This window comes from Staurois parvus, unplaced genomic scaffold, assembly GCF_062004578.1.
Source record: "Staurois parvus isolate SC_StPar_1 unplaced genomic scaffold, SC_StPar_1.0 ptg000423l, whole genome shotgun sequence".
Taxonomy (NCBI): Eukaryota; Metazoa; Chordata; class Amphibia; order Anura; family Ranidae; genus Staurois; species Staurois parvus.
The window spans coordinates 2,455,001-3,550,000 of NW_028318219.1; the positions used below are offsets into that span (position 1 = coordinate 2,455,001).

General features: G+C 42.8%; 3 protein-coding genes, 1 long non-coding RNA gene and 1 pseudogene across 6 annotated transcripts; 2 read left to right on the top strand and 3 right to left on the bottom strand.

Annotated features, from left to right (window-relative positions):
- Nucleotides 1–44,189: 44,189 nt before the first annotated feature.
- On the top strand, nt 44,190–71,118 carry RABAC1 (Rab acceptor 1). The gene is made up of 6 exons (XM_089687350.1): nt 44,190–44,289; nt 56,020–56,116; nt 56,377–56,586; nt 60,125–60,222; nt 65,960–66,061; nt 69,718–71,118. Exons 1-6 carry the CDS (start codon nt 44,205–44,207, stop codon nt 69,801–69,803), a joined length of 678 nt encoding a protein of 225 aa, XP_089543476.1. The 5' UTR covers nt 44,190–44,204; the 3' UTR covers nt 69,804–71,118.
- A 4,121-nt stretch (nt 71,119–75,239) lies between these two features.
- Nucleotides 75,240–207,393, bottom strand: ATP1A3 (ATPase Na+/K+ transporting subunit alpha 3). The gene is made up of 23 exons (XM_089687351.1): nt 207,164–207,393; nt 139,131–139,250; nt 136,912–136,971; nt 134,071–134,274; nt 124,506–124,619; nt 119,654–119,788; nt 112,410–112,527; nt 107,340–107,608; nt 101,511–101,709; nt 100,020–100,129; nt 99,706–99,840; nt 94,876–95,068; nt 94,362–94,537; nt 90,530–90,666; nt 88,556–88,706; nt 87,976–88,144; nt 87,737–87,891; nt 86,050–86,173; nt 85,813–85,958; nt 82,234–82,364; nt 81,306–81,407; nt 78,386–78,477; nt 75,240–77,158 (listed from the first exon to the last, which is right to left on the bottom strand). Exons 1-23 carry the CDS (start codon nt 207,167–207,169, stop codon nt 77,130–77,132), a joined length of 3,075 nt encoding a protein of 1,024 aa, XP_089543477.1. The 5' UTR covers nt 207,170–207,393; the 3' UTR covers nt 75,240–77,129.
- A 213,996-nt stretch (nt 207,394–421,389) lies between these two features.
- Nucleotides 421,390–956,721, bottom strand: GRIK5 (glutamate ionotropic receptor kainate type subunit 5). 3 transcript variants are annotated; one of them, XM_089687354.1, is made up of 21 exons: nt 956,707–956,721; nt 955,162–956,034; nt 744,837–744,979; nt 683,232–683,396; nt 634,626–634,723; nt 566,130–566,295; nt 552,420–552,598; nt 551,661–551,714; nt 540,708–540,869; nt 537,824–537,976; nt 533,607–533,711; nt 532,522–532,629; nt 529,283–529,486; nt 502,989–503,102; nt 475,951–476,060; nt 459,126–459,299; nt 457,598–457,763; nt 457,129–457,354; nt 434,504–434,632; nt 430,437–430,558; nt 421,390–422,536 (listed from the first exon to the last, which is right to left on the bottom strand). In XM_089687354.1, exons 3-21 carry the CDS (start codon nt 744,925–744,927, stop codon nt 422,081–422,083), a joined length of 2,982 nt encoding a protein of 993 aa, XP_089543480.1. In that variant the 5' UTR covers nt 744,928–744,979; nt 955,162–956,034; nt 956,707–956,721; the 3' UTR covers nt 421,390–422,080. The 3 variants fall into 3 exon arrangements, with proteins under 3 accessions (XP_089543480.1, XP_089543479.1, XP_089543478.1); XM_089687353.1 differs by lacking the exon at nt 956,707–956,721 and adding an exon at nt 956,423–956,467; XM_089687352.1 differs by lacking the exon at nt 956,707–956,721 and having other exon boundaries at nt 955,162–956,467.
- Nucleotides 768,565–768,847, bottom strand: LOC149454575 (signal recognition particle RNA; annotated as a pseudogene).
- A 59,067-nt stretch (nt 956,722–1,015,788) lies between the features above and the next one.
- Nucleotides 1,015,789–1,033,575, top strand: LOC149454576 (uncharacterized). Its single transcript, XR_016314189.1, has 3 exons — nt 1,015,789–1,015,903; nt 1,028,289–1,028,384; nt 1,033,384–1,033,575. It is a non-coding gene; the product is annotated as an uncharacterized LOC149454576 (long non-coding RNA).
- The last annotated feature ends 61,425 nt before the right edge of the window (nt 1,033,576–1,095,000 follow it).

Below are 1,095,000 nucleotides of genomic sequence, written 5' to 3' on the forward strand. Positions count from 1 at the left end.
ATGGCAGTCAAGGTGCCATTGTCTAGCCTGTAGAGGTCTATGTATCCCTCCATGGATATGCCTCCCCAGATCATCACTGACCCACCACCAAAACGGTCATGCTGAACGATGTTACAGACAGCATAAGGTTCTCCACAGCTTCTCCAGACCCTCTCACGTCTGTCACATGGGCTCAGGGTGAACCTGCTCTCATCTGTGAAGAGCACAAGGCTCCAGTGGTGGACCTGCCAATTCTGGTGTTCGATGGCAAATGCCAGTCAAGCTCTATGGTGCCAGGCAGAGAGCACAGGGCCCATTAGAGGACGTCAGGCTACCCTCATGAAGTCTGTTTCTGATTGGTCAGAGACATTCACACCAGTGGCCTGCTGGAGGTCATTTTGTAGGGCTCTGGCAGTGCTCATCCTGTTCCTCCTTGCACAAAGGAGCAGATATCGGTCCTGCTGATGGGTTAAGGACCTTTTACGCTCCTGTCCAGTTCTCCTAGAGTAACTGTCTGTCTCCTGGAATTTCCTCCATGCTCTTGAGACTGTGCTGGGAGACACAGCAAACCTGGCAATAGCACAGGGCTTGAAAAAGCCGCTTGCCTGCTCGCCAAATGCGAGCAGAAATTCTCTACCGGCGAGCACAGATGATGGAGCGGCTGCGCTCCGAGCCTCATTGGGAAGCCGAGTTCTGGTTTCCAAGTTCCGGTTTCCGGCTTCTTCGGCACCGCCGCTGAGGGGACAGGTGCAGGAGAGGTCCGCTCTCCTCCGCTGAGAGGAGACACCCTCTCCACCGCCACAGGGGACTCAAGGAGTAAGTACTGTATACATGTCAAATCACTATAATGGAGTACAGGGGAGCTGGGAGATACATACTATATACATGTCATATCACTATAATGGGGTACAGGGGAGCTGGGATATACATTACTTTATACAGTTTTATATTTTGAACTCTTTATTATAAAGAAAAATGTAATTTTATAAGCTTTAAGGGAGCGTGGTTGGGGGCGGGGTTGGAGGTGGGCTGGGGGTGGGGTTGGAGGCGGACCTGGGCAAGGTTGGGTGGGGCAACTGGTGGAGAGTAAGGTTTGTGCCTGGCTAGTAGGTCTAGATTTTAAGCCCCGCAATAGCACATATTGATGTGCCATCCTAGAGGAGTTGGACTGCCTGTGAAACCTCTGTAGGGTCCAGGTATGGCCTCATGCTACCAGTAGTGACACTGACCCTAGCCAAATGCAAAGCTAGTGAAAAACAGTCAGAAAAGATGCGTAGGGAAAAAATGTCAGTGGCCTCCACTTGTAAAACCATTCTTGATTTGGTGGGTTGTCTCATTGTTGCCCATCTAATGCACCTGTTGTTAATTCCATTAACACCAAAGCAGCTGAAACTGATTAACAACCCCCTCTGCTACTTCACTGACCAGATCAATATCCCAGGAGTTTAATTGAGTTGATACTATACTCTGATTAAAAAGTGTTCCTTTAATTTTTTGGAGCAGTATATATATATATATATATATATATATATATATTCCAGTGAAAGAGGCACTTCCAGCCTTATTGTTGAACCAGTTAACTTTTTAAATATTTTTTACAGATAAGTAAACCATGCAAAGTTCTGTTCACAGGAGGTTTGGCGAACATGGGAAAAAGTCCACTAATCATAACATAGCACTGAACACCACTCAAGTCAATGGTAGCAGAATCTTGATATTTTTTTGCCAAGCCAATTTGCATGTTTAAAAAAAAATGTCATGGGTAGCTGAGCACTGCCATTGGGGACATGTACCAATGGAAAAAAAAAAAATATATATATATATAATTTAGCAGGGAGTTGATCTTTTAATGTGGCTTAAAGGGAAACATTAAAATCCACAAATAAATAACATGCTTGATAACATGCTTGGGGGATACCTAAGCCCTACACATGAAGTTGCAGAGCAATACAATATACTCCTTTAAAAGTGAAATTGTCTGTATACACAGTGGTTGAGGATCTGTCATTTAGCAGCAAAAGCTCCAGTAAATTTTCATAGTATGGGTTTTTTGATAAACAACATTGCTTTACATATATCACAGCATTCACACAGCCACCCTGAATAATCCCCCAATGAGTCTAGTATTTATTTCCTATGATTGCCAGCTCCATCTGGTGGCCATAATTGTATTTTCCCAATAGAGGTATTTAGGAGAAAATAATGTTATTTAGCCACTAGATGGAGCTGACGATCATAGAAAATAAAATAAATATATTAGACACAATACAGGGATAAATGATGGCCGCTGTGCGAATGCTGTTACATTCGTACAGTGCTTTTTATAGACCTCCAAATAGAACCCCCCACAAAGTATTTACAGTACTATATGCTGTGTGTATATATATATATATATATATACAGATATGTTTTATCTATCTATCTATCTATTGGAGGTACATAGTGGATATATGGACATTGGACATATATGAGACAGGCATGAAATATCTGTGCCTATAGGATACATACATACATGATGGAAAATGGAAACAATGTAGGTGTATGGATACACAAGTGAGATGGATGGACAGGCATGACAGATAAAAGATAAATAGCAGTGTTTTTTTCCATGACTGAACTCAATGGACATAGGTCTTTTCCAGCCATGTATCTATGACTGTTATTGATAGATATGAGGAAGGTGAGTGGTGGATAGATATTGATGTTAGTCAATAATATAGACAGCAACTGAATTTATCAGCTGGATGGATTTGATCTATAGATATGAAGGATAGATTGGTCACATGGATTGATATGATTAAAATGCTGAGCACACACATTGATTTTTTTGACAAAAAATTTCAGACAAAATAATTGTCCATGTACTGGAGTTGGAGCATCAAAAGAGTGGATGGTCTGAGCAATTAGATTGCAACATGAGTGGGCACTGTACTGAATGACTGATCGAATGGACAGATATAGACAAGAGAAAGTCTGATGGTTAGGTGTATGGGTAAGTGATCAATATAAATATATACAATTAACTGACAGATAGATAGATAGATAGATAGATAGATAGATAGATAGATAGATCTAAATAAAGAGATAGATAGATAGATAGATAGATAGATAGATAGATAGATAGATAGATAGATAGATAGACAGACCTAAATAAATAGATAGATAGATAGATAGATAGATAGATAGATAGATAGACCTAAATAAATAGATAGATAGATAGATAGATAGATAGATAGATAGATAGATAGATAATAGATAGATAGATAGATAGATAGATAGATAGATAGATTGATTGATAGACCTAAATAAATAGATAGATAGATAGATAGATAGATAGATAGATAGATAGATAGATAGATTCATAGATAAATGGACTAATAGATAGATAGACAGACTGGCAAGATAGATAGATAGATAGATAGATAGATAGATAGATAGATAGATAGATAGATAGATAGATAGATAGATAGATAGGTAGATAGCAGGGGCGGACTGACCATTTGGAAACTCGGGCACTGCCCGAGTGCCCGGGGTCAGTAGGGGGCCCCATGAGATGCCCCTGGTACCTTTTCCATAGGCTTTTTTGAGTTTGGACACAGGGGCCCCATGATCCCCTATTGCCCAGGGGCCCCATGAGTTGTCAGTCCGCCCCTGGTAGATAGATGAATAGATAGACAAAAGCTGGATAGATGAATAGATAGATAGATGAATAGATAGATAGATAGATAGATAGATAGATAGATAGATAGATAGATAGATAGATAGATAGAGAGATATTTGATAAGACAGATAGATAGATAGATAGATAGATAGATAGATAGATAGATAGATAGATAGATAGATAGATAGATAGATAAATTCATAGATAAATGGACTAATAGATAGATAGACAGACAGGCAGATAGATATAGACTGGCAGATAGATGAATAGATAGACAAAAGCTGGATAGATGAATAGATAGATAGATAGATAGATAGATAGATAGATAGATAGATATAGACTGGCAGATAGATGAATAGATAGACAAAAGCTGGATAGATGAATAGATAGATAGATAGATAGATAGATAGATAATAGATAGATAGATTTTTCATAGTTTTTGCACAGTGAATTCTGACGCTATAACACAACACAACACGCTGTCATTCGTAGAGCTAAATAGAATTTAATTGCTGGGGGAACATTTCATTGTATGTTTATAATACATTGCAGAGCATGCGCTCTTCGGACACCTGCGCGCACATCATGAGCACCTTAGCGCACCCGCTGATGTAAGCGTACCCTCAATGAATAGCACTTGTAATTTCTACCATTGCTTAGACATTATAAGTCGACGCACAAATTCCACCAAGACGATCGAAAATCGTAAAAAAAAAACTCGCCGCGAAATTGATGCGTCTGTAGCCGGCGCTAGACGGATGGGTATAGTGAGGTGCGATCGATCCGGCAGACGGCCGGCTATAAGATGAAGACATGGGAGTGATAGGTAGATTTGATGGATAGATGTAGATATGAGTGATTGATCTGATGGATGGAGAGAACACGGTGGAATGGAGAGTGTCTCTGTAATATGAAACAAGTCGATCCGGCACGCGCGCACACAGGCCGGGACACGGAGGAGGAGAGAGTGTTTCGGCGGCACTGCGAGAATCCCATCTTTCCAAACTCATTTCTTTTACCATTTTTTCTCATCATTTGTGAGTGCCCCCCCTCCTCCCCCCTCCGCTGGTTTAAGGATTAAATCTGTCACTTTGTATTCCTCAATCCCCTGAGGATCCCCCACTCCCTCCCATCCTCCGCAAGACACGTTGGTAACTGCTTTCTCTCTGACCCCGGGCGGCCTCTTAACCCTTCCTCTGCCAGGCGGGGCACCGATGCCGAGAGGAGCAGAAAATCAGTTCTCTTAGCCGCTAATTTCTAATTTTATTTACGCGGTGGCTCGGTAATAACCGATCATTATTGGCGCGGCGTCTGATCTGAAACGTGAGCTGGCACCGTATGACACAGTACGTAACAAAATTTCCAAGAGATGTAAAGGTATTGATAAGTACCTATATTTTGCCAATTAGTATGAGCTGCTGTAGGGAGTAGCAGAATTGGGAGTTTTCATTTGCACGAAATTTGTGCAAAAATTTGAGAAATTTAGCCAATTTTAGGCAAAAGGTAAAAAAGTACTTGAGTCAATGGAGAAAGGGGAATTACATTGGTTTTTAACAATGCAACAGGCTTTAAATTATTCCTAAAGGGCATCACTGGGCTGAGGGGTAGGCAGAGGAGGAGCCTGATATGGATACTTCCGTGGGAAGAGGGTGCAAAAAGGGCAACACACGCAACCACCTGTACTGCTGAGGTTGTTCACAGCTCCTAAGGGGATGGGGACACAGCTGGCCTTTTGACCTTGAGTGCACTTTGGCCTTTTCGTCTTGGGTGCAGTTTGGCCTTATTGCTTTGGGTGCTCTATGGCCTTTTTGCCTTGGCTGCTGTTTGGCCTTTTTGCCTTGGGTGAACTTTTGCCTTTTCGCCTTGGGTGCACTTTGGCCTTATTCCTTACATGGACAAAGACAGCGAATGGGGCATTCCTCTTCCAACTGACCACAAACCCCAGGGTCCTTTCATGGACAAAGATAGTTAGTGGGGCATTCTTCTTCCTATTGACCTCAAACCCCTGGGCATTATTCCTTTCATGGACAAACATGGTTTGGTAGGGCATTCTTCTTCCCACTGATCACAAACCCTGGGGCCATTGACCACAGATCCCAGGGTCCTTTCATGAACAAAGACAGTTAGTGGGGCATTCTTCTTCCCATTGACCAAAGACCCGGGGCATTATTCCTTCCATGGACAAAGACAGTAATTGTGGAATTTTTCCTTTCAATGACCATAAATTTGGGACATTCTGCCAGTGACCACAGACCTCAAGGCATTCTTCCCTCTGACCTCAAACCCCATGGCATTATTCCTTCCATGGACAAGGAGAGTTAGTGGGGCATTCTTCTTCCCACTTACCACAGACTCCAGGGCCCTTTCAAGAACAAAAGACAGTTAGTTGGGCATTCTTCTTCCCATTGACCACAGACTCCCGGACATTATTCCTTCCATGGACAAAGACAGTAATTGGGGCATTTTTCCTTTCACTGACCATGAACTTTGGGGCATTCTCCCACTGACCACAGACCTTGAGGCATTTTTCCCACTGACCTCAAACCTAGGGCATTATTCCTTCCATGGACAAGGAGAGTTAGTGGGGCATTCTTCTTCCCACTGACCACAAACCCCAGGGTCCTTTCATGAACAAAGACAGTGGGTCATTCTTCCATACACTGACCACAGACCCCAGGGTTCTTTATGGACAAAGACGGTTAGTGGGGCAGTCTTCTTCCCACTGACCACAAACCCCAGGGTCCTTTCATGAACAAAGACAGTGGGGCATTCTTCCATACACTGACCACAGACCGCAGGGTTCTTCATGGACAAAGATGGTTAGTGGGGCAGTCTTCTTCCCATTGACCTCAAACCCTGGGGCATTATTCCTTCCATGGACAAGGAGAGTTAGTGGGGCATTCTTCTTCCCACTGACCACAAACCCCAGGGTCCTTTCATGAACAAAGACAGTGGGGCATTCTTCCATACACTGACCACAGACCCCAGGGTTCTTCATGGACAAAGACGGTTAGTAGGGCAGTCTTCTTCCCATTGACCTCAAACCCTGGGGCATTATTCCTTCCATGGACAAACATGGTTTGGTGGGGCATTCTTCTTCCAACTGACCACAAACCCTGTGGCATTAATCCTTCCATGGACAAAGAAAGTTAGTGGGGTATTCTTCTTCCCACTGACCACAAACTCCAGGGCTCTTTCATGAACAAAGATGGTTAGTGGGGCAATCTTCCTCCCACTGACCACAGACCCCTGGGCATTATTCATTCCATGGACAAAGACAGTAATTGGGGCATCTTTACTTCCACTGACCATACATTTTGGGACATTCTTTCTCCCACTGACCACAGACCTCGAAGCATTCTTCCCACTGGCCTCAAACACTGGGGCAGTCTTCCTCCCATGTCCAAAGAAGGTTGGTGGAGCATACTTCCTCCCACTTACCACCAAGTCAGGGACATTGAAAACCAGACTAATCAACACCAATGCTATAGGGGTAACACACCACTGACCATCAACATTACTCCTGAACTCTGCGATCTATAATGTGTACTGTTCAATTAAATAGTCCTGACCTCTACACTCTGACCTCTGCACTTTTTATGCTATGTTGTGTGTTACATACTCCTGACCATTGCACAAAACTGCAAAATGAGAATCTTAACAGTAAAAGCACAATTTATTATAACCTACTATAAATATAAAAATAAATATAGATAATAAAATATGTATGTTTAGAACAGTTTCAAAAAATATACTGGAAATAATATTGATAACTATACAGTATGTGTAGGTAAATCCAGCATCAAAGATAAATAAAAGGATAATATGAAACATCAAATCATCAAATTAAAAAAAATAATCATAAAATGAGAATTACATGAAGTAAGTGGAATCAATAATAAGAAAAATCAATATCTATAATAATTAATAAGTTGCTCAAAATACTGAATATAGTAATCAATGTGAATTATAATAATCAGTCAATGTTGTAATGATCAGCAATATAATATTCAGTCAATATAGTAAGCATTATTAATTATTCCATCAATAATAAAAACAAAATAATAAAAAAAACAAAACTAAAATGCCCATACGGGTTCTGGCTCACTTATTTTTTCCAGTTGTTATATCGAACTGTATCAGATTACTTTTGTTCTTATGTATGCAGCCAACTAGTGGTGGTTTAGGGGCACTACAACTTGTTTACTTATGTTATTTGGTATCTCCCTCTGTTCTCCCCTTCTCTTTAGTGCTAGTTAGTTCAGTCCGAGATAGACAATCCCTGTTTCTTCCATGCCCCCTCCATCACCATCAGTGTAAGTTCTTTGCTGACAGGGCTTAAGAAAGACACTCTTGTACACTTCAAAAGCTGAAAAAACATACATTTACTGCACTCATCTAAAGCACAATTACAATGGATTAAACTTCTTTGTCTCATTGAAGAATTAAGCTGTCTGTGAATGGTGCCATGGCAGCAGGTGAGTATACTGTCCAGACAGACTGGGTCTATGGAGGTATATCAGTAAATAAAGGGGCATTTGCAATGGAACAGCCAGTGCCGGGAAAAAGATATCTAGCGCCCAGGACAAAGATGCCAAACAGTGCCCCGCCTCCCACCCCCCCCCCCCCCAAATGTTTGAGCATTGTCTGTCAGCAACAACCCTCTCCCCCCAAAAAAAAGAAATTCAAGCACTAATCTTCACACTTACCCCCCAAGCAAAAATTCCCTTTGCATGTCAAAATCCTCTCTAAACAACAAATGTACCCTCTTCCAGTACAAATCTCCCCTCCCTGCTCAAATCCGCTCCCTCCCCAAATCTCCCCTCCTAGCACGAATTCTCTACTTCTCAAATTTCCCCTCTGAGCATAAATCATCTTTTTCTCCAAATCTCCTTCTCCCATCACAAATTCACTCAAATTTCCTCTCCTAGCATTAATCCTCCCCCAAATTTCCCCTCCTAGCACAAATCCCCAGTAATCCCTAATAGTACAAATCCTTCCCCCCAAATTCCTCTTCCTAACACAAATCCATCCTCCTAGTAAAAATCCACCCCTCCAAATCACCCCTTCTAGCACAACCCTCCAAATCCCCAACCGTGCCCAGGGCAGCCGCCCCTCCTGCCCACCCCTTGTCCCTGCCCTGGGAACAGTGCCATAATATATGTTGCACCCTCCTAGTTTAGCTAGGGGAAGCTAGACCATAATGGTTAGTTAGGAGCTGATTAACAGCTCAGGTGAGATAGCCAGAGGGGTCAAATTCTGGTCAGAGCTGTGAGAGTCTGCAGGCCAGCTCCTCTGGAATTTCCCCCTGCTCTGAGGCTTTTGGAGGAGGTCCTGGGAGGCAGTGGATGGATCTGAGGAGTGGCTGGCTACACTCTTGAGGGACCTCAGCCAATCCTCAACAGGATGTTTGGCAAGGGGCTGGAGCCCCTTTAAAAGTGGAAGAGCCTGCTCTGTAGCAGGAGTGTGGTGATGGGAAAGGAGTGAGAAGCAGGAAGATATTAGGCTGGAGGAGGAAGGCCTGCATGTGAGCCTGGGGCTGGAAAGGAGGAAATCTCAGGACTCACTGGCCCCCTGAGAGAGGACCACCTGTATGACAGGAAAGGAGCAGCCCAGCTGATAGGCCTGGTAGCAGCAGCCATTCCACAAGCAGTACAGGAGAGGATCTGAGCGAGTACACCTGCACCCCCTGGATGGATAGGGGAAGGAGCACTCTGGTGGGAATCCAGATTAGCCCTCTTCTAGTGACTGTTAACCATATAAAGGAATAGAAGCCAGATCCCCTGCTCAGGAAAAGAGTCTCCAGATTATTGGGTGAAGAGGAGTTCATCTAGGGTCTGGGGTGGTACAACTGGAGCTGCTGGCTAGCACTCCAACAGCGACTGCATCAGAGAAGAGAAGCTGTGAATAGTTCAGGAAGTTGTCCTCAGATTTCAGTTCCATTGGGCATCCTATACACCCCTCTACCCTATCCAAGTTTAATTCTCTCAATAAAATAACAAAACAAATGGTCAAGGACTGATATCTGTCTGTGGATGAAAGCTTGTGTGGCAAATGTTCAGTGACTGGCTGTGCAGGGCTATAGGGGAACCCAAATTCATCAGCAATCCCTAAAGGGGTAGTGCTACATATAGTATATAGTTATGTAAATTTTTAGCACCCACAAAATGCAATGAATTCTGACCTCTTGTCATAAAAAATAAACTTTTGCTGAGCTCATCTAAGTTTTTGTGTCCCTCTCGTACTTTATATGCTGTATCTATGGAGGGAGGCAAGGTTGTGGCCCAGGCTGCTCTCCTGATAGGGGCTCCAAACCAGATCTTCATCTCCTAATCTCTATTAGTCTCGGCTCACACTACTGCGACCTGAAAGTCGCACAACTTGCAGTGTGATTTTGCCAGACGGTTTCCTGGCGACTTGAATACTACTTTGATACGACTTTGAAGCAACTTTCAGGGAATGCCTGGGTAATCTTCCTGTAATGTCAGATCCAAATCTCATCAATATAAATGAGGATCCAATTTGGAGGCGACTTCCATTAACCGGTTCAATGCCGCCCTATAGCAGAAATACTGCTACAGGGCGGTACTGGTGCGCAAAATCATATATACAGATATATATATACAGTCATGGCCGAAATTGTTGGCACCCTTGATATTTTTCCTGAAAATCAAGTATTTCACACAAAAAAGGTATTGCATTAACACATGTTTTGCTATACACATGTTTATTCCCTTTGTATGTATTGGAACAAATATAAAACAGAGGCAGAAAAGCAAATATGACATAATGTCACACAAAACCCCAAAAATGGGCTGGACAAAAGTATTGGCACCCTTAACTTAATATTTGGTTGCACACCCTTTGGAAAACATAACTGAAATCAGTCGCTTCCTATAACCATCAATAAGCTTCTGACACCTCTCACCCGGAATTTTGGACCACTCTTCCTTTGCAAACAGCTCCAGGTCTCTCTTATTGGAAGGACACCTTTTCCCAACAGCAATTTTAAGATCTCTCCACAGGTGTTCAATGGGATTTAGATCTGGGCTCATTGCTGGCCACTTCAGAACTCTCCAGCGCTTCTTTGCCATCCATTTCTGAGTGCTTTTTGACGTATGTTTGGGGTCATTGTCCTGCTGGAAGACCCAGGATCTTGGACGCAAACCCAGCTTTCTGACACTGGGCCCTACAGTGCGACCCAAAATCCTTTGGTAATCCTCAGATTTCATGATGCCTTGCACACAGTCAAGGCACCCAGTGCCAGAGGCAGCAAAACAACCCCAAAACATCATTGAACCTCCACCATATTTTACCGTAGGTACTGTGTTTTGTTCTTTGTAGGCCTCATTCCGTTTTCGGTAAACAGTAGAATGATGTGCTTTACCGAAAAGCTCTATCTTGGTCTCATCTGTCCACAAGACGTTTTCCCAGAAGGCTTTTGGCTTACTCAAGTACATTTTGGCAAACTGTAGTCTTGCTTTTTTATGTCTCTGTGTCAGCAGTGGGGTCCTCCTGGGTCTCCTGCCATAGCGTTTCATTTCATTTAAATGTCGACGGATAGTTCGCGCTGACACTGATGCTCCCTGAGCCTGCAGGACAGCTTGAATGTCTTTGGAACATGTTTGGGGCTGCTTATCCACCATCCGGACTATTCTGCGTTGCAATCTTTCATCAATTTTCCTCATCCGTCCACGACCAGGGAGATTAGCTACAGTGCCATGGGTTGCAAACTTCTTGATAATGTTGCGCACTGTGGACAAAGGCAAATCTAGTTCTCTGGAGATGGACTTGTAACCTTGAGATTGTTGATATTTTGCCACAATTTTGGTTCTCAGGTCCTCAGACAGTTCTCGTCTCCTCTTTCTGTTGTCCATGCTTAGTGTAGCACAGACAGACACACAATGCAAAGGTTAAGTGAACGTCTCTCCTTTTTATCTGCTTTCAGGTGTGATTTCTATATTGCCCACACCTGTTACTTGCCCCAGGTGAGTTTACAGGAGCATCACATGCTTGTAACATTCTTATTTATCCGCAGTTGTGAAAGGGTGCCAATACTTTTGTCCAGCCCATTTTTGGAGGTTTGTGTGACATTATGTCGAATTTGCTTTCTTTCCTCCCTTTTTTTGTTTTGTCCCAATACACACAAAGGGAATAAACATGTGTATAGCAAAACATGTGTTAATGCAATACGTTTCGTGAGAAATACATGATTTCCTGGAGAAATATCAAGGGTGCCAACAATTTCGGCCATGACTGTATATATATATATTTATATACTATATATATATATATATATATATATATATACACAATATACATATATATATATATATATATATATATATAAAATGTATATATACGTGATTTTGCAGTTCCGGGTAAGGGGCACATGCGTGGCCTCAGCTGTCAATCGCCGGATTCCGGCCGGTGATTACTCACTGGCAAGCGGTGATCACCGAGTATTTCCGACAGGAGAGAGACCTGTGTATAAACAACACAGATCTCTCTCCTGTCAGCTCCTGCACATTGCTTTGTATGGCTCTGCATAGCACAGCCATACAAAGCAGTGTGCTTACAGTGAAACACACACACAGCCCACGTAGTAAAACCGCACACAGCACACAGTTAACCCTTTGATCACCCCAGATGTTAACCCATTCCTGCCCAATGCCATTACTACAGTGGCAGTGCTCTTTATTAGCACTGATCACTGTATTGGTGTCACTGGGGATGTCAGTGACACCAAGTCAGTTCCCCCAAGTTTCAGAATGCCCGCCGCAGTCCATCTATAAGTCGCTGATCGCCGCCATTACTAGTAAAAAAAAAAAAAATCCCAGTATCTATACCACCATTTGTAGACGTTGGCAAAGACATGTCGAAGAATACATTTTGGCTTAAATTTATGATGAAATTTGATTTTTACTTTTTTTTTTACTGTTTAATAGCAAAAGTCAAAAATATAGTTTTTTTTCCTCAAAATTGTTGTTTTTTTTTTGGTTTATAGCGTGAAAAATAAAAAACACACAGGCGATCAAACACCACTGAAAAGAAAGCTCCATTTGGGTGCAGTGTTGCATGACGGCCCAATTGTCAGTTAACCACTCCCGTCTGGCCCATGTAGAAAAACAGTCGATCGGGAACACTGCCAAAGCTGGTGGACATTTATAAACGTCCTCCCGCATCCTTTGCTTGTGCGCGATCCCTGGGAGTGCGTGGCATCATGATCGGTGCCCGCTGTGTCCGGAGGACACAGATCGCTGTACGGGACCTCTGTGTGAGGTCCCGATCATGTGATCACTGATTGGCCAATCAGTGATCACATGAATAGTAGTAAACAAGATATCACTTCTGTCATCATTGCTTACTACTAGTGAAATCTGTGAATGATCACAGAGGTCACATGGTACAAGGCTATTCACAACAGCCTCCTACCATGTGACAAGCTGTGACCAATCACAGCTCACACAGTATTTCTCAATGGCTACAGGAATGCAGCCAGAGAGAAGGAGAAATTATTGCTTTTACAGCCTTTATGGGTGTAAAAGCAATCAGTGTAAATAAAGGAAAAAAAAAAATTTCATCCACCCCCACAAGTAGCAGTGTCACTATGGTGACACTGTACTGCTAGGGTGACAGTATGTTAAAAAAAACCAAAACACAAATAATAATATAAAAAAAAAAAAAATTTAAAAACATTTTTTGAAAAATTATAATTTTCGGTTATAAACTGATTTGGGTTATTTTTATTTTTTACTAAAAAGATAGATGAATACATTTACATTAATACATTCTTACATTAAGAATTATGAAGAAAGATTATTTATTTGCAAAATTTTATAAGAAAAACTTTTTTTTCAAACTTTTTGGAATTTTTTATTTATATAGCAAAAAAAGTAAACTTCCCAGTGGTTAATAAATACCATCAAAATAAAGTTTTATCTGTCTCAAAAAAATGCTAAATAATTCATATGGGTACAGTGTTGCATGAATGTGCAGTTGTCATTCAAAGTGTGATAGCACTGAAAGCTGAAAATTGGCCTGGACAGGAAGGGTGTAAAGTAATGCAACCCCATTTTGCAAAAAATGGCCTGGTCAGGAAGGGGGGTAAATCCTCTGGCGGGCAAGTGGTTAAAGTCTATGGGCACAAGTCAGATAAAAGTCGCCTTGAAGTAGTACAGGAACCTTTTCTAAAGTTGGAGCGACTTCAGCAGTGCTAATTAGGACCGCTTTCATTGACTATATATAACTTTCTTTCATATGCTATCTATATCATACAAAACTCCCCAAATGTGAAAATAAGGAATATATAAAAAAATGTCCAAAAATGAAGCAATAATATCCAAATAAAGTCAATATATAAAAATCATGCACTTGTGTCCTCAGAAAAATATAAAGTCATTAAATGGTGATTCCAAATAACTCCAGGTGCTTGAGCCTTCCAAATGGTTCCCACGAATATAGTAAACCTCAAAAAAAGGAAAATGTACGTAGTGCGTTATCCTTAATAAACCAATACATAAGTAATACACTGTGTAAAAATATATAATACACTGTGTAAAATCACACGTGACCACTATCAGTGAAAAAGTGAACTGGTGTGTCAACCGTGACAGTGAATCACTCTCAGTGCAAAAGAAAACATCAAACAGCAAGTGTCAGTATCTGTGTGCACTTCTATTTTGTAAGGAATGAATACCCTTACCAAAATAAAATACTAATCACGCCTTAATACCACCAGGGTATGATATAATTCCAAAGATAGCCCTCCTGAGAAAAGATCTTTAACATGTCATCACAGCCTTATGGGTATAACGCCTTGGCAGGGGCGGACTGACCGTTTGGAAACTCGGACACTGCCCGAGGGCCTGGGGGCCCGGGGTCAGTAGGGGGCCCCATGAGATGCCCCTGGTACCTTTTTCATAGGCTTTTTTGAGTTTGGGCAAGGACACAGGGGCCCCATGATCCCCTATTGCCCGGGAGCCCCATGAGTTGTCAGTCTGCCCCTGCTCCTTGATGTCATCTGGGTTAGTTAAGCCTGAATACTCCACACTCCTCCTGATACCAAGCTCCACAGATGTACACAATATATAAAAACAATATAGTGTAATACCGGAACACACCTTTAAAATATACTTTAATACTGTGCTTACATCACAACAGCTTTAAAAACGCCATATTTCCAAACACCAAACCTCTATGTAGTCCAGGTAACATCCACGAGTGTTTGGTAAGGTTTTGCCAATTTCCAAGATGGCCGTTCTGTCACTTCCGGTTTCGGCGTGTGCGTCTGACGTCACTTCCCTTGACGGGTTTCATCATCGGACTTACTCATAAGGGATGCGTTCATCAGACAGGATGGTCCTACTTATACTCCTCCTCCACATGGTGCCGAGCCGAGACCCTCCTCACATGTAGGAGATACAGGGGCGGACTGACAACTCATGGGGCCCCCGGGCAATAGGTGATCATGGTGCCCCTGTGTCCTTGCCCAAACTCAAAAAATCCTATGAAAAAGGTACCAGGGGCATCTCATGGGGCCCCCTACTGACCCCAGGCCGTAGGGCAGTGCCCGAGTTTCCAAATGGTCAGTCTGCCCCTGGTGAGATATTTCCACAACCTGGCCGCATTCAGAAACCCAACAACCAAGTAGCACCTTCAGGCATTCTGATGATCAATTGACCAGAACATCTACGATGTTTACAAAACTGCAGAGGAGGAAGTGTAGCCGTCTGAGGTATGGTTCAGCAAATCAAGTAAGGGCAATTCCCTCCTAGGCAATTGCTACCATAAAAAGTGTCCCCATTGGAAAGTTCTCTTCTCCTGATTCAAAGACAGCTGTAGAAATTTGGCTTTGCTATTAATTTCATTCCCCTTGACAATGGTCACCAAGAGAAGTAGAGGATAAATCTCCCCGATGGGGACAAAGGCAGCAATTCCACACTTCATCCAAAACAAAACAAAAAAATTGGTTATAGATAAACTTTAAGGCTCTGTTCACACTTGTGCGACTCCAAAGGCGTGCGATTTCCATCGTGACCTTGCTGCAACTTTGGATGGGTGCCGCTTGGATGTAACTTTGGCTGTTGATTTTGGCTCTGACCAGGGGCAGACTGACCATTTGGAAACTAATAGATAGATAGACAGACTGGCAAGATAGATAGATAGATAGATAGATAGATAGATAGATAGATAGATAGATAGATAGATAGATAGATAGATAGATAGCAGGGGCGGACTGACCATTTGGAAACTCGGGCACTGCCCGAGTGCCCGGGGTCAGTAGGGGGCCCCATGAGATGCCCCTGGTACCTTTTTCATAGGCTTTTTTGAGTTTGGCCAAGGACACAGGGGCCCCATGAGTTGTCAGTCCACCCCTGGCTCTGACTGCTGCATAACTGTCATATTGATAACATTAAGTTGTGGATTTCATGTGATTTTTGAGCGTTTACATTGCAGTCTATGGCACTCAAGTTGCATGAAATTCGCAGAAAAGTAGTGTCGATGCGACTTTAACTTGCATAGATTTGAACAGCTTCCATTGAAATACATTGGCTGCGACTTGTCATGTGACTTTATAGGGTTTATGTACTAAAGCTGGTTCACTCAGAATCTGGTGCACTTCTGCATGGAAACCAATAAGCTTCCAGGTTGTATTGAGAAAGCTTCATGGAACAAGCTGAAGCTAGAAGCCGATTGGCTGCCATGCACAGCTGCATCAGATTCTGCATTCTTCAGTTTTAATTAGCCCCGGTTCATATATATGCGGCCGTGCGGGCCACGTTTTTGCGCGGACAAGAGAGCCCATTCATTTGAATGGACTCCCATGCCCTGGGACACGCAGAGAAGAAGTCCCTGCACTTCTTCCGAAAATGCAGCCTGCACGGGAACCTTGGTTCCCAGTACAGTTGTGATTTCCATTGCGTCCACGGGTCCGCATTTCTCTGCGTGGGTGGTGCAGCTGCACAGATTTTTGTGTGGATCCGCAGTGGCACCACCCGCACATATGTGAACCGAGCCAGGGGCGGACTGACAACTCATGGGGCCCCCGAGCAACAGGGGATCATGGGGCCCCTGTGTCCTTGCTACAGGGCGGTACGGGTGCGCAAAATCACATACATATATATTTATATATGTATATATATATATATATATATATATATATATATATATATAATGTATATGTACGTGATTTTGCAGTTCCGGGTAAGGGGCACATGCATGGCCGGGTTCCGGCTGGTGATTACTCGCCGGCAACCGGTGATCACCGAGTATTTCCGACAGAGAAGAGACCTGTGTATAAACAACACAGATCTCTCCCCTGTCAGCTCCTGCACATTGCTTTGTATGGCTCTGCATAGCACAGCCATACAAAGCAGTGTGCTTACAGTGAAACACACACACAGCCCACGTAGTAAAACCGCACACAGCACACAGCACACAGTTAACCCTTTGATCACCCCAGATGTTAACCCATTCCTGCCCAGTGCCATTAGTACAGTGTCAGTGCCAGGGGCGGACTGACCACTCATGGGGCCCCCGGGCAATAGGGGATCATGGAGCCCCTGTATCCTTGCCAAAACTCAAAAAAGCCTATGAAAAAGGTACCAGGGGCATCTCATGGGGCCCCCTACTGACCCTGGGCCCTCGGGCAGTGCCCGAGTTTCCAAATGGTCAGTCCGCCCCTGAACCGTGCCTAAATCAACCCCATTGCATCCAAGTGTGAATGGAGCCTGAATCTGACCTCCGGCCATCCATTACTTCCTTCACAGTTGTACCGGCTCCTCTCCTGTAATGAAATGATTTATTCGGATTTCGCTGCACACTGTGAGCTTCTCATACTGTGCATTAGAAGCTGTGGTTAGTCAGACAGAGGCCACCTCATTCCCTGCATCATCTTACCCTTTCCTCCCCTGCCTGGCCCATCTCTTTAATTCATTGGATTTCCGTTTCTACAATCAACGAGGCTCGGCATCACATATTGGTGTTGCCTAGGGTGGTCTGCATGCAAATACAACCTGCCTAGGAATGTCCACTGCCTCCAGACTGACATCACCCATCAAGGTATTTTAATATTTGCATAACTCCTCCCAAGAGCCAGCCCACTGTGTGCATGGGGACTGAGAGCTCTTCAGAGGGGCTGTGATGTTTTCAGGAAGCTATCTACTGCACCCTGCTGGCCCCTCCTACCAGCCATGATCTGCCAGCATTGCATAGAGAAGCACAGAGACTCAGTGATTACATCACTGAGTCTAAAATAAGGTTTGTAATGAAAGCGGAAATGTTTTATTTAAAAATGTCATTAGCTTGTTGATGAGGGAGGAAAGGAAGAACCATGCAAGCCGATTAAACTTCAGCTTTAAATCTAACACATATAGTGGTTAACCACAACACTTTAGGATCTCCGATGGTTCCAATCATTTATTTTTTTTTCCATTACAGGTCCTGATGACAACACGCACTATGGAATCTTCTGGACAAATGTAACTTTGCAGACATAATAAAATTAGGGCAATAATAGTGAGGGTTGCCCCGGCGGGGGTTGTCCTGACAACCTTGGAACATTGCTGCTCCTTTAATATGAAGAGCTGTGAGGTCATATAGAAAATGACAGCTCAGGAAACCAGCGAGGAGGAAAACATATGCGGCGATCTTACCCATTTGGAAATTTGACAGCAATAAGTCCTATTGTAGAGGGCGTTATGTATGTACACACATTCAAAAATTACATTTCAGAGACGTTTGTGTCCAGTTGGTTTAAATCCATTTCTGGTATTTATTCATCAGTCATGGATGGCGGCAGATATTGCGAATGATTCAAGAAAAGCTGTCATGACTTTTGCATCATATTTTTCTTTTTTTTTTACAAATGTGCTGTCTGTTTTTTCCTCTCAAAATTGACTATTCACATCCATGTGGGTATTTATTTATACTTTTTTTTTGGGGGGGGGGGGCTGGTAAAAATTTTCCGCATGCATATTCTTACATTCATTTTTGTGCACAATTTTCTTAAAGTGACACTAAATGATATCCTTATCCAAAAATAATCCATATACATCTACTACTTAATGGCCCTGTAATCTATTTTTTAATGAAATTGTTTCTTACTGTGTGTTTCTGCTTCCTTACAATGTCCTTTGTGAGCTCATGAACCTCTCCTTTTCCCTCTCACTTTCCCTTGTTTGACACAAGCACTGCTCTATGCATACTACAAATGCCATAGTCCATAGTCTATCTTGGGAGTGAGCAAGAGAGGGTGGCTACATTCCTACACACAGTATTACAATACATACAGACAGCATTTATTTTTCTGCTGTGATCCAGCTCCTTGGTTATGGTGGCTATGTTCGTTCTTCATGGTCCCACTCAGGGGCGGACTGACAACTCATGGGGCCCCTGGGCAATAGGGGATCATGGGGCCCTTTGTCCTTGCCCAAACTCAAAAAGGCCTATGAAAAAGGTACCAAGGGCATCTCATGGGGCCCCCTACTGACCCCGGGCCCTCGGGCAGTGCCCGAGTTTCCAAATGGTCAGTCCGCCCCTGGTCCCACTGTATGTAGGAATGTAGTCACCCTCTAACAAGGAGTTGGCCCACAGCAGAAAATAAAACTGTGTTAAGACTACAAAACACCTCCTTCTCTTTTTTTCATAACATGGGAAGGGGTTTTGTAGTTCAGGGAACAGTGATAACCAGGGGTGGACTGACAACTCATGGGCCCCCCGGGCAATAGGGGATCATGGGGTCCCTGTGTCCTTGCCCAAACTCAAAAAAGCCCATGAAAAAGGTACCAGGGGCATCTCAGGGGGCCCCCTACTGACCACGGGCCCTCGGGCAGTGCCCGAGTTTCCAAATGGTCAGTCCGCCCCTGGTGCTAACTGATAACAGTCCAAAGGCAGAGAACACAGGATGTTATCAACTCACAGGATTTCAGGTTGGATGAACAGCTTTTTTGTTTTTTGCATTTGCCGAACAGATTTAATAAAACACTTTCGATGGGACAATTAACAGACCAAAAAGGAGCAAGAAAGAGAATTTTATTCACACTTTAGGCCCGTCACACTGGTGGGAAGTAGACTGTAAGGTCTAACTAGCTATATAAATCCTGTATTATAATAATAATTAAATATATATATATATATATATATATATATACTGTACATATATATATATATATTATTTTTTTTTCAACCAATTCAATACCGGGCAATTTTACACCTTCCTGCCCAGGCCATTTTTCAGGTTTCAGCGCTCTCACACTTTGAATGATAATTGCGCGGTCATACAACATTGTACCCAAACTAAAATTTTATCATTTTCTTCACACAACTAGAGCTTTCTTTTGGTGGTATTTAATCACCGCCGGGGTTTTTATTTTTTACTAAATTAACAAAAAAAGACCAAAAATTTTGAAGAAAAAACCCATTTTTCTTTGTTTCTGTTATAAAAGTTTACAAATAAATAATTGTTCTTCATAAATTTAGGCCGAGATGTATTCTACTACATGTCTTTGGTGAAAATAACCCAAATTAGGATGTATTTTTTAGTTTGTAGGAAAGTTATAGAGTTCACAAACTATGGGATAGATCTGAATATTGATCAATCCTGAAGTACTGACAGCCAATCTAATTTCTTGAGGTCCAAGAATGTCAGAACAGTACAGATATCCCCCAAATGTCAGGACAGTACAGATATCCCCCAAATGACCCCTTTTTGTAAAGTAGACAGTCCGACGTACTTCATAAGAGGCATGGCGAGTTTTTTGAAGTTGTATTTTTTTTGTCATAATTTTTCGGATTTTTACATACTGTCACCAGTGCACTACAGCGTCATCATATAACTGGCATGGCGGTGAACAGGGACACTGACTGGTGACAGTATGAAAAAAAAATATATATATTTTTTTTTTTATTATTGTATTTTATTTTTTTTTATTATTTTTTATTACATTTTTTTTTATTTTTTTTTAAGTTTTTTTTTTCATATTTTACTATGACCAAAGTAGTACAATGTTACCATAGTAACATTGTACTACTTTGGGGAAGTGATCAGTATTTTTTTTTTTTTTTACACAATTTGCTTATAGCAAAGAATTACTTTGCTATAAGCAAGCATTTACCTGAATGACATCGATTCATTCAGGTTTTTTTTTTTTTTTTTGTGCTTAGCTGTGATTTGGCCTCAGCTAATCACATGACATGTGCATGTGACCTGCTGTGGCCATTCACAGCTAGACACTAGTATACAATGGATGGCATGAATGAAGCCATCCATTGTATACAACTGTCATGTGACCTGCTGTGATTGGTCACAGCAGGTCACATAGTACCGGCAACAGGGGCCGGTACTCAGATCTGTCATCAGCCGTGTCCGAGGTACACGGCCGGTGACAGATCGCGCCGCTACGTGGCTCTGCAACCGCACGAACTGCGCATGTGCGGGAGGACGCCAAATGGCGTACACCCCGGAAAGGTAATGCATTTTTGCGGCCGCCAAACGGCTATAGGCCGGGCGGCAAATGGTTAAATATATATATATAACTACTGTGCTATATATAAAAAAAATGTATGAATGTGAGTTAGGGACCTTAGATTGTACAAACCTTGAAGGTTAGGGACTGATGTGAATGTAGAATATATATGTAAAGTGCTGCGGAAACTGATGGCGCTATATAAGTGCCTGAAATAAAAAATAATAATAAATATATATATATATATATATATTTAAATGTGTGTATTTTAGGTATAATAAAAAATATACACAGTATATATTATAATATGAATATTATACATCAATCAGCTATAACATTATGACCACTGACAGGTAAAGTGAATAACACTGATTATCTCATTACAATGGCTTTTGAAAGTCAGTGGGACAGCAGGTAAACAGGTTGTCCCTGAAGTTGATATGTTGTAAGCAGAAAAAATTACCATCGCATTTAGTTACATATGGGGCTGCATAGCTGCAGGCCAGTCATGGTGTCCATGCAAGACATGTACGCTTCATTTTGTAACAAATCGATTTTCGTCTTAATGGGATATGCTGGAAAAACAAGTCCAATGCCTCTATGGGTCAGGGCTGTTTTGGTGGCAAAAGGGGGACATACTCAGTATCATATGGGTGGTCATAAAGTTATGACTAATTGGTGTTCTATTGGATCTAGATCAGGTGAGCATGGGGGCCATTCAATGGTATCAATTCCATCATCCTCCAGGAACTGCCTACATACTCTCTCCACATGAGGCTGGATATTGTCATGCACCAGGAGGAACCCAGGACCCACTGCAGCAACATAGGGTCCAACAATGGGTCCAAGGATTTCATCCTGATACCTAATGGCAGTCAGGGTGCCATTGTCTAGCCTGTAGAGGTCTGTGCGTCACTCCATGGATATGCCTCCCCAGACCAGCACTGACCCACCACCAAAACGGTCATGCTGAATGATGTTACAGACAGCATAATGTTCTTTATGGCTTCTCCAGACCCTTTCATGTCTGTCACATGCAGGGGCGGACTGACCATTTGGAAACTTGGGCACTGCCCGAGGGCCAGGGTCAGTAGGGGGCCCCATGAGATGCCCCTGGTACCTTTTTCTTAGGCTTTTTTGAGTTTGGGCAAGGACACAGGGGCCCCATGATCCCCTATTGCCCGGGGGCCCCATGAGTTGTCAGTCCGCCTCTGGTCACATGTGCTCAGGGTGAACCTGCTCTCATCTGTGAAAAGCACAGGGTGCCAGTGGTGGACCTGCCAATTCTGGTGTTCAGTGGCAAATGCCAATCAAGCTCTATGGTGCCGGGCAGTGAGCACAGGGCCCACTAGAGGACGTCAGGCCCTCAGGCCACCCTCCATGAAGACTGTTTATGATTGTTTGGTCAGAGACATTCACACCAGTGGCCTGCTGGAGGTCATTTTGTAGGGCTCTGGCAGTGCTCATCCTGTTCCTCCTTGCACAAAGGGGCAGATATCGGTCCTGCTGATGGGTTAAGGATCTTTTATGACCCTGTCCAGGTCTCCTAGAGTAACTGCCTGTCTCCTGGAATCTCCTCCATGTTCTTGAGACTGTGCTGGGAGACACAGCAAACCTTCTGGCAATGGCACGTATTGATGTGCCGTCCTGGAGGAGTTGGACTGCCTGTGCAACCTCTGTAGGGTCCAGGTATGGCTTTATGCTACCAGTAGTGACTCTGACCCTAGCCAAATGCAAAACTAGTGAAAAACAGTCAGAAAAGATGAGTAGGGGAAAAAAGGTCAGTGGCCTCCACCTGTAAAACCATTCCTGTTTTGGGGGTCATCTCATTGTTGCCCATCTTCTGGCAATGGTACATATTGATGTGCCATCCTGGAGGAGTTGGACTGCCTGTGCAACCTCTGTAGAGTCCAGGTATCGCCTCATGCTACCAGTAGTGACACTGACCCTAGCCAAATGAGTGCTGATGAGTAGGGAAAAAAATGCCAGTGGCCTCCACCTGTAAAACCATTCCTGTTTTGGGGGTCATCTAATTGTTGCCCATCTAATGCACCTGTTGTTAATTTAATTAACACCAAAGCAGCTGAAACTGATTAACAACCCCCTCTGCTACTTCACTGACCAGATCAATATCTCGGGAGTTTAATTGACTTGATGCTATACACTGATTAAAAAGTGTTCCTTTAATTTTTTTGAGCAGTGATAATTGTATTATATTATTTTTTATATTACTATGGGAAACACAATGAGAGAAAGCAAAATACTAATTTATTGCTATGAGGAACTCAGTAGAAAAAAAAGGAAAATGTTGATTGTTTGCTCAGAAGCACAAAGTACGACATTAATGACTGTTTTTAATGAAGAATAGAGTTTTCTCTGACACTTTTCCATACACAAGGCTCAGTGTGAATTCACACGTGTTATATTTAGAGAAAACTTAGATATGTGTAGTGCTAATCTTGTATACATGAACAATGTATCAGCTGGTGTGATAATAAGATAATATAAACTTGAAAGAAAAATAAACGTAACACTAAAAAATAGTGCTAATCAACTGCAGTGAACACAGATCATAGAGTGTCAAACAAAAACAAACAGTTCATAAATACAGTGAAAGTAAGGAGTATAGAGTCGGCAACTCATCCTTCCGAAGAGTTACTTTATTACATTGAGTAGAGTACACAGGTAAATCTTCCCTACGCGTTTCGGCAATAAACCTTAATCATATCCAAGCGCCAGAAATAAATTAAAGTATAACTAGAGGCATTTTTATTTTCAGTTTGGAGAGGGGTTAGAACTCTGTTAGGTTTTTATTCCTGTTATGGAGATGCACCCTCTTGATTTGTCCTGGTGATCATTATCACCAAGAGCGTAATCAAAAGAAAATCCCAAATTTTGAGTTGTCACCAGAACAGGAATAGAGAGGAAATAACCACTGGTCTATTTATGAAACATTTGTTGCATGAATGTCACACATGTTCACGTAGGCTGGACAAATTTCTTTCCCCGTAATTTTTGTGATAGATGAATTCCTATGATCATCAACTCCATCTAGTGGCCAAAATGTGATATGTTTTCTCATTGAGGTATTTCAGAAAACTAGACTTAATTTTGGTCACTAGATGGCAATCATAGGAAAAAAGTATAACTACAGGCAAAACTTTTTTTTTTTCGTTTGGTTAGAGTGGAGATGGATTAGAACCCCTGTTACTTTTCATTGTTGTCTGTTTCCCCGTTAGGGAGATTCCCCCTCTCTTTGTCCTGTTTACCATTTTTATTGAAAATTGAAAGTAAAAGAAAATCCCACATTTTTGAGTTGTCTCCAGAAAAGTGATAGAGGGGAAATTTTCCAATGGGGACACTAGTTCTGGTGACCTGAGGGGTCCCAAGGGATTCCCTTAATTTGCAGGGATTTATTCTCATATCCTGTTCCGGCTGTGGGACAGGAAGTGAAGGGGAATCTCCCAAATAAGACACAGATGGCAATTTAAAAAAAAAAAAAACTGACAGGGGTTATAGCGTTTTGTTATCCAAAATGTAAAAAAAAGTTTTGCCTTTAGTTCTTCTTTAATCCATTTTCAGAAAATACATGGAAAAAATTGCGTGACAAATGTGCGTGACATCTCTCAACAAATGTTTTCTAAAAAGACCTAAATTTTGGGTTGTCCCCAGAACAAACATAGAGAGGAAATCTTCCAATGGGGACACTAATTCTGGTGACTCCAATGACACACAGGATTCCCTCATTTTGGGGGATTTCCTCTCACTTCCTGTTTAAGCTATGGGACAGGAAGTGAAGGGAAATCTCTCCAATGGGAAAAAAAAAACAAAAAACGAACCCTCCGTCATTCTATCCAAAATGAAAAAAAGTTTTGATTTTATTTCTATTTTAAAAGCAGGCAAAAAAAAATGTTGATATAGTGTATAATGATCCATCCAGTAATGAATGAATAATGACGTTCTGATCGGGTCTGCCTGCCCATTTTTCAGGCGGACCCGATTGGAACCTCCATTCTCCTCTATGGAGTGGCGGGTGTAAACGGGCATGTGTCCGTTTACACCCACCAGCATCCAATCCGATCCACCAAAAAGGGACAGATGTTGATCCAATTCCCCTTCCGTCCGTCAGATCGGGTCAGATGAAAACGGACAGGTGGTCTGACCACCCATTGAGGAGAGCGAGCAGCTCTGTGTCTGCTCTGTAGCAGTGGAACGGACACAGAGCTGTCATCCGCTTGCTCAGCGGAGAGATCCCCCACTGCGCAAATGGATCCGCTAAATGGGTCCGCTCCGTGTGAAAGGACCCTAAATCTCCTCTGTAGTCACACGTGTCCAACCAGCACCTCTGTGGAGATGTATCATCCTAGCTCCACTGACATTTGTGTGATGCAGGAATGCAAGCAAAATTGTGCAACTGCAAAAAAAATGTGCGTTTACGTGTGCTGCAGTTCCAATAATTCCCACCAGCACTTACCTAGCACAGTATCTTCCTAACATGTGTGAGAAATGACATGCCAACACGCATAGTAACATAATACCATGTGACTTGGTGCAGCGCAATTCTAACAACTTCCTTACCGCACTATAGCTGAAAGACAGCTATTGCACGGCTCTGTTGTTCCAGGAGGGCGTCCATGGACATCCTTCTGGAACCACGCTCCACGCATGACCCTTATGGTGTGCTCCTGGCGCACTCTGTGATTGGTCCTTTTGACACAGCTGATCACATATCGCAGAAAAGGGCCAATCACAGGGGCCCTTTACCATGTGATACGTTGTGTCCAATCACAGCTGATCACAACGTAGACACACGGCAGTACTTCTGCGCTGGCACAGCATGAGGAGAGGAGAGCTGGTAACCGGAAAGTGTGACAGAGGCATGTACACAGATAATCAGGGCACTGATCATCAGTGCAGCCCCATCAGTGCTGCCTATCAGTGCCTCCTTATCAGTACTGCCTATCAGTCCCATCAGTCCCCCCTATCAGTTCCCATCGTTACCACCTATCAGTGCCCATCAGTACTGCCTCCTTATCAGTGCTGCCTATCAGTGACATCAGTCCCCCCTATCAGTACTACCTATCAGTGCCCATCAGTGCCACATATCAGTGCTTACCTTATCAGTACCCATCAGTGTTGTCTCATCAGTGCCATCTCATCAGTGTCCATCAGTACCGCCTCATCAGTGCCCATTGGTGCAGCTTATCAGTGCCCATCAGTGCTTCATATCAGTGCAGCCTCATCAGTGCTTTCTTATCAGTACCCATCAGTGTCATCCAGGGGCGGACTGACAACTCATGGGGCCCCTGGGCAATAGGGGATCATGGGGCCCCCATGTTCTCACCCACACCCAAAAAAGCCTATGAAAAAGCCAATGAAAGGTACCAAGGGCATCTCATGGGGCCCCCTACTGACCCCGGACCCTCGGGCGGTGCCTGAGTGCTCGAATGGTCAGTCCGCCCCTGGTGTCATCTCATCAGTGCCACCTCATCAGTGTCCATCAGTACCACCTCATCAGTGCTGCCTCATCAATGCCCATCAGTGCTGCATATCAGTGCAGCCTCATCAGTGCTTTCTTATCAGTACTCATCAGTGTCGTCTCATCAGTGCCACCTCATTGGTGTCCATCAGTACCGCTTCATCAGTGCCCATCAGTGCCACCTCATTGGTGTCCATCAGTACCGCTTCATCAGTGCCCATCAGTACCACCTCATCAGTGCCCATCAGTGCAGCTTATCAGTGCCCATCAGTGCAGCCTCATCAGTGCTTTCTTATCAGTACTCATCAGTACCACCTCATCAGTACCCATCAGTGCAGCTTATCAGTGTAGCCTATCAGTGCCCATCAGTGCAGGAGAAAAATGACTTGTTTGCAACATTTTATAACAGAAATGAAGATAAAGCGTTTTTTAGTCAATTTTTTTTTGTATTTTTTTCATTTGTTTAGCAAAAAAATAAAAACCGCAGGGAGTGAAAGCGTCCAGTAGGCAAGTGGTTTAAAAAAGGTACTTGCCCTTTTCTTTGTACAGTTTAGGGTGGCCTATTGCATCGAATGGGCTACTTTAAATTTAACGCACAAAATTGCACGCTCACCGTCATACCTGTACAGGCGTAAACGGAGCCTAAGGGCTCAGTCGTATGTGAGGCAGGGACAGCCACTTCTCTGACAGGTGATCCATGCTCAGATCTCTTTTCAGAGGTGTTTGGCAGGCAGCGAGGAAAGCATCCTCATGGCCTGTTTTAACCCCTCAGACCCTGCAGTAGTGTGCTGTAACTACAGCCGTATGCTTGCAGAGTGGCGCCATTTACTTGAATGGGTCATGAACAGCGGGCACTACAGGGAGCAGGGGCGGACTGACCATTTGGAAACTTGGGCACTGCCCGAGGGCCCGGGGTCAGTAGGGGGCCCCATGAGATGCCTCTGGTACCTTTTTCATAAGCTTTTTTGAGTTTGGGCAAGGATACAGGGGCCCCATGATCCCCTATTGCCCAGGGGCCCCATGAGTTGTCAGTCCGCCCCTGACAGAGAGTATAATTCCTGTTGCAGCCATGAAGCAAAGCATGCGTACATCCCCGACTGCTGCCTCTGCAGATAAAGTGGGAGCGATTGGGCAGAAGCCGGCTTCGTCTTTGTTGCTTTCTGATGCCTTCCCCTATGTGCCATTATCAAATCCCACTTATGCGCAGACCGCAGTGAGCCTTACTTTGGGTTACAAGTTGCCTTTTATTTTTTTACCCCATCCGATGTCACTAGTCACATGGGGTATCAGGAGGGAAAGGAAGCATTGTGGGGTAGTGCGCATTGCTGGGGAAGCTGCTGCTCTGCAGCTCTCGCGATGACTTGGGTGTTGGGATTAAGCTTCTCAAGGAGCATGCACAAAGTGTTATTACACTAATGTCTATAGAAGGAGAATCTTTTGGAGGATTTCATTCTACATCAATGAGACACAAAACACTTGTTGATATGGGGAAGTGTAAATGTTGAGTTCCCCTTTAACCCCTTCACGCCTAAGGGTAAAACAAATCTAAATGCCTAAGCACAATTCTGCAACGTTGTAAAACCGTACATATCATCACAACTACTTTGTACATCCAGGTGGATTATACCTTGATTTTTTTTCAGGATAAATTGGGCCTTCATTTGGTAGTAAATGGTAATGGATAGTTCCTAATTTTTTTTTATTATCAAAGGAAAACTGACCCAAAATAGTAAAAAATAATTTTTTTTTATTTAGTTGTGTGTTTCTTGTTACGACCATAACCTACCACCAAAGAACAACCCAAAATAAATTTTTCAGCTCTTGACGATCGCAGCGATACCATATACTGTATGTGTATGTTATTTGTTGTTTGTACCTGTATTACAGCCCCGAAACAATAGTGTGCACTTTGATATTTGTTTACCTAAAACACACTGACACTGACGCTAACTGACTCTAATACCAATTTAAAAAAAAAAATCCTGACCTTGTATTTATTTATTTTATTTCAGGTACTTATATAGCGCCGTCAATTTACGCAGTGCTTTACATATATATTGTACATTCACATCAGTCCCTAACCCTCAATGGGTATACAATCTAAGGTCCCTAACTTACATTCATACATACACATACTAGGGCCAATTTAGACCTTTTGACCTTTGACCCTGACCTTGACCCAAACACTCACCCAGGTACTGAACTAGATCAGGTATTTTTTTTTTATTTTTTATTTAATTTTTTTATATTTATTTATCTGTTTTTGGGTTTTATTTAACAAACATTCCCCCCCCCCACCTCTATGCCAGGAGTTAGAGCGATACAATGTATCTCTCTCCTCCATTCATAGAGAGAGAAAAAAAAACAAGGGGGCTGGGCTGTACAGTGACTGATCACTGTGACAGCCAATCAGAGGCTATCACAGTGATCATGTGACCCGGAATCTGGAGTCCCAGGTCCCGATCATTAGAACAGGACCGGGGCTCTTAGTGACACCCTGGTTTTTTTTATGCGGCCTCACAGAACTGCGGCATGCTCCCAGCAGAAAGACAGGTACGCAAATACAGTATGTGGCCCCATGGAAAAAAGCCCAGTTCTGTGAGGCCGCATATTTGTGTTACGTCACCGTCAAGGGATTAAAGTAGAATAAAACCTAAAAATCTAAAAAAAACACTGGCAGGTAGGATTTTGATAAGAAAAAAGATCGAATGCCAGACCATCTAATCTAATGTCCATATATTCTTGACTAGGACTTGACATTAGGCAGACAAGCAGTGCCCAACGCGTTTCGTTTTCCCAAGTATCCCCTTCATCAGGGCTCCATCAGAAGACAAGCATGGCACAGTGGCTCTGTAATGAAACTGCAGGTTACTAGTAACCTTTACAGGTTATTATTATGGAGCCAACCGTGGATGGTGGTCCTAGACATATTACTCTCTGAAATGTTTGGCACAACTGTTTACACGTGTGTGCCCTGTGTGCACGTCTGCATTCTTGTGTATGTGCGTGGCAATAGAGGTGCTTTCATGTTTTTAATTAATATTTGTATTTATTTTATTACAATGTATTTTTTTAACACTTTAAAAAATATATAATCTAACAAGCCCCTTTGTGATAGCATGGGCAGATGGCAGTAATGACAGTAATGTCACCTTACTAGAATAGTCAGCGTTGTATAATGAGGATAACTCACATCTACATTTTCATAGCAATCCCTACAACCAATGGATGATGCTCCAGGCTTAAAGGTCCTGCTGTCTGTCACCATAAAGGGGTACACCTTCTCCTCTGGTAACAGGCTAAACTGTTGAGCAAAAGTGGCAGTTACAGGAAATCCCTGTCTCAGCTGCTCAGTTGTCAGATCAAGCAGCAGGGGGAAGTGACTGATTGTATAAAATCACAGGTTGACCACTGCCCTGCAGCACTGGATTCTGGTTGCCACCATATTAAAGAAGGCCTCAGAGAGAGAAGACATTGGCAGGATCAACAAGTATTTATTAAACATTTACTCACATCAATATAAATAAAAAACTCACACAATTACATTTACATGACGAAATGGGAGCAATTTGCATAACTTATATTTGGATTTAAGCTTGAAATGCAATCAGCTGGTCTTTTGATTAGGCTCCGGTAATATAAATGTGACATTTTCATTTTTTAAACACAAACCCTTTTATTTACTTCTATAATGCAGATTTACAGATTAATTTACACACCCGGCTCTCTGTTTATTCGGGTGTAAAATGAAATGCTGACCCATATCCAGCCATTCACCTTTTTTTCCCCTAGCTGCTTAATTGATCAATTAGCTGTTAATTGGAGAAATTGTAAAGCAGTGTCACAAGCCAGAACGGTGACACGACTGATTGGGCTGCCGCCACCTACAACACGGAAACGCAAAGCCTGATGGAAAACAGCTACTACCTTCCCCTATGGTGTCCTGGCCTTCAGAATTTTAGGAATTCCAGAAAAAAAATTTGGAGAGGGAATGAGATTCTTACGCTTATTTAAATATGGGAAATCTTCAAATAAGTTAGCTGGCAACTCCAAATACAAACATACCTCCCTAAATAGGTGCCAAAGAATGGCAGATGAACACAAATGAGTCCAATAATTCTAATAGGTAAAAATTTGACCAATGCATTTTGAGGGACACAGCACTCCCCCTTCATCAGGGCTTAGAATAAGATATATGCACTTGAATGGACACCTTCTCTTGAAGGGCCTTCCTCAATGGATGACAAAGAATGGATCCAGTAGTACACAAATATAAATGGGCCCCAGACCATAAGGTGAAAGAGTCCAAGAAGAATTTTAATAGTTAGAATTTTAATATACAAACATGTTTCAAGGGCCACAACTGTCAGGAGCCGCCACGATCCGCGGCCCGGCGCAGGCGCACTGTGCCCGTTCACACTAGTGTACGGGCACTAGGTCCTGGCCGGCAGCAATATTTAAATCGCCCTGCGCTGACATGTATTGCCGTTTGGTCTCCCTGTGTTCCTGATCCTGTTACCGTGATTCTTTATCGTTGCTGACTCAGATTGTTCCTGACCTTGCTGTTCTCTCCTGCTCTGACCCCTGGCTTGCCTGACCTCCCTCCTGGATGCCCCCTTGTGGATCTGATCTTCTGTTGCTGACCTGGCATGTGACCCGACCATTCTCTGCCCGCTGCTTTGTACCGCACTGCTCCTACGGCTACCGACTGTCTGACCACACTCTTGCTCATCCATCCAGCTTGCCCTGCCCCGCCTCTTCACATCAGGCTCTCACCCTGCAGGAACCTCTGGCGGATTCCTCTACCACAGGTAGGTGTACTCAGGAGCCGCGACCTGGTCTCAGTTCGCTCCAAGTCCATCCCCACCATCAGGGGCCCTGGTGAACAAGCGGACCGGGACTTAGACTCCGCGCTCTGGGGAAACCTGACCAGTGGGCTGCTAGAGGTACCTCCAGGTGGTTCCTCACAACAACAGTCCTCCTTCATCAGGGTTTAGAAGAAAAATACACTTAAATGGACACTCCCCCCTTTAAAGGCCTTTTTGAAATTTTTGAATGTGTTCCAAAGGTTGAATCCAATGGTAAACAAACATAATGGGCTCCAGACCACAAGATGAAAGAGTCCAAGAAGAATTTTAATAGACAACATGTTTCGGAGGCCACGGTATTCCCCCTTCATCAAGGCTTAGAAGAAGAAATATACACTTGAATGGACATCCTCCCTTGAAGGGTCTTCCTCACTGGGTGCCAAAGAATGGATCTAATGGTAAACAAATATAAATGGGTCCCAGACTATATGGTGAAAGGATCCAAGACAAATTTTATTAGATGTTTAATAGGCCAATGCGTTTCAGGGGCTACAACACTCCCCCTTCATCAGGACTTATAAGAAGATATATACACTTGAATGGACACACTTCTTTAAAAGACCTTCCCCAATGGGTTCCAAAGAATGGATCTAATGATAAACAAGCATTGGTATATTTTAATATACCAATGTGTTTCAGGGGCCACAACACTCCTCCTTCATCAGAGCTTAGAAGAAGAAATATACACTTTAATGGACACCCTCCCTTGAAGGGCCTTTCCCATTGGGTGCCAAAAGAATGGATCAAATCATAAACAAACATAAATGGGCCCCAGACCACAAGGTGAAAGAGCCCAAGAAAAATGTTATTAGACGTTTAATAGACCAACCTGTTTCAGGGGCTGCAACACTCCCCCTTCATCAGGACTTATAAGAAGATCTATACACTTGAATGGACACACTTCTTAAAAAGACCTTCCCCAATGGGTTCCAAAGAATGGATCTAATGATAAACAAGCACAAATGGGCCCCAGACCATAAGGTGAAAAAGTCAAAGAAACATTTTAATAGACCAACACATTTCAGTGCCACAACACTCTCCCTTCATCAGGGCATAGAAGAAGATATATACACTTGAATGGACACAACATGTTTCTGGAGCCACAACATTCCCCCTTCATCAGGGCTTAGAAGAAGATATACACACTTATATTTTCTTCTAAGCCCTGTTGCAGGGGAGTTGTTGAAGCCCCCGAAATGCATTGGATGTTCTTTATGGTCAAGTTGTGAACTATTAAAAATCTCCTTTGACTTGGTTTGGTGCCCATTTGTGCTCTTTTACCCTTAGATGCACTTTTTGGCATCCATTGAGGGAGTCCTTTCAAGGGAGGGAGTCCATTCAAGTGGATATATCTTCTTCTAAACCCCGATGAAGGGTATGTCTTGTGGTCCCCATAACCCTTTGGATGTGTTTTATGGCTGAATTACTAAGATTCTTCCATTCTTTCACCTTATGGTCTGGCTCCTAATTGTGTCAGTTTACTTCTGTGTTCAAAGGGAAACAATAGCCTTTGAAAGCGGAACAGAACCCACCGATTTATTATTTTCCAAAACATTTACAATCAAGGCATTCTGTGAATAATGAACTGTCACAGTTGCTTGTGCAAAACCATCAAATGGCTGGTGTCATAACTGATCACATGTACAGCACTATGGCAACTGCAGATCAGAGGCTAAGATGGCAGCTTTCTTGGGTGTAAAGGATAGGATGGTTTAGTTCCACTTTAAAGCTGAGATGTAGGCAAGCAGCAAAAAGCTATAGGTGGAATATTTTATCTGACAATGGATTGATAATTCTGTTTAGCCAAGTTTGTGATCTAGATACCCCTGCCAGATCCCACACCCAGGTCCTCAATATCTACTGTGCCTGGAAGAGCCCATCCCTTCTTACCCTAGGTTCACACCTAAGCGTTTTCTGCAGCTTTTTGCATTTGCAGAAATGCAGTACAGTCCATTTAACATGATTTTCTACGGGACAGGTTCACATCTCCGCATTTTTACCCAGTGCATTTTTGGAAAGGGTCAGGGACTTTTTTGAATGCAAAAAGTTGCATTTTTTTGTTCTATAGACTTCAATGAGATTGCTGAAGAAAAGCATGTTTTGCGTTTTTGCTGCATTTTTGCTGTGTTTTTGATTCGTTTTGCATTTAAAATCTGCCTAGCAACAAAAAAATTTAAAAAAAAACCAAAAACTGCAAAACGCAGCAAAAATGCAAATGCAAAAATGCAAAACACAATGCAGAAATGCCTCAAATGCAACCTGCATAGGTACAAGCCTAGACTTAAAGGTACAGGGATGCAAGTGACGCCCAGCTTTAATAAAATGACAGTAAAGGCATCCAGTGCGTCTCTGCATCCAAATTAGCCAACTACACAAAAAAATGGCAACCGTCCCAACCTATAACCAGCCTTAGCAGTAATGTCACATGGAACCCATCCATTGATACATGTGCTCCTACTCTGGAGGCTTTGGAAATTTTGGTTAGGTCCCCAGTATACAGAGGACCCTTGACGTGGGACTTATGCACGTATTTGCAAATGTGTACAAACAAAACCTTCTGTTTTTAACACAAACTGTTAGAGCCAAATTGGTTGTTTCACAGGCTGGCTGGTAAGTGTTGCTGGGAAATCCTTTGTTTCTTTGTAATTTCGCTTATTGACCATCAGAATGGCAAATACTGACTGCTGATTGGTTGCTGTGGTTATAGCATTTTGCACAATCCTATACATAGTGCCCGGTCACCCCGGTGCGATTTCAGGTGCCATTTGCAAATTGAAATCGCATCTAATGAATGTAAATGTCAGTGTCTTAACACGTGCGATTTGCTGCAGTGCCATTTCTAAAGCAGTTCTTGCATTAGCCCCCGTTCACATCAAGCTCGACTTTGAAATTGCACGACTTACAGTGAAGCCGCACGATTTCAAAGTTGGGGGACCCGCCGATTTCAAATGCAATTTGCAAGACATCTGATCAGGGGCAGACTGACAACTCGTGGGGCCCCCGGGCAGTAGGGGATCATGGGGCCCCTGTGTCCTTGCCAAAACTCAAAAAAGCCTATGAAAAAGGTACCAGGGGCATCTCATGGGGCCCCCTACTGACCCCGGGCCCTCGGGCAGTGCCCGAGTTTCCATATGGTCAGTCCGCCCCTGCATCTGATACAGATGTCTATGCAAACCGTACCAAAAGTAGTGCATGTACTACTTTTGAAATTGGTGCAGCTCCGACCAAGTCAGAACCGCACTGATATGATCGCTCTAATTGCGGACAAAAGGGTGCGACTTGGCATGCGATTTGCAAGTTGCAGGGCATGCAAATCGCATGCCAAGTTGCACCAATGTGAACAGGAGTGATGCGTTATCATGTGCTGTGTGCAGTGATCAGCTCAGGCGTGTTTGGACGAGGATCTGATCCAGTGTGTGTTAGCCACCAGGAAGCGATCACCTGAGTCTTGGGCATTCCCGTTTTTCCTGGCTGCAGATAATTGGCCCATAAGTCATTGGTCACACTGCTGCGATTAAAAATCATGAAAATATGTAAATTCTGAAGACTTTATTGAAGCAACAACTTCTTGCAATTTGCAGTGCGATTTCCATTATCTTATATGTATGTGAAATCCAGGGGCGGACTGACAAGTCATGGGGCCCCCGAGCAATAGGGGATCATGGGGCCCCTGTGTCCTTGCCCAAATTCAAAAAAGCCTATGAAAAAGGTACCAGGGGCATCTCATGGGGCCCCCTACTGACCCCGAGCCCTCGGGCAGTGCCCGAGTCTCCAAATGGTCAGTCCGCCCCTGGTGAAATCACAACAGAACTGAAGTAAAAGTAATGCAAGAACTACCGGTCATACCGGAGTGATTTGGGATTTAAAATCGCACCCGAAATTGAATCTAATGAATGTGAATGTCGGTGTCTTAACTTTTGTGATTTGCTGTAGTGCAATTTCTAAAATAGTTCTTGCATTACTTTTTCTGCAGTTTTGTTGCGATTTCACATACATAGAATATAATGGAAATTGCGCTGCAAATTGCAAAAAATCATTGAAAATCTTCACACGTATCCATCAGAAATTGCACCTGAAATTGCACACAAATCACGAGATTTTAACTATTTGGAAACTCGGGCACTGCCCAAGGGCCCGGGGTCAGTAGGGGTCCCAATGAGATGCCCCTGGTACCGTTTTCATAGGCTTTTTTGAGTTTGGGCAAGGACATAGGGACCCCATGATCCCCTATTGCCCGGGGGCCCCATGAGTTGTCAGTCTGCCCCGATGACTAAGAAAACATAGCAGATATCCTCTTGCAACTTTGCAAAAGATATGGCGCTGTCCCCCAAAGGTCTTCATTTGGATCGTAGGGGATGGGCTCTCTCTAGTGGCTACTTTTGTGAATTACAACCAACACAAAAGCATTTCTGGAGGTGAGTGGTGATTTATGATTCTGCTCTGCACTTCATATGGCTGTGAAATGCACTTGGCAGCCAATAAAAGAGCATGCCAACAGCAAATCAATGTTCATCTACAGAAGTCCAAACACACTTGAGGTTCAAACAAGCCTAAAAATGAAAATGCCGTATTGTAAATAAAAACTCCAGGCAACAGACGAAACCATCCTGTGAACTTCTAATGCAATCCAGCAGGAAGTGCAGCTGTGTTAAAGTCTGAAAATTAACTCGGTAATTCTTACGGCTGAATTCCAGGCAAACAGCTAAATACGCAGATCAAAATACACATATGAGAGCTGCTGTACCTGCCAAATGATTTTTACTTACAGAATACCCATCCAGTCTAAAGATTCACACAGCCTTGTCACACAGTACAGTCCTGTCTGGGAGCACTAGGGACCTGATTTTTCTCTGCTGTAGTCAGGGGACACTTATAGGTCCTGACCCTTCCCCAGCTTGTGACGACTGGACAGTGAAAGAAGGAGCAGAAGACTGATAAGATAATCTCTCTGCACTCTCCTCCTATCACAGTGTTCCTTGTTAACATGTATGCACTGCAGCATTGCTAACAGGCTGTCTGTGCTGCTTCTGCCTCTCCAAGTTTAAGCTCTGCTATAAAGCGGATTGTAAGCACCAGATATCAGTTATGCAGTGTATCTGTAGTCTCTTACCATCTCCTGTTGTATGTATGCAGTCCCTGACTATTTCCTGTAAGATTCTGCAGTCTCTGACCATTTCCTGTATCATGTCAGCAGTCTCTGACCATCTCCCGTATCATGTCTGCAGTCTCTGGCCATCTCCTGTATCATGTCTGCAGTCTCTGACCATCTCCTGTACTATGTCTGCAGTCTCTGACCATCTCCTGTACTATGTCTGCAGTCTCTGACCATCTCCTGTATCATATCTGCAGTCTCTGACCATCTTCTGTACCATGTCTGCAGTCTCTGACCATCTCCTGTATCATGTCTGCTGTCTCTGACCATCTTCTGTACCATGTCTGCAGTCTCTGACCATCTTCTGTACCATGTATGCAGTCTCTGACCATGTCCTGTACCATGTCTGCAGTCTCTGACCATCTCCTGTACTATGTTTGCAGTCTCTGACCATCTCCTGTATCATATCTGCAGTCTCTGACCATATTCTGTACTATGTCTGTAGTCTCTGACCATCTCCTGTAGTATGTCTGCAGTCTCTGACCATCTCCTGTGCTATGTCTGCAGTCTCTGACCATCTCCTGTAGTATGTTTGCAGTCTCTGACCATCTCCTGTATCATATCTGCAGTCTCTGACCATCTTCTGTACTATGTCTGTAGTCTCTGACCATCTCCTGTAGTATGTCTGCAGTCTCTGACCATCTCCTGTGCGATGTCTGCAGTCTCTGACCATCTCCTGTAGTATGTCTGCAGTCTCTGACCATCTCCTGTATCATGTCTGCAGTCTCTGACCATCTACTGTATCATGTCTGCAGTCTCTGACCATCTCCTGTATCATGTCTGCAGTCTCTGACCATCTCCTGTATCATGTCTGCAGTCTCTGACCATCTCCTGTAGCATGTCTGCAGTCTCTGACAGTGGTGTATTTAAGTTTCATGCTGCCCTAGAGGTCTGTGCGTCCTTCCATGGATATGCCTCCCCAGACCATCACTGACCCACCACCAAAATGGTCATGCTGAACGATGTTACAGACAGCATAACATTCTCCACGGCTTCTGCAGACCCTTTCATGTCTGTCACATGTGCTCAGGGTGAATCTGCTCTCATCTGTGAAAAGCACATGGCGCCAGTGGCGGACCTGCCAATTCTGGTGTTCAATGGCAAATGCCAATCGAGCTCTATGGTGCCGGGCAGTGAGCACAGGGCCCACTAGAGGACGTCGGGCCCTCAGGCCACCCTCATGAAGTCTGTTTCTGATTGGTCAGAGACATTCACACCAGTGGCCTGCTGGAGGTAATTTTGTAGGGCTCTGGCAGTGCTCATCCTGTTCCTCCTTGCACAAAGGAGCAGATACTGGTCCTGCTGATGCGTTAAGGACCTTCTATGGCCCTGTCCAGCTCTCCTGGAGTAACTGCCTGTCTCCTGGAATCTCCTCCATGCTCTTGAGACTGTGCTGGGAGACACAGAAAACCTTCTGGCAATGGCATGTATTGATGTGCCATCCTGGAGGAGCTGGACTGCCTGTGCAACCTCTGTAGGGTCCAGGTAGCGCCTTATGCTACTAGTGACACTCACCCTAGCCAAATGCAAAACTAGTGAAAAACAGTCAGAAAAGATGAGTAGGGAAAAAATGTCAGTGACCTCCACCTGTAAAACCATTCCTGTTTTGGGGGTCATCTCATTGTTGCCCATCTAGTGCACCTATTGTTAATTTCATTAACACCAAAGCAGCTGAAACTGATTAACAACCCCCTCTGCTACTTCACTGACCAGATCAATATCCCAGGAGTTTCACTGACTTAATGCTAGACTCTGATTAGAAAGTGTTTCTTTAATTTTCACCTGTTTGCCTGCAATTCAGTTTTAAAGGTTAACTCCACCTTCCTGACCATTTTGTACAGTGGGGAAAATAATTATTTTATCCCATGCAGATTTTGTAGGTTTGCCCACTTACAAAGGAATGAAGGGTCAATAATATCAACCACAAATCCAGAAAAAAACACAATACGAATGTTACATCCATTCATATTATACCCTGGAACATGGTTATGATCCATAGCCCTCCACTTCCAAATTGCCCCCCCATTACTAAATCCGGGGGTGCCCTGTCATTTTTCTAATATGGTGTGGCTCCGCCCTTTACACCCACATCATTGATTCACAGGTCCAGCATTGTATGGCCACGCAACTGCCAGTTAAAGTAGTGCAGTGCTTAATAGCAAAAAATTGCCTGGTAATGAAGGGGGTAAAATGTTTTGGAACTTAAGTGGTTAATCAGTGTGGGTGCACATATTTATTTTTGTGCAAAAGATGGACCATGGCTTAAAAGAATCCCCTAAATTGACTTCGATAATTCAAGCATGAAGATGAAATAAATCTACAAATCAATATATGCCTGTTACTAATACTTAAAAGTGTTACTAGACCCACAACAGTAAAATCAGTTTGTATATGCAGTAAAACATGCTTGTGATACTCACTGTGGAACCTAAGGGGTTAATCTTCCTCACTGTGTAAAAAGGCTGTTTGATCCTGTCTTCTTTGATCCTCCCCTTCTTCCTGTGCCCTCCTCTAATCTCCTGATAAGACAGACTGAACCCATAGCCATTCTGCACATGCTCAGTTTGGTGATTATTTTTAGACAGGTTTTTTTTCTTGAGAGAGTGCATGTGATCAGCACAGGGGCAATCAGTGCTGTCCAGACAGAGGTCAGGGGTTCTGCATCCTCCTAGAGCAGAAAGAAAACTCCTCCTACAAGCGTTAACCAGTGCTCTGCTGAATGTGAATGTAGGGTCCGGGGAGACTGGATATAGTAGATGCCGGGTCCGGGGAGACCGGATATAGTAGATGCAGGGTCCGGGGAGACCGGATATAGTGAATGCAGGGTCCGGGGAGACCGGATATAGTGGATGCAGGGTCCTGGGAGACCAGATATAGTGAATGCAGGGTCCTGGGAGACCAGATATAGTGAATGCAGGGTCCGGGGAGACCAGATATAGTGAATGCAGGGTCCGGGGAGACCGGGTATAGTGGATGCAGGGTCCGGGGAGACCGGATATAGTGAATGCAGGGTCCAGGGAGACCGGATATAGTGGATGCAGGATCCTGGGAGACCGGATATAGTGAATGCAGGGTCCGGGGAGACCAGATATAGTGAATGCAGGGTCCTGGGAGACCGGATATAGTGGATGCAGGGTCCGGGGAGATCGGATATAGTGAATGCAGGGTCCGGGGAGACCGGATATAGTGGATGCAGGGTCCGGGGAGACCGGATATAGTGAATGCAGGGTCCGGGGAGACCGGATATAGTGAATGCAGGGTCCGGGGAGACCGGATATAGTGAATGCAGGGTTCGGAGAGACCGGATATAGTGGATGCAGGGTCCGGGGAGACCGGATATAGTGAATGCAGGGTCCGGGGAGACCGGATATAGTGGATGCAGGGTCCGGGGAGACCGGATACAGTGGATGCAGGGTACGGGGAGACCGGATATCGTGGATGCAGGGTACGGGGAGACCGGATTTAGTGGATGCAGGGTCCGGGAGACCGGATATAGTGAATGCAGGGTCCTGGGAGACCGGATATAGTGAATTCAGGGTCCGGGGAGACCGGATATAGTGGATGCAGGGTCCGGGGAGACCGGATATAGTGGATGCAGGGTCCGGGGAGACCGGATATAGTAGATGCAGGGTCCGGGGAGACCGGATATAGTGAATGCAGGGTCCGGGGAGACCGGATATAGTGAATGCAGGGTCCGGGGAGACCGGATATAGTGAATGCAGGGTACGGGGAGACCGGATATAGTGAATGCAGGGTCTGGGGAGACCAGATATAGTGAATGCAGGGTCCGGGGAGACCGGATATAGTGAATGCAGGGTCTGGGGAGACCAGATATAGTGAATGCAGGGTCCAGGGAGACCAGATATAGTGAATGCAGGGTCCGGGGAGACCGGATATAGTGAATGCAGTGTCCGGGGAGACCAGATATAGTGAATGCAGGGTCCGGGGAGACCGGATATAGTGGATGCAGGGTCCGGGGGGACCAGATATAGTGAATGCAGGGTCCGGGGAGACCGCATATAGTGGATGTAGGGACCTTAGGTTAGTACCACTTTAAGTCCGTTATAAATCAATAAACGTTGGCCTTACATATTGAATAAAACAACTTTATTCTCTACAAAGAAATCATGAAAAACATGCTCAGAAAAGTGAATGAGCCTCAGTATCTTTGTGCTCAGTGCTGCCACTGGTGGTCTTAAAGTGGAACTACACAACCGTGCCAGTTGCAGTCCATGCTCAGTGCTGCTGGTGGTGGCCATACAGCAGAACTACACCACCGAGCCATTCTCCGTACATGCTCAGTGCTGCCACTGGAGGTAAGGGCCAGTTCACACTGCATGCATTTAAGTTGCTATTTTTCTGCATCCAAAACACACAGAAAGTAGGTTATATGGTGTTCAATGTCATAGTTCACATCAGTGCTTACAGTTCCAGTGCGTTCTGGTTGCAGAAAAAAAAGTAGAACAGGCTGCATTTTTTCTGCACAGAATTGTACTGGAACGTGGTAAAACGCATCAAAAACACACCGAAACACACATGTCCCTATTTAAACCGAAGAAAAAGAGAGGGGACAAAAATGAACCTGAAAGCATCAAAAACGCACCAAAACTGCACCGGAACGTGGAAATTTGGAAATGCATCTGGAACGCATTTGGACTGCGTTTCTACAGTGTGGATCTGCCCTAAGGGGATCTGTGCATTTAAGTAGCTTTTTTCCAGCATCCAAAATGCACAGAAAGTAGGTTATATGGTTGTCAGTGTCATCAGTGCTTGCAGTTCCAGTGCATTCTGGTTGCAGAAAAGTAGAACAGGCTGCATTTTTCCTGCACAGAACTGTACTGGAACGCACCAACATGCACCAAAAACACACATGTCCCTATTAAAATTGAAGAAAAATAGGGGAAAAATAAACTGGAATACATAAAAAAAGCTCCGAAACGCGTCAAAAAGTGTGCATGTGAAAACACATCCAGAACGCATCTGGACTGCGTTTATTTAGTGTGAATCGGCACTAAAACATCAAAAACGCACTGGTACACACAGGGGCGGACTGACAACTCATGGGGCCCCCGGGCAATAGGGGATCATGGGGCCCCTGTGTCCTTGCCCAAACTCAAAAAAGCTTATGAAAAAGGTACCAGGGGCATCTCATGGGGCCCCCTACTGACCCCGGGCCCTGGGGCAGTGCCCGAGTTTCCAAATGGTCAGTCCGTCCCTGGGAATGCACCAAAACACATAAAAAAACACACCGGAACACACATGTCCCTATTTAAGGCTAGGTTCACACCTATGCAGGTTGCATTAAAGCCGTTTCTGCATTGCGTTTTGCGTTGCATTTTTGCACATGCGTTTTTGACACGTTTTTGATGCATTTTGCTTTTTTTTCCTTGTTACTAGGCAGACTTAAAACGCAAAATGCATCAATAACGCGGGAGAACCACAGCAAAAACGCACTACATGCTGTTCTGCAGCGTTTCCATTGACCCTGGGTTCACATCTGTGCAGGTGCTGCCGCTGCGGATCCACACAAAAATCCGTACAGCCACACCATCCGCATAGAGGAAAGCGGACCCGCGGGTGGGTGCTATTAGTTCCAATGGCACGCCGCCTGCACTGGAAAACACAACCGTACTGGGAACCGAGGTTCCTGTGCGGGCTGCGTTTTCGGAAGAAGTGCAGGGACTTCTTCCCTGCGTGTCACGGGGCATGGGAGTCCATTCAAATGAATGGCCTTTGGTGCCCTGCTAAACGCGGCCCACACGGCAGCATATATATGAACCGGGGTAAGTCTATAGAACCAAAAATGCAACTTTTTGTGTTAACCACTTCCCGACTGGCCGTTGTATATAAACGGCCAGACGGTGGCAGTGCAGGGTCGGGTGGCCGTTAATAAATGGCCTTCCAGCACCCTGCTTGTGCGCGCTCCCCAGGAGCGCGCAGCACCGCGATCCGGTGCCCGCTGTGTCCTCTGGACACAGTGAAACACTGATCGTTGGACGGGACCTCTGTACGAGGTCCCGATCATGTGATCACTGATTGGCCAATCAGTGATCACATGCAAAGTAGTAAGCAAGATGTCACTTCTGACATCATTGCTTACTACGTATGAAATCTGTGAATGATCACCGAGGTCACATGGTACAAGGCTATTCACAACAGCCTTGTACCATGTGACAAGCTGTGACCAATCACAGCTCACTCAGTAGTTCTCAATGGCTGCAAGAATGCAGACAGAGAGAAATGATTGCTTTTACATCCTATATGGGTTTAAAAGCAATCAGTGTAAAAAAAAAATCTTCATCACCCCCCAAAAGTAGTACAGTGTCACCATAGATGTACTGCTAGGGTGACAGTATGTAAAAAATAAATAAATAAATAAAATAAATAATAATATAAAAATGTAAAAAACAAAATGTTTAAAAATTATAATTTTTGGTTATAAACTAATTTGGCATATTTTTGTTTTTACTAAAAAGATAACGGAATACATTTTGGCCAAGATTTATGATGAAATATTATTTATTTGCAAAATTTTATAAGAAAAACACTTTTTTTCAAAATTTTTGGACATTTTCATTTACATAGCAAAAAAAAAAAATCCCAGCGGTGAATAAATACCACCAAAATAAAGTTTTATCTGTCTCAAAAAAATGATAAAAAATTCATATGGGTACAGCATTGCATGACTGCGCAATTGTCATTCAAAGTGTGATAGCGCTGAAAGCTGAAAATTGCCTTGGACAGGAAGGGGGTGAAAGTATCCGGACTGGAAGTGGTTAAAAAGTCCCCAACCCTTTCCAAAAAACACATCGGGTGAAAACGCAGAGATGCGAACCTGTCCCATAGGAAATCATGTTAAATGGACTGCTGTGCGTTTCTGCAAAACGCTGCAGGAAACGCTTAGGTGCAGGGGCGGACTGACCATTCGACCACTCGAGGGCCCGGGGTCAGTAGGGGGCCCCATGAGATGCCCCTGGTACCTTTCATAGGCTTTTTTGAGTTTGGGCAAGGACACAGGGGCCCTATTATCCCCTATTGCCCGGGGGCCCCATGAGTTGTCAGTCCGCCCCTGCTTAGGTGTGAACCTGGAGTACATTGAAGAAAAAGAGGGGAAGAAATGAACTGGAATACATAAAAAAACACACTGGAACGTGTCAAAACGGGCAATGAAGAACCGCATGTGGACCGCATCTGGACTGCGTTTCTATAGCGAACCTCTGTTCACGATCAGTGCTGCCACCAGTGGTCATACGGCGCATCTACACCTCCTAGCTTCGCACAATAGCGAAACTCTTTCCAAGGCGAGACCGACAGCAGCCTGAATCTCTCTCCTCCAATGGGAAACCGACACAGCCGGAATCCCGCCCACTCCACGTCTCGCATAGCACAACCCTGCCCCCATCCTGAAAGCTGAGAGCGAAGCTCTGCCCCTCATCTGCCTGAATATCTTTTCTCCAATGGGGAACGGACACAGCCGTAATCCCACCCACTCCACGTCTCTCATCGCACGACCCCGCCCCGATCCTGGAAGCTGCGAGCCAAGCTACTCCTCTCAGGCTCCTGATGTCATCACGCTGCCGCCGTGGCTCCGGTTGCTATGGTATCCAGAGGAGAGAATGTTTTCCTTTACAGGCTTCTTCCTGTCACTGCCAGATCACTTCCGGTGGGAGAGGAAGAAGCAGGTATGATGCTGGGGGGGATTAGGGATGCGGTTCTGTGCCGTATTATGTCAGGCTGAGCAGACTTCAGTGTTGTCTATAGACCGCTCTGTGTGGAGTCCCTGCCATGTCTGGTATTGTTGGTTCACTCCAGTAGAAGAAATATTATCACTTCTATGGTGACCTATTGAAACCAGTGTTCTTCCTCACTGCAACGCATGTTAACACATCACAACACTGCGAATCCAGCCCCTCCCCTCTGTGGTGGCCTTGTCCCCCGCCTTCCCTCCATCGGTCTCTTCAGCCTCTGGTACTGCTGGGTGTGTTTGTGTCCACCCCTGCTACATGCTGTGGTACATTCCTCTGTCCCCTCTGTCCTGGAGAGTTGTGGGGGTCAGTGGATGGAACCACAGCGCGTGGCAGGGGTGGGAGACATCAGATACACACAGAAGTGGTGAGCGATGAAGTGAATGATGGAGGTTTCAGTGAGGGAAGTTGGGGGACTCGGGCCGCTGGAGAGGCAAGTATTATACTGGATAGACGTGTACACCAGAAAGTTTCAGATACATTTGTTAATTGAAGAATTTTGTTTTGTCATCTTCGTTGAACCAATTCGTTTTCGGAATTTGTTTCTATCTTCAGCATTTGTTTTCGTATATTCGTTGGTCCTGATGGATTCAAAATAATTTTTTTTTTCAGGAGATTTCTATATGTTCTATATACAGTGAGGAACAGAAGTATTTGAACACCCTGCAATTTTGCAAGGTCTCCCACTTAGAAATCATGGCGGGGTCTGAGATTCACATTGTAAGTGCATTCCCACTCTGAGAGACAGAATTTTTAAAAGAAATTCAGGAAATCACATTGTATGATTTTTAAAGAATGTATTTGTCTTGCACTGCTGAACAGAAGTATTTGAACACCTAAGAAACAGCAAGAATTCTGGCTCTCAAAGACCTGTTACTGTGCCTTTAAAAAGTCCACCTCTACTCCACTCATTAATCTAACTTAGTAGCACCTGTCTGAGCTCTTTAAAGACACCTGTCCACCCCACAGTCAGTCAGACGCCAACTACTACCATGGGCAAGACTAAAGAGCTGTCAAAAGACACCAGAGACAAAATTGTGGACCTCCACAAGGCTGGAAAGGGCTACGGGGCAATTGCCAAGCAGCTTGGTGAAAATAGATCAACTGTTGAAGCAATTGTTAGAAAATGGAAGAGGCTAAAGACGACTGTCCGTCTCCCTCGGACTGGGGCTCCATGCAAGATCTCACCTCGTGGGGTATCACTGATGATAAGAAAGGTGAGGAATCAACCCAGAACTACAAGGGAGGAGCTGGTCAATGACATGAAGAGAGCTGGGACCACAGTTTCAAAGGTCACTGTCGGTAGAACACTACGCCGTCATGGTTTCAAATCATGCATTGCATGGAAGGTTCCACTGCTCAAGTCATCACATGCCCAGGCCCGTCTGAAGTTTGCCAATGACCATCTGGATGATCCAGAGGAGGCATGGGAGAAAGTCATGTGGTTAGATGAGACCAAAATAGAACTTTTTGGTCTAAGCTTCACTCGTCATGTTTGGAGGAAAAAGGATGAGTTGCATCCCTAGAACACCATCCCTACTGTGAAGCATGGGGGTGGTAACATCATGCTTTGGGGGTGCTTTTCTGCGAAGGGGACAGGATGACTGCACTGTATTAAGGAGAGGATGAATGGGGCCATTTATTGTGAGATTTTGAGCAACAACCTCCTTCCCTCAGTCAGAGCATTGAAGATGGGTCGTGGCTGGGTCTTCCAACATGACAACGACCCGAAGCACACAGCCAGGATAACCAAGGAGTGGCTCCGTAAGAAGCATATCAAGGTTCTGGAGTGGCCTAGCCAGTCTCCAGACCTAAATCCAATAGAACATCTTTGGAGGGAGCTGAAACTCCGTGTTGCTGAGCGACAGCCCCGAAACCTGACAGATCTAGAGGAGATCTGTGTGGAGGAGTGGGCCAGAATCCCTGTTGCAGTGCAAACCTGGTCAAGGACCTCTGGAATTGCAAAAAAAGGCTTCTGTACCAAATATTAACACTGATTTTCTCAGGTGTTCAAATACTTATGTTCAGCAGTGCAAGACGAATACATTCTTTAAAAATCATACAATGTGATTTCCTGAATTTTTTTTTTTAATTCTGTCTCTCAGAGTGGGAATGCACCTACAATGTGAATTTCAGACCCCTCCATGATTTCTAAGTGGGAGAACTTGCAAAATCGCAGGGTGTTCAAATACTTCTGTTCCTCACTGTAAGGACCATTATTCCTACTAACCACCAATGTAAGGAGCATTCTTCCCATTGACACCTAATATATTGACCATTCTTCCTACTAATCACCAATGTAAGGAGCATTCTTCCCATTGACACCTAATGTAAGGACCATTCTTCCTACTAACCACCAATGTAAGGAGCATTCTTCCCATTGACACCTAATGTAAGGACCATTCTTCCTACTAACCACCAATGTAAGGAGCATTCTTCCCATTGACACCTAATATAAGGACCATTCTTCCTACTAACCACCAATGTAAGGAGCATTCTTCCCATTGACACCTAATATAAGGACCATTCTTCCTACTAACCACCAATGTAAGGAGCATTCTTCCCATTGACTACCAATGTAAGGAATTATAAGGTTGGAGGTGTTGTCATAGGGTGGTGCTATGGAAACCAGAAATTACTTGTGCCACATCCCAAAATTCAATCCATAATATATAAGTCCTTGACCGTGGACCTTATAGGCACATACACTCTACAACAAAATTTGTGTCTAAAAGTTAACATCTTTATTACAATAGAAATATTACACAAGAAAACCATACAATGACTCAAAAAACTTCTTCCATTCAGATTGTTGCAATGTATTTAGCACCAAAGACTACGGATCACCTAAATTGATTGGAAAGCTACCCCCTACATAATTCAAATTATTAGGATATCAATGAGGTGCCCAAAATGGCCACTCGTGTAGTTGATGATTGCGTCCAAATGGGAAATATTCCAATTCTTTGCTCAGCATGTTTCACGACAGGAGCTGATATGGTGCATCTCCATAGAGAAACTAAAGTGCATTTATTTCTTCTTGATGTAGACATTGTAAACACTTGTTCCAAGACAATGGGAAAATAGTACATATTACTCACAATTGTAACCAGACAAAATAAAACTAGGTTGTAACAGTAGAGAGTTCCCATTGAACACCATGTCAAATTGTCTGAACAAGGGGGCTCACCAGGGAGCTGTAAACAGCACCATGAAAGGTATAACAAACATATAGAAATATGAGAATAATAATATAGCAGTAATTAGAATTATATGTAGTCTGTAAATTAAGAAATAAAAGCATACATGTGTATATAATTACCACACTGAATTAGTTTGAAGACTCAAAGTTGATTCTGGTTGATAACAGAGACACAGGTATCACCAAATATATATCGTACAGCTAAAAAGATAAAAAGGAATAACCGCGGCCAGCAGAGAAAGTTATTGTTGAGCTATAAAAAATATATAGAGAGCAGGACACAATTTTAAAGGGATAGGCTTCTATGTAACTGTTTAGAAAAATTTAGCTTGTGGGTATTCAAACCTAAAGATGATTACCTGCAAGGAGGTTACACCACAGAGGCTGACATGCTAATGATATTAGGGCTCAGCGGGTTGATTGTTTAAAAAATAAGCACTCTTCAAATATAATAACACAGGAGAGAAGTATATTCTAAAGGTGGCTCCCAATAACCGCACAGATTGAAGGGAACTCAAGAAAGAGAGAGAAACAAAACCATATCCAAAATAAGCCTTTAAGATGCAGGTCCGAAGTATGATAAAGGACAAATATGGCTACAAAACACATTTGCATCAGATACCAGCACTGGAGTTTCCATTGATGTCCACAGCTCTCTAGCGAAGCCAATGCCTGGAATGGAAATGACATGGTGCTGCTAAATAGTCCAGCCAGGGCACACAAACGCCGGTGTTTCCGGCATGTGACGTCACCTGGTCTGGCCAGAGTACTGCGCACGCGGACTAGCAACCCCGAACCTCAGAAACAGAGGTCAATGGGAGAAGGGGGCCGGCGCGATGTAGAGCAGCGCACATGCAGATGGGAGTCAGGGATGATATAGAAAACCCCCCTAATACGCCGCTGCGTAGACAGGCTGCGGACACACGCCTTCCAGAGGGGGACCGCATGCACTGCCATGTCAAAACACAGCGGCCTTTCCGGCCACCTTTGCAGATGACCAGACCATGACATGCACCCAGATCCCTGCTGGAAATACAAATAAAAGTAGTTTACAAATTAATAAAACACTCAACAATGAAAACATAGGATTGGGCATTTCAATAACACTAAGTACCAGTAAACATTTGTGGCAGCTGAAATGGATCATTGAACTAATGGCCGTAATTATATGGAAATCCAACAAGAAGGCGTTGGTAAAGGCCGTAAGAGATACTGGTAAAGTGTATAACATCCAGGCACAAAAATATAAATAAATCCAGGATAGGTTATTCACAACCAGCCAACCTGGGGTCAACAAGACCCAATTTTCAATATTTATATGATGTATACAAACCATTTGTAAGTTATATGGATAAAACCTATAGTGTATTACCTGACACAAGAAAATGACAAAAATGGTTTGTAGGATAGGATCTCGTTGATCCCTGGAGGCTGGGCGGCTTTGAGATGTTCAATCCATATTGTCTCTTTTTGGAGAATGTTTTTGTCCCAGTTTCCACCACGTGGATCTGGGCTCACCACTTCTAATACCATGAATCGTACATACAGTTAGGTCCGTATATATTTGGTACACAGGCACAGTTTTCATACTTTTGGCTCTGTATGCCACCAGAATAAATTAAAATGAAACAATCCAAATGAATTTGAAGTGCAGACTTTCAGCTTTAATTCAAGAGGTTGAACATAAATATCAAGTACAAATTTTAGGAACTGCAACCATTTTTATACACAGTCCCTCCATTTTCAGGGGCTCAAATGTAATTGGACAAATGAATATAATCATTAATAAAATGTTCATTTTTAATATTTTGTTCAGAATCTTTTACTGGCAATGACTGCCTGAAGTCTAGAACCCATGGACATTACCAAAGACTGGGTTTCCTCCTTTCTGATGCTTTGCCAGGCTCTAACTGCAACTGTCTTCAGTTGTTCTTTGTTTGAGGGTCTTTCTGCCTTTTAGTTTTGCCTTCAGCAAGTGAAATGCATGCTCAATTGGGTTGAGATCAGGTGATTGACTCGGCCATTGCAGAATATTCCACTTCTTTTCCTTTCAAAGCTCCTGTGTTGCATTTGCAGTGTGTTTTGGATCATTGTCCATCTGTACTGTGAAGCGCCGTCCAATCAACTTTGCTGCATTTGGCTGAATCTGGGCTGACAGTATATCTGTAAACACTGCAGAATTCATCCGGCTGCTTCTGTCTTCTGTCACATCATCAATAATCACCAATGACCCAGTGCCACTGGAAGCCATGCATGCCCATGCTATCACACTGCTTCCACCATGTTTGTGACATTGTGTTCTTTGGATCATGAGCTGTTCCAAGCCTCCACACTTTTTTTCTCCATCATTCTGGTACAGATTAATCTTAGTTTCATTCATCCAAGGAATGCTTTTCCAGAACTGGCCTGGCTTTTTTAGATGTTTTTTTTGGCAAAGTCTAATCTGGCTTTTCTGTTCTTCAGGGTTATGAATGGTTTGCACCTTGTAGTGAAACCTCTGTATTTGCTCTCATGAAGTCTTCTCTTGATTGTAGACTTTGACAATGATACGCCCAAATCCTGGAGAGTGTCCACTTGTCTGGATATTGTGGGTGGGTTTTTCTTTACCATGGAAAGGATCCTGCGATCATCCACCACTGTTGTCTTCTGTGGACCTCCATGCCTTTTTATGTTGCTGAGCTCACCACTGCGTTCTTCTTTCCTCAGAATGTACAAAACTGTTGATTCCAAATGCAAATACCACACTTAGTATCAACTCCAGACCTTTTACCTGCTTAATTGATGAAGAAATAATGAAGGAGTAGCCCACACTTGGCCATAAAACATCTTTTGATTCAATTGTCCAACTACTTTTGTTCCCTTGAAAAATGAGGGATGGCTACACTTAAGAGCTGTAATTCCTAAATCCTTCCTTCAATTTGGATGTACATACCCTCAAATTAAATATGAGAGTGTGCACTTTCAGCCCATATCCATTATATAACTATAGCTTGAATATGTTTTGGTAAATACCTGAAAAATCTAAAATTGTGCCTGTGTCCAAATATATATGGACCTAACTGTATGTAGTGTCAAACTTGTGATATAGGCCTAGATATCGACTGACAGCAGACGGCATCTTGCCATTGCTGGAGTAATATATGTGATCATGGAGTTGTCTGAATTGATGAATGGTTTTGCCAATGTAGTGCACATCACATTGCCAGGGCATTACATAAATGACACCCCGTGTTCCACAATCAGCATGGAAACGCTGAGTGAAAAATTCTCCATTAGGAAGTCAGAATTATGTGCCTTCATGGATCCAAGGACAATAGGAGCATTGTCCACATTTAAATACTCTTCTCTCAGTGGTAAAATCTAGCTGATGTGTTGTATAATAACTGCTTGTCATCCTATCTACCAGGGATGTTGTTTTTCAAAAGACAATTTCAGGACGGTCCTTAATATCTGACTAACATGGCATCCTCACAAAGTAGGTACCAGTGTCATTGTAACAATGTACAGAATTGTAAATGCTGGGCCGAGTTCCCCACACACGGCTAATGTGTAAGGTAAAGTCTATGGGCTTGAAAAAAATCTGTATGTAAATGGATAGAAAACTGGATAAAAGATCATATTCAAAGAGTAGTGGTTAATGATTCATACTCTGAATGGTCTAGGGGTGTCAGTGGTGTACCCCAAGGTTCAGTGTTGGGACCCTTACTTTTTAATATATTTATAAACAATATAGGATCTGGGACTAAAAATCCCTTTTCAGTCTTTGCAGATGACACCAAGCTGTGCAGTGGAATAACGTCCTTACAGGATGTCTCCAATTTACAAGCCGACCTCAATACACTGTGTAATTGGGCAACTATGTGGCAAATGAGGTTTAATGTTGATAAATGTAAGGTTCTGCACTTGGGGGCTAAGAATATGCATGCATCATACATACTGGGGGGGGGGGGGGGTCAATGGTGGAGAAGGATCTGGGAGTTCTGGTAGATCACAAGCTTAATAATGGCATGCAATGCCAAGCTGCGGTTTCTAAAGCAAGCAAAATCCTCTCTTGTATTAAAAGAGGTATAGACTCCAGAGAGAGAGATATCATTTCCCCCGGTACAAATCATTAGTAAGACCTCATCTGGAATATGCAGTTCAGTTTTGGGCATCAATTCACAAAAAGAACATTGGGGAACTGGAGAAAGTAAAGAGAAGGGCAACTAAACTGATGAGGCATGGAGGAGATCAGCTATGAGGAAAGCTTAGAGGAACTGAATTTATTCTCTCTTGAGAAGAGGAGATTAAGGGGGGATATGATCAACATGTATAATACATAAGGGGGGATATGATCTCCATGTATAATACATAAGGGGGGATATGATCTCCATGTAGAATACATAAGGGGGGGATATGATCTCCATGTATAATACATAAGGGGGGATATGATCTCCATGTATAATACATAAGGGGGGATATGATCACCATGTATAATACATAAGGGGGGATATGATCTCCATGTATAATACATAAGGGGGGGATATGATCTCCATGTATAACACATAAGGGGGGATATGATCTCCATGTATAATACATAAGGGGGGATATGATCTCCATGTATAATACATAAGGGGGGATATGATCTCCATGTATAATACATAAGGGGGGATATGATCTCCATGTATAAATACATCAGTGGTTCATATAGTGAACTTGGTGTAGAGCTAATCACCCTGAGGTCATCACAGAGGACAAGGGGGCACTCTTTACTTCTGGAGGAAAAGAAATTTAATCTCCAAACATGGAAATGTTTCTTCACAGTGAGAGCTGTGAAAATGTGGAATAGACTCCCTCAAGAGTTGGCTCTGGCCAGCTCAGTGGATTGCTTTAAAAAAAAAGTCCTGGATTCTTTCCTAGATACACAGAATATAACTGGATATAACATTTATAGGTAAAGTAGATCCAGGGAATATCCGATTGTCTCTCGGGGGATCAGGAAGGATTTTTTTTCCCTGCAGGAGCAAATTGGATCATGCTTTGCTGTTTTTTTTGCCTTCCTTTGGATCAACTGTGGGTATAGGATTAGAACTTTTTTTTTTTCTATGGTTGAACTGGATGGACTTTTGTCTTTTTTCAGCCAGATTAACTATGAGTATTTCAGTAATAAATTTGACAGTAGATTGATGAGCTTTAGGTGTACAAACCTGATATAGTAGAGATGTTCTTGTTTTGCCTAGGGGTTGATTTATATGCCCTACGTAACAGGGATTTACCATAACCTTTGTGTAATAATCATTAACACAGTTGCGCAGCCTGTGCCTTAAAGTCACACAACTGCATGCAATTACATCATATTCGGATGTATTGTGCGTATGGTATACAGCGAATTAAATTCATTATTAGGAATGCACCAAATTTTCAGCGGCTGAAACAACAACTGAAAATTTCCATTTTGCCGAAAGGAAAAAGTGAGCAAATACAGGTGCTGATAATGACCGGCCCCAGTGAGAGTGGACTGTCTATTTGGCGGGGTTTTTGGGGGGGGGGGGCAGGCTGTGAGTACTGCAAATGGGGGGGGGGGTCGGGCGGAGGAGAGGCAGGAGAACAGGTAAGCAGTGTATACAGACAGGCTCCCTCACTTGCAGTCACTAAAGTTTTAAATGCAATTACCGGCTTCTTTTTTTCTTCACTATAGCTCCAAAAAGGAGCTGTCATTCATTCTGCCGCTAAAGTAAACAAAGGGGCGCGGTCACCCAGGAGGTGGGTTTCTCTGCTGGCCGTGGTTATTCCTTTTTATCCTTTTGGCTGTACGATATATACACTATATTGCCAAAAGTATTGGGATAGTCCTCTAAATCATTGGTGTTACAACCACCTCCATGGCCACAGGTGTATAAAATCAAGCACCTAGGCATGCAGACTGCTTCTACAAACATTTGTGAAAGAATAGGTCGCTCTCAGGAGCTCAGTGAATCCAAGCGTGGTCCCGTGATAGGTTGCCACCTGTGCAATAGGTCCATCCGTGACATTTCCTGGCTACTAAATATTCCACGGCCAACTGTTAGTGGTATTATAACACAGTGGAAGCAACTGGGAACAACAGCAACTCAGCAATGAAATGGTAGGCCACGTAAAATGACAGAGCGGGGTCCGCGCATGCTGAAGCGCACAATGTGCAGAAGTCGCCAACTGCAGAGTCAGTAGCTAAATACCTCCAAACTTCATGTGGCCTTCAGATTAGCACAACAACAGTGTATAGAGAGCTTCATGGAATGGGTTTCCATGGCCGAGCAGTTGCATGCAAGCTTTACATTATCAAGTGCAATGCAAAGCGTCGGATGCAGTAGTGTAAAGCACGCCGCCACTGGACTCTAGAGCAGTGGAGACATGTTCTCTGGAGTGATGAATCACGCTTCTCTGTCTGGCAATCTGGTTGCCAGGAGAACGGTACTTGCCTGACAGCATTGTGCCAAGTGTAAAGTTTGGTGGAGGGGGGGGATTATGGTGTCGGGTTGTTTTTCAGGGGTTGGGCTTGGCCCCTTAGTTCCAGTGAAGGGAACTCTTAAGGCGTCAGCATACCAGGATATTTTGGACAGTTTCATGCCCCCGGCTTTGTGATAACAGTTTAGGGGATGGCCTCTTCCTGTTCCAACATGACTGCTCACCAGTGCACAAAGCAAGGTCCATAAAGACATGAATGAGTGAGTTTGGGGTGGAGGAACTTGACTGGCCTGCACAGAGTCCTGACCTCAACCCGATAGAACACCTTTGGGATGAATTAGAGCGGAGACTGTGAGCCAGGCCTCCTCCCCCGACATCAGTGCCTGACCTCACAAATGTGCTTCTGGAAGAATGGTCAAACCTTCCCATAGACACCCTCCTAAATCTTGTGGACGGCCTTCCCAGAAGAGTTGAAGCTGTTATGGCTGCAAAGGGCGGGGCCAACTCCATATTGAACCCTACGGACTAAGACTGGGATGCCATTAAAGTTCATGTGTGTATAAAGCCGGCCGACCAATACTTTTGGCAATGTAGTGTATTTGGTGATACCTGTGTCTCTGTTATCAACCGGAATCAATTTTATTTCTGTGAGTCTTCAACTATTTAAGTGTGGTAATTATATACACACTTATGCTTTTATTTTTACATTTACATGAGCTACATATAATTCTAATTACTGCTATAATATTATTCTCATATTTCTATATTTTTAATATACCTTTCATGGTCCCAAAAAATTAATTTTGGGACGTGGCACAAGTAATTATATTCTGGTTTCCATAGCACTACCCTATGGCAACACCTCCAACCTTGTAATTCATTACATTGGTGGTCACTGGGAAGAATGGTCCTTACATTGGTGGTCACTGGGATAAGTGGTCATTAAATTAGATCTCACTGGGATGCTTCTTACATTGGTGGTTAGTAGGAAGAATGGTCCTTATGTTAGGTGTCAATGGGAAGAATGATCCTTACATTGGTGGTTAGTAGGAAGAATGGTCCTTATATTAGGTGTCAGTGGGAAGAATGATCCTTACATTGGTGGTTAGTAGGAAGAATGGTCCTTATATTAGGTGTCAATGGGAAGAATGATCCTTACATTGGTGGTTAGTAGGAAGAATGGTCCTTATATTAGGTGTCAATGGGAAGAATGATCCTTACATTGGTGGTTAGTAGGAAGAATGGTCCTTATATTAGGTGTACACCAATGTTTGCATGTGAGTATTCTTCCCACTTTTCTCCAATGTATGAGGACCTTACACTGACCACTGTTTTCATTGGCATTTTTCTTGCAGACTACCAGTGTGACAGGATTCTCTTTCCACTGACCATCACTAAAAGGAAACCCTTCTCTCATTTACCAACAAATTTGGGTTGGCTAAAGTACTATGAGCTTATATAATTTATTTTAGAAGGGGTCCCCTGAGACCTGAATATTATTTCAAGGGTTCCTCCATGGTAAAATAGAACATTTGACAAAGGCTGATCTAGTTGCTAGAAGATGCAAGTTTCATCACATAGGCTGACTTAAAGCTGAACTCCAGGCAAACATATACAAAAAATAAATATAGCTTTGTATTATTTTATACATCATTAAATGAAAGTAGTATAGGTACGTGGATCTGACCTGGTATCAGACTTCTACTGTACTTTTGCTGAGCGGGAGAGAGACAAAATTGGGAGCCAGACACTTGTGCTGCATGCATGCTGGCAAGAGCATTCTTATAGGAGGAAAGAGCAGAAAGATGACCTCATCGGTCTGCTGCCGCACCTTCATTATTCAGTCAGCATGAATGTGGAGGAAGAACATTCCAGTATTTCTCCTAGTAGCTATAATTGGTGTCAGTCATGTTAGTGTTGTGTGGCAGAGCTGTGTAAATCTCAGGACTGAATAGACAAAAATGCAAATGTATGTATTTCATCTGCTTTGTTAGCTATTTGCCTGGAGTTCAGCTCTGTGTTTTTCTTTATTCCTCTCACAGGAGGCTCAGTATTGCCAGAACACCTAAACATGGCAGGCAAGAATGGGGAAGTTTTAAATGGAGGAGCAGAAGAGGGACCTCCTGGAATTATTAACAAGTAGGCTCACTGAATGACTTATCATTATTCATTTAAATTAATCATTCACATCATTTTATTGATCATCAGTCCAGTAGTGGCCAAAATGACTTCTGACATAATCCTCTGTAATTTCTTATTAATAAAGTTGTATTTAATGTTTTTTTTTGCAAGAATGTGTGTGATCTCTGAGCCACCTATGAATGTGGCTTTAAAGGTACATCCAGTCAGCCAGATGATATTCTTGTCCTCTTATTCGCTTCTTGCTTTTCCTTTGGCAGGATATTTCCCAAGATGATCAGTCCGAGCACAGCCAAGGACTGGTTCGACAGACGTCGGGCTCACATCCGCCCATGGAACAACTTTGTCGACCAGAGACGCTTCTCCCGGCCGCAGAACTTTGGTGAGCTGTGTAAGCGGGTGACGCGGAATGTGGAACACTTCCAGAGCAATTACATCTTCATTTTCCTGGGCCTCATCCTTTACTGCATGTGAGTTTCTGAGCATTGAAAATAGGATAAAATCCTCCTGCGCGCAACAGATATAATTAAATATATCAATAAATAAATATATATTAGACTGCAAATTAATCTGTGAATTAGTGATAAATCCTTCAAGGTACTAAATACGTGACACATCAAGTGATAATGTGCAAAACCTGGTCCCAAATTTGGACCTATATTAAAGTGCAAATAAACACACACACAATCCCAAATAGGGATAAGTAAAGTGATACAGTGAGTACCAAACGATGGAATCGCTGAAAGTGACTAGTGCTATTACCTCCCAATAAAAAAACTGGTAAATACGTATGAAATAAACCAGGGTGGATAAAAATCAATGATTTTTTAAAAAAATCAAAAAAATTTGATTTTTTTTATTTAAATCGGATTTTTTTTATTTAAATCGGATTTTTTTGAATAAAATGCTTTTTGAGGAAAATATATTACCATCCAAAGGTTATTCCATCATGAAATAAAGATTAGTTTTTTTAATTATGTAGAATAAGGCTGTATATGTTTAAATTTTTGGTAAATAAATTCCATGAATCCATTCACAATGTCATGCTCTTCCAGAGGTTTTTGTAAGATTATTGGGCAGTTTCTCTGCCTACAAAATATTATCACAGATGTTTGGTTTACTTTTGCAGTTCTCAAAACTGAATTTGACTCAGCGGAGATCACATGCCTCTTCTACACAGCAAAAATGTTATAACATGAACAGAGTTAAGAAAAAGACCTTCATCCTAACTTCTACAAACCTATGAATACAGAATCAACCCCTTCAGTGCTAAGTTTCAAGAAGTTCAGTGAATAGAATAGAAACAATATTTTTCTGATTGTTTGGAGTGGAATAGATCTGCACAAGAAGAAAGTGAAACTAAGTGTGAGGGGGAAGGGGCTGACAGTCTAAGTTACTTAAAATATATATATTTTGTTTAGCCAAATTAGTTAACAAACATGGATGTTTAAGCAAATCACATATGCTGGAATGTTATTGTTTCAGTTGAATAAATCTATTTAAATTGTTATTATTAAGGTAATGATTATTTTTCTCCTTCCTAAGTACAACAGAAAAGTTGTCCAAATATGAATGATTAACCTATTAAACTGGGGATAAAAAAACTAATATGAAAAGTTGTTATTCTAAAAATCTTCATCTACTTGTATATTAAAGTTATACCAGCAAGAATTAGTCTTTATGTAGAAAACTAGGATTTAAATCAAGCCTTACTGACTAGTGATTTAAATTGTGATTTAAATCAGTTTGATTTAAATCAAATCCACCCTGAAATAAACACATCAAGTAATAATGTGCAAAACCTGGTCCCAAATTTGGACCTATATTAAAGTGCAAAAAAACACACACAATCCCAAAATAGGGATAAATAAAGTGATATAGTGAGTACCAATCAATGAACTTACTGAAAGTGACTGGTGCTACTACCTCCCACAATATCTAAAAAAACTGATAGATACATATGAAATAAATAACTAGCAATCAGTAAAGTCCAAAAAATGTGCAAAAAATATGTGCAGAAAAATCAGTGCAAAAATGCACAATTATTTATATACGTATTTACCAGTTTTTTTATTGGGAGGTAATAGTGCTAGTCACTTTCAGCGATTCCATCGTTTGGTACTCACTGTATCACTTTATTTATCCCTGTTTGGGATTGTGTGTGTGTTTATTTGCACTTTAATATAGGTCCAAATTTTGGACCAGGTTTTGCACATTATCACTTGATGTGTCACGTATTTAGTACCTTGAAGGATTTATCACTAATTCATGGATTCATTTGCAGTCTAATATATATTTATTTATAGTTTCTGAGCATTATCTTGCATGGTATTTAGAGCATTTATATGAAACCTCTGGTGTCTCATTCATATGATTGTGCAGCCTGTATTGCACTGTCTACAGCCACTGGTCAAACGTCCGATGCCTGCTGAGTGTTTGAGACTCTAAAAAGAATCTGACATTTTGCCCAAAGTGACAGGTTCTTTTGACATATGCTCCACCTTCCTAGCTAAAGCTGCGTTCCACCCAAAAAGGGAAGTTCCGCTTTAATGCTTTGTCCCCTGCTCCCCATTAAGGATTGGCACCTTTGGGGAGCGGGTACCCAAATTTGGCAGGTACCTGCTCCCACTTCCGCTGCGATCGCCTAGGCGCAAGCTGTCACAGCCGGGTGCCTGCGCTAAAGATGCCGGTGCCAGGGAGAGAAGACGGCCAGTGAAACCAGGAGTGGTGGGGGCACCACTGGACTGAGGGACAGGTGAGTGGCTGTATTTTAAAAGTCAGCAGCTACAGTTTTTGTAGCTACTGACTTTTTATTTTATTTTTTTTCTTCAGCTGGAACTCCGCTTTAAATAGCTAATACCTTCCCCATGCTATTCCTACTCACACTGTTGTCTGTTGGAGTCTTGAGTCTAATTCTTGTGTAAGCTCCCTATTTCAGAGCTTGCAGAGACACTATCATTTTATGTTGCATGTGGACAGTGACAGCTTCTCTTTAAGGCCGCCGTCCACGCAAAAAAAAAAAAATATTTATATAACCAGCAGGGCCCTCTGTTTCCTCTTATACCAAATTGTATTGTAACTGAAAGGTCTACCTTCATTTTGTAAAGTGCTGCGCAAACTGGTTCTAAAGGTTTTTTTGGTTTTTTTTACCTTCATGCATTCTCTGCATGAAGGTAAAAAACCTTCCAATACCTGTTCACCCCCACATGCCTAAAAACTTACCTGTGTCCTCTCACAATCCAGCTCTGTCCCTGGCTGCAGTGTCTCTGCTTTCTCTTCCTGGTCTCACAGGAGTCTCTGAGAGCAGCAGGAGAAATAGGCTCCTGCTGCTGTCAGTCGAATTTTGTAAGGAGGGAGCGGGGGGGGTGGCCAAGCCACGCTGGGTGAGTCCATGGACACACAGTCCAGCACAGGAGCTCGTCCACATGGGTGCCCCCATAGCACACAGCTTGCTATTCGGGACTCCTACAGCAAAAAGGAGTGGACAGTACCAGCGAGGGACTCCAGAAGAGGAGGTAAGTGGCTGCTCTATGCAAGTATACCATCATTTTTATTTTATAAATATAAATAAACTTTTTAATATCAGTTCACATCACTTTCCTCTTACATCAATGTTATATTTCTGGAATACCAGAGATCAGATTATTATTATACAGGATTTATATAGCGCCAACAGTTTGCTCAGCGCTTTACAATATAAAGGGAGACAATACAGCAACAATACAGTTCAATACAAGAGGGTTAGGAGGGCCCTGCTCCTTGGAGCTTACAATCTAAGAGATAAATGCTTCTCAGCTCCATGACGTGACCACAGTTTACAGACGTAAGTTTCGTTCTTCCTTTTGGATTTTTACTGTGTTATACATTATAGAAGTTACTGCAGGAGGAGTCTTTCTCCATTTTACAGGCAGGAGGGAGGAACTTCAGCAGAAGTGATCTTACCACTGCAACCCAAGGCCAGAACATCATTAGGGCCCCAAGTAAACAACTTTCTTCTCTCATTCACAGCATCACCAGCCCAATGCTGCTTATTGCCCTGGCTGTTTTCTTTGGAGCCTGTTACATTGTTTACCTGAAAACCCTCCAGTCCAAAATGGTTCTGTTTGGTAAGTTGTGCTGTGTCTTCCATAGCAGATCTGTTAGATATGATCGGGATGCCAGCAGCGTGCACATCATTTATAAGCTGATAAAATAATTATACTCCAATCCTGCCCAGGATTTTGTACAGGACTTTTTCTTTCCATTACAGTACACTATAGTCACCCAGGACAGGGAATACAGTTATCTGCCAACACAGTAATTATCCCACATGTACCTGCATTTTACAGATTATTTATAAAATGCAGAGACGATGTTGTGTGCACAAGGCAGCACTGTAGCCATAGTAAGACAATACGATTGCTTTATAACTGGACACCTATTTTGTCAGTTGCCAACACAGAAGAGATTGTTTGTTTGTTTTTTCTTGATTTGTATGGAAGGGGCGGTGGTTCATGAAAGAATTGTTGGTTGCTGTTTCTCTGCATCTGACCACACACTCTGTAATCTAATGCCGGCCATAGACGGTTCGTAAATCGGGCGGAAAAAAAAAAACTGTCCTATTTTCGCATTGTTAGTGCGTTAAATGGTTGGCCATTTTTCAGTTTTTTTGCACTTTATCGGTCATGTTGGAAAATTCGCAGCCGATTTGGACGATCGGCTGATTTTCCCGGCAATGATGGTCAAATCAGCCAATCGTTTTAACGATAAAAAATCGGCGCATGAGCCGTGACCTGCAAGGGACAGAAGTTATGGGGTGAACTTTATGATTTAGTCGGCCGATTTTTTTCATCGTTGGTGGTAACGTCGAACGAACGACTGATTCTTTTGTTTATCGTTCAAAAAATCGGCCGCTGTTCGACCCGTCTATGGCCTGCATAATTGTACTCTGGTGTCCATCTGTATAACAGACAATGGATTTTGATTATTTGATTTTGAGTATGAGCCCTCTAGTGGTGTGTTTGTAGAAAAGCAGGCAATGTGCTCATTCTTGTCCCTTGATTGGTCTGCATTCATTGTCGTTTTTTGGCATACATCATCTGTAATGAAATCCCTGGCACTTCTGGGTATGAAATAAGAAAAGAACCAAACCAGGGGAAAGAGAATCCACTGACATAGAGGTCCTAATAAGAACAAACTGCGGCTAGAAAAAATTAAATTTATTAACAAAGTCAAACTAACACAAATCAAAAGCAGACAACCTCCACCTAACATATTATTATTATTATACAGTATTTATATAGCGCCAAAGGGTTTGCTCAGAGCTGTGCAGTAGCAAGGGGGACAGAACATGAGACAAGACAGTAACAATACAATACACGAGGGGTTCGAGGGCCCTGCTCTTTCGAGCTTACAATCTAGGAGGCATAGACAAATGAAATAAAATGACAACGCTGTCAAGCAAAAGACAACCCACGTTCCGGGATCCCGGCTCCACTGACATGCACACATTCACACACAAAAAAGTCAATCTACAAAATGTAGAATAATGAGCTCAAAGAGTATAAATAGAGCAATGCAGATGAGAAAACAGGGATAAGGTAAAAAAAATAGAAAGTGAGTTGACAAGATGAAGCAGAATATGGAAACAACAGGTACAGCAGTATCCATACACCGCAATAACACTAGATAGAGATATAGGCTAATAGAATCTCTAAGAGTTCATATCAGTGAATGATGTTGACTATAAAGGAATTATCCAATATTGGACTGATATGAGGTGGCTCCCCAATTAAGGCTGAAGGGTCACTCAATACTGCCAAATTCTTCCATCTTGAAAATGTCCTCATGCAGAGGTAGAGTATTTACCATTGTAGTAAAGGGTGTTTAGTGAGCGCTACCTTAAAACAGAAATGAAAGTGTATATATATATGTATACACAACAATGTCAATAAGCAGCTGATACACCGAAAAAGGTAACCAAGAAAAACCTCTAATAATACATGTATATCCAGATAAGGTGGTGCAGCGCTAAATGATAGTACACGATTAATACACACAATATGCTAATTCAAACTTATGCGAATACGTGATGTCACTCAGAAGGTGATCAATAAATATTTTAAAAAGTTCAATGTGATGGTGTGGATCATAGAGAGATCACAATTCCAGGTGAGTGGACGTCCTGATCCGGGAGTGATAATTGGTGCAAACCACACAAATGGGTGAAAAACGCACTCACCAGATGTGCATTTAAAATACGCAATATATAATCCTGCGTCACCAGGCCATAGATCGGTCATCAGATCTCGGATCGGGTTACCCACGGATCACCATCCAGGTTCCACAGAGACAAGGTCACCAGAAACTGCTACCAGGTATCACCACCAGGGTCATGATTCCTCCAGATGGGCACTGCGAATGATAGCACTCACACAGAGTGCCCAATGAGAGACCACATAGCGTGATACTGCTTAACCCCTTGACGCCGACGTAACACAAATATGCGGCCTCACGAACCTGGGCTTTTTTCCGTGGGGCCGCATATTTGCGTACCTGTCTTTGTGCTAGGAGCGCGCCGCTCGGCGCGCTCCCAGCACCAAGACCGCGGTGTCACTGAGAGCCCCGGGTCCCGTTCTAACGATCGGGACCCGGGACTCCCGATTCCGGGTCACGTGATCGCTGTGATAGCCTCTGATTGGCTATCACAGTGATCAATCACTGTGCAGCCCGGCCCCCTTGTTTTCTCTCTCTCTATGAATGGAGAAGAGAGATACATTGTATCTCTCGAACTCCTGACACAGAGAGAGAAAAAAAAGTTTGTAAAAAAAAATAAAAATAAATAAATATTAAAAAATAAAAGAAAAAATAAAGAAAAATACGTAGATCAAGGTTTGATCTAGTTCAGTACCAGGTTTGGGTCAAGGTCAGGGTCAAAGGTCAGGGTCAAGGGCAAAGGTCAGGGTCAAAGGTCAGGATTTAAAAAAAAAAATTGGTATCAGTGTCAGTTAGTGTTAATGTCAATGTCAGTGACAGTGTGTTTTATATAAAAAAAAAAAGACAAAAACAAAATGCGCACTGTTGTTTCTGGACTGTACTACGGGTACAAACAACAAATAACATACACATATATGGTATCGCTGCGATCGTCAAGAACTGGAGAATGTATTTTGAGTTGTTCTTTGGTGGTAGGTTATGGTCGTAACAAGAAACACACAGTTAAATTTAAAAAAATGATTTTTTTTTACTATTTTGGCCCAGTTTTCCTTTAATAATAAAAAAAAATTAGGAGCTATCCATGACCATTTACCACCAAATGAAAGCCCAATTTGTCCTGAAAAAAACAAGGTATAATCCACCTGGATGTACAAAGTAGTTGTGACGATATGTATGGTTTTACTAACACGTCAACGTTGCAGAATTGTGCTTAGGCATTTAGATTTGTTTTACCCTTAGGCGTGAAGGGGTTAAGGTACCTTTATTCAGGGTTGGTTGGTGTATAATACATAAAAAGATTTCCAAACGTTACTGACCATAGATTCCAGGGTGTCCACCTGCGGTGGTTAGATGTCCTGTTGCTGCTGCCCCTCTCACGCGTTTCCGTGCGATGCACGTAATCATAGGGATAAGGGCTTGCAAACTGGACATCTGTATTGGTGCTATTTATATTTGTAAATATTTATTGATCACCTTCTGAGTGACATCACGTATTCGCATAAGTTTGAATTGGCATATTGTGTGTATTAATCGTGTACTATCATTTAGCGCTGCACCACCTTATCTGGATATACAGAGTATTTACCATTGTTGGTGCTGTATCAATTGTATGGAGAAGCAGTGATTGACTATATTTGGCGATCACTGCAACAATTGGCAATTAACTACCTGCCGACCGCAGATAGCCGAATGACGGCTGCACTGCGGCCAGCCAGTTCTGAGTGGACGTCATATGACGTCCTCCCAGAACGCGCTCTCCTGCGCGCCCCCTGTGTCCTACAGACACAGCTGATCACGTGACGTGGTAAAAGGCCAATCACAGCAGCCTTTTACCACGTGATCAGCGGTGTCCAATGAGGGAAATGCAAGTGCCGGTTCTCGGCTGCACTTTCCTCACGCTGTCAGATCGTGAGGAAAGTACTGCCGAGAATCGGCAGTTGTCAGAGCGGGGATCGGCACCGATCATCAGGGCACTGATGATCAGTGCCCTGATGATCGGTGCCCAGCAGTGCCACCCGCAAGTTCCGCCCACCTGTGCCCAGTAGTGCGCCCACTAGCTCCGCCCACCTGTGCCCAGCAGATCACCCACCTGTGCCCAGCAGTGCACCCACCTGTGCCCACCCACCTGTGCCCAGCAGTGCCACCCACCTGTGCCCACAAGTGCCACCCACCTGTGCCCACCCACCAGTGCTGCCCACCAGTGCCACCCACCAGTGCAGCCCAGCAGTGCTGCCAGTCAGTGCCACCAGTCAGTGCCCAGGGGTTGTGCCAGTCAGTGACGCCAGTCAGTGCCCAGCAGTGATGCCAGTCAGTGCCGTCTATCAGTACCCATCATCAGTGTTACCTATCAGTGCCGCCTATCAGTGCTGCATATTAGTGCCGCCTATCCGTGACGCCTCATTAGTGCTGTCTATCAGTGCCGCCTATCCGTGCCACCTCATTAGTACTGCCTATCAGTGCCCTTTAGTGCCGCCTATCAGTGCCCATCAGTGCTGCCTCATCAACGCACATCAGTGAAGGAGAAAAAATACCTGTTTGAAAAATTTTATAATAGAAACAAAGAAACTTTTTTTTTTTTTTTTAATTTTTTGCACTTTTTTTATTTATAGCGCAAAAAGTAAAGCGCCCAGTGGCGATTAAATACCACCAAAAGAAAGCTCTATTTGTGAGAAAAAAATTCTCAAAATTTCATATGGGTACAATGTTGCATGACCGCGCAATTGTCATTCAAAGTGCGGCAGCGCTGAAAGCTGAAAATTGGCCTGGTAAATAAGGGGGTATAAGTGCCTGGTAGGCAAGTGGTTAATTAGCAGGGCATAGGTAGAGCTGGTATGATGCAGATAGTTGATGATGGTATGTATAGGAAGTCTAACAGTATACATCTGACACATCATATGAGTGTCGTTCATATCAATGAATGATGTTGACTAGAAAGGAATTATCCAGTGATAGAATGATATAAAGTGGCTCCTCAATAAGGGGTGAAGGGTCACTCAATACTGCCAGATTCTCCCATCCTCTATGCCAGTGGATTCTCTTTCCCCTGGTTTTGTTTTTTTCTTATTGTATGCTATACGGTTCTGAGGACACCACCGCTGGACCTGGTGAGTCAGCAATACTATTATTATGTAATTTTTGAGATTTCCTCCTTTTTATCTGAATCTAATTTTTCTTGTGAGGCATCCCAGTTTTATGTTATTTTCCTACACTTCTGGGTATGAGTACGTTTGTGGCATTTTCCCTCTCTCCCATGTAACAGTACAGGTGCTTTGTGTTAGATTCAGAGCTCTCACATGGAGGCAATAAAGGAATCTTTTGTAAGCATCCACAAGTCAGTTTGGAACTTACAAGGGTTTTCTTTCCATGGTCCCCATGGCCGCACATAGCATTGTGAGAGTGAGGATGGAGGCAGCTGACCCTTTTACTTTGCCCTGCATGGGCAAAGGAAAGGGTCTCTTTTTAAAAAAGTTTAGAATCCCTTTAAAAGAAAAGGACTTCTGGTTTGTGTATGGCTACACAGTGGACACCCTTGCCCTGTAAATATTTGACATTTCTAAACAAAGTGTATGTAGAATTTATTAGCTTTTCATATATATATCATTTTGCTCTAGACTTAGAGGACCTGCAGTAACTATCCTTTCATTACAGGTCGGGAATTGAGTATGGCCAATCAGTATGGCTTGGCTGGGGCTGTCTCTTTCCCCTTCTTCTGGCTCGCTGGTGCCGGAGCTGCGGTTTTCTGGGTGCTGGGTAAGAACTAGTGCTATCTTCTGGCTCTCATTGATTATTATCATTGTCCTAGAGGAGAAATAAGGCATCTGGTGTTCCCTTTGTTAGCCATAAAAGACTCCTCTATGTTCCTCTTTGAAGCTAGGTGCTTGACTTCAGGACCAAGCCAATTGCTTCTCCTCTGTTAAGTCATTATGTCTTACATGCTGGGTAGACAGGGAAAGTCTAATCTATTTCAGAGAGGTGCACATAGGTTTTTAAGGCTAACAAAGATAATGGCAAATTTGCCTATATTTGTTGAGCTTTAGGCTTTTGGGATCAAAGTGAACCTGTCTTCATTTCCTTGGGTCACCAACTTGAAACAAATATGTTTCACATAAAGTTACTGCATAGTTGTCAACTTAATCACTCTGAAATTTTGAAGCCAGAGGATTACTATATCAGCTAGTCATGTGACTTTTCCAAAATGAGCTCAACAATTGCAACCGTACATATATGTCTCATGACAATTCTCTTAAGTTTTTTTTTAAATGGTAATATGGGAGCTGCCATTATTGAATAAGTCTTGCAAGGATCTCCCAGACTGCCATTCTCATTCTTGCTACTACTTAAAGTGGTTGTAAAGGCAGAAGTTAAAAAAAAAACCTTTAGAGAGCAGAGGTGGCTCGGGAGTGAGCCCGCAGAAGTGCCCCTAGAGCAAGCAGCTTGCTATGGTGGGCACTTGGCGGGGGCAGGGGTCAAGAGCTCCAGTGGGGGACCCGAGAAGAGGCGGATCAGTGCGGCTCTGTGCAAGACCACTGCACAGAGCAGGTAAGTATGTAATATCCAGCCGTATTCAATCAGCGCAATACGTGGCAAAAGTTATGTATAAAAATCAAATAAAATAGTATGAAAACAGTATAAAACAAGCCCACCCCCTTGTTCCTTGCTGAACACAGATAAAGTGAATCTCACCTCACTCTCATTAGATACTCATAAGAGAGTGCAGTGCAACTCCCTATATTCAACCCTCTTCCTAAACAATGCTTCTACCCCTACCAATAGTGAATGGTGATTAACAGTCGCGATCAATAACGTCCTATCAACACAAAGTCCATGCAATACACCTATTGGTTGTTAACACCAATAGGTATATTGCATGGACTTTAAGTATATAATATTTTTTTGTAAAAAATAATATATGTTTTTTTTTTTTTTATGAACATTTAGAATCACTTTAATTAATGAATAACCAAGAACAAGTACGTGAATTTATGCCCTTACCCTATACTGCATGCCATGTTCTAGGTTGGTGACCCTTGAGTGGTAATGTTGATATCCCTGAAGTCTTGTCCTTTAAATACATTTCAGCAATGGCACCTCTTATATTTCTAAGTTGATCCTTTCTCACGGTCTTTATTAGCATTTCCTAGCATGAGGTCCCTTGTTGGAGATATGTTAATAAAGGTGCCACTTTTGAAAGCCAGCAGCCAACATTGTGTGTGACAGCTTGGGTTCCCACTAACAATTAGGAAGCAATCAGGAAGGTTTCTGAGCACAATGTCCTGTATGTCCCATAGAGGAAGCAGAGAAACTGGCCACCCTAGCATGGAACTGCTTCCATGCTTAGTGGGGTCAGGAGCAAACAGGAAAGGCTTCATATACAAGGGGACGGACAGGATTACTGGGTTTTAATGTTTCTACTCCTTATCGACATACAGTAGTATGTTAATTTTGAAGGACAGTGGAAAGTAATCCTTACATTTTCTAATAAAGGTTTATATACACTTTAACCCCTTTAACGGCCCTTTAACAGTTTCAGAAGCAGGGAAGCGATTGGGGTTTTAGGGTCATGTGACCACCTTGATTTGCTGTCATGGCGGTCACATGATCAGAAAAGGTCCAGATTGCAAGGGGACCTTTCACGGACATGTGTGCTGGGAGTGCGCAGAACACGAGTTCTCAGCACATATGTATTTTCTAATGGCACAAAAATATGCGGCCGCTCGGCGTCAAGGCCCAGACGCCTAGAGGCCGTATATTTGCATGCAGAATGGAAGAAATGCCCACTCACCGGAACTACACTTGGTACAGTGCAGTGTATGAATATTATTCCCTGGTGTCACTGGAAGTGTACATCTGGTTCAGCACTTCTTCCAAGTGACTTCTTCCAATCTTCCAAGTGCTGAACCAGATGTACACTTCCAGTGACACCAGGGAATAATATTCATACACTGCACTGTACCAAGTGTAGTTCCGGTGAGTGGGCATTTCTTCCATTCTAAATTGAGGAACATCCACTGATCGGGAATTACTGAGGACTATTAATTTAAGCACTGCACTATTTCTTAGAGCTTAAGATCTGAGTGCATTTCTGGCAGATCAACGAGTATTTTTCTGTACTTGCAGGGCCTTTAAAGAAATAAAATGCGGGGGAGATGTGTATGTATTGCAGAGATGTACTGCCTTTTTTTTGTTTGCCCTGGCATACACTTTTTATTTTTTAATTCTTTTATTCCGCTTTTATAGTTAAGTACGAAAACAAACCCAAGTGAAAAAGGCCATAAATGGCCCCAATTGTGGTCACATAGGATCAATAATAAAACCTATACAAACAAACACAGGTTATATAATCCCAGTCCCCCTACCTCTCTCCGTGCAACCTCCTCCCCATAGTAACTGAATGTGGGCAGACCCGTGCAACAAAGCACTCATTATGGCTAACGGGATTCACCTTTCATAAATGCACTAAACAGGTTTTGGTCCTCCAGTACAACATGACAACATCAGATATAGGTTTCAGAGGCTAGGCAGCAGACTAGCTGACCCTACCCCCTAGCACTCAGTCAAGGGAGACTCCTGAAGATAAGAGCAGGTGACCATACAGTGACTAGCAGTGGGATACGACTATCTATTTGTGGCTTCTGTGGATGTCTAGCTTCCTCAGGCCTTTTCAAATTTTCGTGGGCAACCTCTATTCAGGTATGTGGCTTTATAAAATGGTATTTTCCTTACATACACTTTAAAGGATACGTTCATCTTTGGGAACATGTTACATGTTTCACCCATTTTTAGGGTGGAACATGTAACATGCTCACAATGCTGCAGTCGCTGCCCGTTGCTCCCCCCTCCCTCTGACAGAAGTACAGGGAGAAGTTCCCCCCTACTATCTGTCGGATTTGAAAACAGCATGGCTGTGCAGGGCTCCGCCTACACGGACGTGTCATTCATTCAGAGGTCTATGATTGAATACACTACAAGTCCCAACAGTCTTAGCGACTGTCAGCTTGCAGTTCTCAATGAACTACCACGGCGCTGTGGAGCACCATGATATTTAACTGAATCTTCCTGTCAGTATATCTGCTTGCTCGTTCATCCTGTATTGGCAAGCAGATATACTGACAGATCCTCAGGACACTTGCATGGCACCAGTGATCTATTGATCACTAGTGCAATGCTTTATAGGCTCCTGCAGACCAAAATAAAAAATGCTCTTTTTTTTGCAAAAAACCCTTAAAAAAAAGTGCATTTATTATTTTTGTGCAAAAGCTGAACTTATCCTTTTAAAGAATAAAAAATGGGTCATAAAAACAGTTCCTAACATCTTTACTTTTCTGAGCTCGGCCTTTAAATTTTGTATCCTTGTGTCGATTAAAATAGGTTCTCTCTTGCTCTCTCTCTTTGAATTGTCTGCACAGGTGCCACACTTGTCATCATCGGATCTCATGCATCTTTCCATGAGATTGAGGGGGACTTTGAGGAGCTGCAGATGGAACCAGTCTAAGAAGCTGTCCCTGGGGACTTTGAGGGGCACTATTGGAGTGTTCTCTTCATTTCTTGCCATATTACGTCATCCCTTTCCTCCCTCTTCACCAAATGCAACCCCTCTCTTCCCTGACATGCACTTTGCAGCAGCCTTTGCACAGTATCTGAATAAAACCAGGAACTGCTTGATCAACAACTGCCAAATAATCATGTACACAGTATAGAATTGGGATGTAGATGTGTTATTCTGGTGGGACAAATGAAAGCATTGCAGAAAAGTATAGTGGACAAATAATAATATTTTCTAGATTGAGATTGATACTGAGTTACAGTATAAAGCAAGCCTAAAATAAGACACATATTTAATGCAGTCCAATACAATTAGCCATCTTCAGCAATCTTTGTTTTTTTTTTTTTTTTCCAATAGTGATATAGTAAATATTGTTTCTATGTACCTTTTTTTATCTTAAGTGATCATGTGACTGGTGATACCTTGCTCCCGTTTAAGAAGGTGGGCAGTCCATACTCCTAACATACCACCCTTACGGCGCTCACTCTCTACAATGCCTCTAAGGTGGATGTGCAGTGTTTCACCACAGAGATGAATGGTTAGACACAGATCAGAGAGCCGACGTTGCTGCAAATGAGCAGTGGTAACAAAAGAAATGGAGGGATAACCACATCACTGGCAGGATTAACAGGTAACTTACCTGGGAATGATGGGACTGTTATGAATAGCAGGTTTATATATTAGGGAATACAAGCATGATTTTTTTCTTTCTGTACATTTTGCCTGGAGTTCCACTTTAAAGTGAACCCTACTCAGTTTTATACTTTTAAAATGAAATATCCCTCCAAAAAGCAGACATCACGAAATGCCCAACATTATCTTTTTAGTCGTAAAAGGCATCTCTTTGTGCCCCTCTCTGATGTACTTTGACTTTTGTTACTGGGCTTGGCTTGTTGGCAAATATTCACCAACTGTCATTCCACTGTCCAACCAGAGTGCCTTCACTGACCACTAAATCAGTCTCATTGGACATTGGAATAGAATTATTGGGGCTCAATCATGAAGTTAGATGAAGACAGGCCTCCAGTAACAGAGTGAAACTAAAGAGCTACATGGAAGAAGTGTTTCAGTGTTCGTGATAACAGCCGGAATCTTGTGGTGTCTGCTCTTTGGTAGCACATTAACCTATGGGTTCACTTTAAATAAAATGGAGTTTGGTCATCAGAACACAATCTGATTCGTGGTAAATTTGCTCATGAGGTTGTCTGAGTCTCTTTGTTATGTGTATCTCTTTATAATATATAATAAACGTAATTTAAATGTACTTTTTGGTTGTTGATCATCTTATTTTTAACAGAACATTTAAAAGAATGTTCCATTCAAAACTAAAGATGAATTGTAATGTTAAGGGAAATGCACATAGCATGTACATCCTACTGGCTCAGGGTGTTCTTTTTCATCCAGGCATCCTTGTAGTGCCCCCCCCCCCTTTTTTTTTTTTTAATTTCATGACATGGGAACCATTTTGGTTAACCTATTTGTAAAGCGGGAGAGGTATTGCAACAATACACCCACCATAGACTCTTTGCTGTCCCAGTTATAGAAAACCTAATAGTTCAAACTGTTTAGGAAGCTTCTAATGGCAACCAATCACAGACCTGCCTTCTCACCGCCGCCAATCACAGACCTGCCTTCTCACCGCCTCCAATCACAGACCTGCCTTCTCACCGCCTCCAATCACAGACCTTATTTATCTATAATCAAAAGCACCCTTATAATGGAGTACAAGTCTAATGAAGACAATAAGTATAAGCCGAGGGTGGGAAATGAGGCACCTACTAGTCAATGTAAAAAATAAAGTGGGAGGAATAGTGCCCCATCATTAGTATCAGTGGGAGGAATAGTGCTCCATCGTTGGTGTCAGTGGGAGGAATAGTGCCCCATCATTGGTATCAGTGGGAGGAATAGTGCCCCATTGTTGGTGTCAGTGGGAGGAATAGTGCCCCATCGTTGGTATCAGTGGGAGGAATAGTACCCCATCATTGGTGTCAGTGGGAGGAATAGTGCCCCATCATTGGTATCAGTGGGAGGAATAGTGCCCCATCATTGGTGTCAGTGGGAGGAATAGTGCCCCATCATTGGTATCAGTGGGAGGAATAGTGCCCCATCATTGGTGTCAGTGGGAGGAATAGTGCCCCATCATTGGTGTCAGTGGGAGGAATAATGCCCCATCATTAGTATCAGTGGGAGGAATAGTGCCCCATCATTGGTGTCAGTGGGAGGAATAGTGCCCCATCGTTGGTGTCAGTGAGAGGAATAATGCCCCATCATTCGTATCAGTGACACCAATGATGCGGCACTATTCCTCCCACTCACACCAATGACACTTGCTGACCCCTGTTGCAGTATGGTGCTGCTGCAGCTAGCATATGTGGTTGCAGCAGCACCTCTGCACTGCACACTTACCGGCTTTTCCCTCACTCGATTTTCGCGGGTCCGCTCGGCTCCGCCTCCTCGCCCGTGATTGGCCGCCTGTGTACCTTTCCTGAGCTACAGTTCTGGCGGCCAATCACCGGTGAGGAGGCGGAGCTGAGCAGCAGGAGTGAGGGAGTGGCCGGAGTGACGGAAGGAGCAGCGCTTCCTGGATGGATCATCGTGGGAGCCAGGTAAGAGACAGCAGCCCTCTGCCCACCCCTGTACGCGCCCCCCTTGACGGAGCCTCGCGCCCCCCCTGGGCAGACGTTGACTCGAGTATAAGCCGAGGGGGGCGTTTTTCAGCACAAAAAATGTGCTGAAAAACTCGGCTTATACTCGAGTATATACGGTAATTATCTTTGGCATATTAATCATATTACAGATATAGTCATTACTAAATTCACATACAATGCATAAGTGGCAGTATTGTATTGTTATTTAATTATCTCGTTTTTAGCTGGTTCCTGGGCACTTGGTATTAGTCTTCTTACAGCTGAGTATATTTACCCAGCTTGTATGAAAAGATCAATGGCAAAATGGCGTCAATGCACTCGCGCATGCGCAGTAGCCGATCACTGGCAAAATGGCGCCGATGCGCAGTAGCCGATCTTTGGCAAAATGGCGGTGGCACGAAAATACAAGCGCCCGGTCTATTTAAACACAGGCAATGTATGGGCAGTAGTGTTGACATTCCTCTGAAGATGTGCGGTTGCACGAAAGGCCTAAGGAATCAACACGCTGTGACGTTTAGCCGCTGGAGCCACATGCTGGTCCGGCGGCCATCTTAACTACTGGTCAGTGTACCTATTTTATTGTGAAACTTTCTGAATTTAATAAATGTATTACTTTTGGCAATATTACGCCATGAGCACTTTTCTTATGACTCCTTTACGGAGCCTTTAAGTATGCAGAACCTGGGAAGTTCTTCAATATCCAGAGGAGGGGAATTCCTGTAACCAGGTGGCTGACCCTGCTGATCCTTAAGGAGACCTCTGGAGCAGACATCACCCATTTACTGCAGAGCTGTCCAATAGGAGACGGATGTCCCAGATACATACCTTACTACTCTGATGCTCCTGTTTTTGTATATATCAATGCGCATTATCTATGCGCTTCTGGTAAGTGCATAATTTTATCATTTGCTTGGAGCACCATTAAGAAGGATACGCTTACTGGCACTATTCATAGCACCGACTGTGTAGTGAATTATATTGGGACTTTAGTTTCATTTATTTAGCGCTGCACTTTATTCTTATTCACTAATCACAGACCTGCCTTGGCTGTTTGAATTTGACTTGTGATACAGCAAGCAGAGCCAGAGAAAGACGAAGCAGTAACAGTTTATCTGCAGGATCCATTGACCTAAATAGGCTAGAGAAGGGATAGGAAACCTTCAACACTTGTGGAATTACATATCCCAAAAGGCATTGCAAAATTCTGACATCCACAGGAATGACTCCCAGAGGCAGGCACATGGCGGAATTTGTAGTTTCAGCTGAAGTGCTGAACACTGCCTACTCCTGGGCTAGAACCTATTTAGGAGATTTTCATTAGGTGGTTTTTGGCCTATTGATCGACTGGTGGGGGATGACACCATCTCATACATGTGCATAGGAGTCAGTCATTCTGGCACAACCAGCATATGCCTGGAATGCACACTGAACTGTGCATGTACAATCTCGTTGTCCATTCAACAGAAAATTGCAAGCAGGCAGGTGTGTATTATTGCAGAAGGGACATAGCATGTCTTTTTAGCAATAAAGAGCCTCCTGCTGTTAGATTTATACAAGCTAGGTTAAGTTCCAGTTTAAATGCAAATTGATTTTAACATTTTCACTCTCTCAGCAGTCAGGTATTCCTACGTTGTATTAGTAGCAATGACTACCTTGTGGGATTGAAAAAACTCTATTTTAGAAAAAGTAAGTTAGTGAGAAAATAAAAAGACTTGTTTTTTTGTGCTTAGGGCTGGGAATTTTAGAGATTTAATAGAATCCTGAAGTTGAGCTTTAAGCACAGATTTATGAGTGCAGAATCGGGGGGGATTCTGCACTCATAAATCTGTGCTTAAAGCTCAACTTCAGGGGGGGGCCTTTTTGCCTAAACAGTATAGGACCAGCTGTCCATCTGTGCAAAATCGTTATGAAAAGGTAAACTACATGGGTGACTTACGGTAATGGTTCTCAAGGCCCTAGTCGTGCCCACTGCTGGGCTATGGTCTCCCTTCCTTCCTAGCCCCCAGTCAACTGCAGATCCCCTAACCTACCACAGTGCCTTCCACCTCCCATAGCACCCCCAACCTCCCATAACTGCCTGCTTGACCACCCAGAGAGCCCCTAACCCCCACAGTGCCCCCCCTCGCATCTCCCTGAAAAGCCCGCTACAGAAACCTCATTACCCCCCATAGTGACACCCAGCCCCTTCCAGCATTTTAATACATATTTTGCATTGCCATTTTTTTTTTTTTTTTTTTTTTAGCTGGCCTGCTTTGTTACCGATAAGTAATTGCAGGAAAAAAGTCTGTGTATGTGTTTTTGGTCATTGGCTCAAAGTATGGAACCCAGAGGGTAAACCTGAGCAGGGTTCTAACCCTTCACCACGTAAATTGGCCATATAAATTGACGGCGCTATATAAGTACCTGAAATATACTATACAATCTGATTGTAAAATCTCCTTCAGTGGTAACAAAATTACAAAATACAAGGACAAACCTAAACAACAAATTTCATTAGCATCATGTACTACACAGTTGATGGTAGATCTAAAGGAAATTGTACAATCAGATTGGTGAGCCTTAAAGAAAAGTATTGGCTGGCGTTCCATTATATGCTTTTTGACACTTAATTTGAACAAGCCGGTTATTGAGTCCTATAGTTATTTGTCCAGCCCTGTCTCTATTTGCAGTAGCCGTACCTGTAAAAAGATAATTTATACCCGTACCTTTTGTTCATCCAAAAACAGAAATCAGACAGTTTGCAGTTTTTTGGGGTATTTTTTTATTATTATTTATTTTTGTAAATCACAGAAAATGGCAGGAAAACACAAGATAAAAAAAGTCTGACAACCTGACAAAAACTAATGCAAGAGGGGGGAGGGGGGTGGAGACACATAACAGACACAAACTGCACTCAACCCCTCCACCTATTAAGAGGTACCAGGGTCACTCTTCAACCTATCAACATCCAGCTCTGGTCCACCCACACACCTCTCTGTTTCATATCGCCCATTCTGTGCCCTCCTTTTATTGCTTGCTGGCTCTCAGCTACTTCTCTTCCACCACCTTTTCAGCATCATTCATCTGTTAGCTCTGTGGTTTCTTCCCCCTTCCACCAATCACCTGTGACCAGGCAACTGCCACTAGTCTCAAACCAGCTTCCAAAATAAGGCAAGTTGTACACGTCTGTCTGCAACCCGTCTACCCCGTCATATTTTATTGAAAGCACAGCGGGCTTACTGAAGACAGAACGTTGCTCCTCTATGCATTTATGAACTGATTTGTTTTTTTGTTTTTGATTTTTCGTTACATAACTATGACAAAGGGTAGGTTGGAACTGCAGACATATGCATGAAACAGCCCTACCATTTGCATTTTGTTCTCCTAATGTCTTGGTGTCACCATGTACTTTATGTTCCCCAACTGTCTGTTGACAACACTTTAACTCATGTCTTTTCTCCTCTACTGTAACTACTCAGTAGTACTTGAGTAGTTATTAAAACTGTTGCCCATCACATAGATCTAGGCCTGGCTACTTTACCCTTCCAAACAGACCCCCCAGCCCTCTCCATTTCTCTAGCATATGACGTTCTGTACCTCCACCCTGATCACAATGAGACACACACTCGCCACTCCCTCCTAATACACAGACATCAGGACAAGGTACCTATCACCCCCTTCTAATACACAGACATCAGGACGTTTAGCTCTCACCCCCTCCTAATAACAGAGACAAAATACATGTACCTCTCACGCCCATAAAGACTGAGTACATCAGATATGGAGGAATATTAAGTGGGGTGGTTGGGTGAAGGGGGTATTTATTACACAGATGAGACTTCGATATGAGACTCTTCGGGTCTCTCTAGAAGTCAAAGGGCCCTAATAATGCCCCGTAAAGACCCTACGCTGTACACCAGACATTGTTCATGAGGTGTCATGTGACCACAGTACCGGTGCCCTCGCAAATCCCCGGATTAACCCTATAGCTGATGAAGCAGCACATTACTGGTATATGTACGTAGAGCGGTGTGTTCTGAAGCCTTTGGCAGCATAGAGGTTGTTAGGAAGAGAGTTTGTACAGCCCTCCCCCCTTTATTCAATGGTTTCTCCACTTTTCCTTCCCATTCTTTGTCCTGGCACTCCAATACCAGATTTCCCAAGAGTGAAGAGCTTAAAATCTATATTATTCTCCATCCAAAAATTTTTAGACCCTCCACTCGATCACCTTCTCTGTTACAATCCTCTCTCTCCCCCTCCTTTATATTAAAACATTATAGAAGCAAATAATAATAAAAAAAAAAGAAAGAAAATCCTGGTTCTATTTATATTTATATATAATATATATTTATATATATATTTATAATTTTACAGAAAAAAAGTGGGGGAGAGAAATGACTTGAAAAAAACCAACATGGAATCTGGAACAGAAGGCTTGGCAGGTGGGAGTTATGGCGACTTTTGTAATTCTTAGAATCCGGTGGAGCTTGTTGCTGTTTTATTTTGGGGGTTTTTTTTTTTGTTTTCAATTATGTTCTTGTTATGTTTTTTGTTTTTTTGTTTTTTTCTTCGTTTTTGTTTGATTCAAAGGGGAGGGGGATTCGGAGGTTGGAGAGGGTCCAGGTCTGGGAGATGCGTCTCTGCGAATTTAATAATAGGATTCTTTTTCTACCCAACCTGTAAGAGAAAAAGGAAATAAAGATCATCATTATTATATCAGCTTATTCAACACACAGGGAGAGATACCTTCTCTTTAGCATTGATCGGATGTCAAGGTATTTAGTCATGTACATGGCTGCCGTGAAGTCACTGGCTTTAAAGTGGGATGCCAAAAATGATTGCAGTTATATTTTCCTTAGTTACACTATATGGCCAAACGTTTGTGGACCCCTAACCATTACAACTATGAGATTGTTGGACATCCCATTTCAAAACCATGGGTATTAGTATAGAGTTGGCCCTTCGCTTTGTTGCTGCAAGAGCCTCCACTCTTCTGAGAAGGCTTTCCATAAGAAAAATGTGTCTGTGGGGTTTTTGAGGGTATCCAGCCAAACCAACATTTGTGAGTTCAGGAACTGATGTTGGGTGAGCTGGCTTGCAATCGGTTTTCCCATTCTTTCCAAATTGATCAGTAGGGTTGAACTTAAGGCTTTGTGTGGGCCACTCGAGTTCCTTCCCACCAAACTTATCCAACCGTGTATTTATGGAGATGGCTTTGTGAACAGGTACTGGAACAAACAAGGGTCTTCCACAAACTGTTGCCACAAGGTTGAACACATACAGTTGTCTATAATGACTTTCCATGCCTTAGCATTTTTTTAGTACCCTTCATTGGAAACAGCTAAACATAGTAATTTGGAGCTATGCCCACATACGTCTGGCCATACTCTACCTTAATCTTAGAGCTGCAACTCTCCTTTATATACCTCTACACCCTTCGCTCCTAAAATCAAGGTCATGGAAATCATCCATTATTATTATTACCCATATGAGTAATTAGAGAATTAACAATAGGTGGTCAATTTCTAATTCCTATTGTACATTCCAGCAATGTACAGTAGAGCAATAGCAGCACATTGTGGAGGCCATATCTGTACTGTCTCCTCCTGTAAGTATGTTCAGTGTTAGACTAACAAGAAATGAGCGAAGCAATAGGGTCTGATTTACTGAGAGTGCTTCTAGGCAGACAATTATGATCGGTTGATATCAGGACAAGTGCCAGTAGTATATAAAATGCATTCATTATTTTATTTGCTCCTAGTTTGGGGGACAGGGGGCAAGCAGTCTTCGTTTAACAAAAAGACTGCTTAAAACTATCATATAGGTAACAGGATTAGCTGCTGTGAGTGCAGCCTATATACAATGCAAAAAACAGAGCTCGGACTGCATGCCACACTGACTTACCTCCTGGGTGTCGCCTAAGGATAAGTTTCCGGATCTCATCATATATAAAGATGAGGAAGCTGTATGGGAAGGCACAGAACCACCAGCTGGGCCTGGATAAAGAAATAAAATGCAGTTTATTAAACCCAATCTCATTTTAAATATGTGCTTTTTCTAGCTTGAAGAAAATTAGTTATTTTTGTTTTGGAGAAACAAGGATGAGTAAATACTTCTGTCAAGTCTTTATAGCTTTCTGGGACAATTGAGTAAGGATGAGCTTGGGTTTGGTCCAAACCCATGTTCGACCAAACCCAGAAGGCTGTTGTCAGTACCAATTAGCTGCGGTCAGGGCATTCCCCGCCCAGCAGCTTCATGTACACAGAGGGATGCTGGTGACATCATTGACCTAATATAGCCATTTTATGTAAATGTTACTAACTTAATATGGCCATATTAAGTCAATGATGTTACAAGCATAACAGCCCCTTTGTGTACATGCAGCTCCAGGGCTGGGAATGGTCTGGGCAACAGCTTCTTGGCCTGGTACTGACAGCTTCCTTCCGGGTTCATGGTTTAATCTGAACCCAAGCTTATCCTTAATGGAGTCACAGAAAGCTGGTACTGACAGCTTCCTTATGGGTTTGGCCAAACATGGGCTTGGACCAAAGCCAAGCTCATCTTTACCTTTTACTCAATGAAGTTAATTGAGAAAACATGACAGAAGGATCCTATACTGAGAGACCTACAGTATGGAAAGTGGTCATTGCTGACCCTGTCAGAAAATGCTAGCTTCCAGTACTTTCTCAGACACTAAACCAGAACTTACATACAGAACATATCCTTATTTGCATACTCATCTTAGGTCATTGACTCAAATAATATTGAGTGAATTCAATCTTTAAGGGGTTGGGCATTTATTATTTTCAGAAGGAGATGAGCAATGGCAACCTACACATTGCTCTCAGCATATATTCCCTTTATTACCAGCACAAGCAGTTCAGTGCATGTCGTGTGAGTTGCCTGTAGGCGATAAACCGGCATTTAATAAAATATTGATTGTACATTTCTTGCTCAGAGTTCAGGGAAAATGCTTAAACTTTTACAAACTGTACAATCAACAGTTAAAGAAGGTCTATCATGAGGGAAACACAGACACTGCCAATGCTGATATGGCTTTCTGAAAATGCTAGGCGCCTAGATGTCATTGCTGAACCTCTCCCTTCAATACTTTAAAACACAGACACAGAAAAGTGTGTAAATGAGGACTTTTTCTCTTTCCTGATCTGCATACTTGCTTCAGGTCAATGATTCAGAAAGTATTAAAGCTAATACATCCACATAAAAGTCAACCTATTAGCATTTCCAGAAGGGGGTTAAAAATGACAGACTTAATATTTGTCATGACAGGTTCACTTTATTTTGATGCCCATGTCCTGAGGTGCAGTGATTTCAGATTTACATACACAGTTGTTGCATTGATTGAGAAATATTTGGCATGGTGCAATATTCGACAGTATAGATGCAGGGGGGATTTGGAACCTTTAGCTGTGGGGCAGCGGAACACAACCAATTGGTCCCTTCATAGTAGGAATACATTACTGTGGCCAAGAAAAAGGATGAATGCAAAGTGTGGCATGGTGCAGTAGTGTTTGGTGGGCATGATGAAAGGTACTAGTTCCTAAATGTAGACATTCCATGGCAAATAGAAGGTCCTATCCATGTAGACATTCCATGGCAAATAGAAGGTCCTATCCCCTTCCCTCAGCTCGAAAAATGCCTTGTCCCCATCCTACAATGTTTTCAGGAGGAACAAGTAGCGTCACCACTGCTTCCTGGCAGAACGAAGAACTCAAAATCCAATGAGAATGCAGTGTTGCAATGGGTTGAGGTGCACTCTCAACTCTGCCGGAAGGCAGGGTGTCATCACCTGGAATAGTCTGAGGCCAGAGGTAGTATTTTTTGGAGGGGCTGTTAACAAACAGCTTTTTAAAGCCACTTGTGTTGGGGGGCAGGGGGCTGGCCAAAAAGTGGACCTTCCATTTGCCATGTTTTTAGCAACACCCTTTTTCTTACCATGCTCAATCACTGCAGTGCCATGCAACACTTTGCATTGCACACTTTCTTTAGCCCACAGAAATATGCCCCTACCATGAAAGCACCATTTGCAATTGCAGGTCTACTTTAAGGACATAGTTTACTCTGACACAATTCAGGATCAGCTTCCTTTGTGGCTCTTGGCAGCCAGTCATATAACATCTTAGAGCCACAAAGGAAGGTCATGTCTGAAGACTTCCCTCTGCCATATGCTGTGATAAAAGATATAAAATCAGAATAGACCACTAAATGATGCCCGGCAGCTCTCACTGACTGTAGACCTATGGGGGGCCACCAAAAAGTCTTCTATGTACTCGATCCTCTGATCCCTTTGTTGTTCTCCTCCTTCTCCTAATGGTCTGGTTTGTGGATTGTCCCTTGGCATCCTCACATCCAATCCACATCCAAACAGGTCTATGAGATCTGCTTTGGTCTTCATGGTGCCAGATGGCATCATGTCATAGGGGAGAAGAGGCTGTGAGCGCTGGTCTTACAACATGGAGGAGACTGGGGAAGCATAGGATCAGGTAAGTAAAAATGCTTTTTGTGGTCCCACCTACTTCAAGGAAGGATTTTTGTTTTTCGTGGAGTTCAGCTTTGACTCACGCCAAAACAATGGTGTGGGGAGTGTGGTATTTTCTGGCACAATAGGTTTCATGGTCAGGAGTTGGATTTCACTGGAAACTTGCTTACTCTGGATTAGCCTTCACAAAATACAGTAGCCTGAGACAGCCAGGCAACTAATCAAGCCAGCAATGGAAGTCCACAGATATAGTATCTCCCATTACAGGTTTCCTTTACTGTCACACATGCATCACAACTGAACCTTGGCACGTAACGGACTTACTTTAGTGGATACATTCTCAGTGCAATGTCCATTCCAGGGCAATACGACAAGAAAGCTGCTAACGCTGTTTCTTCAAAAAGACCGAAAATTAGGATTTTATTCCTGCAATGACAAACAAGCGTTCAGGGTTATCAAGATGGTAGATCCTATATATACAATCTATTATCTCAAATTTTCTTAAAAATAATTGATGTATTTAAATGCTACAGAAGCCATCTTTCCATGTCAGTCTATATACCCAGTTATGTTTTTGTAAATCTGGCCAAACTGTCTATTTTTTCTTGTAACTGTGGCAATAGTACAGTATATACAGTGCAAACCTTCCCAAAGTCCCCAACCCCTTGCTTTTTTAATTGGTTCATTACAGTGTACATAGAACATGCAATCAAACTAAAGGCATTCCCAACTTTCATGCACTTGAATTTAAATCTCTAATAAGAAATTGGGGAATAATGTTGCACATCTAAATGGATACAGGGAGGTGGGTTTTTTTTTTGGGTGTGGGGGGGATGATCATGTCTAATAGGTCAACCCAATGACTACACTACAAAGCCATATCTTATACAGTATGCGAGTGGGTGTGTTTGTTTTTGTTAACAAAAATGGAGCAGGGCTGGGACAAGGGGTGTGCAAGAGGGGCAGATGCCCCAGGCGCATTATTTTTATGTGGTGATGGGGGATCAGTATGACCATCCCCACTAAGGCTACTTGCCCTGCCCTGGTGCCCAACAGGTGGACCAACTTGTCCTGGGCTAGGTCTGCTTCACATTTTGGGCACCTTGCAGATTGGCCATAGGGCACTAGAATGAAGTCACCACTACTGTCCACTCAACAGTAGAAGTATAGTGCAAACATCTTCGCCCTGGGCACTGGATGACCTTGTACCGGCATATTACAGAGAATGAGAAATGTTCATGTTTTTCCTTACTTCATGCCCTGCTGGAATACTGAGTTTCTTCTGGTCTTACAGATGATGACATCAGCCCATTGTACAACCACAATACTGACGAAGAAGGCAGTGTGACAAGTGAATTCCACAATCTTGCGCTGCTCATATGTCTAAAGCACAGAGAAGGGAAAACGTATTATAATGTTGGTTCTCAGTGGGTTTCTAACAGATGTATATACATTTCCTTTATCAGTTATGTTTAGCAATACAACGCAAAAATGACTTGTGAGGCAAGGACATATTAGGTATGCCTGGAAAAACTTCAGTAAAGCCCCCCTAGTACATCCCCCCCAGTATAATCTAAGCCCTCAGTTTGACCTCTAAGTTTCCCATCCATGCACAGAAGTGGATATGAGAGTGTCAGGGTCCGCCGCGGCGTCTGTCCCAGCACATGCGCAGTCGCGACGGCTCGCGCCGGGATACGGGCACTAGGTCTCGCCGGCCGCGGCTGAAGGAGACTCGCACATGTGCAGTAGGTGCCGCAAGTACACGATGGGCAACCAATGACAGCGCAGGGCGCGGTATTTAAAGGTGCCCTGCGCTGTCACAAATTGCCGCAAGGTCTTTCCTGCTACCTGTGTTCCTGTACCCTGAGTTCTGTTCCTGTTTTGACCCGGATTGCCCTGACTACGCTGCCTTCTCCTGTTTTTGACCCGGATTGCCCTGACTACACTGCCTTCTCCTGTTTTTGACCCGGATTGCCCTGACTTCGCTGCCTTCTCCTATCCTGACCCCTGGCTTATCTGACCTCTCTGCGGTCTGACCACCCCGGTATTGACCCTGCGTGTGACCCGACCATCCTTTGCCTGCCGATTCTGTACCTCGCTGCTCCCACGGTAACGACTGGGCTGTCTGACTGCGATCCATCCATCCATCCATCCCGCCTGAGCCTGCCGGTCTCTTCACATCAGGCTCTCCTCCTGTATCCATCCCCTGTGGTCCCCTCTGCCACGGGTGGGAGTGCTCAGAGGTCGTGACCTGGTCCTGGTCTGCTTCAAGTCCATCCCCACCATCAGGGGCCCTGGTGAATACGCAGACCGGGACTTAGACTCCACGCTCTGGGTAATCCTGTCTGGTGGGCTGCCAGAGGTACCACCTGGCGGATCATAACAGAGAGCTACCTACTTTACTGATCACTGTAACAGCTTGTTCTTAATAGAATTAATAGGAGCAATGTGGCCATTTTGTTACATTGTAATTGCAGCTGTTATGAACAGATCACAAGGCTTGTCCTCTAATATGTTGGTTAATTACGTGCAGCAAACCTGTAAATGTATACTTTTTTGACCCATGAATAATGTTTAGTTAACCTTTGTTGACTTAAAGTGAGCCCGTTGCAAACAAAAAACTCCCTGTAAAAGCAAAAATTCTAAATATGTACCTCTCTCCTGCTATCCATGCTACTAAACATTGCTTTGATGAAGAGGAATCGTCCCCTACTATCTGTTGGGAAATTGACACTTCCAAGAGTGTCAATCACCCTTGTCCCCGCTGTGCTTTATTTGTTTCTCCCATTGACTTCCTCACAACAGTGATTTGGCGGTCCGCTAGAGTGCTGCTGCGGAAATAGGAGATTGACCCTTCCCAGAGGTATCGGTTTCCCAGCAGATTTTCGGGAAAGATTGTTCTTCCAACAAATCAACATTTGGCACTGTGGACAGCAGAGGAGGTAAGTATTCACATTCTTTTGCAGGCAAGTGTTTTTTCGGCAGTTTAATATTATCTACAGGGTCACTTTAAATATCCACTTCCTGTCCCTCTTTCTCTACCTTATGTTCATATATTTTTACAGTTTTTTATGCTTTTTACCTTTTTTGTTTCATTCATTTTTTTATAATAAAAAGTTGCATTTTTTGGAAAGAAAATTGAAAATAAAATGACCAAAAAGTATGATAGTTTCCCCTAAACTGCAAAAGTCTATAAAATAAAATGCAGCATTATATATGTATATAATATATGTATGTTTATATATGACCTAAAGATGGCAGGGCACAAATAAGCTACTAAATCCATGTGATTTCCAGGAGTCTAGTTTAGTTATGGGGTGTGGTGGGTATATAGCCTTCCCTCCCAACAGCTTGTGTGCTCGAATTTGTGATGGCCCATAGACCACTAATTGCCCATTTATTTATAAGGGTCTGCAATTATTGTATGAAAGTTTCAAATACTGTAGGTATAGGCCAGGCTGAGTCCCTTCTTCAGTGCAGAAGTCCATAGGTTGTAGATAAAAATTAATATACAGGATTTATATAGCGCCAACAGTTTGCGCAGCGCTTTACAATATAAGGGAGACAATACAATTACAATACATTTCAGTACAGAAGGAATGTGAGGGCCTTGCTCGTGGAGCTTACAATCTAAAGGAAGGGGGAGGTGGTACAAAAGGTGATAGCTGCGGGGGATGATCTGGCGGAGGTGATTCAAGTACAGTTCTTAGGTGGAGGTGGGGTAGGCTTCCCTGAAGAAGTTAGTTTTCAAAGATTGCCTAAAGGCAGACAGGGTGGGGGCTGACCGGACATGCTGTGGTAGGGAGTTCCAGAGGATGGGAGAGGCTCTGGAGAAGTCCTGAAGGCGAGCGTGGGAGGAGGTGATGAAGGAGCTATAGAGGAGGATATCATGGGAGGAGCGGAGTGGGCGATTTGGGTGGTATCTGTGGATGAGGTTGGTGATGTAGCTAGGGGCAGTGTTGTGGATGGCTTTGTAAGCTGTGGTTAGTATTTTGAATTTTATACGTTGGGTTAGTGGAAGCCAGTGGAGGGATAGGCACAGAGGGGCAGCAGTCACTGATCGGTTGGTAAGGTGTAGGAGTCTAGAAGCAGCATTCATAATAGACTGAAGGGGGGATAGCCTGTGTAACGGTAGACCAATGAGGAGGGAGTTGCAGTAATCGAGGCGGGATATAACCAAGGCGCGGATGAGTTGTTTTGTGGTGTCATTGGTCAGGAAGGGGCAGATTTTGGAAATGTTCCCGGAGGCTGAGGCGGCAGGATTTAGCCAGTGAGTGGATGTGGGGCCCAAAGGAGAGGTCAGAGTCTAGGATTACGCCTAGCACCCTGGCATGAGGGAAGGACCAATGGTAGTGCTGTTGATCTTAATGGTAAAGTCATGAGTGGGGGATTGGGGAGGAGGAAATATTACAAGCTCAGTTTTGGAAAGATTGAGTTTGAGGTGGTGAAGTGACATCCATGCTGATATGTCGCTTAGTAGATTTGTGATACGTGAAGAGATTGAGGGGGTGAGCTGGGGAGTGGAGAGATAGATCTGGGTGTCATCAGCATAGAGGTGGTATTGTAAGCCATGTGAGGTTATTAGTTGGCCCAGGGAGGAGGTATAGAGAGAGAAAAGGAGGGGCCCAAGAACAGAACCTTGGGGTACCCCAACAGAAAGAGGCAGCGGAGGAGGAGGAGTTGTATGTGACACTGAAAGTGCGCTAAGAAAGGTAATAAAAATCCAAACTGACCTTCCACTAGAATCTATAGTGTTAGTTTAGGCCAGACTTCAATTTTTGTTAAGACTTGGCGGTACCCAAAACTTCTCAGGAAATAGCTGACAACTCACCCACTGTTGGCCATAGCTGTCTTCCAGGTCATTAACTGTCCTGTCATCCCAGTTTAGCCGAATGCCCACCAAGTGAGATGGCAAGAAACCATTTTCTGCCAGAATGACGAAGTAGGAGAAAAAGCCACCAAGAGCCTGAATCATACCTATAGTGGTGGAAACATTGTTACAGGTGACAATCAAATAAAATAAATTTAGGAGATATTATTTTAGCAATAATCTGGGATAGGGACTCACCAATCTGCCCGTAAGCCATGCTAATTAATCTTTCGTTCACCAGTTTGTCTGTACGGGGATTTCTTGGCTGTCTCTTCATAATGTCACTCTCAGCTGCCTCATAGGCCAAGGAAATAGCAGGAACCTGGGGAAGTAGTTGATGCAAGTGTCATTATATACAGAGCATTGAAATGTAGGATATAGTTAAAACAAATAAACAAATTGATTAGACCAGCCTTTCTCAACCAGGGTGCCCAGGTCATGTCAATTGAACTGCCCATGGAGTGCTGTGTATGGTGCTAGTTCCTCTCTCCTTTACCTCCAGTAATAAGGATCCAATGTTTTCAAGTTTTTTTTCCCCAGCATCTTGTGACAATTTATCATATTAAAAGTGACTACTTTGGCCATCTGCCCTTCCTCAGTGCAATTATATACTCACCGCAACTCTTCTCCATAATGGACATTAACTGTAACACATTTGAGGGAGGAAGAGGTGTAGTTGCGAAGGTGGCATGGTTTTTGCTGAAAGGCTTTTGCCAAACTGACAGTCCAACATAGCCAACTAATCTTGCGTTTTGCCTAAAAAATTAACTGCAGTGACCAATGCCTAAGCACTGCTCATGTGACTGGCTGCCAGATGTATCCAGAATTTTATTCACAAAACGGTACATTTCACAAAGTCTTATTATCCTCATCGTATACAGTGCATTGTAAAATGAATCCCACTATTTAAAAAAAAAAAAAAGGCCGGAATTACTACAATAATAATGAACAGGCACTTCAGACCTTTATGTGACCCACCCAACACCCGAAATCCAGCCATTGTTACATGCCAGTTTTAATATTATTTGGTAGTGTATGCAGTTCAGCTCCAGACCATCCCCCACATACATGTGCCCATTGACTCCCACAATGCAAAGCATCTATGATGACAATGGTAGGTTACAGGTTCCCAAGATTTGGGTTACCCTGGGAGCTATAAGGTATGTGTAGGCACCAATGTGCCGCTGTAGCCTGTTCTGTACCATTTTGTTTCTGACAGGTTTACATTAAATATAGGACTGCTTTGAAGTGCATCTGTGAAAAAAATGTGGGCTGCCATCGCTGGCTTCCTTTTAAATATTCTAGTTGCCCAGCTGACCCTTTAGGTCTTATTTACTAAAGCTGGAGAGTGTAAAATCAGGCTCACCTCTGTATAGAAACCAATTAGCTTCTAAACTCAGCTTATTCAATTAAGCATTGGCAATAAAACCTGGAAGCTGATTGGTTTCTATGCAGAGGTGAGCCTGATTTTACACTCTCCAGCCTTAGTGAATAAACCTCTTTGAGTCACTGACTTGGAAACTAATGTGCAAGTTGGAAGAGTTGGAGTAAAGTCCTTTTTAGCATACCAGTTCTGGGTCAGTAACTCACACCATTGAAGCTAGAGGTGTGGCAACTAGAAAATGAAGATTTACATCAGGAAAGGATGGAAATGGAAGCCTTCCTTTTTCTCATGGTGGTATTCCTTTATGGAGCAATACTAATGGACATTCCGCTTTCCTTTAGGTTTGGAAGACTGTCAGTAGCTTGCACATACTGGGTCATTGGATGGAATGTACATGATAGCCATCCTGGTTCTAACCTGTTATGGAAACTCTTTGATTGCTCTGGGTACCAAATATTTTTTCCTTCCACTTACATCAATGTGCCACTATGGTCTACTCACCATGTCAGTGCCCAGATCAATGCACAGGATGGTGATGGTGCCCAGAGGCAGGGGGATGTTGGCCATAATGAAGAGCAGGAAGGGGGTGATCTCTGGAATGTTACTGGTCAGGGTGTAGGCAATTGACTTCTTCAGGTTGTCAAAGATAAGGCGACCTGTTGATGAGTGGACAGTGTTACACAAGTTGCAGCCTATATTCATGTAGAGTGTACTCCAGCTATTACAGAGTGTCCCCTTACCCTCCTCAACACCAGTGACGATTGAAGCAAAGTTATCATCCAGAAGAATCATGTCAGCAGCCTGTTTGGAGACATCAGAGCCAGCAATGCCCATAGCTACCCCAATGTCGGCCTTCTTTAGGGCAGGGGAGTCATTCACACCATCACCAGTCACAGCCACAATAGCGCCCTAAATTTGGAGAACACTAGGGTGTCAATCAAAAGAATTAAAGGAACACTTCCAAATTTAAGAATAGATATAACAACAACTACAACAGTATAGTTATGGCTTTTAAAATGATCTGTTTTATCCTGCAGCCAATTAAAATAATATCTTCACTGCAACCATGGCAATGGTACCCTGTGTACTTGTCTGGACAACATTCCAACCCCCCATTCAAGGGACTGGCTCACTGCTTTTCCCAGACATTGCATTCATACTATAAAATCCCCAGCATGACTAGTTCAGACTAATGGGATAATTTCAAACAGTCTTAAAATGTATAGGGATGTTGTAATATAAAACACCAAGTCTGATTATGTGATAATAGTAAAACCATGCCCTTCCACATATTGTACATTGGGCTACAATGGTCTTTACCTGTCTCTGGCATCCTTCCACAATGATCAGCTTCTGCTGAGGAGATGTGCGGGCAAAGACAATCTCTGTGTGGTTCTGAAGGATCTCATCAATTTGTTCGGTGCTCATGTCCTTCAGGTCTGTTCCATGGATTACACAAGCCTTGGCATCCCTAGTAAGAAATTAAAAATGACTGAGCTATAAAAAATCATCACAATTAAAGTAAGAGCTAATCTCTGTCTACATTGGAATACATATGAGGAACAGTTGGTAGGTACACTCTATGGTCAGAATTTTGGTAACAACAGATCATCACACCTATATGAGCTTATTGGACATTCTATTCCAAAACCATGGATATTACTATGGAGTTATCACCCTTCCTCTTTGAGCTATACCATCTTGTACTCTTCCGGGAAAGCTTTCCACAAGATTTTATAGTGTGTTTGTGGGAACTTGTGCCTATTTAGCCAAAAGAACATTGGTGAGGTGAGGTACTGATGTTGGACAAGAAGACCTGGCTTTCCATTTCATCCCAAAGGTGTTCAGTAGGTGTAGGCTGTGTGGTAGCTGTGTAGGCCGCTTAAGTTTCCTCGCACCAAACTCATCCAACTTCAAACTATGTCCCTATGAAGCCGGCTTTGGAGTGTAATCTTGTTAGAACAGAAAGGGCCTTCTTTAAACTGTTGCCACAAGATTGGAAGCACACGATTGGTATGCTGTAGAATTATTGGTACCCTTTACAAGAAATACCTCAAAATTTGGAGGGGTTTCCATGTACATATGGCTATATAATGTGATGGTCAAGTGTTCATAGACCTTGGAACATACTGTATAATATATTTTTACAGCATGGATCCTTCCTGACTTGAGTCAGTGGTTTAGTCTAACCATGATTCTAGAATGGTGGTGGCCTTACATCCCCAAGCAACATGCTTGGTGTCTTGTTAACTTCATTTTACAAGAAAGACAGTCTATTCTAAAACCTAAATGTATGGGTTCTCTACAGGTGGAGAACAGGATCTGAAGCCTTCTTTCACCCACTACATTCACATTCATGCAACAGGGAGTCACCATTTTGATGGAATTTTACATATTAACTAATTTACATAAAAGATTACAGGGGACCTTCATTTCTGTTATTTTGGAAAACCTTATCAGCTTGACTCTAAAATACCCCATTGTAGAATGCAAAGATTAATGTCTCTACACATTGCACAAGATACTCCAAGGAGATGGAACAACAATTTATTCCATCAATATCTTAATGGCTGCTATTTTTTTGAGGTCTACTGTAGCCTGACAAGCCAATCATGTGTCTTGTACCATTCTATCCACATGCTGAACCGAATGATACAGGTTTGGGGGGCATTACTTTTTTCAGTTTTGGGCTACATATGTTAATATGTAAAATGTTCATGTTTTGGAGGTCCTACAGGGGAACTGTCCAGGTGTGGAACCTAAATTCTTCCTTTTTGGTCAAGAGGCCAGGGCCTCACCTCACTTGCCAGAAGATCTCTGTGTACATAATTTCTCTGTTTTCTAATCTTTACTTTTACTTTGTAACTTTGTTATTCTAAAAAAAAACTTTCAAAGCTTTTCACCGTAGGCAGAGATTGTTGATTTCCTTATTTCTTTAATTTGCACAATTTCTGTCAATTTCTTAGATCTCTCGGACACTATTGGTGAAATCTCTGTTTCCAAGTCTGCTTTGGCCATTATAAGGGAACCCCACTCTCCTCACTGGATTTTTATTTATTTTATGTTATGGAGACTGTAAAAAATTGACAATAAAACACAAAGGAGGACGGGAACACCTAAAAATGTGGTTGGGCAGGAACATTCAGAAGAGATGGCAACAAGATCTAAGCCATTAGGAAGCCAGGAGATAACCAAGCTTTTTGACAGTTCTAACTTTGATTTTGTCACCTATCATGCCATCTCACGTTTTATCATTATCACTTTACCTTGGCTGGTTGCATCTTTTTTCCATACCTGGGATTAACCTGGGACACAGGGATGTTGAGTCTGGCTGCAATGTCCTCCACTGTCTCATTACCCTCTGAGATGATGCCCACACCCTTCGCAATTGCCTTTGCTGTGATTGGATGATCTCCAGTTACCATGATAACCTAAGGAAAATCATAAATAAATAAATAAGCAAGAGCAATGTATACTCAATATTAAACAGCCCTCTAAATATTTAATAGAAGCTTTCCATATTCACTGCTTTATTTTAAAGCTGAATTCTAGGGAAAAAGGCTAAATATTCAGATGAAATACATATTTATCCACCAAAGGATTTGTATTTGTCCATCCAGTCCTGCCACACAGCACATTCCAGTCTTTCATAGCAGGAGACCTAACTCTTTTTTCTGCTGCTGCTGAGTAACATTTACAGGTCTTGTTCCTCCCCCAGCCTTTGACTGGACAGACGAAGCAGCAATTCATCTATCCATGCTCTGCTCTCTTCTTCTAACAGCATGCAGGGATTATGTTAGCACATGAGAACTGCAGCACAAGTGACTGGTTCTTTGCACTGATTCTCTCTATCCCAGTCAGCTCTGCTGTACAGGGATTACAAGAGGTTTATACCAAGTCACATTCAGATACTTACAGTTCTTGTATGAAAAAGTATATTTATTTATACCTAGTTAATGGAGAGTGTGACGAGGCTGAGGCATTATGGGTGGAATTGCACATGGAGGTGCGTACTACAAAGGTAATCATTGGAGTTTGTTATAGGCCTCCCAGTGTTAATAAGGAGGTGGAGACTCAACTCCTTGCACAGATCAAAAGGGCTGGGACAGTGATAATAATGGAGGATTTTAACGACCCGGAAATTGACTGAAGTAATGGTACTGCAGGAACAGTTAAAGGGCAAAAATGTATAAACCTACTATAGGACAATTTTATGGTACAGTTCATAGAAGCCCCTACTAGTAATGATGCTCTGCTGGACCTGGTAATCTCAAACCATGCAGAGCTTATTACGAATGTCCATATAAAAGAACATCTGGGTAGCAGTGACCATAACCTGATTTAATTTATTGTTAGCTGTAAACAGCAAGCACCTATGGGAAAAATAAAAAAGCTCAATTTTAAGAGAGCTAATTTCCCAAGGCTGAGAGCTGCTCTCCAAGACTTAGACTAGGAGGGAATATTGGCATTGATGAACACAACACAGAAATGGGAGTTCTTCAAAAAGACTGTATGTGAAAACACTGCAAAATATGTTCCCATGGGCAACAAGATTAAAAGGCTAAAAATCAAACCTATGTGACTTACAGTCAAAATTAAAAAGGCTATAGATAATAAGAAAAGAGCTTTTATTAAATATAAAAATTAAGGAACACTATCATCGTTTAAACATTACAAAGAATATAACAGAATATGCAAAAAGGAACTAAAGACCGCAAAAACGAACAAGATTCCAAAAAATAGCAGGACCAACCCCAGAAAATTCTTCAAATATATTAACAGTAAAAAGGTTCAGTCCGAGCATGTAGGCCCTTTACAAAATAATGTAGAGTGGGTGACTGGGGAGAAAGAGAAGGCAAATTTATTAAATACCTTCTTCAGCTCTGTGTATACAAAGGAGCATGGGGGAGCTCTTGTCCATAATGGTCATGGTATTGACACAGCTCCAGATAATCCATAGTGGCTCACAATTGATATGATCCAAAACTATTTAGACAGAATAAAGGTGAATAAAGTATCTGGACTGGATGGCATACACCCACGGGTCCTTAAAGAATTGAGCTCTGTCATTTCAAAGCCATTATTTCTAATTTTAGGGATTCTTTAATGACTGGCATAGTACCACTGGATTGGCGTAAGGATAATGTGGTGCCAATATTTAAAAAGGGGTCAAAATCTTTACCAAGTAATTATAGACGTGTTAGTTTAACTTCTATAGTTGGGACAATACTGGAGAGTTTAATAAAAGACCACATAGATGAGTTCTTGCTGGAAAAAATATTTTAAGCAACAGAGAGTATGGATTCATGAAAAACAGAAGTTGTCAAACAAATCTGATTTCTTTTTATGAGGAAGTAAGCAAAACCTTGGACAGAGGGGTGGCGGTGGACGTGGTATACTTGGACAGAGGGGTGGCAGTGGACGTGGTATACTTGGACAGAAGGGTGGTGGTGGATGTGGTGTACTTGGATTTTGCAAAAGCGTTTGACACAGTTCCCCACACACGGCTAATGTGTAAGGTAAAGTCTATGGGCTTGAAAAAAATCCGTATGTAAATGGTTAGAAAACTGGCTAAAAGATCATATTCAGAGAGTAGTGGTTAATGATTCATACTCTGAATGGTCTAGGGGTGTCAGTGGTGTACCCCAAGGTTCAGTGTTGGGACCCTTACTTTTTAATATATTTATAAACAATATCGGGTCTGGGAATAAAAATCCCATTTCAGTCTTTGCAGATGACACCAAGCTGTGCAGTGGAATAACGGCCTTACAGGATGTCTTCACCTCACAAGCTGACCTCAATGCTCTGTATAATTGGGCAACTATGTGGCAAATGAGGTTTAATGTTGGTAAATGTAAGGTTATGCACTTGGGGGGCTAAGAATATGCATGCATCATACATACTGGGGGTGGGGTACAACTGGGGGAATCAATGGTGGAGAAGGATCTGGGAGTTCTTATAGATCACAAGCTTAATAATGGCATGCAATGCCAAGCTGCGGTTTCTAAAGCGAGCAAAATCCTCTCTTGTATTAAGAGGTATAGACTCCAGAGAGAGAGATATCATTTCTCCCGGTACAAATCATTCCTTCAAGAGTTGGTTCTGGCCAGCTCAGTGGATTGCTTTAAAAAAAAGCCTGGATTCTTTCTTGGATACACAGAATATAACTGGATACTAACATTTATAGGTAAAGTTGATCCAGGGAATATCGGATTGCCTCTTGGGGGATCAGGAAGGAATTTTTTTCCCAGCAGGAGCAAATTGGATCATGCTTTGCTGTTTTTTTTTGCCTTCCTCTGCATCGACTGTGGGTGTAGGTTATAACTTTTTTTGTATGGTTGAACTGGATGGACTTTTCTCTTTTTTTCAGCCAGACTAACTATGTAACTATTGACGCCATATTAAGTACATAGTTCAGCTTTCCAGTGGTTGTAAACCTCAGACATGAAATACGAACAAATCATGTCCTTCTACAGTGTGTACTTGTCTCAATTTAGAGTGCTAGATGTCATTTCTCTCTGTTGCCTTGTTTCTCTGCTATCAGCATGAGTCACTTCTATCATGTTTTCCTGACACCAAGAGAAAAAAGGTGACAGGGGAGGGACCTTCAGCTTACAGCTTGTGATTGACAGCCTCAGCTCTGTTCCTGTGTGAAGGTGGGTGTGTCCCATCCCTCCAATTAAGGCTCAGAGCTCCCCTCACTGAGCTCTGCAGAGTGTAACTTCAGCTCTCCACCCCTTGATTTTCAGGGCTGAGAGATTCTGCACTTTCAATAGCTGTAGAGAAGAGATGGCTGCAGAAAAACAGGTGCAACTAATATAGGAGGATTTGTTTCATCTCTGTGTATCACCTGCGGGCAGTCACATCACTGAGTATATGTAAAGGTTTATAACCACTTTATAAAAAGATGGGAAAGCTTCAACTCATTAAAGTTCTTGGCATTTGTTAGCATAAGGTTTTGGTTGTTAATCAGATGGTGGGATAGTCTGCTCTTACTTCCAGGTCATGGACTATAGGTAAAGAAAAAATGCTTGGCTCAAGACCTCCTGTCAAATTGACTTCCTCACCCTTCGGAAAACTGGGATACCTTAGTATGTAACCATTTTTATCAGCCTACTCGGCTTACCTTGATGCCTGCACTTCTGCACTTGCCCACAGCATCAGGCACAGCAGCTCTAGGTGGGTCAATCATAGACATGAGCCCCACAAAGCACAGGTTCTCAGTGCTGAAATTAAGGTCTTCGGTATCAAAAGCAAAGCCCTTTGGGTGCAGCTCCTCGGGGAAGTAGTAGTGGCAAAAGCCTGGAGGTAAGAAGATAATAAAAATTTAGGGTCATTGACTTATTACATGGGGAGTCCCCCCAACAAAGCAACATTGCTGATCATTGTGTCTTGGGAACACCAGCAATGTGGAAAAGTCATCACTGAAAATACCAGAAATAAAGGGGTATCTGTATTGCCCTTGGCAGCCAGTTAGTTACACAATATTTCATTGCCAGGACTAACTGGAAAATTAAGGGGAAAAAGAAAGAAAGGGATTGGGTGGCAATGCACACAAAGACAGTTCTACATTCAAACATTTTCAATAACCCGGTCCTCTTTTCCTTTTCCAGTTTCCCCAGTGTTATATGTCTACTCACCTAATACTCTCTCGCCAAGTCCCCCCAGCTCCAAGTATGCATTCTGGAAAGCCTCTCTCATCTCATCGTCCAATTGCTGCTCTTTTCCTTGGATCAAGATGGTGGAGCAGACATCCAGAATCCTTTCTGGGGCTCCCTTCATTACCAACAGGTAGCGGTTATCATTGGGGTCTTCGGTTTCATGGATTGACAGCTATTGAGGAAGAAATGGCAAGAAGCAGATAAGATGATCTTACTATAGTTAGTGGGTGACTCAGTATAAGGGCCTATGTACATTACTACTGATCTGTGTCTTCACAAATGCATTTTGACACCTGGTAGAGGCTGGAATATCAACACTTGGAAGAGCCATTAGAATTGCACCAATGGTTTTCTTAGCTGTCTGTAAGGAAGGAATTCTCGCAACCACTGTAAAAGGTGTTCTTCTTGTTAGGGACACGCTCCCAATTTCCCCCTAAGATTAATAATTTCTAGAAGGGATTCTCTGAGACCTGAAAATTATTCTAAGGATTCCAATGGGGTAAAAATTGAGAAAAGATCATATACTCAAATATTTTCCTATATATTCTTTAAAAATCTTACAAAACCTCTCCATTAGGGGCGGCAACAAAATGGAAGCACAGCTTGACCATGGCAAGGCTGTACACGCCAGGCATGAATGGGTTATTCCCAAGCAACCTGCAGTCACAGCGCTCCGGGACAGTCCAGGGAGGCAGAGTTAAAAAAGCTTTTATGTTATTATGAAATGAATGTTAAGAAGGATCAGGCTGGGATCCTACAGCAGCTGGGACTAATCTGTGCAGAGAGAGATTGACAAAAGCAGAGCAGGAGGGTGAGGGGCAGGATTGAAGGGCCAATGAGGAAAATGCCGGTAAGGAAGTACAGGTGGACAGAGGTAATATGTCAGCCTTTCTCAACCCGGGTTCTTTCAGAGGTTGATAGGGTTTCCTTTAGCAATGTGCAATTTCTGCCTCTCAAAATTGTAACAACTGACCAATGATCATTTTAGCTAGATATACAGGGAGGCATTCTTCCGACCAAAAATGTAAGAGGCACTCTACCTACTGAACACTAATGTAAGTGACGTTCTTCCCACTTATCACCAATGTAAGAGGCATTCTATCTACTGACCACCAATGTAAGTATCAATCTTCCTACTGACCTCCAATGTAAGTGGCATTCTACCTACTGACCACCAATGTAATGTACATTCTTCCCACTGATAACCAATGAAGGAACAATCTTCCCACTTACCCCCAATGTAAGGGACATTCTACCCATTGACTTCCAACATAAGGGGCATTCTTCCCACTTATCACCAATGTAAGGGACATTCTACCCATTGACTTCCAACATAAAGAGCGTTCTTCCCACTGACAACCAATGTAAGGGAAATTCTCCCCAATGACATCTAACATAAGGGGCATTCTTCCCACTCACCACAAATGTAAGGAGTTTTCTTCCTACTGAACACCAATGCAAGGGGCATTCTACCCACTGACCACCAATGTAAGGTACATTCTTCCCACTGAACACCAATGTAAGGAAAATTCTTCCCACTTATCACCAATGTAAGGGACATTCTACCCATTGACTTCTAACATAAGGGGCATTCTTTTCACTGACCACCAATGTAAGGAGTATTCTTCCCACTGACCACCAATGTAAGGGATATTCTACCCATTGACTTCCAACATAAGGGGTATTCTTTCCACTGACCATCAAAGTAAGGAGTATTTTTCCCACTGACCACCAATGGAAGGAGTATTTTTCCCACTGACCACCAATGGAGGGATTATTCTTCCCACTGATCACCAATGGAAGGAGTATGTTTCCCACTGTCCACCAATGGAGGGAGTATTCTTCCCACTGATCACCAATGGAAGGAGTATGTTTTTCCACTGACCACCAATGGAGGGAGTATTCTTCCCACTGATCACCAATTGAGGGAGTACTCTTCCCATTGACTACCAATGTAAGGACATTTCTACCCATTGACTTCCAACATAAGGAGCGTTCTTCCCAGTGACAACCAATGTAAGGGAAATTCTCCCCAATGACATCTAACATAAGGGGTATTCTTCCCACTCACCACAAATGTAAGGGGTTTTCTTCCGACTGAACACCAATGCAAGGGGCATTCTACCCACTGACCACCAAGGTAAGGTACATTCTTCCCACTGACCACCAATGTAAGGAACATTCTTCCCACTTATCACCAATGTAAGAGACATTCTACCCATTGACTTTTAACATAAGGGGCATTCTTTTCACTGACCACCAATGTAAGGAGTATTCTTCCCACTGACCACCAATGTAAGGGATATTCTACCCATTGACTTCCAACATAAGGGGTATTCTTCCCACTGACCATCAAAGTAAGGAGTATTTTTCCCACTGACCACCAATGGAAGGAGTATTTTTTCCAATGACCACCAATGGAGGGATTATTCTTCGCACTGATCACCAATGGAAGGAGTATGTTTCCCACTGTCCACCAATGGAGGGAGTATTCTTCCCACTGTCCACCAATGGAGGGAGTATTCTTCCCACTGATCACCAATGGAAGGAGTATGTTTCCCACTGTCCACCAATGGAGGGAGTATTCTTCCCACTGACCACCAATGGAAGGAGTATGTTTCCCACTGACCACCATTGGAGGGAGTATTCTTCCCACTGATCACCAATTGAGGGAGTATTCTTCCCACTGACCACCAATTGAGGGAGTATTCTTCCCACTGACCACCAATTGAGGGAGTATTCTTCCCACTGATCACCAATTGAGGGAGTATTCTTCCCACTAACCACCAATTGAGGAAGTATTCTTCCCACTGTCCACCAATGGAGGGAGTATTCTTCCCACTGACCACCAATGGAAGGAGTATGTTTCCCACTGACCACCATTGGAGGGAGTATTCTTCCCACTGACCACCAATTGAGGGAGTATTCTTCCCACTGACCACCAATTGAGGGAGTATTCTTCCCACTGATCACCAATTGAGGGAGTATTCTTCCCACTAACCACCAATTGAGGAAGTATTCTTCCCACTGACCACCAATTGAGGGAGTATTTTTCCCACTGATCACCAATTGAGGGAGTATTCTTCCCACTGACCACCAATTGAGGGAGTATTCTTCCCACTGATCACCAATTGAGGGAGTATTCTTCCCACTAACCACCAATTGAGGAAGTATTCTTCCCACTGACCACCAATTGAGGGAGTATTTTTCCCACTGATCACCAATTGAGGGAGTATTCTTCCCACTGACCACCAATGTAAGGACATTTCTACCCATTGACTTCCAACATAAGGAACATTCTTCCCACTGATCACCAAACTAATGGACTGTGAGCTGTGGATATAGTAAATATTGACAGGGGTTCCCTGAGATCTAAAAGGTCTTGTCAGGGGTTCTTCTGTGTTAAAGATAAAGGTTGAAAAATGTTGGAATACGACAGTGAAAGCACTAGTGATCATTTGCGATGTGCAGCAAAGCAGTATTGTAAGGTGATCAATCATAACATTTCTGTTGCAGATTTTGGCAAATCAACAAAAGACATGTTATGCAGTAACTTATGGAAACCAAAGGACTATGATAGCATCTGAGAGATCTGGAGGTGTATGCCCAATCTGTACAACAAATGCTGCATTTATAATTGGCTAGTTGTATATAGCATTTAGAGATGGCCCCTGTTCACAGAAAGCTTGGGTTCCCCTTTAAAATAGTTACAAACCCCAAATGAATGACAGCTTGTGGTGATGGCTCAAGGATTTTTTCACAGTGGGATATTGATGGTCACAGCAGTGAACCACGCCTGCGTAATGCATGTGAAAAGAGCCATGTGTAGTCTCCATCGGAAGATGAGACTACACGTGGCAAGGTGACCAAGTAGGAGCACAAGCAGGAGATAGGGACAGATGGTTTTCAGGGATAGCAAATGCTCGTACAATAAGGGCAGTGACTGCCCCTCCCATGAAAATCAATCCACACTCATATTGCTTTTCAGAGGTGTTGGACAGGCAGTGAGGAGGCAATATGTTGCCTCTTCAAAACCTGATTTAACTCTATAATTGCCATACTACTGTGCCGGAATCACATGTATTGCACATCACTGCAGTCCGGTTGCGGGGTGGCCTCAAAGAACTATATTAGTAATCTTTGCCAGCACCATCACAATCAAAATGCTGTTTCAATTTTGCCATTACTGTGGCATGTGTACAGCCTTGAGTGCTCTGTTAGTGCTCAGGGGGGCTGTAAAACCTCAGCTCAACCCCCTGGTTTTACTGCCCTCAGTCACATGTGTGAACAAGCCCTACAGCATAGAAATTTCTGTGACCCCTTAGAGTATTTTCACTTTTTGTTGTTGTGACACCCATACCAGCAATGTGTGTGTGTGTGTGTGGGAAATTCACTGGGATGGGAAGACATAAATATAAATGTTTGGATCCTCTTCATGACATGGAAATGTATTGCTGGCAGCAGCATTATAGGGGTTATTTATATGTAAACAATTGCAGTATGATATCTAATTGGCTCAATATGTTTATTTCCTATGACTGTCAGGGCCACTTAGTGGCTATATTGAGGTATTTTCCTGAAATAGCTCAACCAGGGATATACTGCATTATGGCCACTAGATGGAGCTGACGATCATAGGAAGTAAATATATCAGGCAAAGAATAAGGATTGTTTGTGAGGGCATTCACACAACAATTTTTTTTCATAAATAGACCCTTCAGTGTGCAATGTCTGTTCACTACGCAGGCATTTCTGGTGCCATAGACTGCAGCTTGTATAGACTTTGCAGAAATGTGGCCCTGCACTCACCTGGTACTTATTGGTGGAATTGAAAGGAATCTCTGCAACTTTCTTGCTCTTCTCCCTCATGGCCTTAACCGATCCACAGGATAGCTCAATGCATTTTAGGAGAGCTGATTCAGAGGCGTCACCTGCCACATCCCTCTGGGAAGCAGAAACATACCCTGTTACCTATGGAAACTAACACTCGCATGCATATTAACACACAGTGAGGCCGATATACAGAAACACATACACGGTAAGCGGGACATACGACAAGACGAGCAGCCACACACAGTGACACAATGCTACACAGCTCCCGTCGAGGCACTAACGTCACACACCTTCAGAACGGGAATGTTGTCGTTTCCTGCTTTGAAGACAGCGCGGTTGCATAAGGCAGCGATCCGAGCCAAGGCCACCCAGGTGGGGGAACTCTTATCGAATGAGGCACCTGAGATAGGACACAAGTGAGGAGAAAGGAAACCGGTGAGATGAGGGTGAGAGGTTACAGCAGTCTTTCTCAACCAAGATTCCATGGATCCCAAATGTTCCTCCAGAGGTTGCTTGGGGTTCCTTGAGCAATTAGCAAATCTGACTCCCAGATAACTTCCCACTAACAACAATGACCTGTATCACCCTTCTACTTAGCTAGGGGCAGCTAGCCAATTATTTTTTCATTTAGAAGGATGAAGAGTAGCCTGGGTGATAGAGGGTCAAATTTTGGTCAGGGTTGAAAGGCTCTGCAGATCAGTTCATACTGATACCTCCCCCTGATCTAGAGACTTGGAGAAGTCTCTAGAACTCAGTGGGTGAGAGTGAGGAGGAACTGGTCTGCACTCTCGAGGGATCCTGGCTAATCCCCAGGCAGGAGGCTTGGCATTGGGAAAGGACAACCCTTAAGAGTGTCTGTGCCTTCCCATCAGGTGAGTTTGGGTGGAAGATGGAGTAAAAGTATGAGATGTAGAAGCCTAGGAGAAGCCCAGTGGGAAGGGGCCTACCTACAGGCTGGGATCTGGACAGGAGGATCACTCAGCCTCACCAGTCCCTGGAGGGAGGACTACTTTGTGAAGCCATGATAGGATCCAGCCCAGAAGAAGGCCTGAAGGCAGCAACCTACCTAAAGCAGCTCACAGGAAAGAGACTAAGTGAGTAATCCTACACCCTCTGGGCCAGCTTAGGAGAAAAGAGCACTCTGGCGGGAAACCTGATTAGCTCCTTACCCAGGACTATTCATCTTAAAGTAGCAGGTACTGGATCACCTTACCCAGAGATACCTTCAGACAGCTGGGTAAAGAAGAGGATTTATCTGGGGTCTGGGGTGTTACATCAGGAGAGGCTAGAGATCTCTCCCAGAAGAGTTTTGCTGTGTAAAGATTTGGAAATAGTTGCCAGGAAATTGTCCTCAGTTTACAGTTCCTTGGGCATCCCATGTATCCCTCAACCCCATCCAAGTATATTATCCCTAAAAAAATCCCCAAAAATAAGTTCAAGGACTGTTTACTATCTCTGGAATGCAAGTCTGCGGAAAATGCGCGTTGCCTGACTGTGCAGGACTATAGGGGGACCCATATCTTCAGCGACTCCTAAGGGGGTAGTGCTACAGGTCTATTTAGCTATCTGTAAACAGGAGATTCCTCCCTATGACCATAAATGTAAGGAACATTTTTCCCAGTGGCCATCACACTAAAGTACAGTGAGCCGTAAATATGGTAAGTATTAGCAAGGGGTCCCTGAGACCAGAAAGTTATTTCAAAGTTTCCTCTGTGATAAAAAGGTTGAGAAAGACAGGGTTACACTGTAGAAAGGCTCAATGCTGCCTAAGACTCCCAGACCTGACTGGTCCTCTGTGGTGTCCGCCTCATGGATCTGGTTATCAAACCACATATGAGCCACCGTCATACGGTTTTGTGTCAGTGTTCCGGTCTTATCAGAGCAGATGGTAGATGTAGACCCCAAGGTTTCTACAGCTTCCAAGTTCTTCACTAGGCAGTTTTTGCGAGCCATTCGTTTGGCGGTTAGGGTTAGACATACCTGTGAAGGAAAAACAATACCCGTTATGGCTTCCACTCATAAATGTCATTCATGACTGTAATCTTTAAAAGATGTGATAGCAAAACTATCAAAATGTTACCCAGAAATCTTAAAGTGGTTATAAACCTCAGACATGAAATATGAATAAAGCATATCCCTCCATACTGTGTACTTGTCTCTATCCAGAGCATTCAGTGTCATTTCTGTCTGCTGCCTCGTTTGTCTGCAATAAGCATGAGTCACTTCTGCCTTTTCTGCAGTTTTCCTGACACCAAGAGAACAATGATGGCAGGGGAGGGAACAACCTCTGCTTGACAGTCTCAACTTTGTTCCTGCGTGCTGTGTGAAGGGAGGTGTGTCCCTTCCCTCACTAATATACAGTCAGGTCCATAAATATTGGGACATCGACACAATTCTAACATTTTTGGCTCTATACACCACCACAATGCATTTGAAATGAAACAAACAAGATATGCTTTAACTGCAGACTGTCAGCTTTAATTTGAGGGTATTTACATCCAAATCAGGTGAACGGTGTAGGAATTACAACAGTTTGCATATGTGCCTCCCACTTGTTTAGGGACCAAAAGTAATGGGACATAATAATAATCATAAATCAAACTTTCACTTTTTAATACTTGGTTGCAAATACTTTGCAGTCAATTACAGCCTGAAGTCTGGAACGCATAGACATCACCAGACGCTGGGTTTCATCCCTGGTGATGCTCTGCCAGGCCTTTACTGCAACTGTCTTCAGTTCCTGCTTGTTCTTGGGGCATTTTCCCTTCAGTTTTGTCTTCAGCAAGTGAAATGCATGCTCAATCGGATTCAGGTCAGGTGATTGACTTGGCCATTGCATAACATTCCACTTCTTTCCCTTAAAAAACTCTTTGGTTGCTTTTGCAGTATGCTTTGGGTCATTGTCCATCTGCACTGTGAAGCGGCGTCCAATGAGTTGTGAAGCATTTGGCTGAATATGAGCAGATAATATTGCCCGAAACACTTCAGAATTCATCCTGCTGCTTTTGTCAGCAGTCACATCATCAATAAATACAAGAGAAGCAGTTCCATTGGCAGCCATACATGCCCACGCCATGACACTACCACCACCATGCTTCACTGATGAGGTGGTATGCTTAGGATCATGAGCAGTTCCTTTCCTTCTCCATACTCTTCTCTTCCCATCACTCTGGTACAAGTTGATCTTGGTCTCATCTGTCCATAGGATGTTGTTCCAGAACCGTGAAGGCTTTTTTAGATGTCGTTTGGCAAACTCTAATCTGGCCTTCCTGTTTTTGAGGCTCACCAATGGTTTACATCTTGTGGTGTACCCTCTGTATTCACTCTGGTGAAGTCTTCTCTTGATTGTTGACTTTGACACACATACACCTACCTCCTGGAGAGTGTTCTTGATCTGGCCAACTGTTGTGAAGGGTGTTTTCTTCACCAGGGAAAGAATTCTTCGCTCATCCACCACAGTTGTTTTCCGTGGTCTTCCGGGTCTTTTGGTGTTGCTGAGCTCACCGGTGCATTCCTTCTTTTTAAGAATGTTCCAAACAGTTGTTTTGGCCACGCCTAATATTTTTGCTATCTCTCTGATGGGTTTGTTTTGTTTTTTCAGCCTAATGATGGCTTGCTTCACTGATAGCGACAGCTCTTTGGATCTCAACTTGAGAATTGACAGCAACAGATTCCAAATACAAATAGCACACTTGAAATGAACTCTGGACCTTTTATCTGCTCATTGTAATTGGGATAATGAGGAAATAACACACACCTGGCCATGGAACAGCTGAGAAGCCAATTGTCCCATTACTTTTGGTCCCTTAACAAGTGGGAGGCACATATGCGAACTGTTGTAATTCCTACACCGTTCACCTGATTTGTATGTAAATACCCTCAAATTAAAGCTGACAGTCTGCAGTTAAAGCACACCTTGTTCCTTTAATTTCAAATCCATTGTGGTGGTGTATAGAGCCAAAAATGTTAGAATTGTGTTGATGTCCCAATATTTATGGACCTGACTGTAACTTCAGTTCCATGCCCCCTAATTTTCAGAGCTGAGAGATCCTTTGTAAATTCTGCACTTTGAATGGATGTAGTGGAAAGAATACTGTAGATAAACAGGTACAACGTATGTAGGAGGATTTATTTAATCTCTGTGTATCACCTGAGGTCATTCACTTCACTGGGTATATGTGAGGGTTTACAACCAGTCAAAGTTAAGTTGCAAACTCCCTTTTACTAGCCAGAAGATTTGTAAATCCCTTCAGGTCTGGTATGGATTTTAAGGGGGAACAAACACCAAAAAAGGAGGTCCCGCTCAATTTCCATACCAGGCCCTTATCCAAACATGCAGCCTGGCAGCCCAGGAAAGGGGGAGATGAACAAGCTTCCCCCCTCCTGAACCATACCAGGCCGCATGCCCTCAACATGGAAGGAGGTGTTTTGGGTGCCCCCCCCAAAGAATGTGTACCCATCTTGATGAGGACAAAGGCCTGTTCCCCACAACCCTGGTCCAGTAATTGTGGGGGTACAGGGGTAACTGTGGGGGTACAGGGGTAACTTATCTAAATCTGGAAGCCCCCTTTGACAAGGGGCCGCCCGATCCCAGTCCCCCATGTGAGTGAATATGGAATAGTAGTCAATCATGCTCAACACTGGCTGCCAACCCATACGAAAAAAAGGGCATGTGCTGAACATGACTGCTCCCACTGCTGACACTCGTTGACTGAAAGTTATTTCCCTCCAGGTCACTAAATAAACATGGTGGCGGGGTCACCCAGTGGGGGAAAAAAACAGCTGTCAGTTGGTGAGTGTCAGTGGTGGGAGCACTTGTGTTTGTGGGCGGTAATGAAAGAGTTGTAGGTCGGCAAGTGTCAGCAATGGGAGCGGTTGTGTTTTTTTTTTTATCGTGCGGGTCGGCGACCAGCATTCATCGTAATTGACAATGGATTTACATCAGGAAACAGAGATCAGTCACAGAAGTAAACTCACATCTCAAAATCACATGTGAACCACATCAATTCGCAGGACAGCTGCCCCTTGAAATCGCACTAGAAATGGGATTAAAATCACACTGCATCATATATATATATATATATATATATATATATATATATATATACACACAGTTAGGTCCATATATATTTGGACACTGGCACAATTTTAGTTTTTTTCAGGTATTTACCAAAACATATTCAAGCTATAGTTAGAGGAAGGGTCTAGAAATTACAGCTCTTAATAGTAGCCATCCCCCCTTTTTCAAGGGACCAAAAGTAATTGGACAATTGTATCAAAAGCTGTTTCATGGCCAGGTGTGGGCTACTCCTTCGTTATTTCTTCATCAATTAAGCAGGTAAAAGGTCTGGAGTTGATTCTAAGTCTGGTATTTGAATTTGGAATCTATTGCTGTGAACCTACATCATGCGTTCACAGGAGCTGTCCATGCAAGTGAAACAGGCCATTGTAAGGCTTCAAAAACAAAATAAATCCATCAGAGCAATAGCAGCAACATTAGGAGTGGCCAAATCAACAGTTTGGTACATTCTGAGGAAAGAAGAACGCACTGGTGAGCTCAGCAACATAAAAAGGTATGGACGTCCACAGAAGACAACAGTGCTGGATGATCGCAGGATCCTCTCTATGGTAAAGAAAAACCCATCCATAACATCCAGACAACTGAAGGACACTCTCCAGGAGGTGGTATCATTGTCAAAGTCTACAATCAAGAGACTTCACAAGAGCAAATACAGAGGGTTCACCACAAGGTGCAAACCATTATAAGCCTGAAGAATAGAAAAGCCAGATTAGACTTTACCAAAAAACATCTAAAAAAGCCAGACCAGTTCTGCAAAAGCATTCTTTGGATGGATGAAACTAAGATTAATCTGTACAAGAATGACGGAGAGAAAAAAGTGTGGAGGCTTGGAACAGCTCATGATCCAAAGCACACAACGTCATCTGTAAAACTTGGTGGAGGCAGTGTGATGGCATGGGCATGCATGGCTTCCAGTGGCACTGGATCATTGGTGTTTATTGATGATGTGACAGAAACAGCCGGATGAATTCTACAGTGTTTACAGATATACTGTCAGCCCAGATTCAGCCAAATGCAGCAAAGTTGATCAGATGGCGTTTCACAATACAGATGGACAGTGATCCAAAACACACTGCAAAAGCAACCCGGGAGCTTTTAAAGGAAAAGAAGTGGAATATTTTGCAATGGCCGAGTCAATCACCTGATCTCAACCCAATTGAGCATGCATTTCACTTGCTGAAGGCAAAACTAAAGGCAGAAATACCCACAAACAAAGAACAACTGAAGACAGTTGCAGTTAGAGCCTGGCAAAGCATCAGAAAGAAGGAAACCCAGTCTTTGGTAATGTCCGTGGGTTCCAGACTTCAGGCAGTCATTGCCAGTAAAGGATTCTCAACAAAATATTCAAAATGAGCATTTTATTTATTATTATATTAATTTGTCCAATTACATTTGAGCCCCTGAAAAATGGAGGGACTGTGTATAAAAATGGTTGCAGTTCCTAAAACGTGTACTTGATGTTTATGTTCAACCCCTTGAATTAAAGCTGCAAGTCTGCACTTCAAATTTATTTGGATTGTTTTTCGTTTTAATTTGCTCTGGTGGCATACAGAGCCAAAAGTATGAAAACTGTGCCTGTGTCCAAATCTATATGGTCCTAAATGTATATATACACATATACAGTATATCAAATACATCAGCGGTTTATATAGTGAACTCGGTGTAGAGTTATTCACCCTGCGGTCATCACAGAGGTCTGGAGGAAAAGAAATTTAATCTCCAAACACGGAAATGTTTCTTCACAGTAAGAGCTGTGAAAATGTGGAATAGACTCCCTCAAGAGTTGGTTCTGGCCAGCTCAGTGGATTGCTTTAAAAAAGTCCTGGATTCTTTCTTAGATACACAGAATATAACTGGATACTAACATTTATAGGTAAAGTTGATCCAGGGAATATCCGATTGCCTCTCGGGGGATCAGGAAAGTATTCTTTCCCCTGCAGGAGCAAATTGGATCATGCTTTGCTGTTTTTTTTTCTTCCTCTGGATCAACTGTGGGTATAGGATTATAACTTTTTTTTTTTTAATGGTTGAACTGGATGGACTTTTGTCTTTTTTCAGCCAGACTAACTATGTAACCATGTATACACACACACACACACACACACATATATATGCATACATACATACATACATACATACACTGTATATATAGGTAAAGAAGAATTCCAGGATTGCATGAAGTGGGGCCATGCTCTCCACCTCAAAGCATTTATTCATTCAGAAAATACAAAGCATGAATGAATGGCAGCCGTCCTGAGTGGCCGACTTCTGTATTCTGAATGTATCAGCAGGCCAGCGGTTCAGCACAGAACCCTGAAACAGGTGAAGATCATTGGAGCAGTGGTGTCTATTTCAGTGACTTCCAGGCAGATATGGTATATACATACGTAGTTATATTAGTCCATTCGGAACTCATATAACTACATAAAAACATACCATAGCTGGAATTATTTTTTAAATCCATTAATTTGCAACTTAGACAAACACAAACACCATACATTTGTAGAGGTAATAGCTATTTATAACTCACAGTGACAGTGGCCAAAAGTCCCTCTGGTACGTTGGCCACAATGATTCCAATGAGAAAGATGACAGCCTCCAGCCAAGAGTAGCCCAAGATGAGTGAGAGGATGAAGAAGGTGATGCCCAGGAACACGGCCACACCAGTGATCAGATGGATAAAGTGCTCAATTTCTTTCGCAATTGGGGTCTTCCCAACTTCCAAACCAGAAGCTAGGGTGGCAATACGACCCATCACAGTTCTGTCCCCTGTGGCAATGACCACACCACGAGCCGTCCCTGAAAAGTAATAGAGATCGTGAACCTATAAAATGTCTTTCAAACATGGTAGATAAACATCTTGGGGTAATGTATTAATAAAAGCTACTCGCAGAGAAAGTAGACATATAAAGCAATCTCTAGTGTTTAGATTGGTCAACATAGTACATGTGGTCATGTGTTTTGGGACTTCTACTTCCTTAGGATCATAAATGCTATCAATGAGTTCCCAGATTTCATAGACACTTAGCATATAACAATGATTCAGGTCTTCAGTGGAATTTCATTGGAGTCAAGAACCCCTTTAGTTTGCTTAAGCTTTCATAGGTGGGTGCTGGCAGTTGGCTCCTCTATTTGTAGGGTTTGGAGAACCTCTACTGTAGAGAAGTTCACAATTTTAATTATTATTACTCAACAGAACCAGCTTATGGGAAAGGTTGGGGAAGCTGATGCACTAGTTAAAGATAGGTAGGATTATATTCTTAAAATTAGGAAGATTTGTCCATAGGATTTCTGTAGGAGAGCACCGGATTTAGTATATCAGGATGGCAGGTGAACACTCAAAGGTTGGAACCTTAAAGTAGTTGTAAAGCCTGAAGGTTTTTTATCTTCAGTATGCAATTTCCCCAGTAGCCCCCCTTATACTTACCCAAGTCTGATCTAGTGATGACAAGGAGAAAGGCTACTGTCCCGGCTCTCTGCATCCTCACTGGCTTAGAGACAGCTGATTGGTCCTCACTGCTGTCAATCACATCCAGTTGGGAGGGAGTGGGGGGTGGGGTTCAGACCTGTTCTGTGCGTACATTGGCTCCCACTGCTGTCAATCATGGCCAGATAGGAGGGAGAGGGGTGGGGTTCAGCCCTGTTCTGTGTGTCCATTGGCTCCCACTGCTGTCAATTATGTCCAGATAGGAGGGATGGGGTGGGGTTGAACCCCATTCTGTGTGTCTTATGGAGACACAGGACAGGGCTCAGGAGCGAGCATGCATGAGTGCCCCCATAGCAAGAGGCTTGCTATGGGGGCATTCCGCAAGGCAGCGTGGAGGAATCCAGAACGCTGGCGGGGGACACAAGAAGAGGAGGATCTGTGCTGCTCTGTGGCAAACTATTTCACAGAGCAGGTAAGTTTGTTATTTAACCACTTGCCCTCCTGAGGATTTACCCCCCTTACTGACCAGGCCTCTTTTTGCTACTCGGCACTGCACTAATTCAACTGATAATTGCGCGGTCATGCAATGCTGCACCCAAACGAAATTTACGTCCTTTTTTTCACACAAATAGAGCTTTCTTTCGATGGTATTTGATCACCTGTGCGCTTTTTATTTTTCACGCTATAAATAAAAAAAGACCAAAAATTTTGAAGAAAAACTATATTTTTCACTTCAGCTATAAAAAATATATAGTAAACTCAAAGTTAGTTATAAATTTAGGCCAAAATGTATTCTGCTTCATGTTTTTGGTAAAAAAAATCCCAATAAGTGTATATTGATTGCTTTGTGTGAAAGTTATAGCGTCTACAAACTATGGTATAGATACTGCAATTTACGCCATTTTTTTGCTATACAGCGCTGCGCTAGTTTAACGGACAATTGCGCGGTCATGCAAAACGGTACATAAATGAAATGTACATCCTTTTTTTCCCACAAATTGAGCTTTCTTTCGGTGGTATTTGATCGCCTGTGCGTTTTTTATTTTTTGCGCTATAAAAAAATAAATGCTGACAATTTTGAGGAAAAAAACAATATTTTGGACTTTTTGCTATAAAACATGTCCAGTAAAAAAAAATGTAAAAATTAAATTTAGTCATTTTAAATTTCATTTAAAATTTCTGCAAAAATGTATTCTGCGGCATTTGCTAAAAAAAAAAAACCCAATACGTGTAAATTAATTGGTTTATGTGAAAGTTATAGCGTTTACAAATGGCGGGAAAGATACTGGGATTTTACATTTTTTTATATACTAACAATGGCGGCGATCAGCGACTTATGGCGGCGATCAGTGACTTATGGCGGCGATCAGCGACTTATGGCAATACTGCAGGACTGCAGCGGACATTCTGACACTGGGGGGGAACTGACTTGGGGTCACTGACATCCCCAGTGACACCAATACAGTGATCAGTGCAAAAAAAAAAACACTGACACTGTACTAATGGCACTGGGGAGGAAGGGGTTAACTTTTTTATTTACTGAAAGGGTTAACTGTGTGAGGGGAGTGTTTTAATAGGGGGCAGGGGTGTGTACTGCACGGGGGACAAGCTGATCGGGAGAGATAAACTCTTCTCTCCGGATCAGCATGTCAGGTGCTGACAAGGAACTGACAGAAAGCACGGCTGCAGTGTAAAGACTGCAGCTGTCCTCTCTGTCAGTGATTGCCGGTAATCGCCGGGACACGGTAGGTAATGACCGGCCGTGACCCGGCGGCTGGCACCCACGGCCGCGATCGGCAGGATGGGTAGGGCGGGCACGCTCGTCGCGCGCGCCCCCTACCTGTTTTGCAAACGCATGTTTTAAAACGTGGTTTTGCCCAGCCGTGCCGACCTGCCACCGTATTTCTACAGTGGCTGGTCGGCAAGAAGGTAAAATAGAAAGCCTTTAGTATCACTTTAAATTGGTTTAGAATCTCTATGCATTGGTCCTAGCATTGCTGCACACTTTTATTTTTACATTTAGTACATTGTATTCCACAACAGTGTCAGGGGGAAACTTGTGCAAATGCATTTAGGCCATCTTGAACTCTTCCTATGACCAAGTAAAACCACAATCTTTAAAACATTATTTAAACGCCAAATCAAACATTTTATCTACAGATGTACCTCGGTTTACGAACGCCTCGGTTAACATAATTTTTGGATTACAAATGAAAATCCATTGAAAATAATGGCTTGGTTTACAAATTGTTTTTCGCAATACGAACAGATTAAATGGTTTTCAATACATTTACGATTTTTTTTTTTAATCATGTCCCTGTACAGTATTTATGCCTTTAAAGTGCACTTTATAAAGAGTTTTGAACAGATAAGACTTTTTTTTACTTTTTTCTAACCTCCGGAACGGATTAATTGGTTTTCAATGCATTTACACATTTTTTTTGCAATACGACCGGATTAGTTAGTTTTCAATGCATTTACAAATTAATTTTTAATCATGTCCCTGTACAGTATTTATGCCTTTACAGTGCACTTTATAAAGAGTTTTGAACAGATAAAAGATTTTTTTAAACTTTTTTCTGACCTCCGGAACAGATTAATTGGTTTTCAGTGCATTCCTATGGGAAACCGCGTTCGGGTTTACGAATTTTTCGCAATACGAAAAGTCCCTGAGAACACATTAAATCCGTAAACTGAGGTATGCCTGTATTACAGTTTGCCAGTCCTTAGATTTGGTGGCTGCATTCATTTTCCATTTCCAGCTTTTTTCCGTCATTTTCACTTGGTAAACCTGTGAATAATTCACTTCCTCTCCTAGAGTGGCTACATTCATTTTTCCACTTTATGGATGGAGGAAAGGTTGTCACCTAGGATGCTCGCGTGATTTAGACCACAAATAGGTATTCTTCTATTCATCTCCATTACATGGGGGGTGAGGTAATTAGTAGTTTACAACTCGGAATGTACATAACATTCTTTATGCTTTCTTTTTCAACTGAAAGGAAATGACAAGGTGACTAAGGGGGAGATTTACCAAAACGGATGTACTCAGAATCTGGTGCAGCTGTGCATGGTAGCCAATCAGCTTCTAACTTCAGTTTGTTCTATAAGGCCTGGTTCACATATATGCGGCCGTCCGGGCTGCGTTTTGCGTGGGCACGCGAGCCCATTATTTGAATGGACTCCCGTGCCCCATGACACGCAGGGAAGAAGTCCCTGCACTTCTTCTGAAAACGCAGCCCGCACAGGAACCTCGGTTCCCAGTACGGTAATGTTTTCCAGTGTGGGCGGAACTAATGGCACTCACCAGCGGGTCCTCATTCCTCTGTGCGGGTGGTGCGGCTGCACGGATTTTCGTGCGGATCTGCAGTGGCACCACCCGCACATATGTGAACCGAGCCTTAAGCTTTGACAATTAGGCCCCTTTCAGACGGGCGGACTCCATCAAGTGGATCCGCCTGCTCAGCGGGGGGATCTCTCTGCTAATCCCCACTGAACAGGCGGATGACAGGTCACTGTTTTCTATTGGGCGGTCAGATGGAAACAGACTGCCTGTCCGTTTCCATCTGTCTGTCATCTGATTTGCCCCATTCATCTGTTTTAAGCGAACAGGGTCGGATGCCGGTGGGTGTCAGCAGGGGTGGACTGACAACTCATGGGGCCCCCGGGCAATAGGGGATCATGGGGCCCCTGTATCCTTGCCCACACTCAAAAAAGCCTATAAAAAAGGTACCAGGGGCATGTCATGGGGCCCTCTACTGACCCCGGGCCCTCGGGCAGTGCCCGAGTGCTCGAATGGTCAGTCCGCCCCTGGGTGTCAGCATACACATGTCCATTCATACTCGCCGATGCAAAGAGCACTGTAGATGGTCGGATCGGGTCCGCCTGAAAAACTGACAGACGGACCCAATCGGACTGTTAGTGTGAAAGGGGCCAATACCTGGAAGCTGATTGGTTTCCATGCAAAGTTGCACCAGATTTTGCACTCTTCAGTTTTAGTAAGCAACCCCACATTTCTGGTAAGATCAACAGTATTTTCTGTACTTGCTGAAAAAAAAAAGCAAAACTAATGCATCCACCACATCTAAAGAATGGTGCATTGCAATATATTAAATATTTTTTTCATGTGTTTAAATATCCTGTATCATCGTTCAGGGCACTCTGCAAGGTTACCTTCTACACAGTTGGTGGAGAAGAAGGTGACGTTTCTTGTCTCCAGAGGGTTTTCATGTGTGCAGTCAGGTGACCTTGTCTGGGGCTCAGATTCACCCGTCAAGGAGGAGTTATCTACCTGTAGGTAGGAAAAGGTGGAAGGAGAAACGAGGGAAAGAAAACGACAAAGTGAGAAAGGGAAGTGGAAGCTTTGCAGGAGGAACTGAATTCTAGAAAGAGAAGAAGAACGGACATAAGCCAAGGGTTACAGATTGCTTTCAAAATGCTCTCCTATTGAACTTTCAGTTTAATTTCGATAACTACGTTCCAGTGGTATTAAAAACAAGAGATGTGAAGAGTCTTACAACCGGAGCAGGGGCGGACTGACCATTTGGAAACTCGGGCACTGCCCGAGGGCCCGGGGTCAGAAGGGGGCCCCAGGAGATGCCCCTGTTACCTTTTTCATAGGCTTTTTTGAGTTTGGGCAAGGACACAGGGGCCCCATGATCCCCTATTGCCGGGGGGCTCCATGAGTTGTCAGTCCACCCCTGTTATGGTATCATTTGAAATGATGGTATGATAGCAATTTATGGTATGATATGTTATCATAACAAATAATGGTATTATATTAAAAGATGGTATGATATGGTAGCATATGAAATGATGGCATGATAAGAAATGAAAGCAAATGATGGTATGATTTGAAATTAGGATATTATATGGTAGCAATGGAAATGATAGTATGTCATGGTATGATATTAAATGATGGTATGATAGGTTAGGATATTAAATGATACTATGACAGCAGATGATGGTATGATGTGGCATGATAGTAAATTATGGTATTATACAGTGGGGCAAAAAAGTATTCAGTCAGCCACCAATTGTGCAAGTTCTCCCACTTACAAAGATGAGAGAGGCCTGTAATTGGCATCATAGGTAGACCTCAACTATGAGAGACAAAATGAGAAAACAAATCCAGACAATCACATTGGCTGATTTGGAAAGAATTTATTTGCAAATTATGGTGGAAAATAAGTATTTGGTCAATATGAAAAGTTCATCTCAATACTTTGTTATATATCCTTTGTTGGCAATGACAGAGGTCAAACGTTTCCTGTAAGTCTTCACAAGGTTGGCACACACTGTTGCTGGTATGTTGGCCCATTCCTCCATGCAGATCTCCTCTAGAGCAGTGATGTTTTGGGGCTGTCGCTGGGCAACACGGACTTTCAACTCCCTCCAAAGGATTTCTATGGGGTTGAGATCTGGAGACTGGCTAGGCCACTCCAGGACCTTGAAATGCTTCTTATGAAGCCACTCCTTCGTTGCCTGGGCAGTATGTTTGGGATCATTGCCATGTAGGAAGACCCAGCCACGTTTCATCTTCAATGCCCTTGCTGATGGAAGGAGGTTTGCACTCAAAATCTAACGATACATGGCCCCATTCATTCTGTCCTGTACATGGATCAGTCGTCCTGGTCCCTTTGCGGAGAAACAGCCCCAAAGCATGATGTTGTCACCCCCATGCTTCACAGTAGGTATGGTGTTCTTTGGATGCAACTCAGCATTCTCTCTCCTCCAAACACGACGAGTTGTGTTTCTACCAAACAGTTCTATTTTGGTTTCATCTGACTATATGACATTCTCCCAATCCTCTTCTGGATCATCCAAATGCTCTCTAGCAAACTTCAGACGGGCCCGGACATGTACTGGCTTAAGCAGGGGGGACACGTCTGGCACTGCAGGATCTGAGTCCCTGGCGGCGTAGTGTGTTACTGATGGTAGCCTTTGTTACGTTGGTCCTGGCTCTCTGCAGGTCATTCACTAGATCCCCCCGTGTGGTCCTGGGATTTTTGCTCACCGTTCTTGTGATCATTTTGACCCCACGGGGTGAGATCTTGCTTGGAGCAGATCGAGGGAGATTATCAGTGGTCTTGTATGTCTTCCATTTTCTAATTATTGCTCCCACAGTTGATTTGTTCACACCAAGCTGCTTGCCTATTGCAGATTCAGTCTTCCCAGCCTGGTGCAGGTCTACAATTTTGTTTCTGGTGTCCTTCGACAACTCTTTGGTCTTCACCATAGTGGAGTTTGGAGTGTGACTGTTTGAGGTTGTGGACAGGTGTCTTTTATACTGATAACAAGTTCAAACTGGTGCCATTGATACAGGGAATGAGTGCAGGACAGAGGAGCCTCTTAAAGAAGAAGGTACAGGTCTGTGAGAGCCAGAAATCTTTCTTGTTTGTAGGTGACCAAATACTTATTTTCCACCATAATTTGCAAATAAATTCTTTCCAAATCAGCCAATGTGATTGTCTGGATTTTTTTTCTCATTTTGTCTCTCGTAGTTGAGGTCTACCTATGATGCCAATTACAGGCCTCTCTCATCTTTTTAAGTGGGAGAACTTGCACAATTGGTGGCTGACTAAATACTTTTTTGCCCCACTGTATAAATTGTTGTTATGATATGTAAGATATGAAATGATGAGTAGAAAAGCCAGCCCCCTGCCAGCAGCCGCAGAGAAGGACTCTGTTCTCTTTGTGGAAGTAGTAGTACAGGTCTGACCCCCCCCCCCCCCCACTGATTTAGAGCCAGAACTATCCAATCAGAAGTAAGCATGGAGCATGGACAAGCAGCATTAAACCCAAAAGCAAACGTTTATTACATTGCAGCTTACAAACTCTTAGATGTGATGGCTGCGTTAGTTCTCTTTTTTTAGGCTTTTTTCCCCTGGTGATTTGGCCAGTAAGTCTGTCGTTTTTCTACAGAACAAGCTGTCCTCCAGATGTAGCAGATAGGTTGAGACAAACCATTTACTACTGCTTACAATGATCAGCTTTTATTTTTGTAAAACCTTTATTCCAAAAGGAAAAAAAAAACTGTTTGCTGTACCTGCTTATAAAGTGTGAGCTGGAGTTTGGCTTCTGTTTGTTATTGTGTATAAATCTACCAATACATTTAACACTCCTCTCCCCCCATAATAACAATGCTTCTGTCCAAAGGTGTCTCCTGTGCTCCTTCATTCAGAGTGGGGGCACTCTAATACAGGAGGTGTGTTAGTGGACGGATCACCAAGTGAAAAAAGCCCAAAAAAATAAAACTAATGCAGCCACCACATCTAAGAATTTGTAAGCTGCAATATAATACATTTTTGGTTTGGGGTTTAATATCGCTGTCACAGTGGATGTGTTGATATGTAAGAATGAGTAATCTTGTTTTGCAGGATTTGAATTTCCTGGTGACAGGCTTCCCTACTTATTTATTTCAGGTACTTATATAGCCATCAATTTACACAGCGCTTTACATATATATTGTACATCACATCAGTCCTTAAGGCCCCTTTCACACAGGCGTTCTGTATGTCCATTTTTCATCTGTTCGTTTATAGAATGGACTTGCGGATGTAAACAGATGAACATCTTTTTACATCCGTTAATATCCGCATCCGTTAACCACTTCCCGACCGGCCGTTGCATATAAACAGCCGGACGGTGGAAGTGCAGGGTCAGGTGGCCGTTTATAAACGGCCTCCCCGTACCCTGCTTGTGCGCGCTCCCTGGGAGCGCGCAGCACCGCGATCGGGTGCCCGCTGTGTCCTCTGGACACAGTGAAACACCGATCGTCGGACGGGACCTCTGTGCGAGGTCCCGATCATGTGATCACTGATTGGCAAAGTAGTAAGCAAGATGTCACTTGTGACATCATTGCTTACTACGTGTGAAATCTGTGAATGATCACAGAGGTCACATGGTACAAGGCTATTCACAACAGCCTTGTACCATGTGACAAGCTGTGACCAATCACAGCTCACTCAGTACTCCTCAATGAGTGCAAGAATGCAGACAGAGAGAAAGAGAAATGATTGCTTTTACATCCTATATGGGTGTAAAAGCAATCAGTGTAAAAAAAAAATATATCTTCATCACCCCCCACAAGTAGTACAGTGTCACCATGGTGACCCTGTACTGCTAGGGTGACAGTATGTAAAAAAAAAAAAGAATAATATAAAAAAATAAAATAAAAATGTAAAAAAAAAATGTTTAAAAATTATAATTTTTGGTTATAAACTAATTTGGATTTTTTTTTTTACTAAAAAGATATCGGAATAAATTTTGGCAAAGATTTATGATGAAATATTATTTATTTGCAAAATTTTATAAAAAAAACACTTTTTTTCAAAATTTTTGGACTTTTTCATTTACATAGCAAAAAAAATAAAAATCCCAGCGGTGAATAAATACCACCAAAATAAAGCTTTATCTGTGTCAAAAAAATGGTAAAAAATTCATTTGGGTACAGTGTTGCATGACCGCGCAATTGTCATTTAAAGTGTGATAGTGCTGAAAGCTGAAAATTTCCCTGGTCAGGAAGGGGGTAAAAGTGTCCGCACTGGAAGTGGTTAACATTTGTTTTTTTGAACAGAAGAAAACCCTATTTTTCTTCAATAAAAAACCCCAGAACGGATGAAAAACGGATGTCAACGGATGTAAACGGACCACAAACGGATGAAAACGGATGAAAAACGGATTTAAACGGATCTATACGGATGAAAAACGGATGTAAACCAATGTAAACGGATGAAAAACAGATTTAAGCGGATCTAAACAGATGAAAAACGGATGCAAACCAATGTAAACGGATGAAAAACGGATGAAAAACAGATGGAAAATGGATGTAAACTAATGAAAAAACGGATGTAAACTTATCCGTTTTTTTTTTTAAAAACGTGACTGAACTGAAGAAAAAAAACGAACCACCTGTGTGTAAGAACCCTAACCCTCAAGGGGTGTACAATCTAAAGTCCCTAAGGCCCCTTTCACACAGACGTTCTGTATTTTTTCTATAGTTCAGTCACGTTTTTTTTTTTTTTTAAAAATGAGTTTACATCCGTTTTTCATGTTTTTTCAGCCATTTTTCATCCGTTTACATCCGTTTTTCAATCCGTTTTTCATCCTTTTACATCCGTTTTTTCATCAATGTTTTCATCCGTTTACATCCCTTTTTCAGCCATTTTTCCTCCATTACATCCATTTTTCATCTGTTTACATTGGTTTACATCCGTTATTCATCTGTCTAGATTTGTTTAGACCTGTTTAGATCCGTTTTTTCATCGGTTTTCACCGGTTTTTGGTCCGTTTACATCCGTAGACATCCTCCATTCTGGGGTTTTTTGCAAAAGAAAAATAGGGTTTTCTTCCGTTAAAAAAAATCGGATGTTAATGGATGCGGACATTAACGGATGTAAAGATGTTCATCCGTTTACATCCGCAAGTGCATAGAAATACATAGGGGTCTGTTTTTCATCTGTAAACGGACAAATGAAAAATGGACATACGGAACGCCCGTGTGAAAGGGGCCTTACTCACATTCTTCCTTCCCTTCTTCCGGGGGGGGGGGCAGTGCTGCTCCCCCTGAAAAATGCCGCCCTAGGCAAATGCCTTGTTTGCCTTGTGTTAAATACACCCCTGGGCATGCCAGACCTTTGGAGAGAGACCACTGCTTCCACACAGAGGAAAAGGGTACTTTTGTTGCAGCACACTGGCAGGCAATAGGCCTTTCTACTCAGGCTGTGGCTGTTTTCTAAAGAAACACAACTTTTTGTTTTCAATCACCCACCTGTAATGTATTTAGATGATTTAAACTGAAAGTTTAGATTCATTTAAATTAATAAATTGAAACAATAGTTGGCTAATGAAAACATCACACTTATGTCCATAAGAACACTAGACTATACAGTACAACCAGTAAGGCCATTCTCCAGCCAATTTTGTAAAATGGGTTGGTTTGCAGCATGACGAGTCATTTCTGTTCTCAGGCACTTTGATGAATGATCCCCATTAAATGTGCATTTTCGAGCAAGCAAACCTTAAAGCTAACCTATATTTTTTAACCCCCCCCTCCCCCCTTGCTATTTTACAACTACTATGGTGGCAGCACAGTGTTTAAATGCTTAGCATTTCCGCCTGGCAGTACTAGGGTCATGGGTTTGAATCCCAACCCCGCACCAACTGCCTGGAGTTTGCATGTTTTCTCTGTGCCTGCGTGGGTTTCCTCCGGGTACTCCGGTTTCCCCCCACACTCCAAAAACATGCTGGTATGTTAATTGGCTCCTGTTTAAATTGTCCCTAGTATGTGTATATATGAATGTGAGTTAGGGACCTTAGATTGTACGCCCCTTGAGGGTTAGGGACTGATGTGAATGTACAATATATATATGTAAAGCGCTGTGTAAATTGACGGTGCTATATACGTACCTGAAATAGATAAAAAAAATATCTATCAGCAGATCCATACTCTCTAGCTGGCTTGCTTTGCCTGAGCATTACCCGTTAGGCAAATGGCCTTCAATTGAAAGGAGCCTGAAGCTGTTGGTAGATACCTTATATGCTATATGGATGCATGGAGTTTGCATATACTGTATTTCCTATGTGTGTGAGTTTCTTCCCGTTATTCACAAACATGCTAGAACTGTTTAATCAGCTTCCACCCACTTTGCCAGAATCACGGAGGTGCAGCTACCACTCTACCTAATCCTCCCTTACTGGCCGAAATGTGTCAGTATCTCAATTCACTGGCAAGGAAGCAAAACATTGAGATTTGAAGCTAAAGCTGATTTAAACCCAAAAGCAAACATTTTTTAAATTGCAGCTTGCCGATTCTTAGATATGGTGGCTGCATTGATTTTCTATTTTAGGTTTTCTTTTTTCTATTTTCATCTGGTGATCCAACCAGTAAGTCTGTTGTTTTTTCAAAAGATCAAGCTCTCTTCCAGATGTATCAGTTTACAGAGATGAGTCAAACCATTTAGCACTGGCAGGGGTGTTTAAAATGTTCAGTTTTTAATTATGTAGAACCTTTATCCCCATAGGAAAAAAAAGGGTGTGATGTAACTGATTATAAAGTGTATGAGCTGGAATTTGGCTTCAAGAAGTTAGTTTATTTAAATCTGCTGGTGCATTTAACATCCCTCCCCCCCCCCAGACTGGCAATTCTGCAGCCTGCTGTGCCCCCTGTACTCCTTCATCCAGAATGGAGGAGGTGTGTTACTGGAAAGACCACCAGAAGAAAACAGAGGGGAAAACACCTAAAAAAAAAGAAAACAAACGCAGCCACCACATCTGATGATTGGTAAGCTGCAATATTCTACATTTTTGGTTTTAGAGTGAATATTGCTTGTACAGGTTTCAATAATTATTCAAAATATGTGCTCAATAAAATGCACTATAGTATCCCTCTGACCAATAAATCAGTCAAAACGTACCTTGCAGCCATGGGCAGAGATGATCCTTAGGTCAGCGGGTACTCTGTCTCCACCTTTAATCTCCACCAGGTCACCCACCACCACCTCCTCTGCATTCATCTGCATCTTCTCTCCTTCTCGGATGACTAAAGCTTGCTGGCAATTGTAAAAGGAAAAGGTAACAGTGAAAAAAAAAACAATGTTCAAAAAGGCAAAAAAAAAGACGTTAGACTCAATTCACCAGGCCTTAACACAGGATCCAAATCTGGAAAGGTGTCTTCACAGTAAGAGCGGTGAAAAATGTGAAATAGACTCCCTCAAGAGCTGGTTCTGGCCAGTTCAGTGGATTGTTTTAGGAAAAGCCTGGAATCTTTCCTAGATACATATAATATAACTGGATACTAATATTTATAATAAAGTTGATCCAGGGAATATCTGATTGCCTCTCGGGGGATCAGGAAGGAATTTTTTCCCAGCAGGAGAAAATTGGATAATGATTAATTGGGGTTTTTTTCCTTCCTCTGTCTGGATCAACTGTGGATATGGGATAGTGTGTGGTTTTCTGTTTGTGTGTTTTTTTTCTGTTGGTTGAACTGGATGGACTAATGTATTTTTAACTACATTAACTATGAGAGTAGTTATTCTTAACCATGTGTAGATCATAGTGGCTGCAATTCACATTCATTTATCAATACATGTAAAATGTCCAGTATTGATATATTTACATGTATTAAAAAATCTATCTATCTATCTATCTATCTATCTATCTATCTATCTATCTATCTATCTATCTATCTATCTATCTATGAATCTATCTATCTATCTATCTATCTATCTATCTATCTATCTATCTATCTATCTATCTATCTATGAATCTATTTATCTATCTATCTATCTATCTATTTATGAATCTATTTATCTATCTATCTATCTATCTATCTATCTATCTATCTATCTATCTATCTATCTATCTATCTATCTATCTATCTATCTATCACTGCCAGCTCCCAGCACCATTAGCAGAAGGTACCAGAAAGCTCCCAATGCCTACTTGCGATAGGGAGCTTTACTATCATGTGACCGCTGTAACTGCCAATCACAGTGGTCACATGATCAAAATGCCCACCTCTGCCTACAGGCATTTAGAACCTCATAAAAGGCAGGGAGGCGGAGGCAGGAAGGGGTTAATGACAATATTTATGTGTTTTGGGGCCCCAGCTTAGCACACAGTTAAAAACACATATATTATGTCACTTGTCCTTAGAAGTGTATAAAAAAAGACATGATAATATGATAATAGTATTATTTAGTGGTCAAGGTTGTGTGTATGTATATATATATATATATATATATATATGTCTTTAGAAAGATGGACTGAGCTTCATCAAAATGTTGACAATAAAAACACTGCTGTTTTTGGTCTTCCTCCTCTAAACCAGGTTTGGAGGTATATATATCTCCAAACCTGGTTTAGAGGAGGAAGACCAAAAACAGCAGTGTTTTTATTGTCAACATTTATATATATATATATATATATATATATATATTTGCATTGCTTTAATGTGATTTGTACATTTTTTTTACTTGGACATACAAGTAAAGTAAGCAATTATTATATCTGGACTCCAAATCTCTTGATTGATTATATAGCGCCTGCCTGATTTGGATGTCCAGTCTTATTGTTTGGAACTGTAACACCCTGCAGAAATACTGGGTGCAGGATGTTAAATGGACACAAGATGGCATTGTTCTGCACCTCAGCTACACAGACTCGGTCTAAAAAAAGCTTTGTGGGACTTGTAGGCTGATATCAGGACTTCACTGTTTACTGTAGAGCCGACAAACTACATATCCCAGAGGATCTGGCTGGGGGTGGGGGCAGATCAATACCAAAGCCCGGGAACCCAAGGAGGGAGTGGACAGTGAGAGCTGGAGAGGGAAGGTGTGCAAAACGAAAGCTGTGTGGGATGCTGGAGGCCTGTTCTGGGACAAAACCACAGAGAGTGATGGAGTGAGGAAGAGTTGCTTATCGCTGGAAAGCTGGATGGGAACCCTCACGAACAGGAGGACTGGAGTGCTGTCATCTGGAGTGATCTGTGTCAGAGGAATCCAGAGAACACGGGGCCCCCTATTTGCAGATCACTACCTGATCACAGCCATGGATCTGGTGAGAGAGCTCCATACCCCAAGTTACTTAAGTTACAGAGGATGTTGCTAAACTCAGTTATGCTTTGCTCAGTCTAGCATCCTTTACTTCACAAGTTGCACATTTACGGCCTAGCTTGCTATGGCCTACTGATCATTGTACACTGTCAACATATTAATTCACAAGAGCCTGCTGCAATATCTGCACCCTGTGGGTCAAGCTGCATTAGTGCTTTTGTTTCAGTTTCTACTATTCACCAAGGAACTTCCCTATCACTATAGTTTGTGGCCCTTCCTCAGTCTCAGGCTAATATTAGGGTTCCACCATGGGTGTGCTAAAGGACATCCAAATTCAGCATCTCCTAAAGGTGCATCTTCCATTTCTTTGTGTTTACTCTCTTTTGGAGAATTCCTACCTTTACATCAAGAGAGATTTAAATTGTTATGTGCACCAACCAGGGCCCCATCAAGTGCACAGAAGACTGGACACTGCACTTTAAAGGGACTTTGACCCATCCAGCTACAAACTCTTTCTTTCTCAGAATTAAACCCAGCCACCAGTACCTGAGAGCCCAATGTGGGTTAACCTGTCCACTTAATGGCTCCCATTCTGCTCACTTGGCAAGAAAGATCTCAGGACTGGGGCTACCATTTGAATTCTGAATTGCAGGACATCTAAAATTGATTTGAGTGTACTATGTTGAAATCCTTATCCTAGTTCATTAAGAGTGTTAGTTGTCATTTCATGCACATATTTTCTTGTTTTCCTTGTCATTTTACTGTGATTCTAATTTGATCTCAATATAATTACAGTGTCAGTTCACTGTGTTTGAGTCTATTTTATGGTAACGACCAATGGTCTAAGATGGTGTCAGCAGGCACTGAGCTTCCAAAGTGGGCTCAGAGGAGGACAGGGAACCTGAAAACAACTCAGCGGCCCTCAAGGGGTAGGGCTTCAGAACTATAAGTGTGACTCACCCATAAGTGCATAGATAGAGATGATTATAAATGTTAAGTCACCCTAATTGAGAGTTTTTAGACATCAAAATAGTATATTGCTTATATATACACAGTTCAGTAAAAGTAATCTTATCAATGTGTATTATTATAAAAAGAATCAAATTTGCCATTTATATATCGATTATATACAGCATGTACATAGGGTAGTCATATTTGCTTAATTTCTATGGAGGCCCTTTCCCCTGATTTACAAAGCTACACAATGGTTGAGCTCCACTGCTCCTAAAGCTCTTCACTGCTCACAATGCAAAGTTATGATTTGGCATAGTCATTGAAGACAATGCTCTCCCTGTGCAGCTGATGTCTCTACAGGTGTTAGGCAGATGGGGTGATTGAGTCAAATACAGAGCTCCCTCTAGTGGGCAAACTGTAAATTTCTTAATTTAATATCATATCAAAATATGGAAGAACAAACATGTACAAATTTGAAGATCACATAAAAAAAATCACTTTGAAAAATCAAATGTTTTTGATATGCATACTTGTAGGTCAGTGATGAAGTATTAAAGCCAGGGGTCTGCATAACTGCCAACCAGCCAGATTTTAGAAGGATGCAGGCCCTGCATTTTTACTAGGAAAGATTCACTTGTAGGCAGGTGCAGTCTGTAGTCTCCACTGCAGGTGGATTGGCAATGCAGCGGGGAGAGGAAATGGAGGAAAACGTGGTTTCTGAGTCACACAGGTCAGTGATCTGGTTGGATGTTTTGGTCCCATGTGACCCAGGCAGCCATTATGGGTCTATTGAAGACTTAGAACCTGGGTTTTGGCATGCTTTATGTGAGTAGCTACAGTAGGGACAGTTTCCCCATTTGTCAGGGAGAGTGCTAGCGATAGGGGAAGGTTCCGGAGGAGTAGGGAAAGAGCAGGGACCAGGGGCGGACTGACAACTAATGGGGCCCCTGGGCAATAGGGGATCATAGGGCCCCTGTGTCCTTGCCCAAATTCAAAAAAGCCTATGAAAAGGTATCAGGGGCATCTCATGGGGCACCCTACTGACCCCGGGCCCTCGGGCAGTGTCCAAGTTTCCAAATGGTCAGTCCGCCCCTGGCAGGGACTATGTCAACCTTCTCAGGAAGCTTTCCCTTTGGGTTAGACCAGCTAGGCCACACACCAGTACTCGTGGCAGATGCTGTTGGCATCACTGATTCTTCCTGTTGCTGTTGCTGCACTGCAATCCTGTGAGTGTTCCTGTTCGGATGAGCCTACCTGCCAGGACTGACGGTACTGTTGAATTACTTTTACAATACATCGCCTTTTGCAAATCAGGACTCTGTGTGCTTACTGCCTGCCACACCAAACTGCACCTACTCAACACGCTGAACTGGTGGAAGAGTCCCTCTACATATTTATAGTTTCCTGCAGAGATTGCAGAATACCCCAAAGTGAAATAAAGTGCAAGCTAGTATGTAAAATGCACTTTTGTGCCTCAAAACCCAGAAATATTGTTATTGACTCCTTAAACTGGTATAAGATCCCTTTTGATAAAGCTCAAGTGACCACTTTTGACAAGTTCTTAGAGACCTTCACAACACGTAACATCCAGAAATGAAAGTTACCATGAATGAAAAGAGTATCAGTGGAAAAAATTGCAAATAGAACACATTCAGTATCACATTATTAATTACTGTAGATATATAGATGTAGAAAGCATACGTTAAGAGAGCTATGAGCTGAAAGATTGTGACTACATAGATACCATCGTACTCACCTGGGGCACCATGTTTTTGAAGGATTCCATGATCTTCGAGCTCTTGGCCTCCTGGTAGTAAGAAAAGCAGCCAGTGATGATGACGACTGCAGCCAACACGATACCCAGATACAACTGAAAGAGAAATGGCAATAAGTTTTATACATCACTATTCTTGAGACTGGGTTAATGAATTCCCATGAAATTCATCAAAGATGTCCAACAGAAAAAGTCAGATTTATCATTTGACTTACAAATTACAAATGTTCTGTTGTGTCAGTATACCATGAGTCTAACCCATCTGCTTGTGTGCATAAGGCTGGAGTTTTCCAGTAGCACAATCACACTTTCAAAATTGCTAGCGCAAAATTGCAAGAAGTAGAATTGCTTGTTAAACAGATGGAACAAAGGGCTTGGAACTTGGGTAAGCTATCCAAGTTGCATGCATTATCATGTAGTAGCAATCATTTTCAAAGGATTCATGCACATGTCATAATGTGAGATTTAGGCCTACTACAGGCCTACTACTACAGGCCTACAGGCCTAGTTACTTGTGTAATTTCCAGAATAGGGATCAACTTGTTTAATCTGTTTAACAACCAATTGCTACTCCTAGCAGCACTGACTTATTAAAATTGTTATAGCTCCAGGGTGTGCACACAGATGAATAGATTAGTGAATTGCACAGAAATGGGAAGACCAGATAACTATGACCTTACATGGGAAAACTGTAATTTGCAAAAGTGGTTATCTTGTTATCTCTTTATCTTGTAATCCTTGTTCACTATAATACGTAGTAATATCTACCTTTGCATAGAAACAACGAATTGGAAAGATGTTGAAAAAACTGAGTTTAGATAACTTTGGCCCAGATAATGTGGACATCCTATATGACCATGAGAATGTGGACACTCCCAAATTATTGGATTTCCAAGGAAGGTATTGTTACTGCAGTATACAAAGACATTTTAGATAATTGCACTCTTCCAACCTTGTAGTAACAGTTTGGGGAACACTATTTTCTGTTCCAGCATGACTGTGTCCCTGTGCAATAAGTCATCTTCACAAAGACATGGCTTGATGAGTTTGGTGTGGAGGAATTTGAGTGGCCTACACAGAACCCTGACCTCAAGCCTACTGAACACCCATTTAGGGCAAAGTGACAGTCTTCTCTTCCAACATTAGTAACATAAACACATGGTTTGAGGTGTTTGATGTGGAGGAAAGCAAGCTGCATGTACAAAGCCTTGACGTCAACCCTACTGAACACCCATTTAAGGCAAAGTGACAGTGGGATAATGCCAGGTCTTCGCTTCCACCATCAGTAACATAAAGACATAGTTTGAGGAGTTTGATGTGGAGGAAAGAAAGCTGCGTGTACAAAGCCTTGACGTCAACCCTACTGAACACCCATTTAAGGCAAAGTGACAGTGGGATAATGCCAGGTCTTCACTTCCAACATCAGTAACATAAAGACATGGTTTGAGGAGTTTGATGTGGAGGAAAGCAAGCTGCTTGTATAAAGCCTTGACGTCAACCCTACTGAACACCCATTTAAAGCAAAGTGAAAAAGTCCCTTCTGACTAATGATGAGCCATAGGGGAGCCTCCAGCAGGTTTGGCTCGAGTTTTAGATCATTACTACTCCTGACCCACTGATACTCAGGACAATTCCCCACCAATTTTTCCTCCATCTCAGCCATGGTAAAAATACTCAGTAATTATGTGTATGGAAGAGCATGTAACTTGCCCCATATGACAATGCTTAGGTCTAGTGGCCAGAACTCCCTGTAGGCCCTGACATCAGCCTACAATGGGTATTTTGGTGCTGGCTGTGTTGGAGAAAGAAGTATAAGGGGATAGCTGTGAAGATATGCATCAGTATATTTTTTTTTGGGGGGTGGGGGGATTTTCACAGACACCTAAATGGGCAAAGTGACAGTTTCTCTTCAAAACAAGTCAGCAACTGCAGCACCGTATTTCTTTTCTCAGAACAGATTTACAGTATTTAAGTAAATTAGCCTATGGCAACCCACCTTCTGTGCCAGTAACCTTTAGCAATGCTAGACTCGAAAATGTATTAAACCACCAGATGAAGATTTAAGCTGTGCCTGTCCTCCAGCTGTTCTGTCCTACTGCAAAAATATGCTAAAACAAATGTTTATATCACCAGGTTTTTGTTGTCCATTCAATGAAGATTAAAACCAGTTACTAATATTGGATGTCCAGGAACAGGTGGTTCTATATTTTTCCTAAAATAATTCCTCTAGAAATGAGTGAGCAGAGCTAGAAAGGGAGATTAGGGAACCAGACTCTGTTACCGGCTCAATAGAGGTCAGGCAGGCTGCCAAAATGTTTAGTGACCAACGAGAGGCAGACATACTGTCCCAGTTGACTCCGATTGGCTATGTAGACTCTCAATCTTTTAAAATGAAAAAAAAAAAAAAATAGCAGCAATGAAATCCAAAGCAGCTGGATATTTTACATGACTACTATGGGATGTCTAATTTGGAACTCTTAAAACATGTAAATTATAGTTTGGGTGCTTGAACTATTTTACCTTAATGACTAGAAATGAGTTGAGGGACTTGGCTACACTGATTTTGCCACAAAATTACTAACTTTGCTGAAAATGTGCAGTGGATTTACTAACGGCAAATAGACTGTGTACTCTGCATGGCAAATAGACTGTGTACTCTGCAATGCAAATAGACTGTGTACTCTGCAAGTGCAGCTGCTCCAGAGCTTAATAAAGGATTGGTAGCTCTGCTGACTTCCATCATTCAATCTTGTGTAAGCAAAATTGATGTTTTTTTTTTTAATTTTCATTGAATGTGATTGGGTATGCTTTCCAAATTGAAGCTTCATCTCATTTAAAGGCTATGTTCACCTTTTGGACAAAAATAATAAATGCACATTTTTTTGCAATTCAAATTATTTTTGTCCAAAGAAGCCTATAAAGCATTGCACCAGTGATCAGTAGATCAGTGATGCCATGTGGGTCTCCTGTAGACCTGTCAGAATATCTGCTAGCTGTACAGGATGTATGGGATGTACGGTCAAGGAGATATTCTGACACAGCGCCATGGTAGTTCATTGAAAACTACAAGCCCACAGATGCTAAGGCTCCTGGGACGTGAAGGCACTTATTCACAGAATTGACTGATGCGTCCATGTGGGCGGAGCCCCGCACAACCATGCTGTTTTCAAATCTGACAGATAGTACGAGGAAACTTCTCCCCATGCTATCTGTCAGAGGGGAGGGGCGGCGGTCGCTGCTGCGGCTATGGGCACATGTCACATGTTCCACCCTAAAAATAGGTGGAACCAGGGGCGGACTGACCATTAGGAAACTTGGGCACTGCCTGAGGGCCCGGGGTCAGTAGGGGGCCCCATGAGATGCCCCTGGTACCTTTTTCATAGGCTTTTTTGAGTTTGGGCAAGGACGCAGGGGCCCCATGATCCCCTATTGCCCGGGGGCCCCATGAGTTGTCAGTCCGCCCCTGGGTGGAACCTAATATATTCCAAAGGTGTACTTATCCTTTAATAAGCTCTGGAGCAACAGCACTTGCATAGTCTATTTGCCTTTAGTAAATCCATCCCAGAAACTCTCTAGTTCATTCATCAATCACTGGAATGTAAAGAGTGGTGCAAAAGTTAGGCAAGTCTTCCGGAACCCTCAGATAGGCTGTATGGCCATGAGACTGGACCGAGAGGCAAAAAGGGAATTGCCATCTGTAGGGAATGTTTCGGGAGCGAAAAGAGTCCAGCAGGGGACAAAGTTTCCCTTCTTTGTTGCAAAGTTAGATTGGAAAGATCTAGAAATAACTGAATTTCAGTTCCACAATGTAAAAGGCACCGTTTCTCTCTAGCGCGTCTTAAGATGTCTTCTTTGAGTGGGAAACTAACAAGACAGCAGACAGTGTCTTGTGGGGGGTCACTGTTTCTGCACCTGGGGTGGACAGATCTATGTACGCGTTCCATTTCAATGGGAGTTGCAGGTGGGCAGCCTAGCAGGTCGTTGAAGATTGCCACCACAGCATTAGGGATGTCACCCGGCTCTACAGCTTCTGGTAGACCGCATATTCTGATGTTATGTCTGCGTCTGCGATTATCCAGTTCTTCTAGGTGCCTATAGAAGTCACGGATATGTTGCGAATGAGATGTGGTCACTTGTTGTATCTGTTGTATAGTGTCCGCTTGCTTTCTGGTAGTAAGTTCAACTCCTTCTAATTTGTTGCCCAGTGTTTGTAGGTCACTACGTAGGTCTGTTAGGGCTGTGGGTAATGTATCTTTTATGTCAGCAGCCACTGCTTGGAGGTCCCTCAGGGAGAGGGTGTGGGTCTCTGAGCAGAGATCATGCTGCAGCATGTTATCTCTCACAGGCAGGGGCGTACTGACTACTCATGGGGCCCCCGGGCAATAGGAGATCATGTGTCCTCGCCCACACCCAAAAAAGCCTATGAAACAGCCAATGAAAAGTACCAGGGGCATCTCATAGGGCCCCCTACTGACCCATGGCCCTCAGGCAGTGCCTGAGTGCTCGAATGGTCAGTCCGCCCCTGTTCACAGGGCTCTGCATGCATGCTGATGCTGCTGGAGAAGGAGGGGAGGAAGATGGCATTGGTGTGTCCCTCTGCTGGGAGTGGAAGAGCTCCGTAATATGTCAGGACTGCTGCGTGTTAGAAACCCGGGGAGAGCAGGATCGGGAACCGGGGGTGTTCTAGTCCGCTTTCCCCATGTTGTGGCACTACTGCGCTCACCCATTCCTCCATCTGTCAGGGATGCAGATCCTCAGTTGGCAGGAGCTCCTAGGCTAAGCGGCCATATTGGATCACTGCCATACCATGCCCCCCCCAGTTCATTCATTGAGCTGCTGATGCGAATTCTGCTTGAAAAAAAAATGGAGCACCTACCCTTTGCTCTTTCTATTCAAACAAATTCTCCAGTGAACAGTTGGTCCTCCTTCCGGGGGGAGTCGAGGTGTGTCTGGGGGTTCCCAGGCTCCTGATCCCAATTTTTTGAGTTCATTTAATAAAAGGTATAGGTTATTATAAAAGAATGTAATATATACTGTACATTAATCGTATTTTTGCTGGAATGGTGCCTAATTGTTGTCTATAGTTTCACAGAACCTGAAGAAGTGGGATTTGAGACCCACAAAATGCATTGTGATATATCATTCTACTCTCCTCAGCAAGACTTTATCTCACAGCGTTAACCTTCGGAAAAAATCAAGAAGTCAAGTTACATTGTGTAAGGTGGGGCAAATAACGATATGTTGTGAAACATGTAGAATGTTTATGTATTACATGTTTGTATACATGAAAATCTTCATTCATCATATGTTTGTACACATGAAACAGAAGTGTTGTTAGGCAAAATACGCCATATTGGACAATAGTATGTACTCTCCAGAGCTCCGGGAATCAATTGCCAAAGGAAGGCCAGGGGCACCAGGCCTAAAGGTGGCCTATGGATAGCATTTCGGAGATGCAGCCCTCCTCAGACAGGGAAATCAACAACTGTAAAAGTGCAAACAGGTGGCGCAAACACCTAATGCATTATCCAGGGTTTATTAAAAAGTAAAAAAGACGAAAACATACTCACAGACATAGCATGTGTGTAGAGCTTTGTATGATAATAAAGATGGCCACAACAATGGGCAGGGTGTTCCTACTGTCAGTGTGGATGGCTTTCTGACGTGTTTTGGGGTGAATCTCTTTCCTCAGAGCTAATGCAAATTGCCCTTAGCTCTGAGGAAAGGGATTCATCCCCGAAATGCGTCAGTAAATTGCCATTAGCTCTGAGGAAAGGGATTTGTCCCCGAAATGCATTAACAAATTGCCATTAGCTCTGAGGAAAGGGATTCATCCCCGAAACGCATCAGTAAGACGACCACACTGACAGTCGGAACACCCTGCCTATTGTTGTGGCCATCTCTATTATAATACAAAGCTCTACACACATGCTTTGTCTGTGAGTATGTTTTTGTCTTTTTTACTTTTCAATAAAACTTGGATAATGCAATAGGTGTTTGTGCCACCTGTGTGATCTTTTCTTTTAAAATACGCCATACAGTATGTCTTAATAGCTTTACAATAAATGGATGAATTTTAATAGTATGGTACTGTATGTGAATTGCATTGTTAGGCACTTCTAAAGTCTTGTGTTTAAGGAAACTATTTTGACTATTTGTATATTTAGGGATGTTGGTGCAACCCTGGATACATACACATATAAGAAAGATAAATATCTCTCAAGTAAGGTGCTATCCTTAAAGATCACAAAATATACATTTCTGTAAGTGCTGTCCCTTTTAAACACCAATGTGATCATTTTAAACAATAGGAGGGATCCCTGAGCAATGCTGCGGGGTAATCCCGAGTGTAGCTGGGGGTTACCGCTTCTGGTACTGAAAGTTAACCCTGAGCTACACTCGGGAATACCACCAGGGGGGTTAATAATGGAGGTCAGATAGCACTTCTTGTCATATAAATGATTTCCATGAACCATAGATTCCTTGCTCTAGACCCACATGGATGGCTCCCAGGGTGTGCGGAGCATGCTCATATATTACAATCAACATACTGTATAATATTACAATCAATATATAAAACAAAGTGTCCATGTCATTCCACTTCACTCACAAATCATCCATTTCTTGCTATTCCCAGGAAAAAAACTTTAAGCTCCCTTCTGGTTGGTATTATTGGTTGCTGTATTACTCTATGTGCAGTGTGCTTGCTTTTTGATTCTATGGTTCGTGTTGTGAAGCCAGAAAAACTGATCTGGAGCAAGACTCTGTGATCACATTGACACAATTCGCAAGGACATTGCCGCAACTCACACGCCCTCTCAACCCGTCCCCTCTCACACAGCTACCCCCTCATCTCCCCTCTCCCTCAACATACTTCGTCGCTGCTCAAAATCCCTCCAACCCCGTTCCCCCTCACTCAGCTACCCCCTCATCACCCCTCTCCCACGGCCCCACCACTGCTCTGACCTCCACTTCCACCCCACCCTACATTCCTCATACTGAAGCCCCCCCAACACTCCGCACCTTTGACCTTACTACCATCGAGGAAGTCTCCAAGATCCTCTCTGATGCCGCCTCACCAACTGCCCCCTAGACCCTATCCCCTCACAACTCCTACGACCTCCCTCCCCCTCCATCCTACGCTCCCTCACCCACATCTTTAATCTCTCCCTCTCCTCCGGCACTTTCCCCTCCCCTCTGAAACATGCACACATCACCCCCATACTTAAAAAGCCCTCCCTGGACCCCAATGACCCGAACAACCTCAGACCCATCTCCCTGCTCCCATTTACATCTAAACTCCTCGAGCGCCTAGTCTACACCCGCCGAAGCTCTCACCTCAATGAAAACAACCTCCTCGATCCCCTACAGTCCGGCTTCCATCCCCTACACTCCACCAAAACTGCCTTACTCAAACTCTCCAACGACCTGCTAACCGCCAAAGCTAATGGTCACTATTCAGTGCTCCTACTCCTTGACCTCTCTGCGGCCTTCGACACAGTCGACCACCCCCTCCTCCTCAAAATACTACACTCCCTTGGCCTCAGAGATTCTGCTCTCTCCTGGCTCTCATCCTACCTGTCACAACGCTCTTTCAGCGTTACCTATAATGCTACCACCTCCCCCTCACTCCCCCTCTCTGTTGGGGTCCCTCAAGGCTCTGTCCTCGGGCCCCTTCTCTTCTCAATCTACACCTCCTCCCTTGGCCAACTCATACACTCTCACGGCTTCAACTACCACCTCTATGCCGACGACACACAAATCTATCTCTCAACCCCCCACCTCACCCCCTTGGTCTCCGCTCGAATCACACACCTACTGAGCGACATATCAGACTGGATGTCGCTCCACTTCCTTAAACTGAACCTCTCCAAAACTGAGTTTCTTGTCTTCCCACCAGCCCGGACATCACCCCCCATTGACTTCTCCGTCACATCCAACAACGCCACCATCAAACCCGCCCCGCAGGCCAGAGTACTTGGTGTCATTCTGGACTCCAACCTATCCTTCCAGCCCCAAGTCCAATCTTTAACAAACTCGTGCAGACTCCACCTCCGCAACATCGCCAAAATATGCACGTTCCTAACCCCAGAAACCCCTAAACAGCTCATCCACTCCCTCATCATATCACGACTCGACTACTGCAACTCCCTCCTCACTGGCCTGCCTCGCCGCTGGCTATCCCCGCTTCAGTCGATCCTGAATACGGCTGCCAGACTCATTCACCTTTCCAACCGCTCCATCTCCGCCATCCCACTCTGCCAATCCCTCCACTGGCTTCCGATTGCGCAACGGATCAAATTCAAAATCCTAACACTGACGTACAAAGCTGTCCACCATACTGCCCCGAACTACATCACTGACCTAATATCCAAGTATCACCCAACACGCACACTCCGCTCCTCACAAGACCTCCTTCTCTCTAGTTCCCTGGTCTCCTTCTCCCATGCCTGCCTCCAGGACTTCTCCAGGGTGTCACCCATCCTCTGGAACTCCCTGCCCCAACCCATCAGATTATCACCTACTCTCCTCTCCTTTAGGCGCACCCTGAAATCCCATCTCTTCAGGGAAGCCTACCCCACCCCCTGCTAACCTGCTGACCTCCTCCACTCTCCCTACCACTCCATCCCCCACAGCTTTCTCCTCCTGTGCCACCATCCCCTCCCTCCTAGATTGTAAACTCGAAAGAGCAGGGCCCTCAATCCTCTCATGTTTTGCATTGTATTGGTATTGTTCTGTCACATGTTCTGTCCTCCTTTGTTATGTACAGCGCTGAGCGAACTATTGGCGCTTTATAAATACTGTATAATAATAATAATAATCCCTGTGAACCATTCATGTGATCTCTGGGAAAAATCCGTGTGGGTCTGGACCAAGGAATCTGTGGTTTGTGGAATTTATTTATATGATGAGCGCTTTCTGACCTCCATTATTAAAGGGGTTAGACTAGGGGTGTCAAACTGGTGGCCCTCCAGCTGTTGCCAAACTACAATTCCCATCATGCCTCTGCCTTTGGGAGTCATGCTTGTAACTGTCAGTCTTGCAATGCCTCATGGGATTTGTAGTTTGGCAACAGCTGTAGGGCTGCCAGTTTGACTATCCGTGCGTTAGACTGTAAGGTAAGGAGTTTTTCTGGTGGCAGTGTTAGATCCAAATAATTGGTGTCCTGGCATGGGAAAATATCAACTCTTGTGTAATGAATGCACTTTCTGCATGGACTTGTTTTTGGGAATATTTTTGTGGATAATAGTGTTTAAAATTATCACATTGGTCTTTGTTGGGCATTTAAAGGGACAGCACTTCTATAAACGTATATTGTGTGATTTTTAAGGATAGCGCCTTAGATGAGCGCCATTTAGTATTTTGAAATATCTGTATGTGGATATTTGTGTAGGCAGCTTTCCTTTTATATGATTTTGAGGTTTGGTTTTGTTGCATTGAAATATTCGAAAAATAGTTTTTTCACTAAGAAACGTTTTTATGCTTTTCATTAGCGCAGAGTTTGACTGAATTTTTTATTGCATATAAGAAAAATAGATGTGCTCACATTGTCACCTGCGGGGTCATCCTCTGTAGCCGCCTGGATGCCATAGGCCAGGAAACAAAGGATAGCTCCGATCCACAGCAGGATGGAGAAACCTCCGAAGAGCTGGCGGCAAAACTTGATCCACTCGGGTGTAGTTGGAGGGGGAGTCAAAGCATTGGGTCCATCCCGGGCTAGAATCTCTGCTGCTTTGCTGAGTGTCAACCCCTAAAAACAAAGGATAAGTAATTATTAGGGAGAGTTTCAAATAAAAATGATGAGAGAAGAAAACAGAAGAACTTTCTAAGCAAACTCCTGGTCTGAAGAGGTGTTCTTTCAGTTAAAACCCTTAAAGTGTTACTAAACCCATAACAGTAAAATCAGTCTGTATATGCAGTAAAGCATGCTTGTTATACTCACTGTGGAGCCTAAGGGGTTAATTCTCCACATTGTTTAAAAACAACAAGGGGATCCTCCCCTTTTTCTACTGTCCCCAATCCATCTGCTCGTAAAACAGATCCTTGGGGCAAGCTGCACATGCTCAGTTTGGTGTGTATTGCTAGAGAGTTTTGTTTTTTTCGTGGGAGAGTGCATGTGATCAGCAGAGGGCCAATCAAAACTGTCCACACAGAGGGTCAGGGGTCCTGAAGCCTCATAGGACAATCAGGGGAGAATGAAAACTTCTCCTACAAGCTGTAACCAAGCGCTCTGCTGGACACTGATAGAAGTCACAAAACTGCTATATACTGCTGATGAGAAAAGGTATTGAGCAGTTTATATTTACTAAAATAATGGCAATTCCATGTTCTGTGTACTGTGGAGGACCAGATATAGTGAATGCAGGGTCCGGGGAGACCGGATATAGTGAATGCAGGGTCTGGGGAGACCAGATATAGTGAATGCAGGGTCCGGGGAGACCAGATATAGTGAATGCAGGGTCCGGGGAGACCAGATATAGTGAATGCAGGGTCTGGAGAGACCAGATATAGTGAAGGCAGGGTCCAGGGAGACCAGATATAGTGAATGCAGGGTCCAGGGAGACCGGATATAGTGAATGCAGGGTCCGGGGAGACCAGATATAGTGAATGCAGGGTCCGGGGAGACCAGATATAGTGAATGCAGGGTCCGGAGAGACCAGATATAGTGAAGGCAGGGTCCAGGGAGACCAGATATAGTGAATGCAGGGTCCTGGGAGACCGGATATAGTGAATGCAGGGTCCGGGGAGACCGGATATAGTGAATGCAGGGTCCAGGGAGACCAGATATAGTGAATGCAGGGTCCTGGGAGACCGGATATAGTGAATGCAGGGTCCAGGGAGACCAGATATAGTGAATGCAGGGTCCGGGGAGACCAGATATAGTGAATGCAGGGTCCGGGGAGACCAGATATAGTGAATGCAGGGTCCGGGAGACCGGATATAGTGAATGCAGGGCCAAGGGAGACCGGATATAGTGAATGCAGGGTCCGGGGAGACCGGATATAGTGAATGCAGGGCCAAGGGAGACCGGATATAGTGAATGCAGGGTCCCGGGTTTAGTAGTACTTTAATGTTTCAATCCCTATCTATTGTTTGTTCTTCGAGCTTTTCATTTACCAAGCAGGATATGACTGGATATATGATCTCTGGTCTGGTATGGTGTGGTCTGTAGCCCTTAGACATAATCTGCATGGAGTTTGCATATTCACCCTGTGCTTGAATAGGTATCATTCCTCAATCCAAAGACAAGATGGTAGATAAATTGGCCTTAGTATGATATTCTACTGTGTGCACGCAGGATGGCAAACCTTTTGTTTTGTCCAAATGGTAGATTGCACACATTGGGACATCTCTGTCATAGGAGAGCCTACCTGAACTATCCATTCAAAAGAGATGGGCACAACAGAAAAATTTGTTTTGTTTCCATTCCATTCGTTAATTATATAGTGATGTCATATTCATTATGTTAGAATAATTCATTTTTGGAATTAGTTTCATATGTTCAGATTTGTTTCATATATTCATTATTTTTAAATCAATGAGAATATTGAAATGGATTTGAAATTTGAATTTCAAAAAATGGCTATATATGTTCTATTCTATTCTATTTTTTTCTATTCTATTCTTTTACATTCTATTCTTTTATTTTCTATTTTATTGTTCTTTATTCTATTCCTTTATTTTCTATTCTATTATATTTTAATATATTCTGTTCTTTTATTATTATTTTCTATTATGTTTTCTGGTCTTTTTTTCCTTTCTATTCTATTCTGTTTTATCCTATTTCTATTCCATTCCTTTATTTTCTATTCTATGTCTTTGTATTCTAGTCTATTCTGTTTTATTCCAATACTTTCTTTTTTTCTATTCTATTCTTTTCAATTCCATTCCTTTATTTTCTATTCTATTCTTTTCTATTTCTTTATATTCTATTACTTTATATCTTATTCTGTTCTGTTTTATTCTATTCTATTCCTTTAAATTAAATTCTATTATATTCTTTAAAACAGACTAAATAGGAATCATCATCTTATTTCACTATTATACCTTACTGTATTTATTGCAACATGTTTTCATTTTTAAATTTGGATAATTTGTTTGGTTATCATTTATTTCAGGTTCGTTTAAATTCATTACTATTGTGATTTCGATATTCGGATACATCCAAATCTCCAAATAATGAAAATTTCGTCCGAATTTTGATTAATAACGAAATGAATCGCACATGTCTACCATTCAATTTCTAGTTGATCTAAAGTAGATTGTAACATGTTTGGGCAACTTTACGGTTTACCAGGTACTTAGATGAACCTAGGAAAGGGCAAAAAATGAAATAATATTGGAAAGGATGTTAGGTTAATAATAAAAGTGTGTAAAAGAGGATCACCTGGACGCAGTCTGTGTTGTATTTCCGGCACACCTCTTCCACTGACATCCTGTGCTCTGTCTGAGGTCAAAGAGAAATGTGAATGAGAAAAGTTTTTGCACAATGCTCACATAACGGCAGCATTGAACGCCATACTGGAACACACACACACACTGGGGAAACGAATGACCAAGGTAACCAATGTAACATGTAGGACATGGAAGACTAAGTTCAATATCAGGGCAGCGACCATGTATAATGGGGTCACATAGAAAACCTATCAAGGGGTCTCTTGTCTCTCTAATCTCTATCCTAAAGGGTAATTCTCCAGAGATATACAGTGGAATGCTAATGGATTTCATAGCAATCATACTGAGGCTCCCAAACTATATATACTAAATTTGCTCTTGTTACTTGCATTTATCCCTGTATAGCCAGATAGTAATGAGCCCCATGGCAGTCGCACAGTGTGCCGTAGCAGGGGCGAACTGACCATTTGGAAACTCAGGCACTGCCCGAGGGCTCGGGGTCAGTAGGGGGCCCCATGAGATGTCCCTGGTACCTTTTTCATAGGCTTTTTTGAGTTTGGGCAAGGACACAGGGGCCTTATGATCCCCTATTGCCCGGGGGCCCCATGAGTTGTCAGTCCGCCCCTGTACCGTAGTTTTAGGTATACCATTGTAGACATATGGTCCTGTATACCCTAAAAGCGCTAAGTATACTACATTCTTCTGCCACTTTGCTCTGCATAGAAAACAATTAAAGAATATGTAAACCCAGCATTTCATTTTCCTGATATGTGCCTGCTGTACCATGTATGAAAAATTATCCTGTTCTCTTTGCTTTGTTTCCTTTGTGTGAAATCCCTGATGTTCTAGCCAGTTCCCCTGGGTTCCTATTAAAAACTGACCACACTAGGCATGAGAAAATAGTGTAGTCAGTTCTCTAGCTGTGCTGAGAACTCAGTGTGCTCTCCTCTAAGGATCAGACTTCTCCTGATAACACCCCCCCCCCCACCACACACACTTTCCTGCACAGCTATTCACTGGGAAGACAAGTGTACTGCTGTTTCCTCTCCCCCAGCTCTTATGCTGTTGAGAACAGAAGGTATGTGATCACTTTTAAAAAAAGAAAAAAAGGTATTTATAGTGTTTTTTTATATTTAAACACAAATGTTTTACCTTTAGCTTCTATTTTAAACTGAATGGGTTGTTTTAAAAGGTGAGGGTTTACATACTGTATACTTTAAGCCTCTCCCAAGTAAAATTAATCAGCCAGGGGCGGACTGGCAACTCATGGGGCCCCAGGCAATAGGGGATCATGGGGCCCCTGTGTCCTTGCCCAAACTCAAAAAAGCCTATGAAAAATGTACCAGGGGCATCTCATGGGGCCCCCTACTGACCCTGGGCCCTCGGGCAGTGCCCGAGTTTCCAAATGGTCAGTCCGCCCCTGGCATCAGCTGCTATTATGACCCGATAACTCCCTATCAGCATTACTGGCTGAAAGTATTGAAGCCTAGGTATGGCAGCCCAAGTATTGTTTCAGTTCAAATCAGCTAAATATGTTCCATGTGCATCAAAATAAAAGGTGTACAAAGTCTTACTCATTAGAAAGAGTAGAAAGGCCTGTCCCCCGCCAGCATGCTGCAGAAAAATACTCTTGCTCTCTGTGTGGAACACACCCCTGCTGAGTCAGGGCTAGAGCTTATCCAATCAGCAGGAAGCATGGACTTCACAAAGGAAGTGTTGATAAGTAAGAATGAGTAATCTTTTTTTCAGGCTGCTACTGTTTGAATCTGAGTTCCTTGGTGACAGGGTTCCTTCAAGAAAGAGTATAGTGTAGCTATGATACATTATCATGGAAGATCTCCTAATTCTAGATTAGGGACAATCTGGGTAGCTCTGAGAAATCTAGAGATAATATTTCACCTTTGGGGTCCTTGAGAACCATGGGAGCCAAAATGTAATTTAGAATAGATAGATAGATAGATAGATAGATAGATAGATAGATAGATAGATGGACAGACATATAGATAGAGAGATAGACAGACAGACAGACAGACAGACAGACAGACAGACAGACAGACAGACAGACAGACAGATAGATAGATAGATAGATAGATAGATAGATAGATAGATAGATAGATAGATAGATATTAGATAGATATAAAGATAGATAGATAGATAGATAGATAGATAGATAGATAGATAGATAGATAGACAGACAGATAGATAGATTACCATGGCCACTTCTTTCTTAAGATCATCCATCTCTTTCTTCACCCCCTTCGCCTTTTGGGGAGATTCGTTGTCTTTATTATCTTGCGTGGTAGCCACGCGATAACTATCTGACCGACCGTACTGTAGAAGAAAAAAATAGGAGAAATTACCATTATTATATGAAGCTTACACTGTGTATTCTAAACCATCAAGCATTGTAGAAAGCATGACATTTTTCAAGCCAGAATTAGCACCAAAAAAGAAAATAATTAAAAACCCAATAATGCAATCAACACAAATAACATCCTGTGAATCAAAACAACTAATCAGAAGTCCTTCTTCAACATGCTATAGGTACATGCATTGTTCTTTGCCACTAGTAATAGTTAACCACCTTCAACTTGACTTGCTTTGTAATGTTGAAGACATTTTGGGGTTTATTCACTAAAGCTGGAGCTTGCAAAATCAGGTTCACTCCTGCATAGAAACCAATCAGGTTCCAGGTTTTATTTCTAAAACTTAATTGAACAAGCTGAAGTTAGAAGCTGATTGGTGTTTAGGCAGAAGTGAGCCTGTATTTGCACGCTCCAGCTTTAGTAAATAAACCCCTTTGTAGCTTCTCCAAGCCACTACTTGTGTTCTTGGAGAAGATATGAAACATCTTCAGCATTACAGAACAATTTCAGCTGAATGGCTAACTACTGCTTCTTATACCACGACCTGGATGAATGAGAACCTTAACAGACATATGCTTTAACAAACTCAAGAATGCTTTAAACAGTACATAGATCCAACCACATGGAACGGGAAGCAACAGTGACTAATAAGTCACATACCTGGGCTGATTTGGGTTTAAAGCCAGTTAACCTACCAAGACGACCAGGAACACATAGGGGAGCATACCCTACAAACTGCATGGATGTATCGCACGTCCCAACACTATAAAATCAGTGTTACCTTCAACCCAAAAAGGTTTTTTATTAGTTCCTAATTTAGTATAGAATGGCTAAAGTTAAGCAACTCACGTTTTCAGGTTTATTTCTGATGCGTAAGGCCTGGTTGGTTCCTTTTTTTTCTAATTTCCTGTCCCAATGATAACAAGTGAACAAAATCCTTAATGGGAACGCAGACTGCAATACAACCTACTGGACTATCTAGCTTTCTTCTACAAAAAAATGTGTTTTTATTGTTGTCCATGTCCATATTGGAGATTTCCTTTGAGTTCCTGTCCAATTGTCATCAAGACAGGAAGTGGGGGAAATCTCCCCAAATGAGCACCAGGCAGCAATAACTGCAAAGGATCTAAATATTCAAAACCCTTTCCCTTCCCCTGGATATACTCTTTAACAGCTTAGTCTATAAACCACATAAACATTAAAGCAATATCAGATAATGGTGCTGGGAGTTCTGCTAGATTTCTGTGTGAGGATCTTGGTATCAGGGGCGAACTGACCATTTGGAAACTCGGGCACTGCCCGAGGGCCCGGGGTCAGTAGGGGGCCCCATGAGATGCCCCTGGTACCTTTTTCATAGGCTTTTTTGAGTTTGGGCAAGGCCACAGGGGCCCCATGATCCCCTATTGCCCGGGGACCCCATGAGTTGTCAGTCCGCCCCTGCTTGGTATATATATAACCTAACCTCAAAACAAGACCTTAACACCCCCATTCCTAACACTTACTTAACCATTAGTCTTTACCTTAACACCCCAACTCTAACACTTTAACTAACCCATAAACCATGCCATTAAGCTCCAGCCCCAACACTTGACCCATAAAACACTGAATCCCTAAACCTAATGCTAACCTCACATCCAAACTAAACCCTAAGACTAGTTGACCCTACGCTGATGCAAACTAATTTCATCCTGTACTGAGAATCTGTGTGCCAATGGCCGACGCTGATAGTATACAATTCCAGTACCAAAATCATATTCTAAAATTGCAGTGCAAGAAAAATCTGCTTCACTACAGTATCACCAACTACCGCCCAAAGCAAAAAGTGAAAACACAAAAGCACCATGTCAAACTATCATATGACAAATGTTGGTAAATTGACTTTTTCTACAACTGAGTTCTATTGAGTTCAGATTGATCAAGCCGATATTTGAACTTTTTCTAACTCTTGCCATGAAATACTTAGGTTTAAAATTCCATAAGGATATTGTCTGCATGCAGTTTGAATATTCTCCCCAGTTTTCTTTTGGTTTGCACCCACATGTAAAAAAAAATTTAGGTAAGTTAACTGCCATCCTCCGACACTGGCTTTGTGGTAGGGACATTACATTGCAAGGTCCTTTGAAGATGTTAACCTTGGTGGTAGGTTGTTCATATTAAGGCCATCACAAAAGATATGGAGGAGTAAAAGAGGTTTAAACCCAACATATGGAAAGACTTCTTTACAGTAAGAACTGTGAAATATGTAATAGTCTTCCAAAGGAGTTTATTCTTCCCGCATCTGTACATTCCTTGAAAAAAGAGCTGGATGTGTTTCTGAATGTATGAACTGCATACACGGACACTGGGCCTACTAAACACACACCCACAGAAACTTCATTCAAGTACAGAGGGCATATGTAGTATAAACTTTCCTTCTGCCCTATTGTTGATCCGCACGTTGCATTTACCAGCAATTCCAGACTGTCAAAATGACAGCTGAGATTCACTGTGTAAACTCACTAGCTGTCAAAGATGCTGCTGGTGTTTTTTTTCACTTGTACCTACAGGTAAGCCTATAATAAGGATTACCTGTAGGTACTGTAAATATCGCCACCGTTTAGGAGATATTTCTTTGTAAAGGAAACCGGCGCATGCGCTCTGAAGAAACGGCATGCCCGTGCCATTCCTTCAGAGTTGTGTGCCATCAAAAAGTGACTCCCATATGCATGCGCGGCAGTGACGTCATGATGGCTCAGCCATTCAAGCTGCTGGAGCCCGCGAACCCGGAAGAAGGAACGGGTGAAGATGGAAGTGCTGTCAGCGGTGACAGGGCACCGTTGGAAGGTTTCGTTTTAAGGTAAGTTTCACATAATGTGCTAGTATGAGATGCATACTATCACATTATGTCATTGCCTTGCAGGTTTTATTTTTTAAAAAGGTCACGGTTTACGACTGCTTTAATCTGCAGATCAAAGGGATGAACTTCCAGTTACATATAATATCACTCACAAGCAGGGGCGGACTGACAACTCATGGGGCCCCCGGGCAATAGGGGATCATGGGGCCCCTGTATCCTTGCCCAAACTCAAAAAAGCCTATGAAAAAGGTACCAGGGGCATCTCATGGGGCCCCCTACTGACCCCGGGCCCTCGGGCAGTGCCCAAGTTTCCAAATGGTCAGTCTGCCCCTGCTCACAAGTAAAAAAATTGACTCTTCCTCTCTTTTCTTTTTATTTTTCTAACCATTATTTTGTAAATGTTTTTTTTGCCTTGTTCATTTATTTTGTTTCCAGTGTTCCAGTGCACAATTGAAAGAAAAAAAATGTATTGCTTGTAGCTTTGTAGCAGGATCAATATTTTAAATATGAGAAATTAAAGAATAAAATGTATACTTTTATATACAGTAAAACTGTTGTTTTTACTGATTTTGTTTTTAGCTCTGTTACATTTTTTGTGTATGGACAGCTTAAAAAAATCATCTTAGATTGTAGGCTCCAAGGAGCAGGGCCCTCCTATCCCTCTTGTATTGAACTGAATTGTTGCTGTATTGTCTCCCTTTATATTGTAAAGCGCTGAGCAAACTGTTGGCGCCATATAGATCCTGTATAATAATAATAATCAAAAGCCTTGTTTGTCCCAAAATAAAATTATATATGTATTACTTTGTTATCTTCGGTAATGACAAAGTTATTGCCAAAGTAATATGCCGACAGCAGAAATGTAAAACAAATTCTGGCCTATAGGGGATATCCAGGTGTGAGAGCTGATGTTGGTTATATCAATAAGTAATTACAGTACCTTGTAGAATGTTTGTATGGGGATTTCTGATTGCTGTGGAGATCAGGAAGTAACAAGTAGCCCTTGGGGGAAAGGTTGGGGTTCTATCATATCATAGACTGACTCCAGAAGGAATAGACCTCAAATATCAGTTGGAAAAGAACAAGACAATAAATTGTGTTAATTCAGGTATTGTGGGCTCTTCTAAAAGGTCAATTGTCTATCTAGAAAGGAACGCATTCATTTATTGTTGGAGGTAATTCAGTTTCATTTCATTTACAGAGATCAAGTGCAGGAGAAGGCAACAACAATTAAGCCAAATGAGAATGAAATCTCCACAATACCCTGCTGGTAAGAATCGATGTTGCCAATTTACGTTTTTCTGGGGGGCATTTCAAATGTTGTTCTGTCCAAATCACTTGTTGGAGGAAGCCAAGATACAAGTTGTGTCAGGCTAGATTGTTCTACATGCCGATGACTAGAAGACATGCCATTAACTTGACTGGCGTAGGATTGTTAGTCAGTTTTTGCTTTGGGATCAATGCAAGTACATAATCATTTATAAAGCATTTATAGACTCATCCACCTTACTGATCATTCTGTATCTGCCACCCCTCTCTGCCAATCCCTCCACTGGCTTCCCATTGCCAAACGGATAAAATTCAAAACTTTAACAATAACATATAAAGCCATTTATAACTCTGCCCCAAATTACATCACCAATCTTGTCTCCAAATATCACCCGAACTGTCCTCTCCACTCCTCGCATGACCTCCTGCTCTCTAGCTCCCTTGTCTCCTCCTCCAATGCTCATCTTCAGGACTTCTCCAGAGCTTCCCCCATCCTCTGGAACTCTCTACCCCAATTTATCAGACTATTGCCTACTCTGCTCACTTTTAGGTGACCTCTGTAAACCTATCTCTTCAGGGAAGCCTATCCTGCCCTCAGCTAATAATGGAATCTTCTACTCCTCCTACCAGTCCATCCCCCACAGTTGCTACCTTTTGTACCACTAGCCCCTCCCTCTTATATTGTAAGCTCCAAGGAGCAGGGCCCTCCTAACCCTCTTGTATTGAACTGTATTTTTGCTGTATTGTCTCCCTTTATATTGTAAAGCGCTGAGCAAACTGTTGGCGCTATATAAATCCTGTATACTAATAATAAAGCAACAACTTGCAAATGATAGCAACGAGCATCTACAAAAAAGACGTGGGTAGTTCCGTAGACGTGAGATGATCCAGAGGGAGTTATTTACTAAGACTGCAGAGGGCAAAATCTGGTGCAGCTCTGCATAGAAACCAATCAGCTTCCAAGTTTTCTAGTCGAAGCTTAACTGAACAAGCTGACGTTAAAAGCTGATTGGCTACCAATTGCACCAGATTCTGAATGCTCGGCTTTTAATATATCTACCCCAAACTGTCCACTAAAGCTTACCACGTATGTTGCAATCTGGTTGTACAATCCCATTTAGCTCTACTAACAATTACAGTATGTAGTGCAATGGTCTACCTGAGTGATTGCATGGTTCAATGGGTTTTGGTAATTCTTATGGAGATTGTACAGATATTGTAAATCAGATTTCAACATATATGGCCAGCTGTAGAAATTCATTGATGGAGACATAACCTAGCAAGAGCCATTGTCTGAACTGCCACGTTGGCTCTTATGTATGCCACACTGACATGCATGATGTAGCAGAGCTTTAAACATACCCCTCCCCCACCACCATTGCTTTGAACCCATCTTCCATATGTACTATTGTGACCCTCATCTCAGTAAGCATTCTTACTTAATCACCGGCCCAATTAATATTTGAAGATGCTATCAGTCTGGAACCAATAGAGAGTCCTTTTATTGCCAAGAGCATCTGCAACTTTCTCAATCACTGGTTTGGACCTGATCATGGCTGCAACCACTGTAATAAAGGCACAAAACACCAATCCATACAGGTATGTGTTCATTACAAAATCATTGGATATATTTTAAAAGCAACTGAATGTGACTTGGTGTCAGCCACTTGCCATCCTACAGTATGAAGAGAAGAGCTCAGACTGAGAGAGGGAGGGGTAGCACAAGGAGTACTTATGTGCTAGACTAGAGCATGTGAAAGAGCAGAGATTTTAGCCCATTGGTCTGCTGCTTTTCATCCACTGTCCAATCACAAGCTGGAGGTGGGGCAAGACCTGTTGAATTACTGACCTGAAGTAGAGAAATGTCAGGTTATGTAACTGAGTTGTGTAAATCTCAGGAACGAATGGATATAAATACAGATTTCATTGAAAGGGAAGACAGCTCCAATACATGTATTTCAACAGTTTATTTGATTGCTTTGCTCTTCAGCTTTCAGCTATTTTAGAACAGGGAGTAGATAAGGCAGGAGTGGTACTTGCTAACCTAGGATAAAATGGCATTGCAAAAAAATTGAAAATATGTTATTATTAGGACAAGTAACAACAGTTAGCTTAGTAAATTGAGCCCAATGCTTGTTCCAGTGTCTTCTCTACCCTGGCTAACCAAAATGATCATTTCTAGATATTCCTATTACAATTACACTTTTTACAGTATAGCAGAAACAGGGAAATGTAGGATGGTTGCCATCTGGTCACTATGAGTTATCATAAACTTTCCCTATTAAAATTAGCCTGCTGGTATTCTTGGGAAGCCATAGTCCTACATGCTCCTCCATCTTCAATACGTGATACTTGTCATTCATTACTGGAAGAACATCTGGGATTTTAGCTATGGAACACATTCTATATAATTATTTCCTGTACTATTAGAAGCAGACTAATTGGAAGGGAATAATCTGTTGAATAGCAGATGAGTTTCCAGAATGAGCTAATCATTAGGGACAAGCCTTGATGGTAACAGACACATCAAGGAAGGAAGACAATACACGATAATGAGGGTAAAAAACATAAATGACATAATGAACCAGGAAGGGCAGAGGAGGATTAATAAGCAACAAGAGAATTAAAAAATGTATCACCCCTCACAGAAAGAAGACAAACACTTGGTCAATGTATAGGGGTTATACTTTCAGTTTAGTGGTAGAAAGGAGATTAAAGTATACATAAAACCATTAATAAAATTTAAAAAATTTTATTTAATCACCATGGAAAATGGTTAAAGCCAGGTAATTTGTTTTTGCATACAGAATAAGGAATAGATGTGCCAGTCCATATATAAAATTCCAGAATATGTTTTATTTAAAGCAGAGTTCGGTCCGAAAGTGGAAGCTCCCCTTATCTGCCTCCCCCCCCCCCCTCTGCTGCCACATATGGCACCTTTTGCGGGAAGCGGGTACCTGGTTTTGACAGGTACCCACTCCCACTTCTAGCTCAGATTGCCCCGGCTAACTGAGCCAGAAGTTCGGGCCTCCCCGCAGCCCCTCTGGGACATTTCACAGGTCCCAGAGGACTGCGGCCCATTCACAAAGCGCAGTGCGCCTCACACATCTGCAAGCTGCAAGGCTTCACTGCTGGTTTCCCTTAGTCAAGATGGAGGTGCCAGCACCCGACATCAGATTGAATAACCGGCTCGGGGTGAGGACATCACTGGAACCCTGGAAAGGAAAATGCCATAATATTAAAAGTCAGCAGCTACAGTATTTGTACTTTGGTGGGAGGCCTGGGGGCTGGAACTCCGCTTTACAATCACTAAGAAAAACCAATGTCTTTGTGGGCCTATAAAAATCCCTCTTCTTCGGGCTCTAAGGGATCAAGAATCTGAAATATGAATTGAACAATATTAGCATACCATGAAATATTTATGGGGTCTTCAGGAGCACTGCTTGTCTCACTTCAGTCTGGCAGTGACTAAACCATTGGCATTTAAAGTTTCACATCTCTATTATTGTTCAAGCTAGATTTTAGACCCTTGACTGCTCTCAACCCTTCAACCCCAATATTCTGCAGTTCCTAACTCTGTACCTTTTTTTTTATAATTTTGAGAGCCTCCATAGTAGAAGCACATATATAAATGGATAGACTGGGGGCAGGTGAGCCTGAGAGAGCCCACCGCTCCTTAAAGGTATAGAGGAGCACTGGACACCCAGCATATAGTACAAAGGCAGCCAGGGTGTCCAGTGCACCCCCTCACCTGCAAATCAACAGTACAATGATTTGCTGGTGAGGGGGCTGCCTCTGTACCTTTAGGGAGGAGTGGGCTCCCTCAGGGTCACCTGCCCTCAGTCTATCCATTTATACATGTGCTTCTACTATGGAGGCTCTCAAAATGTATAAAGTTAGGAACTCCAGAATATTGGGGTGTCATGAAGAGGCTCTGCAACTTACGCATGTATTTGCAAAGGTGTGCTAACTAAAACCCCTATTTTTAACACAAACTGATAGACAGGACAATTTGGGTTGTTTGCAAGCTGGGTGGTAAGCTGAACTGGGAATTTTTCTTTGTTATTGTTTGACATGGTCCCTGTTTCAACCAAAAAATTATGGCTAATTGGGCTTTGTTATTCCATATGCTGGTCACTACAGGTCACAGTAGTTAGGTAGGGGTCAGTGGATGGAATCACAGAGTGCACTGGGATGGCATGCATCCAACACACAAAAGATTTCACAGCAACAAATTTGGCTTAAGGGCTCATTTTAGGGGTTTGATTGACGATTAGAGAGAGTTTAGCTGGCCATAAATAAGTGGAATTTCAAACAAAAAATCTTAGAATTCATGTGGCAAATGAGGTTTAATGTTGATAAATGTAAGGTGATGCACTTGGGGGCTAAGAATATGCATGCATCATACATACTAGAGGGGGTACAATTGGGGGAATCAATGGTGGAGAAGGATCTGGAAGTTCTGGTAGATCACAAGCTTAATAATGGCATGCAATGCCAAGCTGTGGTTTCTAAAGCTAACAAAATCCTCTCTTGTATTAAAAGAGGTATAGACTCCAGAGAGAGAGAGATCATTTCCCCCGGTACAAATCATTAGTAAAACCTCATCTGGAATATGCAGTTCAGTTTTGGGCACCAATTTACAAAAAGAACATTGGGGAACTGGAGAAAGTACAGAGAAGGGCAACCAAACTGATAAGAGGCATGGAGGAGCTCAGCTATGAGGAAAGATTAGAGGAACTGAATTTATTCTCTCTTGAGAAGAGGAGATTAATGGGGATATGATCTCCATGTATAATACATAAGGGGGGATATGATCTCCATGTATAATACATAAGGGGGGGGATATGATCTCCATGTATAATACATAAGGGGGATATGATCTCCATGTATAATACATAAGGGGGGATATGATCTCCATGTATAATACATAAGGGGGGGATATGATCTCCATGTATAATACATAAGGGGGGATATGATCTCCATGTATAATACATAAGGGGGGATATGATCTCCATGTATAATACATAAGGGGGGATATGATCACCATGTATAATACATAAGGGGGGATATGATCATCATGTATAATACATAAGGGGGGGATATGATCTCCATGTATAATACATAAGGGGGGATATGATCTCCATGTATAATACATAAGGGGGGATATGATCTCCATGTATAATACATAAGGGGGATATGATCTCCATGTATAATACATAAGGGGGGATATGATCTCCATGTATAATACATAAGGGGGGATATGATCTCCATGTATAATACATAAGGGGGATATGATCTCCATGTATAATACATAAGGGGGGGATATGATCTCCATGTATAATACATAAGGGGGGATATGATCACCATGTATAATACATAAGGGGGGTATGATCTCCATGTATAATACATAAGGGGGATATGAGCTCCATGTATAATACATAAGGGGGGATATGATCTCCATTTATAATACATAAGGGGGATATGATCTCCATGTATAATACATAAGGGGGGATATGATCTCCATGTATAATACATAAGGGGGGATATGATCACCATGTATAATACATAAGGGGGGATATGATCTCCATGTATTATACATAAGGGGGGATATGATCTCCATGTATTATACATAAGGGGGGATATGATCACCATGTATAATACATAAGGGGGGATATGATCTCCATGTATAATACATAAGGGGGATATGATCTCTAAGTATAATACATAAGGGGGGATATGATCTCCATGTATAATACATAATAAGGGGGGATATGATCACCATGTATTATACATAAGGGGGGGATATGATCTCCATGTATAATACATAAGGGGGGATATGATCTCCATGTATAATACATAAGGGGGGATATGATCTCCATGTATAATACATAAGGGGGGATATGATCAACATGTATAAATACATCAGTGGTTGATATAGTGAACTCGGTGTATTCACCCTGAGGTCATCACAGAGGACAAGGGGGCACTCTTTACATCTGGAGGAAAAGAAATTTAATCTCCAAACACGGAAAGGTTTCTTCACAGTGAGAGCTGTGAAAATGTGGAATAGACTCCCTCAAGAGTTGGTTCTGGCCAGCTCAGTGGATTGCTTTAAAAAAAGTCCTGGATTCTTTCTTGGATACACAGAATATAACTGGATACTAACATTTATAGATAAAGTTGATCCTGGGAATATCTGATTGCCTCTCGGGGGATCCGGAAGGAATTTTTTTCCCTGCTGGAGCAAATTGGATCGTGGTTTGCTGGTTTTATTTTTACCTTCCTCTGGATCAACTGTGGGTATAGGATTATGACTTTTTTTTTTTTTAATGGTTGAACTGGATGGACTTTTGTCTTTTTTCAGCCAGACTAACTATGTAAACTATGTAAATTTTCAACTGCAGTGACATGAAAATTCAGAAGAGAAGGATGGATATTTTTTCTTGAATGAACAAATTTCTAACAGTGTATGTGGTTTTCATTCAGTAAAGTCTATTCATTTCAAAATCAAATGTAAAAAGCAAAAAAAAAGAATCTTTCAAATGACATTTTGAGAACGAGAATGGTCTGATAATTTTCATACAGGTTTTTCCCAAGACTTTCCCTAATAATTTTCATTCAAAAATCTATCCATCTCTGGCCAGCTTTAAGCTTTAATTAAGAAGAAGATTACGGGGGAGATTAAGAAATCATTTTAGTGTTAGGCTTCTAGTTACAGAATGTCAGGTAGATTTAAGGGTGTGTTAGTATTTTCACTTGTTCTGGAATCTGAAAACCCCACTGGACATGCTGTGAAAATCCAGCCTATGGTTTGTAATGAAATTGGCAAATTTAATCTAAGATTTCTAGAGTCATCAAGGCTGTATTTACCACAATTTACTCATGGTCCTGTGCCTATTGCTTTAGAGGTGCAGGGACAGAAAGACTAAAATAAAAATTGAATGTTCAGCTAAGGAAGCAGATTTATAGAGAAACATGGAAAAACTGAGGGTTTAATACTACTTTAAACCATCTATAAAGGGATGTATATATTCTATGGCTCTACCAGAAATAATGGAAAAGTGGGCATAACTTTTTTTCTATTAACTTGCATAGATTGTTGAAATTTCACATGCTGGCAGAGTAACGTTTCCGCTATAGTTACATAGTCTGGTTGAAAAAAGACAAAAGTCCATCCAGTTCAACCAATAAAAAAAAAAAAAAAAGTTATAATCCTATACCCACAGTTGATCCAGAGGAAGGCAAAAAACCCAGCAAAGCACGATCCAATTTGCTCCTGCAGAGAGAAACATTCCTTCCTGATCCCCCAAGAGGCAATCGGATATTCCATGGATCAACTTTACCTATAAATGTTATATCCAGTTATATTCTCTGTATCTAAGAAAGAATCCAGGACTTTTTTAAAGCAATCCACTGAGCTGGCCAGAACCAACTCTTGAGGGAGTCCATTCCACATTTTCACAGCTCTTACTTTGAAGAAACCTTTCCGTATTTGGAGATTACATTTCTTTTCCTTCAGACGTAAAGATTGTCCCCTTGTCCTCTGTGATGACCTCAGAGTGAATAACTCTACACCGAGTTCACTATATGAACCACTGATGTATTTATAGATGGAGATCATATCCCCCCTTATGTATTATACATGGAGATCATATCCCCCCTTATGTATTATACATGGAGATCATATCCCCCTTATGTATTATACATGGAGATCATATCCCCCCTTATGTATTATACATGGAGATCATATCCCCCCTTATGTATTATACATGGAGATCATATCCCCCCTTATGTATTATACATGGAGATCATATCCCCCCTTATGTATTATATATGTTGATCATATCCCCCCTTATGTATTATACATGGAGATCATATCCCCCCTTATGTATTATACATGGAGATCATATCCCCCCTTATATATTATACATGGAGATCATATCCCCCCTTATGTATTATATATGTTGATCATATCCCCCCTTATGTACTATATATGTTGATCATATCCCCCTTAATCTCCTCTTCTCAAGAGAGAATAAATTCAGTTCCTCTAATCTTTCCTCATAGCTGATCTCCTCCATGCCTCTTATCAGTTTGGTTGCCCTTCTCGGCCTTTCTCCAGTTCCCCAATGTTCTTTTTGTGAATTGGTGCCCAAAACTGAACTGCATATTCCAGATGAGGTGTTACTAATGATTTGTACCAGGGGAAATGATATCTCTCTCTCTGGAGTCTATACCTCTTTTAATACAAGAGAGGATTTTGCTCACTTTAGAAACCGGAGCTTGGCTTTGCAAGTAACTCTTCTTCTACTTTATCATGGCAGGTAAATAATGGATTGCAAGCAGAAGCAACTTGCCGTAAATGAGTTCTTGAGGAAGAATGGGTGCAGGTTTGACATCTGCAGAAGGCTGCAGAATATTTACAGAGATGATGTTGACAAGAGCAATGTTTGCAGATGGATGAAGAAGTTCAAGGGGAAGAGGAGACCAGCACTGAAGACAAGAGAGAGACCATGAGTGTTAGAGAGCCTGCACTCCTCCTTCATCAAGAACATGATGATGGCACATTGCTTCTGCTTACAATCCATTTTTTACCTACAATTAAAAAGAAGTTACTATCAATGAAGAGTTACTCTACCAATGTGAAATTTGAATGACCTATGTAAGTTAATAAAATAAGTTAGGTAATTTTTTTTATAATTTTTTGGGGGTATATGGACCTCTGTTGTCACATCTCAGTCAGGTTGTACAGATATCTTTCAGATGTGGTTTAGCAAATGTAACAATTGTATTTACCCCCAAAACATTTTTACGAGGCTTTTTTGCACTTTACATGCTATTGAGATTGCCTCTCCCTTTTGCTTTACTGAATGAGCCTATATCTTTTTTAGCAAGTTGGTTATTTTAGTTACAGCAGTCCCAGCACTTCCTGATCAATAATTTGTATTGATAACGTAACCTATTTCTAGCCCATGTCCTCCCAGCGAGCCTGGTCAGAGGAGAATACCCATCACAAGAGACAACGGAAAGTGATGTCACTGGACTAAACAAAGACAAAGAGTTGCCGCTATCCCTCCATGATACTATTTATAAAACACTCACTATTGATGCCGATTGCTGTCCTTTGCTGCTGGTGTGTTTTTCCACTATCAGCTACAATTTACTGTAACTCATGTTTTTTTAATGAGGATAAAAAGAAACATTTTCAATAAAATGACATGCTGCATAATGTGAGATTACAGCAAAAAAATGTAATTGACAGATAGAGCCACATTAAGAAAATTGCAGGAGCCATTGTGTTATATTCATTTAAAGGTGAACTCCCTTCTGTTCTGTCTGTCTAGCACTGTGATGTACACAGCTCACCTAGCCAGCAGAGCCAAGTTGGTGACCTGACATTTTTCTACTGCAATTAAGAATTGTAGTGTGGTCAGCTCCCTGCCCACTACATATGACTGGACAATAATAGGAACAATAATAGACTAAATAGTGCAGCCCTTTGCTCTCTCCTCCTATCAGCATGTTCCTTGTCTGAATATTTGCATGCAACACACCTTAGCACCAAATACTGCCCCTCCCTCTTCCAGTCTGAGTGCTACTTTACAAAGCATTAAAGGAAGCTTATACGGAGTCAAATTCAGGTACCTACACTGCTTGAATTTCCATTTAAAAATATTTATTAAATGCATTAATTTGTGTTTTCTTAATACCGGCTTGGAGTTTAGCTGTAAAGGCCATCATCTGCCCTAGTATGGTTACTAAGGGCCAGGGGCGGACTGACAACTCATGGGGCCCCCGGGAAATAGGGGATCATGGGGCCCCTGTGTCCTTGCCCAAACTCAAAAAAGCCTATGAAAATGGTACCAGGGGCATCTCATGGGGCCCCCTACTGACCCGGGCCCTCGGGCAGTGCCCGAGTTTCCAAATGGTCAGTCCACCCCTGCTAAGGGCTCAAGATGCTGTGGAATGGACAGCTCTACTCTGACATATCTGATGCAGTATGCCTTGCCTTATATATTATTTTTTTGTTTCCCTACATAATTACCCAAAAAGTACTTCATAAGTGTCATTATCCTTTAAACATCATGGAGAAAATAAAGACTACACAGCAGCAACCATGCACGACATCCCAAGAATAAATTAAAAGATTGGTATGAAATTATATTACTAGTAACAATTAAGGTTTTAATAAATCAAAAGGATTTTCACATTACAATACAGAATGAGAGAATGAAAAGGAAAAAAGGAAGAGAGAGGACAGAGAAATAGGGAGACCGAGATAACAGAGAGAAGAAGAGAGAGAGATAACGAAGAGAAGAAGAGAGAGAGACAACGGAGAGAAGAAGAGAGAGAGATAACAGAAAGAAGAAGAGACAGAGATAACGGAGGGAAGAAGAAAGAGAAAAAACAGGGAGAAGAAGAGACAGAGATAATGGAGAGAAGAAAAGACAGAGATAACGGAGAGAAGAAGAGACAGAGATAATGGAGAGAAGAAGAGACAGAGATAATGGAGAGAAGAAGAGACATAGATAACAGAGAGAAGAAGAGACAGAGATAATGGAGAGAAGAACAGACAGAGATACAGAGAGAAGAAGAAAGAGAAATAACAAAGAGAAGAAGAGACAGAGATAATAGAGAGAAGAAGAGACAGAGATAATGGAGAGAAGAACAGACAGAGATAACGGGGAGAAGAAGAGACAGAGATAACAGAGAGAAGAAGAGAGAGATAACAGAGAGAAGAAGAGACAGAGATAACAGAGAGAAGAAGAGAGAGAGAGATAACAGAGAGAAGAAGAGAGAGAGATAACGGAGAGAAGAAGAGACAGAGATAATGGAGAGAAGTAGAGACAGAGATAACAGAGAGAAGAAGAGACAGAGATAATAAAGAGAAGAAGAGACAGAGATAATGGAGAGAAGAAGAGACAGAGATACAGAGAGAAGAAGAAAGAGAAATAACAAAGAGAAGAAGAGACAGAGATAATAGAGAGAAGAAGAGACAGAGATAATGGAGAGAAGAACAGACAGAGATAACGGAGAGAAGACGAGACAGAGATAACAGAGAGAAGAAGAGAGAGATAACAGAGAGAAGAAGAGACAGAGATAACAGAGAGAAGAAGAGAGAGAGAGATAACAGAGAGAAGAAGAGAGAGAGATAACGGAGAGAAGAAGAGACAGAGATAATGGAGAGAAGAAAAGACAGAGATAACGGAGAGAAGAAGAGACAGAGATAATGGAGAGAAGAAGAGACAGAGATAATGGAGAGAAGAAGAGACATAGATAACAGAGAGAAGAAGAGACAGAGATAATGGAGAGAAGAACAGACAGAGATACAGAGAGAAGAAGAAAGAGAAATAACAAAGAGAAGAAGAGACAGAGATAATAGAGAGAAGAAGAGACAGAGATAATGGAGAGAAGAACAGACAGAGATAACGGAGAGAAGAAGAGACAGAGATAACAGAGAGAAGAAGAGAGAGATAACAGAGAGAAGAAGAGACAGAGATAACAGAGAGAAGAAGAGAGAGAGAGATAACAGAGAGAAGAAGAGAGAGAGATAACGGAGAGAAGAAGAGACAGAGATAATGGAGAGAAGTAGAGACAGAGATAACAGAGAGAAGAAGAGACAGAGATAATAAAGAGAAGAAGAGACAGAGATAATGGAGAGAAGAAGAGACAGAGATACAGAGAGAAGAAGAAAGAGAAATAACAAAGAGAAGAAGAGACAGAGATAATAGAGAGAAGAAGAGACAGAGATAATGGAGAGAAGAACAGACAGAGATAACGGAGAGAAGAAGAGACAGAGATAACAGAGAGAAGAAGAGAGAGATAACAGAGAGAAGAAGAGACAGAGATAACAGAGAGAAGAAGAGAGAGAGAGATAACAGAGAGAAGAAGAGAGAGAGATAACGGAGAGAAGAAGAGACAGAGATAATGGAGAGAAGTAGAGACAGAGATAACAGAGAGAAGAAGAGACAGAGATAATAAAGAGAAGAAGAGACAGAGATAATGGAGAGAAGAAGAGACAGAGATAACAGAGAGAAGAAGAGACAGAGATAATAAAGAGAAGAAGAGACAGAGATAATGGAGAGAAGAAGAGACAGAGATAACAGAGAGAAGAAGAGACAGAGATTACAGAGAGAGAAGAAGAGACAGAGATAATGGAGAGAAGAACAGACAGAGATAACAGAGAGAAGAAGAGACAGAGATAATAGAGAGAAGAAGAGACAGAGATAATAGAGAGAAGAAGAGACAGAGATTACAGAGAGAGAAGAAGAGACAGAGATAATGGAGAGAAGAACAGACAGAGATAACAGAGAGAAGAAGAGACAGAGATAATAAAGAGAAGAAGAGACAGAGATAACGGAGAGAAGAAGAGACAGAGATAACAGAGAGAAGAGACAGAGATTACAGAGAGAGAAGAAGAGACAGAGATAATGGAGAGAAGAAGAGACAGAGATTACAGAGAGAGAAGAAGAGACAGAGATAATGGAGAGAAGAACAGACAGAGATAACAGAGAGAAGAAGAGACAGAGATAATAGAGAGAAGAAGAGACAGAGATAATAGAGAGAAGAACAGACAGAGATAACGGAGAGAAGAAGAGACAGAGATAACAGAGAGAAGAAGAGAGAGAGAGATAATGGAGGGAAGAAGAGACAGAGATAGCAGGGAGAAGAAGAGACAGAGATAACAGAGAGAAGAAGAGACAGATAATGAAGAGAAGAAGAGAGAGAGAAAACAGAGAGAAGAAGAGGAAAGAACGAAAGAAAGAAACAGAGAGATAAAGGTGTGGGGGGGGGGGGGGGCACAGAAAAATGAGAGAGATAAAGAGTGACAAAATGAATAGTGATACATAGTGAGGAAAAAAATAGGTGGAGAGGTAATGAAAGAAAAAAGCAAATTATATAAAAGGGGAAGGACAAACAAAATATAGATAGAAAGAAAGAAAGAAAGGGAGGAAGTCAGGGAGGAAAGAGACAGAGTACAAGCAGGGTCATATTTACCACAAGGCAAACAAGGCATTTGCCTATGGCGGCATTTTTCAGGGGGGGCAGCTGCATATTTTAGGGGGCAGCGTTGCCCCCCCAGAAGAAGGGATGGAAGCAGGGACACACGCAGCAAGTAGACCAGTTGAGATCCAAGAGAGGCTGCGGGCTGCTTAATGGTGTATGCAGAGCCTGACTCTTGTTAATGGAGATGTCCGGAGCTTTGAAGGTGAGTGTCTTCTCTCTCTCGCTGGGGTGGGGGTGGGGATGTGGTGGCAAGTGTATGGGTGGTGGTAGTGGAAGGCTCTCTCGGGTGGGTCGGGTGGGACTGATGCGTTGTTGGTCAATGTCAGGCTCTCTTCATGGGGGAGGGGGTGTTGGTCGGTGTCAGGGGGGTCTCCCCGAGGGGGGGGGGGGAGATGATTATTGTGTTGCCTAGGGCAGCACGAAACCTAAATACACCAATGAGTACAAGAGAAGGAACATATGTGAAAAAGAAAGTGAAAAAAAAGATGAATGGAAAAAAAATAGGGAGCGATAATGAGAGGGTGAGATAAAAAGATAAAGGAAGAGAAATGGGGTGACCGATAAAAAGAGAGAGAAGAAATAAGAGGAAAAAGAGGGAGAGAGATACAAAAAGAGAAAGAACTGAAAGAAAAATAAGAGAGAGAGAGAAATAAAGGAGATATTAAAGGGAGATAGAAAGAAAGTGAGACAAGGAATATAGGTCAGAAGGAGAAAACGAGGAAGAAGACACAGAAGAGAAAGAGAGAGGGAAAGAATGAGGGGGTGCGTGAGCGAGGGGGCGACAGAGCAAATGAAGGGATGTGACTCAGCTACACATTAAACATGACTGCAATGACAAATATCTCAGCTTTCAGTATCAATCAATGCAAGCATCCGAAGTATTCTACATCAACGTATCAGAGCACATCATTCATTGTTCTGATTATTCCATGCTGAGGAAAGAGCTTGATAAAGTTCAATGGGGGAGATTTACTAAAACCGGAGCACTCAGAATCTGGTGCAGCTGTGCATGGTAGCCAATCAGCTTCTAGCTTCAGCTTGTTCAATGAAGTTTTAGCAATAAATCCTGGAAGCTGATTGGTTTCTATGCAGAACTGCACCAGATTTTGCACTCTCCAGTTTTAGTATATAACCCCCAATGTATTCATCTTATTGCTCTTTGCAGGTTTTCCTCCAATGGGGCAGAAATGCAGATAAATAGGGGATAAGTAGAGATTAGTAACTGATAACTTATTTATCGCCTCTTCTTTTTAATGCAAGTCAAAGCTTTAGTATTTCTGACTTCTAATTGTACAGTTTCAGAAGGCAGAACATAATCGGCAAACGAGCGCCTTGATATTACACAGCCTTGCTGTAGCAGAACAGGTTAATCGCAGCAAAAGAGCCAAGGAAGGAGCAGGAAGATCAACATCCTAAAATGGCGCTGCAAGAAAAAGGCAGCCACGGACGAATGGGCAGCGGAGACGCAGAGGCAGACCCCCCTCTCCTCCCTGTCCGCCTTCTATCTTCCATAATACCTCTGCACTGCTCTCTCATCCCTCCTCGCCTGTCCTCATGTAGCATCCCTATGTCTGTGTCACATTTACTTTAGTTAAAGCATACCTAAACCCAAGAAAAAAACCCATAATACTGTACATTGCAGTTTACTAGTCCTTTGATGTGGTGGCTTCATTAGTTTTCTTTTTTTGGCTTTTTTTTACTTTATTTTACTTTTTTATTTTACCTACCAGTAAAATAACTTTCTAACACAAGAACAAACGGGACGATGGATTCAGATTTTCTAAGCATCATTGAAATTGTTACTTGGGACACTGTTTTTTAGTTTGGCAGCACTCCATAAAACAGGGAAACCCCTCAGGAACAGGGAAAGAGCTCAGAGTAGAGAATTCACATACATACTGTTCAATGAGAGTGCTAAACAAATGCCCGAGTCCAAGGAAATTTAATTTGATTCATAACAGAAAAAAAATGCGTTTCGGAGGACAAACACACTCCCCCTTCATCAAGGCTTGACTTTTATATTCACAATTTTTTTACTTTATTTTTATGTTTATTCTCACAACTTTTTTTTTACTTTTATATGCATGACCTTTGAATTTGTACTTGTTTTGTAGCCTTGATGAAGGAGGATTTTGTTTGGCAATCCAAAATGGGACAGTTTTCTGCTATAGATTAATTTGATCATTAACAATCTTTGGACTCTTGGATGTTTGTTTAGTGCAGTCGTTGAATTGTAAGATATTTCCGGTTCATAGGTGACAATGCTCACTCACCAGACTGTTTCAGGAAAAGAGAAACAGGACAAGACTGCAAAAACCTCCCCCTCTCCTCCATACCAGGGGCGGACTGACAACTCAAGGGGCAATAGAGGATCATGGGGCCCCTGTATCCTTGCCCAAACTCAAAAAAACCTATGAAAAAAGGTACCAGGGGCATCTCATGGGGCCCCCTACTGACCCCGGGCCCTCGGGCAGTGCCCGAGTTTCCAAATGGTCAGTCCGCCCCTGCTCCGTACCATACAAAAGAGTAGCATTAGAGATAACTGGGATCAATGTGATGAATAGGAATGCAACAGAAAAAGTCCGCCCACTAGATTTCTGGCAGGATCAACAAGTCTTTTTTGGACTTATCAAAGAAATCCAGCCCAGGCTACATGGGTTGGATTAAGGGTCTGGTATGGATTTCTAGGGGGACCTTACACATTTTTATTTATTTAAGCAATTCATTTTTGTTTCTTTGTAAATATAATTTTTGCTGAAGCACATCCTCCAAAAATGAGACCCTTTGAGTCTGGTATGGGTTTTTAAAGAAACCTTACACATTTTCTATTTATTTTTTGCATGAGGGTGTGCAACAGCAAAAAAAAAAAGCAGGGTTCCCCCAAAAATGCATAGCAGACCCTTTGAGTCTGGTATGGATTTTTAGGGAGACCATACATATTTTTATTTATTTTTTGCATGAGGGTGTGCAACAGCAAAAAAAAAAAGCATAGCGTTCCCCCAAAAATGCATAAGTCTGAGTCTGGTATGGATTTTTAGGGAGACCATACATATTTTTATTTATTTTTTGCAAGAGGGTGTGCAACAGCAAAAAAAAAAGCATAGCGTTCCCCCAAAAATACATAACAAACCCTTTGAGTCTGGTATGGATTTTTAGGGAGACCATACATATTTTTATTTATTTTTTGCATGAGGATGTACTACAGTAAAAAAAAAAAAAAACAAAATTGCATAGAACGCCCCCAAAAATGCATGCCAGACCCCTTGAGTCTGGTATGGATTTGAGCAAGTACTTCACGCAAAAAAAAAAAAAGAACAAAAATGCATAAGGTCCCTCTAAAAATCTATACCAGACTCAAGGGATCTGGTATGCATTCTGGGAGAAACATTTTTTTCTGTAGGATGAGCTACAGCAAAAATGATATTCACAAAAAAAAAACAAAAATGACAGTTTAAATTGCTGGCAAACAAAGAAATATACCAACTCTTTCAATGGTATTTTAGTAGACCAAAAGGGAGAAAATTAGATACGTTAATTGTCAGGGTTTATATATTGCAACACTTTTGGGGTGTATAATGCAAAGCAGTTAAAGGGAACCTGTCAGAGTTCAAGGTCAGCAACTTAAAATATTTAAGTGAGAGTGTTACCATCAGAGATAAGCGTCAAATATTTAGGGCACTTGGTGTGCACCAAAGCGACAGCTTCCGGCTGTCAATGGTTGCTAAGGAAGCAGCAGCAGCCGCTGCATCCTTACCAACGACTGACGTCATCCGGCCTATTCACTTTCATGGCTCAGAATCCCTAACCACATAAGCAAAAGGGTTAGGAATGGAGCAGGTTACCTCCTTCCCTAAATATGGTTGTATGGCCATTTTTGGGTGATGATGTCACCACTATCCTGGCTGTCAATGGTTGTTAAGGAAGCAGTGGTTGCTTGCACCTAATGTGTACTTACCAATTACTGATTTGCCCATTCAATTACATTCCCAAGAATCCCCAGCCATGTAAGCACATGGATGGGGAATGGAGCCACGTGGTCATATTTGGGCAATATCGTTGATCATATTTGGCTATGGGCATGTATGGACAATTTCCTTGCTCCTCCCTTTATATAGACGACAACTGACAGCTCAGGGAGTCACGGATCAGCCATGTGTGGTGGGTCTTTTTTTTTTTCTTTTTTCTGATGGCAAGTTGGAGTGCATCATGGATGAAGGAGGATTTACTATGTGGGACATTTTTGGGGGATTTTTATTTTTTTTCAATAAAGAACTTCTCAAATATATGGGTGTCTTTATTTCTACCCCATAATCATATGCACTTGGGGGGTGGTATCTGGGGGCCCCCTTATCCAGATATCAATGAACCCCCTCGCCCACAGGCCCCATAACTACCAGGCAAGGCACACCTCTCCCCATGTTGAAGTGGCCAACTATCGTTCAGTAGACACTCACTGTCCCCACTTTCCTGGCCAGCCAGGCTACATTGGTTGGATTAAGGGTCTGGTATGGATTTCTAGGGGGACCTTACACATTTTTATTTATTTTATATTCATTTAAGCAATTCATTTTTGTTTCTTTGTAAATATCATTTTTGCTGTAGCACATCCTACAGAAATGCGACCCTTTGAGTATAGATATGGATTTTCAAAGGGACCTTACACATTTTTATTTATTGAGGGTGTGCAACAGCAAAAAAAGCATAAATATCCCCCAAAAATGCATAACATACCCTTTGAGTCTGGTGTGGATTTTTAGGGAGACCATACATATTTTTATTTTTTGTATGAGGATGTGCTACAGTAAAAAAAAATTGCATAGAGCGCCCCCAAATGCCAGACCCAATGAGTCTGGTATAGATTTGAGCAGGTATCTCGCGCATAAAAAAAAAAAAAGAACAAAAATGCATAAGGTCCCTGTAAAAATCTATACAAGACTCAAGGGATCTGGTATGCATTATGCGGAAAAATTTTTTTTCTTTTGTCTTTTTTCAGTCAGACTAACTATGTAACTATTGGATACTAACATTTATAGGTAAAGTTGATCCAGGGAATATCTGATTGCCTCTGGGGGGATCAGAAAGAAATTTTTTCCCCTGCAGGAGCAAATTGGATCATGCTTTGCTGTTTTTTTTGCCTTTCTCTGGATCAACCTTCGGTATAGGATTATAACTTTTCTTTTTAAATGGTTGAACTGGATGGACTTTTGTCTTTTTTCAGCCAGACTATGTACTTATTGGATGAGCTACAGCAAAAATGATATTAACAAAAAAATAAAAATGACAGTTTAAATTGCCGGCAAACAACACTGCATTTCTGGCTTCTTAAAAAAAAAGAAAAAGCACACAGACCCCTCCAAAGTTTCCCCACAATACATACCAGACCCCTAGGCACTTACTATGGATTTTGGCACACCTTTGGGGTCTGGGTGCTGATAATTTAAAACTTGTCTTTCCTTTGTAAATATCAATACTAAAAAGTACTGCTCCCAGCCACGTGGATTTTTTTTTATGCATTGGTACATGTTAGGGGTAATGGTAGGGGCAGGATAGTCCCCCCGTCCCCAATGCTATTTTTTGAAACCCCTTTTAGCCTATTAGCCCAGAAAATGGCCATTTTTAATTTGACAGATTTGGCTCCCGCTGATTTCAATGGGGATTGGGTTCGCCATCTATACCATTTTTAAAGCTTGGCAAAAACCTGCCATACTGAACCTCAGCTCATCCCTAGTCACAATGACTGCCAGAAAAACAGCATTTTCAGAAGCTGTGAAATCTCATTTTCTCCAATGACAGGTTTACTTTAATTACAGTGTATAGTAACCTAACTAGACAGATTATCATCGTCCCTTTCAGCCTATTTCATATTTCGGCTAAACACCAGGCAGATTCAAGACAAACGAATGCAGTTCTGTGTTCAGTATACACCATCCAATGTATTATGTATGTTTATGCAAGCAGTGCAAACACTTGAATTCATCAGCTTCCTGCAGTTGCTGCCAGGGGTGGACTGACAACTCATGGGGCCCCCGGGCAGTAGGGGATCATGAGGCCCTTGTGTCCTTGCCCAAACTCAAAAAAGCCTATGAAAAAGGTACCAGGGGCATCTCATGGGGCCCCCTACTGACCCCGGGCCCTCGGGCAGTGCCCGAGTTTCCAAATGGTCAGTCCGCCCCTGGTTGCTGCACAGCAGACCTTAGACTGGGGAAGGGAGAAGCTGCACAATGAGCCAATCAGATGTGCTGCAGTACAAGCAGCATACCAATAGGAGGAGACAGCAGAGTGACAGAGAGATATGCTTATACGTGTGCTGCTTTTGCTTTCACTGTCTAGTTGCATAGTGTCCGTAAGGATGACACCTGTAAGTGGAAGTGAAACTGCAGCATGGAAAAATCAGGTCCCCTGCCAGGCAAAATGTAATGTGTGGCAGAGCTGTCTAAATCTCAGGACTGGATGGACAAAATTTCAAGCATGTTGTTTGGCATTTGAAACAACTTACCAATACAGAATATATATATATATATTATTATTATTACACAGTGTTTATATAGCGCCAAAAGGTTTGCTCAGCACTGTACATTATAGTGGGGGACAGAACAATACAGTAACAAAACAATACACGAGGGGTTCGAGGGCCCTGCTCTTTCGAGCTTACACACACACATATATATATATATATATACAGTATATTGCATTGTTGACTGCAAATTGGACCTGGGGCCTAAAAAGTGAAAAAAAAATCCATGGTGCGCACAGCAGCCAATCAGATTCCCTTTAAACACAGAGAGGAAGGTTGGCAGGTCAGGTTCAGGTTACAGTCAATCTAAAACTCACCACACACGATACAATTGGATTGTACAATCTCCATAACATCTACCAACCACTATGCAGTGCAAGGGTCTGTCTGATTGGATACAAATTGATTGGATAGATTAGGTAGGTCCTCATCAGCGGCGGACTGACCATTTGGACACTCGGGCACTGCCTGAGGGCCCGGGGTCAGTAGGGGGCCCCATGAGATGCCCCTGGTACCTTTTTCATAGGCTTTTTTGAGTTTGGGCAAGGACACAGGGGCCCCATTATCCCCTATTGCCCAGGGGCCCCATGAGTTGTCAGTCCGCCCCTGGTCCTCATATTAGATAGCTTTGGTAAACTACAACCTGTATAGTGAATCTTACACAGTTCAGTCAAATCTTAAAACAAACCTACTTACACTTTGGGCTCTTTTCTTTGGTCGGAAGTGTCTGCCAACCTCTGATCTGCAGTGGATCGCTTATCAGAGGGTGGTAGAGCAGCAGTTGGTAGGTGTTCAGGAGGCGATACTGCCCCTTCTAAATGTCTTTTTTTTTCTAAATAGCATGCCGCATTCATAGGCCATCAACAAACTGGTGCCCGTCTGCAAACTGACAGCGACTCCTTGTTGTACAAATGTGAATGAAATAGATACTATGGCCTCAGCTCCTGGTCTCCACCTGTAGAGAACTCCTCAGACGCATTTCGCCTTTTTCAGGGCTTACTCGTAGAGCAATCACAAGCCAAACATTTGTCTCGCCATTGTGGCGCACTCCTACTGATCCTACTTTACAAGTTCAGTACGGTGTAGAGCTATTCACCCTGAGGTCATCACAGAGGACAAGGGGGCGCTCTTTACATCTGGAGGAAAAGAGATTTAATCTCCAAACACAGAAAGGTTTCTTCACAGTAAGAGCTGTGAAAATGTGGAATAGACTCCCTCAAGAGTTGGTTCTGGACAGCTCAGTGGATTGCTTTAAAAAAGTCCTGGATTCTTTCTTGGATACACAGAATATAACTGGATACTAACATTCATAGGTAAAGCTGATCCAGGGAATATCCGATTGCCTCTTGGGGGATCAGGAAGGAATTTCTTCCTCTGCAGGAGCAAATTGGATCATGCTTTGCTGGGGTTTTTTTTGCCTACCTCTGGATCAACTGTGGGTGTAGGATTAGAACTTTTTTTTTTTAATGGTTGAACTGGATGGACTTTTGTCTTTTTTCAGCCAGACTAACTATGTAAATTTGCAAAGCTCTGCAAATCGAGTTAAAAGTGCCGCAGCTGCAAAGCCTCAGCTCCGTTCACACTTGTGTGACATGTCATGCGCCTTTGGACCAGGGGCGGACTGACCATTTCAGCATTCAGGCACTGCCTGAGGGCCCAGGGTCAGTAGGGGGCCCCATGAGATGCCCCTGGTACCTTTTATTGGCTTTTTCATAGGCTTTTTTGGGTGTTGGCAAGGACACAGGGGCCCCCTGATCCCCTATTGCCCGGGGGCCCCATGAGTTGTCAGTCTGCCCCTGCTTTGGACACATAAAACTGAATGACAAGTCACAGCCTGTTGTTTTCAATGGTACATGTTTGAATCTATGCAACTGAATGTCACAGGGAATTTGAAAAGGTTACTGCATTGCTTTGATGCAACTTGAGCGATACAGAGTGTAAAATTGCATCAAAGTTGCATTAGAAATTGCACGACTTTGAAGTTGCACAACTGTGAAGAGAAACTCATGGGCGCAGCATGTGTATAGTCACATATGGCTGTAATGGTAGAATTTATGTGGCCAGTGAGGGGGTGGTGAAACACATCCAAAAGCATTTAAACGCCCATTAAAGTGGTTGTAAACCCTTATACTGTATATGCCCAGTGAAGTGACTGGCCTCAGGTGATACACAGAGATGAAACAAGTCATCCTACATAAGTTGTACCCAGGGGCGGACTGACCATTTGGAAACTCGGGCACTGCCCGAGGGCCCGGGGTCAGTAGAGGGCCCCATGAGATGCCCCTGGTACCTTTTTCATAGGCTTTTTTGAGTTTGGGCAAGGACACAGGGGCCCCATGATCCCCTATTGCCCGGGGGCCCCATGAGTTGTCAGTCCGCCCCTGGTTGTACCTGTTTATCTGCAGCAGTCTGTCCCCTACATTCATAGTGCAGAATTTACACAGGACTTCTCGGCTCTGAAAAGCCGGGGGCAGAGAGCTAAAATGGCATCAGTGAGGAGACCTCTGAGAGCTGCATGGAGGAAAGAGACATGCCCCCCTTCGCACAGTTGAGGCTGTCAATCTACTGGAAGTCCCTCCCCCGTCACCATTTTTCTCTTGGTGTCAGAAAAACTTGTCAGAAGTGATTCATGCTGATAGCGAAGGAATGAAGCAGCGGACAGAAATGATACTTAGTGATCTGGATTGAGACCAGGGGCGAACTGACCATTTGGAAACTCGGGCACTGTCCGAGGGCCCAGGGTCAGTAGGGGGCCCCATGAGATGCCCCTGGTACCTTTTTCATAGGCTTTTTTTTAGTTTGGGCATGGACACAGGGGCCCCATGATCCCCTATTGCCCGGGGGCCCCATGAGTTGTCAGTCCACCCCTGGTACTCTTGGTATATTGGTGAAGGGCACACTGGACACCTTTGCTGGCATTGTGCTATATGCTGGGTGTCCAGTGTGCCCCTGTGCTTTTAAGAAAGGGTTGGCTCCCTCCAGGCATACCTGCCCTCAATCTTTCCATTATTATACCTGTGCATCTACTATTGGTGAAGGGCACACTGGATACCTTTGCTGCCTTTGTAGGGGTTGTCTCCCTCCAGGCATACCTGCCCTCAATCTTTCTATTATTATACATGTGTGTCTACTATGGAGGCTATCAAAATGAATAGAGTTAGGAACTGCAGAATACTGGGGTGCCATAAAGTGGCTCTGCAGCTTATGTATAAATTTGCAAATGTGTGCAAACTAATGATCCCCTATTGCCCGGGGGCCCCATGAGTTGTCAGTCCGCCCCTGATTGAGACTGAGACACGTACACATTATAGAGGGAAGTGCTTTGTTCATATTTCATGTCTGAGGTTTACAACCACTTTAATTCAAGGCATGTTTAGCGCTTGAGCATTAATTCATTTCAATGGCCAGAATAAATTATTATTTTGGCAAAGGAAATGAAATAATGCCCAAGTTCTGGACATGCCTTATATGCATTTTTTTTTCTGCCAAAACCCTGCAATAGCAAAATTGTCCAGTGTGCATGAGGCCTAAATAGAACATGAAGTCTTGGGTAATCTTGCTTTTGGAGGACAGGTATATTATGGACAGTTGACAGCCCCTCATAATAGAAGCCAGGAGCCGCTGATTTCTCCTTTCCTGGCTGTGTGGCTTTTGCCGGCCTTCCTCTGCTGCTGTCTGCTCCCAGATATAACCTTGGTCATTATAATCCCATTATGACCTTGTCGCTGCAGCACACTGCGGGAGAACCAGCGCCGGTGACAAATAGACGGAGCGGGGGAAAGTCCTTTGGCTCTAGGCCAGCACTGCAGCAATTCCACCATTATCTGTGTATGCAGTAATCCTAGGATGGGGCTGAGATCTCTCCATCTTATCCCGATTATTCCAAAACTACTATTACATATTAATAAACGACTAACAAAGTTGAGCTATTCAGACCATGAACAGCTCAACGGTGCAAAAAAAAAACTCTGATCCCATCTGTCCCCTAAAATCTGTCTTTTCCCCAGCAGGGGGTGGATGATTGCTCCCACCCTCACCCCTCATTTAACTGCTTTCTGCCAGCATGCTGTAAAGAAGGACCTTTGCCCTTTGTATGGAAGCAGTGGTCTGTCTGCTGAAGTTCAACATGTTCCCTGCTGAGCAGGGGCGGACTGACAACTCATGGGGCCCCGGGCAATAGGGGATCATAGGGCCCCTGTGTCCTTGCCCAAACTCAAAAAAGCCTATGAAAAAGGTACCAGGAGCATCTCATGGGGCCCCCTACTGACCCTGGGCCCTCGGACAGTGCCCGAGTTTCCAAATGGTCAGTCCACCCCTGCTGCTGAGTCAAAGCTAAGGCTGTACAGCAGGCAGGGAAAATGAGTTTTATTGACTGCATTGCTCTAGGCTTGACATAGTAGGGGTATTGTGGACCTCTGCAGAGAGGCCACTCCTTCCCCACAGAGTGGCAGGGGAGAGACTTTTCTACTTTGTCTGTGGCGGCTTTAAACAAATGAGCAGTGAGCCTTTTCACATCCTTTGTTTTATTTTGATGCCGGGGCATGTCAGACCTCTACAGAGAGACCGCTGCTTCCACATAAAGAGCAAGGGCACTCTCCATCAAATGCAACAGGAGCAACCACATCCTGGGCTTCAGTCGATCCTGAATACGGCTGCCAGACTCATTCACCTTACCAACCGCTCCATTTCCGCCACCCCCCTCTGCCAATCCCTCCACTGGCTTCCGATTGCGCAACGGATCAAATCAAAATCCTAACACTGACGTACAAAGCCGTCCACCATACTGCCCCGAACTACATCACTGACCTAATATCCAAGTACCGCCCAGCACGCACACTCCGCTCCTCACAAGACCTCCTTCTCTCTAGTTCCCTGGTCTCCTCCTCCCATGCCCGCCTCCAGGACTTCTCCAGGGTGTCACCCATCCTCTGGAACTCCCTGCCCCAACCCATCAGATTATCACCTACTCTCCTCTCCTTTAGGCGCACCCTGAAAACCCACCTCTTCAGGGAAGCCTACCCCACCCCCTGCTAACTTGCCGACCTCCTCCACTCTTCCTACCACTCCATCCCCCACAGCTATCTCCTCCTGTGCCACCATCCCCTCCCTCCAAGATTGTAAGCTCGAAAGAGCAGGGCCCTCGATCCCCTCATGTTTTGCATTGTATTGGTATTGTTCTGTCACATGTTCTGTCCCCCTTTGTAATGTACAGCGCTGAGCGAACCATTGGCGCTTTATAAATACTGTATAATAATAATGTGAACACCCCAGTCCGCTGTCTTGCCAGCTTAAGAGGGGCGGTTGGGGATGCTAAAAATGTGGTTCAACCATACGTTTTTAAGGCTCCATTCACACTTGTGTGACTTATCATGTGCCTTTGAATACCTAAAGTCGCATGACAAGTTGCAGCCCATGTATTTCAATGGAAGTCATTCAAATTTATGTGACTTAAAGTTGCAGCAACTTGAAAAAGGTTGCTGCACTACTTTGATGTGACTCGAGTGCCATAGACTGCTATGTAAATTCTCAAAAGCCGCATGAAAGTTACATCTTAATGTTGTCAATGTGACAGTTGTCAATCAAAGCCACAGTTGCATCCAAGTCGCACCCATCCAAAGTTGCTTCAAAGTTGCAGCAAAGTCACAATGGAAATCGCACAACTTTGGAGTTGCTCAAGTGTGAATGGAGCCGTAGGCCCACTAAATTTTGCATCAAGGGAAAATTCTAGCTCTCACTTGCTGTATCTGTTCATCCTTACACTGAACATTTTTCAATTTAGGAATGATTCCAATTTAGGAATGGATGGCATCATATATATTGCCAAAGAGCAAAACATTACTGAAACTCATAATGGTCTTCATCTGCCCTCAATCAATATGTTGTGCCATTCTGTGCAGTGATGACTCTACTGTAGAGCTTAGCCATGCTCAGCTTTCAGCACCCCGCTATTGACGTAAGTCTTTCTGGATCACATGAGACAACATGAAGGTCAACATGAACATGATCAACCTGGAACAGGCCCAACATCTTCTTCTTGACTCAAGATTCCTGGCAGTTAGAGACCTGTATTAGGTCACATAGCCACAGCTATCAATACCAAGACCAAGGATATTCTGGTGGGACCACAGGCCTGCTTTCTAAGCAGATAGAAACAAAAAAGTACTGAACACCTCATAATTTGCTTGGAGCCCCATTGAGGCTTAACTTGAGCACCCAGAAGACAGTAGAAAACAGAAAGCTGAGTGTGGAATACACATCGCCTTTAATGGCCAAGCTAAGGACAATGACTGGCTACAGAATTTATTCATAGACGAGGCATTGATAGAAGACTTTTCCTTAAAGTGATTCTACAGCATTGATATGTGGCTATGCTTGGGTGGTAATCCATGTCTTGTATTTTCTGTGATTTAAGATGACCAGCATCCACATTCTCCAGAAGAAGATAATTGATCTTTGTGGGACATGTAAAACAGCCTTTCTCAACCTTTTTACCATGGAGGACCCCTTGAAATAACTTTCCAGCCTAAGGGAACCCCTGCTGATAATTTCTGTATCTACAGTTCATGGCACATTAGTGTGATGGTCACTAGGAAGAATGCTCCTTACAGTTGTGGTCATTGAGAAGAATCCACCAGGACCCTTACAGATAGCTAAAAAGCTAATTGGTGTTATGGGTACTCATTTGAGAGGCAAAAGGTTTTCATTGTTCGAAGAACCCCTAGCAACCTCTGAAGCAACCCTAGTTGAAAATGACTGGTGTATTTACTGCTACAGCCACGGCAATCCGCACATCCCAACACACATAGAGTGATATGATGTCATATTTGTGGAGGAGATACTTAGTGGATGGGGTTTTGCATTTTTTCTATTGCCCATAATGTAAATTGTATAAGCCACTTCTATATCTACAGTATGGATTTTTTTAAAAAACAATTCAATCAATGCAGGGTTTTAAATGATGATTCCATTATAGATCTTTTAGGGTTCCAGGATAGTCCCATATTTTGTATTGGGTGGCAAAGATATTTTGCATATATAACAGAAATGGTGCTACCCCCCACCACTACGTAGATTTTTCTCATGTAATAGATGGAGGAAGTAGGTTTGCAGGAGTTAAGCCAGCTATAGATGGTTCAAATCTCTGGTTCAGCAGGAATTGACCGAGATTCAAACCATCTATGGCCAGGCTGATTGCAACCAATTCAATTATTGTACGACTTGTGTACATCCAGCTTGACTGATATTTCATGCGATTATTGCCAGCAGCTATAGTCGCTAGCAAAAATCACTGTGTTCTACTGGCAGGGATGGCTCTTCTCCCCCCACTGGGAGAACACAATAGCTCTGCGGGAAGGATTTCCCCATCAACACTGGCTGTGTTGATGAGGGGGATTGAGTGATTTTCTTTCCTGCAGCCCGTGGTTGCAGGAAAGAAAATCGCATCATCTATGGTCGGCTTTAGAAAAGAGTACTGAACACCTAGGAATTTGTTTGGGGGCACAGATAGCTTAGTATCTTTCTTATGAGGTCATTAGTTTAGTTTTATTTGGATTATTAGCAGGAGTGGACTGGGACTCTGGGGACCACAGGGGATAGGGAGCAAGGGGACCCACAATAAAATTTGGGTGTGGTGCGTAACATGTTACAATCCAGACTCCAGCACAGTATAAAGTTAGTCCTCGATAATCCTCCATATTGGGATACTCACTCCTCCACAGGCTGCAAGAAACAGAAATTGTAAAGAACTCATTCTCAACCTTTGAACCCTTGAAAATAATTTTCAGGTCTTAGGAAACCTCTGTCTAAATTAGGCATCACCGGGTGACCTCGCCTCTATGTTTACCTGTCATGCTGAATTTGTCCCCGGGTAGGACACGTTGTGGTCAGCAGGCAGACTTTTTTTTTTTTGTGCGGGTTGACATTCATCGTGATTAACACTGGATCAACTTCAGAGGACATTTATTTTTTAGGGGGGGGGGGGGTTGGTAAAGGAACTGTCTCTGTTTTATTTTCTATTCTGGACACTTCTTTTCGTGAATGACTAGGGGTACTACGTATTCATTCACATGGGGGAGTGTGGGATCTGGGGGCCAGATCCCAATAAGCCCCCCTGCCCGTAGACCCTCACAACCATCGCCCAGGTTTGTGGGGAAGAAATCCTTGGTCCCTCCTCCCTCCAAAGCACCTGGTCTGGTATGGTTTGGGGTGGGCGCTTAGTGGTCCCCTCCTTTCCTGGCCTAATAGACTACATGTACAGATTATTATTATACAGGATTTATATAGCGCCAACAGTTTGCTCAGCGCTTTATAATATAACGGGAGACAATACAGCAACAATACAGTTCAATACAAGAGGGAGAGGAGGGCCCTGCTCCTTGCAGTTTACAATCTAGGAGGGAGGGGATAAGGGACTGGTGTGGATTTTTTTTGGGGGGGGGCAACCCAAAGTGTTTTTCAATGCACTTTGCCTTACTCGGTTCCCAGACAGGCCCCCAACCACCCCTCAAGGTGCTTCTTAATGCATTTTTTTGATATATACACTGGGGATTCCCCTGTCCTTCTGCAGGCCAGTCCATCTCTGGTTGTGGGTCTCGTGCGGGGATAAGCAGGTGAACAATGTGGCTTTTATGGTGGTCAAATTTTGATAAATTGATTTCTTTTCCAGTCAATCTCTCCCAACTCCATTCAATCAATAGGACACAATAGGAAGTGAATTTCAATAGACAGTTATCGATAGCCATTATACAGAAGAAAGCCCCCAGGGGACTTAATAGGAAATCTCATGAATATAGAGATTTAAAAGGCAAATGCCAATCTTTGTTACAAAAGTAGTAAACAAGCAATAAAATTGTGCCAAACAGTAAAGGGTTATGACATAAAAGTACAACATATTACAGTACATGATCAGGGATACCCTTGTTGTCCAAGATATACCAAAAGGAACTGCCCACAAGAAGTTTGTTTTTTGGCAGTTCCTTTTGGTATATTTCGGACAAGAAGGGTATCGCTGATCATGCACTGTAATATGTTGTACTTTTATGTACTCACTTTTTTTTTGTTTGTTCAGCGCCATTTTATTGTTTTTTTCTACCAAAGATTGGCATTCGCCTTTTAAAGGTGAATCACTTTTCAAATCCCCCCTAATGTGAGTCCTCCTTTCCCTCAGAGTCTCCCCCCTTACATCAGGGTTCCCATAACAGTCCTTCTTACTTTAGGGTCCCCATCTGTGTCCCCTTTGTATTAAAGTGTCCATCAGAGTCCCCCTTGCATCAGGGTCACCATCAGAGTGCCCCCTTACATCAAGGCCCCCATCAGAGTGCCCCCTTACATCAGGGTCCCCATCAGAGTTCCCCCTTCCATCAAGATCCCCATCAGAGTGCCTCCTTACATCAGGGTCCCCATCAGAGTTCCATCAGGGTGCCCATCAGAGTTTCCCCTTACATCAGGGTCCCCATCAGAGTTCCCTCTTACATCAGGGCCCCATCAGAGTGGCCCCTTACATCAGGGTCCCCATCAGAGTTCCCCCTTCCATCATGGTCTCCATCAGAGTGCCTCCTTACATCAGGGTCCCTATCAGAGTTCCCCCTTACATCAGGGTCCCTATCAGAGTTCCCCCTTACAATAGGGTCCCCATCAGAGTTCCATCAGGGTGCTCATCAGAGTGTCCCCTGACATCAGGATTCCAATCAGAGTCCCCTCTTACATCAGGGTCCCCATCAGAGTGTCCCCTTACATCAGGGTCCCCATCAGAGTGCCTTCTTGCATCAGAGTTCCCCTCAAAGCACCCCTTACATCAGATTTCCCCTTACATCAGGGTTGCCATCAGGGAGTCCACTTTACATGAAGGTCCTAGTCAGAGTCCCTATCAGAGTCACCCTTCTATCAGGTTGAAGCAGAGACCATAGGCAGCCTCTGCTCTAAACAGGGGTAGACTGACCATTTGGAAACTCGGAAACTGCCCAAGGGCCTGGGGTCAGTAGGGGGCCCCATGAGATGACCCTGGTACCTTTTTCACAGGCTTTTTTGAGTTTGGGCAAGGACACAGGGGCCCCATGATCCCCTATTGCCCGGGGGCCCCATGAGTTGTCAGTCTGCCCCTGGCTCTGAATGCTCAATCTGTGCACAGAGACAGACCACTGCCCTTAGCTGCAGGCCATTTAAAGTTATGTATGAGGCTGGATATGACCCTATGGACATAGTTTGGAGACCCCTGATCTACTGCAACCAACTCTTGCAGGCGAGGAGCTGGAGCTCCCAACAAAGTCTGGTAAGACAAAACAGAGCAGAGCGGCATAAACACGACCATGACATAGTACATAGCGGTGTATGTGCCACTCTCCTGTGTTTTTTCTCTATACTAGTACACAGGTACTGTCTGTGCAGGCTTCTAATTCACAGATCTTATTGTAATTTAAATTTTCACTTTTATTAACAAAATCCAGCCAAAACATTTCATTTTTTTGGCTTTGGGTAATATGGCAAGGGACTAGCATGGCGGGGTTTTTATTTATAGTCTTTGGGAGATTCGCCCTTATTACCTGTTGGGATGAAAAATGATGGGAAATCTCTCCCAACAAAACATTTTTCTTCAGTAAAGAGGGAAGGGTTAGAACCTCTGCCTTTATGTATTTATTGGACAATATAAACAGCACTATCGTCCACATTTTGTACTCTGTTTGGTTATTAATACTGTTTGGGTCCTCTTGTCCCATGACAACCAATCTCCTCATTACCTTTACTGTTGTCACAAGAACAGGGCACCAGATGAATACTACCCAGAAATATCACACATTAGACAGAATTATTTGCCCTATCTAGAGTATCTAGAGTAGTGGCCTATACTTGTAGGAGTCTATGTACTTTTCCCTAAGTGGTCCAGAACACAGGGGTCTCTAAATCTCTAAATTCAGGGGTCAGAACATAGATGAAATGCATATGTGGGGTCTGTTTTATCTGCCAAAGGATTTGTTATTTTGTCCATCCAATCCTGATGTTTACACAGCTCTGCCATAAAGCACAGCACTGTCTGACAGGACAGCAGATCTGATTTTTCTCTGTTACTGTTAAGTATCACTTTAAAGTGTTACTAAACCCACAACAGTAAAATCAGTCTGTATATGCAGTAAAGCATGCTTGTTATACTCACTGTGGAACCTAAGGGGCTAATCCTTGGTATTGTGTAAAAAGGCTGTTTGATCCTGTCTTCTCTGATCTTCCCCTTCTTCTATTGTTCCCAATCCATCTGCTGATAGTACAGAGCTCTAGGAGTCACTCTGCACATGCTCAGCAGAGGGCCAATAAACACTTTCCAGAAGGTCTCATAGAACAATCAGGGAAGAATGAAAACTCCTCCTACCAGCTTTAACCAGTACTCTGCTGGACACTGATAGAAGTCACAAGATTGCTATATACTGCTGATGAGAAAAGATATTTAGCAGTTTATATTTACAAAAATAATTGCATTTCCATGTTGTGTGTACTGTGGGAGACCTAATAAGGTGAATGCAGTCTCCTGGGTTTAGTAACACTTTAAGGTCTTATCTCTCCCCTAGCCTGTGACTGGAGAGTGAAAGGAGAAACAGAGGACTGATGAGCTAATTTCTCTGTCACTCTACTCTCTAATCCTATCAGCACCCTCCTTGATAGCACTACAGCACAATTGAATGGCTCCTTCTGCTGCTTCCCCCCTCCCTAGTTTGAGCTCTGCTGTACAAGGATTTCAGGTGGCTGATACTAATAGAAATTGAGGTATGTACACGACTTGCATTAAAAAAATACAATTAAACATATAGAGAATTTAAGCACAGCAGTGCTAAATTAACTGTTCTGCTCACAGTAACCATCATATTTCTAGAGTATGAAAATAAAATGTACAATTGACAGGTTGCCCTGGTCTACAGCACTACTTTCACTAAACTAGTGCTTGAAAATAAGTAATAATTATGGGGTGAATGATATCAGAGTCAAGAACAATATATCTCTTATATAGGGAAACGGCACAAGATGTACACTATAATAATGACAATTTTTATTTTGCTCAAAGCCGAAGCTTAAACTCTTTATATTTTGCCTTTCCTAGTTCTTCCTTTCCGTTCTGATCAACATGCCAAATGTTGAATATTTTATTTTTTGTATTACATACCTTAATTTAGACCCAGTGAAATCATCACTGGGTCTCAGTGCTTCTTTATGCAATACAGGAAGATCATGGCTGGTGGGCGAGGCCACCAGGGTCCTGTACATAGCTCCCTGAGAACATGAAGATAAGGTAATGTTCACATGTGATGCCGAGCTCTCATGATTGAAGGAACTGAAATTCAATCAATGAAAAAGGTGGGCCAGGAACAGTCAGGCTCGGGAGGAAGGCACTACACAATGCTGGGTGTTCTCCAGCTAGGAAATGTCAGAGACAGGCTGGAAAGGAAGATGAGGTAGATGATTCTGGGTGTCCCAAGGCCAGCGAGTGCAGTGGGCTCTATCTGACTCACTACAGACTCTAAAGCACTTTGTAAAAAGCTCACAGTGTGCAGTGAAATCAGAGTAAATTTCAAGTACGATAGAGGAGCCTGTACAACTGTGCAAAATGGAAAGTAAGACTGGCGTTTGGCTTTAACATGATGACATGGTATGTTTATGTAGTAGCCAACATTGCTTATACAGATCTGTAGAGGAAAGAGTAGAGGGCCAAAATATGGGTAGTAGAGTTGAGGAACATTTGAAATGGAGCTGAATATCTGAGTATTGACCACCATGTTCCATAAAGCACTGCTGACTTCCAGATGGTTATTAACAAATAATGTGAACATATATTTCCAGCTTCTGATCGTTTCCCTATGTTACTACATTATGAAAATAATAGTTGTGTTGCATTCCAGCTTATAGAACAGCTAACGATTGCCTTAAGGTTGGAGCTGGTCCACCCAACCAAACGCTGAATTCTGACCAGTACTGTGGTCTGGCCTGCTAAAAGAGGTGGGCTCAGGCATGGTTCCTTGCACTCATTGTGAACACAAGCCAATGGGTGAGTGGGGAGGAAGAATGATTATATCTGGGCATGGCTCAGTTTACTGGGTCCTGGTTGACTGAAACAAGTGGGCTCAGTTAGAACCTAGTCAGGGTGGGGTGGAAAGATCATGCTTGATGCGCTTCAGTCTAATATTCCCTAGCCTGATGAAACAGGTTGGCTCAGGCCTGGTTCAGTTGGACTCAATAAAAGCATAGGTGAATTGTGCTTGGGCATGTTCCAGTGTATTGTGCCCTGACTCGCTGAAAGAGGTGGGCTTGGGCATGGTTTAGTTGGACTCAATCTGAGCGCGGGCAAATATAGGGATGGGGATCGAGAACAATCATGCTTGGATATGGCTCAGTGTACTATACAATGGCCGCTGAAAGAGGTTGGCTCCAGCATGGTTCAGTTGAACTCATTGTGATCACAAGCCAATAGGTGAGTGGGGAGGGAGAACAATTGCACTCGGGCATGGTTCAATGTACTGTGTCCTGGTTGACTGAAACAGGTTGGCTCAGCAAGGTTCAGCTGGACTCAATGTGAACCCAAGCCAATGTAGGGGTTAGGGGGACCGTGCTTGATGCACTTCAGTCTAATATGCCTTGGCCTGCTGAAAGAGGTTGGCTCAGGCATGGTTCAGACGAACTCAATGAATGCATAGGCCAATTGTGCTTGGGCATTTTTCAGTGTATTGTGCCCTGATCCACTGAAAGAGGTGGGCTTGGGCGGACAGTTGTGCTTGGGCATGGTTCAGTATACTGTTCCCAGTGTGGGATCAGGCATTATTCAGTTGGATTCAATGTGAGCACAGGTAAGTGTATGGGTGGGGAGGGAGGACAATTGTGCTTGGCGTAGTTCACTGTACAGTTCCTTGACTGGCTGAAAGGGGTAGGCTTGGGCATGGTTCAGTTGGACTCCATGAAAACATGGGCCAATTGGGATGGGGGGAGGGAATGTGTACTATGTACTATGCCCTGGCCACTTAAAGAGGTGGGCTCAGGTATGGCTCAGTGTGAGTGCAGGGCAATGGAATGGGGGATGGAGGACAATCATGCTTGAACATGGCTCAGTCTACTGTGCCCAGCATGGGGTCGGTTCAGTAGTTCAGTTTAGTTGTGTGAGCACATGTAAATGTAGGGGTGGGAAGGGGGGACAATTGCGACTGTGACAATGGTTCAGCATACTTCTCCCTGGCTGGCTAAAAGAGTTTGGCTTGGGCATGGTTTAGTTGTACTCTATGTAAGCATGGGCCAATGGGTGGGGCCAAGTGTGCTTGGGCATGGTTCAGTTTATTGTGACCTGACCTGCTCAGGCACAGTTCAGTTGGGACTCAAAGTGAGTGTAAGTCCACATGGGTGGGGGTTGGAATTCAGGAGGTGGGACAATCTTGTTCTGGCATCCTACAAGGCAACCATGCCTAGTGTGAACACAGCCTTAGAATCACTCAGCATCTACAGCATGTTCTCTAAGTGGGCATAAAGGCAGGCATTTGTATGCATGGAATGCACCTTTAAGTAGAGAATAGAGAAGACAAATAGTTTATTGGTGTGATGGAAATGTGACAACCCTAGGTTCTTGCTGCCAGAAATAACACCTTTTGCCATCAGTCTCAATTCCAGTGAATACTGTATTTCTCTATTGCTCAAAAAAGGAAAAGATTTCCAGATAATCCCTAATAACAGTGATAATGCGTGAAAGCAACTGCTGGAAACACGCAATCTGTTTTTCAGCAAAATGTCAGGATTTCACATTGCCAAGCAAATGTTAACAGAGAAAGGTGAAGCAACATCATTCCAACAAAATAAGCCTGTGTCTGAAGACTCTCAGTTATCCAGGTCAAGGTATACCTAGTAGTAGTTAGGCATGTTCAATAGGTCTTGTTCTGTAATGCTGAAGATGTCGCTTCTCCAAGCCAAGCCAAGTTCCAAACTGAAGAAGAGGCTTGGACAAGCTAAGAAATGTCTTCAAAATTACAGAACAAGTCCAGTTGGATGTGACCAACCACTACTAGATAAACCTTCCATATATTCTCAAGTATCAAAGTGCAGGGTGCTGTGATGTAGACTTTACATTTTTAGTACACCAGGCTGCTACTGAGCAAAATGATTCCCAGAGGCATTGCGGCTTCAACACTTAGGACTCATTCACACAGTGACAGTAAAAGCTGGTGGCTGAGCTGAGGTTTTACTGCCTCTCTGACCACCCGCCTGCTGCTCAGGGCTGTACACATGCCATAGCCATGATGCTTTGCTGTGCAGCTGCTGCAATAATGAAATATAATTTTGCTTTTGGGAGGTGGTAAAGTGAAGGGAAAATGATCAGAGAGCTGGGTGGCCCACTTAAAACATCAAGGCCCCTCTCCAACGGGGACAGAAAAAATCACTTAGGCAAGAAACTAGGAACTACAGAAGAAGTACCAAACCAAACAGTAAACAAGTCCAAATCACTTTGATGTTTCACACATAAAACAGCCAACTCGTTTTGAGGGTACAAACACACTCCCCTTCATCAGGGCTTAAAATAATCATCTTTTTACCCACTTTAGAAGTTTACCTTTTTGGCCATGTTTCTTTTCACACCTATAGTTATGGTGTAACCTGAAACAGTTACAGTTTGCAGCCCCTCCCCACCTCAAAATCATCCCCCCCGCTTACAGAATCAAGGGGGTCTCCTCCCTACAAGCTTCTATTGTTATATGCATTTGGTGTGGCTGTAGGTGGCTCCACCTGCAGAGATCTGTGAATGGGAAGACTACAAGTCTCATCTGCCATAAGGGATTCCTAGTTCTTAATAGAGAACAGATGCGGTGATACAACTGCAGTTGTAGTCCATTAATACTTAATTCAGTCACCATAACTGAAGGTCCATATCTCTTTACAGACCTGTGGCTGGAGGAATAGTCTGCAGAATCCCAAGCATTGCCTCACCTCTGTAATCTACTGATCAATGCTTTGCAGGCTCCAATGCACTTTTTTATTCATTTATCTGGGTACATTTATTAGTTATTTTGCAAAAGGTGGATTTAGCCTTTAATTCACCTTATTGCTTGCCACAAAGTTAAAGTATACAAACTGGTTGTTGGAGGGAGAAGAGACTGAGGAAATTCTTCTTCCTGCCTGCAGCAGACTGATGACAAACTTTCAGACAAGGCAAAGCCAATGATTGGAGATTAAAGTGTATGTCAACCCTCGCCTTGTAAAACAGTTTGAAATAGAAATGAAAGGCAAAACATCTGTGTATAGATATACACATAGAATATTATAAAAAAGCTTTTTTATATATGTAATCACATCTAAGTTGCATAAAGAGCTGGAAGAGGAGAAACAGCAGTTCACTAATCTTCCTAGCGAATGGCTGTGCGGAGGGGGGGGGGTGTCAGCAGAAGTCCAATCACTGGAGAGCACACAGAGTTCCCAGCACAGCCTGAGAACTGACCATGGTGTGCTGTCCTGCCTAGTGTGGTCAGCAGAGTGACTGGGAGGAGCACAAGGGATTTCACGCAAAGGAAGCAATGCAAAGAGAACAGGAGACTTTTTCATGTAAGTCCATGGTAGAGCAGGCACATAGCAGGAATATGAAATGTTGGGTTTACATATTCTTTAAGGACTTTTGTTCAATGATAAGTGGTGGGGATTTTAGATACATTGCTGCTGTATATTGCAACAGATTGGGAATTTATCTATGCAGACTTGTAAAGCTACTGAAAGATCCAGTAAAAAAAACAAAACAAATATGTTTGAACGGCAATACTTAATTTGAATTTTGGAAGACAAAGAATTTGAGGGAGGGATTTCCTTGTAAAGGAGGTTTATTCGATTAACAGCTGGAGACAATAGGAGGGATGGCATACAAGACACATTCATAAATACGAGCCAGGGGGCCTCCTTCATCAATGCAAAAAGCAAATCATTTCTATTCCCCATGGCAGATAATCATCATCCAGCTGCCACTGGGCTGTTCAGTATTTACTGCAATATGTGCCTTTTAGTTGTAATTTGCAATTTGCTAAACTAATTTTACTAAAGGTATACTAAGGTATAGATTGGTACAGTTTTATAAAATTATTTGATTGTTTTGCAGACTGGCTGGTAAGTGTGCTGGCAAATCTTTTGTTTGTTACATAGTTACATAGTTAGTCTGGCTGAACAAATGCAAAAGTCCATCCAGTTCAACCATTAAAAAAAAAAAAGTTATAACCCTTGATATTTACAAAGGAAAGAAAAGTTTTAAATTATTAGCACACAGACCCCAAAGGTGCCCCAAAATACATAGTAAGTGCCTAGCAGGGGCGGACTGACAACTCATGGGGCCCCCAGGCAATAGGGGATCATGAGGCCCCTGTGCCCTTACCCAAACTTAAAAAAGCCTATGAAAAAGGTACCAGGGGCATCTCATAGGGCCCCCTACTGACCCCGGGCCCTCGGGCAGTGCCCGAGTTTCCAAATGGTCAGTCCACCCCTGGTGCCTAGGGGTCTGGTATGTATTGTGGGGAAACTTTGGAGGGGTCTGTGTGCTTTTTCTTTTTTTTAAGAAGCCGGCAATGCAGTCTTGTTTGCTGGAAATTTAAACTGTCATTTTTGTTTTTTTGTTATTATAATTTTTGCTGTAGCTCATCCAATAGTTACATAGGTAAATAGTTAGTCTGGCTGAAAAAAAAACAAAAGTCCATCCAGTTCAACCATTAAAAAAATAAGTTATAATCCTATACCCACAGTTGATCCAGAGGAAGGCAAAAAAACCAGCAAAGCAAGATCCATTTTGCTCCTGCTGGAAAAATATAATTCCTTCCTGATCCCCCGAGAGGCCATCGGATATTCCCTGGATCAACGTTACCTATAAATGTTAGTATCCAGTTATATTCTGTGTATCTAGAAAAGAATACAGGACTTTTTTAAAGCAATCCACTGAGCTGACCAGAACCAACTCTTGAGGGAGTCTATTCTACATTTTCACAGCTCTCACTGTGAAGAAACCTTTCCATGTCTGGAGATGAAATTTCTTTTTCTCCAGATGTAAAGAGTGCCCCCTTGTCCTCTGTGATGACCTCAGGGTGAATAACTCTACACCAAGTTCACTATGTTTGTCTACGATGTTCATTGCTGTTCCTTGTGCACCTTACTACATAGGTCAGTTATAGGGTGGGGTGGTTGCCATTTTTTTGTTCAATTGGTTGAATTTGGTGAACGGACATTCTAGATACCTTCGCTGTCATTGTGCTATTACTGGGAATCATGTGCGCCCCTGTATCTTTAGGGATTGGTGGGATCCTTCCAGGTACACCTGCCCTTAACCTATCCATTGTTATATGTGCAAATCCAACACAACAAACACTTTACTCCTGCGCTAGGAAAGGACTCAGTAGACCCAATAGGAATGTTCTGGAATTTTCTGGAATATGCACTGCTTGCTGCCCTCAACAGACCAGGGTGGTCCAAATGCACTGGATACAAATGGAGAAACAGAAAAAGGGCACACCGACCTAGTGCATTATCGTCTGCCCAGACTCCTGTAGTGTTGGCTCTGAGGATGTGGCTGTGTCCTCGAAACGCGTTAGCCAGTTGGTCATCCAGGGTTCCATCGTATGGACTCAGATGTTGTTTGGATCATACATCTTGTTCAGTTTGACATTCCTGTGTTAATATGTCCATTGTGAGCATGATACCTATTTTGTTTCTTCAATAAATTATTTTAAACGATAATGCACTAGGTCGGTGCACCCTTTTTCTGTTTCTCCATTTGTATCCATTGTTATATGTGCTTCTTCTATGGAGAAATTAGGACCATAGTACATACAGATGTCCCTTGTCATGGTCTTAGGTATATATTTGCAAATGAGTGCAAACAAAACCCTCTGCTTTGAACCTAAACTTTTGGACAGGGTTAATTTGGTTGTTTTGTGTCCTGGCTGATAACTGTGCTGGGAAATCTTTTGTTTGTTTGGGATGTGCGTTGCCCTTCCATGTGCACCTTAATGCAAAGACTAGTTATAGGTTGGGGTGGTTGCCATTTTTTTTACAGTTTTATAAAATAACCAAAACAAACTCACGTGTACCCAAGTTTCTCCTAACCATTGTTAAAGTCAGAAGCGGTCTGCTGTATACTAACTCAAAAACATATCCAAAATATGAAGAAGCCCATATCGTGTACACAGGAAGAGAAAGTACGCACACAAACTGGTTGAGAAAGTTCTTTCTCTATTCAGTAACTTACCACTTTAATACAGTTAAGAGATAAGGTTAGATCATGTGCCAATTGCCTGAAAACAATATAGTTCAATGCCTTAGCAGATTCTCAAGATCAATGCTGGCTATATGCCTAGAAATACAAAAGATTATCTTCTAGTTTCTAATGAGAACACAGCTGAAGAAAGGAAGCATTAAAGGAGAACCCTATATATAACCAAAATAAAATAGAGTCTCTTAAAGCATAATTCTGAGCTAGGCCCCGTTGCTCTCCATGAATCCCTGCTGAAGATAAGGCATGTTAAAAGACATCTATCAAGATAGCTGTTACTTGCCATAGCTACCTATAAGTCTTATAGGCATTGATATGGCGCCAACATGTCAGCTCTTTACATGCTATTCCTTCCCTCAAGGAGCTTACAATATAAGGTCACCATCTCACATACTTATACTAGGACCAACATGGACAGGAGATAATTAACCTACCAGCCATGACAACTCATGGGGCCCCCGGGAAATAGGGGATCATGGGGCCCCTGTGTCCTTGCCCAAACTCAAAAAAGCCTATGAAAAAGGTACCAGGGGCATCTCATGGGGCCCCCTACTGACCAAGGGCCCTCGGGCAGTGCCCGAGTTTCCAAATGGTCAGTCCGCCCCTGCTACCAGCAAGTATTTAGAGTGTGCGAGGAAACCAGAGTGCCCACAAGCAAAGGAAGAACATGCAACCCCCATGCAGAGTATGCTTTGAACCAAGGCCCTACAAAGCAGAAGTGCTAACCACCAATCCACTGTGCTGTCCCCTATAGACAATGCTGACTCCATGGCAGGGACATTGCTGTGTGTGATGCTAAAGAAGTGTGGAGCAAGTCAAGAGTTGACAAGTTTCTTTGGAAGGATAATGGATTTTGTCCGCATTCAATAAAGAATGTTACATAGCTACATAGTTAGTCTGGCTGAAAAAAGACAAAAGTCCATCCAGTTCAACCATTAAAAAAAAAAAGTTAAAATCCTACACCCACAGTTGATCCAGAGGAAGGCAAAAAAACCCAGCAAAGCATGATCCAATTTGCTCCTGCAGGGAAAAAATTTCCTTCCTGATCCCCCGAGAGGCAATCTGATATTCCCTGGATCAACTTTACCTATAAATGTTAGTATCCAGTTATATTCTGATGTGTATTCATTGTCTTCAGTCTAAATATTTTAAGTCATCGCAGGCTATCCCTTCTTCAGTCTGTCATGAATGATGCTGCCAGACTCATCCACCTTACTAACTGTTCTGTATCAGCCACCCCTCTCTGCCAATCCCTCCACTGACCTCCACCCCTCTCTGCCAATCCCTCCACTGACCTCCACCCCTCTCTGCCAATCCCTTCACTGGCTTCCCATTGCCCAACGGATAAAATTCAAAGCATTAACAATAACGTATAAAGCCATTTATAACTCTGCCCCAAATTACATCACCGATCTTGTCTCCAAATATCACCCAAACCATCCTCTCTGCTCCTCCCATGACCTCCTGCTCTCTGACTCCCTTGTCTCCTCCTCCCATGCTCGTCTCCAGGACTTCTCCAGAGCTTCCTCAATCCTCTGGAACGCTCTACCCCAATTTATCAGACTATCGCCTACTCTGCTCTCTTTTTTAGGTGTTTTCTGAAAACGTATCTCTTCAGGGAAGCCTATCCTGCCCTCAGCTAATAATGGAATCTTCTACTCCTCCTACCAGTCCATCCCCCACAGTTGCTACCTTTTGTACCACTAGCCCCTCCCTCTTAGATTGTAAGCTCCAAGGAGCAGGGCCCTCCTAACCCTCTTGTATTGAACTGTATTGTTGCTGTATTGTCTCCCGTTATATTGTAAAGCGCTGAGCAAACTGTTGGCACTATATAAATCCTGTATAATAATAATTCAATGACTCTGTAAGCAAGTTTAAAACTGGATGTGTTGAAAAAAAGGCAACCTTTGTAGTTGGACCCCCTCTGCACTGCAAGAGTCAAATGCTCCTTTTGTCTAGAGGAGTTAGAATATGGTGAAATACCTACCTTATCCTTACTCATGCAAGCTTCATCCTCCTCCTTATAGGACCGGTCTATCTAAGCCAGGGATGTCAAACTGGCGGCCCTCCAGCTGTTGGAGGACTACAAGTCCCATCATGCCTCTGCCTTTGGGAGCAATACTTGTAACTGTCAGCCTTGCAATGCCTCATGGGACTTGTAGTTTAGCAACAGCTAGAGGGCCGCCAGTTTGACACCCCTGATCTAAGCTGTTCCTCTTCGCTGCAATAAATAAGTGAAACCTCTCGAGCACGGCAAACTCAGCTCTTATACAATATTTCATCAATATATTCTACTCAGCGAAAGCTGCTCACACTTTATATATACTCATATTAATGTGCTATAGAACAAAAACTCAAAAAATGTGCCGCGCTTTCTCCTTAAAATACTAATATCCAAACCCATATGTGTCATCAAATTACCACACAACTGTGTATATAATCTATTCAATATGATAAAAATGAACATTAAAAAAATGAACACAGAATAACAATTATTTTAAACCATTAAAGGCCCATAAAAAAGTGTAATTCTTTTAATTATAGTAAATAATAAAAATAATAAAATAAAATAATAAAAGTGTAATTCTGTTTTAATATAGTGCCTCCAATCAATGAATATCCAATATATATGCTCAAATCTTCTCTCAGTTTGTGCAGCTTCATCAACACACTCGATGTTCTCTCACCTGGAGCTTTTTACCTCATATATACAGTTGTGCTCAAAAGTTTGCATACCCTGGCAGAAATTGTGAAATTGTGGAATTGATATTGAAGATATGACTGATCATGCCAAAAAATGCTCTTTTATTGAAGGATGATGATCACATGAAGCCATTTCTTATCAAATAGTTCTTTTTAAATCATAATGATAACAGAAATCACCCAAATGGCCATGATCAAAGTTTCCATCCCCTGGAATGTTTGGCCTTGGTACAGACACACAAGGTGACACACACGGGTTAAAACGCCAATTAGAGGTTAATGTCCCACATCTGTGGCTTTTTAAATTGAAATTAGTGTCATTGTATAAATAGTCAATGAGTTTGTTAGCTCTTATATGGAAGCACTGACTAGGCTAGATACTGAGCCATGCGAATCAGAAAAGAACTGTCAAAAGTCCTGTGTAACAAGGTAATGGAACTATATAAAGATGGAAAAGGACATAAAAATATGTCCAAAGGAGCCAAACAACTGTTTGATAATAAATGGCTTCATATGATCATCATCCTTCAATAAAAGAACATTTTTTGCCATGATCAGTCATATTTTCAATATCAATGCCAACATTTCACAATTTATGCCAGTGTATGCAAACTTTTGAGCACAACTGTATAATGTTTGGTCAAATAATGCTTGTGTCCCTTTAATTGGACTTAGTAATGATGTCTCCTAGATAATGATTCACTCTTGTGGGCAGATCGAACTCTCTATGTACAACCTCCTCCTACAACCTCCTCCTTCTACCTACATCGCTCAGCATGAAGAAAAAAATGGGCAAAACATAGTGCTTTATCGATTAAAACACCTTTTTTCCAAAACACAAAAGCCTAAAAATAAGCCACTCACATTTCCTTAGTGCTCAATCATACCAGATACAGCCAGCATGTGTAACAGCAATATATCCTATATAATATTATCGGCGTTCTCGTGTTACCAATCCCTTTGACACGGTGAGCGTCATGACGTCTTCAAGCCCTTCCCCTGTTCCTTTTCACTACCCAACAGGCCACAGCTCTCCAATGTCTTCACATACAGTGCAGGACCACTTGGTGTGGAGGATGAGGATGTCAAGGGTCTGCCCACACCCCAGAGACTGCCGGAGGATGAAGGAACACGGAAACACAAGGCCCAGGGGCCAAGTCAGCCCCCCCCCCAGGTCATTTCATGTGGCCCTCTTACCACTCCTGCAACTGCAGCATCCCCCTCGTCTCTGCCCCCACCTTCTCTCAGCAGAGAGGAAGACAGAACTCCTCTGCCAGATCCTGTGCTTCACCAAGCAGCTGCAGAGACGCTCATCTCTGCAACCCCCTCCCCCCCCCATTTCAGCAGTTGGCAGCAGAGAGGAGAACAGAACTCTTCCTACAGTTGCAGTACCCCCTCATCTCCGCCTACCCTGGTCACATTCAGCAGATTCCAGCAGCTGACTCCAGCCCTCCTCTAGTCCTCCTCCAGACTCTGCACTTTCTGCTTACCAGCTCCTCACCCAGCTTCTTCTTTGCAGATGCACAAGGTAAGAGGGGTGCACTGTGATGTAAGGCTCTTGACTTCTGATGGTGAGGGGGGGGGGGGGCTCTTGACATCTGATGTAAAGGGGGGGTGCTCTGGACATCTAATCTTAAAGATACAAACAGCCTTTTGAGGGCAACTATAATGCTGATGCAGCCCAAGATGACACCCCTGAGCTAAGTAATTCTGATATTTACACAGTTACACACCACACCGCACTGCACAGCCCTGTCTAGCAGGGAAGGGGACCTGATCTTTCTCCTGAGCAGTTTCACATTCACTTACAGGCCCCCCACCTCGTGACTGAACAGCGATAGAAGAAGCAACACACAGACCTAACCTAGAGAGATCCCCCTGAATTTTGAAATGAGATATCCTGCTCTTTGTTCTGTAATATACCGGTACCTAATAAAACTGTTCATCTTCACTGCTTTTGCCCCACAAAAGACATGATGCATTGACCTCTTGGTTAAATAAAATCATAGATGATGGGGAATCCCAACCTCTAATCCAGTGGTTCTCAACCTTCCTAATGCCGTGACCCTTTAATACAGTTCCTCATGTTGTGGTGACCCCCAACCATAACATTTTTTACCCAGTAATTATAATTCATGAGTGTCGTTTTACCTCCAATACTGCTGCTTTCAACACAGTAGCTGCTTTTAACAGAGTAGCTGCTTTCAACACAGCAGCTGCTTTCTACACAGTAGCTGCTCTTTACACATTGGAAATATGTGTTTTCTGATGGTCTTAGGGGACCCCTGTGAAAGGGTCGTTCGACCCCCAAAGGGGTCGCGACCCACAGGTTGATAACCACTGCTCTAATCCCTTACACCCTTCAAGACTTTCATTGAATTTCATACACTCACAGACCCAAAGTCCTTGGGTGTAGGGTGGTGGCCCACACTCGGGGATCTGATGGACATGTTTATGAGTGCACCTAATGGAGGCTGAATTGGCAATCCACAGCACACAACTACATACAGATGTGAACCTGGAGTTAGGTGAACTGATTGGCTCATTACCACTTGTGGACTTGATGGTCTCTATCGGCTAATAAATACAACTTGATGATAAATCTGAGGGAGCAAATAGGGAAGGATAAGTATTCTTGAATCTGCGTAGGAGCTGAACCAATGACCAGGGTAGTAATGCTTGCTAAAGGCAAAATACAAATGAGCAGAGAATGCACCAACACAGCAATTTATTTTAATGGAGGTAACACAGCATTGGGGGGTTAGTACTGTAATATGCCAGGAGTGCTGGGACTGGTGGTCATGTTGGCGTGATCTCTGCTGTTTGTATTTTGCCTTAAGCCCCAGTTCACATCTATGTGGCCGTGCAGGCTGCGTTTTGCGTAGCCATGAGAGCCCATTCATTTGAATGGACTCCCGTGCCCTGTAGGGAAGAAGTCCCTGCACTTCTTCTGAAAACACAGCCCGCACGGGAACCTCGGTTCTCAGTATAGTTGCATTTTCCAGTGTGGGCAGCTTGCCATTAGAATTAAAGGCACCCACAGGTCCACATTCCTCTGTACAGGTGGTGCGGCTGCACAGATTTTCATGTGGATCCACAGCGGCACCACCCGCACAGATATGAACCTAGCCTTAGTTCACCTGTGTGCATTCCTGCAGGTGCATTTTCTACAGGCATGAAAGCCCATTCATTTATTTATTTCAGGTACTTATAAAGCGCCATCAATTTACACAGCGCTTTACATACTGTATATATTGTACATTCACATCAGTCCCTAACCCTCAAGGGGCATACAATCTAAAGTCCCTAATTCACATTCATACATATACAGTCAGGTCCATAAATATTGGGACATCGACACAATTCTAACATTTTTGGCTCTATACACCACCACAATGGATTTGAAATGAAACGAACAAGATGTGCTTTAACTGCAGACTGTCAGCTTTAATTTGAGGGTATTTACATCCAAATCAGGTGAACGGTGTAGGAATTACAACAGTTTGCATATGTGCCTCCCACTTGTTAAGGGACCAAAAGTAATGGGACAGAATAATAATCATAAATCAAACTTTCACTTTTTAATACTTGGTTGCAAATCCTTTGCAGTCAATTACAGCCTGAAGTCTGGAACGCATAGACATCACCAGACGCTGGGTTTCATCCCTGGTGATGCTCTGCCAGGCCTCTACTGCAACTGTCTTCAGTTCCTGCTTGTTCTTGGGGCATTTTCCCTTCAGTTTTGTCTTCAGCAAGTGAAATGCATGCTCAATCGGATTCAGGTCAGGTAATTGACTTGGCCATTGCATAACATTCCACTTCTTTCCCTTAAAAAACTCTTTGGTTGCTTTTGCAGTCTGCTTTGGGTCATTGTCCATCTGCACTGTGAAGCGGCGTCCAATGAGTTGTGAAGCATTTGGCTGAATATGAGCAGATAATATTGCCCGAAACACTTCAGAATTCATCCTGCTGCTTTTGTCAGCAGTCACATCATCAATAAATACAAGAGAAGCAGTTCCATTGGCAGCCATACATGCCCACGCCATGACACTACCACCACCATGCTTCACTGATGAGGTGGTATGCGACGGATCATGAGCAGTTCCTTCTCCATACTCTTCTCTTCCCATCACTCTGGTACAAGTTGATCTTGGTCCCATCTGTCCATAGGATGTTGTTCCAGAACTGTGAAGGCTTTTTTAGATGTTGTTTGGCAAACTCTAATCTGGCCTTCCTGTTTTTGAGGCTCACCAATGGTTTCCATCTTGTGGTGAACCCTCTGTATTCACTCTGGTGAAGTCTTCTCTTGATTGGTGACTTTGACACACATACACCTACCTCCTGGAGAGTGTTCTTGATCTGGCCAACTGTTGTGAAGGGTGTTTTCTTCACCAGGGAAAGAATTCTTCGCTCATCCACCACAGTTGTTTTCTGTGGTCTTCCGGGTCTTTTGGTGTTGCTGAGCTCACCGGTGCGTTCCTTCTTTTTAAGAATGTTCCAAACAGTTGTTTTGGCCACGCCTAATGTTTTTGCTATCTCTCTGATGGGTTTGTTTTGTTTTTTCAGCCTAATGATGGCTTTCTTCACTGATAGTGACAGTTATTTGGATCTCATCTTGAGAGTTGACAGCAATAGATTCCAAATGCAAATAGCACACTTGAAATGAACTCTGGACCTTTTATCTGCTCATTGTAATTGGGATAATGAGGAAATAACACACACCTGGCCATGGAACGGCTGAGAAGCCAATTGTCCCATTACTTTTGGTCCCTTAATAAGTGGGAGGCACATATGCAAACTGTTGTAATTCCTACACCGTTCACCTGATTTGAATGTAAATACCCTCAAATTAAAGCTGACAGTCTGCAGTTATAGCACATCTTGTTTGTTTCATTTCAAATCCATTGTGGTGGTGTATAGAGCCAAAAATGTTAGAATTGTGTCGATGTCCCAATATTTATGGACCTGACTGTACATATTAGGGCCAATTTAGACAGGATCCAATTAACCTACCAGCATGTCTTTGGCGTGTGGGAGGAAACCGGAGTATCTGGAGAAAACCCATGCAAGCACAGGGAGAACATGTAAACTCCATGCAGGAGGCGCCATGGTCAGGAATCGAACCCATGACCCATTTACTGCAAGGCAGACGTGCTAACTACTAAGCCACTGTGCCGTGCATTCATTTGAATGGACTCCCATGCCCCGGGACATGCAGGGAAGAAGTCCCTGCACTTCTTCTGAAAACGCAGCCCGCACGGGAACCTCGGTTCCCAGTACGGTTGCGTTTTCCAGTATTGGCGGCATGCCATTAGAATTAATGGCACCCGCCCGTGGGTCCACATTCTTCTGTGCGGGTGGTGCAGCTGCACAGATTTATGTGTGGATCCTCAGTGACACCACCCACACAGATGTGAACCTAGCCTTAGCCCTGGTTCACATATATGCGGCTGTGAGGGCTGCATTTTCCATGGACACGAGAGCCCATTCATTTGAATGGACTCCCTTCACCCGGGACATGCAGAATTAGAATTAATGGCACCCGCCCAAGGGCCCGCATTCTTCTGTGCGGGTGGTGCGGCTGCACAGATTTATGTGCGGATCCTCAGTGACACCACTCGCACAGATGTGAACCTAGCCTAAGAGTATTGAATGTTCTTTCTAGGACATGCATTTAGAGAGCTGCAAGATCTGTGTGGTGCCCAAAGGTAATCCCATTGTTGAAAAAGTATTCCTCCAACTGTGTTTTATGTTCTTGATACTTTTATCTCCATTTTTGCTTAGTAATGCTTCCTACCTGTTTTTATGCTGCTACGTGTCTCTAGACCCCCCCTTAAGCAATATGAAGACCAACTCCATAACTGTACTACAGAAGGTATTAGTAGTGACCAAAGCAAAGTTCTTTTTTCAGACAATTACTTTTGATAAATGAATTCTGTTGCATGGAACCTCCCGATTGATTAACACAAATACAATACCCATATGGAAGAGAAATATATTTCCAATATATTTAGAAACAAAATTATATATACGACATATATTTACAATACATTGGCCTAAGTGAATATATTTTAACACGTATTTCCAAACATTTCAATTAAAATATATTTTCTAAAGGCATATATTTTTGAAAATATATTTTCCAGATAATTTTGAACAGCTAAAAAAATGCATTTAAAAATAGATTTTTCAATATACTGTACTTGTAAATGCATTCTAAATTAAACTTTGAAATACATTTTAGCATGTGTTATTTTTAATAATATATTCACAAATATATTGAAATATATTTTTGAAATATATTGAATATGGCTAAAACTGTAGTATTTGAAATATATGTCAATATATTTGGGAAGAATATATTAAGAATGTATTTTTAAAATATATTTAAAATATATTTTTCTTCCATGTGGGTAAAAGCATGGACTAAAACTCAAGACTATGATGCTGTCTTATATTTATATTTTAAGCTACTGAGCTCAAGATATCTACATTAGTTGTCATCTGTACATCAAACAGGACAGTCAAGAAAACCAGTTACAGGATAAAGCACCAGCAAACAGTATGGCTTTCAATAAAAACACAATGACTGTAGACCTAACAGAACTGCACTTCATCTGAGCACCAAAAACCAAAAACACTTTTTATTTCATTTTTAATATTCAAAGCAAACTCCCCCATAAATCCATGTCTTCATGATTTATTTTGCTGAGAAATCATTTTGGAAAAACATCTCCCTAGTATTTCTGTCCGTAGCCATCTTGAGTGAGGGCAGATGATTATTGTAGCATTTATTTCCTGGAATCCATCTGCCCTTAGCTCAGGCATGCAGGCAGGAGGGCGCGCTTAGCTGAGAAGACCCCTCCTCCACTCCTTAGGACTACTGAGATGTATAACATCATTTGCCTAGGCATGGAAACCAGGAAGTAACCGAAGAAATGTAAAAAAAAATTAAAACAATGATATGCTTTCCTATCTATTTACCAATGCTGACAGCTTATTGAGAGAGTGAAATTCCACTTTAAGGACTCTTCACTATGCTACTGTTAAGAAAGAAGCCTAATATGTCCCCATATGGTCTACCAGCAAGCAGCTGCTGTTTGTCCTGCCACAAATTAAAAGAGGAGGTGCTAAAATAAATGTATCTAAATATGTATCAGCTGGTTTTGGTGTCTTTCACATGTAAGTTGATTACACTTTTACCATCTTTAAAGTAACTGTAAAAGTAGTTTTTTTAAATATTATTTTTATATTTTTTTAAATGATATTATTTTATAATTGTTATTATTATTATTATTAATAATAATAATATACTTACCTGCTCTGTGCAACAAGCATTGCACAGAGCAGGTAAGTATATTATTATCATTATTATGCTCCTAATTCTCCTCTTCTTGGGTCCCCTACTGGCACTTCTGGCTCAGGGGGTTCCAAGTGCCCCCATTGCAAGCCACTTGCTATGGAGGCACTCATGCAGGCTTGATCATAACCTATGTTCCATGACACACACAGCGCAGGTCGGCCCCACTCCCATTCCCGCCTCATGGGCTGTGATTGCCCATATGGAAGAAAAATATATTTGAAATATGTTTTAAAAATATTCTTCCCAAATATATTGCCATATATTTGAAATGCTACAATTTTGGCCATATTCAATATATTTTAAAATATATTTCAATAAATAAATATACATATATATATACTGCATTTCAAATATACTGTATGTCTTTAAAAATACAAATCTACATTTTTAGAATGCATTTACAAATATATGTAAAAATATATGTCAAAATTACTTTTTTATATATTAAAAAAATCTGTACGATATATTTAAAAATATATATTTTTAAAAGTATATATTTTTTAAATATATTCTTCAGATTTTTTTTTTCAAATATATGGCATTGTATTTGGGAAGAATATTTTTTTTAAAATTATATTTCAAATATATTTTTCTTCCATATGGGTGACAGCAGCAGGAGCCAATGGCTTCCATTGCTTCCTCCACGCCCAGTGAGGAAGGAGAGAGGAAAGAGCTGCTGCTCAATATTTTTTTCCATTTTGGATAGAGTAAGGGAGGGTTAAAACCCCTGTCAGTTTTTTTTACCATCCCATTGGGGAGATTTCCCTTTACTTCCTGCCCCATAGCCAAAACAGGAAGTGAGAGGAAATCCCTGCAAATTAAGGGAATCCCTTGGGGACCCCAGGTTCCCATTGGAAGATTTCCCATCTATTACTTTTCTAGGGACAACTCAAAAATTGTGACGTTCTTTTATTTTCACTTTCAATGATAAACAGGGGCACCAACAGCAGTAAAAACCAGACGGGTGTTCTAATCCCTCTCCCTTCAGTCCAAAACAAAAAAGGTTACCTTTGGTTATACTTTAACTATGCATGGTGTGCTGTGTGATGGTGCAAGAATTCTAATAGATATGGCGCAAAGTGTAGTAGACTGCCGTGGTTGAAAATTCTTTGGATGGGACTATTTACCCCCTATGCTTAGTGGTGTCACAAACCAGACTATCAAATACAAGCTCTATTATTTCATGCTCGTGTAAGTTACCTAATTTGTGTGCACTTGTTATTGTTGTATATGCTACACTTATGCAGGCCATAGATGGTTGAAAAGCGACTGATTTTTCAGCCGAAAAAAAAAAATCGGACGATTTTCACACCATTAATGGGTTAATTGGTCAGCCGTTTTTCGGGGTTTTGCCACATTTTTTTTATCGGTGAAGTTGGAAAAAAATAGGCCGATTTTGCCGATCGGCCGATTTTGCTGGCAATGATGGGCAAATCGGTCGATCTTTTTACCGATAAAAAATCTGCACATGAGCCGTGGCCTGCAAGAAGAAGAAAAAGAAGACGAAAAAGAAGAAGAAGAAAAGAAAAAGAAGAAGAAAAGAAGAAAAAGAAAAAGAAGAAGAAAAAGAAGAGGAAGAAGAAGAAAAAGAAGAAGAAAAAAAAGAAGAAGAAAAGAAAAAGAAGAAGAAAAAGAAGAAGAAGCAGAAGAAGAAAAAGAAGAGGATAAAGAAGAAGCAGAAAAAGAAGAAGAAAAAAAATAGAAAAAGAAGCAGAAGAAAAAGAAGAAGCAGAAAAAGAAGAGGAAAAAGAAGAAGCAGAAAAAGAAGAAGAAGAAGAAGAAAAAATAGAAAAAGAAGCAGAAGAAAAAGAAAAAGAAGAAGAAAAAGAAGAGTAAAAAGAAGAAGCAAAAAAAGAAGAAAAAGAAGAAGAATAAGAATTCCAGTCCGCTATTATATTTGACATGAAAAAGTAATGCGGTTGCAACAATGTATCTATTTGTATCCGAATAAAAACATCTGTATTTGAAATGGATACAAAATGGATACATTGTTGCAACTTCAATACTTTTTCATGTCAAATATAATAGCGGAGCTCTCTGCAGGGACAGAAGTAATTAAATGCTGGCCATAGACGGGACGAAAATCGGCCGATTTGTTTTACCGTTGGTGGTAACGTCGGCCTATTGAACGACCAATTTTTCATTTTCTTTTTTAAAAAATGGCTGGTTTTTGACCCGTCTATGGCCTGCATAAGTTTGGTCCCCCCCTGGTGTCCACTCAGTTTCATAGGCAAACCCAGCTGACAGCACTCTTCATTCTGGATTCTGTCTCCCTGCTGTACTGAGATCCCAATTTTGGGATGAGTGTACTTTTAACTGTCTATATGTGAGTTGCCAATTGTCTTTTTCCACAATAAATGTAAGGTTACTACGCTCAGATTGCGCCCTCGTTTCTCCTTATCTGTGCTGTGTGATGGGACTGTGTAAATCTCAGGACTGGATGGACAGGCTACAAATTCTCTGGCAGGTAAACAGCTCCTATATATGCATTTAGTGATTTGACAAAAGACCAGGTTGCAAAAAAACAAAAAATAATAGATCCCTTTCATCGTTTCTCTGACTGGTTTCAATCAGTTCTCATTGTCCCTTTCAGTCCTTCATTCCTTATGGAAATTCTAAGCATCTCTGTATTTTTCCATCAGAACCAGTTTAAGTTAAATTCTTTGTTCTTAATCCGAATTCTACTCTGCATCCCTTCTCTATATCACATGCTGCAAATCCTCCAGTGGATAACCTCATCATTATCAGAGCATTATTCAGCAGGATTAAGCCATACTATATGTACATTTGACCTCGCCTACAAATGACTTCTGTCCATTAATCACGATAGGTAAATGGGCCACCTCTGCTGGGGATGACATCAGAAAAACTGCTACTTCATTATATCATATGTGTGAGGCTTGATCTGCAATACCCAGAAGGCACCTGAAGGGAGGCCAACACACATAGGGTATAATATAACTCCATTTAACCAATACATGTCATTCTCTTCTCAATCTTCTATGGATTAACTGAGATCCTCCTGAATTATAGAGAAAACTACCAAGGAGTATCAACCGGTTGAATTTAAAGTGGAACTATTAGTAACTTTACACATAAATCCCAGGCATGTCAAAATATACAGCAATTGTATATTTAAAAAAAAAGAAAAAAATATATACAGTTTATCATTAAAACTCAATCCTTGTGATCCAGCCCATTGACCTTGTCTAGGCTGTGATGATGTTATCAGTTTGCTGCAGGCAATCCCTCAGTCTTTTTTCCTCCAGTGATCACTTAGACTGTGCACTATAACTGTGTAGCGATCTGCAAGGTGAGAGGCTGTAGCAGGGGCTGATCTGTGTCAAACATTTGTGAGCACAGCCAAGACTGCACAGACTCCAGGAATTACTGAGTCATCTTTGATTTATCAACTCAGCCCCAGGGAGTAGATCCGACCTTTAAAGTGTTACTAAACCCACAACAGTAAAAGTCTTTATATGCAGTAAAGCATGCTTGTTATACTCACTGTAGAACCTAATGGTTTAATCCTCTGCATTGTGTAAAAAGGCTGTTTGATCCTGTCATCTCTGATCCTCCCCTTATTTTGCTGTCCCCAATCCACCTGCCATAGTACAGAGTCTGCACATGCTCTGTTTGGTGTATATTGCTAGAGAGCGGGGGCGGACTGACCATTTGGAAACTCGGGCACCGCCCGAGGGCCTGGGGTCAGTAGGGGGCCCCATGAGATGCCTCTGGTACCTTTTTCATAGGCTTTTTTGAGTTTGGGCAAGGACACAGGGGCCCCATGATCCCCTATTGCCCGGGGGCCCCATGAGTTGTCAGTCCGCCCCTGCTAGAGTGGTTATTTTTTTGGGGGGAGGGTGCATTTGATTGGCACAGGGCCAATCAGCACTGTCCAGACGGAAGGTCAGGGGTTATGCAGCCTCATAGGACAGTCAGAAGATAATGAAAACTCCTCCTACAAGATTAACCAGTGCTCAGCTGGACACTAATAGAAGTCACAAGACTGCTATATACTGCTGATGAGAAAAGGTATTGTATTTAGCAGTTTATATTTACTAAATAATTTCATTTCTATGCTTTATATACTGTGGAAGCCCAGATATAGTGAATGCAGGGTCGTGGGTTTAGTAACACTTTATGTTCCCTTAACAAAAATGGCTTCATTATAAAAAAAAAAAAACAGATGAGGGCATTTTCAGGGGGAGTATTGTGATCTCTGTAAAAAGTAATTTATACCTGTATGTGTTGCACTTAGTATGCATGCACTTAACTAGAAAACTATATTAAAATCTTTGTTCCAGCCATTCTCAAGTAGTTCTTTGGGATCCTATAGTTCCTCCAGAGGTTGTAAGGGGTTCCTTAAGCTATGGCTGCTTGACCTCCCATCTGATGGTGTCTGCATAGTTCCAGGACTAACCCCACTTGACAAAGCCATCAACAAGACACCAATGGCCTTTTTAGCTGTCTGTAAGGGAGGTGACCACCATTGCAAGGGTTGCATTCTTCCTATTGACCACCAGCATGAGCAGCATTCTTAACAAACACCCGAGATGAATTGGTTTGCTAAGGATTCTCTAATATAAGAAAATTATTTTAGAGGTAAAAAGTTATAAAGGGCTGTATTGTCCTATTGAAAAAATGATGAGTAACTAGGCATAGGGGACAATGAGAAATTTTTGCTTGAGAAACTGGAGAAGGATTTCCTGTCTTTCTAATCCCCCCAACAAGAGTTTACCAATGGGATTGGGGTCCTTTAAGATACATTAATATTGAAAAAAATGATGAGTAACTAGGCATAGGGGACAATGAGAAATTTTTGCTTGAGAAACTGGAGGAGGGTTTCCTGCCTTTCTGTTCCCCCCAACAAGAGTTTACCAATGGATTTGGGTCCTTCAAGATACATTAATATTGTCAAAGCTTATGTCCAGCCAAAAACAGTTTTTGAAAAAAGTGGGGGAGACTTTATTGCTGTCTGTGTCCTTACTGGAGGTTTTCAATGACTTCCTGTTCCAGTGTCACTCCATCACAGAGACAGAAAGTGACTAAAAATCTCTTTACCAGTACCAAAGATATAATCATCACAGGGGACAAGGGGCCACTGTTTACGTCTGGATAAAATGAGATATAGATAGGGATCTTTACAGTAAAAGTTGTGAAAATGTGCAAGAGACACCCTCAAGAGTTGGTTCTGGCCAGCTCAGTAGATCGTTTTAAAAAAGGTGGATTCTTTCTTGGGTGCACATAATATAACTGGATACTAATATAGGTAAAGTTGATCCAGGGAATATCCTATTGCCACTTGGGGGATCAGGAAGAAATTATTTCCCCCCTGCTGGAGCCAATTGGATCATGCTTTATTGGGGTTTTTTTTTGCCTTCCACTGGATCAACTGTGGGTATAAGATAAGATATAGGATTGTACAACTTCTATTGTTTGAACTGGACGGACATGTTTTCAACTAGACTACTGTAATTATGTACTATGTGAATGAAACCCTTTGTTCCATTATATTGAAACAAGGTTGTTTTTATTGCAGGGTGTCACCTGGACAGGAAGCAAAGAAAAAATCTCCACATATGGAGACACTGACAGCATGAAATCCTGACTGGAGTTCTATCCCTTCTTCAGTCTAAAAGAGAAAAAAAAAATTGGCCAGATTTCCACTTTTGACAACACAGTGGAACAATTTAGCTAGCAAACGCTGTAAAACTCAATGGGCACAGCTTCGTAGCAGCTGTTTGTTCTCTGCCCAATTTTACGTTAATTCTGGTAACATATTTCCAAATCGCCCATATAGTTTTAGCCTTTCAACAATTACTATTGCTGCATTTATAGTATCAGCTGTTATTACAGTTCACAGCTGTTGCCATTGCTAAAATTACTCTTCCTATTGCATTGTATTTCTATAGTCACTATATGACCAAGTCTTTGGATACCTAGACATCACAACTACATGAGCTTGTTGGATATCACCTTCCAAAACCATGGAGATGACCTCTTTGGTAGCTATAACATCCTTCACTCTTCTTGTAAAGCTTTCCACCAGATTTTGGAGTGTGTCTGTGGGAATTTGGACCCATCTATCCAAAAGAGCATTTGTGGGATCAGGTACTGATGTTGGACGAGAAGACCTGGCTCATAATTGGCGTTCTAATTCATCTCAAAAGACATTCAGAGGGTTGAGGTCAGGGCTCTGTACAGGTCACTCTAGTTACTATACACCAAACTCATCAAATCATGTCTTTGTAGAGCTGGCTTTGTGCACAGGGACACAGTCATGGTGGAACAGACAAGGACCTTCACCAAAATGTTCCCACAAGGTTGGATGTGCACAATTGTCCAAAATATATTTGTATGCTGTAGCACTAACAGTGATCTTTATTGGAAAAAGTCTAGAATTGCATTCTTTTGTAATTTATCAGTTGATTTATAATGGGAAATAATTAATATTACGTATTATTACCACTGATATTAATATTACCAAAGTTGTTAGAGCACTGCTATGGCATCTTTTATTATCCCATGGCATGCTTCCATTTAATGGCCTCTAATACGTTCTAAGGAGACATTTTATTTACCAGTTTTATTTCTTTACAATTTCACTGCACTTCGCAGAGTTCACAAATCATACATATAGGTCTCTGTTCCCAAATGAGCTTAGTATCTAATGGCTTACACATTACTTAACATAATAAACATTACTTAACATACTAGGACCACATTTGGGTGGAAACATCTAGTATGATTTTTTTGGTTATTGTAGTGCAGAAAAAAAAAGAGTACTGGAAAAAGCCCCCATAAAATTAGGAAATTAGGAAAACAATAGAAAGCTCTATATACATAATGTTCCTGTTTGGAACATAAAGGACCGGTCCACCCGACAGCCTTATTTAATTATTGAAGCCTAATGGGTTGAGCCAACCCCTAGATTTGTATGTCTTGGAAACACTAGCTGAATGCTCCCTGCCATAATGCCTAATACTGTTCCCTTCCACTGGGGAGTGTTTAGTATTTTCACCTGCCTTCATGTGTCTCAGGTCTACCTCTTACATTTTGCCTAATATCAAAATATTAAAAACTCAATGAGAACGTGGATGAGAACCTCTAATGATGGGCATAGCAGTGGTGCAGATGAAGAAGTTCAAACACCAATGTCTCTCCAAATGAGTCTCAGAAAGGCAGTTTTAATTTCCAGAATATATCAAAAGAATAAATATTCATTTTGGATGGACTGAAGCTTTAACCAAGATCCTCAACACTGCCAGGCTTGAGCACAAACCACCAAGTCACCATGCTGCCCCACAGATATTATCAGTGACACAGTACAATCGCCCTTATCCATTACAATGCGTATCACTATTCTGAATGCTGTTATTTTTAAAGTACACATAGAATTAGTATAACATGTATAATTACTAGTTCACAAGGGCGTACTGACAACTCATGGGGCCCCCGGGCAATAGGAGATCATAGGGCCCCTGTGTCCTTGCCCAAACTCAAAAAAGCCTATGAAAAAGGTACCAGGGGCATCTCATGAGACCCCCTACTGACCCCGGGCCCTCGGGCAGTGCCCAAGTTTCCAAATGGTCAGTCCGCCCCTGCTAGTTCATCATCTAATACAAAATCCTCTGAGGCACTTATTAGCCACACAACAATAGCAATTCAACATCCTACCAATTGCAGATTTTATTATTATAGAGGTGACTCTGTCAATCACTAAAAGTACTATCCTTCACTTAGTGTGCTTGAATTTGGACAAGGTCTTGACAACAAGCAACATTAAAACTTTTCCCATTGGTTGCATTGGAGGATTCCACTGGAGAGCCTAATGTGGACTCACTGTGCAACAATAAAAAAAAGAACAGTTGCAAGTTCTCCCTGAACCTCTCACCCTGCGCGTCACTGTTCATAGATACAAGATTTTCACCCAAATCAGCCATCTCCTCTTGGGCAATTTCAGATCTATAGGAATCCTGAAGATAGATGCCCCTCACCACCATAGTCCCTGGAGTTAGTAGTGTTCCCATTCCTCCTGTTCCCACTCCATATTATAAAAAAAAATAATTTGCTAAAGCATTCTGTATCAAACAATTGCATTTTTTTGAAATAGTTTTTTTGTTTTTTTTCCTTTTTAGATCTTAGTTGCCCTTCAATGCAGATGATCTACAACCGTTTTGTTGCAGCTAGTTCTTGTCTATATGCACTTCATAGGGGGGTTTCCTGAGGGTGACAAAAGTGGATCATGCCTGTGCAATGTTTTGTCACTGATACTTTTAGTCTTCATTGGGCACACGTGCAACTAGATGACAATGTAGAAGAACTGGGACAGAGGCACAGAGTGTTGTTATACAAGGAAGTACCTGAAAAAGGACCTTCACATCAGGATCAACAGTTATCATTTTAAGAAAGAATTAAACATATAGACAGGGGCAGACTGACAACTCATGGGGCCCCCGGGCAATAGGGGATCATGGGGCCCCTGTGTCCTTGCCAAAGCTCAAATAAGCCTATGAAAAAGGTACCAGGGGCATCTCATGGGACCCCCTACTGACCCCGGGCCCTCGGGCAGTGCCCTAGTTTCCAAATGGTCAGTCCGCCCCTGCATATAGAATATTTTAGAGATTTTAGTCATTCGGTTTACATACTCTCAAGTTTTGCACTGACTGACCCTCAATATAATGATCATGCATATTGTCAATACAAAATACATGACCAAGCCTACTGCTATGATATTTCAATGTTACTTGAAAGTGTGTGCAAAACTCAGACATGAAATATGAACAAATCATATCCCTCTATAGTGTGTACTTTTCTCAATCCAGAGCACTAAGTGTCATTTCTATCTGCTGCCTCCTTCCCCTATCTGTACGAGTCACGTCTGACAAGTTTTCCTGGCACCAAGAGAAAAATGGTGACCGGGGGGGATCTCCAGTGGATTGACAGCCTCAGCTCTGTTCCTGTGTGCTGTGTTAAGGGGGGTGTCTCTTCCCTCCAATCAGATGTCAGAACTCTCCTCATTGAGCTCTGCAGTGTGTAACATCAGCTCTCCACCCCACTTTTTCTGAACTCTCAGATAGCCTTATACAATCAGCCCTTTGAATCGATGTAGAGGGGAGAAAACTGCAGATAAACAGGTACAACCTATGTAGTAGGAATTGTTTAATCCCTGTGGGTATAGGATTATAACTTTTTTTTTCTATGGTTGAACTGGATGGACTTTTGTCTTTTTTCAGTCAGACTAACTATATGTATCACTTCACTGTGTATATGAAAGGGTTTACAACCACTTTCAGCTTAAAAAAAACAATTAAAAATGAAGTTGCTTATTTAATAAATCAAAGGTCATAAATGAGTAAACTATCTAAATTTCAATGATTTGTATTGCTGGCATCTCTTCAGGTTTAAACATTCAAACTGCCTTCTATTTCAGGTCTGACGGGTACTATTAAGTAACACAGACAGTTTCCATTGCAGACCCTGTGATAAGTGTCATGCTGTACCCCACAGTAATAATCTTGTCCCATCTGCTCCACACCGCCAGATGAAAATGGACTGGCTGCTGTGGCTTACAGCACTTTCCATGCCATCTTGGCTATCTGTGCTGCTTTACATATCAGCTGGCTCACCTCTTTAAAGGCAGTCGGTCATAAAGCAAAGCTATTTAAAGACTCTGAAGCAGCCAAACTCTGCATTCTAGTTCCTGGTGCAGAGAAGGTTAATCCACTCACCCAAGTGACTTCCCTGGAATTACAACGTGGTCCATGGATGCCTGCTTCAATCAGAGCTTTCTCACACAGGTGTTCTGACTTGTGACAGAAGCCTTTGAACACCAAGGAGCCAGGATGTACAAACTGACTCATAAATAAATTATGAAGAAGCAGATGCACACACTGTTTTGGCATGACACAAGTGACCTGCTGAGCTGGCAATCTGTATGATACAGTGTTTTCCGATATGCACACGTCATAGCACAACATTTGCAGTAAGGGGGACCTCTAGTGTATGTCTCCGCACAGTGCTAATGACACACGCAGCCACAGAGCGGTTAAGCCTAAATCCCAGTTAATGTGAACACGAGAGAGCCTAGTTCGGGTGACACCAGCCATTTTGGAATTCTGTCACTACAATTATTATTTAAAATCCATTTAACCATTTAATAACCACATGCTTATAAATTTCAAGCTGTTCCCAGTCCTAGTCCTTGATCCTATTCCATGTTTTCAGCTCGTTACTCCAATTTTTTTTATCTTTTAGGCTTATAACCAATCATACCTGATTCTCTCTTTGTACCTATGGACTGTGCTTTGTATATATACACACACACACACACATGCCCGCACACACATACATACATACATACATACATACATGCATTCTGTGTGCTACTGTGCAACAATGGGACAACGCAACTGGAGAACAACCCATAATGTACAGAAGTCCAGACAAGCTTGAAAAAGGGCATGGAAGGATTGGGCCATGGAAAGTGGTTCTAAAGGCTGAAGGTTTTTTTTTTTTACCTTCATGCAGTTTATACATGAAGGTAAAAAAAAACCTTCAGTGCGCACCTTTCCCCTCCAATACCAAGCCCAATTGCAATCCAGCGATGTGCAAAAGAGTGGTTGCTTTCCCAGGTCTCTGCTGTCATTGGCTCCCTCTGCTGTCAATCATAGCCAGTGAGGAGGGGGCACGGGTGGGGCCAAGCCCCGTTCTGTGTGTCCCAGAACAAGTGGCTTGCCATATGGACATTTAGAGAAGAGGTGGAGCCAGAAGCACTGGTGGGGGACCTGAAAAGAGGAGGATCAGGGCTGCTGTGTGCAAAACTATTGCACAGAGCAGGTAAGTAGGACATTGATGATTTTTTTTTCAATATTTAACCTTTAATATAACTTTAAAACTTTAAAACTTAATATAACTTTAAAACTGATGCTGTTTTTTCTATTCAATGTGGACTGAATAAAGAATAGAGCTGTCCCATTAAACTAGCGTGAGAACCATGAGCTAGAAAAAGCCCTGGACCCATTCTAAAGTTAACTAACTACTGAAATTTAAAAAAATAATATATATATATATATATATATATATATATATATGAATATATACACACATACACACACACTTACACATGCCACCAAGCCATTATGACCACTGACAGGTAAAGTGAGCAGAATTGATTATCTTGTTATGGTGGCATCTGAAAGTTGGTGGGAATAGATTAGGTGGCAAGTGACCATGTTGTCCCTGAAGTTGAAGTTGAAAGAAGGAAACATGGGCAAGCGTAAGCATTTGAGTTACTTTGAAAAGAACAAATTGTAATGGTTAGACAATCGGGTCACAGTAACTCCAAAACTGCAGCTCTTCTGGGATGTTCCTGGTCTACAGTGCTCCGTACCTACCAAAAGTGGTTTAAGAAAGGAAAACCAGTCAAGGTTCACTGATGCACAATGGGAGTGAAGGTTGTCCTGTGCAGTCTGAGCCAATAGTATATCTAGCTCAAATTACAGAAGATATTAATGCTGATTCTGATAGAAATATGCCTGAACACACAGTGCTTCGCAGTAGGTTGTGTATGGAGCTGCGTAGCCACAGGGTGCCTGTGCTGACCCATGTCCACAGCCAAAAGTGCCTAAAATGGTCATGTGAGCATCAGAAATGGACCATCAAGCAATGGTCTGATGAATCACATTTTGTGTTTTGCATCAAGTGGATGGCTGGATGTATGCGCATCACTTGCCTGGAGAGGTGGCACCAGGATGCATTATGGGAAGAAGGCACGCTGGTGGAGGTAGTGTGAGGTTTTGTTTAGTGCATTAGTACTATTCCTTGTCTTTTAGCATTTTATACTACATCCACAGTGTACATGTATGATATGCCACCCTATATCCTAATTATTCTCCTGCCTCAATCACTGCATTTTGCAATCAACTGCTTCAATACTGTCTCCTGATGCTTATCTGTGTGTGCAAGCTATAAAACATTAATGGCATGCTTCATTATGGCTAATCATTCCATATATATATAAATATATATATATACATATTAATGTTGCAGTCTAGTTTATAAATTCTTTACACCTTCCTCTTCTCTATTTTATCTTTGTCAGATACCCAGTCTGTATCTGACATCTCTCTTTGATCTTTTGTCATATTGGAAACAGAGAATTGTATCCACCCCCCTCTTCCATTCTAGTGGGGGGGATTATCCTCACTCGTTTCCATGCCATATGTCACTCCCCCAGCCCCCATACTCTGTCTCCTGGGAGGGGAGAGTACGAGGGGTAGAGCATGCGCAATGCAACAGCAAAGCCTTACATAAAGCATCCATGTACTGTACTGCTTCCATAGATGGGTCACCTTTCCTCTGCTCAAAGAATCAACTTCCATTTGTCCTTTAGATTAGGCTTTTAGGCACAAGAAGCATCTGTGGCTTTTAAAAGGCAATTATCTTCCTGCCAGTGCCGGTGTGCAAAAAGCAGGCATGTTTTACTCTATGTGCAGATTTTATGCATTTGTCCCCTGGCATCTTGCTGAGTACCCAGGTTTAGATGGCAGGATGTCCATATATGCTTGCTGACTGAGGGAGGGCAGCCTTTGGAGGAATATAAGCAAGCTGGCTACATGACCTTGATCAATGACATACAACACCCTTGGGCCTTATGCAGTCAATTTTAAAAATATTTATACAATATATTAGGCAATACAATACAATACATCTCAATGTAAGGACACTATCAATTAACCAGAAATCTACTAAAAAGTATGCATTTCCTGTTTTTGTAACATAATTTGCAGCATAGAAAATTTTTTCTCAAAACATGCTCATGCAACATGGCCGAATGCTGTCCTCTAGATTCCATGCTTTTACCATCTGGTAGCTAAATGGTTAAAAGCATGAAACTATGTCAAGCTTACTCCAAATCCCTATCCAGCCGCCTGTATCCTCTATGTTCCATCACCAGCTTTCAATTTTTCTATACACCCCTCCTAATTCAGTGGCCTGCAGGTGCTTTGCTATGCATCATACAAAAGGCCTGGCTCTGCTATCTCAAAGGTCATAATCTATATTATCAACTTGTATCCAAGCCCCATCCTTCACTTGACTGACAACATGTCAAAATTGATAGCTCTACAGAATTACTGATCAGATAAGGCACAAAACAATACTCCTTTGAGCAACAGTCATCAATGAAGTATAGAAAATAATGCATTGCTGTATACAGAAAATACAATAATAATAAGCACAAAAAGGCAGATGGAGTTTTAGGAGGAATTGGACATCCCCATTGCACCAAACTAACCCTCTGACCTTCAAGTGCCCTTCTTCCATTTGGACTGGGTACCACCCCAGGGGCTTGCCAGTGTTTTTCCACACAGGCTTTCCTCATTCTAAGCCTTTAATTGCCAGTCTGTTGTGTAGATGAGTCAGGGGATATGATTTTACGATTCCTCATTCATCAGCCACTCCTTTGCTAAGTATCATCACCACCACCGACCCCCACCATCTTCCTTCTCTCACCTGCCCGGTCTCCATCTCTCGCCTCTCACTGTCCCTCTCTGCTCCACTCCCCTCCACCATCTTCTTCCCTTCTCCTCCATCTTTTTTCCTCTCTCTCTGTAGCAAATGACCTCATCCTTTTTTTTCCCAAGGCTTCTCCATCTCTGCTTCTACTGTGTGCTGACAGACTGACAGACACCGCAATGCGCTGTGCACACAATTATCCACAAGCCGGTACATGGTATGTCAGCCATTAACCCTGCACCTGCTAATCCCACAAACATGACATCACTGGTTAACCAGTGGAGAGCTTCAGGGTTATTCTACATAGGAGAATCCATTCAGGATCATAGACAGCTCTAAGGTGGAAGGAGATACCTTCAACCAAACACTTCAGGTCAATTCTACATGGGAGGAGCTGTTCAGGACCATGTACAGCTCTAGGGTGGAAGGGGATGCCTTGAAATCAACAATTGAGGTCTTTCCTAATTGCAGGATCCCTTCAGGGCCACGGCCAGCTCTAAGATGGAAGGGAATACCTTTTACCCAACAATTCAGATCTATTCTACTTTGAAGGTTCCATTTAGGACTGTGGACAGCTCTAAGGTGGATGGATGTACCTTCAACCCAGTTCAGGTATATTCTACAGTGGAGGACCCTTCAAGACCACAGACAGCTCCAAGAGAAGGAGATATGTTCAACCAAGCAAGTGAGGTCCATTTCTAAATTTGAGGATCCTTTCCATGGACAGCTCTAGGGTGGAAGGAAATACCATCAAACCATCAAATGAACAAAAGAAAAACGAGGTAGTAAGGACCAATTCAGCATTTGATGAGGCTCCTACAGCACAATTCTAATGAGAGCTATGAAAAATGACATTTTAGGGGAACACAGGTCTAGTGTTAGGTCAAAGATTGACTGAATGAGCAGATCTGATCAATAGAGGAAAAAGACAGCGGCTATACAGAACTTCAGCATAATGGATAGAGGCTCCCAACCCTTGCTAGACTTCAGCACCATAGACAGAGGCGTCCAGCCATTGCTAGACTTCAGCACCATGGACAGAGGCGTCCATCCATTGCTGGACTTCAGCACCATGGACAGAGGCGTCCATCCATTGCTGGACTTCAGCACCACGGACAGAGGCGTCCAGCCATTGCTACTCTTCAGCACCACGGACAGCTACATCCATCCATTGCTACTCTTCAGCACCACGGACAGCTACATCCATCCATTGCTACTCTTCAGCACCACGGACAGCTACATCCATCCATTGCTACTCTTCAGCACCACGGACAGCTACATCCATCCATTGCTACTCTTCAGCACCACGGACAGCTACATCCAGCCTTCGCTAGATTTCAGCACCGTGGGCAGCTATGTCCAGCCATTGCTACATTACAAGGATGGGGAAATCTAGAGCAATGTATGCACACTATACTCACCCCCATGGCTTTATCTCAGGCAGGGAATAGATGTGGCCGGAATCCTCTGCAGGGGGAAGGGAGGGAACAGAGACTTGAGCCCCAGAGAGAAAGGGAAGGAGACAGAGAGAAAAGAAAAGAGGGGAAGAAAGAGAGAGAGAGAGAGAGGAGGAGAGGTAGAGGCAGCTGAGGATGAAGCCGACTCAGCTCTGTGTTAAAGGGAGGCTTCTGCTCTCACATCCCTCTCTCTCCCCCCTCTAACACAGTTGGTCCCTCATATGCTGCAGTCATATAGGCCACTCCCCCAGGAGGCTGTCAGCCAATGGAAGGCTGGCATCCATCCTCCCCACTTCTCACCCTGATGCTCCCTCCCCTTTTATTGCAGCTGTTACCTTCTTGAAGGTGAGTGCAAGTGTGGAAGTGAGTGCTGGGAGCAAGTGGGAGGCAGAGGGGACCAAGTGAGTGTGTGCCCATGTGTGCTACGGGAGATGGGGGGGGGAGTGCAGCCTGGAGGAGGGGTGTGTGTGTTTCTCTGTGTGTGTTTCTGTGTGTGTGCAAGCAGCAGGATGCGTGGGCAAGTGGAAGGGTGTGGAAGGTGGAATGTGCAACTCTGTGCATACAGGTGTGACAGTGTCTAGTCTGAATGGAAGAGAGGGACAAAACAAGAGAGAGAGAGAAACATGAGTTGAAAGAGACAGAGAGAGCAACAAGCACAAAGACAGGCAGAGAGGCACATACGAATAGAGAGAGAGAAGGATAAATAGATAGGAGAGAGAGAGAGAGAGAGAGAGAGAGAGATTGTGAAAGAGACAGAGAGAGAGAAGGATAAAGAGACAGGAGAGAGAGAAACAAGGATAAAGAGACAGGAGAAGTGGAGAGAGAATAAAAGAGGGAAAGACAAGGATAAAGAGACAGGAGAAAGAGAGAGGATGCACGAGAGAGAGAGAGAGAGAGAGAGAGAGAGAGAGAGAGAGGGAGAGAGGGGTTGTGAAAGAGACAGAGTGACAAGCATAAAGAGACGAGAGAGAGAGAAAACACAAGAGAGCAAGAGAAAGATTGAACGAGAGAGGGAGAGAGAGAGAGGGGTTGTGAAAGAGACAGAGTGACAAGCATAAAGGGACGAGAGAGAGAGAGAGAAAACACAAGAGAGCAAGAGAACGATTGAACGAGAGAGAGTGTGGGGGGGGGGAGAGAAGGGGGACAGAGAGAGAGACAAGGATAAAGAGACAGGAGAGAGAGAGATAGCACGAGAGAGAGAGATTGAAAGGGAGAGAGAGAGAGAATACATGAGAGAAAGAGAGAGACAGGGATTGAGAAAGAGACAGAGAGAAAAATGTAGATAAAGAGACAGGAGAAAGTCAGCCACAAGGATAAAGAAACAAGAGAGAGTGCACGTGAGAGAAAATAGTATATATATATATATATATATATATATATATATCTCGATCAACAGACAGAGAAGAGAAAAGAGACAAGGATAAAAATACAGGGAGAAAGGGGTAGAGATTGAGGGAGAGAAAGCATGAGATGGAGATATAAATTGAGAGAAAGAAAAACAAAAAACAGTAGACAGAGAAAAGAAAAACAGAGAAAATGTGAAGAGAAAGAGTGAGGGAGAGAGAGCAGGGACAGAGAGAAAAGGAGGAGATAGGAGACAAATAGGAAGACAGGGTCATAAGTAAAATAAAGAACTGAGAGGGAGGTACAAAAATGAAAGAGTGGAATGAGACAGGGAAGTAGAGAAACAGAAACAGATGAGGAGAGAGGAGAAAAAAAGGAGGGAGGAAAAGAAAAAAAAGAGGCGAAATAGTTGGCAGAGACAGAATGAGGGAGAGAAACAAGGAGTGAAACAAAATTGAAAAGAAATGAAGGGATAAGGGAGAGAAAAATATATAGAGCTGAGAGACATACAGATGAGAAAGAGAGTATAAAAAGAGAAAGAGAGATCAGGAAAGTAAGATGGGCAAAAAAAAGAAAAGCAAAAGAGAGAATGAGGGTTAGAAAGAGAAAGACGGCAGGGAGAGAGAAAAAAAATGAGAGAAGGAAAGAGAGAGAAGAGAAAGAGGAGAGAGAGACAGAGAGATGAAGGAAATGAGAGAGCAAGGGAAAGTGAAAGAGAGAGATATGAGAGTGTGTGAGGGACAGATATATATGAGAAAGGAAAGAGGGGGGAAAAATTAGAGGAAAGACAGCAAAGAGAGAAAAAAAATAGCATGGGAGAAAAATAGAAAAACGTAGACATGGAAGGAGAAAAAGATGAGAGAGAGAGAGAGAGAGAGAGAGAGAGAGAGAGAGACATAGATATGAATGAATGAGAGATGAGAGTGGGGAGGAGAGATGGGGATGAGATGGAATTTTGGGATCTGTGCAGTGAGTGATAATTAGTCCATGTTCACATTCTAAGTGCATTATCCAATGCCAAATATATTGTTTCTGATACATTTCTGTAACTATATAAAAGTTGGGATGGGTGTATGTGTGTCAATACGTATCTATGCAGGTCAAGTATATTTTTGCACTTTTAAAATGTAAGTGTTGAACAATGTGTGTACAACACTAAGTTTGTATAAAAGTCAGCAACATCCTTCACCACTGGGCAGTAATCCATATCAAGTAGAATCTACTAACAGTTTAAAGCAAAACCAGAAGTCCCATCATGCCTCTGCCCTTGGAAGGCATGCTTGTAACTGTCAATCTTGCAATGCCTCATGGGACTTGTAGTTTGGCAACAGCTGGAGGGTCGCCAGTTTGACACCCGTGGTTTAAAGCAATTAGAGGGACCAATGGGTTCAATTGATGACCTGTCACTGAGAAAAGACCACTTGGACCTACAATGGAACATTAGCCTAAAGCTAAAGCTGGCCATACAGTGGATTTTTTGTTTAATTTAGCCCGCAGACTGAAAGAAAAAATAAATGAATGGATTCCTCCATCCATGCTATTCGTCACATACTGTATGGAAAAATCTCCCACTGAGGCTTTTTTTATTTTGACAATTGTCCCCACCAGCTGTCAGAATACCCATACAGCAGCTGCATCTGAATGGATACAGCTGCTGTTGTGTTGAACATTCTCCTACTGCTTCCTTCAACAATCAAGAGAATAATCCAATTTTGATGAACAGAGCAGGGCCAGCAGGCACATTTTAGTTGGTTCCTGAGGAAATACTCAATGCATAGTCAGATTTGGTCTGTTAGTTTTTAAATTAAAGTGCTAGACTACCAAAAATTGATCAGTTAGGTATACGTGAAGCCTGGTGGGTGGAGTCAACCCATCCTAAAATGTATATCATTCCAAAAATAAAAATATACTTCAGTTTGCCAGTCATTAGATTTGGTGGCTGCATTCATTTTCTTTTTTACTCTTTTTCACTTTAATTTCTCTTGGTAATTCTGCAGGGAACACTCTTCCTGTCCCTTTGTGTCTACACCCACTTTTCCCTGGATCTATGAAGGGAGCCATGTATGTCACACAGGTTGGATGTCAAACATGTTTGCCTTCATCTCCGTTACATGGTGGATTAAAGAGACTAGTGATAATTCACACAATAAAGATACAGATGTTGGTTCTTTCTTTAAATCTTATGGGAAATGACAAGGACATTGCATTTCCAGCAAGATTAACAGGTATTTTCTGTACTTGCTGAAAATGTTCTTAAGTTGGCCATAGATGGATGGAATCTGGGTCGGTTCAGCAGGTGCTGAAAGGAAAGAAATTTTGTATAATCTATGGCTCTATAAAAAGAAAACTGAACTGATGCAGCTACCACAGCTGAGGACTAGTAAGCTGCAATATAATACATTTTTGTCTTTGGGTTTAGATACGCTTTAATATACATCTTGAGGATTCCAAAAGCAAAATCTCCCACCTGGGAGTTTTGCATTTCAGCTCTTCCTGTTGCACTATTCATAAAATAAAACAAAAATAAAAATCCATCAGGCAGAGGGGGAGTGCCTTATAATGGGCCCCACAGGTGTGCAGGACTTGGGAATTTAACACCAATGGGGTCCCTGAGTGACATAAAAAAGTGTGGTAATTTAACTCTTCACCATCCACCCAAATTATAAAATCAGTTCTTTGAATGTAATATAACATCTTATTTTAATGCAGAATGTCTGACTCAATGCATACTTACATAGTTAGTCTGGCTGAAAAAAAACAAAAGCTCATCCAGTTAAACCATAAAAAAAAAAAAAGTTACAATCCTATACCCACAGTTGATCCAGAGGAAGGGAAAAAAACCCCCAGCAGAGCACGATCCAATTTGCCTTCCTCTGCTGGGAAAAAAATTCCTTCCTGATCCCCCAAGAGGCAATCGGATATTCCCTGGATCAACCTTACCTATAAATGTTAGTATCCAGTTATATTCTGTGTATCGAGGAAAGAATCAAGGATTTTTTGAAGCAATCCACTGAGCTGGCCAGAACCAACGCTTGAGGGAGTCTATTCCACATTTTCACAGCTCTTACTGTGAAGAAACCTTTCTGTGTTTGGAGATTAAATTTATTTTCCTCCAGACGTAAAGATTGTCCCCTTGTCCTCTGTGATGACCTCAGGGTGAATAGCTCTACACCGAGTTCACTATATGAACCACTGATGTATTTATACATGGAGATCATATCCCCCCCTTATGTATTATACATGGTGATCATATCCCCCCTTATGTATTATACATGGTGATCATATCCCCCCTTATGTATTATACATGGAGATCATATCCCCCTTATGTATTATACATGGAGATCATATCCCCCCTTATGTATTATACATGGTGATCATATCCCCCCTTATATATTATACATGGTGATCATATCCCCCCTTATGTATTATACATGGAGATCATATCCCCCCCTTATGTATTATACATGGTGATCATATCCCCCCTTATGTATTATACATGTAGATCATATCCCCCCTTATGTATTATACATGGAGATCATATCCCCCCTTATGTATTATACATGGTGATCATATCCCCCTTATGTATTATACATGGTGATCATATCCCCCCTTATGTATTATACATGGTGATCATATCCCCCTTATGTATTATACATGGTGATCATATCCCCCCTTATATATTATACATGGGGATGATATCCCCCCATTATGTATTATACATGGAGATCATATCCCCCTTATGTATTATACATGGTGATCATATCCCCCCTTATGTATTATACATGGTGATCATATCCCCCCTTATGTATTATACATGGAGATCATATCCCCCTTATGTATTATACATGGAGATCATATCCCCCCTTATGTATTATACATGGTGATCATATCCCCCCTTATATATTATACATGGTGATCATATCCCCCCTTATGTATTATACATGGAGATCATATCCCCCCCTTATGTATTATACATGGTGATCATATCCCCCCTTATGTATTATACATGGAGATCATATCCCCCCTTATGTATTATACATGGAGATCATATCCCCCCTTATGTATTATACATGGTGATCATATCCCCCTTATGTATTATACATGGTGATCATATCCCCCCTTATGTATTATACATGGTGATCATATCCCCCTTATGTATTATACATGGTGATCATATCCCCCCTTATATATTATACATGGGGATGATATCCCCCCATTATGTATTATACATGGAGATCATATCCCCCTTATGTATTATACATGGTGATCATATCCCCCCTTATGTATTATACATGGAGATCATATCCCCCCTTATGTATTATACATGGAGATCATATCCCCCTTATGTATTATACATGGTGATCATACCCCCCCTTATATATTATACATGGTGATCATATCCCCCCTTATGTATTATACATGGAGATCATATCCCCCCCTTATGTATTATACATGGAGATCATATCCCCCCTTATGTATTATACATGGAGATCATATCCCCCCTTATGTATTATACATGGAGATCATATCCCCCCTTATGTATTATACATGGTGATCATATCCCCCTTATGTATTATACATGGTGATCATATCCCCCCCCTCCTTATGTATTATACATGGAGATCGTATCCCCCTTATGTATTATACATGGAGATCGTATCCCCCCTTATGTATTATACATGGAGATCGTATCCCCCCTTATGTATTATACATGGAGATCATATCCCCCCTTATGTATTATACATGGAGATCATATCCCCCCTTATGTATTATACATGGAGGTCATATCCCCCCCATATGTATTATACATGGAGATCATATCCCCCCTTATGTATTATACATGGAGATCATATCCCCCCTTATGTATTATACATGTTGATCATATCCCCCCCTATCTATTATACATGGAGATCATATCCCCCCTTATGTATTATACATGTTGATCATATCCCGCCGTATGTATTATACATATTGATCATATCCCCCCTTATGTATTATACATGGAGATCATATCCCCCCTTATGTATTATACATGTTGATCATATCCCCCCTTATGTATTATACATGTTGATCATACCCCCCCTTATGTATTATACATGGAGATCATATCCCCCGTATGTATTATACATGGAGATCATATACCCCCTTATGTATTATACATGGAGAACATATCCCCCCTTATGTATTATACATGGTGATTATATCCCCCCTTATGTATTATACACGGTGATAATATCCCCCCTTATGTATTATACATGTTGATCATATCCCCCCTTATGTATTATACATGTTGATCATATCCCCCCTTATGTATTATACATGGAGATCATATCCCCCTTTATGTATAATACATGGAGATCATATCCCCCCTTATGTATTATACATGGTGATCATATCCCCCCTTATGTATTATACATGGAGATCATATCCCCCCTTATGTATTATACATGGAGATCATATCCCCCTTTATGTATAATACATGGAGATCATACCCCCCCTTATGTATTATACATGGAGATCATATCCCCCCTTATGTATTATACATGGAGATCATATCCCCCCTTATGTATTATACATGGAGATCATATCCCCCTTATGTATTATACATGGAGATCATATCCCCCCTTATGTATTATACATGGAGATCATATCCCCCTTATGTATTATACATGGTGATTATATCCCCCTTATGTATTATACATGGAGATCATATCCCCCCTTATGTATTATACATGGAGATCATATCCCCCTTATGTATTATACATGAAGATCATTTCCCCCTTATGTACTATACATGGAGATCATATCCCCCCTTATGTATTATACATGGAGATCATATCCCCCTTATGTATTATACATGGAGATCATATCCCCCCCTTATGTATTATACATGGTGATCATATCCCCCCCTTATGTATTATACATGGAGATCATATCCCCCCTTATGTATTATACATGGAGATCATATCCCCCTTATGTATTATACATGAAGATCATATCCCCCTTATGTACTGTACATGGAGATCATATCCCCCCTTATGTATTATACATGGAGATCATATCCCCCTTATGTATTATACATGGAGATCATATCCCCCCCTTATGTATTATACATGGTGATCATATCCCCCCCTTATGTATTCTACATGGAGATCATATCCCCCCTTATGTATTATACATGGTGATCATATCCCCCCTTATGTATTATACATGGAGATCATATCCCCCCTTAATCTTCTCTTCTCAAGAGAGAATAAATTCAGTTCCTCTAATCTTTCCTCATAGCTGAGCTCCTCCATGCCTCTTATCAGTTTGGTTGCCCTTCTCTGTACTTTCTCCAGTTCCCCAATGTTCTTTTTGTGAATTGGTGCCCAAAACTGAACTGCATATTCCAGATGAGGTATTACTAATGATTTGTACCGGGGGAAATGATATCTCTCTGGAGTCTATTCCTCTTTTAATACAAGAGATGCAGATTTCTAGTATATAGCTGAAGATTTAACTAAAAGACTTAGGCTCAGTTCACACTAGTGTCGGCAGTGCTACCCGCATTTGTGGGGGCATGGCAGCCTATTCATTTAAATTGGCTGCTGTGCATGCGTTTCATGCAGGGAAAAGGTGCATGCACCTTTTCCAAAAAGCATCTGCAGGGGAACCGCATGGTTCCAGCACCCGTGATCATGCTGCGGGATGATGTGCAAGAGAAACACAATGCAAGTGCAGGTGGTTGCGGGCATGGGAATCGCATTGATTCTTGCACCTGCAACCAGCCCACATCATGCCAGCTAGTGTGAACATTGCCTTAGAAATTAACTGGGCTATGTGAGCCAGAAAGCTCAACATTATACGACATATCCTACAGCATCAGGAGTCTCCAAACTATGGCTCATGTACAGAATCCAGCCTGCTGAAGATTTTATCTGACCCACAGCTAGGGTCAGTGGCCACTTACACAAGTTTTCAGGTCAGCTGATGGTCCGTTTCTCTCCAACATCCACAACCCCTACTAAGGACTTAAGGGGGATCCTGATGGGGACCCTGGTGACAGAGGTGACTCTGATGGGGTCCCTGATTAAAAGGGCGACTCTGATGGGGACCATGGTCAAAAGGAGTGACTTTTATGGGGACTCTGATGAAAGGGGTGACTATGATAGGGACTCTGATTAAAAGGGGCGACTCTGATGGGGACCCTGATAAAAAGGGGTGACTCTGATGGGGACTCTGATGGGGACCCGGATTAAAAGGGGTGACTCTGATGGGGACCCTGATTAAAAGGGGTGACTCTGATGGGGACTCTGATGAAAGGGATTACTCTGATGGGGACCCTGATTAAAAGAGCGACTCTGATGAGGACCCTGATTAAAAGGGCTGACTTCTATGGGGACCCTGATGAAAGGGGTTACTCTGATGGGGACCCTGATGAAAGGGTTTACTCTGATGGGGACCCTGATGAAAGGGGTACTCTGATGGGGACCCTGATTAAAAGGGCGACTCTGATGGGGACCCTGATTAAAAGGGGTGACTCTGCTGGGGACCCTGATTAAAAGGGGTGACTCTGATGGGGATCCTGATGGAGACCCTAATTAAAAGGGCAACTCTGATGGAGACCCCGATTAAATGGGCAACTCTGATAGGGAAGTTTATTAAAAGGGCGACTCTAATGGGGACCCTGATTAAAAGGGCAACTCTGATGGGGAACCTTAACAAAAGGGGTGACTCTGATGGGGACCCTGATGGAGAACCTGATTAAAAGGACTACTCTGATGGGGACACTGATTAAAAGGGGTGACACTGATGGGGACCCTGAGTAAATGGGTGACTCTGATGAGGACCCTGATTAAAAAGGGTGACTCTGATGGGGACCCTGACGAAAGGGGTGACTCTGATGGGGACCCTTATTAAAAGGGGTGACTCTGATGGGGACCTTGATTAAATGGGTGACTCTGATGGGGACCCTTATTAAAATGGGTGACTCCGATGGGGACCCTGATTAAAAGTGCGACTCTGATGAGGACCCTGATTAAAAGGGGTTACTCTGATGGGGACCCTGATGAAAGGGGTTGCTCTAATGGGGACCCTGATTAAAAGGGGTGACTCTGATGGGGATCCCAATGGAGACCCTAATTAAAAGGGCAACTCTGATGGAGATCCTGATTAAAAGGGGTGACGCTGATAGAGCCCTTGATTAAATGGGCAACTCTGATGGGGAAGTTTATTAAAAGGGCGACTCTGATGGGGACCCTTAACAAAAGGGGTGACTCTGCATGGGACCCTGATGGAGAACCTGATTAAAAGGGTTGACTCTGATGGGAACCCTGATGAAAGGGATTACTCTGATGGGGACTCTGATTAAAAGGAGTGACTCTGATGGGGACCCTGATGAAAGGGGTGACTCTGATGGGGACCCTGATGAAAGGGGTGACTCTGATGGGGACCCTGATTAAAAGGGGTGACTCTGCTAGGGACCCTGATTAAAAGGGGTGACTCTGATGGGGACTCTGATGGAGACCCTAATTAAAAGGGCAACTCTGATGGGGACCCTGATTAAAAGGGGTGATCCTGATGGGGAACTTGATTAAATGGGTGACTCTGATGGGGACGCTTATTAATAAGGCGACTCTGATGGGGACCCTGAATAAAAGGGGGACACTGATGGCGACCCTGATTAAAAGGGAAACTCTGATGGAGACCCAGATTAAAAGGGGTGACTCTGCTGGGGATCCTGATTAAAAGGGGTAACTCTGATGGGGACCCTGATGGAGACCCTAATTAAAAGGGAAATTCTGCTGGGGACCCTGATTAAAAGGGGTGACTCTGATGGGGACCCTGATTAAAAGGGGTGACACTGATGGGGACTCTGATTAAAAGGGAAGACTCTGATGGGGACCCTGATTAAAAGGGGTGACTTTGATGGGGACCCTGATGAAAGAGGTTACTCTGATGGGGACTCTGATTAAAAGAGCGACTGTGATGAGGACCTTGATTAAAAGGGGTGACTCTGATGGAGACCCTGTTGAAAGAGGTTACTCTGATTGGGACCCTGATTAAAAGGGCGACTCTGATGGGAACCCTGATTAAAAGGGTTGACTCTGATAGGGACCCTGATTAAATGGGTGACTCTGATGGGGACCCTGATTAAAAGGGGTGACTCTGATGGGGACTCTAATTAAAAGGGGTGACTCTGATGGGAACCCTGATTAAATGGGCGACTCTGATGGAGACGCTTATTAAAAGGGCAACTCTGATGGGGACCCTGAATAAAAGAGCAACTCTGCTGCGGACCCTGATGGAGAACCTGATTAAATGGACGACTCTGCTGGGGACCCTGATTAAAAGGGGTGACACTGATGGGGACCCTGATGAAAGGGATTACTCTGATGGGGACTCTGACTAAAAGGAGTGACTCTGATGGGGACCCTGATTAAAAGGGGTGACTATGATGGAGACCCTGATGAAAGGGGTGACTCTGATGGGGACCCTGATTAAAAGGGCAACTCTGATGGGGACCCTGATTAAAAGGGGTGACTCTGCTAGGGACCCTGATTAAAAGGGGTGACTCTGATGGGGACTCTGATGGAGACCCTAATTAAAAGGGCAACTCTCATGGGGACCCTGATTAAAAGGGGTGATGCTGATGGGGACCTTGATTAAATGGGCAACTCTGATGGGGACCCTGATTAAAAGGGGTGACTCTGATGGAGACCCTGATGAAAGGGGTGACACTGATGGGGACCCTGATGGAGACCCTAATTAAAAGGGAAACTCTGCTGGGGACCCTGATTAAAAGGGGTGACTCTGATGGGGACCCTGATTAAAAGGGGTGACACTGATGGGGACTCTGATTAAAAGGGAAACCCTGCTGGGGACCCTGATTAAAAGGGGTGACTCTGATGGGGACCCTGATTAAAAGGGGTGACACTGATGGGGACTCGGATTAAAAGGGAAGACTCTGATGGGGACCCTGATTAAAAGGGGTGACTTTGATGGGGACCCTGATGAAAGAGGTTATTCTGATGGGGACTCTGATTAAAAGAGCGACTTTGATGAGGACCTTGATTAAAAGGGGTGACTCTGATGGGGACCCTAATTAAAAGGGGTGACTGATGGGGTCCCTGATTAAATGAGTGACTCTGATGGGGACCCTGATTAAAAGGGGGACACTGATGTGGACCCTGATTAAAAAGGCAACTCTGATGGGGACCCTTAATAAAAGGGGTGACTCTGATGGGGACCCTGATGGAGAACCTGATTAAAAGGGCAACACTGATGGGGACCCTGATTAAATGGGTGAGTCTGAAGGGGACCCTGATGAAAGTGGTTACTCTGATGGGGACTCTGATTAAAAGAGCGACTCTGATGAGGACCCTGATTAAAAGGGGTGACTCTGATGGGGACCCTGATTAAAAGGGGTGACTCTAATGGAGACCCTGATTGAAAGGGTAACTCTGATGGGGACCCTTATTAAAAGGGGTGACTCTAATGGGGATCCTGATTAAAAGGGGTGACTCTGATGGAGACCCTGATGGAGACCCTGATTAAAAGGGCAACTCTGATGGGGACCCTGATTAAAAGGGGTGATGCTGATTGGGACCCTAATTAAATAGGTGACTCTGATGGGGGCGTTTATTAAAAGCGCGACTCTGATAGGGACTCTGATTAAAAAGGAAGACTCTGATGGGGACCCTGATTAAAAGGGGAAACTCTGATGGGACCCTAATTAAAAAAGCTGACTCTGATAGGGACTCTGAATAAAAGGGAGACTCTGATGGGGAGCCTGATTAAAAAGGGTGACTCTGATGGGGACCTTGATTAAAAGGGGCAACTCTGATGGGGACCCTGATTAAAAGAGGTGACTCTGATGGGGACCCTGATTAAAAGGGGTGACACTGATGGGGATCCTTATTAAATGGGTGACTCCGATGTGGACACTTATTAAAAGGGTGACTCTGATGGGGACTCTGACTAAGAGAGGGACACTGATGGGGACCCTGATTTATAAGGGAAGACTCTGATGTGGACCCTGATTAAAAGGGGAAACACTGATGGGGACTCTGATTAAAAAAGGTGACTCTGTTCGGGACTCTGAAAAAAAGGGAGACTCTGATGGGGACCCTGATTAAAAGGGGAGACTCTGATGGGGACCCTGATTAAATGGGGAGACTCTGATGGGGACCCTGATTAAAAGGGGTGACTCTGATTGGGACATTGATGAAAGAAGTAACTCTGATGGGGACCTTGATTAAAAGGGGGGAGTCTGAGGGGACCTTGATGAAAGGGGGGAGTCTGATGGGACCCTGATGAAAGGGGGACCCTGAATAAAGGGGGGTGTGAGGGGGAATGGTTTAAAGGGGGCACTCATGAGAACCCTGATGAAAGGTGGGATGCTCAAGGGGACCCAGATGAAAGGAGGGACTCTCATGGGGCCCTAATGAAAGGGGGAACTCTGAAGGGAATCCTGATGAAATTTGGGACTCTCATGGGACCCTGATAAAAGGGAGGACCTTTGACAGGGATCCTGATGAAAAGGAGGACCTCTAACAGAAACCTTGATTAAAGGGGGGACCTCTGACAGGGACCCTGATGAAAGGAGGGACTCTGATGTAAGGGTAACTGATGTAAGGGCAGACTTTGATGGGGACCTTGATATAAAGGGGGAATTCTGATGTAAATGTAGTTGACTTTGATGGGGGCTCCAATGCAATTGGAACTCTCAAGGGGTCCCCACTGGGATCCAGTTTATATGGAATTTCTTTGCTTTGTTTTACTGAATTTCTTTCTTTCTGTGTTGTTCAGAAACAACTGATTAGGAAAAAAAATAAATAAAGCTCCAGTTGTAATTAAATATTCTTCATTCATTTATAAAAGTGTGAACATTTGTGAAATATACATAATGGCCCCCAGGGGCGGACTGACAACTCATGGGGCCCCCGGGCAATAGGGGATCATAGGGCCCCTGTGTCCTTGCCCAAACTCAAAAAAGCCTATGGAAAAGGTACCAGGGGCATCTCATGGGGCCCCCTACTGACCCCGGGCCCTCGGGCAGTACCCGAGTTTCCATATGGTCAGTCCGCCCCTGATGGCCCCAATACTGAGGGGTTTGGAGACTCCTGCCTTAGAGCATTGCAGTCCCGGGTTCTGTGCTCGTTGAGGACATTAAGCCTTCACTCATGCTATTGCGGACCATGTGGTCCACGTGCAGGGGCGGACTGACCATTTGGAAACTTGGGCACTGCCCGAGGGCCCGGGGTCAGTAGGGGGCCCCATGAGTTGTCAGTCCGCCCCTGTGCTGGGGTGTAGATTTCATCACCCAGGGAGTTGCCCGTACCACATACAGCTGCCAATACAAATGAATGGCTGCACACAGCCAAGCTCAGGTAGACACCAATGGCTTTTCCATCTGTGCTTACCCACGCATGTGCATATGGCGCTTTCTACCAAACATGCAACTTTCACGTTTGGGGAGAAGCGCCACATGTGCATGCGTGGGTACATGGACAAGCCATCTGCATTTACCGAGCACAGCCGTGTACAGCCATTCACTTGTATTGGCGGCTGTAAGCATGGCCGCCTACAGCCATTCCTGTGCGGGACTCCCGGGGTGCCAGAGAGCACTGAGGATTTCAAGCCTCTACACACAAGAACAGGAAGGTGCCCCCAGTACATGAGGTCTTATATTGAGAGGCAAGCACTTGTATGGGGGCATTGTATGATGTGAGCGCTGCCATTTATTTGTAGGTATAATCCTTCACAGAGGATAGAACAATGCTGCGATCCTCGAAGGCTGTGCTTTAGTCAATTCCTTCTTGCTGTTCTACTGATTTTAATTTTTCACTGCTGATTACTCTGCAATAGTAGCAAAAATTTAAACAGTTAAAAGTAGTTGCAAACGTGAATACAACAAATAATAATATCTCCTGCGCATAAGTGTGGGGGACAGAAGGCAGTGACCTTGATAAAGCTCAAGTAAATGTATGTATGGATAAGACAGTCATCCGGTATATCCGGTAAATGTATGTATCAGGATGTCCCACGGATGGACTAAGCCTTGCTGCTCTCACTCACGACTGGGGTAGTCCAGACCAAACTGCAAAGAGACAAAGCGAGAGTGTGCTGGCCTAGCGCAATATCAAAAGACAGCCACTTGGTACTATGACCGTTGGGGGGCCAATGGACCCCGACATCTAGATAAGAACCATCCTATGGCCAATTACGACTGACGCATTTTGAGGGCAACCCTCTTCCTCAAAACACGTCAGCCGTATTTGGCCATAGGATGGTTCTTATCTGGATGTTGGGGTCCATTGGCCCCCACTGTATTTGGCCATAGGATGGTTCTTATCTGGATGTTGGGGTCCATTGGCCCCCACTGTATTTGGCCATAGGATGGTTCTTATCTAGATGTCAGGGTCCATTGGCCCCCCACTGTATTTGCCCATAGAATGGTTCGTATCTAGACGTCGGGGTCCATTGGCCCCCCACTGTATTTGGCCATAGGATGGTTCTTATCTAGATGTTGAGGTCCATTGGCCCCCACTGTATTTGGCCATAGAATGGTTCGTATCTAGATGTCGGGGTCCATTGGCCCCCCACTGTATTTGGCCATAGGATGGTTCTTATCTAGATGTTGAGGTCCATTGGCCCCCCACTGTATTTGGCCATAGGATGGTTCTTATCTGGATGTCGGGGTCCATTGGCCCCCCACTGTATTTGGCCATAGGATGGTTCTTATCTGGATGTCGGGGTCCATTGGCCCCCCACTGTATTTGGCCATAGGATGGTTCTTATCTAGATGTCGGGGTCCATTGGCCCCCACTGTATTTGGCCATAGGATGGTTCTTATCTGGATGTTGGGGTCCATTGGCCCCCCCACCGGTCATTGTACCAAGTGGCTGTCTTTTGTTATGCGAAGTGTCATCACATGTGAGAATGTTTTCATCTTTACTACAACAAACATTTTTAAGGATAATGCTCTAGGCTGGCGGGCTCTTGCTTTGTCTCTTTGCAAAGTAGTTGTAAACCCTTACCTATACCCAGTGACGTGATTAGTCTAAGGAAATACACAGAGATGAAACAAATCCTACTATATAAGTTGTACCTGTTTATCTGCAGTATTCTCTTCTTTACAGCCATTCAAAGCGCAGAATTTATACAGCTTGTCTAGGCTTTCAGAAAACAAGTGGTGGGGAGCTGAAATTACACACTGCAGAGCTTAGTAAGGAGAGAATTTAAGTAAGAGCTGATTGGAGGGAAGGGACACTCCCCCTTCCCACAGAACACAGGAACAGAGCTGAGGCTTTCAAACATAGGCTGTGTGCTGGAAGTCCTTCTCGTCACCTTTTTTCTCTTGGTGTCAGGGAAATGTTCCAGAAGTGACTGATAGCAGATAGCGGTAGAACAAGGGAGCAGACAGAAATGAGACTAAGTGCCCGATCATACCGGTGCAATTTCAGGTGCGATTTGCAAATTTAAATTGCACTGAAATGCAATTGCGCTATGGACGCTTCCCTTTGATTATTCCTATTGCACATCTCTGTGGCGGAGGAGGAGAAGTGGAACCTTTTTTCATTGGGAGAATCCCATCACATTGGGAGGACCTCATCACAGTGAATAATCCATTACAGTGGTTCCCAGGAGGAACGCACCTAAACAAGTGCTTTTGACCCACCTATTCATAGGGAGTCAACATTTTGCGGTGAGTGCGGTTCTGGAGGGGGAACACGAGTGTCAGCACAGATCACTAGCTATATATTATTGGCACCGGTTTCATCACCAAGTCACCAATTGCTTTTGTAGTATGTGGAAGGTGTCTTGTAGTACAGGGACACTGTTTACTCTATAAGGAATGAACTGGTTTAAAATATTGAACATTGTTTTTGATACATGGACATTTGTGCAAGTTGTGATAGGGGGAGGTGCATTGTAGCACCTGTCATAGACACTAATTAATTTAACTTCAAATTTATTTTATATTAATTTAATAGTTGATTTGGTATATTGATTGGTTCACCTAACACACACACTATATTACCAAAAGTATTGGGCCCGCCCTCCAAATCTTTGGATTCCGGTGTTCCAATCACCTCAGTGGCCACAGAATCAAGCACCTAGACATACAGATTGCTTCTACAAACATTTGTGAAAGAATGGGTCGCTCTCAGGAGCTCAGTGACTCCAAGCGTGGTACCGTGATAGGTTGTCACCTGTGCAATAAGTCCATCCATGAAATTTCCTGGCTACTAAATATTCCACGTTCAACTGTTAGTGGGATTATAACAAAGTGGAAGTAACTGGGAACAACAACAACTCAGCCACCAAGTGGTAGGCCACGTAAAATGACAGAGCGGGCTCAGTGCATGCTGAAGCGCACAGTGCGCAGAAGTCACCAACTGTCTGCAGAGTCAATAGCTAAAGACCTCCAAACTTGGTGTGGCCTTCATATTATCACAACAACAGTGTGTAGAGAGCTTCATGGAATGGGTTTCCATTGCTGAGCAGCTGCATCCAAGCCTTACATCACCAAGTGCAATGCAAAGCATCAGATGCAGTGGTGTAAAGCACGCCGCCACTGGACTCTAGAGCAATGGAGACGTGTTCACTGGAGTGACCAATCATGCTTTTCTGTCTGGTAATCAGATGGACATGTCTGGGTTTGGCAGTTGCCAGGAGAATGTTACTTGCCTGACAGCATTGTGCAAGTGTAAAGTTTGGTGGAGGGGGGATGATGTGGGGTTGTTTTTCAGGGGTTGGGCTTGGCCCCTTAGTTCCAGTGAAGGGAACTGTTAAGGCGTCAGTATACCAAGACATTTTGGACAATTTCATGCTCCCAACTTTGTGGGAAGAGTTTGGGGATGGCCCCTTCCTGTTCCAACATGACTGCGCACCAGTGCACAAAGCAACGTCCATAAAGACATGGATGAGCAGGTTTGGGGTGGAGGAACTTGACTGGTCTGCACAGAGTCCTGACCTCAACCCCATAGAACACCTTTGGGGTGAATTAGAGCGGAGACTGTGTAGCCAGGCTTCCTCCCCCGACATCAGTGCCTGACCTCACAAATGTCCTTCTGGAAGAATGGTCAAACCTTCCCATAGACACCCTCCTGAACCTTGTGGACGGCCTTCCCAGAAGAGTTGAAGCTGTTATAGCTGCAAAGGGCGGGGCCAACTCAATATCGAACCCTACAGACTAAGACTGGGATGCCATTAAAGTGAATTGTAGCCGCATGTCTCCCTTATCCCAGGTTCACATCTAAGCGTTTTCCGCAGCATTTTTCAGAAATGCACTACAGTCCATTTAACATGATTTCCTGTGGGAAACGTTCACCTGGTGTGGTTTTTTGGAAAGGGTCAGGAAATTTTTTGAGCACAAAAAGTAGCATTTTTGGTTCTATAGACTTCAATGGAAATACTGCAGAAAAGCGTGTTGTGCATTTTTGCCACGTTTTTGGATCATTTTTGATGCATTTTAAATCTGCCTAAGAACAAAAAATGTTTTTTTAAAAATGCAAAATGTGGCAAAAACACATCAAAAATGCAGGTGCAAAAAGGCAATGCAAATTGCAATGCAGAAACGGGTCAAACGCAAACTGCACAGGTGTGAACCTAGCCTTAAGGCTCAAAACGCAGTTTTACCAATGCACACGTTCCTGCAAATTGCTATTCAGCATTGTCGGGTGCTGTAGCGCCCACAGGCTGGGAACCATAGAAAATCCAAGTGAAGAAATGTCCAAGAATTCTTCAGATGGGTCCAAAGCTTTATTTCCTGGTCACATGATAAATGGCATAAAGACAACGTTGCAGGGCCCCTTCGTCAGGCAAGTGGCGTCACTTGCCTGACGAAGGGGCCCGCATGGCTCCGAAACATTGCCTTTAGGTTTATCACATGGCCAGCTCAGTGGATTGCTTTAAAAAGTCCTGGATTCTTTCTCGGATACACAGAATATAACTGGATACTAACATTTATAGGTAAAGTTGATCCAGGGAATATCCGATTGCCTCTCGGGGGATCAGGAAGGAATGTCTTCCCCTGCACGAGCAAATTGGATCATGCTTTGCTGGGTTTTTTTGCCTTCCTCTGGATCAACTGTGGGTGTAGGATTATAACTTTTTTTTTTTTTTATGGTTGAACTGGATGGACGTTTGTCTTTTTTCAGCCAGAATAACTATGTAAGCACGAAAAAAAGCTTTGGACCATTGGAGGAATTCTTAGTATGCTGGGGACATTTCTTCACTTGGATTCCCTTAAGTCCTGTTCACACATCATGGTTGAGCTGTGTTTATTCTGCCCCCCCAACCGCTAACTTCTTTAGCTGCCTTCCTCTGGATCAACTGTGGATGTAGGATTATAACCTTTTTTTTCTATGGTTGAACTAAACGGACTTTTGTCTTTTTTTAGCCAGACTATCTATGTAACTATGTAACTACGAAATAAAGCTTTGGACCCATCGGAGGAATTCTTGGTGTGCTGGGGACATTTCTTCACTTGGATTCCCCTACGGCTTTTTCACATGTGAGGTTGGGGGGGCATGGTTGAGCTGTGCTTTTTCTGCCCCCCCCCCCCCAATTGCTAACTTCTTTAGCTGCCTTCCTCTGGATCAACTGTGGGTGTAGGATTATAACCTTTTTTTTTCTATGGTTGAACTAAATGGACTTTTGTCTTTTTTCAGCCAGACTAACTACGTAACTATGTAAGCACGAAAAAAAGCTTTGGACCATTGGAGGAATTCTTAGTATGCTGGGGACATTTCTTCACTTGGATTCCCTTAAGTCCTGTTCACACGTCATGGTTGAGCCGTGTTTATTCTGCCCCCCCCAACCGCTAACTTCTTTAGCTGCCTTCCTCTGGATCAACTGTGGGTATAGGATTATAACCTTTTTTTTTCAATGGTTGAACTGGATGGACTTTTGTCTTTTTTCAGCCAGACTATCTATGTAACTATGTAACTACGAAATAAAGCTTTGGACCCATCGGAGGAATTCTTGGTGTGCTGGGGACATTTCTTCACTTGGATTCCCCTATGGCTTTTTCACATGTGAGGTTGGGGGGGCATGGTTGAGCTGTGCTTTTTCTGCCCCCCCCCCCCCAATTGCTAACTTCTTTAGCTGCCTTCCTCTGGATCAACTGTGGGTGTAGGATTATAACCTTTTTTTTTCTATGGTTGAACTAAATGGACTTTTGTCTTTTTTCAGCCAGACTAACTACGTAATTATGTAACCACGAAATAAAACTTTGGACCCATCGGAGGAATTCTTGGTGTGCTGGGGACATTTCTTCTCTTGGATTCCCCTACGGCTTTTTCACATGTGAGGTTGGGGCGGGGCATGGTTGAGCTGTGCTTTTTCTGCCCCCCCAATTGCTAACTTCTTTAGCTGCCTTCTTCTGGATCAACTGTGGATGTAGGATTATAACCTTTTTTTTTCTATGGTTGAACTAAATGGACTTTTGTCTTTTTTCAGCCAGACTAACTATGTAACTATGCAGAGTTAGTGGCTGGGAATGCACACGTCGCAGCTGTGATGCTTTGCTCCGTGGCAGGAAATATACCCCCCGCCGCTGCCCACCAAAGGCAACCCATTCAAGTTAATGCGTGCAGTGCATGTGACTGCGGTGCGCTAGTGGGCTTCAAGCAGTTAAAGCAGATATTTTCTAAATGCGTCGGGTTTACTACAGCATGTCGTGTACTATTATGCTGCTTACTTAAATATGCATTGTTTTTTTGTTTTTTTTTACATAGTGCGAAGAGCAGCGGAGTACAGTAACCCCCAATGGCCAGACGGGCCTTGTTAAATAATGCAACGACTAAGGTGTACAGAGCAGCAACTTGCCACAATCAGCATTCACTCCTCTGAACCGATGAAAGGTGAAATCTGTTTTTCCCCCCCGTCTCATGGCATATCATTGGATTTTGTGCTGAATTATTAAGTAAGCAGAAATATGTTAGCAGTCTGGTGTAGAGAGACTAAACAATGCGGATTCCCAATGGCTTGCCATGGCTTATTACACATCCAATATGTACTTCATAAACCCAACGAATCCCTTCACACCATCCATGTGTGTGATTGTATATTTCCTTATGCCATACGAGATGTGATTTTGTAATCATGCATTGTTAAAGCTGAACTCAGGTTGACCTTGATAAATATGTTTTGTGTGTCCTCCAGGAGTTAAAGCTGAACTCTGCAATTTTCAATTACCGTATTTTTCGGCGTATAAGACGACTTTTTACCCCTTGAAAATCTTCTCAAAAGTCGGGGGTCGTCTTATACGCCGGTATATGGCATGCTGACACTTTTTAGGGGGGCGGCGCGGTGCCGCCGCCGCCCCCCCTTCCTTCCAAGGGGCACTAAGTACAGGGGTGGGCAGGGGCTGCTGTTTCTTACCTGGCTCCGGTCCCACGATGATCAGGTCCAGAAAGCGCGGCTGCTCCTTCATTCGGTTCGGCTACTGGATGTTTGCGCGGCTGCTCGGCTCCGCCTCCTCACCGGTGATTGGCCGCCAGGCACACAGGCGGCCAATCACCGGCGAGGAGGCGGAGCCAAGCGGCCCCGCGAAAATCGAGTAAAGGAGCGGCCGGTAAGTGTGCCGTACAGAGGTGCTGCTGCAACCACATATGCTGGCTGCAGCAGCACCATACTGGAACAGGGGTCAGAAAGTGTCATTGGTGTCAGTGGGAGCAATAGTGCCCCATCATTGGGGCATTATTCCTCCCACTGACACCAACGATGGGACACTTTTCCTCCCCCCCACTGAAACCAACGATGGGGCACTTTTCCTCCCCCCCACTGACACCAACGATGGGGCACTATTCCTCCCCCCCCCCACTGACACCAATGATGGGGCACTATTCCACCCCCCACTGACACCAACGATGGGGCACTATTTCCCCCCCCCACTGACACCAATGATGGTGCACTATTCCCCCCCCCACTGACACCAACGATGGGGCACTATTCCTCCACCCCCCACTGACACCAATGATGGAGCACTATTCCTCACACTGACACCAATGATGGGGCACTATTCCTCCCACTAACACCAATGATGGGGCACTATTCCTCTCACTAATACCAATGATGGGGCACTATTCCTCCCACTAATACCAATGATGGGGCACTATTCCTCCCACTAATACCAATGATGGGGCACGATTCTTCTCACTGGTGTGCATTGGAAGAGGGGTAGTCTTATACGGCGAGTATAGCCCAAACACTACATTTTAACAGGAAAAGTAGGGGGTCGTCTTATACGCCAGAAAATACGGTATATATATTCCTCAATAGCCGCAAAGAATAGAAATCTACTCTGTGTGTACCAAATGCCTTTGTAAACCCAGATATTGCCTTGTAAATGTAGTAGTGACATCATCACTGTGCTGAGCACAGCCTGCACAGAGAGCAGGGATTTGGGAGGGGCTTAGAAGCTCCACCCACTGCAATCGAACCGGATATCGTATGTACTCTCCAGCGCCTCAGGATATGCACATCCAAAAGGGAAGCCAATGGTACCAGGACAGCGACAACCAAAGGAGATGCTTCAGGGGTGCAGCCCTCCTCCAATCAGCCACTGGATAAAGAGAAAACAGGTGGCGCACACACCTAGTGCATTATCCAAGGTTTATTGTAGGAGTGAAAGAATAATAAAAACATACTCACAGACGAAGCATGTATCTAAAAAGCATAGAAGAATGACAATGGCCACAACGGCAGGCAAGGTGTTCTCACTGTCAGTGCGGTCAAATGGCTGACGCGTTTCGGGGACGAATCCCTTTCCTCAGAGCTGATGACCAGCCTCTGATGCAGATGTATGATGAATGGAAAGTAGGAGCCTTGCTGTTGATGCCTGACATCAACAGCAAGGCTCCTACTTTCCATTCATCACACATCTGCATCAGAGGCTGGTCATCAGCTCTGAGGAAAGGGATTCGTCCCTGAAAGGCCCCATTGTCATTCTTCTATGCTTTTTAGATACATGCTTCATCTGTGAGTATGTTTTTATTATTCTTTCACTCCTACAATAAACCTTGGATAATGCACTAGGTGTGTGCGCCACCTGTTTTCTCCACCCACTACAGCCTGCCTACAGGAAAACTGCAGGAGGGGCGGAGACCAGACCAGTCACCCTGCACAAGGAGAGAAGGCAGCAGTGAGCGGTCTTTATTACAGGAAGTTTCACTCTGGATTGCTGCACAGATCTGGAAGAAGCACACACAACACAAGATTCAGGTAAGAATATGAATAGTACGTAGACAATATTTTCTTATCTTGGAGCTGGATATAACTGGATACTAACATTTATAGGTAAAGCTGATCCAGGGAATATCCGATTGCCTCTCGGGGGATCAGGAAGGAATTTTTGTTCCCAGCAAGAGCAAATTGGATCATCCTTTGCTGTTTTTTTTGCCTTCCTCTGGATCAACTGTGGATATAGGATTATAACTTTTTTTTTTAATGGTTGAAGTAGATGGACTTTTGTCTTTTTTCAGCCAGACTAACTATGTAACTATGTAACCACGAAATAAAGCTTTGGACCCATCGGATGAATTCTTGGTGTGCTGGGGACATTTCATCACTTGGATTCAGATTAAATACATGTTTAGTCTAGTGGAGGTGTAAGTTGGAGGAATTCATTGCTCCTGCAGGCGTCCTCCCCATCACCAGATCTGGTCTTGTGCAGCGAGTTCCATTCCATTCTATTGTGTGGCCTCCCTTCTCCTAATGAGATCATGTACAATGCAGAGTCTGCGGACCTGCATTGTATGTTAGGGCATCAGGGGCCCATCCACATGAGGAAAAAAATATATAGTACGCTACTATACACCCTACAGTCTATATGCACTGGGTGGGGGGGGAGCGACAATAATTATGTTTAAGGTCCATGTACAGCCAAAACTGAGTTTTATTTTGATTAAGTCTAGGTTCACACATACGCACTTTGCGTTTGAGCCATTTCTGCATCGCGTTTTGCATTTTTGCACTTGCGTTTTTTTGTGTTTTGTGATTTTTTTATTTTTTTTTCCAGATCTTAAAATGTTCTTGCTAGGCAGATTTACAACACAAACATTGAAAACGTGGCAAAAATGCATCAAAAACACAATACATGCTTTTCTGCTACATTTCCATTGAAGTCTATAGAAGTAAAAACGCAATTTTTTGCATTCACAAAAGTCCTTGACCCTTTCCAAAAAACGCACCGGGTGAAAACATGGAGATGTGAGCGTGTCCCATAGGAAACCATGCTAAATGGAGTGTACTGCGTTTCTGCAAAATGCTGAAGAAAATGATTAGGTCTGAACCTGGGGTAAGGGAGGAGCTAAGTTTAATCTGATTATATTTTGTCATCCCCAGTTCCCCATTTCCCCGCTCATCAACATGCTCATCAACAAATAAAACTTGTTTTTATTACGTACCTTATTGTATACCCAGAGGTATCACTGGGTCTCTGTGCTTCTCTGTGCTATACGGGCAGATGATGGCTGGTGAGAGGGGCCAGCAAGGTGCTGTACATAGCTTTCTGAGCACCCTGCCTCAGTACTCATCTCAAGAACCCTCAGTCCCAATGCAATCAGTAGGTTGGTACTAGGGAGGAGTGATGCAAATATCAAAATGCCCTAATGGGTGGATGTCAGTCTGGAGCAGGGGCAGACTGACCATTTGGAAACTCGGGCACTGCCCGAGGGCCCGGGGTCAGTAAGGGGCCCCATGAGATGCCCCTGGAACCTTTTTCATAGGCTTTTTTGAGTGTGGACAAGGACACAGGGGCCCCATGATCCCCTATTGCCCGGGGACCCCATGAGTTGTCAGTCCGCCCCTGGTCTGGAGGAGTGGTGGTGTCTAGACAGACTGCCTAAGGTAACACCCACATGTTGATGCCGGCCCTTCGTGATTGAATGAACTGATATCCAGTGAATGAAAGGGGCGGGTACGGGACAGTAATCCTGGGAAGGGAAAAGCTAGATGATGCTGGGAGTCCTCAAGCCATGAAATGGGACGGGCTGTATTTAAATTGCTGCGGCTTCAAATGCATATTGTGAGAAGCTCACAGTGTGCAGACCTTTTAGTTATATGTATACCTTCTTTTTTTGTGTTTCATACTTTTTTTTAAATTTCATTTAGATGTGTGCCTATTTTAAAAGCTGCTTGTACAGGTATACGTACTATACATTTGTCTTATAATGTATACTTTTTTTTTTTCTCTGAACATGCAGAGAATATTGCTGGATTGTGTCTGTGAAGTAAAATAAAGCACACCAAACTTTCATGCAAGTTTTGTATGTTTTTGTTATGTAGTATTTTAACTCTAATTTATACCAGCTTATTATTAGTACAATACTTCAGTCTGGTAAAAGCCTTCATACGGTTTATGTTCATTGTACACGATTATATATATATATATATATATATATATATATATAGAAATGTACACACACACACACATATATATATATATATATATATATATATATATATATATATATACACACACAAAGTTTAAGGCTGGTACACACCAGTGTGGGTCATGCTGCCCACAGTTGCTCAGGCACCCTACATGGAAGAAGAATATATTTGAAATATATTTAAAAAAATATTCTTCCCAAATATGTTGACTATATATGAAATACTACAATTTTGGCCATATTCAATGTATTTCAAAATATATAAAATAAAATAAATATAAATATATATGTATATATATATATATATATATATATATATATATATATACTGTATGTTGAAATCCATTTTTATTACAAAATATATGAAAAATATTTTTAAAAATACATTTCAAATATATTGTATGTCTTTAAAAATACAAATCTACATTTTTGGAATGCATTTATTATTTATATAAATGACATTTTTATATGTTAAAAAAAATCTGAAGAATATATTTAAAAATATATATATTTTAAAAAATATATATTTTTAATATATTCTTCAGATTTTTTTGGAAGGTGTATACAAATATATGTGAAAATATATGTTAAAATTACTTTTTTATATGTTAAAAAAAATCTGAAGAATATATTTAAAAAAAATATATTTGAAAAAATATTTATTTTTTAAATATATTCTTCATATCCAATCCAAAAAGGAACGCCACCTAATCCCAGTGAAAAACACCATCTGAAACCTTTTTTTTTCAGTTTTGAATAGAATAAGAAAGAGATCCGTTGGGTAATTTTGTAATTTCCTAAAGGGTAACTCCACTCACATCCTGTTTTGTTGACCACTCCAGAACACAGACAGGTTTTTTGACTTCTTCCTATGCAAGAAGCACATCACCCACCTGAGAGCATCCATGTCAGAGAATTCAGGATTGGGACCACAGAGTTGCATGGGAACAGGGGTTTTAGAGAGTTTTCAAGTGACCACTTATATCCTGTGACTATGGAGAATTGTGTGCCTTACCCCAAGGGATGACATAACAAGGCATTCTGTTTTTCCATTTTTATTTTTACTAAATACCCATATAACTTTTTCTGAACCAACAACTACAATATATGAGGGTCCTTCAAGTCAAACCAGGACTTTAAAATTTACAGGTATATAAGGGATGGCGATACTACACACAATAGTAAGTGGCAAGTGTGCCCTATTACTGATCGGTGGTGCACAAGTAGCGGGTCAGTCCAGAGACTTGTAAAAAAGTTGGCAGACAAGTGTTAGTGTGAGCATGGAACAGTACATGGTGATGAAGTTTCTTGTGAACGAACGTGTAAAACCCACAGGTGTCTACAGAAGACTTTGAGCACAGTACCGTGATGAGACGCTCAGCCGCAGTAAGACATTTGAATGGTGTAAACATTGCAAAGATGGCGGACGTTAGTCAATGATGATCCCGGCCATGGTGGCTCCCAGCCCACAGCAGTCATTCATGTGAACATTCACCATGTGTAATGCCTGATTCAGAATAATCGATTCATAACCTGTCATGAAATTGCAAGAGACGAATCTTTCTATGGGAATGGTGAACACAATGAAGAAGTGAAGCAGACTGTCCTAGGATGGTTCAGGGGTACTGACAAATCTTTCTATGCTGAAGCTTTCCATGCATTAGTTAAACACGGGAAAAAGTGTATAAATGTAGCAGGGGAGTATGTAAAAATATAAATACAGTTTCCACTCATTGAAATTTGTTCTATTATATAAACTCAAAAGTCCTGGTTTGACTTAAACACCCCATGTAGGTATGCACTACACTATAAGGACTCTCCTGCCTACTCTTATTTTTCCAGTTGGCTCTTGGAACTATTTCATGGTTCTTCTTTTTGCCTCTTAGGCTTGACCTTTGAGAACTCGATGGACCGCCACCTCTACCTCTAGTATCCTACACCAGAAGTGAGAAGGACCTCCCCAGTGAGGACACAGACACACTAAAAATGTAACATAGGTTCTAACCTTTCCTTACGTTATTAATAATCTTTCAAAGTTTTGGGCCTATACCAGGAAATGAGGCCTGGCTATGTCTAGTAGGGGATTGGGCTGCCAATAGCCATGGATTGGGAGAACTGCCACAGGTTATGTATCAGGTTATATTTCATTCAAGGTCATATTAGTTTAATGAAAACCTCAAAAAAAAACCCAAAAGAATGGACCTATAGGGAGTAAACCAGCTCACCCATGTTGGTGTGGTTTCTGTAACCAAAATACCAAAGATATCCATGGACCCTATCACAGAACACCCCCCTCCCCCTTCCCTCATATTCATTTAGTACATGTATAAATAAGTGGAATGTCCTATACCACTCAAGCCCAATAAAAAAACATGAGCAAATGAATGCTGAAACTCCTGCGCTGGACGGTGAGCTCCACAATGTCAGTAACCCCACATGGAGTACTTTTTGGGAATGCAAGACTTACTGCCCTCAACGGACCAAGGAAATCCAAAGGAGCTGTGTGCAAAGAAACAAACAGAGGGTGCACGGGCCTAGTACATTACCTTATAAAAATGAGATTTATTGAATAAAAGTAGTATACTCACAAAAGAATAAAATCAAAGGCACATCACAAAAAAGACAGCATGGTCCATTCTCCCTAGATGGCGGCTGTTGGGGGAACCTCTTCCTCGAAACGCGTCAGTTTTGGAGGCCTACAGTCCCCCAACAGCTGCCATCTAGGGAGATTGGACTATGCTGTCTTTTTTGTGTTGTGCCTTTGTGATTTTATTCTTTTGTGAGTATACTACTTTTATTCAATAAATCTCATTTTTATAAGGTAATGTACTAGGCCCGTGTGCCCTCTGTTTGTTTCTTTGCACACACACCGCTCAAGCCCAACCCCTGACCCTTTGACACTTTTTGTGTGGTCACCAGGACCCCTGCAGACCATAGATTGTGTTTCCCTATTGCCCTATAGTAGCAGTGATCTCTACCAGTCTCAACTGTCGCAACTGCTGTCAAGTTGTTACTTAACGTGGCATCTTCAATATTGGTTCTAATACAGCCCTGATGAAGGAGCAGTGGTGTTGCCCCCCGAAACACACTGGGGTCGATTTACTAAAACTGAAGAGTGCAAAACTGGTGCAGCAGTGCATAAAAACCAACCAGCATCTAACTATAGCTTGTTGAATTAAGCTTTGACAATAAAACATGGAAGCTGATTGGTTTCTATGCAAAGCTGCACCAGATTTTGTACTCTCCAGTTTGGGTAAATCAATCCCTCTGAATGTTTTTAAATGACTTTTACCAACAATTATAATTAACTTGGAGATTTGTATCCAGCTTTGGTCTGGCATTCTTTTCTGTATTTCTATTGTCTGAGCTACCATTGGGTACGCATTAAGGGAAGCCTTATTGTGTAGCAGTCCCCTCACCAGAGCTATTGACCTTCTTTGAAGTTTTCCATTATCTGACTTCCCAGCACCTCAGAATATGTTATTCTGGAGCCCATTCTATGAATGTCTCCTGAAGCATGTCTCCAGTCTCCAACATCTCTTATAGCATATTGGCAGTTTCTGTCACGTACCGGGATAGTGAGCGTGACGTGAAGAGGAAGGCCTCCCGTACAACTCCGGCTCAAAGACCGATGGTGGGACAGCGGCCACAGGGGCGTGGTAGGGTATGAGTGCCTGTGATCAGTCCAGTAGCAGCTGGTAGGCAAGTGAGCTGCAGGGCAGGCTGAAGTCAGGGAGCATGATCTGGATGCAGCCGTGCTGGATGGATGGATCACTGAGGAGTGTGTTTGAGGACGCAGGGTCAGATGAGCTGGGTTCGGTAGCAGTTGGGCAGATCAGGCATAGATGGCAGGAGGAAGCATAGTCGGGTCGCAGGCTAAGTCAGCAGCGGAACATCAATCAGACAAGAGCAAGAGATGGAAGGGTAATCCAAGGCAAACCAGAGGTCAGGGCAGATAGCAGTCAAGCGGAGGTCAGGAACAAGCTGGTTCGGTATCAGGAGTCAATGACAGGAATCAGGAAATACAAGCAGGTATAAGAACAAATGGCAATGAGACATTTACTGCAGCCAGTTTAAATAGCCCTTTTGGCGCCAGCATTAGTGACAGGCGCACACCTGGATGCGTGAGTGCGCCTATGCCCAAACACCCACGCATCTGCCCGGTTCGCCATAGTTCTGCGCATGCACATATTTGTGCACTGTGGATCCCCCCTCCCTCCACTCAGCTCATGGGAACAGAGCTGAGGCTGTCGATCTTCTGGAGGTACTCCCCTGTCACCATTTTTGTCTTAGTGTCAGGAAAGCTCATGCACCCCTCCTCCCCCCAAATGCATGGAGTCCTCTACAATGGTCCATGACGGCATTTGACTCATACTGTACCTGCAAGAACAGCCTCCCACTCAAATTTATGGGAAAGCAGAGGGTTCCCATATTGATTGATGTCTGTGAAGGTTCTCATCCATCAGGTCAAGGGATATCTAGTAGTAGTTAGTCACATTCAGCTGGACTTCATTCAATGATGAAGGCATTTTGTAGCTTGTTCAAGCAATCTCAGTTCTAAGTTAGACCTGAAGAAGGGGCTTGGAGAAGCCATGAAATGCCTTCAGTATTAAAGGACAAGTTCAGTTAAATGTGACTGACTACTACTAGACATATTAATGAATGAAGTTAGACCTGAAGAAGTGGCTTGGAGAAGCTACAAAATGTCTTCAAACATTACATAACAAGTCCTATTGAATGTAACTGACTATTACTAGATGTATTGATGGATGAAGTTAGACCTGAAGAAATGACTTGGAGAAGCTGCAAAACATCTTCAGCATTAAAAGAACAAGTCCAGTTAAATGTAACTACCTACTACTAGACATAATGATGGATGACACCCTATGAGGATGCTAGACTGATCAATGTTTGGAGGTACTGTGCCAAGTTTGGAGCTTACATTATGTGTGTGTGTGTCATGGGGAGCACCTTGAGTGAAGACTTGTACATATGAAGATTAATTTCCAGTTTTTATTGTTATAACAGTAAATTCAATACTTTTTTACTAAAGCACCAATAAAGTCTGAAACTGAACTTTCTTCTGTACAGCTGTCTAGTTAAGGTGTGTCTCATCACATACACACAGAAGCTCTCAGATCTATGGGCAGCTGAAGTTCTCTGGTGATGTGTTTTCAGATTCATTAACTTTTATTGTAAGTCAAAAAGTAACCATGTATCCTGCTCATTTGTCGTCATTAAACTCCAGTACCTATTTCCAAACTGAAGATTACAGTGGACAACAAAGATCAGTTTGACCAATCATTAGTCTACAGTTGGCCGTACTGAACTCTCAAGTATTGCCTCCTGGCCCTGAGGCAAAGATGACATCACATTCCCAATTGGCTAGATCATGGGGAATGCAGAAAAAGATGATCCTGCAATGGACTAGAGTAGCCTTTCTCAACCTTTTCAACACAGAGGAACCTTTGAAATAAATTACAGTCTCAGGGAACCCCTACTAAATATTACTATATCTACAACTCATGATACATTAGTGTGTTGTCAGTTGGAAGAATGCTCCTTATTCTTGTGGTCATTGAAAAGAATTTCCCCTTACAGATAGCTAAAAAAAAAATCAATGGTGTCCATAGGAACGTATTGAAGAGGCATATATTTCTCACTGCTCAAAGAACCAGTAGCAATCTCTACAGGAAGACCATGGTTCCATGGAACCCTGAGTGAGAAACTCTGGACTATAGTGTTTTCTTGCAAGATTTCACCTGTTCTGCATTCCCAAGGAACCTTCTTGAAAAAGATAGTGATATCACGTCCAGCAATGCAGAAGACAGGTATAATGTTAATACAAATCCAACTTTTTCTTTAGTTACATTTTGAAACTACTGACATAATGGGGGCTGGATATTATACACAGAGCTTGCATTATACTTCTTTCATGAATGTGCATAATTCATAATACTCTGTTTTATACACTGCAGCAATAAACTTCCTCCATAAAACACTCTCAGAAATAGACACCTTTTTCTATATAATATATGCCATCCATTTGCCATGATAATATTTTCTGCAATATACATCATGTCAGTTCTTGGTGGCCTATTCAATTCATTGAAACACATACACTGCTTGTGTCAACCTGTTCCATACAATGCAGAGCGAGTTGGAAAAACCCAAGTATCCTTTGTAAAACAAATCTCTTTTTTTTGCAGCGCAATACCAGCTGTAATACATATGGCTTTGTAAGATAGACTTTATTCTTTGTAGTTCAAATTAGACAGCTTCTGAAAGTATTCTATACAATACATCAAACTTCCCCCAGTATAGAGAATTCTTTACAATGCAAATCAGTCCACAATAGATGCTGTATTTCATTACTCAAACCACTCTCTGAACTTCCGAACTCAGCATAATGGAGTTTTTTCTTTCAAGATTGAATTTTGTATGGCTGTTCAAGTCCCCTCGTTAATGAAGTTTTTGGGTCTGAACAAATCTGTGTACTATTGCAGTGCAGTTAAAGTGTGTCCAAAACCCAAGAAAAAGATAATACAGTCATGGCCAAAAATATTGGCACCCCTGCATTTCTGTCAGATAATGAACCACTTCACCTAGAAAATTGTTGCAATTACAAATGTTTAGGCATTCTCATGTTTATTTCTTTTGTTCGTATTTGGTATGACACAAAAAAGTGGAAAAACAAAAAGCTTAATCTGACACATTTCATGCAAAACCCCAATAATAGACTGGACAAAATTATTGGCACCCTCAATTTAATATTTGTTAGCACATCCCTTGGAGCAAAATTTAAATCAATGGCTTCCTGTAATCATCAATGAGTTTCTTACACCTCTCTACTGGAATTTTGGAGCGCTCTTTATTCGCCAACTGCTCCAGGTCTCTCAGATTGGAAGGGTTCCTTTTTCCAACTGCTGTTTTGAGATCTCTCCAAAGGTGCTCTATGGGATTGAGATCTGTACTCTTTCCTGGCCAGTTCAGTATTCTCCAGCGCTTTGTCTGAAACCATTTCTGGGTTCTTTTTGATGTGTTCTTTGGGTCATCATCCTGCTGTAAGACCCATGACCTCTGACAGAGACCCAACTTTCTGACACTGGGCCCTACATTGCACCCCAGAATTCTTTGGTAGTCTTCAGATTTCATAAGGCCATGAACACGGTCAAGACATCCAGTGCCTGAAGCAGCAAAGCCACCCCAAAACCTCAGTGAACCTCCATCATGTTTGAATGAAGAGACTGTATTCTTTTCTTTAAAGGCCTTGTTACTTTTTCTGAAAACAGTAGAATGATGGGCGTTAGCAAAAAGCTGTCATTTTGTTTTGTCTGTCCACAGCACATTCTCCCAAAACTATTTTGGCTTCTTCAGGTAAGTTTTGCCAAACTCTAACATGGCTTTTTTACATATCTGTGTCAGCAGTGGGGTCCACCTGGGTTTCCTACTATAGCGTCCCTTTTCATTCAGATGGTGATGTAGAGTACGAGCTGACACCCTGTGTCTGAGGTTTGCTTGAATTTCTTTGGAAGTAGATTGAGGTTTTTTATCCACCATTCGAACAATCCTTCCTTGCAATCTTTGATCATTTTTATATCTTTCATCCACGTCCAGGAAAATTAGCTATGGTGCCATGGGCTGTAAACTTCTTGACAATGTTGCACACAGTGGGCACAGGAACGTTAAGATCTATTCATTGATACAAGTGAGTTTAAATACAAATTACAGAAGCATCACAAACTTGGAATGCAATTTTTTTTTACAATTTTGAGAAGTAAATGATAATAATTTTGTCCAGTCTATTTTGGGGTTGTGTGTGGAATGTGTCAGATTGGGCTTTTTGTTTTTCCACTTTTTTATGTCATACCAGTACAAATAAATGAAATAAACATGAGAATGCCTAAACATTTGTAATTTCAACAATTTTCTGGGCAAAGTGGTGCATTATCTGACAAAAATGCAGGGGTGCCAATATTTTTGGCCATGACTGTATATTGCAGCTTGCTGGTCCATTTTCTTTACTCTGGGCTTTTATTGCCCTTTATTTTCGCATGGCGAGCCTGCCAGTAACACATTTCCTGTTCTGGGGTGACAACACTCAGTTTACTGTATCTATGGAGAATTAACGTTATCATTCTAGGACAGGACTATGATAACCACCCCCTCTCCACTTCTCCATGACATTGGAGGAAACAATAACTATTTAGAATCTGCAAAGATTTCAAGACATTATCAGCTTACAAGATTTATGTTATAAATAAACGGGATTTATTGCACTTATTGAACAGATGTAACAAAATGCTTTTAAAAGACCAAAAGGGAGCCAAAGTGTATTTAAAAGACAAAAAAATGGAGCAAATAAGAGTTTATTATTAGGGGTTACATACCCTTTAAAGAGAATCAATGACAGGTAGGTTTTTGCTCTCCTTGTCTATCACAGCCAAGTGATGGGTAGATTGCGATTTCACTGTGCCAGCTCCTGGCCCTGCCTCTCAGACCTCAAAATTGACCTCGGATCGGCAAAGGGGCATTGCAGAGCTGAGGGAAGTACTAAACTTCTCCTCAGCTCTGAAGCACCCACTGGAAGATCTGGGGTTACTCCCCTTACACTGCATCCAAAGTCTGGTGATTGAACATTACCAAGTGCTGCGGATGATTGCAGCTTGAGGGGTAGATATTTGTACTGGAAGGGGGGTATTTTTCTTGTGGGGGTAGATTTGAGTTAGTTACTCCTCAACATTATGCATTATATACTATTGACCACTGTACTGTGTGTTACTACTAACCTCTGCACTTTGCATCATTACTCTTGACCCACAACATGTGAATTATAAACAACTGACTTTTGAACTCTTCTACTGATCCCCGAATTCTGTGTTACTTACTCCTGGCCCTCTTCACTGTGTGTGATATGCTGCTGACCTTAGCATTCAGCATTACTTACTGCTGACCTTAGCACTCTGCATTACTTGTGTCTAACCTCTACATTCTGTATTACCAATGCCTGCAATGTACATTACATACTACTGACTCTGCATTCTGTGTTACTTACTCCTGACCCCTGCACTGTGCTCTACTACTGACCTCTAAACTCTGTTTTGTTAACTACTGACCTCTAAACTCTGCATCACTTACTCCTGGCCCTCTGCACTCTGTGTGACATGCTGATGACCTTAGCACTCAGCATTACTTACTGCTGATCTTAGCACTCAGCATTACTTACTGCTGACCTTAGTACTAGCAGGGGGGAATTAGGGGGAAATGGTGCTAGGAGAGGGGAGGGAGAGTTGTAGGTGGTTGTGCTAGGAGTAGGGATTTGGGGGGGGGGGGTTTGTACTAATGTGGAGGGGAGGATTTGTACTAAGAGGGAGTATTGGGGGCGATTTGTGCTAGGAAGGGGGTTTGGGGGGAATATTTGAATTAGGAGGGGAGATTTGGGGGGAGTATTTGTGCTAGGAGGGGGGTCTGGGGGGAATATCTGTATTAGGAGGGGAGATTTGGGGAGAGGATTTCAGCTAAGAGTGGGATTTGGGAGATTTGTACTAGGAGGGGGAATTTGGTAAGGGAGTTAGATGTTTTTGGGCATGGAAGATTTGTTGGGAATTGGAGAGGATTTGAGCTGGAAGGTGGGACTAGGGGGAAAATATTTGTGTTGGGAGGAGGATTTGGACTGTGAGGAAGGTTTTTTGGTTGGATAGAATTTGGGCTTGCTTAGGGGGTGAACGTGTTGATTAGTGCTGCTTTTTTGGGGTGGGGGATGGAAGGTGTCAACTGTGCCTTGAGTGCTAGATGACCTGGTCCTGGCACTGCCTGCACTGCACACAAGGCACTCAACAGACCTTCTCCTCCCCACATAACACATAGCTCAGATCAGATTCCCTAAGAGACACAGCATCAATGCGCACAATGTGTAGCTGGCTGCTATGTTGCAGTTCTGACCTGTGAAATTCTCTGATTGGATTGGCAATAGCCAGCTACACACTGTGTGGAGGGATACCGATCTCAGCTATGTGCAGTGTGGGGAGGAGGAGATCTCTTAAGTGCCCTGCCAGCAGTGACCCTGTCCTCAACTCTGCTGATCACTGTCTTCTACCATGTTGAACCCTGTCCTGATGACCCCTGTTCTCTGTCCTGTTGACCCCTGTCCTCTGTCCTGTTGACCCCTGTCCTCTGCCATGCTAACCTCTTTCCTCTGCCATGCTAACCCCTGTCCTCTGCCAGGCTAACCTCTGTCCTCTGCCATGCTAACCTCTGCCCTCTGCCAGGCTAACCCCTGTCCTATGCCAGGCTAACCTCTGTCCTCTGCCATGCTAACCCCTGTCCTCTGTCCTGTTGACCCCTGGCCTCTGTCCTGTTGACCCCTGTCCTCTGTCCTGTTGACCCCTGTCCTCTGCCAAGCTAACCCCTGTCCTCTGCCATGCTAACCTCTGTCCTCTGCCATGCTAACCCCTGTCCTCTGTCCTGTTGACCCCTGTCCTCTGCCATGCTAACCCCTGTACACTACAGTGGATGTCACCATTAACTCACTTACCTAATGAAAAAGCCAAAGGTCCTTGCAACTATGACAAAAAACTGTGGAGTAGAAAAACAAGGGTATAGCATGTCTATCTTCATGCTGCCCCTCTGTATTTGTACTAGTGGGATGCAGCTAAGGGTTATGAATGGCTATCCCTGTCTTCTACTGACCCTAGAAGGCTCCTTTCCAAACCAACTATTCACATGGTCTTGTAGTTGGAATGGCCCAGACTATGAAAATATCACCTAACAAATACAACCCTTGCTGCTTGTTAAGGCTTCTACAGTCACATGTGAACACCTTAAAATACATTGTAGAGCAGATGTGCATCACAAGTATTTCTAAGAATAGTTAGTGTTAAGCTCTGAAAGTTGTTCAGCACATGACGCAAATGCTGTCTTGGTGGCATACATTAATAGTATTATCACTTCAGTGACTCTCTGCAGAATTGCGCGACTCAGCAACTGTGAAGTCTGACTCTCTGATACTATCATTAGTCATAGACATTTTAGCACATTTCTGAGTTATTGCAGACTGTGAATTACAGCATTTCTTATATGTGGTCAGGTTGTTTGGATTTCAAAAAATTTTGAGGGGTGTGAGTTCTCATGGCCCTCCTTTGCTGCAGATTGGCAGTTGATGGTCAGATACTTGTACACACCACTTTATAATAAGTATAGGTTGATTAGGGGCATGAAGGAGCTCAGCTATTATGAGAAGAGATCACTTACTTCTCTGGTGTCACATAAAAGGTTCTTTATATCCTGAAGAGTAAGTGCAAGAGAAAAAAACTCTAGGCTTTATTTTTAACAATCCCTACTCTATCAAAACAAAAACAAAAATTATTTTAAAGCAGGGGTAGGTAACACAGGAGAAGTGGAGATCTACATGAAGAACAACAAGAGTAACTATCTTTTTGTTTAGGGTAATAACTAGAGATGAGCGAAGAAATGAAAAATTCGATTCGACTGATTCGGCGAATTCGTGGACAATATTCGATTCGAGTCGAATAAATTCGCTGTGAATTTAACTTAAAAAAGGGTGTTTCTAGGCTTCAGAGAGACTTAATATTAGTGCAGAACACTGTACCTTTAATTTAAATGCCCTTGGAGTCTGCTGGGGAAGAGAAATAATACTGTCAGTCAGTATGACATGCAGATGAGTGCCGTCGATCTTAGAATCACCGCACACTTCACTCATTTGGGCAGTCACGGGGCCAAAACCAGAGTGTGGAGCCACAGTGTGGCGGTGGAGGCAGCAGCAATGGGAGGCCATACAGCACCCTATGACAAAAATGGAAACCACCAGCAGTGTGAGGAGACCTGAAAGTGGCACATGGCAGAGTGTGGCGATAGAGACAGCAGCAATGGGAGGCCGTACAGGGACCCATGACACACTCTGGACCTGGCAGCAGCATGAGGAGGCGGTACAGGGGCCCATGACAGATTACGGGCCTGGCAGCAGCATGAGGAGTCGGTACAGGGGCCCATGGCAGATTACGGGCCTGGCAGCAGCAATGGGAGGCCGTACAGGGACCCATGACACACTCTGGACCTGGCAGCAGCATGGGGAGGCGGTACAGGGGCCCATGACAGATTACGGGCCTGGCAGCAGCATGAGGAGTCGGTACGGGGGCCCATGACACACTCTGGACCTGGCAGCAGCATGAGGAGGCGGTACAGGGGCGCATGACAGATTACGAGCCTGGCAGCAGCAACTTGGACAGGAGGACGTTCAGCTTCTGCACCGTCGGGTGCGTGCTCGCAAACTGTTGTCTCTTGGAAACGGATTCCAAGAAAGACTGCTGACGGAATCCGTGAAGAGGAGTAGCAGGAGAAGGAGCATCTGAACGAGCGGAATATGCCAACAAGCGACAACAGGGGCCCATGACAGATTACGGGCCTGGCAGCAGCATGAGGAGTCGGTACGGGGGCCCATGGCAGATTACGGGCCTGGCAGCAGCTATGGGAGGCCCGTAATCTGCCAGCACCCTATGACAAAAAATGGAACCCACCAGCAGTGTGAGGAGACCTGAAAGTGGCACATGGCAGAGTGTGGCGATGGAGACAGCAGCAATGGGAGGCCGTACAGGGACCCATGAGAGACTCTGGACCTGGCAGCAGCATGAGGAGGCGGTATAGGGGCCCATGGCAGATTAGGGGCCTGGCAGCAGCTATGGGAGGCCCGTAATCTGCCAGCACCCTATGACAAAAAATGGAACACACCAGCAGTGTGAGGAGACCTGAAAGTGGCACATGGCAGAGTGTGGCGATGGAGGCAGCAGCAATGGGAGGCCGTACAGGGACCCATGAGAGACTCTGGACTTGGCAGCAGCATGAGGAGGCGGTATAGGGGCCCATGGCAGATTAGGGGCCTGGCAGCAGCTATGGGAGGCCCGTAATCTGCCAGCACCCTATGACAAAAAATGGAACACACCAGCAGTGTGAGGAGACCTGAAAGTGGCACATGTTTGGGGCATGATTCATGGCGGATTTAGTCAGTTGTGTCAGGAACTGGTGGTTTGAAATCCAGACTAATCCACGCCTGATTCATTTTCACAAACGTGAGTCTCTCCACACTTTGGGTGGACAGTCGTGTCCTCCGCGGAGTTGCAATACCTCCTGCCGCACTAAACACGCGCTCCGATGCCACGCTACTGGCCGGGCATGACAGCCTTTCAAGGGCAAATTCAGCTAGTTGGGGCCAAAGGTCAAGTTTCGTTGCCCAGTAGTCAAGGGGATTGTCTACCTCGGTTGGCAGGGTGCTGTCCAAGTAGGCCTAAGCCTGTTGTTTGAGGTCCTGCTCCAGGTCCACCTGATGCTGCTGCTGCTGCTGCGGCTGGTTAGTAGTTTCCTCACTGCGCTGGTGAAGAAAGCTACTCATCATCGACTGCAGACTGAGGCAGCCGCTGCTGGTGGAGCTGCCACTGCTCCTACCACCCCACCCCTCCCCTGCTGCCATGGCAGCGGAACACGAGCGCACAGGGCCCACAGTGTCTGAGGATGGACGTTGGCGCAGACAGGCAGAGACCAGCTGACTACATAGGTGTTTTTTATAGTACGTTATTTTGGCCTCCCTCTCAGCAGGTGTGAAAAAGGCCACCATTTTTGAACGGTAGCGAGGGTCCAACAAGGTGGACAGCCAAAAGTCATCCCTCTGTCTGATGGTTATTATTCGGCTGTCGCTACGCAAGCAACCGAGCATGCTATGGGCCATTTGTGCCAAGGAATGCGAGGGACTCCCTGCCTCCATCTCCACAGCATACTGCCACGGTGCGTCTAGGTCCTCTGTCTCCTCTTCCTCCTCCTCTACCAGATGCTCCTGCTCCTCCACTCCTGTCCGCTGAGTGGAAAAACCACCCATTTCACTCAATAATTCCTGAGCACCAATGTCCTCCTCTACCTCCTCCTCTTCTTCCAGTCCTGCCCCCACAGGGGCCATGTGGCGTTGAGATCTGTGCGCCACGTCTACCGCACCCTGACCAGCCATTGTTAACAGCATTTGTTCCAGGACGTGCAACAGAGGAATGACGTCGTTCATCCCATAGTCCTGCCGACTCACGAATAGCGTGGCCTCCTCAAAGGGCCTGAGCAAGCGCAGGTGTCACGCATGAGCTGCCAATGGCTGACATCTAAGTTACACAGGGAGTACCTTTATCTGCTTTTAACATCAGGAAATGTGTGATGGCCTTTTGCTGTTCGTAAAGGCGGTCTAACATATGTAGGGTTGAATTCCACCTTGTTGCAACGTCACAGCATGAGGAGGCGGTATATAGGGGCCCATGGCAGATTAGGGGCCTGGCAGCAGCTATAGGAGGCCCGTAATCTGCCAGCACCCTATGTCAAAAAATTCAACACACCAGCAGTGTGAGGAGACCTGAAAGTGGCACATGGCAGAGTGTGGCGATGGAGACAGCAGCAATGGGAGGCCGTACAGGGACCCATGACAGACTCTGGACTTGGCAGCAGCATGAGGAGGCGGTATATAGGGGCCCATGGCAGATTAGGGGCCTGGCAGCAGCTATGGGAGGCCCGTAATCTGCCAGCACCCTATGTCAAAAAATTCTACACACCAGCAGTGTGTGAGGAGACCTGAAAGTGGCACATGGCAGAGTGTGGCGATGGAGACAGCAGCAATGGGAGGCCGTACAGGGACCCATGACAGACTCTGGACTTGGCAGCAGCATGAGGAGGCGGTATATAGGGGCCCATGGCAGATTAGGGGCCTGGCAGCAGCTATGGGAGGCCCGTAATCTGCCAGCACCCTATGTCAAAAAATTCAACACACCAGCAGTGTGTGAGGAGACCTGAAAGTGGCACATGGCAGAGTGTGGCGATGGAGAAAGCAGCAATGGGAGGCCGTACAGGGACCCATGAGAGACTCTGGACCTGGCAGCAGCATGAGGAGGCGGTATATAGGGGCCTATGGCAGATTAGGGGCCTGGCAGCAGCTATAGGAGGCCCGTAATCTGCCAGCACCCTATGTCAAAAAATTGAACACACCAGCAGTGTGTGAGGAGACCTGAAAGTGGCACATGGCAGAGTGTGGCGATGGAGACAGCAGCAATGGGAGGCCGTACAGGGACCCATGAGAGACTCTGGACCTGGCAGCAGCATGAGGAGGCGGTATATAGGGGCCTATGGCAGATTAGGGGCCTGGCAGCAGCTATAGGAGGCCCGTAATCTGCCAGCACCCTATGTCAAAAAATTCAACACACCAGCAGTGTGAGGAGACCTGAAAGTGGCACATGGCAGAGTGTGGCGATGGAGACAGCAGCAATGGGAGGCCGTACAGGCACCCATGAGAGACTCTGGACCTGGCAGCAGCATGAGGAGGCGGTATATAGGGGCCTATGGCAGATTAGGGGCCTGGCAGCAGCTATGTGAGGCCCGTAATCTGCCTGCACCCTATGTCAAAAAATTTAACACACCAGCAGTGTGAAGAGACCTGAAAGTGGCACATGGCAGCAGAGTGTGGCGATGGAGACAGCAGCAATGGGAGGCCGTACAGGGACCCATGAGAGACTCTAGACTTGGCAGCAGCATGAGGAGGCGGTATATAGGGGCCCATGGCAGATTAGGGGCCTGGCAGCAGCTATGTGAGGCCTGTAATCTGCCTGCACCCTATGTCAAAAAATTTAACACACCAGCAGTGTGAAGAGACCTGAAAGTGGCACATGGCAGCAGAGTGTGGCGATGGAGACAGCAGCAATGGGAGGCCGTACAGGGACCCATGACAGACTCTAGACTTGGCAGCAGCATGAGGAGGCGGTATATAGGGGCCCATGGCAGATTAGGGGCCTGGCAGCAGCTATGTGAGGCCCGTAATCTGCCTGCACCCTATGTCAAAAAATTTAACACACCAGCAGTGTGAAGAGACCTGAAAGTGGCACATGGCAGCAGAGTGTGGCGATGGAGACAGCAGCAATGGGAGGCCGTACAGGGACCCATGACAGACTCTAGACTTGGCAGCAGCATGAGGAGGCGGTATATAGGGGCCCATGGCAGATTAGGGGCCTGGCAGCAGCTATGTGAGGCCCGTAATCTGCCTGCACCCTATGTCAAAAAATTTAACACACCAGCAGTGTGAAGAGACCTGAAAGTGGCACATGGCAGCAGAGTGTGGCGATGGAGACAGCAGCAATGGGAGGCCGTACAGGGACCCATGACAGACTCTAGACTTGGCAGCAGCATGAGGAGGCGGTATATAGGGGCCCATGGCAGATTAGGGGCCTGGCAGCAGCTATGTGAGGCCCGTAATCTGCCTGCACCCTATGTCAAAAAATTTAACACACCAGCAGTGTGAAGAGACCTGAAAGTGGCACATGGCAGCAGAGTGTGGCGATGGAGACAGCAGCAATGGGAGGCCGTACAGGGACCCATGACAGACTCTAGACTTGGCAGCAGCATGAGGAGGCGGTATATAGGGGCCCATGGCAGATTAGGGGCCTGGCAGCAGCTATGTGAGGCCCGTAATCTGCCTGCACCCTATGTCAAAAAATTTAACACACCAGCAGTGTGAAGAGACCTGAAAGTGGCACATGGCAGCAGAGTGTGGCGATGGAGACAGCAGCAATGGGAGGCCGTACAGGGACCCATGAGAGACTCTAGACTTGGCAGCAGCATGAGGAGGCGGTATATAGGGGCCCATGGCAGATTAGGGGCCTGGCAGCAGCTATGTGAGGCCCGTAATCTGCCTGCACCCTATGTCAAAAAATTAAACACACCAGCAGTGTGAAGAGACCTGAAAGTGGCACATGGCAGCAGAGTGTGGCGATGGAGACAGCAGCAATGGGAGGCCGTACAGGGACCATGACAGACTCTGGACTTGGCAGCAGCATGAGGAGGCGGTATATAGGGGCCCATGGCAGATTAGGGGCCTGGCAGCAGCTATGTGAGGCCCGTAATCTGCCTGCACCCTATGTCAAAAAATTTAACACACCAGCAGTGTGAAGAGACCTGAAAGTGGCACATGGCAGCAGAGTGTGGCGATGGAGACAGCAGCAATGGGAGGCCGTACAGGGACCATGACAGACTCTGGACTTGGCAGCAGCATGAGGAGGCGGTATATAGGGGCCCATGGCAGATTAGGGGCCTGGCAGCAGCTATGTGAGGCCCGTAATCTGCCTGCACCCTATGTCAAAAAATTTAACACACCAGCAGTGTGAAGAGACCTGAAAGTGGCACATGGCAGCAGAGTGTGGCGATGGAGACAGCAGCAATGGGAGGCCGTACAGGGACCATGACAGACTCTGGACTTGGCAGCAGCATGAGGAGGCGGTATATAGGGGCCCATGGCAGATTAGGGGCCTGGCAGCAGCTATGTGAGGCCCGTAATCTGCCTGCACCCTATGTCAAAAAATTTAACACACCAGCAGTGTGAAGAGACCTGAAAGTGGCACATGGCAGAGTGTGGCGATGGAGACAGCAGCAATGGGAGGCCGTACAGGGACCCATGAGAGACTCTGGACTTGGCAGCAGCATGAGGAGGCGGTATATAGGGGCCCATGGCAGATTAGGGGCCTGGCAGCAGCTATGTGAGGCCCGTAATCTGCCTGCACCCTATGTCAAAAAATTTAACACACCAGCAGTGTGAAGAGACCTGAAAGTGGCACATGGCAGCAGAGTGTGGCGATGGAGACAGCAGCAATGGGAGGCCGTACAGGGACCCATGACAGACTCTAGACTTGGCAGCAGCATGAGGAGGCGGTATATAGGGGCCCATGGCAGATTAGGGGCCTGGCAGCAGCTATGTGAGGCCCGTAATCTGCCTGCACCCTATGTCAAAAAATTTAACACACCAGCAGTGTGAAGAGACCTGAAAGTGGCACATGGCAGCAGAGTGTGGCGATGGAGACAGCAGCAATGGGAGGCCGTACAGGGACCCATGAGAGACTCTAGACTTGGCAGCAGCATGAGGAGGCGGTATATAGGGGCCCATGGCAGATTAGGGGCCTGGCAGCAGCTATGTGAGGCCCGTAATCTGCCTGCACCCTATGTCAAAAAATTAAACACACCAGCAGTGTGAAGAGACCTGAAAGTGGCACATGGCAGCAGAGTGTGGCGATGGAGACAGCAGCAATGGGAGGCCGTACAGGGACCATGACAGACTCTGGACTTGGCAGCAGCATGAGGAGGCGGTATATAGGGGCCCATGGCAGATTAGGGGCCTGGCAGCAGCTATGTGAGGCCCGTAATCTGCCTGCACCCTATGTCAAAAAATTTAACACACCAGCAGTGTGAAGAGACCTGAAAGTGGCACATGGCAGCAGAGTGTGGCGATGGAGACAGCAGCAATGGGAGGCCGTACAGGGACCATGACAGACTCTGGACTTGGCAGCAGCATGAGGAGGCGGTATATAGGGGCCCATGGCAGATTAGGGGCCTGGCAGCAGCTATGTGAGGCCCGTAATCTGCCTGCACCCTATGTCAAAAAATTAAACACACCAGCAGTGTGAAGAGACCTGAAAGTGGCACATGGCAGCAGAGTGTGGCGATGGAGACAGCAGCAATGGGAGGCCGTACAGGGACCATGACAGACTCTGGACTTGGCAGCAGCATGAGGAGGCGGTATATAGGGGCCCATGGCAGATTAGGGGCCTGGCAGCAGCTATGTGAGGCCCGTAATCTGCCTGCACCCTATGTCAAAAAATTAAACACACCAGCAGTGTGAAGAGACCTGAAAGTGGCACATGGCAGCAGAGTGTGGCGATGGAGACAGCAGCAATGGGAGGCCGTACAGGGACCATGACAGACTCTGGACTTGGCAGCAGCATGAGGAGGCGGTATATAGGGGCCCATGGCAGATTAGGGGCCTGGCAGCAGCTATGTGAGGCCCGTAATCTGCCTGCACCCTATGTCAAAAAATTTAACACACCAGCAGTGTGAAGAGACCTGAAAGTGGCACATGGCAGCAGAGTGTGGCGATGGAGACAGCAGCAATGGGAGGCCGTACAGGGACCATGACAGACTCTGGACTTGGCAGCAGCATGAGGAGGCGGTATATAGGGGCCCATGGCAGATTAGGGGCCTGGCAGCAGCTATGTGAGGCCCGTAATCTGCCTGCACCCTATGTCAAAAAATTTAACACACCAGCAGTGTGAAGAGACCTGAAAGTGGCACATGGCAGCAGAGTGTGGCGATGGAGACAGCAGCAATGGGAGGCCGTACAGGGACCATGACAGACTCTGGACTTGGCAGCAGCATGAGGAGGCGGTATATAGGGGCCCATGGCAGATTAGGGGCCTGGCAGCAGCTATGTGAGGCCCGTAATCTGCCTGCACCCTATGTCAAAAAATTTAACACACCAGCAGTGTGAAGAGACCTGAAAGTGGCACATGGCAGCAGAGTGTGGCGATGGAGACAGCAGCAATGGGAGGCCGTACAGGGACCATGACAGACTCTGGACTTGGCAGCAGCATGAGGAGGCGGTATATAGGGGCCCATGGCAGATTAGGGGCCTGGCAGCAGCTATGTGAGGCCCGTAATCTGCCTGCACCCTATGTCAAAAAATTTAACACACCAGCAGTGTGAAGAGACCTGAAAGTGGCACATGGCAGAGTGTGGCGATGGAGACAGCAGCAATGGGAGGCCGTACAGGGACCCATGAGAGACTCTGGACCTAGCAGCAGCATGAGGAGGCGGTATATAGGGGCCTATGGCAGATTAGGGGCCTGGCAGCAGCTATAGGAGGCCCGTAATCTGCCAGCACCCTATGTCAAAAAATTAAACACACCAGCAGTGTGAGGAGACCTGAAAGTGGCACATGTTTGAGGCATTATTCATGGCGGATTTAGTCAGTTGTGTCAGGAACTGGTGGTTTGAAATCCAGACTAATCCACGCCTGATTCATTTTCACAAACGTGAGTCTCTCCACACTTTGGGTGGACAGTCGTGTCCTCCGCGGAGTTACAATACCTCCTGCCGCACTAAACACGCGCTCCGATGCCACGCTACTGGCCGGGCATGACAGCCTTTCAAGGGCAAATTCAGCTAGTTGGGGCCAAAGGTCAAGTTTCGTTGCCCAGTAGTCAAGGGGATTGTCTACCTCGGTTGGCAGGGTGCTGTCCAAGTAGGCCCAAGCCTGTTGTTTGAGCTCCTGCTCCAGGTCCACCTGATGCTGCTGCTGCTGCTGCGGCTGGTTAGTAGTTTCCTCACTGCGCTGGTGAAGAAAGCTACTCATCATCGACTGCAGACTGAGGCAGCCGCTGCTGGTGGAGCTGCCACTGCTCCTACCACCCCACCCCTCCCCTGCTGCCATGCCAGCGGAACGCGAGCGCACAGGGCCCACAGTGTCTGAGGATGGACGTTGGCGCACAAAGGCAGAGACCAACTGACTACATAGGTGGTTTTTATAGTACGTAATTTTGGCCTCCCTCTCAGCAGGTGTGAAAAAGGCCACCATTTTGGACCGGTAGCGAGGGTCCAACAAGGTGGACAGCCAAAAGTCATCCCTCTGTCTGATGGTTATTATTCGGCTGTCGCTACGCAAGCAACCGAGCATGCTATGGGCCATTTGTGCCAAGGAATGCGAGGGACTCCCTGCCTCCATCTCCACAGCATACTGCCACGGTGCGTCTGGGTCCTCTGTCTCCTCCTCCTCCTCCTCTACCAGATGCTCCTGCTCCTCCACTCCTGTCCGCTGAGTGGAAAAACCACCCATTTCACTCAATAATTCCTGAGCACAAATGTCCTCCTCTACCTCCTCCTCTTCTTCCTGTCCTGCCCCCACAGGGGTCATGTGGCGTTGAGATCTGTGCGCCACGTCTACCGCACCCTGACCAGCCATTGTTAACAGCATTTGTTCCAGGACGTGCAACAGAGGAATGACGTCGTTCATCCCATAGTCCTGCCGACTCACGAATAGCGTGGCCTCCTCAAAGGGCCTGAGCAAGCGGCAGGTGTCACGCATGAGCTGCCAATGGCTGACATCTAAGTTACACAGGGGAGTACCTTTATCCGCTTGTAACATCAGGAAATCGGTGATGGCCTTTCGCTGCTCGTAAAGGCGGTCTAACATGTGTAGGGTTGAATTCCACCTTGTTGCAACGTCGCAGATCAGGCGATGCTGTGGAATTCCGTTCTGCCGCTGCAGCTCAATGAGGGTGTTCTTTGCGGTGTAGGAATGGCTGAAATGCATGCACAGTTTACGTGACATTTTAAGGATGTCTTGCAGTGGGATGGTGGATTTTAGGAACCGCTTGACAACCAGATTGAACACGTGAGCCATGCATGGCGCATGGCACAACCTTCCTTGACGCAGAGCAGACACCATGTTCTTTCCGTTGTCAGTCAACATGGTTCCGATTTTTAGTTTGCGCGGAGACAGCCATCTGTCGATTTCTCTGTTCATTACACTCAGCAGTTCCTCCCCTGTGTGACTACGTTCGCCAAGGCATACCAGGTGCAGCACAGCGTGACACCGTTGCGCCCTGCACATGTGATATGCCGGTCGGGTAATGGGACTTGGCACGGGGGTGGCGGCTGAGGACACGGCGGAAAAAGAGGTGGTAGAGGCGGACATGCTTGCTGGACCAAGGACGTGCAAACGTGGAGGCAAAAGCGTCGTGACCTGTCCAAGTTGCTGGTGCGGCTGTGCCGGCACCACGTTCACCCAGTGGGCCGTAAATGACATGTACTGTCCCTGACCGTAGTTACAGCTCCACACGTCGGCGCTGCCGTGCACTTTGGCAGAGACCGACATGCTCAAAGACTGGCCCACCATCTCTTCTACATGTGAATGCAGGGCTGGCACTGCCTTTTGGGCAAAGAAATGACGGCTTGGCACTCTCCACCGCGGCGCGGCACAAGCCATCATTTCTCGGAAAGGTGCTGAGTCCACCAGTTGGAAAGGGAGGGACTGCAGCACCAGCAACTTGGACAGGAGGACGTTCAGCTTTTGCACCGTCGGGTGCGTGCTCGCAAACTGTTGTCTCTTGGATACGGATTCCAAGAAAGACTGTTGACGGAATCCGAGAAGAGGAGTAGCAGGAGAAGGAGCATCTGAACGAGCGGAAGATGCCAATGAGCGACAACTCCCCTCAGCAGAGGTGTTGGAGCCTTGACTGGCTGATAGAGGGCGATTGACGACGTCGGGTGACGGAGCAAGTAACGGAGCGGGTGATGGAGCGGGGGCTGGGGCAGGCAGAACCGCCGTATGTTTATCACGGTTTTCCCAGGCCACCGAATGGTGACGCTGCATATGCTGACGCAACGCTGTAGTCCCAACATGGGCCCCCTGGCCACGCTTGCATTTCTGGCCACATAGTCGACATACGGCTACGTTTACTTCCTCGGGCGGCTTGAGGAAAAATTGCCACACCACCGAGTAGGAAACTTTGCCCCCGCTACTCTTCACTGGCTGACTGCTACTTCCTCCGTGCGCACCGGCACCACTACTGGCCGTGGTGGTAGGCTGCAGTGGAGCTGGTGCTCTACTCCGTGGACGTTTGGCTCCACTGACACTGATGCGACCCTGCTGCTGTCTCCTGGGCAACCCACCGACTGTTTTGCTCGCTGCCAAGCTGCCACCCTCTTCTCCTGATGATGCGGAAGAAATTGCCTGATGACGACGAGGCTGCCAAGTGCGATCAACCTCCTCATCATCAAGTAGGGTCTCCGCCTCACTACTAGCCCCCTCGGCTGCGTCTGGGTCAGGAGACAGACCTGTCTCTAGACCGGCTACCGAGCCACTCTCCTCGCCAGTACTTGTTCGCTTGGCTGCTGAAAAGGCCGATGTCTCCCCCCGTTCCTGACCGCCCTCTGTTAGCTCTTCCTCACTGTACAGTGGGGCTGAGCCCACAGCATGCGATACTTCGCTTGGTGAGGGAACAGCAAAGGACAGGGGCAGGTAGAGGACACGTGATTTCAGTGGGCTTGGTCCCGGGCCATGCCAACTAACGGTTGTGTCTGACGTACCCACCGACCGTTGGCTGTAGGTGTCAGAGGTGACCTGGGAAGAGGAAGACGACCGAGCCAACCAATCAATGACGGCAGGGTTGTCGGTGGAGACACGACCGCTGGATGACACCGGGAGCACTGGCCTCTGGCTGCGAATACTGCTGCCTCGACCCCTTCCTCTGCTGCCACGTCTGCTCGCTCCTAAAACATTGCCTCCTCTGCCACTCCTCTGCATGTTGTCTGACATACTATTTAATTCAACGATTAGGTGTCCCTGAATAACAATTCTCTGGCACTCAGTAACAATTCTGTCTGTCCCTGAGTATGAATTCTGTGGCCCTGAGTAACAATTCTGTGTCTGTGCGAGTAACAATTCTGTGTCTGTGCGAGTAACAATTCTGTGTCTGTGCAAGTAACAATTTTGTGTCTGTGCGAGTAACAATTCTCTGGCACTCAGTAACAATTCTGTCTGTCCCTGAGTAACAATTCTCTGGCACTCAGTAACAATTCTGTCTGTCCCTGAGTAACAATTCTCTGGCACTCAGTAACAATTCTGTCTGTCCCTGAGTATGAATTCTGTGGCCCTGAGTAACAATTCTGTGTCTGTGCGAGTAACAATTCTGTGTCTGTGCAAGTAACAATTTTGTGTCTGTGCGAGTAACAATTCTCTGGCACTCAGTAACAATTCTGTCTGTCCCTGAGTAACAATTCTCTGGCACTCAGTAACAATTCTGTCTGTCCCTGAGTAACAATTCTCTGGCACTCAGTAACAATTCTGTCTATCCCTGAGTATGAATTCTGTGGCCCTGAGTAACAATTCTGTGTCTGTGCGAGTAACAATTCTGTGTCTGTGCAAGTAACAATTTTGTGTCTGTGCGAGTAACAATTCTCTGGCACTCAGTAACAATTCTGTCTGTCCCTGAGTAACAATTCTCTGGCACTCAGTAACAATTCTGTCTGTCCCTGAGTAACAATTCTCTGGCACTCAGTAACAATTCTGTCTGTCCCTGAGTATGAATTCTGTGGCCCTGAGTAACAATTCTGTGTCTGCGCGAGTAACAATTCTGTGTCTGTGCAAGTAACAATTTTGTGTCTGTGCGAGTAACAATTCTCTGGCACTCAGTAACAATTCTGTCTGTCCCTGAGTAACAATTCTCTGGCACTCAGTAACAATTCTGTCTGTCCCTGAGTAACAATTCTCTGGCACTCAGTAACAATTCTGTCTGTCCCTGAGTAACAATTCTCTGGCACTCAGTAACAATTCTGTGTCTGTGCGAGTAACAATTCTGTGTCTGTGCAAGTAACAATTTTGTGTCTGTGCGAGTAACAATTCTCTGGCACTCAGTAACAATTCTGTCTGTCCCTGAGTAACAATTCTCTGGCACTCAGTAACAATTCTGTCTGTCCCTGAGTAACAATTCTCTGGCACTCAGTAACAATTCTGTCTGTCCCTGAGTATGAATTCTGTGGCCCTGAGTAACAATTCTGTGTCTGTGCGAGTAACAATTCTGTGTCTGTGCAAGTAACAATTTTGTGTCTGTGCGAGTAACAATTCTCTGGCACTCAGTAACAATTCTGTCTGTCCCTGAGTAACAATTCTCTGGCACTCAGTAACAATTCTGTCTGTCCCTGAGTAACAATTCTCTGGCACTCAGTAACAATTCTGTCTGTCCCTGAGTATGAATTCTGTGGCCCTGAGTAACAATTCTGTGTCTGTGCGAGTAACAATTCTGTGTCTGTGCAAGTAACAATTTTGTGTCTGTGCGAGTAACAATTCTCTGGCACTCAGTAACAATTCTGTCTGTCCCTGAGTAACAATTCTCTGGCACTCAGTAACAATTCTGTCTGTCCCTGAGTAACAATTCTCTGGCACTCAGTAACAATTCTGTCTGTCCCTGAGTAACAATTCTCTGGCACTCAGTAACAATTCTGTGTCTGTGCGAGTAACAATTCTGTGTCTGTGCAAGTAACAATTTTGTGTCTGTGCGAGTAACAATTCTCTGGCACTCAGTAACAATTCTGTCTGTCCCTGAGTAACAATTCTCTGGCACTCAGTAACAATTCTGTCTGTCCCTGAGTAACAATTCTCTGGCACTCAGTAACAATTCTGTCTGTCCCTGAGTATGAATTCTGTGGCCCTGAGTAACAATTCTGTGTCTGTGCGAGTAACAATTCTGTGTCTGTGCAAGTAACAATTTTGTGTCTGTGCGAGTAACAATTCTCTGGCACTCAGTAACAATTCTGTCTGTCCCTGAGTAACAATTCTCTGGCACTCAGTAACAATTCTGTCTGTCCCTGAGTAACAATTCTCTGGCACTCAGTAACAATTCTGTCTGTCCCTGAGTATGAATTCTGTGGCCCTGAGTAACAATTCTGTGTCTGTGCGAGTAACAATTCTGTGTCTGTGCAAGTAACAATTTTGTGTCTGTGCGAGTAACAATTCTCTGGCACTCAGTAACAATTCTGTCTGTCCCTGAGTAACAATTCTCTGGCACTCAGTAACAATTCTGTCTGTCCCTGAGTAACAATTCTCTGGCACTCAGTAACAATTCTGTCTGTCCCTGAGTAACAATTCTCTGGCACTCAGTAACAATTCTGTGTCTGTGCGAGTAACAATTCTGTGTCTGTGCAAGTAACAATTTTGTGTCTGTGCGAGTAACAATTCTCTGGCACTCAGTAACAATTCTGTCTGTCCCTGAGTAACAATTCTCTGGCACTCAGTAACAATTCTGTCTGTCCCTGAGTAACAATTCTCTGGCACTCAGTAACAATTCTGTCTGTCCCTGAGTATGAATTCTGTGGCCCTGAGTAACAATTCTGTGTCTGTGCGAGTAACAATTCTGTGTCTGTGCAAGTAACAATTTTGTGTCTGTGCGAGTAACAATTCTCTGGCACTCAGTAACAATTCTGTCTGTCCCTGAGTAACAATTCTCTGGCACTCAGTAACAATTCTGTCTGTCCCTGAGTAACAATTCTCTGGCACTCAGTAACAATTCTGTCTGTCCCTGAGTATGAATTCTGTGGCCCTGAGTAACAATTCTGTGTCTGTGCGAGTAACAATTCTGTGTCTGTGCAAGTAACAATTTTGTGTCTGTGCGAGTAACAATTCTCTGGCACTCAGTAACAATTCTGTCTGTCCCTGAGTAACAATTCTCTGGCACTCAGTAACAATTCTGTCTGTCCCTGAGTAACAATTCTCTGGCACTCAGTAACAATTCTGTCTGTCCCTGAGTAACAATTCTCTGGCACTCAGTAACAATTCTGTCTGTCCCTGAGTAACAATTCTCTGGCGCTCAGTAACAATTCTGTCTGTCCCTGAGTATGAATTCTGTGGCCCTGAGTAACAATTCTGTGTCTGTGCGAGTAACAATTCTGTGTCTGTGCAAGTAACAATTTTGTGTCTGTGCGAGTAACAATTCTCTGGCACTCAGTAACAATTCTGTCTGTCCCTGAGTAACAATTCTCTGGCACTCAGTAACAATTCTGTCTGTCCCTGAGTATGAATTCTGTGGCCCTGAGTAACAATTCTGTGTCTGTGCGAGTAACAATTCTGTGTCTGTGCAAGTAACAATTTTGTGTCTGTGCGAGTAACAATTCTCTGGCACTCAGTAACAATTCTGTCTGTCCCTGAGTAACAATTCTCTGGCACTCAGTAACAATTCTGTCTGTCCCTGAGTAACAATTCTCTGGCACTCAGTAACAATTCTGTCTGTCCCTGAGTAACAATTCTCTGGCACTCAGTAACAATTCTGTCTGTCCCTGAGTAACAATTCTCTGGCGCTCAGTAACAATTCTGTCTGTCCCTGAGTATGAATTCTGTGGCCCTGAGTAACAATTCTGTGTCTGTGCGAGTAACAATTCTGTGTCTGTGCAAGTAACAATTTTGTGTCTGTGCGAGTAACAATTCTCTGGCACTCAGTAACAATTCTGTCTGTCCCTGAGTAACAATTCTCTGGCACTCAGTAACAATTCTGTCTGTCCCTGAGTAACAATTCTCTGGCACTCAGTAACAATTCTGTCTGTCCCTGAGTAACAATTCTCTGGCACTCAGTAACAATTCTGTCTGTCCCTGAGTAACAATTCTCTGGCACTCAGTAACAATTCTGTCTGTCCCTGAGTAACAATTCTCTGGCACTCAGTAACAATTCTGTCTGTCCCTGAGTAACAATTCTCTGGCACTCAGTAACAATTCTGTCTGTCCCTGAGTAAAAATTCTGTGGCCCTAATAACGTTTCTGTGGCCCTAAGTAACAATTCTCTGGCACTGAGTAACAATTCTGTCTGTCCCTGAGTATGAATTCTGTGGCCCTAACTAGCGTTTCTTTGTCCCTAAATAACGATTCTGTGGCCCTCATTAACAAGTCTGTGTCCCTGAGTAATGGTTCTCTGTCCCTAAGTAACTTCTCTCTGTCCCCAATTCTCGTTTCTGTGGCCCTAACTCTGTCCCTGTCCCTAGTACAGAGCGGTCTGCCTCTGTTCAATGACTGCAGGCAAATGAAGATTTCCAAAATGGCCGCTATATATACCTCGACCATTACACAGTGCTGGCTGGCTGGCTGCTGATTGGCTGATGCGATCACATGTCGTTGAGGAATGCATTATGGGGCAGCGCGCCTTGTCTGCGCGCCTTCCCCGACATCCCCGCTCCGTCGCCGCACATGTCAGCCGCCATTTTCGGAAAAATTTCGATTCGCGCGTCCGAATTAGGCTGTTTTTCGGATTCGGCACGAATCGAAATTTTTCCGATATTCGACTCGAATTCCACTTCGGATACTTCGATTCGCTCATCTCTAGTAATAACATAGAAAGGCCCCATTAAAAGCTATGGAAGGTCTGAAGCATTTAGGGGGTCAGTAGTAACTAATGCAGAGTTCAGGGGTCATCAGATAATACAACAGATTTCAGAGATCAGTTGTAAGGAATGCAGAAGTCAGTAGTAACACAGATTGCAGGAGTCAGTAATATGTAATGTACATTGCAGGAATCAGGTGCTAGAATGCAGGGGTCAGAAGTAAATAATAGAGGTAATAAGGTAATACAGAGTGCAGATGTCCAGAGTAAGTAATGCTGAGTGCTAAGGTTAGCAGTATGTCACACAGAGTGCAGAGGGCCAGGAGTAAGTGATGCAGAGTTCAGGGGTCAGTAGTTAACAAAGCAGAGTTTACAGGTCAGTAGTAGAGCACAGTGCAGGGGTCAGGAGTTACTGCTACTGCTGACCTTAGCACTCAGCATTACTTACTGCTGACCTTAGCACTCAGCATTACTTACTGCTGACCTTAGCACTCTGAGTTACTTGCGTCTGACCTCTACATTCTGCATTACCGACTCCTGCAATATACATTACGTATTACTGACTCTGCACTCTGTGTTACTCCTGACCCCTGCACTGTGCTCTACTACTGACCTGTAAACTCTGCTTTGAGGTTTTAGGGTCATGTGACCGGTCGCATGATCGGGGAAAGGTCCCTATCGCAAGAGGAGATCGGGACCTTTCCGTGAGTAACGGACATGTGTGCTGGGAGCGCGTTTTTCTTAATTGCATGCAAATGTGCGGCCGCTCTGTGTCAAGGCCCAGACGCCAGGAGGCGGCATATTTGCGTACGACCGGCGCCAAGAGGTTAAGCACGTTGAATTTACATATTTTTATTATTTTTATTTATTTTATTTATTACAGGTACTTATATAGTGCCGGCAATTTACGCACCGCTTTACATACATATTTTACATTCACATCAGTCCCTAACCCTCAAGGGATGTACAATCTAAAGTCCCTAACTTACATTCATACATACACACAGGGGCGGACTGACAACTCATGGGGGCCCGGGGCAATAGGGGATCATGGGGCCCCTGTGTCCTTGCCCAAACTCAAAAAAGCCTATGGAAAAGGAACCAGGGGCATCTCATGGGGCCCCCTAATGACCCCGGGCCCTTGGGCAATGCCCGAGTTTCCAAATGGTCAGTCCTCCTTTGCATACACATACTAGGGCCAATTTAGACAGGATCCAATTAACCTACCAGCATGTCTTTGGAGTGTGGGAGGAAACCGGAGTACCTGGAGGAAACCCACACAGGCACAGGGAGAACATGCAATCTCCAGGCAGGTGGTGCCGTGGCTGGGATTTGAACCAACGACCCTAGTAATGCCAGGCAGAAGTGCTAACCATTTAGCCACTGTGCTGCCCCATATTGGTTTATTTATGATTTAGTCACTGGGGAGGAGGGATATAACTGTCAGCCCACAGGGCATTGTAGTATACGCACATTGGTAGGGATCCTTTATGTAGTAGGGAGTTCATTTATTTATTTATTTTTTTATTTAAAGTATTTCTTGGGGAGAGGTGGTGCAGCAATTTTTATGTTTGCACTCACACATTTGTTCACCGGTACACATTTGTGATTTTGCTAGCAGCAGCCAGTCTAATTGATCAGTCCTCTGCGCAGGATATACTCACACAATGATTAAAGTAGCTCTACACCCAATCACTAAAATCTTATATAAACCTTAATTTGTGAATGTAATTTTAAAAGTCATTTTCACTATTTTTATGTCTTCTGTTTTCCTTAACCACTTCAAGTCTGGACACTTTCACCCCCTTCCAGCCCAGGCCGATTTTCATCTTTCAGCACTATCACACTTTGAATGACAAATGCAACACTGTACCCATATGACTTTTTTGGCATTTTTTTGAGACGGATACAACTTTATTTTGGTGGTATTTATTCAGCACTGGGATTTTTAGTTTTTTTTTTTGCTATATAAATAAAAAAGTCCAAAAATTTTGAAAAAAAAAAGTGTTTTTCTTATAAAAGTTTGCAAATAAATAATCTTTCTTCATAAATCTTGGCAAAAATGTATTCAGCTATATTTTTAGTAAAAAAAAAACCCAAATTAGTTTTTAACCAAAAATTATAATTTTTTAAAACTTTTTTTACATTTTTCTTTTTTGTTATATTATTATTTATTTTTTTAATAAAGTGACACTGTACTACTTGTGGGGGGTGATAAAGATTTTTTTTTTTTTTACACTGATTGCTTTTATACCCATAAAGGCTGTAAAAGCAATTATTTCTCATTTTCTCTGACTGCATTGTTGCAGCCATTGAGAAGTACTGTGAGAGCTGTGATTGGGTAATCCTTGTCACATGGTACAAGGCTGATGTGAATAGCCTTGTACCATGTGACCTCTGTGATCATTCACAGATTTCACTAGTAGTAAGCAATGATGTCAGAAGTGAAATCTTGCTTACTACTATTCATGTGATCACTGATTGGCCAATCAGTGATCACATGACCGGGACCTCACACAGAGGTCCTGTACAGCGATTGGTGCGCGCGCTCCCAGGGAGCACACACAGGCAGGGAAGCAGGGAGGACATTTATGAATGGCCACCCACCCCTGCACTGCTCCTGTCTGGCCGTTTATATACATGGGCTGGATGGGAAGTGGTTAAAGTATTTTTTGGTAGAGGCAGCGCAGCAATTTTTATGTTTGCACTCACACATTTGTTCGCCAGTACAAATTTGTAATTTTGCTAGCAGCAGCCAATCTAATTGATCAGTCCTCTGCGCAGGTTATACTCACAAACTGATTAACGTAGCTCTACACCCAATCACTAAAATCTTGTATAAAATTTAATTTGTGAATGTAATTTCAAAAGTGATTTTCACTATTTTTAGATCTTCGGTTTTACTTAAAACAATTCCTGGTGATCCTGCATGAAGGTCTTTGTTCAGGCACTTCCTGTTATAGGGTGACAACACTACCTATTTCTGCCAGGTTGTCACCCAGTCACATCAGCTTCCAATGGGGACTACAAGTGGCTTTTCAACACCCGTTATGCCGGCATGGTCCATTGTTCTCCCCATCAGTAAACCCACAAGGGTTGCCATGCAGTCATCAATGCATTGTGTATACTTAGGAAATGGCTAAAAAGAGACTGTAGGGGGTTAGCATAGCTTAGATCAGGGGCGGACTGACCATTTGGAAACTCGGGCACTGCCCGAGGGCCCGGGGTCAGTAGGGGGCCCCATGAGATGCCCCTGGTACCCTTTTCATAGGCTTTTTTGAGTTTGGGCAAGGACACAGGGGCCCCATGATCCCCTATTGCCCGGGGGCCCCATGAGTTGTCAGTCCGCCCCTGGCTTAGATATAACAAAGAATGAAAAAAGTTGTAAACAAGTCCTATTTAAAAAAAAATGCAATTGCACAGTAAGCTAGCAAACTAACTGCCATTTATTTAGAGTTTACATCTAATTTAATCAGCTGCACATCACAGCTTTCCCATCTGGTGAAATATCTTCCATTAGCCTATAGTCTGCCTATGCACATCAGCGTCTCTTTGCCGAGATATGAATTAGAGCTTTCAAAGGGGATTACACGGATCTTTTTAAAACAGAACAAAAATGCTACAAAATGCAGAGAGCAATTACAGAAAGCAGCAGGCGAGGATATACAGGCATTCTCACAATACAAAAGAGGCCACTTCAAGGAGTTTTTGGAGGCATTTAAGGATTACACAGTAGGATCTGCAAAGCAACACAAAAGAGAGGGTTCTGGAGCCGTTTTAAATACATTGTGATTTCATGGTTAGTACGGTTTTATGATCCTTGCATCCTTTTACTTTCTTAAAGATGTAGTCCAGTTTATGTTTTCAAGCAAAAAAAACAAACAAAACATGCCTCTATATAATTATCTTCTTATAACCACTTTTACCCCCTTCCTGCCCAGGCCAATTTTCAGCTTTCGGTGCTGTCACACTTTGACAATTGTGCAGTCATGCAACACTGTATCCAAACTAAATTTGTATTTTTTTTTGAGACAAATAAAACTTTCTTTTGGCAGTATTTAATTACCACTGGGGTTTTTATTTTTTGCTAAACAAACAAAAAAAAGACCAAACATTTTGAAAAAAAAAGTTTTTCTTAGTTTCTGTTATAAGGTTTTGTAACTAAGTGATTTTTCTTCTTCACCTATGTGTGCTGATGAGGCTGCACTGATAAGTGGCACTGATAGGCGGCAAAGATGGGCACTGACAGGCATCACCGAAGAGGCACTGATAGCCAGAACTGATGGCCACTGAAAGCCAGCACAGATGGGCACTGATAGCCAGCACAGATGAGCACTGATAGACAGCACAGATGGGAACTGATAGCCAGCACAGATGGGAACTGAAAGCCAGCACAGATGGAAACTGAAAGCCAGCACAGATAGGAACTGAAAGCCAGCACAGATGAGCACTGATAGCCAGCACAGATAGGAACTGAAAGCCATCACAGATAGGAACTGAAAGCCAGCACAGATGAGCACTGATAGCCAGCACAGATAGGAACTGAAAGCCAGCACAGATGAGCACTGATAGCCAGCACAGATAGGAACTGAAAGCCAGCACACATGGGCACTGATAGCCAGCACACATGGGCACTGATAGCCAGCACAGATTGGCAGTGATAGCCAGCACAGATTGGCAGTGATAGCCAGCACAGATGGCAACTGAAAGCCAGCACACAGGGCACTGAAAGCCAGCACAGATGGCAACTGAAAGCCAGTACACATGGGCACTGAAAGCCAGCACAGATGGGAACTGAAAGCAAGCAAAGATGTAAACTGAAATCCAGCACACATGGGCACTGATAGCCAGCACAGATGAGCACTGATAGCCATCACAGCAGGGAACTGAAAGCCAGCACACATGGGCACTGATAGCCAGCACAGATGGGCACTGATAGACAGCGCACATGAGAACTGAAAGCAAACACACATGGGCACTGATAGCCAGCACAGATTGGCAGTGATAGCCAGCACAGATGGCAACTGAAAGCTAGCACACATGGGCACTGAAAGCCAGTACAGATGGGAACTGAAAGCAAGCACAGATGGGAACTTATAGCCAGCGCAGATGGGAACTGAAAGCCAGCACAGATGGGAACTGAAAGCCAGCACAGATGGGTACTGATAGCCAGCACAGAAGGGAACTGAAAGCCAGCACAGTTGGCTTCAGTTCCACATTGTATTTCCATTATTTCTAGCCTATTCCTATTAATCCGAACAGTCTTAAAGTTTGTAAAATTTTGTGACACAATCACTATGCCCTGTAGGTAGGCAAAGCTGTGTCACACATTTCACAGAACCCACCTTCTGAGCTACAGATGTTCTGAGAGGAGGAGTTTAAGGAGGCGGAGTCAGTCCTGGAATCAATGATTGCAGGCAGCAAGGTACCATGGGATGTGTAGTCCTTAGAAACACAGCAGAAGCTGCAAAGCATGTAGGGAACAAAGGAAGTTCTGGAAAGAGACAACCAGCAGAAAGGCACTCACAACATGAAAGGAGATTCTTCAGCAAGTTTATATTGGATTGTCAAAGATAACTTTTGTTTGTATTTATATTACAATGTGATAACATGAATTGCCATGACCATAAATTTCCTTTAAAAAGGTCATTCTATCCAACATAATCTTTCAGTTATATATGGAGGAAGCTGGGCTGAGCCACTTTTTGCCTTTTACAGTGAAGGAAATAAGTATTTGATCTCCTGCTGATTTTGAATGTTTGCCCACTCACAAAGAAATGATCGGTCTAAAAACCCAATGGTAGGTGTATTGTAACACTGAGAGACAAAATAGCAAAAAAAATTCAAAATTAATGCATGTCTAACAAATGATGACTGATTTGCATGTTCATGAGGGAAATAAGTATTTGATCCCCTTCACAAAACATGACTTAGTACTTGGTGGGAAATCCCTTGTTGGCAATTAGAGAGGTCAGACGTTTCCTGTAGTTGGCCACCAGGTTTGCACACATCTCAGGAGGGATTTTGACCCACTGCTCTTGGCAGATCCTCTCCAATTCATTAAGGTTTGGTGGCTGACGTTTGGCAACTCGAACTTTCAGCTCCCTCCACAGATTAACAATCGAATTAAGGTCTGGAGACTGGCTAGGCCACTCCAGGACCTTAATGTGCTTCTTCTTCAGCCACTCCTTTGTTGCCTTGGCTGTGTGTTTTGGGGAGACTGACAGTTGTTTTGTGTTTCTTCCGTTTGCGAATGATTGCACCAACTGTTGTCACCTTCTCACTAAGCTGCTTGGCGATAGTTTGGTAGTCCAGTCCAGCCTTGTGTAGGTCTACAATCTGGCCCCTGACTTCCTTGGACAGCTCTTTGGTCTTTGCCATGGTGGAGAGTTTGGAATCTGATTGTTTGATTGCTCCTGTGGACAGGTGTTTTTTATACAGGTAACAAAATGAGATTAGCAGCACTCCTTTTAAGAGGCTGCTTCTAATCTAAGCTTGTTGCCTGTATGAAAGACACCTGGTAGCCAGAAATCCTGCTGAATGATAGGGGATCAAATACGTATTTCCCTCATGAACATGCAAATCAGTGCATCATTTGTTAGACATGCATTTCTTTTGAATTTTTTGTTGCTATTCTGTCTCTCAGTGTTACAATATATTCTGTCTCTCAGTGTTACAATATACCTACCATTTGATTTTTAGACTGATCATTTCTTTGTGAGTGGGCAAACATTCAAAATCAGCAGGGGATCAAATACTTATTTCATTCACTGTATATCTTGAGGACTTCAGCAGCTGAATCTCCCTTTACTCTACCTTGAAGATGTTGGGTGTCCCCAACCTTTAATGTATAAAATAAATCACAAGTGCAACATGGCCGGCCTGGGAACTCAAGCACAGAGCTCATCACTGATGCAGTCTATAAGAGATGAGAAATTCTTTTACAGACTTTAGGCATATGAGGTACACCTTAACAAGGCTCTGTTTAAGTGCCTTGGACATATGTTGTATGCTTTGATCTTCTCCCCTTGCTACAGTCACTGTACCCAGCAGAATTATTAGGACTATTAGGATGACAGGGGCGGACTGACAACTCATGGGGCCCCTGGGCAATAGGGGCTCATGGGGCCCCTGTGTCCTTGCCCAAACTCAAAAAAGCCTATGAAAAATGTACCAGGGGCATCCAATGGGGCCCCCTACTGACCCCGGGCCCTCGGGCAGTGCCCGAGTTTCCAAATGGTCAGTCCGCCCCTGATTAGGATCCCATCCTCAACGTCAGGAGATCACACAGCAGTTTCCGCATACATATTTGTTAGCTTCACTGATGAATACAATGTAACAATATTATTGTGAAAATATATACATTGGTTTATAGTGCTTTTGAACTCCCTTCAGTTTTTTCAATTTTGTTATGTTGCAGCCTGATACTACAGATGTTTACATTCATTTTTTCCTCATTATTCTACACTCAGTGCCCCATAATGACAAAGTGAAAACAGATCTTTAGAAATTTTTTCAAATGTATGAAAAGAAAAAAACTGAAATATCACATTGGCACATGTATTCAGACCTTTTGCAACAACACTTGAAATCTAGCTCAGGTGCCTCCCATTTCTCTTGATCATTGCGGAGATGTTTCTGCACCTAGACTGGAGTCCACCTGTGGCAAATGAAATTGACCAGACATGATTTGGAAAGGCACACACCTCTCTATAAAAGGCCCCACAGCTGACAATAGATAATGTATTAGAGCAAAAGCTATGTGTTCAAAGGAACTGCCTGCAGAGCCAGGCTTCCCCCAAAAAATTAAAAAGCAGCAGCTACAAATACAGGAAATTTTTTTGTTTCATACAAGTACATGGTATAGCAGGCACATATCAGGAATATGAAATGTTGGGTTTGCATGTTCTTTAACTCCATACTCCCCTTTGACCCTTTAGCTATTATGTTTATGGTTTTATTTCTTATTTATTTTAGCTATCCATATGTAAATATTTTTTTTTGCATCATGGTAAATTATAAAAGGAAGTACACTAAATATAAAAAAAACCCTTATTCTAAAGATTTTGCTATGTGTTGTACCAGATACACAAACTTAGTGTTTAAAAAAAAAAAAGAATTACAGAATTGTTACAGTAAATTAAAAATAATGCTAGTCAATCAGTCATTTCTGTAAATAAAAAGGGCGGAAAATTAAAACTAACACTAGTTAAGCAGTCATTTTGAAGTTTGTATTTTATTAAAACATTTTTAATTTGTTTTATTTTTTGTAAACAAAGTTTTTTGCAAGACACTATAAACCAACGAAAGTCTTTGCTGCCTCTCCCCCTCAAAAATTATTTTGATAATTATGATAATTTAGTACATATAAAGGTAAAATGTCTGCCAGATCAATAGGCCTACAGTGGAAATGTAAAATGTGTAAAAAGTTCATAACAGCAATACAATACTGAAACTAGAGCAAAAAAAATAATAATTTTGAATGTATCCAACAGGCTTCACAGACACCAGTAATCACTATCTTAGATCACTGGGTAAGGAATACAATTTTTTACCGATTTTCTTTTGCAGTCTATTACCTCATTGGGTAGATTTTGTCTTATTTCCTGAATGGACACTGAAATAGGAAAAGGAGGGGAAATATCCCTAGTTGAAACACAGACAGCAATGAAGAAAGGTTTCAACACTTTCCAACTGTATCCAAAATCTACAAAATGATTCAGCTAAAATCAACCCTGCATTAATTGTAGGATGAGACCTGGGCTTTTATTGAATGGGGCTCACCAGTTTAATTGGATAACACATAAGGGTCAGTACAGACAGACATTTGTGTTTTACCGACATATAATGCAGGACTGTGAAATGCTTCCTTTCCTTTCAGAAACAACATTTTCTATGGGACACGATACTACAAAATCCTCCCACAGATGCGGGCCATTGATTGCAAACAAGATTTGTTAATTTGCACACACAAAAAAAGTATTTTTCCTAACAAACGCATTCATGATTATGTTGCAAAAATGAATACACCCCAACAGGGGCGGACTGACCATTTGGAAACTCGGGCACTGCCCGAGGGCCCGGGGTCAGTAGGGGGCCCCATGAGATGCCCCTGGTACCTTTTTCATAGGCTTTTTTGAGTTTGGGCAAGGACACAGGGGCCCCATGATCCCCTATTGCCCGGGGGCCCCATGAGTTGTCAGTCCGCCCCTGATCCCAAACAATTCTTCTGGCAGTTGCGGCTTCCATCTTTCTTGGACTACCTGACCTTGGTTTGGTGTCAAGAAGATATCCCTGAATTTTCCAATTCTTAATAAGTGATTGGACAGTACTGACTGGCATACTTAAGGCTTTGGATATCCTTTTATTCTTTTTAGAGCTCCATTACCTTGTTGCGCTTTTGACAGTTATTTTCTGCTCCCCATGGCTCAGTATCTAGCCTGCTCAGTGCATCCAAGTGAGAGCTAACAAGCTCATTGACTATTGATACACAGACACAAGAAAGGTGAAGGCTACAAGAAGATCAGCAAAGCTTTACTTATCAGTCAGAATACTGTAGCAGAAGTGGTACAAAAATTTAACAAAGATGGAACTGCAACCATCTCACAGACACATCCAGGTCATCCATAGAAGTTAACACCTCAACAGGAGCATCTTCTGACAAGAAGGGTTGAAGAAAATCACCATGCAAGTTCACTGCAGTTAGCTAAAGTAGAAAGCCAAACTGGGGTGATTATTACCTGTGACACAATATGGCGTACACTGCAGAGAAATGACATGCATGGATGTGGTCTACAATGGAAGCCTCTCCTAAAGAACATGCAAGAAAAGCCTGCCTAGAATTTGCCAGGGCCCATGATGAAAAAGACTACTGGGACTCTATACTGTGGAGCGATGAGACCAAGATAAATGTTTTTGGAACTGTTGGCTTCTAAACTCTATGGTGTTGCAAAGGTGAGGAGTACAAAGAAAAATGCATGGTGCCTACAGTGAAACATGGTGGTGGCAGTGTCCTGCATGAGTGCTGCTGGTATCAGGGAGCTGCATTTCATTGATGGTATCATGAATTCACAGATGTACTGCTCTTTATTGAAAGTGAAGATGCTACCATCACTCCGTGCCTTTGGTCGTCGTGCACTTTTCCAACATAACAATGATCCAAAGCACCTAGGGCCATCTAAGGCCACTGTTGCATTTCTGAAGAAGAACAGGGTGACAGTGACTCAGTGGCCAAATATGTCTCCTAATCTGAACCCAATCGAACACCTATGGGGAATTCTGAAGAGACAAGTTCAACATCACTCTCCACCCAGCATCCAGGCTCTAAAAGAGGTCGTTCTTGAAGAATGGAAAAAGATAGATGTTGCAATATGTCTCCAATTTGTTCATTCCATGCCTAGAAGACTTGTGCTGTCCTTACAAATCATGGAGGTCATACAAAATACTAGATAGAGCATTTTTGTTGTGGAGTGTATTAATTTTTGCATCATATATTTTGTGTAAAACTGAAGATTTTGTAATCTAAGTTATATTAGTAACCTTACATTCATGTAATGAGCTAAACAAATGTTCTATAAAACTCAGCTTTGTCAAAATTTTGGACATTGTTCTTGTGTTCATTGAGATATTGAATAAATATAAAATAAAAATACCTATATAAATACTGTATAATAATATGTGTTTTACCTGTCATTGTATCTGTGTCCATCCATTCCTGATGTTCTGTTTCAAGCGCCGCTTTATGCATTGGCCTACCTCCTTTAGTGCATCTGGCCAGTATGGTCATCTGCTGAATATGTACCTTCTACAGACAGCTTAACTCTCCAATAAGTCACAGCAGTTTTACTTGTTAAAATGCAGTACATGGGATGTTCATCAGTCATATCGAAGTGTAAAGAGACAATGATCTAAGCCTCACGCCCACTATGAAAGGCTGGTAACTGAGGGAACATGGGGAGGAAGGGAGGGGTGCATCAAAGGACTAAACCCAGAGGCGTCATTAAGGTTGGTGTCACCCGGTGCGGTAACATGTGGTGTCACCCCGGAGGGAGTTGGAAGGATGTCCTGTGCAGGGACCGGCCAGTGATGTGTGATGCAGAGGGGCGGGCTCTTGGTGGGGTCATTACCATTCATGAACTGACATGTAGAGTAGGAGCCGTCCAATCAGAGGGAGGGGGAGGGCTCCACTCCGGTGTACAGGGGGTAGGCTTGGTGTGAATTGGCCTGCAGCAGCCGCTGTGATCCTGGGGATCGGACCCCCTGCCGGGACCCTACATCTCACCCCCCGCATGGCACGACTGTTCCTAGGGCTGCTGGAGGGATGAGGAGCCCTGGTACCCTGGGTGAGGATGGGGGACCTTCCACTCAGATGGATAACAGCCACTGACAGCTCTTCTTTTCATTTTGGTGTCACACCCTGTGATGGTGTCACCTGGCACCCCTGCACCCCCCTAGTGACAACACTGACTAAACCTAACTGACCCCAACATACAGGTTAACTGGAATATGACATTGTACAAATGAAGTAATAACAAGTTCCAGTTACACTGAATTATCATTAGATGTCAGATATTTCTGCAATACATAATGAAATCCAATGCAAAGGCGATGGATACACAATAAGTGTCAGAGAACAACTGAGATTTACACAACTCCTATCTGCCAGAGCAGGTGAGCTGATTTTGTCTGCAGCAGTTACAAAGCAAGTCTTGTGTCACCCCCAGCCTGTGACCGCTCAGTGAAACAAGAAGCAGCAGATGGATGAGCTCACCTCTCTTTCACTCTGCTCTCTCCTCCAATCAGCATGCTCCTTGCAATGCGATATTACTGATACAACTGTGCTGCTACACCCTCCCCCAAGGGCTGTAGGTGTACCCTCCCCTACACCCTCCCCCAAGGTGTACTCCCTGAGCTCTGCTGTACAGGGAGTACACCTGCTAGAGGCTGATACAGGTTAGATTCAGGTATTTAGCTGATCATGAACATAGCTGTATTCATTTGTGTCTTTCACATCTCCCTGGAATTCTGGTCATTTTAGAAAATGTTCAGAATAGATCACAGGATATGGAATCATACGGTCACTTCCACTAGAATCCCTGACTTTGCTTCTTCTTTCACCATGTGTTAGTAAACTAGTCAGCTCCCCAGCTGAATTTTTCTATTACTCGTATGGAAAATTCAGTGCGAGAAATGCAAATACTTCACTCTGCCTGAAGCCAAACAACATAATAACATCTGTGTTTGGGGACAAAGTTAGGCACTTTGGTGGAGAGAATTATTGCTCCTGTTATCTAGAAGGGTTCTAAGCAGCTGGCGTGTGCTGCGCTCCCTTGGCACCGATGCAATATTGGAGTAATTATTTAAAGTGGAACTCCAGGTTATTTGAATGTTTTTCTAAATATACTACATGCTTCAAATAGCCAATCAATAAAGTATTTTTCTATGAGTTCATGTGTGTCTTAGTACTTACCTTTTGATCCTGCCGGTGCTGCTATGCGGCTTTTATTTCCTACGCAGGGCTGACAACGTTGCTGAATTTTCAGTAGCGTTGTCAGCCCTTTGATCCACGTCAAGCAACCTCTTTCAGCAGTGACATCATCATGCCAGAAACCACAGCGCTATGAGCCTTATGGGTCAGCAGGTAGTCCATACCCTCCCTCCGGTAGTGCAAGGGAATGAAGCCAGAGGTTTGCAGTTATGTCATCGCATAGAAAGACTAAAATTAACATGTTTATATGGCAGGAGTGTCAGACCATCGGAGACTCAACAGGTAGGTTTGTGATGCCTTTCCACTAACATTAGGGTTGATCCAGAGGCATAGCTTGAAGCTTATGGGCCCCGGTGCAAAAGTTGACCTAGTGCCCCCCACTACCACATGCCATTTCCACTAGGTGCCAAGAGACTGCCATTATGTGCCCCCACCATCCTGGTAAGGACATGCCCCCTCTTCCCACACGTACATGGTAATGTTATGCCAACCCCCTCCCCCACCATCCTAGTAATGACATGCCACCCCCCCTCCCTCCACCATCCTAGTAATGACATGTCCCGCTCCCCCCCCCACCATCCTAGTAATTACATGCCCCCCCACCATCCTAGTAATTACATGCCCCCCCACCATCCTAGTAATTACATGCCCCCCCTCTCCCCCACCATCCTAGTAATGACACCCCCCCTCCCCCCACCATCCTAGTAATGACATGTCCCGCTCCCCCCACCATCCTAGTAATGAGATGTCCCGCTCCCCCCACCATCCTAGTAATGACATGCCCCCCCTCTCCCCCACCATCCTAGTAATGACATGTCCCGCTCCCCCCACCATCCTAGTAATGACATGTCCCGCTCCCCCCACCATCCTAGTAATGACATGTCCCGCTCCCCCCACCATCCTAGTAATGACATGTAATACTCCTCGCACCATCCTAGTAATGACATGTCCCGCTCCCCCCACCATCCTAGTAATGACATGTCCTGCTCCCCCCACCATCCTAGTAATGACATGTCCTGCTCCCCCCACCATCCTAGTAATGACATATCTCGCTCCCCCACCATCCTAGTAATGACATGTCCCACTCCCCCACCATCCTAGTAATGACATGTCCCGCTCTCCCCACCATCCTAGTAATGACATGTCCCGCTCTCCCCACCATCCTAGTAATGACATGTCCCGCTCCCCCCACCATCCTAATAATGACATGCCCTCCCTCTCCCAGTAATGGCATACCACCCTCCACCATCCTAGTAATGACATGTCCCGCTCCCCCCACCATCCTAGTAATGACATGTCCCGCTCCCCCCACCATCCTAGTAATGACATGTCCCGCTCCCCCCACCATCCTAGTAATGACATGTCCCACTCCCCATACCATCCTAGTAATGACATGTCCCGCTCCCCCCACCATCCTAGTAATGACATATCCCACTCCCCATACCATCCTAGTAATGACATGCCCTCCCTCTCCCGGTAATGGCATACCACCCTCCACCATCCTGGTAATGACATGCTCTCCCCCAGCCCCCTCCATTTGCTGCTGAAATTGACAAAATGAAATCTAGGGCCCCTGGAGCCTGCAGCCACTTTTCTGTAAGTACTGGCAGGCCAGGTTGTCTGTTCCAAGCTGTCACTCCCACATGAGCAGGCACCCCAAAAAGAGGAAGTATAGAAAATCCTCTTTAGGTGTTGACCTGAGCAGAGCAGTGTCTTTTACCAGAGTTACGGTCCTGTTCTGGCTCTCAGGCACCGTTCTCCTCCTGCCTGACTTTGTGTGACTGAGAATCAGCTCACTGTCCCTCCTGCCGTTGTCAGCACATTGTCACCACATTTCCTTGCCCTAGGCTGCTCACCATCCTCCACTGAGTCCACTCCATTCAGGAAACTCGGGCACACATGGCTTCTTCCCAGCCAATGAGAATGGGAGAGGGGTGTGGACTTGGGAGAAGGCAAACTGGAAGCTTGGGACTGGATTGCAGAGCTTGTCTGGGGCCCTGGGAGAGAGGGTGGATCGAACCTGGATTCTATCTTCTGGATTTTGTGGGGAAAAAATACAGCACATAAGATGATAGCAGGGAGCCGCAGGCCATCTGGAGCTAAACACTGGGTCGCAATTGTGACCCCTGCGACCCCTGATGCTACATTCATGGGTAGATCTATCCTTAAAACAAATGTTTTATTTTTCCTTCATTTGTAACCCTGCAAAAGAAAAGTCTGCAATCATGTACAGTTGTGTTCAAAATAATAGCAGTGTGTTGAAAAAAGTGAATAAAGCTCAAAATCCTTCTAATAGCTTTTATTTCCATCCACACAAATGCATTGGGAACACGACACATTCTATTCCAAATCAAAACATGAAGAAAAATATATCAAATGTGTGTTGTTCCTCTAAACAAAATTGAAGAAAAGTGAATATTAGACTGTTCAAAAAAATAGCAGTGTTTGTATTCTTCTTTACAAACTCAAACATTCACTATATAAACTGAAAAATGTTTGAAGATTTTGTTTTCCTTTGAATCACTTCATGAATATTTGGTTGCAGTCGCACTGTTTCTGAGAACTGCTGTACATCTGTGTTGCATGGAGTCACCCAACTTCTGGCCCCTGTGATCAGGTATTCCAGCCCAGGATGATTGGACTACATTCCACAGTTCTCTATTTCTTGGTGTTGCCTCAGAAACTGCATTTTTGATGTCACCCCACAAGTTTTCTATTGGATTAAGATCCGGGGATTGGGCTGGCCACTCCATAACGTCAATCTTGTTGGTCTGGAACCAAGATGTTGCACGTTTACTGGTGTGTTTGGGGTCGTTGTCTTGTTGGAACACCCATTTCAAGGGAATTTCCTCTTCAGCATAAGGCAGCATGACCTCTTCAAGTATTCTGATGTATTCAAACTGATCCATGATCCCTGGTATGCGATCAATAGGCCCAACACCGTAGTATGAGAAACATCCCCATCTCATGATGCTTGCACCACCATGCTTCACTGTCTTCACAGTGTACTGTGGCTTGAATTCAGTGTTTGGGGGTCGTCTGACAAACTGTCTCCGGCCACTAGACCCAAAAAGAACAATCTTACTTTCATCAGTCCACAAAATGTTGTGACATTTCTCTTTAGGCCAGTCAATGTGCTCTTTGGCAAATTGTAACCTCTTCAGCACGTCTTTTTTTCAACAGTGGGACTTTGCGGGGGCTTCTTGCAGATAGCTTGGCTTCACATAGGCGTCTTCTAATTGTAACAGTACTCCCAGGGAACGTCACACCTTCTTTGATTTTCCTGGAGCTGATTGTTGGCTGAGTCCTTGCCATTTTGGCTATTCTTCTATCCATTCGAATGGTAGTTTTTCGCTTTCTTCCACGTCTTTCAGGTTTTGGTTGCCATTTGAAAGCATTCGCGATCATTTTAGCTGAGCAGCCTATCATTTCTGCACTTCTTTATATGTTTTCCCCTCCCCAATCAACTTTTTAATCAAGGTACGCTGTTCTTCTGAACAATGTCTGGAACGACCCATTTTCCTCAGAATTTCAGAGAGAAATGCACTGTAACCAGCATGTACAACATTTGCTGCCTTCCTTCCTTAAATAAGGGCAATAATTGCCACCTGCTTTTCAAAGAATGAATGACCTCACTGCTATTATTTTGAACATGGCCCTTTCAATTAGTGATTCAATTACACAGAATCAGCAGCATGCATGTCATGACTGTTGGGTCTGTTGGATTTCTATTACTCTACTACACCTGCTAGTAAATTATTTGCCATGTAGGAATATCATTTCTACCAAAAACAGTGATTGATCCGGTTAGTGATGTCTGACTGCTATTATTTTGAACACAACTGTATGTGTGCAATAAACCTTTAAAGGATAAATTCACCTTTGAAACATGTTCAATAAATGAATGTACAGTACAGCAGGCCACCACTGCAGACGGCTTGTAGTTCTCAATGAGTTGCGAGAGTGCTGGTGGAGTGCACCATAGTTTATTGATTCTTCCTGCAATTTAGTAACTGTTTGTCCATATGGGAGGTATGGATAGACAGTGTACTGAGGGTCTCCAAGAGTCTGACATTACACCCAAAATCTGTAAATATGCATTACAGGCTGCACTGAAAAAAAATAATGGTGAAATTATCCTTTAAAAGCCCATTAACTGTGTGTTATAAGAATTTTTAAATAATGCTGATATTTGTTCGGCACTTTACAGACCTACCACCAAGTACAGTCTTTCCCTCCCACAACCACCCCCCACTATAGCTTCTCCCCCCTATGAAATCCACTCACCAGACCAGGCATTAGTGTTGCCTAGAGTAGCACCACTGGCTGTGTCATGTGACCAAAGTCAAGGAGGAAATGAGGAGATTCTCCCTCCCTCTGAACTGCCATTTCCCGTTTCGTAGTTCTGATGAGTGGCACCTGCAATTCTTCTGCAGTGCAGCAACTGTCAGTGGTAGCTGCGGCACAACGGAAGCCCTGGAGGGAGGATATGGACCCCTTTCCCTCAATATCTATGTCCTCTGTTTGGAATTAAGGTTAAGGGTTAATGTTTGGGGTTGAGGCAGGGGCTATGTGTTAGGGACAGTTTAGGTATTAGAATTAGTGTTAAGAAATGGGCTCTTTCAGTTAATCTAGGGCAGGAATCTCCAAACTTTATACGCAAAGGGTCAGTTTACTATCCTTCAGACTTTAGGGGGCCGGACTGTGGCCAGAGGGAGTAGAAAATGCCCCAGCATTAGTGCCCCATTGATGGTGTCAAGCTGGTGGAATAGTGCCCCAAGGGCCACATAAAGGCAAACAAAGGGCCACATCTGGTTGGAGACTGCCAATTTAGGAGACAGATTACTTATTAGGGTTTTAGTGATGGGAGAATTTGAATGTTAGAGTCAGACTGGGGATAAGGTTGAGGTTAGGTATGTGTAGGTTGGAGGGGGGGTGCTTACCTTTCCTCTAAAGTTTACATACTCTGGAATGTTTGGCCTTGGTACAAACACACAAGATGACACACAGGTTAAAATGGCAATCAATGATCAGTTTCCCACATCTGTGGCTTTTAAAATTGCAGTTAGTGTCTGTGTATCAATAGTCAATGAGTTTGTTAGCTCTCACTTGGATGCACTGAGCAGGCTAGATACTGAGCCATTGGGAGCAGAAAAGAACTGTCAAAAGCGTAACAAGGTAATGGAGCTCTAAAAAGAATAAAAGGATATCCAAAGCCTTAAATATGCCAGTCAGTACTGTCCAATCACTTATTAAGAATTGGAAAATTCAGGGATATCTTCTTGACACCAAACCAAGGTCAGGTAGTCCAAGAAAGATGGAAGCCACAACTGCCAGAAGAATTGTTTGGGATCAGGGGCGGACTGACAACTCATGGGGCCCCTGGGCAATAGGGGATCATGGGGCCCCTGTGTCCTTGCCCAAACTCAAAAAAGCCTATGAAAAAGGTACCAGGGGCATCTCATGGGGCCCCCTACTGACCCCGGGCCTTTGGACAGTGCCTGAGTTTCCAAATGGTCAGTCTGCCCCTGTTTGGGATACAAAGAAAAACCCTCAGGTAACCTCAGGAGAAATGCAGACTGCTCTGGATAAAGATGGTGTGGTTGTTTCAAGGAGCAAAACACGATGATACTTGAACAAACATTAGCTGCATGGTCGAGTTTCTAGAAAGAAGCCAATGCTACAAAAAAAGCCCAGTTACAATATGCCCAACAACACCTTGACGTTATGTTTGCAATGGGGTCATCGAGGACTATAGCAACAAGAATACCAACCCCACTGTGAAGCATGGTGGTGAATCACTGATGTTTTGGGGTGTGTGAGCTCTAAAGGAACAGGGAATTTTGTAGAAATTGATGGAAAGATGAATGCAACATGTTATCAGCAAATACTGCCAATTTGCATTCTTCTGCACAAAAGCTACGCATGGGATGCTCTAGGACTTACCAGCACAACAAGGACTCTAAGCACAAGGCCAAGTGGTTAGAGCAGAAAAAATGTGAAGGTTCTGCAGAAGCCATCACAGTCTCCTGTCATTAATATCATTGAGCCACTGTGGGAAGATCTCAAACGAGCAGTTCATGTAAGATGACCAAAGACTTTGCATGACCTGGAGGCATTTTGCCAAGAAAAATGGGCAGCTTCACCACCTGCAAGAACTCAGGGCCTCATAGACTACTATTACAAAAACTGCACACTGTCATTGATGTTAAATGGGACAATACACAGTATTACGAATTAAGGGTTCATACCTTTCATTTCATTTGATTACTTGTTGCCATGTTTTGTTTTAGGATTGTGCCATTCTGTTATGACCTAGTTGAATAGGAATCCTATAAGAAAAAAAAGAAATGCACAGTAGCTAATGGTTAGCACTTCCACCTGGCAGTACTAGGGTCATTGGTTGGAATCCCAGCCATGGCATCTCCTGCCTAGAGTTGGCATGTTCTCCCTGTGCCTGTGTGGGTTTCATCCAGGTACTCCGGTTTCCTCCCACCTCCAAAGACATGCTGGTAGGTTAATTGGATCCTGTCTAAATTGTCCCTAGTATATGAATGAATGTGAGTTAGGGACCTTAGATTGTACGCCCCTTGAGGGTTAGGGACTGATGTGAATGTACGATATATATGTAAAGCGCTGCTTAAATTGATGGCACTATATAAGTATCTGAAATAAATAAATAAATGCATTTTGCCTGCTCACTCAAGTTTTCTTTAAAAATGGTACATACTGTATATTACCAATTCTCCAAGGGTATGCAAACTTTTGAGCACAACTGTATAATATGAAAGGGTAAATGACATAATACAGGAGGGGGCTGAATCAGAATATATATGGCAGAAAGGCCAGTAGTGTGATCATCCTGACATTAGCACAGTGTTGGAGCTGGGTGATTTAGGATGTATATTATGGAAGGACCAGTAGTTTGGTTTTCCACACATTGACACAGAACAGAAGCTAGAAGAATCCAGATGTATATGATGGAAAGATCAGTATAGTGATTGCTCTGACATCAGCACAGTATAGACATAAGGAAGACAGAAGAAAATCGCAGACCGTGAAATGTCAGCGGTAAATTTGTTCTGGCATTGCCATATCCTAAGCTAATATCTGAACAGAATCAGAATATAAATTATGAAAGGGTTGGGACTGTTATTGTTCTGACATTGGCACAGCACAGAAGCAGATATCAGAACATGATCAGAGTCAGAAGTGTGATTTCTCCGCCATTAGCATGGGGCAGGATATTAGAGTCCATTAAGGATATGCAGGATGATAGGACCAAAAATAGGACAGCAATGGCACGGCAGAGCATCAGCACAGACTAAAGTGAAGCAAAATCACTGGGGTTATTCTAATGGCTCATGCACACCTTAATTACCATAACCTTTTCTTCATATTTTCTGTCCCATTTGCATCATAAAATTATTTTAGTAAACCTAATGCTGGAATGGACGCAGCATGTTGTCAATTTTATATTTGCAGCCACACCAACAAGCAGCAGAAAGTAGAGGCAGGTTTCCTATTTGTTGAACTATTTATTTATTTATTACAGGTACTTACAGTGAAGGAAATAAGTATTTGATCCCCTGCTGAATGTTTGCCCACTCACAAAGAAATGGTCAGTCTAAAAATCGAATGGTAGACGTACTCTCCACTCCTTGCAAGACCTCCTACTCTCTAGTTCCCTGGTCTCCTCCTCCCATGCCCATCTCTAGGACTTCTCCAGGGCTTCCCCTATCCTCTGTAACTCCCTACACCAATCCATCCGACTATCACCTACCCTTCTCTCTTTTAGGCGCACCCTGAAAACCCATCTCTTCAGGGAAGCCTACCCCGCCCTCAGCTAATTGCCGATCTCCTCCACTCCTACCACTCCATCCCCCACAGCTATTTCCTCCTGTACCACTATCCCCTCCCTTCTAGATTGCAAGCTCCAAGGAGCAGGGCCCTCAAACCCCTCGTGTATCGAATTGTATTGTTACTGTACTGTGTTGTGTACTGTCTCCCATTGTAATGTACAGCACTGAGCAAACTGTTGGCGCTATATAAATGCTGTATAATAATAATAATAATAATAATATTGTAACACAGAGACAAAAAAGCAACAAAAAATTCAAAAGAAATGCATGTCTAACAAATGATGCACTGATTTGCATGTTCATGAGGGAAATAAGTATTTGATCCCCTATCATTCAGCAGGATTTCTAGCTACCAGGTGTCTTTCATACAGGTAACAGGCTGAGATTAGAAGCAATCTCTTAAAGGGAGTGCTGCTAATCTCATTTTGTTGTCTGGTCAATTTCATTTGCCACAGGTGGACTCCAGTCAAGAGGCAGAAACATCTCCGCAATGATCAAGAGAAATGGGAGGCACCTGAGCTAGATTTCAAGTGTTGTTGCACAGGGTCTGAATACATGTGCCAATGTGATATTTCAGTTTTTCCCTTTTCATACATTTGAAAACATTTCTATAGATCTGTTTTCACTTTGTCATTTTGGGGCACTGAGTGTAGAATAATGAGAAAAAAATGAATGTAAACATCTGTAGTATCAGGCTGCAACATAACAAAATTGAAAAAGGAGGATTTCTGGCTACCAGGTGTCTTTCATACAGGTAACAAGCTGAGATTAGAAGCAGTCTCTTAAAGGGAGTGCTGCTAATCTAATTTTGTTGTATGGTCAATTTAATTTGCCACAGGTGGACTCCAGTCAAGATGCAGAAAGATCTCAGCAATGATCAAGAAAAAAGGGATACAACGCATGGTGTGGCAGTCCATGTATGTTTGATGAGTTCCAAATGGGCAGGAATAAGGGTAGTCCAGTAGGCACTAAGGGCAAGCTGCTTGAAGAAAGAGCGCGCCTGGACTCCTCTCGTCCTGCACATGCTCAGAAATGCGACGCATTTTGATGATGTCAGACGTCACGCGTGCTCATCCCGGACATCTTGGAGATTCCACCAGGCTTACCATCCATGTTGCACATGCACAGCACCATCTGCTGGCGGATTCAATCGATCTCGTCTCTGGATCAGTCACTCAACATTTGGCTATAGACATCTCACCGTCTTACCGATGAGCCTGTTTTTAAATTCTAAGATGTGAGTTACTACTTATCTTTCTATTAAATACCTTCACAGTACACACTTAGAGGCGCTGTGTTTCTTTGTTTCTAATCTCATTTTGTTACCTGTATAAAAGACACCTATCCACAGGAGCAATCAAACAATCAGATTCCAAACTGTCCACCATGGCAAAGACCAAAGAGCTGTCCAAGGATGTCAGGGACAAGATGGTAGACCTACACAACGCTGGACTGGGTTACCAAACTATCACCAAGCAGCTTGGTGAGAAGGTGACAACAGTTGGTGCAATCATTCGCAAATGGAAGAAACACAAAACAACTGTCAGTCTCCCTTTGGACATTCGGCCAGGGCAACAAAGGAGTGGCTGAAGAAGAAGCACATTAAGGTCCTGGAGTGGCCTAGCCAGTTCCCAGGCGTCTCATGTTGCACTTTTTATTTATTTTATACATTAAAGGTTGGGGACTCAGTCTGGAGTGGGCAAAACACCCACAATCTTCAAGGTAGAGTAAAGGGAGATTCAGATGCTGAAATCCACTTGGCAGATCCTCTTGGCTGAAAACAATGTAAATGATTACAGTGAGGCACAGGCAGAGAACACAAGAAGTTATCAGTTGACAAGATTTTTGGCAGGATCAGCGGGTAGTTTTTGTTGCACATTTTGAACGGACATAGCCAAGCCCTTGCAATTGTATATTTAATAGACCAAAAGGAAGTAATTAAAAGTTCATTTGGGGGGTTTATACACTTTAATTCAGCATATTCGCTATAGTGGTGAATGTGTGCATAGGCTGTTGAAAAGAGTCAGAATACACTTTATAGTGTCTTATATAGGGGCAGCACAGTAGCTAAATGGTTAGTGCCTCCACCTGGCAGCACTAGTGTTGTTGGCTCAAATCCCAATCACAGCACCTCCAGCATGGAAATTGCATGTTCTCCCAGTGCCTGCGTGGGTTTCCTCTGGGTACTCCAGTTTCCTCCCACACTCCAAAGACATGCTGGTAGGTGAATTGGATCCTGTCTAAATTGGCCCTAGTATGTGTATGTATGAATGTGAATTAGGAATCTTAGATTTTACACAGGGGTGGACTGACCATTTGGAAACTCGGGCACTGCCCAGGGCCCGGGGTCAGTAGTGGGCCCCGTGAGATGCCCCTGGTACCTTTTTCATAGACTTTTTTGAGTTTGGGCAAGGACACAGGGGCCCCCTGATCCCCTATTGCCCGGGGGCCCCATGAGTTGTCAGTCCGCCCCTGATTGTATGCCCTTTGAGAGTTAGGGACTGATGTGAATGTACTATATATATATATATATATATATATATATATATATGTATATGTAAAGTGATACATAAATTGAAGGCACTATACCTGTAATAAATAAATAAAATATGTTATATACTATTGTCTTTTTTAAGAAATTGTATTAATAAAGATTGTGAATTTTAATTCAGTTGTTTGTATTCTTGGCGCCAATTCAAAATCTCAGGCCACTAATTTACCTTTTTGATCCAAATGCATAGGGATGTGGCACCTTGAAATTACTGTAGGTCTAATTAAGATTATTAATTATATATAATTACATGACTAGTGCATAAGATATGCTAGTTAAGACCCCCTACACCACCGTCTCACTCTCTCACATACCCCCGAGTTTACAACACCGAGTAAAATGGCCAACACGGTCTTTTATTAACAATTCAACTTCAATACACAAAACATTCCTTAAAACAGAAACATACAGGAGATGTTGTTGGTCTTCGAAGGCACCAAACAAAACCTATACCCCCCTGCGGAACCAATATTATAACTAGGCCTTCAGCCACAACGAACCAGCTCAGAGACAAATACCATCCGCAGTGCAGAACCTCCACCTTCCAGTTAAACCTCGGTTAACCGGAATGCACCCGGGCACACCATACCACCGATGGGTCCCAACAATTAGCTTTGGCTGAAAAGTATGTGCCGCCTCCAAAGACCAACAACTGCCCCCGGAACCAGAACAAAACCTGGAATCGACAAAACACCCACACACACCCCAAGGGAGGGTGGGATGGAAGCTCGCTCCACAGCTGTCTCCTCCTGCAATGATCTGGATGACTCTCCCATCCACACCCAAAGGTGTCGAAGACCCCACCCTGCACACCCCTCACCAATATTCTAACTCCCACCTTTTTCCTTTAACCCTTTCCTCTCTTTCCTACTACCCTCTTAACCTAGTCATGTCTGCCCTGCACTATTTTTCTTTTTCTTCCTTTTCGCTACGGGCATCTCTGGAGGTGTGTTACTGACCAGATCACCAGATGAAAACAGAAAAGAAAAAAACAAGGAAAAGAAAACTGATGCAGCCACCACATCTAATGATCGGTAAGCTGGAACATAATATAACATTTTTGGTTTAAGGTTTAATATCTTTGTGGGCAGCACAGTGGCTAAATGGTTAGCACTTCTGCCTAACAGTACTAGGGTTGTCAGTTCGAATCCCAACCACAGCACCACCTGCCTGGAGTTTGCATGTTCTCCCTGTGCCTGCGTGGGTTTCCTCCGGGTACTCCGGTTTCCGCCCACACTCCAAACACATGCTGGTAGGTGACTTGGTTCCTGTCTAAATTGGCCCTAATATGTGTATGTATGAATGTGAGTTAGGGACCTTAGATTGCACACCCTTGTGGGTTAGGGACTGATGTGAATGTACAATATATATTGAAAGCGCTGCGTAAATTGACAGTGCTGAAATGAATAAAATAACAATACAAAATAAATACCGCTTTAAGGGCTTGTGCATATGTACATACAAGGGGCATGCAATGGAAAAATCAGTTGTTTTTCCAAGCCAGGGAAGCCTAGGTGCTGCATACAGCCACCCATAGGCATGAATGACTGTCTGCGGTTGTTTGCTTATATACACATAAACCCCTATGTAAAGAAACCCCCAATGGCTAAACAGTCTGTCCTGGGAGTGATACGCCAGCTCATGCTGTGGGGGTTGGGAGTGTCCGGGGGGGGGGGGGGTGTAGGAGGGGGTTATTGCTGCAGTGGAGCCATGCCCTCTGGAGGGGTTTTCTTTGGGGTGGGGCCGGTTTTTAGGCGGACGGTGGGGGGAGGGAATGTATGGGATGTGCATTGTCATTTTTTACTTTCACTAAATATATCCCGTTCATTAGCCATTGAGGTGCTTTATCCTTTCTTTCTTGTGGGTTATTTATACACATAAACCCCTGTATAAAATATATATATTCCATGAATGCACAAAGTCTGCATTCAGGGGATATGTCTGTACACCAAGTGGACGTGCATGAATACTGAAGTATACCCTCATACAGCTATGCAGTACCTATGCTTCCACGGCACAAACCCCCCCCCAGAATTTTACAATGCATGCCCCTAATATACCCATGTGCATGAGTCCAAAACCATAAATATTCAGAAGTGTCCAAAAGAGGTAAAAAATAAAAGCAGCAAATTCATTTATTACAGGCATGTATATAGTGCCAGCAATTTACATTCACATCAGTCCCTACCTTCAAAGAGCTTACAGTCTAAGGTATCCATCTCACACATACTAGGGACAATTTAGGCAATCTACCAGTGTGGGAGGGCCGGGAGAACTTGCAAGCTCCAAGCACATAGCATACGGCTGGGATTTGAACCAAGGATCCCAGTGCTGCAAAGCAGGAGTGCTAACCACTAAGCCACTGTGCTGCAAAGGGTAAGTTTGCAAATGATGTATGTACTGGTCTACCAGTGCTCATAATGGAAAATACAGCCTTGTGCACAGTACAGAACAAAAAGATCTAGTCCATAGCAAACACTCATCAGGGACTGCCATGGCACTATTCTAGTCTGGTTATTACAGCATCATACAGAGAATGAGATGGTCTCGCCTCCTGTGCTCTTCTCTGTCATATATATGTATAATCACCTTAGAGGAGCTCTCCACCCACACAGCAAGAAGGAGACAGACGTGACAGACTGGCAATCCCGGGTGACATGGAGCGTGGGGGGGGGGGAGGTATAGGGTGATTTACTGATGATTGGAGAGCACAGAGCCGGTCACTGGGTGGGGAGGGCCGGGATTCCCTCTTCTGAAAGGCATTAAGCTGATTAAATGCAGCCTCTGTGATAACAAATGGACTCTGCATCAGTAACGTGTCCCCTTGTGGTTTCAGCACCAGCGTACCACGGACAGCTCATAAGAAGAGTGCGTCAGTCAGCGCCCGCCAAAGCCCTGCGGATCACTTTCATGGGCGCTTTACTCATTTAAGCTGGCCATACACTGTGCGAATGTCGCCTGGTACCTGATGACTAGCTGCTTAACCCTTACTTATCAGGCAGAGGCAGGACTTGGCACTGGCAGAGCATTCCTTGTAATGGATGGTGACAGCTGCTGCCTCTACCATCCCGTCTCTGACCTTCAAATGTCCTGTGCAGAGATGGGAGAGGCGAGGAAGAGATGGAGGGATGCGATGGGGTAGAGGGGGAAGCTGAATGCAGGAAGGGAGGAGGGAGACGCGCTAAACTAGCAATTGAAGAGGAAAGAAAGAGGAGAGGGCTAAGGAGGAGACAGCAATAGAGTGGAAGGAGAGAGAGAGAGAGCAAGAGAGAAGGAACACGAGACAGGGTGGAAAGAGAGAAGATATGGAGGATAGAAAAGATGGAAGAAAAAAGTGTAGAGGAGAATAGAGAGGAGAGAGAGAGGAAAGAGAAAAGAGAAGCAAACTGAAGAGGGAAGAACGAGAGAAAGAGAGAGATGAGAGACAGAGAAATGAGAGAGATATGAGAGAGACAGAGAGACGAGAGAGAGACAGAGATAGAGACAGAGATGAGAGAGAGAGAGAGACGAGAGAGTGAGTCAGACAGGTGAGAGAGAGAGAGAGAGAGAGACGAGAGATACGAGAGACGGAGAGAGATTAGAGAGAGAGAAAAGAGAGAGAGCTGAGAGAGAGAGAGACAGCGAGAAAGAGAGAGATGTACAGACTGAGCACCCACAGTCTGGAAATCAAATTAGGGTGACACAGACAGACCTAAAAGCCCAGGGAAAGCACACTGTGCCTGCAATGTGACCAGGGGGTCCTGGAGGATGAGGACTTTCTGTTACAGTGCCCCAAGTTCAATTCAATTCAGCTTTATTGGAAGAACCAAATACATTTTAGCATTGCCAAAGCAGTTGAGTTTGTATGGGAAGGGGGGGGGGGATAGTTCTAGGGCAGCTTTGGGAGAGGGTAGGAGATAATATAAAAGGGGATAGGGGGTGAGTCCATGTAATGGATTTTTAACTCCTCAGTTTTTCATGTACCTTTCAGTCTGTGACATGTTGTCACATATTGTACAGATATTTTTACTATTGGCTCCTCTTCTCCCAATAGAATTTGAAGTTTCTTCCTCTCTTCTATGGAAGTGAATTCCAGGATGAGAGCGTAGAGTCTCTGGAATTGAGTGTCCCTCACTGATGAGTGCTTGGGGCACTGTAGCAGGTAGTGGGTCTCATCCTCCAGGACCCCCTGGTCACATTGCTGGCATAGTCTACTTTCCCTGGGCTTGAAGGTCTCTCTGTGCAGTCCAAAATTCATTTTCAAGCTGTGGGTGCTCAGTCTGTACAGGCTCTGGCTCTGTCTGTCTTTGGTGTCTTGTAGCACCTCCAGGTATACGGCCAATTTGTAGTCTTTCTGCTTTGACTGGTAAACAGTTTTTTGGAGTTTATTTAATTTCTCCTTTTTTCAACATATTTTCCTTTGGAATCATTCATTATGGTTTTTTTTATTTGAGATTTTGTCAGGCCAAATTGTTGGGAGTTTTGGATAGACAAGACGCTGATGAGTTATTGCAGGCCATATATCTTGGACTGGTCCTTATTGGTTAGTAAGGCTTTATGGTAGTATGAGTTGGGACTGCTGTTTTATAGGTGGTCTTCTGTACGCTGAAAAGTAAGGAAAATCTGCCCAGCTTAGATCGGCAAGTTCTGTTGGAGAAGGTCCGGTGGACTTGGAGGAGCATGGAGAGGATAGAACAGCCTCCCTCAACCAGTGTTTCCTGGATTTTTCCAGAGATTGCTGGGGGTTCCTTGGTCAATAAGCAATTTTAGACTTTCAAATAAGTATTCTGACCCATCTATGTAAGGGAGGATTTTACTGACCACCAATGAAGTTTATATAATATACGTGCACATGTCTCAACTGACTAACCATTCGCACCATGAGCTGTAAAGTATTAGCAAGAGATTCTCTGAGACCAGAAATTTTTTTAAAAGATTCCTTCACATTAAAAGGTTGAGAAGAGCTGAGATAGAGCAAGAAGAGTGAGACAGACAGAGAGAAGATAGAGAAAAGAAAGAGAGATAGTGTGAGAGAGAAAGGGAGAGAGAGAGAGAGAGAGAAGAAGACAGAAAGATAAGAGAATGGGAGATGGAGAGGGAAATAGAAGGAGCAAGAGGGGGATATATCGAGGAAGAAGGTAGGGGAGATAAACAAGAGAAGGTAAATGTGGGGGTGTAGAATGGAAATAGACAGAGAGAAAGAAAGAGAGACACACACAGGGGATAGACAGGGAGAGAAGAGAGGCAGATGTTAGGGAAAATAGTTAACTTGACATTAAAGGTAACATTTTTTAAATAAAAAAATAACACACGTCATACTTGCTATGTGTAATGATTTTGCACACAGAAGCCTCCTCTTTTCGTTGTCCCCTGCCACTCTCCTGGCTCCTAACCCTTGCTGTGTGCCCCCCAGCGCAAACCACCTGCTCTGGGGGCACGCGGGCGTGCTTGCTCCCATACTGCTGTGTCTCAGCCATGGTCTGCTGTGTCTCAGCCAATCAGGAGAGAGAGACCCAGGAGAGCCAAGGCTTCCATGCAAACCGTTGGATCGCGATCGGACTAAGTATTAAGGGGGGCTGCAAGGAAAGCCACAGACTGAAGGCTATTTATCTTCATGCATTGAATGCCTGCATGTTAAACAAACCTTCAGCCTTTATAACCACTTTAAGAGAGAAGATAAAGGGAAAATCAGAAATAGAGAGAGAGTACAATAGAATGGGAGTAGACAGTGAGAGGGCTTGGTGAGAGAAAGGAAAGGGACATAGATATAACAGAGAGATAGAGAAGGAGATTGTGACAGACCCAACCAGGACAGGGGCTTTTGGAGGAGACTGCAGGCTAGCCTCTTGCCTACTGACTATGGGCCTTGGCAATTGAGGCATGTGAATGGCAGACATCTTGGAGTAGTTTTACTATGCATTCAAGTCCATGTCTCCCCAAAACACACAGACTCTGAGAACTGAAGGACCCAGATACAGATTTGGGGCCTCTGTGCCCAAATCAGCACTGACTCTCCAACCCCCCTGCTGTAATCTGTTTACTAAGGTGTTATGTGTTAACCGTTGTGTATTTGTTCCATTGTTTCTGTTTGTTGGCTAATCTTCCTGGAGGTTCCTACATGATGGGGTTAGTCTTTTGCCAACTTGACCTCGTCACCTAATCAGTGTGGGAAGTTTATCTCAATGTGTAATGTTTGTTTTTATTGTTCATGTGGAGACTGGCCCCAGTATCAGTTGCACCTAAGCTAGTGCAGTCTAGTCCTTGGGTGGAATGCCCAGCTATAATACCTTGATTCTGTGTCCCAGCAGCAAAGAAGCAGTTCTCTGATGCAAGCACCCAGGCGCTCCATCACAGAGGTAATAAAAAAATATATAGAAGAAAGCAGCAGGGAAATGATAGAGGGGACTGGACTAAAACTAGACATTGTATGGGTATTAAAAACAGAAAAGTATGTATGTGACAGTTGAGGGAAGAGGTGTAAGGCTGACCATACACTATACCAAAAATGTAATATAAAGACAAAACTATGTTATATGATCATAATGTCCATCGATTTACTCTCCCAGTAAAAAATATGATTGGAAGATCAAAAAAGGTGTCTGATGCACCACACGCCCAAATAAATATTTATCTATCTGCTTTCCAGAGATCAGATTTTCTGTGTACACTAATCAGAATAGATTCAATGAAATTAACTGAATTTGCTCAAAATTGACCAATGACATAGTTAGTATGTGTTTCGATAAATCATAAATTCTAATATTATATCATAATATCTGATTCTGTGAAGAATCGTTCTACAATATCAGATCATTACGGGGATCATACACATAAGACAGAGAGAGATAGAGAAAATTTAAGATGAGAGGTGGAAAAGAGCAGAAAAAGAGAACATAGAGACATAACAGAACGTATGAGGACATCTCTCCAAATTAAGAGAAATCTGAGGAAGAAGGGAAATTTTATTTTTTTTCACTGAATAGTTACTGAATAGTGTGCCTAATGGAGGATTGAACCTCTATCGACATTTCCGTGACAACACATAATTTTGCATATTCTCCCTTTCGTTCCTGGTGACAGTATTTCCTAGAACAAATAGAGAAGGTGAATCTCTACACTCAGGACACAGACAACAGTGAGAACCTAAGAGGGGTTAACCCTCCCACACTTTATCCAAACTTAGTTGACTTTACATACAAAATAATTTGGAGGAGGAAACAAATTGAAAAAATAGTTTAGATAGCTAATTTAAAATGTGCATAACCTGGAGCAGCTCTGCATAGAAACCAATCAGTTTCCAGCTTTTATTGTCAAATGTTAATTGAAGAAGTTAAAGTTAGAAGCTGTTTGGCTACCATGCACAGCTGCATCAGATTTTGCACTCTCCAGTTTTAGTATATCAACCCCCATGTGTCTATAAAACTTAGATGGAATAAATGAGATGAGATGAGACAAAGAAATACAAAAATGTAATATGAAGACAAAACAAAATAGAAGACTTGTAAAATGAGAAGACATATAACATTATGTCTAACTGCAAACAAAGATTATATCAGAAAACTAAAATGTGGAATATATTTTAAAGTCAATTTTAAATCAAATGGATTCTATAAAAAGTAGTTTAAGCAAGCGTGGAATAGGAAAAAACAAAATGATGGCATATTTACCACAACAAAAGGAAGAATGTTAAAGTAGACGATCACACCATGTCCGACCACTGCCAAAAATGTCTTTGTCCTCCTCAAACTTGAGGGACCAGCCAGACTCCAAAGCCCAGGAGCCAGCTTTTACTCCACACTGCACTTCAAACGTAAGAAACCGCACCACACACCGATGTCGTCTTGGAAATCCAATTGGTTTTACTGAACAAGCAAATAACTTCCAGCAGACGCTGCAGACCTTAACCTCAAGCCACCTCAAATGGCTTAAGGTAGAAGGTTCACAAGGTGTGCTGGAAGTTATTTACTTGTTCAATTTAAAAAAAATGGATTTCCAAGCTAAAACATCTGCTAGATCAAGGGGTTAAATGAACCCTTTGATCTCATAAATAATCTGTTGTATTGAAACACGAGGGGTAAATAATTGGTGCATTCTCTCAGGGCTGAAATACTCTGTGGAACCATAGGACCCTACAATCCACTGCAAAACCTTACCTCCCCAAAACAAAGGTGGGATTGGCGTACTCGATGTCATATTACATTGGTGGACATGCCAGTTGACTAGAATGGTAGAAAGGAATGTCTACTTTTCCCCTAAAGACTGAGTCCCTCTTGCACATGTTATTTCAGCCCTCTTACTGTGTTCCACATCTTGGATACAGAGGAAATACATATCTTCTATTCTGTAAGCAGAAAACTCAACACTTCTCTGTTGAGTCCCAGACTCAACAGAAAATTTCCCTCAACCTTTTAGCTACATGATGACCTTCACCCATTAAATTGACTTGATCTTTTTTTTTTATTTCAAACAAGGGTAATTTCTTGATCTCACTAACCTATTTGTGCAACGGAACCAACCCAGACTGCCATTGAGTACTTTCGTTAGAATACCGCTTCCCCATTCGAACACTGACAACAGACACCACAACTGACCATACAAGACTAGACGACACCAGTCTTGAAGTAATCCAAAGGTAAACTACTTTATTTGAACACAGATAGAAGATATATACACTCAGGGAACAATCCCCCCTCCCTGCATAATGACACAAGGCAGGGCAATCTACATTTAGTAACAAGAGACACACAGGTATTCAAACTTCACACCAGCAGACAGTCCCATCAGTAGGGAGGGCTGCTGGAGACACCCCCCCCCCCACTAAGCTAATACACATGAACACATACATCCCATAATAGTTTGCTCCCAAGCCAGACACACAATAGAACAATGGGATGCAACCACATGACATTAAACAATCAACAACCCCCACACAATATTAGGACAAATCACCCTGTACCCCTAACAGGCACAGGGTGACTTACACATAAGAGGGATGTGGGGAGCTGAGACAGGGGTCTCCCCACCTCTCCAAAGTGAGATGGGTTCCATGGGCCCTCCACCCAAAGTGACTCCCATCACAGTTTGCCAACTCAGAAGATGGCAAAACACCTTGACATACTTCCAACTGCTTCACTTTCCTTATTCCCCGGGGAATAGGCGCCACTACACTATATGTCTCATGACCTTTAACGTTCTCTGTACATTAACCACCTCACTTCAATATCAGAGCTCTCAAATGTACTCTAGCTATTTTCAGGACACTTCTCCTGAAAGTGACTAAGCTTCCCAAGTATAGGAGTGAGATCTGCATTACTACTTTTCAGAGGGAGAATGGCAATATTGGAATACCATTCTACCCAAAGGTTCCACAAACGTAAACATACAAGAAACAAATTACAAAATTATTCACTAGGTTGTACTGCACAGCAGATGTCTATGGAACTTGGTCCCAGAATAATTTTTAGAACATCTGAAACAGGTATCTCTGAATTATTGAGTATGATATCGAAGTGGAGAAATTGACTTGATGTATCAAATGACATACGAGTAAGATAAGTGGACCTTTATTCCATATTTGAATTGCACAAAAAAGCTTATGTATTTTTGATTTGCTTCTGGGGAAAATTTCCTTGCAAAGTGCAACTTCCCTTTGCAGAGTTAACAGTCTATTTGCATTTAGTAAGTCAATGCCATTGTCTAGCACTGTATTTTAATACACATTTTGCTAATATCCAAGCACCTCAGGAATCCACTAGAGATGAGCACTCCTCTGAAAATTTTCTTCAGTTGAGATTCAGCCAAACTTTTCAAATATGCAAATTTGGAATTTCTGAATTGTATGAACCATTGAAGTCAATGAGAATCTGAACCAAGCTCAACATATGTATAATGCAATGGTTTAAGAAGCTTCTGGCAGATCAGCTTACCAAGTTAGTTGATGGGCCAACAAAAATACAGTCTGAGATACTTCCAGGATCCAGGATACTAAGAGTAAGACCAGGTGGAACTGGTAGTCAAGCTAAAGATGCAAATATAAAAAGCATGGAGCATCTTTGATCCCTTTCTCCCAAAAGCATTTTTGAAATCTGAACTGTCAAAAATAATTCCAAAATCCTGAATCTGAATATAAAAAATTTGGTCTGAATCTAACTTTATCTGAATTTCACTATAAACCCCATCATCAAACCCAACGCAATATGTTTAACATTGCTAAAAAAATTTAAATTGATAAGAATGTAACAGCTGGATTTATATCTCGGACCAGCAGTTTGAATGTTCCCTCACAGGCTTATAAGAGTAGCAATTTCATTGGTTAAATGTTTGCTGTAAGCAGATATTGTTCAAAGTTTTCACCAAATAGGTCTCGGCAACAATGGCTTAGGTTCAAAAACTGCCGGATTATCAGTCTTTTATTTATTCTACCATTCTGATAGGTATCAATTCCAGATGGCTCAGCTGAGATAACACAATGTCTTGGATCTGCTTTTAAAGGTTGACATTTCACTAGATAAAAAGCCTCCAGATATGTCACCTCCTGTTGTAAAGCGTAATATGATTTTTGTAAAGGGATAGGAGGAAGTGTTCTTAGCATAGGTCTTGCCGTTTTCATACAAAAAAAAAAAAAGGTACATTACATGGAGGGACCCATTTGCATTTTATATATAGCCTTGGAACTGTTTGTGGCTGCTCATTCCCCAAACATGTAGCAGGTAGCCAAACATCTACAATCCCTGGCAAAAAAAGTATGGAATCACCACCCTTGGAAAATGTTCATTGAATTGTTTAATTGTCTAGAAAAAAATCACAAAACTATTTTCATTTAACATTTTAACCTTCTGACTTTAAGAAACACTTAAAAAAAGAAAGGAAAGGAAAGTTTTTGCAGATCAAGCAGAGGGAAAAAATATGGAATCACTCAATTCTGAGGAAAATATTATGGAATCATAAAGAAAAAACACTACAGTACACAACTAGTACTTTGATGCACTACCTCTGGCTTTTGTAAAAGCTTGAATTCTCTGAGGCATGGATTTAACTATTGACACACAGTATTCATCACCAATTTGGCTTCAACTTTCCTTATTGAAGTTGCCAGATCAGCTTTGCAGATTGGAGCCTTGTCATGGACTATTTTCTTTCATTTCCACCATAGATTTTCAATTGAATTGAGGTCTGGACTATTTGCAGGCCATGCCATTGACATTATTGGGTAGATTAACTTAAACCTGTGCACTCAGAATCTGGTGCAGCTGCGTGTGGTAGCCAATCAGCTTCTAACTTCAGATTGTTCAATTAACCTCCCTGGCGGTATGATTATGTCAATATTTTTGTGCTCAAAGCGGTACATTTTTTTGCATGGAAATATGTCGTTTTTTATTGTAGGCCTGTAACTTTTAGGAATAACTCACTGAAATCTGTCCGAACAAGAGTCTAGTAAACATTCCGGGTAGGATAAAACTTGAAACACGAAATCATAAATTATAATTTAATAAATAATCATAAAAAATACTATCGCTGTTCTCTAGCTGGTCTAAAACCGCTTTTGACATAAAAGGGACGTTTTTTTGGACGCCATGGACGTTTCTCAGTTTCCAGGCAGAAAACACAGTAAAAATGCAGGCAGAGCATAGGACAAAGCAGTAGGGACAAAATGTATGTGAAATGCTTTGAAACAGTAATGTTTTACTATGTAATATTCGTTTACAAGAAAATGACAGTTTTTAGAATTTTTAAATTTGCCGCCGGTTCCCGATGCTCGCAGGGACCGCAACACGGAAGCCGGATGCTGGCATCGGCTGGAGGAGATGTGTCAGGAATGGACTTGCCAATGGTGGTGGGACTCACCTGCCTTGTGGGCTGCAGTACCGGGGCTGGCCAGCGGGTGCTCTCAGCAACCAGAAGCTCACTCCTGCAGTCAGCCATCACCTGAGGCTGATTGCAGGAGGTGTATTTAAGGAATGGCCAGACCTGCAGTCAGTGCCTTGGTGTATGTTTCCCATGAGCCCCTGTACCTGCATCCTGTCTGCTTCCTGCCTGATTCCTGATTCTGCTTGATCCTGACCCTGAATGAACTCCACCTGTCCTGACCTCGGCTATTCCTGACCACTCTCCAGCCTGCTCCTTTGGTACCTTGTCTGCCTGATTGTTCCTGACCCGGCCCGTCTGACTACGCTCTGCCTACTCCTTTGTGTCTTGTCTGCCCGATGATTCCTGACACGGCCCGCCTGACCACTCCACCTCACCAGCCCTGATTGCTCTTATCTGTGTACATTCCATTATCAGTTGGAGGTTTGGTTTTGTTATATTGTGCGTTATATTTGTGTATAACCCTTAATAAATTATATTGTTACACCATACTTGAGCCTGCGTTTCCCTGTGTCAGTTCACGCATCTCTGGTCTTACCGGGAGCCCTGGCAAGATGGCTGGGGACGATGCAGGGGACGCATCGTGGGAGTGAAGGACAAGGTAAGCGCTGCAGGGAATCCCTGAACAATGCCACATGGTTAGCCCGAGTGTAGCTCGGGGTTACCGCTTTTGGTACTGAAACTTTACCCCGAGCTACACTCAGGAACACCGCCAGGGAGGTTAAGCGTTGGCAATAAAACCTGGAAGCTGACTGGTTTCTATGCAGAGCTGCACCAGATTTTGCACTGTTCAGTTTTAGTAAATAGCCCCCTATATGACTTTCTTGAGGGAAAGATTTCACGTCTTTAGCCCTATGGCAAGATGCATTATCATCCTGAAAAATGATGTCATCATCACCAAACATCCTTTCAATTGATGGAATAAGAAAAGTGTCCAAAATCTCAATATAAACGTGTGCATTTATTAAACATTTAATGACTGTCATCTCCCTCGTAGCTTAACCTGACATGCAACCCCATATCATCAATGATTGTGGAAATGTGCATGTTTTCTTCAGGCATTCGTCTTTATACATTTCATTGGAATGGCACCAAACAAATGTTCCAGCATCATCACCCTGCCCAATGCAGATTCATGATTCATCACTGAATATCACTTTCATCCAGTCATTCACAGTCCATGAGTGCTTTTCTTTAGCCCACTGTAGCCTTGTTTTTTTCTGTTTAGGTGTTAATGATGGTTTTCGTTTGGCTTTTCTGTATGTAAATCCCATTTCCTTCTATGTCTTACAGTTCGGTCACAGACATTGACTCCAGTTTCTGCTCATTTGTTCCCTTATTTGTTTTGTTGTGCATTTTTTTTTTAGTTTTCAAGGCATATTGCTTTAAGTTTTCTATCTTGACGCTTTGATGTCTTCCTTGGTCTACCAGTATGCTTCCCTTTTTACAACATTCCCATTCGATTTGTACTTGGTCCAGATTTTAGGCACAGCTGAGTGGGAACAACCAATATATTTTGCAACATTCCGTGATAATTTACCTTCTTGAAGAAGTGTTATAATCCTCTCATTTGTTTCAACTGACCTCTCTTGTGTTGGAGCCATGATTCAGGTCAATCAACTTGGTGCAATAGCTCACCAAAGTGTGCAAGCGCTCTTTTTTAACTGCAGAATAATTGTAACTGCAGATGTAATCTGATGCAGATGTTTGTTTTAGAACTGCAAAGTACATGGTGATTCCATAATATTTTCCCCAGAATTAAGCGATTCCATATTTTTTCCTCTGCTTGATCTGCAAAAACAGTTGCAATTGACTGAAGTTTTCTTTCTTTTTTTATTTTTTTTAAGTGTTTCTTAAAGCCAGAGGGTTAAAATGTTAAATAAAAATAGTTTTGAGGCATGTCCGTGATTCGTTTTTTTTTTTCAACGCGATTAAACAATTCAAGGGTGGTGATTCCATACTTTTTTTGCCAGGGATTGTAGATGTTTGGCTACCTGCTACATGGTTGGGGAACGAGCAGCCGCAAACAGTTCCAAGGCTATATATAAAATGCAAATGGGTCCCACATGTGATGTGGAGTTGTAGCAATTTCAGAAGAAGGTCAACAATGGTAACATCAAAATTTCCACTAATATTAGCAATTTCCTTTAAAGCTCAATTTCACAAAATATTTTTTTTCTACTTTTCGGTTGAGTGGAGATCATCTGTCACATTTTTATTGATGTGATCTTCAGGGAAGATTTCTTCTCACGTCTTCTCTTGTTGACACCAGGAAAAGAAATGAGGACAACAGGTCTTACAGAATGACACAGGCAGCAAACAAAAACCTTGAATTAGGTTTAACCCTTCCCCATGCTACTAAATAAAATTAGATTTTTTTTGCAGTCATTACCCCCAAATTGTAGAGATATCTTATGATTTCTTGTCCTGGTGACGCCCTGTTCCTAGAATAAGAAGTGAAGGTATGTTTTCTTAATGGAGACATCATATCTCACAGATGTTGCTCTCCTTCTACACTGTAACATAAAAAAAGCCTTTGGCTAGACTTAGACTATAAAGTGGTTGTAAACCCTTACCTATACCCAGTGAAGTGACTGGCCTCAGGCGATACAGAGATGAAACAAATCCTCCTACATAAGTTGTACCTGTTTATCTGAAGGCATTTATCTTGTACATCCTTGTAAAAAAAAATAGATGTGAAAAGGATTTTTCACAGGCTCACAAAGCAGGAGGTAGAGAGTTGAAGTTGCACACTATAGAAGAGCTCTGAGAACTGATTCGAGAGAAGGGACACACATCCCTTCACACAGCACTAAGGCAAAGAGATGAGGCTGTCAATCACATGCTGTGTACTGGAGGTCCCTCCCCTGTCACCTTTCTTCTCTTGGTGTCAGGAAAACTTGTCAGAAGTGACTTATTATGATAACAGAGGAACAAGGCAGCAGGCAGGAATGACACTTAGTGCTTTGGAGAGAGGCATGTAAACATTATAGAAATATGTGCTCTGTTCAGATTTCATGTAGGAAGATTACAACCACTTTAATTACCTGAAATTCAGGCCCAGGGCTTGTTTATACTCTCTTGGTTATGTGCTGCTCCTTGCTTTATTGTTAATGGAGGACATACATTGCAACCAAACAAATAAATCTTGTCTGTGCTAATAGCACAATATTGGCTGCCAGCAACAAGGAATAGTATACATGTTCCCAAAGCTAAAATCAAACAATAGTAGTTGCAACACCAGGACTGAAACTCTGTCTCATTCAGTCAATTAAACACTTTCCACAAATTATAACCTTTATGTATCAAATTAAATGAAGAGTGTCACGTACCTGATAGGAGACTGAATTGACGAGGTCGGCCTCACTTGTGTCACTAGCCCTGACCCCGCTGAGGTTGGAACAGAGGGAGTCTAGGGACCAGGGGGACAAGAGCGCCAGTGATGTTGCTTGCGGCTCTTGCAGATGATGGCCTGGAAAGGCAGCGTATCCTCTGATTGGAATACTGTAGTAGCAGACAGAGCAGGTTCTGGGTAATGCCTGATGTGCAGCAGAGCAAGTAGGTAGCCAGGACACAGAACAGGAGCAGGGTCAAAGGAAGCCAAGGTCATCAACAGTTGGGCAGCGAGGTACAGAATCAGTAGGAGAAGACAAGATCAGGAGCAGAGCCAAAGTCAGGAACCAGGAGCAGGAGAGTAATCAGAGTCTGGTCAGGAACAAGCCGGGTCAGCACCAAAGGAATCGCACAGGAAAAAAGCAGGACACTGGGGGAATCTGAAGACCAGTCAGCACTAAATGAGCACCAAGGTGCTCTTTAAATAGCCCGCCCAGCGCAGACAGGCGCGCCCGGGTCCTAGTGCCTGCCCGTTCCGTCATTGGTGACAGGTGCGCCTTGGTCCTAGTGCCCGCCTGCCTGTAAGCCTTGTCGGGATCCTGCGCATGCGCAGATTCATGCGCTGCGGCGATCTTCTTGTTCCCTGACAAAGAGCATGAGAAAGAATAAAAAAGGAATGATAATAAAGTTCAGAAAGAAGATTAGATTGTTCTCTAGAGAAGCCTTTCTCAACCAGGATGTGAGCTGCCTTGACGTTTCTTTAGGGGTGCCTTGGCAAAATGTCTAAAAATTGCCCAAAACTTGTATACAAGCCAGCAGGTGGAACAAGCCACAGGTTTTCATTGCGCACCATTACAACCTTCTAGCCACCGGCATCCTGACAACCAATGACATCATCAGTTGATAAGGAGGTTGTCAGCTGTCTGCGCAGCATCCTTGTTTGACCCTCCCCTGCCCCTCTCCATCAGTGTTGGGGTCACATTAGCTCAGCGATGGAGAAAGACTGAGGGAGAAGAGAAACAGTGGAATACTAGTCAGTACCAGTGTGCAAAAGTGTATTTGCTGTGGAAGAATAAATCACCTCTAACATTAGGTGTCCTACATGTGTGGATATTGCTGCGTTATATAAAACTATTAGAATAATTTTTCACATTTTACAATGGGGTGCCCTTTTAAAATTATAAACAGCCTTGAGGCACCCCATTTTAGAATGGGGTGCCTCAAGACTGTCCATAATTGTAAAGGGTGCCTTGACTGAAAAAAGGTTGAGAAACACTGCTCTAGTGTATGTCCCTTTGTGACAGAACACCAGGTGAAACGTCAAACATGAAAAACACACTTACCAGATGTTAAACCCCCAAAATCTAGGGTATCATCTGCCTGTGACTGGACCATGTTAACATAATGCATATAGAGAATGGAGCCAAGCCAATGACGTTATCCCATGGACATCTTTGATTATGATGTGGTGAGCTGTGAATGCCTAACAATACAAGCCTTGCTGTTTTTATTCTTGTAAGTTTTTTTTAAATCTTTTTGGGCCTAAATAAATTGTTTAAATGGAGAGCACTATGGGTCTGTTTTTCTGTTTTATGGTTACTAGTATGGTCACACTGATACTGTAAGAGTGAGCTCATGAACCCACAAGAGGACCATGAAGGGGGATATAAGTGCGCTTGACTTTTGAGTGTTTGACCTTTTGCAGGAGGCCAAACATTGAGGTGAGCAGGTTGTTTGCATATTTGGTGGAGGCATGCATGGTACATTTTGAAGATTTCATTATCACTGCGGTGACATGATTATATCACAATTTATGGACTGGGTTTTAATGGACTTTAAGGACTGTTAGTTGCGCTACACTTTTTATCAGTTTTTGACATACAGAGGAGTTGTGGAATCACCTGCATGGTGTTTGAAGCAACTAATATTATTTGGGCTTTTATGTATGATTTTGGTGATTGTGTAGATTCATTTTGGACCATGTTACATGTACCACCCGAATTATGGGTGTAATATGTAACATGTCATGAAAGGTGAACTTATCTTTTAAGCTTTTGAGTCACTACTGGGAGGTGGGTCAGGGTGAGCTGAGCTACTGCTGGGAGGTGGACCAGGGTGAGCTGAGCTATTGCCGGGAGGTGGGTAAGGGCAAGCTGAGCTACTGCCGGAAGGTGGGTCAGGGTGAGCTGAGCTACTTCTAGGAGGTGGGTCAGGATAAGTGGAGCTGCTTCCGGGAGGTGGATCAGGGTGAGCTGAGCTACTACTAGCAGGTGGGTCAGGGTAATCTGAGCTAGTGCCGGCAGGTGGGTCAGGGTAAGCTGAGCTAGTGCCGGCAGGTGGGTCAGGGCGAGCTGAGCTACTGCTGGCAGGTGGGTCAGGGTGAGCTGAGCTACTGCCAACAGGTGGGTTAGAGCGAGCTGAGCTACTGCCCGCAGGTGGTTCATGGCGAGCTGAGCTACTGCCGGAAGTTGGGTCAGGGCAAGCTGAGCTACTGCTGGAAGGTGGGCCAGGTGAGCTGAGCTACTGCTGGAAGGTGGGAGAGGGTGAGCTGAGCTACTGCTGGGAGGTGGGAGAGGGTGAGCTGAGCTACTGCTGGGAGGTGGGAGAGGGTGAGCTCAGATACTGCCGGGAGGTGGGTCTGGGTGAGCCGAGCTACTTCCGGGAGGAGGGTCAGGACAAGCTAAGCTACTGCCGGGAGGTGGGTCAGGGTGAGCTGAGCTACTGCTAGGAAAGAGTACTGAGCTGCTGAGAGATAATGATTTGAACAACTTCAGTGCATCTGCTGTGACAAAGGTCAGTATGTAATTGTTTTAAGCATATTTACGGTTTGTTAACACTATGCAAATTCTGCAATGTCCATAGCCTGGCCAAGGGTTGACTTGAAACCCAGAGGTAAATAGGTAAACCTTTTACAGAGAGGTAGAATGAGTAAGGCATGAAAAAAGATAATACAAGAACAGGCATTATAGTTAAGGAAGAGATGTGAAATATGGAACAGTACAAAATGATAAAATGAAAGGAGCAGATCATTAATCCAGCCTGTATCAGAAAGCACAATAACATTGACATGAGACAGGAAAGCAGATGGGAACACAGCGATATGATGAATACATACGATAAGGAAATCCCCTGCAGTCTCTGTTCATCTCTCATAAAATGCAGATTTAAAATTTACCTTCACAGTTCAGCTTTAGAAATTTGTACATCTATAGCCTCATGTGCCCAGGTGGTTTAAACCCTACAGGGTACAATCCTGGCATTTTTGGGTGCCCAGGAGGCCAAGGTGCAAAGTATAGCCCGCTACCAATAGTAATACCAATGGCAAGCCGAAATATGCGTCAGATGTTCTGAGCAGTTCTTACGCTTAGGGTGCTATGTGTTCAGGGATGTATGATGTCTAAGTGAATAGGAGTCATGGATCCACCTCCTTGGGGCCAGAAAAATCTACAACCGGCTGAAATGTGAGGGTTGTAGGATGTATGAGTTCAGGGAGGAATGCGTACCTATGTCCCTGAACGCATAACTCCCCTGAACATAGTACTGCTCAGAACAGTGTACTGCCTCTGTGTGTTTCGACCTGTCATAGACTTTGCTGGCTTATATTGAAGTGGGGCCATGACACCTATGAATTCATATGTACATCCCTGAACAGGGTTTAGAGAGCAGCAGGGGGTGGAGACTGCAGGGGAGGTAGGGGAATGTCAGCCGGAGGCAAAGAAACAGCAGTACACTGATTGTGTACAGCAATTAGCTATGCAGGGGGTGCATCACCACAAGTATGACCACTGAATTACATGCAAGCTGTGTTCCCAAATAGAATGCAAGCAAGAAAATCTACCACGCTGGGAACGTATACAGACCCAAATGTGAGTACTGCTTAGAACAGTGTACAGCCTCTGTGTGATTTAGCCTGTTATAAATTTGTTGGCCCCTAAAAAAGTTGGACCATGACGCCTTTTGTATTCATGGTATGTTCTCAGTCTTCGATTTTGAATGATGCTGAGCTGAGGACATTTTTAGTAAAAGAGAAGAAATGCAAGTAACTAAATTGAATGTGAGTATTGCAGCTAGAGCCTGTCTAGGGTGCTAGGTCAATTAGTTTTTGGCTTTTGCTATAGTCACAGGAGCTGTGATTGTTTAGTTTGGTCTCTTCAGGTCTTCAGTCTGAGAATTTGGTTACTTCCTCTGCCTCTAGGAGAAGCTTTTAAAGCTTAAGACTAAGAATTCAGATGTTCATCCTGAATATTCAACAGGGCCTAGCCAATCCCTGAAGAGATGTGCCCAGATGGTGGTTGGGCTACTCTTAAATAGTCTAAAGCCCTGAGATTATCTTTCCCAGTATGGAAATGGGTCTGTGAGCTTCAGGGGGCCACATGCCAGGGCCTTGTGAGTAGAGCCTCTATGCTACATGCACCTTGCCTGGTCTCCAACTGTGCACAATCCATTCTATAACTACTTGTAGCACCCTCCTAGTTTAGCTAGGGGGAGTTAGATCTGAATGGTTAGACAGGAGCTGACTAGCAACTCAGGTGTAATAGCCAGAGAGGTCAAATTGTGATCAGGACTGAGAGACTCTGCAGACCAGCCCCTCTGGAGTTTCCCCCTGCTTTGAGGCTTCTGGGAGAAGGCCTTGGAGGCAGTGGGTGGATCTGAGGAGTGGCTGGCTGCATTTTTGAGGGACCTCAGCCAATCCCCAGCAGAAGGCTTGCCAAGGGACTGGGACTCCTTTAAAAGCATTGGAGCCTGCTCAATGGCAGGAGGAGTTGGATGGAAGGAGAGGAGTGTGGAGAGGAAGAATGTGAGACTAAGGAAGGAGACTGCCAGAAGGCCTAGTGGAATGGGGCCTTGCTGTGAGCCTGGAGCTGGAAAGGTGGAAAGCTTGGAGTTCACTAGCCCCCTGAGTGAGGACCACCTGTACGACAGTGAAGGAGCAGCCCAGCTGATATGCCTGGTAGCAGCAGCCAACCTGCAAGCAGTACAGGAGAAGATCTCAGAGAATACACCTGCACCCCCTGGGCGGATAGGGGAAGGAGCACTCTGGTGGGAAACCAGATTAGCCCTCTACTAGTGACTGTTCACCTCATTTAAAGGGACAGGAGCCAGATCCCCTCCTCAGGAAAAGTATTTAGATTGCTGGGTGAAGAGGAGTTCATCTAGGGTCTGGGGTGGTACAACAAAGACATTCTGGCTAGCTCTCCAACAGAAACTGTGTCACAGAAGAGAAGCTTGTGAATAGTTCCAGGAAGTTTGTCCTCCATTATCGGTTCCCTAGGGCAGTGGTGGGCAACCTTTTTTTTCAACTGAGCCAAATCTCGCCAAAACCACGATTGAAATTTATTTTGAGAGCCACATTTTTAAAACTGAAAATACATAGGATGGTACACTGTTTTTAGTTTCAATAAGTTTTTATAGTAATTCATCCCCCATATAGTAATTCATCCCCCATAGTAATTCATCCCCCATATAGTAATTCATCCCCCCTATAGTAATTCATCCCCCATATTAATTCATCCCCCATATTAATTCATCCCCCATATAGTAATTCATCCCCCATAGTAATTCATCCCCCATAGTAATTCATCCCCCATATAGTAATTCATCCCCCATATAGTAATTCATCCCCCATATAGTAATTCATCCCCCATAGTAATTCATCCCCCATAGTAATTCCTCCCCCATAGTAATTCCTCCCCCATATAGTAATACATCCCCCATAGTAATACATCCCCCATATAGTAATGCATCCCCCATATAGTAATGCATCCCCCATAGTAATTCATCCCCCATAGTAATTCATCCCCCATATTAATTCATCCCTTATATAGTAGTAGTAAGTAAGTTGCAAGTAGTAAGTCAAGTCCCTCCTGTGTCAATTCACTTACCTTTGCTCCGCGCGTTCCTCTCGCCGTGCTCCCTGCGCCGTTCCGGTCTTCAGGGCGGACTGTGAGAGGAGCCTAGCTCCCCTCACGTTCGTCACGCTGCCCCGCCTACACACATCCTGACAGCCAATCACTAGCTATCAGGATGTGAGTGGCAGCGAGACTGGCCAATCATTGGTGGGCTAGCTGCAGAGTCCTCGGCCACCCGAGAGGAGGGAGGGGAGGGGAGCGGCCGCCCGAGAGGAGGGAGAGGAGGGAGGGGAGGGGAGGGGAGCGAGCGCCCGGCACACAGAAGAGCCGCATTAAAATGTGTAAAGAGCCGCGGCTTGCCGACCACTGCCCTAGGGCATCCTATACTTCCCTTACCTTGTCCCAGTTCAAATCCCCTCAATAAACAACAAAACAAAAGCTCAAAGCTGATTTCTGACTCTGAAAAAAAGTATAACAAAATTAACAAATGCATTTGTTCCGTTTATTTCATTTGTTTTGAAATTGTTTAATAATTCAGATAACAAATACATCAGAATTTTGTTCCATTCATTATTTGAATGCACATGATACCAGTCGATATTGTCCAATCTGCTCATGCCATTTCTCCTGGTGGGTTGGCCTACTGCTTGAAAATATCAAATTATTCCGATTTGAATCCGTCCCATTCAAATATATCAAATATATCTAATATATAGCAATCTTTCAGAAAAACTACAACATTTTTCTAACCCACCCGGATCAACGAATACATGAACCAAATGCCAAAGATACGAATGCCGAAAAGGAATCGGGTCAGTATAACTAATATGACGATAACAAAATTCTGTAGTGAACGAATGCATCCGAAATGAAAATTTCCATTGTGCACATCTATAAATATCAAAAAGACATCCCCTAGACTGATTTTTGAGCCGGCATGAGTGTTCCTGGCTGCCTCTTCACTGATACTGTATGTAAATCTACATCAGCTGCTATGGGGGTAGCACTGCAGGGGTTTTAGAATGGACAACATTTCATTTTGGGCAGCACAATGGCTAAATGGTTAGCACTTCCACCTGGCAGTACTAGGGTCTCTGGTTCAAATCCCAACCACGGCACCACCTGCCTCGAGTTTGCATGTTTTCCCTGTGACTGCGTGGGTATCCTCCGGGTACTCAAGTTTCCTCCCACACTCCAAAGACATGCTGGTAGGTTAATTGACTCCTGTGTAAATTGGCCCTAGTATGTGTATGTATGAATGTGAGTTAGGTACTTGTACACCCCTTGAGGGTTAGGGACTGATGTGAATGTACAATATATGTATGTAAAGCACTGCGTAAATTGACGGCGCTATAGAAGTACCTGAAATAAATAAATATTAAGGCCCACTGTCAGGGCTCCCGGGTATGACCAGAGGTGTGTGACTGACGCAGGGAAACGCAGACTTCAGATATGTTATAAACAATGTAATTTATTAACACTAACCATACAAACATAAACGCAGTGCAATACTAAAACATAACACAGTGCAAACAAACCAACCACCCACAGATAACAGTACATACAATGCAAGCGTCGTCAGGCAGGCCGGGTCAATATCAGTCGGGCAGGTAGGTACAGGGGGAGCAAGCGGAGAATGGTCGGGGTCACAGGCCAGGTTCAGCAGGTAGCGGGCAGCGTGGTACAGAGGGTCAGGCAGAGGAGAATGGTCAGACAAGCCAGGGATCAGAGCAGGGTCAGCAGAGAATCAGACAGGAACAGAGAGCAGGAACAGGATACAGGGCCCAAGAGAAACACAACACCAAGGCAGAGTCTGCAGGTCTGAATGTCCCTTAAATACACCAGTATAATTAGTTCCAGGTGTTTGACTGGCTGCAAGGTTGAGTCTCTGATTGCTGGGAGCACCCGCTGGCCAGCCCTGGTACTGCAGCTCATAAGGCAGCTGAGTCCCACTATTGCTGGCCAGTCCATTCCTGACACCCACTCTGGGATACTCAGGTGACATAAACCATTTAAATCCTGCTGTCTTTTTAGTGTATAGCTGTGTTTACAATTGCCTGATGCAGCCCACATGGAAGAAAAAGATATTTTAAAAATATTCTTCCCAAATATATTGACATATATTTGAAATGCTACAATTTTGGTCATGTTCAATATATGTCTATATATATATATATATAAATATATACAGGGCTTAAAATTTCAAGTCCTGAGTCACTAGCCAGGCCGTAGAGTTACTCGCCACCTACAAACAGAGACACCTGTACACACACAGACATGTACATACACACACACACATACACACACACACAGAAACATGTATACACACGCACAGAGACACATGTACACACACACACACACACACACACACATACAGACACATGTATACACACACAGGCACGTACAGACATGCATACACACAGATACATGTACATACACAGAAATACACACGCACAGACACATGTACATACATACAGACACATGTACATACATACACAAACACATGTACATACATACACAAACACATGTACATACATACACACAAACACACACACACGTACATACACACACACACATACATACATGTACATACATGCAGACACATGTACAGATACACACATGTACATACACAAAGACACGTACAATTGTACATGTATACACAGACACACACAAACACACACACATGCATGCATGTACACGTACACACACGTACACACACACACACACACACCCATAAAAAGTTGCAGTACTTCATTGTTCACTCACAGATCCGGGTACTGCACTCTAGGGGGAGGCAGAGAGCACAGCACACACTCCTTGGTTTGCTTTCACTGTGCTCAGCTATTGAGCAGTCTGACAGCTCCCAGTGCCAATGACAGATCCGGCCTGAGCTCCGAGCCTGCTCAGCAAGACAGCCCTGGGGGATTCACTCGCCCCCACCATAATTTCCACTCACCATTGGCGAGCAGGCGAGTGGAGATTTCAAGCCCTGTGTATATATATATATATATATATATATATATATATATATATATAATACTGCATGTTGAAATCTATGAAAAATATTTTTAAAAATAGATTTCAAATATATGGTAATATAAAAACACAAATCTACATTGTAGGAATGCATTTACATATCTATGTAAAAATATATATTAAAATTACTTTTTTATATGTTAAAAAAAATCTGAAGAATACATTTTAAAAATATATATTTTTAGAAATGTCAGTTATAATTTTCTTCCATATGGGAGACCAGCCTTGCTGTAGCCTTTCACCTTCTGACTTGCTACAAGGTTATACTGTACAGTCTGATCAATGAGAGACAGGAGGCTGAAAAAATGGATCCTTGCATCTGCAGCAAAATGATGGTATCATCTCAGCCTAGACACAGTCACTGGACTGGAGCTCAAACATGACAAATGATAAATAGTGGAGATTTTCTGAAACATTATACTGTTACATGACCTTTCAGCAATACACAGTATTCATGCAGACTTATAAAATGACTAAAAGGTTCACTTTAATTAAGCACTTGTGCTAGTTCCAATGAACACGTAGTTGGAAGCTAGACACTTGTAGTTGGATGAGGAGTTCCTCAGCCAAATAAGTTTTTTTTTTTCCGCAGTACCAAAAATGATTGACAACCTTCTGTTTTCTAATAGTTTGTACGTCTCCATCGATCTCCCTCTCGACCTTGTTCTCATGGCATGAGTAAGAGGCAATGTCTGTAAGGTATTTAAAGTAATCCTGATTAGCCTCTCACTTACCTGAGACTTCTCCCACCTGAGATTAATGTTTCAGGTCACAGATTGTTAAAGTGTGAAAACACAGCCACTGCCCACAGCTTTAAAAAGGTTGTGACAGGATGAACCTGCATCATTAACCTGTGACTTTATCCCATGATCTAAAACCTGGATTGAACAGAGAGATACAGGACTCCTATATTAAAGATTTATTGTGACTTTTTTCCATACAGAGTTATATTGCATTTTGGTACAGAGTACCGAGGGGCAGGGGCGGACTGACCATTTGGAAACTCGGGCATTGCCCGAGGGCTCGGGGTCAGTAGGAGGCCCCATGAGATGCCCCTGGTACCTTTTTCATAGGCTTTTTTGAGTTTGGGCAAGGACACAGGGGCCCCATGATCCCCTATTGCCCGGGGGCCCCATGAGCTGTCAGTCCGCCCCTGCCGAGGGGAAATAACATGAGACTGAACAGGGCGCATGTAATAAAGTGTAATCTGTACATTGATCTGTCTGCTTGTAGCATCCCTCCTCTTTCCTTTGCAATTTACATTGTATCATTACCAGAGGCAAGATATGAAGCCTTTGACTGGTATGGAAATGAGTATAAACATATCAATTGTCATACTTCATATCTGGCTCACACAAACCCTTGAAAGAAAACCAGTCAGGAAAAGTTACAGTTGCTTACTGGTTATTAAAGTGGTTGTAAACCAGTTATAGTACTTATAGCCACATAAAAACCCTGAAAGTCAGTCATTTTATAGGGATTATGTATGGGCAAAACACACTTTAAAGTGGTTGTTAAACTCAGACATAAAATATGAACAAAGCATACCCCTCTATAGTGTGTGCTTGTCTCAATCCAGAGCACTAAGTGTCATTTCTATCTGTTGCATCCTTCCTCTACTATATGAGTCACTTATGACTGGTGACAGGGAAAGCCACAGCCTGTGATTGCAAGCCTCAGCTCTGTTCCTGTGTGCTGTGAAAGGGGGGGGGTGTCCCTTCCCTCCAATCAGCTCTCAGGGCTCCCCCCACTGAGTGTAACAACAGCTCCCCACCCCCTGCTTTTCAGTGCTGAGATATCCTGTGTAAAATCTGTACTTTGAATGGATGTAGGAGAAAGACTATTGTAGATAAACAGCTACAACTTATGTAGGAGGATTTGGTTTATCTCTGTGTATCACCTGAGGCCCTGTGTAAGGGTCAACTCCAGGATATTAGCAAGCCACTTTCCATGGGTAAGTGCTTTACATACTGTACAGTCACATCACTCCCTGCCCTCAAGGAGCCTAAAATTTTAGGTCCCTATCTCACATGCATACGTGCATACTGGGGCCAATCTGGAAAAGAGCAAAATAACCTACCAGCATTGTCTTTGTAGTGTGAAAGCAAACCTACATATGCAGAGAGTGAACATGCAAACTCCATGCAGATAGTGCCCTGACCAAATGTAAACAAGGGACCACAGTGCTTGAAAAAATAGACAAATTAGATAGATAAATCTCACTTATCTGTTAAACAAAATAGGTAAATCCCCCAAAAAGTCCAAAATTGTTCCTATGAGAGTAAATGCTCAACTAAAAGATACTAAAGTACAGTGCAGTTAACCATAAAAAGCACTAAAAGTCAACTTGTGCTTTATGCACACAACACAAAAACACAGGGTGTCTTTAATAGCTATCCCCCTCCCCATAACTAGCTATCCCCCTCCCCATAACTAGCTATCCCCCTCCCCATAACTAGCTATCCCCCTGCCCATAACTAGCTATCCCTCTCCCCATAACTAGCTATCCCCCTCCCCATATCTAGCTATCCCCCTTCTCATAACTAGCTATCCCCCTCCACATAACTAGCTATCCCCCTCCCCATAACTAGCTATCCCCCTCCCCATAACTAGCTATTCCTTCTCCCCATAACTAGCTATCCCCCTCCCCATATCTAGCTATACCCCTTCTCATAACTAGCTATCCCCCTCCACATAACTAGCTATCCCTCTCCCCATAACTAGCTATCCCCTCCCCATAACTAGTTATCCCCCTTCCCATAACTAGCTATCCCTCTCCCCATAACTAGCTATCCCCCTCCCCATAACTAGCTATCCCCCTCCCCATAACTAGTTATCCCCCTTCCCATAACTAGCTATCCCTCTCCCCATAACTAGCTATCCCCCTCCCCATAACTAGCTATCCCCCTCCACGTAACTAGCTATCCCCCTCTCCATAACTAGTTAAACCCCTTCCCATAACTAGCTATCCCCCTCCCCATAACTAGCTATCCACCTCCCCATAACTAGCTATCCCCCTCCCCATAACTAACTATCCCCCTCCCCATAACTAGCTATCCCTCTCCCCATAACTAGCTATCCCCCTCCCCATAACTAACTATCCCCCTCCCCATAACTAGCTATCCCTCTTCCCATAACTAGCTATCCCTCTCCCCATAACTAGCTATCTTCCTTCCCATAACCACCACCAACTGCTTATACTCATCTTGAAATCATGAAAGCACAGCACACAGCTTACAGTAAAACAGCACACAGTTAACCCTTTGATCGCTCCAGATGTTAACCCCTTCCTGCCCAGTGCCATTAGTACAGACACCAAGTCAGTTCCCCGGCAGTGTCAGAATGCCCGCCGCAGTCCCAGTATAAGCCACTGATCGCCGGGAAAAAAAAATTACAGTATCTATACCGCCATTTGTAAACGCTATAACTTTCACGCAAACTAATTCATTTACACATATTGGGATTTTTTTTTAGCAAAGACATGGAGCAGAATACAATTTAACCAAAATTTATGATGAAATTTGATTTTTTCAAATTTTTTTACTGGACCTGTTTAACCACTTGCCTACCGGGCACTTATACCCACTTCCTGCCCAGGCCAGTTTTCAGTTTTCAGAGCACTTTGAATGACAACTGCATGGTCATGCAACACTGTACCCATATGAAATTTTTATAATTTTTTCACACATATAGAGCTTTCTTTTGGTGGTATTTACTCGCTGCTGGTTGTTTTATTTTTTGCTTTATAAACAAAAAAAGAGCAAAGAATTAAAAAAAAAAGTTTTTCTTTGTTTCTATTATAAAATTTTGCAAACAGGTAATTTTTCTCTTTCACTGATATGCGTTGATGAGGCTGCACTGATAGGCAGCACTGATGGGCACTGATAGGCGGTATTGGTGGGCACCGATAGGCAGCACTGATAAGGTGACACAGATAGGCGGCACTGATGGGCAGCACTGATAGGGGGCACTGATGGGCACTGATAGGTGGCACCGACAGGTGACACTGAAGAGCTGGCACTGATGAAGTGGCACTGATGATGGGCACAGATAATCAGCACGGATTGACACCGACTGGCGGCAGTGCTGGGCACTGACTGGCGGCACTGCTGGGCAGCACTGCTGGGCGGCACTGCTGGGCTGCACTGATTGGCACTGGTGGGCATTGATGGGCACAGGTGGGTGGCACTGCTGGACACTGATGGGCACTGATAGGCGGTATTGGTGGGCACTGATAGGCAGCACTGATAAGGTGACACAGATAGGCGGCACTGATGGGCAGCACTGATAGGGGGCACTGATGGGCACTGATAGGTGGCACCGACAGGTGACACTGAAGAGCTGGCACTGATGAAGTGGCACTGATGATGGGCACAGATAATCAGCACGGATTGACACTGACTGGCGGCAGTGCTGGGCACTGACTGGCGGCACTGCTGGGCGGCACTGCTGGGCTGCACTGATTGGCACTGGTGGGCATTGATGGGCACAGGTGGGTGGCACTGCTGGACACTGATGGGCACGGGTGGGTGGCACTGCTGGGCACTTGTGGGTGGCACTGGTGGGTGGCACTGCTGGGCACCGATCATCAGGGCACTGATCATCAGTACCCTGATTATTATTATTATACAGGATTTATATATCGCCAACAGTGTGCTCAGCACTTTACAATATAACAGGAGACAATACAGCAACAGTACAGTTCAATACAAGAGGGATAGGAGGGCCCTGATCTTGGGAGCTTACAATCTAGGAATGATCAGAGCCGATCCCTCCTCTGACAACTGCTAGTTCTCGGCAGTACTTTCCTCACGCTGTGACAGTGTGAGGAAAGTGCAGCCGATAATTGGCAATTGCATTTCCCGGTGATCAGTGTGTCATTGGACACGGCTGATCACGTGGTAAAAGGCCGCTGTGATTGGCTCTTTACCACATCACGTAATCAGCTGTGTCTGTAGGGCGCACAGGAGAGCACGTTCTGGGAGGACGTCATATGACACCCTCCCAGAACTGGCCGGCTGCAGTAAAGCCATCATTAGGCTATCTGCGGTTGGCAAGTGGTTAATAGCAAAAAGACAAAAATATTGGGGTTTTTTGTCAAAATTGTCGGGGTTTTTTTTTATAGCGCAAAAAATAAAAACCACACAGGCAATCAAATACCACCAAAAGAAAGCTCTATTAGTGGAAAAAAAGGACATACATTTAATTTGGGTGCAGCGTTGCATGACCGTGCAATTGTCAGTTAAAGTAACGCAGCGCCATAAGGCAAAAAATGACCTGGTCAGGAAGGAGAGGAAATCCTCTGGAGGGCAAGGGGTTAATCAGCCGCTTCTGTTTTGTGTCATTAGTCCTCATGTATCAGGGCTGAATTGGATTCCTTTGAGCCTGTTCCTCCGCCACATACTCGACATCTGTAAATCGGTAGAAGTTTCGTTCTAACTACCCATCCATATGCCAAAGGGAATTTCAATATGGAGTAGAGCACCTGCTTCCTCGTCATTAAACGCAGTATAGATCTCTCTTCCCGGGTCTCTGTAGGGAGCCTATTCACTTACATATGTCTCTCTGTAGATTGTGTTGTCTCTGTGCAGCTCAGCATGCTGGTGCTCGTCCCTGACAAGCCGCGTAGACTGAAGGTCACATGCACAGTTGCAGAAGAAATAACTTTGTGTTATATGGAGCACTAGCAGCCCTTGATTGAGTCGAGTTTTGAAAACATTTTGTTCCGCTGGGTTTTATTACCTGGCAAAATGTCCAACATGGCTATGCGAACTTGCACAGGAACGTGCGCAGGCATATTTGAACAGTGCTGGGTCACGCTTCTGCATGTTGGCGCATGCCACGCACTATAGTTCCTAGAGCCATATGGCCTTTATAAGGATGGCAGACACACTCAGACGTTGCTGATTGGTCTTCAGCTTTCTGTATCTTGTGTTCCTGTGTGCTCAATATTCTTGGATCTCCTGTTACCGACTTATCTTCTGCTTCTCTTCTGGCTCTGAGACCAGATTGCTTCTATGGACTTGCTCTTGTCTGCTCCCTGTGTGACCCCCAGCTTGCTTTTGACTACACTCCTAATCAGGGGCTTACTGACCCCTCATGGGGCCCCCGGGCAATAGGGGATCATGGGGCCCCTGTGTCCTTTCCCAAACTCATAAAAGCCTATGAAAAAGGTACCAGGGGCATCTCATGGGGCCCCCTACTGACCCCGTGCCCTCGGGCAATGCCCGAGTTTACAAATGGTCAGTCCGCCCCTGCTCCTAATTATGCTCTTGCTTGACTACCGTATCTGACCTCAGCTCCATTTCCTGACCACGTCCCTTGTCCGGTCCTACTGATCTGAACACGTCTACACATGCTGGTGTCACCTGATCCAGATGCCATTACAGCCTGTCTTCAGAAGCGCAAACATACATATTCACCAGCACTCCATGGATTTCCAATATGGTCCAAAAAGGTCAAGGCACACCATGGATCTGCAGTATGGTCCAAAAAGGTTTTTACTGCAAAAAGTACAATGTGATACGTTGCACTCTCTTTCGTGATGTAATATTTTTTGCAATAAAAACCTTCTTGGGCCATATTGGAGATCTATGGTGTGCTGGCGAACATGTACGATGATGCCTATGATGTTTCCAGTCTCAGCTGGTAGTCGCTACAGCACCCAACATTAATGAGCCATACTTCCAGAAATGTCTGCGATAGGAATATAGACAGGGGCGGACTGCCAACTCATGGGGCCCCCGGGCAATAGAGGATCATGGGGCCCCTGTGTCCTTGCCCAAACTCATAAAAGCCTATGAAAAAGGTACCAGGGGCATCTCATGGGCCCCCCTAGTGACCCCGGGCCCTTGGGCAATGCCCGAGTTTACAAATGGTCAGTCCGCCCCTGCTCCTAATTATGCTCTTGCTTGACTACCGTATCTGACCTCAGCTCCATTTCCTGACCACATCCATTGTCCGGTCCTACTGATCTGAACACGTCTGCACATGCTGGTGTCACCTGATCCAGATGCCATTACAGCCTGTCTTCAGAAGCACAAACATACATATTCACCAGCACTCCATGGATCTCCAATATGGTCCAAAAAGGTCAAGGCACACCATGGATCTGCAGTATGGTCCAAAAAGGTTTTCATTGCAAAAAGTACAATGTGATACGTTGCACTCTCTTTCATGATGTAATCTTTTTTGCAATAAAAACCTTCTTGGGCCATATTGGAGATCTATGGTGTGCTGGTGAACATGTACGTTCACATGTATGATGATGCCTATGATGTTTCCAGTCTCAGCTGGTAGTCACTACAGCACACAACATTAATGAGCCATACTTCCAGGACTGTCTGCGATAGGAATATAGACAGGGGCGGACTGACAACTCATGGGGCCCCCGGGCAATAGGGGATCATGGGGCCACTGTGTCCTTGCCCAAACTCAAAAAAGCCTATGAAAAAGGTACCAGGGGCATCTCATGGGGCCCCTACTGACCCCGGCCCTCGGGCAGTGCCCGAGTTTCCAAATGGTCAGCCTGAATATAGATAAAGATATCTTCAGAAGAGGTCTTATCACTGCAGATCCATCTGGCAGCAGTACAGCTGGCAGTCCATGCTTCTTTGGGTTTTAGCATCCCCTGTCACCATCCTCAGGGGTGTTATGCACTCAGCCACATGGGAAGCCCTCTCACGACTTCAGCCTCAGAACAGGTACATGACATACAATCGAGTTACAGGACTTCACTTCTCTACACCTGTGCCAGCATCCTTAGTTTTCCCAACCAAAAGTTCACAGTGAGAAGACCTTTACTCTATGGGAAGCAAACATAGTCCTCTTACATGTAGCTTATAATTGACTATTGCATTTTTCCTAACCCCCAGGACACCTTCATGTCATCAAGGCCTACATCGCTCATTTAAGTCCAACATTACTAGATATTTTCACTAGCTTAAATGTTCTTTTATAGAAAGAGAATGTCTGTAGGCTTGCATGCAGAAACTTGGATTTCTGTTAGCTTCATCAGCTACTGTATTTTACAGGGCGGTAAAGCAGACCAAAGCATTTATTCCTTGCAGATAGTGTCAAATATGGAAACATGCCCAGGGGAGCACCAGGCTTTTATACAATGAACACTCCCCAGGATCCACCAATACCCAGGTAGACTGCTTATTAGAAGAAGACGTCTCCACAGCTGTCATGGATTGTCCCCACTGCAGGAGAAAAGGTAATTGCTCAGTAAGACCCCTACAACACACTGACTTTGAGTACCACACTGCGAGCAGTTCCCTTTGTCTCCTACGTCCACTTACAAACTCCAGATTTTTCTGTAGAAGTTTCTTCCTTTTCATATCTAATAGTCAAGGATATGCCATGGGATGTCTCTACAACACTCTATCCTGTTTTTTTCAGACCTCCTCTAGTACTCCATTACATTATTTCCATGTTGCTTTTGTGTCCCTTTTCACTTTCTTTTAGATATTCTTTCAGATGATCAATGTAACAAACTCATGGTTACATTTGCAGGACTCTTTATACTGTTTTTCCAGGCCAATATCATTAGGAAGCTCATTCTTCGATAGTTTAGGCCTGCTCTTCAGGCAAAATAATGTTTCTGCCAATCTTAATTCTAAGGCACTTAGTTAGGGACAAAGGATAGCCAGTAGGCCATTGTCTAGTCTTATTTGGGTCCAGCTAAATAACCCATCCTATACCAATTGATCTGTTTTTTGAAGTACTATGATTTCCGAGCTAGATGTTACATCAAGACACAAAATCACATTTCATTTTTGCATGGAGATTAGCTTTAAGAATGACTAGTATGTGCCCTGAAAAGTATAATAGAGGCAAAGTCCACATCATCGTTAATCTCATGCCTGGATTAGTGAAGGGCACAGTACATGCCTGAAGGTCATCAAGCATGGGATAGGTGACAGGGGGCTACTCAGCTGTTCAAAATTCACTACAGTTGAGTGTCTTCTTTTGATCTGTAATTCTTTAAACATTATATCCGTTTCCTCTGTGTATGAGTCTATTCATCTATTTTCACATTGCCCTATACATAATATTACACAGGAATAGCCAGCAGGCCAGTTGGACGCAGAAGAGGAACACCAGGGTAATAAATGGAATACAGTGCTGTATTGGAACAGTGATAAATAACATGTCACAATCAATGCTTCTGGTGCTAAAGCAAGATTACTCTCATCGCTCCAATTCCTTGTGTTTTCTTAATCTCAGCCCTGGGTCTCCAGCCTGCTAGCTTTTAAAAAACAGCCCGCTGAACAGCTGGATACAGGGCTTTTATTATGGTAATTGTGACCTTTCTCTAATACTTCTGCTGATTGCAACTATTTTTGCACTGTATCTTCAACCCATGACTTGCCAGATTCAGAAGGTAATTTAGAAATGCTTACAATAGCTGGGGAGGGAATATTATATTTGCAGAGGGTTAAAGAGGAATTCCAGTAAATACCATGTTTCTTAAATAATGCATAGCTCCCAACTGTCCATCATTTGAAGGGCCTGTCCCTCTTTTGGAACCAAATCCCTCTGTCTCATTTCTGCGTTTTGATGTATGGATACCTATAGCAAAATGTACCATTATATAACATAATCCTCCCAACCAACCAGAATTGTTGCATTTTTTTTTTCATCCAATGCATCATAAAGCATTATGAAAAAAAGCACTGATGGATTCTAACATTAATTTTTGGATATGGTGTGGCAGGGTTGTCTCCTTTTTCTCCACAATTTGTGCTAAAAGGTGTCTCTTTCTCAGCAAGTTGGGAGTATAATTGATGTAAAATGGCAACCCGTTTACCTGCTGAAGCACATTACAATAAAAAGTTGCTTATTTCCTAAACTCAAAGGAATCGCGTCATCTTGTCTTACACAACATTTAAGGTCCTGATAAAGGACAAATAAAAATCCTGAAATGTGTTGGCTGTAACATCTTGGGTCACTTCACTTAAGAAAAAAAAGCATACCCTTTGGACCCAACAGCAATTGGTTTGTTGCTTCTAATATCTTCTCTAGCTTTGGATTCTCTGATAGCCGCTGGTGGTGGGGTCTTCCTACCCAGAACATTGAGCTTCACAAACTTGGCCTTGTTTTCTACCAATGAATTACATAGTTACATAGTTAGCCTGGTTGAAAAAAAAACCACAAGTCCATTAAGTTCAATCAATAAAAAGGAAAAAAAATGATACAATCCCATATACACACTTCTATTGTATACCCACAGTTGATCCAGAGAAAGGCAAAAAAAAACCCAGCAAAGCATGATCCAATTTGCTCCTGCAGGGAAAAAAATAGGATATGCCCTGGATCAACTTTACCTATAATTATTAGTATCAAGTTACTAATTGTAAGCTCCAAGGAGCTCGAAAGAGCAGTGCCCTCCAATCCCTCTTGTATTGAACTGTATTGTTACTGTACTGTCTCCCTCCATAATGTAAAGCGCTGAGCAAGCTGTCAGTGCTATATAAGTCCTGTATAATAATAATAATAATAATATTATATGCATTTAGGAAAGAATCCAGGCCTTTTTTTATATGCAATCTACTGAGCTGGCCAGAACCAACTCTTGAGGGAGTCTATTTCCTGACCCTCTGTCTTGATAACGCTGATTGGCCCTGTGCTGATCACCCAAAGAAAAAAAAAAACACTCTAGCAATACAAACCAAACTGAGCATCTGCATCTTGCCCCCAAGGCTCTGTTCTATCAGCAGATGAATTGGGGACTGTGGAAGAAGGTGAGGATCAGAGAAGACAGGATCAAACATCCTTTTTACACAATACAGAGGATTAACCCCTTAGGTTCCACAGTGAGTATAACAAGCATAATTTACTGCAGATACAGACTGATTTTACTGTTGTGGATTTAGTAACACTTTACACTAACAGGTCTATAAGTTGCCTGGTAAAGACTTTGACCCCTTTTAAATATTGGCACCACATTGGCCTTATGCCAATCCAATAGTACTCTGCCAGTCAATAAAGAGTTAAAATATTATTAACAATGGCTTTGAAATAACAGAGCTCAATTCTTTAAGGACCCGTGGGTGTATGCCATCCGGTCCAGGTACTTTATTCACTTTTATTCTGTTTAAATATTTCTGGACCAGATCGATTTTGAGCCATTGCGGATCATCTGGAGCTGTGTCAAAATCATCCCCATTATGGACACGAGCTCCTCCAGGCTCCTTTGTACACACAGAGCTGAAGAAGGTATTTAATACATTTGCCTTCTCTTTGTCCCCAGTCACCCACTCTAGATTATTTTGTAAAGGGTCTATATGTTAATATCTGACTTTTTTACTATTAATATATTTAAAGAATTTTGGGGGGTTTGTCAAGCTATCTTTTGCAATTTGTTATTTTGAATTTTTGCAGCCCCGATTTCCTTTTTATGCATTCTGTTATATTCCTTGTAGCGATTAAATGATGATAGCGTTCCTTCATTTTTATATTTTTTAAAAGCTCTTTTCTTATTATTTATAGCTTTTTTAACTTTGGCTGTGAGCCACATAGGTTTGATTTTTAGCCTTTTCAATTTATTGCCCATGGGAATATATTTTGCAGTGTGTTCACATACGGTCTTTTTGAAGAATTCCCATTTCTGTTCTGTGTTCATCAATGCTAATATTCCTTTTCCCCTTCATCAATGCTAATATTCCTAACTCTTGGAGAACAGCCAAAAAAGCCAAACACAATGTATTTTATGCCGATAGGTACCTTTAGAAAAGTGGGAGACTCTAACATACTGTACAGCAGGGGGTAGGCAACTTTACAGAGGTGGAGATCTACCTGAATAACTTGGGTGAAGTCAAAGATCACTGGGCACAGTGTCTCCCAGTGTCACCTCCTCACACCGGATATAAACCTTTAAGTGCTGTACTACCATGTCGCAATTGTGTGCATTGCAAGACAATTATGAGTTTAAATCACATGGTGAGGAGGCAACACACTTGTATTGCTTTTCAGAGGAGCAGCAATTCCTGCTGCAATTGTGAATGAGCCCTTAGTTGCATTCGGCAACGGCACCTTTTAGGGCTTGTTGAGGGGTGGTAAAATCCTCTAGTTTATCTGCAGTTTTACTGCCCCCAATCCCTACCCCCTTTAACTGCAGATGCAGTAGCCAAAGGTGTTTACATGTCACAGAAGGAATTAAACCCCCCCCCCCCCCGTTGCCTTTGGTGGGTGCTATCGCCATCTAACCATAACCCATTGAAGTATATAGGGCCACTCTGCAAACACCCCACAACTGTATGCTTATGCGGGGTCTAAGGGGTTAAAGCAGGTGATGAGAAAGCAACAAGCTGCCTGCTTTAACCCCTTGTTTGCTATACTGCACAAGGTTGCAGGGCACTTGCAGAGTGGCCTCATTTACTTGAGGTCATATAGTCATCTATTGCAGTGACCAGGGATGCCCGTGTGATTCGAGACCTTTTGTGGGGGTTTCTGCTGCTCGCCCCCCAGCTTCATGAGGCGACATTTCTGAAGCATTTATGTCTTTTAGCAATTATCCATTTTGCATTTTCATATAGTGTAAGTATATCTACAGATTACAAGGTATTATATGTTGTTTTGTATTATACATGGAGATCATATCCCCCCTTATGTATTATACATGGAGATCATATCCCCCTTATGTATTATACATGGAGATCATATCCCCCTTATGTATTATACATGGAGATCATATCCCCCCTTATGTATTATACATGGAGATCATATCCCCCCTTATGTATTATACATGGAGATCATATCCCCCTTATGTATTATACATGGAGATCATATCCCCCCTTATGTATTATACATGGTGATCATATCCCCCCTTATGTATTATATATGGATATCATATCCCTCTTATGAATTATACATGGAGATCATATCCCCCCTTATGTATTATACATGTTGATCATATCCCCCTTATGTATTAAACATGGAGATCATATCCCCCCTTATGTATTATACATGGAGATCATATCCCCCCTTATGTATTATACATGGAGATCATATCCCCCCTTATGTATTATACATGGAGATCATATCCCCCCCTTATGTATTATACATGGAGATCATATCCCCCCCTTATGTATTTTACATGGAGATCATATCCCCCCCTTATGTATTATACATGGAGATCATATCCCCCCCTTATGTATTTTACATGGAGATCATATCCCCCCCTTAGGTATTATACATGGTGATCATATCCCCCCCCCTTATGTATTATACATGGAGATCATATCCCCCATTATGTATTATACATGGTGATCATATCCCCCCTTATGTATTATACATGGAGATCATATCCCCCCCTTATGTATTATACATGGAGATCATATCCCCCCTTATGTATTATACATGGAGATCATATCCCCCTTATGTATTATACATGTTGATCATATCCCCCCTTATGTATTATACATGGTGATCATATCCCCCCTTATGTATTATACATTGAGATCATATCCCCCCTTATGTATTATACATGGAGATCATATCCCCCTTATGTATCATACATGGTGATCATATCCCCCCTTATGTATTATACATGGAGATCATATCCCCCCTTAATCTCCTCTTCTCAAGAGAGAATAAATTCAGTTCCTCTAATCTTTCCTCGTAGCTGATCTCCTCCATGCCTCTTATCAGTTAGGTTGCCCTTCTCTGAACTTGCTCCAGTTCCCCAATGTTCTTTTTGTGAATTGGTGCCCAAAACTGAACTGCATATTCCATGTTCAGTTCTGTATGTCTTTGTGTTATCACCTTTTTTGACAAATGAAATTTGTACTTTTTTAATACTTCTAGTACCTTCTAAGCCCTTAAAGTCCCAGTGTCAGGGGGTCTCTCTTTTTTTCCAATCATTCACTTGAATAGGTCATGCTTGCAAGGTGCTACACCCACCAACTATGAGAGGGCATATAACTCCTGCTGCATCTGCACATATGTGCAGCTAAAGGGAGTGCAGTTGAGCCAGGGGTAATAAAAACACATCTTAACTATGGGCTGTTTCCACCCCCCAAACTTCAAATGTAAATGAACCCTTCCTGTTCTGAGCCCACTAAAAGGCAGCTTTCATACAGATGCGCTGTAGTTTTCCTGCACTGTGGGGGCAGTGCAGTGCATCTGCGACTTTCCTGGGTTAGATGTGCTTTGCCATAGACTTCTATTATATCCTGCAGGTGTGGTGCACTTTCTTAGTTTCAGAAGTTTTGGTGCACTTTCACAAAGTGCACCAAACCTGCAGGATATAATAGAAGTCTGTGGTTAAGCGCAACAAACCTGCAGGAAATCTGCAGATACACTGCTCTGCACCCGCGTTGGGGGCAAATCGCAGCACATCAGTGTGAAAGCAGCCCTATGCTATTATGGTCAGTGTATTGATCTATTGCAGTAATGCTGACCTAATATGCTAGGCTATTATCCCTGATGAGGGAACACTACAAGGCCATCTGAAGGAAACAGGGAGGTCTAATTAATTAATCAATATATACACAATATGGTCGAACGTATGTGGAATCTCTCCAAATTATTGAGATCAGGTGCACAAAGCTAGGTCCATAAAGACCAGTGCGTTTAGTGCTTTTTGCAGAAACGCACTACAGTCCATGTAACATGGTTTCCTATGGATCATGTTCACATCTATGCTTTTTTGAGTTGATGCATTTTTGGAAAGGGTCAGGGACTTTTTTAAAAGCATAAAGCAGCATTTTTGCTACAATAGAGTTCAATGGAGAATCTGCTGAAATGCACAGTAGCGCATTTGTGCCGTGTTTTGCATTTTTATTCTACCCAGCAACAAAAGAATTCCACTTTAACAGAAAAAAAAGAGCTGAACAAAACACATCAAAAACGCATGTAGAGAAACGCAAAACAAACTGCGAAAAGCTCTGCAAAATGGACAAAAACCAAACTACATAGGTGTGAACGGTGCCTTAGTGTGGTGGGACTCAAGTGGCCTGCACAGAACCCTGACTCCAGCCCCACTGTACAACTTTGGGATAAACTGGAACTTGTGAGTCAGGTCTTCTCATCCAATATCTGTACCGGATCACAGAAATGGCTGAATGGGCTCAACTTTTCTACACACTTCAAAATCTATTGGAAAGCCTTCACAGAGGAGTGAAGGCCATTATTTAATGAGATATCCAACAAACACATACAAGTGTGATGGTTAGGAATCCAAGAGTTTCCTCAAGAAAGGTAAGTTATGACTTGCCGAAAAGTTAATGTAATAAAATTACCATTTCATTAGCCCTGTTACCCTTTGGAATCCCTGAGAGTGCCTACTACATCTGTTGTTATATTGCCATACCTGTGGTATAGATAGATACTAAATTATATATATATATATTTCTATATGATATATATATATATATATACACATCCACAAGGTTTAGGAGGGTGTCTACGGGAAGGTTGGACCATTCTTCCAGAAGCACATTTGTGAGGTCAGGCACTGATGTCGGGGGAGGAGGCCTGGCTCACAGTCTCCGCTCTAATTCATCCCAAAGGTGTTCTATCGGGTTGAGGTCAGGACTCTGTGCAGGCCAGTCAAGTTCCTCCACCCCAAACTAGCTCATCCATGTCTTTTTGGACCTTGCTTTGTGCACTGGTGCGCAGTCATGTTGGAACAGAAAGGGGCCATCCCCAAACTCTTCCCACAAAGTTGGGAGCATGAAATTGTCCAAAATGTCTTGGTATGCTGATGCCTTAACAGTTCCCTTCACTGGAACTAGGGGTTCAAGCCCAACCCCTGATAAACAACCACACACCATAATCCCCCTCCACCAAACTTTACACTTGCACAATGCAGTCAGGCAAGTACCGTTCTCCTGACAACCTCCAAACCCAGACACATTCATTGGATTGCCAGACAGAGAAACGTGATTGGTCACTCCAGAGAACAACATCTCCACTGCTCTAGAGTCCAGTGGCGGCATGCTTTACACCACTGCATCTGACGCTTTGCATTGCACTTGAGGATGTAAGGCTTGGATGCAGCTGCTTGGCCACGGAAACCCATTCCATGAAGCTCTCTATGCACTGTTGGTGTGCTACTCTGAAGGCCAAATGAAGTTTGGAGGTCTTTAGCTATTGACTCTGCAGATAGTTGGTGACTTCTCCATACTGTGCGCTTCAGCATGCGCTGACCCCGCTCTGTCATTTTACGTGGCCTACCACTTGGTGGCTGAGTTGCTGTTGTTCCCAGTTGCTTCCACTTTGTTATAATCCCACTAACAGTTGGTCATGGAATATTTAGTAGCCAGGAAATGTCACGGATGGACTTCTTGCACAGGTGGCAACCTATCATGGTACCACACTTAAATTCACTGAGCTCCTGAGAGCGACCCATTCTTTCACAAATATTTGTAGAAGCAGTCTGCATGCCTACATGCTTGATTTTATATACCTGTGGCCATGGAGGTGATTGGAACACCTGAATCCAAGGATTTGGAGGCCTGGCCCAATACTTTTGGCAATATAGTATACACACATAAATACTAAAGCACTATAGGTACCGGATATTTGTTGTGTTTCACAACCTTGTACAAACAAGCAGTTAATACATGACAAATGAGTCTCAGAGAACTATGGGTTAGCTAAAGAGACAGCACAGCAGAAGCAGCCTATCTTGAACTGAGGCAGGATTTGTCTGATTCAGATATAGAATGAGCTGTCCTATAAGGGGTGAATCACATCACTGGCTCACTGGTCACTTATGTTAATTTGAGCTATTGAGCTCTATAAAACTGTGTGGCAACGAAAAAGGAAAATGTGAAAAAAGCCATTAGCGCCATCTGCTGTCTGACTGTATTCAATACAACAGATTATTTGTATAAAATATTTCATTTTCAAACATTTTAGTCCTGACTATCATAAAGAAAACATAAAAAACACTAAATATTCCTTTTTTTCCCTTTCCTCAGGGGGCCTTACACTGTGTGGTATCTCTGTGTCTCATAATGAGTGAGCTATGAGTGACAGTTGGTGATGAGACACAAAGCATTGTCTGGAAAGGTGGGTGTATCTCAGGAGAAGACTAATATATCATGAATCACACTCCTGATCAAGCTCCGTAATAATGACACAGCAACAATCCTGATGTATTATTAAAGGATGAGGCAGAAAAATAACAAGCAGGCATAGTCAGTGTGTTAGATGATTAAGGGCCTGAATCAATTACCATACTGAGCCAACAAGCACAGAAATGGGGGCGGAAAACTAGGGAATATTTAATGTATAGAAATGACACTGCTAGAGTTCAGCAGGGAGAACCTACTATATACTAGAAATGTCTCACCCTTTCAGTGCCAGAAAAATCAATGCCATTTAAAGTTACATTTACAGAATTTGTAAACTTTCCTCCATGTGCCCATACATGTAAGGCTATAAGCACATGGCCCATCAGCATCAAATCCTAATGTTTTCACACTGTGAGCTTTACAGTGTGCATTAGAAGCTAGTCGAAGCTTAACTCATTTCCTTCTCGAGAATGTCCAGCATTGCCTAGCTCTTTCCTTCCCAGCTTGACTGTCCCTGAACCACCCCTAATGTAGTCAGGTGCTGGGTAGAGACAGCGAGCAATTTAGGTACTGTGCTGCAGAGCTCTCAATGGACTTCAGCTGAATAGGTTAACACGACCTCACCTCCATCCACCAGGGGGAGCTGAAAAGCAGAAGGAGCTCCAGAGACTTGATTGTTGGCAGCAAAGAAAAAAAAAATACTAAAGAATAAGGCTGGCTCACTTTGGGCCCTTCGAAGGTTCAAATCTGAGATAAAGAAAGAGCTCCCCAACTAGGAAGGTTAAACTCCCTTTAACTGTAGTTACATAGTTAGTCTGGCTGAAAAAAGACAAAAGTCTATCCAGTTCAACCATTAAAAAAAAAGTTTTATTCCTATACCCACAGTTGATACAGAGGAAGAAAAAGATTTGCGTGCTTGTTGGGGCCCAGTTGGTACACTACAAAAATTTAGATCTCCTTGGTTACAACAGGTGGAAGTCCCTCAAAAGGATGTAGACCAGCACAGACATTATCTATTTCAGTGGTATTTAACTTAGGCAGTACCTGATTATCAGTGCAGCCCCCAAAGTGCCCAACAGTGTTGCCCATCAGTGCCCGTCAGTGCCACCAGTCAAAGCCTTTCAGTGCCACCAGTCACTGCCCTTCAGTGCCGCCAGTCAGTGCCCTTCAGTGCCACCTCATCAATGCCCACCAGTGCCACCAGTCAGTGCCCCTCAGTGCCGCCAGTCAGTGCCCTTCAGTGCCACATCATCAGTGCTGCTTATTAGTGCCACTTCATCAGTGCATATCAGTGCAGCCCCAAAAGTACCCAACAGTGCTGCCCATCAGTGCCACCAGTCAGTGCCCTTCAGTGCCGCCAGTCAGTACTCTTCAGTGCTGCCTCATCAATGCCCACCAGTGCCACCTCATCAGTGCTGCTTATTAGTGCCACCTCATCAGTGCATATCAGTGCTGCCTATCAGTGCAGCCTGATCAATGCAGATCAGTGAAGGAGGAAGTACCTGTTTGGAAAACTTTATAATACAAAAACCTTTTTTTCCCCCAAATTTATTTGTTTGTCTTTTTTCATTTGTTTAACAAAAATAAATCACCCAGTGGCGATTAAATACCACCAAAAGAAAGCTTTTGAGTAATCACTGCCCGGAACCCGGTGATTGACGCCGAGGCCACAAATGGCAGCTTGGGCGCGCACCCCCTACCCAGAACTGCAAAATCACCTATATATACGTGATTTTGCGCACTCGTGCCGCCCTGTAGCAGGATTTCTGCTATAGGGCGGCGCAGAGCCGGTTAACAATGTATAGATAAATACAGAGCTGTGTATTTTAGATCCGTAGGGGAGATTTGCCAAAACTGGAGCACTCAGAATTTGGTGCAGCTGTGCATGGTAGCCAATCAGCTTCTAACTTCAGCTTGTTCAATGAAGCTTTGGCAATAGAACCTGGAAGCTGATTGGTTTCTATGCAGAGCTGCACCAGATTTAGTAAATAGCCCCCAATGATGCTGAATTCATTCGATTGTGCCATTTTGCTCATATCTAAAGTCTCAAAGCTCCAGCCTTTGTTTTAAAGGACAACAACTCTTTCCATTGTCCAAGCATTCTAGCCAATTGTTTTATAGAAAATGCATCTGATCTTTGCACATAAGAAATTTCCTGCTCTGATCACAATGTTGTATTAGCAGACGTGTCTCTCTTTTTTTTTTTTCTCCATTTTAAAAGGTAAAGCTTGCTTTTAAAAGATGCTTTATGGATCAGGACCACCAGGATGAGCTGTACTGCTGATTGCACTTCAAATGAATAATAGCCGGCAGCCCGGACTTCCAGCATGTGCCGGATAGAGATAATCTGAACGAGTTACGTTTCTCTGCAGATAATAGGACAATCCGCATTATTACATCCACCGAGTCAAAGTCAGCCGCCAGAAATCTGTCAATTCATTTCCACTTATGTTAACACTTGGAAATGCACTGGCGACATTTGTGTTTTGAACTTGAAGAAAAAGACGATAATGTAAAATCGTACATGAAAACTCAAACGGTAATGATGTAGGGAACTCAGAGGATTTCATCAAAGCTCACAGGACAACCCGCTGGCAGCAGGGGGATATTATAGTGAAGGACACAAATCTTCTCGGCTTATTCAATCATGCAAAGCGAGGTGCAGAATGCAGCAAAATACAGTCAAGACTTTTGGTCCACCAATGGATTACTGGCATACCTGGAAATATGTAGAAGGATCTGTGGTTGGGGGTGGCTATTAGCAGAGCTGCTGTTAGAAACCACGGGGCCCCTTACAGCCAATCTGACAGGGCCCCATACAGCCAACCTAACAGGGCCCCATACAGCCAACCTAACAGGGCCTCCCCATCCCCACAAAAAAACCCACAGTTTACTATGCTTCAGTTATGAATGAACACAGCGAGTGATCGGTACCGATCACTCATTGTGTTCATTCAGGAATGGAAAATATGCCAAAGAAGATAAGAAGCTGAAACAGAGTTCAGATGCAAAACTGGACTGCAGTCAGGTGTTATCAAACACTCTATTCTATGCATTTCTGAGCAGTTATTAACAAATTAAAACACAGTGCTGGCTGACGTTGAATATTAAAGCAAAACTCCAGCCAAAAATAAGAAAAATTTAATTAAACTAGCTTTGCTACAATATTCATTTTCAGTCCAAAGACATCCCCTGCAGTACATTTTGTCTGCCACTAGATGTCCTCAGTCCGATGGCCAGCATCATTAAATTCACTTCCTCTGAGCTCAGATTGTGACTGGACAGTGAAGGGAAAAGCAGTAGTTTGATGAGCTGATCTCTCTGTCACTTTGCTCTCTGCTCCTATCAGCCTGCCTCTTGTCAACACATGAACTGATTGGCTCCTTGCAGGCGGTAATATCAGGTCAAATTCAGGTACTTACACGTCTTGCATTTAATAAGATGCATTTAACCACTTGCCCTCCAGAGGATTTACCCCCTATCCTGACCAGGCCATTTTTTGCATTATGGCGCTGCGTTACTTTAACTGACAATTGCACAGTCATGCAGCGCTGAACCCAAATTAAATTTACATCCTTTTTTCCCCAGGAATAGAGCTTTCTTTTGGTGGTATTTGATTGCCTGTGCGTTTTTTTATTTTTTGCGCTATGAACAAAAAATGACTGACAATTTTGAGAAAAAAAAACAGCTGCTGCAGAGAGCCATACAGGGATTGGTTTCAGTAATTGCCTGCTCACCCTTCCTGCCCAGATCAAATTCACCCAGCTGCCTGGGCCCCCCTGCTGGCCTGGGCCCCATACAGGAGGACTGGTGGTACCCCCTTATCCACGGCCCTGGCTATTAGACACTTGCACGCACGCCTATCGGATGCACTTGTTAATTGATGAATTTAGTTTCATCATATTCCTAATGTTGAACGATTCATTTTTGGAATTCGTTTTGTATCTTCTGCATTTGTTTCGTATATTTGTTGGTCCATGTGGATTCGAAAAAAAGTTGCAGTTTTTCCAGAATATTGCTATAAATTCAATACATTATCGAATTGGACAGATTCAAAATTTTCAGATGCTAGTCCATCCCACCAAGAGAAATGGCATGAGCTGTTTGGACTATATTGAGTAGCATTGTGTGCACCCAAATTAACGAATGGAATGAAATTTGGATCCATTCAGTATCTGAATCATTGAACAAATTTGAAAATTGAATTATTTCCCCATGGGTCCAGCCCGTTGCATCTAAATCTCTGGGAATTACATTTTCATCCGAGAAACAAAACAAATCACACATGTCTAATGGATATACTAGTGCACCTATAGTGCCAATTGTGAAGAGCAACAGCAACATGCATGGCACAGCACAGGTTAATTCGGATGAAATATTTGAGATGTAAGGGGCATGGACTGAAAATAACACGTCGACAGTAATTCAAATATGTGTAGCAGCCTGGGATGAGTCAGCCTGGGAGTGAGGCAGAGTTCACCTTAGGAAAGGCTGGGAGGCTCTATAGGTCAGGGCTTCTGGAGCCCTCCCACCCTTCCAAAAACTGCTGGAACTTTCTGGAAGAGGGGCAGGGAAGGCCAATTCCCAGGCAGGAAGCCAGGCATGGTGGCAAGGAGCAACCCTTAAATGGGAGAGAGCAAGTGTAGCAATGGAGTGTTGGAGTTTGGTGGAAGATGGACTGAGAAAAGGTTGTGGAGTGTGGAGCCTGGAAAGGGGCCTATCTACAGACTGGTGCTGGATGGAAGGATCTCCACTGTGCCACAAGTTTCCTAGGGAGGACATCCTGTCAGTCGGGAAGGAGCCAGCCCAGCATAACGGCTCGTTCACACTAGGCTGTTTTGCCAACGCTTGCCAAACGCCCCTATAGCGTTTGGCAAGCGTTGGTCCGGCGTTTGCAGAGCGTTTTTTAACGCTCGGCAAACGCTCCGCAAACGCCGCATGCGCGGTTTAGTGGCGGTTGCTAGGCGTTTGCCGAGCGTTAATAACGCCCCACAAACGCCTATAATGCAGTTTGAGTGGTGTTACCGCTCCGCAACCGCGTCGCAACCGCACCGCAAACGCCGGCCGGGCGTTTGCGGAGCGGCACCATAGACGAGAATAGGAGGCTTCAAAGCCTCCTGACTCATCCAGAGGCGTCCGTTTTGCCGCGACGCAACGCGACGCGACGCAAACGCTCCCGTTAGAACAGCACCATGTGCTGTAATGTGCAGAATTGGCAGAGGCGTTTGGGAAGCGGTAAAAACGCTTCCCAAACGCCTCTCTGCCGCCTGCACACAAGGCTAGTGTGAACGTAGCCTTAGACCTGAAAGCAGCTGCAGCCCACAGGACAGGACAGTGTGAGTATTCCTACACCCCCTGGGTCAAAGAAAGGAGGGGGCAGTCAGGTGCAATACCAAACTAGTTCTCACCTGGGACTACTTAATTGGAGATCTTGGAATTTCTTGCCAAGGGATACCCTCAAGACAGCCGGGTGAAAGAGAAAGGATTCATCTGGAGTCTGAGGAGGTACACCAGAGGGGGCACCAATGCTCCTTAACCTCCTCGGCGGTATGATTATTTTCGATTTTTTGTGCTGAAAGCGGTACCCTTTTTATGCATGGAAATATGTATTTTTTTATTGTAGGCTGTAATTTTTAGGAATAACTCACTGAAATCTGTATGAACAAGAGTCTAGTAAACATCCCGGGTAGGATAAAATTTGAAACACGAAATCATAAATTATAATTTAATAAATAATCATAAAAAATAATAATATAATAATAAATTTAATTCAATAATATAATCAAACCAAAAACACTGAAATTTGAAATACAGAGGCAAATTCGCACATCACTGAGCAAACTCGCAAAATCGTTTTCAGTGTCTGATGACGAATTTCCCCACGAATCATTATCACTCAATTCTGCAAGTGGTTCTGATTTACTATCGCTGTTCTCTAGCTGGTCTAAAACCGCTTTTGACGTAAAGGGGCGCTTTTTGGACGCCATGGACTTTTCTAAGTTTCCAGGCAGAAAGAACAGTCAAAATGCAGGCAGGGCACAGGACAAAGCAGTAGGGACAAAATATATGTGAAATGCAATATATGTAATAATCATGAAATTTTTTCAAAATTTCAAATTTGCTGCCGGTTCCGGCGCCCGTACGTCCCGACGTCACAGGGACCGCAACACGGAAGCCGGATGCCGGCATCGGCTGGAGGAGATGGCCGGGGATGCTGCAGGGGACACATCGTGGGAACGAAGGACAAGGTAAGTGCTGCAGGGACTCCCTGAGCAACGCCGCATGGTAAGCCCGAGTGTAGCTCGGGGTTACCGCTCTTGGTACTCAAATTTTACCCCGAGCTACACTCAGGAATACCGCTAAGGAGGTTAAAGAGACAGTTGCTATTTTTTTTTATTCCACTCTTTTGTACAGTTTGCTGAGAAGTTCATCCTCAAGTTTGCAGTGCCTTGGGCATCCCATATACCCCTAGACCCCATCCAAGTTGTTAGCCCCTTAATAAAAACATCAAAAACAAGCTCAAGGACTGTTTACCAACTCTGTGTGTGAAGATGTGGAAAATGCATATTGCCTGGTTGTGCAGAGCTTAGGGGGGACCCAAAAATATCAGCGGCCCCTAACGGGGTGAGCAGTATATGCAGTAATATACAGTCAACAAACAGCACTGACATGGTCATATAGACCATAACGCTAAAGCTGGCTAAATACTGAGCCTGCAGGCTAACAAAAACAAAAAAACACAACAAAAGATTCCTCCATCCACAATATCAGCAGGGAAGGATGAAGGTTGACCCTCCCGCTGTGCCTATGGCTGTCAAAAAAACAGAACAGAGGGTGCATTTGATCAGATGTAGCTGATTTTCAACCAACAAGTTTCTGCCTGGCTTCTTTGATTTTTCAATCTGGGGATGTCGAGTGAGAAGCAGCTGATAGGGCCACTCATTAAGCAAAATTTGTATTTTGTAAGATGAGGTTGCAAATGGCCAATTGTTGCAAAATATGGGCAATTGTAACAATATATAGGCAATACAATCCAGTGACATTACAGGAGCCCAGGAAGTAGAAGCAATAGGTGTTCTCGGGCCATGTATTTTATTTATTTCAGGTACTTATATAGCACCATCAATTTACACAGTGCTTTACATATATATTGTACATTCACATCAGTCCATAACCCTCAAGGAGCGTACAATCTAAAGTTCCTAACTCATATTCATACATACACATACTAGGGACAATTTAGACAAGAGCAAGTTAACCTACCAGCATGTCTTTGGAGTGTAGTAGGAAACTGGAGTACCCGGAGGAAACCCACGCAGGCACAGGGAGAACATGCAAACTCCAGGCAGGAGGTGCCGTGGCTGGGATTTGAACCAACGACCCAAGTACTGCCAGGTGGAAGTGCTAACCATTTAGCCACTGTGCAGCCTATGTATTAAAGAGTTAGTCCACCTTTACCAAAAAATTGACTATGCAGTTAAAGTGGTTGTAAAGGCTGAAGACTTTTTTAACTTCATGCATTCTATGCATGAAGGTAAAAAACCTTGTGTGTGCAGCAGTGCCCCCCAGCCCATAAGTAGTTACCTGAACCTCTTCGCGATCCAGCAATGTGAATGACAGCCTCGGCTGTCCCAGGTCTCGGCCTCCTCATTGGCTGGGATAGCAAGAGGGAGCCTTTGGCTCTCACTGCTGTCAATCACAACCAGTCAATCAATGAGGAGAGAGGGGACGAGGAGAAGCCACGGCTCCATATGTGGGGGCACCCGACAGACAGGAGAATCCAGGAGAGCCTGCAGGGGACCTGAGAAGAGGAGGATCCGGGCTGCTCTGTGCAAAACCACCGCACACAGGAGGTAAATATAGACAACAAATATAGAAAACAAAAATGAACCTGTAGAATCGCTTTATGAGGTGCCTGTAGATAAACTGTGCAGCTTTGACTAAAGTTGAATAATGCACTTACTAAAGGTTTAGGCCATTTACAAACCTTCCAAAGCCTGGCCAAAAAAACTCTAGAGAGGGCATCATCCCAGCCTGCCTTGCTAGGACCTTGCTAAGACACACACAGCCAATACTGCTCACCCTCGCTGGAGCAAGCTCTCAAACTCTCGTACATGTGTGGTCTCTTCTCCACCCAGGGGCGGACTGACCATTTGGAAACTCGGGCACTGCCCGAGGGCCAGGGGTCAGTAGGGGGCCCCATGAGATGCCCCTGGTACATTTTTCATAGGCTTGTTTGGGCAAGGACACAGGGGCCCCATGATCCCCTATAGCCCGGGGGCCCCATGAGTTGTCAGTCCGCCCATCTCCACCACAATATTGTTGAGCTCCGAGCTACTGGGGCAGGGGAGAGAGCTCATGTGAACAGATTGAATCGACTGGGAGTGTCTTTTTTTTTTTTTGTATCAAATAATTTTTATTGAAAGTTTTAATTTACATTTACATACATAATACTGTATATTCCATACATACAAATAACATAACATACCTTCCCCACTTTCCCACACATACATTGGTGTATCACCCTTTTACCCATATTTTTCAATTAGGGCCATTTTTCCAAATATAAACATAATTTACAGTGCATCCAGAAAGTATTCACAGCACTTAACTTTTGCCACATTATGTTACAGCCTTATTCCAAAATGGATTAAATTCATTTTTTCCCTCAACATTCTACAAACAATACCCCATAATGACAACATGAAAGAAGTTTGTTTTGAAATCTTTGCAATTTGTTAAAAATAAAAACGAAAAAAAAACCCCACATGTACATAAGTATTCACAGCCTTTGCTCAATACTTTGTTGAAGCACCTTTAGCACCAATTACAGCCTCAAGTCATGTTGAGTATGATGCTGAAAGCTTGGCACACCTATTTTTGGGCAATTTCTCCCATTCTTCTTTGCAGTACCTCTCAAGCTCCATTAGGTTGGATGGGGAGCGTCAGTGCACAGCCATTTTCAGATCTCTCCAGAGATGTTCAATCGGGTTCAGGTCTGGGCTCTGGCTGGGCCACTCCAGGACATTTGCAGAGTTGGCTCGTAGCCACTCTTGTTATGTGGGCTTTGTGCTTAGAGTTGTTGTCACGTTGAAAGATGAACCGTCGCCCCAGTCTAAGCTCCAGAGCACTCGAACAGGTTTTCATCAAGGATGTCTCTGTACATTATTGTATTTATCTTTCCTTAGATCCTGACTAGTCTCCCAGTTCCTGCCGCTGAAAAAACATCCCCACAGCATGATGCTGCCACCACCATGGTTCACTGTAGGGATGGTATTGGCCAGGTGGTGAGCGGTGCCTGGTTTCCTCCAGACATGACGCTTGGCATTCAGGCCAAAGTGTTCAATCTTTGTTTTATCAGACCAGAGAGTTTTGTTTCTTGTGGTCTGAGAGTCCCTCAGGTGCCTTTTGGCAAACTTCAGGTGGGCTGCCATTTGACTTTTACTGAGGAGTGGCTTCCGTCTGGCCACTCTACCATACAGGGCTAGTTGGTGGAGTGCTGCAGAGATGGTTGTTCTTCTGGAAAGTTCTCCTCTCTCCATAGAGAAACACTGGAGCTTTTTCAAAGTGACCATCGAGTGCTTGGTTACCTCCCTGGCTAAGGCCTTCTCCCTCAATCGCTCATTTTGACCAGGCGTCACGCTCTAGGAAGATTCCTGGTGGTTCCAAACTTCTTCCATTTATGGATGATGGAGGCCACTAAGCTCATTGGGACCTTCAATGCTGCAGAAATTTTTCTGTACCCTTCCCCAGATCTGTGCCTTGATACAATCCTGTCTCGGAAGTCTACAGACATTTCCTTGGCTTGGTTTGTGCTCTGACATGCACTGTTAACTGTGGGACCACCTGGGAGCAACACAGGCCTGCACTCTTTGTGTGGGATGCCGCCACGTCATGAATGATCCTCCAGCTGAGAGGAGGGGCGGCAGAGAGGAGGAGAGTACAGAAAAGGACAGAGAAAGATGCCTGATTTCTGGGGCCAGTGTAGCAGTTGAGCTGCCACTCCTTCCAGTGTTCCTCTCAGACGCAGTCCCTTACTACAAGCCAGCTGGCGGCTGCTGATCACTGTGGAGTTCCAGCCCTTCTCTTCATGTTCATCAGCAGAGGTGGAGCTGTGCCTGCAGAAGAAGGTAATGTCTGACTCTGATGTCTCGTGTCTGTGTGAGTGTGACCCGGCTGACCATCCATCACATGTGCAATGTGTCAGTGAGTGATGACATCATCACAACCCCAAAGCCTTCTCTTCTAGTGCCTGCTGATCTGTGTCAGTGTTGGTAGTGGTGTGTTGTGTCGGATCTGTCACTGTGTGAGATCGCTCAGTTCAGATGTTCTCTTTGTGTGTGGGGGGCTGGGCTGCCTGCTGTCACAGCATTTTCTCTCCCCCCATTGCCTGGGGAATTCTGGCCTGGGATCTGTCAGAGAGTGAATCCATTATCCTCCACTCATTGCAACTGGGACCCTGTCACTGCCAACCACAGATACAGTCGTGACACCGATTTTGTCTCTAATATTGGTGCTGGTGGCATCTTATGGCACTTATTTTTGCAGATGTAAAGAAATTTAAGTTTAATGTTTTGATGATTTAATATTTTCTACTGTTTAAAATATTTTTTTTGGGGGGGGGCATGTAGCTGGTCTTTCCTAGGGCTCAAAATATTCTAGTACCAACTCTGCGGGTGGGAGCCTATCCATCTTCACATCCAGCACCATATTAAAGTCCCCCACCATTAATACTGGCACCCCAGGTTTGTCTGCAATAAATCACATCAAAGGAAGCAAAATATTGCTTTTAAATAGTGGAGGAATATACACATTTGCCAATATACACACAATGTTTTCAAAAGGACAATAAAGAAAGACATGCCATCCCCTAACATCAATACAGGATTGCGTGCAGGAAAAAAAAACACATCTGACCCAATCAGGACACTCACTCCTCTAGAGTATAAATGGAATGATAGTGTAAAATAAAATTTGTATGTTTTAACTGATCAAAAGTGTCCTTGACCAGGTGTGTCTCCTGCAGGCAAAGTACTGAAGCATTATATGTTTTTGCTGCAGAAAAAATGCCATTCTCTTCACAAGGTCCCCCAAACCCCAGACATCCCACGAGCATATATTTATGGTTTTACAGATGGTTTTATAGATGAATTTCAAATATGCAGATATTGGATAAATTACCCCACACACAAAAAGAAAAAAAAACAGTAAAAAATAGAATACATCTGGCTGTGTTTTCCATCTCCCTCTCTCTTTCAACATAATACTCAACCATAAAATAAAAATATAATAGTATAATAGTAATCAAGCTGTGCTCTTATCTCCCTTCTAGTTAATCTAGTAGATACATCTAGTCATGGCCAAAAATATTGGCACCCCTGCATTTCTATCAGATAACGCACCACTTCGCCCAGAAAATTGTTGCAATTTCAAATGTTTAGGCATGTTCATGTTTATTTCTTTTGTTTGTATTGGTATGACACAAAAAAAGTTATGAAACAAAAAGCCAAATCTGACACATTCCACGCAAAACCCCAAAAATGGACTGGACAAAATTATTGGCACCCTCAATTTAATATTTGGTAGCACACCGCTTTGGAAACAATAACTGAAATCAATCGCTTCCTGTAATCATCAATGAGTTTCTTCCACCTCTCTACTGGAATTTTTGACCACTCTTATTTCGCCAACTGCTCCAGGTCTCTCAGATTGGATGGGTTCCTTTTCCCATCTTTGCGCTATTATTTGTGATTTGTATATTTTTCACGTTTTTATTATTCCTTTAACTGCTGTTTTGACATCTCTCCACAGGAGCTCTATGAGATTGAGATCTGGACTCTCCAGCGCTTTGTCTGAAACAACTACTTTTTCGTGTCATACCAATATAAACAAAATAAATAAACATGAGAATGTCTAAACATTTGTAATTGCAACAATTTTCTGGGTGCAGTGCATTATCTGACAAAAATGCAAGGGTTCCAATATTTTTGGTCATGGCTGTATATCATTATAAAGAACTGTGAATAAGTGTAATCTTTTAAAGCATTTATATCCCAGTCTACCTTTTACTAATGATACACTTCCTAAAGAAGGAATCAAACAAAAAAAAGAGCCTATGTAAAAAGCAACAAAAAAAAGAAGGAAATAAAGAAAACAATAGCAACCAAGGAAAAAGGAAAATGAAGAAAAAAATAAAGAAAAGGAGAAAAAAGAAAGAACAAAACATTTTTTTTGTTCGAATTTCGCACCATTAGTGGGCTATAGAAATGGCCAATTTTCGTGCGAGCATTGAGTTTGAGTGATTGAGAATGTTGGAGATTTTTTTAAAAACGAACAAATTTCTTATCAATGATGGGAGAATCATGCAAGAAATATATTCGAAAAAGAAACGAGCATGAGCTGTGACCTAGAAAGAAAAGAAAATGATTGGCCATGAAAATTCTTTTCTGTAGCAACACGTACAATTGAAGACTTGATTGGTCACATTTTGAAATCAATGGTGGCACCATTGGATTACAAAACGCACAAAATTTCCAATTTTCTAAAAAAAATTTGTTTAGAATTCGACAAATGTATGGCCTGCATTAGGATGTCAGAGCAGGAGCAGGGCTGCACACCTACACTCACATTAGCTCCTGTCTACACCCCTCCGGGAGTGTCGTAATGTCCTAGCAACAAGGCAGGATGGGTTGATGCCATTTTTGGGAGTTTTTCAGCCAGGCTTTCGGAGGTACATACATGGCCTACACCTATGGCATTATTCAAGTTTGATCAAAACTAATGTAATATAAAAGCATTAATAATTTCATAATACCATTATGGTGGTTGTTATTAATATTAATATTATTATTGTTATTATTATTTCTATTATGAATTTTATCCAAAGCTGATCTGTAAAGATCAATGACTCTTATTGACACAGTTACAGAGAAATCTAAAAATCTAAATTTTGCAATAATTTGTAGTTACACCCTGATTTTATGATAAGAGTCTGAATAAAATGGAATCTGGGCTTTAGTTGGTCTTCTTTCGGTACTTTCCTCATTACAGGAAACCAATGTGCCTCTTACCAGAACTTATTTAAATCCAACTCTCCACCTATAGGCAGGGATCTACTTCTCTCTCTGGCCACCCCATGCCCTTGGTAGTCACAGGAAGGTGCTACAGTAGGAGAGAGCAGAGCCGTGCTTCTTTCTGCCTCTGCCCTCCTCTGCAGTGCTGGCCGCCGTTCGATTAGGAGCAACGATCTGGAGGACCTGTTATCAGACTAATTAGCTTTTGTCTCATGCCGAAATGCAGAGTTTCCAGCTATCGAATACGAACATTTACTACATAGTAGGCATGGAACAATCGTGCAGCAAATGAAAGCTAGGGTTGAGGTATAGTTGGACTGAAAATTACTCATGTCCCTAAACCCTGAAAACAAGGCAAAAATACCTTATAAAGTATGGTTTCTTTTTGTTATAACAGTAAAATAAATAATTTTCTGTTGCCCAACGCCAATTAGAAGATCCCTGCATCAACCAACAGGGCATTAATAGCCACAACTTGTTTTATGAATTTAGAAACACATCCAACCTTTTATGAAGCAATCTACTGAGCTGGTTAGAACTAGTTCCTATGAAAGACTATTACATTTTTTACAGCTGTTACTATAAAGAAGCCTTTTTGTATTCAGAGGTCAAACCTATGCTTTCCTTCCAATAATAGAGATGTGCTTGGGCATCCTCCAGCCAAACTGTGAACTTGTGCTCTTTTTTTACTCCAAAAAGTTATGGGGGAAGATCATTCCCACACTGCAGCTCACCTTTTTTACTGACCTGAGATATGGAGCGGGAATAACTGGAGTAAAAGGAGAGCAGAAGTTTGGGTAGAGATAAGTTCAGAGGATGCCCGAGCTCCACCAGATATGAAGAATGTCCTCTTGCCTGGCAGTGACCTTAAAGGATATGTTCATGTAACATGTTACAATCGGGCCAGCCCCCCCCCCCCCCCCCCCCCCCCCATTGTGACAGCTAATAAGGGATCTTCTCTTCCCCGCTAGCTGTCACAATTTTAAAAAAACGTGGCCGTGTGAGGCTCCGCCCACCTGGTCACGTCACTCATTCACAGTATTCTGTGAATGGGAAAACCACAAGTTCCAACAGCCTTTGCAGCTGTCGGCTTGAAGTTTTCAATAAACTACCACGTCACTCCATAGCACCGTAGTAGTTAATTGAGTCTTCCTGTCAGTAAGTATCTGCTTGCCCATATGGGATGTACGGGCAAGCAGTCATACTGACAGGTCAGGGAGAGACTTGCATGGCACCAGCGATTTGCTGATCACTCATGCAATGCTTTAGAAGCTCCAGAAACAACATATAATAAGTGAAGAAATTTTTACCTGCAAAAAAAATGTGCATTTATTATTTTTTGTTAAAAGGTGAACTTATCCTTTACAGTGAACATGTAGAGTATACTATATGGACTGTTATATTTAGGCTTTGTGATTATATCCTCCCTAATCACCTTTTTTAATTAATAAATTCCGGCCAGCTAATCTTTCCTCAATGCCTAGATTAGTTTAATAACTGTTCTCAACACTCCTTCCAGTTTCACAAAGTCTTTTGATAACTGGCACCCACAAATGAAATGCATATTCAGTATGGGGTCTTATTAATGCTAAAGGCAAGGTTAAGAAAGCCTCTTGTTCACTCTAGAAGCTGATGATTACGCAAACTGCTTTTCTCTATTCCTGTTTAAGATTTTCTCAAGCTATTATCATGAAGGAACTCTTGATATAACTTTCTGGTATCACAGAAGGGAAGAACATCCCTTAGGCTACGTTCACACTAGCTTTGTCAGACAGGCATTTGGGAAGCTTTTTTAATGCTTCTCAAACGCCTATGAAAATTCTGCACATGGCAGCACACAGTGCTGTTCACACTGAAGCGTTTGCGTCGTGTTGCGTTGCGTCATGGCAAAACTGACGCCTCATGTCGAGTCAGGAGGAGTTGAAGCCTCCCATTCAAGTCTATGGTGCCGCTCTTCAAACACCTGGCAGGCGTTTGCGACGCAGTTGCGAGGTGTTTGCAGAGCTTAATACCATTTAACTTCATTATAGGCATTTGTGGTGCGGGTTTAACGCTTGACAAACACCTATCAATTGCCTCAAAATCGTGCATAGGGCATTTGGGGAGCGTTTGAGGAGCGTTAAAAACGCTTCCCAAATGCCTGTCAAATGCTATAGGGGCATTTGACATGAGTTAGAAATAAAGTCAAGTGTGAACGAGCCCTTACATTGGTGGTCAGTGGGATGAATGCCCGTTATGTTTGTGGTCAGTGGGAAGAGAGTCCCTTACGTTTGTGGTCAGTGGGAAGAATGTCCCTTGTGTTGGTGGTCAGTGGGAAGAATGCCCCTTAAGTTGGTGGTCAGTGGGAAGAATGTCCCTTACGTTGGTGATCAGTGGGATGAATGCCCCTTACGATGGTGGTGAGTGGGATGAATGCCCCTTGCATTGGTGGTCAGTAGGAAGAGTGTCCCTTACATTGGTGATCAGTGGGAAGACTGTCCCTTACGTTGGTGGTAATTGGGAAGAATGTCCCTTACATTGGTGGTCAGTGGGAAGAATGCCCCTTACATTGGTGGTCAGTGGGATGAATGCCCCTTACATTGGTGATCAGTGGGATGAATGCCCCTTACGATGGTGTTCAGTGGAATGAATGCCCCTTATTTTGGAGGTCAGTGGGATGAATGACCCTTACATTGGTGATCAGTGGGAAGAATGTCCCTTACATTAGTGGTCAATGGGAAGAATGTCCCTTAAGTTGGTGGTCAATGGGAAGAATGTCCCTAACATTGGTGATCAATGGGAAGAATGTGCCTTACATTGGTAGTCAGTGGGAAGAATATCCTTTTGCACTGGTGGACAACAGAAGAATGTTCCTTACGTTGGTTGTCAATGGGAAGAATGCCCCTTATATTGGTGATCAATGTGAAGAATGTCCCTTATATTGGTGGTCAATGGGAAGAATATCCCTTACGTTGGTGGTCAATGGGAAGAATGTCCCTAACATTGGTGATCAATGGGAAGAATGTGGCTTACATTGGTAGTCAGTGGGAAGAATATCCTTTTGCACTGGTGGACAACAGAAGAATGTTCCTTACAATTGTGATCATTGAGAAAAATGCCCCCTTATGGATAGCTTCAAACATTATTGTTGTCAGTATTTGCTTATTGGAAAGGCAGAAATTGCTCTTTGCTCAAAGCATCCCTAGCTGCCTCTGGGGGAACCCTTGTTGAGAAGGCTGTTTTGGACAGACCTGAAGGAATTAAATGCACAGAGAGGCTACATGACTGACAGATGAACTGTCTTGGAAAAGGTGATTTAAAATAAATAATAAAAAGGCAAAAGTGCATTAAAAAAATGGGGCCTTGCCTAATGGGCGGTTGATGGTCAGATGATAGATCAGATTGCAAGGAGGAGCCTTGAAAAGGTCAGAGAGTTTGGCATCTGAATGAAGGATTGTCATGCCAGCTGAGCGAGTTAGGGGGTCTTTGAAAAAGCAAAATGGTTACAAATGGGAGACTAGATGGCAGCGGTGCTTCCCCTATAGCTTGTTTGTTCTATCAGAGGCTCAGTTCAGTGGATAAGACAGAAAATGTTCACTTTTAGAACTCTCCTGGAGCCAGTATGGTTGGCTGGGAAGAAAGGTGGATCTATGTCAAGCCTGTAAGCTGACAGACACTCAAAGACCCCCTCCTAGCAACATTTCCCAATAGTTGGCATGTCATTTATCTGTTATGATCTAATGTTGTAATTTATGTAATTGTTCACTGGTTAAAAAAAAAAGGTGCCGAGGCCAGTGTAAATCCATACCAAGCAGTCCAAATGCCTATTTTGGGTCACGAAGGGAGGGATACATTGACACATCCATCAGTCATTAGTTTGGCCAGGCCACTTTTGGCTGCTGATGCGAAATCTCTGTGACGGGAACAGAGACAGAAAAAAACCACATTTATAGTACAGTGGGGAAGAGTTAGAACCTCTGACAATATTGTAATTGCTGTCTGTACCCTTTTGTCCTGATGACAGTGACTGAGATCATAGACAAAAATAAAAACCTGACATAAGTTACCAATCTTCTGTACTCAATCCAAAATTAAAGACTTTAAAGGATCTACACTACAAGCATACTTATTCTTTAAAGTCCACCTCTGATTACCTTCCCCTCTCTGGAGCAACGCCATAGCCCCTTATTTTTTTTATTTTAATCTTCTTTACCTTCTTCTTCTAGTGGTGGGCAGATCCTTAATGCTGCTTTATATTACACTGCTCTCTGCAGCATTTTCCAGGGCATGGAGCCATGATGTTCTGGGCTTGCAGGAGGGTCGAATGAGACTAGGTGTATTTCACCCAGGTAGATGAGTGGTGCAGGATCGAAGATTGTTTGAGTTTGTGGGCGACAGCAACAGAGAGGACGATGTATAGCAGCTGCTTTTTTAATGGCTGGTCTGGAATCATTTGCTGTTTTTTGCCCCGCTTTTTATTTTTTTCCCAAGTAGGAGGAGTTGTTTTGCATTTTTTTTGCCCAAGCGAGAGTTGGCTTTTTCTTTTCTGCCCAAGTGAGAGTTGGCTTTTTTTTGCCCAAGCAGGAGTTGGTGCTTTTTTTTGCCCAAGCAAGAGTTGGCGCTTTTTTTTGCCCAAGCAAGAGTTGGCGCTTTTTTTTGCCCAAGCAAGAGTTGGCGCTTTTTTTTGCCCAAGCAAGAGTTGGCGTTTTTTTTTTCCCCAAGTGAGAGTTGGCTTTTTTTTTTTGGCAAACGGGAATTGGCTTTTTTTTTTGCCCAAGAGAGAGTTGGCCTTTGTTTTGCCCATGTGAGAATTGGGCTTTAAACTTCACAGTGCCCAGCACAGCTCTAAAACAACCATTCCAGATGACAACAAAGCAATATTACAGCCTGCCATTTGCTCCACATCCTTTATACTCCTCTTGGTTCCATGAACAGGCCTCTTCTTTGAACCACATTAGAAGAAACATAAGTAGGAATTGGATTAATACTACTGGGGTGGATACTGGAAATTCAGATGGAAATATTCAGGAACCATACACAAAGGTGTTATCTTTTGATGTGTGCCTTTGAAATGGTAAGCAGTTCTCATTGTTTAGAGGTTTAATTTTCCAGGAAAGGAGATATTATGATGAACGGAGAAGAACCAAATTTCCACATCAATGGCGGTCACACATGAAAAAGGGTGATGAGACCTTAGGAAATGATATGAAAGATTACAAAGGGCTTTTTAAGTAAAATAGTAAGAAGACATTTGCCCAAAACCCACCAGGAGCCTTTCAAGAAATATCAACTTAGAAGGTTAAGATGTATGAGCGCTATGATAGATCTATGAATGGATTATCATTAGTCTCGGTAGGTTTGTGGTTATGGATATGAGAAAGGGAAGAAAATAAGCATCATTTTCCTATGAAAATAATGTTGTTTAGAAGATCTGATCCTAGAAAGAATGCTGCTTTGGATACCAAAGGTCCTTTGCACACTGGGACGTCTAGGAGTGGCTAGACCGGGCTGAATTCTGTACACAGTGTTTAGGGGCCCTGTGCATTTAAGGACAATAGTTCAGAACACAGAAGATTTTTGTCCCTGAACACAGAGGGTCCTGAATGTACTGTAGGTGCCACAGCCGGTACAGCAGTCAACCCCATCCAGTCCTGGGTGGACTAAAAAGCCGGGAGGGATGTACTGCTCCTAGATGGTGCCATGTGCACCGGGCCAAAAGGTTGCGTCTACAGACAGTGATGGAGAGCCTTGTTAGTATACAGTATCACCTCTGGCTTGCTCTAAAGTGACTGCATTTTAAAGATTTCTATATCCTTACATTACAGAGAAAGAGATCATATCCCCCCTTATGTATTATACATGGAGATCATATCCTCCCTTATGTATTATACATGGAGATCATATCCCCTCTTATGTATTATACATGGAGATCATATCCCCCCCTTATGTATTATACATGGAGATCATATCGCCCCTTATGTATTATACATTTAGATCATATCCCCCTCATGTATTATACATGGTGATCATATCCCCCCTTATGTATTATACATGGATATCATATCCCCCCCTTATGTATTATACATGGAGATCATATCCCACAGTTTAAAGCAGTAATTACCAGGGGCGGACTGACAACTCATGAGGCCCCCAGGCAATAGGGGATCATGGGGCCCCTGTGTCCTTGCCCAAACTCAAAAAAGCCTATGAAAAAGGTACCAGGGGCATCTCATGGGGCCCCCTACTGACCCCGGGCTCTCGGGCAGTGCCCGAGTTTCCAAATGGTCAGTCCGCGCCTGGTAATTTCATTTCTCAACTGTAACTGAATCCTAAGCAGTACAGCCAACAGAGCTCAAGCAAAATCATCAGGAAAGAGGGCATGTCAGGTCAGTTAGGAGATAGTTAGGGAAAATAAAAGAGCAAGCTGGGTGAGCAGGTCAAGTCAGGTGGAGCTATTCCCGGGATCAACTGAACAATCACTCAGCATTAAATCCAGATGAAGGGATCCTTATGTATGGATTACGTAGAGCTGTGGAATATTTTGTGTATAGATGCACATCAATGTTCTATTTCCTGTTTTTTGGGGGGGAATCACATTGTTGCCAGACTGACAGCTGAAGACCACAGAAAAATGTTCTTCAATATAGCATGAGTTGCGTAAAAGATCACTCTACCCAGAACTTATGTTTTAGCTTTTGGTTAGAAAATGGAGATGATCACCTGACAGCTTCATAGAGTTCTGCACTAAGTTTGCTGTTAGTCTAGGTTCACACGCAGGTTGCATTTGAGGCATTTCTGCATTGGGTTTTGTGTTGCATTTAGTGTTTTTGCATTTGCGTTTTTGTTTTTAATGCATTTTTTTTCTTTTTTTTCTTGTTGCTAGGCAGATTTTAAACGCAAAACGCATCAAAAACACGACAAAAACGCAGCAAAAACACAATACATGCTTTTCTGCAGTGTTCCCATTGAAGTCTATAGAACCAAAAACGCAACATTTTGCGTTCAAAAAAGTCCCTGACCCTTTCCAAAAAACGCGGAGATGTGAACATTTCCCATAGGAAATCATGTTAAATGGACTATAGTGCGTTTCTGCCAAACGCAGCAGAAAACACTTAGGTGTAAACCTAGGGTTAGGAGAGGGTCCTGGTCTCCCCATTGGGTTCTCTTATATTTATTTTATATTATGGAAAACATAACAGACGGTTCTAGAACACAGAACAGAAGGTGGGAGAATCCATCAGAATGATGGGTCAATAGTATGTTGTAAATCTAAAATTCTGTTTTAGAAACTGAATCATGCTACTAAAATTTTCTGGCTGTAAGGCTGCATTCACACCTATGCAGATGCAAGGGAGTGTGCAAGTTTTTGCATGTTATTATTATTATACAGGATTTATATAGCACCAACAGTTTGCTCAGCGCTTTAGCATGTCACATTCTTTTTTTTAAAAGATAAGTTCACCTTTTAGTGAAAAATACTAAACTCGCATTTTTTGCTGGTAATAAAATGTGCATTTATTATTTTTGTCTGGAGGAGCCTGTAATGCATTGCACCAGCATTCAGATGTGCCATGCAGGTCTCCTGCATATCTGTCAGTATATCTGCTTGCCTGTATGGGATGTACAGGAAGAATCAATGACTACCACCGCGCTCCACAGCATCCATTGGTAGTTCATTGAGGACGACAAACTGACAGTCACTAAGGCTGTTGAGACTCGTAGTCTTTTATTCAAAGAGGACTGTGAATGATTGAAATGATGTGAAAAATATGACAGTGAGGGGGGATAAGATCTCCCGCTAGCAGTCAAAGTGGCCAGTCTGATCTTAACATGGTACATGTTACACCCTGAATATGGGTGTAACATGTAACACGTTACAAAAGGTGAACTTATCCTTTAAAATAACAAACATGTTATACTTTCCTACTCTGTGCAATGGTTTTGCCCTCTTCTCGGGTCCCTCGCCAGCCCTCCTGGCTCCTCCCCCCCGACACAGTGCCCCCATATATTTTGAATAGGGCAGGCCATTGAAAATAATAAGTTGCCTTAAAGTGAATGCAAAGGCGGAAGGGTTTTTACCTTCATGCATTTTATGGGTGTAACTGGAACCTATGGGGCCCCGGTGCAAGAAACCATGAAGGGCACCCCTAAACTCCAGCCAGAGCCCTTCCCACTGCTCCCTGGGCCCTTTACTCCCCTTTATTACAGTTCTGCAGTGGGACCCTTTCACATGTTCTGCATATACTGTATGTCTTTAAAAATACAAATATACATTTTTGGAATGCATTTACAAATATATGTAAAAATATGTTAAAATTACTTTTTTATATATGTTAAAAAAATCTGGAGTATATTTAAAAAATATATATTTTTAAAAATATGTATTTTTAAAATATATTCTTCAGGTTATTTTTAACATATAAAAAACTCATTTTAACATATATTTTTACATATATTTTTAAAATGTTTGTAAATGGATAGTACTGCTTGGACCTTGAAGAAGAGGACACTCCCCGAAAACTTGTCCTCAAAATTGTATGTTAGTGCAAATAAAAAAAGTATCACGGACAGTACTCAGTTTTTTTCTGTTGCAAATGCACTAATACGGCTACAATCATCTCAAGCTTCCACACTCCAAAGACATGCTGGTAGGTTAATTGGATCCTGTCTACATTGGCCCTAGTATGTGTATGATATGAATGTTAGTTAGAGAACTTAGATTGTACACCCCTTGAAGGTTAGGAACTGATGTGCAATATTCTGTATATGTAAAGCATTGTGTCAATTGACGGTGCTTAATAAGTACCTGTAATAAAATAAAATACATTTCCATCTTGTGATCCAGCCAGCAAGTCTATTGTTTTTAAAAAGAACAAGCTGTCCTGCAGAATGTATCAGTTTACATGAATGAGACAAACCATTTAAAGAATATGTCAACCCAACATCAAATACTTTTGATATGTCCCTGATGTTCCATGTACTTGAATGGAAAAGTATCCAGTTCTCTTTGTATTGCTTCCTTTGTGTGCGATCCCTGGTGTTCCTGCCAGTCCCTTGTGCTGTTATGTTTTTGGGGTTGTATTCGAAATGTGCAAAGAGAGATCACACAAGTACTTATAAGAATAACATTTAATAAAAGTAATGACAGATACAGGTAACAAATATTAGGAAATATAACAATAATACTTAAAGCGGAGCTCCACCCAAAATGCAAACTTCCACTTTAAGCCTTTGTCCCCCACTCCCCATTAAGGATTGGGACCTTTGGGGAGTGGGAGCAGGTACCTGAATATGACAGGTACCCACTCCTACATCCGCTGCGATCACCTAGTCGATCGGAAACAAAAATTGTGCTATCCCTCCCCATAGTCTTCTGGGACACATGACAGGTCCCAGAAGACTACAGGGCCATTCACAAAGTGCAGCGCTTCTCGCACATGTGCAGTGGGCACCCAGCTGTTAAGCTGTCACAGCCAGGTGCTACACTGAAGATGCCGACGCCAGGGAGAGAAGATGGCCAGTGAAACCAGCCATGGTGAGGACACCGCTGGATCGAGTCAGAAGCGGTTTTAGACCGGCTAGAGAACAGCGATAGTAAATTAGAACCACTTGCAGAATTGAGTGATAATGATTTGTGGGGAAATTCGTCATCAGACACTGAAAACGATTCTGCGACAGTGATGTGAGAACTTGGCGCTATATTTCAAATTTCAGTGTTTTGGTTTGATTATATTATTGAATTAAATGTATTATTATTATATTATTATTTTTTATGATTATTTATTATATTATTATTTATGATTTCGTGTTTCAAATTTTATCATACCCCGGATGTTTACTAGACCCTCGTTCGGACAAATTTCAGTAAATTATTCCTAAAAATTACGGGCCTACAATTAAAAAACGACATATTTCCATGCAAAAAAATGTACCGCTTTGAGCACAGAAATATTGGCATAATCAGACTGCTAGGGAGGTTAAAAAAATTTGACCACACCAGGCATGAGAGCACAGCATGGTCAGTTTTCTTTTTGGCTATGCTGGGAACTCAGCCTGCTCTTCTCAATTAATCAGCATTCTGTTGATTCCCCTTCCCCGCACAGCCATCAGTATGCTTCTGTTTCTCCTTCCCTAGCTCTTAGGCAGATGAGAACAGATGGTATATAATCACTTATAAAAAAAAATTAAAAAAGAGTTTTATAACTTTTTATATATATATACATAAATGGTTTGCCTTTCATTTCTATTATAAACTCAATGGGGAGGCCATCCTGGTAGCAGGACTTGATCCAAGTCTCAGTATGTTGGCTGGAGGGTCGGGGGCAGGGGCGGACTGACCATTTGGAAACTCGGGCACTGCCCAAGGGCCCGGGGTCAGTAGGGGGCCCCATGAGATGCCCCTGGTACCTTTTTCATAGGCTTTTTTGAGTTTGGGCAAGGACACAGGGGCCCCATGATCCCCTATTTCCCGGGGGCCCCATGAGTTGTCAGTCTGCCCCTCGTCGGGGGTACTGTCTCCTGCGGTTGCAGCGACAGACTTAGGCAGATGGTCTGGCCCAATGACCCAACCATCTGGTGGAACAGAGGGGCATCAAGCAGTGGACATGGTAGGCAAGGGTGCCAAAACTTCTCTGGCATAGCGGAAAGAGTACCCGCAGCTCCTCCTTGGGACCAACCTGTTAACCCCTATCTTCCCGTTCAGGGCAGCCCTTAACTAATCAGTTTCAACTTGCCTACATGCTAATAAATTTAACACTTTGCTCCCTCCCCCCCCCCCAGGCTGACAATGTTACTGTCTGCTGCGTTTCCTGTGCTCCTTCATCCAGAGTGGTTATTCACTAATACAGGAGGTGTGTTACTGGCTATATCACCAGTTGGAAACAGAAGGAAAAAAAGCAAAAGAAAGGAAAACTAATGCAGCCACCACATCTAATGATTGGTAAGATGCAATATATGACTGTTTTGGGTTTAATAACGCAGTGCCCTGGGTGTATGCATGCCGCAACCATGATGCTCTGGCATTCAGGAATGAACCCCACTGCCACATTCAGGAGGCACTGCGCTTCAACCACCCTGCTACCGCGCACATTGTGCGGTAGTGTGGCCTTTAAGGGGTTAAGGCAGGCCTTTAGTGATTGATTTCTGTTCTTCATGATTAATTGCTAACTTTTTTAGTAGCCTGGCTGAGCTATAAAAATCAATCTTTTAGCCTTTGGGGTTGAGCCTGAGGTTAATGATTCTGCCTGGGAAGATGAGATTTATGGCAGAGATTCATTTGGGGTCGAAACACATCTTTGCAATCGGGTGTGTTGTGATAACAGTACATTTCTATAAATGTGTATTACTGCATAGTGGTGCCATTTAGTTTGAATGCAACCCCCCCCCCAATTCACTAAGGGCATATAGTGCTGACACACATGCATTGCAGTGCATTACACCCCATAGTAACACGCTGCCGTGCAATGTGATGTGCCAAGTTGGAAAAAGTTCTGCATATCCACTTTCCGTTCATTCCTATGCATTGGCAGCCCATTCAAAAACAACATGCAATGCACATTAGCGCATAACAAATACATGATATTGGTGCTGAAAATCCATATATCAAACTGACCTCCAGAAGTTTTTACCCCCTTCATGACCAGGGCATTTTTTTTGCTATTCAGCACTATGCTACTTTAACTGGCAATTGCACGGTCATGCAACACTGTGCGCAAATTAACTATATATAATTTTTATGACACAAATAGTGTTTCTTCTGGTGGTAGTTGATCACACCTGGGTTTTTGTATTTTTTTGTATATAAATAAAAAAATACCAAACATTTTGGGAAAAAAAACATTTTCTACTTTCTGCTATAAACCATATCCAATAAAATAAAAAAATAAAAAAATAACTGGTTTGTGCAAAAATTATAGTGATTACAAACAATGGTATATATACTGGAATTTCCGCAGCTATAGACGTTATACTGGTAATGGCAGTGATCAGTAGATTGTAAGCTCCAAGGAGCAGGGCCCTCCTATCCCTCTTGCATTGAATTGTATTGTTGCTGTATTGTCTCCCGTTATATTATAAAGTGCTGAGCACACTGTTGGCGCTATATAAATCCTGTATTATAATAATATTAATCAGTGACTTATAGTGGGACTGTGATAGTGTGGAGGGCAATCTTGCGCTAGCTGACACTGGCTGGGAGGTACATTAACTGACCAACTGACTTTGACATCAATAGTGACACTAAAACAGTGATCAGTGCTAATACTGTACACTGTCAGTGTACTAATGACACTGGCTGGGAAGGGGTTTTCTAGGGGCAATGAAAGGGTTAACTGTGTACCTAACAATGTGTAATGTTTGTATAATATTGCACAGCCAAAATCATTGGCTGAGATCAGCTGCCGAACTTGTGCTGTGTCCAATGACAGCACAGGTCGGAAGAGGGCATGCATGTGCTGCCCCAAACCCAGAAGAAGGCCGACCACGTTCATGTACGTGATCATGTCTGCGCCTGCCACCCGCTCGCAATATATTTACTATGAGCGGTCTGCAGTTGGTAAAACAAGCATGCCAAGAAGACTAAAAATGAATCCTAAGTTCTGCTCTCATTCACAACTCTGTTAAGAGGCCCGGGGCCCACATGGAAGAAAAATATATTTAAAAATATTCTTTCCAAATATATTGCCATATATTTGAAATACTACAATTTTGGCCGTATTCAATATATTTCAAAATATATGTTAAAATGACTCTTTTATATGTAAAAAAAAATCTGAAGAATATATTTAAAAAATGTAAAATATTTTTAAAAATATATATTTTTTAACTATATTCTTCATATTTTTTTTAACATCTAAAAAAGTCATTTTAACATATATTTTTACATATACTTCTAAATGCATTCCAAAAATGTAGAATTGTAATTTTAAAGACATACAGTATATTTGAACTGTATTTTTAAAAATATTCGTCATATTTTGTAATAAAACCGCATTTCAGCATGCAGTGTGTATATATATGTATATGTGTATATATATATATATATATATATATATATATATGTGTGTGTGTGTGTGTATATATATATATATATATATATATATATATATATATATATATATATATGTTTTTTTTTTTAATATATTGAATATGGCCAAAAATGTAGCATTTCAAATATATGGCAATATATTTGGGAAGAATATTTTTTAAATATATTTCAAATATATTTTTCTTCCATATGGGGATCTCCACACCTGTTGTACCCATTGTGAGAGGTTCCCAACATCCCTGCTGAATTTTTATTTTTAAGTACTGAGAAGATAATAGGAGTTGCTGGAACGTACAGAGGTGGTTGGGAACACCCAAAATGCCCAAGTGGACAAGAACAGGAGTCATGTTAGAAAAATCTCAATGTTAGAGTATGTAGAATGCACAGCTGTGATTAAAAAGTTTGCATACCATTGGAGAATTGGTGATATACAGAATGTACCATTTTTAAATAAAAGATGAGTTAGCAGACAAAACACATTTCTTTTATTTCAGAATGGCACAATCATAAAACAAAACATGGCAACAAGTAAACAAATGAAGTGACTCCTGTTCAAAACTCTGCATCCCCTTAGTTCTTAATACTGTGTATTGTCCCATTTAGCATCAATGACAATGTGCAGACTTTTGTGATAGTTGTCTATGAGGCCCCTGAATACCTGAAGGTGGTAGAGCTGCCCATTCATCTTGGCATCCAGGTCATGCAAAGCCGTTGGTCGTCTTGCATGAACCGCACGTTTGAGATTTCCCCGGAGTGGCTTGATGATATTAAGATCAGGAAACTGTGATGGCTTCTCCAGAACCTTCACCTTTTTCTGCTGTAACCACGGAAGGGTCAACTTGGCCCTGTACTTAGGTTCCTTGTCATGATGGAAGGTCCAAGAGCATCCCATGCAATTGCTAAAAGAATGCAAATTGTCTGCCGGTATTTTCTGATAACATGTTGCATTTATCTTGCCATCAATTTTCACAAGATTTCCTGTGCCTTTAGAGCTCACACACTCTCAGTGATCCACCACCATGCTTCACAGTAGGGATGGTATTCTTGTTGCTTAGGCCTTGTTGACCCCTCTCCAAACATAGCACTTACTGTATGGTTGTAACCATAAAGCTCTATTTTGGTCTCATCACTCCAGATTACAGTGTGAGGCATGTCAAGGTGGTGTTGAGCATATTGTAACCAGGCATTTTTGTGGCATTGGCGCAGTAAATGCTTCTGTTTGGTAACTCAATCATGCAAATCATTTTTGATCAAGTATCAAATATTTGTTCAAGAGAAGCCTGTATTTCTCTTGAGGTTGCCTGTGGGTTTCTCTTTGTATCCCAAACAATTCGTCTGGCAGTTGTGGCTGCAATCTTTCTTGGTCTTCCTGACCTTGGCTTGGTATCAAGAGATCCCCGAATTTTCGACTTCCTAATAGGTGATTGAACAGTACTGACTGCCATATTCAAGGCTTTGAATATAATTTTATATCTTTTTCCATCTTTATAATGTTCCATTACCTTGTTATGCAGGTCTTTTCACAGTTCTTTTCTGCTCCTCATAGCCTTGGAAGCCCAACCCCTGCTGACACCACCTTGATCCTTTGGCCGAAGGAACTTTCTGCCATAAAATTAGACTCACACACAGGTTAGAGTGAACTGACACTTTGATTATTTTCAGATCAAATGGTGAGTATGGTAAAATTAAGCACAATAAGATGATAAGAAAAGATGTGCAAGAAATGACAGTTAATGCTCTTGATAAACTCAAACAAGGGTTGCAACATAGCACGCTCAAATCAGTTTTTTTTGTATGTCCTGCAATTCAGAATTCAAACAGTAATCTCAGCCCTGAGATGTTTTCTCTCAAGTAAGCAGAATGGAAAGTAATTAAATTGAAGGACTAACTCACATTGGGCCCTCAGGTACCGGTGGCTGGGTTTAATTCTGAAAGAGGAAGAGCTCCGTAAAATGATGTATATCCTTTTAAACTGCAATGTTCAATCTTCTGCACGCTTGATGAGGCCCTGGTTGGTGCACATAAAGACTGAAATGTCTCTTGATGCAAGGATAGATGTTCTCCAAAGAAGGTCAACATAAAGTGAGGGGAGCTGCTCTCTTAAATGATGCTGAATTAGGATAGTGTCCCTTCAACACTCCTGGGGCAAAACTATAGGATTAGGCTGAGAATGGGAGAAACAGGGAGGGGGCAGAACACACTTCTGTAGTAGAATGAGAAGGTTCCGTGGTGAGTGGTGCAAACTGAGCCTGAGGCACCAAGGCTACTTGACCCGCCAGGTGCAAATATTGCAGTAGGCTCTTATGATTTAGTAGGTTGAGAGTGTGTAATGATTAGTAGGTCGCAAGGCAAGATGGGCCAAACATTTTAACACTTGTAACTTGTAGGATGGAGAATACTTAACTGAGAATGGAGTAACTAAGTTTAGCAATGTCTTTTCTAACTTAGATAATTTGGGGAATGGAGTTTCCTCACCCAATCTGTGGCTGTGGTCAGGCAATGGATAGCCTCTCTGCAGATGGAGGCCTCTGTGTTCTCCAGATTCCTCTGACACCGATCACTCCAGATCACAGAACTTTGATCTGCCCATTTGCTAGGTGGCCAATCCAGCTCTCCAGGGGTCAGCAGTCTCCAGCTCTTTCTTCCTCCTTCGCTCTCTCTCTGGTTTTGGCCCAGTCTGGACCTCCAGCGTTCCACACAGCTTTCCTCTCCAGCTCTCACTGTTCACCTGGCTTTGCTACTTATCTGCCCCTGCCCATCAGCTAGCTCCTATGGGAAATGTAGTTTGTCATCTCCACAATAAACAACAAAGTCCCGCTAGAAGCCTACAAGTCCCACAAAGCTCTTCTTTTATCAGAGTCTGTCTAACTGGGCTGCAGAACACTGCCATCTTGTGTCTGTTTAACATTCTGCACCCAATATTTCTGCAGGGTGTTACACCTGTTTATGTGGCTGTTGCTGTGGGAAGGGAACTTGAGTGGGGGGAGTAGGGGTCTGTGGGGATTGATGTCATATAAAGCTAATGTTTTTGTTTCTGCTTCCCTAGCAAACTCTAAAGGATTGAGAAAGCAGCTGTATGGCTCTACAGACACCACCACCACCAGATTAGACAATCAGCTCATCTAACTGTAAGTGCTTCACACCAATATACCACACACACACACACTTTGTCTTTGCAGCCTACTGTAGTGGGCAACATAGACAAAACTACATGATTTTCTTTCTTTTCTTTTTTAGACACCTTGCAAGACTCCACATCCACAACAATATTCACACTTGATGCATCTGTCCAATTGCAGCTAGCATGTTCTATTAGTACAATTCTTCAGAAAATTCCTAAAGATCATTTTCCATTAACTATAGCTTTCCTGACTTTCATGTACACATACAGGCATCTGCAGCACACAAGGCATTACTAGAGCAGGTTACACAGTCATTGTCTTTTTACTGAAAAGTAAGATGGCTCATTCAGGGTTGGTTTGACCGTAGTTTCCCGTATGGAAGAAAAATATATTTGAAATATATTTTAAAATATTCTATATTGACATATATTTGAAATACTACAATTTTGGCCATATTCAATATATTTCAAAATTTACTTCAATAAATAAATATATATATATATATATATACACACACACGCTGCATGTTTAAATGCGTTTTTTATATATTACAAAATATATGAAAAATATTTTTTAAAATATATATTTTTTAAATATATTCTTCAGATTTTTTTTAACATATAAAAAAGTCATTTTAACATATATTCTTACATATATGTGTAAATACATTCCAGAAATGTAGATTTGTATTTTTGAAGACATACAGTATATTTGAAAACTTATTTTTAAAAATATTTTTCATATATGTTGTACTAAAAACACATTTCAGCATGCAGTGTATGTATGTATGTATATATATATATATATATATATATATATATATATTTTGAATATGGCCAAAATTGTAGCATTTCAAATATATTTTTCTTCCATATGGGAGGCATCGGTCAGCTCACATATATAACTGCAAAAGAGAGCCCTGAGCATCAGTTAGCTCATGCATATACAGTAAATGCTTGTGGACAGATCTGGGTACCAGGTAAGATGGGACCTAAGGATGGAGGCTTTACCCCCACACAAAGCTCTACAAAGACTCCAGGGTCTAGGACCTAGAAAAGAACTTGTTGAAACAAAAATTTTGCTTTCTACACACCAATCATAAACCCTGGGGCCCCTCACCATGTGTAGGTGAGAAACCCAGGTGAAACATAGACACCATGCAAAATCTTGGCAGCAGGTGCCTCGCACTATAAACAGAACATGTAGGCATGTGCAATCTGTACTCCCCACTGTAGGTGACGCTAAACTGAAGCTGCAATACAGAAGGGCAAGGAGGTTGTGAGAAACTTGGCTCCTCTATGGTTCCCTGCAGTCACTAGGAGAACAGCTGTCCGATTAGACGCTGGGGCCCTTTGTGACCTTAGTGGCCATCTTGGGTGGAGGCAGAGCTCATTTAAAATGGAACTTTAGTCAGAATATTAAAGTCCTCCTAGATCACTTCAGGTTGTCCCCTTTTGCAGGTATAGCCATGTAAAACGTTAAAAATAAGTGTCAACTGTTTAAAATCCAGTAAAACACTTTCTCACTCTGCTCTGTACATGCTCAGTTGCTTTCTTTTCTATGCACTGTGCCAAAAATCAGAGCCACTATAGGTCGATCTGTTGACAGCTTTAAGATTTATTGTTACTGAATAGGTATATTAAGAGCATAAAAGCAACATGAATGACACAGACTGTGCCAAGAGAACATAGAGTAGGGAGGGAGGAGAGAAAACAGGAGAGGTTACAGGACAAACTCTGCTGCCAGGGAGACACGAAAGAGTTAAACTTACAAGGATAGTATCTTATCTTCCTGATATTCTCTCCTTTTCCCTCATGGCAGCCTATGAACTTCAGCATTGTAAAGCTTCTGTCAGCCTTCCTCCCTAGCAGAAAAGAACAAAACAGGGTGCACTCTCTTCGTGCATTACCATAATAATGTGAAATTTATTTTAAAAAGCAAAAACATACTCACAAGCCAAAAAGGTCATAAAAACTGAGACAAAAAGTCAAATAATGCCAGTTGTGGACAGCATGGGTCCTCGGGTAAACACATGTTGTCCATGACTGGCATCCTTTGACTTCTTGTCTCAGTTTTTATGACCTTTTTGGCTTGTGAGTATGTTTTTGCTTTTTAAAATAAATTTCACATTATTATGGTAATGCACGAAGAGAGTGCACCCTGTTTTGTTCTTTTCTGCTAGGGAGGAAGGCTGACAGAAGCTTTACAATGCTGAAGTTCATAGGCTGCCATTTTTAAAAAAAAATTCACATTATTACGGTAATGCACGAGGAGAGCACTGTTTTGTTCTTTTCTGCTAGCATCGAGATTCCCCGATCTACCAAGGGCGGCACCTCAGCAAGTGCAAGATTCAATTTTGAGTGCAGCAAGAAAGAGTTCAGCGCCGGTTTCTGGCTACTGTTAGCCTTCCTCCCTAGCTGAGCCAAGACATACAGTCAAGGCTGATAATGCAGATTTTAATTGAAGACAGTGACATTTAGTTTTTGAGACCAAGGAGAGTTCTCAATAAGGAAGTGACTGATTTGGGCTTCAAGAAAATGGAGGCATTTTTGCAAAGTGGTTAATGTAGGGACAGGTTCCCTGTCTGCCCGGGACAGCAAATAGCAACATGGAAAGGTTCCAGAGGAGCAGGGAAAGTGCAAGGAATACGCTATCCCCACTTAGGAAGCCTCCCAGTTGAGTTGGACTTGAGTTGCACTTGCCAGGCTGCATTCCCACACCTCATTGCAGAAGGTGCCGGCATGAAAGTTGCTCCAGATTGTTGTGCTCACCTGGTTGCACTTTGTTGAAACATTCTACAATATACAGTTCATAATACTTCCCCACGGTGGGATTCCTCCTGCCGACTCACCAGTCTGGAGCCTGCTCACAAACAGCTGAATAAAAATCATAACAATTTTATCATATCTATTTATATAAAAATAGCTAACCACAAATCCACAAAGTAGCTACAAGTAATAGGATCCTTGCTGATGTTTTTGTGCAATCAAATGAAATCAAGGTCCAGGGACTGGCAGTGTTACTCGCAGACCACGTGACCCATCAAGCTGATACTCCACTGTGTGTTTAGTGTCAATAATACAGAGAATCTTGCTTTTAATTCTTTGGGGATTATACCAAGATTCAGTCCCATATCCCCATGATTTTGTTCCTGTATTTCCAGTAAGGATATCCCTGGTTATGAAACAAGGAAAACAAGAAGATCCTGATATTGTGTGCAGCATGCTTGTTACATCTCTCATTTGCCCTAACACACAGAATGTACAGCTGCCACAATGAGTATTTGCCAACATCTCTGAACATAATTTCAAAGGACACGTTGACGGGAGAATGTATGTATAAGTGCGTCATTACATGAAATATCTGGAGACCCGGGGGCCCAACAGCCGTCCTCATAACGTGCTCACTGATCACAGTTGTCCCTTGAATGGATTTGAAACACTGTTCTTAAATTAGAAATAAATAAAAGGATCGCATTCCGGAAATCTTCATCTCGTTTTGGAAGCATTCGCTCATTGAAGAATTGCTTTTTGTCATATTTGTTATGTTGAACCGATTCATTTTTGGAATTCGTTGCGTACCTTCAGCAGTTATTTTGTACATTAGCTGGTCAGGGCGAATTAAAAAAATTTGCAGTTTTTACGGAAGATATATATATATTCAATATATTATTGAATCGGTTGGATTGGTATCTGATATTTTCAGGCACTAGTCCAACCCACCAAGAGAAATTACATAAACTGACTGGACAATATCGACTTGCGTAATATGCATCCGAATTAACAAATGGAATGAAATTCTATTTGTTATCCAAATCTGAATTGTCAAACGAATTTGAAAATTTTTAATTAATTTCCCCAATGGGCCCAAACTACTATAGCATCACATGGTGTCATCTGAATGGAACAAATTAACCGCTTTATTAAAGGCTTACCTGTAGGTAAAATTAATATCTACTAAACGTGAACCGTTTAGAAGATATTAGCCCTTTCTGATAGAAACACGTGTGCGCGGGAGTGACGTCATCGTGGCTCGGCCAGTCAGCCAGCCAGAGCTTGCGAATGAAGACCTGGTGAAGATGGAAGCCCCGAGGAGTCGTGACAACGCTCCTCTGCAGGGCTTTGTTTCAAGGTAAGTCCTTCATAATGTACTAGTATGCAACACACACTAGTACATTATGCCTTTACGTTGTAGGGGGTGTTTTTTCTTTTTTTTTTGTATGCTGTTTACTACCACTTTAATTTCGTTATCTTTTTTCGGATTCGTTTACATTCGTTCTCCATTCGTATACATCCAAATATCCAAAAATGAAATCTGTGTCCAAAAAATTAATCAAAACAAAACTAATTGCACGTCTACAAGCTGGGAAAGCCCTGGCTTCCTAAATAGAGAAAGAATAAATAGGTAAATCTGCAGTGAAAAGGAAGCACTCCACCCAAAGCTACTGATTCGGTTTTTGATGGGGATTCAAAGAGCTTCCTGTGTTTAAAGTGAAAATGTATTTTGCCCTTGTAGGGAAATTTAAAGGATTAATTTTAATGGCAGTCTTACCAGCTGCTTATACTTAAAATTAAACTAAACTATCTGAGCACCACAAATTGAAAACATTATTTAGTCCATTTTTAATATTCAATGCAAACTCATCCATCCATGTCTCCATGCTTTATTTGGTTTAGAAAGCAATATAGTATTTCTTACCATAGCCATCTTGAGTAAGGGTAGATGATTAATGTAGCATTTGCTTCCTGGAATCCATCTACTCTTAGCTCAGGCATACTGGCAGAAGGGTGTGCTCAGATAAGAAGGCCCCTTCTCCCCTCTTCCAGATGTAAGAAAATGTCCACAAAGACTCCTGCGAAGTATGACATAATTTTGGCCTAGGTGAGAAACCAAGAAGCAACCGAGGAGATGTAAAAAAAAATCACAAAAAAACAAGTAAATATAATATACCTTCCTATCTATTTACTAATGCTAGCAGCATAAGGATTGAAAAATAGTTCATGTTGACTGAGTTTTAATTTAAAATGATCAAAGCTGCACAAAGCAGCCTTGATCCTCCTCTTCTCAGGTCCCCTACCAGCACTCCTGGCTCCTCCCCCCTTCGAAGTGCCCTCATAGCAAGCCACCTGCTATGGGGGCACTCATGAGGGCTCGATCCCAAGCCACGCTCTATGTATCTATTGACATACAGAGCACAGCTTGGGCCCCCACTCTCCACTTACTGGCTGTGATTGACCAGCAAAGGCTCCTGTTGCTGCCTTTTTGTCCAGTGAGGAGAGAGAGAGCCGAGAGAGTCACTCCTCTCATGCATGGCACTAGATCAAAATCGGGCTCAGGTAAGTATAGGGGGGAGCTGGGGGAGACTATCCCCCTGGTTTCCCAGGTGGCTGCATGACCAGGCTCACAGAACAGTAGGAGGGCTGGTCTGGTGCAACATCAACAGCTAGCTGTCTGAACCCTGAAGAGATAGTCAGCTGAACAGGGCCAATATGGTGGCACAGGAACTGGGCTAAGTCACCTGAACAGCATTTCGCAGTGGGAGTATTGGCACTAGACTGTACAGTGGAGAATCACATGACAGTGATTTCTGATAAATTAAAAAGGACTTTGAATTATTATTATTATTATTGTTATTATTATTATTATTATTGTTATTATTATTAAGGATGTTTAACTTGTCATGCACACATAAACCATTTTCAGCCTCAAATGATGCCCTTCAGACCTTAGGTTAGCCTCAGTGCATGAACCTAGACCTCAGATCAGCCCAATGCATACATTACATCTCAGAGAATAGGTGCAGGAACTCCCCCCTTCTGAGTCGCCAAGTTTCATTTTGTCCTAAGCAATTTGTAAGCAGTTTAATGATAACAAGAAAAGCAGTAAAATAGATCCCCTGCAGCCAGCAACAATAGACCCCCCCAGCAACAATAGATCTCCCTATCACAATAGACCCCCCCTGCAGCAATGGACCTCCCTCAACACAATACTATCCCAGTAACAATAGAACTCCAGCAGCAACAAAAGATATCCAAGCAGCCAGTATCAATAGAGCATCCAGTAGCCAACATCATTAGACCTCTCCTTCAAAAGTAGATCCCTCTCAGCAACAACCCCCCCACAATAATATATCCCCCACCAGCAACAATAGACCTTTCCAAAAACAATAGGCCCTCACACCAAAAAATCCCCTCCAGTGACAATAGATCCCCCAGCAACTAGCATCAATAGGCCTTCTACCACACCCTAGCACCCCTTGCTATTACATACATTCAGGCTGGTGGTGACAGAACTGCGTTCCCGCTGAAAAAAAAGCCCTGCATTTCAGACCTCAGATCAGCCCCAATGCATAAACGTGAGACCTCAGATCAGCCCAATGCATGCATTTCACACCTCAGATCAGCCCAATGCATACTTTTCAGAGCTCAGATCAGCCCCAATGAATGCACTTCAGACCTCAGATCAGCCCCAATGCATACATGTGAGACCTCAGATCAGCCCAATGCATGCATTTCACACCTCAGATCAGCCCAATGCATACTTTTCAGAGCTCAGATCAGCCCCAATGAATGCTCTTCAGACCTCAGATCAGCCCCAATGCATACACGTGAGACCTCAGATCAGCCCAATGCATACACATGAGACCTCAGATCAGCCCAATGCATACACTTCAGACCTCAGATCAGCCCAATGCATGCATTTCACACCTCAGATCACCCCAATGAATACACTTCAGACGTCAGATCAGCCCCACGCATGCACTTCAGACCTCAGATCAGTCACAATGAATACACTTCAGACCTCAGATCAGTCACAATGAATACACTTCAGACCTCAGATCAGCCCAATGCATACACTTCAGACATCACATGAGCCCAATGCATGCAATTCAGACATCAGATGAGCCCAATGCATACACTTCAGACCGCAGATCATCCCAATGCATATACTTCAGACCTCAGATCAGCCTAATGCATGTACTTCAGATGTCAGATCAGCTCAATTCATACATTTCAAAACCCAGATGAGCCCAATGCATACACTTCAGACGTCAGATCAGCCCAATGCATACACTTCAGACCTCAGATCAGCCCAATGCATACACTTCAGATGTCGGATCAACTCAATGCATACACTTCAGACGTCAGATCAGCTCAATACATATACTTCAGACCTCAGATCAGCCCAATGCATACACTTACGACATCAGATCAGCTCAATACATATACTTCAGACCTCAGATCAGCCCAATGCATACACTTCAGACCTCAGATCAGCCCAATGCATACACTGCATACCTCAGATCAGCCCAATGCATACACTGCATACCTCAGATCAGCCCAATGCATACACTGCATATCTCAGATCAGCCCAATGCATACACTGCATACCTCAGATCAGCCCAATGCATACACTGCATACCTCAGATCAGCCCAATGCATGCACTGCATACCTCAGATCAGCCCAATGCATACACTACAGAACTCAGATCAGCCCAAGGCATACACTTCAGACCTCAAATCAGCACAATGCATACACTTCAGACCTCAAATCAGCCCAATGCATACACTTCAGACCTCAAATCAGCCCAATGCATAATACACTACAGAACTCAGATCAGCTTCAACGCATAAACTTCAAACCTCAGATCAGCCCCAAATGCCGTACCTTTAGGAAAGTAGGGTAGCGCTCTATGTGTGCGGGATGTCTTCTTCTGCATGTCACGTTCCCTAGCTGCCAATGGGCTTTTAGTGACATCAGAGAGGTGAGTAGGCCAGGATTTAAAACTGACAGCCTAATGAGCTGCCAATTACAACCAATGGCAGTAGGTGCCAGTGCAAGCGGCATTGATTTCCCGCCCAGACACATGTGCCAGGGGTTGCCGAATCCCAGCCTAAAAGACTAGGATGGCCCGGAGCACCTCACCTGTGTCCTCTGTGTTCCAGGTTGTGGTCCCTGTGTGCACTCGAATCCATACATTTCCTTTAAAACTATTTTTATCTCTGTTCCTTTATCCCCAGGTGTCTCCTATTATAAGTCTGACAATAAGAGGAATCTTGAGTCTCTTCCATTGAAGCCCATGGTGACCTCCTCCTCCTCTTTATACTGATTACAGCGGAGCTGTCACTATACACAGCTGATTCACTCTATAGCACTGGGGAGAACAGCTATTTTTAGGCCACTGTGCATGAAAGAGCAATGCTTTTTCCTCCCCCATCTTTGGAAGAGTCAGAAAATTCTTATATGGTTTCCGAAGAGTTTTACAAAGAGTAACTCAGCGGTTAGAACGCTTCTAAAAACAAATCCAGCGGTGCATTGAATCTCTTTGTAACAATAGGAGGACAACTGAAAGGACCAGCCATGGAGGAAGAAGGCTAGGGGTGTTTTATTATGTTGAACAGACGCTCATATGGACTTCACTGTTAAAGCCCAACTCTAGCCAGATCTTTGGTTTAGATTTTGAAAAGAAAGTGAAAGGGTTAGAACAGCAATGGGCAAACTACGGCCCGCGGGCCGTATACGGCCCGGCGGACCTTTTAATCCGGCCCGCGGAGCGTGATACATTGGCTGTCAGGATGTGTGTAGGCGGGGCAGCGTGACGAACGTGAGGGGAGCTAGGCTCCTCTCACAGTCCGCCCTGAAGACCGGAACAGCGCGGGAACACGGCGAGAGGAACGCGCGGAGCAAAGGTAAGTGAATTGACACAGGGGGGACTTGGCTTACTACTTGGGGGGGAATAGTACTGTGGGGGATGAAATACTATATGAGGGATGAATTAATATGGGGGATGAATAAATATGGGGAATGAATTACTATAGGGGGGATGAATTACTATAGGGGGGATGAATTACTATATGGGGGATGAATTACTATGGGGGATTAATTACTATATGGGGGATGAATTACTATGGGGGATGAATTACTATATGGGGGATAAATTACTATGGGGGATGAATTACTATATGGGGGATTAATTACTATGCTTACTATGGGGGAATATTACTATACTTACTATGGATGACACATACACATCATTCATCTACTCTTGGTCCGGCCCCCGGGTCTAATATATGAACCCATTGCGACCCTCAAGTCAAAAAGTTTGCCCACCCCTGGGTTAGAACCACTGTCCATTTCATGTTGCTGTGCCTCTTTATAGGAGATTCTCCTTATTTACTATTTGATTGGTGTCAGACAAAACAAGAAGTGAGGTCATATTTCTCCAATTCCTATTTGGTGGGTAGTGTTGGAATATAAGTTCGACTCGAATATCAGGTGTTCGCGTGTTTGTCGAACACGCGAACGATAAGGGCGTTTATCAGGCTCTTTGCCCACCGAGCACCCCACAATGCACTGTGAGTCATGACTGGCCAAAGCAATGCACCTGACCACAGGTCAGGTGCAATGCTTTGGTCAATCACAGCACAATGATGCACTGTGAAAGCCATGATTGGCCAAAGTCAAGGTGATACTGATACTGCCTCCCCCCTTGTAAATGAGCAAGGGCACTTGTACCCCTACCCATTCACTAAAGGGTTAAAATTAGAAAATATAAAGGGGTACAAGCAGGGGCGGACTGACCATTCAATCACTCGGGCACTGCCTGAGGGCCCGGGATCATTAGGGGGCCCCATGAAATGCCCCTGGTACCTTTTTTATACTCTTTTTTTGGGTGTGCTTTGAGTGTGGGCAAGGACACAGGGGCCCCATGATCCCCTATTGTCCGGGGGCCCCATGAGTTGTCAGTCCACCCCTGGGTACAAGTACCCCTTGCTCATTCACAATTGAGGCAGCATCAGGGTGTCCCCTTATTTAAAGAGGTACCCTGATGCTAATGAGTCCCCCTGCCCACAGACCCCCACAACCACCTGGCCAGGGTTGTGGGGAAGAGGCCCTTGTCCCTATTGGCATGGGGACACCACCTCAAAGCCAAGGGCACATGGCCTGGTAAGCAGCAGGGAGGGGGGGCACTCAATCGCCCCCCACCTTTCCTGCACTGCCAGGCCTATACTCAGATCAAGAATCTGGTAGGAATTTGGGAGGACCCCATGCTTTTCCCCTCTATTTTTTGGGAGAGGGTTTCCCCTTAAAAGTCCTACCAGGTCTAAAGGGCCTGGTTTGGCTTTTAGGGGGAACTCCACGCACTTTTTGGGGGGGAATTTTTTACTATGGAGTCACTCCTAGTCTTCCTACCAGACCCAAAGGGCCACGCTTTAAATAAAAATGTCATTTTTAAAAAATGTCAGTCCTGCAGCAGCAGCAGCAGCACATTTTACAGATGTGCAACTTTGCATGTAGTTTAAGGGGACACCCCAGGCATGATGTTTAAAGGAATTTTTCATTTTTTTTTTTACTTTAAGCAATGAAAAATGACTGCCCCTTTAACAACGGTACTTTTTGAAAATGTTTGCACTGATTCATGTCCCTCAGGGTGGCACCCGAGTCCCCATACACCTTTTACGAACTAGTAAATTCAAAAGTGCCCATTTTGAAGGTTTATATGCAAGTTATTAGCCTTCAAAATGGGCACTTTTGAATTTACTATTTCGTATACCATAGACTTGCATTGAGTTTCGAAGTTCACAGTCGAATGTTCATTAGGTTTGAACGTTCGACTGCGAACCAAACGAGGGGGTGTTCGGCCCATCAGTGGGTGTCAGACAGAAGAGGAAATACGAGACAAATCTCCCCAAGGGACCAATTTCCAAGTAGAGAGAGGAAGGGTAAACTATCTGTGAGGGTTTTAATGCTCATTCAAGAAATAGCCAGCACACCAAAAATGAACCATAAAAGTCCAAAAATGTATTGAGGTTGAACAGCAATGAAGTTACGGGCAAAAAAGCAATCATATCACATCATGGACTCCAAACATACACAGATAGGTTTCCTTATTGCACTTTACTATTTGCTATTCATGCATTTCAAACTCAAAGTTTTGCATTTTTGAGGTTCAAAGGCAATGGAGTAATGTGCAAAAAAGCTGGCATATCCACCAATGTTTCAGGGTCATACCAGACCCCTTTCTCAAGGTGTCATGGCCTCCAAACATAGATGAATGTGTCTGCTTATTGCACTTTACTAATTGCTATTTATGAGTTTAAACCCTTAAATTTTATGATTTTTGAGGTTCAAATGCAATGAAGTAATGTGTAAAGACCTAGCATATCCACCAATGTTTCAGGAACATACAGTATGGGCCCCCCCTTCTCAAGGTATCACAGGTCATGTCTGTTACCATGTGAAAGGAGACTCAGCATGGACTCCAAACATAGATGGATATGATATTACATTTTACTAATTGCACTTTATGCTCTTTGAATACATTTTTGGATTTTTTGAGGTTCGTTTTTGGTATGTTGGCTATTTCTTGAATGGGCTATAATACGGTATTATGATGAGCCATGAACTTCCAAATAGGGGGAATAAGGTATGATGATGGCTTGACTGCTACAGTAATAAATTCCTCACCAACAAATGTAAGAAACTGGTTATAGTTGCTGCAACCATCTTGTAGACAGGTGCACTTAGCTATTTTGCCATTAGGTGGCTCTGTGCCAAAATAGGTTACAGCACAGAGAGTCATCAGGTGATAGGTCCGGGGCGGACTGACAACTCATGGGGCCCCCGGGCAATAGGGAATCATGGGGCCCCTGTGTCCTTGCCCAAACTCAAAAAAGCCTATGAAAAAGGTACCAGGGGCATCTCAAGGGGCCCCCTACTGACCCCAGGCCCTCGGGCAGTGCCCAAGTTTCCAAATGGTCAGTCCGCCCCTGGTTAGGTCCCTTTTAGTTAGAGCCCTCCTGCCTTGATGTCAGGGGTGAGTCATTGCCCAGTTATAAGGCCAGGTTGGGAGGAGCCCGAATGCACTTGGGGCATGAGAGACAAGCACCCCACACCAGCACAGATGTAACCAGCACATAGAGGCCTTTTAGAGTGCAACAGGCAGGCAAGGAGTAGACCTGCACGCAGGAGAGCCAGCTGTAGACCTTCTGGTACTAATGGAGGTAGGGGATAGATTGCTAAAGGCCTTTTTGGTCAGGCCAAGAGCTCCGTGAGTGAGGATATTTCCCTGGAGGGTCCCGAGAGAGGTATACCTACGGAGGAGTTATCTACAGAGAGCCCTGTCCTATGAGCACTAATGACTGTGGGTGGAAGGAGAGATTATTAGAGGGAGATGACTGCTTAAAGTTCTACATATGCTTTCACATATGACTACTGCAGACCGTCCACTAAATGTGATTGACTATGTATTGTCAAGTGACACCGGAGGGAATGTCAACAATGTGATGTGACTGTTATGCCATTCCCTGGATCCCATCAGTAAAGTGCAGCAAATTCTATTCATATATGTGGACATTCCTTCCTTGGGATATGAAGGTCAACAGCTGGGAATATTGTGTGAAGATGTCTGGCATAATGTGAGACATAATATGGCCTCAGCAGGAGGGGCAGTGTTCCAGCTGGACAGGAGTGGGGGTAGAGGCACCAACTCTACAGTTCATTAGCTAATAAGTCTATACACATTTAATTTCTTTAAAGCCCCAATGAAGGGACAAGGCTTGTCTTCAGAAACGCATTGGCTTTTTGTGTATAATCTTTCATCTGATATCACATTGGAGTAACATTTGTATGTGGATCCACTTCCCACTGACTTTCCATGACTTCATTCATCCTCCATAACCTTGTCCCTTTATCCTGCAAGATGCAGGATCTGGTACTCTAGCATATCCTCCTGAAAAAAAACATCTTCCCATACTTAAAGGAGTAGGAGTAGTAGGAGATGCTCTAGAAGGGGTCCCTGCTATCTGAACCACTGGTGGTTACATAGTCTGGCTGAAAAAAGACAAAAGTCCATCCAGTTCAACCAAAAAAAAAAAGTTATAATCCTATACCCACAGTTGATCCAGAGGAAGGCAAAAAACCCAGCAAAGCATGATCCAATTTGCTCCTGCAGGGGAAGAAAATTCCTTCCTGATCCCCCGAGAGACAATCGGATATTCCCTGGATCAGCTTTACCTATAAATGTTAGTATCCAGTTATATTCTGTGTATCTAGGAAAGAATCCAGGCCTTTTTTTTAAGCAATCCACTGAGCTGGCCAGAACCAGCTCCTTGGTGGTAAATATCCTGTCCTTAGTAGGCTTAGAGGTTGCAGTGCAGCGCCTCCTTGTGGTAGAGTATTAAAACACTCATTTCATTTACCAGTGGCAAACTAGAAGGAGAATGGTAATTTAAATTGTGGACCCAATGGGGTTGATTTACTAAAGGCAAATAGACTATGCACTTTGCAAAGAGCAGCTGCTGCAGGGCTTAGTAAATAAGCAGAGGTTCTGCTGACTTCCATCATCCTATTACTGTATGTGCAAGCAAAAATGCTATTTTTTTTCCATGCAGGTGATTGAGTATTCTTTGCAAAGTGAAGTTTTACCCACTAAGCTCTGGAGAAACTGCACTTTGAAAAGTGCAAAGTCTATTGGCCTTTAATAAATCAACTTCAGTGTGTCCACTACAGTAGCCTCCAGTGCCATTATGGACATTTTTGGCAATATCGGGTGCAGAGTTTGTCTAGCCATAGATCAATAACTTCCAACAGGCCACGTTTTGGGAATTTCCCTGAGAACTTTTTTCATACATATGGCAGTGCTTACTAAACCCACAACAGTAAAATCAGTCTGTATATGCAGTAAGGAATGCTTGTTATACTCACTGTGGAACCTAAGGGGTTAATCCTCCGCATTGTGTATAAAGGATGTTTGATCCTGTCTTCTCTGATCCTCCCCTTCTTCTACTATCCCCAATCCATCTGCTGATAGAACTGAGCCTTGAGGGCAAGCTGCACATGCTCAGTTTGGTATGTATTGTTACCAAAGAGATTTTTTTTCTTGGGAGGGTGCATGTGATCAGCACTGGGCCAATTAGCGCTGTCCAGACAGAGGGTCAGGGGTCATGAAGCCTCAAAGGACAATTGGGGGAGAATAAAAACTCCTACAAGCTTTAACCTGTACTCAGCTGGACACTGATAGAAGTCACAAGACTGCTATATACTGCTGATGAGAAAAGGGATTTAACAGTTTATATTTACTAAAATAATTGCATTTCCATGTTGTGTGTACTGTGGGAGACCAGTTATAGTGAATGCAGGGTGCGGGGGGACCAGGTATAGTGAAGGCAGGGTCCAGGGAGATCAGATATAGTGAATGCAGGGTCCTGGGAGACCAGATACAGTGAATGCAGGGTCCGGGGAGACCAGATATAGTGAATGCAGGGTCCGGGGAGACCAGATATAGTGAATGCAGGGTCTGGGGAGACCAGATATAGTGAATGCAGGGTCCTGGGAGCCCAGATATAGTGAATGCAGGGTCCTGGGAGCCCAGATATAGTGAATGCAGGGTCTGGAGAGACCAGATATAGTGAATGCAGGGTCCAGGGAGACTAGATATAGTGAATGCAGGGTCCAGGGAGACCAGATATAGTGAATGCAGGGTCCAGGGAGACCAGATATAGTGAATGCAGGGTCCGGGGAGACCAGATATAGTGAATGCAGGGTCCGGGGAGACCAGATATAGTGAATGCAGGGTCCGGGGAGACCAGATATAGTGAATGCAGGGTCCGGGGAGACCAGATATAGTGAATGCAGGGTCCAGGGAGACCAGATATAGTGAATGCAGGGTCTGGGGAGACCAGATAAAGCGAATGCAGGGTCCAGGGAGACCAGATATAGTGAATACAGGGTCCTGGGGTTAGTAACACTTTAATGGATTTCTTTCCAGTGGGCAGTATAGAGCAGCAACTGGCAAGTGTTTGGAGGTGATTCTGCCACCTCCTTGATGTCTGATTTTTTATTTTTTTTAATGCAATGAGGATTTTGTAAAAAAAATAAGCATTCCAACTATGAGCCAAGCGTTTCAGTCATGGTTGTGGCACGCCCCCATTGACCTCAGCGGGCGAGTTTGACAGGCGTTGCTGCCTATCAAACTCTACAGGCTTGGTTTAAATCGCCACAAAGTATCGTGCTTGTGGGATGTGTACAGCTTTGTCTGGCTATGATGTTAGAATTTAGGTGGGCAGCTGGTAGAAGGGGGTGTTGTAAAAGAATGGCTCAGCCACCTGTTTTTACTGCCCCTCTGTCCCCTTCTGGAAAGAGCCCTTGGGTCTCTTTCAAATGGGTGGCTGGGGGGGGGGTAAAAACAAGCAGCTGAACTGCCCACCCAAACTGTAAAATAACAGCCAGATGGGGCTGTACACATATCAAAGCTGCAGTGTTCTGCTTTGTGGGAAATAAATCCAAAAAACCAAAGCTCTGTCTGCCAAGAGGCGTGAGATCGTCTGCCTGATCCGGCCTTGTGATATTCTTGCATACTGCAGCTTGAGAAAGCTCAGTACAGCGTTTATTTTTTATTTTGTAGCCTATTATTTACAATGTGCCTGTGCACACAGGCGTGTAAACAAGTGCTGCGTATTCCTCACTAAAAAAATATTTACAGGGAAATCTGCATTTTTTGGTCAGTAATTTACGCCCTGCATATGCATAAATATGAATGCATGTTCCCTAAGAATATATTGTGTGCACAAGTGTGCGCGAATACGCACATATGCGCAAAACAAACGCCACAATTTTGTCTGAAAAAGTAAATGCACAAACATCAGTACTGTGCGCACGAGGCCTAAGACAGCAGAGCGTACAGCAGTGGTAAATAGGACCCCTTTAACAGGACAGATGGCAGAGAGGTTGTGACGTTGGCACTTTACTGTCCCACCTTTTAGAAGCACAAATGTAGAACATCACTTTACCGCCAGGAAGTAAAAATCGCACACCACCGCAAAGCCACCCACACTGCTTTGTCCAAGGCTCCCCTTGAATAACCTCTGTAATTAAACACATCACGTCTCCGATCCTCCACGGCTCTTATCTCCGGGCCAATGTCAGGCTTCCGGAGGGGCGGGCGGCAGATAACGTGTAGCCTCCAATATCCTGGGAGCACGCTGTTAATGTAGCAGAATCAATGTTTCAGGTATAATTAAGTACATCTGCCGATAGTTTGGAACATGCCCTTCAAGGCAAAGAGGACCTGTCTGAGGATGACCTCCATACCTGGAGGGAACAATAAAGGACAGAGCGACTAGATCCTTAACATCTGTTCAAACAACAAGGTCACGAGATGCTTAACCGCTACTATGCCGGTGTGACGGGAGACTCTTCCTCCTACACCACAGTCTTTTTCTGAGTTTCTATGACAATCAATGTCAACCAATGGGCAGTTGCCATCGGGGCAGAAGATGCTGCCATGGTAACCAGGAAGGCCTGCTTCTTCAGCGGTCCAGCCAAGTCCATGGTAACAGGAGGCAAGGTTGCCGTGGTAACATCAGGGGCAGGTCTCTTGTTATCAAGTAGACTGGGAAGGGAGAGTAGGTGCAGGTTTAAGGACTATACACAGATTGTAACCTCTAACACACAGACTTGGAAAGAGGCCTTACGTTTAGAGGATAACATAGAAACATGGCTGGCAATGGCAATTAAAGGTTAATGAAGATTACTGGTTAGTGATTTCAAACACACACATATACACAAATATAAAAAAAAATAAAATAAAATTATATATATAAAGAAGGGAAAAAAATCTATATGTATATATATATATAAATATGTATATATATATATTTGTGTGTATATATAAATATATATGTGTGTATATATATATATATATATATATATATATATATATATTTATATATTTTTATATATATATATATATATGTAAAGAGTATTAAAAAATATACCCATCTGTAGGAGTATTTAAAAAAATGTGTGTGTGTGTGTGTGTGTGTATATATATATATATATCTATTTATTTTTAATAATTTGTAACTTACAGAATTATTTTCTTTAAATATTATATATATATATATATATATATATATATATATACCTTTATATATATATATATATATATATATACCTTTATATATATATATATATATATACACCTTTATATATATATATATATATATATATATACACCTTTATATACATATATATATATATACCTTTTTATATATATATATATATGTATGTCTGTATAGATATAGATATATGTGTGTGTGTTGTATAAATAAAAATGATTTTAAAATAATAGATATACATAAAAATGATTAACTGGGAAAAAAAAAATATGATTATGTGCTTCGCACGAAACGCGTCAGTTAGAAAGGGCTACAGCATCCTGATGTCCCCGCCGCAGTTGGTGGCCATCTTTATACACATGGTCAGTTTCCTGATTTATCCTTTCCTTGTATAATTTTTATCTTTGTTGGAATAAATTACCCCATTAAATGCAGTATCACGCTATGTGGCATTATTCTTTGGTTGTCTGCGAGTCTCACCACTCGCAGAGACCAGTTTAGAGGTGTCCCGAGATCGTGATACCATTGGAGAGGTCCTCAAAGACACCAACGTGGGAACCAGCAAACACAAATGCTCCTGCGCTTGGGGATGGACTCGATGCAGGCTACAACCACATTAAGAATGTCCTGGAACATGCACACCTTGCTGCCCTCAAATGGACCGGGGAAATCCAAATATACTGAATGGGGAAAGAACAAAGAGAGGGCGCACAGGCCTAGTGCATTACCATAAAAAATGTTTAATAAAAAATAAAGTAGGTGTTGTACTCACAAACGACAATATAGTCAAGGCACATCATAAAAGAACAGCTGGGTCAACACCGCGCTGAGTAACAGTCCGCAATAGGGAGTTTAGACATCCAAAAGGCTGACGCGTTTCGAGGACTTGCCTCTTCCTCAGAGCCCTCAGAGGAAGATGTCTAAACTCCCTATTGCGGACTGTTACTCAGCGCGGTGTTGATCCAGCTGTTCTTTTATGATGTGCCTTGACTATATTGTCGTTTGTGAGTACAACACCTACTTTATTTTTTATTAAACATTTTTTATGGTAATGCACTAGGCCTGTGCACCCTCTCTTTGTTCTTACACCAACGTGGGAACCTGACTACGCCTCGAAGGAATTATCCTGACTGACCTGATCAGACAATTATGATCTCAAATGCGTTTTGATAACGCACTTCTGGTGAGTGCGCAATTCATTCATTTATTTTCATGATTTTCTCATACTATCAAATAGAAGGAGCTACAGTCCTTTAATTTTGATCTGACAGGACTCAGAGTTTACAAACTGAATTCAGTGACTTTAACCACTGACATGTGGTAATATACTATTGTCTGTACTCATTTTTCACTCATAACACTTTTGTATTTATATTAATACTATTTTACACACAGCGCTGCACTATTCTCTGTATACTATTTATTCTAAGGGTTCTGTGGTACCTTTAAGTGTCCAAGCTGCTGTCATTTTATATTAGCGCTCGCATATTCCTATTGCTTAATATATATATACAGTTGTGACCAAAATTATTCAACCCCCAATGCTGTAAAGGGGTTTAGGGACTATAGTGTACATTTGGAATTGTATTCAGAATCAAATCCTACAAGGACGTTGTAACTACCCAAATGCAACTAAAATGACATCAATTGTTTATGTAATACAGTAGTAAATGGTTCTTATGTGGTTTCTTCATTGCCACAATTATTCAACCCCTTAAAGACTACCACTCTGAAGAACAGAGGTTCATACAGGTGCTTTCCATCAGGTATTGAAAACACCTGTGGATGTCACCGAGCAGCAATCAAGCATAATAAGCACCAATTAGGCAGCTTTAAAATGACTGTGATACTCAGCTCCTTCTAGACATTTACTGGTGTGGTTACAAACATGGTGAAGGCAAGAGAATGGTCCAGGAAGACAAGAGAAGAGGTGATTTCTCTTCACAGGAAGGGCAATGGCTATAAGAAGATTGCAAAGATGTTAAACATACCAAGAGACACCTTAGGAAGCATCATTCGCAAATTCAAGGCAAAGGGCACTGTTGAAACGCTACCTGGTCGTGGCAGAAAGAAGATGCTGACTTCGACTGCTGTGCGCTACCTGAAGCGTAGAGTGGAGAGAAGTCCCCGTGTGACTGCTGAGGAACTGAGAAAAGATTTGTCAGATGTGGGTACAGAAGTTTCAGCCCAGACAATAAGACGCACACTGCGTAATGAAGGCCTCCGTGCCAGAACTCCCAGGCGTACCCCCTTGCTGTCTCCAAAGAATAAGAAGAGTCGACTGCAGTATGCCAAAAGCCATGTGGACAAACCACAAAAGTTGTGGGATAGTGTTCTGTGGACTGATGAAACAAAATTAGAACTGTTTGGGCCCATGGATCAACGCTATGTTTGGAGGAGGAAGAACAAGGCCTATGATGAAAAGAACACCTTGCCTACTGTGAAGCATGGTGGAGGGTCAATCATGCTTTGGGGCTGTTTTGCTTCTGCAGGTACAGGGAAGCTTCAGCGTGTGCAAGGTACCATGAATTCTCTTCAGTACCAGGAGATATTGGATGGAAACGTGATGCAGTCCGTCACACACCTGAGGCTTGGGAGACGTTGGACCTTTCAACAGGACAATGATCCCAAGCATACCTCCAAGTCCACTAGAGCATGGTTGCAGAGGAAAGGCTGGAACATTTTGGAGTGGCCATCGCAGTCACCAGACTTAAATCCGATTGAGAACCTCTGGTGGGACTTAAAGAAAGCAGTTGCAGTGCGCAAGCCTAAGAATGTGACTGAACTGGAGGCCTTTGCCCATGAAGAATGGGCGAAGATACCCGTAGATCGCTGCAAGACACTTGTGTCAAGCTATGCTTCACGTTTAAAAGCTGTTATAACTGTAAAAGGATGCTGTACTAAGTACTAAGATTGAATGTCACTTGGGGGTTGAATAAAACTGATAATGCTGTGAGCACAGAAAAGACATTTGTGGTTATTTCATTATAACTGTTATGTTATATTTGTCTGACCTACAAGTGCCTCTTTAATGTAAATGTAAGCAAGATGACTGAATGATCAAAAGCAATGTCAAACTGGCCAAAACACTCAATTTCAGTGGGGGTTGAATAATTTTGGTCACAACTGTATATATATATATATATATATATATAAAAATCAGACGTAGTGAAATAAAATGTTACATTCAATAAATATATATTTTAACATATTTTATCTGTATCATATTGTCTATTTGCTACATATATATTTTTTTTTCCTCCTAATATACAGTATATATATATATACTGTATATTAGGAGGAAAAAAATATATATATAGCAAATAGACAATATGATGCAGATAAAATATGTTAAAATATATATTTATTGAATGCAACATTTTATTTCACTACGTCTGATTTTTTTAATTTGAGTTATAGATCAGAGCACTTGCTTCCCCAATCCATGTTTCGCACATCACACGTAAACCACAGATCTGCATGTACATACGTCCGAGGATTCCCCTTCATCCAGATAGAAGACCCTTTCTCATGACACTCCGCTTTTCCGCTGTGTTACGGGTATAAAAATAGAAATTATGTCAGCAGTTACTATGGAAACGTGGAAGATTTGACTTCCATGTCACGATTGCCCCCCCCTTCCCTTCCCTCCTTCCTTCGCCTCCTTCCAGTGGTATCCCCCAGTTCCCCCATTACACACCAGTAAGGGGAGGGCTCCTGGAATCTCCAAGGCCAAGACAGAGAGGAGGGAGAAGAAGGAGGGGGGGAGAGAGAAGACGCTGTTAACCCTTCTAATACCATGAATGATTGCTCTGGGAGGATGCAGCGACACTGCTGAGCTGTTATAACGACTTGCCTCTCCAATTATAATTACTAAGGAATGTGGTTTCCGCTATTATCTGGTCTAATCATGTTCGGCGTGACACCTGCAATCCCCATAGGAAGGAGCGCTTGCAGAAAAATTAATTTATGTTGCGGTTAATACCATAAAATCATTGCCAGAGGTCAGGATTAACTCTTAAAGTGATACTAAACACACTCTGCTTCATTTACATTATCCATTCTCTTTCTGTATGTGGATGATGGCATTGTAATTAATAAAAAAAATCACATTTTTTTGATACACAGCTGTCACATGTCCAGGGGTGGACTGACAACTCATGGGGCCCCCGGGCAATAGGGGATCATGGGGCCCCTGTGTCCTTGCCCAAACTCAAAAAAGCCTATAAAAAATGTACCAGGGGCATCTCATGGGGCCCGCTACTGACCCCGGGCCCTTGGGCAGTGCCCGAGTTTCCAAATGGTCAGTCCGCCCCTGGTTAACCCTTTGATCACCCCCAGACATTAACTCTTCCTGCCCAGTGTCATTAGTACAGTGTCAGTGCTTTTTATTAGCACTGATCAATGTATTATTGTCACTGGGGATGTCAGTGGCAGTCAGTTCCCCCCAGTGTCAGAATGCCCACCGCAGTCCCACTATAAGTCGCTGATCGCCATCATTACTAGTAAAAAAAAATAAAAATAAAAATTCCAGTATATATACCGCCATTTGTAAATTATATAACTTATAAATTATATAACTTATAACTTATATAACAGTGCCCAAGTTTCCAAATGGTCAGTTCGCCCCTGCACATGTTCCAGCTCTTTCTTAACCTCCCTGTAGGGAAACAGTGGCAAGAGGAGCTTCCAGTCCTCTGCTGATGGTCACATGTTAAAAATAAAGAAACAGCCTTCAGGATACAGAATAAAAATAAATCATTTATAATGTTTTAAATTGGCATACAAATATATATTTTCAAATCTTTATTATTTTTTGGCAATAACATAGCGTGAGCAGATTTCTGCCAGTCACAGGCTGTGTCACACCCTTCCAGCTTGTGTCTTAGAATAACAGGGAGGTGAAACCTCCATCAATCAAGATGTAATATGGAGGAGGAGGGAGGGAGGGAGGGAGGGAGGGAGGGAGGGAGTGGGATGTCATTTACCACTGTGTATACGCCCTCATGTCTGACTCTATAGTCACATGGGCTGCTCAGATGTGATAGGAAGGAAATGCTCCGGGTAGTAATACATTGAAAATTGAGCATGTGCACTAGTCGCTCTGCAAAATCCCCAAATGCACTGGGAATTTGGATAGGAGGGGATAAAGAACAGCAGGATCAACCAGAATTTTTGCAGAATACAGAAATCACAGATTGACTGAGTGAGTATAAACAGCGTGTAAAACACCATTTATTGATAGTTTTTAATGATGTGGGTTTAATGACACTTTAAATGAAAATATTTAATGGTGTAGTGTAACAGGTTCCAGCCTTTCCTAAAGTAGATAGGGTAAGGGAGGGTTACAACCTCCCGTCCGTTGTTTTTTTGCCATCTGTGTCCCCTTGAGGAGATTTCCCTTCACTTCACAGGAATTGAGAGGAAATCCCTGCAAAGTGAAGGAATCCCTGGTTGTCACCAGAACTAGTGTCCCCATTGGAAGATTTCCCCTCTATTCCTGTTCTAGTGGCAACTCAAAACTTGGGCTTTTCTTTTACTTTTGGTGATAATGGTAAACAGGACAAATAGAGAGGGGGGACCTCCTTAACAGGGGCACAGACAGCAATAAAAACCTGACAGGGGTTCTAATCCCTCTCCACTCTATTCTGAAATATACTTTAACAACATCCCACCCAGCCTTGGTGTACCTTTTAGTTGGGCTATTATGCCTGGGGTGGGGGAATGAACTGCCTGATCATGTGAGCATTGTCATTGGCTGTCACAGTGGTCACATAATCAAGTGCCAGTCCCGCCAGCTCCAAATCATTACTAAAGAGCGGGAGCTGTCTTCCACAGCTCAGTCACTGTGCTGAGAACATTCTCAGCACAGTAACCTCTGCCGTCCATGGTCATGTATTAAAGTCGACCCCCTTCGTCACTGTAGGTAGGCGTTACAAGTTAAGTGTAGCGACTTCCTGATTAGCTAGGGGGAGCTAGGGTCCTGATTGATAGAGAAGATGGCTGAGTATCAGCCTGAGTGTAATAGCTAGAAGGTCAAATTGTGGTCAGGATCTAAGAGGCTCTGCAGGCCAGCTCCTCTAGAATTTCCTCCTGCTCTAGAGCTTTGGAGGAAGATCTAGAGGAAGTAGGTGGATATGAGGAGTGGCTGGCTTGCACTCTTGAGGGATCCTAGCCAATCCCGGACAGGAGGCTTGGCAAGGAGCTAGCACACCCTTAAAAGTGTTGGAGTCTGCTCAGTGGGAGAGGAGAGTTTTGGTGGAAGATAGTGAGGAAGATGTAAGGCTGAAGGCAGGAGGAGGAGGCCCAGTGGGATGGGACCTACCTGCAGGCCTGGAGCTGTAAAGGAGAAAAGCTCTGAGCTTTATTGGCCTCAGAGCTAGAACCACTATGGCAGGGAAGGAGCAGCCCAGCTGATAGGACTGGTAGCAACCACCAACCCACCAGCAGTACAGAAGAGTATCTGAGTGAGTACACCTGCACCCCCTGGATGGATAGGGAAAGGAGCACTCTGGTGGGAAATCAGATCCCCACCTGCCAGAGACTGTCCATCTCTTAAAGTGACAGGAACTGGATCCCCTGTTCAGGGATACCTCTAGATTGCTGGGTGAAGAAGGGGAGTTCATTTCGGGTCTGGGGTGGTTTATTAGGAGATGCTGGCTAGCTCTCCAACAGAGACTGTGCTGCAGAGAAGACTTGTAAATAGTTCCAGGAAGTTGTCCTCAGTTCATCAGTCCCCTTGGGCATCCTGTACACCCCTAACCCTATCCCACTTCAAATTCTCTAAACAAAACAACAAAACCAAAGCTCAAGGACTGATTTCTGACTCTGGATGCAAGTCTTTGTGAAGATGTGTGATGCCTGGCTGTGCAGGACTATACAAGGGAAACCAAATCTTATAGACTCCTAAGGGGGTAGTGCTACATGAGCAATGCCTCATTTGCCATTAATGTGTTGCAGAAGAGTTGAGGGGTCATGGCAACAAAGACTTTAGTGTCTACCAACGCCTCAATAGCCAATGCCCACTGATTGGTTGTTCCCTTCCCTTTAATTATTTAAAGGAAACCCAACTTGAGTGGTAGATGCATGCAACTTTTGCCGAGCTCCTCCTGAAAATGCTCATTGCCTGGCTGCCTCTGGCTTTAGTGCTTCCTGAGTGTCTCATCTAGGACAATCAGGCATCCAGTGCCTTAAAGCTTTGATGAAGAAGGGACCCCCTTCGAAACGTGTCAACCTCACTTTGAGAGTCTACCCTCGTGATGTGACTCACATTGGTTCTACTGTCACAAGTTCCTTTGAGGACCTTTAATGCTTGTTATACTTCTTTGAGAGCATTATTCGTTATTCAATAAAATCACAGTTTACTGATGTAATGCGCAAGGTTGGTGCGCTCTCTTTTTGTTTCACTTTACAGTATCGGTTGGGCTTCCCAGCCTTGTTCTAGAGCTGCACAATCTTCCAAGCATTGGTGGTCGCAATTTCTCAAACTTTTCTCAAACTTTTTCAAGGTTCCCTTCCATCCTTCCACCCCTGTTCTGAGTCCTAGGTGTTGTTTCTTTTTCCACAGAAATTATGATCTGCCATACTTGTTTAATGTCAATGACTTACGGTAAGGCACGCTCTTTATTTATTGGATTGCAGGTCTCCTCTTAAAGTGAAACTTTTCGGCAAAAATTAAACATGGGTGAATAGGCAGGATTTTTAATGTAGAAAAGATATGCCAATGTCTCTTAAAATTACCTACCTGTCTGTCAGCCCCATACTGTGAGCTGCACATGTGCAACTCATTTTACAGATGCAGCAATGCCGAGCTCACTGAACGCCTGTGCACGCGCAGGAGTGACGTCGTCTCAGCCCAGCCAGTGAAAACGACCGGCGATCGATACCTGGAAGCTGCCCATTCACAGATGTCAGAGGCCGGAGGGGAGCTCCAGGATGCCACATCACTGGACTGTAGGTGAGTATATTTCCGCTTTGGGGGCCTCTTCGCACTTTTCTGAGCAGTACAGTGTCACACTTGCATTAAAGTGATTGTAAAGGCATAGCTTTGATTTTTAAAAAATAACAAACATGTCATACTTACCTGCTCTGTATAATAGTACTCTACAAAACAGCCCCGATCCTCTTCTTCTGGGGTTCATTACTGCAAAGGGAGATAATTATTCCACAGATTTGGATTTGATCTTTGGCTCTTTAAGTTCTACATAACCCTTAAAGCTGTGCTCTCCATACTGTGGCTCACAAGCCACATCTGGCCATCTAGGAGATTTTTTTGGGGCTTCAGCTAGGGCCAGTGGCATATCCTCAGTGTGCACTGATTGAGCATAACGTCAGCAAAGGCTGTCTATGATCTCTGCTACTGATGTAAGGGAGGACTCTGATAGGGATCCTGATGTATGTGGGGACCCTGATATAAGTGTGGACTCTAATGGGGATCCTGATGTAAGTGTGGACTCTAATGGGGATCCTGATGTAAGTGTGGACTCTAATGGGGATCCTGATATAAGTGTGGACTCTAATGGGGATCCTGATGTAAGTGTGGACTCTAATGGGGATCCTGAAGTAAAAGGGGGCTCTGATGTGGACATTGATGTAGCACAGTGGCTAAATGGTTAGCACTTCCGCCTGGCAGTACTAGAGTTGTTGGTTTGAATCCTAGCCACGGCACCACCTGCCTGGAGTTTGCATGTTCTCTCTGTGCCTGCGTGGGTTTCCTCCGGTTTCCTCCCACAAACCAAAGACATGCTGGTAGGTTAATTGGCTCCTGTCTAAATTGGCCCTAGTATGTGTATGTATGAATGTGAGTTACAGACCGTAGATTCTATGCCCCTTGAAGGTTAGGGACTGATGTGAATGTTCAATATATACAGTGGGGATTGAAAGTTTGGGCACCCCAGCTAAAAATTTGTATTAATGTGCATAAAGAAGCCAAGGAAAGATGGAAAAATCTCCAAAAGGCATCAAATTACAGATTAGACATTCTTATAATACTTATATATAATATATAAGTACCATATTTGTACAAGTATCTCTTTATAGTGGAATAGTGTACCACAACTCCAGTGTCTGCCAGATCTTTCTGGAGGGATCGTGCAGTCAAATGTGGGTTTTGAATTGTTTTTCTCACAATCCTGCGAGCTGTTCTGTCTGATATTTTTCTTGGTCTTCCAGATCTTGCTTTAACTTCCACTGTTCCTGATGACTGCCATTTCTTAATTACATTCCGAACAGAGGATATTGACATCTGAAAACGCTTTGCTATCTTCTTATAGCCTTCTCCAGCTTTGTGAGCGTCAGCTATTTTCAGTTTCAGTTTTCTAGACAACTGCTTAGAAGAATCCATGGTGCTGATTGTTGGGGCAAGGTCAGATGAGTCTGGGCATTTAAAACCTTCGAGATTGACATCACCTGGTCTTCCCAGACGATGATTGAGAACAATCCATGACACTGGCAGGTCTCAGCTTTGCAAAGGGGGCAGTGCATGCTATAAATTCTGCAGGGTGCCCTCAATTCTGCAGGGTGCCCAAACTTTTGCAGACGCCATTTTTTTGTTTTCTGTTATTTTGAAAGTGGAAATGATGGAAATAAAATCTAACTTTTGTTGACATATTATAAGAATTTCTAATCTGTAATTTGATGCCTTTTGGAGATTTTTCCATCTTTCCTTGGCTTCTTTATGCACATTAATACAAATTTTTAGCTGGGGTGCCCAAACTTTAGATCCCCACTGTATGTAAAGCGCTGCGGAAATTAACAGTGCTATACAAGTACCCGAAATAAATAAATAATAAATAAATGTAAGCAGGGACTCTGATGGGGATCCTGATGTAAGTTGGGATTCTGATGGGGAACCTGACATAAGTGAGGACTCTGATGGCGATCCTGATGTGTCAGGGGACTCTGATGGGGACCCTGATGTAAGTGGGAAACTTATGGGGACTCTGGTGTAAGTAGGGAATCTTATGGGAATCCTATGTGAGGGTTTTAATATGGACCCCAGGGGCGAACTGACCATTCGTGCACTCGGGCACTGCCCGGGGGCCCCATGAAATGCCCCTGGTACCTTTTATAGGCTTTTTTTGGTTTTGCTTTGAGTGTGGGCAAGGACACAGGGACCCCATGATCCCCTATTGCCCAGGGGCCCCATGAGTTGTCAGTCCGCCCCTGATGGACCCTGATGTACAGCCCTGGCCAAACATTTTGAGAATGATACAAATATTAAATTTAACAAAGTTTGCTGCTTCAGTGTTTTTAGATCTTTTTGTCAGATGTTACTATGGTATACTGAAGTATAATTACAAACATTTCATAAGTGTCAAAGGCTTTTACTGACAATTACATTACATTTATGCAATACAGTCAATATTCGCAGTGTTGACCCTTCTTTTTCAAGACCTCTGCAATTTCACCCTGTCATGCAATCAATCTTCTCCTGGGCCACATCCTGACTGATGGCAGCCAATTCTTGCATAATCAATGCTTGGAGTTTGTCAGAATTGTTGGGTTTTTTTGTTCAACTGCCTCTTGATGATTGACTACAAGTTCTCAATGGGATTAAGGTCTGGGGAGTTTCCTGGCCATGGACCCAAAATTGTGATGTTTTTTCCCTAAACCACTTAGTTATCACTTTTTCCCTATGGCAAGGTGCTCCATCCTGCTGGAGGAGGCATTGTTCGTTACCAAACTGTTCTTAGATGGTTGGGAGAAGTTGCTCTCGGAGGATGTTTTTGGACCATTCTTTATTCATGGCTGTGTTCTTAGGCAAAATTGTGAGTGAGCCCACTACCATGGCTGAGAAGCGACCCCACACATGAATGGTCTCAGGATGCTTTACTGTTGGCATGACACAGGGCTGATGGTAGCACTCACCTTTTCTTCTCCGGACAAGGTTTTCTCCCAATGAGAAAATGACTCAGCAGTCCAATCCCTGTACCTTTTGCAGAATATTAGTCTGTCCCTGATGTTCTTCCCTAGAGAAAAGTGGCTTCTTCGCTGCCCTTATTGACACCAGGCCATCCTCCAAAAGTCTTCTTCCAATTGTGCATGCAGATGCATTCAAACCTGCCTGCTGCCATTCCTTAGCAAGTTCTGCACTGGTGGTGTCCCGATCACACAGCTGAATCAACTTTAGGAGACGGTCCTGGCGCTTGCTGGACTTTTTTGGGTGCCATGAAGCCTTCTTCACAACAGTTGAACCTTTCTCCTTGAAGTTCTTGATGATCCGATAAATGGCTGATTTAGGTGCAATCTTAGTAGCAGCCACATCCATGACACTGAATCCCAATTTGTACAAAGCAATAATGACTGCACATGTTTCCTTGCAGGAAAATTAATATCTGTGTCATTCTCAAAACATTTGGCCAGAGTTGTAAGTGGGAACTTTAATGGGGACCCTGCTGTAAGTGGGGACTCTTTTGAGGACCCTGATGTAAAAAGGGGCTCTGGTGTGGACACTGATGGAAGAGCCACTCTGATGGGGATTTTTTTCACAGATATTTGTAAATATATGATGTGGCCCTCGTATTGGAAAGTTTGGAGACCCCTGCCTTAACCGCTTCCCATCCACGCTACAGCAGAAGTATGGGTGCACAAAATTATATATATATATATATATATATATATATATATATATATATATATAGTTTCAAGAAAAAGTATGTGAACCCCTTGGGATTACGTGGAGTTTTGCATGAATTGGGCATAAAATGTGCTCTGAACGTCATCTAAGTCACAACAATAGAAGAACACAGTCTGCTGAACATAATACTACACAAACAATACTACACAGCCATGCAAAGCAGTGTGCTTACAGTGAAGCACAAACACGGCACACAGCACACAGTTAACCCTTTGATCGCCCCACATGTTAACCCCTTCCTGCCCAGTGCCATTAGCACAGTATCAGTGCTTTTTATTAACACTGATCACTGTATTGGTGTCACTGGGGATGTCAGTGACACCAAGTCAGTTCCCCTCCAGTGTCAGAATGCCTGCTGCAGTCCCACAGTCCCGCTATAAGTCTTTGATTGCCGTCATTACTAGTAAAAATTAAAAAAAATTTTATAGCCATTTGTAAATGCTATAACTTTCTTACATTTTTCTTTCTTTCATAAACCAATTCATTTACACGTATTGGGATTTTTTTTAGCAAAGACATGTAGCAGATTTTCTGTGAAGGTGAACTTACACTTTAAGGTAGGCTCAGTAAGTCAGCCCATCTATCAGTGTTTTTTTTTTTTTGTTCAATCAGCGGGTTGAACAAAAGAAAAAATCGGATTCCCACGACCACACGTTAGATATACAGGTAGATACGTATCCATCATGCCATACCATCAGGGAGGAGTGTGATTGGCCCCAAATTTATTCTGCAGCAGCACAATGACCCCAAACATGCACACAATGTTATTAAAAACTATCTTCAGTGTAAAGAAGAACAAGGAGTCCTGGAAATAATGGTTTGGCCCCCACAGAGCCCTTATCTCATCATCATTGAGTCTGCATTGGATTACATGAAGCCTGGCTTCACATATATGCGGTGCAGTCAATTGCATGTGATTCGCACAGGAACCGCACCGCATTCCTGTGCAAATCACATATGATTTGTGTGTGGTGCGATTGGAGCCGTACATTTTGTATGGCTCTAATCGCACCGCACCCATACCAAAAACATGCAGAACACTTCTTTGGTCTGCACTAGAATCGGATCGCATGGGTATTCACACCTAGGCGATCCGATTCTGCACATCACACCGCGTTTTGCGGACCACTTTCGGGGTGTTGTTAACTTAACATGCACACCCGCAGTGGCTCTCATGGATAGGGTGCAATTCTGATGCGGTGCGGAATTCGCAGTGAAACGTTGCACGTTCCACAGTGCATCAGTGTGAACCAAGACAAAGAGACGGAAGGATTTGAGGCAGCCTGTGACGAACGCGGCGTCAGAGTCCAGCCCTTCTCACCAAACTCGTGACCGAAGGATTAGCCAATCTAAAACCGTGATGTCACGTGCTTAACAATGCCACACCCAGCTGCACCCTGCACAACAATTTTCCAGCTAATTGGACCACAATCTATGTACCGACAGCCTGAGCGATTGTTACTGGGTCAGGTTAATTACGCAATTAACCCTTCACACTGCCACCACCTCCTTTTTGTACAGAGAAAGAGGAAACTCAGCAATATCAGCTATAACACTATAATGGTTGAGATAATCGCCTGTATAACACGGTCACCGTAGGCCGGTTATACAGAGGGTTAAACAAACACAGTAACGCTCTTTTTAAATTGAAATTAAAAGCTATAGAAACACTTCAACACTTTCAGAAGGAAAGATTTATTACTAAAAGGTCAAAAAGGGTGCAATAAAAATATTTACAGAAAAAAGATGTAACCAATATATATTATAAATATACAGAGAACAGCACAGCAAAGAGGTAACAGAAGGAGGTTAAAGGGTTAAAGTACTTGCCAATCAGCCTTGGGTTTGCAGATCAAGTTTCAGAGCTAAAGGGTACGGGTTTCCCCAGGTGGTTCTGATGTTAAAATGGGAGACTTCTTCAACTTAACTCTTCTTAAGCCTGACAACCCAATTTGTAGTTCCCCAGCAGGGGGTGTCTCTGAAGTCAAGGACTAATACCCCGTTTAGGGCGGGAAGGTCTGGGCGTAGACCTAAACTAGAGCCAAAATCTCTTCTAGTTCATATTTTGGCTCATAACTTTTCATATGCACAAGTGACACTCCACCCGCAGGTAAATTATTATGCAGACACGTCTGAGGATTGATTAGACATGAAATAGGAAATTCTACACTGAATGGTTCATGAGATCTACTTTTCTGCTTTCCTATGTATTCCAACCACGGAGAGTGACCTATCAAACTGCTCGCCTCCTCTTGGCCAATCTGAGGATATGCCTGGTTTTTATGTAAGTCTCTCAAGATTCCAAGATATGAGACATAGGGGAAAAATGGATTTTAAAAAAGGTTATCTGGTCCTGCTTCCTTTGAATGTCTTTTGAACTCCTGGGAAGGCTGGTGTTATCTTTTTACGAGGTGTTAGATTGCACAGGTTCTTTGGACAGCGAGGCCCCAGCTCCCTTGGGGATTTTATAGCTCCTAGCCCCCTGCTGGGCTCTGGCCTCCTGTGACACTCCTAACACACACTGGTCAAATGTCACTGTGCCTCTCAGAGAGGGAGGGGGGGTGGAATGAGGGGAGAACTCTTAACAAAATGCCTGCCTCTGGTGCGCACGTTCGCAACACAGCCTACATCCTCAGAAGATCTGCGGTTAGTGCTCCAAGATGATTGCACGGTGTGTAAGTATACCTGGAAGAACTGATGCTGTTTGGAAGGAAGAGGTTGATCACACAAATATTGATTTGATTTGGATTTCTCTGCTGTTCATTTACTTTCCATTTTGTTAATTGATAAAATTACACTATTACACTTCTATTTCTGAAAACATTCTTAATTTACAGCATTTTTTCACACCTGTTAAAGACGTTTGCACAGTACTGTATATACTGTATATTTTATCAGGACATAACGAAGTAACATTGCATTGCAGGTAGGATTGGCTATCCTGCTACTGAACAAAAATACAATTTTTTTTTCTGGCTGGTCCTGTTTTTCTGTGTTGAGTATATTGGTTGTTTTAACCACACCCACTCACAGTAAGCCACACCCGCATTTTACTGCATGATGCTGCCCGTGCCCCTCATGGGTGGGCCTTCACTCTTGTTTTCTCTGCTGAGCCTATGGCACCCTACTCCAACACTGCCTAGACCAGGGGCATATTTGCCGCGCGGCAAACAAGGCGTTTGCCTAGGGCGGCACTTTTCAGGGGGGAATAGTGCCTCATCATTGGTGTCAGTGTGGGAGGAATAGTGCCCCATTGTTGGTGTCAGTGGGAGGAATAGTGCCCCATCGTTGGTGTCAGTGAGAGGAATAGTGCCCCAATTGTTGGTGTCAGTGAGAGGAATAGTGCCCCACCATTGTTGTCAGTGGGAGGAATAGCACCCCATCATTGGTTTCATTGTGGGATGAATAGTGCCCCACTGTTGGTGTCAGTGAGAGGAATAGTGCCCCACCATTGTTGTCAGTGGGAGAAATAGTGCCCCAACGTTGGTGTCAGTGGGAGGAATAGTGCCCCATTGTTGGTGTCAGTGGGAGGAATAGTGCCCCATCATTGGTGTTAGTGTGGGAGGAATAGTGCCCCACCATTGTCAGTGGGAGAGATAGTGCCCCAACGTTGATGTCAGTGAGAGGAATAGTGCCCCATTGTTGGTGTCAGTGGGAGGAATAGTGCCCCATCATTGGTGTCAGTGGGAGGAATAATGCCCCACCATTGTTGTCAGTGGGAGAAATAATGCCCCATCATTGGTGTTAGTGTGGGAGGAATAGTGCCCCACCATAGTTGTCAGTGGGAGGAATAGTGCCCCACCATTGTTGTCAGTGGGAGGAATAGTGCCACATCGTTGTTGTCAGTGGGAGGAATAGTGCCCCAACGTTGGTGTCAGTGAGAAGAATAGTGCCCCATTGTTGGTGTCAGTGGGAGGAATAATGCCCCATCATTGGTATTAGTGTGGGAGGAATAGTGCCCCATCATTGGTGTTAGTGTGGGAGGAATAGTGCCCCATCATTGGTGTCAGTGGGAGGAATAGTGCCCCATCCTTGGTGTCAGTGAGAGGAATAGTGCCCCACCGTTGTTGTCAGTGAGAGGAATAGTGCCCCACCATTGTTTTCAGTGGGAGGAATAGTGCCCCATCATTGGTATCAGTGTTGGAGGAATAGTGCCCCATCCTTGGTGTCAGTGAGAGGAATAGTGCCCCACCATTGTTGTCAGTGGGCAGAGCCCTAACAGGTAGAGGTGGAGCCTAAAGAGGAAGGGGTGGAGTTTACATATGAAGGGGTAGGTCTTAAACAGGAAGGGGTGGGGAAAATTTAGATGGGGGGGGTTGCCCGATTTTAGTTTTGCCTAGGGCAGCACAAAACCAAAATACACCTCTGGCCTAGGCTATAGCTCTGCTTTAACAAAGTCCTACCAAGTCTACAGCTTCCCTCTGTTTGCACCATAACAGCTCTCACTGGAGTTACTCCCATACTCCGGCAGTTCATCTAAGACCCAAAATCAGAAGAAAAAAAACTGAACAGCCTAAGCAGGCTCTGTGCGAAGAGCTCATATGGTGTTATTCCTATCACGTGTTAATGCACCTAGCCTCCATACAATACAATGCAGCTTCACACCTCTCCATTCTGCTCAGTACTGCAATGCACCTCTCATCCACAGCAGCCCCTTATCTCTCCAGCACAACCGGCTTTCCGGCCACCAAACCATTAAATTGCACTTCTAGCTACTTTCATCGGTTCAATACAATACGCAGAACACAAAACGTTATCAAAAATATATGTAAATGTGCGGCACGGAAGACGAGAGAATAGTCACCGTAATCGCGTATGTAGAGGTTGCATTGGTACGTATTAGTTATGCTGCGTCCAAAACAGACTCATAATCAGGTCTGTATTCACAATTCATGATGCCTTAGACACATACAAATGAGTGTTCATTCCATACCAGCCCAATTGTCACGAGCCGTACTGCATTGTAAACCGTTGTGGCCCTTAAAAGAGCAATCCACCCAAACAGCATAATTTAGTTGCAGGTGGATCAAGGCTTCTTATGTCTTCTGGGGATTCTAAACAGTGAGAACTTACTGCTGTAGCTCCTGACTCCTTGTTCCATCCACCATAACCTTTTAGGTGTGATAATCTACATGCTGACCTTTAGGAAGGTTAAAGGGAATGTACTGTATAGTCTTCTTAATATTTTTTCAATGTGTGTTTGTGATAGGGCTGAACTGATAGAAGTGAGAGTTGGTTCTGATGAGTATACAATGGCATGCATTTCCTTCAAGGAACCAGATTCGAGGTGGAACCAGGGGCGGACTGACCATTCGGGCAGCCGGACACTGCCCGAGGGTCCAGGGTCAGTATGGTGCCCAGGGGTGTATTTACCACAAGGCATTTGCCTAGGTCGGCATTTCTCAGGGGGGGCAACACTGCCCCTCGGAAGAAGGGACACACGTTGTATGGGGACCTGTTGGGTTCCGAGAGAGGATGCGGGTTTCATGATGGTGTATGCACAGCCCAACTCTTGTTCCCGGGGATGTCCAGAGCTGTTGAGTGTCTCTCTCTCGCCATGGGGGATGGTGGCTGGTGTATAGGGGGGCAGTGGTAGTTCCACTGGTTCAGGTGGGAGGCAGGGGTGTTTTTGGTCAATGTCAGGCTCTCTCATCGGGGGCGCCATTTTTTTTGTTGCCTAGAGCAGCACAAAACCTAAATACACCACTGATGGCGCCCCATGAGATGCCCCTGGTACCGTTCATAGGCGTTTTTGGGTGTGGTTGGAGTGTGGGCGAAGACACAGGGGGCCCCATGATCCCCTATTACCCAAGGGCCCCATGAGTTGTCAGTCTGCCCCTGGGTGGAATTGTAGTGTATATCAGAGTTTCTCAACCTTTTTAGCACAAAGGAACCCTTGAAATAGCTTACAGGTCTGTGAGAACCCCAACCAAAAATTGCTATATCTGCAGCTCACGGTACAATAGCCTGAGGGTCAGTGGAAAGAATGTTCCTTACATTGGTGGTCATTGAGAATAATTCCCTTTACTTTGATGGTCAGTACGAAGAATGTTCCTTACATTCGTGGTCAGTGGGAAGAATGTTCCTTACATTGGTGGTCATTGAGAATGCCCTTTACTTTGATGGTCAGTACGAAGAATGTTCCTTACATTGGTGGTCATTGAGAAGAATGCCCTTTACTTTGATGGTCAGTACGAAGAATGTTCCTTACATTCGTGGTCAGTGGGAAGAATACTCCTTACATTGATGGCTAGTGGGAAGAATGTTGCTTATATTAGTGGTCAGTGGAAAGAATGTTCCTTACATAAGGGTTCAATGGGAAGACTGCTCCTTACATTGGGGGGGTCAGTGGGAAAAATGCTGCTTACTAGTGATGGGCCGAACACCCCCTTGTTTGGTTCGTGGTCGAACATTCAAAATCTAACAAAAATTTGATTGCAAACTTCGAACTCAATGCAAGTCTATAGGACTCGAACTTGTAAATTCAAATTTGCCCATTTTGGAAGCTTATATGCATGGTAGTGGCCATGAAAGGGGTATAGGGATACTGCCCTGAGGGACATAAATCAGTAAAAAAAAATGAAAAATGAAAAATAAAATTTTTAAAGGAACAGTCATTTTTCATTGATTAAAGTAAATTAAAAAAAATGTCCAATTTATAGAACTTGCTGAAGCAGGACTAACATGTTTTTTTAAAAAAATGACATTTTTATATAAAAAAACAGTGTGGGGTTTCCCCCCCCTAATTTATACCAGACCCTTTAGGTCTAATAGGAAGGTTAGGAGGAACCCCACAGTAAAAAAAATTGCGTGGGGTTCCCCCTAAAAGCCATATCAGGTCCTTTGGGCCTGGTAGGACCTTTGAGGGTAGCCCCACCCCCAAAAAATGGAGTAAAAAACGTATGGGGTCCCCCTAAAAGCCATACTAGGCCCTTTGGGCCTGGTAGGACCTTTGAGGGTAGCCCCACCCCCAAAAAATGGAGTAAAAAACGTATGGGGTCCCCCTAAATTCCTGCCAGACCCTTGATCAGAGCACAGGCCTGGCAGGGCAATAAAGGGGGGCATCGAGCTCTTCAACACCGCCCCCCCGTGCCCTTTTAGGCTACGTGCCCTCGGCATTGGGACAGTGTCTCCATGCCGATAGGGAAAAGGCCTCTTCCCCACAACCCTGGCCCAGTGGTTGTATGGGATCTGCAGGCAGGGGGACTCATTAGCATCAGGGTACCCCTTTAAATACGGGGGCACTCTGATGCTGCCCCCCCTTGTGAATGAGTAAGGGGTATGTGTACCCCTACCAATTCACTAAAGGGTTAAATTCAGTAAAAATAAAGAGACCAGTCTTTTGAAAAATTCCTTTAATTGAACAAAAAACAAAACAACAGTTTTTGACAAGTAATTTAATAAAAAAAACACTGGCTTTGATGGTATTTTGCAAGATTGCTTCTTACATTGGTGTTAAGTGATAAGAATGACTCTTACATTGGTGGCCAAAGGGATGAATGCTTCTTAAATTGGTGGTCAGTGGGAAAAATGCTCCCCATACTGATAGCTTAAAAGATCTTTAGTGTTAGTGATTATTCATCTGAGAGTCAGAACTTGCCGATTGCTCAAGAAACCCTTAGCAGTCACTGCAGGAACCCTAGGATTCCCTGGTTGAGAAAGCCTGGTGTTTGTGGGCTTTGTTCTGGACCTAAGCTGGTACCTTTCTAATCAGAACAAGAGGATCCTTCATCATACAATAAACTCTTGGATCTGTACTGAAGAGCACCTACTACAAATATTGATAACACTTAAAAGTCTTTTTTGAAATGTGTGTTTGTTAAGAGCATCTAAAATATCCAATGAATTTCAGGGATGAAAAGCACCCCCCCCCCCCCTTCTGAGCAGATGATGTTATTGGAATCAAGATAGAAATGGAAAGCACTAGAGGAACTACGTTAAGAATTGATAAAGGCTAATGTCTCCTAATGACCTTAAGGAATGGGAGGCTTTTTCCCCTGAAATGCATTGGATGTGTTTGATGCTCTTAACCAATAAACCTTTTCAAAAGACCTTTAAATGATGTAATGACTAGTACTAGGTGCTCATTAGTACACATCAAAGACAATATTTTTTTCAGATATCCATTTAAAAGTCATCAGCTTGATGTAAGTCATCTTATCAATGTGTTATAACCTTTTATTATGGTTTGTTTGTATATAGAGTCATGTGAAAGGGTCAGTACACCCCATGGAAATTGTGGCCTTCTCAACATATGTGAACAGGCAAACTTTAGATCAACAAATAAAGGTGATATACTTGGATAAGAACACAAAAAAAAAATTGCAGTTTCAATACATTTTTCAAGAAAAACATCATTAGGTGTAATGGTGTACTGTTGTCCTCAAAAGGTGGTATGGCCCCCTTCAGCAGAAATTGCTTCTTGTAAGGGTTCTGCATAACTGCCCTCCAGTCTCCAGTGTGAAACTGACCACTCCTCCATACAAAGTTCCTTCAGTTGTAAGATGTTGAGTTCTTGTATAAAAGGTCCATTTCAAATCCCCCACAACATTGCAATGGGAATCAAATCACGGTTTTGACTAGGCCAGCCCATAACCCCCCAATATTATTAACCATGGATTTGCTAGTGTGCTTCGGGTCATTATCATGCTGAAAGATCCATTTCTTGTTACCGTCAACTGTCAACGACTGCAAGTCCCCAAGGTCCTTAAGCAGCAAAGTGACCCCAAGCCTTCACATTTCCACCACCATGCTTTACAGTTGGTTTGAGGTCCTTCACCAGAAATCTCCAGAGGTTTTTGTTTTGTGCCACAGAGAATTTCTATTGTATTTATCACACTTCTTACAGGCTCATACACAGTTTTTGTAGGTTGCTGTAATGAATTGGTGGATGATGTCAAAATAAAATAGGGATCTTCACCAGCATAGTGAAAAACTTGTCCTTTATTTACGTACTTAAAATAACATGCATCAAAGGCCAACGTTTCGGGACCTCAAGGGATCTCTTTAACAGGGTAGAGTGCTGTTTTGTGCCAGACATACTTCAGGGGAATTTATGAAACCTGGGGCAGACCCAATCTAGAGCAGCTGTGCATGGCAACCAATCAACTTCTATCTTCAATTTTCAAAAAGTAACTGAACAAGCTGAAGATAGAAGCTGATTGGCTGCTATGCACAACTGCACCAGATTGTGCCTGCTTCAATTTTGATAAATTCTCTCCATCCACTGTTACTGTGACCATACAACTCTATCTTTGGTTCAAGTCCACAGCAAATTGTTCCTGAAGGCCTGTTCTATGCATATATGTTGAATGGCAAACTGTTTTGGGGCCTTTATTATAGGAATGCCTGTTAAATAATGTTTCTTTCTTCCTCTTTTTCCCTTTTTACTTCTTCCTTTGCTAGCTTGCCCCTTACGTGGGTATAGTAGGACTTCTTTTATGGAGAATTACTGGGGGTTATATAGATTTAGGTGTGAGTTGTATAGCAATTTGCCTGTCGTTTTTAGGTTACAAACATGAATATAAAAAATGGGGTGATACAAACACCTGGAGAGGCTTGGATCTGTTCTCTTAAAGGTACAGACATATTTAATGTATGCCCCTTCTATATTGTAAATCTATCACTACAGGTATAAAGCCCCTCTCTCTGTTTCCTCCCCATTGATGTTTCCAGATTTAATTGTGTCACAGTTAGTACGGTTATTTTTGTATTAAATTGTAGTTGGAAACCTGCGTATGGTGGTGGCCCTCGCCTCCCTCTCCCCTCTATTTGGCCCAGTGCCGGCGTTCCCTCCCCTTTTTACATGGGGGTAGGGTTTATAGGCATCCAGTGTGTCATCTCCCTATGAGCCAACAGCTATTGCATAGTTGTGATTGATACTGTGGTAAGCTATGAGTATTGTTGAATACTGTGTGAACAAAATAGTTATGATTGTATAATTTGTTTTGTACTGTCAGGTATTTTTTTTAAAATTCTTTAGAAGGTCCCGCAATGTCCCCAATGAAGCAGATGTGAACTGCGAAACGTGTCGGCATATTCTAGCAGGACATAACAGTGCTAAAACAGTTGCCTAATTATGTGATTTCAATGTTCACCACTGTATTATATTGTAGTTGGAAACCTGCGTATGGTGGTGGTCCTCGCTTCCCTCTCCCCTCTATTTGGCCCAGTGCCGGTGTTCCCTCCCCTTAATACATGGGGGTAGGGTTTATAGGCATTCAGTGTGTCATCTCCTTATGAGCCAACAGCTATTGCATAGTTGTGAATGATACTGTGGTAAGCTATGCGTATTGTTGAATACTGTGTGAAAAAATTGTTATAATTGTATCATATTTTTGTACTGTTAGGTATTTTTTTTAAATTCTTTAGATGGTCCCGCAATGTCCTCGATGAAGCAGATGTGATCTGCGAAACGTGTTGGCATATTCTAGCAGGACATAACATTGCTGTTGCCTAATTATGTGATTTTAATGTTCAACAGTATGCAACATTGGAAACATATTGTGGTTATATATTGTCCACCTTTTTAATGGATTTTAATATATTATGTGTATTTATATAACACACCATATATATCCAGGTAAAAAATATATATATATAAATACATATATATTCTACCTTTCTGAATACAAACTGCGCCCCAAATAATAAATATGTAAATTATAATGATAATAAAAATAGCTGCTACTTTCTACTGTGAGCAAACAATTGTAACAAATAAATAATATTTTGAAATAACAAAATATATATGCAGCGCTCTGTAAATCATATAAATCATATAAAAATAATCATAAACAAAAAGTCCATCAATAAAGTCCTTTTTGAAATCACCATGTGACTGTAAATACATTTCCAAACAGTGCTGTGCTCCCCCTTTAGGTATGCAGTCACCAACTTTATTTGCCTCCCATTCTCATGGTTGGCAAAAATCGCTTTTGGTATAAACATATATTTCTCCAGACAAGGATGTTCACTCATATACAACGATTTTTCCTCAGAATGGTTCCAACATTCCAAATCAATAGCCTCTCTAACTGACTCTCCAAAGCTACTCTCCCAGAATGGCTCCAACACTCCAGATCTACAATCTCTGGTAATGACTCTCCATATCATATGAAAGAAAGGAAATAGAGACCCGACATGGTAAAGTATCATTTCATCTCTGCTTTAAGGAAACTCACTTACAAGAAAAAAATGCAAGATAAGCCCAAAGATATATATCTGCCTTTGTGAAGGTAATGGCAGAGAGGGAAGACCGCACATCGCTCTCACCACTGCCGGTCCTCACTCTCAGACAGTCCCACATCACTTCCGGTTCCAAAGTACGTCACTTGCGGTTCTCACTTAGCCAATCATTCTGATTTTAGATACATGTACTTTGACCCCAACTGTTGCGAAAGTTACCAACAAAAGAAATTTTGGGATTCTTGGAGACTTTAGCATCAAACAGTCAACATTTGGGCCAATCCTTGACAAATTAGCAGTAATAGGAAATCTACACCAATTGTATAATATTTTCCTTTCAGTGGAATGATTGAATTTAAATATTTTGGTGATCTTTTTAAATCCTTTGCTAGACTCAAGGACATCCACAACTTTCTTTCTGAGGATCTTGGAGATCTCTATTGATCGTGGCATGATGACACCACACATCAGTGGTCACCTTAGACCCTAGATATCGAAAGTTTAACCTCCCTAGCAGTCTGATTATGTCAGTATTTCTGTGCTCAAAGTGGTACATTTTTTGCATAGAAATATGTTGTTTTTTTTATTGTAGGCCTGTAATTTTTAGGAACAACTCACTGAAATCTGTCCGAACAAGAGTCTTGTACAGATCCCGGGTATGTTACAATTTGAAACACGAAATCATAAATTATAATTTAATACATAATCATAAAAAATAATATTATAATAAATTTAATTCAATAATGTAATCAAACCAAAAACACTGAAATTTGAAATCTAGCGCCAAGTTCGCACATCACTGAGCAAAGTTGCAAAATCGTTTTCAGTGTCTGATGATGATTGATTTCTCCACAAATCATTATCAATCAATTCTGCAAGTGGTTCTGATTTACTATCGCTGTTCTCTAGCCGGTCTAAAACCGATTTTGACCTAAAGGGACGCTTTTTGGACGCCATGGACGTTTCTCAGTTTCCAGGCAGAAAGAACAGTAAAAATGTAGGCAGGGCACAGGACAAAGCACTCGGGACAAAATGTATGTGAAATGGTTTGATACAGGAATGTTATACTATGTGATTTTAGTGTATTTAGTGAATGTCACTTCTTGTCATTTTCAAATTTCCCGCCATTCCGTCCCCGTATGTCCAGACACTCGCAGGGGACGGAACCCAGATGACAGATGCCGGCATCCACCGAAGGACATTACAGGGGACACTGCAGGAGGGACATCGCGGGAGCGCAGGACAAGGTAAGTGAAGAACAGATCCTGGAGCAGCGCCGCATGGTAAGCCCGAGTGTAGCTCGGGGTTACTGCTTGTGGTGCTGAAACTTTACCCCGAGCTACACTCGGAAATACCGCCAGAGAGGCTACACGAGGCTCCTCCAGCATAGTCCCTAAGGAGGCTATAATTATTAGCACATAATATGGAACTCCCAATTTTAATTTCATGGATTTGAAATGGTGGTAAATATAGGGGTGCACTTTTTCTACAAGATAAATCTGCATTTTTGTTTAGATTTAGAAAATAAATACATGATGTAAATTTTGTCATTTGTTGCAGGATATTACTTATATCAGTAGTCACTGTTCTTTTGTTTAAATTTGTTGAAAAAGTCAAATATTTCCATTGAATGTATTTACTTTTCACATGACTATGAAAGACATGAAATATGAACAAAGCATATCCCTCTATAATGTATACTTGTCTCAATTAAGAGCACTAAGTGTCATTTCTGTCTGTTGCTTTATCCTCCTTCAGCATAAATCACTTCTGACACCAAGAGAAAAGTGGTGACAGGGGAGGGAGATCCAGCAGATTGACAGCCTCAGCTCTGTTCTTGTGAGCTGTGTTGAGGGGGTTGGGGGTGTTTCTTCCCCTCAATCAGTTCTCAGAGTCTCTTCACTGAGCTCTGCAGAGTGTAACTTCAGCTCTCTGCCCCTGTTTTCCGTACTCTCAGACAAGCTTTATAAATTCAGCACCTTGAGTGGATGTAGAGAAGAGAGGCTGCAGATAGACAGCTACAACATATGTGGGAGAATTTGTTTCATCTCTGTGTATCACCTGAGACCAGTCACTTCACTGGTGTAGCACTACCCCCTTAAGAGTCGCTGAAGATTTGGGTCCCCCCTACAATCCTGCACAGCTAGGCAACACACATTCTTCACAGTCTTACATTCCAGAGACAGTAAACAGTCCTTGAACTTGTTTTTTTGTGATTTTATTAAGGGGTTGATAACTTGGATGGGTATGAGGGATACATGGGATGCCCAAGGAACTGTTAAACTGAGGAAAACTTCCTGGAACTATGTACAAGTGCTCATAAGGGTTTCTCTTCCTTGGAGAGCTATCCAGCCTCTCCTGGCACACCACCTCAGACCCCAGATGAAATCTTTTCACCCAGCTGCCTGAGGGAATCCCTGGGCAAGAGGACCCAGAATCTGACACCTTAAGATCAGCAGTCCCAGATAACGGCTAGTCAGGTTTCCCACCCAAATGCCCTTCTCTTATCTGGCCCAGGAGGTGTGGGATTACTCACTCAGTCCTCTCCTGCAAGCGTATGGGTTGGTGACTGTGTTCAGGCCTTACGCTGGCTGGCTCCTTCCCTGCTTTCCAGGCTGTCCTCTCTCAGGGGATGGTGAAGCAGAGAGATCCTCCCTTCCCTCCTCTGCCTGTAGGTAGGCTCTTCTCCTGGACCCCTCCCAAGCTCCACACTCTATCCTGCTCACTCCATCTTCCACCCGAACTCTCCTGCTGCTGAGCAGGTGCAGGCACTCTAAAGGGCTGTTCTGACCCCATGCCAAGCCTTCTGTTTGGGGATTGGTCAGGATCCCTTAAGAGTGCAGACCAGCTCCTCCTCACCCCTGCCCACTGAGTTCTAGAGACTTCTCCAAGTCTCTAGATCAGGGGGAGGCATCAGTGAGCTGATCTGCAGAGCCTCCCAGCCCTGACCCCAATTTGACACTCTGACTATTTCTTCCTGGCTGCTATTCTGCCTTCTAAGAAAAAAAAGGAGGGTGCTACACTGGGTATATGTAAGGGTTTACAACCACTTTAACATATATCAAATGTAAACAGCATGCTGCAATTGTTAGTTTAGCAGCCTGCCAGATCCAGAGCACCTTGCATGCTTTTTCTATATAATTCCAAGATCTAATGACATGTTCGGATTGGATATGGCCCAGTCTTTTTAAGCCCTGATGAAACACCTCAGAGTCCCTGAAATGTATTGGCTTTTAATTGGACTATTAAAAAAACTTGACACTCTCTTTTTTGCAAATTCTGAGATTTATACAACATGGCAGCCAGGTAACTAGCATTTGTATCAAAAATAGTCAGCCATTTAAATCTACATGTTTTCTTATTACAAGAAGAGGATTTGTCACAATCCAGGCAAACTGACATTTTCTCTTTGTAAGAACAACCCTCCATTCACTGATACTTTTGCTCACTGCTTAGTCAGTCTGAATGGAAAAGTAAGACTTACACTTGATGATTTGGGGCAGTAAAAACAGATGGTTGAGCCACATTTTTGTCATCCTGCAAGCTACCTGTGTGGGGGTAAAAAAAAATGATCCCCCGTCGCAGTTGCTGACAGCACTGCCCACAAAATGCTCCATTTAAGTCAATGGAGCTACACGGCTTAGAGGGGTTAAAACAGGCGGTAGGGAGGAAACTTCATGCCTTCTCAACACCTGTCATGCTCCCGAATAAAGGTGATCAACTGTATATCATCCTTCAGAGAGCTATAACAAATGTAAGGGAGCCCTTGCTATCCTTCCAAAAAGCAAATGATTTTCAGAGCCGTTTGACAGGCGGTGGGAAGGCTATAGGTCACCTGAGTGACTGCATGCCTATGTTCAGGTAGTTGATCAAACCGTCTGTTTTTACAGCCCCTTGGCCACACATGGGAATGAACAACCCTTACAGAATCTCAAACTGAATATGTGGAAGATTCCACTGAGAGCTCCCTCTAGTGGCTATTCTATGAAGACCTTTATTTAAAACAGTAATAAAAATATGGTAGTGTTAGCATGTAGAAAAGTGAAGATTGCAACAAAAATTATTTTATGGTGAACACTGCAATAATAAGTCAAATAACATGTCTAAATATGTGCCGGCCAAACATAAATTGCACTTTCCCTTTTAGCGCACCAGCATCTCTGAGCAGCTGAAATATTGCTGTCTGATGGCCTGCCCTGGATGTTCTAAGGCTCTATATTTTATTAGGGTGATGTGATGAGCATTGGAACACACATCACATTTATTAATAGAAAGTTCAGTGTGTCTCACCCCTAATAGGTGGCATGAGATCTACACTGGCTTGCAGGATGGTCACTCTCTCTAATACACAAGCATAGGCGAGAGCAATTATCTGGCAAAAACCGCTACAGTTTTCTCCTTACGCTTGTGTGGCAGCCAGAGATTGATGTAAATTCATGGCCTCGTTGGGCTCCAAAGTAGTTTTCTGTTAATTAAAGTGCAGAATTTGCAAATACCAATCATCACCCTTGGTTATAATTGGGCTGTGCTGTCTGCCAATCAAATTCAATTACACGATTGTCAAGGTGGCCAGACTAGCAGATATATAATTAATAAAAAATTCTTATCTTAATTTCCTTTTCCCATATGGTCATAGTTGTCAACTTTTCATAAAAGGCAACCTTTAAATTCTTTACAACAGGCGTAGCTTGAAGCTTGTGGGCCCCAATGCAAACGTTCACCTGGGGCCCCCCACTACCTTCCAGCATGCGCCAAGATGCTCCCACCGCACTCCAAGATATGATAGCTGTATGATGGCTGTCTCTCTCTCTTCTCTCTCTCCTGCTGCCATCTGCACATGCATACAAGGTGGGACAGGTAGGCCACACTCAGAGTTGTAGGATGAAAGCGGTAGGTTTGTATGTAAAAGAAGACACTCAGTAGGCCCTCTGACTTCCAGATCCACATACACCCCACCGCTGTCACCCAGCAGATCACAGTGTGGTCTGCCTGCCCCCGTGTGCACGTGCGGGGCTGAGCAGGGGCGGGAGGGGAGTACTGTTCTGGGCTGGGTGGGGGGCTGATTAGAGAATGTGCCACTGCAGATATCTCACCTTTTTTTTAAATTATATTTTCGTTCTTAAATAGCACCCAGTTACATCCCTCATGGCCAGGCTGCAGTGATATGGAGGTGCAAGATATTAGGAAAAGTAACACCCCCCTTCCTGGTAATGACACATGCCCTCCTGCCTCCTCTTGGTATTGACAGATGAACCCTCCTTAAAGAGCCCCCACATCAGCTAATTATAGATGACCCCTCCTCCTGTAAAGACAGATGACTTCCCCACAAGGTAATGACACATGACCCCCTCCCCCCGCCAGGTAATGACAGATGACCATTAACCCTACGCCCCCCCACCAGGTAATGGCAGATGACCCTTCCCCGCACACCAGGTAATGGCAGATGAGTGCCTCCCAGGTAATAACAGATGACCCACTCCAGGTAGTGATAGATGACTCCCCTCTCCCCTGCCAGGTAACGACAGATGACCCCCCCGGTCATGACACATGACCCTCCCCCACCGGGTAATAACAGATGACCCCCTGCTCCAACAGGTAATGACAGATGACCTCCCCACCAGGTAATGACAGGTGACCCCCCCTCCCCCACCAGGTAATAACAGATGACCCCTCCCCTACTAGGTAATGACAGATGACCCCCCCTCTCCCACCAGGTAATGACAGATGACCCCCCCTCTCCCACCAGGTAATGATAGATGACCCCCCCACCAGCTAATGAAAGATACCCCCTCCCTCACCAGGTAATGACAGATACTCCCTCCCCCACCAGCTACTGATAGATGACCCCCTTCCCCACCAGGTAATGACAGATGACCCCCTTCCCCACCAGGTAATGACAGATGACCCCCTTCCCCACCAGGTAAAGACAGATGACCCCCACCTTCAGGTACCCTCCTCCTAGTAACGACACATTTCCCCCAAGGGAATTACTAATCCCTTCCCCCCCCCCCCCCACCATCCTGGTAATGTCACATTATCCCCCCCCCATGCTGACATTGACAGATTGCCCATCCAGTGCCCCCTCTGCTCATCCTACTCAAACTGTCACAGTAAAATCTCCAGCCTCTGGAGCCTGCAGACACTTGGGGGCCCCTTGGGAGGTGTCACGGGATTTTGTGAGAATTTTTATGTGAGTGTCAGCAGGAGTGGTAAGTAAAGGTGGGGCGGTGCGTGTCTGTTCTCTGCACAGATCCGACCAGTATCTCTTTTCCTCCCCGATGACAGCAATACCAGCTTCTGTACGGTGCTCTCCCCCTCACTTGCTCAGCCCGGTGACAGCTCAGTGTCCATCTCTACCTGGTTGTCAGCACTGACATTTTCCCCTCCAGCGGGGCTGGCCTCACCCTGTTTTTCCTCCGCTACTCTCCGGTTCAGAACTTGAAAATGGAGCCAAAAGCTCAGAGCTTCTGCTTTGCTCCAGATTCCACTTTGCCCATGATAATGACAGGAAGACAGCACTAGCGCCCCTGGAGCATGAGTGGGGTCACAATTGTGACCCCTGAGACCCCTGATGCGACGCCCATGTTTTCAATATGTATCTACCTTCACAGTCAGCTGTAGGTTATTTGACTGCATGATAAATCCCAGTTTCCAGACGGGCCCTCTCAATCCTCCTGTATAATTCTGGACCTGAGAGTCTGAGAGTCTGCGAGTGGCGGAGAAGCATGGAAAAGTAGCTTCAGGGTAAGATTATCAGATGTTTACTATATCTTCAAAATTAAATCCAGGGCCACCTTACTGACCATGCGCATGTCTAACCACACCTACAGAATCACACCCCCCAGTTGTTGCCAAAAAATACCAAAAATCAATAAGGCATGGAAAAGCCTGCCCAAGAATAAATTGCCATGCATGGATCCAGCAACACCATACTGGGGTGGCACCATCCCTAACATGGCTACTTGGCAGCACAAGTTAGAATTTTGGCAGTATTGTGAAAGACCTGGGGCAGCCTTGGACATGGCGAAAAGAGTAATGATATAACGTAGCTCACTGCTGCAAATGTTGGGTGTGGATAAGTTGTGTGAACAGTGGCCGGGGCTTATAGGGGTAAGGTTAAATAAAACCTGAGCCGACTCTTCTCTGGGTCAAGAATGCATAATGCACAGAGTACAAGGGTAAGGAGTGTATTAAAACACTCAGTGCAGGGTAAAGAGTGAGTAACACACGTAGAGTGAGAAACACAGAGCGCAGGGGTCAGGGGTGTGTAGTACACAGGGTGCAGGGATCTAGAGTGTGTAATACACAGAGCGCAGGGATCAGGGGTGTGTAGTACACAGGGTGCAGGGATCTAGAGTGTGTAATACACAGAGCGCAGGGATCAGGGGTGTGTAGTACACAGGGTGCAGGGATCTAGAGTGTGTAATACACAGAGCGCAGGGGTCAGGGGTATGTAGTACACAGGGTGCAGAGATCTAGAGTGTGTAATACACAGAGCGCAGGGGTCAAGGGTATGTAGTACACAGGGTGCAGAGATCTAGAGTGTGTAATACACAGAGCACAGGGGTCAGGGGTGTGTAGTACACAGGGTGCAGAGATCTAGAGTGTGTAATACACAGAGCGCAGGGGTCAAGGGTATGTAGTACACAGGGTGCAGAGATCTAGAGTGTGTAATACACAGAGCACAGGGGTCAGGGGTGTGTAGTACACAGGGTGCAGAGATCTAGAGTGTGTAATACACAGAGTGCAGGGGTCATGAAAGTGTAACACACAGACTGCTGGGATCAGGATTGTGTAATGCACAGAGCATAAGTGTCAAGAGTAAGTACCTCACACCCAACTTTTCCCTTTTGAATTATACATCCAATCATAAATTCTTGCTAAAATTACTGCTTTGTAATATCTTTTAATATCTGGCAATCCCAATCCCCCCTTGTCTTTATTCCTGCTTAACAATTCATAGGATATTCTTGAAAATGAATTTAGTGGAACTAGTTTGAGTAAAATTATATGGGTGCCAGCACAGAATAGAGGAATTAAAGGTAGCACAAGTCTTTACACTTTAAATGTTTTAAGGGTCTGGGATAATTTGCACAAAAATATGAAGTGGGATTTCAATTCTATATTAATGCCACTAGGAAACACAGAGTTTTTCCCTCCAGGCAGAGACGAGATAACAGGGAAATGGTTTAAAAAGGAGGATGTTCAATTTAGAGATATATTGGTGGAGAGGGAATTGAGACCACTTAAAGACTTGGAAGAGAAAAAGGGAGAGATCTTCATTAGGATAGATGAGTGGAGATATCATCAATTAAAATGTTTTATTGGGATTCTCCCGAAACCCTTGAGATTAAAAAAGGATTGGAATTTGTTTGAAAGGTTGTTGGAGACACGAGGGGATGGGAAGCACGATATTGCCAAAGTATATAGAATACTCACTGAATTAGACACGAATACAAAGCTAATTTTTATAACAAAATGGGAAAATGATATGGGGGTGGTTATAGATGAGGATAAACAGAAAAAGATAAATAGATTAACTCACGAGAATGTAAGTATGAGAGAGGTGGAAATAAATTATAGGTGTTTGACAAGATGGCACATCACATCGAATGTTGAGCACAGGATGAGTGTGGAGAATTCAAAGTGGTGTTGGCGGGGGTGTGGAGGGATTGGCACGGTGTTTCACATATGGTGGGAATGTCCGAAAACTCTGGAAGTTTTCTGGAAGTCAATAGTTAAATTGATTGAAATGATAACTGGGATTGACATAGGGTTGGATCCAACGATTTGTCTCTTACATAATATTGAGCTATCGTTAAATAAATATAAAGAATCAGGTATATGGTACTATCTAAATGCTGCAAAAGGCTTGATACCCACGTTTTGTCGGAAAACAGAGGTGCCGAAGGAGGAAGACTGGGTTAATAGAGTGAATCAGATTAGTAGGATGGAAAAACTTTATCATATGCAGGAAGACAAGATGGGGCTATACTATGAGAAATGGGAAAAATTGGAAAAATCTGGATTGAAAGCGAAATATAGGAAGTTATAATTTAGGATGATAGATAAGGTCCTCTTGCTTTAATAGAAAAGAGTGGGGAGAATGCAGAGGGGAAGGAGGGGGGTGGGGCTGGGGGAATGGTGGGGAGGAGGGAGGGTTGGGGGAGGGAATAGTTTTAGAGAGGGAAATGTAGAATGGTTTTGGATATTTAAGTGTGTTTATGATGGAAATTTGTAATAATATGAAAAATCAAAAAATTGTAACACACAAAATGTAGGGGTCAGGGGTGTGTTGAACACAGAATGCAGGGATCTGGAGTGGGCAACACACAGCGTGCAAGGGTCATGACAGAATAACACACACAATGCAAGGTCCAGGAGTGCGCAACACACAAAGGCAGGAGTCAGGAGTGTGTAACACACAGAGGGTAGTAGTCAGAAGCATGTAACACACAGAGTTTAGGGGTCAGGAGTAGGTACTGCTCTGGGTGTCTCCCAAGTGTTGGTTTCACCTATATGTGAATTATGCAACTGCATAAAACACAGGCAATCAGCATCGAGACTCCGGGCACCTGCTGGTGGCATCACCAGGAACCTTTGATTGCCTAGGACTGACCACTAAAAAGGGGGACTATCCCCAGCAATTGGTGATAAATGGAAATCTAACTTAAGGGGTCTAGTCATGCAATGTAGAGGAAGCCTGCAATAAGGTAAGTATTTCCAACAGACAAAGATGGGGGGGGGGGGGTGCAGCATTGCATGGTAAACCATACAGCATCCCAGAGCTAGTTTTTATATCCCAACTGCAGCCAAAAATGTCTTAGTTTGTGATAGATCAAGGAGTTGGTGGTCCTGTATCCCCACTGAAGAGATTTCCCCTCGCTTCTTTCAGAGCTACTCTGGCCTTGTCATTTTACAACCAGCCCTAGAAAATGACTATTGGATTCTGAGAAGATTTTGTGGTCCCTTGCCTTGAAAGCACATGACCTCCAATGTTTCTACATCAAGTTGGCTAAGTAAATTAAATCAATAAAATTGCTCTAGTCAGCATAGAATGTTTATATTGATTTGAAAGTTTAAGAATACCATGTGTGGCTGAAAATTTGTGGACTTCTGATCACCACACTTAGTTAGACTTCCTATGCCAAAATCATGGGCATTGATATAGAATTGGGCCTCCACTTTGTGCCTATACCGTCCTCCACTTTTCTGGGAAGACTTTCTACAAGAATTTGGAGCGTGTCTGTGGGGAACTGTGCCCATTCATCCACCAGGTCAGGTATAGATGATGGAGGAGAAGACCTGGCTCTCAATCTGCATTCCAAATCATACCAAAGGTGCTCATTAGGGTTGAGGTCAGAGCTGTGTGTAGGACATTTGGGTTCCTCCACGCCAAACTCATCAAATCATGTAAATCTGGCTTTGTGTACAGGGGCCACGTCATGCTAGAACAGAAAAGTCTTGTATGCTGTAGCATTCACAGTCCCTTTCCTAAAAACATCTGAACGTAATCATTTGGAAAGGTGACCACATCCTTTTGGCCATATAGGTGTGATGGTCAGGTGTCCACAAACGTTTAACCATATAGCTTTTGCCTCTTCGGTTATCCATCTCCTTAAAAAATGAAAAAAGTCAGCTCAAACCTGCCACAAACTCCCAATACTCCTCCCTACCATCTGCTGTAAGTTGCAGTTGTGACTCACAAGTTGGAAGGCTGGACGGTCCCGAGTCCTTTAAGTCATTTCCCATTGATACAAATACTTACAGGCAACAAAAGCACAGATTTCGGCCTCATCTCCTGCATTTCAGGATAGTCTCTTTAAACCTTGTATATCTCTCTACCTTTCCTATGACAAACATATCTAGTTCTTTCCACATTACTCCGTGTTTGCTTTGTTAAATGACCCTCTAATGTTCACACTAGGAACAGCTGCTATGTCCTGATGAGGTGTGAAATTTGCAAGTCAGCCAAATGCTAACTTAATTTGGAATGAATAACTAGTTCCTGCCATCCAACACATCGACCTTCAAAATGTACACTTGTGCGAAATGAAGGCACCTGCCTCAAGCTCATTAGATTGTTGGTTTTCTTCAAGAGAATGTGGACCAAATATCAATACAACATAAATTGCTTCAAAGATTAAAGCCCAACTCCACATAAAACTCATTGCAACACTCCCTCCCTCCATTTAGGCTCATCCACACTCTTCATTTTTTATTTCAACTATTTTTTAGAAAAAAATCCTTAGACTGCAATGCATATTTATTTGGTGGTAAAACATTTGGTTGTGCCAGGATGATGCCAGAAGCTGCAGGCATCATCCCAGTATTGTTTTTTTCAGGAGGCGGTTGGCTTTTTTGCAAAAGCCATTGTAGCGGCTATGTAGCTGCTATATTGCTTTTTCAGGCGGCGGCCGGGCTCTTCATCCCACTAGAGAACCCAGAACTGAAGCCGGCTTACCAGAGAGTTTTTTAAGGACCGGAATCAAAGGTATAGGAAACCGGAAGCAGCTAGTACTTTGTCACTTCTGGTTTCCCCGGATGTAAACAGCGCCATTTTTAAATTGGGAAAGCTTGTAAGGGAAGAGGAGACATCTGGGGTTTAATAGAGCCCAGAAGAAGAGTAGAATAGAAGAGTACTTGTCACTGCCTATTGCTGTCACAAGGGATGTTTACATTTCTTGTAACAGCAATAATAGTGATTAAAAAAAAAAAATCTAAAGAAACAGTGTCAAAATAAAAAAAAATTTAAGGTGCCACCCTCCCACACCTCTGTGCTCATGAACAAAGGCAAGTGAATGTGTTGTCCTGCCAGCATATGTAAATGGTGATTGTACCACACAAGTGAGATATCGCCAGAAACATCAAAGCGACCCTGCATTCACTATATCCGCTCTCCCTAAACCCTGCATTCACTATATCTGGTCTCCCCGGACCCTGCATTCACTATATCCGCTCTCCCTAAACCCTGCATTCACTATATCTGGTCTCCCCGGACCCTGCATTCACTATATCTGGTCTCCCCGGACCCTGCATTCACTATATCTGGTCTCCCCAGACCCTGCAATCACTATATCTGGTCTCCCCGGGCCCTGCATTCACTATATCCGGTCTCCCCGTACCCTGCATTTGCTATATCCGGTCTCCCCGGACCCTGCATTCACTATATCCGGTCTCCCGAGACCCTGCATTCACTATATCTGGTCTCCCGGGACCCTGCATTCACTATATCCGGTCTCCCCAGACCCTGCATTCACTATATCTGGTCTCCTCGGACCCTGCATTCATTATATCTGGTCTCCCCGGACCCTGCATTCACTGTATCTGGTCTCCCCGGACCCTGCCTTCACTATATCTTGTCTCCCTGGGCCCTGCATTCACTATATCTGGTCTCCCTGGGCCCTGTATTCACTATATCTGGTCTCCCACAGTACACAGAACATGGAAGTGCATTTATTTTAGTAAATATAAACTGCAAAATACCTATTCCCATCAACAGTTAGAGCAGTCTTGTGACTTCTATCTGTGTCCAGCCCACCACCATTAGCTAAAGCTTGTAGGAGGAGTTTTCTTTCTGCTCTAGGAGGATGGAAATCCCCTGACCTCTGTCTGGACAGTGCTGATTGGCCCTGTGCTAATCACATGCACTCTCCTAAGAAAAAAAAAAAAATCTCTAGCAATACACACCAAACTGAGCATGTGCATGCCTACGGTTCAGTCTGGAGATAAGAGGTGGTCCCTTGAAAAAGGGGAGGAACAGAGAAGAAAGGATCAAACAGCCCTTTTACACAATGCAGAGGATTAACTCCTTAGTTTCCACAGTGAGTATAACAAGAAAGCTTTACTGCATATACAGACTGATTTTACTGTTGTGGGTTTAGAAACACTTTAGAAGTTTATTTTACTGGAACTAGGGGGCCAAGCCCAACTCCCGAAGAACAACCCCACACCATAATCCCCCCTCCACCAAACTTTACACTTGGCACAATGCAGTCAGGCAAGTACCATTCTCTTGGCCACCGCCAAAACCCAGACACGTCCATTGGATTGCCAGACAGAGAAGCATGATTTGTCACTCCAGAGAACATGTGTCCACTGGTCTAGAGTCCAGTGGCGGTGTGCTTTACACCACTGCATCCAACGCTTTGCATTGCACTTGGTGATGTAAGGCTTGGATGCAGCTGCTCGGCCATGGAAACCCATTCCATGAAGCTCTCTACACACTGTTGTGATAATCTGAAGGCCACACAAAGTTTGGAGGTCTTTAGCTATTGACTCTGCAGACAGTTGGCGACGTCTGTGCACTGTGCGCTTCAGCATGCACTGACCCTGTTCTGTCATGTGATGTGGCCTACCACCTTTTGGCTGAGTTGTTGTTGTTCCCAGTTGCTTCCACTTTGTTATAATCCCACTAACAGTTGAGCGTGGAATATTTAGTAGTCAGGAAATGTCACGGATGGACTTATTGCACAGCTGACAACCTATCACGGTACCACGCTTGGAGTCACTGAGCTCCTGAGAGCGACCCATTCTTTCACCAATGTGTGTAGAAGCAGTCTGCATGCCTAAGCGAAGATTTTATACACCTGTGTCCATGGAGATAATTGGAACACCTGAATCCAATGATTGATAATGTTCCAATACTTTTGGCAATATAGTGTATATTGTAAAACCTTCGTCAGATCTACCAACAAATATGTAGCTCAAAGAAAATGTAACACAGTGTGCAGGTGTGAGGAGTGCATAAGGAATTGCGTGTAGGGGGTCAGGAGTGTGTAATAGACAGATTGCAGGGGTCAAGAAAGTGCAACACACAGACAGCAGGTGTCAGGAGTGAGTAACACAGATTGCAGGGGTCAGGGGACTGTAACACACAGAGCGCAAGGGTCAGAAAAATGTAACACACAGAGTGCACGGGTCAGGAGTGTGTAACACACAAATTGCAGGGATCAGGAAAGTGTAACAGACAGAGTAAAAGTGTAACACATAGAGTGTAGGCGTCAGATAAGTGTAACACACAGAGCGCAGGGGTCATGAGTGTGTAACACACAAATTGCAGGGATCAGGAAAGTGTAACAGAGTAAAAGGGTCTGGAAAGTGTAACACATAGAGTGCAGGGGTCAGATAAGTGTAACACACAGAATGCAGGGGTTAGAAAAGTGTAACACACAGAGCGCAGGGGTCAGGAGTGTGTAACACACAAATTGCAGGAATCAAGAAAGTGTAACACAGAGTACAAGGGTCAGGAAAGTGTAACACATAGAGTGTAGGCATCAGATAAGTGTAACACACAGAGTGCAGGGGTCAGAACAGTGTAACACACAGAGCGCAGGGGTCAGGAATGTGTAACACACAAATTGCAGGGATCAGGAAAGTGTAACAGAGTAAAAGAGTCTGGAAAGTGTAACACATAGAGTGTAGGCGTCAGATAAGTGTAACACACAGAGCGCAGAGGTCAGGAGTGTGTAACACACAAATTGCAGGGATCAGGAAAGTGTAACACACAGAGTAAGAGTCTGGAAAGTGTAACACATAAAGTGTAGGTGTCAGATAAGTGTAACACACAGAATGCAAGGGTCAGAAAAGTGTAACACACAGAGCGCAGGGGTCAGGAATGTGTAACACACAGAGCGCAGGGGTCAGGAGTGTGTAAGACACAAATTGCAGGGATCAGGAAAGTGTAACAGAGTAAAAGGGTCTGGAAAGTGTAACACAGAGTGCAGGGGTCAGAAAAGTGTAACACACAGAGTGCAAGGGGTAGGAGTGTGTAACACACAGATTGCAGGAGTATGGAATGTGTAATGCACAGATTGCAGGGGTCAAGTTAGTGTAACACACAGACTGCAGGGGTCAGAAAAGAGTGTAAGGGTCAGGAGTGTGTAACACACAGAATGCAGGGGTAAGGAGCGACCATACACTATACAGTTGCAAGAAAAAGTATGTGAACCCCTTGGGATTACGTGGAGTTTTGCATGAATTGGGCATAAAATGTGCTCTGAGCGTCATCTAAGTCACAACAATAGAAGAACACAGTCTGCTGAACATAATACTACACAAACATTAGATGTTGCCATGGTTTAATTGCACATAACATGTAAACATTCACAGTGCAGGGAGGAAAAAGTATGTGAACCTTTGGACTTAATAAATGGTTGACCCTCCTTTGGCAGCAATAACCTCAACCAAACGTTTCCTGTAGTTGCAGATCAGACCTGCACAACGATCTGGAGTCATTTTGGACCACTCCTCTTCACAAAACTGTTTCAGTGTAGCAATATTCTTGGGATGTCTGGTGTGAATCGCTCTCTTAAGGTCATGCCACAGCATTTCAATCGGGTTGAGGTCAGGACTCTGACTGGGCCACTCCAGAAGGCGTATTCTGTGCTGTTGCAGCCATTGTTTTGTTGAATTACTTGTATGCTTTGGGTCATTGTCCTGTTGCATCACCCATACTCTGCGGAGCTTCATTTGGCGGGCAGATGGTCGTACGTTTTCCTGCAAAATGTCTTGATAAACTCCGGAATTCATTTTCCCATCAATGACAACAATCCGTCCAGGCCCTGAGGCAGCAAAGCAGCCCCAAACCATGGTGCTCCCTCCGCCATGTTTTACAGTGGGGATGAGGTTTTGATGTTGGTGTGCTGTGCCTTTTTTTCTCCACACATAGTGTTGTGTGTTCTTCCCAAACAACTCAATCTTGGTTTCATCTGTCCACAGTATATTTTGCCAGAGTGCTGTGGAACATCCAGGAGCTCTTTTGCAAACTTCAAGCGTGCTGCAATATTCTTTTTGGACAGCAATGGCTTCCTCTGTGGTGTCCTCCCATGTACTCCATTCTTGTTTAATGTTTTCCTTATTGTAGATGTGTCAACAAAAATGTTAGCATGTGCCAGAGATTTCTGTAGGTCTTTAGCTGACACTCTGGGATTCTTCTTTGCTTCATGCAGCATTCTGCGCTGTGCTCTTGCAGTCATTTTTACAGGACGACAACGCCTAGGGAGAGTAGCAACAGTGCTAAACTTTCTCCATTTGTAGACAGTCTATCTTACCGTGGACACATGAACATCAAGGCTTTTGGAGATACTTTTGTAACCCTTTCCAGCTTCATGCAAGTCAACAATTCTTGATCGTAGGTCTTCTGAGAGCTCTTTTCTGCGAGGCATGGTTCACATCAGACAGTGCTTCTTGAAACCAGTAAACCCAAAACAGGTGTGTGTTTTTTAAGGGCAGGACAGCTGTCAGCAACACATCCAATATCATCACACTGATTGGAGTCAAGGTTGGCTCACTCCTGGCTCCAATTAGCTCTGGGAGAAGTCATTAAGCTAGGGTCTCACATACTTTTTACTCCCTGCACTGTGAATGTTTACATGTTATGTGCAATTAAACCATGGCAACATCTAATGTTTGTGTAATATTATGTTCAGCAGACTGTGTTCTTCTATTGTTGTGACTTAGATGACGTTCAGAGCACATTTTATGCCCAATTCATGCAAAACTCCACGTAATCCCAAGGGGGTCACATACTTTTTCTTGCAACTGTACAATATGACTGTACTATCTCCATTAGATCAGCCAACATGTAGATCAAAGGGTCTGCCTGACTGGATACAAATTGATTGATAGATTATGTAGGTTGTACAGAGATTGTACAGTCAATAGGTAACATGTATGGTGAACCTGAAAGAACCATATATACTAAGATCTAATTCTACAAGGCTCTACAATAGAAAATGAGACACAGTGACTGGGACTCTTTAAAGATGATACATTTTTATGGTTTGGGTAGTGTAAGGAATGGTTAAAACCCCTGTTTTTTGGGTGAGGGGTTGATGTCTGTGACCCATTGGGGAGACTGTCCCTCATTTTATGTATTGGTGACAAACAAGGACGTTTTCAGCAAAACAGAAGTCTTTATTAGAAGATCTTCTCTTACCTTCAGCAATAACTAAAATGTTCGATTTTCCATCACATTCTGTCCCGGCAACATGACTCACAAGTATAAATAGAAAGGGTAAATCTCTTCAGTCGGCACACAAAGAATAATAGTAATAAGCTGACAAAGGTTCAACCCCTCCCCCACTTTATCCCCCCCCCCCCCCAAAAAAAGGTCTTTAGATTCACTTGAAGGTGCCTGCAGGAAGCGTGGTCCTCTCTGGGAGAGTTTAGGTCTCTTACTGGTAGCTCCCTCTGGTGGGCATATGCTTTCACTGCAGGTGTAAAGTCATTTTGCTGGGCGATGTCATACAATCCAAAGAAATGATTTGACCAGCTATCCAAAATGTTCCAGAGCCAGGAACCCAACCAAAATATTGTTGTAGTATAGGTTAAATGTTTTCTGGAACATGTGTTTCATTATTTAATGTGGCATGTGTGTGACATTTATAAATGTCATCAAATGTGCTTCTTCTCTTTTTAATAAACAAAGGCTGGTGGTAGGAAAAAGACCTGTAAGTAAAAGTGAAACTGCAGCAAATAGATATCAGGCCCCCTACTCTGCGAGACATGACTGTGCCTTGTGGCAGAGCTGTGTAGATCTCAGTACTGGATGGAAAAAAAAAGACAAAACGTTCGGCAGTTTAAATGTCCAGTAAACATGTATTTTATCGGTGTATTGGTTGTTTGCCTGGAGTTCAGCTGTGAAGCCTTCCACAGTTGCACTAGCTGCATCATGGATGAGGGCTCTTGAGAGGAGTACTGAAGCAGGATGTCCTCCCGCCAAGAATTGATGTGGCCTCGATCTGACTTGCTACAGCTTTTTATTCACATTGTGAGAAGTTCACAGTGTGCAGTGAAATCAAAGTAAGCAATTTCAGTACAGGAGAGAATTCGGTACAACTGTTCAAGACTGAAGGGAAGGCTGACATATTTAATAGATTATAGCAATAATTAATAGACATGTGCAAAACAAAAAAATTTGTTTTGTTTCGATTCAAAATCTAACAAATTACATGTAGTTGGATTTGGTAAATTCATTCGATTTGTTTTTGGGTATGTTAGGGTAATTCAAATTCAATTCGAAAAGATTTCGACCAAATTCGAAAAGTCGTTCACATTCGAAATTGATTAACAACTTCCAGTCCGGACACTTTTACCCCCTTCCTGTCCAGGGCAATTTTCAGCTTTCAGCGCTATAACACTTTGAATGACAATTGCGCGGTCATGCAACACTGTACCCATATGACTTTTTTACCATTTTTTTAGAAAGATAAAGCTTCATTTTGGTGGTATTTATTCACCGCTGGGATTTTTATTTTTTTTTGCTATATAAATGAAAAAGTCCAAAAATTTTAAAAAAAGTGTTTTTCTTATAAAATTTTGCAAATAAATAATATTTCATCATAAATCTTGGCCAAAATTTATTCCGTTATCTTTTTAGTAAAAAAAAAATACGCCAAATTAGTTTATAACAAAAAATCATAATTTTTAAACATTTTTTTTACATTTTTATTTTATTTTTTTATATTATTTGGGTTTTTTTTTGTTTTTTTTTACATACCGTCACCCTAGCAGTACAGTGTCACCATGGTGACACTGTACTACTTGTGGGGGGTGATGAAGATTTTTTTTTTTTACAGTGATTGCTTTTACACCCATATAGAATGTAATCATTTCTCTTTCTCTCTGTCTGCATTCTTGCAGCCATTGAGAAATACTGTGTGAGCTGTGATTGGTCAGAGCTTGTCACATGGTACAAGACTGTTGTGAATAGCCTTGTACCATGTGACCTCTGTGATCATTCACAGATTTCACACGTAGTAAGCAATGATGTCACAAGTGACATCTTGCTTACTACTTTGCATGTGATCACTGATTGGCCAATCAGTGATCACATGATCGGGACCTCGTACAGAGGTCCCGTCCGACGATCGGTGTTTCACTGTGTCCGGAGGACACAGCGGGCATCGGATCACGGTGCTGCGCGCTCCCAAGGAGCGCGCACAACTAGAAATAGCGGGTGCCGTTTATGAACGGCAGCCCGCCCCTGGAGTGGCACTGCCCTGCCGTTTAAAAACAGCAGGCAGACGGCAAGTGGTTAAACCAAATTCGGAAAGTCGTTTGAAATCGAAAAGATTTCAACCGAAATTGAAAAAATTCGACCAAATTCAAAAAGTTAAGCTGGGCATACACATGTAGATTTGAAAAAAGTAAATAAATAAAAGCAGCTACAAAAAAGTCAGCTGCTGACTTTTAAAAAACGGACACTCACCTGTCCCTCGATCCTGTGGTGTTGTCCCCCACCCCCACGCAGCCTGTTTCACCGGCCTCCCTGTGTTTCCAGCGTTGGCATCTTCATCAGGGACACCCGGCTGTGACAGCTCACTGTGCATGCGCAAGTAGCGCTGGGCTTTGTGAATGGTCTTGTAGTCTTCTGGGATCTCAGAAGACTACAGGGAGAGAGGGGGGAGGATAACTTTCGCCTCCAATCGCCTTGGTAGCTGTCAATTTCCGGTACTTTCTCTCCCCCCAGCTTCCCAAAGGTGCCAATCCTTAACAGGGAGCAGGAGGCCAGTCCTTAAAGCAGAACTTCCCCTTTTGGGTGGAGCTCCTCTTTAAATTGATTTACGAATGGTTGTTCGATTTTGTTTTTGAATTTGTTTGCGATTGTGTTTTCAAATTGAATTTTGGCCAAATTTCATTTTGTTATTTCTGATTCATTTAAATTCATTATTTTTGTCATTTGGAATTCTGATATATCCGAATAACGAAAAAATTCATCCAAAATTTGATTCAGAATGAAATGAACCACACATGTCTAATGTTTAATACCTCTTTCCAACAGCTTATCAACTGTAAAGATACAATATCAGGCACACAGGAAGGGCATTGTTCTCAGTTAGTTGGTGGACTCATAGACATGCTATAGGGAGAAGGATAGGAAGCAGTGACATGTTGCACTTCCATATTTTTATTATTGTATGAAATATACAGATCAGCCACTAGAGGGAGCTCTGCATTTGTCTCTGCCTCATCCAATCTCTCTGCCTAACAACTATTGAGTTATCAGCCGCACATGGGGTGCGTTGTTCTCAGTTAGTTGGTGGACTCATAGACATGCTATTTGGAAAGGATAGAGAGCAGTGACATGTTGCACTTCCACAGTTTTATTATTGTATGAAATATACAGATAATCCACTAGAGGGAGCTCTGCATTTGACTCTGCCTCATCCAACCTCTCTGCCTAACAACTGTTGAGTTATCAGCCGCACAGAGAGTGCGTTGTTCTCAGTTAGTTGGTGGACTCATAGACATGCTATAGGGAGAAGGATAGGGAGCAGTGACATGGTGCACTTCCATATTTTTATTATTGTATGAAATATACAGATAAGCCACTAGAGGGAGCTCTGCATTTGACTCTGCCTCATCCAACCTCTCTGTCTAACAACTGTTGAGTTATCAGCCGCACATGGAGAGCATTGTTTCTAATGGATGAGCTGACTCCAAGATTTGCACTGAAGAAAAAGCAGGAAAACACAACCATTGTGTAGCACCACAAAACAGGCAGCAGAACCCGCTTAAGCAACTGAAAATAATCGCTGTGTCTTTACCTCTTACACAAATATTGTACAGAATTATGTTTTGGGGTTTTTTTTTTTAAAGATTAACCCACATTGATATGATTATTTAACCCCTCTCTGCTGGCTGTTAAAAGAAATCCTAACACCTGAAGCAAAGGAGAGGCATTTTATGGGCTTCCCAATCCTGTGATCGCTGTGATTGGCTTATATATTTTCCAGCACATGGATCCTTGAGTAATGTCTAAATGCTTTTATTCAAAGAAATCCCATCACAACAGAAAAGTGCAATGATCTGGGGCCACACAGGACACCTCCTATGGACCTCCAGCTGTTGAAGTACTACAAGTCCCATCATGCCTCTGCCTCTTGGTGTCTTGACTGTGAATGTCTTGCAAGACCTCATAGGACTTGCAGTTCCTCAACACCTGGAGGGCCATAGTTTGGACACCCCTGTGCTATGATGTTTCCATTTCCCAGCTGGTTGTTGCTGCAGCCCCCCACTTAGTATCTCAGCCTACTCCAGGAATGTATGCGATGGGAATTGCATTTATTGCTCGCTGTGGTTGGTCACAGTGATCCTGTTATCAGGAGCCCATCCTACCAGCCCCCAGTCACCTCGCAGTAACCATGAGCTGTCGGTGACAGCATGGTCACATTTTTGGGGTCCTGCGATTGAGCAAACAGCATCTATGCATACATATGGCAGCACAGAGTAAAGGCCTCCGCTCCATGCTGCTACATATGCCGGGAAAGGGTTAAAATGATATTGATCTCTTGTACATGTATATCTAAAAATCATAGCTATACATTTCCTTTCAGCCTAAATGGAGCCATGCTTCATGACACATACATTCATACATTCGTGCATGAAACCAATAGCTAGTTGCAATGGAATTGTCTCCGATGGATTAAGGATTAAGTGCTTACAATCAAATTCAGGAATGGTGATCTGTGAGTAATTCCTCTGGACGAGGATGTGATGATGCAAACAGTCCAACACAGCTGAAGGATTACTGTATATGACATATTGATGGAGGTATGATTCAACGGGGTTGATTTACTAAAGATAGAATAGACCGTGTACTATGCTAGTTTAGTAAATGAAGGGAAGCTTCACTTTGCAAAGAATACCCAAATATATGCAAGGAAAATGTAAAAAATGGCATTTTTGCTTGCATATGATTGAGTGATGACAGTTAACAGAGCTTTCCCTCATTTACTAAGCTCTGAACCAACTGCCCATGCAGAGTGCACAGTCTACTTGCCTCTAGTCAATCAACCCCAATGATTTCAAGTTATGAGTATACAAGGATTACCTTGATACAAATAATTTTATTGTTTTTTGTGTAGTACCCCTTCAGTTAGCTTGGGGGAGCTAGCTAGGTTTTTTTTAGGCAGTCTGAATAGCAGCCTGGCCAAGAGTCAGCATGGGTGTGAGTCAGCCAGGTCACCTTGGGTCTGGGCTCTGCAGATCAGTTCCCTGATATCTCCCCCTGCTCCAGAGACTTGAGAAGTTTCTAGAAGGCAGTGGGGGAGGGAAAGGAGGGGCTAATCTGCATGCCTGAGGGACCCTGACCAACCCCCAGGAAGGAGGCTTGGCATGAGGTCAGGACTGCCCTCAGATATAATTCAGCCTGATCAGTAGAAAGTGGTCAGAGTGTGTCGGATGGAAGATGGAGTAGGAGGTTACAGTGTGGAGCCTGGAAAGATGCCCGGGAACAGGTCTACCTACAAGCAGGTGCTTGAAAAGGGGACCTTCATTGAGCCACCATCTACTAAGAGGGATAGCCTGAGCAGCAGGGAAGCAGCCAGACCAGAAGAAGGCCTGAAGGCAGCCACTAACCCATAAAGCTATCAGGAAGGACAGTGTGAGTAACCTTACACCCCCTGTGTCGGATGGGGGGAGAAGGCAGTCAGGTGGAGAACCCAACTAGCTCCTCCTGTTTAATCTTTGGCAGCTTCTGGATGCCCAGGGAATACTGGGAATACTGCTGGGTGAAGAGGAGGATCCATCTGGAGTCTAAGGAGGTACACTGAAGAGCTGTAGAGCTGTCAAAGAAAAGACAGATTTTGCTTTCTGTCCATAGACATGTACATAGTTTGTCCTCACAGTTCACAGTTCCTTCGGCATCTCATGCATCCTTCAACCCCATCCAAATTTATTACCCCTTAATAAAATCACAAAAACAAGCTTAAGGATTGGTTGCTGCCTCCGTGTGCAAGTGTGGAGGAAGAAAATATGTGTTGCCTGGCTGTGCAGGACTATAGGGGGAAACAAAAACTTAGCGACTCCTAAGGGGGTAGTGATACATTTGTTTAAAATAAAATGATGTTTCCTTATACAGTTTATAATTTTATGTGTATCAAGGCAGACATATTTACTTATTACACAAACAGGCTTTGTTGTGCTGCTGCTTCTTCTCACAATGCAAGTCTATAGGTCAGCCAACCCACTAAAAACAATGATCTCCCTAAATGGGTAATAATGGTTCGTAGGTAGGGAGGTTGAATGCTGTCAACTTGTGTCCGAGTCCTAGCGACTTGATGAATGAGAGTTCTAAAAAGAAGTCAGGTTTGCGCTAGATTGGTGAGATCTTCCAGTGTCATCCCTAAAAAATGTACCCAACCATATAGTAGCTGGTCTCTCTCCGCCTGGTGCCTTCGATCTTCTCAAACATTAATATTTAATTGTAGAGAAATAGTATGCGAGCGCTATCTGAAACTACAGAGAATAGCCGCTAGAACACCAAAAAGGTAACCAAGGACAAACCTTCCAATCAATTTGTATAAAGAAAAGGTGCAGCTCTAGATGTAAATATAACTAAACACAATGAAACAACATGATAAATGGACATGAAGAAGACATAGAATAACAATAAAATCAAGTGTAAATTGGTGAATTACACTGAGTGAATTAAAATGAGTGAATGTCCCAAAATGATTCAAACGCCCACATGGGGAACCAATAGATCCAATTGAAGTGCGTGGAATGGAAATCCGGTGTATCACACAGTGGATATGGGTATAAAAAATGCGCACTCACCAGAAGTGCTTCAAAAATGTGCATATAAGGTATCCTTTCTCATCAGGTAGTGGTCATCTACTGCCAGAACAGGGTCAGAGTAATGCACCATCCAATCTCATCCAGGGTAGGTACTCCAATAAGGCCTTAACACTGTGTCACCGTCTGTGGTCCCTCTAAACCAGTTTCTGCAAGTGGGGACTATCTCCAGGATCCTCCAGTCTTCCAAGTGTGCCCCCGTTTCTCACATCACACGGAGCGTGATGAGAGAGGATACCTTATATGTGCATTTTTGGCACACTTCTGGTGAGTGCGCATTTTTTATACCCACATCCACTGTGTGATACACCGGATTTCCGTTCCACGCACTTCAATTGGATCTATTGGTTCCCCATGTGGCCGTTTGAATCATTTTGGGACATTCACTCATTTTAATTCACTCAGTGTAATTCACCAATTTACACTCGATTTTATTGTTATTATATGTCTTCTTCATGTCCATTTATCATGTTGTTTCATTATGTTTAGTTATATTAATATTTAATTATCTGGTGATCTCTCTCTTCTAACAGAGTGACCAAATTAGGACAGTTGTAACTTCATCATTTGGGCTTCTAGTGATATAGCTGGTTTGATCTCATCCAACATTGAAATATTAGTTGTTGTAAAAGGCTGCACTAGAGGGAACTGTGCCTTTATCAACCATGGTTCCATGGAACCCTATGGTTCCTCCAGAGGTTGCTAGGGCTTGCCCATGCAATGAGCAATTTCTGCCTCTCAGATAAGTACCTACTGACAACGGCGATCCTATTAGCTCTCTGTAAAGGCAGGGTTTCCCTATTCCCTATGTGACCACAAGTGCAAGACGCATTCTCTCCATTTTCACAATAATGCACCGTGAGCAGGTAGCCAATCAGCTTCTAAGTTCAGCTTGTGAATTAAGCTTTGACAAAAAAACATGGAAGCTGACTGGTTTCTATGCACAGTTACACTAGATTTTGCACTTTCTAGTTTTAGCAAATCAACCACATAATATATATTAACAGGTTAGCAATTGTTCACTGGGATGGGAAAGTTATTTCAAGGATTCCTTCATATTAAAAAGATTGAGAAGGTCTGATCTAGTGCCTAATCTGCAAATCTGTATATTTAACAGAATAAAAATATTATGGAAAAGCAAACATATCGCTGCCCTCTAACCACTGTCACAAATGCCAGATGAGAGGGTGATAGGGTGACATTGTCTCTTGGTGCCACCGGAATGATATGAAATACCTTTGGGTTCCTCACAACAGGTCAGTGTACAGATCATCTTTGTGGATGCCAACTGCTGATGTCTGACCCGTAGCTCCACATGGTCGTCCATACTGTATTACGTAATCCTTGCCATTTTACTGGTGCAGTACTTGAAAACCCTTTCTGAATTGTGTAAAAGGCCAGAAGGTCACCTCCAAACCTCAATATATCCACTTTGCTAGTGGATGTGATAGTTTAAAAATGATAAAAGTCTCCACATTTTAATAAAGTATCCCTATAACCAAACCTGTATAGTTTTAAATGAGATTGGAAAGTGTTAGAGCCCTTCTCAGGTTTTATGGTGTCTGTGTCCCCTTTGTGGAGATAAACCTTCATATTTTGTCCTGAATACCATTGTCACTGGAATAGGAAGTGATGGGTAATCAAAAAATGTTATGGTTAGCACCAGAACAGGAAATTAGGGAAATGTATTTAATATGGACATTTGCTCCAATAACTGTCATGGGAATAAGAGGGGATTTTGTCTCACTCTATGGAGATTTTTTCTCCTTTCCTGTTGTGCCTCCAGAACAATTGATGGAAAATCTCAATAGGACAAAGACAACAAACACTAACAAAAAATTTTAGCTTTAGATATCCAGTGTTGTTTTAATGGCCTTCCCATTCTGTCAATCCTCTCAATCAAACCTCCATTTCCTTTTCAGTTTTAACCTAATGTTATCCAATACCAGCCTTTCTCAAACCTTTGCTCACAATGGAACTATTGAAATAATTTTCTAGTCTCAGGAAACCCCTGTTAGGATTAGTCTATCGAGGGCATTGGGATAATGACCCTTATATTGATGGTCAGTGGGAAGTATGCCCTCCTTACAGTGGTTGCCAAAATGCCACACTTATAGTCAGTTAAAACAATATTTGATGTCATGCCGTTGAGTCTGCCAAGTGACTTTGGACCTGGAGCTACTGTATCAATGGGAGGGCAATCAATAACAGCTCAAGGAACCCCCGGCAACCTCTGGAGGAACCTTTGAGTTCTATGGAACGCTCTATAAAAATGAACACAAGAGGGTGCATCAGCCTAGTGCACTATCCCACAACATTTAATAAAAATTACCCTAAGTTCTACTCACAAGCTTATACAATAAAATTGCTTATCAAGCCACTTGTCCATAGCTAAATAGTCCTGGATTAAACTACCTCCAGAGTGTAGGGGGACCTTACCAGGATCCCGGCTGGCTGACACATTTCAAAGGCTTTTTTGGCTCTGAAGAAGAAGGGAATTCCTTCAAAACACATCAGCCAGCTGGGATCCCTGTGAGGTCCCCCTATACTCTGGAGATGGCTGAGTCCTGGACTACTGAGTTATAGACGAGTGGCTCGATAAGCGATTTTAATTCATATGTTTGTGAGTAAAACTTACAATTATTTTTAATAAATATAGTGGGATAATGCACTAGGCTGGTGCACCCTCTTTTGTTCAATTTTATAGAGGCTTCAGGCCATCCCCAGTTTTAGAGGGCAGTAAGACTTGGAGCGATTACCCCTGTGATGTGGAGTACCATCTACACCTGTACTGGGCAATCACACTTACACTATATTGCCAAAAGTATTAGGATGCCTGCCTTTACACTCACATGAACTTTAATGGCAGTCTTAGACCATAGGGTTCAATATTCAGTTTGCCCATCCTTTGCATCTATAACAGCTTCAACTCTTTTGGGAAGGCTGTTCACAAGGTTTAGAGGGATGTCTATGGGAATGTTTGATCATTCTTCCAGAAACGCATTTGTGAGGTCAGGCACTGATGTTGGTCGAAAAGGCCTGGCTCACAGTCTGCACTCTAATTCATCCCAAAGGTGTTCTATCATGTTGAGATCAGGACTCTGTGCAGGCCAGTCAAGTTCCTCCACCCCAAACTCGCTCATCCATGTCTTTATGGGCCTTGCTTTGTGCACTGGTGCGCAGTCATGTTGGAACAGGAAGGGGCCATCCCCAAACTGTTCCCACAAAGTTGTGTTGTGCTTTACACCACTGCATCCGATGCTTTGCATTGCACTTGGTGAAGTAAGGCTTGGATGCAGCTGCTCGGCCATGGAAACCCATTCCATGAAGCTCTCTACGCATTGTGCTAATCTGAAGGCCACATGAACTTTGGAGGTCTTTAGCTATTGCTATCTACAGACAGTTGGCAACTTCTGTACACTGTGCATACGTTGTTCCCGCTCTGTCATTTTACGTGGCCTACCACTTCGTGGTTGAGATGCTGTTGTTCCCAGTTGTTACACCTTTGTTATAATATCACTAACAGTGGACTGTAGAAACAAGGAAATTTCATGGATGGAGTTATTGCACAGGTGGCAAACTATCACGGTACTACGCTTGAATTCACTGAGCTCCTGAGAGAAACCCATTCTTTCACAAATGTTTGTAGAAGCAGTCTGCATGCCTAGGTGCTTGATTTAATACACCAGTGGCCATGGAAGTAATTGAAACACCTGAATCCAATGATTTGGAGAGGTGTCCCAATACTTTAAGCAATATAGTATATGTGCAGGAGATAATTTTTGCTGTTGGGAATTTTCTATGGAACCCTGGCTAAGAATAGCTGATCTATACAGCAATCATAAATGACAGCCTTTGGTACTCTAACACAGCACAGCACATGTGAAGGTTTGCTTTCCAGGAGTCTCTTTCCTTGAACTGTAAAATAGTAGACAGTAGTAACTGCAAAATATATGAACGTGAAAGGCAAATATTAACTGAAAGATTCAAATCTCTTGGAGCTCAGCCCTAGAATATACACTATAAGGCCAAAAGTATATTGAAACACCTCCAAATAATGGCGCTCAGGTGTCTCCAGTGAAGGGTACTGGTAATGCTACAGCAAAGACAACTGCACACTTCCACTTTGAGCAACAGTTTGGTGAAGGTCCTTTTCTGTTCCAATATAACTGTGCCCATAGCTATAAAGACATTGGGAGGTGATTTACTAAAACTGGAAAGGGCAACATCTGGTGCAGCTCTGCATGGTAGCTAATCAACTTCTAACTTCAGCTTGTTCAATTAAGTTTTGACAAAAAAAAAAATGAAGCTGATCGGTTTCTCTGTAGAGCTGCACCAGATGTTGCACTCTCCAGTTTTAGTAAATCAACCCCCTGGTTTGTTAAGTTTGGTACGGAGGAACTCAGGTGGTCTGTACAAAGCCCTGACCTCAACCCTACTGGACACCTTTGGAACAGTGATTGAAAGTTATATTTTCTCCTCTGGCATCAGTGCCTGACTTCACAAATGCTCTTTTGTCTGAATGGGGACAAATTCTTTCAGAAACATTCCAAAATCTTGTGGAAAACCTTCCCAGAAAAGTGGAGATTGTTATAGCACAGGGGGATACTATTGTTTTATTGGCCATAGTTTTAAAGTGTGTTGGCCAGTTGTCCACACACATTTGGCTTTATAGTGTATTACATCCTGTATCATTTAAAATCACATCTATATTTTGGTCATTCTTTTACACTCTTATAAGGACAGATCAGCAGTGACCAGGGGCAGACTGACCATTTGGGAACTCGGGCACTGCCCGAGGGCACGGGGTCAGTAGGGGGCCCCATGAGATGCCCCTGGTACCTTTCATAGGCTTTTTTGGGTGTGGTTTGAGTGTGGGTGAGGACACAGGGGCCCCATGATCCCCTATTGCCCGGGGGCCCCATAAGTTGTCAGTCCGCCCCTGGCAGTGACATAGCTGCAGCTCTGCTTAGGATTCTCCTAATATTGAGCCACAATATTGAGCCTTATCAGTGTTTAGTTTCCAGCTCCCTCTCTTTCTGGCTAACAAAGTGGGTGCATGTCTTCTAACTATACCTGGATATCTTGGGGAACAAAGTACAACCTTTTTTTGTCTGATTTTCCCAGCATAGATGGTCCATTCCATGTTGCCTGGAAAGACTTTTTTTGGATTTGTTATTTTTAATGACAGATCCCTTTAAGGCAATGAAAAAAAGACAGACACCACGCAACGCTCCACTTAATTCATTTGTATCAAAGCTGTACGTTGTATCATAATCAATCTCCCAAACACCTACGACACTCCCATGTCCTCTCACGGATATGCAGATATAAAAAGAAAAGGGTAAACAGCAATACGGATATTGCTGATATAGAGATCAACAAAAACACACAGCACCTAGGTTATGTTTCTAAACCCGGCTGAGCATTCTAGATAGGTGTGATTTTGGAAGTCAGCAAATCGGAGCGGCAGAAGTCACCTTCCGGCAGATGTAGCGTTCCATGTGCCGTGCCGCTGTTGCTAGGTTAATGCATGTGGTGAAAACTGAGACCCTGAGCTGGGACAAACGTCCTGGGTTTGCCCCATCTACACACTCTAATCAATGCTGGGGCACCTTGAGAGGACAGGGCACTGACAAATGGTAGAGGTGACAACAGTACATGTAGTGTCAGGAGGGGGGGCAGTCTATTTTTCGCACGCACAGCGTACATTGTAAAATACTGAGGCATCGCAGTGTTTCTGATGAATGCAGAGGAGGCTTCGTCAGGATCCCCCACCCCAAAACATTAGGGGGTACAGGGGGGAGAGGAACGTGCGTCCAGGGTCCAAAAGCCCCCATGTTCTCTTCCTTTAATACCTCTTCTTCTCCTCCTCTTACACTAAAGGTCCATACAACTAGTCTCCATGACCCCTTTTACATCACTCAGGGGCACTGGCATCTAAGGGATCTGCCAGTCTCCGATGATGTGAGAGGGGTGTCAGATCTTCTGGAGGAGGAGGGGGTGGTGGTTTGGGAGACTGGGGTGGTCTCGGCAGCGGTGGTGGCCCCCTCAGAGTCTGTATCCTCCGACACTCCTGGCAGATTCTGAAATGGGCGCACCCTCCCCGACCTGAGGAAGACGTGGGGTCCTCGTGGAGCCTCTGGGCACCTGGGGCTGGTGGAGGGTGAGGTGGCGCTGGAGGGTGCTGGTGGGTCTGATACAGTCGCCCATTACAAAGGCGTGTCTCCCTGGTGGCACGGGGCGGCCGGCTAAGGGAGAGAAGAGTCCTTCCGTGCAGGTGGCGAGGCGGCCTACGGCGATGGCGAGAGCGGGAGGTCTTCTTGCAAGACACGGCGCTGCGAAGTTCACTCAGCATCTCTTGGCATACGGAAATCTGCAGCACAGGGAAAAAAATCATTAAGTTAAAGAAGACCTCCTCAATTGACTCTTTCAAATAAAAGACCTTAAACATATACCATATAGTCATTTGAGAAATTCTACAGCTCTGGCAAAAAAGTATCAGTATCCCATCATTTTCAACTTTCAGGTAAACTGATACACTACATTTGCATCTATATTGTACTTTTTGGCAGTCACCTATTCTTGCTTCTTTAGCTGACCATGGCCCCATTCACACCTGAGCGTTTTGTAGCACGAAGCTCCAAAATGCTCAGGGAGAAAAAATCAATTATTATCTATGGAAATGGTTCACATCTCCACTCCAAGTCACCTAAAGCCAAACACCTGAAGCTCATAAAAGTTTTGGAGCTACTTTAATAGCTTGATTTGGGCAGATTGGTACGGTTTGAAGCAGTTTTTTGTCCATAGAAATGCATTAAAAGACAAGATTTGCTGAGCTGTGAGAGCTGATTGGGGGGAAGGGACACACCCTCCTTCACACAGCTCACATGAACAGAGTTGAGGTTGTCAATCACAGACTGTGCCCTCCCTTGTCACCATATTTCTGTTGGTGTCAGGAAAATCTGTGAGAAGTGACTTATGCTGATAGCAGAGGATTGAGTCAGAAGAAAGAAATAACCCTTCTTGCTCTGGATTGAGACAAGTACACACTATAGAGAGATATGCTTTCTTCAGATTTAATTTCTGGGGTTTACAACCACTTTAAGGTAGCCAATTAATTTGAAAGAGTTGCCAATGCAGGGCAATAAAAGGGAAACCAGTCTTGCACCTTTCTTTTAATACAGCACACAACAATGCTTGGCACGTGCGTTGTGGTGTATTACAAGGTAGGTGTGTTGGTCCCTTCTGTACTTGTGCATTCAGGTGACATGAAATGACTACATAGATAAGGCATAAAGAGTGTCAAAGGACCATCTTAAGTGTTACTTATTAGAAATGATAAGGCAACCAACATGTTTTGGGAACCAAAAATCCCCCTTCAACAGAAAAGAAAGCTGAAGTTTAGTTTAAAAAAATTATTCTCTACAACTTTAGCTACATTGCTTACTGCTAATGAGGTATGCCCCATGAGGTGCAGGCTGCTAAATTCTATAGAAGTCTTCACTGCAGGGCTGCCCTTTCCTCTTCCTGCTGCTGCTGAGAAAAGTTATTTCCAGAGGCATAACTAGAACCTTCAGGATCCCTGTGCAAGAATTCATGAAGTGCCCCCGACCCCTGGCCAGAGCTCTTCCTTTCAAACCTGGTGGCAGAACACCAGGGCCCGGTCGCAATTACAACCCTTTGCAACCCTGGTAGTTCTGCCACTGGTGTGAGTGTTTTTTTTATTTTTGTTATTTTATTTTTGTATTATTTTTTCCCCATTGTATTTTTTTTTTTTTAATATTATTTTTTATAATTTCCTATAATTTTTTTAGGAGCCTCAATCACTGACTAAATTACATATTTACTGGTTCCTTCCCTGCTCTGTACTGTATCCTGACACATCCCCAGCATCAGCTGGCGGGAGAGGAGAGGGGGGGAACCCAGCAGTGCTGTGGGGGCCTACAGAGAGCACGGGGCCCAGAGGCAGCACAAGGAAGCTGGATATTAGAGGTGGCGGGGGCAGCATAGAAAGGAACCCATCCCTTCATTTTCCTCCTGCAGTCCCTGAATACCTGCAGGGGGGGAGGAGGGGGAGTAGAAGACATTCAGAAGCTGCAGGAGGAAAATTGCAGGGATCGATTCCTCCATATGTTGCCCCCACCACCCCCCCTATCCAGGTGTACAGGGGAGCTGCACGGGCCCCCTTGAGCATGGGAATGGGTCACAATTGCGACCCCTGAGACCCTTGTAGTTACTCTTCTGGCTCTTTCACTACTACACAGTCTGGAACGTGATTGGTGAATGGGGGAGAGGCCGATCAGTCACAGGATTCTCTCCTCCATTCATAGGTTGTGTTACAGACAGTGTAATCAAATAAAGATCTTTTCCCAATAGAGGAAGTGGCAGGAGGGGACGTATCACCCTCAGATCATCATTAGTGCAGCTGGACCTGAAGACATGAAGCTGTTAACCCTCACATCGCTGAAAGTTCAGCGGTAGGAGGAGGACAGGGTAGCCCTGCAGTGAAGATTTCTACAGAATCCAGCAACCTGCACATCGTACATGGGACATACATTTTTACTGGTAAGTAATGTAACTTAAACTGTAAAGAAAACATTTTTTTCAGCTTTAAGCAATGTAGCAAACGTATCACTTGTACTCAAAACAGAAACTCCTGGGTAAAAGTTTGACAGGAGAAAATAATCATAGGTGATTGCACCTGCATTAGTGGCCAAGTAATTCGAAATGGATGGCACAGCAATGCACCACACAAAGTAATTGCTGAGCAGTGGCTATAAAAGTGCTTCACATTTTCTGATTCTAAAGTGCCTTCAAGTGTTCCAGCACTTTCCCAGCAGATAGGTAGGTGTGTGCCTCTGACCATTTGATTGCTGCTACTATTGCCTTTTGATTTGTTTCTGTGTCATTTTATCTCTATGAGTACGTTATACAATCTACACAGAACTGAACTTTAGATATGACAGATGGAAAAGAGAAAAAAAAAGCAGAATGGAAAAAAATGAGAGTATAGAGAGTTGGATGACAGGATGGAGAATAAGAAAGAGGAAAGGAAATAATGGCCGTGTGGGAAGCGGAGAGCAGAACAGCAGAACAAACACAAGCGGCAGGGGACGGGAAGAGTGGGCGAAGAATATGCACTGACCCCTTCAGGGAGTCCGCTCAGAAAATCCAATGCAAAAAAAAAAGACCAAGCTTATGAAACAATAAAATACCCCATGTGTGCTCATAGCAGGGGAGTCTGAGATGGAAAGGTTTCATTTATATCTTATAAAGGAGTAACAAAGAGAATATGGAGCTGAACTGTATACAAAGTTGTGCATTTCATTACAGTACTACATGAACTAATCTGGCATATGCAAGTGTGATAAACTACAACTCAACCTTTCTCAATGTCAAAAAGGAAAAACCCTGAACTCACAAAAGAAAATTTGTCCATGAAATCCATAATATGGAGAAAAGTCGACTCAATAGTTTCAAGCACCTCCCACTCCTTGATCCTTCAGTTACGCAAGGTACCCACCCAGGACTGTGTGCCCACTGTACAGACTCACCATCAAAAGGAAATAAATGGGCCACGCAGTGATGTTTAATTCAGTGACAAAGGTTCACAACATGTGTTTCCGCCTGTCCCGTTCCTGCCTTTGGCTCAAGGAAGGGCCTACTCACGTAGATGTAGCACCCTCCTAGTTAGCTAGGGGGAGCTAGCTGATTATTTTTTTAGTTAGAAGGCTGAGTAGCAGCCTGGGTGATAGTCAGAGGACTCAAATTCTAGTCAGGTCTGAAAGACTGCAGATCAACTCACCGATACCTCCCCCTAATCTAGAGACTTGGAGAAGTCTCTAGAACGTAGTGGGTGAGGGTGAGGAGCTGGACTGCACTCTTGAGGCATCCTGGCCAGGGTAGGGAGGCTTGATATGAAGTCAGCATAGCCATAAAAGTGACTGCGCCTGCTCAGAAGCAGAAGAATTCAGGTAGAAGATGTAGAGAAGGCTGAGATATAGAGACATGGGAGGGGCTCAGTGGGAAGGGGCCTACCTCTGGGTAGGGTTGCTGGAAAAGAGGATCACTCAACCTCACAAGTCCCCTCAGAGAGGACCACCTGTGCAGCAGGGAAGGAGCCAGCCCAGCGGAAGGCCTGAAGGCAGCCACCAACCCAACAAGCAAACAGGAGAGGAAGAGTGAGTAATCCTACACCCCCTGGGCCAGTTAAGGGGAAAGGAGTGGTGGGAAACCTGACTAGCTCTTCATCCGGGACTGTTTCAACAGTGGCAAGCACTGGATCCCCATACCAAGGGATTTCCTCTAGATAGCTGGATGAGAAGAGGATTCATCTGGGGTCTGGGGTGGTACCCTAGGAGAGGTCTCCCAGAAGATTTTTGCTGTGTAAAGACTTGGACATAGTTGCCAGAAAGTTGTCCTCAATTTACTGTTCCTTGAGCATCCCATCCATCCCTCACTCCATCCAAGTTCAAATACCCCTAATAAAACTTAAAAACCAAGCTCAAGGACTGTTAACTGTTTCCTGTGTGCAAGCTGAAATGCAAGTCTGAATAAAATGCGTGTTGCCTGGCTGTGCAGGACTATAGGGGGACCAAAATATTCAGCAAGTCCCAAGAGGGTAGTGCTGCAGAGACATGAACAGGAGGAGCACAGGTGGAAAGTGAGGACATGTGAACCTCTGTCACTGGATTAAAATGTTTTTAGTACTGGTGACAAAATTAGTGTACAGTCTGTTTATTACCTTTTGGCAGCGAGTCTGTAGAGTGGGTACGCACTCTTGGGTGGGCACCTGATAGAAGCTGAAGGTTCAAGGAGAAGGAAGCACTTGGAGCAACATGGATCATTATTGGGTCAACGTTTCTCAATATTATAGAAAGATTTTCTTTTGGGAGTTCAAGGCCAACACAGACTGTGGCAGAATGAATCCTATAAAGACTTCTGATATTTCTTGGCAACTACAGGGTTCTCAGTTCTGCTCAATTGCTATAGAATTACTAAACAAAGGTCACACCCCCTAGAGGATTCTTCATAATAATTCTCAATAAATTATGGGGGAATCAGCCTAGGAGAGGGTGAGACCTTCCTTATGGATATGTGGGAGGAGCAATGTACCCCTAGAACAGATTTTCTCAACTTGGGTTCTGTGAGTTCCTAGGGTTCATCCAGAGGTTGCTAGGTGTTCCTTGAGCAATGAACATTTCCCGTCTCTCAGATTAGTAACCACTGATGTAAATGATCACTTTAGCTATCTGTGAGTGGAGGATTTTTCCCACTGGCCACAAATGTAAGAGGGTGTGAGATGGGGAAACAGCTCTCATTGTTTGAATACTGTTTGTGTGGAAGTAAATTCATGTTTTGACTGACATTCTGCGGTTTAGCCACAAGATGTCACTGTTTTTCTAACAGCCTCAGACTGCATAGATATTTGTATATTCATGAAGAGGTGGGGCTTTTGCAGACAGAGTTGGAGAGAACAGGAAGGAGAGAGAGAAGCCATGTTTTGGAGCATGGTGAATAAGGGGCCCTGTGAGCTGAGAATCTGATGACATCCAGGTGTGAAAGCGTCCCTCCGTAACCAGAGCTGCAGCTACGTGAAGTTGATGAGATTGCTGCCAGGAAGCTGATGAGATTGCTGCCAGGAATGCTGATGAGATTGCTGCCAGGAATACTGATGAGAGCAGAGGAACTAAGCAACATATACGGCGAGACCGCATGCTTGTTGGAGAGACATTTGTTCTGTTGAGACTGAGTCCAGGCCTATAGTTAGTTAGGGTCTCTGTTTGTGTCAGGCCACAAGTGTTGTTACTGATCATTGGAAGGACTCCACAACTTAAAGTGACATTTCAAATTGGAGAGCTGATAAAATCCTACAAACTCAAGCCATACTGGCGTTTTGCTCACAAGGAATACTCAGGCACGTGCTACAGGACCAGTTATGGGAGGGGGAATACTGTAGATTTGTGTAAGATTGTAAGCTGTTGTGCTGCACCGCAGGCTAGCCGATACCATACACCCATACACTGATTCCTGCTCTTTTAGGGTAATAACAGGTAAGGTGTGGCAGCTTAGTTGTGCCCACCAGTAGGTAAATTACTTCACTTTCTACCTTCATCCATCAGAAGGCGACGTACTATGCAGCACGGATGTCTCAGCCTTTGGGCTGAGTGTATGTAAATTTATTGTATGTTTCCAGCATTTGTGGTTGTGTTTATTTGCCACATCTAAGTAAAATTCTGTTGTGGCAAAAGCTGGTGTTGGGGTTGCTTTCCTCGTTCGTGACTTCACTGTATCCTGGGGAGCCCACCCAGGTACACGGCTTACAAGGGCACTCTTTGCAGTGACATTTAATAAACAGACATTCCCCAGTTTAGGAGTTCAAAGCTGTCTTCACTGGGGCCAGGATCTTTCCACTCTTCAAATTCCTGGCACCTTGGCATCTTGGCTATGGGATCTGGCTGTGTCTTCCTACTGTTTCACAGCTGGCTCCCTATTGCACATGCACAAGATTATGCTGAGCTGTTAGATTGGTCCCGCAGACACATCACATGTCCCAGGAGGCTGTGGGCCAATCTTACAGTGCAGCAGGAGATGGGCAAGCCTATCAGAAAACAGTACCCACTTCTCCACTAAAAAAAAATCTTCTTTGTCTCTATATCTACAAGCATTGGGGAGAAATTTGTTTTCAAAGTTCATAGAAACCTTAGCTATTCTGTTACATAAGTATCTTGGCAGCCAGCCCTTTAAAGTAAACACAGAGCTGATGTTTCTAAGCTGTTGACTGCTGACACCAATTTTTTTATTCAGCCACTTGAAAGGGGTATTCTGACCACCAATTTACAGAACATTTGTCCCACTGACTACTATTGTAATAGGGCCCTTCTCCACTGACCAATGTAATGGGTGACTTTTTCCACTGACCACCGTGTCAGGTTGCACTACAGTTCTTACCACCTGATTTTTTTCTTCAGGCCAGTATTAATATTTGCTTTATTTAATTTTTATTACTAAAAAATATTTTCCAAAAGAGCAGCCTTGGGTGTCAAATATGCTAAGTACACTACATTTTTATTTATTCTTAGACCTGCAACATAATGTGTATACTGATGTCTCCTGAGCCTTAGATATAATAATTATTAGCCGGGGTTTCCTAAGACATGAATGTCATTGCAAGGGTTCTTCCATGGTAAAAAGATAGAAAAAGCTTGCTCTAGGGAGTCTTTGTTGTGAGCATATTGAGAAAGAAAAATGTCACATTTAAAGCAGCCAGGGAAGCAAGAGATGGTCGGTTTTAAAGATTTTTACTGCGTGCAAAGAGCTTGCAAATAGTTTAATGTCCATAGTCTTGGCACAAGTGCACTTCAGAGTGACATTGTTATTCGAAAAAAGTATGGAGGCTACCATTGCTGGCCCTCTTTTGAAAATGCTAGTTCCCACGTAATTTATCATATATTTCATATATAATGGTCAATGAAAAGATGATTAGCATATTGCGAGACACCACTACAAGATGTGAGAGGGTCTGGAACCCGTGGAAACTCTATCTACGATCCCCTTCTTAATAATGTTAGTTCTGGTGGCTGGGTTTGGGATGTGGATGGACTGTATCTTCTTCACTAGTTCTATTCTTTTCTGCTCTCTTTTTCCTTCTGCTTTACTCTTCTCCACTGCAGGTATAGCAACCTATCCTTATTTGTAATTGGTTACATTGTATTATGAAGGTCATGCTTTCGTCATTTCCCGGTGCGGCATAAAGTGGGTATCGGTCTCCGGCCTACTTAGTCACCTTTTATTGACTTAGAATACCAGCTTCTCAGCCATTGCTTTGCTTGTTCTTGGTTGTTTAATGACAGTATATTTTGATTTGCATAAATCCACTGTACATACAGTGTACACATCTGTTACATATTTCCTGCAGTTGTGCCTCGCCTGCGTTGCAAGACTTTGTTTTAATCTGCTATCAAACGCGTACATCTTGTTACTCTATTGTTTAAAATTTTAATAAACAGAAACATAAAATTCTAGTTGCCTAGTTGTGTTTGAGTTCAATATCTTTGAGTCACAGCCCCAAAGCACAAGCATGCTGTAAATAATCAGAAAAGTGTCAGAAGTCCTTATGTCTATACTTTTTTCAGGTCAGGGAATCAGAAATAATTAAACAAGCATTAGCACTGGCTGCCATGGGGAGTACTGTGTGGCAGAGCTGTGAAGGCAGAAAAACACTTGACTGCGATGTACTGTACTTTTTCCATTTTGCCAACAAGCCTCCTCACCTCCTCATTGTCCACTGAACGTCTTGTTGACCAGACGAACTCCATAATGGCCACAAACACAGCAATGATTAGACCGCAGATCAAAACCACAAAGATACCTCCGATGTTCTCCATCCCCAGCCCTGTAAATTGAAAGCAAAGTATGAACAAAAGGGTGTTCTTCCAATCATTGATCAAAACATGGGAATAGCTGTATTAAAACCCAAACTACCCAAGCAACTAGAACATGATTTTGAGCCATATGACTGGAAATGTCTGCAACTAGTTACAACATTCCTATTACCATCCACTCCAACCTGATCTCCTTTGATTTGGGTTTTAGGTTATTGCCCATTGGTCCAATCTTCCCATAATGGTCCTCTGATTGTGTGTGTTTGTGTAGTTCTGGGGCAATCACTGCAACATGGCTTCTTCTAGTGATCACAAGAAGTTAAAGTCTATCTATCAATAGATCTATTTATCTCTGTCCTTACCAGGTAGATTCATCCTCTCTACTTGTCCTGGTGAACGTTGTTTCTGCAGCAGAAAACCAAAATTTTAGAGTGGTCTCAAGAATGGGGTTTCAGGGGAAATCTTTTGATGGGGACAACTGTGCTTGTGACACTTTGGAGAATTTTTTTCCCCAGCTTCTTATTGTGTCTCTTGGACAGGAAATAAGAGGAAATATCCCAGATGGGACACAAACTGCCAGGAATCTTAACCACTCCTTACTGTAATTAAAATAAAAACAAAAATTGACTTTACATACACTTTACAGCCGAATTCCAGGAAATCGACAACTTTGCAAAAAAGTGCAGGCACATGATGAGTTTATTCCAACCAGATGCCTGCCACATTGTGGGCTTATCTCTACTATTTATATCTGCAAGCTTTATTAGGCTCCAGCAAGATAGCTTCTGGAGCTCCAAGGCTGCATGGCTCTGGTCTCAGCTCCTTCATGTGTGCAGCTACTATGACCTAGCCTTCCTCCTCCTGCCCAATCACAGAAGCCTTTGTATTGTGTGAACTCAAAATACAAAGGCTGCTGTGAATGGGCAGCAGAGGGGAGGGTGGTTATAGCTGCTATGTATGACTCTCTTATGTCTTTATCAGCCCTGAGTGTCTCAAAGTATCCTTGGCAAAGCCATAAATCTGTGAGATATACATAATAGAGATAATTCCATGTGACAGGCACCTTGTTGGAGTTAAAGTGTTACTAAACCCCAGACCCTGTATTCACTATGTCTGGTCTCCCACAGTACACAGAACATGGAAATGCAATTATTTTAGTAAATATAAACTGCTAAATACCGTTTCTCACCAGCAGTTAGAGCAGTCTTGTGACTTCTATCAGTGTCCAGCCCACCACTGGCTAAAGCTTGTAGGAAGAGTTTTCATTCTGCTCTAGGAGGATGGAAATCCCTTGACCTCTGTCTGGACAGTGTTGATTGGCCCTGTGCTAATCACATGCACTCTCCCAAGAAAAAGAAAAACCTCTCTAGCAATACACACCAAACTAAGCATGTGCATGCCTACAGTTAAGTCTGGAGATGAAGAGGTGGTCCCTTGAAAAAGGGGAGGAACAGAGAAGAAAGGATCAAACAGCCTTTTTACACAATGCAGACGATTAACCCCTTAGGCTCCACCACGAGTATAACAAGCATGCTTTACTGCATATACAGGCTGATTTTAATGTTGTGGGTTTAGTAACACTTTAACTCATTGTGTGCCTGCAGTTTTTACAAAGTTGCTGAATTCCTGGAATTCAGCTTTAAAGCTTAATTCTGGTATTTTTTGGCTGTTGACTTGGATGATATGAAGAATGGTTAGATCAAATATGTATTGTCATCTCTATTCCAGAACCAGAAGTGAGGGGAACTCTCCTGAACGGGAACAAAGAAAGCTATAAAACATGACAGTGGTTCTAACCCGCATGCTGAACAAATATAAAAACATTTGGCTGGAGTCATGTTTTTAAAGGAAACCAAGGGGGGGGGGGGTTACTAAAACTGGTGCAATCAGAATCTGCTGCAGCTGTGCATAGTAACCAATCAGCTTGTTCAATTAAGCTTTATCAATAAAATCTGGAAGCTGATTGGTTTCTATGCAGATCTGCACCAGATTTTGCACTCTTCAGTTTTAGTAAATAACACCCCAAGGTTCATAAATAGATTACAGAAGAAATTCCAGTCACGTGACTGAAAATCACCCGGGCTTTAGTGTGGTCTGTAGCAGTTTCAGCTAAATGCATTCAATGACATAGGCACATGGGAGAAATGGGTAGCAGCCATGATGGTCTAGCAGCATTCTTCCCCTGTAGGACAGTCATTGTTGTCACATTTTCCTCTTCTGAGAACTACATTGACATCTGTTAAGTGATGTTTGTAGAGGGCAATGATAACCCCTAATATAGGTGCACTGCATAGTGACCATTTATTGTACTGTATGTTCAACATTATCAGTGTCACTGGTAAACAAAGGAAAGGCCTGATGAAAACCCTACTTCCACAGGATGTCATAAGAAGGACAGTTTGGTAAAAAACATTGTCACCTAATTTGATATAGACTTTGATATTAATCTTTAGAAGGGCTACTTTTAAAATCATAGGAACCTGTAGTACACCCCAGAGTCAAATAATGCACAAAGCAATGTAGGTAGGACCTTATAGTCCAGGGGCCCCACATACAATCCCCATTCTCCTGTACTAAACCAGGAGATACAATTGGTCAAAGCTGCCTGTAACTTCACAAGGGAGGATGTACCTGTAGGTGGTTGGTGTCTGACAGGGACTTGCCAGTTTAGAAAGAGCAAATGGCATCTATAGTAATCTTTACCAATGTAACTCATAAAGACGGGGGAGGGGGAAATGGGTGGCAAAGCTGCTCTCTAGCCCAAGACCCCATTCCGCTTTAATCTTTATGTGTTACATTTCAGGAACCTTAGATGCAACCATACACGGAGGGGAAACACAAGGCACCAAATAATAGACAGTAGGCCTAACCAGTGTATGAGAATTCAGTTGTATTATGATGAAAATTGTCAATGTGTTTAGAAGGTTTTAAATTACCCCGATTATTCATGTCTTACAGAAGAGGAACATACAGCCTAAGACTTACATCTGTCACTTGTCAATTGTGCCAATCAATCACACATGCTACACAGGTAATGACTATTCTGCAATCAACAGTCCACGGCTGTATGCTCTTCTTCTATAAGCCACGAGGAAGGGGGTATGTTAAAAATCCCAAAATGCGTTGGAACTTTACATTCACATCAAAAATGGGATTGTTTATATACTAGTTTTGCCTGCTGCCTTTTATTTGGTGCTCCATGTTCTTCCTCCCTTTAAGGATAGATGTTAAATGACTGTCTTCCCCATCAGGCCCATGTTGGTACATTGTCTGTGGGGAAAGGTTGGACAACCTTGAACATTCTCATGGAACAAAATAATTGGGCAGGCTAGATGACCTTGTCTGACTGCTATTGACCACAGAAGACATCAGAGGTTTCTGTTTGTACAGCATGAGGGAACTTTCACTGCAATAGGACTAACAGTCCCTGTATCTTCCACAAACATCAGGCATGAGCATAGAAGATTGGAATGGTGCCTGGATCCCTCTAGCTGTATGCCTGGAGTTCCGCGTTAATGTCTCATGTTTTTTTTATGATGAAGTCTTGAAATAGTTTCCAAAATTTCTTCAAACGGGCAAGCTCCAGCACACTTACAGCATATCTCAGTATACAATCATTAGATCTGTAACAGAAAGGTACATGGAAGAAGATGCAGGACAGAGATGATGTGAGAGACTGGAGTAGGCAAAAGAAAGCATGAAACCAAAGCTGAGCTGACTGGTTGAGAAGCAATATTGTTTAGCTGTGCAGTAACAAGCTAATGCTATGAGTTACCAGCATGAGACGGGGTGACAGATGATCCAGTAGAGGCAGTTTCTCTATTCCAGTCTGAGATAGCAAGAAGGAGAATGTGCAATGAGATTGAAACAACATGGAAAGATAAATAGAATAGATAGGATTGGTACTTTGGTTCTGAACAGAAACATGAGGCTACAAAGCTCTTAAGACCTCTGACCTTTGGCTCGATGGTCCTCTTCTTTGGGACACTTGCTGCCTTCCCACCACTTGCGTTTTAGTATCTCTAAGCGATTGTTCTCTTGAAGCTGAAGAATCGCGAGTGTGATCTCATCTCTGTATGGTGATTCTGAGGGAACAAAGAGAAAAACATGTTGTAATCACATTTTAGAAGTACATTTTCTAGCCATTACTAGAGTGCATAAATGCAGTTAGAAAGTAGTGGTAAACAAATTGTAGAAGATCACTGGCCTATGAGTCTGGGAAGAGAAATAATTCTTCTACCCTTAATCCTGCTGGATTGGGATTTTTCCACCAAAAGCTATCATTTGATAGAATAAAGTAGGAAAAGTCTCAATCCCCTGCTGGGTCTTCATTACTGTCTGTGACTCCACCTCCCCGCATATACAGAACTACTATGGTATCCAAGTTGTGACCACAAACTGAATTTCCTGGTTCTCCCTCTGGTGCTCCATTTTTTTCTATGGAGAATCCATCAGGGTACTGGTGTCATCAGCATTAAATTATTGTTGCCAGTAGACCCTCTTGGCAAAGCACCTTCGTAGAGAAAGGCTCACTGTTTAGATTAAAGAACCTTTGTCGGTCATTAATTTTGCACAATATTATCTAAAGCAGACATTTTTCGCTGTACTCCCTCCTGCAGAAATAAATATACAGTACATGAACAGTAACTTGAACATGCATGTTTATGCCTAGAGCTGTCAAAAAGAACCATGCCCAATGGCTTTTGTACATAAATATACATATGTCTCCTGGGAACTATGGCTACGTCTGTGATAAAACATGCAATAGTTTCTCTTATACCATAACTGTACCTACATACAGTATATCTACTTATAGCTACCATTTGTCCCTCAATTGGAGAGACTGTTGCCTTTTTAAAACAAAATCCCTCTGTCTCTACTTTCTTCGTTTTGGTTCAGTGTATGGACCTTTATAGAAAAAAAAAAAACTATTTAACCACCAAAAGTATTATACATCACTAAACATTTTATTCAGCACCTAAATCAGCCATTCCCAACCAGGGTTCTGTGGAATCCTGGGCTCCTCCATAGGTAGCTGGATGTTCCTTGAGCTGATCGACCTCTAATTTGTTGTTGCTAGACATGTGCATTTAGTTTCTACGAATCTCTGAATGGACATAGGAGCGAATGTCAACAAATGTGAAAAAAAGGTAGAACAAAATTAACAAATGCATTTGTTCTATTCGGATGATGTTACGTGATGCAATGGTAGTTTGGGCCCAAGCGGAAGTTAATTCAAGTTTTAAATTTGGTCATTTGGATAACAAATAGATCCAAATTTTGTTCCGTTTGTTAATTTGGATGCGCATGACGCCAGTTGAAAATGTCCAATCAGCTCATGCCATTTCTCTTGGTGGGTTGCACTAGCGTACACAAATATATCAAATACTGTATATAGCAATCTTCTGGTAAAACTGTAAATGTTTTTAGAATCCACCCAGGCCAAAGAATATACAGTATGAAATTAATGCAGAAGATACAAAATGAATTACGAAAACAAATTGGGTCAACATAATGAATATGACTAAATTAAATTCATCAATAAATGTTAGTATCCAGTTATATTCTGAGTATCTAGGAAAGAATCCAAGTCTTTTTTAAAGCAATCCAAGTCTTTTTTAAAGCAATCCACTGAGATGGCCAGAACCCTCTTGAGGGTGTCTATTCCACATCTCTCACTGTGAAGAAACCTTTCCGTGTTTGGAGATTAAATCTTTTTTCCTCCAGACGTAAAGAGTGCCCCCTTGTCCTCTGTGATGACCTCGGGGTGAATAACTCTACATTGAGTTCACTATATGAACCACTGATGTATTTATACATGTTGATCATATCCCCCCTTATGTATTATACATGGAGATCATATCCCCCCTTATGTATTATACATGGTGATCATATCCCCCCTTATGTATTATACATGGTGATCATATCCCCCCTTATGTATTATACATGGAGATCATATCCACCCTTATGTATTATACATGGAGATCATATCCCCCCTTATGTATTATACATGATGATCATATCCCCCCCTTATGTATTATACATGGAGATCATATCCCCCCCCCTATGTATTATACATGGAGATCATATCCCCCCCTATGTATTATACATGGTGATCATATCCCCCCTTATGTATTATACATGGAGATCATATCCCCCCTTATGTATTATACATGGAGATCATATCCCCCCTTATGTATTATACATGGAGATCAAATCCCCCCTTATGTATTATACATGGTGATCATATCCCCTCTTATGTATTATACATGGAGATCATATCCCCCCTTATGTATTATACATGGTGATCATATCCCCCCTTATGTATTATACATGGTGATCATATCCCCCCTTATGTATTATACATGGAGATCATATCCCCCCTTATGTATTATACATGGTGATCATATCCCCTCTTATGTATTATACATGGTGATCATATCCCCCCTTATGTATTATACATGGTGATCATATCCCCCCTTAATCTCCTCTTCTCAAGAGAGAATAAATTCAGTTCCTCTAATCTTTTCTCGTAGCTGAGCTCCTCCATGCCTATCAGTTTGGTTGCCCTTCTCTGCGCTTTCTCCAGTTCCCCAATGTTCTTTTTGTGAATTGGTGCCCCAAACTGAACTGCATATTCCAGATGAGGTCTTGCTAATGATCTGTACCGGGGGAAATGATATCTCTCTTATATTACCTTTACTAATATTATCTTTGCTATTTTGAAAAGTGGCAATGAAAACAGTACTTTAGGGGTTTAACTAATCCTTTTCTGTATTTGTATTCTTCACGTTTCGTATAACTGGATGCATGGCAGTGATGTGTCCTTTGCCTTCATAATTTGTGATAAAAGGGCCGAGCTTCATAAATTGCCTTCATAATGTGTCCCTCTTTCTCATTTCAGAAAATTGGGAGGTATTCTTTCACAATAGGCCACATGTTTTCACATAGGCTCTTCACTTTATGCAATCAATCTCTGGAAACGTGAATCAGATTAAACGCCTAAATCCCTTTTACCAGCAACTGAAGTTCTCTACAGAGAGTTAAGTTTTCAGCTGTCGAGAGACTACTGGCATGCAGTGCCAGCAAAGACCACCTGCTTCCATTGTATGCTTGCGCTGTGGACTTACTGTGAGTCGCTTTCCCGCTTGCGCTATCTTAATTACTATATTTTTTAGGGACATTGATGCACCATCAACCCAGATGGTCGAAAAGTTCCCAGGAAGAGTGGCCATCTGCCAGAAAGCAATTAATTGAAACAGCTTGAGAGGAAAGCAGCAGTGAAAAGAATTAGCATGCAACAGCCTCAGAACTGTAATATACTGCCCCTTGTTCCTTTTAAGTAGCATTAAAACAAACTCCCTGTCCCGGTAAGACTTTGCGGCTCCTGGCCTTGCAGCCACTGTGAAAGTCAACAATGATGTCGCACTTCTGGTAACATTTTTGGCAAAAAAAAAAAGTTACAAGAAATCTACATAAAAAAGCAAAACTCTTAAAGCTGAACACCAGGCAATCCGCTAAATGCACGGAAAACAAAACATACACTCACCGGCCACTTTATCAGGTACACCTTGCCAGTATCGGCTTGGACCCCCTTTTACCTTCAGAACTGCCTTCATTCTTAGTGGCATAGATTCAGCAAGGTGTTACAAACATTCCTCAGAGATTTTGGTATGACATGAGCTACTGTTGCCTTTCTATCATATCGACCCGGTCTGCCCATTCTACTCTGACATCTGGCATCAACAAGACATTTTCATCCACACAACTGCTGCTCATTGGATAATTTCTCTTTTCCAGACCATTCTCTGTAAACCCTAAAGATGGTTGTGCGTGAAAATCCCAGCAGATCAGCAGTTTTTTAAACACTCAGACGAGCCCATCTGGCACAAACAACCATGCCACGTTCAAAGTCACTGAAATCCCCTTTCTTCCACATTTTGATACTTGGTTTGAACTTCAGCAAGTGATCTTTACCATGTTTAGATGCCTAAATGCATTAAGTTGCTGCCATGTGATTGACTATTTAGCAATTTGTATTACCAAGCTATTTAACAGGTGAATCTAATAAAGTGGCCGGTGAGAGTATACGCGAGTTGTTTTACCTGCTGTAGAATTTATATTCCTGAGATTTATGAAGCTCTGCCACTTAGCACAGTCCTGTCTGGGAAGACAGGAGACCTGAAATTTCTAAGGTGCAGTTAAGTAACACTTACAGGTCTTGTCCCTTCCTCAGCTTGTGATTGGATGGTGAAAGGAGAGGCAGGAAACTGATGAGTTCATCTCTCTGTCACACTGTTTTCACCTCCTATCAGCATGTTCCTTGTTAGCACATGAGCACTACAGTACAATGGATTAGCTCTTTGTGCTGCTTCTGTCTCTTCCAGTATAGACTCTGCCAGGGGCGGACTGACAACTTATGCCCCAACTCATGCCCCGGGCAATAGGGGATCATGGGGCCCCTGTGTCCTCACCCACACTCAAACCACACCCAAAAAAGCCTGTGAAAGGTACTAGGGGCATCTCATGGGGCCCCCTAATGATCCTGGGCCCTCGGGCAGTGCCCAAGAGCCCAAATGATCAGTCCGCCCCTGGACTCTGCTGTACAGTGCACCTCAAATGCCAAGCTAATACATCAGTGGACCTCAAATACCAAGCTAAATTCAGGTACTTACACTGCTTGTTAATTAACACTTACAGGTCATGTCCCTATCCCAGCTTGTGAATGGACAATGAAAGGACCCACATGGAAGAAAAATATATTTGAAATATATTTTGAAAATATTCTTCCCAAATATATTGACATATATTTGAAATGATACAATTTTGGCCATATTCAACATATTTCAATTAAAAAATAAATAAATCACTTCTGTATGGACCAGGGGCGGACTGACCATTTGGAAACTCGGGCACTGCCCAAGGGCCCGGGGTCAGTTGGGGGCCCCATGAAATGCCTCTCATACCTTATTCATAGGCTTTTTTGAGTTTGGGCAAGGACACTGGGGCCCCATGATCCCCTATTGCCCGGGGGCCCCATGAGCTTTGAGTCCGCCCCTGGTTATGGACCTTAGATTGTACACCCCTTGAGGGTTAGGGACTGATGTGAATGTACAATATATATGTAAAGTGCTGCGTAAATTGACGGCGTTATATAAGTACCTGAAATAAATAACTAAATAGATGCTCCAACAGTAAGACCTCATTCCAGACCTTTTCACTGTCCCTGCCCAACTTTGTGTGTTCCAGCTCCTCCAGTTACATTTTCCATGATATAAAATAAATACTCAGCAGGGGAGTGTAAACCCCTCATAATGGGCACAGCAGGCACACAGACTCGGGAAATCATGATATCTCACTCTTTGGGGTTAAATTACTAAGGGCAAATAGGTCGTTCACTTTGAAGTGAAATTGCTCTTAGTTTGGCGAATGAAGTAAAGTAAAGGCTGACTTCCGTCATCAAGTTATGTGCATGCAAATCGCAAAAAAAAAGTTTACTAATAATGTCCTTGCACATGATTGGGTGTTGTTCACAAAGTGAATTTTCACGACATTCAGCAAGCTAATGGAATATTCCCTTGCAAAGTTCATTGCAAAGCAAAACACTTCTTCGCCATTAGTAAGTGAACTGGATAAAGTTCCCAAGGAATATTAGAAGTTATCAAGTTAACTTTAGAGCAGGGGTCTCTATACTTTTTAGTGCGAGGGCCACATTGTATATTTTACAAATATTTGCAGGCCAAAATATAAGTTTTATAAATCATTAAATAATAAATTATTAAATATGATTTACTTGGATATTGTTTTTAAATCAGCATGATATGATTCAGAACAAAAGAGAAATAGTGTAAGTAAAACAAAGCAAATCCCCCTTTGCATGAGAGTCCTAATCAGAGTTCCCATTTACATCAGAATCACCATCAGTACCCTCTTACATCAGAGTCCACCTTAGGAGTGTCCCCTTACATCAGAGTCCTCATCAGACTCCCCCCTATATCAGAGTCCTCACCATCACAGTCCCCCTTTACATCATTGTCCCCATCAGAGTTCCCCCTACATCAGGATCCCCATCAGTACCCTCTTACATCAGAGTCCACCTTAGGAGTGTCCCCTTACATCAGACTCCCCCTTATATCAGAATCCCAACCATCACAGTCCCCCTTTACATCAGGGGCCCCATAAATGTCTCCTTTACATCATTGTCCCCTTCAGTGTTCCCCCCTACATCAGGATTCCCATCAGTACCCTCTTACAGAGTCTTATCAGAGTCCACCTTAAGAGTGTCCCCGTACATCAGAGTCCCCATCATATTCCCCCCATATATCAGATTTTTCACCAATACAGTCCTTCTTTACATCAGGGGCACCATCAAAGTTTCCCTTTTCATCATTGTCCATGTACATCAAAGTTCCCCCTTCAGCAGGGTCCCCATCAGTACCCTCTTACATCAGAGTCCACCTGAGGAGTGTCCCTGTACATCAGAGTCCTCATCAAAATACCCCCTTATATTAGAGTCCCCACCATCACAGTCCCCCTTTACATCAGGATCCCATTACATCAGGGACCCCATCAAAGTTCCCCTTTACATAATTGTCCCCATCAGAGCCCCTTCTTACATCAGGGCTCTCATTAGTAGAGACCAACTGATCTGAATCCTTAGTCTGTCCATAGTTTGGAGACCTATGCTCTAGAGTAGGCCTTCTCAACCAATGTTCAATGGAACCTTAGAGTTCCTCCAGAGGTTGCTAGGGGTTCCTTCAGCTGTGGATGAATATTCTCCAATCTGATGGTGCCAGTAGAGTTCCAAGTCCAATGCCACTTGGCAGTGTCAGCTCCATGACACCAATGATCTTTTTACTGTCTATAAGAAGGGAATTCTTCCCACTGACCACCATTTTAAGGAGCATTTTTCCCAACGACCCTTGATGAATTTACTTTAGCAGGGGTTCCCGGTAAAATTATTTTAAATGTTCCTATGGGTGAAAAGATTGAGAAAGGCTACTCTAGAGCACCCACCAAAGGAAGAAAGTATCAATTTTGCATGGACTGACCCTTACAGTAACGGGCAAATGACAATTACGGTTCTTAATAATCTTATCGGGAAATTAAATTCACAATTGTGTGTATTTTACATGAAACAACAATTATTTTTATATAGTAACCAGTTCCATATTTGTTCTGCAGGTCTTAAACCGCAAGCATTGAAAGCCTTCAAAATTGTAGACCTGGTATTCCACCAGTTGCACCACAAGGGGGCACCAGCGCACTGTACACAGGCCAGTGTCTCATATTGCATCAATTGGCACCCATCAATCTGGCAGGCAACATTTCCTTCACAAGGGTGGCAGACTGGTGATTTGACTGCAAAACCTGACAGCGCAGGAGAAGAACAATGCCAGGCAGAGCGTACAGGTCACACTTCACCAGCAGTTACAATGAATGCTCGAGCTTACAGCAGAGGGATCATCAACGTATAAAAGAATGGATAGCTATGCAGCGTCCTGTTGCTTCTTTGGGGGGAGCACAGCTTCCTAACGTGCACCTGTAATCTACAAACACAAAAGACAGCCATTTTGTTGGCTATCAGCTTTGTAGCTGCTCTCCAATTTTTGTAAATCAACACCAAAGCATTCAATTTATTCTTAGCTCTACCAACACCAACGAACAGTAATTTAAAAAAGACTGGGGTTGATTTACTAAAACTGTAGAGTGCAAAATCTGGTGCAGCTGTGCATGGAAGACAATCAACTTCTAACTCCAGCTCAGGGGCGGACTGACAACTCATGGGGCCCCCGGGCAATAGGGGATCATGGGGCCCCTGTGTCATTGCCCAAACTCAAAAAAGCCTATGAAAAAAGGTACCAGGGGCATTTCATTGGGCCCCCTACTGACCCCGGGCCCTCGGGCAGTGCCCGAGTTTCCAAATGGTCAGTCTGCCGCTGCTCCAGCTTGTTCAATCAAGCTTTAACAAAAAAGCCTGGAAGCTGATTGGTTTCTATGCAGAGCTGCACCTAATTTTGCAGTTTTAGTAAATCAACCCCATTGAACCGGAAACCTCTGTGTCCAAGTACATGAGTGGTTGTGAAAGTGATTTTGCAGCAGTTATTTTTTTCTTGCATTGTTCACAGAGGGAAGTTGAGAGGCTGCAACTCCCTTCTTGAAACATTCAAGTTCTCCCTTAAACACACCTAGACTATTTTCTCATTGTGGATTTCAACCATGTTGCACCTTACAATGGAATTCTTTCCCCTTTCTCTCTCAGTTTCTTCTAGTCTTGAGAGATTCAACACCCCTAAATGAAGTTATATTGGTGGACCACTGGAAAGTCCAACGGTGGGCACTGCATTTGCATATAAAAACAAAAACTATTCAGGTGGACCCAAGTTGATACAAACTGCCCAGCAGAAGAGGCACTCTCGGGTCTTGTATCGAAGTAAAACAGACAGAGAAGGAAGGCGCTTCTAAGCGCCTGGATGTGACATCAAAATGGGAGCGGTAACGCATTTTGGAGCATACTCAGAAGGTTCTTCTTCAGACCTAAAACTGCCATCTTGGTTCCTGCGTTCCAACATTCCAGCAGCTGCTGGCTGGCCAAGTGAGCCCTTATCGATACTGATAGGAGCTTGGTTGGTTTTTGATGAGCCTGTACCCTTTGTTACCATTTAACTGTTTTTAATCTTATGTGTCCTACAGGGGCGGACTGACAACTTATGGGGCCCCCGGGCAATAGGGGATCATGGGGCCCCCGTGTCCTTGCTCAAACTCAAAAAAGCCTATGAAAAAGGTACCAGGGGCATCTCATGGGGCCCCTACTGACCCCGGGCCCTCGGGCAGTGCCCGAGTTTCCAAATGGTCAGTCCGTCCCTGGTGTCCTAATAAACTGCCTAAGCTGCTGCACTTAGAAGTGTCTTCCTTCTGTGTCTATTTTCAATGTCAGAGTCTGCTTCTATTGAATGAAGAGCTGCTCAAGTGCCCTTTTAGTTCCTGCATATCCCCCTTCTCCTAGGGTTACCAAGAATACCAGCATCCTAGAGGTCCGGTTCATGCAGAAGCGCCCTATGAACTTTTCAGTACTCTTGTATCGAAGTAACAGTCACACTTTTTGGTCAACACTTTGACAAGGCTTTGCTTTTCTTTCTCAATTGGGCATTAGGATTTTGGTAGGTCTTTTGGATCTGTTGATATTTTAATTAAGAGTCTGCTCTCTAAGATCCAATGGATACAAGGAGGAGGTTCCCCAAACTGACAGAAGTATGTTTAGCGGGGTTAGGAGAGCTCCATATGTATGGCTGACAGTCCAGTTTAATTTTTATTCCTCATGCAAGCTGCTAGGCTAGCCATCGGAGAAGGCCCTTGATCCATGCTAGAGATAAAATCTACTCCCAGATACCCACTCTCAATCCAGCTTTCTTCCAGTCCTCACCTACACAAGCCTTGGTCAAGTGGGATCAGTTAAGAATGGTGGAATTTAAAGAGGCTATAAAGCTTCTTAGATACCACCTAATCTCAGCCAGCTTTCTCCTCCACTGTGAACATAATTCTTTCTTTCCTTTTACACACCTGCATACTGATAATATCTGTTCTCACTGCCTCCTCCTGTTTCCCTATTACTTTTCTGTCTTCAACTTATTCCTTGTGGTCCTCAAGTTTCAACAGATGTCTTTGATGCCAGCAATTTAAATTCTAACTGGATGACATTTAGTTTGCTAAATCATAAACAGTTGCCATATTAATGACCTGGCACTTACACAAGGCTTTCTCTCTTTATCTTGGGAGGGGAACTGAGCTTTGGTCGAGTAAAGACAAGGTAAATATAGGCAGTGGGGAAAGGTGTCAGTTAGGGGAAGAGGGATGGGCAAAATTCAGGTTCACCTGAAGCCTCTTAAAACGTCAAATTATGACAGGCCATGCAAAAGCAAAACACCCGCTCCATGGGTTTTCACATGACCTTTGTAGAAATAAGCGAGTGTCAAGTTGGCATTGAGTGAACTTGAATGTTTGGTCTTTCATGAAAAAAAGAGGCAAGCACAGAGATGCTGGCTTATCTTGAATAAAATATTTTACATGCAGAAAAGGTTTTCAGTAAGAGCTGTACAAATGTGAAATGGCTTTCCACAGGAGTTAATTCTAGACAATTCTAGATTATTTCAAAAAGGGCTGGACTGGATAAATGCAACAAATATAATTGACTGGTAATATTTATTTTTTAAAAAAGTAAATGTTTGATCCAGGGAGTATCCAATAACTTCGAGAATCTGTAAGGAATTTTTCTTGTTATTTCAACCCACCTAACTATGTAACTACACTAAATAGCTAAAAGGACGTGCAGACCCCTCCAAATTATTACGTTCAGATGTTTCCATCATCAAAGGCATGTTCATTTCCAAACTTGTGGAAATAATGTGAGGAAGGTCCTTTACTCTTCCAGCATGACTCTGTTCATGTGCACAAGGTCGGCTCCATAAAAAACATGGAAGCTTCTGTAACCCCCAGGATTCCTTTAAATCCTGTTGTACCCTGAAATATTCCCAAAAATCAGCTCAATTTTGACTCCAATGCTATTTGTTAATTATGGTGAAATTTTAACACTAAACTACAACATCTGATGAAAATGAAAACTATGTACCCCATACTTATTTTATCCAGATTCTTATAATCCCCACCCTCAGACCTTTTTTTAAATTTATTTATATTAATGAGGATACAGGCCTCTTACCCACAACCCTAGCTGGTGGTTGTGGGGAAGAGGCCCTTATCAATATATATGTAAATAAAAAAAAAAGCAGAGAAACCCATCCAAAGGTTCCCCAAAACACATAGCGGACCCTTGGAGGGGTCTGTGTGTGTTTTTTTAAGAAGTTGTTAATGACACGTCATTTGCTGAAATGTTAAACTTTGCATATGGCTGGAAATTTTTTTCTTTGCAAATGTCGATGCTGTTGCAGCATTTTCTGTACATCATAGAGATGAGCCCCTTCATGAGCAAGACACCCCCCTCCACCCCACCCCAAGCAATTTATTTAAAGACATTGGGCATTTTTAATGGTTTAATTTAAGCATTTAAAAAAATGACTGTTTCTAATCGATCTGAATTTTTTTGCATTGGTATATGTTCCTCATCCCTGGCCATGCGGGATCTCCTGCATGGTAGGGGTTGCGGACCTGGCAACCTACCCTGTAAAAATAATTGCTAAGAGAATTCATGGAAAAAGTCGCTTACGAGTGACGGTCCATGCAACCATCAAGGGAATGGATAGATAGATAGATAGATAGATAGATAGATAGATAGATAGATAGATTCCTCAGCCCAGAAAATGGGCATTTTTAATTTAACAGATTTGGCTCCTATTGATTTCAACGGGATTCAGGTTTGGGATCCCAGGGCAGTTCAGGCTCATCCCTAGTTCTGATAAATGATTTTTTCGCCAGCTAAAGTCTTGCTCCTAATTTTCCGGTATTTTTCCCTGTTTATTTTTTGTATGGGCTTTTGATGCAGTCCAGGACCAAATGTTTACCCCTCCTAAATCTACCAGGGTGAAGATAGCAGGTACACTTGATTGAAACAGTGTTGCTCGTTGACTGATAATGCTGGCGGCTTCTCTGTGTGAACATTGTCAACATGCACCGTGAAGTTGGATGCCTGAAATGATAACAGTGCCGAAGCATTGTAAACAAAGAGCCAGCACAGTGTGCAACCTCCACCAAGCCTGCTTTCGGAACTTCTGTTGCCTCTGGCGTATTGGAAAGAAGGCTCCCCTCCCCCTCTTCCCTTTCCTCTCTGTGTAATGTTCACAATGCTGCCGCCGACTCCTGGGGGTTAATGCAAATTGTGACTCGATCAGACAGATGTACGTCAAAATTAGAGAAAACATCTCAACCATAATTTAGATGTTAACCCCGAGGAACGGCTTGATTTAAGCTATTGACAACACAAATGTATTCAGGGATTCAGTCGGGGAGAGACCGTTAAACCCAATACGCCATGGCAGAGGCTGTGCAGATCCCTTTCATGTCGAGGTAGCTGTATTAATCTGTGGTTTTCCACTGTCCACGCATTATTCTAAGGAAGGGAAAAAAAGGGAAATCAATAGCAGGGGATGACAGGGAAGACCAGAAATATGTTCTCTTGTCAGGATAATAGAACATCGGTAGAATATAAAGAATAAGAGAGCGATTTAAAATGCACCTCTAGCCATTGAAGGAACAACAAGCTGTAAAGAAGTCAAGTAGGGAAGGTTGAGTTGTCAGATTTTGGAGCATTTTGGAAAATTGACATTTGTCTCATTTAAGCCCACCTCTTGTAACAGTTAAAGTAAACCCGTCACCGTCAATAATAGACACGTGCGTTTCGTTTCATTTTATTTTGTTACAATTTGTTTTTCGGAACAAAATGTCATTTTTGGAGTCTGATGTATACAAATCTCTGAATGGACATAGTAACAAATGTCAACAAATCCAAAAAAAAGTTATAACGAAATTAACTAATGCATTTTTTTTTTTAATGGTTGAACTGGATGGACTTTTGTCTTTTTTCAGCCATACTAACTATGTGACTATACATTGGTTTCATTCAGATGGCATCACATGATGCAACAGTAGTTCGAGCCCATAGAGAAATTAATTCAATTTTCAAATTTGATTGATAATTCGGATCCGGCTAACGAATGGATCAAAATTTCTTTCCATCTGTTAACCTCCCTGGCGGTATTCCCGAGTGTAGCTCGGGGTGAAATTTCAGTACCAAAAGCAGTATCCCCAAGCTACACCCTGCAGCGCTTACCTTGTCCTTCGCTCCCGTGATGTCCCTCCTGCAGCGTCCCCGGCCATCTCCTCCGGCCGATGACGGCATCCGGCTTCCGTGTTCCGGTCCCTGTGCCGTTGGGACGTACGGGGGCCGGAGCCGGCAGCAAATTAAAATATTTTAAAAACTAATTTTTTTGGAAACGAATATTACATAGCAAAACATTGCTGTTTCAAAGCATTTCACATACATTTTGTCCCTACTGCTTTGTCCGGCGCCCTGCCTGCATTTTGACTGTTCTTTCTGCCTGGAAACTTAGAAAAGTCCATGGCGTCCAAAAAGCGTCCTTTTAGGTCAAAAGCGGTTTTAGACCGGCTAGAAAACAGCGATAGTAAATCAGAACCACTTGCAGAATTGAGTGATAATGATTCGTGGGGAAATTCGTCATCAGACACTGAAAACGATTTTGCGACTTTACTCAGTGATGTGCGAACTTGGCCCTATATTTCAAATTTCAGTGTTTTTGGTTTGATTATATTATTGAATTAAATTTATTATTATATTATTATTTTTTATGATTATTAAATTATAATTTATGATTTTGTGTTTCAAGTTTTATCATATCCGGAATGTTTACTAGACTCTTGTTTGGACAGATTTCAGTGAGTTATTCCTAAAAATTACAGGCCTACAATAAAAAAACTACATATTTCCGTGCAAAATAATGGTACCGCTTTCAGCACCAAAAATCTGAAATAATCATACCGCCAGGGAGGTTAATTCATATACACCAGTCAATGTTGTCCAATCAGCTCCTGCCATTTCTCTTGGGTGGTCACACTAGTGTCTAAAATATCAAATTTGTCCGATTCGATAATATATTAAATAAATAGCAATCTTCCAGAAAAACTGCAAAATGTTTCAAATCCACCCAGACCAACGAATATACAAAACGAATACCGAAGATACAAAACAAATTCCGAAAACAAATCGGTTCAACATAACGAATGTGATAAAACAAAATTCTTCAAAGAACGAATGCATTGGAAACGAGACTTTCCAGTGTGCACATGTCTAATAATTAATTTAAAGTAAACTTGTCAAAAACCAAGGCAATTCCAACTGAATACATGACTGATGTGTGTGATAGCGCTGGACCTCTAGAAATGAAAGTGGATTACAATTAATCTACCGTAAAGTGATTTTTCCTTCAAAGAAGCAGACCAGCATTTCAGATATAGTAAAAGTGGCCCTGTTCTGGTACTAGACTGCTAATTCTCTGATAGCGACAGAGGAAGTGCTCTCCAGATGGCCAATTCTGTGTGCACTGAGGAGCGCCTGGTACAAAAGTCCATCTCACTTGAAAGCCTTTTTGAAACATTTAATGGTTAAGAGCATCAAATGCATCCAACCCATGTTGAGGGAAAAGAGCCTCCCCCTTCTTCAGGGCTTGAGCATTCGATGTTAATGAAATCATGACAGGATGCACTAGGGGACCCATGTTAAGGCTTGATGAACACTAATGTCTTCTGATGGCACTAAAGGCAGTTGACGGAGTACATGAAGCCATGTGTTAAAACGATTTGTAGGTCCAAATATATAGACAAACAATGATATATACAAATCTTGGCTTTCCCTTGTAAAAGTTCTGTAATAGTGCTTGGCTTTGTCCCCTCCAACCTCCAGAGCCACCATGTTGGTCCATGGATGTGCTGGATAGCCCCATTAACCAACAAGGGAGGCTTGGAGGAGGTAGGACAATTGAAATGTCTATCCGTTTTCTCCAATTTTTATGTTTTTTTTTTCCTATACAGGCATCAGTTGAAAGGAGCTTCTGTAAACTCCAGGAGCCATTTAAAGCCCACTATACCTTTAAAAATCACCCAAACCACCTCAATTTTGAAGTTAGCACCAAAAGTACAAAATTCTGTGCGAATGTAAACTTTCAGTTTTCGCCATCCCTAGTTATTATTAGAGATTACATTTACCAGATGAACTAATTCAACGCATACAATTATTATCACTAATCATTTGCCCTATAGGCATTAATTCCAGCATGCTGTAGAAGGGGACACTTGTGTGGAAGCAGTTATCTCTTTGCAGAGGTCTTACCCTCCACCTACTCAGGTAGAGCCAGAGCTCTCCAATCAGAAGGAAGCATGAGCTTTGCTGACTGCAGAGCTAAGGGCTCATGTACACTGCAGCTGATAAACTCACTTTTAGGAGCTGTTCAGTGTTTTTTTCAGCAGTCGCTGAACTCTCCCTAATGTTTTCCGATGTGTCCATTTACACATCTTCTTTTACAGTCGTTTACAGGCATGTAAGTTTACAGTCGCTTTTTTGAACGCAGGAAACTTGCATTCAGCAGTCAATTTTATCAGCGTTTCAAACGCAAAATGCTTGTAAACACTGCTAAATGCGGCAAATCGCGTTTACAAGCGTTTGCGGTTGAAATTTTTTTTTTTCTCTTCCAGTTCCCGATGCTGTCCAGAGCCTTTTTTCATCATGAAAAATGCATGCAAAACGTTTTCAAGGTACTCAAATGGACAAAACACTGAACACAGTATGTTCCCACCAAGCTTGTCACACATTGTAATGACCAATTCACACCTCAGACCTCTCCCACCCTTGGAAACAAAATATATGTTAATGACCATTCACACCTCAAATTCCTCATGAAGACCCCTTGCCAGATGGCCTTAATGACTCCCTCCACCAGACATGTTTCCCACCCTTGGAAACAAAAGAAATGTTAATGAGAAACTCACACCTAAGCTAATCTCAACACATCCTGCTGTCTCTGCTTCTACTCTCTGAATTTCTCTGAAACAGTCTGAAATAGTTAATAATTTACCACTTTTCAGTGAATTCTGGGCACTCGGGAGGTTCTCCTGTGCTTATCTTTAAAAAACGTTTCTAAACGCAAATGAGCATAAAAGCTCATAACCGCGTTATGCAAACGCGGCTAAACAGACTTTTTTTAACCTACATTTTCCAGCAGTCAGTTTCCATCGTTCAGAAGTGTCATGGAGCCTTAAGGTCTGACTTAACAAGTGGAAAGTTGGACCTCTGCAGAGAGACCACTGCTTTTACATAAAGAACAAGGGTCTTTCTCCAAAGCATGTTGGCAGGGGACAGACTTTTCTATTCTACTCTACTAAGACCTTATGCCTTAGATTTTGATGCACCGAGAATTTATGCTGCTGATGTAAGCTGAAGGTTCAGACGGGCTTTAAAGGATAAGTGTATTTTAAAACAAAGTAGAGTTATACCTTTTTGACCACTTCCCCGACCCAAGTTTAGAGTTACACTTTTTGACCACTTCCCCGACCCAAGTTTAGAGTTATACTTTTTGACCACTTCCCCGACCCAAGTTTAGAGTTACACTTTTTGACCACTTCCCCGACCCAAGTTTAGAGTTACACTTTTTGACCACTTCCCCGACCCAAGTTTAGAGTTATACTTTTTGACCACTTCCCCGACACAAGTTCAGAGTTATACTTTTTGACCACTTCCCCGACACAAGTTCAGAGTTATACTTTTTGACCACTTCCCCGACCCAAGTTCAGAGTTATACTTTTTGACCATTTCCCCGACCCAAGTTTAGAGTTATACTTTTTGACCACGTCCCCGACCCAAGTTTAGAGTTATACTTTTTGACCACTTCCCCAACTCAAGTTTAGAGTTATACTTTTTGACCACTTCCCCGACACAAGTTCAGAGTTATACTTTTTGACCACTTCCCCGACCCAAGTTTACCCGCCTTCCACAGATGCAAATTTATCATGAGGCAATAGTTCTGTTGTCTGTTTATATTTAGCAGCGAAAGCCATCACTGTACTGGCCGTGCCTGCCCATTACAGCCCCATAGACTTCTAATGGAACATCAGTAATCGTCTCAGGCCTCAAGACACAGCCTCATAGAGTTCTATGGGCCACCAACCTGCAGGCGCAGCTCAAAAACTGAAGACTTCGAATCAAGATAAGTATGCCTTGTGGAGGGGGAGAGTGGCTAAGGTGAGGTCGGGGGAGGGAATCAAAAATATGCACTTATCCTTTAATTATTTCTGCGCTCTCTTTATTTCAGTTCGATGTGTATACAGTAAATCCTTAGATGGGATTTATAGTGTTATGTTTATATAGCTTCTTATTTATTAAAGTCAGGACTATTTTTTCCATCAGGTGAATATGATATATTGCACAACATTTGCGTTTAAAACATATACATCCATAAACAGATTTTATAGTGTTTTGGTATATATTTTCTTACTTATTATATTCAGGGCTCTAAAAATACAAAATTGTATTTTTTAATTTATTTTGAGTCAGGGAAACATGAAATATTGCATATAAATATTTAATATTCACCACTGGCAGCCAGAGGCAAAGCATCAGCTTTTTTGATGACTGATTTACAGCCGTGAATTCCTTGAATAGTCTATAGTGTGAATAGACCTACAGAGCAGGAGATCAAATGACTTTCACACAGCTGAATGACTTGCCAGGGAGAGATAGGGTGTGTCTGCATTAGTCAATTAGACACAGGCAGCTGACAAGTATTCAGTTTGTGCTGAGCTTTCTGATGAGGGCGTGTGTCATGGACAACTGCTGTTATATGTGTGTTTGTTAAATAAAGAATTGATGAAAAAAAATTATAAAACATCAATTATATTTGTGCACCAAAATATACTGGCAAATATACTTTCCCTTAAAGCGGTAGTAAACTGCGAAAAGAAAATTCTAAAAAATCTTCTCCCTCCAAGTTAAGAACATAATGTGCTAGTATGCATTGCATACTAGCACATTATGAGAGAATTACCTGAAAACGAAGCCCTCCAGTGGAGCGCTGTCACGGCTCCCCGATGCTTCCATCTTCACCCAGTCTTCCTTCTGGGTTCGTGAGCTGTGGTCATCTGATTGACTGAGCCATGATGCTGCCACTCACGCGCATGCGCAAACAGAGTTTTGGCCGCAGAACGGATCTCTCAATGGACAGCACGCCATCCATTGAGAGCGCAGTGCGCACATGCTGGTGGCATCACTGCCCCTTCTACAGTAAATATCTCCTACATGGTGCACGTTTAGGAGATGTTTACAGTACCTACAGGTAAGCCCTATTAAAGGGAATTTAAAGTAAATCTACTGTCACAGCATACACTTTCATTTTTACATCAGCATTGTAATGCCAATACAAACAATAGTATATCTACTTGATGCCAAATCATGTACATGTACATCATTTGGCTTTAAGTGGTTGTACCTGGATGATGCCTGCACCTTCAGGCAACATCCTGGTATAATTTTTTTTTAAGCCAGTGGCCAGCAGGTAGAGCCTGGAGAGGCACCAGCGGGTGACAGGAAGGGGGAGATGACCCATCCTGCCGCCTGTAAAAGCCATCCAGCGGCACATTTCCTGCTAGGATGGCTTTTACAGGTGGCAGGAGAAGTCATCTCCCCCTTCCTGATGACCATTGGTGCCTCTCCAGGCTCTACCGTCCCACCAGAAAACCAGAATGAAAGCAGGGACTTACCACAGAGATCTCAGAGGACCGGAAGGTCCCCGATGATCTCTATGGTATAGGAAACCGGGAGGTAAACGGTGGGAAAGCATCTGAGTACACCGATCTTGGTGTGATTAGATGCTTTTTCCAATCTCTCCTTAGTCTACCTCCATCAGTTATGCAAGAAAAATGACTCTACATTTGGTTCAAAATCTCACCTCGCCCGAAATCTCACGGATCAGACTGATCTTGGTCTGATCTGATGCTGTTAAGGGCGGAGAAGACATCTAGGGTGTATTAAACCCCAGATGTCTCAATAAAGAGTACCTGTCACTGCTATTGCTGTTGCAAGGGATGTTTACATTCCTTGTGACAGCAATAAAAATGATAATAAAAAAGAAAGAAACAGCGTAAAAAAAAAATAAAAAAAAGTAATAATACATTTTTTTTTAAAGCACCCCTGCCCCCCGTGCTTGCTCGCAAAGATGAACACACGAATTGGTCCTCTGCACATATGTAAACAGCTGTAACTAAACTGGTAACCTATAAAGTGAGTGAGTTTTTCAGCGTTTTTGCATTGGCGTTTAGCTGCATTTTTTCCCGTTTTGCGTTTTCAGCTTTTTTCCCCCCCAAATTTTTTTTTTGCTCAAAAAAAGTCCAAAAACACCGGTTTGCCGTGATTTAGTGCACTTTACAGTGGTTTACTGCGTTTTGCCACATATTTCAGTGTTAGAGCGGTTTTACAGTTTTCCAGCCAAAAAATGCCCCTGCCAAAAAACGTTGATTATAGTCTATGTGTGCATGAACACATAGTATAACATGATGGAGGATTTACTGGCTGTAGAAAAAATTGTCAAACGCCAAAACAGCCGCTGTAAAAACGTCCAGTGTGCATGAGGACATATAGAGTACAACAGCCTCTGCAACATTCATTTTTACTAATATAAAAGGCAGACCAAAATAGAACAGATTGATAGGCAACTAGAATGTGTTAGCTTTGTTAGTCTATGTTGAGTATATGAGCCACTCGCTGTTGTTCTTTTACATTGTATTGTACTGTACAGGTTATATAAAACACAGTGGACAATATACTGGATAATATGACAGGTGTTCAGATTTACAGTACATTTACTCTGAGCTCTAATGTACACTCATTCTGTACTCTTGAATCTATGTTTGCATGTGATCAATATTCTTTTGTTAATTGGAAATATAATAAAAAAAATCTCCTTTTTAAAAAATATACTAAGTGAACTGCTAATGCTAGGAAACAATGCCTCGATGGTCTGGAGAGCAAAGAAATGACACTATAGAAATAGGTGAATGGTTTCTTCTAATAGAAACACAGAAACATAAAGAGACTTTAGAAAGTGATGCTGTTGCTGGGGAGTTGCGGGCATCAACAGAATTGCTATTGTGTCATTGGCTTTAATGTAAGATGTATTTAATAGAACACAACTTGATTTATCAAGATGGATGGGATTGTAACATCCTGTCACATGATTATGTGCTTCCTCTTTCTCCAGTGTGTAAAAGTGATCCTAAAACCAAAAACACTCTGGGATGCATTTTACACAGGCTGAACATCTGGGCCATTTAGAACATCAGAGTACTATTTGTGACAGCTGCCAGTATGATGTCATATGGGGGTTTATTTACTAAAGCTGGAGAGTCCAAAATCAGACTCCCTTCTGCATAGAAACCAATCAGCTTCTAACCTCAGCTTGTTCAATGAAGCTTTGGCAATGAAACCTGGAAGCTGATTGGTTTCTATGCAGAAGGGAGTCTGATTTTGGACTCTCCAGCTTTAGTAAATAAACCCCATGATGTCCTGGATTTTCCGTGGTTATACCAGGGTGATGGCTGCAGCTACAGGCATCATCACAGTATTGTTTTTTAGGGCTGGCGATTCTCTTTTATGTAAAAGCCATCCTAGCAGCTAATTAGCCACTGAATGGCTTTTACAGGTGGCGGGAAGCACCCGCTGCCCTCCAATGCCTCTCCGGGCTTTCCCTTTTGCCAGCTTACCATAGAGCTGATCGGGGAGCGGAATGTGCTTGATCATCTCTATGGTATTAGAAACTGAAAGCAATAAGTATTTGTCATAAAAGTGAAATCTTGTGAGCTGCTATACCAACTGTTCAGTGCCAATAAATTATTAATTTATATGGATATTAGCAGATCGCTTGCACCTTACATATACCCATACAAAGGTGCCAATCCTACTTAAATATCAAAAATTGTGCCACGCTCCACTAAAACAAACAAATATATGTATATATATCTTCAAAATTCATATAAATCTTCCAAAAATTAAGTCAATGCCCATATTCCATCCGTGATCTCTGCAGTTACAATGGTGTAATCTGAACAGCTGTAGCTCGATTCACCTCTGGTTTATTAGCAAACCAATCACTCGTGTACCTTCACCAGTTGTGCTCTCACCTTATATATACTGTATATGACCAAACCGTTAAGTGAGGTCATATAAAGCTTTTGTCCCTTGTATGCACTGAATCTATTGTTATCCTAAGGGGTCTGGATTCCTTTGAATCCTCTAGTAGTCCACCTCCATCAGTTATGCAAGAAAAATGACTCTACATTTGGCTCAAAATCTCACCTCACCCGAAATCTCACGGATCAGACTGATCTTGGTCTGGTCTGATGCTGTTAAGGGCAGAGAAGACATCTAGGGGTTTATTTACTAAAGCTGGAGAGTCCAAAATCAGACTCCCTTCTGCATAGAAACCAATCAGCTTCTAACCTCAGCTTGTTCAATGAAGCTTTGGCAATGAAACCTGGAAGCTGATTGGTTTCTATGCAGAAGTGAGTCTGATTTTGCACTCTCCAGCTTTAGTAAATAAACCCCCTAGGGTCTATTAAACCCCAGATGTCTCAATAAAGAGGACGTGTAGCTGTTGACTGTTGTCACAAGGGATGTTTGCATTCCTTGTGACAGCAATAAAAGGAATTAAAAAAATTAAATTAAAGAGACAGTGTAAAAATGAAAAAATAAATAAATAATAAATAAAATTTTTAAAGCTCCCCCGTTACACCATTCTCATGCACAAAGGTGAACGCATGTGTCGGTATGCTTAGGTATCATGGCAAATGTAAGAGCGAGAGCAATAATTCTAGCACCAGCCTTCCTGTGTGTCGCGTGTAAAGATTTTTAGGTACCGTAGTTTGGTACCGTTCCACAGGCATGCACAATAAAAAGTGTGACACGTTAGGTATTTATTTACTCAGTGTAATATCATCTTTAATAATTTACCAAAAAATGGGGGATTATATTGCATTTGTGTGTACTAAAATTCATTAAAGTGGAATTCCAGTGAAAATGTACAAAAATAAAACTCAGCAGCTACAAAAACTATAGCTGCTGCCTTTAGAAAACAGTGCCCCCCCCCGCAGCTCATTTCATCGGCCGCCCTGTGTTCCCGATGCCGGCATCTTCAGTGTGGGCACCCAGCTTTGACAACTTGTGGCTTCACAGATGGGTGCCCACTGCACATACGCAGGTAGCACTGAATGGTCCCGTAGTCTTCTGGGACCTGTCAAGTGTCCCAGAAGACTACGGGGAGCGAGGGGGGGGGGGGGACAGCTTCCACTTCCGATCAGCTAGGCAATCACAGTGGACCTGTCAATTTTGGGTATCCGCTCCAGCCCCCCCCGGCTCCCCAATGGTGCCAATCCTTAACAGGGAGCGGGTGACCAGTCTTTAAAGCGGAACTTCCCCTATAGGGTAGAGCTTTGCTTTAAAGTGTTTTTTTTCCCAAAAATAAAAAAAAAAGCTGCACAAATACCAAGTAACATAAAAAACTGCAACGCCCACCATTTTATTCTCTATTTAAGCCTCTACTTAAAAAAATTAGAGTAAATTGTATATATATATATATATATAATGTTTGGGGGTTCTATGTAATTTTCTAGCAAAAAAAAAAAAAGATGTTTTTTACATGTAGAAGAGAAAGTTCAGAATTGGCCTGGGTCGGAAGTGGTTAAAGACACTCAGTGGACAGGTAGTAACCTCTGGGACAAGTATATCAGAAATGTTCGTGTTTGTATTCTAAAACTCCTATTTCATCAGCGCACCTTTAAAATGGTATGTTGATGAGCAATAATTAGCAGTAATCCAAAGCAACCAATCAGGTTTATAGCCTGGAGCAGTCAGTAATCAAATAATGCTTTATGACTGGTTGCAGTGGTTTAATTCACTATGCACATTCACCTATTAGAACACAAAAGTGAACTAATTTATCATGTAGTCACATCAGAGCCAAATGGTGCTGTGGAACTGAAGTTGCTAAGAAAGTGAATAGACAGAATCTTGCCTTACCTAGTGGCATGCCGATACCATAGCCCTTTGTATCAAGTAATCCCCCAATTTGGGTGAGATTGCAGTTGAGCCTGCGGTGGTACTCATTCATGGTGGACTCCAGTAGAAAAGCATAGCGAGAGTTCAGGACACGGGCTATTCCCTCCTCCGTGCTCTTCACAAACACACTGGGCTGCTTGGAATTCATGTAGTTCCACATGCGCTGGTAGGTTTGATATCGGGAATTCTGGGGGAACACAATTGTCAAAAAAGCTATATAGCCTGACCATGATAACATATAGACAAGTGACCTATTAAACCTACAGTATATACTAAGAAGCAAAATGTATGATTAGATGAGGAAAAGTGCAATCAAGAACCCAACTTCAACTCCAACCCAACTTGACTAATGCTATATAATTTAACTTGGAAGGTCCAACAAGTCAAAAAGTGTTATGGATTTGGTATATAAGAATAGAGATGTACAAACCTGGAAGAAGGTCATGGTGGACCCACCATGAATGGTTCCATATTCTATATTGGTTTGATCAGCAAGGTCATCAGCTGATTCGATAGGGACTTCCATTCTTTGTACGGTCAGGAAGGCAGCAAGGTTGGCAGTGTAGGAGGAGATGATGATAAGTGTGAAGGCCCACCTAGAGAAAAGCCCATGAGTAAGACAAACAATTCCGTATATACCAATCACCTATAGAATTCCATTTAAGAGCTGGATTTAGATAAAGTGATGCCTAGTAATAAAAATTATTTTTATACAGTATATTTAAAAATCTCCTATCCAGCCAAGTGGCTGTTTGTGATCATAATACCCTTAAATTAGATACGTTAGATCTGTTCAAAAAGAAAAAAAAATGTCCTGAGATCGATTCTTCTTAGCATAAGTTAAAATTTTTCTCCACTTTTTGCCCATACTAAGCAGTCCCAAGATAGGTAGAGCCCCAGGCAAATGCCTCATTTGCCGTACCCTAATGTCTATTGGCCATGTGAAAAAACCTATTGCAAGGATGTACTATTAATAGTAGGATTAAGCCACCATAGACAGCTACATTCCTCGATGGCAATCCTGCAGCTCCTTAACTTACATCCTACCAGTAGTGATACTACAGGCACTGGTATATAATTAGATTAATACAATTATCATCATACAGCATTATCTTTCAGTCTGCGTTAAACCTGACCCAGATAGCCAAAGAGAACTGAAAGATGCTATGGTATGTTGTTTTATTTTCAAAATTCATAGCCCAAAAGACAATTCTAATATTCTTACCACAGGAGCAAGTACATCATTGCAGTTTATACAGTATAGTAGATCTTTCTTTTTCTCAGAAAATCTGGAATATTTTGTATTGTGTTTATAGCTAAACCTTTTGGATAGAGTAGACAAGTATTGGAACCCCTATCAGGTTTTTTGCTGTCCGTGCCCCCACTGAGGAGATATATTATCTTTATTTGTCCTTATATCGACCAAAATAAAAAGTGATATAAATTCCAACAATTTATAGTCGTCACCAGAACAGGAGATGAGGGGAAATCTTCCAACAGGAACACCTGTTCCAGTGAAAGCCGTCTAAGAGGAGTATTTAACCATCTTATTTTAATTAAAATGAAAAAAAAGTGTGCAGCCCTCTCCCCCGCAGATACATATCTAAGCCTGATGTTGATCCAGTGATGTGCATGACAGACGAGGCTCTCTCGGCTCCCTTGCTCCTCATTGGATCAGATACAGCAGCTGGAGCCATTGGCTCTCGCTGCTGTTAATTAGAGCCAGTGATGAGGAGCGAAGGGCAGGACCGAACCCCACTTTGTGTGTCTTATGGACACACAGACCAGCACTCGGGAGCGAGCACACACGAGTGCCCACAGAGTAAGCAACTTACTCTGGGGGCACTCAGCGCGGGGGGTGGGGGTGGGGTTGGATGTGTGGAGCACTGCTGGGAGACTCAAAAAGAGGAGGATCTGGGCTGTCTCATGCAAAACCAAAAACAAAGGATGAAACTTACCAGACACCACTGACGCATCTTGTCGACAAAGCCCTGGGCATGACCTCTGACCCCTGCTGCATAAAGCCTCCTACAGGGAACCACAGGCTGTTCCCCAGTGTGTATTGGTTCTCAAGGATGTGGTGGCGCTCACGAAGGCATGGGTGTGGGTTGTACCACTCATAGGGACTCAGTCTGGTGGAGAAAGAGGAAAAACCATTACCCAGTTACACATTTTAAATAATAACAAGGGTTATAAAAGCATACAAGCTGTTTTGGGACTGCTGGTTGCAACATTCCAACACCTAGACAGGATAGTTCTCTTCCACTTATGAAACTGGGCCAAGGTTTCCTAGTAGACATCTGCTTTAACTATACCTAGTTGGTTCTACCTATGGTACCTTTCACCCGCCCTACGCAGACATCATTGCCTGTATGATGAGTTTTATATCCTCTGCTACTCGTATATGTCATTTTAGTGCCATTAGCTATGTACCTGCATGATTACACCTTGCTATTTGATGCTACCTCTTTTTGTTTGTATAGAATGTTCTACAAGTGCCCTTTAGTCCTTTTGGACCATTCTTTTTAAATATTTGTTAGTCGCACCTATTTTTATGTACAATGAGCTTTGTTTTCCTTTGTATAATGTCTCTATAATGTCTCTCCACTGTGCTCATATGTAAACAGGGTCTTAAAGTGTCCCAGATGCTAAACAAGTTTCACCAAAGCTTCTTTCTCGAGCTGAATATCAAGCGGTATCGGCCAGTTTAACAGAAACCAGCTGACATTCGAACCTTGTGTACGGCAGCAGGTCCGGCTTCTTTCGAAGGGGCATTACAGAAAAAGATCTGCTGATCAGCTTTCGATCAGCACTCTCAGCCAATGGCTGAGAGTGCTGAGCGGTGCGTTCTCGTGGGGTGAGGGGGTGGACAGTCCCTCCGTCCAGGGGTGGACTGACTACTCATGGTGCCCCTGGGCAATAGGGGATCATGGGGCCCCTGTGTCCTTGCCCAAACTCAAAAAAGCCTTTAAAAAAGGTACCAGGGGCATCTCATGGGGCCCCTACTGACCCCGGGCCCTCGGGCAGTGCCCGAGTTTCCAAATGGTCAGTCCTCCCCTGCCTCCGTCAGAACACAATAGCACCATTTGTGTTAGTACAGTGATCTGTCAGTTTGTTTTCATTCAGCCCGCTGTGTTGAACGAAAAAAAAAAACAACTAATAGTGTGTACAAGGCATAAGGCTGCCCACACATGCATTCTGATTGTTTGATCTCCTTTAACTCCATCACTGAATGGATTTAATGGCTAGGGGTACTGGGGTGTGTTGGAGGGTCTATTGATAATGGGTGCTAGTTGATCTGCTGTCACTTGGGGGATCTATTGTTGCAAGGGGTCCACTGTTGCTGATGGAGGATCTATTGCTGCTTGTGGTGGGCCTATTGTGGCTGGAGTGGGGCTTATGTTGCTGGGAGGGATCTACTGTTGAGGAAGGGGTTTATTTTTGCCAATGGATGATCTTTTGCTGCTTGTGGTGGGTATATTATTGCTGGAGGGGGTCTTATGTTGCTGGAAGGGATCTACTGTTAAGGTTAAGGAAGGGGTCTATTTTTACTAATGGAGGATTGCTGCTTGTGGTGGGTCTATTATTGCTGGAGGGGTCTTATGTTGCTGTGAGTGATCTACTGTGGAGGAAGGGGTCTGTTTTTACTAATGGAGAATCTACTGCTGCTTGTGGTGGGTATATTATTGCTGGAGGGGGTCTTATGTTGCTGGAAGGGATCTACTGTTGAGGAAGGGGTCTATTTTGTTAATGGAGGATCTATTTCTGCTTGTGGTGGGTCTATTATTGCTGGGGGGGGTATTATGTTGCTGGGAGGGATCTACTGTTGAGGAAGGGGTCTATTTTTGCTAATGTAGGATCTATTGCTGCTTGTGGTGGGTCTGTAATTGCTGGAGGGGGTCTTATGTTGCTGGGAGAAATCTACTGTTGAGGAAGGGGTCTACTGATGCTGGCTGCTGGGAGATCAGTTGTTTCTGGCAGGGGTCTAATCTTGCTGAAGGGGTATATTGTTGCAGGGGGGTGTCTATTTTCTCTTGGGGGTGCCCTACTGTTGCTGGCAGCAGGACAAGTTCTTCCCTTCAGCACGATGGTTTGACAGTTCCGTGTTTGTGGGGCTCATCTTTAGGGGTCCTTCCTGCCCTTTCAGTGGTTATGGGTGGTTTATTGGATGGAAGTGTTCCTGTGTTTTGTAAGGGTTTGCTTGTTTTCTGGGTGTCTTTGTCATGGCAACTGGCACGGGTCTCAGGGTCTTGGAAGGCATTGATGGGTTTTATTATTTTGGTGAATGGTGGGTTGGGCCCATCACAGGTATGGGTGTACCTACCCTAGCAGATTTACTGCAGTAATGGTGCAGGAGTAAGTTGGTTGTATCAATGTTAATTTTAGGAAATTGTCCTCGAGTCCGTGTATTTGCAGCTGGGGGCCTTGAAGTCTATGTTGGTGGTAGATACAGCCGGTTGGTCAATATATGTCGCCTTCTAAGACCCTAGACTTTAAAGAGGTAATCCGGAGTAACAGGAAGGGGAGCAGTGATTAGGTGAGTTATTGCAAAGAATGTGTAATTTTGGAAAAATGCTGTTACATAGTTAGTCTGGATGAAAAAAGACAAAAGTCCATCCAGTTCAACCATAGAAAAAGTTATAATCCTATACCCACAGTTGATCCAGAGGAAGGAAAAAAAAACCCAGCAAAGCATGATCCAATTTGCTCCTGCTGGGAAAAAATTCCTTCCTGATCCCCCGAGAGGCAATCGGATATTCCCTGGATCAACGTTACCTATAAATGTTAGTATCCAGTTATATTCTGTGTATCTAAGAAAGAATCCAGGACTTTTTTGAAGCAATCCACTGAGCTGGCCAGAACCAACTCTTGAGGGAGTCTATTCCACAAGTCTATTCCTTTTCGTGTTTGGAGATTAAACTTCTTTTGCTCCAGACGTAAAGAGTGCCTCCTTGTCCTCTGTGAAGACAAGGGGGCACTCTTTAATAAAAATGGCTGCTATGGCCTTTAAACTCCAATGCGGCTCAGTGTCGTTTATGATCGCGGAAGTCACAGGTTTAGGTGGGGAGTTTAAAAGGTTTAGGAACAGCCGTAATATCTGCTATACCTTAGTCATGTAGAATCAGAGTTGGGTGGTGCAGGCAGCAGGACAGGTAAGTATTAACATTTTTTTAGGGAAGCTTTTTTATTCCAATATATAGTCGTTTTAAGAGTACTTATCTACAGAGCGTTGTACAACAGACCTAACAAGAGTGACGGAGGGACAGAGGGACTTACATCTGAATGAGGGACATCTGGGAGCTGAACCGTGTCACTCCTATAGAATCTGGCATTAAGATGTTTTTATGCAGCCCTCCGAATAAGCATCTGCACAGCTCAGCGAAGGCAATTATTCACAGCACACCTCCTTGAACACCATCATCCCATGGACAGCATGATCATCAACATGCAAATTTACTATCATGCTCTCAGGACTTTGATGAATAGGCCCCATAATCTTTTACAGTACACTGCCTTTTCCATTTCAGCCGCCTTTTTCTCTCGCTAGTCTGATGTTACTGCCACGGCAATGGATGTTTTGGAACCTAAATAGCCTGAGATCAATACATTATTATACCCCGTGTGACTGATAAACCTATGGGATGAAGTGCTGGCTGAAGAGAATATACTTATAGGAGCTTGTGTCATTTTGGAAGATTAAAAATATGAGGCAAAAAAAAAAAGAAGAAAGTAAAGAGAATCTGAAAGACAGGCATTGACATTCTTCTGTTTTACTATGTAAGTTTTAAAGCGATAATAAACCCCAAACCAAAAATTTAATATATTGCAGATTACCAATTCTTAGATGTGGTGGTTGCATTAGATTTCTTTTTTTTTAGGATTTTTTGCCTTTATTTTTACTTGATGATCTGGCCAGTAAGTCTGTTAGTTTTCAAACTCGTTTAACCACTTGAGCTCCAGAAGGTTTTATCCCCTTCATGAGCAGGGCAATATTTTTGCTATTCAGCACTGTACTACTTTAATTGCCAATTGTTCAGTCATGCAACACTCTACCTAAATGAAATTTATATCTTTTTTTCACACAAATAGAGCTTTCTTTTGGTGGTATTTGATCGCCACTGGGTTTTGTTTTGTTATTGTAATTATATGAATGAAAAAAGACAGAAGATTTTAAAAAAAGAAAAAAACACAAAACCCCATATTTTATACTCTCTGTTTTAAAACATATCTAATAAAAAAATGAAAAAAAAAATCAAATTTCTTCATATATTTAGGCCAAAATGTATTCTGCTACATGTCTTTGGTAAAACAAAAAAAATCCCAATAATCGGATATTAATTGGTTTGTGTGAAAGTTACAGTGTCTACAAATTACAGTATATAGATGGAATTTACACAGCTAGGATATTATACTGGTAATGGTGGTGATCTTAGATTGTACGCTCCTTGAGGGTTAGGGACTGATGTGAATTACAATATATATGTAAAGCACTGTGTAAATTGACAGCGCTATATAAGTACCTGTAATAAATAAATAATAAATAATCAGTGAATGGGACTGCAATAGCGTGGTGGGCAATCTGGCACCAGCTGGTGCTGGCTGGGAGGTACACTGACACTGACATCAATAGTGACACTAATACAATGATACAATATATTACTGTACACTGTCACTGTACTAATGACACTGGCTAGGAAGGGGTTCATCAAGGGGCAATCAAGGGGTTAACTGTGTGCCTAACAAGTGTAATGTCTGTATTATGTGCTGTTTCTACTAAGAGATGTAACTGTTGTACAGTCTCCTGTGCTTTCCAGGGAGAACAAACAGCCAGATCGCTACACTGTGTACAGAATCCTGTTTGTAAACTGTGATTTGATTGGGCATAGCTGATCAGTAGGTCTCTGCCATACATCATTGGCTGACACCTGCTGACAAAATCATGCTGTGTCCAACCACAGAGTGAGTCAGCAGGGGGTACATGCATGTGTACTCCGAACCCGGAAGCAAGCCAGCATCATCTATTTACAGTGCTGAGCCTGCAGTTGCCGCCCAGTAAATCTACTGTGACTGGGTGGCAAGTGGTTAGCAGACCAAGCTGTCCAGTAAAAATGGCAGTTAGGGCTTCTTCAGGCATGTGGCCAGGGGGTGATAAAAGCAGTCAGTTGAGGTGCGGTTTTACTACTTCCCCAACCGCAACTCACCTAAACAAGGGCATGCAATGACTCAGGGTTGGACGTGCCACAGCAGCAGCAAATATTAAAAGACATGTTTTATTCACCGGGCGGTACTGCCAACAAACATAACCCATTCAAGTGAACAGGGCTGTGCTGAAACCACGTGGCATGTGGTTTCTATGCCGCCAGTCAGACTTTTTTGGGGGGTTGAAAAAGGCCTCCTTGCCACCTGTCAAAAAAAGTTGGAGTTTGGATTTATCAGTTAGTCAATTCCATCTAAATCTGCTAGTCCATTTAATACTTCTCTCTCCCCAGATTGACAATGCTGCTGGTCAAAGGTGTCTCCTTTGCTCCTCTGGTGAAGTGGAGACACTCTAAGTCAGGAAATATTTAACTGGCTGAATTATCAGGTGGAAACACAGGAAAAAAGCCTTAAGAACACTAATGCAGCCACCACATTCAAGGATTGCTAAGCAGTAATATTTGAAATCATCTGGCCAGATCATTAGAGAAAAAATGCCTAAAAAAAGAAAACTAATGGAGCTTGCACATCAATTGATTGGTAGGCTGCAATATTTTATTTTGGATTTCAGTTTAACACCACCGTAAGAGCCTATTGCCATTTGCCCAATTTCAAGCAGCAAAACATTTCCTGAAATGCTTCATGAAAATGTATGTCAAGTAAAAATCACATTATTTCCTATGTGGCTTGTTTACTATACACTGCAGTTAAGCGAAACTCTAAGGGCCCATTCACACATTGATGTAAGCATTACCATGCGTACTGTGTGTACACAGGACAGTGTAAATCCAATATTAGGGTCCTTTGGAAGACTGACATTAAAATGGAACTTCGGCTTTGTTGTGGCACACTATTTGATTTATTATTATTTCTCTGTGACCATCACTTGTTTATTATTGCTCTGTGTCTTTAAGCTGTCTCCTTCTGTCTAAGCTGAGCTCTTTCTCTCACCGTACTTGTGTATACTCCTCCCCCCTGCCTCTCTCTGTAATCATTCCACTGTATCCTGTCTTCCTGAATGCATCTTTCATGAGGCTACAACATTAACATTTTTCTACCTATGAATATTCTCCATTAAACAGAACATTCAAATGGGTTTCCTCATCTGACTTCCTCAACATGTGAGTTTATTCATTGAGTTAAACTATCTGACCCAATGCAAGTGATAAATTCAACACCACGTGGTATAGCTGTACACATCCTTGGAGATAAGGTTTATCATCCTTTAGTTGAGTCAGAATAGGCTTGGTCCCTGTTTGCAGATACCTCTCACAATGGAGAAACCCCCCACCATTTATATATTTAAAAAAAAGTAAAAATGTATATTTAGCATGAGAATTGGGACATCAAAGTGACACTAAACAATATCCTTATGTCTCAAAAATAATCCTTTCACATCCACTACTTAATGGCTCTGAGGAATCCAGAGAGTGTGGTGGCTGCAGGATACAGCAGAGGTTCCTAAGCGGTTCAGCCTGTGGAGTTTCTGGATTACTATAAAGCCTATTATATTGGGAAAGTTGGTAAGGGTATCCTTACTGCATTTAGAAGTGTACACTTTTCTGAATTTGAGTTTTTTTGATGTGGCACTAAAAGAGTGTTATATACACTGATGGGATATTCACTGTAGGAAGTATATATAAAAGTTTTTTTTACATATACACTGTATAATTTTACAAAAGATAATGCACTATATGAGTTCTCTTTTCTTTGAGGTGGACTGTTTATGAATATCGTTGGAAGAATTGATTGGATATTTTAGTGAACTTGAAAAAGAATTGTAGTGGACTGTATATTGGTAGTGGATTTATATAATTTTGAAAAAATTTGGGGATTAAGGTGATTGTAGTATTATTTTTTGGAGTATTTGTTAATAACACTGTCACTTATATAATAATTAATATATCTACCAGTCATGGCACGTTGACACGAACATTAGTTGGTTAAGTTGTGCCCACTTACATCAGAAGTCAATGAAATTCTCCTTTACATACAGTATATGGTCAGTGGAGACAGACTCCCTTAGATTGGTAGTCAGTGGGAGAAGGGTCCTTTTAAATTGGTGGTAAATGGGAAAAGTCCCATTACTCTGGTGGTTAGTGGGAAGGATGCTCCTTACATTAGTGGTTAGCAGAAATAATGCTTCGGTGGCCAGAGGATAGAACATTCCTCACATTGGTGGTCAACGGGAAGAATGCTTCCTGTACAGATAGCTCAAAGTGTCAATGGTGTCAGTGCCGCAGCTACTTATCTGAGATTGGTAGTCATTGGGAGATGACTACCAATTAAATTGGTGGTAATTGGAATGAGTCCCAATACTTTGGTGATCAGTGAGAAGAATGCTCGCTACATTGGTGGTCAGTGGAAAGAATGCTTCTTACATTAGTGGTCAGTGAGAAGAATGCTCCTTACATTGGTGGTTAGTGGGAATAATGCCCCTTACATTGGTGGCCCGTGGAATAAGCATTCCCCACATTAGTGGTCAACGGGAAGAATGGTTTCTGTACAGATAGCTCAAAGATTACTAGTGTCAGTGGTTATGTATCTGAGATTGGTAATCAGTGGAAGAAAGCTCCCTTTAAACTGGTTGTAATTGCAAAGAGTTCCATTACTCTGGTGGTCAGTGAAAAGAATGCTCCTCACATTGGTGGTCAGTGAGAAGAATGCTCCTTACATTGGTGGTTAATGGGAAGAATGCTCCTTATATTGGTTGTTAGTGGGAAGAATGCTCCTTACATTGGTGTCAGTGAGAAGAATGCTCCTCTCATTGGTGGACAGTGAGAAGAATGCTCCTTACATTGGTGGTTAATGGGAAGAATGCTCCTTACATTGGTGGTTAGTGGGAAGAATGCTCCTTACATTGGTGTCAGTGAGAAGAATGCTCCTTACATTGGTGGTTAATGGGAAGAATGCTCCTTACATTGGTGGTTAGTGGGAAGAATGCTCCTTACACTGGTGATCAGTGAGAAGCATGCTTCTCACATTAGTGGTTAGTAGAAAGGATGCTCCATACATTGGTGGCCAGATGAAAGAACATTCCTCACATTGATGGTCAAAGGAAAGAATGCTTCCTGTACAGATAACTCAAAGGTCAGTGGTGTCTGTGCCGTTGTTACTCATCTAAGATTAGTAGTCATTAGAAGAAGGCTCCCTTTAAATAGATGGTAATTGGACAGAATCTCACTACTCTGGTGGTCAGTAGGAAGAATGCTCTGTACATTGGTGACCAGTGGATAGAACATTCCTTACACTGGTGGTCAATGGGACGAATGCTTCCTGTACAGATAACTCAAAGATCATTGGTGTCATTGGTTAATTATCTGAGGTTCAGTAATTGCTAATTTCTCAAGGAACACTTGGCACCCTCTAGAGGAACCCTACTTGAGACAGTCTGCCCTAACAGGAAGTCAGATCTAAAAATGAAATCTGGAGAGTTGAAGTAGGCTGAAAGCAATAAAAGGTACATTCTTTCATAGATTTTTTTTTTAAACTAGAATTTAGCGTTGCTTTAATGATATCCAATTTGTACAAAAGAATCCAGTCAGTTATTGTATCATAACTACTACTTTGTTATATTTTATTTAAAAAAGCGTAAAAAAAACATGACTAAGCTCTGGGGGCAAAGCAAAACGCGTTGGAGGTGTGGCCTGGTTGTAGCCTGGGATGAGGTTCTTACACTCTCACACACAGGGCTTGCAGCAATGTGCGGCTCACAGGACATTTTCTTCCTAATTAAAAAATATTGCATTATGCAAAGAGATCAGTCTTCTGATAATACTGTACATATTGTAAACAACAATCTGCATTCTCTATGAGTTGTATAGACCTTCAACATTTTGTAATTGATTACTACTGTTTGAAATGCAAATGTTCTGACACAATTCTTCAGAGGAAGATATAATACCAGGACATAGATCTACAAAAGTATGTAATGGTGGAAATCTATACAACTTTTACACAATGTTGATGGTTGAATGTTGACAATATGTAATATCAAAATGACCGATCTTCACACAATGCTGCTGAGTTATTTTTTAATGCTTTTAATGATTTTGTTGAATAAAATATAACTAAGTGGTTCAATAATTTATTAACAGAATGGATTTGTTTGTGCACGTTAGGTGCAATTATAGTCTCAAATCTCAAGCTAGGAGAAAAATACATTTTTACAAAAGATGTGGGTATTGTACACCTAAATGTGAGGATCCATATATATAAAAAAAATGCTGTACAAATGTGTCAACTATTTACACAGGCATGAGTAATTTGCCTAATATGTTTATTTACTAGGATCGTCAGCATCATCTAGTGCAGTGGTTCTCAACCTGTGGGTCGTGACCCCTTTGGGGGTCGAACAACCCTTTCATAGGGGTCGCCTGAGACCATTGGAAAACACATATTTCCGATGTGTAAAGAGCAGCTACTGTGTAGAAAGCAGCTGCTGTGTTGAAAGCAGCTACTCTGTTAAAAGCAGCTACTGTGTTGAAAGCAGCCGTATTGGAGGTAAAACGACACTCATGAATTATAATTACTGAGTAAATAATTTTATGGTTGGGGGACACCACAACATGAGGAACTGTATTAAAGGGTCGTGGCATTAGGAAGGTTGAGAACCACTGATCTAGTGGCAATAATGCAGCAGTTTTCTTGAAATACCATAATCAGAAACAATTACCACTTTATTGCTACTAGATGGCGCTCATGGTCATAGGAGATAAATGCATTAAGCAAATAATGGTGAAGATTTGTTGCGCCTTTACAAATAACTGACATATTAGTTAAACAAAAATAATTTTTATACATAGACCCCATAGTGACCTGTTTAGTTATATAGATCCGTACATCTTTAAACATTATATACATATCTTTTTACTAGCTGTCTTTGGTCCAATTGTGTGATCTCATGGGTGTCTTCCTCCTATGGTGAAAGAAAGGTCCAGACACCTGCCACATAATGATGTGGCAGATTTTCATTCTCTGCTGCATGCTCCTATAAGCCCGGGCCAGTTTGATAATATACCCCCCCCCCCCCCCCCCATGGGTCAGGCTCACGACAACATGGGATCACAGGAAGCGGTTTGAATTCTGCTGTTTGTCATCCATCCAGGCAGACAAGCAGAAAATGATTGGAGAGGAATACTGGGAGGAGATGAGTATTGCATAATTTTTAGTTTTTTTAAATGCACTGGAGCACTGAGTATTTTGTGTTGGCTGCAATAGAAGAAGCAATGGAACACTAAGAGGTTGATTTACTAAAGGCAAATAGACTGTTCACTTTGCTAAGGAAGTTGCACATTGCAAGGGGAATTTTCCCCGGAACTTAGTGAATGTGGAGAAATTTCACTTTGCAAAAATTCCCAATCACTTGCAAGAAACAAAAAATGCATTTTGCTTGCTTATGATTGGATGATGGAAGGCAGCATAGCTTCACCACATTCACTAAGCTCTGGAGAAATTTCCCTTGCAAAGTGAGCAGCTTATTTGTCTTTAGTAAATCAACCCCTCTGCCCCTTTTCTCTGGATGACATGGGGGTTGATGTACTAAAGGCAAGCAAGCTGTTTTGCAAGGAAAATTTCACTTTGCAAAGGTATTTACCCCAGAGCTTAGTGAATGAGGTGATATTTTACTTTGCATAGAATACCCAACTTGAAAGAAACATAACAAGTGCATTTTTGCTTGCACATGATTGGATGATGGAAGTCATTAAAGCTTCGCCTCTTTCACTAAGCTCCGGGGAAAGTTCCCTTTCAAAGTATAATTTCCCTTGCAAAGTGAGCAGTCCATTTGTCTTTAGTGAATCAACCCCACTGTCACTTTGCTCTGGATCGTCAAGGTGACATGGGGGTTGATTCACTAAAGGCAAACAGGCTGTTCACTTTTCAAGGCAAGTTGCACTATGCATGGGAACTTTCCCCAGAGCTTAGTGAAAGAAGCGAAGCTCTGCTGTTTGCTTTTAGTAAGTCATTCCCTATGTCATCCAATGCGAAGTGACAGTTGGGTTGATTTATTAAACACAAACAGACTATTCACGTTGCAAAGGAAGTTCTAATTTTCCCCAGAGATTAATGAATGTGGTGAAATTTCTCTTTGCAAAGAATACACAATTGAATGCAAAGAACTATTAAAACAAACAGTATTTTTAGTTGTACATGAATGGATGATGAAAATCAGCAGAGCTTCATCTCATTCACTAAGTTCTGGGGAAAATTCACTTGCAAAGTGCAACTTCCCTTGTAAAACGAACTGCCTGCTTCCCTTTAATAAATCAACCCCATGGTCTCTTTAATATGTGTTTTCTGCAGTTGTGTATTTAACAGTTGTGCCAGATATAAATGAGTGAAAGCTGGATATGAATGAGTGAGCGCGTATTTTGTCCGATACGCGTTGTTTACTCTTCCTGTGTTTTGAGGAGCGCATCCAGCATCTAAATTCCAAAACAAACAGAACTATGTGGGGAAATTAGTCGTGTTTTGTGCCTCGGGCTTCTGATGTCTCGCATTCGGCAACCTAACAAGTTTTAATTTAGCAGACGGATTTCCGAATAGGTCAAATATATTGTAAATCTAAATAGGGCTTTCGTAGGCAAAAGCTGCAATTTATTCCTAACCCATTCTTTCCCGGAGAGACTTTTTTTCTGTTACATCATATCAGGGCCGATGTATAAAAACCAAAGAAAATTGGAAATTTAAAGGTCTATGCTGACTGTTACCAATTTGAACTATTTTTTTTCTGCAACCAATCAGGTTGCTTCATTCATTCTTAAAGTGACACTAAACTCAGTTTAAATACATTTCTATTCCAGTATGTATTTTTAAAGAAGAACTAAATCCATCAATTACATAGTTTCAATAAATAGTTACTGTACATTCCCTACACGTGCAGAGAACGTATCTGTCACTTTTGCTTGTGCTCTTCACCAAACTGTCAAACCATCAAATAGCTGGTGTCATAACTGATCACATGTGCAGCATCATGGCACTTGAAGATCAAACAGAAGCTAAGATGGCAGCCTCCATGGCTGAAAAGAAAAGGAGGGTTTAGTTCAGCTTTAACTCAAAATGTCCATTCTATTGCTCTCAGCCTTCTCCAGATCTTCAAATTCATTTTTTTTTGCTGCTGTGACTTCCTGTTAGAGAGTGGCTATGTTTATTCTCCATGGTCCCACTGTATGTAGGAACCCTCTCTTGCCCGTTCCTGAGATTAACTATGACCTATGGGATTTGTAATGTGCATAAAGCAGTGTAGATGACCACAAATAGTGTCCACTGCTAGTTACAAATAAATGGAAGTGAGGGGGAAAAGAAGTCGGGAATCCATGGAGGATGGTACAAGGAGGTGGAAAAACAATAAGAAACAATTTTATGAAAAATAGATGACAGGGCCATTAAAGAGGAACTTCAGTTTAAAAAAAAATTAAAAGTAAACAGCTACTATTACAGTAGCTGCTGACTTTTAATATAAAGACACTTCTTCAGGTCCGCGGTGCCGCCATGTTGACTGTGAGAAGCTGGCTGTGACTTCCTGCAACTTCACAGCTAGCTCCTCATTGCCCATGTGTGAGCAGTTCTGCATTCCATGAATGTTCCTGGAGCCTCCTGGGACCTGTAACGTGTCCCAAGAGGTTGCTGGCTGTAGAGGTCAAACTTCCGCTCAGATCGCATAGGTAATCCAATCAGATGTGGGAGTGGGTATCTGTCAAGACAAGGTACCCAATCCCAGAAAGAAAAATATCTAAGTCCTGTGGGGGGGGGGGGTGGCAGACAATCAGTGGAACTGCCTTTAGTAAGTGAAGTTCCACTTTAAGTACTAGTTGTACATGGATTATTTTTGAAGAATAGGCATATTATTTATTATCACATTAGGCTGCCCATACATGGAGCATATACCCGCTGAAACTCGTTTACTGCCCGCCACCCTTCGAGTGCAAAATTGTCAGCTCAACAGAACAAAATACAATAGCCACAGCAGATTCGTTCATTTGTGCTATTTAGCATGGATAGAGAAAAATATATATATATATTATATATATACAACCACATGGAAGAAAAATATATTTGAAGTATATTTAAAAAATATTCTTCCCAAATATATTGCCATATATTTGAAATGCTACAATTGTGGCCATATTTAATATATGAAAAATATATTTTAATAAATAAATATATATATATATATATATATACAGTATATATATATATTTATATACTGCATGTTGAAATGCGTTTTTATTACATAATATATGAAAAATATGTTTAAAAATACATTTCAAATATACTATATGTCTTTAAAAACACATCTATATTTTTGGAATGCATTTACAAATATATGTAAAAATATATGTTGAAATTACTTTTTTATATGTTAAAAAAATCTGAAGATATTCAAAAAATATAGATTTGAATCCAATCCTTACATCACCAAGTGCAATGCAAAGCGTCAGATGCAGTGGTGTATAGCACACTACCACTGGACTCTAGAGCAATGGAGATGTGTTCTCTGGAGTGACCAAACACATTTCTCTATCTGGCAATCTGATGGATATGTTTGGGTTTGGCGGTTGCCAAGAGAACGGTACTTGCCTGACTGCATTGTGCCAAGTGTAAAGTCTGGTGGAGGGGGGATTATGGTGTGGGGCTGTTTTTCAGGGGTTGGGCTTGGCCCCTTAGTTCCAGTGAGAGGAACTCTTAAGGCGTCAGCATACCAAGACATTTAGAACAATTTCATGCTCCCAACTTTGTGGGAACAATTTGAGGATGGCCCCTTCCTGTTCCAACATGACTGCGCACCAGTGCACAAAGCAAGGCCCATAAAGACATGGATGAGTGAGTTTGGGGTGAAGGAACTTGACTGGCCTGCAGAGTCCTGACCTCAACCCGACAGAACACCTTTGGGATGAATTAGAGTGGAGACTGTGAGCCAGGCCTTCTCATCCGACATCAGTGCCAGACTTCACAAATGTGCTTCATGAAGAATGGTCAAACCTTCCCATAGACACACTCCTAAATCTTGTGGATGGCCTTCCCAGAAGAGTTGAAACTGTTATAGCTGCAAAGTGTGGGCCAACTCATTATTGAACCCTACAGACTAAGACTGAGATGCCATTAAAGTCCATGTGCATGTAAAGGCAGGCCGACCAATACTTTTGGCAATATAATATATGTATGTGTGTGTATATATATATATATATATATATATATATATTTTATATGTGCCTGCTATGGGTTTCCTTTGGATACTCTGGTTTACTCCCACACTCCAAACGCATGCCGATAGCTTAATTGGCTCCTGTCTAAATTGCCCCTAGGATGTTTGAATGTGAGTTAGGGACCTTAGATTGTAAGCTCCTTGAGGGCAGGGACTGATGTGAATCTACAATATAGATGTAAGGCACTGCAAAAATTGAATATAAATACCTGTAATAATAATATGTGTATATACCTGTATATACCATTTATATAGCACCAGTGTGTTCAGACATGTAATTAATTCCTCCATTGCTACTTTTTTTTCTGCAGGAACACATACAGTTTTTCTGTACAATGCATATTATTTCCTGCTTTCCTGTTTTACACAGTTTATATTTCACTCTTTAGTTTTCAGCCACTCAATATAATGACAAATTGCTAGTCCTTTTTGGTGTTAGTGGAGCAATTATTGGCTTCAGTCAGACAAAAGCAATTGATCTGCTGAATTTCTCTGTTTGCAGAGAAAAGGTCAGCTCAGTCGTCAAAAAAAACAAGAATCCGGGATGTTCTGGACTGATGAAAAAGAGGAAAATCATCAGGCAGCCTTGACAGTAAAATCTCATGTCCCGTCTTTATTCCACATTAAATTGTACAGAGTTAAGAACAGAGCCTCAGAGACTCTAATTGTCTACTTGTAACTGTTTCAGTAGTGCCGAGTCTAAGTAGACTTCACTTAGTCCCACATGTGAAATGTATATAAATAGTCTCCAGTAAAAGGGTAAATGATCTCCAGGTATATATCATTTTAGACAGCAAGACAGTAAGTGAAAGCCCAGACCTCTGGTGTCCTCCACTTGGATTAGTTGTTCTCTATACATTTCTCATGCAGCGTTACAACTCACCCTAAACATATTGCAGTTAAATCATTTCTATGGAACTTCTCATGCTTATTTATACTACCAGCCTTATGATATTTTTTTATTTAATTTGAATTTCTAATGAGACCCACTATACTGACACAGTGTTGTCCAATGCAATAGAAAAACAGTGTGACCAAAGAATGTATGCAAGGTTTATTTCATAATGTGACCAAACATTTTGCACACCTGACCAATACACCTATTAATTGGGCTAAACATATGTTACCAAACCTTCATGTTATTGAGTTCAGTTGTTAGATGTGAAAAGTACTGCTAATGTGACACCATAAAAATAGATTTTTTTGACAGTTGTGCACTTCCATTTTGTGGCAACAATTTGGGAAGACCATTTTTTGTTTCAGCACGACTGCCCCTGTATTCAAAGTAAGCTCTATAAAAATATGATTTGATGATTCGTGTGACTTGCATCTAAATCCTACTTAACACTTTTGGGATGAATTAAAAAGCCAATTACATTGTTAGAATGGGCACCAATTCCCACAGACACACTAAAAAATCTTCTGGAAAGATGTCCCATAAGAATGATGGCTGTTATAGCCTCAAAGATGGGGGGCAAATCCATATCAATGCCCTTGGTTTTGAAATGTGATGTGCAGCAAACCCATATAGGTGGGACTGTCAGGGTTCCACAAACTTTTGGCCATATAGTATATAGTACCTTCAGCAAAGAAAGAAATGCAGGTATTGCCTACAACTACCATGCAGTCTTTATATTTCATTATTATGGACAATATCCATGTTTTTCTAGCATGTCTATCAGAGCCCTAATTACCTTAATATATTGCCTTTTTAAATTTGGGTTACTGAAGGCATTCCAGAGGCTGATTGTGATAAACTTCACTAGACCAAGCATGGACATCTAGGACACCTTCTAAATTTTTTGGAACTATCCTAGTACTGCCATTCCCCACCAGCGAACAGCTACCGGCTGCTGACACCTGAGCTACATACAGTAAGTTAATTTGAATCTGTGATATATTGTATCATAAAATGAGTCCAGTATTTTCAGGTGGCAGACATTAATAGCTTGGACAATAAGGTACCATAATGGGTGCTGCACCTGGTCCAAGTTACATTTGTTTGTTTAGAAGAAGATAAAATCTAGTGCTACAAACAGTTGAATAATGTTTAATGAATACAATGCCTCAGGAGGTAAGATGCTTGATATTTCAGAAATCTGCATGGCATATAGAGCAAATAAATTAACATTTTTTTTCAGTGCATTATTATACATAAAATATCCAAGCTTACTAAGGTTTTCACAACTAAAAATGTATTACGATGCACAGGGATCATGCAAAAGTTCTGGAATGTCAGGCTGCACAGAACATTTAGGTGCATAGGGCTCAGCATACTAAAGGTGATAAGGGTTCAGCACATTAGAGGTACACAGGGCTCATTACAGCAGATGTATATATAGTTCAGTGCACAGGGAGGTTGGATAAACAGGGGTTATTACCTGGCTGCCAAGAACAGCACACAGCTGACGGCCAGATAAGCCAACAACATGAAGAGCCAGACAGCAGGAGAGAAAGGATCCAAGAAGGAGAAGTACCCAGGCTTCCGGCCCTGTGGGAGACATGGGAATATATACAGGAGGGAACATATGTATACGAGAGGCACACTGCGAGGCTTAGGGTGCACAAATACAAGGAGAGAGCACAGCGAAAAGGGTATACATGTATATGAGATGTCACACTATGAAGTCTATAGCTCTAAGGGAAAAATCACTTATGTCATGTGTATATACAGCAAATGTGCATGCATGGGAATATCATGTGTCATGTGTGTACAGTTATGTATTTATAGAAGGAAGATTACAGTTTCAAATTCATACCACTAAACATGAAAATGCAGTGTAAACTGGGTACACAATAAACACGAGGCCAGGGGGGAAACTATAGCCACAGTAGTCCGTGCAACTGCTCTGAGGCCTAGCAGTACAGGTGGACAACCCTATCTATAATATACTTTACCTGGACACCTTTTGGATAAATTAATAAATATGTAATATTGCTAAAATTGTCTTGCCCCCCTAGGCCATCTGTTCCATCCTCCTACCTTAGCTGATTGACTAGCCTAAGCTCTGATTCACACATCCTATATAGTCCAGCAGCAAGAATTAGTCAGTTTTTGTGGCTGGAATCACAGGTGGTTGCAGACAACTGCAACCAGCTACTGTGTACAAGGCAATGACTGACTGACAGGCAACACCACTCTCCACCACTGTTTGCATATATCTGCACATCCTGAGGTCATCTGTGGCTAAGATCAGATGGCCAGCCCTGGACAAAGGTGGACTGAATCCAGAGCTGGCAGTCTGACCCTAGTCAAAGGTAACCGCTGGATGTGTAGATGCATATGAACAGCGGTGGACAGCTGTGGAAGGCATCTTAGCTATGGCTGTCCCACGGGCGGACTAGCAACTCATGGGGCCCCCAAGCAATAGGGGATCATGGGGTCCCTGTGTCTTTGCCCACACTCAAACCACACCCAAAAAAGCCTATGAAATGTACCAGGGGCATCTCATGGGGCCCCCTACTGACCCTGGGCCCTCGGGCAGTGCCTGAGTGCAGGAATGGTCAGTCTGCCCCTGGGCTGTCCACAACCACATGTAATTCCAGCAGCAAGACACTGCTAATTCTTGCCTCAGGAACTGAATGTCCAGATCTTACAGGATGTTTGAATGAGGGTAAGTTTAACAAAACCAGATGTTATAGCTACACAAGGCATGCCGAGGCAGGACTGTCATCCTAACCTACTAGCATAATTTTCCAACAACAAAATGGTAAATCATGCAGGGACAGGAAGAATAAATATACAGTCAGGTCCATAAATATTGGGACATCGACACAATTCTAACATTTTTGGTTCTATACACCACCAGAATGGATTTGAAATGAAACGCACAAGATGTGCTTTAACCACAGACTGTCAGCTTTAATTTGAGGGTATTTACATCCAAATCAGGTGAATGTGCTTCGCAGTCCTCCTCCCTAACCACTAGACCACAGGCCTCTGCCTTCAAATCAGGTGAATGGTGTAGGAATTACAACAGTTTGCATATGTGCCTCCCACTTGTTAAGGTACCAAAAGTAATGGGACAATTGGCTTCTCAGCTGTTTCATGGCCAGGTGTGTGTTATTCCCTCATTATCCCAATTACAATGAGCAGATAAAAGGTCCAGAGTTCATTTCAAGTGTGCTGTTTGCATTTGGAATCTGTTGCTGTCAACTCTCAAGATGAGATCCAAAGAGCTGTCACTATCAGTGAAGCAAGCCATCATTAGGCTGAAAAAACAAAACAAACCCATCAGAGAGAGAGCAAAAACATTAGGCGTGGCCAAAACAACTGTTTGGAATATTCTTAAAAAGAAGGAACGCACCGGTGAGCTCAGCAACACCAAAAGACCCGGAAGACCACGGAAAACAATTGTGGTGGATGACCGAAGAATTCTTTCCCTGGTGAAGAAAACACCCTTCACAACAGTTTGCCAAATCAAGAACACTCTCCAGGAGGTAGGTGTATGTGTGTCAAAGTCACCAATCAAGAGAAGACTTCACCAGAGTGAATACAGAGGGTTCACCACAAGATGTAAACCATTGGTGAGCCTCAAAAACAGGAAGGCCAGATTAAAGTTTGCCAAACGACATCTAAAAAAGCCTTCACAGTTCTGGAACAACATCCTATGGACAGATGAGACCAAGATCAACTTGTACCAGAGTGATGGGAAGAGAAGAGTATGGAGAAGGAAAGGAACTGCTCATGATCCTAAGCATACCACCTCATCAGTGAAGCATGGTGGTGGTAGTGTCATGGCGTGGGCATGTATGGCTGCCAATGGAACTGGTTCTCTTGTATTTATTGATAATGTGACTGCTGACAAAAGCAGCAGGATGAATTCTGAAGTGTTTCAGGCAATATTATCTGCTCATATTCAGCCAAATGCTTCAGAACTCATTGGACGTCGCTTCACAGTGCAGATGGACAATGACCCAAAGCATACTGCAAAAGCATCCAAAGAGTTTTTTAAGGGAAAGAAGTGGAATGTTATGCAATGGCCAAGTCCATCACCTGACCTGAACCCAAATGAGCATGCATTTCACTTGCTGAAGACAAAACTGAAGGGAAAATGCCCCAAGAACAAGCAGGAACTGAAGACAGTTGCAGTAGAGGCCTGGCAGAGCATCACCAGGGATGAAACCCAGCGTCTGGTGATGTCTATGCGTTCCAGACTTCAGGCCGTAATTGTCTGCAAAGGATTTGCAACCAAGTATTAAAAAGTGAAAGTTTGATTTATGATTATTTTTCTGTCCCATTACTTTTGGTCCCTTAACAATTGGGAGGCACATATGCAAACTGTTGTAATTCCTACACCGTTCACCTGATTTGGATGTAAATACCCTCAATTAAAGCTGACAGTCTGCAGTTAAAGCACATCTTGTTAGTTTCATTTCAAATCCATTGTGGTGGTGTATAGAGCCAAAAATGTTAGAATTGTGTCAATGTCCCAATATTTATGGATCTGACTGTATATGGCACTGGCAGGTAGGCCAGAACCTTGGAACCTATTATTATACATGTGTTACTGACATGACACATTAGTGGTTGTTTGCCGTCCCTGGCATCCCTGCTGCCTTAGGCTGCAACCTATGTTAACTATGTTAAATTCAGCCCTATGTCTACTGGTAATTAGCGTACTGCAGTGATGATAATGCTGCTAGAATGGCACAAGCAGAAGTTGATAAAAGTGAAACCCCAGGAACGTCTTATATTTTGATCACCGTGGATAAGGGTTAGAACCCCTGCCATATTTTTATTGATATTGTGCTGGGGAGAAATCTTGGTAGTTCACAGTCAGAAGGACAGAAAACAGGAAGATATCCCTTCATTGGGTACACGGACAGCAGCAAAAACACCTTTTTCGTAGAGTATGGGAATATTTAAAGCCAACATTGCATATTCCTGATATGTGCCTGCTGTACCATGTACATGTATGAAAAAGTGCCCTGTTCTCTTTGTATTGCTTTGTGTGAAATCCCTGGTGTTCCTGCCAGTCCCTCTGCTTTCCTATTAAAAACTGACCACACTAAGCAGGAGAACAGCATGTGGTTAGTTCTCTAGCTGTGCTCTCCTCCAATGAGCAGACTTGTCCTGACAGCCCTCTTACCCCTGCACAGTCTTTCACTGGGAAGTTCAGTGTGCTTCTGTTTCTTTTCCTCCCAGCTGAGAACAGAGGAAATGTGATCACTTACAGTTGTGTTCAAAATAATAGCAATGTGTTGAAAAAAGTGAATAAAGCTCACAATCCTTCTAATAGCTTTTATTTGCATACACACAAATGCATTGGGAACACAACACATTCTATTCCAAATCAAAACATGAAGAAAAATAGATCAAATTTGTGTTGTTCCTCTAAAAAAATTGAAGAAAAGTGAATATTAGACTGTTCAAAAAAATAGCAGTGTTTGTATTCTTTACAAGCTCAAACATTCACTATATAAACTGAAAAATGTTTGAAGATTTTGCTTTCCTTTGAATCACTTAATGATTTTTTAGTTGTATAAGCACTGTTTCTGAGAACTGCTGTACATCTGTGTTGCATGGAGTCACCCAACTTCTGGCATCTGTGAACAGGTATTCCAGCCCAGGATGATTGGACTACATTCCACAGTTCTTCTCTATTTCTTGGTTTTGCCTCAGAAACTGCATTTTTGATTGGGCTGGCCACTCCATAACGTCAATCTTGTTGGTCTGGAACCAAGATGTTGCACATTTACTGGTGTGTTTGGGGTCGTTGTCTTGTTGGAACACCCATTTCAAGGGCATTTCCTCTTCAGCATAAGGCAGCATGACCTCTTCAAGTATTCTGATGTATTAAAATGCGTTAAATAGGCCCAACACCGTAGTATGAGAAACATCCCCATATCATGATGCTTGCACCACCATGCTTCACTGTCTTCACAGTGTACTGTGGCTTGAATTCAGTGTTTGGGGGTCGTCTGACAAACTGTCTCCGGCCACTAGACCCAAAAAGAACAATCTTACTTTCATCAGTCCACAAAATGTTGCACCATTTCTCTTTAGGCCAGTCAATGTGCTCTTTGGCAAATTGTAACCTCTTCAGCACATGTCTTTTTTTCAACAGTGGGACTTTGCGGGGGCTTCTTGCAGATAGCTTGGTTTCACATAGGCGTCTTCTAATTGTAACAGTACTCACAGGGAACGTCACACCTTCTTTGATCTTCCTGGAGATGATTGTTGGCTGAGTCCTTGCCATTTTGGCTATTCTTCTATCCATTCCAATGGTAGTTTTTTGCTTTCTTCCACGTCTTTCAGGTTTTGGTTGCCATTTTAAAGCATTTGCGATCATTTTAGCTGAGCAGCCTATCATTTTCTGCACTTCTTTATATGTTTTCCCCTCTCCAATCAACTTTTTAATCAAGGTACGCTGTTCTTCTGAACAATGTCTGGAACTACCTATTTTCCTCAGAATTTCAGAGAGAAATGCACTGTAACCAGCATGTACAACATTTGCTGCCTTCCTTCCTGCCACCTGTTTTTCAAAGAATGAATGACCTCACTAATAGAACTCCACACTGCTATTATTTTGAACATGCCCCTTTCAATTAGTGATTCAATGACACAGAATCAGCAGCATGCATGTCATGACTGTTGGGTCTGTTGGATTTCTATTTTTTTTTTTTTTTTTTTTTAAATCACATTATTACAAAATTTCCATAAGAAGAGACACAATACATATAAATATCAATACATTTCTACTCTGTCCCTTCTATTTACCACTTTTATTTCCCTTCCCTCCCAACCCACCATTTCCCCCCTTCCCCCCCTCCCTCCCCTCTGCAAGGTCTCCAGTCTCTCTAGTCCCAGTAACTTCGAATAGCTTCCTAGTTTAGAGTTTTCTATATTTCTCTTTCAATCCCGATTTTTCCCATTTTTCCCATCGTGAATAGTATATTTTCATCCTGTCTTCCTGCATATGATAAGATTTTTCCATTCTGCTAATCTGGTTTACCCTATTGATCCAATCCTCCTCCGTTGGTACCTCTGTCTTCCGCCAAAACTTGGGGATCAACCCTTTTGCTGCACTTAAGTAGTACCATACACCTGATTCTTTATATTTATTTACTGTTGTCTCAACACTATGTAGGAGACACATGGTTGGGTCTAATCCTATGTCATTTCCAGTTATTATTTCTATTAATTTGACTATTGTCTTCCAGAAAACCTGAATTTTTGGACATTGCCACCATATGTGAAACACCGTGCCCTCTTCCCCACATCCTCTCCAACACATTTTTGAATTCTCCCCCCTCATCCTGTGCTCAGTACTCGGTGTAATATGCCATCGTGTCAAACATTTATAGTTAATCTCAACGTCTCTCATACTAACACTCTCGTGAACTAATCTAAATATCTTATTCTGTTGATCTTCATCTATCCCCACCCCCATATCTCTTTCCCAATTTGTTATGAAAATTAACTTTGTGTCTGTGTCTAGTTCTGTAAGTATTCTATACATTTTTGTAACACCGTGTTTCCCATCTCTACGTGTTTCTAATAGCCTTTCAAACATATCTGTTGGATTTCTATTACTCTACTACACCTGCTAGTAATTTATTTACCATATAGAAATATCATTGCTACCAAAAAGAGTGATTGATCAGGTTAGTGATGTCTGACTGCTATTATTTTGAACACAACTGTATAAAAAAAAAGTATTTATAGCATTCTCTATATCTATACGCAAATGCTTTGCCTTTCATTTTTATTTTAAACTGGATGGGCTGTTTTACAAGGTAAGGATTTACATATACTTTAACCATCTCCCTCCCAGCCTATAGACAAATGATGGCAGAGCGGGAGTTCCACTATCCTGGGTGGACGTCATATGACAACCTCCCAGCTTAGGGCTGTGCTGCAGTGTGATCTGTCACCTGCTGTGCCCATCGGCTTCCATTCATTGTGTACTATTGTGTTTATCTCTGTGCTTGGTCACATTGATTACATGGCAGGGGTGGACTGACCATTTGGAAACTCGGGCACTGCCCGGGGGCCCAGGGTCAGTAGGGGGCCCCATGAAATGCCCCTGGTACCTTTTTCATAGGCTTTTTTGAGTTTGGGCAAGGACACAGGGGCCCCATGATCCCCTATTGCCCGGGGGCCCCATGAGTTGTCAGTCCGCCCCTGTTACATGGTACAGACAAGGTCAATCACAGCCCATCTGTATCATGTGATTGTGGCCAAGAAAATTATTACTGTTGCCTGTGGCTCTGTTGTGGAGATTTTCTTCCCTTCATGCCCCAATGACAATGGTCACCAAGACAGGAAGTGATGGGAAATGTCCCTGTACAGGACACAGACAGTAATAAATTAAACAGGAAACATTTTGTTGGATTTCCATTTTTACTTTAACATGGTCTTTGGAGAGGTAAGAAAAATAATTGAAGTGATGTGCAACGGATTTCTATTACATTGAATTACACTCCTAGACAAAGTACATGGTCAGGATTAATCTGGACATACACCAGTAGGATTTTGTTAAAAATGTTTCATTTCAAGAGCATTCATTTGATTCTCTAATCATTAGCGGGGCCAAATCGGCATTCACTTTCAACCACAGTGACAAGAAAATTTGAAAGAGCTATATGGAATTTTTTTTGTGAACAAATTATCTAACAGTGTATGTGGTTTTCTTTTGGAAAAGTCCATTCATTCCAAAATGGAATGTTAAGAGTAAATGAAATTTTGAAGTACTTTTGAACAACATTCAGGAAGACATCAAGATTTTCTTGTATTTGAAGTATTTTGAAGAATGTTCACACAATTGTTTGAAAATGTACTAGTGTAAGACCAGCTACTCAGTAAAGCAGGGCAAAAGAGTAATGGTGATGGGTCAAAGTTCAGAGACCTAAAGCAACCAACCAGAAATTATTTTAATAACTGATCTGACTGCAGTAACGTGAAAAATGACTGACTCTTTTCACTGCCTTCTTGACTACTCCTGGATGAACACTATATATGAATAGAAATGAGCACACACACGAAACATTGTCAAGTATGCAGATCACATTGTGCTGGGTATACACTTTGAGGGAAGGAGAGTTCTAGGGAATGGATTGTGTATATGCCAATAAAAAGTATACATATCCAACATGTCTGAAGGGTGTACACATCCTGCAAAAAACGTGTACATGGGATGGAGCACAGTACAAGGTATGAACAATAATAGCTGATAGTATAAATCTGAAGCCTAAGGGTCCTTGCACAGGACCATAAAACATGCAACTTTTCTTTTTAGTATACAGAATCTGAACACAGTGCATTGTTTTCTATGAGTCAGTACACACACAATGAGTTATGATCACTGCGCTGTGCTCAGATCTGTAAAACAAAAATTGAAAAATGTGCGCTTGCGGTAAGTAATTTATGCATGTAGGCATCTCTATGCATATAAATGCATCTACATGGGTACATGTAATCCGTGGTTAAAAAAATGAATGTAAAAAGAATTTCATGGATGTGTACACAGACTGTATTTGCATTTTTCCACAGGATATTTCTGCTAGCCTCTTCCAACAAGATCCTATGTAAGTACATCAGTCATTTATTATACTCTTGTGCCAAGACACTAAATGGGAATAAGAAAGGTAATAGCAGTAGAGGAGGTAGTAACGGCAGGTGCGGGATCTACATATATATACCAGCAGAGAGGGTGCATTACGTAGATAGATAGTTAGATGGACAGACAAATGTAACCTGATGCTGTCCCTGATGTTGTATATAGTATTTGTATAGTGCATTCTATAGAGTTCTTTTTTTATATAGATGTGCATAAGGATAGATAGATAGATAGATAGATAGATAGATAGATGAACTGCCAGACTGACAGACAGATGTACTCTGATGTCTGATGCTGTCCCTGATGTTGTGTATGGTATTTGTATAGTGCATTTCATATGGTTATTTTATGTATATACAGTAGGCACAGTGGCTTAGTGGTTAGCACTTCCGTCTGGCAGTACTAGGGTTGTTGGTTCAAATCCCAACCACCTGTCTGGAGTTTGCATGTTCTCCCTGTGGCTGCGTGGGTTTCCTCCGGGTACTCCGGTTTCCTCCCACACTCCAAAGACATGCTGGTGGGTTACTTGGATCCTGTCTAAATTGGCCCTAGTATGTGTATGTATGAATGTTAGTTAGGGACCTTAGATTGTACACCCCTTGAGGGTTAGGGACTGATGTGAATGTACAATATATATATATATATGTATATATGTAAAGTGCTGAGTAAATTGACGGCGCTATATAAGTACCTGAAATAAATAAATAAATAATGTGCATAAGGATAGATAGATAGATAGATAGATAGATAGATAGATAGATAGATAAAAAGACATGTACTCTGATGCTGTCCTTGATGTTGTGCATACAGTCAGGTCCATAAATATTGGGACATCGACACAATTCTAACATTTTTGGCTCTATACACCACCACAATGTATTTGAAATGAAACGAACAAGATGTGCTTTAACTGCAGACTGTCAGCTTTAATTTGAGGGTATTTACATCCAAATCAGGTGAACGGTGTAGGAATTACAACAGTTTGCATATGTGCCTCCCACTTCTTAAGGGACCAAAAGTAATGGGACAATTGGCTTCTCAGCTGTTCCATGGCCAGGTGTGTGTTATTCCCTCATTATCCCAATTACAATGAGCAGATAAAAGGTCCAGAGTTCATTTCAAGTGTGCTATTTGCATTTGGAATCTGTTGTTGTCAACTCTCAAGATGAGATCCAAAGAGCTGTCACTATCAGTGAAGCAAGCCATCATTAGGCTGAAAAAACAAAACAAACCCATCAGAGAGATAGCAAAAACATTAGGCGTGGCCAAAACAACTGTTTGGAACATTCTTAAAAAGAAGGAACGCACCGGTGAGCTCAGCAATACCAAAAGACCTGGAAGACCGCGGAAAACAACTGTGGTGGATGACCGAAGAATTCTTTCCCTTGTGAAGAAAACACCCTTCACAACAGTTGGCCAGATCAAGAACACTCTCCAGGAGGTAGGTGTATGTGTGTCAAAGTCAACAATCAAGAGAAGACTTCACCAGAGTGAATACAGAGGGTTCACCACAAGATGTAAACCATTGGTGAGCCTCAAAAACAGGAAGGCCAGATTAGAGTTTGCCAAACGACATCTAAAAAAGCCTTCACAGTTCTGGAACAACATCCTATGGACAGATGAGACCAAGATCAACTTGTACCAGAGTGATGGGAAGAGAAGAGTATGGAGAAGGAAAGGAACTGCTCATGATCCTAAGCATACCACCTCATCAGTGAAGCATGGTGGTGGTAGTGTCATGGCGTGGTCACGTATGGCTGCCAATGGAACTGGTTCTCTTGTATTTATTGATGATGTGACTGCTGACAAAATCAGCAGGATGAATTCTGAAGTGTTTCAGACAATATTATCTGCTCATATTCAGCCAAATGCTTCAGAACTCATTGGACGCCGCTTCACAGTGCAGATGGACAATGACCCAAAGCATACTGCAAAAGCAACCAGAGACTTTTTTAAGGGAAAGAAGTGGAATGTTATGCAGTGGCCAAGTAAATCACCTGACCTGAATCCGATTGAGCATGCATTTCACTTGCTGAAGACAAAACTGAAGGGAAAATTCCCCAAGAACAAGCAGGAACTGAAGACAGTTGCTGTAGAGGCCTGGCAGAGCATCACCAGGGATGAAACCCAGCATCTGGTGATGTCTATGCGTTCCAGGCTTCAGGCTGTAATTGACTGCAAAGGATTTGCAACCAAGTATTAAGAAGTGAAAGTTTGATTTATGATTATTATTCTGTCCCATTACTTTTGGTCCCTTAACAAGTGGGAGGCACATATGCAAACTGTTGTAATTCCTACACCATTCACCTGATTTGAATGTAAATACCCTCAAATTAAAGCTGGCAGTCTGCAGTTAAAGCACATCTTGTTCGTTTAATTTCAAATCCATTGTGGTGGTGTATAGAGCCAAAAATGTTAGAATTGTGTCGATGTCCCAATATTTATGGACCTGACTGTAGTATTTGTATAACGCATTTTATAGGGTTTTTTATATAGATGTGCATAAGAATGGATGGATGGTTGGATTGATGGTTAGATAGATAGATGTACTCTGACTCTGTCCCTGATGCTGTGTATGGTATTTGTATAGTATATTTCATAAGGCCAATTTTTTCTATAGATGTGTAATAGCGGAAGCACCCTACTTCTGCAGAACATCTGGGGCAGCATTAGCGAGATTATAAAATGGAACGACAATTGTTAGGCGGCAGAGGACACATGTAGGACAGAGGACATGGTGTGACAGACAAATGACAGCACACACTGATGGATGTGTCAAGAAAGGACATCATATTCAGAAGTGTCAGACTAGTCTGTATAGAAAGAGGGAGGCTTGATAAATTTGCTGCATTACACAGAAATATACTGAAAATGGGTAAACAGTAACTGAGGACAAGGTGAGCACATACTTGTTTTATTTTGCAAGAACGCGACAGATGGAGTATAAATGGTCCTGACCTGGTTCATCTCAACTCACCATGTCATTATAAAATATCTACTCATATATTGGGCTTTTAAAGTTACACCAATTGAAAAGCTACTGGGAGGCAGTAACTGGTGATACATTTCTATAATTGATATGAAAAATATTGGATCGATATGTGTTTTGTAAAAATCATATAGGCATCAATGGGTTATTAAGGAGGCTGCATGTCACTGCTGAACACCCCACAGATATATTACAGGTTACTATAACCCAGGGGCGGACTGACAACTCATGGGGCCCCTGGGCAATAGGGGATCATGGGGCCCCTGTGTCCTTGCCCACACTCAAAGCACACCCAAAAAAGCCTATAAAAAGGTAACAGGGGCATTTCATGGGGCCCCCTACTGACCCCGGGCCCTCGGGCAGTGCCCGACTGCTCGAATGGTCAGTCCGACCCTGCTATAACCTATAGTATATACTGTGTAGTACCTATAATAACTATAGTACCTATAATGGTAACCCTATAAAAACAAAAATTTCCATTATCTCGATGGCCTTTTTTTAATAGGGTTTTATGTGTGTGCAAAGCGCATTCCAATCACTGTAGACATATTTTGACATTTAGTGTGAAGTGTACTTAATCTGGCTATACATAGTTAGATTTTTGTTCCAACATTCATAGGAAAATCATTCGTCAGAACATTCTTTCTTGCCATCAATGGGTCCAATCATTTCTTTTGAAAGCTCGTATACATATATAATAGGTTTCAATACAATATGTGCATTTTTCACCAAAAGAAAACCACATTTACAGTTAGAATTTCACTTATGAAGAAGGGCAGCAACAGGGAAAGGGACTTTTTAGGCACCAAAAACTAAATAAATAGAATAAAAAATTATCTTTATTATAGAAAATATTAAAAATTGCACGAAACCCAATGCATATAAAAGGACATTATAAGTAAATGGGTCCAGACAGCATACATAAGCCACCATAAGATACATTAGCATAAACAAAAATATGCAAATTATAACTTACGCATTTCAACTTTTGACATTCTTCAGAGGGATGTATCGTGTTGGTGTCATAGGACCTAAACTGGCAACTGCAACATACTTCCTAGGGCGATGGGTAAAATCCCCAAGCCAGGGAATGGCTCTGTCTTGTAAAATGCGAAGGATGCCAAAAAATCCCACTGCTCTGTAGTGTTCATAAAGCGTATCTATAAAGCTCCATGAGGATGGAAAGTGGTAACTGCGTCCAATACAAAAGCCAGGCAATTCAGCCAATAGAGGGAGAGTGGGGCAGAGCAGCACTAGATAATCAATGGAATTAGGGAGCATCTGTCTGTTTGTATTGGACACACTTTCCATCCTCATGGAGCTTTATAGATATGCTTTATAAACACTCCAGAGCATTGGAATTTTTTTGGCGTCCTTTGCACTTTTACAAGACAGAGCCTTTCCACGGTGTGATTTTTACCTTCCTCCCAGGAAGTATATTGCTGTTGCCAGTTTAGATCCTATGACACCAATACCATGCATCCCTCAAGAGTTGAAACACGTCGGGTTTTATATTGTATATTATTGTTTATGCTCATGTATCTTATGGAGGCCTATGTATACTCTATGGACCCATTTACATTTTATATACATATACAAGGGCAGACTGACCATTTGGAAACTCGGGCACTGCCCGGGGTCAGTAGGGGGCGCCAAGAGATGCCCCTGGTACCTTTTTCATAGGCTTTTTTGAGTTTGGGCAAAGACACAGGGGCCCCATGATCCCTTTTTTCCCGGGGGCCCCATGAGTTGTCAGTCCACCCCTGTACATATATATACAGTTGCGCTCAAAAGTTTGCATACCCTGGCAGAAATTGTGAAATTTTAGCCTTTATATTGTAAATATGGCTGATCATGCCAAAAAATGCTCTTTTATTGAAGGATGATGATCATATGAAGCCATTTATTATCAAATAGTTGTTTGGCTCCTTTTTAAATCATAATTATAACAGAAATCACCCAAATGGCTATGATCAAACGTTTCCCTCCCCTGGAATGTTTGGCCTTGGTACAGACACACAAAGTGACACACACGGGTTAAAATGCCAGTTAGAGGTTAATGTCCCACATCTGTGGCTTTTTAAATTGCAATTAGTGTCAGTGTATAAATAGTCAATGAGTTTGTTAGCTCTTACATGGAAGCACTGACTAGGCTAGATACTGAGCCATGGGGATCATCTAAAGAACTGTCAAAAGTCCTGCGTAACAAGGTAATGGAACTTTATACAGATGGAAAAGGACATAAAAAGATGTCCAAAGCCTTGAATATGCCAATCAGTACTGTTAAATCACCTCTTAAGAAGTGGAAAGTTCAGGGATCTCTTGATACCAAGCCAAGGTCAGGTAGACCAAGAAAGATTGCAGCCATAACTGACAGAAGAATTGTTCAGGATACAAAGGGAAACCCATAGTTAACCACGAGAAAAATACAGGCTGCTCTGGAAAAAGACAGTGTAGTTGTTTTGAAGGAGCACAATATGATGACACTTGAACAAAAATGAACTGCATGGTGGAGGTGCCAGAAAGAAGCCTTTACTGCATCAATGACACAAAAAGGCCCGGTTAGGTATGTCAAGGTGTTGTCAGGCATATTGTAACCGGGCTTTTTGTGGCATTGGTGCAGTAAAAGCTTCTTTCTGGCACCTCGACCAAACACCTAATTTTTGTTCAAGTATCACCGTATTGTACTCCTTAAAATAAACCACACCATCTTTTTCCAGAGCAGCCTGTATTTCTTTTGAGGTTTCCTGTGGGTTTTTCTTTGAATCCCGGATAATTCTTCTGTCAGTTATGGCTGCAATCTTTCTTGGTCTACCTGACGTTGGCTTGCTATCAAGAGATCCCCAAACTTTCCACTACTTAATAGGTGATTTAACAGTACTGATTGGCATATTCAAGGCTTTGGACATCTTTTTATGTCCTTTTCCATTTTTACAAAGTTCCATTACCTTGTGACGCAGGACTTTTGACAGTTCTTTTCTGATCCCCATGGCTCAGTATCTAGCCTAGTCAGTGCTTCCATGTAAGAGCTAACAAACTCATTGACTATTTATACACTGACACTAATTGCAATTTAAAAAGCCACAGATGTGGGACATTAACCTCTAATTGGCATCTTAACCCGTGTGTGTCACCTTGTGTGTCTGTACCAAGGCCAAACATTCCAAGGTAAGGAAACATTTGATCCGGGCCATTTGGGTGATTTCTGTTATCATTATGATTTAAAAAGGAGCCAAACAACTATTTGATAATAAATGGCTTCATATGATCATCATCCTTCAATAAATGAGCATGGAGGAGGAGGAACTGGCTCACTTCTCTGTCATGGCAGCTTCCACAGCTCTGAACTAATCCCATTGAAGCGGCTGTGGTGTCCTCCCTCAGTGGAGAGTTCTCTGTGATTTTCCCGTTCAGTTATCACCGGAGGAAGGAGAGCCGTGTGTTATCTGAGCGACCATCCTTCCCACACAGGAGACAGACCCCAGGTGCACTACCAGGATTAGAGGAGGGAACCAGTGACCAGACCCTACCCATTCCAGGGTGTCTAGAAGGGACATCTCCATTACCCAAATTTGCAGAGGAGAGGATCCTGCTCCAGGCTGCACCATCAAGGGAACCCATGCTCCTGTTTATCTGATTCTTGAGCAACAAGATTGCGCTTCCGGTGAGTGGGCAATCTTTCTATATCCACTGTGATCGCACTTTACCGGATTTCCAGATTTATGCACACGGGGAGTTATTTAAGGACGGTCCATCATTTACCAGTGGATAAACCACCACCATCTGATTGGCTATATTCTGGACACTACACAGTATATGTAAATTTGTAATTTACAGTTTCCAGTGGGAATAAACAATGCCCTGTCTTTGGGTGGACTATAGTGCCCCATTACTATCAGTGGGAGAAATAGTGCCCAGTCTTTGGTGTCAGGGGGAGGAATAGTGCTGAATTGTTGGTGTCAGGGGAAGGAATAGTGCACTATCATTTTTATTATTGGGAAGAATTGTGCCCCATCGTTGACATCAGTGGGAGGAATTGTGCCCCATTGTTGGTGTCAGAGACAGGAATTATGCCACATTGTTGGCGTCAGTGGATGGAAAAGGGCCCCAAAGGCAAGATAAAGGCAAGAAACAGGCCTCATCCAGCCCCTGAGCTGAAATTAGAGACCTCTGATCTACATGAACCCCAAAGCAATTTTTCTTCTGCGTCTTGTGCCATGCTATCACCAAAACTAACACTGCAGCATACCCGTTGTCTTTTTAGCAATCTGGTACAGCTTTCCTAAACTATACAGTATGTTCTCATTTGCTTGTATAATATGAAGGACTGGCCAATCAGAATAGTAATAAGCACTGGACCTTTTTAGGGGTCAAGAGTTATCACAAGATCAGCAGTCAGGTGAATAGATGTCTATAGAAGAAGACAAGTAGAGGGTGGAAATAGAAGTTTTTGGTGAATTATTATTGGACCACAGACCTTCATGACAGTCCTATCCTATAACACTCATAATATAGAGCAGACTATAAGCTAACAAATTGATAGTGAACTAAGGTCACATTTCACACATTTGTGGAGGTTATGTGTTAACAATTTCCATTGAAAAAAAAAAATAGCACCAGCAATAAGGATATAGGAGGCAGAGAGGGTCAGGGAATAACTGCACTGCCAAAGTCAAGAATTGCATAATAGCTCCCCTCAGGTTCCAGGGCTCCTGGGGTGCTCCAGCAGGTATCCAGTGATATATCCATATGGAGGTGCCTGCTTTACACTCCTGCTCTTAGTTAAATTTGTTTATTGTGAGAACAAACTTACTAAAGAGGACCTATTACTGAAGGTATAGGGGGACGTGAGAACATCTCAACTCCTTGCCTCCCTCCATGACCCCTGGTCACCCAATGAGACGAGCGGGTCCCAGTTTTAGGGCTTTTGAGACAAGAATCTTCTTTAAAATCAATGTCCTGATAAACAAGAAGTATTCTGCATTTTTGAAGATAAACATGGGTGCTTGTAGGCACAACAGCCTGCCTGCAATAATGTATCCTTGGACCAGATCAGGGTCACCTAAAATGTGGAAGCAGTGGTCTCTCAGCAGAGGTCTGGCATACCCCATGCTGAGTCAGAGCTATAGCTCTCCAATAAGCATGGACATGAGCCTTCCTGACTGCAGAGCTATAGGCTTCACCTCTGCAAAGAGACCACTGCCTCCTTCTCTGCAGCATGCTGGCAGGAGACAGGCTTTTCTACTTAGGCCCTGTCTACTTTCTAAAGAAAAAGAAAGCCAACTTTAAAGGCTTGATTACACTTGTGTTCCTTTTTTTTGATAGTTGAATGGGCTTCAACAAAGGCAATAATTCTCCACAACCTTCTGCAAACCTGGTTGTGGTGATGCTTTCACTTTCTCTTGAATAGGTGCATTTGGTGGCGATACTGTCTACTGAACGTGCCAAGGGGAATGTTTGCGCATTTGAATGTTTTGTGTAATTTGCTGTGACACAAAACATCATGGCCGTGGCATGTGTGTACCACTAAAAGGCTAACTTTGCAGCTGAAGGAGGGGGAGGTGGCAGTTGAATGGAGGTGTCACATGGCTCAACCATCTATTTTTACTTCTCTACAACTGCAACTGTAATTGAGCCTAGGTTCACACTACTGTGGACTGTGCGGACCGCATTTGCTCAGCATGGCATGGCAGCCAATTAATTTGAATGGGCTGCTGTGCCCATGTATCCTGCAGAAAAAAGGTGCTTGCACCTTTTTTAATATGTGGTCATAGGGAAACTGCAGTCTTTTTCCCTGTGGTTCCCTCACAAGCAAAAGTGCTGTGGGCTGAGATGAATGGAGGTGCCATTCAGAATGAATGGCAGCCTCGTACGCCTCATAAGAGCAATGCGATTTGGCTGTGGGTGAAGAACAGGTGCGACTCTTGCACCCGCAACCACCCGTGGATTGTGAGCACGTGTGAACCTAGCCTTAGGCCTAAAACTTTGAACACCATTTATTTTGATTTTGGGCTAATTTGTATTGGACCTTGAGTGTATTTAGCAAATTTAAACTGAAATTTACAGTAATTTGGGCTTTAAGGAAAAATATAAATAGACAACAATATGTACAAATCTGTAGATTCTCCTGCGCTCCTATTGTTTTGCATTTGCCATGAAGATGCAGTTCAGTCTCACAGAGCTCCACTGCTTGAATGTATAGGAAAGAAGGGGCAAAGGTGGGGTGACTTCTGAGCCTTCTGCTCTACAGTTTTTTAGCCTTCAAAGTCTATAGTGAATTCCCAAACGCTTCGAGAGATAGCTAAGAGGCACACAGCATGCAGAAATGTTTGAGGATGGAAATCTGTGAATAGAGATAAGTGAAGCTGACACTGTTATAGTCTTCTCACACCATGATTCAAATCCACTGAGCTATTGAAGTTCTTCTTTAAAAGGGATGATGTTTAGATGGCTGCTCTTTGGTAACAATGTACAGAATGGAGAACCTAAATATGTATGGGAGACAATGTAAGATATACCTATTGTGTATGTGGATGTGTGTATTCTAAGCAATAGACGCAAAGCATGGAGTGATGCCCACATACAAGAGACAGATGGGCTGTGAAGAGGAAGGAAAGGGTAAACACATGTATACATTGGGGTTGATTTACTAAAACTGGATAGTGCAAAATCTGAACCAATCAGCTTCCAGGTTTTATTGTCAAAGCTTAATTGAACAAGCTGAAGTTAGAAGCTGATTGGCCACCATGCACAGTTGCAACAGATTTTGCACTCTCCAGTTGTAGTACATCAATCCCATTGTTTTAAGAGACCAATAAACCTAAAATCTGCAGTGCCTTTTGTTACAATGAACCTGTGTATCATTATTCAAATGGAACATTTCTTGCTGTGACTTTTATTCACCAGAAAACTCTCTTATGTGCTCCTCTCTGATATAGTTTGATTTTATTACTGGGGCCTCATTTTCCTGATCAATCAGCTTAATTCAACGAGCAGAAACACTACTTTCATTGGATAAGAGGATGACCGATACTAGAGCTTGGCGATGAAGTCAGTGAAAAATCAGAACCTAGTAACTAAGTGGAACTAAATATGATGGGGGCACAATGAAGGCTTTTCTGGCCAATAAAGGTTCTAGCATGCATTTTGTGGTGTCCGCTCTTTTAAAATGCAGTACAGGTTTACTTGAAAAAGCTCCAAGACATTCACAAACACAAAGCACTGATCAAATCTGATCATATTTATTATTAAAGAGCGATTGTAACCAAAACCAGGCACAGTCACTAGGAGGACCTCAACCTTGACTTTAGGTAGGGTACCTGGCACAGCTCTTGCCATCCCAGAATACAGTGCTCTAAGGTGAGTGGGCTGCAAAAGCCTGTCAGGTAAGAGTACCCAAGGCACCCAAGGTTCATCTAAAAAGTTTTGTTATGGTTCCTACACAAATATTCTTGTTTTTAAGATGTGTCAAAACAGTTTATAAAAATGGTCAGACTGTGCAGCAATATTTATTTTATTACTATACTCTATATTATAACTTTGATGTGTATAATAGTTATAAGTGCTACAAATTTTTATGTGTATTTTAGCCCTGATGAAGGGGGTGCAACACGTTGGTTTTGTAAACAATGTATGTTTGGTATCTTTCTTTTGGATTCAAATATTACGATGGCACTTCAATTCTAGATTTGCCTAGACCACACCAATGTCCAATCATTTGCTCATGCTTGCGGCCATCATTGTGTCTACGGGTCCTTTTAGGGACCTTGTAGTCTGCTTGCATCACTTAGCCAGGATGTTTTTAGAACAGAGTCAGTCTTGTGCCTTTAATATATTTTCCGAAACCATACAAATAATAGCAAGGTGAAGAGAATCAGGACTGGTTTTTACACCATAAAATAATTAGGAGTAACTAGGAATATTTTGTAAGCAAGGTCTACTTAAAAAGAACATGTGTTTGGCCATGAAGGGCAAAGGGACACGTTCACTTAATTGCCAACCCAGCAGCTGCTAACATTCACCATACTTTTGCTCCTCCACTGCTCCATTTATCCATCAAACTGCCAAGTATGGTACAGGGGATTAAGCAGATCTGGGTGCCTGAGCAGCCAATGGTCAGGCCTGAATGCTGTCATAGCAGGGTGGAAAGGGGTCTTTAGCCTAGTGTAAGCTCTGACCAGAATGGCCAGGCGATTACACTTGACCTCTTCTCTTCACCCTCAAGAGCAGTAGGTGAGTAAATAAAAGGTGAATATATACCAGGAACAGGAGAGCAATTAAGTCCTGCATGGCCTCTCTTGGTTATGCCCTTCCCAAGCAAGACAGTAACTACAGCCATAGTAGACCACATGAATGCTATAGGACTCAGACTCTTTTACTAAACAGTGATTTATGCAGGTTATAGTAGTTTAAGAAATAAAGTGAATGTACTTGAGGTTTGGGAACTTCTAATCAATGAGAACAAATAACATTCTGTATCACTAGAGGATTTGGCTTCAAGATTAGAGATCCAGGGGCCAGTGGTTTGGTTGTGGAGCATCTTTACACACAGCTACAACCCCTGACAAAGAGTATGGAATCCCCAATTTTGGAAAATGGTCTTTCAATTGTTTAATTGTGTAGAAAAAAAACAATCACAGACGTGCCTCAAAACTATTTTCTTTTAACATTCCAACCTTCTAGATTTAAGAACCACAAAAAAAATTAAAAAGAAAGAAAACTGTAGTCAGTTGCAACTGTTTTTGTAGATCAAGCACAGGAAAAAAAAACATGGAATCACACAATTCTGAGGAAAATATTATAGAATCAAGAAAACAAAAGCACTCGAGTACACCACTAGTACTTTGTGACACCTCTTCTGGCTTTTATAACAGCTTGAATTCTCTGAGGCATGGATTTAGCTATCGACAAACAGTATTCTTCATGAATCTGGCTCCAACTTTTTCTTATTGCAGTTGCCAGATCAGCTTTGCTGGTTGGAGCTTTTTCATAGACCATTTTCTTTCATTTCCACCATAGATTTTCAATTGGATTGAGGTCCGGACTATTTGCAGGCCATGCCATTGACATTATGGGGTTTATTTACTAAAGCTGGAAAGTCCAAAATCAGACTCCCTTCTGCATAGAAACCAATCAGCTTCTAACCTCAGCTTGTTCAATGAAGCTTTGACAATGAAACCTGGAAGCTGATTGGTTTCTATGCAGAAGTGAGTCTGATTTTGCACTCTCCAGCTTTAGTAAATAAACCCCTATATGTCTGTCTTGAAGGAAAGTTTTCTTGTTTGCTCTATGACAAGATGCATTATCATCCTAAAAAATTATGTTATCATCACCAAACATCCTTTCAATTAATGGAATAAGAAAAGTCTCCAAAATCTCAATATAAACTTGTGCATTTATTGAAGATTTAATGACTGTCATCTCCCCCTTACCTTTACCTGACATGCAACCCCTTATCATCAATGATTGTGGAAATTTGCATGTTTTCTTCAGGCAGTCGTCTTTATACATTTCATTGGAATGGCACCAAACTAAAGTTCCAGCATCATCACCCTGTCCAATGCAAACTCGTGATTCATCACTGAATATCACTTTCATCCAGTCATCCACAGTCCATGATTACTTTTCTTTAGCCCACTGTAAGCTTTTTTTGTGTTTAGGTGTTAATGATGGTTTTCATTTGGCTTTTCTGTATGTAAATTTAATTTCCTTTAGGCAATGTTTTACAGTTCGGTCACAGACATTGACTCCAGCTTCTGCCCATTTGTTCCTCATTTGTTTTGTTCTGCATTTTCTGTTTTCAAGGCATATTGCGTTAAGTTTTCTATCTTGACGCTTTAATGTCTATCTTGGTCTACCAGTGCGTTTCCCTTTTACAAATGCCATTTGATTTGTACTTGGTCCATATTTTAGACACAGCTGACTGAGAACAACCAACATCTTTTGCAACATTCTGTGGTGATTTACCTTCTTGAAGAAGTTTTATAATGCTCTCAACTGACATCTTAACCAACATCTCTTGTGTTGGAGCCATGATTCATGTCAATCAGCTTGGTGAAATAGCTCACCAAGGTGTGCAAGCGCTCTTTTAATTGCAGACTAATTAGCATATATAATCTAATGCAGATGTTTGTTTTAGAACTGCAAAGTACATGGTGATTCCATAATATTTTCCTCAGCATTGAGTGATTCTATATTTTTTTCCTCTGCTTGATCTGCAAAAACAGTTGCAATTAACTAGTTTTCTTTCTTTTTTCTTTTTTTAAGTTTTCTTAAAGCCAGAAAGTTGGAATGTTAAATAAAAATAGTTTTGAGGCATGACTGTGATTGTTTTTTTTAATACGCAATTAAACAATTGAATGAACATTTTCCAAGAGTGGTGATAACATACTTTTTGTCAGGGGTTGTATAGTTACTTGTTCCAAGTACACTTGTAGCTAGGCCTGCATTTTAAAGTAATTTCAAAGGCCAGTAAAAGAGGAACTTGTCCCATTATACAATACGTTTGTGAATGTTCTTCCACCTTTATTTTAGGTTCAGAGGTCCCATAACCATAAAAATATTTTGCATTCAATCACAATAAACTGAGCAAAAACTGTACAATATATATATACATTACCCTGCAGAAAAGGTTACATACGACATTAAAAAAAACTATCTGATGAGCTATCCTGAAGGTAATTACTGGGTAAAGAGATGTTTCATGCAATGTTTGCTGGAAAATGTATGCAAATAATCCTGTCCATAAATGGAAAGACTTCTGGGTAAATGTCCTTTTTTTTACCAAAGTCACCTGTCTATGTTGTCCCAATATGGCCCAATATGCTTCAAAAGAGTAATACTTAGAACATAGCCCCACCATCCTAAAATAAAGAATGAGGTGGATGAAGTCTATCTAAAACTAAAATTAAAAATTGTGAATTTTCATGATATGAATTACCCACTGGTTCCTTAGATTACAATTCCAACCACTAGTGCTTTGTTTTGGATAGAGTAGGGAAAGAGTAGCTCTTCTGTCAAGTTCCTATAGATGTTGGGGTCTCAACTGGGGAAATTTCCTCTCACTTCCTGTCTTTGTCACTGGGACAAATGGCAATAAAAACCTTGGAAACAAGTTTGTATTGGTTGACCACCATCAGAGGAGAAAATGCTAATAGTATCTCAATATAACACCGAAAACCTTCAATACATTTATATGATAATAATTGGTCGGGGGACAGCCAGAACCAATACAATGTGAAAAGAGGACATAGGAAAACATTGACTTATTTTATCTTACGGACCCAAGAAGAATATGTTACAAAAATTTACATAAAATTGTTGAAATGGTTTATTTGATAAATCTAAAAGCCTATGTAAACTATCTCAATAATATCTCAATAATATAAATGATACTAGTAGTGTAAAGTATGCCACATATATAGTCATCTATCCCAATCTAATGACTGATATTATAGCTTCTGTATCTATCCAAATATATCTTAAACAGACATATAGAAATATTTCAATCTCTCAACAAATCTAGCACTGTAGCAGGCTCCAGGTTAAACGTCTTCACAAGGGTTCTTATAATGGATGCAACGTTGAAAATATTAGGTCGACGTTCAAGTGCTACAGTGCGAGATGAAGGCCAGGTCAAGTTGCTGCAAAGAGGTGATGCTGACTCTCAGCCCTATTGAAGGCTACAAAGACCTTCTCTTCCCGATAACAATAAATACTACTACTCATGCCCTGGAGAAGAGGGAGTCCAATTTCCCCGAAACACGTTGACTGCATGAGACATTTCTGTTCAAACAAACCTCCAAGTGGGGTTTTTGCCAGGCCCTCCTAGCCACATATCTAGGAGTTTACCTAGATGAGTGATCTGCCTATTGCATAGAGGCAGTACATCCGAACACCAGGTCCACAAGCAGGTCCAACACACCAGGTCCACACACATCACTGTTATCATGGGTTTACCCCCTCCAAGGAGCACTCCCCCATCTCTTGTTGGATTTACAGTAAAACAATTTCCATCCTTTCCGGTCCAGGGCTATCACAATCTACCACTACTCTATCCTGACTGCAACAACAGGTAGGAGACGTTGGGGACACCGGGATAGGGATATCACAACAGACCCAAAGACACATGTGAAACCAGTGAGCAGTTCATCCTATTGGCCAATTCTGACCCTACAGGCTTAGTCAAATATAAATATCAGATAATCTTTTCCCGAATGGTACCAGATTAAATGTATGAAGGAAAAAATATATAAATATATATGCTTTAAATATATATTTTTGTAAATGTTTTCAGCCTCTGGTTTTAGGCAGGGTTCACAGTATAGTGGACAAACAAAACAAAAAAAAGGAGCCGTGAAATGCAAATAAACAGCTGCTGGAGGGGTAAAGCGCTCTGGCAGCTGTCCGTTTGCATCACACTGCTCCTTTTTTTGTTTTGTTTTGTACAAACTTTATTTGACATGTATAAAATATACACTTCATTCTGTATGATGTGCTGTTATAATATGTAGCATGGCTGCATTGCAGTGTGAATGGGACACACAGGAAACAATTGTTTCCATGCGCTGACCCACGTTTTAACAGTGCTCTAACATGCAGGTCAGCGCAGTAGTGTAAATTGGCCCTTGGAACCAGGTAGTAAAACAATCAAAATGAAGTTTTCAAATTAATATGGTATAATATATGTAGAATGTAATGTACTGTATATAATGTATAATATAGACTGTAAAATATGTAATATATGAATAATAGTATAATATACAGTATATGTATAATGCTATAACATATGTATGATGTATAATATATAATAATGTATAATACACTACTCAAAAAAATTAAGGGAACACTTTTTAATCACAGTATAGCATCAAGTCAATTAAACTCCTTGGATATTGATCTGGTCAGTTAAGTCAGAGGGGGTTGTTAATCATTTTCAGCTGTTTTTGTGTTAATGAAATGAACAACAGGTGAACTAGATGGGCAACAATGAGACGACCCCCAAAACAGGAACGGTTTTACAGGTGGATGCCATTGACATTTTTTTTCCCTATTCATCTTTTCGGACTGCTTTTCACTAGTTTTCCATTTGGCTAGGGTCAGTGTCACTACTGGTAGCATGAGGCGATACCTAGACCCTAAATAATAAAAGTGCACATGCGCTAATGGATGTGCCACAATCAACAAAAGAAATGAACCTTTTGCAGAAGTCCTCTACTTGTGTTCAAATGTCACAATGAAATTGTAATAGGAAAAACAAATGGACCATGCATAATCAAACATATGCATATGTCCAACATAACATAAAGCAGTCCGAAATTAGTGAAACAAGTGCATATGCTTGTGCTCAACCTATTTTTTATATCTTGATTGACAAATCATCTCCAAAATGTGTTCCACTGTGCTCGACAAAAGTGCCCCACTTGGACTGACACTCACCCCTATCCAATGACCATCTATGTCTAGAATGGTCCTTCATGCTTTAGGGACATTCCCCAGGGATCGGTTGTCTCCAGATCCTGGGCCTGTGACCATCTATCCCAGAGGTGGTCCGTTTTGCTTTGCGGGACAATTTCCAAAGGGCCAGTTGTCTCCACACCCCCGCAAGTTAAGAAAAAAGTATATCACCATATACACAGGAAAAAGAGGGGACATTCCATAGTGTAAAACTGTATAGTATATTTATTGGGGGCAAATTTTAAAAAAATACACTCACAAGAGAAGCGCCTAGGCCCAGCACCTGGTGTACTCAGCTTTGTTACTCCTACAAATGGAAGCTGCTAGACTAAACACTCCACGGAGCGGCATGAGTTCCACAGGGAAGATGTGACATCTCCAGAAGTTGCGTCATCAAACCTTGACGCATTTTGATACAAGATTGTCCTCATGAAGTGCAAAATCCGCCATTTTGGTAATGGTATTTATACCCTTCGGCCAGATATTAGTTTGATACAACTACCCGCAACATTGCTCAGTGTTACACATTCATGGGCTTCATATTAATTATTGCTGACATTACTCAAGCCTAACCCGTAAATGCAAGCTAAAATAATAACAATAAAAATAATAAACTAAGTGAACCTTCCATGTTATATCACAAGCACTATCTCCTTAAAGGGGAACCAGCTCAAATAAAATAGACCCAATAAGGTTCATAAAATAGGTATTCTATATTTCTACACATATAAAATTCCTAACCCTAAATAAATAAACATGAAGCTGTAATAAATGAAATAGCCTCAGTGATACCAGGACCCTACAGAGGTTGCACAGGCAGTCCAACTCCTCCAGGATGGCACATCAATACGTGCCATTGCCAGAAGGTTTGCTGTGTCCCCCAGCACAGTCTCAAGAGCATGGAGGAGATTCCAGGAGACAGGCAGATACTCTAGGAGAGCTGGACAGGGCCATAGAAGGTCCACCCATCAGCAGGACTGGTATCTGCTCCTTTGTGCAAGGAGGAACAGGTTGAGCACTGCCAGAGCCCTACAAAATGACCTCCAGCAGGCCAATGGTGTGAATGTCTCTGACCAATCAGAAACAGACTTCATGAGGGTGGCCTGAGGGCCTGACATCCTCTAATGGGCCCCATGCTCACTGCCCAGCACCAGAACTCGATTGAAATTTGTCATTGAACACCAGAACTGGCAGGTCCACCACTGGTACCCTATGCTTTTCACAGATGAGAGCAGGGTCACCCTGAGCACATGTGACAGACATGAAAGGGTCTGGAGAAGCCGTGAAGAATGTTATGCTGCCTGTAACATCGTTCAGCATGACCGTTTTGGTGGATGGACAGTGATGGTCTGGAGAGACATATTCATGGAGGGATGCCCAGACCTCTACAGGCTAGACAATGGCACCCTGACTGCCATTAGGTATCAGAATAAAATCCTTGGACCCATTGTCAGACCCTACGCTGGTGCAGTGGGTCCTGGGTTCCTCCTGGTCCACGGCAATGCCAGGCCTCGTGGCGAGAGTATGCAGGCAGTTCCTGGAGGATGAAGGAATTGATACCATTGAATGGCCCTCCACGCTTGCCTGACCTAAATCTAATAGAACACCTCTGGGATATCATGTTTCGGTCCATCTGACGACGCCAGGTTGCACCTCAGACTGTCCAGGAGCTCAGTGATGCCCTGGTCAAGATCTGGAAGGAAATACCACAAGATACCATCCGCCGTCTCATTAGGAGCATGTCCCGACGTTATCAGGCATGCATACAAGCAAGTGGGGGCCATACAAACTACTGAGGACCATTTTGAGTTGCTGCAATGAAATTTCAGCAAACTGGACTAGCCTGCTGCATCATTTTTTCACTTTGATTTTCGGGGTGTCTTTGAATTCAGTCCTCTGTAGGTTGATAATTTTCATTTCCATCAAACGATGGAGCATCCTTACACATTACCCAGTCCGTATCAGTATAGATATCCAGCATGAGATTTTTCCCCATTGAGATTTGATGTGTTTTCAAAGTGTTCCTTTAATTTTTTGGAGTAGTGTGTATGTATATTGATATAAAATATAGATGTATAATGTATATTGGTATAACATATGTATAATGTATAATATATATGAATAATGATATTAATATATAATGCATAATATACAGTATGTTTAATGGTACAATATAATGGTAGCTTTTACCCAGAAACCTCTGATACTTCGGTAGAAATTTATTTGCATAGTCAAACCAAACAAAAAAGAAATCCACTGTGTTTTGGGGTAGTGATTTTTTTCTCTGCACTCTTTGGATCTTTGTTTCACAAAGAATATGTTGTACATTTGCTGAAGAACACGTATGAATTAGTTATATGAAGGGAGGTGAAGGAAAGGTCTGTATGACAGGATGCGAGCAGTTTCTTACCATCTGTACTCGGTACAAGATGCTTATCCCCAGAGTCATGAATGGCTTGGAGAAGTCGATGACTTTTTCCCGTTCGGCTGTGATGGTGAACGCAGCAACCGCCAGGTCTGCTTTCTGTAAGGAAAGACGGAGAGTAAGAACCCAATTAAAGAACAACGATCAAATACATGTTTATGAATGAAAACTGTTACTAGTATGTGTAGTTTACCAAAAGAAAAGCAATACTTTTTTCAGTGCAGTTAAAGAGATCAGTTTGCCCAATGAGGAAAACTGATAGGTCCTCTTATTGGGGCACTACCCATTCTAGTGATACAATGATACTTGCCTTTCCTGCTTTCTCCCCCTTTGCTCCCTTTCTCTGTATAAGCCCTCAAAAATATTCAGTACTTTCAGGTATGGGGGAGCATGTGACCTCCTTATTTTCCTCCCAGGATGCAGTGCTCAGCAGAGCCGGGACAAGGGTGGACAAGAGGGACGGCTGCCCTGGGCACAACGGTTTACTGTATAAATGGGGGTGCCAGTGAGCTCATTCTGATACAAGGCATTTTGACAAGTGGATGACTGACTGCTTGCACATAATGAAGGGGAGGGGCACAGTTTGGCTTTTTTGCCATTGGTGCTGGATGGCCTTGTCCCGACACTGGTGCTCAGGCTTGATCATTATCACATAGGGGACAGGAGAAGGTAGTTAACCCTTTGTAAACTCTGACACAGGCTGACATGAAACTTAGACAGGGATTAGACTCAGGGCTCCGACAGGTGAACAAGCAAAGACAAGCATTAGCATGTGGGGATGGAGGTTGGATGGTTCTCTATCAAGGGAAACTGTCCTGGATCACCATTAGATTCCCCTTGTAATGTGAGTTCCTGAAATCTATCCTGATAGCTGAAATAATGGGAGTGCCTCCTGGATATGCTAACCCACATGGAAGAAAAATATATTTGAAAAATATTTGAAAAATATACTTCCCAAATATATTGCCATATTTTCGAAATGCTACATTTTTGGCCATATTCAATATATTTCAAAATATATTTATTTATATATATATATATATATATATATATATATATATATATATATATAAATGTGTTTTTATTACAAAATATATGCAAAATATTTTTAAAAATACATTTCAAATATACTGTATGTCTTTAAAAATACAAATCTACATTTTTGGAATGCATTTACAAATATATGTAAAAATATATGTTAAAATGACTTTTTTTTATATGCTAAAAAAAATATATTTTTAAAAATAAATTCTTCAGATTTTATTTAACATATAAAAAAGTCATTTTAACATATATTTTTACATATATTTGTAAATGCATTCCAAAAATGTAGATTTGTATTTTTAAAGACATACAGTATATTTGAAATGTATTTTTAAAAATATTTTGCATATATTTTGTAATGAAAACACATATCAACATGCAGTATGTGTATATGTGTATATATATATATATATATATATATATATATATATATATATATATATATCTTAGATTGTAAGCTCCAAGGAGCAGGGCCCTTCTAACCCTCTTGTATTAAACTGTATTGTTGCTGTATTGTCTCCCGTTATATTGTAAAGCGCTGAGCAAACTGTTGGCGCTATATAAATCCTGAATAATAATAACAAAATTGAAATATATTGAATATGGCCAACATTGTAACATTTCAAATATATGGCAATATATTTGGGAAGAATATTTTTAAAATATATTTGAAATATATTTTTCTTCCATATGGGAATGTGCAGGGAAGGGTAGGTGGGCGTACAAGAGGAAAGTTCCAAGTTGAGTGATAATCCTTAATAGCGAAAAGAACAGGCAGCAGATAGGGATGAGCTAGAAAACTGCATACGAACAAATCTGAAATATAATGTCACCATCGTCATGCTATGTATCCTATAGAACAGTAGAAGGTGGAATGACATGAATAAGTGCACTACTTTACAAATCCATTGCCAGTTTTTAAAAAAAAGAACTCCTATATGCATATTTCAGTTGCCTATTTAAGTGTCTGGAGTCACCCTTTAATGAGAAATAATGGTTGTCATACAATCCTGGAGGCTATCCTCATTAGCTTTCATCTGCCATAGCAAACCAATGCCTGCTAATAATCTACTGATGTCTCCGGCGGCTGCAGTGATGGTCTTGGAGTTCTCTCATCTTCTTGTAGTGACAGTATCAGTACGTAGGATGGAAGGAATGATCCGTATATATCCCTTAGGTTGATGGGAAAGTACATGACCGGAATTAATGCACTAATAAATTGCCCATCAAGGGCACGCACAGTGCATTTTGCTTAGCTGTATGCAAACAATGCAATTATAGGTTTACTATGGGTAAACACTCCGACAACTTCCCATGATATCTTCAGCTGGAAGCTATAATTCAACAAATACCCATTTCCCAACCCCCATCTTCTGTTTACACCGTGCTTCTCATTCATGCACCCTTTAAGAGCCCACTACAATTCCAACGCCATTTTATATTTTTCACCCTGCTTCTTAGTCATGCCCACCTTAAAGTGAGCTGACCATTCGCTTCCCATCTTTTATTTCATACCCTGCTTCATTCTCGCACACCTATAAGTGGACCAACAATAATTCCCACTCCGTCTTTTATTTTATACCCACAATTTTAATTTTTTTTTCTCCGTCATACAACCTTTAAAGCGGAGTTCTGCCCCGCCGCCAAAAAAAAAATAAAAGTCAGCAGCTTCAAATACTGTAGCTGCTGACTTTTAATATTAGAGCACTTACCGTACCTGTCCAGGGATCCAGTGGTGCCCACGTGGAAGAAAAATATATTTTAAATATATTTTAAAAATACATTCTTAACCTCCCTAGCGGTCTGATTATGTCAGTATTTCTGTGCTCAAAGCGGTACATTTTTTTGCATGGAAATATGTTGTTTTTTTATTGTAGGCCTGTAATTCTTAGGAATAACTCACAGAAATCTGTCCGAACAAGAGTCTAGTAAACATCCCGGGTATGATAAAATTTGAAACACGAAATCATAAATTATAATATAATAAATAATCATAGAAAATAATATATTTAATTCAATAATGTAATCAAACCAAAAACACTGAAATTTGAAATATAGCGCCAAGTTCGCACATCACTGAGCAAAGTCGCAGAATCGTTTTCAGTGTCTGATGACGAATTTCCCCACGAATCATCATCACTCAATTCTGCAAGTGGTTCTGATTTACTATCGCTGTTCTCTAGCCGGTCTAAAACCGCTTTTGACCTAAAGGGACACTTTTTGGACGCCATGGACATTTCTCAGTTTCAAGACAGAAAGAACAGTAAAAATGCAGGCAGGGCACAGGACAAAGCACTCGGGACAAAATGTATGTGAATGCTTTGATACAGTAATGTTATACTATGAGAATTTAGTGTATTGCGTGAATGTCACATTTTTTAATTTCCCGCCGGTTCCGTCCCCCGTACGTCCCGACACTTGCAGGGAACGGAACCCGGAAGACGGATGCCGGAGGAGATGGCCGGGGATGCTGCAGGGGGGACATTGTGGGAGTGAAGGACAAGGTAAGTGCTGGAGGGAATCCTTGAGCAACGCTGCAGGGTATTCCCGAGTGTAGCTCGGGGTTACCGCTTCTGGTACTGAAAGTTAACCCCGAGCTACACTCGAGAATACCACCAGGGGGGTTAATATATTCTTCCCAAATATATTGACATATATTTCAAATACTACAATTTTGGCCATATTCAATATATTTAAAAATATATTTTAATATATTTGTGAATATATTATTAAAAATATATTCAGAAAACATGCTGCAATATGTATCAAAGTGTAATTTGGAATGCATTTACAAGTATATTTAAAAATCTATGTTAAAAAGCATTTTTTTGGATGTTCAAAAATATCTGAAAAATATATTTTGAAAAATATATTTTTAAATATATGCCTTTGAAAAATATATTTTAATTTACATTTTTGGAATACATATTAAAATATATTCATGTAGGCCAATATATTGTAACTATATGTCGCATGTATAATTTTATTTTCTAAATATATTTCTAAAAATATATCTTTTCCATATGGGTTTCTTCGCCCCGAGCCGACGCTTTAATCGGCTGTTGGGTGCTGATGACGCCATCTTGACTAAGGGAAATTGGCAGTGAAGCTTTGCGGTTTCACAGCTGGCTTCCTACTGCGCATGCAGGAAGCGTGCTGTGCTTTGTGAATGGCCCGCAGTTGTTTTGGATCTGTGAAGTGTCCCAGAGGGCTACAGGGGGGGATGGGGGGTGCCGCTGCAAACTGAGCCGGAAGTGGGAGCGGGTTCCTGTCAAAACCAGGTACCCGCTCCACCCCCCAAAAGGTGCCATGCCAAATGTGGCAGCAGAGGGGTTAGGATGCAGATAAGCAGAGATTCCACTTTTGGGTGTAACTCAAAGCTTTAAAGTGGGCCTATTCCAACTATCAGCATCATATTCTAGTTTGCATACTACTTCGTAGTCATGTACAAGGTGGTATTAAAATGTTTCGAGCTTAGTTCTGTAACACACCAACAGATGGCAACACAAGGCTGCACGCGCAGTCACAGGGAGCACAAACATACATAAGTCAGTGTGCCAAAAGACATTGTCCCGTGTACATCGGGAGCTGTGCAACTGGTTCTGTTCTGATCATGTTCATTACCACATCTGCTATTTCATCATGGACAGCAAGTTAGAACAAATGTGAAATTCTGCGTGAGACTAGGCAAATCTGCCACAGAGACGTTTGACATGGTTCGGCAAGTTTACGGTGATGCTGCAATGAGTCGTATCGAGGTATTTTGAGTGGCACGCGTGCTTCAAGAGCAGAAGAACATGACTGGAAGATGACGAGAGACCAGGAAGACGTCTTCCCGAAGATGAAAGTTGATCCAGGGAATATCCTTTTTTTATTGTTTTTTTTTTAATGGGTGAACTGGATGGACGTATGTCTTTTTTCAGCCAGACTAACTATGTAACTATGAACATCCAGATCAAAGTTTGCCATTTTGACAGCATTGCTGAGATCCAGCACTTTGCCCAGTTTCACGCAGAATTTCATGTTTGCTCTTTGTTCTAACTTGCTGTCCATGATGAAACAGCAGATGTGGTAATGCAGGTGGTCAGAATAGCACCTGTTGAACAGCTCCTGATGTACACGGGAAGTTGTATTTTGGCACACTGACTAATGAACGTTGGTGTTCTCTGTGACTTGCGTGCTGCCATCCGTTGACGTGTTACAAAATTAGTCTCGAAACCTTTGGATACCACCTCATATACACACCTTAAATAAATGTTTCTATTACAATTATCATCCTCATCATCTGTTTACACCCTACTTCATTGTAGACATGTGTACAATTTTCATTTCATTTTGGATGCATTCATTTGTTTGTTTCGTCATATTCGTTATGTTAAAATGAAAATTGGCTTATTGCGTCATTTCCACTTCCGAAAATTCTAGTGAATGGAATGCAGATGGTCTTAGGGAGTAATATATGCACCATAGCTTGTGTAGTAAGCAAGCATCAATATCCGGTAAATGGATTTTAATTGTTTTTAAGCTTTGAATAATAACAGGATTATGGTGCTGGAGGCTGCCTCTGGCTTTGGTTCTCTCATACATGCATGCCCCTCCCCCCACCTCTGGAGAGGAACAGTGGGAAGGTTCTGGAACCGAAGGAGCTGAGAAAACCTGCGTTTAAAGTGCTTAAGACCTTCTCACGGAATATAAGAGATTAAAGATTCTCAGTGAGTGCGGTACAATAGGAGGGGAGCATGGAGTGTATTGCACAGAGCATGGAAGAATATTGCACAAGTCACTTTCATTCCAAAATAAATTTATTGCATAATAGACTGTGATATTGGAACTTTTTATATATTTTTAATTTTTTTGTATCGATCACAGAAAGGATTAAGCACGAGTCACTTTTTATTTTGCACAATTGTATTTTTTTTGTATCTTTGCACTTTTGTATAGTATTTGTTACAGCTCTGAAGCTTGTATGCTGTGTATGAATATTGGAGTCAAGAAGCACTTTATTCGCAGTTTTGTAGATTTGCACAGAAATTGATTGAAGATTACTCAGACTCATTGTCTACATGCAGGACATAAGTATTAGCAGATACTGAGCACTTAAAAAAAAATTTCTTATGCAGCACTTTCAATTTTTTATGAAATATTGTAGTGTTTAACAGTACTCATATGATGAACCTTTTGATAGAATCTAATTGGTAATTATAGTAAGCACCACAGCAATTTTCGTTTTATTTTGGATTACCACCTTTTTAGACGAGTAATCAGGGTGCAGTCAGCTACAGAATTATAAATAAATTCCAACAGTGCGGAGTCTTTATATGTTTTAGATATTTGTTATGTTGAACTGATTTGTTTTTGGAATTTATTTTGAATCTTTGGCATTTGTTTCATGTATTCATTGGTCCAGGTGGATTCAAAAAATTTAACAGTTTTCCAGAAGATTGCTATATATTCAACATATTATCGAATCGGATGGATTGGAATCGGAAGGATTCAATATTTTCAAACTCTAGTCCAATCCACCAAGAGAAATGGAATGAGCTGATTGGACAATATTCACTGGCATCATGTGCATCCGAATTAACTCACATGGAAGAAAAATATATTTTAAAAATATTATTCCTAAATATATTGACATATATTTGAAATAATACAATTTTGGCCATAGTCAATATATTTCAAAATATATTTCAATAAATATATATATATTTATTTCAGGTACTTATATAGCGCCGTCAATTTAAACAGTGCTTTACATATATATTGTACATTCACATCAGTCTCTAACCCTCAAGGGGTGTACAATCTAAGGTGTATATATATATATATATATATATATATACACAGTTGTGCTCAAAAGTTTGCATACCCTGGCAGAAATTGTGAAATTTTGGCATTGATATTGAAAATATGACTGATCATGCCAAAAAATGCTCTTTAATTGAAGGATGATGACCATATGAAGCCATTTATTGTCAAATAGTTGTTTGGCTCCTTTTTAAATCATAATCATAACAGAAATCACCCAAATGGCCCGGATCAAAAGTTTCCATACTGTACCCTGGAATGTTTGGCCTTGGTACACACACACAAGGTGACACACACGGGTTAAAATGCCAATTAGAGGTTAATGTCCCACATCTGTGGCTTTTTAAATTGCAATTAGTGTCAGTTTATAAATAGTCAATGAGTTTGTTAGCTCTTACATGGAAGCACTGACTAGGCTAGATACTTAACCATGGGGATCAGAAAAGAACTGTCAAAAGTGCTGTGTAACAAGGTAATGGAACTTTATAAAGATGGAAAAGAACATAAAAAGATATCCAAAGCCTTCAATATGCCAATCACTACTGTTAAATTACCTATTAAGAAGTGGAAAGTTTGGGGATCTCTTCATATCAAGCCAAGTAGAGGTAGACCAAGAAAGATTGCAGCCATAACTGACAGAATAGCTATTTTTACGTTTTGTTTTTATTTTCTAGAAAGAAGATAGAACACAGTGTGGTTGATTTACTAAGAGAGCAAAATCTGATGCAACTGTGCATGGTGTGATAGCTAATCAGCCTCTAACTTCATCTTGTTCAGTTGAACTTTGACCAAAAAAGCCGATTGGTTTCGACTACCAAATTTTTCACTCTCTACGTTTGGTAAATAAACCCCAATTTTGGAAAATTTTGAATTCTGTATGCAAAGAATGTAACAGAACAAGTTACAAGCAGGGGCGGACTGACCATTTGGAAATTGCCCGAGGGCCCGGGTCAGTAGGGGGCCCCATGAGATGCCCCCGGTACCTTTTTCATAGGCTTTTTTGAGTTCGGGCAAGGACACAGGGGCCCCATGATCCCCTATTGCCCGGGGGCCCCATGAGTTGTTAGTCCGCCCCTGGTTACAAGCCACACACCAGAATAGGAAAAAAGGTAAAAAAAAATAGCGGGTAACATCATGCCGCTATTATCACTTTGGTTTAAAGCTGAGGAATAAGCATTTCTTCTGCTGCAACTCATAGCACCCATTCCCCTCTCTTCTGTAACAATGGCGAACCAGCTTGGCCAGAGAAAAATGCCCTTCACACCTACAAAGTGACAGGTACTCAGTCTGTATCCGATAAAGAAATCAGATTTGTATCTAGGCCCTCAGGCTGGACATTTATATTATGGTATACATTAAGTAAAATGTCGCTTTAAAGGGCACTGGTTTGTTAATGGTAAATATGATGCTGTAAAGAAGGGAGCTAATAAAGATACCAGTGATGAAAATGTTATTTTATTCTGAAAATGTCATATTTAAGTCTCTCCTAAAGCAAACTTTGGGACGTAAAAACATAACAAGAGAATCTAGCTGCCTACATTTACATCTGTTTATCAATTCAGCACATCCAGTGACTAGAATCAGGGGGCACTTTGGTACACAAATATAAACCTAGCTTTTGGTGGCTGAGAGCTGGACACTCCTCTCTTACCTTCTAAGGCATGGTTTCTCAACCAGGGTTCCTCCAGAAGTTGCTAAGGGTTCCTTGAGCAATGAGCAATTCCTGCCCCTCAAATAAGTTCCCACTGACACCTTTGATCTTTTTAGCTATCTGTAAGGGGTAATCATTGCCAATCAGGGGAGGACTGACAACTCATGGGGCCCCCGGGCAATAGGGGATCATGGGGCCCCTGTCTCCTTGCTCAAACTCAAAAAAGCCTATGAAAAAGGTACCAGGGGCATCTCATGGGGCCCCCTACTGACCCCAGGCCCTCGGGCAGTGCCCAAGTTTCCAAATGGTCAGTCCGCCCCTGTTCCCAATGACTACGAGTGTGAGGAGCATTCTTCCCACTGACCATCACACTAAAGTATCATAAGCTGAAGATATAGTCATTTTTAGAAGAGGTTCCCTGAGATCAGAAAGCTGTTTAAAGGGTTCCTCTGTACTGAAATGGTTGAGAAAGGCTGTTCTAAGGTGATCTTGACAATGGTGGCAAATCACCAACATTGGATTTGCAAAGAGGCTGCCTATCAGTCTCTATGGAATTGCTCCTTGGGAAGTGGGACAAGTGGGATGTCACTCCCCTTTTGCTCCTTGTCAGGAAAGGCTTGCTGATAGTAAAGGTGAATACTCGTAGCGCACAAATATGCGCATGCGCAGAACAATGACAGGCCGGACAGATGTGCATGTTCTTGGGAATAGGCACGCACACTTGTGTATCCAGGCACATGCCTGTCACTAATGTTGGCGCCAAAAGGACTATTTAAACTGGCTGCAGTTAATGTCTCCTTGCCGTCTGGTCTTTAGCCTCTGCATGTGTATCCTGATCCTTGTGCTAATCCTTGTGCTTGTCTTGTGCTTGTGATACTGAACCAGCTTGTTCCTGACCTCCGCTTTTCTGCTACCTGCCCTGACTTCTGGCTTCTCTTGGATTACTCTTCTGTCTCCTGCTCTTTTCCACTTGATCCTCTGCTGCTGACCTGGCCTGTGACCCGACTATGCTACCTCCTGCCGTCTATGCCTGATTCGCTACCAACCCGGCTCGTCTGACCTCGCATCCTCCACCTTGCTCTCCAGCGATCCATTCACCTAGCACGGCTGCACCCGGATCCTGCTCTCTGCCATCAGTCTGCCCTGCTGTTTCGTCTGCCTGCTGGCTACTGCTGGAACACCAACTACTGGACTGATCACAGGCACTCATACCTTGCCGTGCTCCTGTGGCCGCTGTCCCACTATCAGTAGCCCTCGAGCCAGAGCTGTATGGGAGGCCTGCCTCTTCACATCAGGCTCACTATCCAGGTACATGACACTCCTTCTCTAGAGAGTCAGATTTGGCAGCAATCGAGGCCAATGAGGAAATTATTTCACAGAGATAAGTGGAAAGCTATCCAGCATGTATTACTAGCAGCAGTGTCTGCCGAGAGGTAGCCTAAGCCTCCCTTTTGACTATTTTTTGTAATGGGTGGCCTCATTGGCAAACAACGAGGAATAGAGGGCAGAAAGGGCTAGGCTTTCATCCAGAAAATAAGATTGACTGTTATTTTCAGTTAAGAACCAATATGTTTTAAAAATTGCTCTCACATAGCTGAAAATAAAGACCCTTTCCTTGTGTTAGAGACCTAAAGTCAGTGATTGAAAATACCCAAAAAAAACATACATGTAAAAGAAGACTGTGAATACTTACCTTGCTGAAAACAGTTTCAATCTGGAGAAAATTTCTGATGAAGTCTACCAGGAAACAGTGTCAATCTCTTGGGTCCCACACAGCTCTTCCTGTCTCCTGCTGACCTCCATGTCTTTACAGTGTCCTGCACTGACTAGAAGGCCAGTAGGAGGAATTTATGAGAGCTTCAGGGTACTAAAAGGATAAGCACTCCCGGAAGACTCTGGAGCCAAAAAAGACCCCCCAAAAGCCATACCTATGGAAGAAGAATGTGAATACTTACCCTGCCCATGCCACTGAAAACTGTTTTGATCTGGGGAAAGAGGAGGAATCAGTGACTGCTGTAGGGAACCAAAAGAGCAGCACAGTGGCTAAATGGTTAGCACTTCCGCCTGGCAGTACTAGGGTTGCTGGTTCAAATCCCAACCACGACACCACCTGCCTGGAGTTTGCATGTTCTCCCTGTGCCTGCATGGGTTTCCTCCAGGTACTCTGGTTTCCTCCAACTCTCGAAAGACATGCTGGTAGGTTAATTGGCTCCTGTCTAAATTGGCCCTAGTATATGGATGTGAGTTAGGGACCTTAGATTGTACACCCCTTGAGGATTAGGGACTGATGTGAATGTACAATATATATGTAAAGCACTATGTAAATTGACAGTGCTATATAAGTACCTGAAATAAATAAATATAATAAATAAAAGATAGAGACTCCTGGAAATGCTTCCCAGCAGACTATGGAGACAATTTCTCTGGAGCAATGTTTGAGAATCGGGAAAGATAAGTATTCAGTCTTCTGTTACATATATGCCTTTTTGGGGATCTTTTTAGTTGAAGCGAACCTTCAGTCAAAAATTATACTTTCTGCGATCCCAATCCTTCGTCCTCCAAAATTTAAAATAGCAGAGTGTTTCCTTTTTTTAATTATTTATATTTCCTTTTTTTGACAGGCGGTGAGGAGGAGATATATCATCTCCTCACTGCCTGTTTTAAGCCTATAAAGGTTGAATCACTGCACTGCATGCAATGTATGTGGCGGCAGTGCAGCTTCATACGCTTACATGGGTTGCTTTCGATGACGCTACCGCCCACTGAATGTGACATTGCATTTTATTTTGCTGCGATTGCGAAGCAAAGCATATGTGGTATGTGTACAGTGGCTGCATGCCCTTTTTTTTGAGGGTGGTCAGGGGACAGTAAAACTGTGGCCTTACTCATGTGTAGGACTCCCCCTGACTCCATTCTCACCTAAGTTTGAGCCTCCTGTGATATAGACGTCACGTATTCCAGGAGGCATCCACAGAACCATGAAAAGACAGTTAGTTCCTGATTATGTACAAGAAAAAGATGGCTGTCTGGAAAAGGACTTGTAGTATAGGAGCCATGCATTAGGAGAATTCTGTTTTTCGGGCCATGTTCATATATTTATGCAGCATACAGGGGCGACTGACAACTCATGGGGCCCCCGGGCAATAGGGGCTCATGGGGCCCCTGTGTCCTTGCCCAAACTCAAAAAAGCCTATGAAAAAGGTACCAGGGGCATCTCATGGGACCCCCTACTGACCCCGGGCCCTCGGGCAGTGCCCGAGTTTCCAAATGGTCAGTCCGCCCCTGGCAGCATAAAAAAACACAAAGCCTAAAGGGCACATAAACTATAAGAACTATAATCTTCTTCAATGGCAGGGTCATATTAAAGCTTTGTGAATTGATCCTTTTGCGTACTACTACATATCCTGAACACTATAATAAATATACCAGTTAGAACAGCTTTCCTATTAAAATCAGACATGTGACGTAGTAGAGCAAAAGTATGTATGTGTATATATATATATATATATATATATATATATATATATAGTGTGATATATAATCACGATAATTGTGTCCCTTTATCATAATATAAGGAGGAGTTGCTTTTCATACAAAGCTATATAACTCTTTTAGGACCAGTTAACCACTCCTGAAGTTAGCCGCATTAATTACCAAGGATCAGTTATATGACCCAGGTGTACCACTGACTGAAATGATAGCCCCCTCCCTGTCATCTTTTATTAGAGACAGCAGCCAGTTTTTTCCTGCAGTGCCATCATCATCGCCATCATCATTGAAGTCTCCTGGCGAGAACAAGCAAATCCTCACATTGCTGCAACCAGCAGGCCTCAAGGCCTTTCCAGTCTCTACTGCCAGGCCAGACAGATGAGCCTTCTGCCTCCACCCACAGCGTGTTCATTAATAAAATCTTGTTCGCTGTCACCATGCCAGAATGTAGGGGCATTAGCAGGTGATTAATGGCGGGAATTCTGATCAATCGGAGATGGTGATTCTCTTGAATGCCCTGGATTGCTGCTGTTTTGGTCGGCAATAAATATTAATTAAAATGAGGATTCTTGCAGGAATGCTTAAAAGCCAGCCAAGAATGGAAAACATGGGGGGTGGGGCGAAAATTATAATGCATTCGAACTGTGAAGCAGGGAATGTAAGAATGGTTGAAGCCTGGCAGAATTGGAGGCATTTAGGGGCAAACGTAAAGGGGTGCCTCCAGTAAAGCTGAATATTCATTAAGACATTTTTCAAAGAAATAGTTACCTGTGACTATTTTTTTGTCCATATAGCAGGTGAGTCCACCAACATGCCAAAGGAAATGAGGAGTATTACCTCTGTTTGGTTAAAGGGAGGTCTCAATTTCAGGAACCTCCTGTGGGAGGAACCTACTTTTCATGTGCATGTGAATACACTTGCAAATGTTTTCGGGAATCCTAACTAAGTGTACAAGGATGGGCATGTGCACACGAAAAGTGTGCGCATGCACACGCAAGCATGTCCACAACAGATTCTTGTGTCTAGTTGCCTGCATGGGATCATTGCTGGATGGTCTTTCAGCTTGTTTCTCCGATATCCCTGATCCTGAATCTGCTTGACTCTGTTATTGACTCTGATGGCTGTTGGCTTTCATCGACCTGCCTCTGCCACCTGGTTGTTTATGTCTGCTGCCTACTTGTGTTACCGACCCCGGCCTGGACTTTTGACCAAGATTTTGCCCTTTGATTCTGTACCTCGCTGCCTGCATGTTGCCAACCTCTGTTTACCTCTGACCTTGATCCTGCTTGTAATTTGGTGCCTTCCTGCCCAGGTGTTACCGGACTCGCCTCTGTTCTTAACTGCTCTGGGTGAATTTGAGGTGACCTTATCGCTGCAGTTCTGCTTGCCTGACACCAACACTCCCAAATTCAAGTTCAAAGGTCCAGCTTCCTGACACCTGTTCCCTGTCATTACCTTAGCAGTCAATATCTGAAACTCCCGGGGTGCTCGTATGGGAATTTTGCAAGAGACCACCTCACCATCTCAGGCTCCTTATACAACGCTACATACAATACTCAAGATGCTGACTAAAAAAAAGATGACACAATATGAATTTGAGTTGGTTGCTGGTGGACATATTTCAAGCACAACCTTGCTTTCATTCTTGGTCATTAAATAATTTGCTCCCTTCTCCTGTTGTGCGTTACTGCTCCATCTCACAATGCAGGTCGAAGAGTGATATCAGTGCACTTTGTGTCTGGCTTATATCTTATCTCAGCTGTTGTTAAACAGTTTGGAAGAGTTATTGTAACAACTAGAGCTGGCCATACATGTAGAGATTTCTCCAGTGATAACCCCATCCATGCTAAACAGCATAGATGAATGGATCTTACCCTGCCGTCTATTGGCAGTGGACTGTTGCTGCATTCATAAACACTAGCTTAACTTGCCCTCCTGAAACTGTTCAAATCCTTAAATCACAGTGCAAATATATTTGGTATCTAGCTGAGTCCCTTTAATCACTTGTGCTCCGGAAGGTTTGACCCCTTTCATGACCAGACCATTTTCGTTATTTTGCACAGAGCTACTTTAACTGGTAATTGTTTGGTCATGTAACAAAGAAATAAAACTGTATATCAGTTTTTCACACAAATAGTTTTATTTTGGTGGTAATTAATCACCACTGGGTTTTTTTATTTTTTACAATAAAAACAAAAAAAGACCAAAAATCTTGAAAAAAAATATGTGTATATTGATTGGTTTGTGAGAAAGTGTCTACAAACTGTGATAGAGCGGTGGGCAATCTGGCACTAACTGACAATGGGTGGGAGACAGACTAACTGACACTGACATCATTAGTGACACTAATATAGTGATCAGTGATAATACTATATACTTTCACTGTAGTAAGGACACTGGCTGGGAAGCTGTTAATATCGTGGGGTAATCAAGGGGTAAAGTGTGCCTGACAAGAGTTAATGTGTGTAATATGTGCTGCTTTTTACTAAAGATCAGTTGGTTTCTTCTCCACAGATTGTTCTCTCTGTACAGAACCCTGTGTTATTTGTCCTGGTTCACACTTGTGCGGGCCATGCGGCCCGTGTTTGAGTGGGTACAGCAACCCATTCATTTGAATGGGCTGCCATGCCTACTTTTTCCACAAAAAACAGGACTTATTCGACCCAAGACAGGGGTCGGATAAGTTCTATGTAATATATATAATTGCGTAAATCAGTCCGTCAACTTAGGGAAGACCTTCTTACGGGTGTCGAGATCCTCATTCTACTCTCTGTCTTCCATCCCCTCTATATCTGTCACCTATTGACGCAATTTTAGCAACCAAGGGGGTAAGGAGAAAATTATAAAATGTATAGGTTAGTTTTTCGGGATCATCGCCAAAAACAATTTCCAACAGGGGCACAGGCAACAACTCTGGATATGTGTTAGGAAATTGGGTCCTTACAGTATGTCAGAGTTGGATATAACAAAACAACATGTAAAAGAGAATTTGTCTTCTAGTGCAAATGTTAGAGGCCTACAGAGTTTGGTAAGGATGCCAGTTCAGGTATATAAGTTCAGGTATATATTTGTTGTGTCATAGAGGGGTGAATGCATGCAGGTTAGGGAGATTTAGTTCAGACACGGCCACTTCAAAGACACATTGATAATGGTACAGAAGGCTAGCATGGTTAAGAGTCATATTAGTACACCTTGCAGGACAACCTGCAGGGGGTGAAGTGTAGGATATGTAGCGGGTTCACAAATTATAGTCTGGTACCTTAATTTGTTTGACTTATCCACATGGTAGAAATTAAGATGATGGGATAAGTAGATGCTGGGCCACGGGGTAATACAAAAATGTGGTAATACAGCTCTTCCTAGGATCAATGGATTTTTAAGGACATGCCAGGGTAGTTTGTGTCTGCTATTGCCCCAATCAAAAGCTCTAAGAATAGTATCCATAATCCTAAAGAACTTCAAGGGTAAATAAATGGTACAGGTTGCACAGAATTGTGGGTAGCAGAACCATCTTAATCAGATTAATTCTCCCCATCGGTGCCCATCTCTTTGGGCATAGAGAGGTTTTTTTATCCAATGACATATAATCAGTGGGTGACCTGGTGGTGCATACCCCTAAATATTGCAGTAAGATTACTCTAGCAAAGGGAAGAGATGCCTGTTCCCTAGATGACAGAAATCTAGGACTTGTCCCAGTTGGTTTTTAGGCAAGAGTATTCCTCTGATTGCTGTAAAATTTGTAGGACAGCTGGTAGTGAGGGGCCAGAATCTTCCAGGTAAAGAAGCATATCATCGGCATACAGTCCTAGGTCACACCACCAAATGACCCAGATGTAATCCCTGCACCGAGGGGTTAGACCTGATAGAGATCACTAGGGATTCTGCAGCCAGGGCATATAGGAAGGGGGAGAGTGGGCAACCCTGGTGTATGTCCCTAAAAAGGGGTAGACCCAGCCATTTGCACAAAGCTTAGCTAATGGGGCCTGATATAACAACTGCAGGTCAAGGTGATTTAAACTACATTAAGGTATTGTATTGTACTTGCAACATCACCCCTCATTTTTTGTTCTGCTATTACAGGGAGAGGAAGCATGGTAAGATTTCCTTAACTGGGTCATAGACATCAATAAAAACTTTGCAAAAGTTCTCCATATGGCCAAAGTTATATGGACACTCCTCCAAATTATGGAATGCATGGTTCAATGCCATTTGGTGTGGAGAGACACAAGTACCCTGCCCAGAGCCCTGACCTCAACCTAAATGAACAACTTTGGCTTGAACTGGTACACCTATTGGAAGCCAGGTCTTCTGACCGAACATCAGTACCTGACCTCACAAATGTTCTTTTGGTTAAATTAGCACAGATTCTAACAGACACCCTCCAAAATCTTGTGGAAAGTCTTCCCAGAAGAATGGAGGCTGTTATAACTGCAAAGGAAGGGCCAACTTCATGTTAAAGTGTTACTAAACCCACAGCAGTAAAGTTTTTAATCTTACTATTTTGAGTTTAGTGCTCACTTACCTTGTTGTTTACAGTAAAATCAGTTTGTATATGCAGTAAAGCATGTTAGTTATACTCACTGTGGAACCTAAGGGGTTAATCCTCTGCATTGTGTAAAAAATTGGTTTGATCCTGTCTTCTCTGATCCTCCCTTTCTTCCACAGTCCCCAATCCATCTGCTGATAGACCATAGCCTTGGGGCAAGCTGCAACATGCTCAGTTTGGTGAGAGAGGTTTTTTTTTTCTTGGAAGAGTTCATGTGATCAGCACAGGGCCAATCAGCACTGTCCAGACAGAGAATCAAAGGACAATCGCAGGAGAATGAAAACTCCTCCTACAAGCTTTAATCAGTGCTCTGCCGGACACTGATAGAAATCACAAGACTGTTCTAACTGCTGATAACAAAAGGTATTTAGCAGTTTATGTTTACTAAAATAATTGCATTTCCATGTTCTGTGTACTGTGGGAGATCAGATATAGTGAATGCAGGGTCCGGGTTTACTAACACATTAAGCCCACAGTTTTGGAAAAGGATATCCAAAAAGTTCATATACTGTAGGTGTAATGGTCAGTTATCCACAAACATTTGCCATTATAGTGTATTACCCTTCTTAAATCTACCCCAGACTTGTATAAATGAAGGATTTCTTGTTGTAAGTATAGAATTAGTAGAGTACTGTTCCGTGTTAGCCATTGACTTATGTAAATATGGCAAAGCGAGGATGGAGAAATGTGAAAGTCAAAGATCACTTTAAGGTAATTGTTATAATAATAATTCAAATTATGTACTCGCTGAAAAAAATACTTTTGTTTCCCTTTAGCTGTAACCTTGCAGGTCCTCAGAGCAGTTATATTGACATTTCCACTGCGGTACAAACCCTTTAATTATCCTACATTACAGCTGGTGCATTGCCTATATCTACTCTAAGTTCTCGGAATATATTACCTTGCTTAGTAGTGAGTTTGGTTGAAAATTATTATTATTTGTATTGACCTCTGTGGATTAAAATGTAGCAAAACTCATAAACTACATTTATTAGTTTTCATGGGAATGTCTTCATTCTACAAACTAACTCATTAGAGTCCTATGTGCATGTTTTCCAGGCACGTATCAAGTACTGAAGAGAAAGGTCAGAAACTGAGGACTAAATCCTATAAAAAGGTACCCATACACCTAAAACGGAAGAGTAGACTTACAAATTAACATGTAATTTATATTATTTTTCCATCATGTTTATGAAATAAATATGTTTCAAATAAATATTTAATACAGGTCACATCTGTGCCACTGCAGAGAAATTAGACAAGACAGAAATGCCTGTTCACTTTTTGGCTACTTCTTTAAAACTGAAAATCTATACAGCTCTAGGGCTAGGAAAGGTGGAGGATGTGTCCCTCCCCTGACAGGAAAGGTTTCACCCCCTTCATGACCAGGGCATTGCTATTCAGCGCTGTGCTACTTTAACTGGCTATTGCTTGGTCATGCAACACTGTACCCAAATGAAATTTCCATAATTTTTTCTCAAAAATAAAGCATTCTTTTAGTGGTATTTAATCGCCAGAGTGTTTTCTATGTTTTGCTACATAAACGAAAAAATAACAAAAATGTTTTAAAAAATAAAAGTTTTCTTAGCTACTGTTATAAAGTTTTGCAAATAAATAATCTTTTTTTATAGATTTAGGCCAAAATGTATTCTGCTACATTTCTATGGTAAAAAAATTACCCAGATCAGTGTATATTATTTAGTATGTTTTAAAGTTAAAGTCTGCAAACTAGGGTATATATATATTTGAAAATTGATAAATCCTGATGTACTGATGGCGTATCTCATTTCTTGAGGCCCTAATGCCAGAACAGTACATATCACACTGACATTGGTCAGCCTGAGAGCAACAGGCAGGATCGGAGTGCCGGATCCACAGGACTGATCGGGGAAGTGTGATCTCTGGACTGAACGTCACCATCATCCGGGGAGAAGTTGAAGGTGTCAGAGCTGCACCAGGATGCACCATGAGGAGGTCTCCCCCCTGCTACGACCCCGATATGGCTAATGGCGTTCAATTGAAATGCCAGTGTAAAGCCTGTATTTGCCTCCTGTGATTTGGAGTCTTTGATGACCCACCGTGAGAGGGATGCCCACCACTTGGTCTTCGATGGATCTGACATCTGCGATGATTATTTCTACATCCGCATAATCCATGCGTTTCTGGTGAGTACTATTATTTGAAGCAGTAAAATTCTGGAAGTTTTCATCAAATCCAGACAACACCGCAGATATCGCATAGACTTTATACTGCCTTTAATTCATTTTGAGCGCTGCACTGTTATTATTTACATTTATAAGTACATATACCTCTCAAATTACCCCTTTTTGGAAGTAAACAGCGCAAGGTATTTAGTAAGAGGCATGGCAAGTTTTTTAAAGTTGTAATTTTTGGTCACAATTTTTTTTGAAAATTGAGAAATTAAAACATTTTTTTCACATTTTTTTAAATACTTTTACAAATGCAGTATAGCATCAGATTCATCATATGACTGGTGTGGTGGTGATGGTCTATCTCATTTCGTGAGGTCCTAATGCCAAAACAGTACATATACCTCCCAAATTACCCCTTTTTGGAAGTAAACAGCCCAAGGTATTTAGTAAGAGGTATGGCAAGTTTTTTTAAAGTTGTTATTTTTTGTCACAATTTTTTTGAAAATTGAGAAATTTTCACTTTTTTTTAAATACTTTTACAGGTGCAGTATAGCATCATCATATGACTGGGGTGGCGGTGATCAAGGACACTGACTGGTGAGAGTATGTAAAAAAAAATAATAGATCATTTTGTATTTAATTTTAAACAGGTTTTTTTTACTATTTTTTTTTTACATACTTCCATCATAGTAGTGCAGTGTCACCATAGTGATACTGTACTACTCTGGGGGAGATGATCATGGGTTTTTTTTACACTGTTATTGCTTATACAGTGATGATCACTGTATAAGCAGTAGTGTTAGCTGTCAAGAATGGGGTAACATTCATGAACAGCTTGCTTACAGTTGTGATCTGTGATTGGCTACAGCTAAAAACATGGTGCAGGTAGCCAGGTACCATGTGATTGCTGTGGGCCAATCATAGATTACAACTGTAAGGAAGTTTATTTATATTATTATCATGTGATCGCTAAGATTAGTCATAGCAATCAGATGATACCCCAACCGCTCATAGCGGCCAGGTACCGAGCACTGTGATCCGCTGTATCTGATAATTGTACCTGTTCATGCTGCCCCTCCCGCAGTAAAAGTACTGTGAGCGGTCAGCAAGAGGTTAAACAATTCACTGCCAGAGCTGTTTTTGCATTCTTTTGCTTATGTATTTAAAAAGTAACTGTAGGCCTGAAGCTTGCTTAAAACCTCCAACAATTAAATCGTTTTTGAAAGCCATAAAAGCGGTAAAAGTATTTTTTTTTTAAATGTGAAAAAAAATTACAGCAGTTCCAATTATATAATGTCACATAATATTTGTGCACCAGTTTAACAGGAGCAAATTCTCAGTAAAAAATATTGTAGGGCACACAAGCATAATATTTTACCAAATTTTTGCTGATTTATAAAATAAGAGGTTGTGCCATGTAAGTAGATACCAAACATGTCAAGCTTTAAAATTTCAAGTGCTGGTAAAAAGATGATGAACTTCAGTAGTATAAATTTGCCATTGGTGATGCTGTAAAAGCAGGAAGAAGGGTCAGCCGCACACCGGAGGATTGATGAATATAGTGTATATTTATTGATCCATAGGACACACAAAACACCAGGACATGAATACAGGACCTGTTAACGCATTTCACACGATCTCGTGCTTAATCATAACATAGAAAACAACAAAAATGTACACTATATTAATCAATCCTCCGGTGTGTGGCTGACCCTTCTTCCTGTTGTATCGTGTGTGGTGGCGAGCCAGAGCCTGCCCCTGTTGTAGATTGATCTCTAATGTTTGCCTGAGCGGTATACCTCTGTTCTTTGGATGCTGTAAAAGCCCCTCTGGGTCATCAGTTTAGAGTTACTGTGAACAATGGCCCTAGAATTAATGCTTTCACTTTGACATGTGTGCCAATATGTAACATATGTAGCATGCATGATGTTTTCATACATAGGCAACGTGTATGTGATGGCAGGACAGGAAGGGCTCAAAATAAATTTCTGGTGGGTTTTTTAAGTGCTTGGGTGTAACTTTTGACTTTTTTTTTTCACCAAAAGTTTATTAAAATTACATAGGGGACAAAACGTCCTACCTTTTGCTGTTCCATTTCTGTCTGCAGACCCCAAGGCACTGTAAGACATATTAGTGAAGTAGGGGTCATCGGGAAGACCCATAGTGGCCACAAGGGGACCTGGTGTTTGACCAGCCAGAGGAGTAGAATTGGATTGGTGTTGAGATGTTTGCTACAGTGTGAAATGTTATCAAAATTGCCAATGAACTAATATTTATGAAGCCGTTTTCTTTCCAGGATAGTTCTTTTGTACTTCTGTAAACCTAACATCAGGGTTACTTTAAATTGTACAAATTTAGTGCTAATGAACTTAAACTATGCTCAGCCTGCCCTAATTGCAGCTCAATGTGGCCAATTCCTTCCCCTTTCAGACAAAGCCTACACTCACCCAAAACTCAAAGACCAAAGACTGTTAAGAATTGTATTTCTGACCCTATTAACCTGTATTATCTCTCCTGAGGCTCGTCTCTGTTTGCTGCCTCCCAACAGGAAGGAATCTGATACACTGGCACAGACATGCTGAATATATAATTCTCACGGGTTCCGCCAGTAATATTTCCACCGCCTGAACAGCTTCATGTAATCTCTGCTCGTTATCATCAATAATTACCGACCTTATGCACATATCACTGACTGCATGATTAAACACGCCAACATCGCATGGCTGCCAACACATTAGGAGAGCGAGAGTGTAATGGCAAATTAAAGGGCCTGAAGTCAGATGGAAATGACCTTTAAGGCAAATGGCAATATACAAAGTGCATTTACCCTTAACAAATAATCAGAAATCACGCATAATTAGTTTCCCATTGGAGTGCGGAAAGGTAAAACCTGATTGGCTGTTAAAAACTAATCATCCTTCTGAACAGAGTAATACAGACATATGCTTAGGCAGGGGCCATATACAGTGAGGAACAGAAGTATTTGAACACCCTGCGATTTTGCAAGTTCTCCCACTTACAAATCATGGAGGGGTCTGAAATTCACATTGTAGGTGCATTCCCACTCTGAGAGACAGAATTAAAAAAAAAATTTCAGGAAATCACATTGTATGATTTTTAAAGAATTTATTTGTCTTGCACTGCTGAACATAAGTATTTGAACACCTAAGAAACAGCAAGAATTCTGGCTCTTAAAGACCTGTTACTGTGCCTTTAAAAAGTCCACCTCTACTCCACTGATTAATCTAACTTAGTAGCACGTGCCTGAGCTCTTTAAAGACACCTGTCCACCCCACAGTCAGTCAGACGCCAACTACCACCATGGGCAAGACCAAAGAGCTGTCAAAAGACACCAGAGACAAAATTGTGGACCTCCACAAGGCTGGAAAGGGCTACGGGGCAATTGCCAAGCAGCTTGGTGAAAATAGATCAACTGTTGGAGCAATTGTTAGAAAATGGAAGAGGCTAAAGACGACTGTCAGTCTCCCTCGGACTGGGGCTCCATGCAAGATCTCACCTCGTGGGGTATCACTGATGATAAGAAAGGTGAGAAATCAGCCCAGAACTACAAGGGAGGAGCTGGTCAATGACATGAAGAGAGCTGGGACCGCAGTTTCAAAGGTCACTGTTGGTAGAACACTACGCCGTCATGGTTTCAAATCATGCATTGCACGGAAGGTTCCCCTGCTCAAGTCATCACATGTCCAGGCCTGTCTGAAGGTTGCCAATGACCATCTGGATGATCCAGAGGAGGCATGGGAGAAAGTCATGTGATCAGATGAGACCAAAGTAGAACTTTTTGGTCTAAACTTCAGTCGTCGTGTTTGGAGGAAAAAGAAGGATGAGTTGCATCCCAAGAACACCATCCCTACTGTGAAGCATGTGGGTGGTAACATCATGCTTTGGGGGTGCTTTTCTGCGAAGGGGACAGGATGACTGCACTGTATTAAGGAGAGGATGAATGGGGCCATTTATTGTGAGATTTTGAGCAACAACCTCCTTCCCTCAGTCAGAGCATTGAAGATGGGTCGTGGCTGGGTCTTCCAACATGACAACGACTCGAAGCACACAGCCAGGATAACCAAGGAATGGCTCCGTAAGAAGCATATCAAGGTTCTGGAGTGGCCTAGCCAGTCTCCAGACCTAAATCCAATAGAATATCTTTGGAGGGAGCTGAAACTCCGTGTTGCTCAGCGACAGCCCCGAAACCTGACAGATCTAGAGGAGATCTGTGTGGAGGAGTGGGCCAGAATCCCTGTTGCAGTGTGTGCCAACCTGGTCAAGAACTACAGGAAGCGTTTGACGTCTGTAATTGCAAACAAAGGCTTCTGTACCAAATATTAACACTGATTTTCTCAGGTGTTCAAATACTTATGTTCAGCAGTGCAAGACAAATAAATTCTTTAAAAATCATACAATGTGATTTCCTGAATTTTTTTTTAAATTCTGTCTCTCAGAGTGGGAATGCACCTACAATGTGAATTTCAGACCCCTCCATGATTTCTAAGTGGGAGAACTTGCAAAATCGCAGGGTGTTCAAATACTTCTGTTCCTCACTGTAACAAAAGTCTCAATGCCTTAACGTATAAATAAAAGGCAAAACTTTAATTTTTAGTTTTGGATAGAGCAAAGAGGGATTAGAACACCTGTCGGGTTTATATTGCTGCCTGTGCCCCTTTAGGGAGATTCGCCTTCTCTATTTTTTCTGGTGACTTTTATCACTTAGAGTTACAAAATCCCAACCAGAACTGGAATACAGGGAAAATCTTCCAATGGATACAATAGTTCTGGTGACAACTACTTTGTTTATGGGATAGGAAGTGAAGGGAAAACTCCCAATGGGTCACAGCTGGCAACTGCCCCCTTTACTTACTTACTTACTTACTTACTTTACTAATGAAAAAAAATGTGCACTTAAAGCTGGACTCCAGCAGATATAAAATATGTATTTTTAATTTTTTATTGTAAATACATGCAGTGTAAGTACCTGAATATAACTAAGTATCAGCCTCTTGCATGTGGGGAGGGAAATGCAACACACAGAGCTAATTAGTTGTGCGTAGTGCAAGGAGCATGCTGGTAGGAGTAGTCAGCACAGTGAATCTAGGTTCACACCTCTGCGTTTTCCGTTGCGTTTTGCAGAAACACACAGCAGTCCATTTAACATGATTTCCCATGGGACAGGTTCACATCTCTGTGTTTTCACCCAGTGCGTTTTTTGGAAAGGGTCAGGGAGTTTTTTAAATGCAAAACGTTGCATTTTTGGTTTTATACACTTCAGTGGAGATGCTGCAGAAAAGCATGTGGTGTGGTTTTTATGCGTTTTTGATGCATTTTGCATTTGAATCTGCCCAGCAACAAGTTGGAAAACAAAAAACAAAACACATCAAAATACAAAAAAAATGCATGTGAAAAATGCAAAACGCACCGGAAAAAGCACTGCAGAAACAGATCAAACAAACTGATAGGTGTGAACCTGGCATGAGAGAGAGCTAAGCTTATCAGTGTGCCGCTTCTCCTTTCCTTGTCCAGTCAAAGGCTGGGGGAGAGAAAAGGCCTGAAAATGTTACCAAACTACAGCAGAGAAAAATCATGTCTTTTGCTCTGCATGACAGAACTAGATAACCAGAAATATAAATCTTTTGTCAGGTAAAAAAAGCTGACATACTTTATCTGTATGTATTTTTTTTATGCATTCATCTGCTTTGCTCAGTGCTGAAATTTAAAGATACCATAAAGAGAATTACACAAATAAACAAATTAAAATGTATAAGAAAATATAAATGTATAAGATATTATATTATATTCATAAATAGTCTAGTGTAGACTAGTGATGGTCAAATTTCTTGATATAGGGGATCTCAAGTGCATCCACCAACAGGGCTGCGCAAAAAAAATCAGTGAATATTCATTCCTAGAGATAGCAGACACACAACAGGATGAAGTAAAAGGCTATGGGCATGATCCAAGAGATAGTTAGAGAATGTGGACATTATACAGGACATGATCAGACACTGTGGACATAACACAAGACATGGTCAGAGATTGAGGACATGATGCAAGAGAGAATGTGAACATGCTATCAGAGTTGTTGGAGACTGGGGACATGCTTCAGGAGATAGCCAAAGACTGGAGACATATTACATTAGGCTTCTAGAAAATCACTACTATAATAGGGCAATAGGAAACAGAGATTAGTGTCTTCAAGGGCCCCAAGGGCTGCACCAAAAAATGAAAAAGGGCTGCAGATTGGGCACCAGGGGTCTAGAAACTTCAACATTTCATCATTTTCCCATTAAGGGACAACACTGTTTCAATGCACCCATTCCTGATTCAGTATGAATTCCCTACAGCAGTCATTGATATATTGCATGTGTTTTATATTTTACTCCATCACTTTCATCTGCATTTGCAAAGAGTAGATGTTCATCTATCAATGCATACGTGTTTTGGGGAAAGAATAATCAGAATGATCATTAAATCAAGGTATCCAAAATAACTTAACACGTATAATCTATCCTAGTCAATGTCCAAGTTTTAGACTGTCAACCCATGCAAAGGGACTAGAAAGATGAAAGGACAGATAGAATAATCCCATATACAGTATATAAATGAAGTGTAGGGAAGAGGTTTTCAATATATACCTCCACCAACATATGCCTTGTTGTACATATTGGGTGATGGGAAGAAGGGGCAGCAGACAAGCACAGAGAAGATAAGTAGCAGTGGAAGTGGGCAATCAAGAGAACCTTGTGCTTTGCCCATTTAGGTCAAAATGATAGGTTCAGTCTGAATTGGTCACTTTTTTACATAAGCACACACCTGCAAATATATGAAAACAGCAACTAGCACAGCGGTTTAACATAACAAATGCCTAATATTGTGGCAGCAACCCAGAGCAGCCAATCAAATATGTTAGCCGTAGGTGGGACAATTCTCAGCTGATGAAAAGTGACATCCCATGGTTCTTTTGAATTGGTATAATTTAAAAATCATTGCTTTTTCTATTACTTACATTTAAAACAAACCCAGAAATAGTTTTACCTGCAAAACGATTTGGAATGTAATGGACTTAATATTTTGATCCACCAGCCCCTGCTGTGCTAGAAGCTGGATTGCATAACAAGGTTTCCTGGCCTGCAGTTTGGAAGACGCCATAATCATTGCCAGCCTTCTGATTGCCCATTGGACTGCTATTGCACATCATTCACTACCATGCTTTCTCTGGGCTCTCAACCTCTTTTAAACCCATATAAGGACCTCCCCCTCCCACCTACCAGCCTACATAGTAGACACTGAAAGCCTGATTTTAGCTGTGGGTGATATCTCAGTATAGATACTGTACATGTCGGACATCACACACACTGGTTGAATTAACACAACATCATTGTATGGCTTTTGAAGGAATGAATAAGCCAACTAAGAGTTTATTGTATATTTTATCCTTGTATGGATTCTTATCCATGTTGTTGTCTTTTAAGCAGTTATTCTTCAGACTCCTGGCCTCACTGACCAAGTCAACATTTTATTCTTAGTGAGCAAATACAAGAATACAACTGCCAAAATTGAATCAGTTGTCACCACCTACCCGGTTTATCAGCTCTCCCACCATCCCTGTCCAAGATCCGTTGGGCTCTGGGGCTCCATACAGTCCATCCTCCACAAGTTTTATCTTGTAGTTGAACCTCAGAAGAGCAGCTAACTCCATCAACATCTCAGCACAGAAGCCCTCATACTGGTCATTGCCGGATAAAGAACGGAAATTCGGTTTACGCATCATGTATGGATTCTCCTGAAGAAAGGCGATGGAAAATCAGTGAGGAAGAGGTGAAAGGGATAACATGAAATTAAACCCACTTTTACGTTAGGGGAAACAGGGATGTGACTGCATTTAGTAAGTTCATTAGCAAGTTTAAGGGTCATGAGCAAGTTCAGGGGTGGATTATGGAGTGTGACTGTTGTGGTTAAAGCCCGAATCCAGCCATATTTTTGGCAGAGCGAAAGATTGATTAGAGCAGAAATTCATTGCTGTCTGTGCTTCTATTGGGGAAATCTCTATTTGCTTTCCAAAAGGAAGTGTCATAAATGTTTTTTGTGCCTTCCTGTCCTGGGGCACTGGGAGCACCTCCCATCACTCCCTCACTTCTTGTAACAGAAATGGAAACTAAAGTGCATAACCAGCATGGCTAAAAGGGCCAGCTACAATGGTGTTTCAATAAAAGTTAGGGGGACAATCCAAAAATTGTTTGAATTGCCTCACTGACTTTTATTAGAATAAAATTGTATCTGGCCCATTTAACAGTGGTGTGGATCTTCAAATTCCATTTTTGTTACATCACACTACTAGCCAAGGAGACCGTGGACATCCTCAGAGGTGTAGAAGCCGCCTGCCCAGAAACCAGATTATTTACATAAACATTAATACTTTAAGCAGTGGCAGAACTACCAGGATTCCAAAGGTCGCACTTGCATCTGGGCCCTTGGTGTTCCGCCACCATAAGAGGGCCCCAAGATGGCAGGAAGGAGGACCACTGCAGAAAATGTGAAAGAGTCCTGCTGCAGGACCATAATAAAGGGCCCCATGATGGCAGTAAAGGGCCTCAGGATCAGTGGGATCGGCACCATCAGATGGCCTCAGCTGGGGGTCAGAGGGGCCTTTCATTGTTTGTGGCACCAGGGCCCTGAAGGATCTAGTTACACCTCTGACTTTAGAAGATAGCCAGTGAGGCAAAATATCCCTAACAGGATCATGGGGAAATAAAGACCTGATAGAAACAAAACACTTCTCCACTCTATACAAACTAAAAATAACTGGATAACTGGAGATAGGTTTATAGGGTTTTTCAGGAAAATAGGAATGCCCTGTTTATGTGGGACATCTCTACCACAACCTTTCCTTGTGGTGCACCCATGTTTTTAAAACCAAGAGTTGTAATTTTAGATTTACTTTCAGCATCATATTCTGGAAAAATTATTGTTATACCATAATGGAATACAACAGTTCTCCAAAAAAAAAAACCACTAATACTTGCCCCTTGGAATCCAAGTAATATCACCACAGAGGAACAGAGATCTCACAGTTGTTTACAGGGAGCTTAAGTGGGGCTTCTTGCTTCAAATATTCAATGTTAATATTACTTGGACATTCCCTTGAAAAGTCAAAAAGAAAAAAGGAAACACTGCCGCTGACCTCCCTTGACGTAGATCACATTGGCTCTGGCTACCAGGAGCATTGTTATTTTATGCCATCCTACACAGCAGAGACAGACCCTGCCTGGCAGCAATTTATTACGGTTAGCAGCAAAAGATTTAGAGCAAAACCTTGTATTTGTACTAAGCAAATACTGTATGATAGCTCTTATGCACATATATTTGCCATCTATACAAAGAAACAAGGTAATGCACATTGATAAGATTTTTCAAATTAAGCTAATGTGTTTCAAGAGCATAGTTAAACGCTAAAAAGATTATCACTGCTCTATAAATATATGACTCAAAGGGCTTGGTACATTTATTTCAGTTAGGTTCATACATCGATATAGTTATAAGTAATAAAACTTTATTATATTCACTAAAATAGAAGAGAAAGCAAGGATGTGTGGATGTGATACTTCAATAATAAATAATCTTCCTATTACCTTTATGCTTTCTGGCAGGCTGTGTTACGGCACTAGTTAGAATGAGACTGTCATTTTAAACATTCAGAGCAAAGCCTACACAGGACTAAGGACCTTACTCTGACCCTCACAAATCATTGGCCACACTGGCACTCATTGATATACAGTATGATGGTAGAGGGTCCCATGCTTCCCATATTCTGGAGTACTGGGTATTTCGCAGGGCTGAGGCTAGCTAGGGAATGCAAGTATGTACAACCGAGGTGGTAGCCAGTCTAGTGAACTTGTTTCTTTTTCCTGAGTAGGAAAATAAACAGGATGCACTGTAAATTTCCCTTGATGGGGACACCAAGACAGCAAGAAAATGTAAATTTTAACCCTTCACCATTCTATGCAAAAGTAAAGATTTGGCTGGGTTTGAGCATCAAAATTCTTGGTCCTCTTATCATGTAGACCCCCTCTCCTTCTCCATGTATTAAAGAAAAAAACAGATTAGAAGAGAACCTCACAAGCAATTTTGAATGGGCAATGGACCTTTAATGAGTTTCTGGGAATGTTGAGGTGCCCACTCCCCTTGAGAAATCAATTCAGCACTGTGCAGGAGCATCTTCCCATGATTTCAGGGATCCTCAACTTTCACAGATTCCTGAGAGAAGACTCAGTGTTGTCACCCTTGCGTGATTACTTTAAAAAGTGGGGTGGAAAGTTGAGTGGTTTTTCTTTCACTTTTTTCTTCTATTTTTTTTTTTTAGTTTACTTTTTAGCATGGGGGATGAGGATCAACAAGATAGACAGACCTCACATTTTTAAGCAAGGTCCTCTTTAGGAAGAAGGTGTAAGCCTAAAAGCCATGAAGTGCTCAGTCTTGCCATTTGAGTACCAACAGTCAAAAGAAGACCAGAAATTTGTGATTACCATCAGAAGAAGGGACATAAGAACAAATAACACTCCTGAGAGATAAAAAAACTCCAAAATAAATACACTGGAAAATTAGCCTGTCAGACCCGATTCCATAAACTTCTTTTATACTGTTGGTAGTGAAAAGATAACATCTAGAACAACCAGAGGAAATTTACAGAGACAGTAAAATATTTATATGGAAGCTCGCTATGACACATAAAAATCGCTGCAGATGATAAACACTTAGTTGACAAGTCAAAGACATCACAAGTTTAGGTGAATTTACAAGGTTTGCTTTAAAAGAACGCACCAGAATTGTGGTGACCACCAGAGTTTTGTTCTCTAGAGTGTCTGACACGTTGATGTCCAGGCTGGTGGCATTCATTGCCAAGGTGCGGTTTGAATACCAAACTCCAACCTGTGAAGGAAGAAGAAATGGAACAAGCAACATCAGTTAATGAACTGGTATTATCATTCAGGAAATTTTGCTAAAGTTCTGTATGATCCAGTGCAGTTGGGCAGATTTTTGGTACTTCTGAGAAGAATGTAGCTTTTCATCAGCTGACTGTGTTCTATGCAACCTTCCTCTCTGAGGCCTATAGAGGATGGTACATGGGATTCATTCAGCCATGGCCATTTAGAAACTGTGATAATGACAAGTGTATGGATTTAGTAAGCAAGGAGGCCACTAAGCAGATGGGTTGCATCTATTTTATACAAAATTTCATGTCTGACTAGAGTGTAACTCTTGCTTATTTATATAATTTTTGATATACTATGGAATGATTAGATCCTTGGTCAAAATTTTACTACTGTCTCCACTGGGGAGTTTCCTTTATTCCTTGTCCTGGAAATAGGAAGTCAAAAGAAACCTCCCCAGTGGAGACAGCTATAAAAACCTGAATTGCCAGAAACCAAACTGCAAAGCCTTCCCTAATCTATAAAAGTTGAATATATTGGTGGCTTGTTGGTTAAAAATGATAAGATTTAAAATGTACTGTCTTCATGGACTTTGGACTTTAAAAAAAAATTTTTTAGGGCTTCTTAAAAGTTCTCCAGTTTCTTTGCACGCTCATCAAAAAAATTATAAATACACTGAATAGCTTTTATACACTCACCGGCCACTTTATTAAGTACACCTGTTCAATTTCTAGGTAATAGAAATTGCTAATCAGCCAATCACATGGCAGCAACTCAATGCATTTAGGCTTCTAAATGTGGTGAAGATGACTTTCTGAAGTTCAAACCCAGCATCAGAATGGGGAAGAAAGGGGATTTAAGGGACATTGAATCTGGCAGTGTTGTTGGTGCCAGACCGGTTGGTCTGGGTATTTCAAAAACTGCTGACTGGTGAGTGTAGTTGTCCCTAGATTGTCCATAGACTATGTCATTTACCTCTCGGTGACCATCTCCAGCCTTCTCCAAGATACGCAGGGTGTAATTTGTCCTCTGACCTTTGCTGTTAAACTCTACCCGTCCAGTCAGTCCATCGTACTCTACCTGATAGATAGTAAAAGAAGAAGAATGATGGAAGAAAACATTTCAAATTAAGAAGCGATGAATAGTACTGTGCCGGTGATTAAGCTCTGGAGATCATTTAAAGTGAACCTATGTTTTATCTATGTAGAGAAATGCTCACCTTAATGGAAGTTCACCTTAATGGCAGCAACTTAAAGCTCCAGTACAGTAAATATTTCTCCATTGCAGTGGGGCTGCCCCCACACTGGAAAGATTGAGTACTCGTTTAGGTCTATAGGACTGGAAAAAAATGTTTTACTTAGCTGATCCACCAGTCCTGCAGACTTTATTGTACTGGCAGCCTCATCTCCCCTATATTTTAGTGGTCGCTTGCCCCCTAACAAAATCAAGACTGATGCAGGGTCACTGCAATGGACAGGAGAATGCTACGGAACACTGCACTGCCAGATCATACAGGAGGAGTGGAGAATCAGATTAATAAAATTGGTTTAGCTGTCCCTAGATATAGACAAGGATTTAACCCTTGCAGTGTGAGAACAGCCCTACTGCAAGGGTGGATCTGTACTTTTCCTAGATTTGGGCTTTAACCTCACTTTCCCCTTGCTGCCATACCACTTCATTTAGATTCTTTGAGCAAAGAAAAATACCCAGTAATTCCGTGTTTTGGGAGCATGTGACTCACTCCCTTTCCCGGGTAGTCACATGGGAGGAGATACAGACATGTCTCCTTTCCTTCTTTTGTACTAATTAAAATCAGTATAATTTACACTGACACAAGCTTGTTCTGTTGTTGATACAATGTACACTATTATTTATTTATTTATTTCATGTACTTATATAGCGCCGCCAATTTACACAGCGCTTTACATATATATTGTACATTCACATCAGTCCCTAACCCTCAAGGGCCTTACTATAATTGCCAAAAGTATTGGTCGGCCTGCCTTTCCACGCACATAAACTTTAATGACATCCCAGTCTTAGTCCGTAGGGTTCAATATCGAGTTGGCCCCGCCCTTTGCAGCTATAACAGTTTCAACATTTCTGGGAAGGCCGTCCACAAGGTTTAGGAGGGTGTCTATGGGAAGGTTTGACCATTCTTCCAGAAGCACATTTGTGAGGTCAGGCACTGATGTCGGGGGAGAAGGCCTGGCTCGCAGTCTCCACTCTAATTTATCCAAAAGGTGTTCTATCAGGCTGAGGTCAGGACTCAAGTTCCTCCACCCCAAACTCGCTCATCCATGTCTTTATGGACCTTGCTTTGTGCACTGGTGTGCAGTCATGTTGGAGCAGGAAGGGGCCATCCCTAAACTCTTCCCACAAAGTTGGGAGCATGAAATTGTCCAAAATGTCCTGGTATGCTGATGCCTTAGGAGTTTCCATCACTGGAACTAGGGGGCCAAGTACAACCCCTGAAAAACAACCCCACACCATAATCCACCCTCCACCAAACTTTACATTTAGCACAATGCAGTCAGGCAAGTACTGTTCTCCTAGCAACCACCAAAACAAGACACATCCATCAGATTGCTGGACTGAGAAGCATCATTTGTCACTCCAGAGAACATGCCTCCACTGCTCTAGAGTCCAGTGGCAGTGTGCTTTACGCTACGGCATCCGATGCTTTGCATTGTACTTGGTGATGTAAGGCTTGGATGCAGCTGCTCGGCCATGGAAACCCATTCCATGAAGCTCTCTATGCACTGTTGTTGTGCTAATCTGAAAGCCACATGATGTTTGGAGGTCTGTAGCTATTGACTCTGCAAACAGTTGGTGACTTCTGCGCACTGTGTGGTTCAGCATTTGCTGACCCCGCTCTGTTATTTTACGTGGCCTACCACTTCGTGGCTGAGTTGCTGTTGTACCCAGTTGCTTTAACTTTGTTATAATACCTCTAACAGTTGACTGTGGAATATTTAGTAGCCAGGAAATGTCACGGATGGACTTGTTGCACAGTTGGCAACCTATCACGGGACCACGCTTGAATTCACTTAGCTCCTGAGAGCGATCCATCCTTTCACAAATGTTTGTAGAAGCGGTCGGCATGCCTAGGTGCTTGATTTTATACACCTGTGGTCATGGAGGTGATTGGAACACCTGAATCCAACGATTTGGGGGAGTGTCCCAATACTTTTGGCAATATAGTGTATATGGGATATAAAGCCCCATCGAAGTCAGTAGGGGCAGAGAAATAAGCATTAATACTTATCTTATTCCTTGCTCTGAGGATTTCCCCTAGCTGCAAGACTGGTTCCCTGAAGCTGCTTTGCTGCTCAGCTTGTTTCAGGCTTTATGACATCATCACATACTGTGCAAGATCATCAGTCCTGCATTGTACAGTATATGAGATTGGTGAGGGCCTGCCCATACTTTGAGAACGCTGGAGAGCACAGGAAAGTGCCAGGTATCATGGAAGCAAATAATTAGATAGAGGTTTGCACTTATTTCAATCCCTCTAGACAAAATGAACATTTAACCATTGCAATGAGCGGAAGCCCCACTGCAAAGGTAATTTTGTTATTACAGTTACTGAATAAAGTAATTACTGATTTTTACATACCATATGTTTTATTATTTCATTAAATGCAGAGATTTATACATTAGCCACTAAAGGCAGAAAAGGTTAGCGACAATAAAACCTTTCTGAAATATAATAATATAACACTTTTGCCTAACTGTAACTGCAGAGATAAGACTTCAGTTACACAGGGAGCGGATCATTTTCTAAGAGTCATCCAACTCAAAGACTTACATTGTTAGAAGGAGCAGTAAAGCACAACCATGGTGTAGCACTGCAAAGCAAAGCTGTTGTATGTAATTAATTGAAATGGCTGCCCCAGAACCACATCATCCACAAAGCAACCTTGAAGCCCTGGACCTGGCAGATGTTCAGAGTGCCAGCTAAAACTTTCATGCTGGAAACTAGGAGGAGAAGACAGCTGGTCAAAACTGTGCATCTGCCTGTCACTTTACAATAAAGGATGTAGTTGCAGGCATTTGGCGTCTGATGGGTCTATTCCAGTACAAATAATCCAGATGGGGTCATTTTTCTGTGTCTATATGAGCTTTTCTCATTCTTTTTATTTTAGGAGGAGCCCTTAAAATTACTTTCAGGTCATGGGGAACCCCAGATAACAATGAATTACCGTATCTACAGCTCATGGCATGTTGGCGTGAAGACTAAGTCAATTGAACTGTGCCCTCTTACATCAGCAATCAGTGAAATCCTCCCTTATATAAATGGTCAATGCAGACAGACTGCCTTAGATTGGGAGTCAATAGGAGAAGGGTACCTTTAAGTTGGTGTTTACTGGAAGATGAGTCCCATTACTCTGCTGGTCAATGGGAAGAATGCTCTTTACATTAGTGGCCAGGGGACAGAATGTTCCTCACATTGGTGGTCAATAGGAAGAATGCTTACTCTGTATATATTATTATTATTATACAGTATTTATAAAGCGCCAATAGTTCGCTCAGCGCTGTACATTACAAAGGGGGACAGAACATGTGACAGAACAATACCAATACAATGCAAAACATGAGGGGATTGAGTGCCCTGCTCTTTCGAGCTTACAATCTAGGAGGGAGGGGATAGTGGTACAGGAGGAGATAGCTGTGGGGGATAGAGTGGTAGGAAGAGTATATCTAAAAAGATCACTGGCCCAAGTGGTTACTTATCTAAGAGGCAGATTACTCATTTCTCAAGGAACCCCTAGCAGCCTCTAGAGAAGCCCTAGGGTTCCATGGAACTCTGGTTGAGAAAGGCTGGTCTAAAGCAATCCTTATTAATTTCAATCAAAGGGAGGTGGGGAGGCAAAAGTGATACCTTGCCTAGAACCCTATTCTACCCTTATTCATCTCTTTGCTGCCCTATGTACATATAAAGTCACAAACTATACACAATAATAGGACAGAGCGTAGTCACCCTATAAGAGCTGCCTAAACAAATTCCTGCATGGAAGGGTCACCAAATGTTATTTTAATGAAAGCTACAGAATAAAAATATTCAAAATTACTTTTGACGTTGCATGAACATGGTAAAACTTTAATGAGATTTTACTGATTGGGTTTACTTGTAGTTAACAGTGTGAAGGCAAATGAGGCGACTGGTCACTTTTGGTTATGCCTATTACCATGCGGAGGTAGTTCATCAGACTGGTCCCATGTTGCCAGATTTGTGATGTGCTACAAGACAGCTGCTTGACACCGATTTCCTGGCTCCGGTTCAACTCTCGCACCGCACTGACTACTACGTGGACAGCGTCAAACATGAGCGCTGCAGACAGCTGAAGGAAACAGAGAGAAACATAATAAGTGAGCTCTTTTCACAACTAAACGGTGTGCTTATTATCTGCTCCTGGCATATAATGATCATTATTATCTCAGGTCTTTCTCCTGCCACCCACTCCACTTCCATCTGCAACAATCACTATTCAAAAGATGCCTTTACTGTCCCAACCAATAACCATACTCATTACAAGCCCAGTGTGCTGGTATAATACTGTTGTAAATATATGACGTCAATACTGCAATACCTACTATAGGGTGTTTAAGCCAGCTAGAAGAAAGCAGAGATGTCGTCCACAGCAACTAACCAGATCCAATCTTTTTTGATTTCCAGGTTAGATAATTAAAATTGCCTTCTGATGGGTCATTGCTGGCAACACCTTTGTTTGCCGCAATGAAGAATTCTAAATTATCATATAGATAGAATTCAATAAAGGCACTGTTAAAGTCTGTAATATTATTGTGTATCAATTATTTTTGGTTTACTGGCTATGGGAGAGATGATGATATGAAAGCTAACAGCTCTCTGACTCTGACTCCTTCATAATATACTGGCTTTTTGAATAAACACTCCAAGGGGCAAAATGTAGTTGCTCATAATAGTCAACTCTTGCCAGCACCAACATTTATATCTGGTTAGCAGGATATCAAGGCCTGCCCTGATATCAGATAGAGGATTCATGGCCGTTGAGTTGTTTTCTTTTCCCCAACCATGAAGGAGGGGTGTCTCTCTTTGGGAGAGCCCCCCACCAAATACTTGGACGACCAGCTTTGGCAGGTCCCTTAGGAGAGGGGTCACCCTGGCTTTGGCTTAGGTGGCCATAAAATGCCTTGCCCATTTTTTTAAGGAGCCTTGCATTGTGGTGGGTTCAGAGATATAGGCCCTTCCTCTTCAAAGGTTAGACCATTATTTTCCCTTCGTGCACTTTTTTTTGTGCTGTTATTTCAGGGGTCACTTTTTATCACAGGGAATCAAATTAGCACCATGCCCCTGAGCTCTGAAAAGAAAATATCTTCATCTGGTGTTCTTCTGGGTTTGGGATCTTCACCCACCTTGGTTGGCCACATTGGCTGATGTAATTCCACCCATGAGATTATTAATCCTGACACCTGGCAGATACCAGCATAGTACACTGAGGTGAGCAAGTGTACATACATTCTTAAGACGATTGTGAATAGGCTTTATTGTGGAAGAGACATTGGGGTTAATTTACTAAAACTGGAACGTGTAAAGTCTCATGCTTCTAACTTCAGCTTGTTCAATTAACCTTTGACACAAAAATCATGGAAGCTGATTAGTTTCTGTGCAGAGCTTCACCACATTTTGCACTCTCCTGTTTTAGTAAATCAACCCCATAGTATATCTCTTCTGCAATAAAATACCTAGCTGTTCACAAATGTTCAATTTGTATGTAAAGTTCTGCTCTAGGCATGCTCTCCCCCAACAATTCTACCTACATGCACAGTTTGGCTACGCATGGACCTGGGGAGTCTGCAGAAGGCAAATAAATGTTAAAATATAAAATAAAACATCTGAAAGCGTAGAAAACACAATTAGCAATTGTTTTGCCGCCATTTAAATGTTTTTTTGTTTTCCTAGTCAAATAATAAATTAATTCCGATTCCAGCTAAAACAATATATTATGACATAAGGCCATGCAGAGTAATATTTGTATGGTAATGAGACTGTTGCCGCTGAGATGTGATGAATGCTGACAGAAATCATTTGCAAATTAACAAAGGAGGAAAAAGTTGCTAAGAACAACTTTTAATTTAGCTGTCACTTTGGAGCTGTCATTATCATGGCACTCCCACGAGGCTTCTTCATGGCACCAAACCCCATTTTTGCAAAAAAAAAGTTGTTGACCATTTAGATATCTTAAGTTTTTTTAGTGATAAAGGGAAGGAAGAACTTGTTAGAAGAACTTTGACGTTATTGATTATTTATGTATGTATGGCAATCACAATACAAGTTTTGAAAAGTTGTGTCTGTTTTCTGATCTGCCAACTTCCATTATAAGAGTTGGCCTGAGACTCATCTGAGAGTTTGCAGCATAATCTTCTGTTTCCTTCTCTCATTCCAGAGATACCCAGTAGTTCAAGGTATGGGGGAGCATGTGACCTACTGCAAGTGATAAAAGTGGTCTAATCAATGGAAAGTGCAGGAAGTCAGATAAGACTCACTTTTAAGACTCACTTTATTCCCTGCCCAAGGACATCCATAATCATCTAGTCCTTTCCTCTCCAGCCTGAATGTCCCTGGCCCATCCCTTCCATTAACAGGACAAACATCTTTAGTGAAAGCTAGGCTTCACACATGAGTGTTACCTAGGGTGGTCTACATACAAATGCAGCCTGCCTTGGAATGCCCACTCTCCCACACTGACATCCACCCATCAAGGCATTTTAATATTTGGATAAATTATTTGAAGAGCCAGCCAACTACTTGCATAAGGGCTGAGGGCTTTTGAGAGGAATACTGCGATGTGATGTTTTCAGGAAGCTATGTACAGCACCCTGTCGAACCCTTCCAGAATCCATGATCAGCATGCATTGCATGGAGAAGCAGAGAGACCCAGTGATGACACTACTGGGTCTAAAATAAAATATGTAATGAAAACAGAAAAGTTTTAATGAAGGCAACACATAACCTTCAGCTTTAATTAAACTGTCTGGCCTATAAGATATTTCTAAATGAGCAAGCCATATTTAAGTTACACGATAACTTACCGCAGGTCCCAGGTAGGTAGTGAGTTCACAGTTCTCCCTCCAAGACATGTTGAGGCTCCTCAGGAACTCCAGATAGAATGGATGGCTACTATTGTACATGGAAAACCCTAGAATATTGGAATGGTCACTCACCACCCCTTCCAGGGACAACAAAGGGAAGTCCTGAAAAAAACAAACAAAGCATAGTCACTGTATAATAGAAGTTACCCATACACCATTACATTGGTTTCTGTCTCTGACCCCAAATTATCTGTCTATATCTTCACCAAATCTGTAATTGGCTTAAAAGAGAAAGAATGGGCAATGCTTCTTCTCTTGAGAGTGAACTTACTTGTGCTTTACTATGACCTATAATCCAGTGACAGTGTCACTGAGCTGCTCCAGGCTCTGGAAGGATCCCAGCCATATTGTTGGGATCCAACAAGCTGCCCAATTGACAGATGGCTCAGGTTCTCAGCGTGCGGCTGAGAGCCTAAGCCAGCTGCGCCCCGGTGAATGCTGCAGGGGCAGAGCACACAGCGGAGACTGTCAATCACTGCTCTCTACTCCGAGAAGAATAAGAACTGAAAAATCAGCAGTCATGCGATCTCCCCTTATGTATTCTGACAGTCAGCACCAGCGGCTGTCAGAACACCCAAACGGTGCCTGCATCTGATTTGATGCAGGCGCTGTTCAGCTGAGAATTTTCTGCCCAGTTCCCTCAATGTTCAGACCAAAGGATGTCAAGCCAGATGGTGTTGACAGGACCACCCATGACTCCTATTTTGGCAGATTCAGATCAGAGACCATCAGAAATTTACTCGTGTATGGCCCTTTTTTTATATATGAAGTCAACAAATTAAAAGGAGATCACCAGCTAATCAGGAATGGGCAAAAAATGTTTTCTTGCTAGTAAAGGTTATAGCATCCTATTGTGTCTGTTCTTAGGCAGCATTCACACTGAGCGATTTGTAGCTTGAAGCTCGAAGCTCCAAAAAATGCTCAAACTTAAAAAATCAATTGTTCTCTATGGTGCCTGTTCACTCAATCAGGTGTGAACAAGCATCATAGAGAACAATTGATTTTTTTAAGTTTGAGTGTTTTTGGAGCTTCGAGTTTCAAGTCACTCAAGTGTGAATGCAGCCTTAGGGCTAGTTCACACCATGCCTGCACAGGAATCGCACAGGAAAGCACTGTGTTCCTGTGCGATTTCACATGCAGTTCTGTGCAGTGTAATTTCAACCCATGCATTTTGAATGGGCTAAAATTGTACTGCACCGCACCGAAAGAAGTGCATGCACTATTTTTAGCAACACACTACAAACGGACTGCATAGCACTTTTGCACCATGCGATCTGGTGCAGGCAGACGCACTGCATTTGCGACCTGCATTTGGGGTATCATTAACTATTATTATTATACAGGATTTATACATCACCAACAGTTTGCACAGCGCTTTACAAATAGAAGGGAGACAATACAGTTACAATACAATTTGGTACAAGAGGAAACAGAGGGCCCTGCTTGTTAGAGCTTACAATCTAAGAAACACCTGCTGCAGATTGCATCACAGTGCGTTTTGAATACAATGCAGGAAATGCGTTCTGGAGTGGACCGACCCTTAGGCAGAACATATTTAAATGTAGAAAAGATTCACTTTTACGCCTGATTCACATATATGCGGCCATGCGGGCTGCGTTTTGGGCGGGCACGAGAGCCCATTTATTTGAATGGACTCCCGTGCCCCATGACAGGCAGGGAAGAAGTCCCTACACTTCTTATGAAAACACAGTCAACACGGGAACCTCGGTTCCCAGTACGGCTGCGTTTTCCAGTGTGGGCGGTGTACCATTAGAATTAATGGCACCCACCCGCGGGTCCGCATTCCTCTGTGCGGGTGGTGCGGCTGCACGGATTTTCGTGCGGATCTGCAGCTGCACCACTCGCACACATGTGAACCTAGTCTAAGACGGGCACAGTGGCTAAATGGTTAGCACTTCCACCTGGCAGTACTAGGGTCATTGGTTCAAATCCCAACCACAGCACCACCTGCTTAGAGTTTGCATGTTCTGCCTGTGTGGGTTTCCTCTGACTGCTCAGGTTTCCTCCTACACTCCAAAGACATACTGGTAGGTTAATTGGATCCTGTCTAAACTGGCTCTAGTATGTATATGAATGAATGTGAGTTAGGGACCTTAGATTGTACACCCCTTGAGGGTTAGGGACTGATGTGAATGTATAATATATATATGTAAAGCGCTGCGTAAATTGACAGCACTATATAAGTATCTGAAATATTTATTTATTTATAGCACCATCAATTTACGCAGCGCTTTACATATATATATTATACATTCACATCAGTCCCTAACCCTCAAGGGGTGTACAATCTAAGGTCCCTAACTCACATTCATACATACATATACTAGGACAATTTAGACAGGATCCAATTCACTTACCTGCATGCCTTTGGAGAGTAGGAGGAAACCGGAGTACCTGGAGGAAACCCACGCAGGCACAGGGAGAACATGCAAACTCCAGGCAGGAGGTGCCGTGGCTGGGATTGGAATCAACGACCCTAGTACTGCCAGGAGGAAGTGCTAAGAAGCAAGAAAAGAAAGAAAGAAAGAAAGAAAGAGAGAAAAAAAAAGAAAGAAAGGAAAGAAAAAAGAAAGAGAAAGAGAAAGGAAGAAATAAGACATCTCCTTTTCATACAAAGTAGATGTGTGTGGTTATATTATTCCTAAGAAGAAAGAAAAGAAAGAAAAAGAACGAAAGAGAGAAAGAGGGAGAGAAAGAGAAAGAAAGAGAGAGAGAGAAAGAAAGAAAGAAAGAAAGAAAGAAAGAAAGGAAGAAATAAGACATCTCCTTTTCATACAAAGTAGATGTGTGTGGTTATATTATTCCTAAGAAGAAAGGAAGAAAGAAAGAAAGAAAGCAAGAAAGAAAGAAAGAGAGAGAGAAAGAGAAAGAAAGAGAGAAAGAGAGAGAGAAAGAACGAAAGAAATCAGACATCTCCTTTTCATACAAAGTAGATGTGTGTGGTTATATTTGGAAAACGTCTTTATAATATAATTGGAAAACGTCTTTTGTAAATATGTGCAATGAGTTGTCATGAAGGAATAGATAGCAAATTTGGAACAATATATTCCTTTGGAGAGCTTCAAGTATTAAAGTGAGATTTAAAAGAGTCCCTCTTCTCCCACTTGCCGCTCTACATGGCCCCCCCTTCCCCAGGTACACAGGGGGGGTTGAGACAAATATGCATTATAAAGCTGAAGTGAACTTCAGGCAGATAACAAAATACTACTTTTCAACCCAATTGTGTTTTTGTTTAAAAAAAAATATATTTTTTTTTAAATGGTACACATACTCTATATCCTCTTTATATCTGCTTCCCGTATTCGGGAGCTCAGCGGGACTCACACAATGTAGGGCAGCACTAGTTGAGGATGTGTTTGTTTGGGCTGTTATTTCATTTAAAATAGTGTACTTGCTGGTATTTATCTTTTCCACCTTTCTTTGTTGATCTTCATATAGATTAGATTAGCTCAGCACCACCTTCTTCTTTGTTGTTCAGACCTAGCTTAAAGGCATTTAGAGTTTATCCTTTCCACACGGGTGCTCTTTGTAACACTTTGAACCTTTTTATGTTGTAACCTTTTTTCGTGCCCCAAAAAAGGTTTCTTCAATTTTTATGAGCCAAGAACTTAGCAGCACGCATTTATTTTTTTGTCTTCTTTCCTAAGATATCTGCATAAGACATCAAACGTTTCTATTAAGTGGCAAGCCAGCCAGGGGATTTGTACATACTGATATGCTTCTTGCTCACAGTGGCCGGCTGGAAGGAATTCTTATCACAGGATCTGCAGGTTGATAAAACTTAACACTGATGAAAAAAGTATAATACGAAAGGCACACTCCAGTCAAGCTCGGAAAAGTATCAAGGAAATACACTGAAGAGTTACACAGCCTACTTCTCAAGGGCTTTTGTTTTTTATTCTGGCAATGACTTTCTACTCAAATGAGCCCTGCTATACAAAATTGGCTGTTTCTCCCAAACCTGCAGGCTAGAAATTCAGCAAAATCGCTATGGAATGTAAGTTTTTCTATTAATTCTACTAGTTCAGCTCTCGCACCTGTATACCATTTATGGACCAGATACATTTTTTACAATATCTGCTAAGAACCAGTTTATTTGGTGATAACTTTACTTAAAAGTGGTTGTAAACCTCAGACATGAAATATGAACAAAGCACATCTCTCTATAGTGTGCACTTGTCTCAATCCAGAGCACTAAGTGTCATTTCTGTCTGCTGCTTCGTTCCTCTACTATTTTCATGAGTCACTTCTGAAAAGTTTTCCTGACACCAAGAGAAAAATGGTGACAGGGGAGGAACCTCCAACAGACAGACAGCCTCCGCTGTGTTCCTGTAAGCTGTGTGAAGGGGAAAGTGTCCATTTCCTCCAATCAGCTCTCAGATCTCTCCTCACTCATGTAACATCAGCTCCCTGCCCCTTGCTTTTCAGAGCTGAGAGATCCTGTGTAAATTCTGCACTATGAATGGATGTAAGGGAGAAATGGCTATAGATAAACAGGTACAACGTATTTACAAGGATTTGTTTAATCTCTGTATATCACCTAAAGCCAGACGCTTCACTGGATATAGGTAAGGGTTTGCAACCTCTTTAAAGCAGTATTTATATTATTACAGATGACCATTTCTTAGATGTGATGGCTGCATTGGTTTTCTTTATTTAGGATTTCTTTCTACTATTTTCACCTGGTAATGCAGCCAGTAAGTCTGTTGTTTTTCAAAAGCACAAGCTCTCCTGCAGAATGTATCAGTTAGGCTCCATGTACACGGGACACTTCTGAACGATGGAAACTAACTGCTGGAAAATGTGGTTTAAAACGTAGGTTAAAAAACGTCTGTTTAGCTGCGGTTGCATACCGCGTTTATGAGCTTTTGCTTTTAGAAGCATTTTTTAAAGATAACATCAGGAGACCTTCCAAAATGCCCAGAATACACTGAAAAACAGTAAAAAAATTAACTATTTCAGACATTTTGAGAGAAATAGAGAAAGCAGAAGCAGAGATTTGTTGAGATTAGCTTTGATGTGTTCCAGCTCATTTCTGTGCAGAAATGATTGCAACGTGTTTTCTTTCATACAAAACCTCTTCATGATGAAAAAAGGCTGTGGACAGCATCTGGAAATGGAAGAGTTAAAAAAATTTCCAAACGCAAGCGCTTTATAAACACGGTTAGCCGCGTTTACAAGCATTTGGTGTTTGAAATGCTGATAAAATCAACTCCTGAACACAAGTTTGGTGCGTTCAAAAAAACGACTGCAAACTAAACTGCCTGTAAATGACTGTAAAGGACGATGTGTACATGGACACATAGGAAAACATTAGGGAGAGTTCAGGGGCTGCTGAAAAAAACGCTGAACAGTTCCTAAACGTCAGTTTATCAGCTGCAGTGTACATGGAGCCTTACAGAGGTGAGACACACAATTGACCACTGACAGGGGTGCTTACAATGATCAGCTTTTATATATTTATGTAAAACCTTCATCCCGAAAGAAGAAAAAATTACTGTAACTGCTTATAGAGTGTGAGCTGGAGTTTGGCTTCAATTTGTTAGTGTATTTTAATCTGCTAGTCCAGTGGTCTCCAAACTGTGGCCCGAGGGCCGGATGCAGCCCTTTGCTTCATTTTATCCGGCCCTTGGGGCATTCTTCCCTTACTGTCAACAGCAGTGGGGCATAGTTCCTGCCACTGACACCAATCACACCAAACTATTCCTCCCACTGATACCAATAATGTGACACTGTTCTACTGATACCAATCATAAGGCATTGTTTACTGCCACTGACACCAGGACTTTTTCTACTCCCATTGGCCACGGTCCAGCCCCCCTAAAGATTGAAGTAAACTAGCCTTTTGTTTGGAAGTTTTGGAGACCCCTGTACTAGTCCATCCAACACTACCCCCCCTCCCCCTAGACTGACAATACTGCTGTCCAAAGGTGCCTCCTGTGCTCCTTCCTCCAGAGTAGGGGCACTCTAATACAGGAAGAGTGTTACTGGCCAGATCACAGGTGAAAACAGAGGGGGAAAAAGAAAACTAATGCACCTACCACATCTAAGGATCGGTAAGCTGCAATATATTACATTTTGATTTGGGGTTTAATACAGCTTTAAAGTGAATCTTCACTCAATTTTACATCTTCATTGCATTGCATCTTTTTTTAGGGAGATACCCTTTTCTTCGGAGTGCAGCCCATGCTTCTCCTTTAGTAAGTATGATATTCCCCCCCTCCCCCCAATCTGAAGCGTCTTGGGATACCTACATCAAGCATACCAGGAGGCTTCAGGGAACTATGTAGAACACAATGCATGTGTGCAATCATCAGGGCCGGCTGTAGGACCCAGGCAGGGGCGGACTGACAACTCATGGGGCCCCTGGGCAATAGGGGATCATGGGGCCCCTGTGTCCTTGCCCAAACTCAAAAAAGCCTATGAAAAAGGTACCAGGGGCATCTCTTGGGGCCCCCTACTGACCCCGGGGCCCTCGGGCAGTGCCCGAGTTTCCAAATGGTCAGTCCACCCCTGGACCCAGGAGAGACAGCCGAACTTCCAACAACATCAGCAAAGAGATGCCTGCATAGGGCCCGACGTTTGTTGGCTTTTAACCGATAACAGGAGGACAAAACTGAAATCTCTGACTGGGTGAGTATGTTACTTCAGCTCAACCCAGAGAACAAGGTAAGGGGGTAATATCAAAATTAACCCTAAAGAGAGTAAAGTTCCTTTTTTAGGATAACCAAGTAATACATAAATTGTTTTTTTTCCAAGATAAAATATTTTCTTTTGGTAATATTGTTATGCAAAAATCATTTAATTTTCTATGCAGTCTACAGGTAAACATGTAAAAAAAAAGCAAAACAAAGAAAAAACTATTTTTGTTCAATTTTGACCACTGTTAATTTAGCAAAAAATTATGAAATTATGTGTTACTTTAAATAAAAAGCATACTTTTTTTTCAATATTTTATCCCATTTATAATGTAGAATTATTAATATTAAAATCTGTGTTTAAGTGCCACATCCCTAATATTGTAAATATATACCAAAAAAAAAGACCTGAAAATGGGGAATTTTGAGGCACAACAGAAGCATAAAAACCTTATTAGCCCAGGTTCACACTGATGCGGTGCAGAATTTGCAGCGTTTTCTGTGCGAATTCCGCACCGCATCACAATCGCAGCCCGTTCATGTGAACCGCTGCGGGTGTGTATGTTAAGTTAACAACACCTCAAAATTGGTTTGCAAAACACAGTGCGATGTGCAGAATCGGATCGCATAGGTGTGAATACCCATGCGATTTGATTCTATTGAAGACCAAAAAAAGGATCCTGCACCTTTTTGGTGCGGATGCAGTACGATTTGAGCCATACAAAATGTATGGCTCCAGTCGCACCGCATAGAATTTGCATGTGATTTGCACAGGAATGCGGTGCGGTTCTTGTGCGAATCACATGTGATATGCCGCACCGCAAAAGTGTGAACCTGGGCTTAAAGCCAAAAGCATCGTCATGACATTCAAGGATATAGCATTCTCAAAGGAAAGTTTAACAATGGCAGCCTCTATTATTCTCCTATAAACAAGTCCCTTTAGACCTCATGCATACTCAGGCTTTTGTAAACGCTTTTTTCCAAGCAGCAGAAAAGCAGCTTCGAATACCCGCCTAAGCCGCATTTTGGCAAATACATTTAGGCATGTTTAGGCGCATTAAGCACTTGGGCATTTATTCATTTCACTGGCAAGAATACATTGAAATTAAAAAGGCGCTTAATTGCTAAATGCGCCTAGCACTTAGGCGTGTTTAGCCATGTTTATTTGCTTTTACATGTGTTTAGTTGATTTTTGGCATTTCAACCAAAACCTCCTCTCTTGAATGCATAAGTGATTTTTTTAACTGCCTCTATACTCCTGTAAATGCCGATGTGTGCATGGACAGATAGGCTTACATAGAGGGGCGTTTAAAGGCAGAAAAAAAATGTAAACGCCTTTAAAACAGGTATTTTTGAGCTCAAATGTGCATGAGGCCTTAACGTGTTCAGTCAAAACTAGACAAAACTAGAAATTTTTGTTTCAGATAAATCAGTTCATTCAAGAATTTGTTAGTCATATTCGTTACTTTGAACCAGTTCGTTTTCGGGATTTGATTTGTATCTTTGGCATTTGTTTCATATATTTGTTGGTCTGGGTGAATTAAAAAAATTCTGTAGTTTTTTTGGAAGATTGCTATTTATTCTATATATTCGGGTGCATTCAAACTGAAAAGAATCCATATTTTTGGAAGCTATCCGAACCCACCAAGAGAAGCCAATCAGTGGCATCCTTAGGTGGGCGTACCGGGTGACACCTATCTCACGGGGTGACACCAAAAAGTTTTACAGCAAGCCGACGATCCCCGCAAGATGCATCGCATCCAGGGGCGGACTGACCATTTGGAAACTCGGGCACTGCCTGAGGGCCCGGGGTCAGTAGGGGGCCCCATGAGATGCCCCTGGTACCTTTTTCATAGGCTTTTTTGAGTTTGGGCAAGGACACAGGGGCCCCATGAACCCCTATTGCCCGGGGGCCCCATGAGTTGTCAGTCCGCCCCTGATCGCATCTGCAGTAACATGTGGTGTCACCCCTCCAGAGGTGGGTGGTCCCTACTGTGCACACACAGCCTGGTTCTTCCCCTCCCTGTGTCCCTGTCATACCTCCCGGATTGGTGTTGCAAGATCAGTTAACCCAGTATAAGTTGCAAGCTGACGATCCCCGCAATCGGGGACACAGAGAGGGGAAGAGCCAAGCTGTGTGTGCACGACAGGTACCGGCCACCTCTCGGGATAGGTGACACCAAGTGTTACCGCACCGGGTGACACCAACCCTAGGGACGCCCCTGTGGACAATATCAACTGGCGTCATGTGCATCCGAATTAACAAATAGAACAAAATTCGGATCCATTCATTATCTGAATTATCAAACAAATTTTAAAATTTAATTAATTTCCCCATGGGCCTGAACTACTATTACATCAGGTGACATCATCCAAATGGAACGAATGAAACAAATGCATAATTATAATGTTTTGTCCTTTTCGGAATTCATTTCGTATCTTCGGCATTCGTTTCGTACATTCGTTGGTTGGTTCGGGTGGATGTGAAAAATTTTACAGTTTTTTCAGAAGATTGCTATATATTTCTGGTGGATTCGATATCCATATATCAAAACTATTCAGAAAGATTCAATATGTTCGGACGCAATGAAATAAATAATAAAAAAAATTTGGCTCCCGCAAATTTTTCAAACCTAAGAATTGCATTAGCCTGTTCAACTGAACTGACTGTGACAATTACAAATTCAATTTAGATCACAAATTTACTTGAATCCAAATTATCGAAGTAATTTGAAAATTAAGTTCATTTCCCTATGGTGAGGAAGGAGAGTTCAAACTTGACACTTCAGCGCTCAGAAATTAATAGAAACACCCATCGCATAAACCAAATATCACATGTTCTTAACACCAGGACTGGAAAGAAATGGCGGCGCAGTCCTCCTCAGATTGGGGAAATCCAACAGTAAACAAAACATAAAAACAAAGAGGGTGCAAATGCCTAATCCTTGACACTTTTTTCCAAAATGTAAGAGACAAAAAATATACCCACACATCTAGTGAGCTAAAGACACATAGATGCATAAAGCACACAATATAAGAGTCCACTCTCCACCTCTGCCTGGAAACAGGATGAAAAAAAGCAACTGATGTGTTTTGGGAACCCAATCCCCTTCCTCAGATCTGTCTCCTCGAAACACGTCAGTCAGTTTTGTCATCCTGTCTCTAGGCAGAGGTAGAGAACGGACTCTTATATTGTGTGCTTTATGCATCATCATGCCTTTAGCTCACTAGACTTGTGAGTATATTTTATGTCTCTTACATTTTGGAATAAAGTGTCAAGGATAATGCGCTAGGTATTTGAGCCCTCTTTGTTTTTAGGTTACATTTCCCAAACTAATATCGCATCATTTGACGTCATCTGAATGGAACAAATACATTCTTTAATTTCATTATAACTTTTTAGGGATTCCTTGGCATTCGTTCCTATGTCCATTCAGAGATTCGTATACATCCGAATCTCTGAAAATCGCATTTTCATCTGAAAATCGATCGGTGAAAAACAGTTTCATTTTGTTTTGGATGAAGCGGGGAAAGGTTAGAACGTCTTTCTGGTTTATCTATCCAGAGCTCCATTAGAGGGTTTTCACTTCATTTTCTGTGCAGCTTACAACACTTTCACCAGATATTCTGCAACACGAAATCACAGGCGTAAAATTGCAGTAAAAACCAAGTAAGGTCTTTCACCCTTCTCCCCACTTTATACAAAACTAAAATAAAAATAATTGACTGCTTATTTGCTTTAATTTTAGACAACCCTCCTGTCTTGTACCCTATTGCAATCTATGGGCCGTAGATTTATTTGAGGGGTTACATAGCAAAGAACTACTGGCAAGAGGCTGCAGTCCCAAGCAGAAGCCCTGTTTATTATGGCAAATTTAAATGTAGAGTATGTGAATGGAGAGGACTTTGACTGTAGCTTCAATTTCTGCATTTCCTAGACAGCAGCTCACCAATTTAATTCACTTCACTTCAACGTGCTTGAAGTTTTTTCTTTTTCAAACTGCCATTTATCTAGTTCTTCTACAGCAAGAAACATTTAGTGGAAATTTCCTCCCGATAAAATATAATTTTGTTCTTTGCTGTCCTCATAAAACCTTGTTTTCCTCCGATCTTTTTCATGACTGTCCTTGTATTGGCAATTGGCAGCAAATTATTTGATTGTTATTTATAAAACAATTCCAATTCAATTTACTGAAAACCACCTCTATATTCTCCCCTTTAACTATAGTCTTACCATTGTTGTCAGAATATATTTGTAGTGGGCAGACGTCATACCAAGCTCAGAGGCCTGCGGGAGAAGGAACAAAAAATAGGTGAGTGGAAAATAATCAGAGAAAATAAGAGTTAGAACAACAGAAATGGGAAGTTTGCTTTATTATTATTATTATACAGTATTTATATAGCGCCAAAGGGTTTGCTCAGCGCTGTACAAAAGCAGGGGGACAAGACATGAGACAAGACAGAGACAGTGCGATACACGAAGGGTTCGAGGGCCCTGCTCTTTTGAGCTTACAATCTAGGAGGGAGGGGAAAGTGGTACAGGAGGAAGTGGCTGTGGGGGATGAGGTGGTGGGAGGAGTGGAGGTCAGATGTTAGGTGAGGGAGGGGTAGGCCTCCCTGAAGAGGTGGGTCTTCAGGGTGCGCCTGAAGGTGGTGAGGGTGGGTGACAGTCTGATGGATTGGGGTAGGGAATTCCAGAGGATGGGGGAGGTCCTGGATAAGTCTTGCAGTCGGGCGTGGGAGGAGGAGATCAGGGAGCTAGAGAGTAGGAGGTCCTGAGAGGAGCGAAGGGCACGGGTAGGGTAGTATTTGGGTATCAGGTCGGTTAAGTAGGTTGGGGCAGCAATCACAATACGGCTGTAATTTCTCTAGTATTTTGGTGAATGAATGCTAACCTCTAATTGGCTGCTAGATGTAACCTTTCAATAGATCAGTCCCAGAGAAAGGAGGATCCCAGAGGAAGAATGCTACGAATTCTGACTTAGCTACTGACCTTTTTAAGAATGAGGTGGGACACTGTTGCATTGGCATCAATAATGATGGTGGATACTTTGTCATCACGGATTTCCTTTAATAACGGCGTTGGATCATTGGTGTCATCCAACATTCGGACAGACAAGGTGTCTTTTGATATTAGGAATTGGCGGACCAGTTCCTCTAGCCGGAGTAAACCTGAAGAAAGAAAAGACGACAAGGCTATAGATAGCATTGATAATATGTTATTAGAAAGGCTGTTGTTAAAAGGGAACTCTACTGGACTATATTTGTTTCTAAACCACTAAACAGAACTAAGCCCCTACATGTCTACACGTTCTCTAGTGTTGGCTACATGGTATCTCTCAAGGCAAATTTCCTGATGGTGACAATAGTTGACAAATATGTGTTCAAAAAAATATTTGTAGTCCCCATTGGAAGCCCATGGGATAGGGTGACAACCCAGTAGCACAGTTGGAAGGCAGGGACAATGTGTCACCCTACAACAGAAAGTCACTAAACAATACCCTTAATGGCAGGATCGCCAGGTATTATTTTAGACCCTATACGCTTATGTCTCCTGGCCCTTTAAGAGCTTCTAGATGCCGGGAGGCACAGTCAAGCATTCAGGTCATGTGGCTGCTGTGATTGGCTGTCCTAGCAGTCACATGATCAGAAAGCTCCTGATTATTATCAAGGTATTATTTTAATGAAACTTTTTATTTTGAAGTGGTTGGAAACCTCAGACATGAAATATTAACAAAGCATATCCCTTTGTAGTGTGGACTTGTTTCAGTCTAGAGCACTAACTGTCTTCTGACTCATCCTTCTATCAGCATGAATCACTTTTGACAAATGTTTCTCACACCAAAACAAAAAGATGACAGGTAGATATTTGCACGTTGGAAATCTTCATTTTGTTTCAGATGCATTCATTTATTGAAGAATTTTGTTCGTTATGCTGAACCAATTCATTTTTGGGATTTAACCAATTCAATACCGGGCAATTTTACACCTTCCTGCAAAGGCCAGTTTTCAGGTTTCAGCGCTCTCACACTTTGAATGACAATTGCGCGGTCATACAACACTGTACCCAAACTAAAATTTTATCATTTTCTTCACACAACTAGAGCTTTCTTTTGGTGGTATTTCTTTGTTTCTGTTATAAAAGTTTGCAAATAAATAATTGTTCTTCATAAATTTAGGCCGAGATGTATTCTGCTACATGTCTTTGGTGAAAATAACCCAAATTAGGATGTATTTTTTAGTTTGTAGGAAAGTTATAGAGTTCACAAACTATGGTATATATCTGAATATTGATCAATCCTGAAGTACTGACAGCCAATCTAATTTCTTGAGGTCCAAGAATGTCAGAACAGTACAGATATCCCCAAATGACCCCTTTTTGCAAAGTAGACAGTCTGACGTACTTCATCAGAGGAATGGCGAGTTTTTGAAGTTGTATTTTTTTTGTCATAATTTTTCGGAAAATGAAAAAATTAAAGAAATTAGTTTCACTATTTGTTTTTACATACTGTCACCAGTGCAGTACAGCGTCATCATATAACTGCATGGCGGTGATCAGGGACACTGGTGACAGTATGAAAAAAAAATTATATATTTTTTTAAATTTTTAAAAAAAAAATTTATTATTTCTTATTACATTTTTTTTTCTTTTTTTAAGATTTTTTTTCATATTTCACTATGACCAAAGTAGTACAATGTTACCATAGTAACATTGTACTACTTTGGGGAAGTGATCAGTATTTTTTTTTTTTTTTTACACAATTTGCTTATAGCAAAGAATTACTTTGCTATAAGCAAGCATTTACCTGAATGACATCGATTCATTCAGGGTTTTTTTGGGGGTTTTTTTTGTGCTTAGCTGTGATTTGGCCACAGCTAATCACATGACATGTACATGTGATTAGCTGTGACCATTCACAGCTAGGCAGTAGTATACAATGGATGGCATGAATGAAGCCATCCATTTTATACAACTGTCATGTGACCTGCTGTGATTGGTCACAGCAGGTCACATGGTACCGGCAACGGGGCTGATACTCAGATCTGTCATCGGCCGTGTCCGAGGTACACGGCCGGTGACAGATCGCGCTGCTGCGCCGCTCTGCAGGAGCGCAATCTGCGCATGTGCGGGAGGATGCCATATGGAGTCCACCCGGAATGCTGATGACATTTGCCGCCCGCCATTCGGTCATAGGGCAGGCAGCAAATGGTTAATTTGTATCTTTGGCATTTGTTGCATATATTTGTTGGTCCGGGTGAATTCAAAAAATGTTGTAGTTTTTTTGGAAGATTGCTATTTATTTTATATATTCGGGTGGATTCAAATCGAAAAGATTCCATCTTTTTGGATGCTAGTTCAACCCACCAAGAGAAATGGCATGAGCTGATTGGACAATATCAACTGGCGTCATGTGCATCCAAATTACGACTTGAACGAGATTCGAATCCATTCATTATCGAAATCTGAGTTATTGAACAAATTTGACAATTGAATCAATTTCTCCACACTACTATCATATCATGTGATGGCATCCGAATGAGACATGAAACAAATGCATTAGTTAATTTTGTTATTACTTGTTTTTGGTTTCTTTGACATTCATTACTATGTCCATTCTGAGATTGGTATACATCCGAATCCAAAATGAAATTTCCAACCAAAAAATAATCGTACCCAAATGAAACGCACATGTTTATTGATAAGGGAGGGATCTCCAGCACACACAGCCTGTGACAGCCTCGGTTGTGTAGGGGGGGGGGTGTCCCTAACCTCCAATCAGCTCTCACTGAACTCTGCAGAGTGTGAATTCAGTGAAGAGTGTAAATTCAGCTCCCCACCCCCTTTTTTGAACTCTCAGACACGCTTTATAGATTCAGCACTTTTAATGGATGTAGAGAAGAGAAGACCGCAGATAAACAGGTACAACTTATGTAGGAGAATTTCTTCATCTCTGTGTATCACCTGAGGTCAGTCACTTCATTGGGTATATGTAAGGGTTTCCAACCACTTTAATAAAAAAAAAATAGAAAATAACATTTGCAATGACATTAAAGGCCCATTCACATCAGATGCGGCGAGGCTGGATTAGCAAATATTTCCATCATAGCGCCAATGCATAGACAAGGCAATACGCGTTGCAGCAGTGTGCACTGAAAAGTACTGTATGTATTACTTTTTTAGCAAAGCAAGTTGAGATGTGAGCCACAACATCGCCGCGGTACAAAAACTGTTGAAATGCCACTGGTGGCATTTCAATAAAGTTTTGTGATAAAAGTAAAGCGGACAGGCACACTGGCACTGTGTCACATAGCGCAAACCAGCGGCTGTGCCTTTAGTGCAGCTCGCTGGTATTAATAGGTGCAAAAACTCTAAAGGTTATTTGAGATTTTGGTAATTGGGTTTACGTTTACTTTAATTGCCCTGGCAGTTCTAGTCTCTTTCTTATAGACAGACTAATGAGCCATTTTCAACCAGGGTGCCATGGAATGCTAAGGTTCCTCCAGGGGTTGCTAGGGGTTCCTTGAGCTGTGACTGATTGACTGCCCCTTTGATGGTGCCTCCATAGTTCAAAAGTCAATGGCATTTGGCAGAACACGCTGCATGACACCAATTGTCTCTTTAGTGGTCTGTAAATGTGACATTCTTACCACCACCCTAAGCGTGTTGTTTTTCCCAATATCTTCCGTCACGGCCATTTTCCCCAATAACCACCAATGTCAAGGGCATTTTTCCCTATAACCACCAATTTCAAGGGCGTTTCCCCTCCAAAACCACCAATGTCGGAGGCATATTCCCAATAACCACCAATGTCAAGGGCAGTTTTCCCAGCAACCACCAATGTCAAGGGCATTTTTCTCAATAACCATCAATGTCAAGGGCATTTTTCCCAATAACCAGCAATGTCAAGGGCTTTTTCCCCATAACCACCAATTTCAAGGGTATTTCCTCCCCAAAATCACCAATGTTAGGGGCATTGTTCCCAAAAACCACCAATGTCATGGCAGTTTTCCCAACAACCACCAATGTCAAGGGCATTTGTCCCCAAAACCACCAATGTCGGGGGCATATTCTCAATAACCACCAATGTCAAGGGCAATTTTCCCAACAAGCACCAATGCCAAGGGTATTTTTTCTCAATAACCACCAATGCCAAGGGCATTTTCCCCAATAACCACCGATGTCAAGGGCATTTTTCCCAATAACCACCAATGTCAAGGGCATTTTCCCAATAACCACCAATGTCAAGGGCATTTTTCTCAATAACCATCAACGTCAAGGGCATTTTTCCTAATAACCAGCAATGTCAAGGGCATTTCCCCCCCAAAACCACCAATGTCAGGGGCATTGTTCCCAATAACCACCAATGTCAAGGGCAGTTTTCCCAACAACCACCAATGTCAAGGGCATTTGTCCCCAATCCCCACCAATGTAAGGGTCATTTTTGCAAATAATCACTAATGTAAGGAGCATTTTTCACAATCCCCACCAATGTAAGGCGCATTTTTGTTAATACCACCAATGCAAGGGGTATTTTTTCCCACTGCTTAACAATATAAGGGGCATTTTTTTCTCACTGACCACCAATATAAGGGACATTTTTCCCACTAGCCACCAATGAATTGGTTCTTGAACAGATTGCATGAGATCTGAAAATTATTTCAAGGGTTCCTCTGGGGTTAATAAGTTGAGAAAGACTGGTTTACTGCATATAATAAGGTCAGAGCTGACAATGCCTTGTGATGTGAGGGAAGCAGTACATTGCAATTATGGAAAGCAAAGCCAAATATGGCTACCTTTATGTATAATACGCTCTGTCTATATATATATATAAAGAATTGTATGCATATTACATCTATTAATATACCGTATATTGTGTATACACACTCCATATATAGTCATTACACACTACATGGAAACAAGGTTATTTAAACATGACATTGATGAATGTACAGCACATACATTAAGCAAAGTCCATGAATACATATACCTTCTTTTTCTTTAAATAAAAGCTATAGATGTGTTTTATTAATACACATCTGAAATGAATGGGTAGGAAAGGAGAGTGAGTAATGAAGGGAGCATAAAAGGGTGAATAGTTGACATAACAGGACAGAACAGTGTAACATCCGCATTCTATTCTAATTTTATTCTTAGCATCTGACATGAATTTTATTTGACACATAGCACACGAGTTTCACAGCCAGCCATATCTCCACAGCGCACATATTTCTGAGAACGAGGAAGGTTGTTTTTTTTATACAACACAAAATAAATTTAAAAAATCGGGATACAAAGATGGAAATTGTAAGCTACAAGAAAACGTAGATCACATGTAAAAAATGTTTATAACAAAGCATATCAAAGATGACCTCTGCTAAATACTATTTGCCCATGTATTGCTATTTCAGTGATTCTACAATAAACAACCCTTTGTGTGGAAATAAAAGCTGTTTCTAAGGTTCTAACAGCTTTGAACATGTGGAAGAATTTTCAATAAATTTTTGTGGTCCCTCTTTCTCAGCATGTCGTATCTGAATGACGTTGGACCAATGAAAAAAAGGACTAGGTTGGTCAGCGGGATGGAATAGGGAATTGGTGGGTGCAGGTACACACGTGTTATAACGTGTAGCTGATCAATCTTTGCGAAAGAAGGATAGAGAGAAAACAGGTGGCGCACACACCTAGTGCATTATCCAAGGTTTATTGTAGGAGTGAAAGAATAATAAAAACATACTCACAGACGAAGCATGTATCTAAAAAGCATAGAAAAATGACAATGGCCACAACGGCAGGCAAGATGTTCTCACTGTCAGTGCGGTCAAATGGCTGACGCGTTTCGGGGACGAATCCCTTTCCTCAGAGCTGATGACCAACCTCTGATGCTGATGTATGATGAATGGAAAGTAAGAGCCTTGCTGTTGATGCATCAGAAACGTGTCAGCCATTTGACCGCACTGACAGTGAGAACACCTTGCCTGCCGTTGTGGCCATTGTCATTTTTCTATGCTTTTTAGATACATGCTTCGTCTGTGAGTATGTTTTTATTATTCTTTCACTCCTACAATAAACCTTGGATAATGCACTAGGTGTGTGCGCCACCTGTTTTCTCTCTATCCAGTGGCTGATTTCCCCGTCTGAGGAGGGCTGCACCCCTGAAGCATTTCCTTTGGTTGTCGCTGTCCTGGTACCCTTGGCTTCCCTTTTGGCTGTGCATATCCTGAGGCGCTGGAGAGTACATACGATATCCGGTTTGCGAAAGAAGGATTTAAAATGATTCTATTGGCAATTTTGAAGGCTGGACATTTGTAAAGAGAACCTGTCACCTTGCTCATAAAAGGCAAAATTAAAGGACCTGTTTAATGCCAAAAAGTTTCACCTTTCCTGAACGTCCATGCACTTCTGTTGCAGTCAACGCAAGTTAACCATTGATTCCAGGTTTGAAGGAGAATGTGACCTTCTCCCATGATCACAGTGCTCTTGCCTAATGCCAATCACTAACCCTGAACACTATCAAATGATAGAGGGGGTGTTGTCATGAATTCCTGTAAGCTCTAACACCAAACAACACAGAGTATTTTGTGGCAGATGCGAAGGGGAACAAAGTGGCAAGGGTTGTTGTGATGGTAGACGCAGTTGGGTTAGGTAAGAGAACCTGTCACTTTGCCCTCAATGGGTACGTTGACAGGGTCTTTTTAAACAATATCCTATGTTTTCATTAGTCCAGAGTTTTTCTTTTCAATCTGAACTTTTTACTGGAATATCACAAGAAATCTCAATATGCTAAAAGAAGACTCTGAACATAAGGAACAAGCTCAGACCCCAAGGCATGGTGAGTCAGTTTGTCAGTATTCACATATCTTTGCAGAAGTGCAAAGCCTAGTTCTTGACTTTGATACATGACCACAGTCAGGCCATGTTACCCTAAAATAACAGAATGCAATCTATGAAAATGGAATTAACATTTATGAACCTCCAGTTATTCATCTCAACAGCATATAATTTTAGAAACAGGTACCATGAAGTCAATATGGAATTGGGGCTTCAGAGAAGGAGCTACAAAGTTAGAATGATGTCTTCCAGATGTTCTCCACTAGCACCCCAGGAAAGTAGCAGCAGATGAATGACTTGGGGTTGATTTACTAAAACCGGAGAGTGCAAGATCTGTTACTGGAAGGTTCCTTCTCAATGTTAAAAACATTAGATTCATTCACCTTCACTAACCAAAGAGCATTCTAGTATTAACAGGGGCACTTTCTCTTTAGGCCACTCACTTCATGGACTAGGAACTCTCCCACCTTCCCTTAAAGCGGAGTTCCAGTCCCCAGAATACATTTTTTTGAAAAGTTGACGTAGGATTGCCTTTTCAAGAACATTAACAATTGGATAAAGTTATAAGTTATAGCCTTCTAATTCATTTTAAATATGTAAATCTTTACCTTGATCTCGGAAGCAGGCAGGCGCCATGATGGCTGTGGGCATCTGAAGCCCGCAAGGCTTTTTTTCCTGGAGTTGGTGCTGCTGGTTATCCCAGCATGCACCACTCGATCTCGTGCCTGCGCAGTACTGACACTGCTCGGCGCTACTTGTATAGAACAGGTTGCCATAACAAAGGAGGAGACGGCAGAAGTTCCCACCCCCTTATGGCAACCTGTCCATCAAATCATACTAGGGGGAAGGCAAGTGAGGTCTGGAAATGGAGCAAGCCCAGCAACAATAATTAGAACAGCACAGATCTTATACTTTCTTCCCACACTGGACTCCGATAAAATGGAACCAAACTTCACCCATTTGCGTCACTTCCGGTTTTGAAGTAATGCGATATTCAGTCACTAGGAACCCAAAGGACTCCTGGGATACAGGAAAAGACATCCCAGGAGATGTTGCAAATCGCCTTAACACATCATCGCCTAGGCGGCTGGGACCGAAAGTGCAGTCCTGAAATATGATTTTAAGGTATTTACCATATTTTCCGGCATATAAGGCGACTGGGTATATAAGACGACCCCCTAATTTTCCAGTTAAAACCTAGGTTTTGGGCTATACTCGCCGTATAAGACTACCCCCCTTCCGAGGCAACACCATTTAAAAACATCATATTTTTTATTTGAAATGGTTATGACTTACCGGTACTTAAAATCCTTCAAAATCCTCATGTTCATCCTCTGACATCATAAGTTCATGAATGGCATCTTGTGATACATTTGTAAGACAGTCATCATATGGATCAAATTCCAAGTCAGATGGTTCCCGCTGGATGTGCGGTAATCCGGTAGCTTCGGCTACATACAGTATACAGTATATATACAGCCCTCTGGATGTGCAGTAATGTACATACAGTATACCGTGCTGAGCCAAGCTGGCTCAAAACAAAAGTCCCTATGACATTTTAATCTGTCAGCCCGCTGGATGTGTGGTATATACAGTATACTGAGCCAAGCTGTTTCAAAACCTGTGACATAATCAGCCCACCTTTCTGACTCAGCCAATCCGAGCAGGCTTTGTATTCATTAGTAGAATACATCACTCGCCGTGATTGGCCCAGTGTATACTGTATGTAGCCGCAGCTACCGTACATACACGCATCCAGCGGGCTGATTACAGTAGGGAAGTACCGGTACGTTTTGAAAGCGCTTGGCTCAGCGCAGTATACTGGATATACCGCACATCCAGCAGGCTGGCAGATTCATCTGTCATAGGGACATTTGTTTTGAGCCAGCTTGGCTCAGCACGGTATACTGTATGTACAGTATTACCACACATCCAGCCAGCTTGACCCAAACAAACTCAAGGTTCGCATTTTATACCCCGCGTATAAGACGACCCCCAATTTTTGGGGTATATTTTGAAGTATAAAAAGTAGTCTTATACGCCAGAAAATACTGTACATTAAGAAATAAAAAATGTTTCCAAATCGTGCTGGACAACACACAAACCATGTAATGAGAGGAAATTTAAAAAATGGGTGGAACTTCTCTTTAAATCTGTAGAGGATGAAAACGGCAAAAATCCCCAGTGGGATCATGGCCAACTATGTGATACTCTATTAGGGTGCAGGACCTCAAAAAATTGAAATATATGAATTATTGTAATTAGAAATTGTTTAGTTACTTATTCTTGTTTAATTCTAAATTCTTGTATTATCAGCACTGCCAGCAACAGAAGCACTTTCTCTTTAGGCTGCTTGTTCCACATGGCGGACCAAAAACTGGACTGGAAAACCCCTAGTGGTAGCATAGCCAATGATGCCATACTCTATCAGGATAGAGGACCTCAAATAATTAAAATATGTAAAGTACTGAAATTAAAAATAGTTTAATTACTAAGCACTGTAAAGAACAAAATGTTGCTAAGACTACAGTCATTTTACGTAGATTCATTGTTCTGTTAACAAGAAGACCGCAAGAACATTGTTTAGCCTATAGTCTCAGCATTGTTCCGGTAAAATGTGAAATAAGGACGTTCCGCTCTCCTGAACAGCTTTTTAAAGATAATAATTGTCAGCAAAGGAACGGGGTAGTGACCATGCTGGGCAGATTTGGTTAAATATAAACGCTCTAGTTATTTAAGCCATATAATTTAGCCCAGTATGGTGATTAATGCCTAATTGTGGGTTTACCCACTCCTGAATAAAAAAAAAAGACAGATTTTGCTCAGTGTCCATAAAACAGAAAATAAAAGCCTTTCTTACAACTGACATGATCCCACTAGCACTTAATGTAAGAGAACGTTTTAACGTTACTGAGGTTACAAAATCAGACGTGTTCAATGAATTTCACAGATTTCATTTCGGCTCCCCAGTAGAAGGCAAATCAGCCCAAGCTTCAAGAAAGGCACAACAGGCTTCGCTTTAAATAAAACTACAAAAAGCCAACCTCTACAGGAAGGTCAGCAACAAGAATGTATCCATAAACAGCAAATGATAGCTGTGCAATCTGTCTGATTTTGATAAGGTTGGATGACAACGTCTGCATGTCCTTGGTTACCATATGACTGTAGAAGATGCTTGGGCCCAGTTTACATTAGTGCGGCCCTTGCGGCCCGTGTGTGCACCAGCACATCAGCCCATTTATTTGAATGGGCTGCTGTGTCCGCGGTGCACACAAAGAAAAGGTGAAACGCATCTGCACAGAAACCATGTTTTTTTTCACCTTTTCACCTTTTACTGCAATCGCATTGCGGGATGAGATGCGGGGGGGTGCCATTCTTGCATGAGAAGTGCCATGCGACTGAAGGTGGATGCAAGTGCAGAGTGCGGGCTAGTGTGAACCTAGCCTCAGGCTGCTTTCACGCTGATCCATTTTTCTTCAGTTTTTGCATTTAAAAAAAGCAGAAGAAAAACGTGTGACCATGTTTTCCTATGGAACTCTTCACACTGATCAGTTGTGGGTCCATTGAATTTTTCAAAGTCCTGCTTGCTGCATTTCTGTTGCGGTGAAAAAAAGCACATCCCCATTGAAACCAATTGAAAGCGTGGCAAAAATGCATAAAAAATGCATTTTTTATAAGGTTGGATGACAAAGTCTGCATGTCGTTGGTTACCATATGACTGTAGAAGATGCTTAGGCCCAGTTTACATTAGTGCGGCCCTTGCGGCCCGTGTTTCCACCAGCACATCACCCCATTCATTTGAATGGGCTGCTGTGCCCGTGGTGCACGCAAGGAAAAGGTGCATGCACCTTTTCTAAAACGCATCTGCACAGAAACCACATGGTCTTTTTCACCTTTTCACGCTATTGCATTGTGGGATGAGATGCGGGGGGGAGTGCCATTCTTACAAGAGAAGTGCCATGCGACTGAAGGTGGATGCAAGTGCAGAGTGCAGGCTAGTATGAACCTAGCCTTAGGTTGCTTTCACAGTGATCCATTTTTCTTCAGTTTTTGCATTTAAACAAAGCAGAAGAAAAACGTGTGACCATGTATTCCTATGGAACTCTTCACATTGATCTGTTGTGGGGCCGCTGCATTTTTCAAAGTCCTGCTTGTTGCATTTTTGGTGCGGTTAAAAAAAAGCACCTTCCCATTGATATAAATTGGAAGCATGGCGAAAATGCATAAAAAATGCATCTGCACTGTATTTTTGGTGCAGTTTTTGACCTTTAAAAAAACTCACAGTAAACGTGGTAAAAACATGGCAAAGGTGCAGTAAAAATGCAAATGTGTATATGCCAAGGATCAGTGTGAAAGTAGTATTAGCCTTTTCAAATTTTTGATAAATAACTGATTGGCCAGATAAAGCTGAGGTTGGGGTACTTGCTGCTAGGAGCATGTGTGTATGATGCATAGGCTGACCATACATGATTGTACAGCTTCTAAACAATCTCTTTTATAAGAAATGTATCTTATAGTGGCATACACTATAACATTTGATTGTACAATCTTTTCCCATCAACTATGTACTGGTCTTGCCTAATTGAGTACAGCTTGAATGGATTATTTAGTTGTGTCCTCATATTGCATAGCTGTGGTAAACGCAATGCCAACCATACATGTTACAATCTGGCTGTACAATCTTCTTTAGATTAACCAAAACTATGTAATATGTGGATCTCCCTAAACTATCTATTCAGTTTGTATCCAATGAGAAAGACCCTTAACCTCCCTGGCGGTATTCCCGAGTGTAGCTCGGGGTAAAATTTCTATACCAAAAGCGGTAACTCCGAGCTACACTCGGGCTTACCATGCAGCACTGCATAGGGAGTCCCTGCAGCACTTACCTTGTCCTTCGCTCCCGCGATGTGTCCCCTGCAGCATTCCCGGCCATCTCCTCCGTCTGATGTCGGCATTCGGCTCCTGTGTTCCGGTTCCCGTGACGTCGGGACGTACAGGCGCCGGCGGCGGAGGGAAATTTGAAAATTTAAAAAAATGTCATTTTTTTCAAAATGATTCTAAATAGTAAAACATTGCTGTTTCAACCCATTTCACATACATTTTGTCCCGAGTGCTTTGTCCTGTCCCCTGTCTGCATTTTGATTGTTCTTTCTGCCTGGAAACGTAGAAAAGTCCATGGCGTCCAAAAAGCGTCCCTTTAGGTCAAAAGCGGTTTTAGATCAGCTAGAGAACAGCGATAGTAAATCAGGACCACTTGCAGAATTGAGTGATAATGATTTGTGGGGGAAATTCGTCATCAGACATTGAAAACAATTTTGCGACTTTGCTCAGTGATGTGCGAACTTGGCGCTCTATTTCAAATTTCAGTGTTTTTGGTTTGATTATATTATTGAATTAAATGTATGATTTAGAATCTTGTTCAGACAGATTTCAGTGAGTTATTCCTAAAAATTACAGGCCTACAATAAAAAAACTACATATTTCCATGCAAAATAATGGTACCGCTTTCAGCACCAAAAATCGGAAAGAATCATACCGCCAGGGAGGTTAAAGTAGTTGTAAAGCCTTACATATACCCAATGAACTGACTAGCCTCAGGTGATACAGAGACAAAACAAATCCTCCTTCATAAGTTGTATTTGTTTATCTGAAGCCCTTCGTCTCTAGAGCTGTTCAAAGTGCAGAATTTACACAGCTCCAGTAAGCAGGGGGCAAAGATCTGATATCACACACTGGACACACAGAAATTAGAGTTGAGTGTAAACTGAGATCTGAGTGGAGGGAAAGGACACACCCACCCCTACACAATCTCATAGGGATACATGCTGTCAATTACCTCCTGTGTGCTGGGGGTGGGGAGGGGGGTTGCCTTGGTGTTGGCATAAACTGTCAGAAGTGACTCATGCAGATAGCGGAGGAAGGAGACAGCAGCCAGAAAGCACACTAGGTGCTTTGGATTGAGGCAAGTAAACACTATAGAGGGATGTGCTTTGTTAATTTTTAATTTTATAGGTTTGCAATCACTTTAAAGCGGTATTAAACCCAAAACCTAAAATTTAATATATTGCAGTTTGCCAATCATTAGATGTGGTGGCTGCATCAGTTTTCTTTTTTTAAGGCTTTTTTCCCTCTCTTTTCAACTAATGGTCTGGCAAGTAGCAGACCTCCTGTATTAGTGAGATATTACTCTGGATTGATGAGTGCAAGAGATACAGTAAACAGCAGCATTGTCAGCCTGGGGGATGCGAGTGTTAACTGTATTAACAGATTTAAAAACAGTAACTAATTGAAGCCAAACTCTGGCTCACACTTTATAATCACTTACAGAAACCTTTATTTTCCTTTTGGGCTAAAGGTTTTACATTGATAACTAAAAGCTGATCATTTCAATCACACCTGTCAGTGATAAATGGTTTGTCTCATCCATGTATACAGTACATTCTGCTGGAGAGCTTGAGCTTTTGAAAAACAACAGACTTACTGGCCTTATCACCAGATGAAAGTAGAAGAAAGAAAGCTTTAAAAAGGAAACAAATACAGCCATCACATCTAAGAATTGGTAAGCTGCAATATAAAAAATGTTTGCTTTTGGGTTTAATACTGCTTTAAGGCTGCACAGGGAAAATTTTAAATCATACAAATGCTCATTGGTGGACCTCCCTCCTTCACTGGCTATTTTACAATTTCTTCTGTGGCTGCAAGTGAAGAGCATGGGGGCTCACAGGGCTACAGTAACCTTACATGACACTGGCAAATATATGCTAAAATCTTTGTCATAGGAAAAATGGAGAACGCTGCCTACCGCCCCCCTATGTCCTACAGCGCGACGTTTTGTTTATTAATAAAAGAACATGTGCTGTTTAAATGACTTACATTCGGCCTTGGCACAGATAAGGCTGGTGGAAGGGTTGTGGAAGGACTTCAGGATATGGGAGACAGCCAAGCTGATGTCTTCATTACTCGGATACAGACTGACAGACGCAAAGCGCAGGTATTGGAGCTTGGGGGCTTCTTCCGGTCCCACCTTTATGTGAGGGATCTATAGGAGAGAGCAAGAAAAATATGAGTAGGCTGTACTTTTGCTATCTGCCAACTGCAAATTAGTTATGTTCTCATATACAGGTATACATGTTATATACAATGTGGACATCTCAATACACATAAGTAAAGTAGTAAACTTTACCTGAAAGACATTTAGCACTGAAAGCACTGTGCTTTATAAACAATTGCCATTTAAAAAAAAATAAAATTCTTTATTTTCACACTTATTCATCTTTTTTTGCATCTCAGTGACGTTGATCTCCTGCAGCCGCTACATACTGTGCATTAAAGTGATAGCTGTACATTATTCATAAGCAGGGGCGGACTGACCATTTGGAAACTCGGGCACTGCCTGTGGGCCGGGGGTCAGTAGGGGGCCCCATGAGATGCCATTGGTACCTTTTTCATAGGCTTTTTTGAGTTTGGGCAAGGACACAGGGGCCCCATGATCCCCTATTGCCCGGGGGGCCCCATGAGTTGTCAGTCTGCCCCTGTTCGTAAGAGTGGCTTTCAAGATGGTAACAACACTGAACATGAATGTGCTACTAGTCTACACTGATCCTGTGATGGGGTGACAGCTCAGGAGAACAATTCGGAGTCAGGGATAGAACACAGTCACCCTATAACAGGAAGTGTCTAAACAAGAACTTTCATAGCAGGATCTCCAGGTATTATTTTAATGAAATCTGTAGATTTAAAAATATTTAAAATTACTTTTGAAGTTCCATTGACAGGTTAAAGTTTAAATATGTGTAGCGCTACCCTCATGGGGGCCGCTGTGTTGTGGGTACCCCTAAGCTTCTCTCTTCATTGCTAGGCAACAGGTATTTCTCACACAGACTTGCATCCAAGAGTCCATGAGCTTGGTTTTGTTGTTTTATCGGGGGAAATCAACTTGGATAGGGAAATAGGGATTATCGAATGCCCAGTTTGGCTTGAATCAACTTCCTTCTTATGTACAAAGGCAGATCCTAGATCTTGAACGCCGCCAGTCATTGCAGATCAGTAGCAGCTGCCTTTTATGGCAAGGAACTAGCAACCCTTCAAAAATCAGCTTAACGTCTCCTAACTACATGCAGGGATATCTTCTCTCCCCCTTGTAGAGCTGCTCCCAACGCCATGGTCTGCAAACACTACCAGCCCCCCTGGCTTCTCTGGAGATCTCCCAGGACAAGAATAAAGGATTGATCCCAGAGCTGTCTTTAGAAAGCTTGCTACGTGTGGCAGTCTTTCCCCTTGTAGATCCCAGGGAGTGCTGCTGTACTCACTCTGTCCTCTTTGCTCCTTGCTGCTCTGGGTCTATATCCCATTCATGCTACACTGCTGAATGTATCCTCCCGAGTCAGCCCAAATACAGCCTGAAGGTCACCCCCCCAGACCTCGAGAACCCTCACAGGCACCAACAGTCTCCTCAGCACTCCATCTTCCCTCTGACTTCCTTGTCAGCCTGACTCTCCAATATTTATGGGCCAGTTCACCACTCTACCAGGGCCTCCAAGCCTGGGATTCCAATAAATATGCAGATTAGGTCTCTACCCCTTCCTACTTACCAACTTCTGGAAAGTTCTATGGTCCTCCAGAGTCAGGAGAAGGCATTAGAGCCACAACCTGTTATCATCCAGCTAACCTGCAGTAACCCGACCTCAATCACAGACTCACACAGCTACCATGAGTCATACACAGGGATGGACTGACCATTCGAGCACTAGGGCACTGCCCGAGGGCACAGGGTCAGTAGGGGGCCCCATGAAATTCCCCTGGTACCTTTTTATAGGCTTTTTTGGGTGTGCTTTGAGTGTGGGCAAGGACACAGGGGCCCCATGATCCCCTATTGCCCGGGGGCCCCATGAGCTGTCAGTCCGCCCCTGGTCATACACAATGATTTTACCTACAATACACTACCTTATTCTAGTAGCACACTAAAGGGTACTACATATGCGTCAAAGGGTATCAAAAGATATCAAAGACTCCCATTAATTCAAGTACTGTATATGTTTATTAAACTTTTACATTTATACTTAAAGCTGACCTCCAGCCTTCCCTTCAGTCCTGCACAGTTGTTCAGGCTTTTCTCCTCTATTTAAACTGCTCACTTTGATTTCACTGTATACAGTGAGCTTCTCACAATGCGCATTAAAGCAGCTGTAAAGTTTAACAGCTTTTTTTTCTAAAAAAAACCCCAGCACGTCATACTTACCTGCTCTGTGAAATGGTATTGCAGAGTAGCCCAGAACCTTCTTTTCTAGGGTCTCCCTCAGGTGCTCTAGGCTCCACCTCTTCTCAGCGCACCACCATAGAAAGCCACCTTCTATGGGGACGCACTTGCAGGCTCACTCCTGGTCCAGGCTGTGTGCATCTATTGACACACATAGCATGGCTTGGCCCTGCCCCTTGCCTCCTCGTCACAGGATTTGATTGACAGCAGGAGGAGCCAATGGCTCCCTCCACACCAGAGTCTCCTGTGAGAAGAAATAGAGGGGAGAAAAGCTGCTGCAGATGGGCCCAGCGCTGGATCGAGATAGGATTCAGGTGAGTATAATGGGGAGTGAGGGGACAATATAAACGCTGGGACATTTTTTGCCTTAAAGTGTCTGTAAAGGCCAAATGTTTTTTTACACACTAGAGCAGCGGCTCTCCTGGCTCTCTCCCTCCTCATTGGTCATTGACTCCAGCTGCTGTCAATTACAACCAGTGAGGAGGGAGTGGGGAGGGGCTGAGCCAGTAATGATATGGTATGTAAGAAAAGAACATTTTATTTAGGGCCCTGTTTACCGTGCGGCCCATGTTTGCTCGGGCAGGGCAGCCCACTAATTTTTATGGTCTGCTTTGCCCATGCTTCATTCAATCACCTTTTCCAAAACACATCTGTCTGGAAACCGCATGGTCTTTTTGACCATGTGCATTTCGTGCAGTTCCCACACCCGCAACTGTGCTGTGTGGGATGAGATTCTGAATGGCACCCCCCCGCCCACATCTCGCAAGAGAAACATGATGCAGCTGCAGGTGGTTGTGGGTAAGGGTTGGCTTGTGTGAGCCCAGCCTCCAAGTTTCATTCATGTGCCGATAGGGAAAAGGAGGGGAGAAACAGAGAAGATGAAATATAAGCAGAAGATACTTAAGCTTTAATTAGCCCTCAGTCTGCCTTTGAACTCATAGCCTCCAGTGATCTTCTGTACGTCAGATCTTTGAAAAGGGAAAAGACAGCTCTGTGAACCAATCAGCCCATCTACTGCATCATGATGGCTGACAGGACAACTTCCATAATGCAAACCAGGGGAGATTCCTATCAGGGGCGGACTGACAACTCATGGGGCCCCCAGGCAATAGGGGATCATGGGGCCCCTGTGTCCTTGCCCAAACTCAAAAAAGCCTATGAAAAAGGTACCAAGCAGGGGCAGACTGACAACTCATGGGGCCCCCAGGCAATAGGGGATCATGGGGCCCCTGTGTCCTTGCCCAAACTCAAAAAAGCCTATGAAAAAGGTACCAGGGGCATCTCATGGGGCCCCCTACTGACCCCGAGCCCTCGGGCAGTGCCCGAGTTTCCAAATGGTCAGTCTGCCCCTGGTTCCTATTATCTAGAGCTGATATTTGTTTTTCGGGTTCAGGTCTGCTCAATTAAGATGAGATAAAGCAGAGGACTGTTCCAGGTCCTTCATTAAATCCTCCAGATGTGCCTGATTCACAGAGTACTCCATGAACAGTAACACTTTTTTATTCACATAAAAGGGCTAATGTCTAAAATAATAATGATGTTATGTTAGGTAACTGGTTTCAAATGCATAAAGTCCAAATCAGGCCAAAAATTATTTCCTTGGAGTTGGTATTCCTATGGGGGGATTTCCTGTCACTTCCTGTGTTGGTGACACCCTCACCTAAAATAAGAATTATCCCCCCCACGAGAACACAGACTTCAATAAACACTGGACTGAATTATAATATTCTATCCAAAGCTAAAAACAGATGTTGACTGGGTTGGATTTAATGGATAGTGTTCATCCTTTTGGTTGGATTTAGACTCTTGTTTCCATGGACCAAATGTTCTGTGCTGCCCAAACTGAGCAGGAAAAGGTGTGCTCAAAACAGATAGCTGGATGCAGTCAAGAGATACAAGGGGTATAATATAATTGTACCGAATAATGTTGATGGGTTGGAAGAACAGCAGGCTATCATTGAAGCACACACACCACATCCCCAAAGAACAGAATAATCAAATAGAGCACAGTAATATACCAAAATTATTTCAGGTGCTACTTAGAACACTTAGACAATTTATAGTCAGTAGTCATATGTTTATTATTTATATCATCAATAAAATCTTACAACGTTCATATATGATGTGCTACTTAAATACTGATATCACAGTTCCAATCTGTGATCAGTATTCTGCAAAATCATATATGATTTCACACAACTATACGATTAATAAAGTGGCTGTGTAAGCATCATTTATCATCCACAAAGAGAAGTGAGGGTACTGATGCTTCAATGCGTTTCACCTGCATAATACCAACTTCATTTGGAAAAGGCGGGATAAAAATGTAAAATATATATATATATATATATATATATATATATATATAATGAACAAGATATGTTGGCTAGACAGTGATCCATAGCAAATGGTGGACAGAAACATCAAGCGAGTATACACGGTCAACCCCACAGCTCCAAATTTGGTTACTCAAAAGGCCTTCACATGCAGGAATAAAGCCAATCACATATGTCCCAGGTGTGTTATGGGATATAACTAGAGATGAGCGAATCGAAGTATCCGAAGTGGAATTCGAGTCGAATATCGGAAAAATTTCGATTCGTGCCGAATCCGAAAAACAGCCTAATTCGGACGCGCGAATCGAAATTTTTCCGAAAATGGCGGCTGACATGTGCGGCGACGGAGCGGGGATGTCGGGGAAGGCGCGCAGACAAGGCGCGCTGCCCCATAATGCATTCCTCAACGACATGTGATCGCATCAGCCAATCAGCAGCCAGCCAGCCAGCACTGTGTAATGGTCGAGGTATATATAGCAGCCATTTTGGAAATCTTCATTTGCCTGCAGTCATTGAACAGAGGCAGACCGCTCTGTACTAGGGACAGGGACAGAGTTAGGGCCACAGAAACGAGAATTGGGGACAGAGAGAAGTTACTTAGGGACAGAGAACCATTACTCAGGGACACAGACTTGTTAATGAGGGCCACAGAATCGTTATTTAGGGACAAAGAAACGCTAGTTAGGGCCACAGAATTCATACTCAGGGACAGACAGAATTGTTACTCAGTGCCAGAGAATTGTTACTTAGGGCCACAGAAACGTTATTAGGGCCACAGAATTTTTACTCAGGGACAGACAGAATTGTTACTGAGTGCCAGAGAATTGTTACTCAGGGACAGACAGAATTGTTACTGAGTGCCAGAGAATTCTTAGGGCCACAGAATTCATTCTCAGGGACAGACAGAATTGTTACTCAGGGACAGACAGAATTGTTACTGAGTGCCAGAGAATTGTTACTCAGGGACAGACAGAATTGTTACTGAGTGCCAGAGAATTGTTACTCAGGGACAGACAGAATTGTTACTGAGTGCCAGAGAATTGTTACTCAGGGACAGACAGAATTGTTACTGAGTGCCAGAGAATTGTTACTCAGGGACAGACAGAATTGTTACTGAGTGCCAGAGAATTGTTACTCAGGGACAGACAGAATTGTTACTGAGTGCCAGAGAATTGTTACTCAGGGACAGACAGAATTGTTACTGAGTGCCAGAGAATTGTTACTCGCACAGACACAAAATTGTTACTTGCACAGACACAGAATTGTTACTCGCACAGACACAGAATTGTTACTCAGGGCCACAGAATTCATACTCAGGGATAGACAGAATTGTTACTGAGTGCCAGAGAATTGTTACTCAGGGACAGACAGAATTGTTACTGAGTGCCAGAGAATTGTTACTCAGGGACAGACAGAATTGTTACTGAGTGCCAGAGAATTGTTACTCGCACAGACACAAAATTGTTACTTGCACAGACACAGAATTGTTACTCGCACAGACACAGAATTGTTACTCAGGGCCACAGAATTCATACTCAGGGACAGACAGAATTGTTACTGAGTGCCAGAGAATTGTTACTCAGGGACAGACAGAATTGTTACTGAGTGCCAGAGAATTGTTACTCAGGGACAGACAGAATTGTTACTGAGTGCCAGAGAATTGTTACTCAGGGACAGACAGAATTGTTACTGAGTGCCAGAGAATTGTTACTCAGGGACAGACAGAATTGTTACTGAGTGCCAGAGAATTGTTACTCGCACAGACACAAAATTGTTACTTGCACAGACACAGAATTGTTACTCGCACAGACACAGAATTGTTACTCAGGGCCACAGAATTCATACTCAGGGATAGACAGAATTGTTACTGAGTGCCAGAGAATTGTTACTCAGGGACAGACAGAATTGTTACTGAGTGCCAGAGAATTGTTACTCAGGGACAGACAGAATTGTTACTGAGTGCCAGAGAATTGTTACTCGCACAGACACAAAATTGTTACTTGCACAGACACAGAATTGTTACTCGCACAGACACAGAATTGTTACTCAGGGCCACAGAATTCATACTCAGGGACAGACAGAATTGTTACTGAGTGCCAGAGAATTGTTACTCAGGGACAGACAGAATTGTTACTGAGTGCCAGAGAATTGTTACTCAGGGACAGACAGAATTGTTACTGAGTGCCAGAGATTTGTTACTCGCACAGACACAAAATTGTTACTTGCACAGACACAGAATTGTTACTCGCACAGACACAGAATTGTTACTCAGGGCCACAGAATTCATACTCAGGGACAGACAGAATTGTTACTGAGTGCCAGAGAATTGTTACTCAGGGACAGACAGAATTGTTACTGAGTGCCAGAGAATTGTTACTCAGGGACAGACAGAATTGTTACTGAGTGCCAGAGAATTGTTACTCAGGGACAGACAGAATTGTTACTGAGTGCCAGAGAATTGTTACTCAGGGACAGACAGAATTGTTACTGAGTGCCAGAGAATTGTTACTCGCACAGACACAAAATTGTTACTTGCACAGACACAGAATTGTTACTCGCACAGACACAGAATTGTTACTCAGGGCCACAGAATTCATACTCAGGGATAGACAGAATTGTTACTGAGTGCCAGAGAATTGTTACTCAGGGACAGACAGAATTGTTACTGAGTGCCAGAGAATTGTTACTCAGGGACAGACAGAATTGTTACTGAGTGCCAGAGAATTGTTACTCGCACAGACACAAAATTGTTACTTGCACAGACACAGAATTGTTACTCGCACAGACACAGAATTGTTACTCAGGGCCACAGAATTCATACTCAGGGATAGACAGAATTGTTACTGAGTGCCAGAGAATTGTTACTCAGGGACAGACAGAATTGTTACTGAGTGCCAGAGAATTGTTACTCAGGGACAGACAGAATTGTTACTGAGTGCCAGAGAATTGTTACTCGCACAGACACAAAATTGTTACTTGCACAGACACAGAATTGTTACTCGCACAGACACAGAATTGTTACTCAGGGCCACAGAATTCATACTCAGGGACAGACAGAATTGTTACTGAGTGCCAGAGAATTGTTACTCAGGGACAGACAGAATTGTTACTGAGTGCCAGAGAATTGTTACTCGCACAGACACAAAATTGTTACTTGCACAGACACAGAATTGTTACTCGCACAGACACAGAATTGTTACTCAGGGCCACAGAATTCATACTCAGGGATAGACAGAATTGTTACTGAGTGCCAGAGAATTGTTACTCAGGGACAGACAGAATGTTACTGAGTGCCAGAGAATTGTTACTCAGGGACAGACAGAATTGTTACTGAGTGCCAGAGAATTGTTACTCGCACAGACACAAAATTGTTACTTGCACAGACACAGAATTGTTACTCGCACAGACACAGAATTGTTACTCAGGGCCACAGAATTCATACTCAGGGACAGACAGAATTGTTACTGAGTGCCAGAGAATTGTTACTCAGGGACAGACAGAATTGTTACTGAGTGCCAGAGAATTGTTACTCAGGGACAGACAGAATTGTTACTGAGTGCCAGAGATTTGTTACTCGCACAGACACAAAATTGTTACTTGCACAGACACAGAATTGTTACTCGCACAGACACAGAATTGTTACTCAGGGCCACAGAATTCATACTCAGGGACAGACAGAATTGTTACTGAGTGCCAGAGAATTGTTACTCAGGGACAGACAGAATTGTTACTGAGTGCCAGAGAATTGTTACTCGCACAGACACAAAATTGTTACTTGCACAGACACAGAATTGTTACTCGCACAGACACAGAATTGTTACTCAGGGCCACAGAATTCATACTCAGGGACAGACAGAATTGTTACTGAGTGCCAGAGAATTGTTACTCAGGGACAGACAGAATTGTTACTGAGTGCCAGAGAATTGTTACTCGCACAGACACAAAATTGTTACTTGCACAGACACAGAATTGTTACTCGCACAGACACAGAATTGTTACTCGCACAGACACATAATTGTTACTCAGGGCCACAGAATTCATACTCAGGGACAGACAGAATTGTTACTGAGTGCCAGAGAATTGTTACTCAGGGACACCTAATCGTTGAATTAAATAGTATGTCAGACAACATGCAGAGGAGTGGCAGAGGAGGCAATGTTTTAGGAGCGAGCAGACGTGGCAGCAGAGGAAGGGGTCGAGGCAGCAGTATTCGCAGCCAGAGGCCAGTGCTCCCGGTGTCATCCAGCGGTCGTGTCTCCACCGACAACCCTGCCGTCATTGATTGGTTGGCTCGGTCGTCTTCCTCTTCCCAGGTCACCTCTGACACCTACAGCCAACGGTCGGTGGGTACGTCAGACACAACCGTTAGTTGGCATGGCCCGGGACCAAGCCCACTGAAATCACGTGTCCTCTACCTGCCCCTGTCCTTTGCTGTTCCCTCACCAAGCGAAGTATCGCATGCTGTGGGCTCAGCCCCACTGTACAGTGAGGAAGAGCTAACAGAGGGCGGTCAGGAACGGGGGGAGACATCGGCCTTTTCAGCAGCCAAGCGAACAAGTACTGGCGAGGAGAGTGGCTCGGTAGCCGGTCTAGAGACAGGTCTGTCTCCTGACCCAGACGCAGCCGAGGGGGCTAGTAGTGAGGCGGAGACCCTACTTGATGATGAGGAGGTTGATCGCACTTGGCAGCCTCGTCGTCATCAGGCAATTTCTTCCGCATCATCAGGAGAAGAGGGTGGCAGCTTGGCAGCGAGCAAAACAGTCGGTGGGTTGCCCAGGAGACAGCAGCAGGGTCGCATCAGTGTCAGTGGAGCCAAACGTCCACGGAGTAGAGCACCAGCTCCACTGCAGCCTACCACCACGGCCAGTAGTGGTGCCGTTGCGCACGGAGGAAGTAGCAGTCAGCCAGTGAAGAGTAGCGGGGGCAAAGTTTCCTACTCGGTGGTGTGGCAATTTTTCCTCAAGCCGCCCGAGGAAGTAAACGTAGCCGTATGTCGACTATGTGGCCAGAAATGCAAGCGTGGCCAGGGGGCCCATGTTGGGACTACAGCGTTGCGTCAGCATATGCAGCGTCACCATTCGGTGGCCTGGGAAAACCGTGATAAACATACGGCGGTTCTGCCTGCCCCAGCCCCCGCTCCATCACCCGCTCCGTTACTTGCTCCGTCACCCGACGTCGTCAATCGCCCTCTATCAGCCAGTCAAGGCTCCAACACCTCTGCTGAGGGGAGTTGTCGCTCATTGGCATCTTCCGCTCGTTCAGATGCTCCTTCTCCTGCTACTCCTCTTCTCGGATTCCGTCAACAGTCTTTCTTGGAATCCGTATCCAAGAGACAACAGTTTGCGAGCACGCACCCGACGGTGCAAAAGCTGAACGTCCTCCTGTCCAAGTTGCTGGTGCTGCAGTCCCTCCCTTTCCAACTGGTGGACTCAGCACCTTTCCGAGAAATGATGGCTTGTGCCGCGCCGCGGTGGAGAGTGCCAAGCCGTCATTTCTTTGCCCAAAAGGCAGTGCCAGCCCTGCATTCACATGTAGAAGAGATGGTGGGCCAGTCTTTGAGCATGTCGGTCTCTGCCAAAGTGCACGGCAGCGCCGACGTGTGGAGCTGTAACTACGGTCAGGGACAGTACATGTCATTTACGGCCCACTGGGTGAACGTGGTGCCGGCACAGCCGCACCAGCAACTTGGACAGGTCACGACGCTTTTGCCTCCACGTTTGCACGTCCTTGGTCCAGCAAGCATGTCCGCCTCTACCACCTCTTTTTCCGCCGTGTCCTCAGCCGCCACCCCCGTGCCAAGTCCCATTACCCGACCGGCATATCACATGTGCAGGGCGCAACGGTGTCACGCTGTGCTGCACCTGGTATGCCTTGGCGAACGTAGTCACACAGGGGAGGAACTGCTGAGTGTAATGAACAGAGAAATCGACAGATGGCTGTCTCCGCGCAAACTAAAAATCGGAACCATGTTGACTGACAACGGAAAGAACATGGTGTCTGCTCTGCGTCAAGGAAGGTTGTGCCATGCGCCATGCATGGCTCACGTGTTCAATCTGGTTGTCAAGCGGTTCCTAAAATCCACCATCCCACTGCAAGACATCCTTAAAATGTCACGTAAACTGTGCATGCATTTCAGCCATTCCTACACCGCAAAGAACACCCTCATTGAGCTGCAGCGTCAGAACGGAATTCCACAGCATCGCCTGATCTGCGACGTTGCAACAAGGTGGAATTCAACCCTACACATGTTAGACCGCCTTTACGAGCAGCGAAAGGCCATCACCGATTTCCTGATGTTACAAGCGGATAAAGGTACTCCCCTGTGTAACTTAGATGTCAGCCATTGGCAGCTCATGCGTGACACCTGCCGCTTGCTCAGGCCCTTTGAGGAGGCCACGCTATTCGTGAGTCGGCAGGACTATGGGATGAACGACGTCATTCCTCTGTTGCACGTCCTGGAACAAATGCTGTTAACAATGGCTGGTCAGGGTGCGGTAGACGTGGCGCACAGATCTCAACGCCACATGACCCCTGTGGGGGCAGGACAGGAAGAAGAGGAGGAGGTAGAGGAGGACATTTGTGCTCAGGAATTATTGAGTGAAATGGGTGGTTTTTCCACTCAGCGGACAGGAGTGGAGGAGCAGGAGCATCTGGTAGAGGAGGAGGAGGAGACAGAGGACCCAGACGCACCGTGGCAGTATGCTGTGGAGATGGAGGCAGGGAGTCCCTCGCATTCCTTGGCACAAATGGCCCATAGCATGCTCGGTTGCTTGCGTAGCGACAGCCGAATAATAACCATCAGACAGAGGGATGACTTTTGGCTGTCCACCTTGTTGGACCCTCGCTACCGGTCCAAAATGGTGGCCTTTTTCACACCTGCTGAGAGGGAGGCCAAAATTACGTACTATAAAAACCACCTATGTAGTCAGTTGGTCTCTGCCTTTGTGCGCCAACGTCCATCCTCAGACACTGTGGGCCCTGTGCGCTCGCGTTCCGCTGGCATGGCAGCAGGGGAGGGGTGGGGTGGTAGGAGCAGTGGCAGCTCCACCAGCAGCGGCTGCCTCAGTCTGCAGTCGATGATGAGTAGCTTTCTTCACCAGCGCAGTGAGGAAACTACTAACCAGCCGCAGCAGCAGCAGCAGCATCAGGTGGACCTGGAGCAGGAGCTCAAACAACAGGCTTGGGCCTACTTGGACAGCACCCTGCCAACCGAGGTAGACAATCCCCTTGACTACTGGGCAACGAAACTTGACCTTTGGCCCCAACTAGCTGAATTTGCCCTTGAAAGGCTGTCATGCCCGGCCAGTAGCGTGGCATCGGAGCGCGTGTTTAGTGCGGCAGGAGGTATTGTAACTCCGCGGAGGACACGACTGTCCACCCAAAGTGTGGAGAGACTCACGTTTGTGAAAATGAATCAGGCGTGGATTAGTCTGGATTTCAAACCACCAGTTCCTGACACAACTGACTAAATCCGCCATGAATCATGCCTCAAACATGTGCCACTTTCAGGTCTCCTCACACTGCTGGTGTGTTTAATTTTTTGACATAGGGTGCTGGCAGATTACGGGCCTCCTATAGCTGCTGCCAGGCCCCTAATCTGCCATAGGCCCCTATATACCGCCTCCTCATGCTGCTGCCAGGTCCAGAGTCTCTCATGGGTCCCTGTACGGCCTCCCATTGCTGCTGTCTCCATCGCCACACTCTGCCATGTGCCACTTTCAGGTCTCCTCACACACTGCTGGTGTGTAGAATTTTTTGACATAGGGTGCTGGCAGATTATGGGCCTCCTATAGCTGCTGCCAGGCCCCTAATCTGCCATAGGCCCCTATATACCGCTTCCTCATGCTGCTGCCAGGTCCAGAGTCTCTCATGGGTCCCTGTACGGCCTCCCATTGCTGCTGTCTCCATCGCCACACTCTGCCATGTGCCACTTTCAGGTCTCCTCACACACTGCTGGTGTGTTACATTTTTTGACATAGGGTGCAGGCAGATTACGGGCCTCACATAGCTGCTGCCAGGCCCCTAATCTGCCATGGGCCCCTATATACCGCCTCCTCATGCTGCTGCCAAGTCTAGAGTCTCTCATGGGTCCCTGTACGGCCTCCCATTGCTGCTGTCTCCATCGCCACACTCTGCTGCCATGTGCCACTTTCAGGTCTCTTCACACTGCTGGTGTGTTAAATTTTTTGACATAGGGTGCAGGCAGATTACGGGCCTCACATAGCTGCTGCCAGGCCCCTAATCTGCCATGGGCCCCTATATACCGCCTCCTCATGCTGCTGCCAAGTCCAGAGTCTCTCATGGGTCCCTGTACGGCCTCCCATTGCTGCTGTCTCCATCGCCACACTCTGCTGCCATGTGCCACTTTCAGGTCTCTTCACACTGCTGGTGTGTTAAATTTTTTGACATAGGGTGCAGGCAGATTACGGGCCTCACATAGCTGCTGCCAGGCCCCTAATCTGCCATGGGCCCCTATATACCGCCTCCTCATGCTGCTGCCAAGTCTAGAGTCTCTCATGGGTCCCTGTACGGCCTCCCATTGCTGCTGTCTCCATCGCCACACTCTGCTGCCATGTGCCACTTTCAGGTCTCTTCACACTGCTGGTGTGTTAAATTTTTTGACATAGGGTGCAGGCAGATTACGGGCCTCACATAGCTGCTGCCAGGCCCCTAATCTGCCATGGGCCCCTATATACCGCCTCCTCATGCTGCTGCCAAGTCCAGAGTCTCTCATGGGTCCCTGTACGGCCTCCCATTGCTGCTGTCTCCATCGCCACACTCTGCTGCCATGTGCCACTTTCAGGTCTCTTCACACTGCTGGTGTGTTAAATTTTTTGACATAGGGTGCAGGCAGATTACGGGCCTCACATAGCTGCTGCCAGGCCCCTAATCTGCCATGGGCCCCTATATACCGCCTCCTCATGCTGCTGCCAAGTCTAGAGTCTCTCATGGGTCCCTGTACGGCCTCCCATTGCTGCTGTCTCCATCGCCACACTCTGCTGCCATGTGCCACTTTCAGGTCTCTTCACACTGCTGGTGTGTTAAATTTTTTGACATAGGGTGCAGGCAGATTACGGGCCTCACATAGCTGCTGCCAGGCCCCTAATCTGCCATGGGCCCCTATATACCGCCTCCTCATGCTGCTGCCAAGTCCAGAGTCTCTCATGGGTCCCTGTACGGCCTCCCATTGCTGCTGTCTCCATCGCCACACTCTGCTGCCATGTGCCACTTTCAGGTCTCTTCACACTGCTGGTGTGTTAAATTTTTTGACATAGGGTGCAGGCAGATTACGGGCCTCACATAGCTGCTGCCAGGCCCCTAATCTGCCATGGGCCCCTATATACCGCCTCCTCATGCTGCTGCCAAGTCTAGAGTCTCTCATGGGTCCCTGTACGGCCTCCCATTGCTGCTGTCTCCATCGCCACACTCTGCTGCCATGTGCCACTTTCAGGTCTCTTCACACTGCTGGTGTGTTAAATTTTTTGACATAGGGTGCAGGCAGATTACGGGCCTCACATAGCTGCTGCCAGGCCCCTAATCTGCCATGGGCCCCTATATACCGCCTCCTCATGCTGCTGCCAAGTCCAGAGTCTGTCATGGGTCCCTGTATGGCCTCCCATTGCTGCTGTCTCCATCGCCACACTCTGCTGCCATGTGCCACTTTCAGGTCTCTTCACACTGCTGGTGTGTTAAATTTTTTGACATAGGGTGCAGGCAGATTACGGGCCTCACATAGCTGCTGCCAGGCCCCTAATCTGCCATGGGCCCCTATATACCGCCTCCTCATGCTGCTGCCAAGTCTAGAGTCTGTCATGGGTCCCTGTACGGCCTCCCATTGCTGCTGTCTCCATCGCCACACTCTGCTGCCATGTGCCACTTTCAGGTCTCCTCACACTGCTGGTGTGTAGAATTTTTTGACATAGGGTGCTGGCAGATTATGGGCCTCCTATAGCTGCTGCCAGGCCCCTAATCTGCCATAGGCCCCTATATACCGCCTCCTCATGCTGCTGCCAGGTCCAGAGTCTCTCATGGGTCCCTGTACGGCCTCCCATTGCTGCTGTCTCCATCGCCACACTCTGCCATGTGCCACTTTCAGGTCTCCTCACACACTGCTGGTGTGTAGAATTTTTTGACATAGGGTGCTGGCAGATTATGGGCCTCCTATAGCTGCTGCCAGGCCCCTAATCTGCCATAGGCCCCTATATACCGCTTCCTCATGCTGCTGCCAGGTCCAGAGTCTCTCATGGGTCCCTGTACGGCCTCCCATTGCTGCTGTCTCCATCGCCACACTCTGCCATGTGCCACTTTCAGGTCTCCTCACACACTGCTGGTGTGTTACATTTTTTGACATAGGGTGCAGGCAGATTACGGGCCTCACATAGCTGCTGCCAGGCCCCTAATCTGCCATGGGCCCCTATATACCGCCTCCTCATGCTGCTGCCAAGTCTAGAGTCTCTCATGGGTCCCTGTACGGCCTCCCATTGCTGCTGTCTCCATCGCCACACTCTGCTGCCATGTGCCACTTTCAGGTCTCTTCACACTGCTGGTGTGTTAAATTTTTTGACATAGGGTGCAGGCAGATTACGGGCCTCACATAGCTGCTGCCAGGCCCCTAATCTGCCATGGGCCCCTATATACCGCCTCCTCATGCTGCTGCCAAGTCCAGAGTCTCTCATGGGTCCCTGTACGGCCTCCCATTGCTGCTGTCTCCATCGCCACACTCTGCTGCCATGTGCCACTTTCAGGTCTCTTCACACTGCTGGTGTGTTAAATTTTTTGACATAGGGTGCAGGCAGATTACGGGCCTCACATAGCTGCTGCCAGGCCCCTAATCTGCCATGGGCCCCTATATACCGCCTCCTCATGCTGCTGCCAAGTCTAGAGTCTCTCATGGGTCCCTGTACGGCCTCCCATTGCTGCTGTCTCCATCGCCACACTCTGCTGCCATGTGCCACTTTCAGGTCTCTTCACACTGCTGGTGTGTTAAATTTTTTGACATAGGGTGCAGGCAGATTACGGGCCTCACATAGCTGCTGCCAGGCCCCTAATCTGCCATGGGCCCCTATATACCGCCTCCTCATGCTGCTGCCAAGTCCAGAGTCTGTCATGGGTCCCTGTATGGCCTCCCATTGCTGCTGTCTCCATCGCCACACTCTGCTGCCATGTGCCACTTTCAGGTCTCTTCACACTGCTGGTGTGTTAAATTTTTTGACATAGGGTGCAGGCAGATTACGGGCCTCACATAGCTGCTGCCAGGCCCCTAATCTGCCATGGGCCCCTATATACCGCCTCCTCATGCTGCTGCCAAGTCTAGAGTCTGTCATGGGTCCCTGTACGGCCTCCCATTGCTGCTGTCTCCATCGCCACACTCTGCTGCCATGTGCCACTTTCAGGTCTCCTCACACTGCTGGTGTGTAGAATTTTTTGACATAGGGTGCTGGCAGATTATGGGCCTCCTATAGCTGCTGCCAGGCCCCTAATCTGCCATAGGCCCCTATATACCGCCTCCTCATGCTGCTGCCAGGTCCAGAGTCTCTCATGGGTCCCTGTACGGCCTCCCATTGCTGCTGTCTCCATCGCCACACTCTGCCATGTGCCACTTTCAGGTCTCCTCACACACTGCTGGTGTGTAGAATTTTTTGACATAGGGTGCTGGCAGATTATGGGCCTCCTATAGCTGCTGCCAGGCCCCTAATCTGCCATAGGCCCCTATATACCGCTTCCTCATGCTGCTGCCAGGTCCAGAGTCTCTCATGGGTCCCTGTACGGCCTCCCATTGCTGCTGTCTCCATCGCCACACTCTGCCATGTGCCACTTTCAGGTCTCCTCACACACTGCTGGTGTGTTACATTTTTTGACATAGGGTGCAGGCAGATTACGGGCCTCACATAGCTGCTGCCAGGCCCCTAATCTGCCATGGGCCCCTATATACCGCCTCCTCATGCTGCTGCCAAGTCTAGAGTCTCTCATGGGTCCCTGTACGGCCTCCCATTGCTGCTGTCTCCATCGCCACACTCTGCTGCCATGTGCCACTTTCAGGTCTCTTCACACTGCTGGTGTGTTAAATTTTTTGACATAGGGTGCAGGCAGATTACGGGCCTCACATAGCTGCTGCCAGGCCCCTAATCTGCCATGGGCCCCTATATACCGCTTCCTCATGCTGCTGCCAAGTCCAGAGTCTCTCATGGGTCCCTGTACGGCCTCCCATTGCTGCTGTCTCCATCGCCACACTCTGCTGCCATGTGCCACTTTCAGGTCTCTTCACACTGCTGGTGTGTTAAATTTTTTGACATAGGGTGCAGGCAGATTACGGGCCTCACATAGCTGCTGCCAGGCCCCTAATCTGCCATGGGCCCCTATATACCGCCTCCTCATGCTGCTGCCAAGTCTAGAGTCTCTCATGGGTCCCTGTACGGCCTCCCATTGCTGCTGTCTCCATCGCCACACTCTGCTGCCATGTGCCACTTTCAGGTCTCTTCACACTGCTGGTGTGTTAAATTTTTTGACATAGGGTGCAGGCAGATTACGGGCCTCACATAGCTGCTGCCAGGCCCCTAATCTGCCATGGGCCCCTATATACCGCCTCCTCATGCTGCTGCCAAGTCTAGAGTCTGTCATGGGTCCCTGTACGGCCTCCCATTGCTGCTGTCTCCATCGCCACACTCTGCTGCCATGTGCCACTTTCAGGTCTCCTCACACTGCTGGTGTGTAGAATTTTTTGACATAGGGTGCTGGCAGATTATGGGCCTCCTATAGCTGCTGCCAGGCCCCTAATCTGCCATAGGCCCCTATATACCGCCTCCTCATGCTGCTGCCAGGTCCAGAGTCTCTCATGGGTCCCTGTACGGCCTCCCATTGCTGCTGTCTCCATCGCCACACTCTGCCATGTGCCACTTTCAGGTCTCCTCACACACTGCTGGTGTGTAGAATTTTTTGACATAGGGTGCTGGCAGATTATGGGCCTCCTATAGCTGCTGCCAGGCCCCTAATCTGCCATAGGCCCCTATATACCGCTTCCTCATGCTGCTGCCAGGTCCAGAGTCTCTCATGGGTCCCTGTACGGCCTCCCATTGCTGCTGTCTCCATCGCCACACTCTGCCATGTGCCACTTTCAGGTCTCCTCACACACTGCTGGTGTGTTACATTTTTTGACATAGGGTGCAGGCAGATTACGGGCCTCACATAGCTGCTGCCAGGCCCCTAATCTGCCATGGGCCCCTATATACCGCCTCCTCATGCTGCTGCCAAGTCTAGAGTCTCTCATGGGTCCCTGTACGGCCTCCCATTGCTGCTGTCTCCATCGCCACACTCTGCTGCCATGTGCCACTTTCAGGTCTCTTCACACTGCTGGTGTGTTAAATTTTTTGACATAGGGTGCAGGCAGATTACGGGCCTCACATAGCTGCTGCCAGGCCCCTAATCTGCCATGGGCCCCTATATACCGCCTCCTCATGCTGCTGCCAAGTCCAGAGTCTGTCATGGGTCCCTGTATGGCCTCCCATTGCTGCTGTCTCCATCGCCACACTCTGCTGCCATGTGCCACTTTCAGGTCTCTTCACACTGCTGGTGTGTTAAATTTTTTGACATAGGGTGCAGGCAGATTACGGGCCTCACATAGCTGCTGCCAGGCCCCTAATCTGCCATGGGCCCCTATATACCGCCTCCTCATGCTGCTGCCAAGTCTAGAGTCTCTCATGGGTCCCTGTACGGCCTCCCATTGCTGCTGTCTCCATCGCCACACTCTGCTGCCATGTGCCACTTTCAGGTCTCTTCACACTGCTGGTGTGTTAAATTTTTTGACATAGGGTGCAGGCAGATTACGGGCCTCACATAGCTGCTGCCAGACATGTAATCTGCCATGGGCCCCCGTACCGACTCCTCATGCTGTGACGTTGCAACAAGGTGGAATTCAACCCTACATATGTTAGACCGCCTTTACGAACAGCTAAAGGCCATCACAGATTTCCTGATGTTAAAAGCGGATAAAGGTACTCCCTGTGTAACTTAGATGTCAGCCATTGGCAGCTCATGTGTGACACCTGCGCTTGCTCAGGCCCTTTGAGGAGGCCACGCTATTCGTGAGTCGGCAGGACTATGGGATGAATGAGGTCAAATCGGCCATGGGCCCCCGTACCGCCTGTTCACGCTGATGCTGGTCCCACAGTGTGACCTGGGTCCCTGTACGGCCTTCCATTGCTTCCACTCTGCCATGTGCCACTTTGAAATCTCCTCACACTCCTGCGGTTGTCCATTTTGTCATAGGTTGCTGGCAGATTACAGGCCTTCCATAGGTGCCACCAAGCCCCATATCGGCCATGGGCCCCCGTACCGCCTGGTCACGCTGCTGCTGGGCCCATAGTGTGACCTGGGTCCCTGTACCGCCTCCCATTGCTCCCACTCTGCCATGTGCCACTTTCAGGTCTCCTCACGCTCCTGCTGGTTTCCATTTTGTCATAGGTTGCTGTATGGCCTCCCATTGCTGCTGCCTCCACCGCCACACTGTGGCTCCAAACACTGGTTTTGGCCCCGTGACTGGCCAAAGGAGTGAAGTGTGCAGTGATTCTAAGATCGACGGCACTCATCTGCATGTCATACTGACAGACAGTATTATTTCTCTTCCCCAGCAGACTCCAAGGGCATTTAAATTAAAGGTACAGTGTTCTGCACTAATATTAAGTCTCTCTGAAGCCTAGAAACACCCTTTTTTAAGTTAAATTCACAGCGAATTTATTCGACTCGAATCGAATATTGTCCACGAATTCGCCGAATCAGTCGAATCGAATTTTTCATTTCTTCGCTCATCTCTAGATATAACACAGAAATGACCCAATATTTCTTCATGGATGCTCTGCAGAGCCTTGCTGCGCAACCATGGGATAACCATTCTGTAAACATGGGGTGGTATGTTCCTGGTGGCACCCAGTGTCATTGCTGATGTTGAAGGGTTGCTGGAGTATGGAGATAGTAATTCTGTTAGATTTTGAGTTTCCAGGGGGATTAGCATGCCAGTATTGGCTTAGTAGCCAAAACAATATACATATTTATAGCAATTATGGCAATTTTCACCTATTGGCCTTCTGAAGCAAGTACCTTGGTGATCACTCACAATACTTGTTGGTCTTATTAATTGTGCTGAGCAAAAGTGGAGTCTGTTCATAAAGAATAATAACCATCTTCCTAGTCCTACTGTTTAATTTTGGTGCATACAATGAGAAGGTACTGTAAAAGTGCCCCATTGTATTTCCCTTGTTTCCAATCAAACGTCACTATAGCTAGCAGTGAGTTAGTCCCTGGGATTCTAATACTTTAAGGAATCCTATGCCTTGACCCTGCCAGTAGAGGGAAATGCTGTATATGATTTAGGTATATTGTTCCCAGGGGTTTCAATAGCCAGCCTTGCCAGAAGGATAAGGATTCTCTGAAGTGCACCAGGACAAGATACTTCATGAAGGTGGGAACCCTGGATAGAAACCTCCCACCTAGGGGGAAAGCTGGGAGTAGCCAGCTAGGCTGTTGTGTTCTAAAGACTAATGCTTTTCAGAGTACTCAGCTAAAGCTTCTGACTTTATCAAAGGACCAGTGCTTTTGGAACAAGATTCTGGGATAGCCATCCAGATATTACGGGTCTTAAAAATCTCTCCTCTTAATATTTTACCTACTATGTAATCTAAAGAATGTGTTTCCTCCATCTAGAAGGATGAATGGACTCATTGTAAGAATTCCTATGTTCTGTTTCGTAAAGCAAAGACCAAAAGCATCTATTGTATGAGTATTCCTTTATTCTGACCCTAGATGGGAGCATATCTGATGATATATGCTGGGGAACAGGCAGGCCCCACACTAAAGTATCGTTGTGGGCCTTAATAATTATAGGAAGGTCAGCTAACAAGGGGGTTAAAGTGCATATGTGCTCTCCCACCTCTCATCTTCAGTGCACAAGAGACTGCATGCAGCCAAACACACATTTCCAATACATTACAGTACCTTTGCTTCTTACGCACACCCAAATCTCCAGCTCAATGAAAGTTCAGGATTGTAATGGAACATAGAGCCAAGGCTGTATTCACCATCATGACTTTAGTAGGCCAGAGCGTAGGGCTAAAAAAGTAAAGAGGGCAATACCTAGCCTCAATATTTACAAACTGAACATTTGTGGCTGTATTTAGTAAGTTAACTATAGCAGGGTTTGCGTTCAAGGCAGGGGTGTATTTGCCACAAGGCATTTGCCTAGGGCGGCATATTTCAGGGGGGCAGCACTGCCCTCTGGAAGAAGGGACACACGTGGCATGGGAACCAGGTGGGAATTCTGATAGGCTGCAGGCTGCGTGATGGCGTATGCAGAGCCCAGACTCTCGTTCCCAGGGATGTTCGGAGCTTTGCAGATCAGTGTCTTTCTCTCTCCACGGTGGCCAGTGTATGGGGGGTGGTAGTAGAAGGCTCTCTCAGATGGGGGGGGGGGGGCAGGGGTGTTGTTGGTGAATGTCAGGCTCTCTCTGTGGGGGGTCATTGGCATCAGGCATCAGTTTTTTTTTACTAAAATAATCATGACATAAGGCAGGGCTTGACAAACTTGCTTTGAATCTAAGAGCCAGCTAAAAAGTTAGGAGCCAAACTTCAGTACCCTTTATTTTCTTGACACTTTAAAATCCCCCTATAGGTCATCAATTTAGCGGAGGAGGACTGGTGTTAGAATTATTGCTCTCATTCCAGCTTTCACAGAGATATGTGACATGTATTAAACATCAATTAATGTTTTCATGTGTAGGCAACCAACACATGCGTGTGATGTTTTTTTGGTGACAGGTTCTCTTTAATGAGACATGCAGGGTCTAAAAGACCTTGCATGTCTCCCCTGTGCTCTACTGAATGTAAAGTAGTACAGATCGCACTGTATTACATTTTTTCCCAACCATACTGGCCAGGGAAATTATCAACGGGGACCCAGAAGTGGCATCATACACATTGCTTCCAGGTCAGGAACAAGATGCAGAGGAGAGCACATGTATGTCTACTCTCCTCCCTCCCCTCTACCCTGCATTACCTGATATGCCGGTCCCTGGCAAGCAGATACCAAGCAGGGGCAGTACATAGGGGGGGCACTTTACCTGCGTATGTGGAAGCAATCAGGAGGCAGCGGAGCCACCAGAATGTTTCCACCTGAAAAGGGAGCCCTGATGCTTGCCCGCAGCAGGGCTAAATGTATACAAAAACTACCTGCCCAGCGCCCAGAACTGAATATGCCAGGCGTCGGGTGATACAAATTGTGCATTACTGCGACAGTGAGTGGGCTGGCAAAAGCCCAAGCGCCAGGATGCAATTTCTAGTCGCCATTGCAAGCTGGCGCCTGGGATTTGTTAAGCCCGGGCATAGATAATTAGAGCTTGCACACAAGGTGTAATTGTTAAATCAAACTTATAATAAACAAAATCTGATAAACTAAATGCATGCCTGCTGCAATATGCTGAAAAACTAAACCTACCGATATTCTATTCAAAGTGCCACCAGAACCTCCAAAAACAACCCAATTTCTTGGTTACAGCAGGAGCAGACATGACTCCACTTTCCACCCACAACGCATCTCTCTAAGATGAGCAAACCAAGCCCAAACAGGGTCACAATGGGAGAGCTGGAGCTGCTTACACAAATGTCAACCTTCAGAACATTGCTATTTGCATAGGATCACTAAAAGGTTCCAGCATTTTTTTGAAGACATTTGCAATAACAGTGCTTTTTTGGACAAAAAGGCTTTTAGGCTTTTAGTAGGTCTAAACCCAGTCACTGAAATCTCATAATAGCCTCCGGCATTAATGTCATTTCAAGAGTTGTGTTCAGGCTCATTTAATCTCACAAAATTAATACCTGGTGATACTGATTGAAGGTCCTTGCGCAGGATGTTCTTGTTATGTCGGGACAACTGTCTGTCAACTGTACTCCAGCTTTGTGATCGTATGTAGAATATGTGCCTGGTGGATGCTACATGGGATCGTGCCTATTCACATTGCACAGGTATGGTCCATGGTTGCTACTATGAGGAAGCCTGTCCAGAGCAGTGATGAGCAGCAAGCGCACATAGACAGGAAGGGGTTTATTTACTAAAGCTGGAGAGTCCAAAATCAGACTCCCTTCTGCATGGAAACCAATCAGCTTCTAACCTCAGCTTGTTCAATGAAGCTTTGGCAATGAAACCTGGAAGTCTGATTTTGGACTCTCCAGCTTTAGTAAATAAACCCCGAAGTGACTGATAGAGGTGAGAGGGGATCAGCAGCACCGAGATAAAGAAAAAGGACTGAAAAAAGTTAAAAACAGTATGCTTACAACATACAGTATGATGCTTTGAAGCCGAACTCCACGTATGGCCGTTACTGCACACCTACATACAATGAAATTAAAGGAGACCTAAACCCTAAATGAATGAGAGGTACTTTGTTAAAGTTGAACTCCAGGCAGGTCTGGCATTAGAAATTGTGGGCCCTGTACAGTCTGCCTGAGCATAAGGGTCTGGCCTTTCCTGGTGTATTGACATAGAAGAGGAGGGTGAAACTTTAATTGTTGGAAGCTGCTGCAAGGATTACTCTGCCTGCTCCCAAAAATTAACAAATAGTCCCTTTCTGTCCCCGACCATTGCTTATGAACTGATGGGGTCCAGGGAACTTTTATTTAATTGCTAAGAACTACTGCCCCTGAGATCATTTTGCATGCCCCCAAAGATTTAAAGAGTCCCCTCTTTCCCTCTGAGCTTCGTGCTGAACTAATGGGACTTGGGTCCATTGCAGGAGGGCCAGCTCTATCCCAGAATTGACAGCCCTGACTCAAGTTATCTTTATTGCACACATCCAGTGGTCCAGTTTGGCACAACTTGACTATGCATAGCTCATACCTGAAGAATCCCTGAAGAAGCAACAAATCACTGCAATTACTGGCACTGTAACAGTGATAGATGTGATCTTCTTGATCATCCTCAGGTTCTATGCAAGCACTGACCTCAGGGGGCTTCTTGCTCATCACCGCCACCATTCATAGAACAAATTCTACTTTTTTTCAGTAAATGAGCCTATGGCACGCCATAAATGAATAGATTTTAATTTTTTCCACCTTTCCTTCCATTCCCCCATCCACCCACACTGACTGTGTTGATGGGGGAATCGAGCAGTTTTCTTTCCTTTCGCCATGAGTGGAATCAAAGAAAATCACTAAATCCCCCCATCAACATAAGGGAATGCTTGATGAATGTCCAAGGGTGAATGCTTTCCACAGAGCTATTTTGTTCTACTAGGGGGGTGGGGGGGGGCATTGGGAGCCTTCCTGGCTGGCAGAACACAATGATTACTGCTAGTGGCTATAGTCGCAGGTAGTAATCATATGCTAAAAATCCGACAGGCTTATTGTACCAAGCCAATTGATGGAATCAGTCTGCCCATAGATTGATCAAATCTTGGCCAGTCCCTGCTGAACCGGCCGAAATTCAATCTATCTATGGCTGAAAAGGCAGTCTCTGACTGGTGAGGTGGAAATCATGACATTACTGCCCCTCCTTACCAACTCTTCCAATCAGAGAACACCTTGTATTCACTGAAAAAAATACAAGGTGTTCTAAAAATGGTAGTAATGCTAAGAAAGTGACCCTCTGTAGGACAGTCACTCACATAGAACCTTAGCTGGACCCCAAAGATTGCAGCAATCACTGTAATAGTGCCGACTACTACAGTCACTTCCAGCTACCCTGGTGATCTATCAGGTATACGTTATGTATAGCTACCTTGTGCCATGCTGGACCAATGTCAGCATCCAATAAAGATCATATCTGGAGTTCAGTTTTAACAAACTACATCATATTGGTAGGGTTTAGATCTACTTTACTCTCATTTTACGTTCCCTATATGTGCAGTGAAAAGAGATTTTTCACTGGGCGGGTAGTTCTTTTTTCTGAAATGACACTGCAGTCATTTTGTATGGCCAGTTTAGATGCAATAGGAGCTTCTTTTTGAAGGTTTTCTTTACTATGTGAATGCCTTTTCTAGCCCCCTTTCATTATATCTCAGTGCAGTTTCTTAGTATTGCGTCTTCCATTGTGCGGCTGATCGCCGTGCTAAGTAATTATCTCGTGTGTGCCTAGAGAGGCAGCTAGCTGATATGTCCTTTTTGCTGTGTATGGGCTCAGACTATTTCCTCTGCTTCATTTCACTGCCTCTCTCCACCGCCGCTGCTGGAAAGGAAAGCAATAATTACTTTTTAATAATCCTATTTACTTTTAAACACTGCCTTAATTAATCTACTGTAGTGTATCTCTTTGTTCCATATGTGTGATGTTTGTGTGAAATTTAATTTTTTTTTTTGTTCCTTCAACATTACAGCAATAAGCCTTTCAGTAAAGTAATGAGATTTAAAGAGACTCTGTCACTTTTTAAATATCTTGTTCATCATTTGCTCTAATGTAAGTTTTGGAAAATTTTTGAAAGAGTCAACTTTGAAAAAATGGCAATTTTCAGAGTGACCTTTTTCCATGGTTGGCCTTCACCAATGGGGACTGAAATATACTGCAGCCATGGTGGACCTATATCATACCTGTCAACTTTCTGAGATGGGAAAGAAGGACATCTTTTGGCATAAAATATGTAGGCAAACGGCATCTTGAGGATTTTGTTAATGGTGAGGCACCCATGTGTGATGGAAGTAGCATGGGCAGCCTTAGAGTTTTGTCAATGTGAGGGTATGCATGTGCAATGGCCCTAGCACAGGTCGCCCAATAATTTTATTAATGGTAGAGCACTCGTGTGCGATGGCCCTAACACAGTCAACCTTGGGATTTTGGTAATGATAGAGAACCCATGCAAGATGGCTTTAGCACAGGCAGCCATGAGATTTAGGTAATGGTAGAGCACCCATGTTTGATGACCCTAAAACTGTCAACCCTGGGATTTTGTTATTGGCAGGGCACCCATGCACGATAGCCCTAACATAGGCAACCCTGAGATTTTGTTAATGGTAGAGCACCCATGTGTGATGACCCTAACACAGGCAGCCCTGGGATTTGTTAATGGCAGGGCACGTATGTGCAATGGCCCTAGAACAGGCACAAGAATTGTGTTATTGGGGAAGGATCCATGTGTAATGACCCTAGCACAGGAAGCTCTGGGATTTTGTTAATGGTTGAGCACCAATGTGCGATGACCCAAACAGAAGCAGCCCTGGGATTTTATTAATGGTACAGCACGCATGCACGATGGCCCTATTTTGTCCGTGGCCGGGCAGGCATGTGTATTGGCCCTAGCACAGGTAAACCAAGGATTTTGTTAACGATAGAGCACCCATGTTCGCTGACCAAAGCATAGGTAGCCCTAGGATTTTGTTAATGGAAGAGCACCCATGTGCTCTGGCCCTAGCAGAGGTAGCCCAAGGATTTTACTTAATTGGTGGGGCATATATGTGTGATGACCCTAGCACAGACAGCCCGGGGATTTTGTTAATGGTAGAGCACCCATGCATGATGACCCTAGCACAGACAACCTGAGGATTTTGTCAATGGTAGGGCATGCATGTGCAATTGCTCTAGCACAGGTAGCCCAAGAAGTTTGTTAATAGTAGAGCACCCATGCACGATGGCCTTAGCACAGGTAGCCCAAGGATTTTCTCAATGTCTGGGAACACATGCGCAATAGTGCTAGCATAGGTAGCCTGGAGATTTTGTAAATGGCGGAGCACACTGCTATTATTCTGCTGAAACTAAAACATGCATTCCAGTCGCTTCCTGCTTCCTGAGTGCTGGGTGGGATAGTCTACCTGCTATGGTAACATGATCTGTGCCAGTTATGTGATGGGAGGAAAACTGCTGGTAAAAGCAAGTGGGCCAATTACGTAAAATGAGTTGTCAGGGGGCATTCTGTACAAATGCAGTGTACAGAATGTCCTGATTTTTGTCATAGTTGCCATGGTTACAGAAAAGCAGTATTTAAATATTTTCAGCAGTTGGAAATTCAAATGATTGCAGATCAAAGCCTAACCCTGCCAAAACTGTTTTTTGGGAAGGAAGACATACAACCCCTGTAAGATTTTCATTCTAGCCCATGCCCCATATAAACTGCAAGAAACACTGCAAAAAAAGAACTGCAAAAAAAACACAATTTTTCAGTAAAATGGCGAAGGATTAGAACCTCTGTTAAGTTATGATTCCTCTCTGTGACTTTTTGCGCCCTACATTCTTTTGTCATTTACAATAATAAAAAAATTATAAAACTATTTACTTTTTTCAATGTCTGCCCAAGATAAAGTTTGGCTTTAAAACGAAAAGGTCACTTTTGAGAACATTAAATTAAAAAAATTGCTTATTTTAAAAAAATGATTATTTTTTTTAACATTTGTGGTCCCAATGCCATAAATCTATTCTTGGTTTTACTGCATTCTCCAGTACTGGAGGCTGTTCTGTTCCATCCCTTAGCTTCAGTCTCTTGGGAACTTTATCAAGTCTCTTATGCATAACGAAGAGAGAGCTGTGGGCGAAGGTTTACCCTTTTGTGCCGAGCAATGGAGCTGATTCAGCAGATTAAACAGACTGAAGAACTTGGGGGAACAGAAGGGAGTTTATGTTATATGGTGTGTAAAGGTTTGGGGGGTTTAAAGTGGCAGGTGGTGGTTATATGTGAGCTTTATATTTAAGGTTTATACCTTATTTTTCTATGGTCGATCAACTTGAATTTTTATTGAGAAGTAGAAAAAATGTTTAACCCTTTAGTGAAGAAAGGTCACTAATGTCCAGATGCCCGCGCCAAATTTAGCATGCATCCGTTAACCTGACAATAAGTCTATGGCTAATTTGAATACATATATTCTGATAAAATGTGTATACCTTTTAATTTATATATTATATACATTGTACTTTGGCAGCTTTTTGTTGCCCTGTACCAACTTTTTGGAGATATATTGCTGCCATCAATTTTAAAATAACCTTATTTTTTATTTAAAATGGTACACTTTCTCAGTTGATATGTTTTGTATTTTCTATTGTGAATAAAATATGGATTTGTGAGATTTGTAGATCATTGCATTTTGCTTTTATGTAGATTTTGCACAGCATCCCAACTTTTTTGGAATTAGCGTTTTGTATATACAGTGGGGCAAAAAAGTATTTAGTCAGCCACCAATTGTGCAAGTTCGCCCACTTAAAAAGATGAGAGAGGCCTGTAATTGGCATCATAGGTAGATCTCAACTATAAGAGACAAAATGAGAAAAAAAATCCAGACAATCACATTGGCTGATTTGGAAAGAATTTATTTGCAAATTATGGTGGAAAATAAGTATTTGGTCAATATCAAAAGTTCATCTCTATACTTTGTTATATATCCTTTGTTGGCAATGACAGAGGTAAAACATTTCCTGTAAGTCTTCACAAGGTTGGCACACACTGTTGCTGGTATGTTGGCCCATTCCTCCATGCAGATCTCCTCTAGAGCAGTGATGTTTTGGGGCTGTCGCTGGGCAACACGGACTTTCAACTCCCTTCAAAGGTTTTCTATGGGGTTGAGATCTGGAGACTGGCTAGGCCACTCCAGGACCTTGAAATGCTTCTTACAAAGCCACTCCTTCATTGCCCGGGTGGTATGTTTCGGATCATTGTCATGTTGGAAGACCCAGCCACGTTTCATCTTCAATGCCCTTGCTGATGGAAGGAGGTTTGCACTCAAAATCTCATGATACATAGCCCCATTCATTATGTCCTGTACATGGATCAGTTGTCCTGGTCCCTTTGTGGAGAAACAGCCCCAAAGCATGATGTTGCCACCCCCATGCTTCACAGTAGGTATGGTGTTCTATGGATGCAACTCAGCATTCTCTCTCCTCCAAACACGACGAGTTGTGTTTCTACCAAACAGTTCTATTTTGGTTTCATCTGACCATATGACATTCTCCCAATCCTCTTCTGGATCATCCAAATGCTCTCTAGCAAACTTCAGACGGGCCCGGACATGTACTGGCTTAAGCAGGAGGACACGTCTGGCACTGCAGGATCGGAGTCCCTGGCGGCGTAGTGTGTTACTGATGGTAGCCTTTGTTACGTTGGTCCCAGCTCTCTGCAGGTCATTCACTAGGTCCCCCCGTGTGGTCCTGGGATTTTTTCTCACCGTTCTTGTGATCATTTTGACCCCATGGGGTGAGATCTTGCGTGAAGCCCCAGATCGAGGAAGATTATCAGTGGTCTTGTATGTCTTCAATTTTCTAATTATTGCTCCCACAGTTGATTTGTTCACACCAAGCTGCTTGCCTATTGCAAATTCAGTCTTCCCAGCCTGGTGCAGGTCTACAATTTTGTTTCTGGTGTCCTTCGACAGCTCTTTGGTCTTCACCATAGTGGAGTTTGGAGTGTGACTGTTTGAGGTTGTGGACAGGTGTCTTTTATACTGAGTTAGTTGAGCACAACTAACCTCCTCCACTCCTCCCACCACTCCATCCCCCACAGCCATCTCCTCCTGTACCACCTTCCCCTCCCTACTAGATTGTAAGCTCGAAAGAGCAGGGCCATCGCACCCCTCGTGTATTGTATTGTTACTGTCTTGTCTCATGCTCTGTCCCTCTTGCTACTGTACAGCGCTGAGCATACCCTTTGGCGCTATATAAATACTGTATAATAATAATAATAATAAGTTCAAACAGGTGCCATTGATACAGGTAATGAGTGCAGGACAGAGGTGCCTCTTAAAGAAGAAGGTACAGGTCTGTGAGAGCCAGAAATCTTTCTTGTTTGTAGGTGACCAAATACTTATTTTCCACCATAATTTGCAAATAAATTCTTTCCAAATCAGCCATTGTGATTGTCTGGATTTTATTTCTCATTTTGTCTCTCATAGTTGAGGTCTACCTATGATGCCAATTACAGGCCTCTCTCATCTTTTTAAGTGGGAGAACTTGCACAATTGGTGGCTGACTAAATACTTTTTTGCCCCACTGTATATACTGTATGTATATATATATATATATATATATGGTCTTCCAAAAGTTTCCATATATATATATATATATATATATATATATATATATATTACATAAGATATATATATATATACTGTATATATATATATATATATCTATATATAGAGAGAGAGAGAGAGAGAGTTTAAAAAAGTGTGGAAATCTTTTGAAGAAACCGTATATATATATTTTTATATATATATATATAGATATATATATATAGATATATATACATGCATATACACACATTAAATTATTTATTCCAAGCAAATGATTCCCAGAGCACTATGGATTACCTACACAAACAGTACAGGTTTTTCCCTTTCAGGTTATCTCTAATTGAAACCACACATGGAGGTTTATGCCTCCTGCACATGATGAGAATATTGGATAAATGATCGTCGTCTTCTTTTTTTTTTCCATGCTAGTCTCATATTGAAAAAGAATAGGTTACTAAAGTTACAAAAATTCTAGTAAGACAGAATACAATTTCAAAAGTGATGGAATGTACTGTATTGTAATGTATTCTTTCATTGCTGAGCATGCGCGGTCTTGAGCACTCGATTTTTTTCGTACAAATAATATACAGTCTGTGTATCTTACATGAATATTGTTCCTTCTGTTATCTTACAAGAAAAGTTTTTTGCTTGTCCCTTTGGATATTTTTGCATGAACTGTCGTGATTAGCTCTTGAAAGCTGTGTACAATCAGATTACTGGACGAAATTTGGCGTTTACATACTGTATTCTTTAAGAAGCATGCAATTGTAAAAAAGGATCACGCATATGGCTTCAGACAAATGTTGGCAGAAAAAAGGATCAGTAGAGCTATAATTTTCTATACATTTTCCGTACAACAAACAATTTATTTAAACACTTGTTTTTCCATCTATAGATAATAAAATGATTTTACACAAAATGAATGTGCATTTCGAGAAAGCAGAAGTATCATTTCGATATTATCTGGCAACATTTGCTGAATATAGAATTTATCTGGTTAAGAAATAATTTCTGGTCTCAGATGGCCATAAATCTGCTAAGCTCTGTTTTGCATTTATCAAAGACACATGGAAGATCTATAACAGTAAAGAGAGGCTGTCATTTTGCTCTTTAGGGTAAAGTGACAGTGCCTTCTGATAGCACACCCTCCTCAGCAATTGCCCCATCTCTGCTCTCTTGCAGCCTCTTCACTTCACTCCATTGAAGCTCTATCTCTATTGTCTAAACACTGTGACATGGTGGGTCCAATGGCATCCTCCAGTGACACCATCTGGCACCAGAGCCTATTCTTGCTGTGGGGAGGTGGACAGAGCCCAAACATGGGTGAGTACACCGCACTGGAATGCAGGTGGGCTATCAGGAGGCGCTGACATTTTGCCCTCAAGCTGTCCCATGCAGTACCCCTTCTTGGCCACAAGATTTCCTCAGTTTCGTGATGCCCAATTGGAGACTTAGGGCATTACTGTGGATGCAGGGGGTTACGGTCCCTACCTCCCAGGCAAACATCATCCTGTGACCAACCTAAAGACTATGGAAAAGGTAAGTATCTAAGAAATTGCAAAACCATGCTGGGGAACATTACTGAAAGGAGGGGGCTGCCTGGGTGGGAAGTATGGAGCCTGGGGTAAGGCTTTAACACTACGCCCTTGCATCTTATGGTGTGTTTTTTTTCCTGCATCTTCAGTGTTGTAAACACATGTATAGAAATTAAAGTGGTTCTAAAGGCTGAAGGTTTTTTTTTTTACCTTCGCGCATTCTATGCATGAAGGTAAAACACTTTCGGTGTGCCCCCCCCCCCCCCCCTTAGCCCCTTGGAGGGAAGGGGGCTGAGTCGAATTCTGTGTATCTTATGGACACACATGAGTGCACCCAAAGCAGGCAGCTTGCTATGAGGGCACTCGGAAGGGAGAAGGAGTGAGGAATGCCAGTGGGGGAACCCAAGAAGACCATTGCACAGAGCAGGCAAGTATAACATGATTGATAGTTAAAAGAAAGCTGAACCTTTAGTACCACTTTAGGCTGGCCATACAGATTAAGATTTCTCTCCCTCAGCCATGTGCCCTGATTAAGACAAATTATTATTATTATTATTATTATTATTATTATTATTATTATACAGGATTTATATAGTGCCAACAGTTTGGGCAGCACTTTACAAAATGAAGGCAGACACTACAGTTACAATACAATTTGGTACAAGAGGAAACAGAGGGCCCTGCTCGTTAGAGCTTACAATCTAGGAGGAATCACTTGGTTCCCAAATCCAGTGTGGATAGAGGAATCTGCAATGCTGGCTATTATATTCTGATAGATGGTATCCCCGATTGTCAAAATACCCAAATAGTGATTGGGTCCAGGTGTTGTTCGACCAAGAATATCCCACCCGACTCCTTCAACAAAAGTGAATTGAAAAACCAACTTCTGTCAAGATGGGTGGCTTCAAAAAGCCACCCATGGAATGAATTTTGGCCGATTCAGAAGAAATCGTCTGAAAATCAGCCCACGTATGGCCAGCTTTAGAAATCAACTGAAAATCGCTCCACATATGGCCAGCTTTAGGTATAGTCTGTGTTTCTGGCAGGATCAACAGATATCGTTTACTAACAATGGTGGTCTAACAAAGAAATAATAGAGGTATAATGAGGATGTGTGGACAAGAGGTTTGATGGAGACAACTTGCCAATGTAATTTAGACCCAGAGTAGCAATAGAAAAGCATGGACACAGAGCTGACATGACTAAGTTAAAAGGGGTTTGGAACAGGAGTGTTTTTTCTTTTGGTTTAAATACATTGGAATCAAGGGTATATACCAGATTGGTGTGTCAGGCAAGAACAGGAAAGGCTTCAGGGGGTGGCCAGTAGGAGGATAATAGGAAGTCTTTTTTGGAAGTGAGCAGGCCTCAGGAAAACCTACAACCTTTCCTCCCATCTTTACTTTTGGTGGAAGATTATGAATTCTATTGGGTACAGTTATGGGTTTGATGTGTATATGTCATAGCAGCTGGCAGGGTACAGGGACTTTGAAGGTGGTCATTATAGGCAAAATGTACATTGGAAGGGACCCATCTCATGTACATTTATCTTGCATGGTTCAGGGACAGTGAACTGTGAGTTGTTCAAAGTTGTGTCTGCAATTATTGGTGTTATTGTCTCCAAGTCATTGTTTTTGCAACTGGAGGACTACCTTTTGGTTTTACACAGGTACTCTGTTAAGTAGAGATGACTACTAGGTCCTTGAGGCTCCATTCATACTGTATTGAATGCTCATAAGTTTTTTTTTATACAAAGTGTTAATATAAGGGCTGGTATGGCCATTAAACTCCAGTTTGTGTCATGTGGGGTTACTTAGGTATGGATAAATAAGGAGTGGTGGTCAAGCAATATTGAAGACAAAACATCTTTAATACCATAGTCTAGAACTGCTAAAAGTATAAAAAAAAAATAATAAGCAAACACCTCTTTGCTTGCTTTATCCCATGCTGGCCAGATGAGCCAGGCGATTATACCTTGATGAGCGAAATGCAGCAGGATGTAACAGCAAGGGAGCAATGCATGCGGACATGTGTTTCATAGTGCTGTATAGAGTTGATGGTAGGGGGTTGATGGGTTCACCATGGCCTTAAGACTGTGAGGCATGGTACTACATGAGGTTCATGTCACATGACCATGACTTTTAGATACATATGCTGCTTAATTGAATTGCTGAACCAATCTCACCATAATGTTACATACAAAGTGATATACAAACACCAACAGAGGTGCTAAAATTGACAGATGGATAGCAGAAAACACTGTGAATAGCAGAATAGATGTATGAATGAATAGTGATACCCTGTGTAATTCCTGTAGGAATAATTGTGTATACATTATTTCAACTTAGATTTTAAACCGAGTCTCACTTGATGTGGTTTGCAGGCAGTGGATATTGAAGGGCCCCTTGATCTATTGAAAAAGGGAACCTTGAAAGCAAGTGAGAATGTGGCCAAACTCCTACCAGCAAGTTGCTGGGGAATACAGAGCATGGAGCATACTGGAGCATCTTCATTTGCGATTTAGCCTGCTCTGCGTTCCCCTGAAAGTTTCCAAGAACAGTCACAGCTAGAATTTTGGCTGATTCAGAATTAAGCAGCTGAAATTTGAGCAGTGCATGGCCAGCTTAACTTTTTTCCTTATATGTACCTTTTGTGCATACTATCAAAAGGCAAATTGTTTACGGGGGAGGGGGGGGGTACAGAAATTGTAAGCAGACCTTGCATTGTACTGCAAGGTCTTTTTACATGGACATGGAAAAGGCTGTGTTTATCTCCCACACTCACTTTATTAGGTACACTTTGCTAGTACTGGACAGGGGCGTATTTACCACAAGGCAAACAAGACATTTGCCTAGGGTGGCATTTTTCAGGGGGGCAGCCCCCCTGGAAGAAGGGATGGAAGAAGGGACACATGCAGCATGGGGACTAGATGGGGTCTGAGAGAGGCTGCGGGCTGCTTGACTCTCGTTCCAAGGGATGTCCAGAGCTGTGAAGGTGAATGTCTTTCTCTCTCTCACCAGTAGGAGGCAGGGGTGTTTTTGGTCAATGTCAGGCTCCCTTCATGGGACGGGGGGGTGGTTTGGTTGCTGTCAGGCCATCTCCTGAAGGGGGGGGGGGAGGATGGATTTTGTGTTGCCTTGGGCAGCATAAAACCTAAATACACCACTGGTACTGGGCTGGACGCCCTTTTGCCTTTAGAACTGTCTTAATTCTTGATGGCACAGATTCCATAGTGTTGAAAACATTCCTCAGAGATTTTGGTCCATATTGACACGAGTTACTGTTGCCTTTCTATCATCTCGAACTAGTCTGCCTATTCTCCTCTGACATCAGCAAGGCATTTTCATCCACACAACTGCCGCTCACTGGATATTTTATTTTTCGGACCTTTCTCTAAAAACACTAGAGATGGTTGTGCGTGAAAATCCCAGTAGATCAGCAGTTTTTCAAATACTCAGACAAACCTGTCTGGCACCAACAACCATGCCATGTTTAAAGTCACTTAAATCCCTTTTCTGCAATCATTCTGATGTTGTTTGAACTTCAGCTAGTCGTCTTCACCACATCTAGATGCCTAAATGCATTGAGTGGCTGCCATGTGATTGGCTGATTAGCAATTTGTGTTACTAAGCAATTGAACAGATGTACCTAATAAAGTGGCCGGTGGGTGTAAATCTGACATGAATGCTATGAAGGCCATACACCCTATGGGTTCTTTCACACAAGTGTCTACTGCCCCTGAAAATAAATATCTGTTTTTTTTCTGCGTTTCAGAGGGTGGTAGAATGGTGGCTGACAGATGATCAGGTGGAAATCTTTTTTTTTTATCCCAAGGAGGGTTCTGTATTAAAATACCCCACTGCAGCCTTGATCCAGTTGTGGTTGCAGTCTTGGTGCATTCCCATTGAATTTAATGGGCACATTTTACAGGTGAGCCACCTGTTTAATGCTGCAAGCCACATTAAGCCAACATTCACACAAGTGGGGTTTTTTTAGTGCTTTTTGCACAAACGGCACTACAGCCCATTTAACATGGTTTCCTATGGAACATGTTCATATCTGTGCTTTTTTGAGCTGCTGCATTTTTGGAAAGGGTCAGGGACTTTTTTAAAAGCAAAAAGAGTTCAATAAAGAAGCTTCTGAAATGCATGGTAGTGCATTTTTTGCTGCATTTTTGACACATTTTGCACTTTTATTCTGCCCAGCAACAAAATAAAATTTACTTTAACAAAAAAAGAGCTGAACAAAACGCAAAATGCGGTAAAAACAGGCCAAAAAAAGTGGAGAAAAATGCAAAACAAACTGGAGAAAGCCTCAAACACATGCATATATGTGAACCACGCCTAAAACTGCCATGGCCATGAAGTAAAAGATTGCGGCCATAGCATGTGTACAGCCCCATTCAGCTGCCATGGTAGAATTTTGGTCCTATTCACACTTGAGATTGAGACTGTGTGTGGTTACATAAGGGGACCCCAGTGGGAGTTCCTGGCGATTAGCTTCATGGAAAAAAAAACATTGAAAGCAATAGGAGGCTGACAGCTCCCACAGCTATTGGTGGCTCCAGCAGCGATTACCTGCAAATGATCGGCCCTGGACGCAGAGGGGAAATTACTAAAATTGGAGCACTCAGAATCTGGTGCAACTGTACATGATAGTCAATCAGCTTCTAGCTTCAGCTTGTTCAATTAATCTTTGGCAATAAAACCTGGAAAGCCAAAGTGGATAGTGTCACATGAAAACCTGTGTAACAAATTGCGCTCACCCCCAGGAAAATGTCAACTGTAGTTTAAATAGCTGCGATGAGCCCAATAAGGCTCCCCAGTAGCTGAACGATTGTCAGAGCCTGATTAGGATTGTGCCAGTGTAATGAAAAAACAATAAAATCCTAAAAATGAGGCTGAAAATAAATAAATCAGTCCAACAGTACAATATACGTATAATAAATGATAAAAACATACAAATAGTAAAAAAGCAATATAGTTATAATAATATTATATAAAAGCGGGTAGCCCAGATTGAAAAACAGTCCAAAAGCTGCTATAACTAAGAGGGTGCTGCTGCAGAGTTGCATGCAAACCTATGTAAAACAAAAAAGGCGAGAGGAGCGCACACCTCATAGTGTAGCATGCACAAGGAAGTTTAATGGGAAAAATAAAATCAATGGTTGCACTCACAAACAACTATGGAATATAGTGGCTTGGAGGATAAGTCCAAAGTCAGTGTATAAGTTATTCCAGATCCCTGTCTTGGCTACTGGCTGGGGAAAGCATGGGCTGAAGTTAAAATGACACTGTTGGCAGAGATGGATGGAGCTGCTGCAAGGTCTGGAGACCAAAAGCCTCCTGCAGTCACTGCTGTGTACCCCAATATACAGGGATGCATTTTGAAGCAATTCTACTTATTTAATAAACCTCATAAAGCAGGATTTCTTTCAAATATTCAGCCTACCCAGATGTAATGCCCTCTACGTAAGCTAGATAGGATTTTTGTTAGTTAGAGGCTGGGTAGCAGACTGGGATGAGTCAGCCTGGGATTGAGGTAGTGCGTTCACCTCAAAACAGGCTGGAAGGCTTTACAGGTCAGGGCTTCTGGAGCCCTCCCACCCTTCCAGAGATCTAGAGAACTTTCTGGAAGAGTGGTGGAGGCCCAGATCTTCATGTTTGAGAGACCTTGGCCAATGCCCAAGCAGGAGACCAGGCATGATGACCAAGGGCACCCCTTAAGTTTTGCAGAACCTAAATAGCAGGGGAATCGGGTGGAAGAACATTTTGAGAAAAGGCTAGAGTGCGAAGCCTGGGAGGAGGCCTCAGAAAAGGGAGCCTAACTACAGGCTGGTTGGTGGAAAGGAGGATCTCCACTGCCAAAGTCTCCTAGGGAGGACATCCTGAGCAGCAAGGAAGGAGCCAGCCCAATGAAAGGCCTGAAGGCAGCTACCAACTCACCACGTTGACAGGACAGGACAGTGTGAGTACTCCTACACCCTCTGGGCCAGATAAAGGGAGAGGGAAGTCAGGTGCAAGACCCAACTAATTCTCACCCGGGACTACTTAACTGTTATATCTTGAAATATCTTGCCCAGGGATACCTTCAGTGCAGCTGAGTGAAGGGGAATATTCATTTGGGGTCTGAAGAGGTACACAGTCTGAAGGGGACTACAGTGCTCCTTAACAAAGACAGTTGCTATTTTTGATTCACATTTTTGTACAGTAAGTTTGCAGTTCCTGGGCATCCCATATACTCCCAGACTCCATCCAAGTTGTTAACTCCTTTAATAAGAGAAGAAAGATGTAGGGTGTCAAGTTGTTCCTAAGCACGAGTAGATTGACAACTTATGGGTCCCCCGGGCAATAGGGGATCATGGGGCCCCTGTGTCCTTGCCCATACTCAAAGCACACCCAAAAAAGCCTATAAAAGGTACCAGTTGAATTTCATTGGGCGCCATACTGACCCCAGGCCCTCGGGCAGTGCCCGAGTGCTCGAATGGTCAGTCCGCCCCTGTTCCTAAATTTTTTTTTGCCGGAGGTGGTGAACATGGGAGTCCGTCTGGAACACCAGAGAGGATTTGCGCTTGGTCTGATTGAAAAAATGGAGAGAATTTGCCTTATTTGTCCTGGCTGCAGGAAGCCCACCCCCTTGGACAGTGGCTGAATCAAGTGCAGGCACTGTGGAGAGATGCTCACTAAGCTGATACCCAGCAACCCGGCACATTGCACCTACAGTGTGGACCTGCAATCGGGTCTATGTTCAGAGCAGTTGGAAAAGCAAACTTGAAAATCTAGAAGATATTTGGAGTTTGGAGTGCAGAGCAGGATTGAGTCCCAAGACCGCGAAGAGAACTAAAGCGGAGATGGCCACCTGGCGTCATCTATTACCCACCCGGAGCTGTTGCTTAAAGGCCAGTGCCCACCAGTGCTGCTCAGTTCGACCCAGCAGACATCCTGGAACAGCTGGATGCGCCCACCAACTCTGGCAGCCCCATCTGGAAGGAGCCCAACTGTGAGGAAGTATTGTCCTCAGGTGAGCCTGCAAAGAGTGTAATTGGTGGGGGGATAGATTGAGAATCGCCCAGACTGTAAGCTGAGTATGGGTTCCTAGAGGCTGTCTCTGAGGACTTGTCCCCAGATGATACTGAAGAGGAATGTGACTGAGAGGGAAACTACAGAAGACTTAGACTCGCTGACGGGACCGTTGGGTTGCTCCCACACGACAGACCCAGCTGGAGGTTCTAGGAGGTCAGAGCCTGTCTGGATATCATCTCAAGCCCAGCCAAAATTTTCTACCTCTTGGCATAAGACCAGAGCCAAAAATTCATCCCTCAAGATATGGATCCTTCGCACCCACGGTCCTGCGTGCAGCCTGGGCAGGGCAGGAAACAAGAGCTCCCCTGGTTCTCCCATTTGCAAAGAGAGGTACAGAGAAGCGTGGCTCTGGAGTGGGGACTGGACTATCCATATGTTGCACAGGACATTATGGACACTATTGAAAAACCCAGGTCACAATGGGAATATGGCTTCTAGGACTACATGCATGTCCCCAGACCTTTAAGGGGCCTCATACCGAAGAGGTCTAGATTAGATTCCAGGACATTAAACAGGATTGGAGCAGGGGCCGGGCTATATTCAAAGATCATGTGGTGGTTGTAAAAGCCAGACAGCCAAACTGAAGTTACTCAATAGCTGTCCAGAAGCCTGATGGCACAATAGCTTGGCTGCCTGGCCTCTGGAAGTACTACTGAAATATGGCTGATGCAGGATTCCAGCCCAGCAGACTCTATTGCTCTTATTTCTTTCGGACTAGGCTGGACTCCTGTTTCTTCTCTTCCCCAGTGTGCTGTTGCCAGGGGGAAGCTATCGATGCCACCTAACATTACCACTTTATAGGGATGGGCTCCTACCCACGATCTTTGCTATGGACTTTCTTTGAAAAAAAAGACATTTGATTTGCTGAAGTGCCTATTCAGTTAGCTAGTCAGATTTAGGACTGTGATGTGTGTTTTGTTGCTTGTTTTTCTTCCCACTGTTATGCAAGTATCTGAGGGCAGCTTTCTCTCCTGCATAGGAAGAAGAAGATTTGTGATTGCTATGAAGGGTTTCCCTTAAGGGAAAAGTGCTTCATATCCATTTGAAAGCACTTTGTATATACATTGCCATGTGTCTATTATACATTGCCATGTGTCTATGTTCCTGTTTTTTCTTTCCTGCTGATAGCTACAGGGAGCTGTAGTCAGGCTGTAAATATGCTAATGTTGCCAATGTAAATATGGAAAGTGTACATACTCTATTTTTCCATGGATTTATTTATTTGTACATATTCCCTTTCAAGTTTGCTCTCTTTTCCCCTCCATTTTTCAGTATGGGATGCCATTTTTTTGTTCCCAGGCAGTGAGGACATGGCTGTTTTGTTGTGGGGGGGGAATGTAACGCCCTCTAGGTAAGCTAGATAGGATTTTTGTTAGTTAGAGGCTGAGTAGTAGCCTGGGATGAGTCAGCCTGGGAGTGAGGTAGTGCGTTCACCTCTAGACAGGCTGGAAGGCTTTACAGGTCAGGGCTTTTTGTTAGTTAGAGGAGTTAGTTTTTTGTTAGAGTTAGAGTAGCAGCCTGGGAGTGAGGTAGTGAGTTCACCCCAAGACACCAAGACAGGCTGGGAGGCTCTACAGGTCAGGGCTTCTAGGGCCCTCTCACCCTTCCATAAATTTAGAGAACTTTCTGGAAGAGGGGAGGAGGAGGGCTTGAGGCCTAGATCTACATGTTAGAGGGACCTTGGCCAATCCCCATGCAGGAGGCTGGGCATAGTGACAAAGGACAGCCCTTAAATTTGGCAGAGCCTGAGTAGCAGGGGAGGCAGGTGGAAGATGGATTGAGAGTAGGCTGGAGTGCGGAGCCTGGGAGGGGGCCCCAGGGAGGGGAGCCTACCTACAGGCTGGTTGCTGGAAAGGAGGATCTCCACTGCCCAAAGTCTCCTAGGGAGGACACCCTGAGCAGCAGGGAAGGAGCCAGCCCAATGAAAGGCCTGAAAGCAGCTACCAACTCACCATGTTGATAGGAGAATGTGAGTACTCCTACAACCCCTGTGCCAGATAAAGGGAGAGGGTGGTCAGATACAAGACCCAACTAGTTCTCATCCGGGACTATTTAACTGCAAGATCTTGAAATCCCTTGCCCAGGGATAGCCCAGAGCAGCTGGGTGAAGAGAAGGATTCATCTGGGGTCTGAGAAGGTACACCAAGGGGACTTCAGTGCTCCTTAACAAAGACAGTTGCTATTTTTGATCCACACTTTTGTACAGTATTGTTGCTAAGACGTTTGTCCTTAAGTTTCCAGTTCCGTGGGCGTCCCATATTCCCCTAAACCCCATCCAAGTTGTTAACTAAAAACTAGCTCAAGGACCGTTTACTGACTTTGAATGTGCAAGTGTGGAAAATGCATGTTGGCTGGACATGCAGAGCTTAGGGGGACCCAAAAGAAATTCAGGGGCCCTCAAGAGGGCAGTGTTTCACATACATGGTTTGAATCTGGGCCGGTCCCTGCTCAAGCAGCTGAGATTCAAAGCTTCTATGGCCGGCTTTAGATAGTTACATAGTTAGTCTGGCTGAAAAAAGACAAAAGTCCATCCAGTTCAGCCATTAAAAAAAAAAAAAAAAAAAAAAGTCATAATTCTATACCTACAGTTGATCCAGAGGAAGGTGAAAAAAAAACCTCAGCAAAGCATGACCCAATTTGCTCCTGCAAGAGAAAAAATTCCTTCCTGATCCCCCGAGAGGCAATCGGATATTCCCTGGATCAACTTTACCTATAAATGTTAGTATCCAGTTATACTCTGTGCATCTAGGAAAGAATCCAGGACTTTTTTAAAGCAATCCACTGAGCTGGCCAGAACCAACTCTTGAGGGAGTCTATTCCACATTTTCACAGCTCTCATTGTGAAGAAACCTTTTCGTGTTTGGAGATTAAATTTCTTTTCCTCTAGACATAAAGAGTGCCCCCTTGTCCTCTGTGACGACCTCAGGATGAATAGCTCTACACCGCGTTCACAATATGACCACTGATGTATTTACTGTATACATGAAGATCATATCCCCCCTTATGTATTATACATGGAGATCATATCCCCCCTTATGTATTATACATGGTGATCATATCCGCCCTTACATATTATACATGGAGATCATTTCCCCCCTTATGTATTATACATGGTGTTCATATCCCCCCTTATGTATTATACATGGAGATCATATCCCCCCTTATGTATTCTACATGGAGATCATATCCCCCTTATGTATTATACATGGAGATCATATCCCCCCTTATGTATTATACATGGAGATCATATCCCCCCTTATGTATTATACATGGAGATCATATCCCCCCTTATGTATTATACATAGAGATCATATCCCCCTTATGTATCATACATGGAGATCATATCCCCCCCTTATGTATCATACATGGTGATCATATCCCCCCCCCCTTATGTATTATACGTGGAGATCATATCCCCCTTATGTATTATATGTGGAGATCATATCCCCCCTTATGTATTATACATGGAGAACATATCCCCCCCTTATGTATTATACATGGAGATCATATCCCCCCTTATGTATTATACATGGAGAACATATCCCCCCCTTATGTATTATACATGGAGATCATATCCCCCCTTATGTATTATACATGGAGATCATATCCCCCCTTATGTATTATACATGGAGATCATATCCCCCCTTATGTATTATACATAGAGAACATATCCCCCCCTTATGTATTATACATGGAGATCATATCCCCCTTATGTATTATACATGGTGATCATATCCCCCTTATGTATTATACATGGAGATCATATCCCCCCTTATGTATTATACATGGAGATTATATCCCCCCCTTATGTATTATACATGGAGCTCATATCCCCCTTATGTAATATACACGGAGATCATATTATTATACAGGATTTACTGCATATGGCGCCAACAGTTTGCACAGCGTTTTACCATATAAGGGAGACAGTACAATTACAATACATTTCAGTACAGAAGGAATGTGAGGGCCCTACTCGTTACAGTCTAAAGGATCATATCCCCCCTTAATCTCCTCTTCTCAAGAGAGAATAAATTCAGTTCCTCTAATCTTTCCTCATAGCTGAGCTCCTCCATGCCTCTTATCAGTTTGGTTTCCCTTCTCTGTACTTTCTCCAGTTCCCCAATGTTCTTTTTGTGAATTGGTGCCCAAAACTAAACTGCATATTCCAGATGAGGTGTTACTAATGATTTGTACCGGGGTAATATGATATCTCTCTCTCTCTGGAGTCTATACCTCCTTTAATACAAGAGGGGATTTTGCTAGCTTTAGAAACCGCAGCTTGGCATTGCATACCATTATTAAGCCTGTGATCTACCAGAACTCCCAGATCCTTCTCCACCGTTGACGTACTAGATAGATAGATGTACTAGCAGATCTAAATACAATAACAGATTGAAGCCATATTCCAGCTTAGGCTAGGTTCATATCTATGCAGTTTGTGTTTGATCCTTTTCTGCAGTGATTTTTGTGGTGCGTTTTTGATGCATTTTGCTGGGTTTCTATTTTTTTGCTAGGCAAATTAAAATGCAAAACGCAGCAAAAATGCACTACACGCTTTTCTGCAGTGTCTCCATTAAAGTCTATAAAACCAAAAAACACAGATAAACGCTATGCATAAAAAACCTGAAAACCGCAGAAAATCTAGCTTTTTTAACGCGACTGTTATCCAGCTAATGCTAGCAGTGTGAGGAAATGTCAAGTGTGCACGAGGGTTAAGTGCAGGGGCGGACTGACCATTTGGAAACTCGGGCACTGCCCGAGGGCCCAGGGTCAGTAGGGGGCCCCATGAGATGCCCCTGGTACCTTTTTCATAGGCTTTTTTGAGTTTGGGCAAGGACACAGGGGCCCCATGATCCCCTATTGCCCGTGGGGCCCCATGAGTTGTCAGTCCGCCCCTGGTTAAGTGTTAACATGAGATAGGTGCGTGATTCATATAATTCATTGAAATTGTCAGGCCAGCACAAGCTACGCAGGAATCCTGTATATAATCCTGTATATATGTTTATTAAAAGAGTTATAAAAATAGGCAGAAATGTGGAAATTACAGCTGTAATAGAATCAGCAGTTTTGCCCCAGAAAGCAAGGTGCGCAGGATATAATGAGCTTGTAACAGCACACATATGTAAATTGGAGAAATGTAATGTAGCCTCGTTATATCCTTCGATTGACCACCACAAGGGACGGCAGGCAATTACAAGCTTCTTGGAAAGCGGAGACTGGGGAATTGCCACATAAAGGCTCCTTGTGATCAGCCTTCGCTTTTATTTTACAATGCATTCATCTATTGACCCCACAGTACGTTCTGCCTTCTGCGGTCGTGCGCCTTAGTGGGCCCCATCTAGATTTCTATCTACATCAATAGACGTGACGCATTGTGGCGTGATTAAGCAAGACCTGACAGTTTTGAAATATCTCACTCAAGATATGACATTTTCTAATGTTCTTTATTCTTTTATTTATTAAAAAAAGGCTGGGAGCGCTTTATAGCTGACTCTGCTGAGAGCCTGACCTATGGTGGCCATGCGCACCTCTGATCCTCATCAGTTTTCTCAGTCACCACCCTCTTTTATAATGCATAAAGCGTATCTAAACCCAAGAGCAAAAATGTAATAAATTGCAGCTTACCAGTGCTTAGATGGGGCGGCTGCGTGCTGCTCGCCGGATTTAGATTACCATTACCTCGCCTCTTTAATGCCCCATACACATGATAAGAAAATTAGACAAAACATTTTGCGGAACCACTGATCGAACGATTTTCTCTTCGTTGATGAGCAGGATGTTTTAACCGATAACGATATTGTGAATGAAAAAATCCGCTTGAACAACAGTGAAAAATGTTGTCGTTTCACATACGAACGACCAATTTTCTATGCGGTGGTATGACGGTCGTACGAAAAAAATCTATCAAGCGCTATCACGCATGAGCGGAAACAGAAGATGACCCAGATGTTTATATCCAAGGAATCTTCGTAAACACAAACGAAAAATTCAAATGTTAAAAGTAGATTGACCTAATGAGATAATGAACCCAGAATTCTGCAGATTATAATTTATGTATCACTATTTATGTATATAGGTCATGTAATAAACGATATTATACTCATTGCTGGTCATTGTGTATATCGCTCGTTCTGGCCGGAAGGGCGTGGCTACAAGGTCACACGCACACTGCATCACTGCCACTTGTACGGAAGACGTCAACACTACATATTGCCCGACGAACATTTATTTAGATTGGTTAATGTGGGCCACGATTTTGACCAACGAACGAACGCCTCTCGGTCGTCGGATGACCGATCAGTCGATTTTCTAATCATGTGTTCCCACCTTTAGTCTAGGTTCACACCTATGCAGGTTGCAATTGAGGTGTTTCTGCAATGCGTTGCGTTTTTGACGCGTTTTGCATTTTCTTTTTTTTTTTTGTATATTATAAAGACAAAACGCAGCAAAAACGCAACACATGCTTTTCTGCAGCATTCCCGTTGAAGTCTATAGAACCAAAACCGCAATGTTTTGCGTTCATAAAAGTCCCTGACCCTTTCCAAAAAAACGCATTGTGTGAAAATGTGGAGATGTGAACATGTCCCATAGGAAATCATGTTAAATGGATTGTACTGCGTTTCTGCAAAACGCGGCAGCAAACGCTTACGTGTGAACCTAGGGTGATATGGTGGGGTGTTCTGTAGTTCACAGAGGATAGCTGTGGCCTGTGGATCTGCAGAGGAAAGCAGATATCATTGTCTGAGATTTCAGTGCAGTGCACAGGAAGTTAGTGCTCTTTCAGATGGGGGTTGGTAACAACATAGGGAGACTGAGCCATGGTTTAACCTCTTCCCATCTGGCCCATGTCAATAAACGGCCGGACGGGAGCACAGACAATGCCTTTTCTAAACGTCCGCCTGCATCCATTACCTGTGCATGCTCCATGCAAGTGCGCGATACCGTGATTGGTGCCGACACAGTGGAACACAGGTCACTGTGTGAGGTCCCGATTCATGTGATCACTGGTTGGCCAATCAGTGATCACATGAATAGTAGTAAGCAAGATGTCACTTCTGACATCATCGTTGCTTACTACTAGTGAAATCTGTGAAAGCTCACAGAGGTCACATGGTACAAGGCTATTCACAACAGCCTTGTACCATGTGACAAGCTGTGACCAATCACAGCTCTCATAGTATTTCTCAGTGACTGCAAGAATGCAGCCAAAGAGAAGGAGAAATGATTGCTTTTACAGCCTTTATGGATGTAAAAGCAATCAGTGTAAAAAAGAAAAAAAATTCTTCATCACCCCCCACAAGTAGTACAGTGTCACTATGGTGACACTGGACTGCTAGGGTGACAGTATCTTTAAAAAAATAACATAAATAATAATATTAAAAAATAAAATTAAAATATAAAAAAAATTTGGAAAATTATAATTTTTGGTTATAAACTAATTTGGGTTATTTTTTTCTACTAAAAAGATAAATGAATACATTTTGGAAAAGATTTATGAAGAAAGATTATTTATTTGCTACATTTTACAAGAAAAACACTTTTTTTTCTAAATTTTTGGACTTTTTCATTTATATAGCAAAAAAATAAATCCCAGTGGTGAATAAATACCAACAAAATAAAGTTATATCTGTCTCAAAAAAATGCGACAAAATGCATAAAGGTACAGTGTTGCATGACCGCACAATTGTCATTCAAAATGTGATAATGCTGAAAGTTGGCCTGGACTGGAAGGGGGTGAAAGTGTCCAGACTTGAAAAGGTTAAACACCCCTGGCCGCCCACCCGAACTGTCCCAATTCAGCCAGATGGGGCAGTACCAGGGGCGGACTGACCATTTGGAAACACGGACACTGTCCGAGGGCCCGGGGTCAGAAGGGGGCCCCATGAGATGCCCCTGGTACCTTTTTCATAGGCTTTTTTGAGTTTGGGCAAGGACACAGGGGCCCCATGATCCCCTATTGCCCGGGGGCCCCATGAGTTGTCAGTCCGCCCCTGATCCGAACTGTGTTTTTGTAGTGTGAACTGACCCTTAGATATGATAAAAGCACGCTTTAAAGAGAATTAGACACAACTAGCCTGCACAGATCCAAATATTAAAGTATAATTGAACGCAAAACTCTGCCTTCATATTTTGAATAAAATGTAGAGGAATTAGCACACTTGTCAGGTTTGTATTGCTGTCTTTGTCTCCTGTTAAGCTTTTCACTATGGCAGCCGTTTCCACTGTTTTGAAAAGCAATCCACTGCAGTGGATCGTTTTTCAGAGGCTTTGACTGCCAATAAACACAACCCTTTCAAGTGAACGGGACTACGCTTCATCAGCCCTGTAGCCACAGGCAATGCACATGGTTGCGGCACAGTGGTGCTACATTTTTAGGGTTAAACAGGCAGTGAGGAGGTGATATCTCACATCCTCACCCCCTGTTCTAATGCTAAAAATGCATCCTAGATTGTAAGCTCCAAGGAGCAGGGCCCTCCTATCCCTCTTGTATTGAATTGTATTGTTACTGTAGTGTCTCCCACTATAATGTAAAGCGCTGAGCAAACTGTTGGCGCTATATAAATCCTGTATAATAATAATAATAATAATCCCCACTGTGCCGCAACCATGTGCATTGCCTGTGGCTACAGGGTGGATGAAGCGTAGTCCTGTTCAATTGAATAGGTTGCAGCAGGGGAAAGTTATGGCAGCGGCCTTGAAGAAAAGCATTGTGTCGCAGCATGTGTATAACCCTGGCTGCCTTTGCAGTTTCAGCCTGGTTCCACACTGATGCGGTGCAGAATTTACAGCGGTTTTGCAGGCCATAGATGGGGCGAAAACTGGACGTTGTTTTAAAAAAAAAGACGAAAAATCGGTCGTTCAATCAGCCGACGTTACCACCAACGGTAAAAACAATCGGCCGATTTTCGTCCCGACTACGGCTGGCAAATATAATAGCGGAGTATTACTTCTGTCCCTGCAGAGAGCTCCGCTATTATATTTGACATTAAAAAGTATTGTGGTTGCAACATTGTATCTATTTGTATCCATTTCGGATATAGATGTTTTTATTCAGATACAAATAGATACATTGTTGCAACCGCTATACTTTTTAATGTCAAATATACAGTAATAGTGGACTGGAATTCTTTTTCTTTTCTTCTTCTTTTTCTTCTTCTTTTTCTTGTTCTTCTTTTCTTCTTATTATTCTTTTCTTCTTCTTTTTCTTCTTCTTCTTTTTCTTCTTCTTTTTCTTCCAGGTCACGGCCCATGAGCAGATTTTTTATCGGTAAAAAGATCGGCTGAATTGCCAATCATTGCCGCGAAAATCAGCCGATCTGCAAAATTGGCCGATTTTTTTTCCAACTTTACCGATAAAAAAAATCTGCCAAATTCCCGAAAAACAGCCGACCTATTAACCCACTAACGATCTGAAAATCGGCCAAATTTCGGCTGAAAAATCGGCCAATTTTCAACCCATCTATGGCCTGCATTTCTGTGCGAATTCCACACCGCGTCACAGTCGCACCCAGTTCATGCGAACCGCTGCAGATGTGTATGTTAACAACAACCAGAAATCGGTCCACAAAATGCAGTGCAATGTGCAGAATCGCATCGCATAGGTGTGAATACCCATGCAATCCAATTCTAGTGCAGACTACAAAAGGGCTCTGCACCTTTTTGGTGAGGATGCAGTGCGATTTCAGCCATATAGAATGTGTGGCTCTAATCTCACCGCACAGAATTTGCATGCGATTTGCACAGGAATGTGGTGCGGTTCCTATGCGAATCACATGTGATTGACCGCACCACCCAAGTGTGAACCCAGGCTAAAGGTGGGGCAGTAAAAAAAGTCCTGAATTCAAAATGCAGTGATTCCCTGCAGATGTTCGGCCCTGAAAACCCTGTAACCCTAGGTTCACACCTAAGTATTTCCTGCAGCGTTTTTCATTTTGCAGAAACGCACTACAGTCCATTTAACATGCTTTCCTATGGGACAGGTTCACATCTGTGCGTTTTCACGGGGGGCGTTTTTTTTTGGAAAGTTTTTTTTTTATGAATGCAAAACATTGTGTTTTTGGTTCTATAGACTTCAATGGGATGGTATAAGAAAGGCTCTGTATCTCTTCCTATACGCACTATATTGCAAAAAGTATTGGGCCATACCTCCAAATCATGTGATTCAGGTGTTCCAATCACCTCCATGGCCACAGGTGTATAAAATCATCACCTAGGCATGCAGACTGCTTCTACAAACATTTGTGAAAGAATGGGTCGCTCTCAGGAGCTCAGTGACTCCAAGCGTGGTCCCGTGATAGGTTGTCAGCTGTGCAATAAGTCCATCCGTGACATTTCCTGGCTACTAAATATTCCACGCTCAGCTGTTAGTGGGATTATAACAAAGTGGAAGCAACTGGGAACAACAGCAACTCAGCCACAAAGTGGTAGGCCACGTAAAATGACAGAGTGGGTCAGTGCATGCTGAAGCGCACAGTGCACAGAAGTCGCCAACTGTCTGCAGAGTCAATAGCTAAAGACCTCCAAACTTCATGTGGCCTTCAGATTAGCACAACAACAGTATGTAGAGAGCTTCATGGAATGCGTTTCCATGGCCGAACAGCTGCATCCAAGCCTTGCATCACCAAGTGCAATGCAAAGCATAGGATGCAGTGGTGTAAAGCACGCCGCCACTGGACTCTAGAGCAGTGGAGACATGTTCTCTGGAGTGACAAATCACACTTCTGGCAATCTAATGGGTGAGTTTGGCGGTTGCCAGGAGAACCATACATATGCGCTTCTGGAAGAATGGTCAAACCTTCCCATAGACACACCTTGTGGACGGCCTTCCCAGAAGAGTTGAAGCTGTTATAGCTGCGGGCCAACTCAATATTGAACCCGATGGACTAAGACTGGGAAGCTGTTAAATGCTCCTGTGCGTGTAAAGGCACGCCGACCAATACTTTTGGCAATATAGTGTAGGTGCAATAGGCAAGAAAGGTGATAGATTACATGGAGAATGAATGCAAGCTGAATGAGATGTTTTGTTAAGAATAATGTTCTCTGATAGAAGCATTTTCCTAGGAGTGCCATGGATTTCATGCTACATACCACTCATAGGCTTGAGCAAGCAGGATTTGCTGTGCTAATCTTAACTGGCATCAGCACCTGGTCTGGTAGCTTCATTCAGCATTGCTATCAGCCTTATACTGCGCACTCTTTATCCTTCTGCTACGGCTAGGCCTGGTCGATGGAAACAGACATCGGAACTGACGTACAATAAATGAAGCAAGAGAGAAAAAACTGAGGCGTTGCCCAAAGCAACCTATCAGTTTCTGGTAGGCACGCTAGGAAATTAGACATTGCCATCTAAACTGGCCATGTAAAATGAGTCTGGTGCTTCAGAAAAAAGGAACGTTTTGTGCCAAAACACAGTGGAGTTGATTTACTAAAACTAGAGAGTGCAAAATCTGGTGCAGCTCTGCATAGAAACCAATCAACTTCCAGGTTCAAACCAATCAGATTTCAGGTTCAAACTGAAGTTAGAAGCTCATTGGCTGCCATGTACAGCTGCACCAGATTCTCAGTGATCCAGTTTAATCTCCCCCATTGTCTTTGAGGTCCATGTTGCTCTAACAGCCAGGAACATAGGGCCAATGGGTGGTCATTCTTACTCCTGAGTATGCCCCAGCTGAGCAGGTTGGAATTAAAAAAAAAGCAAAAAAAAAAAAAAGCTCACATGATACAATAGAGAAATCGCCTATTTACCTCTCTGCAAACTATATTACCTGTTAGCATTGTGTAATGGAGGGGCAGGTCCAGTCAATGTATTTTCAAGGTTTTAGGGACTGAATTGAAAACTGTTGTCAGTCATGATTTTAAAGAGCTTTTAAGGTCTATGTTTTACCTTAATCCATTCTCTGCAATAAGGTAAAAAAAACTCCATACTATATTTCCTACACCCCCTCCCCTATACTTCAACACTTACCTGAATTCTGTCACCACTCCAGCTCCAGCACTGCTCTTCTAACTTCCTGGTCTCACAGGAGACACTGAAAGCAGCTGGAACCATAGGCTCCTCATGCTCTCAGTCAAACTCCTGTTAGGAGGGACCAGGGGTTTGAATTACCGGCTCTGTATGTGTCTATGGATGCACACAGTCCAGCTTGGGAGCATGTGTGCACAGGTGTCTCCATAGTACGCAGCTTGCTAAAGAGGCACCCAGAGGAAGGAGTAGTTGACCGCGCTAGTGAGGAACTGCCAAAAAAGTAATGAACCAACATCATTGAGCAGGTAAGTAAAACCTGTTTTTCATTTTAATTTAAACTCTAGGAGACATATAATGAAGGAAAAAGTGCCTTCAATTGAAGCAGCTAGAGGTTTTATTAAAAATGCCGGCAAGGTGGCCACTTGGCAACCTCTGGGACCAGAGGCCATGTTGCACAACTTATGGATCCAGAGCTGCTGGTTGGCTATTAGGATCGGGGACAATGCTGCTGCTGCAGAAGGAGGATACACACCTAGTATTTTTAATCCTTTTTATTATAATAAAATCTCTGGATGCTACAGTTAGAGGCGTTTTTTCCTTATTATATAGTCACATGACCTAATCTACCGATTTCAGATCAAGTGACCTGCAACTGGTATCTCCACCTGAACTCTCCCACATTACCATCAAGTAAAACTAAAAAGGCAAATGTAAATCTCCCATTAAAAATAATACACAAATATAATAAATGCTGAACCCCAGGAAGACAGCTAAGTACCTTGTAGTTTAGAGCAATTGTCTCTAAACTGCAGCCCGCAGGGCAGATGTGGCCCTTTGCTTACCATGATCTGGTCCTTGGGCACCATTCCTCCCATAGACACCAACAATAGGGCACCATTCATCCCATGGCATCAAGGATGGGGCACCATTCTTCCCATGGCACCATGGATGGGGCACCATTCTTCCCATGGCACCATGGATGGGGCACCATTCTTCCCATGGCACCAAGAATGGTGCACCATTCTTCCCACGGCACCAAGAATGGTGCACCATTCTTCCCATGGCACCAGTGATGGGCCACAATTCCTCCCATGTAACCAATGATGGGGCACATTTCCTCTAATGATACCAATGATGAGCCAGCATTCCTCCCATGGCACCAATGATAGGCCACCAATCCTCCCATGACATCAATGATAGGCCAGGTTTCCTCTCATGACACCAGTGATGGGCCAGCATTCCTCCCAGGACACCAATGATGGGGCACCATTCCTCCCACCGATGCCAACTATAAACCACTATTCTTCCCACAAAAACTAATGGTGGGGCAATGTTTACTCCCACTGACGCTGGGGTATTTTCTACTTACACTGTCCACAGTCCGGCCCACTAAAGCCTGAAGGACAGTAAACTGGCCCTTTGTTTAGAAAGTTTGGAGATATCTGGTTTAGAGGGATGTAGACAAATATAGGACATTCATGGAAACAGTGTATGCAGCTATTCAACAACAACTGGGAAACAAGTGTCCTCTAACCTCTGAAACATAAGGGTCACCATACATGTTACAATCTGACTATACAATTTCTCTACAATCAATCAAACTGTAATATGAGGACCTTCCTAGTCCATCTAAACAATTTGTAATCAGGCAGGCCCTTGCCCTGCATAGTTGTTGGAAGCTCTAAAGGCGATTGCACAATCAAGTTGTAAAATGTGTGGTGAGCTTCAGGCTCAGAGAAAAGCTGCTAAGCTATAATGATTTTTTTCCACAATGACATTATATTCAGCATTGACAGCATAACAACTAAATATAACATTCATATGAAGCCCACTCAAAATGACCCACTCCACAAAGCACAAAATAGTCATGAACCTCTCTCAATGAACTATTGCATTTAACTGTCACATGATTTAAATTCTGTCAATGAATTCCAGTTTATTTAACTGTCAGGTGATTTAAATCATAAAAGTAAAAAGAAGCTCAGAAGCAATGGAATGTATACCTTGTAGAACAGGCCATGTTGGCGTCATCATGGAGGATCGCACATGATGTGGCCTGGTTAATTAAGCCTAAATCTAAAAAGGAGCATTTCTATCTTCCATAAAGAAGCCTGCACAGTTATAAAAAAAGCTGAACTTTAAGCAAACAGCTAAATACAGAGATGAAACACATACAGTTGTACTCAAAAGTTTGCATCCCCTGGCAGAAATAATTACATTTTGGCATTGATATTGAAAATACCGTATTTTCCGGCGTAAAAGACGACTGGGCGTATAAGACGACCCCCTACTTTTCCTGTTAAAATATAGGGTTTGAGCTATACTCGCCGTATAAGACTACCCCTCTTCCAACGCACACCAAATAAAAATGAAAAAACATCAGATTTGATTTCAATATGGTATGCTATTTCAGTATGGTATTCCAATGATGGGGTGCTATTCCTCCCACTGACAAGAATGATGGGGCAGGATTCCTCCCACTGATACCAATGATGAGGCACTACTCCTCCCACTGACACCAATGATGGGGCACGATTCCTCTCACTGATACCAATGATGGGGCACTATTCCTCCCACTGACACCAAAGATGGTGCCCCATCATTAGTGTCAGTGTGTGAGGAATAGTGTCCCATCATTAGTGTCAGTGGGAGGAATAGTGCCCCATCATTGGTGTCAGTGGGAGGAATAGTGTCCCATCATTAGTGTCAGTGGGAGGAATAGTGCCCCATCATTAGTCAGTGGGAGGAATAGTGCCCCATCATTGGTGTCAGTGGGAGGAATAGCACCCCATCATTGGTGTCAGTGGGAGGAATAGCGCCCCATCATTGGTGTCAGTGGGAGGAATAGCACCCCATCATTGGTGTCAGTGGGAGGAATAGCGCCCCATCATTGGTATCAGTGGCAGGAATTGCGCCCCATCAATGGTGTCAGTGGGAGGAATTGCGACCCATCATTGGTGTCAGTGGGAGGAATAGCGCCCCATCATTGGTATTAGTGGAAGGAATAGTGCCCCATCATTGGTATCAGTGGGGAGAATAGTGCCCCATCGTTGGTGTCAGTGGGGAGGAGGAAGAGTGCCCCATCGTTGGTGTCAGTGGGGGAGGAATAGTGCCCCATCATTGGTATCAGTGGGGAGAATAGTGCCCCATCATTGGTGTCAGTGGGGAGAATAGTGCCCCATCATTGGTGTCAGTGGGGAGGAGGAATAGTGCCCCATCATTGGTATCAGTGGGGAGAATAGTGCCCCATCATTGGTGTCAGTGGGGAGGAGGAATAGTGCCCCATCGTTGGTGTTAGTGGGGGAGGAACAGTGCCCCATCGTTGGTGTCAGTGGGGAGGAGGAATAGTGCCCCATCGTTGGTGTCAGTGGGGGAGGAACAGTGCCTCATCGTTGGTGTCTGTGGGAGAGAGGCTGCTCCTTCTTTCAGTTCGGCCGCTCGATTTTCGTGGGGCCGCTCGGCTCCGCCTCCTCGCCGGTGATTGGTCGCCTGTGTGCCTTTCCAGTGCTGGTGCCCAATCACCGGTGAGGAGGCAGAGCCGAGCGGCCGCGCGACCATCGTGCGGCCGAACTGAAAGAAGGAGCAGCCGCTTCCTGGACCGGATCGTCGTGGGACCGTGACCGGAGCCAGGTAAGGTACAGCAGCCCCTCTGTCCACCCCTGTACTTAGTGTCCATTGGAGGAGGAGGGGTGGGCGGCGCCGCGCCGGCCCTCGAAAAAGTGCCGCCCTGACACCGGCTCACCGTATACCGGCGTATAAGACGACCCCCGACTTTTCAGAAGATTTTCATGGGTTGAAAAGTCGTCTTATACGCCGGAAAATACGGTATGACTGATCATGCCAAAAAAAATTTTTATTTAAGGATAGTGATCATATGAAACCATTTATTATCACATAGTTGTGTGGCTCCTTGTTAAATCATAATAACAGAAATCACCCAAATGGCCATCATCAAAAGTTTACATACAGTTGCAAGAAAAAGTATGTGAACCCCTTGGGATTATGTGGAATTTTGCATGAATTGGGCATAAAATGTGCTCTGAACGTCATCTAAGTCACAACAATAGAAGAACACAGTCTGCTGAACATAATACTACACAAACATTAGATGTTGCCATGGTTTAATTGCACATAACATGTAAACATTCACAGTGCAGGGAGGAAAAAGTATGTGAACCTTTGGACTTAATAACTGGTTGACCCTCCTTTGGCAGCAATAACCTCAACCAAACATTTCCTGTAGTTGCAGATCAGACCTGCACAACGATCTGGAGTATTTTGGACCACTCCTCTTCACAAAACTGTTTCAGTGTAGCAATATTCTTGGGATGTCTGGTGTGAATCGCTCTCTTAAGGTCATGCCACAGCATTTCAATCGGGCTGAGGTCAGGACTCTGACTGGGCCACTCCAGAAGGCGTATTCTGTGCTGTTGCAGCCATTGTTTTGTTGAATTACTTGTATGCTTTGGGTCATTGTCCTGTTGCATCACCCATCCTCTGCGGAGCTTCAGTTGGCAGACAGATGGTCGTACGTTTTCCTGCAAAATGTCTTGATAAACTCTGGAATTCATTTTCCCATCAATGACGACAATCCGTCCAGGCCCTGAGGCAGAAAAGCAGCCCCAAACCATGATGCTCCCTCCGCCATGTTTTACAGTGGGGATGAGGTTTTGATGTTGGTGTGCTGCGCCTTTTTTTCTCCACACATAGTGTTGTGTGTTCTTCCCAAACAACTCAATCTTGGTTTCATCTGTCCACAGTATATTTTGCCAGTAGTGCTGTGGAACATCCAGGTGCTCTTTTGCAAACTTCAAACGTGCTGCAATATTCTTTTTGGACAGCAATGGCTTCCTCCGTGGTGTCCTCCCATGTACTCCATTCTTGTTTAATGTTTTCCTTATTGTAGATGTGTCAACAAAAATGTTAACATGTGCCAGAGATTTCTGTAGGTCTTTAGCTGACACTCTGGGATTCTTCTTTACCTCATGCATCATTCTGCGCTGTGCTCTTGCAGTCATTTTTACAGAACGACCACGCCTAGGGAGAGTAGCAACAGTGCTAAACATTCTCCATTTGTAGACAGTCTGTCTTACCATGGACACATGAACATCAAGGCTTTTGGAGATACTTTTGTAACCCTTTCCAGCTTCATGCAAGTCAACAATTCTTGATCGTAGGTCTTCTGAGAGCTCTTTTCTGAGAGACATGGTTCACATCAGACAGTGCTTCTTGAAACCAGTAAACCCAAAACAGGTGTGTGTTTTTTAAGGGCAGGACAGCTGTCAGCAACACATCCAATATCATCACACTGATTGGAGTCAAGGTTGGCTCACTCCTGGCTCCAATTAGCTCTGGGAGAAGTCATTAAGCTAGGGCCTCACATACTTTTTCCTCCCTGCACTGTGAATGTTTACATGTTATGTGCAATTAAACCATGGCAGCATCTAATGTTTGTGTAGTATTATGTTCAGCAGACTGTGTTCTTCTATTGTTGTGACTTAGATGACGTTCAGAGCACATTTTATGCCCAATTCATGCAAAACTCCACGTAATCCCAAGGGGTTCACATACTTTTTCTTGCAACTGTAGCCTGGAATGTTTGGCCTTGGTACAGATACACAAGGTGACACACACAGGTTAAAATGGCAATTAAAGGTTTATTTCCTACATCTGTGGCTTTTTAAAATTGCAATGAATGTCTGTGTATAAATAGTCAATGAAAAAATGAACAAAAAAGCTTCCTAGAGCCAAATCCTACTGAAATTAAGAGAAAAAAAGCCGAACACTAAGTACTGCAAAAATATTGGATTCTTTGGGCATGGTGAGAGTAAAATAATCACAGCCATTTATTGACATAAAAGAGTCACATATTATTTATAGGACTCATGATACAAACATACCCCCAAAGAGGGGCCAGGAATAGAAAAACATACTTATAAACAAAGTACCTCCCTCGCATATATGTTAATCACTAAGCACATAATTACAATAACTGCTATATACATTGATCAAAGAACGGTCAATGCATTTCACCTGTGCATTTGGCTTCTTCTGGACTGTAACTCAAATGTCAGGGAGATTAGTGCTACTGCATGTAAGAATATACAAAATAAGTATACAGACAAATACATATAGTAAACAAGTAAACGTGTGTTTGTTAGCCCTCACATGGATGTACTGAGCAGGCTAGATACTGAGCCTTGGGGAGCAGAAAAGAACTGTCAAAAGACCAGCATAACAAGGTAAAGGAACTTTATAAAGGACATAAAAAAGTATCCAAAGCCTTGAATATGCCAATCAGTACTGTTAAATCACTTAATAAGTGAAAAATTCAGGGATCTCTTGATAACAAGCCAAGGTCAGGTAGACCAAAAAAGATTGCAGCCACAACTGCCAGAAGAATTATTTGGGATTTAAAGAAAACCCCACAGGTAAACTCAGGAAAAATACAGGCTGCTCTAGAAAAAGATGCTGTGGTTGTTTCAAGGTGCACAAAACGATACTTGAACAAAATGAGCTGCATAGTTGAGCTGCCAGAAAGAAGCTTTTACTGCTCCAATGCCATAAAAAAGCCCAGTTACAATATGCTCGACAGCACCTTGACACACCTCACCATATATTGATTGGTTTGCATGAAAGTTATAGTGTCTACAAGCTATGGTATATACTGTATATTGTTTTTTTTTTATACTACTAATGGCGGTGATCAGTGACTTATAGTAGGACTGCGATAGTGCGGCAATCAACTTGACACTGACGCTGGAGGGGATATGACTAACTGCCACTGACATCACCAGTGACCCTAATAGATTGATCAGTGATAATACCCACTGGTGTATTTAGGTTTTTTGCTGCCCTAGGCAACACAAAAATCAATTGCCAACTCTCCCCCCCCCCCCCCGGGCGAGGCAGAGAGAGCCTAACACCGACCAACACCAGATCCCCTACCCCCCCTCCCGGAGAGAGCCTGACAGTGACCAACAACAACACTCCTGCCCCGCCCAACCCGAGAGAGCCTTCCACTAACACCCCCTCCCCCCAACAACAGAGAGGAAGATGCTCACCTACACAGCTCCGGATCCGGACATCCCCGGGAATGAGAGTTGGGCTCTGCATACACCTTCAAGCAGCCCGCAGCCTCTTTCGGATCCCACCTGGTCCCCATGCCACATATGTCCCTTCTTCCTGGGGGGATGTTGCCCCCCAGAAAAATGCCGCCCTAGGCAAATGCCTTGTTTGCCTTGTGGTAAATACACCCCTGATAATACCATGCACTGTCACTGTACTAATGACACTGGCTGGGAAGGCTTTGCAGGAATAAGAAACAGAGAGATTTTTCCCTCTGTACAGAGCTCTGTGTTAATTGTCAACACAGGTCTCTGGGCTGTAATTGGGCACAGCCGAAGAGCATGAATCATTGGCCAGGTCTTACTGACAGACTCCCGCTATGCACAATAACAGTGGATGTTGGCGGGGGGGGGGGCGCGTATGTGTGCCCTAAACCCAGAAGCAGGCTGCAAGCAGGTGCCAGATGGACAACCTTGTGTTCACACACTGACATCACTGCCTTGCCTCTCCACTTCACCCAACCAGAGAATGCTTGTCATTCATCAAGAGGATGCAAAGTGTTCTCTGAATGGCACCCATGCCAGATGGACAACCTCGTGTTCACAATGCAACAGGGCAGCCACTTGGAATGAAACCTAGAGGTTGTTGGAGATCACCGAAGTGGCAGTGCCTACTATAGTGATTGATGTTGGTTTTGTGGTCCAGTGCTGAGCCGCTGCCCTGTTGTTACTGAACACAGGTGGTTGACTGCTCCACAAGGGTGCCATTCAGAGGACACTTCGCCCTTTCTCGATGAATGCTAAGTGTTCTCTGATTTGATGAGGTTAAGACTATGACATCACTGCCTTGCCTCTCCACTTCATCCAACCGGAGAATGCTTGTCATTCATCAAGAGGATGCAAAGTGTTCTCTGAATGGCACCCATGCCAGATGGACAACTTTTTGTGTTCACAATGCAACAGGGCAGCCACTTGGAATGGGACCTGGAGGATGTTGGAGATCACCGTAGTGGCAGTGCCTACTACAGTCAATGATGTTGGTTTTGTGGTCCAGTGCAGAGCCGCTGCCCTGTTTACTGAACACAGGCGCTTGACTGCTCCACAAGGGTACCATTCACAGGACACTTTGCCCTTTCTCGATGAATGCTAAGTGTTCTCTGATTTTGATGAGGTTAAGACTATGACATCACTGCCTTGCCTCTCCACCTCATCCAATCAAAGAATGCTTGTCATTCATCAAGAGGATGCAAAGTGTTCTCTGAATGGCACCCGTGCCAGATGGACAACTTGTGTTCACAATGCAAAAGGGCAGCCACTTGGAATGGGACCTGGGTTGTTGGAGAGGCAAGGGAGAATGTCACCAGCACACCAAGGATCACCAATATGGGTCCAAACGTTTTAATAAACGATTACATAGTTACAGCAAGGCAACGTTTCGGAGTCTCGCAGGACTCCGAAATGTTGACCTGCTGTAACTATGTAATCGTTTATTAAAACTTTTGGACCCATATTGGTGATCCTTGGTGTGCTGGTGACATTCTCCCTTGCTGATTCTGTTCGGTTCCAGCCAAATGTCGCTGCAGCACCCACTTATACACACCGCCATTTTTAACACAGGAAAGTATGCGTTTGGATTGTACACTTGCATTCTGAGTTGTTGGAGATCACCGTAGTGGCAGTGCCTACTACAGTGATTTCCAGCTTCCATGGGGATCAGCCAGGTACGGCACCTACATACTTAGATTGATCCAAGCTAGACCAATGTAACTATGTATAAATTTCCATACCTTTAACAGTACAGCATGTAAGAAACACTGCGATGTCTACTATGGGATTACTGACAGTTCTAAGCTGAGGTAAACAGTCCTATTTTACCTTATCTTACCTATTTAATTTTTTATAAAATAGCTCTTGAAGGAATTCAAGTCTCTCAATGCAGCACATTAAGTATTTTATCGCCGGAAACCTATGAACTCAATTTTATCGCATTAAAAACATCAAATTTTCTTTTTTCGCTTTTATTTCGTTATAATGTACTCTTCTTGCCAGATATAACTTCTTATTTTCTTAGGAAGAAATGAATGCTATATATTTTATTTCAATGCAGATAAGAGCACTCTTAAAAAGCGCATTGGAATATGTTTTGGAATATTACACGGGCCTGGGAGAGGCAATTTTGGACAAAGATAGCAAAAACACGGACTTCTCTATTACTCCCATTTGCATAAACTGGTCCCTGCTTGCGGTAAAAGCTGCTGGCAAAGGATGCAGGATGTTAAGCTTGTCTTCAATGTATCCTTTTGCATAATGATGTGCATTGGGAAAAAAAAAATAATATAAATGGCATAGTGTATAGGCAAGCAGGAGCGCATCCACCGCAAAACACCATCTGGGAATAAAATGGATTTCTTCATTATGGCATTGTCCTATTAAGGGCAGGTTTTGCATAAGCGAGATGCGAGTTGCGCCAAGGACATTAATAGACTTGTAATCTGTAAGGACAGAGCAGTGACTGGGAATAGAGCTGAAATAATAGCGCACAGACCTGCTCTGTTGTGTGCCGAATTATACCGTGTGATCTGTTTTGAGAGCCGGAGAAGAATGCAGCTTTTGTGACAGGATCTCCACTATAGAACTAAAGATTAAAGCAGAACTCCGACCCAAAATAATATGATAAAAATGAATAGCCCATTGGGATTTAAAATTTAAGAACAGCTTTTGCTGCAATATTCTTCCTCAATCCAGAGATTTCTTCTGCAAGACTTTTTTTCTGGTGCTATATGTCTTCAGCCTGATATCATTTAACCCACTTCTTCTTCTTCAGGTTGTTCTGGACCCACCCCCAGCCTGTGATTGGACAATGAAATGAGAAGAAGCACAATGATGAGCTCATCTATCTGTCACTCTGCTCTCTCCTCCTATCAGCATGCTTCTTGTCAGCACATAAACTGATTGATAGGTGTGTCTGAGGGCCACAACCTGGTAGAACCAGGAAAGTCCATCACCTCTTGCAGCATGCTCTGGTGAAGTGGATCCATGACACACTCACATAAGCCCTTCTTGTAACCCCCACTAGATATGTGCGCACTGCAAAATTTTGTTTTGTTTTCGGATCCATTCGTTGAATGAAGAATTCATTTTCGGATGCATTCGTTAATGGACCGATTCGTTTATGGAATTTGTTGTCTATCTTCGGCATTTGTTTAATTTCATTTGGAATAGTGCTGCTTGTTAAGGAGCGGGCAGCTGGCCAGTGCCACGTCCTCAACAACCACGACTCTTCTGCTGTTAGTGGGATTACCCGTTGTCAGCAAAATGTAAACAAAACAAAATTTTAAACAAAACAGCGTGGGGTCCCACCATCCATACCAGGTCCTTCGGGTCTTTTCTGGATTTTAAGGGGAACTCCATGCCAAAATATAAAAAAATAGGCGTGGAGTCCCCCAAAATCCAAACCAGACCCTTATACAAGCATGCAACTAGGCAAGCCTGAAAATGGGGGTGGACGAGAAAGCATGGGGCATATGACCCCCACCATACCAGGCCACATGCCCTCAACATATGGGGGGTGCTTTGGGGGAGGGAGGCTGCCCCCCAAAGCATCTTGTCTCCATGTTGATGAGGGCAAGGGCCTCTTCCCTACAACCCTCGTACAGTGGTTGTGGGGGGTCTACGGGTGGGGAGTTTATCGGAATGTGGAAGTCCCGCTTAACAAAAGTGGTCCTGCCCCCCCATGTGAATAGGAATGAGGTACATAGTAACCCTACACTTTTACCAAAAAAAGTGTCAAAAGTAAAAATAACAAACACACTTTTGGACAAGTCCTTTATCAATCGCAATAAATGCTGACCCGCACAAAAAATTATCCCGCTGCTCGCTGAAAAAGTCCACTCCTGTGTCCTGTCACAAGCTGAATGACAGGTAAACATGGAAGCAGGATCATCTGGTGACACCGGCGTTTGTTTTGTTTACATTCTGCTGTCAGCAGGGGAATCCGTTTGCACTGAAGACTATTCTCTCTGTACTTATACTGTAGATACCGGTGCCTGATTTTTAGTGCCAGAACCTCCTATTTCATGGGGACTAATATACATGGCTCTAGGTACTCTGAAAGCACTGTGTAATATGTTGGTGTTATATCAATAAATGCAATAAAGAATTTTTAAGATGGGAAAATGAAATGTCTTCTAGCGCTAAACTTTTTAGGCAGTGCTTTTATCGTTGCCAGATGATTTATCATTAGATATAAAATGGCTGATCATCAATATTCATGTGCAAAAGACACATTTTCATGTACTGACAGAGACCTACGAAGATGAATATCCTTATCAAAACTTTTTTAACCTCCCTAGCGGTCTGATTATGTCCATATTTCTGTGCTCAAAACGGTACATTTTTTTGCATGGAAATATGTAGTTTTTTTATTGTAGGCCTGTAATTTTTAGGAATAACTCACTGAAATCTGTCCGACCAAGAGTCTAGTAAACATCCCGGGTAGGATAAAACTTGAAACAGGAAATCATAAATTATAATTTAATAAATAATCATAAAAAAATTATAATATAATAACAATAATAGATTTAATTCAATAATATAATCAAACCAAAAACACTGAAATTTGAAATATAGCACCAAATTCGCACATCACTGAGCAAACTCGCAAAATCGTTTTCAGTGTCTGATGAAGAATGTCCCCACAAATCATTATCACTCAATTCTGCAAGTGGTTCTGATTTACTATCGCTGTTCTCTAGCCGGTCTAAAACCACTTTTGACCTAAAGGGACGCATTTTGGACCCCATGGACGTTTCTCAGTTTCCAGGCAGAAAGAACAGTAAAAATGCAGGCAGGGCGCAGGACAAAGCACTCGGGACAAAATGTATGTGAAATGGTTTGATACAGTAATGTTTTACTATGTTATTTTAGTGTATTTAGTGAATGTCACTTTTTGTCATTTTCAAATTTCCCGCCAGTTCCGTCCCCGTATGTCCCGACGTCGCAGTGGACGGAACCGAGAAGACAGATGCCGGTATCCGCCAGAGGACATTACAGGGGACACTGCAGGAGGGACATCGTGGGAGCGCAGGACAAGGTAAGAGAAGAACAGATCCCGGAGCAGCACCGCATGGTAAGCCCGAGTGTAGCTCGGGGTTACCACTTTTGGTACGGAAACTTTACCCCGAGCTACACTCGAAAATACCACCAGGCAGGTTAATAAAAGTGCTATTAAAAAAGGTGACTATAATAGCTGAACAGCATTGCTCTCCTGTAGTGACAACAAGAATCTGCTGCCTGTTGGGCCAATTAACGGGTGTGGGTGTGTTGCAATGGTAGGGTGGATGGGATAATGGTCATGTCCTCCATGTTTTCTAATTAACCTGTTGGGTGCCAAGATTGGGGAACATGAGAGGCTTACCCCGAGGTGGGTTCTTCTGGACTATGCTAGGTACATGAGACAGGATCACTCTACTACACATGGGATACCTTTTGCTTTAGTGCCATTTCATCAATGCCTTGGAACAATGCTGAGGTTGCCATTAAGGAATACTCAACCCTAAGGTCGGCCTCTGACTTTAGATACTTTGTACACTTGCACAACAACTGTTTTCCAGTTAACTCTCAGGTCTCCATGTAAATATACATTTTTCCACTGTAGCTTGCAATTAGGCGGGCTGTGCCAAAACACTGACCACAGCCACCTCTCCAACTTCCATATGGGACCTCTGCAGTGCAGTTCCATTCTGGTTGCTATGGAAGATGGAATGTATGGTCAAATTCTGCCTCGCGGCTAGAGGCATTTCCACCTGTAACAGGCACATGTTTACGACAGGCTACTTGCTGACTGTAAATTCATTGCTCATGGCAACTACATGCATACCTAGAATTACTCTTAACGTGCTGACTCTTCAGCTGGTGTCTTCGGGGCGAACACCAAGTTCTGACAACTTCACATTCAGGTAGTAGAGAGTGACATTCTACTCCTTTAGGGTGAGGCTCTCTGGTCCTCTCCTTGAGGCTGCATTCACACTTGAGTGTTTTGCAGCTTGAAGCTTGAAACTCGAATCAGTTGTTCTCTATGGTGCTTGTTCTCACCTGATCTCACAAACAGGCATCATAGAGAACAATAGATTTTTTAAGCTTGAGCTTTTTTGGAGCTTCGAGCTTCAAGCTACAAAACACTCAAGTGTGAATGCAGCCTTATGGGGTTCTTTCTTACAGGTTCTCAGCTCTCCTTGAGGAATTGCTCTTCCGAACCACTGTTCCTCTTTTATATCACAGGCTCAGGGGGTCAGACTTAGAGATAACCCACCGAAAACCGAAGACCTGGGAAAGGTATTATCCCCTATCCCTCCAGTCCGGGGCAGCACCTATCTTACTAATTTCAATCTACAGGTGGGTCACAGAAGGAATAGTGATGTCAGCATGTCATCAATCCCTTCAGTAAATACATGCAAGAATTTATATAACCGGTGGTAGGTGTGCTAAAAAGCCCCAAAGCCCATATGTAGCTGATCCTGTGCTATTGATTCAGTTGAGTGTACTTTCAGCTTCTACTCCCAGTCTTCTGTGGTTCAAGTTTTCTGCAGTTCCAATGTCCCACAATTCCAATTCCTTGTTCCAGTATTCTGTTGCCTGCATCTGTCCATGAGGCCTTCATTCCCCTTCACTACCATCTTAGCTGGAAGAGCGACCCTGGGCTGGGTGGCAACTAGGAAGACTTCAAAACAGTTCTGGCTTGGTGAGAGGTCTACTGGCTACCTTAGTGTGCTACTGTTGCCATTGTCACTTGCAAGGAGTTCTGCCAAAATGAGACTGTGCTTTTCATTATGCAATGGACTACAAATTTCCCCACTGGGAAAGGAGCACCCCACTGCGAGGAATGGGCCCCAATGCCAGCATATGTAATGCTCTTTTGGCCAGAGGTTAGGCAGGGGGCAGGGCTGACAGGGCAGGGCTGACACCAAGTCTTGCCATTTCAGCCCCCAAAAGGCATAAGGTGTGATTCCACAAGAGGATAGATGGAGATGAGTGCATTTCTGGCAGATGAACGGGTATTTTTCTGTACTTGCAGAGTCTTTAAAGGATAAAATGGGGAAATGTGTATGTATTGTAGAGATGTATTGCATATGTTTCTTTTTATTTTGTCCTGATGTACACTTTATGAAGGAGCGACAAACATTTGTCTGCTGTGTGGAGTAGCAAAGAAAAGACCTCTGTATGATTACTGGGTCTTGTGTCTATATGCTTTAAAGTGTTCATAAAAGAAAAAACTCAATAGCTAAAGTGTTGTAAACTCTAGAAAGCCAAGGACACAAACATAGTGAATTCCAGTAACCATAAAGTCTAAAACTGTATGAAGTAATACCCGAAACTAGGAACAGGCACAAATAATAAACTCTATAGCAGTATTCAATTTCACTTTTTTTTTAGTGGGCCCCCAGGAGGTTTATGCCATAATGTGTTAGTATGCACTAGACATGTTTACGCCAGAAATTTTAATTTCAGATGCATTTGTTCATTGAAGAATTTCATTTAGTCATATTCATTCTGATTAACCAAATTTTTTTGAGCAATATTTCATTTCTTTAGCATTCATTTCCTATATTTGTTGGTCCGGATGGATTCGAAAAATATTGCAGTTTTTTCAGAAGATTGTTTTATAATAATGAATCGTATGGATTTGAATTGGAAGGATTCGATTTTTTCGGATGCTAGTCCAACCCACCAAGAGAAATGGTATGAGCTGAGTGAATAAAATTGACTGTTGTCATCTGCATCTGAAGTAATGAATGAAAAGAAATTTGAATCCATTCATTATCCGAATTATCAAACAAATTTGAAAACTGAATTAATTTCCACATGGGCCCGAACTGCTATCGCATCAAGTGACATCATCCAAATGGAACAAATGAAACAAACACATTCGTTAACTTCATTATAATGTTTTTTCAAATTAATTGACATTTGTTATTATGTCCATTTGGACATTCATATAAATCCAAATCTCTGAAAATGACATATTTGACCGAAAAGCGCATCATAGTGTACACAGCATATTAGCACATTATGGCAGACTTACCTTCCAAACTAGCCTTCCCCTAATGTGCTGTCACCGATCCAGCTGTCCCCGGCGCTTCCATCTTTGCCAAGTCTTCTTTGTTTGCTCTCTCTGGCTGCTTGAATAGCCACGCCATGGTAATGCTTGGTAATCAGGGGCGGACTGACAACTCATGGGGCCCCCTGGGAAATAGGGGATCATGGGGCCCCTGTGTGTCCTTGTCCAATCTCAAAAAAGCCTATGAAAAAGGTACCAGGGGCATCTCATGGGGCCCTCTACTGACCCCGGGCCCTCGGGCGGTGCCCGAGTTTCAAACAAAGGGGCAGTTTACTGTCTTTCAAAATTTAAAGTGGTTGTAAACCTCATACATGAAATGTGAACAAAGCATATAACTCTATAGTGTGTACGTGTCTCAATCCAAAGCAATAAGGGGGTTATTTACTAAAACTGGAGAGTGCAAAATTTGGTGCAGCTCTGCATAGAAACCAATCAGCTTCCAGGTTTTATTGTCAAAGCTTAAATGAACAAGCTGATATTGGCTACCATGCACAGCTGCACCAGATTCTGAGAGCCTCAGCTTTAGTAAATCCCTCCCTAAGTGGCATTTCTGTCTGCTGGTTCATTCCTCTTCTAACAGCATGAGTCACTCCTGACAGGTTTTCCTGACACCAAAAGAAAAATGATGACAGGGGAGGGACCTCCATAAGAGTGACAGCCTCCGCTTTGTTCCTGTGAGCTGTGTGTGTATGTGGGAGGGAAAGGGGGGCTCTTCCCTTCAATCTGCTCTCAGAACTGTCCTCAGTGAGCTCTGCAGAGTATAACATTAGCTCTTCACCCCCTTTTTATTGAACTCTCAGACCAAGTTTTAAAATTCAACACTTTGTATGGATGTAGAGAAGAAAAAACTGCAGATAAACCGGTACAACTTATGTAGGAGGATCTGTTTAATCTCTGTGTATCACCTGAGGCCACTCACCTCACTGGGTATATGTAAGGGTTTACAACCACTTTAAGGGGGGCCAGACTGTGGCCAGTTGGAATAGAAAATGCTCCTGCATAAATGGGAGTAGACAATGTTTCAGACTTGGTCATTAGTGGAAGTAAATAAAATACATGGCACCTGTGGTCAGGAGGAGGAGAAATAGTACCCAATAACGGGTACCATTGGGAGAAATAATGCCCCATTGTTTACCGTCAGTGGGAGGAATGGTACCCCACTGTTGGTGTCAGTGGAAGGAAAGGTGCCTCATTGTTGGTCAATGGGAGAAATAGTGTCCCATATCAATTGAGGAATAGTTCCCCAAGGGTCAGATAAAGGAAATCAAAGGACAACAGTTTGGAGATCACTGAATTAGACAATATGTTCCAGTTTGAGGATGGTGTTAACCAAATTCCTCTACTGCCAGCTTTTGACAGGGTTAACTGGCTTAGAAAAAAAGTAAAATTCAGGAGTGAATAAGGAGTAATGATATATACACGTCAGCTTTGTGCTTTTAGATGTGCAGTTGGGAAGACAGTAATATTCATAACACGTTGGCTCTGTGCCAGGAAATTAAGCATACTTTCAACAATGTCTTGACACTGAGTAGCTGTTACTTCAATGTCATTGCAACCTTCTCCCCATCTATAATGCCAAGTGTATCTAGCCAATTTTTTTTTTTTTTTAATTTTGGATTGGTGGAGTGGTGAGAGGTTAGAGCACTGTTGGGTTTTTATTGCTGTCTTTCTACTTGTTAGGTTTCTTTCACACGGGTGGCAGGCTATGAAAAGCTATCCATGGTGGATTGCTTTCAGATCACGATTTAGAGCCGTTCAGGAGGTGATAACACCGCCTCTTGGATCGCCTGTTTTTTTTTTTTATCCCGAGGGGGTAATATATACTGTATACTGATTGGAGTGCTTTAAAGTCCAATTCCAGAATTTAGACAAAATCTACCCCCTTTTCCCATACTGCAAGGGTTATATGCGTGTTACATTTAGAGGGAACAGCAGGGCTGCTGTTAAAAACCACGGGGCTTCATACAGCCAACATGACAGGGCCCCCTCCCCAAACAAAAGCACAGTTTACTATGCGGCAGTTATGAATGAACACAGTGAGTGATTGGTACCGGTCTCTCATTGTGTTCATTCAGGAATGGAAAGGGCTGGTAAATGTGACATATTTATCGGAACCTTCCCCCACTTTCCATCCTGAAGGATCCTATTGTGTGCTTGCAGCTGCTGATGGGAAGGAGAGGAGAGAAGCCAGCAGCACTGCAGAGGTGGGGCCACACAGGGGGGCCAAGGCAGCAGGGGGAAAATGTATTGTACACAGTGAGGCTGATGTGTGTGGTGGGGGGGGGGCAATTACTGGAACCAATCCCCTGTATAGCTCTCTTTGCAGCAGCTGAAACCCAGCAGGAGGGAGAGGAGAAGAAGCCAGCTTTCAGGTGCTACAGAGAGAACCATACAGGGGATTAGTTCCAGTAATTGACCCCTCACCCCCTACCACTATGCCAATCACCCTTCATGCCCACATCCGATTAACCCAGCTGCCTAGGTCCATTTTCTGGTATGGGCTCTGCACAGGAGCTCTGGTGGTGCCCCCTTATCCACAGCCCTGTGAAGAGGCTGCATTACTTACCTTACCCCCACTCTGATCGGCTCAGGTGCTCTCTTCCTCTCTCTCTAGCACTCCAAGATATGGGAGGTCCCTCAGTGTCATCATGTACAATGCAGGGCTATTAACCCTCTGGTTGGCATCTCATTCCCACATTCCTAGACTATAGGAGTACTATTGCAGTGTGGAGGAAGGGGGTGGGCACCTTAAGTAGATTTTAGGATGTAAAATGATATGTACAAATTAGTGGGACTTATGGAGCTCTGTTATATAGATGGATGGTTAAGACTCTTTCAGTGCTAGTTTGTGTGTTTCTAAGGCCAACCAGAGTACTGGGGTAGGTGGAAGTAGCATAAGACAGTTGGCTTAGAGAAGTATAAACCCAGCATTGTATGTGTACCCCGCGCCTGCTTCTTTTGAGTAAAACCAAGCATGTTACTTCCGAATATGGAACACAACCTGAATTCAGAACACAGGTCAATGAAGAAAGTCATTTATAATCAGACCACTCACCTCTTTTTCTCCACATATATGGCTGACTGTGGATGCAGAAGCTGGACTGGCGGAGGGTCCTAGGACAGAGACCACACCTTTCGGTAGAATTTGACACACTGCAAAAAAAAAAAAAAATTAAGGCAAGGGTGACAGTAAGACAGAGACCATACTATGCGTATGGTTGGGTCAGATGTTTATGTGTTACATAGTTAGGTAAAAAAAAGACCTAAGCTCATCTAGTTCAACCAATAGAAAAAAACAAAAAAATAGGAAACCGTGCTACACAGAATCTTATACCTACAGTTGATCCAGAGGAAGTAAATAAAAACTCTATAAAGCATGGTTCAATTTGCTCTGGTGGGGGAAAAAAATCCTTCCTGATTCCCCAGAAGGCAATCTGATATTCCCTAGATCAACAATCTACAGTCTTAATACCAAGGCTCCTGTTAGAAACCACGGGGCCCCATACAGCCAATATGACAGGGCCCCCCTCCTCAAACAAAAGCACAGTTTACTATGCTTCAGTTATGAATGAACACAGTCAGTGGTTGGTACCGATCACTCATTGTTCATTCAGAAAAGGAAGGGACTGGTAAATGTGACATATTTACCGGAACCTTCCCCCACTTATTATCCTGAAGGATCCTATTGTGTGCTTGCAGCTGCTGGTGGGAAGGAGAGGAGAGAATCCAGCAGCACTGCAGGGGTGGGGGCACACAAGGAGGCCAGGGCAGCAGGGGGAAAGCATATTGTACACAGGGAGGGTGATGTATGCAGTGGGGGGGTCAATTACTGGATCCGATCCCCTGTATAGCTCTCTCTCTGCAGCAGCTGAAAGCCAGTGGGAGGGAGAAGAATCCAGCTTTCAGCTTCTGCAGAGAGATTCATAGAGGGGATCAGTTCCAGTAATTGACCCCCCACCACCATGCCGATCACCCTCCCTGCCCACATCTGATTAACCCAGCTGCCTGTGCCCCCTTGCTAGCCTGGGCCCTGTACATGAGGACTGGTGGTACCCCCTTATCTACAGCCCTGCTTATTACTCATCAATGACAGTATCAAGGGCCCTGTACATGAGGACTGGTGGTACCCCCTTATCTACAGCCCTGCTTATTGCTCATCAATGACAGTATCAAAATATTTTTGTGAATTTAGAAATGCATCCAGGCCTTTTTTAAAGCAATCTACTGAGCTGGCCAGAACTAGTTCTTGAGGGAGTCTATTTCACATTTTCACAGCTGTTTCTGTGAAGAAGCCTTTCCCTATGTGGAGGTTAAATCTCCTTTTCTCCAGATGTAAAAAGTGCCCCCTATCCTTTTTTCAATGACATATTGGAGGGAAATCTATCAAATCTGGAGCAACTGTTTATGGCAACTAAACAGCTTCTATCTTCAGCTTGTTCAGGTAAGCTTTAAAAATTAAAGATCTGACCTCCATCAGGGGTTCATGTAACAGCGTGACAACGGAGGAGCACAGTTGGGAGACAGGAGAATGGCTTGCTCACCAGGTATTAAAATAAAAACTGTAGATTTAAAAAGATTGAAAACCATTTTTGAAATAACATTAACATGTTAAACCTTCTATGAAAATGTGATTATTGGGTTTAGAGCTTTCTAATTGCAGTCTAGTTGAAGGAGCACCTAAAATTGGACTGGTTGTCTATGGCAACAATTCTGTTTTCTTCAAATTCTTGACATTTGTGCGTTCCTATTTCTTTCTCTTCATATCTGTTTATTGGTTACTGGTACTTTCGGATATAAAGTTCACTTTTTAAGGAAGAAAAATATGCGGATGAAATACAATAGTCACTTCACCTTATACGCTTTTCGACTTTCTGGATAAAAGTTCACACTTATCCATTGTTTGCTCTTTTTAGGACTTATGGCGGAACTTGTTTGATAAACCAATTTATATTTGTATTTTTACTATTGTTTGTTTTTTTTTGTTATTACAGTATAGGTTTATCTCTGATTGGTGGTATATGGCCTTCTTATCTTTATCTATGTGTTACTGGCTGCAGCCCCTTGGTTGTCCTATCCTTTTTTTTTGGGGGGGGGGCGTTTGCCCCCCTCCCACAACTCCCAGAGCAGATACCCATTGGTTTGCTGCAATATCATCTACTACATAAAGATCTGTAAGTAGGGGACCCTGTTATATAATATATTAATTAAAGTAGTTTTTCCCTCCCTTTATTGTAGGGGGTATATTGCTTTATATCTCTATCAATAGCATCTACTCCTGAGGAAGTGAACTAGGTTCACAAAACACATTGAGAATTGGTATGTTTTTGATTTTGGCTTTGATAATTATTATCATGTATAATTTTAACCACTTGCCTTCCGCCTACTGTTTTTAAACGGCAGGACAGTGTCACTCTAGGGGCGGGTTGCCGTTCATAAACGGCACAAACATTTTCTAGTTGTGCGCGCTCCCTCGGAGCGTGCAGCACCACGATCCGGTGCCCGCTGTGTCACACAGTGGAACACCGATCGTCGGACAGGACCTCTGTGTGAGGTCCCAATCATGTGATCACTGACTGGCCAATCAGTGATCAGTGATCAGTGAATCATATGCAGAGTAGTAAGCAAGATGTCACTTGTGACATCATTGCTTACTACTAGTAAAATCTGTGAATGATCACAGAGGTCACATGGAACAAAGCTATTCACAACAGCCTTGTACCATGTGACAAGCTGTGACCAATCACAGCTCACTCAGTATTTCTCAATGGCTGCAAGAATGTAGACAGAGAGAAAGAGAAATGATTGCTTTTACATTCTATATGGGTGTAAAAGCAATCACTGTAAAAGAAAAAAAAAATCATCACCCCCCACAAGTAGTACAGTGTCACAATGGTGACACTGTACTGCTAGGGTGACAGTATGTAAAAAAACAAAAAAAAACAAATAATAATATAAAAAAAAAATAAAAATGTAATAAAAATGTTTAAAAATTATAATTTTTGGTTATAAACTAATTTGGCTTATTTTTACTAAAAATATAATGGAATACATTTTGGCCAAGATTTATGATGAAAGATTATTTATTTGCAAAATTTTATAAGAAAAACACTTTTTTTCAAAATTTTTGGACTTTTTCATTTACATAGCAAAAAAAATAAAAATCCCAGCGGTGAATAAATACCACCAAAATAAAGCTTTTTCTGTCTCAAAAAAAAGGTAAAAAAATTCATATGGGTACAGTGTTGTATGACCGCGCAATTGTCATTCAAAGTGTGATAGCGCTGAAAGCTGAAAATTGCCCTGGACAGGAAGGGGGTAAAAGTGTCTGGACTTGAAGTTGTTAATATGCATACTTATGTGTTAATTTTGGAGTTCCAATTATAGCAGACATGTTTTTTTTTTAGGCATGTTTTTTAGACTTCATGTAATAAACTTTCCCGTCTTTTTTCAACTGTACTGTTGTCTGTGCTGTACTTCATATAAAGTCTCATGGGCATTTGAATTATTATTGTTGTTCTGTCTCCAGCAGGGAAATGTATGTGTTCTCTCTGCAATATTGAATTTGGCCGCAGGATGGAACCTACAATAAATTTACTGTTGTGCGGAAACCAGAATCTATTTAGTTAATAAAAGCTCCCATCATCCTCCATTCTAAGAAAAGGAAACAGGTGCATCCTGGGAGCTTGGAATTGAGGAAAAGGAAGCAGCCATAATTATCTGCAGCACCTGTCACAGACTGAATTTACATCCCCTACAGGCAGCATTGCTGTTGGCCATGGACATATTGCCATCTGCAGCCTAATTATTTCATTGTGTTTTGTATGTTTAATACATTAATTGTATGTATTTTTCATTTGTTTTTCCCAATAGTTTCACCCACCCTGTTTTGTTAATATTACATCAAGATTACATTCAGTCTGGCTTATTGCAGAATAGGAGGGTTAGCTGCATGTCGAGGTACACACAGGGAAACGTGTTACATGGACAGAACGACTGTATAATCCTGCTTCCTTGATTCCAGTTGTTATAAGGGCCTCAACAGGCTTTGGTACACTTCAAACGTGGTTTGCATTCTCTTACAAGTCTATAGGAACCCAAATCCCACCTGAAGCAGGTCAGATAAAGGTAAAAAAGTAAATTGCAGGTCAGATGCACATGTCAATGAATTCTGAAGGATCTCAGAACATCTGAAATTGATGTTCGACTGATGCTATGGACACAAACCCGAAAATCATAAAACAAAATTATCCTGTGGCTAGTCAAACACTCGGCAATTTTCTTAATCCTTGCTTACACCAAATTTGATTCTTAATTACACCAAATTATTTGGTAGCTTGAAACCAGGAGATTATCAAAACACTGAAGGCACAGTGAGCCATTTGGTTTCACATAATTGGATAGCTCCTTCTCAAATGGCCCTTCAGTCTGATGTCTACAGTTCCATAAAATGTACTTTTTAATTACCAAAAGTGTTTAGCAACCCTTCCCAATGGAGATGTGTCTCTAATAAATTTAGAATGTGTTAGCTGATATTTACTTTTTCAGAGTTCTGTATGGTTTCCCTAAGCCTGGTGGGTTAATTTCTTCAGCCAGTTGCTGGATGGAGATTTCAGTAATCAGTGTAAAAACAATGGTCTAGGGAAATAACTGTTTGGGAGTACCTTACCAGAATGCCCTCCGACCTATGGCGTCTACCTGGGAGGAGGCCTGTATGAAGGACTGTTGTCAGAGCCTGGCCTCAGCATGAACCATGTGAAGTGGAAGCCTGAAGGGCTGAGCAGAGATACTCTTGTCTGAAGAGTTTGAAGTTGCCACCTGGCTCTTGGAAGAGGGATCTTTGCCCATGGACTCCAACATTGAGATTGAAAAGTGAACTGTGAGTACAATCTGTGTGAGGGGAAGACTCAGCCCTAGACTTCCCCTCTCTTCCTCAGAACCCCCCAAGAGCCTCTCAGTCTCCTAAGATTCATCATTTAACTACTCCCTGACCACCCACCAGATCAGGGAGATGCATCCACTCAAAGCTGTATGCTTGTTGTGGCTTTGCTTCATGGCCACACCAAAAATAAAATGGCATGTTGCATTCGTCGGGCAGTACCACCGCCTAATGTGACCCATCCAAGTGTATAGAGTCACGTGGCAAGTACCCTGCAACTGTGCAGTGAGCTGACATTTTCAAGGTTACAACTCACTGCCTGTCAAACACCTTCTAAAAAGCAGACCATTTCTGTTTGAAGGACATAATGATAGCCACACATCTGAGCAAACCCTTTCATCCCCCCGCTTCCCTCTGATTCCCCCTGAAGCCTTTTAGTTCCATGCACACCTAAGAGCTAGCTCCCCTCCCCAACTTCATCCTACTGACAAAGATCCTTAGATTGAAATCGGCAACACAGGAACATTTTTTTCTCAACTGACATGCATCACCATTTTTCTTTTTAGCATCACCATTGACTGAGACAGGGCAATTTTTCCTTCCAGTAACACCACCAACACAGGGCTGTTTTAACGTCCAGTGACACCACCAACACAGGGCCATTTTTACCTCCAGAGACACCACCAACACAGGGCCATTTTTACATCCAGTGGCATCACCACCACAGGGCCATTTTTCCTTCTAGTGACACCATCAGTAAGGGCCATTATTGCTTCCAGTGATGCCCCCGACACAGGGCCATTTTACTTCCAATGCACCACCAACACTGGGCCATTTTTACTTCCAGTGACAACACCAACACAGGGCCACTTTTACTGCCAGTGAAACCACCAACACAGGGCTATTTTTACTTCCAGCAACACCCCCAACACAAGGCCATTTTAACTTCCTGTGGCATCACCAACATAGGGCCATTTTTACTTCTAGTGACACCATCAAAACAGGGCCATTTTTACTTCCAGTGGCACCATCAACACAGGGCCAATTTACTTCCAGTGGCACCACCAACACAGGGACAGTTTTCCTTCTAGTGACATCACCAATGCTGAGATCTTTTTTGCCTTTAGTGACACTTCCGGCACAGGGTCATTTTTAACACCTCATATTTGTGCACTGATTTTAAACAATTTATATATTGTGATGTACCACAACTATTGGTACTACTTTAGCCTGGGCACCGGGTGACGTTATCCCTTTACTGGTTATAACATACTAAGCCTTTAGAAAATAAATGGTGAAGAAAAAAGCACTAGCAGGCTTAGCTAATCATTTTTGTCAATCAGATTTTCATTGCGTGATCTTTGTCTACAGATTTTGTGCAGAAAGACATCCCTTTGTTTCATCTCGGTCGGAAGTATAGTTCCAGAAAATTGTCAAATATTTCTCCAATAAGATGTCTACACTTTTCGAGTTAAACCAACATGGTTCCTCAGAGATGTCATTAACTTTGAATCAATCTCATAAACGTTCGATTGTAAGCACACAAAATGGCCGCCATTGCGGTGCAAAAATCACTGGAATATTGCTGGCTTCCCTCTATCATTACCCGCCACAGCGTTGCAGTGCCCCATAAAAGTCAATACACTTCACAGGCTTGACTAAACGTCAATGATTCATTCAGCATATGTATATAAACGCAGACATCTCTAGTGAAAGGTCTCCGTCCAGGCGATAATGTCTGTCTGTCGATTTTATTCACCTCATTAATTTCCCCTCAGTTTATGGCTCGTTTTTCTTCTTAGATTGCCGCACATTCATTTCGCATCAGTTTCTGGGCTGACTTGTGTGTGTTATTTGCTCACAATGTAAACCGATCGGCTCCTGATTAAACGTCGGGTTCTAGGTCACATTTGATAATTAGGTCCTAGGCATTCTATCCTTGTTTCACCCATCTCAGGCGCCTCATGTAACGCTTCAGTAACACACGGGATATTGCCAGCGCATCCGAGACCACAGCGCACTCATTAAGGCACAATGAAGAATACTGAATCATGTTTATGAAAATAACAGACAAAGGAAGGTGATTCGTAGACCCACAGGCCTGTTTAATAAGGTAGTGCAAAGTGCAATGGCGGTTTGCAAAGTGGTGTTAGCGGCAGCAAACAGATGGGTAAGAATGGAGGTTGGATTGGTTGATTAAAATGGCTGCACTTTCCACATTTACATTTACCTTGTACTACTGCGCTAACGAGTCCTGCAGATTTATCTCAAGTTCTATAGCTGTAAATGGACGTATTTTTGTTGTTGTTGTTTTTTTTTTGTAACATGACTCCAGCTGGTAAAAAATCAATAATAATATTCTACGCTACAAATCCCAATAAAGGACAAAAATAAATATGAGCTGCGCGCTCGGCAAGTGTGTAATCAAAAACAATGAGCCCAATATGTTTAGGCCAGATTCAGACCTTTGGGGTCTGTAATGCATATACATGTATATCAGGCCAAAAATGATTTTTTTTTTCTAGATTAGGATAGCGTGGGGAAGAATTAGAAATCCTTTTGGGTTTTTACTGCCGTCTGGTACTCAGTTTAGGGCTCGCTCAGAAGTATGGCTGGGATGAGGGGAGAGTACAAGCAGATGGTTGAACCATGGTTTTACCGGCTGCATTCGGGCCTGGTTGAAATTTTAAGGGGAACCTCATTCTGTTTTTTAAGGGAGAATACACATTAAAGTGGTTCTAAAGGCTGAAGGTAAAAAGGTAAAAAACATTCAGTGTGTGTAGCTTCCCCTGCAGCTGCCCCTAAAACTTACCTGAGCCTGATCCCAATCCAGTGATGTGCATAAGAGCAGCAGCTCTCCAGAGTCTCTCCCCCCTCATTGGCTGAGACACAGCCATTAGCTCCCGCTGCTGTCAATCACAGCCAGTGAGCAGGGAGTGGGGGGTGGGGCCAAGCCGCTTTCTGTGCATCTCACACAGAGGCTGCTCGGAAACGAGGACACAGAAGAACGCAAAACCATCGCACAGAGCAGGTAAGTATGTTTTTTTTTAATATGAATTTTTAATATCACTTTAAAGTATATGTTGACCTTCACCTTCTAAAACACCCCATTTAGTTTAAAATAGAAATGAAAGGCAAATTTTGAATACCCTTTTTCCTTTATGTACAAGTGATCACATGATCTGTTCTCTGTTGCATGAGAAGCTCAGGGAGGAGAAACAGCATCACACTGGTTTCCCAGTGTATGGCTGTAGGGGGGGGGGGGAGGTTGCAGCACAAGCCTCATCACTGGAGGAGAGCAGGCTGAGTTCCCAGCACAGCTAGAGTACTGACCACACTGTGCTCTCATGCCTAGTATAGTCTGTTTTTAATAGGAAAGCAGAGGGACTGGCAGGAACACCAGGGTTTTCACACAAAAGAAGCAATACAAAAAGAACATGATATGCTTTCATACAAGTACGTGGTACAGTAGGCACATATCAGGAATATGAAATGTTGGATTTACATATTCTTTAAAAAGGAAGCATCAGGTTCCTCTCAATGTTCCAACCAGGTCTTTATTCAAGCATTCAGCCTGTGCGGTCAGTAGAGGCAAGGCAGCAAGTGTGCGGCCCTCCCTTCCTCAACCACACATGTCCACATGCTTTTCAATATTAGGAGGTACCTTGCAATGGGAGGCAGCTAAGCCTCCCCTCCTTCCAAGGCACCTCGTCCCCATGTTGAAGGCCATAATAAGGGCCTTTTACCCATATCATGTTCCCCAAAAAGAATGTGGGAGGGCGTTATAAAAATCTCTCAGTCCCTTTAATATAAGTTGGCTCATGGGTATCTACCCCTTCCAAAGGAAGTTAATACAGCGGGACCTTAGTACTCCTTATTAATAACCCCCCCCCAAAAAAAAGTGACAAGTAAATAAAGACACTTAAACCATTAAAAATGTCCTTTAACCTCCCTAGCGGTCTGATTATGCCCATATTTCTGTGCTCAAAGAGGTACATTTTTTTGCATGGACATACGGTATGTATTTTTTTTATTGTAGACTGTAATTCTTAGGAATAACTCACTGAAATCTGTCTGAACAAGAGTCTAGTAAACATCCCGGGTATATTAAAATTTGAAACAGGAAATCATAAATTATAATTTAATAATCATAAAAAATAATAATATAATAATAAATTTAATTCAATAATATAATCAAACCAAAAACACTGAAATTTTAAATATAGCGCCAAGTTCGCACATCACAGAGCAAAGTCGCAAAATCGTTTTCAGTGTCTGATGACGAATTTCCCCACGAATCATTATCACTCAATTCTGCAAGTGGTTCTGATTTACTATCGCTGTTCTCTAGCCGGTCTAAAACCGATTTTGACCTAAAGGGACGCTTTTTGGATGCCATGGACGTTTCTCAGTTTCCAGGCAGAAAGAACAGTAAAAATGCAGGCAGGGCGCCGGACAAAGCACTCGGGACAAAATGTATGTGAAATGGTTTGATACAGGAATGTTTTACTATGTGATTTTACTGTATTTAGTGAATGTCACTTTTTGACATTTTTAAATTTCCCGCCGTTCCGTCCCCCGTACGTTATGACGTCGCAGGGAACGGAACCCAGAAGACAGATGCCGGCATCCGCCGGAGGACATTACAGGGGACAATGCAGGAGGGACATCGCGGGAGCGCAGGACAAGGTAAGTGACCAAGGCAGCGCCGCATGGTAAGCCCGAGGGTAGCTCGGGGTTACCACTTGTGGTGCTGAAACTTTACCCCGAGCTGCACTCGGAAATACCGCCAGGGAGGTTAATAGCCAAAAAAATGTAATTAATGTCCCACAGTGTATATCCATTATCATTGTCCAGCTTTGTAAATCTATTGCCAATCATGACAACCCCCTTTCCAGCAATGCTTTCCCTCCACACTACCACTGTTAAATGACCGATAAAGAGCAGGTGGCGCAAGCGCCTAGTGCAGTGGTGGGCAACCTTTTTTTTCAACTGAGCCAAATCTCGCCAAAACCATGATTGAAATTTATTTTGAGAGCCACATTTTTAAAACTGAAAATACATCTCCCATATAGTAATTCATCCCCCATAGTAATTCATCCCCCATATAGTAATTCATCCCCCATAGTGTAATTCATCCCCCATAGTGTAATTCATCCCCCATAGTGTAATTCATCCCCCATAGTAATTCATCCCCCATAGTAATTCATCCCCCATAGTAATTCATCCCCCATAGTAATTCATCCCCCATATAGTAATTCATCCCCCATATAGTAATTCATCCTCCATATAGTAATTCATCCCCCATAGTAATTCATCCCCCATATAGTAATTCATCCCCCATAGCAATTCATCCCCCGTATAGTATTTCATCCCCCGTATAGTATTTCATCCCCCATATAGTATTTCATCCCTCATATAGTATTTCATCCCCCATATAGTAATTCATCCCTCATATAGTATTTCATCCCTCATATAGTAATTCATCCCTCATATAGTATTTCATCCCCCCATATAGTAATTCATCCCTATATAGTATTTCATCCCCCCATATAGTATTTCATCCCCCCATATAGTAATTCATCCCTCATATAGTATTTCATCCCCCCATATAGTATTTCATCCCCCCATATAGTATTTCATCCCCCCATATAGTATTTCATCCCCCCATATAGTATTTCATCCCTCATATAGTAATTCATCCCTCATATAGTAATTCATCCCTCATATAGTATTTCATCCCTCATATAGTATTTCATCCCCCATATAGTATTTCATCCCCCCATATAGTATTTCATCCCCTCATATAGTATTTCATCCCTCATATAGTATTTCATCCCCCCATATAGTATTTCATCCCTCATACAGTAATTCATCCCTCATATAGTAATTCATCCCCCATATAGTATTTCATCCCTCATATAGTATTTCATCCCCCATATAGTATTTCATCCCTCATATAGTAATTCATCCCCCCATATAGTATTTCATCCCCCCATATAGTATTTCATCCCTCATATAGTAATTCATCCCTGATATAGTAATTCATCCCTCATATAGTATTTCATCCCTCATATAGTATTTCATCCCCCCATATAGTATTTCATCCCTCATAAAGTAATTCATCCCTCATATAGTATTTCATCCCCCACAGTACTATTCCCCCCCCCCCCCTTCTAGTAAGCCAAGTCCCCCGTGTCAATTCACTTACCTTTTGCGTTCCTCTCGCTGTCTTCCCGCGCCGTTCGGGTCTTCAGGGCGGACTGTGAGAGGAGCCTAGCTCCCCTCACGTTCGGCACGCTGCCCCGCCTACACACATCCTGACAGCCACATCCGCAGGCCGGATTAAAAGGTCCGCGCGGACTTTTGGGGCTGCCAACCGAGAGGAGGCAGGGGAGCGGCCGACCGAGAGGAGGGAGGGGAGCAGGCGCCCGGCACACAGAAGAGCCGCATTAGACTGGGTAAAGAGCCGCATGTGGCTCGCGAGCCGCGGCTTGCCGACCACTGGCCTAGTGCATTATCCAAGATTTATTCAAAGGTGTAAAAGAATCTATTTATTTATGTAATTATGTATTTGACCTATCATAGCACTTTAAATAACCCCCTCTAACTCCTCCCCTTCTAACGAACAGAGGAGGTGGAGCATTGCTCCCAAGGCTATTTATAGCATGACCTTCATGCAGGCTAATCAGTAGATCTGAGAAAAGAGATTGGTCCCCAAAACGCAACAGCCACCTGACTGCACTGACAGTCGGAACCCCTTGCCTGTTGTTGTGGCCATCTCCATTATGCAAAGCTTTTTATACATGATTTGTCTGTATGTTTTTATCTTTTACACCTTTGAATAAATCTTGGATAATGCACTAGGTGTTTGCGCCACCTGTCTGCTCTTTTTCGAGTGGTTGATTTACCCCTCTGAGGAGGGCTGCATCCCTGAAGCATTACCTTTAGGCCACTCCTGTCCTGGTTCCCTTGGCCTCCCTTTGGCAATTTATTTCCTGGAGCGCTGGAGAGTACACACGGTTAAATGACAGATCCCTGACTGCTAAAATGTAGACAAGGATCCTTGGTTAAGTCATTGACCACATTTGAAAAAAAAAAAGACAATCTGCTACCCAATTATGTTTCCCAGCTGCCACAATGATCTGCCTGCCATCCATCAATGTTTCTTTGCCATGCTACCACTACTAAGTCACCGGACACACCGTGCAATTTAAAATTGCAAAATATGTGTGCAATTTCAGCGCAATTTCAGGTGCGATTTCAGAAGACTTTATTGCTACTTGTGAAAATTTTCAGCGATTTCCTATAATTTGCAGTGCTATTTCCATTATATTCTATGTATGTGAAATCGCAACAAAAATTCAGAAAAAGTAACGCAAGAACTACTTTAGAAATCACGCAGCAGCAAATTGCACATGTTAACCTCCCTGGCGGTATTCCCGAGTGTAGCTCGGGGTAAAATTTCAGTACCAAGAGCGGTAACCCCGAGCTACACTCGGGCTTACCATGCGGCGTTGCTCAGGGAGTCCCTGCAGCACTTACCTTGTCCTTCACTCCTGCGATGTGTCCCCTGCAGCGTCCCCGGCCATCTCCTCCGGCCGATGCCGGCATCCGGCTTCCGTGTTCTGGTCCCTGTAACGTCGGGAAGTACAGGCGCCGGTACCGGCGGCACATTTGAAATTTTTAAAAAATGTCATTTTTTAAAAAATTATTATTATATAGTAAAACATTGCTGTTTCAATGCATTTCACATACATTTTGTCCCTACTGCTTTGTCCTGTGCCCTGCCTACATTTTGACTGTTCTTTCTGCCTGGAAACTTAGAAAAGTCCATGGCGTCCAAAAAGCGTCCCTTTATAGGAGATTTACTAAAACTGGTTGACTCAGAATCTTGGGCACCTGTGCATGTTAGCCAATCAGCTTCTAACCTTAGCATGTTCAGTTAAGCTTCAGCAATAAAACCTGGAAGCTGATTGGTTTTTATGCAGAAGTGGATAAGATTCTGAGTCAACCAGGCTTAGTAAATAAACCCCTTTATGTCAAAAGCGGTTTTAGACCGGCTAGAGAACAGCGATAGTAAATTAGTACCACTTGCAGAATTGAGTGATAATTAGAGATGAGCGAAGTATTCAAAAATTCAATTCGGCTGATTCGGCGAATTCGAGGAATAAATTCGATTCGATGCAAATATATTCGCTGCGAATTTAACTTATAAAAAGGGTGTTTCTAGGCTTCAGAGAGCCTTTATATTAGTGCAGAACACTGTACCTTTAATTTAAATGCCCTTGGAGTCTGCTGGGGAAGAGAAATAATACTGTCAGTCAGTATGACATGCAGATGAGTGCCGTCGATCTTAGAATCACCGCACACTTCACTCATTTACGCAGTCACGGGGCCAAAACCAGAGTGTGGAGCCACAGTGTGGCGGTGGAGGCAGCAGCAATGGGAGGCCATACAGCACCCTATGACAAAATGGAACCCACCAGCAGTGTGAGGAGACCTGAAAGTGGCACATGGCAGAGTGTGGCGATGGAGACAGCAGCAATGGGAGGCCGTACAGGGACCCATGAGACACTCTGGACCTGGCAGCAGCATGAGGAGGCGGTACAGGGGCCCATGACAGATTACGGGCCTGGCAGCAGCATGAGGAGTCGGTACGGGGGCCCATGGCAGATTACGGGCCTGGCAGCAGCAATGGGAGGCCCGTAATCTGCCAGCACCCTATGACAAAATGGAACCCACCAGCAGTGTGAGGAGACCTGAAAGTGGCAAATGGCAGAGTGTGGCGATGGAGACAGCAGCAATGGGAGGCCGTACAGGGACCCATGAGACACTCTGGACCTGGCAGCAGCATGAGGAGGCGGTACAGGGGCCCATGGCAGATTACGGGCCTGGCAGCAGCAATGGGAGGCTCGTAATCTGCCAGCACCCTATGACAAAATGGAACCCACCAGCAGTGTGAGGAGACCTGAAAGTGGCACATGGCAGAATGTGGCGATGGAGACAGCAGCAATGGGAGGCCGTACAGGGACCCATGAGACACTCTGGACCTGGCAGCAGCATGAGGAGGCGGTACAGGGGCCCATGACAGATTACGGGCCTGGCAGCAGCATGAGGAGTCGGTACGGGGGCCCATGGCAGATTACGGGCCTGGCAGCAGCAATGGGAGGCCCGTAATCTGCCAGCACCCTATAACAAAATGGAACCCACCAGCAGTGTGAGGAGACCTGAAAGTGGCACATGGCAGAGTGTGGCGATGGAGACAGCAGCAATGGGAGGCCGTACAGGGACCCATGAGACACTCTGGACCTGGCAGCAGCATGAGGAGGCGGTACAGGGGCCCATGGCAGATTACGGGCCTGGCAGCAGCAATGGGAGGCCCGTAATCTGCCAGCACCCTATGACAAAATGGAACCCACCAGCAGTGTGAGGAGACCTGAAAGTGGCACATGGCAGAGTGTGGCGATGGAGACAGCAGCAATGGGAGGCCGTACAGGGATCCATGAGACACCCTGGACCTGGCAGCAGCATGAGGAGGCGGTACAGGGGCCCATGGCAGATTACGGGCCTGGCAGCAGCAATGGGAGGCCTGTAATCTGCCAGCACCCTATGACAAAATGGAACCCACCAGCAGTGTGAGGAGACCTGAAAGTGGCACATGGCAGAGTGTGGCGATGGAGACAGCAGCAATGGGAGGCCGTACAGGGACCCATGAGACACTCTGGACCTGGCAGCAGCATGAGGAGGTGGTACAGGGGCCCATGGCAGATTACGGGCCTGGCAGCAGCAATGGGAGGCCCGTAATCTGCCAGCACCCTATGACAAAATGGAACCCACCAGCAGTGTGAGGAGACCTGAAAGTGGCACATGGCAGAGTGTGGCGATGGAGACAGCAGCAATGGGAGGCCGTACAGGGACCCATGAGACACTCTGGACCTGGCAGCAGCATGAGGAGGCGGTACAGGGGCCCATGACAGATTACGGGCCTGGCAGCAGCATGAGGAGTCGGTACGGGGGCCCATGGCAGATTACGGGCCTGGCAGCAGCAATGGGAGGCCCGTAATCTGCCAGCACCCTATGACAAAATGGAACCCACCAGCAGTGTGAGGAGACCTGAAAGTGGCACATGGCAGAGTGTGGCGATGGAGACAGCAGCAATGGGAGGCCGTACAGGGACCCATGACACACTCTGGACCTGGCAGCAGCATGAGGAGGCGGTACAGGGGCCCATGGCAGATTACGGGCCTGGCAGCAGCAATGGGAGGCCCGTAATCTGCCAGCACCCTATGACAAAATGGAACCCACCAGCAGTGTGAGGAGACCTGAAAGTGGCACATGGCAGAGTGTGGCGATGGAGACAGCAGCAATGGGAGGCCGTACATGGACCCATGAGACACTCTGGACCTGGCAGCAGCATGAGGAGGCGGTACAGGGGCCCATGGCAGATTACGGGCCTAGGAGCAGCATGAGGAGTCGGTACGGGGGCCCATGGCAGATTACGGGCCTGGCAGCAGCAATGGGAGGCCCGTAATCTGCCAGCACCCTATGACAAAATGGAACCCACCAGCAGTGTGAGGAGACCTGAAAGTGGCACATGGCAGAGTGTGGCGATGGAGACAGCAGCAATGGGAGGCCGTAAAGGGACCCATGAGACACTCTGGACCTGGCAGCAGCATGAGGAGGCGGTACAGGGGCCCATGACAGATTACGGGCCTGGCAGCAGCATGAGGAGTCGGTACGGGGGCCCATGGCAGATTACGGGCCTGGCAGCAGCAATGGGAGGCCCGTTATCTGCCAGCACCCTATGACAAAATGGAACCCACCAGCAGTGTGAGGAGACCTGAAAGTGGCACATGGCAGAGTGTGGCGATGGAGACAGCAGCAATGGGAGGCCGTACAGGGACCCATGACACACTCTGGACCTGGCAGCAGCATGAGGAGGCGGTACAGGGGCCCATGGCAGATTACGGGCCTGGCAGCAGCAATGGGAGGCCCGTAATCTGCCAGCACCCTATGACAAAATGGAACCCACCAGCAGTGTGAGGAGACCTGAAAGTGGCACATGGCAGAGTGTGGCGATGGAGACAGCAGCAATGGGTGGCCATACAGGGACCCATGACACACTCTGGACCTGGCAGCAGCAAGAGGAGGCGGTACAGGGGCCCATGGCAGAGTGGCGAAGCGTAAGCAGCTTAAATTGAAGGCCATACAGAGGCCTATGTTAAAAATAATAACATGTTTGGGGCATGATTCATGGCGGATTTAGTCAGTTGTGTCAGGAACTGGTGGTTTGAAATCCAGACTAATCCACGCCTGATTCATTTTCACAAACGTGAGTCTCTCCACACTTTGGGTGGACAGTCGTGTCCTCCGCGGAGTTACAATACCTCCTGCCGCACTAAACACGTGCTCCGATGCCACGCTACTGGCCGGGCATGACAGCCTTTCAAGGGCAAATTCAGCTAGTTGGGGCCAAAGGTCAAGTTTCGTTGCCCAGTAGTCAAGGGGATTGTCTACCTCGGTTGGCAGGGTGCTGTCCAAGTAGGCCCAAGCCTGTTGTTTGAGGTCCTGCTCCAGGTCCACCTGATGCTGCTGCTGCTGCGGCTGGTTAGTAGTTTCCTCACTGCGCTGGTGAAGAAAGCTACTCATCATCGACTGCAGACTGAGGCAGCCGCTGCTGGTGGAGCTGTCACTGCTCCTACCACCCCACCCCTCCCCTGCTGCCATGGCAACGGAACGCGAGCGCACAGGGCCCACAGTGTCTGAGGATGGACGTTGGCGCAGAAAGGCAGAGACCAACTGACTACATAGGTGGTTTTTATAGTACGTTATTTTGGCCTCCCTCTCAGCAGGTGTGAAAATTTTTTGAACGGTAGCGAGGGTCCAACAAGGTGGACAGCCAAAAGTCATCCCTCTGTCTGATGGTTATTATTCGGCTGTCGCTACGCAAGCAACCGAGCATGCTATGGGCCATTTGTGCCAAGGAATGCGAGGGACTCCCTGCCTCCATCTCCACAGCATACTGCCACGGTGCGTCTGGGTCCTCTGTCTCCTCCTCCTTCTCCTCCTCTACCAGATGCTCCTGCTCCTCCACTCCTGTCCGCTGAGTGGAAAAACCACCCATTTCACTCAATAATTCCTGAGCACCAATGTCCTCCTCTACCTCCTCCTCTTCTTCCTGTCCTGCCCCCACAGGGGTCATGTGGCGTTGAGATCTGTGCACCACGTCTACCGCACCCTGACCAGCCATTGTTAACAGCATTTGTTCCAGGATGTGCAACAGAGAAATGACGTCGTTCATCCCATAGTCCTGCCGACTCACGAATAGCGTGGCCTCCTCAAAGGGCCTGAGCAAGCGGCAGGTGTCACGCATGAGCTGCCAATGGCTGACATCTAAGTTACACAGGGGAGTACCTTTATCCGCTTGTAACATCAGGAAATCGGTGATGGCCTTTCGCTGTTCGTAAAGGCGGTCTAACATATGTAGGGTTGAATTCCACCTTGTTGCAACGTCGCAGATCAGGCGATGCTGTGGAATTCCGTTCTGCCGCTGCAGCTCAAGGAGGGTGTGCTTTGCGGTGTAGGAATGGCTGAAATGCATGCAAAGTTTACGTGACATTTTAAGGATGTCTTGCAGTGGGATGGTGGATTTTAGGAACCGCTTGACAACCAGATTGAACACGTGAGCCATGCATGGCGCATGGCACAACCTTCCTTGACGCAGAGCAGACACCATGTTCTTTCCGTTGTCGGTCAACATGGTTCCGATTTTCAGTTTGCGCGGAGACAGCCATCTGTCGATTTCTCTGTTCATTACACTCAGAAGTTCCTCCCCTGTGTGACTACGTTCGCCAAGGCATACCAGGTGCAGCACAGCGTGACACCGTTGCGCCCTGCACATGTGATATGCCGGTCGGGTAATGGGACTTGGCACGGGGGTGGCGGCTGAGGACACGGCGGAAGAAGAGGTGGTAAAGGCGGACATCTTTGCTGGACCAAGGACGTGCAAACGTGGAGGCAAAAGCGGCGTGACCTGTCCAAGTTGCTGGTGCGGCTGTGCCTGCACCACGTTCACCCAGTGGGCCGTAAATGACATGTACTGTCCCTGACCGTAGTTACAGCTCCACACGTCGGCGCTGCCGTGCACTTTGTCAGAGACCGACATGCTCAAAGACTGGCCCACCATCTCTTCTACATGTGAATGCAGGGCTGGCACTGCCTTTTTGGCGAAGAAATGACGGCTTGGCACTCTCCACCGCGGCGCGGCACAAGCCATCATTTCTCGGAAAGGTGCTGAGTCCACCACTTGGAAAGGGAGGGACTGCAGCACCAGCAACTTGGACAGGAGGACGTTCAGCTTCTGCACCGTCGGGTGCGTGCTCGCAAACTGTTGTCTCTTGGAAACGGATTCCAAGAAAGACTGCTGACGGAATCCGTGAAGAGGAGTAGCAGGAGAAGGAGCATCTGAACGAGCGGAAGATGCCAACGAGCGACAACTCCCCTCAGCAGAGGTGTTGGAGCCTTGACTGGCTGATAGAGGGCGATTGACGTCGGGTGACGGAGCAAGTAACGGAGCGGGTGATGGAGCGGGGGCTGGGGCAGGCAGAACCGCCGTATCTTTATCACGGTTTTCCCAGGCCACCGAATGGCGACGCTGCATATGCTGACGCAACGCTGTAGTCCCAACATGGGCCCCCTGGCCACGCTTCACTTTCTGGCCACATAGTCGACATACGGCTACGTTTACTTCCTCGGGCGGCTTGACGAAAAATTGCCACACCGCCGAGTAGGAAACTTTGCCCCCGCTACTCCTCACTGGCTGACTGCTACTTCCTCCGTGCACACCGGCACCACTACTGGCCGTGGTGGTAGGCTGCAGTGGAGCTGGTGCTCTACTCCGTGGCCGTTTGCCTCCACTGACACTGCTGCGACCCTGCTGCCTCCTGGGCAACCCACCGACTGTTTTGCTCGCTGCCAAGCTGGCACCCTCTTCTCCTGATGATGCGGAAGCAATAGCCTGATGACGACGAGGCTGCCAAGTGCGATCAGCCTGATCATCATCAATTAGGGTCTCCGCCTCACTACTAGCCCCCTTGGCTGTGTGTGGGTCAGGAGACAGACCTGTCTCTAGACCGGCTACCGAGCCACTCTCCTCGCCAGTACTTCTTCGCCTGGCTGCTGAAGAGGCGGATGTCTCCCCCCGTTCCTGACCGCCCTCTGTTAGCTCTTCCTCACTGTACGGTGGGGCTGAGCCCACAGCATGCGATACTTCGCTTGGTGAGGGAACACCAAAGGACAGGGGCAGGTAGAAGACACGTGATTTCAGTGGGCTTGCTCCCAGGCCATGCCAACTAACGGTTGTGTCTGACGTACCCACCGACCGTTGGCTGTAGGTGTCAGAGGTGACCTGGGAAGAGGAAGACGACCGAGCCAACCAATCGATGACAGCAGGGTTGTCGGTGGAGACACGACCGCTGGATGACACCGGGAGCACTGGCCTCTGGCTGCGACTAGTGCTGCCTCGACCCCTTCCTCTGCTGCCACGTCTGCTTGCTCCTGAAACATTGCTTCCTCTGCCACTCCTCTGCGTGTTGTCTGACATACTCTTTAATTCAACGATTCTGTGTCCCTGAGTAACGATTCTGTGTCCCTGAGTAACAATTCTGTGTCCCTGAGTAACAATTCTGTGTCCCTCAGTAACAATTCTGTGTCCCTCAGTAACAATTCTGTGTCTGTCCCTCAGTAACAATTCTGTGTCTGTCCCTGAGTAACAGTTCTGTGTCCCTGAGAAACAGTTCTGTGTCCCTGAGTAACAATTCTGTGTCCCTGAGTAACAGTTCTGTGTCCCTGAGTAACAATTCTGTGTCCCTGAGTAACAATTCTGTGTCCCTCAGTAACAATTCTGTGTCCCTCAGTAACAATTCTGTGTCTGTCCCTGAGTAACAATTCTGTGTCCCTCAGTAACAATTCTGTGTCTCTCAGTAACAATTCTGTGTCCCTCAGTAACAATTCTGTGTCTGTCCCTGAGTAACAGTTCTGTGTCCCTGAGTAACAGTTCTGTGTCCCTGAGTAACAATTCTGTGTCCCTGAGTAACAATTCTGTGTCCCTCAGTAACAATTCTGTGTCCCTCAGCAACAATTCTGTGTCCCTCAGTAACAATTCTGTGTCTGTCCCTGAGTAACAATTCTGTGTCTCTGAGTAACAGTTCTGTGTCCCTGAGTAACAATTCTGTGTCCCTGAGTAACAGTTCTGTGTCCCTGAGTAACAATTCTGTGTCCCTCAGTAACAATTCTGTGTCCCTCAGTAACAATTCTGTGTCCCTGAGTTACAATTCTGTGTCCCTCAGTAACAATTCTGTGTCTGTCCGTGAGTAACAATTCTGTGTCCCTGAGTAACAGTTCTGTATCCCTGAGTAACAATTCTGTGTCCCTTAGTAACAGTTCTGTGTCCCTGAGTAACAATTCTGTGTCCCTGAGTAACAATTCTGTGTCCCTCAGTAACAATTCTGTCTGTCCCTGAGTAACAATTCTGTGTCTCTCAGTAACAATTGTGTGTCCCTCAGTAACAATTCTGTGTCTGTCCCTGAGTAACAATTCTGTGTCCCTGAGTAACAGTTCTGTGTCCCTGAGTAACAGTTCTGTGTCCCTGAGTAACAATTCTGTGTCCCTGAGTAACAATTCTGTGTCCCTCAGTAACAATTCTGTGTCCCTCAGTAACAATTCTGTGTCTGTCCCTGAGTAACAATTCTGTGTCCCTGAGTAACAGTTCTGTGTCCCTGAGTAACAATTCTGTGTCCCTGAGTAACAGTTCTGTGTCCCTGAGTAACAATTCTGTGTCCCTGAGTAACAATTCTGTGTCCCTGAGTAACAATTCTGTGTCCCTCAGTAACAATTCTGTGTCTCTCAGTAACAATTCTGTGTCTGTCCCTGAGTAACAATTCTGTGTCCCTGAGTAACAGTTCTGTGTCCCTGAGTAACAGTTCTGTGTCCCTGAGTAACAATTCTGTGTCCCTGAGTAACAATTCTGTGTCCCTGAGTAACAATTCTGTGTCCCTCAGTAACAATTCTGTGTCCCTCAGTAACAATTCTGTCTCTGTCCCTGAGTAACAGTTCTGTGTCCCTGAGTAACAATTCTGTGTCCCTGAGTAACAGTTCTGTGTCCCTGAGTAACAATTCTGTGTCCCTGAGTAACAATTCTGTGTCCCTCAGTAACAATTCTGTGTCCCTCAGTAACAATTCTGTGTCTGTCCCTGAGTAACAATTCTGTGTCCCTCAGTAACAATTCTGTGTCCCTCAGTAACAATTCTGTGTCTGTCCCTGAGTAACAATTCTGTGTCCCTGAGTAACAGTTATGTGTCCCTGAGTAACAGTTCTGTGTCCTTGAGTAACAGTTCTGTGTCCCTCAGTAACAATTCTGTGTCTGTCCCTGAGTAACAATTCTGTGTCCCTCAGTAACAATTCTGTGTCCCTCAGTAACAATTCTGTGTCTGTCCCTGAGTAACAGTTCTGTGTCCCTGAGCAACAGTTCTGTGTCTCTGAGTAACAGTTCTGTGTCCCTGAGTAACAGTTCTGTGTCCCTGAGTAACAGTTCTGTGTCCCTCAGTAACAATTCTGTGTCCCTCAGTAACAATTCTGTGTCTGTCCCTGAGTAACAATTCTGTGTCCCTGAGTAACAGTTCTGTGTCCCTGAGTAACAATTCTGTGTCCCTGAGTAACAATTCTGTATCCCTAAGTAACGATTCTGTGTCCCTAAAGTATCTGTGGCCCTAACTCTGTCCCTAATACAGAGAGGTCTGTCTCTCTTGAATGACCGGAGGCAAATGGAGAATTGTAAGATGGCCGCTATTTATAGCTCGACCATTACACAGTGCTAGCTGGCTGGCTGCTGATTGGCTAATGCGATCACATGTCATGAATGAATGCATTATGGGTCAGCGCGCCTTGTCTGCGCGCCTTCCCAGAGATCCCCGCTCCGTCGCCACACATGTCGCCGCCATTTTTTGGAAAAATTTCGATTCACGCATCCAAAGTCTGCTAATTTTCCTATCGAATTTTTCCTAATATTCGAAACGAATTCCACTTCGCCAAGTTCGATTCGCTCATCTCTAGTGATAATGATTAGTGGGGGAAATTCGTCATCAGACTGAAAACGATTTTGCGACTTTGCTCAGCGATGTGCGAATTTGCCTCTGTATTTCAAATTTCAGTGTTTTTGGTTTGATTATATTATTGAATTAAATTTATTATTATATTATTATTTTTTATGATTATTAATTACATTATAATTTATGATTTCGTGTTTCAAGTTTTATCATACCCGGGATGTTTACTAGACTCTTGTTCAGACAGATTTCAGTGAGTTATTCCTAAAAATTACAGCCTACAATAAAAAACTACATATTTCCATGCAAAAAAATGGTACCGCTTTCAGCACCAAAAATCGGAAATAATCATACCACCAGGGAGGTTAAGGCACTGGCATTCACAGTCATTAGATGCAATTTCAGGTGCAATTTCAATTTGCAAATCACATCGGCATGACCAGGCACCTAAGGGTCATACCTGGAACTGCTGTAAAGTAAGAAATAGCACTGGGGATCCCAGGTGACGTCATTGACCAAGTAAGGTCATGGCCATATTTGGTAAATGCTGTCACTCAGGGTTCCCGGACATTTTTATATACAGCAGCTGGAGAATTGGACAGGCAAACAAGATGCGCCCAGTCCATAAACAGTGCGGGTTCAAGAAGAACCCAAATCTCATCGCTAGTAAGGAGGAAGAGAGGCTCGGAGACTCTGAATGTACTTTATCCAGCACGTCAGGCTCAAGCTGCCCACTCATCACTGGTAGAAATAAAAAGGGATGCTACTGATAGGGTGAGTGCTAACATGTGACCGTGTTTACATTATGGTGTTTTCTGTATTCTGATAATGCATTGCGAATTCTAAATGTTTATGTGTCAAAATTAGAAGATCCTTCTATGGTATTGGTCTCTACTTCTGTCCCCATCTCAGAGTTATAAGATTAATGTGATGACATCACTACCAGTATTCTGTAAAAAAAATGGACATTATGGGAGAAATACAGACTCAGCCTTTTCACTAATTTGAATTTAAAAATGCTATTTATCACAGCACGCAGTCGGAGCACCTGTAACCCAGAAATCTGTATAATACTTAAGAGATTATCATAAAATCAATTTGACAAGGTAGTCTTTCTAAATTTCTATTCCTGGTCTCATGCATCAGCAATTTAGACTGGCAGCACATTTTCTATCATATATGCATGTATAATATATGTGAAATTAAAGTACGTTGATTTCATAGTTTCGTCAGCTGCAGAATGAGTCTAACACGGTCCCTTTTATTAAAGAGAAACTCCTGAAAGTTCCCAAATCACTTTACTGCGTATATCAATGGGATTTTATCCAGGAAAATAGTTTACAAGACACCTGATATGTATATATATATATATACAGTCATGGCCGAAATTGTTGGCACCCTTGATATTTCTCCAGGAAATCATGTATTTCTCACGAAACGTATTGCATTAACACATGTTTTGCTATACACATGTTTATTCCCTTTGTGTGTATTGGGACAAAACAAAAAAAGGGAGGAAAGAAAGCAAATTCGACATAATGTCACACAAACCTCCAAAAATGGGCTGGACAAAAGTATTGGCACCCTTTCACAACTGCGGATAAATAAGAATGTTACAAGCATGTGATGCTCCTGTAAACTCACCTGGGGCAAGTAACAGGTGTGGGCAATATAGAAATCACACCTGAAAGCAGATAAAAAGGAGAGACGTTCACTTAACCTTTGCATTGTGTGTCTGTCTGTGCCACACTAAGCATGGACAACAGAAAGAGGAGACGAGAACTGTCTGAGGACCTGAGAACCAAAATTGTGGCAAAATATCAACAATCTCAAGGTTACAAGTCCATCTCCAGAGAACTAGATTTGCCTTTGTCCACAGTGCGCAACATTATCAAGAAGTTTGCAACCCATGGCACTGTAGCTAATCTCCCTGGTCGTGGACGGATGAGGAAAATTGATGAAAGATTGCAACGCAGAATAGTCCGGATGGTGGATAAGCAGCCCCAAACATGTTCCAAAGACATTCAAGCTGTCCTGCAGGCTCAGGGAGCATCAGTGTCAGCGCGAACTATCCGTCGACATTTAAATGAAATGAAACGCTATGGCAGGAGACCCAGGAGGACCCCACTGCTGACACAGAGACATAAAAAAGCAAGACTACAGTTTGCCAAAATGTACTTGAGTAAGCCAAAAGCCTTCTGGGAAAACGTCTTGTGGACAGATGAGACCAAGATAGAGCTTTTCGGTAAAGCACATCATTCTACTGTTTACCGAAAACGGAATGAGGCCTACAAAGAACAAAACACAGTACCTACGGTAAAATATGGTGGAGGTTCAATGATGTTTTGGGGTTGTTTTGCTGCCTCTGGCACTGGGTGCCTTGACTGTGTGCAAGGCATCATGAAATCTGAGGATTACCAAAGGATTTTGGGTCGCACTGTAGGGCCCAGTGTCAGAAAGCTGGGTTTGCGTCCAAGATCCTGGGTCTTCCAGCAGGACAATGACCCCAAACATACGTCAAAAAGCACTCAGAAATGGATGGCAAAGAAGCGCTGGAGAGTTCTGAAGTGGCCAGCAATGAGCCCAGATCTAAATCCCATTGAACACCTGTGGAGAGATCTTAAAATTGCTGTTGGGAAAAGGTGTCCTTCCAATAAGAGAGACCTGGAGCTGTTTGCAAAGGAAGAGTGGTCCAAAATTCCGGGTGAGAGGTGTCAGAAGCTTATTGATGGTTATAGGAAGCGACTGATTTCAGTTATGTTTTCCAAAGGGTGTGCAACCAAATATTAAGTTAAGGGTGCCAATACTTTTGTCCAGCCCATTTTTGGGGTTTTGTGTGACATTATGTCATATTTGCTTTTCTGCCTCTGTTTTATATTTGTTCCAATACATACAAAGGGAATAAACATGTGTATAGCAAAACATGTGTTAATGCAATACCTTTTTTGTGTGAAATACTTGATTTTCAGGAAAAATATCAAGGGTGCCAACAATTTCGGCCATGACTGTATATATATATATATATATATATATACACAGTATAAAAGGTTTTTTTCAGCTGAAACGTGGGGGAACACAGTTCCATAACCTGCAGTACCTCAAGCACTGAATGTGGGGTCTTGGGGTGTGCTGGAGGGTCCATTATTGTTGGCTGACTGGAGATCAATTGTCACTAGGGGGATCTGTTGTTACAGTGGGGATCTATTGTTGCTGGGATAGGGGGTCTTAGGTTGATGTGGGCTAAATTGTTTTGGGCAGGGATCTACTGTTGAGGGAGGGGTCTGTTATTGCTGGCTGCTGGGGGATCTATTAATGACGGTTGCTGGGAGATCTATTGTCGCTGTTGGGGGTTTTGTTCCCATGGTGGATCTATTGTCGAAGCAGGGTGTTTTATGGAGGGAGGTCTAATGTTGCTGGGGAATCTCTGGTTGCTGGCTGGAGGGGATCTATATTACAGATTTTCTTGTTATCATTAACAAATTCTATACAAATTACTCCACAAAATGAAACTTGGCCTTGTATTCTCTAAAAGGGGTGGCATTGAGAGGTGGGTAGGCAGTGGAACCAAGGGTCCATGCTCATAGGTGGAGAGGGGGCAGAGACAAGAGGTGACATAGAACGGGGGAGCACCCCTGCACCTGTTCTCTGAGAAAAAATCCCTGTGTGTGTGTATGTATATATATATATATATATATATATATATATATATATACATATACTGTTTTTTTCCTCCCAAAAAATTTGTAATTTAGTCCACCCAGTCCCGAGAGCTACAGATCTGCTATTTCAGCTCCTTCCAATTTTTCTATATCAATAGGAGTCTTACTTTGAGCTATCATTGTGCAACCACCATAGCTGCATTTGGCACAATGTCATGGCAAGGTCCCATTGACCGCAGAGGGTAAGTTTGATAAATTATGCCATCAGCATGGGGAGTTAAATTTGTCCCACCATGAAGCAAAGAATTTAGGCTGTGGCAATGAGATCTTACCCTTCCAACTACCATACTGGTGGCAGAAGGGTGGTAAATAGAGGCAGCGGATCCACGTTCTTACCACCTATCTCCAAATTTACATAGCAGTTGGAGGGGTAAGATCTCACTGCCACAGCTTAAATGTTTTGGTTCATGGTGGGACAACTTTAACTCAGCATGTTGAGTTTGATTGATGACACTGTTTATTAAACTCGCCCACTGAAGTCAGTGGCACCATGCCACAAACTTGTGCCAAATGCAGCTATGGCAATGGTCCCATTGACTTCAGTGAGCAAGTTTGATTGAAAAACTACCATCAGTAAACATCAACAGTTAAAGTTGTCTCACCATGAAGCTAAACATAAAAGCTGTGGCAATGAGATCTTACCCCTCCATCTGCCATGTAAATTCAGAGATAGGGGATAAAATGGTGGATTATCACCTTTTATTTACCACCCTCTTCCACCAGTGTGAACTATGCCTAACGGTTTACATCTACTTTTAATAATTATTTTTATAACAGATTGTGTTTTTGCCATCACATAAACACAACCATACATTCAAGTCAGACCAGTTAAATCACACATCTAGGAATCAGTTGTTCCTTTGCTCAGTAAGAGACTAAATGTATTTCTACTTCAGCTAATGCATATTTCACCATAATCACCCGAGAAATAACATCTAAGCAGGTAGGTAACCATTCATTTTTTAAAGTGATACCTCCACTTTTATGGACTTTAGGGATGAACTGGAGCTGCAGTTAAAAACAAATACCTGTATCTCAACCCCCTGGTCCTCGTAAAATAGGATTACAGACCTCAGATGAAGGCATGATCGACTTTAATTGCTGCGCCTTTCCCAAGGTCAGACAAGATTTATAGATTGCATCGTTCTTGGTGGTACTCTGAAAAGTCGCCCATGTGCTCGGCCTGGCCATAAAAAAATATGCACATGCCAAGAAGAATTCGGACACTACCTTGCTATGAAAAGCCAATAAACTCTATATTTGAGTTCTCTAATACTATGCTAATGCTTTTACAATATATTGACAAGGACCTGAGGGGTCCACATGTTTTACAGTTCCACTTTAAATGAAAAATGAAAATGTTTTGGGTCAGTTTTCTATTGCTGTGCCTAAATGCCCCAATCTTCTAACATTGCCCATTTCAGCGTTACCTATAGTGCTACCACCTCCCCCTCACTCCCCCTCTCTGTTGGGGTCCCTCAAGGCTCCGTCCTCGGGCCCCTTCTCTTCTCCATCTACACCTCCTCCCTTGGCCAACTCATACACTCTCACGGCTTCAACTACCACCTATATGCCGACGACACACAAATCTATCTCTCAACCCCCCACCTCACCACCTCAGTCTCCACCCGAATCACACATCTACTGAGCGACATATCAGACTGGAGTATGTCTTGGAAATTCGCTTTTAACGAATTTCTCCTTACCGTGAGTACTCGCAGTTGGATGCGCAGCAATCCCCCATAAAGCTGTGCGAATCTCGCTTACCGCAACTGCAGCTTAGCTCCACGATTCATGCGCCTCCAACTGGGTTAGCTATCTCAGAATTGTGGGGAAATGGAGCTCCAGTTACCTGGGAATGATCACACGACACTCTCAGGTTGCTGTTGGAATTCACATAGAGGCTGGCTTCAGACTCAGCCCCCGGTTTTATTACACACACACGCCCCCCACATGAGTCAGGTCAATCCCCTCCCACAGAACAATGCATGGGGAGTGCCTATACACAGGATGTACATTCCGATTGGAGCGTAGCCTTTCCTCTTATCTATCACCAGTCCTCCCCTCCCTCCATGAGCTCTCTGAGGGAAGCAACCTTCCCCCTCCTATTAGCTCCTAGTGGTATGTAAATTCTCTGTACAAGCATTCCCTAGATTAAACAGTGCCAGTCTGTATCTGAATGGGCCCGATACGATCTTTATTAAAACACATCCATCCAGATACAGTTTCAGGTCGATAATGGCTTGTAAGATATACATGAGCCTACACACGGAGTTCGCACTGCTTGGCGCCTTGCGGTACGATGTCCATGTGGTACTATGCTGCTGATATGTGGATACAGGCCCGCGGCCTACCACCGGCAGCATTCGCATCGAATGCCGTGGTGGTATACACGCCGGTCTATAAGCGCAGATCTGCCATCTCATCCGTTACCGAGCTGAGTACGGTAATACATACATTGTACATGCGCATGGCCCAATTGCAGTCTTCAGAGCTTTAATTAAGCCACACGAGAGACATATGAATAACACTAATATATGACACATTTAAAGTTCAACCTGTAAATACAAAATTTCCATGACAAGTATGACAATCTAAAATTTGACCACTGATCAATTTTTTTAACCAAAAATTTCCTGAAATATTTTGTCCTGACAAAATCATTGTTGATGAATCACTAATCCACTTCACCGGGAGGCTGGGCATAAAACAATACATCCCAAGCAAACTAGTCAGATATGTGGTAAAGATGTAAAAATCTTGTAAACCACAGAGTATGTAAACAATTTCCGGGTTTATGAAGGAAAGGACAGCAAGCTGAACCCCCCTGATTGCCCAACGTATATGGGGACCAGCGGTAGAATTGTCTGGGACCTTGTATTCCCCCTCTTCAAGAAGGGCTAACACCTTTGTGTGCACAATTTTTATACAAGCTTGCCCCTTTTCCGACACCTTTACCTCAACAAAAATGTAGCCTGCTGTACAGTTTGACCCAGTTGAAAGGGCTTCCCACAATAACTAGCTGCCACCAGGCTGAACAAGGGGCAGTCAGCCAGTTTGAGAAATGAGGAGATCTTGGCCCTTAAGTGGCGAGACAAATGAGATGTGTATGTCCTTTCCTCTATCCACAACAGTAGCTCACTGGAAATTCAAACAAGGCACAGTCCCATCCAAAAACCCCAGTGCATACACATTACAACCAGTTCATGGGGTGGGGAGTGGATTTAAATAATCAGATGTTACAGCCCTACTTAGCCACCAGAAGATAGATCCACTTTCACATGGCACTGTACAATTTCTATGTAGTCTATCAGAAGTCCACACAAAGAACCATCATCTTCTTACACTATCAGGAAGAGATTGTCACATTCCTCATCTATCAAGAAATAACCGCACCTGAACAAATTTGCTCTGGTGCAGTGAGCAGACTACACGAAAGACATTTTCCCAATATTCTCTTCCCTCCCCCCAACAGACCGCAAACCCCAAAGAAGATGTTTTGTATGTTTCAAAAACAGAATTCGCCATGACACCCGATACTATTGTCCCCAATGCCCTGACTAGCCTGGAGAGTGCTTCCATCTATATCACACTTCAATTCGATATTGACGAAGGTATGGTGATGATAATGAAATTTCCCTTGTTACTACTTGCCTTTTCCCTGCCATGTTTCTGCCTGCTACCTGGACTCATTTGCCTGCCTCTGTCTGCCAACTGAACTGACCCTGGCTGGTTCATTAACTATGCTTCTGCCTGCCATCTGAACTGTCTATCCACCAAGTTTCTGACTTCTTCCTGAACTGACCTCGGCCTGTTAATCGATCATGCCTCTGCCTGCCACCTGAACTGACCTCGAGCCAGTTAAGTGATGAGGTTTTTGCCTGACAACTGGACTGATCTTTTGCCCTGCCACTCTAGTAGATTTAAGACAACACAGAGGTTGTCTGGACCAATCCTTTGACCATGTCTCTGCCTGGCAGCAGTACTGGCCCATCTGCACATCCCTCTACATTCGTGCAAAACACCAGTGCCACCCATCTTCTGCAGACGACTACATTACTGAAACCACTTTAGTTTACCCTTTGTTAAACCTTCTGTACTTTCTGGGCAGTGAACATAGTGCTATGTGGGCAGCCACGGAACAGCAGGTAGTCAAGAAATTAGATGGTGGATTTATGCCTCTAGATCACACATGTGGTATCACCATACTCAGAAGTAGCAGAATGTGTTTTAAGGTGTAATTTTAAGTATTCCTATCTGTGTATTAGAAATATCTTATTAACTGACCAACTTCGCATAAAAACATACATTTTTAATTTCTTTCCACATTTTCTAAAACTTTTGTAAAAAAATAAAGTCTTCAGAAGATTCCCCATGCTTCCTAAATTATATCTTGGGGTCTTTTCTTTCCAAAACATGGTCATTTTGTGGGTGTTTCCACTGTTCTGGTGCTCCAGGACCTCAAAAAATGTGATAGGTAGTCAAGAAATTAGATGTGTCATTTTTGCCCCTAGAATGCCCAGTGGTGCTTATTGGATGTGGGGCTCTATGTGGCTAGGCTGTAAAAAAGTGTCACACATGTGGTATCGACATACTCAGGAGGAGTTAGATAATGTGTTTTTAGGTGTAATTTTAAGTATGCCTATGCTGTGTATTAGAAATATCTTACTAATTACTAAACTTTCCACATTTTCCAAAAACATGTAGCAAAAATGAAGTCTTCAGAAGAGCCCACATGCCTCTTAGAACATACCTTTGGGTATTTGCTTTCTAAAATGTGGTCATTTTGTGGGTGTTTCCACTGTCCTGGTGCTCCAAAGCTTCCAAAAATGTGATAAGTAGTAAAAAAATTAGATGTGTAATTTTTGCCCCTAGGATGCCTAACGGTGCTTATTAGATGTGGAGCCCCTCTATGTGGCTAAACAAGCAAGAAACTCAATGTGAAAACAATCAACGCAAAGCGCTACCACCCAGCTATTAACCACTTCCCGACCGGCCGTTGTATATAAACGGCCGGACGGTGGCACTGCAGGGTCGGGTGGCCGTCTATAAACGGCCTCCCCGCACCCTGCTTGTGCGCGCTCCCTGGGAGCGCGCAGCAACGCAATCCGGTGCCCGCTGTGTCCTCCGGACACAGTGAAACACCGATCGTCCGACGGGACCTCTGTACGAGGTCCCGATCATGTGATCACTGATTGGCCAATCAGTGATCACATGCAAAGTAGTAAGCAAGATGTCACTTCTGACATCATTGCTTACTACGTGTGAAATCTGTGAATGATCACAGAGGTCACATGGTACAAGGCTATTCACAAAAGCCTTGTACCATGTGACAAGCTATGACCAATCACAGCTCACTCAGTTCTTTTCAATGAGTGCAAGAATGCACACAGAGAGAAAGAGAAATGATTGCTTTTATATCCTATATGGGTGTAAAAGCAATCAGTGTAAAAAAAAAAAAAAAATCTTCATCACCCCTCACAAGTAGTACAGTGTCACCATGGTGACACTGTACTGCTAGGGTGACAGTATGTAAAAATAAATAAATAAATAAAACATAATAATATAAAAAAATAAAATAAAAATGTAAAAAAAAATGTTTAAAAATTATAATTTTTGCTTATAAACTAATTTGGATTTTTTTTTTTTACTAAAAAGATAACGGAATAAATTTTGGCTAAGATTTATGATGAAATATTATTTATTTGCAAAATTTTATAAAAAAACTTTTTTTCAAATTTTTTGGACATTTCATTTACATAGCAAAAAAATACAAATCCCAGTGGTGAATAAATACCACCAAAATAAAGCTTTATCTATCTAAAAAAAATGGTAAAAAATTCATTTGGGTACAGTGTTGCATGACCGCGCAATTGTCATTCAAAGTGTGATAGCGCTAAAAGATGAAAATTGCCCTGGTCAGGAAGGGGGTAAAAGTGTCCGGTCTGGAAGTGGTTAAGGACTTTAAAAGAGTCCAAAAGTCCAACGTAGGGCTACAAGAGTCCATATAGCACTAGGGCAAGCTTCATGTAGTAGTAGCAAACTCTGTATAGAATAGAGAAGAGAAGAAGCGCCTCTAAGTGTAGTATAGGTAACTTTAATGAATAACAAATGTAGAACAAACTTGGTCTTCCAAGTGCAGACGCGGCTGACACAGCATGGACACAGACGTCCTCCCATCTTTTTGAGCTTGCTTTTATCATGCAATATGTGAGTTGTTCTACATTTGTTATTCATTAAATTACCTATACTACACTTAGAGGCGCTTTTTCTCTTCCCTCTATGTGGCTAGGCTGTGAAAAATGTTCATACATGTGGTATCGCCCTACTCAGGAGGAGTTATAGAATGTGTTTTGGGGTATATTTTTAAGTATGCCTATGCTGTGTGAGAGAAATAGCTTGTTAATATAACACAAAAAAAAACTGATTTTGTTCTGTTTTAATCATAGTCCAAAAAATGGCAAAAAAGTGCAACTTCAGAAAACTCACCATTCCTCTAATTAAATACCTCAGACTGTCTACTTTCCAAAAAGGGGTCATTTGGAGGGTATTTTTTACTGTCCTGGCATTTCAGGGCCCCAAGAAATGATATTAGATGGTAGTCAGTGCATCAGGACTGATCAGTTTTCAAATATGTATACCATGGTTTGTGCACTCTATAAGCTTCACACAGACTAAATAATATATACTTTTTTGAGTTATTTTTACCAAAAAGGGTAGCAGAATACATTTGGCTTAAATTTATGAAGTAAGTGTATTTATTAGTAAAATGTGATAACAAAAACGCATTTTTTTCAAACTTTTTGGTAATTTTTCGTTTATATACCAAAAAATTAAAAACCCAGCGCTAAATAAATACCACCAAAAGAAAGCTCTGTCTGTCTCAAAAAAATTATACAAATTTAATTTTGATACAGCGTTACATGCCAGAGTACTTTTCATTAAAACTGTGATAACGCTGACAGCTGAAAATTAGTCTGGACCGGAAGGGGGTGAAAGTGTTCGGTCTTGAAGTGTTTAATCTAGTTCATGCTATTCTAACATAAACCTCCTACATTGCTCTTGAAGTACAGTTGATCTAAGAAACACGCAGATAATCTAGAATTTTACCATCAACTATTTTTATTTGACTGTGACATCAGTGATATCAATATGATACACTATACCACCCATTCCCAACTAGGGTTCCTCCAGATGTTACTAGGGGTTCCAGGAGCTGTAGCTGACTAACCTTCCACTTGTTGATGCCTACACAGTTCTGCAGCTAATGCCACTTGGCAGGGCTATCTGGATGACACCAATAATCTTATTAAGTGTATGCAAGGGGGGAATTTTCCCACTGACCCCAATTAATTTGTTGTAGCAGGGGTTCCTTGATGTCTGAAAATTATTTCAAGGGTTCCTCTAGAGCAGTGGTTCTCAACCTGTGGGTCGCCACCACTTTGGGGGTCGAACGACCCTTTCACAGGGGTCGCCTAAGACCATCAGAAAACACATATTTCCGATGTGTAAAGAGCAGCTACTGTGTAGAAAGCAGCTGCTGTGTTGAAAGCAGCTACTCTGTTAAAAGCAGCTACTGTGTTGAAAGCAGCAGTATTGGAGGTAAAACGACACTCATGAATTATAATTACTGGGTACATAATTTTATGGTTGGGGGTCACCACAACATGAGGAACTGTATTAAAGGGTCACATCATTAGGAAGGTTGAGAACCACTGCTCTAGAGAAAAAAAAGTTAGGAAAAGCTGCATTCGATGAGTAGTGTGTTTAATGGGTTCATATTAAGGTTAACAGAGGAGTGTAACATTGTGCTTACCATAATGTCTATGGGTGGTGAAAAGCATTTATAATATTTCAAAAGATGTAGTAAAAGTACAATATTGTAATATTTACTGGAGTTTTGATTTATTAGGTACCACACAAAAATCTAAAATTTTGTCCATGGGATGTCAGTACACCCTTAAAGGGATATCATAACTTATCTGTACTACTATATTTAACTGATCATTATTTGGAAACCTCAATTCAGTAGGTGACATTGTGATAAGGAAATAACTTCAAATTCAGGATGATAGATATAGTGAAGTCCCAAGTGTTATTCCATAAGTGCTTTTCAGAAGACACTGTAAGTATCCGATCAGCAAATTAGATAGCATGTCTGATTTCACAAAGTTCAAACTTTATCTTCTACATTGTATAAGCGCATAAAAGTACAGTGTACCCTAAACCTTGGCACAGTTTTTTTATGCTTGAGCCAGATAAAAAGTAAACACAGAAAATACTTCTTTGAATTTTAATTGGATGAATGCCCTTTGGCAAGGTTTCTAAACACACCTGATAATATGAGAAATGGGATGATTTTACTACAAATGATGTTTACCGAACGACAGATGTACTAAAATTAAAACATGATCTTCATTATTTTGATGGATGGCATGTAAACTAATTATCTTTGCCTTGTTAAACAGTTTGGGTCAGCTACAGAGTCCTTGTCTAAGGGCACAGGTTGTTTTTTTCCTAACAAGGATACATTATACCATCCTAATTGGTAATGCAACTGCTTGATATAAATTTTATTTTTTACGGTAACAATACTTGAATGACCTAGACTTTAGCCCAGAATTTGCACATAAGTAGAGTTTCATATTAATTTAAAAACTGGATATAATGGATATAAAATGGGTAGTCTGGTTTCCTCCCACATTCCAAAGACATGGCAGTAGGTTAATTGGCTCCTGTCGAAATTGTCCCTAGTATGTATATATGAATGTGAGTTAGGGATTGTACACCCTTTGAGGGTTAGGGACTGATGTGAATGTACAACATTTATGTAAAAAGCACTGCGTCAATTGACAGAGCTATTTAGGTACCTGAAATAAAAATTAACTATTTAAAAAAATAAAATAAAAGGGGGGCATAAAAGAAGACAGGTAGTATACCTATTTAAAAATGGTGGACAAATTCTTCTTTTTTAGCCTCACTTATTTTATTTTGACTAGGCTGGGAAAGGGGGTTGACCTTCACATGAAGGGCTACGAAAAGTTGTAAATGCTTGTTTATGGATCAAAGCCTACACTACTCTGGCTAAAGTGGAGAAATCAATTTTCCAATGAATCCTACTGTTATTCAACTTCAATATCTAAACTTCTTAATGTGTGTCTTCCTAATTATGTTTATGAAACCAAAGTATAGAAGAAAGAACAGACCATCAAATTTCACGTGCAAGCGCAAAGTGTTTGCAATCACCAACAATGATCAACATAGAAAATAGTTATTAATACAATATATTTCATTCTTGTAGCCCTAGAAGGGAAAAGAAAAAGAAGAAAAAAAAGAATAAAGTATAAAAGTTCACCCTACACCCCAGCTTATGGTTTGCACCATGTCACTGAGCCTTTTCCATGGGACCCTGAAAAAAAGATTGAGAGTACAAATCTTGCTCCTGCACAGTGCTGGAATGATTTGGGCTCCTCAGCATTTCCAGTATCCCAGGAAATGACTACTTTTCATACAGAATGCTATCTAATGGTACTGATTAACAAATATGCCAAGAACCACTTTTGGCTTTTCTACAACTTTTTTGATCTGCATATTTGTTCTGGATAGGGGACTCAGGAAGTATTATGGTCAGACAATCAGTTAAACAGGCAGTTGTATGTACTTAGATTTCCCTTATGAGAGGTTAACTTTAAATTAATTCTGCAACGGGTTCTCTTAACAACAGACCTACACAGATACACATACCTTCCTTTTATTCCTTCGGCTCATTCAGCCACCATAAGTAAAAAGGAATAAGCAATAGTAAGCTCTAAGTCATGGGCTGAGGGCACTTTCAGTTCTGGGTGCCTGAGCTGCCAAACACCAAGTAACGGCACTGTCATATAGGTCAAAGTGGATACCATGACACTAGCAATGGCACCTAGATGCCTTTACCATTGTGAATATATGTTGAGATGCCATTAAGGAATACATTTCATGCTAGCTAGCAGCATTAAATGCACAGGTTCACTTGAGACCTTGTCAGCAACTATAAGAATTGCAGGTAAAAGCACAGAAAAATCAAACAATTTAAATGAATTCTTCATTTGCAGTGTTTTTCTTTTCCAGTGAAAAGGAAAAAAACTTGCAATGTGCCTTTAAAATTGTTAGAAAACTTTACTTTGCTAAGATTTTCCTGGCAAAGCCCCCATCTTTCATACATGTCATAGCCCTGTCCTCTTCTGGTAGTGTCTAATTACCCTCTGTGCTGATCCAGCTCCACCACCCCTGCCTTACGTAGCTCCTGGCGGAGGAGTGAAGAGGAATACCATAGAGCATCCATAGTCAACCTGGGTTCTGTGGAACCCTAGGGTTCCTCCAGATGTTGCTAGGGGTTCCCTGAGCAGTGGCTAAATTACCTCCCATTTGATGGTACTTGCATAGTTCCAGGGTCAACACCACTTGGCAGAGCGAGCTCCATGACTACAATGATCATTTTAGTGGTCTGTAAAGGTGGTGTTCTCTTTTTTTTATAAAACATTTATTTATTTAGTTCAAGGAGAAGTACACACATCGAACAAATGGCCTAAAGCATACAATAGTTACAACTGAAGGCGAGACCATTCCATATCAATTAAATTTGTATTTGGGCAATTTGTATTCATCACAACACCTATTGTATGGCATTTATGTCTTCATGTCAATGTCATTCAAAGAACAGACTGTTCAGCAGTAGTTGTTCCAGGAACTTCTCCTCAGCTTTTATTATAAACACAATAAAGAGGGTTAGTATGAGGGGTATGGGATTTGGAATGTGGTCAGGGGATAGGTTGGTCAAGTGGGGGGAAAGACCAAGAAATGGAAGGGATTGTCCATATTTTGTAGGAATCAGTGGAAAAATTGAACGGTGGCAAAAGAAAAAAAAAGAATTGGGAGAGGAAGGAAAGGGCCCTAGGGGTGTGGGGTGGTTGGAAAGGTGAGTGACCATTGTTCATGCATTATGTAGCAGAGCATTATATAACAGACAGGGTGATGTACCAGCAGTCCAGGTCTAAAGTTAGAGTTTGTGCTTATATTTGTCTGAGCATTTAAATTCCTCCCAGTAAAACCTTTTTTGAGTTTGGTCTGTGCTCTTGTCCCCCAGAGTCACAGTAAGGCCTTTCATTTCTTGGATGTTATTCACCCTTGCAATACTTTAGAGGAGATGGACTAATCTGTTTCCAGAAGTTTGGGATGCAAGCCTTGGTGGCATTCAGGAGTGATTTATTTATACTTCTTTTGAGACATAGGGCTAAAGTGAAGCAAGACTACTTCCGGTTTACCATGTAAATCAAAGCCTGAGGACTGAATGCCAGAATGGGCGTAGAATAGGCCAATCACAGAACATGTGTAGGAGGGTGCCTGGTTGAGCACCACAATGCCGGCAGTGTGGGTTGCGGAAAACTTTTTTCTAGCTAGGACTACTGGAGTCCGATACCATCTAGTCACTAATTTGTAGATCTCCTACTATTTGTTGCAAACAGAGGCTTTGTGGGCAGAAAATAAGATACGGTTTCTTTGTTTTTCTGATAATTTGAGTCGCAAGTCCCTTTCTCATTTGTTAAGAAATATAGGGTCTGTAGAAAAATTGACATTTGTTAAGAGTTGGTAGGAAAAAGTGAGTGAGCATTTACTGGTGGCGCTACATAAAGGTGGGATTCTCACTATCACTGTAAGGGGCACATTCTTCCCATTAAGCACTAATACAAGGTGTATTTTTCCCACTGACCCCAATGAAATGGTTTTAGCAAGGGATCCCTGAGATCTGAAAATAATTTCAAGGGTTCCTCTGGGGTAAAAAGGTTAAGAAAGGCTGCTATAGAGGGTCATTTGAGTGACAACTCTGAGTCTGCTGGGACTGCTGATATCAAATCCAATATGGCGGCTTCCAGCAGCAGTCTCAAGACTTGAGGATGCCTACAAAAATGGAGACTTTACAGGTTTTATCAAACCTGAGAGAGACAGGCAATTGTTTTTTCCTTTTATTTGTTTTTTTTTTATTGTAGAACTAGTGTGTCCTTTACAGGCATTCATAAAATACATTAAATGCACATCTAGTCTTAGTTTTTTGTTGAAATGAATGGTCTGTTGACAGGTTCTCTTTAATTGATTGTGCATTTTTATAGATTATGTTTTGTAAGTGTGATATGTTTTTTAGAGTGAAGTTTAAAACATTACATTTGATATACAGTATACCAATCAGCCATACCTTTATGACCACCCATTTAATATTGAGTAGGCCCTTCTTTTGCCACCAAAACAACCCTGGCTCATTGAGGCCAGTAGACCTCTGAAGGTTTGCTGTTGAATATGGCACCAAGCTGTCAGTAGCAGATCCTTTAAGTCTCATAAGTTGCAAGGTGGAGCCTCCATGGATCGGACTTGTTTTTTGAGCACATCCCACAGATGCTCGATTGGACTGAGATATGGTAAATTTTGAGGCCAAGTCAGCATCTCAAACTTGTGTTCTCAAACCATTCTTGAACCATTTGTGCAGTGTGGCAGGACACTTTATCCTGTTAAAAGAGGCCAGTGCCATCAGGGATTACCATTTTCATGAAGGAGTGTGTTTACTTAGCAACAATGTTTAGGTATGAGTTTAAGTAACCTCCACATGAATGGCAGGATCCAAGGCTTTCCAGCAGAACATTCCCTAAATCATCACACAGCCTCCGCCAGCTTGCCTTTTTCCCATACTGTATCTTGGTGCCATCTTTTCCCCAGGTAAGCTACGCGCACACACCTTGCCATCCACATAATGTAAAAGAAAACATTATTCACCAGACCAGGCAACCTTCCTCCATTACTCCGTTGTGCAGCTCTGATGCTCATGTGCCCATTGTAGGTGCTTTTGGTTGTGGACACGGGTCAACAAGGGCACCCCCATGAACAATAAACTGTGATGATCATATTTTCTGCTTTCAACACATCCGCTTCATGGACAACATGTTTACTTGCTGCCTAATTTATCTCACTGACTTTTAGATTCCATTGTCACTTATTTGTCAGTGGTCATATAATTATGGCTAATCGGTGTAAATGTTAGGCTAAGTCTACAAGTGCAGCTAAACTGCCACATCTGTGAAATGCAAACAAGCTTCAGATTCCTTTTCAGAGGCATTTGACAAACTGTTAGGCGGCAATATATTTCTTCCTCACTGCTTGTTTTCTCCCCAAATGCTGAACCAACCTAGGTGTTTGTAGCGCATTCCCATCTACACTGCCCATCGAACACCCCAGAAGTGATCATTTTGCAGCATGGGCAAAGTAAAGCATTACGACTGTGGAATGTGAATGCCCCATCCAATGCCTTTGCAGGTTAAAAGAGGGGGGGTAGCTCAACCACATGTTTTCAAAGCCCTCCTCCAACTGTACTGTATGTCTAAAAGAGCCCTTAGTTAATTCTACTCACAATTAGTAAAAAATCATCAGCAACATTTTTTAAACAAATACAATTGTTCCATAAGCACGGAAATTAGATACTATTTGAGATTACGGCCAATTTCTTTCCCCTAAAAGTCATTAGTAGAATGGATGTCTTATCATGGGCCAAACTGCAGAAAATCATTCACTAACACAGAGTTTCGTCTTTCCAAACTAGAAGACTGCAGTCCTCACATGAGGAATAAAATCACTGTGTCACACTTTGTGATTTCACATCTGTTACAGAGCAGGCCCCAAGCCTGTACCGCTAGCATCGCTATGGCAACCACTGGCAGCTCTTACTAACAAATTAAACTTTACACTGTATCAGCTCAAGCCTGTAGAGAGAATTAAGAAAAGCGGCAATAAAAGGGCTTCAAAAATAGCATTAGCGTTTACAGTTTGAAAGAGGCTTTTGTGAAATGATATTATCGAAGACAACGATGTGCCAAACAGCTCAGTCGTAAAGATATAAATCCAGATTACAAATATTAAAATTGTGATATTATACAGCCAACTGTAAAAGCGTATTATAGCATCGGGAGATGACATGTAAACAGATAATACTAAAAAATGAAAGCAGAAATATCCATTCTGCATATTGTAAATATTGGGCTAATTTAGAGAAAAAAAAACAACTTTTGCTTTAAAATATATATATATACATTATATAAACACTGTATATAATTGCTACACAAGCCATTTTATAATTTAACAGTAATAAATATTACTAATAATTAAAGCTGCCAAAAACCTTGTGTTCACAAAAAGCCATAGGGAAAGAGGGGTGAGGGTAGGGGTTGGCATTGCCCAAGTCACACTGTGGCAATTGGTGGGTTTGGGTCAATAGGCATAGTTTAACAGCTGTGATTTAGAGGCATGATATACCATCTTGTTGGTGGTTAAAATTGCATGGGTTGTTTAGATTTCTATTATTTCTGTGTTGGAACCCTGGCATAAGAACCATTGGAAAGGCTGTACAGGTAATATGCAAACCTGATCCCCATATTTAAAAAAACACCAGTGTTGTCAGGGTTATATTGGCAAGCAAACTACATAAGAAGACACCAAGATGCAACTCTTGCCCTCACCTAAAGCCCAGGGACCCCCTACTCGAGAAGTATCAGCTTCATCCCCAACATCATTTTCCCTTCTCCGGAAAGCACCAAACCATTAGACATCCCAAGATGAAGCTGTTGCCTCGCCAACATTCCCAGCTATCAACTCCTATCTCTTCACCTTGAAGTCAAAGCTTCACCTTCAACGGTGTATTCTCATGTACCTTTTATGTCTATGCCTATTCGTAAAACAGCCCTTCAGCTGCAAAGCTCCCTTGCCTATACTACCACAAACCTTTCACTCCTGCTATGGCAGAGCTATTGTCTCACCAATTCCTCCTTTACTGCCTTGCAAATTAATTTGTAGAGTACCTATCATCCTGGCAGACCACAATCCCGATTCACCAGCTTGCCTATTCTCTACACCCATCACTGGCCTGTTAAATCTTTTTCATATTGCTGTAACAAACTGTTGAGGTGGGACACATTTTCCCTTGATGACAGGACACACTCCTAAGGTGACTGTCCTCCAGTCATGGTACAACCACACACGTGAACTACTTGTAATCAACTACACCAATCAGGCTTTAAATCAAGCTGCCCCATCTTTTTGAACACATAACTTTGCATTTGCAGATCTGACAATTTGCACATTTATCCACAGATAAAGCTATTTTCAATGTTTCACAAAAGAAATTGGGACTTATAAGACATAGAACCTGAGAACCCAACCTACAGCTGGTTTCAAACCCACAAAGGTGCTTACTGCATTCCTCTCACCAATCGGCTGCCTTTGGCACAAAGTCACCATTATGCACATATCTAACAGAGTCTTATGTAAATAGACAGCTGAAAAGTAGAGGACATGAAGAGGTTTCTCTATGGTTCCCTCAGTTCAGGTTGGCTACCCTGCATCCAGGTGACCCTGGTGGCCATTTTGGGTCAAGCAGAGTTTTTTTAAGGCTCTGCCCCTACGTTTTGGCACACATTTGCAAAGTGCCTAGTGTATGGAGAGCATACCCATCTGCCAGGGACAGCACTAGTGATAGAGACAGGTTCTGGAAGACTAGGGATAGCTCCGGGCCTGCACTTCAGCAAGCTCCCTTTTGGGCTGGACCATTCAAGCCAAATTCCACCCCATTTGGCAAGTGCTGTCTTCAGTTCGGTCCACTACCGCTGACTGTCCGCTGCATTGACTGTAAGTTCCCAGTTGTGTGAGCTCTCCCGCCTGGTTGTTGTACTGTTTACAAGTTCTTCAATACATTGGTTACTGCACTCCAGGCCTTTGTATGTTTACTGTTGCACCACACTGCACCTACCTAACATGCAGGCATATTTTTTTGGCTAAATGGAGTCCTGATGTCCTGTCCAGGGGAAAACTCTGAGTGACGATTCTATAAGACCCATCTTTAGAGCTGCAGCGTAACCATGGAGAGGCATCTAGAGAAATTTCCACTACCTAGCATGATCAATACCTAGAGAAGGCTTTCCCTCTGCCTTATGGCCATCCCCCATAAACCACAAGTGGCGCCTATATTCAATCATCCCAAAGAAGTGCACTGTGAAGCCAACGCCATGACAGCGTTTGTGTGTATTGACCCCCTCAGCTCAATACAATCCTTTCATCCTGCCAGCCAGTGAATATTCAGAGAACGTTCCCTGAATTATATGGATATTCTTTTTTGGCTGTATTCCATCTACATGTAAAATGCATCAAGACTGGAGTGCTGTGAACCCTCATACAAGCATAGTAGAATGTATTTTTAATGCAGCTGGCACTCAGATCAATATGACCGTCCACACTCCCAATGAATATTACATGTGTTGAAACTGCCATGGATGCGTGTAAACACAACACAGCCAAAGCACGTCCTATGTTGTATTACAAGTCAATGTTTATTTGCAAAAAATCAAAGAAAAGGTACAGCTTCCCACCGACTGTTTGTCACATTTATGTTCTTAGAAATCATAGCTGTGGGGAGGGCATGCCTGGTTGGCATCCCTAATCAATTCACTTGCTACTCTCGAAATGTTTTATAAACTTGGAAGTAATTTTGCAAACTTTTATATTTTTTTCCCCGTTAGGGGAACCCTTTGTGGTTAATGAGTTATAATGATTTAGGTTTCTAGTAAAGCACAATGGTTTCTCCCCGCTGGTATATTTTAGAGACTAGAAGAGTATATATCAAAGGATTACAACTATGCAAATCACAGAGAACGGTAAAAAAAGGAACATGAAACACTTTTTTGTGGATAATTAGGACTAATTTATCTTGCTGGTTCTACGTTTTAGTGTTCTTTAATCAAGGCAGCTGTAATGTTTTGAAGATGAACCTGTTCTACTCCATAGCAGCATCACCTCTAACAACCCGTCAATCTTAGCACTGCTGAGCTCTGATGAGTTATCAAGCTTCACGTAGCCCTTGGCTCTCCTGTGGACAGTGGCAGGACAAGGTCTTTTAGCAGCCAAATGTGAAAAAGTCAAAAGTGAGTCCTGCCATAAGCTGTGAACTAACCCAGCTGCTTAGGTTGCAGGTCCTTTCCTTTCTGTGCACCTCCCCCTCCTGTTGAAGCACCCAAGGCAACTTCATCTTCTGCCTGCCCCTTTGCCTGGCCACAGGCAGACTGACCATTTGGACCCTGGCCAGGACCCAGTAAGAGGCCCCGTGAGCAGGGCCATCCTTTTTTTGCACTGGCCTCCAGGTGCATGGGACCCCTGCATCCCCCCTTAGTAGGGGGGATTGTGTGTGGATAAAGCGGGTGATCAATAAAGCGGGTAGGGGAATACCTGAAAACAATCTTTTGTGGCTCTCAGCTGAAAGCCAACATCTCCTGCTCCAGTTGCTGCAGTAAAAGACATACAAGATTGATTCCAGTTATTTCCCCCACCCACTGCACTAATCAGACTAACAAGCCACACTCAATATGTGGCATAATTTTGCTGGTCATCATCTCCCTGGCAAGGGCCCCGGAGAATTACCCTGCCCAAGGGCCCATGATGTTAAGGTGGCACTACTCATGAGAGGCTCCTGGTACTTTTATTGGATCACAAGCTTTAAGTCTCCGGCCACTTTGCATGTCGCCAAGCTCGGTGCTCCTCGGCACATGCCTACCACATTAATGTTGCGTCATAAAGATGGTTGCCTAGTGGTGGCCATCTTTAAACCTGGGGACCCCATGATCAACTATTGCCCAGGGGCCCCATGAGTTGAATGCCTGACCCAGCTAATGAAAGTTTGTTAGCTGAAGGCTGTACGTTATTGAGCAAGTGGAAAAGATCTATAGCTAAACCCATGAACATACAGATGTAAGACATATAAAAGAACTATATTGCTTGCAAAATATTGTGTATCACTGTTCATTTAATCTTTTGCTGTACACAGACTTGCCACACAACACAGCAAAGCATATGAATACAACAGGATCACCACATCAAGTAAATATCCTAAGTATCCTAAATGTTTTATTGGTTCTTTAACAGGATCACACCAAACCAAACTGGGACAACACAACTCCCCCTTCATCAGGGCTTAAAATTTTAGAAATTAAATGAACTCAAACTGCACTTTAATATACTGATCTGTGGAAAGTGTATATATGATTCAGTGGTCAGTGAAGTGATATGCCAGCAGTAATTACAGTAAAGCTTTAGTTAACTGCCGCTGACACTGACACATCGTTCCTTGATCACTGTGACATGTGAGAAGAGGGAGGGCCAAGCCTGCCCTCTGAATAGTTCATACATATGTTTCTGCAATTGATTTATAGCACTGGTTAAGTTCATGGTAGAAACGTTTTTATCTTAAAGTGATATTAACCTCCCTGGTGATAATCCCGAGTGTGACTTGGGGTCAGGGGCGGACTGACAACTCATGGGGCCCCCGGACCATAGGGGATCATGGGGCCCCTGTGTCCTTGCCCAAACTCAAAAAAGCCTATGAAAAAGGTACCAGGGGCATCTCATGGGGCCCGTTACTGACCCTAGGCCCTTGGGCGGTGCCCGAGTTTCCAAATGGTCAGTCCGCCCCTGCTCGGGGTTAATTTTCAGTACCAAAAGTGGTAACCTCGAGCCACACTCAGGATTACACTGTAGTGTGTGTGTGTACTGTAACTTACCTTGTCCCTGCGATCCCCCGATGTCCTCCCACTGTGTCCTCTGGCCTATGCCGGCATCCGTCTTCTGGGTTCCTGTCCCTGCGAGCACCGTGACACATGGGGGCGGAACCAGCGGGAGATTCAAAAACGTAAAAATATGACATACACAGAATACATTGTAATCTTTTAGGATTACATTACTGTATCAAACCATTTCACCTCAATTTTGTCCCTAGTGCTTTGTCCAGTGCCTTGCCTGCAATAAGAAGAAGGGTCAGCTGCACATCGGAGGATGAATATAGTGTGTATTTATTGATCCATAGGACACACAAAACACCAGGATATGAATACAGGACCTGTTAATGCGTATCACACGATCTCGTGCCCTGCCTGCACTTTTACCGTTCTTTCTGCCTGGAAACTTGAGAACGTCCATGGTATCCAAAAAGCATCCCTTTAGGTCAAAATCGTTGTTAGACTAGAAAACAGTGATAGTGAATTAGAATCACTTGCAGAACTGAGCGATAGTGATTCGTGGGGAAATTCGTCATCAGACATTGAAATTTCCATGTAAAACAATGTACCACTTTGACATTCAAAAATATTGACATAATCAGACAGCCAGGAAGGTTAAAGGCAATTTAAAAAAAATAACAAACATGTCATACTTACCTGCTCTGTGCAGTGGTTTTACACAGTGCAGCCCTGATCCTCCTCTTCTCGAATACCCAGCTGGAATTCCTGGTCCCTCCCTCCTGCCATGTGCCCCCACAGCAAGCAGCTTGCTACGAGGGCACCCAAGTAGGCTTGCTCCCGAGCAACTGCTCTGTGTGTCCATTCACACACAGAGCCACAGCTCGACCCTGCACTTTATCTCTCAAAGGCTCACTGGCTGTAATTGACAGCATCAGCAGCCAATGGCTTTTATTTGTTCATGTAAAACCTTTACCTCCAAAGGAAAAAAACTGTTTGCTGTAGCGGTCTTAGCTGGAGTTTGACGTCAATACTACCCTCCCCCCAGACTGTCAATGCTGCTGTCCAAAGATGTCCCCTGTGTTCAGTCCCCCAAAGTGGTATCTCACTAATACAGGAGGTGTATTACTGGCCAGATCACCAGGTGAAAACCAAAAAAAGCCAAAGAAAAGTTATGCAGCCACCACATCTATTGATTATTAAGCAGTAATATATTACATTTTTGGTTTTGGGTTTAATATTGCATTAAGACTTTCATAAGAAACTCATGTAAAAAAAATATTTTTGAAACAGGGCACAGTGTTCCAGACCCAAAATCTCATCATCCAAACCTCCAGCCTACTTTTCCTCTCTGTAAAACAAAGACTGTTTGGCAGTAATCCTCTATGTGCCTGAGGTCTCCAAGCAGGAAAAGCCGCAACCTTAGATCTCTGTCTGGAGCATAATTCTACAAGTGGCTGCCTCTAGTGTATGACACCCAAGGGAGCCCTTTAAAAGGCTGGCAAAGGTAGTAAACAATGCACTCGAAAAAGCGAAACCGTGATAGCCTGACTTTCTCCCAGTAGACTTGGCAGCTGCAATGAATCCCTCTTCAGGTCTTGCGATGTATCACTTTATTTCAAAGGGGCTCCTGGCACCTTATTTATGTCTCTTCTATTTATAAAGAAAAGAATATGAAAAAAAAACAACTCTCCTTGTTAACCCCCGAAGGGGAAAAACTGAGGCCATTCTCAGATGCCCGTGTAAAAAAGACAGAGCCAATGTGCGCCACTTCCATTAGCGAGGTCTGGCATGTCATGGAACTCCCTTGGGGGACTTGTGCGCTAAACATACAGCAGCACCATCTGCTTTTCCTTAGTTTACTTCACAGTGAAATACATCACTTCACCTTAGAGGATTTCAAACATGTTTCAACATAAATAGAACCAAAGCAGATGCTGATTATATATTCTGTTTATTTTTTATGCAGTATGTCTTGTACAGGTAAGGCAACATGCTATGATAATCCAACAAGGACTTTTTCTTTTCGCCAAAGGTCTTGCCAGCCTTCTTGTCTTTCCTGTACTGCGGCAAAGCTTGCCAAATGTGAGCTGTAGCCTCATATTTTATTACTTCCCGTAGAACCCATATTCTGAAACTCTTTACACAGAACTATTGACATCAGTTATTGTCCCTGAGGAACTTACTATCTAATTTCCCTACAGCAGTTATAACAGCGTACAGTTTGGTCCCAAGCCAGTTCCTTGGCTGTCTTTGAGATTCTATTCTAATGGAAAATTTGTATATTATTTTGAAGAGAAACCAATGTTTTTCATTAACCACCTCAATGCCAGCATGTTTCTTCATTTCCAAAAAAAGTGGCAAAAAAATTAGATCTTTGAGTGCCTACCTTCCAAAAAGGGTCATTTTTAGGGTGTTCATAGTGACCTGGCATTTTTATTCTCAATGTTTTATAACAAAAAGTAAGAGAAACATATTCCAAAGTTTTGGCCTTTAATTCTTTTTATAATAAAAAGCCAGTGGTTATTAAAATAGAAGTATAGCCAAAGCTTTCTTGGCCATACTTCTCTTGTCGGTCACTGGAGTGTAGTTCTCCTGTGACCTGAAACTGGCCAACAGCTGGATAAATATCGCTGTTGGTTGATGTCACAGGGACACTCCAGGCTACTGGAAGGATCCCGACAATAATGTCAGGATCTGCCCAAATGCCTGATCGCCAGATGGCTCAACCTCTTAATGCGCCGATGAGAGCCTAAGCCAGTCATTCCCACCCAGTCCCCATTTCAGCACTTCGGTGAGCACTGGAGAGGCAGAGTGGACTGAGAACTGAGCAATCAGTGGTAATGTGATTGCTCAGTTCTTGGGCTTAGAGCTGACAGGGACTTCACCTTCCTGTCTCTTTGCCTCGTCCAATCAGAGGACACATTGCATTTATTCACAAAATGCAAAGCATTCTCTGAATGGTGCCTGTGTTTAGCAGTCAACCTCCTGTGTTCAGTAAGGACTGTAGCCACTAAGCAAGGGACCCAGAAACAAGAGTAGATTACTGAAGTAGCTGTCACGCATCATTTCAAGCATCAACTACTCTTTTGGTAAAACATACTTTCTTAGCAGAACATCCCTCCTGCTAATTTGAGGTCAACTCTTTGTGTTCTTGATCATCTTTCATATTGAAAAGCCTGCAGTCCTGAACAATATTCACCCCCTTGATGTATTTAAAGATTTCAATCATGTGTCCCCTTTCCCTTCTTTCTTGCAGACTGCACATATTAAGTTCCTGAAGTTTCTCCTGATATCCTTTTATCCCTCAGACCTTTCACCATTTTAGTAGTTTATCTCTGGACTTGTTCTAATTTATCAGCAGGGACCGACCAAGATTCAATCCTTCTATGGGCAGGCTGGTTGTACTGAAGTCGATCCATTGAACGACCTTAGTACAACCAGCCTGTCAGATTTTTTTCATGTAATCATTGCCAGCGGCTATAACCGCCAGCTGTAATCATGGTGTTCGGCTAGCAGGGAGGGCTCCCAGCCGACAGAACACAACAGTGCTTTGGGAGGGATTCCCCCATCAACGCTGACTGTGTTGATGGGAGAATCAAGCCATTTTCTGTGGTGGAAGGAAAGAAAAACTGCATAATCAATAGGCTAAGCAAAGGTCTAATTAAAGATCTATATAGGAGAATTAGGATCTTCTGACTCATGTTGGTGAGCCCTCTTGTGATAACTAAAGAGCTATAAATAGGAATCAGGACCTCCTTCCTCCTGCTGGTGAACTCTTTAGTGATGCATCCTATTGGCTTTTTCCGCTGCCTGGTCACACTGTTTCCTCATTTTGCAATCATCTGAAATAAGTTCCCCAAATTTTTTTCCTTTGTAGTTCTGGCCATCACTGAACCCCCATTATTGTACTCTATCAAGGCATTCTTTTTCCCCAGGTGCGTTAGTTTACATTTAGAAATATTGAACTACTGTTTCCACTGCTTTGACCAATTTTCCAGCAATGTTAAATAATGTTCCATGTTACAAACACCTCCAGGGATATCAACTTTATTGCACACCTTTGCGTTATCGGCAAAAAGACATACCTTACTCACAAAACCTTTTTTAGTTATATCACATACATATAGATTAAACAGAACCTAGTACAGAGCCTTGCGGTACACCTCTAGTTACTGGTCTCTGTTCCCGAATGAACCACATTTACAACCACACTCTGGTATCTATCCTTTAGCCAACTGCTATCCACTAATCTACCCAAGGGTTAAGTCCAAGCTTGTACTACTTTTTTATTGGATCATTATGTGTAACTGTATCAGATGCTTTCTTGAAATCAAGATGTCCACAGCACCACCCTAGTTAAAACTAGATGAAACTAGACATTTTGATACTCACTTGTATCTGTAGTCTCGTACTGACTGTCTCTCTGCAATTCAAAGATCTCCACTTCAACCCGAGCGTTGGACCCTCCTTGCGTGTGGCTGTTGATATGTTCTCGAGCGAGCGCAAGTGCCAACCTCTCGCCACGCCCGCAAATAGTCTGATCGTCAAGGATTGCGGCTGGAAAAAAAACAGACCTGGTATGTAAGTATTTTATATAGACAGCGTTAATGTGTATGTAAACCTTAACAATAAACCTCCCTTATTTGCTCTTTTTTGGTTTGTTAAATATACAGTAATGAAAGCATTTTGTTATATAGGTTCAGTAAGCACAGAAAGTATGGGCTTAACCCACCAGAAATCCAGTGAACTTTTTTTCAAACCTCAAACAGTGTTATCAGCCCTGCTAAGTTCATCTAAATGAACTGCAGAACAGAAAACCCCCCCTCCATGTTATGGAGAAGATTTGAGGGGGGGATGTTCCATAGTCAAGAAAGCTTCCTGTTCTAAGCTAACACTTGGCTACTTGGCTACTTGGCTACTTGTACCCCTGACTTTTAATGAAACCTCTTAGCCGCGGTGTGGTGCTTCACGTTCGATTCTTGTTACATTGAAGCAAATAAGGCAGGAAAAATGAAGGTGGTTTATGATGTTTTTGAGGTTGCAATGGGCTTCAAATAGCTCCGTAAGGCTACAGAAGCTCCATTGAACTATCCTGAAACTGCTTTTGTCACAAAATTAACCCTTCATTAGCCTAAATATTTTACTTTTTTCACAGAAAATAAATGCAAATTCTAAATTGGGAGTACACAATTGATAATCATATATAGTTACATAGTTACAGTTAGTCTGGCTGAAAAAAGAAAAAAGTCCATATAGTTCAACCATAAAAAAAATAAAAGTTATTCTATACCCATATTCCCTGGATCAACTTTACCTATAAATGTTAGTAACCAGTTATATTCTGTGTATCCAAGAAAGAATCCAGGCCTTTTTTAAAGCAATCCACTGAGCTGGCCAGAACCAACTCTTGTCTATTCCACGTTTTCACAACTTCTACTGTAAAGAAACCTTTCCGTATTTGGAGATTAAATTTATTTTCCTCCAGATGTAAAGAGTGTCCCTTTGTCCTCTGTGATGACCTCAAGGTGGATACATGTTGATTATATCCCCCTTAATCTCCTCTTCTCAAGAGAGAATAAATTCAGTTCCTCTAGTCTTTCCTCATAGCTGATCTCCTCCATGCCTCTTTTCAGTTTGGTTGCCCTTCTCTGTACTTTCTTCAGTTCCCCAATATTCTTTTTGTGAATTGGTGCCCAAAATTCAATTGCATATTCCACATGAGGTCTTACTAATGATTTGTACCAGGGAAAATGATATCTGTCTCTCTGGAGTCTATACCTCTTTTAATACAAGAGAGGATTTTGCTCGCTTTAGAAACCGCAGCTTGGGATTGCATGCCATTATTAAGCTTGTGATCTACCAGAACTCCCAGATATTTCTCCACCATTGATTCCCCCAGTTGTACCCCCCTAGTATGTATGATGCATGCATATTCTTAGCCCCCCAGTGCAGAACCTTACATTTATCAACATTAAACCTCATTTGCCACATAGTTGCCCAATTAAACAGTGCATTGAAGTTGGCTTGTAAGTTGGAGACATCCTGTAAGGACGTTATTCCACGGCACAGCTTAGTGTCATCTGCAAAGCCTGAAATGGGATTTTTAATCCCAGACCTTATATCGTTTATAAATATATTAAAAAGTAAGGGTCCCAACACTGGACCTTGGAGTACACCACTGACAACCCTAGACCAGTGGTCGGCAAGCCGCGGCTCGCGAGCCACTTGCGGCTCTTTACACACTTTAATGCGGCTCTTCTGTGTGCCGGGCGCCCGCTCCCCTCCCTCCTCTCGGGCAGCCGCCCCAAAAGTCAGGACTCTGCAGCTAGCCCAGCAATGGGCAAACTACGGCCCGGCGGACCTTTTAATCCGGCCTGCGGAGCGTGATCCAAAAAAAAACAGCCAGGGCAGCGCGCTCAAATGCAATGATTGGCCAGTCTCGCTGCCACTCACATCCTGATAGCCAGTGATTGGCTGTCAGGATGTGTGTAGGCGGGGCAGCGTGACGAACGTGAGAGGAGCTAGGCTCCTCTTACAGTCCGCCCTGAAGACCGGGAACACGGCGAGAAGAACGCGCGGAGCAAAGGTAAGTGAATTGACACAGGGGGGACTTGGCTTACTACTTGCTACTTACTTACTACTACTATCTGAGGGATGAATTAATATGGGGGATGAATTACTATATGGGGGATGAATTACTATATGGGGAATGAATTACTATGGGGGATGAATTACTATATGGGGGATGAATTACTATATGGGGGATGAATTACTATATGGGGGATGAATTACTATATGGGGGATTAATTACTATGGGGGATGAATTACTATATGGGGGATGAATTACTATATGGGGGATTAATTACTATAGGGGGGATGAATTACTATGGGGGATGAATTACTATATGGGGGATGAATTACTATATGGGGGATTATTACTATGGGGGATGAATTACTATATGGGGGATGAATTACTATATGGGGGATGAATTACTATGGGGGATGAACTACTATATGGGGGATGAATTACTATATGGGGGATGAATTACTATGGGGGATGAATTACTATAAAAACTTATTGAAACTAAAAACAGTGTACCATCCTATGTATTTTCAGTTTTAAAAATGTGTCTTGGCGAGATTTGGCTCAGTTGAAAAAAAAAGGTGCCCACCACTGCCCTAGACCATTCAGAGTATAAATAATTAACCGTTACTCTCTGAATACGATTTATTAGCCAGCTTTCTATCCATTTACATATGGATTTTTCCAAGCCTGTACCTTACACATCAGCCATGTGTGGGGAACTGTGTCAAACGCTTTTGAAAAATCCAAGTATACTACATCCACCGCCACCCCTCTGTCCAAGGTTTTACTCACCTCCTCAAAAAAGAAAACAGATTTGTTTGACAACTTCTGTCTTTCATGAATCCATGCTGTCTGTTGCTTAAAATATTTATTTCCAGCAAGAACTTATCTATGTGGTCTTTTATTAAACTCTCCAGTATCTTCCCAACTATAGAAGTTAAACTAACAGGTCTATAATTAATTGGTAAAGATTTTGACCTCTTTTTAATTATTGACACCACATTGGCTTTACACCAATCTAGTGGCACCATGCAAATATGCAAATCAATTCATATTTTTGAAAGTTATTTCAGAAGATTTGGATTCATTCCTTATGTCGTTATGTTATTTCTGTGAATTGCTTGCAACTTCAGTGCAATTTATGCCAATCCAGTGGTACCATGACAGTCATTAAAGAGTCCCTAAAAATTAGAAACAATGGCTTTGAAATGACAGAGCTCAATTCTTTAAAGACCCGGTCCAGGTGCTTTATTCGCCTTTATTCTGTCTAAATATTTCTGGATCATATCAATTGTAAGCCAATGTGGATCATCTGGAGCTGTCAATACCATGCACATTATGGACAAGAGCTCCCCCATGCTCCTTTGTATACACCGAGCTGAAGAACGTATTTAATAAATTTGCCTTCTCTTTATTCCCAGTTACCCACTCTAGATTATTTTGTAAAGGGCCTACATGCTCGGACTGAACCTTTTTACTATTAATATATTTGAAGAATTTTTTGGGGTTGGTCCTGCCATCTTTTGCAATCTGTCATTTATTTTCAATTTTTGTGTCCTTTATTTCCTTTTTGCATATTCTGTTAAATTCTTTGTAATGTTTAAACGAGTATAACATTCCTTTATTTTTATATTGAATAAAAGCCTTTTAAACTTGTTGCCCATGGGAATATATTTTGCAATGTGTTCACATACAGTCTTTTTGAAGAACTCCCATTTCTGTGTTGTGTTCATCGATGCCAATATTCCCTCTCAGTCTAAGTCTTGAAGAGCAGCTCTCAGCCTTGGAAAATTAGCTCTCTTAAAGTTGAGCGTTTTTATTTTTCCTGTGTGTGCTTGTTGTTTACAGCTAATAATAAATGAAATCACTTATGGTCACTGATACCCAGATGTTCTTGTATATGGACATTTGTAATAAGGTTTGAGATTACCAGGTCCAGCAGAGCATCATTCCTAGTTGGGGTCTCTATTAACAGTACCATAATATTGTCCTGTAGTAGGTTTATACATTTTTGCTCTTTAACTATTTCTGCAGTACCATTACTCCAGTCAATTTCTGGGTAGTTAAAATCCCCTATTATCACTGTCCCAGCCCTTGCAGCCCTTTCTATCTGTTGAAGGAGCTGAGTCTCCACCTCCTCATTAACACTGGGAGGCCTTTAGCAAACTCCAATGATTATCTTTGTAATATGCACCCCCATGTGCAGTTCCACCCATAATGCTTTAGCCTCATCACACTCTTCATTACCTATGTCCTCTTTCACACTTGCTCTGAGATCACTTCTCACATAGAGACAGACGCCACCACCTTTCCTTTTTACCCTGTCTCTCCGAAAGAGAACATAGCCAGGAATATTAATAGCCCAGTCATGTGAAGAATGAAGCCAAAATTCAGCAGTGCAAATTAAATCATAGTTCTGTTCATGCACCAAAGCTTCTAACTCACCTGTTTTGCTTGGCAAACTTCTGACATTGGTGAACAAACACTTTAGTTCATTGACACTTTGTGCACACATATTTTGCATATTTTATATTTTCATACAAATGGTACCAATTCCACTGGTTGTTTGTAGCATGGGAACCTTCTTATCATCTGCCATAGCTCTCCACCCATATTTCCACGTTCCACCCACCAATAGGTACTGACCCCTGTCTGATCTGTCTACCCCCTTATAATCTAATTCTCCCCCCCCCCTCAATCCTAGTGTAAATACTATTCCAATCTCCCCATAAACCTCTCCCTCAGCACAGCAGACCCCCCTTCCATTTAGGTGCAAACCATCGTTAGCATATAGGTTGCACCCCAATGAAAAGCCAGCCTAGTGCTATAGAAAATAAAATCCTTCCCTCTTACATCAGGTCTTTAGCCATGCATTTAGTTCTCTAATCTCCCCCTGTCTTTCCTGAGTTGCGCATGGCACAGGTAATATTTTAGAGAATATCACTTTGGTTGGTAAAAATGGGACTTCATGCCAATGTTAACAATAAAGAACAGATCATAAGCAGTGAGATGGGGCCCCATAGCTAAACCATTAGGGGCATTCCTAAAGGCATTTCCTTGAGTCATACAGAAAACAAATTGTTATTATAGTAATTGTACAGAGGCCAGAGACGTTTGTAGGCCGGTGCCTAAAAGGGGTTAATGTTTTTTCTGTATTGACTAATTTTCTGCAGTTTTCTGGGATAAGTCAGCTGTCTTTCCTGAGAGATTGTTATAATGTTGATGCATGAAGGTTCTGAGGAATTGATTGGCTAGATTTTCCCACCAATTTTCTAGGGATCCACATTCAGCGCCCCATTAGAGAGCTGCTGGAAACACTGTCAAAATGAGGGCTGCCATGCTGCTGGACTGTGCCCCCAGCTAAGGGGGCCATTCGAGGTTTCCTGAGGGACTGGGAACCTGAAGGCTCTTACCTACCATGCTTGGACTTACAGCCTTTAAGGATTTTTCCTAAACATGGACTATATGGACTTTGTGCTGCCTCTTGTGGATTATTTCTCAATCATTGACACTTGTCTCTAAAGGACCATGGACTCTGCTGTTATTCAGGTATGATTACATTAAGGGCACTAAAGCACCTTTGTACAGGAATTCTTGTGAGAATGTGCTTTACCAGAACTGTTCTTGTATGTTGCCTTTCTTCAGTAAAGTTACCATTAACTGTTTAATGCTTGGTCTGCAGTTCCTCTCGTAAGTGATGTATTGCATGGCATATCCAAAGAACATGGTTTGTGACATGGGGACTATAGGTTAGAGAAGATACAGTGCATTTTAGTCCAGCATGTAGTTTGCTGTCTAGTGTAGGCTATATTGCTGTTGCTAAGAACAACCGTACATGTATCATTGCTTAAGGCAACCAACCAGCCAAGGAATGGGTGACTGACGTAGGGTGACAGTACTCTGGTAGTGAAGGGGTGATGTGCTTGTCCCCTTAACTAGCAGTTGGTTCCCCATGAATTGGAATCAGACCAGTGGCACATAGTACCTGGGGATCTAGCTAGGGAGTTATGGGAGAGTTTATGTAGAGGAGCCCCTGAGAGAGAGAAATCAAGCCCGTAGTTTCAGAGTGAGGTTAATTTCCTGTATCCATTAGTAATTGTGGATATGACACTGGGAGTGAGGAGACCGGTATTGTTGGGTTGGTGGATGCCAGTGTAGGCTCTGCAGTGCCAGTTCCTAAATGCTGCACACCAGGACATTGGTGTTCCCTAACTGTGGTTGTGTCTGTAGTGCTTAATGTTCACAGTACAGCCAGTTAGCAATGGGTTAATAGAGCGTTAACTGTGTTCATTGCAGCTCTTTTGTAAGTTTGGATGTGTGCTTTAATGCTGATTTCACATGATGGCAAATTCCTGCCTAGAATCTAGGCAGTTAGTGAGTGTAGTTCTAGTGTCCCCCACTAGGGTGCCTAAGCCCCACCCATAAGCTGCCAGTCACATCACAGGACAAATCAAAAGGTTTGGGAGACAGAAGTCTGTGGCAAGGCAGACGCACACAAAAATTAGTTGAACAGAGAGATGAACTCATCCGTCCACTGCTTCTTCTTTCACAGTCCAATCACAGGCTGGAGGAAGGAGAAGACCTATCAATGTAACTTAATTGCAGCAGAGAAAAATCAGGTCTCCAGCCCTGTCAGACATAGTTGTGCTGTGCGGTAGAGTTTTGTGCATCTGTGGACTGGATAGACATAAATACAAAACTTTTGGCAGATAAAAGTTCTTTCATGTATGTATTTTCTATGTGTATTTAGCTGTTTCCCTGGAGCTCAGCTTTGAAGTGAACACAGTTATGGCAAGCATAGACAACACATTTTTCTAGTTTTATTAGATCAGCTACTTTGCATATTAAATGCCCTTCCACCTTCCAAAACTGAGACAAATCTGATATTTAGTTATATTAGAGATGTAAACTGAACCACAGTCAGAAATTGCTGGAACTATTTATTTAGACTTGATGTATTAATTTATTTGGCTTTTCTGCCACTGAATGAATAAGTTGTAAGGGCCAGATACTCCAAATCTCTGAGCTCTTACGTCAAGTAAGACAAGCGCATCCCTTTCTGTCCTTTGCAGACTAGACTCAGGCCTATGCTCTGTAGGGAGATGGGGGGGGGAGGGTGTAACGGATCCTTTGATGCTTTTCATCTTCGTTCCTTATTCAGGATTTATTACATTTCTTTCTTCTGGATTTTTTGATATGTTAATTCTCACAAATTGTGGAGTATTAAATGTGTGTCTTTTTATTACAGCTTTTATGAGCCGAGCAGAAGGACACAAAACATCTGAAAGCCGCCCCCACCCTTGTAATAACCTTTCCTCGCAGGCTCTTCCGCCGGCTGTAACAACACAATTAGAGGAACATTGGCCCAGCACCTTTCACTCCCTCTGGAGAAATTCACAAGAGAGGCAGCTGGCAATCGTGAGTGCAGTTTCCTTTTATATACAGGTAGAGCCTTAGAGAGCAGAGGTACTCAACATTTTTCATGTTGTGGCCCCAAGTGTCAGGGTGCCTTTAGCTGACAGTTTGCCTCTGTAAATGGTAACTCAAAAAACAGGATTCTTCCTGGAGCTGTGGAAAGAGTTTGCCATTAGTTTGAAACCATGGCTTTCCAGATTAAGGTAGTAGGATTGGGTTCGAAAGGGTTGTGTGCGAACTGAAAGTCATCATTGGTTGACTTCTAAATAAACAAATAGGAAATACAACAACGCACACACTCCAACACCAAGGTCTGCAGAACAAGGTATCAAATGTAGCCTCTTCTACCCTACTTGGCTCCACATCTTAGATAAGAGGAAAGACCCGGTTGTTCAACACTGCAGCTGCAGTATCAGCCTGGCTGGACTCTAACTGATGTGCCATCTACTCCTTCTCCGCTTCCTGGACTTCGCTACTAGCTCCATGGAAAGTGACTGCTTAAACCCTTTGTTACTGGTCTTATACAATATTTTTGATTCCTACTAATGGTGGTCTAGGTTTCTAATGTTACAGCCAGTTTTTGCACCACATAATGGAGCCTTCTACTGGCTTCCTGGGACTTCTCCATAGTCTCTTGGCAATACAATTTCCCAGTTCCATTCAAAGAACGGCTTGTATTTTTTTTAAAATATGCAGTAAAGATCATTCCTGGAGATCCGCACAAGGGAGGTCTAAACAACAGATTTAAAACTTGACAACAGCACAATGTCTGCTTTGGCCAATGATTTACTGGGGGCTCTTTAGAATCACCAGAATGTAATTAACGTTTTTACATATTTACTGTGACACGTGAAATAAACAATATCTTAACTGTCAATCATACTTTGGTGCTCCCTTTTTCTAAAAAAAAAAAAATTGAGACATCATGCTAGGGCCATGTAAGCGGAACTTGGATGCTTCCTCAAAAAGAGCTGTTATATCATCTTGGACATCACTTGCACAATGGTCCAATTCCCCAACATTTCAATTCTTTAGAGAGAAATACGAAGGCTGTCATTGCTAGTTTCATTCCACTAATGCAATTTGCCTGGCCTGCTCATTCTGTAACTACAATGCTTTCAGAGTTACTAACCTGAAATATGTAAGCAGCCTATGAGGTCAAATCACAACTCCTTATAGTCATACTTGTCCTAGGTCGTTAACTCAGGAAGCAACAGAACTGAGACCATGGAAGGGTTTGCAGAAGAGCAAAGAGATGGTATTGACACACAACTCAGAGGGCTGTTTGGTGTAAGTGTTCTGTGTGTAGCACAATGATTGATTACTCATGGCCTTTATTGATTGTTTGTAGTTTATATTTTTGCTGACGTTTGTACGTTCTAAGCTGCTGGGTAAATTGCAAATTACAGATTGCTATATTACAGGGTTTTATTGATACTCATTGTAATGCAAGGATCTCAAAAGTATTGTGAAATTGCAGCTGGTTGAGTATATAGGTCATAGAACAGTGGCTGCTCCTCATTTTGAAGTCATGATAAACCACATGACACGTAATATCATGCTTCCAGTTTACAGGCTCAGGAAAGCAACTCCACAAACCTTAATTCAAGCTCCATGCTACATAGTTACATAGTTGAAAAAAGTACATCTAGTTCAACCAATAAAAGCGGAAAAAATGTTATACAATCCTATATACACAATCCTATACCCACAGTTGATCCCGAGGAAGGCAAAATATCATATCCCCCCTTAATTTTATCTTCTCAAGAGAGAATACATTCTGTTCCTTTAATCTTTCCTCATATCTGAGCTCCTCCATGCCTCTTATCAGTTTGGTTGCCCTTCTCTGTACTTTCTCTAGTTCCCTGATATCCTTTTTGTGAATTGGTGACCAAAATTGAACTGCATTTTCCAGATGAGGTGTTACTAATGATTTGTACCGGGGGAAATTATATCTCTCTCTCTGGAGTCTATACCTCCCTTAATACAAGAGAGTGTTTTTCTTGCTTTGGAAACCGCAGCTTGGCATTGCATGTTATTATTAAGCTTATGATCTACCAGAACACCCAAATTCTTTTCCACCATTGATTTCCCCATTTGTACTTCCCCTAGTATGTATGATGTATGCATATTTTTATCCCCTAAGTGCATAACTTTACATTTATCAACATTAAACCTCATTTGCAACACAGTTGCCCAATTACACAGAGCATTGAGGTCGGCTTGTAAATTGGAGTTGTTCTGTAAAGGCGTTATTCCACTGCATAGCTTGGTGTCATCTGCAAAGACTGAAATGGTACTTTTAATCCCAGACCCTATATCATTTATAAATGTATTGTGGCGCTACCCCCAGCAGGAGCCGCCTATTTGTTGCCCTGGTTTCCCCTTACTTCGCCCCACAGCCAGGCACAGTGTATTTCCGCAGCCAAATACACTCACACACACTTCAGCTCATTGTCTTCAATGACCAGTCTAGGGGATGTTTTGTTTTTGGAGTTTATTGTAGAACTGGGGATAGGGATGGGGAATGTAGTAGGATACTCCAAATCATAACTATTCACATTGAGGACATCTAGCTGATCTCTTAGTTGAACACTGTAGAAGTCTTGACTGACTGTAGACAGCAGAAGTACCTTTGACATATATAGCAGCAAGTAGTTTAGGATTGAACAAAGTCCCTTCAGCAGTAGTAGTAGTTACAGGGCAGAGGTCCTCAACTAATAAGCCAGTTACAACTGCGACAGCCCAAAGGTAACATAGCTAGGTAAAGTCCTTTGCAGTAGTAGCACTTGGACAATCTTTTTGGAATGCTAGCCAGTGTTCCCTATTTCCAGACCCATGCTGACTATCAACCCCAGGGCAGGTAGCAAGCACACAGCGTCCCCAAGTTCCTCAATGTCAGTACTCACAAGTCCCAAGGATAGAATGGCTGCCTCCTTCCAATCTTCCAGTGATACCAGACAGAGCCTTGGCAGACAACTCCCCATAGCTTCCTGCAAGATCAGGGTCTCTCTCTCTCTAGCTTCAGGCCCTCAGGTCAACCCACCTGAGGCCACATGACAGCAGTTGGTAGGCAAAGCAGCCTGCCTCCAGACTGGCTGGTGCAATCCACTCCCAGGAAAGACACTGAACCCATGTGCTTTCAGAATATAAATACCACTCCCAGCATGCAATGGGACTGCCTTCCCTGCAATTGGCCAGGGCTGCATCCATATTCATGTTGTTCCTTTGCCTAGCCCCTACCCATGTTCTGGAAGGCTCTCATAGCTTCCTGAAGGCGGGCAGAACTCAGACACTCTCCAACAGCACCACAGCAGCATGAGCAGACCTACCTATTAATCAATCACATCACTCTGTTAAGCAGAATGCCACAATTAATTTACCTGACAGCCTCTCTGGTAAGCAGAGAATCACAGCTAAGCTTAACATCCTAGTACCTAACTAGGAGGGTGCTACACAATTAAAAAGTAAGGGTCCCAATACTGAACTTTGGGGTACACCAATAACAACCCTAGACCATTCAGAGTATGAAACATTAACCGCTACTCTATGAATACAGTCTTTTAGCAAGTTTTCTATCCATTTACAAACTTGATTTTTCCAAGCCTGTAGATTAGATGTTAATCTCACTCACACCGACATGGAATCCTCATCTTTAGGTGACATCCAAACAGTCTGAAAGAAATGTTGGCTCATGTAGATTCCTCGAAATATCCTTTATTAAAACATCAAGTGACGGAGGAAAGCACTGCTACTTCAAGTGCAAACATCAAATTAGTGTATTATGTTGGAAAGACCTTACAGTCACTCAGTAGCCATTAGTTCCTTGGTGGCCCATGGTGGTCCAGAGGTCTTTTGGCACTTATATATGGCCATCAGGGTCTCTACAGACAGTATTCTGCATTTTGGTGCTTACGTAAGTGAAGAAAATATTTTCTTTATACTGGATTCTGGTGGTTAAAAGGTTTGGATTTTTTACACTTACTTTTTTCTGTCCTGTCCATCCCTTCTCATTTTTTTTCTCTCATCTTTTTTTTTTGTATTCCGTCTTTATTAGTGTTTTATGAAATGTTTACAAAAAGAAAAAATATATCAAGTACAAAATATGATACAAAAAAAAAATAGAAATTAAACATACTTTCACTTAAGCATTCCAAGTACGCAGAAGATCAGAATGCTGGGTCCTTGGGGTAGTCCTACAAAGATGTATGAACATACATGGAGAAACATAATTCAAAAGGTTGCAGAGGATCATGTCTAGCATAAACTCTACCATAATGGGAGTAAATTGGCCCGTGCCAGAGATCCCAGAGTTTAAGGATGTAGGAAGGCCCAAGTTCAGAAGAAAAAAAAATCTTTCATCTTTATAATAGATCTTTTTGGGAATAATATCAAATGTGGCACTAATAATTTTAAAGGGGACTTTAGGCAGAACACATGTGCAAGAATTGATTTGCAAAGAAGCTGTAATAGCATTGATCTTTAGCAGTCTCATATTATCCTCAGTCTATGACTAACATCTGAAGCAAGTCTCCAGTCTGCAGCAAATCCTATAGTGTGTTCACAGTCTATGGCAGTCCCAAATTACAAGACTTAAAGGCATTCCAGGGCATGTTAAGGAAAAATATGAGGGGGCACATGCAGCACATTGTAGCAAGTTGTGGGTGTTGCAAAACTGCACAGTGGGAGAAACTTAAACTTGAGCCTATATTCAGAGTGCAGGGGTCAGAATAAAGTTATGTACAGAATGAAGGTGTATGTAATTTAATTAATGCAGGGGTCAAGTGTATGTAATGTACAGAGTGCAGGGGTCAGATCTATGTAGCATACACAGTGCGGGAGTCAGTAGTATATACACTCCAGCACCCCCTATGATTCATTTTGTCATGAGCCTCTTATGCATAGCACAGAAGTACCTGCTACTGAAAACACTGCATACACACCGACAGACACACATTGAACACACAGACATACTAAATGCACACAATACACATACACGCTGTTATACCCATAAACACTCTGTACACATGCTGTATGTACATGTAACACCCTGTTACAAGTGTTTGATGCAGGATGTTAAAGCGAGCACAAGATGGCAGTGTCCTGCAAAACAGTGGCATTCACACTCTGTAGAGCAGCCCCATGGAACTTGAATGCCGAACCACAGGACTTTACTAAAGAGCAGTGTAGTTAGGAACTACATTTCCCAGAGGAGCTGGTGTGTTGGTGGATATATTTATATGAGGAAGAGAGAGGGGTGAGATCTGGAGAGAGAAATGCACTGAATGCAGGTCATGGAAAGAGAGAGAAGAGAGGCAAGAAGAGTCTGCTGATCGCTGACCTTGCCACATTGTCCAGAAAGGTAATCTGAGGAGAGAGAAAGTCCACCAGAATTCGCCAGATGCCATCCCTCAGGTGAGAGAGTCCCAAGCATTACCAAGGAAAGGGCGGACTGACACTAGCTCCATGTTTTATTTTATTTTCCTGCACAGAGTTGCAGACATTGCATATAGTTATTATAGGTTGCAGCCTAGTTCCTCCAGCCGCTATTGCTTGACCACACTCAACACAGTCTTATCATCAGAGCTGATAGCAGGACAGTCATTCCACAGGCTTTGCCACCACCTTCATCAATTTACTTTATTAGAGACCTTTTCCTGTTGGCCAATAGTCCTGCAGTCTGCCCTGTGTCAACAAACACTTCTGCCAGCTTAACATCTTATTGCTTTAGATCTACTAGTGACTAGTGCTTTAAAGGGCCATTACACAAGTCAATTGCTACTTTCAGGGGGAATGCTGTTCTTCCCTTTCTTTATTGCATTGTTCCTCAGAGAACCATCATTCACACTTCCTCTCATTGTGCACCAATTGGGCCCCATCACGCATGCAAAAGACTCTTCACTGCATTTAAGAGAACATTGGGTGTTTTGGAGTAAAGAGCTCTTTTCTTATTTCAGGTTACCTCCCTGCCATCGGGTCCTGAGGGCCAGAAGTGAGCTAGTCTACCTGTTTGATAGTTCTCTCTGCTCACTGGGGACCGTAAACACAACTGAGACTCTGTGATAAGTGTTGTCTTTTTCTTGTTTAACATTGACAGTAATAACTAACTCTGCACATGCCAATTCTGTTTATGCTGTGTAACCAAGCTACATTGAAGTTTGCTATAAAACACCAGTTTATTCTGAACAGTGTGTGAATCTACTTTTTGGTGGTGATTTATTCCGGTTAAGAGTGTACTGTGGTGTCTGCAGGGGTTAGGCTTTCAGAGAGGGGTCCAGAGCAACAAGGAGCCTGAAAATATTCCAGCAACTCCTAAGGGGGTAGTGCTACACACATACACACACTATTATATTCATACATACTGTACACAAACTGGATACACAGTCTATGCCCACCTCATGCCTGTATAGAAAAAACATGGCTGCCCAGAAGCAACATGTTGGGCAGCCACAGATAACAGAGAAACCTGGTCGGCAGTAGCATAGAGACCCAGAGCACTAGTCAAGAGATGCATGGCACATGACCTGGGTGCTAGCAAGACAGACGTGTCCTGGCTTTTAGTAGAATTACATTCACCGAATGTGTAGAGTTTTGGCAATGTCAGAGGTACACTCAAGGTCCCCTATATCAAGTAGACCACCACTTGAGCAATGCCTAAACTGCCCTTATACACTTAAATGTATTGGAAAAGCTCAACACAAGTACTCAGTGAAGACTGAAATGTAATTCGTGCTGTGACACCTTAAAATGAACACAGATTGCACACCCTCTGGGCAGTGAAGCTTCAGGCCCCATTCATCTGCTCTATCTCTATGAGAGAGTATTTAACACAGGCTGATGGTGGTATTTTCTGTGCCTCTGCCTCCAGCACCTGTGTACAAGCTCTAACCCAGTCCATCAATTGAAAAGTAACTAGTGAAGCTGTCAAAAAATCCCCCCTTAGTATTTCAATACAAACAAAATTAAGCGCGTAATGAAAAAGAGAATAGTTCCTCCGGAATGTAATTTGCATATTAAATGTTTTGATGTGTAAAGAATTAAGTGTGTGGATTTTTCCTGTTTTTGTGTTCTTTTTATTTTTTTCTAGAATATTCTAAAATTCAGCAAGGGAATGGTTTGAAAACCTGGAGCGTGTGACTAAACAGCAAGCTTCCAAAATGGTGCCCAATGGAATATCCTAGAGAGAGTGCTCCTGGGTAAGGTCCAGAAACCATTTTCTGCAGCACACAAGCTCCTCAGTCCGGAACCGATTTCAGACAGAATTCCGCATGCAGAGGCCAGAAACCATCTAATCACTAACACATGGCGTTTGGCAGCCATAAGAATGAAGAGTTTGCTCTATCCAAGCTTGACAAGAACTGGCATTCCCACAACAAACACCACGTTGGATGTGCTATAGACAAACCAGCAAAGGCCTTATAGTGCTGTCTATCCATAGATAGGCCTGTATTGCACATAATTTGTTGATCATAAAAAAAAAATCTGCCCTCCACCAATTACTTTAATGACCAATTAAATAATAAGACCACTTTTTCTCTTTATAGTCTTATGCTGCCATATATTTTTTTATTTTATTTTATTTTCAAATGCTCTTCCTAACTTACTACTCCAGTGCTCTGTGCTGGCATAGATAATGACAGCTACAGGTTCCCTAGGACCAGCTGCAGATGGGGAAAAGTTTTGGGCAGTTCCATGGTGTGCACAGGGAGCCATCGAGGTCCGGGCCCACTGTGAGGTAGGCACCTATCAGGATCTGCACTGTCCGCAGGGCTGGGTGAGCTCTGCAGGGTGAGTGAGGTCAGGGGGTGCCAGTGGAGGGCCTGTGGAGGAAGAGGAAGAAGAGGATGAGGTTGGGGGGGAGATCCTGGTGCAGATGGGACACAAACTCAGCTTCCTGGAACCAGATCCCGACACCATCTGGAGGAGCCACTGAATGCCAGGTAAAAACTTGAAGGACTGATGCTTTCCCACTGCCCCTCCTATCATGCTGTCCCTCTCCTGTCCCATTACCCCCCAACTGTCACGCTGCCCCCTCCTTTCCTGTTTCCCCCACTATCAAACTGCCTCCTTCCTGTCTCGCTGCCCCCCTCCTTTCCTGTTACCCCCCATCTGTCCCACTGTCCCCTTCCTGTCCCACTGCCCCTTCCACCTGTCCCGCTGCCCCCCTCCCGCCCCATAGTCCTCTGGCAAGTTGCCTCCCTCCTGTCACACTTCCCTCCTCCTGTACTGTCCTGAAGGGGTGGATCTTAAGCAGGAAGCGGTGGGACAAAATTAGATGGGGGGTGCCCAAATTTAGTCTTGTCTAGGGCAGCAAAAAAACTAAATACATCACTAGGTAGAAATGGGGTGTGCCTGACTACGTCTATTTGATGGCAAAGTGCACAGCACAGCTGGGCCAAAGCCTGGTGCCCAACGCACTGTGCCGCCATATTTGTTTGGATAAGACTGTGAAAATAGACAATATTAGTACATTGTGTATCTGATTGAATATCTATTTCTGTGACTTCAATTGGTTTTTAGGCCTTTTGCCCCTTGGGCCATCTATTAGCGGCATGTCCCTTCTGGCTTTTTCGTGCACGTGGGAGGAACAAGTGCATTATCCAGAATGGTTAGAGGCAGCCTGCCAAAGTCAATAATAGGGTGTGATTGGTTGGGGCTCAATTCTGTACCAAGTGGCTTAATGTTTCCATTCTAATGTTGCGATTCCCTTCAACGAGTTGGGTAATTGTTGGTTTAGCAATGCATCATTGTTCATGAACAAGTTCTGAGGTTTGGTCAGAAATTAAACACTTCACGATAATGATAAGTACAGCTAAAGCCGGTAACATCATTGGCAGATATTGCTGCCTGTATGTCCGCCAAGCCACACATCACTTAGAAAATGTTTTATTTTTTCTTAATCACTAAGCATCAGTTTGCCAAAAAAAAGATAGGAAGGTATAATATATTTTTATTTACTAGTTTTGAACTTTTACTGTACATTTCTTTAGTTGCTTCCTGATTTCTGGCCTAGGCCAGTGATGTCCTACATGCCATGAGTCTTCATGGGCATTTTTTTACTTTCATCTGGAAGAGAGGCTTTCTCAGCTAAGCACACCTTCCTGCCTGCATGCTTGAGCTAAGGGCAGATGAATTCCAGTAAGTAAATAATACATATGTAGGGGGGTGCATTCCATTTTCTCCACTTTAGGTGACGCTCAACTGGAGCGGTACTGCAGCTGGAGAGGAAGGCAGAAGAAACCTTGTTTCTCTATGGTTTCCTGAGTCCAGTGGAGCAGCCTTCTGGCTGGCTACTCTGCTTCTAGGTAACCCTGGCAGCCATCTTGAGTCAACCATAGTCTTTTAAGTCCCTGTCCCCAGGTTTTGGTGAACATTTACAAAGTCGCTAGTGTAAGGAGAGCTATCAGAGACCGCCAGGCCACCTGGACAGGAGAGGCGGCCGGGCAGCATGTAGAGGACCGTGCTCTATGTTCCACCCAGTTGCTTGTCCTATGCATCTCCTGAAGGCTGCATGCCCTGGGCTCCTGTATACCTTCCCACGGCCGCCCCCCCTCATCCCCCAGAGCACTGCGAGGGGGGGGGATCTGCCAGTATATGCAATCCCCAGTACTGACAATTCCCCGCCCACCACAGATGGCAGAGGAGAAAGAAAGCTTCCCCTCCTCCTGCCCTCTCCACCTGTATTTCCCCCTCCCACACTCCCAGCCAGTCTTGTGTCTTCTCTCCTGTTTCTCTCCTGTTCTTTCTTTCTCCTGTTTCTCAAATTTTTTCTTTCTTTCTTTTCCTTTCTTTCTTTCTTTCTTTCTTTCTTTCTTTCTTTCTTTCTTTCTTTCTTTCTTTCTTTCTTTCTTTCTTTCTCTCTCTCCTGTTTCTCTCCTTTCTTTTTTTCCTTTCTTTCTCTCTGTCTCCCGTTTCTCTCATTTTCTTCTTTCTCTCTTTCTGTTTTCTTTCTTTCTTTTTCACTTTCTTTATTTCTTTGCCCCTCCCACACTCCCAGCCAGCCTTGTGTCTTCTCTCCTGTTTCCCTGCTTCCTTCTTTCATTCGCTCGTTCTTTCTTTCCCTCCTTCTTTATTTCCCTCTTTCCTTCTTTCTCTCCTTCCTTCTTTCCCTATTTCCTTTCTCTCTTTCTTTCCCTCCTTCTTTTTGTCCTACAAAAATAATGTAAAAAAATAATAAAATTGTAAAAAATGTAATAAAAATAAAAACCTACTGACACTAGTGGTGGAACTACCAGGGTCGCAAAGGTTGCTCTTGTGACTGGGCCCTGTCGTTCTGCCACCGTGCTCCAAGGAAAGGGTCCCTGGGCTTTGGGCTGCTCAGCCCAAAATGCCTGGGCCTATTTTTTGTCCCAGTCTGGGCATGGAGACAGCACTAGCAGTATGGAAAGAGCAGGGCCTACGCCTTCATCTCCTCGAGTGCCCTCTTGGCTGGACCGGCCACGACACACTCCACCTTCTTTGGTAAGCGCTCTCTTCAGCTCGAGTTTACTAGTGCTGAATTTTTGCTGCATTGACTGTGAGTTTCCAGTTGGGTGTTCCACCCCTCCAGGCTGTGTATTTTTCTGCAAGTTCTTTAATGCATCATTTTCAGCACTTTGGGCCTCAGTGTGATTACTGTTGCAGCACCATGCTGCACCTACCCCACACATAAATCATCTGCTGTTACTCAAGATGGGCAGGCTAAAAATTCTAGGGAGGTGTTCTTCAAAGTGATTTCAATAAAAAAATAAAGCATAGAGACGTGGATGGGTGTGTGTGAGTGGGTGGGTGGGTTTGCGTTGAATATTAAAATTAATCAAGTAGCATTTTCAGTTTGTGGTGCTTAGATATAGTTTAGTTCCTCTTTATGTATTTTGTACATCCAACAGTCTTGGGTAACCAATAGAGACAGGTCTATTTTTATAAAAGTACATGAGTTTTGTAAGTTTCAGGGCACAAGGAGAACAGGAGATCCTAGATAAGACCATCTTAATGGGTTGGTACGTGTACAATTGACAGGTAGTGAGTATTAGTTCAAGCGGTTGTAAAGGCTCAAGGTTTTTTACCTTCATGCATTCTATGCATGAAGGTAAAAAACCTTCTGTGTGCAGCAGTGCCTCCAGCCCTCTCAATACTTACCTGATCCCCATCGAGATCCAGCGATGTGCACAACAGCCTTGGCTTTCCCGGGTCTCTGCCTCCTCATTGGTTGAGACACCAGATCCCGACATTGGATCCCACTGCTGTCAATCACACCATTCAGCCAATGAGGAGAGGGGGTGGGGCCAAGCCCCGGCTCCATGTGTGAATGGACACACGGAGCAGCGGGTACCTCCATAGCAAACTGCGTACTATGGGGGCACCCAACAGAAAGGAGGAGTCAGGAGAGCCTGCGGGGGACCCGAGAAGAGGAGGATCCAGGCTGCTCTGTGCAAAACCACTGCACACACAGCAGGTAAGTATAGACATGTTTGCTAATTTACAAAAAAAAATTACCTTTACTATTGCTTTAAAGATAAAATGCAGTTGACTGTTGCATTCTTCTGTTTCTTGTATAAACTGCTAATTCCATCAATCCAATATATGATGTAAATGAATAAAGGCAGACATGTTTGAAGTCAAGCCAGAGTGATAATCATAACTCCCAATGGAGAAATGATTGTAGACACAAAAGAAGAGGAAAGGTGTTATTCACAAGATTACCAGGTAAAAATAAAGAGGAAAAAAAAACCTAAAAAATAAAATGAATGCAGCCACCTATTCCAAGGACTGGTAATCTGTAATATATTACATTTTTGTATTTGGTTTATATACACTTTAAGTGGAGGTTTATTATGTATTAGCATGGTAGACTTGTTGTTTGTGTAGCACGTGCAGGCAGTCCCCAAGTTACATACATCAGACTTTCATATGACTCATACTTACAAATGGAGGGAGACAACAGGAAGTGAGAGCAAATCTACCCCTAGGAACAGGGGCGGACTGACAACTTATGGGGCCCTGGGCAATAGGGGATCATGGGGCCCCTGTGTCTTTGCTCACACTCACACCACACCCAAAAAAGCCTATGAAAGGTACCAGGGGCATCTCATGGGGCTGACCCCGGGCCCTCGGGCAGTGCCTCAGTACCTGAATGGTCAGTCCACCCTTGCCTAGGAAGGGACATTCACTCCTGTAAGAGTTATCATGTGAAAAAGGTGTCTCCACTGAAGCTTTCTCACCAATGCTTATTTCCACGACAACCCATTTTCAAAATCCAATTGTCACAGACAAAAAAAAGGTGAAATCTTCTGTACAGGGGCACTGACAGTAAAACAAACATTACAAGGGTGTTAACCCTTCCCTATGCTATGCAAAAAATGTAAAAAGTATTTTTTTGGATGGAGTTACACATAACAAATGTACCTGTTTCAACTTACATACAAATTCAACTGAAGAACAAACCTAGAGAACATTGTTTATTATAACTAGAGATGAGCGAATCGAACCTGGCGAAGTGGAATTCGTTTCGAATTTCAGGAAAAATTCGATTCGCATCGAATCCGAATTTTAGCAAACTTCGGGTGCACAAATCGAATTTTTCCCGATCAGCCGGCAAAAGTGTCACTGCAGAGAGCTCCGCTATTTCTGACAGTTCTGACAGTTCATTTACAGCGGTTGAAACATTGTATCTATTTGTTTCCATTTGGGATACAGATGTTTTTATTCGGAAATAAATAGATACAATGTTTCAACCGCTGTAAATGTGAAGGAACTGTCAGAGAACTGTCAGAAATAGCGGAGCTCTCTGCAGATACACTTTTTGCTGTACTGGAATACTTCTTCTTTTCATTCTTCTTCTTCTTTTCATTCTTCTTCTTCTTCTTCTTTTCATTCTTCTTTTCATTCTTCTTCTTCTTCTTTTCATTCTTCTTCTTCTTCTTTTCATTCTTCTTTTCATTCTTCTTCTTCTTCTTTTCATTCTTCTTCTTCTTCTTTTCATTCTTCTTTTCATTCTTCTTCTTCTTTTCATTCTTCTTCTTCTTCTTTTCATTCTTCTTCTTCTTTTCATTCTTCTTCTTCTTCTTTTCATTCTTCTTTTCATTCTTCTTCTTCTTTTCATTCTACTTCTTCTTCTTTTCATTCTTCTTCTTCTTCTTTTCATTCTTCTTCTTCTTCTTCTTTTCATTCTTCTTTTCATTCTTCTTCTTCTTCTTTTCATTCTTCTTCTTCTTCTTTTCATTCTTCTTCTTCTTCTTTTCATTCTTCTTTTCATTCTTCTTCTTCTTTTCATTCTTCTTCTTCTTCTTTTCATTCTTCTTCTTCATTTCATTCTTCTTTTCATTCTTCTTCTTTTCATTCTTCTTTTCATTCTTCTTCTTCTTCTTTTCATTCTTCTTCTTCTTCTTTTCATTCTTCTTCTTTTCATTCTTCTTTTCATTCTTCTTCTTCTTCTTTTCATTCTTCTTCTTCTTCTTCTTTTCATTCTTCTCATTCTTCTTTTCATTCTTCTTTTCATTCTTCTTCTCATTCTTCTTTTCATTCTTCTTCTTCTTCTTTTCATTCTTCTTCTTCTTCTTTTCATTCTTCTTTTCATTCTTCTTCTTCTTTTTTTCATTCTTCTTCTTCTTCTTTTCATTCTTCTTCTTCTTCTTTTCATTCTTCTTCTTTTCATTCTTCTTCTTCTTCTTTTCATTCTTCTTCTTCTTCTTTTCATTCTTCTACTTCTTCTTTTCATTCTTCTTTTCATTCTTCTTCTTCTTCTTTTCATTCTTCTTCTTCTTCTTTTCATTCTTCTTTTCATTCTTCTTCTTCTTTTTTTCATTCTTCTTCTTCTTCTTCTTTTCATTCTTCTTTTCATTCTTCTTCTTCTTCTTTTCATTCTTCTTTTCATTCTTCTTCTTCTTCTTTTCATTCTTCTTCTTCTTCTTTTCATTCTTCTTTTCATTCTTCTTATTCTTCTTTTCATTCTTCTTCTTCTTTTCATTCTTCTTCTTCTTCTTTTCATTCTTCTTTTCATTCTTCTTCTTCTTCTTTTCATTCTTCTTCTTCTTCTTTTCATTCTTCTTTTCATTCTTCTTTTCATTCTTCTTCTTCCTCTTTTCATTCTTCTTCTTCTTCTTTTCATTCTTCTTTTCATTCTTCTCATTCTTCTTTTAATTCTTCTTTTCATTCTTCTTTTCATTCTTCTTCTCATTCTTCTTTTCATTCTTCTTCTTCTTCTTTTCATTCTTCTTCTTTTCATTCTTCTTCTTCTTCTTCTTCGTCGTGCCCCGTGACTGCCCAAATGAGTGAAGTGTGCGGTGATTCTAAGATCGACGGCACTCATCTGCATGTCATACTGACTGACAGTATTATTTCTCTTCCCCAGCAGACTCCAAGGGCATTTAAATTAAAGGTACAGTGTTCTGCACTAATATAAAGGCTCTCTGAAGCCTAGAAACCCTTTAAATAAGTTAAATTCGCGGCGAATAAATTCGTATCGAATCGAATTTCTCCCGCAAATTCGGCGAATCAGCCGAATCGAATTTTTGAATAATTCGCTCATCTCTAATTATAACCCATGGACTGCCTGTAAATGAATAAACCTCTCAGTAATGCTATTTCTAGGCTGCAGCTAGAGGGAGCTCTAACAACTTGCAGTGCGACTTCAGCAGACTAACAACAACAAGCTCACATTAAACTTACAATGTGCAAGTGAGCAACATGTGTTTTGTGCTTTCCTCTTTGATACTGGTTAGTCACACTTTTTTAATGCTATCTTTGTTCAGCTTTGTGTTTGTTATGACATTCATTTTCTATGTTTAGTATCCTATATGTTAGTAATGGTAATTCTCTAATACAAATTGATGTGCTTTTCCATGTGGCCTCGGCTGCATTTTTGTTTAACACATTAAACTCAGAATGAGCAAGTGAACAACATGTGTTTTGTGCTCTCCACTAAGATCAAGGAAAATCCTGTAATATTTGCTCTTAAAAAAATGCTCCCTGCAAATGAAAAATATTGATACTTACCTCTCCAGATAATTAGTCCTAGCTTTTTTTCTCCTCTAGAACTATAATGGTTGAAGAATCTTGCTGTGCTCCTTCCTGCCAGCTGCTACATCAGTACTGTGTAAAGAAGCAGCAAGCAGAAGTGTGTAAGTTACTGAAGAGTCTTCAGGCCCCATAGCTCTCAAAGAGATCGAAGTTAAAGACTCACCATCTGCCTAGGAGGTAAACATTAATAGTATTCTTCAGAAAAAAATATTTTTGGACCACAGAGTTGCTTTAACTTGTGCAACAAGCCCCTTTCAAGACCTTCTTGATGAACGTGGGGAGGCAGAGAGACTCTTCAAGTATCCTGATACAAGTGAGACTCTGATAAAAAGCTAAGCCTGGAAAGTCTGGATCCCCTGCCGCTCCACTCTCTGTATTGCACAAAACCAAGGGGATAGCGCCAATTATGGTGGATCATTAACATAAATTGCATGTTCTGGAGAGTTGTGATGCTATGCCTACTTAAGGCCACAGGACTCTAACGCGGGCCATAGATGAGATGAAAAACGACCGAAAATCGGCTGGATAAAATCGCCCGATTTTCGGATCGTTAGTGCGGTAATCGGTCGGCCGTTTTTCAGGATTTTTGACCTTTTAGATTATCGGTCCGGCTGGAAAATAATCGCCCAAATTTGTCGTTCTGCCGATTTTCATGGCAATGATAGACAAATTTGCCGATCTTTTTCTGATATTTAAAAATGCGCATGAGCAGTGACATGAAAGAAGAAGGAAAAGAAGAAAAGGAAAAAAATAGAATATGAATGAAAAGAAGAAATAGAATATGAAGAAGAGGAAGGAAAAAAAAGAATTTCAGTCCGATATTATATTTGACATTTAAAAGTATAGCAACATTGTATCTATTTGTATCTGAACAGAAACATCTGTATCCGAAATGGATACAAATAGATACAATGTTGCAACTTTTTCTTCTTCTGCATATTCTATTTGTTCTTTTTATTTGTATTCTATTTCTTCTTCATATTCTATTTCTTCTTCTTCTGCATATATTCTATATAATTGCCAGCCCGAGACGGGACGAAAATCAGCCAACCTTTTTTTACCAATAGTGGTAATGTCGGCTGATTGAACGACCGATTTTTTGGTTTTCAAAAAAAAAACATCCGTTTTTCTCCCCATCTGTGGCATAAGTTCTCTTAGGTAAGATACTAACATCAGGTGCTTACAGACAGACAGTGCATCCTAGGTCATAATGAAAAGTTCATTTTCTTTAGATTGAAATTATTGTTGAATTGTTAAGGTTATCATGAGTTCACATCTAACCTAGAACACTTTTTAATTGTCTGCTTCAGAGTTGCCTTTATGAATAACAAGTATGGCTAATTGATGGTGCAAAAATACATTTTTCATCTATAAGTCTACACAACTAATTTAAAAAAAGCATCCATATTCTTGTATAATCCAATTTATTGGTTTAAAATCAAACCTGAGAGCTATTTGAAATTTTTAAAAGTAAATGTCCTGCTTAAGAGTAGGTACTAAAACATAGGTCTAAGATAAAACCATACATTACCTCTCTGCATGTGGTTCTCTTTATTAAAGCGAAACGACATTGTAACTGAGCACCACATACCAAAAGTTTTATTTAATTTTTTTTACTATTCAAAGCAAACTCACCAATCCATCAATGTCTCCATGCTTCATTTTGCTGAGAAATCACTTAGAAAAACACCCTCTAGCATTTCTGGCCGTGGCCAGCTTGAGTAAGGGCAGATGATGCCTGTAGCAATTACTGGTATCCATCTGCCCTTCGCTCAGGTATGAAACCCCTCCTCCCCTCCTGAAGACTCCTGGGATGTATGACATAATTTGCCTAGGCATGGAAAATAGGAAGTAGCTAAAGAAGTGTAAAAAACAGTTTAAAACAAGTAAATATAATATACTTAAAAGAAAAAAGGGGGTGTTGTTGCGCTTAGGAAAAATAAATAAATTAACATATATGTGAAAGAATTTAACTATATATAAGATAGCTATATAGCAGCAGTCCTAAATGTGAATTCCTAAACACAAAGTCTTATATATTTAAAAAATGGACTGCGCTAAAGTTACAAATAGACAAAATAAACTTAATGTTTAAAGTGATAGCACTGAGCAAAATACAAATACAATATTAATATTCAGTCCCAAAATGTGAATAATTGGTGCAATGGTGCTGTACCTTTAACGGTGATACTCCATATTGAAATGACAAGTGCTTCACTGTGTTCACACTGGTGCCCCACATAGATGTAAACTCACTGTCACTTCATGACCACCTATGTCTAGGTAAATCACACTCGCTTTTTGGGACTATCCCAGTCTGCAATCCGGTCCTGATGGCAGATATTCCTTTGCCCTTATAACCGTGGTTGCTGGTAGTAACCAATAGCTTTCCACAGGATCTGCATCAATGTTAGGCAACTCCTCTCATCTACAGGCAGTAGTTCATATTTTCAGCATAAATCAAAACAAAACCAGACACCCCATAGTGTAAAACTGTATAAAACGTTAATATGGGGTCAAACAATAGAAATGCCATTCACAAAAAAAGTGCCTTTCCTGGCACTAGGTGCATTCAGCTTTGTATATTATGAATGGGAATTAAGATGGCAGCCGCATTCCAGCATGTGTTCCAAATCCCGGAAGTGACATCAACGGAAGTTGTGTCATAAGCCCTCGACTAGTTTCGTACAATAGATCGTCCTCAGGAAGTATCATTCCAGGATTTGGAACACATGCTGGAATTTGGAACACATGCTGAAAATATGAAATACTGCCTGTGGATGAGAGGAGTTGCCTAACATTGACGCAGATCCTGTGGAAAGCTATTGGTTACTACCAGCAACCACGGTTATAAGGGCAAAGGAACCGGATTGCAGACTGGGATAGTCCCAAAAGGCGAGTGTGACTTACCTAGAGATAGGTGGTCATGAAATGATGGTGAGTTTACATCTATGTGGGGCACCAGTGTGAACACAGTGAAGCACTTGTCATTTCAATATGGAGTATCACCGTTAAAGATACAGCACCATTGCACCAATTATTCACATGTTGGGACTGAATATTAATATTGTATTTGTATTTTGCTCAGCGCTATCACTTTAAAGATTAGGTTTATTTTGTCTATTTGTGACTTTAGCGCGGTCCATTTTTGAAATATATAATATATTATACTTGCCTATCTATTTACTAATGCTAGCAGCATAAGGATTAAAAAATAGTCAATGTTGATTGATAAGAGTGAAATTCAACTTTATGCTATCCATATCTAATTGTTCCAGACCTCTCTCTGACATGTTCTGGCCAACATGGGGCTTTATCATGGAGATCACATGGTACCTTTCCCTGTTCCCCTCTGATCCTGGATTTTCTCTTTTGTTTGACTACCATCCGTTCTTTTTCCAGTAAGAGTCCAGCAACTGATCACTAAGGCATCATTATTGGACAAGGGGTTGGTGGGGGACAGTCCCTTAGTTCCAATGGTCTGCCTCAAAGACAAGGAAATCAACTTGAAGGGTACACAGGAAAGGATTTTTTGGCTACGATAAACTACTCAGACAAAAGTATTTTCTGGCAGGGCCGTTTTGCTTTTTTTTGTACAAATGTTAAAATATTTAAGCATGAAGATTAGGTAAAACCCTAAAACATTGCATCTGAAAGCAAAGACCCTGGAAAATAAAATGGTAGTAGTTCTATTTTTGTATGTCACACAATATCAGCGCAACAGTTTTTCAAATGCAAATGTTCGGTAAACAATACATTATTGGTACATTTTATGCACACACATGCAATATACAGTATTACCCAATTTTTGGATAAAATATAAAAGTGGATCTTGCACCAAGTACTATAAATTGATACCAAACATATCAAGCCTAAAAAATGGTGTGTGCCTGTGAAATGACAAAATTCGGTACCCAAAATTATCCATAGGCAACATTTTAAAGGACCTTACAGCTCATTAGTTTAGAGTTAACTGTGAATAATGGCACTAGAATTATTGCTCTCGCATTCTGTCAAGAATGCTGATTGAATTGTGAAGTTGAAAGGATCTGATGTTTGTACTTTTGGGAAGAAACCTTCCAGTAAAGCGAGTATACATATATTACTCACATGCACCATAGAGATGATCTGACTGAGGTAAGACTGGCAATCATAAGGGGAATAGATTGACAATGGCAGAAGAGAGACCGAGAGTATAGAGTTTTTTAAAGGTCTGGGATTAAGCAACAGGACAAAGGTAACCTGTGGAAGAAGTTGACCAGATCTGGAGACCTTATTTGATGCAAGTTGATAGTTTCCCCTATAAGGAGATGAGAGAGAGAGAGATAGGATTCCAGCTGTCTTCAACTAGAGGGGAACTAGTGGAGAGGTGAGGAGTGTGAGGCCTATCCATGATAGTAGAGCTTTTTTGTGCAATCTTTAGCATGTGGTAGCCATCTGTGGCTGCTGTTGTATGGTGTTATTAGAGAGCATTGACAAAGATTTTATGTGGCATAATTACTACTATTTAGGCCTTCTCCCTCAGTCTTGTGTGGTTGCTGCCCTTTGGATCCCCAAGTTCCATACTGATGTTACATGCACATTTTAAGCCTTCATGGTGCCCCCTATGCCCCTACTGCCCTAGGAATCAGCCACTGGGTACCTTATAGTATACAGGCCCATAATTGAGGGTTAATATGGCCTAGCAGAATACTCTTCTTGCCACTATACTGACATGGCCCAGTTGAATACAAAGCCAATTGTTCATTGCTCCAACTCACAGTGGTGATAAATATATTGAGTCATTAATCCCACATTAGCAGGATCGTGTGAACAAGTGCGTTGCCAGAGACAGCATGATCTTTATGCAGCAACTTAAGGGACTGACAAGAATAGCAACACTCTGTATCAGCTTAGTGAACAGCACAACAGGATGATATACACAGCAAGAGCCCGGCCCAGCTTGCAGGCCTCTCCCTATCTGCCGCTCTTTAAGAAACAGGCAGTGGAAAACAAATAGCCTAAATTAGAGCACTTCTTCCCTCCTGTCATGAAATCTCCAGGTGCTTTCAAGCCCATTATCTCAGCCAGCAGCCCCAAAAAAAAATGAAATGTGAAAAAAAAAAAAAAAGAAAACACGGCCATAAAAACAAGAACCAAGAATGGATCATAGAGCAGCACAGGCTGGCCTGAATCATAGATATATATTAGGAGTCAAACCAGAGCAGATTGCAAAGGGCTAGAGAGGGAGGAGGAGAAAAAAATGCTGTCTTAAAAGGCTGCTAACACTGGAGACTCTAAGGACCTCCCGAATGGTGTATTAATCAACTGATCAATCATTTTGATAGACATAAAGGTTTTCTCCCCTGGGATTGCAGTATTGCACCACTCCAGAGCCCTGAGATCGTTGAAGAATTCTGCTAAGCATTATCCGCATCTGCACTGGCCACATAGCTGTACATCCCCTCCAGGGAAAGACTGAGTTTTCATTGATGTTTGCGTGTTGTGTAGGAGTTTATCAGGACTCTGAAAGCTTCTAGCAATTTTCCTCTTCTTGAGTGAGCTAAATGGCTACAATTTTTTGGACCCTGAAATGGTTAATGAAGAAAGCCCTTTACTGCAGGGTGAGAGAAGTTGGATTAGACTTTAGTGACTGGGCTGGTTATCATAGGCTGAATACACAGATTAAATGCATTTATGGAAGCTGTTTTTCCATAAAATGTATGTTACTGTCTATACAGTATGTGTTGACTGTATAGCCAACCTGGTGATCTGACAGGCCGGTCACCTCTTTACCTCCAGCCTGTTACTGGATAGTGAAGGAGCAGCAACAGACAAGGGAGCTTATTCCACTCCTCACCTGATTGTACTACCCCTCCCTCACCCATTCTGAGTGGTGATGTACAGGAGATTACAAGAAGATGATGTCAAGTCAAATTCAGGTACTCACATCAATTTTCAAATCAATAGAATGATTTTTAATAAATACACAGCTGCATAAAATTATGTTTTTATATCTGCCTGGAGTTCAAATAATGTTGAAAATATCCCCAAATAAACTCCCACCACCAACATCAGACCTAGGCACCCTCTAGTGCTTATACTACCATACTTCCAGTGCCTACACTTCCATACTTCTATACTGCTGGTTGGATGCCCACTGCCACTTCCTATAAAGTCACCAGTTATCACTGGCAATACAATGTAGTTGACATTGGCTAGTATTTTGCACAACTGCACACCGAATAGCTAGCACTAGGGATGCACTGATGCCGATACCGAGTATGTTCACAAGTACACGTACTTGTGAAAATGCTCCTGATACTGGAAACCAATACTTTGCGGTGCAATTTGCGTCAATACAAATTGTGCCACAAAGATTAGCATGCGATTTTAACAGGACTGCGATTCCTGTCCAAATCGCATGCAGTTTCCCCACTGCTCCTGTGTGAACCCAGGCTTGTCGTAGTCTGAGTCCACACAGGAATAGTGCTGGAAACCTCCCTGCAGGAATCCCTTGCTGAGCGGACAGTGGGGTAGTGGGGGTGTATACTAAGAAGGCAGATGGTCCATATTCTTAGCGGTAGAAGAGAGAAAGCATTAGGGAATTGAAATCCCTGCTGCTTTCTTTCTTCTCCTTGCAAGGATGACAGTTTGGGCTAGAGGGCTTTTGATTGGTCAGTACCGTCACATCGACAGCCCGTACTATCATCGCTGCAAGAAGAGGAGAGAAAGCCTTGGGGATTTGAAATCCCCAGACTTGTGAAGCATGATTCTCTCCTCTCCTTGCAGCAATGGTAGTTCAGGCTAGACAGCATCTGATTGGTCAGCACCGTTCATTTGACAGTGCTGACCAATCAAAAGTTCTCTAGCCTGAACTGTCATCCCTGCAAGGAAAGGAAAGAGACCGGGGGGATTTCAAATCCCCGTCATTTTCTCTCCTCTGCTACCACTGAGAATATGGAGCATCTGCCTCCATAGTATACATCCCCACATGCCCATTTCTGCTGCGGGAAACCTCCCTCCATTTCTCCTGTGTGAAGTCAGGCTATCGCATGCTATTCCTTGCAGTGCAATTTGTGTCCATACATTTTGTATTAATGCAAATTGCCACGCAAAGTATCGGTAATTAGTATTGGTGAGTACTTGACCGAAAGTATTGTTACTCACACTCGCCGATTTAAAAAACCCATTATCAGTGCATTCCTAGCTAGCACCCTACACACATGGATGGGGCATGCCGATTGGCCATTTAAAGTCTAAGAGCTGCATTGTGAGAAGGCAGGTCACATGCTTCTCTATATCTGAAGTGGTGGGAAACCAGTAATATTGATCATTTAGGCACATAAGGGTGGATTGACCAATTTTTGTTTGTTTTACAGTTATTGAGGAAAGCAATACAGGAGCGGTCCTTGCCAACTTTTTTCATTTTGAAAGTGCAGGTTCCAGGGCTGTCCTTCATACTTAAAAGAGGCTTGCATTCAATTCTCAGCAAATAATCGGGTGTCATTAGATAACTTCCACCACTCGCATGCTTGAACACACCTTTAGACGGTCTCAAATGCCCCACAATCCAGGTATTCTATTATGCAAACACAGCTCTCGTTCACAGAGATGGAACATTAGGGAGGTGTAATAAATGGGCTAGGGTTTGACTTCAGGAACTAAAGATGGCATTTGCACAACAGAAAGAATACGTTAGTTAGTTTTGGTCAGTGAGCCAAGTGAGAACAAGTATGCCGAAGGTTCTACTTTTATTGAATGCTTACTCAGGTCAGTAATTTACTAAGTGGTAAACCAAGGATGTCAGAGCTTATGCCCCTAAAAACCAGTCAGCAGTGGGAGCCACAATATTTCACATTTTCCTTCCCTTAAATTGGGAGGTTATAGAAGGGACTGAGGAACTCCAATTAGCTATAGGCACTAGTGGTCAAGTACTTCTTATCCCTTCTTGCCCTTCATTTCCATTTTGTTTCCAGATCTTTCCTTATGTTTCCTTTATGTTCTTCCTCCTGTTTTCTTTCATGCTTAATAAATGTATGGCCATGTCTATCCAAGGACACTGGTATCTGAGTCTAAAGACTTGGTGGTACTAGACACAGATGGAGACACAGATGGAGAATAGTAATAATGGACTACATCAAGCACTTTGCTTTGTATGTTTAGTTTACATTTATGTTATATACAGCATATACAGGAAAGTCTGGATCCATACACAAAAATGTATTTAAAGGATAATTTCACCTTTTGGACAAAAATAATAAATGCACATTTTTTTGTAGGTAAAAAAATGTGCATTTATTATATTTGTCTACAGAAGCCTGGAAAGCATAGCACCAGCGATCAGTAGATCAACGATGCCATGCAGGTCTCCTGCAGACCTGTCAGAATATCTGCTTGCTGAAGGGGATGTACGAGCAAGCAGATATTTTGACAGGAAGCTTCAACATACTACCACGGCGTTCCATGATGGTTCATTGAAAACTACCAGCCGACTGCCGCTAACGCTGTCATAACTTTCAGTTCATTCATTCACAGAAGTCTGTGAATGATTGGCGCAGCCCCGAACGGCCACGCTGTTTTCAAATTTGACAGATAGTACAGGGAGAAGTTTCCCCGTACTATCTGTCAGAGGGACAGGGGGTGGCAGGCGCGGCTATGGGAACATGTTACATGTTCCACCCTAAAAACAGGTGGAACATGTAACATGTTCGCAAAGGTGAACTTATCCTTTAAAGATTTTATTACAGTAAATTCTCAAATTGACAGCCTTGGAATTTAGACACTTGTACATATGCTTAATACAAGAATGCTGAACATTTCTTAATGTAGAAGAATTGATTGTTACATGCAGAGATGATTTCCTTAGTGCTATTATTATTTGGGTTGGTTCTAATAGACTACTGACTTAAATTGACCCCAAGGAAAAAGGTTGAGTGGTGTTCGGTCCAGAGACCTAGGAGGCCGTTCCACTGGACCTCATTTTCTGATCCACTTGTTTGGAAAGGTTTGAGGTATAAAATAGCAAAGTTTGGTGGGGCATGGCATTGCTGAAAACACCATTTTTGTTATTCCAAGAAAGGTATGCAATCTAATTGAGAAAAAAAAAATGTTGTAATGCACAGAGGTACATTTTCCTTGTTATATTACTATATGAAATATGGCCCAGTCATACTGTCATCAATTATCCATATTCACACCTTAATTAATGGATTCGTTTTAAAATGTCCTTCATCCATCCAGTAAGGTGCCACCAGAATAGCTCCCAACTGTCCCTGATTTTAAGGGACTGTCCCTGACTTGGAACAAAGTCCCTTTGTCCCTCTTTCCTCCTCATTTATCCCCCGTTTTGGTCTGATCTATATAGTTGTATATAAAATGCACTTTTGATCTTTCAAAAAGTGTTTCCCAGTGCTAAACCTTTCATCCAATTCCTAAATTGCTGCCTTCGTAAATTTCAAAAGCCAGTATAGGATTAAATACTAAAGTGTGGGGTCTTGTGAACTACTATGGTGTATACAGAGTGTTGATAAATAATTAAATATTATAATAATTTTCAATTCCCCTTGATGAAGCCACATGACCCAGTGACGTAACGCGTAGGGAAGGGGCTCTGCCGTCACGACTCTTAAAGCAACACACAGCAAGTATTCAGCAATATTGAAAAATACATTGTGGATCCAAATTTCAACATTTTAATGCATTTTTAACTTGAAATACATGTGAGTGCACTACTTTATTTAATAAAATCATTTTAAAGAGGATAAGGAACTATATTTCTTCGTTAAATTTTATGGCTATTATACCTATGGAGAAAAATTCCTAAGGAAGCAAGGAGACCCTCTAGTGGGAAGAGGGATAATTCCATCGATCCATTCGACTCCAGGAAAATCCATAAGGAAGCAAGGAGACCCCCTGCTGGGAAGAGAGAACACTCCGTCCATCCATCCATCCCAAGGAAAGAGGGATAATCCTATCCATTTATCACTAAGTCCAATTAAATGGACACAGGCTTTTTATGACCTCACTTAACGGTCTGGCCATATACACCAGGTGAGAGCACAACCGGTGAAGGTGTACAATATCTTTTTATGATTGGTGGACTGCACTTTTATTATTTTGTATCACAGCACTAGAAGAAGTGTCAAAGTCACATACTTAATAAGGATATGTTTGCAGCATTGATATTGAGATACAGTATATATATATATATATATATATATATATATATATTTATTTATTTATTTATTTTTTATGCTGGATTATTATTTATTTAATATTTATTTATTCACACTTTTTATTATTGCAATTGGTAGTGGAGCGCGACACTATTTTTGATCTTATTCAGTAAAGAATTATTAGTGGTTAAAAAAAAAGCACTCGTGGGTTTAACTAACCTTCTTTTTTTTTTTTTTTTGCATAATTCTTCTTTAAGGGGACGTGGCAAGGGATGTGTTCATACTTTTGCTAATAGGTGTCCCACGTTCCCATCTCATAAAGTTGGGAGGTATGCACCAGTTACCACTACCAATGAGATAAAATGAGGCTTCATTACTGTAAAACCCCATTAATCCCTGTTGTTGCAAGAACCACACAATATTCCATATGCCTACCTTTGTTATCACCAGACAGCTCCTGAACCAGCTGCACTTTTATAGGGATGAAAAATTATCATTTCCAATATTGATTGCCTATGGATCCAAACTTTTGGGACCCCCTGTGTAACGGAATCGGACCCCGAGTGCGCTAGGGTATTTCCGTTATACTCTCGCTTCCCCGTCTGAACACCATCCATGGACCCCACCACTGATCATGCAGGAAATAGACAGCACCAGGCTCTCTTAAGACAGGAAGTCAACTGATTTATTTTTACACAAACACAAGTTATATACACAGAGCGGGAAATACCACCAGGAACAGGAAACACATCAGCAGGCCATCCCATCAGGAGGGAAGGGCTGCCAGAAACACCCCCCACCAAACCAAGACACACAATAGAACAAGAGATACACCAGGTGGCAGTATACAATAAGGGAACACATGCATCCCATAATAGTTTGCTGGCAAGCCAGACACAATAGAACAATGAGGCAACCACCTGGCAGTGAACAATGGACAACCCTCACACCCAACCTATGCATGTCTACACAATATCCCGACAGAGCACCCTGTGCCCCTAACAGGCACAGGGTGGGTTACACATACGAGGAACAACAGGGGTCCCCCCACCCACAAAAGTCACTCCCGTCACACCCTGTATATGCTTTTTAAATACATTTGTACATTTACAAACCCATAGCCTAACCTTCAGAATATTAAAGTTTTACTAAACTCACAACAGTAAAATCAGTCTGTATATGCAGTAATCTACGCGTGTTATACTCACTGTGGAACCTAAGGGGTTAATCCTCAGCATTGTGTAAAAAGGCCCTTTGATCCTTTCTTCTCTGTTCCTCCACTTTTTTAAGTGACCACCTCTTATCTGCACATGCCCAGTTTGGTGTGTATTGCTGGAGAGGGGTTTTTTTTTCTTGGGAGAGTGCATGTGATCAGCACAGGGCCAATCAACACTGTCTAGACAGAGGTCAGGGGTTTTGCATCCTCCTAGAGCAGAAAAAAAAACTTCTCCTACAAGCTTTAGCTAGCACTCTGCTGGACACTGATAGAAGTCACAAGACTGTTCTAACTGCTGATGAACAGTTTGTGAGTACCATTCCTTTACTAATAAATTTTGGTTACTGAGGTAATGGGCAAGGTTGGTGCGCTTCTTGTTTTTTTCACTTTGCACTAACTGCTGATGAGAAAAGGTATTTAGCAGTTTACACGTACTAAAATAATTGCATTTCCATGTGTAAAAGATGTGCACAAAAACTTTCATGTAAATTTACAGTATTCCTCAATAGCCACAGAGGATATAAATCCACTTTGTGTGCATAAAATGCTTTTAAAATTCAGATACTACCCTGTAAAAGTAGCTGTGTCATCATCACTGGGTTGTGCATAGCCTTTGAAGACAGCAGAGCTGTGGGAGGGACCCAGGAGGTCCACCCACTACAGGCTGCCTATAGAAATCTACAGGAGGGGGCGGAGACAAGACCAGTTACCCTGCACAAGAAGAGGGAGCAGTAGTGACCAGCAGGGGCAGACTGACCACTTGGAAACTCGGGCACTGCATGAGGGCCCGGGGTCAGTAGGGGGCCCCATGAGATGCCCCTGGTACCTTTTTCATAGGCTTTTTTGAGTTTGGGCAAGGACACAGGGGCCTCATGATCCCCTATTGCCTGGGGGCCCCATGAGTTGTCAGTCTGCCCCTGGTGACCGGTCTTTACAACATGAAGCATTTGCACAGAACAAAGTTGAACACTAGACCGCAAAGGTCTGGAAGAAATACACAAATCTAACCAAGATTCAAGTACAGCTTGCAACACACATATAGATTTTTGTTCGTTCAGCATGCAGATGGGGAATTGCTCCCCCCCTCCCATCTCCCTTTCACTGGGCTATTGCACCATCGGCTGTCAGAATACATAAACAGTGCTTTTGCATCTGACTGGTTGCAGGTGCTGTTCAGCCAATCATTTTTTCAAAGGCTCCTTTCAGAAAAGCTGAATTAACCAATCGACTTTTGACGAATGGAGCTGCAGGGTCATACACTACTCAAACTTTAGGCAAGCTAGCAGGAATCAATTGAAATTCATGCAGTGTATGGTCAGCCTAGAAATGTCTCCTGTATATAGACAATATTGGCTTACCCTGGAGCCCGGATTTAAAGTGTAAGTTCACCTTTAAAAAAAAAATTAAAAGTGAACACCCTACACCCTCCCCACCCTCCCAGTCTCCGCTGTACTTCCCCGGTGCCTCATTCCTGGGGTATGAAAACCGAGGTTAACCGAGGTAAGGTTTTTTTTTTTTTCTTGGGAGAGTGCATGTGATCAGCACAGGGCCAATCAGCACTATCCAGACAGAGGTCAGAGGTTCTGCATCTTCCTAGAGCAGAATGAAAACTCTTCCTACAAGCTTTAACATGTGCTCTGCTGCACACTGATAGAAGTCAAGGACTGCTCTAACTGCTGATGAGAAAAGGTATTTAGCAGTTTATATTTCTAAAAATAATTGCACTTCCAGGTTGTACTGTGTACTGTGGGAGACCAGATATAGTGAATGCAGGGACCTGAGTTTAGTAACACGGACTGGGGAGAGTGTAGGGTTTAATTTTTTTTCTTTAAAGGTAAATTAATCCTTTAACCTCCTTAGCGGTATTCCCGAGTGTAGCTCGGGGTAAAATTTCAATACCAAGAGCGGTAACCCCGAGCTACACTCGGGCTTACCATGCGGCGTTGCTCAGGGGGTCCCTGCAGCACTTACCTTGTCCTTCGCTCCCGCGATGTGTCCCCTGCAGCATCCCCGGCCATCTCCTCCGGCCGATGCCGGCATCCGGCTTCCGTGTTCCGGTCCCTGTGACGTCACGACGTACGGTGGGAAATTTGACATTTTTGCTGTCATTGCTGTTTCAATGCATTTCGCATATATTTTGTCCCTACTGCTTTGTCCTGTGCCCTGCCTGCATTTTGACTGTTCTTTCTGCCTGGAAACTTAGAAAAGTCCATGGCGTCCAAAAAGCATCCCTTTACGTCAAAAGCGGTTTTAGAACAGCGATAGTAAATCAGAACCACATGCAGAATTGAGTGATGATGATTCATGGGGGAAATTCGTCATCAGACACTGAAAACGATTTTGCGACTTTGCTCAGCGATGTGCGAATTTGCCTCTGTATTTCAAATTTCAGTGTTTTTGGTTTGATTATATTATTGAATTAAATTTATTATTATTATATTATTATTTTTTATGATTATTTATTAAATTATAATTTATGATTTCGTGTTTCAAGTTTTATCATACCCGGGATGTTTACTAGACTCTTGTTCGGACAGATTTCAGTGAGTTATTCCTAAAAATTACAGCCTACAATAAAAAACTACATATTTCCATGCAAAAAAATGGTACCGCTTTCAGCACAAAAAATCGGAAAGAATCATACCGCCAGGGAGGTTAAATAAAAACAAGCACATAATTGGGCTCTTATAAATCAGTAAAGAAAAAAGTACAAATGTAGAAATTACATCCAGTATGCTATAGAAGCCATCTGGTGAATCCAGGGAGAGGTCAATGGGCTGTTTATCATGCTGTGTTTGATCATTACGTTAAATGCTATTGAACAGTGTTAATAGCCTTTACCTAGTGTTTGCCCTGGCCTTGTCAAACTGTAACTGAGGAGTTTTTATATTCTCCATATGACAGGGCCAAGGTGATTTTAATTTGTTAACGTTGAATGGCATCTTTCACTAGCAAGCCTGCTGCTGGATTCCTAGAAAAACAACCAAGCAAAAGTCCAGGCATTGTCTTCAAACTAGATCTAAATTCAACCATTAAAAATATCAAAAAGTCTTTAACTACTCCAATATCGGGCACTTTTACCCCATTCCTGCCCAGGCTAATTTTCAGCTTTTAGTGCTGTCGCATTTTCATTGACAATTGTGCAGTCATGCAACACTGTACCCATATGAAAGTTTTATCATTTTGTTCACACAACTAGAGCTTTCTTTTGGTGGTATTTATTCACCACTGTGTTTCTTATTTTTTGCTAAATAAATGGAAAAAGACTGAACATTTTAAAAAGCATGTTTTTCTACATTTCTGTTATAAAATGTTGCAAATAAATAATTGTTCTTCATAAATTTAGGCCAAAATGTCCACAAACTATGGTATATATTTGAAAATTGACCAATCCTGATGTACTGATGGCCTGTCTAACCACTTGACCTACAGAGGATTTACCCCCCTTAATGACCAGGCCTCTTTTTGCTACTGGGGGCTGCACCAATTCAACTGATAATTGCGCGGTCATGCAATGCTGCACCCAAACAAAATTTACATACTTTTTTCACACAAATAGAGCTTTCTTTCAGTGGTATTTGATCACCTGTGTGCTTTTTATTTTTCACACTATAAACAAAAAAATGCCAAAAATTTTGAAGACAAACAATATTTTTTAGTTTCAGCTATATAAAAAATATATAGTAAACTCAAAGTTGGTTATAAATTTAGGCCAAAATATATTCTGCTCCATGTTTTTGGTAAAAAAAAATCCCAGTAAGTGTATATTGATTGCTTTGTGTGGAAGTTATAGCGTCTACAAACTATGGTATAGATACTGCAATTTACGCCATTTTTCTGCTATACAGCGCTGCGCTAGTTTAACGGACAATTGCGCGGTCATGCAATACGGTACATAAATGAAATTTATATCCTTTTTTTTCCCACAAATTGAGCTTTCTTTTGGTGGTATTTGATCGCCTGTGCGCTTTTTATTTTTTGCGCTATAAAAAAAAGGCTGATAATTTTGAGGAAAAAAAACAATATTTTGGACTTTTTGCTATAAAACATGTCCAGTAAAAAAAAATTTAAAAATCTAATTTAGTCATAAATTTCTGCCAAAATGCATTCTGCGACGTCTTTGCTAAAAAAAAAAAAAACCCAATACGTGTAAATTAATTGGTTTATGTGAAAGTTATGGGAAAGATACTGGGATTTTTAGGTTTTTTATATACTAATAATGGCGGCGATCAGCGACTTATGGCGACTTATGGCGGCGATCAGTGACTTTTGGCGGCAATCAGCGACTTATGGCGGGACTGCGGCGGACATTCTGTCATTGGGTGGTACTGACTTGGGGTCACTGACATCCCCAGTGACACCAATAGAGTGATCAGTGCAGAAAAAAAAACCCACTGACCCTGTAGTAATGGCACTGGGGGAGGAAGGGGTTAAGTTTATTTTTCAGGGAAAGGGTTATCTGTGTGAGGGGGAGTGTTTTACTAGGGGGCGGGGGTGTGTACTGCAGGGAACACCGCTGATCGGGAGAGAGAAACTCTTCTGTCCCGATCAGCTTGTCCTGGAGCTGTCAGGGAACTGACAGAAAGCACAGCTACTGCAGCTGTGCTCTCTGTCAGCGATTGCCGCCGATCACCGGGACATAGCCGGTAACGACCGGCTGTGACCCGGCAATTGACATCCGCGGCTGTGATCGGCGGGACAGGTAGGGCGGAGGCGCGGCTCGCGCGCGCCCCCTACCTGTTTACAAAACACACGTTTTAAAATGTGCTTTTGCCCAGCCGTGCCGCCCTGCTGCCGTATTTATACAGTGGCTGGGCGGCATGTGGCTAATTTTTTGAGGCCCAAAAATGTCAGGATAGTACAGATATCCCCCAAATTACCCCTTTTTGGAAAGTAGACAGTCTGCGGTATTTAGTAAGAGGCATGGCAAGTTTTTTGAAGTTATGGTTTTTCTTCATAATTTTTTGGAAAATAAAGAAATAAAAAAAAAAACAATTGTTACCGTTTTGTTTTTTTTTACATACTGTCACCAGTGCAGTGCAGCGTCATCATATAACTGGTGTGGTGATGATCAGGAACATTGACTGGTGACAATATGAAAAAAAAATTATTATTATAATTTTTTTTTCAAATATTTTTATTTTTTAACTTTGTATTACTTTGTTTTTCTTTTTGTTTACAATTTTGCTTTTATAAAAGACTGTGACCAGAGTAATATAATGTTACCATAGTAACATTGTACTTATCTGGGATAGTGATCAGTAATTTTTTTCCACATTATGATTGCCTATAGCAGTGAATTTCACTGCTATAGGCAAGCATTTAACTGAATGAAATCAATTAATTCAGTGTTTTTTGTTGTAAAATAAACAATCAAGCGAGCGCTTCTTAAGAATAGAAATAAAAGCAGCTTGCATAAGGAAAAACCTCTAAATCCTTTAAACCATATATATAAAAAATGCAGCGCTAACACACATATAAATATCAATAGATCTTAAATAAAATGAAATGCAATGTGATAAATGATAAATCAAAGCGCTAAAGATGACCAATAAAGTGACAATAGTGCGTCGTCTTAAATTAGATGAATTGCAGTAAGATAAATGCATATTATAAACGTATAGCAGTCCCAAAACATAGTAGAAACAACTTTTTCTTATATTTATTTATTATAGGTACTTGTATAGCGCCGTCAATTTACACAGCACTTTTCATATATATTGTACATTCACATCAGTCCCTAACCCTCAAGGGGTGTACAATCTAAGGTCCCTAACTCACATTCATACATACACATACTAGGGCCAATTTAGACAGGAGCCAATTCACCTACCAGCATGTCTTTGGAGAGTGGGAGGAAACCAGAGTACCCGGAGGAAACCCACGCAGACACAGGGAGAACATGCAAACTCCAGGCAGGTGGTGCTGTGGTTGGTATTTGAACCAATGACCCTAGTACTGGAAGTGCTAACCATTTAGCCACTGTGCTGCCCCATAGGTGCATAAATCATCCAGTGTCTGGGGATAATGGTCGCTCTCACTGGAATTACATTAATAAGGTGCTCGTGACTTCTGTGGATAAGAAAAGAGGTGTGCTTGCACTCACCAGACGCACAATACAATTGCGCATGTATATGACACTCAGAAGGGCACTAGTGGTCATCTAGGAACCGATAAAGGTGAGGCACTTCTCAGGCACTTAGTACACCCTGGGAATGGACTCCAGACCTGTCAGTGGGACGCTCACAGCAAACTGGGACAGCTCCTTGGTTTCACTTACACCCGGCTTCAAATCAGGTCAGCACCAATGGATATCCACCATTAAGCAACTCCTCTTCTGCCACTTCCAGCAATGTCTTCTCTTCTTTGTACTACATGTCCCAGGGTGTACTAAGTGCCTGAGAAGTGCCTCACCTTTACCGGTTCCAAGATGACCACTAGTGCCCTTCTGAGTGTCATATACATGTGCAATTATATTGTGCATCTGGTGAGTGCAAGCATATCTTTTTTCTTATCCACAGAAGTCACGAGCACCTTATTAATGTAATTACAGTGAGAGCGACCATTATCCCCAGACACTTGATGATTTATGCACCTATAAGAAAAAGTTGTTTCTACTATGTTTTGGGACTGCTATACGTTTATAATGTGCGTTTATCTTACTTCAATTCGTCTAATTTAAGACACACTATTGTCACCTTATTGCACTCATCTTTAGTGCTTTGATTTATCATTTATCACTTGTCACTTTGCATTTCATTTTATTTAATATTTATTCATATTTATATATGTTTTAGCTCTGCATTTTTGATATATAGTGTTTTTTGTTGTGATTAGCTGTGATTGGCCACAGCTAATCACATGACACAGATGGGCTGTGATTGGTCCAGTCTGTACCATGTGATCACTGTGATCAATCACAGCTAGCAACAGAATTGTTTATGATTGTCATGTGACCTTCTGTGAGTGGTCACAGCGGTAGCATGGTACTTGCAATGGGCCAAAACACAGATCGGTCAGGGCTTAAAGACCCTGTTAAAGGGACATTGGGGCTGAGTGGGAAGGGGTTAACAAACTATTTGTTATTCTGTTGCAGTTTCTGCTTTAGGAAAGTTCTGAAAATATAGAAGCTAATTTACTAAAACTGCATGGTGCTAAATCTGGTGCAGCTCTGCGTAGAAACCAATCAGCTTCTAACTTCAGCTTGTTCAATTCATCTTTGCCAATAAAACCTGGAAGCTGATTGGTTTCTATGCAGAGCTGCACCAGATTTTGCACTCTCCAGTTTTAGTGAATCAACCCCATACTGTGTGGATTATGAAAATTACTCAGTTATAGGCATACCAACATCCGAAATGCATCATATAAATGCTGTACATACAAAGAGGAACACATGGGGCTTTTAGGCCCCATTCACACCAGAAACTACAGATTTACAGCACGTGTTTTCATGCATGTTGTCATGTGCTTTACGCACGGTTTTATGCACATTGTATGTGTTCTTCCCTAAGCATTCGGCTTTTGAGGTCACTTTCTTGTTCTTTCTTTCTCTTTTCTGTTATGTGCACTGCGATGCCTTGTGGTGCGTTTGCGCACTTTTACATGCATTTAAACATGTTATTGCTCATGTGCAGTGTGGAAAAATGCAGCTTGCTGTACTTTTTTCCACTGCACTGTAATGGTACACCACCTATGCCCATAGGATAACATGGATTTTTCACTGTCTATGCAGAGGCAATCCAGTCAAAAATGCCTCTGACATCATCTGGTGTGAATGGACCTTTAAAGTAATAAGAAAAAATGTTATTTCAAATGTCGTTGTTATAAATGCTCAAATTTAACATGTATAATTTAACATAATAAAAATATATAGTGGATTGAGAAATATTTGACTAGGTGTAAATGATAGGAAGATGTTTCTTAGACCAATGGTCAAATGCATCAGGGGAACACAGAAGGCAAATGTCTAAAATCATACAAATATAATAATATTGCATAAGAGCCAATACCATTCATATGCAAAAATCATGGATCAATATGAACTTACATATAAACCATTAAGATAATCAATACTGATGTATAAAAATCCTTGTCACCACTTGTACATGCAACATTCCGTGTGTCTGGGGAGTGAAGGAGATCATTGGAAGGCACTGTACACTATATATAATCTGTGATATGATGACAATAATGGATCAACAATTATTTTATCTATATCAAAGGGTCAGAATATGCATCTATGATCCCATTTCTAAAGGTTACCCACTTTTGCTGGATATAGAGACTGTAATATGAGCACAATAATAGATCAACAATTTCCATATCTATGTCAAATGGCCAAAATATGCATCTATGAGCCCATTTATAAAGACTGTCCACCTATGCTGGTGGTACAATCAACCTATCCCCCCACCAAAGTCAAAATAAGTGACTTTACATCATAATAGATATATAATCGTAGGCAGCCCCTACCAGATCTTCTGCAGTCTCTTTAGTTTGTGGGATGAAGGTTGGACATGGATGGGGATTTCTTTCTGTTTGACCTCAATTAATGTATTACTATACAGAATCATTACTTACATTACTTATATTGTTTTACTTGGATGCATCTGAACATACATACAACCACTATGGATGGGGTCATTTCATCCCTGTCTTCCCAAAATCTCTCCTTGAACTATCCTTTCCCATTTCCAACTATCCTTCCCTCCTTTCCCAACCTTCTGTTTGCCTAAATCTTTCAATTATACCATTGTTATCTATGGCCAGCTCTATACTCTTGTTGCGAGGTGCAGTGTGGTGCGGTGGCACTAAATGCATGAAGTCCAATTGCAGGATCAGAACTTCTATTAAAGTCAAAGTTCAACATTACAAACAGCCTGGCAGTAAGGCACCTGATCGGGAACACTTACAGGTCGTAACGGCAATGTAGAACGGTGCAGGTCTTGAGTGTGCCGACAGCGTCTGTCTCAGAGGGAGTAATGCAGCCTGGCCAGACTGCACCCAAATGGGAGGATTCCAGAACATATGGCCTCTCCCTATCCAGTCTCTACCCATCTGGAACTTTTCCCTACCTCTATTCACTTTCCCTGACAGACAGGTGAACACTACCCACTCACAAAATGCACTCTAAACCTGGAAGCAGGCACCTTACATAGACTACCTGAGCCAAGATGGCCACCAGAGTCACATAAGGCAGAAGCAGTCAACCGGATACCTTCCCCAGTTACCCAGGAAACCATAGAGGAGTTTGTACCTCTCAACTTCCTCTCCCTCTGCAATTGAGCACCACCTGTAGTGGAGAAGGTAGACTGCACCTGCCTACACTCTCCTTTCTTCTTAGTTTCTGGTGTTTGACGTAACATGACAAGATCGGCTAACCTCATATCCAGCTTAATCAAATTCGACACAAACTTAATGAAGCAAACTAAGTGTGCATTAATATCAATCAAATGACATATACACTGTATATTGCTTGATATGATTGTATCTGTGAATTCCTGTATATGTTACAAGTTTAATCCTTCTTATATGCGTATAATACAACATTTCAGGCTATCTATTACTACAATTCTTTATAAAATGTTGCAGCTGTCCTGTCATGGCACCTTTGCTGTGTCTGGTGATGTTTCTTCTGGCTGAGCCACCTGGAATGCTGGACAGCTCCCTGGACAATTCCATGAACAATCCTGCCTTGAACCTTGTTTGTCATGAACTTTGAATCATTGCTCCTCCCATGGACATCTTGATTTTACCCAAGTCTCTACGCTTCCTGTTTGCCAGATTATTGTACTCACTACAGCCAATATCTCGCTCTAGCCTTTCATGCTGCTGTCCTTATCTTTGCTACCACTTGTTACCAACCTTTGGCTTGCTCCTCAGCTACCCTTCTGCCTAATCCCAGTCTGCATCTACTTGTTACCGACCTTTGGCTTATTTACTGACTATGCTTCTGTTTGATCCTTACCTGCCTTATCCGCTACTGGACCCCAGCTTTTGCACCTCCTGTTGGGGTGATCCAGAGGACTGCAACCTGCTACTAATACGCAGCAAAAAAACCATCTCTACCATCAGGAGCGACCTGCTTGCATACCGATTCTGCTTGTCGGTGGGAGTCCCTCTACTGCTATAGCTACTGGTCTCTGACCCTGACCCCTGACTGTGACCTATCCCTTTCCACTTTCTTTGAAAAACCAATAAAGTAACATTGAAACAAATATGGTCATAGGCACATATTTTGATTATTTGATATAGATATAATAATGGTAAATCCATTATTGTGATCATATTACATACTCCATATTTGGTGGACAATGCCTTCCCAATGATCTCCTGCAGTCTCCTCCCTAGACATACATGCTTGTACATATGGTGACAAGGATTTTAATATAGTGGTATTGATTGTTACAGTCATTTATATGCAAATTCATATTGATCCATGTGTTTTGCATATGAATGGTATTGGTTCATGTGTAATCATCTATTTGTATATATTTTTGATTTTCCTCCTGGGATCTCCTGACAAAGTGAACCATTGTTCTACGAAACATGTAGAGAGTTAATCATCTCCCTATAATTTAGTCCTATTTAAATATTTCTCATTAGGATGTAAAATGATGTAATATATTGATTTAGATATTTGTCATTAATATGAAAATAGGTATAATGGGTTAGATGTAGAGGTGTCATACTATGCAATCATCAAACAGCTTCAATGTCCTGTTTTTTATGATGTTTTGTATGGTTTATTTTTTTTTTTTAACATAAAATTCTAATGTGTTTTTCTTAGTATGTATCTACTTTAAGAAAGACAAAACTGCATTCCTACACATTGTTATATGACTGCCCAATATCTATACTGTATGCTGTGCTCTTTCGCTTTAAAATTTACCGGTAAGTTTGGACCGCCACTACCTGAGCCTCTTTATTAAGCCTTTAAGTTGATAGGTGGCATCACTGACCAATAAGATAGTTTGGAAGGCAGGAACATTGTGAGAACAAAGTGCTATCAATATAAATTTGGTTCCCTATATATCTGTATTTTTTCTTATGACATACATTGGGATTGGTCCAGCTTTATTCAGTAAGGTAATGTGCTACAATGAGTACTCTGAGAAACCCACCAGCTTCTATTCTGGTTACAGTAGAGTGATATGAGTTACTATAGGTCACTGCCTTACAACTTATTATTAAAGTGTTACTAAACCCAGGACTCTGCATTCACTATATCTGGTCTTCCACAGTACACAGAACATGGAAATGCAATTATTTTAGTAAATATAAACTTCAACATACCTTTTCTCATCAGCAGTTAGAGCAGTCTTGTGACTTCTATCAGTGTCCAGCAGAGCACTGGTTAAAGCTTGTAGGAGGAGTTTTCATTCTCTCCTGATTGTCCTATGAGGCTGCATAACCATGACCCTGTGTCTGGACAGCACTGATTGGCCCTGTGCTGATTACATGCACTCTCCCAAGAAAAAAAAACCTCTCTAGCAATACACACCAGACTGAGCATGTACAGCTTGCCCCCAAGGCTCTGTACTATCAGCAGATGGATTGGGGACAGTAGAAGAAGGGAAGAATAAGAGAAGACAGAATCAAACATCCTTTTTACACAATGCAGAGGATTAACCCCTTAGGTTCCACAGTGAGTATAACAAGCATGCTTTACTTCATTTACAGACTGAAAAAAAAGGGGGGAACTTGGGAGCTGCTATTGTTGTCTTGTTTGTAAAGGCGCAGACCTCTGGAACATCATTGAGGAGTGACCTGAACAGGCATGCAGCCAGTGGAGTCTAGTCTTAGTTTGTTCTTCTAAATTATCACTAAAGGGAAAGGTTTCAAGTGACAAAATGGCTAGCAATGGACTGCAGGTGCAGTGTCATTACTAGGATATGGTACCTGGGCACTGGCCCCAAGTCTCCAGTAAAGTGTTCGGGGGTCTCATGCTTAGAAGCATAGTACTAACAGACAACTTCTTGGAGTTTCATGGCAACAGCCAAAACCTCTTATAGAGAGTCATAGTGCTAACAGCCAAGTGCTCCTAGCCCCATGCCTACAGCTACAATCTCTTAGATAAGTGCTAACAGCTTGTGTCCAGGGCAGCCTTTTTCAACCAGGGTGCCCAGACACCCTGGGGTGCCTTCAGGTTCCTTCAAGGGTGCCTTGGTAAAATTCTTAAAAATTATCCAAAGACTGTATAATAGCCAGCAGGTTGATAAAGCCTACCTTTTAGTTACACAAAGCCACAGATTTTCTATTGCACACAATTACAACTTTCCAGCTGTCGGCAACAAACCAATGATGTCATCAGTTGATAAGAAGGACATTGGGCACCTGCACAGCATCCTTGCTTGCCCCCTCTTTGTCATCACTGGGGTCAAATTAGCTGAGTGAGAGAGAGAAACTGAGGGAGAAGAGAAACAACGGCATACTAGTAAGTACCAGTGTGCAAAGATTTATTTGCTTTGGAAGAATAAATAACCTCTAATATTGAGTGTCCTACATGTACAGATGTGGCTGCGTTCTGTAAAACTATTCATCTCGATTTTTTACATTTTGTAATGGGTGCCTCAAGATTGGGCAGAATTTTAAAAGCTGCCTCAAGACAGTGCTGAATCTTAAAGGGTGCCTTGAGCTTGTGCAGAATTCTAAAGGGTGCTTTGAGATGATGCAGAATTTTAAAGAGTACCTTGAATGAAAAAGGTTGAGAAACGCTGGTCTAGAGAAGTGTAGCTTTATGTGTAACAGACACATAGGCATCCCTGAGTTCAGTTCAGCATCTAGTGATGGGCAGAAAGTGTATTACAATCTTTCAGCAGATATACTGTCTCTTTACTTAGGAGAGAGCAATGCACATGGTACTAGGAAAGAGACACTGGTAGAAAGAACAAATAAAAAGAGCAAAAAGAGAAACTAGAAAACAACATGAGCCATGTTCACACTGTTTCCCTTAAGTTGGGTGCCCAGATGTTCCCTGGGTCTTTTGGAACCTCAGCAAGGCCATGGACATTGGGCATCTCAGCAAAACCTTCTTCACAATTGCTCTTGTGATAGGGGGTGGTCTTGAGACATGCTTTTGAATTTGTTCCCCTTTTCATACTTCTTTAAAAAATAGACCCTAGGCACTGTGCCAACTGGAAGAAAATAGCTGCTGAATCTGTAGGAAAGTATCTAGAGGTGGCTAGACAAAGCAAACGTAAAAGACAATTAGATGCCAAATGAAATTGATATACAGTATTTTGTTGTTGATCTCCCTGATTCCTCCGCACCAAAGTGCCTTTTGTCAGCAGGTTTGAGCTACAGATGTCCGCATTGTGCAGGATCACATGGATTCAGGTTGATGTATTGTTGACCAGATTGGATGATCCATCATGTTTTGTGATGTAAACACTGACTACACCATGACACGTGCACAACCCTCCTGTCTGCACAACCACAGACTGAGGTCAGCGGTGAAAGAATTAGATATTTGGCAGGATGAGTGATATATGAGACTTCTGCCCCCGCACCAATGACCAGAGAATAAATATCTTCCAGAATAATCAATATTCCTAATGAGGGAGGGGAGCACTTTTTTTAACACTTTAAATCCACAGAAAAGGAAAAGGGTCCAACAAACGCTAAGCTTAGAAATTCATCAGATGGACTTCTGGAAGTACATATGTACTAATAATCTTTTTAAGCAGTTCCATCTGGTACTGTGGATGAATCACCAGGGATTGGAAAAGGACAAGCTGGCCGTCACTTATATCTGGCACGGCCTGGTGTGACCACTGGGCAAGACCATTTACAAAGTCTGTCACGTGTGTACAGAAAAATAGTTTTCAGCAGATGTTATCTTTAAAACAAATCTTTGAAATGTAAAACAAGAAAAATATTGAAGAGCAAAGACTATAATTAGTTTTTTCCTAATTTCTAAAACATGCCAAGTATTCAGCTATGGAAAATTAGCTATTTTTTATAGCTGTGTAATACAGCTATTTTTGTGGGTTTTTTTATTTAAAGAATAACTCCACCTCGTGAAAAAATATAGCAAATTAACAAAATAATATATCATATACCAGTGGTCTCCAAACTGCTGCCCACTGGCCCTTGGAGCGCAATTCCACCATTTGACACCAATGATGGAGCACCATTCCCCCTACTGACACCATCAATAGGGCACTATTCTTCTCACTGATATCACCAAGGGGACACTATTCCTCCAATTAAAACCAATGATGATCCACTGATGCCAAGGCATTTTCTACTCCCACTGGCCAGTCCAGCCCCCCCAAACCTGAAGGACAGTAAACTAGCCCTTTGCTTAGAAAGTTTAGAGACCCCTGTTATATACAATTACTGCACATGCCATGTAATTTAAAGTGGTTCCAAAGTCAAAAATATTTTTACCTACGATAACTTATAACTAAAAGCAAAGCTTTTTTTTAGTTTTGGATAGAGCAGAGAGGGATTAGAATATGTCAGGTTTTTATTGCTGTCTGTGCCCCTGTTAGGGAGATTCACCCTCCCCATTTGTCCTGTTTATCATTATCAATGAACGTGAAAGTAAAAGAAAATCCTGAGAAAAGCCCAATCTCAGCAATCAGATATTCATACTGGAGGTTTTTGAGACAATACAAGGCATATTTATACTACTTCTTCCGATATTATTAGTATTCTGTATAATTTTTATACTGAGTTATTTACATCCAATCTGAAATATGCCCCTGGTGATTTACAATCATTCCTGGATCATATTAATATGCCATATTTTAGTAGCGAGGATAAGGCACACCTTGACTCTCCTTTGACGCTCCAGAAGTTGAAGTTGGCCGTGGCAAGTTTCCCTAATTGTAAGTCTCCAGGCCGTGATGGCTTGCCATTTGAAATTTACAATTAATATGGGGATACGCTTCTGCCGTTTCTCCTTCAGATTTTTAATGAGGCATCCAGGTTAGGTTATCTTCCTGACTCTATGTATAATGCCACAATAGTGATGATCTCTAAGAAAGATAAAGACTCTACGACACTTGATTTGCATCGCCCCATTTCTCTTCTTTCAGTCGATAATAAAATACTAGCTAAAACTCTTGCCAATGGATTGAATCAGATGAAAACTAGTATTATACATTCTGATTAGACAGATTTTATACCTACGTTGTCTACTGCAATTAATATTAAGTGAAATATTAAGTTAATATTAAGTGAAAAGGCTTTGGGCACTTTTTTTGCGAGTTGCATTTTTATAGTCTGTCCCCACCATTAAAGCTTTTACGGTTTTACACTATGGGATGTCCGCTTTTGTTTTTATTGTAATGCTGAATACTTGAATACTGCCTGTGGAGGAGAGGAAGATTTGCGATATTGATATAACCCCTGTGGAGGATTACCGGTTACCATTAGCAACGCTGCTTAAGGTTTATGAAAGAACATCGGTTATTATTACCACATTGCATACTGGAATAGTCCCAAAAACACATTTGACCATCCTAGAGAGAGGTGGTCATGGGATGAAGGTGAGTGCAAATCCATGTAGGGCACCAGTCTGAGCACAATGAAGCACCCCTCACCTTAATATGGAGTTCACAAGCAAGGACTGAGCACCATTGCACTTTATTCACATACTGGGACTGATTTATATTACCAGTATAAGTTATGTTTTTTTTATATCACCAAACATTTATTTATTGTCACAAAGTTTATTGCTTGCACAGCCCAAGCGTGGTCTATATGGTATCTGCAGTTAATATTAGACTTGTTTTTTTCAATATGCAAATCCCAACAGATTCCCTGGGGAATAGAGCCCTTCTTGCTATTGATGCCTCTAAGGCATTTGACAGCATAGAATGGGAGTACAATTGGGCAGTTCTTGAGAAATTTGGGTTTGGTAAGAATTTGCTTTCTTGGCTTTGTCTTTTTTATGCTAAACCACAGGTTTTGGCTCATGCAAATGGTCTTTTTTCTCCTTATTTGTTTGTTACAGTAAGGGAAAAAGGCAAGGGTGCCCCGTGTCGCCCCTTTTTTTTTGCGGTTGGTATTGAACCATTGGCATATTTACTGCACCAGACCACTAGAGTTGTTAGGTTTTGTAGAGCTCAGAAGGAGGAAAAGCTTACTCTCTTTGCGAACGACATGCTCCTCTTTCTCTCTGATACACAATCCTCCCCCCACCAGGCTATGTCCCTGATTGCTGAACTTGGAGTTTTTTCAGGATTAAAAATTAATTGGGAGAAGTCTTCTCTTCTTCCTCCAGATCCCCTTCCAGTAACCTTAACAAGTCCATTCTCCCATATTAAGGTTGTTTCTCAGTTTAAATATTTGGGTATTATGATCTCTCCTAAATAGTTGATTGTATTACCCTTAACCTGGTTCCATTGATTTCACGTTTCAGGTTGCAGCTTACATGCTGGTGTACAGTAAGTTACCAATCTCTATGGTGGGACATAACAATTTGATTAAGATGATTTGGATGTCTCAACTATTATATATATTACTTAACTCCCTATGTTGGATCCCCCTTACATTTTTTAAACTTTTGTCTGTTATCTTTAGAGATTTTATTTGGAAGAGGAAACCACTAAGGATTAGACTAGAACTCCTTCCATACTCCAGGGATATGGGAGGCCTGGCAGTACCATATCCATGGTTGTACTTATTGGCAACACAACTCCAACATTTGAACGGTTGGGAAAGCTGCTCCTCCAAAAAATCTCTTACAAATGGATTAAAGGGGTGTATAAAGGGATATTTCCACAGTATGCCTTGGAGTGTTCATCATATCTCAAATCTACATTACAGCTCCCTACTGTTTGTTTGATAGGACGTGTCTGGGCATCTGCGAAGGAGTTACTTGGTATTATTGGTTATACCAGGTTTACCCCTTGTTGTTGTTGTGGGGGCTTCATGCTTGGGCCAGAAGTGGCATTCTAACAATTTCCCATCTATGTGAAAATCCGTTTTCCAAATCATTTCAGCCATTGCAGTTAGAATTTTCTTTAGATAAAAGGTTTTTCTATCAGTATCTTCAAATCAAAATGGCTCCCTTAGCTTCTCAAATGCAGATACTCTGTTATTTGATAAAATTTTTGGGATGCGTGATTCAAAGGGCCTCATTTCAGAAATTTACGAGTAACTTTTATCTAAATTTTTGTTCAGACATTCAGATCCATGTAAACAGAAATGGGAACAAGAGCTAGGTCAAATTCCTGATGAAGTCTGGGACCAGGTTCTGCAAAGGCTCCCTCTTGTCTCTCCTTTCCCCTATATCAGTTAATGCAACAGTTTATTATCTATCAAGTATATCGGACTCCACATTTTCTTTGTAGTATAGATTTATGGCAAGAATCTTGCTGTAACAGACGTGGTCAATGGCAGGGAGACCTGATTCACCTGCTGTGGGTCTGTCCGAAGCTTAAACAATAGTGGACAGAAGTTATCCAAATTGTAATGTAACAGGTCTTTCTCTTAAAGTTGGAGAAAACTTCCTTGGTTGATTTTTACCTATAGGTAAGCCTATCATAAGGCTTACATATAAGTACAGTAAATACCTCCTAAACTTGCACTGTTTAGGAGATATTTACTGTAGAAGCAGCTGATGACATTACCATTCTGAAGGAATAGCATACCATACCATTCCTTCAGAGCTCTGTGCCGTCAACAGTGACTCCTATGTGCATGCGCAGGAGTGACATCATCGTAGCTCGGCTACTCATACTGCCGAAGTCCACAAACCCAGAAGGAAGACCAGGTGAAGATGGAAGCGCCTACAGCGGTGACAGTGCACCGCTGGAGGGTTTCGTTTTTGGGTAAAACTGTCATAATGTGCTAGTATTGCCCAAAGAATGATCATTGTTAAATGGGTTTCAGTCTCTCCCCCTATATTATCTGATTGGGTTCAATACTTGAATAAGGGTATTGCATACGTGAAACAATGCCATGTTTAAATTTGAACATATATGGAAATGCTGGTTAGAGGTTTTTTTTTGTCATTTAGAAACCATGTAACTGATATGTACTTTTTGTAGTTTATTCTTTATAATTTCTTTTAATGGATCTGTGGTGTGATGGGAGGGTATGCTGTTTTCTATGTATTATTTAAGTTGTGTCTTTTTGATTGTTATTTGTATATATGTCTTTTATTTTCATGGGAAAAAAGGGAATTTTTTTTTAATAAATATAATCTGATTTAAAAAAAAAAAAAAGTAAGAAAAAAAAGAAAATCCTAAATTTTGGGTTGTCCCTATAACAGAAATTGTAGGTCTATTAGACCACAGATCTCTCCTCTGGCCAATGCAGCTGATCAGACACAGATCGATCTGATCAGCTGCTTTTCTGGTTCCTAACTACAAAGTAAACAAAGAGCCAAAACCAGAAGTGACAATATCCTCGTCACCTCCGGTTTCTGGGGTCACCGAGAGAGAGGAAAAATGTCAGTTCCTCTCTGTTCTCTACTGCAGATGCTGCCGGTCAGATTGGTCCCAGGCTCCTGATCAGATGGGAGAGCCCCTGGAAGATGACAGTGGTGGAAGGGGCTCCCCCCTTCCGCCGCCTGCAGAAGTTATTGAGTGGCTGTTCAGCCACTTGAATCACTTCTACTTTAAAGGGCATCAGCTGCTTTAAATTATGATACCAGGATGATACCTGCAGATGCAGGCGTCATCCCGATATAACCACATCACTACCAGGACACCATATGACGTCCACCCGGGGAAATGGTTAAGGTAAAAAAATCCCAACAAGTTGTTTCCACCCCCATGTCCCCAAACACTTACCTAGATCCTCTCACCAATCCAGCGCTGTCCCTCTGCAGCACTGCTCTTGCAACTGAAAGTCAAACAACTGTGAGGAAGGATTGGGGGCATGGCTTACCAGCACTGTGTGTGTCTATGGCCCACATGGGTGTCCACACGGGTGCCCCCTTAACACAGGGCTTGCTGAGGGGGCACCTGGAGGAAGAAGGAGTAGCCAGAGCCAGCGGGGGACTCCAAAAGAGAAGGTAAGTATAACCCAGGGGTGGACTGACCATTTGGAAACTCGGGCACTGCCCGAGGGCCCGGGGTCAGTAGGGGGCCCCATGAGATGCCCCTGGTACCTTTTTCATAGGGTTTTTTGAGTTTGGGCAAGGACACAGGGGCCCCATGATGCCCTATTGCCCAGGGGCCCCATGAGTTGTCAGTCCGCCCCTGGTATAACCTCTTTTTTATTTTAAAGCAGAAAAAAATAATAATAATACTCTTTAGTATTCATTTATTGTTATTAAAAAATGAACTTTCATTTTCAACCTGAAGCTGCTGTAGTTTTCTGTAAAATTCAAAGCAATATGGCAACCTAGAGGTGTACAGTGTACAGAATGTACCCAGAAATGTAATTTCCTGCTTGTGAGATTGGCTTACTGATCAAAGCTTACCTAAATTTACAGTAAATTTAAATCTGCTACATACATTTCGGGGGGAAAAACAAAAAAAGGTGTGTGATGACTTCTAGACAGTATGCTGTCTTATAGGGCTAGTGTGCAGATTGTTCAAGCAACACATTCACACACTAGCAGCTGTTCCCCCTGAGTTTCTTTGCATATCTTCTAATGTTTCCCAGTGCCTCCCAGAGTTGTCTCTATCACCCCTTGTGTTCTCAATGTCTGCCCAGTCTTTACCCAACTCCTGTGTGTCTGAGTGACCCCAGCAATCTCCGTTTTCTTTGGTTTCTAGCTTGCATCCAGCCTTCTGTACTCCAGCCTTGTTTCCTTGCACCTGCTCCTATGAGCCTGTGTTCCCTGACCAGTAACCTGTTGCTGTGACCCCATGCACTGCCAGCATCTAGTCTTTTCTCACCACTGTGTCTCCATCTGCACTCAATGACATGACTTGATTCTCTGCACCAGTATGTTTCCCTGTGAGTCCCAACCAGCCTCTCCTTATCAGCACCCGTGCACTCCCAGCCTGTGTTTCATGTCCATTCACTTTTGCTTGTACTCCTGTGTTACTTGATGACCAGTAATTCTACTGCTCCAGCTTGGCAAAGGACTGTCTCCTGATCACCGTTGAAGCCTGCTCATGTAAATTGGATGATAACCACCTGGGTTTCATGGGGCCCCCTACTGACCCCAGGCCATCATGCAGTGCCCGAATATTCGAATGGTCAGTCCGCTCCTGCTCCCCACTGTAGGTGGTGCTGAGCAAAACGGCAATGCAGAAGAGGAAGGGCGTTGTGGAGAACTTAGGTCCTCTATGATTTCCTTAGTCACTTGGCCGCAGCTGTCCAGTTGGACGCTGGGCCCTATGTGACCTCCACAGCCATGTTAGGTGAGGGCAGAGCTTAGTTAAGCTGACCCTCTGAATTGGCGCACATTCAGGAAGTGGGTATTATAGGGACAGGTCCCCCTTCTGTTAGGGACAGCATTTAGAGGCAGGGAATGGTTCTGGAGGAGTATGGAAAGTGTAGGGACTACACTATCTCCACTAAGGAAGCCTTCCATTTGGGTTGCACCAGCCAGGCTGAATTTCTGCTCCTTGTTGTAGAAGCTGTCAGCATTGTTCAAGCTACCGAATCATTGCTGTGTATCCTGAAAGTTGCCAGGGGAGGCTGTGTGCACCCACTGGGCCAGGTTGTACTTTGTTCAAACGTTTACAATATTTAGTTCATATTATTTGGCCTCTATGGGATCTCTGCTGCCGGCACACCATGCTGAAACCTGCTCACGTGTTTAACCCATGGCTTTCACCACCAACAAGTTCTGGTCGGTCACTCTGCCCCTAGTGGCAGTGGATTCCCAATTCATGACAACTGTTAAAGCTGCAAAAGGGAGGGGCAGCCTTAATAGCCAATCACACTCTGCTGATGAGCACATGTGATGACAATGAACAAACTGACAGAAGAAGAAAGAAGATGACCTAATCTATATGCTGCTCTTTTAATGTCTAGTTACAGGCTGGGGGCAGGGAGGTGACCAGGCTCAATGCTTAACTGCAGTACAAAAAAATAAGGTTGCCAACCTAGCTTTGCAGTCCAGCAGGGCTAAGGTAATAATAGAACTGGGAAAAAATACAAATCCTTTGGCAGGTAAAACAGCTTCCATACTCTGTATGTATTTAAACAGTATATTTCACTGTTTTATGAAGTCCAGGCTCTATATCAAAGCTGCATAGAGTCAGAAGCTTTTGTGTCTAACCTCTGCAGATAATTATTCAAAATGTATTTTATTTGTAGTCATAGAGCGTTGACATATTAGGCAGCAATTTACAGAGTACAGCGATCCTTTCATATTAGTCCAAAATGTCTGCACTCACAGCAACTACATTGTCAGTTGGTAATCTTAATTTAAAACCAAGAGACCCAGTGGAAACATCATGCTTTATGTAATTAATAAAGTGCTGCACATTCAAATGTTCTTTTTCTATGAAAAAAAATCTGTTTTGAAGTTAGTCTGGGCTATTTCAACTGAAAATATGATGAGAACATGAATTAGCAGAGGTTACTGTCAGTGAAAACAGCATGTAAAAAAGGATCTTTGGATCTAGAGATAGAGGCAGATGAAGTTATATGTAAATTGTGACTCAACTTTTAAAAAGCAAGCTTGGCCAACTCCTTTCCACCTACTGAGCCTCCTTATTAGCCTAATTGGCAGCCTTATTGACCAACAGGGAGGCTTAGGGGGTGGAATAAAATAAAAACAAGAAAAAAACTGATGGATCATCAATACTGAATCAAAAAAGCTTTCATGTATTCTTTGAAGGTTCTCATTTATGCAGGTCATGGCATAGTCAGTAGTTAGTCACAATCAACTGGACTTGTTTTATATTTTGAAGATGCTTTTCCAAGCCACTTCTAATGAGCATCATGAAGATACCCCAGCATTTAATTCCATACAGGTAGCACCAACACCTTAAAGTGCTAGTTAACTTGTTTTTGATTTTTACCTACAGGTAAGCTGATAACAAAGTTTATCTGTAGGTAAAATAAATATCTCTGAAACGTGTAACGTTAAGGAGATATTCCATCAGGCAGCAGCCGGTGATGTCACCGGCGCATGTGCTCTGAAGAAATGGCAAATGCCCAGGGTTTCCGCACGCATGCGCTGGGGTGACATCATTGCGACCCGGAAAGGAAGACCAAGTGAAGATGGAAGCCCTGTCAGCTGTGACAACACGCCACCGGAGAACTTTATTTTAACCACTTGAGCTCCAGAGGATTTACCCCCCTTAATGACCACGCCTCTTTTTGCTACTCGGCGCTGCACTAATTCAACTGATAATTGCGCGGTCATGCAATGCTGCACCCAAACGAAATTTACGTCCTTTTTTTCACACAAATAGAGCTTTCTTTCGGTGGTATTTGATCATCTGTGCGCTTTTATTTTTCACGCTATAAACAGAAAAAGCCAAAAATTTTGAAGAAAAACAATATTTTTTACTTTCAGCTATAAAAAATATATAGTAAACTCAAAGTTGGTTATAAATTTAAGCCAAAATGTATTCTGCTACATGTTTTTGGTAAAAAAAATCCCAATGAGTGTATATTGATTGCTTTGTGTGGAAGTCATAGCGTCTACAAACTATGGTCTAAATACTGCAATTTACGCCATTTTTCTGCTATACAGCGCTGCGCTAGTTTAACGGACAATTGCGCGGTCATGCAATACGGTACATAAATTAAATTTACATCCTTTTTTTTCCCACAAATTGAGCTTTCTTTCGGTGGTATTTGATCACCTGTGCGGTTTTTATTTTTTGCGCTATAAAAAAAAAACAATACGTGTAAATTAATTGGTTTACGTGAAAGTTATAGCGTTTACAAATGGCGAGAAAGATACTGGGATTTTTAGTTTTTTTTTTTATACTAATAATGGCGGCGATCAGCGAATTATGGCAGTGACCAGCGACTTATGGCGGACATTCTGACATTGGGGGGTACTGACTTGGGGTCACTGACATCTCCAAAAATACTAATACAGTGATCAGTGCAAAAAAAAAACCACTGACTCTATACTAATGGCACTGGGGAGGAAGGGATTAACTTTATTTTGCAGGGAAGGGTTATCTGAGTGAGGGGAGTGTTTTACTAGGGGGGCGGGGGGGGGTGCTGCACGGGACACTGCTGATCGAGAGAGAGAAACTCTTCTTTCTCGATCAGCTCGTCCTTGAGCTGTCAGGGAAGTGACAGACAGCAGAGCTACTGCAGCTGTGCTGTCTGTCACTGTTTGCCGCCAATCACCGGGAAACAGCTGGTAAGGACCGGCTGTGACCCGGCGACTGACATCCGCGGCGGTGATCGGTGGGACAGATAGGGCGGCGGCGCGCCTCGCGCCCCCTATCTGTTTACAAAACATACGTTTTAAAACGTGGTTTTGCCTGCCCGTGCCGCCCTGCCGCCGTATTTATACAGTGGCAGGGCGGCAAGTGGTTAAGGTAAGTTTTTTATAATGTGCTATTATCCAGTGCATACAAATACATTATGATATTGCATGGCAGGGGGAAAACCTTTTTTTTTTCCAAGCTTCACTACCACTTTAATCCAATCAATATGAAATGTGAAGGTGATTGTCCAAAAACAAGATGGAAAGTGTAAAAGTTATGAAACCACTCTGTTCTAGTTACATAATCCCATCCATGGTGCCATGACTTCTGCATAGGCCCTAATTCCTCGATTTACAAAGCTAAAGGTAGAAATTGTTGTCAATATGCCAGTGTAGAGATTACATTACAACTAGTGGTGCACTGAAATGAAAATTCTGGTGCCGAAACCAAAAACAAACATTCAAAATGCACTTGGCTGAAAACCAAAACCGAAATGCACAGTTTTTAAAAATGAATATATATTTTTTTGAAAAAAATACACTGATTAAAAAAAACAAAAAAAACAATATATACCCACATTTTTTTGTAAAATATGGAAGAGGATGTTACGGCGAGTAAATAGATACAAAACATGTCACGCTTTAAAATTGAGCACGCTCGTGGAATGGCATGAAACTGCAGTACTCAAAAATCTCCATGGGTGATGCTTTAAAAATTTCTACAGGTTAGTAGTGTAAAGTTACAGAGGAGGTCTAGTGCGAGAATTATTGCTCTTGCTCTGATGTTCGTGGAGATACCTCATGTGTGTGGTTTGAACACCTTTTACATATGTGGGCATGGCCTACATATGCGTTCACCACTAGGTGCAAGCACAGGGGGATGGGGGCACTTTAAACTTGTTTTTTTATTATTTATTTATTTAAACAAAATGTTGCACTGTCCCTTTAAAAAAAAATGTAATCACTTTTATTCTTATCACAAGGAATGCATGCATCCCTTGTGATAGAAATAATTAGTGACAGGTCCTCTTTATGGAGAGATGTGGGGTCAATATGACCCCACATCTCTCCTCTGCAATGTAAAGCATTAGATTAAAAAAAAGCATTGATCCAGTGCTTTAAATAAAAAAAATTGTCCAGAATTAGCCAGAAGTGACATCGCTCCGGTCCTCCAAGGGCATATAGATCACTCATCTCTATGCCCAGCGCCGGATTTATGATTTCTCAGGTAAGGCTGAGAACTACCAAGCGGCGGCCAGTGGTGGTGAGGGGTGGTAGTGACAGCGGGCGGGCGGAGGCTAGGGGCGGGGTTTTTTCAACACCTGTGCTTTTTTTTTCATTTCAGCCAACAGCCGAAAAGGTTGTTTTTCCACCGAAATTTCAGTGCATCCCTAATTACAACTGTGGGGGCCTTTGACATCATCTGTCATCACCCACATATACTGTAGTGCTGTTTTAACATCTCTACACCAATGATCTGACAACGATTCATGCCTTTACCTCATGTAAATTGAGGAATTAAAATCTATGCAGGCTTCCTGACACCAAGGATGGAATTGTATAACTAGAACAGGGTGGTTGCACAACTTTCACACCTCTATCCTGTTCTTGGACAATCTACACATTCAATGGTAACTGAATTAAGATGTTGGTGTTGTCTATGTGAATACTGGGCTTAGAGAAGGTAAGAAGATCTTCAACATTACAGAACAGGTTCAACTGAATGTGACTAACACTACTAGCTTTATTTTTATGCGTTCATAGAGCCCTATACTAGTTCATTTAAAAATGTGCATGTGTCCTTAATAGGTCTTAATAGAAAAAACATCTTCCTGTGGGCTTGCAAGTAGATGGCTTTTCCCTTAGACCCATTAGAAGTGCCATCTCGGAGGAGCTCTTACATTGGGTCATGACATGTACTGATCTAATGTATGTAAAAATGGATTTTGCAGTATGGGGAAGGTAATCAAAGCTAAACTTGTTAGGCTGGTCATAGATGACTCTTTTTTTTTTTCTTTCAATTACCCAGAAGGCTAATCAAATAACACAAATTGGGGTGGATAGAGGAATAAACTGATCAGCAGCTGCAGCCATCAAGGAAAGTTTGCCAACATTACAGTTCGACAGAACTCAATCTAATGATTGACTTCTGTGGAATGGGGAATGGCCATACATGGATTGAAATTCAACTGGTCCCTGCTAAACCATCCAAATTTAGATCCATCTATGGTCAGCTTAAAGTGGTTCTACAGGCTGAAGGATTTTTAGCTTCATGCACTCTATGCGTGAAGCTAAAGACCTTCTGTATGCAGCTCCCCACCCCCTAGCCCTCCTAGTACTTACTTGAGCCTAGTCTCGATCCACCAATGTGCCAAAGAGCAGAGTATCCCCCAGGTCTCTCTCTCTTTATTGGCTGAGAGACAGCAGCAGGACCCATTGGCTCCTGCTGCTGTCAATCACACAGTGAACAGGGCATTAGAGCGAGCACACACCAGTGCCCCCATAGGAAGTGGCTCTCAATGGGAGCACACGATAGGGGGGAGCCAGATGCGCTGGTGGGGTACCCAAAAAGAAGAGGACTGGGGCTCCTCTGTGCAAAACCACTGCAAAGAGCAGGTAAGCATAACATATTTGTTATTTTTTTAAAAATAAGATTTTGCATCACTTTAAGATTGTTTAAAAATATACCTATTCTTAAAGAGGTAAGAGGTCCCCCAAAGTCTGAAATTTTCTGTTTTGTCACTTCACACACTGCCTATCATTTCCTGAACCTGCATAAAATTGTCAACTAATAGAGTTCTGAAATTACTTACATTCCTCTAAACCAGCCTTTCTCAAGCTTTTCAACTCAGAAAAACCCTTGAAATAACTTTCCGGTTTCAGCGAACCCCTGCTAAATCTACTATATCTACAACTCATGGTACATTAGTGTGATGGTCATTGGGAAGAATTACTCCATTGCACAAAGCTAAAAAAGATCAATGGTGTCAGTGGGAACTTATCTGAGAGGCAGAAATTGGTCATTGCTTAATGAACCCCTAGCAAACCTTTGGAGGAACCCTAAATTTCTATAGAACCCTGGTTGAGAAACTCCGCTCTAAACTATGTACAATGTCATTTAATAATGTTATGTTATCTCAAAAAAACTAAAAGACAGTGTGTGATCAGAAAGATGGCAGGATTGCAACTGTCAGACTTCAAAGTGACCAGTTGTTTTCTTCCTCTTAAGCTGAGGAACCTCCTTCAGTACCTAGTGAGTTCCGTGTCAATGACCCAGTAGTTAGGCAAGTGTAAGGATGACAGCCTTGAAATGTAGACTCCTGGGAGCTTCTTGCATTGAGGTAAGAAATGTTCAGTCACCTTACAGCACCTTTTTATAGCACAATAAAAACATTGGCTCATATAGTTTGGGAAACTTTTATTTTAAAAGAAAAGTATTGAGGCATGTGTGCCTATGCAGTAAAAAGGGCATTTGTGAGGTCAGACTGATGGTGGATGTGAAGACCTGGCTCACAGTCAGCGTTCCAGTTCTTCCCAAAGGTGTTCATTAGAATTGAGGTCAGGTCTCTGTGCAGGCCACTCCATGTTCTCCACACCAAACCCATGAAACCATATTTTTATGAAGGTGGCTTTGTGGACAGGCATACAGTCATGCTCAAACAAGAAATGACCTTTCCCAAACTATTCCCACAAGGTTGGAAGTGCACAATCGTCTAAAATGTCTTTTAATGGTGAATCACTACTAGTACCTGTTATCGAAAACATCTGAACTCAATAATTTGGAGGAGTATCCTGATACTCTTGGCTATATATGTAGGTGTGATGGTCAAATGTCTACAAACTGTGGCTATATATAGTAGAAAATATAAGTACACTTAGTAGAGATACACAAAAGCCACACGACCCTCTTAGAAAAAAAAACCTCCCTATTTCAAAAAACATTAATAGCTATGTCAAGCTGTTTAATTATAAAACCAGGTTTAATGTTTTTTTTTTTTTGTTTGACTGCAAAAGGCTCAAAAAACAGAAAACAGAACAAAAAAAGTGACTGGTAAGGAAGAGGAAATCAGTATAGTATGCGGGGAAGCTGCACTTACATGTTGACCCAGTGACCTCAAGAACTCAGGAACCTTTGCACCCTCTGCACCCCTTTTAGCCATCCCCCAGTTATTTGATTCCAAAAGAGGACTTTTCCCACCAAAACATAGACAGTTGGCAGCAATCACTGCACTACCAAAAAAAAATTAAATTATTCCTTATGATACAGAAAGAAGCTGTCGGAAGAAGAGCAGACGATGTGCAGCTGGCTGATATTAGTAGCAGTTTATAAAGTAAATATGTCACAGGCACTTACCGACACGTAGAGATGACAGTAGCGGGGCCCCGGGGGAGGTGAGACTCAGGAGCAGTAGGAGGAGCGGAGCTCCCAGCTCAGGCTGCAGCATCTTTTTCTACTCCTCATGGAGACGGATCGAGGCGCAGCCACGCTGACACCACCTGTAGGGGAAAAAGAGAGATCTTGTAAGGACAAATAGCAGCATCATTCCAAAGGGAGCCAGAGAGATCAAGAACATTAGAAAACTGAGATGTATTTCCCTCATCGACCAATAAAATGCTTGCTGGTATTTTTCTAATGCAGGTTGGAAAATTAGAGAATGACCGTTCCTTGTGCAGTATTGACAAGGAGCCTTGACTTCTGGGAGCATTAAACTTTATTGGCTGTGCAAGTTTTATCTGTTACAAATTGTTTATACTTAATTTTGACCTGAGTTTTGTGATGTGGTGGTGAGCTGGGATGTCTGTATGTAGTATTGTGCTTGGATTTCTGTTTAATGTGGTGCTGGGATTATAGATACTGACCTTTAAGGCAATTGCAATCAGACCAGTTTTCCGCCTGCCTTTAGTTATTTGGTCATCCCAGTTTAGAGGAGGTACTTGCCTTGCCAACATTTGTACTCTTGTGTATGTTTTACGCCTCTAAAGTAAACCAGTGCTTTGTCTATTTAGGTTTGTTCATATTTCATCTCTAATGTAGGCCATACATGGGTTGAATTCCAATAGAATTTTCGTTCAAATTTTGCACCATTAGTAGGCCACAACATTGGCCGATTTTTGTGCGGCCATCGAATTTGAGTGATCGGGCATGTTAGAATTTTTTTTAAAAAACAAATTAATTTCTAATCAATGATGGGAAAAAAATAATCGAAAAATAAATGAGCATGAGCTGTGACCTGGGAAGAAAAGAAGATTCCCAGCTATGAAAATTCTTTTCTTTAGTAACATTTATTATTATTATTATACAGTATTTATATAGCGCCAAAGTTTGTTCAGCGCTGTACATTGTGGGAGACAGTATATGAGACAATACAGTAACAATACAATACACGAGGGGTTCCAGGGCCCTGCTCCTTGGAGCTTACAATCTAGGAGGGAGGAGTTAGTGGTACAGGAGGAAATGGCTGTGGGGGTCGGAGTGGTAGGAGGAGTGGAGGAGATTAGCTGTTAGGTGAGGGCGTGGTAGGCTTCGCTGAAGAGATGGGTTTTCAGGGTGCGCCTAAAGGTGAGGAGGGTAGGTGACAGTCTACATGAGGTGAAATTGAAGGCTTAGTTGGTCGAATTTCAAAATCAATGGCGGTACCATAGGATTACAAAACACACAAAATTTTTGATTTTCTAAAGAAAATTTGTTCAGAATTCAACCCATGTATGGCCTGCATAAGGTTTACAACCACTTTAACTGTCCAGACCTTAAAACCTACATTAAGCCCTAGAAATAGTTATTCAGCTATATAAACATTGTACTATTTGTTTCCATTTTCATAATCTTACCTCTAATTTCCTGCTATAGTGGTTGTGAAGTGTAAATAAATATGGGTTTGTAATCCAATGGGCACCAGAGTTTGGAATGGTGCCTCTGTAATCTATAAGACCTGATCAGGCACACCCCTGCTCTATATCTCCACACTACAGGTCTATGTGATGAGAGGTTTGGCAGTTACTCATCCATGCCAACAAAGAGCACTGGAGGGGGAGGGCAAGATGTACATTTATAATAAGAGAGAAAATACAGAAAATACTTGCTGATGGGCCAGAAATATAGTATGCTTCTACCTTTCCCTTAGACATGATAACACAGTGGGGTTGAGTCACTAAAACTGGAGAGTGCAAAATCTGGTGCAGCTCTGCATAGAAACTAGTCAGCTTCTAACTTCAGCTTGTTCAATTAGACTTTGAAAAAAAAACCCTGGAAGCTGATTGGTTTCTGTAGAGAGCTGCATCAGATTTTGCACTCTCCAATGTTAATAAATCAAACCCAGTCTCTTTTGAGTTTTGAAATCCTAAGCACATGGGGGTTATTTACTAAAACTGGAGAGTGCAAAATCTGGTGCAGCTCTGCTAAGAAACCAATCAGCTTTCAGGTATTATTGCCAAAGCTTAACTGAACAAGCTGTAGTTAGAAGCTGATTGGCTACCATGCACAGCTGCCCCAGATTCTGAGTGCACCAATTTTAGTAAATCTACCCCATTGCGTCAGCCCTGCCTAAATCATTTCTGATGGATTACGAAGAATGCAGCCCTTTCTTCATCTCCACTACCCTCCTCATCTCATACCCCTCCTTGTGCACAAGTAGAGAGCACAGGAAGTTGTCAACTCACAGGAATACTGGGAAAATCAATAGGCATTTTTTCCACTTATGAAACAGATATAAAAATAAAATAAAATTATGAGATAAAATGTTGCAAATTGTAGTATTCTGGAAACTACACCCTTTCACTGCCAGAATCATTTTTCCGTCTAACACACATGCTTAAATGGCGATTTTGTACACAAAAACACACTTAAACCCTTCTGAAATAGAGAACTCATAGAATCAAATGGTGTTAGCTGCAATTTTTTGTGTTACATGGTTTATCAAGCCTATCATTTTATTTTAAAAACACACTCAATGATTTTCTTTCTGACTGATCCTCTTGTATCCCTGCCAACCATGCTTCACTCCCTCCAAGAGTTTGGGGCACTCTCCCACTTTCAAATTAATCTCTTTAAATCCTCAGCCCTCAATATTTCAGTACCCTAAGATGTCCTTAACCATCTCTGCCCTTCTTTCAATGGCCTACCGACACGTTACCTGGGAGTCAACATCACCCCTGACCCTGCTACTCTCAACTTGGCCAATTTTGAACCTCTGATTCATCGCATACGCACAGATTTGCTCCACTGGCACTCCCTCACCATTACATGGTTTGGGTGTTGCAATGCAATTAAAATTACCTTACTTCCCAGGATCCTTTACATCCCCCCCAGGCTCTCCCAATTTGCCTGTCACCCTCATTTTTCAAAAGGGTACATACCTTTTTTGAGAGTTCATTTGATCCCATAGGAAGCCTCACCTCCAATTCCAGCTTCTCCACCTTCCCAAACGCCGGCTCAGAATTGGCCTCTCCGATGTCCGAGCCTATGATAAGGTGGTTCACTTAACTAGGCTCGTGGACTGGCATTGTCACATAGAGGCGAAGCATTGGGTGGCAATGGAGTTGGAAAACTCTCAGGGCACTGAATCTCCTTACAGTTGCCCAAAGACCTAACAGACCACCCCACGCTGGGTAGCATTTTGCTGATCTCACGGGAGACCTTCCATAGCTCCTCCGTCTCCCCTTTGCTGTTGCTTATGATCCCCTTGTTGAGGAACCTGGAGTTTCAGCCGGGACTAGATAACCCCCAGTTCAGACAGTTGACGTCCTCTAGACGTCTTCATCTCTGGGACTTCCTGGGACCAGATGGTACTCTCTCTCCCCATGCGTTGGCCTCCACTGCGGAACCACTGCTAGACTTTTGGAACAGTCTGCAACTTAGACATTACCTCCATCGCAGCTCACGTCCCCCAGCTATTCGTCACCACCTCACAGAGCTAGAAAACATCTGTCACAAAAGGGAACCAATTTGTCATTGTCTTTCCATTCTTTATTCAGCTCTAATACGCCCGACAGAGAGTTTCACTCCAACCTATCTCACTAAATGGACGACTGACTTGTATGTCCATTTAATTTTACACAGAAATCCTCCATAGCCTCCAGTGTCCGGGAGACCAACTATAAAATTTTGAATAGGTGTACAGGGTTCCTACGACAATACATTGCATTAATCTCCAGGTTCTATGCTGGAGATGCAACTCTGACTGGGGCACCACTTTGCACATCTTTTGGGCTCGCCATAAAATTAAACCCTTCTGGCGGATGGTGACTAGCACTATCAAACATCTTACAAGTGTCAACATCGTGGACAACCTGGACAACTTGGCAGCGTGCCTGCTGCACCTCACCGACTGCCCAATAAAGAAATACAAGGCTTCCTTGACCATGGTAGTATTTTGCCTATACTGATGCCTACTTTCGGGAAATCTCCTCCCGAGACCAAGTAGTATCACTTTGACCACATCCTGACCTCGGGCAAGAGAGACAGTACTCTCTACAGCTTTATGCCATTTTTTTCTTTCCATGCGTGTCTACCCTTCTTCTTTGTATGTTGGTTGTTGGTATCGTCTTGTCTCTCCTTACCCCCTACCCATTTCTTTCTATCTCTTTCTTTCCCTTTTTTTTCTCTCCACTCTCTCCTCTCGCCTCGTTCCCTGTTTTCCCCCTTTTTTTTTCCGTATCCCAATCCTGTCACCTATCTTATAAAATTGGATACTGTGGTTTTCTTTCACAATGCAGTGCCTATGTGGCGCTTTGTTTATTACTTAGTGTTTCCATTTTTGCCCCTCGAGATTCCCTCGGTGATTCTGATTCTTATCCATTTATGCTAAAACAAATTGCAGTATGCAGTTTCTAGTACCCGCTCCTCCTTGTTCGATATGTAATCTTTGTAGTTGGCCCAAGGGCATCCCAGGTTCCGTTACTTGTATCCTACCTTTTCATTATCCATGTGTATATACTGTATCATGCAACTTTTGCTAAAATATAAGAATTACAAGAAAAAACCACACTCAAACTAAATCTAATGAACATAAGTACCATTAAATCTCCAAACTATAAAATATAAAAGTTGAGACCGAGTTCAATAAATAGATACCAAATATGTCAAGACCTAAAATTGTCTGTGCCCGCAGTAACAAAGTATGATACCAAAAACAGTCCATAGGCAACTTTAAAAACCTTTACAGCTCCTCAATTTAGAGTAACTCATAACTCTTTAAAATATATCTCTTTCTATATATTCTATCATATTTTATTTTTATACTTTTTAACATTTTTTGCACTTTACTTTATTATCTCCTTGGCGCAGGGCGTATGAAAATATGCAGCCTCTCAGTGGCTGAGCTTTGGCACCGAGAGGCCACATATTTGTGTACCTAATGTAAACATAACATTTGCCGAGAGCGCGCGCCCTACACGCTCACCGTCACATTTACCGACACCTCACAGAAATGTTCAGATCACTGCTTGTGCTTACTTTTGGGTTTAATACTGCTTTAACCCCTTGGCGCCGGTGCCTCCCAGCCCTTTAAGAGGTTTGTGGTGCCGGGAGGTGGGGCAGGGTTTAGGGTCATGTGACCGCTGTGATTGGTTGTCACGGCGGTCACATGACCCTAAACCCTGCCCCACCTCCCGGCACCACAAACCCCTTAAAGGGCTGGGAGGTGCCAGCGCCAAGGGGTTAAAGCAGTTTTAAACCCAATAGTAAGCAAATATTATATAGCAGTTTACCAATTCTTAGATGTGATGTCTGCATTCATTTTGTTTTTCAGGCTTTCTTTCCTTTTTTTTTTCATCTGATGATCCAGCCAGTAAATCTGTTGTTTTTCAAAAGAACAGGCTCTCCAGCAGAATGTATCAGTTACAGAGATTAGATAGACCATTTAACACTGACAGGGGTGCTTACAATGATCAGCTTTTATTTATTTATGTAAAACATTCATCCATAAAGGAAGAAACTGCTGCAACTGATTATAAAATATTAGCTTTAGTCTGGTTTCAGTTTGTTAGTGTATTTAAATCTGCTTGTGCAGCTAACATTGCCCTCCCCCCCAGACTGAAAATGTTGCTGTCCCTGTGTTCATTCATCCAGAGTAGGGTTCCTTTAATACAAGAGGTGTGTTACTGGCCAGATCACCAGGTGTAAACAGAGGGGGGAAAAAAACCTAAGAAAAGAAAACGAATGCAGCCACCACATCTAATTATTGGTAAGCTGCACTATATTACATTTTTGGTTTTGGGTTGAATAACGCTTTAATATCACAAAGGGGGCTGACAAGCCCTTATGCAATAATATTTTTTTCTGTGACAGGTCCCCAAAATGGATCTATTAGACCCCTAATGCTTCTTTTGCACTATTCTTTAATAGATAAAGTACATACCAGACAGTACTGGATCTGTTCTTATCGCAGCCACAACGGCCAAGATCTGACAGCTCAGCTCAGAGCTGCGTGCTTCCGGGTTTGTGCCTCACAGGGAGGATGGAAAAACAGAGTTTTCTCGCCTCCCCTTCATTCTTCATCCTAAAGGCTAAATTGGATGTCCCGAGCTGCCACAGGACTGAGGTGAGCCCAGGACAAGTGTGTGGCTTCTATTGGAAAGCCCGAAGCTGACTCTTCAAAATGCTACTGCAGCTGCGAGTTTGTTTACATCCTAATACTTTCACGCCGTATTACCTACGGCGGTGGCATTAAAACGGATAATGACATTATTGAGCATAAGAATTCTTTTTTTTATTTCACATGCTTTTCTATTTAAGCACACTTGCTTACAACGGTCAGCTTTTCTTCATGTAGTTTAAACGTTTTTTCTAAAAGGGAACAGCTCCACGCTTTGGAATCCGAGTAACTCTTTTGAAAACCGTACCAATTTTAAGGCATGTAAGCAGGTACTTACAAGTTGTTTGTGGTGAGGTAAATAATTCTTTGGGCTGGCCAGGTAGGAAGGGGTTAAGCTAGGCTCAGCATTTTCCCAGGCATTTCTAGGCTCTGCCCTCCACCCTGTGTTGTCAGTAAATAGGGGGAAGGCTCTGCTCAGGCTTGCTTAGACATGGTCTGGATGGGAAGACCAGAGACAGAAAGGAAGATGCAGCCCACAGCAACCTGTGAAGCACCCTCAAGGGAAGTTCACCTAGAGGCAGGACTCTGCTGAATTAAAGACTTTAAGGACCCTTACCTTGAGAAAGGTATGCATTGGGCAGCCTGCCATTAGAAAGTTAGGGAGAGACGTATGCAGTATGTTCATGACTAGTGCACCCGAGATAGGTTCATCCAGACCCCACTACACCACCGTTACCCTTTACCCTTCCATACCAATCCCCTTTACTTACTATACTTACAGAAAACACAACACCAATTTTGGAGTAAAATGGCCAGCACAGCCTTTTATTAACAAATCAAGTTTAAACACATCAACCATTCCTTATAACAGAAAACATAAAGAGTTGTCATTGGTCTTTGAAAGCACCCCCAAAACGATCCGAAATGCACCTGCGGACAACCATATTCCACTAGGCCTCCAGCCGCAACCAACCAGCTCGGAGACAACCATACTGTTCGCAGTGCAGCACCACCACCTTCCAGTTAAACCTCGGTTAACTGGGAATGTTCCCGGGCACACCATACCAACGATGGGTCCCACACCATTTTGTACCTCCAAGATAAGAACCGCCTCCAAAGACCAACCACCGCCCAGGAACCAAATTAACCCCCCCCCCAAGAGGAACACAACATTCACCAAACAGGGCGGGCGGGAGGGAAGCTCTCTCTCCCATGTCCAGCTCCCAACTGACGCCCCTCCCCAGAACACCCCACCCTAAAGTGCAGGAGACCCCACCTACACTCTCCTCTACCAACCAGATCCCCCAGCTATCCTTTACCAACTCTAAACAATCATTACCCCTCACATGTCTTCCTTCCCACTCTGGGCCTAGTCATGCCTGCCCTTCGCTAATTATTTTCTTCTTTTATCGCTGCGGGCATTTCTTTATGTTGCTGGACTGTACAACCAAAATGTTCAGTAAAGTTTCATCAATTGTTTCATGCCTTGTCTGAAGTTACTCAAAGGGGTGCATGAAGGTATTTGGCTTATGACAAAGAAGAGGGCCTGTTAAACACAGGTGAGGTGAAGAAGAAGACATGTAGTTAGAAGGGGTTACCAACACTAGAGGAATGATATGACAGCCAGACAGCAGAGTAACAGTATTGGCAGGGGGTAACGGGTTCTCTCATAGCAAGAGAATCAGGTTGTTGGTTCCCTCCCTAGCAGTCGGTGCCCCAGGACCAAACGCACATGGCAGAGACATTGTGGCCCTAGCCACAGGTACAGGAGGAATTACTGAAGTCAAGATGTGCACGCACGAGGTCTGTGCTTCTACATGGTGAAACCCATGTTCTGTCACTGGAAGTGAGATGATTAGGAAAGCTGGACTGGTGGAACAGAACACAGGCTCAGCGGAGTTAGCTTCTAAATGCTACATTCCACAGGACAAGGTGTGTGGCATTATGGGACAGAGTCATTCACAGTATGGAGCCTCAAGTACAGTACAGTTGCACCAGGTGAACAGCTCACTTCTAAATATGGGGTGCCACCTTAATGTTGAATCCACATGAACATGGTCCTTCCTGGTCATGGGCATTAGTGAACGTGCAAACAAGAACAGGAAGGGAGTCCCTGTGTGTGGGGTGAGTTGACTTCGTCCAAAGGACAGACCTCTTTAGCTCCTGGGCTAAAAGTAACCTGTCATAAAAGATACATGGAGGCTTCCAGTGCTAAATTCTTCTTCTGAGAAGTCTTCTGCTAGTTGCTTGGTTGTCACACTGATCGTCACACTGATCCTCGCATGATCTTCTCATCTCAATATTTTCAGACACCGACCTGGAAGAAGTTTGCACGTCAGGACCTCTAACCTTTCTCCTACTTTACTGACCATACTTATTCCAGTTCCAGTTGATTGGCTGATAGATAATTAAAACTGATGGATGAGCATTGCAGTCAAGTAAGCTTATTCAGTAGGTCAACAATTAGTCAGGAAGTCAAGCTCTTAGTTCAAAAAGGTTCAGGGAGGCACACAGAGGTGGGCAACAAAGGTAATAGCAGCATTTTGTAATGCCATCTGTATCCTCTCAGAGATGATGTACCCCTTTCTTTGTCCTGGTGACCCAGGTCTAAAAGTTATGGGAAATCCAAAACTTTGTGGTTCAGTTCTTTTCATTAAAGTTGAATTCCAGTCAATAACTAACTAAGGCTAAACCTACTCCCATTTCTGTTCTAAGCCTATTGTTTTCTAATCCTGTAAAGAAAAGAACCCTATAGTTACCTATTCTGAAGCTGCTCTGGTCCAAGCTCAGGCTGAGCTGTCAGTGGCTGCTTCTGTGTGTAGGAGAGGCAGCCGACAACGAATGCCCCATAGTACGTCTATGGGTCATGTCATTTCCCTGGCATTTCCCAGCCGTTGTTAGCTCTCTCCTGCACACAAAACACTGTAGTGGAGCAGCTTCATAACAGGTAAGTATAGAAAAGTTTCCTTTACAAGGTCAGGAATATCTTTAGAGAAGGTTTATACTTGGGTTAAGACTGAAATTCCACTTGTACACATCTGCAGTACAAAGTAGATTTTGTGGAAAATACACACACATAGGCATACAACATAAAACCTGCCTAATAAAATAGAAGGGGGAGGGGATAGAAAGGCAAAAGGAGAAGGGGTAATATAGATAGAGAAGGAATATACAGTAATGTCATAATGTATATGCATAATACACAACCTGAAGAAGGGACCAAAGGGGGAGGGGGGTTAGGAAGACTGAGACGTCTGAACCATTGTGGGGGCAACCCAATGGCAACCCATTGTATTAGCAATTCTGGTCTCTATTTTCTCAAACTCAAAAATTTTGAGTTGTCACCAGAACAAGAAAAGAAGGAAGATCTTCAAATGTATGACAGGGTGACAATGCAGAATCACATGTGGGAAGCAGGAACAGTGACTGGTTACTGAGATGTACTCTATTTGTCTTGCTGACCATTCTTACTAAGCGTAAAGTTTAGGAAAAACTAAAAATAGTGAATAGTCACAAGAAGAAGTATAAAGAGAAAATCTTCTGATAGGGTATGTATACAAGACAGAAAATTTCCCCAATAAAAAAGAAAAAACTGACAGGTATGTGACAAAAGTGCTGTTTGATGAACCCCAAACTGTGTGGAAAGGATGGGGAAGAGGAACTGAACACAATGCCACCTTCATTTTCCATAAAATGTGCAAGCTGGTAAGAAGATGGTTAAATTAAAGTCTACTGTTTCTGCATAAGCAGCCATCTTAAGCCAGCCTAAGACACATTTGACAAAATAACCTACTACATTGCAAAATAACCTCCATTAGCCAGGGTTTTTAAAGGACTTCTGATGAGGTTCTGTCTTAAAAAGTCAAGTTGTAAAAGGAATGCACATCTGTGAGACTGGGCTAGTGTCCTATATTGACTTAAGACTGAACTTTCATACATTTCAAAACTTACTTTCCTTCATATTCCATAACTCCTACTGTAATGGAGTTACATTCCTAAAAGTCGTTACACTAATGTAGAAAAGAAATACCACCCAGACACCAAACATGGTACCTATAACATAATGTTCAGAAGGCTAATAAAACACATTAGGCCTCCTGGGAGTACTGTACATCAGATATATGTATATACATCATATAATAAGTATATCTTATTCAATGTCCAATAAATCATAGTTAAATTCTGTTAAATTATATGCTGGTTTATGGATTGTGAAGCTTTGTCATATGGAAAAATAGATGTATGCAGGATACGTTAGCTTTAAGGGTGGTTTTGATGGTGCTGGGCATAATAAATAGCACTTTGATTAATTGTTCTGTAAACTGTTAAAATCTTTGTGGAGGGTTAAGCTGAGAGTATGTGTATTTCACAAGGGGTTTTAATCATTTACTACTATATCTTATCATATACAAATTGAATGTCCACTTTATGCAACCTCAAATGCTCTAAGAAGTCTGCTTTACCTTACGCTCAGCTATCATGAACAGTGGCATTGCTTTAGCGCTTAGCATCATCCAATCAGCCCAACACCTTATATTTGGTGAATACTTACCATGAGCCTCTTTCCCAATTCAATAATGATTCTGTAGGTAATTAAAGATTTTCACAAACTTCCCTAATAGCTTTTAAGAAAAGCAACATTATATTGAACCCCTATTAGTTTGTAGATAAAGGAAACGGCAATACGCAAAACACAGAGTCAAGGACAACCACAAACTGACCCTACACAGAGAGAAAAGGGTCGGCGTCCTACATGTGAAGATATGCTGCATAAACAGAACAGGGAGAAATCGTGTGCAGCCAGAGTGTCATCAAGTGCAGCAAGTGTGACACCCTATTCAGGGACAAGTGACAGGATAACAATTGGCCCTGTTATGAACATGTGGATAGATGACATGATGAAGGTATACTCACTTCTAGGAGGAGGAATAATACATGCAGGGAGAAAGACAGTCTAATCGCCATCAGCGAGGCTGTACACCAGACAGAGCCGATACAATCTACACCGGGTGACACGTTGACAAGCCATAAAGGAGCAGCCGTGACTGACACATAAACATATTTATGAAACCGCCCTGCCTGCGTTCTCTGGAAGGTGCCAGGAGATAGAAGCTGTCAGTGATTGAAGTGAGGAGGAAAAAGGCAACTTACTATTATTTCTTAGAGAAAACCGACTGCAGCTTCACGGATGGTATATGTATTTAGACATTTGCGATTCATTTCATTATGAATTGAAATTTGGACAAAATTTTGTTATTTGGAAATTTGGATGTACAAGAATCTCCTAATCACAATAATAAGGAATATCAATGAATCCAAAAACAACAGATTCATTTGTATTCATTTGTTTTAATTCAGAAGGTTTTGTTTAATAATATGTGTCACACTCTGTATTGTTATGATTGGCCAAAGTCTCAAAACATCAAAGTGGCAAGCAAGGCATCCAAGTTGCATCAAAAGTCATAAGCAAGTTGCACTGAAGTCGTAAGCAAGTCACAAAGCAAAGTTTGTGTTGAAAACACAAGAGAAAGTGAGAGGAAATCACTCCAAAAAAGGGAAATCCCCTCTAAGACAGTTGTCACTGGAAGCAAGTGCTTCATTGGAAGATATCCAATCTATTCCTGTTCCTGGTTTGCATTTTCTATAACTTACTGTATCAATGGACAAGGGTCACCAACACAAGGAGTGAGGGGGGAATCCATACTTCCCAACTTTAGAATATGGAAATCAAGAAGATCTTAAACTAGTTAAAAAGGTATAAGGTTTTTTACCTTAATGCATTCTATGCATCAAGGTAAAATACCTTCTGCATGCAGCTCCCCCCCACCAGCCCCCCTTATACTTACCTGAGCCTGATCTGGATCCAGCAATGTGCCCTGGAGCAGCATCTCTCTCTCTCTCCTCACTGGACAGAGAGGCAGCAGAGGGAGCCATTGGTTTCCGCTGCTGTCAAACACAACCAGAGAGGAGAGAATGGGAGGTGGGGCCGAGCCACGCTCTATGTGTCAATGGACACGCACTGCCTGTTCTGAAGCGAGCGCGCAGGAGTGCAAGTTGCTTTCTATGGGGGTATGGGGGCACTCAGCAGGGGGAAGGAGTCAGGAGCTCTGGTGGGGGACCCGAGAAGAAGAGGATTGGGGCTACTCTGTGCAAAACCATTGCACTGCATAGGTAAATATAATATGCGTGTTATTTTAAAAAATAAAATATTTGCCTTTAAAATCACTTTAACATAAGAGCTACGTGTTGTGTGGAAAAGTGGGTATGGCCTAAATATTGGACATGGCTTAAAGGGGTATAACCTGGACTCAACAGTAAAAGGCAAAAATGCTTCAACATCAGAGGTAGGTTGAAAATAGCAAGGCATCAATGGGAGGCAAAATCACCCTACCATCAGTGAGTGGGAAATATATCCCGGAATCAATAGTAAGTAAAAATGCCTTGGCTTCAGTGGTGTGAAAAATGCTCATGTGTCAGTGTAAGGGAAAAACTCCCCAGGAGAGAAAATTGCCCCAGCGTCAGTGGGAAACAAAATGTCTTGGAATCAATGGCACAAAAAAAAATGCCCAGTGTCAATGGGTTTGAAAATTGTACCTGCTTCAGTGAAGGAAATATTTCTTGGTGATACCCCCAATAAAGACAGCAGCCACGTCTCCCCCTTTCCATGCAGACATCTCATCAGATTTCCCATATAGTTCCAGTGCAGTGATGTGTTTGCACCTGACCAGAAGCAGGAAGAGGAGATAGCAGACTTCCCCACTTTCCTGCATGAGTACCATGCTAGTCAAAGGCTTTCCAGACATCAGATAATGGAACAAGTGTTTCAGCACCTTGAAACACAGGGTAGAGCTGTAGGACCCCAGGATTTACTTTGAAACCCAAAACTAGGAGGATTGGGAGGTATGGGTGATTATCACCAGCAGAGTAATAAAAACCTGATGGTGGATTTCAAAACCAACCCATGCATTCCAAAACTAAAGAGAAAAAGATTTGAGCTTGAGATACAATTTAAAAAGTCTGATAATGTCCACATGGCCCATCACAACCAGATTTCAGTCTACTGAAATCAGTTAGGTAAGATTAAGATTTGCTGCATTTGTAAAACCCATTCATAGCCCACCTTTGCCTTTGTATTTGCTCAATCCAGTCACATGTGCTGCCATTTTAAAATGTGTAATCCAACTTCTTAGCAAAGGTTGCCGTTAGTATTGTCTACATACAGTGTAATTAAGGTACAAGGTTTTAAAAAGTTTTGGATAGTGTGGTGATGGGTTATATTCTCTGACATGTTTTCAATGATGGCTATATTACTTTAAAAAAGCTTACACTGTCACCACCATATATACTGTAAATATCTACAATGCATTTTTTACAACATTATTATGGCCTGAAAGGCAAAATATCAAACCCCAAATTTCAACTAGATACACAGAATATAACTGGATACTAACATTTATAGGTAAAGTTGATCCAGGGAATATCCGATTGCCTCTCGGGGGATCAGGAAGGAATTTTTTTTTTTGTGCAGGAGCAAATTGGATCATGCTTTGCTGGGTTTATTGCCTTCCTCTGGATCAACTGTGGGTATAGGATTAAAACTTTTTTTTTTTTTAATGGTTGAACTGGATGGACTTTTGTCTTTTTTCAGCCAGACTAACTATGTAACTATATGTAACCAACCTATATAAAAAGACTTGCTTATAATACTGCATTGGCTTGTTCATAAGAAACTCAATATAATGATCGCATTCATAACATATCAATAATTCCTTTAAGTTCAAATATAAAAGTCGGAGATGAGAGGCATCACACCTTACCACTTGCATACTGAAAGTTGTATCTGAATATGATAAATCAATGTTGCTTGAGATCCAACACAGAAGTGTGTGAAACTTATACTATACATCAAGCAGAATTATTTCTCTCCCATTTGGAATAGTCCCTTAGCATATTGATGGACTTTAATGTGCAACAGGTCTCAACTTACACGTCTCAGACACAACACTTTGCAGGCATGCAAATAGAAGGCATAAGTTGCTAATAAAGATTCCTCCGCTCTGTCAATTATAGCCTCTCTGAAAAAAGGCCATGAACCCAATCAGTCCTATAAAAGGGTAAAATGCTTTCATATAGGGACATTTCCAAATATCCATGCACAGCTTAGGTAGATTTGATTGTGTTATATTAATGGCATAAGAGCCTCACAGATGCTAATGTCCAACAGATGTTGTCCGTGACAAACGTTCATTATCCATCTAAGAAACAGAGTCACCTACTGTTGCTAGCATATGCTGGTATACAGTTAATTTGAATTGTGCATACAAATAAGACCACTGAAATCAGCCATTGTGGGTTGCATAGCATTTAAATGTTGTGTATGCTTATCCAGGGTTCTCCGGAGCCATGGGGTTCTTTCAGAGGTTCTTAGGGATTATTTGAGAAGAGAGCAGTTGTAGATTGATCTCCTGCCTAGACTTGCCACCAATACAAGGGGTCATATTCACACTGACCAATCATTTGAGGGGCCACTTCTACATTGACCACCAATGTAAAGAGTCACTTCTACACTGACCACCTGTTTAAGGGGTCACTTCTCTATTGACCATCAATGTAAAAAGTCCCCTCTACACTGTCCTCCAATGTAAGGGGTCACCTCTACACTGAGCATCAATATGAAGGGTTACTTCTTCACTGACCAACAATGTAACAATGTATGGGGTCACATGTACACTGATGAAAAAAGTAAAAAGTCACTTCCAAATTGACCAACAATGTAAAGAGTCACTTCATCACTGATAACCAATGTAAAAAGCCATTTCTACACTGACCACCAGTGTAAACGTTCACTTCCACACTGACCACTAATGTGAGGGATTCCTTCTACACTGACTACCCAATGAAAGAGTCACTTCCACACTGACCATCAGTGTAAGAGTTATTCTACACTCATCAACAATGGAAGAGGTCACTTCAATATTCACAGTCTGTGTTTCCACTCTGGCCATTATTATTAGGCCCTTTCACACAGCGGGACCTTTTAAACCCCATAACCGAACAAGGAAGTCCATTTATACCCATTCGCCCGTAGAGCAAGGGAGGCTCTAGAAGCTGAGCCAGAAACAGATAAGTCATCCACCCACTCTATTTTCCGATCAGCAAGGGATCTGTGAGCGGAAGCCCTGCTGATCAGGGTGGAGTCTGCCCTGTCTGATAGAGGCCTTATTTGTTTTATTTCATCATTATTAGGTAAACCCAGTTCTTTATTCTGCTTAAGTTTCTATAACCTACTTATGCAAATGTCCTAGGTCTAAAATGTTAATAGGTATTCCCCAAGATCCAAAAACTATTTTAGGGGTTCCTCCATAGTAGAAAGGTTGAGAAAGGCTGGAATAGATCTGCAGCACTAAGTGAAGATAAACGCTTTCCATTGAGAATACGATAGTAGAAGATGCAGTCTCACCATCTAGCAGCATCCAAGATTCCGGTAATATTGGAAGTGATGGTCAATGCAAACGCCAACCAGGTGTCTGTAGCAGGGGTGGATTGACCATTTGGAAACTCGGGCACTGCCCGAGGGCCTATTGTCAGTAGGGGGCCCCATGAGATGCCCCTGGTACCTTTTTCATAGGCTTTTTTGAGTTTGGGCAAGGACACAGGGGCCCCATGATCCCCTATTGCCCGGGGGCCCATGAGTTGTCAATCTGCCCCTGGTCTGTAGTAATATGTCCTCTAAAAAGAGTGCAGTGACTACATTGAGATAATCCACCATCCACAACGGCCAGATGAAAGGAAAAGCCAGTATGTGCTCTACGTGGCAAAGACAGTAGGTTGAGGTTCAAACAGCATGTCTCTGATGTATTTTTCCATAACGTCGTCATCAGAGGGGCATGCAGTAGTTTCAATGAGTATGATTATAAAACCCAAAGGGGCAGGGTCATACCCATACGTAATGACCCGTGGTTTCATTAGGATTTCATTAATGTCTGGGTCCCAACTTGTGAGATTCTTCCTTTTTATTTGTCTTGGTGTCCATTGTCACTGTAACAGAATGTAACACATCCAAAATTCTACAAAACCGAAACTAGAGATGGGGTGAAATTATCCAATGGGAACATCTGTTCCAGTGAAAATTGTTAAACAGGTGATTTCTCCTCTTTTTGTAGAGATTACTTCTCACTTCCTGTTGTGTTTAAAGGACAGGAAGTAAAGGGAAATCTCCACAGGGGGTCACAAGTACAAAAGAACATGACGGAACATGACAGTGGTTTGATCCCTTCTTTACTTTATTTAAAACTACATTAAATTTGATCTATAGCAGGGATCAGCAACCAGTAGATCTCGGCCAGGTAACTGGTAGATCATAATCAGGTCTTGCTGACCCACCATCCCAGAGCATCAAACAGAGTGCAATGCAGAGGGACTGCTTGTAAAGTTGGAGCTGTAGTAGGGAGCAAGAGCTGCATAAGCCGATGTCTCCTCTGTTGTGTTGGCTCCTATGCCCTGTCATGGTTGGTGGGTGCAGCACCTGCCAAGCATGACCCATTCAAGTGAATGAGGCCACTCTGCAAGTGCCCTGCAACCTTGTGCAGTACAGCAAACAAGGGATTAAACAGGTAGTGGTGTGTTACTTTTTCACCAACTGCTTTGAACCCGCAGAAGAATGCAGTTGCAGAGTGTTTGCAGAGCGGCCCCATTTACTTGAATAGGTCGGGAGGGGCAGGCAGTAGTACCCCCCCAGCAACAAGAGGTTTAATTCCTGATGTGAAATGTGAACACCTTTGGCTGCTGCCTCAGTAACTAAAGAGGGTAGGGATTGGGGGCAGTAAAACTGCGACTCAACCACATGGTTTTACCACCACCCAACTTTACGTGTGAACAAGCCCTAAGGGTGCCACTGTTGGGCTCAACTAAGGGCTCATTTACAAGTTCAGCAAGCACAAAGCAATCCAATGTAAAGAAAACAAAACCTCAGCGCCCAGGACTCTCCTATTTAACACACAAATCCCCGTGAGATGCTGCTGTGCACAGGTACAAAGACCAAAAAACTTTTAACAATGAAAACCAGCGCAAACCCACATATTCACTTGCATTACTCAACTTGAAAAATCATTTTTTTGCTAATAAAGATATATATAATAAATTATATATAAATAAATTAATATAAAAATAAAAACATTAAATTAAATTCATAAGTCCAGTGACAAAAAAAATCAAGTGATAAAAAATCGAAAAAGTCCCAAAAAATATATATATATTTAACAGTCCCGTGACAAAAATAAATCAATTTATAATTATCATTGGATTCTTCCGTGTTACTGATCCCTTCACCATCCACCAGTGCAGAAATCAACATTAACCGCACTCACCAGATATTAGTAAATCACACGCCTTTCAGGAATATTAAGGGCTCCTGGACCCCCTTTACTTTTGTGAGACCTCCAAATGCTGTTTCCTCTTATATTTGGGTACCTCTTCTGCTTACTCCTCTCACCGAATCCCCCAAAGAAAATCAGGAAAAAGAAAAGACCATAGCGTGATACCGTAGTAATCTCTCCTCCAAATAATCTCTCCAGACCACTCACATTCTTTTGCGGGATATAGCCAACCTTTTATTCAAAACAACAATGATTTTCTTCCAAAATGATCCACTTTTCAGGTACACCGACTTCTTATAAGAGACCCCACAGTCTAGTGTGCAGCAGGATGGCAGACCTCAGCTACAGACTCATCTACTAGGATAAGATGGCCCCTTGGAACGCACCGCTCGGCGTGCGCTCCACTCACCGGAAATGACGTCAGACGACGGACCAGGCAACCGGAAGTGCGTCAACGCGTTTCATCCCACCCACAGGGCGTTATCAAGGTCTTGATAACGCCCTGTGGGTTATCAAGGTCTTGATAACGCCCTGTGGGTGGGGTGAAACGCGTTGACGCACTTCCGGTTGCCTGGTCCGTCGTCTGACGTCATTTCCGGTGAGTGGAGCGCACGCCGAGCGGTGCGTTCCAAGGGGCCATCTTATCCTAGTAGATGAGTCTGTAGCTGAGGTCTGCCATCCTGCTGCACACTAGACTGTGGGGTCTCTTATAAGAAGTCGGTGTACCTGAAAAGTGGATCATTTTGGAAGAAAATCATTGTTGTTTTGAATAAAAGGTTGGCTATATCCCGCAAAAGAATGTGAGTGGTCTGGAGAGATTATTTGGAGGAGAGATTACTACGGTATCACGCTATGGTCTTTTCTTTTTCCTGATTTTCTTTGGGGGATTCGGTGAGAGGAGTAAGCAGAAGAGGTACCCAAATATAAGAGGAAACAGCATTTGGAGGTCTCACAAAAGTAAAGGGGGTCCAGGAGCCCTTAATATTCCTGAAAGGCGTGTGATTTACTAATATCTGGTGAGTGCGGTTAATGTTGATTTCTGCACTGGTGGATGGTGAAGGGATCAGTAACACGGAAGAATCCAATGATAATTATAAATTGATTTATTTTTGTCACGGGACTGTTAAATATATATATATTTTTTTGGGACTTTTTCGATTTTTTATCACTTGATTTTTTTTTGTCACTGGACTTATGAATTTAATTTAATGTTTTTATTTTTATATTAATTTATTTATATATAATTTATTATATATATCTTTATTAGCAAAAAAATGATTTTTCAAGTTGAGTAATGCAAGTGAATATGTGGGTTTGCGCTGGTTTTCATTGTACAAAGCAATCCAAGTGTGTTTGACAGGTGGTGAGGAAGCGATATGTTGCCTCCTCACCACCTGATTTAAACCCATGATTGCTGTGCAATGCATTCAATTGTGACACAGTAGTTCGGCAATTAGAGGTTTAAATTAGGTGTGAGGAGGTGAAAAGGAGAGTTAATATGTGGTTACACCCCTTTAGCACCTGATGGATAAATGCATGCACTAGCTGTTGGGATTTGAGCACAGGGATCTCGTTTGTTGTATTGTTGGGTCAGTAGCCAGACCTGAACCTTGTAGCTCTCCCCACTGTGTCTTTTCCCCTATGCTAGCATTGTGTCCACAGCAGCATTTGGGTAGCCAGGGCAGAGTAGGGCTGGCCATAGAGGGATTACTTTGACGCAGTTGGCCAGCTTAAGCATGTATTGCAATATGTGTGAACTAAATATCCCTATTTATTGCAGAGTCTGCTTGAAAGGGTATATACCAGTGTGCAGAGGGTCCTTCAGAATTTTTAGGAGGTGAAACTGAGCCCATTGATCTTTGACTTCTCCTATGTTGTTCAGGTAGATCTCCATCTCTTTAGGATTGCTTAGCACTGATCTAAAGATATACTTTAACTGAATGGCACTTGAACAAGAAGCTGCATCTCCTACATACCATCCAGCTTTCTGAGATGGGAAAGAGGGGCATATCTTAATACAAATGATGTAGGCGAAGGACACTCTACTACTGTACTTCACCTCCAGTAACCCAGACCATAAACAATTCAAGGAGACCTTCACTGAGAATGATACAGTGGTTGCCAATGAAGCAAGTATGCAGGTAGTAAAGTCATAGGAAAAGCATAACTCCCAATCTAAACATGTCTTAGGTCAGATTGTACTGAACCCAGGCAGCTAGCATTTTCCAAATAAGAATTCTGAAAGATAATCTATAGTGCAGGCTTTTTTAAGGAACCCTGTCCAGTTTTGCAATCCGTTGAGGTGTGTTATTGTACATGCGTTATTGTGTTGTGTGTTATGATGTGATTTAACGTGCGTTGTGCTAAGGCAAGTTATACATTTTTAATGGCCTGTCAATGTACCCCCAAAAAACATACCTGCTTCCAGGGGCGGACTGACAACTCATGGGGCCCCCGGGCAATAGGGGATCATGGGGCCCCTGTGTCCTTACCCAAACTCAAAAAGCCTATGAAAAAGGTACCAGGGGCATCTCATGGGGCCCCCTACTGACCCCGGGCCCTCGGGCAGTTCCCGAGTTTCCAAATGGTCAGTCCGCCCCTGCCTGCTCCATTTTTGTAATACAGCTCACCAAACTAAACAGCATGTATGTTGTTGCGAAATTCATTTTGGGTACATTGACAGCTACTATACTCGTGCCTTGGGGTGCCTTTCTAAATAGGTGGCAGAATAAAAAAGTGCTACAATACATTTATTTATAAAGTTTATGTAGATATCAGGCCAGTCCTGGATTGACCATTAAACCTGATCTTCGAGCACCAAGGAAGGGGGCACCACAGATATCCCCCCTACCTATCATGCCCTTAACACTTTCTTCGCTATGCTCAAACTAAGTTAAATTTTACATATTTGTTATCTTCTGTGTTCTATTTTAATCTTCATTGCTTAAAAAATGTTTTCCTAGACACGATGGGGAAAAGTTTGCTTTAGCGTAATATCAGATCTTATTTCGCTTTATAAACTTTCTGAGGGTGATTATTTCTGTATTTGCATTTCTTGTAACAATTTTATAAAAAATTCATACTGTATGGAAAATTAGCATTTTTTTGTTGCCCTAGATATGAGTAATTCATTTTCTTATATTTAAAAAGTTTATTCAAGTATGTATTTGCTTTGAATAGATGGTAAAGGGCTTGAACTTCTTTCAGGTTTTTATTGCTTTATTTGACCATATTGGGGACAAGGGAACATCCCTTGATGTTAATGTCTGTGACACCATGTCATGTTAATGTCTGTGACACCAGGAAAACAATTGAAACAAAAGAGTGTCACTGGGCAGGACAAAAGACAGAAATAAGAAGTATATTATTAAGTGTTCTTGCATGGCAAGACCACTAATTGTTATCTCACATATATATTCTTATTATTATAGCCAAATAACTCCTCCCACAGTTTTTACACTACATAGACAGTAATATACCGAAACTTGCGGATTGTTCCCAATTGGTGTGTTATTACTTTGTGGAACGTTTCGCTGAATGGTTCACAAAATATCTGTGTTTTTGTGGTGGAATTGGTCCCATAGGAATGAATGGCGGAGTGTTCAAAACTAGAGTGGGAGCTGACAAAAGCTAGAGTGTGAGCTGAAAAATCAGGACATGATTTCTAAACTGCCACCACTCCCTCATTTTCAAGCCCACCTACACAAATCTTATATCAAAACGTTCAGCTATCCCTGCTGCCACTAAAAATGTCCACGGCTAAGCCATAGTCCTGATAGTTTTCACAATATGACCATTTGTTTGCAACTCACGCCGCCCATTGGCATTCATTGAAACTCCACTCTAGCCACCTCAAATTTGAAGGGCAATTTCTAAACTGCAACTGTGCCGTCATTTTTAATATTTCAGAGACATACTATGCATCAAAATGTAGGTCTGGGACTTGCGATTCTCACAATATAAAGCTCTTCAGTATAGGATTTATAATTTTTAAACTACAACTGTTTGAAGATGGCAACCGCCAGTGAAGTGAGCAAGTTGGAGCAGTTTGTTTTTAACCGCTCTTCTCTGCCCTTGCTGTAGAGTGAGTTGCCATAGGAACCCAGGTGTGTGAGCAGGCAGCAGAGTGACACCACTCCAGTTGTAGACTACTGGTGGAGGCAAGAACACTTCATACAATTTCCCAGAAATTGTAGCTTTTCTAGTTATTATTATTATACAGGATTTATTTAGCGCCAACGGTTTTCTCAGCGCTTTACATTATAGTGGGAGACAATACAGTAACAATACAGTTCAATACAAGAGGGATTTGAGGGCCCTGCTCCTTGGAGCTTACAATCTAGGAGGGAGGGGTGAATGGCAGGGGCGGACTGAAAACTAATGGGGCCCCCGGGCAATAGGGAATCATTGGGCCCCTGTGTCCTTGCCCACACTCAAAAAAACCCTATAAAAAGGTACCAGGGGCATTTCATGGGGCCCCCTACTGACCCCGGGCCCTCGGGCAGTGCCCAAGTTCTCGAATGGTCAGTCCGCCCCTGGTGAAAGGTACAGTATAGGTAGTCACTGTGGGGAATGGAGTGGTTGGAAGAGTAGAGGATTCCACAATTAGCAGACGGCGGGATAGGCTACCCTGAAGAGAAAGGTTTTCAGTGATCGCCGAAAGGCAAGTAGAGTAGTTGATAGTCTGATAGATTGGGGTAGGGAGTTCCAGAGGATGGGAGAAGCTCTGGAGAAGTATTGGAGACGAGCATGGAAGGAGGAGATAAGGGAGCTAGAGAGTAAGAGGTCTTGCGAGGAGCGGAGTGTGCGATTTGGGTGATATTTAGAGACAAGATCGGTTATGTAAATTGGGGCAGTGTTGTGGATGGCTCTATATGTCATTGTTAAGAGTTCTGAATTTTATCCGTTGGGCAACTGGGAGCCAGTGGAGGGATTGGCAGAGAGGGGAGGCGGATATGGAATGGTTAGTGAGGTGGATGAGTCTGGCAGCAGTGTTCATGATAGACTAGAGGGGGGATAGTCTACAATGAGGTAGGCCAAGGGAGTTACAGTTGTCGAGGCGTGATATGACAAGGGGGTAAATATGTTGCTTAGTAGTTTCCGGGGTTAGGAACGGGCGTATCTTGGAGATGTTGCGGAGGTGAAGTCTACATGATTTTGTCAGCAATTGGATCTGGGGCTGAAAGGACAGATTGGAGTCTAGGATTACACCTAGTACCCTGGCGTGAGGGGAGGGACTAAAGATGGTGTTAGCGATATAGTATAGAGTAGCAATTTGATGGTAATGGAACATAAGGATGTATGCAATTCTTTATTACTAACAGTTTATTTTTTTGTGCTGAAAGTGTGCCTGTGTGGAATCTGGATAATGTGCAGGCTGCTTCAGTGCACTGGGGCACTACCACAAAGACCTTGGAATGTAAAGACAATGGGGGAGACCTATTAAAACTGGAGAGTGCAAAATCTGGTGCAACGCTGCATAACAACCAATCAGCTTCCAGGTTTTATTGTCAAAGCTTAATTGAACATGCTGAAGTTAGAAGCTGATTGGCTACCATGCACAAATTGAAGTGCCACATCAGAATGTTAGTGTCCAAAGTAAGGTTTTATTCCAAGCAAGGTTTATATAGAATTTTGGGGGGCATACAACTCCCCCTTTATCAGAGCTACAACATAACATGAAAAGTAAGAATATAAATAATAATCTTACTTTTTATTTTAAGCTGTAGTCCTGATTAAGAGGGTGATATGTGGCCCCCAAAATGCATTGGCTCTTGAATGCACCTAATTATTGTTTCATGTAAAACCTTACTTTGGACTTTACCATTCTGGTATGTCACTTTCATATCAGATTCAGAAAAAAAAAACAGATGTTCTAATTCTTCTCCACCCCGTGACAAAAGTATTTATTGTGTTGTCTCTGTATCTATTGGAAAGATATCCAAACACTTCCTGACCTCCGACACCCTGTCAACAAGACAGAAATATGGAATAATCCTCCCCAATGGGGACACAAACAATAGTAAGAATCTGGCAGAAGTTCTAAGCTTTTACCATCTATTAATTCAAAATGTTGGCAGGAACTGTACATTAAGATAGTTGTAGGTCTAGAGTGGGGGTGGCCTGGAAGAAAATTGAATTTTTAGTCTCTTGTTTTACATTTGTTTTTCTTTTTTAGAGACTGTCTCACTGTATTGTCCAGGCTGCTCTACACTGGCTATTCACAGGTGCAATCCCACTACTGATCGGCACAGGGGTTTTGACCGTTTCCCACCTCGGCTGGTTCACCCCTCCTTAGGACAACCTGGTGGCCCCTGGCTCCCCTAGAGCCACCATATTGATACTGAATTTAGCGCGGACACCCAGTGCAGGATAGACCAGAACTCCTGGACTCAAGCAATCCAAAAGCCTCAGCCTTCAAGTAGCTGGGATTACAGGTGCACGCCACCATGCCTGGCTTTGTCTCTTGTTTTGCCTTCAACATCTTATATTTTGTCAGTTTAGCTATAAAAAGACACCATTGTTGGGATGTGCTTAGGGCATTAGTTGGCCATATTACAACCATTAATCAGACCAAAAAGAGGGACAATTGTGGAGGAATGATAGATTTCCTTTCAAACACTGACAGTTGGGAGGAGATTGAAAGAAAAATAATACAACTCCAGCATTCATTCTCTCTAGTTGTTTAAGGATGTCCTCCTAGATGGTGTGGCTGACAATTCAGGTTAGTGTTTCACTTCCCCGTGGAATCCTTGGCTTATTAAGGGGTAAAAGACATTGTATATGGGTCACTTTAGGTTTAGCTTTAAGGTTTACTAATATTATACTCTAGAAATATTTAGAGGCACTGGATACCCAAAATAGCCAATAGAGTGATATTGTTAGGATCCGCCAGGCGGAGCCCTCCGTCTGCCAGCTGGTAGACCTACCCAGAGCGTGGGGTCTAAGCCCGGGCTGTGCTTTCACCAGGGCCCCTGATGGTGGGGATGGACTTGAAACAGTCCCGGGCCAGGTCACGACCTCTGAGCGGGCCACCAGCGGCCGAGGAGGCCTCCGGGGATGTATGTAGGTACCAGGAGAGCCAGCTGTGAAGAGGATGGCGGCCCCAGCAGGGTGGTACGGATTGTGGCCCCGTGGGGTAAGCGGGGTACCGAATCGGCGGGCTAGGAGTAGTCGGGTCACACGCAGGGTCAGCCGGGTAAATCAATCCGTAGGGACAGTCGGGATAAGCCGAGTCAAAACGCAGGAGCAGGCAGAATAGTCAGAACAAAGCCGGGTCAATCACAGGAGCGGGTAGAATAGTCAGAACAAAGCCGGGTCAATCTCAGGGGCAGGCAGCGTAGTCAGGGTCAAAAACAGGGTCACAGCAGGAGCAGGTATTCAGGATCACATATAGACCTTGCGGCAATTTGTGACAGTGCAGGGCATCTTTAAATAGTGCGCCCTGCACTGTCATTGGCTGGCTAGGACGCGCCCCCGGCTGTCATTGGACGCCTGAGGCGCGCCCGCGGTTTCTACTGCGCATGCGCGGCGTCCTGTCAGCCGCGGCTCGCCGGGACCTAGTTCCTGTGTCCCGGCGTGATCTGCCGCCAATGCGCATGCGCGGGGGACAGAGCCGCGATTGCGGCAGACGGAGCCGGGATCCCTGACATTGCCCCCCCCCAAAGGGCACCCTCCGGGAGCCCCACTGATCTCTCCACCGCGGGTGAGCACGAAAAAACTCCCGGATGAGCCTGGGCGCGTGAACGTCCTGGGCGGGTTCCCAGGAGTTCTCCTCAGGACCATAACCCTTCCATTTTATCAGGAACTGAGTCTGGCCCCCCCTCCTTCGGCAACTGAGGATAGCTTCCACCTCAAATTCCTCCTGGTCACCTATGGCGATTGCCTCGGGAGGTCTGGATTCTCGGTCTGGGAAGGGATCCGGTCTGGACGGCTTCAGGAGAGATACATGAAACACAGGATGTATTTTGAAAGTCTGCGGAAGCTCGAGTTCGTAGGCCACCTTGTTGACCATTCGTTTAACAGGAAATGGGCCAATGTACTTGGGTCCCAGCTTCTTTGAGGGGCACAGCATCTTCAAGTTGGCTGTTGCCAGCCAAACCAGATCTCCTGGTTGAAGCAGTAAATCTCCTCTTCTCTTTCTGTCGAAAGCCTTCTTACTGTCCTCCTGGGCCTTAGCGATGGCTTCCTGAATAGTCTTGTTGTTGACGGAAAAGAAGTTCAAGATGTCCTGTGACGCCGGTACCAGATTTTCAGGCATTAGATCAGGGAGGAATGAGGGGTGATACCCGTAATTAGAAAAGAATGGCGATTGACCCGTAGCTGAGTGACTTGAGTTGTTGTATGAGAACTCCGCAGAAGGCAACAACGTCAGCCAGTCATCCTGGAGATAGGAGGTGTAGCATCGTAAATACTGTTCCAGCGTTTGGTTGGTCCTCTCGGTTTGACCGTTGGTCTGCGGGTGGTAGGCGGATGAGAGCGACAGCTTGATTCCCAGCGCTTTACATAGGGCGTTCCAGAACCTGGAGGTGAATTGCACCCCCCGATCCGACACAATGTCTTCGGGGACTCCATGAAGCCTTACCACTTCCCGAATGAAGATCCGTGCCGTTTCCGGTGCCGATGGGGTCTTCTCCAGGGGCACGAAATGCGCCATCTTCGAGAAGCGGTCGACGATCACCATTATCGCTGTGTGGCCTTGGGATGGTGGGAGTTCGACCACAAAATCCATGGCTATCATTTGCCAGGCCCGCTTGGGTATAGGTAATGGACGTAACAATCCCCATGCCCTACTCCTGGAGGGTTTGTTCCTTTGACAGGTGGGACACGTCCGGACGTAACGCTCACAATCCTTGATCATATCCGGCCACCAGAACGAGCGCCGTAGCAGTTCTAGAGTCTTCGTCACCCCGAAGTGACCTGCCATTGGATGGTCGTGGCAATGCCCTAGGACCAAGGTTCGCACCTCTTCTGGGACCATGATTCGGTCTTCCTTCCAAAACAGGCCACCGTGGCTCTGGAGGGGTGACCCAGACGGAACGGGTAGTCTTACCGAAGCATCAAGAAGCCGGGAGCGCAGTTCCGTTTGTAGCGCGAGGAAGCTTCCAGAAGGCAGGATGGTGTCTGGTACCGCAGCGTCGTCGGGGTCCTCAAACATGCGGGACAGGGCGTCTGGTTTGGTATTCTTAGTACCGGGTCGGTACGTTATATGGAATGAGAATCGAGAAAAGAAAAGAGCCCATCTCGCTTGGCGTGGTCTCAGTCGTTTTGCCGTCCTTAAATATTCTAGGTTTTTGTGATCTGTAAATATTAGGATGGGGTGAGTGGCCCCTTCCAGTAAATACCTCCATTCTTCCAGAGCGGTTTTAATGGCCAGGAGCTCCCGATCTCCAATGTCATAGTTGCGCTCCGCTGGTGTCAGCTTCCTGGAGAAGAACGCCACAGGGTGCAGTAGTTCCTTGGTACCATTCCTTTGGGAAAGAACCGCTCCTACCGCGTTTTCGGAGGCGTCAACTTCCAACACATATGGGAGCGAAGAATCCGGATGGCAGAGAATGGGAGCAGAGGTGAACAGTCTCTTGAGCTTATCGAAGGCCGACTGAGCTTCGGAGGTCCACTTAAAGCGGACCCCTTGTTTCGTCAGTTGCGTGATCGGGGAGACCAGACCGGAGAAGTTCCTAACGAATTTTCTGTAAAAGTTAGCAAAGCCGATGAAGCGCTGTACCCCCTTTTTGTCGGCGGGTATTGGCCAATCTAAGATCGCCGTGACCTTCTGGGGATCCATCGCGACCCCCGCGGAAGAGAGAACCAGTCCCAAGAATGTGATTTCGTGCTGTTCAAAACAGCACTTTTCAGCCTTAGCGTATAACCCGTGTTGGCGCAACCGTTCTAAGACCCGTGACACGTGACCCCGATGAACCTCCAGTGAGGGGGAAAAAATTAGGATGTCATCCAAGTAAACTACCACGAAAATATCAAGAAAATCGCGAAAAACATCATTGATAAAATGCTGAAAAGTCGCCGGGGCATTACAGAGCCCGAACGGCATCACCAAATATTCGTAGTGACCGAATCTTGTACGGAACGCCGTTTTCCACTCATCCCCCTCCCTGATACGAACAAGGTTATAGGCCCCCCGCAGGTCTAATTTAGTGAAAATCGTTGCTGATCTCAGTCTCTGGAGGAGCTCGGGGACTAGGGGTAAGGGATAACGATTCTTTACCGTAATTTTATTTAGGTCACGATAGTCTATGCAGGGCCGTAACGATTTGTCCTTCTTCTCTACAAAGAACAACCCGGCCCCGGCTGGGGATGTGGAAGGACGAATAAAGCCCTTCCAAAGGTTTTCGTCGATATATTCCCTCAGCACCCCCGATTCCATTTCGGACAAGGGGAAGATACGGCCGAAAGAGATTTCCGACCCGGGTAGGAGGTCAATGGGGCAGTCGTAGGGACGGTGTGGAGGTAGAACGTCAGCTCCCCGCTTACTAAAGACGTCCAAGAAGTCATGATAGGCCGGAGGAATCACCTGGGATAGATTGGTGTCTCCGTCCAAGCACAGGAGGAACCGGGGAACCATGGGTCCTGTGACGTGGCAGTGACTCAAACAATAGGGTGACCGAAAATGAATCGTTCCCTTTTCCCAGTCAATCTGGGGGTTATGGGCCCTCAGCCAAGGGAGCCCCAGAATGACTGGAAAAAGGGGGGAGGCGATGGCGTCCAAACGGGGGAACTCCTGGTGATGGTCTGCCATAGTGGTGAAAATGGGTGGTGTCTCCTGGTCCACCACCCCAGATTTTATACTGGACCCATCTGCCAAGAAAATGTTGAACCCCCTTTCTTTGGTCTGGAGAGGGATTTTTTGCCGGTGGGCAAAAGTCAGATCAATAAAACAGCTACAGGCTCCTGAGTCAACGATCGCGGTCACCGACAATATTCCTCCGGGGAGCTGTAAAGACACAGGAATGTCCAGGTAACTAGACTGATCATCCCTGCCTGCAGGTAAGGAACAAGAAACGGGCGTGGACTTACTCGTTTTTGCAGGACAGGAGCGCACCTGGTGACCAGCTTCCCCGCAGTACAGACACAGGTTCAGTGAGCGCCTCCTCTGGCGTTCCTCGACCGATAAGTGGGAACGGGCCAGTCCCAGTTGCATGGGTTCCGAGTTGTCTCCCATCTCCGTGTTTCGCGGATGGTTCCCTGGGGCTGGAGTTGTATCTCTTGACGGAATCCATGCCACCCTTTGACCCTGGCCGCTCCTTTCCTGTCGACGTTCCCTTAGTCTACGGTCAATTTGAATGGCCAATTCAATCAATCTTTCCAGGGAGTCAGGTAGGCCTACTCGTGCGAGTTCGTCCTTGAGAGGCTCAGACAGTCCAATGCGGAACTGGTGACATAAGGCCGCATCGTTCCATCTGGTGTCTCCCATGCTACGCCTAAAATCGGACGCGTATTCTTCCGCTGCCCGGCGGCCCTGTCGCAGAGAGTATAGGGTAGCCTCTGCGGAAGCAGCCCGCTGAGGGTCGTCATACAAAACGGCCATGGCCTGAAAGAACTCGGTCACGGAGTCAAGATGGGGGTCGCGCCTCTCCATCAGACGGTGGGCCCAATCCTGGGGCTCATCCTGAAGGAGAGAGACTATAAACCCCACCTTGACGGTCTCGGAGGAGAATGTGCGAGGCTGCAAGTTAAAATATAGTGTGCAAGCGTTCCCAAAGGCTCGGAAGCGGCTCCGGTCCCCACGGAACCGCTCCGGCAGGGGAACGCGGGGTTCAGGAGCTAAGGGTGTGGCAACCGCTCCGGATACCGGGGTAGCGGGAGGTTCCACAGACGGGGAACTCTGAGCAGGGGGAGTCTGGGGGGCTAATGTCTCCATGCGGTCTTCCAGTCGGGCGCAGCGACTGTGGAAGTTCTGGAAAGCCTGGGTCAAAGTTGCCAGGTGCTGGCAAATATCCTCTAGGGACGCCGGTCCACTTCCTGGCTCTGTCATGGCCGCAAGGTACTGTTAGGATCCGCCAGGCGGAGCCCTCCGTCTGCCAGCTGGTAGACCTACCCAGAGCGTGGGGTCTAAGCCCGGGCTGTGCTTTCACCAGGGCCCCTGATGGTGGGGATGGACTTGAAACAGTCCCGGGCCAGGTCACGACCTCTGAGCGGGCCACCAGCGGCCGAGGAGGCCTCCGGGGATGTATGTAGGTACCAGGAGAGCCAGCTGTGAAGAGGATGGCGGCCCCAGCAGGGTGGTACGGATTGTGGCCCCGTGGGGTAAGCGGGGTACCGAATCGGCGGGCTAGGAGTAGTCGGGTCACACGCAGGGTCAGCCGGGTAAATCAATCCGTAGGGACAGTCGGGATAAGCCGAGTCAAAACGCAGGAGCAGGCAGAATAGTCAGAACAAAGCCGGGTCAAACACAGGAGCGGGTAGAATAGTCAGAACAAAGCCGGGTCAATCTCAGGGGCAGGCAGCGTAGTCAGGGTCAAAAACAGGGTCACAGCAGGAGCAGGTATTCAGGATCACATATAGACCTTGCGGCAATTTGTGACAGTGCAGGGCATCTTTAAATAGTGCGCCTTGCACTGTCATTGGCTGGCTAGGACGCGCCCCCGGCTGTCATTGGACGCCTGAGGCGCGCCCGCGGTTTCTACTGCGCATGCGCGGCGTCCTGTCAGCCGCGGCTCGCCGGGACCTAGTTCCTGTGTCCCGGCGTGATCTGCCGCCAATGCGCATGCGCGGGGGACAGAGCCGCGATTGCGGCAGACGGAGCCGGGATCCCTGACAGATATGAAGTAATAATCTGCAAACTTTCTGGACAACCACAGAAAGGTCTGTTGCTATTGATGCATGCTGGGGAAGGATATAAATAGTGTGGATAACTTTTAAGCTCTCCTTCATCCCAGGCCTACTGCTTGGGGAGGGTGTATTGCTGAGGTTCTCTTTCTACCAGGCCTGCTGCCTGGGAAGGGTATGCTGTGTTAAAGAGGGGCACAAGCCTGGGGCCTGAAGATTCCTGCTGTCTTACTGAAGGATATATCTAGCAGAGGAAGTGCAGGAAGATGACCACCTGGACTTGAGTACCAGGGGTGAAACTTCATCTTCTGAAGAGTGTCTGGAGAGCCAGGTAGAAGCTACTGCCAGTGGACATTGCAGGATGTACAGTGGGGCAAAAAAGTATTTAGTCAGCCACCAATTCTGCAAGTTCTCCCACTTAAAAAGATGAGAGAGGCCTGTAATTGGCATCATAGATAGACCTCAACTATGAGAGACAAAATGAGAAAAAAAATCCAGACAATCACATTGGCTGATTTGGAAAGAATTGATTTGCAAATTATGATGGAAAATAAGTATTTGCTCACCTACAAACAAGAAAGATTTCTGGCTCTCGCAGACCTGTACCTTCTTCTTTAAGAGGCTCCTCTGTCCTGCACTCACTACCTGTATCAATGGCACCTGTTTGAACTTGTTATCAGTATAAAAGACACCTGTCCACAACCTCAAACAGTCACACTCCAAACTCCACTATGGTGAAGACCAAAGAGCTGTCGAAGGACACCAGAAACAAAATTGTAGACCTGCACCAGGCTGGGTAGACTGAATCTGCAATAGGCAAGCAGCTTGGTGTGAACAAATCAACTGTGGGAGCAATAATTAGAAAATGGAATACATACGAGACCACTGATAATCTCCCTTGATCTGGGGCTCCACGCAAGATCTCGCCCCGTGTGGTCAAAATGATCACAAGAACGGTGAGAAAAAATCCCAGGACTGCACGGCGGGACCTAGTGAATGACCTGCAGAGAGCTGGGACCAACGTAACAAAGGCTACCATCAGTAACACACTACGCCGCCAGGGACTCAGATCCTGCAGTGCCAGACGTGTCCCCCTGCTTAAGCCAGTACATGTCTGGGCCCGTCTGAAGTTTGCTAGAGAGCATTTGGATGATCCAGAAGAGGATTGGGAGAATGTCATATGGTCAGATGAAACCAAAATAGAACTGTTTGGTAGAAACACAACTCTTCGTGTTTGGAGGAGAGAGAATGCTGAGTTGCATCCAAAGAACACCATACCTACTGTGAAGCATGGGGGTGGCAACATCATGCTTTGGGGCTGTTTCTCCGCAAAGGGACCAGGACGACTGATCCATGTACAGGACAGAATGAATGGGGCCATGTATTGTGAGATTTTGAGTGCAAACCTCCTTCCATCAGCAAGGGCATTGAAGATGAAACGTGGCTGGGTCTTCCAACATGACAATGATCCCAAACATACCGCCCGGGCAATGAAGGAGTGGCTTCGTAAGAAGCATTTCAAAGTCCTGGAGTGGCCTAGCCAATCTCCAGATCTCAACCCCATAGAAAACCTTTGGAGGGAGTTGAAAGTCCGTGTTGCCCAGTGACAGCCCCAAAACATCACTGCTCTAGAGGGGATCTGCATGGAGGAATGGGCCAACATACCAGCAACAGTGTGTGCCAACTTTATGAAGACTTACAGGAAACGTTTGACCTCTGTCATTGCCAACACAGGATATATAACAAAGTATTGAGATGAACTTTTGATATTGACCAAATACTTATTTTCCACCATAATTTGCAAATAAATTCTTTCCATATCAGCCAATGTGATTGTCTGGATTTTTTTTCTCATTTTGTCTCTCATAGTTGAGGTCTACCTATGATGCCAATTACAGGCCTCTCTCCTCTTTTTAAGTGGGAGAACTTGCACAATTGGTGGCTGACTGAATACTTTTTTGCCCCACTGTATGTGTGCTGCCTTAAAATTGCTTTACGGTCTTGAGAAGTTAGAGTGCTGGTTCCACTTAAAGGTCCTTCTGTACTGACTGTGAGTAGAACTATGGAGTCTTCATATTTTTTATTTTTTGGGGGTATCCTGTGCTGTAAACCAACTCTCCCTGAGTTTAATAGTGCTGTAACATACTCTGTTAAACGTCTTAAAGTGACTGGTGCCCAATTTCTTTCAACCCACGAGTCCAGGATTTCACCCTTAGGTGTAATGCTAAGGCACTAAGCTACCTGGGAGTTCTCCATCACCACTTAGAGGGTGCTACACAAAAAAACACATGCAATCCATATGTCTCTGCAGTCCTTTCACTACTCCCTTTCAAATGGAATTAACAATGGCCTTGTAATGTCTGCAGCTTGCAAGGAAATAGCTGGTCATGACACAAACCAGGCCATGGCCCCCGTCCTCAACTACCTGCCCCTTTGAATTTATACTTCATATCCTTAGACCTGGACACTGCACTCGCCCCATATAGACTGATCAATGCAACAAACCAAAATTTATGTTTTAAACATAAGAAGCTCGGAAGCTGCTATTTTGGATATCTTTCTGAAAAATGCTAGTTGCCTAGGTGCCTGTGGCTTCAATATTTTTGTAGTCAGTGGCTCTTATCTGCAAACTTGTTTCATGTCACAGATTTAAAGTACTGAAACCAAACAGTGCCACCTTAACAGCACCGTGGGCCCCTAGGTAAAGTAATTTACTGAGGCCTTGTACCAGGGAGATGGTGACCTGCTATGCATGCTAGGGCAAACAGTGTGTTCACTTAGAAAAGGAAGGATCTGGTAAATGACATATTTAGCAGTACATTCCACAATCTCCATCCAGAAGATCCCCATGTGTGCCTGCAGCTGCTGCCGACAGGAGAGGAGGGAAGCTGGCAGCGCTACAGGGCTAGCAGGGGCAAACAGGGGTGCCCAGGCAGCGGGTTAAATCCAATAGGGATCAGCACGTCGGGTGGTGGAAATAGTTTGAATCAATCTTTTGCGTCTCACTCTGCAGCAGCTGTAAGTCTACAGGAGGGAGGAGGAGATTCTGGCTTACAGCTGCTGCAGTGAGAGCCACAAAAGATCGATTTCAGATATTTCCCCCACCTGACGTACTGATCACCCACTCTACCTCCATGCGATTCTCATGCTTGGGGGAAGGAAACTTAAAATTAATTAGTGTTGTCAATTTTAATATATCCCTATGCTCATTGTGTTATAGATACAACACAATTTTGCAATCTTTATTGGTTTTATAATCGTATGTTTATTAATCTCTATGGGAGAATCGCAATGTGTAGTAGTTATTATTGTGTTGTTATAGCTTTGAGTAGTGCTGCTACTATGTATATGTATGAGCCGGTTTGTGGGTGGGGATAGTTCTAATTTTGTGACAGCTGGGACCTCCCTGTTTACGTATGGGCTCGGTTTGGAGGTGGTAGTTCATTGTGATAATTTCCAGTGGTTTCCAACCCCACCCATACCATTCTCAGCACCAATAAATTGTAGCACTGCACTCACTGTCAAATAGGTTTGAGAAAGGAGCTGACTGGTGCTCCGAAACGCGTCACCTAGGTTAGACCTAAGGTAGATCTTCCCACTACTGATGTCACGTAGAGTCATGCGTTCCAGGGTGGTTCCGTTCTGGTTTCCGTTCCACTTCCGGCTCCACGTCTGTCACGATTCTATTCAGCGGTTCTTTGCTCACCTCTGATTGGTTTCCATCTCTCACACCGCTTCTGGATCCGCATGCCAAGGCCTGTTTATTACTACAAACATTCTACCTGTCTACCAATGTGAGTACAACATTGATGGTTTTATTAAAGTGTTTGTTATGCTGCACTTAGAGGTACCCCTTGTGCTTTTTCCTTAGGGTCCCCCATGCACCTGGGGCCCCTGAGCAGTGCCCATCGGTTCCCCTGTGATACAACGGCCCTGAAATCAAAAGGTAAGTATGGAAGCAATTTTCAAATACAGATCAGCAATGGCAGTTTCCTAAAGTCAGCTATGACCAGGGGGCGGACTAACCATTTGGAAACTCGGGCACTACCCGAGGGCCCAGGGTCAGTAGGGGGCCCCATGAGATGCCCCTGGTACCTTTTTCATAGGCTTTTTTGAGTTTGGGCAAGGACACAGCAGGGGCCCCATGATCCCCTATTGCACGGAGGCCTCATGAGTTGTCAGTCCGCCCCTGGCTATGACAGGTTTCTTTTAAAAATTGTTTTAAAAGTAACTAATAATACTTAAATGCTTGGTAGGTATTGTGCCTTAGGGCTCAAATTTTGTTCAAGTGTAGTCATTTCATAACATCACCCTGGTAAGGTATCAACTCATTCCATCATAACTAAAACAAGTAGGATAATGTTTATCTCTCCTACCTGTCTCCGTTTCTATATTGTCTACAGATGTTCATCAACAAGAGACTGCAGCTCGACACAGTGCACTATGATGAGATTGCAGCTTGACACATTGCACCGCAATCAGAAACTGCAGATACACAATCTGCACACTGATAAGAGAATATAGCTAGACACACTACAGTGTGATACGAGATGGCAACTACACCCTCTGTAAGGTGATAAGAGACTACAGCTAGACTACATTGCAATAAGAGACTCTATCTATACCATTCGTACCATGATATAAGACTAACAGCCAGACATAATGCAAGGAGATATGAGACTACACCCACACAGTCTGCAAGGAGATATGAGTCTACAGCTAGACATACAACATTGTAAGAATAGACTGCAACTAGATCCCCTATACTATGAAAAGACACTGTAGCCGAAAACCGTATACTATGAAACAAGACCATAGCTGGATACCCTATACTATAAAAAGGGACTGCAGCTGAATATACTATACTATGAAAAGAGACCACAGCTAAATACCCTACTATGAAAATAGACCACATATAGATACCCTATACTATGAACAGAGATCAGAGCTAGATATCCTATACTGTGGAAAGAGACCACAACTAAATACCTTACTATGAAGCTTGATAATCTATACTATGATAAGAGATCACAGCTAGATATCCTATAGTATGATAAGAGACTACAGCTAGATACCCTATACTATGATAAGAGACCACAGCTAGATACCCTATACTATGATAAGAGACCACAGCTAGATACCCTATACTATGATAAGAGACCACAGCTAGATACCCTATACTATGATAAGAGACCACAGCTAGATACCCTATACTATGATAAGAGACCACAGCTAGATATCCTATACTGTGAAAAGAGACCACAGCTAGATATCCTATACTGTGAAAAGAGACCACAGCTAAATACCTTACTATGAAAATAGACCTCGAGATACCCTATACTATGAAAAGAGACCACAACTAAATACCTTACTATGAAGCTTGATAATCTATACTATGATAAGAGACCACAGCTAGATACCCTATACTATGATAAGAGACCACAGCTAGATACCCTATACCAGGGGCGGACTGACCATTTGGAAACTCGGGCACTGCCCGAGGGCCCAGGGTCAGTAGGAGGCCCCATGAGATGCCTCTGGTACCTTTTTCATAGGGTTTTTTGAGTTTGGGCAAGGTCACAGGGGCAGCATGATCCCCTATTGCCCGGGGGCCCCATGAGTTGTCATTCCGCCCCTGCCCTATACTATGATAAGAGACCACAGCTAGATACCCTATAATATGATAGGAGACTACAGCTAGATATCATATACTATGATAAGAGACCACAGCTAGATACCCTATAATATGATAAGAGACCACAGCTAGATACTCTATACTATGATAAGAGACCACAGCTAGATACCCTATAATATGATAAGAGACCACAGCTAGATACCCTATAATATGATAAGAGACCACAGCTAGATATCATATACTCTGAAAAGAGACCACAGCTAGATACCCTATAATATGATAAGAGACCACAGCTAGATACCCTATACTCTGAAAAGAGACCACAGCTAGATACCCTATAATATGATAAGAGACCACAGCTAGATACCCTATAATATGATAAGAGACCACAGCTATATACCCTATACTATGATAAGAGACCACAGCTAGATACTCTATACTATGAAAAGAGACCACAGCTAGATACCCTATACTATGATAAGAGACTACAGCTAGATACCCTTTAGTATGATAAGAGACCACAGCTAGATACCCTTTAGTATGATAAGAGACCACAGCTAGATACCCTATACCAGGGGCGGACTGACCATTTGGAAACTCGGGCACTGCCCGAGGGCCCAGGGTCAGTAGGGGGCCCCATGAGATGCCTCTGGTACCTTTTTCATAGGCTTTTTTGAGTTTGGGCAATGACACAGGGGCAGCATGACCCCCTATTGCCCGGGGCCCCATGAGTTGTCATTCTGCCCTATACTATGATAAGAGACCACAGCTAGATACCCTATATTATGATAAGAGACTACAGCTAGATATCATATACTATGATAAGAGACCACAGCTAGATATCATATACTATGAAAAGAGACCACAACTAGATACCCTATACTATGATAAGAGACCACAGCTAGATACCCTATAATATGATAAGAGACCACAGCTAGATACCCTATACTATGATAAGAGACCACAGCTAGATACCCTATACTATGATAAGAGACCACAGCTAGATACCCTATACTATGAAAAGAGACCACAACTAGATATCCTATACTATAAGAGACCACAGCTAGATACCCTATAATATGATAAGAGACCACAGCTAGATACCCTATACTATGATAAGAGACCACAGCTAGATACCCTATAATATGATAAGAGACCACAGCTAGATACCCTATACTATGATAAGAGACCACTGCTAGATACCCTATAATATGATAAGAGACCACAGCTAGATACCCTATACTATGATAAGAGACCACAGCTAGATATCATATACTCTGAAAAGAGACCACAGCTAGATACCCTATAATATGATAAGAGACCACAGCTAGATATCATATACTATGATAAGAGACCACAGCTAGATACCCTATACTATGAAAAGAGACCACAGCTAGATATCCTATACTATAAGAGACCAAAGCTAGATACCCTATACCAGCCTTTCTCAATCTAGTTTTTCCAAGGGAAACCCCTAAAAAGTTTTTAAGGTCTTGAGGAACCCCAGCTTTAACCAATTCATCAGAGGTAAAAAAAAAAAAAGAATTGTGGAAAGAATGCCCCCTACATACATGGTAAGCAGGAAGACTGCTCCTTACAGTGGGGGTCAATGAGAAGAACACAACCCTTAAGCCGGCCATAGACAATGTGATTTTCTTTCCTGAAACCACAGGTTGCAGGAAAGAAAAACGCTTGTTTCTCCCATCAATAGCTCTGTGAGAGGAATCCCTCCTGCAGAGCAAGTCTGTTCTCCCGGTGAGGAAGCACTGGGGGGCACAGAGGGTTGTTGTCCCTGCCAGGAGAACACTGTTATTATTGCTAGCTGCTATAGTAGTGCATAAAAATTGGACAGGCTGGTTAGACCTAAGTCGTACAACAATTAAATTGGGTACAATCAGCCTGCCCATAGATGACTTAATCTTGGCTGGTCCCTGCTGAACCAGCCGAGATCCGAACCATCTGTGGCTGGCTTTACAGATAGCTAAAAAGGTAATTGACATCTTGCTGCTGTTTATATCAAGTGGTGCTGGCCCTATAACTATGCGGGCACCATCCAATGGGAGGTTAATCAGCTACAGCTCAAGGAACCCCTAGCAACCTCTGGTTAGGAAAGATAGGCATACTACATCTAGATATCCTATCCTATGATAAGAGACCATAGTGAGATACCCTATACTGATAAGAGACCACAGCTAGATACCCTATTCTATGATAAGAGAGCAAAGCTAGATCCTCTATACTAAGAGACTGTGGTTTAGCACGCCGCAGCGTAAAAGGACTGCTGCTTGACATACTGATCAGCTACACATAATAAGAATATACGTCCAGGCACACTGAAATGCAGCTCATCACATAGCACAATGATAAGAGATTGCAGGCTGGCACACTACACGGTGATGAGACTATAGACTGACACATTGCATAGTAATGAGACTATAGACTGACACATTGCATAGTAATGAGACTATAGACTGACACATTGCATAGTGATGAGACTATAGACTGGCACACTAAATGGTGATGAGACTAAAGACTGGCACACTATACTGTGATGAGACTATAGACTGGCACGCTCCATGGTGATGAGACTATAGACTGGCACACTCCATGGTGATGAGACTATAGACTGGCACAGTTCACTGTGATGAGACTAAAGACTGGCACACTACACTATGATGAGACTATACACTGGCACACTACACTGTGATGAGACTATAGACTGGCACACTACACGGTGATGAGACTATAGACTGACACATTGCATAGTAATGAGACTATAGACTGACACACTGCATAGTGATGAGACTATAGACTGGCACACTAAATTGTGATGAGACTATAGACTGACACATTGCATAGTGATGAGACTATAGACTGGCACACTACACTGTGATGAGACTATAGACTGGCACACTACACTGTGATGAGACTATACACTGGCACACTAAATGGTGATGAGCCTAAAGACTGGCACAGTACACTATGCTGAGACTATAGACTGGCACACTACACTGTGATGAGACTATACACTGGCATGCTCCAGGGTGATGAGACTATAGACTGGCACAGTGCACTGTGATGAGACTATAGACTGGCACGCTCCATGGTGATGAGACTATAAACTGGCACACTGCATGGTGATGAGACTATAGACTGGCACAGTACACCGTGATGAGACTAAAGACTGGCACACTACACTGTGATGAGACTATACACTGGCACACTACACTGTGATGAGACTATAGACTGGCACGCTCCATGGTGATGAGACTACAGACTGGCACACTACACGGTGATGAGACTATAGACTGACACATTGCATAGTAATGAGACTATAGACTGACACACTGCATAGTGATGAGACTATAGACTGGCACACTAAATTGTGATGAGACTATAGACTGACACATTGCATAGTGATGAGACTATAGACTGGCACACTACACTGTGATGAGACTATAGACTGGCACACTGCATGGTGATGAGACTATAGACTGGCACACTACACTGTAATGAGACTATAGACTGGCACGGTACACTATGCTGAGACTATAGACTGGCACACTGCATTTTGATAAGGGATTGAGGCATGGCACACAGTACAGTAATATTTGTCTCACTGCACAGTGATAAGAAACTGTTGCAGCCTTTATCAACCTTTTTACCCCGAATGAATCCTGGACATTTTTTTCAAGGCTTGTCGAACCCCTGCTAAAGCCAGTTCAGTGGACTAATAAGATCGTTGGTATTATGTTGCTGGCTCTGCTAAGTGGTGTTGTTCTCAGAACTATGCAGGCACCATCAGATGGGAGGTCAATGAGACATACAGTAGCTCAAAGAACCTCTAGCAAGCTCTGAAGGAACGCTACAGTTTAGATGGAGCGCTTGTTGAGAATGTCTGGATTATAGATGGGCACACTCCCCACTGTGATAAGAGACTACAGACTGGCACACTCCCCACTGTGATAAGAGACTACAGACTGGCACACAGCCCTGTGATAAGAGACTACAGACTGGCACACAGCCCTGTGATAAGAGACTACAGGCTGGCACACAGCCCTGTGATAAGAGACTGCAGCATAGTAGACAGCCCTGTGATAAGAGACTACAGACTGGCACACAGAATTTCGATGAAAGAATGCAGCCTGGTACATTGCTTGGTGACAAAGAAACCACAGCTTGACACGCAGCAATGTGATAAGACACTGCAGACTGGCACACAGCACTGTGATAGGAGACTGAAGCTTAGCACACAGCACTGTTATCAGAGACTGCAGACTGGCACACAGCACTGTGATAACACACTGTGGTTAGCACTTTCGCCTGGCAATACTGGGGTCGTTGGTTCGAATCCCAGCCACGGCACCTCCTGCCTGCAGTTTGCATGTTATCCCTGTGCCTGCGTGGGTATACTCCGGTTTCCTCCTACGCTCCAAAGACATGCTGGTAGGTTAATTGGATCCTGTCTAAATTGGCCCTTGTATATGAATGTGAGTTAGGGACCTTAGATTGTACGCCCCTTGAGGGTTATGGACTGATGTGAATGTACAATATATATGTAAAGCGCTGTGTAAATTGACGGCACTATATAAGTACCTGAAATAAATAAATATAGACTGGCACACAGCACTGTGATCAGAAACTGCAAACTGGCACACAGCACTATGATAAGAGACTATAGACTGGTACACAGCACTGTGATCAGAGACTGCAGACTGGCACACAGCACTGTGATCAGAGACTGCTGACTGGCACACAGCACTGTGATCAGAGACTGCAGATTGGCACACAGCATTGTGATCAGAGACTGCAGACTGGCACACAGCACTGTGATAAGAGACTACAGACTGGCACACAGCACTGTGATCAGAGACTGCAAACTGGCACACAGCACTGTGATCAGAGACTACAGATTGGCACACAGCACTGTGATCAGAGACTGCAAACTGGCACACAGCACTGTTATCAGAGACTACAGACTGGCACACAGTCCTGTGATCAGAGACTACAGATTGGCACACAGCCCTGTGATAAGAGACTACAGACTTGTAATATGGGATGTTAAAGTGAGCGCAACTAAATGCCAAAAAATGTATAAATGTGTGTACACAAAAGCGTATACACAGACAATATAACTGAGCAGCTGATACACCGAAAAGGTAACCAAATAAAACCTCCAATCAAACATATGTGTTAAAATAAAATGGACAGCCGGGAAAATGGCGGCCGCATTAGGCAGAATTGCCATTCACATTTATAAATAGCACAGAGGAAGATGTCTGAATCAGCCCTGGACCCTATGAATATGTGCATCGCACGAAACGCGTCAGGGGGGCAGTAGCAGCAGGACATCTAACTACTTGAGGAATACATATGGTCAGTAAACTTTTTGTTTAATCCTTCTATGTACCCCATACCAACCAACCCTGAATAAAGGCATCTAAAGCAGTATCACGCTATGAGGTCTCTTATTGGGCACTCTGTATGAGTGCCATCATTCGCAGTGCCCATTTGGAGGATTCAGGACCCTGATGGTGATACCTGGTAACGGTTTCGGATGACCTTGCTTCCGCGGAGCCGGGATGGTAATCTGGGTACAATCTGATCTGGGATCTGATGATCGTTTCATGGCCTGGTGACGCAGGATTACATATTGCGTGTATTAAACGCACATCTGGTGAGTGCGTTTTTCACCTATTTGTGTGAACACACCTATCATCACACCTTGGATCAGGACGTCCACTCACCTTGAATTAGGATCCTGTATGATCCGCACTATTATATAGAACTTTTATATTCATTGATCACCCCTAGAGTGATATCACGCATGTGTATATATATTGTGTGTATAAACTGTGCTCTAGTATTCAGCGCTGCACCATTTTATTTTAACACATAAGAGACTACAGACTGGCACACAGTCCTGTGATCAGAGACTGCAAACTGGCACACAGCACTGTGATCAGAGACTACAGATTGGCACACAGCACTGTGATCAGAGACTAAAGATTGGCACACAGCATTGTGATCAGAGACTGCAATGTTATACACTGTATATTTGGGTGATGACCCCCAGCTCCACAGTCTGCATGCAGCGCCTTGTTAGACAAGAAGCCAAGGGGTTATTTAATAATACAGAGCCCAAGAAATGAAAAAACAAGTAAAGCAATTATTGTGAGGAACCAGAGACGGCCATTAAAGAGCAGAATGAGTCGAGAGGGAGCAGAAGGCGGCGAGTGAGCGCGCTTGCAGCCCGATACAATACGGAACACACAGAGTTATCCATCACATTCATGAAGACTGGAGAGAACATTACACTGTCTCTCTGCCTGTGTATAGATTTTCTAAAATGCTCCATATATTCCAAAGAGGTCTGTGGAGGAAGAGAAAACAGACCGCTTGAACCACAACCCCCGGCTACCAGACGCTTACAATGGAGGTTATTTGAAATTAAAAATAAAAGTTGCGTCTTAGAGTCCATTTGGCGGGACACGCGGAGGAGATGAAGCATGTCACATTCTTTGCCCATTTCAAAATCCGATATTTCCACAAAGGGCACGAGCAGAAATTACAAGAATGGCCAAAAGTTGTGCAAGGGGTTAAAGGCCCACTACAGAGAAAAATATTGCATTCTGGTGTCTATATGGGGTTAATACCTATATTGATAGTATTCTGTACATAAATGTCTTTTTGTATTTCAGATGATTTTATTTATATTTTAGGCCTGTAGAATAGCTAAACCCTGCATTACAGCCAGGGGCGGACTGACAACTCATGGGGCCCCCGGGCAATAGGGGATCATGGGGCCCCTGTGTCCTTGCCCAAACTCAAAAAAGTCTATGAAAAAGGTACCAGGGGCATCTCATGGGGCCCCCTACTGACCTCGGACCCTTGGGCAGTGCCCGAGTTTCCAAATGGACAGTCCGCCCCTGATTACAGCAAGGACCCTGGAGAATAAAATGGTGGTAATTGCACATTTTTATGTTATACAAGTACAACTGGTTGGTTATCAAATGTACATGGGCAGGGCTTTAGGGCAGGAAGACTCCACTGTCAAACACTCTTACGCACCTTATTAGTCTCCCAGTTACCTACAGCACTAGAAGCACTGCCTGACGGGGCGGGTAAGATTGTTTGAGTGACAGTGACTTCTCCTGTTCTTACAATCCATGGCAGAGCAGACCAGTCCAGTACAGGCTGTTCAGATAAAGAGTTAAATCAGTATACACCTGGAGCATGTGCAAAAGTATTAACAACCCAAGGCATAGGTCTTGCCATCACCCGGGCCATTTAGAGAACAGAGTAAGCCGTAGACACCCAGAACTTGCATACAAGCAGTTGCAACCCAGGGCACAGGATTGGCCAACCACCATCAGAGAACAGAGTAAGCCGTAGACACCCAGAACTTGCATACAAGCAGTTGCAACACGGCACAGGATTGACCCACCACCATCAGAGAGAGCAGAGTAAGCGGTAGACACCCAGAACTTGCATACAAGCAGTTGCAAGACAGGGCACAGGATTGTCCCACCACCATCAGAGAACAGAGTAAGCTGTAGACACTCAGAGTGGAAACCCAAGGCACAGATTTCGCCCCACTACCTGGGCTGTTTAGAGAGCAGACACCTGGAGCATGTGCAAAAGTGGTGGCAACCCAAGGCACAGGTCTTGCCGGCCAGCTGGGCCATTGGAAGAACATAGTAAGTCATAGACTCTTGGTGCATGCACACAAGCAGTGGCAACACAGGACATGGGATTGGTCGACCACCATCAGAGAACAGAGTGAGCTGTAGACACCCAGAACTTGCGTACAAGCAGTTGCAAAACAGGGCACAGGATTGGCCCACCACCATCAGAGAGCAGAGTGAGCTGTAGACACCCAGAACTTGCATACAAGCAGTTCAACACAGGGCACAGGATTGGCCCACCACCATCAAAGAACAGAGTGAGCTGTAGACACCCAGAACTTGCATACAAGCAGTTGCAACACAGGGCACAGGATTGGCCCACCACCATCAGAGAACAGAGTAAGCCGTAGATACCCAGAACTTGCATACAAGCAGTTGCAACACAGGGCACAGGATTGGCCCACCACCATCAGAGAACAGAGTAAGCTGTAGACACTCAGAGTGGAATCCCAAGGCACAGATTTCGTCCCACTACCTGGGCTGTTTAGAGAGCAGACACCTGGAGCATGTGCACAAGTGGTGGCAACCCAAGGCACAGGTCTTGCCGGCCAGCTGGGCCATTGGGAGAACAAAGTAAGCCATAGACTCTTGGTGCATGCACACAAGCAGTGGCAACACAGGACATGGGATTGGTCCACCACCCAGGCTGTTCAGAGTGCAAAGTAAACCGTAGGACACCTTGAGCGGTAGCACAGGGCCAACCAACTACCTGGGGCATATAGGGAATGGAGTAAGCCATAAACACCTGTACTATGCACACAAGATGAGCTTACAGATTGTTGCTATTGCCACCAATCTAGAGGAAGCCAATGCCAGATTCATGGGTATTTTCATATAAATATAATTTATTTAAAAAAATAAAAGGCACACAGTGATCTACCCGATTATTGCAGAGAATATAATGCTTTTTTGGAAGCTTTACTGAATTTGAAAGGCATAGTATATATTTAAAAATGCAGTATATCTCTGCAATACATGCACATTCTCCATGTTTTGTCCATTTAAGGACCCTGAAAGTGCAGAAATATAACTGGTCATCTGCCATAAATGCTCCCAGCCTGTCCTGTTGTGGGCTGACAGCACACAGCAATTGTGTGGACTGCGTGGTATCAGCCCTGCTTAGTTTCTTTTGCTAAACTACCCAACCAAACCCACTGTCCTCATCTCTAAAAGTATAGACACTACTTGATCTTTAGTCCTAAAGAAAGAAAATGCTAAAACATTCTTTGGGATAACAAGGGCAGAGAGAGGACTGGACAAAGGAATGCTCTGAGTTACAGGCAAAACCAAATACACGCCTTCCATAGAATCTTAAACTAAACAAAATGGAGCAAATATAAGAACTTCATTATTAGGGATTACATATACTCTAAAACTGGTCTCCGGGCAAACATGAAATTCTTCTTCACCTTTCTGGAAACTTCATATTTTCTGCAAGTATTCTCATTTCTTCTTCTGTCATTCTTTTTTGGATAACTGTCTATTTTTTTATTCTTTGTTTAATAAATCCACTGATACAGCAAAAATCAGTCCGTAATACGGTGATGTAAAAGAAAATTATAATTCTGTTCATGAACTTGATGGGGACCCTGATGTAAGGGGGCTCTGATGGGGAATCTCATGTAAGGGAGCAATCTGATGGGGATCCTGGTGTAAGGGAGCTCTGATGGGGAATCTCATGTAAGGGGGCTCTGATGAGGAATCTCATGTAAAGGAGCAATCTGATGGGGACCATGGTGTAAGGGAGCTCTGATGGGGAATCTCATGTAAGGGGGCTTTGATGGGGACCCTGATGTAAGGGGGAAATCTGATGGGGACCCTGGTGTAAGGAAGCTCTGATGGGGACCCTGCTGTAGGGTCAGCTCTGATGGGGACCCTGAAGTAAAGGGGGGAATCTAATGGGCACCCTGATGTAAGGGGTAAATTCTGATGGGGACCCTGATGTAATGGGGCTGTAATGCAGACCCTGATGTAAGGGGTGAATCTGATGGGGACCCTGATGTAAGGGGGCACTGATGGGGGCCCAGATGTAGAGGTCACTTATGGGGATCCTGATGTAAAGGAAAAATCTGATGCAGATCTGGATGTAAGGGGGGAATCTGATGTAGGGGGTCAGCTCTGATGCATACCCTGATTTAAAGTGGGTAATCTGATGGGGAACCTGATGTAAGCTGGGTTCTGATGGGGACCCTGATGTAAGGGGGGCTCTGATGGGGACCCTGATGTAAGGGGGGCTCTGACGAGGACCCCGATGTAAGGGGAGCTCCGATGGGGACCCTGATGTAATGGGGGCTCTGATGGGGACCCTGATGTAAGGGGGGCTCTGGCGAGGACCCCGATGTAAGGGGAGCTCCGATGGGGACCCTGATGTAATGGGGGCTCTGATGGGGACCCTGATGTAAGGGGTGAATCTGATGGGGACCACTGTTTTCAGGGTGAACCCCTTAGGTGGACTCTGATGCAGACCCTGATGTAAGGGGAGAATCTGATGGGGACCCTTGTTATAAAAGATGACTCCTAAGGTAGACTCTGATGTAAGGGGGCTCTGATGGGGACCCTGATGTAAGAGGGGAATCTGATGGGAACCCTGATGTAAGGGAGGAATCTGATGGGACCTCGTTGTAAGGTCCTAGGGTGGACTCTACTATAAGGGGTCTCTGATGCAGATGCAGGGGAGAATCTGATGGGGACCCCTGTTATAAGGGAGGACTCCTAAGGTGGACTCTGATGTAAGGGGGCTCTGATGGGGACCGACCCTGATGTAAGGGGTGAATCTGATGGGGACCCCTGTTGTAAGGGAGGACTCCTAAGGTGGACTCTGATGTAAGGGGGCTCTGATGGGGACCGACCCTGATGTAAGGGGTGAATCTGATGGGGACCCCTGTTGTAAGGGTGGACTCCTAGGGTGGACTCTAATATAAGGTGGCTCTGATGCAAACCCGGATGTAAGAGAAGAATCTGATGGAGACCCCTGTTATAAGGGATACCCCTCATCTAAAATGTAGGATGTGCTTCCTTTATCTATGATACATAAGGAACATTGAGCAGATATGATCTACAGTTGTAAACCATTCCAGACACACGCCTGTCACTGGAGCATGTGCATGTAGATAGGAAGTAGCTTCAATCAGGCCATAGGAGATCAGCAGCACTGAGATTCAATGCAGTATATAAAAGAAAACAGTAAAAACAGTAATGTATGAAAAAAGGAAATCTGTATGGTGCACAGTCCTTTAGAAACATCACCCAGTCATAGCTCAGATTTGTTTTAAATGGAGATGAAATTACACAGACTATTCAAGACATAGTAGCAAAACACAGCAGAAAACTTGCAGTCTACAGCCTCTAACACACCGCCTGCTGTCTACAAGTGGTAAATATGAAATACTTATATGTAATATCTTAGTGACCTCATTTTAAATGATTACAATATATTTTTCTAAACTCTGCACGAAGGAAAAATGCACATAAAAATTTCCTTAAAATGTAGGAATGGTAAATGGTAAAATACATAAATAAATGGAACGCTGAACAACCATATCACACCTTTTAAAATAAATCTCTGGCCTGCTTTATGCTTTCTACATTTCTTCCTTTGCTTGTGGCCTTTTACTCTGTAGATTATCTCCTCTCCTGTCAGTAATGAATGCTTGTGAATGCCATTTCTACCTCCCTCATTCCTCTTCTCATGCTGAACCTCTTTTCTCAGTCTCCTTTTCTGCATTATCATTTAATTTAAACTCTCCGTGCTTCAGATGCTGCGGAAACCTGAAGTTCTCAAAAACGCGCCTCTAGTTCTCCTGTCGCTTCCACTTTCAACCATTTTAGGTAACAATTACGTTATGAAATTCTGAAACTCTCTAGCTGAAAAAAATCTCTAATTCCCAACACTTATGGACATATAAGACAGTTCAGTTGTTTGCATACATCATAACAACCAATCAGAGTTCACCTGATTCATCAGAACACTAGGGGCTCATTCATATTGCATGCCACGTTCTGCATATTGCTACATTTCTCTGCACAAGTATTAACATACTTTCAATAGGACCTGCTTACACTGTGTGGGGCAGTTAAGAAAAAAAATCTGCCTGCAGCATTTTGGGTGCGTTGACCTGTGCACAAGTCAATTCAAACACGTCAATTTAATAAATCTAAAACACAGAAGAGTGCTCTATTTCAAATACTGCTTTATGTATAGATATACCCCCTTAGACCCAGTCTGTCCAGACAGAATGTTCACCTGCTGATTTGGCACCATCCACAGGCAGCTTAACTCTCCAATAAGACACAGAAGTTGAATCCAACACAATTTTACTTCAGCTAATTGTAGTACAGAGATTTTTTTTTTTTTTAATATAAGAAGACAATAAGATAAGCCATAGATGATGTGATTTTCTTATCTGCAATCACAGGTTGCAGAAAAAAACATTTGCCCGATTCCCCCATTAACATTGTTGATGGGGGATACCTCCCGCAGTGCTATAGTGCTCTGCTGGCGGGGAGATTTTGCTGTCAGCAGAACACAATGAATACTGCTAGCTGATATAGCTGCCAGAAGTAATCGCATGCAATAAATCTGACAGGCTGGTTGTACTGAAGTCAATGGATCAACTTCAGTACAAACAGCCTGCCCATAGATGGATCGAATCTTAGCCAGTCCTTGCTGAACCAGCCAAGATTCAATCCTTCTATAGCTGGCCTAATGTTCCTAGGTCCTTTCTGTGTGAATAGCTAATACTAAGGGGACATGGAAGAAATGGAGAGTGTCAACACAGTTGATGGGGGAATCCCTTCCACAGTGGTATTGTGCTCTGCTGGTAGGGAGCCTTCCCTGCTGGCAGAATACAATGCTTACTGCTAGTGGCTATAGCCACCAGCAGTAGTCACATGCAAAGAATCTGACAGGCTTGTTGTACTGAAGTCAATCAATGGATCAATTTCAGTACAACCAGACTGCCCATAGATGGATCAAATCCCAGCTGATGTTTGCAGAACCAGCTGAGATTAGATCTAGTTTAACTTTCCTAGGCCCTGTCTCTGCGAATAACTAACACTGACTAAAGGAACATGGAAGAAATGGGGAAGGTCTAGCTAGGACTGGCAATAAAGAGGAGGGGAGAACAGAGGGAGAAACTAAATCACATAAACAAACAGTAAACAAATTGTAGTGGCCCAAAACATCCACTAGATGTCAGCATCCTGCAGAACAATAATAACTTCATGTCATTCAAATAAAACACAGAAAAAAAGCATATAAAAGTGGGGCAGAAACAAAGTGTGATGGAAGGAAAAGATCACATGGACAATCAAGTGTGCCCTATTTTTAATTCTTTTTGCCTATTTGTTAATTTATTACAGGAATCTATATAGTGCCAATAGATTACACACTGATTACAAACTGTACATTCACACCAGTCTCTGTCCCCAAGGAGTTTACAATCAAAGGTCTTTATCTCACATACATACACATACTAGGACCACAAGAGCCAATAAGGACTCATATTCACACTGGATCCTGCTGCCAGAAGTTGTCAGAAAAATCCAGTGTACAAATTGCATGTGATGCAAGTAAAGCATTCATACTTAGAATGAAGGGGGATAGCAGCAATGAATGGAGAATGGTGGCAAAGATGGCCACCTCAGGAGGCATCCATCTCTTTCCCCCAGCTACATCACCAACCTCATATGCAGATATCGCTCAAATCGTCCTCTCTGTTCCTCCCAAGACATCTTGCTCTCAAGCTTCCTTGTTGCCCCCTCCCATGCTTGCCTCCAGGACGTCTCCAGAACATCGCCCATCCTCTGGAACTCCTTACCCCAGTATGTCCAGTTAGCTCCCACCCTGTCCACCTTTAGACGATCCTTGAAAACTAATTTGTTCAAGGAAGCCTACCCCATCTCCACCTAAGAACTGTACTTGAGTCACCTCCATCAGATCATTATCACGTACCTGGTGATGGAGGCCATAGGAGAGAGGGCTTCCCTTGTGGCTAAGTTCCGGACTCCCCTGAGAGTGGGACAGCGGGAGTCAGGCCCAAAGTTGCACAGGTCGCCTGTAGGAGTGCTGGTTGGTGGTCCACTCAGAAGCACAGCTGGTGCACGGAGATAGGTCTGCAGACAGGAGGCATCTGTGCGTGGTATGTAAGCCCTTCCAGGATTTAGATGTTTACTGGGTAGTCAGTTCAAGCCAAGGTCAGGTACCAGGTGGGAATCAGAGCAGACGTAGTCAGATGGAATAGCCGAGGTCATACATGGAGGAGCGAGTATACGTAAGCCAGGCCGAGGTCAGATCAGGGGTAAGGCAGAGTAGACAGGTCCAGGAGCAAGCCGAGTCGGTAACAGGAAATCACGGGTCAAAGTCACAGGAAACAGGAACAGAACACGGGGAGCTAGAGATCATCCAGCAACTTGAGGAAGTAATGAGCCTCCTTATAAAGGCCGTCTGCCACCAAACTGAGGCTGATGTGTCCTTCTGCAGCCATGCAGAGTACTGGCAGAAATGCCAGATCTTCCAAAACTTCTGCCGTGGACAGGACCCTGACAATCATCCACTGCAGCTATCACCTTTTGTACCACCTCCCACTTCCTTTAGATTGTAAGCTCCATGAGCAGGTCCTTCCTATTCTTTCTGTACTGAACTGTACTGTAATTGTACTGTCCCCCTTTATATTGTAAAGCGCTGCGCAAACTGTTGGCGCTATAGAAATCCTGTATATCGATAATAATAATAATCCCCGGCACAACCCAGGTGAGAGACCTCTCTAACAGAGCCCTGCATAGCCTCTTCACTCCATTCAAAACAAAAAAAAAAGGATTCTGAAAGAGATGGATGCCGCATCCACCAGTCCAGTGAAGGTTACGGTGTTGGCCTCAGCCGCCACTCCAGCCATACTCGCTGACGCATTTCACCCCATCTACCAGGGCTTGGTCAATGAGGTCACACCTCTGTGACCAAGCCCCAATGGGCAGGGTGAAATGCGTCAGAGGGTGAGGTTGGAGCGCCAGCTGAGGCCAACACCATAACCTTCACTGGACTGGTTAATGCGGCATCCATCACCTTCAATCCACATTGTCCTTGAATCGATGAAAGGACACCAGTTCAAGCTTTCTGTGTACCAGTTACTTCATGTCATCCAGCTTCGAGCGGCAGTACAAGCACAGCAAGTTATAGGGTTCTGAGTCATGCATTAAATGTTTATTTGTAAAACAAATATTGTATTGAAAAAAAAATTAAACTAAGCCAAATTCATAGTTACATAGTTAGTTTGGCTGAAAAAAGACAAAAGTCCATCCAGTTCAACCATAAAAAAAAAGTTATAATCCTATACCCACAGCTGATCCAGAGGCAGGCAAAAAACCCAGCAAAGCATGATCCAATTTGCTCCTGCAGGGGAAGAAATTCCTTCCTGATCCCCTGAGAAGCCAGTGGAGGAATCGGCATAGAGGGGTGGATGACACTGAATGGTTGGTAAAGTGGAAAAGTCTGGCAGCAGCATACATGATAGACTGAAGGAGGGATAACCTGCGTAGAGATAGGCCTATGAGAAGGAAGTTGCAATAGTCAAGGCGTGAGATAACAAGGGAATAAATAAATTGCTTAGTGATTTCACTGGTTAAAATGGGGTGTCATTTTGGAGATAGTTACATAACTACATAGTTAGTCTGGCTGAAAAAAAGACAAAAGTCCATCTATTTCAACCATAAAAAAAGGCAAGCGGATATTCCCTGGATCAACGTTACCTATGAATGTTAGTATCCAGTTATATTCTGTGTATCTAAGAAAGAATCCAGGACTTTTTTTAAAGCAATCCACTGAGCTGGCCAGAACCAACTCTTGAGGGACTCTATTCCACATTTTCACATCTCTTAATGTGAAGAAACCTTTCTGTGTTTGGAGATTAAATCTCTTTTCCTCCAGACGTAAGAAACCAAAGGGTCCCATACAGCCAACCTGCAAGGGCCCCCTCGAAAAAAAAAACTGTTTATTATGCTTCAGTTATAAATGAACACATGGAGTGATTGGTACTGATCACTCATTGTGTTCATTCAGGAAAGGAAGGGGCTGGTAAATGTGACATAATTACCGGACCTTTCCCCCAGTCTCTGTCCTGTCCTATTGTGTGCTTGCAGCTCCCGGTGGGAAGGAGAGGAGGGAAGCCAGCAGCATTGCAGGGGTGGGGGCACACAGGGGGGCCTGGGCAGCAGGGGGAAACATATGGTGCACAGGGAGGGTGATGGGTGCTGCAGTGGTGGTGGCAATTATTGGAACTGATCCCCTGTATTGCTCCCTCTGCAGCAGCTGAAAGCCAGTGGGAGGAAAAGGAGAAGAAGCCAGCTTTCAGCCACACGGGATTGATTCCAGTAATTGCCCCCGTCGTGCCAATCACAATCCCTGCCTACATTTGATTCACCCAGCTTCCTAGGCCCCCTTGCTGACCTGGACCCCATACAGGAGGACAGGTGGTACCCCCTTATTCACGGCCCTGGCTGACCTCCTCCATGCCTCTTATCAGTTTGGTTGCCCTTCTCTGCACTTTCTCCAGTTCCCCAATATCCTTTTTGTGAATTGGTGCAGAAAACTGAACTGCATTTTCCAGATGAGGTCATACTAAACTAATGATTTGTACTGGGGGAAATGATATCTCTCTCTCTAGAGTCTATACCTCTTTTAATGCAAGAGCAGGTGCGGACTGACAACTCATGGGGCCCCCGGGCAATAAGGGATCATGGGGCCCCTGTGTCCTTGCCCAAACTCAAAAGAGCCTATAAAAAAGGTACCAGGGGCATCTTATGGGGCCCCCTAATGACCCCGGGCCCTCGGGCAGTGCCCGAGTTTCCAAATGGTCAGTCCGCCCCTGTGCAAGAGTGAATTGTTTATAGTTTCCCTTTAATTTAAACAACTGCATTGCAGAGGCCTTCCAATAATGTGGGAAGGGGACAGATGCCCTCTGGGCCTCTTTCATTTTTACAAATGAGGGCTAGCGAGAGCGGTACAGGCTTCTCTTTCTGTGCTGCTTCAGTATAATGCTCCAAAAGACGTAAAACTATCAGCAATCTTACACCAAGAAGAAATATTTTGGATTTGTTTGAACTGGGAAACCGCAAACCCTGGGGGCTCGATGAAGAATTCAGCGTTAGATATTCTCTGTGATTTTCGATGATTTGTGCGCTATTGCAGTTTTATGCTCCTATTTGCATATGTTGTTTAGTGCCATGTAACGTTGGTTGTGATGTTAATTATACTTACATAGGTGCTTGTTTAGCTTTGGCTGCTTGCCTTACCCACCTCTGTATTAACCCTGTTGCTGCCATTTTGGACTATTTTGGATTTTTGCTTCTCTTTTTGTACACACCTGCTAAAATACACATAAAATCCACCAAAACATTTTTTATTTTCCTAAAACAGAGACCCTGTAGAATAAAGTGGTAGTTGCAATTTTTTAATGTCATATGATATATGAAATACTGTTTATCAAATCTATATCTTCATTTTAAAAAAAATACACTCAAAGTATTTTTATTCTACACAACAAAAAAATATTTTTTGGGGAAAATTTAAAAGACAAGGTTGCATCAAGTAAAAACTGTAGATGCCAATTAGTGTACGTCAAGCTTCAAAACTGTACGTGCCCTTGAAATGGGCAAAAACGAAGATGCCCAAAATTGTCCTTTAAAAAGCTGTATGCTAAATTTACGCGTTTGTGTTTCCTGAACATGCAGCAAAATGCCCAAAAAACATGCTGCAAACAAGCGTAGCGCTTGCAGTGCCAATTAATTGTTAGTGACACCCAAACACAGCCAAAATCCACACTGAAAAAATGTACAATAGGTTCTAGAGCTTACTTGATGTGTTTGTTGCGCACAGGACAGCCTATTCAAGTGATTGGGCTGCCCTATGCGCGTCACGCAAAAAAGCACCAAAAAAAAGTGCAGGAACCTCGGTTCCTAAGCTAGGTGTAAATGGGGTCATAAAGATAATCAATTTAAACATTAAATGGCTCTAGCTGCTTCCTGTCCGCCCTATAGCAGAAATACTGCTACAAGGCGGCAAGGGTGCACAAAATCACGTATATATACGTGATTTTGCATTTCCAGATAGAGAAAGCCCTACACGCGCCACCATTCGCAGCCTCAGCTGTTAATCACCGGGTCCCAACCGGTGATTACTCGCCGGCACCCGGTGATCTCTGTGTGTCATGGGCGGGGGAGAGACCTGCATGTAAACAGTACACAATAGATAGAATCAGTGGGCGCTTAATGATTTAGCAGCAATAGCACATAAAAGGTAACCAGAATAAAACCTCATAAGATACAAAAGTATTGTTCCAGAAAAAAGAACTCTCTTCCTTTCCGGGTCCTTTAACTCCGATCAAAATGAATCCAGAGTTTCTGCCGGGTATGTCTCGGGCCTTCCTAGCCGGAGATGCTCGTCCAGTTAATCTGACAGTACACCAATTCTTCAAAAATAAGAAGTTCTTATCTAGAGAGGACATTATGAAGACATGGCCATCCCTGAACTTTACGCCATGGATGTTTAGACAACTTCATCACTTTATACGAAGCTCCCCACATCTACAAGATTACTCAAGGCCACTTACTCCGTATGAGAAACTTTGCTTTACGGACTTCCCCCAGAGACATGTTATATCCAAGCTCTATTCCTATCTGGGTACCGCCAATACGTCTCAACCTCGAAAGGCCTGTGAGGCCTGGTCGCTTGATCTACAACTGTCATTGTCACCGGAAGATTGGGATCACATCTATGACCATATGCATACAGGTTCCATTTGTGTCTCGACACAAGAAAACAACTATAAAATATATTCCAGATGGTACAGAGTTCCATCCTTGCTTCATAAATTTGACCCGGACGTTTCGGATTTATGTTGGAGATGTCAACAGGCAAAGGGTACACTCCTACATATATGGTGGGACTGTCCGCTGCTACAGCCCTTTTGGAGTAAAGTGCGAGACTTAGTTTCACAAATAACCACATACAATCTAGACTTCACCCCGGCACAATTTTTACTCCACCACTCCTCACTTCCTTTTCGGACTTATCGTAAGTCTCTTGCCTTGCACATGATAAATGCGGCAAAACAATGTATCCCTGTTCACTGGCGGTCAACACAGGTTCCCACTGTGCGGGAGTGGTTTCTTAGGGTCATCAGGATTGCGGAGATGGAGGAGCTGATTTCAGTGGCAAAAGAACACCCCGAGAGATTCAGGAAGACTTGGGCATGTTGGAAACACTTTCAAACCACCAGTATTTATCGTTCTTCTATGAATGAATGAGATGTGATTCAAGAACTCAAACACCTTTAGAGCTCTCACCTCTAGAATTGCTCCATAGACTGAGTCTACCCGGACCTTCTCTTACATAAAGGTATAATCTTCGTCACCATAAATAATGTTACGTGATATGCTTAGTTAACAGCCACTATTTATTATTTGACCCCCTCCATTCCCCCCCCCCCCTTTTTTTTTTTTTTTTTTTTTTTTTTTTTTTTTTTTTCTTTTCTTCTCCCCTTCCTTTTATGATGCTACTCTTCACACTTCCTTTCACCTGATGTGCCTTTCTCTCTTCTTTTCCTTTTCTTCTTTCCTTCACACCTTTGTCCTCTACAAATAACTATATCTTTTATGAGGGACAGGGTGCCCTTTCACATATAGGTATGATTGTCCTTCACGATAAGAACCCTACATTGCCCGGCTACGGACACAGAAGAATTGCACGCCTTCAAATGATATTTTGTACTGCGCCTCATGGTCCCATTATTTGAATAATCCCTACGCATCAGAGCAGCATCCACTATAATCCTCTAGACTACCTATTATAATCAGTATTCTTTTTTTTTTTTTTTTTTTTTTTTTTTTTTTGGTTTAGTTTACTCAACAGCTATAATGTGATCTTTTGTATAAGGGTAATTCACACTTCTAGTAAACAACTTATGACCCGTCTGCGCTACGGGAGATTATGACAGATGTTTATGCGCGGACTGTGTTCCGTATCCGTATATGACTTGTTGTGCCTTTCTTATTTCAAAATAAAATAAACCTTTTTTGGGAAAAAAAAGATACAAAAGTAAGCGCTAAAAAGTATATACTCTAGTCTGATAATAGATTATAATTAGAGATGAGCGAATCGAACTTGGCGAAGTGGAATTCGTTTCGAATATTAGGAAAAATTCGATTCGCACCGAATCCGAATTTTAGCAAACTTCGGATGCACGAATCAAATTTTCCCCGATCAGCCGGCAAAAAGTGTCACTGCAGAGAGCTCCGCTATTTCTGACAGTTCTCTGACAGTTCCTTCACATTTACAGCGGTTGAAACATTGTATCTATTTGTTTCCATTTAGGATACAGATGTTTTTATTCGGAAATAAATAGATACAATGTTTCAACCGCTGTAAATGTGAAGGAACTGTCAGAGAACTGTCAGAAATAGCGGAGCTCTCTGCAGATACACTTTTTGCTGTACTGGAATTCTTCTTCTTTTCATTCTTCTTCTTCTTTTCATTCTTCTTCTTCTTTTCATTCTTCTTCTTCTTCTTTTCATTCTTCTTCTTCTTCTTCTTTTCATTCTTCTTCTTCTTTTCATTCTTCTTTTCATTCTTCTTCTTCTTCTTTTCATTCTTCTTCTTCTTCTTTTCATTCTTCTTCTTCTTCTTTTCATTCTTCTTTTCATTCTTCTCATTCTTCTTTTCATTCTTCTTCTTCTTCTTTTCATTCTTCTTCTTCTTCTTTTCATTCTTCTTCTTCTTCTTTTCATTCTTCTTTTCATTCTTCTTCTTCTTCTTTTCATTCTTCTTGTTATTCTTTTCATTCTTCTTCTTCTTCTTTTCATTCTTCTTTTCATTCTTCTTCTTCTTTCCATTCTTCTTCTTCTTCTTTTCATTCTTCTTTTCATTCTTCTTCTTCTTCTTTTCATTCTTCTTTTCATTCTTCTCATTCTTCTTTTCATTCTTCTTTTCATTCTTCTTCTCATTCTTCTTTTCATTCTTCTTCTTCTTCTTTTCATTCTTCTTCTTCTTTTCATTCTTCTTTTCATTCTTCTTCTTCTTCTTCTTCTTTTCATTCTTCTTCTTCTTCTTTTCATTCTTCTTCTTCTTCTTTTCATTCTTCTTTTCATTCTTCTTCTTCTTCTTTTCATTCTTCTTCTTTTCATTCTTCTTTTCATACTTCTTCTTCTTCTTCTTTTCATTCTTCTTCTTCTTTTCATTCTTCTTTTCATTCTTCTCATTCTTCTTTTCATTCTTCTTTTCATTCTTCTTCTTCTTCTTTTCATTCTTCTTCTTCTTCTTTTCATTCTTCTTCTCATTCTTCTTTTCATTCTTCTTCTTTTCATTCTTCTTCTTCTTTTCATTCTTCTTCTTCTTCTTTTCATTCTTCTTTTCATTCTTCTTCTTCTTCTTTTCATTCTTCTTCTTCTTTTCATTCTTCTTTTCATTCTTCTTCTTCTTCTTTTCATTCTTCTTCTTCTTCTTTTCATTCTTCTCATTCTTCTTTTCATTCTTCTTTTCATTCTTCTTCTCATTCTTCTTTTCATTCTTCTCATTCTTCTTTTCATTCTTCTTCTTCTTCTTTTCAATCTTCTTCTTCTTTTCATTCTTCTTCTTCTTCTTTTCATTCTTCTTTTCATTCTTCTTCTTCTTCTTTTCATTCTTCTTCTTCTTTTCATTCTTCTTCTTCTTCTTTTCATTCTTCTTTTCATTCTTCTTCTTCTTCTTTTCATTCTTCTTTTCATTCTTCTTATTCTTCTTTTCATTCTTCTTTTCATTCTTCTTCTCATTCTTCTTTTCATTCTTCTTCTTCTTCTTTTCATTCTTCTTCTTCTTTTCATTCTTCTTTTCATTCTTCTTCTTCTTCTTCTTCTTTTCATTCTTCTTCTTCTTCTTTTCATTCTTCTTTTCATTCTTCTTCTTCTTCTTTTCATTCTTCTTCTTTTCATTCTTCTTTTCATACTTCTTCTTCTTCTTTTCATTCTTCTTCTTCTTTTCATTCTTCTTTTCATTCTTCTCATTCTTCTTTTCATTCTTCTTTTCATTCTTCTTCTTCTTCTTTTCATTCTTCTTCTTCTTCTTCTTTTCATTCTTCTTCTCATTCTTCTTTTCATTCTTCTTCTTTTCATTCTTCTTCTTCTTTTCATTCTTCTTCTTCTTCTTTTCATTCTTCTTTTCATTCTTCTTCTTCTTCTTTTCATTCTTCTTCTTCTTTTCATTCTTCTTTTCATTCTTCTTCTTCTTCTTTTCATTCTTCTTCTTCTTCTTTTCATTCTTCTCATTCTTCTTTTCATTCTTCTTTTCATTCTTCTCATTCTTCTTTTCATTCTTCTTCTTCTTTTCAATCTTCTTCTTCTTTTCATTCTTCTTCTTCTTCTTTTCATTCTTCTTTTCATTCTTCTTCTTCTTCTTTTCATTCTTCTTCTTCTTCTTTTCATTCTTCTTTTCATTCTTCTTCTTCTTCTTTTCATTCTTCTTTTCATTCTTCTTCTTCTTTTCATTCTTCTTCTTCTTCTTTTCATTCTTCTTTTCATTCTTCTCATTCTTCTTTTCATTCTTCTTTTCATTCTTCTTCTCATTCTTCTTTTCATTCTTCTTCTCATTCTTCTTCTTCTTCTTTTCATTCTTCTTCTTCTTCTTTTCATTCTTCTTTTCATTCTTCTTCTTCTTCTTTTCATTCTTCTTCTTTTCATTCTTCTTTTCATTCTTCTTCTTCTTTTCATTCTTCTTCTTCTTCTTTTCATTCTTCTTTTCATTCTTCTCATTCTTCTTTTCATTCTTCTTTTCATTCTTCTTTTCATTCTTCTTCTCATTCTTCTTTTCATTCTTCTTCTTCTTCTTTTCATTCTTCTTCTTCTTCTTTTCATTCTTCTTTTCATTCTTCTCATTCTTCTTTTCATTCTTCTTTTCATTCTTCTTTTCATTCTTCTTCTTCTTCTTTTCATTCTTCTTCTTCTTCTTCTTTTCATTCTTCTTTTCATTCTTCTTCTTCTTTTCATTCTTCTTCTTTTCATTCTTCTTCTTCTTCTTCTTCTTCTTCTTCTTCTTCTTCTTCTTCTTTGTCGTGCCCCGTGACTGCCCAAATGAGTGAAGTGTGCGGTGATTCTAAGATCGACGGCACTCATCTGCATGTCATACTGACTGACAGTATTATTTCTCTTCCCCAGCAGACTCCAAGGGCATTTAAATTAAAGGTACAGTGTTCTGCACTAATATAAAGGCTCCCTGAAGCCTAGAAACCCTTTTAATAAGTTAAATTCGCAGTGAATAAATTCGCATCGAATCGAATTACTCCCGCAAATTCGGCGAATCAGCCGAATCGAATTTTTGAATAATTCGCTCATCTCTAATTATAATAATATAAAATGATAAAATAATAGTAAAATAATAGATCAATAAAATGATATAATGATAAAATTGGTGACAGTTCGTGGTAGGTGATAGGTACAGGCGTTGATAGTGACTTCACGTTCCAGTGGTGTGGTGATAAATAGTAAAAATACGCACTCACCAGATGCGTATCTTTCAATACACATATAATCAATAAAACCAGAGGGGACCTCATGGGATGGGATGAGCTGGGCTTAACGGACTCTCCTCTCTCTGGGTAATGGGCAGCCAAATGGTCGTCTCCCTTGGCGTATAACACCGGGCATCCACGTAGAGGCCTCTTTAGTGGATGGGCAGGATACTTATCAGCTTACACTGGAACTAGCGTCCTCCTCTGGATTGGTGGACTGGTGTCACAAGTAATATAACTCCTCTGCCTTGAAACATGGGCTCTGGAAATGAATGTTGGCTCACCGTATACCCAGCTGTTTCGCTGGCTTGTTTTCACTTGTCTGCTCAAGTGTTACGGTCATTCCGTACACAGAACATCAACCTGTATACATATTAACTTGTGGGAAAAAAAGGACGTAAATTTTATTTTGGTGCAGTGTTGCATGACCGCGCAATTGTCAGTTAAAATAATGCAGCGTAGTATCGCAAAAATTGGCCTTGTCAGGAAGGGGGGTAAATCCTCTGGAGGGCAAGTGGTTAAAAGAATTCCTCTCATTCTGGCATATGCGGCCATACCTAGTGTGTACGGGGCAATCGTTTTCGTACTCGTGCCCACCCGACATGCTTTCATATGTGCATGTACATGAGGACAGAGGGCTGTAACAAATTTTTGGGATATATTAAAGTGATATTAAAGTCTGCTGTCTCAGCCAATGAGGAGGAAGAGTTCCCAGAGAGCTGAGACTCTCGTACACATCGCTGGATCGCGATGGGGCTCAGGTAAGTATTAGGGGGTCTGGGGGGGGCTGCTGCACACAGAAGGTTTTTTTTACCTTCATGCCCAGAATGTATTAAGGTCAAAAACCTTCACCTTTTACAGCGACTTTAATTCTTTATATTGAACTTTTTTTTTTTGTTCTTTAGTTATTTTGCTTTTAACATTAATGCTATCACAAGGGGGCTAACAAGCAGTTGATTGTTGCTCTTGCCCGGGCCATTGTTTTCTTGTACAAGAAAACACCTCCCCCTGATGTCATGGAAATGAGGAAGTGTTCTGTTGCCCAGCAGGGGAGAACTCAGGCAAGGCTGACAACACTGCTTAGGCTGTCAGTGTGACAGGGGATTGTTGTCAGCTCAAACAAGTCAACTGCCATTTTTCAGTGCTGCAGTGATTCGAAAAATCACATTGATGTATTGCAGGGATGTACTGCTCTTTTTTGCCTAGCTATACAATTTAACTGCTGTAAAAGATCATGATCAACATTTTAGCCTTTCAGAAAGGCTGTTTTAAAAAAAAGATTGTTTTCAATCAAAGAATTAAACATACCACTGAATTATGAGAGAGAGAGTCTGAAAAAAAACAGCTTCTATTGTGCACTCTCTTTAGAAAACCCATCACTGTCTTTTTTGTACAATAAAATGTTTTTAAAATAGTAAAAAAAAGATATAAAACATGTATTTAAAGGTGAATTCCAGGTATGGGTATTTTTACATCGTTATATATTAAAGTGAATATGTACAGTATATTCCACACTTGGCTGATCCCCGTGAAAGCTGGAAATCACTGTAGTAGGCATCACTAGAGATCAGTGATCTCTACTAGTTTCCAGGTCTGCGTGGCTTCCCTGCTGCTTACTGAACATAGGAGATCGACCGCTTGGCATACGCATCATTCAGAGAATGATTTACATTTTTTTTATGAATGCAAAGCGTTCTCTAATTGGACAAGATTGAGATTGTGAAATCACCACTTCATCTCCGCCTCGCCTCTCCACTTCATCCAATCAGAGAATGCTTTGCATGCTTTGAGAAAATGCAAAGTATTCTCCAAATACCAAGTGTAGCACTACCCCCTTAGGAACTGCTGATGAATTTGGGTCCCCCTATAGTCCTGCACAGACAGTCATTTAGCATTTTCCACACAGTGTTCCATCCATATTTTATTGAGAGGATTAAACTTGGATAGGGTAGAGGGGTGTATAGGATGCCCAAGGGAAACAAAATCTGAGACAACTTCCTGAACTATTCACAGCTTCTCTTTTCTGATGCAGTCTCTGTTGGAGTGCTAGCCAGCAGCTCCAGTTGTACCACCCAGACCCTAGATGAACTCCTCTTCACCCAGCAATCTGGAGACTCTCTTCCTGAGCAGGGGATCTGGCTCCTGTTCCTTTAAATGGGTAACAGTCACTGGAAGAGGGCCAATCTGGAGTCTCACCAGAGTGCTCCTTCCCCTATCCGCCCAGGGGGTGCAGGTGTATTCGCTCAGATCCTCTCCTGTACCGCTTGTGGAATGGCTGATGCTACCAGGCCTATCAGCTGGGCTGCTCCTTTCCTGTCATACAGGTGGTCCTCTCTCAGCGGACCAGTGAGTCCCGAGTTTTCCTCCTTTCCAGCTCCAGGCTCACAGGCAGGCACCATCCCATTAGGCCTCCTAACAGCCTTCCTCCTCCAGCTTCAAATCTTCCTGCTTCTCACTCCTTTCTCACCACCACACTCCTACTGAGCAGGCTCCAACACTTTTAAGGCAGTCCAGCTCCTTTCCAATCCTTCTGTTGGGGATTGGCTAAGGTCCCTCAAAAGTGCAGCCAGCCATTCCTCAGATCCACCCACTGCCTCCAAGGCCCTCTTCCGAAAGCCTTAGAGCAGGGGGAAATTCCAGAGGGGTCGGCCTGCAGATTTTCTCAGTCCTTTCCAAATTATGACCCCTCTGACTATCTCATCTGAGCTGCTAATCGGCTCCTCACTAGCCGTCAGGGTCTACCTACCCCTAGCTAAACTAGAAGAGTGCTACACAGGTAAACTACCTCCTGTGTTCACGATGCGACAGGATAGCAACCCTGCATAAGACCTAGAAGCTATTGGGGATCACGGGAGTAGCGGTACCTACTACAGTGATTTCCAGCTTCTATGAGGATCAGCCAGGTATGGTACATACATAGTTACATTGATCCAAGCTAGTGTAATTATGTAAAAAAAAACAAATACCTGGAATTCATCTTTAAATGTTCAAATGAAAAGTGCAAATTGAAGAACATAATTGGCTTGCAACAATTATAATTTCCCTCTCAGTAAGTGGTTCACGCATTGTCAAATCATCAATAAATAAGGTTCCATTGATGCAATGCATAAAAGGTACAGGTAGAAAAGTAGAGGAGACTTCCATTGTAGGTAGAGATATAGAGAGGGAGCAGTGAGCTGACCCAGTGAGTGAGAATGCCTGGCTCACAGCTGTCACTCTGAATGATGGCTTCCATTAGCGTCCCCAGGTCATTATACGGAGATGGAGCTCTCTTGAAATAAATGGGACAATGCTGAAAAGGGCTCATATATTACTGCACCTCCCCCACTCAATATATGCATATATATGTCTCTGTAAACATACATGTGTCCCTGCATATTCCTGTGCACATCATTCATGGTGTGAATCAATTTATCCATGCCTTTAATAAAAACAAACTTGTGCGTTTCTATGGTCGTATGTGTATCTATGTTATAAAAAAAAGGTCTGCAAACCCTAAAATATTACAAAAATTCGTAAAACTGCACATGGTACCCATGCTGGAAACCTATTTTAAAATCAAACCTGAAAGGTATCTGAACCATAATCAGTCATATCGGTCAGGTGACCACTCAACCCATAGTTTTCAGATTCAACATAATGGCTTTCTAATTGGGCGCTAAGAGTTAATAGTGGTACACCTTACCCTTTCTCCTACCAAAAATGTCTTGTTGCTGGTTGGAATCATTGGGGATGGAGGGTTACATTTTATGGATAATCAGATCACATGGAAGCAACCTAGATGTGGTGCCTATGGCTCTCACAGCTCAGTCCTACATAGTGCAGAAGATGGCTGGGTGATGCAGAGACAGGAAAGGCTCCTGGCTCAGCTATGCCCCTGGGAGCATGGTGAGTACCTCCTCTGCCTCTGCATTGGCCTGTTGATTTGAACTTCTCCCCACTCCATCCATAACAAGATAAAGTTAGGGAGTTTGGGTGTTAGGCTAGAGTTCTTTTTTTAGGGCTAGGGTACACTGTATGTGATGAGGGTAACTGTTTTTCGAACACCACCAACGTTGGGTTCTTGGAACCAAAAGCTAATGTGGCATAAAGAGAATACAGTTTTCTTTTAAAGTTGACGTAAACCCTAAATCATTAAAATTTAGAGGACCATTGAAATAGCTGCAGCACAAATATAAAGCCTAAATTTTAAGCACTGTCCCTAAAATATAGGCATTGGTGTGCGTAACCCTGTGAACAAAGAACAGATAACACTGTCACTTTCCATTGAGCCTCATTGTTAAAGCACTGTGTACCGAAAACAACAATTTCCTTTTTTTTTTAATAAAAAACATTGATTTTCGTTTTTTTCATCCTTTACTGCAATTTATTGAGGCTACAGCACTTCCTGTCTACATGCATTCCAGAGATGGCTGCATGGCATTTCTCAGGGCAGGTTTCCTGATGTTTACATTAGTGGATCGTGCCTGCATAATATGGGTTGAAACAGCAACTTGTAATCTTGTGGGGAAATGTGACAAGGTGACAACCCAACAAATACAATTAAGACAAAGGGCTAGAGCATTGTCACCCTTTAGCAGGAAATGCCTGAACAGGGATTCTCATGGCAGGATCACCATGTATTCTTTTAATGAAAGTTGTAGATTTAAAAATGTTTTTAAACCTCAGACATGAAATATGATCAAAGCATATCCCTCTATAATGAGTGCTTGTCTTATTCCAGAGCAGGAAGTGTAATTTTTGTTTTCTGCCTCATTCCTCTGCTATCAGCATGGGTCACTTTTGATGAGTTTTCCTGACACCAAGAGAAAAATGGTGATGGGGGGGAACCCCAGTACACAGTCTGTGATTGACAACCTCAGCTCTGTTCCTGTGTGCTGTGTAAAGTGGGTAGTGTCCCTTCCCTCCAATCAGCTGTCAGAGATCTCCTCACTCCACAGTTCCCTGCCCCCTGCTTTTCATAGCTGAGAGATCCTGTGTAAATTCCGCACTTTGAATGGAACAGGGGAAAGACGGCTATAGATAAACAGGTACAACTTATGTCAGAGTATTTGTTTCATCTCTGTGTATCACCTGAGGCCAGTCACTTCAATGGGTATATGTAAGGGCTTACAACCACTTTAAAATATTGACAATAATTTTCGAAGTTACATTAGCATGTTAAAGTTCATATGCGGATTCAGTAATTTGGCTTACATCTACTTTACAAGACATCAGGCAATCTGCACGACATCATTGCTCATGGCAGAGATTAATTAAAAGAGAAGTATAAACTGTATAAGAAAAAAACACATTTACAGTTGTGTCCAAAATTATTCAACCCCCAATGCTGTAAAGGGGTTTAGGGACTATAGTGTACATTTGGAATTGTATTCAGAATCAAATCCTACAAGGACGTTGTAACTACCCAAATGCAACTAAAATGACATCAATTGTTTATGTAATACAGTAGTAAATGGTTCTTATGTGGTTTCTTCATTGCCACAATTATTCAACCCCTTAAAGACTACCACTCTGAAGAACAGAGGTTCATACAGGTGCTTTCCATCAGGTATTGAAAACACCTGTGGATGTCACCGAGCAGCAATCAAGCATAATAAGCACCAATTAGGCAGCTTTAAAATGACTGTGATACTCAGCTCCTTCTAGACATTTACTGGTGTGGTTACAAACATGGTGAAGGCAAGAGAATGGTCCAGGAAGACAAGAGAAGAGGTGATTTCTCTTCACAGGAAGGGCAATGGCTATAAGAAGATTGCAAAGATGTTAAACATACCAAGAGACACCTTAGGAAGCATCATTCGCAAATTCAAGGCAAAGGGCACTGTTGAAACGCTACCTGGTCGTGGCAGAAAGAAGATGCTGACTTCGACTGCTGTGCGCTACCTGAAGCGTAGAGTGGAGAGAAGTCCCCGTGTGACTGCTGAGGAACTGAGAAAAGATTTGTCAGATGTGGGTACAGAAGTTTCAGCCCAGACAATAAGACGCACACTGCGTAATGAAGGCCTCCGTGCCAGAACTCCCAGGCGTACCCCCTTGCTGTCTCCAAAGAATAAGAAGAGTCGACTGCAGTATGCCAAAAGCCATGTGGACAAACCACAAAAGTTGTGGGATAGTGTTCTGTGGACTGATGAAACAAAATTAGAACTGTTTGGGCCCATGGATCAACGCTATGTTTGGAGGAGGAAGAACAAGGCCTATGATGAAAAGAACACCTTGCCTACTGTGAAGCATGGTGGAGGGTCAATCATGCTTTGGGGCTGTTTTGCTTCTGCAGGTACAGGGAAGCTTCAGCGTGTGCAAGGTACCATGAATTCTCTTCAGTACCAGGAGATATTGGATGGAAACGTGATGCAGTCCGTCACACACCTGAGGCTTGGGAGACGTTGGACCTTTCAACAGGACAATGATCCCAAGCATACCTCCAAGTCCACTAGAGCATGGTTGCAGAGGAAAGGCTGGAACATTTTGGAGTGGCCATCGCAGTCACCAGACTTAAATCCGATTGAGAACCTCTGGTGGGACTTAAAGAAAGCAGTTGCAGTGCGCAAGCCTAAGAATGTGACTGAACTGGAGGCCTTTGCCCATGAAGAATGGGCGAAGATACCCGTAGATCGCTGCAAGACACTTGTGTCAAGCTATGCTTCACGTTTAAAAGCTGTTATAACTGTAAAAGGATGCTGTACTAAGTACTAAGATTGAATGTCACTTGGGGGTTGAATAAAACTGATAATGCTGTGAGCACAGAAAAGACATTTGTGGTTATTTCATTATAACTGTTATGTTATATTTGTCTGACCTACAAGTGCCTCTTTAATGTAAATGTAAGCAAGATGACTGAATGATCAAAAGCAATGTCAAACTGGCCAAAACACTCAATTTCAGTGGGGGTTGAATAATTTTGGACACAACTGTATACTCACCTAGGTGGATGCAGCATCGATCTGATATGTTCAGCCAATGGATCATATGCCCGTAAATTATATTTTTATAGAGAGAATTGCTTTTCCGAAACTACATTGGGCTTATGTTTTGTGGTCAGTTTATGTATTTTGAACACTTTTAAGTCAGTTATAGCTAAGGGAATATAAAAAACATAGGATCTTACTCAATGTTCAGTCACCGACGTTTGAAATTTCAGATTCCAGCTGTTTTTTTCTAGTGCAAATTAAAGAAAACCTGTAAGGGCTTCAATAGGCAACAGCACTGTTCATTTCTCTTTTACCCTATTTGCTTTAATATAAGTCAGTCTCCATGTTCCTCCTGCTCGCCTCTATGTCTTGTCTTATCCTATGTGCTTCTCTTTGCTCCCATCTGCCTCTGATTCCCTTTTATCCTTTCTTCCCCTTGTCCTCTCTGTATGATGCCTGCCAGCCTATCAATATGTATATAACCAGGGAACTGGAGAGAGAAAGGGCGAGGGAACGAGTGCCAGCATGTATCAATCCAAGAATATTTTACTAGGGCAACACAAGATGTAAGAGAGAAAGAGACCCTTCCACTAAAAAGAGAAAGAGAGAAAGTGACAGAGGCATATCTATATAGAGCAGCTTTTTTCAACCCTTTTATTTTTCAGGTCTTGGGAAACCCCTCATGAAACCCAAGTTTACTGAAAGGCCATTAGAAAAAATGAACCTTACACTGGTGACCACTAAGAAGAACACTCTCTAGTTGTGGTCAGAATGCCACCACTATGGACAGCTAAAAAGATCATTGGTGTCATGCCGCTGGCTTTTCCAAGTGGCGTTGACCCTCAATCCTATGCAAGCACCATCAGATGGGAGGTCAAGCAGTCACAGCTTAAGAAATTCTTAGTAATCTTTTGAGGAACCGTAGGGTTCCACAGAACCCTGGTTGAGAAAAGAACTCTAGAGCAGCCTGTCTCAAACTATTTACTCCAAAGAAATCCTAGAAATAATTTCAGTTCCCTGGGAACCCTTAGTAAAACCAGTTGATGTCAGTGGAAAAATATGCACAATGGTGACCAGTAGCAGGAATTCTCTCCGTACAGTGGTGGTCAGAATGCCACCATTATGGACAGCTAAAATGATCATTGGTGTCATGTTGCTGGATTTGCCAAGTTGTGTTGGTCCTTGATTCCCTGCAAGCACCATGAGATAGGTGGTCAATCAGCCACAAAACTCTTAGTTTCTGGAGGTACATCAGGGTTCCATGGATCCCTGGTGGAGAATAAGCTCCGGGGCAGCATTTCTCAATCTTTTTTACCCTGGAAAAACCCTTGAAATAATTTTCAGGTCCCAGGGAACCCCTGGTAAAAAACTATTTATGGAGGAGATTACTGGGAAAAATGAATCACAGGAGGAGAAGTCAGCACTTGGAATGGCATCCAACAATGGTCATTCTTTATTGCAAAAACATGTATAACAGCTGTAAAACAGCCAGAGCATCATCACCATGAGCCATGATTAAGGCCTGACGGCCGAAACACGTTGGTGTTTTACAGCTGTTATACATGTTTTGCAATAAAGGATAACCATTGCTGAATGCCATTCTGAGTGCAGGATTCTCCTTGTGTAATTTGTGTTGCCTGAGGCTTCGTCAGTCTATAAGTCTGAGCTCCAGGCGGGGCTAGGATGTGAGAAGGTGGAAGGGCTTACACACCTGTATTCGCCAGGAAAAATGCACCTTACATTGGTGACCAACAGAAAAAATGTTTTCCTTACAGTGGTTGTCAGAATGCCACCATTATAAACAACTGAAAAGACAATTGGTGTCATGCCTCCGGCTTTGAATTGGCCCTATGCAAGTGCCATCAGATAAGAGGTCAATCAGCCACAGCTCAAGAAACTCTTGGCAATCTTTGGAGGAACCCTAGTTGAGAATAAGCTTTAAAGCAGCTTTTCCCAAACTTTTTACTCCAGAGGAAAACCCTGCAATAGGATCTAAGGGGACCCCTGCAATTATCAATTCACTGGTGATCAGCAATGAAATGTTCTTAACATTGGTGACTAGTGGGAAGAATGCCACCTTTGTAAACAGCTAAAAGAGATCATCGGTGTCATGCTAACGGCTCTGCCAAGTGGTGTTGGTCCTTGACCTATGTGGGCACCATCAAATGGAGGTCAGTTAGCTGTAGCTCAAGGAACAGTAACAACCACTGGAGGAACCCTAGGGTTCCACTGAACTATGGTTGAAGATGGCTGCACTATTTAATAACATCAGTGATACACTAAGCATCTTTATCCACCAACCAGAAAGCAGATTTCAACCTCTCAGTAAAATCACAACAAAAAGAAAATTTCCATCTGCTTGCTATTAGATTGCTACATTTTCCATTTTACACTTTGTCATATAGAGATCCTGATATAGAAATCCATCAAGTAAGTAATCTTAGCATTCTATATAAAACATAAATGCACGGATATCATTTTAAAGACATAGGCCCTAATTCATCAAGTTTCAAGTAGCACTTAGGGCACAAAGCAGGCTAAACTGGCCTCTCAGTAAGTATTATTATATGTAATTTTACTAGACCTTAAGAGCTATTTAGCACACCTTATGTGAGTGAATGAAGCCTTCTAAAACAGGACCGGTGGAGTAAAAACAGCCATAGCAGCCGATGCAGTTACTATGGAGTCTGGAAGTAGAAAGGACACCATTACGGGGGCTGTTGAGGCATTTTAACCATAGAAAACCAATGTGCAATTTAGTACAATAGAAATCCATCACTGCATTTTTAAGGATTCCAGAGGTTGTCATTGAAAAATGATAAACCAGGTTAGGAAGAGCTGGTATCAGACACATAGGAGGAGACTTTAGAATCGGTGGTCAGTAGCCACAGATACCCCTTTGTAGGCTGTCCAGTAAGAAGCATTTGTTTAGCTGTCTTAGTACTGTAGATGTATTGCTCTCAGAGCTCCTGGTCATACCAGCCAGGACTGAAATTAAGGTACCATTAAACCTTCAGGTTTTTTTTTTTTTTTTTGAATAAAAAATATAAATTAATAATATATATAAATAATAAACATTGTTTTGCACAAAGCAACCCCAATCTTGCTTTTCTGGGTTCCCCTCCAGCGCTCCTGGCTCCTCCTCTTCAGCAGCTGGCCCCATATAAAGCCACTTTCTATGGGGGATTGACACACACTGGCTTGGCTCAGCCATGCCCCCCCCCCCCCCCCCCCGCTGCCTAATCACAGCATTTGATTGACAGCTGGAGGGGGGACAAGGGCTTCCGCTGCTTTCAATCTGCCCAGTGAGGAGGGAGATAGTGACAAGAGCCGCTGTTTTCGTGCATATTGCTGGATCAGGCTCAGGTAACAATACAAGGGGGGGTCTGGAGATCTTGCAACATATATATGTTACCGTAATGCATTAATGTAAAAATACTTTAAGGCTTTATAACCACTTTAACCCTGTATGCATAACAGGCTTCCTCAGGATGTAAAACTCCCAGGGTGTCTGTGATGACCTGGACTCAGAGTAAGTGGGTTAAACAATGCTGGCCATCAGACTAATGACATCTAGTGGCATAAAAAGTAATGCAGGGAAATCTCTGCATTGAAGTGAAATATTACAGTAAAAGTTGGTTTTGTGATTTTATCTTTGGATGGAGCCTTATGAAATAGGGATATAGTACTGACTTACAAAGTTGCATAAGTTATTGTACATGCTTTTTTTGTTTTATGATACTTTGCACATCAAAATTTTTTGATTATTATTAACCATTAAATGTTCAAATAAAATTAAAGGATAACTATTGAATGTTTATATTGTTCTCAAGTCTTTTATGCCCCCACCCCCTTCCCCATAGATCTAAACTCTAACTGGATGAGCACGTGTATCACAAATAATTTCTCCTTTTTTTTTTATAATTTTTTTTTCAGTGGAGCTAATCCCCTCCAGCCTCTTTCAGCCACTTTCTATCTACAAGCTGTATCCACCTTTTGCTGCATTACATTCACTGGATATTAACATTTATAGTTGTCACCACCAGAGATGAATGATCCAGGGAAAATCCAATTGCCTCCTGGGGGAACCAAAAGGAACTTCGTTACCCCAAGGGAGCAAATTTGATTTGTTTTGATTTAATTTGAAGGTTTTTTTGCCTTCCTCTTGAATAACTGTGGGTTTAGGCTTCTGTATGTGGAGGTTTTCTATTTATTCTATTCATTTAATTGTTTAATGTTGGTTGAACTAGATGGACTTGTATTTATTTTCAACCTGACCGACTATGTAACTATGGTCTTGCTACTGAAGACTTTGCATTGTTATGATGAAACGCATTGGTCGGAACTTTCAGTGACATCACATCTGGTTCCTGTGAAACTCACGGCAGATATTGTGGATGTGGCAACTTTACCTGTACAAGGGTATAGATGTTTTTTTACAGATTGTAAGTGCAATATTTTTTATTTAATTGGTTTAATAAACAGTCACTATATGGAGCCCTCTCTCTGTTTTTGATGTATGATAATAACCAGGGTGGATAAAAATCAATGATTTTTAAAAAAAAAAATCAAAAAAATCTGATTTTTTTTATTTAAATCGGATTTTTTTTATTTAAATCGGAGTTTTTAAAATAAAATGCTTTTTGAGGAAAATATATTACCATCCAAAGGTTATTCCATCATGAAATAAAGATTAGTTTTTTAATTATGTAGAATAAGGCTGTATATGTTTAATTTTTTTGGTAAATAAATTCCATGAATCCATTCACAATGTCATGCTCTTCCAGAGGTTTTTGTAAGATTATTGGGCAGTTTCTCTGCCTACAAGATATTATCACAGATGCTCGGTTTACTTTTGCAGTTTTCAAAACTGAATTTGACTCAGCAGAGATCACATGCCTCTTCTTCACAGCAAAAATGTTATAACATGAACATACAAACCTATGAATACAGAATCAACCCCTTCAGTGCTAAGTTTCAACAAGTTCAGTGAATAGAATAGAAACAATACTTTTCTGATTGTTTGGAGTGGAATAGATCTGCACAAGAAGAAAGTGAAACTAAGTGTGAGGAGGAAGGGGCTGACAGTCTAAGTTTCTTAAAATATATATATTTTTTAGCCAAATTAGTTAACAAACATGGATGTTTAAGCAAATCACATATGCTGGAATGTTATTGTTTCAGTTGAATAAATCTATTTCAATTGTTATTATTAAGGTAATGATTGTTTTTCTCCTTCCTAAGTACAACAGAAAAGTTGTCCAAATATGAATGATTAACCTATTAAACTGGGGATAAAAAAACTAATATGAAAAGTTGTTATTCTAAAAATCTTCATCTACTTGTATATTAAAGTTATACCAGCAAGAATTAGTCTTTATGTAGAAAACTAGGATTTAAATCAAGCCTTACTGACTAGTGATTTAAATCGTGATTTAAATTGTGATTTAAATAAGTTTGATTTAAATCAAATCCACCCTGATAATAACTGCAAACATTCCGGAGCCACACAGCAACACAGGGTGATTGGCAAGGAGACCATTCAACAGGGGCCAGGATTGGATGTGGTAAAACAAGGGGTCAGTACGATCTGGTGAGTGTGGTGTGCTATCTTCATGGTCTTCATGGTCTTCATGGTCTTCACTGTCTGTAACAGTCCTGCCTTGTAGTATCACATTACCAGCACCTGTCTTGTATTACACAAAAGTGAATGTGGATTGCATTGAACACTGAGCACTTACACAATTGTTGAATTCTGAAAAATTGTGAGCTATGATTTATTATTGCTCATGTTTAATTTCTATGTAGAACAATATTGGTACTATTACTGTCACCTCTAATAAATAGTGGGTACATGCTTAATAGTTTTCAAGGTGACTTATGACATTCAGACAGCAGCTACTACTGTTTGGTTTAATTTATGTAAACTGTTTATATTGATTGCTGTAGCGCGGGTATACAGTATATTGTTTTATATAGGCTGAACCATGCTTTATAGGTTTTTTTTTTCCTTCCTTGGGATCAACTGTGGTATACAATTGTGGTATACAGTGTGGGGTTCTGTATATGGAGATTTCCTATTTATTTATTTTTTCAATTGGTTTAACTAGATGGACTTGTGTCATGTTTCAACCTGACCATCTATGTAACTATTTAATTTAAATTGTGCTTTGAAAGTGCTTTTTTGTCTTCCTCAGGATCAACTGCGGGTATGGAAGTACACTATATTGCCAAAAGTATTGGGACGCCTGCCTTTACATGCATATGAACTTTAATGACATCCCAGTCTTAGTGCATAGGGTTCAATATTGGGTTGGCCCACCCTTTGCAGCTCTAACAGCTTCAACTCTTCTGGGAAGGCCGTCGACAAAGTTTAGGAGTGTCTATGGGAAGGTTTGACCATTCTTCCAGAAGCGCATTTTTGAGGTCAGGCACTGATGTTGGACGAAAAGGCCTGGCTCACAGTCTCCGCTCTAATTCATCCCAAAGGTGTTCTGTCGGGTTGAGGTCAGGACTCTGTGCAGGCCAGTCAAGTTCCTCCACCCCAAACTCGCTCATCCATGTCTTTATGGACCTTGCTTTGTGCATTGGTGTGCAGTCATGTTGGAACAGGAAGGAGCATCCCCAAACTGTTCCCACAAAGGTGGGAGTATGAAATTGTCCAAAATGTCTTGGTATGCTGACGCCTTAAGAATTCCCTTCACTGGAACTAAGGGGCCAAGCCCAATCCCTGAAGAACAACCCCCCAACATTATCCCCCCTCCACCAAACTTTACACTTGGCACAATGCAGTCAGGCAAGTACCGTTCTCCTGGCAACCACCAAACCCAGACACGTCCATCGGATTGCCAGACAGAGAAGTGTGATTGGTCATTCCAGAGAACACGTCTCCACTGCTCTAGAGTCCAGTGGCGGCGTGCTTTACACCACTGCATCCGACGCTTTGCATTGCACTTGGTGATGTAAGACTTGGATGAAGCTGCTCGGCCATGGAAACCCATCCCATGAAGCTCTCTACACACTGTTGTGCTAATCTGAAGGCCACACCAAGTTTGGAGGTCTTTAGCTATTGACTCTGCAGACAGTTGGCGACTTCTGTGCACTGTGAGCTTCAGTATGCTGTCATTCCATGGCCTACCACTTTGTGGCTGAGTTGCTTTTGTTCCCAGTTGCTTCCACTTTGTTATAATACCACTAACAGCTGACCGTGGAATATTTAGCAAGGAAATATCACGGATGGACTTATTCCACAGGTGGCAATTTCTCATGGTACCACTCTTAAATTCACTGAGCTCCTGAGAGCGACCCATTCTTTCACAAATGTTTGTAGAAGCAGTCTGCATGCCTAGGTGATGATTTTATACACCTGTGGCCATGGAGGTGATTGGAACTCCTGAATCCAATGATTTGGAGGGCTGGCCCAATACTTTTGGCAATATAGTGTATGTTGCACTGTGGTTTAAAGGGGTTTTTTTGCCTTCCTGTTGAGCAACTGTGGGTATAGGGTTCTGTATATAAAGTTTGTCTTGTTTTTGTTTTCTCTTGGTGGAACTAAATGGACTTTTTTCAACCTTACTATGTAATCATGTCAGGATCACCATTTCATAACGTTTGATACAAGGTTATGATTACCACATTATGAGCTTTTAGTCATTGAGATCCTCTTCAACCCCCACAAGATATCTGAAGACGATCTCATCCCACAAGACAGAACCCTATCATTTCCAAAGACAGCTCTATCAGAGGGAATGGTCAGTGTCAGGCCGCATTACCTGAGATGGAGCACAGAGATGGATCAAAGCTCCATAGCGGTGACGGGAGACATCTGCATAGCTAAGAGACAGAACGGCGTCTCGGGCACTCAGAGACTGACCCCTGTAATGACAAGATACGCCGTGTACAGTGTAAGAGATGCTGGCAGTATGGTGCGCATACAGGGAGGCAGCACACAGCCCTCCAGCCCGATTCTGCAGCCTGGCTCCTCCGCTCACTCTGTAATTCGGGTTTCATCCAGTTAAGGTTAATTAAAGTTAATTTTCACGCACCAGAGAGCCTGCAATTACAGCCGAGCGGGGGACAGGAGCCGCGAGTGACAGTGCTGCCCATGGTGACATGTCGGCCTGCTGGCTGGCTCCTTCTCCTCTTCACTCTTCTGCCTGTGTGAATGCCTCAGTGTGCCATTGTCACACACAAAAGATGACACACCAGACCGGGCCACAGCACCGATGTCAGTGCCACACCGGAGACGTGTGTCCTCATTCTATCAGGAGCAGGTGTCTGGCCTCATTCTCACAGAGGCACAGGTGCCATGTGTTCCCAAGGTGTCGGTGTCACACATGCATGCGTTATGTGTCCTTGGTCGGCCATACACAGTAGATATGTGTATTACATGTGTGTCACGCAGCAGCTGTGTATTCTCAGTGTATCAGTATCACACACCCCGCTGTTGTGTATTCTCAGTGTATCAGTGTCACACACCCGGCTGCGTATTCTCAGTGTATCAGTGTCACACACCCGGCTGCGTATTCTCAGTGTATCAGTGTCACACACCCGGCTGTTGTGTACTCTCAGTGTATCAGTGTCACACACCCGGCTGTTGTGTACTCTCAGTGTATCAGTGTCACACACTCGGCTGTTGTGTACTCTCAGTGTATCAGTGTCACACACCCGGCTGTTGTGTACTCTCAGTGTATCAGTGTCACACACTCAGTTGTTGTATATTCTCAGTGTATCAGTGTCACACACCTAGCAATTGTGTATTCTCAAAGTATCAGTGTCACAATCTCAGTTGTTGTATATTCTCAGTGTATCAGTGTCACACACCTAGCAATTGTGTATTCTCAGTGTATCAGTGTCACACATCCCTCTGTTGTGTATTCTCTGTGTATCAGTGTCACAATCTCAGTTGTTGTATATTCTCAGTGTATCAGTGTCACACACCCGGCAGCTGTGTATTCTCAGTGTATCAGTGTCACACACTCAGTTGTTGTATATTGTGTATTACATGTGTGTCAGCACTCAGTTGTTGTATATTCCCAGTGCATCAGTGTCACACACCTAGCAATTGTGTATTCTCAGTGTATCAGTGTCACACACCCGGCTGTTGTGTACTCTCAGTGTATCAGTGTCACACACTGCTCTGTTGTGTATTCTCAGTGTATCAGTGTCACACACTCAGTTGTTGTATATGCTCAGTGTATCAGTGTCACACACTGCTCTGTTGTGTATTCTCAGTGTATCAGTGTCACACACCCAACAGTTGTGTATTCTCAGTGTACCAGATGTCTGCCAAGCAAAATAGGTGAGTTGGAAGCTTTGTTACATGAAGAGAGCTATGATTTTATTGGTATTGCTAAATCTTGTCTTCATTCTTCACATGACTGGGCCATTAATATTCCTGGCTATGTTCTCTTTCAGAGAGACAGAGTAAATAGGAAAGGTGGTAGTGTCTGTCTCTATGTGAGAAGTGATCTCAGAGCGAATGTGAAAGAGGACCTAGTTGATGGAGAGTGTGATGAGGCTGAAGTATTATGGGTGGAACTGCCAATGGGGGTGCGTACTACAAAGGTAATCATTGGAGTTTGTTATAAGCTTCCTAGTGTTAAAGAGGAGGTGGAAACTCAGCTCCTATCACAGATCGAAAGGGCTGCAAGGGCTGGTACAGTGATAATAATGGGGGTTTTAACTACCCGGAAATTGACTGGAGTAATGGTACTGCAGGAACAGTTAAAAGGCAAAAAGTTTTAACTACTACTACAGGACATTTTTTTGGTACAGTTCATAGAGGCCCCTACTAGAAATGATGCTCTGCTGGACCTGGTAATCTCAAACCATGCAGAGCTTATTACGAATGTCCATATAAAAGAACATCTGGGTAGCAGTGACCATAACATGATTTCATTTATTGTGATCTGTAAACAGCAAGCACATACGGGAAAGATATAAACACTCAATTTCAAGAGAGCTAATTTTCCAAGGCTGAGAGCTGCTCTTCAAGACTTAGACTGGGAGGGAATATTGGCATAGATGAACACAACACAGAAATGGGAGTTCTTCAAAAGGACTGTACTGTATGTGAACACACTGCAAATATATTCCCATGGGCAACGAGTTTAAAAGGCTAAAAATCAAACCTATGTGGCTTACAGTCAAAATTAAAAAGCCTATAGATAATAAGAAAAGAGCTTTTATTAAATACAGTGGGGCAAAAAAGTATTTAGTCAGCCACCAATTGTGCAAGTTCTCCCACTTAAAAAGATGAGAGAGGCCTGTAATTGGCATCATAGGTAGACCTCAACTATGAGAGACAAAATAAGAAACAAAATCCAGACAATCACATTGGCTGATTTGGAAAGAAATTATTTGCAAATTATGGTGGAAAATAAGTATTTGGTCAATATCAAAAGTTCATCTCATTACTTTGTTATATATCTTTTGTTGGCAATGACAGAGGTCAAACGTTTCCTGTAAGTCTTCACAAGGTTGGCACACACTATTGCTGGTATGTTGGCCCATTCCGCCATGCAGATCTCCTCTAGAGCAGTGATGTTTTGGGGCTGTCGCTCGGCAACACAGACTTTCAACTCCCTCCAAAGGTTTTCTATGGGGTTGAGATCTGGAGACTGGCTAGGCCACTCCAGGACCTTGAAATGCTTCTTACAAAGCCACTCCTTCGTTGCCCGGGCGGTATGTTTGGGATCATTGTCATGTTGGAAGACCCAGCCACGTTTCATCTTCAATGCCCTTGCTGATGGAAGGAGGTTTGCACTCAAAATCTCACGATACATGGCCCCATTCATTCTGTCCTGTACATGGATCAGTCGTCCTGGTCCCTTTGCGGAGAAACAGCCCCAAAGCATGATGTTGCCACCCCCATGCTTCACAGTAGGTATGGTGTTCTTTGGATGCAACTCAGCATTCTCTCTCCTCCAAACACGACGAGTTGTGTTTCTACCAAACAGTTCTATTTTGGTTTCATCTGATCATATGACATTCTCCCAATCCTCTTCTGGATCATCCAAATGCTCTCTAGCAAACTTCAGACGGGCCCGGACATGTACAGGATCTGAGTCCCTGGCGGCGTAGTGTGTTGCTGATGGTAGCCTTTGTTACGTTGGTCCCAGCTCTCTGCAGGTCATTCACTAGGTCCCCCCATGTGGTCCTGGGATTTTTGCTCACCGTTCTTGTGATCATTTTGACCCCACGGGGTGAGATCGCGCGTGGAGCCCCAGATCGAGGGAGATTATCAGTGGTCTTGTATGTCTTCCATTTTCTAATTATTGCTCCCACAGTTGATTTGTTCACACCAAGCTGCTTTCCTATTGCAGATTCAGTCTTCCCAGCCTGGTGCAGGTCTACAATTTTGTTTCTGGTGTCCTTTGACAGCTCTTTGATCTTCACCATAGTGGAGTTTGGAGTGTGACTGTTTGAGGTTGTGGACAGGTGTCTTTTATACTGATAACAAGTTCAAACAGGTGCCATTGATACAGGTAATGAGTGCAGGACAGAGGAGCCTCTTAAAGAAGAAGGTACAGGTCTGTGAGAGCCAGAAATCTTGCTTGTTTGTAGGTGAGCAAATACTTATTTTCCACCATAATTTGCAAATAAATTCTTTCCAAATCAGCCAATGTGATTGTCTGGATTTTTTTTTCTCATTTTGTCTTTCATAGTTGAGGTCTCCCTATGATGCCAATTACAGGCCTCTCTCGTCTTTTTAAGTGGGAGAACTTGCACAATTGGTGGCTGACTAAATACTTTTTTGCCCCACTGTATAAAAATGAAGGAACGCTATCTTCGTTTAAACATTACAAAGAATATAACAGAATATGCAAAAAGGAAATGAAGGCCGCAAAAACTGAAAACGAACGACAGATTGCAAAATATAGCAGGACCAACCCCCAAAAATTCTTCAAATATATTAATAGTAAAAAGGTTCGGTTCGAGCATGTTGGCCCTTTACAAAATAATCTAGAGAAGGTGACTGGGGAAGAAGAGAAGGCAAATTTATTTAATACCTTCTTCAGCTCTGTGTATACAAAGGAGAATGGGGGAGCTCTGGTTCATAATGGGCATGGTATTGACACAGCTCCAGATGATCCACAGTGGCTCACAACTGATATGATACAAAAATATTTAGACATAATAAAGGTGAATAAAGCATCTGGACTGGATGGCATACACCCACGGGTCCTTAAAGAATTGAGCTCTGTCATTTCAAAGCCATTATTTCTAATTTTTAGGGACTCTTTAATGACTGGCATAGTACCACTGGATTGGAGTAAGGCCAATGTGGTGCCAATATTTAAAAAGGGGTCAAAATCTTTACCAAGTAATTATAGACCTGTTAGTTTAACTTCTATAGTTGGGAAGATACTGGAGAGTTTAATAAAAGACCACATAGATGAGTTCTTGCTGGAAAATAATATTTTAAGCAACAGAAAGCATGGATTCATGAAAGACAGAAGTTGTCAAACAAATCTGATTTCTTTTTATGAGGAGGTGAGCAAAACCTTAGACAGAGGGGTGGAGGTGGACGTGGTATACGTGGACAGAGGGGTGGCGGTGGACGTGGTATACTTGGATTTTGCAAAAATGTTTGACACAGTTCCCCCCACACGGCTAATGTGTAAGGTAAAGTCTATGGGCTTGGAAAAATCTGTATGTAAATGGATAGAAAACTGGATAAAAGATCGTATTCAGAGAGTAGTGGTTAATGATTCATACTCTGAATGGTCTAGGGATCATCAGTGGTGTACCCCAAGGTTCAATGTTGGGATCCTTACGTTTTAATATAGTTATAAACTATATAGGGTCTGAGATTAAAAATCCCATTTCAGTCTTTGCAGATGACACCAAGCTGTGCCGTGGAATAACGTCTTTACAGGATGTCTTCAATTTACAAGCCGACCTCAATGCTCTGTGTAATTGAGCAACTATGTGGCAAATGAGGTTTAATGTTGATAAATGTAAGGTTCTGCACTTGGGGGCTAAGAATATACATGTATCATACATACTAGGGGGGATACAACTGGGGGGGTCAATGGTGGAGAAGGATCTGGGGGTTCTGGTAGATCACAATCTTAATAATAGCATGCAATGCCAAGCTGTGGTTTCTAAATCGAGCAAAATCATCTCTTGTATGGTATCAATATGTATAATACATAAGGGGGGATATGATCTCCATGTATAATACATAAGGGGGGATATGATCTCCATGTATAATACATAAGGGGGGATATGATCACCATGTATAATACATAAGGGGGGATATGATCTCCATGTACAATACATATGGGGGGATATGATCACCATGTATAATACATAAGGGGGATATGATCAACATGTATAATACATAAGGGGGGATATGATCACCATGTATAATACATAAGGGGGATATGATCAACATGTATAATACATAAGGGGGGATATGATCTCCATGTATAATACATAAGGGGGGATATGATCTCCATGTATAATTCATAAGGGGGGATATGATCTCCATGTATAATACATAAGGGGGGATATGATCTCCATGTATAATACATAAGGGGGGATATGATCACCATGTATAATACATAAGGGGTGATATGATCTCCATGTATAATACATAAGGGGGGATATGATCACCATGTATAATACATAAGGGGGGATATGATCTCCATGTATAATACATAAGGGGGGATATGATCTCCATGTATAATTCATAAGGGGGGATATGATCTCCATGTATAATACATAAGGGGGGATATGATCTCCATGTATAATACATAAGGGGGGATATGATCACCATGTATAATACATAAGGGGTGATATGATCTCCATGTATAATACATAAGGGGGGATATGATCACCATGTATAATACATAAGGGGGGATATGATCTCCATGTACAATACATGAGGGGGGATATGATCTCCATGTATAATACATAAGGGGGATATGATCTCCATGTATAATACATAAGGGGGGATATGATCTCCATGTATAATACATAAGGGGGATATGATCTCCATGTATAATACATAAGGGGGGATATGATCTCCATGTATAATACATAAGGGGGGGATATGATCTCCATGTATAATACATAAGGGGGGATATGATCAACATGTATAATACATAAGGGGGATATGATCAACATGTATAATACATAAGGGGGGATATGATCTCCATGTATAATACATAAGGGGGGATATGATCTCCATGTATAATTCATAAGGGGGGATATGATCTCGATGTATAATACATAAGGGGGGATATGATCTCGATGTATAATACATATGGGGGGATATGATCTCCATGTATAATACATAAGGGGGGATATGATCTCCATGTATAATACATAAGGGGGGATATGATCTCCATGTATAATACATAAGGGGGGATATGATCTCCAGGTATAATACATAAGGGGGATATGATCTCCATGTAAAATACATAAGGGGGGAGATGATCTCCATGTATAATACATACGGGGGGGGATATGATCTCCATGTATAATACATAAGGGGGGATATGATCTCCATGTATAAATACATCAGTGGTTCATATAGTGAACTCAGTGTAGAGTTTTTCACCCTGAGGTCATCACAGAGGACAAGGGGACACTCTTTACATCTGGAGGAAAAGAAATTTAATCTTCAAACTTGGAAAGCTTTCTTCACAGTGAGAGCTGTGAAAATGTGGAATAGACTCCCTCAAGAGTTGGTTCTGGCCAGCTCAGTGGATTGCTTCAAAAAAGTCCTGTTCTTTAGATCCACAGAATATAACTGGATACTAACATTTATAGGTAAAGTTGATCCAGGGAATATCCAATTGCCTCTTGGGGGATCAGGAAGGAATTTTTTTTCCCAGCAGGAGCAAATTGGATCATGCTTTGCTGTTTTTTTGCCTTCCTCTGGATCAACTGTGGGTATAGGATTATAACTTTTTTTCTGTGGTTGAACTGGATGGACTTTTGTCTTTTTTCAGCCAGACTAACTATGTAACTATGTAATTATCAGTGTCACACACCCAGAAGTTGTGTATTCTCAGTGTATCAGTGTCACAGACCCAGAAGTTGTGTTTGCTCAGTGTATCAGTGTCACAGACCCAGAAGTTGTGTTTGCTCAGTGTATCAGTGTCACAGACCCAGAAGTTGTGTTTGCTCAGTGTATCAGTGTCACAGACCCAGAAGTTGTGTATTCTCAGTGTATCAGTGTCACAGACCCAGAAGTTGTGTTTGCTCAGTGTATCAGTGTCACAGACCCAGAAGTTGTGTATTCTCAGTGTATCAGTGTCACAGACCCAGAAGTTGTGTTTGCTCAGTGTATCAGTGTCACAGACCCAGAAGTTGTGTATTCTCAGTGTATCAGTGTCACAGACCCAGAAGTTGTGTTTGCTCAGTGTATCAGTGTCACAGACCCAGACGTTGTGTATTCTCAGTGTATCAATGTCACACACCCAGAGGTTGTGTATTCTCAGTGTATCAGTGTCACAGACCCAGAAGTTGTGTTTGCTCAGTGTATCAGTGTCACAGACCCAGAAGTTGTGTATTCTCAGTGTATCAGTGTCACAGACCCAGAAGTTGTGTATTCTCAGTGTATCAGTGTCACAGACCCAGAAGTTGTGTATTCTCAGTGTATCAGTGTCACAGACCCAGAAGTTGTGTATTCTCAGTGTATCAGTGTCACACACCAGGCTGTTGTGCATCCTCTGGGCTTGTTTGCATTTGTGTTGGTCTCTGAAAAGTGAACCATGGTGGATCACTTTTCAGAGAACAGTTAAGCAGCAGCACATCCTTCTCCTGTCATAGAAGGATTTTGAATCAGAATATTGCGCCAAAACTGCGAGCCAAGCTTTGGACTCTGGGTTGTAGCACAGCCCCATTCCATCAAGTAGGCAGCAGGACCAATCACCAAATTCAATTCAGGGTATAATTTGTGCCTCACCATGACTGCAATATCAGGTACTTACATGACCAAAAACCACGTTAACTTGCAGATGAGTCGCTGGGCAGCAGTAAAACAATGGCTCAGCCACCTATTTTTACCCCCCAGCCACCTGTTTAAGTCTAGCCTTTCAGTGTCACCTTTAGTGCGTCTTTGTCACACACCGAGATCTGAATACCTCCATTCTACAAGAATTACTCACAGGAAACGTCTATTCGTCATCTGTTGGTGTCACACACATTGGAGATCTGTATCATTAGTCTGTTCCTGCCAAACTCACAGATTTGTACCTTCTGTCAGTCACACACACACAGGAAACTGACATCCTGCATCACTGTCACAGACAGAAAATCTCTTCTCTGTATATTATTGTCGCGCAAACAACCGCTGCATCTCCTACGCCTTTTCCAGCCACGCACACCGGCGAGGTTCGTCTATTATCAGTGTCCCACACACAGCTGTATATCCTGTCAATTAGTGCAACACCTGCATGGCAGACGTGTCCTCGGAGTGTCACACACACAGGAGACACACAGATATCATCTATTAATGTCACAAAGAAGACTATTGTATTCTCTATTATTTATAAAAGCAGTCAAAATAATTGATTTTCCTGGATTTGCTACCGATTATAAAATTTTGACATGTTAAAATATTCTATTTTTCTGCAAAAAGCAGCCAAAAGTAGAAAAGATAAATCAAAAGTGTCATTCTAGTCGTAACTTTTAGCTATTGGTTCAGCATAGAGTGAGGAAGTTGTAGAACCTCTGGCAGTTTTTTTTTCTGCTTAAAGTGACAATAAGCCCAAAACCAAAAATATAATATATTGCAGCTTACCAATCATTATATCAAAATAAATATAAAGTGCAGCGCTAAAATATATATAAATGAATTATTCACAATTCATAAAGTGATCAGTGCAAAATATACAAAGTGCTATTTAGGGCAGTATGTGCATAAAGTGGGTAAATAAATGTCCATATAAATCCTTCTGATTTCAACAGAAAAATAATTCAGCAAAAATAGTCCTCAAATTAAGACACGATATATCCTTGTGACCAAAATGCAGATGTGCGTATATCTTTAACCGCATCCCGCCCGCCATATAAGGTAATAACGGGCGCAAGGAGGTTGTCTCATTCTGGGAGGACGTCATATGATGCCCTCCTACTCTAACAACGCATGCGTGGCTCCGGGAGCATGCAGAGCAGCGATCGGTGGTGCGCTGTGTCCCTCGGACACAGCGGATTACTGATCAACGGAAAGAGCCAAAGATGTCAGCTCGGTCATGTGATCAGCTGTGTCCAATCACAGCTGATCGCATGTAAATAGGGAAATGCCGGTTATCGGCATTTCTCTCCTCAAAAGCTGTCACACTGACAGCTTGAGAGGAGAGTAGAACCTGCAACCCTCACAGGGGACATGTACACTGATCATCAGGGCACTGATGATCAGTGTGCCCTGATGATCAGTGTAGCCAGGGGCGAACTGACAACTCATGGGGCCTCCAGGCAATAGGGGATCATGGGGCCCTTGTGTCCTCGCCCACACTCAAACCACACCCAAAAAAGCCTATGAAAGGTACCAGGAAGATCTTATGGGGCCCCCTACTGACCCCGGGCCCTCGAGCAGTGCCTGAGTTCCCCAATGGTCAGTCCGCCCCTGAGTGTAGCCCCAGCAGTGCCACCTGGCAGTGTCCATCAATTCCAGCTGCCAGTGCCCATCAGTGCCACATCAATGCCACATATCAGTGCCTACCAGTGGTCACCTAGACAGGAAATGAGAGAAATATCTCCAACAAGGACAAGGATTGCAATTAAAAAAACTTTTTCTTTAGTAATGTGGGGAAGGGTTAGAATTTATGCCATATTTTTTAATAATTAATTTACATGCAATCAAGCAAATATATATTTTTATGTCAATTATTTTGTACATGCACATGCAATTTAAATCAGTGTGGGAGTTTTTATGCTGACTCCTTTGAAAACATGATGATAATTAACCATAAGGCCCTGATGAAGTCTAATGATGAAATGCGTAAAGCAGGATTAGGAACTAAAGGAACCAACAAATGGCCCTTGAGACAACTAAAGGCAGAGTATATGAACAAGAACAGCACCAAACCAGTGTAAAAATCCAAAATTAATGTCCATTTATTAGCATATAGAAAACTAGAGAAGAGTCAAAGTGGTCAGAGCTTGCTAAAAACTTCATCAGGAATTTCATTTTTTAAAAAAAGGATCCCGGCCCAAAAACAAGGAGGACTGGAGATGCAGACTGGATTTGAAGAGGAGTATAAAACAAGCTTCAGGCAGTTGGTTTGATAGCATATTTTGTTATAGCTGCCTATTTCCCCTTTCCCAGTGATGTTGGTCACCTAGACAGCAGGAAATAGGGGAAATATCTCCAACAGGGACAGGGATTGCAATAAATGTGGGAAGGGTTAGAACTTATGTCATATTTTTAAAAAAATGAATTTACATGCAACCAAGCAAATATATATTTTTATATAAATTATTTTGTACATGTACATGCAATTTAAATCAGTGTGGGAGGTTTTATGCTGACTCCTTTCAAAGCATGATGATGATAGTTAATCATAAGTCCCTGATGAAGTCTAATGATGAAATGCGTAGAGCAGGATTAGACCACACCATCACTTTTTTAGTTACCAAATCTTTTTGCTCTCTCCCATGAATCCCATCTGGCTTGCTACAAGGTGTGGGATTATCTATGATGCATTGTATATAGTGCTGTATATTCAATGTGAGTTTTATCATCTCTTTTTATAAGCTGGTCCATTCTAAGCATGCAAAATATATTGCAGCTAGGGTTCAGCTTTAAATTGGAAAGAATGCACTCATTAAAAACAGCTAAAAAGATCATTGGTGTCATGCAGCTGGCTCTGCCACGTGGCACTGGCCCCAGCACTGTACAGTCACCATCAGATGGTTGGTCAATTAGCCACAGCTCAAGGAGCCCTAGTTAAGAATGGTTGTTAAAGAGAGATTGTACAACCAGACTGCAAGCTTTATGTTCACACTTTTATACAATAACTCACCTTAAAATAACTTTTAGTGTTTGGTAGATGCTGGCCTGTTAAAGCACCTGACAATTTCTTAACTCTCTTCAGCACTCTACATTAAGTCCCTGGGTCTGCCCATCCACCATGCCCATTATCAGGGACTCCGCCTATCTTTGTTGAATTTTGAATCCATTTTATTCTGTACAGAATGTAAAAGGAGGATCTGGAGCTCACAATTGTGGGTGGGTATTCGACATGTGTGTTTCATTGGCTTTTCCAACAAAAATGTCATTTTTGGAGATTTGGATGTATACAAATAACATAACAGGCATAGTAACAAATGTCAACAAATCTGAAAAATAGAATAAATTAACGAATGCATTAATTTCATTTGGATAACATCACATGATGAGATGTTCGGGCCCATGGGGAAGTGAATTTTTGAAAGTGTTTGATAATTTGGATTCAGATAATGAATGGTTGATTGGCTCATGCCATTTCTCTTGCTAAGTTGGACTAGTGGACTAGTGGCTCATGTCATTTCTCTTGCTGGGTTGGACTAGTGGACTAGTGTCCGAAAATATTGAATCCTTCCAATTTAAAAATACACTCACTGACCACTCTATTAGGTACACCTGTTCAATTGCTGGTAACACAAATTGCTAATCAGCCAATCACATGGCAGCAACTCAATGCATTTAGGCATGTAGATGTGGTGAAGACAAATTGCTGAAGTTCAAACTGAGCATCAGAATGGGGACGAAAAGGGATTTAACTGACTTTGGATGTGACATGGTGATCTACTGGGATTTTCATGCACAACCATCTCTAGGGTTTACAGAGAATGGTCCGAAAAAGAGAAAATATCCAATGAGCAGCAGTTGTGTAGACAAAAACACCTTATTGATGTCAGAGGAGAATGGGCAGACTGGATGCTGCAACATTCAGGTGGTAGGGTCAGAATTTGGTGTAAACAACATGAAAGCATGGATCCATCCGGCCTTGCATCAATGGTTCAGGCTGGTGGTAGTGGTGTAATGGTGTGGGAGATATTTTCTTGTAAGGTGTACCTAATAAAGTGGCTGATGGGTGTATATCAAATGCATAGCAATCTTCCAGAAAACCTGCAACATTTTTCAAACCCACGCAGTCCAATAATTATACGAAACAAATGCTAAAGATACTAAACAAATTCCAAAAGCGATTTGGGCCAACATAATGAATATGGCAAAACAAAATTCTTCAATTAACAAATGCATCTGAAAAGGAAACGAAAATGCGCATGTCTAGTGAAAATACCCAAAACTCCCAGGTGGACAGAGTCTGCAATTATGGCAAGGAAATCTAACTGTTGGAGCATCCAAGACATATAAGAAACCAGGAGCCAATGTAGTCCACCAGGTTCGACCCTTAACTACAACATCTCTTCTAGATGGACTGACCCTTCAAGGGTAGCCAAGGAAGAGAAGGTACAGCATATCCCAGAGCCTCCAACAGATGAGAAGGTAGAGTGTTTCCTGGCGCATCCAAGAGATGAAAAGGTATTTCTCAGAGCAAGTAGGGAAATATTTTATCTGGCTATTCTTGAATAAGCTGCAAAAGCACTTGGACTAAAAGTGACAACCAATACAAATGGTATTTTGATTCATGGCTCATTGAGAGAGGTTCAAAGTTAGAGAATTTCCCTGTGCAATAACAAGCACCTCACCTTGCCTAAGGCACCAATTATCAACCTCCAACAGTTCATAAATGCCTCGATAATCCCAATCGATGCCTGAAATTCAAGACCATGGCTTGTAATGACAGGGCTGTCCATGGCTGCCTTAAGATACACGTTCTCTCTGTGTTTCGGTGTCACTCGGGAGGCGTGCATCTGCCGTCTATCATTGTCATACTTCAAACTAGTGTCTTTTTTGACCATCTCATACACCAAAAAAAAAACATATCCATAGAGCACAAAGACTGGATTACAGAGAAGATCCATCAGTCTGGCAGGAAATAATTAAATGCTGTTGTACCTACACTAAAAGAGGCATCATGACTGTGCGAGCCTAAAGAGATCTTCCAATTTTATTTACAGAAATGTCACAGCAGCAGTCAGTGCGGCTCGCTTGTCATAGTAACTGAGAGTTATATGTTGCAATCAGCTGCTCCCTCCGCTCTGACAATTAGGTGCAGTTAGACAGCTGTGCATCAGCTAGGCTCAGGCAGAGGAGAGGGGGAAGAGGAGAGCAAAGTCAGCACCAGGGACAGAGCCTGACAAACCCCCTGTCACAGCCCTTTCCCCCAACCTCCACTTACATGCGGCAAAGCCTGAGGTCCTCAAGCTGCAAAGGAACTACAATTCCCAGGTAGATTCTGGGCCTCTGGGGAGGCTGCCGTATATCCCTTACATCATATCTTAATGGAATCACATTGCCCCATTTCCTCACAGTGCCATGCTTACTTAAAATCTTATTAAACCCAAAACCAAAAAAATAATATATATTAGCATTTTCATCTTCTATTCCAGGGAGTAATACACCTTCTGTAGGGTGTCTACACTCTGGATGAAGGAGCAACAGAGACAATGGATAGCAGCATTAAACAAAATAAATAATTATCTTGGCTGCGCCTACCCCATAATAAAAAATTCACACGTGTATTGATAAATTCAGAATACAAATGTGCATTAACACAAATACTTAGATATTCAAACCTGCTTAAAGCGGAGCGCCACCCAAAAGGGGAAGTTCCCCTTTAATGCTTTGTCCCCCACTCCCCATTAAGAATTGGTACTTTTGGGGAGCGGGTACCTGAAATTGACAGGTACCCGCTCCCACTTCTGCTGCGATCGCCTAGGCTATCGGATGTGGACGTTGTCCTCCTACCCTCCCTCTCCGTAGTCTTCTGGGCCACATGATAGGTCCCAGAAGACTACGGGGCCATTAACAAAGCACAGCGTTTTTCGCACATGAGCAGTGGGCACCCAGATGTGAAGCCGCAAGCTGTCACAGCCGGGTGCCCACACTGAAGATGCCGGTGCCAAAGAGAGAAGACGGCCGGTGAAACCAGCAATGGTGAGGACACCGATTAACTGAGGGACAGGTAAGTGACTGTATCTTAAAAGTCAGCGGCTACAGTTTTTGTAGCTGCTGACTTTTTTTTTTTTTTCAGGTGGAACTCCGCTTTAAGTACATATTTTTAAAGTTAATAGTCCCAATTCATATAGCGTGATATTCTCCATACTATACATTCCTTAGAACGCTTTCCACAATCCATGTTGTTAATCATAATATATTCAGCGACTCCCCACCTCAAATAAATGAACTCACCAGCAGATATGACCTGCAGAACAGGTCAAATTCGCCTTCCCCAACTCGGGGTAGATGTCCACATTCGCTCCACTATGTTTAGATACACTCCAGACTACTTGTAGCAGCTTCTCATTCAGGAGGAGTATAGCCCTTCAAAAATCCGATTGCCGCTCTAAAACCAAACTCATCACAAAAAAGATGTGCTCATGGCGTAGTAGGTTAAAACCAGAATTAATTTATTAAAAGTTTTGTACTTACTATTGCAAAAAAAAAATCAACAGACATAAAAACTGACAAACAGCGGGGCCGAGGCTCCCACGTCACTTCTCGGGACTCAGCACCTGACTCCTCCTAACGCGTGTCGTCACAGTCACATCTACCCCAAGCTGAAGAAGGCGTATTTGACCTGTTGTTCTGCAGGTCACCTCTGTTGGTGAGCGTTAACCAACAGAGGTGGGAGTCACTGAATATATTATGGTTAACAAGATGGTGGAAAGAGTTATAAATAATTTATGGTATGAAAAATATCACGTTATATGAATTAGGACTATTCACTTTAAATAGATGTACTTCAGCTGATTTGAATATTTATTTATTTGTATTAATGCACATTGATATTTTGAATTTATTAATGCCCATGTGAATTATTTATGTTTATAGAGTAGACGTAGCCAAGATAATTATTTATACTTTTTTTTGGTGCACTTAGTGATTGTGGGAACAGCCACCCATGTTAATGGTGTGTATTTTTACATACATGTAAGGATTTTGTCATAGCGGATAGCACAGGGTATCACAAAAATATATTGGATAGTAACATCATCAGTCTGGGGGAAGGGGAGTGTTAGATGGATTTAGATGCACCAACAAATGGAAGCCAAACTCAAGCTAACACTTTTAAAGGCAGTATTAAACCCAAAATCAACAATGTAATATATCACAACTTACCAATCATTAGATGCAGTGTTTGCATAGTTTTTATTTTTTATGATTTTTTCCCTCTGTTATCACCTGATGATCTGACTAGTAACAGACCTCCTGTATTAGAGTGCTCTCACTCTGGATGAAGGAGCACAGGAAACGCATTTTTGTTATCTGCTGTAGCAGTCAGCTTGATCCTGTTTCTTTCAACTGGTGCCCAACTGTCCATAGCCCTCTTGTAATAGCAATAAAATTAAATAAAATGTTTAAAAAAGTGTCAAAAAATTTAATTATAATAACATAATTTCAAATAATAAAATAAATAACAGCAAGCCTGTCAACCAGTGCACATATGCAAATGCAAACATGTGCATGATTGTAAAAAGCAATTCAGAGCATGTCTTGTATTTTTCTCGATTAATCAGTCTCTGATGGGACAAGGTGGCATTTGTGATGTCAGTGCTCCACTCCTCCACCTTGTCCAATCAGAAAACGTTTTCCTTCATTGAGAAAAAGCCAAGGCATTCTCTGCATGGAGCCTGTGCTAAGCGAGTGACCCCATGTTCACTATGCAGCAGGGCAGCCACTCATAGAGGACCGGAAGACAGTGGCAATCACTGTAATAGCGGCAACTACTACAGTGATTCTCTGCTTCCACACAGATCAGCCAAGTATGGCATATCCAGGGGCAGACTGACCATTTGGAAACTCGGGCACTGCCCGAGGGCCCGGGGTCAGAAGGGGGCCCCATGAGATGCCCCTGGTACCTTTTTCATGGGCTTTTTTGAGTTTGGGCAAGGACACAGGGGCTCCATGATCCCCTATTGCCCGGGGGCCCCATGAGTTGTCAGTCCGCCCCTGGGCATATCCCTACTTACAATGATCCAGACTGGACCAATGGAATCATGCAGGTGCACAGGGAGCAAATGAAAACCTGAGAGGAGCCATAACCCATTTCCTTTTTATCTAATGCTAATAAAAGAGTTTCAATTGGCCTTTGGTGAAACCCTTTCCTCTCATTTGTCCAATACAGAAAGCAAAATTCAAGCAGATTTTTAATAGAAGACTTCCAGGTACGGACATTTTTACATAGTTATCTTGGTTCAGCATGGCCAAGGTAACTATTCATATAAAATACCTGTGGGATCCCTCTAGAGCAGGGATCTCCAAACTTTTTAGTTTACTGTCCTTCAGACTTTAGAGGGGCCGCAATGTTGCCACCGGGAGTAGAAAATGTCCCAGCATCAGCTGGAGTAAAGAATGCCCCATCCTTGGTGTCATTGGGAGAAATTTTGCCCCATCATTGGTGTCATTAGTAGGAATAATGTCCCATCACTGATGTGATTGGGAGAAATTGTGCCCCATCGTTGATGTCATTGGGAGAAATTGAGCCCCATTGTTGATGTCATGGGGAGGAGTAGTGCCCCATCACTGGTGTCATTGGTAGGAATAGTGCCCCAGCATCGGCAGGATTAGTGCCCCATCATTAGTAGGAATAGTGTTCCATCATTATTGTGATTAGGAGGCATTGTGCCCCATCGTTGATGTCATTGGTAGGAATTGTGCCCCATCATTGGTAGGAATTGTGCCCCATCATTGGCGTCATTGGTAGGAATTGTGCCCCATCATAACAGACATTGGGCCACATTGTTGGTGTCATGGGGAGGAACTGTGCCACATCATTGGTATCATTGAGAGAAAGTGTGCCCCATCATTGGTATCATTGAGAGGAATTGTGCTCCATCATTGGCTTCATTAGTAGGAATTGCTGGTGTCATTGGGAGGAACTGTGCCCTATTGTTGGTGTCTTTGGGAGGAACTGTGAACCATTGTTGGTGTTGGTGAATGAAATAGTGCCCCAAGGGCCAGATAAAGACAAGCAAAGGGCCGCATCCGGCCCCCAGGCCGCAGTTTACAGGCCACTGCTCTGGAGGATAAAAATCACTGGAAATCCATTGATCTCCACCAACTTTCATGTCTCTTACCAAGTGGCTGCCTTGCTGCATTGTGAACACAGAAGGTTGCTGTTTGGCATGAGCACCATTTAGTGAACAAGGTTCTCTGGTTGAACGAGGTAGACAGCAAGACATCACCACCTTGTCGAATCCAAGAATGCTTTGCATACATTGAGAAGATGAAAAGCGATCTCTGAACGAAGCCCATGTCAAGTGGCTGACCTGTTGTATTCTGTAAGCAGCTGGACAGCCGCTCAGCATGGGACCCAGAAACTAATGAGGATCACCAGAGTATTGGTGTCTACTACAGGTATTTCCAGCTTATGGAGTGATCCCATAGGTATAATATATACATAGTTACTATGCAATCTAAAAATATCTATTGCTGTAATTCTTTAATTTTCCTTTCCTTTTTCATAACAAATTTTTAAAAAATGGCTGGAGTTGAGTATGAATGTAATTCTGCTATTTATGCAAGGTTTGAGTTGTTAATTTGCAATTTTCGTTTCCAACAATTTTGCCTATTGGTAAAGCTGCTCTGTGAAATTTCTGCACTTATTCTCACATTTCTAATGAAGTTAACAAACATTCACCAAAATTGATTTTATCGATTATACTTTATGTATATTTTATTTTCCCAATTCTTAATGCTTTCTGCTATGTTTTTAGGAAATCTTTTTCTGAGAATTTAGGCCACATAAAACTTAGCATAATTCTTTATATTAGATAAAGTCAAGATGGACTACATTTTTTTTATTTTGACAAAAAAAAATATTTTTCCAATCTGTCTACTTTTCGGAGTTGTTTTAACAATTTATTTCACCACCACAACCTTCAATGTCAAACTTTTTCAAAATGAGGGAAAGCCTGTCAAGGCTTTTTGGAACTTAGTAAAGTTTTGGAAAATTAAAACAAATTATTTCACAGATCTTTATGTCATAATCATTATATTGTGTATCTCTAGCCTCTTAGTATGTATCAGCTGTTATTTCAGGTCCTGAACATTTGCAGGAGCCAAAAGAAGTCCCCTGACAAGCTTCTCACACTTTCCATACACAATTTCCACACTGATGCCTGAGGCCAAAACAGCGCAATAGGCCAACTGGCTCAGTGCACACAAATGTTTAAAGGATAAGTGTACTTTTAAACCAAATGCATTTATTCTTTTTGCCCCCTATCCCTCACCTAACCAAACCTCTCTTTCCCACCGTAGATGCATACTTACCTCGATTGACTGCTATCCTGATATTTGTTTACATCCAATGCCACACGTCTTCTCCTTCCTGACCACACCTGATCATTAGTGCCCCATAGAATTCTTTGGGGCTTTGTTCCAAGGCCATAGATGATCTGAGATGATCCCAGTCTATGTTGGATTGGGTAAAGCTGGCAATACATGTGTTTTTTGTTTTTTTTTTTGTTCAAACAGCAAGTTGAACAAAAATACTGACCTGATTCCCCCATCTCCACAGTAATGTGGATGCAGGAATTCTGCCCCACTGTAACACTGTATTCTGACAGCAGGGAGACTCCCCTGCTATCAGAATACACAGATCAGAGCTGCGGTCTATTGCCTATAGTGCTGATCAAGCAAAAATATACCAAGAGGGCAGTTGAACAGAAGTTGATCAGTAGATCAACTTCTGTTCAACCACAGTGGCCACACATGGATCAAAATTTGCTCAACCGGCAAAGTTTCAATCCATGTATAGTCAGCTTTAGGGGCTTTAAGCGTTGTGATATAGGGGTAAAGTTAGACGTTAAAGCATAGTTAAAGGCAAAATTAGTTTTTGTTGAAGGGGAAAAGGTTAAAACTCTTCTTTGGGAAGATTTTCCATCACTTTCTGGCGCAACAGGAAGTAAGAGGAAATCTCTCCAAAGTCAGGGAAATCCCCCCTTAAACATCTGTTACCAGAATAAATTTTCCCTCAACTCCTGTTTCAGTCCCAGTGACAGATGTCACCGGAACATACTGTATATAGGGGTCAATATTCCAAGGAGAGACACAGACAACAATAAAAATTTTCTATTCAAGGGGTGATAAAAAAAATGTACTATTCAAGGGTGTCCACCTTCTCAGGATAGTAAGAAACATTTTTTTACAGATATTCACTATTTTTCACAAAAGTAAAGAGACTAAATAAAGAAATTTTAAAAGAGCGTGGTCTACAGATAAAAACAGACACTTGTCATTGTATCTTCACAAATGACAAAAAAATTTATATATGAACCCCATCAAGAGGAGAAGGGCCTATTATTCAAACAACATCATACATATTAAGCAAATGATATACAAAAAGCTTGCATTTATGATTACCTATACAAATGTGGAGCCAAGTATGGCGGTTTCACAAACTGTTCTCCAGTTAATACCTATTAATGTTCACGTTCCCTTGGTTTTCCTCCTTATTAACTAAGATATCTTGATGGTTATATTATCCACAAAGGTGGCCAATCATCCACTCAGCAGTGAAGAAGAGTAGAAGTTTAATTTTTTTACAGGACCTGATTTTGCCACTATATCCGAATAGTTTAAGCATGTTTGTGATGTGGAGGCACAGACGATCTTGCTGTGTTTGGCCAAAATGAATGAAATAAATCAAATAGAGGATCATGTTTCCTCTCACAAGAACATGCCAAATTTTGGAAATCTTGGTTCTGGACTGAATTTGTATCCACCTCAGAGTTTGAGGTTGTCCTACACAACAGCTCTACACAACCCTTATAATGCTCTTTAACATGCTTGAGTTCTGCACCATTCAGGGTTGAAGAGGAGACATTTCTTGGCTCCCACCTAATCCTCCTCTTCACCTTATACCATTCCCACCCATGTCTTTTCTTATCATATTTCTTGGACCCTTGACCATTTTACAGCCTCACTACTCCCCAACTGGATCCCCATCCTCCTACTCACACTACCCCACCCCCAGGGGCGGACTGACAACTCATGGGACCCCCGGGCAATAATGGATCATGGGGCCCCTGTGTCTCTTCCCAAACTCAAAAAAGCCAATGAAAAGGTACCGAGGGCATCACATGGGGCCCCCTACTGACCCCGGGCCCTCGGACAGTGCCCGAGTTTCCAAATGGTCAGTCCGCCCCTGCCCACCCCTCTTCTAAGTAGTTAGTTATTCGAATTGGAGTGTGATTTCCTTCAACACTTCAACAGTCTCCACTTCCTTAATCCGTTGTCTTCTGCATTAAGAGATCTTATAGTAAAAATTGGATATACTATACCCAGCTGCTTATGTGTCTGCTTGCTTGCACATTTACTGTTCTAAACTATGGGATTTACTTGACCATTGCATTGCCTGTGCAATCTAAATGTCTACATTTACATTCCTTATTTATATACCTTATGTATAAACAGGGCTTTTTTTCTCGGAGAATAGATGCAGGAACTCCCACTTCTTGTTCCGCCTCCCTACCCACCTCCAAGCGCAGTCCTTTGGTTCCACCTCTACCCACCCCAGTAATGCTCCTTATAGAGAATCCACAGCCAAGTATAATTTTGTGGTGCTAAGTAATTTGTATGAAATTTGTTATTATAACAAGAAAAGCAGTAAAATAGATCCCCTGCAGCCAGCAGCAATAGACCCCCCCAATCAACAAAATACCACCCCAGCAACAATAGCAACAATAGACCCCCAGCAGCAACAACAGATTTCCAAGCAGCCAGCATCAATAGACTGTCCAGCAGCCAGCAACAATAGACCCCTCCCTCAAAAGTAGATCCTTTCCAGCAAGAATAGATCCCCCCACCAATAGCAAAAGACCTCTCCAGCAACAATAGACCTCTCCAGCAACAATAGCCCACCATGCAAACATAGATGCCTTTCAGTGACAATAGATCCCGCAGCTGACAGCATCAATAAACCTTCCAGCACACCTCAGCACCCCTTGCTATTACATACATACTGCTGGAGGTGCCGGAACTGCGTTCACGCGTGTTCCTGCTGAAAAAATGTCCTGTGTATAAATAAAGAATGTGTGAAAAAAAACTTCTGGATGTGATTTTGAAAACTTTCATAAGCTTTAATATTTAGTAATTTCTCAACACAGCATATTCATATGACATAATTGCAAGTCACCTTGAGCAATAAACATCTAGGCAGGAAGTATTGCCTTTCCACAATGTTTGACTTATCACTTGTATTCAAACAGTTGAGGACCCTTAAGTATGAAGCTGATAATACCCAGAACAATGGGCTTTGACAACCACAAAGATTGGAATTGCTTCTCCAAAGGCATTATTCTATAAATCCATGTGACCCGCTTCTAAAATACTTTTGAGGGGAGTGACTCCTATTCAACTGAAAATCCTGTCTCAGCATACAAAGGAATGGCTTTTGAATTACCGTAGGTAACATGACTTCCCAGGCCTCAGCAATGGCAAGGGCATTATCGTATATCCCGTACGATAGTCCTTCTCTACATATGTTGGAATAACTCAACAGGACCCATACAAATCCTGTCAGCAGAAATAACTCCATATACAAAGGAATTCCTGGTCTTTGATGTTCATAGGAATGGGAAACATGCAAATATGCAACAGTCGCCTATCCAAAGCATAGAATATGCATATATGAATATGACTTGAAGCCTTTGATAGTTATATTTACTTTATCTTACCCACATCCAGGGTTTAAGGCTGCATAAGCCTATATGGCCAAAACATGAATCCACATGTACAACAATTCAAGTTCAATAGTATTGTAGCTATGAGACGCCTACCAAAGCCATCCAGATGATAAAGCAGGTTTTAGGAGGAAAAAGAACTCCTCGGGCCCTAGCACAACGGTAGGCATCCTGCTGACAAGTTTTGCCCGAAGGCTGCTCCACATTTCTTTGTGTGTATATAAATGCAAGCTCTTTTTATATTGTATGCTCAGCATACCTGATGGTGTTTGGATAATGAACCCTTTTCCTCTTGATGACGTTAATATATACTTTTTTTAGTTATTCATGAGAATATAATAAAGGTTGTCTGTTTTTATCTATAGACCTTACTCTATTAACATTTCTTTATATTGTCTCTTTACCTAGCAGTGACAATGTAGCAAATGTTCTAACCCATTCCTACTCTATCCACAACTAAAGAAAAGTATTGGTTTTAGATATACTTTAAGTGTAAGGCCCCATTAACATCTCAAGATTTGGAGTCATTGACAAAATTGCTTCGATTCTGCCCGTAATACCAACCCACGCGGTGATTGATGCGAGCACAATGATTACTTCTAGTAGCTATAGCTGCTGGCAGTAATTGCATGTAAAAATCCAACAGGTTGGTAGTACCTGACTTGGGTGCAACCAGACTGCCCAGAGATGGATTGGTCCCTGCTGAACTGGCCAAGATTTAGTCCATCTATGGCCAGTTTAAGTTAAAGATTTTGCAGATGCTAAGTGCTGGAAGAAAGATTTTTTTGCAAAAATTTATGTATGACTTGCCAGTTCCAGCTACCTGTGTAATGTGTATTCTTACAGTCAGTAAAGTTTAGGGGAAAAAAACAGTCTTCTTCAGAACCTAACATTTTTTTTTAGAAAAAATGTGGATTATCATTCATTTCAGTTCACTTTTGTATCTGTGATATATTTGATTTTCTATGTTGAGGGGCCCCCAAACTTGAAATGCCCCAGGCCCCCCAAGGTCTAAATTCAGCACTGATCATTAGTGTTAAAGCAAGCCTATCATTAATGTTTAAGGAAGCCTACCATGAATATTAAAGCAAGCCTATCATGAATGTTAAAGAAAGTCTACCATGAAAAAGATTGAAGACTGCCATTAATGACTTGGCTATCATCCTGACCATTTGTCTTCAATTCTTTAAGCCACTGAGCTGGAACAAGTCTGAAGATAAGGACATCTAACTTGTCTTTCCTGACTTGCATACTTATTCATTGGCTCAGAAGTTATTCAAGACAGACCTGCATTTCTCTGTCGATTTCTAACTTAGCCTATATCTACTCCCACCTCTATTCTAAGATTGTTCTATCTACCCTGTAAAAGAAAGGATGTCTATATTTACCTATTCCAAAGCTGCTTCAGTCCAGTCATATGGCTGGCTTCCAGCTTCAGTATAGAGGAGAGGCAATGACAACAGGCGCAGAACCTGGGTGATGCCATCACCCACTGGCTTACTATGGGGCTGCCATTGTCCGCTGTCCCTCCTCTACACTGAAGCCAGCTCTGGAAGCCATTCATATGACCAGACCTGAGTGACGTGAGAATAGCTACGTATAGGCAACTTTTATTTTATAGCAGGGGTCTTCAAACATTCTAAACAAAGGGTAAATTTACTGCCCTTTAGACTTTAGGGGGGCCAACAGTGGCCAGTGAGTGTGTAGAAAATGATATCAATGAATAGAATAGTGTCCCATCAATGGTTTCATTATGAAGAATAGTACCCCATCATTGGTGTCAGTGGGAGGAATAGTGCCCTATAATTGGTGCCAGTGGGAGGAATAGTGTCCCATCATTGGTGTCAGTGAGAGGAATAGTAACCTATAATTCATTTCAGTAAGAGGAATAGTGCCCTATCATTGGTGTCAATGGGAGGTATAGTACTGCTTCAGTGTTGTCAGTGGGAGGAATAGTACCCCTTCATTGAAGTCAGTGGGAGGAATAACAACTTTATCATTGGTTTCAGTGGGAGGAATAGTGCCCTATAATTGGTATCAGTGGGAGTAATAGTGTCCCATCATTGGTGTCAGTGGGAGGAATAGTAACCTATCATTGGTTTCAGTGGAAGGAATAGTTCCCCATCATTGGTGTAAGTGGGAGGAATAGTTCCCCATCATTCGTTTCAGTAAGAGAAATAGTGCCCTATCATTGGTTTCAATGGGAGGAATAGTACCCCTTTATTAAAGTCAGTGGGAGGAATAGTACTTCATCATTGGTTTCAGTGGGAGGAATAATGCCCAATCACTGGTGTAAGTAGGATGAACAGTGACCCAAGAGCCAGATAAAGTCAAGTAAAGCACCACATCCAGCCCGTGGGCGGCAGTTTGAAGACCACTGTTTTACAAGGTAGATAGAATAGTCTTAGAATGGAAGTGGGAGTAGATTTAGGCTTAGTTAGAATTTGACTGGAATTCCACTTTAGGTTTAATGGATAGGGTAAGGCAGCCTTTCTCAACCTTTTCAACACAGAAGAACCTTTGAAATAACTTTCCGGTCTCAGGGAACCCCTGCTAAAAACGACTATATATACAGCTCATGATAGATTAGTGTAAATGTTAGTGGACAGAATGCTCCTTACACTTGTGGTGGTAATGTGTCTGAGAAGCAGTAATTGATCATTGCTTGAGGAACCCCTAGCAACCTCTCGAGGAACTCTAGAGTTCCATGGAACCCTGGTTGAGAAAACCCTGGTATAAGTGTTAGAGGTATGTTAATGGTTCAATGTTAAGGTCAGAATCAGTGTTAAGGATTCCTTTCAGGATTAAGGGGCATGTTTATAAATCCATTAAACTGCCATTCACAAAACATTCACTTCAAGTAAATCTTCTTAGTGTGTATTAAATGATGATTCACCACAGTGAATGTTTGGTGAAAGCCTTGTCCATTGCTTTATAAATATGCCCCTAAATATTAAATGCTATGAGACAGATCATTTTAGGGGATTAGATTAAGTGTAACTCTGCAACAAGTTTTGGGCAGCACAGTGGCTAAATGGTTAGCACTTCCACCTGGCAGTACTAGGGTTGTTAGTTCGAATCCCAACCATGACACCACCTTCCTGGAGTTTTCATGTTCTCCCTGTGCCTGTGTGGGTTTCCTCCGGGTACTCCAGTTTCCTTCCACACTCCAAAGACATGCTGGTAGGTGAATTGGCTTTTGTCTAAATTGGCCCTAGTATGTGTATGTATGAATGTGAGTTAGGGACCTTAGATTATACACCCCTTGAGGGTTAGGGACTGATGTGAATGTACAATATATGTGTAAAGCGCTGCACAAATTGATGGCGCTATATAAGTACCTAAAAAAAATAAAATAATAAAAATAAAGTGTAAGGTCTGGTATGGTCATATACTAGCAGATTTTCAAACAAACGTTCGTAGAATATTCATATAAAGAATCCCATCAGTACATTCAATGATTTGATAAATGTACTTCAAAAGTTCTTTCACGTTTAGCAATTTTGGGCTGGATGTAATTTCCAGGATGAAAACCGCATTCCCTGTTCCACTCTGCTCCTTTGAGTTTTCTCACCACTGTGGTTAAAAACAACCTTTGACCCCACTAATGATGCAAAAACTGAACATTCATGAAACAAAAGTTTTTGAACTATAATATTCAAGTACATGGCCAGCTTTAAAGAATATGTAAACCCAACATTTCATATTCCTGATATTTTCCTGCTGTACCATTCACTTGTATGAAAATTATCCTGTTCTCTATGTATTGCTTTCTTTGCATGAAATCCCTGGTGTTCCTGCTAGTCCACCTGCTTTCCTCTTAAAAACTGACAACACAAGGCAGGAAAGGTGGGTGAGGTCAGTTTTGTGGCTGTGTTGGGAATTCAGCCTGCTTTTCTCCAATGATCAGACTTGTACTGACATGCCCCCCCCCCCTCGCCAGCACAGCCATTCACTGGGAAGATCAGTGTACTGAGGGTATGTGATCACTTATACAAACATTCTAAATGCCTTTTCACCCCCTTTTTATATGTATACAAAAATGTTTTGCCTTTCATTTCTATTTTAAACTGAATAGGTTGCTTTACAAGGTGAGGGTCCACATATATTTTAAAGTGTATCTATAGCCATAACTATTTTTTTTCTTAGTTTTGAAGTTTCGTTTTGCTGTCTCCCAGCTAGGAAGATCCACCCTCTTTATTTGTTTTGGTCACCATTTTCACTAGAACAGACAGTGATGGAAAATCCAAAATGTTTGCAATTGTCACCAGAACAGGAGATCTTCCAATAGGGACACCTGTTTTTGGGTGACAAGAGCAATTTCTCTTCACTTAGGAGACATTTCCACTCATCTCCTGTTGTATATCAGGGGCAGGAAATTAAGGAAACCACTCATCTAAAAAAAGATTATTTTCCAAATCTCATCAAAAATTAAAAGGAAAAAGGTTTAGCTAAAGAACCTTAGGAACCTTTAAGGCATTGGGGAAGGAAAGGATAAGGGTTACTGTCTGCTTTACAGTGCTAATTTTTGGGGGAGGGAATTTATGAGAGACTGTTTTACTTTTATAGGTTTTTATCACCAAAGCCCCTCACAAAGAACTTTTGCTTGTTGGTTACTAGTGCCAACCAACACTGCTTGCTGTTTTGGAGCACAATGTACATTTTGATGCTGTGGTATTCCTTAGGCTTCATTCACACTTGTGCGACTCCATCCCGACTTTCCTTTGCGACTTTGATACAATTTTGGATGAGTGCAACTTGGTTGCAACTGTGCCTGTTGACTTTGGCTTTGACTGTTGCACAACTGTCGCAATGATAACATTATGATGTGCATTTTGAGAATTTACTTTGCAGTCTTTGGCACTCAAGTCGCAGGAAGGTTGCACTAAAGTAGTGCAGGGACCTTTTTAAAGGCACATAGATTTGAAAGGCTTCGACTGAAAAACATGGGTTGTGACTTTTCATAGAACTTTATTTGTCCAAAGCCGAATGACAAGTCACAGAAGTGTGAATGGAGCCTAAGGGGTTTATTTACTAAAGCTGGAGAGTCCAAAATCAGACTCCCTTCTGCATAGAAACCAATCAGCTTCTAACCTCAGCTTGTTCAATGAAGCTTTGGCATTGAAACCTGGAAGCTGATTGGTTTCTATGCAGAAGTGAGTCTGATTTTGCACTCTCCAGCTTTAGTAAATAAACCCCTAAATGTCAAAAGTTCCCCGGGGCCTCGTTTAAGCTGGCCATACACTGAGCAAATTTATGTAGGTTGCTGAGGAAATGAACAAAATACATTTCATGGGTGGCCCTGTTAGCACCTTTGCTTCGACATCCTGTGATTGAAAAATTAAAGGAGATGCAAGTAGATGCAGCCGCTGCTCAAGTACTCTGACAGCCACCTATTGACAGCTGCAGGCTGAACGAAAACATTTAACAGTGCATGGCCAACTTTAGTCCCTCATTTAAGTGGATGGGGGGGGATTCAAAATACAAGCACCAAGTATTTTTTTGCACCTGGCAATTCCGAAAGGCAAAAGGAGGTTAATAAAAATATCAAGACCACAGGGACATAACTTCAATCTAGCAGGAGGAAAGTTCAAAACCTACCTTAAAAAGTATTATTTTACTGAAAGAGTAGTCAATGCATGGAACAGATTTCCAACAGGTACTGAGTCAGTCAACAATGGGTGAATTTATACATGCTTGTAACAAATAAACAAAAGCAAACAAGGGCGCACTCTCATCGTGCATTACTGTGGTACACCACGTATTTATTACGCGTTTCAGGAGACGAACCCCCTTCTTCAGAGTTTTAGCGCTAAAGGAAGGGGTTTGTCTCCTGAAACGCGTCAGTTTATCCCTAAATAGGGCACAGCATTTTATTGACTGCGATTGCGGATTACGTATTCTGCTTTTTATTTTTCCTTTGGTTTGTGAGTATACATCTTTTTGTTTACACAATAAATACGTGGTGTACCACGGTAATGCGCGATGAGAGTGCGCCCTTGTTTGCTTTTGTTTATCAGTATCCAGATTTCCTGATCTTTGAAGGGCTGGCATTCTGAATTCCTTCTAATTTGCATGAAGATTTGAGCGCTGGTTTCATTTTTGTTTTTGGATGCTTGTAACAAACATAGATCAGTGTTTCCGAAGCCTAGGATCAGTATTATGAGCTACCATGGTGCCAGTGGGAAAGCCACCAACGCCAAATAACCAATGATGCTCTAAGGCAGGGGTCTCCAAACTTTCTTAACAAAGGGCCAATTTACTGTTCTTCAGACTTTAGGGGGCCCGAGTGGCCAGTGGGAATAAAAAAATGCCACAGTGGCAGTAAACAATGTCTTGGGCTTGGAGAAGGAATAGTGCCCCATGAGTGATATTAATGGAAGGAATAGTGTCCCATTATTGGTATTAGAGGGAGGAATAATGCCCCATCATTGGTATCAGTGGGAGGAATAGTGTCCCATCATTGGTATCAGTGGGAGGAATAGTGTCCCATCATTGGTATTAGAGGGAGGAATAGTGCCCCATCATTGGTATCAGTGGGAGGAATAGTGTCCCATCATTGGTATCAGTGGGAGGAATAGTGTCCCATCATTGATATTAGAGGGAGGAATAGTTCACCATCATTGGTATCAGTGGGAGGAATAGTGTCCCATCATTGATATTAGAGGGAGGAATAGTGCACCATCATTAGTATCAGTGGGAGGAATAATGCCCCATCATTAGTATCACTGAGAGCAATAGGGCCTAATTGGTTATATCAGTGGGAGGAATTATGCCACATTGCTGGTCTCGTGGGAAGAATGGTACCAATCACTGGTGTCATTGGAAGGAAAAATGTGCCACTGTTGATGTCAGTGAGAGAAATGGTTCCCCACTGTTGATGTTATTGGAAGGAACGGTGCCTCCTTTTTGGTGTTAATGGGAGGAATAGTGCCCCAAGGGCTGGAACAAGGCAAGCAAAGCACTACATTTGGCCCACGATCTGCAGTTTGGAGACCCCTGCTCAAGGGTAATATACACAACATCCTTTGTTGCTGTGGTGTTGACTACCCTCACCATTGCAATTTATGTCACTGATCCAGGGCAGACGGCATGCAGAGCCCCCCAGCTTTAAAGCCCCATACACACGATGAGAATATCAGACAAATTATTGCCTGTTTTTTTTGGGGGGGGGGGGGGTTTGCATGCTAGTCTCCATATCGAAAATTAAGTGGTTACTAAATTTACGAAAATTCTCGTCCGACAGAATAAAAATTCTGAAGTGATGTAATGTAATGTATTTGTATTGTATTTTCGGTTGAAAACTGTATTGTACTGATCCTGCATCATACAAGAAAAATTGTTTGTCCCTTCGGATAATTTTGCACGACCTGTCCTGATTGGCTCTTGAAAGCTGTGTACTAACAATCAGATTATCGTACGATCGCTTCAATCGCTCCACCTCCCGCCCACTGCCACACTGCTGGAGCCAAAAGGTTGGGCTCTCACGTGAAGAGGAGACTTTGTGATGGAGGAATGTATGATGGGCGGCTGTGTGATTGGCTGGGCCTTTGTGTAGGGAGGACTCAGATGTGATGAGAAGACTCTGTGATGGGAACAATCTGATGTAATGGGTTGACTCTCACATATAGGGGGATTTTGATATTATAGGGAACCTGACGTGTTGGAGAGCATCTGACTGAAGGAGGGAGCTCTGATGTGATGGGGGACCAGTAATGTGAAGGGGGTCTCTGATGTGAAGTTAATTTCATCAAAGGGGTTGTGTGTATCGTCCCAAGCTCAGGTTTCCCATTGATAAGTAACATTGACATGTTTTTCATTTTAGACTGGGGTGCATCAGGATTTTGCATACTTCTAATGGGGGCCACAACTAAAAAGAGGTTGAGAAATTCTGACATAAAATTTTAATCAAAGAGGTTGACCCCCTTCCCCACCCCAAAAAAGTGCATACTTTTTGGTGCACTTGATCTTTTTTCTGCTGTCGTCACTCTGCTATTCTTCTAATTGTCAGCAATGTTCTAAGCGGTTACTGGACAGGAAATCAACCGTGTTGCTGAAGTGACTGCTCTCTGACTCCTGACTTCATAAGTATATTCCATTCATTTAACCTTGTGAAGCTTTTTACATATTTATTTGTGAATGCCATTAATACCTCTTTTACATAAACTACTATGTAATTTATATCTAGTGGCCCTTGACATAGCCGACTGGAGTGCCTTTGAATGCAGCCGTTCTTTTTGACCTCTGAACTGCATGCTTGCCTTAAAGCAATCACGTCATTTGCTGCAAAGTAAATCAGATTCTTCACAACTAGAATGCATCCTGGGGTCAGAGTATGATGACAGCTTTCATCACCAACTTCTCACACCGGTCATTATTGCTATGATGAAACCTCTGCGGGATTTATATTGATGTCTCTTCTCCTCCTTCGAGGCCCACTGCATCCGGCTCTTCTCTCCCACCCCCCTGATGATTGCGGTAATCTATCGGCCTCCTGGTTCTGCATCCCTCTTCCTAGACGACTTTGCCGTCTGGCTTCCCTTCTTCCTCTCCTCCGAGCTACCGACCATTATCCTTGGGGACTTCAACATCCCCATCAACGCCAACAACCCGTCTACTTCCCAACTCCTCCTCCTAACCTCCTCCGTCGCGCTCACACAGCACACACAGTCCTCCACCCACACCAATGGAAACACCCTGGACCTCGTTTTCTCCCACCTCTGCACCCCCCACGACTTGACTAACACCCCAGCCAGTCGATCCTGAACTCAGCGACGAGACTGATCCACCTCACCAACCGCTCCACATCTGCCAACCCCTCTGTCAATCCCTTCACTGGCTCCCGATTGCCCAGCGCATCAAATTCAAATTGCTAACTCTGACCTACAAAGCCATTCACAACACCACCCCAAACTACCTAACCGACCTGATACCCAAATACCACCCTACCCGTGCCCTTCGCTCCTCACAGGACCTCCTACTCTCTAGCTCCCTAGTCTCCTCCTCCCACGCCCGATTGCAGGACTTCTCCAGGACTTCCCCCATCCTCTGGAACTCCCTACCCCAATCCATCAGACTGTCACCTACCCTCCTCACCTTCAGGCGCACCCTGAAAACCCATCTTTTCAGGGAAGCCTACCCCACCCTCACCTAACAACTGATCTCCTCCACTTCTCCCACTACTCCATCCCCCACAGCCATTTCCTCCTGTACCACTTTCCCCATCCTCTTAGATTGTAAGCTCGAAAGAGCAGGGCCCTCGAACCCCTCGTGTATTGTATTGTTACTGTCTTGTCTCTTGTTCTGTCCCCCTGCTATTGTACAGCTCTGAGCAAACCCTTTGGCGCTATATAAATACTGTATAATAATAATAATAATGTCTCTATCCCATTTAGAGGGAACTTTCATGACTTCTTTGTCCCAAGGACAGTGGTCACCAAGACAGGAAGTGAGGAGATATCTATCCAATGAGGATACAGTTGGCGATAAAAATTAGTAAAAAGTTATTTTTAACTCATTTTGTTCAAAACTAAAAAGAAAAAATTTGACCAAAGTCAACGTTTAAAGTGAGTTCTCATGCACACTGGATGTTTTTACAGCGGCTGTTTTTGGCTTTTGAAGTTTTTTTCTACAGCCAGTAAACTCCCCAGCATGTTCTCCTAGGTGTCCATACACACATAGACTGGAATCAATGTTTTTTGGCTGGGGTGTTTTTTGGCTGGAAAAAAAACCCCCAGGACTAGTGGGTTTCTAGAGGAGTTTTTTAGCTGTAAAAACACTCTAACACTGAAAAAGGCTGTAAAACATGGTAAATTATTATTATTATTATTATACAGTATTTATAAAGCGCCAATAGTTCGCTCAGCGCTGTACATTACAAAGGGGACAGAACATGTGACAGAACAATACCAATACAATGCAAAACATGAGGGGATCGAGGGTCATGGTAAATCGCAGCAAACCGGCGTTTATGGACTTTTTTTGAGCCCCAAACATTTTTAGGGGGTAAAAAAAATGCTAAAAAACACAAACATGAAAAAACACGGTAAACCGCCACTAAAAGCTAATGCAAAAATGCTGAAAAACTTTACACAGCTAACATTACCAGCAAAATTAAAATGCCCCGAGTACATTGAGCCTGATACTAAACAACTAAAACTCTAAAAAAATTATCTAAAATATATAGGTATGTGTTATCTTCTGTTGCTCCTCCACATTTCCAAATTCCTTTTTTTTTTTTTGCCATTGTGATCCAACTCGCTGTTAGAGGATGGCTACGTTTGTTCTGAATGATAACACTGTATAGGAATGTAGCCACCATCTATTGCTTGCTCCCGAGTTAGAATAGGGACTATGGGATTTGTAGTGTGCATAGTGCACATAACTACAACTAACAATTACTGCTCCTTCCAAACAACCATAGCTATCAATGGCTGTACATGGGTATATGCCAGTACTTAGTTACATAGTTACACAGTTAGTCTGGCTGAAAAAAGACAAAAGTCCATCCAGTTCAACCATTAAAAAAAAAAAGTTATAATCCTATATCCACAGTTGATCCAGAGGAAGGCAAAAAAAAACAGAAAAGGATGATCCAATTTGCTCCTGCTGGGGAAGACATTCCTTCCTGATCCCCCGAGAGGCAATCGGATATTCCCTGGATCAACTTTACCTATAAATGATAGTATCCAGTTATATTCTGTGTATCTAAGAAAGAATCCAGGACTTTTTTAAAGCAATCCACTGAGCTGGCCAGAACCAACTCTTGAGGGAGTCTATTCCACATTTTCACAGCTCTCACTGTGAAGAAACCTTTCCGTGTTTGGAGATTACGTTTCTTTTCCTCCAGACGTAAAGAGTGCCCCCTTGTCCTCTGTGATGACCTTGTATAAGTGCATATAGGTTTAGATGTAAAACCCCAAACTCAGACATATTGGGGTTGACTTACTAAAGGTAAATAGACTGTACAGTTGCAAGAAAAAGTATGTGAACCCCTTGGGATTACGTGGAGTTTTGCATGAATTGGGCATAAAATGTACTCTGAACGTCATCTAAGTCACAACAACAGAAGAACACGTCTGCTGAACATAATACTACACAAACATTAGATGTTGCCATGGTTTAATTGCACATAACATGTAAACATTCACAGTGCAGGGAGGAAAAAGTATGTAAGGCCCTAGCTAATTAAATTTTATGCCCAATTCATGCAAAACTCCACGTAATCCCAAGGGGTTCACATACTTTTTCTTGCAACTGTACACTTTGCAAAGTGCAGTTGCACTCTGCTAGTGTAACTGCTCCAGAGCTTAGTAACTGAGGTAAAACTCCACCTTGCAAAGAATACTCAATCTTGTGCAAGGAAAATAAAAAAAATAGCATTTCTGCTTGCACACGATTGAATGATGGAAGTCAGCAGAGGTTCTGCTCATTTACTAAGCTCTGGAGCTACTGCTCTTTCAGCGTGCAACTGCACTTTGCAAAGTGCACAGTCTATTTGCCTTTAGTAAATCAACCCCATTTTTTATTTTTTCATTAAAAATGTAATTCAAAATAATTAAAAGTATATATAGCCAAGTAAAGTTTCTAATGCAATCAGCACACTTTCTCAAAGTGTTTAGATTTGAATGCCTTTAAAAAGTGTACTGATTGTCAATAGTGCTCCTGTATCTTACGTTGTTTTGCCTGCTTTGAAGTTATATCTGAGCGTACACTGGGATCTATACCTGTTCATTAGCCGACTAAACAGAATCTCTTGAGAAGGTTTCTTATCAGCAGCACATCTGTCTATGGCACCTTTTCTCAACCCTTTTACCTCAGAGGAACCCATCAAATAATGTTCAGGTCTCAGGAACTCTTATTAAAACCACTTATTCTGGGGTCAATAGGGAAAATGCCCCTCACACTGGTGGTCAATAGAATGCATGCAACCCATACAGTGGTGGGCCGAATGCCACCCTTACAGACAGTTTAAAAGATAAATGTGTCCTGATTCTGGTTTTGCCAAGTGGCGTTGGCCCTGGAACTATGCAGACAGGTATAGATGGGAGGTCAATCAGCCACAGCCCAAAGAACCCCTAGCAACCTTTGCTGGAACCCTGTCTGAGAACGACTGGCCTACAGCCTTTCTTGTCTTGCTGTGAGCAGGGGCGGATTGACAACTCATGGGGCCCCCGGGAAATAGAGGATCATGGGGCCCCTGTGTCCTTGCCCAAACTCAAAAAAGCCTATGAAAAAGGTACCAGGGGCATCTCATGGGGTCACCTACTGACCCCCGGCCCTCGGGCAGTGCCCGATTTTCCAAATGGTCAGTCCGCCCCTGGCAGTGAGTGCCAATACATTTATAAAATTACCGGTATACTGTATCTAACAATAAAAAAAATGATAGATTATGTAGATTGGATTTTCCAAAATACTTGATTCATGGACTCCCACTAAGATACTCTCTTCATTGAGTCTGTATGTTCTCCCAGTGTTTGCATGAGCCTCCTCCAGTTGCTCCAGTTTCTTCATGAAAACATATTGGTAGGTATCTGATTAAACTGTTAGTATTATTATTATTATTATACAGTATTTATATAGCGCCAAAGGGTTTGCTCAGCGCTGTACAATAGCGGGGGGGACAGAACATGAGACAATACAGTAACAATACATAACACGAGGGTTCACGGGCCCTGCTCTTTCGAGCTCACAATCTAGGAGGGGATAGTGGTACAGGAGGAAGTGGCTGTGGGGGATGGAGTGGTAGGAGGAGTGGAGGAGATCGGTTGTTAGGTGAGGGTGGGGTAGGCTTCCCTGAAGAGATGGGTTTTCAGGGTGCGTCTGAGTAATTGGGATTTCCTGTGGAAGAAGCCTTTGCCAATCTGATTCCAATGTTCCTCTACTGAAAAAAACAATTGATTGTCACAATAGAGCAACCACCGAAAGAGACACCATGAGTGGATATTGACTTGATGGCACGAGACAGACAGAGTCTGAAAGCCTGCACAACAGTACAACGGAGCGGTTACAGTGTTGTCACTCTATAGTACCCAAACAATCCTTGTTTCTTAAAATGTACTATATATGATTAAATAAATATCACTCACTGTTATCAGGCATCAAAGACAGTTCCTATTTCCTATTGGAAAGCATGGTGAATTTGGTTATCTAGAAGTAAAGAACAATGAAAGGCCAATGTGCACGCTAGGTGCACATAACAAACGCCCACTGGTGCTCACTGCACATGTGCACTGCGGGTGCTTTTTTTTCTAAAACGTATTAAACTTGACAGGTTATTACCCTATCTGTCGTAGCACTTTGCAATATGTTGTAGAGTGTTGCAATATGCTGAGTTAAAAATGCAACCTTTTTGTACCCTTTTACCAAAGCGGCACACTGGTGTGACCTAAAACAATAGAACATAAGGCAAATTGCCTTGTCTATGTGTTGGGTCTGCATTGGGCACTGCTACCCAGTGGCTCTGGTGTGAGCAAGCTCTTATATGGAATGGAATTATAATTTATGTTGTTATGAAGACTGACTTCACTGAAAGGCTTGGACTCATCAAATGGTTGGCATTCAGCACTGTGTAATGTGTACACATCACGCAGCAAACATACAGACTAATAGGACATGGCTCATGAATTTCATAACTACAGTCACCAAGCAGCAGGGATACAGCTGCCTGAATATGTTGTTGTATGGTAGTGCTTGTACCTAAATGAACCTGTCATTTAAAGTAGATCTGAACCCAAACTGGATGACATTTAGGCCTCGTTCACACATCCTAAATTGGCCATGGTGCAACAAGTATACTGCCGATATCTGTGGCAGGGATCCCAGGTTTTTTTCCGATCAGTGGCGGATACTCAGCTTGCACACCTCAATGACAGGCTGAATGGAGCTGGGGCTGTTCACAGCTGTAAACATGTATCCGCACATTATTAATATACAGCGCCAACACTTTGCTGAGCGCTTTACAATATAAAGGGAGATAATACAGCAATAATACAGTTCAATACAAGAGGGATAGGAGGGCTCTGCTCCTTGCAGCTTACAATCTAGGAGGGAGGGGTTAGTGGTACAAAAGGTAATAACTGTGGGGGATGGACTGGTAGGAAGAGTAGAAGATTCCATTATTAGCTGAGGGCAGGATAGGCTTCCCTGAAGAGATAGGTTTTTAGAAATCGCCTAAAAGTGAGCAGAGTAGGCTATAGTCTGATAAATTGGGGTAGAGAGTTCCAGAGGATGGGGGAAGCTCTGGAGAAGTCCTGGAGACGAGCATGGGAGGAGGAGACAATTGAGCTAGAGAGCAGGAGGTCTTGTGAGGAGCAGAGAGTAGCACATCCATCAGTTATATTTGGGTAGGGGGAGATGTTCAGCCTTGGATGTGATCTGTTTCCATTCAGGGTTGGATATCTGTACCGCACCGCAAATAACTACTGAATGTGTGGGTACATGCTGGTAGATCCCATGCTGGTAGAGCTGGCCTGGCTCCTTTCAGCCTGTTGCTGAGTTGTACAGGCTAAGTTCCCGCTGCTGATCAGCACACCTGGGATCTCGGCTGCAGGTATTTGCTATACACTTGCCACACTATGGCTGACTTAGGACATGCGAATAAGACCTTAGTTTTCTCAAGCTCTGTGTATTCTAAATATGTTTTTTCTTTCGAAAATACTTGTTTTTACCGTTTTTTTATCCTTTGTTGCATCTCAGTACTGCTGATCTGCTCCAGCCCATTCCTCTCTTCAAGAGGAAAGGCCCCCATGAAATGCCCCTGGTACCTTTTATAGGCTTTTTTGGGTGTGCTTTAAGTGTGGGCAAGGACACAGGGGCCCCATGATCCCCTATTGCCCGGGGGCCCCATGAGTTGTCAGTCCACCCCTGCTCGTATCATTGTTCTCACTGGCTTCCTAAAAATGGTGAAGCACGCCTATATAATGTGTCCACCTGGCTCCACAAGAAGCTCATGCAACAGGGTGACAAGGTTTTTTTGGGTTTAGGTTAAAGTGCAACCTAAGGCTTAGTTTAGATTTGAGTCTAAACTTCTAGGCAATGACGCCTCCTCACCACCAGTTTCAACCCCATAAATGCTGCACCAATGAACCACAACGGCATGCATTACATGCCGTTGCAGGGCATCTGTAGCACATCACCATTCTCTTGAATGGTTTGTGTTTGGCAGTGGTAATACTCGTCGAACATGGCTGGAGCAGCAGGGGGCGGTTGGGCACTAAAAACACATCCGAACCACACGTTTTTTTACACCCCCTGCCCCAACCACAAGTCTAAATAAGTCCCAAAAGTACAAGTTTGTGAGTAGGCAGTTTTTTATTACAAAAGAGACATACTATGTCCCATTTACAATAAATCATTCTTACCTGCCTATTCATAAGTATCTGAAGAGTGCACACCGAGCTGTGCTTCTGCAGCGTACGTTCTTGGCATGCCTTCGTGATAGGATGAATGAACTGCTGCATGCATATGTCATCTCAGCCAAGCAATATACCGAACCTGGTAGAAGCCGGAGAGAAGATTTTGGCACTGGCAAAGGAGTTCATGGATGGTGCAACACTGGCATGGAGGTGAGTACAGTTCTTTTTTAAAAAAAAAATAAAAGGTAGCTATGGGTTATATTATTATTATTATTATTCAGGACTTATATAGCGCCAACAGTTTGCTCAGCACTTTACATTATGGAGGGAGACAGTACAGTAACAATACAGTTCAATACAAGAGGGATTAGAGGGCCCTGCTCCTTGGAGCTTACAATCTAGGAGATACATGTACAGTATAATATTTTTGGCAGATCTGACAATGACCTGGCAATGTTAACAAAATTCTGGTATTGTTGGGTCACTTCTGGCAAATTTCGGCAATGATCTGGCAATGGTAACAAATTCTGGCATCCTTGGGTCATTTCCGGCAAGTCCATAGGTATGGCCTTGTCCACCATTGCCTCTCTCAGGAAGCTGGTTCCGAGCAATTATGTGCAATGATGCTCATGACATGAAATGGCTGAAGGAGATCAGCAGTGTGGAAATGAAAAGAAGATAAAGCAGTATTTTATTAAAAAATAAAGAAAAAAGATTTCATGTTATATATCCTTATTATCTGGATAACATTGCCCCTCTAATCCTGGAACATTGCCATCCAGTAGTCTCCAAAAAGCAAGTATTAACGTTCCATCTTGCACACTGTGCTGCATGATATATAACGCCCGCCTCCTACGTGTCTGGCTGTTTGTCACAGAAATCTGTCGGTTTCTCCCTCAGTGCAGCCCCCACTAGCAGCCAGACAATCGCTACATTCCACAGACTCAGCTCATTTCCTTCTACTACCCACACACAAATTAGCACTAATCTTCCTCACTATGTTCACAGAGCCAAACATGACTAGCCGATTTTAGGTAGAAATGAGCCAAAATCGGGGTTACTGGGGCCTGACCCTACGGACGGGTGAGTGCTGGCGTCCCCACAGGTCAGAAACCTCGAAGGGCTTCATTTATGTAAGAGGTTCCTTCACTGGGGAGTAGGGATGATGTGGAAAGAGCTTTAACCCATAACAACCAGATTGTCATTCATTGCAGACAGATCAGCGAAAGACAAGTTGTGACTGATTGATGCAGATCATCTCGCCACACACACACATTTTATTGAATAGGATTGCAGTTATCAGAAAGCAGAATCATTCTCTTTCTATGCAGAAAATAGGAAAATAAAAAAAATGGCCTTGTGCAAAATCTTCAATAAAACTACAGTATATTAATAGATGCTTCTCATACTCACAGAGGTGCTTGGAAAAAGGAATATAAAACATGAAATCCATCCACGTACAGATGCCCTCAATTCATCAAAAGAAAGTAGTTAACTGTTGGACCCGTTCAGCAACTCCCTGCCTCTGTTGTGCACAGTGCTGATGAGTTCTAAGAGTAAGACCCTCTTCCGCATAGCTCTGAGAAAGAGGGGTTTGTCCTTGAAACGCGTCAACACTATGCACACCTGAGGCAGCGAACGGTGTCGCTGAACAGGTCCTACAGCTTGTCACCTGCATCCTGTGAATTGAGGGAATGCCATGTTTTATATGTTTTTTAAGTACCTTTTGGGATTTTGAACAAGGCTGGTGTACTTTCCTTTTGTTTCATGGTGTTGTTTGAAGACTTCCCAGTATGGAGAGAGCTGCAATGCTAAGAAACAATGGACAATTGTCTACCAGTGGGATTGTATACTTTTAATACAAGCCCTGGCAGTTTGTATTTCTGAATCTGGCTAATTATTGCAAAGAATTTCACCTTCAAACATCAAGCCACCTGACAGTTCTCCTTGGTTGAGGACATTCCATTCTGATAAAGACTTGGCCAATGCTGGGGTATTACTACAGGCAAATAGTCTGCACTTTGCAAGTGCAGGTGCTCCAGAGATTAGTAAATGAGGAGAAGCTCTGCTGACTCCCATCATCTGATCATGTGCAAGCAAAAATGCGTTTTTTTTATTTTCCTTGCATGTAATTTGGTATTTATTGTAAAAAGAAGCTTTACCTCATTTACTAAGCTCTGGAGCAATTGCACTTGTAAAGTGCACAGTCTATTTGCTTTAGTATATCAACCCCTCTGTGTGTTCCAAATACCCATATTGTGCAGGAAATTATAGAAATGATTTTATGGGATCTACATACACAGTCGTCGATTAACTGCATCTTCCATTCCAGCAATTTAGTATTGGATATCTGTCAGTCTAAATCCGGGGTCTCCAAACTATAATCTAAGGGCCACATTCCACCTGCTACAACATTTTATTTGGCCTGCAGCAACTCTCATGAAAATACACTGGTTGGCTGGCAGTCGATGCCCAGGACTGCGTATGGTAAGATGCCCAGGACTGCATATGGAGACTGGCGCATCTACTGTCAGCCAGCCATGGCTTTCCCCCAGGCCCCAGCACAGATTCCCCCCTCCTTCTAGCATAGTCATTTGATAGGACCACTGGCATTGTTCTGCAGCTCTGCTACCTGAAAGGAAAGGGGGGAAACTGCTGGGCACACAGAAATGTAAGGTGGGTCTTTGCTGGGCACACATGGATACAAGGGGGCACTTCTAAATGTAAAGGAGGACTCCGAAGGGCACAAATGGATGTTAGGGGGGGACCCTGCTGGGCACAAGTGGATGTAATGGGGGATTCTGCTGAGCACTCCTGAATGTAAGGGGGGATTCTGCTGGGAACACATGGATGTAAGGGGAGACTCTGTTGGGCACTCATGAATGTAAGGGGGGACTGTTTTTAAAACTGATTTTCTTTGACCTGTGAATTTTTGAAAAATATATGATGTGGCCCTCATACTAAAAAGTTTGAAGACCCCTGGTCTAGATATATCTGAATGGTCACATGTTCACAAGCCAGTTATCAATGAAAGTCAAAAATGATCTTTCTCTGTAGAACATTTGTGATTATTATTGGCACATTAAGATTCAATAATATTGATAAGTAGCCAGAATAATCCTGATAAAAATGGATAAAAATGGTGAAGGCATGCAGGTTATCACTAATTCTAGGGTACATGGTGATCTATAAAGAACTAAAAAGGTATTTGCTGTGCAGTGACTACTTGTAGTTAGTTACATGCTATATATCTGGGTTTTCTCTGCAATGTTAAAGATGTTTCACTACTCATCTGAATAGCTTCCTCAGTTCTGATGAGTGTCAGGATCATACTCCATCATTTACAAACGCACAGACAACTCACCTTAATCCAATCACCATGGTTGTCACCAAAGCCAAAGCAATTAAAACATATCCAAAACATCATGGCAAATTTGGTTGGCTATCTAAATTAGAACAAGGTGGTTTCACAAATTTTCATACCTTCTATAATGTACTTGGACAATCAACTTCAACATCAAGGTGACTGGAATAAGGTGTTTGAGTTACTCGTACGACTATACATTTTGTGGTATAATAGTAAAAAACACATAGCACTTGCAGTTAATATCCTTACATCCAAAAGTGAGAGCTGAAAAAGGCATTGCTTCTGCAATTTCCTGTCTACTTCATGGCAGCGGTGTTCACTTGTCTTAGTCCAATAGATAATACTTTCAACAGAAGAGCATCAAGGGCACTCTCAGCTTTCAATTCTCTTTACTGCTACAAACTAAAAAAACATTTAAAATCCATTCAGCCAACAACCTTTTCTCATGTACAAATACATGCTTTCTCTAGAGAATTGGTAGGCTAGAGTGCCCTTGATACTCTTCTGTGGAAAGTGTTAAATTTAGTGGTACGTTTCCGACACTCATTAGAACTGAGTATGCCACTTGATGAAATGTCTTCAATGTAACAGAACAGATCCAGTTGAATGTGACTACTACTAGCTGTACTATGACTTGGATAAATGAGAATCTTCACAGATCTGTTGTGCACGCATGACACTTACCTCACAATATTTACCGTGTCTAGCAAGTGGATATAGTTGGAAGAATAGAATGGTTGAGTTTTTGTACCTAGAAACCAATTGGACTGTGACTTTTCTTTTGTATCACCCTCCCAGTTGCAATAGGTTGCTAAGTAATAAGAAAATTTAGTTTTTGGCTGGGTGGTAGTCGGCCCAGTTTGATTTGTATAGGTGTGCATTTGGTTTCTGCCTAAGCTTAGTGGGTTTGTGGTCTCTCACTGTTGCCCGTAGGAGTTGCTGCTCTACTGGCTAGTATGGGGGTTTATGAATATTCATATTTCCCCCAGTCATCCCAGAAAGAAGTTCAAGCCACTGGGGCATGATGGGGAAGAGTATAACTATTTGTAAAAGCCATAGAAAGCTGAGGCCTGAGAATGTGCTTCTGGGCCCAGGAGCCTGATTGAGTGTACAACTCTACACATCTGGCCTAGGAAGTACACCAGCTGGAAAAGCTACCATCTCTGAAGCCTTTGCTGCTGATACGTTATGCTGTTCATCAGTGAAAGTAGGTAGGTGGTCTTTTTCCTGTGTTCCTTGGGGGCCCCCTCAAGATACCAACGGTCACACCTGAACACAGCTACGAGATCTCAGAAAGTGAATGCACTCAAGTCACCTCAGTTGCGATTGCAAACACTTCAGTTTTATTGGCATAACATCAGGGTTATTATACTGTAGTCTTTGGGCAAACACACCCTCAGACCATCCAATCAAATACATGTACATTTTTTTACCTTAACTCAACAATTATTTGTATGAGGTTTGCATTTTCACTCTTCTACTTTATCTATCATGCCATACAGACCATGGCTGTAATCTGACCCAACGCCCAAGTTGTGGTTACAACTTTTCAGAAATGAGAGTAAACCTTATCTGCTTTTTTGTAAAGTTTGCAAAAACACTCATTTCTACATGAATCTGGCATAGACAGATTTGTTAGTGTGTACATATCTCATATATGTATGTTAAACTATATCTTGTATTAGTGTATACAAAATGGATTCAGTTATATTCCATTTAATCCTTTCAATCAGGATCCTGGCTGTGGCAGAGCCATGGGGTCCATACCTGCAACTACAGACACACCTTTGAGATTTCACCATTGAGGATCCACTCTACTACCACTTCACTACAAGGCAATATGAAGCTAAGTTTGGGCAGCCATTCCCTGGCCTAGTGAGTAAGTTTGCTGATCCACATGATGTTTGGTTCTGGAAGGATATAAGAGCCAGTGTAGCTTTATGGGGTGCAGCTCACAGAGTGTCCCCTAATATGCCCTTTCCTTCTAGTCTCAGGCGTCAAGGAGTGCAACTTTCAAGGTAGGGAAGTTAGTGTCTTCTTTGACACTTCCATTTCTTGTAGTACCAATGCCCTATACCACCCCAGTTTCAGGTTTATTAAGCATTAGAATCTAAAAAAGGCATCTCCTAGACTGGTTACTGAGTTACTGGTTACTGAGGTTACTGGAATGTTATATTTTTATAACATTCTATCGTCATCAATTAGCGGCCCCTACGTGGGTACCACTACACCTTTTTCACACTAAAAGGTATTAGAAATATCTATGGTTTAGATATTTTCCTAATACCTGTAGCTATCAGACCTCACATAACTACAGCATAATATATGCCTTAGATATGATAGTGCATGGCCCTCAGATGTGTTTCTAAAGGGTTTAGGAGTTCCTCAGCTTATTAAAATAAATTCACCATAACAGATTAGAGTTTAAATCCAGGATATTTTTCATGATTGGGTTTACATCTATTAGAAGCTTCAAACCACCAGCGTTGCTCAAAGCCCTGATGCTGGTGTGCAAGACTGCAGATGACCAGGTGCTGGTGTTAAAATAGATCATCCTCATCTCCACAACACACCGGGTGGATGTAGAACCACACAATGATAATGTCAACCAGTAAATCTTTATTCAGCCAAGGCCAGCTTCCCAAAACAGTCTACGCCTGTTGGTCATGTCCTGCTGACTCGTTTCACCCTGATTGGTCTTACACCCAGAGAATAAGCTCGACTAGGAAGCCACACTTGACCGAACAAAGATTTACTGGGTGACATTATCAGTGAGATTCTGCTTTATATTCATGGGTTTACACCTACTTTAAAGTGATACTAAACACACAATGTTTAATTTACATTGTATTTACAAATTGGTCAGCGCACAAAAGAACATGTAATCAACCAATTAACCATAACATCTAAGGCGTTTAAAACAAGTAAATTAATAATAGTCCATGTGTCCTGTTGTATATGGCAGCCTTCCCAGAGTCTTCCTTTAATTTACATTGACCCTTCTCTTTCTGTATGGGGATGATGTCACTGTAATTATTTGAATAAAAAAGAAAAATCGAAGTACCTTTTTCCTAATCAATATACAGCTGTCACATGACCCAGCTCTTTCCCAACCTGTCTGCAAGTAAACTTAAGCAGGAGGAGCTTCTAGTCCTCTGCTGGTGGTCACATGTTCAAATAAAAAAAACAGCCTTTAGGATGCAGAGTAAAAATAAATAATATCAATAAATTGATTTAAATTGTCACACAAATATATATTTGAAATCAATTCTTTATTTTTTCTTGGCAATTACATGGTGTGAGTGGATTTCTGCCAGTGTCACGCCTCTCCAGCCTGTGTCTTACAAAATAAAAGGGAAGTGAAGCCTCCATCAATCAAAATGTAAATATCCCACCCCCCATTGTGTTTAGCTGGTTAGTGGGCATGAAGGAGGATGGATGGAGCGGGCTGTCATTTACCACTATGTATACTGTACATCCACAAATGTGACTCTATAGTCACACAGGCTGCTCAGATGTGATAGGTAGGAAATTCTCAGCACAGACACTCACTGAAAACTGAGCATGTGCAGTAGCTGCCAATACTGCTCTGCAGAATCACCAGCTGCATTGGGGACATGGACAGAAGGGGGGGGGGGGGAAGGGGGACAGCAGAATCAAACAAGTTTTAGCAGAATACAGAAAACAAATCTCATAGTGAAAGAATGAGTATGCACAGCATGCAATACAGCATGTACTGATAGTTTTTTATGATGCGGTTTATTGACACTTTAAGTGAATAAAAAGTCATCAATATAACAGAGGGTACTACTGTAAACAATATACATGACTCAAGGGATATTTTAGGTATAAGTGAATTATTCCTGCTTTATAAATGAGATCCATGCCCAGAGAAAAGCAGAGGCTGCCATGACTGACCTCCTGAAAATACTAGCTGCTTGGCATGGCTTGGCAGCCATGCTGGTACTCCTGATTCTTTACTTTCTAGCTCAATGATCTGGAAAAATTGTGCAGATAAGGAGTTTTGATGTCTGATTGTGTACTCGAGTTAGCGACTCAGAGAACACTGAAGCTAGGGGCTTGGCACAGTCGTCAAACACTTAGCATTTCCAGAAAGAAATCAGCAAATGCTAGCTACTTCTTTCAGCACAGGCCTCCTTAAAGCTAAAAGCCATGTCAAGCTTTTCTTTTGCCATCATTGTCCTTTTAGGGAATTTTACCTTCCTTCCTGTCCGGTAGGCACAACATAAAGTGGCAGGTAATCTCTCCATAGTGAAGGAAATGCCATCATAGGCAGTTATCACAGGAATAAGTGTACTCATTGGAAGATTTTGCCTCTATTTTCTGCTTTGGTGACATGTTAACGTTGTGGTGTAGCAATGACTCCGTAGGAAGCTTCTAAGATGTTGGATCCTCCTGACACTCCCATTGGTGACCCATCTAGTAATGAACCCAAAACTCACCAACACACCAGTAGCATAAAGGGATTTATTTAAGAAACAGTGAAAGCCCTGCAGAGAAATACTTGTAAAGGGAGTGTGGCAAAGTAGAATTCCAGCTAACTAGCCTCAAAAATGCCCCCAATGCCTATGCTGACCAACCTGTGTAAGAAAAATGTATATACCTACCTTTTTTCAGCCTGCTCTGGCCTAGTCATGTCATCTGTGTCAGCTAGCGGTGGTTGCAACAGATAGGGGGACATGCTGACAACGAATGGTCCATTGGAGCCTATGGGTGACTTCACCACTCCAGGCTTTCCTCTCTCCTGCAGCTGCCACTGGCTGACACAAGGGATCACATGACCAGCCTAAAGCAGTCTGAAAATAGGTAATATATAAAAAGGGGCGTCCAAGTCAAACCAGTACTTTTCTTTTTACAAGTATAAAAAGGGATTCTAGCATGTAGGTACTAAACACAGTAGTAAGTGGTAAGTGTGTCCTATTACTGATAGGCGGCGCACATGTCATGAGCCAGTCCAGAGACCATTCATCAAGATAGTAGACAACAGTGTTAGTGTTTACATGGAACAGTGCGTGGTAATGAATTTTCTTGTGATTGAAAGTGTAAAACCCACAAATATCTACAGAAAACTTCACGCTCAGACACGCTAAGATATTTGAATGGTGTAAAAGTTTCAAAGATGGCCATACGTCCATCAGTGACGATCTCGGACATGGTGGTTCCCAGCCCATGGCAGTCATTCCTGTAAACATTCAAGCATAGAACGCCTGGTCCTAGATAATTGACACATAACCAATGTCATTAAATTGCACAAGAGACAAATCTTTCTGTGGGAATGGTGAACACAATCATTCAAGCTGTCCTAGGATGGTTCAGGCGTACTGACAAATCTTTCTATGCCAAAGCTTTCCAGGCATTAGTTAAACGCTGGAAAAAGTGTATAAATGTAGCAGGGGAGTATGTTGAAAAATAAATGCAGTTTCCAGTCCTTGAAATTTGTTCTTTTATTACATAAACTCAAAAGTCCCGGTTTGACTTGATCCCCCCTCGTACATCTATTTTACACAGGTTAGTCAGGATGTTGGGCTTATAAGCTGATGTACATTCTTCCTTGGCAGGCTTGATACAGGAGGCAGAGACCCAGAAGCGAATTGTCGATCCCACTTCTCTTCCTGTGATGTCACAGAAAAGCCTTTCCCGCTGTCCACAGGACTGCTTTGAGATCCAGCAGAGTTTGCCTTCAGGCATTGGAAATTCCCTGCTTCTGACAGGTGCTGGCTTAGGGCTTACATTGTGGAATGGAGTGATGTTCTCAAGAGAGTTAATTTATTGTATTTCTCTTTGATCTGAGAGACATGTGAGTGGCCACTTTTTATATTTATATAGATATATAAGATTTCATAAAACTGCACTTAGTTTGCGCTCTGTTTTATCTATCTGTTGTCCAAGGGTCAGTAGCCTGTTCCCTGGAGGTCAGGAGTTAAGTCATACATGGGACTCCTTTCTCAAGTCTGTATTTACTGGATCCTCAAGCCACCCCCTCTCGAAGCTGTTCACAGTCCACATGGTTCTGTACGCAGCACAGGTTCGCCCCTCTGCAGAACACAGCAGTTCATTGTGGCTCTTCCCCTCTGCTCTGACCACAGCAGAGCACTCTCCTGTTCTAAAGTCAGGCTGTACTCTTCTCTGCCATCTGGATGGAACTTCTCTGTGGAATATCTATTCCTCTTGTAACATTCAGCAACCAGCCCCTCACTCCTATGGGCTCCTGGCAGCTCACAGCTCTCGGCCCTCCTCAAGTCCCCGCTGGGTCTGATGGGTCCCCGGCTGTCACTGCAGAGAGAGTCCTCCTCTTCCTGCAGCACTATTCTATCATGGCGAGGAGGAAAGATGCAAGCTACAATGGGTGGCCACAGGAAATGATTTTTTATGATGGTCAAGCTCATGAGAAGGTAATGGAATTATTAGTTTACCACCAAGTATGGTTATCCTGTTTTAGTACATGATCAGTGTATATATTTTTTATGTTCCCACTACAATTATCCCTCTTTGGTTTCCATTATAGGAAGTCATTCCATTTATTGTGGTGTTTACCAAAGAATATTTTTGAATAATGATCTCCCTATCCAGATACTATGTGGAACCATATGGAATTCTTTGATTATGTAGTTAGGGAACTTCATTGCCTTATTTGGATTCCTTTTTGCCAACAAACAACCAGATTTGAAGACGTTGAATGTTTTTTAATTTTTTTATTTTATTATGATTTGTTCACCGTGTCAATGTCTAACCTCTTTATGATCTATGTGATCAAATAAAATATTTTTGTAGCTATTATCTGTGCAGTTACATTACTCCGCATAGGTTTTCAATTAACCACTTTTTGCAGGCAGTGCTGCACTTGTCATACTGCCATTTTTTCTATGTGGCCACAGGAAAGCCTGGCCTGTGTGGCTTAAAGGAGCTACCAGCCAGGGCTACAGTGGATAATGGTCACCAGGACAAATAAAGGAGGTGAATCCCCTTAGCTGGGATAAAGACAGGGGTTCAACTCCTTACCACTCTATCCAAAATGAAAATACAGGTTTAGGCGTTAGATACATTTTAAATGAAGCACTGCTAACCTATATGCACAAAAGCTTTAAATACAACCTAATCACAACCTATGTGTACAATTTCCGAATGATTTAGACACTGCTAAATAATATAAAGTTCCATTTAGCCAAGGTATGAATTCGGGCACCCACAAAAGACAAAACTGTCAGGTTGCTGACCTCACTTTTCTCAAAAAGCTCTAAATACAATTTTTTTTCCCCAATAGCGATATTTTGCATTCAAACAGCTTTAATGACATAATTGCAGCCCAATCATACCAGCTGATGCTCCAACACACCTGCAACAGACTCTGTAGAGAATCTGTATTTAGAAGCAAATTTTTTTTTCTCTATAAACTGTCCCTTCAGAGCACAGACGCCTGCGTGGCTCCATGCATTTTGTACGTTTGCCATGTAAATGACGGATGTTTATTTCAAGCGATGGCAACAGGTAGAGATAGACTTTTCTGTGCTGTCATCCCCATGGTGAGCGGAGGCCTGGGGGACATTTTACAGTCTTTAGCTAATCTCTTCAGCTGATTAGATGCATTGCAAAGGCATATTGTTTTCTCTGCTCTTTTATTTCCACAGTAAATCTCGACACGGCGCCACTCGTCAACACAGAAAATATTAGACTGGAGGGAATTTAGAAAAGAATATTAAGGTGCCCTATACATATCACAATTTTCTATAGAAGAAGATATTAAATGCTGGGTTTACACCTTTGAGCTAGGGGAACACATGTTACCGCGGTGGGCAAAAGTGCATGTTGGTGTGTGGTGGTGCCATTCTTATTGGCACCCCAACTCCCCTTTCCAATGGATGCATGGTGCAGTGCACCCCAACACATGGTAAGGCATTACCATACGTCGCAGTGCATCAAGTTACAGAAAATAGTACATGCAACTTTGTTGGTGCATTAGGCGACCCAATCAAATAAATGAGCTACCTCAACGCAACAGGCATCCATGTGTGTGCTTTAATGTACCAGAACAGTGCAAACCCAGTTTTAAAGGCAGTGTTTTCCTCCACAGTGGCTTAGTGGTTAGCACTTCTGCTTGGCAGTAGTAGGGTTGTGCTGTGCCTGCATTGAATTTGCATGTTCTCCTTGTGTCTGTGTGAATTTCCTCCCACACTCCAAAGACATGCCGGTAGGTTAATTGGCTCCTGTCTAAATTGACCCTAGTATGTGTATGTATGAATGTGAGTTAGTAACCTTAGATTGTAAGCTCTGTGAAGACATGGACTGATGTGAATGTACAATACTGTATATATATGTAAAGCCCTGCATAAAAATGGCAGTATATATCTGTAATAAATAAATAAATATTACATATATTGGTCTCATTCACATGGGTACTAAGGCCCATACACGGTAAACGGAACATCTGTCCCTAGCCAGAAGGCTCTGTGTGCAGGCCTCCCATTCATAGATAGACCATAAAGGTACATTCCAGGCATGGCATATTTTTATATAGTTACATTTTTCCGGCTTGGACCAATGTATACGTACTGTATATATCATACCTGCCCAATGCCCCTGGAAGCTAAACATTGCTGAAGTAGACACTGCTGCTCTGGTGATCTCCACTACTTTCCAAATTGTTTGCTGAATGGCTGACCTGCTGGATTCTGAACAGAAGAGGGTTGCTGCTTGGTGCAGGTGCCATTCAGAGAATGTTTTGCCTTTTCTGAATGAATGCAAAACTTTTAATGATTGGACGAGGAGGAGTGCATGACATCACTGCTCCATGCCTCCACCTCATTCAATCAGAGAAAGATTTGCATTCATTCAGAAAAAGGCAACGCATTCTCTGATTGAATGAGATAGAGAGACGAGGCAATGATGTCATGCTCTCCACCTCTTCCAGTCAGAGAACACTTTGCCTTTATTCAGAAAATGCAAAGTATTCTCTGAGTGGATCCTGCACTGAGGGGCCGACCACCTGTATTCACAATGCATGAGGCCGGCTGCTCAGCACAAGACCCAGAAGTAAGTGGAAATCACTGGATTAGTGGTGTCTAGTTAGCTAGGGGGGCTAGCTGATCATTTTTTAGATAGAGGCTGAGCAGCAGCCTAGGGATATAGTCATCAGGGTCAAATTTGGGTCAGGGCTGAGAAGCTCTTCAGATCAGTTCCTTGATAGTTCTCCATGATCTACAATTTGAGAGAAGGGGTGATGAGGGGCTGGTCTGCATACTCAAGGGACTCTGGCCAATCCCCACACAGAAGGCTTGGCAGGAGACCAAAGCAGTCCTTAAGTATGACTGAGCCTGCCCAGAGGCAAGAAAGTTCGAGTGGAAGAAGGTTGAGATGCAGGAGTCTGGAAGGGGGCCCAGTGGAAAGGGGCCTACCTACAGGCAGGAAGCTGGAATGGAGGATCGCTCAGCTTCACCAGCCCCCAGAGTGAGGACCACCTGTACAGCTGGGAAAGGAGCCAGTCCTGTGGAAGGCTTGAAGGCATCCACCTACCTACACCAGCTCACAGGAAAGAGACTGAGTGAGTAATCCTACGCCCCCTGGGCCAGTTAAGGAGAAAGGAGCACTCTGGTGGGAAACCTGAATAGCTCCTTCCCTGTTACTGTTCAACTAGGCACTGGATCCCCTTGCCCAGGGATTCCTTCAGGCAGCTGGATAAGAGGAGGATTTATCTGGGGTCTGAGGTGGTACACCGGGAGAGGCTGGTGAGCTACAAGGAGAAACACTTCTATGGACTTGTATATACTTGCTAGGGAGTTTGTCCTCAGTTTGCTGTTGCTTACCTCATCCAAGTTCAAATACCTCTAATAAAACTTAAAAAAAAACAAACTCAAGGACTGTTTACTGTCTCCTGTATGCAAGCTGGAATGCAAGTCTGAAGAAAATGCGTGTTGCCAGGCTGTGAAGGACTATAGGGGGACCCAAATCTTCAGCAAAATTTAAGGGGATAGTGCTACACATTGGTCCAAGCCAGATCAATTAAACTATGTAAAAATGTACCATATCTGGATTTCATTTTTATCCCCTCTGGCAGTATTCCCGAGTGTAGCTCGGGGTTAACTTTCAGTACCAAAAGCAGTAACCCCAAGGTACACTCGGGAATACCCTGCAGCGTTGCTCTGGGATTCCCTCCAGCACTTACCTTGTCCTGCGCTCCCGCGATGTTCCTCCTGCAGTGTCCCCGGTCATCTCCTCCAGCTGATGCCGGCATCCGTCTTCAGGGTTCCGTTCCCTGCGAGTGTCGGGACGTACGGGGGACGGAACCGGCGGGAAATTAAAAAATTAAAAAATGTGACATTCACTAAATACACTAAAATCACATAGTATAACATTACTGTACCAAACCATTTCACATACATTTTGTCCCGAGTGCTTTGTCCTGCGCCCTGCCTGCATTTTTACTGTTCTTTCTGCCTGGAAACTGAGAAACGTCCATGGCGTCCAAAAAGTGTCCCTTTAGGTCAAAAGCGGTTTTAGATCAACTAGAGAACAGTGATAGTAAATCAGAACTACTTGCAGAATTGAGTGAATTGAGTGGGAAAATATGTCATCAGACACTGAAAACGATTTTGCGACTTTGCTCAGTGATGTGCGAATTTGGCGCTTTATTTCAAATTTCTGTGTTTTTGGTTTGATTACATTATTGAATTAAATTTATTATTATTATATTATTATTTTTTATGCTTATTTATTATATTATAATTTATGATTTCGTGTTTCAAATTTTATCATACCCAGGATGTTTACTAGACTCTTGTTCGGACAGATTTCAGTGAGATATTCTTACGAATTACAGGCCTACAATAAAAAAACAACATATTTCCATGCAAAAAAATGTACCGCTTTGAGCACAGAAATACTGACATAATCAGACTGCTAGGGAGGTTAAAGGATCACTCCTTTTTGTACTGCAACTCAAATATCCAAAGTAAGTTTTAATCTTGAAGCCAATAATGTCTGGAATTACCCAGGGGGAATGGGAATAAATTAAATGTACAGGATTTGGCAAAATTTCACCAAAATTTTAAAAAATTTGCCAAAAAATTGTAAATTTTTGCTCATTCCTACGAGTATTTTTTTTTATATTTTGGTCAAATTTAGCCATTTTGGTTAAATGCATTGGAGTCAGCAGGGAAGGTGAAGCACGGTGGCCAAGTGGTTAGAACTTCTGTCTAGCAGCACTAGGGTTGTCAGTTTTAATCCCAACCATGGTACTACCTACCTGGAGTTCATATGTTCTCCCTGTGCCTACGTGGGTTTCCTTCCACCTCTAAAGACATACTGGTAGCTAAATTGGCCCTAGTATGTGTTTGTATGAATGTGAGTTTAGGGACCTTGGATTGTAAGCGCCTGGAGGACAGGGACTGATGTGAATGTAGAAAATATGTGTAAAGTGCTGCGTACATTGATGACACTATATAAGTGCCTGTAATAAATACATTAAAGTCTAACTCAATTTTTATTTTTATTTTCCCCCTCTACCGCCATATAGAAAAAAAACAAAGGGTGAGTGTGAGAAAGGAATACAAAGCAACAAAAAGGAAAAGATTTTGTTCAAGGACAAAGGATAAAACGGTAAACTGTTACTAACAACCATGTAAGACTCTCTGTGCCTGGAGATGAGCTTTCAGAAAAAGAAGCTACAATTGGGCTTGCACACTTAGAGCCATTCATTTTTATTATATGTGACATTTTCAGTCTCATTGTGCCACAGAATCCATTATTTTAAAACAAGCTAAATATTACTGCAACATCCACCCTACCAAGAATTACAACATTCCTGCATTGTCTAGAGACTACAAAACAATTTCACTTCAGTAAAACAATGGGTTGACATGTGAGATCTGACACCTGCTTGTTTTAAGCATGTTCTATTGTTTGTGATTCTCCCTCTCTCTCTTCTCCTCTCAGTTTTGACTCTGCAGATAAATTCAAGCTGTCATTGTATTACATTTTATTTATTTATTTTTGATTATCTGTTACTCATATCAGCAATATTCTCCTTTTGTTAGAAAATTCTTTTTTTTACGCATGTTTATGTAGGCTAGAAATAATTGTTTTGTCAATCTTGTAAACAATGTAGCTTCTTCTGTTTCAAGTGCTGCTTTAGGCATTGGCATAATCCCATAGATCCAGTCTGTATAGACCATGGGGCCACCTGCTGACTTAACACCATCCACAGGCAACTTAACTCTTCAATAAGACAGAAATACAACACAATTGCAGTACAGGGGATATTTTCCAGTCTTTTGAAGTATAAAAAGACAATAACTTTCCTTGTTTCTGAGAAGAACTAACACATGGATGAAGCAGGGAGAGTCTAGCTAGGACCGAATTACATAGCATTACACAGGAGGGGAGGACAGAGGGAGGTACAAAATCACAGAAAAACATTTGTAGTGGCCCTAAACCACCACTAGAAAGCAAGCATACATTAGAACAAAATAAACCTGATACAGATCAACAGGAAAATACATATACTGTAAGTGGGACAGAGCATAGCTTATAGTACCCCAGTCCAAAGTTTAGCTACAGCGGAATTTAACCTCCCTAGCAGTATTCCCGAGTGTAGCTCGGGGTAAAGTTTCTGTACCAAAAGCGGTAACCCTGAGCTACACTCGGGCTCACCATGTGGCGCTGCAGAGCTTACCTTGTCCTTCGCTCTCGCGATGTGTCCCCTGCAGTGTCCCCGGCCATCTCCTCCGGCTGATGCCGGCATCTGGCTTCTGTGTTCCGGTCCCTGCGAGTGGCGGGACGTACGGGGGACGGAACCGGCGGGAAATTCAAAAATGTAAAAATGTGACATTCACTAAATACACTAAAATCTGATAGTATAACATTCCTGTATCAAACCATTTCGGCATCTGGCTTCTGTGTTCCGGTCCCTGTGACGTCGGGACGTACGGGCGCCGGCGGCGGCGGGAAATTTGAAAATTTTAAAAAAATTTCATTTTTTTCAAAACGAATTTTACATAATAAAACATTGCTGTTTCAAACCATTTCACATACATTTTGTCCCGAGTGCTTTGTCCTGTCCTCTGTCTGCATTTTGACTGTTCTTTCTGCCTGGAAACTTAGAAAAGTCCATGGCGTCCAAAAAGCGTCCCTTTAGGTCAAAAGCGGGTTTAGATCATCTAGAGAACAGCGATAGTAAATCAGGACCACTTGCAGAATTGAGTGATAATTATCATTCGTGGGGAAATTCATCATCAGACACTGAAAACAACTCTGCGACTTTGCTCAGTGATGTGCGAACTTGGCGCTATATTTCAAATTTCAGTGTCTTTGGTTTGATTATATTATTGAATTAAATGTATTATTATATTATTATTTTTTATGATTATTTATTAAATTATAATTTATGATTTTGTGTTTCAAATTTTATCATACCCGGGATGTTTAATAGACTCTTGTTCGGACAGATTTCAGTGAGTTTTTCCTAAATATTACAGCCTACAATAAAAAAACTACATATTTCCATGTAAAATAATGGTATCGCTTTCAGCACCAAAAATCTGAAATAATCATACCACTAGGGAGGTTAAAGTGTATTTAAAGGCTATTTATAGTAGTAGTAAAAGATTAAAACCTCTGACATGTTTTAAACCCTATATCCAAAAGGTGCCTGGGAGTTAAAGCGGACCTTGTGTCGGGGCATGCTCAGTGGAGCATCATTGGGGGGCAGCTGCTAGGATTCGAAAGAAACAGTTGACTCCAGATGATGTCAGCAAAAAGATGGTGGCATGGAGTGGAACCCAACATGCAGTGGCTTTTGTCTGATTATTCCAGGACAAATGTGGCAAGTGAGTATGTTATGTGAGCTCAAATCAGCGGACACGGTGAGAGGAGTACAAACAGGGAGATTGTTAAAATAAGGGAAAAACTCACATTTTGAGTTATCACAAGAAGTGGAAGTGATCTTCCCCTCACATCCTGTTTTCTTCATGTTCTTGTGACAAACAAATATTTAGCATTTTACCTAATTTTGAGATTATCAGGTTGGTTACCTCACTTTCCTGCACTGCAGTTAGTCACAGACCCAAGCCTACCAACAACAGAGAAGCATCACCATGCATCAACAGAAGATTGATGTTCGACCTGGAATCATATTCAGTAGACATGTGCACGCCGGGATTTTTACCTTTCGGATGCATTCGTTCATTGAAGAATTTTGTTTCGTCATTTCCGGTATGTTGAACCAATCTGTTTTCGCCATTCGTGTTGTATATTTGTTGGTCTGGGTGCATTTGAAAAATGTTGCCGTTTTTTGGAAGATTGCTATACATATACATTAGTTGTCAGTTTAAATATTTTGGGTGGATTTGATATTCATATTACAGAAGAAACTATTCGGAAGGATTCGATATTTTTGGATGCAGCAGAATAAATAATGCAAACTGCGGCAGGCCTGAATTTGTCAAACCTGAACATTGCATTAGACTGTGGATCTAAACTGACTGACTGACTGTGACAAATACAAATTCAATGTAAATTACAAATTTACTTGAATCAAATTTTTTAACAAATTTGAAAATTGAGATCATTTCCCCATGGGCCCAAACTATTATAGCACCATGCGACATTATCCGAATGAAACAAATGCATATGTTAATTTTGTTTTTAATTGAACTTTTTTCAGATTTGTTGACATTCGTTACTATGTCCATTCAGAGATTTGTATACATCCAATTGTCGTCCAAATTTTCGTCTGAAAATCGATTTGTCACCTAAGGAAACACATAGGTATGTCTAATATTCTCACTTGTACAATGCTTACTGTATATTTTGTGGTGATGAGGTGTGATAAATGCAAAGGATGTTTTTTCTTTTCATATCCAAATCTCATGGAGGCCCCTTAAATATGGTGCTTTAGGTTTACATCCTCAAACAGGGCATAATGCCCATAGATAAATACAAGTAAATAAAGACCCCCCCCCCCCCCCCTTTGTTAGATGCCCTTTGTAGGTTTCCTTATCATTCTTCCCATCACCTTCTTATCCTCCATGATTGGTTAGACACTTACACGATAGCACAATGCTGTTTTAATTATTGCTGAATATGATTCCAGATCTAATGTTAATCTTCTACTGATGAAGTAAAGGTTATTAATGAAACCCGTTGAACAAAAGTCCTTGGATCTTGGAAACATCTGAAACAACATGTTCAATAATGACAATGTAAAATTTTAACTGAAAGGGAGTGTAGGTCTTTTTTGTGGATGGTCAGATCACTGAATAATGTGAAAAGAATTATTGCCAAATCATGTTTTATCATGAGAAAATTGTGATTTTAAGATACTAAGATTAAAAGTTATGAATTTAATATTTTTGGTATTATATTAATAAGTGTTGCAGTACCTAGAAAGTCCCCCTTAGTTTTGTATTTAAAATGTTTTTTATGTCAAGGCATATACAGTATTTGCCAGCATGTGAGTTGGTGCAGCATGGTGTGGCAGCAGTAATCACACAAAGTCCAGTTGCAAATAACCAAACTTATATTGAGGTAATGGTCCAAAGTCACAAGCAGCCCAGTGGGAAGACACCTGACTGGGGGCACTCACAATTATGTGCGGCAATGTAATGTAATGTGGCAATATGTGGCAATGTAAAGCAGAGCAGGTCCTGATACGCTGACAGTGTCTGTTTCAAAGGTTGGAATGCGGCCTGATGAGTCAGTGCCCAACTGGGGGGATTTCTGGAAAGGATAGCATGTCCCTATCTTATCTCTACTCATCCAGAACCTTTCCCCACTTTTCCTGACAGAGAGGTAACCTGTCCCTACTATGCCCACTCGCAAAATGCGTGCCAAGCCCAGGAGCCAGAGTCTTGAATGGACACTGCCTGACCCAAGATGGCCACCAGAGTCACTTGGGACAGCAACATCCAACCGGATTGCTTCCCAGTGACCCAGGAAACCACAGAGGAGTAAGTTCCTCCTGAATTCCTCTCCCTCTACAATACTGCTGCGATACTAGCAGGGGTCAGGGGATATGCAGCCTCATAGGCATCACATGGGCAGCACATGGCCCTCATGGGCAGCACAGTGGCTAAATGGTTAGAACTTCCTCCTGGCAGTACTAGGGTCGCTGGTTCAAATACCAACCATGGCACCACCTGCCTGGAGTTTGCATGTTCCCCCTGTGCTTGTGTGGGTTTCCTCCGGATACTCTGGTTTCCTTCCACACTCCAAACACATGCTGGTAGGTTAATTGATTCCTGTCTAAATTGGTCTTAGTATGTGTATGTATGAGTGTAAGTTAGGGACCCTAGATTGTACGCCTCTTAAGGGTTAGGGACTGATGTGAATGTACAATATATATGTAAAGTGCTGCGTAAATTGACGGGGCTATATAAGTACCTGAAATAAATAAATAAAATAAATAGGACAATCAGGGGAGAACGGAAACTCCTCCGACAAGCTTTAACCAGTGCTCTGCTGGACACTGAAAGAAGACACAAGACTGCTATATACTGCTGATGAGAAAAGGTATTTAGCAGTTTATTTTTACTAAAATATTGCATTTCCATGTTTTGTGTACTTTGGGAGATCAGATATAGTGAATGCAGGGTCCTAGGTTTAGTAACACTTTAAGTACTTTAAGCCCCCCCCCCCCATCCTTTCCATCACTACCAACAACACCACCATCAATCCCGCCCAGCAAGCCAAGGTCCTTGGCGTCATTCTGGACTCAAACCTTTCCTTTCAACCTCATATCAAATCACTTACAAACACATGCAGGCTCCACCTCCGGAACATCGCCAAGATACGCTCCTTCCTTACCCCAGACACCACTAAACTACTCGTACACTCCCTGATTATCTCACGCCTTGACTACTGCAACTCCCTCCTCACCGGCCTACCCCAGTGCAAACTCTCCCCGCTTCAGACCATCCTGAACTCAGCTGCCAGACTCATCCACCTCACCAGCTGCTCCACCTCTGCCACCCCCCTCTGCCTCTCCCTCCACTGGCTCCCCATTGCCCAACGCATTAAATTCAAATTGCTCACCCTGACCTATAAGGCCATTCACAACACTGCCCCTAACTACCTCACCGACCTGATTCCCAGGTACCACCCTACCCGTACCCTTCGTTCTTCACAGGACCTCCTTCTATCTTGCTCCCTGGTCTTCTCCTCCCACGCACGACTGCAAGACTTCTCCAGGTCCTCCCCCATCCTCTGGAACTCACTACCCCAATCCATCAGACTGTCACCTTCCCTCCTCACCTTCAGGCGCTCCCTGAAAACCCACCTCTTCAGGGAAGCCTACCCCACCCTCACCTAACAGCCGCTGCCCTTCCCTCCTTCTACCACTCCATCCCCCACAGCCGTTTCCTCCTGTGCCTCTACCCCCTCCCTCCTAGATTGTAAGCTCGAAAGAGTAGGGCCCTCTTACCCCTTGTGTAGTGTTTGATGTTACTGTTCTGTTTCATGTATTGTCCCCCCCTCTATTGTACAGCGATGAGCAAACCCTTTGGCGCTATATAAACTCGATAAATAAATAAATAAAAATAAATAAGTACTTACTTTCCCCCTCCCCCAATGACCAAAAACACCCAAGAGATATTCCTAGGGAAATCTACAGGGATCTACTGTGCAGCAGTGCAGAAATACAGAAGATTTTTCTAGATACTGAACTGTGGTATGTGAAGTAAGGAAACGCTGGTCTATAGCAGCTATAAAAAGCTTTTTTCTCCTGGGCCCTGGGATAGCTGTACCCTCAGCCAAACTTTTAGTTACTTCCAAAGTCATCCCTACCTCCATCGGAGCAAAGGTGGTCTGTTGCTGGCTGGTAAACAAGACCTGCTCATGCAGTGAGCCAGTTTGTTTGTATTTTCCATTAAATCTCTACAAACCTCGTCTCTAATAGGTGACATGGGTCTACTCCTGCACATTCCCGGCGACACAGAATTCTTATTTGCAGGTAAATAAATCAGGCCGCCGCGTCGCCCACATTGGGAGGAACAGATTGAGTTTTCAGCGATTGTTAGCGCGCTTTGTGTTTTCCAACCAGAAACCTTTTGCTTCCATATTAGCGCTGTCGCCCTTCATTTGTGTCTAATACATCACGTCCCTTCCCTGCTTTCAACACTTCAGTTGAGTGTTTTCTAATGCCGTGTTTTTACCTTTTCCCTTCCAACATATCACCAATGTCTCCTTACTGCTCTTAAAGCTGAACTTCGGGCACAAAAACTTTCTTTTGAAGCAGGGATCTCCATTATTTTCAGTATAAGGACCGCATTGTGTATTTTACAAATATTTGTGGGTCCAAAATTTTTTTTTATAAAGGAATGATTATCACTTAAATGAATGTCTAAACACGCTAAAATGAACGCAAATGCTTTAAAATGGCAACCAAAACCTGAAAGACGTGGAAGAAAGTGAAAAACTACCATTCAAATGGATAGAAGAATAGCCAAAATGGCAAGGACTCAGCCAACAATCAGCTCCAGGAAGATCAAAGAAGGTGTAAAGTTACCTGTGAGTACTGTTACAATTAGAAGACGCCTATGTGAAGCCAAGCTATCTGCAAGAAGCCCCCGCAAAGTCCCACTGTTGAAAAAAAGACGTGCTGAAGAGGTTACAATTTGCCAAAGAGCACATTGACTGGCCTAAAGAGAAATGGCGCAACATTTTGTGGACTGATGAAAGTAAGATTGTTCTTTTGGGTCTAGTGGCCAGAGACAGTTTGTCAGACGACCCCCAAACACTGAATTCAAGCCACAGTACACTGTGAAGACAGTGAAGCATGGTTGTGCAACCATCATGATATGGGGATGTTTCTCATACTACGGTGTTGGACCTATTTATCGCATATCAGGGATCATGGATCAGTTTGAATACATCAGAATACTTGAAGAGGTCATGCTGCCTTATGCTGAAGAGGAAATGCCCTTGAAATGGGTGTTCCAACAAGACGACGACCCCAAACACACCAGTAGACGTGCAACATCTTGGTTCCAGACCAACAAGATTGACGTTATGGAGTGGCCAGCCCAATCCCCGGATCTTAATCCAATAGAAAGCTTGTGGGGTGACATCAAAAATGCAGTTTCTGAGGCAAAACCAAGAAATAGAGAAGAACTGTGGAATGTAGTCCAATCATCCTGGGCTGGAATACCTGATCACAGGTGCCAGAAGTTGGGTGACTCCATGCAACACAGATGTACAGCAGTTCTCAGAAACAGTGCGACTACAACCAAATATTCATTAAGTGATTCAAAGGAAAGCAAAATCTTCAAACATTTTTCAGTTTATATTGTGAATGTTTGAGTTTGTAAAGAAGAATACAAACACTGCTATTTTTTTGAACCGTCTAATATTCACTTTTCTTCAATTTTTTTAGAGGAACAACACAAATTTGATATATTTTTCTTCATGTTTTGATTTGGAATAGAATTTGTAGTGTTCCCAATGCATTTGTGTGCATGGAAATAAAAGCTATTAGAAGGATTTTGAGCTATATATATATATATATATATGGCCAAAATTGTAGTATTTCAAATATATGGCAATATATTTGGTAAGAATATTTTAAAAATATTTTTCAAATATATTTTTCTTCCATATGGGTTGTCCAATACACATTTTGCAATAGCTGTTGCTGGAGGTAATTTGTTAGCAAAAGGATTGCTAAAGAGATTACTTATAGTGCATAAAATGGAATGATCGATATATGATTCTACAAATTGTTCAAATTTCACATTGACTGAGCGAGGCAAAAATGGCATGGCCAAGCAATGAGCAACAGTACTGGCTGAAATCAAGTTGATTGGCTGCAGCAGAAAAAAAATTGCTCATACAAGTTCAATTGATGGAGTTTTGAACATACTTCTGAATAACTTATAATCAATCTACATGTACTAGACTAGCACAAATAAAAAAGCATCAGTCAACCCTGTATGATGTTTTCTTTCTGCCACAGCCAATTGATTTGGGTCAAACTGTAATTATGTGTTGCTAATCACTTGGCCATGCTATTTTTATCTCACTCAATCAATGTCTGATTGAATTGTTTTGTTAAATTTGTTGTCGATCATTCCATGTTTCCGCACAGTGTATGGCCACAAATTGCTCCAACAACATCACACTTTTGGCTGAAATTTTTCAGAATCTACCTCTAATCACATGAGCAGCATCAGAGCCATACATTGCTGGTTCAGCCAGGGAGAGAGTGATGTTGTGGGAGTGATGAATTGATGGGAGTGAAGTTTGAAGTCCAAGTCTTAATGTTCAAGCGTGAAGTTTCCCTTCTAATATGCTTAGTGGATGCTTGTGGAGATTGCAATGGATATTGCCGTTCTACAACCGGATAGGGAGATAGGAAGTCACCAGTGCTCCAAGTAAATGCATTCCACAGATTTTATTGTGAAGATAAGTCCAAAATACCTAAATGTTTCTGCTTCACAAGGTCCTAACTCAGATCAATATGAGGAAGTCACGTGATGTGATGTAACGCGTAGAGTGGGCCAATGACGTCAAGCTGCTAAACAGGAAGTTTACGAGCCGCCATCTTGGAAATTCCTGAACACATTGAAAATACGTTATAACAAGGTTTTTTACTGTGGTGTCCCAGTAAAAATGTGAGTGCACTTTGTTTTTTTAATAAATCACACTATATTTAAGTACTACACTATGGCAAACGTTTCTGTTTACATATGCGGAGGATTTGTAGGATAAAGAGGAGACGAGACCGTTTGCAGCAGAGCGAGGAGGAGAGTGGAGCCATCCATACAGTATACCTACCTGGGTTAAAAGGGAAAGGCGGTATTTGACCTATACAATTTGGGTCATAAAAGGAGATGAGAGTATATACGTATATCTCTGGTTGAGGAGCACCTATAGGAATATATGTGGATATAAGCAATAAAGAGCACCTGTTTGGGAACAAAATATAAACGCACGGATCAAGCACACATTATGGACTTTTAAGTTGTATTCCGTGTATTCACTATTGTTGTATAATCACATGGTTTGGAAGCTTTAATTCATATATGAGGTTATAGAGATATATGCGCGGCACTATTTTTTGACATATATTTTGAGATGTGAATAAGAATGAGGGACGGAGCCAACAAGTTTCCGGGGTTTCCTTCATCAGAGCTTTCCTTAATTAGAATCTTTGCCTCTGGGAACAGGATTCCAGTTAATTGGAATTAATTCATACTCAGACAATTAAAGTGTTACTAAACTCAGAACAGTAAAATCAGTCTGTAGGTGCAGTAAAGAATGCGTGGTATACTCACTGTGGAACCTAAGGGGTTAATGTTCCCAGGGGCGGACTGACCATTTGGAAACTTGGGCACTGCCCGAGTGCCCGGGGTCAGTAGGGGGCCCCATGAGATGCCCCTGGTACCTTTTTCATAAGCTTTTTTGAGTTTGGGCAAGGACACAGGGGCCCCATGATCCCCTATTGCCCGGGGGCCCCATGAGTTGTCAGTCCGCCCCTGAATGTTCCCCATTGTGTAAAAAAGGCTGTTTGATCCTGTCTTTTCTGATCCTCCACTTCTACTGTCCCCAATCCATCTGCTGGTAGTACAGAGCTCTAGCAATCACTCTGCACATGCTCAGTTTAGTGTGTAGAGATAGAGAGTTTTTTTTTTTTTTGAGAGGGTGCATGTGATCAGCATAGGGTCAATCAGCACTGTCCAAACAGAGGATCAGGGTTATGCAGCCTCATAGGACAGTCAGAGGAGAATGAAAACTCCTTCTACAAGCTTTAAGCAGTGCTCAGCTGGATACTGATAGAAGTCACAGGACTGCTATATACTGCTGATGAGAAAAGGTATTTATCAGTTTATATTTACTGAATGAAGGGTCTGAGGAGACCAGATATAGTGAATACAGGGTCCTGGGTTTAGAAACGCTTTAAATCTTGGTGTGACGCTTTATTCTCAGGTCCACTATGTCACCTTGAGAAAGGGACATCAGGAGGCCCAGAAACATCAGCATTCTTGGACCCACAGGACATTGTCTTCTCAATAAAATATGTGATACGCATTTGACTGCCGGTGACTTTATATCTCCTATCCAGGTCTGCTTGTGTGACATGAACCATAGCAGCATACATCCCACTAATAAGACAAGAAAAATTTGACAACAGAAGCTGTTCTGAAAAGACACGGCAAGGAAAAAAAATCGAAAAAAGTGGAAAAGAAATGGTTATCAGATATAAGATTACTATTTCACGGGTAGACGCTCTCAGAAAGGTGCCCTTGGAACAAGCCCTAGAATTCCCACCTTGGTCAATGTGTTCAGGATCCACTTTAGCAAATTGCTTCCTTGCATGCAGCCAAGTCTAATGTTGCTACAGCACCCTAAGGTATTGCTATAAACACCAGCTCACAGGCGCCATTATCGCAAAGATTCTGCGTATTATGTCTCTTATTTCCATGCCACAATAAACTATTATTTTTTATTTTTCCTTCTTCGTCGTTTTCCCTGCTTATTTTCTGCCGCCGTTGCCTGGGATTGGGCGATATGACTCTGTTGGGAAAGCTCATAGTAGGGTCCAGCGCAGAACTGGAATGGAGAGAGAAGACTTATTTCCGCCCGGGGACTTACTGTATTGTAAACACACATCATCAGTCCTGTATCTGAACCAATTCGCTGTGTAATTGGATAGAAATAGCACATAAAGAAAATATATACCTTCTCTGGCCAGAAGGCACCTACTTATTCCACAGTGCAGGCGTTTACTTTTTATGCATATAATCAGCTGTGAGGCTTATCTAGTAAATAAGTCAGATGAATAAAATTAGCTTCCTTTAAAAGCACTGATTGGATTTTTCGTGGTGTAAGATTCTATTGCTTAAAGAGAACTTGTAAATATGGGGCCTGCCATTGCTGCCTTGTTGTTAGAGGCACAGTGATCAGGCCTGTCATGCTGAACCTGATTTGAATGATTAAGGTTTCATTCATATGGGTAGCTGCAGGCTGCCACCGCCAAGAATCAGCTATTCATAATGGAGGAAAAACTAGCTGAAAACATGCAGTGTGTGCAAACAGCCACAGCCAGCAATGACACAGCTAGGATTGTACCCTATAAAAATGTATGGCTGCTGTGATTGGGGACTTTGATTGGCCCTGGATACAGACAGTTTGCATTCAAGGATAGCGTTTATGGCTGCATACCAACTGGCCAAAGCACAAAATACTACTGCATCCAGAAGTAGCGTTCAGCCTAAACGCCCTCATTGGCCCATCTGAATGAGGCCTTAGTGACCTGGGTCAAGCATGCCACCAGTTAAAATGGTTCTAAAGGCTGAAGGTTTTTCATGCATACTATGCATGGAGGTAAAAAACCTTCAGCGTGCAGTTCACCTCTCAGCACCCCAATACTGACCTGAGCCCGATCTTGATCCAGCGATGTGCAGGAGACCAGCGGCTTTCCCAGGTCTCTCCCTCCTCACTGGCTGAGACACAGCAGTGGGAGCCATTGGCTCTCGCTACTATCAATCACAGCCAATGAGGTAGGAGGGGGGGTACAGGGCTGAGCCTCGGTCTATGTGTCTTTTAGACACACAGAGACGGCTCGGGAGCAAGCATGCACAAGTGCCCCCGGAGCAAGAAGGCACTCAGTAGGGGGGAGGAACAAGCAGCACCAGCGGGGGACTTGAGAAGAGGAGGATCAGGGCTGCTCTGTGCAAAACCAATGCACATAGCAGGTAAGTATGACATGTTTGTTATATTAAAAAAAAATCTGAACTTTTATTATTGCTTTGAAGTCAACCTTGCATCAAATACAAGTAAATGCTATTTATAAGTCCTCTATCACTAGGAAAAAAATCAAACACAAAAAAATATTAGCATTAAAAAGAAAGAAGATGAGTATCCCAGGTCTTGAGTGAATGATCTTCTAAACTAGAAAAATTGGGATCTGTAGCTTTGTGTCTCTGGGAGAGGAAGTGAATGGAAATTTACAGGTCTTTCCCATCCCTGCTTTATTCAATACCAAGAGTAAATTTGGGCTAGAGATGCATTTAACTTTCAATACATTTTTTATTGAAAAAATTCTAAGGTATAAAACATAGCATAATAAAACTTTGTGAAATAGCCAAGACGATGTTAGGCAGCACGAACGTTGCTGGCAAGAATACAACATCCAATAGTGTAAATGGCATGATAAAAAGCAAAACATGTAGCCTGTAAGGTAAAGTAGTTAACAATGAGCCGGGTAATATTGCAGCAGCCCGTAATAGGAAGAAAGGAAGAGGAAGGAAGTATATCCACTGCAGGAAGATGGGAGGAAAAGGTGAGAGGGTATAGGAGTGGGAAGAGCATAAGAGAGGGGTATAAGGAGGGGGGAAGGATGTCCAAAACCAGCACCCCAAAGGGGCTAGAGATGCATTTTAAATTGTAAATAGAATTACACATCAGTCTTGTGCCGCTACAGCACCTCACGGTATCGCTACATACACACCAGCTCACAGGTACCATTATTATTAAAATTCTGCGTATTATGTATCTCATCTCTGTGCTACAATAACTGTTATATTTATTTTTCCTTCATTGTCAGCTTCCCTTTTTATTCTCAGCCACTTCTACCAAGGATTGGGCAGTATGACTCTGTTGGGAAAGCCCAAGGAAGAGTCTAATGCAGGAGCAGACTGACCATTTGGACCATTTGCATATTTATTATTTCTGTTAGCTCTGTTTCACAAAGCTGGGGCTTTCTTAAGAAGCTCATTTTTAAATTGCAATCTAAATTTACAGAATTTGCAAATCTGCTTATCTAGTCCTAAGATTAGTACAGCCCTACCAGACAGCAAAGTCAAGTTGGTGACCTGACGCTTCTCTACTGCAGTTTAGGGATGAGTTTGGGTTTGGTACAGGGGCGGACTGACCATTTGGAAACTCGGGCACTGCCCAAGGGCCCAGGGTCAGTAAGGGGGCCCCATGAGATGCCCCTGGTTCCTTTTTCATAGGCTTTTTTGAGTTTGGGCAAGGACACAAGGGCCCCATGATCCCCTATTGCCCGGGGGCCCCATGAGTTGTCAGGCCGCCCCTGGTCTAATGCATGATAGGAATGCAGAGAAAGAAGACCTATTGACACCCAAGGATTGTATTATAACACATCTTCGGCCCTATAAAAAAATAAATAGGATACTTACCTTAGACTTCAACTTTAGACTTGTCTACCTAGGACCCAGTGACCTCACTCAGGATCCCGTGGAAGCTGAGCATCTCAGCTATCGCAAAAATGCATAACTATACTGGAGGGATAGCATAGATACCAGCTGTCCCAAATTTGCTGGAACAGTCCGTCATCTCTGTCCTATGTCCCAATGTTGCTGTGGTTGTGTCCAAGATCACAGCATCAACCCAATTTGAGTTAAATTTGTGCATAATAAGTGTGATCTGAATTCCCAGCTGAATTCCCAGCTTTGAGTTTCCAGGTCAGGAAATGTGAAGGAAAATCTCCCCAACAGGACACAAGCAGAAGAAAAAAAAATGAAAAGAGTTTTGCCCATTCCCTATGCTATCCAAGCAAAAGTAAATTTTTAAATTGTAAAAGTAAAAGTACATATTTCAGATGCAGGTGTGTCAGAGTAGCCACTGCAACAGCCTAGCCAAGCCTAAGTTGTGTTTAAAACCTAAGTCCACCTTTTCTTAAAAAAAGACTCATTCTGCATTACTCACCTCCTCTCTGGTGCTACAGGGACTCACTGCTTCACCATGCAATGTTGGATATCATGGACAGGATGTGCTTGGGGGCATGTCATCACACTAAGGGCAGGAGGGGCAGGCGTCCAGAAGCAGCACTATCACATGGGATGTGAGGATATCATGCAGCAAGTAAAGCTCCCCATATGCTCTAGATCAGTGGCTAGAGTGACATTTCGATACAGTTCTGTTCTCCACAGTGGCATTCTGATGCGTGTGTTTGCATCACAACCTGCTGCACTGAACAAAAGACTGCACGTCTTGCTTTTTTTTTTTAATGGTTTAACTGGATGGACTTTTGTCTTTTTTCAGCCAGACTAACTATGTAACTATGTAATAATTTTTTCCAGTGTACACCATTGGATAAAAGTCTTTTTGCATTGGGGCTGCACGTCTATGCATTGGGGCTGTACTGGAAATACAATAGCTGACAGCATGGCCTTAGCTCGCAATACTGATGGAAAGTCTTTTGCTTATGGAATCCAGAAGTCAGAAGACTGCAGAACATAAGGTCAAAAGATAAGTGCAAGGGGACTTCAGGGAAGAGAAAAGGAAAGAGTTGATCAAACATGGAGTTGGACTTTAAATCCTCCATAGTCTTTTGAGATGGGTATGTTCTAGATCCAGCCATAGATAATAATAGTTGCTCCGACATAAAATCCATACATCTCATTATTCTCAGGTGAGACATTTCAGAAGAATCCAGAGGGTCACAAGATAAAAACCCTGCCCATCCCTTGCTAGATTAAGGCAATAGGAACTCTGATTTGTCTGCATCTGACACCTGTACTTTATTATTTGAGGCAGGCAGGAATTGAAAGTGGGCGAACACTTTAGCATGCATGTTGGGAGTCAAACAATGCAGTCTAACTTGAAATATATGTAAATAAACTGAACATTAAACATACACATAGAAAAATTATGCAAATTTACAGGAAAATGCACGTAGATCAATGGGTGTCCATGCTTACTAATAGCACATAAGTATGCACATAATCTAACAGCATGATAATTATATTTGCCATTGAGCATTTGGCAACACCACTTTGTACAGTTAAAAGAAATGTATAGTGTTTTTAATAATTATTTAAATATAAATAAGGATGTTTTCTGGAAGAAAAAATTAGTTCTTTCCTACTAAAAACCCTGGCACCAAATCTCATTTTTACCAGCCAATCAGTTCAATACGGATCACACACGGCCATCACACCTATAGGAGCTGGTTGGCTATTTTATTCCAAAACTATGGACATTTTTATGGAGGTGCCCACCCCTACCATCCTCCCTTTTAGACTGTAACAGCCTCCACTCTTTTGGGAAGGCTTTCCACAAGATTTTGGAGTGTGTCTGTGGGAGTGTGTCTGTGGGAATCTGTGTCCATTAATCTTCCTAGTGGTAATCCTGAGTGTGGCTCGGAGCTAATTTACAGTACCAAAAGTGGTAACCCCGAGCCACACTCGGGATTACACTGTAGTCCTTGTCCTGCAATCCCCCGATCCTTACCTTGTCCTGCGATCCCCCGATGCCCTTCCACTGTGTCCTCCGGCTGATGCCGGCATCCGTCTTACGGGTTCCTTTCCCTGCGAGCGTTGGGATGCAGGGGGGCGGAACCAGAGGGAGATTCAAAAAAGTAAAAACATGACATACACACAATACATTGTAATCTGTTAGGATTACATTACTGTATCAAACCATTTCACATACATTTTGTTCCGAGTGCTTTGTCCAGTGCCCTGCCTGTACTTTTACTGTTCTTTCTATCTGGAAACTTGAGAATGTCCATGGTATCCAAAAAGCATCCCCTTAGGTCAAAAGAAGTTTTAGACCAGCTAGAAAACAGCGATGGTGAATTAGAATCATTTGCAGAATTGAGCAATAGTGATTTGTGGGGAGATTCATCATCAGACACTGAAAGTGACGACAGTGACGATTCTGCGACTGAGCTCAGTGATGTGCGAACTTGGTGCTCTATTTAAAATTTCAGTGTTTTTGGTTTGATTACATTATTTAATTAATTTTATGATTATTATTATATTATTTGTATAATTATTTATTATATTATAATTTATGATTTTGTGTTTCAAACTTTATCATACCTGGGATGTTTATTAGACTCTTGTTTGGACAGATTTAAGTGAGTTATTCCTAAGAATTACAGGCCTACAATATAAAACAACAAATTTCCATGCAAAACAATGTACCACTTTGACATTCAAAAATATTGACTTAATTACACCACCAGGGAGGTTAAGCCAAAACAGCATTTGTAAAGTCCAATGCATCCCAAAGGTATTCAGTGGAGTTGAGGTCAGGGCTCTGTGCAACGAGTTCCTCCACAATAAATTCCCCTTTGTGGAGCTGGCTTTGTGCACAGGGGCACAGTCATACCACAATAGACAATGGCCTTCCCCAAACTGCTAAGGTTGAAAGCATGCTATTATCTAAAATGTCTAACAGGAGGTGACAGGACAAACTCTGCTGTCAGAGAGACACATAAGATTTAAAACTTACAAAGATCATGTCTTATCTTATCACCCTGATATTCACTTCTTTCTCCCTGGTCAACAGATGAGCAGCCTGTGAACTGCAGCGCTGTAAAGCTTCCGTCAGCCTAGCTCTCTAGCGTAGGAAAGACATACAATCAAGGCTGGAATTTTACATATTTTAATTATAGAGAGAGACATATAGTTTTTGAGACCAAGCAAAGGAGGAGAGTTTCCAATAGGGAAGTGACTGCTCTGGCTTAAACAAAATGGCAACCTCCAGCAAGGAGAAATGCTGGAGGCAATTTACAGCACACACTGATTTTGATTATAATTATTAATGTAGAATGTAAGTTCTTTTGTTAAAGAACAATAATTGGTATCAAACTATTATGGGTAAAGTTCTGCTTTAAACCTAATAAGATTTTTGTGAAAGGAGAAAACACTCTTCCAGTGTGACTGATATTATATCTCAAAGGCTGTTATTTAGAGACGCAGAATTGTTGTAGTAGCTTATCTGCTATGCCTGTAGGGCTTATCTACAAATATCTAAATTCAATACAAAAAATAGGCACCAGTAAGCATGTAAAAATATGAAAATAAAATTGCAAATTACTTCTGAATATCTCTGCAGACTTCATTTGTTATATCTTTAGATAGCTTTGGGAAGGAATAGAACCTCAGTCAGGGTATTTCTGCTGTCTAGGGAGATTAACCACGTCTGTTTTTACATGTGCTCATTGTCACCAGAGCCTAAAATTCTGGCAAATCCAAAATGTGCAACTGGAACAGGAGGTGAGGGGAAATCTAATAGGGAAACCTGTTCCAGTGAAAACTGAGAGGCAATTACTGTTCTTTCACTCTTATGATTGCCAAAACCAGCTGCACTCAAGACCTTTGCCTGTAATTACAATTGAAAAAATACCATTGGAGGTCCAGTTCACTTCTAGTCCTTTAACAATTGACCCTGATAAAGGGGCATATTGGACCCTCAAACCACATTGGTTATTCTTTTGATTGTCCCTGGACTTTTATTGGGAAAAAGTCATATCTGGACCTTTTAGTAGTGGTATGGCGCTTCTGCTTGTCTTTTTGTTACATTACATTGCCACTGCAAGCCAAGGAAACTGGAGATCCTCTGGGGTGTAGAAGCCATTTTCCCAGGAAATCAATTTACAAAAATTCCAATACTTAAAGATAGCAAAACCAATAAGATAACCTTACAGGTGCAGCACTATTTTTCCACTTTCCTCAACAATCTTGTGATTTAAGTCGGACATACATGGATCAAAATTTAACCAGTTCAGCAGTGTCTGGCCAAATTCTGATCCATGTATGGGCACCTTGGTTGTACACAAATCAATCCATGGAATGACTTGTGTTCAACCAACCTTTCAGGTTTTTCCTGAAGGATTAGTGTTGGTGGCTATTAGATTCCCCCATCAACTGACTGTGGTGAAAGGAAAGAACACTGCATAATCTATGGCCTGCCTTACTCACTGAAGGGACAGGCAGGTGGCACGTTTAGTTACTGGTTCCTCAGTCCAGTTGTGGTTGAAGCAGGAAATTGTAAAGCTGAACCCGAACGTAGTGTTTTTCCTGACTATGTATTTTGGCATGAGGTGTGGGAATCACAAGACCGGTTAAACAAAATAAAAAAACTTACATAAGCATAAATGTATTTCAACTGTGCATTTATTTACCTTCCAGGAGTTCCACTCTAAATCGGCAACCTGCCTTGTAATCAGTATTCTTTTCCTGACTCTTTGTATAGTGGGCCGTATATGTAAACAGACTAAGCCATTCTTGCTGCCTTTTACGCGTTTTTTCTACGGTGAGATTCTGTAGCATGCGTGCCATTTAGCAAAGGGTACCAATTAATTTCAGGTGTCTCAGGCGAAGGCAAATGGACATTGAATAAAACACGTATTAATGTATCCTGAATAAGCTAATGAATCACAGCTGCCCTCTATCCAAGCTGGTTGGACTCTGCTAATAACAAGTCCTCCTGAGTGTAATTCATCAACGTGTCTGAAATAAGAACTGTCTGCATTGCCACAAAGCAACTAACTAGATTTAATATCTCACTCTCCATCTGTCATTTTTCAATTGGTCTGATTGGTTTGTAAATTAAAACACAGGTGATTATTTTTATAGGTATTTATATAACACCGTCAATGTAAGCAGCACATGACATACTCTACATTTATATCAGTCCTAGTTCTCCAGGAGTCTCCAGTCTAAGGTCCCTGTCTCACATGAACATATACTAAGGCCAATTTAGACAGGAGCCAATTTACCTACCAGAATGTGTTTGGAATGTGGAAGGAAACTGGAGTAAACCCCTCCAAGCAGAAGGAGAACATGCAAACCCCATGACGATAATGCCTGGTTGGGATTTAAATCTAGGACGCTAATGGTGAAAGACCAAATGAGCTAACCATTATTGAGTCTGAAATTGTTTTTTTATGTCAGACACTTGAATGGAAACTTGTAATGAGAGCAATATAAAAGCTAAAATTGGTGAACCATGTCATTCTAGGACTCAGTGCAGAAATGGAGCTGTCATTAGAAGCTTCCCTATCTGCTATGGAAGATGGTTTGTGAGCACCTCTCCAAAGACATGTGAGTTGCACTCATAATGTAGATAGTAAAATTTAAGAGAGATGGGAACTACACAAAGCCTGGCCCTGAGCAGGGAACCAGCTGCAGCTGCACCTTCTTGAACTGCGATCCTTATCATTATTATTGTTAATAATAATAATAATTATTATTATATAGGATTTCTATAGCACCAATAGTTTGCGCAGTGATTTATAATATAAAGAGGGACAGTACAATTACAGTACAGTTCAATACAAAAGGAATAGGAGGCCCCTGCTCATGGAGCTTAAAATCTAAAAGGAGAGGGAGGTGGTCCAAAAAGTAATAGCTGCTGGGGATGATCTAATGGAGGTGACCCAAGTGCGGTTTTCAAGTTAAGGTGGGGTAGGCTTTGTGAATAAAGAAGTTTTCAAGGATAGTCCAAAGACAGACAGGGTAGGAGCTAACCAGAAATACTGGGGTAGGGAGTTCCAGAGGATAGTGAGGTTCTGGAAAAGTCCTGAGGAAGTTCATAGGAGGAGGTAACAAGGGAGCTAGAGAGCAAGATGTCTTTGGAGGAGCAAAATGGACGATTTGGGTGATATCTCAAGATAAGGTTGGTGATGTAGCTGGGGGCGGTGTTGTGGATGGCTTTGTATGTTGCAGTTAGTATTTTGAGTTTTTTATGTTGGGCTAGTGGAAGCCAGTGAAGGAATTGGCAGAGAGAGGCATCAGTCACAGATCGGTCAGTAAGGTGTATACAGTAAATCTAGCATCAGAATTCATAATAGACTGAACCACCACTTAAATCAAATATTAAAAACAAAGCAAACATTTGTTATATTGCAGCTTAACCATTCTTAAATGTGATGACTGCATTTGTTTTCCTTTTTAGGCTTTCTTTCCTCTATTTTCATCTGGCCAGTAAGTTTGTTGTTTTTCAAAAGAACAAGCTTTCTTCCAGATGTATCAGTTTACAGGGATGAAACAAACCATTTACCACTGACAATGATCAGCTGAATTTTTATTTATGTAAAACCTTTATCTCCAAAAGGAAAAAAAAAGCTGTTTACTGTAACTGATTATAAAGTATTAGCTGGAGTTTGGCTTCAATTTGTTATTTAAATCTGCTACCACCCATTCCTAGACATTCCCATTGCCTCCCAAAAGTTACCAGCAATTAACAGTATGGCCCAGTATTGTCAGTAACTGCACACTGTATGGTGCTCTAAGCTCACTTCATGTGACAGCACTAAAGCCTGAGATATGGTTGCTCAGACCCAAGCACTGTTTTTGTAGTGCATCACATGCTTTTTATACCTGGATTATACCAGTATACCTGGATCTGCACAGGGTGAGGGCAGTTCGGCTCTAAAGTTTGGATTAATTTATTCCCAAGAAATGTAAAAAATGCATACCTTTCTGCTAAAGAGGAACTGAACTCTGGATGTCCAAAAAAAGGCAGGCAGAGGACATAAGAGTTGCCACCAGTATTGCCTACTGGTCTTCCTCCCTCCTCCTGACTCGTTTTGCGTTGTGTCTCTATGGAAAGGTAGCCATGTTGGTAGAGGCGGGGCTTTGCTTCCTCATGTCACAGTCTCCAGCAAAGAGAACAGCGAGCAGCACAGTAGTGACATCAACAAATCCCATTCCAAATCTCCTGAGACTAGCAGTCAGAGACAGCAGTGCCTTAGATCTCACACTGCAGATATACAATTATGAGGCTGTAGGGACAGGAGTGCCAAGGCACCCTCACATAGCAGGAATTGCTTTGCTGTATTTCAGGAGAATTAAAGGCAAAAGGTACATTCTCCAGGCTAATAATTAGGTACAACTAAAGCCGGCTATAGATGGTTCTAATCTCAGCCAGTTCAGCAGTGACCAGCAGAGATTCGAACCATCTATGGGTAGGCTGATTGTACTAAGATTGATTGTTGTATGATGGGTACAACCAGCCTGTCATATTTTTCATGTGATAATTGCCAGCAGCTTTAGCTGCTAGCAATAATAACCGTGTTCTCCTGGCAGGGACGTCTCCCCATCAACACTGACTATGTTGATGGGGGGAATTGAGCGATTTTCTTTCCTGCATCCCATGAAAAGAAAATGGCATCATCTATGGCCAGTCTAAACAATAAGTTCACTTAAAAAAAATGCCTATTTTTTTGCAGGTAAAAAAAACGCATCTTTTTTTTTTTGGAGCTTGGAAAGAATTGCACCAGCGATCAGCAGATCGCTGGTGCCATGCAGGACCACTGTAAACTATCAGTGGGTCTGCTTGTCCGTACATCCCGTACAGGCAGGCAGATACAGTCTGACAGATAGAATCAATGAACTACCACAGCGCTCACAGTGCCTTGGTAGTACATTGAGAACTACAAGCCAATAGCCGCAAAGGTTGTTGGGACCAGGGGTGGACTGACCATTTGGAAACTCGGGCACTGCCCGAGGGCCCGGGGTCAGTAGGGGCCCCATGAGATGCCCCTGGTACCTTTTTCATAGGCTTTTTTGAGTTTGGGCCAGGACACAGGGGCCCCATGATCCCCTATTGCCTGGGGGCCCCATGAGTTGTCAGTCCGCCCCTGGTTGGGACTTGTAGTTCATTCATTCACAGAACTCGGTGAATGAATGACACGGCTGTGTGGGGAGAGCCCCACACGGCCACACGGTTTTCAAAAACTGCCAGCTAATACGGAGAACTTCTGCTGTCACGGGGTGGAAGAATCGGGCAGCGGTTGCAACGGTGGGAACATATTACATGTTCCACCCTAACAATGAGGGGAAACATGTAACATGTCTCCAAAGGTGAACTAATCCTCTAAGACTTCTAGATGTTTCTTGTAACATAGCTGATCTTCACTTTTCAGTTAATGTCCACTCAAAGCTGAGCTCCACCCAAAAGTGGAAGTTCCGCTTTAACGCTTTGTCCCCCGCTCCCCGTTAAGGATTGGCAGCTTTGGGGAGCAGGGGGAAGCAGGTACCCGAATTTGACAGGTACCCGCTCCCACTTCCGCTGTGATCGCCTAGGCCAGTGGTCGGCAAGCCGCGGTTCGCGAGCCACATGCGGCCCTTTACAAACTTAAATGCGGCTCTTCTGTGTGCCGGGCGCCCGCTCCCCTCCCTCCTCTTGGGCGGCCGCCCCAAAAGTCAGGACTCCGCAGCTGTCAGGATGTAGGCGGGGCAGCGTGACGAACTCCTCTCCTCTCACAGTCCGCCCTGAAGACCAGAACGGTGCGGGAACACGGCGAGAAGAACACGCGGAGCAAAGGTAAGTGCATTGACACAATATGGGGAATGAATTACTATAGGGGGGATGAATTACTATAGGGGGGATGAATTACTATATGGGGGATGTATTTTCAGTTTTAAAAATGTGGCTCTCAAAATAAATTTCAATCGTGGTTTTGGCGTGATTTGGCTCAGTTGAAAAAAAAGGTTGCCCACCACTGGCCTAGGCGATCAGAAGCGGAAGTTGTCCTCCCTCCCCGTAGTCTTCTGGGACATGTGACAGGTCCCAGAAGACTACAGGGCCATTCACAAAGTGCAACGCTTCTCACACATGCACAGTGGGCACCCGGCTGTGAAGCCACAAGCTGTCACAGCCGGGTGCCCACACTAAAGATGCCGGCACCAGGGAGAGAAGACAGCCGGTGAAACCAGCCGTGGTGAGGACACCACTAGACCGAGGGACAGGTAAGTGGCTGTATTTTAAAAGTCAGCAGCTACAGTTTTTGTAGCTGCTGACTATTATTTTTTTTTCAGCTGGAATTCTGCTTTACGACCATTCTTTTCGTTGGAGTACATTTATCCTGCGTTCCTAACTTCCCTCTTCCCAGTAAAAAGTACATGCCATTATTCATTTCTATTACAAGTGTGAGTGAGTGTGTATGTGGAGGGGGTGGGGTGGGGGTTTGGGGGGTTGTAATATACGCAAATAAGATAACATTGTTTTTTATTCCAGTTCACCTCACAGGAAGTGACAAAGACACTGCATTTCTGGCTGGATCAATAGGTACAATAGGTATTTTCTGTACTTGCTGAAATTATTCTTAGCCTGAAATAAAAGCTAATGCAGCCACCACATCTAAGGACTGATAATCTACAACATATTGCATTTTTGTTCTCAGGATTAGTTATCCTTTAAAAATTGGACAGAGACTTCTCCATTGCCTAATGAAATGACATAAGTACTTAGTGGCTGCATGATAATGCCGTATGACTACCGTGCTGTATCTCTGTCTGCCCTGACAGCTTTAAGAGAGCATAAAAAATCAGGCAATTAGTAATTGTCCTCCTGCTGTTATACAGCGCAATAGAGAGTCAGCAAGAGACTTTGGGACTCATATATAAGAGTGTTCGAAGAAAATGTGATCTTTTTACCTGTAGCAACAATTCAGCTTCCAATTATCGTCCTTAGACAGGTTCGAAAAGTAAAGGGAGGATATTTAAAGTGTATTTAAACACTAAATGTATTTTCCAGTAAGTTTGGCATCATCCTTCACTGTATACAGTTTCCTTATCTAAATTATTTTTTGTGAAGCTGTTGCAAAGCAAGCTGACAACACCAAGCCATTGTTTCACAATGCAACTAGAGAGGTCAGATAGGGCTTTGCGTACTGCTTGTTAGGAATGTGTATATAGTTTAAAGCCGAAGTAAAATTTTTTTCTTCTGGTTGTACAGTGAACAGCACATGAGCAATTCAGTGAATGGTCCCGGCACATCTGTGGGCCAGGATGAAGTAACTCTCATGTGCATGCGTGGAAGGTACATCACCCTGGCCAATCAAGAGGTCAAAGACTCTGAACCCAGAAGAAGTTGAGAAGATAGAAGTACAATAGAAATAAAGGAGCAGTGTGGGAGTCCTGCAGCAAGGGAGTGTAACGGCAGGTTAGCCATATAGGCAAATTTTTTTTTCTTTCTTTTATTTTCTTTTTAGGAAGTGGCTGAGTAGCAGCCTGGGATAAGTCAGCCTGGTGAGACGAGGCTCAGGTGAGTGAGGCGAGGTGAGTGAGGCAGGACAGGCTAGCCATCCCACCTCTCCAGAAGCCCTGACCTTCAGAACCTCCCTAGCCTATTCTGAGAGCTTTCTGCAGGAGGGATGGAGGAGAGGAGGAAGCTCAGATATGCATGCTTGAGGGACCTTGTCCAATCCCCTGGCAGGAGGCTGTGCATGGTGACCAGGGGAACCCTGAAGTAGCACAGAGACTGGGAGCAGTCAGTGAGTGTTGGGTGGAAGATGGACTGAGAGGAAGGCTGGAGTGAGGAGCCTTGGCAGGGGCCTCAAGGAGGAGGAGCCAACCTACAGGCAGGATTCTGAAAGGGAGGATTTTATCTGTCCTATTGTCTCCTTGGGAAGATGGCCTGTAAAGCAGCCCAGCATAAGGCCTGAAGGCAGCCACCAACCCACCAAGCAAACAGGGAAAGACAGAGTGAGTACTCCTACACCCCCTGGGCCAGATAAAGGGAGAGGGTGCAATACCCAACTAGTCTTCATCCGGGACTGTTCTAAATCTACAGTTCTTGGGCTCCCTTGCCAGGCAATACCCTCAGGGTGAAGAGAAAAATGTATCTGAAGTCTGAGGAGTTACACCAAATAGCTTTGAATTCAATTAGAGGAGAGACTATTTTTGTCCATATTTTTTGTACATAGTTGCTCTAAGTTGTCCTCAAGTTTACAGTTTCCTTGGGCATCCCATATACTCCTAAACTCCATCCAAGTTGTTAACCCCTTAACAAAACAACAACATGAAGCTCAAGGACTGTTTACAGTCTCCAGTGTGCAAAGTGAGGAAGAAAATGTGTGTTGGCTGTGCAGAGCTTTAGGGGGACTCAAAACTCAGTGACTACTAAGGGGGTAGTGCTACAAGAGGATTTTTGTTTTCCCTAGAGTTTAACTATAAACTGTTCCATAAAAGTATCTTATATTTGAACCATGAACCCATTTGGTCAAAGTGTCTAATATCTGAAAAATGTACCTTTCCTTCACTCGACTACTGCTCTGATCCACTCCAGGAGCCAAAGAAAACACCTGGGACTTCTGGGTATAGAGAAGCATGTGATAGCGCTGGGCCAACCAAAGCTGTCACATTGGGAGTCCATAGCACTGTGGAAACTACTACTTTGGCTACACAAAGCTTGCATGGACAGTTCTTCCACTCCTGGTGGATGAATGGAAAGGAAAGTCATCTGCATTAAAGTGGTCCTGTTGCTTTGCCCTCCATAGCACAGATTCACTTTGAGGTAGTGTTTCTCAAACCTTTTACCACACCACAGGAACTCTTGGTTTTCAGGTCTCAGGGGACCCTTGCTGCAACCAATTCATAGGGCATCAATAGGAAAATGCCCATTGATAGTCAGTTATCAGAATGCCACCCTTAAAGATAGCTATATCATTGGAGTCATGCCACTGATATTGCCAAGTCTAGAACCATGCAGGCACCATCAAATGGAAGGTCAACTAGCCAACTCCTAGCAGCCTCAGGAGGTACCCTAAGGTTCGCCAGAGCACTGGCTCAGAATGACTACCTTAAGGGCTTCAATAAATCCATTCAGAGCTGACTAAAGGCTTTGGAAATGCTCTTCAGATTACTGTTTACAAACTAAAATTTGCATGAACTGAGCCTAAATATCCATTTATTGTATTGGAAAGTGCAGTAGCTGATAGACAAAGCAGCTGCAAAATGACAGCCATCCAAACGCATCCTGCCACTTTGTGCCCTGCCTTTTAAGCCCTCTCTGGGGACTCTGCAGCGGAAAAGAAAATATTGGATTCTTGCAAACAAATAATAATTACATCGCTAATACCCAGGTTTCACCTTGTTGACTCAGAAGAATCTCATAAAATCCTCATCTCTGCTATCTCCATCAGCTACTGCAGTTGTGCTGACGCATAAGCACAGGCCTACGTGGGAATTGTTTAATTACAACAATCTGCAGAGCAAATTGTTTTATCATATTTCAGACACAGGCTGAATGTTATTTTGTTTCCCAGCTAACGGGATGGCGTCACGTTGAAGATACAGCTTCAAAGGTATACTCCAGGCAGCACTGGAAGCCGAACAGAGAGGCCAGGTGACGTATGATAGCCAGTCTATAAACTGCCAGTGATGTCATCTCTGGTCTGTACTAGAGTCAGAATGCCTACTTGTCTCCAAAAAAGTGAACTTGTCATTGAAGCGTATCTAATGCCTTTTTTATTCATTTTGAAAAGAATAGAGAAGAGTTCAACCCTCTGAATACTTTTTGTTTTTTTGCTGGCTGTGTCCCATTGGGGACATTTTCATCACTTAGAGGAAAGTGAGCTAAATACCCTCTTAGACAGTTGTCACTGTCTTTATTGGAAGATTTCTCCTATTCCTGCTCTGACGGCAACCTGCAATTTTTGAACCTGCCTCTTTTTCAGTCCTGGGGACATTGGTCTTCAGTACAAACAGAAATGGCGAATCTCCCCATTTGGGAAACATGTAGGCAGGTACAGTCTACATTCTTCACTGCAGGTGCCATCTGGAACGGCAGTGCATCTGGAGGAGGAAGTCAGGAGAAATTGGGTTTCTCTATGATTCCCTCAGTCCCCCAGGACAGTGTTTCCATGGGCTACGGTGCATCCAGGCAACCCTGGAGGACATCTTGGGTCAGGCACAGTCTTTTTAAGTCCCTGCCTCTTGGTTTTGGCATGCAACTGCAAGCTGGCTAGTGTAGCGACAGCATAGTCATCTATCAGGGACAGCACTAGCTGCAGGGAAAAGTTCTGGAGGAGGAGGAGGAGGGAAAGCTTAGGACCTTCGTCTGCATCAGAGCAAGCTCCTTTTGGGTTGGACTAGCTAGGCCCCATAGTTTCCCAGGCGAGTGTGATTTTTCCCTTAGATATACATAAAGGGTTTTTTCCTTAGATACACATAAAGGGTTAGTTCGCCTTTACAATAAATGTTATACTGCATTATACAGTATTTGACCAAATAGATTATAAATCATTGTGCTGTTCGCAAAAAAAATTTCACCTTTATAAACTCTTACCTGCAGGGCAGCAGCACCGCTCACACCTGCAGGGCAGCAGCACCGCTCACAAGCCCGTCAAAAAAGTTGCTTGTGTTATCCTATAATTAAACTTGGAAGGGCATTGAGGGGTTAAAACGAGTACTGTAATACTGTCACATGCCCTTCCAGTTGTGTTGTTGAACCATCACATTGATTTGCAGAACAGTTGTTAAACCATCACATTGACTTGCAGAATATTTTGGCCCTTCCAATTGTGTTGTTGGGAGATTGCACTGAATTGTGTGGCATGTAGAACAATTGGTCCGTCCAATTCTGTTGTTGGGGAATTACACTAAATTGTAAGTCATGTCTTACTATCACCAGGCACTGGACTACAGTACTCAGTGACCGAACTTCATGTTCCTCAATTGAATGCATGTACAAACTCAGAAACGCGTAGAAACACAGAAGTATGGGTCTGGGGCACATCTTTTAAAGCGAAGGTTGAATCTACATATTAAGAAATCAGAGGTAAACAAGTTTTTTTTTTTAAATGAGTTAACTCATTGTGAATGTCATATATTTTGTGTGTGCAAAGTTTGATTTTTTTGTGATAAAAGTGAACTAACACCTAAAGGAAAGATAGGAACTGCCAGTGACTTTAAAGCAGACCTTCACTCCCAAATGGCTTCCCTTCTAACCTCTCCCCCCCCCATCTGCAATCAGAAACAGTATTTCTTTGAACGTTTTTGCAGCGTTGTCTTTTTTTTTTTTTTTTCAATTATTCCCCTGGCCCCTCCCCCATCACCATTCTTATTTAGGCATGAAGGACGTGTACTTGCTCCTGCAGCTTTCTGGGATACCACATAACAATTTCCAGGATCAGGGACACAGAGTGGCCAAAGAGCAGGGCATCATCAGGAGCTGGCTGCCTGAACATGGAAGAGACAGCCAGCTCCCAACAGTGTGGAGCACCAAGGAGATAGCATGGGACTTGGGCTATGTAACCTTAACAGCAGTCACAGCAAGACAGCACTGGATTATCTGGGCAGGTGGGTGTATGTTTTGAAGAGTGCCCAACAATCCATGTTAAGAGGGAGAAAAATATGGGATGGGGAGAGAGACCGGATTCACATTGCACCATCCTGAATGACACCCCAACGTACCTTGCTGCACACACCTTTTTGCTACATTAGGCAGTCCATTTACATCAATGGGTTGCCTTAACACACATTAACATGACAAACCAATCATGTGCAGTAAACACACCAAAACACACCAAATAGATGTAAATATGCCCGTAGAATTCCTTGGCTCTCCTGCTCATTCTATGGCTTCAGTACTTAGTTGCAAAGTTACATAATTAGAATAAAGAAGGACACAAGTTCAGCCAAAGGGGAAAAAAAATAAATGAAAAACCTAAATTAATGGCATTGCAATGCACCCTGTGCCAGGTGTCATATCATACTGCTGGAACTGTACTGTTCAAACATTTGCCAGAATAGTTTGCTCAGATGACAGGTGCACTTTACTTGAGTCAGCTTTTTTTTCCCCTTCTCCTTTCCTTCTTCCCACTTGTCGGTAATCCACTAATTGCTTTATGTAAACAACCGAATCGTTATTTAAAAGCGAACCTCTATACACTCAGCGCCACAAACTCCCTCACCTCAGCCAAATGGATGAAGCTTCCTGTTAATTGATTTTTTTTTTAATATGGAAAATTTACCTCGGCAGCACATTCATACTTTTATAAAGTTAGTAAGCACAATATAGATCCTTGATATCTGGAAGTACATTGCGGCCTTTTGTCTCACTTGGCTGGTGGCTCGCATAAAACTGTATGTTGTTTAACTGCTTCAATTTTGGAACATCAGTTTCTTCATGTTATCATGATCGCTAATCTGAAGTACTCCTCCCTCTGCAATAAATCGGGATGGTCCATTACTGCCGTAGTAAATTAGTGCTGTAAAACAGTAGTAATCTGCGGTAGGCCATTAAAAAAGGAGCCATATAGCAGCACTATAAAGTACTGTCTCACCATGGGGCTTTCAGCAGGGGAAGCTGGATTGCTGATAGAATTACAATATGGCTGGTGGAACGCACAACCATGTTGAATAACAGCTTCAGGAATATTACAGTTGGGATTTTACGTATCAGTTGTACAAGAGGGCGTAATAAGCTCTTTGTGCATATTTATTATTTCTGTTAGCTCCGTTTCACAAAGCTGGGGTTTTCTTAAGAAGCTCATTTTTAAATTGCAATCTAAATTGACAGAATTTGCAAATCTGCTTATCTAGTCCTGAGATTAGTACAGCCCTACCAGACAGCAAAGTCAAGTTGGTGACCTGACACTTCTCTACTGCAGTTTAGGGATGAGTTTGGGTTCGGTCCAAACCTAATAGTTAGTTGTCATTGTTGGGCAATGAGGAGCGAGCAGGAGACTCCCTGACCTGCAACTACATGAATACAAAGGGGCACGTATGCTCTATACATCATTGACCTGATATGGCCACTTGTCCATATTAGGTCAATGACGTTGACTTACTATGACTACATCCATATAACGTCCATGACATTGATCTAATATGGTAACGTGCCAATATTAGGTCTGAGACGTTGACCCAATATGGCAACATGCCTGCATTAGGTCTATGACATTGACCCAATATGGCAACTTGCCTACAATAGGTCAATGACATTGACCCAATATGGCAACTTGCCTGCATTAGGTCTATGACATTGACCCAATATGGCAACATGCCTGCATTAGGTCTATGACATTGACCCAATATGACCACGTGTCTGTATTAGGCCTATGACATTGACTTAATATGGCCACCTGTCTGTCTATGACATTGACTTAATATGGCCACGTGTCTGTATTAGGTCTACAGCATTGACTTAATATGGCCACGTGTTTGTATTAGATCTATTTGGTTAACCTAAAATGGTCATATGCCTGAATTAGGTCTATGACATTGACCCAATATGGTCACGTGCTTGTATTAGGTCTATGACATTGACTTAATATGGCCACGTGTCTGTATTAGGTCTATGACACTGAGCTACTATGGTCACATGCCTGTATTAGGTTTATGACATTGATCTTCTATGGTCACGTGCCCATATCAGATCTGATGTTGACATAATATTGCCACGTGCACTTATTAAGTCTACGACATTGACTTAATATTACCACGTGTCTGTATTAGGTCTATGACATGGACCTAATATGACCACGTGCTTGTATTAAGTCTATTTCATTAACCTAATATGGCCATGTGCCTGTATTAGGTCAATAACATTGACCTAATACGGGCATGTGTCCGCATGAAGACAGTTACATTTTATTTTTCCATGTTCAGATTTGCTCAACTTTTGCATGAAGAGAAAAAGGAATAGAATTGCAACGCAAACATTTCCCTGCATAGGAGCAGAGATGGAATAAGGCAGAATGGGGCTCTAGGCAAGGTAGCAGCTTTGGTACCCCAATCTCCGATTGCAATTGGTGAGGATTGCAACAGGTACGGAGAAGCCGCCTATTTGCACTGTCTACATTGGCATAGCACATTCTATGCAGGTGGGACAGGTGGGGGGCAGCGGAACAGGAGGGAGGCAGCATGAATGGGGAGCCATGGGACAGGAGGGTGACAGCAGGATAGGAGAGGGCAGTGGAACAGGAGGGCGGCAACACGACAGGTGGGAGCAGCCGGAAAGGAGGGGGGCAGCATGACGGGGCAGTGTGACGGGGGCAGTGTGATGGGGGGCTGCGGGATGGGGGGCAGTGGGACAGCTAGGGGGCAGTGTGGCAGGAGTGGAGAAGCACTAGTCCTCCAAGATCTTACCTGTCCAGCAGCAGCTTCTCCAGATGGTGTAAGGATCTGGTGCCAGGATTGGTAGATAAACCTGTGTCCTATCTCCAACAGGGTTTACGGCGGCAACTGCAACAAAGACCGGGGAGCTTCTGCACTCTGACCTCCTCTTCTTCTTCCTCCTCCTCCACGGGGCTTTCCGTTGGCACCTCTTGGCCTCACCCACCCCGCACAGCCTGGCACGCACTGACAGCACTCCCTGGATCTGTCCACCACTCTGATCTTTTTTGCAATCGGTCCCCTTGCCCCTGTTTGTATGTCAGGTTGGCTCAGCTGTGTGTGTGTGTGTCCCCATGGGGGCACTGCCCCCTATCAAATTCTGTCCAAGGCAAACGCCTTGTTTGCCTCTCAGCAGATCACACCAACACACCAGAGGAAACATACCAGAGGCCTCCCCATCACATCATTGTCCCCCCATCACAAAGTTCTCTCACCCATTTATGATCTTGGGCAAACTGGGTCACAAGCTTACATTGTCACGGACTTGGGGCTGCAGGTGAACCATTGCCCGGAGAACTCTGTTTTTTATTGTGTCTTCAAGTTATCCAGAAAGAACTATCATTGTAACATAAGACTTCCTATGTCTAATGTATTCCTGGGCGCGGACTGTCTGCCGTGGACATTGTCTATGATAATGTGATTATCTCTTATCTGATGATTTTCTGTATAAATTCTGTGTTTTTCTCTAATAAACCAATTCTTGTTGTTTACTCCAAAAACTGGTGTTGTCTAGTTCTTTGAGGTAGCTACAGCTATAATCACTTGCCTCGTGTTCCAGAGCTTGGGAGTAGCTTGTTGACGAAGATACCCATTCGGTGTGTCAGGAGTGCATCACATGCAGCAACCCAGGGGAAGCCAAAAGGCACCCTGGTTGAAAAAAACACTGGTTTAGGAAAAATGGGGTTACCAGAGTCATAATTTTTTTTAAATATAATACAATAGTGTTACTTGGCTCTTAGAATCCAGTAACACTTAGCAGAGCTCTCCCTTCTAACAGATGAAAAAGACAGACAATATACAGTAAGCAGGCGCAAAGGCGAATTGGTGACATCAGGCCTTGGCATTAACATGTGAAGAGGTGAGACACCAGAAGTCTGGAAGAGAACAAAATGCTTTATCACTTCCTACAGAGAATCAAGCCACAAGATCACTCTTATTATTAAGAGACTCTTGTCTTTCCTCTTTAGTCAGGAAGCCTCAATAACTTAAATTTCCTCAACCATCATTGACAGCTTAGGAAAGGCTAAGAAGCAGAAGGACAATTACTGCAATCTCATTCTACACAGGATCTTTTTTTATTAAAGGGGATGTGTAAGCCTATTTTCCATAATTTCTAGATGCTTCAGAAACTAGTCTGCATACTTTACCAGGTCAGACAAGATGAAGTTTTTCTTTCTATTAGGATCACAATTGGTAGTACAATGCTCTGGAGGGTTATTTTTCTTTAGAGGCTATCTTCAGAAGAATACACGGACTGTCTGGACTCTCTAAGTAAACATATGACAAGGGTAGAATATATGCCTTCCAATCTAACCAAGCCTGCTAGGCCATACCCTCCACCATCCCAGCTATACAAAATACACAAACAAGTTTTTGGAGTCAAAATGGCCATAACAGCCTTTTATTAACCAATAAATTATTTCAACATAGATAACATAGCATTCCAAATTATAAACAGAGGAAAATGTGGTGGTCATTTGAGGGCCATAAACCCAACTTCACTTTTGCGGAAAACATTCCTTCAACTTAGGCCCCCAGCCACAACCCACCGGCTCGTGGACAATCCTACTTATCCCCAGCCGCAGCCCACCGGCTCGGGGACAATCCTACTTATCCCCAGCCGCAGCCCACCGGCTCGGGGACAATCCTACTTATCCCCAGCCGCAGCCCACCGGCTCAAGGACAATCCTACTTATCCCCAGCCACAGCCCACTGGCTCAGGGACAATCCTACTTATCTCCAGCCTCAGCCCACCAGCTCGGGGAAAATCCTACTTATCCCCAGCCGCAACACACCGACTCGGGGATAACCCTACTTATCCACAGTGAACACCATTTTACCTATTCTGAGTTAACCCCTTGTTAACTGGAATGTACCGAGGTCCCCATACCACTGATGGGTCCTGAATTTGTCTCCATACAGAATTATTTCCAGCTTCAAAGACCAACGCCGCCGTGACAATCCAAACCAAAACACAAAGGGGAGGGAGGGAGGGTGGGAAGCTTCTTCTTCTTCCAAACTTCCCCTACTGGACTTCCTGAGGACAGACCCTCCTTTTCCTCCCTGGGAGACCCTCCCCAACATGCCCCGTCCAATAAGGTAAGCCTTAATCCTCAAAACTTTCTTCCCATAATTTAACCCTCTGTTGTCCCTCTATTCCCCATAGTCATGTCAACCCTGCGCTTATTTTTTTTTTTTTTGCTCTGGGCCTACCTTTATTGCAAATGTATTTTCTGCTTAACGAAACTACATATTTTCACAGTGTTAAAGGAAGCTACACTCACCAGCCACTTTATTGGGTACACCTGTTCAATTGCTTAACAACACAGATTGCTAATCAGCCAATCACATGGCAGCAACTCAATGCATTAAGGCATCTAGATGTGGTGAAGACAACTTGCTGAAGTTCAAACTGAGCATCAGAATGGGGAAGAAAGGGGATTGAAGTGACTTTGAATGTGGCATGGTTGTTGGTACCAGACAGGCTGGTCTGAGTATTTAAAAAACTGCTGATCTACCGGGATTTTCAAGCACAACCATCTGTAGGGTTTACAGAGAATGGTCTGAAAAAGAGAAAATATCCAGTGAGTGGCAGTTGGGTGGACAAAAATGCTTTGTTGATGTCAGAGGTCAGAGGAGAATTGGCAGACTGGTTGCTGCAACATTCAGATGGTAGGGGCAGAATTTGGCATAAACAACATGAAAGCATGGACACATCCTGCCTTATATCAACAGTTCAGGCTGTTGGTGGTGGTGTAATGGTGTGGAGAAGATGTTCTTGGCACTAGCAAGGTGTACCTAAGAAAAGTGGCCAGTGAGTGTATATGTACCATTGGACATCTATGTAGTCTCTATGATTAAGTCCCAAAAAAGGGCCAAGGTTTCCGTGCTAAGAATGGGTTCACTGGACACTCCCAGCACAATGACCAAGATGTCGCCAACAGCTCCCGGTCTGTAGTTATGATCCAGAGCCAACAGGATGGCTGGCTGGAAGGGGTAAATCTACTATTGGTTTGTCTCAGTATGTTAAGAAGCTACATTCTTTGTATACAATTTTTTATTACTTATTTATTTATTTCAAGTACTTATATAGCGCCGTCAATTTACTCATCACTTTACATATGGGTTTATATTGTACATTCACATCAGTCCCTAACCCTCAAGGGGCATACAATCTAAGGTCCCTAACTTACATTCATACATACACTTACTAGGGCCAATTTAGACAGGATTTAGTTAACCTACCAGCATGTCTTTGGAGTGTGAGAGGAAAGAGGAGTACCTGGAGGAAACCCATGCAGGCACAGGAAGAACATGCAAACTCCAGGCAGGTGGTGCCGTGGTTGGGATTCGAACCAACGACCCTAGGTGCCAGGTGGAAGTGCTAACCATTTAGCCACTGTGCTGCCCAAAACTTGCAACAATTCTGTTAGCTTGTTGCAGAGTTAGAGTTGGGACACATAAGATGACAGCACCAATCCTGTGTTGGTAAAATCTGTTGCCAGTTTAAGCTGATGTCATGACTGTTGCCCCAAATTTCCTGTTTCAGGGTGGCACTGTGTGCATCCATAGAAGTACACAGCCTTATAGCCTATATACAGGCACTCCCCTGCTCCTCCTCACTCTTCCCCCCTCCCTTCCCAAAGCTAACAGACTGGTTGGATACTGCACTGTCCCCTGTTAACCTTTTCTTCTGATGACTGGAAGTTCAGGGAAGAAGCAATAAAAGAGCAGGAGCAAGTAGTACTGAAAGTTGTTAACTGAAAGTGCTGGGGTAAGAATTTTAACAAATAGTTTATTGGGGAATGTTTAATTTATTGCATTAAATTTGTTAACCTTAAAAAGCTAAGGGTCTAATTCTACTTTAACTGATCTGAAATGCAAATAGACAGTAGTCTTCACAGTAGCAAGAATACGTCTTTCACTTGAAAATCCTTTAAGACATGCTGACATGATCATTAAAGCCCAATTGAACTTTCAGTTTAAATCAGCTAAATACATTCGAAAGAAAATATGCTCATTGTGTTACAGCTTGTCCTCTTTAGAAAGCAGCCACAGTCTCAACAGAAGTGCCTGTCCCCTGCCAGCATGCTGTAGAGACGGACCTTTCTGCATGGTAGCAGTGCTCTGTTTGTAGAGGGCAGGCATGCCCACTGCTGAGCCAGAGCTAGAGCCCTCTAATCAGCAAGGAGCTTTGCTGATTGGAGAGCTCTAGTTCTGACTCAAGGGGTGGGACAGACCTCTGCAGAGAGGCCACTGCTTCCATACAGTGCAAGGGTATGTCTCTGCAGCATCCTGCCAGGGAATGGGGCTTTCTATTCTTTTTGTTTTGGTCAGACTGGAATGTAGGAAACCTGGAAACACTGAAACCAAAGCATTCAGCCTGATTTACATGGACATACGGATCCATACACCTGTGTGCAGGGCTTCTGTTAGAAACCACAGGGCCCTATACAGCCAACCTGACAGGGCCCCCCCCCCCTCAAAAAAGAAAAAAAAACACAGTTTACTATGCTTCAGTTATGAATGAAAACAGTAAGTGATTGGTACCAATCACTCATTGTGTTCATTCAGAAAAGGAAGGGGTTGGTAAATGTGACATATTTTATTTAGAGGACCTTTCCCCAACTCAATATCCTGAAGGATCCTATTGTTTGGTGGTGGGAAGGAGAGGAGTGAAGCATCAGCACTGCGGGGGTGAGGGTACACAGGGAGGCCTGGGTATCAGGGGGAAATGCACGGTGCACAGGGAGGGTGATAGGTGCACAAGGGGGGCAATTACTGGAACCGATCCCCTGTGTGGCTCTCTCTGCAGCAGCTGAAACCAGGGTGGATTTGATTTAAATCAAGTTGATTTAAATCACTAGTGAAAAAGCTTGATTTACATAATACATTTTAAACAGCAACTGTCATCTCTTTCCCGCAGTGGCTCCTCCTCTGACCCACTGTTGACTCACCGACAGTCCCATTAAATGGGACGCCTGGTGATGCGGCAGGGACACAACAAGGTGAGGGACGTGGCTGCAGCAAGTGAGTGGATGCCCGCTAACAGGCGCTGCCATTATGGATCTAAAATGACAGGTGCTCTTTAAATGTAAAGAATCTGACTCATTCTCGCTGGTAGTTAGAATCTTTAATATTTGCAAACCAAATGAAGATTTCCTTTTTGGAATAATAAGCTGTCAGGTTAGTAAAACAGCGATATCAGAACCAATTTTAGGTTAATAGGTTAATCACACTTAGCTGGAGAACGACTCTAATTCTTTTATTTCATGTTTTTTCTCATGGTTACTGTGAAATTGTGTGAATGCATCATGTTGTCTCAGCTTGCAGAGCTTGGATTCATTGAATGAGTTTATCAAAAATTTAAATATTGCAGAATATACAGCCTCATGCTACATAACTAAGCTCCATTTCATGCTGAATAAACTAAATTATTCATGTATCTTAAATAGAAAACTATTTTTAGATAGATTTTTACTCCAAAAGCATTTTATTACAATAAATATAATAAGTATTTAAAAAAAAATCCAATTAAATTTAAAAAATCCAATTTTTTTAATTTTCTTTTTAAAATCATTGATTTTTATCCACCCTGGCTGAAACCCAGTGGGAGGGAGAAGAGAAGAAGCCAGCTTTAAGTTGCTGCAAGGAGCCATACAGGGGATCGGTTCCAGTAATTGCCCCCAACATCATGCTAATCACCTTCCCTACCCACAACTGATTCACCCAGCTGCCTGGGCCCCCCCATACAGGAGGACTGCCTGTGTGAATGGCCATCTTCACCTGCACACAATGCTTAGGTATTCTGTACAGCCCAGGGGCGGACTGACAACTCATGGGGCCCCCGGGCAATAGGGGATCATGGGGCCCCTGAGTCCTTGCCCAAACTAAAAAAAACCTATGAAAAAGGTACCAGGGGCATCTCATGGGGCCCCCTACTGTCCCCGGGCCCTCGGGCAGTGCCGGAGTTTCCAAATGGTCAGTCCGCCCCTGGTACAGCCCCTTACAGGTAGCCTGTTCATATTAATGACTGGCGGATGCCTGCATGGAGCAGTCTGCCTGCATTGGGATTCCTGCATCAGAGTCGCACAGATATATACTTTGGGGTGCACACGGACATCCCTGCAGGTCTGTGTAGCCAGACGCCTGTCATTAACTTGAATAGGCTGCCTGCACTCACATGGAAGATAAATATATTTTAAATATATTTTAAAAATATTCTTTCCAAATATATTGACATATATTTGAAATACTACAATTTTGTCCATATTCGATATAATTCAAAGTATATTTTTATAAATATATATATATGTGTAAAATATATTTCAAATACATTTTTCTTCCATATAAGGCATGGGACTTCATGGAACACTTGTACATCCAGCGAGGGTGAAGACAGCCTGGTACAGACTGGCATGCCTGCGTGAATGAGGCCTTAGCATGAGGACCAAAGCAGCTAATATTTAAAGGGCCTCGCCATTACAGGTTTCATTCTATAAGAATTGTGCATAGAAATACATTACAGCCTGATATTTGTTTGTATTTGAAGATAGGCTAACAGTCCCTCTGTGAATTGCATTATGAATATTGCCTTTCTGCGTTCTTATAATGCAAGTCTTTCTCCCCTCAAGGCTGATCCATGATCCTTAGCGCAGAACGGTAAGTAAACAATTTAAACAGTCAATAGCATAACTACATTTTAATGTTCATCAGCTTGACCTCCACTCTTAAATGTTTCATCAACCGCATCATTGTTCATGTGTCTCTGAGGCAGAATTAATTTACGTAATGATTGCTGTCACATTGCGGGGCGGGGGTGTTATTAATCGTATTTGTAATATTGGTATTTATACCACCTGTTATTTATAAATCAGCAGGGTATGGCATTGGATTGCAACTCTACGTTTTTGGCACATTTGATGATATAATTTTTGCTTTTTAGCAATGCTGTTAAAGAGACCCTGTCACCAGACAACGCATTTCAACAACAAGTTACCTATAAGATTATATGTGCATGTGACATATTTTATACATGTTATTTATCTTTAAAATCCTCCCTTGTGTAGACTTTCAAAAGTTCTAAGATTGTTACAGGACGACTCCATCTTGGATGTGATGTCAGAAACCTCAGCAAACTCAGAGCTGTCACTCAAGTAACACTGTATAGCACGTAAACACAAGGCCTGTATGCCAAATCCAGTCCGCCAGACCATTTTTTATAATCCTCGCACCCCCCTCATGTCCACCTTGTCTCAGCAGTTGGCAGCATAGAGAAGGACAGAATTCCTCCTCCAGATCCTGCGCTTCTCCATGCAGCTGCGGAGAGAGGCTCATCTCTGCCCTTCCAGTCTCAACAGTTGGCAGCAGAGAGGAGGACAGAGCTCCTCCTACAGATCCTGCACCTCTCTGTACAGCCACAGTACCCCCTCGTCTCCATCACCCCTGGTCTTAGCATTTAGCAAACTCCGGCAGCTGGCTCCAGCCCTACTCAGGTCCTCCTCCAGACCCTGCACTTTCTGCTTCCCAGCTGCTTTCTGGCAGCAGCACAAAGTAAGGGGTGTGCACTGTGATATAAGGGAGGGTGGGGGACTCTTGAATTCTAATGGTGGGGGGGCCCTTGACACAGGGGCGGACTGACCATTTGGGAACTCGGGCACTGCTCGTGGGCCCAGGGTCAGTAGGGGGCCCCATGAGATGCCCCTGGTACCTTTCATAGGCTTTTCTGGGTGTGGTTTGTGTGTGGGCGAGGACACAGGGGCCCTATTGACCGGGGGCCCCATGAGTTGTTAGTCCATCCCTGCCTTGACATCTGATGTAAGTGGGGGTGGAAATCTGTTGATAATTGTTATGAGAATAATACAATTTTATGCCATTTAAAAAGGAGGGCCACACACCTCTGGTATCATCCACAAGAAATTTTATTGGAGACTGACAGACAGAACACCATGGCAGAATCATGTTCTATCTGAGCAGTTTCCAATTTGTCTTTTGGTTGATATCAGCAGTGTGTGGCCCTCCCTTTTTCAAATGGCACAGAATTAACTACAGTGTAGAGCTGGCAGGGGACAGATCTAGCATCGGATCGATGCTGCATCCACCTAGGTGGGTATGAATGTTTATTTTTTTTAATTCCCGCACATCTATTTTAATGAAATAAACATTACAGCAGTCATAAGTGTGTCGCAGGTGCAATGCACAGGCTCCTGCATAGTTCACACCTAGCCCCAGGTACAGACCTCTTGTTACGGTACATACCTTCTGTTATGGAGAGGAAGTTATAAATGGACTATGAGAGAATACAGGTCCCTAGCCTTCACTGAACATTTCTAGGTCCATGTGAAGCCCGGTTGGTGGGCCTGCAGCTGCTTCGTAACACTAAGACAAGCACAATGACAGCTAGGAGTTGGATCCCAGCTGCAGTAGATCAGTAATGTACTGACCCAAGCGTAATGAAATGGAAGAGAAGGGGGGATTGTAGGATGCAGTTTGGCATTTTCACCTTGGACACCCTGAGCCCTGGATGTCCTTGCCCTGGCACTGACTACAAGTGAGGTGAAGCCACCGCCATGCTTCTGGCACAATCTGATGAATGGAGGATGCCACTGAGCAAAGCTTGCATTGGCGTGAGTTAGTGGACCAAATATCTTTTTGTTCTTGGGGTTGTTGAACCTGTGCCAGCATGAAATGAGCCCCCTGGTAACTTCCGCCCAGAGAAGGATAAAACCCCCAGAGGGGCACTGAGGGCTGTCACATTTGGTGAAACAGAGCAGGACTGAATGCCAAAATTTTCACATTCTTCTTCAAACTAAGAGACATAATCTCACAGAGCCGGGGTTCGCTTATGCCATTGCCTTAGTAATGTGAACAGAATGCAATGTGGTATCAAGATACAGTGGGGTATAGAAAAAGAATCTATCCCCTTTAAAATACTGTAATCACATTTTGTTGTTTTGCAGCCTGAAATGAAGACAGATACAGTTTTTGTTTTATCCAGCTGTATTTACTCAGTGCAACGAATGCCATCCAAGTGAAAGATATAACACCAAAGTGTAAGAAAAAAATTAAAAACCAGAATTACTGAGCTAGAAAAAGGATCACCCTCCTTCTAAAAATGACTTGTAAACTCAATCAAGCTAATCACCTTTTCAATGGCATACAATGTCACTTGACTTTCAACTGTGATCAGCTGTGGTCATTTTGATGAGCTCAACATGAAAAGTGCTTTCCTGGAACATTTCAGTCCCTGATAACGCAACTGAAGCAAACAACCAGCTATGGGTGGTAAGGCACTGACAAAAAAATCTCCAGGATAAAGATGTGGACAGGCACAAGTCAGGAGATGGATACTAAAAAAATCAAAAAGCTTTATCAATGCCTAGAAGCACAGTAAAGCCTATTATTAAGAAGCTGAAAGTATTTGGTACAACACAGACCCGCCTTGGATCAGTTCATCGCTCCAAACTGCATGAAAGAGCCAGAAGGAAACTGGTCAGAGAGGCAACCAAGAGGCCTACAGCAACTCTGAAATAGTTGCAGGAATTTATGACAAAGAGTGGTCATTGTGTGCATGTGACAACAATATCACAAATTCTCCATAAATGTGGCTTGTATAGGAGGGTAGCAAGAAAAAAGTCACTCATCAAGAAAGACCACATGCAGTCACCACTGGGCTTTGCCAAAAGCCACCTTGAATATTCTGAGGCCACATGGAAAAAGGTGTTCTGGTCAGATGAGACTAAAATTGAATGATTTGGCTTCAACACTAAATGACATGTCTGGGGAAATCCAATAGAGCTCACCATCCAAATACCACCATTCCTACAGTAAAGCATGGAGGTGGGAATATCCTGTTATGGGGGGTTTCTCTGCAACAGGGACTGGAGCACTTGTCATGATAGAAGGAAAAATGGACGGGGAAAAATACTGTCAAATGCTTGAGGAAAATCTGCTGCCCTCTGCAAAAACGTTGTCAATGGGAAGAAGGTTTACCTTTCAATATGATGATGACCCAAAAGCACACAGCAAAAATGACCACACAGTGGTTGAAGGAGAAAACAGTGAATGTTCTTGCATGGCCTAGTTAGAGCCCAGACTTAAACCCCATTAAAAATCTGTGGAATGACTAGAAGACTGTAGTCCACAAACGGTCACCATCAAATTTAACTGAACTTAAGCAATTCTGCAAAGAAAAGTGGGCAAATATTGCAAAGTCTAGATGTGCAAAGTTAGAAACATATCCCAACAGACTTAAGGCTAAAATTAAAGCAAAAGGTGGTTCAACAAAATACTGACGCAAGGGGGCGAACCTCTTTCCAACTCAATGATTCTGTTTTTTAATTTTCTTTATTTTTTCTGACATGTTGGTGTTATATCTTTCACTTGTATGTTATAAGTTGGTGCTGGATAAAACAAAAACTGTGTCTGTCTTCATTTCAGGCTGCAAAGAAACAAAATGTGATTATTTTAAAGGGGAGGTGATTCTTTTCTATACCCACTGTATGTTTTGACCATGCTATGCAATGACCATAGCGTACCGTGAGGTGTGCAAGGGACAGCAAGTGACCATAGTGTACCGTGAGGGGTGCAAAGGACAGCAAGCAGAGATCAGGTTGTGGGGAGTCATCAGAAGTATACAGAATGGGAACTCCCTGAAGCTCTGTAAAAAAGCCCAGTGCTGGACCTCTTCCTTAATTTCTGTAGTATCAAACAAGGTCATCAGCCTGAAATATTTTTAAAAAACTGTGGCGTTCTATACTAACGTAGAACTGAGTACACTGTGAAAGCCCAGTGGTTAATTTACTAAAAGGCTCTTTTGCATGAAAGTGTAGAAAATCTGAGCTGCTTTAAAACATCCATTCAGTTTAAAGGAGAACTCCACTGTGTATCAATTGATCCTACACTGACACATAATGTAACTCAAACAGCTTTTATCTATGAACACCAAAAACTTGAAAGATCTGACTCAGGAAGGAATAAAGGCCATCTCCTAGGAACCGATAGGAACTTTCCTTTCTGTGTTCTGATCTGATGATGCAATGCGGGGGGCCAGGCACAGTCACAGCATGGCTCTCGCTGGCTTAGTCACGATTGGGCTTATCTAAAGATCTGACAGTGGAGTCTTAAATTATTATAATTGCGCAGACCCACTTATGAAAGATATATATTTGCCCGAGGAAATGTCAGAACTGAGAGGCCCCTGAGGTCTGACAGCTGTTGCCCTGTCATATGCCTGAAGCTACTAAAGTTACTACCAAACATGAAATAACAATTCCTGATCTGGCTGTCTTTCTGTCCATTTAAACAATGGTTTTGTGTTATGGGCTTCATTAAACATCACTGGCATCAACCTGATAAAAGAGGCTTGAAAACCTTGCCTGACCATTAGAGAAAGGAACTCTCTGGCTTTGCCGGAGTCTTCAAACACTTACTGTGACTGCCAGAGCTCTGGGATTTAAAAAAAAAGTCAGATTTTTTTTTTATGTAATTTTGTTTAATCCCCAAAGAACCAAGGGCATGTAGCACTTGGTCCCATTCAAATCTATCCTGCCATTCCTGAGCAGTATGGTTGGACAGTTTGCCACCCTTCCCACCACCGTATTCCGATCACACTGCTAGCAAGGAGCTGACTATATAATTACATTGACAATGCTGGTCTCTGCTAGCAGAGATGCTCTGGAAATCAGTGCTGCCATTTACAACAGATCATTCAGTGCTGCAAGGCTGTGTGATCTATTTGCCACTCCTTGTAAATACACAACGTAACACACAGCATTGGCAGATGCTCACACAGCCCTATTTATTCTACCAAAATTAGTGTGTGCTGTAAATTGCCTCCAGAATAGATCCTGTTTCTTTTTGCTGGTGGCTTCCATTTTGCTGAAGCCCTGAGTTCTGGGCAGAATTACATCTTTAGGCTGTCAGCAGATTGGCTTCCTCTACAAATCTGGCACAGTGCCTAAAAATAGAGAGCAACTGAGCATGTGCAGAGCAGGGTGAGGCAGTGTATTATTGGATTTTAACCTCCCTGGCAGTATTCCCAAGTGTAGCTCGGGGTAAAGTTTCAGTACCACATACGGTAACCCCGAGCTACACTCGGGCTTACCATGCAGCGCTGCTCAGGGATCCCTCGATCACTTACCTTGTCCTGTGCTCCCGCGATGTCCCTCCTGCAGTGTCCCCGGCAATGTAATCCGGCGGGTTCCGTCCTCTGTGAGCGTCGGGACGTACGGGGGACAAACCGGCGAGAAATTTGAAAATGACAAAAAGTGACATTCACAAAAATCACTAAAATCACATAGTAAAACATTACTGTACCAAACCATTTCACATACATTTTGTCCCGAGTGCTTTGTCCTGCGCCCTGCCTAAATTCTTACTGTTCTTTCTGCCTGGAAACTGAGAAATGTCCATGGCGTCCAAAAAGCGTCCCTTTAGGTCAAAAGCGGTTTTAGACCGGCTAGAGAACAGCGATAGTAAATTAGAACTACTTGCAGAATTGAGTGATAATGATTCGTGGGGAAATTCGTCATCAGACACTGAAAACGATTTTGCGACTTTGCTCAGTGATGTGCGAACTTGGCGCTATATTTCAAATTTCAGTGTTTTTGATTTGATTATATTATTGAATTAAATTTATTATTATTATATTATTATTTTTTATGATTATTTATTAAATTATAATTTATGATTTCGTGTTTCAAGTTTTATTCTACCCGGGATGTTTACTAGACTCTTGTTCGGACAGATTTCAGTGAGTTATTCCTAAGAATTACGGGCCTACAATATAACCAAATTTCCATGCAAAATAATGGTACCGCTTTCAGCACCAAAAATCTGAAATAATCATACCGCCAGGGAGGTTAAATAGTATAGGTACTTATAGGTATAGGTACTTATTTTTAATGTTTTACATACTTATACCTGCAAAAGGGTCAGACTGAAATAATCTAGGAGGACTGAATTATCTGACTAAAGCTCCACTACAAAAACATCAGCACTGTTGGGGCTGTGTGATGATCTGCCAGTGCCCTGTATATTTACTATCAGCTGGCAGCTCTATAACACATCTTTGCAGTGCTGATTGTTCATTCATAACAGAAACAGAACAATCAGCTCAAAGAGGTGGCGTGGGCTCAGTGATGGCTGTACCTCCCCCACAGGACCACCAACAATTAGGGCTTCAGATTGGGGTGGAGCTGCAGCCTGGATTAACAAAAATAAAGAAGTGCTTTTAATCTGTAACAGGGCAACTGATGCTATATGCATTTGGTCCCCTGGAGGATTACATAAAAGTTTAAACATTTTCATGCAAGTCCTTTAAATCACACCTGGGCTCTTCCCTTGTAGAGCGATGCAACAGGGTCGCTTAATTTCCCCCTTTCCTCTCCAACAGTGGTTCATACTCCCATTGCCTTTGACCTATTCTACCACCAGGAGGAAGCACTGTGGACTGTAAACTCAACGTCATGACTTGAAGCTTAAAAAAAATGAAGTGGGGAATTATTAGAACTCCTGCTGGGTTTTTACTGCTATCAAAGGCTCTAACAGAAAGATTTAGCTTCATTTTTTTACCTGCTGGTAAAGCTTTCACCAGATAGAAAGTAAGGAAAAATCTGCAACAGAGATACAAGCAACCGTCCCCTACTCTTAATAAGAACATTTTTATGTCTGTCTTTGTTCCTGTTGGAGAGTACTCCCCACCTTCTGTCTGGAAAAACATTGTCAACAGGACAGAACTGGAAGTGAGAGTAAATCTCTCTAATGGAGCCCAAAATAAGAATAAAAAACTGCCAGGGGTTATAACCCTTCCCCAATCTAAAACTAAGAAAAAAAAAGTTTGGTACACTGTATGCGTCCTTGACCGTCTGAGCTTCTGTGCCGAGCACACTCACCGGGTGCTCTCTGCACACAGACCAAGTTATCTCAGATGGTTTACAGTCATGGGTGGTGATTGGGAGCCAGTGGGATGGGCTCTGGATTATGTAACCGTTGTGAGAGCCAATCATAGTGACTGGGTGATTGTAAAGTTTCTTCCCCTCCCAGTGTTAAAACCCAATTAAGACATGGTGGAAAGGGGCTAAAGGGGTATTAAACTCGAATTTGTTAAAGTTGCTGACCAATCGATCTCTTCAGTCAGAAATGCTTCCTCCTGCCTATCAGTTGTCATATACACTGAGCCACACACGCGCAGCACAGTGTACAGTTATGTCACCCAATCTGTGCCATGGCGATGACTCCTGTGTGCATGCACAAGAGTGATGTCAACACGACTTGGCCATTAAACCAAAAAACATGAAAGGAAGACCAGGAAAGGATGGAAGCTCCCAAGCACTGAAAGTGATAAATCGATACTAATTTCAGGATTTTCTCCATTCCCTTTAGGGCCCTTTTACACACATGCATTGTAATGTACATAAAAGTGAGTTGACATATGCAGTAGGTTCCAATGAGCCCAACACAGTATGATTTTCTGTCTGACACAGTATAATGCAATACAATGCAATGCTATATTGTAGTCAGGGGCGGACTGACCATTTGGAAACTCGGGCACTGCCCGAGGGCCTGGGGTCAGTAGGGGGCCCCATGAGATGCCCCTGGTACCTTTTTCATAGGCTTTTTTGAGTTTGGGCCAGGACACAGGGGCCCCATGATCCCCTATTGCCCGGGGGCCCCATGAGTTGTCAGTCCACCCCTGATTGTAGTCTTTGTTGTGTGCTGAGGGAGCAGTAAGTTTGTTTTGGCCTTGTAAGCCCATTGGAATGCCATTGACAATAATGGCAATGCACTGCACCATGGATACACCACACACTATTATAACACAGGTAAATAGGTGCAAAGCCAGCCTAGGAGAATTGTAGAAAAATGATAACGTTTTGCAATAAATACTGTACATCATATCTACTCTTCATTTTTGGTTGCCTAGTTTGGTAGAAAATATGAGACTCAACAGAATTTTGGGCAGAATCCAAAAAGCATTGAATAACTTTCTCTACACCATGGGCACAACCATTCACTGCAGACAATTCCGTCCAATGGTCACCCCTACATTTACAGCCACTAGGACAGCTAATCAACACACAGAGAGTCTGGAAAATTATTTGCAACCCTCCCAAGAGGGAACATCTGCAGGTCACAGTATGAAAAGGAATTACGGAGAGCATATAACCTGATATTATGCTGCAATTTTTATCCCGTTGTTTTCCTCTATTGCTAATGGTAGCTCCTTCGCTCTTCCTTTGTACCTGTTTATATAATCGCCCTTCCATTGTGTAGCAAGAGTAAGGTCAATCTGAAAGTTGTACAAAAATAACATGAATGACTCGAGGTTAGATTTAATTACACAAGGTCAGGACCAGCGCTGTGGTGTGAATTTCATGACATATAATATTTACTCTCCTTGATAATCCTTGAAAATGCATTCTGTGACAGCAACTCTATTCCCATGAATACCTGACTTAGCTGAATAGAACAGTCCAAAACCAAGGTCTGCTGTCCACATATACTGACCCCGTATATGAATGTCATATCCTAGATCATAACACAGGTCAACGCAAAGCTGGCTGCCTATTCAAAAGGTCCAGAGGGAGAGTGAGGTATCCATAATGTGTTTTTTGTTACATGAATCACATCTCCACAATAAATAGGGAGATCAGTTTATTTTCCCATCACATTTAGACTCTGCTCCCTGTGCTACACCACTTTACTGCTCCTTCTCACAGTTCAAATCCAGGAGCCAGAAGACGTATTAAAAACAATGCACCCCCTGTGTGACTGATCTTGGACTATCAGTGGTAATTGGAGGAAAAGAAGAGGCCAGACAGAGATATGAGAGCTGGTGTCATGGTCAGGGGTCAGGCTCGGAGTCCAGTAGCTATAGTAGTAGAAAGGCAAGCACCAACCAGCAGGATAGGTAGAACACTGCCACCTTTTTAGCTCTTGGTGTCAGGAAAACTTGTCAGATGTGAAAGAACTGACACTTAGGGGTTGATTTACTAAAACTGGAGATTGCAAAATCTGGTGCAGCGGTGTATGGTAGCTAATCAGCTTCTAACTTCAGCTTGTTCAATTAAGCTTTGACCAAAAAAAAATGGAAGCTGATAGGTTTCTATGCAGAGATGCACCATATTTTGCACTCTCCACTTTAAGTAAATTCCCCGACTGGTTATCTCCACCAAACTACAGCTTCCTCCACTCGAGAACCAGGATATAGCAAATTTATCCCAAGCATCAGACAGAACCAATGTTGGAGTAAAACAAGGACTGATATTAACAAACAGCACAGCATTTATACTCAAAAACCCTCCCCCTGGACAGGTATTGCACACATTACAAGTCCCAGGAGAAAACTACATTACATAAATAAACAATCAAACACAAGAAAACAATGGATTCCTTCCTGGCACCTAGAAGTCTGGGCTCTGGAGGTGATTAAACAAAGTGAGAGCTTATCACCTAAACCTAATTACAGTAAACAGTAGTTGATGCCAGGAAACCTGTAACAGACAAGTTTCTTAACCCCACATATGCTGGAATTCACCCCCTGCATATAACCCATCGTTCCAGGATAATAGTTCCACCATGCACAGTATGCCAAGGGGTCCCAGAAACAGTCCCTCTTGCCCTAATTGCATAGAAAGGGTAGCTGGTAGATTTTGCGTCCAGGCAGACACCCAGGAAAGTGATATAACCCTTTTGGGGAAAAGGTTCCTTGTAACCCAAAGAGGGGGGTTCTTTTTAGTCCTGGCTCCATAGTCAGTGGGAAAGAGGCTGGCCCCCAAGGCACCTCCGGAAGCCCAAGTCACAGTGGTTTCTGTGACAAAAATCAACCCCTTTATATTTTGTATAGTGGCAAGTAAACACCATAGAAATATGTGCTTTGCCCAGATTTCATGTAGAACAGGGGTGTCAAACTGCATTTCATCATGGGCTGGATCAGCATTATGGTTGCCCTCAAAGGGCCGGTTGTATGTGTAAAACTAGACCCCCCCCCCCCCCCCCATTACATCAGATATAAGGAATCCCACACCCTCCATAACATCACTGTTCATCCCCTTTGGGGGCAGAGCTGAAAAGCAGAAAGTGCAGGGTCTGGAGAAGGACCAGAGGAGTGGAGTCAGTTACCAGAGTCCAGGCAGAGATGAGGGGGTGCTGCAGCTGCACTGAGAGGTGCAGGATTTGGCAGAAGAGTTCTATTGTCCTCTCTGAGGCCAATTGCTGAGATCAGATGGCAGTGGAGACAATGGGATACCTGCAGGAGAGGTGTAAGGGCCAAAGAAATGGCCTGGAGGGCTGTATTTGGCCCATGGGCCTTGTGTTTGACACCTGTGATGTAGAAAGTCTACAACCACTTTAAGATTTGGATAAAGTGCTGAGGGGGATAGAACCCCTATGAGTTTTTTACTGCTGTGTACTAGTTAGAGAGATTGGAAATTTTGAAGTTGCCACCACAACAGGAATACAAAGGAACTCTTCCAAGCAGTACACTTGTTCCCTTGACAAGTGTCTAAGAGGGGATATCCCCTGTAATTTGCCCCTAATGAGCAGTGTAACAGGGCCTCCTAAACCCTTCTTGCCCCTTTCCAATGGACTTTTTAACCGAGTCTTAAAACGGAACTAAATGCAAAAAGTTAAAAATTGCGATCAGGGAGGCTTTTTAATGCAGAAGAGATATGCAATGTCTCTTCTGCAATAAAGTACACTTACCTGCCTATCTGCAATATTCTGGAGATTGTACACTAAGCTGTGCCGGCACACTAGAGTGAAGTCATCCTGCGCCTGTCAATCAGAACAGCCGAAGACACATCCGGAAGAAACCGGGAAGAAGATGCCAATGAGGCACCTCATGGCCATCGGACCATTGGAACCTAGGTAAGTATGTACTGTATGCCTTTAGTTCTGCTTTATTTGCCGGCAAGATGGAGTTCCCAGTCATGTGATCATTGTGACTGTCATGGTGTTCACACGATCAGTAGCCTGTCCTGCTGGCTCCTGATCATATACAGAGCTACCTGTGATATCTACAGTTGTGTCCAAAATTATTCAACCCCCAATGCTGTAAAGGGGTTTAGGGACTATAGTGTACATTTGGAATTGTATTCAGAATCAAATCCTACAAGGACGTTGTAACTACCCAAATGCAACTAAAATGACATCAATTGTTTATGTAATACAGTAGTAAATGGTTCTTATGTGGTTTCTTCATTGCCACAATTATTCAACCCCTTAAAGACTACCACTCTGAAGAACAGAGGTTCATACAGGTGCTTTCCATCAGGTATTGAAAACACCTGTGGATGTCACCGAGCAGCAATCAAGCATAATAAGCACCAATTAGGCAGCTTTAAAATGACTGTGATACTCAGCTCCTTCTAGACATTTACTGGTGTGGTTACAAACATGGTGAAGGCAAGAGAATGGTCCAGGAAGACAAGAGAAGAGGTGATTTCTCTTCACAGGAAGGGCAATGGCTATAAGAAGATTGCAAAGATGTTAAACATACCAAGAGACACCTTAGGAAGCATCATTCGCAAATTCAAGGCAAAGGGCACTGTTGAAACGCTACCTGGTCGTGGCAGAAAGAAGATGCTGACTTCGACTGCTGTGCGCTACCTGAAGCGTAGAGTGGAGAGAAGTCCCCGTGTGACTGCTGAGGAACTGAGAAAAGATTTGTCAGATGTGGGTACAGAAGTTTCAGCCCAGACAATAAGACGCACACTGCGTAATGAAGGCCTCCGTGCCAGAACTCCCAGGCGTACCCCCTTGCTGTCTCCAAAGAATAAGAAGAGTCGACTGCAGTATGCCAAAAGCCATGTGGACAAACCACAAAAGTTGTGGGATAGTGTTCTGTGGACTGATGAAACAAAATTAGAACTGTTTGGGCCCATGGATCAACGCTATGTTTGGAGGAGGAAGAACAAGGCCTATGATGAAAAGAACACCTTGCCTACTGTGAAGCATGGTGGAGGGTCAATCATGCTTTGGGGCTGTTTTGCTTCTGCAGGTACAGGGAAGCTTCAGCGTGTGCAAGGTACCATGAATTCTCTTCAGTACCAGGAGATATTGGATGGAAACGTGATGCAGTCCGTCACACACCTGAGGCTTGGGAGACGTTGGACCTTTCAACAGGACAATGATCCCAAGCATACCTCCAAGTCCACTAGAGCATGGTTGCAGAGGAAAGGCTGGAACATTTTGGAGTGGCCATCGCAGTCACCAGACTTAAATCCGATTGAGAACCTCTGGTGGGACTTAAAGAAAGCAGTTGCAGTGTGCAAGCCTAAGAATATGACTGAACTGGAGGCCTTTGCCCATGAAGAATGGGCGAAGATACCCGTAGATCGCTGCAAGACACTTGTGTCAAGCTATGCTTCACGTTTAAAAGCTGTTATAACTGTAAAAGGATGCTGTACTAAGTACTAAGATTGAATGTCACTTGGGGGTTGAATAAAACTGATAATGCTGTGAGCACAGAAAAGACATTTGTGGTTATTTCATTATAACTGTTATGTTATATTTGTCTGACCTACAAGTGCCTCTTTAATGTAAATGTAAGCAAGATGACTGAATGATCAAAAGCAATGTCAAACTGGCCAAAACACTCAATTTCAGTGGGGGTTGAATAATTTTGGACACAACTGTAAGTCATTGTGCTGGGAGTGCACTTTCAGCTCAGAATCCGCGGACACCATGGACGCATAGGTGCAGCATGTGGGCATAAGGGCTCACCCTCCTTGCCGCTGAACATAAGGGTACATGGTCGGCAAGAGGTTAAAGCCTCAGAAAAATCACAATGTGATTATTTCATCATTGTCACCAAACTCATTTGAGCCATTGTACACTACTCAAACCTGATGCTTTTACGTAATCAGTTCTTTCTACATGAAGACCTCTGCCACTAGTATCACCAGCAATTTTGTTAATAAGTTATTGATCTGAAAGCCCCCCTGAGCTCATTAACGTGACGGATATGCTAAGGTCTCATTTCTTTGCAGATTTCCAGTGTTCGTCATTCCCCTAAGTGCCATTTGTTGACTTTGTAGACAAGCCACTGTGTCACCTTGTTTTAAGTTGGTCCCCAAATTCTCTTTCCCGTTGGTGCTCTGACAGGCCTGTAATTACGGCTCACTGCATGCTGTGACATAATGGGTTTTGTTATGATATATTGCGAAACGTTCTGCCTGCTTTTGATCTATTTTGACAGTGTGTATCACACAATAATTTGCTCTGGCAGGCTGTGGTATGTGGTAGTATTGGGGGATGTACAGTGAAGTGTTGTGACAGGGGTCCTGGGGGTACAATTAGGGAAGGGCATGAGGGCGGCTGCCTGGGATGCAGAGAAGACGGGGCTTGGTATGAAAATAAAGAGATAAATAGTAGTGCGTACTAATTATGAGGCTGAAAAGTGAATATAGTCTTCTCTTACAGCCCAAAGCAGTCTTTCTCAACCTTTATACCATGGAGGAACCCTTTCCAGACTCAGGGAACCCCTGCTAATAATTATATCTACAGCTCACTGTAAATTTGTGTGTGCACTAGGAAGAATGTGCCTTAAGTCGGTTGTCAGTGGGAAGAATGCACTTTATATTGGAGCTCAGTGGGAAGAATGATCCTCACATTGGTAGTCAGTGGAAATAATGTTCCTTACATTTATGATCAGTGGAAAGAATGCGCTTTACTCTGGAGATCAATGGGAAGATCCTCACATTGGTGGTCAGTGGGAAGAATGATCCTCACATTGGTAGTCAGTGGAAATAATGTTCCTTACATTTATGATCAGTGGAAAGAATGTGCTTTACTCTGGAGATCAATGGGAAGAAAGATCCTCACAATGGTGCTCAGTGGGAAGAATGTATGGCGTTGCAAGGCCCTGACACTGTGGCAAGTGACAAAGGGTTTGCACATATGCAGAGTGCAGGGCTCCAAAATGTCAGTTCTGCACAGAGAAAGGTAGTTTCTCATCTTTCTCCAATTTTGTTGTTCCCTAATCAGGGGCTGGATCTTGGAGACTCCAGAGTGCTTTGGTCAGTAACCAGTAACCAGCAGGCTGAGTGTGCAGGTGTTCACAGCTTATATAATCTAGGACCAGACAATAGTTCACGGTGCCACCCAGGAGAGAGGAGGTCTCTGCATTGGGGTCAGGAGGACCCCAATCCTTCCCCAGTAGTCAAAGAGGTTGCTCAGAGCAGCCAGAGTGTGTATGTCTACATAGTGCAAGGAGCTGGAAGAGAAGCAAGGTATAGAGTTTGCATGGGAGCACCAAGGTGCTATGCTTGATGATGTGCAGGACCAAGACAAAAGGACTGAGCAGTGGAGCTGCTAGAGCGAGCCAGCAGCCTGAACCTCATTTATGTTCATGTTGATGTTGGAAAACCCTGCATTTCTGGATGAACTTTTTCTGTTTTATTATTAAAAGTGGGCTAGCAAGCCCTTAAGCAGCATTTCTGGAGTGGATTGAACTCACGGTGAAGCAATACCATTGAGCAAAACCCCCAAAATATCAAAATGCTCTTTAAATTGGTGGTCAGTGGGAAGAATGCCCCTTACATTTGTGAACAGTGGGGAGAACACCCCTTTCATTTCTGGTCAGTGGGAAGAATGTCCCTTACATTTGTGAACAGTGGTAAGAATGTTCCTTACATTGGTGGTCAGTGGGAAGAATGCTCCTTACATTTGTGAACAGTGGGGAGAACGCTCCTTTCATTTCTGGCCAGTGGGAAGAATGTCCCTTACATTTGTGGACAGTGGTAAGTATGTTCCTTACATTGGTAGTCAGTGGGAGGAATGCTTCTTACAGTTGTGGTTTGTGGATGGAGTGCTCTTTGCATCCATGATCAGTGGGAAGAATGTTCCTTACATTAGTGATCAGTGAGTAGACTCCCCTCAATACAGATAGCTAGAAAGATCAGTGGTGTCAGTAGTTACTCATCTAAAAGACAAACATGCCACACTATGTAAGGAAACACTAGCAACCTGTGGATGAAGTCTAGGGTTCCACAGAGCCGTGGTTGAGAAGTATCTAATCTAAACCCATAAGTTTTCTTTAATATCTTTACAATACGAAAGGTTAATAGTAAATCCTGTTAATAGTAAATCCAGGTACTGTCTGTATCCCATTCGGGAAATTTCCTTCCATTTCCTGTCTTGAAACATAACAGGAAGTCACCATAAACAGAAACTCCATCTTAGCCATCTGTCACTAGAATAGATTTCCCCATTGAAATATTTTCCCTCACTTCTGTTCTAGTGACAACTGTGAAATATTGAATTTTACGTCACTTGCTATCCCAGTGACAATGATCATCAGGACAAATCGAGAGGGTGAATCTCCTGGAGAAAAATTAATTGCTCACCTGTACCATTGACATCTTGTAGGAAGGTGCTCAGCCAACTGTGATACCAAGGAAAACTTGCAACAAAAAATCCAGCACACTGGACCTCAATATTTACTAAGGTCATAGTTGCAAGAACAGATTCAAAATGCAAAAAAGGACATGAGAACACCAATGTTTCTAGTTTCAATGACATTTTGGAGACACACAGGTCCCCTATCTCAAGGTGACAGCACTGACATTTCAGAGACACATAGGTCCCCTTTCTCAAGATGATAGCGCCAATGTTTCGAAGACACATAGTTTTCCTTTCTTAAGGTGACAGTGCAAATATCTCAGAGACACACAGATCTCTTTTCTCAAGGTAACAACACCAAAGTTTTGGAGACACACAGGCTCCCTTCTCAAGATGACAGTGCTGACATTTTGGAGACACACAAGTCCTCTTCACATGGGTCCCCTATCTTAAGGTGATAGTGCCTGTGTTTTGGAAACAAACAGGTCCTCTTTCTCAAAGTGACAGATTTCAAAGACTCATATCTCGCCTTTCTCAAGGTGGCAGCACTGATGGTTCAGACAAACACAGATCCCCGTTCTCAGGGAGATAACCCCAAAGTTTCTGAGACATACAGGTCCCCTTTCTCAAGGTTGCAGCACTGACATTTCGGAGAAACACAAGTCCCCTTTCTCAAGGTGACAGACCTTTTCTGTGGCAAGCAATAAAATACAGACAGGGGTTTTAGTATCTACCCCCTTGGGGCTAGCTCTGAGGAAGGGGGGTTTATCCCCCAAAATATGTCGGTCATCCAATCGTGTGTTACTTGAAGAGATGACATCGCCTATGGCTGAAGTTGTCATTTGATACGCTTGTTTTTATATATGTTTGTGAGTATTCAATTGTTATTGGATTGAATAAATGTTTATGGTGGTAATGCGCTAGGCGTTTGCGCCCTCCTGTGTGTGTGTTTTTGCAGCATTTTTGAAGATGACCCGATCTGAGGAGGGCTGCATTAAGTAAAGCATTACATGCCAGGAATTCATGAGAAGCACCTCCGTCTGAGCACTGGAGTGTTTGGACTTTTTCAGCATTAGTGTAGCGCTAGTCCCGTAGAAGCCGCAGGAATACTGTCCAGGGCAGCTGAATGCCTATCTCTGTGATACCAGTCCAGATCTTCAGGAGATGGCCCCTCAGTCAACTTAGCAAAACCTGGGTCTCAGCATTCAGGCCCTCAGGTCACCCACCTGAGGCCACATGGCAGTAGTTATCTGGGAGGGCAACATGCCCTCCCCCAGGCTGGACAGGGAAAACCCAGAGCTCAGTGTGCTCACTGAATATGTACAGTTATCCAACATGCCATTTGAGCCAGTCTCTCTGGGATACGCTGGGACCATATCAATATTCATGTTGCCATCCGCATATTTCCACACCTATGATCTAGAACCTTCCCAAGCCTTCTAGATACAGAGAGAGCTATCAGCCTGGCAGCAGCTGATCACACTGAGCAGACCCATCTAACAGAACATAGCAACACTGATTACAATGTGCAAGTTATGCATTTACAGTACCTAACAACAATCACAGTTATACTGACTATAGTGTAACAATTAAATTTAACTATTTAAAGTGTTACTAAACCCACAACAGTAAAATCAGTCTGTATATGCAGTAAAGCATGTTTGTTATACTCACTGTGGAACCTAAGAGGTTAATCCTCTGCATTGTGTAAAAAAGCTGTTTGATCCTTTCTTCTCTGTTCCTCCCCTTTTTCTTTTTTTTTTAACAGTTAGTTCCTCCCCTTTTTTCAAGCAACCACCACTTATGTCCAGACTGAACCATAGGCATGCACATGCTCAGTTTGGTGTATATTTCTAGAGAGGTTTTTTCTTCTTGGAGAGTGCATGTGATCAGCACAGGGCCAATCAGCACTGGTCAGACAGAGGTCGGGGGATTTCCATCCTCCTAGAGCAGAAAGAAAACTCCTCCTACCAGCTTTAGCTAGTGGTCTGCTGGACACTGACAGAAGTCACAAGACTGCTTTAACTGCCGAGGAGAAAAGGTGTTTAACAGTGTATATTTACTAAATAATTGAACTTCTATGTTGTGTGTACTGTGGGAGACCAGAGTGCAGGGTCCTGGGTTTACTAACACTTTAAGTATCAAAAACACTAACTCTATCTATCTAAACAATCTATCTAGACAACTATCTATCTAAACCTAGCATTTATCTAGGAGGGTGCTACATCAGTATCTCCCCACTAAGCTAAGCTCAAAGCTAAAAAAGTTGTTTTAGCTTTAGACATACTTGAGAGCGGAATTAAACTCTGCTATATATTCTTTAAAACTGGGTCCCGGGAGGTTTATGCCGTAATGTGCTAGTATGCACAGCATATTTGCATATTATGGCAGACTTAACTGTCAAAGGACCTCCAGCTGGTCCTAGGTGCTTCCATCGTCTCCTGGTCTTCCATCTGGGTTCACTCTGTTCGACCGGACCGTGATGACATCATGCATGCACACGAGAGTCGCTTCATCACGCCACAGAGTGCATGTGCAGCTCAGTGTACAATACCGCTGGCAGACAGGGAGAAGCATTTATGGCTATCATAAAAAAAACTCTGCCTGCCAGTGGTTTATTTTTTCTAAATTAGAGTTTCATTCTGATTTAAAGGGTTATGGAATCTTTACCTAAAAACTGCCTATGCAAAGAAGAGATGTCTTTAGATAAAAAAATAAATTGTGCAGCTTTGGCTAAAGTTGAATATTCCCTTGTTATAGGTGTGGGCCATTTACTGTACATACTTCATGAAGCATGACGGTGCTAGGACTTTGCTAAGAGAGGCCCACTTCTAACTGTCCACTATCACAGGAGTGAGCTCTCAAATGCTGAGCTCAGAGCTACTGCATCAGGGAAGAAAAAGTGCATGTGAAGGGATTTGAATCAGAGAAAGAGCTCGCTCCTGTAATGGTGGAGGTGAACAGTAATGGCCAGGTATCTCTTAGCAACGTCCTGGGAGTTATACCAGTCAGGCTTCATGAAGTAGGCAAATGGCCTACATCTATAACAAGCAGGGTGGATAAAAATCAATGATTTTTTTTTAAAAATCTAAAAAATCAGAATTTTTTTATTTAAATCAGATTTTTTTTTTTATTTAAATCTGATTTTTTTTTTTTTAAATCGGATTTTTTAAAATAAAATGCTTTTTGAGGAAAATATATTACCATCCAAAGGTTATTCCATCATGAAATAAAGACTAGTTTTTTAATTATGTAGAATAAGGCTGCATATGTTTAATTTTTTTGGTAAATAAATTCCATGAATCCATTCACAATGTCATGCTCTTCCAGAGGTTTTTGTAAGATTATTGGGCAGTTTCTCTGCCTACAAGATATTATCACAGATGCTTGGTTTACTTTTGCCGTTCTCAAAACTGAATTTGACTCAGCGGAGATCACATGCCTCTTCTTCACAGCAAAAATGTTATAACATGAACAGAGTTAAGAAAAAGACCTTCATCCTAACTTCTACAAACCTATGAATACAGAATCAACCCCTTCAGTGCTAAGTTTCAAGAAGTTCAGTGAATAGAAACAATATTTTTCTGATTGTTTGGAGTGGAATAGATCTGCACAAAAAGAAAGTGAAACTAAGTGTGAGGAGGAAGGGGCTGACAGTCTAAGTTTCTTAAAATATATATATTTTGTTTAGCCAAATTAGTTACCAAACATGGATGTTTGTTTAAGCAAATAACATATGCTGGAATGTTATTGTTTCAGTTGAATAAATCTATTTAAATTGTTATTATTAAGGTAATGATTATTTTTCTCCTTCCTAAGTACAACAGAAAAGTTGTCCAAATATGAATGATTAACCTATTAAACTGGGGATAAAAAAACTAATATGAAAAGTTGTTATTCTAAAAATCTTCATCTACTTGCATATTAAAGTTATACCAGCAAGAATTAGTCTTTATGTAGAAAACTAGGATTTAAATCAAGCCTTACTGACTAGTGATTTAAATCGGGATTTAAATCAGTTTGATTTAAATCAGATCCACCCTGATAACAAGGGAATTATTTAACATTGGTCAGAGCTATACAGTTTGTTTTCATCTACAGACACCCCTTACCTGCATAGGCTGTTTTTTGGTAAAGGTGAACTATGCCTTTAAATGTTATTCAGAATTAGCATTGACCTTCTTGGAAATTCAGTCACATCTTGTAAAACACAACATGACCATACACAGTGCCCTCATTAACAATTAATGGATAAAATGCTTATTTACCTTCTTACTAGGGATGCCACATTGATGATAGTTGGCTGATAAAAATGGGACTTGTTGCCCATGTTATTAATAGGAAGAAGACCAGAAGGCTGGCATTTGTTCCCAGGAAAAGTACACCATGTGACCTGCTGTAACCAATCACAGCAGGTCACATGACAGTTGTATACAATGGATGGCTTCATTCATGATGCCATCCATTGTATACTAGTGTCTAGCTGTGAATGGTCACAGCTAATCACATGCACATGTCATGTGATTAGCTGTGGCCAAATCACAGCTAAGCACAAAAAAAATAAATAAAAAACCTGAATGAATCGATGTCATTCAGGTAAATGCTTGCTTATAGCAAAGTAATTCTTTGCTATAAGCAAATTGTGTAAAAAAAAAAATACTGATCACTTCCCCAAAGTAGTACAGTGTTACTATGGTAACATTGTACTACTTTGGACATAGTGAAATATGAAAAAATAATCTTAAAAAAAAGAAAATTAATAAAAAAAATTTTTTTCATACTGTCACCAGTCAGTGTCCCTGATCACCGCCATGCCAGTTATATGATGACGCTGTACTGCACTGGTGACAATATGTTGAAAAAAAATAGTGAAACTAATTTTTTTAATTTTTTCATTTTCCGAAAAATTATGACAAAAAAAAATTCAAACAACTCGCCATTCCTCTTATGAAGTACGTCGGACTGTCTACTCTGCAAAAAGGGGTCATTTGGGGATATCTGTACTGTTCTGACATTCTTGGACCTCAAGAAATTAGATTGGCTGTCAGTACTTCAGGTTTGATCAATATTCAGATCTATCCCATAGTTTGTGAACTCTATAACTTTCCTACAAACTAAAAAATACATCCTAATTTAGGTTATTTTCACCAAAGACATGTAGCAGAATTTTATTTTTCCTTTCATATGCTCTGTTTCTGGACTGCAGGGTGTAAAGAATGTGGTAGGCCGAGGGTGTGAAAATCAGGTAAGTAAATGAGTGGGAAGTTTAGGCTGGGAGGAGGGTGGTAGGGTACGTATAGTTTCTCTGAAGCTATACCTAATCTTTAAAGCCCAATTCCAGCCAAAATTTATTTTTGCTTTTATAGGTTATGCTCCTTGACTAGACTATGTAAACAATGTGGTAGGCCGAGGGTGAGAAATTCAGGTAAGTTAGTGGGTTGGTAGTTTAGGCTGGTGGGGTAGAGTATATATAATTTCTCTGAAAGTATACCTAACCTTTATAGCCCAATTCCAGCCAAAATGTATGTTCCTTTCATAGGCTATGTTCCTGGACTACAGGATGTAAACAATGCGGTAGGCCGAGGGTGTGAAATTCAGGTAAGTAAGCAGGTTGGTAGTTTAGTTTGGGGGGGGGGGGTAGGGTAAGTATGATTTATTTGAAAGTACACCTTACCTTTACAGCCCAATGCCAGCCAAAATGTATTTTTCCTTTCATAGGCTATGTTCCTGGACTACAGGATGTAAACAATGCGGTAGGCCGAGGGTGTGAAATTCAGGTAAGTGAGCAGGTTGGTAGTTTAGTTTTGGGGGAGGGGGGGAGGAAATAGGGTAAGTATGCTTTATTTGAACGTACACCTTACCTTTACAGCCCAATTCCAGCCAAAAGTTATCATTTTCCTTTCATAGGCTATGTTCCTAGACTACAGGATGTAAACAATGCAATAGGCGGAGGGTGAGACATTCAGGTAAGTAGGTAGTAGGTTGGAGAGTGGAGGTTCAGTATATTTGCTCTAAACCAGGGGTCCTCAAACTACGGCCCGCGGGCCACATGCGGCCCGCCTAGCACACTCATCCGGCCCGCCGGCAGGGGACACCAAGTACAGGGGTGGGCAGGGGGCTGCTGTCTCTTACCTGGCTCCGGGCCCAACTACGAAACTCCAGGATGCGCAGCTCCTTCACTCCGGCCGCTCCCTCACTCAATGTCCGCGCTGCCACTCGGCTTTGCCTCCTCATCGGTGGTTGGGCGCCAGTACTGTAGCTCAGGAAAGGCACACAGGCGGCCAATCACCGGCGAGGAGGCGGAGCCGAGCGGCCCTGTGAAAATCAAGGGAGGGAGAGGCCGAAGTGAAGGAAGGAGGACAGCTGACCGCCCGGTAAGTGTGCCGTGCAGATGGTACTGCTGCAACCAGGTATGCTGGCTGCAGCAGCACCATGCTGGAACAGGGGTCGGCTAGTTAAGTGTCATTGCTGTCAGTGGGAGGAATAGTGCCCCATCATTGGTGTCACTGATACTAGATGGGGCATTATTCCTCCCACTGACACCAATGATGGGGCACTATTCCTCCCCCCACTGACACCAACGATGGGGCACTATCCCCCCCCCCCCCCCCCGCCCCCCACTGGCACCAATGAAGTACTATTCCTCCCACTGACACCAATGATGGGACACTATTCCTCCCACTGACACCAATGACGGGACACTATTCCTCCCACTGACACCAATGATGGGACACTATTCCTCCCACTGACACCAATGATGGGGCACTATTCCTCCCACTGACACCAATGATGGGGCACTATTCCTCCCACTGACACCAATGATGGGGCACTATTCAAGCCACTGACACCAATGATGGGACACTATTCCTCCCACTGACACCAATGATGGGACACTATTCCTCCCACTGACACCAATGGAGGGGCACTATTCCTCCCACTGACACCAATGATGGGGCACTATTTCTCCCACTGACACCAATGATGGGGCACTATTCCTCCCACTGACACCAATGATGGGACACTATTCCTCCCACTGACACCAATGATGGGGCACTATTCCTCCCACTGACACCAATGATGGGACACTATTTCGCTCCATAAGACACACTTGGGGGGAAATGTCTGTGCGTCTTATAGAGCGGCCGGCCCAGTATTCCCACCACCGTTGTATGTCCGCAGTCTCTGAACAAATGCGGACACAGTACAGGAGATGACCATAGTTTTGTTTTTAAAACTATAGTCCGGCCCTCCAACGGTCTGAGGGACAGTGAACTGGCCCCCTGTTTAAAAAGTTTGAGGACCCCTGATCTAAACGTTTACCTGATCTTTAACCACTCGCCTACAGGGCACTTATACCCCCTTCCTGCCCAGGCCAATTTCCAGCTTTCAGCGCTGTCACACTTTGAATGACAATTGCGCGGTCATGCAACACTGTACCCATTTGAAATTTTTATCATTTTTTTGTGACAGATAGAGCTTTCTTTTGGTGGTATTTAATCACCTCTGGGATTTTTATTTTTTCTTAAACAAACCAAAAACCACTGAAAATGTTGAGAAAAAAAAGTTTTTTCTTAGTTTTTGTTATACAATTTTGTAAATAAGTGATTTTTCTCCTTCACTGATGTGCGCTAATGAGGCTGCAGTGATGGGCACTGATAGACTGCACTGATGGACACTGATAGGTGGCACTGATGGGCACTGAGGAGGAGGCACTGGTAGGTGGCACTGATGGGCATTGACAGGCATCACTGATGGGCACTGACAGGCAGCACTGATCGTTGACACTGATACATGACACTGATATATGGCACTGATAGGCAGCACTGACTGGCACTGATAGGCGACACTGACTGGCACTGATAGGCGGCACTGACTGGCACTGATGCGCACTGATAGGCGACACTGACTGGCACTGATTGGTAGCACTGATTGGCAGCACTGATATGTGGCACTGATTGGCATTGATAGGTGGCACTGACTGGCAATGATGGGTGACATTGAAAGGCAGCTCAGATGAGCACTGATATGTGGCATTGATGTGCACTGGTAAGCACTGATATGTGGCATTGATGTGGCACTGATGGGCACTGGCACGTGGCACTGATGAGCACTGACAGGTGGCACTTCTGGGGCCACACTGATCATCAGGGTACACTGATCATCAGTACCCTGATGATCAGTGTACATGTCCCCTCCGCGGAAAGCCGATTACCGGCTCTCCTCTCCTCTGTCAGTGTGACAGCTCGAGAGGAGAGAAATGCCGATAACCGGCATTTCCGTGTTTACATGTGATCAGCTGTGATTGGACACAGCTGATCACATGACCAAGCCGACATCTTCGGCTCTTTCCGTGATCCGCTGTGTCCAAGGGACACAGCGCACCGGTGATCACCGCACGCTCCCTGAGCCGCGCAGTGAGAATGGTAGGACGTCATATGACGTCCTATCAGAACGAGAGAACCATCTTGCCCCCCGTCATTGTACTATAGGGCGGGCGGAAGGTGGTTAAAGCTCAATTCCAGCCAAAACTTGTATTTTCCTTTGATAGGCTATGTTCACAAACTATATTCTAATATTGTACATCCAACTCACCAAATGGCCCAGAGCATTTAGGCAGCAGGAACACTCTAAAAATATCTTCAGTAATAGAATATTTACCTCATTGGGCCTTGTTCATAAAAAGTGCAGAAAGGAAAATGTAAGCGTTGCCATAGCAATTGATCAGATGTTATCGTTCACTCTCTCTCCTTACTGTTAGTATGAGACGCACAGAATCTTACAGATTGCCATGGACAACATTGAGTTTGCCATCCCTTCCTGGAGAAAATACCAACCTTACATTCATTTTTTTGTTTATCGTGAAGCTGATGTTCATAAAAATAGTCCTAACCCTTGTCACATCTTGTTTGATTTTCCTGGTCAGCACCTCTATTTTTCCTGCCATTTTCTTTGCTCCAGTTCAGAGCTCAGGTCATGTTTTCAGACATTTATTTTCTCAGGTAAACTCATTTAGTCCAATGATCACGGCCTGCTCTCTTGCAGATGTCATAGGAAGTGTGAATTCTTAAATTCCTGTGTTATAAAGGCTGTAAGGAGGACATGATTAACTGGCGTTGGCAGCGTTAAGCCATCCACAGAACGGGGACACCCAGAAACAGTCCAAGTAGGTTTGTCTGGCACTTTTATTTAGCAAGACAGCAAACAAACAATGCAGGAGGGCTTTGTATGGTAAGTCCATAGCAGGGTGGATTTAATTTAAATCAAACTGATTTAAATCACTAGTCAGTAAGGCTTGATTTAAATCCTAGTTTTCTACATAAAGACTAATTCTTGCTGGTATAACTTTAATATGCAAGTAGATGAAGATTTTTAGAATAACTTTTCATATTAGTTTTTTTATCCCCAGTTTAATAGGTTAATCATTCATATTTGGACAACTTTTCTGTTGTACTTAGGAAGGAGAAAAATAATCATTACCTTAATAATAACAATTTAAATAGATTTATTCAACTGAAACAATAACATTCCAGCATATGTGATTTGCTTAAACATCCATGTTTGTTAACTAATTTGGCTAAACAAAATATATACCGGTATATATTTTAAGAAACAGACTGTCAGCCCCTTCCTCCTCACACTTATTTTCACTTTTTTCTTGTGCAGATCTATTCCACTCCAAACAATCAGAAAAATATTGTTTCTGTTCTATTCACTGAACTTCTTGAAACTTAGCACTGAAGGGGTTGATTCTGTATTCATAGGTTTGTAGAAGTTAGGATTAAGGTCTTTTTCTTAACTCTGTTCATGTTATAACATTTTTGCTGTGTAGAAGAGGCATGTGATCTCCGCTGAGTCAAATTCAGTTTTGAGAACTGCAAAAGTAAACCAAACATCTGTGATAATATCTTGTAGGCAGAGAAACTGCCCAATAATCTTACAAAAACCTCTGGAAGAGCATGACATTGTGAATGGATTCATGGAATTTATTTACCAAAAAAATTAAACATATACAGCCTTATTCTACATAATTAAAAAACTAATCTTTATTTCATGATGGAATAACCTTTGGATGGTAATATATTTTCCTTAAAAAGCATTTTATTCAAAAAAATCCGATTTAAATAAAAAAAATCAGATTTTTAAAAAAAAATCATTGATTTTTATCCACCCTGGCCCATAGCATAAAACAAATAAAACATCTGCTTGTCTGAGCCACTAACTAAACTCAGGCCCATTCCCAATGAACAGATTTTCCCCTAACGCAGGGATGTCAAACTGGCGGCCCTCCAGCAGGTGGGAAACTACAAGTCCCATCATGCCTCTACCTTTGGAAGTCATGCTTGTAACTGTCAATCTTGCAATGCTTCATGGGACTTGTAGTTTGACAACAGCTGGAGGGCCACCAGTTTGACACCTGTGCCCTAATGGATTACCCAAAACAAACAGACAACACTTGTACCTTTTTTAGTGTTCTTTCAGCACTCAGTCCTTTCACCCAGCAGAAGGTTCCCACAGGAGGGGCAGTAAGGACTTGCTCACACTAGTGGTTCCCCTTTGACAGGCAGTGAGGAGGTATGTTGCCTCTTTACTGCGTGTTTTGCCCCTAAAAACCCATGCCACAGGGCCAAAAAATGACAGGGCAGTTGCAGTGCAGCACTAGTCAGTTGAATGGGTTTTGTTTGAAGGGAGGTACTGCCCACCAAACTGGACAAGAGGGAAAATTTTTACCAAGCATTGCGAGCATGGCATGCGTACTCCACATCTGCTGCCTTTTCAGCTTAAGTGGGGAGTGGTTGTTAGGTGGTAATAATGCTCATGTTGGTATCTTAACCACTTGCCCTCTTGAGTATTTACCCCCCCCCCCTTCCTAACCTTCTCACCAAGCTGCTTGGCGATAGTTTGGTAGCCCAGTCCAGCCTTGTGTAGATCTACAATCTTGTCCCTGACATCCTTGGACAGTTCTTTGGTCTTTGCCATGGTGGAGAGTTTGAAATCTGTTTGATTGCTCCTGTGGACAGGTGTCTTTTATACAGGTAACAAAATGAGATTAGCAGCACTCCCTTTAAGAGACTGCTTCTAATCTCAGCTTGTTACCTGTATGAAAGACACCTGGTAGCCAGAAATCCTGCTGAATGATAGGGGATCAAATACTTATGTCCCTCATGAACATGCAAATCAGTGCATAATTTGTTAGACATGCATTTCTTTTGAATGTTTTGTTGCTATTCTGTCTCTGTGTTACAATACACCTACCATTCGATTTTTAGACTGATCATTTCTTTGTGAGTGGGCAAACATTCAAAATCAGCAGGGGATCAAATACTTATTTCCTTCACTGTATATACTGCAATTTTTTTTACTAGTAGTGGCGGCAATCAGTGACTTACCAGGACAGCAGCGGGCATTCTGACACTGGGGGGAACTGACTTGGTGTCACTGACATCCCCAGTGACACCAATACAACGGTCCGTGCTAATAAAAAGCACTGACACTGTACTAATAGCACTGGGCAGGAAGGGGTTAACATGTGGGACGATTAAAGGGTTAACTGTGAGCTGTGTGCTGTTTCACAGTATGCAGTGTGTTTTCCACTGTAAACACACTGCTTTGTATGGCTCTGCTATCGGACACGGCCGATGACAGATCTGTGTACCGGCCCCGTTGCCAGTACCATGTGATCTGCTGTGACCAATCACAGCAGTTCAAATGACAGCTGTATACAATGGATGGCTTCCTTTCATGCCATCCATTGTATACAACTGTGCCTAGCTGTGAATGGTTACAGCGATCACATGCACAGGCTGCGCCAATCACAGCCCATCTGTGTCATTTGATTAGCCGTGGCCAATCACAGCTAATCACAAAAAAAAAAACCTGAATGAATCGATTTCATTCAGTTAAATGCTTACTTATAGCAAAGAAATTCTTTGCTATAAGCAATCAAATTGTGTAAAAAAAAGATAAAAAATACTGATCACTTCCCCAAAGTAGTACAATGTTACCATGGTAACATTATACTTCTTTGGCCATAGTGCAATATGAAAATAAAATCTTAAAAAAAGAGAAAAAATTTAATAAAAAATAAATATATATTTAAAAAAATTTGAAAAAAATAATCTTTTTTTTTTCTTCGTACTGTCGCCAGTCAGTGTCCCTGATCACCGCCACACCAGTTATTTGATGACGCTTTACTGCACTGGTGACAGTATGTAAAAAAAAAAATAGTGAAAATAATTTTTTTAATTTCTTCATTTTCCAAAGAATTATGACATAAAAGTTACAACTTCAAAAAACTCGCCATGCCTCTTATGAAATACATTGGACTGTCTACTTTGCAAAAAGGGGTCATTTGGGGGATATCTGTACTATTCTGACATTTTTGGGCCTCATGAAATTATATTGGCTGTCAGTACTTCAGGATTGATCAATTTTCAGATATATCCCATAGTTTGTGAACTCTAGAACTTTTCTACAGACTAAATAATAAATACTGATTTGGGTTATTTACACCAAAGAAATGTAGCAGAATACATATTGGCCTAAATTTTTGAAGAACAAATATTTATTTGCAAACTTTTATAACAGAAACAAAAAAAACGTGTTTTTTTTCAAACTTTTCGGTCTTTTTTTGTTAATTTAGCAAAAAATAAAAACCCCAGTGGTGATTAAATACCACCAAAAGAAAGCTCTAGTTGTGTGTACAAAATGATAAAATTTTAGTTTGGGTACAGTGTTGCATGACCGCGCAATTATCATTGAAAGCGTGAGAGCGCTGAAACCAGAAAATTGGCCTAGGTAGGAAGGGGGTAAAAGTGCCCGGTACTGAAGTGGTTAAGAGAACCTGAAGACTTCTTGCCTGGTAAAGAGGCCCCAGGTCCTTTATTAGAATATTGATGATAATAATAATACATACCAATAATAATAAAAAAAATATAACTAAGTTCAATTATGCCAATGCTGTTGGTAATAGAGCACCTCGGGTTATGATGTTTATGGAAATAATGTGTGGATGCCTGAAAATTCCTTTATGGATACCTAATCCAAACAACAAAAATGTAATATATTTTAAATTTCAAATCCTTAGAAAAGGTGTCTGCATTACATTTTAAAGCTATGTTCCCTTTATATTCACCTGCAAATCCTATAAATAACACACATTCTGTTCCTGGGTGGCCACCTTTACTACTGTATGTCTATGGAGGAAGCCATGGTTGTCCCTCAGGCTTGACTTCAAACATATCTGTCTCTGACCAACTTCATAGCGTGGGGACTGACAGCATTAGTAGTTTATAGACAGAAGATGAGATCAGATTGCTTTTATTTCAGCTCACAGGAAGTAACAAGGACAGTGCACTTTTGGCAAGATCAACAGCTATTTCTGTACTTGCTTATAATGTTCCTAACTTAAAAAAAAAGAAAACTAATGCAATCACCACATCTAAGGATTGGCAAACCGATATATAATACATTTTTGCTTTGGGGGTTAGTTATCCTTCAAAGCATTGGTTGTCAACTCATCAGCTAAAGGGGGCCTCAATAGACATGTGCATGCCAGAATTCTTTGTTTCGTATGCATTCGTTCACTAAAGAATTTCATTTCATCATATATTTGTTATGTTAAACCGATTCGTTTTCGGTATTCGTTTCGTATATTTGTTGGTCTGGGTGGATTAAAATAAATGTTGCAGTTTTTTCCGAAAATTTCTATATATTTCGGATTAATTCAATATTCATATATCAAAACTATTGAGAAGAATTCAATATTTTCAGAAACAACAGAACAAATATAATGCAAAACTCAGCCCCAAATTTTCCAAACCTAAGAATTGCATTAGACTATGGAACTGAACTGACTGACTGTGAAAATTACAAATTCAATTTAAATCACAAATTTACTTGAATGCGAATTATCAAATTAATTTGAAAATTTAATACATTTCCTATGGGCCCAAACTACTATCGCATCATGTGATGTCATCTGAATGAAACAAATGCATTTGTTAATTTCGCTATAACTTTTTTCGTTTACATACATTACTATGTCCATTCGAAGGTCAGAATCTCCAAAAACCGAATTTTTGGCCAAAAATTGATTTGTTACAAAAGGAAATGCACACATCTAGGCCTCAAAGGTGGCCCCTGACATTACCAAAGGAAATGAGGGTCAGACAGTGTGGAAATGCTATATTTCAGCTGGGGATATGCTGCAGAAGACAAAACAAAATGGGGAACTTGTTACATGAGGTTAGTAGAGCTCAATGCTATTACCTCATCAATGTTCCCACTACAGACTGCTGAGGCTTAAGGGCCACATATCATATACCCAAGGGCCCCAGGTTGGGCAGCAGGGCTTTAAGGCGTACTGTATGCAGCAAGCATCCATCAACTTTTTCCAGGAACACTTACACTCAGGGTGCTCTATTGAGGACAAAATTATCATGGTTGCACTTACTCTCTTTATTCATCACCAAATGTTTAATGCTTCACTAGCCAATAGGAAAACATGGGGGCACAAGGAGGTGGGCCAAATCATGGCCATAACTTAGATATGCCTGCTGGAAGGGCCCAGGAACAGTACTCTTTACTAGCACACCTCCCTTATATAAAGGAAAGATTTATTGAGTCAGTATTATTGAGTCAGCATTAGAGTCATTACACAGTTGGGAATTGTATGATGCCTATAATGCTGACTAAGTAATTCTTTCCTTCATATAACAGAGGTGTGCTGGTGAAGAAGACTGTTTAATGGTGCCATCCATCTTGTCACTTCACTATTCTATGCCTACAAGTCACACAAGAACCATACAGCATAATACAGTTGGCATACTTATCCCATGTATAGGATCCTGAAGTCACTACCAAGTAGGAAAAGTCCCGGTGTTCACCGTAATGCAGGTACTTTTTGCGGCTCACTAGATTAAGATAACAAAGTACATATAGCCTTAGCGGATATTGTATAAATTTGCTGACAATAGGCACCAATGATTAAGCTCTTTTGCCACAATGATCATTATTTTTACCCCCTGTTGCTGAAAATAATTGAACCTACAAATCTTCCCAGCCTTCCTTGTCCTTTAAAGACCTCTAGTACTGGTATGTAAAATGGCCATATAACAATGTGGGTTGAAAAAAAACAAAAAACAACCCTGTTTGTAAAAAAAACTCTCAACCTCTGTCATACACATATATATATCTACCTTAGGGGTTGTGCTGAAGGGCGTTGCTCTCAATCATGCAAGAGTAGTTCTTTTTAAAGGACAAAATTATTTTTTAAAGCTTGCAAAGCATTTATTAGGACCTGCTGCGTCCAAAAAAAACACAATGCAAAGCTGGTCAGCCACAGCCTCAGAGCTGTCATACATACTGCCCCATTGAAGAAAATAGCAATGCATTAACCTATGTTTGATGCCTGTTTCAAAATCAAAAGGCAGGAAAACAAATTCCATCTGCATGAGCCTTCGGTATGTCACAGCTGTCAAAGGTGAGTGGTTTCCAGCAATCCTTAAGACGGCACTTGGCAGAGCTGGCAGCATGACACCAATGATCTTTTTAGCTGTCCATGAAGGTGGCATTCTTCCCACTAGCCACCCACCACCGTAAGGGACATTTTATTACTGATCACCAATGACTTGGTTATTGCAGGAGTTCCCTTAGATCTTAAAACTATTCTAAGTGTTCCTATGGGGTAAAAAGGCTGAGAAAGGCTGCTCCAGAGCATATTCTCACCTAGGGTTCCTCCAAGAGTTTCTTGAGCTGTGGCTAACGGACCTCCAATCTGATGGTACCTGCATAATTCCAGGTCCAAAGCTACTTGGCAGAGGAGTCAGCAGCATTACTTCAAAGGTGTCACTCTAGCCACCTGTGTAAGTGGGGCATTCTTCTCACTTACCATTACCAATGTTAGGGACATTGTCCCAATGACCTCTGAAGGACTAATGTCACCAGGGGTTCCCTGAGACCCAAAAATTATTTCAAGGGTTCCTCTGGGAAAAAATGGTTAAGAAGGGCTGTGCTAGCATATAGGGTCCTTTAGTAGAAAAAATTATTTTACTTAACTGCTAGCAAATTTTTTCAACTCTATACTGTTTGGATGCATGCACAGTACAGTGTACAATCCCAGCATCCTACAGATGCCAGGAATGAAACCAGGTGCCGAGATAATGTACTGTACTGAGCATGCATGTCTGGGAGTTACATCACCAGTGCCCTCCGAATGGACAAAGCAAGAAGATAGCGGGCTTGAAAGAAGAGGAAAATAAATGGCAATGGTGTGGATGCAGTAGGATAGCCAGAACAGGATTTTTATTTGCTTCACCTAATAAAGTGCTAAAGATAATGCACTAGGAGTTTGCACCCATTCTGTTTGTGTTTTTTAGCATTGAATTTCCCTGATTTGAGAATGGCTGCACCGCCTACCCTTCCAGTTTGGGTTGCATGACTCTGGCATACTCTACAGCAGGAGTCTGCAAACTTTCCAAACAAAGGGCCAGTTTATTGACCTTCAGACGTTTGGGGGGCTGGACTGTGGTCAGTGGGAGTAGAAATTTTTTTTGCACCAGTTGAAGTAAACCATGCCCCATCTTTGGTCTTAGGGGAAGGAATGGTACCCCATTATTGGTCTCAGTGGGCCCTATTGTTGATGTCAGTGGCAGAAATTGTTGGTATCAGTGGGCTGAATAGTATTTCATATCAGTGGCATGAATAGTGCTCCAAGGCCCAGAAAAAGGCAAGCAAAGCACCGTATCTGGCCCCTGGGCCACAGTTTGGAGACCACTGCTCTACAGCATAAGATAGGGGCCTCCACCACTTTTGAGGGCTGAAGTGTCAAGTTCTCTGTACATCAGTATATCCTGTTATGTGTCTGCTTTCCCTGAGAACGAATATTCACTGAATTTTATGTGTGCCCCTTTGGTGATGTTGAGGGCCGCATTTGAGGCCCCCTAAGAAAGTTGACCATCACTGGTGTAAGAACTGAGAGTCCTGCTAAGTTCTTATTAGTTCCTACTGCTGACCTCCAGGATATCATTATAGGTCTCTGCAGGGAACCCAGAAAATCTACACTCCAGAAAACAATGGTTACCTGGTGGACTTCACATAAAGATTTCTAATCTAGAGAGGCATTCAGCAAAAAATGAAGTATTTACTGTCTTCTTTTATAGGTATGAAGAAAGGAAAGACATCAGGTGCACCTCTAGTGCTTTAAACATGATGGCAGAGAGCTGAATAAATATATCATTTATTTTGCTCATCTTCAAGGTGTCACATTTAATGCACTAAGGGTGCCCCCGATATCTTGTGTTCTTTTGTTTGTGAACAGTTGGTATTTTCCTTACCGGTCTGACATTGGTGCCACCACACTGGGACATTGAGCTTCTCAGATCAGCCCATTAGGAAGTGATCTGTCTTATTGATCATCCATTTCTGCAGATCCAAAGCTTGGATGTGCAGAAGGACAATATCTTACCTTTGAATGTACTATTTCTTTTACAGGTACACCTTGCCTTAGTTACTTTTGTATAACAACAGGGTAGCTTTAGGCCAGCTGAGACTTTATGTTGCATAGATTTACCGATCTTTGTGCTGTACAGTATAACATCAGACAATCCTGTCTTGTTGGATAGATCTTATGTATCAAATAGAGAGGCATTAAAGTAAGTCCACATAATACGGCAGTCTCTAATATGCTGTACGCTGCCAACAACAACAACAATAGCGCTTTCAGTGACATACTTTTCACATAGCCACTTACACACTCCGCTGCAGACCCCTTGACACGCATTATCTTAAATATCCCACACTACATAAAGCCAGCCAAATGCACTGAAATGTTTTAAAATACATAATAGAAAAATAGCAGGATCAGAATAACTGCAAAGGTAAATATTTGGGGTCTTGTTGATGCTCTTACCAAAGTGGATGTTTTTGTTATGAGTGTGAAGTGCACAGCGAAATATTGCACAGCAAAACTACAGACAAAAAAATAATGAGAACCAGCTTTTGCTGCAATACTCAGCTTCAATTTAGAGATTCCCTTACAGTACTCTTTGTCTGCCACTGGATGTCCACAATCTGATGGCCAGCATCACTAAAGCCAATTCTTCTGAGCCCAGGTCACCCTGGACCTGCTGTACTTAAAGTGGATGTTTTTTGTTATGAATGTAAAGTGCATGGCAGAATATTTCAAAGCAGGACTACAGTCAAAAGTAATGAAAACCAGCTTTTGCTGCAGTATCCAACTTCAGTGTTAGAGATTCCCCTGCAGTACACTTCTTTTGAGCCCAGTACATCCTGGACATGCTGTCAGCCTAATTGGAAAGTGAAAAGAGAAGCAGCACAGGGATGAGCTCATCTCCCTGATAAGAGATAAAATACCAAAATTTAATTTGGTTGCAATACCTGCCTGGAGTTTGCATGTTCTCCCTGTGCCTGCATGGGCTTCCTCCGGGTATTCCGGTTTCCTCTCACACTCCAAAGACATGCTGATAGGTTAATTGGTTAATTGTTTTGTGTATGTATGAATGTAAGTTAGGGACCTTAGATTGTGTGCCCCTTGAGGGTTAGGGACTGATGGGAATGTACCATATATATGTAAAGTTTGTGTATGTATGAATGTAAGTTAGGGACCTTAGATTGTGCGCCCCTTGAGGGTTAGGGACTGATGGGAATGTACCATATATATGTAAAGTTTGTGTATGTATGAATGTAAGTTAGGGACCTTAGATTGTGCGCCCCTTGAGGGTCCGGGACTGATGTGAATGTACAATATATATGTAAAGCGCTGGCGCTATATAAGTGCCTGAAATAAATAAATAAAAATATTCACCTTCAATCCACATTTCCCTGCAGTACTCTTTTTCTACCACTAGATGTCCTCAGTCTGATGGCCAGCATCATCTAACCCACTTCCTTTGAGACCAGGTTATTCTGGACCCGCCCCCAGCCTGTGATTGGACAGTGAAAGGAGAAGCAGCATAGGGATGAGCACCTCTCTCTGACACTCTGCTCTCTCCTCTCAGTATGCTTCTTTTCAGCACACAAGTTTTACCTATTTATCTGCAGTCTTCTCTTTTTTACAGCCATTTCAAGTTCAAAGTTTGTTAAAACTTGTTTTGAGCTTCAGAAAACGGGGGAGAGTTGAAGTTACACACTGCAGAGCTCAGTGAGGAGAACTTTGAAAGCTGATTGGAGAGAAGGGACACACCCCCCTTCACACAGTACACAGGAACAGAGCCCAGGCTGTCCATCACAGGCTGAGCACTGGAGCTCCCTCTCAGGAAAACCTTTCCAAAGTGAGCGAGGCAGCATACAGAAATGACACTTAGGCACCATTCACACTAGGGTGTTTTAAATCGCCAGAATTCTGCCCATGATTTGAAAATGCGGTGTGACAATGTGAAAATGCTCAATCACATGTCCAGGTATTCATTTCAATTACGCTGCAGTTTTCCATGCGACAAACAAAATCGCAGGATGCGCATCGCCCAAAAAAGGTTCTGGAACGATTTTGCGTTTTCACATTGTCACACCACGTATGAAAATTGCGGGCAGAATTATGGCTATTCCACCCACGATTTGAAATGCCATAGTGTGAATGGAGCCTTAGTGCTCTGGATTGAGACAAATACACACTATAGAGGGATATGCTTTGTTTATATTTCATGTCTGAGGTTTACAACCATTTTAATTTTGCTTAAAATTGGAAGTTAAACAGAAAACAAAAAGGCTAAAGGGATTTGATTGGATGTCGGAGGTTTCCAAACTTTGCATTCTGTAGGCTGACTGGGAACTTTGCGTTATGGCAACTTGCTAGCTGGGCAAATTTTTTCTTGTAGATCCATCATATGTGGTCGGCAGGACCAGCTTCCGGGAATGTCTGCTTCATGGCTATACATTTGCCAGATTTCATGCTGATTTTAGAGAATTTCATCATCTTTCAACCACAGCAATCTGTCTCCCAAAGTTTTCTTTGTTTCTTGGGTTTAAAGAGTCCTTGTCACCAATTTAAAAATATTGCAGAAAGAAGCCCAATAAAATAACACATTTTAAAGGTTTATTTGCAGTGTTCCTCCTTTTATCATTAATCATTTTTATTGTATTGCAATGTTCCTGTGATCTTGTCCAGAAAATGACACATTTTTGGCACAACCCCCTCTCTCTTTGCACAGCATAGCCCTTTCTTCTGAGAGTGTTTAATCACTGTCTGTACTGGCCCAGCTCCTCTGCCCCTCCCCTCCCTACGTAAACTTTTATGTTGGAGCTGGGGAAGAAGAGAAGAGGGGTATTATAAATAGGAGCCTCCAAACTATGACCTGAGGTGGGGGGATGGTTGTTATAGCAAGGGTTAGGGAACCCTGAAGCAGACTTGGTGGCCCTGTAGGAAGCTGGAGGGGCACTTTGGGAAGTTGGGGGGCACTATGGAGGGCTGGGGGCACCATGGGAGGTTGTGCAGCACTGTGGGAGGTTGGGAGGCACTGTAGAGATTGAAGGCCATTATAGGAGGTCAGGCACACTATGGGAGCTGGGAGGCACTGGGGAAGATCAAGGGATCTGCTACTGGAGACCCAGGAGAAGGGAGGTCTTCTGACCCACTAAAATATCTAACCTGGCCCTCAGCAACTCTAATATGATGGAGTGGGGGGCTTCTGATGTAAAAGGAGGACTCTATTAGAATAGGAAGGCTGTGATGGAATGAGGGGTTTTCTGATGTGAAAGGAAAACTTGGATGAGATCGGGGCTTCTGATGTGAAAGGGGGGACTTTTGATGTTAAAGGAGGAACCCCAAGGTAAATGTATTTCTTGGGGGTGTTTATTCATTATATAAAGTTTAGTCTCTTACCTATGAAACGTATTCTTTCGACCCGTGAATATTTGCAGAATATACAATGCGGCCCTCATACTAAAAAGATTGGAGACCCCTGCTATAGATCAGTGGTTCTCAACCTTTTTGAGGCCAGGGCCTGGTGAAGTCTTCCAAATCCTTCCATGACCCAACAGTAAAAAATAAAGTTTATACGCAGACAACAAAAATATGGGAATGATAATATGTATTGAAATGGTGGAGGGCTCTGGAAGGGATTGATGCTGGGTGATGGGGATGGTGGTTGTAGCGTGGGTTAGGGGACACTACAGTAGACTTGTTGAGCCAGTATGGGACTAGGTTTCTGAAGGAAGCTGGGAGGCACTGCCAGAGGTTGGGGAGCACTGAGGGACACTGTTGCAGGTTGGGGGCACCATAGAGGGCTGGATGCTCTGCAGCAGGCTGGGGGCACTGTGGTTGGCTGAATGGCTCTATAAGAGGTTGGGGGTCACTGTAGGACCCTGTTAGGAGGTGGAGGAATTACAGAGGGCTTGGGGCCCTGCAGCAGGTTGGATGAAACTGTGGGAGGTTAGGCAGCACTATTGGAGGTCGGGAGGCACTGTGGATGCTGAGGGCACTCTGGAGGCACCGCAAGCCACTATGGGGGATTAGGGGGGAACTATGGGAGCTGCGAGACACTGTGGGAGATTAAGAAATCTGACGCTGTAGGCCCAAGAGAAAGAAGGCCAGGCAGTGGGCCTCCACCTGGTTGTTGAGAACCACTACTATAGAATGTCACTTGTGTCTGCTGGGGCTGATGATACAGCAGCCAAGATGACGGCACAGCAGCGAGGCTTTCATAGTGACATGAATGAAATACATTCAATCCACATATAATCATATGCAAAGATTGTTGTTGAAATGAATGATGAGTTCTCTTTAAGTGATGAAACAATCAGAATTTTCGGGCAAATTGATCAAAACCACTGCAGCACTAGTTGACAGACATTTTTGATCGATTGTTCATACTGACATCATTTAGTCACTTAAAGCAAAAGAACCCGGATTGCTGTGGTTGGGAGATGAAACAAAGCTGAGACTTGTAGTTTCTCGGTAGCTGAAGAGATTAGAGATGCCCCTGCTATAATTATTACAAGGTTCCCTTATATAGGGGTATATACCCTGGGTATACGTTTCATGCTACAGTAGAGAGGCAGACCTCTGGGGCTCAAGTGCTTAAACTACCAGACCTACAAAGAGTATTAAATTAAATTCTGTTATACATTATTTTCAACTCTGAGGTCCTGTAGTCAATACCCTCCAGGGACACAACCTGTATGGAGTCACTATGTGCCCATGTATGTGTGGCGGTCCACAGAACTAAAACAGTCTGGTGGGTTTTTTGGCCCTTCACTCTTTCTGTATGAACATGGTGGAGGTATTATTCTTGATACAGTTTAGCGGAGGAGCTAATCTTTGTCAGAGTCAATCCCAACTGCAGACTTTCTCAGTGGTCAGGAAAGAATCAGTAGGAATTGGAGTACCACACCGTGATATTCAAGTCCAAACAAGTTTATTCCAGTGGAAAAATGTTTGCAGCACCAACACGTTTCAAGGGGCTGTATCTCCGCTCCCTTCATCTGGGCTAATGTGTAACATGAAAAATGAAAATTATAACTCATGGTTCAAAGACCTAAAGAACAACGAGATCAGAAATAAATAAGTATAACATTATTTTGAAGTATTACATTGGTGATGATGATATTAAAAATCAGTGATAATACAAATAAGAATATTTGTAAATCAATAATAGTCATAATAATAAATATGACTAAATGGTACTAAAACTAGTGTTGCTATTAACAGTATTGATGGTCATTATGAAATAGTCAACTTTTCTCCTAATAAAGACTATATATCATATAAAAATGTGATTTATTAATGTAACATCAGTAAATCACATATTATGTGTAATATAACGACCATCAATGAAACAACAATTTTAGTTACCATTTATATAATTAATAACGATTCACAAATATTCACATTTGTATTGCCACTGATTTTTAATATCATTACCATAAAAAGAACTGAGAACAATAGTAACAGTGTACCAGAGGAAGTGTATACAGGAAGTTATCTGCTTATTGGATTTCTGGCAGGATCAACAGGTGTTGTAATTGCACTTATTACAAATATAACAAAATAGTTTTAATGGTATATTAAACAAACTAAAAAAAGGAGCAAATAAGAGAAGTTAATTGTTGGGGTTCATATGATACACTTTAAGTCACAGGTGTACTATACTGTACATCCTACAAATCAGTGTGCTTGTGGTGGGTTTTCATGTACTTTACTGATTAATGAAACAACATCCAAAATGGCATTCATTTTAAGCAACACTGTTTACATTAGAAATCAAAGCATTTCAAAGAAGTCCTGAATATTGCATTCACAATATGCGCCTTCCAAGTACATTGAAATGCATGGAAAGCTCATGATAAACACATCTGCTGTGCACTCTGCATGCACCTATTAGCATGACAACAGTATTCAACCTCAGTATGGACTGGAAAAATCATTGTAAAAACACATTTATAATAACACCAAAGCTACATCACATAGAAGCACTCAACATGTATTTTATACTTTCGCTGTATATATTTCTCTTTTGTATATATATGGACGATGCTAGATTCTGTACAAGGGCAAAAACAAGCAAGAATTCTATATTGTCATACCATGGCTCAGCCGAGAAGCAGTTGCACCCTCTGTACCCTTTGTAATTATAGATCAACCTTGAAATTATTTTGAGGTCAAGAGGAACCCCTGCTAAAACCAATTTATAGGTGGCCAGTGATAAGGATGTCCCTTTGCTATGGTGGTCAGTGGGAAGAATGTCCCTTACATAGGTGGTCAGAGGGAAGAATGCTCCTTACATTGGTAGTCTTTTGGAAGAATGTCCTTTACATTAATGGTCAATGGGTAGAATGTCCCTTACATTGTGGTCTCTGGGAAGAAAGCCCCTTACATTTGTGGTCAGTGGGAAGAATGCTCCTTAGGTTGGTAGTCAGTAGGCAGAATGCCCTTGCATTGGTGGTCAGTGGGAAGAATGCCCCTTACATTGGTGATCTTTTGGAAGAATACCCCTTACATTAATGGTCAATAGGTAGAATGTCCCTTACATTTGGGCCACTGGGAAGAAAGCCCCTTACATTTGTGGTCAGTAGGATGAAAACCCCTTACATTTGTGGTCTGTGGAAGGAATGCTCCTGACATTGGTGGTCAGTGTGAAGAATGTCCCATACATCGGTGGTGTATGGGAAGATTGTCCCTTACATTACTGATCACTAGATAGAATGTCCCTTACATTTGTGACCTCTGGGAAGAAAGACCTTTACATTTGTGGTCAGTGGGAAGAATGCTTCTTACGTTGGTAGTCAGTGGGAAGAATGACCTTACATTGACTGCCAGTGGGAAGAATAGCCCTTACATTAGTGCCCACTGAGAAGAAAGCCTTTTACATTTGTGGTTAGTGAAGGGAATGCTCCCTACATTGGTAGTCAGTGGGAAGAGTGCCCCTTACATTAATGGTCAATGCATAGAAAGTCCCTTACATTGTGGCCACTGTGAAGAAAGCCCCTTACATTTGTGGTCAGTGGGAAGAATGCTTCTTACGTTGGTAGTCAGTGGTAAGAAAGCCCTTACACTGATGGCCAAAGGGAAGAATGGCCCTTACATTGGTGCCGACTGAGAAGAAAGCCTTTTAAATTTGTGGTTAGTGAAAGGAATGCTCCCTACATTGGTGGTCGGTGGGAAGAATGCCCCTTACATTGGTGGTCTGTTGGAAGAATACCCCTTACATTAATGGTCAATGGGTAGAATGTCCCTTGCATTGGGGCCACTGGGAAGATTTGTGGTCAGTAGAATTAAAGCCCCTTACATTTGTGGTCTGTGGAAGGAATGCTCCTGACATTGGTGGTCAGGGTGAAGAATTCCCCTTACATCGGTGGTCTATGGGAAGATTGTTCCTTACATTACTGATCAATAGATAGAATGTCCCTTACATTTGTGACCACTGGGAAGAAAGACCTTTACATTTGTGGTTACTGGAATTAATGTTCCTGATGTTGGTGGTCTGTGGAAGGAATGTCCCCCACATTAAGTGTCAATGGGTAGAATGTCCCTTACATTGTTGCCACTGGGATGAAAGCCCCTTACCTTGGTGTCCAGTGGGAGGAAAGCCCCTTACATTTGTGGTCTGTGGTAGGAATGCTTCTTACGTTGGCAGTCAGTGGGAAGAATGTTCCTTACATTAATGATCAATGGGTAGAATCTCCCTTAAATTTGTGGTCAGTGGAAAGAATGTTCCTTACATTGGTGGTCAGTGGAACTAATGCTCCTTATGTTGGTGGTCAGTCCAAAGATAGCTCCTTACGCTGGTGGTAAGTGGGCATAATGTCCCTTATGTTGGTGACCAGTGGGAATTATGGGGTTTATTTACTAAAGCTGGCTCACTCAGAATCTGGTGCAGCTGTGCATGGTAGCCAATCAGTTTCAGATGGTTCAATTAAGCTTTAGCAATAAAACCTGGAAGCTGATTGGTTTCTATGCAGAAGTGCACGAGATTCTGAGTGAACCAGCTTTAGTAAATAAACCCCTAAATTCCTTAGATTGGTGGTCAGTGGGAAGAATGCCACCCTTACAGACAGCTACAAATATACATGGTATCATGCAGCTGGTTCTGCTGAGTGGCATTGGCCCCAGAACTATGCAGGCACCATCAAATGGAGGTCAAAAAGCCACAGCTCAAGGAACCTCTGGAGGAACTGTAGGGGGAATGACTGATACAGACATTCCCCAGTATATGTTGAACATAAACCTGTATTGATGAAAATATATTGAGATCACTATCATTGACCTCCTACAGAAAATGTTAGTTGCTTGCCTAACTTTAGCTGCACTATTTTCTGAGTCACCAATCCAGAACAAGCAAGCAAGTCAACAAAGTCAGAAAGAAGTCACAACTTCTGATTTGCATACCAGGTAATTGTCTCAGAGATCATTGCAACAACTGGATTAGAGTGCCCGTCAGGTAACCAGCAATTTTAGAAGGAGATGGCAGCCTCCATATTCTCTCACACAGGTTTCATTTTATTTGCCGTCTTGAAAAATGCACAATTTTACCTTATTTGGATTGTAATATGTATCTTATACTCCATTGCAGTGCACTTTTGATGCATTTTTCTCTCTACTTTCTTGTATGCAGCTAAATTGCAAGTGAATTGTGTTTATACCATAAAATGAACTCCAGGTGACCAGCTAAATACACTGTTGATACATATATGCATAAACTGTGTTACTTGTCAAAGTATTTTTGGTTGTGTTCAGCCAGCCTTGTGATCCAGGCACCTTTACAAGACAGAACAGCCAGGTCAGGGACTCTTTTTTTCTTTACCCAACCTGCGATTGTCCATTGAAAGAGAATCATCAGTGGAGAATTATCCCACCTCCACTTAAAAACTGAACTTTTGCTTTCACCATTAACTCATTCCCCCAAAAGTTATTACCTTTTCCATAATTTGTTCCTCCCTTTTAGACTGTAAACTCTCGAGAGCAGGGCCCTCCTAACCTTCTTGTATTGAATATTGTTGGAACTGTCATAATAATAATCAGCACACTGATGAGACCATCACTCTGCTCTTTAGGACTGTTCAAACAATTGACTGGCAGAAATGTGCAAACCAAAAGAGTTCTGATTGGCTAGACAGCTGACCCTCCCTCTCCTAATCTGAGGACTGCTATACAGATGACAGTAGATGGTATGAAGGCAGATTCAAGTATTTATGTGTAAAAATACAGATTATATTCTTTCAGTGAGTACACAACTAGTGTTTATTTTCATTTGAACTCCAATGGTAATATTAATTCCTTGGTGGGAAATGCACTATAAAAAAGGGGCAGAGGTGTAAGTGGCCCCTATATGAGTGTAAAGATAAAGAACAATGCACTGGTGACAATGTATCAATTTAATTGCTTATCTTTTTTTTGCTTTCCTTCTTTCTCTCCTTCTCCCTCTCTTACTGTTTCTCTCTTTCTCTCCTGCTTGCTCTCACCTTCTCTCTCTCTCTCTCTCTCTCTCCTTCTTGCTCTAACATTCTCTCTCTTTAACTCGCTTTCTCTATCTCCCTCTTTCTTTCTTTCTTTCTTTCTTTCTTTCTTTCTTTCTTTCTTTCTTTCTCTCTTTCTTTCTTTCTCTCTTTCTATCCTTTTTTGCTCTCTCTCTTTCTCCCTCTCTCTCTTTCTATCCTTATTGCTCTCTCTCTCTCACTCTTTCTGTCTCCCTCTATTTATTTCTCTCTCTTTTTCTTTTCTTGCTCTCAATCTTCTTTCTTTCTCTCTTTCCAGCTCTGCTTCTCCCCCTTTCTCTCACTCTGTCTCTCTCTATATCTCTCCCTTTTTCCTACTCTTTACTTCACTCTCTTTCACTCCTTTCTCTCTCCCTCTCTTTCCCTTTCTCTCACTCTTTTTCTCTCTCCCTTTTCTCTCCTGCTTCTCTTTCTTCACTCTTTCTTCTGTCTCCTTCACTTTCTCCTTTCTTTCTCTCTCCTTTTTACCCTCTTCTTTTATCCCTCTCTTTCTCTCACTTCTTTCTTTCTCTCTCTCTCTCTCCTTTTCTCTTTTTCTTTCTCTCCTGTCTCTCTCTATATATATATATCTCTCCCTCCTTCTCCGTCTTTAACTCTTCTTTATTTCTCTCTCATTCCTTCTCTCCTTTCGCTTTCTCTTCTCTCTTTGTCTGTCTCTCCCTCTCTCTCCTTTTCATTCTTTTTCTTTCTTCACTTTCTTTCTTTCTGTCTGTCTGTCTTTCTTTCTCTCTCTCTTTTCTCTCTCTCTCTTTCTTTCTTTCTTTCTCTCTCTCTCTTTCTTTCTTTCTTTCTTTCTTTCTCTCTTTCTTTCTCTCTCTCTCCATCCCTCCCCCCCTCTCCCTCTCCCTCTCTCTCTGCCTTTCTCTTTTTCTTTCTCTCCTGAGTCTCTCTCTCTCTATACATCTCTCTCCCTCCTTCTCCTTCTTTAACTCTTTCTTCTTTATTTCTCTCTCAGTCCTTCTCTCCTTTTTCTTTCTCTCCTCTCTTTGTCTGTCTCTCCCTCTCTCTTTCTCCTTTTCATTCTTTTTCTTTCTTCACTTTCTTTCTTCCGCTTATTTCTTTCTCTCTCTTTTCTTTCCTTTCTTTCTTTCTTTCTCTCTCTTTTCTTTCTTTATCTTTCTCACTCTCTCTCTCACTCTCTCTCTTTCTTTCTTTTTTTCCACTCTGTCTCTCCCACCTATCTACCCATACTATGTACTGTCAGTACAATAGAGCATGTTTCAAAAAAAAAAAAGTGAAAACTTCTTAGTGACATCATAGACAGCAATGATTCAGAAAGCATTTCACCCTAGTACCTAGTTCATAATGAAAGCAGTCTGTTGCTATAGGCTGCTGCACCTCCGTTTTTTTTTTTCATTCCATAAACTAGAGGAGCTGAAGGCTGGCTGAACCAGTCACAAAATTCACACAAAAGAGTTCACATAGTTACAGTCTGTGTATTTAGCCATTTGCCTGGTGATTTAAGTATCAACTCAATGGTTAAAGGAGACAAACCCTACCTGAATGACAATTAGTTTTCACAAGCACTGTGTACCACAAGCAATTGCAATCTTTTTTTTTTAAGCAAATCTTAGTGTCAGTGCTGATCTCATACAGTCTTTTTGCAGCCACTTAATTTATGTCTACACACACTCCAGTGCTGACACTTCTCCAGGCAGATTTTCTGATGACGACAAGAACACACCATGGCTGCCTAATCTACAGTATGTTGGAACAACCACTTGTAGTCCCCATCAGAAGTCTGCTAAAACAGGGTGACAACGCAGCTGCCCAATTGAAAGACAGGGATAGAGCGTTGTCACCCTATTAAAGGAAGAGCCAGAAAGAGGATTTTCATTGGAGAATCAGCAGAAGATGAAGATGCGCATTTAAAAGATGTAACGCTTGTATTAACTTTTAGCAGTTGGAGTTACATTTATTTTAAAATAGTGCAGAAAAAAAAACACCTCTCAACTTTCATTCGTTTTGATTGGTCAGACCAGGGAAAGACGAGTGCTGATTGGATGCTACTGGGGATTGCACTTTACATGCTGCTGTTGCCCTTAGTAACTAACCTTAAATAAGATGGATTTCAGCCTCAAAGGAGATGATTTACTAAAGGAAAATAGATTGTGCACTTTACAAAGTGCAGGTGCTCCAGAGTTTAGTAAATGAGGTAAAGCTTCACTTTGCAAAAAATACCCACTTACGAGTAAGGAAAATGAAAAAAAAAACTGCATTTTTGCTTGAACATGATTGGATGGTGGAAGGCAGCAGAGCTTCTGTTCATTTACTAAGATCTGGTGCAACTGCACTTTGCAAAGTACACAGTCTATTTGCCTTTAGTAGCTCAACCCCAAAGTGCTGAATATAATAAGCTCCAAAAAATAATCCATACACATCCACTACTTCATGGTCCTGTAATCTTTTTTCCATGAAATTGTTTCTTTCTGTGTATTTCCGCCTCCTTATAACATCCTCTGTCAGTTTCTGAACCTCTCCTTTTCCTCCTTACTTTTGTTTGTGTGAAATAAGCAGTGCATGTTAGTTTCAGTTATGTGCACTGCTCTACACACACTACTTGATAGTCCATCTCAGCAGCAAGCAAGAGAGGGTGGCCACGTACCTACATACAGTAGACCATGTAGCCACCCTCTAACAGGAAGTCAGATTACAGGAGCAAAAAAAAAAAGAAATTTGGGGGAGGCTGGTAGCAATAGAAGGGACTTTTTTTGAGTGAATACAAACTTGAATTTGGTGGCACTTTCTATGTGACAAATGGTAGGTGTTATGTACATCCCAAGTTCTCAGTAGTCTGATGGTATTTTTACCTTTGTATATTCATGTTGTTTGCTCCATTGGATGAATTGATCAGATATGATCTAGGTGTTGGTGTCTACCAGATGCCTTCATCAAATTGTTCATATCTTTGTACATGGTGTGCTGGCCTTATGCTTCTCTTAGGTACATCCCATATGTTCTTCTATTTGTGTGTCTACAAAATACATTCTGGTGCACCTTTCCACACAGGAGTGCATATGTTCTGATGTCTGGTTGGTTGGTATACACATACTGTTTGACTATAGGAAATGAGCAGTGAATATCACTGTGTAGACAGCTCAACACATGTATACATCATCTGTGTGTTTGTACTCTTATCCTTATATACACATGAGGAGCGTCCCAGCAACCTGACAGCATGATCACTGAGCTCATCAAGTGTCAGATTAACCTCGAACATGCCTTGTTGTACTCTGGTTCCTAGGCTTGTGCCCAAATCCCAAACAGGCCTGGGCCAATAAGCCCCCCCCCCCCTTACCACCATCAACACCTCTATCTAGTCTCAAAACCTTGCCATGGAGAAGTCAACCAAATTATTGACCATTCCTCCATCCTGCCCAACAAACATTGCAGCCCACCATCTTTTCCCTCTTTGTCTCATGCCCAAACCTGGCAAGGCTCAATGGTTCCCGTTGCACCGCCATTTTTAAAGGGCCCATGAGTCAATTATCATATCTATTTTTTTTTCCACACACCAGGTCATGAACATTCTTGGCTATGCAGCCCCACTCTTCCCATCTCCTTTTGCCGATTTTCCAGCCACCCCGATGAGGAGTAAAAAAAAAATTGCACTCACAGATAGATGAGGATGCAGCAGTTGGAGAGCTTGGTCCTGTTTGCTCTCTGGTTCCTTAGTACCTAACACACCGGAGAGATGAAGGGAGCCTAGAAGCAAAATATGATGTGGAGAGAGGAAGGGGAGGGTCACACTCTTTGAAAATACCCCCCCAAGACAAGCCACAAGGAATCCATTCCCTCTTCGCCACAATTCCGCGCTCTCCCTCCTCAATTCCTCCTTCGTCTCCCGGAGACAGTGCACAGAGGGGGGAGATGCCGCCTCATCCGCCGGGGAGGGGGGGTAATCACGTCCTTTTGGGGTGGAGGGGGGGACAACAAGCTAACAATCTCTATCCCCCCAGCCTGGTGATGCAAGACACAGGTAATGTCATTAAGGCACAGAGTCCCACAGGAAAAAAAAGGGGGGCTACCGTTGACCAGAAATTGCCAAAACCAACCTGGAGACCTCCGTTGACTCGTCTGGTTGCTTCACGAAAACCCACCGACAGCTGTGGCGGTATGGGAGAGCGCGGCTATGAATCTAAAACAGCGAAACCAAGCACAGGCCATGTTGACGGTCTTCCTACCTCCCCTCCCCAGGTGAGAAGGAGACAAAAACGCTTACAGGCAACCGGGTCCAACAGGAGAAAACCGAGGAGTCCACAAAGAACCAGATCCTGGAGGTGAGGGCGAATGGAGGGCTCTCGAGAGGTAGTCAGAGGTTTTCACAAGAGGAAGACGGCATGTAGCACAGAATACGTGAAAGAATCCTGAGGACCAGGGATGATGTTTTGAAGGGTCGGTCTTAGTCCAAACTCAACGGTGGGGGGGGGTCTTTTTTTTTTTCTTCTTCTTTAGTTTATCTTCTTCGTCCCAATGAAGGGTCTTCTACCTCCAAGAAGCAAAAAGATATAAAAATAAATAAATAAATACAGAAGAAGGAGCCTTGGTCATAAGGGTGGGATGCGGTCTGCAGGCCTCCTTCCGAAAACCAAAGACTGGGGGGGGTGAGGAGCTGTGTGTGCACGACGAAGGCGGATGGTGCATGTGAAGTGCCTGTCAGTGCAGAGAAATGGACAGCGGGGAGGATGAGGTGTGCATACGCCGTGCTGGAAGGGAGAGGAGGCTATGCATGCAGTGATGACATGCCATCAGAAGGATGCAGTGCGTCTGCGGTGCATATTTATAAACGGCGTGTGGGTAGGACCCCCGCGTGTTGCGAAGCAGGTGCAGCGGGCTATGGGGGGAAAATCCAGATTTGCAGGGTCTCTCTCTATTACCATTTCCCAGTCACTTCCTCCGCTGTCTCCCTCCCTTTGCAGGAGTCTCACACACTTCTCTCCATATCGCCACACCACGCCTCCTCCCTCCCTCTCCCTTTCATCCCTTTTTCTATCTGGTCTTGTGTCTATGCCCCTCTCCTATCCTCTCCGGCTTTGCCCCCTTTGCTCTGCTCCTTTCCTGCAGCTGTCTTCTCTTTCTCCTTCATTTAATTCTTCCCATGCCTGGTTTTTCTTTTTTTTTTCTTTTTCCTGGTTAATATTTGGTTTTGTCTGCCACTCACCCCACTCTTGGGTTATCCATCCTCCCCTGATGGTGCTGAGGCTGACTCGTCTTGTATTCTCACCATGGAGTGTTCTACTGTTCTCCTCTCCCAGCGCTCCCTCCCCCCATCGCCCATTCATTGAAGTCTTTGCTGGAGGTGGAAATGTGCAGCACAGTCACGAAGGATGGCCTTCAAGTGTCAGGGTTCATGCGTGTCCATGCACGGTGTATGTCATACGATTGGTGAGACCTACCTCGCCCACGCTGGTCCTCACACCTACCTAATGGAGGATCAGGAAGACTCACAGAGCAGTTCTGGGCAACAAGTGACAGCATTTCTCTAAGCTACTAAAGCCATCCAGCAAACCCAGCAACTGTGCTAAAATCCCAAGATCCTATCTTAAGGCTGAGCTCACAGTTGCCTGGTAAATAGTAAACTGCAGCGTGTGTCCATGCACTGTGCATGTGTCAAGTACACGGGGACACCATGGGGGAGGATTTACTAAAAGTGGTGCACTCAGAATCTGGTGCAGCTGTGCATGATAGCCAATCAGCTTCCAATATCAGTTTGTTTAAATAAGCTTTGACAAGAAAATCTGGAAGCTGATTGGTTTCTATGCAGAGATGCAGCAGATTTTGCACCCTCCAGTTTAATAAATACCCCCCCCCCCCCCCCCATGAGTCCTACACCTACCTCGCCCACGCTGGTCCTCACACCTACCTAATGGAGGATCAGAAAGACTCACAGAGCAGTTCTGGGCATTTCTGTAAGATACTAAAGCCATCCAGCAAACCCAGCAGCTGTGCTAAAATCTATAAAACAAAAATGCACAATATCCTGCAAAGAAAATTGCAATGTGTTCATGTACTGTACATGGGGACGCCATGGGGGTTATTAACTAAAACTGGAGAGTGCAAAATCTGGTGCAGCTCTTCACAGAAACCAATCAGCTTCCAGGTTTTACTGTCAACGCTTAACTGAGCAAGCTGAAGTTAGAAGCTGATTGGCTGCCGTGCACAGCTGCACCAGATTCTCAGTGCTCCAGTTTTAGTAAATCCCACCCAATAAGTCCTACACCCATCTCTCCCACACTGGTCCTCGCACTTACCTAAAGGAGAGTCAGGAGACTCGGATCAAAGTTAAAGCACAGTTCTGGGCAACACAGTTTGCATTTGATCATTTTCTGCAGTACTTTTTGCGGTGCGATTTTGCACATTAATTTTTGCCGCGTTTTTGATGCGTTTTGCGTTTTTTTTTTTTGCAACTTGTCGCTGAGCAGATTAACCGCTTAGGGGACTGCTCAGATATACTGCTGCAGGGTGGCACATGTGCGCAGAATCACGTATATATACGTCATTTTGCATTTCCGGGTAGGGGGCGCGTACGAGCTGCGCGCCGCCATTCGCAGACGTGGATGTCAATCACTGGGTCCCGGCCGGTAATTACTTGCCGGCGCCTGGTGATTACCGGCGATCACAGACGGAGGGAAGATTGTTTTGTTTACAAACAACCTTCCTCCCTGTCAGCTGGAGCACACTGCTTGGGATGGCTGGGCACAGTACAGGCATCAAAATCAGTGTGCTTACAGTGAAGCACACCCCCCCCCCGCCCCATAGTAAAACATCACAGCACACAGTTAACCCTTTGATTGCCCCTCACATTAACCCCTTCCTACCCAGTGCCATTAGTACAGTGTCAGTGCTTTTTTTAGCACTGATCACTGTATTGGTGTCACTGGGGTGTCAGTGACACCAAGTCAGTCCCCCCCCCCAGTGTCAGAATGTCCATCACAGTCCCGCTAAAAGTTGCTGATCACCGCCATTACTAGTAGAAAAAAAATCCCATTATCTATATCACCATTTGTAATCGCTATAACTTTCATGTAAACCAATTAATTTACACGTATTGGGTTTTTTTTTAGCAAAGACATGGAGCAGAATACATTTTGGCCTAAATTCATGACGAAATTTGATTTTTTACATTTTTTTACTGGATATGTTTAATAGCAAAAAGTCCAAAATATAGGGGTTTTTTTCTCAAAACTGTGGGTCTTTTTTTGCTTATAATATAAAAAATAAAAAACTCACAGGCGATCAAATACCACTGAAAGAAAGCTCAATTCTTGGGAAAAAAAGGACGTAAATTTAATTTGGGTGCAGCGTTGCATGACCGCTCAATTGTCAGTTAATGTAACGCAATGCCGTAATGCAAAAATTGGCCTTGTCATGAAGGGGGGTAAATCCTCAGGAGGGCAAGGGGTTAAAATGCAAAATGCATCAAAAACGCACTACATGCTTTTCCTTATCATCTCCATTGAAGTCTATATAACCAAAAATGTTTTGCGTTTAAAAAAGTCCCCGACCCTTTCCAAAAAACGCACCGGGTGAAAACGCGGAGATGTGAACCTGTCTCATAGGAAATCATGTTAAATGGACTGCTGTGCGTTTCTGAAAACCGCAGAGGAAAACGCAGAGGTGTGAACCTAGACTAAGGCTGTGTTCACACTAGTGTCATGCATATGGTGATACCATGAGTCCTACACAGGGGCGGACTGACAACTCATGGGGCCCCCTGGGCAATAGGGGATCATGGGGCCCCTGTGTCCTTGCCCATTACTCAAAAAAGCCTATGAAAAAGGTACCAGGGGCATCTCATGGGGCCCCCTACTGACCCCGGGCCCTCGGGCAGTGCTTAAGTTTCCAAATGGTCAGTCCGCCCCTGATTGCACCATTATCAGTATCCAAAACGCTTCTCCTATACTGACCACGGGCCCTCGGGCAGTGCCTGAGTTTCCAAATGTTCAGTCCGCCCCTGGACTCCTACACCTACCTCTCCCACATTGGTGCCCGCACTCAGGGGCAGACTAACCATTTGGAAACTCGAGGGCCCGGGGTCAGTAGGGGGCCCCATGAGATGCTCCTGGTACCTTTTTCATAGGCTTTTTTGAGTTTGGGCAAGGACACAGGGGCCCCATGATCCTCTATTGCCCGGGGGCCCCATGAGTTGTCAGTCCGCCCCCCTGCCCATACTTACCTCATGGAGATTCGGGAGAATCAGATCAAAATTAAACAGCAGTTCTGGGCAACATGTGAAAGCATTTCTGTAAGCTGCCAAAGCCATCCAGCAAACCTGGCAGCTGTGCTAAAATCCAAAAAGCCCCACCTTACCTTAATGCTGGGCTCACAGTAGCCTGCAGGGTGCATTGCAGTGTGTGTCCATGCACTGTGCACATGTCAAGTACACGGTGACACCATGGGGTTTATTTACTAAAGCTGGAGAGTCCAAAATCAGACTCCCTTCTGCATAGAAACCAATCAGCTTCCAGGTTTCATTGCCAAAGCTTCATTGAACAAGCTGAGGTTAGAAGCTGATTGGTTTCTATGCAGAAGGGAGTCTGATTTTGGACTCTCCAGCTTTAGTAAATAAACCCCCATGAGTCCTACACCTGCCTCACCCACACGGGTCGTCGCACTTACCTAAACGAGAGTCAGGAGACTCCATCACAATCAGGCTCCATGCACACTAGCGTTTTTTTTAAGTTCAAAAAACACTTGCTAAAAAGTGCTGGTAATACCGTTTTTAGCAGCGTTTTAGTAGCATTTAAAAGCGTTTTATTAGCATTTTTACAGTACATGTAGAGGAAAAGGAAAAAAAAGCTGATTATTTATTTCAGGTACTTATATAGCGCCATCAATTTACATATCGCTTTACATATATATTGTACATTCACATCAGTCCCTAACCCTCAAGGGGTGTACAATCTAAAAAGCTGATAGCAGCGACCAGGACCCTGCATTCACTATATCTGGTGTCCCCGGACCCTGCATTCACTATATCTGGTGTCCCCGGACCCTGCATTCACTATATCTGATCTCCCTGGACGCTGCACTCACTATATCTGGACTCCCAGGACCCTGCATTCACTATATCTGGACTCCCAGGACCCTGCATTCACTATATCTGGTCTCCCAGGACCCTGCATTCACTATATCTGGTCTCCCAGGACCCTGCATTCACTATATCTGCTCTCCCTGGACCCTGCACTCACTATATCTGATCTCCCCGGACCCTGCACTCACTATATCTGATCTCCCCGGACCCTGCATCCACTATATCTGGTCTCCCCGGACCCTGCATTCAATATATCTGCTCTCCCCGGACCCTGCATTCACTATATCTGGTCTCCCCAGACCCTGCATTCACTATATCTGGTCTCCCCAGACCCTGCATTCACTATATCTGGTCTCCCCGGACCCTACATTCACTATATCTGGTCTCCCCGGACCCTGCATTCACTATATCTGGTCTCCCCGGACCCTGCATTCACTATATCTGGTCTCCCGGACCCTACATTCACTATATCTGGTCTCCCCAGACCCTGCATTCACTATATCTGGTCTCCCCGGACCCTGCATTCACTCTATCTGGTCTCCCCGGACCCTGCCTTCACTATATCTGGTCTCCCGGACCCTACATTCACTATATCTGGTCTCCCCAGACCCTGCATTCACTATATCTGGTCTCCCCGGACCCTGCATTCACTCTATCTGGTCTCCCCGGACCCTGCCTTCACTATATCTGGTCTCCCCAGACCCTGCATTCACTATATCCGGTCTCCCCGGACCCTGCATTCACTATATCCGGTCTCCCCGGACCCTGCATTCACTATATCCGGTCTCCCCGGGCCCTGCATTCACTATATCCGGTCTCCCCGGACCCTGCATTCACTATATCCGGTCTCCCAGGACCCCGCATTCACTATATCTGATCTCCCCGGGCCCTGCATTCACTCTATCTGGTCTCCCCGGACCCTGCATTCACTATATCTGGTCTCCCTGGACCCCGCATTCACTATATCTGGTCTCCCCGGACCCTGCATTCACTATATCTGGTCTCCCTGGACCCTGCATTCACTATATCTGCTCTCCCACAGTACACAGAACATGGAAATTACATTATTTTAGGAAATATAAACTGCGAAATACCTTTTCTCATCAGCAGTATATAGCAGTCTTGCGACTTCTATCAGTGTTCAGCAGCGCACTGGTTAAAGTTTGTAGGGGGCGTTTTCTTTCTGCTCTAGGATCCCTGACCTCTGACTGGACAGTGCTGATTGGCCCTGTGCTGACCACATGCACTCTCCCAAGAAAAAAAAAACATCTCTAGCAATACACACCAAACTGAGCATGTGCAGAGTGTCTCCAGTCCATTTGTCTTATCAGGAGATTTTTTTTGCATTAAAAATTTAATTAAAAATAATTAAAAATATATATAGGCAATGAAAGCATTTTTGCTTACACATGATTGGATGATGGAAGTCAGCACTAAGCTCTAGAGCAGCTGCACAAGTAGCCTAGGGTGCAAAATAGTCTAGCACCAGCCCTGCCTGCAATGTACATAGATCACCCACAGGGGGGAGGGGTTCTTCCTAATAAAAGTAAAGTGGAGTTACTCATAAAGGCAGAACTCCATTATACGCAAATATTGTCTAAATATATTCTTCCTTGAATCCTGGTGAGCTTTGTGTATTTCTTCCAGATCTGTGCAGAAATCCAGTGAGAAATATTTCCTTCCTGTAATAAAGACCGCTCACTACTGCTCTCTCTCCTTGTGCAGGTTGCTTATCTTGTCTCCGCCCCCTATAGTTTTCTGTAGTGGGTGGAGCCTTCTGGGTCCCTCCCACAGCTCTGTTTTCTGCATCAGTGAGTGATGATGTCACTGCTACTTTTACAAGGTAATATCTAAGTTTGCAAAGTCATTTAGTGCACATTTAGCTTTTTGCATTGTTTTTAAGAAATCTATTAAGAAATGTACTTAAATAAACATTTTTGTTCCTGAAGTTGGGCTTTAAGACATCTGTGCATTGCTCTTCTGCTTGTCCTGGAAAAAAGTACCGGTGATTTTTTTGGTGGGACAATGATTTGCCCATAGATTTTAATGGAAGTGCATGAAAAATGCATTTAAAAAATATTAATCAGAAAAGAAATAATAATAAATGATAATAATGACTTTGCGCATGCCTGCTGCCCTGTAGCAGTATATCTGCTATAGAGTGACTGGAAAGCGGTTAAACTTCTCTACAACTTTATCCCTGACCTGTCTGGTGTGTTCCTTGGCCTTCATGATGCTGTTTGTTCACTGATGTTCTCTAACAAACCTCTGAGGGCTTCATAGAGCAGCTGTATTTATACTGAGATTACGTGACATACAGGGGGACTCTATTTACTAATTAGGTGACTTCTGAAGGCAATTGGTTCCACTAGATTTTAGTTAGGGGTATCCGAGTAAAGGGGGCTGAATACAAAACCACGGCACACTTTTCAGATATTTATTTGTAAAAAAATTTTGAAACCCATTTATCATTTTCCTTCCACTTCGCAATTCTGTGCCACTTGGTGTTGGTCTATCACATCAAATCCCAATAAAATACATTGACGGTTTTGACAAAATGACAAAATGTGGACAATTTCAAGGGGTATGAATACTTTTTCAAGACGCTGTAGAACTCTGTAACATGCAATTTGATGAAAGCCCATCAAGGATGCAGCAAGCAGGATTGTTTGTATGGCAGATGCATTGCTGTGAACAGGACCTAAGAGCTCATCCTGAGTTGCATTGATCAATGCAAGACCAGGGGCGGACTGACAACTCATGGGGCCCCCAGGCAATAGGGGATAATGGGGCCCCTGTGTCCTTGCCCAAACTCAAAAACGCCTATGAAAAAGGTACCAGGGGCATCTCAGGGGGCCCCCTACTGACCCCGGGCCCTCAGGCAGTGCCCGAGTTTCCAAATGGTCAGTCCGCCCCTGTGCAAGACTCGATGCAAGGACATAGAAAATACTATTGCTACTTCTAGGCTACGTTCACACTAGCCTTGTGTGCAGGCGGCAGAGAGGCGTTTGGGAAGCGTTTTTACCGCTTCCCAAACGCCTCTGCCAATTCTGCACATTACAGCACATGGTGCTGTTCTAACGGGAGCGTTTGCGTCGCGTCGCGTTGCATCGCGGCAAAACGGACGCCTCTGGACGAGTCAGGAGGCTTTGAAGCCTCCTATTCTCGTCTATGGTGCCGCTCCGCAAACGCCCCGCCGGCGTTTGCGGTGCGGTTGCGACGCGGTTGCGGGGCATTTGCGGAGCGGTAACACCACTCAAACTGCATTATAGGCGTTTGTGGGGCGTTATTAACGCTCGGCAAACGCCTAGCAACCGCCGCTAAACCGCGCATGCGGCGTTTGCGGAGCGTTTGCCGAGCGTTAAAAAACGCTCCGCAAACGCCGGACCAACGCTTGCCAAACGCTATAGGGGCGTTTGGCAAGCGTTGGCAAAACAGCCTAGTGTGAACGAGCCCCTAAAAAAGTTTTCCAAGAGGAAAATGGTGACAGAGGGAGGGACCTCCAGCAGAGTGACAGCCTCAGCCCTGTTCCTGTGGGAAGGTGGGTGTGTCCCTTCCCTCCAATCAGCTCTCAGAGCTCTCTTTGCTGAGATCCCCCGCCCCCTGCTTTTCAGAGCTGAGAGATCCTGTGTGAATTCTGCACTTTGAACAAATATAGAGAAGACAAGGCTGCAAATAAACAGGTACAACTTATGTAGGAGGATTTGTTTCATGTCTGTGTATCACCTGAGGTCAGTCACTTCACTGGGTATATGGAAGGGTTTACAATTACTTTAAGACTGTGTTCACATGTACAGTCAGGGGGCAGTAAAACTAGGCAGTTGAGCCACAGTTTTACCACCCCTGACCACCCAACTGAACACTAATATGCAGCCGTTCATGGCTGTACACATGGCATAGCCACGGCAAAGGTTAAACAGCATGTCGCTTTCAGCGGGTAGCGCCGCAGCAATGCACACGACTGTGGAGATCTCGCACTCTGAAAAGTGATCCACAACTTTCCCCTCTAACGTCCCCCTTACACCAGAATCCCCCCTTACATCAGAATCCAAACTTACATCAGAGTCCCTCTCTCACATCAGAATCCCCGCTTACATTAGAACCCCCTCTTACATCAGAGTCCCCCTCTAACATCAGAGTCCTCCCTTACATCCCTGCTCCCTCTTACGTCAGCATCGTGACTTACATCAGCATCCTCTGTAACATCAGAGTCCCCTCTAACATCAGAATCCCAACTTACATCAGAGTCCACTCTTACAACAGAGTTCCCCCTTACATCACAGCTCCCTCTTAGATCAAAATCTGGACTTACATCAGAGTCCCCCTCTAACATCAGAGTCCCTCCTTACATCAGTATCCCAACTTAAATTAGAATCCCCTCTCACATCAGTGCCCCCCTTACATCACAGCTCCCTCTTACATCAGAATCATGACTTACATCATAATCCCAACTTACATCAGAATCCCCCTCTAATATCAGAGTTCCCCCTTACATTAGAATCCCAACTTACATTAAAATCCCCTTTCACATCAGAGTCCTCCTTACATCACAGCTCCTTCTTACACCAGAATCATGACTTACATCGGAATCCCCCTCAACATCAGAGTTCCCCCTTACATCAGAATCCCAGCTTACATCAGAGTCCTCCTTACATCACAGCTCCTTCTTACACCAGAATCATGACTTACATCGGAATCCCCCTCAACGTCAGAGTTCCCCCTTACATCAGAATCCCAGATCTACATCAGAGTCCTCCTTATATCACTGCTTCTTCTTAGTCAGGGGCGGACTGACCATTTGGAAACTCGGGCACGGCCAAGGGCCTGGGGTCAGTAGGGGGCCCCATGAGATGCCCCTGGTACCTTTTTCATAGGCTTTTTTAGTTTGAGCAAGGACACAGGGGCCCCATGATCCCCTATTGCCCGGGGGCCCCATGAGTTGTCAGTCCACCCCTGCTTCTTACATCAGAATTGTGACTTACATCAGAGTCCCCTTTAACATCAGAGTCCCTCTTTACATCAGAATCCTAACTTACATCAGAATCCCCCACTAACATCAGAGTTCCCCCTTACATCAGAGTCCCCCATCAGAATGTGTGTGTGTGTACAGTACAGTAATATACAGAATAGTAAAGTGCTGCATGCAGGGGCGGACTGACCATTTGGAAACTCGGGCACTGGTACCTTTTCATAGGCTTTTTTGAGTTTGGGCAAGGACACAGGGGCCCCATGATCCCCTATTGCCCGGGGGCCCCATGAGTTGTCAGTCCACCCCTGGCTGCATGTATGAACTTCATGAGCCTGTGCTTTGTTAGTGGCCTTTAAATCTGCCTCTAACCCTTGTGTTGCGGTAAAATGCGGTTTCCACCCAATGCTGAGTACGGTACCACAATGAACTAATTCAATCCATCCAGTACTGCAGAGATCTGACCTGCCAGGAATAGAAGAGGGTCTGCTGCAGTTTCACATTTACTTACTGGTCTCCTCTCCCCCCTGTGACTGAATCAGGGCCGGATCTAGCCTGTCTGATGTGGAGGTGCAGTAAAAAAAAGTCAGGGGGGCAGAAGATTGGAGGTCAGCAGGGCAGTGTATAGAGGGTAAGCGGGGCAGAGGATAGGGTCATTAGTTTGTATTGCAGTGTACAGAGGTCATTAGTTTGTAGGGCAGCGTACAGGGATCAGCTGGGTGGAGGACAGGGGTCAGGAGTAGATAAGGCAGAGTTCAGGGGCCAATAATAAGTGATGCAGAGGACAGATTTTGCCTACCAGTGGGAGAAGCTTCAAGGGAATGCTTAACCTCCCTAGCGGTCTGATTATGACAGTATTTCTGTGCTCAAAGCGGTACATTTTTTTGCATGGAAATATGTTGTTTTATTTTATTGTAGGCTTGTAATTCCTAAGAATAACTCACTGAAATCTGTCCGAACAAGAGTCTAGTAAACATCCCGGGTATGATAAAATTTGAAACATGAAATCATAAATTATAATTTAATAAATAATCATAAAAAATACTATAATAATAATAAATGTAATTCAATAATATAATCAAACCAAAAACACTGAAATTTGAAATATAGCGCCAAGTTCGCACATCACTTTGCAAAGTCGCCAAATCGTTTCCAGTGTCTGATGACGAATTTCCCCCACGAATCACTATCACTCAATTCTGCAAGTGGTTCTAATTTATTATCGCTGTTCTTTAACTGGTCTAAAACCGCTTTTGACCTTAAAGGACGCTTTTTGGACGCCATGGACGTTTCTCAGCAAAGCACTCGGGACAAAATGTATGTGAAATGGTTTGATACAGTAATGTTTTACTATGTGAATTTAGTGAATGTCACTTTTTGACATTTTTAAATTTCCCGCCAGTTCCATCCCCGTACGTCCCAATGTCGCAGGGAACGGAACCCAGAAGACAGATGCTGGCATCGGCCGGAGGGCATTATAGGGGACACTGCAGGAGGGACATCGCGGGAGTGCAGGACAAGGTAAGAGAACAGATCCCGGAGCAGCGCCGCATGGTAAGCCTGAGTGTAGCTCGGGGTTACCGCTTTTGGTACTGAAACTTTACCCCGAGCTACACTCGGAAATACCGCCAGGGAGGCTACACAAAATCTGTGCCTAGTCACTATATACTTTGCACACATATAACGAAGAAAATAATGTGGCGCTAATACCCTATAACACCCCACCAAACAATGACATAAATAATAAATAAATACCAATATGCACATAAGTAATATCAGAAATGATAAAAAATGTCTAAAGGTGTAAAGATGCACAAATATAAATATAAATAAATCAATATGTATTAATAAACAAAACAACATATATGAACAGTGATGCACATAGGTGTCTAAATCACTCACACAATACACGTGCGACAAAGTGCCACCTAACAGGTCCAAATTCTGATATTACTCCACTCCACCTCCGCAACATCGCCAAAATCTGCACGTTCCTAACCCCAGAAACCACTAAACAGCTCATCCACTCCCTCATCATATCACGACTCGACTGCTGCAACTCCCTCCTCACTGGCCTGCCTCACCACAGGCTATCCCCGCTTCAGTCGATCCTGAATACGTCTGCCAGACTCATTCACCTTTCCAACGGCTCCGTTTCCGCCACCCCCCTCTGCCAATCCCTCCACTGGCTTCCGATTGCGCAACGGATCAAATTCAAAATCCTAACACTGACGTACAAAGCTGTCCACCATACTGCCCCGAACTACATCACTGACCTAATATCCAAGTACCGCCCAGCACGCACACTCCGCTCCTCACAAGACCTCCTTCTCTCTAGTTCCCTGGTCTCCTCCTCCCATGCCCGCCTCCATGACTTCTCCAAGGTGTCACCCATCCTCTGGAACTCCCTGCCCCAACCCGTCAGATTATCACCTACTCTCCTCTCCTTTAGTCGCACCCTGAAAACCCATCTCTTCAGGGAAGCCTCTACCCCACCCCCTGCTAATTGCCGCCCTCCTCCACTCTTCCTACCACTCCATCCCCCACAGCTTTCTCCTCCTGTGCCACCATCCCCTCCCTCCTAGATTGTAAGCTCCAAGGAGCAGGGCCCTTGATCCCCTCATGTTTTGCATTATATTGTATTGTTATTGTTATTGTTCTGTCCCCCTTTGTAATGTACAGCACTGAGCGAACTATTGGTGCTTTATAAATACCGTATAATAATAATAATAATAACAAATAACAGTAGTGCCCCAAATGATCCTAAACGGATACTAGTGGACATGACACGGGAATACAGGTGTACAACAGTCTGAGCAGGAAGAAGGATGAGCTCAGACTACACTCAGCGGCTGCAGCCACATGGTATAGCTGCAGGCAGGGGCAGACTAACCATTTGGAAACTCGGGCACTGCCTGAGGGCCCGGGGTCAGTAGGGGGCCCCATGAGATGCCCCTGGTACCTTTTTCATAGGCTTTTTTTAAGTTTGGGCAAGGACACAGGGGCCCCATGATCCCCTATTGCCCGGGGGCCCCATGAGTTGTCAGTCCGCCCCTGGCTGCGGGCCTACAGTTTATGATCATGCACATCTCGGGCATGCATGGAAATGAGTGGCCACTTACTGCTTAATTGCCTGGAGAGGAGATCTGCTACCTAATGAGCCTATACCTGAAGGGAGATCAGTGTGGAGAGCTTTGGAGGAGTCCCAAGCACGAAGGATCCAGGTTTAGCGATCCTAAAAGCGTTTTGGCCCTTTGTGGGTCGAAACAGGGAGGTGAGCGGGCATTTCAGCCACTTTTGGATATTTTCGCACACCTGTCATCACCTTTGGGTTAAAACATTATGAGGAATGTACTCCTTATTGCAATTAGGTGTTTTTTCACCTCACGGGACTTTTTTGTAAAAAATATTTTGTCATTTGTTTTACGTTTACAATCCAGCACAATTTTATATGCATGGTTGGATGTACTGTGTTTATTAGCGACATAGTGGTTGTTATTTATGTGTTTTCTGTGCCTGGAGCACTTCCGTTTTCCGTTGGGAGGTTGGAACACAATAATTTGGGTTTAGTCCCATTTTGGACTTCCTGTTTGTTGTTTGTTTATTAGATCCGTTTAGGATCATTTGGGGCACCACTGTTATTTGTTGGTCCCAATTTGGACCTGTTAGGTGGCACTTTGTCACACGTGTATTGTGTGAGTGATTTAGACACCTATGTGCATCACTGTTCATATATGTTGTTTTGTTTATTAATACATATTGATTTATTTATATATGTGCATCTTTACACCTTTAGACATTTTTTATCATTTCTGATATTACTTATGTGCATATTGGTATTTATTTATTATTTATGTCATTGTTTGGTGGGGTGTTATAGGATATTAGCTCCACATTATTTTCTTCGTTATTTCACGTTTGTCATTACAGTAGGTATATGACTGGATGTTGGCACCTCCGTGATTAGTATATAGGGACTTAGGAGTGCAGGAGGTCTTTCACACATTTTGAAGACATATAGAACAGCCCTTGTACCCACAAAATACTCCTATTTACTATGTCACGAGTGACACTCTCACAGATACACAAAACTCAGAATGAAGAATCATTTTTAAATATTTAAACATTTCCAAGAGAATGCGCAGGCGGGCAGAGCGGATGTCCTGCTGACCGCTCCGCTGATTACCGGCACTTCAGGGGCGAATTATTGTGGTCCCAGGTCACCAGCACCCCGGACACACACCTGAGCCTCTGGTGGAGATGGTGGGGGCTCTCTTCATGGCCACCCAACCAGCCGGAAAGTCCGAAGGTGGCTCCCACACTACATTTAAAGGAGCGGGCAGGGGAGGCAAGATGGCACCTGGCTCCTGCTTCAAGTCTTCCTCAGCTGCTGAGGGATCAAGGCGGCGCTCACAGGGGACTCCTTCTTCATCTGACCCTGGATACCAAGATGACAGCTCCTCTGCAGACGTGGCTCACGTGCCTGCACCTTCTGGCTTTCTTCCTAGCCCTCCAAGGTCTCCTTCAAAGGCTGCCTCTCTCTCCGGGCCACGACTCCCACACGTCCTCCATGCTAGTCAGGGAGATGGTGGACATTTTCATTAGTCAATCAGGCAGCCATGATTCCACTCACGATAGTCCAGTGGACTCTCCTGTCCTTCCTCCTGAACTTCCACACTATTCTGGAGATTCCATACTTATTGCACGTTTTGCTGATTTACTGCAGCAGGAATTAGATAAAGCTACCACTACATTGCCCTTGGACCTGAAACAGGATTTTCGGGAAGTGGGGGATCACCTCGAGAAGATCGAATCTAAAGTTGGTAACACAGCACACAGAGTGACTCAAAATTCTAGCACAATTGGCAATTTACAGGATCGCTTAGATGAGGCTTACAATAAAATTGATGATCTTGAGAATCGGCCAGACAGGGCAATTTTAGAATTAGAGGGCACCTCGAAACGGTAAAAGATATTGAACCCATTATCCATTCCCTTATTCATGCCGCAGATCCGACGATTGATGACATTCATCTGGAAATAGATCGTATCCACAGAGCCTTGGTTCCTTTGCGGCCAGATGGCCCTCCTCAGGACATAATCCTGAAACCGCATTTTTTCAAAGTGAAATAATCAGTGATGCATTATGCTAGGGAACATCCAGATCTGGAAGTTGAGGGACACCGGATTCAAGTCTTCACAGACATCTTTCAAGCAACCATCCAAAAGAGAAGGGCCTTCAAACTGCTACTCTCACCATTGATCCAGAGGGATATTCGCTATCAATGGAATTATCCATTTCGTCTGCAATTTCTTTATAATGGCAAATCCTCCTTCTCTACATTTTCTGAAGGGGAAAGTCTTCTGTTGAATTTGGGTTTTATCACCCTTAGTCCCTCCTCTTTGAACCTGTCTAAAACTAATGGACCCCATTAAGTCATGCCATGAAGTCTTGGTATATTAATGTGAGTTAATTTTGACGGAGGCCTCTCAGTGACCCCGTTTTGGGGCATTGGCCTCTGTCTGTGCGTAAACTGGTTTATGATTGTGGTTGATGTATTTTGGTAAAATACTCTGGTGGCTTTGAAAATGTCTATGCACACTCCATATTTCAAAGAATCTCTCCATTGTTTGACTTTGTGGAGACTCTTTTGGTCCTTGACCTATGTTATCTTACGTTACATATTGTTAATCAATCTTCAGTTGGATGCAGGCCTTTCTTCAGCCTTGGTGTCCTTGGTTCCTCTCTTTTATCTTTATTCCTTTTCCTAACTTTTTCCACTTTTCTTGTCAACCTGGGAATTTTGTCCTGCCTCGGGTTATTTGACACTCGGTATAGATGGGTGGGTTTGTCTGATAGTGACCTCGCCATTTGCTTCCCATGTCTCCCCAAAAATAATGCCCTGCCATGATCCAATTGCTCTCTCATAACGTCCAAGGGTTGGGCTCCTTTACTAAGTGACTCCAAATATTCTCCCATTATAAGTTTTTGGGAGCAGATGTTGTGGCCTTACAGGAAACACATTTTGCCCCTTCCTTTACTCCAAGATATATTCATAGGGATTTTCCAACTTCTTTTTTCGCTAATGCCTCCGAAAAAAAGAGAGGGGTGGCACTCTGCTTTTCTAAACGGTTAGCATTTACTTGATCTACAGTTTTAATGGAAAGGGAGGGATGATACCTCCTGGTGAAGGGTCATTTAAAAGGTAATATGGTGTCTTTTCTTATCTACTATGCCCCTAATACGAACCAATTGGCCTTTTTCCTTTCTCTTTTCAAGTCTCTGTTTAAAGAAATAGAGGGAGATGTGATTTTGGCAGGGGACTCAAATCTGGCCTTAGAGCAAATACTTGATAGATCCCATGTAATTAAACTTAAATCGCCTTCTAAACAAAGCCGCAATTTCGCGCTGCTTTTATATCGCTATGACCTAATTGACGCATGGAGGGAGGCCAATCCCACCTCTAGAGACTACTCCCATTTTTTCAAGGGCTTATAGTCATTATTCCCATATAGACCATGTTTTCATCCCCTCGGACATGATCGCTAAGTTGCATTCAGCTAAAATTATATTGACACCTTGGTCAGACCACGACCCTGTACTTTTAATGCTCTCTAATTTGATGGTTAAAATGGTTAAACCTCACTGGCGATTAAATGAGTCCTTATTAAGTGGTGCAGCCTGTTGCTTGGAAGTGGGTGAACATCTCAAGTCCTATTTTGCAATTAACAAAGCGGAAGACACAAACCCCTCCATTAACTGGGCAGCCCATAAAGCCTTCGTTCGGGGTGTTTTTATCCAGCTGTCCTCCAGAATTAAAAAATCCTGTGAAGAGTTGTTCTCTACCAAATCTAGAGAATATGAATTGTTAACTGTTCAAGATAATATTACCCCGACTTTGAATCTTTTATCTAAGGTGGAACACGCTCTGCTGGAGCTTAACCTTTGCCTCACCACAAAGGCGGAAAAGCAACTGCGTTGGATGAATCATAAATATTTCACGTGGAGGGATAGACCGGGCTCTCTTCTTACACATAAGCTTATCCACAAATTTACCCACTCGGCATTACCTATACTTTGGCAGACGGGGGGTACTATCATGCAGGATCCTCAGAAGATCCTTCGGGAATTTCATGATTTTTATGTTGCTCTATATAGTCCCCCATGGGCCAGCAGAACCCTGTTCTATTCGATCCTTGCTAGAGTCCTTGCCTGTCCCTTCCCTTACTGAAGCCCATAAAGAGCTTATGGAACAACCCAAAACTTCTGAAGGAGCTCCAAAAAGCTATTAGATTACTACCGTTGCATAAATCCTCGGGCCCTGACGGCCTCCCCAACCAGTACTACAAAATTTTTTGTGAACATTTACTTCCTCATATGACACTGTATTTTAATTTATTGTGAGAGGAAGGTGTGGTCCCTTTAGATGAGAACAAATGTTCTCATGAACAGATGTCATTCCTAAACCCAATAAAGATTCCACTGATGCTCATAATTATTGTCCTATTTCATTAATTAATTGCGACCTGAAAATTTTTATGAAACTCCTAGCTGTACGCCTTAATTCCTTTCTGACACAATCAGGGGCGGACTGACAACTCATGGGGCCTCCGGGCAATAGGGAATCATGGGGCCCCTGTGTCCTTGCCAAAACTCAAAAAAGCCTAGAAAAAGGTACCAGGGGCATCTCATGGGACCCCCTACTGACCCCGGGCCCTCAGTCAGTGCCCAAGTTTCCATATGGTTAGTCCGCCCCTGGACACAATATATCCATAAAGATCAGTCAAGATTTATATCGGGTCCTCAAACGTTTGACCAGATTCGTAGATCTATTACCCTAATATCAGCTGCCCGTTCCAATTGGGATGCTCCTCTCTCTAGGGCACTCTTACTTCTTTCTCTGGACCTTCATAAGGCCTTCGATAGTCTGACATGGGAATATTTATTCACCACCCTGCAGGTGTTTGGCTTTGGCCCAACATTTCTTGCTCTGTTACATTCGCTATATGCTAATCCCTTGGCCCAGGTCTCCATCAAAGGCTACAAATCCTCCATGTTCCCTATCCACAAAGGGACTAGACAGGGCTGTCCACTTTCCCCATTGCTTTTTGCACTGGCAATTGAACCCTTGGCTCTGGCAATTCGGTCTCATCCCCAAATCAATGATGTCCGTTGTGGCCAACAGGAACATAAATGTGCCCTATTTCCCAATGATGTTCTTATATATATTACTTCTCCTTTGATAACTATTCCAAATTTACTATCATTATTATGCCAATTCTCCACTCTTTCTGGGCTTTCCCTTAATTCCCAAAAACGACTGCCCTTAATGTTTCCTTACCCATAACTGATGAACAGCAGCTTAGAATTTTCTATGACTTCCAATGGGCGAATAAATCTTTACCCTATTTAGGAGTTTACCTTACCAATTCCATCAAGACACTTTATCAGGCTAATTACCCTCCCCTCTTTAAAGCACTTAGGGATGATCTCCATCTTTGGGCTGACTATTTGGTAGAGTCAACTCAATCAAACTGACGTTTCTGCCTCGACTACTCTATTACTTCCAGACCTTACCGATAGCGATTCCGCGACGGGACTTCCAGCTTCTATAAGCTGAGGTTCTTCGCTTTATTTGGAATAATAGATGGCCTAGGATGAACCAGAAGATGTTATATGCTTCTAGATCGCGGGTGGTATTGGCCTTCCTAATCTCCACACTTCTAAGCTGTGCAGATCGCCCAACTAGCTTATAGCATGGTAGGGGAACATACTACACAGTGGCTTTCAGTAGAAGCTCTTTCTTGTCACCCTTTGGCTACTGGGGTGTTACTCTGGCTTCCTAGTCAATTACGTCCTCCTATATTGTGCCAAACCTTGTCGTTCTCCCTAGCAGTTTGGGACAGAGTACGCCACCCCAAGTTACTAGTATCGCCACATACACCTATTGCTCCGATCTTTTGCAACCCTGAATTTGTGCCTGGATTGACACCGGCCCATTTTCAATGGTGGATCAATAAGGGCTTGCCGTGGATGAGAGACTATCTTAATTGTGCTTGTATACATTCTCTGCAATATTTTAAAGACAAGTTACATATGCCTAATACTGAAATCTTTAGATACAGATTGTCTCATTTATCCGCTCGACTCTCGCTTTATTGGACGAGTCACCTTTGCTCACCACCTTTGAACTCTCCTGCAGGAATAGGGATTCCCTAAGAGGCCGGGTCTCTCCAATATATTCTCTCCTCACTGACCAAAATTGCACATTTCCTTACATGGAGCTTTGGGGAAAAGATTTAGCTGTCAATTATGAATTATTGGATGAATTATAAGATATCGCCTTGGCAATGTTTAAAATTTCTATCAATACGACTTTAATTGAAGCTAATTTTAAAACTTTGTTGAGATGGTATCTGGTACCTACCCGGCTTGCAAAGATGCATCCGTCTGCCTCTGCGATGTGCTTCTGGAGTTGTGGCCAAGTTGGGTCTATGTTTCATATCTGCTGGCAATGCACACTTGTAACTAGATTTTGGATTCGAATGTTCAATTCGGTAAACTCAGTGACGGGTATAAATATTCGCAGATCCCCGGAGACAGCGTTCTTTCACAAATTTTCAAATAATGTTCCCAAGAAATCTCTTAAATTGATTTCCTATATGTTTCTGGCAGCGAGAATTACTATAGCTAGACATTGGAGGCAATCGGTCATTCCACTTGACTATGTTAAAAAGAAACTTAATTGGATCATGATTAACGACAAACTCACCTATATCCTACACAATAACTCGAAGAAATTCGATAACACATAGAACCCGTGGATCCAATACCTCTCTGTGCCTTAATGACCCTCATCTGGACTTTCCTTTCTACTCTTTCCTTTGTTCTTTTTACTCTTTTTGTACTGCTTTGCATTGTATATTCTACGTTGGCAAGGCGAGATATGCTTGATCTTGAATTGGCCACGATTTATGTCTTTTCTTAACTGCCAATTGTTGTGGCAAACTTTGTTGTTTTGATGTTTCTATTTGTATATCTGATAGAACGTTGTTCATTGATATTGCTTGTTTTACTTATGTCTTTTTCCTTTGTAAAACTATTCATTAAAAACCATTGAAATATAAATATTAAAACATTTCCATCACATATGCTTTTCTGTACAAAAAAGTGATACTTTTGTCTGTCTGAATCGACCCTAAAGAAGAACATCATTAAAACCAGCAACTGTTGGGACAATGAGCACTTTGGTCAGGACTATGACATGTACAACATAGTGTATAGAGTGCAGAGGTCAGGAGTAAATAACATAAAAAACAACATTTAGAGTTCAGCATCTAACAGCTGCTGACTTCTGCACTTTTCATTTTCACAGGGTGTTTTTGTGAAGATTTTTCAACACTTCACTTCTTTTGGAGGGCTTTCTGGACTTTTATTAAAAAAAAATTGTGTGGGGGGGGCATTCATATTTGTTATGTTAACACTGTGTAATATTTACATTGATTGGGTTTACATTGTTATCTTCTTCGGAATATTATTATTCTTATTCAGTATTTTATTTAGCGCCGCATCCAGGGGCGGACTGACCATTTGGAAACTCGGGCACTGCCCGAGGGCCCGGGGTCAGTAGGGGGCCCCATGAGATGCCCCTGGTACATTTTTCATAGGCTTTTTTGAGTTTGGGCAACGACACAGGGGCCCCATGATCCCCTATTGCCCGGGGCCCCATGAGTTGTCAGTCCGCCCCTGGCCACATCATTATTATTTATTGATGATTTTTGTACACACGACAGATTTTTAGTGCTGCTTCTCCCTAATCCTCTCTGTGCTCTGCTGTACCATAGACTGCAAAGGGCTGATACCAAATACAAAACAGCTACCTGCTATAAAACTGAATGAAGCTGAAATGAAAAGTTTGATTTTTTAGTGAGCTTTGGATCCCAGGAGCAATTCTTTATTGCCAATCTTATGTCTGCACACTGCGGATCTAGCACCAGAGTTTCCTATTCTGTTTGGATTCATGAACTGAGGGTTTGCAGCTCGTTCCTAGCAGTCCTCCTGGACTAGTACGCTGTCAGCATTCAGCTGCATATGGCCGCGAGGGCTCAGGATTGCTGAATACATGTTCTGTATTACTTTCACAGGAATCAATAATGGATCAATAGTAAAATCAATGATTTGACATTCGAAATTGACAAGTGTTTAAAGCTGAACTCCAGGTAGAATTAAATAAAATGTCAATTCATTCGGTCATGTATGCATTAAAAAATATTTTTTTTTTTAAATGCGCACACACAGCAGATGTACAGCAGCGCTCAGACTAAAGCTGGCCATACACAGAATTTTGTTTGAAAACGCTACTTTTTAAGGCATTTTGTCAAATTGATCAAACATCTCCAAAAGTCCCTAGGTTCACACCTATGCAGGTTGCGTTTGATGCATTTCTGCATTGCGTTTTGCGTTTTTGCGCTTGCGTTTTTGCTGTGTTTTGCGGGGGGGGTTTCATTTTTTAAAATTTTTCTTGTTGCTAGGCAGATTTGAAATGCATAAAACATCAAAAGCGCATCAAAACCGTGGCAGAAACGCAGCAAAAATGCAATATATGCTTTTTTGCAGTGTTTCCTTTGAAGTCTATACAACCAAAGACTGACAACTCATGGGGCCCCCGGGCAATAGGGGATCATGGGGCCCCTGTGTCCTTGCCCAAACTCAAAAAAGCCTATGAAAAAGGTACAAGGGGCATCTCATGGGGCCCTCTACTGACCCCGGGCCCTCTGGCAGTGCCCGCGTTTCCCAATGGTCAGTCCACCCCTGGAACCTAGGGTAAGGGTTAATGGGGAAAAATTGAAGGCAAAGGACGAAACGTCTTTCTTCTTTCTTATGGATGAAATTCTAATTGGTAATGTGGTCCTCAGTTGGAGAAGAGTGAACCAAACGCAGAGCATTTGACAGGCGGTGAGAAGACATATCACCCAGTCACTGCCTGCTTTAACGCCTTGAAGACCGCAATAGCGCACCGCAACCGCCTGCATTGTACACATATGCGGGCTGCTTGCAGAGCAGCCCCATTCACTTGGGTATACTTTCTGCCGAGACTGTGAAGCAATTCAACGTGGTTGCAGCATGTGTACACCCCCAGCAACTACATCTGCTGCTAAAGGGGGAGCAGTTGGGGAGCCATGGGGTTTTACCGCCCCTCAACCACTAGTGTGAATGAACCCTTAATGCTGAATTCCAGGTATGGCGATTACTTGGAGCAAAATAACTATGCCGATTACTTGGACCAAAGTAACTATGCATATACCCAAGACCAGGACAAGGGGTGGGCAGGAGGGGCAGGCGTCCGGAAGCAGCACTATCACATGGGACGTGAGGATATCATGAAGCAACTAAAGCCCCCCATATATAAATATATACTCCTGCGCCACAGAACAATCCCCACCCCTAAAATTTGAAATGCTGCTGTGCACTAGTGTAAACACCAAATCATAAACGCGGTGCGTTCCAGCGGCCATTTTTGGGATCTGTCTGCCACACATACTGTCATCCTCTGCACAGCAAGTTGTGGGATTTCTGCAATTGATCCTGGATGGTAATTGACTGTGTTTGGCCGATGGAGGCCACATAATAAAAAGCCTTTAATGATTTCGTGAACCATGAGTGACCTGGCATTATTACTATAGACTTAAGAGGAGGTCATCAGCAATATCACACTATATGCAATATTTTCTTCTTTGGCACAACGGTGGAGCGGTTTTGGAGAAAGGAGGTGGAAGAATCATCCTAGTCTGGTGTGGTGGAATGGAGGTCTGGAGGCTATAAGAGGGGGTGTAGGATCCCTAAAAGGCGTACTATTCGCCATTATCTGGTGAGTGCGACTAATGTTGTTTTTTTTACTGGTGCATGGTGGAAGCACTTATAACAGAAGGATAACCACAATACATATTTATTCGTGTTTGGTGAAGCACTCTGAAGTTGGAGAAAAGCTTTTTATATATTTTTTTATTTTTTTTAAATATATATATTTATTATATTTTTTATATATATATTTTTTGGACACATTAATTTTGGACACTTTAAATCAAAATATGAGTTTATTCCTTTATTATGTGAAATTTGTTGGGTATTGTTTTGCGCTGTTTATTATATATTTTTAAAGCCCCCCATATGCTCTAGATCAGTGGCTAGAGTGACATTTCAATACAGTTCTGTTCTCCACAGTGGCATTCTGATGCGTGCGTTTGCATCGCAACCTGCTGCACTGAACAAAAGACTGCATGTCTTGCTTTTTTTTTTTAATGGTTTAACTGGATGGACTTTTGTCTTTTTTCAGCCAGACTAACTATGTAGCTATGTAATAATTATTTCCAGTGTACACCATTGGATAAAAGTCTTTTTGCCATGTCTATGCATTGGGGCTGTACTGGAAATACAGTAGCTGACAGCATAGCCCCAATGCATCTGGCATGAAGGAGCCCCTAGGCATGGTATAGATGTGTGTAAATAATGGCGGTATTTACTTACTATAATTGTATGGAGTCGGTATATGCGCCTGTGTTGTCTATTATCCAGCACTAGTATAAAAGAAGTGATTCCGGCTGTATCAGCTGGTCAAATATTTGTTTTTAATCTCTTACTCCAAAAACATGGCGGAAATTAATTGTTCTGTAGAGCAAACGAGCATTTGCGTGTTTATGTGATTTCTGTTTTTGTAGTAGCTTGTTTTTGCTTGTGTTGACCATTCTAGGCAGCTAAAAATGCACCAGATCCCGTACCCAGGCCATTGCAGTGCGCTGAGAATCCCAACAAGGGCTCATTCACACAAGTGGAAGTGAGACAAAATTGTTCATACCAGTGGACACAGATACAACAGATCCTGCGCTCGGGGACCCAGATCCGTAGAGGGACTATAAACCAATATAAAGTATGATATATGGAAGTTCCTCCAGGACCAATCAAAGGTTGTGCGTCTCTGACACGAAGCTGGGGAAGCTTGATACAAACTGTAGTAAAGAACAAAAAAACAGAGTGCAGCTCTGATGAAGAAGAGACACCCCCTTCGAAATGCGTCAGCTTCATCCTAAGAGTCTCCCCTCCTCATGGGATTTGCACGTGTCTCCCAATCCAGGGACTTGTTTTGGGGATGTTATATGCCTTTTATATTGCTACTCTTGTGCAGGGGCGGACTGACCATTTGGAAACTCGGGCACTGCCCGAGGGCCCGAGGTCAGTAGGGGGCCCCATGAGATGCCCCTGGTACCTTTTTCATAGGCTTTTTTGAGTTTGGGCAAGGACACAGGGGCCCCATGATCCCTTATTGTCCGGGGGCCCCATGAGTTGTCAGTCCGCCCCTTGTGAGTATATTTCCTGTATCAATAAATCTACTAATTGCTTACTGAGGTAATGTGCAAGGTTGGTGCGCTCCCTGTTCATACCATACAAGAGTGGGATAAAGAACACAGCATGTCTGCGATTTTACACAACACACAAAAACACGAGTCAATGTGCGGCAACGCAACATGCCCATTATAATACAAGAAGATGTTAGAATGTTGACCCTTGATGTGGCCTGTACAAAGAGCAGTTAAAAATGCGGTTTAACGTGCAGTAAAGCATGGCGTTAAAAAAAAAAAGTGCGTCCATGTTTGCGTTTTCTGTGCATTTTTGTGTGTTCCGGTGTGAACAAGCAACCTACGTTGCATCTTAAAAAAGAACTTCACCAAGTTCTGATTTTTTTTCTCTTTTAAACTTCATAATACAAAAAGATGTTAGAATTTTGATGTGAACTGCACAAAGCGCATTTACTGTACAAACGCAATTCAGTGTTTACCATTGGACACAGTTCTCCAAAAGGATGTCGGGAAACTGGATAAAAGAGCAGAGAAGGTCAACCAAACTGATAAGAGGCATGGAGGAACTCAGCTATGAGCAAAGATTAGAGGAACTGAATGTATTATCTCTTGAGAAGAGGAGATTAAGGGGGGATATGATCTCCATGTATAATACATAAGGGGGGATATGATCTCCATGTATAATACATAAGGGGGGATATGATCTCCATGTATAATACATAAGGGGGGATATGATCTCCATGTATAATACATAAGGGGGGATATGATCTCCATGTATAATACATAAGGGGGGATATGATCTCCACGTATAATACATAAGGGGGATATGATCTCCATGTATAATACATAAGGGGGGATATGATCACCATGTATAATACATAAGGGGGGGATATGATCTCCATGTATAATACATAAGGGGTATATGATCTCCATGTATAATACATAAGGGGGGATATGATCTCCATGTATAATACATAAGGGGGGATATGATCGCCATGTATAATACATAAGGGGGGATATGATCTCCATGTATAATACATAAAGGGGTATATGATCTCCATGTATACTATATAAAGGGGGATATGATCTCCATGTATAATACATAAGGGGGGATATGATCTCCATGTATAATACATAAAGGGGATATGATCACCATGTATAATACATAAGGGGGGGATATGATCTCCATGTTTAATACATAAGGGGGGGATATGATCTCCATGTATAATACATAAGGGGGGATATGATCTCCATGTATAATACATAAGGGGGGATATGATCTCCATGTATAATACATAAGGGGGATATGATCTCCATGTATAATACATAAGGGGGGATATGATCTCCATGTATAATACATAAGGGGGGATATGATCTCCATGTATAATACATAAGGGGGGATATGATCACCATGTATAATACATAAGGGGGGGATATGATCACCATGTATAATACATAAGGGGGGATATGATCTCCATGTATAATACATGAGGGGGATATGATCACCATGTATAATACATAAGGGGGGGATATGATCACCATGTATAATACATAGGGGGGGATATGATCTCCATGTATAATACATAAGGGGAATATGATCTCCATGTATAAAACATAAGGGGGATATGATCTCCATGTATAATACATAAGGGGGGGATATGATCTCCATGTATAATACATAAGGGGGGGATATGATCTCCATGTATAATACATAAGGGGGGATATGATCTCCATGTATAATACATAAGGGGGATATGATCTCCATGTATAATACATAAGGGGGGATATGATCTCCATTTATAATACATAAGGGGGATATGATCTACATGTATAATACATAAGGGGGGATATGATCTCCATGTATAATACATAAGGGGGGATATGATCTCCATGTGTAAATACATCAGTGGTTCATATATTGAATTCGGTGTAGAGTTATTCACCCTGAGGTCATCACAGAAGACAAGTGGGCACTCTTTACGTCTGGAGGAAATTAAATTTAATCTCCAAACACGGAAAGGTTTCTTCACAGTGAGAGCTGTGAAAATGTGGAATAGACTCCCTCAAGAGTTGGTTCTGGCCAGCTCAGTGGATTGCTTTAAAAAAGTCCTGGATTCTTTCCTAGATACACAGAATATAACTGGATATAACATTTATAGGTAAAGTTGATCCAGGGAATATCCAATTGCCTCTCGGGGGATCAGGAAGGATTTTTTTCCCTGCAGGAGCAAATTGGATCATGCTTTGCTGGTTTTTTTTGCCTTCCTCTGGATCAACTGTGGCTATAGAATTGTGTATACAGGATTATATACTTTTTTTTTCATTTTTATTGGTTGAACCAGATGGACTTGTGTCTTTTTTGAACGAGACTAACTATGCGCAGTAAAACACGGCGTTAAAAGAAGTGCATCAATGCATGCGATTTCTGTGCATTGTGGTGTGAACAAGCCCCATGTGCATCTTAAAGAGGAACTTCACCAAGTTTTTTTTTTTATAATTAACGGTCAATATCTACAAATACTACAAATACTGTCCAAGGATTCCAGTGCTGTCTTTAGACAGCCAATTCTTCTCACCGCTGCAGTTCCCCTCTGCCGCCATCTTGGATATGGGAGCCCCCTGTCACTTTCTTATGAACCACAACTGGCTCCTCACTGTAAATGCAGGAGGTTGTGTGGCGCAGGGAGACTAGTCATGTGACATGTCTGAAACGGGACAAGCAACGTTGCCTAAGCAAGGATTTTGTGTAAGCAGGAGCAGGTGCTGACAAAAAAGAAAACCCTACTTGCCCCCTCCTGCAAAAAATTTTAAAAATTGTGCACCCCAGCTACAGGCTGGGAAGAGGGACAGAAAGAGCAATACTTCAATTTTGAGTGGCGTTTGGGTTTATTGTGTTTTGTGTAAAGCCGCCTATTCATCTTATTGGGGTGCCAACGCACCACAGCAATCCTAAAATTATATCTGCTCTTTTTTTCAATGCAGTGCACCAAACCATACTGTAGTGCTTTACCATGTGTTGTGTTGTGCTGCAAAACAGGTGTGTTGGTGGCGCATTGGTTTAGTTCATTGGGGGAGGCAATTCAAAATGCATGGCAACACTTGAGGTGTCACTATTGCGATAATGTGCGTCAAACAGCACGTTACCGCAATTCACCTATGTTGAATTATCTAAGTGGATTGTAGTGAGCGCTCTTGTATAAACACAGCAGCTAGAACACCTAAGGCAACCACAATGCCTCTAAATGCAAAATATAAAAATGGGTAGTATGGTGCAGCGCTTAGAACAAAATAGAACCAAATAAAAATGAAAAACAGCAAGATAGCCGCAAATGACAGTCAATAAAATATCTGTGATGCTCTCTAAAGTGATGAAATAATCAGAGCTTGTCTGCCTCAAATGATAGAAGTGCGCACTCACCAGAAACGCATGGGTTATGCGCATTTAGGAATAATTATCCTAGATGTTAGATCCAAGACCTGGTAGTAGGCATCCTGTTCATAGTGGGTCATCCAGAGCTCCAATCCAGGTCCAGTGATCCCTTTAAGGTCAGCCAGGTGGTCCTCTATGGTGGTAAAGGTCCCTCCTCTAGATGGTACAGGCACCTTCTCTGTGGGGGTAATAGCTCCACAAGGAGCCCCAAAAAAGGTGCCAAAGATAGTGTAGTATGTTCCCAAAAGAGTATTTATTGATACAGTAAAGACAGGGTAGTATGCATGGCACAGAAAAATGAGTAGCAGTGAAAATAGCAATACTGACCCTAACAAAGATGGCCGCCGGGCCTCCTCGTGGCTCCGGCGGTGAAATGACGTCACGCTCTGCACAGCTCCTCCTTAGGCCTTTCGTGCTATAGGCACATCATCAGAGGGGAGGCTGTACAGCCTAAGGAGGAGCTGTGCAGAGCGTGACGTCATTTCACCGCCGGAGCCACGAGGAGGCCCGGCGGCCATCTTTGTTAGGGTCAGTATTGCTATTTTCACTGCTACTCATTTTTCTGTGCCATGCATACTACCCTGTCTTTACTGTATCAATAAATACTCTTTTGGGAACATACTACACTATCTTTGGCACCTTTTTTGGGGCTCCTTGTGGAGCTATTACCCCCACAGAGAAGGTGCCTGTACCATCTAGAGGAGGGACCTTTACCACCATAGAGGACCACCTGGCTGACCTTAAAGGGATCACTGGACCTGGATTGGAGCTCTGGATGACCCACTATGAACAGGATGCCTACTACCAGGTCTTGGATCTAACATCTAGGATAATTATTCCTAAATGCGCATAACCCATGCGTTTCTGGTGAGTGCGCACTTCTATCATTTGAGGCAGACAAGCTCTGATTATTTCATCACTTTAGAGAGCATCACGGATATTTTATATTTTATTGACTGTCATTTGCGGCTATCTTGCTGTTTTTCATTTTTATTTGGTTCTATTTTGTTCTAAGCGCTGCACCATACTACCCATGTTTATATGTTGAATTATCTGTCTTTCCAAAAACGAAGCCCAGTCAACGGTTGAAATAGAACAGATAAAGAGATTTCAAGTATGCCGAATAGCTCATACTTTAAATTTTCTCCAACATGTACAGATTTCCAGGAGAACGACAAATTAGACAAAACCAAGCTTGGAGAGAAATCCTAAATTGCATGAACATTTACAAAATTATTACAATGAATAACATTCTCTCCCTTGGGGCCAGTGCACATCAGAGTTCAGTGTGGGAAACCCACAATCTGTGCACATTTCCCACACCACGTTCAAAACGCACTGCATTTGTGATCTGCAGTGGGTTACAGTGTTAATTTAATGACACCCCAAATGCAGGTCGCAAACGCAATGCATATGCCTGCACCAGTTTGCAGGGTGTAGTAGTACCACGCAGTCTGGGTGATGTGTGTTTTCTGATGTAGGGCACTAATTTTGGAGGGGTCCAGTGCAATTTCAACCCATTTAAATGAATGGGCTGAAATCGCACTGTACCCAAATCCAATGTCAATTGCACAGGAATCCATAGTGTGTTCATGGTGTGAACCGATCCTTACAAAGTACAAAAATATTGTTATAACATATAAGTATATAATGAGATTGATTTACTAAAACTGGAACCCTCAGAATGTGATGTAGCTGCACATGGTAGCCAATCAGCTTCTAACTTCAGCTTCTTCAACTAAATGTTCACAATAAAACCTGGAAACTGATTGGTTTCTGTGCACAGCTGCACCAGATTTTGTACTCTCCAGTTTTAGTAAATTCATTACTCAGGCTGTAATAATGCAGTAATAATTGCTGGCTTATTTTTTATATAATTTAACAGTACTATTTGCCTAATTGCCCTGTGGATAAAATTCAAAACGCTAACACTGACATACAAAGCCGTTCATAACACTGCCCCTAAATACATCACCGACCTTGTGTCTAAATACCACCCAAACCGTACTCTCCGCTCCTCGCAAGACCTCCTACGCTCTAGCTCCCTTGTCTCCTCCTCCCATGCTCATCTCCAGGATTTCTCACGGGCTTCACCCATCCTCTGGAACTCCCTACATCAAGCTATCAGGCTATCGCCTTCCCTTCTCACTTTTAGGCGCACTCTGAAAACTCATCTCTTCAGGGAAGCCTACCCTGACCCTGGCTAACTACTGGAATCCCCTACTCCCCCAACCACTCCATCCCCCACAGCTAATTACCTCTTGTACCACTATCCCCTCCCTCCTAGATTGTAAGCTCCAAGGAGCAGAGCCCTCTAATCCTTATTGTATTGAACTGTATTGTTACTGTACTGTCTCCCTCCATAATGAAAAGTTCTGAGCAAACTGTCGGCGGTATATAAGTCCTGTAATAATAATAATACTATTTGCTGCAGAAAAAGTAAAAAACCCTGAACTAGCAGCATGCTAGAGAGCTGAGACTCTGCTCAACACACAGCACAGAGGTCCCTGAGCAGCATTGCTGAATGGAGCACTGAAAGAGGGGCATGTGTGACCATTGCCTTCTGTGCTGACAGCGGTCCGGCTCTCTAGTGTGCTGCTAGCACAGAGGTATTTGAACCTTATCTGCTGAAAACAATTCTCCTAAAAAAATAGTAATTTCAGCAGTAGATGTGTAGTTGGGGTCTAAGTGGTGCACAAGTGTAGCAATACCTTCTTAGGAGTTATTGAGGTTTGGGTCCCCCTATATAGTTCTGCACAGCCAGACAACACACATTTTCTTCCACACTTGCACACTAGAGACAATAAACAGTCCTTAACCCCTTCACGCCTAAGGGTAAAACAAATCTAAATGCCTAAGCACAATTTTGCAACATTGATGTTAATTGATCATCACAACTACTTTACATGTAGCCAATCAGCCAATCACTCTACTTGTACATCCAGGTGGATTATACCTTGTTTTTTCAGGACAAATTGGGCTTTCATTTGGTGGTTAATGGTAATGGATATCTCCTGATTTTTTTTATTATCAAAGGAAAACTGGCCCAAAATAGTAAAAAAAAAAATCATTTTTTTATTTAGCTGTGTGTTTCTTGTTACTACCATAACCTACCACCAAAAAACAACCCAAAATAAATTATCCAGTTCTTGTGGATTGCAGCAATACCATATACAGTCATGGCCGAAATTGTTGGCACCCTTGATATTTCTCCAGGAAATCATGTATTTCTCACGAAACGTATTGCATTAACACATGTTTTGCTATACACATGTTTATTCCCTTTGTGTGTATTGGGACAAAACAAAAAAAGGGAGGAAAGAAAGCAAATTCGACATAATGTCACACAAACCTCCAAAAATGGGCTGGACAAAAGTATTGGCACCCTTTCACAACTGCGGATAAATAAGAATGTTACAAGCATGTGATGCTCCTGTAAACTCACCTGGGGCAAGTAACAGGTGTGGGCAATATAGAAATCACACCTGAAAGCAGATAAAAAGGAGAGACGTTCACTTAACCTTTGCATTGTGTGTCTGTCTGTGCCACACTAAGCATGGACAACAGAAAGAGGAGACGAGAACTGTCTGAGGACCTGAGAACCAAAATTGTGGCAAAATATCAACAATCTCAAGGTTACAAGTCCATCTCCAGAGAACTAGATTTGCCTTTGTCCACAGTGCGCAACATTATCAAGAAGTTTGCAACCCATGGCACTGTAGCTAATCTCCCTGGTCGTGGACGGATGAGGAAAATTGATGAAAGATTGCAACGCAGAATAGTCCGGATGGTGGATAAGCAGCCCCAAACATGTTCCAAAGACATTCAAGCTGTCCTGCAGGCTCAGGGAGCATCAGTGTCAGCGCGAACTATCCGTCGACATTTAAATGAAATGAAACGCTATGGCAGGAGACCCAGGAGGACCCCACTGCTGACACAGAGACATAAAAAAGCAAGACTACAGTTTGCCAAAATGTACTTGAGTAAGCCAAAAGCCTTCTGGGAAAACGTCTTGTGGACAGATGAGACCAAGATAGAGCTTTTCGGTAAAGCACATCATTCTACTGTTTACCGAAAACGGAATGAGGCCTACAAAGAACAAAACACAGTACCTACGGTAAAATATGGTGGAGGTTCAATGATGTTTTGGGGTTGTTTTGCTGCCTCTGGCACTGGGTGCCTTGACTGTGTGCAAGGCATCATGAAATCTGAGGATTACCAAAGGATTTTGGGTCGCACTGTAGGGCCCAGTGTCAGAAAGCTGGGTTTGCGTCCAAGATCCTGGGTCTTCCAGCAGGACAATGACCCCAAACATACGTCAAAAAGCACTCAGAAATGGATGGCAAAGAAGCGCTGGAGAGTTCTGAAGTGGCCAGCAATGAGCCCAGATCTAAATCCCATTGAACACCTGTGGAGAGATCTTAAAATTGCTGTTGGGAAAAGGTGTCCTTCCAATAAGAGAGACCTGGAGCTGTTTGCAAAGGAAGAGTGGTCCAAAATTCCGGGTGAGAGGTGTCAGAAGCTTATTGATGGTTATAGGAAGCGACTGATTTCAGTTATGTTTTCCAAAGGGTGTGCAACCAAATATTAAGTTAAGGGTGCCAATACTTTTGTCCAGCCCATTTTTGGGGTTTTGTGTGACATTATGTCATATTTGCTTTTCTGCCTCTGTTTTATATTTGTTCCAATACATACAAAGGGAATAAACATGTGTATAGCAAAACATGTGTTAATGCAATACCTTTTTTGTGTGAAATACTTGATTTTCAGGAAAAATATCAAGGGTGCCAACAATTTCGGCCATGACTGTATGTGTTTGTTATTTGTACCTGTAGTACAGCCCAGAAACAATAGTGCGCATTTTGTTTTTGTCTTTTTTTTACCTAAACACACTGACAATGACACTAACTGACACTGATACCAAATTTTTTTTAAATCCTGACCTTTGACTCTGACCTTTTGACCCTGACCTTGACCCAAACACTAACCCTGGCACTGAACTAGATCAAACCTTGATCTAGGTATTTTTTCTTTATTTTTTAATAATTTTTTTTTTTTTACAAACTTTTTTTTCCCCTCTATGCCAGGAGTTAGAGACATACAATGTATCTCTCTCCTCCATTCATAGAGAGAGAAAAAAACAAGGGGCCAGGCTGTACAGTGACTCATCACTGTGATAGCCAATCAGAGGCTATCACAGCAGTCCTGGGTCCCAATCGTTAGAATGGGACCCGGTGCTCTCAGTGACAACATGGTCTTCGTGCTGGGAGAGCGCCATGCGGCGTGCTCCCAGCACAAAGACAAGTATGCAAATATGCGGCCCCACGGAAAAAAGCCCAGTTCTGTGAGGCTGCATATTTGTGTTATGTCGACATCAAGGAGTTAAGCTTGTTTTTGTGATTTTATTAAGGGGTATTGAACTTGGATGGGCTTGAGGGGTTTCTGGGATGCCTAAGGAACTGTGAACATGATGAAAAATCTCCTTAGCAACTTTGTACAAGTCCACAGACAAACCGTCTCTCCTTGAAGAACTCTTCAGCCCTCCTGGTGTACCTCCTCAGATGTCAGATGCATCCTCCTCTTCACCCAGCTGCCTGAGGGAATCCCTGGTCAAGGGGACCCAGAAACTGCCACTTGGTAAAGCAGCCCCAGATGAGGAACTAGTTGGGTTTGCCACCTGACTGTCCTCTCCCCTTATCTGGCCCAGGGGGTGTGGGATTACTCACTTAGTCCTCTCCTGTAAACTTGTGGGTTGGGGGCTGCCTACAGTCCATACTTAAGTCCTTACTTACTATTTTGGGCCCAGGGGGTTGGGATTACTCACTCAGTCCTCTCCTGTAAACTTGTGGGTTGGTGGCTGCCTACAGTCCTTACGCTTGGAGATTGGTCAAGAACCCTTAAGTATGCAGATCAGCCCCTCCTCACACCCACCCACTGCCTTCTAGAAACTTTGTAAGCTTCTAGAGCAGGGGGAGGTATCAGGGAACTGACCTGCAGAGCGCTGACCTAAATTAACCTGGCTGACTCATCCCAGGCTGATTCATATCCAACCTCTAACTAAAAAAACCTATCGAGCGTTTGCATAGTACTTTACATAGTTAGTCTGGCTGAAAAAAGACAAATGTCCATCTAGTTCAACCATAAAAAAGAAAGAAAAAAAAAAGCTTCCCCGGCTAACAAGAGGGGCACTACCTAAGATGTATGGAAGAACCATGAGACGGGTTGGCTGGACAGTGCTTTTTTATGCTAAAGAGATTGACAAATTGAATAGTCAACCGCAAGGCACAACGGTAAATTATAGCCTTGGCACCATCTTGTTTGCAGAACACATGGTTAGGAGATAGACTTTTCTCCCGAATGATACCAGTGTAGCACTAGAACCTTAGGATTGCAAGAGATTTGGGTCCCCCCTATACTGTAGTCCTTTACAGCCAGGAAACATGCATTTCCTTCACTCAGACTTGCATTAGGAGACAGTAACCAGTCCTTGAGCTTTGTTTTGAAGCTTTATTAGGGGATTTTGAATTTGGATCGGTAAAGGGTGTATGGGATGCCCAAGGGAATGGCAACTGAGGACAAACTCACAGGACTTTGGCATCCAACTGCATCACCGTCCTACCCAGGATGGCCATCTGGAGACATTTCTCTTCATTGGACCCCTACCAACCTGACAGGAAAGCACAATGCCACCTTCAGGTTGGAGGATATACCACAGCCTACAGATGCAGCTGTGTGTAGGGGGGTCATTGACTACTACAGTATTGTGTCTAGATGCATACAAAACCATGTGCTGTACTCTTTTTTTAATTTATTAAATCCAGAAAGAACAGCCAAGTTTTGTGGTGCAGCTTATATGTTTATACTTTTGAGAGTGGTGACGGGCTGTGGTAGCCAGCAACAGCTAACTGTGTTAGATGAAAGGTGTAAGTCATAAGCAGATCCACTGTGAGCATGGGCTCATAGAACACAAAAAAACTGCTTTTAGATCCGTTAAAAAAAATTCTGTACTGATGAAAACGTGATTTTATTTACAGCCGTGTGCAGGAGCCCTAAAAGACAAGAAGGTACAGAAAAAGAAATGAAAACCCATTTGTTGGATAAGCAATGTATAAATGCAGCTACATGCCAAATATTGGAACCTTTGTGTTCTGAATGTCAGATCTACCCTTCCTTGTCTGGTAGTAGACCGACGCACACACAGCCACTGTTCGCACTGAAAGAACCCTTCTCCATCTCTCTCCTCATCAACAGAATTGTGTACTGACCCCCATTAGGAAGAGGCACACTCCTCCCAGCGCAAACACTAATCAAGCATGTAACATACACACAGGGCACAATTACACACAACCAGATCCACACAAGCAGAATTCTAATGAAAAAACGAACACCAGCTGGCCTGTTAAATAAGCCTTTATGCCCAAATCTACAAAAGCGAATCGGTAAACGCTCCCTTAAATCCAATAATGTGATTATATACACAAAGCTTCCAATTATATCAACATTATGCCAAGAGCTTGCATTTTATGTTAATCTGCAATGGGAGCACTTCTCCTCCTCCCCGGTCGGGCACCGTGCCCAGATGGCACACATGACACGGTATCACCCCCAAGCGCCAGCACCAGGCGAAGCCCCGGGAGGACCTGCTTCCTCAGCAGCATTGGTTTTTGGACGGTAAGCAGGAAAAGGGACTCGGAAGCATCAATGTCATTGATAAGAGCGCATGCCGCACAACGTTATAGAGGTAAACAAATTGATTGATGGCATATTAGAAGCCTGCACCGAAATATCGCACTTCCTCATTTGCACAGATAATAATTTGCAGTTTTATGGATTTCTGCAGTCAATATTATTGGGTTCCTGGACTCCCTGTTCTTAGAAGCCTCGGAGACGAACAATGGAGAGTTATTTTCTTAACAGCTGGCATCAAGTTAAATAACTTAAAAAAAGATCTAATCTCAATCAATAAATTCTCATATTAGTTTTAACAGGGTAATGCAATTTCAAAAGGTATTTTCAGTTTTATTTTAGTGAACGTGCAGCCAGGTTATGGGCTATCAAAAATGTCAATATTCTTAACAACCATTAAATGAGCTACAAAATAAGCCCTAAGTGATCTCTGTAGCTGTAGGCACTGTGAAGCAATTCATCCTCAAAGTTCAATGAAGACGCAGCGGAGTCTTTAATCACTTCCCATCCGGCCCATGTACATAAATGGCCAGACGGGAGCAGTACAGTGCCGTTTATATATGTCCTCCTGCATTCCCTGCCTGTGGGCGCTCCCCGGGAGCTCATGCACCGCGATCCGGTGCCTGCTGTGTCCTCCGGATACAGCAGAACACATATCGCTGTACAGGACCTCTGTGTGAGGTCCCAATCATGTGATCACTGATTGGCCAATCAGTGATCGCATGAATAGTAGTAAGCAAGATGTCACTTCTGACATCATTGCTTACTACTAGTGAAATCTGTGAGTGACCACAGAGGTCACATGGTACAAGGCTATTCACAACAGACTTGTACTGTGTGACAAGCTGTGACCAATCACAGCTATCACAGTATTTCTTAATAGCTGCAAGAATGCAGCCAGAGAGAAGGAGAAATGATTACTTTTACAGCCTTTATGGGTGTAAAAACAATCAGTGAAAAAAAAAAAAATCTTCATCACCCACCACAAGTAGTACAGTGTCACTATGGTGACACTGTACTGATAGGGTGACAGTATCTTTTTAAAAAAAACATAAATAATAATACAAAAAAAATAAAAATGTAAAAAATATTTTTTAAAAATTATAATTTTTAGTTATAAACTAGTTTGTTTTTTTTTGTTTTTTTACTAAAAAGATAGCTGAATACATTTTGGCCAAGATTTATGAAGAAATATTATTTATTTGCAACATTTTATAAGAAAAACACTTTTTTTTCAAAAGGTTTGGAATTTTTCATTTATATAGCCAAAAAATAAAAATCCCAGTGGTGAATAAATACCACCAAAATAAAGTTTTATCTGTCTCAAAAAATGCTAAAAAATGTATATGGGTACAGTGGTGCATGACCGCGCAATTGTCATTCAAAGTGTGATAGCGCTGAAAGCTGAAAATTGCCCTGGACTGGAAGTGGGTGAAAGTGTCCGGACTTGAAGTGGTTAAGGTTGTTCTCTCAGCAACTTAGCTGAGAACATTTTAAAAGCCTATAGTGGAACTTCACTCTGTCAGTCAATGTTTACTATTATGAATCCTTATGCCAGTGTTTCTCAACTCCAGTCCTCATGGACCCCCAACAGGTCATGTTTTCAGGATTTCCATTATTTTGCACAGGTGATTTGATCAGTTTCACTGCCTTAGTAATTACCACAGCTGTTTCATCTGAGGGAAATCCTGAAAACATGACCTGTTGGGGGTCCATGAGGACTGGAGTTGAGAAACACTGCCTTATGCTGATAGAAGTAATGAATGGATGAGAAATGTTATCATATTTACATGTATGACGGCGAGGCTCTGTCATGGTGAAAATATAGGAAAATGTAACACAGGATTCACTCTCAAGGGAAATACAACATTACAGACTAGTGTTTATTGGCAGAGAAAGCTGTGTCTTTGGCTTTCCTTGGATTCTGTAGCTCTGGATCAGAACATTCAATCCTGTGTCCAGATTTTTCTAGACGCCTGCAGCCTATCTGAGTACACAGGTGTGCAGTTTTGTTATATACTCAGGTCTGAGGATAGCGCAGGCAGGGGCGGACTGACCATTTGGAAACTCGGGCACTGGCCGGGGTCAGTATTGGGCCCCATGAGATGCCCCTGGTACCTTTTTCATAGGCTTTTTGAGTTTGGACAAGGACACAGGGGCCCCATGATCCCCTATTGCCCGGGGCCCCATGAGTTGTCAGTCCGCCCCTGGTACTGCCACTGAAGCTGAGTGAGCTTATGAGCCAGGTGGTTCGGCATTTTCCAGTATTTGTATTCTGCAGAAGCTGGAGGCCGCACATTTGTGTGTGGCCGGCGTGAAGGGGTTAAAGGGTCGAGAGGCGTCGGCGCCAAGGAGTTAAAATTATTACCTTTCTCATGCTCTGGGAATCTATGATTGTATGTGCGTTGTGACGGTGCGAGGCTCAGTCACTATGAAAATGGCCAGGAAAAAGAGTTTGCAGAAAAACTGTGCAGCTTTCTCTGGGTCTGGGTATTGCTGGATTTGGCTCTGTAGTTTGGAGATCCCTAAGAGTCTTGGGCGGGATGGAATTGCCAATCCTTTGTCTGGGTGTTGTGGACAATCAGCAGGGTGTGTGCCCAGGTGAACACAGCCCTTATAACGATAGGCAGGTATTGGTGGAGGTGGAATAGTAGTTTCTATTGCTGCAGGCTTGAAGACCAAGAGCTGGAAGTGCCTGGTGGAGACTACAACCGTTGTGAGGGGGATTCTGGGCCCAAGGACTGGGGAAGTCTGGCCAGCTATGAGAGTCTGGGAGGCTGAGGAAGCTGCAGAGGCAAGTAAGTCCAAGGAGCTTGAGGGGAGATTGTAAGTCTCTGGAGGAAGAAAGCTGAGGTACAGAGAAAACTACCAAGAGGCCATGTGGGACCTGAACAGCAAGGAGCTGTCACCTGGGTTGAGAGCCTGAATAGCCAGTGGTCTTGGAGCCCAAGCCAAGCAGAGCCACTGCTAACCAGAGCCACTGCTAACCAGAGCCACTGCTAACCAGAGCCACTGCTAACCAGAGCCAGGTGGCTTGTCCTTTTCATTATGTATTATTTTGAGTGATGGCAAACCTTGTGTTGGAAGGGCTTTTCATTTGTTTATTAAGAGTGGGCTACCAGACCCTTAATTTTTCATTCCTGTCTGGCATGAACTCACTTAAAAAATGCATCTGTTGAGCTAAGCTGTGTGTGCGGCTTTCTCTGGATCTGGGTATTGCCGGATTTGGCTCTGTAGTTTGGAGATACTTAGGAGGCTTGGGCGAGATGGAATTTCCAACCCTGTGTCCGGGTGTTGTGGACAATCAGCAAGGTGCCCAGGTGCACACAGCCTTTATAATGATGTTCTTGCGAGAGCAGTTATTGGTGGAGGTGGAATAGCCGTTGCTATTGCTGTAAGGCCAGCCATACGTGGGTCAATTTTTTTGAACGATTTTTCATTTGAAAATTGGACATAAGAATATTTTTCACTCTGTTAGTGGGGCAATGGCACCGGCTGATTTATTTTTGTGGTTCCTCCCCATTTTGTTTAATGGCCATGCTAAAAGATTTGTGAAAAACAGCTGGATTTTTTAAATCATTGGTGGCACTGTCGGATTACAGAATGAACAATGTTTTCGATTTTCAGTCGAAAAATTGTTCGGAATTTGACCCATGTATGGCCTTCTTAAGTCTGAAGACAGAGCCTTGTCAGGAGAGCTGGAAGTGTCTGGTGGAGACTACAACCCTTGTGACTTGGATTATGGGCCCAAGGACTGGGAAACCACTAACGAGAGAGCCAGGAGGCTTGGCATTTTCATTGTGGATTATTTTGAGTGTTGAAACACCCCCCCCCCCCCCCCCCCGTGTGGGGAAACCTTGTGTTGGAAGAACTCTTCATTTATTTATTAAGAGTGGGCTACTAGACCTTTAATTTTTAGTTCCTGTCTGGCATGAACTCACTTCATTGAGCCAAGCATTGTGTGTGTTCATTCGTTCACACTATATTGACAAAAGTATTGGGACACCCCCCCCAAATCATTGGATTCACCTAGTGGGTGATATATATCTAATTTTAAAAACCTAACAAAATCACTAAAAATTAACCTCAATTTGTACAAATAACGTTTGATAGAGAGATCAATAAGACTACGTTCACACTAGCGTTGTGTGCAGGCCGCAGAGAGGCGTTTGGGAAGCGTTTTTACCGCTTCCCAAACGCCTCTGCCAATTCTGCACATTACAGCACATGGTGCTGTTCTAACGGGAGCGTTTGCGTCGCGGCAAAACTGATGCCTCTGGTCGAGTCAGGAGGCTTTGAAGCCTCCTATTCTCGTCTATGGTGCCGCTCCGCAAACGCCTGGCCGGCGTGTGCGGTTGCGATGCGGTTTCGGGGCGTGTGCGGAGCGGTAACACCACTCAAACTGCATTATAGGCGTTTGTGGGGCGTTATTAACGCTTGGCAAACGCCTAGCAACCGCCGCTAAACCTCGCATGCGGCGTTTGCCGAGCATTAAACGCTCTGCAAACGCTGGACCAACGCTTGCCAAACGCTATAGGGGCGTTTGGCAAGCGTTGGTAAAACGGCCAAGTGTGAATGAGCCCTTAGTGTCACAAATGGACTTGGGCAGGAATAACTGGCCTTCAGAACTGTGAAGGTTTACCTATTGAGGTTCTATATTTCCTCCTATTTAACTGTACTACTTTACCATAGTCTGTGCTAAGGACAGCTGAAGTGTTAAGGACACTTTGAAATCGGGAGACAACGTGAGGTCAGGCAGTTGACAAGCCAGCAGCTGTCAAATGTAAGCAGCAAACATCCACTAGTCCTAGGTCTTTGGTTTGGGAGAATTTTAGATTCAATGATGACGGCACAAGTCTCTATTGAATACCACATTTATTTAGAAAGACGCAGAGTGTAAGCCGGCATATTTGCTAAGTGCTGACAGCTTAAAATCCTTTCCTTTTACTAATGTTTACAGAAACTGCTACCAAATATGAACTATTCAGCTCATAAACAATTCACCGGTGCATAATCATAAAATAAAAACTCTGCTCAAGTCTCCCTCGGGATCGGTTGTTCCCTCGTTGGGAGGTGTTCTTGTGTGTGGCACAGCACAGAAGAGATGCTGAGCTGTCAATCACAGCCCGCATGTCAAGTACACCTCTGTCGTTCCTGTGACAGCCGTGTCACTGCTCTCTGCATAAACCAAGAGCCGGGGAGAGAACTTCAATAACAAGACGAAGAATTGGATATTGACTTTTTGACAAAAAGTCAACATTTGCATATGAGTAACAGTTCTGTTTGGTCTGCGCAGGGTGAGTGTTTTGGGGAAAGAAGGTGCATGTTTGAACCACCTGATGGAACGGATTATGACGGTACGGCTATTGCTGTATATCAAAAGCCGCTAACCATGGATGCAGATGGTCAAACCGCTGGCTGCCAGTCGAAAAACTGCATTGAGGCTGCTGACAGCCCTTTAACTGTGTGCAGAATACCCGGCTATGACTTAGACCAGGGGTAGGCAACCTGAGAGCAGCAGGACTACAAGTTCCATCATGCCTCTGCAAGTCAGAGCTGTAACTCTCAGTAATCTTTGCAAAGCCTCATGGGAAATGTAGTTCCACAACAGCTAGAGAGCCGCAGGTTGCCTACCCCTGACTTAGACCAAGGAGTGCCATTTTTAGATGTGAAACGTGTAGTAGAGATTCTCATTGTATGGTCATTGAATGGAGGATGAGCATCTAAGAGGGGCATCCTGGTTGGTGCTAATGACGGCAAGAGTACAAGTCACTACCCCCGCTCCAGCCCTTCTAGAACTCTGTGCCTCCTGCTGAGGCCACACCCTTTGCCGCCTTGTGCCCTCTTCCATGCCATAGGCCTCCACACAACATTCCCAGCCATAGACCTTTGTATCCCCATGGGAGAAATGTCGACACAAGTAGTTTTGCAGCACTTTACTGGTGGTATTCAGGAAATGGCGCTACAGTTACATCACAAGGACATACGTTCCGGAGTCACTTGACTTTACACAGTTAATCACATTTAGTGGATAATCAGCAGTAGTCACAAGTGAAAGCATGTACACCACCTCAGCAGCAATCTCCCTTTACAGCCTCTCCTCTGCCCAGGGTCATTAGTACTCACAGGCTTGTGCTCTCTATAGTCACCTCCTTGCTAGGTACATCTCTCCCAGAAACCTTCCACGGAAGCAGCCTCATGCAGAGATCTCCAACCTGGTCTAAAAAGCCTTCTGGAATAAGCCCAATCTGCATAAGAGACAGACTACAACCAGCATCTTCTGCCCTGCTGACCACATAGATATAGGGTGTTCAGCCCTCATACCCCTAAAACCACCTCCCTGCCTGACTTTTATATATGGGTGCTGACTCACCCCTGACATCACTGTAGGAGGGCTCTATCTAAAAGGGGCCTAACACCTGGTGACGCTACCTGCTGTAAAGACGCTTCTGGTACAGAGCCACCTAGTGCCAAAGCAGCTAACTGTACCTGCCTACAAGTAGATGAATGAAAGGTCTGCCACCTCCATTAATACAGCGCTTTTCATTGTGGGAAGTGAAAATACAGCTTTATCTCAACTTAAAGTGGAAGAAAAACCTAAATCTAACTATTAATAAAAAAAATGTAATCTGCTTTAGGCTGGTGATCCCGCAGCTCCAGCTCTTCTGTGTCAGTGAGCGGCTGCTGCAGGGGAGAGGAAGGAGTGCAGACAACAGCTGGGCCATGGGAGCCTATGGGTGACATTATGGATCCTGGAATTTCCAGCCAATGTTGAGCTTCCTGAGCTGGAGCTGCTGGAACACAAGACTGGACCAGAGTGGATTGAAAATGGGTAAGTACACAGATCTCCCCCCCCCCCTTTTTTTTTTTTTTCCAGGATGGGGGGAGGAAACATTTCTAAGAATTGTTAGGCTCTTCTAATTTAAGGTGGCATTAAAACCAAAAATGTATTGTATTGCAGTTTACCAATCCTTAGATGTGGTGGCTGCAATAGTTTTCTTTTGGCTTTTTTCTATTGGTTCACCTGATGGTTTGGCCAGTAACACATCTCCTGTATTAATGAGACACAATTCTGGATGAAGGAGCACAGGAGGCACAGCAAACAGCAGCATTGTCAGTCTGGGGAGGAGAGGCGTGTTTAAATGTATTAGCAGATTTGAATACAACAAATTGAAGCCAAACTCCAGCTCGCCTTTGATCTAACACAGCAGGTTTTTTTTTTTTTTTTTGGTTTTTCCTTTTGGGATAAAGGTTTTACATGAATAAATAAAAGCTTTTCATTTTAATCACCCCTGCCAGTGGTAAATTGATGGTCTCAGGCATGTAAGCTGATACAATCTGCTGGAGAGCTTGAGCTTTTGAAAGACTTGCTGGCTAGATCACCAGATGACAATAGAAGGAAAGATATATATATATTAAATTAAAAAAAAACAAAAAAAAAAAACGCATCCATCACATCTAAGAATCGGTAAGCCACTATATAATGCATGTTTGCTTTTGGGTTTAATACCGCTTTAATGCTGAACACCAGACACAAATATTTTCTGTTCAAAAGATTTTAAAGTAGGGAAGGGGGGGGGGGCTATGTCATGAAGGGAAGGTCACTAATAGTGATAATGGATTATTATTATTATTATTATTATTATTATTATTCAGGATTTATATAGCGCCAACAGTTTGCTCAGTGCTTTACAATATAACGGGAGACAATACAGTTCAATACAAGAGGGATTTGATAGGAGTGTCATTCTGGCTCTAGTAACCAAGGATCAAAATCAGCATAAAGAAATTTGTTCATTTGGGGACACGATCCTGTAAGCTGACTGGTACAAATATTTTTATTAAAATATTCCTCCATAGCTACAAAGGATATAAATCAGCTTTGTGCCATTGCAAACCCAGTTATTACTTGCTAATAGAAGTGACATCATCTCTGTGCTGTACATAGCCTGTGCGGGGAGCAGAGCTGTGGGAGGGGCTCAACAGACCCCACCCACTACTTGCTGCCTGCAAAAAACTACAGGAGGGGCAGAGACCAGACCAGTCCCCCTGCACAAGGAGAGAGCAGCAGTGATGGGTCTTTATTAGAGGTAAAGTCTCACACTGGATTACTGCACAGATTTGGAAGAAATACACAAATCACAACTAGATTCAAGGAATAATACACATGACTCTAGTATTTAGAAAATATTGGTTCATCCCTGGAATTCGGCTCTTAACTTTAAAAAAGTAAGAATTTTTGCTTTAGAGCAACCTTGGGTGACAAGTAATATCAATATCCAGAAAACAACGCAACTGTGTCAGTCTGGAAGTCTACTACATTTTATTGAATTTCATACTTGGATTTGTATACTATCACTTATAATAGTATATACCAGCGGTCTCCAAACATTTTAAACGGGGGGCCAGTTTACTGTCCTTCAGACTTTAGGGTGGACAGACTATGTGCATTGGGAGTAGAAAAGGACCCAACATCAGTGGGATAAAACTATGCCCCATCATTGGTGTCATGGAATGAATAGTGCCCCATCGTTGGTGTCAGTGGAGGGAATAGTGCCCCATCGTTGGTGTCAGTGGAGGGAATAGTGCCCCATCGTTGGTGTCAGTGGAGGGAATAGTGCCCCATCGTTGGTGTCAGTGGGCTCCATTGTCAGTGTCATTAGGACAAATTGTGCCACATCTTTAAAGTCATTGAGAGGAATTGTACCCCATTGTGGGTGTCATTGGGCTCCATTCTTGGTGCTATTGGGAGGAATTGTGCCCCATCATTGGTATCCGTGGTGGGGGGAGATTATTCCTCATTGTTAGTGTCAGTGGATTAAATAATGCCGCATGGGCTGGGAAAAAGCAAGCAAAGGGCCACATCTGGATGTAGTTTGGAGACCACTGGTATATACATTTTTATGCTATATATTTTTCTTTTTTTTTTTTCTACTGAATTGTATTTGGGAATGGAAACTATGGAAAGTTGTGGTCATAGGAAAGGCACCTCTAACGTGACCCTAGGGTTGGTGCCTAATTGATGTCCATTCAGCCCTATAAGAGGCTGCACATTGTATGTGATGTATTTTGTTTACGGAACGTAGAGGTAGAATAGCATTGCGTCTACAGAATGTTATGGCAGCCTAAGAGGGGGGGGGGGGGGTTGTCAATTTGCTCTTGTACAGCAGTCTTCTTACAGAGTGTCATGAATGGAGATCTGTATAGAACATCAGTGACTGCACTTAGCGGGAGACTCTGAAATGAAAGGCAATAACTGATAGAAGATGGAAGATATGTCATATATAAAAAAAAAAAACTTGAGTAGATGCAATAAGCATGGAGCCCTTGTGATAAGATGACAAGGTATGGCACATAGACTGAATATGAGTCTATACTGGAAACTTTGCATTGTAAGGGAAATCATGGAGCCAGATTCATACACACAGTCCTGCAGCAGTGAGCCTCATCTTGGGTGGATTTATTGCATCTTTCACTGTTTAATATTATGAAGGTGGTAGGCAGCCTTTGGAACAATGACTGGTGTAGAACCGCAACGCTGAGTAGTTCCGGGTTTTCTTTTTATTTTTTTTTTGTTGTGGTGTTTTACCGCCTCAACCTACCTGCTACGTGTTTTTTTTTGGGTTTTTTTGTTTGTTTTTTTTTTTTTAAAAAACCTTTTTGATCCAGGTATTGCTATACTATTTCAGTCCACCCTTGGCCTTTCTGGTGGTCATCTAGAGCATCCTTTTTCAACCAGGGTGCCTTAAGGTTTCTTCAGGGATGCCTTGGCAAAAGGTCTAAAAATTGCCCAAAACTGGTATACAAGCCAGAGGGTGGAACAAGCCTGCCTTCTATTTACACAAAGCCACAGGTTTTCATTGTGCACCATTATGACCTTCTAGCCACCAGTGTCCTGACAACCAATGACACAATCGGTTAATAAGGAGGGTGTCGGTTGCCTGCTCAGCATCCTTGTTTGACCCTCCCCTGCCCCTCTCCGTCAGTGCTGGGGTCACATTAGCTCAGTGATGGAGAAAAACTGAGGGAGAAGAGAAACCTAGGAATACTAGTCAGTACCAGTGTGCAAACGCTTATTTGCTTTGGAAGAATAAATTGCCTCTATCGTTGGGTGTCCTATGTGTGGATGCTGCTGATTTATTGAACACTTAGATTAATTTTTTTTACATTTTAGAATGGGGTGCCTCAAGACTGTCCATAATTTTAGAGGGTGCCTTAAGGTTGAGAAACATTGATCCGAGAACCCCTACTTGGAATGCAGGACAGAGGTTCCTAAACACACCCACTCTCTTACAAAGCCTGGAGAAAAAAAGTCTGTATTCAAAGATTTTGTAACCTGGCCTTATGGTCTATCGCTCACTTTGGATCTCAAATTTTGTGTTTTGTTTTTTTTTTAAGGGGGTCCCAGTTATTGTTGAGAGCCACCGCACACTGTATGAATCTGACCTTCCTCAATCGTGAACGCCTGACCAAATCCAGACCCTCATTTTATACTTGGTTTAGATCTTTATGGTTGTCTTTCAACCCACTGGGTTGATTCACCCTTGTGACTAGTGATGGGCTGAACACCCCCCCGCCCCCGTTTTGGTTGGCAGATGAACATTTGAACCTAACAAATGTTTGACCGTGAACTTCGAACAGGGACAATGTACTGAGCGTTATATTGCAGCATCTCAGTATGCGGTAAGTCATGTGGCATTTTAGTAGTGAAACATTCTTTAATGTTTCAACTGTCAGTGGCATTCCCCACTGACAGATGAAGGGCAAAAGAAGTGTTGGCATTGCCTGACAATTAAAAAAAAAAAAATCGCATAGGGTCCCCCCTCCATTCACACCAAGCCCTTTGGGTCTGGTATGGATTTTGAGGGGAAACCCCACACCAAAATTTAAAGAATGGGGGGGGGATACCCCCAAAAATCCATACCAGACCCTTATCCGAGTATGCAGGTCAGGAAAGGGGGGATGAGCGAGTGCCCACCAGGCCACATGCCCTCAATATGGGGGGGGGGGAACACAAAGGCCTCTTCCCCACAACCCTGGCTGGTGGTTGTGGGAGTCTGCAGGCAGGGGGCTTATCAGAATCTGGAATCCCCCTTTAACAAGTGACGAGGGCCCCCATGTGAATGACTACGTGGTACCGCTACCCAGTCAAAAAGAGTGTAGTGAAAAAAGACACTTTTTGACAAGTCCTTTTTAATAAAAAATTTTAAAGATGTGCCCCAAAGTAGATCCAACATTGATCACAATGCCTGCCGCCGCCACCGGTCCTAAAAAAAAAAAAAGAGGTGGGGAAAAAAAATCCTGTCTGCCCTCAATGCTAGCCCCCGCTGTCTGACAGCTGCGCCGCAATGACAGTTCTTAAATATGGTGATGTCACAAGGGGGCTGGATCGCCCCCTTGTGATGTCGTCATGCCCTGTGATTGGCCAAAGCATTGCACCTGACCTGTGGTCATTTGCAATGCTTTAGCCAATCACAATGCACTATTGGCGCGCCGGGGACAAAGAGCCTGCCGACCTCCCGTACCATTCATGTGTTCATTGAACACACAAAAGGCCCATGTTCGAGTTGAACTTACATTCGAGTCAGAAATGCAGCCCATGATTACAAGTGGCCATCACCACCTAGACAATAAATGATGGGAAATTCAAAATTGTCACCATACTAAGAAGGAAAAGAAAATCCTCTAACAACTCTCTAAGGCAGTCATTCTCAACCAGGGTTCCATGAATCCCTAGGGTTTCTCCTGGAATTTCTAGGGGTTCCTTGAGTTGTGGCTAACTGATCTCCCATTTGATGGTTCCTGTATAGTTCCACATCTAACCCCACTTGGCAGAGCCAGAATCATGACTGCATTCTGACCTCCACCAATGTAAGAGGCATTTTCCCAGTGACCCTCTATAGACTAAGCTTACCAGGGGTTTCCTGAGACCTGAAAATGCTTTTAAAGGATTCTTCTGGGGTAAAAAGGTTGAGAGAGGCAGATTTAATGGTTTGTTTTCAGATGCATTGCTTTGTCAAGAGTGATCCTCAGAGTGTGTCCATTTACTTGACTGTTCAGAGGTGGTACTGCCTACTGTACATGATAGTAGGTAATATTTGCCATGTGTACTAGATGAGCATTTCATTTTCAGAGATTCGAATGTATATAATGGAGTAACAAATGTCAACTAATTCTGAAAAAGTTATAACAAATGATGTTACATGATGCGATATTAGTTCAGGCCCATGGGGAAATATAAATTTTATTTATTACAGGCAGGGGCAGAATGACCATTTGGAAACTCGGGCAGGGCCCGGGGTCTGTAGGGGGCCCCATGAGATGCCCCTGGTACCTTTTTTTCATAGGCTTTTTTTGAGTTTGGGCAAGGACACAGGGGCCCCATGATCGCCTATTGCCCAGGGGCCCCATGAGTTGTCAGTCTGCCCCTGATTACAGGTACTAATATTGTGCGATCAATTTACACAGTGCTTTACACCTATACAGTATATTGTACATTCACATCAGTCCATAACTCCTATTCATACATACACATATTAGGGCCAGCTTAGACAGGATCCAATTAACCTACCAGCATGTCTTTGGAGTGTAGGAGGAAACCAGAGTACCTAGAGGAAACACATGCAGGCACAGGGAGAACATGCAAACTCCAATCAGGTTGTGTCTCAGCTGAGATTTGAACTGACGACCCTAGTGCTGCTAGGTGGAAGTGCTAACCACTTAGCCACTGTGCTACACCATTTTCAAATTTTTCATAATTCAGATAACAAATGGATCCAAATTTTGTTTCATTCAGATGCACGCGGCACCGTGTGAATGATCAATTAGCTCATGCCATTTCTCGTGCCCATAAATATTGAATCCTTCTGATTCAAATTTGTGCGATTCAATAATATATCGAATATATAGCAAGCTTCCAGAAAAACCAACTTTTTTTTAAATCCACCCGGATCAACAAATATATGAAACGAACGCCGAAGATACAAAATTAATTCTTAAAATGAATCTGTTCAAAGTAACGAGTGTGAAGAAACAAAATTCTTCAATAAACGCATCTGAAACTAAATTAAAATTTCTGGTGTAAAAAATTATATAAAAAGATCCCTCCTGCGCTCTTATATATAAAATTACAATTCAATATAATGATTGAAAATGATTAAAAAGCAGCCAGCATCCTATCCTATACCATAAGATCCAGATACCGTGTACAAATAATGATGCAGCGCTAAAATAACAAAATAAAAAAGAATATAGAAAATGAGAACTATGAAACGGGTCCAAAAAAAGTGATCATATAACACACGTGATCCCAATCCCTATGGGGATATAATCCCCATAGGGATTGGGATCACATGTGTTATATGATCACTTTTTTTTTTTTTTGGACCTGTTTTTTATAGTTCTCTTTTTTTTCTATATTCTTTATTATTTTGTTATTTTAGCACTGCATCATTATTTGTACACAAAATTTCTGGTGTGCCCCTGGCTAATGTGCCTTTGCAGCTTGAGTGGGAGGGGGTAGTTGGGCATTGTAAATTCTGTATATAGCCCAACAGAACAGTGCATAGCCCACATCTGCTTCACTGCAACAAGGAAACAGGAAACTTTTATTTTAGAGCAGGGGTCTCAAAACTTCTAAACAAGGGCCAGTTTACTGTCCTTCAGACTTCAGGGGGGGCGGCCAGCAGGAGTAGAAAATGTCCTGGTGTCACAGGGAGTAAACCATGCCACATCTTCAGTGGGAGGAATAGTGCCCCATCATTGGTCACAGTAGGTGGAATAGTGCCCCATTGTTTGTGTCAGTGGAAGGAATTATGCTTCTATCAGTGGTGCCAGTGGGGGGGAATGGTGCCCCGTCAGTGGGGGGGAATGGTGCGCCATCAGTGGTGTCAGTGGGGGGGAATGGTGCCCCAACAGTGGGGGGGAATGGTGCCCCGTCAGTGGTGCCAGTGGGAAGAATTGTACCCCCATTTTTGGTGGCAGAAATTATACCCCCCATTCTTGGTGTCAGTAGGAGGAATAGTGCCCCAAATGCCGGATAAAGGCAAGCAAAGGGCCACATCTGATGCCCAGCCTGCAGTTTGGAGACCACTGTTTTAAAGAAAAGACAGGGAATTTACTAAAGGGAAATAGACTGTGCAGTTGCTTCAGAGCTTAGTAAATAAGCAGAAGCTCTGCTGACGTCCATCCAATCACATGCAAGCAAAAATAGTTCCTATTTTTTGGTGGGTTTTTTTTTGTTTTGTTTTTTTCCCCTGCATGTGATTGGGTATTCTTTGCAAAGTGAAGCTGAACCTCATTTACTAAGCTCTAGAGCAACTGCACTTGCAGAGGGAAAATAGACCTTGCACTTTGCAAAGTGCAATTGCATTTAGTAAATCAGCCCCATAGTTTACAGTACCATAGATGCAGCTACAAACTAATAAACGCTGACATCTACTGGTCAAATAATATATCTCTACTGAATACTGATGTAGTTGTTGCACAAAATACATGAACACTGTATTCCAACACTAAAGGAGGTAAAAACGTTCAACCACCCATTTTTACCACCCCCCAAACACAAGTGTAAACTAAGTCTAGGATGAAAACTGCGTTCACTTTGAAGTTTGGGCTACACATACACTTTCACAGGTTGACAAACATAAATGTTTTAGAGATTTTTTTTTTGTTTTTTTTGTTTTATTATAGTTGCATAACTGCACCTACCTTCTGTCAAAGTGACGAGACTAGTACTCCTGCCTTACACCCAAAACGGCAGCTGTAAAAATGCCCAGTGTGCATGAGACCTAAATCCATTTTTTTTAATTTTTTTTTTAAACAGTAGATGATTGTAAAGGGGGAGGGAGCCTGAGCCTTATAAAGCTGTAAAAACCAGTAAAATTGTATTTGGGTGCTCATACAAAATTTCAGAATACTGTAATTCAGAGCATTCAATGGTACCATTATGGACTCAGCAAATTTTGTATGAACACCTTTAAAATTATATTGGATTGCCATGCCAATGTTTCAAATTCCATTTTTGAGTTGATTTCATCCATTCAAGATAATTGTTCCATCCTGCTGTCTTACTCCAATTTTCCTTCTCACTATGCTAAAAAATGATCATCAATTTGATTCTATTAATTAGAAAACTGAACCACTACTCTGAAAACTAATTTTTCATACAGTATATAACAGGTCTGGATGAAACTTTAAGGGCTTTCAAACAAAATTAGTTGACTGATTTAGTGGCACAAAAGGAAAGATTAACAATTTTTCTGTGAACATTCAAACAAAACTCTAACCATGTGTGGCTAGCTTCAGGCTCCATTGACTTGGGTGCCTGAAAGGCTGGTAAGGAATACAGTGCATCCAGAAAGTATTCACAGCGCTTAACTTTTGCCATACTTTGTTACAACCTTATTCCAAAATGGATTAAATTAATTTTTTTTTCCTCAACATTCTACAAACAATACCCCATAATGACAACGTGAAAGTGGTTTGTTTTTTAAATCTTTGCAATTTATTCAAAATAAACCAAAAAAAACCCACATGTACATAAGTATTCCCAGCCTTTGCTCAATACTTTGTTGAAGCCCCTTTAGCACCAATTACAGCCTCAAGTCATGTTGAGTATGATGCTGCAAGCTTGGCACACCTATTTTTGGGTAATTTCTCTCATTCTTCTTTGCAGTACCTCTCAAGGTCCATCAGGTTGGATGGGGAGCATCGGTGCACAGCCATTTTCAGATCTCTCCAGGGATGTTCAATTGGGTTCAGGTCTGGGCTCTGGCTGGGCCACTCCAGGACATTCAGTGTTATCCTGTAGTCACTCCTTTTATGTGTGCTTGGGGTCATTGTCAACAGTTGCCCCAGTCTAAGGTCCAGAGCGCTCTTGAACAGGTTTTCATCAAGGATGTCTCTGTACATTGCTGCATTCATTTTCCTTCGATCCTGAATAGTCTACCAGTTCCTGAAAAACCATGCCACCACCATGCTTCACTGTAGGGATGGTACTGGGCAGGTGGTGAGCGGTGCCTGGTTTCCTTCAGACATGACGCTTGGCATTCAGGCCAGAGAGTTTAATCTTTGATTCATCAGACCAGAGTTTTGTTTCACATGGTCGGAGAGTCCCTCAGGTGCCTTTTGGCAAACTGCCATTTTGCCTTTTTACTGAGTGGCTTCCATCTGGCCACTCTACCATACAGGCCTGATTGGAGGAGTGCTGCAGAGATGGTTGTTCTTCTGGAAGGTTCTCCTATCTTCACATAGAAACGCTGGCGCCCTTTCAGAGTGACCATCGGGTGCTTGGTTACCTCCTTGGCTATGGCCTTCTACCTTGATCGCTCATTTTGGCTGGGCAGCCCACTCTAGGAAGATTCCCGGTGGTTCCAAACTTCTTCTATTTATGGATGATGGAGGCCACTGTGCTCATTGGGACTTTCAATGCTGCAGAAACTTTTCTGTACCCTTCCCCAGATCTGTGCCTGGATACAATCCTGTCTCGGAGGTCTACGGACAATTCCTTGGACTTCATGGCTTGGTTTGTGCTCTGACATGCACTGCACAGGGGATCTATTGTTGCTGGAGGGGATGTCTTTTTGCAGAGGAGGTATCTATTGATGTTTGGTAGGTCTACTGTTGATAGTGGGTGATCTATTGTTGCTGACAGGGGTCTTACATTGCTGTGTGGTCAATGTTTGCTGGGAGGGATCTACTGGTGAAGGACGGGTCAATCGTTGCTAGCTGCTGGAGGATCTATTGGTGCTGGCTGTGGGGATATTTGTTGATGTTGCCGGGGGACTATTGTTGCTGGGGGGGTGGGGGGTATTTTGTAGCAAGTGGTCCATTGCTGCTGGTTGGCTATTTTACTGCTTTTGTTATTATAACAAATTGATACTTGGTTTTAGGGTGGTATAGGGAGGTAAGGGGTAGAATGCAGGGACAGTGTGGGATAGGTGACTCTGAAAGGGAGAGTTCCTGCACCTATTCTATAAGAAACGCCCTGAGTGCTGCCAAATCTCTCATAACCGTGTCGATACCAGTGCCCAGCTGGAGGTCGCTGCAGCACCCACTTACCATATAGCCTTTTCCAATGTTAATATTTCACTGGACCATTCAAGTGAAGGGGGCCGTGCCACAATCGCCGTTCATTGCTTGCAGTGGTGTGGCCTCTTCATGTTTAAAAAGGGTCATGAGGACACAACATATCAATTCCCTGCCCCTTGTCAAGCACTCTCTCTGAAATGGGAATTGCTTTTCAGAGGGCTGGCAAGGGATGCAGTCTGTGTGAATGAGGATTTAGGTTCAGGTCACAAAGCTAACAAACCAGCATAAGGATATTTATTTTCAAAAAGGTGACAGTTCTATTCAGCTCCAATGAGATTTGAAATATACAGTCACATGTCTGAAAATATAGCTCCTTATCCATGAGTCAAGCTTTGTGAATTGAGTCTGTCTGTAATTTGCTCAAACCTCTCAGTTGGTGCCCTTGTTTTGTCTATGGAATAATGCGGTAAGAAGAATCCATGGACAGCGAGGCATTTCGTAGATTCCCGTGATACTGTCAGATCAATATTAACCATGTCTTCCTTGCTCTTGTGCAGTAGGATACAGCAGTTGGGCTTTGCTGTAATACACGGTCAACGCTTTGTACTACAATGTTTTGGAAGAGATTTAGAAACCTTAAAAAAAAATGAAAATCAGACAGAAGTGGATAGCTTTCCAGATAACCATTTACAACTCCAGTTTGTATTTCAAGGTAAAATAGCCATTCGGGAAACCTGGAGTCTGACCTCTTCTGAAAAATTCTTGTTTCCTCGCTGTATTTCTGATCTAATGGCTTCCATACTTTTCAAAACCCATGTTCCAGCAAATGTGATGGAGCAGCAGAAGACAAATGAGGTCAACTCTTTACTCTCTCTCCTCCTGTCAGCATGTTCCTTTTTCTTTGCATGTAGTACATTGGCCTACAGAGCCACCTCTCACTCTTCGAGTTCTGCTGTACAATGGATATGAGGCTGAAATCAACTTCACTTATACTAGTTGCATTTCAAAATACATTTTATTTTTTTTATATAAATGCATAACTGCATTTATTCTTTTAACATTCCACAGTGTTCTACACTGCCCCCTCAACCTCTCAGTGCTCCCCAACCCCTGCAGCAACCCCCAATCTCCCACAGTGCCCTGCAATGTCCACAGCCTGCTGGAGAGACCCACATTCCCCCCCCCTTCCTGAGACCCTATCTCCTTCAGGTCCACCAAGTCAGCTGAAGAGTCCCCTAGCCCCCTCCAGAATCCTCATTGCTCTACAGTGACACCCAGCCCCCCTGCAGCACCCTCCAATCCACGGGCGGACTGACAACTCATGGGGCCCCCGGGCAATAGGGGATCATGGGGCCCCTGTGTCCTTGCCCAAACTCAAAAAAGCCTATGAAAAATGTACCAGGGGCATCTCATGGGGCCCAATACTGACCTCGGGCAGTGCCGAGTTTCCAAATGGTCAGTCCGCCCTTGCTCCAATCTCACTGTGCCCATGGAAACTCCCCAGCCTCCTGGAGAGACCCCCAGCCCCCTCCAGTGACCTCATACCTTACAGGGCCACCAATTCAGTTGCTGAGTCCCCTAACCCCCTCTAGTACCCCCTATTACCCCACCGTGAGATCTAGCCCCTGCAGCACCCTCCATTCTCTCACCGTGCCCCTGCAAAATCCCCAACATCCTGCAGAGACTCCCTAGCCCCCTCCAAAGGCCCCATCACCTACAGGGCCACAAAGTCAGCTGCTGAGTCCCCTAACTCCGTCCAGTACTCCCACTCACCCTCAGTGACACCTATGCCCTGTAGCACCCTCCAATCTCTGTGCCCCTGTAAATTTTCCAGCCTCCTGGAGAGACTCCTAGCCCCCCCAGAAGCCCCAGCACCTGCAACACCCTCCAATCTCTTCCAGTGCCACTGGAAACTTCCCATCCTACTGGAGATACCCCATCCCCTATAGGGCTCCTGAGTCCCCTAACTGTCTGTGACACCTAGCCCCTACAGCACCCTACTATCTCACAGTGCCCCTGCAAAATTTCCATCCCCCACAGGGCTACTAAATAAACTGCTGAGTCCCCTAACCACCCCACAGTGACGCCCAACCCCATCCAGAGCCGTTCATCAATACATATTTTGCAATCCTACACTTCTAATGTGCAAGTATAAATTTTATTTTTACTGCTGGGGCATGGAATGTTTCAGAAGAATAACAACATTTTTGAGAACCACTGATCTACACCATTGGATCTTTTTCGGGGGAACATTTTTAAGCATAATTTGATGTCCAAAAGAAAGGAGAAAAGGTGGTATTTACTATCTGGTATAGGGATTGTACCATAAAAGCCTCTGTCATTTGGAGTCCAGCCTGTCTGGTATATTCATAATTGGCAGGAGGTGTTTGTGGTGGATATTCCCTTCAAGACAGGGTCTCACTCATCTTGCTGCGCTAGTTAAGCGATATTGACACGATATTGACATTATCGGCTTTACCCCAGTTCTGTTCACTTTTTACACGGTGGAAGTCATGGTGGAAGTCAGAGTATATCAACTTTATTCATTGGACTGCATTTAATCGGATTGTTTTCTTGCGTACAAAATCGTGTTATTTTTTCAGGGTTTTTTTTTTTTTAGCGCTGCCATCGTCGCCTATAGTTGAGATTTTTTTTTTTTTTTGTATCTTTCATATCTGCCTGGAGTTCAGCTTTTAAGGTAAATAAGCTGACTTTTGTGACTCTCAGCTCTGCGGTATTTCTGGGTTAGCAAAAACCAATTCGCTGATTAATTTTTCTCGTTGCCTGGAGTGCTCTTCAGCATGGGCCAAATTATCTTACAAAGCCAAGGGTGGATGAACCCATGAAATAGTTCTGATTTTGCTCTTATAAAGAAATATTCCGCACCCAATGGAATCACAGGACCCGGCAGTCTGCTGGGAAGGAGTTGGCCTGGTAATTAACCCTTCCTGATCTCCATGGTCAGTGCTCCTACAGCGATCATCACACACACCCCGAGGGGGTACCATGCCAGTTTAAAGGGGCACCACCTGCAGGGGAGTAATAATAACATCCCCCTCTTTTGGCTTGTCTTACACGTCTTTGAAATGCAGTGCAATCTGTTTTGTTCTATCCTAGCTCTGCGGGACAAATGGATCGTCGATATGGTTAGCAATTCATGAGGTTAGGTGGTATCATAAACGGCTCGGGTGATTGGTGATACAGACAGGGGAGCACACTTTCCCCACGTAAAGTGAAATATTCCAGGAGGCAAGTGAAAGATAGAGGAGGAATAAATCATTCTCTTGGAGCGAGGACAGCGCCTCAAGCTGCAATATAACTTCAATAGCCGGAAAGAGGCAAACAGATCAACTAGTTGAGTTAGTTGAGAATAATGGACTCGGCAGTTTTATAGCTTGGTTTTGAGCAGTTTTCCAGCACAGTATGCTGGGCTCTTTTCTGTTGCATGAAGAAATTATTTTACAGTCAAGATTTGACCGTTCACTTGGCCTAATCCACAAGTACAATGATGGCGTGAACATTGTATCTGCCAATCAGAAGTCATCTTTAGCCAGCCTTATGTAGGGACCTTTCCTTAAACAGGCGTGTCCCTAGCTTAAGGGCTGGTTCATACCAGATGTGGTGGGACTTGTAGTCCCTCATAGAAAAATGTCTTGTCTCCTTTGTGCCCGCTCCACACTACTGCATTAAGGAGGTGTGCTGTGTTTTTCTTTTTTTGTTTTGTTTTTTTGGTTTTTTTTTTCTGTATGCAGTACTTTTTATCAGTGCAGTACAGTGAGAGGCAGTCCAATGCCTCCCACCATGTGGCTGGTAACTGAACTTAGATTGTCTTTGTGACCGCAAAGTTTGTTTTTTTTTTAAATAAAAAAAAAAAACATGCGATCCTCCAAGCCAGAGGCATAACTAGAACCAACACAACAAACACTTTACTCCTGCGCTAGGTAAGGACTCAGACCCAATAGAAATGTTCTGGAATGTGCACTGCTTGCTGCCCTCAACAGACCGGGGTGGTCCAAATACACTGGATACAAATGGAGAAAAAGAAAAAGGGCGCACCGACCTAGTGCATTATCGTTTTTAAAATAATTTATTGAAGAAACAAAAAATAGGTATCATACTCACAATGGACATAATAACACAGGCATGTCAAACTGAACAAGATGTATGATCCAAACAACATCTGGGTCCATACGATGGAACCCTGGATGACCAACTGGCTAACGCGTTTCGAGGACACAACCTCTTCCTCAGCCAACTTGATGGCTCTGAGGAAGAGGTTGTGTCCTCGCAACGCGTTAGACAGTTGGTCATCCAGGGTTCCATCGTATGCACCCAGATGTTTGGATCATACATCTTTTTCAGTTTGACATGCCTGTGTTATTATGTCCATTGTGAGTATGATACCTATTTTGTTCAATAAATTATTTTAAATGATAGTGCACTAGGTCGGTGCACCCTTTTTCTGTTTCTCCATTTGTATCCAGCATAACTAGAACCTTCAGGGCCCTGGTGCAAGAAACCATAAAACTCCCCAATTCTCAGCCAAGGACCCCCACTGTGGAACACCAGGGCCTGGTTGGAAGTGTGACCTTTACAACCTTGGTAGTTGCGCCACTGGAGTCATTTTTTTTTATTTTGGTGTGTGTGTGTGTGTGGTCTAAACCCCTCTGATGTTTCACCTCCTGAGACAGAAAAAGTTGATTGAGGACACTGCCCTCAATCTTTTTATCTCTGCAGCCTCTGCTATACAGAAATAATGGCTCTGTACAGACCTTCCTGTTCATTCATAAACCGAAGCATAGTACACACAGTTTACTATGCTTCAGTTATGAATAAACAGAGGCAATGATTGATTTGAATCAATTGACAAGGAAGGGCCCCTTCCCCAGTCTCCATCCCAACAGACCCCACCCCCACCCCAGCAGCAGCTGGTGGGAGCGGGAAACTCTGCAGGGGATGAGGTGTGGCTGGGAGAGTACACAGGAGCCTAATTGCATCAGGAGGTAGATACAGGTAGGAGGGGCAGGATATAGAGGAAAGTGTTACTTACCTGCAACAGAGAAAAATCAGGTCTTCTGCCTTGCCAGACAGGACTCTGTAAACCTTGTAATCCACATTTTATCAGTCAATGGGATATACTTATATTACCATTACAAAGTCGTGTATTGGTTAGGTATTGCAATTTGCAGAAGGTTGGTATGTACAGCCCTTGGCCATGCGGTATCTACATTACATATAGCCGATCGGGCAGGTAAGTGTGCATCCGGCTGGGGAAGTCCACTGACCCCTATGTAGGTATATGGTGGAGATGGAGGGGTATTGGAACATGAGATGGGGTAGGTAAAATGAGGATGGGGAACAATTATGGCAGACTGGGTGGGAGCTTGGATGTTGGTGGTGGGTTCATAAGGTCTTCAAGGGGATTGGAAATGTTTGTATGATAGGCAAGCAAAAGAGAGCCTGACTTATCCCGCTAGGGGTTGTTTGAATTCATTTGTGTAAAAAATTCTGATATTCTAAGCTTTTGATGCTGGAGAGCAAAGCCACCTGCCAACATCTTTTATATCTTTGGGACTCTATACATTATTATGGCTACCTAGGCTTCCAGTTCAGAACACCTGCTGTGCCCATTGTGAGGGTCTCGCACTCCTTTCTGCTGGATTTTCTATTTATTTTATATTATAAAAAGATGTAACGAGGAGCTGGAACACACAAAGGTGGGCTGGAACACCCAGAACTACCAGGTTGGCAGGAACTGAGAGCTCTCTCAGCTGTATAAAAAGCCAGGAAAGAGGCTAATAGAGCGAGATCTGTACTTCAACGGAAGGCAGGCGAGACATCAGGGATCTTAAAGACCTCTGTAGTCTAATTAAAAAGAACCAGTCTTAGGCCTGGCTCAAACCTATGCAGTTTGCTTTTGATCAGTTTTTGCATTTCACTTTGCGTTTTCTATACACGTTTTGTTTTGGCTTTTTTTAACCACATTTTTGTGGGTTTTTTGCTTTGTTTTTTTTTTTTTTGTTTTCTTCACAGAATAAAATCCCATAATGTGGCAAAAACGCACTACATGTGTTTCAATCGTCTCCATTTACGGTAACTCTGTTGTAGCAAAAATGTGTTTAAAAAAAATTCTCTGACCCTCTATAATGCAGCAGCTGAAAAGTGCATAATGTGAACATGTACATTGGAAATCATGTTAAATGGACTGTAGTGCGTTTTATGCACAAAAAAAGCAATAAACGCATTAGTGTGAATTGGGCCTTAAAATATATCCAATAGGGGACTTTTTTTCCCCTAAGTGAAATAAAGTTTTAGTGAAGGAAAAAAAAAAGTTAAACCCAAGCTCTTAAACCTTTTTGAAGCATTGCCTATAGAAAATATAGTATCAAATCATAAATTAACCCCTGCTTCATGCTCCTAGAAATTGCATTTAATCTCAAAATTGCAAAATAAAGAGTGAATTATTCAAACTTTAACTACATTTCTGCCGCATTAAAACACCCCAAAATGTTAACTCTATAGCAGTGAATCAAAATATTGTAGATAAAAAAAACAAAAAAAAAACTTCCCAAACCTTTTGTAAAACACTGCGTAATAAACACCCAAATAGAGAGCTATTTGAAAATTTTAATTCAAATATCTAAATCCATAAATTCATATATCAAAATGAAATAAAATGTGTTAACAATTACGGTATACAGGTGCATTATCCAATGCATCTTGTAAAAGGTTCTCCACACAAGTGCTCAATCAGTGCTCTGTGACCTCCACCTTTCAGACACTCTCCAAATATCCTCTTACAGATCGGCATGTCAAGCATGAGATTAACACTGATTCCTCCTTGCAGACTTTCTCTCCTCCCCATATAAGGCACAGGCCAAGTAAGGAATGGAAATAACCCAATAGTGTATTTCCATATATTACAAAGTGTTGTTAGAATAAAAATCCCCTTGCCAGTTATTGCTGACGAAACGCGTCGGGTGTACTTTAGTAGTGGGTATGAGGTAGCTGCGATCCTGTCTGAGCTTGATGTGGTATGATTGGCATGCAGAGCGGCTGGCTTTTAGCTCTGGATGCAGCTTTAGGAGGCAAACTCAGTGGTAACTGCTGAAGTGCCTTTATGTGCCTTTCTGAGATGCCCTTTTGTCAGTAGTTTTAATTCTAATAAAGCTCTGTTTAATGGTGAATGTTTGTTTGGGAGTTTGTATTTTTTTTTTTATCTGCACAACACTGAATAAGCATATTCACTGTTAGAGTTATGGAAAATATGGGTGCCAAAGTTTGTCATTTGCATGTAGATTTAAAGTGGTTGTAAAGGCTCAAGGATTTTTACCTTCATGCATTGCTGCACACAGGTTTTTTTTACCTTCATGCACACAGTGCCCCCAACCCCCTCAACTTACCTGAGCCTTATCGCAATCCTGCAATGTGCACGATAGCCTCTGCTGTCCCGGGTCTCTGCCTCCTCATTGGCGGAGACCACATATTCGTTTTCCAAAAAAGGAAAAACCTTTTTTATTCTTTATTTAAATGTATCAATGCGTATTTTCGATTATATTAACTGCAACGCTGTGCAGCTAACCTACAATCAATATCCTAGTGTGAGCTGCAGTTTTTGAAGCCCTTATTGGTGAATATCCATGTGATTGCGTATGGCTTTTTTTTTTTCTCAAATTCAGTTTGTCAGAGAGCACTGTGGATTGTCATTTGTTTTATTGAGCTCATGAGCCAGATAACTACTGGGGACTGACATCCCAATTGTGCACCTTTTCTCCATCGATTGGATCCTTCTGGTTGACCTGTGAAAGAGCTGTTCCATGCGATTTTTGACCTTTTCGTAGTGAGGGACTGGTGGCCAGGTGAGACTGCACCCTTGGGGGACCCAGTAGAGGATTGACTGCACTCATTCACAGCACACTTTGATTTTTTTTTTTTTCTTGTTTTTTTTTTTTTTTTTCAACCTTCGTTCAGTATTTAATTTGCTTTTCTATGGTCTTGGAATGCATCTCTTTTATAGACTTTGAGCACATTTGTATGCTTTCAATGTTCTCCGTTGTTGTGGATAGTGATTATTTTTGCAACATTGACTTTTTTTATTTGATATTGATACTTTGTGTATTTGTGAAATTTGATCACATTATTATATGGTTTATTTGTCATTTATCTGTTAGGCTAGGTTAACATTTTGCTAGGTGGTTGCGGGGCGGGAAATCACAGCTGTTCTCACAACACACCCGTAGCCAGAACATGCTACTCTTTAATTCTTAATGGTACCCTCACGCATCTAAAATGGCAGTGCATGTGCGGTAATCACATTTCGCAAAATGCTCAGGAACTTTTTTTTTTCGTGCTTGAAACTCTGGCACAGCAGCCCATTCAAATGAATAGGATGCTCTGCCCACAAAAGTGGCTCGCATCCGTAGTGTAGTGTCATCCAAGCCTCAGTGACACACACAGCCGTTCACATTCAGATTATTGATTTTAGGTTTTGTTATAAGCACAGCACCTTTTTTTTTATATCTGAGTTTTTTTTTGTATTACATTTTGCAGCCCACATATATATTTTATTCACAGGAAGTTGTCGGCTCACAAGATTTCTGTCAGGATCCACAGATATTTTTTGCACTTATCAAACAGATCATAAAAACATTTCAATTGTATATTTAATGCAGCGGTCACTAAATGGCGGACCACTGTCCATGAACGGCCCCAGCAGCACTGCCGCCCAGACCACCAGCCTACAATGTCAGATCGGCCGCTGAGAAATACGCGTGCCCCGCCCCTTTCAGCTCACTGTCTCTTGCTCCCGTTCCCCGCCTGTACACAAGCGTCCAGCAAGGATCCCGGTACAGCTTCTGTCTGCCCTCCAAGGTAGGGTGTAGTGTTAAAGGGGCACTCTGATGGGTACAACATAGACTGTGCCCATCAGTGTCCCTTGATACAAATGTGCCCCTTATATTATGTTAAGGATCACTCTGACGGCCATATTTTGTTAAAATGTGCCCCCTAACATAAGGGGAACTCTGATGGGCACATACTGTGGAAAGGGGAACTCTGAAGGGGAAATAATGATGGAAAGGGGTACTTTGAGTGTAAGGAGGCACTATGATGGGAATACCTGATGGCAGTGGCAGTGTGATGGGGACAACTGATGTAAAGGGGCACTCTGATGGGAATACATGATGTAAAGTTGCACTCTGATGGCGGCACATAATGTAAGGGGGCACACTGATGGGCACACTCTATTTGTACCTCAGACAGAAGAAAAATTTAGTGTCTGGACATCTTGAATTTTTTAATTCAAGTTCCCTGATTTAAAGGAACAAAAGGGACCAGACAATATATACTGTGTGAATAACCACTTTCCTACCAGGCCAATTCTGACATTTCTCTCCATGTAAAAAATAGATTTTTGCTGGAGAATTTAGAACCCCCTAACAATATAAAAATAGATATTTAATATATTATCCCTAGAGCATAAATTGATGGGTGTTGCAATTTTTTAGGTCACACAGTAGTTGTGCGGCAATTTTTCAAATACAGATTTTTGGGAAAAAATACACTTGAATTTTAGTGAACACAATATCAACATTTTTGTTAAACTATGGTACTTTAATTTATTCATAGGCAACACTACAAAAGCCTTTTAAAGGTTACCAGGTTAGAGTTAAATGGGATATCTTGTGCTAGACTAATTTGGTCTCACTCTAAAGTTTGCGCCAATACCTTACCTTACATTTGTGGTGTGATCCGTTTGTGTATGCGTGCTGGACTAATGCCTGTTTGCTTTTGACCATAAGCATGGTGGGGACTGGGGCACTTCTTCTTTTTTTTTTTTTGTTAATTTTTATTGCTGTCACAAAGAATGTAAACATCCCTTGTAACAGCAATTGGCAATGACAGGTACCCTTTGTAGCATCCTCCTAGTTTAGTTAAGGGGAGCTAGACCCTGATGGCTAGTGGGGAGCTGATTAGCAGCTCAGGCGAGGTAGTCAGAGGGGTCATATTCTGTCAGGGCTGAGAGACTCTGCAGGCCAGCCCCAATGGAGTTTCCCACTGATCTGAGGTTTTTGGAGGAGGTCCTTGGAAGCAGTGGGTGGATCTGAGGAGTGGTTGGCTGAACTTTGGCTGAGGTCCCTCAAATCCCCAACAGGAGGCTTGGCAAGGGGCTGGAATCCCTTAAAGTGTTGGAGCCTGCTCAATAGGAGGAGAGTCGGGTGGAAGGAGAAAAGATGTGTAAGGCTGCCAGGAGACCTAGTGGGATGGGGCCTGGCTGCGAGCCTGGAGCTGGAAAGGAGGAAAACTCAGGACTCACTGGAATCCTAAGAAAGGACTACCTGTATGGCAGAGTAGGAGCAGCCCAGCTGATAGGCCTGGGCCAAACTGGAAATGACAATCTTCATTGCTTCTGGTTTCTGATGTCATTAGGAGGAACACCACCAGTTCCTTTTACTGTGTGCTGGAGCCAGATGCTGCTGGTTGCACACTTGCCAGGCTCCACAGTTGCTTGGGAGAGCCTCTCAAAGACTGCAGGATAAGAGTGGTGGGACCCCCTTCCTCCACCTGCAAAAGTAATCAATTAGCTGCTTGTAGCCTCAACAATGATCCTGGTATAAATGCTTTACCAGGCAGTATGTATATATACGTATGGTGGTAGGGAAGTGGATATATAGATATAGATACACACTGCTCAAAAAGGAACACTTTGAAAACACATCAGATCTCAATAGTAAAAAAATAACATGCTGGATATCTATACTGATATGGACTGGGTAATGTGTTAGGGACATAAGGATGCCCCATCGGTTGATGAAAATTGATCAACCTACAGAGCACTGAATTCAAAGTCAAACCCTGAAAATCAAAGTGAAAAATTGATGCAGCAGGCTGGGCTATTTGGCTGAAATTTCATTGCAGCAACTCAAAATGGTCCTCAGTATGTATGGGCCCCCAAGTGCTTGTATGCATGCCTGACAATGTTGGGACATGCTCCTAATGCTACGATGGATGGTGTCCTGGGGTATTTCCTCCCAGATCTGGAGCAGGGCATCACTGAGCTCCCGGACAGTCTGAGGTGTTATCTGGAGGTGTCTTACGGACCAAAACATGATATCCCAGAGGTGTTCTATTGGATTTAGGTCAGGCAAGTGTGGGGGCAATTCAATGGTATTCCTTCATGCTCAAGAAACTGCCTGCATACTCTCGGCACATGAAGCCGGGCATTGTTGTACACCAGGAGGAACCCAGGACCCACTGCACCAGCGTAGGGTCTGACAGTAAGTCCAAGGATTTCATCCCGATACCTAATGGCAGTCAGGGTGACATTTTGTAGCCTGTAGAGGTCTGTGCACCCCTCCATGGATATGCCTCCCCAGACCATCACTCGCCCACCACAAAAAATGGTCATGCTGAACGATGTTACAGGCAGCAGAACATTCTCCACAGCTTCTCCAGACCCTTTCATGTCTGTCACATGGGCTCAGGGTGAACCTGCTCTTATCTGTGAAAAGCACAGGGCACCGGTGGCAGACCTGCCAATTCTGATGTTCAATGGCAATTGCTAATCGAGCTCTATGGTGCCGGGCAGTGAGCACAGGGCCCACTAGAGGACGTCTGGCCCTCAGGCCGCCCTCATGTCTGTTTCTGATTGGTCAAACATTCACACCAGTGGCCTGCTGGAGGTCATTTTGTAGGGCTCTGGCAGTGCTCATCCTGTTCCTTTTGCACAAAGGAGCAGATACCAGTCCTGCTAATGAGTTAAGGACCTTCTACGGCCCTGTCCAGCTCTCCTAGAGTAACTGCCTGTCTCCTGGAATCTCCACCATGCTCTTGAGACTGTGCTGGGAGATACTGCAAACCTTCTGACAGTGGCACGTATTGATGTGCCATCCTGGAGGAGTTGGACTGCCTGTGCAACCTCTGTAGGGTCCAAGTGTCTCCTCATGCTACCAGTAGTGACACTGACCCTAGCTAAATGGAAAACTAGTGAAAAACCATCAAAGATGAGTAGGAGAAAAAATGTCAGTGGCCTCCACCTGTAAAACCATTCCTGTTTTGGAGATCGTCTCATTGTTGCCCATCTAGTGCACCTGTTAGTTTCAGCTGCTTTGGTGTTAATGACAAAGCAAATCCCTCTATTTAACTGACCAGATCAAGTCCTGGGAGTTTCATTGACTTGATGCTATACTGATTTAAAGAGTGTTCCTTTAATTTTTTTTGGTGTGTGTAATTAATATATAATTTTATTTTTTTTAATATACATTCTGTAAACTTTCAAAAATTAAAATTTACCAAAACCCCTATGTCTTCATTTTCAATCTCTATGGCTTCTGGGCTACATCACTGACCTGTGCAATCCTTGCTATCCACCCGGTCTGTTTGCAGGAGAAGTTTAATCAGTGTGCCGGGAGATTGCATGGAGTGTGCGTCATCACAGAAATTGGACTGAGCACAGCGGTGGTATAGAGGCATGTACTATTGAAATATGCATTACTCTTAACCGGTTTGTGGCAGCTTGTTGCTCCCTTGCATAGTCTGTGGAAGAATCAGCCAGAGCTGTAGGTTCAGAATACATTTTTGGAGCTCAATTACTTACATTATGAACATATAACAGACTTTTATTCTGAATAGTGTCTTAGAGAAGATCTAGAATGTGTTTTCAGTAAGAAGGTATTTTACAGCGGAAGCCAAGGCACCAGAATGAAGACACAGGTCAGCAGAGATGGGACCTGGCATTAAAAACCTTCCATGACAAAAATAAATGATGAAGGTACCATAAAATCTTCATCTAAAATCAGGTCACGTTATCACACGGGTCGTCTTACCATTTCAGAGGATGCAGTCTAGGAGGAGAAATCCAGTTTCATAGTGGTCAACTTATCTGATATAGGGGGACTCAAGTGTGGCCCCAGACATCACTGATTGTACATAATATCCGTTGCATGTAACACTATAAAAATGTCAGACTGCAGATACGGAACAGGAGATGATTAGAAACTAAAGACATGCTACAAAAGATGGCCAGAGACTGCAGAAATGGAACAGGAGCTGGCCAGAGACTCGAGGTATGCCACAAGGGATGGCCTGAGACTGCAGGCATGCTACAAATGTGGTCAGAGACTGCAACCATGGAAAAGAAGATTGTTAAAGTCTACAAAACCTGCAAAAAACAGACTGCAGACATAAAACAATGATTAGAGACAATAGGTATAATATAGAAGATGGTCAGAGACTGTAGACATGGAACAGGAGATGGTTAGCAGCTATGGGCATGCTACAAGAGATGGTCAAACTGTGGGCATGCTATACTGTAGATGTGGTCCGAGACTATAGATCCTATATGGAACAGGAGAAGGTTAGAGGCTACAAATGTGCTACCAGAGATGGTCAGAGACTGCAGACATAGAACAGGTGAAGATTAGAAACTAAGGATGTCCTTACAAGAGATGGTCGGTGACTGCAGAAATGGCTAGAGACTTTTGTGTGCCGCAAAAGATGGTCAGAGACTGCAGGCATGCTACAAGAGATAATCAAGGACTGCAGAGATGGAATATGAGATTGTTGGAGACTACAAGCATGCTAAGAGATGGTCAGAGACTGCAGACATGGACCAGCAGGTGTATTACAGCATTCCTTACAGGTGCGTTACAGCAATCCCAATAGGTGTGTTCCAGCATCTCCAGCAGGTGTTTCAGCGTCCCCAAGTAGGTGAGTTACAGCATTGCCAGCATGTGTGCCCTGCCACCACCAGCAGGTGGGTTCCAGCATCCTCAGCAGGTGGGCTCTAGCATCCCAAGCAGGTGGGTTGCAGTATCCCCACCAGGTGTACGCCAGCATCCTGGGCATGGCGTTCCATTATTGCCAGCAGGTGTGCTCCTCCTGTGTTTTAAAATATTCATTGCAGGTGTGTTCCAGCATCCCCAGCAAATGTGTTTATTGCACCATCAGCAGGTGTGTTCCATTTGACTATGATCAAGTGACAAAGTAAGAAGGATACTCAAGCATCCCATGCAGGTATGTTTCAGAATCCTCAGCAGGTTGGTTCTGACATATCCAGCAGGTGTATTAAAGCATTCTAAGCTGGTGTGTTCCAGCATTATCAGCAGATGTGCTCCAGAATCCACAACAGATGTTGCAGCACCATCAGCAGATTTGTTCCACCGTTACCAGATTATAATCAAAAGTAAGGAGTGCTCCAGCATCCCCAGCAGATACTGTATGTTCCAGCAGGTTGGCTCTGACATACCCAACAGGTGTGTTCCGTCATTAACAGCAGGTGTTAGATTCCTAGCAGGTGTGTTCTAGAATCCCCAGCAGATATGTTCCAGCATCATTAGCAGGTTGGTTTTGACTGTCATGGTCAGGTTCAAAGACAAGTAGTTATAGCAGTGGTTATCTAGCTCCCACTGACCAGCTAGATAATACAAGCAAGTCACCCTGGCAGAAGACACATTCTTACTTGAGGTGCCAGATCTAAACACTAACCAGTATTCACCAGAACTCCTGATAGTGGAGATGGGTTTTGCTGTGTGTTAGTACCAGGTCACTATCGTCATAATCACCGCACTGGGAGGTGAGCAAGCCGGGGTCTATGAGCAGATAACGCAGGTAGGGATTGTGACAGGAGTGACTTTTGGGGGTGGGGGGAACCCCTGTATCTTCCCTAATTCTTATGTTTGACCCACCCTGTGCCTGTTAATGGGTACAGGGTGGGAATGTCTTAGTATTGTGTATTGGTGTGGGGATTGTCCTTTGTTCTCTGCCATGTGTTGTTTCCCATTGTTCTGTCTTGGTTGGGTGGGGGGTGTTTCCTGTAGTCCTTCCCACTGATGGGGCGTGCTGATGTGTTTCCTGTTCCTGGTTGTTTCCCCGCCCTGTGTATATATCTTGTGTTTTGTGTAAAAATGTCCTGTCCGGTGCTGCCTTATTTCCTGCATGATCAGCGGTGGTGTCCGGGGATTTTGTGTTCGGACAGGGAAGCTGGAGTATAACGGAAATACCCTAGTGCAGTCGGGGTCCGGTTCCGTTACAGGGATCAAGTAGGAGCATAGTCCTTCAATAAGCCAAAGGTCTGTAACAAGTGGTTTCCGGTTGGGATCAAGCAGATACATAGTCGAGGAACAAGCCAGGGTCGTTAACTAGTAGTTGGGATATGGATAGTAGCAGGAGAGACCAGCGCAAAATATTGGCTGGAGAAGAGCACAATAATATGGCAAAGGCATTGCCTAAATAGGAAGTTCATAGGAGGAGCAAGGAGTTCAAGGTTCACTAGAAACAAGGTACAAGGCAAGATTATCCAAAGGACCAAACAGGTTGCTGCTCAGCATCTCAGTTGGCTCCGTAAGAAGAGCTACTGCTGGAAGTAGCGGAAGTTGTGGGTTCAGGCCCTGGTCCTGACACTACATATCCAACGTGTGTTAGAGCATTCCTAGCAAGTGGGTCCCAGCATCCCCGAATTACAAAAGGGTGTGAAATAGGCTGCTGCTAGATCAAAAACTGAACTGGTCAACAGCTAGACTGTGCTTCTTGTAGGCATCTCAAGATTTCAATTTCAGTTTTTGACTGGAGTGTGCCATTTTTCTAATATGGGATCACTTGCCCGTAACAATCATTTTACAACTGAATTCCTAACATTATGAAAATATTACATTACTACAAGATCATTCCAGTCATTAATCTCAATTCTATACAGAGTGCTGCTATGAAGAATGTGTATTATTCAGTGAAACAGTTTCATTTCATTTAAACTATTATTCATCTCCTTTTGATTCTTCTATTAGAATTAACGATGAACATGTTTTTTGCTTTTTTAAAAACATTTACCAACAAGTTTGCATTAAACACTATTTGCTAAATTGCTGACAATTCTTTTCGTGGTGGTTTTTTTTTTTTTTTTTTTTTCTTCACCTAACCCAGCTAATCCGATAATCTGCTTTTCTATGATTCTGTTTAAGTGCCGTACACGTGAGAATTACGGTAGGAAACTGCTGCTATTCTTAAAGCGTATCTAAATCCAAGAAAAAAAAAATGTAATACATTGTTGCCTACCAGTTCTTAGATGTGGTGGCTGCATTCATTTTTCTTTTTCTGGCTTTTTTTTTTTTCCCCCTTTACTGTCACCTGGATGATCCTGCCTGTAATACACTTCCTGTCCTAGGGTGACCATACTTACTCACTGTTCTGTGTACATGGTGAAGCAGTCTTGTCCCCCTAGAACAGGAAATGTATTAGGACTACAGCACACGCTTTCTCTCTATAAAATTAAAGGGAATAGTTCTGTAGTCCTAACACACATCCTGTCCTAGAGACACAGCACTTACCTACTATACTGTATGGAGAAGCAGAGATGTGACCCTACAACTGAAGTTGTATCCAGACTCTCCATAAATGAGGGGGGAGGGGGGGGGGTTCTGTAGCTCACATAGATGAATTCGGCAGGGTTGATGACACTGCTTGGGAAAACCACTACAGAGAGCACGGGAATTTATGAAAGCACAAGATTTCAGGCAGGATAATGAAGTATTTTTGGACAGATATAACAAAACACTTTCATTGGGATATTTCACAGGCAAAAAAAGTAAATCGAAGAAGCTCTTTATTAAGGTTTACATACCCGTTAAAGATAAACTGCTGTTTCAGATGTCACTTTATGCAATGACCTACTTCCTTAGACCTGTCCAGGCAATATGGTCACCTGCTGACTCGGCACCATCCACAGGCAGCTTCACTCTTCAGTGAGATACAGGAGTTGAATACAATGCAAATGTACTTCAGATAACTGCAGTACAGAGATTATTTTTCCAGTTTAAGGCTAGGTTCACACCTATGCAGTTTGCATTTTGATCCATTTCTTCAGTGCTTTTTTGTGATGTGTTTTTTTCCATGCGTTTTTAGACTTTTTTTATGCGTTTTGCAGATGGTTTTTTTCTTGCTAGGCAAAAGACATCGAAAGCGCACTACATGCTTTTCTGCAGCATTTCCATTGAAGTCTATAGAACCAAAAACACAACTTTGTGTTTGTTTTTTAAAAAGAAGTCCCTGACCCTTTCCAAAAACACACATGATGAAATTGCGGAGATGTGAACGTGTCCCATAGGAAATCATGTTGCATGGACTGCAGTGCGTTTTCTGCAAAACACTTCAGAAAATGCCTAGACTTACGAAGTGCAAGAGGACAATGATTTCCTGAGCGCTGTCTCTGCAAAGAACTATCACTGACTGAGGGAACATGGAAAAAGTGGGAGGGTCTAGCTAGGACTAAACTAACTAGCAGTGGAGGCGTAACTAGGACCTTCAGGACCCCGGTGCAAGAAACCAGGAAGGGCCCCATGGCCAGGACCTTTCTCATGTATCTCTGGGCCCTTTAGTCCCATCAGGGGACCCTTTTTATTATGGTGCCACAGCAAGCCCCCTTTTCTGCCATCTTGGGGACCTCCCCAGGGTGGTGAAACATCAGGGTCCAGCCTTTGCAACACTGGAAGTTACACCACTGATGTCAGTTTTTTTTATTTTGTAACTTTTTCATATCTTTTTTTTTTTTTTTTTTTTTTTTTTTTCTCAATTTTTTTTTTTATTCAAAATTTTTAGGACCCCCATTAGGGGTCTGAGACCTTCTGATGTTTCAACTTTGAGACAGAAAAAGGAGATTGAGGACAATCTCCATCTCTGTTGCCTCAGCAGTACAGAATGAACAGGAATAGCTCTGTACGGAGCTTCCCATTAATTCATAAGCTGAAGCATAGTAAACCGTTTACTATGCCTCAGTCATTCATATAAAAATGAATTGGCAGTGATCAATACTAATCACTGACTCATTTTTTAAGACAAGGAAGGGGAGGGTAAATGACACATTTACCAATCACCCCCCCCCCCCCTGCTCTTTTTCCTGACCTCCTGCATCAGGTGGTGTGAAATGGGAGGGGGTAATTGTTAGTGCTGTGGGTGTGTAAAGGGGGGCCAAGAGACAGCATAGGGGGCCAGGAGAGAACACAGGGGCCTGGGTCAACAGGACGGGGTTAGGGAGGTGTCAGAGGCAGCATGTAGAGGAACTCCATGAAGCCACTGAATGCCCGCTACTCTACCTCTCCCTCTCACAGGCATTCAGTGGCTGCATGGAGGAATTGATTCCTCTACATGCCACCACCCCCGCTGCCCTTCCTATCCAGTTGAACAGAGGGCTGCACAGGCCCTCTGGACCATGGGGCTCAATCACAATCCTTTATGTACACCCCTTATGACCATTGCAGGCTACGGACCCTTCATTGGTCTTGACTAAGTCAGGACTTTTAACCACCGGAGTATGGGTGGAAAACGCTGCAAGGACTGGTGTAGCAGCATGGAGGAGGCAGGTTTGGGTAAGTAGATCTTCTTCTTTTCTATGTCCCCTAGACCTAAACAAGCAATCAACCCTCCACAGTGCAGGAGCAGACCCACTAATGTGTATATATATCTTTTTTTTTTTTTTTTTTTTTTTTTAAAGTGGTTGTACACCCTTTACATAAACCCAGTGAAGTGACTGGCCTCAAGTGATACACAGATGAAACGACAAGATGAAACAAATCCTCCTACATAAGTTGTACCTTTATCTGATGCCCTCTTTTCTCTACAGTTGTTTAAAGTGCTGAATTTTATACAGCTCGTCCGAGTTTTCAGAAAGCAGTGGGCAAAGATCTGCAATTTTGCTCTACAAATCTCGGTGAGAATATCACTGATTGGAGGAAAGGGAGACACCCCCCCTTTCATAGCAGAGGAACGAGACTGCAGACAAAAGTGACACTTAGTGCTCTGGATTGAGACAAGCACACACTATAGAGTGATATGATTTGTTCAGATTTCGTGTCTGAGGTTTACAACCACTTTAATTTTTCCTGGAGTTTGGCTTTAAGGAACCCACAGGGTTTCCCACCATAACGTATGGATATCTCGTCTTGCATTGTTGCACATCACCATGTGTTCTATTTTTGAAGGATTTGACTTGAATGGTAAATTTGAAGGTCAACACATTTAAATGCAGCATGAGGCATCTTCTTCCATAGCACTGCAAAACAGCACATTGATTGGAACACATTCGGTTGCAAACAATGGATTTTCTGATCTCCATGTATATTGTTTTTGCTTTGAAACGCAGCAAAATGCAGGACAAAGCATCTGGTGGAAACGGGCCCTTAGACATGGCATGATAGTTTTGTGTCCATTGAGTACCTGCAGATAATGCCAGCCAGGCCTTGGGGGAGGGGGAAATGTAATCAGACAAGGTTGTCATATCTGGTCCCCCCGATAAGCCAGTGCCAGGGTTATCTGTGTCTCCCTCTTCTCCATGGGCTTTAATATGAACTAATTACAGATGCAATCATTTTGTGCTTGGACCACATTGGAAGGTGCAGGTGCCTACATGCCTGTCCCACCATAATGATGGCCTTAGGTTTATTTATCTACACTTAGAATAATGTCCACACTATCAGTCATCTCTATACATTTTTCTGAATTGTGATAGAGAATGTATGATAGCGGGGTCTATACTAAATGTTTGCATAGCGTGCCATATGACTACCTACTCTGCTACCCCCTCCAGTAAGCACTTTCATAGTCCTGGATCAGTATTGGGTTTCAGTGCCCAGGGCAAGGATGTAGAACTGCACCACCTTCTCCACTGTTAATGCATGCCATAGATTGGGTTTACTGCCCTGTGTCCATTCGTTGCTCCTCCTGCCCACTCCTTGTCTCAGCATTGGTATGGATTGAAATTACTGCATACAGAACAAGAGGACCTGTAATGTGTGTTTTCCACACTAGCCTAATAAAAACCCTCATACTGTGCGAGTGGTTTGTGTCCAAACAGGAATGTTTTCAAGGACAAAACAGCCATGAATACGTCTTTCAGAACTGTCCTGTCAATGGAAATCAATGAAAGTTGGCCACAATGGCCGCCATAAACGTCTTACTGAACAGTACATCAGACATGCCCTCCTGTGGATCCATATACAGAGATTCCAGAGCGATGGGCCAGAACAGCACAGTGAGCACCAGACAGCAATTCAATACCCTGGTGTCTGCCCATTCCAAGTACGACTGATGGGGTCAATATGAGACAAGGCCTAACTAATATGGTATCTGTTCTTGGATTGATGATCTCTTATTTCCATTGCATGGTGCTGATCGATATACCTGTACATGGCCATGAGCTGATGGAATGTAGGTGGTCAAGAACCAGTTTGCTCTTATCTGTGGATCCTTTTATCTCGGCAGGTGATGCTGTGAAATTCCATGGATGAACTGGTAAGGGGGTCCAAACCAGTCCACCAGAAGGAGGGTGACCACCTATTTTTGTCCTACAGTGAGCAGGTAGGTGCCAACTCTGACACCCATTCCTGGGCATTTTGAGTGCCAAAGATCCCTGCTCATAATCATGGGCTGTACAAACAAATGGCAACCGCCCCCAGATATAACTAACCTTTGCAGCAATGGAAGGGCAAAGCACATCAAAACAAACAATTCCCAGCTCACTTACCAGCTAGCCTGCAACAAACCAAATTGATTTTGTCTAACAGTTCACATTAAAAACAAGGGTTTTAGTCACACATTTGCAAACATATTTGTAAGCCGCATGGACCACGTCAAGGTACCTCAGTGTACTGCAGTCCCAACTCTATCATTTTGAGTTTCCCAAGTTGGAGCACATAGCAGTGGTTAGATTAGGGTAGGTTTGCCTGGAGAGGGTCCACTCCCCCTTAACCATCCCCTTCATGACCAAGGCATTTTTGCTATTCAGCACTGTGCTACTTTAACTGGCAATTGCACGGTCATGCAATACTGTACATTTATTTTTTTTAAATCTTTACTCACATCAGGCTTTCATTTGATGGTATTTGATCACTATTGTTTTGGTTTTGTTTTGGGTTTTGTTTTTTTTTTGGTTTTTTTTTGCAATATAAATACATTTTTGGGGAACAGAAAATATTTTCCACTTTCTGTTACTTTCTGTTATAAAACATATACAATAAAATCATATTTTGACATAAATATAGGCCAAAATGTATTATGCTGCATGTCTTTGGTACAAAAAAAAATCCCAATCAGTGTACATTGGTTTGCTTGAAAATTAGTGTCTACAAACTATGGAGAATATATATGTGTATGTGTGAACATTGATCAGTCCTGATGTGCTGACTGCCTATATCATTTCTTGAGGCCCTAAAATTCCAGGACAGTGCAAATACCCCCAAGTGGCCCCTTTTTTGGAAAGTAAATGGTCTGAGCCATTTAGTAAGATTCACGTGGTTTTTTTAAGTTGCCGGGTTTATTTTATTTTTTTTAATTAATACAATGAAAAAATGTTTTGTTTTCGCAATTGTTTTTTACACTAGTGTAGTACAGAATCAAAATATGATTGGTGTTTGCAGTGATCAGGTACACTGACTGGTGACAGTATGTTAAAAATAAATAAAAAAGTTTTTGTTTTTTTGTTTTTTTCCCCCCCTCCACTGTGTCCAGTGGATAGAGGTAGCAGGAAGGGCACTGCGTGTAGTCTGGGTGACGTACTTGTATGTGATCCAGCCTACCCATGCTACCCGGCCACAGTAAAAGTACTATGAGCAATTAGCAAATGTTTAAAGGTAAAGGGATGCATGGGACACCCAGCAAGGGCACAATGGCAGCTGAAGGTATCCAGTGCATCCCCTCACCAATCCATCACCTAGACAAACGGCAACCACCCCAGCCTATAACTAGCCTGTGCAGCAATGAGCACATGGAAGGGCAACAAACCTCAAACACAAGCAAAAAATCTCAGCTCACTTACCCTGTACCTTTTCTAAGGAGTGGGTTAGGTCCAGGTAAACCTGCCCTTAATTTATTCACTGCTATACGTGCACCAACTTGGGAGACTCATTGAAGGCTTCCAGATTTCAACAAGCCCCCCCCCCCTCCCCCATGTTGAGGGCTTGTGGCGCAGTATGGTTCAGTGGGGAGGCACTCACTCATCCCCCCCCCCCCTTTCCTGGCCTGTCAGGCAGCTTGCTCAGATAAGGCTTTGATTTGGACTTTTTTTTGGGGGGGGGAGGGGGTTGCCTTTTATATTTTGACCTGCGGTTCCCCTTAAATTCCATACCAGACCAGAAGGGTTTGAACCTCCAGATAACTTTTGTGTGAACTTTGATTCCAAATGAAATGGGCCACACTTGTCTAATCATTGGTCACCAGGACTTACAGGGCACGGGGACTTTGGTAGAGGGTACCCCCTCCTTTTTTTTTTTTTTTTTCTTTAAGAATCCCTCTTGAAGCACCCACCAAATTCAAGATTGCATGTGGGCTGGTATCAACACAATAGGGAGGCTTTAACTTGCTGTCACCCTGCCAGTGAGATAGCAGACAGCGTTCCTGATTATTTCTGAAGCGGAAGGGGGTATGATATTTTTTAATGGCTACAAATTAAAGCATCCCCTTGACTTCCCATGCTCCAGCCCATTCACTTTTATTTTTTCATACTTTTCCTAAACTTCTTCCTTCTTATTTCTCCTTCTTCTTCCTCACTCTTCTTTCTCCTTCTTCCTCCTTCTTTCTCCTTCTTCCTCCTTCTTCTTCTTTCTCCCTCTTCTTCTTCTTCTCCTTCTTTCTCCTTCTTTCTCCTTTTTTTTTTTTTCCCCCTTTTATCTGAATCCACCATTGCCAGATTTGCTGCAATTACAGTCAGGTCCATAAATATTGGGACGTCGACACAATTCTACCATTTTTGGCTCTATACACCACCACAATGGATTTGAAATGAAACAAACAAGATGTGCTTTAACTGCAGACTGTCAGCTTTAATTTGAGGGTCTTTACATCCAAATCAGGTGAACGGTGTAGGAATTACAACTGTTTGCATATGTGCCTCCCACTTGTTAAGGGACCAAAAGTAATGGGACAATTGGCTTCTCAGCTGTTCCATGGCCAGGTGTGTGTTATTCCTTTATTATCCCAATTACAACGAGCAGATAAAAGGTCCAGAGTTCATTTCAAGTGTGCTATTTGCTTTTGGAAACTGTTGCTGTCAACTCTCAAGATGAGATCCAAAGAGCTGTCACTATCAGTGAAGCAAGCCATCATTAGGCTGAAAAAACAAAACAAACCCATCAGAGAGATAGCAAAAACATTAGGCGTGGCCAAAACAACTGTTTGGAACATTCTCAAAAAGAAGGAACGCACCGGTGAGCTCAGCAACACCAAAAGACCCGGAAGACCACGGAAAACAACTGTCGTGGATGATCGAAGAATTCTTTCCCTGGTGAAGAAAACACCCTTCATAACAGTTGGCCAGATCACTAACACTCTCCAGGAGGTAGGTGTATGTGTGTCAAAGTCAACAATCAAGAGAAGACTTCACCAGAGTGAATACAGAGGGTTCACCACAAGATGGAAACCATTGGTGAGCCTCATAAACAGGAAGGCCAGATTAGAGTTTGCCAAACGACATCTAAAAAAGCCTTCACAGTTCTGGAACAACATCCTATGGACAGATGAGACCGAGATCAACTTGTACCAGAGTGATGGGAAGAGAAGAGTATGGAGAAGGAAAGGAACTGCTCATGATCCTAAGCATACCACCTTATCAGTGAAGCATGGTGGTGGTAGTGTCATGGCGTGGGCATGTATGGCTGCCAATGGAACTGGTTCTCTTGCATTTATTGATGATGTGACTGCTGACAAAAGCAGCAGGATGAAATCTGAAGTGTTTCAGGCAATATTATCTGCTCATATTCAGCCAAATGCTTCACAACTCATTGGACGCCGCTTCACAGTGCAGATGGACAATGACCCAAAGCATACTGCAAAAGCAACCGAAGAGTTTTTTAAGGGAAAGAAGTGGAATGTTATGCAATCGCCAAGTCAATCACCTGACCTGAATCCGATTGAGCATGCATTTCACTTGCTGAAGACAAAACTGAAGGGAAAATGCCCCAAGAACAAGCAGGAACTGAAGACAGTTGCAGTAGAGGCCTGGCAGAGCATCGCCAGGGATGAAACCCAGCGTCTGGTGATGTCTATGCGTTCCAGACTTCAGGCTGTAATTGACTGCAAAGGATTTGCAACCAAGTATTAAAAAGTGAAAGTTTGATTTATGATTATTATTCTGTCCCATTACTTTTGGTTCCTTAACAAGTGGGAGGCACATATGCAAACTGTTGTAATTCCTACACCGTTCACCTGATTTGGATGTAAATACCCTCAAATTAAAGCTGACAGTCTGCAGTTAAGGCACATCTTGTTTGTTTCATTTTAAATCCATAGTGGTGGTGTATAGAGCCAAAAATTTTAGAATTGTCGATGTCCCAATATTTATGGACCTGACTGTACCTTAATTCCAGAGACTTTTTAAAACAAATAACAAACAATTTTTCTACAATATTCAAATTTAACCCCTGCAGTAATACTTGTCTGCCAGTAGATGTCCTCAATCTAATGGCCTGCATCATTCAACCCACTTCCTCTGAGTCCAGGTCACCCTGGATCTACCCCCAGACTGTAACTGGACAGTGAAAGGAGAAGCCGCACAGTGATGGGCTCACCTCTTTGTCGCTCTGCTCTCTCCACCTATCTGCATGCTTCTTGTTAGCACATGAAATGGTTGGCTCTGTGTATTGCTTCTTCCTCTCACATTCTAGCCCTGCTGGGACCTCAAGAAGCTGATACCAGGTCAAATTTAGGTACTTGCACTGCTTATATTTAAGAGATACATTTGCTGATTCATTAATGATTACAGAGCTGTATTAATTTGCATCTTTTATATCTGCCTGGAGTTCAGCTTTAAAGCATTTAAATTGAGTGAGGCATGAGGCCCCAGATGTTTTACAGCCGATAAAGGCTAGACCTCTTCATGTAATTTTGTAGCTGAATACTTCATAAAATATTTTATACAGCTTTTCTCAAAGGGCGAACATTGTAAGTTGCTGTTTTTACTGTAATGTTAATTGTCATGTGCTGTTATCTTTTTCTGGAATGATGTTTGGCCGAATTGCCTACTGGCATTGTATACCTCTTAGGAGCTTAAATAGCTTGATTTCCATTCTGGAGATCCTGGAAATGCCATTTCTCCATTTCTCATTCCTTCTACTGAAAAAAAGGTGTATTTTCCTCTGATAATAATTCCTCTTTCCCATAATGTAAAATAACCAGAAAAACTAGTCTTCTCAGCAATGGTCATATGAGGGGAAACCGCAAACACCAGTCAGAGATTAAAGGAAAAGTCTCACCCAATTACTAAAATCTCATTTAAAGTGGTTTTAAACCCAAAAAACTTATTATATTTCTGCTTAGAAATTCTTAGATTTAATGGCTAAATTTGTTTTCTTCTATTTTCATCTAGTGATCCAGCGAGCACATCTGGTGTTTTTCAAAAGCACAAGCTCTCCTGCAGAATGTATCGGTGTACACAGCGGGGACAATCCATTTAACACTGGCAGGGGTGTATACAATGATCCACTTTTATTTATTCATGGAAAAACCTTTTTCCCCAAAAATAAAAAATGTTCTTTTGTAACTGATTCTAAAGTTTGAACTGGAGTTTGGCTTCAATTTGTTAGTTTATTTAAATCTGCTAATACATTTAACACTACCTTCTACCTCAGACTGATAATGCTGCTGTCTACTGTTCCCCCTGTGCTCCTTCATCCAGAGTGGGGGCTCTCTAATACAGGAGGTGTCACTGGCGAGATCACAGGTGAAAACAAAGAGAAAAAGAAAAGCACAGTGGCTAAATGGCTAGTACTTCCACTTGGCAGTACTAGGGTCATTGGTTCAAATCCCAACCACAGCCAGGGCTGTGGATAAGTGGGTACTGCCGGTCCTCCTGTACGGGGACCAGGCCTGAAGGGGGGCCCAGGCAGCTGGGTGAATCAGATGTGGGAAGGATGAATGGGGCAATTACTGGAACCAATCCCCTTTTGGCTCTCTGCAGCAGCTGAAAGCTGGGTTTTGCTCCTCTCCCAGCTTTCAGCTGCTGCAGAGAGAAACATACAGGGGATCAGTTCCAGTAATTTACCAGCCTCTTCCATTCTTGAATGAACACAATGAGTGATCTGTAACGATTGCTCACTGTGTTCAATCATAACTGAAGCATCGTAAACTGTGTGGGTGTTTTTTTTTTTTTGTTTTTTTGTTTTTTTGTGAGCATGGGGGGGTCCTGTTAGGTTGGCTGTAAGGGACCCCGTTGTTTCTAACAGCAGCCTTGACCACGGCACCACCTGCCTGGAGTTTGCATGTTCTCCCTGTGCCTGTGTGGGTTTCCTCTGGGTACTCCAGTTTCCTCCCACACTCCAAAAACATGCTGGTAGGTTAATTGGCTTCTGTCTAAATTGGCCCTAGTATGTGTATGTATGAATGTACCGTATTTTCCGGCGTATAAGACGACTTTTTACCCCTTGAAAATCTTCTCAAAAGTCGGGGGTCATCTTATACGCCGCTTTACGGCATACTGACACTTTTTAGGGGGGCGGCGCCGCCCCCCCCTTCCAACGGAAGGGACACTAAGTACAGGGGTGGGCAGGGGCTGCTGTTTCTTACCTGGCTCCGGTCCCACAACGATCCGGTTCAGGAAGCGGCTGCTCCTTCAGTTCGGCCACTGTATGTTCGCACGGCTGCTCGGCTCCGCCTCTTCACCGGTGATTGGCCGCCAGAACTGTAGCTCAGGAAAGGCACACAGGCGGCCAATCACCGGCGAGGGGGCGGAGCCGAGCGGCCCCGCGAAAATCGAGTGAAGGAGCGGCAGGTAAGTGTGCAGTGTAGAGGTGCTGCTGCAACCACATATGCTGGCTGCAGCAGCACCATACGAGAACAGGGGTCAGTAAGTGTAATTGGTGTCAGTGGGAGGAATAGTGCCCCATCATTGGTGTCACTGATACCAATGATGGAGCACTATTTCTCCCACTGACACTAATGATGGGGCATTATTCCTCCCACTGGCACCAACGATGGGGCACTATTCCTCCCCCCCACTGACCCAAATGATGGGGCACTATTCCTCCCCCCACAGACACCAATGATGGGACACTATTCCTCCCACTGACACCAATGATGGGACACTATTCCTCCCACTGACACCAATGATGGGACACTATTCCTCCCACTGACACCAATGATGGGACACTATTCCTCCCACTGACACCAATGATGGGGCACTATTCCTCCCACTGATACCAAAGATGGGGCACGATTCCTCCCACTGATACCAATGATGGGGCATGATTCCTCCCACTGACACCAATGATGGGGTGCTATTCCTCTCACTGACACCAATGATGGGACACTATTCTTCCCACTGATACCAATAATGGGGCACTATTCCTCCCACTGATACCAATGATGGGGCACTATTCCTCCCACTGACACCAATGATGGGGCACTATTCCTCCCACTGACACCAATGATGGGGCACTATTCCTCCCACTGACACCAATGATGGGGCACTATTCCTCCCACTGACACCAATGATGGGGCACTATTCCTCCCACTGACACCAATGATGGAGCACTATTCCTCCCACTGACACCAATGATGGAGCACTATTCCTCCCACTGACACCAATGATGGGACACTATTCCTCCCACTGACACCGATGATGGGGCACTATTCCTCCCACTGGTGTGCATTGGAAGAGGGGTAGTCTTATACGGCGAGTATAGAACAAGCACTACATTTTAGCAGGAAAAGTAGGGGGTCGTCTTATACGCCGGAAAATACTGTAAGTTAGGGATCTTAGATTGTACACCCCTTGAGGGTTAGGGAGTGATGTGAATGTACAATATATATGTAAAGTGCTGCGTAAATTGCCGGCGCTATAGAAGTACCTGAAATAAATGAAAGAAAAGAAAACTAATGCAGCTACCACATCTAATGATTGGTAAGCTGCAATATATTACCATTTTTTAGTTTGGGGTTTAATACCGCTTTAAACTTTTACATATTAATATATAATTTCATAAGTAATTTTCATTTTAAACAATATAATACTTGGTGGTCCTGCTGCAAAGGTGCTTGCTTAGACACTCCTACAACGTGACAACACTGTCCCCATCTTCCATCTGTGCCTTGTATTGTTACCCCCTCTCACTGGTCTTCAAGTGGGAACTGCAAGTGGCCATTTCAATTTCAAATCAATTGATCCATAATCTTTTATTGCTGATAAAAATGTGAAAAAGGAAGATAAATGATATTCAATGCATTTCGAGGACCAAAAATCCCTGTTTTTATCAGGGCTTGTGCAAAGTAAGAAGGTTTCCTATCCAACTCTTTCAAAAAACTCCTTGACATCTTTTCTGTTAGGAGCAAAGAACAAACTCGATGGACCTGTATTGAAGACACTAGTATCCCCATTACACATCAATTAGGAAGTACTGTTACTTTGTTCAAGCCCTGATGAAGTTGGATTTTTTTTTCCCCCCAAAACATGTTGGCATCAACTATCTTTTGTCACATTGTGATCAGTCATAAAGGATTATGGACACTTAAGACAATCATTTTGGCACTCTACAATGTATTTGTTGGTTTCACATGGATTTCTCAATTCAGGTGGTCCCCAACTTTGTTGCCTTGTTGTTGAGCTACCAAGGTCAGTCTCCAAAATCCAACTGCCATCTCTTATCCACTTTATCTTGGAGTGGCCATTTCAACACACAGTATGCAGGCATAGTGCACTGTTCATCAAGAAATCTGTCATAAAGGCTCACTCACACTAGCTGTTGGGGGGCAGTAAAACCCTGTGAGCTGTGTTTTTTTGTTTTTTTTAACCCCTCAGTCAGTGTCATTACTGGTAGAATGAGGTGATTCCTGAACCCTACAGAGGTGGCACAGGCAGTCCAACTCCTCCAGGATGGCACATCAATACGTGCCATTGCCAGAAGGTTTGCTGTGTCCCCCAGCACAGTTTCAAGAGCATGGAGGAGATTCCGGGAGATAGTCAGTTACTCTAGGAGAGCTGGACAGGGCCGTAGAAGGTCCTTAACCCATCAGCAGGACTGGTATCTGCTCCTTTGTGCAAAGAGGAACAGGATGGGCACTGCCAGAGCCCTACAAAATGACCTCCAGCAGGTCACTGGTGTGAATGTCTCTGACAAAACAATCAGAAACCGACTTCATGAGGGTGGCCTGAGGGCCTGACATCCTCTAGTTGGCCCTGTGCTCACTGTCCAGCACCATAGAGCTTGACTGGCATTTGCCATTGAACACCAGAACTGGCAGGTCCACCACTGGCGCCCTGTGCTTTTCACAGATGAGAGCAGGTTCACCCTGAGCACATGTGACAGACGTGAAAGGGTCTGGAGAAGCCGTAGAGAACATTATGCTGCCTGTAACATCGTTCAGCATGACCGTTTTGGTGGTGGGTCAGTGATGGTCTGGGGAGGCATGTCCATGGAGGGATGCACAGACCTCTACAGGCTAGACAATGGCACCCTGACTGCCATTAGGTATTGGGATGAAATCCTTGGACCCATTGTCAGACCCTATGCTGGTGCAGTGGGTCCTGGGTTCCTCCTGGTGCATGACAATGCCTGGCCTCATGTGGCCAGAGTATGCAGGCAATTCCTGGAGGATGAAGGAATTGATACCATTGAATGGCCCCCACGCTCACCTGACCTAAATCCAATAGAACACCTCTGGGATATCATGTTTCGATACATCCAATACCGCCAGGTTGCTCCTCAGACTGTCCAGGAGCTCAGTGATGCCCTTTTCCAGATCTGGGAGAAAATCCCCCAGGACACCATCCGTGGTCTCATTAGGAGCATGTCCCGACGTTGTCAGGCATGCATACAAGCACGTGGGGGCCATATAAATTACTGAGGACCATTCTGAGTTGCAATGAAATTTCAACAAATTGGACTCGCCTGCTGCATCATTTATTCACTTAGATTTTCAGGGTGTCTTTGAATTCAGTCCTCTGTAGGTTGATTTGTCATTTCCATCAAACGATGGGGCATCCTTATATTCCTAACAGTTCATATCAGTATAGATATCCAGCAGGAGATTTGTCCCCATTGAGATCTGATGTGTGTTCAAAGTGTTCCTTCTTTTTTAATTTTTTTTTTTTTTTGAGCAGTGTATTAGCGAATCAAACAGATTTAAGTCAGAAGGATTTGATATATTTGGACACTAGTCCAACCCACCAAGAGAAATGGCATGAGCTGATTGGACAATATCAACTGACATCATGTGTATCCGAATTATCGAATGGAAGAAATTTGGGTCCATTCGTTATCCATATCTGAATTATGCAACAGATTTGAAAATTCAATTAATTTCCCCATGGGCCCGAATTACTAGCGCATCATGTGACGTCATCCGAATGAAACTAATGCATTCCTTTTTTGGATTTGTTGACATTCTTTACTATGCTCATTCAGAGGTTCATATACATCCAAATCTCTACAAATAAGAGTTTTGTCTGAAAAATGAATCGTAATGAAACTCACATCTACTCCCATTTGAGTGATCTGAACATCCGCACTGAAAAGCAACAAAGTATGAAAACAAATGAGTGTTTTTTGTTTTTTTTGATGCAAGTAACAAATAAAAAAAAAAAAATTAAATATATATATAATTTTTTTTTTTTTTTTTTAGGTAACAGACATTAGGCCCTAACATTTTGGCCAATGGAAATATTTGAGATGATGATTTCATTTTACAAAATGGCAGTCATTTATGATATACAGCCCTTTTTTACCTGAATGTAATTTAGTTATATTTTGCATCTACTGTACCTTAATCTCATCTTTCTTCCTTTTTTATTTTTTTTATAGTTTATTGGCAGAAATTTAAGTAACTAACATTAGGGCCCAACATTTTGGCCAGCAAAAATGAGACAAATATTTAATTTTTTTAAAAATGCCAGTTATTTATGAACTACAATGCTGCAGCAAAGTAAATGTAATTTAGTTAGATTTTTACATCTACTTTAACATAACTGCATTTTTTTTTACTTCATTTAATAGCGGTAATTAAAGTAACAAACATTAGGCCCCAACATTTTGCCAATAAAAATATTTGAGACCATTATTTGTAAAAATGGCAGTCATTTATAATATACGGTGCTTTAGCAAAGTAAATGTAATTTAGTTTGATTTCTATTCTTTCTGTATTGAACTGTATTGTAATTGCATTGTCCCCCTTATATTGTAAAGTGCTGCATAAACTGTTGGAGCTATATAATATCATGTTTACATCTTTCACCTAATCCCCCTTTTTTTTAAACTTTATTTAATAGTGAAAATTTAGTTAACAAACATTAGGCCCCAACATTTGACCACTGAAAATATTTAAGACACTTATTTTATTTAAAAAAAAAATGGCAGTCATTTATGATATACAGCCCTTTAACTGCAATTTAGTTAGATTGAACATCTATATTACCCTAATCTCAACTTTTATTATTTGTTTTACTTTTCTTGTCGAATTTAAGTATTAGTAGGGCCTGTTATTTGGCCAGTGACAATATCTGAGACATATTTTATTTAAAAAAAAAAAGAAAAAAAAAGGCAGTCGTTTAGGTTACCCAGTGCTTTAGCAAACTGAATGGCAGAGTTAAATTTACTTTCCACTAAACAGATCTTTACAGAATTGGACAGTTGGTAACAAAATAGTAAAGAGAAGTGCTCTGACAACATGTAATATGTAAATGGTTGTCAAGGTATAAACTCTGAGGATAGTAAATAGGTAGCATGTAAATGGTTGTCAAGGAATACATTGTTTTTGTTTAACAGACAAATGACCAGGATGACGCAAGAGAGAATGGCAGCCAAATGGAGAGATCCTTTAACCTCCCTCACTGCATCCATTGCTGAATTTTAATTCGCAATTTGCTTTGCCAGAAAATGAATGATCTCTCAGTGGCCTGTGGCCTCTTATGCACTACTCTATTTTCAGTATTTATATAAACATTTAGAGCTTTTATAAAACTGAGCTCTTTTGATTTTTAACATGTGCACCTCCACTCTCAACTCCTGATATGTTTGCAGGATGGTAGAAAATTAAGAAATCAGTCATTAACTGCCACTAGGAAACTGCCACTGTGCGCTCTCTTTTGAACTGCCATATCAATTACTGTAGTAAAACATTCCCAGATCATGAAAACTAATACCTGAAGTATTCAAAAAGTTCTCATCAGTTGAAATCTGTACTGAAATGTTATTATAGACAGGGGCAGACTGACAACTCATGGGGCCCCTGGACAATAGGGGATCATGGGGCCCCTGTGTCCATGTCAAAACTCAAAAAAGCCTATGAAAAAAGGTACCAGAGGCATCTCATGGGGCCCCCTACTGACCCCGGGCCCTCAGGCAGTGCCCGAGTTTCCAAATGGTCAGTCCGCCCCTGGTAGAAAATTAAGAAATCAGTCATTAACTGCCACTGTGCGCTCTCTTTTGAACTGCCATATCTATTACCGTAGTAAAACATTTCCAGCTCATGCAAACTAAAACCTGAAGTATTCAAAAAGTTCTCATCAGTTGAAAGTCTGTACTGAAATGTTGTTATAGACAGGGGCAGACTGACAACTCATGGGGCCCCCGGGCAATAGGGGATCATGGGGCCCTGTGTCCTTGCACACCCAAAAAAGCCTATAAAATGTACCAGGGGTATTTCATTTGGCCCCCTACTGACCCTGGGCCCTCAGGCAGTGCCTGAGTGCTCGAATGGTCAGTCCGCCCCTGATTATAGGACACCAAAGGATGTCCTTATTCTCCAAAAATAATCCTTTCACATCCACTACTTTATGGTCCTATAATCTATTTTTCATGAAATTGTGTTTTCTTAGGGCTCATTCTCACTAGCTGTTGGGAGGGCAGTTAAACACTGCTGCTGTTCCATGTTTTTACCCCCCTCCCCCTGGACTGCGCACCCTTTAGTTGCAGAGGCAGTGGTGGAGGGTGTACAAATACAACCTGCAAAATGGAAGTAACATCCCTTTTTTGCTTTCGGCAGGTGTAGCACCTGCTGAGCACAACCTCTTCCAGTGAATGGTGCCGCTGGCAGTGTGCTAGTGCAGGTATCAAGGGGTTAAAGCAGATGGCGAGGAGGTGATGCAAAACCTCCTCGTCCCCTGCTGGCAAATGCCTTCTGAAGAGCGCTCCAAATGTGGATCACTCTTCAGAGAGCTAAGCGCATGTAAACGAGCCCTTACTGCGTGTGGGTTTTTTTTTTTTGCGTCCTTGTAATGTCCTCTGTAGACTCCCAAACCTCTTTTTCCCTCTTGCTTCCATTTGTTAGGAATGAGAAGTGCACATTAATTGCAGTCATGGGCACTGCTCTATGCACACTGCATAGAGGGATAGGTTTTGTTCATATTTCATAACTGAGGTTTACAACCACTTTAAAGTGTAACTAAACCCACATAATAGGCGATCAATAAATTTTGTATTACATGCTGCGAATACCCAGTCACTATGGGACAGGGGCGGACTGACCATTTGGAAACTCAGGCACTGCCCGAGGGCCCGGGGTCAGTAGGGGGCCCCATGAGATGCCCCTGGTACTTTTTTTTTTTTTTCTTTTTTTTCATAGGCTTTTGAGTTTGGGCAAGGACACAGGGGCCCCATGATCCCCTATTGCCTGGGGGCCCCATGAGTTGTCAGTCCGCCCCTGCTATGGGATTCATTTTCTGTATTCTGCAAAAAAACCTGGTTCATCCTGCTGTTCTCTCTCTCTCCCCCCTCTGTCCATGTCCCCAATGCAGCTGGGGATTTTGCAGAGCACTGTTAGAAACTCACTGAAAACTGAGCACGTGCAGAGCTCCTATGCTGAGCACTTCTTCCTATCACTTCTCAGCGGTTGTGTGTGTGGGGCAGCAGATTTTTTTTTCTTTTGTATTGCCTAGGGCAGCACAAATTCTAAATACGCCTGCATCTGAGCAGCATATGTGACTATAGAATCACACATGTGGCCGTATACACAGTGGTAAATAGCGGCCCACTCCCTCCCTCCTCCAGGCCCACTAACCAACTAAACAAAATGTGGAAAGGATACTACATCTTGATTGAGGATTCACCCCCCTTTTATTCTAAGACACAGGCTAGAGGCCTGTGACTGGCAGAAATCTGCCCACACCATGTTATTTCCAAAAAAAAAATTAGGATTTGATTTCAAATATTTTTTTGTATGGCAATTTTAAAACAGTCATCCACATACAAAATAGACTGGCAAATTTAAACACTGTTTAGTATCACTTTAAGTTTGCCCAAAAAGTGTATTTTTGGTAAATGAAAAAAGTTAAAGCTGAACACTAAGAAAACAACTCAAAGGCATACATGATAGCTGCTTTACCTACTGGATTTTATTTATTTTTTCATTTTTGTCCATCCAGTCCTGCTATTTATCCAACAAAGCTTCATCACCTACCGCTGCTCACTCTGTTCTCTCCTCCTGTCAGTGCGTTTTGTCAGCACATTTGTATACAGCAGAACATGTTTGGCCCACAGGATACCCTCTGAGTAAAAGTGGAACCTTAGTCAGAAAATTGGCACCTGCTAGACCACTTCATGCTGGCCTATTTTTGCAAGTATAGCTGCTGTATGTAAATAAGTCCCTATACTGTTAGTGTTACCCCAGGAGCCTGAATTCACTATATCTGGTCTCTCACAGTACACACAACATGGAAATGCAATTATTTTAGTAAATATAAACTGCTAAAAAAAAAAGTTTTGTTTTTTTTCTTCTCACCAGCAATGTATAGCAGTCTTACGACTTCTATCAGTGTCCAGCAGAGCACTGGGTAAACCTTGTAGGAGTGTTCTCCGCTGAGGCTTCATAACCCCTGACCCTCTGTCTTGTCAGTGCTGATTGGCCCTGTGCTGATTACATGCACTCTTCCAAGAAAAAAAAACATCTCCAAGCCATTCACACTAAAATGAGCATGTGTGGAGTGACTCCTAGAGCTCTGTACTATCAGCAGATGGATTGGGAACAGTAGAAGGGGAGGATCAGAGAAGACAGGATCAGCCCTTTTTACACAATGTGGAGGATTAACCCCTTAGGTTCCATGAGTATAACAAGCATGCTTTACTTCATATACAGACTGATCTTACTGTTGTTGGTTCAGTAACACTTTAAAATCCAATAATACACTGTCTCACTCTGCTTTGCACATGCTCAGTTGCTCTCTATTCTCAGCTCTGTGCTGAAAATCAGAGCCACTAGAGGCTAATCTGCTGAAAGCTTTAAGATTTACTTTTGCTAAAGGAGGAAGAAACAAACCGGAATGACACAGACTGTGGAGTGAACAGATGAGGGAGGGAGGAAAGTAAAGCAGGAGAGGTGACAGGACAAACTCTGCTGCCAAGGAGACATAAAAGAGGTGAACGTACAAGGATAGTGTCTTATCTCCCTGATATTCCAGCCTTTCTGCCTTATGGGCAGCCTGTGAACATCTTCAGCTCTGTAAAGCTTGTCAGCCTTCCTCTCTTCCTGATCTAAGACCAGGGCCAGTGCTTCCACTAGGCGGCCACGTAGGGCGCACTGCCACCTAGGGTCACCTGCGCGCAGCACAGGCATCAGTTTCTCTTTGAGGGATACCGCCACGTCATGAATGATCCTTTAGCTGAGGGGAGGGATAGCAGAGGGGAGGAAGAAAGGACAGAGGAAGATGCCACGTGTCTGGGGCCAGTGTAGCAGCTGAGCTGTCGCTCCACCAGTGTTCCTCTCAGACTCAGTCCCTTCCTGCAAACTGGCTGGTAGCTGCTGATCGCTGTGGAGTTCCAGCCCTTCTCTTCCCATTCATCAGCAAAGGCGGAGCTGTGCCTGCGGAGGAAGGTAATGTCTGACTCTGATGTCTCGTGTCTGCGACCCGACCTGCCATCCATCACATGTGCAATGTGTCAGTGATGACATTATCATGATCCTAAAGCCTTCTCTTCCAGTGCCTGCTGATCTGTTTCAGTGTTGGTGGTGGAGTGTTGTCGGATCTGTCACTGTGTGGGATCGCTCAGTTCAGGTGTTCTGTCTGTATGTAGGCTGGGCTGCCTGATGTCAGTGTTCTATCTCCCCCCATTGCCTGGGGAATTCCAGCCTGGGATCTGAGTGTGGATCCATCATCCTCCACTCACTGCAAATGTCACCCTGCCACTGCCAGCCACAGATACCGTCCGTCCGTGACACCGATTTGGTTTTTAATATTGGTGCTGGTGGCATCTTATGGCACTTTAGTATTGCAAATTAAAAGAAATTTAGCAGTTTCATGTTTTGCTGATTTTAATATTTTCTACTGTTTTTTTCAACTTTTTTTTTTTTTTGGTGGGGGGGGGGGGGTCGTAAGTAGCTGGTCTTGCCTAGGGCACAAAACCGTCTAGCACCGGCCCTGGTTGAGACATACACTCGAGGCTGGAAGTGCCCACATTTTAATTACAGAAAATTACCAAGGAGAAGAGAGTTTCTAATAAGGAAGTGACTTCTGTGGGCTTCAACAAAATGGTCTCCAGCAAGAAGAAACGGGAGCAATGCTGGAGGCAATTTACAGCACACACTCATTTTTGTATAATTATTGTGGAATGTACTGTATGTACTTTTACCCATAACAGTTTGATAACCATTATTTTAAAGCCGTGCTTTAAGCTGTACAGTGGATCAAAGAGACTGATATCAGAACAAATGTGCGTACCTACACGTTGCGTTTAAAAATGTCGGGTTTTTTTTGTTTTTTTTTTAATGAATACATAACCGTATTAATTGGTGGAGTTTTTTTTTTTTTTTTCTGCTGGGAGTTCGTCTTTATAAAAAAAAAAAAAAATTAAACACATTTAAATTTAAAAATGGATATATATATATAGGCTATCAAGGATAATGTTATAGCTTAGAAAATCAATTTATACAGAATTGGAAAATCTGAAACTGTCACATAAGTCTGACACTAAGCTGTCAAAGCTATCATACATAAATCATGTGTATAATTAGACAATTCATCTTCAATCCCTTTTTAGGTTAAAATATTGGAATCGATGTGAACGCTGAGGGAATTAAAACAAATTCATAAGTGTCGGGTAAAAGGGCTTAAAGCTGAACTCTAAGAATTCAGTTGATCCAGGGAATATCCGATTTGCTTCGCGGATCAGGAGGGAATTTTTTTTTCCCCTGCAGGAGCAAATTGGATCATGCGCTGCTGGGTTTTTTGGGTGTTTTTTTTTTTCTTTCCAGCCAGACTAACTATGCAATAAGGGAAAAACTTACCCTTGCAGTGGGTACCCCCACATGGCAAGGGTTAAATGCTTTAGTCTAGAGGTGAAGGGATGAGGTGTAATACCCTATTCCTGCCTCTAGTAGGCTCCCTGAGTCCATGAGAGCGGTCCAGCGCTGCCACCTCCTAAGCTCTCAGCCACAGTCGCATGCTCTCCTCCTCCTCCACATGCATGCAAGGGAACATCCGTAGCCTGGAGCTTTGAGTAGAAGAGAACCGTGCTGGAGCCTGTCACACCGAGGGAGTGGTTAGTAATACACCCTATCACTGCACCCATAAACCTAAAATGGTTGTGGGCCTTGACCTGAAATGTGAACAAAGCATAGCCCTCTATAGTATGTACGCGTCTCAATCCAAATCACTAAGCGTCATTTCTGTCTACTGCTTCCTTCCACTGCTATCAGCATGAGTCACTTCTGCCAAGTTTTCCTGACACCAAGAGAAAAAAGGTGACCGAGGAGGAAGCTCTAGTACACAGCATTTGATTGACAGCTTCAGCAGTGTTCCTGTGTGCTGTATAGAGGGGGGGGGGGTGTCCCTTCCCTCCAATCTGCTCTCACTGAGCTCTGCAGTGTGTAATTTCAGCTCCTTGCCCCCTGCTTTCTGATAGCTCAGACAAGCTTTATAAATGATGGACTTTGAACAGCTATAGAGATTACTACAGATAAACAGGTACAATTTATGCAGGAGGATTTGTTTAATCTCTGTGGCTCACCTGAGGCCAGGGGCGGACTGACAACTCATGGGGCCCCCGGGCAATAGGGGATCATGGGGCCCCTGTGTCCTTGCCGAAACTCTAAAAAGCCTATGAAAAAGGTACCAGGGGCATCTCTGACCCCGGGCCCTTGCGCAGTGCCTAGTTTCCCAATGGTCAGTCCGCCCCTGCCTGAGGCCAGTCACTTCACTGGGTATATGTAAGGGTTTACAATCCCTTTAAGCTGGTCATAGACTATTAGATTTTCAAACGAACATTCATACTAATGTTCAAAAGAACTTTGCTTGCTTTTAACATTCAGTTTTGGAAGGAATTTCAATTCCTGAATGAAAACCACATACAGTACATTGTTCTATACATCCACCCTGCTTCCTTGAATTGTCTTCTCACTACGGTCAAAAACTAAAATCAATTTTTACCCCAATAAGGATTAGAAAATGGAATGAGTTTTTAAAAATTTAAGTTTTTAATGAACTTCTAGTGTATGGCCAGCTTTAGGGCTGTTTTTACACATTTGGTGGCCCTCAGAAGAGTGATCTTGGGTGGGTCGTTTTTCTGAGGGTGTTTGAGAGGCGGTAAGCAACTGTTGTTACTTCCTCACGGCATGTTTTAACCCTTTATAAGCCCTCGCACCACCACATGATATCTTCATGTCGTGGCACAGTTGCCTAGAGGCCCTATTCATTTGAGTAGGTCACATTCGGCAGGCGGTGATGCCCACTGAATGCAACAGGGGGATAATTTTTCTAGATTTGTAATGCAAAGCATGATGTGCACACCTGGCAGTTAAAAAAAAAAAAGCCTCAACTGCCTGTTTTTACTGCCCCCCCCCCCCCTCCAGAGCCCAGGTATAAACTAAATCTTAACAAGCATTTACCCCTGCAATCTGTGTGTGTGTGCACCTTGGAGGGGTGGGAGGGGGGGTTTGCTCATCAGAGGGGTACATTTTGTCTAATTCCCATTTTTCTATGGGGGGGGGGGGGACAAAACTGATTTCTGCAAAAACAGAGGCTTCATACTCACCAGTCCTGTTACTATTCTTTTTGATCTTCCCTTTGTTCTAGGACTTAAGCTGCTCGGAGATTCTTTACATTCGACACTTCTAGGTGTGTTGGATACCTGTATTTGCTGTGGTTCCCTCTATCAAAGGGTTACTCCAGGACACAGTAATGATCAGCGGAAGGAACCATTGCCTGCAGTGGGCGGAGCAGACATCTGACACTCCTGGCAGTGTCAAGGGCGAAGTATCTACAGGGGGGCCATATTGCTAAAGCAAAGTGAAGATTGGAGGAACAGATCAGTACAAAGCCTTAGACTACAAAACAGGTGAGACAACTGTACTCACCAAAAGAACAGTACATTCATGGGGAGATAAACAATGTGTATAATGTATCCACAATGATTAGTTACCTGTCAACATGGGAGGGTTTGTTCCGTTAATCCACAATGATCATAATGCTTCTTCTGCAGAAATCCTCTGCTAAATAATCTGATTGGAGCTGTACTGCTGAGAAAGGTTCACCCCAAGTCTATCTACTAATCAAATGCACTTGTTTTGGATTATACATTTATTAAGGGGATCATCTCTGAGACTACAATAGTAGTTTTCTACAATTTAAGGATTTCTTCTCTCTTCTTCTCTGTGTTCCGTATCATAATACTTCTTTCACAGTTTTTTTTTTTTCAAAATACCACCCTTCCAGTTAGTCATAAGGTTCACAGAGGTTAATATTTTTTATTAATAAAAATAGTAGTTTTTTATTCATTATAATAATTATTTTAGATAGTGGTAATGCTGCTAGTAGTCATATTAGTAGTAGTTAAAATATATAGCGAGTGCTCAGATTAAGTGTGAAATCATAAAAGTATATAATCTCAATAATAAAATTAAAATGTAACCAGCTGCAAATGCACCAATTTAGGAACCCTAAAACCTAGTAAAAATCATCAATATAAAAGTGCAGCTCTAGATATTTTTTGAAGATTTTAAGCTATTTCGCATATCTAGCGCTGCACTTTTATATTGAGTATAGTATCATTATATTCATTTTAATTAGTATTTTAATTGTTAATTATAAATGTAACATAATCCATTACTACTCCTTGTTTTATTTATAATTCGTGTTATAAATATTAGTAGTAGCAGTAGTACTAGTAGAGGTAGTAGTGGTAATATTATTTTTGCTGTTTAGTTTATTGTCATTATTAGCATAAGTATTATTACTATCGTTGTTATTAGTAGTAGAAGTAGTATCTTTTTTTTCTTTCAATATTATTTCAACATAATTTTTATTTTGTTTGTTTATTTTTGTACATTTTAGAACTGGAAATAATTTTCTTTTAAGTCGCCACATAGATCTGTGTTTTTTGCTTTTGTTTGTTTTGTTTTTTATTTGTTTTTTTGCAATGCAATTGTGAGATTTTAATCAAGTTTCTTTATTCTATGAAACAAGCAACACTTTTCTATCCAATGGTGTTTTTCCCAGTAATCGAAGCACTCGACGGTCATCTAGCGCACAGATCTCTAAAGGCTTGTATTTGTACATTGTAGTGAACAGACAAAACAGAAGGACTTGGGTCTTGGAGGACAGTACGGAGCTATGATACAGTGCACAGCACACTACATCAAATGGTGAACTCTGTAACTTCCAATATTACACAGTCTTCAATGTTTCCCATCTGATCCATTTCTCACGTCAGGCGTAGGTCTCATCCAATCCTCCTCAGTCTGTCTCTCTCCCTCTCTCTCTTCTTCCATCCTTCCGTGTTCTGAATGCAGATAGTAGCTTTCAATATTCCATTCGCACAACAGCTAACAGCATCAATGGGGAGAGTGGGAGAGGAGGGAGGCAGCGGGAGAGGGGGTGGTAGATGGAGAGAACGGTCAGAAGATACAGGCAGATGAGGCGCTAATAAAACAATGACTAAAGGGGATTATGGGAGAAGCACTCCGAGGCTTCAGTCCCCTCCAGGTGAAGATTCTGCAATGAAGTGTCTTCTTCGTCTCCATGTGTAGCCCCCCTGCCTACTCACTATGTGGTTTTTGTTTTTGTTTTTCTTTTTTGATCTCCCAGGGAAGTGACTCCCCTCATTGAGCAGCAGTGTCATGTACCCTCTATGCGTCATGGCCTTTTTTTCTAGGGTCTCCCTTCTGACCACTAAGAGGGTCTCCAGAGAGAGTAAGCAGAGGCAGATCTGTGAGTAGCGTACTGCGCTGTACCCGCTGCTCCTCCTACAGACAAAATCCTTTTCAGGGCTTCAATGAGAATCCATCCAGTGATCTCCTGCAACCTCTTTGCAGTCACTTGCATGCATTCTAGCAATGGCTGCATGTCAGCATTCCTCCCTGATGGTGAAATTAGTGGAATCTGCGATGAGCATTAGTGGGGTCTCCATTAGATGCCCCTAGGTCAGGGTGACAACATAGAAAAAGAGGCAGGAACTGAGCATTGTCACCTTATAACAGGAAATGCTTGAACAAGGATCTTTATGGCAGGATGACCAGGTAATTTTTTTTTTTTTTTTTTTTTAATAAGAAAGCTGTAGTCACTTACTGTTCACATGCGTTCCAGCGACAGCTTCATGGCATTTCTTCACTGATGGTGACAACACGGGAATAGGACTATGCAGTGAGCATTGGTACAACTGCTTGTAGCGTCCAGTAGAAATCTATAGGACAGGGTGACAACATAGTGCGCAGAAAGGAGAGACAGGAGCATAGTGTTGTCACCCTATAACCCTATAACAGGAAGTGTCTAAACAAGGATCTTCATGGCAGGATCAGCATGTGTTTTTTTTTTTTTGTTTTTTTAGAAAGCTGTAAATCTATAGGACAGGGCGACGTCATGGAGCACAGATAGGAGAAAGGAACCTAGTGTTGTCACCCTGTAATAGGTAGTGCCTGAACAATGATGGCAGACTCACAAGATTTAGGTTTTTTTTGTTTTTTATTTTTTTTTGTTTTTTTTAGAAAGCTGTAGTCACTATAAACAATTATTCACTCAGTAACTTAAAATAAATAAATCAATAAATATACAAAATCTAAAACTCACACTATAACCACCCCCGAGAAGTCACACTTTCACGCTTGAAAGCAAAATAAATTAAACCTTTTCTCTCATAACACTCAAAGACCCATGTGCCAAAAGTGTCTTAAGGTTTCATCAATGTAGTCACTTACTGTCCACATGCATTCTAGCGATAGCTGCATGGCATTTCTTCACTGATGGTGACAACCGTGGATTAGGACTGTGCAGTGAGCATTGGTACAGCCGCTTGTAGCGTCCAGTAAAAATATTTTAGGGCAGTGTGACAACATAGAGCATAGAAAGAAGACAGGAACATAGTGTTGTCACCCTATAACAGGAAGTGCCTGAACAAGGATCTTCATGACAAGATCACCAGATTTTTTTTTTTTTTTTTTTAAAGAAAGCTGTAGTCACTTATTGTTCACATGCATTCTAATCGATAGCTGCATAGCATTTCTTCACTGATGGTGACAACAGTGGAATAGGACTGTGCAATATGCATTGCTAGGACCTCCACTACTGGAAGGAAACAGGAGCAGAATAACAGGAAGTACCTGAACAGGGACCTTCAAGGCAGGATCACCATTATTTTTTTTATTTATTTTTTTAAAGAAAACTGTAGCCACTGTTCATATGCATTCTAATGATAACTGCATGGCTTTTTTTCCACTGATGGTGACAACAGTGGAATAGGACTGTGCAATGAGCATTGGTATAGCCGTCTGCAGAGTCCAGTAGAAGCCTATGAGACAGGGTGACAACATTGAGTACAATAAGGAAAGAGGAACAGTGTTGTCACCTTATAACAGGAAGTGTCTAAACAAGGACCTTCATGGCAGGATCGCCATGTATGATATTTATATTTTTTAATAGCTATGATCACTGTCGACATTCTAATGATAGCTGCATGGCATTTCTTCACTGATGGTGACAACAGTGGAATATGACTGTGCAATATGCATTGCTAGGACCTCCACTACTGGAAGGGAACAGGAGAATAACAGGAAGTGCCTGAACAAGGACCTTCGTGGCAGGATCGCCATGTATGATATTTATATATTTTTTTAATAGAAAGCTGTAGCTACTTACTGTCGACATGCATTCTAATGATAGCTGCATGGCATTTCTTCACTGATGGTGACAAGAGTGGAATAGGACTGTACAATACACATTGCTAAGACCTCCACTACTGGAAACGGGAACAGGAGAATAACCGGAAGTTCCTGAACAAGGACTTTTAAGGCAGGATCACCAAGTGGTTTTTTTTATCTAAATGAAATCTGTAGCCACTTATTGTGCACATGAATTCCATCAGTGACTGCATGGCATTTTCTCCATTGATGGTGACAACCATGGAATACGACTATGGAATGAGCATTGGTACAGTTATTAGTAGTGTCCAGTAGAAGCCTCTAGGACAGGGTGACAACATAGGAACACAATGAGGAGGCAAGAGCAGAATGATGTCACCCTATAACAGTGTGGGTCTGAACAAGGACCATCATGGCAGGATCACCAGGTTTTTTTGTTTTTTTTTAATGGAAGATGTAACCACCTAATGCCCACATGCATTCTAGCAATGGCTACATGGAATTTGTGACACCAGTAGAATATGACTGTGCAATGAGTATTGGTACAGCCGCTTGCAGCGTCCAGTAGAAGCCTATAGGACAGGATGACAACATAGAGCACAATAAGGAGACAGGAACAGATTGCTGTCACTGTATAACTGGAAATGCCTGAGCAAGGATCTTCCTGGCAGGATCACCAGTTATTTGAATGAGAGCTGCAGTTTCACAGATAATGAAAATGTCTTTTGGAATGACGTGAACCTGTGAAAGCTTATATGAAAATGGAGTAATTCTGTGTACATCAAAAGCTGAATAAAAGACACAATTCAATGCAGTATTCGGTAATAAATGCAGTTTACCAGTCATTAGATGTGATGGCCGCATTAGTTTGCATTGGCCATAGCTGTTTTCACCTGGTGATCTGGACAGTAACAGACCACCTGTATTAGTGAGACACTCCTCTGGATAAAGGAGCACAGGAGGCACATCAGTCTAAAATGTCTAAATTCCAGCAGAGTAAGTACTTGCATTTGACCTGGTAGTCCCTGTGCAGTGGGGATGGAAAATGAGAGAGGTGAGCTCATTACTGTGCTGCTTCCCCTTTCATTGGCCAGTCACAGGCTAGGGGTGGGTCCAGGGTGACATGGGCTCAGAGTAAGTGGGTTGAATGATGCTGGCCATCAGACTGGGGACATCTAGTGGCAGAAAAAAGTACTGCAGGGAAAATCTCTTGAAGTCAACATTGCAGCAAAAGCTGTTTTTTGTTATTTATCTTTTAGTGGGCTGTTCATTTTATCGTGTTTATTTTTGGCAGATGTTCTGCTGTGAAGTGACATTTGCTTTTTTTTTTTTTTTAAGTATTTTATTACCTATTTGGTTGAACTCAATAGACTTTTTTTAAATATGTAATTAGGTATAAGAAAACAATAGACCAAAAGCTTTTACATGCTAATCATGTCTTCTGACCTTCTACCCAAAAATCTTTTGTGTAAAGTGTCCTTTTTCAATGCTTTAAACCAGGGGTCTTCAGAGTAGCTAAACAAAGGACCAGTTTACTGTCCTTCAGACCTTCTTTTTTTTTTTTTTTTTTTGGGGGGGGGGGGGAGTAGACTGACCAGTGGAAGTAGAAATCGTTCTGGAATCAGTGGGAGTAAACCGCACATCATTGGTGTCAGTAAGAGGAATAGAGCTCCATCGTTGGTGTCAGTGATGGAAATAGTGCCACATCGGTGGTGTCAGTGGGAGATATAGTGCCCCATTGCTGGTGCCATTGGGCTCCTTTGTGGTATCAGTGATAGAAAGTGTCCCATTGTTGGTATTGATGGGAGATCTAGTGCCCCATTGTTGGTATTGATGGGAGATCTAGTGCCCCATTGTTGGTATTGATGGGAGATATAGTGCCCCATTGTTGGTATTGGTGGGAGATATAGTGCCCCATTGTTGGTATTGGTGGGAGATATAGTGCCCCATTGTTTGTGTCAGTGATAGAAATAGTTCTGATTGTTGGTGTCAGTGATAGAAATAGTACCCCATTGTTGGTATTAGTGGGAGGAATAGTGTCCCATTGTTGGCATTAGCGGGAGGAATAGTGCCCCATTGCTGGTGTCAGTGGGAGGAATAGTGCCCCATCATTGGTGTCAGTGGGAGGAATAGTGCCCCATCATTGGTGTCAGTGGGAGGAATAGTGCCCCATCGTTGGTATCAGTGGGAGGAATAGTGCCCCATCGTTGGTGTCAGTGGGAGGAATAGTGCCCCATCGTCGGTGTCAGTTTATAGAATAGTGCCCCACTATTGGTGTCAGTAGCAGGTAATATGCCCCACTGGTATTGTCAGTAGTAGGTAATATGCCCCACTGTTGGTGTCATTTGGGAGGAAAAGTCCACCTAGTGTCAGATCAAGGCAAGCAAAGGGCTGCATCTGACCCTCGGGCTGCAGTTTGGAGACCACTGCTTTTAAATGACAACTCCGCAGCCTGTGAACGTCCCTATCAAAGACACAGCGATGTCATCTGTTTCTTAAGATGGCCGACTGATGCTGCTGCTGCGGACTAGGCAGCGCTGTCTGGATTAAACGATGACAAATTGAATTGTGTAAATGAGATTTCATAACTATCAGTTCTAACGAGCTCGGCTCACAATCAGATTTATGGAAGACATGAGAGGCTGCTGCATGTTTAATGTTCTCACATTCTTAATGTAATGGCATAATCGTGAGCAGAGATGACAATGTGACGCCCGTCTCGGCGCCGCATTATTCCGCGCACTGCATGGGAAATTTGGAATCATTTGGCAAAAGTTCTACTTTTCGTGCCTTTTGTGGCAAGTGATTTATACAGCACTGATGTGTTCTGCAGGGAGAGCACTTAACCTTATCATAGTTATTTTATTATTATGATTATTCCAATTATTATTCTGGTGGAAAGCCGCTTCTGTATCCTTACAACTGCTGCCAATAAGCGGTTTGCTCATCTAAAGCCCAACACCATTTCTTGAAAGCCCAAAGGGACTTATCGTTTTAGAAATAAAACCAAAACACGACTTTAAACACTTTTTTTTATCTTTTGAATCTGATTTAAAGTAGCCACAGCCTGAGTAGAAAAGCCTGCCCTCTGCCAGCATGCTGTAGAGAAGGAGCTTTGCTCTTTGTGGGGAAGCAGCGGTCTCTCTGCAGAGATCTGACATGCTTGTTGCTTTCCAATCATGCTGATCAGAGAGTTCCTGCTGCTACAGCTCAGAGGGTGTGATGAACTTTATCACAACTTTTCTCAGAAATGAGTCAAGTGTGAACGAGCCCTAACTTTCCAACTCTTGCCAAATGCCTCTATAGCGTTAGACAGGCGTTTGGGAGCGTCCTCAAATGCCCCCCAAACGACCTATGCATGTTTTTGAGGCATTTGTCAAGCATTAATACCGCACCACAAATGCCTAAATGAAGTTTAATGGTATTAACACTCCACAAACTCCTGCCAGGTGTTTGAGGAGTGTCACCATCAGGGGCAGACTGACAAACTCATGGGGCCCCCGGGCAATAGGGGATCATAGGGCCCCTGTGTCCTTGCCCAAACTCAAAAAAGCCTATGAAAAAGGTACCAGGGGCATCTCATGGAGCCCCCTACTGACCCTGGGCCCTCGGGCAGTGCCCGGGTTTCCAATTGGTCAGTCCGCCCCAGTCACCATAGACTTGAATGGGAGGCTTCAACTCCTCCTGACTTGACATGAGGCGTCAATTTTGCCACGACGTGACTTTAACGCTTCAGTGTGAACATCACTGTGTGCTGCCATGTGTAGAATTTTCATAGGCATTTGAGGAGCGGTAAAAACGCTTCCCAAATGCCTGTCTAATGCCTGCTACCAAAGCTAGTGTGAATGTAGCCTTACATAGTCTGGTTGAAGAAAAGTCCATCTAGTTCAACCAATAAGGAAAAAAAAATAAAATCGAATAAAAAAGACTGTTAACCCCTTGCCTACCTGGCACTTATACCCCCTTCCTGCCAAGGCCAATTTTCAGCTTTCAGCACTGTTGCAACTTTGAAAGTTGCACGGTCATGCAACATTGTACCCATATGAATTCTTTGTCATTTTTTTTCACTCGCTGCTGGGTGTTTTTATTTTTTGTGCTATAAACAAAAAACAAGCAAAACATTTGACAAAAAAAGTTTTTCTTGGTTTGTATTATAAAATTTTGCAAACAGGTAATTTTTCTCCTTCACATATGTGCGTTGAGGCTGCACTGACTGGCACTGATGAGGTGGCACGGATAGGCAGCACTGATGGGCACTGATGAGGTGGCACGGATAGGCAGCACTGATGGGCACTAACAGGCGGCACTGATGAGGCGGCACGGATAGGCAGCACTGATGGGAACTAACAGGCGGCACTGATGAGGCGGCACAGGTAGGCAGCACTGATGGGCACGAACAGGCGGCACTGATGAAGTGGCACGGATAGGCAGCACTGATGGGCACTAACAGGCGGCACTGATGAGGTGGCACTGGTGGGCATTGATGAGGCACTGATGCTGCACTGATATTCAGCAATGATGGGCACTGATGGGCAACGCTGACTGGTGGCACTGGTGGGAGGCACTGATCATCAGTGCACTAATGATCAGTGCTGATCTGCTCTGTGACAGCTGTAGTTATTGGCAGTACTTTTCCTCACGTTGTGACAGCCAATAACCGGCAACTGTATTTACCCGGTGATCTGCTGTGTCATTGGGCTGGAGTCAGCTGCTGAATGCTGAGACCAGGGGAGGCGGAGCTGAGACGCAGGATCTGTAGGAGTTCTGTCCTCCTCTCTTCTGCTGACTGCTGAGACTGGGGGGCAGAGATGAGTCTCTCCTTGGAACAATAATTATGAGCAAGGTCTTCTCCTCCAACATCAGTACATGACCTCACAAATGCTTTTCTGTATGCGTTTAGGGGTGCCATTTAAAGATAATGGCACCCAAACGTACATCATGCGCTTTGTAGAAATTGCCACAGTGTAGTGCAAAGTGTGAATGGGGCCTAAGAGAAGTGAGCAAAACTATGAACTCATCTGTCTGCTGCTGCTCATTCACTGACCAATCAGCATTAACCATTTGCCCTCCAGAGGATTTACCCCGCTTTTCTAGACCAGGCCATTTTTTGCGATATGGGGCTGCGTTACTTTAACTGACAATTGCGCGGTCATGCAACGCTGTATATAAATTAAATTTGTCATTTTTTCCCACAATTAGTGCTTTCTTTCAGTGGTAATTGATCAAATCTGTGTTTTTTTATTTTTTGCGCTATAAACAAAAAAAACAACAATTTTTTACATTTTGCTATAAAACATATCCAATAAAACATTTTTTTTTTAAATCTAATTTCTTCATAAATTTAGGCCAAAATGTATTCTGCTACACGTCTTTGCTAAAAAAAAAAATTCCAATAATTGTACATTGGTTTACGTGAAAGTTATAGCGTCTACAAATGGTATATGTCCTGTAAATTTTTTTTTTTTTATACTAGTAATGGCGGCCGTCAGTGACTTATAGCGGGACTAACTGCCACTGACACCCCCAGTGACACTAATAGTGATCAGTGCTTATAAAAAGCTCTGGCACTGTACTAATGGCACTGGGCAGGAAGGGGTTAACTGTTTTTACATTGTGTACTGTTTTTACTAGGGAGACATGCTGTACAGAGAAATACAAAGCAGCATGTCCTTGGTGGCAGGAGAGAGACCTGTGTTTACACCCAGGTCTCTCCCCTGTCAGCTTTGCCGACGATCACCGAGTGATTGACATCCCCAGCCACCAATAGCGGCACGGGTAGGGCGGCACACGCCCCCCCCCCTTACCCGGAAATGCAAATCACACACACATATATATATAAATTAATTTGCGCAGCCGTGCCGCACTGTAGCAGTACTTTTGCTATAGGGCGGATGGCAAGTGGTTAAAGAAATGTCAGATCAACAAGCTGGCTGTGCTGTCTTACAGGGCTACAGTATGTAAGTCCCAGACCTGAATAAATAGAAATACTATACTTTTTGGCAGATATAACATCCCCCTATCTGTATTTAATCTACGCATTTTGCGGTTTTCACGGCGTTCAGCTTTAGCCCTGGTTCACACTGATGCGGTCCGTAATTCGTAGCGTTTTCCGTTGCGAATTCCGCACCGCATCAGAATCGCACCCCGTTCATGCGAACTGCTGCGGGTGTTTATGTTAACACCCCGAAAGTTTTCCGCAAAGGTCGAGCGTTGTGCAGAATCGGATCACATAGGTGTGAAGAGGGGCGGACTGACCATTTGGAAACTTGGGCACTGCCCGAGGGCCCGGGGTCAGTAGGGGGCCCCACGAGATGCCCCGGTACCTTTTTCATAGGCTTTTTTGGGTGTGGATGATCCCAATTGCCTGGGGGCCCCATGAGTTGTCAGTCCGCCCCTGGGTGTGAATATCCATGAGATCTGACTCTAGTGAGGACCCAAAAAAGGTCCTGCATCTTTCTGGGTGCGGTGCGATTAGAGCCATACAAAATGTATGGCTCCAATCGCACCGCACACAAATCGCATGTGATTTGCACAGGAATGTGGTGCGGTTCTTCTGCGAATCTCATGCGATGTACCGCACCGCATTTATGTGAACCCGGGCTTAAAGAAAACCAAGCTTGCTTCACCTCTGCAGCCTGGAAAGGATATAATGTACCATCAGCTACCTCTCTTTTCTGTTTCTGACAGCGTTAAGCCTGCAATGTCACACACTTTTAAGTATCAGCGTGAGCCCAGATTAAATAAAGGAGAGAAGAAACATTAAAACAGAGCAGAAATATAAAATCGTGTTACTCTCCGTTTAATGTAAAATAAATGATACTTATAAATAGTGCATTTTCCTCTCTGCTCAGCCTCCTCCTCCCATTCTTTTTCCACTTTCCAGGAGATCATTTAAAATCTAATTGTGCGTTCAACAATGGAATCTATCACACAATGCGTGTTAAAGGGCAGCCTTCTCCTACTCTGCATCACTGCTGTATTTATTTGCAGTTATTGCACTCTGCGCCTTCCACAGGTTTTTTACAGTAAATTAAAGCTTCGGGCGCAGCAAAGTGTGCATTTTCTGACACTAAGTAACGCTGTGTATTTAAAACTGATCTCTAGGCAGACAGATGCAAATAATTACAGCTTTGTGATCATTAATACATGACTAAACAGTTTGTTTATTAAAAAAATTTGCTGTGTGAATCCATCAGACCAACACTATACCTTTTCTATTGAAGTGCTATCACAGGAAATGCGTTAAAGGGGCCTGCACGCCGTGACGTCCATTGCACATTGCACTTTGGTCAGTATTTGTTATATTTGCTTTTATCTATTTTTGAAATCGATTACCACGTGGATTAATAAACGCCAATTTTTTAAAAAAACTACTACACTATAGGCTATTTCTTGCTGGCTCCTTGGTGAGCCAAACATCCGTTCCAGAGCCCAAGTATCAGCAGTTTGTGATACGTGACACCAACCCTAAGGATGACGTATGCCCTGACGTAAGCTGCCCAGTACCTTGCCCAACGTTGTGGCTACCTTCTACCCAGAGGAAGGAAAGTCCTCAGACGGTCCAGCTCGTCGATCCCATCCCATGAGGGGGACCTCCTGCCTTATCTATTACATGCGTAATACAAATACGCATCTGGTGAGTGCGTATTTCTTCTATTTTTCTCCAGACCACTGGATCAAGAAGTCACAATAAACTCCTGTATAGAATCACTTGTCACGAATTGTCACCATTTTATTAATGTATCATTTTACTTTTATCCGGACTGGAGTATACATTGATTATAACATATCCTATTGGAGTTCTTTATTGGATTTTATTGGAATACTTTATTGAAGTACTTCCACTAGAGTATATACCTTTTTAGCGCTGCACTTTTATATTATCTAGATTTATGCGGTTTGTGTTTTGGTTGCCTTGCGTGCTATAGCTGCTATTATCTGAAGCGCTCACTGATTGCTTTTACCTTATTTGTACAGCCAATGAGAATCCCTGCATTGTGTCTAATATGTGTATGTTCTATGATCGTCAGCTCCCTCTAGAGGATGTAATATTGGATTTTCGTGATTGAGGTATTTTAGGAAAATACCACATCATGGCCACTAGATGGAGTTGATGATTAGAGGAAATAGACATACTGGACAGATTATGGGGATCATTCACGACAGCTGTGTGATTGCTGACACATTTATACAGCATTTTTTTTTCATAAATACACCCCTACATTTATTTTTTAATGGCTAGATTTATTACAGGGACTCCTATAAGGGGCAGCACAGTGGCTCAGTGGTTAGCACTTCTGCCTGGCAGTACTAGGGTCGTTGGTTCGAATCCCATCTACAGCACCACCTGCCTGGAGTTTGCATGTTCTCCCTGTGCCTGCTTGGGTTTCCTCCGGGTTCCTCCCACACTCCAAAGACATGCTGGTAGGTTAGTTGGATCCTGTGTCAATTGGCCCTAGAATGTGTATCTATGAATGCAAGTTGGAGACCTTAGATTGTACACCCCTTGAGGGTTAGGGAATGGTGTGAATGTACTATATATATATATATATATATATATATATATATATATTGTGTGTGTATGTGTGTGTGTGTAATTCGCTACATAAATTGACGGTGCTATATAAGTACATAGTTAGTCTGGCTGAAAAGAGACAAAAGTCCATCCAGTTCAACCATAAAAAAAAAAGTTATAATCCTACACCCACAGTTGATCCAGAGGAAGGCAAAAAACCCAGCAAAGCATGATCCAATTTGCTCCTGGAGGGGAACAAATTCCTTCCTGATCCCCAGAGAGGCAATCGGATATTCCCTGGATCAACTTTACCTATAAATGTTAGTATCCAGTTATATTCTGTGTATCTAAGAAACAATCCAGGACTTTTTTAAAGCAATCCACTGATCTGGCCAGAACCAACTTTTGAGGGAGTCTATTCCACATTTTCACAGCTCTCACTGTGAAGAAACCTTTCCGTTTTTGGAGATTACATTTTTTTTCCTCCAGACGTAAAGAGCGCCCCCTTGTCCTCTGTGATGACTTCAGGGTGAATAGCTCTACACCTAGGTCACTATATGAACCACTGATATATTTATAGATGGAGATCATATCCCCCCCTTATGTATTATACATGGAGATCATATCCCCCCTTATGTATTATACATGGAGATCATATCCCCCCCTTATGTATTATACATGGAGATCATATCCCCCTTTATGTATTATACATGGAGATCATATCCCCCTTTATGTATTATACATGGAGATCATATCCCCCCTTATGTATTATACATGGAGATCATATCCCCCCCTTATGTATTATACATGGAGATCATATCCCCCCTTATGTACTATACATGGAGATCATATCCCCCCTTATGTATTATACATGGAGATCATATCCCCCCTTATGTATTATACATGGAGATCATATGCCCCCTTAATCTCTTCTCAAGAGAGAATAAATTCAGTTCCTCTAATCTTTCCTCATAGCTGATCTCCTCCATGCCTCTTATCAGTTCTGGTTGCCCTTCTCTGTACTTTCTCCAGTTCCCCAATGTTCTTTTTGTGAATTGGAGCCCAAAACTGAACTGCATATTCCAGATGAGGTGTTACTAATGATTTGTACCGGGGTAATATGATATCTCTCTCTCTGGAGTCTATACCTCTTTTAATACAAGAGAGGATTTTGCTCGCTTTAGAAACCGCAGCTTGGCATTATTAAGCTTGTGATCTACCAGAACCCCCAGATCCTTCTCCACCATTGATTACCCCAGTTGTACCCCCCCCCCTCCTAGTATGTATGATGCATGCATATTCTTAGCCCCCAAGTGCAGAACCTTACATTTATCAACATTAAACCTCATTTGCCACATAGTTGCCCAATTAAACAGAGCACTGAGGTCGGCTTGTAAATTTGAGACATCCTGTAAGGACGTTATTCCACTGCACAGCTTGGTGTCATCTGCAAAGAATGAAATGGGATTATTAATCCCAGACTCCATATTGTTTATAAATATATTAAAAAGTAAGGGTCCCAACACTGAACCTTGGGGTACACCACTGACAACCCTAGACCATTCAGAGTATGAATCATTAACCACTACTCTCTGAATACCATCTTTTAGCCAGTTTTCTATTCATTTACATACAGATTTTTTTTCAAGCCTGTAGACTTTACCTTACACATTAGCCGTGTGTGGCAGTGGTGTATTTAGGTTTTGTACTGCCCTAGGCAACACAAAAATTGGCCTACTCCCCCCCCCGACCGGAAAGAAACTGACAATGACCAACACCACCTTCAACTACCATCGCCCCCGCATACACCAGCCACCCCCCCCCCCAGCAAGAGGTATTCATTTTCACAGCTTCGGACATTCCCGGGAACGAGAGTCAGGCTTTGCATACACCGTCAGGCAGCCCGCAGTCTCTCTCAGATCCCACCTGGTCCCCATGCCGTGTGTGTCACTACTTCCGTCTCTTCTTCTGTCTTTCATGAATCCATGCTGTCTGTTGCTTAAAATATTATTTTCCAGCAAGAACTCATCTCTGTGATCTTTTATTAAACTCTCCAGTATCTTCCCAACTATAGATGTTAAACTAATAGGTCTATAATTACTTGGAAAAGTTTTTGACCCCTTTTTACGCCTTACGCCAATCCAGTGGTACTATGCCAGTCATTAAAGAGTCTCAAAGAATTGAGCTCTGTCATTTCAAAGCCATTTTTAAAGGGTGTATGCCATCCGGTCCAGGTGGATCATCTGGAGCTGTGTCAATACCATGCCCATTATGGACAAGAGCTCCCCCATGCTCCTTTGTATACACAGAGCTGAAGAAGGTATTTAATAAATTTGCCTTCTCTTTGTCCCCAGTCACCCACTCTACATTATTTTGTAAAGGGCCTATATGCTCTGGACTGGACTTTTTTTTTTTTTTACTTTTTACTACCTGTAATAAATACATAAATATAAAGTTGTCAATTTTATAAAGTTGTCAATTTATGCAGTGCTTTTACATATATTGTGCATTTACATCAGTCCCTAATTTTCAAGGAGTGTACAATCTAAAGTCCCTAACTCACATTCATACATACACATACTAGGGTCAATTTAGAGAGGAGCCAATTAACCTACCAGCATGTCATTGGAGTGTGGGAGGAAACTGGAGTACCTGAAGGAAACCACGCAGGCACAGGGAGAACATGTAAACTCTGTGCAGTGGTTTGGATTCAAACCCATGATCCTAGTGCTGCTGGGCGGAGGTGCTATCCACTTCACACCAGCTTCTGCATTACAACGCAGCGGCTGGTGTGCAGTGCATGGGGACTACTGCGGTGGAAATGCCCCAATTGTGGCGCATCACACTGTTCACTTTTTTAAAAAAACAAAATAATTGAAATGTCACACAATTACATAGTTCATTACATTGTATCAACTGCTGCACAGTGCGATCAACCTGATTTTCACCACACATCACCGCAATGCGTTGGTGTGAACCACAAAAATAAATCACGTGTAAACTCAGCCCAACGTGAAGTGAATCCAGTGCCAAATCCAAAAATATGTATTTTTGTGGAGCACTATTCAATATAATAAATGCATTGGTGTGAACCAACCACATAGGAGACAAGGCATTTTGCCTTCTGTTGCTGTGGAACTGTGCTGGAATAGCTGCCCAATGCAGTCTTACCACATCTGGTGTTAATAGGCCCTAAATGAGTACCTGAATCTGACCTGGCTTCGGCTTCTTGCAATACCTGTAGAGCAGGGTTGGAGGTGAAGAGGAATTAGCAGAATGGCAAGTTAAATCCAAGCATGTGCTGATAGCATGCTGATAGGAGGAGAGAGAAGAGTGACAGAGAAATGAGTTCATCTCTCTGCTTCTCCTTTTTCATTGTTCAGTCAAACTGGGGGCAATTTAAGCACAATCTGGGCTCAGAGGAAGTAGGTTGAGTGATGCTTTTCAGCAGACTGAGGACATCTAGTGGCAGAAAAAAAGGAATGCAAGAGATATCTCTAGATTGAAGGACAATATTGCAGAAAAATCTGGTTTTGGTATTTTTATCTTTTAATAGTCAAATTTTTCATATTGTATTCATTGACTGGAGTTCTGCTGTGGCAATTGTAAACTTTTTGAAAACAAGGCATACCTGTAAAAGGACAATGGAAATATCTATTTTTTCCTGTGAAGGAGGGGCAGGCATTGATGGAGGGTAGGTAAAGTGAGTAGAAGGGGGATGTGGGATGGCCTTTTTCACATTTTGCTGTTATTTTGCCCTGTGTGGGTAGGGTGGCAGCGTGTTTTTAGAAATTAAACTCCTGACACAAAAGCTTTCATTTTAATAATTTTATTTAAGTTACTTGTATAGCGCAGCACTTTACATATACATTGTACATTCACATCAGTCCCTAACCCTCAAGGGGCGTACAATCTAAGGTCCCTAACTTAAATTCATACATACACATACTAGGGACAATGTAGACAGGAGCCAATTAACCTACCAGCATGTCTTTGGAGTGTGGGAGAAAACTGGAGTACCCGGAAGAAATCCACGCAGGCACAGGGAGAACATGCAAACTCCAGGCAGGTGGTGCCATGGATGGAATTTGAACCAACGACTGTTGTAATGCCAGGTGGAAGTGCTAACTATTTAGCCACTGTGCTGCCCATATAATATATTCCTTAATAGCCACAAATGATTTAAATCCACTTTGTGTACCAAATGCCTTTGCAAACCAAGATAAAAACTTATAACAGTGACATCATCACTGTGCTGTACATAGCCTGTGCAGAGAGATTAGCTGCGGGAGGACCCAGTAGGCCCCACCCACAAGACTGCCTGCAAAAAACTATAGGAGGGGCGGAGACGAGACCAGTCACCTTGCACAAGGAGAGAGAGCAGCAGTGACCGGTCTTTACACAGGAAGGAGAAGCCTCACACTGGATTACTGCACAGATCTAGAAGAAATATACAAAGCGCACCAAGATTCAAGGAAGAATATGCATGATGAATGTAATTCGAAAATATATGACAATCCTGGAATTCAGCTTTAACAAAATAGAGCCCAGAATTGCTGGTTGCAGCATTTAGAGAATCTTCAAGGTATTGTACATATTGTTTGGCTGAAAAAAGGCAAAAGTCCATCCAGTTCAACCATTTAAAAAAAAAAAGTTATAATCCTATACCCACAGTTGATCCAGGGGAAGGCAAAAAAAACCAGCAAAGCATGATCCAATTTGCTCCTGCAGGGAAAAAAAATCCTTCCTGATCCCCCGAGAGACAATCGGATATTCCCTGGATCAACTTTACCTATAAATGTTAGTATCCAGTTATATTCTGTGTATCCGAGAAAGAATCCAAGACTTTTTTAAAGCAATCCACTGAGCTGGTTGTTCTTTGCAGCATATGCATCCATCCAGATGAAAGACCCTGCTGGGTCCTGGTCTTTCTTAGGACATCCAAGGCGAGGCTGTCCTCCTGCCCTGTGTACAAGTCACTCTAGGCCTCACATTTTGTTAAGCTCTCCTTATTTGGGCTTGATTTACCTTCATTGATTACGGCACACATTCCATTACAGAACACATCTGCAAATGCAGCAGACTGTGGAAATGGCTATAGCCTGTCTATTGAGGGCAGAAGAGCAGACAAATGGATCACTGAAGCATGCTAAGACTAGAGGGGAAACAGTTCAGAGGATTCATTGTAGGAGATCTGATCACGGACACTTGCCCTTAGTCCTCTAAATCCCACCTTATTGTCACCACCATCCCCGGCTGACAATAACATTCCAGCCTTTTGCTATTCACTATGACTACTCAGCTGGCAAGACTGGAGTTCAATCAAAGAATTATTAGTAGGCTGTACTGTCAGAGTTTTTGGATATAGCAGCATCCAAATGTTGGGAATAAAAAAAAAGTGAACAATTTATTTTTTTTTAAAGCTCCACCATTATCTTTTTAAAAGGCATCCTTTAACTCTTATCCAGTGGATTCCAGTGAAGAAGAGAAATTGTATTTATAGTTGGGTTGGGGCATTGGGGTAAGCAGGGACGGACTGACAACTCATGGGGCCCCCGGGCAATAGGGGATCATGGGGCCGCTGTGCCTTTGCCCAAACTCAAAAAACCCTATGAAAAAGGTACCAGGGGCATCTCATGGAGCCCCCTACTGACCCTGGGCCCTTGGGCAGTGCCCGAGTTTCCATGTGGTCAGTCCGCCCCTGGGGGTAAGCCTATTCATTAACCACTTGACTTCTGGAAGGTTTTACCCCCTTCATGACCAGGCCATGACCAGGCCAGTCATGCAACACTGTACCCAAACTATTTTTTATCTTTTTTCATACAAATAGTTTTTTTTTCTTTTGGTGGTTTATTTTTTATTCTATAAACAAAAAATACTGAAATTTAAAAAATGTTATACTTTGTTATAAAACATATCCAATAAAAACAAAATCTAATTTTTTCATAAATTCTAAGCCAAAATGTATTCTGCTACATTTCTTTAGTAAAAGAAAAAATCCCCCAATACGTGTATATTAATTGATTTGTGTTCATCTACAAACTATGGTGTGTGTGTATATATACTGGAATTTACACAGCTTTGGTGCTATACTGGTAATGGTGGTGATCAGCAACTTACAGTGGGACTGTGATAGTGTGGCGGGGAATCTTGCGCTAGCTGACACTGGCTGTGAGGTATTCTAACTGGCTGACACTGACATCAATAGTGACACTATTACAGTGATCAGTGCTAATACTGTACACGATCATTGTACTAATGACACTGGCTGGGAAGAGGCTAACATCAAGAGGCAATCAAAGGGATAACTGTGTGCCTAACAAGTGTAATGTGTGTGATATGTGCTACTTTTACTAAAAGATTTGGCTGTTTTCTCCCTGATTTGCAGAGAGAAGCAACAGTCAGATTGCTGATCTGTGTACAGAGCCGTTGTTTGTAAACACAGGGCTATGTGCTGTGATTGGATACTGCCAAACGGCACATCTCAGCATTACATAAATTATTGGCCAGGACCTGCTGACAAAATTCTGCTGTGTCCAACTGAGGGCAAAATTGGGTGTGCGCATGCTCACCCCAGGCCTGGAAGCAGGCTGGCAGCATTTATTTACACTATATTGCCAAAAGTATTGGGACACTCCTCCAAATTATTGGATTCAAGTGCATGCGCAGAAGTCGCCAACTGTCTGCAGAGTCAATAGCTAAAGACCTCCAAACTTAGAGTGGCCTTCAGATTAGCACAACAACAGTGTGTAGAGAGCTTCATGGAATGGGTTTCCATTGCTGAGCAGCTGCATCCAAGCCTTACATCACCAAGTGAAATGAAAAGCGTCGGATGCAGTGGTGTAAAGCACGCCGCCACTGGACTCTAGAGTAGTGGAGACTTATTCTCTGGAGTGACCAATCACACTTTTCTGTCCGGGAATCTCCTGACAACCACCAAACCCAGACATGTCCATCAGAACAGTACTTGCCTGACTGCAGTGTGTCAAGTGTAAAGTTTGGAGGGGGGATTATGGTGTGGGGGCTGTTTTTCAGGGGTTGGGATTGGCCCCTAATTCCAGTGGAGGAAACTCCTTAAGGCGTCAGTATACCAAGACATTTTGGACAATTTCATGCTCCCAACTTTGTGGGAAGGGTTTGTGGATGGCCCCTTCCTGTTCCAACATGACTGCGCACCAGTGCACAAAGCAAGGTCCATAAAGACACGGAGGAGCCAGTTTGGGGTGGAGGAACTTGACTGGCCTGCACAGAGTCCTGACCTCAACCCCATAGAACACCTTTGGGATGAATTAGATCGGAGACTGCGAGCCAGGCCTTCTGGTCTGACATCAGTGCCTGACCTCACAAATGTGCTTCTGGAAGAATGGTCAAACCTTCCCATAGACACCCTCCTAAACCTTGTGGACGGCCTTCCCAGAAGAGTTGAAGCTGTTATAGCTGCAAAGGGCGGGGCCAACTCAATATTGAACCCTACGGACTAAGACTGGGAGGCCATTAAAGTTCATGTAAAGGCAGGCGCCCCAATACTTTTGGTAATATAGTGTACGTTGCGTAGCCTGCAGCTGCAGCTCTGTTGCAGTAAATATACTGTGATGGGGTGGCAAACTGTAATGCAGTAAAACAGGTGATGGACCAGAATTAGACTCCATTTACACCATGCAAGTGCGATGGAGCATGTATGAGTTTCCACGCATTTCTGCTTGTCACGTATAGGATAGCCAATTAATTTCAATGGGCTGCCCAATACATGAGAAACACTCAAAAGTTGTCCCTGACCCTTTCCCAAAATTGTGCCCCACCAAACTGCACACTGCTGTGACAAAAGCAAAGTTGCTCGCGTTAGCAAATGAGTGGGAGTGCGACTAAGAATTCTTGGCATCATTGTGTGTCTGCTAAAGGGCAGTATGTTTCTGTGCATGTCAGAAAAGCGTGTAATTTTGTGCTTACTCCTGCAGCGTATAAATGAGAATCTAGCCTAAGAGCGATACTTAAAAATATAAATACATAAATAAAGTGCAAGTACGCAAATAACAATCATAATGTAGGCTCCATTCACACAATATCGGAGTGTGCATGTGGTTCCATGCATTTCTGTATGTTACATGTAGGGCAGCTCATTCATTTCAATGGGTGGTGCTGCATAGTAGTGCCCAGGGGTGGACTGAATGTTCGTTTGAAAATCGAATAGTCTATGACCAGCTTAAAGGGATTGTAAACCCTTACATATACCCAGTGAAGTGAAGTGACTGGCCTCAGGCAGGGGCGGACTGACCATTTGGAAACTAGGGCACTGCCGAGGGCCCGGGGTCAGTAGGGGGCTCCATGAGATGCCCATGGTACCTTTTTCATGTGCTTTTTTGAGTTTGGGCTAGGACACAGGGGCCCCATGATCCCCTATTGCCCGGGGGCCCCATGGGTTGTCAGTCAGCTCCTGGTAGTGCCATTAATAATTCATGGGTAACGCATTTTGTGTGCATTGCAGGAAAGGGCACGATTTTGAGCATGTTCCCACAATGCACATACAGTATGTGAACCTAGTCTAAGAGTGATACTCAGGAAAAAAATACATAAAGTGACAATACATAAAAAATTTCTGACATGCACAAATGAGACTGCAGACTTAGACTTTATTCACACCATCAGAATCTGTATGCGGTTCCATGCATTTCTGCACTTTGCATGTAGTGTAGCCCATTCATTTCAGTAGGGAGTGCCATTACCAATTACTGGACAATTTATTTGGTTATCTTCAAACACGGAAAGGTTTCTTCACAGTAAGAGCTGTGAAAATATGGAATAGACTCTCTCAAGAGTTGGTTCTGGCCAGCTCAGTGGATTGCTTTAAAAAAGTCCTGGATTATTTCTTAGATACACAGAATATAACTGGATACTAACATTTATAGGAAAAGTTGATCCAGGGAATATCCGATTTCCTCTTGGGGGGGGGGGGGGGATCAGGAAGGAAATTTTGTTCTCCCCTGCAGGAGCAAATTGGATCATGCTTTGCTGTTTTTTGTGTTTGTTTTTTTTTTTTTTTTTGGGGGGGGGGGGGTTGCCTTCCTCTGGATCAACTATGGGTATAAAATGTATTTTTACATGTGTCTGTGTGGTATGTATGTATGTATGTATATGTAGATGTGTATTAATATATGTGTGTGTGTGTGTGTGTATACACACATATATGTGTGTGTGTGTGTGTGTGTGTGTGTGTGTGTATATATATATGTATGTGTGTGTGTGTGTACATATGTATATATATATAATGGTTGAACTAGATGGGCTTTTGTCTTCTTTCAGCCAGACTATGTAAAGCGTTTTTGTGCATTGTATCAAAGTGTGCAATTTTGAGCACGTTTCCGCAATGCACATAGGTAAACCTAGCCTAAGAATGATACTTAAATAATATATATGTAAATAACAAACAAAAACATAAGTGACAGTACACAAATAATGTCTGTCCTCTCTTCTACCTCCCCATCCATCCCTTCCTCCATTTTTGGCTTTATTAAAGCATTTATAATGTCAGATATTAAGTGACCCTATGACACCCATACGTCAACGCTGCTGGAGAATAAATCCATTTTTATTAATTTTTAATATGCTAAAATTGAAGACCTAACGCAACCCCTAACCCATAAGTTGAATCTGTGCATTTTTAGGTCCATCCTTGTGCTCTGGCCCATTCATAATTGATGGGCTGCCTTATTGCAATGCAAGTTAACATACTGCTATGGGCCACATGAATGTGAATCCTGCCTAATGCAGAGGATACTGTGCGTTCATTAAAGATATGTGATTGGATGAAAGGTTTAGTGAAGTATACCACTTCATAGAGGTTGATACAAAAATGAAAGAGTGACAGATGAGAGGATTACTGGGTCTTCTTTCAATGAAAGTTGCAGATTTAAATTTTTTTTTTTTTCTTTTTTTCACCATTTTAGTCATTATTATTAGTGTGTCCCTATCTTAAACTTACCCCTTAGAAGCAACTTCCATGTAAAAAAAAGCTGAGGTTCATCATCAGTGTGTTTTTTGTTTTGTTTTTTGTTTTTTTCCAGCACTGATGCAATCTCCCAGTCATCAAGATACCACATTGATAAGCTGAAATCAAAGACCTATAATATGACCCTAACCTATAAAAACAACCCAGAACTATCAAATTGGATGCTATAACCTTAAAGGGTAACTCCACTTTTGTGGGAAAAAAGTGCAAAAAAAAAAAATATATTGCATACAATTGCTACATGCATCACATTGTAATTGAAAAGGAAAGGACATTTGTAATTACATTCAATCTGCAGCGATGTAACCCTCTGTAAAATTCAATGCAATATGGCAATCTGGAGGCGTTCTGTACACAGATGGTGTATACACTGCCCCCCCCCCAGAAATGTCATTTCCTGCTTGTGTGATTGGCTCCCTGATGTTCCTAGAAGTCTGCACTAAGATACAAGCAGGGGCGGACCAACAACTCATGGGGCCCCCGGGCAATAGGGGATCATGGGGCCCTTGTGTCCTTGCCCAAACTCAAAAAAGCCTATGAAAAAGGTACCAGGGGCATGTCATGGGGCTCCCTACTGACCCCGGGCCCTCGGGCAGTGCCCGAGTTTCCAAATGGTCAGTCCGCCCCTGGATACAAGTCTTATTTTGGACATCCCTCGCAAAAAAGTAATTTTTGGTTTGAAGATCCCAAAGAGAAATCGCATCTAAAGGGTTTCAGAACCTGCCACTTTCCTCATTAGAACCCAACCAAACCGTTATCTCTTCAGAATAACAAAAGGTAGGAATATGCAACAAAGTTTGGTAAAATCCCTGCAATGTCATTGATAACCAAGGGGAATGTTTGTGGGGTTTTTTTTTTTTTTTCAACAAAAGTGGAGTTGCTTTTTAAATTGCAAAGTTTCAAACAAGGATAATATTTATTTTTGGCCACGTGACTGAGTGTAAAGGTAAGGTATTTTTTGGGGTGGGCAACTGGCTTATTTCAATGAGATTAGAAAATAAAAAAAAGTAACAAACCTTTTGTTTTGTCTTTAAATAACAAACATACTATACTTACCTGCTCTGTGCAATGGGCTCTGAGCAGCCCCGATCCTCCTCCTCCTTCTGGGTTCCCCACCGGCACTCCAGGCTTCTTCTCTTTAGTGAGTGCCCCCATGGAAAAGCTTGTGCAGGCTTGCTCCTGAGCCGCCCTGTCTGCATCTGTTTACTTATTTCAGGTACTTATATAGCGCTGCCAATTTACGCAGCGCTTTACATACATATATATATATAGTATATATATATTACATTCACATCAGTCCCTAACCCTCAAGGGGCGTACAATCTAAAGTCCCTAATTCACATTCATACATACACATACTGGGGCCAATTTAGACAGGAGCCAATTAACCTACCAGCATGTCTTTGGAGTGTGGGAGGAAACTGGAGTACCCGGAGGAAACCCTCACAGGGAGAACATGCAAACTCCAGGCAGGTGGTGCCGTGGCTGGGATTTGAACCAACGACCCTAGTACTACCAGGCGGAAGTGCTAACCATTTAGCCACTGTGCTGCCCTACATCTGCTGACACAGAGCGGGTGGCTTAGCCCCAGCTCTGCCGTCACAGCATTTTAAATTCCAGCAGTAGGAGCCAACAGCTCCCGCTGCTATCAATCTGCCCAGTGAGGAGGGAGGCAGCTGCGGGAGCCGCTGCTCTCATGCACGTTATCGGATCGGGCTCAGGTAAGGATAAGGGGGAGTTGGGGGATCCCGCAGCACAGAAGATTTTTCACCTTAATGCATAGGATTCATTAAGATTAAAAAAAAAAAAACCTTAAGGCTTTAGAACCACTTTAACCACTTCACGTCCTGCAGAAGCGAGTTGACATTTCTAAACGTCACCTGCATTCACCGCCTGTGCGCGTTCCCTGGGAGCGCGTGGCACCGATCGCTGTGTGATGTCCTGATTCATGTGATCACTAATTGGCCAATCAGTGATCACATGAACAATAGTAAACAAGATGTCGCTTCCTGACATCATTGCTTACTACTAGTGAAATCTGTGAATGATCACAGAGGTCACATGGTACAAGACTATTCACAACAGCCTTGTACCATGTGACAAGCTGTGACCAATCACAGCTCTCACAGTATTTCTCAATGGCTGCAGGAATGCAGCCAGAGAAGGAGAAATTATTTCTTTTACAGGCTTTATGGGTGTAAAAGCAATCAGTGTAAAAAAAGAAGAAAAATTATTTTTGGTTTTAAACTAATTTGTTTTGTTTTTTTTGGGTTTTTTTATTATAGATAGCTGAATACATCTTGGCCAAGATTTATGAAGGATTTATTTGCAAAATTGTATAAGAAAAACACTTTTTTTAAAAAAAAAACATTTTTGGACTTTTTCATGTACATAGCAAAAAAATAAAAATCCCAGCGGTGAATAAATACCACCAAAAATCCCAACGGTGAATAAAAACCACCAAAATAAACTTTTTATCTGTCTCAAAAAATGCTAAAAAGTTCATATGGGTACAGTGTTGCATGACCGCGCAATTGTCATTCAAAGTGTGACAGCGCTGAAAGCTGAAAATTGGCCTGGGCAGGAAGGGGGTGAAAGTGTCTGGACTTGAAGTGGTTAAAATAACTGTCAGTTTAGAAAAAAAGTATCTCTATCCTGTTAGCTTTGTGGTTTTAGCCATATAGATTTCATTCACCAAGATAACATATAAGGACAGAGCTGCCTTAATGCATGGACACTGCCCAGGGGCCCAAGGTGCATGGCGGCCCCATGATCATCTTGCACTGTATCATACTTGCCAACTGTCCCAGATTTGCTGGGACAGTCACTCTTTTTACTAAGTTGTCCCGGGATGGCCTGGGAAAAGTTCCAGGATGGTCTGTACTGTGCCCTCCTGATCCCAGTATTGTGCCCTCCTGACAACCCTCCCACCCCCCGGAATGTGCATTTCTGCCCCCCACATACTGTGCCCTTTTGTGTTGATTAGTGTTTGGTTTATGGCATGTTTTCTTATTGTTTAAAATCAATTTTACTGAAAGTACTAATACTGTGCATACATGTTTAATTCTATCCAATTATTTATACTTTCATTCTTGGTGTGCATATATTTGGGCAGGCTGGTAGGGGCCCCAGTGCATTACTTTGCCCACGGTCCTATTATGCTATTCAGACGGCCCTGCATAAGGATAATGATCCTTATATGTTAATTAAAGTAATAAAAATCAAACAATTTTTGTCTATTTCCTGCTATAGTTATTTAAATTCCAATGGGATGGGGATAAAAAAAGCAATCTTTGTGAATTGAGCCCTAAGGCTCAATTCATGAGGGATAAAGTGGAAGAAAAGCCCAACTCTAACTATGCTTAAAACCCTTCCCTCCCATCTCCTGCATACCCCATATAAATAAACCCATCTGTGTATTATTATACTGGTTTATATAACTAACAGTTTGTGCAGAGCTTTGCCTATTTTTAACCTGCTCTGGTCTGGTCACATGATCCAACAGCTCTGGCTCCCCTGTGCAAGCTGCAGGGAAAAGGAGGGAGCACTGACAACAGCTGGGCCAGGGGAGCCTATAATTGACGTTACAGCTCCAGGAATTCACAGCTGTTGTCTAGTGCTGCTTTACACAGGGGAACCACAGCTGCTGAATCACGGGACTGGACTGGATTAGAAAAATGTAAATACACAGATCTATTTAATACAGGATATGCAGAATGGGTAGGAGGAGGTGGGAGGGAACATTTTTAAGTATAGTGTTACTAAACCCAGGACCCTGCATTTACCATATCCGCTCTCCCCGGACCCTGCATTCACTATATCCGCTCTCCCCGGACCCTGCATTCACTATATCCGCTCTCCCCGGACCCGGCATTCACTATATCTGGTCTCCCCGGACCCTGCATTCACTATATCCGCTCTCCCCGGACCCGGCATTCACTATATCCGCTCTCCCCGGACCCGGCATTCACTATATCCGCTCTCCCCGGACCCTGCATTCACTATATCCGGACCCTGCATTTACCATATCCGCTCTCCCCGGACCCTGCATTCACTATATCTGCTCTCCTCGGACCCTGCATCGACTATATCCAGACCCTGCATTCACTATATCCGCTCTCCCTGGACCCTGCATTCACCATATCCGCTCTCCCTGGACCCTGCATTTACCATATCCGCTCTCCCCGGACCCTGCATTCACTATATCCGGACCCTGCATTCACTATATCCGGACCCTGCATTCACTATATCCGGACCCTGCATTCACTATATTCGCTCTCCTCGGACCCTGCATTCACTATATTCACTCTCCTCGGACCCTGCATTCACTATATTCGCTCTCCCCGGACCCTGCATTCACTATATCTGCTCTCCCTGGACCCTGCATTCACTATATCCACTCTCCCCGGAGACTGCATTCACTATATCTGGTCTCCCCGAACCCTGCATTCACTATATCCACTCTCCCCGGACCCTGCATTCACTATATCCGCTCTCCCCGGACCCTGCATTCACTATATCCGCTCTCCCCGGACCCTGCATTCACTATATCCGCTCTCCCCGGACCCTGCATTCACTATATCTGGTTTCCCAGGACCCTGCATTCACTATATCTGGTTTCCCAGGACCCTGCATTCACTATATCTGGTCTCCCACAGTACACACAACATGGAAATACAATTATTTTAGTAAATATAAACTAAATACATTTTCTCATCAGTAGTATATAGCAGTCTTGTGACTTCTGTCAGTGCCCAGCACTAGCTAAAGCTTGTAGGAGGAGTGTTCTTTCTGTTCTAGGAGGATGCAGGACCCCTGACCTCTGTCTGACCAGTGCTGATTGGCTCACATGCACTCTCCTAAGAAGAAGAAAAAAAAAACTCTCTAGCAATACACACCAAACTGAGCATGTGCAAAATGCCTACGGTTCAGTCTGTCTTATCAGGAGATAAGAGGTGGTCGCTTGAAAAGGGGGAGCAACAGAGAAGAAAGGATCCCACGGCCTTTTTACACAATGCAGAGGATTAAACCCTAAGGTTCCACAATGAGTATAACAAGCATGCTTTACTGCATATACAGACTGATTTTACCGTTGTGGGTTTAGTAACACTTTAAGCCGGCCATAGATGGATCAGATCCCTGCTGAAGCGGCCGAGATTCAATCCATCTAAGGGCAAGCTGGTTTTTACTGAAGTTGATCCATCTATCGACTTGGCTACAACCAGCCTGTCAGATGTTCTTCATGTGATTACTGCCGGCGGCTATAGCCACTAGCAGTGATCATTGTGTTCTGGCAGGGAAGGCTCCCCACCAGAAGAACACAATAACTCTACAGGAGGCATTCCCCCATCAACTCTGACTGTGTTGATGGGAGAATCGAGCAATTCTCTTTCCTGAAACCCGTGTTTGCAGGAAAGAAAATCAAATAGTCTATTGCTTTCCTTAGGTGTAGCCTTTAATATCACTTTATCCACACCCTTATACCTGTACATTCTCGGGTTGAAATGGCTGTACCGACCTCATGGCGTCAGCTGCCGCCATGATGCCAGTACCAAACTTTTCTGCTAGCAATCAGCCTTACTGTAGAAGTGATCAGAGTGGCTCTACAGCCGACCGGTCATATCTAAAGGGTGTGGAAGGGTCCCAACTGCAGTCATTCCCAGGCTGCCAGAGCCTGGGAGTGCTGGAACCAGTCCATTGGGCTGCTCAAAGAGGAAAGGCAGGTATATCCATTTCCACCCCTCCTCTGTGGCGTCAGAAACTGGAAGTGATGATGGTTTAACCACGCCGGGTTTCAGTTTGTTGATTACAAGCCGCTACAGGTTTGAGCAGATGCCTTTTGAGGACAGAAGAAAGATCTGGGGTCTAATAGACCCCAGGTATCTCATTAAAGAGGACCTGTCACTGCCCCTGCTATCACAAGGTATGTTGTTCATCCCTTGTGATAGCAATAAAGTTGATAAAAAATAAATTAAGGAAACAGTATAAAACTTTTTTTTAATAAAAATCAAGTGCTCCCATCCAAATGCGAACGCATATGTAAATGGTGATTGTAACACACATGTGAGGTATCACCGCGAACGTCAGAGCTAGAGAAATAATCCTAGCACCTGACATCCTGTGTAACTCTCAACTGGTAACCTGTAAAGGCTTTTCAAGTGTCGTCTATGGGGATTCTTAGGTAACTTAGTTTGTCGCCATTCCACAGGCGTATGCCATTTTAAGGTGTAACATATTGGATATTTCTTTACTTGCCAAAAGATTATTTTTTACATTTTACCAAAAAATTGGGGTTTTATTGTGTTTGTACTAAAATTCATTAACCTCCCTGGCGGTATTCCCGAGTGTAGCTCGGGGTAAAGTTTCAGTACCACAAGCGGTAACCCCGAGCTACACTCGGGCTTACCATGCGGCGCTGCTCCGGGATCCCTCGATCACTTACCTTGTCCTGCGCTCCCTCAATGTCCCTCCTGCAGTGTCCCCTGCAATGTAATCCGGTGCATGCCAGCATCTGTCATCTGGGTTCCGTCCCCTGCGAGCGTCGGGACGTACGGGGGACGGAATGGCGGGAAATTTGAAAATGACAAAAAGTGACATTCACTAAAATCACATAGTATAACATTCCTGTTTCAAACCATTTCACAAACATTTTGTCCCGAGTGCTTTGTCCTGTGCCCTGCCTGCATTTTGACTGTTCTTTCTGCCTGGAAACTTAGAAAAGTCCATGGTGTCCAAAAAGCGTCCCTTTAGGTCAAAAGCAGCTTTACACCAGCTAGAAAACAGCGATAGTAAATCAGAACTACTTGCAGAATTGAGTGATAATGATTAGTGCGGGAAATTCGTCATCAGACACTGAAAACGATTCTGCAACTTTGCTCAGTGATGTGTGAACTTGGCGCTATATTTCAAATTTCAGTGTTTTTGGTGAGATCTTGCGTGGAGCCCCAGATCGAGGGAGATTATCAGTGGTCTTGTATGTCTTCCATTTTCTAATTATTGCTCTCACAATTGATTTGTTCACACCAAGCTGCTTGCCTATTGCAGATTCAGTCTTCCCAGCCTGGTGCAGGTCTACAATTTTGTTTCTGGTGTCCTTCGACAGCTCTTTGGTCTTCACCATAGTGGAGTTTGGAGTGTGACTGTTTGAGGTTGTGGACAGGTGTCTTTTATACTGATAACAAGTTCAAACAGGTGCCATTGATACAGGTAATGAGTGCAGGACAGAGGAGCCTCTTAAAGAAGAAGGTACAGGTCTGTGAGAGCCAGAAATCTTGCTTGTTTGTAGGTGACCAAATACTTATTTTCCACCATAATTTGCAAATAAATTCTTTCCAAATCAGCCAATGTGATTGTCTGGATTTTTTTCTCATTTTGTCTCTCATAGTTGAGGTCTACCTATGATGCCAATTACAGGCCTCTCTCATCTTTTTAAGTGGGAGAACTTGCACAATTGGTGGCTGACTAAATACTTTTTTGCCCCACTGTATTTCCATGCAAAAAAAATGTACCGCTTTGAGCACAGAAATATGGACATAATCAGACTGCTAGGGAGGTTAAAATATTGTGCAACATAAAACATTTCAATAACCTCCATTTTATTCTTCTTTAATAAAAAAATATCTAATATTTGGAAGATCTACAATGTAAGTAATTAGAAAAAAATGCAGATTTTAACATGCATGTGAGAAAAGCCAGAACTGGCCCAGTTTTGAAGTGATTAAGACAACTATAAGGATCTTTGTTTTCAGGCATGTGCCACATCTCATTGGAGCTCAGCTGAAATAAGGATCCTTGATGTGTTGGCTTTCTGAGTTGCAGCTTATGTTTTAGGATTGTGTTTAATTTCAGCATATAATTATTGAACAAGAATAAAAATTTTAAATATTTTCCAGCAGTTTTTTTTTTTTTTTTCTGGCTGTCTTCATGGTGTAAAAAGTGTATAGAAGATGTCATTAAAATGAAATGCAAAAACTGCCTGATCTAAACTGTCCACGCTGTATATTTCACACACTCGTATACAGCTTTCCGAATAACAATCTTTTGTGACCTGGGGGCTGAAATCTCTCTTTAGAGACTCAGTGTCGCAGAAGAACACATCCAATTTAATAAACAAAGTCACTTTGTCATCGTGTTTTCTAGACATGACAGTTGAGTTTTATGTCAGGAAAAGGGACAAATGCTGCTGAAGAACCTCAATATTTCCACTTTTCCATAGAACACATGTCTTAGGAACAGATTTACTAAGTGGTGAACTTTTTTTTTTCCCATATACTTCTGCGGATATTAAAATCTACGCAATTCCAGTCACCAAAATCTCATGTAACACCCTAGTGTAGAGTAGGCTTTTAGGCAAATTTAGCTCCACTGAAATTCAAGAAGCAGGGGGTTGATTACTTAGGACTGTTCAGTGTTGTACAGGCTGCTGCTCTGTTACTCCCCCTGTCTTCTAAAGGATTCTAGAACCAAGGTGGGAGGAAGACCAGGGCATGCCAACTGAATATTTATGAAACTCCAGCCAATCCCTGGGGAGGTGTGACCAGAAGGTGGGGAGAGAGTCCATAATTTAACACCTAAGCAGCAGGGTGCTGTTACTGGACCTAGTTCTGCAGGAGGGGACTTCAACACAGGGACAGAAATATGGGGGGATGCCAGCCTGAAGACACTGAGGTCCCAGCTAGGCGGCCTATTTTCAAGTCCTGATCCAAGGATTCAGTTGGGTCAGGAGAAAGGTCACGTGAGAGAACCAGGAGGAAGTTGTGGGAGAGAGCCCAAGTTATCCAAGAGGCAGTATGAGTCTACATCTCCCTCACTGGAAAGAGCCTGGTGGATATCAGCAGGAGGAAATGGGAGGAAGCCAGCCTGAAGATACTGAGGTCCCAGCTATGCTTAGTTGGGGGCCTATGTGCAAGTGCTAATGCAAGGATCCAGTTGGGTCAGGAGCAGGGGCAGACTGACAACTCATGGGGCCCTCGGCAATAGGGGATCATGGGGCCTCTGTGTCCTTGCCCAAACTCAAAAAAGCCTATAAAAAAGGTACCAGGGGCATCTCGTGGGGCCCCCTACTGACCTCGGGCCCTTGGGCAGTGCCTGAGTTTCCAAATGGTCAGTCCGCCCCTGGTCAGGCGAAAGCTCACATGAGAGAACCAGGAGGAAGTTGTAGGAGAGAGCCCAAGTTATCCAAGAGGTGGTGTGAGTCTACATCTACCCCACTGGGAAGAGCCTGGTGGATATCGGGCAGGAGGCCACCGATCAGGCTCTGAGGAAGAGGCTAGTTCTCGAAACGCGTCAGCCATTTTGGATGTCCAATTCGCACTGCGTTTCTGAATGGTGATGAGAATGGACAGAGCGGTCTCATATGATGTGGTTATATTCATGTACTTTTTGTGAGTAGAATACCTTTTTTTTTTTTTTTTAATTTAATAAACATATTTTTAAAGGTAATGCACAAGGCCAGTGCACCCTCTGTTTTGTTTTTCTCTCTTAATGCTTTTGGACTTCCCGGTTCTTTGAGGGCAGCAAGGCGTGCATATTCCAAGACATTCGTTGTGTGATCCCTATGACATAGAGTCCATCCCTAATCACAGGAGTATTTGGGTTTTCGGCCACCGATGAGTACAAGACCACAGTGCTGCAAAGTGTAACAGCGTGTAGCTTTAAACTATGGAAGGAGTACAAGTCACAATTGTGGCAATTGTGTGCTTAGACACATGGACGCTGGCAACCATTTTGTTAAGGTCTCTACCATTTTATCTCCCTCCGTCCCCCTCCCCTTTGAATGGAATGTGGTCTGTAAATGAACTGGGGTCGAAAGTGCATATCGTACTCCATGGCTGTAAATCCCTACTTAGCCTGGTTCCAGAATGTCTGTCTGCTTGACAACCACTGTCCTCTGCCTGGTTGTAAAACCATAACTCAGTCGGTCATGACCTGTAAGCATTACAGCAGAGGGTGCCATAAAACTTACATCCCACATGAGTCATTTTTCATACAAATTCATAAACTTGCGCAGGAACTGGGCACATTGATATGAAGTATATATTCGGATAGGTCATTTTTATTGAGTCACATGACACCTTACATCCCTATGTAGCGCCTACAAGAGGGTAGAAAGCAATATCTTTTATCCGGAGTGGCAGAATATGCTACAGTTTGGTATCTGTGCATTTGGAATATGATTCTACATATTAATCCGCCAGTTGCTAGGATGCTACCTGTACCTATTGAAGGTTATTGACCATAGTATGAACTTGTAAGAGATTTGGTCATAACCTTGGTCACCGCCTAACACCCATCCCCAAATGAGGCGATTGGCTATTTGCTCTCAGGAGACACCCCTTTGAGATGATGCCTGGAGAAAAGAGAGCTCTCCCTTTTAACACGAGGAACCATATTTGGGAGAAAGGCAACCCTTTGTTTGGACGATTGGACTCTGCTCAAACCAAGGACTTTTGCAAGTATCCTGCCTTCTGAAACTTCTTTCTTTTATTTCTCTGTTGCTTTGTTGCTCTTTTTTATATATATATATATATATATATATATATATATAACATATTTTTCTGTAAATATTTTAATTGCACCATTTTTAGTAATAATTCCTATTTTCTGAAGGGTGCTGAACTGTTTCTAAAGCTCTTAATGAAAACTAAGAATCCCTGTCTTCGAAGAGTGCTACTGTATGTATTAGTCCTCTGAATACATCTGTCTGTGGTGACAGTGTGTTACAGACGCTTATACTAATATAATAGTGTTACTAAGATTTGTGAGTTTCCTCCTTCTCTGTAAAAAAAAAAAAAAGGTGGTGGTGGCAGTGTGAAGGGAGAATTGCGTAATTAACCTGACCCAGTAACAATCGCTCTCAGGCTGCTGGCACATAGATTGTGGTCCCGCGAGCTGGAAAATCTTTGTGCAGGGTGCAGCTGAGAGTGGCATTGTTACGCAAGTGACCGTGCGGTTTGAGATCGGCTGGTCCTTCAGTCACAAGTTGGTGAGAGGGGCTGGGGTCTGCCGCCGTGCACTGTCACAACAATCAGCCTAGAAATCCAGTTGGACATTTCTTTTGTTCAAGTGCAGCAGAAATGTATGCAGTGCAGTCAACGGCTTGAACAGTGCAGCCAGAAGGTGAAGAGACCTCAAGATGTACAATTCTACAGTTCCGGGGTATCCCATGCTCCCCATCCCTTCCCATGTTTATCGTTCCCCCAATAAATACTCTAAAAAGAAATCCCTAAACTAATTTGAGTCATTGGATGAAGATGGAAATTGCTGTGTGCCTGGCTGTGTGTGTGCTCCCGGGGGGGAATTCTGACCAAGTTCACCAGCGTCTCTTTAGGGCAGCCTTTCTCCACCTTTTTAACACAGAGGAACCCTTGAAAGAACTTTCTAGTCTCAGGGAACCCCTACTAATAATTACTATATCTACAACTCATGGTATATTAGTGTAATAGTCAATGGAAAAAATGCTCCTTACACTTGTGGCCATTGGGAAGAATTATTTTGTTACAGATAGCTAAAAAGATCAATGGAGTAAGTGGGAACTCATCTGAGAGGCAGAAATTGCTAATTGTTTGAAGAACCCCTGGTTACCTCTGGAGGAACCCTAGTTAAGAAACCCTGCTTTAGGGTTGCGTTTTTTTTTGTTTTTTTTTATCCCCATCCTGTAATAAAAATACTGTACTATGATGTATTTTTCTGGTCTTTCTTCTATTTCTCTGAGTGTATGAGGAGTCATAAGTATTGACATCCATGAGCGGAGTGGTCTCCGTATTCCACAGAGAGGAATTGACATCTTATTTACAGGCTCCTACTTTCAGTGCTTGCTAGCTGCTCTGGTGGCCGCTGTGATTTGGGGAGTGAGCAATTTGGCTGATCACGCAGTGGAGCACCATTATTTATTTGGTTTTGAAAGAAGATTTTGTCAATTTACCTTTTTCGATTCACAAGAATATGGTGATTGGGGACTTTTTCAAATTGATTTGGACTTCTTAGTAATTCTGTGTGTCAAATTGTGGGAATATTTACACATATACAAAATTATATATTATCATGTGTAAATCAGAAGAATGTTCAAGGGCTAGCGCCTTACTTTTATTAGTTTTGTTAATATAATCACAAAAGTAATTTCCGTATATGCAGCTCTTATTAAAATATCTGTCAATCCGACCAGGAAGGTTCTTATTCATGCACCTCCTGGTATAGGGTGACAACTCTATCTACCAATATTACTCATGTGTTGTCAACCATTCACATGGGTTTCCATACAAGATTAGACATTTGAAAAAAAAAAAAAAACTTATGCAGGCATGGTCCACTGTTGTCACCCTCAAAAACCCACCCTGATAAATGTCATGTGGCCATCATTGGAGTACATGTAGACAGGAAGTGGCTGCAACGTGGCTGCAGGAGATCTGCAACACTGATATGCAACAAGAATGAAACACTGGGTAAAACAAGTATTTTAGTCACATGGGCTTCCTATGGAGATTACAAGTGGCCATTTCCAAAAAAAGTATGCAGGTTCACTGTTTTAAACCTCAATGCAGCCATCACTTAAATAGTGGACAGGCAGAGGCTGCAAAAATGGCTGCAGGAGATCAGCAGCACTGAGCTGCAATCATTTCTTTTTAAATCCTGCAATGGTTTATGATGCACAGTGCTTTAGCAAACTATGGGGTTGATTTACTAAAGGCAAATGGGCTGTTCCATTTGCAGGGGAATGTCCACTTTGCAAGGAAATGTTTCCCTTGGCTTCGTGAAAAAAGAGAAGCTTTGCTAACTGTTATCATCAGAATCATGTGCAAGCAAAAATACTGTCATATTTATTTTCCTTGCACAAGATTTGGTATTGTTTGCAATGTGACATTTCACCACATTTTATAAATCTCTAAGGTAAATTTCCTTGGAAAGTGGCAATTCCCTTGCTAAGTGAAGAGCCTATTTGCTTCAGTATAATAACCCCTTCCCGCCGGCGCCTCCCGGCCCTTTAAGAATTTCAGAAGCCAGGAGGTGGGGCTGGCGGAGCGGGGTTTCGGGATCATGTGACCACTGTGACGCATCATCACGGCGGTCAAATGATCTGGAAAGGTCCCGATCGAGCAGACCGGAACTTTCCGTGAGTAGCGGACATGTGTGCTGGGAGCCCGCAGGGCGCGCGCTCTCAGCACATATATTTTTTTTCATACCTGAAAGCAAATGTACGGCCGCTCGGCGTCTAGGCCCAGACGCCGGGAGGCCGCACATTTGTGTGCGGCCGGCGTGAAGGGGTTAATTTTAATGTCATTCACTCTTCAACTGGCACCCGGCACTTTTGAGTAAGAAGGTACTGTCTTAGCTAATTTTTCACTAAATTCCCATCAAATTACAATTGAAATCCAAAAATGAAGACTTTGGCTATGTGGTTTGGCCACGTTTTGAGAACGAACACCAGTCAACTGCCATCAAAACGCCTCTGACGAGGGCACATGTGCGCAGTCAGGGAAGATGGCATCTTAATTCCCTAGCTCCACGCCACCGGCACCCACAACATGGCAGATTGGGCAAAATTACGCAAACTGGGGGCTGAGCTGGGGGAAGATCGGGGCCGCCCACGGGTATGCACCACACCCCAAAATATAAGCAGAAATGCCGGGCACAGCCAAAGGCTTCTCCCGCCCCAAAGCCAGGCAACATGGCATCCGAGCCTCCAGCATCGGATGACAGCATGCAGCTCTTGGCTGTTGACCCAGAATCCCAGGAAGACAGCCACCTCCAATGTGGGAATTCACCTGAGCACTACCCCAAATCCGTGCTCCATTTTACGGGAGGAGATCACCACGGCCTCCTGCAAGCTATCCTCTGACCTAGTGAAAGGTCTTAACTGGGCCACTGCACAAATCACCTGGAACAGCGCATGGACCTGGCTACCACTGTGCTGGAAGGCCACGAAGAAGAGGTCGACAAGCTCAATGCAGAACTGGAAGCCCTACATGATGAGCTGGAAGATGCTGAGAACAGGGACTACCTATACGTGGTGTTCCTAACAACTTATTTACAAGGTTACGGCTACTGCTTTCTTTCAAGAACTGGCCCCTGACATTTCCCTAGAATGCCTTGAATTTGACCACATTCACAGAGAACTGGTATCTAGGCCAGCGGAGGACTCCCCCAGGGACATCATCATTAACTTTTTTACAGAACCAAGGAGAGACTCCTGCAAGCGGCCCAAGATCTTCAAGACCTAACCTTCTGGGCAACCCCTTTCAGCTGTGTGCGGATCTCTCCCCAGCTACCATCGCAAAGAGGAGAAATTTGAATCCCTGCTTGCATGTATTATAACGAAATGGAGTTAGTTACAGTTGGGGGGTTTCCTTTCTAAGCTGTCCTTCTCGTATCAAGGCTGTAAGTTTCAAGCATCGTCGCCAGCAGATCTTCGCAGTCACTTTCAAGAGCTGAACTTTGATTTTCCTCCCTCACAGACTTCAACTACTTCTATGCCTCCACCCCGCTCCTCACAGCAATCCCATAGACCTCCTTCAGCGTTTCAAAGCAGCTCCCAAGCACTTCATTCCCTCCAGGCTCAACGTTTCACATAGATTCCACCAGGATGACTGCGGTAGCTGTAGCAATCTGTTATTTTAATATGTGCTTACCAGTTTTTGGGTCAATGATAGTGGGATTATGTCCACTACTTATTACTGCTGACCCCCCCAGGTCTGGACTATTTTGCTGTATTGTTTATATTGTTATTGAGCTCTCGGTTACTGATTACTGAATTAGGCTCCAGTTGTTGTTCTGTTGCCATAATATTGGTCCCATCTGCTCGAGCCTTTTTATATATTTTTTTTTTTCTCTCTTTCCACCTACTCGAGCAGATGCGACTCCCCTAGCAGCCTCCTTATGGCATTAGTTTATATTTGCTATATAGCCTTGGTGCCTGAATGTTTCTTAATATCTAGCCCGTAAATTGTTATACATCTTTAAATTAGCTATTAGGTAGCCGTGTGGTTCCGGCGGACCACTGCACCCTCCATGAACTGGAATTTGACCGAGGTTGCTACCCTGGCCAACCTCCAGCGCTCAGGTGGACAAGTTAGCCCACAGACCGATGCAACTTTGTCAGTTTTGCTTTTGTTGAGCCAATCTGTTTGTCTTTCTTCAGTCTTGCTTACTGTCTGCAGCTCTTTTCTATTGCATTTCTACTCTTCCTTTTTTTCTTTTTCTTACCTTGGAGTCCCTGGGGTCTGTGACAAAAGGCATCGCTCTACCTTTCTATTCTCATGGCACTTAATTGGCTATCTTTAAATGTCCAGGGGATGAATTTCCCAAAAAAAAAGAATTATACGTTTTCGATACTTCCGAAAACACCATATAGACAATGCATGCCTACAGGAAACCCACTTTTCAACCACTGCTTGCCCTAAGTATTTTGATGCATGGTACCCTCATATTTACCAGGCTAAACAGAGAGGGGTCCCCATAGCATGCGTCAAACTGTTCCTTTTCGTTGCACAAAGCAGATATCTCCATATCCTGAAGCGTACCCTGTAGAAGAAGATAACAATTATGACCTACTAGGCACCTAACCATAACCCAGGACCCTTTTTGACCCATGTCTGCTCCCTCCTGGCAACCCACCAGAGAGGTACCCTTCTCTTGGCGGGTGATTCAAATATAGTCCTGAATCTCTCTATGGATAAGTATCCTCTGGACTGTTCCTCTCCATTCCGATTCCAAAAAAGTCTTTGCAACATCATGATTTGGTAGACCTCTGGGAGGAGCTCCACTCCTTGGGTAGGGACTCCACAGACAACTCTCACTCACACCATTCACATTCCAGAATTGATCACATCTTCATGCTGCATAAACATCTTTCCTTGGTGATCTCCGCTTCTATTCTTGCGGCCCCATGGAATGACCTGGTGGTCTGCTGTTCCCTTCTTTGTAAACCCCCACATTTCTCCTGGGTCATGAACGATTCCCTTTTGTCACGAAAGGAAATCCAAGCAGAGTAAATGCAAAAATCTAAGTACTTTCAACTTAGTTTAGGGTCAGTCTCTACTCCTGTCCTGTCCTGCTTACAAAGCTGTTCTTAGGGGCCATATTATCCAGCTTGTCTCTAGATACAAATGTGACGGCCTCACTAAACAACGCCAGCTAGAGGTGCAGTTGGAAGTGCTTTCGGCACACTTTAAACAATCCCCTACCCCCTCGTAAACCGTTAGATCAGATTTGCACAAAGCTTGATCTTTGCCTCACTGATGCAGCCGACCGATTGCTCTGCTGGTCCCGGCAAAAATGGTATACTAAGGCAAACAAACTGGGCGCGTTGCTTGCTAAACGGTTACGCACTTTTGCACCTAAATTTCAACCGAACTTCCTGCGTACTCGTCACAATGTTCTTACCAGTAACCCCATACAAAATTCTGGACGAATTTTGACATCGCCTTACTGAGTCTATATACGGCTCCAGCTCAGCTAGACATTTTGCATGCCACCACTTCCCTAGAGTGTGTCTCTTTGCCTAAATTGTTATTGGCTCCTAAAACTCTCATGGACCATGATATCCAGGTTTCAGAGGTCCTCCAATGCATTAAGGAGCTGAAGACAGGCAAGCGACTGGACCCCAGCAGGTACATGGCATTGTACAATAAGAAATTGTCCTAGCTCCCCACTTGGCTAACCTATATAACTCATATAAGTCAAGAGTTTCAACATTTACCCCGAATCTACTGACTGCTAATATTGTAATGCTACCCAAACCGGACCACTCCTTCTGGGCCAATTTTAGGCCTATCTCTCTTTATTAATATAGACATGAAAATTCTGACAAATCTTAATGAACCAGCTGAATACCTTCCTAGCCCAGTTGATCAAAAGGTACCAGGTCAGTTTTGTTCCGCGATGACAAGCAGGAGACGCCATCTGCAGGGTCCTATATTTACAACACTTGACTCTTAGTCGCTCTGCAGAATCTATGGATCTTTCTCTAGATATTATTATTATTATTATTATTATTATTATTATTATTATTAAAGCGCCAATAGTTCGCTCAGCGCTGTGCATTACAAAGGGGGACAGAACATGTGACAGAACAATACCAATACAATGCAAAACATGAGGGGATTGAGGGCCCTGCTCTTTCGAGCTTACAATCTAGGAGGGAGGGGATAGTGGCACAGGAGGCGATAGCTGTGGGGGATGGAGTGGTAGGAAGAGTGGAGGAGGTCAGTCAAGTTAGCAGGGGGTGGGGTAGGCTTCCCTGAAGAGATGGGTTTTCAGGGTGCTCCTAAAGGAGAGGAGGGTAGGTGATAATCTGATGGGTTGGGGCAGGGAGTTCCAGAGGATGGGTGACACCCTGGAGAAGTCCTGGAGGCGGGCATGGGAGGAGGAGACCAGGGAACTAGAGAGGAGGTCTTGTGAGGAGCGGAGTGTGCGTGCTGGGCGGTACTTGGATATTAGGTCAGTGATGTAGTTCGGGGCAGTGTGGTGGACGGCTTTGTACGTCAGTGTTAGGATTTTGAATTTGATCCGTTGCGCAATCGGAAGCCAGTGGAGGGATTGGCAGAGGGGGGTGGCTGAAACGTAGCGGTTGGAAAGGTGAATGAGTCTGGCAGCCGTATTCAGGATCGACTGAAGCAGGGATAGCCAGCGGCGAGGCAGGCCAGTAAGGAGGGAGTTGCAGTAGTCGAGTCGTGATATGATGGAGTGGATGAGCTGTTTAGTGGTTTCTGGAGTTAGGAATGTGCGTATTTTGGCGATGTTGCGGAGGTGGAGGCTGCACGAGTTTGTTAAAGATTGGACTTGGGGCTGGAAGGATAGGTTGGAGTCCAGAATGACACCAAGTACTCTGGCCTGCCGGGCGGGTTTGATATTGGCGTTGTTGGATGTGATGGCGAAGTCAATGGGGGGTGGGGTCCGGGCTGGGGGGAAGACAAGAAGCTCGGTTTTGGAGAGGTTCAGTTTAAGGAAGTGGAGCGACATCCAATCTGATATGTCGCTCAGTAGGTGTGTGATTCGGGCAGAGACCGAGGGAGTGAGGTGGGGGGTTGAGAGATTTGTGTGTCGTCGGCATAGAGGTGGTAGTTGAAGCCATGAGAGTGCATGAGTTGGCCAAGGGAGGAGGTGTAGATGGAGAAGAGAAGGGGCCCGAGGACAGAGCCTTGAGGGACCCCAACAGAGAGGGGGAGTGAGGGGGAGGTGGTAGCATTATAGGAAACGCTGAAGGAGCGTTGTGACAGGTAGGATGAGAGCCAGGAGACAGCAGAATCTCTGAGGCTGAGGGAGTGCAGTTTTTTGAGGAGGAGGGGGTGGTCGACTGTGTCGAAGGCCGCAGAGAGGTCAAGGAGTAGGAGCACTGAATAGTGGCCATTAGCTTTGGTGGTCAGAAGGTCGTTGGAGAGTTTGAGTAAGGCGGTTTCGGCGGAGTGTAGGGGACGGAAGCCAGACTGTAGGGGATCGAGGGGAGTACTATCGTGAGTTAAGGCATTTGACACTGTCTTGGCCTTATCTCACGATGGTACTCTGTCATTATTATTATTATAATAATAATACAGGATTTATATAGCGCCAACAGTGTGTTCAGCGCTTTACAATACAATGGGAGACAATACAGCAACAATAAAGTTCAATACAAGAGGGATAGGAGGGCCCTGCTCCTTGGAGCTTACAATCTAGGATGGGTCTGGCTCATCCTTCCTTCGCTGGATATCAGCCCTATATGACTCTCCTCAAGCCAAGCTTAAATATTATGGTTTGGAGTCATCTGTTTTCCTATACGCAGGGGCACTCACCAAGGATGCCTATTATCTCCCCTTTTATTTATCTTGGCATTGGAACCTCCTGGCTGAAGCAATTTGTGCCCATCCAGCCATCAAGGGTATTATGGTGGCCGGCGCTTCTCATAAGCTGTCCTTATTTTCTGATGCTTATGATCCTGACCTCGCCCAGAATTTCCTTGCTGAACTTATTCTCCCTCCTGGACACCTTTTGCTTCATTATCTGGTCTCTGTGTTAACCCTGCCAAGTCCAGGGCCATGTCTCTCAGTCTTTCACTCTCTGAACTGGCTGACCTGAAGGAATATTTTCCAATGGTACCTTATTTAGGAGTTCAGCTTACCCCTTCTTATGTAGGACTTTATCAGGCTAACTAACCTCCTCTGTTTAAAACTTTGTCTGATCTTTTATCTTCTTGGACCCATTTTCCGTTGACTTGGTTTGGCAGGATAACAGCTGTCCGATGTTTTTTGAGTTTTACCAGTTCAAGTCCCCTCTCATATCTTACGTGTACACCAACGCAAACTATTGAAATTTATCTAGGGTTCTGCCAGACCTCGGATGAATAAGCAAATTTTCTTTGGTAGGATCAATGTCGGCCTTTCTGTTCCAAAACTTCAGGCTTACTACCGGGCCGCCACCATAGCCCCCTTGTCTTTTACATGAGACCCACCACCTTCCATTGTGGGCTACTATAGATCTAGTGGTTTCTCATCCCATATCTTTATCTTCCTTACCCTGACTCCCAGTGATACACAGTCCATTGTTGCTCAACCCCATTATATCGCACACTCTCCGCATGTGAGAAACCATCAAATATTCCGCAGGTTGATTTTGCCCCACTTACCATTATTGCAAGTCCTACAATGTCCAATGTTCCCCCCGCAGCTTCGACAATCCAAGACCATTTTCCAGGTGGACAGACCATGGATTTCATGACATACACTCTCTCCTTACCCCTACTAGACCCCTTACATTTGATGCCCTCAGATCCTCACATGACATCCCCTTACGGGAGCATTATAGATACCTTCAACTCCGCCACATTTTATTGCAGCTCCTTATATCCAAACCCACTCCCTATACACTGACCCCCTTTGAGAGCTTGTGCAGGACATGACCTTGCTCTCCAGGCCTTATTTCATTGATCAACTCTTCTATAATAACTTCTAAAAAAAAAAACCCCACTGAGACCATATCACCAACTATGGGAAAGCGACTTGGGGAGGCAGCTTGACCCAGAGGATTGGCAAATCATGACATTAGCTATATCTAAAAGCTCTAAAAATGTGCTCATACTGGAAAATTCTTACAAGCTCTTATACAGATGGTATTACATGCCAGCTAGGCTGGCACATTTCATTCCTGCCTACATGCCGAATTGCTTTCGGGGGTGCTCACAACCAGGCACGGTGGCTCTTATCTGGTGGTCTTGTTCAAAGGTGTGCAGACTTTGGGTCAGGGTCTATGCATTACTCTGTACCTTATTACATACAGTACAGGTCTCAAGAGGAATCCCTTTGAGGCCCTTCTCTGTAACCCAATTGCTGACTTGCTTCGCTCTGAACACCAATTGGCAATGCACCTTTTTACTGCCACCAAATTGACCATAGCCAAAGCCTGGAAAATTCCGGTTCTTAGCTTTTGAAGTGGTTAAACACCACACGAACGAAACTCTGAATGAAAAAGTAACAAATAGTTTCAGATACCCATGAGAAATTCCTTCGAGTCTGGTAACCCTGGAAAACTCATGCTCAGCCATCTCGTTCTGATAATATTCTTTTGTCGATCTAACAACCTGATGTTGCGGACCCCCGGGACTCCTAGTTTTCTGTTTTACACTTTCTTTTCTGTTTTTTCTTAAATTCTGATTTTCCTTCTTTATCCACTTGCTTTTCTTTGTTTTTCTTGATCAAATAATGAAGCTGTATAGCAGCTGGGTACTCTGCTAGCCCCCTGATGTTTTTAATATATGCTGTTTTTGATCATATGACTGACTTTATTTTTATCAATCATTGCTCAACACTTTCTGTATACGAGTCGACTGTTGTATACCTCATGACTATTATACTTTTCTCAACCGGGTATTACTATTTGTAACCCCTCTATTGTGTAATGGAACATACTGGTCTCAGTTATACCCACTTTGTGTTATCTTTATATTGTATGGCATTGTTCTATTGTTGGCTCTGTCTGGTTGACTGCATACTGCCAATAAAACTCTGTAAAGAAATACTTTTTTGGCAAGAGCAACCTACCCACTGGAGGGTTCACAGAGCAGAACTGAAGGAAATGTGTGTGAGGAAGACCTAACAACAACTGACTGTTGATGTGGCCAAAAATATCACAACAATCACCAAGGGCAGACAACACATGGAATCCAGCAGCACCTATAGCAGCCTATTGGTTGAGAATACAACCTGTCACCAGTCAACCAATCACCAGATAAGGAAGGGTTTCTCAACCAGCGTTCCATAGAACTTTGGGGTTCCTCCACAGGTTCCTCAAGCAATGAGCAATTTCTGCCTCTGAGATAAGTTCCCACTGACGCCATTGATGGTTCTAGCCATCTATATTGGGGGGGAGGGGGGTATTCTCCCTAATGACCACAAGTGTAAGGAGCATTCTTCCCACTGACCATCTCAATAATTTATCCTGAGTTGTAGATATAGTAACTTTTAGCAAATGTTCCTTGAGACAGGAGAGGTATATCAAGTGTTCCTCCATGTTGAAAAGGTTGAGAATAGCTGAGCTAAGGTGTCTCTTGACCAATTGATTTTGTATGGGGAATGTGTCCTTAGCCTTGCATAATGTGCATGATTTTGGCAGAAGGACCCCAGTATGTGAATGGGGCTGGCCATAATGTGGATCCATGGAAGGTTGTGCCTTGCACTTAAGTAAAGAGAACCTGAATTGCCAAAGGATATAGTTAGGGCTATAAACCCAAAACCAAAATGTAATATATTGCAGCTTACAAATCCTTACATGTGGTGGCTGCCTTAGGTTTATTTTAGGCTTTTTTTCTTTCGTTATCCGCGCCCAGTAATTCTGAAAATATTTCCTGTCCTTGGGGGACTCCAAACTAGAAGTTGGATTTTAAAATACCATCTTTATGAAATGTGTAATCTCAGTGTTTTCATTTCCAAGTCCTCCCTCTGTTTGATCCTAGAGTTCTTTGAAGGGAAAATCTATTTAATATTAGTCTTCCCCGTCTCAATAAAGCAGCCTTATGTATTTTCTACAGTTTGCATGATCAGAGTAGCAGATAAAACCTGCAAAGTCCATTGATTTCTAATAACTATCAGTGAAGTCCTTTTCTGCACGACTCGGCTACTAATACAACATGGGCAGCGCTTAAAGTGAAACTCCAGAAATAATATTTTCTTGCACTTACATTGTGCCAGCTTGGCCCGTTGTGTATATACCCATATGTGATATCTGGAAGCCCACTCGAGATGCTTTCAGTCAATGTTGTTGTGTTCTGTGCTACATACAGTGATAGCCTTACACTTCAGCAGCTTCCTCCCTACACATTGAGCACAGGGGGTTGCTCATTCTGCACAACCCCCATTCAGAAAACACTTTTTTTTTTTTCCCAGTGAGACAAGTTGATCTCTGGATTAGGTGGGAAGAAAGGTTCGATGATATAATGAACACCACCTCCTCCAGTCAGAAACTGCCTTGTAATCATTAACCTCCCTAGCGGTATGATTATTTCAGATTTTTGGTGCTGAAAGCGGTACCATTATTTTGCATGGAAATATGTAGCTTTTTTATTGTAGGCTGTAATTTTTAGGAATAACTCACTGAAATCTGTCCGAACAAGAGTCTAATAAACATCCCGGGTATGATAAAATTTGAAACACGAAATCATAAATTATAATTTAATAAATAATCATAAAAAATAATAATATAATAATACATTTAATTCAATAATATAATCAAACCAAAAACACTGAAATTTGAAATATAGCGCCAAGTTCGCACATTGCTGAGCAAAGTCGCAAAATCGTTTTCAGTGTCTGATGACGAATTTCCCCCATGAATCATCATCACTCAATTCTGCAAGTGGTTCTGATTTACTATCGCTGTTCTCTAGCTGATCTAAACCCGCTTTTGACCTAAAGGGACGCTTTTTGGACGCCATGGACTTTTCTCAGTTTCCAGGCAGAAAAAACAGACAAAATGCAGGCAGAGCACAGGACAAAGCACTCGGGACAAAATGTATGTGAAATGGGCTGAAACAGCAATGTTTTGCTATGTAAAATTTTTTTTAAAAAAAATGACATTTTTTAAAATTTTCAAATTTCCCGCCGCCCGTACGTCCCGATGTCACAGGCACCGGAACACAGAAGCCGGATGCTGGCATCAGCCAGAGGAGATGGCCGGGGACGCAGCAGGGGACACATCGCGGGAGCGAAGGACTAGGTAAGCTCTGCAGGGACTCCCTATGCAGCGCCGCATGGTAAGCCCGAGTGTAGCTCGGGGTTACCACTTTTGGCACTGACATTTTACCCCGAGCTACACTCGGGAATACTGCTAGGGAGGTTAAAGAAAACACAATTCGATCTCTCAATGATGAAAATGCCAAATGAGTGAACACCCCCCACCCCCGTGGTCAGTGCCTCTGCTGACACCACTTTCCCAACTTTTGGGGTCCAAAGATTTTACACTGTTGCAGTGTGGTAATGCACACACATTGATGCACATTATGCTGCGGGTTAACATGCATTTCATGTTAAAAAGCATGAAAAAAAAAATGTATATGCAGGTGGATGCAGTATCAGTCCAATGCTGCATCTGGCTCTGCACAGAGAACTGAGCAATCAGACACTGCTGATCATTCAGTTCTCCCCCTCCTCTCTGACTGCCAGTCTCTGGCTCTCTGCTCTGTCCCTCCAGCGCTGGGCTGTGGAGGGGGCGGGAAGGGCTGGCTCAGGCTCTTGGTGGATCGCTGAGAGGCTGAGCCAGGTGCCGATCCAGGCTTCTGGGTGGATTCCAACCATATTGTCAGGATCTTTACAGAACCTGAACTGGCTCTGTTCTGAAGCCCGCTGTCTGCTGATGGCACAAACTGCACTCCAGTGATCCATAGAAGTATAGCCAAAAAAGCTTAGGAAACCCATTTATCTGCCTTCGTGCAGGAGAACACATCAAATAAGGGTGCATGTGTCATTTCTGGCAATACAGCACCCAGCAACGTTGGCAAGGTGACTGGGGTGCCATAGTGTGCACGGGTCCTTAAAATGGGTGTTACTGGGGGTTGACAGTGCCCAAATGTTTGAACACGCCACAGTTAATGTTTCATCATTATCCAGTCTGTTAAATTTGGTAAATAACTATGAATCGTGCATTCAAATTTCCAGAAATAGGTCAGGTTTAATCTGTTCCCTGCAGAGGTTGTGTTATTAAGATTCACTCTTCATAAGAATATATACAGCATTGCCAAGCCACACTATTTAAGCCACATTAGAGTTTGCAATAAAACGTTCCTCCTTATCTGCCATAAAACAACTAATGCTAGTGAGTTCCTACATACGACTCCTAGCCTAGGCAAAGGTCATGTGGTCTCTGGCTACCATGAACATTGTGGATGTTTCATATCATTAGGGATTGTGGAGCAGTCATTCTGAACCAGGGTTTTGTGAAACCCTAGGATTCCTCCAGGGTTGGCTAGGGGTTCCTTGAGCTGTGGCTAACTGACCTCCCCTCTGATGGTGCCTGCCACTTGGCAGCAGCATGACTACAAAGGTGTCATTTTGGCCACCGCTGTAAGGGCAGCATTCTTCCCACTTACCACCACCAATGTAAAGGGCATTTTCCCAATGACTCCCAATGGATTAATCCTACCTGGGGTTCACTGAGATCTTAACATAATTTCAAGTGTTCCTCCTGGGGTAAAAAGGTTGAGAGAGGCTGTTGTAGAGAGTCTCTAATGACTGTCAGTCCTGCCCCTCCCTCTCCCAGTCTGAGTGCTGTTGTATAGGGAATTGTAAGAGTAATATGTCATGATGTATTAAGGAATACATAGCTGCATTAAAGTGTATTGAAAGCCAAGGCTGAGTTCGGATGGAGTAGGGAAGGGTTAGAACCCTTTTCAGGTTTTAATTGCTCTCTGCATCCTCATTAGGGAGATTTACCCTCTATTGGTCCAGGTGACCACTGTTCCCAGGGAAGAATTCCAAATTTTTGGTTTTCACCTGAACAGGAATAGAGGAGAAATCTTTCAACGAGGACATCTTGTCCTCATCTTAGATTTTCCTTCACTTCCTGTTGTGTCCATAGTATATGAAATGAAGAAACATCTCTCTATTGGGACCCAGCAACGGTTTCGACTATTCTATACTCCACCTAAAATTAAAATGGAAGTGTAGATAGATATATAATTGTGTGTGTGTGTGTATTTATTTTTTTTAGCTGAAATTAAATATGCTTCTATTTGTCGTCTTTGGCTCCTCCTCCCCCTCATTAACATACCAGTGAAGTTTAAAAAAAAAACCCTTGTTTTCATGACATACCTTATTTTAGTTCCAGTGACATAATCACTGGGTCTCCGTCCTCTCTATACAATGCAAGCAGAACATGGCTGGTTGGAGGGGCCGGCAGGGTACTGTACATAGCTTCCTGAAGACATCAGGGCACCCCAAGCCCTGATGCAAGCTGTGAGTTGG

Coding starts and splice junctions, on each gene's coding strand:
- ATP1A3 (XM_089687351.1), bottom strand. Junction 101,710..107,339: donor GACTTTTGGCCACTGTCACT/GTGAGTTATAAA, acceptor TTTCCTTCACAG/GTATGTCTAACCCTAACCGC. Junction 78,478..81,305: donor CTGAGAATGTATCCACTAAA/GTAAGTCCGTTA, acceptor TTCTTTATCCAG/GCCCAGCTGGTGGTTCTGTG.
- GRIK5 (XM_089687354.1), bottom strand. CDS start 744,927: ATGCTGCAGCCTGAGCTGGGAGCTCCGCTCCTCCTACTGCTCCTGAGT. Junction 533,712..537,823: donor TGATGAACTACCTCCGCATG/GTAATAGGCATA, acceptor ACTATCTATCAG/GTAGAGTACGATGGACTGAC. Junction 457,764..459,125: donor AGATGCGTCAGTGGTGTCTG/GTAAGTTTCATC, acceptor GCTTTTCTCTAG/GTGGGCCTTCACACTTATCA.
- RABAC1 (XM_089687350.1), top strand. CDS start 44,205: ATGGTATCCAGAGGAGAGAATGTTTTCCTTTACAGGCTTCTTCCTGTC. Junction 56,117..56,376: donor CCTCCTGGAATTATTAACAA/GTAGGCTCACTG, acceptor TTCCTTTGGCAG/GATATTTCCCAAGATGATCA. Junction 56,587..60,124: donor GGCCTCATCCTTTACTGCAT/GTGAGTTTCTGA, acceptor TCTCATTCACAG/CATCACCAGCCCAATGCTGC.